Source organism: Pyrenophora tritici-repentis, chromosome 1 (genome assembly GCF_003171515.1).
Source record: "Pyrenophora tritici-repentis strain M4 chromosome 1, whole genome shotgun sequence".
NCBI classification, from domain to species: Eukaryota; Fungi; Ascomycota; class Dothideomycetes; order Pleosporales; family Pleosporaceae; genus Pyrenophora; species Pyrenophora tritici-repentis.
The window spans coordinates 8732937-9798414 of record NC_089390.1 but is presented as its reverse complement, the minus strand read 5'-3'; the positions used below and the strand labels follow the sequence as shown (position 1 = coordinate 9798414).

General features: G+C 51.0%; 399 protein-coding genes across 399 annotated transcripts in view; 202 read left to right on the top strand and 197 right to left on the bottom strand.

The window, feature by feature from the left end:
- PtrM4_037780 (uncharacterized protein) overlaps window positions 1-1667 on the bottom strand; it is a gene marked incomplete at both ends in the record, with an annotated part of 1674 nt that extends 7 nt beyond the window's left edge. Inside the window, one exon of the mRNA XM_066104230.1 lies at window positions 1-1667. This exon is cut by the window's left edge and continues 7 nt beyond it. Within this exon, the coding sequence (XP_065966432.1) occupies window positions 1-1667 (1667 nt within the window).
- A 140-nt stretch (window positions 1668-1807) lies between these two features.
- On the top strand, window positions 1808-3180 carry PtrM4_037770 (uncharacterized protein; the record flags this gene model as incomplete). Its single annotated transcript, XM_066104229.1, has 2 exons — window positions 1808-1859; window positions 1889-3180. The coding sequence occupies 2 exons, from the start codon at window positions 1808-1810 to the stop codon at window positions 3178-3180; spliced, it is 1344 nt and encodes a 447-aa protein (XP_065966431.1).
- A 1755-nt stretch (window positions 3181-4935) lies between these two features.
- On the top strand, window positions 4936-5383 carry PtrM4_037760 (uncharacterized protein; the record flags this gene model as incomplete). Its single annotated transcript, XM_001942374.1, has 3 exons — window positions 4936-5019; window positions 5070-5124; window positions 5178-5383. The coding sequence occupies 3 exons, from the start codon at window positions 4936-4938 to the stop codon at window positions 5381-5383; spliced, it is 345 nt and encodes a 114-aa protein (XP_001942409.1).
- Window positions 5384-5618: 235 nt separating this feature from the next.
- On the bottom strand, window positions 5619-9584 carry PtrM4_037750 (MdlB, ABC-type multidrug transport system, ATPase and permease component; the record flags this gene model as incomplete). Its single annotated transcript, XM_001942375.1, has 3 exons — window positions 5619-8090; window positions 8140-9411; window positions 9474-9584. The coding sequence occupies 3 exons, from the start codon at window positions 9582-9584 to the stop codon at window positions 5619-5621; spliced, it is 3855 nt and encodes a 1284-aa protein (XP_001942410.1).
- A 1215-nt stretch (window positions 9585-10799) lies between these two features.
- On the bottom strand, window positions 10800-10988 carry PtrM4_037740 (uncharacterized protein; the record flags this gene model as incomplete). The annotated part of the gene is made up of 1 exon (XM_066104228.1): window positions 10800-10988. The coding sequence occupies one exon, from the start codon at window positions 10986-10988 to the stop codon at window positions 10800-10802; it is 189 nt and encodes a 62-aa protein (XP_065966430.1).
- An 807-nt stretch (window positions 10989-11795) lies between these two features.
- PtrM4_037730 (Dimer-Tnp-hAT domain containing protein) lies at window positions 11796-14327 on the bottom strand (the record flags this gene model as incomplete). Its single annotated transcript, XM_066104227.1, has 1 exon — window positions 11796-14327. The coding sequence occupies one exon, from the start codon at window positions 14325-14327 to the stop codon at window positions 11796-11798; it is 2532 nt and encodes an 843-aa protein (XP_065966429.1).
- A 221-nt stretch (window positions 14328-14548) lies between these two features.
- PtrM4_037720 (uncharacterized protein) lies at window positions 14549-15573 on the bottom strand (the record flags this gene model as incomplete). Its single annotated transcript, XM_001939545.2, has 2 exons — window positions 14549-14983; window positions 15097-15573. 2 exons carry the CDS (start codon window positions 15571-15573, stop codon window positions 14549-14551), a joined length of 912 nt encoding a protein of 303 aa, XP_001939580.1.
- A 690-nt stretch (window positions 15574-16263) lies between these two features.
- On the bottom strand, window positions 16264-17184 carry PtrM4_037710 (caleosin domain containing protein; the record flags this gene model as incomplete). The annotated part of the gene is made up of 2 exons (XM_001939544.1): window positions 16264-16397; window positions 16458-17184. The coding sequence occupies 2 exons, from the start codon at window positions 17182-17184 to the stop codon at window positions 16264-16266; spliced, it is 861 nt and encodes a 286-aa protein (XP_001939579.1).
- Window positions 17185-18991: 1807 nt separating this feature from the next.
- PtrM4_037700 (Spc97) lies at window positions 18992-21262 on the bottom strand (the record flags this gene model as incomplete). The annotated part of the gene is made up of 1 exon (XM_001939543.2): window positions 18992-21262. The coding sequence occupies one exon, from the start codon at window positions 21260-21262 to the stop codon at window positions 18992-18994; it is 2271 nt and encodes a 756-aa protein (XP_001939578.2).
- A 1087-nt stretch (window positions 21263-22349) lies between these two features.
- Window positions 22350-23021, top strand: PtrM4_037690 (uncharacterized protein; the record flags this gene model as incomplete). The annotated part of the gene is made up of 1 exon (XM_001939542.1): window positions 22350-23021. The coding sequence occupies one exon, from the start codon at window positions 22350-22352 to the stop codon at window positions 23019-23021; it is 672 nt and encodes a 223-aa protein (XP_001939577.1).
- A 2222-nt stretch (window positions 23022-25243) lies between these two features.
- PtrM4_037680 (Med15 multi-domain protein) lies at window positions 25244-29398 on the bottom strand (the record flags this gene model as incomplete). Its single annotated transcript, XM_066104226.1, has 2 exons — window positions 25244-28972; window positions 29021-29398. The coding sequence occupies 2 exons, from the start codon at window positions 29396-29398 to the stop codon at window positions 25244-25246; spliced, it is 4107 nt and encodes a 1368-aa protein (XP_065966428.1).
- An 838-nt stretch (window positions 29399-30236) lies between these two features.
- PtrM4_037670 (mitochondrial F1F0 ATP synthase subunit F) lies at window positions 30237-30884 on the bottom strand (the record flags this gene model as incomplete). The annotated part of the gene is made up of 5 exons (XM_001939539.2): window positions 30237-30262; window positions 30321-30386; window positions 30432-30582; window positions 30767-30781; window positions 30837-30884. The coding sequence occupies 5 exons, from the start codon at window positions 30882-30884 to the stop codon at window positions 30237-30239; spliced, it is 306 nt and encodes a 101-aa protein (XP_001939574.2).
- A 241-nt stretch (window positions 30885-31125) lies between these two features.
- Window positions 31126-31903, top strand: PtrM4_037660 (NAD(P)H-quinone oxidoreductase subunit I; the record flags this gene model as incomplete). Its single annotated transcript, XM_001939538.2, has 3 exons — window positions 31126-31379; window positions 31434-31544; window positions 31594-31903. The coding sequence occupies 3 exons, from the start codon at window positions 31126-31128 to the stop codon at window positions 31901-31903; spliced, it is 675 nt and encodes a 224-aa protein (XP_001939573.2).
- Window positions 31904-32428: 525 nt separating this feature from the next.
- On the top strand, window positions 32429-32748 carry PtrM4_037650 (uncharacterized protein; the record flags this gene model as incomplete). Its single annotated transcript, XM_066104225.1, has 3 exons — window positions 32429-32527; window positions 32583-32651; window positions 32704-32748. The coding sequence occupies 3 exons, from the start codon at window positions 32429-32431 to the stop codon at window positions 32746-32748; spliced, it is 213 nt and encodes a 70-aa protein (XP_065966427.1).
- Window positions 32749-33053: 305 nt separating this feature from the next.
- PtrM4_037640 (Lipase-GDSL-2 multi-domain protein) lies at window positions 33054-33844 on the bottom strand (the record flags this gene model as incomplete). The annotated part of the gene is made up of 2 exons (XM_001939537.1): window positions 33054-33683; window positions 33737-33844. The coding sequence occupies 2 exons, from the start codon at window positions 33842-33844 to the stop codon at window positions 33054-33056; spliced, it is 738 nt and encodes a 245-aa protein (XP_001939572.1).
- An 8770-nt stretch (window positions 33845-42614) lies between these two features.
- Window positions 42615-43139, top strand: PtrM4_037630 (K-tetra multi-domain protein; the record flags this gene model as incomplete). The annotated part of the gene is made up of 2 exons (XM_066104224.1): window positions 42615-42635; window positions 42666-43139. The coding sequence occupies 2 exons, from the start codon at window positions 42615-42617 to the stop codon at window positions 43137-43139; spliced, it is 495 nt and encodes a 164-aa protein (XP_065966426.1).
- A 972-nt stretch (window positions 43140-44111) lies between these two features.
- Window positions 44112-45482, bottom strand: PtrM4_037620 (uncharacterized protein; the record flags this gene model as incomplete). Its single annotated transcript, XM_066104223.1, has 1 exon — window positions 44112-45482. The coding sequence occupies one exon, from the start codon at window positions 45480-45482 to the stop codon at window positions 44112-44114; it is 1371 nt and encodes a 456-aa protein (XP_065966425.1).
- A 2006-nt stretch (window positions 45483-47488) lies between these two features.
- Window positions 47489-50044, bottom strand: PtrM4_037610 (Med15 multi-domain protein; the record flags this gene model as incomplete). The annotated part of the gene is made up of 1 exon (XM_001939534.2): window positions 47489-50044. One exon carries the CDS (start codon window positions 50042-50044, stop codon window positions 47489-47491), a length of 2556 nt encoding a protein of 851 aa, XP_001939569.2.
- An 869-nt stretch (window positions 50045-50913) lies between these two features.
- PtrM4_037600 (Npa1 domain containing protein) lies at window positions 50914-54547 on the bottom strand (the record flags this gene model as incomplete). The annotated part of the gene is made up of 3 exons (XM_066104222.1): window positions 50914-52475; window positions 52522-54303; window positions 54352-54547. 3 exons carry the CDS (start codon window positions 54545-54547, stop codon window positions 50914-50916), a joined length of 3540 nt encoding a protein of 1179 aa, XP_065966424.1.
- A 3250-nt stretch (window positions 54548-57797) lies between these two features.
- On the bottom strand, window positions 57798-58709 carry PtrM4_037590 (uncharacterized protein; the record flags this gene model as incomplete). Its single annotated transcript, XM_001939532.2, has 2 exons — window positions 57798-57977; window positions 58038-58709. 2 exons carry the CDS (start codon window positions 58707-58709, stop codon window positions 57798-57800), a joined length of 852 nt encoding a protein of 283 aa, XP_001939567.1.
- Window positions 58710-60135: 1426 nt separating this feature from the next.
- On the bottom strand, window positions 60136-62878 carry PtrM4_037580 (PcnB, tRNA nucleotidyltransferase-poly(A) polymerase; the record flags this gene model as incomplete). Its single annotated transcript, XM_001939531.1, has 2 exons — window positions 60136-61424; window positions 61474-62878. The coding sequence occupies 2 exons, from the start codon at window positions 62876-62878 to the stop codon at window positions 60136-60138; spliced, it is 2694 nt and encodes an 897-aa protein (XP_001939566.1).
- A 589-nt stretch (window positions 62879-63467) lies between these two features.
- Window positions 63468-64664, top strand: PtrM4_037570 (uncharacterized protein; the record flags this gene model as incomplete). The annotated part of the gene is made up of 1 exon (XM_001939530.2): window positions 63468-64664. The coding sequence occupies one exon, from the start codon at window positions 63468-63470 to the stop codon at window positions 64662-64664; it is 1197 nt and encodes a 398-aa protein (XP_001939565.2).
- Window positions 64665-65326: 662 nt separating this feature from the next.
- PtrM4_037560 (uncharacterized protein) lies at window positions 65327-65557 on the bottom strand (the record flags this gene model as incomplete). Its single annotated transcript, XM_066104221.1, has 1 exon — window positions 65327-65557. One exon carries the CDS (start codon window positions 65555-65557, stop codon window positions 65327-65329), a length of 231 nt encoding a protein of 76 aa, XP_065966423.1.
- Window positions 65558-66881: 1324 nt separating this feature from the next.
- PtrM4_037550 (OTU multi-domain protein) lies at window positions 66882-68287 on the bottom strand (the record flags this gene model as incomplete). The annotated part of the gene is made up of 4 exons (XM_066104220.1): window positions 66882-66962; window positions 67065-67673; window positions 67726-68150; window positions 68200-68287. 4 exons carry the CDS (start codon window positions 68285-68287, stop codon window positions 66882-66884), a joined length of 1203 nt encoding a protein of 400 aa, XP_065966422.1.
- A 1335-nt stretch (window positions 68288-69622) lies between these two features.
- On the bottom strand, window positions 69623-70287 carry PtrM4_037540 (uncharacterized protein; the record flags this gene model as incomplete). Its single annotated transcript, XM_001939529.2, has 2 exons — window positions 69623-70117; window positions 70174-70287. 2 exons carry the CDS (start codon window positions 70285-70287, stop codon window positions 69623-69625), a joined length of 609 nt encoding a protein of 202 aa, XP_001939564.2.
- Window positions 70288-73315: 3028 nt separating this feature from the next.
- On the bottom strand, window positions 73316-76994 carry PtrM4_037530 (CIN1, Beta-tubulin folding cofactor D; the record flags this gene model as incomplete). The annotated part of the gene is made up of 4 exons (XM_066104219.1): window positions 73316-73459; window positions 73509-73674; window positions 73722-76774; window positions 76824-76994. 4 exons carry the CDS (start codon window positions 76992-76994, stop codon window positions 73316-73318), a joined length of 3534 nt encoding a protein of 1177 aa, XP_065966421.1.
- Window positions 76995-77171: 177 nt separating this feature from the next.
- On the top strand, window positions 77172-78880 carry PtrM4_037520 (putative dna polymerase subunit cdc27 protein; the record flags this gene model as incomplete). Its single annotated transcript, XM_066104218.1, has 8 exons — window positions 77172-77287; window positions 77335-77582; window positions 77632-77699; window positions 77745-77855; window positions 77906-78005; window positions 78307-78447; window positions 78494-78589; window positions 78723-78880. The coding sequence occupies 8 exons, from the start codon at window positions 77172-77174 to the stop codon at window positions 78878-78880; spliced, it is 1038 nt and encodes a 345-aa protein (XP_065966420.1).
- Window positions 78881-79930: 1050 nt separating this feature from the next.
- On the top strand, window positions 79931-80804 carry PtrM4_037510 (uncharacterized protein; the record flags this gene model as incomplete). Its single annotated transcript, XM_001939526.2, has 2 exons — window positions 79931-80477; window positions 80551-80804. 2 exons carry the CDS (start codon window positions 79931-79933, stop codon window positions 80802-80804), a joined length of 801 nt encoding a protein of 266 aa, XP_001939561.2.
- A 2739-nt stretch (window positions 80805-83543) lies between these two features.
- PtrM4_037500 (uncharacterized protein) lies at window positions 83544-85138 on the top strand (the record flags this gene model as incomplete). Its single annotated transcript, XM_066104217.1, has 3 exons — window positions 83544-83986; window positions 84041-84497; window positions 85136-85138. 3 exons carry the CDS (start codon window positions 83544-83546, stop codon window positions 85136-85138), a joined length of 903 nt encoding a protein of 300 aa, XP_065966419.1.
- A 316-nt stretch (window positions 85139-85454) lies between these two features.
- PtrM4_037490 (uncharacterized protein) lies at window positions 85455-87118 on the top strand (the record flags this gene model as incomplete). Its single annotated transcript, XM_001939524.1, has 4 exons — window positions 85455-85499; window positions 85548-85667; window positions 85712-86411; window positions 86463-87118. The coding sequence occupies 4 exons, from the start codon at window positions 85455-85457 to the stop codon at window positions 87116-87118; spliced, it is 1521 nt and encodes a 506-aa protein (XP_001939559.1).
- A 351-nt stretch (window positions 87119-87469) lies between these two features.
- On the bottom strand, window positions 87470-89379 carry PtrM4_037480 (1,3-beta-glucanosyltransferase gel3 precursor; the record flags this gene model as incomplete). Its single annotated transcript, XM_001939523.2, has 3 exons — window positions 87470-87474; window positions 87968-89196; window positions 89246-89379. 3 exons carry the CDS (start codon window positions 89377-89379, stop codon window positions 87470-87472), a joined length of 1368 nt encoding a protein of 455 aa, XP_001939558.2.
- A 1018-nt stretch (window positions 89380-90397) lies between these two features.
- PtrM4_037470 (TT-ORF1 multi-domain protein) lies at window positions 90398-91600 on the bottom strand (the record flags this gene model as incomplete). Its single annotated transcript, XM_001939522.2, has 2 exons — window positions 90398-91315; window positions 91370-91600. 2 exons carry the CDS (start codon window positions 91598-91600, stop codon window positions 90398-90400), a joined length of 1149 nt encoding a protein of 382 aa, XP_001939557.2.
- Window positions 91601-92738: 1138 nt separating this feature from the next.
- Window positions 92739-93982, top strand: PtrM4_037460 (Amelogenin multi-domain protein; the record flags this gene model as incomplete). Its single annotated transcript, XM_066104216.1, has 6 exons — window positions 92739-92766; window positions 92841-92901; window positions 92955-93235; window positions 93315-93426; window positions 93489-93833; window positions 93907-93982. 6 exons carry the CDS (start codon window positions 92739-92741, stop codon window positions 93980-93982), a joined length of 903 nt encoding a protein of 300 aa, XP_065966418.1.
- A 344-nt stretch (window positions 93983-94326) lies between these two features.
- PtrM4_037450 (uncharacterized protein) lies at window positions 94327-95568 on the bottom strand (the record flags this gene model as incomplete). Its single annotated transcript, XM_001939520.2, has 1 exon — window positions 94327-95568. One exon carries the CDS (start codon window positions 95566-95568, stop codon window positions 94327-94329), a length of 1242 nt encoding a protein of 413 aa, XP_001939555.1.
- Window positions 95569-96484: 916 nt separating this feature from the next.
- On the top strand, window positions 96485-97525 carry PtrM4_037440 (uncharacterized protein; the record flags this gene model as incomplete). The annotated part of the gene is made up of 1 exon (XM_001939519.1): window positions 96485-97525. The coding sequence occupies one exon, from the start codon at window positions 96485-96487 to the stop codon at window positions 97523-97525; it is 1041 nt and encodes a 346-aa protein (XP_001939554.1).
- Window positions 97526-98193: 668 nt separating this feature from the next.
- PtrM4_037430 (NMD3, NMD protein affecting ribosome stability and mRNA decay) lies at window positions 98194-99744 on the top strand (the record flags this gene model as incomplete). Its single annotated transcript, XM_066104215.1, has 2 exons — window positions 98194-99561; window positions 99676-99744. 2 exons carry the CDS (start codon window positions 98194-98196, stop codon window positions 99742-99744), a joined length of 1437 nt encoding a protein of 478 aa, XP_065966417.1.
- Window positions 99745-101052: 1308 nt separating this feature from the next.
- Window positions 101053-102358, top strand: PtrM4_037420 (uncharacterized protein; the record flags this gene model as incomplete). Its single annotated transcript, XM_066104214.1, has 4 exons — window positions 101053-101172; window positions 101220-101352; window positions 101406-101868; window positions 101926-102358. The coding sequence occupies 4 exons, from the start codon at window positions 101053-101055 to the stop codon at window positions 102356-102358; spliced, it is 1149 nt and encodes a 382-aa protein (XP_065966416.1).
- A 4442-nt stretch (window positions 102359-106800) lies between these two features.
- PtrM4_037410 (uncharacterized protein) lies at window positions 106801-109644 on the bottom strand (the record flags this gene model as incomplete). Its single annotated transcript, XM_066104213.1, has 1 exon — window positions 106801-109644. One exon carries the CDS (start codon window positions 109642-109644, stop codon window positions 106801-106803), a length of 2844 nt encoding a protein of 947 aa, XP_065966415.1.
- Window positions 109645-115338: 5694 nt separating this feature from the next.
- On the bottom strand, window positions 115339-115983 carry PtrM4_037400 (uncharacterized protein; the record flags this gene model as incomplete). The annotated part of the gene is made up of 1 exon (XM_066104212.1): window positions 115339-115983. The coding sequence occupies one exon, from the start codon at window positions 115981-115983 to the stop codon at window positions 115339-115341; it is 645 nt and encodes a 214-aa protein (XP_065966414.1).
- A 465-nt stretch (window positions 115984-116448) lies between these two features.
- PtrM4_037390 (ProP, Permease major facilitator superfamily) lies at window positions 116449-120024 on the bottom strand (the record flags this gene model as incomplete). The annotated part of the gene is made up of 5 exons (XM_001939516.2): window positions 116449-116948; window positions 118568-118649; window positions 118702-118862; window positions 118913-119422; window positions 119484-120024. The coding sequence occupies 5 exons, from the start codon at window positions 120022-120024 to the stop codon at window positions 116449-116451; spliced, it is 1794 nt and encodes a 597-aa protein (XP_001939551.2).
- Window positions 120025-120515: 491 nt separating this feature from the next.
- Window positions 120516-121720, bottom strand: PtrM4_037380 (uncharacterized protein; the record flags this gene model as incomplete). The annotated part of the gene is made up of 4 exons (XM_066104211.1): window positions 120516-121090; window positions 121138-121409; window positions 121459-121659; window positions 121707-121720. 4 exons carry the CDS (start codon window positions 121718-121720, stop codon window positions 120516-120518), a joined length of 1062 nt encoding a protein of 353 aa, XP_065966413.1.
- Window positions 121721-123009: 1289 nt separating this feature from the next.
- Window positions 123010-123860, bottom strand: PtrM4_037370 (uncharacterized protein; the record flags this gene model as incomplete). The annotated part of the gene is made up of 2 exons (XM_066104210.1): window positions 123010-123191; window positions 123263-123860. 2 exons carry the CDS (start codon window positions 123858-123860, stop codon window positions 123010-123012), a joined length of 780 nt encoding a protein of 259 aa, XP_065966412.1.
- A 762-nt stretch (window positions 123861-124622) lies between these two features.
- Window positions 124623-125129, bottom strand: PtrM4_037360 (uncharacterized protein; the record flags this gene model as incomplete). Its single annotated transcript, XM_001939513.2, has 1 exon — window positions 124623-125129. The coding sequence occupies one exon, from the start codon at window positions 125127-125129 to the stop codon at window positions 124623-124625; it is 507 nt and encodes a 168-aa protein (XP_001939548.1).
- Window positions 125130-125965: 836 nt separating this feature from the next.
- On the bottom strand, window positions 125966-128019 carry PtrM4_037350 (C6 zinc finger domain containing protein; the record flags this gene model as incomplete). The annotated part of the gene is made up of 2 exons (XM_066104209.1): window positions 125966-127630; window positions 127681-128019. The coding sequence occupies 2 exons, from the start codon at window positions 128017-128019 to the stop codon at window positions 125966-125968; spliced, it is 2004 nt and encodes a 667-aa protein (XP_065966411.1).
- A 1008-nt stretch (window positions 128020-129027) lies between these two features.
- Window positions 129028-129285, top strand: PtrM4_037340 (uncharacterized protein; the record flags this gene model as incomplete). Its single annotated transcript, XM_001939510.2, has 1 exon — window positions 129028-129285. One exon carries the CDS (start codon window positions 129028-129030, stop codon window positions 129283-129285), a length of 258 nt encoding a protein of 85 aa, XP_001939545.2.
- Window positions 129286-130836: 1551 nt separating this feature from the next.
- PtrM4_037330 (uncharacterized protein) lies at window positions 130837-131302 on the bottom strand (the record flags this gene model as incomplete). The annotated part of the gene is made up of 2 exons (XM_066104208.1): window positions 130837-130955; window positions 131008-131302. The coding sequence occupies 2 exons, from the start codon at window positions 131300-131302 to the stop codon at window positions 130837-130839; spliced, it is 414 nt and encodes a 137-aa protein (XP_065966410.1).
- Window positions 131303-132536: 1234 nt separating this feature from the next.
- Window positions 132537-134686, bottom strand: PtrM4_037320 (uncharacterized protein; the record flags this gene model as incomplete). Its single annotated transcript, XM_001939508.2, has 2 exons — window positions 132537-132682; window positions 133891-134686. The coding sequence occupies 2 exons, from the start codon at window positions 134684-134686 to the stop codon at window positions 132537-132539; spliced, it is 942 nt and encodes a 313-aa protein (XP_001939543.2).
- A 634-nt stretch (window positions 134687-135320) lies between these two features.
- Window positions 135321-135470, bottom strand: PtrM4_037310 (uncharacterized protein; the record flags this gene model as incomplete). The annotated part of the gene is made up of 1 exon (XM_066104207.1): window positions 135321-135470. The coding sequence occupies one exon, from the start codon at window positions 135468-135470 to the stop codon at window positions 135321-135323; it is 150 nt and encodes a 49-aa protein (XP_065966409.1).
- Window positions 135471-136653: 1183 nt separating this feature from the next.
- On the top strand, window positions 136654-138296 carry PtrM4_037300 (AmtB, Ammonia permease; the record flags this gene model as incomplete). Its single annotated transcript, XM_001939507.1, has 5 exons — window positions 136654-136674; window positions 136733-136947; window positions 137005-137153; window positions 137204-137351; window positions 137402-138296. 5 exons carry the CDS (start codon window positions 136654-136656, stop codon window positions 138294-138296), a joined length of 1428 nt encoding a protein of 475 aa, XP_001939542.1.
- An 858-nt stretch (window positions 138297-139154) lies between these two features.
- On the bottom strand, window positions 139155-140063 carry PtrM4_037290 (uncharacterized protein; the record flags this gene model as incomplete). The annotated part of the gene is made up of 2 exons (XM_066104206.1): window positions 139155-139190; window positions 139623-140063. 2 exons carry the CDS (start codon window positions 140061-140063, stop codon window positions 139155-139157), a joined length of 477 nt encoding a protein of 158 aa, XP_065966408.1.
- Window positions 140064-141114: 1051 nt separating this feature from the next.
- On the top strand, window positions 141115-142243 carry PtrM4_037280 (GlpG, membrane protein; the record flags this gene model as incomplete). The annotated part of the gene is made up of 3 exons (XM_066104205.1): window positions 141115-142083; window positions 142130-142204; window positions 142238-142243. 3 exons carry the CDS (start codon window positions 141115-141117, stop codon window positions 142241-142243), a joined length of 1050 nt encoding a protein of 349 aa, XP_065966407.1.
- A 323-nt stretch (window positions 142244-142566) lies between these two features.
- Window positions 142567-143220, top strand: PtrM4_037270 (uncharacterized protein; the record flags this gene model as incomplete). Its single annotated transcript, XM_066104204.1, has 1 exon — window positions 142567-143220. The coding sequence occupies one exon, from the start codon at window positions 142567-142569 to the stop codon at window positions 143218-143220; it is 654 nt and encodes a 217-aa protein (XP_065966406.1).
- A 2330-nt stretch (window positions 143221-145550) lies between these two features.
- On the bottom strand, window positions 145551-148749 carry PtrM4_037260 (uncharacterized protein; the record flags this gene model as incomplete). Its single annotated transcript, XM_066104203.1, has 5 exons — window positions 145551-147447; window positions 147536-147966; window positions 148028-148459; window positions 148515-148611; window positions 148703-148749. 5 exons carry the CDS (start codon window positions 148747-148749, stop codon window positions 145551-145553), a joined length of 2904 nt encoding a protein of 967 aa, XP_065966405.1.
- Window positions 148750-149297: 548 nt separating this feature from the next.
- PtrM4_037250 (DUF2260 multi-domain protein) lies at window positions 149298-152683 on the bottom strand (the record flags this gene model as incomplete). The annotated part of the gene is made up of 11 exons (XM_001939502.1): window positions 149298-149364; window positions 149417-149498; window positions 149564-149838; window positions 149890-150229; window positions 150402-151205; window positions 151255-151582; window positions 151639-151868; window positions 152099-152220; window positions 152295-152396; window positions 152457-152501; window positions 152559-152683. 11 exons carry the CDS (start codon window positions 152681-152683, stop codon window positions 149298-149300), a joined length of 2520 nt encoding a protein of 839 aa, XP_001939537.1.
- Window positions 152684-154681: 1998 nt separating this feature from the next.
- On the top strand, window positions 154682-155650 carry PtrM4_037240 (uncharacterized protein; the record flags this gene model as incomplete). Its single annotated transcript, XM_001939500.1, has 1 exon — window positions 154682-155650. One exon carries the CDS (start codon window positions 154682-154684, stop codon window positions 155648-155650), a length of 969 nt encoding a protein of 322 aa, XP_001939535.1.
- An 892-nt stretch (window positions 155651-156542) lies between these two features.
- Window positions 156543-159759, top strand: PtrM4_037230 (STE14, putative protein-S-isoprenylcysteine methyltransferase; the record flags this gene model as incomplete). Its single annotated transcript, XM_066104202.1, has 6 exons — window positions 156543-156732; window positions 156813-157470; window positions 157530-158481; window positions 158529-159499; window positions 159554-159644; window positions 159706-159759. 6 exons carry the CDS (start codon window positions 156543-156545, stop codon window positions 159757-159759), a joined length of 2916 nt encoding a protein of 971 aa, XP_065966404.1.
- Window positions 159760-160848: 1089 nt separating this feature from the next.
- On the top strand, window positions 160849-161358 carry PtrM4_037220 (uncharacterized protein; the record flags this gene model as incomplete). The annotated part of the gene is made up of 1 exon (XM_066104201.1): window positions 160849-161358. The coding sequence occupies one exon, from the start codon at window positions 160849-160851 to the stop codon at window positions 161356-161358; it is 510 nt and encodes a 169-aa protein (XP_065966403.1).
- A 3162-nt stretch (window positions 161359-164520) lies between these two features.
- PtrM4_037210 (uncharacterized protein) lies at window positions 164521-167725 on the top strand (the record flags this gene model as incomplete). Its single annotated transcript, XM_001939497.2, has 3 exons — window positions 164521-164619; window positions 164671-165202; window positions 167184-167725. 3 exons carry the CDS (start codon window positions 164521-164523, stop codon window positions 167723-167725), a joined length of 1173 nt encoding a protein of 390 aa, XP_001939532.2.
- A 1082-nt stretch (window positions 167726-168807) lies between these two features.
- PtrM4_037200 (uncharacterized protein) lies at window positions 168808-169242 on the top strand (the record flags this gene model as incomplete). The annotated part of the gene is made up of 1 exon (XM_066104200.1): window positions 168808-169242. One exon carries the CDS (start codon window positions 168808-168810, stop codon window positions 169240-169242), a length of 435 nt encoding a protein of 144 aa, XP_065966402.1.
- Window positions 169243-169449: 207 nt separating this feature from the next.
- PtrM4_037190 (uncharacterized protein) lies at window positions 169450-170484 on the top strand (the record flags this gene model as incomplete). The annotated part of the gene is made up of 2 exons (XM_066104199.1): window positions 169450-169539; window positions 169594-170484. 2 exons carry the CDS (start codon window positions 169450-169452, stop codon window positions 170482-170484), a joined length of 981 nt encoding a protein of 326 aa, XP_065966401.1.
- A 393-nt stretch (window positions 170485-170877) lies between these two features.
- Window positions 170878-171321, top strand: PtrM4_037180 (uncharacterized protein; the record flags this gene model as incomplete). Its single annotated transcript, XM_066104198.1, has 2 exons — window positions 170878-170951; window positions 171135-171321. The coding sequence occupies 2 exons, from the start codon at window positions 170878-170880 to the stop codon at window positions 171319-171321; spliced, it is 261 nt and encodes an 86-aa protein (XP_065966400.1).
- A 1050-nt stretch (window positions 171322-172371) lies between these two features.
- Window positions 172372-172743, top strand: PtrM4_037170 (uncharacterized protein; the record flags this gene model as incomplete). The annotated part of the gene is made up of 1 exon (XM_066104197.1): window positions 172372-172743. The coding sequence occupies one exon, from the start codon at window positions 172372-172374 to the stop codon at window positions 172741-172743; it is 372 nt and encodes a 123-aa protein (XP_065966399.1).
- Window positions 172744-173833: 1090 nt separating this feature from the next.
- PtrM4_037160 (DDE-3 multi-domain protein) lies at window positions 173834-174853 on the top strand (the record flags this gene model as incomplete). Its single annotated transcript, XM_066104196.1, has 2 exons — window positions 173834-174734; window positions 174846-174853. The coding sequence occupies 2 exons, from the start codon at window positions 173834-173836 to the stop codon at window positions 174851-174853; spliced, it is 909 nt and encodes a 302-aa protein (XP_065966398.1).
- A 258-nt stretch (window positions 174854-175111) lies between these two features.
- On the bottom strand, window positions 175112-176805 carry PtrM4_037150 (uncharacterized protein; the record flags this gene model as incomplete). Its single annotated transcript, XM_066104195.1, has 2 exons — window positions 175112-175919; window positions 175973-176805. The coding sequence occupies 2 exons, from the start codon at window positions 176803-176805 to the stop codon at window positions 175112-175114; spliced, it is 1641 nt and encodes a 546-aa protein (XP_065966397.1).
- A 2266-nt stretch (window positions 176806-179071) lies between these two features.
- Window positions 179072-179557, top strand: PtrM4_037140 (uncharacterized protein; the record flags this gene model as incomplete). The annotated part of the gene is made up of 1 exon (XM_066104194.1): window positions 179072-179557. One exon carries the CDS (start codon window positions 179072-179074, stop codon window positions 179555-179557), a length of 486 nt encoding a protein of 161 aa, XP_065966396.1.
- A 1463-nt stretch (window positions 179558-181020) lies between these two features.
- Window positions 181021-182274, top strand: PtrM4_037130 (Med15 multi-domain protein; the record flags this gene model as incomplete). Its single annotated transcript, XM_066104193.1, has 1 exon — window positions 181021-182274. One exon carries the CDS (start codon window positions 181021-181023, stop codon window positions 182272-182274), a length of 1254 nt encoding a protein of 417 aa, XP_065966395.1.
- A 1214-nt stretch (window positions 182275-183488) lies between these two features.
- On the top strand, window positions 183489-184637 carry PtrM4_037120 (uncharacterized protein; the record flags this gene model as incomplete). Its single annotated transcript, XM_066104192.1, has 3 exons — window positions 183489-183546; window positions 183757-184103; window positions 184311-184637. The coding sequence occupies 3 exons, from the start codon at window positions 183489-183491 to the stop codon at window positions 184635-184637; spliced, it is 732 nt and encodes a 243-aa protein (XP_065966394.1).
- A 3474-nt stretch (window positions 184638-188111) lies between these two features.
- Window positions 188112-188756, bottom strand: PtrM4_037110 (uncharacterized protein; the record flags this gene model as incomplete). The annotated part of the gene is made up of 1 exon (XM_066104191.1): window positions 188112-188756. The coding sequence occupies one exon, from the start codon at window positions 188754-188756 to the stop codon at window positions 188112-188114; it is 645 nt and encodes a 214-aa protein (XP_065966393.1).
- Window positions 188757-189221: 465 nt separating this feature from the next.
- Window positions 189222-189764, bottom strand: PtrM4_037100 (uncharacterized protein; the record flags this gene model as incomplete). Its single annotated transcript, XM_066104190.1, has 1 exon — window positions 189222-189764. One exon carries the CDS (start codon window positions 189762-189764, stop codon window positions 189222-189224), a length of 543 nt encoding a protein of 180 aa, XP_065966392.1.
- Window positions 189765-190633: 869 nt separating this feature from the next.
- PtrM4_037090 (uncharacterized protein) lies at window positions 190634-191089 on the bottom strand (the record flags this gene model as incomplete). The annotated part of the gene is made up of 1 exon (XM_001939495.1): window positions 190634-191089. The coding sequence occupies one exon, from the start codon at window positions 191087-191089 to the stop codon at window positions 190634-190636; it is 456 nt and encodes a 151-aa protein (XP_001939530.1).
- A 1054-nt stretch (window positions 191090-192143) lies between these two features.
- PtrM4_037080 (uncharacterized protein) lies at window positions 192144-192412 on the bottom strand (the record flags this gene model as incomplete). The annotated part of the gene is made up of 2 exons (XM_066104189.1): window positions 192144-192173; window positions 192230-192412. 2 exons carry the CDS (start codon window positions 192410-192412, stop codon window positions 192144-192146), a joined length of 213 nt encoding a protein of 70 aa, XP_065966391.1.
- Window positions 192413-192864: 452 nt separating this feature from the next.
- PtrM4_037070 (uncharacterized protein) lies at window positions 192865-195429 on the top strand (the record flags this gene model as incomplete). Its single annotated transcript, XM_066104188.1, has 2 exons — window positions 192865-192907; window positions 193028-195429. The coding sequence occupies 2 exons, from the start codon at window positions 192865-192867 to the stop codon at window positions 195427-195429; spliced, it is 2445 nt and encodes an 814-aa protein (XP_065966390.1).
- Window positions 195430-195582: 153 nt separating this feature from the next.
- Window positions 195583-200493, bottom strand: PtrM4_037060 (uncharacterized protein; the record flags this gene model as incomplete). Its single annotated transcript, XM_066104187.1, has 1 exon — window positions 195583-200493. The coding sequence occupies one exon, from the start codon at window positions 200491-200493 to the stop codon at window positions 195583-195585; it is 4911 nt and encodes a 1636-aa protein (XP_065966389.1).
- Window positions 200494-201436: 943 nt separating this feature from the next.
- Window positions 201437-204615, bottom strand: PtrM4_037050 (uncharacterized protein; the record flags this gene model as incomplete). The annotated part of the gene is made up of 2 exons (XM_066104186.1): window positions 201437-201899; window positions 201944-204615. 2 exons carry the CDS (start codon window positions 204613-204615, stop codon window positions 201437-201439), a joined length of 3135 nt encoding a protein of 1044 aa, XP_065966388.1.
- A 65-nt stretch (window positions 204616-204680) lies between these two features.
- Window positions 204681-205988, bottom strand: PtrM4_037040 (UBN2 multi-domain protein; the record flags this gene model as incomplete). Its single annotated transcript, XM_066104185.1, has 1 exon — window positions 204681-205988. The coding sequence occupies one exon, from the start codon at window positions 205986-205988 to the stop codon at window positions 204681-204683; it is 1308 nt and encodes a 435-aa protein (XP_065966387.1).
- A 908-nt stretch (window positions 205989-206896) lies between these two features.
- PtrM4_037030 (uncharacterized protein) lies at window positions 206897-208367 on the bottom strand (the record flags this gene model as incomplete). Its single annotated transcript, XM_066104184.1, has 4 exons — window positions 206897-207126; window positions 207455-207735; window positions 207763-207891; window positions 207979-208367. The coding sequence occupies 4 exons, from the start codon at window positions 208365-208367 to the stop codon at window positions 206897-206899; spliced, it is 1029 nt and encodes a 342-aa protein (XP_065966386.1).
- A 4329-nt stretch (window positions 208368-212696) lies between these two features.
- On the top strand, window positions 212697-213897 carry PtrM4_037020 (uncharacterized protein; the record flags this gene model as incomplete). Its single annotated transcript, XM_001939494.1, has 3 exons — window positions 212697-212932; window positions 212982-213725; window positions 213777-213897. The coding sequence occupies 3 exons, from the start codon at window positions 212697-212699 to the stop codon at window positions 213895-213897; spliced, it is 1101 nt and encodes a 366-aa protein (XP_001939529.1).
- A 2631-nt stretch (window positions 213898-216528) lies between these two features.
- PtrM4_037010 (DUF1421 multi-domain protein) lies at window positions 216529-221721 on the top strand (the record flags this gene model as incomplete). Its single annotated transcript, XM_066104183.1, has 1 exon — window positions 216529-221721. The coding sequence occupies one exon, from the start codon at window positions 216529-216531 to the stop codon at window positions 221719-221721; it is 5193 nt and encodes a 1730-aa protein (XP_065966385.1).
- Window positions 221722-222047: 326 nt separating this feature from the next.
- On the bottom strand, window positions 222048-223508 carry PtrM4_037000 (uncharacterized protein; the record flags this gene model as incomplete). The annotated part of the gene is made up of 1 exon (XM_001939493.2): window positions 222048-223508. One exon carries the CDS (start codon window positions 223506-223508, stop codon window positions 222048-222050), a length of 1461 nt encoding a protein of 486 aa, XP_001939528.2.
- Window positions 223509-226416: 2908 nt separating this feature from the next.
- On the top strand, window positions 226417-228592 carry PtrM4_036990 (uncharacterized protein; the record flags this gene model as incomplete). Its single annotated transcript, XM_066104182.1, has 3 exons — window positions 226417-226845; window positions 226897-227911; window positions 228588-228592. 3 exons carry the CDS (start codon window positions 226417-226419, stop codon window positions 228590-228592), a joined length of 1449 nt encoding a protein of 482 aa, XP_065966384.1.
- A 599-nt stretch (window positions 228593-229191) lies between these two features.
- Window positions 229192-230446, bottom strand: PtrM4_036980 (Exo-beta-1,3-glucanase; the record flags this gene model as incomplete). The annotated part of the gene is made up of 2 exons (XM_001939491.2): window positions 229192-229856; window positions 229912-230446. The coding sequence occupies 2 exons, from the start codon at window positions 230444-230446 to the stop codon at window positions 229192-229194; spliced, it is 1200 nt and encodes a 399-aa protein (XP_001939526.2).
- Window positions 230447-231013: 567 nt separating this feature from the next.
- Window positions 231014-231877, bottom strand: PtrM4_036970 (uncharacterized protein; the record flags this gene model as incomplete). The annotated part of the gene is made up of 1 exon (XM_001939490.2): window positions 231014-231877. One exon carries the CDS (start codon window positions 231875-231877, stop codon window positions 231014-231016), a length of 864 nt encoding a protein of 287 aa, XP_001939525.2.
- A 1850-nt stretch (window positions 231878-233727) lies between these two features.
- PtrM4_036960 (cell morphogenesis protein (PAG1)) lies at window positions 233728-241477 on the bottom strand (the record flags this gene model as incomplete). Its single annotated transcript, XM_066104181.1, has 2 exons — window positions 233728-241355; window positions 241417-241477. The coding sequence occupies 2 exons, from the start codon at window positions 241475-241477 to the stop codon at window positions 233728-233730; spliced, it is 7689 nt and encodes a 2562-aa protein (XP_065966383.1).
- A 1574-nt stretch (window positions 241478-243051) lies between these two features.
- PtrM4_036950 (CysJ, Sulfite reductase, alpha subunit (flavoprotein)) lies at window positions 243052-245306 on the top strand (the record flags this gene model as incomplete). Its single annotated transcript, XM_066104180.1, has 3 exons — window positions 243052-244845; window positions 244898-245160; window positions 245231-245306. The coding sequence occupies 3 exons, from the start codon at window positions 243052-243054 to the stop codon at window positions 245304-245306; spliced, it is 2133 nt and encodes a 710-aa protein (XP_065966382.1).
- Window positions 245307-248704: 3398 nt separating this feature from the next.
- PtrM4_036940 (RNA-binding protein (RRM domain)) lies at window positions 248705-250626 on the top strand (the record flags this gene model as incomplete). The annotated part of the gene is made up of 6 exons (XM_066104179.1): window positions 248705-249678; window positions 249730-249820; window positions 249871-249960; window positions 250009-250100; window positions 250147-250321; window positions 250498-250626. The coding sequence occupies 6 exons, from the start codon at window positions 248705-248707 to the stop codon at window positions 250624-250626; spliced, it is 1551 nt and encodes a 516-aa protein (XP_065966381.1).
- A 1154-nt stretch (window positions 250627-251780) lies between these two features.
- Window positions 251781-254770, bottom strand: PtrM4_036930 (RPN1, 26S proteasome regulatory complex component; the record flags this gene model as incomplete). The annotated part of the gene is made up of 6 exons (XM_066104178.1): window positions 251781-251801; window positions 251871-253827; window positions 253877-254226; window positions 254278-254442; window positions 254498-254562; window positions 254632-254770. The coding sequence occupies 6 exons, from the start codon at window positions 254768-254770 to the stop codon at window positions 251781-251783; spliced, it is 2697 nt and encodes an 898-aa protein (XP_065966380.1).
- Window positions 254771-255094: 324 nt separating this feature from the next.
- On the top strand, window positions 255095-256488 carry PtrM4_036920 (RIO serine-threonine protein kinase fused to N-terminal HTH domain protein; the record flags this gene model as incomplete). The annotated part of the gene is made up of 3 exons (XM_066104177.1): window positions 255095-255157; window positions 255244-256157; window positions 256344-256488. The coding sequence occupies 3 exons, from the start codon at window positions 255095-255097 to the stop codon at window positions 256486-256488; spliced, it is 1122 nt and encodes a 373-aa protein (XP_065966379.1).
- A 453-nt stretch (window positions 256489-256941) lies between these two features.
- PtrM4_036910 (GCD2, Translation initiation factor 2B subunit, eIF-2B alpha-beta-delta family) lies at window positions 256942-258166 on the bottom strand (the record flags this gene model as incomplete). Its single annotated transcript, XM_066104176.1, has 3 exons — window positions 256942-257031; window positions 257135-257178; window positions 257359-258166. The coding sequence occupies 3 exons, from the start codon at window positions 258164-258166 to the stop codon at window positions 256942-256944; spliced, it is 942 nt and encodes a 313-aa protein (XP_065966378.1).
- Window positions 258167-258999: 833 nt separating this feature from the next.
- On the top strand, window positions 259000-259531 carry PtrM4_036900 (uncharacterized protein; the record flags this gene model as incomplete). The annotated part of the gene is made up of 2 exons (XM_066104175.1): window positions 259000-259395; window positions 259481-259531. The coding sequence occupies 2 exons, from the start codon at window positions 259000-259002 to the stop codon at window positions 259529-259531; spliced, it is 447 nt and encodes a 148-aa protein (XP_065966377.1).
- Window positions 259532-260386: 855 nt separating this feature from the next.
- PtrM4_036890 (FAP multi-domain protein) lies at window positions 260387-261055 on the bottom strand (the record flags this gene model as incomplete). Its single annotated transcript, XM_001939480.1, has 1 exon — window positions 260387-261055. The coding sequence occupies one exon, from the start codon at window positions 261053-261055 to the stop codon at window positions 260387-260389; it is 669 nt and encodes a 222-aa protein (XP_001939515.1).
- A 379-nt stretch (window positions 261056-261434) lies between these two features.
- PtrM4_036880 (Arp, Ankyrin repeat protein) lies at window positions 261435-262667 on the bottom strand (the record flags this gene model as incomplete). Its single annotated transcript, XM_001939479.1, has 1 exon — window positions 261435-262667. One exon carries the CDS (start codon window positions 262665-262667, stop codon window positions 261435-261437), a length of 1233 nt encoding a protein of 410 aa, XP_001939514.1.
- Window positions 262668-262883: 216 nt separating this feature from the next.
- Window positions 262884-266352, bottom strand: PtrM4_036870 (Ank-2 domain containing protein; the record flags this gene model as incomplete). The annotated part of the gene is made up of 3 exons (XM_066104174.1): window positions 262884-265213; window positions 265270-266222; window positions 266279-266352. The coding sequence occupies 3 exons, from the start codon at window positions 266350-266352 to the stop codon at window positions 262884-262886; spliced, it is 3357 nt and encodes a 1118-aa protein (XP_065966376.1).
- A 1277-nt stretch (window positions 266353-267629) lies between these two features.
- PtrM4_036860 (oxidoreductase, 2OG-Fe(II) oxygenase family) lies at window positions 267630-268679 on the bottom strand (the record flags this gene model as incomplete). The annotated part of the gene is made up of 1 exon (XM_001939477.2): window positions 267630-268679. The coding sequence occupies one exon, from the start codon at window positions 268677-268679 to the stop codon at window positions 267630-267632; it is 1050 nt and encodes a 349-aa protein (XP_001939512.1).
- A 2768-nt stretch (window positions 268680-271447) lies between these two features.
- PtrM4_036850 (Pneumo-att-G domain containing protein) lies at window positions 271448-273218 on the bottom strand (the record flags this gene model as incomplete). Its single annotated transcript, XM_001939476.1, has 2 exons — window positions 271448-272361; window positions 272408-273218. The coding sequence occupies 2 exons, from the start codon at window positions 273216-273218 to the stop codon at window positions 271448-271450; spliced, it is 1725 nt and encodes a 574-aa protein (XP_001939511.1).
- A 5494-nt stretch (window positions 273219-278712) lies between these two features.
- PtrM4_036840 (uncharacterized protein) lies at window positions 278713-279795 on the bottom strand (the record flags this gene model as incomplete). Its single annotated transcript, XM_001939475.2, has 1 exon — window positions 278713-279795. One exon carries the CDS (start codon window positions 279793-279795, stop codon window positions 278713-278715), a length of 1083 nt encoding a protein of 360 aa, XP_001939510.2.
- Window positions 279796-281090: 1295 nt separating this feature from the next.
- On the bottom strand, window positions 281091-281973 carry PtrM4_036830 (uncharacterized protein; the record flags this gene model as incomplete). The annotated part of the gene is made up of 2 exons (XM_001939474.2): window positions 281091-281529; window positions 281579-281973. The coding sequence occupies 2 exons, from the start codon at window positions 281971-281973 to the stop codon at window positions 281091-281093; spliced, it is 834 nt and encodes a 277-aa protein (XP_001939509.1).
- Window positions 281974-283599: 1626 nt separating this feature from the next.
- Window positions 283600-284507, bottom strand: PtrM4_036820 (Idi, Isopentenyldiphosphate isomerase; the record flags this gene model as incomplete). Its single annotated transcript, XM_001939473.2, has 3 exons — window positions 283600-283832; window positions 283892-284230; window positions 284282-284507. 3 exons carry the CDS (start codon window positions 284505-284507, stop codon window positions 283600-283602), a joined length of 798 nt encoding a protein of 265 aa, XP_001939508.2.
- A 503-nt stretch (window positions 284508-285010) lies between these two features.
- PtrM4_036810 (LeuA, Isopropylmalate-homocitrate-citramalate synthase) lies at window positions 285011-286726 on the bottom strand (the record flags this gene model as incomplete). Its single annotated transcript, XM_001939472.2, has 5 exons — window positions 285011-285490; window positions 285546-286175; window positions 286230-286300; window positions 286359-286457; window positions 286549-286726. 5 exons carry the CDS (start codon window positions 286724-286726, stop codon window positions 285011-285013), a joined length of 1458 nt encoding a protein of 485 aa, XP_001939507.1.
- A 1458-nt stretch (window positions 286727-288184) lies between these two features.
- Window positions 288185-289668, bottom strand: PtrM4_036800 (kinetochore protein nuf2; the record flags this gene model as incomplete). Its single annotated transcript, XM_001939471.1, has 3 exons — window positions 288185-289213; window positions 289264-289527; window positions 289576-289668. The coding sequence occupies 3 exons, from the start codon at window positions 289666-289668 to the stop codon at window positions 288185-288187; spliced, it is 1386 nt and encodes a 461-aa protein (XP_001939506.1).
- Window positions 289669-292324: 2656 nt separating this feature from the next.
- On the top strand, window positions 292325-294820 carry PtrM4_036790 (uncharacterized protein; the record flags this gene model as incomplete). Its single annotated transcript, XM_066104173.1, has 2 exons — window positions 292325-293029; window positions 293261-294820. The coding sequence occupies 2 exons, from the start codon at window positions 292325-292327 to the stop codon at window positions 294818-294820; spliced, it is 2265 nt and encodes a 754-aa protein (XP_065966375.1).
- Window positions 294821-296127: 1307 nt separating this feature from the next.
- PtrM4_036780 (thioredoxin) lies at window positions 296128-296606 on the top strand (the record flags this gene model as incomplete). Its single annotated transcript, XM_001939469.2, has 3 exons — window positions 296128-296165; window positions 296246-296353; window positions 296417-296606. The coding sequence occupies 3 exons, from the start codon at window positions 296128-296130 to the stop codon at window positions 296604-296606; spliced, it is 336 nt and encodes a 111-aa protein (XP_001939504.1).
- A 1366-nt stretch (window positions 296607-297972) lies between these two features.
- On the top strand, window positions 297973-298561 carry PtrM4_036770 (HET domain containing protein; the record flags this gene model as incomplete). The annotated part of the gene is made up of 2 exons (XM_066104172.1): window positions 297973-298122; window positions 298172-298561. 2 exons carry the CDS (start codon window positions 297973-297975, stop codon window positions 298559-298561), a joined length of 540 nt encoding a protein of 179 aa, XP_065966374.1.
- Window positions 298562-299918: 1357 nt separating this feature from the next.
- On the bottom strand, window positions 299919-301141 carry PtrM4_036760 (DIOX-N multi-domain protein; the record flags this gene model as incomplete). Its single annotated transcript, XM_066104171.1, has 2 exons — window positions 299919-300854; window positions 300905-301141. 2 exons carry the CDS (start codon window positions 301139-301141, stop codon window positions 299919-299921), a joined length of 1173 nt encoding a protein of 390 aa, XP_065966373.1.
- An 882-nt stretch (window positions 301142-302023) lies between these two features.
- PtrM4_036750 (UhpC, Sugar phosphate permease) lies at window positions 302024-303738 on the top strand (the record flags this gene model as incomplete). Its single annotated transcript, XM_001939466.1, has 3 exons — window positions 302024-302323; window positions 302380-302634; window positions 302689-303738. The coding sequence occupies 3 exons, from the start codon at window positions 302024-302026 to the stop codon at window positions 303736-303738; spliced, it is 1605 nt and encodes a 534-aa protein (XP_001939501.1).
- A 643-nt stretch (window positions 303739-304381) lies between these two features.
- PtrM4_036740 (TehA, Tellurite resistance protein and related permease) lies at window positions 304382-305713 on the top strand (the record flags this gene model as incomplete). The annotated part of the gene is made up of 3 exons (XM_001939465.2): window positions 304382-304479; window positions 304530-305176; window positions 305226-305713. The coding sequence occupies 3 exons, from the start codon at window positions 304382-304384 to the stop codon at window positions 305711-305713; spliced, it is 1233 nt and encodes a 410-aa protein (XP_001939500.1).
- A 1607-nt stretch (window positions 305714-307320) lies between these two features.
- Window positions 307321-307518, top strand: PtrM4_036730 (uncharacterized protein; the record flags this gene model as incomplete). Its single annotated transcript, XM_066104170.1, has 1 exon — window positions 307321-307518. The coding sequence occupies one exon, from the start codon at window positions 307321-307323 to the stop codon at window positions 307516-307518; it is 198 nt and encodes a 65-aa protein (XP_065966372.1).
- A 2125-nt stretch (window positions 307519-309643) lies between these two features.
- PtrM4_036720 (uncharacterized protein) lies at window positions 309644-309985 on the bottom strand (the record flags this gene model as incomplete). Its single annotated transcript, XM_001939463.2, has 1 exon — window positions 309644-309985. One exon carries the CDS (start codon window positions 309983-309985, stop codon window positions 309644-309646), a length of 342 nt encoding a protein of 113 aa, XP_001939498.2.
- Window positions 309986-311695: 1710 nt separating this feature from the next.
- PtrM4_036710 (uncharacterized protein) lies at window positions 311696-312409 on the bottom strand (the record flags this gene model as incomplete). The annotated part of the gene is made up of 1 exon (XM_001939462.1): window positions 311696-312409. The coding sequence occupies one exon, from the start codon at window positions 312407-312409 to the stop codon at window positions 311696-311698; it is 714 nt and encodes a 237-aa protein (XP_001939497.1).
- A 2739-nt stretch (window positions 312410-315148) lies between these two features.
- PtrM4_036700 (PTR2, Dipeptide-tripeptide permease) lies at window positions 315149-317195 on the top strand (the record flags this gene model as incomplete). The annotated part of the gene is made up of 5 exons (XM_001939461.1): window positions 315149-315359; window positions 315417-315638; window positions 315688-316056; window positions 316106-316475; window positions 316532-317195. The coding sequence occupies 5 exons, from the start codon at window positions 315149-315151 to the stop codon at window positions 317193-317195; spliced, it is 1836 nt and encodes a 611-aa protein (XP_001939496.1).
- A 701-nt stretch (window positions 317196-317896) lies between these two features.
- On the top strand, window positions 317897-319517 carry PtrM4_036690 (ProP, Permease major facilitator superfamily; the record flags this gene model as incomplete). The annotated part of the gene is made up of 3 exons (XM_066104169.1): window positions 317897-318608; window positions 318687-319026; window positions 319088-319517. The coding sequence occupies 3 exons, from the start codon at window positions 317897-317899 to the stop codon at window positions 319515-319517; spliced, it is 1482 nt and encodes a 493-aa protein (XP_065966371.1).
- A 973-nt stretch (window positions 319518-320490) lies between these two features.
- Window positions 320491-321544, top strand: PtrM4_036680 (uncharacterized protein; the record flags this gene model as incomplete). The annotated part of the gene is made up of 3 exons (XM_066104168.1): window positions 320491-320531; window positions 320587-320637; window positions 320686-321544. The coding sequence occupies 3 exons, from the start codon at window positions 320491-320493 to the stop codon at window positions 321542-321544; spliced, it is 951 nt and encodes a 316-aa protein (XP_065966370.1).
- Window positions 321545-322220: 676 nt separating this feature from the next.
- PtrM4_036670 (putative copi associated protein) lies at window positions 322221-323203 on the top strand (the record flags this gene model as incomplete). Its single annotated transcript, XM_001939458.1, has 5 exons — window positions 322221-322240; window positions 322378-322452; window positions 322795-322838; window positions 322891-323110; window positions 323167-323203. 5 exons carry the CDS (start codon window positions 322221-322223, stop codon window positions 323201-323203), a joined length of 396 nt encoding a protein of 131 aa, XP_001939493.1.
- Window positions 323204-324561: 1358 nt separating this feature from the next.
- On the top strand, window positions 324562-327735 carry PtrM4_036660 (GAT1, GATA Zn-finger-containing transcription factor; the record flags this gene model as incomplete). The annotated part of the gene is made up of 5 exons (XM_066104167.1): window positions 324562-324800; window positions 324889-325409; window positions 325469-326081; window positions 326977-327596; window positions 327728-327735. The coding sequence occupies 5 exons, from the start codon at window positions 324562-324564 to the stop codon at window positions 327733-327735; spliced, it is 2001 nt and encodes a 666-aa protein (XP_065966369.1).
- Window positions 327736-328024: 289 nt separating this feature from the next.
- PtrM4_036650 (Tas, oxidoreductase (related to aryl-alcohol dehydrogenase)) lies at window positions 328025-329327 on the bottom strand (the record flags this gene model as incomplete). Its single annotated transcript, XM_001939455.1, has 3 exons — window positions 328025-328599; window positions 328651-329015; window positions 329113-329327. The coding sequence occupies 3 exons, from the start codon at window positions 329325-329327 to the stop codon at window positions 328025-328027; spliced, it is 1155 nt and encodes a 384-aa protein (XP_001939490.1).
- A 753-nt stretch (window positions 329328-330080) lies between these two features.
- On the bottom strand, window positions 330081-331164 carry PtrM4_036640 (PolC, DNA polymerase III, alpha subunit (gram-positive type); the record flags this gene model as incomplete). Its single annotated transcript, XM_001939454.2, has 2 exons — window positions 330081-330087; window positions 330197-331164. The coding sequence occupies 2 exons, from the start codon at window positions 331162-331164 to the stop codon at window positions 330081-330083; spliced, it is 975 nt and encodes a 324-aa protein (XP_001939489.2).
- Window positions 331165-331442: 278 nt separating this feature from the next.
- Window positions 331443-333098, top strand: PtrM4_036630 (SAS2, Histone acetyltransferase (MYST family); the record flags this gene model as incomplete). The annotated part of the gene is made up of 3 exons (XM_001939453.1): window positions 331443-331525; window positions 331582-331609; window positions 331698-333098. The coding sequence occupies 3 exons, from the start codon at window positions 331443-331445 to the stop codon at window positions 333096-333098; spliced, it is 1512 nt and encodes a 503-aa protein (XP_001939488.1).
- A 1169-nt stretch (window positions 333099-334267) lies between these two features.
- Window positions 334268-334827, top strand: PtrM4_036620 (uncharacterized protein; the record flags this gene model as incomplete). Its single annotated transcript, XM_001939452.1, has 2 exons — window positions 334268-334641; window positions 334710-334827. The coding sequence occupies 2 exons, from the start codon at window positions 334268-334270 to the stop codon at window positions 334825-334827; spliced, it is 492 nt and encodes a 163-aa protein (XP_001939487.1).
- Window positions 334828-335724: 897 nt separating this feature from the next.
- On the top strand, window positions 335725-336317 carry PtrM4_036610 (uncharacterized protein; the record flags this gene model as incomplete). The annotated part of the gene is made up of 3 exons (XM_066104166.1): window positions 335725-335845; window positions 336013-336257; window positions 336312-336317. 3 exons carry the CDS (start codon window positions 335725-335727, stop codon window positions 336315-336317), a joined length of 372 nt encoding a protein of 123 aa, XP_065966368.1.
- Window positions 336318-336494: 177 nt separating this feature from the next.
- PtrM4_036600 (uncharacterized protein) lies at window positions 336495-337266 on the top strand (the record flags this gene model as incomplete). Its single annotated transcript, XM_066104165.1, has 2 exons — window positions 336495-336596; window positions 336649-337266. 2 exons carry the CDS (start codon window positions 336495-336497, stop codon window positions 337264-337266), a joined length of 720 nt encoding a protein of 239 aa, XP_065966367.1.
- Window positions 337267-337280: 14 nt separating this feature from the next.
- Window positions 337281-337757, bottom strand: PtrM4_036590 (eIF-1a domain containing protein; the record flags this gene model as incomplete). Its single annotated transcript, XM_001939450.2, has 2 exons — window positions 337281-337380; window positions 337447-337757. 2 exons carry the CDS (start codon window positions 337755-337757, stop codon window positions 337281-337283), a joined length of 411 nt encoding a protein of 136 aa, XP_001939485.1.
- A 736-nt stretch (window positions 337758-338493) lies between these two features.
- Window positions 338494-340233, top strand: PtrM4_036580 (MFS-1 multi-domain protein; the record flags this gene model as incomplete). The annotated part of the gene is made up of 5 exons (XM_066104164.1): window positions 338494-338869; window positions 338956-339184; window positions 339231-339723; window positions 339773-339788; window positions 339836-340233. The coding sequence occupies 5 exons, from the start codon at window positions 338494-338496 to the stop codon at window positions 340231-340233; spliced, it is 1512 nt and encodes a 503-aa protein (XP_065966366.1).
- Window positions 340234-341075: 842 nt separating this feature from the next.
- On the top strand, window positions 341076-341393 carry PtrM4_036570 (uncharacterized protein; the record flags this gene model as incomplete). The annotated part of the gene is made up of 1 exon (XM_001939448.2): window positions 341076-341393. The coding sequence occupies one exon, from the start codon at window positions 341076-341078 to the stop codon at window positions 341391-341393; it is 318 nt and encodes a 105-aa protein (XP_001939483.2).
- Window positions 341394-343268: 1875 nt separating this feature from the next.
- PtrM4_036560 (Asp domain containing protein) lies at window positions 343269-344720 on the bottom strand (the record flags this gene model as incomplete). Its single annotated transcript, XM_001939447.2, has 4 exons — window positions 343269-344011; window positions 344070-344221; window positions 344285-344573; window positions 344648-344720. The coding sequence occupies 4 exons, from the start codon at window positions 344718-344720 to the stop codon at window positions 343269-343271; spliced, it is 1257 nt and encodes a 418-aa protein (XP_001939482.1).
- A 2297-nt stretch (window positions 344721-347017) lies between these two features.
- PtrM4_036550 (uncharacterized protein) lies at window positions 347018-348355 on the top strand (the record flags this gene model as incomplete). The annotated part of the gene is made up of 2 exons (XM_066104163.1): window positions 347018-347350; window positions 347411-348355. 2 exons carry the CDS (start codon window positions 347018-347020, stop codon window positions 348353-348355), a joined length of 1278 nt encoding a protein of 425 aa, XP_065966365.1.
- A 2019-nt stretch (window positions 348356-350374) lies between these two features.
- Window positions 350375-350997, top strand: PtrM4_036540 (uncharacterized protein; the record flags this gene model as incomplete). The annotated part of the gene is made up of 2 exons (XM_066104162.1): window positions 350375-350942; window positions 350990-350997. The coding sequence occupies 2 exons, from the start codon at window positions 350375-350377 to the stop codon at window positions 350995-350997; spliced, it is 576 nt and encodes a 191-aa protein (XP_065966364.1).
- A 1907-nt stretch (window positions 350998-352904) lies between these two features.
- Window positions 352905-355187, top strand: PtrM4_036530 (uncharacterized protein; the record flags this gene model as incomplete). The annotated part of the gene is made up of 2 exons (XM_066104161.1): window positions 352905-352947; window positions 353068-355187. 2 exons carry the CDS (start codon window positions 352905-352907, stop codon window positions 355185-355187), a joined length of 2163 nt encoding a protein of 720 aa, XP_065966363.1.
- Window positions 355188-355238: 51 nt separating this feature from the next.
- PtrM4_036520 (uncharacterized protein) lies at window positions 355239-355417 on the top strand (the record flags this gene model as incomplete). The annotated part of the gene is made up of 2 exons (XM_066104160.1): window positions 355239-355384; window positions 355414-355417. The coding sequence occupies 2 exons, from the start codon at window positions 355239-355241 to the stop codon at window positions 355415-355417; spliced, it is 150 nt and encodes a 49-aa protein (XP_065966362.1).
- A 1521-nt stretch (window positions 355418-356938) lies between these two features.
- PtrM4_036510 (Dimer-Tnp-hAT domain containing protein) lies at window positions 356939-359458 on the bottom strand (the record flags this gene model as incomplete). The annotated part of the gene is made up of 1 exon (XM_066104159.1): window positions 356939-359458. The coding sequence occupies one exon, from the start codon at window positions 359456-359458 to the stop codon at window positions 356939-356941; it is 2520 nt and encodes an 839-aa protein (XP_065966361.1).
- A 2038-nt stretch (window positions 359459-361496) lies between these two features.
- PtrM4_036500 (Dimer-Tnp-hAT domain containing protein) lies at window positions 361497-364028 on the top strand (the record flags this gene model as incomplete). Its single annotated transcript, XM_066104158.1, has 1 exon — window positions 361497-364028. The coding sequence occupies one exon, from the start codon at window positions 361497-361499 to the stop codon at window positions 364026-364028; it is 2532 nt and encodes an 843-aa protein (XP_065966360.1).
- Window positions 364029-366284: 2256 nt separating this feature from the next.
- On the top strand, window positions 366285-367619 carry PtrM4_036490 (uncharacterized protein; the record flags this gene model as incomplete). The annotated part of the gene is made up of 1 exon (XM_066104157.1): window positions 366285-367619. One exon carries the CDS (start codon window positions 366285-366287, stop codon window positions 367617-367619), a length of 1335 nt encoding a protein of 444 aa, XP_065966359.1.
- A 39-nt stretch (window positions 367620-367658) lies between these two features.
- On the top strand, window positions 367659-371102 carry PtrM4_036480 (uncharacterized protein; the record flags this gene model as incomplete). The annotated part of the gene is made up of 1 exon (XM_066104156.1): window positions 367659-371102. The coding sequence occupies one exon, from the start codon at window positions 367659-367661 to the stop codon at window positions 371100-371102; it is 3444 nt and encodes a 1147-aa protein (XP_065966358.1).
- A 1296-nt stretch (window positions 371103-372398) lies between these two features.
- On the top strand, window positions 372399-377190 carry PtrM4_036470 (uncharacterized protein; the record flags this gene model as incomplete). Its single annotated transcript, XM_066104155.1, has 4 exons — window positions 372399-372579; window positions 372679-374233; window positions 374308-376920; window positions 377184-377190. The coding sequence occupies 4 exons, from the start codon at window positions 372399-372401 to the stop codon at window positions 377188-377190; spliced, it is 4356 nt and encodes a 1451-aa protein (XP_065966357.1).
- A 440-nt stretch (window positions 377191-377630) lies between these two features.
- Window positions 377631-377981, bottom strand: PtrM4_036460 (HrpB7 domain containing protein; the record flags this gene model as incomplete). Its single annotated transcript, XM_066104154.1, has 1 exon — window positions 377631-377981. One exon carries the CDS (start codon window positions 377979-377981, stop codon window positions 377631-377633), a length of 351 nt encoding a protein of 116 aa, XP_065966356.1.
- Window positions 377982-379815: 1834 nt separating this feature from the next.
- PtrM4_036450 (Med15 multi-domain protein) lies at window positions 379816-385045 on the top strand (the record flags this gene model as incomplete). Its single annotated transcript, XM_066104153.1, has 3 exons — window positions 379816-381663; window positions 381787-382239; window positions 382316-385045. 3 exons carry the CDS (start codon window positions 379816-379818, stop codon window positions 385043-385045), a joined length of 5031 nt encoding a protein of 1676 aa, XP_065966355.1.
- A 2155-nt stretch (window positions 385046-387200) lies between these two features.
- On the top strand, window positions 387201-387929 carry PtrM4_036440 (Pneumo-att-G multi-domain protein; the record flags this gene model as incomplete). The annotated part of the gene is made up of 1 exon (XM_001939444.1): window positions 387201-387929. The coding sequence occupies one exon, from the start codon at window positions 387201-387203 to the stop codon at window positions 387927-387929; it is 729 nt and encodes a 242-aa protein (XP_001939479.1).
- Window positions 387930-388026: 97 nt separating this feature from the next.
- Window positions 388027-388809, bottom strand: PtrM4_036430 (DUF3328 domain containing protein; the record flags this gene model as incomplete). The annotated part of the gene is made up of 2 exons (XM_001939443.2): window positions 388027-388715; window positions 388791-388809. The coding sequence occupies 2 exons, from the start codon at window positions 388807-388809 to the stop codon at window positions 388027-388029; spliced, it is 708 nt and encodes a 235-aa protein (XP_001939478.1).
- A 651-nt stretch (window positions 388810-389460) lies between these two features.
- Window positions 389461-390274, top strand: PtrM4_036420 (GNAT family acetyltransferase; the record flags this gene model as incomplete). Its single annotated transcript, XM_066104152.1, has 3 exons — window positions 389461-389472; window positions 389524-389968; window positions 390021-390274. 3 exons carry the CDS (start codon window positions 389461-389463, stop codon window positions 390272-390274), a joined length of 711 nt encoding a protein of 236 aa, XP_065966354.1.
- A 68-nt stretch (window positions 390275-390342) lies between these two features.
- Window positions 390343-391357, bottom strand: PtrM4_036410 (uncharacterized protein; the record flags this gene model as incomplete). Its single annotated transcript, XM_066104151.1, has 3 exons — window positions 390343-390856; window positions 390917-391080; window positions 391136-391357. 3 exons carry the CDS (start codon window positions 391355-391357, stop codon window positions 390343-390345), a joined length of 900 nt encoding a protein of 299 aa, XP_065966353.1.
- Window positions 391358-392880: 1523 nt separating this feature from the next.
- On the top strand, window positions 392881-394903 carry PtrM4_036400 (TolA, Membrane protein involved in colicin uptake; the record flags this gene model as incomplete). Its single annotated transcript, XM_066104150.1, has 2 exons — window positions 392881-393991; window positions 394173-394903. 2 exons carry the CDS (start codon window positions 392881-392883, stop codon window positions 394901-394903), a joined length of 1842 nt encoding a protein of 613 aa, XP_065966352.1.
- An 863-nt stretch (window positions 394904-395766) lies between these two features.
- PtrM4_036390 (uncharacterized protein) lies at window positions 395767-396495 on the top strand (the record flags this gene model as incomplete). The annotated part of the gene is made up of 1 exon (XM_066104149.1): window positions 395767-396495. One exon carries the CDS (start codon window positions 395767-395769, stop codon window positions 396493-396495), a length of 729 nt encoding a protein of 242 aa, XP_065966351.1.
- A 479-nt stretch (window positions 396496-396974) lies between these two features.
- PtrM4_036380 (MFS-1 multi-domain protein) lies at window positions 396975-398381 on the bottom strand (the record flags this gene model as incomplete). Its single annotated transcript, XM_001939441.2, has 1 exon — window positions 396975-398381. The coding sequence occupies one exon, from the start codon at window positions 398379-398381 to the stop codon at window positions 396975-396977; it is 1407 nt and encodes a 468-aa protein (XP_001939476.2).
- A 785-nt stretch (window positions 398382-399166) lies between these two features.
- Window positions 399167-399887, top strand: PtrM4_036370 (Tymo-45kd-70kd multi-domain protein; the record flags this gene model as incomplete). The annotated part of the gene is made up of 2 exons (XM_001939440.2): window positions 399167-399236; window positions 399301-399887. 2 exons carry the CDS (start codon window positions 399167-399169, stop codon window positions 399885-399887), a joined length of 657 nt encoding a protein of 218 aa, XP_001939475.1.
- Window positions 399888-401594: 1707 nt separating this feature from the next.
- PtrM4_036360 (uncharacterized protein) lies at window positions 401595-402249 on the bottom strand (the record flags this gene model as incomplete). Its single annotated transcript, XM_001939439.2, has 2 exons — window positions 401595-401672; window positions 401719-402249. The coding sequence occupies 2 exons, from the start codon at window positions 402247-402249 to the stop codon at window positions 401595-401597; spliced, it is 609 nt and encodes a 202-aa protein (XP_001939474.2).
- Window positions 402250-402380: 131 nt separating this feature from the next.
- On the bottom strand, window positions 402381-402497 carry PtrM4_036350 (uncharacterized protein; the record flags this gene model as incomplete). The annotated part of the gene is made up of 1 exon (XM_066104148.1): window positions 402381-402497. One exon carries the CDS (start codon window positions 402495-402497, stop codon window positions 402381-402383), a length of 117 nt encoding a protein of 38 aa, XP_065966350.1.
- Window positions 402498-403045: 548 nt separating this feature from the next.
- PtrM4_036340 (uncharacterized protein) lies at window positions 403046-405026 on the top strand (the record flags this gene model as incomplete). The annotated part of the gene is made up of 4 exons (XM_001939437.2): window positions 403046-403054; window positions 403082-403395; window positions 403531-404707; window positions 404754-405026. 4 exons carry the CDS (start codon window positions 403046-403048, stop codon window positions 405024-405026), a joined length of 1773 nt encoding a protein of 590 aa, XP_001939472.2.
- Window positions 405027-405656: 630 nt separating this feature from the next.
- Window positions 405657-407714, top strand: PtrM4_036330 (uncharacterized protein; the record flags this gene model as incomplete). Its single annotated transcript, XM_066104147.1, has 1 exon — window positions 405657-407714. One exon carries the CDS (start codon window positions 405657-405659, stop codon window positions 407712-407714), a length of 2058 nt encoding a protein of 685 aa, XP_065966349.1.
- An 899-nt stretch (window positions 407715-408613) lies between these two features.
- On the bottom strand, window positions 408614-409019 carry PtrM4_036320 (uncharacterized protein; the record flags this gene model as incomplete). The annotated part of the gene is made up of 2 exons (XM_066104146.1): window positions 408614-408688; window positions 408825-409019. 2 exons carry the CDS (start codon window positions 409017-409019, stop codon window positions 408614-408616), a joined length of 270 nt encoding a protein of 89 aa, XP_065966348.1.
- A 3604-nt stretch (window positions 409020-412623) lies between these two features.
- PtrM4_036310 (uncharacterized protein) lies at window positions 412624-412785 on the bottom strand (the record flags this gene model as incomplete). Its single annotated transcript, XM_001939435.2, has 1 exon — window positions 412624-412785. The coding sequence occupies one exon, from the start codon at window positions 412783-412785 to the stop codon at window positions 412624-412626; it is 162 nt and encodes a 53-aa protein (XP_001939470.2).
- A 217-nt stretch (window positions 412786-413002) lies between these two features.
- On the bottom strand, window positions 413003-413264 carry PtrM4_036300 (uncharacterized protein; the record flags this gene model as incomplete). The annotated part of the gene is made up of 2 exons (XM_066104145.1): window positions 413003-413200; window positions 413262-413264. The coding sequence occupies 2 exons, from the start codon at window positions 413262-413264 to the stop codon at window positions 413003-413005; spliced, it is 201 nt and encodes a 66-aa protein (XP_065966347.1).
- Window positions 413265-413603: 339 nt separating this feature from the next.
- On the top strand, window positions 413604-414632 carry PtrM4_036290 (CinA, nucleotide-utilizing enzyme related to molybdopterin-biosynthesis enzyme MoeA; the record flags this gene model as incomplete). The annotated part of the gene is made up of 4 exons (XM_066104144.1): window positions 413604-413681; window positions 413740-413757; window positions 413807-413955; window positions 414008-414632. 4 exons carry the CDS (start codon window positions 413604-413606, stop codon window positions 414630-414632), a joined length of 870 nt encoding a protein of 289 aa, XP_065966346.1.
- A 1600-nt stretch (window positions 414633-416232) lies between these two features.
- PtrM4_036280 (GTPase SAR1 and related small G protein) lies at window positions 416233-417041 on the top strand (the record flags this gene model as incomplete). The annotated part of the gene is made up of 4 exons (XM_001939433.2): window positions 416233-416244; window positions 416294-416408; window positions 416473-416748; window positions 416809-417041. The coding sequence occupies 4 exons, from the start codon at window positions 416233-416235 to the stop codon at window positions 417039-417041; spliced, it is 636 nt and encodes a 211-aa protein (XP_001939468.1).
- A 3161-nt stretch (window positions 417042-420202) lies between these two features.
- On the bottom strand, window positions 420203-420724 carry PtrM4_036270 (DUF4385 multi-domain protein; the record flags this gene model as incomplete). Its single annotated transcript, XM_001939431.1, has 1 exon — window positions 420203-420724. One exon carries the CDS (start codon window positions 420722-420724, stop codon window positions 420203-420205), a length of 522 nt encoding a protein of 173 aa, XP_001939466.1.
- A 434-nt stretch (window positions 420725-421158) lies between these two features.
- PtrM4_036260 (uncharacterized protein) lies at window positions 421159-421566 on the bottom strand (the record flags this gene model as incomplete). Its single annotated transcript, XM_001939430.1, has 1 exon — window positions 421159-421566. The coding sequence occupies one exon, from the start codon at window positions 421564-421566 to the stop codon at window positions 421159-421161; it is 408 nt and encodes a 135-aa protein (XP_001939465.1).
- Window positions 421567-422127: 561 nt separating this feature from the next.
- Window positions 422128-423704, top strand: PtrM4_036250 (ApaH, Diadenosine tetraphosphatase and related serine-threonine protein phosphatase; the record flags this gene model as incomplete). The annotated part of the gene is made up of 5 exons (XM_066104143.1): window positions 422128-422156; window positions 422219-422342; window positions 422399-422489; window positions 422541-422721; window positions 422774-423704. The coding sequence occupies 5 exons, from the start codon at window positions 422128-422130 to the stop codon at window positions 423702-423704; spliced, it is 1356 nt and encodes a 451-aa protein (XP_065966345.1).
- Window positions 423705-424241: 537 nt separating this feature from the next.
- Window positions 424242-426836, bottom strand: PtrM4_036240 (DHquinase-I multi-domain protein; the record flags this gene model as incomplete). Its single annotated transcript, XM_001939428.1, has 1 exon — window positions 424242-426836. The coding sequence occupies one exon, from the start codon at window positions 426834-426836 to the stop codon at window positions 424242-424244; it is 2595 nt and encodes an 864-aa protein (XP_001939463.1).
- A 575-nt stretch (window positions 426837-427411) lies between these two features.
- Window positions 427412-429440, top strand: PtrM4_036230 (quinic acid utilization activator; the record flags this gene model as incomplete). Its single annotated transcript, XM_001939427.2, has 2 exons — window positions 427412-427699; window positions 427746-429440. The coding sequence occupies 2 exons, from the start codon at window positions 427412-427414 to the stop codon at window positions 429438-429440; spliced, it is 1983 nt and encodes a 660-aa protein (XP_001939462.2).
- A 258-nt stretch (window positions 429441-429698) lies between these two features.
- Window positions 429699-430706, bottom strand: PtrM4_036220 (AP-endonuc-2 domain containing protein; the record flags this gene model as incomplete). Its single annotated transcript, XM_001939426.2, has 1 exon — window positions 429699-430706. One exon carries the CDS (start codon window positions 430704-430706, stop codon window positions 429699-429701), a length of 1008 nt encoding a protein of 335 aa, XP_001939461.2.
- Window positions 430707-432561: 1855 nt separating this feature from the next.
- On the bottom strand, window positions 432562-434404 carry PtrM4_036210 (AraJ, Arabinose efflux permease; the record flags this gene model as incomplete). The annotated part of the gene is made up of 5 exons (XM_001939425.2): window positions 432562-432739; window positions 432802-432950; window positions 433001-433374; window positions 433457-434027; window positions 434087-434404. 5 exons carry the CDS (start codon window positions 434402-434404, stop codon window positions 432562-432564), a joined length of 1590 nt encoding a protein of 529 aa, XP_001939460.2.
- A 1096-nt stretch (window positions 434405-435500) lies between these two features.
- Window positions 435501-436506, top strand: PtrM4_036200 (AroE, Shikimate 5-dehydrogenase; the record flags this gene model as incomplete). The annotated part of the gene is made up of 2 exons (XM_001939424.1): window positions 435501-435998; window positions 436075-436506. The coding sequence occupies 2 exons, from the start codon at window positions 435501-435503 to the stop codon at window positions 436504-436506; spliced, it is 930 nt and encodes a 309-aa protein (XP_001939459.1).
- Window positions 436507-436566: 60 nt separating this feature from the next.
- On the bottom strand, window positions 436567-437680 carry PtrM4_036190 (SuhB, Archaeal fructose-1,6-bisphosphatase and related enzyme inositol monophosphatase family; the record flags this gene model as incomplete). Its single annotated transcript, XM_001939423.2, has 3 exons — window positions 436567-436675; window positions 436734-437390; window positions 437442-437680. 3 exons carry the CDS (start codon window positions 437678-437680, stop codon window positions 436567-436569), a joined length of 1005 nt encoding a protein of 334 aa, XP_001939458.2.
- Window positions 437681-438127: 447 nt separating this feature from the next.
- PtrM4_036180 (uncharacterized protein) lies at window positions 438128-438474 on the top strand (the record flags this gene model as incomplete). Its single annotated transcript, XM_066104142.1, has 2 exons — window positions 438128-438430; window positions 438469-438474. 2 exons carry the CDS (start codon window positions 438128-438130, stop codon window positions 438472-438474), a joined length of 309 nt encoding a protein of 102 aa, XP_065966344.1.
- Window positions 438475-439058: 584 nt separating this feature from the next.
- Window positions 439059-440267, bottom strand: PtrM4_036170 (uncharacterized protein; the record flags this gene model as incomplete). The annotated part of the gene is made up of 3 exons (XM_001939421.1): window positions 439059-439811; window positions 439871-440125; window positions 440178-440267. The coding sequence occupies 3 exons, from the start codon at window positions 440265-440267 to the stop codon at window positions 439059-439061; spliced, it is 1098 nt and encodes a 365-aa protein (XP_001939456.1).
- A 409-nt stretch (window positions 440268-440676) lies between these two features.
- On the bottom strand, window positions 440677-442836 carry PtrM4_036160 (NUC153 multi-domain protein; the record flags this gene model as incomplete). The annotated part of the gene is made up of 2 exons (XM_001939420.1): window positions 440677-442721; window positions 442776-442836. The coding sequence occupies 2 exons, from the start codon at window positions 442834-442836 to the stop codon at window positions 440677-440679; spliced, it is 2106 nt and encodes a 701-aa protein (XP_001939455.1).
- Window positions 442837-443194: 358 nt separating this feature from the next.
- PtrM4_036150 (uncharacterized protein) lies at window positions 443195-443695 on the top strand (the record flags this gene model as incomplete). Its single annotated transcript, XM_001939419.2, has 3 exons — window positions 443195-443217; window positions 443296-443426; window positions 443682-443695. The coding sequence occupies 3 exons, from the start codon at window positions 443195-443197 to the stop codon at window positions 443693-443695; spliced, it is 168 nt and encodes a 55-aa protein (XP_001939454.1).
- Window positions 443696-444722: 1027 nt separating this feature from the next.
- On the top strand, window positions 444723-447117 carry PtrM4_036140 (Periplasmic protein TonB; the record flags this gene model as incomplete). The annotated part of the gene is made up of 3 exons (XM_001939418.1): window positions 444723-444982; window positions 445030-445154; window positions 445205-447117. 3 exons carry the CDS (start codon window positions 444723-444725, stop codon window positions 447115-447117), a joined length of 2298 nt encoding a protein of 765 aa, XP_001939453.1.
- Window positions 447118-447835: 718 nt separating this feature from the next.
- Window positions 447836-449308, bottom strand: PtrM4_036130 (Cfa, Cyclopropane fatty acid synthase and related methyltransferase; the record flags this gene model as incomplete). The annotated part of the gene is made up of 3 exons (XM_066104141.1): window positions 447836-448876; window positions 448925-448987; window positions 449042-449308. 3 exons carry the CDS (start codon window positions 449306-449308, stop codon window positions 447836-447838), a joined length of 1371 nt encoding a protein of 456 aa, XP_065966343.1.
- A 1285-nt stretch (window positions 449309-450593) lies between these two features.
- Window positions 450594-451100, top strand: PtrM4_036120 (RNase-H2-suC domain containing protein; the record flags this gene model as incomplete). The annotated part of the gene is made up of 1 exon (XM_001939416.1): window positions 450594-451100. The coding sequence occupies one exon, from the start codon at window positions 450594-450596 to the stop codon at window positions 451098-451100; it is 507 nt and encodes a 168-aa protein (XP_001939451.1).
- A 145-nt stretch (window positions 451101-451245) lies between these two features.
- PtrM4_036110 (Atrophin-1 domain containing protein) lies at window positions 451246-451743 on the bottom strand (the record flags this gene model as incomplete). The annotated part of the gene is made up of 1 exon (XM_001939415.1): window positions 451246-451743. One exon carries the CDS (start codon window positions 451741-451743, stop codon window positions 451246-451248), a length of 498 nt encoding a protein of 165 aa, XP_001939450.1.
- Window positions 451744-452764: 1021 nt separating this feature from the next.
- Window positions 452765-453428, bottom strand: PtrM4_036100 (uncharacterized protein; the record flags this gene model as incomplete). The annotated part of the gene is made up of 2 exons (XM_066104140.1): window positions 452765-452846; window positions 453121-453428. The coding sequence occupies 2 exons, from the start codon at window positions 453426-453428 to the stop codon at window positions 452765-452767; spliced, it is 390 nt and encodes a 129-aa protein (XP_065966342.1).
- A 158-nt stretch (window positions 453429-453586) lies between these two features.
- Window positions 453587-454256, bottom strand: PtrM4_036090 (phosphoglycerate mutase family protein; the record flags this gene model as incomplete). The annotated part of the gene is made up of 2 exons (XM_001939414.2): window positions 453587-453895; window positions 454224-454256. The coding sequence occupies 2 exons, from the start codon at window positions 454254-454256 to the stop codon at window positions 453587-453589; spliced, it is 342 nt and encodes a 113-aa protein (XP_001939449.2).
- Window positions 454257-457654: 3398 nt separating this feature from the next.
- On the bottom strand, window positions 457655-458553 carry PtrM4_036080 (Far-17a-AIG1 domain containing protein; the record flags this gene model as incomplete). Its single annotated transcript, XM_001939413.1, has 2 exons — window positions 457655-458094; window positions 458178-458553. 2 exons carry the CDS (start codon window positions 458551-458553, stop codon window positions 457655-457657), a joined length of 816 nt encoding a protein of 271 aa, XP_001939448.1.
- Window positions 458554-459233: 680 nt separating this feature from the next.
- On the top strand, window positions 459234-460337 carry PtrM4_036070 (BRLZ domain containing protein; the record flags this gene model as incomplete). Its single annotated transcript, XM_001939412.1, has 3 exons — window positions 459234-459254; window positions 459304-459343; window positions 459550-460337. The coding sequence occupies 3 exons, from the start codon at window positions 459234-459236 to the stop codon at window positions 460335-460337; spliced, it is 849 nt and encodes a 282-aa protein (XP_001939447.1).
- An 874-nt stretch (window positions 460338-461211) lies between these two features.
- PtrM4_036060 (uncharacterized protein) lies at window positions 461212-462060 on the top strand (the record flags this gene model as incomplete). Its single annotated transcript, XM_066104139.1, has 2 exons — window positions 461212-461705; window positions 461754-462060. 2 exons carry the CDS (start codon window positions 461212-461214, stop codon window positions 462058-462060), a joined length of 801 nt encoding a protein of 266 aa, XP_065966341.1.
- A 489-nt stretch (window positions 462061-462549) lies between these two features.
- PtrM4_036050 (uncharacterized protein) lies at window positions 462550-463294 on the top strand (the record flags this gene model as incomplete). Its single annotated transcript, XM_066104138.1, has 2 exons — window positions 462550-463229; window positions 463279-463294. The coding sequence occupies 2 exons, from the start codon at window positions 462550-462552 to the stop codon at window positions 463292-463294; spliced, it is 696 nt and encodes a 231-aa protein (XP_065966340.1).
- A 5830-nt stretch (window positions 463295-469124) lies between these two features.
- On the bottom strand, window positions 469125-471359 carry PtrM4_036040 (uncharacterized protein; the record flags this gene model as incomplete). Its single annotated transcript, XM_066104137.1, has 8 exons — window positions 469125-469642; window positions 469766-469969; window positions 470051-470218; window positions 470285-470328; window positions 470632-470656; window positions 470729-470809; window positions 470856-470894; window positions 470978-471359. 8 exons carry the CDS (start codon window positions 471357-471359, stop codon window positions 469125-469127), a joined length of 1461 nt encoding a protein of 486 aa, XP_065966339.1.
- Window positions 471360-473458: 2099 nt separating this feature from the next.
- On the top strand, window positions 473459-474658 carry PtrM4_036030 (uncharacterized protein; the record flags this gene model as incomplete). The annotated part of the gene is made up of 1 exon (XM_001939409.2): window positions 473459-474658. The coding sequence occupies one exon, from the start codon at window positions 473459-473461 to the stop codon at window positions 474656-474658; it is 1200 nt and encodes a 399-aa protein (XP_001939444.2).
- A 96-nt stretch (window positions 474659-474754) lies between these two features.
- On the top strand, window positions 474755-478529 carry PtrM4_036020 (uncharacterized protein; the record flags this gene model as incomplete). The annotated part of the gene is made up of 3 exons (XM_066104136.1): window positions 474755-475619; window positions 475655-476288; window positions 476375-478529. The coding sequence occupies 3 exons, from the start codon at window positions 474755-474757 to the stop codon at window positions 478527-478529; spliced, it is 3654 nt and encodes a 1217-aa protein (XP_065966338.1).
- A 1638-nt stretch (window positions 478530-480167) lies between these two features.
- PtrM4_036010 (uncharacterized protein) lies at window positions 480168-480512 on the bottom strand (the record flags this gene model as incomplete). The annotated part of the gene is made up of 2 exons (XM_066104135.1): window positions 480168-480241; window positions 480287-480512. The coding sequence occupies 2 exons, from the start codon at window positions 480510-480512 to the stop codon at window positions 480168-480170; spliced, it is 300 nt and encodes a 99-aa protein (XP_065966337.1).
- Window positions 480513-483712: 3200 nt separating this feature from the next.
- On the bottom strand, window positions 483713-485730 carry PtrM4_036000 (Clr2 domain containing protein; the record flags this gene model as incomplete). Its single annotated transcript, XM_001939408.1, has 2 exons — window positions 483713-485430; window positions 485481-485730. 2 exons carry the CDS (start codon window positions 485728-485730, stop codon window positions 483713-483715), a joined length of 1968 nt encoding a protein of 655 aa, XP_001939443.1.
- Window positions 485731-486164: 434 nt separating this feature from the next.
- Window positions 486165-489980, top strand: PtrM4_035990 (HepA, Superfamily II DNA-RNA helicase, SNF2 family; the record flags this gene model as incomplete). The annotated part of the gene is made up of 1 exon (XM_001939407.1): window positions 486165-489980. One exon carries the CDS (start codon window positions 486165-486167, stop codon window positions 489978-489980), a length of 3816 nt encoding a protein of 1271 aa, XP_001939442.1.
- A 531-nt stretch (window positions 489981-490511) lies between these two features.
- On the bottom strand, window positions 490512-490900 carry PtrM4_035980 (uncharacterized protein; the record flags this gene model as incomplete). Its single annotated transcript, XM_066104134.1, has 3 exons — window positions 490512-490624; window positions 490686-490772; window positions 490831-490900. The coding sequence occupies 3 exons, from the start codon at window positions 490898-490900 to the stop codon at window positions 490512-490514; spliced, it is 270 nt and encodes an 89-aa protein (XP_065966336.1).
- A 748-nt stretch (window positions 490901-491648) lies between these two features.
- On the bottom strand, window positions 491649-499722 carry PtrM4_035970 (Polyketide synthase module protein; the record flags this gene model as incomplete). The annotated part of the gene is made up of 8 exons (XM_001939405.2): window positions 491649-492500; window positions 492557-492877; window positions 492926-498220; window positions 498279-498329; window positions 498377-498967; window positions 499022-499290; window positions 499340-499484; window positions 499540-499722. The coding sequence occupies 8 exons, from the start codon at window positions 499720-499722 to the stop codon at window positions 491649-491651; spliced, it is 7707 nt and encodes a 2568-aa protein (XP_001939440.1).
- A 544-nt stretch (window positions 499723-500266) lies between these two features.
- On the top strand, window positions 500267-501009 carry PtrM4_035960 (FSH1 domain containing protein; the record flags this gene model as incomplete). The annotated part of the gene is made up of 2 exons (XM_001939404.2): window positions 500267-500341; window positions 500395-501009. 2 exons carry the CDS (start codon window positions 500267-500269, stop codon window positions 501007-501009), a joined length of 690 nt encoding a protein of 229 aa, XP_001939439.2.
- Window positions 501010-501611: 602 nt separating this feature from the next.
- Window positions 501612-502403, top strand: PtrM4_035950 (uncharacterized protein; the record flags this gene model as incomplete). The annotated part of the gene is made up of 3 exons (XM_066104133.1): window positions 501612-501911; window positions 501971-502347; window positions 502397-502403. 3 exons carry the CDS (start codon window positions 501612-501614, stop codon window positions 502401-502403), a joined length of 684 nt encoding a protein of 227 aa, XP_065966335.1.
- A 1408-nt stretch (window positions 502404-503811) lies between these two features.
- Window positions 503812-504645, top strand: PtrM4_035940 (alpha-beta-Hydrolase; the record flags this gene model as incomplete). The annotated part of the gene is made up of 1 exon (XM_001939403.2): window positions 503812-504645. One exon carries the CDS (start codon window positions 503812-503814, stop codon window positions 504643-504645), a length of 834 nt encoding a protein of 277 aa, XP_001939438.1.
- Window positions 504646-505583: 938 nt separating this feature from the next.
- PtrM4_035930 (putative umta methyltransferase family protein) lies at window positions 505584-506600 on the bottom strand (the record flags this gene model as incomplete). The annotated part of the gene is made up of 4 exons (XM_066104132.1): window positions 505584-505990; window positions 506039-506289; window positions 506344-506478; window positions 506548-506600. The coding sequence occupies 4 exons, from the start codon at window positions 506598-506600 to the stop codon at window positions 505584-505586; spliced, it is 846 nt and encodes a 281-aa protein (XP_065966334.1).
- A 250-nt stretch (window positions 506601-506850) lies between these two features.
- On the top strand, window positions 506851-508823 carry PtrM4_035920 (CypX, Cytochrome P450; the record flags this gene model as incomplete). The annotated part of the gene is made up of 7 exons (XM_066104131.1): window positions 506851-507247; window positions 507312-507494; window positions 507539-507882; window positions 507934-508058; window positions 508113-508396; window positions 508461-508562; window positions 508633-508823. 7 exons carry the CDS (start codon window positions 506851-506853, stop codon window positions 508821-508823), a joined length of 1626 nt encoding a protein of 541 aa, XP_065966333.1.
- Window positions 508824-509720: 897 nt separating this feature from the next.
- PtrM4_035910 (uncharacterized protein) lies at window positions 509721-509963 on the top strand (the record flags this gene model as incomplete). The annotated part of the gene is made up of 1 exon (XM_001939401.2): window positions 509721-509963. The coding sequence occupies one exon, from the start codon at window positions 509721-509723 to the stop codon at window positions 509961-509963; it is 243 nt and encodes an 80-aa protein (XP_001939436.2).
- Window positions 509964-510338: 375 nt separating this feature from the next.
- PtrM4_035900 (ProP, Permease major facilitator superfamily) lies at window positions 510339-512116 on the bottom strand (the record flags this gene model as incomplete). The annotated part of the gene is made up of 3 exons (XM_001939400.1): window positions 510339-510634; window positions 510690-510937; window positions 511002-512116. The coding sequence occupies 3 exons, from the start codon at window positions 512114-512116 to the stop codon at window positions 510339-510341; spliced, it is 1659 nt and encodes a 552-aa protein (XP_001939435.1).
- Window positions 512117-515896: 3780 nt separating this feature from the next.
- Window positions 515897-517416, top strand: PtrM4_035890 (uncharacterized protein; the record flags this gene model as incomplete). Its single annotated transcript, XM_066104130.1, has 4 exons — window positions 515897-516005; window positions 516061-516218; window positions 516332-516829; window positions 516889-517416. The coding sequence occupies 4 exons, from the start codon at window positions 515897-515899 to the stop codon at window positions 517414-517416; spliced, it is 1293 nt and encodes a 430-aa protein (XP_065966332.1).
- Window positions 517417-518996: 1580 nt separating this feature from the next.
- PtrM4_035880 (EntF, Non-ribosomal peptide synthetase module protein) lies at window positions 518997-537943 on the bottom strand (the record flags this gene model as incomplete). Its single annotated transcript, XM_066104129.1, has 4 exons — window positions 518997-525004; window positions 525053-529711; window positions 529784-536712; window positions 536766-537943. 4 exons carry the CDS (start codon window positions 537941-537943, stop codon window positions 518997-518999), a joined length of 18774 nt encoding a protein of 6257 aa, XP_065966331.1.
- A 798-nt stretch (window positions 537944-538741) lies between these two features.
- On the bottom strand, window positions 538742-540111 carry PtrM4_035870 (uncharacterized protein; the record flags this gene model as incomplete). The annotated part of the gene is made up of 3 exons (XM_001939397.2): window positions 538742-538868; window positions 538921-539787; window positions 539849-540111. The coding sequence occupies 3 exons, from the start codon at window positions 540109-540111 to the stop codon at window positions 538742-538744; spliced, it is 1257 nt and encodes a 418-aa protein (XP_001939432.2).
- Window positions 540112-541761: 1650 nt separating this feature from the next.
- Window positions 541762-546534, top strand: PtrM4_035860 (3-oxoacyl-acyl-carrier-protein; the record flags this gene model as incomplete). Its single annotated transcript, XM_001939396.2, has 1 exon — window positions 541762-546534. One exon carries the CDS (start codon window positions 541762-541764, stop codon window positions 546532-546534), a length of 4773 nt encoding a protein of 1590 aa, XP_001939431.1.
- A 970-nt stretch (window positions 546535-547504) lies between these two features.
- PtrM4_035850 (fatty acid synthase subunit beta dehydratase) lies at window positions 547505-553669 on the top strand (the record flags this gene model as incomplete). The annotated part of the gene is made up of 1 exon (XM_001939395.2): window positions 547505-553669. The coding sequence occupies one exon, from the start codon at window positions 547505-547507 to the stop codon at window positions 553667-553669; it is 6165 nt and encodes a 2054-aa protein (XP_001939430.2).
- A 3033-nt stretch (window positions 553670-556702) lies between these two features.
- Window positions 556703-557953, top strand: PtrM4_035840 (IlvE, Branched-chain amino acid aminotransferase-4-amino-4-deoxychorismate lyase; the record flags this gene model as incomplete). Its single annotated transcript, XM_001939394.2, has 2 exons — window positions 556703-557603; window positions 557682-557953. The coding sequence occupies 2 exons, from the start codon at window positions 556703-556705 to the stop codon at window positions 557951-557953; spliced, it is 1173 nt and encodes a 390-aa protein (XP_001939429.2).
- A 547-nt stretch (window positions 557954-558500) lies between these two features.
- PtrM4_035830 (RTA1 domain containing protein) lies at window positions 558501-559969 on the bottom strand (the record flags this gene model as incomplete). The annotated part of the gene is made up of 2 exons (XM_001939393.2): window positions 558501-559372; window positions 559426-559969. The coding sequence occupies 2 exons, from the start codon at window positions 559967-559969 to the stop codon at window positions 558501-558503; spliced, it is 1416 nt and encodes a 471-aa protein (XP_001939428.2).
- A 957-nt stretch (window positions 559970-560926) lies between these two features.
- On the top strand, window positions 560927-565282 carry PtrM4_035820 (MdlB, ABC-type multidrug transport system, ATPase and permease component; the record flags this gene model as incomplete). Its single annotated transcript, XM_001939392.2, has 3 exons — window positions 560927-561157; window positions 561212-565237; window positions 565280-565282. The coding sequence occupies 3 exons, from the start codon at window positions 560927-560929 to the stop codon at window positions 565280-565282; spliced, it is 4260 nt and encodes a 1419-aa protein (XP_001939427.2).
- Window positions 565283-565850: 568 nt separating this feature from the next.
- Window positions 565851-566915, bottom strand: PtrM4_035810 (uncharacterized protein; the record flags this gene model as incomplete). Its single annotated transcript, XM_001939391.2, has 3 exons — window positions 565851-566550; window positions 566617-566644; window positions 566693-566915. The coding sequence occupies 3 exons, from the start codon at window positions 566913-566915 to the stop codon at window positions 565851-565853; spliced, it is 951 nt and encodes a 316-aa protein (XP_001939426.2).
- A 706-nt stretch (window positions 566916-567621) lies between these two features.
- On the bottom strand, window positions 567622-568020 carry PtrM4_035800 (uncharacterized protein; the record flags this gene model as incomplete). The annotated part of the gene is made up of 1 exon (XM_066104128.1): window positions 567622-568020. The coding sequence occupies one exon, from the start codon at window positions 568018-568020 to the stop codon at window positions 567622-567624; it is 399 nt and encodes a 132-aa protein (XP_065966330.1).
- A 197-nt stretch (window positions 568021-568217) lies between these two features.
- PtrM4_035790 (uncharacterized protein) lies at window positions 568218-568694 on the bottom strand (the record flags this gene model as incomplete). Its single annotated transcript, XM_066104127.1, has 1 exon — window positions 568218-568694. The coding sequence occupies one exon, from the start codon at window positions 568692-568694 to the stop codon at window positions 568218-568220; it is 477 nt and encodes a 158-aa protein (XP_065966329.1).
- A 745-nt stretch (window positions 568695-569439) lies between these two features.
- Window positions 569440-570753, top strand: PtrM4_035780 (alpha-1,3-mannosyltransferase CMT1; the record flags this gene model as incomplete). Its single annotated transcript, XM_001939390.1, has 1 exon — window positions 569440-570753. One exon carries the CDS (start codon window positions 569440-569442, stop codon window positions 570751-570753), a length of 1314 nt encoding a protein of 437 aa, XP_001939425.1.
- Window positions 570754-571874: 1121 nt separating this feature from the next.
- On the bottom strand, window positions 571875-573740 carry PtrM4_035770 (uncharacterized protein; the record flags this gene model as incomplete). The annotated part of the gene is made up of 1 exon (XM_066104126.1): window positions 571875-573740. The coding sequence occupies one exon, from the start codon at window positions 573738-573740 to the stop codon at window positions 571875-571877; it is 1866 nt and encodes a 621-aa protein (XP_065966328.1).
- A 490-nt stretch (window positions 573741-574230) lies between these two features.
- Window positions 574231-575165, bottom strand: PtrM4_035760 (uncharacterized protein; the record flags this gene model as incomplete). The annotated part of the gene is made up of 3 exons (XM_001939388.2): window positions 574231-574437; window positions 574488-574808; window positions 575055-575165. 3 exons carry the CDS (start codon window positions 575163-575165, stop codon window positions 574231-574233), a joined length of 639 nt encoding a protein of 212 aa, XP_001939423.2.
- A 417-nt stretch (window positions 575166-575582) lies between these two features.
- On the bottom strand, window positions 575583-576699 carry PtrM4_035750 (SurE, acid phosphatase; the record flags this gene model as incomplete). Its single annotated transcript, XM_001939387.1, has 2 exons — window positions 575583-576493; window positions 576549-576699. The coding sequence occupies 2 exons, from the start codon at window positions 576697-576699 to the stop codon at window positions 575583-575585; spliced, it is 1062 nt and encodes a 353-aa protein (XP_001939422.1).
- A 553-nt stretch (window positions 576700-577252) lies between these two features.
- PtrM4_035740 (DUF605 multi-domain protein) lies at window positions 577253-578168 on the bottom strand (the record flags this gene model as incomplete). Its single annotated transcript, XM_001939386.2, has 2 exons — window positions 577253-577801; window positions 577866-578168. The coding sequence occupies 2 exons, from the start codon at window positions 578166-578168 to the stop codon at window positions 577253-577255; spliced, it is 852 nt and encodes a 283-aa protein (XP_001939421.1).
- Window positions 578169-578795: 627 nt separating this feature from the next.
- On the top strand, window positions 578796-580916 carry PtrM4_035730 (HET domain containing protein; the record flags this gene model as incomplete). Its single annotated transcript, XM_001939385.2, has 1 exon — window positions 578796-580916. The coding sequence occupies one exon, from the start codon at window positions 578796-578798 to the stop codon at window positions 580914-580916; it is 2121 nt and encodes a 706-aa protein (XP_001939420.2).
- Window positions 580917-581002: 86 nt separating this feature from the next.
- On the bottom strand, window positions 581003-582424 carry PtrM4_035720 (PotE, Amino acid transporter; the record flags this gene model as incomplete). Its single annotated transcript, XM_001939384.2, has 3 exons — window positions 581003-582167; window positions 582218-582298; window positions 582360-582424. 3 exons carry the CDS (start codon window positions 582422-582424, stop codon window positions 581003-581005), a joined length of 1311 nt encoding a protein of 436 aa, XP_001939419.2.
- A 994-nt stretch (window positions 582425-583418) lies between these two features.
- PtrM4_035710 (Acetyltransf-1 multi-domain protein) lies at window positions 583419-584123 on the bottom strand (the record flags this gene model as incomplete). Its single annotated transcript, XM_001939383.1, has 1 exon — window positions 583419-584123. One exon carries the CDS (start codon window positions 584121-584123, stop codon window positions 583419-583421), a length of 705 nt encoding a protein of 234 aa, XP_001939418.1.
- A 947-nt stretch (window positions 584124-585070) lies between these two features.
- Window positions 585071-586983, top strand: PtrM4_035700 (GlcD, FAD-FMN-containing dehydrogenase; the record flags this gene model as incomplete). The annotated part of the gene is made up of 2 exons (XM_001939382.2): window positions 585071-585850; window positions 585901-586983. The coding sequence occupies 2 exons, from the start codon at window positions 585071-585073 to the stop codon at window positions 586981-586983; spliced, it is 1863 nt and encodes a 620-aa protein (XP_001939417.2).
- Window positions 586984-587643: 660 nt separating this feature from the next.
- Window positions 587644-589014, bottom strand: PtrM4_035690 (uncharacterized protein; the record flags this gene model as incomplete). The annotated part of the gene is made up of 1 exon (XM_066104125.1): window positions 587644-589014. The coding sequence occupies one exon, from the start codon at window positions 589012-589014 to the stop codon at window positions 587644-587646; it is 1371 nt and encodes a 456-aa protein (XP_065966327.1).
- Window positions 589015-589813: 799 nt separating this feature from the next.
- Window positions 589814-591324, top strand: PtrM4_035680 (O-Glycosyl hydrolase; the record flags this gene model as incomplete). Its single annotated transcript, XM_001939381.1, has 2 exons — window positions 589814-590805; window positions 590868-591324. 2 exons carry the CDS (start codon window positions 589814-589816, stop codon window positions 591322-591324), a joined length of 1449 nt encoding a protein of 482 aa, XP_001939416.1.
- A 360-nt stretch (window positions 591325-591684) lies between these two features.
- Window positions 591685-593250, bottom strand: PtrM4_035670 (uncharacterized protein; the record flags this gene model as incomplete). The annotated part of the gene is made up of 1 exon (XM_001939380.2): window positions 591685-593250. One exon carries the CDS (start codon window positions 593248-593250, stop codon window positions 591685-591687), a length of 1566 nt encoding a protein of 521 aa, XP_001939415.2.
- A 684-nt stretch (window positions 593251-593934) lies between these two features.
- Window positions 593935-594572, top strand: PtrM4_035660 (uncharacterized protein; the record flags this gene model as incomplete). The annotated part of the gene is made up of 2 exons (XM_001939379.1): window positions 593935-594217; window positions 594283-594572. 2 exons carry the CDS (start codon window positions 593935-593937, stop codon window positions 594570-594572), a joined length of 573 nt encoding a protein of 190 aa, XP_001939414.1.
- A 576-nt stretch (window positions 594573-595148) lies between these two features.
- Window positions 595149-596702, bottom strand: PtrM4_035650 (BetA, Choline dehydrogenase and related flavoprotein; the record flags this gene model as incomplete). Its single annotated transcript, XM_001939378.2, has 1 exon — window positions 595149-596702. The coding sequence occupies one exon, from the start codon at window positions 596700-596702 to the stop codon at window positions 595149-595151; it is 1554 nt and encodes a 517-aa protein (XP_001939413.2).
- Window positions 596703-598360: 1658 nt separating this feature from the next.
- PtrM4_035640 (APC-basic domain containing protein) lies at window positions 598361-599899 on the bottom strand (the record flags this gene model as incomplete). The annotated part of the gene is made up of 1 exon (XM_001939377.1): window positions 598361-599899. The coding sequence occupies one exon, from the start codon at window positions 599897-599899 to the stop codon at window positions 598361-598363; it is 1539 nt and encodes a 512-aa protein (XP_001939412.1).
- Window positions 599900-600261: 362 nt separating this feature from the next.
- Window positions 600262-601246, bottom strand: PtrM4_035630 (DUF936 domain containing protein; the record flags this gene model as incomplete). The annotated part of the gene is made up of 2 exons (XM_001939376.1): window positions 600262-600378; window positions 600431-601246. 2 exons carry the CDS (start codon window positions 601244-601246, stop codon window positions 600262-600264), a joined length of 933 nt encoding a protein of 310 aa, XP_001939411.1.
- Window positions 601247-601563: 317 nt separating this feature from the next.
- Window positions 601564-602745, bottom strand: PtrM4_035620 (uncharacterized protein; the record flags this gene model as incomplete). Its single annotated transcript, XM_001939375.1, has 2 exons — window positions 601564-602307; window positions 602362-602745. 2 exons carry the CDS (start codon window positions 602743-602745, stop codon window positions 601564-601566), a joined length of 1128 nt encoding a protein of 375 aa, XP_001939410.1.
- Window positions 602746-603886: 1141 nt separating this feature from the next.
- On the top strand, window positions 603887-604626 carry PtrM4_035610 (But2 multi-domain protein; the record flags this gene model as incomplete). The annotated part of the gene is made up of 3 exons (XM_001939374.2): window positions 603887-604039; window positions 604100-604512; window positions 604620-604626. The coding sequence occupies 3 exons, from the start codon at window positions 603887-603889 to the stop codon at window positions 604624-604626; spliced, it is 573 nt and encodes a 190-aa protein (XP_001939409.2).
- Window positions 604627-605024: 398 nt separating this feature from the next.
- PtrM4_035600 (uncharacterized protein) lies at window positions 605025-605444 on the bottom strand (the record flags this gene model as incomplete). The annotated part of the gene is made up of 1 exon (XM_001939373.1): window positions 605025-605444. The coding sequence occupies one exon, from the start codon at window positions 605442-605444 to the stop codon at window positions 605025-605027; it is 420 nt and encodes a 139-aa protein (XP_001939408.1).
- Window positions 605445-609833: 4389 nt separating this feature from the next.
- PtrM4_035590 (membrane protein) lies at window positions 609834-610798 on the bottom strand (the record flags this gene model as incomplete). Its single annotated transcript, XM_001939372.1, has 3 exons — window positions 609834-610168; window positions 610220-610492; window positions 610555-610798. The coding sequence occupies 3 exons, from the start codon at window positions 610796-610798 to the stop codon at window positions 609834-609836; spliced, it is 852 nt and encodes a 283-aa protein (XP_001939407.1).
- A 1851-nt stretch (window positions 610799-612649) lies between these two features.
- Window positions 612650-613534, top strand: PtrM4_035580 (Chitin-bind-3 multi-domain protein; the record flags this gene model as incomplete). The annotated part of the gene is made up of 2 exons (XM_066104124.1): window positions 612650-613344; window positions 613405-613534. The coding sequence occupies 2 exons, from the start codon at window positions 612650-612652 to the stop codon at window positions 613532-613534; spliced, it is 825 nt and encodes a 274-aa protein (XP_065966326.1).
- A 541-nt stretch (window positions 613535-614075) lies between these two features.
- On the bottom strand, window positions 614076-614543 carry PtrM4_035570 (uncharacterized protein; the record flags this gene model as incomplete). The annotated part of the gene is made up of 1 exon (XM_001939370.1): window positions 614076-614543. One exon carries the CDS (start codon window positions 614541-614543, stop codon window positions 614076-614078), a length of 468 nt encoding a protein of 155 aa, XP_001939405.1.
- A 115-nt stretch (window positions 614544-614658) lies between these two features.
- On the bottom strand, window positions 614659-615468 carry PtrM4_035560 (uncharacterized protein; the record flags this gene model as incomplete). Its single annotated transcript, XM_001939369.2, has 1 exon — window positions 614659-615468. One exon carries the CDS (start codon window positions 615466-615468, stop codon window positions 614659-614661), a length of 810 nt encoding a protein of 269 aa, XP_001939404.2.
- Window positions 615469-615728: 260 nt separating this feature from the next.
- PtrM4_035550 (uncharacterized protein) lies at window positions 615729-616100 on the bottom strand (the record flags this gene model as incomplete). Its single annotated transcript, XM_066104123.1, has 1 exon — window positions 615729-616100. The coding sequence occupies one exon, from the start codon at window positions 616098-616100 to the stop codon at window positions 615729-615731; it is 372 nt and encodes a 123-aa protein (XP_065966325.1).
- Window positions 616101-617281: 1181 nt separating this feature from the next.
- Window positions 617282-620084, bottom strand: PtrM4_035540 (Atrophin-1 multi-domain protein; the record flags this gene model as incomplete). The annotated part of the gene is made up of 2 exons (XM_001939368.2): window positions 617282-617296; window positions 618360-620084. The coding sequence occupies 2 exons, from the start codon at window positions 620082-620084 to the stop codon at window positions 617282-617284; spliced, it is 1740 nt and encodes a 579-aa protein (XP_001939403.2).
- A 2222-nt stretch (window positions 620085-622306) lies between these two features.
- On the top strand, window positions 622307-624013 carry PtrM4_035530 (CypX, Cytochrome P450; the record flags this gene model as incomplete). The annotated part of the gene is made up of 3 exons (XM_066104122.1): window positions 622307-622672; window positions 622721-623597; window positions 623673-624013. 3 exons carry the CDS (start codon window positions 622307-622309, stop codon window positions 624011-624013), a joined length of 1584 nt encoding a protein of 527 aa, XP_065966324.1.
- Window positions 624014-624565: 552 nt separating this feature from the next.
- Window positions 624566-626937, top strand: PtrM4_035520 (uncharacterized protein; the record flags this gene model as incomplete). The annotated part of the gene is made up of 4 exons (XM_066104121.1): window positions 624566-625218; window positions 625350-625860; window positions 625900-626848; window positions 626930-626937. The coding sequence occupies 4 exons, from the start codon at window positions 624566-624568 to the stop codon at window positions 626935-626937; spliced, it is 2121 nt and encodes a 706-aa protein (XP_065966323.1).
- Window positions 626938-627378: 441 nt separating this feature from the next.
- On the top strand, window positions 627379-631671 carry PtrM4_035510 (RPO41, Mitochondrial DNA-directed RNA polymerase; the record flags this gene model as incomplete). Its single annotated transcript, XM_001939365.2, has 1 exon — window positions 627379-631671. One exon carries the CDS (start codon window positions 627379-627381, stop codon window positions 631669-631671), a length of 4293 nt encoding a protein of 1430 aa, XP_001939400.2.
- Window positions 631672-632691: 1020 nt separating this feature from the next.
- Window positions 632692-634542, top strand: PtrM4_035500 (uncharacterized protein; the record flags this gene model as incomplete). Its single annotated transcript, XM_066104120.1, has 2 exons — window positions 632692-633328; window positions 633377-634542. The coding sequence occupies 2 exons, from the start codon at window positions 632692-632694 to the stop codon at window positions 634540-634542; spliced, it is 1803 nt and encodes a 600-aa protein (XP_065966322.1).
- A 772-nt stretch (window positions 634543-635314) lies between these two features.
- Window positions 635315-636921, bottom strand: PtrM4_035490 (Glycos-transf-1 multi-domain protein; the record flags this gene model as incomplete). The annotated part of the gene is made up of 3 exons (XM_001939363.2): window positions 635315-636522; window positions 636609-636804; window positions 636859-636921. The coding sequence occupies 3 exons, from the start codon at window positions 636919-636921 to the stop codon at window positions 635315-635317; spliced, it is 1467 nt and encodes a 488-aa protein (XP_001939398.2).
- A 204-nt stretch (window positions 636922-637125) lies between these two features.
- Window positions 637126-641912, top strand: PtrM4_035480 (SPS1, Serine-threonine protein kinase; the record flags this gene model as incomplete). The annotated part of the gene is made up of 3 exons (XM_066104119.1): window positions 637126-637339; window positions 637390-637510; window positions 637559-641912. The coding sequence occupies 3 exons, from the start codon at window positions 637126-637128 to the stop codon at window positions 641910-641912; spliced, it is 4689 nt and encodes a 1562-aa protein (XP_065966321.1).
- Window positions 641913-643369: 1457 nt separating this feature from the next.
- PtrM4_035470 (uncharacterized protein) lies at window positions 643370-643477 on the top strand (the record flags this gene model as incomplete). The annotated part of the gene is made up of 1 exon (XM_066104118.1): window positions 643370-643477. One exon carries the CDS (start codon window positions 643370-643372, stop codon window positions 643475-643477), a length of 108 nt encoding a protein of 35 aa, XP_065966320.1.
- Window positions 643478-644075: 598 nt separating this feature from the next.
- PtrM4_035460 (Leucine-rich repeat (LRR) protein) lies at window positions 644076-645199 on the top strand (the record flags this gene model as incomplete). The annotated part of the gene is made up of 5 exons (XM_001939361.2): window positions 644076-644154; window positions 644226-644266; window positions 644334-644594; window positions 644791-644925; window positions 644981-645199. 5 exons carry the CDS (start codon window positions 644076-644078, stop codon window positions 645197-645199), a joined length of 735 nt encoding a protein of 244 aa, XP_001939396.1.
- A 119-nt stretch (window positions 645200-645318) lies between these two features.
- PtrM4_035450 (FIP1, Polyadenylation factor I complex, subunit FIP1) lies at window positions 645319-646685 on the bottom strand (the record flags this gene model as incomplete). The annotated part of the gene is made up of 4 exons (XM_001939360.2): window positions 645319-645413; window positions 645713-646383; window positions 646439-646488; window positions 646545-646685. 4 exons carry the CDS (start codon window positions 646683-646685, stop codon window positions 645319-645321), a joined length of 957 nt encoding a protein of 318 aa, XP_001939395.2.
- A 370-nt stretch (window positions 646686-647055) lies between these two features.
- PtrM4_035440 (Nucleoporin-FG multi-domain protein) lies at window positions 647056-648538 on the top strand (the record flags this gene model as incomplete). Its single annotated transcript, XM_001939359.2, has 3 exons — window positions 647056-647120; window positions 647188-647526; window positions 647578-648538. The coding sequence occupies 3 exons, from the start codon at window positions 647056-647058 to the stop codon at window positions 648536-648538; spliced, it is 1365 nt and encodes a 454-aa protein (XP_001939394.1).
- A 699-nt stretch (window positions 648539-649237) lies between these two features.
- PtrM4_035430 (ECM4, glutathione S-transferase) lies at window positions 649238-650406 on the top strand (the record flags this gene model as incomplete). The annotated part of the gene is made up of 3 exons (XM_066104117.1): window positions 649238-649241; window positions 649317-649887; window positions 649989-650406. The coding sequence occupies 3 exons, from the start codon at window positions 649238-649240 to the stop codon at window positions 650404-650406; spliced, it is 993 nt and encodes a 330-aa protein (XP_065966319.1).
- A 246-nt stretch (window positions 650407-650652) lies between these two features.
- Window positions 650653-653006, bottom strand: PtrM4_035420 (uncharacterized protein; the record flags this gene model as incomplete). The annotated part of the gene is made up of 2 exons (XM_066104116.1): window positions 650653-652237; window positions 652282-653006. The coding sequence occupies 2 exons, from the start codon at window positions 653004-653006 to the stop codon at window positions 650653-650655; spliced, it is 2310 nt and encodes a 769-aa protein (XP_065966318.1).
- Window positions 653007-653173: 167 nt separating this feature from the next.
- Window positions 653174-653480, top strand: PtrM4_035410 (uncharacterized protein; the record flags this gene model as incomplete). The annotated part of the gene is made up of 2 exons (XM_066104115.1): window positions 653174-653297; window positions 653344-653480. The coding sequence occupies 2 exons, from the start codon at window positions 653174-653176 to the stop codon at window positions 653478-653480; spliced, it is 261 nt and encodes an 86-aa protein (XP_065966317.1).
- A 55-nt stretch (window positions 653481-653535) lies between these two features.
- On the top strand, window positions 653536-654024 carry PtrM4_035400 (RNA-pol-Rpb8 domain containing protein; the record flags this gene model as incomplete). The annotated part of the gene is made up of 2 exons (XM_001939356.2): window positions 653536-653867; window positions 653916-654024. The coding sequence occupies 2 exons, from the start codon at window positions 653536-653538 to the stop codon at window positions 654022-654024; spliced, it is 441 nt and encodes a 146-aa protein (XP_001939391.1).
- Window positions 654025-654174: 150 nt separating this feature from the next.
- On the bottom strand, window positions 654175-655119 carry PtrM4_035390 (NUDIX domain containing protein; the record flags this gene model as incomplete). The annotated part of the gene is made up of 1 exon (XM_001939355.1): window positions 654175-655119. The coding sequence occupies one exon, from the start codon at window positions 655117-655119 to the stop codon at window positions 654175-654177; it is 945 nt and encodes a 314-aa protein (XP_001939390.1).
- An 854-nt stretch (window positions 655120-655973) lies between these two features.
- Window positions 655974-657560, top strand: PtrM4_035380 (Met-10 domain containing protein; the record flags this gene model as incomplete). Its single annotated transcript, XM_001939354.1, has 1 exon — window positions 655974-657560. One exon carries the CDS (start codon window positions 655974-655976, stop codon window positions 657558-657560), a length of 1587 nt encoding a protein of 528 aa, XP_001939389.1.
- A 1661-nt stretch (window positions 657561-659221) lies between these two features.
- Window positions 659222-662926, top strand: PtrM4_035370 (Herpes-BLLF1 domain containing protein; the record flags this gene model as incomplete). The annotated part of the gene is made up of 2 exons (XM_066104114.1): window positions 659222-659695; window positions 659882-662926. 2 exons carry the CDS (start codon window positions 659222-659224, stop codon window positions 662924-662926), a joined length of 3519 nt encoding a protein of 1172 aa, XP_065966316.1.
- Window positions 662927-663609: 683 nt separating this feature from the next.
- Window positions 663610-665893, bottom strand: PtrM4_035360 (Golgi nucleoside diphosphatase; the record flags this gene model as incomplete). Its single annotated transcript, XM_066104113.1, has 5 exons — window positions 663610-664086; window positions 664168-665537; window positions 665594-665720; window positions 665778-665812; window positions 665884-665893. 5 exons carry the CDS (start codon window positions 665891-665893, stop codon window positions 663610-663612), a joined length of 2019 nt encoding a protein of 672 aa, XP_065966315.1.
- Window positions 665894-667158: 1265 nt separating this feature from the next.
- On the bottom strand, window positions 667159-668012 carry PtrM4_035350 (GuaA, GMP synthase; the record flags this gene model as incomplete). Its single annotated transcript, XM_001939351.2, has 3 exons — window positions 667159-667449; window positions 667500-667726; window positions 667784-668012. 3 exons carry the CDS (start codon window positions 668010-668012, stop codon window positions 667159-667161), a joined length of 747 nt encoding a protein of 248 aa, XP_001939386.1.
- Window positions 668013-668271: 259 nt separating this feature from the next.
- Window positions 668272-670704, top strand: PtrM4_035340 (MFS-1 multi-domain protein; the record flags this gene model as incomplete). The annotated part of the gene is made up of 5 exons (XM_066104112.1): window positions 668272-668586; window positions 668766-669844; window positions 669906-670104; window positions 670394-670460; window positions 670553-670704. 5 exons carry the CDS (start codon window positions 668272-668274, stop codon window positions 670702-670704), a joined length of 1812 nt encoding a protein of 603 aa, XP_065966314.1.
- A 5124-nt stretch (window positions 670705-675828) lies between these two features.
- On the top strand, window positions 675829-680067 carry PtrM4_035330 (MgtA, Cation transport ATPase; the record flags this gene model as incomplete). The annotated part of the gene is made up of 2 exons (XM_066104111.1): window positions 675829-676365; window positions 676417-680067. 2 exons carry the CDS (start codon window positions 675829-675831, stop codon window positions 680065-680067), a joined length of 4188 nt encoding a protein of 1395 aa, XP_065966313.1.
- A 689-nt stretch (window positions 680068-680756) lies between these two features.
- PtrM4_035320 (putative nad dependent epimerase dehydratase family protein) lies at window positions 680757-681458 on the top strand (the record flags this gene model as incomplete). Its single annotated transcript, XM_066104110.1, has 3 exons — window positions 680757-681012; window positions 681096-681409; window positions 681450-681458. The coding sequence occupies 3 exons, from the start codon at window positions 680757-680759 to the stop codon at window positions 681456-681458; spliced, it is 579 nt and encodes a 192-aa protein (XP_065966312.1).
- Window positions 681459-681729: 271 nt separating this feature from the next.
- PtrM4_035310 (uncharacterized protein) lies at window positions 681730-681942 on the bottom strand (the record flags this gene model as incomplete). Its single annotated transcript, XM_066104109.1, has 1 exon — window positions 681730-681942. The coding sequence occupies one exon, from the start codon at window positions 681940-681942 to the stop codon at window positions 681730-681732; it is 213 nt and encodes a 70-aa protein (XP_065966311.1).
- Window positions 681943-684639: 2697 nt separating this feature from the next.
- PtrM4_035300 (DUF3608 multi-domain protein) lies at window positions 684640-690440 on the top strand (the record flags this gene model as incomplete). Its single annotated transcript, XM_066104108.1, has 2 exons — window positions 684640-685062; window positions 685110-690440. 2 exons carry the CDS (start codon window positions 684640-684642, stop codon window positions 690438-690440), a joined length of 5754 nt encoding a protein of 1917 aa, XP_065966310.1.
- A 2935-nt stretch (window positions 690441-693375) lies between these two features.
- On the top strand, window positions 693376-697905 carry PtrM4_035290 (rve multi-domain protein; the record flags this gene model as incomplete). The annotated part of the gene is made up of 1 exon (XM_066104107.1): window positions 693376-697905. One exon carries the CDS (start codon window positions 693376-693378, stop codon window positions 697903-697905), a length of 4530 nt encoding a protein of 1509 aa, XP_065966309.1.
- A 2837-nt stretch (window positions 697906-700742) lies between these two features.
- Window positions 700743-702607, bottom strand: PtrM4_035280 (PgpB, Membrane-associated phospholipid phosphatase; the record flags this gene model as incomplete). Its single annotated transcript, XM_001939344.2, has 3 exons — window positions 700743-700819; window positions 700873-702194; window positions 702243-702607. 3 exons carry the CDS (start codon window positions 702605-702607, stop codon window positions 700743-700745), a joined length of 1764 nt encoding a protein of 587 aa, XP_001939379.1.
- Window positions 702608-703090: 483 nt separating this feature from the next.
- Window positions 703091-704045, top strand: PtrM4_035270 (GTPase SAR1 and related small G protein; the record flags this gene model as incomplete). The annotated part of the gene is made up of 3 exons (XM_001939343.1): window positions 703091-703363; window positions 703418-703621; window positions 703677-704045. The coding sequence occupies 3 exons, from the start codon at window positions 703091-703093 to the stop codon at window positions 704043-704045; spliced, it is 846 nt and encodes a 281-aa protein (XP_001939378.1).
- A 727-nt stretch (window positions 704046-704772) lies between these two features.
- Window positions 704773-705138, bottom strand: PtrM4_035260 (putative dash complex subunit dad1 protein; the record flags this gene model as incomplete). The annotated part of the gene is made up of 2 exons (XM_001939342.2): window positions 704773-704982; window positions 705040-705138. The coding sequence occupies 2 exons, from the start codon at window positions 705136-705138 to the stop codon at window positions 704773-704775; spliced, it is 309 nt and encodes a 102-aa protein (XP_001939377.1).
- A 371-nt stretch (window positions 705139-705509) lies between these two features.
- Window positions 705510-706649, top strand: PtrM4_035250 (SEN2, tRNA splicing endonuclease; the record flags this gene model as incomplete). The annotated part of the gene is made up of 1 exon (XM_001939341.2): window positions 705510-706649. The coding sequence occupies one exon, from the start codon at window positions 705510-705512 to the stop codon at window positions 706647-706649; it is 1140 nt and encodes a 379-aa protein (XP_001939376.2).
- A 271-nt stretch (window positions 706650-706920) lies between these two features.
- PtrM4_035240 (Wyosine-form multi-domain protein) lies at window positions 706921-709326 on the top strand (the record flags this gene model as incomplete). The annotated part of the gene is made up of 3 exons (XM_066104106.1): window positions 706921-706957; window positions 707008-709020; window positions 709319-709326. 3 exons carry the CDS (start codon window positions 706921-706923, stop codon window positions 709324-709326), a joined length of 2058 nt encoding a protein of 685 aa, XP_065966308.1.
- Window positions 709327-709684: 358 nt separating this feature from the next.
- PtrM4_035230 (WD40 repeat protein) lies at window positions 709685-710869 on the bottom strand (the record flags this gene model as incomplete). The annotated part of the gene is made up of 2 exons (XM_001939339.2): window positions 709685-710709; window positions 710863-710869. The coding sequence occupies 2 exons, from the start codon at window positions 710867-710869 to the stop codon at window positions 709685-709687; spliced, it is 1032 nt and encodes a 343-aa protein (XP_001939374.1).
- Window positions 710870-711074: 205 nt separating this feature from the next.
- On the top strand, window positions 711075-711556 carry PtrM4_035220 (ATP binding family protein; the record flags this gene model as incomplete). The annotated part of the gene is made up of 2 exons (XM_066104105.1): window positions 711075-711363; window positions 711423-711556. The coding sequence occupies 2 exons, from the start codon at window positions 711075-711077 to the stop codon at window positions 711554-711556; spliced, it is 423 nt and encodes a 140-aa protein (XP_065966307.1).
- A 44-nt stretch (window positions 711557-711600) lies between these two features.
- PtrM4_035210 (ATP-binding domain 1 family member B) lies at window positions 711601-712380 on the top strand (the record flags this gene model as incomplete). The annotated part of the gene is made up of 1 exon (XM_001939338.2): window positions 711601-712380. The coding sequence occupies one exon, from the start codon at window positions 711601-711603 to the stop codon at window positions 712378-712380; it is 780 nt and encodes a 259-aa protein (XP_001939373.2).
- Window positions 712381-712672: 292 nt separating this feature from the next.
- Window positions 712673-714379, bottom strand: PtrM4_035200 (SNF7 family protein; the record flags this gene model as incomplete). The annotated part of the gene is made up of 2 exons (XM_066104104.1): window positions 712673-714098; window positions 714162-714379. The coding sequence occupies 2 exons, from the start codon at window positions 714377-714379 to the stop codon at window positions 712673-712675; spliced, it is 1644 nt and encodes a 547-aa protein (XP_065966306.1).
- Window positions 714380-715109: 730 nt separating this feature from the next.
- PtrM4_035190 (NADH:ubiquinone oxidoreductase 11.6kD subunit) lies at window positions 715110-715559 on the top strand (the record flags this gene model as incomplete). Its single annotated transcript, XM_001939336.1, has 2 exons — window positions 715110-715378; window positions 715472-715559. The coding sequence occupies 2 exons, from the start codon at window positions 715110-715112 to the stop codon at window positions 715557-715559; spliced, it is 357 nt and encodes a 118-aa protein (XP_001939371.1).
- Window positions 715560-716687: 1128 nt separating this feature from the next.
- PtrM4_035180 (uncharacterized protein) lies at window positions 716688-721523 on the top strand (the record flags this gene model as incomplete). The annotated part of the gene is made up of 2 exons (XM_066104103.1): window positions 716688-719708; window positions 719778-721523. 2 exons carry the CDS (start codon window positions 716688-716690, stop codon window positions 721521-721523), a joined length of 4767 nt encoding a protein of 1588 aa, XP_065966305.1.
- Window positions 721524-728456: 6933 nt separating this feature from the next.
- On the top strand, window positions 728457-729884 carry PtrM4_035170 (Glyco-hydro-7 multi-domain protein; the record flags this gene model as incomplete). Its single annotated transcript, XM_001939334.2, has 2 exons — window positions 728457-728754; window positions 728806-729884. 2 exons carry the CDS (start codon window positions 728457-728459, stop codon window positions 729882-729884), a joined length of 1377 nt encoding a protein of 458 aa, XP_001939369.1.
- A 251-nt stretch (window positions 729885-730135) lies between these two features.
- PtrM4_035160 (uncharacterized protein) lies at window positions 730136-730342 on the bottom strand (the record flags this gene model as incomplete). The annotated part of the gene is made up of 2 exons (XM_066104102.1): window positions 730136-730224; window positions 730264-730342. 2 exons carry the CDS (start codon window positions 730340-730342, stop codon window positions 730136-730138), a joined length of 168 nt encoding a protein of 55 aa, XP_065966304.1.
- A 21-nt stretch (window positions 730343-730363) lies between these two features.
- Window positions 730364-730666, bottom strand: PtrM4_035150 (uncharacterized protein; the record flags this gene model as incomplete). Its single annotated transcript, XM_001939333.2, has 2 exons — window positions 730364-730477; window positions 730541-730666. 2 exons carry the CDS (start codon window positions 730664-730666, stop codon window positions 730364-730366), a joined length of 240 nt encoding a protein of 79 aa, XP_001939368.2.
- Window positions 730667-730993: 327 nt separating this feature from the next.
- On the bottom strand, window positions 730994-731793 carry PtrM4_035140 (uncharacterized protein; the record flags this gene model as incomplete). Its single annotated transcript, XM_001939332.1, has 3 exons — window positions 730994-731512; window positions 731578-731617; window positions 731678-731793. The coding sequence occupies 3 exons, from the start codon at window positions 731791-731793 to the stop codon at window positions 730994-730996; spliced, it is 675 nt and encodes a 224-aa protein (XP_001939367.1).
- Window positions 731794-732678: 885 nt separating this feature from the next.
- Window positions 732679-734127, bottom strand: PtrM4_035130 (uncharacterized protein; the record flags this gene model as incomplete). The annotated part of the gene is made up of 1 exon (XM_001939331.2): window positions 732679-734127. The coding sequence occupies one exon, from the start codon at window positions 734125-734127 to the stop codon at window positions 732679-732681; it is 1449 nt and encodes a 482-aa protein (XP_001939366.1).
- A 1112-nt stretch (window positions 734128-735239) lies between these two features.
- PtrM4_035120 (Kei1 domain containing protein) lies at window positions 735240-736292 on the bottom strand (the record flags this gene model as incomplete). The annotated part of the gene is made up of 2 exons (XM_001939330.2): window positions 735240-736172; window positions 736251-736292. The coding sequence occupies 2 exons, from the start codon at window positions 736290-736292 to the stop codon at window positions 735240-735242; spliced, it is 975 nt and encodes a 324-aa protein (XP_001939365.1).
- A 490-nt stretch (window positions 736293-736782) lies between these two features.
- PtrM4_035110 (FabG, Dehydrogenase with different specificities (related to short-chain alcohol dehydrogenase)) lies at window positions 736783-737754 on the top strand (the record flags this gene model as incomplete). Its single annotated transcript, XM_001939329.2, has 2 exons — window positions 736783-736859; window positions 736971-737754. The coding sequence occupies 2 exons, from the start codon at window positions 736783-736785 to the stop codon at window positions 737752-737754; spliced, it is 861 nt and encodes a 286-aa protein (XP_001939364.2).
- Window positions 737755-738148: 394 nt separating this feature from the next.
- On the bottom strand, window positions 738149-740481 carry PtrM4_035100 (Superfamily II helicase; the record flags this gene model as incomplete). The annotated part of the gene is made up of 2 exons (XM_001939328.1): window positions 738149-739181; window positions 739229-740481. 2 exons carry the CDS (start codon window positions 740479-740481, stop codon window positions 738149-738151), a joined length of 2286 nt encoding a protein of 761 aa, XP_001939363.1.
- A 386-nt stretch (window positions 740482-740867) lies between these two features.
- Window positions 740868-742299, top strand: PtrM4_035090 (uncharacterized protein; the record flags this gene model as incomplete). Its single annotated transcript, XM_066104101.1, has 6 exons — window positions 740868-740898; window positions 740951-740988; window positions 741041-741128; window positions 741177-741323; window positions 741373-741575; window positions 741622-742299. 6 exons carry the CDS (start codon window positions 740868-740870, stop codon window positions 742297-742299), a joined length of 1185 nt encoding a protein of 394 aa, XP_065966303.1.
- Window positions 742300-745007: 2708 nt separating this feature from the next.
- On the bottom strand, window positions 745008-751732 carry PtrM4_035080 (F-box and WD domain-containing protein; the record flags this gene model as incomplete). The annotated part of the gene is made up of 4 exons (XM_066104100.1): window positions 745008-748012; window positions 748077-748395; window positions 749091-751346; window positions 751406-751732. 4 exons carry the CDS (start codon window positions 751730-751732, stop codon window positions 745008-745010), a joined length of 5907 nt encoding a protein of 1968 aa, XP_065966302.1.
- A 532-nt stretch (window positions 751733-752264) lies between these two features.
- On the bottom strand, window positions 752265-752901 carry PtrM4_035070 (mitochondrial 37S ribosomal protein uS12m; the record flags this gene model as incomplete). The annotated part of the gene is made up of 3 exons (XM_001939324.2): window positions 752265-752330; window positions 752378-752478; window positions 752529-752901. 3 exons carry the CDS (start codon window positions 752899-752901, stop codon window positions 752265-752267), a joined length of 540 nt encoding a protein of 179 aa, XP_001939359.1.
- A 948-nt stretch (window positions 752902-753849) lies between these two features.
- PtrM4_035060 (WSC domain-containing protein) lies at window positions 753850-754651 on the top strand (the record flags this gene model as incomplete). The annotated part of the gene is made up of 3 exons (XM_001939323.2): window positions 753850-753956; window positions 754015-754226; window positions 754296-754651. 3 exons carry the CDS (start codon window positions 753850-753852, stop codon window positions 754649-754651), a joined length of 675 nt encoding a protein of 224 aa, XP_001939358.2.
- Window positions 754652-755139: 488 nt separating this feature from the next.
- Window positions 755140-757419, bottom strand: PtrM4_035050 (Herpes-BLLF1 domain containing protein; the record flags this gene model as incomplete). Its single annotated transcript, XM_001939322.1, has 2 exons — window positions 755140-756643; window positions 756692-757419. 2 exons carry the CDS (start codon window positions 757417-757419, stop codon window positions 755140-755142), a joined length of 2232 nt encoding a protein of 743 aa, XP_001939357.1.
- Window positions 757420-758977: 1558 nt separating this feature from the next.
- On the top strand, window positions 758978-760130 carry PtrM4_035040 (Qor, NADPH:quinone reductase and related Zn-dependent oxidoreductase; the record flags this gene model as incomplete). The annotated part of the gene is made up of 3 exons (XM_001939321.1): window positions 758978-759095; window positions 759145-759291; window positions 759343-760130. 3 exons carry the CDS (start codon window positions 758978-758980, stop codon window positions 760128-760130), a joined length of 1053 nt encoding a protein of 350 aa, XP_001939356.1.
- Window positions 760131-760731: 601 nt separating this feature from the next.
- Window positions 760732-760977, bottom strand: PtrM4_035030 (ULP1, Protease, Ulp1 family; the record flags this gene model as incomplete). Its single annotated transcript, XM_066104099.1, has 1 exon — window positions 760732-760977. The coding sequence occupies one exon, from the start codon at window positions 760975-760977 to the stop codon at window positions 760732-760734; it is 246 nt and encodes an 81-aa protein (XP_065966301.1).
- A 1862-nt stretch (window positions 760978-762839) lies between these two features.
- On the bottom strand, window positions 762840-763148 carry PtrM4_035020 (uncharacterized protein; the record flags this gene model as incomplete). Its single annotated transcript, XM_066104098.1, has 1 exon — window positions 762840-763148. One exon carries the CDS (start codon window positions 763146-763148, stop codon window positions 762840-762842), a length of 309 nt encoding a protein of 102 aa, XP_065966300.1.
- Window positions 763149-763601: 453 nt separating this feature from the next.
- PtrM4_035010 (ApaH, Diadenosine tetraphosphatase and related serine-threonine protein phosphatase) lies at window positions 763602-764859 on the top strand (the record flags this gene model as incomplete). Its single annotated transcript, XM_001939319.2, has 6 exons — window positions 763602-763763; window positions 763831-763872; window positions 763923-764028; window positions 764076-764609; window positions 764661-764733; window positions 764787-764859. The coding sequence occupies 6 exons, from the start codon at window positions 763602-763604 to the stop codon at window positions 764857-764859; spliced, it is 990 nt and encodes a 329-aa protein (XP_001939354.1).
- A 1974-nt stretch (window positions 764860-766833) lies between these two features.
- Window positions 766834-769173, top strand: PtrM4_035000 (DAP2, Dipeptidyl aminopeptidase-acylaminoacyl-peptidase; the record flags this gene model as incomplete). The annotated part of the gene is made up of 1 exon (XM_001939318.1): window positions 766834-769173. One exon carries the CDS (start codon window positions 766834-766836, stop codon window positions 769171-769173), a length of 2340 nt encoding a protein of 779 aa, XP_001939353.1.
- Window positions 769174-769992: 819 nt separating this feature from the next.
- Window positions 769993-771537, bottom strand: PtrM4_034990 (leupeptin-inactivating enzyme 1 precursor; the record flags this gene model as incomplete). The annotated part of the gene is made up of 1 exon (XM_001939317.1): window positions 769993-771537. One exon carries the CDS (start codon window positions 771535-771537, stop codon window positions 769993-769995), a length of 1545 nt encoding a protein of 514 aa, XP_001939352.1.
- Window positions 771538-772421: 884 nt separating this feature from the next.
- Window positions 772422-773446, bottom strand: PtrM4_034980 (uncharacterized protein; the record flags this gene model as incomplete). Its single annotated transcript, XM_001939316.2, has 3 exons — window positions 772422-772570; window positions 772625-773118; window positions 773169-773446. The coding sequence occupies 3 exons, from the start codon at window positions 773444-773446 to the stop codon at window positions 772422-772424; spliced, it is 921 nt and encodes a 306-aa protein (XP_001939351.2).
- Window positions 773447-773685: 239 nt separating this feature from the next.
- Window positions 773686-774085, bottom strand: PtrM4_034970 (uncharacterized protein; the record flags this gene model as incomplete). The annotated part of the gene is made up of 2 exons (XM_066104097.1): window positions 773686-773904; window positions 773954-774085. The coding sequence occupies 2 exons, from the start codon at window positions 774083-774085 to the stop codon at window positions 773686-773688; spliced, it is 351 nt and encodes a 116-aa protein (XP_065966299.1).
- Window positions 774086-775451: 1366 nt separating this feature from the next.
- PtrM4_034960 (HAD-superfamily hydrolase) lies at window positions 775452-776255 on the bottom strand (the record flags this gene model as incomplete). Its single annotated transcript, XM_001939315.2, has 2 exons — window positions 775452-776189; window positions 776247-776255. 2 exons carry the CDS (start codon window positions 776253-776255, stop codon window positions 775452-775454), a joined length of 747 nt encoding a protein of 248 aa, XP_001939350.2.
- A 5054-nt stretch (window positions 776256-781309) lies between these two features.
- Window positions 781310-782089, top strand: PtrM4_034950 (uncharacterized protein; the record flags this gene model as incomplete). The annotated part of the gene is made up of 1 exon (XM_001939314.1): window positions 781310-782089. The coding sequence occupies one exon, from the start codon at window positions 781310-781312 to the stop codon at window positions 782087-782089; it is 780 nt and encodes a 259-aa protein (XP_001939349.1).
- Window positions 782090-782648: 559 nt separating this feature from the next.
- On the bottom strand, window positions 782649-783881 carry PtrM4_034940 (DUF3984 domain containing protein; the record flags this gene model as incomplete). Its single annotated transcript, XM_001939313.2, has 1 exon — window positions 782649-783881. One exon carries the CDS (start codon window positions 783879-783881, stop codon window positions 782649-782651), a length of 1233 nt encoding a protein of 410 aa, XP_001939348.1.
- Window positions 783882-784823: 942 nt separating this feature from the next.
- On the bottom strand, window positions 784824-786512 carry PtrM4_034930 (SMI1-KNR4 domain containing protein; the record flags this gene model as incomplete). Its single annotated transcript, XM_001939312.1, has 1 exon — window positions 784824-786512. One exon carries the CDS (start codon window positions 786510-786512, stop codon window positions 784824-784826), a length of 1689 nt encoding a protein of 562 aa, XP_001939347.1.
- A 571-nt stretch (window positions 786513-787083) lies between these two features.
- Window positions 787084-788751, top strand: PtrM4_034920 (PotE, Amino acid transporter; the record flags this gene model as incomplete). Its single annotated transcript, XM_001939311.2, has 3 exons — window positions 787084-788058; window positions 788112-788359; window positions 788409-788751. The coding sequence occupies 3 exons, from the start codon at window positions 787084-787086 to the stop codon at window positions 788749-788751; spliced, it is 1566 nt and encodes a 521-aa protein (XP_001939346.1).
- A 352-nt stretch (window positions 788752-789103) lies between these two features.
- PtrM4_034910 (uncharacterized protein) lies at window positions 789104-790398 on the bottom strand (the record flags this gene model as incomplete). Its single annotated transcript, XM_001939310.1, has 2 exons — window positions 789104-790119; window positions 790209-790398. 2 exons carry the CDS (start codon window positions 790396-790398, stop codon window positions 789104-789106), a joined length of 1206 nt encoding a protein of 401 aa, XP_001939345.1.
- A 550-nt stretch (window positions 790399-790948) lies between these two features.
- Window positions 790949-792679, top strand: PtrM4_034900 (HET domain containing protein; the record flags this gene model as incomplete). Its single annotated transcript, XM_001939309.1, has 1 exon — window positions 790949-792679. The coding sequence occupies one exon, from the start codon at window positions 790949-790951 to the stop codon at window positions 792677-792679; it is 1731 nt and encodes a 576-aa protein (XP_001939344.1).
- A 624-nt stretch (window positions 792680-793303) lies between these two features.
- PtrM4_034890 (CysH, 3'-phosphoadenosine 5'-phosphosulfate sulfotransferase (PAPS reductase)-FAD synthetase) lies at window positions 793304-794245 on the bottom strand (the record flags this gene model as incomplete). The annotated part of the gene is made up of 3 exons (XM_066104096.1): window positions 793304-793525; window positions 793573-793993; window positions 794052-794245. The coding sequence occupies 3 exons, from the start codon at window positions 794243-794245 to the stop codon at window positions 793304-793306; spliced, it is 837 nt and encodes a 278-aa protein (XP_065966298.1).
- A 598-nt stretch (window positions 794246-794843) lies between these two features.
- PtrM4_034880 (CysI, Sulfite reductase, beta subunit (hemoprotein)) lies at window positions 794844-799649 on the top strand (the record flags this gene model as incomplete). The annotated part of the gene is made up of 4 exons (XM_001939307.2): window positions 794844-794874; window positions 794979-795118; window positions 795175-799563; window positions 799620-799649. 4 exons carry the CDS (start codon window positions 794844-794846, stop codon window positions 799647-799649), a joined length of 4590 nt encoding a protein of 1529 aa, XP_001939342.1.
- Window positions 799650-800134: 485 nt separating this feature from the next.
- PtrM4_034870 (glycoside hydrolase family 2 protein) lies at window positions 800135-802207 on the top strand (the record flags this gene model as incomplete). The annotated part of the gene is made up of 1 exon (XM_066104095.1): window positions 800135-802207. The coding sequence occupies one exon, from the start codon at window positions 800135-800137 to the stop codon at window positions 802205-802207; it is 2073 nt and encodes a 690-aa protein (XP_065966297.1).
- A 78-nt stretch (window positions 802208-802285) lies between these two features.
- PtrM4_034860 (uncharacterized protein) lies at window positions 802286-803626 on the bottom strand (the record flags this gene model as incomplete). The annotated part of the gene is made up of 1 exon (XM_001939305.2): window positions 802286-803626. One exon carries the CDS (start codon window positions 803624-803626, stop codon window positions 802286-802288), a length of 1341 nt encoding a protein of 446 aa, XP_001939340.2.
- A 1372-nt stretch (window positions 803627-804998) lies between these two features.
- Window positions 804999-806063, top strand: PtrM4_034850 (Tymo-45kd-70kd multi-domain protein; the record flags this gene model as incomplete). Its single annotated transcript, XM_001939304.1, has 1 exon — window positions 804999-806063. The coding sequence occupies one exon, from the start codon at window positions 804999-805001 to the stop codon at window positions 806061-806063; it is 1065 nt and encodes a 354-aa protein (XP_001939339.1).
- A 318-nt stretch (window positions 806064-806381) lies between these two features.
- Window positions 806382-807141, bottom strand: PtrM4_034840 (HHT1, Histones H3 and H4; the record flags this gene model as incomplete). The annotated part of the gene is made up of 5 exons (XM_001939303.1): window positions 806382-806426; window positions 806477-806560; window positions 806617-806704; window positions 806845-806892; window positions 806939-807141. 5 exons carry the CDS (start codon window positions 807139-807141, stop codon window positions 806382-806384), a joined length of 468 nt encoding a protein of 155 aa, XP_001939338.1.
- Window positions 807142-807754: 613 nt separating this feature from the next.
- PtrM4_034830 (Svf1 multi-domain protein) lies at window positions 807755-809064 on the bottom strand (the record flags this gene model as incomplete). The annotated part of the gene is made up of 4 exons (XM_001939302.2): window positions 807755-808224; window positions 808279-808703; window positions 808754-808969; window positions 809042-809064. The coding sequence occupies 4 exons, from the start codon at window positions 809062-809064 to the stop codon at window positions 807755-807757; spliced, it is 1134 nt and encodes a 377-aa protein (XP_001939337.1).
- A 956-nt stretch (window positions 809065-810020) lies between these two features.
- Window positions 810021-812421, top strand: PtrM4_034820 (SPS1, Serine-threonine protein kinase; the record flags this gene model as incomplete). The annotated part of the gene is made up of 4 exons (XM_066104094.1): window positions 810021-810266; window positions 810322-811088; window positions 811236-811759; window positions 811811-812421. 4 exons carry the CDS (start codon window positions 810021-810023, stop codon window positions 812419-812421), a joined length of 2148 nt encoding a protein of 715 aa, XP_065966296.1.
- Window positions 812422-815807: 3386 nt separating this feature from the next.
- Window positions 815808-816086, top strand: PtrM4_034810 (uncharacterized protein; the record flags this gene model as incomplete). The annotated part of the gene is made up of 2 exons (XM_066104093.1): window positions 815808-815973; window positions 816082-816086. The coding sequence occupies 2 exons, from the start codon at window positions 815808-815810 to the stop codon at window positions 816084-816086; spliced, it is 171 nt and encodes a 56-aa protein (XP_065966295.1).
- Window positions 816087-816265: 179 nt separating this feature from the next.
- Window positions 816266-817059, top strand: PtrM4_034800 (acetyltransferase; the record flags this gene model as incomplete). Its single annotated transcript, XM_066104092.1, has 2 exons — window positions 816266-816866; window positions 816917-817059. 2 exons carry the CDS (start codon window positions 816266-816268, stop codon window positions 817057-817059), a joined length of 744 nt encoding a protein of 247 aa, XP_065966294.1.
- Window positions 817060-817973: 914 nt separating this feature from the next.
- Window positions 817974-818409, bottom strand: PtrM4_034790 (mitotic-spindle organizing protein 1; the record flags this gene model as incomplete). The annotated part of the gene is made up of 3 exons (XM_001939298.2): window positions 817974-818054; window positions 818190-818267; window positions 818320-818409. The coding sequence occupies 3 exons, from the start codon at window positions 818407-818409 to the stop codon at window positions 817974-817976; spliced, it is 249 nt and encodes an 82-aa protein (XP_001939333.1).
- Window positions 818410-819473: 1064 nt separating this feature from the next.
- On the top strand, window positions 819474-820369 carry PtrM4_034780 (coiled-coil domain-containing protein 25; the record flags this gene model as incomplete). The annotated part of the gene is made up of 4 exons (XM_001939297.2): window positions 819474-819546; window positions 819644-819915; window positions 819979-820128; window positions 820223-820369. 4 exons carry the CDS (start codon window positions 819474-819476, stop codon window positions 820367-820369), a joined length of 642 nt encoding a protein of 213 aa, XP_001939332.1.
- Window positions 820370-820403: 34 nt separating this feature from the next.
- On the bottom strand, window positions 820404-820868 carry PtrM4_034770 (Complex1-LYR-1 domain containing protein; the record flags this gene model as incomplete). The annotated part of the gene is made up of 2 exons (XM_001939296.2): window positions 820404-820524; window positions 820579-820868. The coding sequence occupies 2 exons, from the start codon at window positions 820866-820868 to the stop codon at window positions 820404-820406; spliced, it is 411 nt and encodes a 136-aa protein (XP_001939331.1).
- Window positions 820869-821218: 350 nt separating this feature from the next.
- Window positions 821219-821577, top strand: PtrM4_034760 (uncharacterized protein; the record flags this gene model as incomplete). The annotated part of the gene is made up of 2 exons (XM_066104091.1): window positions 821219-821365; window positions 821419-821577. 2 exons carry the CDS (start codon window positions 821219-821221, stop codon window positions 821575-821577), a joined length of 306 nt encoding a protein of 101 aa, XP_065966293.1.
- A 659-nt stretch (window positions 821578-822236) lies between these two features.
- On the top strand, window positions 822237-823466 carry PtrM4_034750 (uncharacterized protein; the record flags this gene model as incomplete). Its single annotated transcript, XM_066104090.1, has 3 exons — window positions 822237-822520; window positions 822569-822650; window positions 822732-823466. 3 exons carry the CDS (start codon window positions 822237-822239, stop codon window positions 823464-823466), a joined length of 1101 nt encoding a protein of 366 aa, XP_065966292.1.
- A 685-nt stretch (window positions 823467-824151) lies between these two features.
- On the bottom strand, window positions 824152-825214 carry PtrM4_034740 (UPF0104 domain containing protein; the record flags this gene model as incomplete). Its single annotated transcript, XM_001939294.1, has 2 exons — window positions 824152-824712; window positions 824771-825214. The coding sequence occupies 2 exons, from the start codon at window positions 825212-825214 to the stop codon at window positions 824152-824154; spliced, it is 1005 nt and encodes a 334-aa protein (XP_001939329.1).
- Window positions 825215-825743: 529 nt separating this feature from the next.
- On the bottom strand, window positions 825744-826433 carry PtrM4_034730 (Trichoplein multi-domain protein; the record flags this gene model as incomplete). The annotated part of the gene is made up of 1 exon (XM_001939293.1): window positions 825744-826433. The coding sequence occupies one exon, from the start codon at window positions 826431-826433 to the stop codon at window positions 825744-825746; it is 690 nt and encodes a 229-aa protein (XP_001939328.1).
- Window positions 826434-827219: 786 nt separating this feature from the next.
- Window positions 827220-828042, bottom strand: PtrM4_034720 (GrxC, Glutaredoxin; the record flags this gene model as incomplete). Its single annotated transcript, XM_001939292.1, has 2 exons — window positions 827220-827554; window positions 827607-828042. The coding sequence occupies 2 exons, from the start codon at window positions 828040-828042 to the stop codon at window positions 827220-827222; spliced, it is 771 nt and encodes a 256-aa protein (XP_001939327.1).
- Window positions 828043-829356: 1314 nt separating this feature from the next.
- Window positions 829357-830402, top strand: PtrM4_034710 (phytanoyl-CoA dioxygenase family protein; the record flags this gene model as incomplete). Its single annotated transcript, XM_001939291.1, has 3 exons — window positions 829357-829654; window positions 829711-830151; window positions 830200-830402. The coding sequence occupies 3 exons, from the start codon at window positions 829357-829359 to the stop codon at window positions 830400-830402; spliced, it is 942 nt and encodes a 313-aa protein (XP_001939326.1).
- A 2368-nt stretch (window positions 830403-832770) lies between these two features.
- On the top strand, window positions 832771-834611 carry PtrM4_034700 (BetA, Choline dehydrogenase and related flavoprotein; the record flags this gene model as incomplete). Its single annotated transcript, XM_001939289.2, has 3 exons — window positions 832771-832807; window positions 832865-833590; window positions 833641-834611. 3 exons carry the CDS (start codon window positions 832771-832773, stop codon window positions 834609-834611), a joined length of 1734 nt encoding a protein of 577 aa, XP_001939324.1.
- A 908-nt stretch (window positions 834612-835519) lies between these two features.
- Window positions 835520-836696, top strand: PtrM4_034690 (uncharacterized protein; the record flags this gene model as incomplete). Its single annotated transcript, XM_001939288.1, has 2 exons — window positions 835520-836585; window positions 836638-836696. 2 exons carry the CDS (start codon window positions 835520-835522, stop codon window positions 836694-836696), a joined length of 1125 nt encoding a protein of 374 aa, XP_001939323.1.
- A 1049-nt stretch (window positions 836697-837745) lies between these two features.
- Window positions 837746-840886, top strand: PtrM4_034680 (ubiquitin-activating enzyme E1; the record flags this gene model as incomplete). Its single annotated transcript, XM_001939287.2, has 1 exon — window positions 837746-840886. The coding sequence occupies one exon, from the start codon at window positions 837746-837748 to the stop codon at window positions 840884-840886; it is 3141 nt and encodes a 1046-aa protein (XP_001939322.2).
- Window positions 840887-841187: 301 nt separating this feature from the next.
- PtrM4_034670 (ParA multi-domain protein) lies at window positions 841188-842300 on the top strand (the record flags this gene model as incomplete). The annotated part of the gene is made up of 2 exons (XM_001939286.2): window positions 841188-841272; window positions 841348-842300. The coding sequence occupies 2 exons, from the start codon at window positions 841188-841190 to the stop codon at window positions 842298-842300; spliced, it is 1038 nt and encodes a 345-aa protein (XP_001939321.1).
- Window positions 842301-844116: 1816 nt separating this feature from the next.
- On the top strand, window positions 844117-846381 carry PtrM4_034660 (uncharacterized protein; the record flags this gene model as incomplete). The annotated part of the gene is made up of 1 exon (XM_066104089.1): window positions 844117-846381. One exon carries the CDS (start codon window positions 844117-844119, stop codon window positions 846379-846381), a length of 2265 nt encoding a protein of 754 aa, XP_065966291.1.
- A 228-nt stretch (window positions 846382-846609) lies between these two features.
- Window positions 846610-848264, bottom strand: PtrM4_034650 (uncharacterized protein; the record flags this gene model as incomplete). Its single annotated transcript, XM_066104088.1, has 2 exons — window positions 846610-846620; window positions 847220-848264. The coding sequence occupies 2 exons, from the start codon at window positions 848262-848264 to the stop codon at window positions 846610-846612; spliced, it is 1056 nt and encodes a 351-aa protein (XP_065966290.1).
- A 1392-nt stretch (window positions 848265-849656) lies between these two features.
- Window positions 849657-851678, bottom strand: PtrM4_034640 (uncharacterized protein; the record flags this gene model as incomplete). The annotated part of the gene is made up of 2 exons (XM_001939283.1): window positions 849657-851160; window positions 851209-851678. 2 exons carry the CDS (start codon window positions 851676-851678, stop codon window positions 849657-849659), a joined length of 1974 nt encoding a protein of 657 aa, XP_001939318.1.
- Window positions 851679-853301: 1623 nt separating this feature from the next.
- PtrM4_034630 (LldD, L-lactate dehydrogenase (FMN-dependent) and related alpha-hydroxy acid dehydrogenase) lies at window positions 853302-856733 on the top strand (the record flags this gene model as incomplete). The annotated part of the gene is made up of 5 exons (XM_001939282.2): window positions 853302-853448; window positions 853497-854709; window positions 854760-854819; window positions 855647-856111; window positions 856246-856733. 5 exons carry the CDS (start codon window positions 853302-853304, stop codon window positions 856731-856733), a joined length of 2373 nt encoding a protein of 790 aa, XP_001939317.2.
- Window positions 856734-859277: 2544 nt separating this feature from the next.
- PtrM4_034620 (uncharacterized protein) lies at window positions 859278-859703 on the top strand (the record flags this gene model as incomplete). Its single annotated transcript, XM_066104087.1, has 1 exon — window positions 859278-859703. The coding sequence occupies one exon, from the start codon at window positions 859278-859280 to the stop codon at window positions 859701-859703; it is 426 nt and encodes a 141-aa protein (XP_065966289.1).
- Window positions 859704-859736: 33 nt separating this feature from the next.
- Window positions 859737-862125, top strand: PtrM4_034610 (uncharacterized protein; the record flags this gene model as incomplete). Its single annotated transcript, XM_066104086.1, has 5 exons — window positions 859737-859896; window positions 859924-860773; window positions 860816-861395; window positions 861446-861786; window positions 861840-862125. The coding sequence occupies 5 exons, from the start codon at window positions 859737-859739 to the stop codon at window positions 862123-862125; spliced, it is 2217 nt and encodes a 738-aa protein (XP_065966288.1).
- Window positions 862126-862338: 213 nt separating this feature from the next.
- PtrM4_034600 (uncharacterized protein) lies at window positions 862339-862764 on the top strand (the record flags this gene model as incomplete). Its single annotated transcript, XM_066104085.1, has 1 exon — window positions 862339-862764. The coding sequence occupies one exon, from the start codon at window positions 862339-862341 to the stop codon at window positions 862762-862764; it is 426 nt and encodes a 141-aa protein (XP_065966287.1).
- A 363-nt stretch (window positions 862765-863127) lies between these two features.
- On the top strand, window positions 863128-863613 carry PtrM4_034590 (uncharacterized protein; the record flags this gene model as incomplete). Its single annotated transcript, XM_066104084.1, has 1 exon — window positions 863128-863613. One exon carries the CDS (start codon window positions 863128-863130, stop codon window positions 863611-863613), a length of 486 nt encoding a protein of 161 aa, XP_065966286.1.
- A 508-nt stretch (window positions 863614-864121) lies between these two features.
- On the top strand, window positions 864122-864310 carry PtrM4_034580 (uncharacterized protein; the record flags this gene model as incomplete). The annotated part of the gene is made up of 1 exon (XM_066104083.1): window positions 864122-864310. One exon carries the CDS (start codon window positions 864122-864124, stop codon window positions 864308-864310), a length of 189 nt encoding a protein of 62 aa, XP_065966285.1.
- Window positions 864311-865803: 1493 nt separating this feature from the next.
- PtrM4_034570 (uncharacterized protein) lies at window positions 865804-865944 on the bottom strand (the record flags this gene model as incomplete). The annotated part of the gene is made up of 1 exon (XM_066104082.1): window positions 865804-865944. The coding sequence occupies one exon, from the start codon at window positions 865942-865944 to the stop codon at window positions 865804-865806; it is 141 nt and encodes a 46-aa protein (XP_065966284.1).
- A 515-nt stretch (window positions 865945-866459) lies between these two features.
- Window positions 866460-867362, top strand: PtrM4_034560 (RNA-binding protein (RRM domain); the record flags this gene model as incomplete). Its single annotated transcript, XM_001939280.2, has 4 exons — window positions 866460-866524; window positions 866584-866590; window positions 866663-866966; window positions 867016-867362. 4 exons carry the CDS (start codon window positions 866460-866462, stop codon window positions 867360-867362), a joined length of 723 nt encoding a protein of 240 aa, XP_001939315.2.
- Window positions 867363-867694: 332 nt separating this feature from the next.
- Window positions 867695-868736, bottom strand: PtrM4_034550 (NtpD, Archaeal-vacuolar-type H+-ATPase subunit D; the record flags this gene model as incomplete). Its single annotated transcript, XM_066104081.1, has 5 exons — window positions 867695-867962; window positions 868011-868395; window positions 868471-868481; window positions 868546-868658; window positions 868722-868736. The coding sequence occupies 5 exons, from the start codon at window positions 868734-868736 to the stop codon at window positions 867695-867697; spliced, it is 792 nt and encodes a 263-aa protein (XP_065966283.1).
- Window positions 868737-869121: 385 nt separating this feature from the next.
- On the top strand, window positions 869122-871684 carry PtrM4_034540 (NRDE-2 multi-domain protein; the record flags this gene model as incomplete). Its single annotated transcript, XM_001939278.2, has 2 exons — window positions 869122-871391; window positions 871444-871684. 2 exons carry the CDS (start codon window positions 869122-869124, stop codon window positions 871682-871684), a joined length of 2511 nt encoding a protein of 836 aa, XP_001939313.1.
- Window positions 871685-876186: 4502 nt separating this feature from the next.
- Window positions 876187-877128, top strand: PtrM4_034530 (protein containing SET domain protein; the record flags this gene model as incomplete). The annotated part of the gene is made up of 1 exon (XM_001939277.2): window positions 876187-877128. One exon carries the CDS (start codon window positions 876187-876189, stop codon window positions 877126-877128), a length of 942 nt encoding a protein of 313 aa, XP_001939312.2.
- A 1629-nt stretch (window positions 877129-878757) lies between these two features.
- PtrM4_034520 (Atrophin-1 domain containing protein) lies at window positions 878758-879602 on the top strand (the record flags this gene model as incomplete). Its single annotated transcript, XM_001939276.1, has 2 exons — window positions 878758-879034; window positions 879088-879602. The coding sequence occupies 2 exons, from the start codon at window positions 878758-878760 to the stop codon at window positions 879600-879602; spliced, it is 792 nt and encodes a 263-aa protein (XP_001939311.1).
- A 1682-nt stretch (window positions 879603-881284) lies between these two features.
- PtrM4_034510 (MoeA, Molybdopterin biosynthesis enzyme) lies at window positions 881285-883510 on the bottom strand (the record flags this gene model as incomplete). The annotated part of the gene is made up of 5 exons (XM_066104080.1): window positions 881285-881867; window positions 881926-883006; window positions 883053-883090; window positions 883140-883180; window positions 883235-883510. The coding sequence occupies 5 exons, from the start codon at window positions 883508-883510 to the stop codon at window positions 881285-881287; spliced, it is 2019 nt and encodes a 672-aa protein (XP_065966282.1).
- A 391-nt stretch (window positions 883511-883901) lies between these two features.
- On the bottom strand, window positions 883902-884700 carry PtrM4_034500 (AtpE, F0F1-type ATP synthase, subunit c-Archaeal-vacuolar-type H+-ATPase, subunit K; the record flags this gene model as incomplete). The annotated part of the gene is made up of 5 exons (XM_001939275.2): window positions 883902-884004; window positions 884054-884365; window positions 884418-884509; window positions 884562-884596; window positions 884643-884700. The coding sequence occupies 5 exons, from the start codon at window positions 884698-884700 to the stop codon at window positions 883902-883904; spliced, it is 600 nt and encodes a 199-aa protein (XP_001939310.2).
- A 240-nt stretch (window positions 884701-884940) lies between these two features.
- Window positions 884941-885399, top strand: PtrM4_034490 (TOA2, Transcription initiation factor IIA, gamma subunit; the record flags this gene model as incomplete). The annotated part of the gene is made up of 3 exons (XM_001939274.2): window positions 884941-884987; window positions 885041-885188; window positions 885253-885399. The coding sequence occupies 3 exons, from the start codon at window positions 884941-884943 to the stop codon at window positions 885397-885399; spliced, it is 342 nt and encodes a 113-aa protein (XP_001939309.1).
- Window positions 885400-885844: 445 nt separating this feature from the next.
- On the top strand, window positions 885845-886549 carry PtrM4_034480 (RhaT, Permease drug-metabolite transporter (DMT) superfamily; the record flags this gene model as incomplete). Its single annotated transcript, XM_001939273.1, has 3 exons — window positions 885845-885933; window positions 885989-886085; window positions 886142-886549. 3 exons carry the CDS (start codon window positions 885845-885847, stop codon window positions 886547-886549), a joined length of 594 nt encoding a protein of 197 aa, XP_001939308.1.
- A 410-nt stretch (window positions 886550-886959) lies between these two features.
- PtrM4_034470 (uncharacterized protein) lies at window positions 886960-887521 on the top strand (the record flags this gene model as incomplete). The annotated part of the gene is made up of 2 exons (XM_066104079.1): window positions 886960-887463; window positions 887516-887521. The coding sequence occupies 2 exons, from the start codon at window positions 886960-886962 to the stop codon at window positions 887519-887521; spliced, it is 510 nt and encodes a 169-aa protein (XP_065966281.1).
- Window positions 887522-888217: 696 nt separating this feature from the next.
- PtrM4_034460 (MMS1-N multi-domain protein) lies at window positions 888218-891670 on the bottom strand (the record flags this gene model as incomplete). Its single annotated transcript, XM_001939271.1, has 3 exons — window positions 888218-888517; window positions 888575-891527; window positions 891576-891670. 3 exons carry the CDS (start codon window positions 891668-891670, stop codon window positions 888218-888220), a joined length of 3348 nt encoding a protein of 1115 aa, XP_001939306.1.
- Window positions 891671-891902: 232 nt separating this feature from the next.
- PtrM4_034450 (Sin-N domain containing protein) lies at window positions 891903-892767 on the top strand (the record flags this gene model as incomplete). The annotated part of the gene is made up of 2 exons (XM_001939270.2): window positions 891903-892446; window positions 892499-892767. 2 exons carry the CDS (start codon window positions 891903-891905, stop codon window positions 892765-892767), a joined length of 813 nt encoding a protein of 270 aa, XP_001939305.2.
- An 874-nt stretch (window positions 892768-893641) lies between these two features.
- PtrM4_034440 (PdxH, Pyridoxamine-phosphate oxidase) lies at window positions 893642-894373 on the bottom strand (the record flags this gene model as incomplete). The annotated part of the gene is made up of 1 exon (XM_001939269.2): window positions 893642-894373. The coding sequence occupies one exon, from the start codon at window positions 894371-894373 to the stop codon at window positions 893642-893644; it is 732 nt and encodes a 243-aa protein (XP_001939304.1).
- A 1046-nt stretch (window positions 894374-895419) lies between these two features.
- On the top strand, window positions 895420-896981 carry PtrM4_034430 (uncharacterized protein; the record flags this gene model as incomplete). Its single annotated transcript, XM_066104078.1, has 2 exons — window positions 895420-895434; window positions 895494-896981. 2 exons carry the CDS (start codon window positions 895420-895422, stop codon window positions 896979-896981), a joined length of 1503 nt encoding a protein of 500 aa, XP_065966280.1.
- Window positions 896982-898284: 1303 nt separating this feature from the next.
- On the top strand, window positions 898285-899641 carry PtrM4_034420 (O-ag-pol-Wzy multi-domain protein; the record flags this gene model as incomplete). The annotated part of the gene is made up of 4 exons (XM_001939267.1): window positions 898285-898323; window positions 898390-898608; window positions 898663-899048; window positions 899104-899641. 4 exons carry the CDS (start codon window positions 898285-898287, stop codon window positions 899639-899641), a joined length of 1182 nt encoding a protein of 393 aa, XP_001939302.1.
- Window positions 899642-900206: 565 nt separating this feature from the next.
- PtrM4_034410 (Oxysterol-BP domain containing protein) lies at window positions 900207-901679 on the bottom strand (the record flags this gene model as incomplete). Its single annotated transcript, XM_066104077.1, has 1 exon — window positions 900207-901679. One exon carries the CDS (start codon window positions 901677-901679, stop codon window positions 900207-900209), a length of 1473 nt encoding a protein of 490 aa, XP_065966279.1.
- A 395-nt stretch (window positions 901680-902074) lies between these two features.
- PtrM4_034400 (AnsB, L-asparaginase-archaeal Glu-tRNAGln amidotransferase subunit D) lies at window positions 902075-903240 on the bottom strand (the record flags this gene model as incomplete). Its single annotated transcript, XM_001939266.2, has 2 exons — window positions 902075-902608; window positions 902665-903240. 2 exons carry the CDS (start codon window positions 903238-903240, stop codon window positions 902075-902077), a joined length of 1110 nt encoding a protein of 369 aa, XP_001939301.2.
- A 1097-nt stretch (window positions 903241-904337) lies between these two features.
- Window positions 904338-905000, bottom strand: PtrM4_034390 (DUF775 domain protein; the record flags this gene model as incomplete). The annotated part of the gene is made up of 1 exon (XM_001939265.2): window positions 904338-905000. The coding sequence occupies one exon, from the start codon at window positions 904998-905000 to the stop codon at window positions 904338-904340; it is 663 nt and encodes a 220-aa protein (XP_001939300.1).
- A 274-nt stretch (window positions 905001-905274) lies between these two features.
- PtrM4_034380 (uncharacterized protein) lies at window positions 905275-908346 on the bottom strand (the record flags this gene model as incomplete). Its single annotated transcript, XM_066104076.1, has 3 exons — window positions 905275-905565; window positions 905615-907660; window positions 907705-908346. The coding sequence occupies 3 exons, from the start codon at window positions 908344-908346 to the stop codon at window positions 905275-905277; spliced, it is 2979 nt and encodes a 992-aa protein (XP_065966278.1).
- Window positions 908347-908718: 372 nt separating this feature from the next.
- PtrM4_034370 (Asp multi-domain protein) lies at window positions 908719-910069 on the bottom strand (the record flags this gene model as incomplete). The annotated part of the gene is made up of 2 exons (XM_001939263.2): window positions 908719-909616; window positions 909669-910069. 2 exons carry the CDS (start codon window positions 910067-910069, stop codon window positions 908719-908721), a joined length of 1299 nt encoding a protein of 432 aa, XP_001939298.2.
- A 1907-nt stretch (window positions 910070-911976) lies between these two features.
- On the bottom strand, window positions 911977-914652 carry PtrM4_034360 (topoisomerase II-associated protein PAT1; the record flags this gene model as incomplete). Its single annotated transcript, XM_066104075.1, has 5 exons — window positions 911977-912682; window positions 912727-913784; window positions 913941-914192; window positions 914277-914472; window positions 914531-914652. 5 exons carry the CDS (start codon window positions 914650-914652, stop codon window positions 911977-911979), a joined length of 2334 nt encoding a protein of 777 aa, XP_065966277.1.
- Window positions 914653-915560: 908 nt separating this feature from the next.
- PtrM4_034350 (KTR1, Mannosyltransferase) lies at window positions 915561-916883 on the top strand (the record flags this gene model as incomplete). Its single annotated transcript, XM_001939261.1, has 3 exons — window positions 915561-915608; window positions 915666-916767; window positions 916819-916883. The coding sequence occupies 3 exons, from the start codon at window positions 915561-915563 to the stop codon at window positions 916881-916883; spliced, it is 1215 nt and encodes a 404-aa protein (XP_001939296.1).
- A 583-nt stretch (window positions 916884-917466) lies between these two features.
- PtrM4_034340 (TauD, Probable taurine catabolism dioxygenase) lies at window positions 917467-918715 on the bottom strand (the record flags this gene model as incomplete). Its single annotated transcript, XM_001939260.2, has 2 exons — window positions 917467-918087; window positions 918149-918715. The coding sequence occupies 2 exons, from the start codon at window positions 918713-918715 to the stop codon at window positions 917467-917469; spliced, it is 1188 nt and encodes a 395-aa protein (XP_001939295.1).
- A 2029-nt stretch (window positions 918716-920744) lies between these two features.
- On the top strand, window positions 920745-924389 carry PtrM4_034330 (pre-splicing factor ATP-dependent RNA helicase prp16; the record flags this gene model as incomplete). Its single annotated transcript, XM_001939259.1, has 1 exon — window positions 920745-924389. One exon carries the CDS (start codon window positions 920745-920747, stop codon window positions 924387-924389), a length of 3645 nt encoding a protein of 1214 aa, XP_001939294.1.
- A 416-nt stretch (window positions 924390-924805) lies between these two features.
- On the top strand, window positions 924806-927786 carry PtrM4_034320 (DUF3381 domain containing protein; the record flags this gene model as incomplete). Its single annotated transcript, XM_001939258.1, has 3 exons — window positions 924806-925092; window positions 925144-927610; window positions 927667-927786. The coding sequence occupies 3 exons, from the start codon at window positions 924806-924808 to the stop codon at window positions 927784-927786; spliced, it is 2874 nt and encodes a 957-aa protein (XP_001939293.1).
- A 397-nt stretch (window positions 927787-928183) lies between these two features.
- PtrM4_034310 (GalE, UDP-glucose 4-epimerase) lies at window positions 928184-929433 on the bottom strand (the record flags this gene model as incomplete). Its single annotated transcript, XM_001939257.2, has 3 exons — window positions 928184-929047; window positions 929097-929331; window positions 929405-929433. The coding sequence occupies 3 exons, from the start codon at window positions 929431-929433 to the stop codon at window positions 928184-928186; spliced, it is 1128 nt and encodes a 375-aa protein (XP_001939292.1).
- A 1820-nt stretch (window positions 929434-931253) lies between these two features.
- Window positions 931254-933692, top strand: PtrM4_034300 (spindle pole body-associated protein sad1; the record flags this gene model as incomplete). The annotated part of the gene is made up of 1 exon (XM_001939256.2): window positions 931254-933692. The coding sequence occupies one exon, from the start codon at window positions 931254-931256 to the stop codon at window positions 933690-933692; it is 2439 nt and encodes an 812-aa protein (XP_001939291.1).
- Window positions 933693-934049: 357 nt separating this feature from the next.
- On the bottom strand, window positions 934050-934412 carry PtrM4_034290 (uncharacterized protein; the record flags this gene model as incomplete). Its single annotated transcript, XM_001939255.2, has 1 exon — window positions 934050-934412. One exon carries the CDS (start codon window positions 934410-934412, stop codon window positions 934050-934052), a length of 363 nt encoding a protein of 120 aa, XP_001939290.2.
- A 1740-nt stretch (window positions 934413-936152) lies between these two features.
- PtrM4_034280 (ubiquitin carboxyl-terminal hydrolase isozyme L3) lies at window positions 936153-937011 on the top strand (the record flags this gene model as incomplete). The annotated part of the gene is made up of 3 exons (XM_001939254.2): window positions 936153-936210; window positions 936260-936523; window positions 936632-937011. The coding sequence occupies 3 exons, from the start codon at window positions 936153-936155 to the stop codon at window positions 937009-937011; spliced, it is 702 nt and encodes a 233-aa protein (XP_001939289.2).
- A 404-nt stretch (window positions 937012-937415) lies between these two features.
- On the top strand, window positions 937416-939092 carry PtrM4_034270 (plasma membrane G-protein coupled receptor; the record flags this gene model as incomplete). The annotated part of the gene is made up of 3 exons (XM_066104074.1): window positions 937416-937645; window positions 937693-939023; window positions 939085-939092. The coding sequence occupies 3 exons, from the start codon at window positions 937416-937418 to the stop codon at window positions 939090-939092; spliced, it is 1569 nt and encodes a 522-aa protein (XP_065966276.1).
- Window positions 939093-939530: 438 nt separating this feature from the next.
- Window positions 939531-940569, bottom strand: PtrM4_034260 (scavenger mRNA decapping enzyme; the record flags this gene model as incomplete). The annotated part of the gene is made up of 2 exons (XM_001939252.2): window positions 939531-939790; window positions 939843-940569. The coding sequence occupies 2 exons, from the start codon at window positions 940567-940569 to the stop codon at window positions 939531-939533; spliced, it is 987 nt and encodes a 328-aa protein (XP_001939287.1).
- Window positions 940570-941099: 530 nt separating this feature from the next.
- PtrM4_034250 (DNA polymerase delta subunit 4) lies at window positions 941100-941784 on the top strand (the record flags this gene model as incomplete). Its single annotated transcript, XM_001939251.1, has 2 exons — window positions 941100-941510; window positions 941593-941784. The coding sequence occupies 2 exons, from the start codon at window positions 941100-941102 to the stop codon at window positions 941782-941784; spliced, it is 603 nt and encodes a 200-aa protein (XP_001939286.1).
- A 1687-nt stretch (window positions 941785-943471) lies between these two features.
- Window positions 943472-945719, top strand: PtrM4_034240 (CDC14, protein-tyrosine phosphatase; the record flags this gene model as incomplete). Its single annotated transcript, XM_001939250.2, has 5 exons — window positions 943472-944225; window positions 944272-944358; window positions 944410-945321; window positions 945370-945490; window positions 945539-945719. 5 exons carry the CDS (start codon window positions 943472-943474, stop codon window positions 945717-945719), a joined length of 2055 nt encoding a protein of 684 aa, XP_001939285.1.
- Window positions 945720-948875: 3156 nt separating this feature from the next.
- On the bottom strand, window positions 948876-950898 carry PtrM4_034230 (DUF1421 multi-domain protein; the record flags this gene model as incomplete). Its single annotated transcript, XM_066104073.1, has 4 exons — window positions 948876-948885; window positions 948952-950697; window positions 950747-950756; window positions 950802-950898. The coding sequence occupies 4 exons, from the start codon at window positions 950896-950898 to the stop codon at window positions 948876-948878; spliced, it is 1863 nt and encodes a 620-aa protein (XP_065966275.1).
- Window positions 950899-951801: 903 nt separating this feature from the next.
- PtrM4_034220 (ApaH, Diadenosine tetraphosphatase and related serine-threonine protein phosphatase) lies at window positions 951802-952892 on the top strand (the record flags this gene model as incomplete). The annotated part of the gene is made up of 3 exons (XM_001939247.1): window positions 951802-951817; window positions 951868-952101; window positions 952189-952892. 3 exons carry the CDS (start codon window positions 951802-951804, stop codon window positions 952890-952892), a joined length of 954 nt encoding a protein of 317 aa, XP_001939282.1.
- Window positions 952893-953085: 193 nt separating this feature from the next.
- Window positions 953086-954486, bottom strand: PtrM4_034210 (Udk, Uridine kinase; the record flags this gene model as incomplete). The annotated part of the gene is made up of 2 exons (XM_001939246.2): window positions 953086-954273; window positions 954334-954486. 2 exons carry the CDS (start codon window positions 954484-954486, stop codon window positions 953086-953088), a joined length of 1341 nt encoding a protein of 446 aa, XP_001939281.1.
- Window positions 954487-954872: 386 nt separating this feature from the next.
- PtrM4_034200 (CTLH domain containing protein) lies at window positions 954873-956078 on the top strand (the record flags this gene model as incomplete). Its single annotated transcript, XM_001939245.2, has 4 exons — window positions 954873-954875; window positions 954931-955016; window positions 955216-955411; window positions 955587-956078. 4 exons carry the CDS (start codon window positions 954873-954875, stop codon window positions 956076-956078), a joined length of 777 nt encoding a protein of 258 aa, XP_001939280.1.
- A 3470-nt stretch (window positions 956079-959548) lies between these two features.
- PtrM4_034190 (AdhP, Zn-dependent alcohol dehydrogenase) lies at window positions 959549-960801 on the top strand (the record flags this gene model as incomplete). The annotated part of the gene is made up of 3 exons (XM_001939244.2): window positions 959549-959818; window positions 959869-959965; window positions 960014-960801. The coding sequence occupies 3 exons, from the start codon at window positions 959549-959551 to the stop codon at window positions 960799-960801; spliced, it is 1155 nt and encodes a 384-aa protein (XP_001939279.1).
- An 852-nt stretch (window positions 960802-961653) lies between these two features.
- Window positions 961654-962064, top strand: PtrM4_034180 (uncharacterized protein; the record flags this gene model as incomplete). Its single annotated transcript, XM_001939243.2, has 1 exon — window positions 961654-962064. The coding sequence occupies one exon, from the start codon at window positions 961654-961656 to the stop codon at window positions 962062-962064; it is 411 nt and encodes a 136-aa protein (XP_001939278.2).
- A 2954-nt stretch (window positions 962065-965018) lies between these two features.
- On the bottom strand, window positions 965019-967161 carry PtrM4_034170 (C6 zinc finger domain containing protein; the record flags this gene model as incomplete). The annotated part of the gene is made up of 3 exons (XM_066104072.1): window positions 965019-965239; window positions 965387-966571; window positions 966618-967161. 3 exons carry the CDS (start codon window positions 967159-967161, stop codon window positions 965019-965021), a joined length of 1950 nt encoding a protein of 649 aa, XP_065966274.1.
- Window positions 967162-968728: 1567 nt separating this feature from the next.
- PtrM4_034160 (WD40 repeat protein) lies at window positions 968729-970346 on the top strand (the record flags this gene model as incomplete). Its single annotated transcript, XM_066104071.1, has 3 exons — window positions 968729-968970; window positions 969067-969386; window positions 969439-970346. The coding sequence occupies 3 exons, from the start codon at window positions 968729-968731 to the stop codon at window positions 970344-970346; spliced, it is 1470 nt and encodes a 489-aa protein (XP_065966273.1).
- Window positions 970347-970929: 583 nt separating this feature from the next.
- PtrM4_034150 (PlsB, Glycerol-3-phosphate O-acyltransferase) lies at window positions 970930-973461 on the top strand (the record flags this gene model as incomplete). The annotated part of the gene is made up of 2 exons (XM_001939239.1): window positions 970930-971945; window positions 972003-973461. 2 exons carry the CDS (start codon window positions 970930-970932, stop codon window positions 973459-973461), a joined length of 2475 nt encoding a protein of 824 aa, XP_001939274.1.
- A 382-nt stretch (window positions 973462-973843) lies between these two features.
- Window positions 973844-974258, top strand: PtrM4_034140 (uncharacterized protein; the record flags this gene model as incomplete). Its single annotated transcript, XM_001939238.1, has 2 exons — window positions 973844-974081; window positions 974155-974258. 2 exons carry the CDS (start codon window positions 973844-973846, stop codon window positions 974256-974258), a joined length of 342 nt encoding a protein of 113 aa, XP_001939273.1.
- A 240-nt stretch (window positions 974259-974498) lies between these two features.
- Window positions 974499-976411, bottom strand: PtrM4_034130 (alpha-glucosidase; the record flags this gene model as incomplete). Its single annotated transcript, XM_066104070.1, has 3 exons — window positions 974499-975048; window positions 975101-976284; window positions 976331-976411. The coding sequence occupies 3 exons, from the start codon at window positions 976409-976411 to the stop codon at window positions 974499-974501; spliced, it is 1815 nt and encodes a 604-aa protein (XP_065966272.1).
- Window positions 976412-976941: 530 nt separating this feature from the next.
- Window positions 976942-977906, top strand: PtrM4_034120 (uncharacterized protein; the record flags this gene model as incomplete). The annotated part of the gene is made up of 3 exons (XM_001939236.2): window positions 976942-977223; window positions 977358-977765; window positions 977817-977906. The coding sequence occupies 3 exons, from the start codon at window positions 976942-976944 to the stop codon at window positions 977904-977906; spliced, it is 780 nt and encodes a 259-aa protein (XP_001939271.1).
- Window positions 977907-978158: 252 nt separating this feature from the next.
- On the bottom strand, window positions 978159-979927 carry PtrM4_034110 (putative rna-binding protein lupus la protein; the record flags this gene model as incomplete). The annotated part of the gene is made up of 3 exons (XM_066104069.1): window positions 978159-978909; window positions 978995-979734; window positions 979790-979927. 3 exons carry the CDS (start codon window positions 979925-979927, stop codon window positions 978159-978161), a joined length of 1629 nt encoding a protein of 542 aa, XP_065966271.1.
- A 638-nt stretch (window positions 979928-980565) lies between these two features.
- On the top strand, window positions 980566-981638 carry PtrM4_034100 (inositol hexaphosphate kinase 3; the record flags this gene model as incomplete). The annotated part of the gene is made up of 2 exons (XM_001939234.2): window positions 980566-980627; window positions 980696-981638. The coding sequence occupies 2 exons, from the start codon at window positions 980566-980568 to the stop codon at window positions 981636-981638; spliced, it is 1005 nt and encodes a 334-aa protein (XP_001939269.1).
- Window positions 981639-982524: 886 nt separating this feature from the next.
- PtrM4_034090 (POP4, RNase P-RNase MRP subunit p29) lies at window positions 982525-983274 on the bottom strand (the record flags this gene model as incomplete). The annotated part of the gene is made up of 2 exons (XM_001939233.1): window positions 982525-982694; window positions 982749-983274. 2 exons carry the CDS (start codon window positions 983272-983274, stop codon window positions 982525-982527), a joined length of 696 nt encoding a protein of 231 aa, XP_001939268.1.
- Window positions 983275-983630: 356 nt separating this feature from the next.
- PtrM4_034080 (RplF, Ribosomal protein L6P-L9E) lies at window positions 983631-984822 on the top strand (the record flags this gene model as incomplete). Its single annotated transcript, XM_066104068.1, has 8 exons — window positions 983631-983641; window positions 983785-983858; window positions 983912-983919; window positions 983968-984015; window positions 984068-984151; window positions 984219-984280; window positions 984477-984642; window positions 984694-984822. 8 exons carry the CDS (start codon window positions 983631-983633, stop codon window positions 984820-984822), a joined length of 582 nt encoding a protein of 193 aa, XP_065966270.1.
- A 745-nt stretch (window positions 984823-985567) lies between these two features.
- On the top strand, window positions 985568-986749 carry PtrM4_034070 (Tas, oxidoreductase (related to aryl-alcohol dehydrogenase); the record flags this gene model as incomplete). The annotated part of the gene is made up of 3 exons (XM_066104067.1): window positions 985568-985778; window positions 985830-986350; window positions 986405-986749. 3 exons carry the CDS (start codon window positions 985568-985570, stop codon window positions 986747-986749), a joined length of 1077 nt encoding a protein of 358 aa, XP_065966269.1.
- An 830-nt stretch (window positions 986750-987579) lies between these two features.
- On the top strand, window positions 987580-988364 carry PtrM4_034060 (uncharacterized protein; the record flags this gene model as incomplete). Its single annotated transcript, XM_001939231.2, has 4 exons — window positions 987580-987712; window positions 987773-987824; window positions 987957-988140; window positions 988194-988364. The coding sequence occupies 4 exons, from the start codon at window positions 987580-987582 to the stop codon at window positions 988362-988364; spliced, it is 540 nt and encodes a 179-aa protein (XP_001939266.1).
- Window positions 988365-989277: 913 nt separating this feature from the next.
- On the top strand, window positions 989278-991107 carry PtrM4_034050 (uncharacterized protein; the record flags this gene model as incomplete). The annotated part of the gene is made up of 1 exon (XM_001939230.1): window positions 989278-991107. One exon carries the CDS (start codon window positions 989278-989280, stop codon window positions 991105-991107), a length of 1830 nt encoding a protein of 609 aa, XP_001939265.1.
- A 385-nt stretch (window positions 991108-991492) lies between these two features.
- Window positions 991493-993024, bottom strand: PtrM4_034040 (CLP1, GTPase subunit pre cleavage complex; the record flags this gene model as incomplete). The annotated part of the gene is made up of 2 exons (XM_001939229.1): window positions 991493-992052; window positions 992193-993024. 2 exons carry the CDS (start codon window positions 993022-993024, stop codon window positions 991493-991495), a joined length of 1392 nt encoding a protein of 463 aa, XP_001939264.1.
- A 406-nt stretch (window positions 993025-993430) lies between these two features.
- PtrM4_034030 (uncharacterized protein) lies at window positions 993431-995196 on the top strand (the record flags this gene model as incomplete). Its single annotated transcript, XM_001939228.2, has 3 exons — window positions 993431-993597; window positions 993653-995019; window positions 995087-995196. The coding sequence occupies 3 exons, from the start codon at window positions 993431-993433 to the stop codon at window positions 995194-995196; spliced, it is 1644 nt and encodes a 547-aa protein (XP_001939263.2).
- An 897-nt stretch (window positions 995197-996093) lies between these two features.
- PtrM4_034020 (Abhydrolase-6 multi-domain protein) lies at window positions 996094-999462 on the bottom strand (the record flags this gene model as incomplete). Its single annotated transcript, XM_066104066.1, has 2 exons — window positions 996094-997037; window positions 997086-999462. The coding sequence occupies 2 exons, from the start codon at window positions 999460-999462 to the stop codon at window positions 996094-996096; spliced, it is 3321 nt and encodes a 1106-aa protein (XP_065966268.1).
- A 1269-nt stretch (window positions 999463-1000731) lies between these two features.
- PtrM4_034010 (uncharacterized protein) lies at window positions 1000732-1001331 on the bottom strand (the record flags this gene model as incomplete). The annotated part of the gene is made up of 1 exon (XM_001939226.1): window positions 1000732-1001331. One exon carries the CDS (start codon window positions 1001329-1001331, stop codon window positions 1000732-1000734), a length of 600 nt encoding a protein of 199 aa, XP_001939261.1.
- A 219-nt stretch (window positions 1001332-1001550) lies between these two features.
- On the bottom strand, window positions 1001551-1002093 carry PtrM4_034000 (putative endoribonuclease L-PSP family protein; the record flags this gene model as incomplete). The annotated part of the gene is made up of 2 exons (XM_001939225.2): window positions 1001551-1001763; window positions 1001857-1002093. The coding sequence occupies 2 exons, from the start codon at window positions 1002091-1002093 to the stop codon at window positions 1001551-1001553; spliced, it is 450 nt and encodes a 149-aa protein (XP_001939260.1).
- Window positions 1002094-1002553: 460 nt separating this feature from the next.
- Window positions 1002554-1003734, top strand: PtrM4_033990 (DUF1295 domain containing protein; the record flags this gene model as incomplete). Its single annotated transcript, XM_001939224.1, has 2 exons — window positions 1002554-1003362; window positions 1003410-1003734. 2 exons carry the CDS (start codon window positions 1002554-1002556, stop codon window positions 1003732-1003734), a joined length of 1134 nt encoding a protein of 377 aa, XP_001939259.1.
- Window positions 1003735-1004555: 821 nt separating this feature from the next.
- Window positions 1004556-1006492, top strand: PtrM4_033980 (SpeB, Arginase-agmatinase-formimionoglutamate hydrolase, arginase family; the record flags this gene model as incomplete). Its single annotated transcript, XM_066104065.1, has 10 exons — window positions 1004556-1004804; window positions 1004884-1004980; window positions 1005264-1005328; window positions 1005381-1005422; window positions 1005478-1005628; window positions 1005678-1005701; window positions 1005749-1005770; window positions 1005832-1006100; window positions 1006222-1006317; window positions 1006350-1006492. The coding sequence occupies 10 exons, from the start codon at window positions 1004556-1004558 to the stop codon at window positions 1006490-1006492; spliced, it is 1158 nt and encodes a 385-aa protein (XP_065966267.1).
- Window positions 1006493-1006933: 441 nt separating this feature from the next.
- PtrM4_033970 (uncharacterized protein) lies at window positions 1006934-1007520 on the bottom strand (the record flags this gene model as incomplete). Its single annotated transcript, XM_001939222.1, has 3 exons — window positions 1006934-1007118; window positions 1007177-1007234; window positions 1007299-1007520. The coding sequence occupies 3 exons, from the start codon at window positions 1007518-1007520 to the stop codon at window positions 1006934-1006936; spliced, it is 465 nt and encodes a 154-aa protein (XP_001939257.1).
- A 4289-nt stretch (window positions 1007521-1011809) lies between these two features.
- PtrM4_033960 (Protamine-P2 domain containing protein) lies at window positions 1011810-1014080 on the bottom strand (the record flags this gene model as incomplete). The annotated part of the gene is made up of 3 exons (XM_066104064.1): window positions 1011810-1011886; window positions 1011947-1013198; window positions 1013292-1014080. 3 exons carry the CDS (start codon window positions 1014078-1014080, stop codon window positions 1011810-1011812), a joined length of 2118 nt encoding a protein of 705 aa, XP_065966266.1.
- Window positions 1014081-1015193: 1113 nt separating this feature from the next.
- On the top strand, window positions 1015194-1017091 carry PtrM4_033950 (ProP, Permease major facilitator superfamily; the record flags this gene model as incomplete). The annotated part of the gene is made up of 3 exons (XM_001939220.1): window positions 1015194-1015559; window positions 1015623-1016514; window positions 1016565-1017091. The coding sequence occupies 3 exons, from the start codon at window positions 1015194-1015196 to the stop codon at window positions 1017089-1017091; spliced, it is 1785 nt and encodes a 594-aa protein (XP_001939255.1).
- A 1433-nt stretch (window positions 1017092-1018524) lies between these two features.
- Window positions 1018525-1020081, top strand: PtrM4_033940 (ModF, ABC-type molybdenum transport system, ATPase component-photorepair protein PhrA; the record flags this gene model as incomplete). The annotated part of the gene is made up of 2 exons (XM_001939218.2): window positions 1018525-1018720; window positions 1018772-1020081. 2 exons carry the CDS (start codon window positions 1018525-1018527, stop codon window positions 1020079-1020081), a joined length of 1506 nt encoding a protein of 501 aa, XP_001939253.2.
- Window positions 1020082-1020272: 191 nt separating this feature from the next.
- PtrM4_033930 (O-Methyltransferase involved in polyketide biosynthesis) lies at window positions 1020273-1023797 on the bottom strand (the record flags this gene model as incomplete). Its single annotated transcript, XM_066104063.1, has 6 exons — window positions 1020273-1022737; window positions 1022791-1022808; window positions 1022862-1023226; window positions 1023281-1023398; window positions 1023464-1023566; window positions 1023699-1023797. 6 exons carry the CDS (start codon window positions 1023795-1023797, stop codon window positions 1020273-1020275), a joined length of 3168 nt encoding a protein of 1055 aa, XP_065966265.1.
- A 362-nt stretch (window positions 1023798-1024159) lies between these two features.
- On the top strand, window positions 1024160-1025648 carry PtrM4_033920 (WD repeat domain phosphoinositide-interacting protein 2; the record flags this gene model as incomplete). The annotated part of the gene is made up of 5 exons (XM_001939216.2): window positions 1024160-1024205; window positions 1024261-1024415; window positions 1024468-1024627; window positions 1024673-1025543; window positions 1025594-1025648. 5 exons carry the CDS (start codon window positions 1024160-1024162, stop codon window positions 1025646-1025648), a joined length of 1287 nt encoding a protein of 428 aa, XP_001939251.1.
- Window positions 1025649-1026191: 543 nt separating this feature from the next.
- Window positions 1026192-1027405, top strand: PtrM4_033910 (PI31-Prot-N multi-domain protein; the record flags this gene model as incomplete). The annotated part of the gene is made up of 2 exons (XM_001939215.1): window positions 1026192-1026381; window positions 1026435-1027405. 2 exons carry the CDS (start codon window positions 1026192-1026194, stop codon window positions 1027403-1027405), a joined length of 1161 nt encoding a protein of 386 aa, XP_001939250.1.
- Window positions 1027406-1034457: 7052 nt separating this feature from the next.
- On the bottom strand, window positions 1034458-1035580 carry PtrM4_033900 (DUF1421 domain containing protein; the record flags this gene model as incomplete). Its single annotated transcript, XM_001939213.2, has 2 exons — window positions 1034458-1034554; window positions 1034607-1035580. 2 exons carry the CDS (start codon window positions 1035578-1035580, stop codon window positions 1034458-1034460), a joined length of 1071 nt encoding a protein of 356 aa, XP_001939248.2.
- Window positions 1035581-1036354: 774 nt separating this feature from the next.
- Window positions 1036355-1039687, bottom strand: PtrM4_033890 (Ion-trans domain containing protein; the record flags this gene model as incomplete). The annotated part of the gene is made up of 16 exons (XM_066104062.1): window positions 1036355-1036783; window positions 1037092-1037155; window positions 1037214-1037248; window positions 1037572-1037646; window positions 1037698-1037725; window positions 1037776-1037791; window positions 1037868-1037887; window positions 1037939-1037967; window positions 1038022-1038080; window positions 1038133-1038186; window positions 1038239-1038385; window positions 1038434-1038486; window positions 1038538-1038895; window positions 1038948-1039312; window positions 1039398-1039532; window positions 1039587-1039687. The coding sequence occupies 16 exons, from the start codon at window positions 1039685-1039687 to the stop codon at window positions 1036355-1036357; spliced, it is 1968 nt and encodes a 655-aa protein (XP_065966264.1).
- Window positions 1039688-1042093: 2406 nt separating this feature from the next.
- PtrM4_033880 (RhaT, Permease drug-metabolite transporter (DMT) superfamily) lies at window positions 1042094-1043853 on the top strand (the record flags this gene model as incomplete). The annotated part of the gene is made up of 2 exons (XM_001939211.1): window positions 1042094-1042108; window positions 1042174-1043853. 2 exons carry the CDS (start codon window positions 1042094-1042096, stop codon window positions 1043851-1043853), a joined length of 1695 nt encoding a protein of 564 aa, XP_001939246.1.
- Window positions 1043854-1044636: 783 nt separating this feature from the next.
- On the bottom strand, window positions 1044637-1045289 carry PtrM4_033870 (Hemerythrin domain containing protein; the record flags this gene model as incomplete). Its single annotated transcript, XM_066104061.1, has 2 exons — window positions 1044637-1044953; window positions 1045016-1045289. 2 exons carry the CDS (start codon window positions 1045287-1045289, stop codon window positions 1044637-1044639), a joined length of 591 nt encoding a protein of 196 aa, XP_065966263.1.
- Window positions 1045290-1045607: 318 nt separating this feature from the next.
- On the bottom strand, window positions 1045608-1046700 carry PtrM4_033860 (DUF2036 multi-domain protein; the record flags this gene model as incomplete). Its single annotated transcript, XM_066104060.1, has 2 exons — window positions 1045608-1046511; window positions 1046579-1046700. The coding sequence occupies 2 exons, from the start codon at window positions 1046698-1046700 to the stop codon at window positions 1045608-1045610; spliced, it is 1026 nt and encodes a 341-aa protein (XP_065966262.1).
- Window positions 1046701-1047290: 590 nt separating this feature from the next.
- PtrM4_033850 (rho guanyl nucleotide exchange factor) lies at window positions 1047291-1051907 on the top strand (the record flags this gene model as incomplete). Its single annotated transcript, XM_001939208.2, has 1 exon — window positions 1047291-1051907. One exon carries the CDS (start codon window positions 1047291-1047293, stop codon window positions 1051905-1051907), a length of 4617 nt encoding a protein of 1538 aa, XP_001939243.2.
- A 1277-nt stretch (window positions 1051908-1053184) lies between these two features.
- Window positions 1053185-1054645, top strand: PtrM4_033840 (uncharacterized protein; the record flags this gene model as incomplete). Its single annotated transcript, XM_001939207.2, has 1 exon — window positions 1053185-1054645. One exon carries the CDS (start codon window positions 1053185-1053187, stop codon window positions 1054643-1054645), a length of 1461 nt encoding a protein of 486 aa, XP_001939242.2.
- A 1799-nt stretch (window positions 1054646-1056444) lies between these two features.
- PtrM4_033830 (nuclear pore complex protein Nup107) lies at window positions 1056445-1059714 on the bottom strand (the record flags this gene model as incomplete). The annotated part of the gene is made up of 4 exons (XM_066104059.1): window positions 1056445-1056919; window positions 1056973-1057312; window positions 1057363-1059589; window positions 1059667-1059714. The coding sequence occupies 4 exons, from the start codon at window positions 1059712-1059714 to the stop codon at window positions 1056445-1056447; spliced, it is 3090 nt and encodes a 1029-aa protein (XP_065966261.1).
- An 889-nt stretch (window positions 1059715-1060603) lies between these two features.
- Window positions 1060604-1061001, bottom strand: PtrM4_033820 (DUF1903 multi-domain protein; the record flags this gene model as incomplete). The annotated part of the gene is made up of 4 exons (XM_001939205.2): window positions 1060604-1060640; window positions 1060685-1060823; window positions 1060875-1060938; window positions 1060999-1061001. The coding sequence occupies 4 exons, from the start codon at window positions 1060999-1061001 to the stop codon at window positions 1060604-1060606; spliced, it is 243 nt and encodes an 80-aa protein (XP_001939240.1).
- A 350-nt stretch (window positions 1061002-1061351) lies between these two features.
- Window positions 1061352-1063208, bottom strand: PtrM4_033810 (TolA, Membrane protein involved in colicin uptake; the record flags this gene model as incomplete). Its single annotated transcript, XM_066104058.1, has 1 exon — window positions 1061352-1063208. The coding sequence occupies one exon, from the start codon at window positions 1063206-1063208 to the stop codon at window positions 1061352-1061354; it is 1857 nt and encodes a 618-aa protein (XP_065966260.1).
- A 415-nt stretch (window positions 1063209-1063623) lies between these two features.
- PtrM4_033800 (SMT3, Ubiquitin protein (sentrin)) lies at window positions 1063624-1063991 on the top strand (the record flags this gene model as incomplete). The annotated part of the gene is made up of 2 exons (XM_001939204.2): window positions 1063624-1063857; window positions 1063932-1063991. 2 exons carry the CDS (start codon window positions 1063624-1063626, stop codon window positions 1063989-1063991), a joined length of 294 nt encoding a protein of 97 aa, XP_001939239.1.
- Window positions 1063992-1065478: the final 1487 nt, after the last annotated feature.

Below are 1065478 nucleotides of genomic sequence, written 5' to 3'. Positions count from 1 at the left end.
ACACTGCTAGACGGTTCAACCACCAATTTCTTGCGCGCAATCTCTTCTCTTTTCTTACAACGTTCGACTCGTCTCCAGTTACGATCTGTGAGACCCTGGTACCCAGCTTGCCATTCTTTTGCAGTGTTTTGTAGCGTGAAAAACCAGCCAGGAGGCTGCTTGAAATGCTGCGTCCACAACTTCAAGATATCACCAGATGGCTGCATCAAGAGGTTGATATCCATAGCTCCGTCAATAACAAGAGTCTTATAAAGCTCGTTAATGTCCTCTCCAACTGTAGGAAATTTTAACTTAAGGTAGTTAAAGAAATTACTAGTATGCTCGTTAATCTCCTGCTCATGATCATATCGGATAGGCGCCCACTGAGATGCACTAGATACCTCAGCTCTTGTTATCGTTGGTGCAGCTGCCTGCAAGTTAGACTCCTGTTGAGGTTGCCTGTTCATCCGCTCAAGCTGTCCAACGATGAGCAGTTTTGTTAAGCTTTTGATATCATCGTCGCCATCTCCAGCCGCCCGCAACTTGCGCGTTTTCTCATGCACCCGCAGGTCCTTTGCTCTCAAAATTGCAAGCCGTACATCATCAGATGGCTCATCGTACGTTGCCCTTCTCGCTGTAATTGCTCTTGCCCACATGGAGATAATGTTGCCGTTGACAAAGAGGTGATCTTCGAAGCGCGCTGGCTGCCTCGCTGTTGGCGCCATCCAGCAGCAATAAGGATAGTTCTCGCAATGGGTATCTGTACAGCGCCATCTATCCCGGATAGCAATAGCATGCCCGCTACCTGCTTGTTCAGCTGCTATTACACCAGCAAGCCCCTCCTCTTGAATCACCGTTGCGGTGCGTCGACGAGGACCGTCGACAACCGTTGGCAACGGCTGCTGCTCCCCTGGAATTTCAGCCAAGATGAGCTCGAAATCGACGTTTACTGGCTCGCTGACATAGTTATCAACCTCTACAACAAGGCGCTGAAAGCTATTCCACGTTGCATCAACACCTCGCCGCAATCGCTTTATCGCGCGCTCGCGTTTGGCCTGCTTAGCTGGGTAAACAACAGTGCAAACAGATGAGATCTTCGCTCTTTTTGGCCGTAATTCTGCAACAACGTCATCTACCCACTGCCATAGGTCGTCGAAATGCAGCGAGTACAGCCGTACGCCGTGCTCGCTATCGGCAGCTTCAGGAATAAAGTGTTTCTCCATATCACCACCAAGGCAAGCCCTCCACCTAACGCGCAGTACAGGATTAACCTCATCCTCTAGCGCTTGCGATGAGCGAGGCAGCCATGGAGTGCCTTCTTGACGTCGGTACGCTGGCTCTCCCTCATCCTCAACACTACCGGCAGCGCCCTTAGCAGCGATCTCATCCTCATCCTCAGGCAGCGGATCGCCATCTCCATCCTCGAAAGTATCCTCATCCTCGCCAACGATATCTTCAGCTTGCGCGGAGGCAGCTGTTTGGGTGGCTTGCAGCTCAGGCTCGGACAACGGGCTTTGACGGCGCGGCGGGGCAGTCGCTGGAGGCGACGGCAGCGCCTCACGGCGGACACGTTTAGGCGTTAAATGGGTAGGATTTTGTCTAGTTGCTGGCGCTCTACGCTTCTGGGAGGACGGGTTAACGCCTTGATCGAATGGCTGCTTCGGCTTACGCTGGCGCTTGGGCGGCATCCCAACAGCAGCTAGATTGAGCTCGCAACAAGCTCCACACAAACAAAACGCTATACACGAACGATTTAGAGTACAGGACTAGCTTCATGGGCTTCTGGAGGTGGGAAACGGCTGCTGCATTAATTTACTAACAAATTACTATGGGAGTTGATGTTCTTGGGCACCAAGCTAACCAGATCCAGGCGGCTCAAGGTATTTCGAAAACCACAATAAGCGTACAGACAGTCTTCGGACGTGTTTCAACCAAGCGTACGATAGGCAGAGAGCTCTTTGTGAGGATGCAACATTAATAAAGAGGTGGTTTAAGCTTGTAGAAGAGACAAAGGCTGAGCTAGGTATCTGCGATGAGGACGTCTACAACTTTGATGAAGCTGGCTTTATGATGGGCAAGATTACAACGCAGCTAGTTATAACAGGAGCAGAGAGGAGAGGCAGGCCGAAGAGTATTCAGCCAGGCAATCGCGAGTGGGTAACGCTGATCGCTGCTATCAGCGCTGCTGGCTGGTCAGTCCCACCGTTCCTCATCTTCGCTGGCCAGTACCACCTATCAGCCTGGTATAAGGAAGCTGAGATCCCACGCGACTGGGCGATCGCAGTCAGCGATAATGGCTGGACGAATAATGAGCTTGGAGTTGAGTGGCTAAAGCACTTCAACGCTCACACGCAGGCTCGTAGTGTAGGCGCGCGTCGCCTGCTTATTATTGATGGCCATAAGAGCCACCAATCTCTAGAGTTCCAGGAGCTCTGCAAGGAGAACAATATCCATACGCTCTGTATGCCTCCTCACTCATCTCACCTACTCCAGCCACTTGATGTTGGCTGCTTCTCGCCATTGAAGCGCGCGTACAGCCGTGAGGTGGAGAGCCTTATGCGCAACCACATCAACCACATCACCAAGCTAGAGTTTCTGCCAGCGTTCAAGGCAGCATTTGATCAAGCGTTCACGCCAGCCAATATCTGCTCAGCCTTCCGCGGCGCAGGCCTTGTTCCTCTACAACCAGAGGCTGTTCTATCAAAGGTAGATGTACAACTGCGTACACCTACTCCTCCAGCAGCTCTGCCAGAGGCTCCCTGGGTAGCTCAAACGCCGAGCAACGCGCGTGAGCTTGAGGCTCAGTCAAGCCTAATACGTGAGCGCGTGCGCCAGCACAAGAGCTCATCACCAGCTTCAATTATTATGGCGATTGACCAGCTAAAGAAGGGCGCCGAGGTGATGATGCTCTCTGCTGAGCTGATGCGCGATCGGATCTCTAGTCTTGAGAAGGCCAATAGCGCAGCCTCAGAGCGTAGGCGGCGCTCTAAAAGGCGTATACAGAAGCATGGAGTACTCACAAAGGGAGCTGGAGAGGATATACTGGCTCAAAATGAGGCTGACCAGCAGATTGCTCATGAAGAGCGTCAAGGAGGAGCGCGATCAGGCCTCAGCCAGCGGGCTCAAAGGCGCTGCACTAGGTGCAAGGAGACTGGGCACAACTCGCGCACATGCAAGACTGATACTATTAATATAGAGTAATCTACTGTATCAATATCTAGCAATAATATTATCGCGTTGTTGAGATGCATCGCTTTAAAGTTGCAAAAGTTGGTGGGGTGCGCCGCTCGCCCGTGTGCGCCGCTCGCCCATGGATCATGTTATAGTGAAGAACAATTATGGCGAGATATTATTCTCCGTATCTTTCGAAACTCAACTCTATCACTACGTTCAACTCCTGATTTATTATGCTTCCATCGGAACTTCTCTTCTATTGTAAAAAGCGGAGCTACGCATTGTGGTCACTCTGAATAGGTATAGCTACCAATGCAGTCACTCTGGTCATACTCCGCGCAGCTAACGGAAAAGAAAAGGAAAAAGGGCAGTGCATATACGATAATTACCTGCATATACATGATCGGCCGGTTTGTTTAGGGTATTCTAGGCGAGTCCCGGGCCGGACGGATGGACCAGGCTCCTTACCGTGCTTAGCATAGATCTTGATAGATACCAGCGGTTAACGGGAGCACAACAGACCGAATATGTAGTTGCGGTCCTTGATACTCCGTGGCGTGCTATCCATGTTCGGAGTTTCGGAAGAAGGCTACTAGAATTCATGAGGAATACCAGGCAGTGTCTCGTTGACGATATACATATCTTCTAAGATTATATTTGGTGGGCATCCACTCGCTGAGAACATATCACTCTTCTACGCTCTATTAGAGGCTTAAGAGGGCTGTCTTTTAGTGTAGCCCTTTTTATTCTACCTGTGTAGCTGCTTGTGTAGTAGGCATCGCCTTTACCCTCTATAGCGCTTCTTAAGCGTGCTACTGCTTTGTTGCCAACTCTTCTGAATCTACTACCTGGGCGAGACTTGAGGTCCCGAATAAGATTCTGGCTATCGCAAGTGCCTCTTTGGTACCACTGAGAAATACATCGCTGGCAGGACTAAGGTCGTGGTACCGGAGGGTGCGCCTCCAGCCTGTTCGTCATCATGATAGGTGTCAAAGCATCGAACCTTATATCCCAATTCAACATCGCAAAAATATTTGTCACGGTTTGGGGTCTCTCCTGCTCTGCTCCTGCAGTCGCAACTTACCTTTGTAATGGAACGATGCCTATCTGGGACTAGTGCTGTTTACGGTCACCCACCTACATATACAGTTTGTAGACTCAGACAATACAACCTCAGTTCAATCCTTCAATTCTTCCAGCACCCACTATCCCCACAATATTACTATCAGGACAAAACACGACAAGATATCATGTTTTTGTAGTATTTCTGCACACCACGGGTAGGTAGTCTAGAATTCGCATCGACTGTTAGCGTCATGCACTACCAAGCGGGTAACTTGCCATTTTTCTTCCTGTACTAGTCACAACCGCTTTCGCAACCAATTTGAACCCCTGAATTTTGTCTTACGCTTTTTCTGGCACTGTCAGCATGTAGCGTTAGCCAAGTAACACCCTAACAATTAATCCACCACTAGCACCAGTATAGCTACGAACCTCTCGGTGCCAAGAATTACCACCGAGACTCAGATGAGGTGAAGTAAGACCTAGTCACGTCCTGGACTAAGGCAAGGACCGTGTGCCGTATCTCCTTTCTAGGCGGGCAACGGCGGAAGAGATCCGGATAATAGTCAGCCGACCGTCTCTCATTAGTATTGTAACTTGTTTTTCCTATAAATTCGCTTCGCACTATCCACTTGATAGACTTGCATCTTCCCCACAGGACATCAACCAAGACATTGCCACCAAATACTTCCAAGTTTCCAACACCTACCCTAAACCAATATGCGGTTCTCTCTACTCGTACCAGCTGTTGTACTAGCGCTAGGTGATGGCGCCCTAGCCATTTACGGCTGCATCTGTAGAGATGTGTGTTTCTGCGGCCCGGAATGAAAGGATAAGAGACTAATACATAGCAGCAAGCATACGGTCCCGATGCAAGATGGACTCAGTCGAATTGCGATAGGCTACGGGGTAAGTCAACAGGCAAGTATTTACATAAGAATGGTTGCTAAAGTATAGTATAGGCACCTGGGATTCAGACATTACTGGCCGCAACCAGTTTTTCTACGGCATGGCTCCGTACCAGTGCAAGTTCGACAGGGCAGATATCGACCCTGCTACTTGGGATACATACTGCCGGGCCGGTAACCAGGGCCGAGGGAATGTCCAAAACTCGGGCGGCTTTGTTGGCACGTGGTCCGGTTTGTGCAATACAGCCGCGAATCGATGATAGTGATCATGGTGCCGCGTAATGCTTTCGTCAACAAAGCTGTCGATAGTTGGCCCTAAAACAAGTCACCACGCCTCCTGCTCTCTGATTCTGTTTCTGGCGAGACTAGGAGTATAATGTCACACTTATCAACGGTCATTATATAGCACTGTTTGAAGAAAATTTCCAACTAGTGGCGATCAAGCGCAATCTATTAATCATTCGTGCCATCAACATGTCTACGTGTGATGCTCGTCTATGCCAAACTCTGCGCCTCACACATCTTCTTATATAAACTGTTTTCTCCACCCGACAACAACTCGGCATGTGTGCCTTGCTCCACAATCCTACCATTATAGAATACGCAGATCTGATCTGCATCTTTGATCGTCGATAACCGATGTGCAACAGCAATCGTAATGCGATCTCCTTCTTTTGCAGCTTCCGACAAGGCATTCTGCACAATCTTCTCACTCTCGGTATCGAGTGCGCTCGTTGCCTCGTCGAGGAGGAGAATGCGCGGGTTGCGCACGAGTGCACGTGCAATGGCGATGCGTTGGCGTTGGCCGCCAGAGAGCTGGGTTCCGTTCGGTCCCGCGGCTGTGTTGATGCCTTCGGGCAGGGAAGATACAAAATCCCAGGCGTTGGCTGCGCGTAGTGCTTTTTCGATTACTTCGTCGGACATGTCGCTTGTTTGGAGCATTGTATTGGTGTTGGGGTTGTCTACGCCGAGCGCAATGTTGTCGCGAATGGTGCCTTGGAAGAGCGTCGGCTCTTGTTGTACAAGACCTACTTGACTTCTGTACTTGCGAGGGTTCAGAGAGGCCAGATTGTCTTGGCCAATGAGGATGCGACCGCCCGTGGGATCGTAGAAGCGTTCGAGCAGGGATATGATTGTGGACTTGCCGCAACCAGAAGCGCCTACCAGGGCAATGAATTGGCCTTTGGCAGCTTCAAGGTCGATACCCTTGAGCACAGGAGCGTTTGGGCGTAGAGGATAGGCGAAGCGTGCGCCGCTTAGTTGTACAGAACTTCCAGGCTTGGGCGCGTTATCCATGTTGTCTGGTGTTTCGCGAACCGTGGGTTGCAGCTGACGAAGCCAGAAGATTGCGTTGGCCCCATTCTTGCCCTTGGTTATACTGGTTGAGAACTGGAAAATCTGTGACGTCGACTGTGCGCAAAAGAAGACAGACATATACGCGATGAAGAACTCGACCATGGTAATCTCCCCGAAAGAGACAAGGCGAGTGCCGTACCAAAATCCCAGAGCCATGAACCAGTACTCGGACGCTTGCGTCAAAGCAAACCACACCATGACGTTGAGAAGTGGCTTTAGCGAGTGGTTGATTGCATAGTCCAGCTCGTACGTGTATCGCGATAGGATAGAACTTTCGATGCCCAACGAAGACACGGTACGAATGGCCGTCGTGGACTCGGATGCAATGGCAGAGCTGGTTGCAAGTCTCTTGGCGATGATGCGGTCGAGCCTGCCGTCCAAGATCATTTTGAGCCAACCGCATCCGACAAGAGCAGGAAGACCGGCGAGAACGATAACTAAACCCAGCTTCCAGGCGTAAACCATACCCAGGACAGAGCAAGTTGCGACGCTCAAGCCAGCGATGAGGATGAACCCGATGTTGAAGCCCATCAGCTCAAACACCGCCTGGGGGTAAGCGTCGATACGACTCGCCAAAGCTCCAATGTTGTTTTCCGGTCGATCGAAATACTCGAGATCCTGGCGGAGGATGTCGTTGAAGATCTGCTTTCGCAGATTATGAGCCAGAGTTTGCGCGAGCGTATTGGTCCCCCAGCCCATGACGTAGTAAGCAAAAAGACAGGCACCAGCGAGTGCGACGAACATGGCGGCAAAGAAGTCGCCCTTGTCCAGCATCTCATCCTTGGGCAATGTAAAGACATCAATCATGTGCGCCATGAGAACCGCTTGACCAGGAAACAAGCCAGCAGAGACCACACAGCCAGAGACCAGTGCCAGATATGCCCACTTCAAGTCCGGATTCTCTATGACTAGCCGCCAGACAACAGTAAACAACCCAAGCTGTTTGTAGTTGTCATCACTGTATTTGCCTTGTTCGGGCTGCGTGTCAGCGTCTGCTTGGTCCGCAGTCGCGTACCGAGCGAGGGATTTGCTAGGCTGGAGACCGTCGCCCTCCTTTTCGTCCAGGCTCGACTTTCCTGCAATGCTGCCTTCAGGCGTTGGCTCGTCCGCAACGGTGAGTTGTTGGATGGCTACGAGACGCGAATAAGCGCCATTTGCGGCGATGAGGCTGTCATGAGTTCCTTGCTCCAGAATCTTGCCCTTTGACATGACGACGATGTTGTCTGCTCTACGGATAGTAGCGAGCTTATGCGCGATTACTATAGTGGTCCGGCCGGCAGCAGCCCGGTCAAGAGCCTGCTGGACGATGCCCTCTGCGTAGGGATCGAGAGCACTAGTCGCTTCGTCTAGTAGGAGGACCTTGGGATCAGAAACCAGACTCCGCGCAATAGCAATTCGCTGTTTCTGTCCACCGGAAAGGAGGCCGCCACGTTGGCCAATGTCTGTGTCGTAGCCATCAGGGAGCTGCGAGATGAAGTCGTGGGCATACGCAATTTTTGCTGCCTCCACCACGTGAGTCATCTGCTCTTCCTTGGTGGCCGCTTGCAGAGAAGTACCGTTGAGGCCATGTGCGATGTTATCAAAAACTGTTCCACGGAAAAGAACTGGTTCCTAGAATGGCGAGGTTAGTTGGGATACCAGGGGAAAGTACAAGACTAACCTGTTGTACTAGGCGTATGTTCCTCCGAAGCCAGGCAATGTTCAAAGATTCAATGGGTCGCCCATCAAGTCTGATAGATCCTGACGTGGGGTTGTACCATCGCTCCAAGAGACCGACTATGGTGCTTTTGCCAGAGCCACTATGACCCACTAGGGCAGTGACCTTGCCCGCAGGTGCGTGAATCGAGAAGTTGTCCAAAACGGTAACATTGGGACGAGTGGGATACGAGAACGTGACTCCGTCCAGGTCGACATCTCCGATGAGAGATTCTGGCTGTTCACCAGACAGATCGAAAGGATCGATAGTCGTCTTCCGGTCAATCAGGATAAAGAGCTGGGCAGCAGCAGAGGCAGCGCGAGTGAACTCGATAGAGTGGGGCGCGAGTTGAGTGATGCTGAGTGCGGCGATAACAACCGACAGAAGGACGGTGAAGACGTCTCCAGTGGAGGCAATCTCACCATTAGCCAACATGTGGATACCCCTCCAGAAAGCCAGCGCATTACCAAGATAAATGATCGTGTACTCGGCCGAGAACAGGATGCCAAATAGTAGAGAGATCTTGTCACCCCACCAATGTGCCTTGACGAGGAAGGCGTCGAACTTGTCCACCAGACGCGTCCTCATCTCAAACGCATGGACTGTGCGGACGCTGGAAAGAACACCCTCAGCAAAAGAGTTGGCCAAAGCATAGTATTCAAGAATCTTGGCCTCATATCCAGCTTCGATAAACGCACAGCCAATCATAACACCAACAGTCAACGGCGCAATACCGCAAATGATGAGAGTAAGCTTCCAGTTGGTGTAAAATGCTATGATGAAGGAGCTGATGAAAGCTGCTAGGCCCTGTACCGTAAGGCCCAGCTTTTCGGAGATGCCACCCTGCACAAGACGGCCACTGGAGTAGGCTTGAGTCGCGATGGATCCGCTAGTGCCAAGGTCGTAGTAAGCTACCTCTTGCCGCAGGGCCGACTTGAGGTAGTCATGGCGAATGTTTCGGACTATCCGGTAGGCGCTGAATGTAAGGAGGGAGTTGTAGATGTACGCCATCACTAACCTTCCAACGCCAAGGAGGAAGAAGTAAAGTGCCAGGGTCGAGCCCTTATTCCTAAAGTCGGCTGCAGCGGCCTTGTCGGACCCAAAATCCGTGAATACTGTGACGAATTGACCAAAGATGATGTTCTGAGAGGCGATGCCGACTCCTGACGCCATGGCGGCAACCCCAGCGATGCTGATCATGGCGACTTCAAGTCTGCCAGCATAAGTAAACACTCTCTGATAATAGGTTAGCATCTAAGTGGTCGCATTGAAAAGTCCAGCATAACAGTCTCACATACCCAGTAGGCTTTCCATGCGCTCATGGTAGGCTGATCGTCCAATGCTGATACCGAGCCCTCGTCCAGCTGTACCACGGCATCCCGTTTCTCTCCGCTTCCTGAAGCGCCCATGTCGAAGGATGATCGTCGAACCAGTCGTCTCTCGTGAGCAAGCTTGTACGAAGTACCCAGAGTCTCACACCAGGGTGATGATGCGATACAAGTGGGAGTCTGTGTATGTCGAGATCCGGCCTGAAACAACTCTGGGGAGGGATTGTGAGACCCATTCTAAAATATATAGAAATTAGAATCCCGTATGATTGGAGCTCGGATCTTGCTACGAGAACGCGGTTTGCCGTGTGCGTTCACTGAACAGGACTTGGGATGCTTGGAGGCACACGATATGTGGGTCCGGGGCTTGGTAAGACCGCGGAGACCGAAAAACCTGTGGGGCATCGCTACCTCTGCAGACCGCTGTCACCGGAATCACAACTGCAGGGTTCTCGGATCGCTCTATCCTAAGAATAATACTCGAAACACTTCTAACGTCGCACCTTCTATGGGGTCGGGGTTGCACCATGACCGTAAATATCATGAGTAAGCAGCCCGCAGTCGCTGAAGCTGTTGGGATTATAAACGAAAATATCCAATAAACATGCGAAACGCGATGGGTAGCAGAAGGATAAACCTGGAGATGGGGGGAGGTGGGACTAGACGGAAGAAACACCATGAGGCGGCTTGCTGCAAGGCTCAATACCTTCGCTCGGACGGATAGCCAACACACCCCGAGAGCTTCTTGTGGTGGCATCGGATAACACGTCAAGGCGGACTTGGTTACCAGCTTCATCGTCTTCCTTACGGTCCGGCAATATGGGCAACAGCTCTTCCACACTTACCCTATACCCATCCACCGAATGCCTTAATACCTCGGCTAGAACGGCTGCATCCACACTTCTCTGGATGTTACCCCCATGTTCTTGCGAGACATGGTAGATTGATAATACATCTTTTGTTAGTCGTGTTTGGTCATATAGCGGTGCCACCGTGTCTTGTTGGGGGGATCTGCTAATCTTCACAGTACGAGATGTACGGATTTGTCGTGTGTATTCTGAGAAGGTGTAAAGAGGTATCATACCCGATATGGCAAGCTCTGTAGATAACCGTCGTGGCCTGTGCTCATTCGATCATACAGCATGGTAGCTCAATGGCGGGCGGACATGCCGCTACCCCACGATACGTATGGCGGGGCCAATAACGCTGTATTTGCCAGGGCGTGCGATTTGTTAGCGGTACGGGCTAATAACATCCATAGTAGTTGCCAAGTCATGTAAAAAGAGGCTGATTTGACTACTCTATATCCGCGAGTCGTGCTAGTATAGGTCCCAAGAAACCACCCCAGAATCCATTTGCGCTCTCATCTACACCGTACTCAATCACATTCTGCCACACCTTGAGCTGCTGAAAGACGCCTGAGATGCTACTACTTGAGGCACTACCAAATTCTTGGACATGGACAGCGTCCTGCTCTGTGTCCATGAATGCAATGTGAAATCCCAAAACATGACCATGGAATGTAAAGTATGGCTCCACGAGACAAGTAGTATCCGGTAAACCCACACGCCGGGCAAGTAGCGCTTTCTGTCGTAAACTGGCCGCCATCCAGATGCTGAGCTGGTATTTCGCTTCGAAGATATTGCCATCATGCGCTTTGACTTGGATGCCCGAGAATAGGGCTGTTGTTCTTGTATATGCATCAGTCGAATGACTCACGACTTCATTTCCGTGCTCTAGGAGGCGAGCGTATATGTCGCTATAAGGTGATACGTGGTCAGAATAAGAGAGGCCGTAGTCGATTTTCCTGTCCAGAATGCGCTTTTTCTTTGGAGGAATCAATGGTATGAGACAGGAACTGGGTATCAACGCTCTGAGTCTGTACACTCTGCAGGCAAAGTTTGCCTTTGGCGTACAAACGGAGCGCCAACCGAATTGTTGGCACAGATGTCAATGAGCAAGCTGAGCGAGCTCAGCCAATTGGCTTGCTCAGCACAGTCCGCAACAATCAATTAAGTGGGTCCTAGAAGGTTCAGATTGGATTGATTGATTACCGCTTTAAGCCTAGTAGTTACCTATAGGAGTTTAAGCCCTACCTAGATAGGTAAGTGGGTCTAGGAGAGTGACCGGATTGAATTGATTGTTGCGGAGTCTATTGCTCAGCCAATTGAGCGGAGGCCAGCAGCTCGCTCGGCTCGCTCGGATTGGCTGAAACAGGGCTGTCAGCTCGCTCGGCTTGATGGGCTCAGTCCCGATTAGGAAAGTTATATAGAAACCTTGGTGTTGAGTTTCTCAGCTAATATCCCACTTATGTACACCGTATTTCGCGTCCATCTCCTCATCGCTGATAGCCTCCTTTACAGGCACCTCACCACTGCCAAATCCAGCTCTTATCCATCGTCGATCGCACTGTATTGCTGCTAGAAGTTGCGGAGAAATGCTGCGCCGACGGGGCTCGAGGAGGTCACCCAGCTCGCTGAATAAGCGCTCACACTCACAGCTTGAGCCTGGGATTGATAGCATGTCGATAGCAAATTTGCTAAGGCTGGGGTAGCGATCGCGGAGTCCTACCCAGTATTTTATAGGGTCGACGCCCTCGCTAGCGATCGGTTCGCTGCGTTTCCAAGCCTCATATTCATCCTCCTCGTTCTCCGTAAGCCCTGCAGGCTCAATAAAGCTGTTGATAGCGTCGTCTATATCATTGTGCCTGACTTTGGGGCGTAAGCGCGGCTTCGGTAAGCTTTTGTACTCCGCCCACAAATGTTGAAACTTGCGGTTGCTGCTCTCTAGCCAATCAGGCTTATCCGCCCACGCTGCGTCAAGGTAGCTTTTGTAGCGAGGATGAAGGATTGTAGCAGCATAGTAAGCTGGCGAGAGGTCGAGCTTGTTGTAGTACTCGCGGGCTTTAACTAGGGCAGCGCGGAGGTTGATAGCAAGGTGGTCTTCGGGTGACTCTGTATGCTCATCGTGAATGACGTCTTCATAGCTTTGCAAGCGGTCCTCATAGACTCCAAGTAAGTATTCAAATACTGGAATAACCTCAGCGATTGCTCCAAAAGCACCGCTTTTGCCGCGGCCTTCAAGCCGTTTTGTAGCTTGTTTCAGTGGCCTGAGCACATCAATATACTCAGCAATCACCTGCCAGTCATGGGCATTGATCCCATCGGACCTCATCCAATCCGGCGCTGCAGGCAGCTTGTTGTTACGACTTCGGGCGTACGCGTCTTCAGTTTCAATCTTCTGAATATGGTAGTTGGCGTACCCATTAACCGCTAATTGCAACTCAACAGCGCGCTCAAAACACGAAACGTAAGAGTTCCAGCGAGTAACAACTGGCTTGACGGGCTCCTTGATTTTGTGCTGTTCTGTTGGCGCGTTGACAGGCTGGTCCCTAATAGCGAGCTTCTGATACTTCTCAAAAAGAGCGTACTGTTGTGGTGTTTTGATGTAGTTGATAACCGCGAGAAGCACTCCCAATGGTCCATCGCCTCGCCAAGTAGCCATGTTCTCAGCTTCGTTCACGCGCTCAGTCTCCTCGTTGTCGTAGGACTCTTTCTCCTCACCCCAGAGTAGCATCTGGCCAATGAGATTAAGCGTATGAGGACCGCAGCGAAGGCGACGCTCGGTAGCGCTGAAGCCCATCTGCAAGGCGAGAGTGTTGATCGTGGTGTTGTTGTTATGTGCGTTGTCGAGGACGAAGTAACCGAGCTTGCCCACAGTGATTTCGAACTGCTTGAATATTGCCATCACGACCTCAGCCATGGCCTCGCCGGTGTGGGCACCTGTCAGTTGTGGGAGCGCAATAGGCAAGTCCCTGAGCTCGCCAGAGCTATCAACGTAGTGGGCGACGATACCTAAGTAACCGCGCTTGCCACCTTTTGTCGTCCATCCGTCAAAGCTTATATGGACTTTGCTCATTGATTCTGAAAGGCTTGCGACAACCTTTGGTAACAGGTAGTTGTACAGGCGTATAACGTATCGTGAGACGCTGTTATGAGATGCCCACAGGGCTCGTTCTGCCTCTACGCTAGCTAATTGTATCATATTGCGAAAAGACGATGATTCGAATTGTGAGAGTGGGAGGTTGTTTTCGACGAGCCAGGTGACGGCCGCAAGCCTAAACTCTTGTATATTGAAGTTGGTAAGCTCGTTGGCAACAGCCTGAGAGCAGCCCTTCTGAAGGGCGCGTTCGAGGAGAGTTTCTTTCCGAGGAGCGACGGTAGTGCGCTTACTTGGAGGCTTCAAGCCATGACCTTTCTTGTCTTCTCCGAGATGACGTGCTGGCGCTGATGGAGACTGCGAGACGTCATGTATGCCACGGCCAACAGTAGTGAACTTGTGCTTATAGCAATAGTGGCAGATCCACGTGACTTTTGCGACGTTGCTGCGCAAGGCGATGCGATAGCCATGGCTGTATACCCAGCTTGCTCGGTTCGAAAGTGATGTGGGCGGCTTGCAGTGCTTTGGGTAGCGACTCCAATTAAAGCCGTCGTATTTGTCCTCTACCCATACGAAACCCTCGTCGACAGCCTCGCTAGCTGCTCCTGAAGCTGCAACAGTGGCATGCTCGCTGCCCTCAGGTGGTGGGATGATTGTCTCTTCGGCGCGCGACTCTCGGAGGGTCGCTTCAAAATTTGGTGCTTGTGGCGCGGCGACGAGAGCTTGACGCGGCGACAGCGGTGGAGGAGGTGGAGATGGTGAGAATGGCCGAGTATCGACTAGCACAGGTTGGCTGGCAGTCCCGCGATGACGCGCTGCGACTCTAGGGCGCTTCGAAGTTGTCGCGATTTCTAGAGCATTAACGCGTGTTCTTTTTGCTGGCATTATAGCAACGGCGAGGTAGATAATAGCTGCAAATAGAGACGCGTTGATGGAGTATAGGTGAGTGTGGTGGGTGATAAGTAGTAAGTGAAGTGTCGCAGAAGGAGAATATTGTTGCCAGGCCGTTAGCCGGAAATTTAGTAGCTTATTTGCTAGAAATATAGCAAAAAAGAGTGTATTTTAGGTTATAACTAGGTTTCGAACTTACGCACTACACCTAAAAATCATCGTGAGATTGCCCCTCCACCAAGTCCTTCAGCCCCAAGTTTCCAACCGCCCCATCCAACCAAGCTAAGCAAGCTGACTGAGCGAGCGCCTATCCCTAAGCTCGCTCGGCTTGCAAGCGCGCACTGCGCGCTCAGCTCATTCGGCTTGGTCAAAACGTCCAAGCCGAGCGAGCTGAGCGAGCCGGCTCGCTCGTTGACAAGTATGATTGTTGGCCTGACCACCTCGTCGCACCAAGCGTTTTCGTCACGGCCTCGCATGCAGCAGTGTACCGCTCTTTGATGAATCCCTTTCACTTTCCTTAGGATGTATTCTAGCTCAGCACGCGCGGCTAGAGTAAGGTTCGGGTCCAAGAGGTCGCTTGTCGCTGTGGTGCTAAATGCGCCAGGCAGGTACATCTGCAAACCGATGTCCGCATCGTTCTTGATGAGGTTCTAAGATAGGTTAGCCAAGTGCAGTGAGTAATAAAGGACGAGAATGTGGTATTGCGAACCTCAAGTCAGCCGGGTATCCATCCTTGATACACTCCGCTCAAGAGACGTGTCACTATAGCAGTGGCGCGTGGACGTTGCGGCCCTGTGCCAAAGATTTCGGTGTAGATTCGAGGCGATGCAACGGTGAGTTTCGTGGTCAACGCAAGCGCGGGACTGCCGCTGCGGGCGGACATGGAGGCACTTTTACGCGATGGGCTATTGCTTCGTGCAGTCGTCGCCGAGTCGTGACTGCTGGGCGGATTGAATGTATTTGAGCCGCCTAGGACGAGTGGGCGGGTATGCAGTCCTGCAGGATCAGATGCGCTCTGCTCTGAAGGCTCGTCACTTGTTCGACGCTGTCGCTTGCTTGGGCTTGCATCACGATGTGTAGACATGGCTGCGGCTGTCTCAATCGAACTAGAGCGCTGGCGCTTTGGTGAGCTCAGTGCGTCTTCTGCTTGAGCTGTAAGAGGTAAAGCTTCAAGCCAGAGGGATATTCGTGCCGTGTCATTGTCGGAACAGTACAGAAGAGTGGGAGAAGAGGTAGCCATGGGGTGAGAGAGCAGAAGAAGTAGCCATGAGGTGAGAGAGCAGAAGAAGTAGCCATGAGGTGAGAGAGGCAGGAAGGTTTCTTATCGATAGCATAACTACTTCAAAGGACTGGTACGCTTCTATTCATATTAGTTTAATACGACCGTACGTGACATCCTATTTGAAACAAAGCTGTACATGTGTACGCGACGAGGAAAGACTGTGTTGATACGGCTAAGGTATCGGAATCACCTTCGTTGCAACGAGTTGAAATGATTGTGATTGTTCTTGTTGTTCTATGGAGGTGGAGGGAGGTCGGCAGTAAGGCAGCAGCTAGAGCTCGGACCACACGGCTTAGTCAGCCGTGTAATCCAAGCTCGTGCATGCAGCAACCAGCTGCCTTATCTACCGCAGGTTCGATTCCCAACAGACTGCCCTTACAAAAACTAGTTTTTCTGACTACCTAGCAAAACTTTCTTGATTCTGAAGAGGATATCAAGATTGAAAGTCTCTCTGTTGTTTAAGTTGATTAGAGGCAATGACGGTCCTGTTGATAAAGTCAAAAAATTAAAACTGGAAGTGTCGAGGTTTTAGTTCGGGATACGTGAATTTGGTTACCATGATTATCAGAAACTCTGTCATGCCTACTTTGATATTACCAATATTAGCACCACTCCCACCAACTACCTCCATCCCATATCGTACCCCACCTACATCTTCCTCCCCTGCGCCCTCGCCCTCGCTTCCGCAATCTTCCAAAAAATAGACCCATCATAAACTCCCCTAATCTCCTCCTTGTACATCTTACCATCCTCGGGCCAAAGCAAAATATACAACGCAATCCCTACATTCACAAGTCAGCCAAACCCCCATCCGCACGCCACCCCACCCAAAAAAAACTTACACTCCAACCCCCCAGCAAACCACCCAAACCAATCATTCGCACAACACTGCCCCTTCCAAACCGCATACAACTCGCTCCCCGTCAAATACGGCCTCCCACCGGCATACTTGTTAAACACTTTATCTAGGCGACGCAGATCCAGCTCGGCGTCAAGGTCGTACACGCCCGTCGTGCTGCCGTGTCTGCTAGCGGCGATGTTGTCGAGGTTGATGGCGAAGAAGGGGTGGGGCATGTATGTTGGTTGTGTGGCGTAGGAGGAGCAGAGCGACATTGTTATGGCGGCCCAGATGCAGAGGAGGGGGTGGAAGCCTAGGGCGTGGAAGCCGGTGTAGATGTCCCAGGGGTAGATTATCGAGGGGTGGGTGCGGGACCAGAAGGTGCAGTGGTTGTGGAGGGCTGTGCGGTGGGTTGGTGGGGGTTGTTTGGATGAGATGCCGTGCGAGAGGGCGTGTTTTTGGACTTCATGGCTGCCTAGTCCTTGTGATGTTCCGCTGCAGATGTCTCCCACGCCTGCGATCCAATTGATGGTACGGAGGGATGTGTGGTCGTTGGTTTCCTCAATCAGAGTATTGTTGGTATCCGCCGTAGACAGCTCTCTTGCCATGCCATCACCGCCGCCGTCGAACCCACCAGCCACCTCAGCAGCCTCGACCCGCCTGCCCGCAACCCCATTGCCCGTAAAATTGAACGTCGCCTCTGCCGAGAGGAGGCTTACACGAACAGCCATCGTTGCTGCTGCGGTGGTGTTTAACGTGCAAAGACGATATCACTCACAGCTTGTTTGTTGTAACCGTACTAACAAACACTCGCTTAGCCGGCTTCGTATTATTTTGTTTGTTTGTTTGTTTTGTTCGTATCTCACTCTCACATGATTGTTCGCGGACTGCATCCGTGCCTCCACCTGCCACCAATTACCGTGATCTGACGTATGGGCTTGGCGCTGGCATGTTGGGATACGACAGACCCCATTCTATCACTTACCGTATCTACGGGTCGACCCTGCCTTCGTTTCGAGGATGCAGGCGCGTCACGTCTCGTTTGCGGTTGTTGCTCCGCCATCCTGCTGCATGGTACCTTCTCTTTTCATCATCATCACCAACGACGTGCGCAGCTCCTGCATGGTGAGCTGCCAGGGCTTGGGGGCTGGAGTGGCGATGACGTATATTGGCAAGAATTGGGGTATTTCACAATGCGATGGCTGTGTTTTTATGCTGTCGCTGTCGGCCCCCGGGTAATGGCATCGGGATGCGAGATTCCAACATTCGGCTTTCTCTTAAGAGACATGGTTGCTGAAGGTCGGTAGTGCGGTCGGCATGTGGATCTTGGAGTTTCGACTAGCAAGGCGGTGAACCCCGCACTGCGACACTCAGAGCCCCACCACCAGTCGCTCTGCACCCCAGCATCCCGTCTAATTTTTGATTGTGATTATGAATATTATTATCTCATTTTCTTCCATCAAATCACCTTGGTTGCGTAGTGTAGTGGTTATCACTCCAGATTTTGACTCGACATCATCATTCTGGTAACCCCGGTTCGAGCCCGGGCGCGACCTATCTTTTTGCACTTTTTTTGCATTATAGACCCACCCCTACACGATTCATCCCTCCCCTCCCCCTCCAGGTATCATCACACAACATTTTTGCACATCAAAACAACAAAGGGATACAATTAACATTACTAGGTCTTCCGACAAAAAAAAACTGCAAACTGTCCATGCCAACAGTTACCAGACACACCTGACACAGCCATCTATCCATCCATCCTTGCACAGCGGCAGCTTCCCAAGCAGATATCTCTCATTTATCGCAATACTGCCAGCTCGCATGCTACCCCGTTTGAAATGTGTGCCTTGTCCTTTGCATTGTGGTAGTAGCGGCGTGGGGTCGTGTACGTTGTGTTGGGTATTGGAGGAATGTGTTTCTTGTAGCCGCGTGTAGGCTGGGTCTAGACGGAGGTAGAGGATGAGGTTGAGTAGAGACATGTTTGGCTGGGGGTGTTAGTTATGGGTGGGGGACTGATGATGGGGGGAGGGGGTACTTTGGTATTTGTGGGTAAGAAGGAATGGGGGGGTTGGTTGATGATGGGTTGGGAATGTGGTTGGTTGGTTGGTTGATTGGGTGGGTGGGTGTGTAGTATGATGAATGCAATCTATTGGTCGAAAGGATGACTGCTATGGGGAGGAACGTGAGGCCACATCATATCGCGCCTGCCTCCGCTTCTCGTCTTGTAAACACCACGATGTTGACAAGAAGATCAAAATTCATAATTGTTGAGAATATCTAGGTTCAGTCCAGGGTAGAAGGTGCTTGAGAGGCACATGATGTGCTGGTGTGGCAGGCACTGCCCGGTGGGCAATAGCATCCACCACAACAGCCTGAGTGGGCAACACTTAATACGATAGTCAATACAATACGTTGCAGTCACCCCGCCTTGTCCCTCCTCCCACTCGGTTATCCATAGTAGTCATACTACTAGAGGGACCTTGTTCTGATAATAATCTTAATTCACCGCATACCGTCCCACTCCCGCTAACTTCACAGCAAATCCTCCGTCTCCTCCTCTTCGTCCTCACCACTCCAATCCAACTTCATCAACAACCGATCAATCCCCCCCACCCTCAACGGCTCATACGCGCCCTCCTCCATACTCGCCGCATTCGCCGTACCAGGCGCAGAAGCACCAATCCTCTCACTATCAATTTCTCTTAGCCGCTCCACCAGCGCCTTGAGATCGCTATCCAACCTCCTCCTCGCACGATCCATTTCCACGGCAACCTGCCCTTCTTCCTTCTTGTAGTTTTGCACATAGTCCTCCACGCCCTCGTCTTCTTCGAGATCGAGGCTTTGTTGGATCTTGGTGAGGCGCGTGATGTAGGCTACGAGTTCGTCGACGTGCGTGCAGAGTGTGCGGAGGGCCTTTGTGTAGGCTTGGTCTGTGAGGAGGAGGGAGTATGCGATGGAGGAGAGGAAGCGGCGGTGTGCTGATGCTAGGGCTTCGGGGTCGTGTTGTTGGTGTGCGCCCCCGTCTGTTGCGGATTTGCGGAAGCCGGAGGATGTAGCAGGGCGTGAGGAGGCTTCTGTGGAGGAATTGCTCTGGGGTCCTGTTACCCAGGTGATGAAGTGGGTGAAGGTTTGTTGGACAACGGTTCCGTGGAAGTAGGCTTCGCTTTCCGCCAAGAAGAAGATGGCGGCTGCACATGTCGCCCAGATTCGTCGCATATCTTGAGCTCGCTTTGCAGCTCGTTGGCGACGTCTCTTGAGGATTGCTTTGCCGTGTGCAGAGTTGCTGAATTGGTAGCCTGGGGGACATGGGTAGTCTCTTCGTATCGAGCTGTACCTCCATAGCTCCGCCAAGTGTAGATGGGCTCTTCGAACTGCAAGCAGGCAAGAATTGATCGTTGAGTAGACATCAAGGTCTGTCTTGGTTACGAACAAATCGAGTGGTGAATGGATGTCCATGGTGAGAGATGTTGGCACTGACAGCAGTAGCTCATCGAATGCTGCATTGGGGAGCTGTGGAAGCGCAGATTCTGTGTCCTTTGCACGGCCTGGGGTTCCGGGCCGTTGAGTTGACGAGGTGTTCACACTGAGATGAAGTAGCTGCGTTGCCACGTCCAGGATATCATCTGTGGATTCATCTTCGCTGGATAAGGTTGAAAGAATGGACAAGGAGCGCGCGAGGATCTGACTGATCTCTGCTTCCTTTAGCAACACGCCCTTTACAGATTGGCTAGATTTTGCTGCCAGTTGGCCTCGGTGTCGAGATGACATCTTGTCATCCGCCTCTGCGATCAAGGTGAGAGCAAACTCGCCCCGACCAATGAGGAAAAATTGATATAGAACGTTCAATGTCTCTATAATCTTTTCGCGAGGAAGCAGGTGCTGTAAAAGGTTTCTTGACAAAGACAAGCGAATGTTTGCGACAGCCTCGGATAGTTGCGAGGCTACAACTGGCACGCTCACTCCCGCGAGATGTTGAACGTGCTTGGGTAGCAAATCAAGTTCTGACGCTGAATTTGCTGCGTTTGATGCTTTTACAGCCGACGGTAACGAGCGGATCTGGTTAAGGGACTTGCCAACGAAGAGGATAGAAAGAGCCGTCTGCCTCGTTACAAACTTGGGTAGCAATTTGTTCTGCAGCATGAAAATCTGCTCATCTGCATCTCCATCATCTTGCTGGATGAAGAAATCTGAACGACCAAACGAAGGAAGGCGGCCATACAACAGCCATGTGGATAGCTGCCGTAGCCACGAAGTTTCCGCGACCTTGCTCAGGCCATGTGCTGCCTCTGCAATATCAGGAAACCCTGTCTGAGCCTCGGTTCTCAGCTTGTCTATGATTGCAGCTCCAGAAGCAGCTTTTGATGTGATGTTTTCGCTCTTAGAAGTAGCATCCGAAGGTAGCATGTAGTTGCTGATGGTCCAGAGCCATGTCATCAGCCTGACCCATTCGGAAAACTCGCTGACCACGCCTGCGAGCGGCACAATGTTGTATGCGCCGACAGTAGTAGAGTCCTGTTTGAGAATACGGCTCTCAACTTCAAGGATCTTGCGCTGAAACTGCTCAAGATGGTGTGAGGTGATTGACGTAGCAACTGCCCTGCAGATGATGGAAGGATGAGAAGCGGCAATCTTAGCAACATGATCGCGCGTATCCCGATGCAGTTGCGATAAATGTCCTATTGAGGACAAAAGTTCCTTTTCAGACGGATGCAGCAGTGACTGGGTGGTCGACGTCACGTGGTCGGGGGCATCGAAGAGCGCGGACGGGTGCCCGGAGAGCGAGAGGAGGATTTCGTGGAGCATGGTCGCGGCAACGGCAAATCAGTCGCTTGGCGCGATCGTCTCTTGCGTGTCGTTAGTCGCTCGGAACAAACAATGAGTACGCTCAAGAGTTCAAATCGACACATGGGACGCGTCGCGGGGCGCGCATGCGCCGTTCATGCAGATGGATTGGGTTTGGTGTTGTGGAGGTCAACAAATCCCCGCACTAACGTTAGCGCCGGGTACTCGATAGCGACGCACAGGGAAGAACAGCTAATTCTCTTCTGCACCAGCTAACGGGTCGTATATTGAATCACCATCAACAGCTTCACTTCTTTTATCTAGAAACGAGCTAAAGATCACCAGGGCTGCTTTTCCCAGTGCTAGCACGCGTCCCCAGCCACAAGCAACTAGCTTAGGATACTCTTGGGTTACCTTACTACCTTCTAGACGGCGACTGTTGTCCCCGAAGTAGCACTTTGTACTCGAAAGAGCTTCTCGATCATCAGATGTTGCGCCCAAATTTCAACTGCGCCGACGCTAACCTGTTCAAGCAGCAATGAGGTCGATTTACCATCAACTCTTGTTCACACATGTCCGCCTATGCTCACGTGGATGCCGTCACACAGAAGCATTTACAGAAGCAATGCCGAACAAGACAGCCCCACTTCTCACTTGATGCCTTTTCCGTCCATTTCAATATTCACAAAGCGGGTCATCTACAAGACGACGTCGTCTTACCCTCGATCCTATCGTACACAACTGCTCTTGGACAACTGTCATAGTTAGCTGGACTCCGAGCACCCATGACAGCATCTGCAACACGTAGACATGCATCCAGCTCAAAATTGCCCCACGGAGGCAGTACAGCCCCCACGATCGAGAGTCCTAAGCAAACAATTATCATCAGATCTTCGGTCTTGCCTCCTCTTCGGTGCCATGATGCGGTGTGCGCATGATATTGGGTCGATATTTTACTATGAAACCTTGCGGGTGAAACAAGACACTATACCACCGTACTCTGCAGGTACACGTCTCTTTTCGTATCACCTTTTCCTCGTTCTTGTCGTCGATAAATCATCCATCCGGCCCGCTCCATCTCATTTTCACAACCCAAACGCATCACAAGATGAATTCCCTAGATCTTCTACTCGAATTTGCAGTCCAACAGAGCAATGCATCAGAAATCGCTGGTTCTGATGTCAAGAACGAAGACAAGAGCCATATATCAAATCCAGATTGCTACACGGAAGCATGGGGGTTCAAAGCCACAGCCGCTCAACCAGGGATATACAATCCCACCTACCCCAGCAACAATGCCTCGTCTACCCGCACAATCCAGCATTCTACAAGCATGCCGCCAACGCATCCCCAGCAGCAACACGCCACAGTACCCACCATGCAGACCACAAGCTCACAGTCCGGATCTCAGAGCACATACGAAACCCCCCTGCACACACCACGCTACCACAACGCCGACATCTCACAACTCTCCTATCAAAACTCGCCTCAACAACATTTTACATCAGATTACAACAATAACGTCTACGACCCCATGCTCGAACAGCAATACCACTGCCCGTCTCAGGACCCCCCGTGGACCGGATACTACAGCAATGACATGACCATGTCGCCTGCAGACATGATGCCCTGGGGTCTTTATAAAACGTCTTCTTGTACGCCGGAGGATGCGAGACAGCATGAGATACTTGACATGTTCCGCGGGCAAGAATTGGGTATTGGTCAAGGACATCATTTGGAAGGGATGTGTGGGTGTGGACAGATACATGCTGGTACGTGAGAAATTGTGGTTTATACACGGAGGGCATAGGATGAGATACGAAAGATGGGTTTATAGTGTTAGGTTCTTGGACTTGTGTTTTTGTTTCCTTCATGCTATGTTCATAGACCGATGAGTTATTCAAACTATTCTTTCAAAAAAAAAGCCTCCCAATGCTAGCCGATCAACTTATTGTGTGCTGTTCCTCCGCATGTTTGTAGGTAGAGCCCTTTGAGCTGTCAGAAGCTCATCTCCCATCGCCTTTATATTTTCTCAGCATAGAAAAACCTTCATTCTAGAAACTCGCGAAGAAAAATCTTTCTTTTAAAACCAGAAAAGAAAAAGACTCCACACCTACCCACCTCAACCAAACACCCCAACACCAACACCACCCCCACAACCCACCCCCTCAAGGCTCCCCCTCATTAACCAAACCCCCCCAATCAAACTCAACCCGCGTAACCACCGAAACCAACCAACCAAACTCATTCACCAGTTTCCAACCCTCTCCGATCTCACCCCATGCACTCCAACACATCCTCACACAAATGGTTGCCCTCACACTCGTGCGTATTCCAAGTGTCATGATGGGCCGACGGAAACTTCTTCCGCAGCCCACCCTTGACAATGAGCGTCTGTATAACGGCGGCGTCGTCGTCGTCGTCGATATGCATGGCCTGTTTGCTGCGCGCTTCCTTGGTCAGCGCTTCTTCCTTTATCAGCGCCATAGCCTGCGGCCGCGGCTCGTGCTCGTCTAGGTTGACGGTTAGTTTTATAGCGCCGAAGTAACTACCGCTTCTCGCGGATCCAGTTGCGTAAGCCTTGGAGGAGGAAGAAATCGGCCTCGTTTTCTAGGCGCGCGTCCAGAAGAGGGGGAATTGGTTGGGGCGTCGCATGTATCTGTGGATTGTTTTAGCCTCTCCTCGTCCGCCTTCTTGTCGTTTTTCTAGCCAACGGCCGTTTCGTTACTTTATTCATCTTACCGAAGCAAATGTTCAAACATCTCAGCATCCGCATCTACAAAAAGTGTCCCGCCAGCTTGTACGTCAGCGTGGCCTTCCCAGCGATCAACTAGATTGGCAAAGTACGGGTGCTGTGGCTAGGACTTGTTTTGTTGTGCGGAATGTGCGGGTGCCGCCGACGTCGAGGGTGAGGATTTCGGGTAAGGAGGTTGTGGGGGTGTCTATTTGCATGGCTTTTTTTCTTCTTCTTTTTCTTTTCCTTCTTAGTTTGAGGGGGTCCTGGTGGTTTCTGTGTTGTGTGGGCTAGAAGTGGGCTGTTTGGGGATGGTATGTTTGGAGGCGTGGGGTTGGTTTAAGATGTGGGGTGCATGTGGCTGGTTCCGAACGTCGGCTATAATATCCGCGGAATAAATATACCCCACTCCCTTCCACAAGGGCAGAACATTCAGATAAGAGAACACATGAATCACAAGCACTATGAGGGCACGCTCTTAGATTTTGAGAGAAAGATAGGTATGAATATGGATGGATGAGTACACATGGCTTGGGTATGATGCACATACTTGATGTAAAACAACATACACACCATCTCACATAATCACACATCACGGCAACACCAACAAGATTAGAAATTTGCAAATGTGTTATTAACAGTACACGAATCCTCTAATCACCACCCACCTACCCACTACCCACTGCTCACTACCCATCCCAATTCCTCATCCCCAGAGGTGATCACATGTCCCATCATCATCTGTTCGGAAAAACTCCCCCCGTGTTCAGCACCACCCTTGAAAGCCCTGTAGGCCCTGTCCACGGGCAACAAAACAAGAGGTGGCGACTATGAACGAAAAAACGAGGGTTCCGAATTAGAAAAAAGAAAAGGGAAAAGGGAAAAGGTAAGAGGCAAAACAAGAAAGATGATTGCAAGGCCCCGAAAGATGATGTCGTCGCACATCCAAGAAACAATGAAATACAAGGGCGGCGACCATCAGAGGAGGAGGAAAGCCCACAAAGAAAAAGAAATGAGTTGAGGGGGAGTACACTGCCTCCCATGAAAAGCGACCTTGAGGTTCCACTCAAACCGTTGTGGCACAAGATGTCGCTAGATATGCTGCTTGAGTCGAAGAAGGGAAGGAGGGGGTGACATACTGCTGATGACGACCCACCTGGGGCGTCTGGAGACCCTTGTTGGAAACAGTCGTGTACGTGTATGACAACCGGTTCTAATGTCTATGATCCGTCATAGAATAGATGTTGCAACACAATCATTTCGACCGTTCAGGCAGCCGCAAGCTTGGCCCATGTGGTGGGAGTGCTGACGGCGTTGGCGGTGTTGGCGGAAGAAATTGCAGACGAGCGAGGGTTACTGTTGGTAGTCCAAGACTTAGCCGCAGAAGGACGGGCGGTGTTATTGTAAGGGCGGTCAGCTGAACCCTGGTGCGAAGGCTTGCGGGGGCGTTCCTTGGAACCGTTGACAGACGTCGAGCTTGGGGAACCAGGCTGCTTAGGCTTGGACTGACGGTTAATCTTGGGGCCGTAGTGCTTCCTCTGCACCGATTTGGTGACAGGGTTACGCATGTTTGGCAGGCTGACAACGACATCGAATTTGCCCTTGTTCTGGGCATTCTTCTCGATATCGAAAGCCTCAAGACGACGGATTGTAAATGGGTTCTCAAACTTCTTGTACTTGGGATGCTGCTCGTCTCGAGGTGCAGGCTTTGGGGCTTGGTTGGCCGCAAGATGAGGGGCCTTTGACAGCTTGACGGTGGGCAAGGAACCAAACTCTCGGTCTTCGAACAGTGCCTCGGCACCCTTGCGAGTGACGACGTCTTTGCCACGGTCGTCTGCGAAGGTCTTACCCAGAGGTGCTGTGGGGAGAGACACAGTCGCAGTGCCAGCGTTGCCACGGACGTCGAGAGCAGCCTTCGACAACGCCGTGGGGGCCACTGCACCTTGCTGGGGGGAGACGACGGGGAAAACTGGGGATGTGGCGGGCAATGAAGAAGGTCGAGTTGAACCAGGCTTGTCGAGCAGTTTGTTAAACCTAGCTTGCCATTCTGGGTTCATAGTAAGAGGCCTCGCTCCTAGACCTTGGCCGCGTGGCATGGTGGCCGGGGCAGATGCAACATTGCCAACCGCCGACGGAGGAAGACGCACAACAGGCGAAGGCTTTGGGAGCCTCACCATTGGATGGTTGGTCTCGCTACTGAAGGCGGGGTGTGTCTCAGTCTCCGGAGGCGGGGGAGGCGAGTCGGCCTTGTTTGATGAGAATGCAGGCATGGGTGGCGCAGGCTCCATCGGGCGTGGAAAGAAGCGTGAGGGGCGAGTGCCAGTGGCTTGCTGGAGAGTACCCTGACCAATGACCTGCTGTGGCGAAAGGCCTTCTTGGAGCGGCTTCGTGACCTCGTCCTTTTTGAGGCTCTCTGCTAGCGCAAGCTCGGCAGCGACCTTGTCATGAAGTGTGACCTCGGCTTGTCCACGCTGGTCCTTGAAAGTCTCTCGGATCTCGGGGCGGAAAGCTTCGCCTTGGCGTGCTTGGTCCTGGCGGTTCTTGGTGTAGGTATCTTGATCGTCCTTTTTGATGAAATCGCCAAACTTGTCCCAGCCTCCGCCAGAGATGGGCTCTACCTTGCGGTAAGTCCTTGACTGGGGCTGCTGCGCACGAGCAGGGCGTTGAGAAAACATCTGCTGTGGAGGCATTTGTCTTGCGGGCTGGGGAGCTATGGGTTGCTGTGCTAAGCCCGTTCCGATGGGTGCGGTTGCTGCAGGTGCTTGTACAGGAAGCTGCTGCTGTGCACCAGGTTGAATTGGACCGCGATAGCTAGAACCGAAGGTGCCGTTACCGAGTGCTCGATCTTTTGCCTGTGGAGGACCCCAAACTTGTGAGGTCCAAGGTTTGGGTTGCGGTGCTGTCGAAGGTGTCCAGGCAGCTGGACCCTGTGGCCTAGTCCCAGATTGGCTAGTGCCCTCTGTTTGGTGAGCGAGCGGATTTGACTGTTCAGTCGGCAACCTTGACTTTTCGCTGTCACGAGCCAATGGATCAAACGGCTGCGTTTGCTGGTCTAGCGAGGCTGCTGCCTGTGCGGATGCGGACACTCGGGCGTGCTCCATCTGAGGCGACTTTTTGACCGGGTGAGGCTGGTGCACCTTCATCATGCCGTACTGGGCAACCTCGCCATCAGCTGTCGGAACAGGCGGCTTTGGCGGAGATTGAACAGAAGCGGGCACTGCCTTTTCTTTCGGGGGCGATTTTGCTGGTCGTGCGGGTGACTGCTCCTTGGCCTTTGGTGGTCCCATGGCAGCAAGTTTCTTAGCAATGCGTTCCTTCTTTTCTTCCTCTGCCCGCTTCTCGGCTTCGGCGTCTTGTAGTTTCTTGAGACGAGCACGCTCAATCTTCTCGGCCATGAGGCGGTTCTGCACTACGACGGGATCTTCAGCTGGGGGTGCCACTGGTGCCACTGCCTGTGCTTGCTGAACAGCTGGTGACGCTGCAGAGCCGTATGGCGAGGCTGGGTGTGCATGAGGCATATTCGGAGACTTCATCTGCTGGAACGGCGATTGCCGAGCTGCTGTAGAGTCGGAAGGATCAAAGCCGTTGATGGAGTGGGATTCACGACGCTCAGAGTTCATTGGCCCATTTGGCATGTCTGCGCGTGGATCCATGGACATGCGCCTAGGCATGCCTCCACTGACGTTTGAAGAGTTCCTTCGCCTGCCCCATGTAGGTCCGTCCGCAGTTGCTCTTGAGGTTTGGAATGCTGCCGATGGTTCTGCTGGGCCATCTTGGGAGGGCCTCTGTAGCACGGCTGGCTGTTGTCGGAATCCACTGTCGCGTCCAGAACCTCGTCGCACATCATTGTGCACTGGCTCATAGCGACCACTCTGAGAGTTGAACAGTTCTCGGCCATCCCGACCATCTCGACCGCCGCTGTCATTGCGCCAGGAACGATTGAAGTCGTCGGGAGCAATCTCTTTCGCAGGGGGCGGAGGCATAGAGTCATAGCCGTAGGAATCTCGTTGTGAGTAACGTTGCGGGGGTGGTTGATGCGCGGGGGGGTTGATCTGAACCGGCGAGACCTTCTCAATAGGAGGAAGTGGCGCCCACGGTGACTTCTTCTCCGTCGCAGATGGCTTGGCTACTAAGGTTGGCTTCTCTGGTTGGCCCTTTAATACAAGACTCGATTTTCCAGTACATGGTTGCGCGTGTGCTCCCGGCTTCAGAATGGTCTTGGTGCCACCAGTGACACTTGGCTTGGGGTTTGAAGTCGAGACCGGGGCTGGCTCTGGCTTGGGCTTGGGCGTCTCCGCGGGAGTCTCGGGCTTTAGTATCGTCTTTGGCTCCTCGGGAGGCGGGGGTTGTTCTGGTGGTACTGCGACCGAAGACTTTGTTCCGTCCATCCATTGCACAGTTTCCGGAGCCCAGTCATCCTCGTCGTCGTCAATATCCGCCCACTTTGCTTCTTTACCACCCTCGTCTGCTTGTAAGCGGGTCGCAAGGTGAATGCCGTATTGCTGCTTGAGCTCCTCGTCGGTGAATTGCTTCGGCGGGGGCGGGGGAACTGGCTGGTTCTTATTCCAGACCTTGCTAGCATCTGGGCCTGCACCTGCACCATTGGTCTGTCCCAGTGTTCGCGGAGCATTGCTGGTGCCCGACTTGGCTACGAGGCGGGGTTTTGCCGAAAGTACATTAGAAGGCTTGGGAGGAGCAGCGGCTGTCACCTTTTCGCCAGGTCGCGCGGCCGGAGTGGTAGTGACGGTCTTGGCCAGAAAGCTCTTGGTCACGGATACCGACTTGAAAGGCTGCTTCTTGGCTGCTGAGCTGGTCCGTACATGGCTTCCATCCCGTTTCGACTGGTCAACGCTACCGGGCCGGCTGATGTCGGTGTCTGAGCCGCCGCTCGCATCTGTCACAGCCAGAGAGTCTGTCGCCAAATGATCGCTGGAAATGCCATTGAGGTGGGGCTGTTTGGAATCGGCCTGGGATGCGCCCGACTGCTTGTTGTCGCCCTTGATTGAGTTAATGCTATCCCCGCCTTCCTCGTCGCCTCTACTTACAGCGGCCGCCTGTCCGTCCACATTTACAGATGCAATCGAGGGTACATTCGCTCCGTTCGCAGTTTGTTTGGTGGAAGAGGCTTCGGGGTCGTTTGGTGTTTTGGTGGCTGTGTCCGAGGGCGAACCGCCATTCACGGCGGGAGAGTTGGTAGTTGACGCAGAGTCGTCGATGGGCGCCGAGGGTCCCACCGACTGTGCTTCCTTTACCACATCTTTGGCAACCTGCTCTGCCATAACAGTTTCCGGAACTGTGGTGGCATAAGAGACTTTGTCAGAATCGGGTTCGTTGTCTGAGTCGAAGAAAGAAGCTGGCGTGACGGGCGTCGACTGCTGCGAGTCGAGCCCAGCTGAATGGCCGAGAGGGTCCACATGCGACATTCGAGCTAAGAAAACGTGGGGATAATCACCTAATGTCAGATGCTACAAGTCGCCACAAGTATCAAGTGGGCGCTTCCGCAGATGTACTGTCTGCTGGCTCGTAACGTGACGCGGCCGATGTGGGATGCCGGGTGCGGAGGTTTCGGACTGTTTCGACGTCTGGTTGCGCGGGCTGAGAGGGCAGTCGCCGACGCTGGGGGAGTCGCGCTGATGGACCGAGCGGCGTGGATTCGCGGCCGGGAGGGAGATTCAATTAGAGAAAGCCCTTTGGTGCGTGGGGCGGGTTGCGGGTGTGGATGGGGGTTAGGAGGTTGAGGCAGTCAGTAGCCACGATGGTGAGAGGCGCTGGCCTTGGCACGGCTGGGGCCTTCTTTGTATCCAACTGCGGGTGCTTTTGGGGGGGAGCATATACGTCACACTTCAGCGCCGGCCATATCATTCACTCAAGCGTCGCGCCCGTGGGAGTCAGAGCCCGCTCGGTACGAGGACGGGTAGCTGCGCATACACGCCGGCACCCACATGCTCACAACAGCCACGTGAGCCATGTCGATTCCATCAGAACAACATGTCGCGATAAGGCACATGCATTTTTCACCCCTTCTGAGACGATGCGTTTGCTTGCGCATCATGGTGCAGCCACTACAGGGCCGTATTGAAACTTGAGGGGGCCAATCCATAACAGTTGAGCTTGAAACTTGAACAAGAAACCCACACATGAGGCGCATGATAGGCATGATAGGAGAGGAGACTGTCTTGGCTAGATGCTTCATTCACCAACTACACTTTACATATACAATTCCTGTCTATTCGCTCGTATTGGCCAGCGCATAAGACTCGCTTAGTGCTCGTTGTTCTTGTGGTGGCCTGGGAGTTGTGAGTCATACTGGTCATGCTGTCTCAGCAGCGCATCTGATTGACTTACGAAGATGGAAGTAGTAGTTTTGTGCGTAGCCAAAGGCGATCAAGACGCCAATGACGTGAACGAGCGCTATGCATGTTAGGGATGTACACACATATCACTAACCCAACTTACGCCTTCCTGAGGGGTTCTTTCCCATGTGCTTCTTTGCATAGCGTCCGAGAAGACCCTTGGCTTCGGGCTCGGGAGCGGCGCCACGGGGCAGCTTCTCGTAGAAGCTCACAACCTTCTGCATGCGGACGGCATTGGGAGAGGAGCCGATAGCCTAGCGAAATATCAGCCTTGCGCTGGAACAGTCTTGGCGGGGGTTTCGGCGAATCTCGGGAATGCGACGGGCTCTGTCGTGGAGCTGTGCAGGACGTGGGTGTGTTTGCCGTGAATTGAAAGATGCGCAGATGCAGTTTCGGGGCCTTGGGAATATATTTTTAAGGTTCCAGAGGGAGTCTTACATTGGGAGAAGCAATCTAGAAGCCATTGTTAGTATCCCACACTGGACCAGAAGAGCGCAAGAGGGCGTACCTTGGGGGGAATGAGGGTCGAGAGACCGCGCTTTTGGAAGAAGCTCATCTTGACGGCTACGGCTTGATTAGCACCAATTGGCGTGTCCCGGCGTCATCGTTTTCTCTGGGCGACGTACCAGGGCGGGCAAGACGATGGAGTGGAGATGGAGGTCGTGCAGTCGGTGGTGAGGTTCGAGAAGAAAGCTGCAAGACGGATTATGCCGGCGCCTTTCGCCAAGCGACCACCCCAGCTTCATCCATCGACATCACCGACAACTGACGCCCACCACATTAACAAGACGCCCACCATGTCTGCCCTACCACGGTCAATTGCATCAAGACTGATCGCGCCTTCTCTGCGCCCCTTGGCGCCCCGCGCAATTGCGCCAGCTTTCCGCACCTATTCCACCAACGAGCCGGTTCCCCATGGACACAAGACGAGCACCGAAGATGCGCCCGCAGTCAAGCTCACCAGTGAATCGACCCAGATCCGGGAGGAAGGAGCGACCGAAGGAATGAGGCACCAGCCTGACTACAATGTCGCCGTCGACTACCGGACTTCGTGCGTCTCGCCAGAATATGGCTTGTCCCATCCATGTGGCTAACACATCGCCAGCAACTTCTCCCCTGTCCCCAAGCGCGTCATGGACGGAAGTGAGCCAGGCGATAGCGTAGCTGCAGCTGTTCTATCTGGCGCCCCTACCGACCTCCAGGCGCGTACTGTCCGGTACGGCAGCCCCTCACATGACATGGTCCGCCCAACTGACAGTGGATAGCATCTACAAGCCCAGCAAGACTGCCACACAGTCCGGCAAGTGGAACGCTTCGCACTGGTTGATGGACTGGGATGTCCTTCCCAAGGGCCACCGCTGGGAAAACCCGCTCATGGGTTGGCAGTCATCGGCCGACTTCATGAACGGCCACCGGATACAGTTCAAGTCCAAGGAGGACGCCATCAACTTTGCCAACAAGCAGGGCTACGAGTACTTTGTGCAGGAGCCCAACAAGCGGAAGTTTGTCCCCAAGGCCTATGCCAATCTCTTCACACATCAGCCCAAGAAGCTCAAGGTTATATTGACCAAGTAAGCGGTGGGTTCAGCGACCGACCGACAGCATATGTACATAGTGCATTTATTTCCATTTCATGTCTATCTTATCAATGTGTACAAGTGATGTTTTCGTTTCCGTCAGATTGTATTATCCATCCGCCGCCCATGGCCCCTTTGCAACATACTCAAGGCACCCACGCCTGACATCGTCATGGCCACCTTCGCGTAACTATCGGTCGAAACGATGACTCTGATATCCCTCCATCTATCCCCGGACCCAATTTGCTAGCGCCGAACCTCCGCGCTGTGCCAATTCTAAGTTACAACTCGAGGTGAAGCCCAATTTCGATTGCCCTCAGCCTTGGCACGCCCACAACTTTTCATCATAACAACTCCCACCTTCTACTCTTACTTCCCCCACAGCGCCCATCCCCATCACAAACCTTGAGTTTGAAGCCTTGTATTGCTACAAGCAATATTAAACAAGACAAACAGCAAACACAGACTACTTGGTAGTCTCCAAACCAGCACCACCACCACCAACAACACAAACAACGACGACATGGGTCGTGCTGGCTACGACAGCACACTCCTCAACCGCAAAGAATCCGCTACGGCAGCAGTTCTTGACGGCTACATTGCCAAGAAGGCAGTCGAAGCTGTCAGGCAGCCCCATACCCGGATCGACCATCTTGTTAATACTTGGTCGGGACAAGGCAGTCGTGGACGCTGCAGCGGCCGAAGAGGCAAGGCTGATCAAGAACCACCAGTCATGCGGGATTGTGGTATGTTGATTCACCCCCTTTGTACTTGTCGGTATCGAACTAACGTTTACAGGCTGCGCGCAAAGCCGCCAAGGAGGCTGAACAGACGGAAAAGTGAGTGTTTGAGGGCGAGGCGTCGACTACTACGAAGTAGTGACGACCTTCCTCTCTTCCTCACTCCACCACATCATTGCTAACGACTCACTCATCGCACACGGGTGTCAGTCGAGGAAAAGCGTTCATTACAACATCTCCGCATTCCGTCTCCGTTTCCGTATATACAACCGCAAAGCCCCCATAACGAAAAGTTTGTCATCATTACAAACAAAACTACAAGTTCATGAATTCGTAATCGTCATAACACAGCTTTCCCTCTTTCACCTACCCACTACAATTATTACCCCTGCCCATCCCCATCAACACCTACACGCTCACACCCCCCCTCCTCAAACTCCTCTTCCGCTTAAACGTCTCCGCCCCCCTAATTGCACTCTTTGTCGCCTCCAGAAACTTGGTCGCCATCTTCTCTACGCCCGTGCTCAAATTCGGATGTTCGCCATCGTCTGTATCTTTCACGGCGTCGAAATCTGCATAATTGTCTACAAACCACACGGGGCTCTTGATGGTACTTTTACTCGGCGCATAACTCGCTATCGCCGTGTTGAGCTCTTTAATCCCATCGACGGCGCGTTGCGGGAAGCGCGCCGGGTCCAAGGGGAGGAGGTTGGAGAAGACGATTTGCATGTTTTCGTTCTTTGCGCGCATTTGGCCGAGGAGGGTGTCGTAGGCGTGCAGCACGTCGTCGACGGGCTTGCGACCGAGTAAGACGTCGTTGGTGCCGAGGAGCATGATGATCACGTCGGGCGGGTTGGCGTCGAGCCAGCCGGTTAGGTTTCCTGTGCGGGCGAAGTCTGTGGCGAGGGAACCGGGGTGGCCTTCGTGGTTTTGGTCAATGGCGTTGCCGGCGCATTTGCTGGTTTGGCCGCCGACCATGTCGAAGTTTGTGATTTGTTGGCCTTTGAGGAGGGTTTGGAGGTTGGCGCGCCAGCAGCGCTGGGGGGGTGGTGTTAGTTTGTGTTCATGGGTGGGGGAAGGGGAAGACTTACAGAGACGATGGAAGCGCCAAAGGGCATTACTTTTACCACACCTGCGGCGCTCACCACCTGGCTGCCTAGGGACAGCAGCCCGAAGGCGAGGGTGGACAGTCGGACCATTCTCGGTGTTATATAAATGTGTGCGGGTGTGTACCAGTATGTACGGAGAGTGGGAAGTGTGTACGTATTATAATAAACACAACAGCAACAACAACAACGCTACACCAAGTATGCGAAAACCACTGACTCTTGGTAGTCAAAGAATGGGAAAAAGGTCGCAGGATGATAATTCGATTATCCGGGCAGGTGAGCCGGTTTATCGTGCACGGTTGTTCGTTTGTTCGAACCACTTTGAATGCAAATGGCGTCCAAGTCACGATAACCAATATCGCTAAGCGGGCGTGGCGGGCGGGCTTGATCGGGAGGATTCTTTTCTTGGTACTGTACGTGTTCGGTTCGGTTGTTATTGTTGGAATCTCGGTATCCAAGTACGAGACTCGGTTAATGCAGGTGAGATGCAGGTGCGGTGATGTGATGATGATATACGAGCTCAAGGGGGTACCGAGACCGCAGAGTATATGAGTATATAACAGAGGCAATGAGGACGAAATATGTACAAGTATACCCCTCCAAGGAGATAAGAGAGACGGCAAGAGTATCAATTCAGAGTAGACGAGATATGCAATATATCAAATACCTTGTCGACGACTGAAAAAAAAGCCAATGCGGCACCCTTGCCCTTTATATATACTTATTTCCTCTTTTTTCCTTCGCCTCCCTCCTCCCTCCAGGCTGTGTCGAAACGGAAACGGGAACGGTTCACCTTGGACTTGCGCTGCACCTCACATCACATCACCTCATCATCCGGCGTGCCTCCCCCCGCTAGTTAGCTGATGCGACCCAGGCGGTGCGGAGACGACATGCTTGCTCACAACCCAACCCAACGGACTACGCCTCCGTCCAGCTGGGAAAGGGACGCTTGGGTGGAGACAACAAGACTCCAAAGTGGGGATAGGGAAAGCGGAGACATGCGTCTGAGGCGTGCAGCGTAACGTAACGTAACGTAACGTACCATGTGCTGGTACATACTTACGTCGGCCCTGGTGGGAGAACAGAACAGCGGCGTGTGTGTGTGTGCCTGGATGCCATAGCTCATGGTCCCGACATGGATGTGATGCAGGGTTTAACCAACGCCGCCTTGCCTGTACCATACATTTTTCTGACTTACCCTTACTCCCCCGGCTCCAGCGTCGTTCAAACGTGGTCTAGCTGATTTCTATATCTGTTATCGGCGGCCTGTGTTGGCCTGGCGCGCGATATGACAGCCGGTGGGCTGTGTGGCCCGTAAGTGAAGTGCGGTGAGGTCCGGTGCGGTTTGCGGAGCGGTGCTTGCCCTGCTTGCCCCGTTTGTTGTGTGCGTGCGTGCGTGTGTGCGGTGCTTGTTTTCGTTGGTGTCTCGTAAGTTTTCGAGAACATGTGTTGGAGCAGGGGGGGGAACATGCATCTTCAACCTTGTAGCCTTGCAATAACGAGGGACTATTCACTAATTTTGCCGGGTCGGCACATGGGACTTGTGTAACACCTGTCTTGTGTCGTTGAGACCTGTAATGTCAGACTTCCTGCTTGTGCTGATTGAACGTAGGTAGCTGTCAGACAATTACCGACGATCTTTGCTTAGCCGTTGCGGAGAAACAAGTAGCCTAGCAGTTGACGTGATCTCACACCCCTTCTCAAAGCTGGCAGCTAGATCCGAGAATTTAGACGCCAGCCCGCTTTAGTCCATCGCTCTCTTCTTCCGCCCTACGGGCATTTGGTTCAATATCAGATCTGCAGGGTCCTTCTCGTATCGCGCGCGTTCTAGAGTAGTGCAGCCACTTTGCTCATACAGCACGACTAGATTAGACCGATCCTCTGGGCCGTCCGGCTAGCGCAACACGGGGTGGAGGAGATAAGGCTTCGACAGCAGCGTATGTGAGTATGTACGTCGGCAGATCAGCTTAGTGACGCCCGCCGCTCGCGCAGATGCAGGGAAGTGGAAGGCAAGCAATGTACGTATTTCAAGGGCTCCCCTCTCTTGTTTCTTGTTAGAAAGGTATCTATACCAATCAACGCAGTGGCAAAGAGTGTTCACTTTTTGTCTCAACAGGTTATGAGCCCGGGGCCGCTTTCAGCGCATCAGCAGGTTCGTGATGGACTGCTTGTTGGGTGAGTGACCACAGCCGATTTGCCAGAGCAAGAGGGCCAGCGCCAAGCAGGGCCAGCGCCAGAGCTAGAGCAAGAGGGCCAGAGCAAGAGGGCCAGCGCCGAGTAGGGCCAGCGCCAGAGCCAGAGTCGCAAACCGCTCGCATTACTTTGTCCCCCTGCCTTGATTGCGGGGGTGTGTTAGAAAGGTATCTATACCAATCAACGCAGTGGCAAAGAGTGTTCACTTTTTGTCTCAACATTTCTAGTATTTAGTTAGTAGTTACTGTAAAAATGTAATCTCATTAACTAGCTTATAAATTAGCTAGTTAACTAATCTTTTTTCTTTTTCTCTCTCTTTATACTATCTCTAAAATAGTACTTAATAGAGCTTCATATTTTTAAGCTTTTCACGCTAGTATTTTCTTCTTAAAAAATAATAATAGGTTTAAATTTCTAAGAATATATATTTATTTAGGTTGATAGTAGGGTTTAAGCGAGGGCTCGAAATTCAGGTTTAGATTTGGATATTTAGTGGGAGCCCGGGTTACGCGGATGCCTAGCTTGTACTAGTCTCACATCAACCATCCGTCCGAAACGACCCAAAAAATACGCAAACAAGACGTGCGCCGAAAAAAAAAGTCACAAATGTGATGGAAGTGACGGGCAACATTGGCAAACGCAGCGCGGGAAAGCGTGGCGAGCACAAAAGGAGGCCAGGTAAGCAAAAGGTATCAGGATGCATCTTGGCAGTGTATTAGCTTCCGCTCGTACTGTGGGTACAGGTGCATGGTGGGCCAAGCGTACCGCGGACCTTTGATTGGAAACACAGATGCGGTGCATGGGAAACGGGTCTGAGACTCTGCATGACGGATCGGCCGCTGGGATGGCTGACATATGGACTGGGGGTGGGCAAAGTAAGTAAGCCAAATTCGAACAAAAAAACGCTCCCTATTACCTTTGCTTTCGCGGTGCCACGGTCGATACGATGGCGCTGCACTCTCCGGGCCAAGTCTAAAGACCGAGTCCGGCCTCTTGTGCTTGATAGATGCGCATGTAGATGTGCATGTGCATGTCATCGGTGCCGTGCGCATGTCATCTGGCGCGACTAAGTAAGCTCGGTACTGGCACTGACTGTCCTTCAGCCAGCCTCGACTGCTGTCATGTCATCTTCAACACGCGCCTCGTCGTCGCTGGCTTAGCCTCATCGCCTTTCCTTCTCCGATTGACCGACCGGTGAACGGGCATCGGCGCCTTATCGGCGACGATGCACAACATCATGTGTAGGGTGTAGTAAGTCGTAGTCGTAGTCGTAGTCGCAGTTTGTAGTATCAACTGCATGCAGGTAGGGTAAATGTACCAAGCGCATGGGAGTAGACAGTCCCCAAAGCGAGAACGTCAGTCCGGTGGTGAAGTCAAGGTAAACTTCTCAACCTTTGGGAAAGGATCGACCATGCGATAGTAAGTAGCTTGGTCTTTGCTGTCTTCGCTTATTTTGGGATCTTGGCTGTTGTCGTGCGTGCATGCGTTTATTCCTATCCTAGATGGGAAGGAGATGCGCGGGGTCTTCGCCCACCGTACAGTAGATACATGGACGTGAAGCGATACGGTATGTATGCATATTGCCTGCGCACTGGGAATACGAGGCTGGTCGAGACCCTTTGTCCCAATTCTCCCGTTAACCGAACGCGAACCATAGCGGGGTTTATGCCCGCTATGAGTGCATAATGTATTGTATGTATGCAGACAACTGTATGTATGCAAACGTGTGCACTATACGAAGCTGCTGTTGGGAACTGTAATGCACATAATCAAAGCAACACCACCTCTCGCCACATACCCATAGAGAGTAGGCGTCTAAGTTGGGTACAATACGTCAGTCGCTCTGACTAACGTCCGAAGTTTAACTCCACAAAACTCAATCCCGCATCCTCTGACTTGACCACACACGGCTCCGCACCATGAACAACCTCCTCGTCCTCCTCCTCCATCTCCTCCCCGCACCTCTCGTGTAAAAAAAACTACTCAAAATACGAGCACCGACCTCGGCAGTAGGAAAACCAAGAGCCACCAGCCCAATCTCGTACCAATCTCACCCACGTGTCCCCCTGCACCGAGTCAGACGCACCCCTCACCCAGCCAGCCCTACCGTACGCCCAGAAGCGCCATGCTGTGCGGCGCTCAACTCCCATCCTACATCCGGCACCAGATCTACATTCCGATAAAGACGATCCCATCTTTCTCGCTTCCAGACCCAAAACCTAGTTACCTTACCCAACCGCCACCGGGGGTGAGTGACCTGCATGTTTTTTAGCTCGTCAGGTTTGCCCGCCGCCCCCCGCCGCCGCTGCCATGTGATGAGATGTGATGAGATGGATCTAAGCTGTAGGTACCTACCTAACCTGGAGTTTTGCACGCCCCGGATGCCTGGTCCACAAAAATCCAGTGACGTTCATGACCAAGAGTCTGTTCGGTACGGTTACCTACCTGCTCCCATCGGAGGTTTTCGGGCTACTAGGTCTTTGGGTGGGAGGCCTACACACTACATACCTTGGTATGACATGCTACTACGGCAGGATCTGCCCACATCGTCGCGGACGATTTATGCACGAGCTGCGCGTGTTTACCGCTTTCGCAGGGCAGGCGGGCGGGCATAACGCGACTGGTGGGGAGATAAAAGCCGTGATTCGGCGTACTGCAGGTGTATGATTCTTCGCGGCCCATGGAGATATGAGTGGTGCCACGAGATGTTTTTACTGCGAGGTGTCTCGTGGACTGAGAAGTGGAATCTTTTCTACAGTTGGTAGGTACTTCCATGGAGAAAGTATTGATTTTGTCGTATTCGTATTTACTCGGAGTCTCTGGATGCGAGGCTAGTGTCGTACGCTTGCTGAAGTGGGTATGTGTGACGTTACGAAGTAATCGATAGGGATGGGTATGTTGCTTTATCTTGTGTTCATGAAATCGCCATGGGTTTTGTTCTACTGCATCTTGGCCTCCGTATCTCTGCGGTCGGTGTGGCGGATTGCATCGTCGACTCCAACACTCTCCCTCATCGTTGACACAAACAGAATACCAATTCTTCACCTCTCATCCCTAGTCTAACCCCCCCCCCAAAACCCTATTCCCTCGTCATCAACTTCCCGTCCCTTTGTCATAAACGACCACCATCACAGTCAGCATCCATCGCGATCCCCATCCCATCCCCTCCTGATTTCCACGTCTCCACAACATGTCGATCAAGGGTCCACAGCCCCAAAACCTTATTCCGATGCAATCTGCGCTTTCTCGTTACCCATGCACCGCATAACGTCTTCCGGTGGCAAAATAAACTTCTTTAACCTTAAAACTTTAATCTGAGGAGGTGTCTTTGCCACTTCTCGTTGACTTTCCGTTATGGAGCTCAACAACCGGTCAACGCGGTGACAGCACAGCAAACGTACACCGGAACCATAGTTCCGGGTGCGATGCAGATGGCTTATCTATGATATCGATAGTATTGTCGGTGAGCGGTCCTTGTCGTGTTGTGAGTTTTGCGTCCTGCGGGCGGTTCTGATGAAAGGTTTCGTGGCGGTGGTGGTGTGCTGGCTTTTTGGGCTGCACTGCTTGTAGGAAGCTGAAATTGCTGCCACAACATAGACACGGCATTAGTGGTGATTCTACTGACTCGAGTTATAAGTCAGTCAGCTGTGCCATAACGCGAGACGACGATTTCATGGCTAGTCAACATGCTATAGGATTGCACTGCGTGGCTGTCTGGCTTCCAAATCAGCACGCCCGACATCTACATTTTGATTGATCAAAACAGAAGACATCCATTCTTAGACACCCTACGCACTTGCAATTAATGGTAAAACCCACAGTCTAACCTCACTCCACAAAATCACCTGTGCGTAAGTGTATCCAACAAGGCCGTCGCTGGCACCAAACACATCAATCTTTCCATCTCACAATCTGCATTCCCATTCCCATTCCCATCTCAATCCACCTTCTTCATCCCTTCCAAGCCCTCCACCCCAAGCGAAGACCCACCTTTCGATCTCCGCCTATCTTGCTTTTCCCACACCCCTCCCGCCGCACCTACCCGCCGCCGTAAAAGCGGAAAAAGAACTTCTCCAACGTTTCACCATACAACCTGCAACACCACCAGAAGTGCTTGTCACTAGAAAACTAATGTTTCCACATTAGGGCAGTTAGCATAATGCCACGTGAGGATAAGCAACATCAGCGAGCGGGAAGAGCGATCGCGATCGCGGTTGATGGACGGGTAATACGGCACTTGCAGGTTTGTGATGGGGAAAAGCAGATATAGAGGGTGAGGATGGGAAAGTTTGCTTAGGGGGAGGTGGAGGTAGGGACTTTGACGGACGACCTCGGGGGTAAGGAGATAATGTTGGTGGGTAGAGAGATTAGGGTATACTGTGATATAGACTTGGAGTGAAATATCGATGCAGTGTGGGCATAGCGGAGGAAGGGACTTAGTAAAGAGATGTAAGATTAACCTCTCTACCTTTACACATTCCAACCCCCCACAGATCTCTACATCCCTCCCTCATTCACACCCAACCTACGTACAATACTTGATATATAACAACTCTTACAATCCGAATTCCCAAAATGCCTAGTCTTACACCTATTCTGTACCTAAATATTAGCACTCTCTCTCTCTCTCTCCCTCCAATCCCACAAACAAATATTCACTCACACAAACGCCTCCGTGGCAGAATTTATTCGCACCAGAATTACCGCTGCAGGGATCTTTGGCCTCGAGCTCGATAATGTGCTGGCAGTTGTTTTGGCGGGTTGCAATACATGCCCTTGGGGGGCTTTTGTCAGTTAGGATGGATGGAAGAGACGATTTCTTCGCAGGGGGGGGAGGGAGGTTACAGGTACGTCGCCTTCACGGCGGTTTATTGGTTTGCCGCACCAGGCGGAGGCGAGGGCGATAAGGTAGAGGGTGCTGAGGACGTGAAAGTAGAGTTTTATCTCGAGGAATCTTCACCTTTACAGTACTAATTCGGCTACTTAAACAGGACTTATCGTATCAACAACTACACATCTTTTAGCAAAGAAACCCCTAATCTACCGCGTTAGAAACTCGATGAGTCTATCTTACCCGCGCAAACCTTGGTCTATACATCATCTCAGCTTACATCATCCCCTCCTTACAACTACATCCCCGAAATCCGCTTATCACACCCCTACCCTGCACACTTACAACCCTTTATTCAAAGTATTTGTCGCTCTGCATAAAACTTCCACACACTTATTCGCCTAATCATTCCTAGTTTAAACTGGGGGTTTCGCAACACCTTCTTTGGACTCACAGTCGGGCCGATGAGAAGGATTTAAAAATGGGGTCGTTTGATAGACAACTGAAGGAGCGGAAGAGGGTAGAGATCACCTCTGGAATTTTTGCTCTTAGCATTTTTGCCTGAATACATGCTGAGGGTGGTGGGATTGTTACTGGGGTTCGAGGGAGGGATGTTACTGTTGGGTAGGCTGAGGTGGGTCGAGGTCTTATGGTATGATAATGAATGGGTATTTGTGTATTGAGACTAAGCTGTGGTATGTGTCGCATATGCTGATTACGCGATGATGTTATGTACATAGAGTTTTTGTGTTGAACTTAAGCTATAGGCGCTGTCTAGATTTTATTTGAAGTTTCTGCGAGTTGGAAAAGTGAAAGCTATATAGAGTTCGTTACGCAGGCTGACACCCTCTACTGTCTAAACATCATCGCGACGGCGACTTAGTCCTGGAATCAAGGCACTCCCTCTCCTACAGGTTAGAGGTTCTCCTCGACCGCAAATTTGCTGCACTGATGTAATTTTCTGAAGTCTTTTGGGTGCGGTAGCTTTGGGTGCCAGGGCGTTGATATCAAACTTGAATACAGTCGCCATGATAGCCATAATCTCTCCGTCACTATAAGCGATATTTCTTCGTTTTGATGGGGTACGCCAAGGGTGGGCGTTTGGAAACATTGTGTGTTATAATTTTGGTGGAGGCTTTCATACTCCCCGGTGACTCACAATTCCAATGTGCGCGCGAAGAAAATGGTACCATGGTACAGTCAACCGCATTGGGACGACCTCCAAAAACCCCACTCCCAAATGATAACAAACGAGGATAGGGAACGAATTTGATACCGTCACCTAACAGAACTTCTGGAGGCTTTCAAACTTGGTTCAGGGTCGAGTTGAAGCTGTAATCGTTGTGTCGTGAGCAAAATTAAAATCTTGCTCTATCATCCTGCATCGCTACATGACTGGTTTCTGATCACGGACAACGATCACCTGCTACATGATCGACTTTGTGTGTTTGCCTTACGTCACTCTTAAATAGAGAAGGTGCCCCCCCGCACAAGCATACAACCTTCAAGGTCATCGCCGAGACCTTTCCTCTCACCCACACCAGCAACGCCGAGATTGCAAGAACTGCCTTCATGTAGAACTGGTAGCTTTTTCATCTCTATCACCACCTCTGCGATACGGTACGTTCTAGCGCATTCTTGAAGGGGCATTTGCCTTGTTTATATCGTGGCGCTGTCGATCGAAAACACAGAAGGCGCTACACAGGTGACATACAATACTTGAAAGTGTGGCTAAGCACCTAGTAGGCGATTCTGGAAACTATAATGGCCTTTTTACACTGATATGTCAAGAATTTCATGCCACCCAGGTGGCGCGAGCAATTGTGACAACGCGAAATGAACAACCCGGAACAAGATGTACCCATGCACAGTCCTAACATTCCATAGAAAACACGACACCCACAGCAAGACTTCATCCCCTCCAGCCTCCAAACGCCCAACATGCAGATGAACCCAAGCACCCCGTCCCTACCCAACGTCATAACTCTCGACGTCGGCGGCCGCAAATTTCGTACAACCAAAGCAGTACTCTCCACATCGCCCTACTTTGCCAATCTCTTCAACAGATGGGAGGACCACGCTGAAATACAGGCTGATGGATCGCTCTTTATCGATGTGGATCCGGAGATCTTCCCCCATTTGCTGAACTACCTGCGCCGGCCGAACACGTTCCCATTATACTGGACAAGGAACGATGGCTTCGACTATGTGCTATATACCCGGTTAGGAGCAGAGGCTGATTACTTCATGTTGGAGGGGTTAAAATGGTGGATCCGGAGGAAGGAGTATTTGGAGGCTGTCAAGGTCGGGGTTGAGAATTATGAGCACCCGCAGGTGACTCCGGAATACGACGACGAGTGATTCCCGGGAGATTCTGAACCGCAGATAACGGATACGTTTCACGGAGACTCTGTTTTTAAGACGTTTGTGGTGAGGGGAGGCTTACTGAAAGCCTGTCCGGGCGAGAGACACGGTAGGTATTATAGTGGTTGCACGCAAGATCGGCGGTGCCTGAACGCGAAGAAAGAGAAGGGGCTTGTGCCGTACAGGGATGAAGAGGTTTTGGTGTCGACGCGAACACACTTTGAGTTTGATCTCATTGTTCTCATAAACGGAGGAGAACCTTGATGAGTTCAGGCAAGGGGATTGGGCTGTACGATGCTACGAGGCACTATATAGCCGTAGAGAAAACTCTCGGAATGACATGGGCATCTTCCCCGCAGATGAAAATCACTTCGGTGGCGCTATCAAGACGGAGTTGAAATTTTCAGAATGATATAGCCATCTCCCCCGCGAATCCAATATCTGCCACTCACTCCACAAAATGCACTTGATCCAGTAAATTTAATCATCATCGTAATCACTCATCACTCTTCCTTGGGGTCCCAGCCCAAAGAATCATGGATTACCTAATTTTGACGAGAGCTTTACCAAGCTTTTCTACACTTACCCCTTAATTATCCTTTAGACCACCATATCAGATAACCTCTATATACATACCTATTAGATAGCTTACATTGACTCCTCTACTACAAAGTCCCCTCCCACAAACCTAAAACTAAACCGTTCTACTCATGCTATCGATACTATCACCGCACAACCACGTACTGTATCTGAACAGCTAATAACCCGTCTCTTCAATTCAATCTAGGATCCTCCCCCCCCCCCCTCCGAAACAACGAAAAACTAAAAAATAAAAATAAAAAAATAATAACATGATCCATGGGCGAGCGGCGCACACGGGCGAGCGGCGCACCCCACCAACTTTTGCAACTTTAAAGCGATGCATCTCAACAACGCGATAATATTATTGCTAGATATTGATACAGTAGATTACTCTATATTAATAGTATCAGTCTTGCATGTGCGCGAGTTGTGCCCAGTCTCCTTGCACCTAGTGCAGCGCCTTTGAGCCCGCTGGCTGAGGCCTGATCGCGCTCCTCCTTGACGCTCTTCATGAGCAATCTGCTGGTCAGCCTCATTTTGAGCCAGTATATCCTCTCCAGCTCCCTTTGTGAGTACTCCATGCTTCTGTATACGCCTTTTAGAGCGCCGCCTACGCTCTGAGGCTGCGCTATTGGCCTTCTCAAGACTAGAGATCCGATCGCGCATCAGCTCAGCAGAGAGCATCATCACCTCGGCGCCCTTCTTTAGCTGGTCAATCGCCATAATAATTGAAGCTGGTGATGAGCTCTTGTGCTGGCGCACGCGCTCACGTATTAGGCTTGACTGAGCCTCAAGCTCACGCGCGTTGCTCGGCGTTTGAGCTACCCAGGGAGCCTCTGGCAGAGCTGCTGGAGGAGTAGGTGTACGCAGTTGTACATCTACCTTTGATAGAACAGCCTCTGGTTGTAGAGGAACAAGGCCTGCGCCGCGGAAGGCTGAGCAGATATTGGCTGGCGTGAACGCTTGATCAAATGCTGCCTTGAACGCTGGCAGAAACTCTAGCTTGGTGATGTGGTTGATGTGGTTGCGCATAAGGCTCTCCACCTCACGGCTGTACGCGCGCTTCAATGGCGAGAAGCAGCCAACATCAAGTGGCTGGAGTAGGTGAGATGAGTGAGGAGGCATACAGAGCGTATGGATATTGTTCTCCTTGCAGAGCTCCTGGAACTCTAGAGATTGGTGGCTCTTATGGCCATCAATAATAAGCAGGCGACGCGCGCCTACACTACGAGCCTGCGTGTGAGCGTTGAAGTGCTTTAGCCACTCAACTCCAAGCTCATTATTCGTCCAGCCATTATCGCTGACTGCGATCGCCCAGTCGCGTGGGATCTCAGCTTCCTTATACCAGGCTGATAGGTGGTACTGGCCAGCGAAGATGAGGAACGGTGGGACTGACCAGCCAGCAGCGCTGATAGCAGCGATCAGCGTTACCCACTCGCGATTGCCTGGCTGAATACTCTTCGGCCTGCCTCTCCTCTCTGCTCCTGTTATAACTAGCTGCGTTGTAATCTTGCCCATCATAAAGCCAGCTTCATCAAAGTTGTAGACGTCCTCATCGCAGATACCTAGCTCAGCCTTTGTCTCTTCTACAAGCTTAAACCACCTCTTTATTAATGTTGCATCCTCACAAAGAGCTCTCTGCCTATCGTACGCTTGGTTGAAACACGTCCGAAGACTGTCTGTACGCTTAACAAAGGTAGATGGCCAGTTGACTCCAACCTGCTCTCCACCACGCGCAGCCAGCAGCTTATCAGCCATATCACGTACAGCTGTGTAGGTAGGCGCAAATCCACGCAGATCTAGCTGAAGTATATAGCTAATAATCACCTCCTCTTCTCTCTGGGTAAGCTTCCTTGAGTTGGGCGGGCAATCGCGTCGGGCAGGTATACCAGCGCGTCGGCGGCGGAGCGTTGTTTCGGCTACGTTGTAGACTACTGCAGCAGTACGGGTACCTTGGATCTGGTGCGCATTAATAGATGAGATAGCAAGCTGAATATCTGCTTCATTTGATAGTAATTGAGTAGCGCTGCGTTGAGCCATTGTAGATTAAGATCAGTAAGGTGAGTAAAGTTGGTGGGGTGCGCCGCTCGCCCGTGTGCGCCGCTCGCCCATGGATCATGTTAGTAATTAGTAGGCTAAGACACATAATATCGCGCCTTTAACCTACCCGTACACCACTCCAACCGAATAAATCTTTCGGTTCAATTCTAACCCTATCATTGCGCCCTGAACCTGCCGACTCTACTATACCCATGAAATTGCACACCTTGTCGTCGTGACATGGCCATCACCTTCTCATATAACTAACCTATTATCCCGCTGTTTGATTAGATTTGTATCTCCCCCCGCAAAAAAAAATAAAGAGAACAGGGTAGTCTAAGACACACTACGCCACTTGCTAATCCTACCCATCTACCTACCTACATAATCAAACAAATCAAACATCAACACCAACACGCTCCCCACATCCACCCATCCAATCATCTCCTCCCTCCCCTCCCCATCAACCTCTCTACCAGACGCAGAAACCACACCACACCACACCACCCTCCCTACATCCTACTTACAGCGAGCAACAAAAAATAACCCTCCCTTCTTTCCTTCTCTCAAGGAGGCGGAGGTGGTGTAGTATACATGTCTTTCTCTACTTCTACCTCTACCTCTTTTCGTCTCGTCGCTACATCTTTCTAACCACCCCTCCCTCTCCTCTCCTCTCCTTTCCTGTACAGATTATATGAGATAATTATTGAATAAACCGTCTCCGAACTCCTTTTTTTTCCGCTCAAGCTCTAACGCTTTAATCCATCCATCTATCTATCAAAGTGACTTGTGCATATGAAGAGTTAGACGTATAGGTGGTGAGTAGGTGTACCTTGAATTTTTTCTGGTGGTTTAATGGTACTTCTTTTGCTAGGTGAGTGAGGGAGGGAGTAGAGTAGATAGAGTAAGCGAGAACTCTCGGGGTCGAAGAGGTAGTATATTAGGAGAGCCTGCATACTTTGATGTGAGATTAGTTTTTTACAGTACAGTACTACAGAAATGATATTAGCCATGACGGCAGCACCACACAGCATGCAAGTCCTCACATGACATAACATCACATCGCCAAAGCCTGTCGTTTTTTTTGTGCACCAAACCCTCGACATTCACATTCATGCAACATCTATAGAGCTGGCCTTTTGGTCCATTCTTTCTTAGGTTGACTTTCTTGCTCGCTCGCATCCCTCATGCCATCTCATCGATAAACACATACGCTCATCCGACATCGTCAGCTTGAAAACAAACAAACAAGCTCCGTCCTCATACATGCACATGTCTTGATGCCCAGTTCAGTTTCTCGCGATAACACTTTCACGCCACGCCACGCCGCCATCCACCCTCCCCCGATCTGAGAAGGGAAGAAAAAAAAAGATCCCCGGATATGCCAATTCCCATCCACCCTTCTCCAATGATTGAGTCCTTCCATTTGTAGGAAGGGAGATATCCCGCTGTGTGGATAAAGAAATAAAGCAAATGAAGGAAGAAAAGAAAGAGGGGGGAGGGCGAGAAAAAATCCGAACCCGCCAATATACAGCATATTTGAATGTGTGAATTCCCGACGACGCCGACGCTACACGCTTTGTTGGAAAAAAAGCCCAAACTCACATTGTTTATAACACAGTTGCTGGAAATTCTTTTCTCTCTCTCAAGGTGGGAAAAAGTTGATCATGGTGTGGGGTCTGTCGAGACGTTTTTTGTTTGCGGTGTAAAAACTGTCGACTGCTTTAGTACATGTTGGGTGGGCCGGGACGACCTGGCTGGCGAGGAGGTCCGCCAAATTGGCCTTCGAACATCATCCTAGGGTCTTCGACACCTCGCATGCCAGGCATGGGAGGACCACCGTAGCCAGGGGGTGGGAAGTAGCCTGGCGGACCCTGCATGCCATTGCCACCAGGTCCTCCAGGGAAACCCAGACCGCGTATGTTACCAGGCGGGAAACCAGGAGGCTGGCCCAATGGTGTGTTACCACCTGAGAAACTCGGTCCTCCAGGTCCCATTTGTTGCGGGTTGGGGCCACCAAGACCGGGTGGTTGGCGCATGGGACCACCGAATCCTGGAGGGGGAGCAATGTTGGGTCGCTCTTGGGGTGTTGGTGGCATGCCTGGCTGACCTCGCCTATCCATGTAATGCATATCGGGGACTGGTTGTGAGGGAATACCCATGTTCGTAGGCATGCGAGGATCACCTCCAGTGTTGCGGCGCTGAAGACCCATCATTGGATCCTCGGGGTTAGGATATCCCATTGGCAGGCGAGGGTTATTCTTTGCGCGCATAGTCTCTTGCTGCTGCATCATTTGAAGCTGTCGAATCTCTTGCTCGCGGCGTTCGACGGCCTCTCGTCGTAGCATTTCGGACTCAGTATACATCCTCGGGTCTTCCATGAAGCCTGGGGGAATAGCGCCGCGGTTCTTGGGCTGTTGCTGAGCGTGTTGTTGAGGTGGCTGCCTCTGTTGTTCGAAGAAGGCCATGTTGTGGTTTTCCTGTGACTGGCGAGGCAGATTGGGGATCTGTGCCTGAGGAGGCGTAGAGCGAGATGGTTGTTGCATCAGGTTCAATAGGAAGTCACGTTCGCGCTGCTTGGTGGCTTGGTCACGCTGGGATTCCTGTGCGCGACTGTTGAGGAGAGCTGCGAGATTGGCATCCTGTGCTTGTGTGGTGCGCGGCGGGGGCTGGTGAGGGAAGTTGTCTTCTGGATGACTGGAGTCGGGTCGCGGAATCCTGAATTGCTCTGGCATTGCATTCTCGGGTGACATACTAGCAGCGAAGCGCGATTGCTGAGAAGGGCGAGACTCGGGTGCACCAGGACGTGGACCGAGAATATTGTCCAACATGCTCTGCTGCTCTAGAGTTCGTGGTGGTGGTCTACCATGCTGTAGCTCTGGCGGCGGGGAGTCATGGTGGTAGTCTAATGCAATGCCACCGCCATGCCTCATGCCGTTCATGGGAGGAGGCATAGTTGTTTGAGGTGGAGGGGCTGGAGAACCGGCTACGCTGACTTGACCGAGCATTTGAAGGATACGTTGAAAGCCCTCCTTGTCGGCATTGGCTTCCATGACAGGTGCGGGCGACGAAGGTACGGGCATCTGGTGTTGGCCCTGCGCGGGTGACTCGTCTGGTTTCGCGAACATGGTCATGAACCTGGACTTCTTGTCTGGCTTTGGTTTTGCCGAAATGGTCTCTGTCGGTGGGAGCTCAGCCGCCTTGTCTCTGCCCCAATTTCCAAACAAGATGCCCTGTGTTGGTTCGGCGCCAATAGGGGTATGCAGCGGTGCGGTCAACATGGGCGCAGCGGCGACGGCGGTGGGCATGTCACCGATACTGTCCCTCTGCTCATTGTTCTCGCCAGTCGGTGCATCCTTGGCCCTCATCTGCTCTTTCCAGCGCTGAAAGTCTTCCTGTGTGCGAGGCTTGATCTCCTTCTTTTCCACCTTGGCATCCATCCACTCCGGGTCTTCCTCACCACGGGTTCCGCCCCGGGTCCATTCGCGGCCATTGTCGCGCTCCCGCTCGCGGTCACGCTCACGCCAGCTACTCTGAACACTCGTCTTGGGTGCCTCTTCTTTGGCCTCGTCACGTCGGCCCCAGCGCGGCTCGTTTCGCTCCCGGTTGTTACGGCGCGGGGGTGCATCTGCCTCTGCATCGCCCTCGTGTTTGTCGCGGTTGCGATCACCATTACGACCAAAGCGCTCAAAGTCCTCTTGACCCAAGCTCTTGCGACCCTTGACGTTTGTCCAGCCCTCGCCGTCCTCGCGGGGGACACGGCGGCCATTGGCGTAGCCCTTGTCTCGGTTTCGGTCAGGCTGCGGGTCCCGGGTCCATCGATCGTTCTTGGGGAAGCGGTCTCCAACACTGTCTCCGTCTGTAGAGGTAAACCCGGTGCGCTCCTTTGCGTCGCCTGTTGCTTTGGCCGGGGTACGCGCTGAGAGAAAGGCTAGCTTTGGCGGACCGAGCACAGTCTCCTCGCCAGGTTCTACAAAAAGCGCGTTAATAGCGGCCTTGATGCCCTGAGCTTCAGACAACTTACGCATGCTCTGACGCCGTCCAAATTGGCCCATGGGGTTGATCAGCGGTCGCTGCTCGGTTGCCGTCGTTCCTTCAGCGTCTCGCGCACCCCGGGCACGACGCAAAGTGCCATTGTTGTTGGCGTGGCCATTGTTGGTGTTTTGCTCGGCGGGCACGTCCATCCATTGCGAGATAGAAGGCAGGCCATCGGGCTTCTTGACTAGTGGAGACTCTCTCAAGGCCTGCAGTTCCTCATATGAGTAGCTTGGCCCCCGCATTCTCGCGAGCGCGGTGCAGCGCGAAGATGCACGTGGGTGTGGGGTAGGCGGCGTTTAGTTTGTTCGACCTCAATAGGCGGCGCAAGTAGCGAATTGTACAACTTGAAGATGTTGGCGACGGGAGAGGAAGGTGCGTCAACGTGGTCGTGTGGTGATTTGCTCGACTCGCTTGCAATTGAAGCAGATGTAGTTACGGTGCTTACAAAGACTTGAGTGTGCGGTGACGGCGGGCGTGCGGCTCAGCAGGCAGGTCGGGTAAGAGTGATGGTGAAGAGTGAAGAAGGGTTGGGTACCAAAGTGCGCGTGCGTGGTAGTATGGTAGCGGAGCTCGAGGTGGGATGCAACGTGGTAGGGGAATGGGGCACCCCTGCAGCGTAGCGACGAGGGAGAGCGGAGAAGAAACAATTGCACCGTCAGTGCGGATGGCAGCTGTGATTACTACAAATTGATATCTTCGAATAGCTCAGGTTGGCGTTTTATATGCTGGGTTTGGGAACGATAGCCTGTGTTTGTTGGGGTTGTGTCTGAGAACGCGAGTGGTGGGTCTCATAGGTGTGAGAGAGCCTTGAGATGTGCGCCAAGACAAACAGTATGTGCGTCATTTGGCGGTCCAGGCTTACATAGGGAACAATTTCTCACTACACGATGGGGCAGGCAGCGTCTTCTTCCATATTCATTGCATTGCGATTACCATGGCGCCATGAGTCAGGCCATGTCGTGCTGGCGGCTGCCTTGAATTCATGCCAGGCAGTCGCGCCCATCAAGTGGCTTCCAGATGAGGAAAGAGCGAACAAACAACGCCAATTATGCTTTTCCCGCCTCAGTACATCCGCTCGCCCTGACGCTTCTAAATATACATCTACATCATCTCAAGCTCTTATAAGAGAAGCAACCGTATTGTGGATGCTATCGCTGCCCCACGCAGCCACCTTCTCCTGATCGCACGTCTCATACACACGTGCAGCCAGAGTCCTCAGTGCACGGTGTCGCGCATCGTGACCGTCAAGCATCATCTGGATCCAGGGAATAAGCCCACACCTCGTGATGAGTGTTGTGCTGCCCCCTACGTGTGTCGCTCGCAGCAGCAGCCTCACCATCTTGTCCTTTGCAGACGCAGGACACGACCGCGATCCGTAGTGGCTAAGCAGTTGCTCGAAAATGTTGCTCCGTCTGAACAGTTCCATATCGGCAGGTGTTCGCAGACTGTCCATGAGATAGTCAAAGTACCACTCTACCTCCTTGTGATATGTAGTATCATCGTCTGGTTGGGTAGCCACAATGCGATGCCAGAAGAAGCGCAGGAGTGAGTTGATATCCCAGGCTGGAGAAGCAGTGAGGAATCTGTTCACCGTACTGAAGAGTGAGTGTGTGGGATCCGCCACTATCCCGGCGCAACGGGCGGCAAGGACGCCACCAACATATGGGAACGCTTCCCCACCAGTAGCATCGACAGTCTCCAAAAGCTCTCCGAGGAGGAGGTAGAGCTGCTGAAGATCAAAGTCCATGTTGTTGCTTGGCTGAGCTTCTGTCACATCAGCCTTGCCGGTCTCGTTGCGTCCAGTAGATTGTATTATCGTAGTGAGCTGCCGGATGTTGTTGATGGCTTGTATGCGAATTTCGGCATGTTCGGAGCAGAGACATAATACGAGCTCCCCTATATCCCCGTCGTCAATCGCCTCGCCAAGATCCTTCTTCCTCCAACGTGTGAGGCCCATGTGTTTTTCGTCCTCGACAGGCGGTGCCTCAAGATCGACAGCAGTCCTGATTTTCGCTTGGTGGCTAATTTCCTCCGCTGGCCTTGGTACTGGGGATGCAGATGATCTTTCCGAGCCACTAAAGTCTGCACCGGTCGCCAGCTTCAGTGATTCCTTTGCCCGCTCCTTGCCCATCTTCCAGAGGAATGCATCCTTAAGCATCTCTTTGTAGGCTGTGGTCGTTGATTCCACTAGAGCGTCGCGGACATGTCCGAGCATTGTCTCATCTTCGCCGATTAGTTTGAGCAGGTAGAGAAGCCTCGAGAGCCATTGAGCGATGGCGTCAGCGACGTTTGTTGCAGTCTCGCCACCCTTGAATGGCCATTGCTCCACCAATGTCATCAGAAGTGTGCTGAAAGGCCCGACTTCAACTGCTGTTTGCTTGCTTGCACGCATGGCGTCAAGGTCATCAAAGTACTTGATGGGCACTTTGGTGAAACGAGCGCAGCAGTCGTCTAAGAAGTCAAGAACGTCGTTGGAAGGCGTTCTTGATCCAGATGTCGATCCTAAACTTGCAATGAGAGCATCGAGAGCGTCGGGTGAAGTCTTGGTCTGCAGCATTTCCTGATCTTGTAATATATCACTCAGGAGCGATCTTATGCCTGCATATAGCTCGCTCTCTTTTGAAGTCATTAGCAGCCTTAGGAGTGTGACAAACGGGGAGTACTGGAGGGATTCTACAGGAATTAGTGACGAAAAATATCAGGGTTGATGGAAACGTACTCTGCTTTTGCCACCAGCGCATGGCTGGCGAGAGCCTTGCCATCTGAATCCAGTGCTCAAGCTCCATGATGCGGAAGACATTATCCTCAGGTGACGGAGCGGGCTTTTCGGCCTCTACCAGTGCATTGCACAACGGTAGAGAGACGTCGAACTTTTCTTGCAGCGCAACCTGAGGTGTGACCTCATAGTAAAGTCGCAGCAATCTTGTGATCGACTCTCGCTTCATGTCCTTCAGACCCGGCTTCTTCAGCGCCAGGAACACAGTCCGTATCTGCGGGCAACGCCGACTGACTTCAGATACCAAACGTTTAGCCGCTTGCTCCCATTGTTTAGACGATCTGGCGGCGCTGCCATTGCTGAGCTCCTGCAGTACACTCCGTAGTTTCTGAAGCGCGACTATCAGGACACGGATAGCGAATAGCTGGATGAGGTCGGAGCTGTGATTGAGACACTTTGTAAGCGCTTGCTGGTTGAGGGGTTGAGGAAGGATGCTGTTCATTAGGATAGGGACGGGTGGCGGGTGGTCGCGATAGCTCTTCTTTGCACCAAAGTACTTGGGTACGGGAAGCTGGATCGTTTGGTACAGGAACGCAGAATATCCTATCCATGTCGACGTGAGTTTGGGGTCGTAACTGAAATCGCGCCGTTTGACAAAATAATCTGCGATCAACTCGGGACAGGCTTTGAAGATGTCGACAACGAGCTCCTGATGCAGCGTGTTCGCATATGGCCTCTGGTTCTGGATGAATTCCGAGAGGATTATGTTTCGCACTTTTGTCGTCTTGCTGTAGTTGTCTAGTGATTCGAGACCGAGGTCGTTACCATAGTCAGCCGCGTCGTCCTGGTCGCCCTCTTCATCGTCAAATGTAGATGGGTAAAAGCCCTGGGTAGGCAACATGACACCATAAGCGGGATCTGTGCAGACTAGGCGTAGGAAGTCGTGAGCAAGCTGATCCGGCGCCTTGTGTCCGTCGGCAAGCGAGCCTTCTTCTACTTCATAGCTGTACAAGCTGGCTATCCGCGACAAGGCCTTTCCATTCAGGATTCTGCTCTTGGTATGCCGCGCAATAGCTTTGTCTTGAAATACATGGCTCTTGAACACGTCAAGTATCTCGAACACCAGAAAGGGCGGGTCGGTACGCATGTGATCGAAAACGGCGCGGATGACATTTGTGTTGGACAAGATCTCGCTCTTGGCGCGCTCATCCTGGTACCTCAAGTGGGTGAGAAGATACCTGATTGCGGTTGTGCGAATGCTTGGTTTCTTGATGTGATCTGCGGCTGATTGCTCTCTTCCCATATTGATGTTCCTCCCGAGGATCTTCGGCTCGAGCGTAAAGTCTCTCTTCGCGTAGACGGCCCTCGCATGCGCGCCCTCATTGAATCTTGTAAGCTCGGTGAGCAGTCGCAGAGCGGGCGCGATGACATTCTCCTCCTTGGAAGCTGCCGACGTACTCCGAACAAAACGGCGGGCGATGTGAGGCTGTAGGAGTGTCTTTGCCAAGAGGGTACCGTAGTCGAGGAAGTCGGGGTGGCTGGCAAAGACCTTGAACAAGAGCGCAAGCACAGCCGTCACCTGCGACACAATGGCGCTGTAGTTGGTCTCGACCGCATGGTCCCATCCTTGCGTAAGATTCTGCAGGAATGACTTGTCCTTTTCATCCCGTTCTCTTCCTTTTTGCGTGTCTAGGTACTCGCGGAGGATGGCTCGTTTGCGGGGCACGTCGTGCTCGTCGACCGGGTAGAGGATGGAATCGAGGAATCGTTTGAACAGACTCAACCCTATTCAAGTTAGGTATAGTACAGAATCAGGGCTCAAGTTGTGCCTACCGCTTCGGAAGTCGCCCTGGGAGCTCTGGTCGAAGAACAGAGCGTTCTGCAAGTCGCGCGCAGTCGTGACTTCCTCAGCACCGGCATTTGGTCGCGGCGAGTTGCGCTCGTGGTCATTTTCTGTTCTTTGGCGCTTGGAATCGCGATCAAAATGCGCGCCCTTTGTATTGGCCTCGAAAGCCGTCCTTTTGCCCATGGTTCATACTATGTCGCATTCAAGTCGTCCACTTGGAAAGTTCCCGTCAATCTCGAATTTCTGCAGGGATGTTGCTAGCGTGAAGCATGGGCCACCGGTCGGCAAACTTGAGTCATCAGTCATCACTCTTCACTTCATACCTCATCTTTGATTGTCACATTCCATTTTCCGCCAAATTAGCCATCTGTCCGTGAATAACATGTAGTACGGTTTGTTTCTTATGGCTTCTCTATTCACGTGAACCTCTGCAACGCTCTCTCATTTTCTCCATATCTTTCTGTTCCATACCGTCTCCAAAGTTCATCTCTTATCATCATGTTGCAAGAGTTGCAAGAAGGATGTTTTGTAGCACTCATCATAGGAAGTATCTTTGGCCATGGGGAGTATGGTCCTGCCATCTGGCAATCTGATTGACTCCAGCGCCTCGTTGACGGAGCACGACACCCGCGAGCTGCCATCTCCAAACAGGCCACATCGCCCACCGACACCGCCAACGACATCATTGTAGCCACAAACTACACAGCAGAACACGCTATCGCCATGAACATCGACCGTTCATCTACAAAAAAGGTGCTTGTCGCGATAGTGCAGGCCTACTGCAAGCATAGTGCGGACAGTCACCAACATCCACCATCTCATCTCAACCCCCCTCCCCAAAAACCCAGCAAAAAAAACATCCACCACCCCGACTCGAACCCGGGAGCAAAAATGTAAACCCGGGTACCGGAGTGGCATATGCACGAAGTGTAGATCCCATGTCTAGACCAGGCTGCTTCCTCACCGGAACAAATCAAAACTGACTCATAGGCCTAAATCGGATAGTGAGCCTCGGCCAACTCTCTCACTTCCTCATCAGTACGCCTCTTTAGAGATTTTTTGCTTTGTCATTTGTTGCTTGATGGTAGATAGTCGATGCTGATCGTTTATATAGGTGAGTTTAATCGTGGCAAGGGTAACCGCTACTAAAGGCAGTGAGTGAGCCAGTATGGCGAGCCCGTTTAAGTGGTCTGGTTGCGGGCGCTCAGGGTCCAGAGAGCGTTTGCGAGGCTGCACGTGCATTGCAATCGGTGGCGATGATAACGCACCTCACGAGACGCGCAATGCGCAGCCACACTCCAGTCTGCGAGTCTGCCGGGCTAGAAGAGCTGCAGTGGGACATGAGGGTGCGCGCCGCAGGACACCAGAAATGTCACTTTACGGAAAACGTGATACGCAACCCATACCAATTCACTAGGCAAAAGAGAGCCCGCAGCCGTACTCTAGTTTTTCAAGCAAAAGAGCTTCGAATCAAACAAAACAGAATGCGTGGGCAGGACACCTGTGATCCTAGGCGTGGCTTGCAACACACACTCCAGCCTTTGAATCTCGTCCATGTCTAGTATAGCATAGCCCATGATATCAACGAGAGCTCTATTGAGCGTTTTCGACAGCATAGCCCAACTCATCACAGTCATATCTACCGCTCCCATCCCACCTCGTCTCGTCTCTAGAACACACACCTCGCATGCAATCACTCAACTATCCAGTCTCACAACAGATTCTGCCATCCGCCCACCCAAGCATAAAGTTCTACAACAAATTCTGCCATCTCTCCCTCCCTCATCTAAACCCAGTTGAATTGAATCAAATCAAGTTAAATCAAATCACACAAACCACACAGCCTGCTCACTTCTCACACACAAAAAAAAAGTCTCGGAACGTAAGAAAGGCGGTTGGTGTCTTGAACGCTAAAACACGTTTTGTGGGTACGTACTCTCGATTCTACACCTAGTCGTGTGTGTCTTTGTTTACGAGGCGAGTCGGGGGGTATGAGACGAGATGAGAGATGGGAAGGAAGGGAAGAGGGGAAAGCGAGAAGGGAGAAGGATGGTAGCTTAGTATGTTTGTGTGTTTGTGTATTGGAAGCAAGTGGGGTAGAGTAGAGTGGGGTAAACCAGATTAGATTAAACTGAAGCAAAACACATTCAAACAACACAAGGACAGGCACGACAACAAGCGTAAATACAAGCCTACGTATATACCTTATAAACCCCAACACCGCATAAACACTTTCTACCACTTGACTAGCCCTACCACACAGTTACATAAGAAAACAAATAGTTAGTTGAATGTATAATTTCGTAAAATCTTATCCACATATCACACACTTCTCCCAGTCCCAGGCTAATGCATAACAAGACTTGACAAGAAAAGGCTGATATCCAAACTCCTAGCGATATATCCAGGTCAGTCAACTACTATCCCTTACATCTACCAAGCTCGGAGCGTGGGGGAAGAAAAACAAGCACCACCCTCTCTACCCGCCATCACACAGCACACAGCACACTTTTAAGCATAGTTTTAAATTGTTTATTTCTTTCTCTCCTTCCTTTCTTCTTTCTTTCTTCTTTCTGTCTGTATATCCCCCCCTCTTCTCCCTACCCCTCTCCCTACCCCTCTCTCCCCACATACCCAGCACAGGCAATCCCACCCCATTACAAAAAACCTATACCAACGACAAAACCGTTGGGTAAAAAAAGATCTTTATAGAAAAGGAACTATATGTGGATTGCCTTGCCCTGCCTTGCCTTGCCTCTTCGTCCCCACTCCCACAGTTCTATAACGCAGAAAAAACCCCAGTTTGATCATAACGACGTTAACAAGGAAAACAACAAAGCACACACACACACACACACAAACACAGAGAAACAGAGATATGCAAAAAAGCATATACAAAGAAGGAGAAAAAACGCAGGAAAATGTTTGACTCCCCATAACGCCGGTATATGCAGATGTTGTGATGATACTTGGCCGCCCACCAATACCAACACGAAACACCAGCAAGTTTGTATGTTGTGTGTTGTATGTGTATGGCTGGCGGATAGGCTATGCTCTCAAGTGTCTGTGTCTGTGTCTGTGTCATAAAAGCCGAGAAGAAGGGCATCTTTCCTTCCCTCCTTCCACGCTTTACGACCCCATCCATCTCAATGCAAAGCTCTAAAAAAAAGATGCAAAAGTCGCCAGCTGAAAAAAAACGCCAACGAATAAATGTCGAAAAGAATTTTTGCAGATGATGGGGGTGCCGCTAAGGTAATCCAAGGGAGAAAATCCGGGGTATCGTGCAGCGACGTCAAGTCAAAAAAAAAGTAGTAACAAAGCAAAACTGGAAAACAACAAAAGAGAGATGGAAAAAAAAGCGTGTCGTAAATTTCGAGCCACAGGTCGGTAGTGGTCGAAAAAAGGATGGGCGCTTTTCTATTCGCATGTCTTTTCACCGTTTTAACGGTTTATGATATTGCGAGCCTGAACTTATCGAGTTGTTCTTCTCACGGATACGGATTGTTGGCGGTGGCTCTTGGTGTTTTGCGGAGAGGATGGCTGAGACGGCGAGGGTGATGAGGGTGATGAGTTCGGCTGTGGCTGCACCAATAGCCGTGTAGAAAGCGACTCCCTGTGACGGTCCATGTTAGTAAACTTGGTATAATTGCCAAAGTCGATAGTTTTGGCTTACCTGCTCCTCGCAGACGGCGCGATATTGGTAGCGGCCGTTTGTCAGCACACTGGCATTGGTGCACGAGTAGCGGCCCAAGCTGGCCTTGCTAGCCTTGTCAAGCAAGTTGAAGACGACAAGCGCCGTAACCCACATGATGACGCCAAAGCTACCGGCTACAATACGATAAAGGTCGCGAGAGCGAAACGGGCGGCGAAACGAGCGCTTGAACGAGAGGCTGAGGATGGCGACCGAGGCGAGGAAGTTGCCGGCGGCAATGGCGAAGAGGATAATGGTAGGCGCGAGGTTGGTGTGTGCAGGCCAGACCATGGGAAGTTCCCCTTTGCGCAGATCAATGTACCGGTTCCCGCGATAGATTTCAAACGTGTGCATGAGCATGCAGACGACGGCGCCGCTGAGCACGATGATCAACAGCCGCAGACATGAGCGCAGTCGACTCAGCCAGTGGGCGCGGTCTGAAGTGGAGAGCTCGAGATTCATTGGCACCCGGTTTCGCGTGAATGCGCCGCAGTCGTCGAGGAGAGAGAAGGGGGCGGCTCCGGGACGCGACGAGATGTTGCAAGGTGTTGGCGGGGGATGCGAAGGCGACGACAAGGCGGTAATGTCCTGGTTGGAGCTAACAAGGCAGGTTGTGGTAGTCGTTGTGGAGTTCGCGACGTAAGCTCTGGCCATGATCTTGGGTAGGTTTCTCGAGCCCGCCTTGTCACTGAGCAGGCGTAGTTTGTGGTGAAGGGTGGTGTCGTCGCGCAGCACCCTCGAAGTGCGGAGTCGAGTGTCGAGGTGTGCCGCAGCGTGTAGTATAGAGAGACAAGGCGAACACGAAGGACATGTGTGGTAGCAAAGGCAGGCACATTTGCAGCGGCAGGCACGGCCTGAAGAGGCGTAACATGGCAAGGGGGCTGCATCGGGCAAGCCACCTCGACAAAAGCCTGGCGTCCGAGCTTGTTGAGATCGACCTGACGTCGAGACTCTGCATGCGGCAGATTCGCAACGAGAGACTTTACTATTTCACTGTGCGCGTTTGAGCCCCGCCTCTATTGCTGCATTGACAATGTCCCTAGACGCATGTGCTGTGTTTCTCCTCCACAAAGACCAGTCGACCATGAATCTCGACAGGGAAGCCACGACCTGCACACCTGCCAAGATCGACCAAAATAGTCCGAGCGCGCCTTTCTCATTGGCCCCACGTTTCGAACAAGTTCAATTCTCTCCGCTATGCTGCACCAGTCCTATAACCCAAGCCTCTAAGCTTTGCAAATGCCTATTGCTTCTAGACTGCCCAGAAGGCTGCAAATACAATACCAATACCAATACCACTCACATGACGCCTTGCCTTGCCCAGCAAACTCCTAGTTGCCACTTCCATCCTGAACGCGCGTCGGCCAAACAAGCGGCCAATAACCTCATCATCAACGACAGGGGTCTGCGGGCCGCTACTGACGTACGCAATCCACGCTTGCCAAGCCCATCCCCGAGCCTTCAATAACGCGCCCACGGCTTCAGAATCAACAAAGCTTTCCCCATCCACAGCTAAGGCGAGTGTAAGAAAACCGCTAGAATGCCTTGGCCGTAACTACACTACCTAACCCGCCCACCTTTCTGACATGACATGCACAGCCCGCCTGTTTTAGCTTTTGCATGACAGGACGAGGGAAGCCTGCGCACAGCCACATTATCAGCCACACCATTGCAACATCAACGTATCGGTATCGAGGTAGTTAACGCGAACCTTAGCTTGCAGGCTGACGTGACGTTGTCTGCTGATGCAAGTATCCGCGAGTAGTGGCAGCTGGAGCACGGCATTTAGTTCCGACGTGTGAACAGGTTCGTTTCTCCACTGTGAGCAGGGCTACACGCGGTAAAGAACTTCCCGGGCATGCACGCCATCTGCAATCTGGCAGTTTACCCTGCAAGTTGTGGCGTCATCGTGCAGGAAGGCAGCAGCAGCAGCCTCGATGTAGTAGGTAAACCTACACGTGAGCAAGATATCGATCGAAAAAGAAATATCATCATCAATAGTGACATACTGATAAGCCAAGGGAATTTGTATCGGCAGATTCACTGGTGTTCAATTCGTAACATGGTGACAATCTAATTGTTACTTGGCCACGACACCGCACTCTGCAAACAAGTCCTCAAACCCCGGTGCTGCCTGAACCACATTGCACTTTTCCTGGTTCCACGTATCCACCAGCCCGTCTTCCTGGCCTTGCATAACCGCATCAAGCATCGCAACCGTGTCCTTGACCTGCGCTTTGACACCTTCGACGTCCTGACCACTAGGCTTCTTCTGCTCTTCCAGACAAGTACTCCACAGCACGCACAACCCCATCATGATATTTGCGCGGTAGTTGTGCAGCCTAGGCCAAGCACTCAGCATCACACTCTGCAGAGCGCCGAGCGCGGCATCCAGCAGCCGTATGTGAGCGAGTGCAAAGGGCTCTTGCAGGATACCCGAGAGCAGAGGTACAAGGTCGGGCAGGTGTTTGACAGTGTCTATGCCCATGTGACCTTGTACCACGGGCACGTGAGACATGATCAACGTAGCAAGTTCAGGGTACGACGACGGAGTGGGAAAGTGCGCAAGGGGGGAGAGTATACCCTGACGAAGGATTTTATCTAGGAATTGCTCTCTGTTGTCGCCGTTATTCGTATCGGTAGGGAGAAGCAGAGCGAGCAAAGTTACAGCAACCAAGACTGCTTTGAACAGTGTGACTGATTCTTGCTCCGGTGTTATCGAGGGGATATATGTAAACAAGGGAAGTAGAGCGTCCGCAAAGATGTGGTGATAACCCGTGCGCTGCAGAAAGTTTGACTCTTTCTTGGATGCATCGCCTGCTTTTTGCAGCCGTCCAAGAAGCAGACCAAGTATATGACAGCCCTTTGCTTTCCACTGCACGTCGACATCGTCAATCATCTTGAGTATGGGTGGCATCAGGAAGTGCCATTTCGCTTCTATCGACTTTTGGCCTAGTGAGCCAATCGTCCACTCCAGCAAATCCAGCGCGTATTGATTCCCCGCCTCCTTCCACGGCGCCGGTTGCCGCGAAGCTTCCAGTGCATTCGACGAGGGCTTATTCTGCGGGAAGAGAGGTGGAATGGTAAGCTGAAGAAAGTGTGATGCCAGGCGAAGGGGAAGCTCACTATCGGTTTTCTCGCCCCTAGAAGCCTTGACGGCCTCGATAGCGGCGGCGGGGTCCGTGATATCGGGATTGCGTAGCTGCCAGGCCATGACCACGTCGAGGGCGTCCTTCATCCAAGGGCCAGGCTTTGTACCGAGTGCCTTGGCAAGGTCTGTGCCTTTGAGTAGAGGTCTGAAGGTATCTGCTTCGAGGATCTTGAGCTCAGTTACCCGATTGAGGAAGCTGGAGTAGGAACGGAGAAGTTCTGTAGATGGTTAGCATGTGTACGTCTTGGAGCATTGATTGAAACTTACCTTCTTTGGATACACGTCCTAGCACAACCTCGTAGACGAGATTGAACAAGACTTGCGTTCTCCATGTAGAGCCCCACCGGCGAATGGCCATTCCCAGAGTATCCCGAGCTGTGGCGTCGCTGGTCGGGTTAATGGTATCAGGTCGTCGAAGGCCTTTTGCACACTGAGCGACAAGGTTACGAATCTCCTCGCTGTTGCTCAGGCATGTGGCAACAATGTCACAGATCTTGTTTGGCGCCTTGAAACCCTCACGAGCGACTAGGTAAGCGACAAAGTATGGCCGTTGCAAGGGCTTCTGATGGGGTACAGTGGGCGCATCAGCCCAAGGCATCATCGTAGCGCAGACCCAAGCCAGGTACTTTTCATCCTCGTTTCTCATGAGGATGTCTGGAATAGCAGTAGGTACCTCGCCACTCTTCTTGACAACCGATTCAACAAAGTCGTATGCAGGCGTAAAGTAGGCTGTTTCGGGTTCAGTAGGCAACTCGCGCGTCGGGTCTGTAAAGACGGTCCGGTAGAGGCCAAAGCGGTCAATCAGCTCCAGCGCCATACGCGGCCGAGGACCCTTGAGCATCTTCTCGAGTTCAATGCCGACACGTTCGCGGCTGATCTTGATCTTCAGCACATCCTGGATGTCTGCGTTTCCCATGGCCTTTGCAGTCTCAGGCTCGATGGTGTAGTCGAGACGGCTGGCGAAACGAATCAGCCGGAGTACTCGCAAGGGATCATCCTTGAATGTTTGATAGGGCTCCAACGGCGTTCGAATGATCTTGGCAGCCATGTCGTCATGTCCACGGCCTGTAAAGTCCTCAACCTGGCATGTGTGGAGGTTGTAGAACATGGCATTTACGGTAGCATCGCGGCGCATGGCGTCTTCTTCAGCTGTACCAAACTCCATCTGCGGGTTGCGAGAGACTTCGTTGTAAGTCTCTTTCCTTAGATTGACCAGATCCAAGTCAATGCCCATGATTTTGGTCGTGGCTGTTTCGAGGTTCTTTGACTTTTCGGGGTTCGCCTCAATCTTGTGCAGACCCGGGGCAATCTTCTTGGTCTTGTCGCGTGCATCGAGGTCATCGTTGGGTTCAATGAGGCCGTGTTTCTCTGCATTGCCTGGGATTTCAAGATACTCTTGCATCTTGAGGCCAAAGTGCTCCCCGGTCATCTTGTTGATGGCAACATCAATGTCGTTGCTGCCGACTTTCAAGAGCTTGTCTCGCACCCATCCTCCCGTCCAACGAAGCGTGATCTTTTCGTTTGCAAGGTGCTCTGGTACCTGCACGGCAGTAGCGTCTCCATTAGAAGGGGCCTCGTCGATATAAGCGGCAACATCGAGCAACAGTTGTCTTAGCTTGGTCTCGACTTCAGTTAGTTCCAATTGGACTGATGGGGCATCCTCGGAGGTCATGGTCCCGAAAGGCTGAATGAATTGAGTTGGTGCAACAATTCTGCGCCGTTTGGGGCTTGGTGGTTGCAGTTCCGGAGAGCTGCCTCGGGACATGCGAGGTATTTGGCGGGTGAGAGAAAGTGTGGTGGTATGGAGAGGTCGAATGGTGAGTGCAAGCAAGTCACGTTTGTACAGACGTGAGAAAGTGCGTGGTGAGCAAATGCGGCAGGCTCGACTCGCCCACGACATGCGTGTGAGTCAGAGAAAGAAGGAAAACGCTGTGACAGAAACGTACAGAAACGTACAGTGAATGTCTAAGAACGACAGACTTGAAAGTGGAAAGCGTGATTTAACTCTGCTGCAAGGACAAAGTTCCGGAGGGAGAGGCGGCATTTCGTCCACTCACAAAGCGCAGCGGCCGCAACGGCGACGATGTAGCATCACCAACATGGTCACACTCGCCCAACTACAACCCGGCTCGCATATGCAATTAAGCATCTCCTGCCGCCAGCCCGCGTCGACGACAAACAGGACAAGCAGGATACATGCCGACGGCCTCAGACCTTCCGCGCGCATCCAGAACCCCGCGGGCGCATCGCCCTAGCCTCCCATGACGCCGCCTCAAGATGCCACGCCGAAACTCCCAAAGTACCCGGCCGATATCGAGGCCTCTATGGTCCTGCCTAGACACCGCGCCTCGCCTGCCGATTCTCTCGCCAGTCTGCCTTACCGCCGCTCAAACCCTAGCCTGTCCAAGCTGTTTGAATCCACCACGAGCATCTCCACGTCGCGCCCCAACTCGGGAGCCGCAACGCCTACCCAGAGTACCGTTCAGCCCTCAGTCTTCTCGCCGGGGTCGCGATTGAGCGGGACAGGCACGCCCAGTACTCTGCCGCCTGGTGTATCGGACGAGTACCGTACGCTGATTCAGCAGGCCTTTGTGCCATGTGTCGCCGTCCTCGCGGATGCGCAGACGGATGAGTTGATACGTGCAAAGGGGTTGGAGGGGGGGCTATTGCAGTTACTTCGGCCATTTGGCGAATCCGTGCCGGGCAAGGTCACGATAAGAGATAGCAATGGGGCAAGCAAGAGCTGGGACGACTTTGGCGTGCGCTTCATCGGCGTCGACGATGCATATCCCGACTTGCGGGTAGACACGGGAGGACAGCGGACGTCGACGAGCTCTATACGACGGCCAAGGCGGACGGGCGGTGACGTGTCGCAGATTGAAGAGCTCGTGGACCGTCATCTGCAATACTCCGAGTTCAACAGACAGGACCCCGTGCCCGACTACATGAACAAGGGCGAAGCGCCTGTGCCGCAGACAGACAGCACATCATCCCCCTTTCACACCCTATACCTCCGCCGTCTACTGTCTGGACTACCTGTGGTACCCCACGAGACTTTCTCCCATCCCGTAGCTGGCATAATAGCCATCAGCTCGCGCAACCCCCACCCAATAGAAGAGCTACGTAGACTGTACAATAGGCAGCATGACGGCGACCTGCGGTTTCCGCAATGGGTCGAAAACGACTTCTTACGATATTACGTCTTAATACATGATGAGGAAACGGGCGACATTGCGAAATCGAACCAGACTTTTGATTCGATGAAGCGCCATTTCGGACTACACTGCCACCTTTTGCGGCTCAAAAGCCAGCAATGCATAGCTTCGGATGACGATAGTGTACGTCTACCGACATGCGAGTGGATGTCTGCGTCGGAGGAACTAGCAGAGATTCAACGACGAGGTACATCTCCTTATACCCCTTACTCCTACACCCTATACATACTCACCCTCGAATAGAAACCACAGACGACATAACAGACCCAGCGCCCTACTTCCCCGACTCGGACATCAGTAGTCTCCGCACCTTCATCCGCGAACTAGTAACGCAATCCATCATCCCCAACATGGAACGCAGCGTGTCGACATGGAACGAGCAAATCCTGTCCCGCCGCCGCGGTCTCTCAGGCCGCTTCATGTCGCTGTCGAAGCGGTGGACACCGTTTGGTAGCTCCCGCACCAGCTCCTCGTCATCATCCACAATCTCCAGCAACTCAAACTACGACAGCCTGCAAGGCTTCTACCGCCCAGACGCACCAGAAGCCATAATGCGCCGTCTAGCAGACTACTGCTTCATGCTCCGCGACTGGAAGCTCGCCCTCAGCACCTACGATATTTTACGGACGGATTTCCAAAACGACAAAGCCTGGCGCCACTACGCCGGCGCCGCAGAAATGGCCGCCCTCTCCGCCCTCATGAACCCGCAACCCCTTTCTTCAACCCCCAAAACCCGCGCTGAAAACATCGACGCCTGGATCGAAGCAGCCAGTTACTCCTACACCGACCGCCAACGCTCCGCAGCCCCATACTACGCCCTCCGCACCCTAGTCCTCAGCTTCGAACTCCTACGCCTCCGTGGCCCCGCCGCCGCAGACGACGCCGCACGCTGGGCCACCCGCATCCTAGATGCCCACCTCGTGGGCCCCGCCGGCCACGCCCTCATCACCGAGCGCATCTCGGCCTGCTACGCCATCCGCACGGGCACCGGCCATTACAAACTCGGCTCCCGCCGTCGCAAAGCCGCGCTCTGGGCTGTTCTCGCCGCGCAGAATTGGTTCCAACAGGAAAAAGCCGTACAGGCTGAACGGGCGCTGGATACGGCGCTCAAATTGTTCAACACGCGGATTGAACATTCTGGTACGCCGGGGAGTGTGGGGCTGGGCAGTGTGGGCAAGTTGCCGTATGATGATATGCAGCTTTTTATTGACTTGCTCCGCCAACAAATCATGGGGCTTAGACTGCTGAATCAGGGCTATGTTGATGATGATGATTTGCCTGATCGGAGGGCTGCCCAGACTAGCGATGATGACGACGGTGAAGAAGGCGGCGTGAAGGGTGCAAAAGTAGAAGATATACAACCAGAAGCCCTAGATAAAAGCCCCAGAGCTAAACGCAAGAGTCTGATGGTTGCGGGCGAGGGTATGGGTGGTGGTGTGGGTCCGTTGAGTCCGGCGGCTTTGGCGGTGGAGAGGAGGGAGGGGGAGGGAGGGGGCAGGGTTGATGAGGGGTTTGAGTAGTGGTTGTCTGTGTTTGCGTAGGGATGAGGGGGAGAGGGGTGTGTGGTGTGGTGTGGTGTGTAAGTGAGTGATGGGGTGTGTGGAGGTGGATTAGAAAGGTTAGGTGGGTTAAAGGGTTATTAACTAGGGATTAGGGGTGTGTATTATGGTTTTCTTCCTCTTCTTCCTCGTCTGATGGTCATGGTCATGGTCATGATTATGAGTACGATGGTGGAGGAAGTGGGGGTTCGTTCTGTTCTGTTCTGTTCATTCTATCCGTACTACTCTTGTCTAATCATTTAACAAGACAAGACAAGACGTGCATCTTTCCCATACGAAGAGTAGATTTTCACGAAAAAAACACGGCATTTACATTCACAAGCACAAGCACAAACACAAACACAACCACTTATCTCAGTATACGAATGCCATGCATTTCAAAACGTGTCAAGCAACGTCATTGTATGATTCTCATTCGTGATCCTCTCATTCAGCTCAGTCAGTTCATATGCCATGCCATGCCATGCCATCCTCCATCCGTGAACCAGACCGCGCAAACACGCACGCATCAACCTCCCCCACACAAGCAAAGATCAAGCAAGCCACCCCACCTCCCAAAAACGCCAAAAGCCAGTACGTCCAGACCGCAGGCCCAAGCACTTTGGCACCATACGGCCCCGAACAAACCAGCCAATATGCAACGATGTTTGAAAAAAACCCGTCAATGTATGCATGTATGAGAGAGAGAGAGAGAGATTGTCTGATACTCGTATGCTATGCAAGAAGAAACAAGCAAGTAGTAGTAAGTAGTATGTAAAGAAAGAAAGTAAAGTAAGAAAGTGTTGTCCAGGTAAGAAGAAGGAGGGTAGGTAAGGGAACCCACAAAGTAGTAGTGAAAAATAAAGCGCCCAAATGTGTTTAGATATGCTGGGGTATCATGGTTCGTCGTCATTGCGTGTCGTCAACCGTGGAAGAACTGAAAGTGTGTTCGTTCAATGGTCGTTAGAGAGCCGGTGTTTCTCATGTGTGAGAGAGACTCGGCCTGTTGAGTCTAGAGTGCCGTCACGGGAGGTGTGATGGGCGTGGTGGGGGTGGTGGTTGGGGTAGATGCGGTTGCTGCCAACGCCACGGTGGGCGAGGCTACCAGAGCCGGCTTGGGAGTGGTCTCTGCCATGGCAGGGGTAGGAGATGCTACCGATACCGACTTCTTGGGCGTAGTCAAGACAGGGGATACTACCAGTGCCTTGCTAGCGGAAGTTGGGATTGACGAGACTGCCGAAACTGGCTTCTTGGGGGTGATGCAAATGGTAGTCTTGGTGGGGGTGGGTGCTACCTTGGTCGTCTTCTTGGACTCTGATGATTGGGCAAGGGGAGCGGGAGTAGCCGCACGAGACGAAGGGCGGGACGAGGCAGGAGATGCGACATCCGAAGTGCGGAGACAACGGAGCTTGATGGTGAGCTTCTGAGGCTTCACGGGCTCAGGCAGCGGCATCTCAATCTTGGACTGCTGCGACGCTGCGAAGCCGTTGGACTCGTCTGACGAGCTCTCAGCGGTGCCTTCGGGCGTGGAGTCGGAGTCGAAGAGAGGTAGAGGCGAGCGACGCTTACGAGAGCGACGGCCCTGGTCGTCATCATCTCCATCGACGCTGGGGCTGGGACGCTTCTTCGACACGACCTTGGGCACAACGTTGACGTTGGGCAGGCCAGTGTGGGGTCCAGCGATGTTGCGGACGGAGGAGTAGTGCTCCCAAGTCTAAACTACGTCAGTATTATGCCGGCGGGGTAGTGAACATGACCAAACTTACGTGGTAGGCGATGTGCAGGGTTTGACGGGTATCTTCACCAGCGAGATGCTCGTTGGAGCTGTAGTAGTCGCGGGGCGAGAACAGATATGTGTAATCGTGCTGCCAAAGACGAACGTGGACGTTGAGAGCAGAGGCAAACGCCGAGACTTCCATGTTGTCGGCCCATTCTCCAGGCTGACCCATCTTCTCGACATGCTCTTCAAACTGCACTTGCAGCTGTTCGTCGGTGTAGAAGTTGTTGTCAACCCGCTTGGCTGCTGCGGCTGTCTTGCGTTTGGGGTTGCGACGCACGTTGTTCACAGCCATGTACTGGCGGTAGAAATCGGCATTCTCCTTCATGTGCTCGATGGTGGCTGCCCGCAGCTTCTGGTTGAGCCCCTGGTCGCCACAAAGCTGATCGGACAGGGCGTTGAAGAGACAGTTGCCTTGGACATGGTTAGCGGCGAAACAGTGGAAAAGGGAGTTTAAGCTCACCATCGCCGCGAATGGTACTGGCATAGAGGGAATTGGCGTCGAGAATTGGGAACTCTGGCGAGTTTGCTCGCTGTCTTCGGGTGGTCATCTTGAAGTTGACAAGAAGTTGACAAGTGTAGTAATGGTTGTCGCAAGACAGGAGAAGTCGGTGTACGGAGAAGAAGGCACGGGTGGGGTGAGGCGGTCATGGAGGAGAGGGCTGTGCTTAAGTGCGAGGGTTTGCTATTGTAGTGAAAGTGAACGAGGGCTGGGCCGGCCACGCCAAATTGCTGAGGGTCGTGGCCGGTGAATGAGTGAAAGTAGAATATCTCTGTGACGCGACCGAACTTTGAAGCTCGTAGGGGACAAGCAACAGGGATCCTTCAGCTTGGCAGGTCGCGGGAACAACGATGGCCGCCCTGACTCAGGACAGCTCACGCAGACGAGCCTGGAGGGACAATCAGGCGTCAGTCAATTTAGAACAAACTACTGCAGCCTGCAGCCTTTTTGTACCTAGAACAATACCACACACTAGGCCAGACACTGAAGTGCAAACGAAAAATCTGCCGCCTAACATACCTCGGGAGTAGACGATGATGTCACGGACCACACAGAGCTCTCTCTAGCTAGCCGCTGTACGGGGCCCGACCACACACTGATTTTGCAATGTGGGCGGTGAGTTGTCTGCAAGTGGGGATGGATCAAGGTGAAGGTGAAGGCGAGTCCAAAGCCGTTTGCACAATGAATGGATAATGACGGACAATAACAGACTAACAGACAAGGCAGCAGCAGCAAAGCACGACGTCGCCTTGCAGTTCAGAATAGAGCGAGGCCGGGTCACAGTATGGTAAACAAAGCTTCGCATGTGCGCACGCATTGCGGCGTTTTGTCTCGTGTGCGGGAAGACGCAGCAAAAGAGACCAATAAGCGAGCGGGCGAACGATGCATGACCCCGCCAACCCATCAGCCTCCGCAACCACGGGTAGTGCGAGCCTGACCCACGCCAGCATCACCAGTCAGAGTCATCATGGTATTGCTGTTGTTGGGTTGGGTATGCCGTCATCGCCCACAATCATGCGCTGATCTTGTGCCTGAGTTACAGTCAAAAAACAATCTCCGCACTGATCCACCTACACTTCATAAGCTACTCAAACCATCACCTTAGTAAGCGACCTGGATGAGCATCAGTATGTCTGAGCTGCGTTATCAGGCACGGTGTGAGTTGCCGGATGGTGGGGACAAGGAGAATATTGAGAGAAGCTAGGTAATACATAGCTACGGCCATACTGAAGTAACTAGAGTGGGAGAAGTCGAGCAGTTTGTACAACAATTAGACATTGCAGGATATACAATCACAGTAGTGAATTGATGAAGAAATTGCAAACCGGAAACCCAAATCGCCCGTTCTACTGAAGAACAGAACTTGGATCTATCCATCTAGGAATTATCCATAGTTATCTCTAATATCAGAAGTATTCATACCAAACAGGGACGAAATAAACGACAGCGGCAACAAAATGATGGTAACGAGCGTGAAGACTCTAATCGCTCTGGTGTTTCCCTTCTCTGCGATTTCAATATTGTAGCGAAGCACTTTTGTGCTTTTTTCTAGTTGCTGGCAGAGACCCTCGCATGTGTAGCCGAGACCGGAGACTGAGGCTATCCAATGGGATATCTTTGTGCGAGTGAACTGGGCCGTTCCAAACATGCTTTGGACATGATGATCTTTCAGGTGTTGGAGTGCTTCACTGATAGTGCTGTAGCGAACATCTCGTCTGCAAGTAGTACAGTCGTCGAGCGGAATTGGTAGTTCCATGAGACGATGGAGCTTCATGTAATCAACCTGAGGCACATTTCGAATGACATAATCCAAATCCCGACCGCAGTCTCTGTCTTGATGATATTGCGCCGAGTTGTCTGTGATATTCACCACCATATTCTACACGATAATTGTAAGTAAACATGCAATAGGTAAATGACTTCATGGATTCGTACGGAAAAGGTCATCTGGTCCTGAATAGTAGACAGTATACCGTGAAAAAGCTCAGCTACGTCATGTTGACTGTTGGATGGGGTGTTGGCGTCCTCCCCAGTAATGTCGTCCTCCATGTTTGTTGGCCATGATAGGAACGGGAGGACATGGAAGAAAACCGGGTTCACAAACTGTGCGTAGTTTATGGGCGATGATGTCGGTTCAGCTTCGCCGACGTCGCTTGTATACTCCACTTTTTCTCCTTCCTTCCCCTCTTCTTGTTCTTCCGCGTCGTGTCCCTGTCTAGATTAACCATTGCCAACGTTGACATTATCAAATAAATTACACACCTCAATCTGGGAGTGTGAACGGCTGATTTCCAGACTCTGCTGCACTTCTGGTGCCTGTACTCCAGCGTATTGAGCATTTCCGCCAAGGTTCCACCTTTTCACACGAGCATTTCGGGACTGTTCCATCAGCAATTTCACTGCTCTCGGATTAAGAGCCTCTGATACATATATAATCGGGGTCTTCTTCATCATACTCGTAGGGCAGCCTACGACAGATCAAGAGTTCGACATCGATATCCTCCCTGAGAATCCCGAGATATTCTGATCACAGGTCGCTACGTGGAAGCGGGTCTGCATCCTCTCGTGCGTAAGCAGAGCTATTAAACCGCGGACGAGTTTCATAGTCTCTGCGATCCGGATGCCAAATGTAAGGGTTATCATGGTCTCGTCTCATTGCCGTGGCGATCTCTTCCCGAATGAATTTTCTCAGATCATCCATCTCGTCTTCGATGACTTCTTTTCACATATTCAATGTCATCTCCATTACTCAGATTTCCATGTGCCTGTGCAGCTTTTAGTGAAGATGGTTCCGGGTCGCTGGAGGGTTTGCTGAAAGGTGGGGGCGACGTGCCGTCCTCTTGTGCTCCTAGCCTTGCGTGAAGATCCTCAGAGAGTCTCCTTTCTATGTTTTTTCACACGTAATGCTGCACGGCGCAATGCTTGTAAATCACCGTAACTTGGTCTCTCTTGACGTGCAATCTCATGTCCTGATAGTGCATCCTCTTTCTTACTACTATCACTAGACATTCCAGTGTTGTTCAAGTGATCAGGATCTGGCTCGGTTCCCCCAGAGATTTGGCGACCGTGGATATGCGCCTCTGGCTTATGACCATACATACTGGCCTCGCTCCCTAACCGTGCAGATACTAGTCCATCGCGATGTGCACTTGTGCTCGCGTATTCAGGAGATAAGCTGATTGGGTAATCAAACACGACAGGTCTCTCCGTGAATACTCTTCTCGGCGCAAGGAAATCTGGTTGGTTGATAACGTAGCCTTGGTTCTGCATATGGTTTTTGAATACATCAACGTATGTGGGTTGGCTGATTTGCTCGCGAAGATTATGCGGAATAGGCCAGTTGGAAGAGTCTAAGAATCACTTTGCTTTCTTCTTATTTGTACTTACCGACGAGATCTTACAACGAGTGCTTTGTTCTTGGTGTCCGACACATCATTATCCGAATTCAAATTGCCGTACTCAATCATTCTCGGTGTGCGAAGTATTCGAACAGGCTGCCTTCGTGCTTGGTGGTGTGTAGGCTGGGGAGGTCTTCTGCCCAATCGCAAGTAAATGACCTCACACCTACTCGTCGTCAACAGCTCTTGCCAAGCGCGTGCATCAAGTTCCCCGTCCCTATCGCCTGCATGTATCACGCAGTCGGTGAACAGTGTAGGCAGCTCCGCGAAACAATCCTCTCCAATCCGGCGCTCAAGCGCAAAATATGTTCTGCAATCAGCGACCGGAAGATAAAAGATGCGTTTCAGGTGGTCGGTAACATGGACCAAGCTAGTGAGTCCAGAACGGGGGGTATCTTCAGCCACGAACTCAACTGCGCCACTGAACATGTCAGAGAGCGGACTAGGACCACATGTGATGGTCGCTTTGGACCCCAAGATCAAAGCCCACAATTGAGGGACACGCAAATACCCTCCTGTGGTATGCTTGGACTTTTCTTGAACATCTGATCATCATCTCGGTCTCGCGCTGCTTCCTGGGGAAACGCATTTTGGAATAGTCCGCGGGGTAAGTGTGTAGTTTCAAGCTTCGGTGCATGGTGTGGACCATTCTTGTCGACATCGAAATAGGGAAACGAGATGAATATCGCAGAGATGTCGGGCTTCCGGTATATTGCAGGATAGGTTCCACCACATCGAAGTACGGTTCCGTGTTGGATGTAACTGCCGTACACTGATTGTTTCTTGTAGTGTTCTCGGACTTGTTTAAATAGATGGATGGTGACAGGCATTAAATCACCGTCATGATCGTGAGCGAAGTTGATCGCCACATCCTTTGAGCACGGTCAGATTGTGCACAGAGAATCTTTCTGGAAAAAGACTCACCTCAAAAACGTTCAAGCTCATGCTTTGCGCCTTGGTATGTCTAGGACATGTTAGATTATTGGGCATAGTAAGCGAGATATCTGCTTACATCCATCGGTTGGTTGCCTTACACTCCGCCCTCGCATTCTCATCTGGTTTACGCGTAGTAATCCGAACATTCTGCGCCCCACGCCCAGTCCTATAAATAGCAGACGTCGTAACCGCTAAATCCACTCTCGAAACTCCCGGTGAGTCCTGGAATCTCTGTGTATTCGCCCGCGCAATGGTACTCTTCCGCGGTTCGGAAACGCCTGCTTTTAGGTTTATTGTGATAATATGGTCATAGTCTTGCCTATATCGGGTGCTTTCTTCACTGCCTGACATGCTGTGGGATTTAGATGAGGTAGATGTGGGCGCGGGGCTGGTATATCAAGTTTAGAAAATACGGAAGACGACGTTAATGTAAATGCTTGTTGGATTATGCTACTTGAAAATGGCCCCCGACCAATTACCGGGAATAGTGCACATCTTTTCCGTCTCAGTCAGGGACGAGAGGCACGGTAACTATGCCGTATCGTTAGCGCTAACGTGATACGGCAGGAGCCCCTCGTTGACAAGGTATCTTCGACATTTCGAGTTCTTCGTAGGACATCTAAAACATAACCAAATGTCTTTCAATAACCAAGAGGGCGCTTGCACGATGAGAATATCGAGTCGGCCCAGCAGTACGGTCGCATCCCAGATGTTAGTGGCGCATCAATTCAGTAGGACCAACGTTACTGAGCTGCGGTTCCTGTGACTTTCGCTTTGATTGCATTGACAGCAGGATGCAGGCTCTTCGGGGGCAGACTCCAATCATGTCGCTTCAACCCCTCTTCATGCGTCAGGAACCATAACGCCTCTGCTGCGGTGATGCGTATCTATACGGCTGTTAGCCTCAATGTGCTGAGCCCTAAATCGTGTACGTACCTTGGGGAACGGGTGTAGAAGCATGCTGATGACTTTGGTGAGCGTTTCACCGCGTGTTGACGTGATTACGCCCAATCCTCGATAGACGTCTAGGGCGAGATGGAGCTTCTGCATGTGCGTGGATTTGAAGTGTGCTTTCTGTGTGTACGAGAGAAGAACTCGGAAGCTAAGGATGTTAGCTGATGCATTCTGTACGCAGGGAGTTGTATATACTTGAATGACGTCTGTTGTAGGCGTTGCATAACCTGCATATCGAACATGAATGCAACCACCTCCAATAACGGAAGTAAGATTCTTTCGTTGTCAAGATTTCTCTTAAGAATCGATAGTAAGCAATTTGCAAGATCACCCAAGGTGAAGGTTTGGACATCTGGGGCACTTTCTTCGGGCAACGTATCGGCAAACTCTAGCAAAGCTGATCTTGAGTGCTGCACCACAGACTCTGAGCCCATGCCCGCGGAGCTTACGAAGCCGATACAGATAGCTTCCTTGATGACAAGACTTGTTGTTGACTGCAACGAAGCGAGCGCAAGTGAGAAATAAGCTTTGCTGGACACGTCATCCGTTGTCGCAGTGCTGCCGGACTTGAATTGGAGAGCTTGTGTAGCTTTCACTCTCATCTTGTCTAGCTTTTCGAGGGATAGTCGTAGGATGTCGGCATAGATCTCATCATCCGGCTCGGCTTGGGTTGAGGTGAGTAATCCAGAAGCCCACGCTAATCGAACAGTATTCACGGCTTCCAGTCGAACGAGTGATCCAACATCGCCCCGTTCTGTAATTGTGTAGTCGTTAAGAGCGATATGAAGCGCACTCCTTACTTGGTTTTCCACATCGGAGGCGAACTGGCCTGGTTGCGAGGCTTTTCCGCTTAACAAACTACCCAAAGCTCTCAGAGCGACAGTTCGGGCCTCGATCGCGACAGCTGACGTGCACCTGAACGTGAGTACCTTGACAATGCGTCGCTGAATATCCTCGATTCCAGAATTTGTCGCCAACCCACCTAGACTGCAGTCCGCAGCACCGAGGGCAATTGCATGTCCAGAGCACCGAAGGCCATTGTATGACGCTTCGTTCTCTAGCCGAGTCAGCCACGAAGACAAAACGCTGTCAATGTCCGCCCCTGGTATCTTGGCAAGCAGGGACACTATGGCTGGCACAGCATTTGCTATGGCGTCTAGAACTGGTTCTTCGTGACGAGCAAGACACAGATTCAACAAACTGCAAATCTCTGTGGTGGGCAAATCGGAAGGCCAAAGCTCAGTGGAGGTATCGATAGTGAGGCTAGCCATCGCGCCGATGAATGCGCATACCGAAGATGCCGTAAACTGCGGGCGCAGTGCTGGGGATGTAAACGCCTTGTCTTCCAGCTTCAGATCGCCTTTCAGTAGCGCCCAGAGACGCAGAAGTGATGAGTGTAAGGTGTCCCGTTCATCGCTGTCTGGTACACCTCCTCTTGTGTTTATGAGAGCTGCAAGAGCTGACACCAGCCCTTGACGTTCTTCAACTTCCCTAGGTCGCAACGCAGCAAGTTTGTTGCAGACTTGGTTTGTCATACGCTGTATCACGCCTGAAGATCGGCCAACGGATAAGGAACCTATAGCTTCTGCTGCAAACAGGCGCGAGTCTGCGTCTAGCGAGCCAGTGCCTCGCCATTCTAGTAAACCCTCAAATAGCGCCTCCCAATACAGCGGTTGTAGATTCCCAGCTTTGATCGCTACATCGCACATGGCTCGTTGACGGAGTCCGACAGCGTGGAAGTCTACAATCTGCACAAGTGGTATGCCCTCTTCGATCGTGTTTGGGTGTCGACCTATAAGCTCTTGAAGTGCAGCAGATGATCCTCTTCTGATGTTGCCGGCCGGGTCCAAGCATGCAGCAACTACCAGTTCGATTGCCAAAACCTGAGGAACGTGCAGCGATTTGAGATGCTCTGAAGCCCGTATCGACGCGGTTTCTACAGCCAAAAGATCCGCTGTAGGGTAGCGTCGCGACAGCGCCCAGATACCGAAGCAAGCCGCATCACGTACGTTGGTACCGATGGATCCGCCAGTAGGTGATCGCTGCTCGAAACTGAGAGAAAGCAGAAGAGCATTAAGCACATCGGATAAGTGGTCTGTTGAGATGGCTTTTCGATAAAGGAGTTGTGCCAGCGTCAGAGTCAACCCATGCCATTGAAGTGGATTCACACTGTTCAGATTGCGTTTGGACCCTTGCCAGTAGATGTTCTCTGTGAGCGAGCCAAGAATCGCCTCAATCACTTCGCCGGCCATCTCCGCATCCAGCTTAAGAGTAATCATGCTGAGTGCCTTGCTTGCGCCATATCTGACTGGAGTGTCGCCATCCGCAAGTGCTTCGAGAAGGTATTCAATGACTTCTTCCAAAACGATTGTTGGATCGAGCCCAGGGAGGGTAGATGTTGCCTGGAGGCAATGGATTGTGATATTGCGCAGGCTCTTGACAACCAGCTTGCGAGCTACAGCCGAGGATCTGACAAAAGCAAGGCTTTCTTGATCGATAATCCTCCTACAGGACTGGTAGATCGTCGCAAGGAAAGGACCGAGCTCATCGTTAGTGGCGGATGCTAATAAGCCAGATAGAAACGACAACATGCCAAGGCACTGGTGTATGTCGACTTGATCCTCGGAAATCTTGGAGAAGAACGACAGCAACCACTGAACCATGGCATCTAGTAACCCAAGCTTCTGCATGTCGGGTCGCACACACATCTTGACCAAAAGGACTGCAGCAGCATTTCTCTCTTTTGTTGGAGATCTAAGTCTTGATATGCAAACAGCGAGGACACGGATGGTTACCCCAGGTAGCTCTGGAGGCAGTTGTAGCCCAAGAGCTGCTGGTACTTCTGATGATGATTGAAGGCTAGACATGGACTCTAGAGGGAAAGGCGCGAGCAGCAATTGGGACAACCATGATAGCAGCACATAACGCTGGATCCATGGTCGGCTTGCTGCTTGTTTAATTGCAACGTCGCTCTCAGGGTCGGTGTCGTCACTGGCCTCCAATTCAGATAGGATTAGTTCGAGATAACGTGGCTCGTTGTTGAAGAAGCCTTTAATGACCTTCTCGCCTCGAACTTTGCAAAACGTGTTCAAGATGTAGCATATGGCATGCGCAAGAGGCACAAACCCATCTTTCGGCTCTTCTTTGGTACCCAGTGAAATCACCTCGATGTAGGTAGCAACCAGTGGCGGAATGAAGTTCTTGAGGTGGGTATCCAGGATTTGGGGGTCCTCCTGAAACGGCTCAATCTAAGGTTGTCAGCGAGGCTGCAATGATACACGCGCATTGAGCTCATACCAGACTGCAAGCTTTATACATGTCTGCTGTTCTGACATGATAGCGGACATGGCCTGATGACGAGCCATGTTGGCGTTGACGAAGGAGCCGCGGAATGAGCTTGGTGAGATCGGACAAAAGCGACGCTGAGGCACGCTGCAGTTTTAGATCGTCGTCTTCGCCAGTACTCATGATTGTTATATTTGCGAGTGATGGTGACTCGGACTGCTGACGATGTGCCTTGTCATTCGAGTCATGTTGGTAAGAAAGGGAAAGCACGACGCGTGATTCCGAGTCAGCCCCGCGACGCGCTTCCCAACTTCTGCCACCACGACTGCAACAGCAGTGTCAACGACAACAACAGACACAATGGCAGAAAAGGGGTACAAGGACTACCTGGCCGTACAAGTGCTTACAGAGGGCAAGCCCGTGACTTATAGGCTGCTTAGTAGGGCGCTCAAGACTAATGTCAATACGGCGAAACGGTCAGTTGAATTGGTACTAGATGCGGGCATCAGCTCACATGATATAGGATGCTCTTTGAGTTTCACAAGAAACAGAATGCACGAAAGCCAGGCTCTGTCCATGCCACCTACCTCATCACCGGTACACCCCGAAGGTCCAATAGCGTCAACAACCGGAGCACCAATGACACCGAAATGAAGTCTGAAGAGTCTGACGATTCCGACTTTGCGAACGACTCTGACGACGAAGACACGCCAGCACCAAGAGGTGTAAGGGAGACACACATTGTGTTGGTGCAGGAAGAGGAGTTGGAGGGTACGTTTAGTACTAGCTACTTGGAAAATGGGACTGACGGCTACGACAGAGACCCGCGCTGAGTTTGAAGAGGGCGCAGCTATTCACGTATATAGTATTGAGCGTGCACCGATCGAGGTACGAAGCAATTGGATACTGCGTGGGTCATACTAAAAAAAGCAGATTCTCGGGGTGCTGTCCATGTGCAATGAGGAAGCCAGGAAAGAGGATGCAAAGAAGGATCCTTTGAAGAGATGGAGTATATATGGTTCAATTCGGAACAAGCATATCAAGGTATGGGTCGCATTCTACGCCCTACACATGGTGAAGCTAATATGATGTAGAGAAGGACTGCCAAGTACGCTCTTCCCAAGGATGCCACAACGTCGAAAGCCACCGCGAAGCCTGTTCTGAAACCCGCTACAAAAGCAACTGCGACCATTCGTACGAAAGAGAAAGAAACGCCTGCGCCTGCACCCGCACCCGCACCTGCGCCTGCGCCTGCACGAAGAGGAAGCGCTTCTGAGGAGAATACATCAGGACGTCCAGACCCCCAACCATCTACGGTTTCGGCTGCTCTCAAGAAACAAGACTCCAAATCTGGGGCGAAGAAGGACAAGGCGACAAGCGATATATTCAAGTCATTCGCAAAGGCAAAGTCCAAGCCAAAGGAGACTACGCCTGCGGTTGAAGACGGCAAGTACTACTTCGAACTTGTTACATGCTACAAAACTAACATAACCAGAACCAATGCAAGGAATGTCCGAGGATGAGGGCGATCCTGATGATGAACCTGAAATCAAGATTGACGAAGAGAAGAATGAGGCTGCCCGCAAAGCACGAGAGGAACGAGCCGAGCGACTCCGCAAAATGATGGAAGATGATGGTGAGTTGATGCTGGCTTTCTCCCGTTTACTGTCTAACTTTAACAGACGATGAAATGACCGATGCCCCGGCTGCAATAGATGCACCCCCTGAAGCTACTACAACAGCTACAGTGGATGAGCCCGCAGCAGATGAGGGCGAAGGTACAGTCACCGTTATCAATGGCCGGCGACGAGGCCGAAGACGAGTGATGAAGAAGAAGAAGGTCAAGGATGAGGACGGCTATCTCGGTGAGCAGTCCTTGTATCCTGCATGATTACGACTAACAGTATACAGTGACCAAAGAAGAATTCGTTTGGGAGTCTTTCTCAGAAGAAGAACCTGTACCGAAGAAGGCCAAGCCGGCGCCTAAGCCTGCAACCACAGCAAAGGGAAAGAACGCTGTCAAGAAGGGTCAGGGCAGCATTGCCAATTTCTTCAAGAAGGCGACCTAAGCCTTGCGCTATCGAGAAGCAGTGTATCATATATTCGCAACATCCATGGTATACCACATATCAGTCCCATAGACACAATATATTACATCCAATGACGTATCAATCTCTTCTGTACGCGCCGAGATGATTCGGTCTCTTTTGGGGGTTAGGTATGCGAGCAAGCGAACACAAATATCAATTGTACTAAGCGACGTGGCTCAGGTCGCCGACTTGTGTAACATCTTATGGGTGGAGTTACTGGGTACAAGGTGGTACATAGATCTTGACTTGCTGAACGGTCTCGGAGGCGCCGCGATGCTGTGTAGCGTGGCTGGCATGTGCCAGGTGGGGTATCCTGGTTGCCGGTGCATGAGGTGGGACGGAAGGGAAGTGGGGTCTAGAAGCTTGGGGTTGTGCGAGTGGTTACGAGGTGCGAGTGAAGTTTAATTGCAGACTTGATGTTTGTATGTTTTTGTTGACCAGATCACCTGGTGACATAAGATACTTGACACTGTAGTATACGAAAATTATTAAAGGCGTTAAATATATCTATTAGAAATGAAATCGGGTCTGCTCACACTGTCGCTGTCAAGTATTTCATGTCACCTGGGTGGTATTGAGCTGTAAGTGGTAATGAACGTGAGATGTTTGCTAATTGGCTTGGGTGAACTCAGCACCTCTGTCGCTCATCGCTCAAACACTACATACCCACAGCATACCTCATCACCCACTACATGCGAAATATCCATCATGGCGCTTTTACTAGTAAACCTCCAGCCATCGCGTGCATTAGTCCAAACAAAGCAAAAAAGGCTTGACCTCATTGACTCTGCAACATGTGGGTGATGACGACATGAGTCCCCCGTAGTTAACAGCACCGCGTCAAATACAACAACAGCACCCATCTCAATTGAACTCCCCTCCCAAACCCACACCCAACCCATGCACAAAGCCCAACCCCTTTCACAACAAAGCAACCATAGCTTCACGCACAGCAACCCACCGCCTCACGCGTCTCCTCGGCACCATGTCAACCACGACGCCCACCGCCGCCGCCCTCCCACCCGCACCATGGAAAACACTCTTCAACACCCACCTCTCATCCCTCAAATCCCCCCGAGTTCGTCCTCGGAACCCTCGCCAGCGCCCCCAGCGGCTCCCCTACACCCCTCGTCCCCCCGCGTCCGCTACTGCATCCACCGCGGCTTCTTCGCTGAGCTCCCCGAAAACAAACACAACACCGCACCGCGCAACCCGGCCGTGTACCAAAGCGACTGTCCGACCTTCACGACCGACGTGCGCATGGAGAAGGTCGGGCAGATCTTTGCGACGAGCGCGGGGCATGCGGAGAGTACGGCGCAGATACAGGGGAGTGGGGGTGGGGGGCCCGTGGAAGCCGTGTATTGGATTGCGGAAAAGGGCACGCAGTGGCGGGTTAAAGGAAGGGCGTTTGTGATTGCGGATGATATGGATAAGGATGAGGAGAGCAGTGGTGTGAGGACTGTGAAGAGTGAGGTTGGGAAGAGGATGAGGGTTGTGCAGGAGGGTAAGGAGGGTGAGTTTAGTTGGGCGAGGGAGGTTACGGGGTTTTTTGGGAATCAGAGTCCGGGGATTAAGGGTATGTTTTGCTTTCATTTCATGATTTCTTTGCGTTGTATGGGAATGTCTGGCTAATTTGAATTACGATATAGGCTCGTTCAAGAACCCGCCGCCTGGTCAGCGCGTGGAGGAACCTTATGACGATAAGAATCTGGCTCTGGGCTCCAAAGCTGATGACTTAAATGATCCCGTTGCGCGCAAGAACTTCCGTCTTGTAGTCATTGTTCCTGATGAGGTGGAGCAGACTGATCTTAGCGACCCGGAGAAGGGACGCAGGTACAGGTACACGTTTGATGAGAGTGCGAAGACGAATGGTGGGTGGAGGACTGAGGAGCTTTGGCCTTGAGAGTGGTGTTATTATGTGAATACCATTACACTTGGTTGATGTTGGTGGAAATGGGGGGAACAGTGTGGGGTCGGCTTGTGGTGATATGTACGTACAGCTGGTCCCAGGGATGCACCCGGCAGCGAGACGACTTCTGAGGAACTATATCTCAATGACTTAATAAACTACGACTCATGGAGTGAACGTGCACACATTAACGTCGACACACGTTTTTCCGTCCGTCCGTCTACATGTACTTAGCTACTTACTCTGCTCTACTCTGCACAATCGCAGCACATTCACACCCATCAACATACCTACCTCCCCGCGCAATCAACCTCTCCCAATCCATCCATCCCTACAAACCTGCGCGCACTCACCCTCGCACACCCCTAACAACCGCGCGCGCGCATGGCATTCCCCACAATCTGGTCCAGGTCGGCGAACAACTAAACCGCCCATCCACGCCGCATGTCGCTTGCACGCTTGCCTTTTAAACGACCAATGTGCCGGCTAGGCGGGCAGGGCGGGGGGGTTTGATTAGTTATCACGACACGCAAGGTAGGCGAGCAGATTCCTGCGCTTTACAACAGCGACGTGGCAGACGATACGAAAGTGAATGCTGAACCGCATGACATGATGTTGATCAAGTTATGATTAAGTTTGAAAGGGGTGCGCGGCCGAGATACATATCTGACCTACAGTACGTACGCATGGTGCTGATGAGATGGGGCAGTCAGACTTGTACTTGGGCAGGGGACAGGGGGGTAGAGGTTCGGCCGCAGCCGGTTGTAAAGGCACAGGCAGGCGGATGGCGGATAGGCATGGATGCGGCGGCGCGGCGCGGCCATGGGAAAAGCAAAGGGAGACGCAGGAGTGAGGCAGAAAAGTGCATGTAAGTTAGTTCGTTATTCGAAGAGGGATCCAGCGCAGCGAAACGAAACCGCACGCGGGTAGGTAGGTAGGTAGGTAAGTTGATGCAGTGCGATAAGCCCTACCCGCATACTTTTCACTCAGGCGAAATTCCACTGCTTTTCGCTTTGCTGGCTGATGCTATTCCTGGCTTTGCTTTCACGTGCGTGCGCCTAGCCTCTCATTCGTTCGTTCGTTCGCCTTGTCACTACTACAAAAACGTGCCGCTGCCATGCTACATGTGCATACTGCATACGTAAATAAATGAGATTTGGGCGATCAGCTAGGGGTTTTCCTGGACTTGGTAGTGTATGCGATTGGGCCGTGTGTGTGTTAGTGTAGCTTTGTGTGCGAGGGTTTGTTGGCGGACTGGGATGGGATGGGATGATAGGTAGGGTAGGGCAACGATGGGATGGGATGCGAAAGCGAGAGGATCCGGTGTGTTGGGTGTGTGTGTGGACGTGTCACCGTTTTGTGTGCAAGCGATGGTGGACAAAGGGAGGGGGGAATGCGTATACCAACTACCTACGTATACCCACGTTTCTGTAAGTTTAATTTTGCGCCGAAAAGATTGTTTAGGGTTCGATCGACCTTCTCGCACTCGGTCTCAGGGCGGGGGCCCACTCTGAGTTCTTTTTTCCCTTTTTTGCACCTCGCTTTTCGGTTGAGCGTCTGTTTGGCGTTGCGGCACGGAATGTGGAGGGCGGGCTGCGGTGGAGTGGGCATGGGGGAGGTTTGTGTGCTGATTGGGGAACGCGGCGAGTCCGAAGTCGTTGATTGGGGACGATAGCCGCTTGTATCGGGCTTGATGCTTGGGGCAGACGCGCAATGGCCAGGAAGGAAATGCGGATGGGGGTTGAACTGCGTTTCTGGTCTGGGAGTTTGAGGTTTCGACATGTCATGGTTATCTCGTCGGAGGATTGTGTTGCCGTGGCCTGCCCCCCCCCCCATCTATTCTTCAAACATGAACGCCTCGTTATTGTGAGTGAGGTTGTTTGGTATTATCAAATCGATTCACCGCAAATAATCGAGTCGAGTCAAACTTTTGGCTAGGTTGGTAGGGGTGTCAGCACTTGGGAGAAGAGCGGCCGACGAGGTATTCAATCATGTGAGATCATGTGCATAGCTAGAGTAGTGATCACCACGTCGATGCAGTCTAGTCGTGCCATGTCCGTTTGTTCTCGGCGCCGTCCCTAGATTAAGTCATGTGTTGCTGAAGCATCGGCCTCGTAAGCTCCCACATCTTGTACCTCGTCCACCATGTGCAAGAGCCACTACGTCAAGACAGCCAGGCCGGCCGTGTCACGACGGCCGAGTGAGGCAATTCAGCGTATAGGGCCTGTTGACTCTGCACCGAGAGAAAAGGCCCTGTTCGATCACCGCCGGGGTAATGCCCGTCTCTGAACCAAGTCCTTGGTACCCCATTCCTCTTTTTGATTTGAAGCGTAGACCACCCGCACCGCTGCAAGCCCGTCTTAGCCTGCGCTGCCCTTCTCCTCTCTCACGCAATCCACCCTCGACTTGTATGACCGTGGCCCGCTTTGCATCTCGGCAGACGCTGCTCTTCCACCTCTTACCCCCCTGCCCGCCACCCGTCATCTCCTCTTAAGTACCCGCCGTCCCACTAGTTCTCCGCCGACTACACATTCGCCCCGAAATCACGACGTCTCCCGCCCTTGACCATCTGTCCCCTCTAAAGCCTCTCAACCCAACTGGTCTTTTTGTTGCTCGCTGGTCGACGCGCACCATCGACATTGACGCACACGTACCTGCATGCGACAAGCCACCTGCAACGGCACGTGCTAGCTACACCGCTTGCATCCCATCTCGGTTCGCTCGACGCCCACCATGTCCGACATTGAGAGGTCCTTTGCCTTTTTGCACGACAACATCCCGCAATGGCTCCAGGATATTGCGAGTATCGAGGAACGCGTCACGGCCATGCAGGATGAGAATGAAAAAATAGCCATATCACACTCGCCGTTTGGGAAAGAATCCGCCTCCAACGCCTCGATACTGCCGGAGAAATTGGATGTTATTGACGAGACGGCTGCGCCTGCTAGCCGAAGCCCCACAAATGGCCCTGGAAGTCGCAAACGCTCGCTATCGGTATCCTCGGGTCACGTATATGGCTCTGCGCGCCACCGCCCCCGGACAATGGTAGTAGTAAAGTACGATGGGGACATGCAAAAGTCGTTTGAACTTCTTGTGCGGGCAATTGGAACCGGTCGACATATGCTGCGCAAAGCCAAAATGGAGGCCAAGATGAACGAAATGGCAGCACAAGCCGAGTCCAGCGAAGAGGAAGACGACGTCGACGACGACGACGAAGAGGAAGACGCCAGCCTTTCACGAGTCAACTACCGAGCACGCATGTCGTCCCTCCGCGCACGATCAGCAGCCCGAAGAAGCGGCCGCCTAGGCGTCAGCAGCGGCGTCTCCACACCCGCCGAACTCTTCGACACCACAGACAAAGCCCTCGAACAATCACAAGAATTGAGCGAAAAAGCTGCCCATCTCATCCTCCGCGAGGGCGACTGCAGGAAAGAGTTGGATGCAGTACAGAAGCATTTCACCGCCCTCCTCGAGACAGCAAAGACCGAAGTTGCTAAATGCAACGCCCGCAAGTCGTCGCAGGATGTGCCTGAGCTACAGGCCCACGAAACGTCAGATACTTCGTTGTCGTCGATTGAACCTCAGATGCCCTCGTATAAGAAGAACGTGCTACCACCGCAGACTTCTCTGCCTATTCCGCAGTCTGAGGCACTGGCTAAACCCGACCTCGATGCCTATGCCGCTCCGGTACAACCGAAGATTGTCGATATTGAAGTTGACAATGATGATGAAGACGACGACGATGACTTTGTGTTACCGCCTGTGAGATTGACGTCACGGCTCAACAGATGACGTTGATGAACCCTTTCGTCGCCTGTCTAATCCTACATTCGTTTTTTTTCCACGTTTTTGAGTGCGTTTCAGCGAGTCTAGTCATCATCATCGTTTCCTTCTTCCACCTCCATTCTCATCATCATTTTGGCACGGCGTTTTGCTTTACCGGACAGGCCAGGACAGGACCGGGCTGGCAGCATTATACATATATACCATGATTTAGCGTTTGTAGGGTTTTATCAGTGTGTCATCGCATGGGATGGCTGCTGGGTTGGGTTTGGTTGGGTAAATACACGCATGGAAACAAGTATCATTTCTTTTTTTGGTTGAGCACACTCGCTTGCTCGTTCGTTCGCTTAAAAGGAAGAGGAATAATAGTCTTCTCTTGTTATGATATTTTTAATTGATGGATATGGGACATGTAGAAACATGTCTTCACGTTAATACACTCGACTTGACCTGCTGGGCTTGAGTTCATGAGCGTTGTTATAAGCATCTGACTTTGAGCAATCCAATACTTGCATGCTGCATGTTGCTCGGTGGAGGCGAAGTGAGTGATGATGTTGCTTGTCGCTCCTTCCTTCCTTCCTTCGTGCCTTCCTTGCCTGATAAACGTCCAGATGCTACCCCGGCGGGGCACGTAAACGACTCGGGAAGGGGCGCTGGAGTAGTGCGTTCTTTGTCCTCTCCGGTGCTCCTTCCCTGTCCGTTGCGTATCCCTCGTCGCGTCCCGTCGCGTGTCTTCTTGCATTCTAGATCTTTTCGACTACGAGGACTGCAAACCTTCATCTACTCATTCCGCAGAGCCAATAGTGGCATTTTCCTCTCGCAATATCGCTGCTAACGCGGATTCAACGACTAAGAACGGAGATGTCGGATGTTTCTGAGGCCTTTTCTGAGTTCATTGGCGATGAGGTGAGTGGGTGAGTGCCGGGTGGGTGAGTGAAGACTAATCCGGCCCAGGGTATGGCAGATGAGGCTGGAAGTGAGGAGTGTGGAGATGGTGAGGCAGGGGGTGAGGGGAGTGGTGTAGATGTTGATGAGACTGGTGATGAACTTGTTGCCGACCCAGTCAAAGTCACGGTAATCATCATGTTTTTCTTCTTTACTACTCTAACAACACGCAGGCTCAACAACATCAGAAGGAACATCGCGATCTTAGCCTCCCAGCTGGTATTGATCTGGATAACTTGATCAGCCCTCAGAATCCACGACTCACACTGACACCACCTGATCTCAATGCCACTGCTTCCTCTCACAATCTGCGCCACCGGGCCCAGAGTAAGCTTGTCTACGATGTCAAATACCATCCCATGGACGATAGCATTCGACCTTCTCAAGCTGCCAAACGGCGTTCAGCTCATGGAGAGGAGCCAGCTTTCGATTCCGACGACTCGAATGAAGCCTGTAACTTCGATATGAGTGCTGATGAATCGAGCGATGAACACAGCGAAATCGAAGTGCAGCCACGCAAGAGAGCTGCCAAAGGCAAGAAGCAGATACTGGTTCAGATGCGATTGACTCCAAGGGAAGGCACTCGACGCTCGACACGCAAGGTCTCAGAGCCAAAAACTTCGTACAACATGGACGTTCATCCGCAAGACAAGTTCCTTGTCATATCCAGTGATGACGATGAGGAGCGTGTACCTACCAAGAAACGTAGGAAGCTGACACATGCACCTATCAAAGTCGATTCAGACTCAGATGATGAGGTCGCGAGATTCAATGATGATGGTGACGAAGTGCAATACATCAACTCTGAAAAGTCAGACTCTGACGAAGAGCCTGTACTCGCCAGCTGCGGTGGAAACCAAGACCAAAATAACTGTACGTATACAACCAAGCTCACAATTATTGGAACCCACTGACCCTATCTAGACACCACCGTAAACACATCCTCCCCGCCCACATCCACCAACCCACCCCACGACAGCGGCATCCGCCGCCGAGAAGGCATGGACATCTGGCACCTACCCCTCGGCACCCGCTACTTCCGCCACGACCGCGACGCATGGCCCGTCCTCCACGGCCAGCCCTTCAAAATCTTCCACGAAAAACTCGAAGACCAACTCGCTCGTGAAGCTCTCTTAGCATCCCCCCTGGCGTACCCGCACGACGACAAAGAAAACTCCACCACAAATATCGCTGATGATGTCGATCCCGATTCTGATAGTAATGATGGCGTGGAAATTATGCCGGCTTCACAGTATAGACAATCGAGCCAAGACCGCGAGTTGTCGCTGCATCGCGCGCAGTTGAACAATGTTCTTTACGGCGACGATCTTCCGCTGTCGTCGTCGTATTATGGTCTTGATGGAACGCACGCTACGCAGTCAGATGGCGAGGAGGTTACTGATACGTTTTCCGAGGCCATGTGCGTTCTGGCATCTGGTGGACAATTGCCTCGCTTGCCTCGTGAACCAGAACAAGCGCAGCCCGAGACTCAGGACTCCGTGATTGGACTTTATGGGAAGAGCGGTGGTGCTGAGGATGCTGATTCTGTCATGGGCTCGTCGTTTTCCTGTGGTGGGTAGGGTCATGTGTGGCGGGCTGGTTTTTCGGAATGGGATGGTGTGCTGGAGATGGAGTGGGGTGTGGAGTTACGGTGTACGGGTTCAAGGAGGAAAAGTATGATGATGACGTGCATGTGATGATTATGGGTTACAAGGTTACCAGATGGGAATGTTTGTATGCAGGATGAGGAAATGGGAGATTGTAATTTTTTTTCCGATGTAGTAATAGGTTTTCACTTGGTGGTTAAACCACTTCTTTACAATTGCTACACTCTGTGCCTCCTTTGTCTCCTTTTCTCGCTCTCCGTTTTCTATTTCCTACGCCTACAACCAACACGTCTAGAGAGAATAAGACGTAGGTGTATAAAAAGTTCATACTGGCATTAACATTAACATTGAAATTACACTTGCCTCTTACCTTTTGCCTATTATAGTGTTTTCTGTTTGAAAGGAAAAGAAGATAAACTACCCCTACAGCCCTCATAAACCATGCTCTTCACACGAAAAGAACCTCTCTCTCCTCCTCCTCCTCCTCATCATCATCATCATCTGCTCACAAAGCAACCATACCAAACGCACTCACCGCCACAAACCCCACATACCCCACCATAACAACATCACCACCTGCAAAGAAGCCCGCTGGACCCAGTCCCCCAGCAGCCGCAGCCTTAGCACTACTACTACTCGCCGCACCACTACCCCCACCACCACTCACCGCCGCCGTCCCCTTGCCCGTAGCCTCCGGCACACTGCCACCGCCGCCACTCCCCGCCACACTCAGCAGACTCGCACAACTACCGCCAGCCGTCTTAACACTCTGAACGCTCGCCCTGCCAGAGAAACTACACGCATCCGGTCGTTTATTCTGACCGAGGTAATACTGGTTCGCAACGAATGCGAGCTGGTCCCTAGGATCACACCCCGAGTAGGCGCCGAACTGGCCCGTGGTAGCGTTCCTAGCGATACCGTTGCAGTATTTCGCATCCGCAGCGCAGATGTATGAGAAGTCGTCTTGGTAGGCGGCGTCGTCGGTGGACGAGTAGACGCATTGTAAGCTATCGACCATGCAAGCGCAGAGTTGCGGGTTAACATTCGGCGGGAGCGGGGAGGCTTGAGCGAGCCATGTGCCGCCGACGGACGGGCAGGCAGGCGGGGAGTTTGTAGGCGTGTAGGTGGAGCGTTGTGTTGGTGTTGGGGATACCTTGGAGAGTTGGCTTTGTAAAGAAGTGAAGTCTGGATATGGAGACACGGAAGCGTCGTTGTTTGTTAAAGACACGAGACCGTAGTTGTTGGCGCCCATGAACCATTCGTAGACTATACCGCCCGAGAAGACGCTCGTCATGTTGCCGAAGAGGACTTCGACTTCGGTGAAGGGACGGTGCGTGGGCCCGCCGGCGGAGTCCAAACCTTCGATACAACCGTATTCTGCGAAGAAGACGGGGACGGGGTATTTGGAGAAGAAGTCTACGCGCTCGCCGTAGGATGATGTCGCGTAGTTGCTGTCGCCGCACCACGAGTAGACGTTGTAGCCCCAGAAGTCAATGGACGTTTTGTTACCGCTGTTTCCAGGCTCGCAGGCGAAGTAGTGGGCGAGTTCATCGCGGGAGGGTACGTCGGCTGTTGCATAGCCCACACCGAGTGTTTTGCGGTAGTTTTGGTTGGCAATGTACGTCTTGCTGTCGCGGACGGCGGCTTTGACAAAGGCGGCTGCGGCAGTCTGGTTGTCGGCGCTCACGTTCTCATTGCCGGCGAAGAAGCCGATGACGTTCTTGTACTTGCTTAGTGCGTCGATGACACCTGTGTACCGCTGGTAGAGAGTCACGTCCCATTCGGGGTTGTTCGACTCTATCGATGTGCCCGGTTCGCCCATGTCGGAGATGACGTAGATGTCGGCGCTGGCTAGTTGCGCCATGCAGTCATCGTGGTTCTTGGTCGGGTCGATGGCGTAGACGCGGATGATGTTTGTGAAGATTTGCTTCAGGTACGGGATGTCGCGGCGGCAGGCGTCTCCATCAGCAAGCGGGTCGGTGTATGTGGTGTTTGTGCTGGTAGAGCCGTTGGGGGAGTAGTTTTGCTGGTATGCCACGCCCTTGAGGTAACTGACATGTTGTTAGCTTTCAGTCTTACTAAATGAGAGGCTCTACATACAATTGCGACCCATTGTTCGTGTAGAAGAAATGCTGGCCGTAGACCTCAATATCGGGAATGTCGTCGTAACTAGCCGCCTCGACACCAGTGACTGCAAGCGCCGCCACAGCAGCAGATACAAGACCTTTCCACATGACTTGACTGTCAATTAACGAATGTAAATAACGAGTGTCAAATGTTAAATCGAAAAGCTTTTCCCAGCACCGTTCTTGGTACAAGACAAGATTTGCGTGCAGAAAAGCTTGGTAGAGGTGGTGGTGTTATGTGGCGTATGTAAAGTGGGAAACAAGGAAAAGCCAAGTTGATGTTTTTGTTCCCGGGGCAGCCGTTCTTCACACACGTTTGTACTACCAGGACACGCGTCTTTCTCACGGGTATTACGGCTGGCAGCTGCAGGTACTAAGTCTATTCTTAATCGCCGCCTCTTCACTTGCGCGCGCGAATAAGGCTGGGTGGCTATGCTGACGCCCGGCCCGAGGTGGCCAAGTGTAGCGCTGATGACGCCACGATAGTTGCATGTTCTCGGGTGGTGCGGGGCCTATTGGCCCGTCTTATCGATTAGTGCCCACTGCTAAGCTTTGATGCGTGGTTTAGTGCGTTGTCTTCCCCAGTTTCCTCTTCTTGGCTGACAACGATGCAGAGGACGCGTCGTTTGTGACTGTTTGTCATCCTTCGCAAACACTACGCTGCCTGCACGCGTGACGCCGGTCCGCATAGTTGAATCATTCCCCAGTCGCCTTCGTATTTGACCGGTAGCGTGGGCCGCGTATGTTACCAAAGTATGCTTGATTGGGAAAAGCATGTACGGATTTGGAAGAGGCTATCTCACGCTAATCGTTGTTTACAAGAGTCGGCAGAGAAGTAGTCCGTATCCCCGACGGACATAGTGGCGCATGCGTCGTGGCGCAGCAATCACGTGTCTCTTCGTTCATCACGATCGAACAACCTACTAAGGCCAATCCTGAACTACAAGACCCCAAGAACCCCATTGAGTTTTAATGAAAACCATCAAGAAGTCGTTATGTACCTCTCGGTTGCAATGAGTAACATCATTAATAAAAGCAAAAGTAAGTAAAATTACAGAAAACAGCATCTATATGCTACTAAAATACTATAAACAAAACATACAAGATGATAAATCAGCCATCACCTCTACATCAGCACAGCCATCCCCTGCGCTGTCTTCCCCACCCCCAAACACCCCAAATCAAAATGCTGAACCTCCTTCATCGACCCCTCTCCCCCAGAAACATCCAGCACAGTAACCGCAGCATTCGTACTACCATTACCAGGACTCAGCGCGTACACAAAGTTCCCCGCAGCACGGAGATCAATGAGACCCGGGTCGCCGTTGGTAAGGTCGAGTTGCTTAACAATACTGGCGTCTTTGAGACTCATTTCCACAACGTGGTTCTTACCAACGTCTGTTACGAAAGCCGTGTTTGTGACGTCGGAGATGGTGGCCCAGCAGGTTGCGGATTGGTCTTTGATGGCTTGCGATCCTACGACCGAGGCTTGGCCTTTATTGTCGAGTTTAAGGACGGCGGCGCCGAAGGAGGCGTCGGTGACGAAGAGGGTGGTGGGGTCGTTGGGCATGGGTGCTGAACCGAAGAGTACGGCTGTTCCGTTGGGGGAGCTGCGGACATCTTTTTGGGAGAGAGTAGCCGCGCCGTTGGAGGCTTGGATGGGGAACATGGAGAGGAAACCGGTGTTGTTGACGGCAGGGTCGCCCTTGACGGTCGTGTATAGAGCGGTCTCGTCTGAGGAGAAGAATGTCTGGGATACTGTGTTCAGAGGACCTGCGGGTGGTGTTGTCTGCCCGAGATCAAAAGCGCGGAGACCATCCATTTTACCAAGACCTTTGGCCGAGAAGGAAGCGCATGAGATGCCTGCTACAGCACCAGTTGTACCCACACAGGCGAGCTTGTTCTTCGCTGATGCAGCGACGGTGTTAGGGAACTCGCCGGGTATAGCCACAGGCTTTCCAACGGGAGAAAGAGATGTTGGGTCATTTGGCGATATAGCCATCATGGTGAGTGTATTGGAGCCAGCATTGACAGCGAAAAGGTTCTTGAGTACCGTTAGCTAGGTTCCATCAAGACAAGATTCGGACTGATGACTTACATTTCCCACAACAGTCAAAGCCGACTGTCCGACCAAAGCATCAGGCGTGGCTGGCTTCCCCTTGGTATCCACAGCAATTGATCCTGCGCCACCAGTCTTCATGACTGTACCCTTGGACAACATGCCATCAGCCCCAATGGGCACAGCAATCACGGCGTTCTTGGCATCGTTTGTCATGAAGTAGATGGCCTTGCCAACTGTAACCTTTGCCGCTTGTTGCGGACAGCTCATGCCACCGGCTTGTTGTTGTTGTTGTTTCTCATTCGCGCCGGCGCGGTGTGGTGCAGCCTGCGCTATCCCAGATAGCAAAGCGAGGATGAGGGTAGTTGTCGACACCATAATTGCGATATATGTATGTAGATATATTACACGCCTGGTTCTGAATTGAAGGACAAGCAAAAAGCTCAAATACACGAATTGATGAGTAGAAAATGATATACAAATAAAGAGTCGAGTCCAGCTACTGATGCTCCTATTCAACAACCGCTTCCCCCACAACCCTCTTATACACGCTCCTCCCCCATCCCGTCGCTCTCGCCCTCCGTATCCATTCCAGCAAAAACACTGATTATTGAATCAATATTCCCTCATCCAGCCTAGCGCCCCTCTGCAACCCCGTCCCAGGCCCACCTCCCCCAATCCAGCAATCATCCTGATTATTCGATCAGAATTCCCCCAAATGCACTAGCGCGCCAAAGCCACGCCAGGGGACATGGCCATACAGACAGCAGCCAGGCAAGAAAGTTAACAAGGGCAAGCATTCTCCGCAATTTTACCAACACCACCCCTGTTCGGTTCCAGAATCCGATGTTACTTAGCTGTCACAGCCTACTGCGTCAGGACTCCCAAACACAAATTGTCGCATAAGCCTGCTTGGCTGATCTATTGCCTGAAACGGCTTTTTTTCCCTGTACAGGCACCGCGGCTGAGGCGTGACTGTCGGCCGTGTGGTGCGAGTGTGCTTCAGGCATGGGCGCGATCATGCGTCTCAAGCCTACTTTCGCAGTCGGAACTGGTTATTGGCGAATTGAGGGATTGGATGCGGGTGGGCGGCGCGCTATGGGCGGGCCCCACCAGATGCCAGGGCATGGCATTGGCTTAATTTATACACGACGGCCCTGGTCTGTCGTGTTCCCTGAATGCTTGTTGTTGCATAGTCGTTGTTGATGTGTTGGGGATTTCTAAAATGTAGAGAGAAAGAGAGAGAGGGATGCAGCCTGTGCTGGGGTGTTTTGGCCTGGAGAGGTTAACTTGGGCGTGGTGCCGGTGCGCTTTTTGCGCTTGGGGGGGTTTGATTTCGCTTTCGCACTTTTTTATTTTGGCTTCTCTTTCTCTCTCTAGGACGCTGCTGGTTTTCTTATACGACGAAATGAAGTTTACATTTAGGCATTTCAAAGGTGAGATGCGTGATGCGATTGGAATTGAAGTTGTGTGTTGGAGATGCGAACGGAGAGCTGACTATGATGTTTAGACGATAAAGATGCACAGAGCCCCGGACAAAGGCGAAGAGAACAAGTCCGTCGAGCGCAAAAGTACATGAACATCCGCGCATCACCTCGAACATATTCTAACACCAACCCATCAGAACCCACCGCGACCGCAAAGAAGCCTACTCCGCCTCCCTAGAAAGCGAAGTAACCGAGCTCCGCGCCCTCAAAGCCCGGCTATCCCAAGACGTCGCCCTCCTCACCGGCCTCCTCGCAGAAAACAGGATCCCAATCCCCCGAGGCGTACTCAGCGCTGAAAGCGAAAGAGGCGTCGAGACGGGCAAGACGGTGACGCTGGTTGTTGCAACACAAGAGGAGAACAAGAAGAAGAACCGACGACGACAAATCTGCGTACATGGCATGCCGGGGGATCTGTCATGTATGTGCCTTTATTTCTTTATTTACAATTCCATACGTGGAGGGATGTTTGCGACGAACGACTGACCAATCACCGATAGCGATTCCATTACAGCTTGTTACGCCTCCAGGGTCAGGCCCGTCGTCGCCCCAGCACGCACGTTATATGGGGAATATCGATCCGGAAGTCGTGGGCATGGATTTCGTCTTGACGTACGCTTTTTTCCGCATAACGCTCACACCTGCATCCCTCGCACTAACGTCGATTACCACAGTCTCGAATCCCCATGTCTCCAACACATCGACGTGGCACCATCTGAAGATCCTAATATTACATCTTGCGCCTCTACAGGCCACTCCCTTACTCTCTCAGCATGCGTCTTCCACAATCACCCTTCACAGCCCGGCCAGCGGCAGAACTCGTCTACGCCGTGGGAGATTCCGCAAGCGAGTATAGCCACGCTTCTTGCGCTTTCGGCATCGATCCCGCTGGCTGAAAGCGAGGTTACGCCGGTACAGGCGTGGGATTATGTGAGGAGACAGGAGCAGTTTGCGGGGTTGGAGGTGGCGAGGTGGGAAACGTTGAAGGAGAAGTTGTTGGGGGTTGTGAGATGTTATGGGTGAGTTGTTGTTTTTTCTTTATCCTTGTTTTTGCGTGTGTGTGGTAAGAAGTGGAGCTAACGATACTTGTAGATTTGGAGGTGTGATTCCCCGGGATGTCTTTGAGAATGCTGTATTTGAGGCTTTTGTTGTAGGAAGGGTGTTCTAGTTGTGGAGCTGTCGATTCAAACGAGTTGCGACGCTTTCATTTTCTTCGCTCAGTCGTTTATTGTATCGCACGAGCATATCCGCCATTCATGGACAAACGTTTTCAGAAAGAAATCCGATGAGCGCCATTTTCCAGACTGTCGAACTGGGCTGGGCAGGCATTAGTTGACGCACAAGGCTACCGGACGTTCAAAGCAACATGTTCTAAGTCTGGAAAATATCAGTGTGATGTGAACCTTGGATGCATCGCGCTACGACTGCTCGTGCGAATCATAGATTCGATTTGAAATATGCGGTCTCGCTAGTATGTCTATCGTATTTAACCGACTGACGGTGGCTGTTTTACTACAAACCGATGGTATGTAATCTGCGCATCTGCTTCCTAGTATCTGGGTTAGAGGCAGGCGGAAAGAAGTCACCTGGAGTCGGTCGCGGTCGATGCATTTGTTGCGCAGGTGTAGGAGGGGTAGCGGCTTTGCTGGGCCGGGTGGGCGGCTCGGTGACTCGCTGCGATGCGCGTTGTGTTTCGTATTCGCTCTCCCCAACGTCGGCCTCGAGATCCTGAATGTCCTGCTCTAGCTCCTTCAGCGCTTCGTCGGCGCTCTTATTGTTCCTTTGATGCGTTCTCAGCACTCCACCCCACAATGTCTCTAGGTCTGTTTCGGCCCTCTTCTCTTCGGTAAACATTTGCACTACGACGTTGACACCAGGTTTAATATCTCTGAATCCAACGAATTCCTGCACGTTATCTCCGGGCATGTGCGTATCTTCTGGATGCGCCTCAAGTTTCCCCAGTGTACAGCAGATCCACCCCGTGCGTATGCCGTCATCGATGTTGCCTTCAGGTGGTGCCCCGCCAACATTGGCCAACATCCTCATTCGCTTTGCCTTTCGTCTCAACTTTATCTTCAACTCATTGCGCCCTAGCAGACCGGCTGCATTTGCCTTCAAGCTGTGTTCCCTCCGTAGCCAGCGACAAAACCTATCGGCCGCCACATGTAAGTGCTTCTCGGATCGTGCCGTCGCAATGATCATGATCAGCTTGGGACCGAGCGCTGGAGGGGGATCGAGATTTCGCAAATCAAGTAATTCTAGGTCATCAAGACCAGCTGTAACCGAGACATACTCTAAGAGCGTTTCGAGGAGTGGGGGCGGATTCGGTGGTAGGTCAGGAACTACGGCGGGCTGTATAGGCGATGGGACGGACGATTGTTGTTTGAGATACCACGGGATAGAGGCGTTCTGTGCTTGCGACGCATTCTGTACGGGTGATGCTTCGGTCGCAACTTGTGATGCGGCGTCGTGCGAGTCTTCTAGAGAGGCTGGAGCGGGGGTTTCTGACTCTAGGTCGGTAGCCGAAGACTTGGTGCTATCATCGGGAAAAGCGAGTTCGGCATCTTCTGCTGTGACATTGTCCTTGTCTACTCTTCTAGACGCACTCGTACTGAATACGCATCGCGATGGTGCTGTAGGCGAAGCCCTCAGTGCCACCCTATTGGCTCTTGGTAATGGCGTGGATAGTCGAGCAGTGGCTTTACGACAAGCATTGCAGACGAATCTCGAAGATAGACTACTCGCAAAAGACATGTCGATGTACAATGGTGGAACAGTGTGGGATGGTGTTGTGCAGTTCAACTTTCTATGACATCGGCCTTTTGCCGCCCCGATGTTCGATGATCCTGCTAGCGCCCCACACTGACACTGACAAACGCATCCATCCAACAAACCACCAAGCAATCAAAAGTACAGTTAAAACAAAGTCTCTCTTTCCACAAACTAGCCATCATATTTCAATCCTTATAAGGAAGGAAGAACCTTTGTCGGTCAAAATGGGTTATTATATACGCTACTCACATTAGCATGATACCGCCACTCAAGCGTTTATCTAGAGCAACGAAATACACTACTGAGTAGCTTCCTGCTGACCGAAACACGGATAGAATTCTCGAACATAATACTGTTTATACTCTTTATTTCCATCGATGGAGCGGCCAAAACTTTACAAGTATCCCGTTCGGCACCCATCTCCAGACTCCGCAACAATCAATCGATTGACATGATTGATTCCTATATAGGTTAAAGAATTACTTCATTAGGCAGCCTTTAACCTAGATAGGAATCAATCATGCCGATCCGATTGATTGTTGCGGAGTCTGCCCATCTCTTCTTTGGGTATGTCCATGCCTGAGTAAATCCCGTCTATATCAAATAATGTTTGTATACAAGGATTATATACAGTGTAGGATTTCACCTATATAACTTTAGTTGGAGAAGGATTTTGTACAGTGTCAACTTTCACTATGCCAATTCCCTGTGGCAGAGTAACGGTTATGAGTTGTCACTTCACTGAAGACTCCTGACTGTATCGCTCTTGTATCTTCACTATGATCGACCATGGGCACATTGCAGTGCCTTCTACTTTTAAGCTGGGAGATATTCTTCCCACCGAGACCATCAGCTCAATTGACTACCACTCTCAACGACGCTCTCTACCCTATTCAGAATGACAGATTCGTACCAAGCACGCCTCGCTTTGCAGCTTGCAAAAGAACTACCTTTTGAATACAAAGACGATTTCGAACTCGACGGAGAGTTCTTTGCAGAAGAACAAGAGGAGCCCGAGATCACTATCGAACGCCATGCTTTGATCTTCGAGGTAGCTAATCAGGTCGCGATTGAGAAGGCAATGTCTGTGAGCTACTCCAACTTCCACACCTGGGAGCATCTCCGGAACTTTGACAATGCTAACGCAGCCAGCACAGCAGCTACGCTAGAGACATTGAAGCGTTTTCAGAACTGCTGCTACATGGCTCACGACTGTGCTGAAGCCCTTCGGGCTCGCTTGCACGACCATGAAGACTTGGCTGAATACGCGTCACATGTCATGCTTGCAACTGACAATTGGGAGCAGCGAGCAAAGAGCTCACGTGAGTACCATTGCACCATGATGCTGCCGCTACCCGAAGCCTGCATCATCATCGACCCCGTGTCGAGCTTGGGCGCGATCAAAGTGGCCTTGAACACAACATGGGAAAATGGCTTTTCCGCATTCCGCTGGTGCTACGCTGGAATCAACGATTTCCGCTTTCTCGTCAATGTCAACGATGACCCTCAAATCGAGCTCCACTACCCCAAGACTCGGGACACACCTACCTACAATCACCCATACCGAACTTTACAAGACGGCTTTGAGGGCGGTGTTAGGAAGCTTGTCTACCCGAGCGACAACTATCGAGGTAGAACACCGAGCAACCGATGCATGTTCATCTACGGTGTGTGGGACAAGCAACCAAGCCCCGACGTTGACGCGGTCAAAGTTCGGCTTCGCCCTGACCAAGCAGTCCATTTTGTTGTCGAGACCTGCCGCATATCCTTCAGCTTCCAGGAGCGATGGATTTGGGTGTCCAACATCCCTATAGAATGGCTGAAGGATCCTGACAACGCCAACATCCGGAAGCGTCTCGAACCCCGCGCCTACTATTACAGTGAGGACGATCTCTGGAAGGGATTCCAAGTAGACCTCAAGACGCGTGCGGATATTTAGCAGGGCTACTTGAAGCGTACACTGGACAATCTTGAGTTCATGCAGGAGCTGATGGAGGCATTGGGCATGCGGGAGGGAGAGCTGATGCGCATAGCGAATGTCATGTTGGAGTATTGGTAGGAGGAGGACCGGGCCAAGCCGAAGAAGGACCTGAAGGGTAAGCGCCAGGTGGCAGTGTATCAGATGTGAAGTCGATCACCACGCGACATGAATCCCAACGTCCCGCTCCCGGCTATCTTACCCTTCTCAAACAACACAAGCACGGAACTCTGGTTTGGATAAATGAATCGGACTATATGTATGACGGTCAGGTATATGACTAAGTAGCATCGTTAGTTTGAATGAAGTAAAATGAAACTTGCATTATTTTCTCATGTCTGCTGTGAATCTCATATCTCAGAAGTGAACCCGGGAATGACTCTTGAATCTGTGGCTGCTGTGGCGCTGGGATGTGGCTGACGTGTGGCTGACCCGGGCGGTGAAGGCGAGCGGGGTGGCGACACTGGCAAAAAAGCTGGCGGGGTGAATTTGAAAGCAAACTTGCCCTAGTCATCGACTCATACCAAATCAACTATTTTGCTCGGAGCCTATACATGCCCTAATCACTTTGTAAGGTCGCAAAGGTTCCCAACTTACTGCACAATTCAGACGTAAATCACACCTCACCCATGGACAGCGCAATGATGGAAGGTCAGCGCTCCTTCGCGCCTGAGCCCAAGAATTCGGCCACAATTCTCTGCGCAGACTGTGGCGCGCCTGTCGATGGTACCCTTTCAGGAGCCTTTTGTTACGACTGCATAAAACTCAAGACCGATGTCACGGGTGGTATCCAACGCGAGGCTATTCTGCTCATGTGCCGCGACTGCGACCGATGGCTCTCCCCTCCCACGACCTGGGTTGTTGCCGCTCCCGAATCGCGCGAACTCCTCGCGCTTTGCCTACGAAAGTTGCGCGGACTGAATAAGTTGAGGATTATCGATGCGAGCTTCATCTGGACTGAGCCGCATAGCAGGAGGATAAAGGTCAAGATCACGGTGCAGTCGGAGATCAACGAGGGTGCTATCATGCAGCAAAGTTTCGAGGTGGAATACACACAAAACTACAACCAGTGCCCGGATTGCGCAAAGAGTTACACACACAACACATGGAGAGCGTGTGTACAGGTGCGACAAAAAGTGCCTCACAAGAGGACGTTTTTGTACCTGGAGCAGTTGATTCTGAAGCATGGAGCGCACAAGGACACAATCAACATCAAAGAAGTCCACGACGGTATCGACTTCTTCTTCGCCCAGAGAAATCATGCGGTATCCTTCTGTGACTTTTTGAAGGCTGTCATTCCAGTCAACATCAAGCGATCAGAAGAGCTCATTTCACACGACATCCACACTTCGACGAAGAACTATAAATTCTCCTTCTCATGCGAGATCGTTCCGATCTGCAAGGACGATCTTGTAGTGCTTCCCATTCCGCTCGCTAAAAAGATTGGCAACATCTCGCCTCTTACACTTTGTACCCGTATTGGTACTTCTGTCCAACTACTCGACCCTGCGACTCTGCAGACCGCCGATGTCGCAACAGACATATACTGGCGGACGCCGTTCCGACCGCTGGCAGACGTCCAGGAACTTACCGAGTTTATTGTCTTGGACATTGAGCCGCTAGGCAAGCAGTCGGGTCGCAACTTCCTTGCTGAGGCTACTGTAGCTCGCGCATCTGACATGGGCGTTAACGACACTACCTACTACTGTCGGACGCATCTCGGTGGTATCCTACACGTCGGTGATTCGGTGATGGGCTACTTGCTTAGCAACACGAACTTCAACAGCGAGCTATTTGATGTTCTTGAGTCGAACAACAAGTATGCATCGGCGATCCCAGACGTCATGCTCGTCAAGAAGTACTACCAGCGCTCCAAGAAGAACAAGAACAAGCGCAACTGGCGCGTCAAGCGCATGAACAAGGAGGAAGGCGAGATGCTACCCCGCAAGCAGGACCAGGAGAAGATGGAGCGCGACTTTGAAATGTTCCTGCAGGACGTCGAGGAGGACCAGGAATTGCGCGCGACCATGGCGCTATACAAGGCGCAGCAGGAACAGAAGCAGAAGGACGCGGACGCGATGGAGACGGAGAGCAGTCTTGGCGACGACGAGGATGAAGGCATCCAGATTCCGATGGAGCAATTGCTAGATGACTTTGAGGATATGAAGATGGATGACTAGATGCGCCACTCGTATCGCGATTTCGGTCCTTCATCTGGCGTTTCATCTGCTGCATTTCGAGGCGTTCGCGAGGGGAAAATTCAGGTATTATGACGGGTTGCATTTGATAGAAGGAGGACTATAGGTCCTTGCAGTCGTTATCTACGATATCCAGACAATCAAATCAGTCTGCCAGGCGTCGGTCTCACAGGGTACATATTTGACTTTTCCTCATGCATGGCCGGCTCTCCCGTAGCGTGTGTGGCGCACCACGTGAAGCCCTAGCAGGTAATGTCCGTATGTCCACTAGCATAAGAGATGAGGGCATTTCAGCTGAACCATGTGGACCGCAAATATTGCCGAGTTGGCTGTGACGTAGTGATTGGTTCGCCGGACAAGCGCGCATCCTCGTGACTGTCGGCCGCCCCACCCAGCCCACCCTTTTCTCTACAAGACTCACCTTCCCTTCTCGACCGCCTCAGCTTTCCCAACACACATCCCGTCTGGATACACTTGCTCACTAGGTGACAGTGCCATGGAATCTCGGCCTCAGGGATCTATGCTGTTGAGCGTCGGCTCACAGGCACAAAAAATCGGGGCGTCTGCGGTTGTTTGTTTCTTCGGACTAGTGCTGGTCAGCTACCCTGGTTCTCGAACGTGATTCTGGAAGATCTGCAAACTCAGGAGATGTGTTGCACTCTACAACTACCGCTCACTTCGGTATTGCTGCTTACATGCACAGAGTGACATATGTCAGCTAATTACCAGGAAGGCATTCAGCAAAAAGACGACGTGAAACAGGCCGAGCCAATGGGCTACGATTGTCGAATAAAATGCTTACTTTTTGCACGATTTTGCCAACGTTTGCAAGGGCCAAAGCTACCCTCAACGGCAACTGGCGTCGCACCATGACTGTGATGGTTTTCGCGGGGCGCATGGCATCCTGGTCTCGATCGAAATGGCCAGTTCCTCCGAACCGGCTTACGGCCGCATTGGAGTGAACCCCGGACGCCGGGCCACTCAGGTCCATCTAACAACGTCCAGATCAGCGGAGGATAGATACCGAGTGAGCAAGGTTAGGATAATCCTGTTTCGCGGCGCGGTTGTTCGAGTCAAAAGTGAAATCCTATCCGCACTGACAAGCATCTGAAACTTGAGCAAAAGCTAGGTTACCAACGCTTGGGTACTGATGACCGTAAGCTGCCAACGTATTTTCTCCAGCAAAGCCCCATGGACTCTTGTTCGCAGTCTTGGATTCGGTTCGACAGATTCCAGCATTCAGTACGAGGATACCCGCTTTGAGGGGCGCAACGTAAAGACTCGACAATCATGTCCGACACCTTTGTTGGCATCGTCACCGCGATGCTTGAGGACCCCCCCGACCCAAACGAACCGATACCTTTCTCGAACAAAAGAAGCACAATTTATGGAGTCACCATACCTTTTCACGTGCGTACTTGATGACAAGGGAGGAAGTCCACAATTGACAATTGCAGATCATAAGCTGGATATTCGTCTTATTTCGTCTACACACACGGTTGCGCGTCGTTCGGGACCCTGGCTTAGACGATGTCTTTGTTGTACTCGCAGCTATATTCAATCTATTATCACTAATAGCGTTCCTTCATTGTATGTACATTATGATGTTCGCAAGTGGTACCAGTCACTAACAGCATGCCAAGGTACTGAGTATGGCCTGGGTCGCCATCTCATCTACAGCTTCAAGGTACTAAAGCCCACTATGATCTTGCTTTGGCTCACCAATGCCGCCTTCCACACCACGACGGCATGCATCAAAATTTCGCTCATCCTGCAATACCTCCGAATGTTCAAGGACGGCGTCCGTCGCAAGATTTGTGTAGTTCTTCTAACAATGGTTGTGATATGGGGACTCGCCTTCTCCTTCATGGCGTGGTTCCCCTGCTTCCCCGTTTCCACTTTCTGGGACAGGTTGAACGGAGGTAGATGCTACGGCTTTGGCTTTCGCACCGCCGTTGAAGCAAAGAATTTTATCCTCGCGTTTGCTGCAACAAACATGATCTTGGACACGGTCATCTATTGCATCCCCCTTACTGAGTTTTTCCGTCAAGACCTCAAGCGCAGGCAGTTACTCGCCATGACGGGTCTGTTCTCTCTCGGATCAGTGTAAGTCCCACGACACCCCTAAATCTGCATGTAACCTTTCTAACAAAACACCCCCAGCGTCGTCCTCATGGCCGTCCTCCGCCTCTGGAGCACCTTCAAACACAACGAATCAAGAACAGACAGCTTCGACTTCACCTTCTGGTACCCACAACCCCTCATCTTCTCCTGTCTCGAAATCGACTTTGCCATCATGTGCGCCTCGATGCCCATCTTCTGGCCTACCGTCGTCGCATCGTGGTCCCACATCTTCGTCACAAACGAGGTCCGTGTCACGTCGCATGAGCGCCTACCGGACGAAAGCCAAGACAACTTTGAACTGCAACGCACGAATTCGACAAAGAGTCAGGGTAGTACGAAGGCGCTGGCTAGGTCCAGGTCTGCGGGTGATGCTTATTATAATGGGTATGATGCTGAGACGGGGAAAGATGGCCGGTTCGCAGTTATGCAGGTTGAGGTGCAGCCGCAGCAACAGGTTTCTAGACGGTTGTGATGGGGTGGTGGTTATGAATGAGATTTTCTTTCGATTGTTCGGAGCGGTTTACGATTTTCTTTGTTTTTAGTATGGTGATGTTTGCGTATGATATGCGGTAATGATGATGAAGACCTCGATATGCGCTTACAGCATTTAGTTTTTCGAAATACCCCACGACTTCTCGACAGCTCACTCATGATTTTCTTCATGCCTTCTTTTAGACTATATCTTGAATCCTCCCGGCTCGCGACAACTCTTCATACACTGCTGTTTTCCTTTTTTTGAACTACAACCTCCCAACACACAGGATTTGACAGCTCACTCATGCTACGTCTCCTTTAAATTTTTAAACTACAACCCCCTGACTTTCAAATCTCGAAAACTCATCAAATCGTTGTTTTCCCTTTTTGAACAACGAAACCTCCCCCCTGACTTTCAAATCTCGAGAACTTGTCATAAATCGCTGTTTTTCTATTTTTGAAATACACCCTCCTTATTCTCGACTCTTGACAGCGCTCACCCATATTTTGTCTCTTTCAATTTTTTGGACTACAACCCTCCGACTCCCGAATCTCGAAAACTTATCATAAATCGCTGTTTTCCTAATTTTGGAATACAAACCCCCTATAACTACTCGAAATTTAACCAGTGGTCGTAAATTGTTGTTTTTGTCGGATCGTGAGTATCGGTAGAGACGTCGGCTGCTGGACACTTCGGCCCGACTTCGGCCCACCTTGCGCAGAGCTTAGGTATACCTTCGTAGCAGCTGTGTTCGTAATAAATAAATCACCATCACCGAACAGAATGCATTCCTAGTTATCGTTATTTCCTTTCAGCACTAGTGCTATAGACCTTCCAACAGTTTTCCTAATTTTTGAAATACAACCTCCCAATTCTGTACTCAAATCTCGAAAACTTATCATAAATCGCTGTTTTCCGATTTTGAACTACACCCTCCCAACACACAGGTTTCGACAGCTCACTCATACTGTGTTGTTCGCTCTTTTAAACTACCCTCTCCTAAGCACTCACGCCGCTGCCGCAACACAGCACATCACACTCATCTTACAGGCGTAGCTGCGATTTTTATGATAGAAATTTCTTGCACATGAATTGGGTGGGAAGTAAAAGAGGAGGTGTAGAGGAAGATTGGGGGGGTTTATATATTTGTCGAGTGGCTAGCGTAAGTACTCTGGCATTTGCTGGCGTTTGGATACTGGCGTTTGCCCGGATACCGAAAAGAGACCAAGATGAGATATAGCGGCAGCGGGTGCTGCATCTACTTTGTTGCCGCTGCTGGAAATACTTCACCCCGCCTTGGTTCGATTTTTACAGGCTGGGGAATGGAGATGGGGAAAAATATATGGAAAATAGAAAAGGCGGTGGGCTGTTATCGGGGCGTCCGACAAGACCGCTGTCATATTATGATAGAGGAGTTGTTTTTTCGATTAGGAGTGGAAGAAAAAGTAAAGGAGAAAAAGAGAGGAGAGGGAGACATCGGACAAGCATCATGAATTTTTAGTGGGAAGAAGAGAGAACGTAGATTACTGGGGTTTGGTTTTTGGTTTTTGCTGGAGAAAAGGGGATGGGAGGAGGGTACATGGAATCTGGTATTGGTCGTTTTGGTGGAAGAGAGGACATGTGAGCAACGAAGTCAAGTTTTGGTGGAAAGGGTGGACATGAAGTTGATGTTTTTGTATTTTAGTAGAAAGCTGGGAGGAAGGGGAGGAGCAACATAGGATCTGTGTCCGGGACTTTTGTTGGGAAGAGGAGACATGTCGTTTTGCCTTTTGAGTGTTGGTGGGAAGAGCAGACATGATTTCTTCGTCCAGAAATTTTATTAGTAAGCTGGGAGGAAGAGAAAGAGAAGCATAGGATCAGCATCAGAAAATTTCGGTGAGAAGGGCGGACATCGACTTTGAGTCTGCCATTTTTAGTGGGAAGAGAGGAAATTTTGTCTGTATCGAGGAAACTTTGGTACGAAGCTGGGAGGAAGAGAAGGAGGAGCATAGATTCTGTGCCAGGAAATTTCGGCGGGAAAGGCGGACATAAGAGTAGGTGCGTACGTTTTTATTGGAGAAGAGTCGGACATCGTTTTGATGTCGGCGACTTCTAGTGGGAAGGGCAGACATGAAGTCTTTTTTCTGAAATTTGAGTGGGAATTGCGGAGGAAGGCAGGGACGACAGTCATCAATTGAAGTCTGTCATTTTTATAAGAAGATAAGGAAGAGGGGGGAGGCAGGAACGAAGGCCATGAAAGCGGTTCCTCCACATTTTAGAAAAGAGAGAGAGGAAGTGGCGAGAGAGGAATATCGGATCGGACTCAGGAGATTTTGTAAGGGTCGACATAAGATCTGAATCTTGTCATTTTAGTGGGAAGGAGGGAATAAGGCAGGGACGACGGTCATTAAGCTACAGCTTGTTTTTTTATTTGAAAATAGATAAAGAAGAGGGGAAGAAAAGGCAGAAGGTTATAAGCGCGGTCTTTATTGTTTTTATAGGAGAGAGAAGAAAGAACATCGGACAAGGCTTGGCAGATTTTAGATAGGAGGAAGTAAGGTCTGAATGTTGCTGTTTTAGTAGTGACAAAGAAGAAAGGCAGAAAATGCCATGAACTCCTTCTCCATAGAGTTTTAAAAGAGGGAGGAGGAGAAACGAGGGAGAAACATATGTCCTTGTGAAATTTATCTTAGAAGGGGGGACATATGTCTTTGCTCAGCGATTTAATAGAAGGAAGGAAGGCAGAAAGAAGACCATACACTCCACTTCTGGTGGATTTTAGATAAGGAAGAAGGGAGGAAGGAAGGAGGGCATCCTTGATGAGGTATACGTGTTTATATGTGGAACTTTAAGTGTAGATAGAGGGGAGAAGAGGCGGGAACATTGTCTACCTCGAATTCTAGTGGGAGGAAATATGGCACTTACGACTCGTTATATTAGTAAAGAGCGAGAGAAGAGAGGCAGCAAAAAAGTCATCAATGCCATATCCACAGATTTTCGATAAGAAAGAAGAGAGCAAGGAAGGAGGAAGGACATGGCTAATGGGGTGCCTGTGTTTATATAGGTGAAATTTCTAGGATAGAAGAGGGGGCCACGGGTCTAAACACACTCATCGTTCAGCAATATCGAGGTTTTTAGAAAGAGAGAGAGAGAACAGAGGACAGAGACATCCATATCTTTTATTTGCTTTTTGAAGAAAGGATAGAGTAGGCGTATAGAGGTGAGATTTCAAGAGTGGATGTAACGGGCTAGAGCCCAGATGCTATGGTGATCCTCGGTGGAACCTTCGGAGCTTCCTCGGCACTTTAGATGCTTCGAGAAGCTACGTGAACAACAAGCCAAACGTATATAGATATCGTTGCACTGCAGATAGCTTTCTTCTTCATCGAATACAATCCTGTTACCAGGCACCGGCATACTTTGCGCAGCCCCTTACAGTGGAAAAAGAGAGAAGGAGCGAGAGCACACCCATCGTTCGCCATCGTCGAGGATTTTAGAAAAGGCGGCAGAGAGCAAAATCATCGTGCCTAAGTGGTATATTTTTGGAGAAAGGATAGAGGATGGGTAGGATTATGTAGGTAGAAGGCGAAAAAACACACTCATACATTGTAGTTCTTCTTATTTGAAAGCGAGGAGAGAACGAGACCTTTGCCATCCCGGTCGTGCAGTTTTGTGAGGAGGGAAGAGAGAAGGAAGAGTGGAGGATATAAGTGTGGGAGGAGTAAAAGAGAGAGGTAGGAGCACACTCAACTCCAAAGCAGTTTGCGTTTTTAGGAAGGTAGGGGAGAACGTTGTCCATTGGTGTTATGTCAATTTTCAAGAATAGTAGGGAAGAAGAAGAAGAAACGATAGAGTTAAGAAGTATGGGAAGGCGGGAGCACGCTCATATGCTGTTTTCTTCGGCATTTTTAGGAAAGGCAGGGGAGATCGCCGTCCATGGGTGCACATCCATCGTTTTTTGTAAAGAGTAAGGAACAAGAAGTAAAAAGGATAGAGTTTATAAGTAGAAGAAGACCGAGAACGCTCATCCGTCTTCGTTTCTCGAACTTTTAAGAAATGAGGGGGAGAACGTCGCCAACAGGTGCTACATCTGTCGTTTTTGTGAAGAAGAGGGGTGAAAGAGAAAGAATAGAGGCTATAAGTAGAGGAAGGTAGGAGCGCACTCATACTGTTGGAAGGCCTTGTACGATCGTACGGTGAATAACAGTAGCTAAGGTAATCTTGTGTATTGGTATTCTGGTGTATGATGATTCTACGAATGTGGGGGCTACGAAGGTATACATAGCGTTGGGTCCGAGTTGGGCCGAAGTAGGATCGAGGCGGTACATTGGGCCTTATTAGGCGACACACCGTGTGTATGCCGACACTGGCAATCTTTTCTTATTGTAACGACTGATGTAAGGAAAAACGGGTCTTCTAAAAAGGGCACAATGAGAGGGATTCCAAATAGGCATATGTGCCTACTCCGTAGGTCGCTGCACAGATCCCTCTACTCGGATTGACAGCTTGTTGCTTTCGATGAAACGTTCTAACGCGCGATTTGGTGTTGCTTTCGTGAATGCGTCCGCGGGGTTGTCCTCTCCGTTGATCCAGCGGATCTCAGTGATCTCGCGACGCTCGTATGACTGCCGAAGCGCCATGATGTCGATCATCAGTCGCTTCTCAGCAGTTGTTCCGAGTTTGACGAGGCATTCATACAAGGAGTATGAATCCGTACACACAATAAGTGGGATCGGTGGTAGACCTAGGCGTCCTGTAATTATCTTGAGGGTTGTTAGGATAGCGATAGCGATGTCGACACCGCTAACCATGCCGTACGTTTCTGAGGCAAGAACGCTCCGGGTAACGCGTTTGCATTTGGTCGAACTCCAATGGATTACGTTACCACGAATATCAAACGTGCTGTCTTGTCGACTCGACTCATTCGCAAGGATAAGTAGGTACCCTAGCTGTGAGCTAAGGTCTTGGTTGTTCGCGAAGGATCCGTCTGTGAACACTACCAGCTTTGCTGTAGCGAGGTCGAGAGGGACGTATCGCAGGCCTCGTTGTATGCTCTCAGATTGCCACTGCAGCCGGCGGTTAAGCTTCACGTATTCTGTGTCCTTAGGTTGTTGTATTTGCGCAGCCGCGGAAAGATCGAACGATGCTTCAGGTTGGCATATCGACGCAATGTACGCGCCACGCGCGCGCTGCTCCATGTACTTCTGTGCTCGGTTTGCTGCCTTCGGATCAATGATTTCGATCTTGGCACCTTGTCCCTTCTGCGTAAGTAGAATCGTGTCTCCGCGCAACGTTAGAGTACATCCGTTGAACTCGAGTGATACTTCTTTGGACAGTCTCTCCTTGGGCTTAGCTCGAAAATTGGCTTTCTGGAGCGCAGCGTCTTCTGCACCAGAGAATGCAGGCGTCCCAATCGCGAGAGTATCGTCTGTCTGCAGGCCCACTATTCCAAACGCTTCCCGTCTCCCGTTCGTGATCAGGAGGCACGGGTCATACGTTGATGTAGCCATGTCGAGCTCCTTGCAGTGGTGTCCTTGGTACGTAGCAAACCAGTGGACTCCTGCTTCCGCGATTCCATAGAGTGGCTTGATTACGCGAATAATTGTTCCCTTGGGATACTTTGTTATAAGCTCCTTTGGGAGGTGCGCTAAAACCGTGCGGAATAGCTCTGTTTGTGCCTGTGGGTACGCTTGCGTGATATCTCGTAGTTCCACAACCATGCCCTCATCGAGTAATGCAGGCGCTAGGGCTAGAATCAGGCGCTGGCTGGCTCGTTGGATGGTTGGCGACTGCGTCAGGATCTCGTGTTTGCCCTCGTCATTGTAACCTTGAACAACGAGGCGTGATTTCTCGTACGGGACCATGGTCTTGCCTTTGACTTCGCGGACCATGCGCGATTTGAAGATACGATACCCGCCGTGTAGAGTTGGATCAAACAGCTCAAAACTGAATACTCCACGGCCGACGAGGTCGTCGATCTCCTTCTGATCGGATGCTTCGAATGGAGCGCCCGGGACGTTAATCACGCCGTCATTGCGTAGCTTGACGGCCAGGGCGTAATCGTCCTCCTCCTTCTTCGACAGGTACTGCACCTTGGGCTTGTTCTTTGATCCAGGTGGGCGGCCCCGCTTGCGCGGCTGAGCCGCTTGGGTGGCTTCCGCCGGTGGTACCGGTAGTGGCGGTTCATCAGCAATCGCTTCGTCTGTGGTCGGAGATCCACCTGTGCCTTGATCTGCGCCGTCTATCGCTGTAGTCAGATCGCGATAGTACGGTTTTACGACAGTGGATCGGAACGTCGTTGGGCCGTTGATCATGTCTACAGTAACATCGTGGTCCTTCATATCGATGACTCTATACGGCCCTTGCCATCCATTCTTCTCGCGCCATACCATCACCTCACTCTGAAGAGGCAGTGACAGTACCCCGTCTGTAGTAGGCCCATTCCTGGTACCAAGTGCGTTGCTCACCGCATGTTCCGCTGCAGCCTTCCGCAGCGCCCTCATCGCTTTCTGGATTGCCTCCGCGCGATGGGTTATCGAGGGAGATGGTGGTGAATCCATGGATATCCGGGGGTATGCTGGTGTATACTCGCGGAATCGGTCGAAGTTGTTGTAGGTGAGGGGAGGTTGCTGACTTTGGACGCGCTGATAGGCTGGCTGCGGTGCGGATTCAGTTGTCTCTATAGGCTGGCTTCGGATTGGTTGGTTTTGGGCTTTCTCAATCGTTTTTGCCAGCTGGTCCTGAATCTGTTGTTCTTCCTCAACGGTCTCCTGTCGTCCTTGCACACGGGCGTGGGTCTGGTCTTGATCGCGGGTTTGCCGACTGTCTACGTCTCGGCCTCTTGTCCTTACAGGCGTTTGGGTTCGGCTCTGGGCCTGGCTTGATAATCTCCTATCTGTGGACTGTACTGATCCTTCACTGCGTTGTTGCCGTAGTGCCCGCTCTTGCAACATGTGCGCAGCTGATCGTGTGTCAAACACAGCCGACTGGAATACGTCCTGAGGCCATTCTAGGTACTCCTCCATGCGTAATAACCTAGCTAGAGACTCACTAGGTGCCATATTAATACGGCCAGTATACACTCCCTTAAAGCGGAGGATCCGCTTTAGTTCCTTTGTGTATATTGGCTGGGCACGTAGGAACATTGCCTCTGTCCATCCTTCAAAGTCCTGACGGAACTCCCAAAAGAGTTCTTCATCTGCTGTTGGTCGATCTGTATAGTCCGCAATCGCACGCGCAATGTACGTTGTTGCTGTAGTAATCCCTACCTCATCGTCTGGAGCTTCAACGTTGTCCTCCCACATCTCTGGATCGATGTGATGCCATTCTCTTGGTTTTATGTTTGTGGTCCCTAGTAGCGCCTCTAGTGTGGGTACCACTCTTCTACTACTGCTCGCCATTCCTACTGCCGGTGTCCTGGCTACCGGTGCTCTTTCTAATGATGTTCTCTCTCCTGCCATTGTGTTCTTGTTGACGCTTGTTGCGCTAGCTGCGTTCGCTAGAGATGCGTCGGTGGTCGTGGGTTGTACACGGGTCAAATCTCAACCGGTCGGTTGGCGCGTGTATAGACGGCGTCTTGGAACGCTTCTGATACGGCTGTAACGGTCGGTCGCTAGCCACGAACGACGCCTGATATAGCTAACAGTGAGCTTAGCATAGATAACTCCGCCTTGCTGATATAGGCAATCTAGGGAACGCGCGGGGTAAAGAATCTATCTCTTCTTAACCTAACTGTCTGTGACTGCCGTGCAATCACTGATCAGTGTTGGAAGGCCTTGTACGATCGTACGGTGAATAACAGTAGCTAAGGTAATCTTGTGTATTGGTATTCTGGTGTATGATGATTCTACGAATGTGGGGGCTACGAAGGTATACATAGCGTTGGGTCCGAGTTGGGCCGAAGTAGGATCGAGGCGGTACATTGGGCCTTATTAGGCGACACACCGTGTGTATGCCGACACATACGTTATAATACAAATTTGTTAGAAAAAGAGGAGGACGCAGTCATGCACTGGACATCTTTGATTTTGTATTTCAGAAAGAAGAAGGAATAGGGATAGAGAGAAGAAATATGGGCGGAGTAAGAGAGAGTGGCGAGAATACAACCATTTACTATGTGTGAACGGTCTGTAGGTACTGTATTCCAGCTACCTAGTCCAGATGCTATTTACAGTCGAGATGAAGAGAAGAAGAAAGTGGGCGGCCATTCAGCTTTTGTTTGGGTTGACGCACGGTCCGCGTGCTGCTGAGGCAAGGTGAGGGACAGAAGGGAATGAAGCGACTAGGCCAGCAGCCTAGTCATGTGACCTCGGGCTCAGCTCGTTACACTATGGGTGTTTACGTTTTAACAAAGTCGGGAAGAACGCAACCATAAGAGCGGCAGAGGGACATTTTGGGGTTTAGAAAGAGGGAAAATGCAGGATAGAAGATTAGGTGGAGTAGAGGAGACCAGCGGGAGCACGCTCATTCGTAGTAGGTCGGTGTATTTCGGAAAAAGAGGAGGACGCTGTACATAATACCTCAGCTTCTCGAATTTTTGGAGTAAGGATAGAGAACAGAGCCGTAACTTTAATAGAGGGAGGCGGGAGCGCACCCATCGAGGGTCGGACCCTTTGTTTTAGGAAAGGCGGGGGAGGACGCCGTTCATGATGACCCATCGCTTTCATTTCAAAGAAGGGACCGAGGAAGCAAGTATGAATAGAGGAAAGCCCAGAGAACACTCATTAAACTCGCTACCTCATGTTTTCTTTCCAGGAAAAAAGGGAGGGGAGAAGATGTGACGGTTATGAGGAGAAGCGGATCACGTGTTTCACGTGTGTCACGTGATGGTGATACGTCATGTAAAATAGACCCTGCTGCTGCCTTTGTAGCAAGGCCAGCGGACAACAACAAAAACACACACAGACAGACAGCGAATACACTGATGACTGCCTCGCGCGGACACACTTTGATTGACTGCATTGTACTGCAACAGAAGAACACCGTCATTTTCTAGTTGTAAGAGGACTTTGTTTTTGGAAGTAAGAATAGAGAAGAAGATATATGAGTGTGAGGGCGTGGGTGATATAGAGTGGAAGCGGCGAGCACACACTCATGGCCAGGTCGCATCGACGTTTTTTTAGGGAGGAAGAGAGAAAAGGGAAGAACACTGCCATGGAAGGATACTCGAAGTTTTTAGAGAAGCAACAGAGAGCATGAGTGTGACAAGGGAGACGGAGCACACTCATAGCCTGTTTGAAGTAAGATTATATTAGAAAGCGAGGAAAGATGAGAGTACATCGCAATCGCACTTAGATCTCTCAGTCTCAAAAGAAAGAACGGATGATACAAGTGTGAGAAAATGGAGGTGGAGCACACTCATGCGTTCAGTACGGTATCATTTTATTAGAAAGAGAGAAGAAAGGAGAGCAGGGCGCCATAATTGAAGTAGGCTGCCTGTGCGGAAACAGGGACATGTTCTCTTCCCAAGTTATGTTTTAGATATTTCAGAAATCGGATTTTCGACTGTAGGAAGAAAGGAAGTAGAAGAGTTAGAGGCGGGAGAGTTTACTTATGTGCAAATGGAAGAAACGTGGAGACTACTATAAGTCGATAAGGCGTTGTTTTGAGTATTGTCCGTGTTAATGATTTCTTTCGTTCATCAACGGACACGGTCATGCCGGCAGCTTTTGCTTATTTCAAAGGAAGGAAGAAAGTAGGTAGAGTAGAATGAGGGTAAAGTTTATATATGCAACACAAGCGCCAAGGATCTCACGAAGTTCGTTCGTCCATATCATAGATGGCGCTGAAGTTTTCATTGTGTTTTCAAGAACCCAAGAACACAGTCATGCGTCTAAAGTGCGAGATTTCTAGAGCAAGGGCATAGCATTCGAGCTTGTAGCTTTTTAGAACCCGCCATGAAATTTTAGAGCGCAGGAATAAATACGACAAAGTGGTAGGTGCGTTGTGGAAAAAGTGTCCAGAAGTTTTATACCTCCCAGAAAAAGACCGTCATAAGTCAGTGGGCAGTTGATTTTTGGGAAAAGGTCGTAAGGAGTGAGATTTTTGATTTTTAGAAGCCCACGTTAGATTTTAGAGGATATGAATAAGAAAGGTAGCAGGGAAATGTAGATTTATATGCTCGAGACACGCGCTGAGTAACGCGCACACATCATTGGAGCATATCATGGAGTTTTGGAATTGCTACAAGCAGACATAGGGTTGTAGAGAGTAGAAGTAAAGAAGGTAAGAGGTAGGTTTATATAGTTGGGGAATCCACTAAGAGCCACGCATTTGGTCAATTTTCTGAGGTACGTGTGACTTCGCTGTCTTTGCAAGAACACAGGCATTACCTGTTTCTTTGTTTCTTTTTGGAAAAAATCATGAGACAATAGGAAGGTGGTTTTGAGTAACTTGAAATTGAAATTCTGGGGTGCAGAAGAGATAGGGGGTAGGGGACAAAAGTGGAATAGAAGTATAGAATTGATGCAAGTGCCACCCAGGGCAAGAAAGAGGAGGTAGAGGCAGACACTGGCGAGACCGGATGCAGAATTTTAGTTGTGAAGTGTAGATATCTCCTACGCCCTCTCTCTTTCCATCATGGTTTTACCGCAGAGTTTAGAAACAAACATCAAACTTGGCCGGCTTTGAGTTAGAATCCAGACCATTCAATCGACCACTTCTTAGTTTTTACTTTGCTAGCAACACCGTCATTGTCAGTAGCGGCAAAGTCTTTCTAGAAATTGCTGAGAAAAGCCGAGAACAACATTTTAAGAACAACAATGGATTCTTATGGCCCCGAGAGAGGAACATGCAATGGTAGCTAGATGATTTTAGAGAAAGCCGAATATTTCAGGCAAAAGTGGGTGGGAAGAAGAAGAGAAAGAGAGAAGAGACCTAGGGTATTTATGTACGTTTATTCGGCACATCTCACCGCATAGGTAGAGGCTTCGTCGTTTTTGATAGACGCAATGCAGCTCACGCCACCGGCATCTTGTCTTGTAACCCCCGGTTTTAAAAGTTTCCATAGCGAGATTTTATGGGTTTAGATAGACTGGAAGATTTCATAGGGATAGAGAATGTAAATTTTCAAACCCACGGAAGAGCAGAAGTTCTCAGCATGTAATGTAGATCGATACCATTTTAGAACCGCGTGAGTAAAGAGGACTGAAGATTTCTCAGAACATGTCATTCTGGATTTGCAAGATGATTTTCAGGAAAAGAGGAGGAAAAAGAGAGGAAGAAGCAGGAGAACATCCACTTAATGTCCGCTTTTTTTACAAAGACACCATTAGCGAGGGAGTTGTAAGTTTTAATAGCAGGAGAGAAAAGGAGTAAGGCAGGCAAGAAGGAGAACCGATAAGTCATATTTATATACACAACTCATAGACCAACGCCTCGAGAAACGGACGCGCCATACTGGTAATAGCATGTGATTTGAACTCAAAGAGCAGTGGTCTTGAAGTTTTTTTAATGACGTGTTTTTTAAGAGCACAAGAGCAGACATCCTGAAAACGACTGCATGTTTTGGTAAAGACAAAAATACACATAAATTGAGGGTGTCGAGAGTTTCTTAACGCATAAAAAGTGTGTGAAGTAATAGAAAGAGTAAAGATGCACACGAAGAGAGGATTTATATATCCACACCCCGGCACGTGCCCGCTGTCTGCCAGAGCAGCCTGAAATTTGGGGCAAAGAGGGTGTAGAGTGAACATTATCCCTCTTCCGTACACTTTTAGTTTAAAGACCCCATGGGATTCTGATTTAAGAGTTTCGGAGCGCGCCACGCACGAACATGGAAAGACTCTGGCTTGGATTTCTATTTTCCAGTCCTCTCCACATCTAACCCGTTTGGTTCTTTTTGGAATAATTTTTAATAGCCGAGAAAGAGAGGACATACTATTAAAAACTGGTATATTTTAGAGAAAGAGCCGAACTATTATCGCGGTTCTCTGTTTTGTTTTAGGGAAAGAGGACATGAATTTTGTGCTTCGTCCTTTTAGAAATTAAGGAAATAGGAATGTGAGATAAGGGTAAGGAACACACGGCACGAAGTGATTTATATATCCGTGTGCGTGCAACTCATACGCAAAGACATTTTCCTACAGAGAAAGCCGCCGGCTCATCGACACAGTCTGAGTTCGTTTTGACAAACGTCCGCTACATCATCGTCTAGGAACCTTTGCTGACTTCATCGACTGCTCTGAAAATAACTTTTAGAAATCAGAAAGGTGGAAGCAACCCATAGATTTGTAATTTCCAAGGTTTTCGTCGAATAATGCTCGGGGACTTTTGGGAAGAAAAGGAAGAAACTCCACAGCTCATATTGCATACGGGTATGTTCTTTAGAAACTCGCAACACCATTCATAGCTGCTGCTTCGTATTCTAATAAGGAGAAAATTGGGTGTGGAATAAAGAGAACAGGCAATAAATACAGCAGAGCTTTTATCCCCAGCACCAGCATCAGCACCAGCAACGGCGCCATGGGTTTGCCAGGTGTTCATTTCAGAATATCCAAACGTTTTTGAGAAAATATGTATTTTAGGAAAGCTTTCGAGAATTTTGAATATGTGTGCCGCGCATGCTCACAGCGCTCACACTGTTGGGAATCGAACCTGCGGTAGATAAGGCAGCTGGTTGCTGCATGCACGAGCTTGGATTACACGGCTGACTAAGCCGTGTGGTCCGAGCTCTAGCTGCTGCCTTACTGCCGACCTCCCTCCACCTCCATAGAACAACAAGAACAATCACAATCATTTCAACTCGTTGCAACGAAGGTGATTCCGATACCTTAGCCGTATCAACACACACAGTCTCATGAAAATGGCACAGAAAATTTTAGAAGGAACAGACATTGAACACACCTGTAGTGTTTTTAATAGAATTTTAAGAAAACATAACATGATCCATGGGCGAGCGGCGCACACGGGCGAGCGGCGCACCCCACCAACTTTTGCAACTTTAAAGCGATGCATCTCAACAACGCGATAATATTATTGCTAGATATTAATACAGTAGATTACTCTATATTAATAGTATCAGTCTTGCATGTGCGCGAGTAGTGCCCAGTCTCCTTGCACCTAGTGCAGCGCCTTTGAGCCCGCTGGCTAAGGCCTGATCGCGCTCCTCCTTGACGCTCTTCATGAGCAATCTGCTGGTCAGCCTCATTTTGAGCCAGTATATCCTCTCCAGCTCCCTTTGTGAGTACTCCATGCTTCTGTATACGCCTTTTAGAGCGCCGCCTACGCTCTGAGGCTGCGCTGTTGGCCTTCTCAAGACTAGAGATCCGATCGCGCATCAGCTCAGCAGAGAGCATCATCACCTCGGCGCCCTTCTTTAGCTGGTCAATCGCCATAATAATTGAAGCTGGTGATGAGCTCTTGTGCTGGCGCACGCGCTCACGTATTAGGCTTGACTGAGCCTCAAGCTCACGTACGTTGCTCGGCGTTTGAGCTACCCAGGGAGCCTCTGGCAGAGCTGCTGGAGGAGTAGGTGTACGCAGTTGTACATCTACCTTTGATAGAACAGCCTCTGGTTGTAGAGGAACAAGGCCTGCGCCGCGGAAGGCTGAGCAGATATTGGCTGGCGTGAACGCTTGATCAAATGCTGCCTTGAACGCTGGCAGAAACTCTAGCTTGGTGATGTGGTTGATGTGGTTGCGCATGAGGCTCTCCACCTCACGGCTGTACGCGCGCTTTAATAGCGAGAAGCAGCCAACATCAAGTGGCTAGAGTAGGTGAGATGAGTAAGGAGGCATACAGAGCGTATAGATATTGTTCTCCTTGCAGAGCTCCTAGAACTCTAGAGATTGGTGGCTCTTATAGCTATTAATAATAAGCAGGCGACGCGCGTCTATACTACGAGCCTGCGTGTGAGCGTTGAAGTGCTTTAGCCACTTAACTCTAAGCTCATTATTCGTCTAGCTATTGTCGCTGACTGCGATCGCCTAGTCGCGTGGGATCTTAGCTTCCTCATACTAGGCTAATAGGTGGTACTAGCCAGCGAAGATGAGGAACGGTAGGACTAACCAGCCGGCTGCGTTGATCGCAGCGATCAACGTTACCTACTCACAATTGCCTAGCTAGATAGCCTTTAGCCTGCTTCTCCTTTCTAACGCTGTTACAATAAGCTAAGTTATAATCTTGCCTATTATAAAGCTAGCTTTATTAAAGTTGTAGACGTCCTTATCGCAGATGCCGTACTTCGCCTTTGTCTCTTCTATAAGCTTAAACCACCTCTTTATTAATGTTGCATCCTCACAAAGAGCTCTCTGCCTATCGTACGCTTGGTTGAAACACGTCCGAAGACTGTCTGTACGCTTAACAAAGGTAGATGGCCAGTTGACTCCAACCTGCTCTCCACCACGCGCAGCCAGCAGCTTATCAGCCATATCACGTACAGCTGTGTAGGTAGGCGCAAATCCACGCAGATCTAGCTGAAGTATATAGCTGATAATCACCTCCTCTTCTCTCTGGGTAAGCTTCCTTGAGTTGGGCGGGCAATCGCGTCGGGCAGGTATACCAGCGCGTCGGCGGCGGAGCGTTGTTTCGGCTACGTTGTAGACTACTGCAGCAGTACGGGTACCTTGGATCTGGTGCGCATTAATAGATGAGATAGCAAGCTGAATATCTGCTTCATTTGATAGTAATTGAGTAGCGCTGCGTTGAGCCATTGTAGATTAAGATCAGTAAGGTGAGTAAAGTTGGTGGGGTGCGCCGCTCGCCCGTGTGCGCCGCTCGCCCATGGATCATGTTAGTGGAAGTGTAAAGAAAGAGTCCACGCGAATACAGGCTTTTTATATTCCCCCCACTGCATGCACTAGTCCGTAAAGCGTAGGGGAGGAAGCCAACAACACATCTTCCACCATTCTTTCTATTTTAGAAAAAAGCATAGTCCCGAGATTGAGAGTTTTCAAATTTTCGCAGGGAGACGGGGAGGGGCGGACAGACCATCCATCTCTACTTGGCGATTTTAAGAGAGCAGAGAGACATGGGGAGAATTTCAAAAATTTTCAGAAAAAAGAAGTCATCCACCAGTTTAGTTTCTTTTTTGTTCAGGAAAGGAGAAAACATCAATTGGCGTCGAGGAATTTTTAATAAACCCAGACCCAGAGTTTCTGTATAAAGGAAAGAAGAAGAAGAGGAGGAAGAGACGAGGAGATTTATACACCCAGCCCCGAAGTTTCAGAAATCCCACTCATCGGCGTATCCTCTGCGTTTTTTGCCACACACATATTCAAGTCCGGACATTGTATTTTATAAACGTGGGGTAAGTGTCCATTGTCTTCTTTTATACACCCAGTACAGCTAGAAGCTTTCCGTCATGCCTGTGGGTCCCCTACTTTTTTCTGGATAAATTTTCAAGCAACGCACAAAGTCCGCAAACCACCAACATCTTCTCCATCATTGGGAATTTTGATTTAAAAAATCTCGCCAAGACGCAGACAGAGCCATACATGTTTTGTTTCATGATTTTGGAAAATAAGTCCTTTTTGGGAAAAACGGGACCTCACCCACACTTCATTTACTGGTTTTAGGAAAAAAAGGACTCTGGAAACAACATCCTGTGATGTTCTGTAGTTTTGGAACGCAGAAGAACATAGATACAGCGGTGGTTAGTTTTAGTTTTCTAATGTGTAGTGCATGGTGTAGAAGAGGAGGAATGTTGAAGAAGATGAGTATTTATATACGCAGCGACGGCGGTCTGTACCGGGCTTCTGTTGCCTGGTAGCTTTGATGGCTGGCATTGGCGAGCGGTGCTGAAGCCGCGTTTACCTGGGGTCTGGTGTGACAGCACCCTGGTCTTGTGATGAGCGCAATCGCAATAATGCGCGTGCGCGTGTACCTCGTCGCGCCGCAGACTCAGCATACCTCAGCTTTCGTTTGCTGTCTTCTCTTACCCACGTGCCTCGGCCATTGACTCATCTTCCCCACGCTCCTCATCCGACACCTCTGTCGCCTTCTCTCCTTCTTTGTCCTTTCTCAAGCCCATCCCCAAACTCACAACCGTAGCCAAACACGCCACCCCCACCAGAAAGTAAAACACATTACGCAAACTCTCCGAATACGCCCTCAGTAAACTGCTAAGCTCACCCTCATGTCCAGCCGGCACTAGCGCACGAACAGCGCCAGCGCCAGACCCAGCACGCAGTGCCGCGCGCGGCGATATCGAGGGCGCATAGCGAGGAATCGCGGTTGTGAGCGTTTGCGCGAAAATAGTGTTTGCGATGACGATGGTAATGGAGCTACCGAGGAATTGGAAGAAGATGAGGCAGGCTATCGCGACGGGGTATTCGGCGGGCGAAACGGCGTTTTGTACCACTACCAGGGCCTGGAAACGTCAGTCAAGAGGTATAGATATGAGGATGGTTTCGCTGACTTACCATTTGCATACACAGGCCTCTACCGCCGCCCATGACTATCTGGTAGCCAATCCATGTCGCTGTATTGGTCGATGCGGTGAAGGTTGATACGAGGCCGTTGCCGATTGCTGTGATGACACCACCGCTGAATGCGAAGGGGAGATGGTATCTCGTGCGCTCAACTGCGAAAAGTCAGACACTGGACATACATTCCAACAAGATTGATGCTTACCCGCAGCGCCAGTAACAACCACCAGAAGTATCTGGCTGAGAATACTAGGAAGTACGTAGACACCACTGGCCGTCGGGCCATTGTCCTTAACTGCCTGAAAGTACGTCGGAAGCCAATTGCTAGCTGTCGCCATACAAGTAGTAACGCATGACCCGTACACGTAGCTAGTCCATATGAAACGTCTGCGCAATAGCGTAACTGGCACCATAGCTCGGTCGCCCATATGTTTCTCCCATACAGCGAAACATATGATGCATACGCCTGTGCCGCAGAAAAGGCCTATCACCATTCGGGAGTCCCATGAGTAAGCGCCACTGCTGCCCAGCTGGAGGGCAAGAAGGAGCATAACGGACCATGGGACGAAGAGCGCAAAGCCGATCAAATCAAGATGTGGGATGATCTTTTGAACAAGCGCCATCGAGAATGGCGGCTTCGTTATGACCTCAGGGATGCGGATGAGAGAAATCACAGCAGCCGCTACACCGCCAATTGGTAGGTTAATCCAGAAGCCTACACAAAAGCAATCGTCAGCATACTTCAGATATCAGATCGGACTTATGAGCACACTTACACCACCGCCACGAGACATGTTCAGTAAGAACACCACCAATAAGCGGACCAAGCACAATCCCCATCTGACTTGTCCCAAAAAGTATCCCCGTATAAAACGGACTCTTCTCTCTGGGCACAGCGCCTGTAAGCACAATCATCGCCCCAGTATAGATACCCGAAGCGCCCAATCCCGCAATCGCCCTTCCTACAATAAGCACCACAGACGATCTCGCCACCGCGCAGATCAAAGACCCAAGCTCGAACATAAAGACGAAAGAGAGGAAAACGGCCTTGCTCCTGAAATATGTGTACAACTTCCCAGACATCGGCTGTAGAGTTGCTGTGGCCAGCGAGTAGGCTCCAATGTACCATCCGACATCTGGGAGTGAGTGAAATTCTGTCGTGATGCGGGGTATTGCAGTGCCGATGATTGAGGAGTCTAACAAGACGAGGAAGGTGACTAGTGTGAGGCTTGCGAGGATGGTAAATAGTTTGAGGCCTGTTAGGTATTGCGTTGTGGGAGCTGTATCACTCGCGCTTACGCTCATGGTAACGGTCATGGCTGCTGATGGTTTTGCGAGGTTCTTCGAGTGTGCCCGTTTTCGACCAAGTGCAATGGATTATGACAAAAATTTAAAGTTTTGTTGAGGTGTTCAATCTCGGATCAGGGTCGAGAGTTGTAATCTTTTTTCCATTTATAACGAAAGAAGAACGAGTTGCAATGAAGACGAGAAACAAAAAGCTAGCTGAAGAATGAATGAGATCCAATGCAACAGTTGACAATGATACGGAATCGCTACTGAATGACCGATACGCCGAGGCGCTGTTGACTGGTCAGATTTCGGAGTTGAATGTGTCGCATCCACTGTACGACATGCCAAGAGACTAGATGAGGCCAAACCGCCCTTGAAGACTATCACAGAACAAATGTTCTATCTTTCTTGTTGATTTTCAAGTCGCACAAACCTCGGTAATGTGTCAAACTGTGGCTGGACGCTCATCGACGTCTCCACCAGTTTCTTCACATCCAGTCTTGAGGTTTTTGTGTATTTCAAAAGTTCATAGGACCAGATAGCCAAAAGTCATCAGCGAAATCCGTCAGCGAGAAGTCTCCACCAATATCGCAATTCCATGCCGGCGCAGATACATCGCCTACTGTTTGCTCTTGCTCAACTGTAGGCACTCTCCAGTTCGGCGCTGTTGCTCTTAGCATAACCGCCGCTTCACCAAACACGCTGTCTTCTCCTGTTTCCTCTTTGTACTTGGCGTTGGCGTTTTCAGCAATCACGGCGATCTGCTCCAAGCATTGTACAGTATCTACCGTCGCTGTAGCAATCGCCGGATCCCATCCGGGGACATCCTTGAGTACGGCGAGTTTGTAGGCGATTTTGAGGCAGTAGGGGAAAATGAGCATTGATGTTGCGCTGATGTCTCGAACATCCCCGGCGAGGGTGTAGTCGCAACAAGCTTTACATGTTTCTAGGCATGCAAGAAGGTATTCTACGCGTCTGGGTGCGAAGATAGAATGAGGATTTGACGATGGTGATACGAGTGGTGTGGGTGATTGTAGAAGAGCGAGCTCGTAAATGGCAACCTCAGCTGTAAATGTGGAAGCGATAACAGTGCCTAGAAGTCCGTGAGTCCACGCTAGAAAATGGAAACGGAAGACGTACGATGCTGCAGGATTACCGGAGAGAATGACGTCCGAAGATTGTGCAAAGCCAGCTTCAGAGGCTCAATAGCCATTGTAGCATGTTGAGCAAAATTGGAATCCTCTGAAGCTCTCCGATACACCTCCATAGCACAAACGGCAATCCTAGCCAGACGTGCTAAGCTAACCAACACAACGTCACCTTCACACTCAATGCTCTTGGTGAGTTGGTCATATGCTTCTTCGCATTGTGAAGACCAGGGCATAAGGTCGTACCCGAAGGTTTTGGAAACACTATCGAGATCAGTCAGACAGGCTAACCCGGGGATCACACTTCACTCACTTGGTACATAATGCGAAGACGGTAAGTAATGCTCGGTTCCCTTCAGTTGCTCGGACCTCCTCAGTCCCTTTATCATACGGGCCTAGGCTAGGACATCCCGATGGTTCTTTGGGCTTATCAAGGCGGAGATCGCTAATCAGCGTCCTTGCAAGACCACAGGTTGATCCCAGGAACTGCTTCCTATGCGCAAAGTATTTGGACCTGTATGATGTCAGACGCAACGCATTTACGGGAAATTGAAATCTTACCATCCAATGCACATGATGACACAGAAGAGTAAGTCCATACTTCTTTCACCATGAGCCACGATCTTCGACGCCAATGTTTCTCGCAACTGACTGCTCATTTTCATTTGACGGGTGAGAGCTTTGGTACATGCAGTCCGAATAGCCAGACAAAGTAAAGGGTAGTCAGCCTGAAGATCATCGGGAGTAGTGCTCTCAGGTAGATGCATGAAAGGGATATATCCGAGGCAGTTCATCCGAAAGTCGATAAGCTGAGCCTCCGTCAAGCGTTCCTCGACTGCCGGACTGTCTGCTGCTCTTGAGGTGATAATGGAGGACTCCGGGGTCAGCCCAAACGCATCATTTGAAGGGACCGTAGCTGTTGACGCCCGCTGTGATCGGAGCAGTGACACAACTTCATCAAGCTTGTCTTCTAGTTTTGCTCTTTTGGACGCTGACGCCCCATTTGATCCTCGCTTCCGTGAGGACGACGAGGGCGTGCATTCCTTCCCGAGGCGATGACACCTGTCATACGAAACTCAGTCTCGAAACATCCAACACATGTCGCAACACATACTTTACAGTACACTACGACATAACTCTAATAAAAGTGACGTACCTTTCACAGACGCCGACTTCCCGTACTACACATCGGCATTTCGTCTTCACGCAGTTACTACACGCTTGGCCGTATGGCGCGGGTGTCTTTCGGACGGTATCAGTCTCCATGATGAATTCCGGGTCGTGTTACGCGGAAGCGATCTCTGATGTGAATGGAGTGATACCGACATTGTGAAATGGGAGAGTGCAAGGCTGGTGATGGCGGGATTCAGGATGTCCGTCTGAATTCCGACAGCGGATCGGAATTCGGAAATTGGGTTGACCCACTTCTTGGCGGCGTGACTGGGAGTGTCGACTCCGCGTCTACCTACCACTGCATCTGACGAACCACTGATTGCAGAATAGGTTTTGAGACTATGCAATTGGGACATCAAGATTTGTGAGAAATACGGCTCGTATGCATGAGCTCCTAGGTCAATTACATGTACCTTTTGAAGACCACATTCCTTCTGATGGTGTCACTCAAGACCTACTTCTTGTTATAAAGATTAGCATGAGTGGAGATATCCAGCAGTAGTCGTAGTATTACGCTCTGTCTCATTCCTCACTCTCAGCCTCCATATTTCCCAACGCCCACCACCCCCTCACAATACTCCTCTCCGCCGAACCCCCAGCCAACGGCCTCCTCCCCATCTCAAACTGATGCCTCTTCAACTCATTAACCACGACCCCCAACTTCACCAACCACACATCCCCCGGCTCCCCCTCAAAATGCGGCCCAATACACTCGCACGCAAACTTCCTCGCCAAGCCCACCCCCTCCTCCCCAACCCAAGGCTCCACCAGATTCTGCCTCGCCAGCGCCTGCGAAGCCAGCATAGTAAAGCAATGCAGCAGCGGGAAAAGTCTCGTATCCTCCATCTCGGCCGCCTCCTCCACATCCTCCCACTGCACCAACGGATTAGTAACCCCCAGACACCGATTCCCCTCCCACAGCAACACATTGATCGACACGCTACTCTTCCGCCTCATCGCATGATGCGCATCCCACAGCAAATAGCACAGCCGCAGCAGCGCGAAACCCATAGGTTGCGGATCACTCGCCCTCGACGCGGTAATCGCATCGTGGAACGGTGAAAAGTAATCCCCCGCACTCGCCGCATCCTGCAGCGCCTTCTGCAAAATATCGTCGCCGTCACTAGTATAGCATCTGCGAAAAAACTGCATATAGTCCTTTGGCTCCACATCCGGGTCTTCCTTTGCCACGCTTTCCCGCAGCTGCTCGACAAACGCATGTAGCCTGTTGCGTTGGTCCGGGGCGTCGCTGCTGATGTCGCGGAGTATTGATAGCGCTTTTTGCTCGCTTTCAATGTGCGTGATGGGGACTTTGCATTCGGGGCACTTTGCGCCTTTGGGCGCCAGCATCGACACGTCGGACCATGTGGCTTTTACGTCGACGTCGCCGCCGTTGAGAGTGATGGACAGGCAGCGGTATCCGAAGATGTGGCCGCACGCCCGTATGGCGACGGGCGCGTGGTCTGTCGAGAAGGGCCGGTTGCATAAAAAGCAATATGCCGATACGCGGAGATATCTGCTTATGTTGCCCGTGGAGGCCATGGTCGAGGAATTTTCTGGAGTAGGTAGAACGGCGTTCCTGATCGGCGGGTGGGGATGACGTAAGTAGATCGGGGTATACTTGTGTGGCTTTGTGTAACGACAGACGGGAGATTATCAATGGGGGTTTGTGTGATTGATCGGCGGGATGTGCTTTTGTTGAATGGGGAGGCGGTGCGTCTCGCAAACGAATCAGAACTAGGAGCTTAGGAAATGGCGACGTGTACAAACATCTCGCGTGTCCCTGCAGCATTTCTTGGATCCCGGTTACCGCTGCAAAACGGCCGGTAGCCCCAACCACCTTGGAAGTAGCGGTCATTGTCACCATTGGCATCGTCAGTCTTCCATCTCCAGTTCTGCCAATACATGTTGTCAATTATTCAGTATCCGAACCTAAGCATTTTCTCAATCAACTTGGCCTCTTGTCCCGGAGAACACATCCTTGCGATGTTAGCGGCTTGGGAAATTTGCTCGTTATGGTAAGTGGGGCTCCAACACGATGTTGAACAGCGAGTTGCAACGGTATCAGTTGAAGAGGTGGGTGAAGGAAAAAGGAAATATATTGTGGAATAAAAGGCTCATATCATGCGAACATGAAAGCGTAGTAATTGATTGTAGTAAGCACGTTCGGGTATTCTCGACTTGATTTCCTTGCCCCCTCCTGCAACACCTCCACGCATATCCTACAGCAGCCCCCAATAACCTCTCTCTTATCCGGCCCTCAACCCTCAACCTTATCATACAACTCCAAGCCAAGCTTCCCATTTAACCAGGGAAGACCCAAACAACTGAGAAGAGCATGGCAATAACACCAACGATGATGAGAACCTCTGGTCCAGCTTTGATACCGACTGGCAGGCCCGCAGTCTCGTATTGCGCGACAATGCCCATTGAAAAGTTCTTTGCCGCCTCGACAACCGCGATTTCAGTCCAGTTTCCACACCGTAGGTTGAGATCGGGATCAGCCGTGAGGGCGGGCAGCTTAGCCATGGCCGCATTCAGCATTCCCGCGCTGACGAGGGTACCGACGGGTGCTCTTTGCAAGATGACGGTGCGGTATGAGCTATTGGCGCCAATCGTCGACATGTTGGCTGTGGTCTGGTAGTCGAGACATAGCTCTGCCTGAGAGGGTGTGGCGGAGACTTGTCGAACTTCTAATTTCGTGTTTGCGGTACCCGGAAGCGGAAGGAAGTTCTTAGGCTCCGGTGCACAGGCTGCGAGCTGCAAGACCGAGAGGGCCAGGAAGATGTTGGTAAGAAGCGAAATCTGCATCGTGGGCGGTATATCTTTCTCGGATGATGATGTTTTTTGTCGTTCTAAGAATATGGTAGGGAATGGAATAACAGGTATTATAAACGTAATCAAAACAGGTGACCGGCACGCTCGAAGAAGTGAATGACGAACGAAAGGAAAAAAGAGCGTTGTAGTTGTCTTGGGTTCCACTGCCTGAGGTTACCAAGAGTTGTGTAGAGAGGCGACAAGGGCGAGAAGAAAAATCAGGCCACTTCCAGGTGATATATGAAGAGGTAACGGCCCTGATGGCTGTCATTCAGACTGCGATGCGACACGTATTGCCGGATGAGGGGTGATTATGAGGCTCTCCGTGTGTCAGGTTACAAGGAGCCTCTAAGGCGCCGCTGTCGGCGCTAGTCCGCTTTGTAGTGTATTGACGCGATATTGCAGCTCATCGTCATCACGGCCAACACCAATCTTTTCTCAAGACGCCATGGCGTTGTTCTCCTGAGTTTGCCTGTTGAGGCTGGCATCTTGGCGGAAGAAGAGGTACAGGGCGATGATAGGGTGTTGGGAGAGTGGTTTGGGATCGCGGCTGATTGGTATGCCGCGCCCTGGCCAATTCATGCGCAGGGGCTAAGCGAAGACGTCCATGGCCCAGCCTCGCCACTATTCTCCACCGGGAACGTCAGAGCCGTCATGTTGCGAAACTACTACTACTTGATCAGAGCACCCGTACCTCGTTTTGGCTTCGCCGATTCAGATCGCAATTTGATCGTCTCAATGCGTGTCGAATACCTCTTCACAATCGATCGGAGAAATACCCGATAATACGAGGACTCCAACTTCGACATTGCGCGCACAGGTGTAGTTGACTACAACAGGAACCCATCGAAATTGTCCGCATCGCCTAATTTGAACGTGTCCGACATTAGCATGTCCCAATCCTCCATGAACTCAGGTGAAGGTTCGAAATCGTAGTTCCCTAAGCCTCCCATTCCGTCCGCCCCAAGAGCCCCAGCAGTGCCGGTGGACGGCTGTTGTACGCCAGCTAGCACCTCCAAAATCGGTATGCAAACTTCCGTGGCTTGTTCCGCTTCTTGTACAAGTAACGCGGGAAGCTCGGATCTATCCACTCCGCGAGTCGTTGCATCAGCCCACGCATCGAGTAAGCGCAAAAGAATATAGCCTTTACAGCCAGTCTCACCGGCTTGAATACAGCGCAGATAAAAGCCCGCAGCGTCTCTCACGACTGTAGCAAGCGATACTGTCAGGATATCTGGATCTTCCTCTTCTTGCAACCGCGTGCGCAGCTCAGTGGCTAGGAACGTTGAAGCATGGAAGGCGTACATGCGAAAGAAGCCCCCTGCGCAACGCGACATACGAGCGAGATCAGTCTCCTCTTCCGGATAAGGGCTACCTTTTGAGACCGGAACCGCAAGACCCCAGATCTTCAGCGACGATGCGACGGTCGCTTTTCGCGAAAAAGCGTAAAGAGGATTGTTCAACGCCGCAGCGAAGAATGGAACATGTAGAGAGGTGATGTAGCGCTGCATGATGTATTCGACTGCCTCAACTGTGAACAAGGAAGGCGATTTATCGCTACTGTATCCTTGCATCGTACGACGCAACGTCTTGTGTGCTGATCTCAACTCGGCATCGATTTGAAGCGTCGCCTCATACGTCCCGGTCGAGGCGAGATCGTTGAGGAATTTCAAGACCGCCAGGCGACTTGGAAGCGTCTTCCTAAGAGCAATCGCCACGGATGTCTGCGTGTATACACCGTCTGGTTTGACCATAGGGTCCGCGTTCACTAGTTGATCGTCATCGTAGTTGCCCGGCGGCGCAGTATTGAAATCGTCAAGACCGATAAACGGCGGTCCGCCCGCCTGCATACTCATCTGCAACGACAACTCAATGATAGTATTCCAGATCCTCCGGCGCATCTCTGCTTCCATGACCTTCATATGTGGAAGACACGACGGATCCTTGTGTAAACCAATATACACTGCCGACCGATGCACTGCACCAATAGAGATCCATACAAGCTCAGACCCCACGTCAACCAGCTCACGCGCGAGCAGTAAGAGGATGCTGATCTGTAGATACTGGATGCCGAGCTGCGACTTGAACGTAGGCGACGACACCCAAGATTGCGCTTCATATACCCAACGTGTCGCCTCGGTGCGCATCGACATGTTCTCGTCATGTACCGTAGCACCAATTGCCAGTACCAACTTCAACATCATCATAAAAGCCATGCTAGGCTCTGCGTCGAATGCCCACACGCTCTCGTAGTTGGGCATGAAACTCGGCACGTGGATAACACGGTACACCGTCTCCATGGTACGGAGGTAGCCAGCAACAAGCTGATCACACACATGCTTTGGCGGGAGATTGCGTGTCGGCACGGTAGGCCAGCTTGGAGAGCGCTGCGATTTGATAACGCGGGCTAGAACTTTGGCACGCTGTATGCTGGCCACCAGGTTAGACGATCCGCCTTGGAGATGTGGTTCCATCATTTCGATGACATCGCGAAACTGAACCTCGTTAATGGTGTTGTGTGCGCGGGTTGATCTGTTGTACTGACCATGACGAAACCATTCATCCAGTGACTCTGTCCAAACACCCGGTTCTTATGCGCAATACCCCTAGAGATATCTGCACCCCCAGGTATTTGCGTATCCTGGAGTACATCCACAGTACATGCAAAGCTGCTAACAGTGTGCACAGCATGTGTCGACGCTGGAGTTGAAGCTGATGGTGTATACACTGAGCTAGTAGTACTAGTAGCTCGAGAAAGCTTATCCTCCAGCTCCGCAATACGTGCTCGCATAGCGTTGAGCTGGAAAGAAGATTGACTAATGCTCATGGGAGTTGTCGAGAGAGACGGCGTATAGTCGCCAACTGACGAGGAAGGCGCATCCATTGCGTTTGCTGCCACCCCGCGTGGTTGTATCGGAAGTGTAGCACTCGGTCTTTGCACCGCCGTCTCGGTCTCGTAGACACAACATCCCGTCTTGCTTACTACACAACTACTACACGGATTCTCTCGATTACATCGTATCTTCCTCCTTCGACACAAGGTGCAGGAGCTGGATTCAGTTAGCGTCGGGTTTACCCATCACTTTACACAAACACACACTCACATGACAGCCCTCTTTCGTTTCCGACCCGAATCGCTCATCGTGTATCTTACTATCACCGAAACACAAGAAATAAAACGTACGACAGTTGTTCACGGAGACGGGAGATGTAAAATAAGAGGCGAGTCGGATATAAGTAAGTAATCCGCTCGTATGACATGGGTGGCCTTGCTGCAGGTGTTGGAGCTCGGAGGTATGGACCAATCACATGGCGACCGGTTTTGTTATCCCCGGACATCTCCGAGTCCGATTCCTTTCACCGGTGATGGCTTGTCTCCTGCATTTAGTTGTGTACAAGTTTTATACAAATGTCTGCAATGTGGATATTCTAGCTAGCAGCCATATTTGTTATCACCGACCGACTCGGAGAAACTGCTGTTTATCGACTATGTCATAAATTCTCAGTCTACGTAGATATATATATATTATTGAGAAGCTGGCACTATTAGTAGTAGTATGACTACCTAATAGAGCGCTCTCTAAGGCACAACGGTAGTGGTGGTACAGATTCGTATTATTGACTAAGGAGCTATTCACACGTTCGTAGATCCGTGTTGCGTGCAGCTGCGTCCAAGCTCCCCGCTAGGACCCACCTGCATGTGTCACCAATCATGTGACTACTCCTCCGCTTGATACCACCAAGTCACTTACGGACTGTATTCTCAACATATATCGTGTATAAGGATAGATACTACAACAAACGGACCGATTTCATATCTCCTCTACACACAGTACCAATTCACGGAGTATTCATTACCTGATTTAGACAAGTCCTTTACCAATCCCTCACCATGCCCTCCCCCTCCACACCCCCTACACCAACTCCTCCCCTGAACCCCACCCTCGACATCGAAAAACTCCCCTCCAATATCCCCTCAACAACACCCCCAGGCCCCGCCCCAGACGGCGGTCCAACCGCCTGGCTCAACTGCGCCGGCGCCTTCTGCATCTTCTTCTGCTGCCTAGGCTTCACATCCTGTTTCGGCGTCTTACAGGAATACTACTCTACCCATCAACTTCGCGATCACAGTATGAACGCTATTGCTTGAATAGGCAGTTTAGCGGGGTTTATCCAGTTTGCGAGTGGTGTGGTGGGAGGTCCGGGGTTTGATCGGTGGGGGGTGTGGGTAAGTTTGTGTATTTATTTATTTTTGGGGGTTTAGGAGGATGGGATGGGATGGGATGAAGGGCACAAGACTGACACCAACACAGATAATCCGTCCAGCAACCCTCCTCTACATCCTCAGCCTAATGCTCCTCTCCCTTTGCATACACTACCCGCACTTCATCCTCACGCAGTCCCTCCTCATGGGCTCCTCCGTCGCCTTCCTGCAATTCCCCGCTTTCGCCCTAATGGGCCATTACTTCGATAAATGACGCGCCGCCGCCCTCGGTATCGTCGTCAGTGGCTCCTCCATCGGCGGTCTCGTCTTCCCCATCGTTCTGTCCAAATTACTGAATTCGGACTCTTCGAGCGCACTGGGCTTCGGCTGGTCGATACGTATTGTCGCGTTTATCATGATGCCGTTTATGCTGTTCGTATGCATGGTGCTTAAACCGCGGTTTCCGCCACGGAAAGAATCGAAGATTTGGATCGGGGAGCCGTGGCGGCAGGGCCAGTATGTGGGCTTGGTTGTGGCGTTGTTTTTCATGATGATGGGAATGTGGACGCCGGTGTTTTATATTCCCGTGTATGCGGTTAGGAGGGGTATGACGCCTTTGTTGGCGTCGTACCTGCTGGCGATTATCAATGGTGCGTCGACGCTTGGCCGCGTTATACCGGGTATTATCGCGGATCGGTTGGGCAGGGTGAATATGTTCACGTTTGCGGGGCTGGGCACGGGCGTGGTGGTGTTTTGTATTAATGTGCCCACGACGAATGCGGGGATTATTGTGTATTCGGTTTTCTTTGGGTTTATTTCGGGTACGATTATTTCGTCAGGGTCTGCGGCGATTTCGCTTTGTGCAAAGGATCCGAGGACGCTGGGGACGTATATGGGGATGGGGATGGGGGTTGCGGCGATTGCGGTGTTGATTGGTCCTCCAATTAATGGGGCGCTGCTGGACAGGTATGGTGGGTTTGAGCAGATGTCTGTTTTCAGCGGAGTTATGAGTGTGACGGGAGGGCTTATTGCGCTAAGCGCTAAATTTGGCACAGCTGAGGGTATCTTTGGGAAGGTGTGAGAGGATCGAGAGAATAATCATGGTTGTGTTGAAGGGATGAGAAGGAACAGCTTCCTTTGGATTCGTTAGGCAAAAATTGGCAAATGAGAGATCTACTGGTTCGTACATCTATATGATTTTACGTGAGAGAGGAGAATAGTTAGCATCGATTGCAAGATGCCATCTCCTAATGCTTTGCTCCGATGAAATGCAACGAACTTGATAAAGAAAAGCACTTTTGCGCCGCTGAAGATACTTAGTGGCGAGAACCTGTGGGCCCTGGCAGCGACAGAGAGATGTCAAAGCCAAAAAAACCCAACCCTGAAACACTTATGAAGACGCCGAGTTTGAAGAAATACAAGAACGGATTGGAAGAGAAGGAACCAAAAGAGATGAGAGATGGCCAAGGCAGTAGGTCCGATAATTTCATGAAACATTTACCAGGGTTGACGCAGGATCGCTGCCACGAAGTCGATCAGGTCTGGGTCGAAATCAATCAGCGTTAAATAGCTCAAGTACTCGTCGTCAGCCATGATTTCGTGCACAACGCCGCTCCCTTCTCAGTTGTTAGTAGTTGCTTCTTGGGCCTTTGTTCCACCCTCACTTACTCAATTTCTCCTTCCAAGCCAGGAATCTCTGCAGTAAGGCTTTACCATCTGTATCGTCGTGGCAATTCGAATCAAGACTTCCGTTGTCTCGTTTAGATGCTTTGCTTGTCCTGAACCATATAGGCGTAATGAATGCTTCAGGATTTTTATCTGTTGTGAGCTTGACTGTAAAGGAGATCTTTCGACGCCTGAATTTGGACAGAATCGGTGATAGCCATATCAGATGATTGAGCAGACTGTTAACCGTTGCCAGCTTCCGATTAGTCACATATACATCAAGGATGAAGTCGACCATAGAACAAGCTTGCTTGAGTCGACACAAAGCAACCAGCTGATCTGCTAAAGCTCTTGATGATTCGCTATCACCGTCTCCAGACACCGGATAATTAGTTATATCAATCCGGCATCGTCGAATGTGTTCGCTTGGTTTGAGTTCCAACCCGAAGATATCTTCTTCGAGAAATGATTTGATGCTCCTGATGCTGGGTACGTTGAAGAGGAAGACTATTTCCTCAAAGTAATTTTTGGCGCACTCATGGGCAAACTCGAACCCAACAGCTTCAGGCAGAAACCAATGTTGGAGGCGCTCCTGGAAAAGCTCTATAGAAAGTTCGTCGATAAGAACACCATTAGGATCATGGTTAGGAGGCCACGTATCCGGAAATTCATGCTGGATGTCCACACTCGGTGGCTGTAGAAATGAATAGACGCGATCTCAGATCTCCTGTGGCATAACAACATGAAAGCTCGTAGCGAAGGCAAGGCAGTCGGGTTTTGCGTTAGCCAGCAGCACCTTTCCTAAGGCAGTTGCAGATGCTTTGATCTTTCTGGGAAACGTCAGCTCTGACATCAGTGCCTTAACGGTAGCACTCACGATTCTTGGTCGAGTGCTTCGGACTTTTCAAGAAACTTTTCGCTCGTGAATATGCGGATGGGGTGTTCACGTATTGCCCTGTCACTGTAAGCTTTGGCTTAAAAAATAGCTAGTCTTGATAATGTACCGTCGCACGCGCTCGATATCTAGCGGCCTATCTTCGTCATACCTCATGATGCTCGTGCGGATCGCGCAAGGAAGCTGATGGAGAAGAGAAGAGAAGAGTCTGTGATCTATTTAACAATGTGGTGCGCGTAAAGAGTGACCCTGACAAGACTAGAGGCACGGTTGCCTAGGTGAGAGCGGACAGTGGCAAATTTGCAAAGCGTGAGGTAATATCGCGTCGCGTACGCGCAACGCTGCAGTCAGCTAAGAGAAGGCACCAAAGTGAAACGTGGAGGGACGGTCATATATTCGATTGTCTGTCTGTCATGTAAACAGGTCTGCCGTGACAGCCCATGAACTCGCTGAATACCAGATTAACCCTCCATGATACCCCTGCCGACGAACAAAGCCTGCATATAACGCCCAACACCCTGCTATCATCTTTGATCCGACCATTCCTTCAATCAGCCTCGTAGGCGCAATTCGATTCCCATATCGCGTGTTATGTTGACATTGCTGGACATGATTTTGCGACCCATACACCTCGCATCTAAGCCGGAATAGGCTCATAAGTGTTGTGAGCCTGGCGGTTGGAGAAGAGGTAGTAGATGAGCATTCCGACGACGGGGAAAAGGAAGATGACGAGGGCCCAGAGGACCTTGTTGGGGACGGGACGGTTGGACTTGAAGATCTCGACTGGAGCGTACATGTTAGCTTGGCTCTCAATGACAATGCAGCCTCACAAGAAAGAAAGGCGCATCGCATGACGTATAACAATACGGGAAAACTTACTCCAAGCAATGATATCAAGAACCAACACAATAAACCCCACAATCCCACCTCCAGTACCCGCCTGCCACGGCTTAGCAGACTGCACCGCCACGGGCGCAGCCTCAGCCAGCATAAACATCGACAGCTGCAAGCACAGCGAAATGACAAGGTTCATCATGATAGCGGTAGCGTTCTCTTATCTCGTAAAAACGTATATCGTGTGGTGTTCGCGTTATTCCGATAATCCAGCAAAAGCGAGAGGGAGAGGGGGAGAGGGAGAGAGGGAAAGAAGAAGTCAAACAAGCGGCTGCCTTGTCCGTATATGAAGCAACGGCGGGGATGGGGGCTGAGACCGACTTGACTTGTTGGACGTTACTTCGCACGGACCTACGTCACTGGAAAAGGCGGCTGTCACGCGACCTAGGCCCCCTCCCCCAGCATGATTCCGCGGTTACTGTGCATGCATGAACCCTTCTGCGATTCGGTACGTGGCTGCACTTAAGACTGCGTGCGTTGCATGCGCCGCGGATGTTGGGCATGCTGCGGTTTGGGAGATGTGAGTAGGTATGATGAGGTGGGGTGGGATGGTGCTGGGAACGCGTGCAAAGACGCGCCTTGTTTGCTTTATTCTTTGAGGTTTGAAGATGTCGCAAGTTTTCATGGATGGATGATGATTGCGTTCTTTGGAGTTTTACGGCACTCAAGCTGCGGCGATCGATCCGGGACTACTTGGTACAAGCACAGACGATTAGCGCCATATGCTGTACCGTGTTCGTGAAGGAGGCTGTGCTGTCGGGCGCAGGTGCGAGCAGCTCTCGTCTGATTATGGGAAAGTGATTGAATAAATTGGACTATTCGATACGCTATTGCTTTTCATGACAGCTATCGTATGCCGACCAGCGAAGATAGAATGGTGGTACAATAACGAAAGTCAAGTAGTGAGTTCCATGATAAATGACGTGGATCTATATCCCGCCCACTTGAGAATTGAATAACTGCCTCTTCCTCCATCGTGATCTACCTCATAAACGCATCTCTCAAATAAACGTCCCACCCTCATCCGACGAGCTCCCGTGTCAAAAACCTCTCCTGACAACTCAAATAGTTGCGCTTCTCCAGCCACCGGATCTTACTCTTGGCTCTCTTGGAACTCAGTTTCATCTGAGCTTCCTTAACAGCCAAAGGCACGTCCTTTGCAATCTTGCCCACATCCTCGACATGCTTCGCCATACTCTTCCCCATCTTGCCTGTTGTAGCCTTGAGACCCTCTTTGCGGATAGCGCCGAGGACTTCAAGTGTGGATCGACGTCGGAGTCTGGGCTGGTTACCCAGAATCGGATGTGGGTCGAGTGATGTGTATCGCGGAGGTGGGTCATCGCTGGATACGTCTTCGGGTCGATGCGTGCTTTGGTGGGGTTCGTTTGTGCGTGCTTCTGAAGCTGATACCTCGCGACTTGTATCGTACTCCCAAAAAGACCGAGGCTCGACCGTGCCGCAGCGTAGCGGGGTAAGTTCGTAATCACTCGCGTTGGTGGGAGAGAAATAGACAGCAAAGCGCCGTTCATCCTGTGGATCTGCTCTACTGGGCACCGCGCCAAACACTGTTGTGAATGGCTCAGCCTCTAGATCGTTCACAATGTGTGCAGCTCTCGAAGCTGGGATGGTGATGTGTGCACGCGATGAAGCCGATGAGGATGGCCGAACTGGGTGGGCTGTGAGGGATACCAACGACAGCGTTGAGGTAGGCTGTGATGTTGGAGTACTGAAGTCGTCGTGTAATGCTTCGAGTCGCCTAACCCCTCTGATCGCACCCAAGACACTGTCCGTGGTGGGAATCTCTCTGAGCTCGTCATCGTACCTTGAGGGCTTTACCCTGGAATCACGGCCATAGACGCCTGAACGTCGCCATCGTCTGTTAAACAGCTTCATCACAAGCGGGGTATGGATTGCGCTAAAGCCAAACAAATAAAATGATTGTAGAAAGGAAAGACATGGGAGAAGAGAAGGGAGCAAGCGGCGGGGGGAGTCTATGTCCTCATGACGAGCTGATGGAATGCATGCTGTGATTGCGATAGGCAGCTTCGCTACCGATTGCTTGCTCGCAGTGGTTGAGATTGAGTGTTTCTGGTCCGCTAAACCTCATACCACACCTATCGCGTGCTTCGCGGCCCAAGTCGTTGGCCGAGACGACGTGTCCTGCATCGGTGGTGCTCCAGAGCTCAGCTGTTTGTTAAAAAACGGGAACTAACCAACGTTCCCCGTTGCATGGTAGGGTGTGCATCTGGGTGGTAGTGGTAGATGGCTGGGAGACGGGCGTTACAGACATGAAGCGAGCCAGAGATGACGAAAGCTGTTGATATTGAGTTCCTTGGCGCGACTGATTACGCAGCCACCACCCAGCTTCTTCAACTTCCTCGCCACCACGTACTTTATCGCCTCTTCTCTTTCTTGTCTCATCCGGTATCAGTTGAATCCATCAATCGATTATTCTCAGCATGCAGCCTGCCACATCTACCATTTTTTGCACTACGCACGTCAGCTCGTACCTATCCTCCATCTGTGCCTATGAAACAGCCGAGTCGCGATGAAAGTCGATTCTGCTGCTATAATCTTCTTTTTCGCCATCGCGAGGCTCGGCATCAATATACCAAGAGAGCTTCGCCAGTAGCAATAACTGCCAGAGCACGCCTGCGATAGCAACGGCAATGATCATGCTGAACATCAACTTACATTACTAATGACAAAAATCAGAGATAATGACGGGTGATAGCGACATCGATGCTCAGCGTTGGCAACGAGATTGGGTTTGAAGTGCAGTGCTGACGCGGGCGGCGCACAAGTCAGGTGTCATCTGAATCGAGCTCGCAATAACGGACTTGATCCTTTTGAGTGCAACGCATAACGGCTGCTGAATGTTAAATCTCGCCTTACAGCGGCGCAGCACGTCGTACGACTCGCGGATGCGGAACGCCTTGTTCGGAATACCAACCCTTCGATAGGGAGCAAATGTCTCTGCACCATCAATCGTAAAGCTACACGTCCGACAAAACCTGTCAAAAAAAACTTACAACTTACAACACGTGTATACACAACCGTGAACGTCGCAAAGCCACCCAAGACTGTGGATCGACCCCGTGGCATGGGGCATGGACCTGGTGTTCGGAAACACGGACCACGCCGAGCGAATCACCCACCAACGGCCGCGCCATCACTCACCTCGTAGAAATCCAAGAACAACCGATAGATACACCTATCATCTAATCCCGCCAGTATCCGTATACAATCTCGTCTTACAAATGCCAATAAAGTAACTTATCGCAACCACTTCCCTTCATCTCCCGTGATGCCAATCCAAACGCCTTATCATCGCCCTGCTCAAGCCACTATCCCTCTTTAACACCTTCCTTATCAACCCATCCAAGACCCCTTGCGCCCACACACACCACCCGGGCCGTTTAGGCCCAACATCCGTGTATGAATCCTTGGCGGTTTTGGCTCATCCTCTCCGGCGCACGCTTGCCTCTCTTTTGTACGCCCCGCCCTCTCCCCGGCTCCCAGATTGTCTAATCTGGTAGAATCCATACCATACTGTATTCGCGCCGCTCCTCCCAGCAGCAAGTTCGGAAACACGGGATGGCCCTGCTTATCTCTGCCAAGGCGGCCTTGCTGGGTGCCATGTTGGGGTGGACGTTGATAGATCCGGACGTGTGCCGGGATCAACGGCGGTTTCTCTTGTCTTGTCTTGGGATCGGATGAATGGGAAGCGATAGGGCACGGTGGTAATTGTTTTGTATATCTGCACAGATACCCCCCTGCCGTCAGTGGTGAACTTTTTGTCGCTTCTTTTCTGATTTAGGTGTGTGTGTTTTGTCGATACATATCGACGACTTGACATCATGGAGACACCGCCACCAACTGTAAGTGTTATGGTTACATGAATCCGAGGGCTACGAATAGAGACTGATTTGTATCTAGCCAGAGTTCGACGCCACCAAACCCAACGGCGGCAACCCAGACGCTGAAAATGTCAACCTCCAATACACTGGTTTGGAGTTCCACTACATTTACCTAATGATCATGGCCTTTTTGGTGTTTTTGATCATCCCCGGTATCGGCTTTTTGTACTCGGGACTTGCTCGTCGCAAGTCGGCGTTGTCCATGTTGTTCCAGTCGTTTGCTGTTATGGGAGTGTGAGTTCAAATACTGCTATCGAATGCGCCGAGAGTTTTTGAACTAATAAGATGAAGTGTCACCTTCCAGTGGATGTTCTGGGGATACTCTCTTGCGTACTCTCGTACGGGTAATGCCTTCATTGGTAATCTTGACAATTTCGGTCTGAAGAATGTCATGGCCGCGCCGTCGCCTGGTTCGGCGTTTTTGCCTGAGATTGTATTCTGTAAGTCATAAATCCGGTGAGATTGAGTTGCATGTACTAACCGTATTAAGGCTTGTACCAGATGTTGTTCTGTGCTTGCACAGTCCAGCTTGTTATCGGCGGTTCTTTTGAGCGTGGTCGCATCTTACCATCCATGGTCTTTGCCTTCCTCTGGGCAACTATTGTATACTGTCCGATCGCTAACTGGACATGGAACGCGTCCGTCTTCCGCTCGAAAAATACCATGAATCATACTGATCATTTCACAGAAACGGATGGCTCTTCAACCTCCCCTCCCTCGACTTCGCTGGTGGCGGCCCCGTCCACATCGCATCAGGCTGGTCCGCCCTAGCCTACGCCATGGTCCTCGGCAAGCGCCTCCACAAAGGCGACAAGATCCACGGCAAAGCGCACAACCCCACACTCGTCTTCATCGGCACCGTCTTCATCTGGTTCGGCTGGTTCGGTTTCAACGGCGGCAGCGCCCTCAACGGAACCGTCCGTTCCATGCTCGCAGCCTTCAACACCAACACAGCCGCCTCCTTCGGTGTCCTCGGCTGGGTCTCCGTCGAATACGTCCGCACAAAAGGCCACTTCTCCGTCGTAGGCGCCTGCTCCGGCGCCATCGCCGGTCTCGTCGGCATCACGCCAGCCGCGGGCTACGTATCCCTTTGGATCGCGGCGCTCATCGGTTTCCTGACCGCGGCAATATGCTCGCTCTGCCAAAACGTTGACCGCTGGATCAAAATCGACGAAGGCATGGACGTCTTCAAACTCCACGGTATCGGCGGTATGGTCGGATCTTTCCTCACCGGTATCTTTGGCCAAGCTTGGATCTACGACCTCGATGGTATGGGTCCTTATGACGGTCTCGGTGGCATGGACGGTGTTGGTGTGCAGATTGGTCGTCAGCTAGCGGAGATTACGGCCATCGCTTCTTACTCCTTCGTTGTATCATGTATTTTGCTTTACGCACTCAAGTATATTCCGGGCATGCATTTGCGTGTTACGTCGGAGGCTGAGATGATGGGTCTGGATCTCGATCAGTTTGGGGACGAGCAGATTGGCGATTGGAGTCTCATGGAGCAGAATCATTATCAGGCTAGTGCTAGTAGTTCTAGTAGTCATAATGTGGGGACTGCAGTGCCGGTGGGGACCAAGTAGGCGTAGGTGGGGTGTGGAAAGTGTTGCTGGGCTTGCTTGATCTGGTGTCTGGATGAGGGTTGTAGGAGTGGACATGAGCAGCTCGGCGGAGAGTGTGAATACGCTTGTTCTGCGTTTATCATGTGGGTTTGGTGGTTATGATTAATTTGATATCCTAGAATCTGCAATTGTAATGTAAATACTAGACTGTCAGACCTGGCACCTTGTGCACTAAGTACACTGTGAATGATGTACTCACATGACCCACTAGTGCGTGCTTACTCAGCTCGCTACTCATGTATATAGTCGCTCTCTGTTACTCACTTAATACAACAACCTTCTCCCTCATGTCTGCTTGGTCCTCCCACATCTGACATAGACTAATACATGCTGAGATACTGTTGTGTATGCCTGAGCTGTTGGTAAGTCCTGATGCCTACATTGGCTCAGTGATAGCTCTGTACTTTTATAAAATCTCTTTGTATGCGGCTAGCCCCTGTCTACATAGCTTGGACGTGCACATACTGACATGTCTGTATCCCCACAAGGTTTTACCGCACAGGCCAAGCAGTTCATAACACGCCATTAGATGTTTACATTTCTCTACCTACATCTCAAACCCAAACACCTTATAACACTGGGGTATATCGCCGAGCCAAAACGCCGGAAATCCCATGTCTTTGAGATCGCAAATCTGATGATGACCATGTAACCTCACCCTTCTCCAGGAATACTCCACCCCCTTACCCCTCCTCATCCCAAGCACCATCCATCTCCCTATCCCTATCCTCACGTTCCCGAACAGCCCCATACTCGTCATCCCTAACCTGATCGGCACAAGACTTCAGCCTCGCAGGAAACAACCCCTCACCCTCCCCATCAGTCGATGAATCCTCCTCGGGCGGCGGCGTCGTCCTAGCACGGCGCAGCATCGGTGGCGGAGGCATGAAAGGGGCTCGACTAGGCAGCATGGTGACCATGGAGTTGGAGCGGTTAGACCTAGGGCGGATTCCCTCTCCGAAAGTGGACTGGAGCGCGGGCATCATGGCGCGTGATACAAGGACGTCGGGCTGGCCGTTTAGGCTTGTGATACCGGGGGATGGAGAGGCGCATGAGCTGGCGGATTCCACGGCGAGGAGGGGGTGGTAGGTTGGAGGAGGAGGAGCGGATGAGGTCGGTGGAGGTAGGAGCGGCGATGGTGCGGTTGGAGGAGCTGGAGAAGAAGGAGGCAATGGAGGAGATGGAGATACCGCGGCGAGTTCGACCTGAAAGCGAAGGCGTAGACGTGACAGTGCTGTTTGAGCGCTGGGCATATGGCAGGGCGACTTGCAGCGGTAGATGGTTCACATGCTCAGAGCAGGTGATGTGGCAGTAATCGCTGTTGTTTGCGATGAGATCGCCCAGCCAACCCTGTATGACGAAGCGATCGCGGCGGTGCTTGAGTGCAATAGCAATCCCATACGGAAAATGCTCAAGTTCTTCATCCGTGAACTCACCTCCAAAGCGCGAGAGGCCGGCATAGAAGTCTATCAGGAACCTCTCAATCTTTGAGAACGTCCCCAGATACATGGCGAGGTAGGCGAACGGCTCAGCCTGAGGGGGTACTCGAGTGTGGGTCTTCAGATGTTGCACATACACCTCACGAAACATATCAAGAAGCTTGTTCTGTAGCTGAGGTAGCTGGATCATGTCTCCTATATGCCATGCTTTAGCAAGCTTGCACAACCTCTCATCGCCCGTGATCAGCTGCGTCAACGGGTTCCGCGTGCCTGGTCGAATACGCTCCATTATGCGCCGGCTCTCGAGGTACTCGAGCACGACGGCGAAGACGATGGGGTCGGCGTTGAGGATGTGGCACCCCTGGACCACGGTTCGGCGTAGCACTGCGTTTGACTTGAGCGCTGAGCGCGAAATGGTGAGTGTGCGCGCATTTGGGCGCCCGACTCGGACTTGGATGCCTTCGCTGGTGTTGGTGCTGTTGTTTTGTTTAGTTGTTATTTGTGTAGGGCGCATTTGTTTTACGTACGTTGGGCTCGCAGGGGAGCGGTTAGCTCCAACTGCTGTTTTTAACAGTCGGAGCATCGTGCGGTTGGGTGGAGAGTAGTAAGGGGTGTAAAGAGAGTGGTAGTAGAGAGTGCGAAGAAGGAGAGCTTGGGAGCTGAGAGCACAATTTCAATAGGGTGGGAACGTGAGACTATTCCTTAATGGGATGGCTGCAGGCGTGAGAGTGAAAGACCCAGGTGGCAAAGAAGGGAACGTGATGCGCCTTTTGACTTGCACGTTTTCGCAGTGCGCTAGATGTCCCTTGGTTCTTCAACCTCGTTACCATAATCAGGACATGTGAAGTGTGTTTTAATGGTACTGCTCCATAGAAAAGGCAGAGAAACTGGTGGGAGACGTCACTTTGTATAACTGATTCAGAAACATAGCCATGGTTATTAGCGCAATACTCATTCGCGCAAAATAAATGCGCTTTCACCTAGCATTTAACGAGAGACGAAAATACAGAAAAGAAATCGAGTTGTAGTAGGAGAGCTGTGATTGGCCCTCGAGATGATAATTTGGCTGTGGTGGGTCTTTGTGTTCAGAGACTATACCATAGTACTTGTAAGCCGCAAGAACAGGATATCCGGTGCTTTATATAGTGCTTTCCGGACTTGCATCTTGTAACAAAAACTCAGGTGGTTGAGTGATGTCCGTCTAAACTACGACGAATGTGCTCAGGCACAACGCACGGGCCACATGATAACTAGTCGGCCCGATCGTCGCCTAGTGCAAACCTCCGCCATTGCACCCGCACCCACACTCCCGACTACTCGTCACGCTTTCCCCGCGCCTCATGTTCACGTTCAAGATTGCTGGGCCATCCATGCGGTCGGTATGTCGAACTTCTCGAATGCCGGCCATATCGGCCCTTCGTCCTACTCTATCGCAACTACGTTGCTTTTCGCACACGCGTGTGCAACATGATCCACAACGAAGACCAAGACCGCCCCAATATTCTCAACAGCAACCCGAACCGCCTGAACCAACAATAGACGAAATACGAGAAAGCTTTCCACAGCTTCATGTCTATTATATCCGTCCGGCGATTTGGGCTGTTGCAGTATCATGTGGTATCTTCGTTGGCCTGTCCTTTTGGGAAGCGAAGAAGGAGCTGAAGAAAGAGTCTGTGTCTACTGGCGGGTGGCTCCAGGCGCCGCAATGGACTAAGCGAAGGCAAGGCCCGTCAACACCAACTGAAGTCGTGACCGGAGCCTGGAATTCCAGTGATGCCATCTCAAGATTGGGCTATGGCATTATCGGAGCCAACACCGGTGTTCATCTGAGCAAGTTTCTTGCGCCGCGTGCTTGGGATGGCTTATGGCACGTGCCTGTTTTGAATCTCAACTATACTCAGTTCACTTCAATGTTTGTACATTCTGGAGCCCTGCACTTCTTCTTCAACATGTACTTTCTCAACAACTTCATGACGCCAGTTGGGTATTCGCAGGTGTTCGAAGGCAGTCCATACCACACTTTGGCTTTCTACCTATCGACAGGGGTACTTTCTGGTTACGCTCAACATCTGGCCACTCTGATACCCACCCAGAAAGGTGCCATTCCAGAGATATTCATCAAATGCGGAGGCGCTTCGGGTGCGCTTTTTGGTTTCCTGGGTATCTTCTGCATGCAGTATCCCACTGCTGGACTTGGGATCATGTTCATCCCGGTGCACTTCGAAGCGCAGTATGTCCTACCTGCTATCCTGCTTTTCGATTTCGTTGGCATGGTCCGTGGATATACCTTTGTGAAATTCGGTCACGCGGTAAGTTCGTAATCCTGCATATCATCATGCCTTCTAACGTCAGCAGGCTCATTTCGTTGGCGGATTGATCGGCGTGGCATACTCACAGCTCGACGGGAAAACGTACCTTTGGAGGCCATTGGTGCGCCGTTGGAAGAACATGCTGAGACAAAAGTCCTGAGCGATCTTACGAGAGTCATCGCTGGTAAATGCGATACCCGCAGATATGCAGACTTTTGAGTTAGAGCCATAGAAATATGCAGTCTCTAACATGGGGGTTGGTAATGACACATCTGGAACGCTGTCTTGATTTGATCTCAACAAAGCATATAATATCGAACACACAGTTTCACTGTCAAAGAATACATGGTTTGTCTTCATCACCCGGGCAAACGAATCATAATCAGTCTTTGATGTGCAAACTACTAAGACACAGCCAAGACAATCCGATAGCTTATAAAAGGCGGGTGCCTAGCATCTGGAAGGGTATTGCATGCGCTAAACATGACAGATACGACCCCCAACACGGGTGTTATCGTTGCAGTCGCATCCGACGGTGGTCAGTTCGTTCATGTCAGACTCAACGATCAGATACGAGAACGCTGCCCTCAAATTGGTAGCATCCCACCAAACGCGACACTACCCGATGTGTACTTCAAGCCGTTTCTCATTGTACTAACCTACCTCGATGGCGATGAATCACTCTCTGTCTTCGCTAGTCATATCGGTACTACCGACTTTCTCCTCGTTTTCGCGCAGACATGGGCTCTTGCAGCTCAGCTTATTCTCCCAAAGCTACAAAACAAACTCATATCGTCAATGGCAGAACTATACATAAAAATGGTCGATGGAAACAACAGGGGTTTGGAGAAGCGATATACCGCAGACGCCAACCTCAAGCATGCTATCCAGTATCTCCGACATTACTTCGGTCCACAAAGCCAGGCAGAAAGGTTCCTCATATGCTTTATCGCAAGAACAGCGCCGCTGGGTTGCGAGCTAGATCGACGGCTAGCCAGCGAGGGCTTCGGTGACGATATCTGCGTAAGAATAATGCTGGAGGCGCGATCGTACGGGGAAGACCCGATAAAGCATCGGCTGAGTGTGTTCCACGTAGACGTATCAGATCCTCAATGGTGGCCACCGCTTTATGTATAGCGGCGACCGCTGGGAGGAGGACCAGCTCCAGATGCAGGAATTCGCTCAACTTGCCAAACACCGTCTTCTGTCTTTCTAAAAGACAGTGGCTCACGATACCCGGGTTCCCGCGATGAGCAGTATGCTAGCTGCGATAGTTCTGCAGGTGGGGTTAGGGCAACGCTGTCTTCCGGAACAGTGGGCCCAAGACTACCTAGAGACACGGCCAGGTGGGATAACAGTAAGACCAGCCCAGGAGTTCGAATACCGCTCGACAACACCCAGCACTCGAGTCAATACGATTCGTCCGATTGGGACATACCTGAAGAAGACCAATCTTCTGCCTCCAACGATAGCTTCGTGACAGCCCACGAATGGCCAACTGAAGGGCGACGGCAAGTTAGTAGTCCTACACCTAAACAACCAGCGCCACCACCACCTGCACCAACCGCTATCCATCAATATCTAAATATTCGGCTTTTGCGTCTGCAATTACTGAATACTAGACTTGCAATACAGCGATGTCGCATCTCTCAACTTGAAACGCCCGAAATACCTCGTCCAAGGCCCTCTCCGCCGACTTATCACGCTAGATACCAGCACAACGCCAATGATATTGGAAATGAGGACGATAACGGCACCCACCCGCGCCCACTGCGATAGCGACATCGCGACTGCAATTCCGCATGCTCAAGCAAGTCATAAACGGGGCAAGCATTGTATATCGCTTTTTACGGTTGATAGCGATACCTGTAAACACCCCGCACGCCGGGCGCGTGAGCGGAAGGTAGATAGTAAAAGGTGGATGTTTTTCTCGCTGTTTACGTATGAGAGTAAACATGTGTAGGTGCTGTCGTTATTGGCCGTTGAGATGAAGTGAGGTGGGGTTACGTGGGATTATGGTAATTGGTAACGGTAATGTATGTACCTGCGGATGCGATGACGTAGCATATGTGGGACGAAGAATACAACACGTTCGAGAGGCGTTGGTAAAAAAAGGAGTTTGTATGTAGAAATTGACCACAAGAAATCTACTCACTCCGCGCTCCTCCACAAAGCAGTCAAGTAAAAATGTAATTCCAAAATTCTAACTTCTCATACCAAAAGAATTACTTGTCCAATACTCGACAACGCTATGCACCTATTCCCTGATCTTCACCCTTCTCCCCGCGCTTAAAAACCATCTCAATAGCCCTCTTCACCAGCCCCTTTCCCTTCTTCCCACTACCCGCACTATTCTGCCTACTCCGATGCATCTCCATACTATCAAGCGCACAAAGCGCCAACGAACCCATCAGATCCTCATCCTCATCCTCATCGTCCCCAGTGTCGTAATCCCCGTCACTCAAGTTCGAGTAGTCGCGGGTATGATGTGGGACCCTGCAAAGCGCGAGATCCTCCTCATCCTCCTCCTCCACATCCTCATCTCCCTCCCCCATTTCCGCCACAAACCGTTCATATTCGTAACTCCGACAACTAACCCTACAAAGCGCCAACCTCTCCAAATCCTCCTCTTCATCTCCATCCTCCCCCTCTTCTCCATCTTCCCCATCCATCTCCCCACACATCCCCCTCTCCACCTCCCTCTCCACCCAAACACGCCCAAGATGAGCGCGATGATACGTCAAACTATCCAGCCGTTTGCCGCATACAACGTCGCCCGCACGCGCGGGTACTACACCCCCTTGTTGGACCAAGGCGGCATAGAGGACGTTTTCGTTGTCGAAGAGTTGGAGGCGGAGTCGTTGGAGGGGTTTTTCGTGCTGTTTGCGGGAGAGGCGGGCGCGGTGGTGGGGGGAGGCTGTCTTTTCTTGCGGGGTGTGTGGTGGTGGGGGTGTAGGTGGTTTGCTGTTGCTGTGGGGGTTGGGGTTGGGTTGGAAGACATTTTGGTGTGTCTTTGTGGTGGTGGTGTGGTGGTGTGTGTGTGCTTGGAAAGGCTTTCAGATCTTTGCTTTCGTGCGCGTGTGTAGTGTGTAAGTCTTGTGTGTGATGCGAGAACTGTAAGCTTGAGTCTGAGATGAGATGAAAAGAAGGGGAGCAGGAAAAGTACGAGATTACATACTGGCTCGAAACGCGCACTCCGAGTGCAGATAATTATGAACCACAGCTGAACACTTGTAATAGAACTCTCATACAATTCTTTACATTATATTACCTTATATCATTGCATTCACTCGGTACCTACAATTACACCTAGCGCGGACCTGATTCGACACATCATGTGGATCCTACCAAAATACATCTTACAAAATCTTCAGAAATGCAGTCCGCGAACCACGGTACGGCTCACAATGACATAATGAAACAACTTCTCATTTGTCGCTGACAAGACAACCCTCCCCGAACTGCCTCTACGACTCTACAATGCGCTTCTTAAGCGAGCCGGTTAGGATCTCGAGACCGCCGTGCCTGGCAATGGCTTTTCGAACGTTGGGTGGCATCTGCTTTACAAATTCTTCGTCGGATAGCTGCATCAGCTCTTCACGCTTCTTGTCAAACTGCTCCTTGGCTTCCTGTTGCAGAGCGGACACATTCATGTCTTGCTTCTTGTATCTCATCTGGGTATCGAATTCGTTATCGAGCGCGTCGTATGCATCTTCCCTCATCTGCTGCGCGCAATCGAAACAGTACCAGTGTGATACCTTCTCGACACCTAGGTTCTTGACGCACGACTTATGGAAGTATTGAATGTTGCAGTCTACGTAAGAGCAAACAATGATGTCTTTTGCTGTCGTCATCTCTTCTCGGAATTCATCGCGGCAGTAGCACATGGCCTGCTTACCTGTGCACTCGAATTTGTTGCTCTGAATGTCTCGCAACATGTCCTGCGTGAGAGGCTTCTTGAGGATGTTGTTCCTAACCCAAAGTTTCTGGAAGCGGCACTCCTGCTCTATGAGTGGCGTGGGGATGCGCTTGTTGATGCTATCGTAATATTCTCTAGAAAGGCATGGAGGCATGTCACCTGGGTCACGGTTATAAAATCCGGTCATCGCACTGTCCAGGAGGTAATCCAGCATATCATCGTCTATGAGCATCAGACGGCCCTTGGTGCGCTCGTCTGACTCATACAGGGCCATGAGCTTCTCGGCGCGCATGCGGTTATACGGTCCCGTACTATACATCTCACTGGATGGCAGAACCAGATAGCACTGATCCCTCATAGGATCGGCGCAGTTGCAGAAAGGCTCATGGAACGGACAATCCGGTATCTCGTTGTCCTCGAACGCACAAGAGATGGCATGCGAGCAGCCGCTACAAGATGGTGGGATAGGGCTGCTTAGTCGATCCACGTCCAAATGGTGCAAAAATCTAAGCCAATCCTTGTGCTTTCCGTACGTGGTGATCGGTGGAGACGCAGGCTTGGTCACTAACACTGTCTTCTCCGAAAGCTCTGGAGCTTGAGCAACTTCCTTTGCTACTTGTTCAACCTCACGGTCGTTCTTAATGCTGTGTAACTGCTGGAAGATATGTTGGGAGACCTGTTTGGCACAAGTCAAATCTTCTAATTTGTGCTCATCTTCGAGTGGTGTGGTTGCAGCGGTCAAGACAGCGTCGGTATCGTCAGTGGCTTCGACAGTTTCAGCCAGAGAAGATGCATCGTCCAGAGTGTCTTCCATTAGCGCTAACTTCTTAGCCTTGCGCTTGGCTTCGCGCGCCTTTTTGGCCTTTTTCTTCTGTGAGATGGCTGGTTGGTCTTGAGCAACCTCGTTAGACTCTACAACAAAGCCCTCGGGTTCTTGTGCGGTCCACGCCGAAGGAGGCTGCACTTCTGGGGCTCTAACAGAATTATCAGCAGGACTCCACGAATCAGACCGAAGGGGTGGAAATCCAGAAAAGTCGGACGGCGGTAGAGCTAGAGTGGGTTGAGTTGCTTCAGCCAGTCGCTGGGTTGGGATGTTACCCCAGACGCGGGGTCTAGCTACTATGTTCGTCGGTGTGGCTCCATTGGTGACTGTTTCCCAGCCATCGGGTACTGGGCGTGAACGATCCTTTTTCCGGCTATCTGAAGTTTGCACCGGGGTCGACGCGCACTTTGTCGTCTTGATGCTGAGCACTCTCACAGCAGCGGACTTCTTGCCGGGTGTGGGATCGTGCGGTAGTGGTAATAGCGGAGTGCGATAGGGTTCGATGGTGTCCTCGTAAAGTCCATCTTCGCCGTTGACACGCTTGTGTGTGCTCCGGAGATGACGTCGATCAGGGCCGTAGGAATTCCTAGGACGCTGTGGCGTCGGGTTCTCTTTTTCTTCACTACTCAAAGTTAGTCTTTCTTACTTTTTTGATGCTACTCGCTAACACTAGATCTGTGATTGGAGAGAGGACCAAGGCCATAACATACCTTGCCGTCGGCACACACTCGTCCACCGGGGTTGTGTCATCACTGGAAGCAGGTGCGCCTGGGATCCACTTTTCGCCGGTTTTCCAGTCTTTTTCGGTATATCTCTCCTCGACGATTTCGTACGCGGTTTTGTTGGTGTATCTCAGATAGCCTGCTCGCCGCATGCGCACCTCGGCGGCGTCTTTCTTGACTAGAATGATGTCCTCAACAAGCGCCTGCCTGAGCCCATCAACAAGTGTCAGAAAGGTCTTCAACTCTTTTCCCTGCAGACCCCTGGTCTTGGTATTACGCCTTAGTAATTCGCTGATGCGGAAAGCGTCCAAGATCCGGCTCATCTCAGCATCGAAATCGACGTACGTCTCAGTACAAACCTCAGAGAGCTTTCTAAGCGTTCTGCGGTCTACCTGAGTGTTATAAACCTGGGCGTGATACTATAGAATAGTTAGCAAATCGAAAGATACGCGCCAGGACAACACCACGGCAGTCACTTACACGAAGCTGCCTCTCGATGTCTTCAACTTCTTCTGCATTTTGTGGTCCATCAGTGTCGTTACCTGTCAATCCATGGGAAGCATGAATGATGTTGTCAATGTGCCTGATCTCATCTTGGGTGATGACCTTGGATCTATTCGCCGCTCTGGCCAGTCGCTTCGCGTCTTTCCTCTCGCGCTTTGACGCCGGTGTATCCCCGGGGTCCTGGTTGGGATCTTGGTTCTCATCCTGTTCCAATGCATCTGCCAATCCCTTCACTCTTCCGCGGCTATCGTTGTCGGAGTTGGATGGTACGATGCCCCAGTTGATGTCGCTGCAACTGTCATAGACAGCTCGCAGTTGCTCAGCAATATCATGGTGCCGCTTGTAGTGAGATTCATCAATTGAGATGCAGTGGGCGCAAGTGTGGCCGCGCAGACGCATAAACATGGCCTGGAAAGAGTCAGTATACCATTAATATCTAGCATCAGATGCGGCGGGGACGGACCTGATGGAAGCGCACACATGGCTCTGCGTGCTTTCCGAAGCAAGAAGCCCTCGCGCCAGGGTGGCTAAGAGGGCGTTCGCAGAACCCGCAATGATGTCTGTTGTTATTTCGTCAGCGCTTGCTCGTGTTTAGTGGTTGAGGGCCGGGCTGCGAACCAAACAAACGTTGATTGCGGTCAGCCAACTTACTTGAGGGCCTGGGAATCCTCCCACTTAAACAGCAAACTGTTGACCATTATGGCTCTCGGGACGTGTCTCTAGTTGAACAATCGTGGTTGAGGTTGGGTGGTTATTGGATGAGGGGAAGTGGGGGGCGGGTGCTTTTCAATGGGTGGGTGATGAGCAAGATAATGTAATGGTTGCCTTGGTTGCCTGTGACAACAATTATTCGCAGACAGCGGGCTCGAAGTGAATGTCAGGTGGGTCTGCATTTCAATTGGCAATGTTTCCGCAGGTAGTGCGGGGAGTCAAAGTGCACGTTGGATTAGGTAAGCATAGTTGCAGCTATGTGTATGGTGGGAAAGAGCGAGCGAGTGGCTGCAACAACCCAATTGTGAGAAGACAAAGCCTGTAGCGACAGCAGACGGCAAGTTAAAGAGAGTGTGTAATTGTAGAATGCAAGAAGTTCAGTTCCCTTAGACGACTCGTCATCATGGTGGTCAAGGATGCGGCGGACCGACCGATCGCGATTTCTCGCGTTGACGCGTCGCAACCCCAGCAAGACCTGAGACAGCAAACGCATCAGCGAACAGCGAACAGCGAAATCACGTGCGGGCCGTACTCATCACACATCTGAGACGATGCGTGCACCAGCCCACATGTAGGGGTAGTTTCGCTGATACCAGTTGACACTTCTCTACGTTAGTGACGTCATCTGGAGCTAACACAGCCACATGTACTTACAACGTCTTGCGCCCAGCAATGCGCGGATGAGTCGCCCACGATCCTCCGAGCGTGATGTTATGTTTTCCATCGAAGAAGTCGGCTGTTTGCGGTTAGCGACGTCTTGGACCCTGTTGAGAAGCTGATGCCCGCCGGCTATGCTCATACCTGTGTAACCCGGGTACAACTCCATCGGCTCGAAGCCGTCATGCTTCTCCAACACAGTACTAGTCCACTCCCAGACACCGCCCAGATCAGATTGGCCACAGAGCTTATTGCCCCTCTCGGCCACTGAGACTGGATGCCAGTGCTTGAAGCCCACGTTAGTCCCTTCAAGATCGATGAAGAGATCATGTGGATTGAGGCTAGGTCCTGCGCCAGAGTTGCCATTAGACAAAGGCTTGGATGGTGGTGTTTCGAATACGCCCTCATTGATGAGATGGCTGCGGGATGTTAGCTAATTGTGCACAGCTGTCGAATAAGATACACCGTACCCGTTGACCGCGGGGATTGTGTTCCCAAGCGACTTTTCAAACTCCTCCTTCATGCTTTCGACGTAGCTGTAGATGCTTCGTGCTTCTTCCATGGTAGGAATACGGCCTCCCATCCACTGCGCGCATCCAGCCAGCTCATCGTAGGATGCAACGACAGGCCAGTTTAGGGCCAACTTCAAAGGAACAGTGCCGAACACAGTGCGCACGAACTTGCCATCTGTGATGCCGGTAGTTGAGCCATTGGTGCCGTTCTGATGGCCGTTGATTACGCTGTCCCTCTTTGCTGTGCTCGTGGCCTTGGCGTTGTAATACGGCTGCTCGCACCACGACGCGGGTATTACTAGATATACAGAGTCAGAAAGTTCAGTCAGTGAAATTATTTATGGTAGCAAACGCCGGACCAAAGCGTGCAGAGCGCTTCGTATCACTTGTACAGGATCCCAAACAACGACGCACGATATATGGAAAACCACTGAGACAACGCCATTTTGTGTGCTGCGGGGATCACATACCTGTCTTTCCTGTCTCGGAAAGGTACGTCGCATATTCCCCATTCGTGATTGGGCGGGCCTTCGCGCGGAAAGACTTGATGTGCGTTGAGCGATGTGGTCTCTCATTGTCCCATCCAAAGTAACGCTGGCTGTCGTAGTCGCCCTCGGGATCCTCGAGACCCACACTGACATCTGAAGCCGGAATGGTGAACCACTCATTCTCGACCGCTAGACTGTTGGAGCGTGCTGCGAACGCTGCGAAATCTGGAACCGTGGTCCCGGGAGGCGGCAAGACTTTGTCGCTCTGGATCAGCATGTAGAGCAACGTCTCCAGGTGCATGGCTTCATGCTCAAAAGCAAGCCATAGTGCTCGAGACACACGGCCGTTGGATTCAGCCTCACCAGAGCTGTACAAAGCTTCAACATTGTCGCGTACGCTTTGCTGGAACATCAGAATGGTCTTCAGTGGTGGCCACTCTTCGGGCACCTCCGAATGCGCGTGGCATCGCGTTGGGTCTTCCACGTCTGGATCCACGCCGCGCTCAAAGATCTTCCAGAAGTAGGCAGGGTCAGACGGCTTCTTGCCCGTAGCACGAGCAATGTGAATATCGAGGAACGTGGGGATATGTCCTAGGTAAAAGATGCATTCGTTGCGGAGTTTGATGGGCTTGGACAGCAGCTCCTCCTCTGGGATCATCTGTTTGGAAACAGCGTCCCATGCCTTCCAAAGCTCCTGCCATTCAGTAAGAGAGGGTACTGGCTTTGCAGCATACTCCTCAGGCTTGGTGGGGAAGAAAACCGCTGGCTTGGAAACAAAGTGGAGACCTGCACAGATGAGAAATGTGATGTGATTGGTTGCAGACGATGCACTCACCGTAGTCGCCTTTGGCATTTGGCCACACAACGTTTTCAGTGAGTTTAGCCATTTCCCAGAGTTCTTTCGCTTCTTCACCACTGTACTTGTAGCTTTCCTCGATGCGAATTCTCTCGCCCTTTTTGACAGGCACCCCATCGATGACGACATCCTTACGTGGTGCGACAAAAGCGTGATGGCGTCCGGCTTGCTTGTCATACTCGCCGATGACCTCCCAGTCGTCCAAGTTGAATGCGTTTTCACCCATGAGAGCGTTTGCGTGCTTCAATCCGTTGAGTATGAATCTGTGGGTTACACCGTTGCGGTCGTTGTATGCGTGAAATACACGCTAGCGCAGGCACAGAGTCAGCAGTTGTACAGCCGGTAAAGCGGGACGACCTTTACCTCAGGATCTTTGCAGGAGTCGATTCCGATAAGCATCGTATCACCCGTCTGCAGGACTTCGCCAAATCCGGCAAGGAACGGCGGTACCTCGTGCCGCTTGAAATTGCCCAGACTAGACCCCAACCACAAGATGGTTTTCGGTTTCGCCTCAATAGCTGGAGACTTGAGCCACCCAAGGGCATCGTCGTATGTGCCATGCAGCCCAAAGCACTTGACGTGTTTGTATCCCTCTGTACATGTGGTTAGCGGAAGCCGTGGAAGATCACGTGGTCGCGAAGTCGTGCATTGATAAGCCGATGCCACAGCGCCTTCCGTTGATGGATCTAGACGCATAAATGCAGACCCATGCATATCCGAACCACGTTGAACTGTACAGCAACTTATACTGACGCAACCCCAGACATGGCACTGCATCCCCACCTCATCACCCCTCGTACATTGCGAAACGAAAGCCTCTTACCTATGGGTATCTGACCAAAGGTTCTCTCCAGTTCTGGCAAAGACAAATCGACGGCATAGTATTCGACATCCTTGCCCAAGCGATCGAGGGCTTGCAAGAGTATGTTTACTTTGCGGAGATTGCTGCGATTATCTTAGTACGCACGAAGCACAGAGCTCGTTCCAGTCTTTTTTTTTGCAGGGCGCCAGGACCCTACCCGCTCCCCAGTTCCACTATGATGGAGGGTGATGAGATTCGCTCGGCGATGCTGTCCGCATATGTCTCAAGGACTTCAATCTCGGCATTGGTCAGGTAGTATCTGAGGTTGTGAACACGAATCAGCTTAAACCCCCTCCCCAAGCGGACGGGCTTTACTCACTCCTCCTGGTATGTGATCTTCTCGAATAATCGAAGACCTTCCTGGCTAGATTATGAGCACGAAATTAGCCTGTATCTTGGATGTGTCGTGTACGGTGCTTACTCGTAGAGCAGCAATGTGGGCAGCTTCTTTTCCCCGCCATTTTCAGGTCGAAGGCCTTTTTTGATATCTGCTAAGATATCCGACTCGGCAGTATCGACACGAATGTCGATGATCTTGGTCGCCATGTTCTTGCAAGGCGTCAAATGGAGTATTGAGATGAATTGGGCTGATCCGCGCAAGCCGGTCTACCGTTTGCGTGATACTTATACTGGGCCAAGGTACGTAATGTGGGATGTGGGTACTCGGACGCTTATGCAGTACGGTAGCTGGCGGTAACTAATGGCCCGGCAGAGTGTTTGAAAGGAATAGTGTGCAACGCAACACATTCGTCAATGGGCAGGTACCGCTTAGCTAGCGGGCGGTATTAATGGTCGAAACGAGACGACTAATCAGGCCAATTGGCAGTCTCACGGTCTGTAGTGGTACGTTGGAAGTGCTCGTTTTGTCAACATGGCCATGCGGATTTTCTTCTCATCCGAATCGGCCCCTCTAGCATATGACAAAGGTACCGGCAGCGTCCAACAGTATGGTTCGTAGAGGAAACGTTGGCCCCAGCTACGATGTCACAGTGGTGACGTCATCGTATGCCGAGTGAGGACCAAGACCGAAGCTCGCATCCACTACAATTCAGCGCAAATACGGGTGATCAATGCCATGCAGGAACATCTTCGGCAGAGGGTGATTCTTTGGCTGCGAACCGCTGTTGTCACACGCTACAAACAGTATGCCGTGAGTCCTACCAGGGATTATGGCAATGCGGGGTTACTAAAGCCTGGAAAAGGCGATGCCGTCACAGACATACAACAGCGGAGCCGGAAGGACATGTTGACACATGATGCAGAGTAATCGAAGACTTCATGGTGGGTCATGAGCTCATTGTGATTGGCGACGCGAGCGTATACAAGTGGAGGCGCAGACGGTCCAAAGAAACTGTCAGGTACACAATAGTTAGTGCCAAGCAGAAAAGGAAAGGAAGTAAGCAGTAGTGGCGCAACGAAGCGGTGGTAGATGTATAAGTGGAGATGCCCTGGCAATGATGCTAGGTAGTTGTGAGCTGCTGATCTGAGGATCTGAGGAAGCTCGACGCGCGCGACGCGAAGCTAGTTGACAGCACTGGATGGGAGTGCTGGCCCCAGGTCCGCGGGGTACGAGCGGAATTGTAGCGCACGGACATCTCCGCGCATGCCCATCACTCTTGACATTCTTTGGGACCGTGAAGGTATCCATAAATTATGTAATGACACCGGTCTGTCCGTCCTCACGTTACACATATTCAGGTACTCCCTGTTAAGCGCACCATCACTTCATCCACCAACACCTGGGATCGCTCAATGAAACCAGCAAACGTTGTATACCGTAGGATATTGCGACTTTGGATGCCCAATTTGACAACGAAGCATGTGATCGAAGGGTCGGACGAGTCTCTCCTTGCATCTATGCATACGCTGACCGATATCGTGGTTCCCCCTTACATACTTTGCACTCGCAACACCACGCCAAGCGGTCATATTCATCTAAACTTCAATGTCATCTCCGCCATCCGGGCCTATTCAGATATCATCAAGGGCGGCTTTCTTGCCACAGGCGGCTCATGCCTCTTCATCCATCTGGCTGGGTCGTCTGGCGCTGAACCTGGACCACCTATGACAAAGGCAGTAACTGGGCTTGGCGAAGAACGCCTCCAATTTCGGCGACGCGAATCGGTTTCTCCGCAATCTTCGGATTCTGATCCCTTTGTGGCTTCTCTAACAATGACAGATGTCGCGCTCAGTTCTACTGGCACATGCTTTGTGTCTTCTGCGTGATTACCAAGGGGCAGGTGTCTGAGCTTCCAATCGCCTTTGCCCTGAACTTGGTGTAGTAGTGACGCCACTACCCCTCTAGAGACCACACCACACCCATTGTTCTCGCTGCATTTATGAATTTCCAGTATCGGATAAGCCCTGTCCAAGATGTCATGCACTCTATCTGAATCTAGATGGGCTGGCTTGTTATTATCAAAGAAGTGGCCGTAGACCGCCCAAGCGTGCGCCTTGGTTTGTTCTACTAGACTTAACATCGTTGGCTTACCGTCTCAGCCTCCAAGACCACATTCCACTACCATTCTAGTCTCATATCTCGACATGGAATGTGGTGCAGATCAATCACCTTGGAACACCTCTGTTAGACATGACTTCTACCCTATCAATCAAACCATCGAACGACCTACCGAACTTTCAAGGCTCCATTGCGAAAGAGACGTCTTGGAGAATGGCCTTGCCAATTGTGTTACTTATCTGCAAGCGTTACGCAAGAAGCATGCTCAAATCGACCGGCGTTTGATAACAAATTCCTCGCTTCCACGGAAGAAGAAAAAGAAGATACAGCAAGTCAAGCGTGAGCTGGAGAAAGAGATCAAGAACCGTGAGCGGGACGAGCAGGCATTCCTCATCAATTTGCAGGCTTGCAAAACGAACATCCACATTACCGAAACGTACGCCTCACCATCGGCAGTCGTTCCGTCGACTATACCCGACTACGCTTCAAGTTCAACAGTATACTCGCACCCCGAAGAGGCTGAGCCTACAGAGCTGAGCTGGAATGGCTGGACAGAGGACACGCTCTTCTCTCCGTTTCAGAAGCAAAGTAACAACCCATTTTACGCCGACGATATTGCGCCAGATGAGCGTTCAGAGATGGATATGACTGGGCAAGTGGACGTGTCTGTACATACCCCTATCAGTGGCGAGCACACTGGAACCTTTCTCACATTTCCCAACGCCAAGATGCAAAACCCGCTGAGCCCCGAGGCTGCAGTCTTTGCGCCTCAAGCTATTTCTACACAACAGGGAGATTTGATCAGCCAACAACTGTCTGAGCTCCATCTTCGCTCTTCGTTGGCGATTACAGTGTTGAAGATGAGGGAGCTGGAGCTCATCGAAGGACGACGTGCTACCGATGCTGGTATCGCTCGATCACGGCGTCCAAGCTCCCTTGCAAAGATCATCGAAGAAACGGGGAGCCAGACATGGGCCAACACTACACCACAATATAGTCCAGTCAAATCGAAAATGGGCGGACGGCTCAGGAGGAGTAAGACAAAATCTGTATGAGAAGGATTGGCATGATGGACAAACTTGACCCCTACCCATCCGACAGCACATGCGCTCACGGCATAGCACCGGGCCCACTCTTGTTGGTGCATCATATGCACCTTCTCGATCTATGTTCTTCCACGGCACTCCCCTCCGCTTACCACAGTCCGCAACAATCAATTAAGTGGGTCCTAGAAGGTTCAGATTGGATTGATTGATTACCGCTTTAAGCCTAGTAGTTACCTATAGGAGTTTAAGCCCTACCTAGATAGGTAAGTGGGTCTAGGAGAGTGACCGGATTGAATTGATTGTTGCGGAGTCTACCGCTTACGTCTGCGAGTACTAGGTATTTCCCTGCGAGCTGACGACTCTTCTCGAGACACCGGCAGTGGGAATCGGGATTGATTGAGAGAAAAACGCAATTCACTGTTTGCAAAATTTGTAGTAATTATTGTAGAATACCATTAGTTTGTGTTACTGCCACATGCCAGTTGTGCTCGGGCCATCGCTTCCCTCTTAGGTCAAAGCCGAGGGTAGCCCCACATTGTGCCGTCATCCCAACGCAAATCTCATTGCCGGCACATCACAGACAACTGACCACGACACTTCTCCCTTCCACGTTTCAACATCAACACGTCCGCTGGAGTTCAACACTCTACGCATTTCCGTAAATCCGTCAAAGAAAAGATATCTTTGTCGACCAGGAAGAAACGGAGCCAAAACCGCGCCGTCGTGTCCCGATTGGTTCCCTTGCTCTATCCCGGCAGTTCTTACAGCACACCACTGCGCCGTGTTCGCATAGCGTAGCGGCACGTTCGCGCCGTAACCGTCTCGGCAATATCAACGGAATAACCCCTCACCCACTTGCTCCCACGAGCACATTTCTTCCATTGAATTACCCTCGTTCACCATGGCTGATGTTGGCGATTTGAAAGCCGACGGTAGCCAGCTACGAGAACGGCCCTCGGCCAAACCTCTGCATCTCAACAATTCAGACGATGCTAAACAAAAGGTCTTGAAGCTGAATGATCAGGAAGACAAGGATCATAAAAATGACGAAAGCAAAAAAAGAACTTATGGAAGAACTCCGGATGGTACAGGTATGTCTCACGACATGGTATCAAAACAACCACCGTACGGCTTTACCTGTGAAGTCAGCGCTGCTAACACTTCGATGCAGTCTTCATTGTCCCACAGACGCACGATATGGTATCGCAGCTTCTTTCCCCCTCGCAACCCAAGAACCTGTCCGACATAGCAGTTCTCGCTGTGCTTGCTAGCCTGATCTTGACCTTTTATGCCCTGCCCAAAAGCGCCCGCGTACCCATATTCGCTATCATTTTCCTGTTCTGGCGCGCCGGCTACAATGCAGGCATTGGCTGGTTGCTTGATGGCCAGTCCAAGCACAATCGTCTCGTCCTATGGGCGAAACAAAGCCATATCTTCGAAAAGCCTGAAACGGGCAAGAACCCAAACCCAGCCCTATACAAGCTCCTTAAGCGTGAACTGGAAACCAAGATTCCAAAGGATTACAAGTTCGAAGAGGCACCCCTAGAGTACAACACATGGCTAGTTTTTAGGCGTGTGGTAGACCTGATCCTCATGTGTGATTTTGTGTCATACTGCCTCTTCGCCCTCGCCTGCTTCAACCGGCCCCAAGAGAGCTGGTTCCTCTGGGCTCTACGATGGACCACGGGTATCATTCTGTTCCTATTCAATCTGTGGGTCAAATTAGACGCCCACAGAGTAGTCAAGGACTTTGCGTGGTATTGGGGTGACTTCTTCTACCTCATCGACCAAAGCCTGACATTCGATGGCGTCTTCGAGATGGCACCGCAGTAAGAAGCTCTGTAATGACTTAGTTGAGATTCAAGCTAACATTACGCCTTGTTTGCAGTCCCATGTACTCTGTCGGCTATGCCGGGTACTATGGAATTGCCCTTATGATGGCCAGTTACAAAGTACTAGCCATATCAATCATCGCCCACGCAGCCCAATTTGCCTTTTTGATCCTCGTAGAGAGCAGGCACATTGACAAGTTGTACAACCCACCCCCACCCCGCCGTACGCGCCATAACTCCGGAAATGTAGCCCAGGAAGACGTTTCGAAGATAGGACTGTCTGATTTCGGCGGAGAAACGGTCTACGATCCCACAAAGCAACCTGCCCCAACGCACCACATCGTAGGACCTCACAACACAGACTTCCATCGCTCTATTGATGTTACGGTAGTATTGCTTTCTTTCTATATGACCTGTCTCGCAACGCTTACACCAAACACGTTGGCAGTAAAAACGTTCCTTTTCGTTAATGCCTTTGCATGGCGCCTCTGGTATACGTTGGGTCTTGGCTACATTCTGGACCGACAGTCCAAGAAGAAGAACTGGACCAAGCACTTCATCAAGTACGGCGACACCAAGGAGGAGGCGTGGCGCCAATGGAAGTCTCTCTACCATTTGAGCATGACTATGAGTCACGCCAGTTTTGTAGCGCTTGCATGGAAGATGTACAGTCTACCCCCTGATGGACTGACTGGCCTCACGCTCTTCCGACACGTTCTGGGCGCTGGTATGATTGCCCTCCAGGTTTGGACCGCCATGAGCATCTATGAGTCTCTTGGAGAGTTTGGCTGGTTCTGCGGAGACTTCTTCTTCGACCCACCATCAAAGTCGCTCACGTATAACGGCATATACCGGTTCCTCAACAACCCCGAGCGAGTGCTTGGACTTGCCGGTGTATGGGGGATAGCCATCATTACATGGAGCCCGGCCGTCTTCTATGTCGCTACAACAGCCCATATCCTCAATCTCGCCTTTCTTCAATTCGTGGAGAAGCCACATGTGATCAAGGTCAGTCATGCGCTTATTTTATTCAATACACACTAACGTTGATGTAGTTGTACGGCGAGAACCTGCGTGAAATGTCGGGTGTCAGTAAAACCGTCCGTCAAGCTCTACCAGACCCAGTCCGCCAATGGCAGTCCGCAGCCGACCAGTACATCAATACAACCGTGGAGTCGATCGAAGCTATGCTGGATCGTGCAAGGTCAAAGTTTGCTGGCAGTGTTGATACATTCGTCAACGACACAACAAGTCTGTTCAAGTCTTACCCAGCACGTATTCCCATCAGCCGTCATCATTCAGAAGATCTGTCTGGCTTGAATCTGAAGCAATATAAGCTAGAGATTGAAGGCACTACCTTGCCCCCGGCTGTCGAACAACAGAAGAATGGCGGTCGTGAGGGAGAGCTTGCGAGGACTCCGGCTATTCGCACAAATGATTTCAAGACACTGTGCCTTGAGTATGGTGCTCCTATCAGGGTTCGCTGGCAAGCACCTCTCAACCACAGCAAGAAGGACTGGATAGGTCTGTACATGGTCACGGACAATCAATCACGCAAAGTCACACGCATCAGCTCTAATGGGCGATGGGTAGCAACTAATCCCGACGCGTTTGACTCGACACGTGCTGATGACGGCATCCTGGTTTCCGACAAACTATTACCTGCCAATGACAATGACGAAGAGTCGACCGACTGCTACACTGGTGAAGTGGAGTTCCATGGTGACAAGCTCTGGTGGACCACGGGTGTGTTCGAATTCAGATACCACCATGGCGGTCGGCACCACGTCATGGCGCTATCGCAAGCCTTTGAGATCCGGATACCAAAGTTCGACGAGACTGATGTGGAGGTTGACGACAACGGCACGATCCATCGTGCTGTCGAGGAAACCCTACTTCCCATCATCCAAAACTGCTTCGACCGCGACCCGGAGATTGCGCCGTCCACATCCGAGGAGCCCTTTGGTAGCCTGGTCGAAAGAGATGGAAAGTTCGCCAGGCGCGTCGTCTTTGCAGTTCATCAGATGTATGTTGATTTCCCTTTTCCAATTGTTCTGAGCACCGGGCTAATGACTCGCAGGTTTGGTATTGAGTTTGCACCCGAAGTAGTTCAGGCCGATGGTACGGTCAGGAACCTTGCTTGGCGCATCTGCAATGCGAAGAAAGTCTTGGTAAGCCACTCATTCGTAACGATACCGCGAGGATGTTTGTGACTGATGTCGTTTTTCCAAGGCTCCCTACAGCATGTCTGCTACGCATGGCAGGAACACGCCTACGATGGGTTGAGTGATGTTCAGATGGGGTTTTTGTGATGATCCCCGTTGATTCTGTCTCTATGCTAGTAGCTGGACTGTCGCATCTAGATAGTGCATGTATAGAGGCGAGAAACACGTTTGCACGGCTTGTCAGTTGAACGCAGTTTGGATGTGTGCCGTCGGAAAACATGGCAGTTATCTGTATCTGCATGCGGAAGGGTTTTGGCATGCAGCACAAAAAGTATATATAAATCAGTTACTTTCCTACACACCCTGATAAAGCTAAGAGTGATGAGATAGTACATCATAACACATGTATCACAACGCAAATGTGAGGCATGGTGTTGACCTGGATGCAACCTTGTCCGGATGATGCCGAGACAAATCCGGTTAGACCGCGCAGTTATTGGCACTATCCCCATCTAGGCATCCTCGGCCATTAGCTTCCTCCAACCTTGACCTGCAAAAGCCATGGTACGCGTCTCGCGCAGTATCGCAATCCAACCCGATACAATGGGAGAGAATGATCACCGTCTATTACACTGCGAGATCCTCATCTCGACGATCTACAGCTGTGATGTGATGTGATGCGATGTGATAGACACAGCAGCGCTCGATTCATAGGCGGACTCAGACTTGTGGCGCTGATTAACCTCGGCATGGCCCCGGGTGGTGGTCCCCGGGGCCGCGACCGGACCGATCATCTCATGACAGCATCTTCTGGAAACGACTCGGTGCCATGGCTGAGAGGGGAGATAAGTATGCTTGCTTTTTTGAACGTGGTTGCTTTTTTGTTTGAAGTTGTTGTGATTGAGAGATTTGATTAGTAGACTTTCAGGGCTTATAGAGACGTTTGGCTCGTAGAACGTAGATTCGTTCGGCTCGTAGACTTGCCTAGCTCGTAACCTAGGTAGACTCACAGCGCGCCCGTGTTCCGTTACCCGTAGTTTAGCTGCGCGCCGCTCCATCCATCATCATAACGCAGCGCCAACCACGGTTCATTCAACCTAGCGGTTCCGCAGCCTCCACCAACCAACGCGACACCAAACTACAACTCGTCGCATCTGTTTCTCTCTCACCACCAATATACCATTATACGAGAAACCCACCAAACGACCTCATGATGGGAAGAGGATCCTCGAAAACAAGCACGAAAGTGCTCCCACTGATTCCCCTTGCGCCGCCCCTCGCCGTGCTACCCAACACCACGCTTAAGATCCCCATCACCAACCGCTCCGATGTCGCCGCCATACTTGCGAAGATTTATAGCGTCAGTCCGACGGCGAGACCGGATGCGTCGATTACGGTGGCGTGTGTGCCGTTGAATTCGAGTACTGTGAGCCCGGATGGGCAGCTGTTGATTGACGATGCGAGGAGGGGGGACAAGACCATGTATGAGAGTGACCCCATACGCGCGTCTAAGAAGGATATCTTTGGCTGGGCTTGTGTGGCCAAGGTTAGTGGGGTGCAGGGGCGGAAACAGGGCGACTTGTGCCTTGTTGTTGAGGGGCTGGAGAGGGTGCAGGTCGTGGATGTTGTACAGGAGAGACCGTATTTCGAGGGGGAGTTGGTCGCGGCAGATGAATATGGTATGTATGACCTGGCTGAAGTGGGATTGGATAAAAGCTAACGGGTGTAGTCGACATTGCCAGTTCAGACCTCTTGAACCAGTTTAACCTCCTCAAGCAGCTGTCGCGTGAGCTGCTCGCCCTCGTCCGGCTTTCTGCTATCCTACCGCGCACGCCGCAGGTCACACTCTCGCCGATTGTCGCGCGAAGACTCGAAACGTTCATCACGAGGAAGGATCTGTCCGAGGCGGGCGCACTGGCGGACTTTATGGCGAATGTCGTCGACTGCACACATGAGGAGACGCTGCGCGTGCTGGCAGCCGTGGATGTCAAGGAGAGAGTGGACAGGGTGATTGAGATTCTTCAACGCCAAATCAACAATATCCAAGGCAACACACGAATGACGATTACAACCACACAGGCACCGACGACTAGTTTGGACATGGACACTCTACGACGGTTACAGCAGGAGGTGCTCACAAGACGGGGGAAGACAGGAGGTGGTCTGCCTGCTGGCTTCCCCGGCGGCTTCCCAGGCGGCGGCCAACAACAGGCGGGCGAGGAAGAGCCCAACGAGATTGAAGAGTTGAAGAAGAGGCTGGAGGATGCTAAGCTATCACCAGACGCGAACAAGGTGGCACAGCGCGAGCTTTCGAGATTGCAGAAGATGAACCCCGCACAGGCTGAGTACCAGGTCTGCAGAAACTACCTCGAGAACCTCGCCGAGATACCGTGGTCCAAGACGACGGTCGACCAGCTAGACGCAAACACACTGGTGAGGGCAAAAGAGCAACTCGATCATGATCACTTTGGTCTGGAGAAGGTTAAGAAGAGGCTGTTGGAGTACTTGGCGGTTCTCAAGCTCAAGGAGCAGGCGAACAGGGGCATTGACGATCAGATCCGCGCCTTGACCGAGACTGGTGAAGCCAAGGAGAAGGAGCAGGCTCCGGAGGAGAAGGTCGCAAAGGAGCCAACAGAGGCTGAGATGCGGCTGTTGGAGAAGAAGCGCATGGTGGACAAGTCGCCGATTCTGTTGCTGGTTGGTCCTCCGGGTGTAGGAAAGACGTCGCTGGCCAAGTCGGTCGCTACAGCACTTGGTCGCAAGTTCCACCGCATCTCACTCGGTGGTGTACGCGACGAGGCGGAGATTCGTGGTCATCGCAGGACCTATGTCGCCGCCATGCCTGGACTCATCGTCAACGGACTAAAGAAGGTGGGCGTTGCAAACCCCGTGTTCCTCCTCGACGAGATCGACAAACTGGGCATGATGAACCACAACGGCGACCCGGGCGCAGCCATGCTCGAAGTCCTTGACCCCGAACAAAACCACACCTTCACCGACCACTACGTCAACATCCCCATCGACCTCTCCAAAGTCCTCTTCATTGCCACGGCAAACTCGCTCGACACCATCCCCCCACCGCTCCTCGACCGCATGGAAACCATCCAACTCTCGGGCTACACGACGCTCGAAAAACGGCACATCGCCGCCCGCCACCTCATCCCAAAGCAAATCACAACCAACGGCCTCCACCAAGAAAACATCAACATCCCCACCGACGTCCTGGACAAAATCATAACGTCCTACACGCGCGAATCGGGTGTCCGCAACCTCGAGCGCGAAATTGGGTCTGTCTGCCGTTCCAAAGCCGTAGAATACGCCACCGCAAAGGACACAAACACGCTCGCTGCATACACGCCGACCGTCACGCTCGAAGACCTCGACGCCACTCTCGGCATCGAAAAATTCGCAGAGGAACTCACCGAGCAGTCGTCGCGACCGGGCGTCATCACCGGTCTAGTGGCGTACAGCACCGGTGGCCAGGGCTCCATCTTATTCATCGAAATCGCCGATATGCCTGGTACGGGCCGCGTGCAGTTGACTGGTAAACTGGGCGACGTACTAAAAGAAAGCGTGGAGGTAGCGCTTACCTGGGTGAAAGCCCACGCGTTTGACCTCGGTCTTTGCGCTACTCACGATGAGGATATTATGAAAAACAGGAGTATCCACGTTCATTGTCCGTCGGGTGCGATACCGAAGGACGGACCCAGCGCTGGTCTCGCGCATACGATTGGCCTTATCAGCCTTTTCAGCAACCAACCTGTCCCGCCTACGCTCGCTATGACGGGTGAGATCTCGCTCAGGGGTCGCGTGTTGCCGGTCGGCGGTATCAAGGAGAAGTTGATTGGTGCGTTGGGTGCAGGCGTCGAGCGTGTGTTACTACCTGAGGGCAATCGCAAGGACGCGAGGGAGTTGCCGAGAGAGGTTACCGAGGGGATTAAGATTGAGTTTGTGGGGCATATTTGGGAGGCGTTGGGACGGGTCTGGCCAGAGAGGTGGGAGGGACGGGAGGGGGGTGGGAGAGTAGGTTGTAGGTTGTAGAGCTGGGGGTTGGATGTGGAGGGGGATGTGAGATCAGATGAGATGAGATGGGGGGAAGGATGGGATAGATGGGGTGGACTGGAGTTTTTTGTCATTTAGCGAATTTGTTGGTTTTTCGTTTCTGTTTTTTTTTTACATTTACTCACACTCATTTACTGTAGTGTAGGATATGTAGTCTTGAAATCATCTCTCTCCATTTTCCATTTCTCACATCCCATATCTCGCTTTCGGTCTGTGTTTTAATCTTACACATGAACTTTTCAACTACCTTCTTTTGAACATGTCGTGCACGCACCACCACACCGCATATATAAACCCCTCCTCCGTCTTCCTCTCTCCTTCGTCCTTCTTTACACTGCATATGAAAACATTAAAATACCATTCTTCTCTGTTTTCTTAAAAATTCCATACAGCATGTGTGATGTGGGTGCGGTTGGTGCGCTGGGGGGGGAGATTAAATAAGCAGAGGAGCTCAAAGATGTGGCTGCTCCTCTCTTCTTCTCTTCTTTCGTTTTTACATTATTCAAAAATGGAATTACAGAGAACCCATGGGGGTGGTTGCGCTGTTCTTCTTCTTTTCTAAAAGAAAAATGGACAGTGCTTGGGAGGATGGGGCCACTTTCCCTGTTGAGGGACCAATCACGCGGGGAAGCGAGATAAAGCCTGCGGCATCTTGAGAAACGGTCTTATTCTTTGTTCTCGACTCTTTACTCAACTCCACAACCTACCCACTGACAGCCACTTTCGCTTTCGGCCAACAGGAGGCTTTGTTTTACACACCTCTGGCGCCAGACTATAAACCGCACACAGCTAGGTACTCTCTTACCACCCTCACCGTCACATGGCTTTCAACTCCGTCGCCCAGGTGCTGCGCCCTATCAATGTGGTTGTCTGGGGCGAAGAGGCAATGGGCTTCCTCGGAGCTGTAACGCTGCTCAATGTATGTCTTCTCCTCATCTTGCTGAAACATTTACTTACAAACGTTACTTAGAGCTGTATGCTAGTCCCTTCGGATTCAGAATACGACCTCGCTGCGCAGAAGTTGGTTGAGGCAGGCTTTCGCCCCGCCCCATGGACGTACGCCATAACGGATCCACAGCTTGTTCGCGATGACGAGATAGGCCGACGGACTTTACTCAGAGGGGATGATGGATACGGGAACTTGGATGCCAATTCGTTACGGTTCCAGTTTCCAGCAGGCTTTTCTGGCTCAGAAAGAGTCGTGTTGCTTCGAAGCACATATGTTGGCATTCGACCCCCGAGCGATCCTGAATCGATGCAAAGATTCTCTTGCAACGACAACTTGTATTATCCTGACGCAGTTCTGCTCCTGGAGAGCTTTATCAAGACTCTGCTTCAGGAAATTCCAGGCTCTTGGCGCCACTTGTTGCAGGCTTGGGCTATAGCCTATATATATGGTATGCTGATGGTTAAAGACACTGTACTTGATTCCTGCGACGCTGAAAGTGTCAAATTGTGGTTCAACGAAAGAATTCGCCGGGGGAATGGTGGTCTAGACAGAGGTACGGTCAGCAAGAGAGCGGGAAAATTTCGAGCTCCTACTAAGTAGATCAACGCTTTGATAATCGAGCGTATTGTGGTAGAGGGATAGCCTCAATAGTCAGAAGAGAGGCTGCCGACCCGCAATCGGTAGAGAGTAGAGAACAAGAAGGTATCCGAGTAACAAACGGTAGTATTAAGAATAGTGTACGATAAGATGATCCGATGATGTCGAGCTTCTCCTCGCGGAGTTGCCCTAAAATACCCAACCCTAGCGCCGATTACCTAACGCCAAAGGGGGGATGGCGCAGTGGTAAAGCGTCTGGTATTCCTCTACCGCACTCCAAATTTGCAGTGTAGTAGAGGTCGAAGGTTCGAATCCTTCTCCTCTCACCGCCACTTGTGGCTTTACCAAAAAAATATCGAACGGCTTACTCCAACTCGCAAATTTTCACCTACCCCTGCAAAAAACTTAGCGACAGTTTATAGCCGCAGTACACCCGAGCCACGTACTGCTACGACTACAACACTACGCTAAGCTTGTTACAACCCTACGCCTCGTTCAAGATCCCATGGCTTTTTCCCCCTCGAGGTTTTTTTCAGACTTAGGAACACGAGGAAAGCGTTGCAAAAAGAGATAGGTTGAAGAGAAGGAAAAACAGGCAGCTATAATAGGGTTTTACTTTCTCTCCTCCCCTGTAATAGCTAGGACATGCCTAAACCACAATAGTCAAAAACACAACCAACGAACGTCAAAGGAGAGATAAAAATAGCTAGAATGGCATCTGCCACCGTCCTACATAGTCTCTGACTGATAAAGGACGTTAATGGATTACATACATACATACATACATACATACCTAACGCCAAACACGTGACAAGCTACTACACCACAATATCTCTCGCTTTCTGACTTATTCTTTCCTTTAAAGCTTCATTGGAAAACTCCCGTGTCGAACTAAAATCACTATAGGCGTCCTCGATCGTCCTAGTCATCTCTTCTATGGCGCTTATTCTTGTCAGATTGAGGCGAGGTTTTGCTCCATGATCGAGCCGATGGTGGTTGGGGAAGGACATGAGACCCCCAAACCAGGGCTAGCGCCGGGACTTAGCACTGCCAAGCCCGAGGCGAGGCCACCTCCCACAGACAGAGCCGTAGACAGAGACAGACAATACACACTTGATCCCATCCATAAAAATCTGACAATTCTATCCTGGCTTGCGCATGACTCCTGTAAGGGCGTCTCGGTGTTTTGACAACGGACATTGCCCTCAGCCTGAATTTGATTAAACCGGTTGCCCTCGCGTGTTCCGCAGAATGCAGTCTGCCTGTCACAGCACCAACTCGGCGCTCTGTAGGTCACGTGCCCCCATCCCTATCTTGGCCTAGCGCCTGCTACCCTACGGTACATATCCTCCCCGTGCTCTTGTACATAGACCTTTACACTACAACTACGTTCTTACCTTGCGACTGCTGTTTGGCCCCGTGATAGTTTGTAGTGTCTGACAACTACACACCCTACTGCAAGAACCTAGGTTTGCAGCCTGGTGTCCTGACCTCTGAATCCCCCGGAAACCACGACCAAAGGAAGCGCAACCTAGCACCAAAGACCTAGACACCTAGAACCCGAAGAAACCTTGACACCTCTACGCACGAGCGCAACCCAAGAAATACCCCGCAGTATACCATGACAGACAACCGACCCCGACGCGCATGGGCAATAGCCGTGGGACAAGCCCTTGTCGGGCAAGCCGACGACCTTGCCTAATAGATTATAGGCAACAACAATGCTTCGTTTAACAACGACCCCGCGGATTTTATTCAAGCACTCCACAGCAGCCCCACCAGTAATCTTAGCAGCGTCCTAGGTAATATTATTGCTATAACCAACGGACTCATTCAACAGATCGCTGCCGGCCAGCATAACCTCGACACTGCCAACTTGGCAGCACAGACTGCAGAGTAGCAAGTCGTAACCTACTAGCAGATTGTCCTCTAACAAGCTATACCGCGCAACCGCAAGTTGTCCCACGACCCCGAGAAGTTCACCAGCACAGAATCAAACGCCACGAAGCGCCAGCAAAACTACCTCACCTTCGCGAACAAAATCAAGGCTAATTTTAGAAACGATCGCGCGTACTTCACTTCGGAGTTTATGAAGATCCACTACATCTGCGGCCTCTTAGACTCCGTGGCCTACACCGCCATCCAGGAAGAGATTCTGACTATCGACGATGCCGACGATGACGCCAACTGGGCATGGAAGGACTCAGAGGAACTCTTCAAGGCACTAGACAAGCTACATGCACTAGGCGATCTTTCTCGCAATACTAGGATTGAGCTCGATAAGCTTAATATGGGCAACACTAACTTCCCGAACTTCCTTGCTACGTTCAACCGCTACGCCAACAGCTCCCGCCGCAGCGCAACTAAGAAGGTCGACCTTCTGAAGCTCAAGGTCACACCTGAGTTACTCGATCGTGCCCTTACCCGCAAAGGCAGTCTCGCAGTAGACGACTTCTTGGGATGGTGTGCGTTGTTCTAAGATATCTATGCCGACATAGAAGAACTCTAGCATTACAAATCTTAAGCCTAGCGCCTCCAAAGCAACAAAACCAACGCACTATACCAGCACACTCAGAAGGCACCCCAAGCTCCTACCCCCTACCCCGACGCTATGGACCTTGGTGCTGTCGCTTAGGGACGCCCTCACAATACTGTTATACGCCCACCGCCTGGGATTGACCCTAGGCAATGGTGCATCGACAACGGTCTCTGTCTATATTGCAAGTCTACAGGCCACCTACTCCGTGACTGCCCAGAGAAGGATCGTGCCGATCAGAAGCGGGCTCAGGGATTCACCCCTGCCCGCCCACAGTTTGGAGGCGCGAGCAACTTCGCCCAGAACTACCAGACTCAGTTCAGCCAAAAACCCCACCTCCAGAATAGACATCCTCGCACACCACCCAGCTCCCTCTAGTTCAACGGTTTCCCACAGCACTCTGGCGGCCACCCTAGCTACAGCTCTCTACCTATGCAAAACCGCGCTATGGGTGGCTTCATTGAGTACGGTAGCGTCCACAGCCCTACGCCCTTGACACCCAGCTCCTCAATCACCCCTAGCCAGAGCGTCTCTAGGACCAACACCCCCCAGAGCCAGGGAAACTAGTGTCCTCTGCCCAGCGTCGCGAGCAGAGGAGGAAGATAGAGATTAAGGACAGTGACTATGATAAATGGATTTGTTCGGCGATATGGGACCATAACCCTATTCAACTTCGCTTAGTAAATAGCAAATCGCTTATGGTTCAACTTGATCTCTTCCTCGCGCACCAGACCCTTCCCATACCCACCCTAATTGATAGTGGATGCTCCGGACATGCGTTTCTCGACCGGACATTTGCACAACAACACGGCCTGACGACGTACCTACTACCAAGACCTCGTGAGCTTAGGCTCGCAGATGGTATCGCATCAGACACAATCACAGAATACACTATCCTCCCGATGTCCATCTCAGGCTATAACGAATACGGCCTGTTCTTTATCACACGACTCGCTGCCAACACACCGGTAATCCTAGGACTCCCTTAGCTACAAAAACATAACCCCTCTATTGATTGGGCAAACATGCAACTAAAGTTCGACAAATGGAGATGTACAGGCTATTGCAACCCTTCTAGTGTAGTCATCACAGCCCCAGGACTACGCAACCGTCCGCAGACAATGGCGGCCAGGACAGCCACAAAATGCGCTGTTAAGTCAAGACTACTGACAATCAAAGAGGATCTAGAAGAGGAGGAACCACACAGGACCTCGAACTACCAGATGCCATCTAAGGAGGGCTGCACAGCAGATTTGCCACTACAATTGCCATATGCCTCGACTAATTACCAAGCACCTTCCGTAGAGGAATGTACCAAGAAGCAAACCCTGCAGACACCAGCAGATCAAGAGCTGTATGTCCCTCAGACTCTTACCCCCGGACGCCCCCATTACCAAACCTACGACGCCAGCGCCGCCAACGGAGGGCCCGAGGTCCGCGCCCGCATGATCCCTAGCTAAAAACGCTCTCCAAGACCTATTCAAGCACATGCAGGACAGAGGCATAAGGCAAAACCACCTGCGAAAGGAGTCCTCCCTCCTCTTAGCGTCCCTATCCCGCCCTCCTATACCCCTCTACGCCAACCCACAATCAACTTCGAGGAGGAGGACATTAAGTACACACTTGCTACAGGGTTCGTCCAATTCTGCAAGCAAGAAGGTGTAACCATGACTAAGGTTACATGGAACGAGCTCGACCGAGCCTTCGCCAACGCACAGACCAAGGAACTGGACATCCCTAAAAGGGCATTCGAATCTGTAATTAAGTAGGAAGGGACACCGGAGTACTGGAAGACAGTCCTCCCACGCCAGCTCCACGATTTCGTGGACGAATGCTTTAGCCCACTACACCTACACCGCCTCTCGGAAGAAGACATTGAGAAATACCTCAGAATTAAGCCCGAGCTCACCACGCAGGAAATTATTGCTAAGCTTCCTGACTGGCTTAAAGACATGTACGTAGCGTTCCTTCCTGGGGAAGCTAATAAGCTTCCCCCGCGACGACTATGGGACCACGTTATCGATATCAAACCTGGCCACGAACCACCCTACGAAAAGAACCGTCCGCTGTCACCAAAGGAACTCCTCGTCGTTCGCAAGTGGTTGGACGACAACCTCGGCAAGGGCTTCATTCGTGAATCCCGATCACGAAGCGCAGCCCCTCTGCTTCTGGCTTCTAAGCCTAGCGGGGGAGTGCGCATCTGCCAGGACTACCGCGGCCTCAACAACGTCACTATTAAAAACCGGTATCCCCTGCCTCTTATTCGCGAGACCCTAGACGCCCTCTGCGACGCTAAGGTCTATACTAAGCTCGACATTATTGCAGCCTTCAATAAGCTTCGCATTGCCGAAGGACACGAATGGAAGACTGCTTTCATCACACGGTTTGGTCTCTACGAATCCCTTGTTATGCCATTTGGCCTCTGCAATGCACCAGCCTTATTCCAGAACTACATTAACCACACCCTGCATGACCTACTCGATCGCATTTGCACCGCATACCTAGACGACGTCCTTATCTACTCAAAGAATAAGAAGGAGCACCGCGAACACGTCCGCACTGTGGTTGGAAGACTGCTCGACGCTAGACTACAGATCGACATCAACAAGTGTGAGTTCGAGGTCACGGAAACTAAGTATCTGGGCATTATCGTCACTCCCACCGGTATACAAATGGACCTAGAAAAGGTGAAGGCTATCTAGAGCTAGCTCCCCCCACCTTGCCTTAAAGACCTACAGAGGTTTATTGGCTTCGCCAACTTCTACAGACGCTTTATCCGCAACTTCTCTAGCATCTGCAAACCACTCAACGACCTAATGCGCAAGGACAAACTATGGGAATAGGAACAGACGTAGAACGATGCCTTCCTCTAACTTAAGCATGCTTTCTCTACAGCACTAATCCTGGCCACCTACGACTACAGAAGAAGAACCGTACTCGAAACAGACGCCTCTGACTAGGCCTCTAGTGGAGTCCTCTCCTAGTACTACGACGACGGCATACTCCGTCTAGTAGCGTACTTCTCCTCTAGGCACTCGGCAACTGAATGCAACTACGAGATCTACGATAAAGAACTGCTCGCCATTATTAAAGCGATGGAGGAGTGGCGACCTGAGCTCCAAGGAACAGACCTTCTAACGGAAATCCTTACGGACCACAAGAACCTCGAGTACTTCACGACAACTAAAGTGCTTAGTTAGAGACAAGTACGCTGGTCTGAGTTCCTCTCCTAGTTTAATTTCTAGATCATCTATAGGCCCGGAGCCCGCGCCATCCGACCAGACGCCCTTAGCAGGAAACCAGGTGATCGACCAGACATGGCCAACTAGAGTGACGAAAGACTTAAGAATAGACACCGCACGCTCCTTCCGCCCGAACGATTCGACCTAGCAGCCCTTCACGATATGATGGCCGATAGCGACCTTCGTGCCGCCCCTATCGAACTTATCACCCCCGCACACGGCGAGCTAATTGACGATGTCACCACTAGAGCCTACGAACGTAACGACGTCGCCCAGCAACTCATTACCGCCATATAAGACCCTACTATTATAAGATAGCCGAAGAATTTGCGAAAGCAGGTCCGCGTCCCTATAATGGACTGCAAGGTCCACAATGGCAAGCTGTTCTATCGCGACAGACTCTACGCACTAGCCGACGATGAACTACGCTCCTAGATAGTCTACCGCGCGCACTCCTCTGGCCTAGCCGGGCACCCTGGCCGCGTCAAAACGCTCGATCTCATCACTCGCACATGGTGGTGGCCCGGGATGTCCTGGGATATCGAGCAATACGTTAAGGCCTGTAACCTCTGTGTTCGCTCCAAGGCATCACGGCTCGCCCTACAGGGATTCCTACAACCTTTGCCACTTCCGTACCGTGCGTGGTTAGACGTCTCTGTAGACTACATCACACCGCTACCTAAGTCTACATGGTACAGCCGTACTTACCAGCATCTCCTCGTGGTAGTCTGCAGACTTACCAAGATGCGACACCTAATTCTAGTCACATCTCTTAGTGCTGATGAGCTCGCCGACGCATTTGTTTTGCGGGTATACTGTCTTCACGGTTGCCTAGACAACATCGTGTCCTACAGAGGCACGCAATTCGTCTTAGAGTTCTAGACCTAGCTCTCACAACGCTTAGGTGTTACATTAAAACACTCGTCTTCCTTCTACCCCGAAATAGATGGCTAGACCGAGCGCGTCAACAGTGGCATTGAGGCCTACCTGCGCGCGTTTATAAACTTCCACCAAGATGACTAGGTTTAGTGGCTCCCACTAGCGGAATTTGTAATGAATAACGTTATCTTAGAGACTACAGGTGTCTCTCTATTCTTCGCAAACTACGGATACAACCCGCAACTTGGTATTAAGCCTTCGAAGCCAGCACCTCTAAACCTAAGCATGGCACAGAAACAGCAATTTTATCGCGCTAACGCGGTGGCGGACAGATTTAAGCGCATCATCACGCAACTTAAGGCCTTAGCCTAGCAGTCTATCGATAAATACGAATATTACGCTAACGTCTATCGCGAAGATGCGCCCGTATACAAGATCGGACAAAAAGTATAGGTCGACACTAGGCACATGAAGACTAACCGACCTATGAAGAAAGGTGATGATAAGGTCGCCGGTCCCTTTAAGATCCTAAAAGTGTACCCCCGAGCATGCCTGGTTGAACTGCCTAGCACTATGAAAATCTTCCCTGTCTTCTATTATTCGCTTCTACGACTATACACTAATGCCCGCGGCCTACCCGGACAAGACGCAATTAACAAAGCCGAATCCCGTAACCTGAGAGGACGGATCCTACTACGCGACGACGAGACACAAGAAGTCGAAGAACGCTGGCTGTTTGACGCAATTCTTGACAGCCGCAAAAAAGGTGGCCTACAATACCTAATTAAATGGAAGTACCACCCAGCAAGCTGGCAGCCAGCGAAGGATCTTGAGGGCTAAGACGAGGTCCTGCTCCGATACCACGCCGCAAACCCGAACAAGCCTGGACCACCGCGATGGGTAAAGGTCCCCAAGCATATGCGCAGCATAGACTTTGTTTTTTCTTTTCTGGGACCATTGGAGACCAATGGTCGTTTAGAAGGGGGGTACTGTCACAGCACCAACTCGGCGCTCTGTAGGTCACGTGCCCCCATCCCTATCTTGGCCTAGCGCCTGCTACCCTACGGTACATATCCTCCCCGTGCTCTTGTACATAGACCTTTACACTACAACTACGTTCTTACCTTGCGACTGCTGTTTGGCCCCGTGATACCTAGAGCTTAAACAGTACGACGTGGCAAACGCCTTCGTGCATGCGATAATAGACCGAGAAGTATATATAAGAATGCCACGCAGCTATTATAAGCTAGGTACTATACTTAAGCTTAACAAGGCATTGTATGGACTACGTATATCCCCGCTCCTCTAGCAGAAAGAGTTCACAAGCACTCTTAAAGAACTCGGTTTCCAAGAAGTACCTCACGAGCGCTTGTAAGGGGCTGCGCAAAGTATGCCGGTGCCTGGTAACAGGATTGTATTCGATGAAGAAGAAGGCTATCTGCGGTGCAACGACATCTATATACGTTTGGCTTGTTGTTCGCGTAGCTTCTCGAAGCATCTAAAGTGCCGAGGAGGCTCCGAGGGTTCCACCGAGGATCACCATAGCATCCGGGCTCTAGCCCGTTACAACGAGTGTCACCGTCGAAGAAGTCGCGAGACAAGCAGTGCGGCGCGTACTCGGTCATGATGTAGGCGGGGCGTATGTCCTTGAATGGACCATCAGTGAGACACTTCCATGTCCTGCTATGCGCGTCGGTTGTTGTTTCTGTCTTGTTGCCGCCGTTATGGGTGTTTCTCGAAATACCTTGAGCCACCTGGATCTGGTTGGCTTGGTGGCCAAGAACATCAACTCCTATAGTAATTTGTTAGTAAATCGATGCAGCCACGCTTTCTAACACCCACAACGTATTTGAAGTTCATTGTTTGCTGCGATCGCCTCTACTGACTCGCGTTTTTGGTGTTGCAATTTTCTCGAGCCCATCTCATCGCGATGCCAGGCACCGGCCACCGCTTGCAGCCCGCTGTTCTCCAGGCTATCCTCGACCGAATTGCTGCCTGCGAAAGTGATCGAGCCATCTCTAGAGCTACAGGTGCGAGCCGTAACACAGTAGCAAAGCTGAGGTTGAGCTTAGAGTTTTGGGGCGTGCCTTATCCGCCGCGCTGCGTTCGACTTGGGCGGCCATCTATACTCCGGCAAGCTCAGCGCGAAGGCCTTCAGGCATACCTCAATGGCTCACCGGGCGCATACATGGATGAGATGAGGGACTTCTTGTACGACGAGTACGACGTTAGGATAAGCCTTGCGAGCGTTTACCGAGAGCTAGAGAAGATGAGATGGTCTCGCAAGCTTGCAACAAAGCGGGCAAAGGAGCAGAGTGAGCCACTCCGCCGCCTCTATCTTGCCAGGATGGCGCAACACTATAAGGCGGAGCAGATCGTTGCGTTGGACGAGAGCGCCTGCAATGAGCGTACGGGCGACCGCAAGTATGGCTGGTCTCCAATCGGGGAGCCGGTGGAGCTATCACACAGCTTCAGGCGATCAGAACGGTGGTCGCTGCTGCCAGCCATGACGATAGATGGCTACATAAGCTATAAGATCTTTCAAGGCGCGATTACATCTGAGATCCTAGAAGACTTCTTAGAGTTTCAAGTGCTGCCGTTCTGCAATCCTCACCCAGGGCCAGCCTCAGTAATCGTGCTTGATAACGCCTCCATCCATCGATCAGAGCGTGTACGGGTGCTTTGCCAAAGTGCTGGAGTACTCCTTGAGTATCTGCCGCCATACTCACCAGATTTCAACCCCATCGAGAAGAGCTTTAAGCAGCTCAAGGGGTGGATGAAAAGGAATTCAGCGCAAGCGGAGAACTTCATTGACTTTGGGTCTTTCTTGAGTATGCAGCGCAGCTGGTGTGCTGTAATATTAACTGCAGAAGCTGGTTCCATAGGTGTGGCTATCCCTATTAATTGTGCTTTTAAATGGATGCCACAGTACGTTTCTATAGGTAGATGATACCATACAAATGCGAACGATTACACCTTAATGCGCAACCCACAAAAGCGATTTAATAATTCTAAAAAAATAAGAGCTATTTCTATACATATAGAACTATCTTAGGAAGTTAACCTGTTATAATCGCATAACGTTGTAGTGTTGTACATAGGGCTATCCAAATAGACTATTGTTGCAGCGCATTTGAAACGCCTGAAAAACCTCAACACTATAGCGGGCACGGGCCGCTGTCACCAAAAACGCTCAGGCCACTAAGCTTCAAGCATTCTCGCCATCATCCTCCACAACACTGCTAGACGGTTCAACCACCAATTTCTTGCGCGCAATCTCTTCTCTTTTCTTACAACGTTCGACTCGTCTCCAGTTACGATCTGTGAGACCCTGGTACCCAGCTTGCCATTCTTTTGCAGTGTTTTGTAGCGTGAAAAACCAGCCAGGAGGCTGCTTGAAATGCTGCGTCCACAACTTCAAGATATCACCAGATGGCTGCATCAAGAGGTTGATATCCATAGCTCCGTCAATAACAAGAGTCTTATAAAGCTCGTTAATGTCCTCTCCAACTGTAGGAAATTTTAACTTAAGGTAGTTAAAGAAATTACTAGTATGCTCGTTAATCTCCTGCTCATGATCATATCGGATAGGCGCCCACTGAGATGCACTAGATACCTCAGCTCTTGTTATCGTTGGTGCAGCTGCCTGCAAGTTAGACTCCTGTTGAGGTTGCCTGTTCATCCGCTCAAGCTGTCCAACGATGAGCAGTTTTGTTAAGCTTTTGATATCATCGTCGCCATCTCCAGCCGCCCGCAACTTGCGCGTTTTCTCATGCACCCGCAGGTCCTTTGCTCTCAAAATTGCAAGCCGTACATCATCAGATGGCTCATCGTACGTTGCCCTTCTCGCTGTAATTGCTCTTGCCCACATGGAGATAATGTTGCCGTTGACAAAGAGGTGATCTTCGAAGCGCGCTGGCTGCCTCGCTGTTGGCGCCATCCAGCAGCAATAAGGATAGTTCTCGCAATGGGTATCTGTACAGCGCCATCTATCCCGGATAGCAATAGCATGCCCGCTACCTGCTTGTTCAGCTGCTATTACACCAGCAAGCCCCTCCTCTTGAATCACCGTTGCGGTGCGTCGACGAGGACCGTCGACAACCGTTGGCAACGGCTGCTGCTCCCTGGAATTTCAGCCAAGATGAGCTCGAAATCGACGTTTACTGGCTCGCTGACATAGTTATCAACCTCTACAACAAGGCGCTGAAAGCTATTCCACGTTGCATCAACACCTCGCCGCAATCGCTTTATCGCGCGCTCGCGTTTGGCCTGCTTAGCTGGGTAAACAACAGTGCAAACAGATGAGATCTTCGCTCTTTTTGGCCGTAATTCTGCAACAACGTCATCTACCCACTGCCATAGGTCGTCGAAATGCAGCGAGTACAGCCGTACGCCGTGCTCGCTATCGGCAGCTTCAGGAATAAAGTGTTTCTCCATATCACCACCAAGGCAAGCCCTCCACCTAACGCGCAGTACAGGATTAACCTCATCCTCTAGCGCTTGCGATGAGCGAGGCAGCCATGGAGTGCCTTCTTGACGTCGGTACGCTGGCTCTCCCTCATCCTCAACACTACCGGCAGCGCCCTTAGCAGCGATCTCATCCTCATCCTCAGGCAGCGGATCGCCATCTCCATCCTCGAAAGTATCCTCATCCTCGCCAACGATATCTTCAGCTTGCGCGGAGGCAGCTGTTTGGGTGGCTTGCAGCTCAGGCTCGGACAACGGGCTTTGACGGCGCGGCGGGGCAGTCGCTGGAGGCGACGGCAGCGCCTCACGGCGGACACGTTTAGGCGTTAAATGGGTAGGATTTTGTCTAGTTGCTGGCGCTCTACGCTTCTGGGAGGACGGGTTAACGCCTTGATCGAATGGCTGCTTCGGCTTACGCTGGCGCTTGGGCGGCATCCCAACAGCAGCTAGATTGAGCTCGCAACAAGCTCCACACAAACAAAACGCTATACACGAACGATTTAGAGTACAGGACTAGCTTCATGGGCTTCTGGAGGTGGGAAACGGCTGCTGCATTAATTTACTAACAAATTACTATGGGAGTTGATGTTCTTGGGCACCAAGCTAACCAGATCCAGGCGGCTCAAGGTATTTCGAAAACCACAATACCGCCAAAGCCGTGGTCGGCATCGAATATCTCCGAGTTGGGGACGTCTGCTACGTCGAGTGTCTAGTCCCAGTAGCTGCAAGGTCCGTGTTAGCCGGGTTTGTTTAAGTCTGCATATGGAGTAGGCGAGAATTTACACCATTGGCCCGGTGTAGCCACAGTTGTTGATTTGTGTCTCGTAGAGATGCACAAAGTACCTATGCCAGGGCAGGAACTGGGCGACGTAGTGAACTGGACGAGATAGTTAGTCTTTTTGCAAATAAGAGATGTCTTAGGTTGGGAATACATACAGTAGGGTGACAAAAAGAAAACAACATTAAAAAAGCTACCTTTTTTAAAGCTATATATCTAGACAACTAGACTAGCTAGAACTATAATTTTTAGTGTTTTGGAAAGCTAAGAACTTTGTCAGATAATAGCACTGTTGAAGATGAGAGCGTACAGACGCTGGGTTAGACTAGCGCGACCCGGCATCTGAGAGAGCCAATCGGATCACAGGAAGGCTTGGCACCCCCCAGGTGTGCCCACAACCGTAGACAGAACCAAAAACACAATCAATAATCAATATCATCACGATCATTACCCATTTCATCAGTATTCCAGATAAGAGTGAATATCTGACAAACTTCCTCTTGAGGCACAGTCCGCAACAATCAATTAAGTGGGTCCTAGAAGGTTCAGATTGGATTGATTGATTACCGCTTTAAGCCTAGTAGTTACCTATAGGAGTTTAAGCCCTACCTAGATAGGTAAGTGGGTCTAGGAGAGTGACCGGATTGAATTGATTGTTGCGGAGTCTATCTTGAGGTGAGCGTCCTAATATATCTGCTTAGTAAGCACTTAGGAGAAGATAAGTAGCAGTAAATATAGAGATAAAAAATATCCTAGTTTAATGCAGCTACAACTTTTTAGTGAGCGTATAAAAAGTTCTGAAAAAAAATTAACGTACCTCTGTGAAGGTCGTCCGAAGATGATCTTGGGTTGGTTCTCGGGGATAGAGTGATGCGATGGACACGAGGGTGTATAGCACGATTGGTAGATCGATGTAATATACGGGGAGTTGAGAATCAAGTACTAATCCTTAGATTTCGAAGTTGAACACAATGAGCTATAGAAGCTCATTGCCTAATGCTATATACCTATGGTGCTCGCTGTCCTCGCTCAGAGGAGTCCGAGGATTCCTCGGTGGCTGACGCGCGAGGAGTACTCCTCGGTGGCGTATGTACGAGGAGTGTGCCAAGACCTTTCCTCGTGCATGCCAAGCCGAGGAGGTCACGTGATTAAGTTCCCGTGTCACATATGGAGGGGTCAGCTATCCCGCCGACGCTCCTTAACTTAACCGCCGTGCCCCTTCCCACAGGTTCGTAACAACCTCACGGGTGGGCTGGCCACCTTTGCCAAGCCCCCACCAAAAACCATCCTACCTCACTTTACATCGCGATGCAACAACAACAGGACGAGCTACCAGCTCTTCAAGAGAGCAGATTACAGCTTGCGCTGCAGGCTATCGAACGCGACGCGACACTATCTCAAAGACGCGCTGCAAGGATATACAGGATTCCTAGATCTACGCTAAGCACCAGACGCGCTGGAACGACGTTTATACGCGATTGCACGCCTAAATCAATGAAGCTGCTTAAGACAGAGGAGGATGTAATTGTTCAGTATATACTTGACCTTGACGCGCAAGGATTTCCTCCCCGGCTCGCTGCTGTGGCTAATATGGCCAATTCTTTGCGCGCTGAGCGTCATCTAGGCCAGGTTGGCGTAAACTAGGCCAGTACGTTCGTTAGGCGCAGACCTAAGCTTAAAGTCAAGTTTAATCGCAAGTACGACTACAAGAGAGCTCTGTGCGAGGATCCTTAGGTTATTAGGGACTAGTTTAGGCTGGTGGAGAACACGAAGGCGAAGTACGGCATCCTAGATAAAGATACCTACAATTTTGACGAGGCTAGCTTCCTGATAGGCATAATATCAACAGGCGCAGTTGTTACAGGCTCCAAGCGTCGAGGACAGCTAAAGAGCGTTCAGCAGGGTAATCGGGAGTGGACCACTATGATCCAGGGCGTCAACGCGATAGGGTGGGCAATCCCACCCTTTATTATCTTCCAAGGCAAGAACCACCTCTCTGCGTGGTATAAGGAGGATAATCTACCTTACGATTGGGTTATTGCAGTCTCTGAGAACGGCTGGACAACAAATACGCTTAGTCTTGAGTGGTTAAAGCACTTTGATGCGCACACAAAGAGGAGGACTGTGGGAAGCTATCGTCTGCTCGTTATTGATGGCCACGAGAGCCACAACTCGCTCGAATTCCAGCAGTACTGCAAGGAGAACAAGATTATCACTCTCTGTATGCCTCCTCACTCGTCGCATCTCCTGCAGCCTCTTGACGTAGGTTGTTTCTCGCCGCTTAAGAAGGCGTACGGGCGCCAAGCTGAGAACCTGATGCGCAACAAGATCAACCACATCACTAAACTTAAGTTCCTGCCCTGCTTTATAGGTGCTTTTAAGGACGCGATTACTAAAAGCAATATCTAGGGAGCCTTTCGAGGTGCTGGCTTGGTCCCACTTAACCCAGAGGCGGTGATATCGAAGCTTGATGTCCGCCTGCGTACGCCTACACCACCTACTACCGACGTCGCGCCCTGGGTGTCTAAAACCCCAAGCAATACCCTAGAATTTGGGTCGCAATCGACGCTGATTCGAGAGAGGATTCAAAGGCACGTTAATAGCTCACCTACCCACATAGTTAAGGCAGTTGAAAAGCTTGCTAAAGGCGCGGAGATGATGGCGCATTCCTTAGTGTTGATGAGCAACCAAGTCAAGGAGCTTCAGGCAGCTAATGAGGCCGCCTCACGCCGTAAAGCGCGCAAGAGAAAGCGTATACAGGCTGAGGGTACTCTTACGGCTGAAGAGGGCCTGCGCTTAACTACCTTGAAGGAGTTTGCAGCGCGTAGTGATGGGAAGAAGGCGAAGAAGAGCGCGCGCGCTGAGGGCAGCGAGCCAACTCAAAGGCGCTGTGGACGCTGCGGTAAGGCTGGGCACAATGCGCGCACATGTAGGCAAGAAGCAGTGATAGATTCTAAGTAGAATAGCCTATTACGATTCTCTATAACAGTCCTGGACGGTGCTATACTATTGTGTATAGTCGTAGTTTTGGTGGGGGCTTGGCAAAGGTGGCCAGCCCACCCGTGTGGCCAGCCCACCCGTGAGGTACGTTATAACTAGAACGCCACAAGAACCGAGAAGCTTTACAAATACAAGATATATACGAGAGGTCTTAAATCCAATTGTTAAACCTCTTTTTAAAAGAGGTAAGAAAGTATTACTTTATTTACAACTTTAAAAGACTCTAACTGTCGGATCGTGAGTATCGGTAGAGACGTCGGCTGCTGGACACTTCGGCCCGACTTCGGCCCACCTTGCGCAGAGCTTAGGTATACCTTCGTAGCAGCTGTATTCGTAATAAATCAATCACCATCACCGAACAGAATGCACTCCTAGTTATCGTCATTTCCTTTCAGCACTAGTGCTATAGACCTTCCAACACTGATCAGTGATTGCTTAAGGCGATCACAGACAGCAAGGTAGAAGAGACAGACCGCATCTTCGACGAACTCCCTGACGCACGACGTTATACTCCCGGGAGAAGATTCTGTGCTAAGAACAGAGCGAGGCAGAGATAACACAAAGCACTCTTAACCTCCCTCTACAGCTGCTGGTTTAGCTTAATCCGCGAACACAGAGCGCGTCAGCAACGCAATACAACTCAACCGTACGAGCGTCTCCGGACGATCCGATCACGTACAACAACAAGCGCTGGCACGACCAACCAGCGAGACAACAACACCGACAACGCGTCAACACCCGCTAGCAAGATAGCGGATAACTAAAGCGAAATAAGCTCTGTAGACTCTGCTAAAGCTCAGAATCAACTACAGAATAAGCAATCAGAACACCTCTCAGACTCACCATGGGCCAAATTTACCGCGGAACAACTTATGGAAAACTGTCCATACACAGTTGCACTCAAGGTCATCAATACAGCTCTCTGGGGCGTACCCGCACCGGCGAACGCAAATGAGACACACGCAACAACGTGGGTCGCTAAAGCTATCCACGACTACAATGTGTCAATGGCCTGGGACGATGACCTCTTCATTGACTACAAATGGGACTTTGAAGGATGGACGAAGGAGCTATTTAGCAAGGTTAAGCGTGGTACACTAAGGTCTCTTAAGAGTGTGCTACGACACCGGGGAGTATACACTGGCAACAATCACGCCAGGGTGGCGGACTCTCTCTACAACATTCTAGGTATAGAGAATACTCTTGAATGGGAACCAGCAGAGTTTCGAGCCATGAAATTCGACCAACAGTCCGAAGCGTACCAGCGCCAGCAGAGCAATAAACGCCAACAGGACACTCAGCACACAGTCTATCTAGCTGTACAACAACCACCGCAAGTACAACAACCGCCGCAATTACAACAACCGCCGCAATTACAACAGCCACCGCAAGTACCACAGCCGTCGCAATTACAACGACCGTCGCAGGGCGAGCAACAAGAGCAGTATAGAGTGAGACAAGGCGTCCAGAGCCGTTCCCAAACAATAGAGCCACAACAGCCGCTACACATGAGCGGTACGCTGGAAGGGCCTCAGCATCGACAACTGTGGGAGCAGGCCGCGCAGCCGCAACAAGGGCGTGCGCAACTACAGACACGGCCGCCAGCGACTGCATATCGCGAAGTCACGCCATTTCCGCAACAGCCAACGAACCGCGTCCCTAACAGACCACCCGAACTACCATACGACCCGTACAAGACGCTACCGCCGCGATGGTCCCGCAACGATCGACTCGACGCTAATACGATCACGCAGTTCTCTAAGCTATGGGACAATAGCAACAAGTATACAGGGAATGCGTACGATCTCCTAGACGATAAGATCAAGATCTTCTTCAGCATCTGCTGGCAGGTAGATATCCAAGAAGAGCAGTTTCACGCAGTGTTTCCCCGTATCCTTACCGGGCGTGCAGAGACATTCTACATACAGGTTGTAGAGAGAGATGACAGCTTTGCTGATGCGTACATGGCAATCAAAAACCACTTCGACCATGACGTCCATCACCAGCACTACTACACAGACTGGACGACTACAACCTTCGCTCGCACCCGCACAGAGAACCCCGACAAGGGACTACACGAGGTTCTGCAGATCAGACATGTCAACAATCCGTCAGTTTCCCGTTAACGGATTGTTCGGCCTGACACGTGATCAGTCCGTTCAATTCAAGCCAGACCTCCCAAATTTTGCAGGCCGTTCAAGCCGAGGGTGAAGGCCTGATTGAACGGCCTGAAAGGCCTGATTGTATTGAAGTTTTAGGGTGCCTAATAGGGCTTAACATTTGCTGAAGAATCTTCTAAAGCTAAAAAAATTTCGTGTTGTAATACCTGATTTATAAGCGTCTTTTTGTAGGAACGCTGACTACCGTAGTAAGCGCGTCTGTAGATACGAGCAACCCATAATTTTCCCTCTATTTGTCCCCTAACGCCGCCATGACGCACCCTAAGCGTACGACTAAACTTACTAAAAAGGTCAGGCAAGCCCAGCTTGACTTTGCAACGCCAGAAATTCGTCTAACAAAGCGCGCGCGGGTAGCTGCACCAACAACGCCAGCGCGTCAAACACCACCTACATTATCAACGCCTGCGCTAATGCGTCTGTCCTCCCCACGCGCGCTGCTTGCTACTAGCTAGCAAGGGAGTCAATCGCTATCTAAGGATAACGCGTTCGAGCTTGAGCTGCGTGAATCGCAGCTAGAGGAGGCTATTGTTGCACCTACCGCCGCCTCGCGCGCTCCTACAGTTGCTTCAGCTAATAAAAACAGCACAGTAGGGCAGGCGCTGGCGGCAGGATTTGACACGCGATTTGCTGACAACTTCGATAATATTATCTAGCTAAGGCTGCCTAGTTACAGGGCACCGCTTATGCCGCAGAAGTATAAGAAAAGCTGGATCTATGCGTACGGTTATCGCATCAACTCTACTGCCCCTTAGCTCAGCAGCAAGGTCTATTTTGTGTGCAAAATCTGCCATCTTTGGTATCACAAAGCCTGCAGCGGCATCTACGACACTACTACCTCGCCGTCGACAGCAGCGCGTCACCTTAACACCACCTACTAGATCTACAACCCTAAAAAACCTGCGGCTCTAGCAGTAAGTACAACGGAACACACCCTACGCTCATACTACAAGGCAGGCGGCAAGGTGCCTTAGGATGTACACAACGCCCTCACTAGCTTTGACGTACAGCTGTTTCGCTTTAAGGCAGTCACTTAGCTTGTCGAAGGCAACTACTCACTATCTAAGTTTAAGCGCCCGGAGTTTCGAGCTATGTTAGAGGCAGCCAACCTAGAGGTAGTAACTACGCTATAGACAAGCCACAACAGTGTCTCAAGGTACGTTATGCGTCTCTACAACTACCTGCAACCCCGTATTACTGTTGAGCTGTCTAACGCGCTAAGTAAGATACACATAAGCTTTGACGGGTGGACAATGCAAGGAGGCAAGTGAGGCTTCTTAGGCGTTGTTGCGCACTTTGTGAGCTCATTAGGCGGGCTTACAGATCTGCCTATTGCGCTTCCTCAGCTTACAGGTGCCTATACAGGCGTAAGGATAGCTGAGGTTGTTAACTAAACGTTGCGGCAGTTTAGTGTTGATAGCGCTAAGTTAGGTTACTTTGTACTTAACAACGCGGCTAACAACGACACCGCTATTGCTGTAGTTGCAGAGATTTACGACTTCTTGCTAGTCCACCGCCGCCTCCGCTGCGGTCCCCATACACTCAACCTTATTGGGCAGACGCTCCTTTGGGGTAACAATCAGCAGGCGTATGACAATGCGCCTAAGGAGCTTAGCGACGAGGTGAGGTTTATGAGAGAGTGGCGTAAAGATGGTCCCCTCGGCGTGCTGCTTGACGTTATCAACTACATTAAAACACCACAGCAGCATAAGCTTTTTATTAATTTCCAACACCGCGCAAACGCTGACTTGTCCGCTAAAGATCGTAAGATTCTTAAGGTCGTTAAGCCTGTTGTTACGCGCTAGAACTCATACTTTAGCTGCTTTGAGCGCGCAGTTACGCTGCAGTCTGTAGTTAACGCTTACTGTCAACTCTATGTTACTAACACCACTAACGCGGACGCCTACGCCGCTGCGAGCGGAAACAAAGAGCCTGACGCGCAGCGTTGGATGCGCTTAGGTGGTCTTACTGCGGCTAATTAGCAGACTGTCAACGAGTATCTCGCGATACTACGACCGCTGAAGTTAGCAACAAAGCGCCTTAAAGGTCGCGGTACCTACAAGCGATTTGGCTTACTTGCTAAGGTGATCCCTGTCTTCGAGACCATCTTATCTAGCTATGAGGAGCGCGTAGAGTCCTACAGCGGCGTTAATTACGACGAACCTAGCGCGCCAGAGGACCATATTGCTATCAACCTCCGCGCTGCTTGGGCGAAGGCAAACGAGTACTACATTAAGCTTGATGACTCCCCCACCTACTATGCTGCTACCTCTCTCTATCCAGCGTACAAACACTACTGCGACAACGCGTAGAGGGATAAACCAGAGTGGTTGGCAGCAGCGCAGTCGGCGTTCCAGGCGCTTTAGGGCACGTACAAGGACAACCCAGCGCCGCCGCCAGCGCCAGCAGCACCTCGGGCGCGTGTAAACAACGACCTCAACGACGCTATCGCGTCCATGATAGAGCCTCATTAAGGCGTTAGAGTTTCTAACGATTTAGATGAGTACACGCGCTGGAAACTTGAGCCCTAGGTCCCCTCTGTCGACAATCCAATCACTTATTGGCTCTCACGCCGCCGCGACTACCCCAACCTTACGCGCCTCGCGCTCGAAGTCCTCTCTATACCCGCCTCCAGCTGTGACTGTGAGCGTATGTTTAGTGAGCTTAGCGATCTTTTGCGGCTAAAAAGGAGGAAGATCTCGTCACAATTGCTGGTAGCAATACAGTCAGTACGCGCTTGGTTGCGGGCCGGCTTTGGTGTTGAAGGAGAGACTGCAGAGTCTCTACTTAGCGACGAGGCAATTGATGGCATGTATAACTTAGGGGATTGGCACGATAGCGAAGACTGATTTGTATGTAAAAAAGTAATCAGTTTAAATAAGTTACCTAATCAGTTCAGTTCGAGCCTTGCTAGAAGACAATTCAATCAGTTTGTTAAGATTTTTCGGCCTGCTTCTTGCAGTTCAATTCAAGCCAAGGGTTGCAAACTGACTGAACGGATTGTTGACATGTCTGTGCCCTAGGTTATCTAATAGGTTTTTGAGCCTATAGATTGCTGCCTAGTTGTCTGCGTAGATCTCAAATTCTTGATCTCTTGTAGCTGTCTTTGCTGCGTATTCAAAAGCTAGAGTAATACCTTCTAGTTCACCGTTGTAAACTAGCTAGTATTCCCCTATATTAGTCTTTTCTGAGTAGACCTCTTGCTGGGTTGAGTTGTAGGCTACGATGCCAACACCTATACTATTTGTCGGATGTAGGACAGGGCAGAAGAGAGGAAGAAGGTTGTTGTATTGAGAGAGCTACATAGAGCGATTATATACACAACCGAGATGAGTAAGCAGGTGACGAGGAGTCACGTGAGATACAGTTCACAGTGTACCAGGTGAACCACAGTCCGCAACAATCAATTAAGTGGGTCCTAGAAGGTTCAGATTGGATTGATTGATTACCGCTTTAAGCCTAGTAGTTACCTATAGGAGTTTAAGCCCTACCTAGATAGGTAAGTGGGTCTAGGAGAGTGACCGGATTGAATTGATTGTTGCGGAGTCTAAGGTGAACTGAGGTGCCAGGCTGACACTATTTCTATCTTTTATTTGCGAGGCGTCTGAGTAGATTGTAGTGCAGTTATCTAGCCTTGTTTTAATATAGGCCTTATGCTCAATTGCTTCCTCTTCCTTGCGTTTTTGTGAGATTGTTACTTTGTAGTTAGGCGTATCCTATGGTCTAAACTGGTATGGGATAGTCTGTTCTGTATCTCTTTTGTTGTTTTTAGGAATTGAATTAGTAATAGCTTATAGCTGTTAGTGTTGGTCTAGCTTTTTTGTTTGTTGGGGGTTTGTTAATTGTATCCAGGTTATTGCATTAGCAATCGGGTGGGTACTAGCGAGCAGGTTTGCTCTTCTTGCGTAGTTCTAGATAGTTGTGTTGAGTCTAATTGCTGGTGGCGGTAGGCTAGCTTCTATGCTTGTTGGAACGGCTGGTGCGGTTCTAAACACTCCTAGAATCTTCCGGCATGCTAGGTTATGTAGTGATTGTAGTATTGATGTGGCGTATAATTGGTTTTGCCAGTAGATTTGCGCTCCGTAGTCTGACACGCTGGTTACACATGCTAGATATAGTTGCCGGATAGCATGTGTTGATAGGCCGAGTTCAATGTTCGCTAGTCTTCCTAGTCTGTAGAAAGCTTGTCTAGCTTGGCTTGCACGTATAGACACATGTGATTTGAATGATAGACGGTTGTCTAGATAGAGTCCCACATCTTTAATATAGATGAGAAGGGCTTTATAATTAGGGTAACTAGAAGATTAAAGAGAGTCTTCGACAAGGAGATATACGATCGAGAAGGGGTTACAGCTGCTGTTCAAGACGGTTCTCGAGAGTAGGTGACAGTCCTCGCCTGTATTTGTTCAGATAGTACAGCTCTTTCTCTATCTCTTATCTTTTAGTTAGATGCCAGAGCTCTACAAGTAAGCTGGATAGACGCAATTAACCTAGAAAAGCACTTAGTCTTCGTTAGCTCATCTCCCTCTGGCTGGACGACGAACAATATAGGGCTTGCCTGGCTTAAGGAGGTGTTTGAGAGAGAGACCGGACGGTACGCTCGAACTGGGTACCGACTACTACTCCTGGATGGCCACTCATCCCACCTAACCATGGATTTTATTGAGTATTGCAACAAACACAAGATCCTATTAGCTGTGTTTCCTCCTTATTTAACCTATACGCTTCAGCCGCTTAATGTTGGGATGTTTAAGCCTCTCTCGACTAGCTACTTAACTAAGCTTTTATCCTACCTTTATAGAAGCTAGGGGCTTCTCCTAGTAGTAAAAGGAGACTTTTTGCCACTCTTTTGACGTGCCTGGAGTGCTACTTTTAAGCATTAAGCTATCAGAAAGTCCTTTAAAGCTACTAGGATACACCTATCTAACCCTAAGGTTATACTTAGACGTTTTCGCAAAGAGGAGTCTAGTTAGGTGGGTAACCACTGGCGAATCCCCGCTGTTGTATGTTTTTGCCATTTTGTATTCCACCTCTATCTCTACCTTCGGTGATAAGGCTAGCAACCCGCAGTTTTTTCACATACGACCATAGGACATCGACAATAGTGCTTCCCGTTCGCTCAGCGGTACTCAAGCGGTGTACCGGCGGATTAGTAGTCAGGTGGGTGACCACTGGCGAATCCCCGCTGTTGTATGTTTTTGATATTTTTTTTTGCCTCGGTATCTGTCCTATTCCATTTTTTGCTTGAATGCGAATGAGAAAGTTAGTATATTTGTGACAGTTATAAGGAGAAGCAGATCACGTGTTGGTGGTCTGGTGCTGCTTCCTCACTTTATTGAGCACCTCATAGATACATCATGTAAATAGACCCTGCTGCTGCTTCTAAGAGTACAGCACGAACAACACAACAAGTGTCGAGACGCGGTGAGAGCCTTCACTAGTACTCACGGTGAATCAGGCTTCCCGTGCTCTGATTGGCCAGGCACTGATTAGTCAGCTGCTCCGTGCGCGCACCATAGATATTCTCCCTTCTCCCGTAGCTCCAATACAACAAGTTCACGCACGTTTTCTCCACCTTCATCAGTTCTGGTGTTCGGCCGCGCGTTGAGCCGTCCCGCGCGTTGGGTGGTCAGCCTCGGTAAAACATGTTACTCTATCTTGACGTAACATGATCCATGGGCGAGCGGCGCACACGGGCGAGCGGCGCACCCCACCAACTTTTGCAACTTTAAAGCGATGCATCTCAACAACGCGATAATATTATTGCTAGATATTAATACAGTAGATTACTCTATATTAATAGTATCAGTCTTGCATGTGCGCGAGTAGTGCCCAGTCTCCTTGCACCTAGTGCAGCGCCTTTGAGCCCGCTGGCTAAGGCCTGATCGCGCTCCTCCTTGACGCTCTTCATGAGCAATCTGCTGGTCAGCCTCATTTTGAGCCAGTATATCCTCTCCAGCTCCCTTTGTGAGTACTCCATGCTTCTGTATACGCCTTTTAGAGCGCCGCCTACGCTCTGAGGCTGCGCTGTTGGCCTTCTCAAGACTAGAGATCCGATCGCGCATCAGCTCAGCAGAGAGCATCATCACCTCGGCGCCCTTCTTTAGCTGGTCAATCGCCATAATAATTGAAGCTGGTGATGAGCTCTTGTGCTGGCGCACGCGCTCACGTATTAGGCTTGACTGAGCCTCAAGCTCACGTACGTTGCTCGGCGTTTGAGCTACCCAGGGAGCCTCTGGCAGAGCTGCTGGAGGAGTAGGTGTACGCAGTTGTACATCTACCTTTGATAGAACAGCCTCTGGTTGTAGAGGAACAAGGCCTGCGCCGCGGAAGGCTGAGCAGATATTGGCTGGCGTGAACGCTTGATCAAATGCTGCCTTGAACGCTGGCAGAAACTCTAGCTTGGTGATGTGGTTGATGTGGTTGCGCATGAGGCTCTCCACCTCACGGCTGTACGCGCGCTTTAATAGCGAGAAGCAGCCAACATCAAGTGGCTAGAGTAGGTGAGATGAGTAAGGAGGCATACAGAGCGTATAGATATTGTTCTCCTTGCAGAGCTCCTAGAACTCTAGAGATTGGTGGCTCTTATAGCTATTAATAATAAGCAGGCGACGCGCGTCTATACTACGAGCCTGCGTGTGAGCGTTGAAGTGCTTTAGCCACTTAACTCTAAGCTCATTATTCGTCTAGCTATTGTCGCTGACTGCGATCGCCTAGTCGCGTGGGATCTTAGCTTCCTCATACTAGGCTAATAGGTGGTACTAGCCAGCGAAGATGAGGAACGGTAGGACTAACCAGCCGGCTGCGTTGATCGCAGCGATCAACGTTACCTACTCACAATTGCCTAGCTAGATAGCCTTTAGCCTGCTTCTCCTTTCTAACGCTGTTACAATAAGCTAAGTTATAATCTTGCCTATTATAAAGCTAGCTTTATTAAAGTTGTAGACGTCCTTATCGCAGATGCCGTACTTCGCCTTTGTCTCTTCTATAAGCTTAAACCACCTCTTTATTAATGTTGCATCCTCACAAAGAGCTCTCTGCCTATCGTACGCTTGGTTGAAACACGTCCGAAGACTGTCTGTACGCTTAACAAAGGTAGATGGCCAGTTGACTCCAACCTGCTCTCCACCACGCGCAGCCAGCAGCTTATCAGCCATATCACGTACAGCTGTGTAGGTAGGCGCAAATCCACGCAGATCTAGCTGAAGTATATAGCTGATAATCACCTCCTCTTCTCTCTGGGTAAGCTTCCTTGAGTTGGGCGGGCAATCGCGTCGGGCAGGTATACCAGCGCGTCGGCGGCGGAGCGTTGTTTCGGCTACGTTGTAGACTACTGCAGCAGTACGGGTACCTTGGATCTGGTGCGCATTAATAGATGAGATAGCAAGCTGAATATCTGCTTCATTTGATAGTAATTGAGTAGCGCTGCGTTGAGCCATTGTAGATTAAGATCAGTAAGGTGAGTAAAGTTGGTGGGGTGCGCCGCTCGCCCGTGTGCGCCGCTCGCCCATGGATCATGTTAGAACGAGCGATATAGGCCTTGTCAACTAGCTGTCAGCTACGTTAACAATCTACAGTCAATCGAATAGGCTGTATAGTAATTGATGAACGCAGCGATCAACTAAAGGCTTCCGGGCTCATAACCATCGCGGTATAGACCGCAAGGAAAGTAGATAGTCAGGTTGAACGACAACATAGGGCTATCTAGACGAGGGAAAACTGCGCTGAGTTGCTACCTAGCGAGAAGAGAGTATATATACATGACCTAAAACCGAAACCAACCTAACACAGACCGTCCAGCAATCATGTGTTAGTGTCGTGATCGCTCGATAACCGTAACAATTATTGTGTTCAACTTCGTTTAGTACAGTACAATACTACTTAGTTACATACAACTCTTATGCTAGCTATCGATCTCAATACCGTATTAACATAATGCTTACTCCAGTTCAGCGACAACTCACTTATGCCGCGAAAATCAACTTAAGGGCCGGACGACCCCCGAAGCATTCCTATCCTAATAATTAGTGTTTAGTGTCGCGGCATGAACCGCGAGAAGAGTAGACAGTAAGGTTAGGTAACCAACGTAAATCTACCTAGTTAAGGGAATACCGCGCTTCAATACTATCTAGTCGAAAGAACATACACATAGGCGACCTAAACCGACCTAATACACACGCGACCGTCCAGCGATTATGTGACAATGTCGTGACAGTACATTAACCGTAACAGTTAGGACCATTATCCAGCACTAACATTCCGATACAACATACACAGCACTTTTCATTCAATTATCTACCCTCTAAAACTAAGCATTTTTCTCTGCTTTCGCCTTCAAGTCGTTATGATATTTATGCTCAATAGCCAGACCAACTCCATCTGCAATGACGTGAGTGACAACTTTTACTTCCGTCTCAGCTGTCTGTGCAAAGATCCCGTGGCATATGCCTTCTGTCAGCGCTGCCTCAGCGCCCATCGATCCGATACCGAGCGTTGCCACTCCCAGAGTGCCGCTAAAGGCCATTGATCCTATCACGTCTCGCTTACGAGTTTTGTGCTGCTCCTCGTAACGAGCAAGATAGTAGTCGATAATAGCACGTTTCTTTTGAGCATTGTAGATGCCTGTCGATCCAATTATAACCCCGATTAAACTGATGCCCGCAGTGGGAAGTGCTGCAAGTCCGGATAAGGTCGTTGAAGTGGCCGAGCCAGTGATAAGGCGTGTGTAGTGATTCCATTCGCGTCTCAGCTCTTCTAGTGACATCTGGGAGCATCTTTCCTTGTATTCCGTGAAATTGAATAGCATTGCTGACGATTGAGATAGAGGTACGCTTATACAAGTCGTAAAGTGTTTGGAACTGATAGTAAAAGTAAAAGATTCGAATCTTTTCCGAAATTAATCAACGAGTTATTTTCCCACTTTATTGTAAGACGAACTCAGAGCTTAACGCTAGGCTTTGGTGGATGTCCCACCCTTCATGCGTTACAGCTGAAGCTGAGCATTAGTTATTTACTTACGTAGTACCCGTAGTGCATTATGCTACAGCCCAGTCCGAAGCAGATAACACGAAAGGAGGAGCAGTGATGGCAGAAAAAGGATACAAAGCTGAAAGAAGCCATGAACGTTAGCTGAGTATTTGAGGCTGATGTAGAGATAGTAAGTATCTTAGCCAATAGAAGAGAGGTTTAAGCGAGACCGCATGTTGAAGCAGCTACACAGCCTAACACAGCGTAATACCTAAATCGGATTCCAAGTAAGCTGATTCTGAATCTAGACTGGCCGAAGGCTGGTTGTGGTGCTCCTAGGCTCGAACGCATCTGTACGGGTAATAATGCACCTACGTCTAATAGTGTGCCTGTTGGTTGGCTTTGCACTAAGTGCGTAAAGGGAAATAACGATAACTAGGAATGCATTCTGTTTGGTGATAGTTCTGATTGATTGTGAAGGAGAACTATGGAAGAGCTAGATATAGGAGGTCTGGTCTGAGCGCTGCTCGGACGCCGCGGTCAGTGCGCCTGCTCGCGTGACCGAGATCCGTGCGGCCGATCACGTGGCTGAGATATCGTTGATATCTGTGATCCTACAGTGCCGATTTATTATAACATGTTCTCCTCCTTAAGCAAGTAGACTAATATATTAATCTGTTGGTAGGCCTTGTACGATCGTACGGGTGAATAACAACAACGAGGTTCTTCTGGTGACTGGTATTGGTATTGATCTTCTACGAACATAGCTGCTACGAAGGTACACCTAAGCTCTGCGCAAGGTGGGCCGAAGTCGGGCCGAAGTGTCAAGCAGCCGACGTCTCTACCGATACTCACGATTCGACATTGGAAGTCTTTTCTTTCTGGATAGCTAGTAACTCTGCTTGTATCGGTAGTGACAGTGTGTGTAGCATCAAACATCAAAGCTTGTCGGCCTCTGCACCCATCCATCTACTCGGACTGTCAGCTTGTTGCCGTCAATAAAGCGTTCAAGAGCGCGGTTTGGCGATGCCTTCGTGAAGGCGTCAGCAGGATTATCGTCACCATTGATCCAGCGGATCTCAGTGATCTCGCGACGCTCATATGATTGACGCAGCGCCATGATGTCGATCATAAGACGCTTCTCCTTCGTTGTTCCAAGCTTAACGAGGCACTCGTACAAGCAGACTTTCCAAAAAGCAAGTTGACTTGGATTACTTGCTTGACTTGCTTGGTTTAAACCAAGCAAGCAAGTCAAGTAAGAGCTGGGCAGCTAAGCAAGCAAGTCAAGTCAAGATACTTTGCTTGCTTGGCTTACTTGGTTTACTTGGTTGTTTTAGCGTTACTGTGATGAGGGTGCTAAAACTGCTGTACGGTAGATGTCGCGATGGTTTTGAAGTGTTGCAGTTGCCTCGGTTGAGTCCCAAACAGGCTAAGCGGCTATCAAATAACGTTAGCCTTAGTCTAGCGCATTGCTCCAATCTCGACGTACGCCTGTCTAGAAGCCTATCGCAATGCAGTATCCCCTATAGCAACGCGTTTTCCAGTGATTTATACTGCCCTGATACCCCCAATATGGCCAAACGTCGCCTACCACAAACTTCTGCTCGGAGCAAACGTACGAAAGTAGCCGCTGCCACCAACAACGTCGCCTCAACTCCTGAGGCTTCACCTGAGCCTGCATCTAAGCCTGCATCTAAGCCTAGACCTCAGCGTCGATCACCTCGCAAAACCCTAGCTGCCGCAAGCCAGGCTAACGCCTCGCCGCCAATACCTACCTTCGAGTTGCAGTTCTTAGAGTCGCAGGCGGAGGCTGAGATTGTCGCGCCCACCGAGGGCAGCCGAGCTGGCACGGTGGCTACAACTGAGGCTGGAGAGGGTGGTCAGGATGAGACAAACAGCGCACTAGTTGAGAACTTTGACGGCATTGACTGGGCACGTTTACCTGATTTTATCAAGCCATTGGCGCGTTCTAAGCGCCCAAAAAGTTGGATCTTTCAGTATGGCTACCGCGTTGTTGAGCGCCATGCTACATCTCGAATCTGGTTTGTGTGCAAGTACTGCCATGTACACAAAACTATCGACGCTGGCCGTGGTGGTTTGTTTAACATTACTCAGGCTACAACCTCAGCAGCCACCCATCTCAGCCAACCAAAGCCTGGCCACAACCTTACGAAAGATGGCCCAAAGTTAGCGCAGAGAGCTCGAGGCCAGCTGTCGTTGCGGCAAGCTTTTGACGCTGGTTTAGACGTACAACAAAACACTGCTAACGCGTTTGGAAACTTCGACGTAGAGGGCTTTCGAACAGCCACTGTCATGTGGCTTGTTAACCGAAACCACCCGCTCAGCGAACTTACGACGCCTGATTTTAGAGAGATGATGAGATTTGCCAACCCAGAGGCAGAGGCAGCGTTGTGGGTAAGTAATACCAGCGTTTCTACCTTTGTGATGAGGTTGTTCCGGTCTATACGACCGCAAGTTATCGACACCCTGTCAGGCTCAGTAAGCAAAATACACGTAAGCTTTGATGGCTGGACAACAAAGGGTGGTAAACGTGGCTTCTTTGGAGTAGTCGCTCACTTTGCCGACGCAGCTGGAATAATACGAGACTTACCAATCGATCTGCCTGAGCTCGCTGGCGCCCACACCGGTGAGGCTATTGCCAAAGCTATCTCGACGACGCTCTCAGCATACGGAATAACAAGCGACCGATTAGGCTATTTTGTACTCGACAACGCTACCAACAACGACACTGCGATCGCCGCGCTCGCGCGCGAGTACGAATTTGAGTCCGCTCACCGGCGCCTCCGCTGCAGTTGTCACACGCTTAACCTCATCGGCCAGGCTATTATATTTGGCACCAACAAAGACGCCTACGGCAACACTCAAGAGCAGTACAATACCGAGGAGCAGTATATGCGAGAGTGGCGGAAAGATGGCCCTATTGGAGTGCTAGTTGACGTCATCAACTATATCAAAACGCCGCAACAGTACGAGCTTTTTCGTGGCTACCAGCGCCTTGCCAACAACAACCTGCCTGCTGAAGGGCGTCTCAAAGTACTCGAGCCAGTCAAGCCTGTCGTCACTCGCTGGAACTCATACTATGCTGCTTTTGAGCGCGCTACCAAGCTTCAAGCCGCGTATAACTTGTACGCTGAGCATCATATCAATAGGGTTATCCTTGAAGATGCGCACGCTGCGCAGCGGAATAATAAGCGGCCCGACGCCCCAAACTGGATGAGATCAACTGGGCTCCGAGCTGCTGACTGGGCGGTGATTGCAGAGTACCAGGACTGCTTAGAGCCGCTCAAGTACGCCACAAAACGCCTCGAGGGACGCTCTAAGGATGGCAAATACGGCGCAATCTATGAGGTTATACCCGTTTTTGAGTACGTACTCAGCAAGCTTGAGGCCCGGGCGCGCCCGTTCGAGCACGTCGACTTCAACGCTCATGCCGAGGCTCCAGAGGATCACCTCAACGTCAACCTCCGCGCCGCGTGGAGCAAAGCCAACGACTACTACAACAAGCTCGACGACTCGCCCGCTTACTACGCCGCTGTTTGCCTACACCCGTACTACAAGAACTACTGCGATGTGGCGTGGGCAGACAAAGCTGATTGGCTTACTAGTGCCAACGCGTCGTTCCAACAGCTTTGGGCGGCATACAAACCTCAACGAGCACGCCAGCGGTATACAACTGCGCCGAGTAGCAACAACATAGACGAGGCAATTATTGCTATACTTAGCCGCAACAATGACCGAGAGGCTCCACTTGACGAGTTTGAGCGCTGGAAAACACAAGAGCCGCAGTGGACGCAGGAGCAGTACAACGCAGATGGAAATCCTGTCCAATACTGGATACAACTACTGCCGAAATACCCGCATTTAGCGCAGTTTGCAATCGATATCATGACTATCCCAGCATCAAGCAGCGACTGTGAGCGCCTCTTCAGTGAGCTTGGCGACCTTCTTGAACCTAAACGACGTGCTCTGGGCAGTGAGCTACTCGCAGCTCTTCAATTAGTAAGGTCATGGGTGCGAGCTGGTTATAAACCGTACAACTGTAGCGAGGCTAAGCTTTCAGATGAGCAGCTTGTAGGAGATTACAACATACTAGAGTGGAACACTGAGTTTTGGTAATTTGTATGTAGCTTAATCTCTTTGTAGTAGTCAAGTAATCCAAGTACTTGCAAGTAATACAAGCAAGTCAAGCAAGTAAAAAAATCACCCCAAGCAAGTCAAGTAAAGCCTATGTTTGAACCAAGCAAGTCAAGTTTAGAGCGGTGACTTGCTTTACTTGCTTGTTGGAAAGTCTGCGTACAAGGAGTACGAGTCTGTACAGACAACCAAGGGAACCTCAGGTATTCTAAGTCGTTCTGTGACTATTCTTAAGGTAGTGGCAATAGCGATGCCTATATCAAAGCCGTTGACCATGCCATAAATCTCAGAGGCTAGTACGCTCCTTGTGACGCGCTTACATTTTGTAGAGCTGTAGTGGATTATGTTGCCTTGGATTGTGAAGGTGTTAGCGTCAATAGACTCGTTGACGAGCATGAGGACAAAGCCGAGCTGTGAGCTGAGGTCCTTGTTGTTGGCAAAGGAGCCGTCTACGAAGACCATCAACTTAGCCTCCGTGAGATTGACAGTGATGTAACGGAGGCCACGATCGAGGTTCTCTATCTGCCACTTCAGGCGCTTGTTGAGTGCCTTGATGTCCTCATCTGATGGTTGCTGCGCCTGAGCGGCGACGGACAGATCGAATGACGCCTCTGGTTGGCATGTTGATGCGATGTACGCTCCGCGGGCGCGCTGCTCTGTGTACTGTTGCGCGCGGTCGGGTGCCCTAACGTCCACAAGTTTGATCTTTCCTCCTTGTCCTTTCTGCCTAAGGTTCAGAATTGGTTTGCTAGCGTCGATCGTGAGTGTACATCCATTAAAATCCAATTGAATTTCTGGTGTAAGGACAGACTTTGGTTTCGATCTAAACTCTGCCTTCTGGATCTTTTTCTCTTCAAGTAACGAGAACGCGGGTGTCCCAAGCATGAGAGTGTCATCTGTTTGCATGCCAACGATGCCGAAGATGCTGGTGTCGCTGTTTGTGATTAACAGGCATGGGTCGTACGTAGATGTTGCCATGTCCAGTTCCTTGCAATGGTGCCCATGATAGGTTGTCCACCAGTGGACTCCTGCCTCTGCGATTCCATACAGTGGCTTGATCACATGGAGTAGCGTGCCCCTCGGATATCGTGGTACCAGCTCAGTAGGAAGATGTGCGAGTATCGTCCTCTTCAGGGTTGTCTGCGCCTGGGGATACGCCTGCGTGATATCACGGAGCTCTATGTTCATTCCGCGTTGTACCATCTCGGGCGCCAGCGACATGATCAGGCGCTGGCTGCATCGCTGGATGGTTGGAGATTGCGTCGAGATAGCCTCTTTGCCGTGGTCCTGGTAGCCTTGGATAACCAGGCGGGATTTCTCATAGGGCTTGGTTGTCTTTCCCTTGACCTCACGTACCAGGCGTGACTTGAAGATCCGGATCTTGCTGTGTAGCCTCTCGTCGTATTGCTCAAACTTGAAGACTCCACGACCTACGAGGTCGCTGATCTCTTGGTCATCAGATGCTTCAAAGGGTGCGCCTGGTGTTGTGATAACTCCATCGTTACGTAGCTTGATAGCTAGCTCAAGATCGTCCTGCTCCTTCTTGGTGATGTACGCGTGCCCCTTCCGCTTGTTCTTTGATCCTGGAGGGCGGCCTCTCTTGCGTGGTTGCACTGCCGGTGGTACTGCTACCGGCTCATGCGGCTCATTCAGCGCGTGTGGCGCATCGGGGTCGCTCCAAAGATGGTCCGGTCTGTAGTATGGCTTGACGACAGTAGATCTGAATGTTGTTGGACCATTGACCATATCGACAGTAACGTTGTGGCCGTCTATACTGGCGATCTTGTACGGGCCATTCCAGCCATCACTCTCTCTCCATACTAAGACTTCACTCTGGAGTGGGAGCGCGAGCATGTCTGCAGTGGCTGGTCCATTGCGGGTGTTCAAGGCGTCTGCAACTTGGCGCTCTGCAGTAAGCTTGCGCAGGGCTTTCGTCGCCTTTTGAATAGCCTCGCTGCGCCTAACCATTGAAGGTGCCGGCGGCGACTCTGTAGTCATTCGTGGGTATGCTCCAAAGACTAGTAGAGTCGGGACTAGACCATCGGGTCCAGCGGTGTCATTGACAGCTTTCACGGCCATTTGAAGGATCGCTTCATCAGACATATCGTCTTGGAGCTCGTCATGGAGTATATCCCATGCTCGGCGAAGTGGTGCGTGGTATCTCTCAGTCTTGCCCACCGACCAGTGAGCCTCTGTAGGCACCTGCTTGCATGTAACTCCCATGATCTTTGCCTCAGCACGGAACTCTGCGCTTGCAAAGTTGGTGCCTGCATCATGTGTGATGATGTCTGGTGGTCCTTGATACGTGTCGATCCATAGCATCCGCAGTGCCTGCCATGTCTCCTTAGCTGAGATAGCGCTGAGGAATTTTGCGCCTTGGAAAGCAGTTGAAGAATCAACCACATGTAATACTGGCTTGCCGCTGAGATACATCACATCCACCAGGATCTCATAGTTGAAGTGGTGATCATCCTTCAGAGTGAATTTGAATCGGCGCGGCGCGGAGCTGTGGAGCTGGCAGTGGTGGCAGAATTCAGTGACCTCCTCTAGGGTTCTCTCTTCAAAGTCGTTATGGCCAGCGTCCTTTAAGAGTTTAACTAGTCGCGTGACAGCTGGGTGTCCAAACCGGCGATGGAGCCGTCTCAGCTCTGTCTCAGTGAGAAACACAGTTGCTCTCTCTCTCTTGTTGAGATGGAACCATGGGTGTCCCCATTTGCGTAGAACAGGGATGCGTATCTTGTCCTGAACAAGCTCATCTGTAGTGTTATTGAAGTAGACTTTTAAGCGGTCCATATCTGCAAGGCACAGCAAGAACGGTGTAGGCGCCTCGAGCACTTCGAAGTTGATCTTCCCAATCTCTGTAGAGACCTGCACTGTTCCAATAGACGCTGTAGCCTCGCCTTTTCCGAATTTGATAGATGCTTTCCCAGCTGTAGATGTGTCTATCTTAACTGTTGGATCTTCTCGTGTGAGTGCAAGATACTGCTCTTTGCCAACTGTAGATACGTTGGCAGCGCCTGTATCCGGGAGGATACCTTGGTACAGAGATCGTGTATAGCGGTCCTCGAGCAGAAACTGCGACGCTGGTGCTGACGGCGCGCCTCGACCGTATATGTCGTCGCCAGAAATGTGATGCAAGAACGCCTGGTCTGCAAGGCATTGCTCCTTGAAGAACTGCTGCTCAAAGTATTGTTGTTCGCCAGTGCCGTCGTCATTGTCGTCATCCTTGCAGTCTTCCTCCTCTTTCCAGCCTCTCTGGTTATACTGGCTGGTGTGCTCAATTCCTTCGTACTCTGCAAGGTGTACTGAGAAGTCCTTGGGTGGTGGCGCACCTGTAAAATACAGCATAGAGAAGAACTGCGCACGGGCAGTCTTGCGCTCTTCGTCTGTGTGGTTTGTGGACCAGCATCCTTCCTTCTGGCAGACAAAGCACTTCTTCTTCCAGCGTGGCTTGAATCCACGGCTACTGTCAAAGCTTTGTTCGCCTTTTTGAAATGCGCCTCTAGTTCCGCCTCGGGACCCACCTCGGTTTCTTCCATTGCTGTTGTACCGGCGGTCTAAGTAGTACTGGTTACCTTGGTCTACCTCTGTGAAGTTGACAGAGGTAGTCATAGCGAGTGAGTTTTCAATCGAAGATCGTAGATCTCCAAATAGGACCTCGCATTCTAGAGACGGCCTGTAGAGCGCCATTGCGAACTCTTTAACGCCTCGACATGCTGTGATTACTGTGGTCCGGAGCGCATATTCTCCCATATACTGCTGCCCAAGCGCCCTCTGGCATAACTGGAGTTTGTCTAGCATAATGTCAAGGACCTCATGGAGTGTCTTGTCAGGATTCTCCCTATGGACTTTAGCAAAGGATGTCGTCGTCCAGTCTGCATAGTAGTGACTGTGGTTGACGTCCGTGTCGAAGTGGTTCTTAAGCTTCGTGTATACAGTCAAGAATGTATCTGTCCGCTGATCAACGAAGTGGAGGTAGTAGTCTTGCGCACGGCCTTCCAGGATCCGTGGAAAGACTGCATGGAATTGGTCTGGCTGGATGTCTGCGTGATAGCAGATGCTGTAGAAGATCTTCAATTTGTCGTCTAGGAGGTCGTACGGCTTCCCTGTGTATTTCTTCTCACGATCCCACATCTTTGTAAAGACATTGATTGTCTTCGGATCTAGTTTCCCATTATTAAACTCGATTGGGGGAACTGCCTTGTATGGGTCTGTATCCCCTGAAGGTATAATTGGAGGGACGCTCGGTCCCTTTGGGCGTTGTGGGTATGCTGGCGTGTATTCGCGGAATCTGTCAAAGTTGTTGTACGTTAAGCGAGGTTGATGACTTTGCTGTCGCTGGTCCGCCTGGTGTCGCCCGTCTGCCTGTGGTGTCTGTTCAATTGTCTCTACAAGCGGATCTGCTAGTTGTTGGCTGACCTGGGTACGGGTGCGGGTCTCGTCTTGGACATCGGTTTGTTGATCCTCTGCGTCTTGGTCTCTTGACCTTGCAGAGGTTTGGCTCTGCGCTCGACTCGCTGTCCCTACGTTTGTAGGTTGTACCGATCCCGTAGTGTGTCGTCCTAGTAGCCTCCGCTGTTGCAGCATATACGCCGCTGACCGCTCGTCGAAGGCAGTAGATTGGAACTGATCGTCCGGCCACTTCGGACAATCCTCCTTGTGCAGTAGCTTGGCCACAGCTTCGCTTGGCGGCATGTTAACACGGCCAGTGTACACGCCCTTAAAGCGGAGGATCCGCTTTAGTTCCTTAGTATACGTTGCATGCGCGCGCATAAACATAGCTTCAGTCCAGCCTTCAAAGTCCTGACAGAACTCACCAAAGAGCTCTGCGTCTGCTGTTGGCCGGTCTGTGTAGTCTGCGATCGCACGCGCAATGTACGTTGTTGCTGCAGTTCCGTCTACCTCGTCGTCTGGGGCTTCGATCTCATCGTCCCAGATCTTTGGATCAATGTGACGCCACTCTCTTGCCTTTAGGTTTGTGGTCCCTAGCAACTCCTCTCGTGTGAGTGTACAGCCTCCATTACTGCTTGCTGTTTCGCTCGCCATTTGTTGTTGACGCGTGCCGTGCTGGCTGCGTTCGCCAGGGATACGTCGGTTGTCGTAGATTGTTGACGTGTGCCTTGCTGGCTGCGTTCGCCAGGGACTCGTCGGTAGTCGTGGGTTGTACACGGGTCAATGGCGCGACCAAGTGGGGGTCGGTGCGTGTATGGACTGCGTCTGGGAACGCTCTGATACGGCTGGAACGGTCGGTCTCAAGCCGGATGAGACGCCTGATACAGCTAACAGTGAACTTAGCACAGATAACTCCGCCGCTGATATAGGCGATCTAGGGAACGCGCGGGGTTATAGGATCTGTCTCTTCTAACCTAACTGTCTGTGACTGCCATGCAATCACTGATCAGTGTTGGTAGGCCTTGTACGATCGTACGGGTGAATAACAACAACGAGGTTCTTCTGGTGACTGGTATTGGTATTGATCTTCTACGAACATAGCTGCTACGAAGGTACACCTAAGCTCTGCGCAAGGTGGGCCGAAGTCGGGCCGAAGTGTCAAGCAGCCGACGTCTCTACCGATACTCACGATTCGACATAATCTAAAGACTCTTTTACTAAAATACTCTTAACGTGGTTGGCAAGCGAGTCGGTCAGACAAGCGAGTCGGTCACCCCACCAACTTTTGCAACTTTAAAGCGATATATCTCAACAACACGATAATATTATTGCTAGATATTGATATAGTAGACTACTGTTAGAACAAGGTCTCCTCTGGTGGTATGACTACCATAGGCGACCGAGTAGAGGTACGAAAGGTAACCCTGTATTGGATTGAACTTCACTAAGAGCTATTCTTCTATCTACTTGTTGTTATGATGATCTTAGGACGTACATGACAGATCATCATTCCGCGTCGGTCCTTCTGCTCGGGCTTACTCCACGAACCTCACCTCGCCGACCTGGACTGAACCTAACATATTCTTAACACTCCCCCTCAGGGCAGGTCCGGTCCAAGGACAACTCCTAATTGGTTCTTGAATCTCTCGAATGCGACTCGCTGCAATGGCTTTGTCATTCCATCAGCCACCATGTCTGCAGTTGGAACGTAGGCCACATCGAGTTTGCCTTGTTCTGCTAGGTCTCGGATAAAATGATAACAGACGTCGATGTGCTTTGATCTTTCGTGAAGGTGAGGGTTCTTTGTAAGTGCAATGGCACCCTGGTTGTCTCCTAGCATCTGGACCTTGTTGGTGTCTTTTCCAATGTACTTTGGGAACCCAAGATCTCTAAACATTTGAGCAATCCACTGGCCTTGCTTGCAGCATGTTGATAGTGCGATGTATTCAGATTCGCAGCTTGACGTTGCAACAGACCGTTGCTTCTTGCTAGACCATGATATTGGACCTCCGTAGAACATTGCAGTGCTCCCTGAAACGCTCTTTCGGTCTACCATGTCGCTTGCCCAGTCAGCATCAGAGTAGATGACAAATTGCGAGTGTACTCCCCTGGTCCGTAGCGTAGCTTCAATGTCACTGTCGACCTTAGATATCGTAGCAGGTTCTTCAACGCATGGCCATGGTGTTCTGCTGGATCGCTCATGTATTGGCTTAGCTTTCCGAGGGTGAATGCAATGTCTGGACGTGTAAGAACCATAGCAAACATAAGGCTCCCTATCACTTGCTGGTATTCAGTGATGTCGATTCGGGTGTCGTTGTCAGTGGCTGGCCTAAATGAAGTGTAATCTGCAGATGGAATCTTCTTGTCTCTGTGTTGTTTGCTAGACATTCCAAACTTGTCAAGTACTGCGTGTAGGTACTGCTCTTGATCGAGGTAGATTGTGCGGCGCTTTCTGTCTCGCGTAACTCGTACTCCAAGGATCTTATGAATCTCCCCCAGGTTCTTGGTGTTGAATCTTCCAGAAAGCTTCTCGTAGAACCAATCAATTTGAGCTCGATCTTTTGCAGCAGCAGCAATGTCATCAACGTAGACGAGGATACGGAGTTGTTTTTCTTTGTGGATAAACATGCACGGGTCTGCGAGGCTTTGTACGAATCCCCATGCCAGAAGTTCTTTCTTTATCAACAAGTTCCAGTCGCGAGCAGCCTGTTTGAGTCCGTATAAGCTGCGGAGAACTCTAAGGACGTATCCTTTTTTGACTTCTACTCCTTGGGGTTGCTTAAGAAAGATCTCTTCCTTCAAGTGCGACTCTGTGAATGCATTCTTAATGTCAAAGTGGAAACATTCCAGGTTTTCCGCTGCGACAGTGGCCATAAACAGACGTAAGGTGTCCATGCGGACTGTCGGGGCAAAAGTCTCGTTGTAGTCTGTTCCGTGTGCTTGCGTAAAACCTCTTGCCACAAGGCGTGCCTTAAACCTCTCAACAGTCCCGTCGAGATTCGTTTTGACTGTAAAAACCCACTTTGAATCAACCATGTTCGCGTCTTTTGGCTTTGGAACTTCCTCCCAGGTTCGATTCTCTATTAACGCGATTATCTCTTCAAGTATTGCTGCTTTCCATTGCTTTCCATACTTTGGGTCGTTGATAGCTTGCTCGTGTGTCTGGGGGATCTGGATTCCTGCGATCTCGGTTGCTGCGAAAGCCTTCTCAGATAGTCGTGTTTGCTCTTCTGTAAGGCCAACTTGGGCTAGCATAGCTTTAACGATCTTGCTAAATCTCTCGTCCTCAACAATCTCTTCGTTAGACCTCTTCCGTTTGGCTTGTCTAGTGAAGTATCGTGGAATCTCCTTTTCTCGTACAGACTGGGTACACGGTTCTTCGGGCCCCTCTTCGTTCACAAGATTAGGAACCCGCTCATCAGATGGTGCAGTAGGAGGAATAGTAGTTAGCCTCCTTGGTCTTCCTCTGTGACGCTTCACTGGTTCATGAGTTAGCTCTGCCGAAGATGGTTCCATTAGGTTCTCGGAAACTGGTTCTATTGGTTCTGCAGGAGATGGTTCCATTGGTTCGGTAGGAGATGGTTCCATTGGTTCTGCAGGAGATGGTTCCATTCGTTCGGTAGGAGTTGGTTCCATTCGTTCGGCAGGAGATAATTCTAGATCCTTCCTAGGTCTTCCTCTTGGTTTTCGGTCTGGCATCGTATTCTGCGTTCCTTGTGGTCCAGCTGGTATGTTTCGCAGTCGTAGTTCAACTTTCCCTCCAGGGGTGTATTCGTCCACTGACAATCGGCTTGTCCTTGAGGTGTATCCAAGCTCTGGCGAATAGAACTTGAACTGCTTATTTGTTGTCTCAGAATATCCCATAAATACTCCAATTCTGCCACGGTCCACGAGCTTGTCATGTCGTTGGTCTGCTGGAATCGTTTTAGGGTTGATGTACGAATAGCATTTGCTCCCCCATACACGGATGTGGTCAATGGATGGTTTCGTTCCTGTGAATGCCTCTTCAGGACTGACTTGCTTTCCATTGATCATAGGTCCTGTGTTTGTACGGTTGCGTAGGTATGCGTCTGCTTCGACAGCTTCATCCCAAAACTCAATTGGTAAACCAGCGTCTTTCAACATTGCTCTCATATCAGCTTCAGCAGTTTGGATGTTTCGCTCGGCTGGTCCATTCTGGTGTGAGGAAGCAATTGTTGTAGGCTGAATTTCCACGCCTTGTGTAACTCTCCATTCCTCAGCTTGCTGTAGAAGTTCTGGTGCATTGTCGGTTCCAGCAGCTTTGACTTTCTCGCCAGTTTGATGTTCTACAAAGGTCTTCCAGATTCGGAGTTCCCGTTGTGCGTCTCCCTTTTTCTTCAGCGGGATAACCCAGTTTTTCCGCGTGTAGCTATCAATAATTTGGAGGAACCACCTGTTTCCTCGTAGAGATGTTGGAAAGGGTCCAGCAATGTCAAACTGTACTAAGGCTAGCTTCGTGGCCTTGTGCTCTCTTAGCTGCTTAGGGATGCTGTTCTTCATCTTTGTCAGGGAACACACTTCGCAGATTTCAATCTTCTCTGGAACTTGAATCTTCTTCTGGAGAGTTGTAACTTCGTGGAGTTTGGCAATCTTTGTAGGTCCTAGGTGTGCGAAACGTCTGTGATACAGCAGGTATCTCTCCTTTTCATTAACCTTAAGCTCGCTCTTAACTGGTGTATGGGGTTCCGTGCCTAGGAATGCTGTCTCGTGGTATCCATCGGCAATGTGTGACACTACGTAGAGGCCGTCGTCCATAGTTGCTTTAATAATGATCTCCTTTCCTAGTTTGAAGCATAGTACGTGTGAATTGAAACGACCCTTCAGGCCTGCTGCGCAAATTCTTCTCCCTGATAACAAATTGACTCCAAGGTTAGGTACAAGCAGTACTTCTGACAACCATGTCGACGATCCGTCTTTACACACCACTTGAGCTTCTCCTTTCCAGTCTGCATATAATTCTCCCCTCCAACCCGAACTAGTCTTCGCTTGATCTTGATCATTCGTCTAAACAATGAGGGTTGGTCAGACATGTGGGAGGAGGCGCCAGTGTCGGCAGCCCAAGTAGATGGAGAGGCCTTACCGACAATGTCTTTTGAGAGACGGCATGTCTCAATTTCCTCGGGTTCAGAGTCTGAGGTCTCGGATAATTCATCTGACTCTGAATTGACTTCTTCGGCTCCATATGCTTTGCCAGTCTTTTTGTGAGAATTCCTTTGCTTGAGTGTCTTAATAGGCGGCTTAGATGATTTCTTAGCGTCGTATTCCTTAAGGAGCTTTCGAGCTCTCTCACGTCTTGGACAGTCTCGTACGCCATGGGCTCCGTCACAAAGGAAGCATTGGACCATAAACTTAGTACCAGATTCGGAGTCAGACGATAGTGGTGAGCTCTTGTGATTTCGGCGCTTGTAAGGCGGAACATACTTCTCCGTCTTCCGGAATGCTGGGAGAGCTTTTTCGTCGGCGTCTTGCTGGTCTCGAACCTCCTTCTCTTCCAGAAACTTAAGTTTCTGTTCAACCGTAAGGTTAAGTTGGGCGTTTAAGGTGTCAATCGTAGTCTTAAATTCTTTCGGGAGTGATCTAATAAGAACGAGTAGTAGTGCAGAGTCCTTGTAAGCTCCGTTGGTGTCAGCGTCTGCTGCTACGAGTTTGCGTCGGTATTCCTTTAGCTTTTCCCATGATCCAACAATTGTGTTCCCAGGATTGAATGTGAACGTTTGAATTCTGGTCATGTAAATGTTGGCGGTTGTGGCGTCAGTTTGGGTGTACTTCTTTTGTAGGTAGGCCCAGAACTGGAAGGCAGTGTCGTATTCGTCAATAAGGGCTTGGTCATCTTCAGTAAGCGACCGAAACAAGAGATCGATTGCAGTGGCTTCATCTTCTAGGTACTTGTCTCTTTTTTCAATGTTGACGCGGATCTTAGTATGCTTGTCTGCTTCAGCAATTTCCAACTCTTCCATAGCCTCCGTTAGTTCACCGGCTATTGCTATTTGGCAGTGCTGTACCAGGTTTTTCTCGCAGACATAGAAGACTTTCTTCCCCTTAAGCTTGACCTTGTTTCGGCGGAACCAAGTATCGTGGTTTTCAGCTGTAAGTTGGGGAATCTTCCATTCTTCCTTCTCTACAGCCATCTTGTGTGTTTTGAGTTGGTGAGACTATTATGCGAGCAAGGTACGTGGTATGATGCTAAGAGTGTAGGTGATGCGGGCGATGCGGGCGATACAGGCGATGCGGGCGATCCGGGCGATATTCTGCGGGCGGTGCAGTCGTTATCGGTTCTCGGGTGTAGAGACGGTGTATTTAAGTGTGATTGCGTGTTAACCGCGTTGTACACGACTTCTTTTCTTTTCTGATTCCTTCTTGAATCTAAGTCCTTCGTGACTTGGGTGGATGTTTTGATTCCTTCTTGAATCTGAGTCCTTCGTGACTCGGGTAGGTGTTTGAAAACAATAACGTTGGGTTAGGCAACCGGGCTCATAACCTGTTAGAACAAGGTCTCCTCTGGTGGTATGACTACCATAGGCGACCGAGTAGAGGTACGAAAGGTAACCCTGTATTGGATTGAACTTCACTAAGAGCTATTCTTCTATCTACTTGTTGTTATGATGATCTTAGGACGTACATGACAGATCATCATTCCGCGTCGGTCCTTCTGCTCGGGCTTACTCCACGAACCTCACCTCGCCGACCTGGACTGAACCTAACATATTCTTAACAACTACTCTATATTAATAGTATTAGTGTTGCATGTGCGCGAGTTGTGCCCGGTCTCTTTGCATCTAGTGCAGCGCCTTTGAGCGCGCTGGCTGAGGCCTGATCGCGCTCCTCCTCGACGCTCTTCATGAGCAATCTGCTGGTCAGCCTCATTTTGAGCTAGTATATCCTCTCCAGTTCCTTTTATAAGTACTCCGTGCTTCTGTATACGCCTTTTAGAGCGCCGCCTACGCGCTGAGGCTGCGCTGTTAGCCTTCTCAAGACTAGAGATCTAATTGCGCATTAGCTCAGCAGAGAGCATTATCACCTCAGCGCCCTTCTTCAGCTAGTTAATTGCCTCAATAATTAATGCTGGTGATGAGCTCTTGTGCTGGCGCACGCGCTTACGTATTAGGCTTGACTGAGCTTTAAGCTCACGCGCGTTGCTCGGCGTTTGAGCTACCCAGGGAGCCTCTGGCAGAGCTGCTGCTGGAGGAGTAGGTGTACGCAGCTGTACATCTAGCTTTGATAGAACAGCCTCTGGTTGTAGAGGAACAAGGCCTGCGCCGCGGAAGGCTGAGCAGATGTTGGCTGGCGTGAACGCTTAATTAAATGCTATCTTGAATGCTGGCAGAAACTCTAGCTTAGTGATGTGGTTGATGTGGTTGCGCATGAGGCTCTCCACCTCACGGCTGTACGCGCGCTTTAATGGCGAGAAGCAGCCAACATTAAGTGGCTAGAGTAGGCAGAGTCCGCAACAATCAAGCGATAGGCAGATTGATTACCGGATTAGGCCTCGAAAGATCACTATCTGGTCCGTGACAGACCTAATCAGGTAATCAATCTGCCTATCGCTTGATTGTTGCGGACTCTGAGAGTAGGTGAGATGAGTGAGGAGGCATACAGAGCGTATAGATATTGTTCTCCTTGCAGAGCTCCTGGAACGCTAGAGATTGGTAGCTCTTATGGCCATCAATAATAAGCAGGCGACGCGCGCCTATAGTACGAGCCTGCGTGTGAGCGTTGAAGTGCTTTAGCCACTCAACTCTAAGCTTATTATTTGTCCAGCTATTGTCGCTGACTGCGATTGCCCAGTCGCGTGGGATCTTAGCTTCCTCGTACCAGGCTAATAGGTGGTACTGGCCAGCGAAGATAAGGAACGGTGGGACTGACCAGCCAGCAGCGCTGATAGCAGCGATCAGCGTTACCTACTCGCGATTGCCTAGCTGAAGAGTCTTCGGCCTGCCTCTCCTCTCTGCTCCTGTTATAACCAGCTGCGTTGTAATCTTGCCCATTATAAAGCTAGCTTTATCAAAGTTGTATATATCCTCATCGCAGATACTAAGCTTAGCCTTTGTCTTCTCTATAAGCTTAAACTAGCTTCTAATAAGGGCTGGATTCTTACAGAGAGCTCTCTGCCTATCGTACGCTTGGTTGAAACACGTCCGAAGACTATCTGTCCGCTTGACAAAGTTGGCTGGCCACTTCTGCCTAACCTGGCCAGCGCCGCGCGCAGCCAGCAGCTTATCAGCCATATCGCGTGCAGCTGCGTAGGTAGGCGCAAACCCGCGCTGATCTAGATGAAGTATATAGCTAACAATCACCTCCTCTTCTCTCTGGGTAAGCTTCCTTGAGTTAGGCTGGCAATCGCGTCGCGCGCGCTTTCCAGCGCGCCGGTCAATTAGGGTTGATTTTGGGATATCGAAGACTGTAGCAGCGCGTCGCGTACTCTGAATTTGGGCAGAATCTATAGATAAGAGAGCAAGCTGAATATCTGCTTTATTTGAAGGCACAAGAGGAGCGCGGCGTGGAGGCATTATGTGTTGAGATAGAGTAGGTGATTAAAGTTGGTGGGGTGACCGACTCGCTTGTCTGACCGACTCGCTTGCCAACCACGTTACTATAACTAGTTATATAGTATATCTAAGTATAACTAAGCTGTAATATATTATTTATATCTCTCCCTCGCTTATTCTTCTCTTCTTGTCAGAATATGGGCATATTTTGGGTGGTGGACAAAATCCGGGTGTTCGGAGCGGTGGATTCTGTGGATCAGTTAAATTAGTCAGCGCGCACAATCCACCGCGACCGAACTAATCGAACAGCGTTGGACAAGAACACGACAAGACATCAGACCAGAACAATACAATCGATCCCCATCATATTATTATACGATTATCCCCGTCTTTGATAACCCATCACAATCTGACACTTCTCCTCTCTACTACCTTGATTACTCAAAATTCTAAAAAATGGCTGTTACTGTTGCACATGTCTTTCTCGTCTTTTTTAAAAATAGAACAAGATGTGCAATATGTTGGCGGCTGAGCTGTGGCACATGACTTAAATCTCTCTCTCGCTTGTTCTTCTCTTCTACTTTCCACAATCCTGCTTACTTGAAAACTTTAAAACACCGAAAATTCTGTTTCATGTCTTTCCGATTTTTCTAAAAACAGGACGCCATATGCAAGATGTCGTCGGTGGTTGAGCTGAGCTCTCAGCTGAGGCACGGTGTCTAAATCCCTCCCTCACCTATTCTTCTTCTTTTCCACTCTAACATCCTGCTTATCTGAAAATACTAAAACCACGTACAAAAGGGCCAATGTTTTTTTCCGGCCTTATGAAATTATGACGGGATGTGCACATGTGGGCGTTTGAACTGAGCTGTGGCACACAATTAAAATCTCTCGGATAGCGAGTGTACGGTATAAAAAAACCATAGTCGAAAATATCGTGATGTTTGGAGAGAGGGAGAGACGCTGCGGTAGTAAGAAATATGGAAGACGATGCGGTGAAAGATTAAACGTAGTTGAAATTTAGTGATGCGGATGTATTCCGTTAAATCATATTAGTGTCTTTCTCCACACTCATCTTTAGTATTGCCCCAAAAGCGTAAATGTGGGGTATTGAAAATATGACTTTCGAACATACGGCGAACATCAAAAGACTATGCTGGGGCCTGCGTGTTGAGATGGAGTAACATGGCGGACACACATGCTTGACCACTTTTTGCCACGACAGAAACATACGTATGCATGCCAAGAACATGACGAATACTGCTCAAAACAACAATGGAGAGAATCTTACTCGTGATGCAGAGGCAAGGTCGTGGACGAGACTACCAACTATCCACGTGTTGCTAATGACCTGCCAATGCCATGCCATGACTATTGGCATCCCTTCACGACAATGGCACCCGCACATGCACACATCATCCAATTCACTTCAAACAAACTGACTCTATCCCACGCAATAACACACGGAGCAATCACCAGTTCAAAATACGCAATAAAGTTTCCTGCAAACTTCCTTCCCAAAATATCAAGTTCGAACCCTGAAAAGTGCGGAGAACAAATAATACGGTAATATGAGGCTTTCTACCTACACGCGGAATCGGGACTTCACCGTTGTCCGGCGCGTGCGGACGCGGATACGAAAAGACCGGGTTGGCAAAAGAACCCCATGGGCCTCACGTTCTAGGCCTCTGATGAAACCCCGAGACAAGCGTCGTTTTCTTTCATTCTCTTGGGCTCCGCGACGCGCGCGAGAACGCGCAATGCATCCGTCCATGCGTTTTATTGGATTGGCGAGCCAGGGAATGCTCACTGGGTATTCGATCCGCAAAACACACGTGTGTACCTGCATGTTGGAGAGGCAAGTCACAATACATATCTTGGGTTCCGAGGGGGCGGGGGCGTGAAATAAAGTTGAGACGAGGTGGTGAAAGGCGGAGCGATTACTGCATCTGTTGTGATGGGGGGTCCGTGTTTGATCGGAGGCAGGGTCCTGTTGTTTGATGCTCCCTCCTCCCGCCTAACGAGGTCGTTTTCGGCGTTGGGTACGGCATCGCGGACCTCGGTACGCCTTAGCGCGTATAGTTTGCAGTAAGTATTCCACTCTGCACTGGGTAGTCGCTCTAGATAGCTACGATACCACTGTTTCTTCCATCTAGCGGGTTAGATACGTCGCATCGCTCTTCATGATGCGTCTGCACCACAGGACATATCTGGAAATTGCCGCACGCACGCACGCACGACATCCGCAAGCGAGCATCATGGATTGATGCAGCCGGCTGCCTTAGTAGCAGGCATGTATAGTTGATCACCTTGGCAGGAAGGCTCGATCCGGTGTACATGGCAAAGTTTGATACAGTACATAACTTCTCGAGCTTTTTGCTGCAGAATGACGTAGTGTTGACTGGCAACAGGGTCAACAGTGTCGCATCGCAATGTTACAGCCGCCTGCTTGGTAACTGTCGCGAAAGGGCCGATATACAGAAATGCTGGGGTATTGTGATCGATAGGTAGCCGCAGAGCCCAAGGGGCAGCCAGCCGGTGTTGCCGCATCCCAAGCTGCATTCGGCCGACGGGACTTGCCGATAGAAGGTTGTGCGGCATACATCCGACGCATGCCGGTGGAGTTTGTTGAGACAATCTCACAGATGGTACTAGTAAGCTGACGTACGGAAGTTCACATGAGGCCGAAAATGAAGAGAAAGGCCTATTAGAAAGGCCAGATTGACATGCTTGGTCGACGTGGAAGTATGTACTTACAGTACGCTGATGATGCCGAATCCCTAAGCGGAGTAAGCGAGGAGGGGCTGCCCCACTGGTCCAGGTCATCGGAACATGACCAGGGATTACCTAAGCCGCCCCGCCCATCTATTTGGGTTGGGTGAAGGGGTGGGAGCGTTGATCGGCACTGCACACTGAGATGCTGTTGTTGTCAGACTCGCAATGTCGCCATAAGCCCCGGACCAATGCATAGGGACAACTGCATACATGCCTGAACTTCCCGGTGGCGGTACTGTCGGCCGCACGATGCCTATTGCAGCAAACGCTGGCTATCAACTCATTCCTTCATCATATCAGAACGGGTAGACGTGTGCCAACGCAGCACGCAGACTATCCAGCGCAATGCTGGTTGTAACGTACTAACCCGACTCATAAGAGGTGCTGCTGCACATTATTTCTTGGCAACGCGCATATGCAACGTAACCGACGAGGCGATGTGGTTATGCATGGATTTGCTGAGTCGCAGTACTGTAGATGAAGGCAATATAAAGGGCGGAATTGTAGACAGGCTCCAGATTCATGGTGCCGCTCATTTGCTGGATAAAGCATGTTGGAGCGGAATGCACAGTGTGACGCCACACGGTGTGGGGTGATTTCGGCCCCTGACACCTGATAAGTCAATCATAAGGGTCTGCTGAGGCAGACAGCATCATGCTCCGATGTCGACGTGATGATTTGTTTCAGAGCCTATTAGACTGTGTTAGACTCTGGCAACATTTCGAAGATGGAGGGCCCCAGGATACGGGCTGGGTGCTCCGCGGAACCGGTGAAAGACCTTATTCGGCGTTGGCGCCCGCTGGTAAAGCAGGCCGATTGATACCTAAAATGGACGCAGCGCCGCCGTAGTCCCGCAGACATCGAGCCCTAGGCACCAAGCAGCAACAAAGGGCTCGGTTGCAGAAGAGAAGCGTGCATGTAGCCGTGCAGCCGTGGTGTGGTACGTTCCTTGCGCACAACCGGAGCTCTGAGCTATTCGCTGGTGTTTGTGGTCCTGGACAGATTGGTTTGGTTTCGCCAGCGTCGAGCGATGAAAAGTCCTTTGCCGTAATCAGCCGTAGAGTGTCTGGACTCCAGCAGGCAAAGCCCTGATTCCAGCTGCAGCCCAGCCTGTGACGAACGGGCCGCACTGTCCCCCTCAGCGAGTAGTTCGGGGCCGATTCCAGCACAGTGGGAGGCCGGGTCCTGGTCTAATACGAAGCCCTCTACACATACCTACCCTACATAACTTTCCCGGCCGCCACCTTTCGTCACATCGCCATCGACAGGTCTCGCCGGGCGGCTTCTTTAAACACGTTATCTCACCAATTGCCCCTTGCATTCTCCAGGGCGATCCTTGAGTGTTGTGTTAATTGCAGCTGCGAACGCCGTGTTGTACCACGCCTTCGGTGTCCCGAGCTGTCCCAGCGTCCAGACCCCAGGAACTTTTAGTTGAGCTGCATGCACGTCTGACAGTCAACGGCGCGACCCTATAACTGGTTTATATACTCTTGGCTCTGTCCCATCCTATTCATAATTTAGCAGTGCCTCTTTGTTGCATCAAAAGTCGTGAGGACGACTTTCGCGACACCAACCATGACGACTCCAGGCGATGGCGGACCCCCGGATAAGGGCAAGAATGCAGAACGCGGCACTTTGGGCAAATATGTGAAGAGAATGAGCACGGTTTTCAAGAGAGAGAAGTCAAACAAAAATGTGCCTGTGCTAGCGCAAGAGGCACCTTCCACATCCAAGGCCGAGCAGCGACCCTCAAAGCCTACCGAGGAAGTCGCAAAGCAGGACAACACGAAACCTCAAGTTATACCTGTCACGTGAGTGATATACGCCCATTTTCACTCGACATCATTCTAACTAAAGCAGTCCCATTACTCCTGGTGTATCGGCCCCACCCACTCCTACAACCAGGGACACGGATCGCAATGCTATGCAGCAAGAAAGAGCTCGTGCACTTTTCGCCAAGTATGGCCTCACCCTGGAGTCTCACGAATGGATCGCAGCGCCAGCAGCTAAACCCGCCGTTGAACGTGTCGAGAAGTCTATCCGTATGCGTGTCCACCGCAGCTGCCACCGTTGCGGAACCCTCTACGGCTCAGACAAGGTGTGCCGACAATGCGAGCACAAGCGCTGCAAGAAGTGCCCCCGCTATCCGAAGAAAAAGACACCTGAAGAGAAGCAGGCAGAAAAGGAGAAGGAGGGCACTGGTCAGCCCAAGAGGAAGAGAATGCTTACCATCCGTACCCGCGGCGGTGACGAACTCGTGTACCAGCCAACAAGGCAACGCATCCGACGCACATGCCACATGTGCGAGACGGTCTTTGTTCCCGCCACGGCAACCATATGCGAGAATTGTCAGCATGTGCGATGTACCAAGTGTGCACGTGAGCCAGCCAAGCTGAACAAGTGGCCCGCCGGTTATCCTGGAGATGCCGAGCCCGACAGCGAGACGGAGGTTGAGAAGCAGCTGGAGAAGTTTAGACGAACTTGGCGAAAGCCAAGAATGAGGGTGCGATGGCAGTGTGAACAGTGCAGTAGTCTCTTCTTGAACAACTCGCCCCAGTGTCCTGGTTGTGGTCACGAGCGGTGCGACAGGTGTACGAGATCACCGTAAGTATTCTTCCAAGTATTCACATGCTATACATGACTGACCAAGCACAGTATCAAAAAACCGGAGAAAGGCGAGCAGTTTGATGCTGAGGTTGTTGCGGCTGTAGAGGCTAAGCTGAGAGCGATGGAGGTCGACGATGATTCGCCGTCATCGGCAGCAGAGGCTACTTGAGTTCGAGTATGGAATATGCAGCCCATCGCTGGCAGCTTTGATAGCATAATTCATAACGACCCTTTTCCCTCCCCAACCACTACCTACAATCACGTAGCATTTTTTCACAGTGGCCCTATCGCAAGTGTCAAGCCTCCCGCTGACATTGTCTCAGCTCCCCCCACTCATCAGTGTCCCGAAACTCAGCCCAACGTATCACTTGACCCCATCAAATCCGACATCGCAGCCTCAAAAGACCCAGCCAACGCATTTGACACCCGCTGTTACCACTACCGTTGTACAGGCATGACATATGCATACAACGTGTGCGACATTGAACCCCACTTTGCGCGCTGCAAACGCGCCATCGTGTGCGATGCATCAGACGACTATTCTCATATTTTGGTAGTAGAGGCGCACGCCTGCGTTGGCGTTACTGTAGGCGAACATGGCACTGCATCATGTGTCTTTTGTGAGTTGGCCTTCAGTTGCAAGTACTCTAGGGCAGTATACAGAACCACTTTGTCGGAACAGGGACTTTTGTGTTTCGACAGCGGGCTGGGTTTTGGGTCGGAGAGGGGGAAGCGAGGCGGTGGAGAGTTGTACCACGTCGGCGTGCTGAGTGCGTGGTTGTGACAGGTGGGCTTGTGGGCTATGCGTGGGTTACCTGTGGTGGTTGTACGAGTACGGTGGTTAGTAAAAAGAATCTTAGGTGATGGTGTTGAGATTGCAGTTAGGCTAGAGGCTCTCGTGGAGAGTTAGAGCCATCTAGACGCAACGAGGCGTTAAGACGTGTTACTTCTTCGCGGAGAGGGCGGCGCGATGAAATCTTAGCATGCACAAGTGTATTGGGTTCTTTCAGCCACGTTGGGCCGACATTCGCTCCAGCTCTCGTACAACCAACAATTGAGATGTGTTGTGTCTCTTCACTAGACGCTCCGAGGCCACCACGTCTCTAGCGGCACGTACGACTTTTTTAGTAGCTATGGATGGGAAGTGTGGAGCGGAGAAGTGGGCGCACACCCCCACGTCTCGTGTTCTGAAACGAGACTGTACATTAATTCTCCGCATTACTTACCACAAGCTAAGCCGTATGAGGAAAATGGTCAACTAGTGTCAGTGAATGTCACTTCTGGTCAAGCATCGCCTCGTTACGGTGACCGCTGATGCAAAACTCTTGCTTACAGTTGACGAGCGGCTAAGTCAAGTTCTCATCGACTGAATCAATGCACTTAGCGTGCTAGAGGTAGGTTAGGGCGCACGTTGTCAAGCGCCACAAGCTTGGTATATAGTCTAGATCAACACTCTCGTAAAGCGTATCCGTATGTCTTTCCCTCATCTTCCGGAGTTGTGCCACTCAGCCACTGATAATTTACCCACATCATGCTGCGAGGCGCAAAAGCTTGGACTTCATATATTGATGTGGCGTTTTGGCCTCTGAATCCAGAGCGCCGGTTGTCCAGATCCCTGTCGTTGGATCACCGTTTTTGAATGGGGCCGGGGTGGGAGCAAAGCTAAGTCCTCACCGCATGTACAGCGCTGTAAATTCCGCTTCCTTCCCACCCATCCATAGATCAATTCAGGCAATTCGAGGCGTGTTGGAAGGCTTAAGGGCCAGTATGCCTGGCGGAGCTATGCACCGTGTGAATGTTACAAGATAATAGCTGCAATATAACACACTCGTCACATCCTCAGTAGGTGTGGTTCGACGGTAAATTATTCAAACATGCATCCACAGGAATACTATGATCGGTTCGGGTCATCGTATCTGACATAACGATGAGTATGACTCTCAACGTACCCATTACAATTACATTAATTCTTCAAATTTCAAAACGCGCTATTGGCTCCGACGGCATTCGGTATCGCAAATGTGAACCCTTGATCGAAGGCAACTTGTCCTTATCAGTGGTAGCCATTATTAATGCTAATATATGGTGGTCTGTAGCTGAGATCATCGGCATGTTCGCAATTCTCCGTTTCACTTCTCAGCGATCTAAACGGGGTGTCGGATCGTGAGTATCGGTAGAGACGTCGGCTGCTGGACACTTCGGCCCGACTTCGGCCCACCTTGCGCAAGAGCTTAGGTATACCTTCGTAGCACCTATGTTCGTAGATATCAATTAGAACCACCGAACAGAATGCATTCCTAGTTATCGTTATTTCCCTTTACGCACTTAGTGCAAAGCCAACCAACACTGATCAGTGATTGCTTGAGGCGATCACAGACAGCAAGGAAGAAGAGACAGACCGCATCTTTGACAGCCTCCCTAACGCACGACGTTATACTCCTGAGAGAAGATTCTGTGCTAAGAACAGAGCGAGGCAGAGATAACGCATAGCGATCAAAACCTCCCTCTAAGCTGCTAATCCAGGCCGAAGCTCGATTACAGCGCGTCAGCAACGCACAAAGACACACTGTTGAAATCCCGACGCGAGAAGTCTTGGGACGACTACAGCACGTCAGCAGCGCAGAGCGACAGACTATTGATATCCCGACGCGAGAAGTCTCGGGACGACTATAGTGCGTCAGCAACGCGTAGCGATTCCGTACGAGCGTCCCCGGACGATCCTATCACGTACAACCACAAGCGCTGGAACCGACCAACCAGCTAGACAAGACAAGGCAACGCGTCAATATACACCGGCACGATGGCAGGCAGCCAGAGCAACTCTGGCGATACAGACGCTGATGTTCAAGAGCAACTACTCAACTATCCATCCGAACGCAATACAAGCAAGCGCGCAGAAACTATATCCCCAGGAGCGAAGTTTACTGCTGAACACCTTATGCGACACTGTCCATACACAGTCACGTTTGACTATATCAACCCATCTCTCTGGGGTGTACCCGCACCAGAGGATGCAGACGAGACGCACGCAACAACCTGGGTCGCGAAGGCTATCCACGACTACCATGTAGGAATGGAATGGGATGAGAGACTATACTTCGACTACCAATGGGACTTTGAAGGATGGACACGAGAGCTATTCCAGAAGGTTGAGCGCACTACGCTAAGATCTCTGAAGACTGTGCTCCGGTATAGGGGAGTCTATACAGGCAAATTTCGGGCTAGAGTAGCTGATTCCCTCTTCAACTTACTAGGAAGAGAAAACGCTCCCGAATGGGACCCTGCAGAGTTCAAGGCCGAGAAGTTTGACGAACGTTCTGAGGCGTACCAGCGTCAGCAGAACGCACATCTAGCAGCCCCTATAGATAGACAAGCGCAGCAGCCACTGCAACAGACGCAGCCACTGGAACCGCTACAGCCGCAGCCACAACGTCCGTCACAGGGCGAGCAGTATAGAGTGAGACAAGGCGTTCGAAGCCACCCGCAATATCAAGAGCTACAACAACCGCCCTACGCGATCAATGCCTATGCAGGACCACAGCCTCGACAAACGGAGCAGGCTATGCAACCACAACAATGGTACCCGCAGACACAGACACGACCCCCAGCGACCGCATACCGCGAGGTGACACCTTTCCCTCAGCAACCTACAAACCGAGTACCTGACAGACCCCTTGGCCTACCACATGACCCGTACAAGACGCTACCGCCGCGATGGTCTCGCAACGATCGGCTCGAAGCCAATACGATCACGCAGTTCTCTAAGCTATGGGACAATAGCAACAAGTATACAGGGAATGCGTACGATCTCCTAGACGATAAGATTAAGATCTTCTTCAGCATCTGCTGGCAGGTAGATATCCAGGAGGAGCAGTTTCACGCAGTGTTTCCCCGTATCCTTACCGGGCGTGCAGAGACGTTCTACATACAGGTTGTAGAGAGAGATGATAGCTTTGCTGATGCGTACATGGCAATCAAAAACCACTTCGACCATGACGTCCATCACCAGCACTACTACACAGACTGGACGACTACAACCTTCGCTCGCACCCGCGCAGAGAACCCTGATAAGGGACTACACGAGGTTCTGCAGATCCTGCTTGACAAGCTGCAGCTATGCCAGCGTGCCCTTGGCAAGAACTTTGAGGGTGAGGATGCCCTCCGCACTACGGTCATCAATGCCTGCCGAGGAGTACCAGAACTTGAGATGGCACTGTTCAAGCCAGCCACAATCTGTGAAGGACTCTTCTCAGATCTACGATCCGCAGTGGAAACACACCTAGCATGGCAACACACCGCCCAGTTGGTCACAGAAGATCAATACTACCTAGACCGCCGATACAACGGCAATGGAAGGATCCGAGGTGGATCTCGAGGTGGAGGAGGATTCAGAGGCGGATCCAGAGGAGCATACCGAGGAGGCGAGCAGCGCGACGACAACGGACGAGGATTCAAGCCACGTTGGAGGAAGAAATGCTTTGTTTGCCGGAAGGAAGGATGCTGGTCTACCAACCACACAGATAAAGAGCGCAAAGATGCCCGTGCGCAGTTCTTCTCTACGCTATACTTTACAGGTGCACAGCCCCCTGAGGACTTCTCCGTACATCTTGCAGAATACGAAGGGATCGAGCACACCAGCCAGTACAATCAGAGAGGCTGGAGAGAGGAGGAAGACTGCGAGGATGACGAGGATGACGACGTCGCGGAAGCACATTCTGAACACCAGTTCTTCAAGGAGCAATGCCTTGCAGACCAGGCGTTCTTGCATCATATCTCGGGCGACGACATATACAGCCGAGACGCGCCGTCAGCACCAGCATCGCAGTTCCTGCTTGAGGACCGCTACACACGATCTGTGTACCAAGGAATCCTACCAGATACAGGCGCTGCAAACGTATCCACGGTCGGCAAGGAGCAATACCTCGCACTTACGAGAGAAGATCCGACGGTTAAGTTAGACACATCTACAGCAGGGAAAGCGTCTATTAAATTCGGAAAAGGCGAGGCTACAGCGTCGATTGGCACCGTGCAGGTCTCTACGGAGATCGGAAAAATCAACTTCGAAGTGCTCGAGGCGCCTACGCCGTTCTTGCTATGCCTTGCAGACATGGACCGCTTAAAGGTATACTTCAACAATACGACAGACGAGCTGGTTCAGGATGACGTACACATCCCGGTGATTCGCAAATGGGGACATCCTTGGTTCCATCTAAACAAGAGAGAGAGAGCAACTATGTTCCTAACGGAGACAGAATTGCGACGGCTCCATCGACGGTTTGGACACCCAGCTGTTACGCGACTAGTCAAACTCTTAAAGGATGCTGGCCATAACGACTTCGAAGAAAGAACCCTAGAAGAAGTCACTAAGTTCTGCCACCACTGCCAGCTCCACAGCTCCGCGCCGCGCCGATTCAAATTCACTCTTAAGGATGATCACCACTTCAACTATGAGATCCTGGTGGACGTAATGTACCTAAGCAACAAACCTGTACTGCATGTGGTCGATTCCTCAACAGCGTTTCAAGGCGCGAGGTTCCTCAGCGCTATCTCAGCTAAAGAAACATGGCAAGCACTGCGGATACTATGGATCGACACCTACCAGGGACCACCCGACATCATCACGCATGATGCAGGTACTAACTTCGCGAGCGCAGAGTTCCGCGCAGAAGCAAAGATCATGGGAGTCACATGCAAGCAAGTACCTACGGAGGCGCACTGGTCTATCGGCAAAACTGAGAGGTACCATGCCCCTCTACGCCGGGCATGGGACATACTCCATGCAGAACTCACTGACACTATGTCCGACGACGCGATTCTCCAGATGGCTGTGAAGGCTGTTAACGATACTGCTGGCCCTGATGGACTAGTCCCGACGTTACTAGTCTTTGGAGCGTACCCACGAATGACTGCAGAGTCACCGCCATCACCATCAATGGTCAAACGCAGCGAGGCTATTCAAAAGGCGACGAAAGCCCTGCGCAAGCTCACTGCAGAGCGCCAAGTTGCAGACGCCTTGAACACCCGCAATGGACCAGCCACTGCAGACATGCTCGCGCTCCCACTCCAGAGCGAAGTCTTAGTATGGAGAGAGAGTGATGGCTGGAATGGCCCGTACAAGATCGCCAGTACAGATGGCCACAACATCACTGTCGACATGGTTAATGGTCCAGCGACATTCAGATCAACTGTCGTTAAGCCATACTACAGACCAGACCACCTGTGGAGCGACCCTGATGCGCCACACGCGCCGAATGAGCCGAATGAGCCGCACGAGCCGATAGCAGTACCTCCGGCAGCGCAACCACGTAGAAGAGGCCGCCCTCCAGGGTCAAAGAACAAGCGGAAGGCGCACGCGTACATCACCAAGAAGGAGCAGGACGATCTTGAGCTAGCTATCAAGCTACGGAACGATGGCGTGATCACAACCTCAGGCGCCCCCTTTGAAGCGTCTGATGACCAAGAGATCAGCGACCTAGTAGGTCGTGGAGTCTTCAAGTTTGAGCAATACGACGAGAGGCTACACAGCAAGATCCGGATCTTTAAGTCACGCCTAGTACGTGAGGTCAAGGGAAAGACAACTAAGCCTTATGAGAAATCCCGTCTGGTTATCCAAGGCTACCAAGACTATGGCAAGGAGGCTATCTTAACGCAGTCGCCAACCATCCAGCGATGTAGCCAGCGCCTGATTATGTCGCTGGCGCCTGGGCTAGTACAAAGCGGCATGAGCGTTGAGCTACGTGATATTACGCAGGCATACCCACAGGCTCAGACAACACTGAAGAGGACGATACTCGCACACCTCCCTACCGAGCTGGTACATCGATATCCAGAAGGCACGATACTCCACGTGATCAAGCCACTATATGGGATCGCGGAGGCAGGAGTCCACTGGTGGACAACATATCACGGACACCACTGCAAGGAACTAGATATGTCAACATCTACGTACGACCCATGCCTGTTGATCACGAACAGCGACGACGCAGACGTCTTCGGCATCGTCGGTATGCAGACAGACGACACCCTCATGCTCGGAACGACCGCGTTCTTATCACGCGAAGAGAAAAAGATCCAGAAGGCGCAGTTTAGATCAAAACCAAAGGCTATGCTGACACCAGAGGTGCAGTTAGACTTTAATGGATGTACACTTACGATGGACGCCAGCAGAGTCTTAATCCTCAGGCAGAAAGGACAAGGAGGAAGGATCAGGCTTGTTGATATTAGGGCACCCGACCGCGCGCAACAGTACACCGAGCAACGCGCCCGCGGAGCGTACATCGCATCAACATGCCAACCAGAGGCATCATTTGATCTGTCCGTAGCTGCTCAAGCGCAGCAACCATCAGACGAGGACATTAAGGCACTCAACAAGCGCCTGAAATGGCAGATGGAGAATCTCACTCGTGGCCTACGCTACGTCACTGTCAACCTTACGGAGGCTAAGTTGATAGTCTTTGTAGACGGCTCCTTTGCCAACAACAAGGACCTCAGCTCACAGCTAGGCTTTGTCCTCATGCTCGTCAACGAGTCCATTGGCGCCAACACCTTCACAATACAAGGCAACGTGATCCACTACAGCTCTACAAAGTGCAAGCGCATCACACGGAGCGTACTGGCCTCAGAGATCTACGGCATGGTCAACGGCTTTGACATAGGCATCGCGGTTGCAACCACGCTAAGGATAGTTACAGAACGACTTGGACTACCTGCAATTCCCTTGGTTATCTGTACAGACTCGTACTCCTTGTACGAGTGCCTAGTAAAGCTTGGGACAACGAAGGAGAAGCGCCTCATGATCGATATTATGGCGCTGCGCCAATCATATGAGCGTCGCGAGATCACGGAGATCCGCTGGATCAATGGCGAAGACAATCCTGCAGACGCCTTCACGAAGGCATCGCCAAACCGCGCTCTTGAACGCTTTATTGACGGCAATAAGCTGACAGTCCGAGTAGATGGATGGGTGCAGAGGCCAACAAGCTTTGATGTTTAATGCTATACACTGTCACTACCGATACAAGCAGAGTTACTAGCTATCCAGAAAGAAAAGACTTCCAGTGTCGGATCGTGAGTATCGGTAGAGACGTCGGCTGCTGGACACTTCGGCCCGACTTCGGCCCACCTTGCGCAAGAGCTTAGGTATACCTTCGTAGCACCTATGTTCGTAGATATCAATTAGAACCACCGAACAGAATGCATTCCTAGTTATCGTTATTTCCCTTTACGCACTTAGTGCAAAGCCAACCAACACGGGGGGTGTATACTAAATAAACAACCAGATAAGGCCCTTAGAGACGAGAATTATTAGTATTCATATTGCTATACCAACAAAAACCTCAGTCCAGTCGGAAAATCCACATCTTCTGGCCCACAGAAGAACCCATGGCCAACGAGGCGATATGATGGACGAGTATCGGAGCCATTAATATTCCCAACTTTCTGCAGAATGAGTACATCATGGATTCGAGTGCAAAATACAAATCCAGGCGAAATGAACACTCTGTATCTCAATACGATCAACCGGTCACCCTCCTGTACCTGTCCTGAGCCATAGCCAAAGCCTTGCAATTCATTCGAACCATCGTCTCCAAGAACTGATTGACTGACACGGAACGGAAACATCCCTTTCCACTTCTCTCCATCCATGAATTCCTCGTTTTCTATTTTGTTACTAAACACATTTCCCTCATATAAGTAGTCAAGGGCAAATTGGAATTCGCGTTTTGTGTATACTCCCGTGCCAGGAAGACGGCTATGCAATTGTGCCATAGCGGCAAGAAAGAATGACAAGAACTCATCGTCATCTCTGATTTGGTCATCTTCTGACGTAGTCCTCGGCTCCCAGATTGCTTCAGCTGATTTCAGGAGTTGGCTTATTGGATAACCAGGGTCAACGACGCCCACCTTCACGATGGAGGGAAGATGATCTCCAGAACCATTTACATCTTCAATGCTTGTGCAATCCATTCCAAGAAAATCCTTATTATATGGTTTTGGTCTGATCTCAAAGCAATCCCCTGATATTGCGTACACACAGATCATGACATCCACGAAAGCCTGCACCACAAAGCATACGCTATTATGCGGCTCCATACGCCAATCAGGCACCCAGAATGGCCATTCCCTTGTTCCGGTGTTGGGTAAGCGCGTTAGTGCAGCCTTGAATAACTTCAGAGCCATTCTGTTCTCGACACTGCAAGGCGACAGGGTCACTTTGTTCTCAAGACAGGCAACAGGAAAAGCTTTGTAAGTATCGTATACATCCAGCGTATAATCGACATCCATGTACACCATGTCGTCTTCCATATAGGAATTCTCCGATTTAGGTTTGATGTTGGAGGCCAGGGCATACAGCGTGAATATGCGGTCTCGGTCATCACTACAGTTATTTTCTGTGAACTCGTGTACCAAAGCGAGTATGTCAAATGGTTCTACCGTGGATGTCTCATCCTTTGCAGTTTCGCTTTCGCGAATCGCCCACCGTCTGGCCATTTGCCCACCTCCTTGAATGCTTTCAGCAAACGAATACTTGTTCCATAAGTCCGCTGTTTTTCTGATTGCGCAAAGCCCTGGGAATCCTTGTGGCACAACGAAGAATCTGAAATGTATATCAAACATTTTCAAGCCCGCAAGGAGTCTTGGAAACGTAATTTCAGATTCGCCACAAGTTAGAGTGACATCGGTATTGAGGACGCACTCCTGAACGGTCCAAAATCGCCGAAACAATGGGAGGTCGAGAAATCTCTTGATGAGGAGGCATTCTGATGCTTCGAGGCCCATGGGGTCATCTATGTGACGAGGTTTTGGGAGTTGCGATAGTCTCTCTAGAATCTGCAAGCCGGCCTCGTCATTGCCACCCCCAGGTCCCAGCCAGGCAAGCACACGCTTTGCGCTTCGGTAGATTTTATCCATCATTCTGATCTGTAATCCCTTCTCTTCCAGGTTCGTTTGCACTATACAAACCGCATCTGCCTATATCCATCTCGGATCCAGCTGATGTCGTAGACGCCGCAAGACTGAATCGAGGTTTTTGGTAATGAGCACCTGAGAACCATCTGCGTGATACATGGGCAGATCCAGGTTTGGCTCTCCCCAAGTATAAGACAAGGCCTCATATTTTCCCCGTAATTCTTCGATGCTGTCCACGTGAAAGCGAAAGCGTAGAGGTATGTCGCGATGCATACAAGGCTCCAAGATGAGGACACGGATGGAGTCTAAGGGCAGCGCCTGATAGACATGTTGGCCTAAAGAATCGTTGAAAGCCATCTGATCAGGTAGTTTGTTATTTCAGATATCTTAGTTTGGGAGAACGTCAATGCGCGTTGAGAAAAGATGGTGCATGGTCTAGCCTTGCGAATAATGAGATGGCCGCCAAGCATGCGGGGTATCTCTGTCACCGCAATACATTCTACGAGCCTCGACTTCCCCAAAATACCTATTGAGCGTTGTATGCCTTACTTGTGGCATTCACGATCCTCTAATAGATTAGGTACGAAGAAAGATGGATAGATAATAGAAAAAGAGGTAGCTGACTATCTAACGAAGACCCATTAGGTATGTCTTGGGATCCGTGTGTGCAATTATCTTCGATACCCATCCTTTCTCTCTCACCAATAGTCGAATCACATCTGTTATGGACCTTGTTGATCTCCATCAATTTTTCACATGATCTGGAAGATATCCTTAAGATCAGAAAGTGTACACTCGTATCCTGTCATCCTCCTCCATGCGGCCCCCTCTTTCTACCGATTGTATCCTGTTCCAACGCAAGCTTAGGTAGATAGCCGAAGAATTTCATTTATTCCTAATATACATTTTGGACTCTCCATCTCTTTGGTCGCCGTATATATCTCCCTCTCTCTATAAGAGACGGCTTTTTGGATAGAGGTAGCCTGGTTCGCGTTCTCTAGCTGCAGAGTAACACTCCTGAAGATCACTTCAATGTCATCTAAATTTCTTTCAAGAGCGTCAAACGCACTCTGTAGATATTTTCTACCTTCACGGGATGAATCGATTCCGTTTTGTCCAGATGGCGCTAAAAATAGATAAGCGCATCCTCTGTGCTTGGTTGCTTTCTTCTACTCACACTCAACTTTGCTTCCCTTCTTCTTCTCTGCCTCGAAAATCTCGAGCAGTTTCTCTCTTGCCTTACCTTTGGCTCATCTTTATGATTCACAGGGTGTTCCTCGGACGGCTGTGTAGATGTGATGATTGGTGTCGCCAGGGCCCGACTGACGCTCTCCTCCACCTTGTCGAGTGAAGCCAGCATCTCTTCTGTTCAACATCGCGGGTGCTCCACGACTATAGGTTTGATCTTTCGGATGGTTCTTACCAAAAGGAAGTCGTCGAAATCGTCTATCTGTTGGAGCGATTTCTGCGGCATCATAGTAACCTTGCAGTGTCTATTACAGCAGAAGAGCGACCACCGTACGCTGAACCCATTCTTTTATGATACACTATGACTGTACGGTGCGAATTATGACTGCATTATTGACTGAAAGTCATGACACAGACGCTGTGGCTGTTTACCATAGGGAAGCACGTTGAGAAAAATGTTGTCGTGAACACCGGGATTCGACTATCTGTAGTCGCGAGAGAAGTGTCCTACAACCAAAGTAATAGGATGAAAACTACAGATAGCGTTGTCTAATAAGCTTTTGCAGTAGTAGTAAGGCAGATGGAGAGAATACGTGATTGCCAAGAATAGAACCCTACCGGCGTGTGGTATCGAAAGCTTATAAAAGCACATGAGAGTTCTTGACACAGGTCGTTTAAAGAAACACTACAATACCATAGGTTTCAAAGTGAACTCAATAGCCCACACGATGAATGCGCATGATATATTGTCGTCCAGTTTCCTTCCGACGCAGTGTTTTGCCGGTCTAATGTAGATTTGGTCGTCTGCTGAACGCTTCGCTCTGAACCCGATTCTGTTGCTCCAGTCTCGCACATGTACTGCACGTCTAACCTTAGCATCGGCCGAGTAGGAGCACGGGAGGTAAAATTCTGGGACGTCGGTCGAAGGTATTCAGGGTTGGCTCTGAAGCGAGAAGTATCGTTCCGAGACGATGAGCCGGCATGACGTCTTTGGAACGTGTTTTGTGACGTATTGCAGTCGAGTACAGCTGCAGAAACCAAAATAATTTCCGGATTCGCAGTGAATACTGTCATTGAAGCTGTATAAGATAGCGTGTGAGTGATCGGGCTGCTGCTGCTCTTGCACTGTCCGGCTGGCAGCGGCTACTTCCCATCGCGGAAATCCTATGAGAGCCCCGCAACACCAAGAACGGTTCGCTGGATTATCCGGACCACATTACGTGCGTTTCAATATTTTTAGCGCTTTACCAAGTTCACTGGCTATCTTATTGAGCGACAGAAAAGAAATTGTGGAAATATGGCATGCGCCCTGCAAAAACAACGATGCTTTCCACAACTATCATAGCCCTCGCGATTGGATAACTTAGATAGATGTGGAGGTGATAATGGTGTACGATAACTGTTAACGCAAGCGAGGACAGATGACTCACTCTGTTATGGTTGGGTATCAGCAAGCCTCTACCATGGTTCTACCCTCTCACCTGAGAGAACATGACGTCTAGAACTCAATCAGGCTGTGCACACCAACACTTGAACAGCAACACGCATCCGTACACTGCGCGCTTATCGACGAGAATTTATCTCATTTACAATGTATAACCACCAGCAAGCACCGATCCCGCACACGGAACTCACAGGAGACATGTTCGAGACTCCCTCTAGCACAATAGCCGCCGAATACCGTATACGCGGCGAACCCAACCAACTGCTCAAGGATCCAGATATAGAAGAAGATGTCGTCTATCGCATAACACCAGAAAGCAAGATAACGCAGAGTCTGCTGGAAATATGCGCAAAACAATTCTTGTCCGAGTATGGCGCATGGAGTGGAATGGCTGCGTTGAAAGCAAAGTGTCTACCGGATGGTGCAAACAATGTTCTGATCACGGCAGTGGCCAGGGGTCGCAAGCACATTGGCCACTGCTTCGTAAGTCAGTGGATACACATGGATCGCCGCATCTGGTGGGTCACGCAACTGCTGGTAGTGAATGGCTATCGTAGCCAAAAACGCGCTACAAGGGTAAGCATAGAATGGGGGAACAAGCGGTGGAAGATTACTGACACTGTACAGATGCTAAGAGTCTTGACTGAACACTACGACATAGGCAAGCTCGCCTCACAGACAGACTACGTAGGAGTAATCAGCGCACATCCATACGCCATCTGTACCGTACTCCGAGTCTTCGGTCGCGGTATCGAACGCTTGCCTTCGAAACCGGATTGGGAGAAAAGGTGGGAGGATATCGCACCTCTTACACCATTTCCGACGCCAGTATGCGTCTATATAATGGGTACCGCCCCGCTCAAGTACCTCAACACTGCCAAAGTATTACCAGGGACCTTGTCTGCGAGGACAAATTTCTATCTCGACTCTAGGGTAGCGAAAGAGGCCGTAGAAAGGATCGTCCACTCTATGAACAGACAGATTGTAGAGCCTTGGGAGTGGCTTTTCGGTAATTTGGAGCAAGGATGTGAATACGTGTGTGGTCTTAGCTATCGGTATGATCCGGAGTACACGTTAGTGCCGAAGACATGCAATGCTTTGCGTTCCAACAGAAATCACGACGATGAAGGCGGAGTGAACACCTCCACGTCTTCTTCGTCTACGTACACTGACGCTAGGACGTTTTTTGGTGACCCGTCACCCTCTATACCGTATGCCGACATCGATAGCTATCTATTCGACGTCCCATTCAGATGCATTCTCGAACCAAGCCTTAGCCGTGTCCATGCCAACCTGGTGGGCACTAAACGCAAGCGCATCCACGAAGCAAAGGAACTGATTGCAAAACAAAGATCCATGCTATCCATCATCATGGGCGGAAAGCCGATTCCTCCCTGCCTCCGAGAAGCTTACCAGGTAAAGACGAGGAGGTACCCACTGCCTGACCACATAAAGAGCTGGGCTGCCTTTACCGAATACATGTTCGAATGCTTTCCCAACGACATCAACGTCACTCCCCGGGTACTGATCCTCCAAGCCATCCACTTCCAAGAATTGCTAGATGAGCATGAGAAAGCAGGAGGAAATGGAGGAAAAAAGGAGACGAAAGAAGAGATAACAAGAACAATGGAACCCGGCGAAAGTGAGTCGTCACAGCCTTCTCTAATAGCCAGAATGTTCAGCCGCAAGGATGCTGAATCTCCAAGCAGACTTCCCGTCTCCTCCACCATAAACACCCCAACAAAGCTCCCAGCGAGATACAGATCGAACTCCAGGGGCGCCAAAACACCAAGCCAACTCCCCATATCTACAAACGCAGACACGCCTCCTAAGTTACCGGCACGATACAGACAAACGCCCGCAAGAACATCTCGCGGATTGAAAACACCCCGCCCCCGACCACAAACAGCCGCGCGTCCGTTAACAAAAGCATCTACAAGCACGCCAGAAGCACGTTCAACATCCATGCTAACGTCCATAATACCCCAGCGAACATCCTCTAGACCGCAGCAAACACACGACGCACCACCACCATCAACAACACCTTCTTCACCCACACCATCCACCCGCACGCCTCAGCAATCACCCCCATCAACCCCACTACCACCCATGCCCCCCTCCCCCACACCCGCAACTTCTCCCACCCCTTCACCACATCCCTCCCGCCTTCTTCAACCTCTGCCTCGAACACATCAGCCCGTCCGTCTTCCTCATCTCTCATCCCACACTACATGACACCCACAAGCGGCAGTATACAACGACGGTACAGAACAGGCAGCCCTTCACTCTTTTACTCTAGTGACGAGGCTGATTTAGAGTGTAGGTGTAATTTGCCTGAGCGGAGGTTTCCGAAGAATAGCTCGAGGGTGCTTAGTAGGAGTGGGGAGGGGGAGGGGAGTAGGGAGAGGAGTAGGGACGGGGACAGGGATAGGGAGTGATGGGTTGATGGGTGGTGGATTAGGTTGATAGGCGGCGAGATGGGAGATAGAACGGACTGATAGGTAGTGGGATAAAGGTCAGCATGCATCAGATGCGAATCCAGATACAAACCTTATTTATCCACTAAGTAGAGACCGATAGATGAATAAAGTGGGGGGTAAATGACGCAGTCTTCGCTAGTTTAGCCATCTTCCTCAACACCTCTCCACATCCACTCCACGAACGTCACTTCACACCATCATTGCACCAAAAACAAAAACGACATGGAAGCAAATATCATGATCGACATTGTGGCCATCGCACACAATCAACTTCTTCCATTTTATATTACAAAATTATTATTCGTGCGAGCCAGCCGCTCTCAAGGTTGATCGGGGTGTAGCTAGCTAGCAGGCACCCATCCTTCACGAACGTTCTCTTCCTCGACCGGAAATAAAAGAGATGGTCACAATGAACATCAACTTTCGGAATCGTCTCGGTCGCTTACAAGGCCCAGGCGGCGGCGGCAAAGATGACGGAAAGGAGCATGGACACGGAGACCGAGTTGACGGCTCCCGCACCGGTGGACTGGGGAGGCATGGTTCCGGTTGGTGTAGGACCGCCGTTGGCAGGGCTGCCGCCGTTTCCGCCGCTGCTGCTGCTACCGCCAGTGGAGTTGCTACCGCCGTTGGAGGTAGTGTTCCTAGCGCTGGTGATGTTGCCGTTGGTGATGGTCTCCGGGTTAGGCAGGTCTTTCTTGGCAGGGCAAGAGAGGTTGAAGCGAGGAGTGGTGCTCAGGTTGTCAGTGATGGCGAACTTGACCTTGTTGGCTGGGTTGGCGTCGCGCAGAGTGTACCAGAAGGTGTTCCTCTTGCCGAAGAGCGAGCAGCCGACGTCGGTCCAGTACTTGGCAGCGTTGTCGACGGTCGACTTGGCCTTGCCGAAATCAGGGCCGCTGTATGCCCAGCCAGTCTCGGTGAGCCAGACGTCCTTGCCTCCTGCTACGCCCTCGACTGCGCTGATGGCGCTGCTCAGAAGCTTGCCTGCGTTGTCGATGGTGTTGTCGTGCTCCTCCTCGTAAAAGGGGAATGCGTTTACGGAAAGGAAGTCGAGTTCGTCAATGACGGCCTTGTTGGAAGAGTTGACCCAAGCAGTCCAGGTGTCGACGTCTAATCGGATACAGTCAGCACTGAGCTCACGCAGTTTTCGCACAAGGATACTTACGGGTGATCTTGACGTCCTTGAGAGGTGTGTTTGCGAGAGCCTGGCGAGTGTCCTTGATGAACTTTACAATCAACTCGGCGCTGTTACCAACACCAGCCTTGGCCTTGACACCGTCTACCGAGTTGCGGTACAAATCCTCGCTACCGACCGAGCAACCGACAATGAGATCTGTGAGCTTGGTGCCGTACTGCTTGACTGCAGCGCTCAATGCCTTGAGCTCACCGTCGATGTTGTTGGTTCCCGAGGCCCAGATACCAAGCAGAAGCTTCGTGTTGGTGGCGATGGCAGCCGGGAAGGCAGCAATGGGCTCATTGTCGGATCCCTGCTGAATGTTGGTGTAAAGGCGGATGGTGGTGAAGTTGCCCGGCGCGCCCTGGAGGCCCTTCGCCGTGCGGAACTCCTTCTCGAAGTCGTCCTGGGTCTTCGCATTGCCCTTGTCATCGGTGGAGCCGCTGTTGAAGCCCATGATGGGGTCTTGCGCAAGCGCGCTGCCGATAGCAGCTGCCGCGAAGGCAAGTGCAGTAGAGAAACGCATGATTGTTAGAGAGGGTTGAGAGAGTGACAGTATTTGGAAAACAGAAATGCTGGGGAAAGGGAGAAAGAAGAGGTGGTAGAGAGCGTGGAGTCAGCAAAGAAGCGCTGTGTGGAAGAGTAGAAGAGTTGGAAAAGGAACCCCCATTCACTTTCTCCGTGACGGAGCCATCATTCACGACCGGCTTACCCCGTAATTGGCAAACTGGGGTCTGGGGCAACTTGATTGGACACCCTGACGCTACGCCGTCACACTAGAATGACATGCCACCTTGGCGCCAAGTCCAATCCGTCAGCCTGTCTTATTTGGCCAGAGCTCAGCCACGTCTAGCCACGCTTTGTTGGCATGTGAAACCGCGCGCAAACGAGTTATATTACCCCGATTCCCCTTCGAACTCGGTGCCTAATAACATCATTAGCTATCGAGCGCCAGCACGAGCGTTGTGAGAATGAACACGAGCGATGTGCAAGTAATACGACACGCACTGGAGACTAAGTATAGACGCCTCTCCATCAGGGGCCTATTCTAGATTGGAGATCGTCGTCTGGTCTCACCCACGATCTCTTTCAATCACCCCTTCACGTACACCGGCGGCCCTTCTCCCCTCTCGTACTTCGGCACCGGATCCACTTCCCCCTCTTCAACAAATCCTGCTGCTCCCATCAAGACATCCCCAACATCTACCCATAATAACACCCGCTTCACACCCGTCCGCGTACACTTTTCCACCCTCCCCATGCGTCCCTCGTTTTTGCCAATCGCGCTGCTCACCGCGTGTACAAGATGTTCTTTTTGGATCGCTTCGTGATGCGAGAACTCTAGGATGACTTGATCTGCGTATACGATGTCGGGGTTCGACCACGCTGGTAGCGGTGTGTTGGGGTTGTACCGGACAGCGTATAGAAGACGAGTATACTTCGTCGCTATGGTCTGTTGAGAATGTCGCATTGAGACGTTTTTACCGTCTTTGCGGAAATCAGCGCCTGGTCCCAGCAAGATGTCATCCAGGGACATGGGGATGGAGCAATCGCACTCACTACCAAGAGCCGCAACGCCATTGATGAAGTCCTGGACTACATCACCCGCTTTCTTCACCCGGGCTTCTATCGCGCCAAACCCGGTATCTACCTCTTCTGCTGGTGTTGTCATGCTGACATTGCCTCTCTCTCCTCTTTTCCTCTCCAGCACTTCATGCGCCCATATCTCCATGAGTTTGGTCCGCCGACTCGCACTCCGCGCTTTCCGCCGCATATGCTGCATCTTCTCCCTCGCCCTCACTTCCACAATATACGCCGAATCCGCAGCATGGTGATCAACACGATACCCCCAAGCCGCAAAGTCGCGGGCCACAAAAGGTACCGTAGTGAGAAAAGGACGTGGATGTTGTGCCGTATGAATGAGGTAGACCCTCGCACCCTGATGATCGTTGTTCATGTTGCCGCCAAAAGCAGGTTGTTGCGGTAAAATATTCGTAAGCTTGGTGTGTGCGTGTCTGGAAACCGGTGGTAGTAGCGGAAAAGAAAAGGAACGTTTTTTCTTCTGGAACAAAAGTATTCTCCGATGAGGTTTATATCATGTGTACCTGACCTAGCCAGCAACTAGCCAGGGAAATTGCACAAGTGACATGTAACAACAGCAGCAGCAGCCACCACCGCCAGCACTACCACTACCACTACCACCCGCGCCAGCAACGCACCAACACTGCACAGAAGCTTACCCCCCCAGCACAGAAACTTTCCAGAACACTTACGAAGATTGAGGCTAAGTTCGGCCTGGGCGATAGACGTAGTCGCAGACGTAAGTCGCAAATGTCACTAACTGTCACTGTCGCAGTAGCAGTGGTGCGTTTCAGCACCCCCATCCGCTGACACATGTCTTTCGCCCAGCCTTGACTACCTCAACAAACACATCTTCCACAACGCGAGCGACAACTCGAAACAGGTTGATTAAACAAATAAACATTGATTCCCAAAAAGTTTGTTTCCAAACACGCGAAAAGCCACGCCTATCCTAATTCGTTCACAAAACCTCCAAATCGGATTGAGGTAGTGACACAAAATAACGGGTGGTAATCTACGTGTGATGGGTAGCTGTCTTCGCCCGCATCCCCTCATCCAACAACCTCACACAGCCAGTCGTAACCGTCTGTGTGTATGACCTTGTCTTGTGTAACGTTGATACACATCCCCGTCTATCGTACGTGCTCTTCACCGCCAACCGCCAACGCAATTAACTAAAACCAAGATGTGGCGTAAACGCGCACCTCAGCGATGCAAAGGTAAGAAGTATAAACGTACGCGGCTATTCCTCAGCTTTCTCAGCCTTACACGCATTATCTTGGTACTGATGTTGCACTAGCTTTTTCAGCTTCAGCTCAGGTGTGGTGCTGCGGTGCGGTAAGTTAATGCGGCGTTGCGCGCGCTAAAAAAAACACCTCCACAACCCAGATCCCCTAGTTAATCATAGATCCGTCTGCGGGATCTGGCGGTGCGCCATCCATATCCCCGGGATTTCTAGTCGCAAAAACTAAAGTAGGCGACACCGGTTTTGTATGTCTAGCTAGCCGATGTTGGGCGCGAATGTTTGATGGTGTCAGCCACCCTCTAACTAGCCCAGCCAGCCCAGCCAGCCACAAGGTTACCGGAATCTGGAATCTAGAACTTAGGGCTGAACTGAAATGGCTCAACTTGCTAGATGAGGCAGATGCGGCGTGTTTAACGTGCGTATGCGTACCGGATTTGAGAGAAAGAGAAACTAGCTAGTCCTAGTACTATGCGCTAAACATGTAGCTGAAGATGTGTGCTGGGTTGGGAAGACTGTGGTAGTTAAGGCTGGGTATCCGACATTCGTGTTTCCTGCCATGGATGCGGACTTCAAGCGAATGATCAAGCTGTTTCCATATGCATGTGTTATTTATTGCGTCGCTCAAGTGCATGAATTCTCTCTCCATTTTATACCCAACATCAGTGAAAAAGACCAAGGTATCGTGTTGAAAAACACCTTCAGAACCCACCCAAAAATGGTATCTCGCAAACAATACAATAACAACAAAGAAAGGATCGTTTTTCTGGTATCTTGCCAAACCACAACAACAGGTAAACCCTCAAGTAAATCAGACATGGAAAAAAAAAACGCCCGCTATGCTACTCCCCGCCGTCCCTCCTTTTTTTTCCTTCTTCCCTGATCACATATCCCTCCTACATAGTTTGCCGCTATCCCTCACTGCCGTACATTTTCCTGTTATTCAAAATCGCTTCGTAATATCATCCCGCCGTATATACGCCTTATAGATCCGCACTCTTGGGGTTTACGAGATAAATATCCGGTACTTTTGGTACCTGTGGGCTCTTCTGCAACGCCAACTTGATTGCATCTCTCGTCTTTGCACCTTCCTTGTTGTCGCCGCCTCCACCCGTCAATCTCCTCATGCCACTTCGGAACCGGCTCCTCGTATCGTGAGCGACGGGCTTGATGATGTTTTCTAGATTAAAGGTCCCGCTCTTGTCTGTGCTGTTCGAGCGGCCGGTAGCGTACTCGTCGTCGGAAAAGGTTTCACCTTGCTCTTCCAAGGCGGTCGATGTAAGAGACGGGGAGATGCGCTGCTGTTGGTTGGGGGCAGACGGTGATGTTGCAGAGCGGGCGTGGAGGCCTGGGCGGGACGAGTTGCTTGTGGTGGACAGGCCGGAAGTGGAAGAGGGGCCGGCAAAAGAACTGAACGCCCCGGGTGTCATGACGCCAGGGTCTCTGGCGGGCGAGAGCTTCACGTCAGATATGAAGCCCGACTGAAAAGATGTCACGCTTGCGTTTCGTGTGAGTGACTTGTTTAGAATTGGCGCAGTTTGTTGATCGTAAAGGTTTTCGCGCATGTCGTGTGAGTAGGGTGAATTCATGTATCGTCCCGATGAAGAGAAGTTGGGCAAGTCCGTCAACGTCTCGGCATCATCATCATCCTCGAAGAAGTCATCAAGGCTATCCAGTTTCATGACGAGTTCGCCAATGTGACTATCCCCTCGAGTGTCTTCAGATGTCATGGTTGCTGTTCGGTGGTAGTCGGATAGTGGGCTGAAGGGAAACTCCTCCTGGCGGAACTCCACCTTTGGCGTTTCGTTCTCGGATGCATGTAAGTCACCATAATGGCCGCAGGTGTAGAAGACGGCGTGGACATTTGCTCTCGTCAACTGCGAATGCAAAGCAGGTATCGGGATCGACCAGCCACTGTCCTCAGGAATGCCATAAAGCGACTGTGTCTTTTCAAACTGTTTCTTGTACCCTCTGGTAGAGTGTGAGCCGGCCATGCTCATGCGAATGTGTTGTTTGTCAAACGGCGTTAATGTGCTCGTCATATTGAGATTGATGACGTAATCCAGGACCCTCAGAGCTTGGGGGCAGTAGGCGGTTTGCAGTAATCGCAGAAGTGGCGAAAAGAGATCAGACCCTTTGGCGGCCATGTCTGGTCGACGCATATCAATCTCCGGTAAGAGAACACACAGAACTTCCATGGTGTTGATCTTCATCCAATCGATCTTGTTCATCAGTAGCCCAAGAAGGAAAACCAGGCTACCAAACTCGTTTTCTGGGGAGAATGCCGTACGTATCGTCGACATGATCTGCGCGAGGAAGTCCTTCTCGTGTCGATATCGCTTCATAGCGATTGCGGTCAGGGCTTCGGCAAGTGGCGTGCACTGGTAGTACTGCTCGGCCACCTGAGCAAGCACTTCGGCTGTCGCTCTAATGCTTGGGTCTTTCACTGTCGGGTCGAAGGAACGGAGGAACCTCGGTAGGTTTGCGAGAATAGTATACATCAGTCGGCTGTCATCGCCCACGATGCGACTGGAGGGCAAGACTACTAGCCTCTCCAGGATTCGTAAAGAACGATCGAGACATATACTAGAGCGTATGCCCTTGTACGTTAATTGGGCGAGGCCTTCAAACTTGCCTTCCCATTTATCCGGGCAACTCTCTTCCAAGGTGGTGAGCACGTCCTCATCGCCCAAGTCGAGCTTGTCAAGAAACTTGTCTAGCATGAGCAGACTTTCCATGAACTCGCCTTCGTGTATCGTGTCCAAACATGCGCAGGTGGTCCAGAACAGTTGTGGATACTGGATGAGATCTTCGGGTGCCAAGGCTTCGATGATGGTTCGTAAAGTTGTCAATATCTCCATGGAAAAGGTCTGTATGTCACTCTCCTCATCGGAAATAGTGTTTGAAAGTCTTGCAAGCATGTCGGAGAGCATCTGCTGGTCGAGCGAGCTGAGTATGCAACGGAAAAGCTGGAATGATCGACATGCGATGTGTCGGACTGGGCAAGATGTAGCCCAATGAAGAGCCACTCTTCCCCAGGCTTCTCTTAGTCCCGGATAAGCGAACGAAAAGAATTTCATCACCTCTGCAGCAACGTATTCCATGGGCTCAGGCACCTTTGTTGTTGAGTCTGCGGTGTCTTTTCCGTTTTTATCGTCATAACTCCATACCACCTTGCTGTCACGCTGACGGATGCCTTCAACAAAGTCTTCGATAGACCTTTTGTCGATGCCTGGAGTATCATCCTCGATCTTAGAGATGACTAATTCGTGAATGAGATGTACAAGCATCTCGCGAGCTTGGTCTTGAACAACTGCAGTGTAGTGGTCCCAGAGCACGAGAACCACTTGCAGAAGCAACGGAATGTGCTCTTTGGCAAGTTCAACTGGCGAAACCATGAGGTCTACCAGCATGATGAGACAGACCTGTCCCAAGGCAAAGCCGGACTGCTTGTTGCTACTCGGCAACACTGTTGTGAGATCGACCAGGTAGGGGAGGTTAGCCGCATCCGGCGGTGGTGGCATGGGTTCGCGCTTCTCGCTCACCATAGACCGTGGGTTGATCTGTAGGAGCAAAAATTCAATCACCTTTAAGCCTGCGGGAGTACTGGATAAATGAACTACGATTTGCTTCGAGTAGTCGACATAGTTCTGCTCTCGCTTGTCCAAACAGAGGCTGATGATGAAGTTCAGAATGAGCTGCACGTTTCCCCCGTACGGCCCTGTTGCTAATGCTTGCCAGAGTGCTTGAATCTCGTTGTGTAGTGCATTTCCAGAAGTGTAGGTGATCTCGAAAAGGTTGACGAGGAGCATGTATGAGTTGCCTGTTGGTCCTCCATCCGGATTTACTTGCAATTCGACTGATTGCACCCATGGAAGCATAGCAGCGACCATGTTACGCTTGTGATCAGGCTGGAGCTCTTTGAAGTAGAATGAGAATTGCGAAAATACCAAAAAAGCAAGTTCGGAATGTTGTTTGGCGAGCCTGCGGGAGGTCTCGAATTGGGCAAGCTTGTAAACAGCGACTGTTTTGTCCGAGATGCTGATATCCAGGTCTTGCAACTTCGAGTTCTTTCCTTCACGGGCTTCAAGTGTGCGAAGCAACCGGGCAGACTTCATACGTATCTCACTATTCTCATGTCCCAGTGTATAGAGACCTGCACTTAGCACCTTCCAAAATGGTAATGTGTAGTCCTCGTGCTGGGTAAGAACTTGGGCGACAACTTCAAAGTAGCTGTCGAGCGCTTTGCTGTTTACAGCAAGATAGCACATTTCGATTGCCTTGTCCAGCAGATATGGGTGCTCGCGGTTGTGCAGGATGAGGTTGGACAGTGCCCGACGACCGATAGCGTGCGTTCGGTCGCTCGGGGTTTCGAAGATGCTCTGAATCCACGAAAGCATACGACTGACATCGAACTGGAGTAACACTTTGCTGTCCGTCGTGATGCTGACTGGCCCACCACATAATGCAGCCATGGCGCTCAGAGCTGCAGTCCGGAGATCCCGCTTCTCGATTTCGAGAGCGGCAGTCACATTGCCTTTGTTGTCCGCTTCTATCGCCCGGTCAAGTATAGAACGTCGCATGTGTTCTTCTCGCTGGCGGATCTGAGCTTGGTTCGCGGAGTATCCGCACCACTCTTCCATCAACGTAAAAGCTGCTTTGCGAGCTTGAAATGGCATCCAGCGTAGGGGGTCGCTGGTCTTGTTGATGCCCTCAAATAATACTTCTACCAAGCCACAGTAGTGCGTGCGCAGCTTCAGATATCGTACCTCAAGCTGAACTTCGGTATCGCTGAGAAAAATTCTCAGGTCCTTGGTGTAGTTCATTAGATTATTGATTATCCACTCGTCATTGTGGGCCTCTGGAAGTTTAAGAAATTGTTGTGATGTCAACTTGTATACATGTGTGATCTCCGTTCGGAGGTGATCGGTCCGGAAGTTCATGGGGCGTGGGCTACTGATGGTTCTGTTGTGGTTGCCCATTCGAGTCTTGGCTTCTTCGGCACAAGCAGCCACGATGCCTTGAAGCGACTCAAGTAGCGTACGGTAAAGATTCAGATTGACGGAGCCGAGCCCGATGACTGCGGCGTCTCGTATGGCGACATTGTCCACTGACAAGAACGGGAGAACCTTGGCAAATAACTCGGTAGCGGTATGCAGTTTGTTGGTACTAGTTTGTGACGACTTGGAGCTCTTCCGCGAATGTTGTCCTTGTGTGGCCGACGCAGCCGTTGGGCCCAAGCTCGTCAATGTCGTAAAAGCAAAGATGAGATAGAGCTTCCATTGTTCGATGATGACTTCCGGAGCGGTAGAAGCCAACCGACCGCTGGGCTTGCTCCCGCTAGGCTCATACGGCGAGTAAGGCGTTGAACGTTGGCCTTCGGAGAGGGAGGAAAGCGTCCTGTACATCTGAGACAGTCTTGCACAAACGATATCCCGAGTGAGTGTCGAAGCAAAGGGACAGACTTCGAAGCTGATGCGTATCAGGTTCGGGAAGATCTTGAACCATAGTGTGGCGTCGTAAGGGACATCGCTGCCACACAATTCCACCAGTGTGCTGTGTACGTTGCTTTTGCGCATACCACGTTGCAGACGACTCCGCTCAGCTAGGGACAGCTTTTCATCGCTAATGTCAAGCACTCTCTGCGGACTACCCTCCATTACGCGGATGATCCGTGTGCTGGACCCACCCAAAGCCGTATCGAATTCGGTAACAAGGCGGAGCACGGTGACAGCGTAGGAACGAACACGACGTGAAGGCGAGCACAGGAAAAACAGGCCGTGAGACTCGACCTCATCAACGTGAGCCCATACGGAAGAAAGATCAAGCTGAGCAGCCCTGTTGCCAGAACCGTCATCAGGAGTGTCTAGCGCTGCTTTGCGAGTTTTCCGCTTGATCTCCTCGATCCATATTTGCAGTAGTTCAACATAGAGCTTCAATGTGTTTTCAATATGTCCAGCCCCAAGCATGCCGCCGTCCGACATGGTAGCATAACGATCATCGAAATTAAAGATGAAGCGTGCAAATCCAATCGTAACGGTTTGCGCGTATGACTGACGTGCTATGGACTTGAGCGATTGAGCTGAGGACATGGCAATATTGCTCTGGACGTGTGCTGTTCCAGTGCACAACAAGTTCACAAGTGCATTTATGGGTATGTGTGGGGACAGGCACCGAGGCAGCGCCTGGACGGCAACATGCAGTAAGTCGTAAAACCCTTGACGGGGATCGGTCGTTGTCAGGTAATCTTCGCGACGACCGAAGCTGAAGGCATCAGCCATGGGCGTCTTGGGTGTCTGCAAAGAGAATTTCTCGTCCAGCACGGCTTGGCCGCCAAAAGCGTTGTCGCATATGATGGTGATCTCGCCAAGGATTTTGCAGAAGCGGTTGTAGTACTCTTTTGCCACCTCTGCAAAGCCAGTAAAGTTGACAGGGCGGGAGAGACGCTCTTCCTTGAGGAGGGTGGACTTTATAGGCAAAGGATGCATAGGTCGCGGACTTGATGGAAGAGCAGGTAGCTCACTGAAGACGGCATTCGGATCGTATTCAAAGGTAAGCGGAAATGGAGGTTGTTCGGTATTCTCAAGATCTGCCATGATGGCGAGAAATGAGCGAATACCTATAACCATGCGGTCCGGTTCCAGATTCTCAACGCGCAACTCTCGTCCGGAAGTAAACATTTCCGAATTGAGTAGAGGAAAAATTATGGTTTTGAAGCAAAGGTCCTGATACTTGTAGCCAATGATGCGCGTGAGTTGTATCAGCGGTTCCGCAATGGCCGATTCGGTTGAAAGATACGAGCGTCTTCCTGGTAGGAATACCATGCGTATAATTTCATCTAGTCGGCGCACGGCTATGTTGGGAGCCTCGGTACCGCGCCTGTATATGTATGTCCATACAAGTCGGCAAATACCGCGGAGAGCAATGGCCCTAGTAGCGCGTTCCTTGAGCCTTGGCTGCGTGGAAAGCACTAATGCGAGCCACTGTGAGAGGAATACGTCGGTTGGAGAAGCACACAAGATTGCTGCCATCAGTGGAAAGGCTTCCTGCCAGTGCTTGGGCTTTCCGATGAGTATGGCCGCGCGTTGCTTCATCATCTCGATTACAGTCTTCCACTTGGGTGCGTCAAGCTCCACCGTGGCCTTTGAGGCGATGCGGAGCAACAGCTCCCTGAGGACTTGACAGTAAGCATACTTGACTGGCTGGCCATGGGCACTGGTGAAGAGTTTCGCCATGGAAAGCATGAAATCGCAGGTCTGGTCCCAGCTCTCTTCGGGATAGGAATCCACTTTCAGGTGTCTCAGAGCGCGAATCAGTAGGGCTCCTTTGGCCTCATGGTCTCGATTATACTGATTCTTGATAGACAGGTGGCCATCAACAACCTTCAAGTCGGCCACGAATCTTTCCTGCACCTCTTTGAAGATGAGGCCACTCAGTACACCGAGCAGCTGGCTGTAGATGGTCCAGTTGGCGAGATTGAGGGGCGAAATGTCCACCAGGTCAGGGTCAACAGTGCTGAGCTGGCCATAGAACAGGCCAAGAAGACGCTCGGCCATTTCCAAAGTGAGGTTTTTGAGATCGGTCTGGGTCATAATCTCAATTAGCACGCGACACAGGAGATAGGTCGAGACAGTAGAGCGCTGTTCGGCCTGAGTTACGGTCTGCTGCAGAGCGATGATGTAGTCAGGGCCAGGTGCCATGGAATTTGCAGATTGGCTGTCTGGCTGCTGCGTCGACTCGGTGTTTCGACGAGACAGTGAGGGATGAGGATGGGCTATCGGACTGGCCTGCCTCGCGTTGAGCAGCTGGGTGCGCTGTTTGGAGGCCTCCTCGCTCTTGGCCTTGCGCCATAGCATGATGGTGTCTATGAGCGGCTTTGGCTTGTGGCGCGCTATATGGCCCAGGGCAGCTATGAGCTGGTCGAAGGTGGGGTCTACTCCGGGCCCGCAAACCGCCTCAACCCTCACTTCAGGCTGGCCGCGCTCGGTCATGCACTGGTTGATCTTGTGCTCTGCCTGGCTGATAAAGGCGTTGAACAGGTGGTGCAGGGCATATTCGCCGACCGTCTTGAGCTCGTGGGGGTGCGGCGGGTGCCTCGACTGGGAGCGGTGGTGGTTGTGGCCTTTGCGCGAAGAGCGCGAGCTGGGTGCTCGCTCCGGTCGGCGCTGGGTGATGCTGCCATCGCTCGCTGCAGCCTGGGCTCCTGCCAGGCCGTAGACGTTGCCAGTGACACTGCCCGCGCCCGCGCCCGGCTGCATGCCGTTGGCGGCAAAGGCATCCGCTATAGATTCCTGCGACATGACGGCTCCATCGATGGTGGCACCTGCCGCGGCAGCAATAATGTGTGGACTCAGCGGACTCGTGGCGGGGGAATTTACGTAGCTGGTGTTCCGCGAGTGCTGGATGCCGTGGACGATGGACGTGTTGCGATTGTGGGCGTACGAGCCCGACGGCTTGCGCTCAAGCGAGTGGAAGGTGCGGTCGGGGCTCGAATTACTACTGGCACCCTTTGCGGCCGGCGTCTGAGAGCGCGAGGCAATGGACCGAGACGAGGCAGTCAGGGCGCGGCCACGGGTCTGGCTGGGTTCACGCGATGTGGGCGACGACTTGTCTATATGGTGTGGCACATGTCCGGCAGCTGGTCGAGCTTGCAGGAGAGGGAAAGCAGCTACATTGGGCACACACAGGGGTCAGCACACGATTGTTCCAGCACACCGAGGCATCGACGTCCATATTGGGCGCAATAGCCCACGGTAGAGGCCGATACAGTCAGGACCCAGGCCGCGTGCGGAGTGCGTTTCACGGTACCTCGCACGGTCTGGAGGCGACTATTGTACTTTGACCAGGGAAGAGGATGTATACTTACACATGCCGCTGGCTTCACGTGCAGCATCTTCCGCGTCCCGGAAAGATTGCGGTGGCCCTATAGTCCAGAGTGGCTCAAGACGCAAGTAGGGCCGGTGAAAGGGTCTCGAGGGCGGTCATGGATCGTCTTTGGAGGTGGGTGAAATGGCCGTGTAGACCCCTGCTCTGGTTCCTGACCAACCTAGCCGCATCGGGCCAATGTTGGCGCGAGGCGTCATCACGCCTCCAGCCTCTGTCGGACTTGAAGCATCCGATGCATTTCCACGTGGTCGTCCGCCTACTGTGCCCGACATTACATACCGACTGAACACGTAGCAATTGACCATCGGACAAAGTAAGCTTCCAAGACGGGATTCCGTGGTGGCATTCACACCAGATGGCAATATTACCTGCGTCATGCGAGTCTCACAAACTCAAGGCTGACCTAATGTTTGCATGTATGATGGGACCTTGCATGAACACGTGATGTACAGTATAGAGCACCTCTGAACTCGCCGTCTACTGGTATATACACCAGTACATATACGTTTATACATAGACATAGGCGGGGCTAACTCGTTCAAGGCTCGCTGGGGCGCATCTTGGCGGTCGGAAGATTCCCGACAGATGTCGCTTATCGCCTTGACATGTGACGGGAGGAGTTCCGGGATTGCGCTTCCTTCAAATGTTGCATGTCCATACAGTATATAGGTACACTATATTCAACGTCGGAATGATTCTGGCCAGAGTCCCTCTATACGCATGTACAACACCCAGTATCGACTTCAAGACGTTGATTTGGGCATGCCGATTTGTTCGCAATGTCGGCTCCAACATTATGTCTTGCCGTGCTGACTGCGTAGACAGCCGTCGCCTCGATTTTCCGATCGTATGGCACGTATCGCGCAACTGCAACCATGTCACTCGGTCGCCCATGTTCCGACTTGACTTTTCCGCCACAGTAGCATTGAACATTCTCTGCCCCGCAAAAGTGCCGGTCGGCCTGGCCGTAGGGGTGTAATCGTATCATCATAGAAGCGTAGCGAACCTCGGGCGTCTTGTGTTTCGACCAGCTCGCAGCCGGAATGATAGCGGAACCCGTCGGCTGAACCAAGGGTCCAGCATCCCAGTCAGTGACGGCACCACTTTGTTTGGCTACCTAGTAGCAGCGGTGCATGCGGCGGTGTAGGACATGTGTGACACGTCGAGAAGAAACTCTCATTTGCATCTTGGTCCTACGGCTCCCGAGGTCGTCCGTCCAAGGATTAGGCATAGTCGACAGCGCGGCTTAGAGACGCACGGGGCACTCACACCCCCGACACACCTCCGTTGATGCCGCATATCTGCGTCCAAATATCCCCATCTCGCTTGTCTCTTTCCGGACGGCGACTAAATACCGTGTCCAAAACGTTCGTTGCCCCTCCGTTTTGCTCCGATTCTTCTCCTCTCACCCCTTCAACACCATGGCGCAACTCGACACGCTGGACATTCTCGTCTTGGCCGCACTCTTGGTCGGCACGGTTGCCTACTTCACAAAGGGCACCTACTGGGGCGTCACCGCAGACCCCTATGGCAGTTCGCTGAGTGTGGCCAATGGCGCCGCAAAGGCTGGCAAGTCACGCAACATAATAGAGAAGATGGAGGAGACGGACAAGAACTGCGTCGTCTTCTACGGTAGCCAGACTGGTACTGCCGAAGACTATGCCTCGCGCATATCCAAGGAGGGGTCTTCCCGCTTCGGCCTCAAGACCATGGTCGCCGACTTGGAGGAATACGACTTTGACAACCTCGACACCTTCCCCGAAGATAAGCTCGCTGTCTTCGTCCTGGCCACGTACGGCGAGGGCGAGCCCACCGATAACGCTGTCGAATTCTACGAGTTCCTTGGTTCCGAAGATGTCTCCTTCTCCGAAGGTGGCAGCATCGACGATAAGCCCCTCTCAAAGCTCAACTACGTCGCTTTCGGTCTTGGAAACAACACATATGAACACTACAACTCCATGGTTCGCAACGTCGACAAATACTTGACAAGGCTTGGTGCTACCAGACTGGGCGCTGCTGGCGAGGGCGACGATGGTGCTGGTACAATGGAAGAGGACTTTCTCGCCTGGAAGGAGCCCATGTGGGCTGCTGTTGCTGAAAAGATGGGCTTGGAAGAGCGCGAGGCTTCATACGAGCCCGTCTTCGACGTCAGGGAGAAGCCAGAACTTTCTGCCGAAGATGATACTGTCTACCTGGGCGAGCCCAACAAGAACCACCTCGAGGGCAACCAAAAGGGTCCTTTCAACGCCAACAACCCCTTTATCGCCCCCATCGTCGAATCCGCCGAGCTTTTCAATGCCCCCAACCGAAACTGCCTGCACATGGAGATTAGCATCGCTGGCTCCAACCTGTCCTACACTACCGGTGATCACATCGCCATCTGGCCCAACAACGCTGGCAAGGAAGTCGATCGGCTGTTCAAGGTCCTCGGAAAGGAGGACAAGCGTCACACCGTCATCGCTGTCAGAGGTCTTGACCCCACTGCCAAGGTCCCCTTCCCTTCGCCGACAACCTACGATGCCGCCGTCCGTTTCCACATTGAAATCAACGCTGCTGTATCCCGTCAACTCGTTTCTGTAATGGCTCAGTTCGCACCCAACGATGATATCAAGGCTGAATTGGTGAAACTTGGTAGCGACAAGGACTACTTCAAGGAGCAAGTCACCGATCGCAACCTGAACCTGGGACAGCTCCTCGAGATTGTTGGCAAGGGCGTAACGTGGGACAAGATTCCCTTCAGCTTCTTGTTTGAGACCATGGTCAAGATTCAACCCCGCTACTACTCCATCTCTTCATCTTCGCTGGTCCAGAAAGACAAGATCTCTATTACTGCTGTTGTCGAATCCATCGAGAAGCCCGGTGCACCATATGCCCTCAAGGGAGTCACTACCAACTATCTTCTGGCGCTGAAGCAAAAGCAACATGGCGACCCCAACCCGGATCCGCATGGCCTAGACTACGCTATCACGGGACCGCGCAACAAGTACGATGGTATCCACGTCCCGGTACATGTCCGCCACTCAAACTTCAAGCTCCCCTCAGATCCATCAAAGCCTATCATCATGGTTGGTCCTGGTACTGGTGTCGCACCTTTCCGTGCTTTCGTCCAGGAGCGAGCCGCGCAAACAAAGGCCGGACAAACTGTGGGCAAGACCATTCTTTTCTTCGGATGCAGAAAACAATCAGAGGACTTCATGTACGCCAAGGAGTGGGAGGTACGTAATCGTCACAACTAGAAACTTCCAACTTTTACTAACATGAATGCAGCAATATAAGGATATCATGGGCGACAACTTCGAAATGCATACTGCCTTTTCGCGAGACGGCCCTAACAAGGTCTACGTTCAGCACAAGCTTGAGGAGGCGGGCGAAGAGGTGAACAGGCTGCTCGAGCAAAAGGCCTACTTCTACGTCTGCGGTGATGCCGCACACATGGCCCGTGAAGTAAATGTCCTACTCGGCAAGATCATCTCCAAATACCGCAATGTACCAGAGACAAAGGGAGAGGAAATTGTCAAGGCAATGAGGGCGTCGAATCAATACCAGGAAGATGTTTGGTCATGATGATGATGATGATGAGATATAAAGACAACGGTTTAGAAAGGCTGTTCTTGCATGTGCATTTTATTTTGCGACGGCGTTTGAAGCAACGACAGCATTCCGTGGTGGATGGTAGAGGGTTCGGTTTGTTGCCTAGAGTCCGCCCACGGAAGTTTGACCACTCACCACTTTACATATTTTCTGTTGTTAATTAACCATACAATAGATTATCATTACCAATTCTCAGGACTGATGCGCGTACCTTGCTCAGGTGATGTCAAGCTGTATCAGGACAGTGTTGAGCTCTGCACAGTCTAATGCTGTGCGGCCCTGCCGTGGTAGACCAAACGTCCGCTAGCCCTGGTCCACCGCCCCGATTGGTGGATAGCACGCTGTGACTGTCATTGGGATCGTCTCCCGCAAACCTCATGTCTTCTGCAAACCTCACCCTGTCGCCTACGTACAAAACAATCTGCAACTTGGGGCTCAGCCATGACTGTTTTTAGACTGTTCCTGCGCCGCGATAATTCACGACAAACTCTGACCATCACGAGGCGAAAAGACGGCCCCCAACATGCTGCATTGGCTCGCAAACTGTTGCGTGGCGAGCCCTAATTGCTCAAAGGTGCAGACATATATGGTTATATAAGGCAGCATCAGCATGCGTACGATAAAGAAGCGCACAACAGACCCGGGGAAGCGTCTTCTTCTGAGTTTTCCTGGTCGCGCATGGCATATCCAGACACCTGACGGTAACCAACGAGGGCCAGTCCCACATCGCCACAACTTGAGCATGTGTGGGGCGTCTGGCTCGATACCTAGCAGGACGGTAACGCAGTGTTTCGAAACGCCATGGACCCTTGCGAGGCTCATACGGGGCGTCCTATTCTGCGTCTGTACCACGTCGCGGATACGAATGGAAGGAGCCGTTGCGCCCCGTTTCTCCCCCTTTGTGCTGATGGTAGCGAGGTGATCCGGAAGCCAGGTTTGAGGTTGAACTGGGTAACATCAGCAGAGTCGTAACGAAGCAACGGTCAAGCAGGTCTGTACAAACTGAGAGCCGTCGGATCCGCCTGTATGCGAAGGAGGAACATGCAGCTTCAACGGTGCACGGCATGCACAGCTCCTGAAGAGGTCCTTACAGACAGGCTTGCCATGTGAGGCGGGCGAATAGCTGCCTGTCCAAACGCCACCTTTACATGGATGTCAGAACCTCATCTCATTCCAGAGGTTCTAGACACTGGACCGTTTCTTCAGTCTGCCATGTCGGCACACTGCCACGAGGCCAATGACACCCGACTCAACAGCCGAATAACCGTTCGGATAGCTGCTTACAGAGACATGCGACACAGTAATCAGTGCGCTTGCGCCCACGCAACACGCGAGGCGGCAGATACCTCTCCATTCGTGAGGTCTGTATCACTTCAGCGCACAGTACATGTTCAAGCGGCCGTTTACAGAGCAATCCGACAAGACGAGATGGCAAGCGGGCTAGCACCGACTTCCTCACTAGGTTTCGTACTATGGCCTTGACAAGAGTGATTCGCACCTCACAGTGCTACTAGTACTTTACTTCTGGCTTTGGCCTCGTACACGATGCACACCTGTCTCGTAGTAAAGTGACGCTTCTCAAGAGGGGGTGAGGCCAGCCCGGCGCTGCGGACACGCCCTTGCATATGCATTGCCGCTGCAGATGGAGGGAACTCGCTCAGGCTGGATAACTTCAGAAATAGAGCTGTCGGCCTGGGGTTTGCGTACGACCACGGTCGTCGCATCAAGGCGCTCCTCCCTCGACGTCGTTGAGTGGGGCGTCGCTTTCATCTGTCGACGTTAATCTGCCGCTTCACAGCCGACACTGGCTGCACTGCGCCGGATTGCTGCACGGGTTACAAGCGTGCTGCAGATGCATCACCGCCATCCTACTTGGAGCCCTCTACAGGTTGACAGAGGTTTGGCTATAGGACATGGTGAGAGATTTGGCCCTTTTGTGTAGCCGGACTAACATGATGCGAGGCTAGTTGGCCGTCAAAAGGAGCTCTCTGCACGTCTGATTGTCCGGGTGCTTCCGCTGCGTGTTTCCGAGAGCGGGTAGGTGTGTGGTGGGTGTGTGGGATTGAGGAAACGACGTGTCGAGTCCCTGGCAGGAGACGGAAGAAAGCACGACCACGACGACATTGCCCAAGCCAGCCCCGAGCTTTGCAGCAACAAACAATGACGTTGAAGCCCTCAGCCCTGGAGCCCTGCTTGCTGCAAGGGCGGTATGGCTGCATGGGCTGTTGCCGCTGTGGAGTCAGCACAAGGCCAGAAACCTGTAGGGGAACGCCCTGTCGTCTTCCTGCTACACACTCGTCTCAGAGAGGTATGGCTGCCTTGATGGGGAGGCGGGCAAGAGTACACAGTGCTGCGGCCTCGCACATCTGCGATCAACGTGCAGCGCTTCGCAAGACCATGTCCCTGGGCTTGTGCATATCAACACAGAATCTTGTCCCTACTAGTCGTATAAGAGCTCGACTCTCCCACCGAGGCGAGTGGGACAGAACAACGCGCACTGCGTCCTCTCCCACAAGCAACATTCCCCTGACATCACTATTGAAACAGCTCTTTCTGCAGTATTACCTAACCACGGCTTGACGTCTGTCCAAACTGAGAAGCGACGATACCACAAGTGCAAGTGCTGCCGTTCCTGTGTATACCCGCGTCCGTCTGCTGTTGCTTCAACACCAGTCACCAGTCATCAGACAGGTAAGCTCTTTTCTCCGCTGCCCCCGTCTCTCCTTGGCAGCTTCCTCGTCAAGGTCGATGTTGCCCTACCCAGCTTTTCGGCGTCGTCAGTCGACCCATCATCGCGACTGCCCCTTCCTCTCCACCACCGACGCCCGGACGCCAGTGGCGGCTACAACAACTCCTCTCATCCTGTCTTCTCTCTTCTTCTTCCTCTTCTTCTACTCCTCACTCTTCTTCACTTCTTTCTCACCAATACGCATCAGTGGCCACATTCTTTGTAGCTTTCCGCAGGTCAGTCATTCATCCCATCTCCCCACAGCCCCCCATGTTACATTAAGCCATGTACTAACCCCCAGCAGCTTTGGAGTCACTACCAGTCCCGCACATTGCAAAAAAGTTTGACATTTACGATCTGGTAAGCCCCTTTCACTCCCTCACTTCCACGGGCTTGGCACCACTACAACACCGAAGCTCCTCCCCCGCACTTGCGCACAACTTGGTCGAAACTTACTCGCAATCTCCGCGAGGTCTGCTCTCATACTCCTCGCCCAAAACTCATGGCTCATTGCCAGAAATGGCTAGCGTCAAGCTTGTCGGTTATGATAAAAGCTGACCCTGCCTAGAGCAACCTTCTTCTCTGCATCTCAGTCTACCTGTTCGCTCAGCCATTGTGAAGAGTCTTCGCCGCCGTCTTTTTCAGGGTCGCATCTATCTCTCTGTCGACGCTTGCTTGCAGCTCTTCGGTCCAGTCTCTGTCTCTCCAGCAGCTCCTGCACTCATTCGATCGGAACCACTTCCGACGTGACTGTAATGGCTACCAACGGTCGTCAGCAAAACTATGCGCCTGCCAATGCAGGGTACAAGGGCCAGCATATGCTCAACACGTACAACCAGAACGGCCAAGGTCACGGGTCTGCCCAATACCTCCCTCGAGGTCTGCCTATGTCTCCCCACGGTGATGCCGGGTTGCAAGGTCTGACGAACAACATGGCAGCCCTGAACATGCACGCCTCGTACGGCTCCTCTGCAACTTCAAAGTCTGCCGGCTCTGGTCTGTCCAACGGCTCGTCCGACTACGGCAACATCCCCCTCTCCAGCGGTCAGGGTCTTTGGGTCCCGAACCAACATGTCCTCGCTCCCATGTACCCCATGATGGCAGGATCCCAGCAGCAGACTGGCATGGCACCCTCTCCCAGCATGTACAATCACACCGGTGCGTACGTTCCGCAGGCAGCATACCAGTACGGTCAAGCCGTCGTTGACAACAGCCCCATGCCCCCTGGCTGGGCAGCTCGCATGTCTTCGACCGATATGCCTTCGCTCATGACACCCCGTCGCGACTCCATCTCCTCCAACGAGAACGACAACCCAGGCACACCTTATGGTAGTGGTGGTATGTTCCGTTATGCGAGCAACACCGCCATCATGGACCGTTCTCCCAATGCTCTTTACTCCAGCAGTGCTACACCCTCACCGTCGCAACTGGTTCAGCACTACCAGGTCATGGCCCCTATCCAGAAGCAGCAGACCATGCCCACGTTGCCTCCCCACCTTTTGGCATTAGTGCACCAGGAGCCTCCCATTCCTCGGGCTATCCCCGCTCCTAGCTCCCCACACAAGCCACTCGACCGTAGCCTGGAGAACAAGACTGGCGAGACCAACGTATACATTCGAGGTCTGCTTCCTGAGACCACCGACGAGATGCTCCACATGTGGGGCAAGCGCTTCGGCGACATCCAGAGCTCCAAGTCCATCATTGACTTGAAGACTAGTCTCTGCAAGGGGTGAGTGTCTTCTCTTTGTTTATTAGCTTCATCTACTGACTGCCCTCGTAGGTTCGGCTTCATCAAGTACCACAACTTCGAGGATGCCGAGGACTGCATCCGAGGCTTCCACTATCTCGGATATGAAGTCAGCTTCGCTCGGGTATGTTGGTATCTTTTCAATACACACTGCCATGGACTAACTCTTTCAAGGAATCCTTCTACTCCAAGCTCAAGAAGTTTGCCGACGAGGCCAACACCAACCTCTACGTGTCCAACATCCCCAAGAACATGAATGAGCATGTATGTAGCATCCTCGCCCTTCTCATGGCAAGACACTGACAGTTTCAGGAACTTGCCGGTATCTTCGCACCCCACAAGGTCTGCTCCAGCAGGATCCTTCGCGACCCCTCTGGTACTGGCCGTGGTGTTGGCTTCGCTCGGTGAGTCATCCTGTTCTTCATCTTGAGCATGGCTAACCATTACCAGCTTCGAGACTCGCGACATCTGCGATGAGGTCATCAAAGAGTTCAACAACACCCCGGTTTCCAAGACAGGTGGTGAGGAGCATCTCATCCAGATTCGCTTCTCGGATACCCATGAGCAGAAGATGCTGAAGCAGCAGACTGCAGCTGGTCGTGTCTTCCGTGCTGCGGAGTACGAGGTTGGTGTTGCTCAGGCTAGGGCGCTGGGCACGCCTGATCGCTACCTCTCCGTGTCGCCCATTCCCCGCTGGCCACGCCAATGAGTTCGAATTGTTCATGCGCGGCCAGCGTCAGCCCTGGTCGCCCCCAGTGCCATCCACTCTCGGCCCTGCCCGTTCATACTACGTGCCCCCAGGGTGGCCCCATCAAGAGCGACGATGGCACTTCGGAGAATGGTGTCGGCATCAAGACCAACCCCGCCACTCCGGTCAAGACCGATGACAAGTCTTCCTCACCAAGCCGCCTCTCCGCCCGCAACGATTAGATTCGCACCGTCTTTCTGAGTCGACCGTCGATATAACTTTCGTGTACGTCCTATTCTTCATGATCGCTCCGTCAACATCCACCAGCCACATCTCTTTGGAGACTCGTTCTGGCATCGACAATATACCACCAACATACGCTACAAAGGATCGACTATCTCAATATGTCATGGCATGAAGCTTCCGAGCTGCTCACTGCCCTCGTCATTCCTTCAGTCTCTCGTTCTGGCCGTCATTTTCGTGTCTTGGGCCCTAATACTCTTGTTCTTGGCCCCTGCACCTTGAACATATCCTTCTCATCGACTCTTGAGTCTCGTGTTTTCTTTCGAACGTTATGCTTGGGCGGCTTCTTCACATTTTAGAAGTATCTGTTAGGATCTGGGCAAGCCAGCGGACCAAAAAAATCTTAGTGTGTATGTTTTTCTCATCGATGCAGGGGTAGGTTTCCGTGGTGGAGGGTAGGTCTATGGTCGGATTTGTCGTAGCTTCGATAGTTCGTCGTATAATCGATCTTCTTCCAACTCGATTGATTTGATGGTTTTTGATGTGATGTTTGCTTGGTGTGTCTTGTGATGTCATGTTTTGTTTGTTGTATCTTTTGATGACCTATTCCGCCTGTTGTGTGTTTTGAGGTAAACTGAAGATTTATCGATTCCCTCATGTGACGATAGCTCTACCAAATCTCTTCAAAGTCAAGTCTCTTCCATGTTGCTTCCTTTTCTCCCAATGCTAATACTCGTCGTATTTGGGGTTGACGACTTGATCTTCATCTCAGCCATATTCATACTCACTCCACGTCGACCTCACAGCAGTAACACACAAGAAATTTTGAATCAATACTTTAATTCCACTTCCACACCCACCCTTGCACATCTATATATGTATACAACCGACGCACAAACTGCACTGCCCATAGTAGCTATCCAATGCAACCTTTAGGTAGAGGATATCGATAGTGTTTTGTTTTGTGAACCAGGCAGAAGACAAGATGTCGTGACTTGATTCTATGAAAATGTGCAAAGTGTGCAAGTTTATTTCATTTAGATGCAGACTGTCTGCAAATAGTCATGTGATGTGTTAGTATCACATGTCCTTTCTTCTACTTCTATTCTTCTCCTCCTCCGGCGGCAGTGTGCATTGTGGCCCGCTCGCTCGCTCAGTCTTCCCATTCTGGGTTCTATTTGGTATCAAAGTCAGCATTGTGCCTTGTTATATTATATTAGAATGGGGATAGATGATAACATACCTTACGCAGAATGACAACGCCCTCCAGCACATTAGTCAAACTAATATACTTTTCGTCTTCGAGCTCGGCCCTCTCGCCGTGTGCCAGTAGCACAGGCGTGCTCTGTGTCTGCCATCCGGTAATGGTCTTTGGCCGACCTGCCTGGCCTACAATATCCACTGCCTGACCAACGCGAACGTTGACGATAAGCGGCTTGAGTTCCTCATCGAGTGTGATGAGGAAGCGCGGTGCCATGGCCGTGGTCAGGTAGTAGAGCAGGTAATGTGAGTCGCCGACAATAAAGGACTTTGCGTCGATGAGAGAGACGAGGACGGTGAGGAGGCCTGAGGCGGCGACGCGAGATAGTACCTGTCGGTCCGTGTGGAAGGGGTTGAGCGAAAGCGTGCCCTTTCCTGCGTGCAAGAGACCTTGGGCTATGCGCACCATGAAGAGGGCATTGGGGTCGCGGTGGTAGTAGCTCGCTAGTTGTCGGAGCAATTGTGCAAGACGGGCGTTGTTTGTGCCAGCACCGCAGAGACCCATTGCGAAGATTGCGTTGATGGCAACGTCATTGTCATTGTCGTGAGAGTATCGTGAAAGAGTGTCGTAGACCTTCATTTGCGGGTTACTGGGGCTGATGAGACCGAGAGCGAGAGGCACAGCCTTGCGGATGTTGGCCTCGCCGTAATGCATTAGGTGGCCAAGAGTGCGGAGAATCATCTCTTGGCCGACGTCCTCACCCATGGCGACTAATGAAAGACCAATGACAGCGTATGACTGTAGTAGCTCGTCGCCCTTCTTCTCATCGTCCTCTTCAATGTGCTCGTTGCAGATGTGAAGCAATTGCTGGATCTTCAACACGGCACCAGTACCTGCCCACGCACATACTTCGGTAAGTACGGATGCAGACTTGGCCATGGGATGGTCGAGCGCCTTTAGAGTTTCCAAGATGACGTCAACTTCTTCCTGTTGACCGAAAAAGAGCAGAGCAAGGCCAAGGGCCATGAAGCGTGTCCACTTATCCTTGAGCTGCTTGGTTCGGTCCTCGTCCAAGAGCGTGTTCATCAGGGCATCAGTCACGTCTCCGTTTGCCGAACCGACGAAAATCATGCCAAGAGACAGGGCAGCCATGGCAGAAAGTTGCATGTCGAGGCTGGTGTCGGTGACAATAGGAAGGAGAACCTCAAGCAGGTCTGTCTTATTAGAACCTGCATATGCGAGGCCGAGACCCATGATGGAAGCCAGACGAATATTCTTGTTCTTAGAGTTGATGTTGTCTTCGTCACCCAATAGAGCAATGGCAGGATCGGAGTCCATGCGGACGCCGGAGTTGAAGATGCCCGTAGCAAGCATAGCACCAGCCTTGACCATGTCATCCTCGACGTGGGTGAAGGGATCGACTTTGTCCAGACCCTCCTCAACATCCCAAAGCATGAGCATACCCAGCGATGCTGTGGTCGAAAGCATGCCTTCCTCCTTTGTTTTCCATACCCAACTGGCCTTTGTGTTCTCTGCTAGCATGAGTTTATCGTTGGCAAACCCAGCGTTTACGAAGGCGTTGACAAAGGCAGAAGCGAGATTGTGTCTGGCACTATCAGTGTTGGTAAGTCCCGCGGTCCTGCTGCTCTCAAGATGTGTTTTGTAGATGTCGTCTGGCGTCTTGGGGTCTAAGATGTTGAGTTCCTTGCCCAACGCCTGGAAGTGATCAGTCAGCCGTGTATTGTTCATGCACTCTTGGAGCTCCGCGTCATCGTCGTCAGTTGCGTCTATGCATATCCGCTGTCGACCGCACAGGAGGGCCATCTGTCTCCGAATCGACTTGTCGTTTGTGGCAGTGAATGCGTTCATGATCAAATCATTGTCATGTAACCGAATGGCGATTGTCATGGCTTGTGTGTACTGCTTGTATTTGGCGTAGATGCGATACGTGGTGCGGAGGAACTTGTCGTTGTCCGGGTATGTGAGGAGAGGTACGTTGCTGTCGGTATTAGTGTCATTGATTCAGGAGAAAGCAAAGTACGCCCTACCTGACCATATACAGAGCTACGCGCGAGTAAGTGTTCTCGTCAATGTACTGCTCGATTTGGTCGATCATCTCCAGCTCGGACAGAACATCGACGGCATCGGCCTCTGCGTTGTGCTTGAGGAAGAAAGGGACAAGGTTCGAGGCGAGGTCGGTGAGATCGTCGGTTGACTTGTCTTCATTCAGGCGGTTTTGATATTCGGTGCCAATCTCGAGCGCAAGATGGCGCATGTACTCATGGCCCCATGAGCCGAGATCTGTTGATGGCGCCTCGAGGCGGTACTTTAGGCAATCCAGACGCTCCTCATCCGAGTATGTCATTCCCAATACCGACATCATATCGGCAAGCGATTGCTATTGGAGTCAGCCCTAAATCGTCTGTCCTGCAGCACCGTGTTTGCATACCTTGTTCTCGCCGCCGGGCCATGATGCGTAGGCCTTCTCTAGGTTCTCGTAGTGTGGCCGGAGGAATTTGAGAGGCTTGGGCACGGCAGTCATTGAGCTCGTCGATGTCTTGATGAACTCCTTGACCTGCTCGAGGGCCGGCTTATAGAGGCTGGTATCGGGACCCTAGACGCGGATGATCAGCGCATGTTGCGGGCACGAGGCAAGCTGAATAGCTCACCAGTATCCGCTCTGCCAGCATGTCAAGATCGCTCTTGAGCTGCTGGTCCTCCTCACTGAGCTCCTCTGTAATTGACCGTCAGTATAAATGGCCTGGGGCGACTACAACAGCTATGCCGCCGACTCTCAACATACCGCCAGTGGTTGCGACGCCGGCCTTCTTGTCCTCGACATCTGGCTTTGCATCCTTTGCCGTATCTGCATCATTGGCAGCGGGCGCCTTGCCCTTGCCCTTGTCGGCGGCCGTGGGCTTCTTCTCGTCGTCCTTGGCCATGGTGATTACGAAATGTACCTAGGGCAAGCGGCGAACTATGGCGCTCGTGCGGGGATGGAGCGGCGGTGATATCGACTGTTTGAGCGTGATTATGAATTGCCGAGATGTATAGGCGCCGCTCGAATGGACCGGAGAGGGAGAAGTAGTCGGGGATTGATAATGGGCGGATTGATGTCAATGAGGCAGGCAGCTCTGGCTTCGCGTTGGTTCCGCCGCGCTAGCGCCAAGCACCGTCCTCCGATGATGAGAGAGCGGCGGCCAAAAATTACAAGCCTCACTTCCACCCGAAATACCACAACCTGGCGCCTTCAGCGTACCCCGACCATGAAATTAAACGTCAAGAACATCCGTTATCTCCTCCCCGATGACTGGAGAGTTCTGAGAGCGGTAAGTGCCTACACCTTGTATTTGCCCGCACATCAACTTTTTGTAGTGGGGGTATTAACGCGTTACGTTACTGATGAAGACGGCAGACAGAGACGGGCAGTCGCAACCATGAACTTGTACCTACCGCTTTGATTTCGCAAATTGCCTCTCTCCGCTCAGGCACCGGCGTTCACAGGTGTATATCCAATCTTGCCAAACTCGGTCTCATCGCCAAAATTCAGAACGCAAAGTATGACGGCTACCGACTCACATATGGCGGACTGGACTACCTCGCCCTACACACGCACCAAAAGGCGTCGACGGTGTACTCTGTAGGAAACCAGATTGGCATAGGAAAAGAGTCGGACATTATCGTTTGCGCTTCGGATACGGGCAAGCAGCTGGTTCTCAAGATCCACCGCCTGGGTCGCATATCCTTCCGTACCGTCAAGGCGAACCGCGACTACCTACGCAATCGACAGGGAGGCTCTTGGATGTACATGTCGCGCCTCGCCGCCGTGAAAGAGTACGAGTTTATGAAGGCGCTGCGAGCCGAAGGCTTTCCAGTGCCCGAACCGCTCGGCCAGAACAGACACACGGTAGTGATGAGCCTCATCGACGCTTTTCCCTTGCGCCAGATTTCCAAAGTCGGCGATCCCGCGACCCTCTACTCAGAACTCATGACTCTCATCGTTCGCCTCGCACAATACGGTCTTATCCATGGTGACTTTAACGAGTTCAACATCCTAGTCGAGGAGCACACAGAGAAGGACGGCAGCGTAACGCTAATACCTACTATTATTGATTTCCCGCAAATGGTCTCGATAGATCACGCCAACGCTGAGTACTACTTTGACCGCGATGTCGCTTGCATAAAGCGTTACTTTGACCGCCGCTATGGCTTCACAAGCGACGAGCCAGGCCCATTCCTCAAGGACGCAACCAAGAATCTTGTCAAGAGACTAGACGTCGAAGTGCAGGCGTCAGGCTTCAGCAAGAAGATGGCAAAGGAGCTGGAGCTGTACATGAAGGAGCATGGCGTCGACGGCGATGCAGTAGACATCGAGACAGGCGCAAGCGCGGAGGGAGTCGATGACGAAGATGATGAGGATGGTGTGGATGTTGACGACGTTGAAGAATACAAGCCCGAGATTGAGGAGGATGACGATGGCGTTGAACTCGAAGGAGGCCCCGTAGGTGACAAAAGCCCCTCTCCAACCGGAGAAATGACCATCCTAGACATCAGAGACAATGATCCCCTCCCCGACCTCAGCGATATCAAACCTCCGCCACCAGTCGAGAAGCCCATGACGACGAGAGAGGCGAAGAAGAAAGCTGGTTGGATTTTATAGATGAAGTTATGTTCCTATTGTCCTGTATTTTTTCTTAGCGATACCCACCTGTTTGGAGTGCACAAATGCACCATGATCCAAACATCATGATCGTATCGGATCATCGTATGCGTCATAACGATGCGTCCAGTCCGACTTACAATACCATTATTTTCCCAGATCTCAAGACGCGTCGTTGATTTCATGATCCAAAAGTTCCCATAAGATAAGTTGGAAGAATACATCACCACGTCCCACACAGAATTGTTGGAAATATTTCCATTGAAGTCCTCTTTATCGTTCTATTCTTGGGTATCATCGTCATCATCTATCCTCAGTATACGCCGCGGTTCACCAAAACAAAGGTTTTTTCCCGACGCTTCCTGTCTATAAATACAGTTTTTTCTTTTCGGTAGTAGTATCCACGTTTTTTATTTCAATACATTGTTAGGAGTGCGTGGTTTTTCGCAGCGATCAAAACCAGATTTTAATCAATTCCTCAGATACAGCTGAGGGGGTGAGGACACCGGATTCGGTTATTATACCGGAGATGAGGTCGGGTGGCTAGAGGACGTGTTAGTTTGGTTGATGAACGTAGAAAATGAAGTGATGAGACGGTAGATATAGAAGAAAACGATGTGATATGGAAAGCCATGAGCAAACTTACAGTAACATCAACAGCATCATGAGCCTCAAGCGGCTTAACAGTCCCTGTCGTCTGCTTCGCCGTCATATCCGCAATCGCCTCGTCAAAAACATTCCCCTGTTCCTCCTCGGCCTTGCCCTCGGCCTCCTCATCCTTACCCCTCAGCTGCAGTCCCAGCCCCTGCACCTGCCCCTCCGCAACCTTGAAATCCAACACGTTCTGTTCCATGGGCAGATCAAACTGACTAAGCGGATACAACCTCACAAACTTATGACTCTCGGCGACCACATAAAACGGTTTTCCTTTGCTCTTCGCCAGCACGCCGAGTTGGTACGTCCCCATGCGCGAAATGATGCCTCCGTTTTCTACAACGCCTTCAGCACCAACGATTACCATGTCGACTTTGCCCAGCGAGTACGCGACTGCAGAATCGGGGATCGTAGCAACGGGGACATTGTGTTCGCGTAGGTCCGACACCGTTTGCAATCCTTCTTTCGAATCGAGCGAGTTGGAGGCCGGCAGTACGTAGATGACTTTAAACCGGAGCGTGCTTGACTCAGCAGCTCGACGCAATAAAGCGCCTACAACGCGCGACCCCCCGTTCGTAAGCACGGTAGCCCCATCGCGAATGAAATGTTTACCGAAACTAGCAATTTTCTCGCGGCTTTGCTTGGCGCGGTCCACGAAGAGCTTGCCGTTCGAAAGTAGGTGGTTGCGAATTGCGCGGAAGTCGTCGTCGGGGCCGAGGTTTAGACTCGCGGGGCGGTTCAGGGTTGTGATTAGGTATCGTTGGAAGAGGTCGGTGCCGGCGGAGAGGGAGATTGGGTTCGCGATGGAGGCTTTTAGGGCGGATGTGTGGCGTTCGAGGAGGTCGAGCGTTTCGGCTACCGTGGAGACGCTACTTTGTGAGATGGCTTCTACGAGCGATTCGATGGCTGCTACGGGCATGGTGAGTTCCGGGTCATCTTGGAGGATGCGGCGGTAGGTCGCGACTATGTCGAAGGTGGGTGCTGTTTTGGCGGGTGCGGCCGCTGCTGGGTCAGTGGTACTCATTTTGAGGCGTTTGGGAGAGATTGGTTGCTGTGAGGGGGACTTTTTGGATGGTGGGGAGTGGTGAGCGGTTGAGTCATGTGCCAAGAGTTGGGGTTAGCTTCGTCATTGCTCCTGCTGCTTCCACACCACAACATGGCATCTTTATGTGTTGGCTTAGTGGTTAAGTTCTATCTGTATGTGACCGTGACGTTCAGTTTACTCTCTTATAAGTTTCAGGATGCAATGCATTCCGTGAGAATTTCGAGTCGCCTTTTGATGTCATCGCCAACGCGCTGGACATCGCCGTATTCCCCGTATAGCTGTTACTAAAGAACACCCCGAAAAGCAATTTCTTCCATCCTTTGTATTATGGGCTATTTCATAGCCACCCCACGCATCCAAAGCCCAAAGGCTTCACGTTGATCAATTGGAGTGCGAGACAATAGGAATGATTGATAAACATATTCCAACTGGTGAGAACGACTGGTGAAATAGCATGGTAGATATTCGAAGCGGAAACTGTGTTCTATAAGAATGCGATACCCAATCAGCAATAACGCCGTTATAGGTAGGTATAAGGCACGAGTAAGGCTGGCAGTATCGTCACTGAAAAGATAGCCAATGTAGTAGTTGCGACATCATGAAAGCTCACCTTCCTCTGATGAGACTACGCTAAGGAGGCAGAAGACATTTGATAGCATCGTCGTGCTGACTGCACCAAAGACATGGACATCAGGCATCCAGCTCGTTAACCCACCAGTACATTCTTTAGCCCATACGGCTCCTGTATTCTTTTCCACCACCCTTCTTTATCCACCGAACAACCACAGCTGCCATTTGAGCGACCACCAAAGATGACGTCGCCCTCACCAGAATTTGACATTTCGAAACTGATTGATTACTACCAAAATTCAGCCCCAGGATCTTCAATCCAGACGACACCTGACAAGGCGCCGGGGAAGAAGTATGTCCGGGAACGAACGCCATCACCAGCAGCCGCCGTTGGCAACAAAACATCATCTCCGCCAGTATCACCACAAGAAGATACTGCTGAGTCCAATACTATGATATCTGCGTCGTCCACGCAGCCAACGCCGACAAGGACTGTGGAATCGCCGCCTGAAAGACCAGTACCCGTCTTATCTCGCCCGCCTGTCACGCCTGTCACGCCATCCGACACTTACAAAGTGACCGTTCTCCTCGATCTCACTCTACCAATCGAGACATACTACAAGAACCACTGGGTAGAGGTAATGGGCTTCGCAAGGCTGTATCTGAATCCCAAAGATGTGCTTACAACAAGTCCCACCTCTCCATTCTCACAACCCCTACAAGTATTCCATATGCGAGATTCTTGGCCCATTCTCGAACGCAAACCAAGTATGAGCGACTCTTCTTCTTCTTCTTCTTCGAGTGCGTCAGTATCGGAGCTGCCCAAGGCCAGCGAGACTATACCCAGCCCGCAGAGAGCTGAATCAAACACCAACAACCAGCCACCGTCGGTATCAGCCTCGGAAACAAATCCAATCTACTCACCCATCCCAGTCCGACCACTCCCTCCGAACATCGCAGCTCGATTAGCACCCTCAGAATTTAGCGACGAAGCAGACAGCCCGATATCTCCCCTTCCACGCGTCACCATCCCAAACTCGCTTGACCTAACCGTCAGAGCGCCAACCCCAGTAATCCGAAACCATGTCGAATTGGGCAGAGAAGTGATATTGCACCCTTCTGCAGATAGACGAAGATCTAGGGCACGGGAACGGGAACGGAATCGTCAGCGCATAGAGGAGTGGCAGGCTGATATACCGCAACCACCTCCCCCGCGAACAGCGAATACGGAGCGCATGCTATAGGAGCGGCTGCGGGGAACTGTTGTTGGGGCAATTATCCGTAGAGAGGGAGACAGGTTGGCAAGGTTTGGTCGACGGTTGAAGGAGAGGTTTACGGTGATGAGGGGGTCGAAGTAGTGGGGTTGTAATGTAAGGTCATACATCAGGAGGGATGGGGAGGGAGATGATTCTTTGGTAGGATGCAATAAGGGATATAGGATACGAAGATTGTGTGAAGGGCACAATGCCCGTTGCATACAGGCGCAACGTTGTTGGTTGAATTAACAAGCCTATCTCTTTACTCGATTTTACTGTCCCAGAAACGTGACACAGCCTTTGCAAACACAGCGGCGTAATATCCTGAAATAAATAACATCATGTTTGGAATTTCTACTCCTGAATCAAATGACTAATTTGCCAGGAAAAACGGGTTACCATCCTCCAATACCGAATCCATCAGCAACACCGTTGGTAATATATCACTCTCCCACCCTTCCTCCATCTCCTTAGTCCCCGTCAACCCCTCAATCCTCTGCATAAAAGACCCCTTTAGCGAAATAATCGACTCACTCTTCTTCACTTGCCTTTCCACTTCTCCCTCTTTCTCATCCCCCTTCCCTCTCGCCACCCTCCTCTGCTCCTCCCACTCCCTCAACACCCCCTCCCTTACTCCCCTCCAATCAATCTCCCTTCTAACCCACCCTGCCACCCTCTCTACCATTCCCCTCACCCCACGCTCCCCCTTCCTCCTCACCTTCTCCCTAGCTAAAATCCTAACACCATGCTCGCTCTGCCAGATCCGCCAAAGATCCTCCTCCCAGCCCTTATCCTTTGCCGCGGCCTGATATTTCGCGAACCAGGCTGCGTTTCCGGGGAGCGATGTGTCAGCGGAGTAGACGAGCCAGCCCCAGGTTAACACGTCTTTTGCGATTTTGTGGTTGCGCGTTGCGAGGGAGGAGGACGCGGTGGGGCCGAGGGCGATGTAGCGGGTGCTTGTTGTGGGGTGGGTTTTTGGGGAGGGCGTGAAGGCGTAGGAGGAGGTGAGGTAGTAGCTAGGGATTGCTACTATGAGTATCATTTCTAAGGGTTGTTGGGTTTGTGTGGGTCGGCTTTTTGGAGATATTTTTTGGAAAGGGAGGGGGTATTTGGGTTTTGCACATAATGGTGGTGTGTGAATGTATGTCAGGTCCTTGTGATGTGGTCGCTGAGTTGGTCGTGGCGTGGGATATTGATTGAAGATATCACGTTTTGCATTGACGTTTGCCACATATGAGGCCTGGCTGTGACCACTTGAAGTCTAGATGTTCTTTGAATAAGTTGAATGTATTACGTTCTAAGAATGAGATATATATTGCCCACCCTAGAGGAAATGTGTGAAGTCAACTATGGAATAAAGAGAAACAGCATATGATGAGCCCTAACAACCGACATATGGAATGAAATCCTTTCAACATCATCTACAAATCTCCTTGGCCGTTCCCAATAGTCTCGACTAGCTTCTCGACGCGGAAATTTGTCTCCAGTATCATTGGGTCCCGCAGTCCAATCATCGGAAATAACCGTCCGGAGACATTTTCAAACTGTACATGAAGTGGTTTCCCATCTAATGTGAACCAAATTATTCCCTTCTCCATATCAACACCGCAACCAACTGTCCGACCGTATTTATAAGGAATTCCCTGCTTACTCATATAACCCACGTTGCCTTCAGATGTGTATAAGCCACCATTATCACCATAGTAGCGCCATGACTTTGCGGATAGCGCACGGGTACGAGAAGGCCATCCTGGATAGTTGATTGCACTGGCGTCGATGGTACAGATCCCGATGGCCACAATTGGTTGCATGCATTCCCGATCTTTATCTGTTGTAGCAGGTGGGCTCTTACAGGTGACCTCAAAGTAGAATTTGTCAAACCATGCAGGTATAGGCTTGTTGGTCGAGTAACAAACACGCTTGCCGGATCGATGGGTCAGCGTCCTTCCATCATCTGATATCATAGTCTCTGGGCTGACCAACCACCGAGAAGTTAGTAGTCCTGCTTCTCCAGCTTGCAACTTCAAAAACTCTTCAGCCTCAGTACGCCTGTATTTGCGTGCTAGTTGCTGTGGGGTCCAGCTGTATTGATCTTGGCGACTGAGGTCTGCGCCCAGTTCACTGAGCTTTCGAAGAAGTGGTACGCTCCCATTGGCAGCGCAAATTGCTGCCAGCTCAGCATCCGCTCGTGCAGCATCGGCATCTGCTACAATGAGGAGGGAAATACTCTTTTCAAACTCTTGACTGTCTGACAGAGTCCACTGTTCGTAAGCAAGGACAAGAGCAGCCCTTCCATTCTTGTCGCGAATCGTAGCATCTGCTTGTGCTTCTAACAATGAACTGATACAATCCACATGACCAAAAACAGCCGCTCGGTGCAGCGGCGTCATCCCTTTACAAGAATCCTGGACGTTGATTGCCAAGCTCTCGAGGTCTTGTTCTGCCCTTGCGGCTTCAATAAGCTTTTCAATGATAGTATTGAATCCATGTGACGCAGCCTGGTGAATTACAGAGCGCTTTCTCTTGGTCACCTGGTTAATCTCCTTCACTGGCACCTTCATCTCCAGCAGCGTGACGAGTAGTACTTCTGCATTATCGAGGGATTGGCCAAGACATGCAAAGAAAAGCGGACTCCTATTGTGTTTGTCTCTCATGTTGACTTCCGCGATGTGTTGGAGTAGTATTTCAACACATTCTTTCTCTCCGCGCCGGGCTGCATCATGCAGAGGAACGCGACCATACATATCAGGCGCATTTACGTCTGCTCCGTGGCTTGCTAAGAGATGCATGCATTTTGGATGGTTGTTAATGGCAGCCTCATGTAGAGCGGTTCTGCCTTTGTCATCTGTGTCGTTTATCTTGGAGATTGGTTAATCGAGCAGAATCCTCAAGGTTGCAAGTTCACCCCAGACACTAGCTAGTTGTAGTGGGCGCTTTGAGTGTGAGTCGTCTCTGTTGATATCCGCGTCATGATCGAGGAAAGTCTTCAAAAGATCTTTGGGGACTTCTTGTCGGCACATTAGTAGGTGCAGCGGAGTCATACCGTCGCGAGCTTGGACATTGATGTTTGGTTCAGTGACATGATCCAACAGGAGAGCAAGCACTCTTGAGTCGGTTCCACCCCACGCAAAGTAGTGGAAGCCAGTAAAACCATTATATCTCTTAGATTTGGACGGGTCGGCACCATAGTCAAGCCATAACTTGATCGTATCGAAGCTTGGATCAACGGACAGGCATTTTTGGAACGCGCCATTGAACCGTTCGACATCCTTTGGTTCTTCGATGTTCTCAAGAAGTGTTTTCAAGGTAGCAGTATTGTTCAGGCGAGAAGCTGCTACCTCCAACGCGCTTTGGATTTCTTCTTGGCTGTTATGCGTTTCGCCCTTCACAAGCAAGTGCTGGATCCAGCTGGTTAATCCATGTTTAGCGGCAACACTGAGTGGATTGGCATTGTTTTCCAAGAGGTTAAAAAAGGACACATTGGTTGAGGTGAGATAGTCGAGCTCATCGAAGATCTCTGCCCAGCCTTGACTTTTTGCCCTCTCCGTTGAGTTCCATTGCTCTTGTGCCTCGCGAAGATGGTACATCCAGTATTGCATTTCGTAGCGACTCTCGTAGGTACTGCAATCGAAGTTCATACTGTCGCCATAATCGTCAGGGTATTGTTCAATGCACCGATCCTTGTCGTCGTTGAAATCGTCAGTGTCGGTGTCAGTGTCACTGTGTCTTTCGGGGCTAGGGCCCACAGTTTTATGCTCATCCGCTTCTTCCAACTTATTTTTGTCTTCGTTTTTCATCTCTGTGCCAAGCCCGGTAGCGTCTGCCATGATGCCGTTCTGTGTCTTTGTCGTCGGGTCGTTTTCCGTAAGAACAGCGACCTCTTGCATATCACCGTTGTGTTCAACCATGCCATCTGTTTCATCAATTCCGTTCTCTCTTCTGTCCTCTTTTGACTGACCAATGGCTTTTCTTTGGAAAACAGGATTATTCAGATGCCTCAAGCATATCCGCGCGAGATGGAGATGGCCATATTTCTGATCAAATTCTACAGACCGGGTACTAGTCAGGCTGGACTGACAGCTCGTACATAATGTCTCCTTGTTCGAACTGTGTGGTAACTCGGAGCTGCCTGTTTTCATGACGAATTCTTTGATATGGTCAAAATCGGTGAGGACGACGGTAGTGTCTTGGTTGATCCGGAGAAAAGGACCACTTGCGTTTCGTAATTGTTTTAGTTCTAGCCCATGAGCACCAGTTAACGTCAGATGCTCAAGAGAGCGGGCTTCTGCTTCGGCTTTGGTGACACGTTCCTCGTACTTTCTGTTATATGTATCCATGACTAGTTCAATTGTGGGGTCGACACGAGCTAGCAACGTCCACATTAGTGCCGTGCGAAGTAGCTCAGCATGGTTGGGTCCCATAACTTGGAGTGCCGTACTGTATACTTTTTTCATACCCTCTGGTAGTGCATTTAGACGGTCTGACATAGGTCGCTGGAAGGGTTCCCGCATGAAAGGTATGCCGATATCTCTAACATATGCAAATCGAGAACCAGCTTTGTGACGAATTGCATCGGTGGCTTCTTTGAACTCAGATTGAGTTAAACCGGGTATTGATTTGAGTTCTTCAGAGAGCATCTTCGCCATGTCCTCCCGGTTAAACTCGCCAACATTGAGTGATATCATCATATCATGGACGCGGTTTTTCAAACCGCATGTCACGATGACTCTGAAGGAAGCTTTGGTATACATCCGGTCGCGAAGGCTTTTTAGTCGTGTAACCAGGTTTTCTGAGTCTTTAAGAGGCATGCGTTCCAGCCCATCTAAAGCAATGGTGACTCCAACATCGAGTCGTTGCATCAACGAGGAAAATGTATCCACGAAATCTGGGCCACTCTCACCAGTACCTACAAGGCCCATTTTCGAGGAGATATCCTTGCCCTCTTCCTTCGTTTTCGTTCTGAAGTTCTCGAAGAATCCGTTGCAGTCTTTTAAGACCTCGATTTGTTGCTCATTCTGCTTTGCGAAAGCATAAAGCCAATGGAGAAGCTTATTGCAGATACTGTCAGCCGTTGGGGCAACTCGACTTGAATCGTCGTCCCGGTTGAGTCCACAAGAAAGATAAAATATTTTGCTGGTATATTCCACATCAAGATCGAGATGTTCGACAACGGTTGCAAGAACAACGGATTTTCCAGAACCTGTACGGAGTCAACACAGGCACTTCTAATAAGGAGCACCGACTTGCCCTCTTGACCTTCGAGACAAAGCATGCCTTTGCTTGAGACCTGCCAATCTCGGTACTTTGGCTGCTCAAAAATCCATTGGCATGTTCCAGGATAACGCAGATCAATCGCGTCACCGAGCTTTTCGCTGGTGTCATTCAACGGCTTCAGTGCTTCGTTGTTTTTCTTGAAATCGTCAACAGCCATGTCCCATGGCGTTTTGGCTTTTGTGTTCGTACTAGTTTCTCTCAATTCCTTTTGCATCTCCTTAACGGCCTTGGTGGTTGCAGTTGTCCGATCTTTCAGGTCCTGCATCGTACTCTGGAAGTCTCCAATATTGCTTACAGTATTTTCTATGCTGCTGATAGCACTGAGTACTAATTCCGATTGCCGCAATGACTTTTCTTGGAATACACGATGGCTAGTTTCAAGGACCTCTTTCTTGAACTTTGACACGATATCGAGCTTCTCTTGAAACTTTGCCTTTGGAATACCAAAGGAATGCTCAACTGCATGGCGTATTTTTGCCTGTGTCCCGCCGTTCAAATGTTTATGGACAGAAAATGAAAAGTTCAGAACCGCTGTATATGTGTCCACAATGGTATCGGATAGTTTCGTCAGGCTAGAGCTTGCTTGCAGTTTGGTTTCCGTCTTGCCGTCGTAATTGTTATTATACAGCATTTCGTACTGTGCCATAATGACCATGATATCAGTGACATCCGACAAACCAGTTGAGAATAGACCATAGAGGCTGAAGTCACTCTGAATGGCGGAGAGTGTGAGCCTGATACCAAGCCAAGCCAGACCGACACTTTGGGGTGCAACTTGCATTGCGACATCACCGAAAGTGATAAATTTGGTGATGCCGAGCATGATTCCCCTGATCCATACGTCCGGTATATGTGTGTCACGGTCTTTCATATCCGCCCATTTCTGTACCGCTTTGTCCTGGAGTCTTTGAGCAGCCACTGTTGCCTCTTCAGAGCTGCCACTGTCATTAAGGAATGCTTCGTATTGGACTTTTTTTTTCCTTCCAGGTACTTCCGCTTGCATTCTCTTTCGAATTTCTTCCGAGCCTGCATGAACAGTTTTGTACTGGCAGGTTTCGATGTCATGATTGCGAGTCGCTGAAATGAAGAATAAGTGTAGTCTGCTTGAACGAAGTAAGAATGAAAGAAGGGCTGGGCTGTAAAGCCCGAAGCTACTATTCATAGTCCAGCATAAAATAATTCTAGATAAGAAGTAAGACCATTGCTCAGCCTGGCCGGAAATACATGTGAGAATTTTCTTTGCAGAAAGTGGCCCCATAATACACTATGGCTGTCGTGGCCGATCGGTGTCATCAGAGTCAAGATAGGTTCGTCTGAAGGCGTATGAGTTGATTTATAACTCTCGCAGCAGCCTATGGAGTTCTTGTACGGTAGCCTTTGTTGCACCAAACTGCAGCTCAAGCGGTCAAGGCGATCGTTGATCGACAACCAGATCCCCGCTTTGGTACGTGATCATCTTGATAGCGTACATTCAACGGTAGACTGTAGATTGAGAGTCACTACAGCTTTTTCAGTAGGAGGAGAAGAAGAAGCTCGTATACTATTTCTCTACACATTATGGATAGACGCATTTGGATAGCGAAAGTTCGACTCCCTCAAAACGTCTTGTACACCCACGAGCTGATTTGGGCCCGGTTTGTTAATGGGTCATCTCCGTCCATGATTAAAGTTATTAAAAGGGCGTATTGGGTCTTGCAATCGCGGAGCCGGGCGTATAATCAATCATCTGGGGCCGTTTGGGGGCGGTGATTTTCATTGACGCATGGTATCAATGTTGGGCTGAGTCTACTGGGTCCAATCATCCTGCAGAGATATTACCTACCCCATGTCTTTATCAGATTAGCAATCCTAAAATCCATCAATTTAGCCCACCCACTGTTCAGCCTCGTCACTATCTACCATGAGTATTTTGTGCGACCACGTAAGGCTGAAGACGAAGCAAGCGAAGACGCCTTAAAGAAACATGTGACAGGATGAGCAGTATGACTCGTGATACGGAAGATTTCGCGTCGCGAGTGAAATGTGTGGTGGTAGTTGTAGATGACATCAATACGAAGAGGCTCATCTCTTTCGAGGCATCGACCCTAGGCCAAAAGCGGGGTAGCTTCCAAGGTCGTCGATCCCTGCCTGTCACGCTAGTAACGTAATGTCCACTCTTACCTACACTCCTGCTTGGTTTCGCGCCAGGTGGTGATTAGTGCTGGCTCATGTCATTCTCAACGTCCAGTGTATAGACACAATTATTTTTTTCACAAACATGAGTCTCGAATTTCTAACTTAAGTTACAGAAGCCCTAACGCAACCCCCTCATGGCGAAGAAGGTACGTTCCCGTCACCTCGCATTACGTAGACTTCAGATACGCCTCGATCTCTCGATCTTGTGCCCCTTGAATGACTTCGCCGGGTTCGTTTCCCTCACGTCTCCTCCATTTCTTGCCTATGATCTCCTTGAAAGCCCCAACAGTCACACATCCTTCTTGGACCTCTCGACGCCATTTTCCATCTTTCGTTCCTTGACCACTCGTCGGCTGAAGGACGGTATCAAGATCAGGTGCAACGAAGACAACCGCGGTAGTCCTTCGCTGGGCTACGGGCCAGGTTCTTAGAACGCGATGCTTGGCAGCCTTCACCTCATCGTTGGTCAAGATAGCAGCACACCAACCCCATGAGATGACAGCATCGACACTTGCTGGGACAGATTTCCAGACACCGTCAACCTCAAACTCCAAACCACCCACAGCGCCGTCCTGGAAAACAATGGTGTATGTGTTGTAATCCCGGTGTTCGCCACACCTGGGTGCAGATGGGTTTGAGCACGGAAAATAGTCAATCAGGCGGAGGTGGTTGTTGGTTCCGTTGTGGGTGAGCTCTAACTCCAGGTCACTGATGTTCGACGTAGCTCGTGTAATAACAGGGAGGACCTCGGTTTCGATGTATGTGTAGAACTTCATGATGTCTTCAAAGTCTTCGCCCAGCTCTTCTACAAGGTCCGGATCCATCTCGCGCAGGGACTGTAGGCGACCGATGGAGAGGTCCACAGTCGTCTTCTGGTCAATCTCAGGAGAAGCATCAGGTACCAAGCAGGCGTCCTTGAAAACACCACGTTTGGGGTAAGTGGCATTGAGTCGCGAGGCCAATGAGCGTTCTGCATACAGCCTCGCGAAGAGATTCTGTATCGCGGAGATGGGAGGACGCACGGGTAGGCTGGAGATGAGTGCCACGCCTGTCGTACTCGCCGCTTGCGAAAGTCTCTGATACGCTTCTTCAGGAGATGCGACCGTAAGGTCTATGGTATCGAAAGTCTCATCATAGGGCGTACAGACGGTAGGTAGGAGTCCGGCTCCGACGAATGGAGTGGTGGTGGGTACAAGAGGTGCTGCTACAGTTGACATGTCTTGCTTTGTTGAAAGGCTTTCCGAGTAGAAATGACAGGTGAAGTAGGGAAAGAGGGAGGTTTAAGTAGACCACGATAAGCAATCAATCAATCAATCGGAGCATCCGACCTGGACAAACGGCACATGACATTCGATAGCAATCGATACTACCCCTCACCTGAGCGACCAGGGGACCTACCACTGAATGCGGTTAGGCGCGGCCCTTATGCATCACAACTCGGCCTAACTATTCAACTCCAATACCGACCCAGATAACACAAAGACAAGTGATAGTCCTTATCAGGTGTTCAATCTGGCAGTGCACATATCGATGGTACGGAAGCATGAGTTTATTGGCAGCCAGATTATCTTTACCACTCTAATCAAGACAATTTACAGTGTAGTAGGCAGAGATGTCAACAAGCAAGTCAAGCTGGCTTGATTCTTATCGATTGCAGATCACAGACAATATAGAGGCTCGTGCACAGTGGCACGTCCCAGAGAATGGTCTGTGATCTGCAATCGATAAGAATCAAGCCAGCTTGACTTGCTTGTTGACATCTCTGGTAGTAGGTATGATAGCTCGGACATACACCCGACGATGCCAACGCATGAAAGCACTTCACCCAGACCGCCGAACATCGTCGTCGCGTCAGCACGCTGACCTCAACGTCTAACTGGACATGACCCCACTCCAACATTAGCAACAAAGGATATCACGCTTGCGCGAGTTCCCGTTAATCACAGCTTCTTGGCCGATACTAGTTTAAAGTTGTAGAGTAACTACAACCAAGAAAACGAGATAAGTATCTCAAAACATAACAAAATTAAACAAGATACAATCCACCACTGGTGTAGGCGACACTGGGAAACGGGAAAGACTGGACATACCACTTACATATGCTCTCGACGTACAGTACTCAAAAGCTTCAGCAATGTTCTTCTGCAAAGCGGATTTATTCGCCTAGCAGGAGATGAGAAAGGGATCACGACGGATCGATTGTATACGAATGTATTGATCCTATATACTGTGGTAGAGGGATAGTCTCAATAGTCAGAAGAGAGGCTGCCGTCCCGCAATCGGTAGATAGTAGAGAATAAGAAAGTATCCGAGTAACAATCGGTAGTATTAAGAATGGTGTACGATAGCTGTCGAGCTCCTCTACGTGGAGTCGTCCTAAAATACTCAACCCTAGCGCCGATTACCTAACGCCGAACACGTGACAAGCTACTACACCACAATACTCTATCCGTAATCATCACATTCACGCCTCATATATTCACTCTAGTTATCTCAGTGAGCAAGACTGACCCTTTCACCCACCAAAAGCCACTTTTTCTAGCTAACAACAATGTACCACCTTCACACCACCCTTTCCAAAGAAGAAAAGCACAACACATCAACTCTATATCTCACACCCCTCCCGTGTCTCCTTGCCAAAACCTAGGAGTAGTAGTAGTAGTAGTAGTAGTAGAAGTAGAAGTAAACAAACACACACATTACTCGCATTCTCTACACATTTCGTAGATAAATTTACGTTATAGTCGTAGACAAGCCCTTATCTACTAACGCAACCCAGCCTTTACATGTCCACTTCGTTCTATCCGTACTTCGTTCTATCCCCACCTCGTTCTACACGCATCTTAACCCACATCACATATCCTACAAACACCTACACTAATCAAACAAACCATTCGTACCCATCATATTCTATCTTATTCAGCCGCGGCGCTAGTCTACTCCCACGATACTCGCCCCCATCCACCCAACCACACGTTACCCCCACGGCACGGCACGGCAAGAATCGGGAAGCGGGGGCAGAAAACCACGACCACAACAGTTCGGCCGAGATCCTTTCGGTAACGGAGTATATGACCTCCCTTGCATCCGTGCACTATTTTACTCATTTACATTTACCCATCCGCATCTTGCTTCCCTGCTGTCAATGTGGATCTATTATGGTAGCCTACTACTACCGTCCAAGGGCGGAGAGGGAAAAAGCTAGACATGAGCTCTGGAAGTTTGTATCGCGATTTCCTCATTCAGAGTATATCAATGCAAGGGTGATGGAGAACGGTGGTTTTTAGAACAATAAAAGTATCATGATATTTCATCTTCATCTTCATCTTCATCTTGCCCGATAACTCCTAATATGCGCGTAGAATAGTACTTCTAGCAATTGTAAGAAAAAAAACTTCTATAGTCGCTGTTCTTCTTCTTGATGCATGTTACAACACACCACACCACATCGGCTTGCAGTAAGAATAAGTGAACAGGAAAAAATGGGTGGCGTATATACATATATACACAAACGCAACACGCACACGAACGCAGGATATGAACTCCGCAAAGCGCCTGATCCAACCCCGATTCCCAATCAAGGCCCCGCACTCCTCACTTCATCTGTGATTTCCTTTGACCAAAAGGGAAAGAACAGCAGTGTAGGAGGGGGCCGATTAATTTCCCATTCCCAAGTTGGCCGATTCAAAGAGGCGCGCTTTCGGCTTGCCGATGACGTTAGGTGAAAGAAGACAAAAGGAGATGGCCTGGAAAACAGGCATGTGACGGAGGAGGAGCTTCTAGAACAAAAAAGCCCAGTCCCCCCTCGACTTGATGACGAGGCAAAAAGGAAAAAGGAAAAAACATACCAAACGCCAGTCGTAACGCATATGCAAGTCCGTGATGCTGCATGAACCCCTCCAAAAGGAAGAAAAAAGGAAGTAGGACATTAGGAAAGGAAAAGAAAAAGGAGAAATGACGACAGAATAGTGTGTCTTTCCCCGCATTACGCCATGATCAAAGTCCACAACATGGCCAGGACACCACTTGCAACGGCGTAGTTTGCACCGCCGATGGAAGACGAAGCAGCATTACTTTTCTTCGACTGCGTGCCGTCGGGCTTGAGGACGGCGTTGACACCTAGCTGCCACCCAATGTTGACAACCGCGGCCTGTGAGTCGCGAACGGGGATACCGACCTTGCCGGAACCATCAGTTGTGGCGACTGTGACTGTGTTCTCCGTAGTTGAAGATATGCCTGTGACGTCATCGTAGGACATTCCATTCCAGGTAACGCCCGTTTGCGAGTCTGCGCCATCGGCTGTGAGGTAGGAAACGAAGACTTGTTTGTTTGCATTGTCGGAACCGAGGTTGAGGTTGAATGTGAAGCTGCCCTTGTTGGATACCGAGGCGTTTGCCTGCTTGGCGTTGATAAGGGTGACTGATTGGAGCTTGTCATTCGCGTATGCCGCGTATGAGCGAATGCGACCGTCGTATGAAGCACCGACATTGTTCGTCTTGAGCGTGGAGATTTGTGTTGTTCCGTTGCCGTTGCCGATGATTTGTGCAACGGCAGCATGAGCATAGTACTGCGGTCGCACAAAGGACGTCTGGCGGCCGTACATGGGAATAGGCTGCCATGCACTGGCGTTTGAGTTGTCTGTCATGTGCATCTGCACAGACGAGATGCCGATCGATGCTGCATAGAGGAAGAAATTCAGGGTCCAGAGAGAAGCACCGAATACGTCGCTGACGCCAGGCATACCGATTGGTCCGACGGAACTCATCTCTCGTAAAACATAGGGGAGTTTTGTGTCGAGAGCGATGCCAACCTGCTTCTCCCAGTATGCGAATTGTGTATTTGTGGCGTCGAGGTCCATGAGGTCGTTGAGGGTGAGCGGTGTTGGTGTGACTCCAATGACTGTGGCGTGTTAGTCGGGTATGGGAATATCAAGGGTAAAACGTACAGTAAAAGTAGTCGTGCTGGTTCCATGTAGCCAGGAAGTTGTTTCCGTCCTTTCCGTCCATGATGCCATCGCTGATGAGCTGCTTGATCTCAAAGGTTGTGCCGATGGTGGAAGCAGTAGCGGGAGCCTCGAAAAACGACGACGGCAGACCGGCATTCTTCAAAACGTTCTCATATACAATGCTGCAGCGGTCTAGCCATTGATTCGTATACACCTGGCCGTTCCAAGGCGCCGCGCGGAATTGGTTCTGGAGCCACAGATCTGGCTCATTGCCCACCTCGAACGAATAGAGCTTGGTGTTCTTCAGGCCGTCGATGGCTCCCTGTGCCATGTTGATAATATCGTCCTGGTAGTCACTGTCCATGTAGGCCATGTTGAGACCAAAAGTAATGGGCGAGTCCTTTGGAAATCTGTCAATGGCGGCAAAGTAGTTTGGCCCGATGATCATGGAATCCGCGGCAATTGCGCCCTGAGCTTGAGAGTTTTTATTGTTCAACCAAGCAAACTGCTGGTTAGTATTGTTGAAAATCATGTAATCCTGCGTGTTTCCACCAATGCGCAGATGCGGCGGGGCGCCGGCATAGTCGGCGAGGTTCTGTAATAACTGGACGGAAAACTGGTTGATTGTGTCGGCCCCGGTAAACGAGAACAGGTTCGAGGGCTCGATGCCGAAACCTGCAAACGAGGGGTTGATGTAGTCGGAGGCGTCATTGGGAGCCGTGGTGCCTGGCGATAACGAGATGGACTGGGCGAGGGCGAGGCGCAAGGTGGGTAACGAGAGCAGTGCTAGACTTGATAACGAGTGCACCATGTTTGGGGGCGTGCTTGCAAAGGAAAGCAGGGTGGATAGTGGGAAAAACAACAACAGCAGGGAAGAACTAGCAATCAAGAGCGAGAGTGAGCAAGCAAGCAAGCAAGCAAGCAGTCGTCGGAGGTTATCATAGGAAACAAGAGAGTTGAGAACAAGGAAGGTGGTTTAGCGGGCCTGCAAGCTCGCGTCGATGATGGTTGGACAGGGCCACACTAAGCCAGATGTCAAGAAAGGGTATGGAGCCATGCGTGCGTCACGAAATGGGCGAAGGCGGGCGCTGGTCCGAGCCAAGTTGCAAATATCCACAGCCAACGCGGCCGAAAGCGCCTTCGTTTGGTGCGGCCATGACATCACGACGAGCTGTGCGTCCGACGATGCGACACCAGGCCATTAATCCCGAAACACACCTACCCCATTTCTGATCTTGTTCTCATCAACTCATGTCTCGTATCGAGTGCGCTCTGCGTGTTGCGTTTTGTGCTCAACAAGGGAAACGCGTCAGCTATTCTTCTCCTTGCCCGATAGACGACAATTGGACTAAGCAGTAAGTATTCTTCCGGGCGGCTGCACTCTACCTACTAGCTACCGGTGTCGATAATTGAATAAGCGGCTACGGGGCTAGCCTCAACCTACACCCTAGTGGGCCAGGCACGCCATCAACGCCTCTCAGCCTCATGGGTCATGGATCCCCCAAGCTCCAAGCCTGCTTTTCGCCAATATTCCCCTCCATATGCCCAATGCGCGCACATCATAAACCCCGCCCGAGTTATCAATAGCGCACGTCGTCGTCATTCATGTCGTCTTGTCTTTTGCAGGAAAAAATTGAGTGGAACCGTGAGCGCGCGCCAAATGCCTCAGTAATGTGTTTGGTTCTCAGCCGTCCATTGAACTGGCTACACCCCTGTGCCTGCATGCCGCAAAGTCAGACCGCCCGATACGACCGGAACAAATGGGATGCTTAATTCTAGTATTGGTATTGCCCAGCCTGCCGTTCCACTGCACCTGCACAGCCACCCTGAGCGAGCGAGCAGAAACCAGCACGAGCGAACAACAGCGGCGCGTCTAGAAACATAATCATCGTTTCATCAACCACCACCAAACACCAATCTTCCAATAGTCCAATCTAACAAAGTTCAAGGTTTGACACATACTAGCACTACACACTTGTTTGCATGTCTGTCCCAGCCACCGCCCCTTCTGGATGCAGTGAACCCCGACCAACATGTCGGTACAGCTATCGTCAGATGGTGCAATCAAGCTTATGCAAGTCAGCGTGACGTGAACCCTACAATAAGCAGCGGATTCGGGTAGATATTCACGTCAGATAGCCGCATACCCGTCTGCATCGCATCACGCCTACAAACACTGCCGTCAGTGCCGTAAAATAACGTCACACACTGCCACCAAAATCGTTACGGATGCGACGGCTGCCTGGCCCCGTGGTGGAGCAAATGGGGTGCTAGAGACGTGTGATATGCGGATTGCGCAATGAGTGAGACGGAAGGAAAAGCTTGGTAAGGAGGCCATGTTCGCCGTGTCGGGTGTAATACCGGCACCGGTGCGAGGGGCTACCTACACAACTCCGACATGCACATACACACAAGCATATCTACGTACCTACCGGTCAGCCAAACAGATGCAACTATACCGTACAAGTTTTGCACACCCCTCCTCTCCAAGATGCGAATGACGACATCACCAGCTCTTCTTTGAAGACTTTTTCTTCCTCGGTGGCCCGTTGTTGGAGATAAGCAAGTCAGCCGAGTAAAGTCGGAAGAAAAGAAGCTTGCACACTTGCAGAGGAAAAAGGGTCTCGACTCTGACGTAAGACATGCTCTATGCCCAGCCCAGACAAGATGATGTACATGCGTCCGCTTATGTCATGGACACAACAACACAGCACTCTATTCATCGTGAGCGATGAAGAAAACTGGCATTGGGGGTTGGTAAGTTAGTCAGCACACAGCGCTGAGTCGCTTACTACACCACCGTCCCCTATACACAAAACTCCTCGCACCTTCTCCCAACTAAACACGCTTACATCTGGCCTGGACCGGCCCGCCCCTATCTTCCCCTTCCCCTTCCTCGCCTCATTCGCCCTCACCCTCGTACGTGGCCACAGAAACCACCCCCGCGTCTATATTAAACCTCCCCCAACTCCCGTCTCGCGCCATGCACGCCTCAAATTAACATTCCAACCGTCGTCGCAGAAACACCCACCAGCACTAAACCACCTAGTTCAATAGCGATACCCGCCGCTATTTGGAAAGACAGACAACGGCGTCTGGCGGTTGTGGTCTAGATTCACCCCCTTTTTTGTGTATTAAGTACTGATGCGAGGAATCGATAAAGGGCAGGTGAGGTGTGAAAGTTGAGGTTTTTCACTGAGTAGGTCTCCGATCATCTCGCGGCCCGTAACGTAGATGGTTCGCCAGACAGTGGGGAAGTATAGGGTTGTTGAGAGAGCTGGTGTGGAAAGGTTAGTAAGATGTATAGGGGAATTTCGGCGTGGTCGCGTAGGCAGATGCGTACTACACGTGTAAACCATCCAGGTAACCCAGAACCAGAACCAGAGAAAGAAACCCCCACACTCACCATCAGCCCCCTCAAACCCCAACATGCCCGTGAAGCGAGTTCAGGGGCTGATAAGCAATTCGGCTTCTCTGCCTCGTCTGCTTCTGCGGAAACACCAATAGACCGGACCGACGCTACTTTTGATACGATAAATATGTTGCACCGCCACTAGATGCATGAATCTACCTGTCGTTGTCCAATCATATGCAGACATGGAGGACCCCAAATCAATCAAGTACACCGAGTAGGGCGAGTTATTCATTATAAACGCCTTGACATGTAGTAGGAAGTGGGGCCAGATGATTATCAGTTGAAATTTTGTTGCAGCCTTCCTGGCCGGTTTATCATAGATGGAGAAATAGTCCTAAAAGACGCATAGATAAAGACTATCTAGATATTGTTTACTTGCTAGCTTTCATCATATGATGACCAGCTCTTCTAGGGATACGGCGACGCGCATACAGCTGCTCGAGGACCCTGGGGCTCACTACTGCTCTTCTTTCGAACGAGGTCGGTGTACGTATCCTACGGTACCATAACCAAGGGGTTAAACGCTACATGGTCTAACACACAGGTAGTGATGCGGCACTTATAGGCTGCATAGTTATTCTACTGTCAGTTAGACTCGGGCCTTTCTCGCAACAAGCCGTCAAGTCTGTATCATGTGAGCGACCTCTAGGGGAAGCAGAAGCATCCATTAGAGTTTCCCAGTGGATGCATATAATGAATCTCACTCGGATCGATTCAGACAACTGGGATTGGGATTTGGACGCAAAGGTTGCCATCTTGGATGGACTTGTGAATCCGAGCACGACTCGATCTATGTCACCGTTTGGGGTCTCTCCTGCTCTGCTCCTGTAGTCGCAACTTACCTTTGTAATGGACCGATGCCTATCTAGGACTAGCGCTGTTGACGGTCACCCACCTACATATACAGTTTGTAGACTCAGACAATACAACCTCAGTTCAATCCTCCAACACCCACTATCCCCCACAATCTAATATCACGCCCAGCTGCAGTACCGGCAACTGCATGTTTCCTTCGCACAGCGGTGGCACATTATTCTTCTGTCGGACTGTGCGAGAAATGTGTGGATACATCTGATTGGTTAGGCGAGGTAAGTTAGAGCTGGAAGCCCGGTCGGAAAATGGAACAGTTGATCGATAATACTTAGTGGATCTGGTTACCAGGCGGTCATGGAAGACCAAATGTATCCTTCCCAGGAACTATCATATCCGTCTCTGGCGGCAGCAGTATCTAGAAGGATACGAGTACATTTTCTCTAAACGAATCACTCTTAAAAGGCTCTGGACAGTTCATTTGATGATATATTTGCCGCTTCGATACTGAACGTTAGCATCGTTGCCTTTACGAATGATGGTTGCGAGCCATTAGACCCTGGTCCTCACTCTTAGGGACTACAGCGGTGTCCATTCCGCGACGCCAATCGGACGTTTCCAATCATGAACATGCTAAACGCCGTGGCGACAACATGCACCTTCTACCCCTGCGTGCACGACTAACTACCACGGCTCCATCAGCGACACCATCTTCACCGAAATAATCGTAAAAGAAACCCCAATAAAACACCCACCAGGACAAAGCCATAACGACTTTCCCGATTACCTACACCTACACACCCCCCCCCCCCCACCCCCAACAACAACAACAACAACAACGTTAATACAACCGTCCCAATAGACTGCACATATAGCACTTCCCGTGTCTTCTATGCAATGGGTCTAGACGCCTTCATAGTCAGCGCCATGCCATGGGCACTTGTAAAGTCCCTACAACCATCGAATTCAACGGCGAACGCAAACGACTACAACACTCTCGTATGCTCCCCGTGACAACATCAAAGCCTTGGTAAACAAAGGACGCAGCAGCTTCCAGAGTATCAATCGCAGTATGCAATCTCTTGCGACTGTCGTTACTAGCGAGATGCACAAACAGGGCTCGGACCTTAGTCCAGGAACCAACCTTTCTCCCATCTTTGTTAGAGGAACGGTTGTGCGCACGACGACGTGCACAAAGTTCGACTGGGTTTGGTTAGGTTTCCCGCTTGGTTTAATAGCCTTGACGGTCGTCTTGTTATGTATTACGTGCGGTAAGACGCTGGTTGATAAGCGTAGGGTTCCTGCGTGGAAGTCGTCGATTCTGCCTTTGTTGCTAGCCGGCCATCAACTGAGAACTGTGGCCGCTGCGGAAGATATTGAAAAGATGAAATCAAATACAGATGCGCTGGTTGTCAGCCTTATGCACGATGGAAGAGTATGGGAGTTTGCAATCGAGGATTGTAAAGACAAGGAGAATAGGGATGGATAGTGTGTAGAATATATAGCCAAGTAGATGGAGGAATACATTATAGACTGTATCTGATGATGATGATGATGATGATGATGATGTAGTTGATTAGTTGCCAAATAGGACGGAATATAACTAAATAACTAACCATATAGAAATAAACTACCCGTTAAACGAGAAACCCATAAGCTCCTATACATGCATGCATCATCGACCACCATACCCGTCTGACCCGCCCACCTACCTGTCTCATTAACCCTTTTTTTGCCTGCCCCAACACATGAAAGAAAAAAAGAAATGATATGTAGATAGATACTCCCCCCTTGCCCCATCCCCCCAAAAATAAGATAAGATGATACCAGAAATATGCACAGTTCACCTGCCCTGACCTGCCCTGCCCTGCACCCCCATTTCGCCCGCCTAGCCTCTCCTCGTCGTCCCGTCCCAGAGTAGCGCCGTGGAGTCATATTAGAACCTCAAACGATGCGAAAAAAGGATACGTGCAGGATAAAAGCGAAATACAGAGAAAAACCGAAAACCCATATGCTCATCTCAACCTTTTCCACACAATACATAGAGAGAGAGAGGAGGGAGACTTCTCTATTTTAGATTTTACCACCCACCGATGAAAGTGATGAAGCTGTCGACCATTGTAATCCAGTCCTGACCATTCAGTGTGCCTGCTCTTCTCTTCTCCCAGAGATTTTCAACCATCTTGCTCAAGCAGAGTCGAGCCTTTTCACCCGCCTCTTTCGTCCCGTCGTTCCTAACAAGTTGTACCTTGCCGCCGGCGTACTTTTCGCTGAGATCGATCTTGAAGCTAGCATCGCCATCAGGGGGACAGTAGAGCTCTTCTCGTGATACGGCTACGGGGTTAATCACGCCAGGGTTGAGCTGCACAAGATGTCCGTGTACTAGCACGCTTTGCGAATGGCTCCTCTTGGGCTTGAACAGCGAACCGCGAACCGAGAAGCTAATCAGCCGCAGCAGACCAGCACCATCGCCAAGTCGGATGATCCAGTCTTGGAAGGCTTCGTACATCATCTTGAACTCGACCTTTATGACCCAGAGATTGTAGCTGTAGAATATGGCGAGGGCTTCGGAGCGGACGAGGCGAGATACAGAAGCGAGGGCGTGTTGCATTTCGCCGTCAAAGGTGGAAATGCAGTATACGAGGGGTTTGTCGATGACGAGGTTTTCGCAGTTGCGGTAGATCTGATGGCGGATCTCGGGTGGGAGGGTGACAAAGGTGAGGGGGGCATGGGTGGTGTCGGTCGGGGGTGGGGTGATGGCTTGGGTGGATGGTGGTTCGCTGGACGGTGGTTCGATGTTTTCAATATGAAGTGCTTCCGACTTTGCTTGATGCAGGGCAATGTGTGCAGCCCAATCCACCTGCACCTCACTCGACCCGTTGGTATGGAGACGATCGAGGCTGTGGTTCCTCGAGTGTGAGGGCGAAAGAGCGTAGTCATCCATGTGTTCGTCATCCGGTCGTTCTTCCGCGTACAGCTGCAGGCCCTCCAAGCGCGTAGCATCAGGCAGGCTTAGCACGCTGCCCTCAAGCGAGTACTCAGGCGTCGAGGGAACGGATGTTGCCTGACTCTCGAAACCGAGATCATCTGGCTCGCTGGCATCGCCCAAGACGTCTGTGACATCGGAATCCGTGTCTGATTCAGAGTCCATGTCCATGTCCATATGCACATGCTCACTATGCTCTAGTCTATATCGCGGAATCTTGGGCGGCAGCTGATGCGAGGGTGAGTTGGGTGAAGGCAGCTGGGTAGCGGATCGCTTGCTCGACGTGCGCACAATGGTACCCGTCTGTCCCATGGTCCTTCCTCTCCGCTGCTCCGCTCCGCTATCCTCAGCAGCGGTACACTGGTCCGCTCCGCCGTCACAGTAGCCGCACGGCGGAGTTTGCACGCTGGTGTCGAGAGGCTGCAACTTCGGAGAGCGGGCCTTCATGGCTTCGGCATCGTCCGGAGGAGTCTGGCCCGTGACTGAGTATCGGCGTTGGGTCACCATGGCACAGTAGTAAGGAGACAGAAACGACAGAGTCGGGAGCGAGGCGAGGGCAGGTGGTGTTAGGATAAAGAGGGTGGCAGGCTTCAGCAGAGTCTTGCGCAGATGTGCTGGCAGGCTGCACGATGACTTTTTGGTTGGCCTTGACGCGCCTATGGACGAGGCTTGCGGGGTGCGTTAGGTAGCGTTGGGGATGCGGACCGCGTAGACTGGCGAAGCGGATGCGCAAGTGGGGAGACACCACTTTTCTACCGATTAGGCGGCGTCGGGTGAAGCAGGGCTGCGATGACGAGGCGAGACTTGCGTAGTGATACGATAAGCCCACTGCAACTGAGATAACGCGCTGAAGAAGGTCGAGCGAGCGACAAAAGGTGAAAGTCAGGTCAAGCGGGTCAATCGGGTCAGGAGAGAGAGAAGGCGGCCAGGGCAGAGTGGGCAACCAATGTGTCGGCAATGCACGTTTCAGGACACCGTAATTTGTCCTGACGCCTGTACTGCTACTTGTACCCTCCGCCTCCAGCAACGACGATGAGCTAAGGTTTGAGAGTCGACGACTATGCGCGTCATCCATGGACGCGTGACAGCGTGCTTGGTTCCTATCCGCCTTCCAGTTTCATTCTACACGACTTCATGAGGCTGTCCCACGGCCGTGAAACGCTACTTGCTTACACTGGTATGAGAAACACCAATTCGACCGTCCCACCCTGGGTTATCGCCAGCTTCTTCACTTAGTCTACAATGCACTGCATCAGCTCAAAGCCAATAGACACCGCTGCCAACTATGCAACCGTCTTATCATTCATGGTGAAAAAGCAACCATCTAACAAACAAAACATAGACCTATAGCTACGTTGGTCCTGTTGAAGGATGCCACAACGACGAGTAAAGCAATTTGTATCCACCTCCGAAGCACACGTGTTGAACTCGTGCTTTCCCTAGCATTGCACTACCATGCCGATACTTCCACCTTACAATCCGCCCTTCTTCTTCTCTCGTAGACCCGCTGGCTCTCTGACCATGATATCCAGCGGGATGTTCCTGCCTCCTCTCTGCAGGTTGATCTGCCTAGTCACCTCAAACCCAAACTTCCTGTAGATCGGAGGGTTGGCCGCATTACTTGACTCCAAGTAGCATGGCCTGCCCTCACGATCCGCGACCTTGGTCACATGTTCAATGAGCTTGCGAGCGTGGCCCTTTCCACGGCCACTGGGCCTGGTGCCAATGTAGACGAGGTACCAAGCCTCGAGCTCTCGCTCACCGAGCGTAGTATGCATTGTGTCGTGGAGGAGCGGCATGAATTCGTCAAAGAAACGTCGCTTGCCTTCGGCGGAGAGGCGGTAGTTGAGGCGCCACATACCCGAGCGGAATATGGTTAAGTAGTCATCCATGTTCTGGCCGGGTGGCATCCTGTTGCACATTAGTCCAGTACTCAACATCACCACAAATGCCTACTCACCACAGCGCCACAGCCTCAAAGTCTCCGACCGTAGTCACCAGTCCCTTGAGGATGTGAGCATATGTAATGTACTCGAGTATCTCAACATGCAGAGCCCATTTCTGCTCGGCAGTCCAGTGCTCACGATCGGGCACGTCAACAAAGTACATTACAACATCGTCTTGGGCAAAAGCCTCTGCCAGGCAGAGTGCCGCTTGCTTGTACTCCGCAGCCGTAACGACGCGGACGCCGTCGGTAAGTGGAGGCAACACAGTAGCAGCAGGCTTATGCTTTAGGATCCTGAAGCTAGCGGGTACTTCATTGACCCGGATGCTACTAGACTTCAGATTGGATGACTTTGACTCGACTGTGAAATTACAGCTGACTGGCGTAACGGGAGAGAAGGTTTTCGCCATGATTGCGGTTTCGATGGTAAGCTTCTACTAGTATTCAGATGGGATCTTCCGCTTCGTTTGATAATAGGAACAGTCGTGGAATACGCCAGCGTGAGGTGTTCCCCGTAGGGCTAGGTATGTGGGTCGGCGAAGGGCTGGTTAGTCACTTGAACCGTGGTGTATCTAGACAGAGACCTTCAGTTCAAACAACACTACTAGATTGTGATTAGTCTGGCTGTGGCACATGGGTGGTCTTGGGCTGAGCAGGACCGTGACCGTCGATTGCCTGTCATATGGTATACCTTTTCTAGCTTGCTGGCTGGTGTTTAGGTTTTGGCCGGACGATTCAGATCTCCTGTATGGACTCTAGAAAGTTGCGATCTCGAGACGGTTTCGACTCGAGAAGGGTATCGCAAAGAAGTAAAGGCTTGACGACGATCAACCGACATCAATAGGTGAGGCTAGGTGAGCTCCCTGAGGTCAGTCTTGATGACGGCAAGATGTCAGACCGATGAGGTCTTGTTGCGTCGACAATGTGTGCAGTGCGGTATCGATGTCACGCGTATAAAGAGGCGGAAGTTGCTTTATGGCGGGCACAAAGTCTGCCCTTTGCTTTTTACTCGTTGGGCGGTTCTGTCACAAGACCAGTGACAGCACACGGCTGTACGATGCTTGGCTGATGTCGAGCGGCAGGAGCTGCGTATCGTGAAGGTTGCGTGCGAGGTCGGCTGCAGTGGAATGCGTGTCGTGGGGGTGCAGTGGCTGGTAAGATATGTTTGTGTAAGATGACAACTGACGGTTGACGATTGACTTGCGCCACTTGTACGCCTAATGTCCCTTTGTGACCAAGACGAAGATGGGGTATCGGGTCCTTGATATACCTCCATCCCGACGCTGCCCAGAGACGACACCATACTCTTTTAGGAATAATCGGAGGCCATGCTTCGAGTAGGCCGAACCGGCGTCTATCTGTGGACCACCTGCTCGCCTTCAACATTCACTGTTATCTACGTCTTGTGACCTTAGCGTCGTGTCGGACCGATGGGGCTCAACGCGCCTGTTGATCCGCATCCGATTGGCATGTACTTGTAACCAACAGCTCGTAGCTCCGCATGTAGCCGCAGTTGGCGACGAGGCGTGGAGCGTAAACGCGATACAGGGTGAGAACTGTGGGGTGAAGAGGATGGAACGCTGACCTCGGCTGTACCTCCTCAGAACAGGCAAGCGCAAAGGGACCACCAGCGTTGGAAATGCGTAGAATGCTCTCTGATAGCAGACGACAAAGCAAGCATTCGGAGAGCTCCGCCTACGTAATTGCCTGGGATCGTGTTTCTGGTCAGGTTATCAGGACAGCATATGCAGTTTGCGGGGTTGATGTACGTCAACGGTCACCAGCGTCACCAGAACACAACTACGAGGTGGAGCAGACGCTGATGATCGCTCGATAACACCGTATTGAGAAGTCGGCGTGGGGAATGGTCAAATGATTGATGACTGGACAGCATCGCAAATGTGATGTTGACGGAGGCCGAGCTTGCATGCACATGTCGCCTCACTTTCGGAAAGCGGGTGTGGTCGGGACCGAGATTCTAGGTTCGAGAAACTCAATTGGTCTAAAGAGTGTCACTATGGGTATTCTGCTTGTCTTTACATACGCCGAATCTCTGTCTCTCCCATATACTGTTCCAGACCAGAATCCAGGTGGTCCCACCATTCGAACAGCATGCTTTCGCAAATAAGCTTGAACCACGGCGTGAACTTGAGCGACTTGTCCTTGAACATGGTCCTGAGGTCCTCCTGGGAAACAAATCGCGAGTCCCGGGCCTCGTTGGGGTTGACATTAAGGTCAACATCGGCCTTGATGAAGAGGATGTAGTCGACTGAGCATTTGTCAGTATTTATTCATCTAAGAAGACGAAGGGCAAGGCTGATGACTTACTCTCGTGTTCGCCCCACTTGCCGTCACTAGGCGACTTGTAGTGTATCCGCGTAAGGAACTTGAAGTCGTCAATGGGAACCTGCTCAGGCTTGATGCCCAGCTCATGTTCCAGCTTGCGCACCGCGGCGCGACGCACACCCTGAACCGACTCCTCGAGCCCTACGCCAGTCTCTCCGGGTATGCCAAGCGGGTGCGAGCAGCATGTGTTTGTCCACATGTCCGGGAATGTGATCTTTTCCGTCGCGCGCTGCTGGAGGAGTAGGCGGTTCTGGGAGTCGAATAGGAACACGGAGAAAGCGCGGTGGAGGAGCCCCTTGTCGATGTTCTCCATCAAGTGGCCTGCCCCACGTCAGCTTCGCTCAATTGACGTGGTCTGGGGTATAAACATACAGAGTTTCTTTGTCGCGCTGCCGATAGGGACGTCGTCGTTGTCCAGCACAATGCAGACCTCGTCCATGAGGCGGATCTGCTCCTCGTCGTATCCTTGGAGCGCATTGTCGCTGGTGGCCGAGTTGTGCGATCCTCCGATGAGGGTTGTGTTTACTTCAGGGAAGAGGCGAAGAACATTCTCTGCTGTGATCTCGGGCTGCTGCGTGACAGTCTGCGTGGTGCTCATGGTGGAAAACCGGTAGCAAAGGCCAATGTATCGAATACGTAGCTGTTTGTCTGCAGAATTAGGAGGCGCGGTTGGCGAATGGATAATTGCAGTGAAAGGGTGTTGCCATGTCCGCCAGACCATAACGCTAGCTTCCGCCTATAAAAGGCTAGTGAGAAGTTACCCTGGGCCAATGCCGCCCCTGCGCATGCAGGGTCCAGATCACATTTTCTTCGCCACCCGCTCACATTGCCTGCTTTAGTAATCTCGTCAAAGGCGGTGAGTAACCATCCAATATCAAACTGCCACACGCAAGTAGTCATCTTTTGATCTTCAATGGCAATCATTTCTCGTAAATTCTATACTGTTTGCCGGAAGCCTGTGGGCTCGTCGATCTTCAGGTATCAATAACTCATAAACTTTTCCCTAGCCGCAAGACATGCAAATATGCCGGGAAACGACAACTCCAAAGAAAAGGATAGAAAGCAACTCCAAGAACCCCATATTTACAAAGCATTTCTCGCTTATGCCACTGTCTCAGTCTTGTTCTTCTTGGCCAGTGGGATTTCGGCCTGTGCATCAGCCGTTGCATCGAGCTCGCGCTTCTCGGGCACACCGTTCAGTTCAGCCTCGGCTTCAGCAAACTTCTTCTTCTCTTCCTCGGTCATGCCTGGGAGAAGAGGCACCTCCTCCTTGGCGTGGAGGTTGTTGTGGTAGGTACGGATGATGGAGTCGGTGTCATCGAGGGCGATCTTGCGAATGTCTGCAATAGCCTTGATCTTGGCCGTGCACTCCTTGTATTGCGCATCTGTCATCTTCAGTCCAAGTTGTTCGGCACGGCTCTTGATCGCGTTCCAGCCAGTAAGCCTGCTAGCAAAGTGCACATATCGCGACATGCCGAAATCTTGAGGGTTGATAATCTCGTACGTCGAAGGGTTGTTCAGGATGGCCTTGGCGTGGATACCAGCCTTGTGCGTGAAGGCGCAGAATCCAGTGATGTAGTTCTAGAGCATAGTTAGTGGTCGGCCCGTATCTGATTGAATATGTGGCAGCACTCACGTTGAAAGGAATGTTAACCTCCACAAGATCGGCGACCAGGTCCTCGACCTCCTTGAGCGCCTTGATGTTGTACTTGCTGGTAACATATTCGCGGTCTGCAACGATCATGCGAGCCATCAAGCCTCCGAGTGGGGTGATACCGTTACGCTCACCGATACCTAGTACAGAGGTATCGATGTGAGTAGCACCTGCCTCCAACGCGCAGAAGGCGTTGGCAATAGCACAGCCAGAGTCGTTGTGGAAATGTGTCTCAATGTCGCACGAAACGACACCTCGCAGAGTTCGTACCAAGTCATAAACTTGGCGGGGAGATGCGCAACCAACGGTATCAGCAATACCAACGCGGTCAACGCCAACCTTGTCGACAGCGCTATAGATGGACAGAAGATCTACCAAGTCTGATCGGAATGAATCCTCAGAGCTGAAGCGGATCTCCTTGCCCTTGCTCTTGACAAACTCAATGACTTCCAGCGCCGTGTTCTTGATGTATGTCATGTCCTTGCCGTGGCTGTGCTCGCGGAGGTATGCTGAAGTTCCAATGACGACATCGAGACCGTCAACACCAGTCTCGACGGCTATCCTGGCATCGTCCATGTGGCATCGTACGTGGGTGAGGATCTTGGCCTTGAGCTACAAAGTTGTCAGAAAGTATTCTCGCCGCCAGATGTTTTCGGTGCAACATACTCCAAGCTTGCAAAGAGCTTCACAATCCCTTCGCGACTGCTCGGAAGCAGCGGGGCTGGTTACTTCGATGTCTAGTCATAAAATCAGTATTTGAATTTTCAGGCCAAGTGCCGCGGAGAAGTGCCGTACAGTCAACACCAAAGTTGTCAAGAGCCCGTGCAATCTTGATCTTGGCTTCGAGATCAAAGTATGCGTTGGCAAACTGCTCGCCTTCTCTTAGAGTGCTCTCTACACAAATAAAGTCAGTAACAATTCTCGAAAACCTTAATTGGCGCTGCGTGGGCGCTCGAAAGCGGTGAGGATGGGCATAATGACGTACCAATAATCTTGAACCGGCCAACATTTGACAAGAAGTCGCCAACAGGCTGGTATGGGCTCTTGTGTGTTGGGTGAGGGTTCTGCTTGGTGTGGACGCCGGTGAAGCCTTCCTTGCTGCTGCCATTAGCACCATTGCTGTGGCCGTTGGTGGCAGGTGTTTCTTCAGGTTGGGGACACATGTTGAATAATCGAGGAGAGTGATGGAGTGCAAGAGATCTGGCGGGTGTGGGCGAGCTTATGAAGGCTGGGGATTAATTTCCAAGGTGAGTCAAACACAAAAATCTGCTTCGAAGAGCGATGATGAAAGCGCAGGCCGGGATCGGCTCTGCAGCAGTACGCTAAGCCGTCTTCGCTCACATGTGGGGTTGCCGTAATATGGCAACCAACCAGAACATGGTAGTGCTTATGCACGAAAGGCGGAGTACAGCTCGTTTTTCCGTCTCAATCTGTTTTCTCTCCACAAACCTGGAGAAATCTAAACCAAGTCTCCGAATCTCGAAACGCAATCCATGGATGCTTGCACTGGCTAGTAGACAAGTGCAGCTTTAATAAAATCAGACACCTTTCGCCCTCTCAACACGCACGTCTTACGGTACATAGTCATGCTTGGGCTCACCGCACGCGACACCAACATGTCATCAATCTCTGGGTCCCGGGCCCGTCGGAAGGGCGTGTGTGTCACCATAGGGCGGAGATGTCGCAACACACGAACAATCGCTCCTAAAAGGTCAATGTGCAAGATAATCTTGCCTTAGCGGACGGTTGGGTGGCTTGTTTAGCCTTTTGCAATCGCAGCTTGGCGTTAAGATTGAGAGCGATAGACGATTGAGATGCTCTAGATGCGGTGAGAATCGCATCTACATCCCAGTACGAGCATCGCGTGGTCCACTAGTATTGCACAAGATATATTCACTCAATGTTCCACAGACGGCTCGTCCCGTCAACGGTTATCTTCTACTGGTACACCCCACAAATAATGATTGAAGTACCACAGAAAACAACAGGAACCCTTGTATTCATTAATTCTGTACTATAGTTTAGTCAACAGACGTAAGACATGATCTTACATATGTTCCTCACCTCTACAGAGATTTGCAGTTTTTTAGGCATGTAGTTTGCTCACCGTCTGCTCTTGCACCCTTTTGGCGTCCTTCCATGATACGCATGTTTAATCTCATGGAAACTGCCACCAAAGAAAAAACAAATGTATCTCAAAGACAACAAAACCAAAGCCGGTGCCATCTTCAACCGGAGTACATGAAATTCGTAAAACCAGAGTTCAGGACACATATCCCCGTACGGAGCAGGATATGCATGTACAAGCATCGTTATAGGGCTCCTCTACCAAACTCCTCACACTCGTTGGGCGTACCAATACCAACCTTCGCGACACGTACCCCGCGTCCAGATCCAAAAGTAGAGCTGGCCAAGTCATCTTTGTGATGCAACTTATACTTGCAGTAGATGGGACAAGAATACTAACAACACGAAGTAAGAAGCAAGTGTCGATATGCGATTATGAATGAGCAATACATGGTATCACATCCTAGTCCAACATATATGGTATCTGGAAGAAAGCAGCCTCTAACCACCCAAAACGCCCGCAGAAGCCCCGTCTATAAACTCCAACAAAAAACTCAAATACTCTGCTCCATCTCTGTAATGTAAAGCTTAATATGACTCTCCATCTTGAGATACTCGTCATGAGCAGAATGAACCTCATTCTCAATGTTGTCCTTGAGTTCAGCCATCTTCTTCTCCGTTTGTTCAATGCGTACTCGCCGCCTCTCCATTTCTCGGCCCTTTTCACCTCGCTCCTCGGTCAATTTTGCGTGTGTGTCTCGTAGCTCTTCCATGCGCTTCCGGGCCCGCTCCGCCTCTTCGTCGCCTTTTGTCTTGAGCTTGTCTGTTCGGGCATTGATGTTGCCGAGTTGCTTCTGTAGTAGGCGTTCCTGTCGCTCGACGTCACGAACGTTGTTGCTCCGGTCGGCCAATGCGTCTCGATGCCTCGACGCCTTTGCCAGTTCCTCCTCTTCTCTTGCGAGGTCGGCTTGCACGTCTGTGAGTAGCCGTGTGCACGAAGTAACGTCCGTTGCAACGACAGCGAACGAGTCGGTGGAGGTCTGGAGAGCGCGTGCACGACGATCCATCATGTCGATCTGCGTCTTCTCTCCAGTGAGTCGGTCACTCAAATCTCGTAGTGATTCTTCCAAAGCCGTTGGGCTTTGCTGTGTGTATGGCTTCAGCTTGATCACCTCACGCTGGACGTTCTCCTTGTTCTCCACCCTTTGTTGCAAAAGCTTCTTCAGCCTGTCCTGCTCGGCTTTGGCACGTTCAAGCTTCTCTGCAACTGCCTCTTGGCCCCTCTTTAGTTCCAACAATCTGGTCTTGAGCTCATTGTTGCGCTTCTCCTTCTCCTGCATCAGCCTTTGCGTCGCCGCACGGTTGCGCTCAAGGTCAGCGAGCTGCTGCTCCTTGATTTGCTTGTCGTCATAGAGCTGTTCGATTCGTAGCTTTGTGCGTTCCGCCTTGTTGAAATGTTCGTCGATAATCTCGGTTTGTGACTCGCGGAAGCGGATGAAATTGATCATGTAGGAGAAGATCTTGACGAGGCGACCATGGGTGGGCTTGTAAAGGTCGTTGAATGTGAAGTCATGGATTCCGCACTGGAAGCGTCAGCAATACGCACAGAAGAGAGCGTGTCACAAGGACTCACCTCGCGTAGGAGTTTCCTGAGAATGACGAAGAAGGCCATTAGATCCCTCGTGTCGCTGGTGTAGAGTCTATCCGCATCACCACCACACATATCTTCGGCAGCGGCGCGCATCGCCGGTGCAACAACCTCGCGGGTTGTGTTCATAAGTAATTCAGCTAGCCATTCGAAGACCTTCTGGATGATTTGGGGGTTCGGCTTCTGCAGGTCCGAGACGGTGAATTGGATGCCAATATCCGAGATGCAACCTGCGATTTCGTGGTCGGGCTATGTCGGTTAGTAAAGCATCGAGTCAGGCTTTGTTTCCTCGCATACCAGTGTCATGAAAGCATCGTGCTCGTTTGCCGGCGGTGCCCGCTGATTATGCTGCGTTGTTCGCGCCATGCTCATGCGCCCGTTGTAAGACATGTTGGTGTATGAGTTAATCGCAGTAGGATTGTGGTGTTTGATTTGCAATATGGCGGGGCAGTCTCGTTACTCGTGGGGTGGTGGTGATTCAAGTGGTGCAGGTGGGTAATGTTTGTTGTTGACAGGGTGCAGTGCGTTGGCAAGGCAGGAGCGAGACCGCCCTTTCCCAAAGAGGTATCGCGTAACAACACACCACTCGACCCGGCACATCCGTGCTATACGAGTTACCAAACCTACATAGCCGCTGCTCGCGCTCTTTTTCCATCCTGTGAAAGCGTTCGACATGTGGGACTTCTACCTGTGACCCAATGGAAGTAGCTTGGATGAGAGGAACCTCTCCATACAGTCAACGCAATGTTGTCGACTCGCTGTTGTTAGCCGGGCTATTCTGTAAGCTGCGGCTGCTGGGACTCGGAAGTGATTTCTGGAGATTCCTTTTGCTCATTTGCATCCCGAGCTGACTTTGCCCCAGAGGCACAGCACTGACGGGCTTCCGCACGAGAAACAAATGCACCTTTCCGATGCAGTTGATATTGTTTTGCTGCCGTGGCTGGTGTAAGACGTCTCATGCTTCACTTCTAGTGGGTGTGTCTAGATGAAAGAGATTGTGAAAACACCAGCTCGGTCGCCGTACTCCATCAGGGTCAAACCCCAGAGGTGGCACGGAGTCGTTTCTCGGAACTGGGGACCCAAAGCGTCCCCTGCATCTGCTGTGGTCTAGCATCGACGGGAAGGCAAACCTTGTGCTAAAGATGAAGGCGGCGCACTACAAGTGGATAGACCAGTGCGTGGTTCTGGGCCCAGGGGTGCATTCTGTTCTACCGGTACAAGGCGCGCTTGACTTGTAAGAACCATAGAAGAGGTAGGTTTGGCTTAGTGGTTGAGGGTCGGGCTCTCGATAGTGCTGGATCTGGGCGCACACTAGCATCAGTCCCGCCTTTTCCTCTGACTACAACATGTCGTGTGTGTAGGTAGACATGCAACATGGACCCAAGTCAGACGCAGCTGCGACGTCGGCGACTCGCAGAAACACATGTCCTTGAGGCAGGAGGATGTATTGAGCTTGGAGAGGCACAAGCGAGGAAGCAAAGTTGCTTGTGTACATGGCCCAACAACAATGTTCCTGTGGAGCAAAAGTCAAGTAAGACGCGATAAAACACGACATGGTGCATCTGAAACACTAACACGGCACGCTTGAGTTGTTTCACAACCGTAGGCGGGCTTGGAAGTACGGGCCTAAGTTTTGGTAGCTTTTGGCTTTTGGCTTTTGGGCACCAAGTACACAAAGCGTGTGTGCAGCCGTCTTGCTCGGCTCGGTGGCGGCGATACTGTTGAACAGAGCCTGATAGGAAACTTGACATGACGCATAACACGTGCATTCGGGAGACGCGGGTACCTGAGTGCAGAGTGGAGGACACAAGGTTGCTGGCGATGCCTCACTCGGCTGGGAAGAGTGCAGCGTAGGATTCGACATGGGGCGTGCTGATTAGAGGTGGGGCACCAGCTATCCTCCCACCGACCTGGCTAGTGATTCCGGCCGTTGCCCAGCAGGGCCGACGTGGCTGTCGACGCCCCGCTGGCATTTTTTCGATACTTGCCGCTGGCAATTCGATATTCTGCGCAGGACGCTGCATTGCACTGACCGGCGGCGAGGCCGTTGAATGAGTTGTCGCTACTGCTACTGGCGCATGGCAGTGCCGATGGTTGTTTTTTCTCTCGGGCAATCTTGGTCGAGAAATTTACCTTTGCAGACTGGCGTATGATTGGTAGCAGGCCGGGGGACGTCCAGGGCTGCTCATCACCCTCAGCTGCCGGATGACGGCTGGGCGTCCGGACTAGAGACCCAAAGGCCTTGTCCCCCGGGGAGGGCAGCTTTTGGCGATGGAGGCAAATGGGGCCATGGCAATGCTGCAGGCTTGCTCACCGGCGCATCACCAGTCAGTCTTGCTGCAAGCTGCGTGCACGCCGTCAGCGAGCCGTCGTCAGCCTTGCAGTGTCGAAGAGGTCAGAGGTCAGAGGTCAGAGGTCAGAACTCGGAACTCGGAACTCAGAATCATGAACACAAGTCCCGTGTGTGTCGACGGTCGAGCAGAACGGCAACAAGCAAGGTGCAGCAAAAGCAGATAAAGTGCCGTGTCCGTTGGCCGCGCCCGCGCCCGCGCACCGACAGGGACAAGGTGCGAAACAAAAAGAAGGGTATATTTTTGGCGTCTTCCTCGTCGTGGGGATCGACATGAGCGAGGGTCGAGGCGTGGACTCAGCCTGTTACGAGCGGATAGCGGATCCTCCCTTACATCACACATGCACTTTGCACACACTCTCATCTTGACAGGCCGCCCTTCTCTTTCACTCTCCTTCTTCCAGTCCTGTTCTGCTCCCTTCACGCCCACACGCCCGCGCCCACGCCCACGCCCACAAACAGGCTTCCTTCCAGTTCTACCTTGTCGCCACCACGTGCCATCTGTCGACTTGAGCCTGTCAGCATGCAGCCCAACGGCCGGCGCAGCGACTCGATATCCACATAGCACCGGCTGCACTATCAACCCTCCCACCGTGGACACGCCCCGGCCGCCCTCTCGCGGTCCTACCTGCCGTCCGCGACTGCAACCCCAACTCTATTAATATTGCAGCGCCGCTCTGTCCCCAGCGAAGCTCCATGTGGCTATTTGGGCGGAGACGTAAAAAGGCCGCTAACAAGAACGACGGCGGACCCGCTGCGGTTACAGACAGGACGCGGCCTGTTGCAGACCAAACCCACACGACTCAGAACACAACGGCCCTGCGACGAACACCCAGCCACCGCCAACGCCGCCAAAGAGAGAGTTTGCGCTCCAGGGCCTCGCTGCGCGACGCTGAAAAGGCCCTTCCCCACCTCGCCTTCACCAAGGACGCCTGGCCGCAATCCAGCGTCGAGGACATTACTGCGCTGCCTCGCCTGTACCGCCTCGAATATAGCCCTCACCTGCGTCCAATAGCCCAGGAACACGGCGCCATCCCTTACAACTTCCAATCACGCTCGCACGCGAGCCTGCCCCCGTCAGCAAAGGACCGCGGGAAGCTCCAGCGACCCCAGTCGATGCGCAGGGATCTGACCACTGACTCTTCCCTGGTCCGCCGCAAGTCGAGTAAAAGGCGGAAAGAACATGATCACGTCCGCGAAGAGGAAATCCGCACCATGACACTACCAATGCCACAGAAACGCCCCGCTGCAAGCTCGGGAGGCATGCTACGCAGAGACAGCAAGAAGGTCAAGGGCGCCCTGAACCACCGCTTCGAGCGTCCCACGTCCAATGTCTCCCTCCCCCTCGCCGACTCCATCCATTCCTCCATGTCAGGGAGCTCCGAAAACCGCGAGTTCAGGGTGAGTGCACTCGACATGTTCTCACCCCGACCGACTATCCGCATATCTGTCGGATCAAACTACCATGCCGGCGACCGCATGTCGCCCAACACGTACAGCGAGAAGTCGACCATGCGGCGACGGCCCATCAGCAGCGAAGACGAGCGAGCGAGCAAGCGAACGAGCCGGATCGATGACCTTGCCGACGACCTCGATGCCGGAGCACTACGCGATATCCTCGAACGAGACAAGAGGCGGAGGGAGAAGAAGGCCAAGGCCGACCAGGAGCGGCTGCGACGACGACTTGAACGACGTGCTGAAAAGCAAAATGCTGCAGAAGCTAGAGGCACCCCCGGTACTCCCCGCAAGGAGGGTACGGGCATTGTTGGCTTGGGCATTGACAAGGACGCATCTATGTCCATGGAGGATGTTCGTCCATCGACGCCGCAGCGTTCGCAGCGGCTGGACATGCCCGTCACGCCTCGTACGAACGACAACAACCAACTGCCCACCCCATTGGACAGCCCTGTTGATGAGCCAGTTGTATCCGATGCTCGGGCTATCCGCTACTCGCGAGGCAGCGTCTCGGCCCAAGTACACACTCGCGAGCCATCCAATGCCTCCATTCTCCCGGAGCTCATCTCCAAACAAGTTGCACATGACACACCTGTCGGATCTATCGAACAAGCACATGATCCCACTAGAAGTGGCTCGCTGCATCCTGTGGATACTGCCGACACCTTTGCCACTTCCAAGCAGGGCTCCTCGACCCGCAGACGCAGCTCAGAGGGCAAGCGCATGGGCGTGTTTGCGTCACTTTTCCGAAGGGGAAAGCGCGACCAGGCACCCGCGCCATCAGAACACTCCTTCTCAAACACTTCGCGAGAGTCCATGTCTCGCCAGCCACTTCCAGCTCATCTGGTAGGCAACGTCCCTGCCAGCAAACCGATCCAGATCCAAAGGCCTTCCAGCGTACCTCGACGAACAATGTCAAAGTTCCGGGAAGATCTCCCAGAGTTCCCTCTGTCTCCTCCGGATTCACGCGTGCAATCGCCAGAAGCCCAGCCGAGAAGCGCCATCGCTGCTCGCCGACTCAGGGAACAGCCGTCGGATCTCCGCCTGGGTTCCCTTTCTGGAGATCGGTCTGATTCTCCTGTCAGCCCGGGCGCACCCGTCAACGCCATGTCACGCTCGCTTGCTTCCGTCGACTCGGAAGCCTCTTGGCTTTCTGGAAGACCCCCGAAGCGATCGCAAATGCGCTCCAGCTTGACATCTTCGGTTCAGCGAACCGACGACTTCAATGCTTCATACGAGGAGCTTGGAATGGCCGACGACGAATACTTCAACAAACTGACAAACCGGCCAGACCAACGGGGCCGATCTCCCTACGGCAGTGACGACCGCGGTCGAAAAGCTTCTAGCACATTGATGAGGCTCGACACTGCTGCTGAATCCGATGAGGAGAGGGATCCTGCAGCTGTAGACACACCATCCAACGGAGAGCAGTATGTGAAGAGCAGCGTCGGTCGCCAGCCTACAATTATCCACCGACGACCCCGCATCAAGTCTGCTGAAGGTCTACTCAGCATGTTCACCGATGAACTCGATCGCTCTTCAAAGGTTGTCGACATCGAATCAGAGTCACCCACGTCCCCAACATCCGACACGGATCCCGGCATGTTGCAGCGTGCCAAAAGCGTCGATCTTGGAAAGGGCCACGTCAGGCACCTCAGCGCTGGTTCCGCGAGGCTCTTGGACATCCAGAAGCGCACCAGCTCACCCGTGCAAGGTGGCTCAAACAACAAATTCTGATTAGGAGTAAGGCATCGATCCGTGAAAGACTGATTGGTTCCAGGAATACGCATGCATGCCAGACCGCGCCACTCATTTTGTTTTCCTTTGTACCCAGTCGCTCATTCCACATTTCCTTGCACAACTCTTGTCCAACTCTAGTCACTCATTCATATTTCCTTACCTGTCTCTTGTGTTTTCTGGCTGGCAGCATGCGGTTCCTGGACCGATCGACCCCACGGATGGAGTTATATACCCTATCGGACTCACAGGCGGATTTCGAAGCATAGCATGGCGTTGATATTGATTATGGGATTACTTTCGGTGTGATACCACAAGCTGCTGGTGCGGCTTTTGCGATACCCTCTTTCTGGAGTGCGAATCTGGTTTGAATGTTTTGATTATTGGCAGCATATAGATTGGCCAGGCCCCGTAGGCCTGGTCCTTGGGCTTGCCACATTGTATTGTACTTTTATCTGGAACCAAAAAATGGGGGGATCTGGCTAATACTAGGGGCCGGCCTCGAGAGGACGCTACGTCCGGGATTCTATTCTTGGAGATTGTAATTTGAAATCAGCTGCATGGAAAGCTTTGTACAATATTTGTTCCACCTCCAGCATGCTCGTGGTGATGGTACAACAGATGGATGTAATGGACCAAATGGTATTTGCGGAAAGTGCGTTATGCTGTTACACTGTATTCTTAGACTTGCGAGGTTGATGGCGGCCTCAGGTGTCTTGCCCGATTCATGCAAGAGTGTTTGAGTTGTTGCTGCCATGACTAACACGGAAGGCATGACCCTTGGTGGGGCAATCGGGCGGTCGGCCAAGCACGTCATTCACTGCAAGCCCCTCCTTCAGCCGACGGCCTGATGTGTACAGTAATCCGCCGCTATCACCGCGTATAACGCCAGACCTCAGGAAACTCGCAGAAGCCCCTCTTTCAAACCATCCCAAATATCCTCAATTCCCTACATTGTAAGTGGCTCTTCTCTGTCCCTGTTTGCTGCCTAATCATGCTGCTCGGCATGATTACTCTTGGATCGGCATAGGCACTGTGACGAGTTTGCCGGTAAATACGCGCGCATCAGCGTCGTTATCGGCAATGGCGTGTGCGACCAGTCCGTTCCATCAGCCCGAGTCTTTGAAATCGTTTCTCACTGCTATCTCACTTCATCTACATATACCATGTTTGCGCCGTCATCTTTTAGGACTGTCAGAACACTGCTTACATCTGCGCGCCTGCAAACAGCTTCCATTAACCCCACCTCGACCGCAAACCTCTACCGACCACTTTTTACCCAAAGGTTCTTTACCAACACCGCCAAAATGAGCGAAGAAAAGAAGGGCGTACACAACCTCCAGAGGTGAGTCTGCTCCCCGGCCCGTCTCGTCTGACGTGCACGACGTCATATCTGTTGGACGTTGGCTGACGCGCAAATTATAGCAAGGCGGATTTCGACGCAGCGATGGCCGACCACGACACACTCATGGTCCTCGACTGCTTCGCGACATGGTGCGGCCCTTGTAAAGTGATCGCTCCCCAGGTCGTCAAGTAAGTGGTTGCAACAATATACCGAGAAGCAAAAAAAGACGGGAGGTTTTGACATTTTCCTAGGTTCTCCGAGGCCTACCCCAACGCGCGCTTCTACAAGATCGACGTCGACGAAGTCCCCGATGTCGCGCAGGAGCTCGGCATCCGCGCCATGCCTACATTCCTGTTCTTCAAGGGCGGTGACAAGGTCGCCGAGGTTGTGGGAGCCAACCCCAAGGCACTCGAGGCCGCTATCCAGAGCAACATCGCATAGAACGCAGCAGTCCCTAAACCGCCTCGCAAACTTCGTCGCTTTCGCTCAAAGGAGTGAGCCCATGTATTGATGGATCGACATTGTTTGTCTTGGAGGAAGATGATGGACAGTTGTTGGGAAACGGGGTATTACTATAAAGTCCTCTGAATACCAACCTCTACAATTGCGCTCTGCTTCTTGATCTCAGTTCCTCTTGTTTGATGTTTATTCGTCTTCCGCAGAAGTTTCTAACTATAACTAGCCTTGATGATGTAACAGGGCTCATTATTTGGTTTAATTCATGACTGGCGGCATTACTATAGTGACACAAGGCACCATGCGCTTTGGGTGGAGTCACGGCGAGAATGTGCTACATGATCAAGGAAGACGCGCGGGAATGAATAAATTGGTTATGTTGGTTGCTAGGTTTATGTGTGTTCGGAGATCTACGTAGGTAACTAATAGAGACTTACCTAGGTCGCTATAATTTATCTGGTTACATAAAACAAGATTAGATAAATTATAGTGTTAGCTTTACTGTAAAGTATCTCTTAGTTATAGGATTAGAAGGCGGGGCTGTGCAATTGCAACTGTGACGCACAGAACTCAGATATGTAACTACCCCGCTCATATCAAAATCAGACCGTCTGACTGGCTACTTCATGATGGAAAGTAGCGAATGTTATATGAGTGCTTGCAAGCAATCGCGCCCATTAGCTACGCGAATTACGGTAGCTGCGCTTGATGATCTTGATCTTGATCTTGGGGCTTTGTCATCTCCTATCTTTAGCCCGACTTTTCTTCCTCTTGTCACTCACAACACTGACATCAAAGTCAACCATTCGAGCTTTTTACTAGGTACTAACAGATTCACTGGAATTTCACCTATTTTACAATGGAAACTTCAACGAACGACGTCACTAGATATGAAAGAGTTGAGGGAGCTGGCGACATCTGTCAATACTGCTTCGAGACCTGGAACACGATCTTTGACAGGGAGCCCTCTACTAGATATCGTATCGCCATTGCAAAAACACCGGACTGCAAGATCTGTCGGTTTCTGGCCAATGTTACATCAAGATGTCGTATTTACGACAAAGATATGGATCTAAAATGCTTCGGTGGCACGGAAACTACCAGGACTATATAGCCCGACAGTAGAAATATATACATTGACAGACACTCGCCCATATTGGTAGCCGTCAATACACTTAGTGAGAAAGGCAGGTCAAGACTCAAGCATCTAACGAGGGAGAAGCTGGATATCGCTCTCTATCGAGAATATATCCACGAATGCGAAAATCAGCACGTCGATTGCTGTAGACCCGCCCAAGCTCACCTGAGTGACGTTAGGGTCATCGATTGCGACAAGTGCAGGATCGTTTAGATGCCATCGAACTGCCGATTTGTAGCACTTTCATACGTCTGGGGATCAGAACAGAGCTCCCTGCGATTGGAAGATGCACCTGCAACCATTAAAGACAGTATCACTGTCACGTTGGCCTTAGGCTATGACTATCTCTGGGTTGACCGCTCCGTACGTTTGTAGATATCTAGAAGTTCTGGCTCTTGTCTGACTACCACAGTGTATTAATCAGTCCGATTCCCGAGATCAAAATTCACAGATACGCCAAATGAGCGACATATACGGCGCGGCACAGTTGACAATCATTGCAGCAGCAGGTGAAGACCCCTCGTACGGTTTACCAGGAGTGGGCATACGTCCCACGCCGCAGATATATCATTTCGAGAACATAAACCAGATCTATCTCGTAACCCAGCCTGAAATCGGACCATCAGCACCATCGATAGAAGCATCTACATCACGCTGGCACTCGCGCGCCTGGACGTTCCAAGAATGCTTCTCCTCTAGAAGAAGACTGTTCTTCACAGATACGGCAGTCTTCTTCATATGTAACTCGGGGGTCGGGCGCGAATTGATAGATCCTATCTGGAATGTACGCGGTGCTCTTTAAGACAGTCTTCCTAAAGAAATCTCACATGACCACAATCGACACAGATTCGGGCTGCCTAGTCCCTACAGCTCCATAGGTAAACTCAACAAGTCCCTCGCAAAAGCAAGCGAATTGGAGGATCGTCTCAAAGCTTACACTTCCCGGCAACTCTCATACGATTCAGATGCCCTCAACGCGATCCTGAGTACCTTGGAGTCATACGAAAGTTCTGAGAGCCCAGTTTACCACATTCGGGCTATACCAGTCTTTAATGCAATATCGTCGCGCTTTAAAAACCAAGGTTGTTCATTCTCTATTGCGCTGAACTTTTACCACACTCTACCGTGTCGTCGTCGCCATGAATTCCCTAGCTGGTCCGTGCTAGGTTGGCAAGGTGAAGCGAAATGGCTGTCTAACCCATTAGAGCTTGATTATCGCAAATTGTCGTTATCCAAGAGTACCAAAAATCCAGATGATATGGATCTGGTCTCCGTACTGATAGAGAACTCTTCCACCACGGTCACGGAACAGCCGCGATATATTCAGTGGAAGGGTCCTGTAATATCAGCATCAGTGTTCAGAATCACGACGCCATTTTGGAGAAGACTTCAAATGAACAAGGGCGTCGCAGCAAGTTGTTCGATACAGCAAGAAGAGGAATGTATTGCACTGGCTTACAACGACACCCAAGATCTCTTGCTTCTCACTTCCTGGTCCAAGGTACCCTTCAGCGGAGCCTCGCTCCTCTGTATGATTACAGATGCATATAGAACGCATTTAACAATATTTCCCAATGCTGCATTTCATTGCCAAGAGGAAGCAGTATTCGGCCACGAGCTGCTTATACTAGAAGAGACGGACGGTATTTACCAGCGCATTGGGCATTGTCGATCCGATCTTTCAGATTCCTTTCTTCGGCACCGAGAGACAGGCTAAGTTGGACAAGGCTTATCCTCAAGGCCTGATTCCGTAGAGTATTTCGAAGAGTATTGGTTTTCCCGACCTAGAGAGACGGGCGAGATTAGACAAGCGTTGCGCCCAAGGCGTGACTACAAAAATTTATTAGAGCGCTGCAAAGAGACAAGAACGATACTTATCGGATGAGGAGACAGTACTGATAGGTACATAATGTCCTTGATAAGAGGAGTTTTCAACGTCGGCATGGCAGCACCGAGAAATGGAATAGAAAGTTGGGATCACTCCTGGATACGATCCTTACATTCATCCAAAAAACAGTTGTGACGAATGTACAAAAGTAGAACATAAACGGAAAACACACACAAAATACCTATGGAATACAAGAGGAGCAAAGAGATTACATTTAGTCTCAAGAAGCTCTCAAAAAACACCCGTCCTATCTCAACCCCCTTACTACCTCCTACTCCTTATACTTCTGATCCAAAAACCCCGCCAAAACCTCCACCTTCCCATCCCCCCTCTCCCCCCACCTCTTGGCCGCAATCTCCGGGTTCAACTGCAACGTCTGCTTCGCCCTAACCCACTCCTCCATCGTAACCACCTTCTCGAACCTCGGCCTCACCCCCGCCCTCTCCAGCACCGCAGACTGCGTAATCGGCAGCAACTTTGTATCATTATGCGGCCTAGCAAAATACAGCAAACCAGTACGTTCGTACTCCCTCTGGTCCCGCGGCGGCGCTACAACACGATGGACCGAAGATTTCAACCACCCGCCCGTGAGATGCGATATCGTGTCTGCGAGATTCACAGTTATGGTACCCGGTTGTGCGCGCACCCACGTCCAGTTTCCGTCTTCACCGAGGATTTGGAGTCCTGCGACGGGTTGCCGGAAGAGGAGAGTTACGGTGCCGAGATCGGTGTGGCCGTCTGTGGCACCGTATTTCGAGGCTGCCCATTCTTCTTCTGTGCGGGCGTGGTAGATCATGTAGCGGAAGTGGTCTTCGGATTTCTTGTCGTAGGTGTGCTGTTTGACCAGGTATTCCTCGTCTGGCAGTTGCAACACGATGGCGAAGAGGCGGAGAAGGGGTATCACAATGTTTGAGTGGAGGACACGTTGGAAGGACTCGATTTCTGATATGTGGGCCTGCAGGAGAGGCGGTTGAGTATATTTTCCCGCAAAGTCCGGGGTGAATTTTGGTATGTTGTAGATTTCTATGTTGTCTTTTACGTTTGCTCGCAGGGAGCGGCCGGGACGTCGCCATCCGTTGTAGTCGGCTTCTGCGTAGTTGCATTCGTATTTTTCTTTTTCGGACGTGGGGAGCTGGAAGAAGTGTTTTGCTAGGGTGAATTGGCGGTCTACTTGCTCCTGGGTGAGGCCGTAGTTCTTCACGTAGAACTGGGGATGTGTTAGGGAACATTAGGTGAGCATGGGTTTGTGGAACGTACGAAGCCGACATGATGGACGGCGTGCTCGAGCTGCTTGGCTAGTCTCTCCTTGCCGCCTGGACGGTCATAGTCTTCTAGATCAAGCGTGACGAGTTCAGACCATGGAAGATCTTCTTTGGTCTCGGGCGGGTGGGAATAGGGTTCGAGCTTGGAGAAGTCATACTGTGAGAGATGTTCTTTGACATCATCTTTCACTGAAAGCTTGGCTGTGGCCTCTTCGATGGTAGTCGAAGACATGGTGTATGATACAAGGTGTATGATACAAGGTGTACAAAATGTAGTTGGATGTTGTGAAATTGAATATGAAGTCCTCGACGAGGCTGCTCTTGTACTAAATAGTCTTGTTTCAGCGTTATTCTCGTGCTGAATGTTTGTTAATCGCGATAGCCATATTGTTGAAAGTGGAGTTCGATGCCATCAGACGACCCCTCAATGTCGCAATCCCATCCTCGGTTGATCGCATTTGTCATGATATGCGAACATCAACAATAACATGCGCTCGATTGGCATGCCAGAACGCGAAGGATGTATCAGATATCATGTATGCGCAGGGAATATGTGGAGTCGGTACATGAATGAAGCATTTTACTCCATACTCGGGCGGTTGTCTATCCCCGCTAGCGCTTTGAGCCAGCCGTTATCAGATGTCGCAATGATCTCCTTGTATCGCGAATGCTGTATCAAATGACCAAAAAGGACAATTGCTGGTCAGATTGAATCGCCATGCTGGCCCTTGTCGAATCAACGCATGCTCACTTATCGTAGTATAAGGGAGAAGAATTCTGAGGTCAAGGCTGTCGTGGTCTGCCGTTACCCATTCTGGGTGTAGTGCATGTTTATCTCAAAGCACCACCAGTGTCTCCTCGATACGATACACGCGAGGATACCGAAGTTAACCCGCCGCGTCGTGCAGGATTCTCATAGACATACAATTTTCCGATGACGGAAGAAGACGCGATGATCGCGCAATGCTGTGTGGAGTGATCTGAGCCGCATATCCTGTAGTCTAGAGCTGTAAGATGCCATGTAAAAGGTCGTATATACAGTTGAATCGATATACTGCACCATTTCGAAACCTTCCTCGCAGCAATTTGAGGGAACAAGGCAGTCGACGATACCATGACGACCATAGCCGCAAAAGCTGGGCCTCAAGTGGATGCCCGAGGTGTCAATTCGTCAGGTATCTCATCTTCTCTTGACTCAACCGGTACGAAGCCATGGGAGAAGCCAGGCTTACTAGGGAAGACACGGAGAACCCTCCGCACTATTCAGCGGTACATCTGGGACGATCCAGACAAACCCAAAGAAGAAAAATGGTTCCTACTCAAACTCGACATTTTCCTCCTGACATCTGCCTGTCTGGGATATTTCAGTAAAAATCTGGACCAAACTAACATCCAGAATGCCTACGTATCCGGAGTAAGTTCTACTGATTGGGGGCGGTTGCAGTTGACTTCGATATTGACTGAATATAGATGAAGGAGTCACTGAACATGCACGGCAGTGAACTTACATATGCTGGCAATTGCTTCACTGCAGGCTACGTCGTTGGGCAGCTACCTGCAGTCATGCTTGCCACTCGCGTCCGACCGTCGATTCTTATCCCGACATTGGAGATTCTTTGGTCCGCGTTGACATTCTGCTCTGCTTCAGTCACAAATGTTTCTCAGCTATACGCAATTCGATTCCTAATCGGACTCTTTGAAAGCGGGTATTTCCCCGTCATGATTGTAAGTTGGAACCCCCGCATGACCTGTTATGAACACTTTGACTGAAGATCCCAGTATCTTGTATCGAGTTGGTACACCAGAGAAGAACGTGGGAAGCGGACCTCCCTCTTCTACTGTACTGCAGCGCTCGCGGGCATGTTCAGTGGTTATCTTCAAGCTGGCGCATATAAAGGTCTTGATGGTGTTCATGGTCGGCAAGGCTGGCAGTGGCTGTACATCATCTGTGGTGTCATATCCCTCCCAACGGCATTTATCGGCTATTTCTTCATCCCCGACTTCCCGGAGACGACACGCGCCTTCTACATTACGAAAGAAGAAGCAGAGCGACAATGTCAGCGCCTGATAGCTGAAGGACAAAAGCCACTAGGCCATAACCCATGGACGCGCAAGAAGCTGTTGGGCGTAATGAAGCAATGGCAGTTCTGGGTCCTTCCGTTTGGATACTTCCTTGTGCAAGCTAGTTTCCCAAGCCAACAGCCTGTCATGGCTCTCTGGCTCAAGGCTGAAGGTCATACTGTCTACGAAAGAAACGTCTGGCCAACAGGTCAAGTCGCTATCGGCGTTGTCGTTCAGATCTTAGCGGGCATGCTCTCAGATTCGCCATTACTCAAAGGACGTCGTTGGCCTGCCATTGTTGTCATGCAAGCCGGGACACTCTTCTCGGTCATCATCTTGGCCGTTTGGAACGTAACAGACCGGCTGAAGTATGTCGCATACTATTTCTTGTATTTCGCCGCTGGCATTCCAGGACCGTGGTTCGTCTGGTATGCAGATCTTATACCACACGATCACGAGTTCCGCGGGTTCGCCATCGCCTTGTCCAACATGTTCAGCTACATCATGCAGATCTGGTACCAGTCAGCCGTATGGAAGACTATCGATGCGCCGCGCTTCCACGCTGGGTTTATCGCTGCTTCGGTAGTCGGAGGAGCGATGATAGCGTTGTGCTTGATACTCCGCTTGGTGCAGCAAAAAGACGAAAAATGGAGAGCGCGAGAGAAAGAGACTTTGCCAGATGTGGAAACGCCAGGCGCATCAAATACGAGTTCAGATAGTATCGTATCTACGGACGAGGCGACAAAGGATATAGGGAACCGGAAATAGTGTCAACCGATAATACTTCCAAGGCGCCAGTGGCACACCTATTTATGGAGGATGCACCTATCTTTAGCTTCTTAGCGTTATCATGCAAAACACGAAATATCCATCTTCTGGCTCCTACCCCATACTGGGAATTGGGTGTCATTATAATCGTCTACTATCACCTGGTCTCGTTTAGGAGCGGTGGCTTTGTCTAGCTTGCTGTTCCCGTTGGAGTTGACCATGCCACGCGACCCCTGCTCGGGAGGCTCTGCTCACATGATGGCAAAACGGCTGCAGACAAACATCCAACCGTTGGATGGATTTCTTTCGCTCTTTCGTCGTTGTCGAAACAAAACCTGGAATGTGTGTTCGATGTGTCCCACGTGAAGTGTGCCCCAAGACATATGACGTCACGCATCAGAATCGCAAACCTCCAAGCTCATTTTTGCGTGCCGATTTTTCCGAGGATCAACGGCAGTCCCACCTCTCCACTCGATGCGCAACAGACAAGTTAAACTTGCCGTGGTCATGTATGACGAAATGGCGGATCGCGCAAGGCACTCTTTCCAAATCGTTGGTGTCCTGGCCAGGAAGTTGCAGATATCACCTATAGCATGGTCGTGACTCCTTCAACGCTTTGAGGTTCTCCATACTCATCAAAAATATGCATTTTCGTGACAGGACACACGCCAAGTATGAGAATGCGGACGAGAAGCCACCGGAGGAGGTCGGGCTTCGCGATCGCCTTGTGCACTTCACATGGTACGCCTACGCGACAGAGACGTCCAGAGAACGAGCTGACGATACCACAGGCCATGGTTCGCGTGCACCATGTCTACAGGCTCTCTCGCCGTCGTCTTAGGAAACACCCCGAACAAATTTACCGGCTTGAAGACCATCGGTAAGGTCGTCTTCATCGCCGACCTGGTCCTTTTTACCATTTTCAGCATTTGCATGTTTGTGCGATTCGTCCTGGTTCCTCGCAAAATAATCGCATCGTTGCGTCACTCGGTTGAGGGTCTCTTCTTCGGCACATACTGGGTTTCGGTGGCCCTCATACTGAATTGTACATACATATATGGCAACCCATCGACCGGGTCGTGGCTTACAAAAGCCCTCGAAGTCACGTTCTGGATGTACTGCGCTGCTTCCTTTCTTGTGGGCATCGTGCAGTATTCGCTCTTCTTCCGTTTGGAGCGACTAAGCGTAGCCGACGCCGTGCCAGCATGGATTTTCCCCATCTATCCGCTGCTTGTAGTAGGACCACTGGCTGGGACTATACTACCGGGTCAGCCTGAGCCTGCGAGTCGAAACATCTTCATTGGAGCTGTACTCTTTCAGGGCCTTGCATGGGCCGTGTCGTTCCTGCTGTACAGCCATTACATGCAACGCCTGATGACGAGCGAGTTACCTTCTCCCACTACGCGGCCGGGCATGTACGTTTCTGTTGGACCCGCTGGTACGTCAATCCTCCACACCATTCCTGCATCCCACGCTAACAATCATAGGCTACACTGCTGCCGGTCTTCTTGCCCTTGCGAATCAGGCACCGTCGGTCGTCCCAGCGAATTACTTCACCAACATCTCGGTCCCGGATGGCGAGATCGTTCGGATAATCGGCATCATGGCAGGTCTCTTTATCATCCTGTTCGCCTACTGGTTCTTCATGATAACGACTGTCGCCGTTTTACTTGGGTGTCGCAACATGTCCTTTTCGCTTAACTGGTGGGCGTTTATCTTCCCTAATGCAGGACTTACGCTTGCAACGATCCAAGCTGGCAAGGTGCTGCAGAGCCAAGGCATCAATGGTGTCGCGAGCGCTTTGACGATTCTGCTAGTCATTCTGTGGTTTATGACGGCATTCTTCTGCATACGCGCCGTTGTGCTCGGACAAATCTTGTGGCCGGGTAAGGATGAAGACAAGACAATGAAAAGGGTGGCCTGGGGCTGGCAGGGTAACAGGGGAAATCCAGAGGCTGGTAAGATCAGACCATAATGTCTAATATTACAGCGATGTACACATGACTAGCGAAGCGTATGGACTATAGCGTTATGACTTCAATATGATACCCATTTTGTTGCACGCAGTCTCGGTACCGATGCAACTCTGGGCTTGAGAGTTGACAAAGCCTACGTATCATCAAAGCGTGGCAAGACAAGTCGCGTGACGATATTAATAATGCGGATGGTGGAATCTGGAGCCGTGCGTACAGTCTTTCGGGATCTGGGGTGCGTTGGCGCGTCATGACTACGCCCTCGGGCTTGGTGCGTCTGGTACATGACCTGGCCAGGCTCTGATTAGGTGGCGTATTCTGCGTATAGCGGAATGCTTGGGTCCAAGATTTCCCGCCCTCGGCTTCGCTCCCAACAGATTTACTCGTCTGTGGCGGAGAGGCGCTCGCTATAGCTGAGTTTGCGTTGCTGGAATGAGGCATTACAAGCAACGAGCGAATTCATTTTGATCAGGAGAGCGGACCGATGGGTGTTTCATGTTCGGGCACGGCATCTATCGTGAGCTTACTGTCACTACTTCTCAGAGTCGCACTTCGACCACTTCTTGCAACTCACATCTCTCATGTTGTACTACAGATCGGTTACGAGGCGCCATGGCCCCAAGCTTTTTTTTTCTTCAACAGAAACACATGGAACGTCTCTCGGCCGCATTCTCGGCAACGCCCAGGCTGCAAGTCGCAGCAGCAACCCCACCCATCCGTCATCAAGAACGCAGAGGCGTAACGGGTTTCCAGCTACCCATCGTATATCCTAATTCCCCCCTCGTATCTGTGTAAAAGGCAACATCCATAGTTACCTCATTTCCGTAGTGTAATGAGCTACAAATAGCATGAACCGGCCGGCGGTAACTCTAAATGACTATGCCCAAAACTCTATACACGCCGATCCTCTGCCCCCCTCGCGACAGATTGCTTGTTCCCCCTCACCATGCACCACGAGGCCCCAACGATAACAGAACGTCGGTCTAGACTCACGGACATTGCGACTTGGCCTGGGCTAAACAGCGAGGGCGGCCCTAGTCGGCGCGCCTGCTTGGCCGGTGGGCGGAAATGGGACATGGGATTCTGTGCGGGGCTTACCTCGTTGCACAAGACACGCATGAACCGCTTATCACCGCCGCCGGAGACGACAAGTCAGCTTATTTGGGAGAGTTGCCACGCGTGCTGCAGCTTAGCTGGGCCGAATCAGCGCCTTGGGCTGACACGGCGGAGATAGCGGCGCTTGACCCCTGTTAACATGGCGGCGCGTGGTTGGTCGCGGGAGAAACTGGTGGGTATCGCGATGCTTGGATTGTCGGGGATAGGGTTTTGGCCTGGTGGGTTGCAAGGGTAGAGGGCACTTGGGGGTTTAGGATGGTGCATGGGGACATGGGCATCTTTTTGAGGTACGCGTTGGGAGCTGAGAGCCATTGATGGAGCCGGGTATATAGATGGGCGGTTATCCCCACGTTGAAGAAGGCAGAACAGTGTATCATCATCACGATATCAGACCACCTCATATCCATCTATCCTCAAACTCTATTAGCTTAATACTTCACTACCACGACTACTACTTCAACCCTCTACAACAACCACCCTACTACCAAACACCATGTCTTCCCCAGCTGCTCAGTTTGTCTACGTCCCCAACCTAGTTGGCGGCCAGATGCTCCGTCTTCCCGTCGAGCAAGCCGAAGCCGAGGGTCACTCCTTCACCCAGCAGCCCATTGCTAGCCCCTCGCTCTCATCGCGCTACACCCGCTCGTCATCGCCCACCCCTAGCGTCGAGAGCGTTCAATCAACCGAGTGATGATCTCACTCCGCGGCTACAGAGCAACAGCCAACTGCGATGACGCAGAGGGAGAGGAAGCCTTGGACTACAACTGGCCCGCACCAGTCAAACCAAAAGGCGGGAACGGATGTTACGCCAAGCTTCCTCCAAACTGGGGGGCCGACCTACGAGTCAAAACACCGAAACACTGATGTCATCCTATCCACCAATTACCCACATCGATAATCGGCAAAATACCTTGCACTTGCGCCATCTCATCACAGTATGACGAGTCGAGCCGTTTAGTTTACGGGGAAAGCTTTTTTAGCACCATGGGGAGATGCCCCCCCTATGTGGGGAAAAGGGGAAAAAGTTTTGAAAGCATGGGGGAAGGGCTTTTTTTTTTCTTTGGCTTGGCTTGTGGAGGATTGAGTTGTGACACGCCCAGGAATCCTGATGAAGAAGAGTAAAACAGCACACGAGCTTTTAATGTACTTGGCAATACCCTTTGGGGTAAAAAGTGTTTTGGAGGAAGGTGTCTGGATCGATCGATTCATCATTATAATACCCAATTTTTGTAGTTAATTTTTTAATTCGATCATAATACCTCGAACTCGATATTCCTTTTTGCTTCTGGATCTCCAGCTGCGTGACTGCGAGGTGAGGTGTGGTTATCATGCATGCATATTGCATACATTGTTGTTTCTTGCAAGCCAGGGCGCACTGTAGTTGTGTGTAGGCTTGAAGCAAAAGCAATAGGTCTCTTTACACACGCGACTTCATTGCATACCTAGATACGTGCGTTGTTCCTTTGCGTGGCATCACGTGTGCATGTATAAGCCAAAAGCAAAACACTACATGTACTATTCTTACACATGTCCGCTGTTGCTTTTGTCGGCTTGCGGTCGATTAGTTCCGGTTCGTGAAACGGGGGGTCTCGCAAGCACTGGTCAAGTGATATGGTGCATCTGACACTTGGGCAGCCTTTCCGCGGGATGCGGCCTGTGCGTGTATTCCCGCCCTGGAGGTAGTACCGGAACCCAATATACTTACTACTCTGTAGCAGCTAAATGGATGCTGCATCGTGGTGTTGTCTGCAACGCTTGCAACAGGGCCAGCACCGGATTCTGCTCGCGCAGCAGATATGGGCTAGGGTTGCAGTAGGTATTGGATCAAAACGCGAGGGGTCGTATGACATCGGTCATGGAAAGTTTTGATAATGCTAGGTAGATGGGCCGTTATCTGCATGTTGATCAATGGAGCACCGGACGCTTAGAAGTCGTCGTACAAGGGGAAATTGAGACACCAGAGCCCAATCGGGTAGCTGGGTACCTTGATGCCAGCCCAAAGAAGGCTCGTCTCATTTTTCGCTTGTATGGCGTGCTTACTTATGCACAAAACTAGTTATGTGATGCGCGGAGTTGCTTCGGTAGAATAAACAGCAGATGTTGTGATTGTTCGTACAGACAGTCCTGGAGGTTCCGGCAAGTGCCGTGGCGATCGATCGTGAACCCCGCTGGCACATGCACGTGATCATGACGCCCCTCAACAGCAAAACGCTTACAACTCAGCACCATCCATCGTGTCTCCACTCCATCCCCAGACATGATCGTCCCCACTGGCCTTTGACATGGCGTCCGGCTCAAACTAAAGAATTTAAGTTACAACTCATCGTTGAGCGAATTGATGCGACGCGCGGTTTCCGTATTCCAATTCGCTTCTCCGCGGTTGCACCGTTGCCGACAATCGATGGTGGTGTTGCTCCCCTCTCTCTCATACGCGCACTCCTGATGTCGTGATTTGAATCCCGAATTCTGAGTCGCAAATAGCCGGCCGAGTCAGGGATGCGTTAAAACATTAGTCTTCAGGGATCACACCACGTTTGTGCCTCAAAACTTAGGTGGTGTCAAGTGACGGAGGTGCAGACATGGACTAACGTGTCATTGTAACAAATAGGCATATGACCTCGAGGCCATGATTACATTGGTTTGAATGCGTTGCCTACACGAGGGAAAAAACCCCGCGCTTTGGCGATTTACCGGTAGCATGGCCTTTCTCACGTCCTTGCGCATGGTCAACTCGGATGTGTATCACGCCTCCCGAGACCCATCCAAACCATCTCCATCCCAGCTCGTAATCTCACCCTCATAGCGTTTCTTTACAGTCACTTCGTTTTCGATTCTGAGCCTTGACTGCGATGGACTAGTCGCCCAGCAAATCGTAAATCTGGTTCCACGTCGCCGTCTCGCATAAGCAGCCCCTTGATCTCCTCAGCCATCTGCTTGATCTCCTCAGCCATCTGCTCTCCATCCAAGGCCTCCGCTTCTATCCCAACTGTTCCGTCGTTTAGTTCGCGGATACACGAGGTACTGATGTAATCGGGAAGTGTGGTCAGCTCAGTGTAAAATCTGGCCCAGCGGTGCTTGTGGCGTAAGAAGTGCGATATAGTCCCGTGATTAGTAGCGAAGACGACGTAACTCCGGGGTGGGTGAAGTAAGTATGTCATGTTCGGTTCTTTTTGTCAACGTGTAGTTTGCTGTAGTTGAGGTGTGCAGTTTCCAGTCCAAATGCGAAGTGATTTCCGTGAATATTCAAGATGGAGATTTTACGACTGGCACATTTTTATACAAGTAGTAGACGACTAGATTTTGTTTCATGGTATACATCGACCACGATGATCAAGCAACCGCAGTACTCATGTGGAGTTGAACCGTACTATTAGACACAAACCAACAGCAGTTTAATATTATCGAAAGCCTCTGGGTCAAACTATCTTATCTATACCGCAATCACCACCTGGTGCGAAATCGAGCAGGCTACATCGACTATATTACCATCGTTCTAAGAGCACGGCACGTATTCATTCAGCAATACTTGGCGTCACGTGCGCTCCGTACGGGAACTTGTGTCCTAAAATATAGTTTTGCAACCCCAATAGACTCTATCTGTTCATAATTGTACCACCCTCAATTCTGTCATCTTTAAAATACCCGTCTTGCTTCTTTGGTAGCAGTTGTATGAAAATAAGCTATTTCTTGGCAAAGCTTTTTTCGATCACGTCACTCCTTTTCTTCGCCGAGCGTTCCTTCACTTCGCTAATCTGAGCCAGCTACATGTGCCTCAAGACACGAATCACGTCAATTGCGTGATGTGAATAGAGAAGAATCCTTGAATGAGAAATCATTACAACTCAGCTACTGGAAGGACTGATACCTCCTGTACACCATCTTTTTTTGAGTCGATGTTGAATTGACTGCCCTTCTCATGCTTTGATAGCGTTGGAATGATCCAGAGGATTGTAGAACCCTGTGCGCCGCGACGCTCGCAGATGATAGCAAATATTGAAAGAACACTAGCTAAGCCATTTGATTGAGAGATAAAGCTGCTCAATGTAGTCGTCCTGGTACCCAATATGAGCTGCATGAGCTCCTGGTTGAATCACAACGGGCGCACCACGCTCGTTCTGACTTTCTAGTAGTGGTACCAACGACAACATTGTTGCGCCCGCCTCCAGCGGTCCGTCCGTCTAACGAAGTCAGCGAGGTTGATCTTCGTAATGATGAAGAGCTCTTACCGAGAGTTGCGGAGTGATTCTCATTCGCTTCTGAATGCAGATATCGTCGGTTTTCTCGCCCCTATTCACGGATTGCCAACGAAATTTCACCTTTGGACACGGTTTGCTGGTGGTAGATGCTTCTCCAAACTATGATATGGCTATGATTGTACAAACCTGGATCATCGTCATATCGACTTACGCATTATCGATATCCATTGGCATGCCCCATAAAGAGGGGAGCATTGGAAGAAGCACGATGAGCTGAAAGAATAGATTGTGTACTGTTGCACTGAGGACCAAAAAAAAGAACCAAAAAAGAGGATAGGTCAAGGTAGACTTGCGAGGTTGACTTGGGACTTGTCGATATGAATTCATATTAAATTTTCCGAGTGCTGTCAGCATATGAGTTAAGAATGAGCGCGTGATGGACACCGTAATTTCCCGCCTTGCGTTCATGAAACGGGGCCACAATAAAAAACGGTCAAAAGCATCTGCACGACTACTGAATAAATAATGATATTTTCAGTTCTTGCAATGCAATCTGTCGGATACCCGAATAAAAGTATACCAGCCGCCTTAATCACTATAATGATCTCCCACGTTACGAAAACATGCGCGGAAAATACGTCGTCTAACCTCTCACGTCCATCTCCACTCTCCCTACTTAGTCTGCCATGCAAACTTTTGTCGACCGCAAATGAAACGCTTGATCCGATCGCGCTTTGAACGCTTAACATCATTATTTGCAAGCCGATGCAGACCCCCCATAGCAGGCTGATACGTATCGCTCCTCATGGTGGGCACACGTACAGGCAGGCTGTTATGGTCTGTCACAAAAGTCTCATCGCTCCGCATGGTGGGCACGCGTACAGAAAGTCTGCTATAGTCTGATACAAAAGTCTCGGTTGCTGCAGAAAGACGGCGTGGAGGAAAAACGAGCTCAGTTTGAGAACGTCCAGGAGCATCGGATTGAGCATCGTCGTGGTTGGGATCTGAGGTCTCTGCCAGATATGAATCTGGCTTGATGACTGGCAGATCATGGTCCGCGTCATATGTCTTCGGTGACCATGGGATATCTGGCTTAATCACTGGGAGATCGTGTTCCGTATTATATACCTCAGGTGTTGGGAGCCGATGTTGTGCTCGGAGGTTTTCCCCTGTCCCAGGGCGAAAGAAGTCGCCATGGCCACTATATATGTCGACTTCGTAGTCGTCGTCATATAGCGGGTACGGTGTTAGTGGACGTAAATCCTGCTGAAAGCCACGCGTTTTCATTATCGGAGAGAAATAGTCATGATGATCCGGCATATCGAGAATGGGTTGGCCTGTATCGTAGATGTAGTTAGGATGTGGAGGAGTCATCAGCGTGGGCATGCTGGGGCCGGACGAGGGACGTGGAGAATTCGGTCTGGCAGGCATAATCAACGATTCTGATCTGGTACAAATGAAGTCTCTTTGGCAAGTCTTAGCTTACAGAAGTTGCTGTGAAATCCTTGTTCAACCCAAAGAAAGTGGTTGAGTTGCGTGATGAGACCGGTTTGTGGTTAACAGTGATACAATAAATGGTCGGATATATAGGAGAGAAATTAAGTACGGCGCGTCAAAGACCTCGTGAAAGCTCATTGTCGCTAGGGCCCTGCGCTGTGAGCTCAGAGCAAGGACCACGTCAGGGTAGACTCCGCAACAATCAATTCAATCCGGTCACTCTCCTAGACCCACTTACCTATCTAGGTAGGGCTTAAACTCCTATAGGTAACTACTAGGCTTAAAGCGGTAATCAATCAATCCAATCTGAACCTTCTAGGACCCACTTAATTGATTGTTGCGGACTGTGCGTCAGGGATCATTGTGAATGCCATTGTACGACCAACACTTCCCTCGGGATACTCACTCCTTGCCATAGTTTACAAAAATTGAATCTGGAGTATAGTGACTCTGTATGTTCATATTAGTCCATAGAAAATCTAGTCCTCAGCTTCCATTGACTGTTCGGGACGGGGCTAGCAGGTTCTGTGACAGGTTGTCATGCTCGAAAATCGTGTGCCGGGTGGAGATGTTCGAGTGTCGTAGAGATAAGATGTTCGTTTTCCCAAGAAATCGCGAAGCCTCTACGCATCTGCTATGTACACCTTGTGATTCGGACTCCAACAATCGGGATGGTGTCTTGCTGATTCCGGCTCCCAGTAATCAACGGAATAATCCCCGAGGAAATATGCGCCCGGTTTAGTAGATCCTCACATGTAATATCTATCAGATCTCTCAGTTCGTAATATAGAGCAAAATGCCGAGTTCTGGGTGCAACGGATGGTCGTTGCCATGATCAGCCTTGATGACTTTGAAAATATCGTCAACTCCAGCACTGTCAAAATGCTCGACCCATGAATATCACTCTGGAATTTTCGGGGTTGTGTGTCGTGAGATCTTTGTTGCCTTGATTTATCAGTGCAAGAATGGGTTCTGAGGGCCAGACGAGTTCAACAAAGCACTGAAACCAAACGAGGCCTCGAGGCCAACGCAAATGCAACATTCGCTCCGCATCTCCACAATGGCGTAAATTCATTGTCGTAGAATGAAAGAGTTGCAAAAATGCCTTTTTCAGAGGCTGAAAGATCCATCTACTCGTTGACTGCACACTTTTCTTAGACAAGGAACAGGATATACAGAATGAGTCGGATGACCTGCGAAAGATGAGGTTAATTTCGAGAAGATGACGAAATATCTGATCGGGAGTTTGACTATTTTATAGTAAACATACGAAGAACAACGCTTTCGGATTGAATTACATTTAGAAAGCCTTGTTAGAGGCACGTCGCGTTGGGATTGCTCGACTAGCCATGTACGACATGATATATAATTAAAGTAATTGATATCGTTGCTTAGCAGTAGCAGATTTTCACAACGCGGTGTTTGTCGCAGCAGTTCAAAAAAGCAGTTAAGGTGTTATCCCAACACTTTATACTCAGTAGTACGACATGATATAAACTTTTGAAACCTTCGGCATCCACCAAACTATATTTCGGTAGCATGTATCCAAGAAGACATTACGTAGTTGATTTGCCTTGTTGACGCTATAGTGGTAGTAGCCTCCGAATTCTGACAGACCAACCCACGAGATCGAGTGTACAGGGGGTTAAGACAAGTCAAATTCGTGTTCTGACAGACTGTTTACGACATAGTTTGCTATGGTTTTATTATTTGTCCCGGACTCATGAGCAAATCGAGAAGGTGAAGTTAGACAAAGTCCTTAAGCTTCCTCGACGCTAACCGGAAGCTGTCTGACCGTGTGGGGCGCGCTTGGCACTCCAAGGCTCACCTGGGCAGCTTCCCTCTCCGCCTCCAACAGCAACACCAACACTCCATCGCGACAGCGTTGCATCTTCCCGGGTACCGTTTCTACCTTCCGGGGGAGCTCTCACCACTTATGGTCGATGTGTACTGTAGGATTAGCTTCGTTCGGGGCTCATCCCACCATCACCGTACCACCTCCTCAGTACGACCAATCGCCACAATAGAAATTCCATGCACAAGCATTAGTACCAAAACAGGACTCTTGGAGTTTCTGGGATATGTTTGCTGGACTTGGGTGATTAGCTGCGATAGCAGTGGTTATTGTGCTTGATCGGGCAGGTGTTGATCTTGACCGCGTGAAGAAATTCCCATATCTTGGGTGTTGGATAGTCTGCATTACTCGGATTGCTATCGGGTGGCAATCAGAACAACTGCATGATTCCATATCGGTCACGCGTATCATTGGGCATTTTTAGGCTTGGCCTGTCACGGCAACGCTCGCCAAGATCCAACGTCAAGCGATCAAGAACGGGGCAGCCCTAAGAAATACTCGGCGCCAACCATACTTCCGTGATACCCAGAAATCCAAGAATACAGGATCGGTCTGGTGCCGGACTGCGCAACCTTTATGTACTTCTATCTCTGGGCGCCTAAATTACGGGAGTGCTTGTCAGCCACCCAACGGGCGAAGGAAGATAATATGGCAACATGGCTTTTCTGGAAAAGGCAGCTCGGATATCCCAGGCACATGATGTGAGAATATAAATATAGCCAGAATACCGTTGCTATGCGAGATGTGGTTTCGCTTCCTTCATTCTCGTCATAATGTCTAGTGGCGCTAATCTTGAGATCGTCGATGCCGCGATGGCGCATGCCGTCCCAGTACACAACGATGTGCGAGCCAGCTCAAGTTTGGAAAAACAGGAAAAATCTTTGAGAACCTCCGAGGATCTTCTTGGACCCAATGGCGAACAATACCCTACAGAGGAAGAATGGCAGACGCTTCGTAAAGTGTATGGCAAGGTCAACTGGATGAGTACGCGCAACGACGAGAAGTTTTGGCTGAGCGTGAGCTAATCACCAACACCTATAGTCTATATTATCGGCATCGTGGAGATGTGTGAGCGATTTGCTTACTATGGCACGACTGCAGTTTTTGTCAACTTCATACAGAGGGATCTGCCTACCACAGGCCCATTCCCAGAAGCCGGTGCAGCTGGCGATGGTCAGCCGGGTGCTTTGGGAATGGGACAGCGTGCTAGCACTGGCCTCACTCAGTTCAACGCTTTCTTCTCATACATCATGCCTCTAGTTGGTAAGTATACGAGTACAAGTCGACCAAATGTTGCGCTGACTCCCCATAGGTGGCTGGGTCGCAGATGAGTATTGGGGGAAGTTCAAAACCATATACTTTGCCATCGGCGTTGCCACAGCTGGACACATCTTGATCATCATTGCCGCTATACCTCAGGTCATGGGACCAAATCCAAACGGCGCACTTGCCTCATTCATTCTGGGGTTGATCCTCTTCGGGACTGGTGTTGGCTTCTTCAAGTGTTGCATCTCTCCGTTGATTGCGGAGCAATACGAGGCCAGTCATCCCCGAGCTTATATTCGCACCGAGCCTAGTGGAGAACGTGTCATCGTAGACCCGGGCATCACCTACTCCCGAGTCTACATGCGTTACTACCTGTTGATCAATGTTGGAGCGCTGATCGGTCAAGTGTCTATGGGTATGTGATATGATATGACGAATAGGAGTCATTCACTGACCCTCACCAGTCTATGCTGAGAAATATGTCGGCTTCTGGCTCTCTTTTACGCTGCCGACAATTCTTTTTGTCTTTTGCCCGCTTCTTATGGTTTTGTTTAGCAAGCATTACGTGAAGAAGCCTCCACAAGGAGATGTCCTCGTCAAGTCCATGAGGGTGTATGGTTTGGTTTTGAAGGGCCGCTTCTCCATGAATCCTGTTCGGACATGGAGGAACCTATCGGATCCGAACATTTGGGACAGCGCGAAGCCAAGCAAGATTACTAACAAGCCCGTATGGATGACCTTCGATGATGCCTGGGTCGAAGAAGTGCGACGTGGAATCAAAGCATGTCAAGTGTTCTTCTGGTTGCCAATCTTTTGGCTACCGTACAGTCAAATGTCAGTCCTCACTGCTCCATGATACGCGAGACACGTGCTGACTAGGTGTGATCCAGGACGAACAATTTGGTCTCTCAAGCATCGACCATGAAACTGAACGGGGTACCAAACGACATCATTCACAACCTGAACCCTTTCACGTTGTTAATTTGTATTCCGATCTTCGATAAGTTGGTGTATCCAAAGCTCGCTCATTGGAACATCAACTTCACGCCATTGAAGAAGATCCAGGCTGGTTTCATCTGTGCCATGCTTTCGATGGTCGTCGCAGCTGTCATCCAACACTTCATCTACCAGAAGTCACCTTGTGGAAAGTACCCCACAGATTGCGATCAGCCCCCGGATCTTTCTGTGTGGACTCAGGTTCCGGCCTATGTGCTCATCGCCTTCTCTGAGATTTTTGCTTCCATCACTGGATTGGAGTATGCCTACACGAAAGCCCCAAAGAACATGCGCTCCTTGGTAACAGGCATGTTTTGGTTCACACATGCTTTCTCTTCGGCCATTGCTCAGGCTTTTGTTCCCTTGGCCGGAGATCCACTACTGGTGTGGCTGTATGTGAGCATTGCAATTCTCACCTTCTTTGGCTGGATCGGTTTCGCATGGACCTTTAGGTCCCTGGACAAAGAGAACGATCAGCTCGACAAACTTCCGGAGGGTGGCTTTCAGTCTAACGCTGAGTACACTGCGGCGAAGACCGAGAGTGTTGAGAGAGCCTGAATGCGACATTCCGAAACAACAGGATGTTCTTTCGGGACTCTTTCTGCGTCGACAAAGAAGGCAATCTCAACTTTGCCACTTTTCACGCCAGTCATCAACAAGTAGATAGAACCATCTCCAGGTAGAACATTCTGTCTTTTCCTCAAAATCTCGTGCTGTCCATACTGGTGTTTGAGTTGTATCCCTGCAGCCTCTTTTTTTGTTCTCTGTCACCTGCCTTGTCATACCTTTTAATATGGAAACGGACTTTACATTCGGGCATCGGAGTCTTTGTTGTTTGGTATTTTCGATTGTGGCATGCGGCTTAAAATTCCGCCTCATGACGCGCTTCGGGAATAAGACCCTTTCGTGACCAGGCAAGGGCCAGCCGTCACCTAGTGTCATTTTAAGTAAAGCGCCCTCGGAGCAACCAGAGCGTCAGGATCATGGCCCAGGCGTTATCGGTAGTTTCGAAAAACTTCTAGTTCTGACCCACTTCTGCATCTTTTGTTGCAAGCAGCTGGACAAGTCCCATTTTAAAGCTTCAGTATCATCGTCCTATACTGGACATTTTACGCATCTCCCGATGATAATTAGGAAACGTCACGGAAAATGGGGATTATCCGCCTTTCCGCTACCTACCTATTTACTCTGCACCTTCCCAGCGTCTTTCGATGTGATCCTTTCCCGCTTTCCGACTTGACTGCATCGCCACCATCGCAATGGCTTTCTTCCTGCAATACAGGGCGATCAAGTGCCATGTCAAGGAAGAACTCCAACGCGTTACTGAATTCTCGGATCCGTTTTCCGCTGCCACTGCACACATGCCCATGACATCTGATGAAGCGCAAGAATTGGGGGGTTTGCAGTCAGCGGGTAAGAGTGAGCCGTTCACACGGATCCTGGGCATCACGTTGATGGAAGATGGTAATAACGAGTCCTGTTACCAGGTGGACTGGGTTGGGCCGGATGATCCTCATAACCCAAAGCAATGGTCTACACTTCATCGTGTTGGCGCTACCTTACTCGTCTGTACCGTTGCTTTCGTCGCAACTGCCGCATCTGCCATCGATTCTGCTGTGATTACTAGAGCATCTGCGGACTTTGGTGTTTCGGAGGTTGCGGAATTACTGGCCACTGCCCTCTTTCTTGTTGGGTTTGGTCTCGGAGCGCTACTTCCGAGCCCACTGTCAGAGCTTGTCGGGAGATATCCGGTATACCTTGGATCTCTTCTTGTCTTCGCTTGCTGGATATTGGGTGCTGCTCTGGCCCCGAACTTTGGTGCACAAATCGTTTTCCGATTCCTGGCTGGGTTTTTGGCAAGTACTTCTCTCACTGTGGCAGGAGGCTCGGTGGGCGATCTGTGGAATCCAATCGAGAAGACGTTCGCCTTCCCTTTGTTTGCGATACCCGCATTTGGCGGACCTGTTTTTGGTGAGTCTGTCCTGCTCCGGTATCACGCAAGTGCCTCTGCCGCTTCAGCAAAGTCTCACTAACCACCCATCTTCTCAGGCCCCGTCATAGGCGCTTATATCGGCTATGAACAAGACATCAACTGGAGATGGACAGAATGGATAACATTGATCATGATCGGCGCAGTCTTCGTACTCATCCTACTCTTTAAAAGAGAGTCGTTTGCTCCTCGACTCCTCCATTACAAAGCAAGCCACTTCCGCAAACTTACCGGTAACAACAAGTTCAAGACTACCGCTGAAGCAAGCCACAGCTCTTTGGGGAATCTCTTTTCGAGGTGCTTTTCGAGGCCTTTCTTCCTCTATACACAGCCTGTTGTCATGGCGTTCACGCTGTATCTGGTCATCGTGTACATCATTCTGTTCACTTTTTTAGATGGGTAAAAAACCCTTTTCCCTAAAGAGCATCTAAGTAACTCATGTCGCTGACTATTATTCCAGCTACCCTTGCATCTTTACCGAGACATACGGCATCAACGAGGGACTATCCAACATTTGCTTCATTGGACTATTTGTTGGAATAGCACTTGCAGTTGTCCTTGTACCGATTGTCTACCGTATAACAATTCGTCAGCTTCAGAGGGATGGAGACGATGGATCAGGTAGTTTAATAAACCGAGAGTCAAGATTGTACTTTGCCATGATTGGGGCACCGGCATTGTCGATCGGACTGTTCTGGATGGGCTGGACAGACTATGTATGTCACTGCAAACGTTGTAGATGCATCAATAACACGCGTCACAGCCTTCAATCTCGATATGGTCTCCTCTTGCGGCGTCACTTCTCATCGGCTTCAGCAATATCTGCGTCTTCATGTCCGCATACATGTACATCATCGACAGCTACGAGGCCTACGCAGCGTCGGTGTTGACACTTGTCGCGCTTGTCAGGTACCTTGCAGCTGGCGGGATGACGGTTGTTAGCATCCCAATGTACGGGAACTTGGGAACACACTGGACTTTGACCGTGCTCGGCTGCATCAGTGCCCTTGCGCTACCTATACCATACGTGCTATATCGATTTGGACCAAGCCTGAGGAAGCGCAGTAAATGGGCCGTATAGCATGGCCAGAGATCGATTGTCAGAAGTGACGCGACAAGGACGTCATTTGAACTAGGTTGTCCCTGTGGACGAGCGTAAACACCAGAAAAGAGATTCTACCTAATTGGTAGATTGATGTACAAAAGTCTGCAAGAGAAACTCGATCTTCAAACTCCATTCCTCAGGCCAGCAATCGTTTCTCGCCAATCAGGGGTAGAGGACTTGAGCTGCTTGCACCATTGAGCGCACGCAATCAGTTCGAACCAAATCTGAACTGGACCTCTGTCTCACCAACGCACTTCCAGATAGTCTAAGATCACAATTTGAGCCATATACATTCGGAGAAGGGACAGATTGTATCAAATATCACAGCATTCGACCCTTGTGGACGTTTCATCGAACTGATTCTACGGTGTTCTATATCACCGTTCACTATCACTTTTGACAGCCCGTGCACTCACCGTTTGCACGTAACGCGTAACAACAACGCTAACACGCGCTAGCGTATCGCGACTTTGTTGCTGTTGATGCTGCCTACTGAGAACCTCCCCACCACACCGCTCTCCGCTCTTTGACGAGCGCACCTTCGTCTCATTCTACTGCACACAAAGGTAAGGTATCATGTTCTTTCTTTCTGCCATCTTGAGCGCTATTCGTTCTTGCTTTCATCTTTAGCGTTGAAGGAAGAGACTGGCAACAGTGCTGCCGATGATCGGGAAGTATCTGAAGCTGTGCTGCTCAGTTTGCTCTCCAGCTGAATGAAACTAACAGCAACAGCTACGCTCTCCATCTCAGTCGCGAAGATGGCACGCCAAGGACGCAACGGCAAGGGCCGCAAGACTGGGTGAGTGATCTCTCCTAGCTTCGCTCAAGTTACAGGTTCGCTAATCTTCCCATAGTTATGAAGCAAAAGTTGCCCATGAGAAAGCGCTTGCTGCAATGCAGCCCAAGTAAGTCTCCATCGAGTCCTCGCGCACGCGCAAGCTGACAATAGCTAGGCTAGTCAACAGTGAAAACCTCAAGATCTCGCAACACCTTGAGCAGCGTGCCATTGTTGCTCAGCCCGAGAGTGCTTTGATGTGTCTTCCTGGAGAGATACGCAACAAGATCTACCACTACGTCTTTCAGGCTGATGGAGATCTCGAGTTCATGCACCAGTCTGTGCGCCTTCCCTATGCTCGTTTCGATGCCCCGTTGGCAAAGAAGTCGTACATCAAGGTTCGCGGCGACAAGAGTGGCAAGGAGTTCAACCAGGTCAAGTATGTCTGCCGTGGCCTGTACAACGAGACGATCTGTCTGGAGTTCAAGCACAACACCATATTCTTCGACAGTAACTTCATCGAGACTCGCGGCGTACTCGGAGCAGCTCAAGTGTTCAACATGTTCATCAAAGAGTGCGGTCCTAAGGCATCTTGGCTGTCACGCGTTGAACTCTCCCATCACACGACCGAGAAGTTCTTCTTCACAGGCCTCAAGAACACGTCATCCACATTCGAGGGCATCGAAGAGTTCTGTCGCGAGAACTCGAAGTGCACTGTGAGGTTCTTTGTCTTCGACTTCAAGATCACGCCTGGCGATGTGACCATGTTCTTCGACCACGGCTTCGACATCTATTGGGTCCTCCGTCACAAAGCATTCCCGGACTTCCATAGGAAGCTTGCGCTGCCCGATCGCCTCTTCACCATGGAAAAGAAGGAGTATGCCATGAAGAACAGCAACCTGAAGATCTTTCCCCGACAAGGAACTGTCATCGACGAGACGTTCATGAACACCATTGCAAAGATTCCTAGGATTGGCACTCATTGGTATCACCTTTGCATTGATCTTGCTGAGGACTGGGTCTTGAACGGCCTCTAGCGGGTCACATTGCCTTGGAGTCGTCTAAGCTTGGACACTGGACTCCCACTTGTCGGATACTTTTGCGTGTATGTATATCCCTCTCGTCCTACCTTCACTTGACCCCCATACTAACCTGTGCAGTCGCCCAAGTGCAACATGGTTCTTATTGAGGAGAAGTTTTTCAGCTTGGAAGGCATACGTCTTCAAGCAGGTCTTCTAGCAGGATAGGACTCTGGAGTTTGAGTAGTCAAAAGTTGCTGGTTGCCATAGGCAGGAATCAGGCGGGAAGGACATGATAGCAGGCACTCTAGGATACCAGTATCACATTGGTGGAGAATTGTAGCTAGTCATTATCCATTGAGTCCCCCCTTACGAACACTAGTTCATAATGAACACGGTAAAAAAAAACATGCATCTCTCCAAAGTGTGAAGACGCGTGAAAATGACCCCTTGAGCGTGCATCAGCCAATGAGGAGGGCGACCGGGTTATGACGTTTAGCGCGTAGAAGCTTGGCCCTGGGGCCTGTTGTTCGCAACGTCTCGTCGCAACACGTCCATTTGCGCAACACCAAAAAGCCTCGTGCAAAGAAAGCCACATCTTTCCCCATCTCATCCGCATCCCGCCATCGCCCGCGTCTCCGCGCAACACGTCGTCAAAGTGCGGTTCCCACATCTCGCCAGTGATTCCCACGCCATGGACTTTTCCGATATCTTGTGAGTGACAGCAGTAGCGACAGCGGCGCAGACCGGAGCTGCGCCGGAGCTAGGCAGCAGCTCTTGGGAGCCGCCATTGAAGCTCACGGGCATTGTTGGAGAGGTTTACAATGCAAGGCTAATTCGTGTGTTTTTAGTCGCATGGTGAATTTCGCCGTTGCCGTATTCGTCGTCCTCGGTGGTATTGCCAAGTTGTTCCCATTCAACGATTTGTGAGTCCCTTCTGGCGCATATACTTGGCCCCCAACATGGTCGCATTGACCGGGCCTCCACAATCGACTTCGGCATCGCATAACGTGGCATGATCAGCGGGCTGTGATGGACGTGTCTGGGCATAGGGGACTGAGCCACGACGTGCATGCTGCCAGGGGCATGTGCTGTCTCAGTCTGTACCTGAGTGTTTCTCGGCTGGTCTGAGTCCACTTGTGCACGGCTACACGTAGGCGGAGCGTTCAATGCGGGGTGGCAGCCCTACAGACACGACACACGTCCCGCGACTGCCACGACGGCGATATCTTTGTACATGTCCAGGACAGCGCTGATAGCCTTGCTAGCTCAAACATCATTCTCGGTGTCTACCTGATAATATTCGGTCTTGGTAAGAGCCCTGACACCTCAATTGCTTCATCAATGGCTAATCAAGGCAACAGGAACCGCTCTGCTCGAATTCCAGATTCCCCAGCAAGTGGCCCGATATGCCTCCTTCATGTTCTCGTTCCTCGGCCGTGGAATCTTCTACATCTTCATTGGTTCCGTCATTGTTGGTGAGCGCTGGTTCCGCATTGTGCCTGGCACCATTGTCGGCATAATTGGTGTGGGCTACGCTGCTCTGGAATTCATTCCCTCAATTGAGCCACCAGCGAACATGCGGTACGTGTAGAATGCCCGAGAGGACAAAGCACATCAAACTAACAATGGCAATGCAGTGACGCTGATGCTGGTTGGGGCGCCGAACAAGTTTAAAATCACAATGGGCCCATAAGAGGATGGCGATTGCAGATTCCTCATATCAAACGTTTTTCGGCCTTGAGCTTTGTCACTAGGCCTACCGCGCGCGTTTCCATGTAATAATTAGGTGTTGCATGTTCACAGGTTGGGCACTTCTGGTTCCGGATACGTCTACCGGCGTTGTAGAAGCTGTGGTGTGGGTTTGGATTTGAACAGGCATGTCGCAGGGAAGAAGTGGTGATGATTATGGATCTTGGGGGGGGGGGGGGCTACACTGTTTAGGGACTGGACTGGTCCAGAGTTGAACGGGTGTATGATACATATGCTATTCCGCCGAACCGTAAAGGATGTGGTCCCCTTAAGGTGCTAGCTCGTGTGTATGTCTGCAGTGAAAAACGACTAGCGGTGAGCGACAGGATCTTATCTGATATGCATGCATGGAAAAGATACGTGGGCAGTTTGTATCAGTTCGCTTCGCCATGGCCGGACCCTTGTCGATTGCATTGGTGGCGTGCGGAGAACCAACCAACACGAATCGCTAACTACAGGCGAGCCGGATCAAGATCCGCAGAGTGCTGGGCTATTGCGAGTCCCGAGTGGAGCTATTGGAGTGATATGGCCAATTTCTACTTTTTTTTCCTGCCGCGCGCGCAGATGACCCGAGGTTGGGGGAACCTAAATCGCTTCGTGGAGTGCATGTACCTGGCATATGGTTGGCGCCTGATCACGATTGCCGTGTATGTGCAGCGCACGACATTGATTCATCCTTGATATGCGGCTTTGACTCAGTCCACCGTCGCCGTGGACGTATATTTCAGGGTCTTCGCGCTAATTCCCGGCTTAGAATAGCATTGTTTTGATTGGCCGTCAGCACGCATTCACCGCCTGAATTCCAGAGGGTACCACATCAGCACCGCCAGGTCCGATAGCCATCTGGCACCAGATTATGATGACGGAGATCCCGAATCCACTTGTAGTCCTCCCTTGCCCGGCACATCATTCTTAAATCTGCTCGTTGTCCGTCAGTGTGCCACACCTGACCAACACCGCATACCTAGACCTGGGGGCGCGCGCATTACACCAAGACACGTTAGCGCCTGCTTCAGACCGACTTGGTTCCTTCGGCTATCACGTCAAAGTCCGACCGTAGTAGACAGAGCAACTGCAACTTGCTGTTTACCTGAACTTCATTGCGCATTCTAGGCATCACTACGCCACTGCGAACTTTGACACCACCCTCTTTGAAATCACTACCTGACCAGCGAGGCTCTCGCCTCATGGCACATGTTTCAGGGACAGGAGGCACCTCTCTCGCCCCAACGCCAACATATCCACACCATCTTTCACGGGAAACAAGCAGAGACGAGTTAGAGATGGCTGAGAGTCTTCGCCTCCTCCAGGCCCATGAACACCACAAACCCAGAACAGAGACTCCCTCGCAAGAACAACAGATGGACACTCAAGAAGATCAAAGGTCCGAGATATATCACTCACTGGAAGATGCGGTGCCCATTCCAGACGGACCCGCGGTACCGGCCACTTCAACCTCTCTTCAAATTCAAAACATAAACTACGATGCATCCAACGCCACAGTCACTGGCCAGGTCTGCAGGTACGTACTCTGAAAATTTCTCGTAGCCTGCCGCCCGCGCCGTCACTGTTGGTACCGTGCATGCAGGGGAAGCGCTAACGGACCGAAGTAATTGCAAGACAACTCAAACGCCGTTATGGCGCCGATCACCTTCTGGGGAGACGGTATGCAACGCCTGTGGTCTGTATATGAAGGCACGAAACCAGTCACGTCCAGTGAATCTGAAGCGCAATACGTCAACTCAAATCTTGCCGACACAGCAAAGCCCAACGCCAGGCCCCGGTGATGGCAGCAGTACGTCACCTGGTAATCTTGCCGCGTCACCAAGAGTAGCAACCTACGTTGCTGCAGATCAGATGGCAGCGGGAACATGTCCTGGAGGGGGAAGATGCAATGGCACTGGTGGTCAACAAGGTTGTAGTGGGTGTCCTGCCTTCAACAATCGCGTTTCCAAGACAGCAAAGTTTGCCTTGGCACAGGCGAATGCGGCTGAAGGCAAGAATGTAATTGATGCGACTGGTACCTCTGCGGCTTCCACCAGTGCGATTCCGGCTTGTCAAAATTGCGGTACCACAATTACGCCACTCTGGCGACGAGATGATGCTGGTCATATAATATGTAACGCTTGTGGTAAGTCATGACACTAGGTGGCTCGTGGACCCTCATGTAGATGACTAACCTTTGTGAAGGACTATACTACAAGCTTCATGGCACCCATCGCCCCGTCGCTATGAAGAAGCAGGAAATCAAGCGTCGAAAACGAGTAGTGCCAGCCGGTGACACAGGCTCCCATGCTGCCTCCTCCGTCGCCAACTACTCGCCGCCACAGCGACCTTCTCAGACTCCTGCATTCGAGCACTCTGCATCACCGGATCCATCGACTGCACTCGAATCTCGAGAAGAGTACACCCCTGAACCGCCCAGAGGCCCGATAGCTGTCGACTTTACGCACTACTATGGCAACCTATCTACGACCTCAAATCCATCGTCCCTAATACCAAACACGCAACCGAGTGCTCCCTCGCCCAGAAAACGTAGTCGCAGTGCCACCATGGACCCGGAGGAGCCCGTGAACCCTGCACCCCACCGTCCAAACGCTATCTCGTCGATTTTGAACCCGTCGCAAGGAGAGGCGGAAGCTAACATTGATCCATCTCTCTCTGTACCTCTCCGCCCAAGTGGGGGTCCATCGCCTAGTCATGGGATGTCGCCAGAAGAGAAAGCGGCGAGGAGGGAACGGTTGAAGCGAGAAGCAGATGCCATGAGACAAGAATTAGAAAGGCGGCAAAAAGAGTTGGACGAGTTAGAGAACGATTGAAACATTGGCGCATGCTGGAGACTAGAAGGGGGGAAACTGAAAAGAACAAGCCTACACTACGGAGAACTGGCATGCTAAAAACGGGGACGGAGTCTTTACACGGTGGACATTCTTACATTTTGGGTGAGAAACCAGATTCTCTTGGGGGTTGAATACTGTTTCTGAACGTTTGCGAGGTAAAGAAAGGTGGTCGGAGTTGGGGACATGTCTTCTTTTTTCCCGGATTCGAATGCGAAAGCGGATGTGGATGGCATTAATCTTTTCTATGATTCGATGAATATCGTCAGATTTTTTACGACTACTTGTATGCGGGGTTATTGGTTATAAGAGAGGTAGGCTTCACGCCACGAGGTAGATATCACAATCAACACATATTTTGTAATGATTTCGGTGTCATCAGGATTAGATGTAGAACTTTGGCGTGATGGTGAGCAGCGTAGGCTGTTGATTACAAAAAAATAGAGAACAATGCAAACGAACAAGTCATTCGTCAAAGCCTCTGAAATGCTATCCCAACACTCGCACAATGGTCACTTCCTCATCGCATCACCATACCCAAGAAAAAAACTAACACGCTACCACCATACTTCCAACCAATAAGAGCCCATGTCCCTGCCCCCACATCAAGACTTTCACACCTCCCCATTCGCCCACCCACTCACACGCTCCAACCACAACCGAAAACCTACACCCTCTATCCTAACTCTCCCGCAAACACACCCACCAACACCCAAACAAACAAACCAAAACAATGCACCTACCCCCAGAAACAGAAACAGAAACTTCCCCCTCCCCCTCCCTCCCCACAGTCCCCCTCTCCAACTTCCGCATCCCAGACTACCCTAATGCCCCTCTCCTCTTAAACCAGCGCCCTCTCAGCATCTACTCTGTTGAAAACGACCTTCCACCATCTGTCTCCACAAACAGCATAGATCCAGCAATCGGCCTCGCTACCGTGTTGTATAATTGGCATCCCACAGCGCTGGCGGCATTTTTGGATCTGGATGCTTGGTTTTCGTTTACGTGGACGTTTGGACGGAGGGGTGTGAGGGAGAAAGAGGGGAAGGATGGGGAGAAGGGAGTGACGTTTGAAATCGGACGTATAGCAAACCAAATCACCTTCGGGATCCTAGATGCCAAGGAGGAGAATTGGGAGAAGTGTGCTAGTTATAACATCACCGTCTCCTCCTCCACCGATACAAACTCCGAGGATGGTACCGAGGAGGACGGGAACGACGACACCGCCAACTCTACATCCATCAATACCCCAAGCGACCTCGGAAAATGGCTCCCCAACCCCAAAGAAAGCATGCGAGGCGAAACAGAAACCACCGCCCCCTCAGAAGTAGAAGCTCTCGCCCGCGAAATCGCCACCGCAATGCTAGCCGAAAAAATCTGGATCGCGCAAAAACGTTCCTCCCGCACCTTCTGCGTCGAATACGCACCGATGGATATCTGGGGCGACGGCATTCCCATGGATGTGCGATGGTTATACGAAGGTATTGATTTTTCCAAGTGTAGTTTTTGCTCCAAATCCGAATCCGAAGTGGGGAAGCCAGGGCTAAGTCGCTGTGGACGGTGTGGCACAGCAACGTATTGTGGGGATGAGTGTCAAAAGGCGGATTGGAAGGTGCATAGGGTAGTTTGTAAGATGAATATGGAGGATAGGGGGCAGGCGATTAAGTTGGTGGAGAAGGGCGGGTTGATTAGGTGGGATGAGGAGAGGATGTTTGCGCAAGGGGTGGGGGAGATGAGTAGGAATCCGGGGTTTGAGGTACCGCAGGAAAAGAGGAGGTTACGGGGGTGATGGGAGAGATGGGGTTTCTTATAAGAGCTGGGTCCATTTGGTTATATCTGTATGTTTGATTCATCGAGTATGGGGGGGGGGCTATGTGTACATGTCTATATGCCGACTACGGCGGCTGTCTTATAGCTGCGGCGGCTGAATCCCCTGCTGAACCGGCACACTCTGGATTGGCCCCGCAAACTTCAAAAGTCCAATATCCGAACTCGTCATCGTGTTCTTATACTGTTCGCCCCCCAACGTAAACAAAAAGTTCATCGGGAAACCAACGTCGAACGGAACAGCAGAATCGATATCATCGACCTCCTCGTCACTCAGCGCTAACTTCAGTGCTTCAATATTTCCCTTCAAGTGCTCGAGCTTGCGACCGCCAACTATCGGGTACACGTAGGGGTACTTGTGTCGTACGTATGCGAGCGCGATGCTTGTGATTTGCGTATTCTTTTCCTTGGCGATGATTTCAAGTTTCTTGGAGATGGCGATGTGTGCCTCGGATGGAGGACCAAAGTTACGGCCTTGTTCGTTGGCTTTGCGCTTCTCTTCCGTGGTGAAGTGGCCGCCGCCGAGGGCCCCCCAGGGGCAGAGGGCCATGCCCTCCTCGCGTGCCATGGGAATGATTTCACGTTCGAAGTCGCGGGAGGCGGCTGACCAGCGGCCTTGGTAGACGCTGAAGCCACGCATACCGTGGTTCCGTGCGTCTAAGGGAATGTTAGCATGGCCATGTAGGGGGAAACATGGTGGCTACTTACATTCGTTCGCCTTGCTGACTACCCACGCTGGTGTGTCACTGACTCCGAGGTACAGTACCTTGCCCGAGTTTACCATGGTGTTGAGCGACTGCATGAGCTCAGGGACACTCGTGGTAAAGTCCCACCAGTGCACATACAATATATCGACGTAGTCGGTCTGGAGTTTCTTCAGAGACGCCTCAAGCGATACATGAAGTGACTTCGTGCTGTTTCCAGCGTAATTCGTCTGTAACCGTATTGCTTTGTCAGGGTTAGGATAGTTACAGGTGAATTTAGTAGCCAGGACGATTTGGTCCCGCACTCCGCGCTCCTTCATCCATTCGCCAATCCAAATCTCTGATTCCTCGGCTTGGTAGTTATTTGCGCTAACTGGGTGTTAGCGTCACGATCTTGCTTCAAGACCCCGGCCGTTTGTGGGGTGTCGGCAAGTTTCTACGTCAAGTTGGAGGTCGATAAACTTACGTATCAATGAAGTTGCCGCCTTGCGAATGGAAATAGTCCATCATCTCAAATGCAGTCTTCTTGTCGCACTTCCCCATCATCTCTGACCACGCATCACCAAAGTTCATGGCGCCCAGGCAAAGCGGGGAGACGCGAACGCCAGCCGTAGGCGCCATGACGCGGTGGATCTCCAGAAGAGAGACAGCCTTGGCCGGCTCAGAGAATGGAGTAGGCATCGTGCGTAGTATGTGATGTAGTTATGGTGAAAGTGGGGGGTACAAGTCCAGAAGGTTTTGCGAGTTGGGCTTGACGATGGCGGACGAACGCATCTTCTTATGTAAGCATCATTCCATTCTGACGTCGCATCGAATTGGACGATCTCAGGGTCCACATTCAGCTCATTGTGGGTTACATCAGTTCGGAGCTACTAACGAACGTCAGAGCAATCGTTGTCATATGGCGTTACGGTGGAGGGGTAGCTATTATAGCGCAGGACATTCGATGTGGGGATGTGGTCCGTTAAGACACTATCTCCGTAAATGCCGGGCTTTCTAAACTGCATAAAGCTTGGTTGTTGTACAGCGGTGGGGTTAAAGAGTAGAAAGGCGCATATAGCGTTAGATGTTACTGGTAGGTGCCTAGCATGACGGCCCGAATTTCCAATTGTAATGCGAGCCTGGCTCGACATGTACACTTGGAAGCAGCATCAAGTTATACCTGGTAACTTTACTATCCCTGTATCTTCACACGGACGAACCTCGCATGTACCTCAATTGGTTTGACTTGACCTATATAGTGATTGAAAGATATAGTGGATAGATTGCTGTTACATACAGCAGAATACAACATGTGAATGCCTAATCGGCAACAACACTAAACCTATAGTAATGATATACAAGTGAACCTTCGAAGGGTATCCCCGCAGCAGGCGAGACTCCATGTAGATGCAGCAAAACATGACCAATCCCCAGTAAACGAGCACGAGCCCACTACTGGCTAGTTCTTCTTCTTTTTCTTCTTCCGGTTCCTGCTCTTCTTCTTGACTTCCTCGCCGCCACCAACATCCACTTCAGGTCCTACAGTTTCAAGGCGGATGTGTCCGTACTTTTGCCGTATCTCCTTCTCGAAATCGTCCTTTTCAAGCCTGAAGAGCGCCATAGTAGCCCGTGCATCTTCTACTGAGCTATGCGCGCCAACCTGTATCTCTACTCCCAACAGCTTCTCTGCCAAGAGCTTCAAACCCGGTGTGCGCCCTGGAATCGTAGCCAGCGCTCTGAACTTGGAGAACTTGGATGTATCGCGAATGAAGCGCTTGTCGTGTTTCAAAATGAGCACATCGAGATCGTTCTTCACCGCATGACCAACGAGTATACGACCTGTAAGGAGGATCTTGATGTCGTTTCGTACTTCGTCAAAGGGTCGCGCAACGTCTTTTCGGAGATGTCTGGGCTCGATGCCAGAGACGGCTGTACGGTAGTCGGTAACCTGGACTTGACGAGGTACCTGGACGTAGGAATCGTAGATTTGGTGTCCGTGAAAGTTGACCAAAGACACACGTGCGAGGGCCGAGTCGCGATTGGGCTCCGGGCCTATACCCACCATCTCGCAATCCAATGCGACGTACTTTCCAGGAAGCGCTACCTCTGATACGCCTTCGTTCTCGATGTCGGGGAAGTCAGGATGGGGTGCGAGGATGGAGACGGCAGCCGCAGCGTCTTTCGGGTTGCTCAGAAGCGGCGTCTTCTTCAGATTGGGCATGGAGATGCTCTTGGAGAGGGACTTTGCGTCATGATGCTTGACCGACGCACCTACAGATACGTGCTCCTCCATCTTTTGTCGCTTTCTTGAAGGTAGAGGTTTGCGCGGTGTATTTTTCACTGAGCCGTTTACAGCTTTTGCAGACTCATCCCTGTGCTTCCCATCGCCGTGTTGAGGTCTCTTGCGCTTCAGCGAGGACTGCTTCTCGTCGTCGAACTTCTTGTGCTTTGTAGGTGTAGCGGGTGTCGCAGACTTCAGCCGCTGCTGCAAGATCTTCCAGTTGCTGGAAAGGCTACCGGGGTCTATTGGGGCCATATTGTTGTCAGCTTCGCGGCATAGCGGTGTAAAGTCGTCGTGTCAATGGCTGTCGAGGAAGTTGGCCGTTTGTCTTTCTCCGCTCAGTCCCCGCGAGCAAAAGTTCAAAAGCGCGCTAGCACATTCCAGATGTCGGCGGAAACGCGACCCAAGCGCCGATCATAAGGCGGCTCAGCCATCGCGACAAAGAAGTGCAGCATCACCAACTTCATCACGACATCAACTATTACAACGTAGCACAAAATTCGCCATAATCAAGGAACGTATAGCGCACGATAATGGCGCCTCGTGAAAACTCTCATGAGCCCTCCGGGACGCCGGCACCAGTGGAAACAGGCTTTGCCACACTGGCACAGCTGAGGTAGGTGCGAAACCATGCGCAAAGAACAGGAACATGTACTGATGTGTGGCTCGTAGGGTCGGTGTGAAAGCATGGGTTGAAAAGGTATGTTCAGTCATCTCAGCCAACTTCGCGATACGCGACGCGCTTGCCGTTTGCATGAACATCAAGACCACCAACTAACGAACCACAGGATGGCGAGAAGCGTAAAGCTGAAATACTGTCAATACAAACACGCCAAGGCAGGCCAAAGTTCTATGTTCATTATGAAGAGTTCAATAAACGTCTAGACGAGTGGATCGAGGCCGAGCGCATCGATCTCTCGCGTGAAGTCGAATGGCCTGCGCCAGAAAAAGCAGACAAGAAGAAGGGCACTACCGTTAAGGTCGACAAAGCACCGTCCAAGTCTGATCAGAAGAGTTTGAAGCGTTCACGTAGTAAGCTCGATCGCGAAATCTCAGGCACACCGGAGTCGACATCTAGCAACTTGCCCGGGAAGGCACCAAAGCCCTCCAAAGCAGGCGGCAAGGAGAACCAAGAATTAATCGTCACTAGTGAAGTTACTGAAGGCACCCCAAAGCCGGAAGATGAAGAGATGGACCTGGTTGATGTACAGGATGCCGCCGCCGCCGCCAAGGCCATGCCACCCCAGGACTATTCAAGAGAAGACGAGATTGAAAAGCTACGAACATCCGGATCCATGACACAGAATCAAACCGAGATCTCAAGAGTGCGAAACCTGGAAAAGATTCAAATGGGGAAATTCGAAGTCGAGCCGTGGTACTTCTCTCCCTACCCCATCGACTTTGTCGATTCGGACGTAGTCTACATATGCGAATTCTGCCTCTCGTACTATGGCGAAGTAACGCAGTTCGAGCGCCACCGCACAAAGTGTCACCTCCTCCACCCGCCTGGCAACGAGATCTATCGCGACGATTACGTATCCTTCTTTGAGATTGATGGACGGCGGCAGCGCACATGGTGCCGCAACCTATGTTTGCTCTCGAAGCTCTTCCTAGATCACAAGACGCTCTATTATGACGTCGACCCCTTTCTGTTCTACTGCATGTGCACACGCGATGAACATGGCTGTCATTTTGTGGGCTATTTCTCGAAAGAGAAGGAATCTGCAGAAGGCTACAACGTTGCTTGTATCTTAACGCTGCCCCAGTACCAACGGAAAGGCTTCGGAAAACTTCTCATTGATTTTTCGTACCTCCTCTCCAAGCGTGAGGGAAAGCTTGGCTCTCCGGAAAAGCCTTTGTCCGATTTGGGTCTTCTCGGATACCGTGCGTACTGGCAAGAAATCCTCGTTGACATTCTCATGGAGCCCGGACGTACGGAAGCCAATATCGAGGACCTGGGAGCTGCAACAGCAATGACCACGAACGATGTGCTTCATACTTTGCAAAACCTCAACATGCTGCGGTATAGCAAGAACCAGCACGTCGTCGTGCTCACGGACGCCGTCATCGCACAACGCGAGCGGCAAAAAGCAAAGGAAAAGCTCCAAGGGAAGAGGAGCATTGATCCAGACCGATTAATTTGGAAGCCGCCTGTGTTCTCTGCTGCAAGCCGAACTTGGAACTGGTGATGGACACTACTCTTTTTTTCGTTTGGACTGCGGTGAATTTTACTTTGTTGCTTGGCTCTAGTTATACCCCAACTCCATAGCGTACTATCATTTTTATTGTTGGTTCTGGACTTGTTAGTCACATTTATCCACAGTTGTCAGTACAAATAAGGCCGGGCTTTCCATATGTCACAGAGGACACATGCAGCGATCCTGTATGCCGCCGAACGAGCTTACCTGGTCCGCGATGACCTACTCCTCTCCGTAGTCAGCAGTCGTTTTTGTCTGCCGACGCGCGCTTGTCTTGGCTAAATGCTTACACCCCATCGCACATTCGTTTCCGATCAGTTCGCGATGCGAATCATTGAACCTTTGGGTGCAGCACTGATCAAACAGATACGACTTTCGCATTGTACCCGCTCTCACATCTGAATTCCACGAGTACCTGCATATGGCGAGAATTGGAAATAGACAGAACTTGAGATGCACGAGCTGAAACCATCATGTTTCCCGCGACTCAGGTTCACGAATATCTCGAATTCTAAGATCCATCGCTCTAAGACTCACGGCGTTTGCCAGAACATCTTCACATAACTTTCATCGAGCCGATACCCTCGATCCAGCTCGTAATCCCGACTACGAACGTGGGTATCGTACGACATGACACGAAAACAGGAATTGTTGGGGGCAAGACAAAATATTTGACTACTGCATATGGGTATCGATAGTGACATTCACAAAGCCCCCAGCTGACAACTCATCAAGCTCTGATCATTAACTGCACAACGCGGAATACCTCAATACCAAGACTTTTCATTTCGTATGCCCGACCCCATACGAACGTTGTCACGAGTTTCCCAACAGCCCAGAACATTACTCGCGGCTGTCCCCGCCGGTGCATTCAGTCGCCCCCATAGGCCAGCATTTTGAACCTGGTGGGGTATTGATGATGCTAATCGTGTGTTCGATGTGGGCGAGACTGGACTTTACGTGTTGGCTATCGAATATCTCGTAATACTCCTTCAGAACAAGGGGAGTGATAATCTGAAAGCGACGATGGTATTCGGTTGTGTTGAATACGGAATGCGTTCACTATATAACATCAGGCAGATATCTGTTCCAAGCCATCAACCACAAAGACCATCTACCATTCAAGACACCTTCCAACAACCCTCCACCCACAGATCAAGATGTATTTCAGCACCATCGCCACCGTCCTCGCTGCGACCGCCGGTTTCGCCAGCGCCGCAGCTATCGAAGCACGCGGCAACACCGCACCCTCGACTCTGCCCGCCCAAGGCAACTTCGTCTGGAAACTCACCAACTTCAAGGGTCACAGGCCCAAGGGCACATACTTTGACAGCATCAGCTTCGACGTCTACTCTACCACCGAGAATAAGCTGCTATTCTCTTGCTCTCATTCCGGCTCCGGCCCAATGGATGAACGCAGCTACTTTTGCAATATTGGCGTCAACGATATGACGTTCAATTACAACCGCGATCATGGCGCGGGTCGTGACTTTGGTGGTATTGCTCTCACGGGCAACCTCCTTAGCGACAAGGGGTGAGTCTTTGTTCGGCAATATGCTAGGTCTTCGTTATTGTGGAGGTAAACGCTGATTTTTGATGTAGTACAACTCTTCTTGGTACTACTTATATTCCTGAGGTCTGCAAGCTCAATGGCCACGGGGACGACTACACGTGCACCGGTACTGCTGACGCATACATCAACATGGTCAAGTTCATGTAGGCTTTTTGGTAGAAAGGATTTGATGGTGTTCACTCTAACGAGAGGTATGTTACGTGTGCTGGAGTGGTTATATTCATGTATATACCTTGGAACCATTTGGTTCTATCCAGACTTGAATAGATGGATTGATAGGCATCACCACAATTACATCATCGAGCTGCCAGTCCTGACTTGACCATGATATATCCTGTCTTCCCGTCTTGAGCCTTACAATTGTAATAATTCGTATCCTATGCGATTAATTGAATGTGTAATCGCCTACGTTGCGCTGCCACAGCCAATCTGGTTGTTGCACGTCCAAGACGCGCCGCCGTGATCATGACTTCTGAGAAAGCCCTACAATCAACAACGAATATATCCCTCCAGCAAGCGCCTTGAACAAACTCCCAACCACCCCGAACACAATACATTCAAACAAGCTTACCCAGAAACGCCGCGCAAAAAACAAGGAGAGAGGGACGCACGACACATCACCACGTTCACGCGCCCACGCCTGCAATTCCCCGATCCCACGCGCCGACGGACCCATCCGCCCTGGCGCGCCCCGCAGCAAAAAAACGCGGCCGCCACCGAAATAGCCCAGCGCGCCGCCTAGCTCAGCCCACCTGCACCTGCATACAACATTTACACCCTAGGCCACAAAGTTTCGCGAACACGCCCCCTCGACGCGAAACCCACTGGGCAGCTGAAACCCATCCCACACAACCCATGTAACGCTGAAACGTCCAGGCCAACATATTGACCTTTGCAAAGCTGCACGTGACAGGATTAGTTTGGGGGGGATTGATCGCGGTTATAACACCTGTCAGATCCGAGTTTCTTTCTGGGAAAGTTGATTGAACACGGAACGACACAGGAACGACGAGAGGATACACCAGACACACATTGGAGAGCGCCATGTCATTACTTACGCGCGTCAAGGATTTGGCGTTTAACCCCGAACATACGAGATGGATGACGCCGCTGCTATTGATCGCTGATGCGGCACTTTGTGGTGCGGTTATTGAGAAGATACCATGTTAGTTGCCCATCCATCACTCCATCTGTCCATTCATCAAACCCCATATGCCATTCCCGTTGTTCCCATCCACCACATCGCCATCCCCATTCCCGTACCATCTGGAGTTCAATCCCACCACGTGTCCCTCCACGTGTCCCTCCACGCAACCCCTAACCACCCCCTAGACACCGAAATCGACTGGACAACATACATGCAACAAATCGCCATATACCTCAAAGGCGAGCGCGACTACGCCAAAATCAGCGGCGACACAGGACCCCTCGTGTACCCCGGCGCCCACGTCTGGATCTACAGGTACCTGTACGCGTGGACAGACGAGGGGAAGAATATAGCGCTTGCGCAGTATATCTTCGCGCTGGTGTATTTGCTTACGCTGGCGGTTGTGATCCAGTGTTATAGGAGGGCTAGGGTAAGTTTTGATGGGGTTCTTTTGCTTTTTTCTTAACAGACGTGCTAATTGGAGATGTAGGTCCCACCATACATCTTCCCCCTGCTTATTCTGTCAAAGAGGCTACATAGCATTTTCGTGCTGAGGTGCTTCAACGATTGTTTTGCGGCTCTGTTCTTTTGGCTGGCGATTTATTGCTATCAGCGCAATCAGTGGCATATTGGGAGTGCGCTGTATAGCACGGGTCTGAATGTCAAGATGACTTTGCTGCTGCCGTTGCCGGCGATTGGCATTATCATGGTGATGAAGCTTGGGGGTAGGGAGGCGCTGACGCAGGCTATGATTATTGGACAGGTTGCGGTATGTGTATTCGCATTTTTTTGATGGCTTGGTTGCTAATTTTGATATCTAGATTCTGTTCGGATATCCGTTTAGGAAGAGATCGCTATCGTACTTTCCCGCCGCTTTCAACTTTGGCCGCTCGTTTCTCTACAAGTGGACCGTTAACTGGCGCTTTGTCCCGGAGTCCGTTTTCCTCTCAAAGCCGTTTGCCCTCGGACTGCTGGCCCTGAACATCGGCCTTTTGTTCGTGTTTATGTTGACCAGGTGGATCAAACCTTCCAAACGCAGCTTCCGTGGATTCCTCAAACTCTGTGTACCGACCATTGAGCCTCGCGACCAGGACACCATGGCCAGCAAAATCACCCCAGACTTCACCACGACCACGATTCTAACGGGAATGACTGTCGGCCTGCTTTGCGCAAGAAGCCTGCACTACCAGTTTTACGCGTACATTGCGTGGTGTACGCCATTCCTGCTCTGGAAGGCAGGTTTCAACCCGATCGCGGTGTATGCACTATGGGGCGCGCAAGAGTGGGCATGGAATGTGTATCCGAGTACACCTCTGAGTTCGGCAACGGCAGTCGGCGTACTGGCGATTACGGTCGCGGGAGTATGGTGGGGAACGAGAAAGGAGTACGAAGGAGTGACCAAAGGAGTCATCGAAGACGACCATCCGCATAAAGAGTGAGCGTGCTGGGCATATCACTCTTCATCCGAGTCCGAGGGTGGCATCTTTCCGACCGTGGATTCCTCCTCGTCGCTATCCGCGACATACGTAGATTTCTTTGCAAATTCCTTTGGCCTGTACAACAACAGCGTATTAGTATCTTTGTGCAAAAAGAGTAAATTACGATACCCATATACATACCAGTAGCTCATCTTCCTCCACGCCTTTTCGTCCCGGACTATGTTTACGATTTCCCCGTCTAGTTTGTTCTCCCTGTCTGCCAACGCGGTCGTGTCGACGACGACATAGCTGCCGCGCTTTATCCACACGGTTGAGCGGAACTTTGGCTCGAGCTCTGCAAGCATGGGTTTGCCGTCTGGCAGCTCAGCAGCGTAGATGTTCTTGCCCTCGGCGCGTGTGATGCGCGCAAGCGTGTGGTTCGGAGGCAGGGAATCCGGCGGCGTGACAGTGCTGTCGATAGTGGCGAGAACGGCGCGCTTGGGTCTTGCCATTATCAGAGGAATTAAAGGGTATGCACAAAGTGTGGAGTAGACGGTGGGTAGATCGCGATAAGTCCCTGGTGCAATGCGATGATGGAGGGGGTGGGTGAGAAATTTCGGGAACAGGAAGTTATCGCCGAGCCCGAGAGGGGAAACTCGGGCCGCCTTGACGTGTGGAAACCTCGCATTTTCTGCACCGTTGGGGTAACCAACGCTTTCTTTAGCTTCGCGGTCTAGACTTGGACCTTCTCCAACCAGCGGATCTGTTACTCGTTGCGAGCAGTATGGTGATTAGTTTTGGAGACCGATTAGACGCGTCTATGTGCACCACAGCGGTCGTGAAGCAAACTAGGTAATAGATAATTGTTCTGCATCTCCACTGCTACTGCAGTGCAAGCATCAAATGCGTAGTCTAGCATGTTTGATAGGTCTGTCATTGAACCTAATACTGTGGATTCACTCACACGGCCTACAATGCTACACATGATTATCATCAGCTATCTGTATTATTCATCCATCAATATCGCTCACGAACTGTCTTGATAAGTACCTCCGATGCTCCGGCTGTGAGCTCGGTGTCGGCATACCTTCCCAATTCCTCAACTCGTATTCTCATCCGTTAGTCGTTCTCCAAGTACCGCTTCTCAGATTTTTGTATACCTTCTCGTGTGAGAAGACCCTCTACTTGAGGATCTTCACTCCCTCTTCGCGTTCACACACCCTCCAACCAACGCGGAATACTGGCACAATGTCGGCGCTTCACAGGCTGTTCGACATACAACCCGCTTCCAACATTGCCAATCCCGAGCCTACCTACCAGAAGAGCAAGGGCAAAGTACCCCATACCCTCAATGAAGTGGGTATACTGCCAGAGCCCGTCGAGCTGAACGACTTATCGTCCAGCAAGAATGATGGCGAAGGTCGGAAACCTGCGCCTGGCCAGGACATGCAAAAGGGCTTCCAAACACCGAGGACGCCGAATGAACTTGAGATGAGTCGGCCGCCGACGCCTAGTCACGATGATGCTGTTGGGTTGATACGAAGGTGGAATGGTGATCGGATGACCAAGTGGAGGATTCTGTGCTGTTGTAGCATTTACTTTTCTAATGGGATGAATGATTCTGGTGAGTAAGAACTGAAGGGAAAACCGCGTACTTGACTTAAGACCTTGTATTTGAGGAACTGTGACCACATACTAATAACCACGCAGTTGTTGGTGCTTTGATCCCATACATTGAGTCGTACTACCACATCTCATACGCCATCATGTCGTTGGTGTTCGTTACCAATGCTATTGGTTTCATTTCCGCTGCTTTCTTTACAAACATTATCTTGGGGAAGTTTGGAAGGGCGAAAACGTTGATCACCGCGGAGTTGATCGGATTATCTGCTCATGTCATTCTCGTTTGCACACCTCCTTATCCACTAGTAGTTACCGCGTAAGTTCATGGTCATCTGTGAAGAGAAGATCGCTGACAAGAACAGCTTCTTCCTCTTGGGATTCGGTGCTGCTATCAATCTGGCTCTCAATAATGTGTATTGCGCGAACACGCATCCACCAAGTGTCATCCTGGGTCTGGCACATGGCAGTTACAGCGTGGGTGGCATTATCGCACCCATCATCGGAACAGCCATCGTCTCAAGGGGTATTCTTTGGTCCCGATTTTACTTCCTTACCGTCGGCTTGCGATTCTTCTGCATCGCATTCGCGGGATTAACATTCTGGTCCTACACCGAGGACGCCGAGGAGTCTCTTCTGGAGCCCACTTCGACCAGGCAAACGGCTACAGAGGACGCAGCATCCAAGTTCAAGAACCTCAAACTTGCGCTGAAGAACAAGGTGACCATCATCGGAGCAATCTTCATTTTTGCGTACCAGGGTGCCGAAGTTAGCATCTCAGGCTGGTTCATTTCGTATCTTATCAATTACCGTAATGGTGATCCTGCAAAGGTCGGATACGTTACGGCTGGTTTCTGGGTAAGTGCGCCTGTTTGACAATATCGAGAAAATTGCTGACCTTTTCCAGGGCGGAATTACGCTGGGTAAGCTGCATCCATGGCGGTATTCGTGAAGTTGCTAACTTTGCTAGGACGTTTTGTCCTCACTCACGCAGCACCGCGGATAGGCGAGAAGTTCTTTGTTGTAATCCTTACATGCGGCCTCGTTGGCCTCCAACTCCTTGCCTGGTTGACGCCAAATTTGATCGGAAATGCCGTTGCCGTATGCTTACTCGGTCTGTTGATGGGTCCCATCTACCCATGCGCGCAGACTATCTTCTCGCGCCTCATGCCTCGTCACGTCCAGACGACTGCAGTTGGCTTCATCGGCGGAGCAGGTAGCTCTGGTGGTGCGGTAGCTCCCTTTACGACTGGTCTACTCGCGCAAGCCTTGGGAACATGGGTGCTCAATCCAGTCTGTCTAGGCATGTATGCGGTGATGTTTGCCTGCTGGTTCGCCTTGCCCAAGGTGCGCAAGCGGACTGAGTAGACGCTGGGGTACCCCAAGGGCAGCAACACGTGTCAATCGCGTCGTCACGACCCGATTGCACGTGTCAGCTTCATCTGTATCTCAACTCTGGTATTGTACCAGTTTCCAAGGACGGTACATTCGGTGCTTATTCACACCGAGACAGGTATCCTCGTCGAAGGTATATGGGAAATGCGATACTCGCTGGCGCTTGGGTCAGCAAAAAGTGGGGACTAACGTCATCGTACGTCCCCACGGCCAACAACCACCAAATATTTGGGCAACAACGTCATTATGTTCGCAACGACAACTAACGATTTCGGACTCCGCGCGCGCCGCAGTCTTCACATGAATGCAATAGTAGTGAGAGGGCTGGAATATATAACAAGTAGTAAAAGTGCTTTTTTGAATAAACCATCATCACAAACAATCTCCTCATCTTTCTTAAGTATCGAACAAAGCACTAGATTCGGAATATTTACCCATCTTGATATCCGAGAATTAAAACATCAACAAACATGTCGGCAGCGCAAACCGTCCAAATCCTCAGCGCAGCCACGGCGCTCATAGCATCCGGCGGCATAGCAACCCTCACCTTCTTCGACGTGCCTCTCCTGAAATCACAACCCGCGTCCCGCTCCCTCCCCATGACACGCTGGCTCTTCTCCCGGGGCTCGCACGTCTTCCCCACTGCCGCCGCAGCCTCCACAGCTGGCTTCCTCTACCTCACCTACACCACTCTACCCAGCTCCTCCCTCTCCTCATTCTCCTCCCTCGCCTCCGCCGCCCTACGCGGCCAACCCGGCCTCTACCTCCTCGCCGCCGCGCTCTCAATCAGCATCGCGCCATGGACGACGCTAGTCATGGTGCCCACGAACTTTGCGCTCATCGAAAAGAACGAGGAGTTGGGCGGTAGTCGCAGTACCAAGTCTGCAAGGTATCGCCGCCAGAATGGGGAGAAGGCGGGGGAAAAGAGCGCGGAGGAGAGTGTGGAGGGGGAGGGCGATGTTAGTCAGTGGAGGGATTTGAGTGGGCCGATGGAGAAGACGGAGAAGGAGAGTAGTGAGGAGATGGATGAGGTGGTGGATGGTTTGTTGGAAAAGTTTGCGAAGTTGAATTTGGCAAGGGCTGTTATGATTGGGGCTGGGGGTGTGGTTGGCTTGGTCGCAGGCATGGTCTAGGTGTGGATGTGTAATAGTAGATGTGTGTATTGATTGGCTTCAACCGACCCTTTTATTCTATCTCAGGACTTCTCTACTACTACAACATTGGTACTAGAACATATTAGTCAACACCTTGGTTGTAGTTATCAAAGCTAATTTTACTTACATGAATATTGCAAGTGGTCTCTACACAAGTGGCATTTTGTTTTACCGGTGATGTACCTATAGAGCATACGGTAGGAAAGCTTTCGCACCAGAATCTTTGACGATAGCAGTCGTCGCATCCATCATTACCCCAATTCTTGTTGTATGAATGGAATGGACGCGCTGGTCCGCATATTGGATAGGTGGGTGGGGACATTGGGTAATCTGGGCCTTCGTCTTGTGCAGTTGCGAGCGATGCGGTAAAGAGGAGAATTTACGTGGAAGCTTTCATGATTGAGGTTCGAAGGAATGGGCAAGAAATGGCAGATGTAGTGTTTCCGAAAAGTCCCCACCAAGATTGCGAGACCTTTACTTAAATATGTACATTGAATGACGCGTCTACGGACCGAAAAAGCACCGCATACAGGCAACAGGGGGGTTAGACAAGGACTGATCGAGGAGAAATTGGATACCAAGCCAGTGTCAGCACAGCGCACAGCGCTCTGCGCCTGCTGCACCTGGAGACGCTCAGGTACGTACAATCAGTATATCACTACTTTCTCTATAGCATACGCAGCTATATCGTGCGCATTGTGCTTTGCTTCGCTACCCATCGACATTCCGCTACTACAGCGTTTATTCCAGCCCGAACCATCTCAATATGAGCTTCCAGGCAAGTCTTTTCCCTCTCCAGAGATGTCCCATGACCGATCGATAAGGAGATGCCGGGCCAAACAGCAGGCCTGAAGTTCGTGTCAGCATGTCAGCATTCATCTGGGGAGAAAATCTGTCAGCATGGCACCTCAGTTCACAATGTACATGTGAACTGCATCACTCACGTGACTCCTCGTCATCTGCTTACTCATCTCGGTTGTGTATATAATCGCTCTATGTAGCTCTCTCAATACAACAACCTTCTTCCTCTCTTCTGCCCTGTCCTACATCCGACAAAATCTTGGTATGGCGATCTTTCCACCACATATCTGTATAGGAATGTTAGGCGGATTTCCCTTGTTCACTGCAACCACAACACTCTGCCGGTTTCCTTCTCGTGCTCGGGCTACCTCCCTACTGAACATCGGATGGTCATCGAACACAATAATGCGGCCGTTTTTGTCACGCATGCTGAAATGACATTGAGAGAAATTCCGCTCCGGCAATCCCGCTTTCTACATGTACAATCAGCTAAGCAGTTCTGTGAGCCAGTGAAGATAGTATGAGCCTTGAGGTAAGTAACTTCCACTACACATATCTGTTTCTCCGCGCCCAGCCGACTTCAACGATAATGACGACGCCCCCACTTTGCGATCGTAGGAGGGCTCATGAGTTGTACACCCGCATTGGACGTAATGTTCAGCTGTTTGTTCGGTCTGAAATGGAAGTAGTAAGTTAGTGGTAATATTCGGGGGGCTGTTCCTTTTGTTTGACTGAGCGTGGAGGATCTTCGTGCGTAAAGACTAGTCTTTTTCTAAGCTGCAAGCAATGTGGGGATTGTACTACATTGTGCCAAGCTGAGCTGTAGTGTGGGGCACATGTCTAGGCGTGGGTAGGTAACTACGAGATGGCTGCAAGGGTCCCGCTTTGGGAAGGGCACTTAGGCGGGTGGAGCCGCTTCCCGCAACACAAAGCACAGCTGAGTATGATTGATAATTGAGCAGCCCCAGCCAAATGGAAGGCAGCATACAGATTGATATTAAGATTGTCTAACTATCGACTGGTGGGAGAGAATGTCTGATGTAGAGCTATAAGCTACCACTTCTTGGAGGGGGCCAGCTTGGCAAATCCGAGTCTCAGATTCTTCGGATCATTCATGTCGTGAAGCACGTACTTCTCCTTGAAAAAGTTGTTACCAAGAAGGCTGAAGTCAACGCCACCCCCAATATTCTGAAGGAGACCATAGCAGGTTTTCGTCTTACGATCAACAACTCCTCCATTCATGAATTTGCCAGGAATGACCTGCCTGCTGCCGGAAAAGATGAAGGTGACGTCGGGGAGGTTTGTGGCATTGCATGGAAAGACGTAAGCACCATATTTTTCATCTATCTTTGCTCCTTGAACCTGCTTCCAGTAGTCGGCGACGATATCCGGGTCGGTGTAGGAGACAGAAGTGCTTGTCGTAAGGTGTATGAGCATACGGCGGGACGTTACTGGCTTGGAACCGACGGCGAATCCATCTCCCCAGAACCTCCAGGCACCCCACTCGTTGTCGTCCTCTACAGGGACGTAGACAAAAGGAGAAGCCATCTTCTTAGTGTCGAATTCGCCAAAATCGTATGAACCCGGGCACAGGTGTCTCAAGGCGACAGAGAACTGGCGCTTTGAAAGTCGGGGCATGATAGTTTCGAAGAATGTCAGTGATCTCTGCGGTTCAACTGAGTTGGTATAGCCAAAGCCAATACCACATGAACCGTCGGCTATCATATCCACTAGGTCGTCACCGGTGTAGTTTGCGGCCCCTATGTCTTGTACGGTCGTAATGTCGCCGAGCTTGACTATAAGGTTGTATTAGTATACATGCAGCCTCAGCGTCCAAGATAGATAGTGACTCACTATTTTCAGTAAACACTCTGCCCTGTACCACTGAGGCTTCGGTTGTGTATTGGGTATCGAAGTAATAACCCTTCTTCTCCTTGGCCGGATTCACCTGATAGAACTGGCGATCTTGGAGCTGAGATTTTGGTTGCAAAGAAGAGAACACCCAGCTTGAGGAACGTTAGCTTGGAATTACACGCGTCTGTAGTTGGTGAACTATTGGGTTTTCTTACAATTCACCGGTTGCAGTACTGAGTTCGACATGGAGCGTTTTGCCACCAATGACCATTGGACTCAGATACAGAGCATCATACATATTATATGAGATGGCACCGACAGATCCCGAGAGTCCTCGTGTACTTAGGGCAGCTTTTATCTCTTCCGTACTCCTCTTGGCAGACTGAATGAGCGCTTCGGGGATGGGCTCATTATTTTCCCGCTTATACCGAAGTAACTCCAGCGCGGTGTTGACCGAGCGTTCGGTATGATGCGCTTGGTCGATGGAGAAGGAAGACGGTTCGTCTGTTCCAATGTTTATGTCAGCAGTTGCTCATTGTAGTTTCATGCAGGCGGTGTAGGAATATGTGTTGACTCACCAAGTGGAACCGGGTTTGCAATCGCTGCGCCGGCGAAGGTGAGAATCGCCGCAATTTGAGCGAGGGACAGCATGGCGACGATAAACTCTACTTTGGCGGAGAAAAGAGCGACTGGGGATGATGAGAATGAATATCATGGAAGAGTTACGTTCAACTTATAGAAATCGTCTCGTACCAACATCGTCGCCGTACGGTGAGGCTAATCCCGGCAGTAGATCTCAGGGGGTGTCTAGATCCTGCAGCCAGTCATTTTTACGAGTGGTTACGAGCATTTACGGGCCTACTCGTAAAAAAGTCGGTGCTTTACGAGAATCACGTGACCCTCATTTGAGGATCCCGGCTGATGTCATGCGCGCAGTGGCTTTTTTAGTAACTTCCTTCCCAAGCCGTGCTATCTACCCCTTTCAAAAGTCCCACACGAGTATTGTTGTCAGAAGCAGTCCCACTCGGCAAGTCGAATTTTCCATAATAATTACTACCCGCAAGCTATGGCCGTGTTATCATTCACCGAGACGGTGTAGACTGTCTGCAACATGATCCGCAGCTCGTTGTATATCTTTGATGCTACTGGCACCCTCCGCGTTGATTGAGTGAACAGCAATTCAGCGTTATCGAACACCCTCGGGTCAACCAAATGTATTCATATCGCAATCACTCATTGGTGCGCGAATCAACACAGTGAGCACCCCTACAGAGCTCATTTTGAATTCTCAAGCCACTTCGTCTAAACTTGCGCTCAAGCCGCCGGAGGCCCGAGTTCTGCCGCAGACAGCAGCACCACTCAGGTACGCGCTCGCTTGCATACCACGCAGCGAGCGGTGACATACACAATACCTGGTAGCAGCATTCTATAACACACGCGATAAGTATTACCTTGCTTTATGGACAAGGGGTCGGAAAAGCTGTGTCACGTGCTTCGCGTGATCGTAATAGGTCTTTAGTTGCGATATCAGGAGCAAGGCAAGATGGTGATGGCAGCTAATTACAAAGCTTGCAGCAGCTTACTCGCACGTACATACTCAACTTTTGCACAATAGTCAGCACCGTTGTAGAACAATTAAATGCGACGTCTTCCGCCTCTTTGCTGTAGTGTGGGGCCTAAGCCTTACCGGGTAGGTACATCCATGAAGATCACGGAACCCTTCCCCGCCACAAGCCTCTCCCCCTCGTTCTTAACTAGCGACGTCTCCGACCGATTCGCGAGCGACGATCTCATCAACAAACTCAGCTGTAGCGACACCACAATCTCAATACTTGGCGCAGATGACTGGTAGAACATGGAGTAAACACTGCCACGGTTGGTGATAGGTGTATTCTTCGCGCGAGATGCGCGCGTGCTGAATCTTACCACACGTGCAATGATTATCAAGAATTAGCTCCTGCAACACGAAAATTATCAACCCCGCAATTTTATAGCCGATGAGAAGGAATGGGATTGGGGCGGCAATTCGATGCTACCTAAGTGGCCGGACCAGTACAAAGTTGGCACTGTTTGGTACTCGTCTTTGAAAGCGACAGGCACACGAGGCTGAGAGGAGTTATTGCGCAAAAGATACAATTGCCAGATATCCTAGACAAGAAATGGTAGCTGGGGGTGCAGCTTCTTTAGGACGAGTATGAGGCTGCCGTATAAGCGATGGACGTGCCTGTCGCGCCCAAGGCAGCGGAGAAGGAGCAGCCTGCGACTGCTTGCGAGTTCAATCATAACACCCAAAAACATACAAGTATCTAAAAGAGTAGGAGGCGTAGTGTCAGCCTGGTTGCACTCCCAAAGAAGCCTGTGTTTGGTTTTAGTGAATACTAAAGCCTGTTTTTGCTGAAATAGCTGCTCCGCCTACAATGATGACATCGTCACGTAGGGGCTGCAATATTGGAAACCCGGAAAAGCAGGTGCGGCATACATAGCGCAAGTTATTCATACAAACCATGCACCTTATCTCCTTCACGATACCCAAATGGGGTGCTGAAAGACTAGTAGTAGGATGAGTAATCGTCTACGGATCCCCGCTGTCGCAGATTCTTCGCTTCTCTTGTATTGTGCCACATCTATTCAGCTGGGCTCTCCTGCAAACGTCATGACATTCAGCCCGGGGCTGTGGCGATGCTGTGTACGGCTTGGCACTTTCTCGACCGATGTGTGCATCAACTGATTGTGGGAGGCGTGTATGATTTGCTTTTATTCTTTCAGCTTTCCACCATACTAAAATTGGAGGTATAATGGAGCAGCTAGCTGAGCTCATAGAGATACATGAAGCGACTGTTAGCATCACCAAAATCAATGATAAGTCTACTCCCTTCATTCATCCAGACTGATTCATGCTACTTCCGGATAATCACCATCCCGCAAGCCGCCTTGGTACCTTCGCAACAATGAACACGACACAAATCCTTAATCTGACGCTAAGTGACTCAGTTAAGTTTCATTTCAACAATTGCTCCCATGCAGTCGAGATATGGAAGGGTATACAGGAAAATGCGGACATTGAAGCACTACATCATGCCTACCCATACATTCTTGACGCAGTGCAAGACTTCCTGCAGACGGAAGGTATACAAACCCCATCCCTGACGACAGGGTTCTGGATATGGTTCCTCACGACCAACATATATGAGGAGATTCAAGCGTATGGTTGGCATAAATGCCACGATGACATGTGTCGTGCGCATGCTTGGGAGGGGAACCCGGATATCGCTGGAGTAGGGGTATGTAAACATGCAGCGGCATAAGAACCAACACTAACTAGTACGATTTTTGATCAACAGATGCTGGTCACCTATCTCCTCCAAGCGGTCCTCGTTTCGATCTACCTTTTCGCGCTCATCACCATACAAGTCTCGAAAATTTCACCAGGAAGCAAGTCTCAACGGCTACGTGGCCGCTATATTTCAAGGATCCTGCCTGCAATCCAGCACTCGACAACCCAATTTCTATCGGCATCGTCTGTTTTTGCGGTAGCTATGCTGGCTGCCGCTCTTTTCGGCAGCGACAAAGAGAGACAAGATAGTAGTCCTATAACGTGGATGCTGAGATTTTTCATGCCTCTGAACTCACTGTTACCAGTGGCAGTACTCCAGCTCGCTGCATTGGATATGTTGCGTCGATCAAAGGGCAGAATGTTTTTGTGGCTCTTAATCGAGATTCTAACCGTATGGTTGTTGATACGCAGCTGGCACTCCCGCAACAGTCAATATGAAGGACAGTATCCATCAGATCATGAGCTTTTTTGCTTAGAGTTTAAGTCCTTCAGAGTCATGTCCATTTTTTCTTGGATAGTTGCCAGTCTTCTTATTGTTGGCATGAACTCTTACCTATACTTTAGCAAAACCCTGTGCGCATTCTTCAATGGCCAGAGCGAACGCGCACAGAAGCAACAATGGGTGTTCTGGGCAATTCCTATTATCGCCACAGGTATCATGTGGGCCTATGTCTTGTGGTTCGTCCACGTCACTATCAAGATACGCAACCACTCTGGCAAAGAAAATAAGGATACTGAATGGAGCTTTGGACAAGTACTGGCACTCGCTACATGGGTCCCGTTTATCGTCGACTTTTTTTACATCTGTTGGGAGAATCCCGAGAAAGCGACCGACGGGCGGTTGATGGACCCTTATCATGTTATTGCTACAGTGGACAAGGGAGAAGATTCAGAGATGGAGAGTTTGGATGGAGAGAACAGACCAGGCCACTTTGAACGGCTCGATTCCTGAAAAAGGTTCATACTGCGGACTTTACATGTAACTATCAAAGAACATACGGCATGGTTAGACTGCATTCATGTGCTCCCTATTTTACTAGAGAACGCATCGCTGACCCGACTACCGATACCGGAGGGATCGATCAAGGAGTATGTTGATACGGCTAAGGTATCGGAATCACCTTCGTTGCAACGAGTTGAAATGATTGTGATTGTTCTTGTTGTTCTATGGAGGTGGAGGGAGGTCGGCAGTAAGGCAGCAGCTAGAGCTCGGACCACACGGCTTAGTCAGCCGTGTAATCCAAGCTCGTGCATGCAGCAACCAGCTGCCTTATCTACCGCAGGTTCGATTCCCAACAGAGTAACACCTAAACTAGATCAGTATTGGCAGGGTTAAAGAGAACGAAGAGTTTGATCACATGGATCAGAAATAATGCTCGGACGAAAAGGCTTTTCAGATCAAGATTGCTGGAGAATACGCTCAGTTCGCAGTCCGTACTGATAAGGATCCAAAACTTTCGACACGAATAATTCCCACTGAGGCATATATCGGTTTCCGAATTGTGATTTAATGTACTGCCAATATGCAGGCCACCAGCCCGCCATCTCACGGTCAATGATTGCGGTGGACCTTCCGGTGGACGGTTAAACGAAAATGCAGTCCCCACATAGATTTGCGTGGGAAAACATGATCTCATGGTCGTCCTTTTATTGTAGACAATAGGATACTGCAAGTTCGGGACGGGGGAACATTGCGACGGGTACGACAAGGAAGTTGCGAAATTCAGACACCGAGATGAAAGGACCGCAGAGACGGCCAACGTCAACACGATGATCATACGATGGTCCACCAATATAAGATCCAATATAGCTAGGCTTTGGAGGCTGTGTAGCTCGTACTTCACTAAGGTAGTTGGAAAGATCGCGTTGCGTCGTCGCTTGCGCTTCTTCGCTCATGCGCATCCAAGCATCGGTCAGAGAAGTTGCCGGTATAGTTGAGAGTCATAGAAAACCAGGTACCAGCGTCTTAAATTCGGTATTCAATCACCGTAGGCACAAGAATCGATATATTGCGCGAGATGAAGAAAAGGCCGTTTACCTTTCTCTGGATTTGGTGAAGCATTCCACACTTCAAGGACATAAAATCGCTGAATTTTGTAGCCCGCTTTACCAAAGGCGACTGAACCGATCGAGGAACGCAACAGGCGTGCTTGGCATGTTTTTCTTCAGGTATAGCAGCCACGAGCGAAGGGTCTTGGTGCAAGTTCAAATATGCAATTGCAATGCAAGGGTCGTGGCAAGATTCCGATGCTATTGTCCGTGCGGAAGCGGACTTACATTAGTTAAAGAGGATGGGCAGCCTCACTGGGTGCTGCCATAACGTCTGTTACTCCAAAGCTGGGCCAACTACTGACATCGCGAGCGAAACACATCAGCTTCTTATTCGATTAATTAAAAAATTCCTTACGCATTAAGACTCATGGAAGTACGACCGCGACAAGATTTGCTCCATCATATTCTCAGGGACACCATTATGGAACCCATAGACCAATGGTGGAGAATTAACCCGGCGCATCCATTGAGAATATTGGGCAGTTTCGATTGGGAGCGTTGCGCAGAGCTTCATAACCACATTGTTAAACAAGGTTGGACCCAGCGAGGTCTCGCATTGGAAACACTCGATACACGGCCATAGTGGAGATGCTACGGCGGCGATGCAGCTCTCACGCATCTTTACAATCGCCTCGATGTCTCCGTTGTCTCTTCCCTAAAAGCGGCTTGGCACGGATTCGCGATGGGGCCTGTCAGGACTCACAACTTCCATTTTCATTTGACCCGCTTGTGCTCCCTCGAAGAACTTTGGCTGAATGACAATGTGGCTGAGGGTGAGACCAAATCAAATAAACGACAATATATCACTCTCTACGCGGCAAGCCCAGACCTAGGCGCCGATGAGCCACTTGGGCTGGTTTTCGATTAAGATAACGCGCTAGCCATGCATCACATGTCCTATAATGACGCAGACATCACCATGAACGGCCGGCAGACGTGGCTACGTCTTGAGACAATTCTCGACAGACTTCTGGAGATGATAGCAGAGGGAAAAGCCATGATCAATCTTGATTTGGGGCAGTGGAAAGTGCTCTCTTACACTAGCCACGACCTCAATCGTGCTCTCTACGCTTTCAATACTCTAGTAGACGCGATCCGATCCAGAATGCCATTTCAAACACAGAACGCCGAACATCTTTTGATCGACTTAGTAACAAGTGGAAACCCGGGGCGCTTGCATCCTAACAGCTTTGTACATCGGTTCCTCACCCAGTGCTCAAGACTTACGTTTATTTACATCACACCGGGATTGAGCTTTGCCCGATATCAACCTTTCGTCCCAGCATTAGGGCAAGTGGGATCCAACGAGATCTACCTAGTCCTCCTCTCAAGCACACACGTCGCGCACCAAGAGACTGGTCTTGGGAAGCGGGGCGAAGAGACACGCCTCTCGACGTTCACCCGCGACTTCGATCGCATTTTATCGTACCCTGCTGGCCTCTACCTTACAGAATGCAATGACACTATTTATCCGTTTGAAGATGGCAGTAAGCTTATCCTCCCATTTACCATTGGCTCTAACGGATTTGCTCAGACCAGTGACGGTGCACTGATAGGTGAAGACGTGCGAAGGAGAGGATTAGTGGTCAAAGGAAACCTGAGACCAAAGAGTACGGCGCTCTACCAACAGGGATTCAATAAATCTATTGCGGCGCATGATGTACAAATTTATTGGGTACTGTTGGTTGGCTTTGCACTAAGTGCGTAAAGGGAAATAACGATAACTAGGAATACATTCTGTGTGGTGATTGTTCTGATTAATTAATGTACAAAGGAGGAGAACTACAGAAGGGAGGGCCCATGGGTTCTGGTCTGAGCGCTGCTCGGACGCTGCGATCAGTGCGCCTGATCGCGTAGCTGAGATATTGTCGATACTTATGGTCCGACAGATACTCTGTAAATGGATCGAGATGGTCATAGCCGGAAAACGGAAGGTTGACAAGAATGGTGTTACGGGAACTATAGAGGACTAGAGAAAACCAGATACAGCAGAACATTGGGAGTAGTATTTTCTGCGGACAAGTTAGTGACTGTAGATAAGACGTTCGTATTGTTTTCGGCCTGAAGATACAGCCAGGCTGGGTGGGATGGACTGTATGGTGGAGTTGGTGTCAGACCATCAACTATATATACCTTCATGCTATTGTAGCAAGAAGGTCGGCCTTTTTGTTATCCAACAGTTGGTATACGTTACTTGGTGGATTCTGTGACAGAGCTTTCTATTACGGATTCGTTTGCGTCAAACTGAAAATCCGCTCATTGCCCAATTTGATTAAAGGTTTACCGAGCTTTTTCGACTTGGCTCTCTCGTATCAACCTCTGAGGGGCTACAAAGCAATACAAAGTGTCTACCATGCCCAGGCATCGACCGAAAGGGGAATAAGCGCTTTCTCACTTTCCAATTCCGCTGCGTATCTTTCACCGCCCAGTCTCCACACCCACTATTCCACCAATGGTCTTTCCGGCCAAATCTCAACAGTGTAGTAAACTCCCAATAGTCTGGATACCAGCCCGCAGATTCCCAGTCCAAGAAAGCCGTGATATGGCCATTCATAATCATAACATTGTGATGTTTGAAATCGCCATGAGTAAAAACAATGGGGTGGCGCATTTTTCGCAGTCTTTCGGCGATCTCCACCGTCTCTTCGAACTTCTCCCAGGAGTTGAAACTGTGGCCGGAGATGCAACTGAACAGGTGTTCGTCGAATTCAGATTCAGATTGACACGGTCCGTCTGCATGATTGGGGATGCGTACACTCCTGATTGCAGTACCCAACACAGAACAGATCTGGTTTTTGCCCCCTGGGTATGTCCATTTCCGCATGACTTGTAGGATGCATTGGAGTTCTGCGAATATGCTTTCACGTTCGTCATCGGTCATGCTCTCATACAACTCACGGTCACCCATGTCCTTTCCCGGTATGCGGGTCATGAGTATTGACATCGGTGCACGAGGCGATTTAGGATGATCGCCGTATGAGATGACCTTTGGTACTGGAAAGCCCGCAGACCGTGCCATCAAGGTTGCCGCCACTTCTTCAAGCCGCGTGCCGTCCGACAGACTTTCCAAAAAGCAAGTTGACTTGGATTACTTGCTTGACTTGCTTGGTTTAAACCAAGCAAGCAAGTCAAGTAAGAGCTGGGCAGCTAAGCAAGCAAGTCAAGTCAAGATACTTTGCTTGCTTGGCTTACTTGGTTTACTTGGTTGTTTTAGCGTTACTGTGATGAGGGTGCTAAAACTGCTGTACGGTAGATGTCGCGATGGTTTTGAAGTGTTGCAGTTGCCTCGGTTGAGTCCCAAACAGGCTAAGCGGCTATCAAATAACGTTAGCCTTAGTCTAGCGCATTGCTCCAATCTCGACGTACGCCTGTCTAGAAGCCTATCGCAATGCAGTATCCCCTATAGCAACGCGTTTTCCAGTGATTTATACTGCCCTGATACCCCCAATATGGCCAAACGTCGCCTACCACAAACTTCTGCTCGGAGCAAACGTACGAAAGTAGCCGCTGCCACCAACAACGTCGCCTCAACTCCTGAGGCTTCACCTGAGCCTGCATCTAAGCCTGCATCTAAGCCTAGACCTCAGCGTCGATCACCTCGCAAAACCCTAGCTGCCGCAAGCCAGGCTAACGCCTCGCCGCCAATACCTACCTTCGAGTTGCAGTTCTTAGAGTCGCAGGCGGAGGCTGAGATTGTCGCGCCCACCGAGGGCAGCCGAGCTGGCACGGTGGCTACAACTGAGGCTGGAGAGGGTGGTCAGGATGAGACAAACAGCGCACTAGTTGAGAACTTTGACGGCATTGACTGGGCACGTTTACCTGATTTTATCAAGCCATTGGCGCGTTCTAAGCGCCCAAAAAGTTGGATCTTTCAGTATGGCTACCGCGTTGTTGAGCGCCATGCTACATCTCGAATCTGGTTTGTGTGCAAGTACTGCCATGTACACAAAACTATCGACGCTGGCCGTGGTGGTTTGTTTAACATTACTCAGGCTACAACCTCAGCAGCCACCCATCTCAGCCAACCAAAGCCTGGCCACAACCTTACGAAAGATGGCCCAAAGTTAGCGCAGAGAGCTCGAGGCCAGCTGTCGTTGCGGCAAGCTTTTGACGCTGGTTTAGACGTACAACAAAACACTGCTAACGCGTTTGGAAACTTCGACGTAGAGGGCTTTCGAACAGCCACTGTCATGTGGCTTGTTAACCGAAACCACCCGCTCAGCGAACTTACGACGCCTGATTTTAGAGAGATGATGAGATTTGCCAACCCAGAGGCAGAGGCAGCGTTGTGGGTAAGTAATACCAGCGTTTCTACCTTTGTGATGAGGTTGTTCCGGTCTATACGACCGCAAGTTATCGACACCCTGTCAGGCTCAGTAAGCAAAATACACGTAAGCTTTGATGGCTGGACAACAAAGGGTGGTAAACGTGGCTTCTTTGGAGTAGTCGCTCACTTTGCCGACGCAGCTGGAATAATACGAGACTTACCAATCGATCTGCCTGAGCTCGCTGGCGCCCACACCGGTGAGGCTATTGCCAAAGCTATCTCGACGACGCTCTCAGCATACGGAATAACAAGCGACCGATTAGGCTATTTTGTACTCGACAACGCTACCAACAACGACACTGCGATCGCCGCGCTCGCGCGCGAGTACGAATTTGAGTCCGCTCACCGGCGCCTCCGCTGCAGTTGTCACACGCTTAACCTCATCGGCCAGGCTATTATATTTGGCACCAACAAAGACGCCTACGGCAACACTCAAGAGCAGTACAATACCGAGGAGCAGTATATGCGAGAGTGGCGGAAAGATGGCCCTATTGGAGTGCTAGTTGACGTCATCAACTATATCAAAACGCCGCAACAGTACGAGCTTTTTCGTGGCTACCAGCGCCTTGCCAACAACAACCTGCCTGCTGAAGGGCGTCTCAAAGTACTCGAGCCAGTCAAGCCTGTCGTCACTCGCTGGAACTCATACTATGCTGCTTTTGAGCGCGCTACCAAGCTTCAAGCCGCGTATAACTTGTACGCTGAGCATCATATCAATAGGGTTATCCTTGAAGATGCGCACGCTGCGCAGCGGAATAATAAGCGGCCCGACGCCCCAAACTGGATGAGATCAACTGGGCTCCGAGCTGCTGACTGGGCGGTGATTGCAGAGTACCAGGACTGCTTAGAGCCGCTCAAGTACGCCACAAAACGCCTCGAGGGACGCTCTAAGGATGGCAAATACGGCGCAATCTATGAGGTTATACCCGTTTTTGAGTACGTACTCAGCAAGCTTGAGGCCCGGGCGCGCCCGTTCGAGCACGTCGACTTCAACGCTCATGCCGAGGCTCCAGAGGATCACCTCAACGTCAACCTCCGCGCCGCGTGGAGCAAAGCCAACGACTACTACAACAAGCTCGACGACTCGCCCGCTTACTACGCCGCTGTTTGCCTACACCCGTACTACAAGAACTACTGCGATGTGGCGTGGGCAGACAAAGCTGATTGGCTTACTAGTGCCAACGCGTCGTTCCAACAGCTTTGGGCGGCATACAAACCTCAACGAGCACGCCAGCGGTATACAACTGCGCCGAGTAGCAACAACATAGACGAGGCAATTATTGCTATACTTAGCCGCAACAATGACCGAGAGGCTCCACTTGACGAGTTTGAGCGCTGGAAAACACAAGAGCCGCAGTGGACGCAGGAGCAGTACAACGCAGATGGAAATCCTGTCCAATACTGAATACAACTACTGCCGAAATACCCGCATTTAGCGCAGTTTGCAATCGATATCATGACTATCCCAGCATCAAGCAGCGACTGTGAGCGCCTCTTCAGTGAGCTTGGCGACCTTCTTGAACCTAAACGACGTGCTCTGGGCAGTGAGCTACTCGCAGCTCTTCAATTAGTAAGGTCATGGGTGCGAGCTGGTTATAAACCGTACAACTGTAGCGAGGCTAAGCTTTCAGATGAGCAGCTTGTAGGAGATTACAACATACTAGAGTGGAACACTGAGTTTTGGTAATTTGTATGTAGCTTAATCTCTTTGTAGTAGTCAAGTAATCCAAGTACTTGCAAGTAATACAAGCAAGTCAAGCAAGTAAAAAAATCACCCCAAGCAAGTCAAGTAAAGCCTATGTTTGAACCAAGCAAGTCAAGTTTAGAGCGGTGACTTGCTTTACTTGCTTGTTGGAAAGTCTGCCGTCCGACCACTTCAAAACCAATCCGAATGGAAGGGCGGCGATCTGATTATTGTATGGCATTGTATGGAATGCCACGCCATTTGTAATAGTACTGTGAGAATATTTGAAGGTAATAGTGAAGGAATCCGGTCACTCGACGAATACTTGCAGGCCAAAGCCGCGGCGTTAGTGGAATCGATGATGCTAAAGCGACAGATCCAAGGACTCGATGAGGACACGTAAAGGTAGGCAAGAGAATCTCAGGTACTAGATACTGGAGCCAGCCCATCATAGTGGTGTTTACGGAGAACAAGTAATATTTGTAGTAGAGACCTGCCAGCTAGGTCGTTCTTGAGAGATTTGCGTGTAATCATCTACACGTGAAGATTCGATATGAGACCTTCGTGAATCTGTGTATGCTTCCAGTAGTTTATCTCAAAAGTTCATCCTTTGTTTGTGTGTTCATTTACTGTCAGGTCCGCTCTTAGCCAAGGAGCCGCGCGTCACCCTGTGTGACTACCTAGGTAGTATGTCTGGAAGTATGAGATGACAGTTGAGATCAATCATAGATAAAGCGGTACATACTTCGGTTCTCATGAGTATTAGCGTAGCAGCATAGAGCTGTTTGCGTAGCGGTAAAAAACCGGCTTGGGGTCATAGAGGTGCAGAGGGTCTCGTTCAACAATTGTGGAGTTACGCACTCGACGCACTCGACCCCCACTCAGATTTTCTCCCCCACCCATCACTCAAAGCCTTCTACGCACGGGCCACTATGCCGAGAAACACGTACCATAACGCTAACAGAAACCAGACTAGTACTGCAGTACACGCCGGGGGTTCCCAACTCCGGCTTACGGGGGCTGATGTCTTTGGTTTTGTGATTGTACTGGCTATTCAAAGTTGGTCCGATCATCTAGATGCCTATAAGAATTATTAGTTGTGATTGCAGAATTCTTTCACCGTAACCTGTCAGAACTAACGTAAAGAACAAGCTCAATAGACCCTTATTCTCAGGGCGTTTACATGGGGTTTGCAACAGGTACCGCCCACAATGAATCTTACCACGCGCGCAGCTATTGCCAAAGTGCCTGAAGAGTACAAGACCTCCCAATCATTGAATTAGCTGCGCATGTGCACACCTGAGATCAATCAATCAAGCAAGCTGACAGCCCCCGGCTTGATTGATTGGCTGTTTGTATGAGATTTGGCTGGATTGATTGAATTGGCTTGGCGGAAAGTTGTTAGCTTGATTGGTAGCTTGGGTGCTTGATTCCCAAATAGGAAAGTTGTATATATTTTTTGGTGTTGAGTCTCAGCCGTCGTCCCATGTATCTAGATCGTCGTCTTCGCCCACCCACTTGCTAAGCTCGTACAAAACGTCCATCTGCTCGTCGGTAAGCTTTGATTGGCCCATATCGTCGTTGTCGCCGCCACCAAAACCTGCCCGTCTCCATCGTCGTACTGAGTGTAGTGCTGCTAGTAGCTCAGGTGATATACAGCGTCGGCGAGGCTCTAGTAGATCTCCGAGCTCACTGAAGACGCGCTCACACTCACAGCTTGAAGCGGGTATAGAGAGTATAGTAAGCGCCATCTTACTAAGGTTGGGATATTGATCGCGCAGCCCGAACCAGTATTGTATAGGATCGGTGCCCTTGCCAACGATTGGCTCGCGCTTCCACTGCTCATACTCATCCTCCTTAGTATTGCCGCGTGTGGGATCAATAATGCCGTCAATCGCGTCGTCAATATTGCTCGGTTTCTTCGGTGCGCGTGTGTAGCAAGGCCTCGGTAACGGCAGCGACTTGTAATCCGCCCACAGTGCCTGGAAATTAAGATTATTAAGCGCCAGCCAGTCAGGCTTCTCAGCCCACGCTTGATCGCAGTAGTGTTTGTAGCGAGGATGGAGTATTGTAGCAGCGTAGTAAGCTGGCGAGTCGTCGAGTTTAGCGTAGTACTCGTTCGCCTTAAGTAGCGCTGCGCGTAGATTAATAGGAAGGTGATCTTCGGGTGCCTCGTCGTGAGCGTCATGGACTACGCAATCGTAGTAGAGGAGGCGAGCTTCTAATTGAGTGAGTAGAAACTCAAACGTTGGGATCACCTCAGCGATCGCGCCAAAGCTATACTCGCCACGTCCCTCAAAGCGCTTTGTACACTCTTTAAGTGGCCTAAGAACCTCTATATAGTCGGTAACAACAGCCCAATCGGCAGCTGTGAGGCCGTCTGATCTCATCCACTGTGGAGCAGCAGGCCGATTTTTGCCCTGTGAGTCGGCGTAGATATCCTCTTTTGCTGTATTTTGTATGTGGGTGTTCGCGTACGCGTTGATGGCCGGCGCGAGCTTTATAGCTCGCTCAAAACAGTCGAAGTATGAGTTCCAGCGTGTGACTACTGGCTTGATTGGCTGTAGTATCGTGAGCTTGTCGTCTGCGTCGTGAGGTAGCTCACGGTAAGCTGTACGCTGCGCCTTCTCAAAAAGATTGTACTGCTGCGGTGTGTGGATATAGTTGACAATATCGAGAAGTACGCCTAAAGGCCCGTGCTTTCGCCACTCCTTTATAAACGCTGCCTCGTCGGCGAGCTCGTCAACTCCCTCGTTGTTGTATGAGTCTGCATCTCTGCCCCAGAGCAGTCTCTGCCCAATCAGATTGATCGTATGAGGGCCACAGCGGAGGCGTCGGTGTATAGGATTGAAGTTAAGCTCGTGGGCAATCGCAGCGACAGCGGTGTCGTTATTAGAGGCATTGTCGAGGACGAAGTAACCGAGTGTGCGCTCGCTTATGCTAAACTGCTCTAAGATTGATAATACAACCTCAGCTAATCGATCGCCGGAGTGAGCGCCTGTGAGCTGAGGCAGCGCGATAGGCAGGTCTCGGAGCTTGCCATCTGAGTTGACGTAGTGGGCGACGATACCGAGAAACCCGCGCTTGCCGCCTTTCGTTGTCCATCCGTCAAAGCTTATATGGATCTTGCTAAGCGATTGTGACAGCTCGTGGACAACGCGGGGCCTGAGCCAGTCAAACAGTCGTATGACGTATTGGGAGACGCTCTTGTGGTTCTTCCAGAGCGCTGCTTCTGCAAGTGGGTTGGCGATAGCAATTAGGCGTCGAAAAGCTGGTGTTTCGAACTCAGAGATGGGGTGGTTGTTCGCGACGAGCCAGTCTACTGCGGCAAACCTAAAGCGCTGCTTGCTAAACCCGTTAATCTGATTAGCTACTGCCTGTGAGATAGGGACTCTCGCAGTGGTGAGCGCGTTGTAAACACTAGCAACTGGAGTCTTGCCTGGTGCTACTAGCCTATGGCCAGGTTTCTGCTCGCTGAGGTGGCGCGCGGCTGACGAGACTGCTGCGCTTGTATTGTATATCCCAATACCAATATCCGTGAGCTTGTGCTTGAAACACCAGTGGCAGATGAAGAATACGCGGGTTGGATCTTTGAGAAGAGCGACGCGATAGCCGTGGCGATGGATCCAACTCCGCTTGTGTTGGTGCGTCGTGATAGGCTTCGTATACAGCTTAAGGCGACCCCAATCTATGCCATCATAATTGTCTTCGAGATGGGCGTCAAAAGCCTCATCTACAGCGTCGTCGGCGGCTTCAGAAGACGGAGCGAGCGTAGCTTGCTCACTGCCCTCGGCGGGCGCGACGATAGCGTCTTCGGGCTGCGACTCGCGCAATCGCGACTCGAAAGTATGTGTATATGGAGGCGGCGGAGATAGAGCAGATGGCTGAGATTGATATGACTGCGAGTCGATCGCGACGGGCTGGCTCGCAGTGCCGCGCGCGCGCTTTCTAGGCGAGGGAGCGCTATCAGAGACGCGTTTTTTGGGCGGCATGAGGGCGACGATGAGGTGAGGTATACGGCGATAGATCTGCAACACCAAAAGTATATAGTATTGTGGGTGATGGAGATGGAGATGGAGTATACTATATGAGACGACGCGCTGGCTGCTAGTTACACGGAGCTATCGGATATTACTCAATGTTACACGGCGTAACTAAAACACCAAAAAAAGCTCAGTATAGAGCTTTTACAGCTATCTAAGCTGCCTCATGGGCTGCCTCATCACCGAAATCTACTATATACTTAAGGCAATCAAGCTATCAATCTGAATCAAGCTCACGGAAAAGCTCAGCTGGATTGATTGCGTTTTTGTATGAGGTTTGGCTGGATTGATTGAATTGGCTTGGCATCAATCTTCCAATCAAGCTATCAAGCTAGCTTGATTGATCTCAGGTGTGCGCATGTGTAAACGACACGATTAAGATGTTTGCCTTTTGACATCGCTCGGGATTTTCTTGGTTGCGGAATTTCTCTGGTCTGGTGTGACGGGTCTTGGGAAATGAAAGATAATCTCCAAAGTTGTAATCGCCTATCTAGGTATCTACAGCAGTGTACAATCGCAAATGTGCTTTTCTTGGATACAGTCGTGTGATGATTAGACTCCGCAACAATCAATTCAATCCGGTCACTCTCCTAGACCCACTTACCTATCTAGGTAGGGCTTAAACTCCTATAGGTAACTACTAGGCTTAAAGCGGTAATCAATCAATCCAATCTGAACCTTCTAGGACCCACTTAATTGATTGTTGCGGACTGTGGTGATGATTGTGTCATCTGCTAGGTCACCTTACAAAAAAACCTGGAGGTACTACGTACATGTATGCATAGGCTTTCAACAAAGAAATGAACACTTATAAGCCTACCAGATATTCACCTTGATATCCTGCTTCTCGAAGAACTCTGGATAGGTTGTCGGTCACTTTCTCCGCGTTCGGGTGTTTCATGGCTCAAAACCCCCCTTATAAGCCCAGAACGGAATGTCTCATTGTCTCTCTACCTTGCTTTGAAATTGCTTTCTGTCTCTTAGATACAAGATGGTTCTCAAGTTATCTAAGATATTCAGACATGGAGAATAGGTATATAGATGCCTACCTACCTAAGCATCTTTAGGGGCTAGTTCATTACTCTTAAGCCCAGCCCACGAACAAACGCATAACCGCAGCAAACTTGAACCAACCTCAGCATGTCTCTTAGCAATCTTAAAGCCAATGGTCTCTATATTATCCTTTTCCTCTGATCCATTCCACATGCGGCAGACGTTTACTATATGTGTTTTTACCTACATAGTGACGTTGGTGGAAGCATTAGATACTAGATTAAACAAGATGGTTCTGGGTGGATTGCAGATCATGTAAGCACTGTTGGTGTCTTTGAATCCTTTGCACTTGTCGGTTTATACTAAATTGCGACGATCCCCTATGTCAGGAGGGCCATGTCGACCAATAACTGAGATACTGTCACGGTAACCACCGTGGTCCCCTTGACACTCCTGCCTCTGACCCATGCGCTCCTGCTCTTAACCCGTACGCTCCTGCCTCCAATCCGCACGCTCCTATCGCAACAGTGCAATGTACTATCCTCGACAGTATTCCACTGCCTCGCATACTTGTCAACGAGCGAGCCGGCTCGCTCAGCTCGCTCGGCTTGGACGTTTTGACCAAGCCGAATGAGCTGAGCGCGCAGTGCGCGCTTGCAAGCCGAGCGAGCTTAGGGATAGGCGCTCGCTCAGTCAGCTTGCTTAGCTTGGTTGGATGGGGCGGTTGGAAACTTGGGGCTGAAGGACTTGGTGGAGGGGCAATCTCACGATGATTTTTAGGTGTAGTGCGTAAGTTCGAAACCTAGTTATAACCTAAAATACACTCTTTTTTGCTATATTTCTAGCAAATAAGCTACTAAATTTCCGGCTAACGGCCTGGCAACAATATTCTCCTTCTGCGACACTTCACTTACTACTTATCACCCACCACACTCACCTATACTCCATCAACGCGTCTCTATTTGCAGCTATTATCTACCTCGCCGTTGCTATAATGCCAGCAAAAAGAACACGCGTTAATGCTCTAGAAATCGCGACAACTTCGAAGCGCCCTAGAGTCGCAGCGCGTCATCGCGGGACTGCCAGCCAACCTGTGCTAGTCGATACTCGGCCATTCTCACCATCTCCACCTCCTCCACCGCTGTCGCCGCGTCAAGCTCTCGTCGCCGCGCCACAAGCACCAAATTTTGAAGCGACCCTCCGAGAGTCGCGCGCCGAAGAGACAATCATCCCACCACCTGAGGGCAGCGAGCATGCCACTGTTGCAGCTTCAGGAGCAGCTAGCGAGGCTGTCGACGAGGGTTTCGTATGGGTAGAGGACAAATACGACGGCTTTAATTGGAGTCGCTACCCAAAGCACTGCAAGCCGCCCACATCACTTTCGAACCGAGCAAGCTGGGTATACAGCCATAGCTATCGCATCGCCTTGCGCAGCAACGTCGCAAAAGTCACGTGGATCTGCCACTATTGCTATAAGCACAAGTTCACTACTGTTGGCCGTGGCATACATGACGTCTCGCAGTCTCCATCAGCGCCAGCACGTCATCTCGGAGAAGACAAGAAAGGTCATGGCTTGAAGCCTCCAAGTAAGCGCACTACCGTCGCTCCTCGGAAAGAAACTCTCCTCGAACGCGCCCTTCAGAAGGGCTGCTCTCAGGCTGTTGCCAACGAGCTTACCAACTTCAATATACAAGAGTTTAGGCTTGCGGCCGTCACCTGGCTCGTCGAAAACAACCTCCCACTCTCACAATTCGAATCATCGTCTTTTCGCAATATGATACAATTAGCTAGCGTAGAGGCAGAACGAGCCCTGTGGGCATCTCATAACAGCGTCTCACGATACGTTATACGCCTGTACAACTACCTGTTACCAAAGGTTGTCGCAAGCCTTTCAGAATCAATGAGCAAAGTCCATATAAGCTTTGACGGATGGACGACAAAAGGTGGCAAGCGCGGTTACTTAGGTATCGTCGCCCACTACGTTGATAGCTCTGGCGAGCTCAGGGACTTGCCTATTGCGCTCCCACAACTGACAGGTGCCCACACCGGCGAGGCCATGGCTGAGGTCGTGATGGCAATATTCAAGCAGTTCGAAATCACTGTGGGCAAGCTCGGTTACTTCGTCCTCGACAACGCACATAACAACAACACCACGATCAACACTCTCGCCTTGCAGATGGGCTTCAGCGCTACCGAGCGTCGCCTTCGCTGCGGTCCTCATACGCTTAATCTCATTGGCCAGATGCTACTCTGGGGTGAGGAGAAAGAGTCCTACGACAACGAGGAGACTGAGCGCGTGAACGAAGCTGAGAACATGGCTACTTGGCGAGGCGATGGACCATTAGGAGTGCTTCTCGCGGTTATCAACTACATCAAAACACCACAACAGTACGCTCTTTTTGAGAAGTATCAGAAGCTCGCTATTAGGGACCAGCCTGTCAACGCGCCAACAGAACAGCACAAAATCAAGGAGCCCGTCAAGCCAGTTGTTACTCGCTGGAACTCTTACGTTTCGTGTTTTGAGCGCGCTGTTGAGTTGCAATTAGCGGTTAATGGGTACGCCAACTACCATATTCAGAAGATTGAAACTGAAGACGCGTACGCCCGAAGTCGTAACAACAAGCTGCCTGCAGCGCCGGATTGGATGAGGTCTGATGGGATCAATGCCCATGACTGGCAGGTGATTGCTGAGTATATTGATGTGCTCAGGCCACTGAAACAAGCTACAAAACGGCTTGAAGGCCGCGGCAAAAGCGGTGCTTTTGGAGCAATCGCTGAGGTTATTCCAGTATTTGAATACTTACTTGGAGTCTATGAGGACCGCTTGCAAAGCTATGAAGACGTCATTCACGATGAGCATACAGAGTCACCCGAAGACCACCTTGCTATCAACCTCCGCGCTGCCCTAGTTAAAGCCCGCGAGTACTACAACAAGCTCGACCTCTCGCCAGCTTACTATGCTGCTACAATCCTTCATCCTCGCTACAAAAGCTACCTTGACGCAGCGTGGGCGGATAAGCCTGATTGGCTAGAGAGCAGCAACCGCAAGTTTCAACATTTGTGGGCGGAGTACAAAAGCTTACCGAAGCCGCGCTTACGCCCCAAAGTCAGGCACAATGATATAGACGACGCTATCAACAGCTTTATTGAGCCTGCAGGGCTTACGGAGAACGAGGAGGATGAATATGAGGCTTGGAAACGCAGCGAACCGATCGCTAGCGAGGGCGTCGACCCTATAAAATACTGGGTAGGACTCCGCGATCGCTACCCCAGCCTTAGCAAATTTGCTATCGACATGCTATCAATCCCAGGCTCAAGCTGTGAGTGTGAGCGCTTATTCAGCGAGCTGGGTGACCTCCTCGAGCCCCGTCGGCGCAGCATTTCTCCGCAACTTCTAGCAGCAATACAGTGCGATCGACGATGGATAAGAGCTGGATTTGGCAGTGGTGAGGTGCCTGTAAAGGAGGCTATCAGCGATGAGGAGATGGACGCGAAATACGGTGTACATAAGTGGGATATTAGCTGAGAAACTCAACACCAAGGTTTCTATATAACTTTCCTAATCGGGACTGAGCCCATCAAGCCGAGCGAGCTGACAGCCCTGTTTCAGCCAATCCGAGCGAGCCGAGCGAGCTGCTGGCCTCCGCTCAATTGGCTGAGCAAGCCAATTGGCTGAGCTCGCTCAGCTTGCTCATTGACATCTGTGCTGCCTCGACAACCGTATGACATCACATGAGCTTTCTTCCGCTATGTATCTTTCTTGGGTGGAACTCTCTACTTCTTTTCTTCACGCAACGTCTTGTATTTACACTTAAGTACTGTACGTAGCACACAAATTAAAATTCTTCATAAGTTCTGAGATTACTGCTCGTTGCCTCTCGTGACAGATACTACGATTCGTCACTAATCAGCTTGCCCAATATAAGCTGTCGCATCTGGCTCCTTGAGGTCCTTCAATTACTCTGGGACGAATTTGATAGTGAGAGGGTCCTTGAGTGCGACGATTTGAGCGCATTCGAGGCAGAAATAATTGCCTGGGGGGACGGCAACGCTGGTACCTGTCGGCCATAGGGCTTATCCCTTGGCTCCTCCTTAGGCAACCAGGCAGCCACCCATTTACCCGCTAGTACCTTTACGGCCTAGCTCCTTCACTCCCTCTTCCCACTGCGTATATAGACCTCTTTCTAACAGCTCTAATACGACATGATTCTCCCCAACCTTGACGCTTGACAGTACCGCGCTATTGAACCGCCAACCGCGACCAGTCGCAGTATCGGGTATGTCATCTCATCTGGAATCAGACTCCGCAACAATCAATCGATTGACATGATTGATTCCTATATAGGTTAAAGAATTACTTCATTAGGCAGCCTTTAACCTAGATAGGAATCAATCATGCCGATCCGATTGATTGTTGCGGAGTCTGTCTGGAATATATCGTATTGCAGTACAGACTAACCTATCTTCATAGGATACATAAATGGATGAGACGAGAGCTCCACCGAGATTTTTCATACTGACCTTACATGCATGACCTATTTCATAGAGACTTGGGGTGTTTGACTCCTTTTTTCCATCTCCCGCGGCCGCAAATCACTGTATCTTATCGTTCCACACCGTTCTTAGCATGAAGGATTATAGCAGGCATTCCACAGGGCAGCCCAGTATCACCAATCTTCTTTCTTATCTATATCCGAGACCTATTCCCAGCCTTACAAAGCTTTCAACTATCGTATATCGACGACCTATCTCTTACTACCTCATCAACCTCTCTAAAGAAAAACATAAGAGCACTGCAAAAAGAGATAGCTACACTCTTCGCTAAGGGAGAGCAGCTAGACATTATCTTCGACACATCCAAAACAGAGCTAATCCACTTCACCGCTAAGAAGGAGAGGATAGAAAGAGCCCTCATACTCCCAAACAACGACCGGGTAGAACACAAAGACACTGTAAAGTGGCTAGGTATCTATCTAGACAACCGTCTATCATTCAAATCACATGTGTCTATACGTGCAAGCCAAGCTAGACAAGCTTTCTACAGACTAGGAAGACTAGCGAACATTGAACTCGGCCTATCAACACATGCTATCCGGCAACTATATCTAGCATGTGTAACCAGCGTGTCAGACTACGGAGCGCAAATCTACTAGCAAAACTAATTATACGCCACATTAATACTACAATCACTACATAACCTAGCATGCCGGAAGATTCTAGGAGTGTTTAGAACCGCACTAGCCGTTCCAACAAGCATAGAAGCTAGCCTACCGCCACTAGCAATTAGACTTAACACAACTATCTAGAACTACGCAAGAAGAGCAAACCTGCTCGCTAGTACCCACCCAATTGCTAATGCAATAACCTGGATACAATCAACAAACCCCTAACAAACAAAAAAGCTAGACCAACACTAACAGCTACAAGCTATTATCGAATTAATTCCTAAAAATAACAAAAGAGATACAGAACAGACTATCCTATACCGGTTTAGACCATAGGATACGCCTAACTACAAAATAACAATCTCACAAAAACGCAAGGAAGAGGAAGCAATTGAGTATAAGGCCTACTGTCAGATAGCAGGGTTACTCGACGTTGGCAGCAACCAATCAGCGTAGAGAGGATCAGTGCGCCCCTCAAGAGGGCCACAAGCGCGGACACACGATAGACAGAACACAATACACACAATCATCAACATCCATCACTTTTGTGCAATATCTCATTATATCTGACAATTAAGAGTCTCACTGCCTCAATAACGAGCGATAAAACCACGAAAATGGCAACAATCCAGACCCAACGGGACGCGACGGTCATCCTCACCGACTCAAGCAACTGGATCCCTTGGTACCGCCAACTTAAGCTGAAATGCCAGTCGCAAGGCATTTGGCCACTGTTGGACCCCGAAGGAGTGCGACTCCAGCGCATCCAACCGGAGGCTCCGCTACCCCCAGACATTTCGCAGTATGAACCGTCAAGTAGCCCCTCAGCTGCCTCATCGCATACCACCCGAAACGCTAGAGGCAACACGCGAGGATCAGCACAAGACACTACAGAAATGTCGACAACAACCTCACGAATCCCCACTATACCAACGCGAGTGTCAGAACTCTCAGAGAAAGGACAAGAAGCGTATAAGGAGGATCGCGACGACTACAAGCTGCGCCTTGAGTCATACAAAATACGGGAGAGGGACTATCAAGAAGAAAGCAACAAAATCTCAAAGATGGTCGAACACATCCTTACAACCGTAACACCCCATTTACAACTTAGCTGTTGCGCCGAGAACGGCACGCCGCGCGACTGGATAACCGCCCTCCAAGACACAGTTGGAGTGGATGAAGACGAGGAGAGAGCGCGAGCACGAGAGAGATACCAAGCCGCACTCAAGCCAATGCGTTCAACCACAAACTGGGAGACGTGGCTAAATGAATACGATCAGGCTGCAACTCGAGCTGAAACCCTTGAGGTGGCCGAGGTTATGCAAACACAAGCCGTAATAGACGACTTCCTAGGCTCCGTATCTAAAATGGCATCAACCTGGACCGCAGGGTTCCAAGGGCCAGGGTACGATAAGAAAGCCATGAATAGGAAAAGGATGATGAAACTCTTCCGTGAATATATGAGTCTTCAATATCCATCAAGAGGGAAGCCAAAGAGCGCCTTCGCGGTAGGAGACTTATACGCGGCGAGCGGTGAACCCGACTCGGACACACTGAGGGACGCCTCTAGTGTGGAATTAAGAGCGCCATCCAACCAAGGCCGGGGAAACCCTAGGCAATCAAACAAACGCAAGATGGATGGTCAAAGTACCAGAACCAAGCAGATCCCGGAGAGGAATTCAGCGAAAGCTGGAGACATATGTCCTGCCTGTGAACAGCGTCATGAGATATCTGACTGCTACTATGTGAACAAAGCCAAGGCACCTGAATGGTTCAAGCCAAATCGAGGCATCGCAAGATTAGTACAGTACAAACTTGAAAATGACACCAACTTACAGAGAACGATGCAGGAAATGTCCCCAGAGACTAAACGACCTCGATTCTCGACAACGTCACGATCGATTACACCTCATATCAAGACATCACAAACACCGGACGCAGTCATTGAATGACTAGATGGACGCGAAATCTCAAGAATTGATGAGGGCACGATGAAAGCGGCATTCAGCGCAAGCCAACAAGGATATCCATTAAAGGATGCCTTCATCCTGGATTCCGGCTCGACTACGCACATCTGCAACGACCTCTCAAGAATTGAAGACGTACGCCCGTCGACGCCAGGGGACTACATCTGGGCCGGCAGTTCCAAAGTCTGGATACGAGGATACGGAGCTGTCACATTGACAACAGAGGGATCTCAGGACAAACAAGCCTTGCACATTGTCAACGTTGCGTGGTGTCCAGACTTCCTCTGCAGCCTAGTATCATTCAGGCTACTCCGACGACAAGGAATATGGTGGGACAATCGGGAAGATCCAACAAGCCTGCGACGATGGGATGGAACAATTATTGCTATCCTATCGGAACGCCATGGGCAATGGATTATCGAAGACACCACTCCATTCGACTCAGCCTTCCATGTGCGTATGAATCGAACCAAGCGATCACCACAAAGGGCGACAGCCATGCTATGGCATAAACGACTAGGACATCCAGGGCCATCCGCTATTGAACACCTCATACAGCAATCTGAGGGGGTGAGGATCAAAGGAATCACCACAGTACAATGTGACGCCTGCGGCAGATCAAAGTCGAAGCGCCAAATAAGAAGGGCGCTAAGACTAAATGACGAAGGTCCTGGAGAAAGAATTGCAATCGACTTCCATGAGTACGAGGCGGACAGCTTCACTAAGGAAAAGAGTCAGATGCTAATAACTTGCCGAAACTCCCGATACGTTTGGGATTTCTACTTCAAAGACAATAGGCCAGCACGCTCTATTATTCGCCTATTAGCCCTCTTTATCCAATTTATGAAGAAACAGTTCAACATTACGGTCAAGGTCATTGAAACAGACAACGAGATCGTCACAGTTAAGCAAGAAGTCGAGAAATGGTGCACGTCCCTATCAATCAGACTCGAGCCTTCCGCTCCAGACACACAAGCGCAGAACGGAGGAGCCGAACGCTCAGGGGGTGTGATAAAAGAAAAGGCACGCGCAATTCGACTAGATGCGAATCTTCCATGGGAACTCTGGCCAGAGATAACCAGAGCGGCGGTATACCTATACAATCGAACGCCAAATTATCCAAACAAGTGGAAATCGCCTTACGAAATATTCTTCACGCGCGCAGCTGCCACAAATGGCATAGTCACCGGACCCCGAAGACCAAACCAAGCTCATCTAAGAGCATATGGGTGCAAAGCCTTTGCAATGACAGACGATACCCACCGAGGAAAGTCAAGGCTGCAACGGCTGGACCCAAAAGCCTGGATTGGGTATCTTGTGGGATATCAGTCAACAAACATCTACCGCATCTGGATCCCATCCATGGCAAAGGTAATCAGCACTCGCGACGTAGTGTTTAACGAAGACACAATCTTCAACGGCAAGACTGAGGACCTAATGGACAATCTTATGCACAACACCCTAGAGGAAATCGCAACTTGGGTAAGAACAGTCGAACTCCCAGGTACTCAGAGCCAACAACCAGAAACCGAGACGTTCTACGAGGACGATACGACGCAGGAAGAGAGCCCGCGCACTCAGAAAACCAGATACCACCAAGGAAGGAAGGTGGTAGAGGCATATCTAACCCCGCCACCAACTCCTCCACCTGTGGCCTTGCTAGTTCAAGGAGAGGTGAACAACGAGGATATGACGAACATGTCCAACCAATCAACATCAATGACCAATCCATGGGCAGCCGCATTCATGGCCGGCACCGAATCAGGACACATTGGTCAACACGAAGGAAAGCCAATCGACAAGGCTCAGGTGAAGAGACTGCTATCCAAGGGAATCAAGCCCCGTCGCAACCAGCTACCGCCACTCCCAACAGCATACTCAAAGCTGGAAGACCATCCACTATACGAAATGTTCAAGGAAGCAGAAAAGACACACCTTCAGAGTCACCAACAAATGAAGTCATGGACTGAGGTCCAAGCATCACCAGTCAAACGAGCAGGGCACCAGATCCTAGACTGTATGTGGGTATACACCTACAAACTCGACAAGCATCACCGCCTCATCAAATGTAAGGCAAGATTGGTGGTAAGAGGAGACCAACAACGCAACATCACCTCCCAAGACACATACGCAGCAACATTGGCAGGACGCTCATTCAGAATGCTCATGGCAATCGCCGCCAAATACGATCTTGAGCTAAAGCAATACGACGTCACTAATGCTTTTGTGCATGCTGCAATCGACAGAGAAATATACATGAGGATGCCAAAAGGGTATCAGAAGCCTGGCACTCTACTCAAAGTGCGAAAGGCACTGTATGGGCTCCGGATCTCACCATTACTGTGGCAGAAAGAATTCACTCCAACTCTTGCTTCGATAGGGTTTCAACAAATACCACAGGAGCCATGCTGCATGATCAAAGACGGAGTTATCATCTTCTTCTATGTGGACGACATCATCGTTGCGTACCATTCAAAGCAAGAATCAGAGGCCATGAAGGCCATCAACCGGATCCAAGAAAAATACGCTTGTACGGGAGGAGATAACTTACAGTGGTTTCTCGGCGTAGAGGTCATGCGCAATCGCAAGCAGAAGACCATACAGCTATCTCAAGCCGCATACGCAGACAAAATCAGCCAACTAGCAAGCCGACAAGACATCAGACATGACACGCCGATGTCAGGCATGGAACTCAGACCCAGGAGTGACCTAGCAGAGCCGTCCGAGATCAACCGCTACCAGCGCAAGATTGGCTCGCTTCTATTCGCTGCAGTCACAACAAGACCCGACATAGCCTTTGCAACATCACGACTTGCTCGCTTCCTAGTCAATCCAAGTACAGAACACCAGGACGCTGCAGACCGTGTGCTCCTGTACCTCAAGAAAACAGAATCCCTAGCCCTCGAACTCGGTAGAGGCGATGGCCTTGAGGTAGCAAGTGACGCATCGTTTGCAGACAACACACTAGACAGGAAAAGCTCGCAGGGATACGCAATTAAGCTGTTCGGAGGACTCATCGCTTGGAGAGCAAGTAAGCAAGATACTGTGACAACATCAACAACAGAAGCAGAGCTGCTTGCCCTATCACAAGTTGCTAAGGAGGCAATCTTTACGTCGCGGTTGTTGAAGGAGCTTCAGGTAAACCTAAGCAATCCAATTATCACAATCAAGTGCGACAATACCCAGACAATCCGTCTAGTAAATGAAGACGTTGCCAAATTGCAAACAAAGCTTCGGCACGTTGACATACACAATCATTGGCTACGACAAGAAGTTACCCGAAAGACGATCAAGGTAGAGTATGTTCCGTCTGACAACATGATCGCAGACGGATTCACCAAGTCACTGCCAGCCAATAAATGGGCCAGTTTCCTTGATCAGTTGGGACTTGTTAAACGCAAAGAATCCCCGTTGAAAGAAGCTGAGCTTGAGAAGTTGCAGGAGCATCTGGAAGGCCTCTATATGTAGGATCGATTAACCAGTTTACGCAGCTTGCAATCAGGGCTTCCAAGCTGAGGGGGTGTGTCAGATAGCAGGGTTACTCGACGTTGGCAGCAACCAATCAGCGTAGAGAGGATCAGTGCGCCCCTCAAGAGGGCCACAAGCGCGGACACACGATAGACAGAACACAATACACACAATCATCAACATCCATCACTTTTGTGCAATATCTCATTATATCTGACACCTACATTAAAACTAGGCTAGATAACTGCACTACAATCTACTCAGACGCCTCACAAATAAAAGATAAAAATAGTATAGGTGTTGGCATCGTAGCCTACAACTCAACCTAGCAAGAGATCTACTCAGAAAAGACCAATATAGGGGAATACTAACTAGTTTACAACGGTGAACTAGAAGGCATTACTCTAGCTTTTAAATACGCAGCAAAGACAGCTACAAGAGACTAAGAATTCGAGATCTACGCAGACAATTAGGCAGCAATCTATAGGCTTAAAAACCTATTAGATAACCTAGGACAACAATGGCAACTACGATGCCTAAAAGCAGCAAAAACAATCCGACAAAAACAGGCTACTATCCACTTACTGTGGGCACCCGGACACACAGACATAGTAGGGAATAAAAGAGCAGACTACCTTGCAAAAGAAGCTACTAAAGAAGTCCCACAATCATCAACAAAAAGCATTGCCTACCTAGGCACTGTTATTAAAAAGATCGAACAAACCGAACAATGCCAAGAGTACCAAAAATACAAAACAAGAGCAACTAATCTAAACAAAAAGACCTACTCAGCAAAATTCCCACTCAAAATCCAAAAAACAATCCAATGTTACGAACCTAAGGAGAGGACACAGTGCAAGATATGAAGGGCAGAAGGATGGAGACCTTGTCGGAATCCCTTCTCAGACAAAGGCGTACAAAGGTGTACAAGGACCAATGACGTAAGCCTGCCCCGCATCCCACAAAGCTTGGCGGAACGCCACCATGGGACATGTCACGTGTGTCCCAAGGAATCCCACGATGTACCACGATGTCCCACGCATGGGACAGTGTAGGACAACGTAGGACGTATAGGACATAGGACATTCGTTAGTATATAACAATAGGCAATGAGCCCTTACGGTTCATTGTGTTCAACTTTGAAATCTAAGGATTAGTACTTGATTCTCAACTCCCCGTATATTACATCGATCTACCAATCGTGCTATACACCCTCGTGTCCATCGCATCACTCTATCCCCGAGAACCAACCCAAGATCATCTTCGGACGACCTTCACACTTTGAACACCCTCAAGATGAGTGACACCCCGATGAACACACCTAACGAAACTTCGTCAAGCCGCACCAAGGTGGCCAGACCCGATCTATTTCACGGCGATCGACACAAGCTCGAAGACTGGATTCTCCAGTTCGATCTCTTCTTCAGGTTTGAAGATGAGAAGGTCGACCCTACTGATCGTGGACTGCTCATGGCAAGTTACATGCGAGGAACTGCCGCCACCTGGATCAAGCCTTACCTCAACAAATACATGGACGACAACGATGACGACGACGATATTGAACGAATGTTTGAAGACCATCCAACCTTCAAAGACAAGCTTAGACAGCAATTCGGAGTCATCAACGAAGAATCTAAGGCAGATCGTGCAATCCAACAGCTCAAACAAACCCAATCAGTCGCCGACTACGCCAGTATCTTCCAGGGACATGCCCTGAAGACCGACTGGGACGACAAGGCATTAAGGGTTATGTACCGACAAGGACTTAAGGAAAGAGTCAAAGAAGAGCTTATGCGAAGCGGCGTGGCAATCAACAAACTACAGGATCTCATCCGAGAATCAATTCGTATCGACAACGCACTCTACGAATTGCAGCAGGAAATCCGACCGGTTAGAGCCAACCAGTCAGTGCAACGCACAAAGGGACGATTCTTTAAGAAGAAACCAGGATATCGGACGACACCTGGAGGTGTTGTACCCTCCGCCGGTAACAACTGGCACGACCCTGATGCAATGCAACTGGACAACATCAACAAAGGCAAGAGTTTCGGCAGGAACGACAAGAAGAAGCCGTATAACAAGAAGGAGATCACTTGTTATAACTGTGACAAGAAAGGTCACATGGCTAGGGACTGCCACAGCAAGAACAAGGTGGTTAGACAACTCAACGTTATCCACAAAGCAGTACCCACTGAGCGACACGAGACATGGAATGTCATATCTAAACCAACCATCGAAATCAACACGCAGGAAAGCGTTTTGGGATTGGATAACCTCACACTCGTGGAATCAGACTCAGAAGAAGAACAGCCCACTTCGGAGTACGACATGCTCGAAGATGAGTCCAAGGACTTAGAGGCTACGGAAATCGACCAGACCAAATTCGGCAAGATGGCCACGTTCGAAGAAATCAACAGGCCATCCACACCTTATGTACAGGAAGAAGAGTTCTACAAGCTCGCAGGACAAATCAACCAGCTACTACGACACCTCAACAAGGCTAACATCGAGTACGCCTGCGAGGAACCCAACATTATGGCTGCTATGCGACAAGACTTCTACCGATTGTCACTAGAAGTACAACAAAATAAGGAAACCATTTCAACCGAAATATTGAAGTTCCTACCAACAACATGGGAACTAAGCTGGATCGAAGACGCAATTCAATCATGGGAAGAACCAACGTTGCCAATCTCGGAAAAAGAGAAGCAAGAGATCTACGACGAACTCTGCCAGACCAGGAACAATTGGAAGACCTTCCAACACGGCCACAAGAGAAAGGCCAAGGACATCAGTAGATCAAAGGAATACGACTACTGGATGGACCCTAGGAACCCAGAACACGAGAAATTATCATGGGTTACATGCATTCACGACCATTGCAGAGTACACTACTCGGATAAGTCCGGATCAGGATGGTTCCCAGAAGAAACCAAACGATCGTACCGCTGCAAGTGGCAATTCTTCGACTGCAAAAACGACCTATGCCCAATACATTTATGGGACAAAAGGGAAAAAACATACTTCCCAGGTCACGACAACCCCGAAGAAATCGATCAGATGCAAACAGTATGGCTAAAAGAATACGATGAAGGAGACGCTTGGGAATGTCAACAACCCAACTGGCAAACGTGCCTTAGCAAAGAATGCGACCTTCATGCGATAGCCAAAGGATTCCATGGATTTGGAAATCAGGCTTTTTTAGGCCAGCACCCGGCCCAGAGCGGCCCGGCAAGGAGATTAACTCAGTAAACTCCTTAGACCTCATCAAGCTTCAGGTGAAGCTTGAAGGGAGGTGGATGAAGGCATTAGTAGATTCGGGATCACAAGCCAACTACGTTTCAGCGCACGCAGCGTCTTCAGCCGGACTGAAGCCGCTACGGAAACAAGAAGCTTACCCACTACATGTGGCCAACGGAGAGCCAATGCCAGGTGAACAAGAGATCACCCACGAGGTCAGACAAGTGACGCTCAACATCCAAGGACACCAAGAGAAGATAGACCTAGATGTCTTCGGACTAGCTACCCACGACATCATATTAGGACTTCCATGGTTACGAGAACACAACCCACGGATCGACTGGAAGTCGAAGACGTTCTCATTCGAGTGCTGTGGAACGGACGCAACCACAAGCCAGCCTACGCATTGTCAGAGTACGATGGTAGATGAGAGGAAACTGAATAACATCGCAAAGAAAAAGCGAGCCTCGACAAAGGACGGCCTTAAGAAACAAGGGTCCGACTCAGCAGACGCCGGAACGGAGCCACCGGGTCGACAGACTAGAGTTTTGGAGAAACGCGCAACTCCTAAGATCCCCGCAGAATACAAAGAATTCGAACATCTATTCCGGGAAGTGGCAGATGAACAAGCATTGCCAAAGCACCAACCCTGGGACCACAAGATTGTCTTACAGGAAGGAAAGAAACCGACTTTCGGCCCAATATACGGACTATCGGAAAAAGAATTGAGCACGTTACGCGACTACATCAAGACAAGCCTAGCAAAGAAATATATCCGACCATCGAAGTCACCAGCAGGATATCCAATCATGTTTGTCCCGAAAAAAGACGGAAAACTACGACTATGTGTAGATTATCGCAAGCTCAACGACATCACAATCAAGAATCGATACCCCTTACCGAACATTACAGAATTACGGGATCGATTATCTCGCGCAAAGATCTTTACAGCATTAGATCTTCGAGATGGATACCACCTGATTCGCATAGCGAAAGGTGAGGAATGGAAAACGGCGTTCCGATCAAGATACGGACACTACGAATACACAGTTATGCCGTTTGGGCTCACGAACGCCCCAGCAACATTCCAAGAACTCATCAACAACGTGTTGAGAGCACATCTAGACATCTTTGTCATAGCTTATCTAGACGACATTCTCGTCTACTCCGAGACTTTAGAGGACCATGTTGAACATGTCAAGACGGTACTAAGGGCCCTTGAGCAGTTCAACCTCCGACTCAAACCAGAGAAGTGTGAATTTCACAAGACTAAGGTCAACTTCTTAGGCTATGTAGTAGGAGCGGACGGAGTACAAATGAGCGAAGAAAAAATTCAGGTTATCAAGGATTGGCCAACACCGACAACAGTTGTACAGATACAGTCCTTCTTAGGATTCTTGAACTTCAACCGACAGTTCATCAAGGACTTCTCAAACATCGCCATCCCTTTGACAAAACTCACAAGAAAGGACGTACCCTTTAAGTGGAGCAAGGAAGCAGAGAACGCATTCCAAACGCTTAAGAAAGCAAGCATAGAACCACCATGCTTTCGAATATTCCAAGCAGGACACCCATTACGCTTTGAGACCGACGCATCGGATCTCGCGCTAGGCGGATGCGCAAGCCAATTGCACGAAGGCAAATGGCACCCCATCGCCTACTACTCTCGCAAATTCTCAGGACCAGAAGAACGATACGACGTTCACGACAAGGAGCTACTAGCTATTGTCGCATGCTTACAACACTGGAGAGTATACGCAGAAAGCTGCTCGGAACTTACGATATACACAGATCACAAAAATCTAGTGAACTTTACGACCACCAAAGTACTCAACCGCAGACAAGTAAGATGGTCAGAACTACTCGGACAATACAAGTTCAAGATTGTGTACACACCAGGAAAAGAGAACGGCAGAGCAGACGCTCTCAGCCGAAGACCAGATATCGCAGGCACCAAGGAAGTCATCGACACCGCGATACTTAAGGTTAACAAGGACGGATCGCTAGGACCAGCAAAGACACTGAACGCTATCCTTCACATCGGAAACAATGTACCGGAAGAACTGCAAGAAGCAATTATTCAACAACACCACGACGACCCTGTACACGGTCACCCGGGCATTACCAGAACAATGGAACTCATCAGACGCAACTACGAGTTCCCAGGAATGAAGGAAAAGGTTACCTCATTCATCGCAAAATGTGCAGAATGTCAGAAGAACAAACACGACACACACGCACCTTACGGCGAGATGCAAGCATTAGAGCTACCCACAGAACCTTGGGCAGACATCTCTATGGACTTTGTCACAGGTTTACCAGTCTCAAGAGACCCAGCGACAAACATAGGATACAACGCAATACTCGTTGTAATCGATCGATTCACCAAGCAAGCAGAGTACATCCCGTTTAGAAACGATTTCACGGCAGTACATCTGGCTCACATCATCAACGATCGAATCATCAGACATCACGGCATCCCAAAGTCAATTATAAGCGACAGAGACAAGCTCTTCACTTCAAACTTTTGGACGACACTTTTGGCCGCGATCGGTACAAAACGCAAGCTATCAACAGCGTTTCATCCGCAGACAGACGGACAGACAGAAAGAACGAACAGAACCATGAAAGCATATCTCAGGATATACGTCAATCATCAGCAAACCAACTGGGTTTCGCTTCTGCCTATGGCACAAATGGCATACAATAACAAGCTTTCAGAGTCTACAGGACAAACTCCGTTCTATGCAAACCACGGAAGACACCCAAATCTCTTTACACGCACACTTCCAAGCCAGAAAACGGAAGCAGCTATCGCCACAGCCGAGGAGCTGAAGGCAGTACATGAGTTGCTACAGAGCAAACTCGAGACAGCACAACGACAAAGCATTTCATATGTCAACAAGAAACGAAAAATGGCACCTCAGCTAAAGAGGGGGGATAAAGTTTATCTACGCACGAAGAATCTTCGCACGAAACGACCAAGCAAAGGACTCGACAACGTCAAAGTCGGACCATTTTTGATTCTCAATCGGAAAGGACCAGTTACGTACACACTCGACCTTCCACCAGACGCTAGAATACATCCCAGGTTCCATGTAAGCCTCTTAGAACCAGCACACCCAGATACGCCATTACAGAAAACCTTCCACTACGAAACGGAAGAAGAAAACGAATTTGAAGTCGAGAACATTGTCACACACAGAGTTGTGGACAACGGCACAGAATACCTAGTCAAATGGTTAGGATACCCAGACAGCGAGAACACTTGGGAACCGGACACAAACCTTACGAACTGCCGCCAGCTACTTGCGCAGTACCACCGTAATCAAGACCGGCGAACTCGGAATCATCCCCAGAGAAAGTAGGCATGAAGACGCCCCAATCCAATGCCAAAGTACCAGGCATAAGACCGTCTTCCAGATGCGCTACCTCTCGATTCAACGCCTCAACCGCTTCCAACGCCTCGATATCCTCAACAAACCTTCCCGACTCATCAACCCATTCTTGCTCACGACGCTTTAACTGCTTACGCTGCTTGCGAAGACGATCCTTCTTCGCACGCGCAGCCATCAAAGCATCCAATGCCGCAGACTCTGCAGCATCCGCTTCGGCCTCTTGTTGTTCAAGACGCGCCATCTCCTTGTCCAACTTTTCAAAGTTCGGGACAGGAACTTCCACAGGAACGCACGACTTCACACCGTTGCGATAACAATTTCCACATTCTTTCTTTAACGACGACATCCGACACTCGAGCCCCCGCTTCGCACAATATTGACAAGACACCATCGCGATTGTACCGACTAGGTTGATTCGGTCACCAAGGGTATGACGATGGGCGGTACTTCTGGAAACCATGACACGTCAGCTCATGAGGACATGAGATTAGGAGAGGGAGGATAGTGTTACGAACCTAAGGAGAGGACACAGTGCAAGATATGAAGGGCAGAAGGATGGAGACCTTGTCGGAATCCCTTCTCAGACAAAGGCGTACAAAGGTGTACAAGGACCAATGACGTAAGCCTGCCCCGCATCCCACAAAGCTTGGCGGAACGCCACCATGGGACATGTCACGTGTGTCCCAAGGAATCCCACGATGTACCACGATGTCCCACGCATGGGACAGTGTAGGACAACGTAGGACGTATAGGACATAGGACATTCGTTAGTATATAACAATAGGCAATGAGCCCTTACGGTTCATTGTGTTCAACTTTGAAATCTAAGGATTAGTACTTGATTCTCAACTCCCCGTATATTACATCGATCTACCAATCGTGCTATACACCCTCGTGTCCATCGCATCACTCTATCCCCGAGAACCAACCCAAGATCATCTTCGGACGACCTTCACATCCAAATACCACGCAGCACCAATCGAGAAATCTCTAGCGCCTTCTATGCTCTTAAAATAGGACACGGATACTTTAGGTCCTATTTAAAGAGATTCAAGAAAATAGAATCTAATCTCTGCAGCTGCTCGCACACCTAAACACCAGAGCACCTACTTTTACAATGCTCTCTATACAAAACAGAAAGAAAAACTCTCATACAAGCAATTAATCACTAACCAGCTACTCTACTACTACTTCTCTATACTAGCGCCGGTATAGAAGCTACTTTAGCTTTTATTACTAGCACTAGAATAGGAACAAGAAAATGGTACCAAGGACAGCTAACAGACGACACACAGAGAGACACTGTATAAAACTAAAAACACTGCCTTCTCCTTTGCCATAAGAGCCCGCTGATACATCTCTTTCTATTCACCAAACTGCTCTTTAGCACCAGGCACCAGCTAGACACCGAGTCTAGCTAGAAGCAAGCCTAAACTGCCATAGCCAAACAAACACCCAAAATGTACGATAAACAAAACCAGATAGAACGGCCTCCGGCCCAGTCCTACATAGTCTCTGACTGAAAAAGGACTTAAATGGAATAATAATAATAATTGTCGGATCGTGAGTATCGGTAGAGACGTCGGCTGCTGGACACTTCGGCCCGACTTCGGCCCACCTTGCGCAGAGCTTAGGTATACCTTCGTAGCAGCTGTGTTCGTAATAAATCAATCACCATCACCGAACAGAATGCATTCCTAGTTATCGTTATTTCCTTTCAGCACTAGTGCTATAGACCTTCCAACACTGATCAGTGATTGCTTAAGGCGATCACAGACAGCAAGGTAGAAGAGACAGACCGCATCTTCGACGAACTCCCTGACGCACGACGTTATACTCCCGGGAGAAGATTCTGTGCTAAGAACAGAGCGAGGCAGAGATAACACAAAGCACTCTTAACCTCCCTCTACAGCTGCTGGTTTAGCTTAATCCGCGAACACAGAGCGCGTCAGCAACGCAATACAACTCAACCGTACGAGCGTCTCCGGACGATCCGATCACGTACAACAACAAGCGCTGGCACGACCAACCAGCGAGACAACAACACCGACAACGCGTCAACACCCGCTAGCAAGATGGCGGATAACCAAAGCGAAATAAGCTCTGCAGACTCTGCTGAAGCTCAGAATCAACTACAGAATGAGCAATCAGAACACCTCTCAGACTCACCATGGGCCAAATTTACCGCGGAACAACTTATGGAAAACTGTCCATACACAGTTGCACTCAAGGTCATCAATACAGCTCTCTGGGGTGTACCCGCACCGGCGGACGCAAATGAGACACACGCAACAACGTGGGTCGCTAAAGCTATCCACGACTACAATGTGTCAATGGCCTGGGACGATGACCTCTTCATTGACTACAAATGGGACTTTGAAGGATGGACGAAGGAGCTATTTAGCAAGGTTGAGCGTGGTACACTAAGGTCTCTTAAGAGTGTGCTACGACACCGGGGAGTATACACTGGCAACAATCACGCCAGGGTGGCGGACTCTCTCTACAACATTCTAGGTATAGAGAATACTCTTGAATGGGAACCAGCAGAGTTTCGAGCCATGAAATTCGACCAACAGTCCGAAGCGTACCAGCGCCAGCAGAGCAATAAACGCCAACAGGACACTCAGCACACAGTCTATCCAGCTGTACAACAACCACCGCAAGTACAACAACCGCCGCAATTACAACAACCGCCGCAATTACAACAGCCACCGCAAGTACCACAGCCGTCGCAATTACAACGACCGTCGCAGGGCGAGCAACAAGAGCAGTATAGAGTGAGACAAGGCGTCCAGAGCCGTTCCCAAACAATAGAGCCACAACAGCCGCTACACATGAGCGGTACGCTAGAAGGGCCTCAGCATCGACAACTGTGGGAGCAGGCCGCGCAGCCGCAACAAGGGCGTGCGCAACTACAGACACGGCCGCCAGCGACTGCATATCGCGAAGTCACGCCATTTCCGCAACAGCCAACGAACCGCGTCCCTAACAGACCACCCGAACTACCATACGACCCGTACAAGACGCTACCGCCGCGATGGTCCCGCAACGATCGACTCGACGCTAATACGATCACGCAGTTCTCTAAGCTATGGGACAATAGCAACAAGTATACAGGGAATGCGTACGATCTCCTAGACGATAAGATCAAGATCTTCTTCAGCATCTGCTGGCAGGTAGATATCCAAGAAGAGCAGTTTCACGCAGTGTTTCCCCGTATCCTTACCGGACGTGCAGAGACATTCTACATACAGGTTGTAGAGAGAGATGACAGCTTTGCTGATGCGTACATGGCAATCAAAAACCACTTCGACCATGACGTCCATCACCAGCACTACTACACAGACTGGACGACTACAACCTTCGCTCGCACCCGCACAGAGAACCCCGACAAGGGACTACACGAGGTTCTGCAGATCCTGCTTGACAAGCTGCAGCTATGCCAGCGTGCCCTTGGCAAGAACTTTGAGGGCGAGGATGCCCTACGTACCACTGTCATCAATGCCTGCCGAGGAGTACCAGAGCTTGAGATGGCACTGTTCAAACCAGCCACAATCTGTGAAGGACTCTTCTCAGACCTACGTTCTGCAGTTGAGACACACCTTGCACGGCAACACACTGCCCAGATGGTCACAGAGGACCAATATTACTTAGATCGCCGATACAACGGCAATAGAAGAATCCGAGGTGGATCTCGAGGTGGAGGAGGATTCAGAGGCGGATCCAGAGGAGCATATCGAGGAGGCGAGCAGCGCGACGACAACGGACGAGGATTCAAGCCACGCTGGAGGAAGAAATGCTTTGTTTGCCAGAAGGAAGGATGCTGGTCTACCAACCACACAGACGAAGAGCGCAAGGCTGCCCGTACACAGTTCTTCTCTACGCTATACTTTACAGGTACACAGCCCCCCAAGGACTTCTCCGTACATCTTGCAGAATACGAAGGGATCGAGCACACTAGCCAGTACAATCAGAGAGGCTGGAGAGAGGAGGAAGACTGCGAGGATGACGACGATGACGACGTCGCGGAAGCATACCTTGAACAGCAGTTTTTCACGGAGCAATGCCTTGCAGATCAGGCGTTCTTGCACCACATCTCTGGCGACGACGTATACCGCCAAGACGCGCCATCAGCGCCAGCGTCACAGTTCCTGCTTGAAGACCGCTACACAAGATCTGTGTACCAAGGGATCCTACCGGATACAGGCGCTGCCAACGTATCCACAGTTGGCAAGGAGCAGTACCTTGCACTCACAAGGGAAGATCCTACAGTTAGGATGGATACGTCTACAGCAGGAAAGGCATCTATCAAATTCGGCAAGGGCGAGGCTACATCATCTATTGGCACTGCACAGGTCTCTACAGACATTGGGACGATCAACTTTGAGGTGCTTGACGCACCTACACCATTCTTATTGTGCCTTGCAGACATGGACAGGTTAAAGGTCTACTTTAACAACACCACAGATGAGCTAGTCCAGGGTGACGTACACATCCCTGTAATTCGCAAATGGGGACATCCTTGGTTCCATCTGAACAAAAGAGAGAGAGCAACTGTGTTCTTGACAGAGACAGTTGCGACGGCTCCATCGACGATTTGGACACCCAGCTGTCACGCGACTTGTTAAGCTCTTAAAGGATGCTGGCCATAACGACTTCGAAGAAAGAACCCTAGAAGAAGTCACTAAGTTCTGCCACCACTGCCAGCTCCACAGCTCCGCACCGCGCCGATTCAAATTCACTCTCAAGGATGATCACCACTTCAACTATGAGATCCTGGTGGATGTGATGTACCTGAGCAACAAACCTGTACTGCATGTGGTCGATTCCTCAACAGCGTTTCAAGGCGCGAGGTTCCTTAGCGCTATCTCAGCTAAAGAAACATGGCAAGCACTGCGGATACTATGGATCGACACGTATCAAGGACCACCAGACATTATCACGCATGACGCAGGCACTAACTTTGCAAGCACAGAGTTCCGCGCAGAAGCAAAGATCATGGGAGTCACATGCAAGCAAGTACCTACGGAGGCGCACTGGTCTATCGGCAAAACTGAGAGGTACCATGCACCTCTACGCCGCGCATGGGACATACTCTATGCAGAACTCACTGACACTATGTCCGACGACGCGATTCTCCAGATGGCTGTGAAGGCTGTCAACGATACTGCTGGCCCCGATGGACTAGTCCCGACGCTACTGGTCTTTGGAGCGTACCCACGAATGACTGCAGAGTCACCGCCATCCCCGTCAATGGTCAAGCGCAGCGAGGCTATTCAAAAGGCGACGAAAGCCCTACGCAAGATCACGGCAGAGCACCAAGTTGCAGACGCCTTGAACACCCGCAATGGACCAGCCACTGCAGACATGCTCGCGCTCCCACTCCAGAGCGAAGTCTTAGTATGGAGAGAGAGTGATGGCTGGAATGGCCCGTACAAGATCGCCAGTACAGATGGCCACAACGTCACTGTTGACATGGTCAATGGTCCAACGACATTCAGATCCACTGTCGTCAAGCCATACTACAGACCGGACCACCTTTGGAGCGACCCCGATGCGCCACACGCGCCGAATGAGCCGCATGAGCCGGTAGCAGTACCACCGGCAGTGCAACCACGCAGGAGAGGCCGCCCTCCAGGGTCAAAGAACAAGCGGAAGGCGCACGCGTACATCACCAAGAAGGAGCAGGACGATCTTGAGCTAGCTATCAAGCTACGAAACGATGGAGTGATCACAACCTCAGGCGCCCCCTTTGAAGCGTCTGATGACCAAGAGATCAGCGACCTCGTAGGTCGTGGAGTCTTTAAATTTGAGCAATACGACGAGAGGCTACACAGCAAGATCCGGATCTTCAAGTCACGCCTAGTACGTGAGGTCAAGGGAAAGACAACCAAGCCCTATGAGAAATCCCGCCTAGTTATCCAAGGCTACCAGGACCACGGCAAGGAGACTATTCTGACGCAATCTCCAACCATACAGCGATGTAGCCAGCGCCTGATTATGTCGCTGGCGCCCGAGATGGTACAACGCGGAATGAACATCGAGCTCCGTGACATTACGCAGGCGTATCCCCAGGCGCAGACAACCCTGAAGAGGACGATACTCGCACATCTTCCTACTGAGCTAGTCCATCGATATCCAGAAGGCACGCTACTCCATGTGATCAAGCCGCTGTATGGAATCGCTGAGGCAGGAGTCCACTGGTGGACAACGTATCACGGACACCATTGCAAGGAACTGGACATGGCAACATCGACGTACGACCCATGCCTATTGATCACGAACAGAGACGACGCAGGCATCTTCGGCATCGTTGGCATGCAGACAGACGACACTCTCATGCTCGGGACACCAGCGTTCTCGTCACGTGAAGAGAAGAAGATCCAGAAGGCAGAGTTCAGGTCAAAGCCAAAAGCAAGGCTGACACCAGAAGTGCAGTTAGACTTCAATGGATGTACACTCACGATGGACGCCAGCAGAGTCTTGACCCTTAGGCAGAAAGGACAAGGAGGAAGGATCAGGCTTGTGGATATCAGGGCACCCGACCGCGCGCAACAGTACACCGAGCAGCGCGCCCGCGGAGCGTACATCGCATCAACATGCCAACCAGAGGCGTCATTTGACCTGTCCGTCGCTGCTCAAGCTCAGCAACCATCAGACGAGGACATCAAGGCACTCAACAAACGCCTGAAATGGCAGATGGAGAATCTCGATCGTGGCCTGCGCTACGTCACTGTCAATCTTATGGAGGCCAAGTTGATGGTCTTTGTGGATGGCTCCTTTGCCAACAACAAGGACCTCAGCTCACAGCTAGGCTTTGTCCTTATGCTCGTCAACGAGTCTATTGACGTCAACACCTTCACAATACAGGGCAACGTGATCCACTACAGCTCTACAAAATGCAAGCGCATCACACGGAGCGTACTGGCCTCAGAGATCTACGGCATGGTCAACGGCTTTGACATAGGCATTGCAGTTGCAACCACGCTGAGGATAGTTACAGAACGACTTAGACTACCTGCAATTCCCTTGGTTATCTGTACAGACTCGTACTCCTTGTACGAGTGCCTAGTAAAGCTTGGGACGACGAAGGAAAAGCGTCTCATGATCGACATCATGGCGCTGCGCCAATCATATGAGCGTCGCGAGATCACGGAGATCCGCTGGATCAATGGTGAAGACAATCCTGCAGACGCCTTCACCAAGGCATCGCCAAACCGCGCTCTTGAACGCTTTATTGACGGCAATAAGCTGACAGTCCGAGTAGAGGGATGGGTGCAGAGGCCGACAAGCTTTGATGGTTGATGCTACACACAGTTACCATCAACACATACTGTCACTACCGATACAAGCAGAGTTACTAGCTACCCAGAAAGAAAAGACTTCCAGTGTCGGATCGTGAGTATCGGTAGAGACGTCGGCTGCTGGACACTTCGGCCCGACTTCGGCCCACCTTGCGCAGAGCTTAGGTATACCTTCGTAGCAGCTGTGTTCGTAATAAATCAATCACCATCACCGAACAGAATGCATTCCTAGTTATCGTTATTTCCTTTCAGCACTAGTGCTATAGACCTTCCAACAATAATAATAATTAGCATGAAGAAGGTTCGAAAAACTGCCAACTGACGATGCACCTGGGATTGTGTCACACCCAATTTAGATGTACAACTGTCATAGTTGACCAGCGACTCAATTTCATGTATTTAATGACCTATCAATTAATTCAACCCAGACAAAGAATTTCGAGAATGAATCAAGTTCGCTTTCAAGTTTGAGATTCTTTGATTGATCAGCATATCTGATCCGAGCATTGAGTGAAACTCCAGCTGCCAAACCTTGCTGTCTTAGCACCCCGCCGTCCCTCCTCCCCCCGGTCTAGATAAAAAAACGTTTCCAAGACTATCGAAATGAAGGAGTCGAGTTAAGGAGCGCGCGGGGGAGAGTAGGACCGAAAGTATTGGATACAGTGGGCTTCAGTTTTCGTCAGGCACCATTTGTGTTCAAAGTACTAAGGAGTTAGAACAGGATAAAGACTAGGTACAGTGTAACCCGCCAAGGATGGCCTGGTTTATGCGGATTAATGCGAATCAAGCTAGCCAGTGATCGTCCAATCACCGGGAGTACCCAGATGACCCCTGCTTCGAAATCTGAAACGATACTACCCGATACATCCGTGAACCGGTACCAATCAAGTTTACCGGAGGAGGTTAATATCGGAGGAGGGTCGATTTGTAGATGTAAAGTCTTTTTTCTTTTTTTTCCTCCAAGAGCGAAATTTTTGCGTTGCCTGCGGATGAGTACTATGGTGGTGCAAATCAAAGTGCGAGGTCGGAATTTTTTGTCCCCTAAGCACCTAACTAAGCGCACAACTAAGCATTCAAACCCAAATGCGTCACACGTAGAACGAAGCCTTGGCTTAATTAGATCTCAACCTTGGATCTCAACTCAACAAGAGTACCATGGTAGTGAGAATCCACATGCGAAGCAGAAATTGTTTGTCGCCCAAGTACCCAAATGCAAGGCTGAGAGATTATGGGCTATGCATGCTACGCAATGGAACGATCAAAGCCTTGATGCTAGTGGTGATCAATGGAGTAAGAACAGACGAAAGGATGAAACAAACTATAACAGCAACCAGTTATGATCATGCCGCCACCCGCAATCTCCTGAGGGTCGCCAACCACATGGCAGCGATGCGATAGAAACAAGTGCAGTACGTAGAACAAAGAAACAACACCGTGCTTCATGATACGATAGTACCGTCAACCCAGCGGCCACCCGAAGGTACTGTTGCCAACGACCCTAAGCAGTTGACAGCGACAACCCACTTTCACGATCTTATGACTAACAACTCGATACACTCTCCCAATAGGATGGGATACTACAGGGAGTACATGCTTGGACGATCGCTACCAAGAACTACCTGAATGGGTAGTTAAATTGTTTACACCGTTGTGAAGGATCGATACATTAAAATTATATTAATAGAACCATGTTTATGGCTATGAAACTGTGACAGCTTAAGCACGTGCGCAAGGTGGTGAGACAGGAGTGTGGCTTAGTATAGGGTTTCAAGGGTTCCGGCACGTTGCCAAGACGAACCCCATATACACAGGACCAACTATACGTCATATCTCCTAATAAGTCAAGTAACTATGATGCGATTTAAATACATCGGTCTTATTCTGGAGACATGGCAACTTCGCGATTGACCGACGGTTGTGGTATAAGAGAGGGCGTGGTTGCGGTCTGGAGAAGGGCATCGACTGAAGTACAGTTCGCACCAAACAGTCTCTAACGATCTTCCTCAACTTTACATTCACTTTCTCTTTGACCTGGTGTCTTTTTCTTTAAGATACAAACCTCCACCTCGACATCTGAACCGCATCCGTATGTCACTTGATAGCCCCAAAATCCCAAAAACACTCTCACTAACAACGCAGCAGCACAATCCGCAACAATGAAGTTCCAATCCAACATGCTTCTCGCCGCCATGGCCCTAGCCCCAGCCGTCGTCTCTGCGGCCAGCAAAATCCAAGTCGAAGTCCGCTACTCCAACGAAATGATCGACGTCGGCAACCTTGAACTCTTCGCCGAAACATGGCAAAAGATCTACTCCACCGCCGGCAACGGGCGTAGCATCCTCTCCGATACGTCCTACACCACAAACGCCAGCTCATGCGGTTCCTGGGACTCTAAGGGCGACCGCGATGTCCGCGTCAAAGTCAACGGCCAGTGGGGCAAGATCCCCGACCTCGGACCCAACGACTCCCGTGATGCCCTTGTCTCAACCCTCAGCAAGGTGCTGGATGAGGTCTCCAAGGGCACTGGCTACAATGTCTTCTCGAACTGTTACGGATTGACGTGGCAGGAGGCCATCCCCAAATGGCCTGGCCCACACGCGTGCGGAGGAGCCAACCCCACTGTCAGGCCAGAGTGCATGTGCGACCTCGGTACCGCACAGTGCGAAACCCATTCGTGGGGACACAAGGTACCGTCGTCCATCAAGGCGAACTTGTACCGCGACGGTGCTTTGTTGGCGGACACTTTGACCATCGACTTCTCTGCCAACGCAGTAGCCAAGGACGAGGGATGTGGTATGGCTGGTACTGTCACAAAGGCTCTTGCTACTTTTATTCCCGGTGTAGGCGAACTGTTCGCTGCTGGTATAGAAATAAGCTGTGCTTGAGGCACTCGCTCTCTGGAGTTGGGCAGATGAGTATACATTACTTGTGAACCTTCTATGTATATATATATATGACGATAAGGGAAGAGAGACGATTTTTCTACTCAATTGATACGCATCGCGCAAACAACATATCCACCCGTGTGTTTATATGCTTGAAATCCGTATACTTTGGTGAAGAAATCATGTCTATACAATGTTGCGTATGCGCCAGCGGGATAGCCTCGTCCGTCACAATATGCTGATTCATACCCGCCAGATGCAAAAGCTTGAAAATGTACAAGCAGTGAACAACGTGATAGCCCTGCTCAGTGTAGACGCGACCGGTGGTAGTCAGGTCTTCAGGGGCGATTTCCTGGGTGGCGTTCAGGTCGTAGTACCATTTCCAAGGTCCGTACTTCTCAAGGAAAATCTGAGATTCGTCGGGCTTGAAGCAGCGGGGGTGTACCCAACCGAAACTCATGAGATCCCATATGCAGCCTTGTTCCTGCGCTTCTTGTGGTGAGTTGCCGCAGTGCTCGACGACGTGTGATCCGCCTTGGTAGGTTGGCCATAGTGATACTGTGCTTCCTGGGTGGCGCCGCTGGGCTACTACGAGAATAAGGGCTAAGAGGCCGAGCGTTAGGGATGTGGATGCGACAAGGAGGGCTGAACAGAGCCGTGAACGCGGAGTACTGGGCGCTGGTGATGTGTAGTCCATCTTCTCTTCTGAAGCTGAGAGAAAAGGCCGGTCTTCATCGTTGCCGCTGTATGGTGGGCGTTGGTATCCTGATTTGAGTGATGGTGCGGCTTGGATTAGTTAGCCTGCCGCAACTCCTGGTTGAGTGGTAGGGGTGAAGGGTGGGGGTTGTTTCGGATACTTACAGCGAGACATTTTGCTCATGATTGCAGGCAACATGTCGGCGAGTTATCTTCACCAAGATTCACAAGCGGGGTAATTATGTTTGAGCACAACTGGATGTATGGAGTGTTTGGGTTGTCGACTTCCTGACTGGATAGTCTGAAAATGCAAGGAGACTTCCTATATATTCCATCGTAATCAATCTTGGAGGCGAAAGTTGTGGCGTACTACGTCCTCCAGCGGCGAAAATACGCCGCTCCGTTGTGTTGTTGCCGCACCGTGAAGTTTCCGGAGGCATGTAAAGAAGTCCGGAGCCGGAAACAAGCATAGCGGACCCCGGTCTGCCAAGTCGGCTCATGTGCACTCGGGCCTGGATTCTCGGTTCGACACAGCTAAGTACAAGCCGGGTATGCTCTCGGCTGATGACCAAGTCAACGAACAAAGACACCAAAAACACACCGCAGCTTGGCGTGTAACTATACTTAGGGCGAAGGATCGCAGCATAAAGAGGCACTGTCATTTCGTGCAAAAGTGGGCAATCGCAGCATAAACTCGCACAAGGGACAATTCATGCAAGATCCCTGCCGACACCCCTGACTGGCACCCGCTACCACCTCACCATCTAAATGGGCAAAGTCCGGAAGCAAGCACCTTATGTAAAGCTCGTACGATCGTTCGTTGTCTGATAGCGACATGACAAAAATGGTAAGTTTCCCCACCCTAGCCCCGGCTTTCCCGTTTAATCTCGCGCCCCAGATCTACACGATTCAACCGGTGAAGCCTGCTGATGCAGCCGGCCTTGCAGAAACCATGATGCGCGCTTTCTACCAAGATGCACATTGGGCCTCGCTCTGGAAAGGCATAACGCTGGATAGCATTATCTCTGATTGTGCAAGGCGTTTGCCCTGGAACCTCGTCAAGGTTATTTCCACCAAGCGGCATCGTAAGGTTGTGGAGGACGCTACTGGTGATATCGTTGGCTATGCGCGCTGGATAATTCCGGACGGATGTACTGACGAGTGGGCGGAGGGTATTGTGGTTGAGATTGACTCGGAAAGTAGCCGAGTTTACAAAGAAGACTTTCGGAGTGTAACTGAAGATGGTAAAATTCGGGGCCTGGACCATCCGGTCGTAGACGAGCTCAGTGAGGCGATAGAAAAGGCAGAAGCTAAAGTACTGGGTACTGGCGAAAGGTTTCTTGGTCAGTACCTAGCTGCTACAGTCAGAGTTTACTTGGACTAATTGCCTCACAGCATTGGATTACCTAGCCACCCACCCTGAGCACCAGAGACGTGGCATCGGCTCCATGCTACTCACAGAGGGTTTGGCATATGCGGATAGGAATGGACTCAAGACCCTAGTAGTCGCCAAGACACCGGGTGTCAAGCTGTATCAAGATCATGATTTCCAGGTAGTCGACAAAGTTGAGCAAGAGCGCCCACAGTATGGATGGTCAAAGCCGTATACAACCACGATCCTCATTCGACAGCCCAGATCCATAGAATGAGAGAAACACAATGCACCATGCTGCTTTTCCTTGAGTGATCAGATGATGACTGGCTGTATTGTTTGACATCAATGTTCTGGCAGTGACACCCAGAATTTGGCTAGTACAGACAAAAACTCAGATTGCATTTTGGAGAGACCCCAATCCCCAGGGCTCAGATCTTCCAACATCTTCAAGCCCGCAAAAAGCATAGTAGCGCGCCGTTTGACGCGTCTGACGTATTCGACTGACTGGCGGGTAGCTGCCGTAGTGGGGCTCGTTGTGTCTTCCAATCCAGAGCTCATGTCACTCACCAGCTCATGGGCATTTCCCAGGACGAAGCAGCATTTTGCGATGATCATGTTTGGAAGGCAATTGGTGCAGAGCACTAGCTTCTCTGCGGTTAGGAGAGCCGACTGTATGGCTTCGAGTCGGTCAATGTAGCGGGCTTCGGGTGACACGGTGGAGATCCTGTCTAAACAAGCCAACGCAGATTGGGAGCATTTGCAGTGACACGATTTTTCCACTGGAGATGTAAATTCATCTTGCATTATGGGAGATGTTTGCCCGCCGTCTGGTCTTTGGGCGTGGTCAACGGCGTTGCTGCAAGTCTTGTCAGTGTGAACTCTGGGGATTGTGTGGGGAATTTTCGATATCGCTTACATCTCCATGGGGCCTGCCAACGAAACTCGTGGGGAATTTGTCAACGCTATACCCATATTCCCAAAATCAAAGTCGGTATGACTACCTAGACTCTGCGGGATTTGCAGTGATGGGTATGAGTCATCTCGACGCTTGGGAAAATTGCCTTGTTGGTCACCCCGTATCTATAGCACTCATCAGACCTAGCCTTTCACTGCATGCAGTAGAGGATAAACATACCGATGCAGAGCTGACCATATCCATTTCTCCATGTGACAACTCTCTGCTTGGCGTTCGATCATGAGAGATACGCCTCGGGCTTGCTCTTTTATCAGAAGACGTAGTGCTCTGACTTTCATTGGTGCTTGTGTAGTAGCCTCCAGCCTTGAATTGAGCGTAATCATCCATCGAAAATGGTGATACTGCCGTAGGTTCCAGAGGATATTGAATAGGTTCCTCCATGGCGGATGGAAGCAGCTCCCAACATCGTTCTGCATCTTGTAGGTTCATTATCCGGTCTGCTTGCGTCAGTCTACCGTATCTACTAGGATCGACGTGGGAGAAAGACTACATGAATAGCTTCTTTCGGGCTCCGGAGAGACATTGCCAGGACTCATCGCCTCTCTGGATTTGGCTTGTGAGGTCTGTCGACTTGACTTCTTTGGCCGACCCATCCATTTGCCCAGGCTGTATGTGCACAAACCGTCTGTCATACGACAACGCGTACAGCCGCTCGGCTCCATTGTGCATTTTACTTTACATCTGTAGCATTGATCACATGCTTTCGAATTAATCTTGCTGCGGGCAATCTTGTGTGGTTGCATTGCGTTGATGGAATGAAAGTATGGCCAATAGAAGATGACGGGGGTGTGTTCTTAATTGTGGAGGTAAGTACTTAGTATGTTCTTTATAAATGTAATAACATTCAAAAGCGATATGGGATGTTGGTCATACGAATGTTGGCATAAGGCCGCTCCGCAGGCGGTGAGGGCTGGATATGAATCAATGACGCGATTGCAGGGTTGACTTCGGTTGCTCTGGTTGCGTAGGCCATTCCCAGCTGAAGCAACAGTATTTCGTCAGCTATCTGACTACATGATACGGTACACCGAAGCCGGCATGTCATCTAGATTGCGAAGGCCATTCCCAGCTGAAGCAACAGTATTTCGTCAGCTATCTGACTACGTGATACGTTACACCGAAGCCGGCATGTCATCTAGATTGCGAGGTATATGGATGATCGTCGGGCGTTTTCAAAATAAGAACTTAACCCCATGTTGAGACAACATCTGGAACGCGGCAGGGGCCTCTCCGTCTGACGATGATTGAATAGAAGAACGTAGAAGCAGATGTATTGAATTGCCGGGGCCTTTCACATCTTTTTGCCGTTAGCGAACCTTGCCTTTGCTACCAACGGGCTCGGTAAAATCCTTCATACTCGGTAGGTGCCGTAACCTTGGGGAGGTCACTATGCTTGTATAGGCTACTCGTACTGTAAAACTAGATCGCTACCGGGGGGATTGTCCTCTGTTGCGAAGATCATTTGTCGCATTACATGCGCTTGGGATCAGAAAAGGCTTCTCGACAGCGGCTTCTAGCGCATGTAACTGTCTCATGAGCCTAAGTACAAGCTTTGCATGCAAGCTTCGCAAGCTTCGTAAGCTTTCGGGGGTTGATGTCGTGGAGCGATGGATCATCGGTCACATTAGTAGATCCTATCGGGGCATATGCACAGGTGGGCTCGAGCACACAACTCGATCACCGACCAGGAAAAAGCAAAGACACGTGATAGAAAGATCGGGGCAACGATTGGATGCGCGATCTGCGTGGCGTCGATCACAAGTTGGTTGTTGGATTCGCTGACTACGCCTTAAGCTAGCTAACTAACGTGTCCGTGCACCTCATGCCCGGATTCATCTCATGCCCCGCCGAACACCGACGCGTGTCTCAATACTACAACTTTGACGCGCAATAACTCCACAACTATGGCTCCGATTGATGAAGCGATTGCAGATTTAGAATCGCGCGATCCAGGAGAGAAATTCACATTAAAAGAAGTTGCTGAAAAATGGGGGGTTAACCGCTCAACGCTAGGGCGAAGATGGAGGCGCGTGACAGGGCCTAGGAGCGATGGATACGCTCAGCAGCAAGCTATCGGCCCACAACAAGAGTTAGAGCTTGTACGATATATCACTAAGCTCACTAAGCAAGGCCTACCTCCTACAAGAGAGATGATCAGGAATTTCTCATCAGAAGTAGCCCATCAGCAGCTCAGCGAGAGCTGGGTTACTCGCTTCATTAACCGACACGAGATCTATCTTATCTCAAAGTGGACCACCGCCATGGATCGTACGCGCCACCTGGCTGATTCTGAGTCAAAGTATAGACTCTACTTCGAGCTGCTGCACCAGAAGATCACCGAATACCACCTAGAGGCTCGAGATATATACAATATGGATGAAAAGGGCTTCCTTATTGGTATGATAGGCAGGAGTAAGAGGATATTTAGCAGGCGTCAATGGGATAAGAAAGAGGTTCGAGCATCTCTCCAGGATGGATCACGCGAGTTTCTGACACTCCTGGCCTGCTGCTGCGCCGATGGGAGCTCGCTGCCTCCAGCCCTTATCTACGCAGCTAAAAATGGAGCCATACGATCGAGTTGGGTGGAGGATATTAAGGCAGGAGAACATGAGGTCTTTGTCTCATCATCTCTAACAGGCTGGTCAAACAATGACGTAGGCCTAGCTTGGCTAGAGCAGGTGTTTGATCGCTATACAAAGCAGCGATCAGGGAGATGGCGATTGCTCATCCTTGATGGCCATGGATCTCACCTCACGATGGAGTTTATCAAGTACTGCGATCGCCATAGGATCCTCCTCATGATCCTTCCTCCCCATTCGACTCATACGCTCCAGCCGCTCGATGTAGTGCTGTTCAAGCCACTCTCTCAAGCCTACTCCAACGAGCTCACTAACCATCTCTACAAGGCTCAAGGCCTCATTCCAATTAAGAAAGGAGACTTCTTCCCACTCTTCTGGAGAGCTTGGCAGGCCTCGTTTAAGCAATCAACTATATTAAAAGCGTTTGAAGCTACTGGTATATGGCCAATAGACAGAGATGTCAACAAGCAAGTCAAGCTGGCTTGATTCTTATCGATTGCAGATCACAGACAATATAGAGGCTCGTGCACAGTGGCACGTCCCAGAGAATGGTCTGTGATCTGCAATCGATAAGAATCAAGCCAGCTTGACTTGCTTGTTGACATCTCTGCCAATAGATCCCAACGTTATCCTTCGTAGATTTGCCAGCACGCCAGAAGCTGAGAGAAGCTCATCTTCAGGGCTCTCTGATCATGACTGGAGAAAGCTCGATCGGTTAGTACGAGCTGCTGTCAATGATAGCCATCAGTATGAGGCAAGAAAGCTGCGCTCAAGCGTTCACCATCTCTCTGTGCAGTATAAGCTTTTACAGCATGAGAACGAGGGCTTAAAGGAGGCTCTTCAACATAAAAAGAAGCATAAGAAGAAGGGCAAAGCTCTTGACCTTCAACAGCGCCAGGAGTATCACGGTGGCTCTGTCTTCTGGTCTCCTCGCAAGATACGCGAGGCTCGAGCTAGAGAAGTAGTACGGGAGCGAGATAAGATAGAGGAGAAACTCCAAAAAGCACAGGCCAAGAAGCAGCGTGAGGAGGTTCAACTGCAGCGTCAAGTTAAGCTCGAGGAGAAGCGTGTAGAGAGGCAGAGGCTCAAGGAGATAAGGGAGCTTGAGCGAGCTGAGAAAGCAGCTGAACGCGCGCGCAAAGTTGAAGCTCAACACCAGAAAAAAGCCACCCAACAAGCTCAACAACGCAAGCGTAAAGCCTCAAGAGCGCCCTCTTCTAAGAACAAGCGTCAAAAACGAGCGATGGAGGATAGAGCTCGCGATAGAGTTGCATCTCCTCCATCGCCTCCACCACCAAAGACCACATCACGTGGCCGCAACGTCAACCTCCCACAAAAATTCAGATAGTACAAGTTAATCGCAAGTATCTAATTACTGCAATGCTATGTTTTTATTAATATTAAGCTATTGTGTGGTGTTGTACAGCTTCAAATTTGAGATCGCTAAGATGGTGTTCGCGGGGCATGAGATGAATCCGGGCACAAGGTGCACGGACACGTTACTGCCGTTTAAGTTAGCAGCGCCGGAGCACAGACGCACATTCAGCGCTTTACTTGCCGTTACTGGACGGACGTACGTACAGCATCATCGTAAATTAGCTACAGACAAGCTACAAGCTCGTACAGATTCCCGGCAGGTATATGTGACTTGCTACCGGATTTCAGAATCACGGAACAATTGCAGGCTTCCAAGCTCGTATCTCGTCTCGTATCTTACTACCCTCCGGATACGCCTTGTGAGGACCGACTGCGACTGCGAGGGATACCAGCCACATACAACCATGTGCGGCGAGAACTTATGCCGCTGTACGCACGTGTGTGGAGCTGGTGGGACGGATACATGCAGTGCTGAGCTCAGCTACCCTTGGAAGCTGTGACACAGGAGCTGTGTAGATTAAAAGCGCTTACATATCCAGGTGGCTAAGGAATAGCCAAACCACTCTTCTCCACAAGATGACGGTTTCTACCGTGCCCTACTGGTGCCAAAAAATAGATCGACAACGCCTCCGCGAGTTTCCACCGGGTTGGCATGGGTTTGAACGTTTGAACGTGTCGCCCGCGCTCCGAGAACACCCTCCGAGAGTTGGAACTTCCGGTCATTGCTACCAAGCGTCAATGATCAAGGATTTCATATGCAGGCATTTCACATACCTGATGTTCTTAATCGATGCGCGAACGCGCATCAAGCGCTGGTAATCCGCCAATCTAAGCATGTCAAGCGTATCATCCTTACCCAAGTACTCCCAACTCGATCACGATGAAAGCGAAGACGAGGTCGAGCATTCAACAGGATCTCGGACGACCAATAAGACCATAAACGCTTTGGTCATCACGGCCTTGACTATCCTCATCTATGGCATCGCCCTCCTTCTCTTACTGTCTCTCGCCATCCTCCTCGCTCTGATACTCCCTCGCATCCTCCCAAAACTAGGCCTCTCATGCGAGGCCTCATCCCAAGGACATTCGCAAGGCCTTCAAGCATCCGCTGGCTACAAAGCTGGCACCGCAAAGCTTTGTGGTAGCTCTCCGGCCGAGGCCGAGGCAGCAGGTTGCGTCTTCGACCTCATGACGGTATCCTGGCTGCCACTGGAGTGCTACGATGGCGAGCTTACGACGAAATTCATGGAAGAAGGACCGTGGAACTTCTACTTGAGCAACTCGACAAGGCCGGAAGCGCTTCCGGAGGAGCGGACCAAGATTCCGTCGCTGGAAGCCATCAGCAAGACGACAGAGTTGATGTGGACGGATCGCCGCTTCCATGTCTTTCACTGCATATACGGTTGGAAGATGATGCACCGCGCAATTGAACGGGGGTGGAAGATGGAGAGTTCATTGGCGACATATCACCATACTGAGCACTGCTCGGACACTTTGGCGAATACGTCGGTACCCTTGGAATCGGTAATCACAAGGGTTGAGCTTTCCTATCCTGCTTGTTGATGAGAGCCATGTTGTACAAGTTGTAGGTTGGATGGTAGTTGGAGGGGTCGGGGTCATAGTACCGATCGAGCTCGTATATAATTACCTAGAAGAATGTCTTGAACGCCTCCAATTGAAACCGGACGATTTTGCCGGATTAAGCATGCTGAGCTCTATCGGCCCAATTTGTGAAGTAAGATCAACGTGTTGAGATCTATGTGGAGAATCGTGAATTAGGGCTCTCAGGGTAGCTATTAGAGGAAGAATACGGAATAGACCCGGTAATAGCAGTCATGTGGCCAAACCAACACCAGCACATCTTAGTCTCCGCTTTGTTTCCCACTCCCTCAGACCATGATTTGGTGGGCGTTGTCGAGATGGATGGTGAAATGAGTTGAAATTGCTCTTCTATTGCCCTGCTTCATAGATTCATAGATTCATAGATTCATTAGACTAATGTTATGCTGTGCTTCTACGCAGTCAAGTTCCTGTTTTCATGATCACCACAAAGATCTCCCCATCCACGCCGCTACCACTGCCATAATACCTGCAAACTTGAAAGCAAACGCGGCCGGATCGTCCCTCTTTGAAATCTCCACGAGCTTGAACAGCACAGTGCACCCCAGCGCTGCGCCAATCTGCGGCAAGGAAACGGCCATATTGTGAATGGCCATGATACCTGCCGTGGTCTCATCCGTCCAATTTCCCATATCTTTCTCCGTTGAACCATCTCCCCCCTCCCTTCGAGCCTTCAGACTGGCAATCTCAGTGCTAATCAGCGCGTACGGTGCCCATGACGCGACGGACCAGGCAACGCCAAGTGCGCCGACAATGATAGTGGCGGCGGGCACGGTGTAGACGAAACAAGTCAGAAACATCAACGCAGCGAACAGGCAGTGTGCAAGGTACCAGATACGGCCAAGCGAAAGTCCGCATACTGTCACTACCAGCACGTGGTGACCGGAGATTTGCTGGAGCACTGAATGGCGGGCGATGAGCGGTAGAATGAGGGACGAAGCGAAGGTGACACAGGCGAAAACGAGCGAGGCACGGGTTCCCGCATGCTTGCCCATGTCGATGAGACGAGGATCGGCAGCACCGAAGATGTCAGGGTCGAGGTGGACGTGTTGGTCGATGACAAAGGTCTGGTAGACGTAGGTGGTGGAGTAGTACAACACTGAGAACCAAGCCGTGAAGGCGCATGACTGCACCTTGCACACCTGCCTTGTCACTGGTGGAAGATTCCCGGCGGTCCTCCAGAGACGTGCAAACAGACTCACTGCTCTATGGCGCGCGTCAACCTCCCTGCTGGGCTCGTCCGGTACCAAAGCGCATGCTGGTGCAATGGCAGCACCGAGTGCGAGTACCGCCAGCACGCACAGCGCCTTGAACTTGGTCTCACCAAGTACCGGCGCCCACGCCTCGACGTCAGCAAAAGCGGACGCCGAAATGGCCACAGCACCCAGACCGTTGAAGCGCGCACTCCACGCCGCTGCGGTACTCTGCTGGTGCGGGGGGCAGCTGTCGATAATGAGGGCGCGCACCCCGTTCTGAAGCGGCTGGATGGCAATGTTGAGCGCACAAACCCAGAATGCGACAAGTATTTTCGTCAATGCGCTAGCCTTGGGTGGACCCATTGCATATATGTGCTTGTGGGAAGACGACGTGCTTGTGAGCCAGGATGACATATCCTCAGCACATGCGAGGCCAAGGAGCGAGAGTGAAACGAAGCTGGCACCACCAGCGATATACGGCTTGCGCTTTCCCCATGGATGTCGTGTGCCATCCGAGAGGGCTGCGAATAGTGGCTGAACCAGTGCGCCACTGACAGGTCCTGAGAGCCATACCAGCGTTGTGATCGAATTTGGTATACCAAGAGTAGTCATGTAAGGCGTGCCGTAAGACATCATGATAAGCCAGAGTACTTGAATGCTGGTAAAGTTTGTCAGTTGCATGCAAATGATCACGTTAGGGGGATATCTTGCTCACCCAAAGTTCGGTAGTGTCAGGACAAGCAGTCTCCATCTGCTGATAGAAGGTGTGCGTTCTTCATAATAATCAAGCGTGACATCTGAGCTGTTGATGCTACTGCTGCTTCTGCTGCTTCTTGAACTGCTCGCTTCCATCTCCACGTCGGTCATATCCATGGACATGGATGGTCGAGGAAAACTTCCCTGCATTGTTTTGGACGTGTTTAGGCGTTTCTCTTTGCCATGGCGAAATCTTTACAGGTATATCTTTAACTGGACGCATGGTAGTCGAAGTCGAATTCGTCAGGCCGACAATGGTAGTCGGTATCATCTATCGCCGGTGTTTCCGGCACCGACCCGATTTGGCAACTCCGGAGGGAATCCCGGAGGCAGGACCCCCTGGACTAACTTTCGGAACCCATCACTTTAACGTCTTCATTCCGCCGACAAAATCTTCCGGGTACCATTACACGCCATCAGGAACAGACCTCCGCCATACACGGTCCGGATGATGTTACGATGCCATGAATGTATCGGACAGGCGGTAGTAATCCTGACAGCGAAATGGCTGTCAGGAAGGTGTACTATATATCTTCGTCCAGTGACTTGAATTCAAATCAGCATCAGCTCCATTGAGTCCTCAGCCTTCCTCCAGCAGCATAAACCAGTTCTCCGTTCAGCGATACAGATCAGTCTTCGCCAAAACACCAAACACCGCCATCATGAGGTTTTCCAACGTCATCACCGTGGCCTTCATGGCCACTTCGGCCGTCTCATTCCCGCTCAGCCCAGGTAAGCCATATTCTCACACCCCGCCCTCTGGAATATAGTCGCCCCGTTCTAACACGATTAACAGCTGGCTTGGCTCTCGCTCCTCGTGAAGGCCTTGACAGCCTCATGCGCCGCAATGCGGAGCCTCAGAAGCTCAAGGTTGATAAGCGCGAACCTCAGAAGCTCAAGGTCGACAAACGGGAGCCTCAGAAGCTTAAAGTCGACAAGCGCGACCCAGAGCCTCAGAAATTGAAGGTTGATAAGCGTGAGCCTCAGAAACTGAAGGTCGACAAGCGTGAGCCCCAGAAGCTGAAGGTTGACAAGCGTGACCCAGAGCCTCAGAAGCTCAAAGTCGATAAGCGCGAGCCCCAGAAGTTGAAGGTTGACAAGCGCGAGCCCCAAAAGCTCAAGGTCGATAAGCGGGAGCCCGAGGCTGAGCCACAGAAGCTCAAGGTCGACAAGCGCGAGCCTGAACCCCAGAAGTTGAAGGTCGACAAGCGGGAGCCCGAGGCTGAGCCGCAAAAGCTCAAGGTCGACAAACGTGAGCCTGAGGCTGAGCCCCAGAAGTTGAAGTTCGACAAGCGCGAGCCCCAGAAGCTCAAGGTTGACAAGCGCGAGCCTCAAAAGCTCAAGGTTGACAAGCGTGAGCCTCAGAAGCTCAAGGTCGACTAAATACCTTACCATTCAGGAGGTACTCTGTATCCCACTAGAACCACGACCTGTCAAGTGGGGGCTATTGCAACGAGTTACGAATCAAGGGACTATGGATTAAGGGACTACAGATAGTGAACACGGAGTTATTAATTTTGTCTTTGGAATTCGCGCTTTGCCACATGTGTGATGTATTTTTTGCACTGCTGTTCAGCTTAAATGTTACTTGAAACCACCACCTCCCTACAAAGCAGCCACACCCTAAACTCCTATCCCTTCTCGCTCGCCCTTATATACAAGCCTAACTCTTTCCTTAACTCACCACCCCTTACTAACCTTAGAACATATCCCCCTCATAACCACCTACCTCGGCTCCCCCTCCATCACAACCTCCATCACAACTCCCCTCTACACCACATACTCGCCCTCCAACCGTGCCGCCAACCCCTCGTAGTACCCTATCTTCGATTTTACAATCCTCCAATCTACATCGTCCATATTTCCTAACTGCAAGCCCGCATCACACCTACAACTTGTCCTCTAACCACAATCTCAGACCCCCCGTCAAGCCCAAATAACCCCAGCAACCCCCATCGTCCATCAAAACACAGCACGCACAAGCTCCGTCTACACTCCTTCACCATCGTTGCCGGCTCGCCAAAACACGCCTGTCCACGTCTTCTCCGGTTACACTGAGTCTTAACAAGAGGTTCCACGACAGGGGACTAATCGGTGGGTTTTCCTGTTGAACGTTTTGTTCCCGTTGGCGTCCTCGATGAGCGTGTTTCTGGTGATGTGGCCGACGAGCTCGTAAAGCACAATCTAGCAGTAGTACCCTGGCTACTCTGCCTTCTGGAAGTCGAGGGTGTTGCGGGTGTCGTTGTACTTGGGGAGGGGGGGGGGGGTTAGAAATGGGAAGATTGGTTTGTCTACGTACGTTTATGAGGGTTTATATTGGGAAGATTACGCTAAAGTAGTACATGAGGGCTGAATTGTTTAGGAGTTCTCACGGGATATTCCGCGTGGTTTACGGTAAATGCTGGGGAAGTCTTGTAGGTCAAAAAGGTGGTTCTCCAAATGCGTCTTTGCTGTTATTGTCGAAATTCTGGTCTAACTGGAGTCGTGTATATAATCTTAGGTGCTACAGGCTAACTAACTAAAAAATATACTAATATTAACGTATCAATTGTCTGGCTAGAGTAGGACCTAATGAATAGCGATGCGAATCTTTTGGAACTGTAAACAGACTAGAATCATCTTTGAATGCGGCGCAGGCGTAAATTATCTTTAGCGAGTGACAGGCAAGGATACTGTAAGCCACAGTATCTTCTAGTGTGGGGTTCTAGTGTATTCATTCCCGACTGTTGTGTAAACGCTCAAGTCAAGGACAAGGGTTTAGAGGTAAGGTCACACTGCGCGATAGCCACATGGTACGATAGTCTTGAATGGTACATCATGTCTATTCATAACCATGTCTATCTTTCCATCTTAGTCTATAAGAGTAACAACGCTCTACAATATCTCGCAAGCTGATATCTAGAGAAAGCCCAAACGCTCTGGAGAGAGTACTCAACAGTCCTGTGGTAGCACACGGATTTCACACAACACATTGAGATAGCGGCAATCCAAAAGACGGAAGTTTGCGAGGCGGTGGCAAAAGTCGGAGCTGAGAGAAATGTCGTTCCGGGTCTCAACGGTGCATTCTAGACGATCTGTCACGGTTGAAATCTACTCCCATTGGGTGCCCTTGAGGCGTTGCATGAGGTATTCTACCTCGACTTCCTTTGTCAAAGGAATGACCCAGTCCTGTAGTTGTTTCAGCATTATACACCCACAGACAGAATGAACGTACCTTGTACATGGCAACGACGGCATCGGCATTAACCTTGGATGAACCATTGGCGCCCAGATCAGGGTCAGTGCCATAGGTCTTTGCCTTTAATCTCAGTCGCTCAAGAACCTTCTTTTCTACGGCGGCGTTGGTAATGGCTTCGTCGATACCCTTGCGGTCTTCCTCTTTGATCAACTTGACGAAGCGCTCAGTCTCTTGCTGGAACTTTGCCTCGGCGACGAACTTGCCAAAGTGGATCCTTCGCGACAAGGCCTGGATGGTCATGACATCGCACGTGGCAGATGAGCCATAGTTCTCCTGTGACTCGCCTCTATCCCCACGGTCCGTCTGCATACATGCTGCAGGGAGGATGTGCTTGATGTAGCAGTCTTTTAATTGGGCGTTGACATTGACATTGTTGGGATGCAATATTTGCGGGTAGTGGAGGGGTTTGAGGATGGGCGTCTGGAGTACGTGGGGGAAGAAGGGGTACTCGTCGGGCGACTGGTAGCGGCGAACGAGTGACTGCAGTCGCTCCTGCTCACGCAGCATCCACTCGAACAGACTGACGTCGGGCTCGCCAATATCGACACCGCCGGGCACGTAAATGGTCTGGTTGAGGGGAAACTGCACGCGCTCGATCAGGTGAAAGGTGATTGTATCCTCTAGGCGGCTGCTAGTGGTTAGCTGGGCATCTTGGGTCGTGCGCACAAGTGAAGGGCGTGATACATGAGTTGGAAGCGAATGTTGGCCAAGTCGAGGGCCTTTGAGGCGTCGGAGAGATCAATGGCGGCGTCCATGGTTTGTATAGAAATGTGAGAGTGCGAGAATAATTCTGGGTTGGGTGTTGTTTGACATTTTGGCAGATGGTGTTGGCCGCAGTCAGCATGGCCGTCCCCAGTAACTAGCACTCCCGACCTTCGGCGTTGAGCTTGGGGGCGGATGACGCAGGCGGGTGCCAATGGCTTGCGGTCCACATTCATGCACCGAACAACACCAAAGACCGTGTCTACCAGTACCAGTACCAGCACCAGTACCAGCACCAGGCACCAAGCACCCCATTGTACCTCATCGTCTCGTGACGTCTCTATTTTTTGTGCACGATGCAAAGATAAGAAGATGAGCTAAGAAGAGTCGACCTCGTAACTTGAGTGCACTGTTCTGCCCCTCGACTCTGCCCTCTGCCCGCTGCCCGCATGGCCTCGTCAACCGCCCGCAATGGATCACCAGGGCGCGGCAGGTCCACCAGCCCACGGCCACCGCGCTTTTCCCAGCAGCAGCGCTACGACAACGATGACGAAGGAAGCTTCATCGACTCTCTTCCAGATGTAGCCCCACCGCAATTTCCATGTGTAGAGTGAATCGGATGCTAATTGCTCGCTAGACCCGCCATCTGCAAGCTTTTGGCAAAAAAGTCACGGCCACGGCTGGCAGCTTGATCGGCGCCGAAGGAGTCTCCCAGCACTACCAAAACGCCATTGGCGAGCTGCACCGCGAGCTCAGGCGTCCTCTGATGCAGCGCTCAGTCTTTTCCTTTGCCCAAACCACGCCCCGCGAGATTGTGCGCTCGCGCATATCCGTCCCCGAGATCCAACAGCGGGCTCTGGCCTACATCCCCAACGACCTGCTCGCCAACATTCCCGAGGACAATAGCGAGTTTTCGCTGTTCCAGGGCTTCGAGGCCTCGCTGCCTGAAAAGTCCGACAGCCACCAAGCCAAGCATGGTCGCCACAATGCGCGTGGTCAGCGTCTTATAGGCGGCGGCGACGACGGCGACGACGACGATGCCAATGTGCCGCCGTCGATGCGCAAGCTGCGCAACCAACGGCACAGCATGGGCCACCGCCTGGAGATGATGGGCGTGCGGAAACACATGTGCGTGGCCGAGATCCACGAGATCGATAACAAGATCGCGAACCTGAACACGATGCGCAAGATGGTCCTTGACCGCCTGGCGGGGCTGGAGATTGAGGAGGGCGAGCTCGAGCAGGACCTGTTGACCGTGGACAACCAGATTGAGGACTTGCAGGAGGAGCTCGACGATGAGGCTGCCCTCGCCCCCAAGACGGCGAATTCGCAGACCAGCGAGGAGCAGTCAGAGGGCAAGGGCGAGTTCATGTCCGAGTCGATATACCAGAAGATACCATCCTCGCCCAGGACGAAGAGCAAGGCGAAGCGTCTCTCCAAGCGCATGTCCATGCCCGTACTACACGAACATCTTCAGTCTGGATCCAAGATCAAGGAACTCCCTGGCCACCTCGACGCCATCACAGCCATGGACTTTGATGCGCCGTGGGGCATGATGGTCACAGCAGCACTGGACGACACCGTCCGTGTGTGGGATCTAAGTGCTGGCCGATGCATAGGTATGCTCGAGGGCCATCTATCTTCGGTGCGATGCTTGCAGGTTGAGGAAAATATTGTGGCAACGGGCTCAATGGACGCTTCGATACGGCTGTGGGATCTGAGCAAAGCGGAATACGCACCCCACGATAACAGGATCAACAAGCAAGAAGAAGAAAGCGATGATGGCCTCGCATTTGAGAACTCGGAAGATGCGCCCCCTGCGCCCCCCTCGACTAGCATGCGAGACTGTCCAATGTTCTCTCTCGAATCACACGTAGATGAAGTTACGGCGCTGCACTTCCGCGGCGACACTTTGGTTTCTGGCTCCGCTGACAAGACCCTGCGGCAATGGGATCTGGTCAAGGGCCGATGTGTGCAGACACTCGACGTACTCTGGGCAGCCGCCCAAGCAACAGCTTCCAACAACACAAACACGACATGGCGACAGACTGGACGCTCTTCCGACACCTCTGCCGACTTTGTAGGCGCTATCCAGGTTTTCGATGCCGCACTTGCGTGTGGTACTGCAGACGGTATGGTACGACTATGGGATCTACGAAGTGGACAAGTACACAGAAGTCTTGTTGGCCACACAGGTCCTGTCACTGCCCTGCAATTCGATGACGTCCACCTTGTCACCGGTAGCGCCGACCGGAGCATTCGCGTAAGTTCTTCTACCCACATACACGTGCCTTGCTAACGTCACCCAGATCTGGGATCTCCGAACCGGTGCCATCGCAGACGCCTACGCTTACGACCATCCCGTCACCAGCATGATGTTCGATACACGCCGCATTGTCTCTGCTGCCGGCGTAGACGTTGTCAAGGTTTACGACAAGATGGACGGACGTCACTGGGACTGTGGTCCTGGAGCTGACAAGGAAGACACGTCGACGCATTCTATCATCGAGCATGTTAGGATAAAAGATGGATATCTCGTCGAGGGACGCAGGAATGGAACAGTTGGTGTGTGGTCGTGTTAGGGAGCCGTTGGTAACAGATGAGTGGGTGTTGTATATACGAAATGGTGGGGCACACATTCATAGCCAGTCATGGAAATGGCAAAGTTCGTTGTACTACTATCTATTATATCATTGCACTTTGAGCGAGAATGTCGGCTTTCAAAATTTACTGTGACAATTGGCGTTGGCTGGTACGATTACTGGATGATTAATGGCTAGAAATATGATTAGAAGCCATCTGTAAGCCATCTGCATCGTCGACTGCCCGGGCATACGGTAAAGTACGTAGCGGTGGTGTTTTCCAAACTAGCTCAAGCTTCTGATAGGGGCCAGTGCGAAGCTTGGTTTGGCGATCGCGAGGTGACGTAACGCTGAGCATACCATCAACTCTTGCCGCGTCTTCCTACCCACACAAAACTGTGGCATGCATGGTATAAAGTAGTGTGTACTTTTTCGCTTCTTGTTTCTATGATACCAACACATTGATTTTGCAATTGGCGGTCAATTGCTGTAGTAGAGGGTCCGAGCACGCCATCCTTTCCTTTCCACAGGTTCCGAGACCGACGATACCAACGAGAATACGCCCCAATACCCTCTTCTAGTGCGTTCCAGACAGCCTCAGCTACTTCACTGTAGCTCCAATTCGCCACAATGCTGCCACGACAGGCTGCGTCGTTATCGCGCGGATACAATGTCACACAAAGAGCTTCTATACTCTGCAGAAGATTGCCTTCGACAGCAACCTCACAGTTCAGGACTTCCTTCAGCAGTAGATCCTCAGCTTCCGCGCTGAGCCACGCTACTATACGATGTTCACAATTGAGCAAGCAGTCCCCTACCTCTACCGCGATACGAGCCGCCTCAACGAAGCCAATTCCCCAACCGCGATCGCGACTTGTGCGCGCTGCGTACAGGACCGCTGCCATACTCGGATCCTTTGTTGCAGTGAGCGGTGTCCTTGTTGTGGCATTTTTCATCTATGACGCCTACACATACAACGACGACCCAATTGCGACCGACATACCCGTATCAGAGCTCGCCCTAAGCCCGCGGAGAGGCGGACCGAAGAATCTGCCCATCGCGGAGCACTTTGTTGACGATGATGAAACCCCAGAGAATAAGAAACTCAAACATAAGCCGAAGTTGGTCATATTGGGCACAGGTTGGGGAAGCGTGGCGCTCTTGAAGCAACTAAATGAGGATGACTACCACGTTACTGTAATATCGCCGTCGAACACGTTCCTCTTCACACCCATGCTGCCTTCTGCTACAGTGGGAACTCTGGAGCTACGATCGCTTGTCGAGCCTGTCCGCCGAATCGTCAGAAGAGTACACGGTCATTTCCTCAAAGCCAAGGCTGAAGATGTTGAGTTTTCCAAGAAACTGATTGAATGCTCCGCCGTAGATGCACAAGGAAAGGAGCAACGATTCTACGTACCGTACGATAAACTGGTAGTTGGTGTTGGATCCGTAACAAACTCTCATGGCGTAAAGGGACTTGAACACTGCCACTTCCTCAAGGATATCAGCGATGCTCGAATTATCCGAAACCAAGTGGTCCGGAATCTCGAAACAGCATGTCTACCGACCACCTCTGACGAGGAGAGGCGAAGACTCTTATCCTTTGTAGTATGCGGCGGTGGGCCGACAGGTGTTGAATTTGCAGCTGAGCTCTTTGACATGCTCAACGAGGACTTGTGCAAGATGTACCCGCGACTTTTGCGCAACGAAATCTCCGTTCACGTCATCCAGTCTCGCAGTCACATCTTGAACACGTACGAAGAGGCCTTATCTCAATATGCAGAGCAGCGATTTGCACACGACTCTGTCGATATCCTCACCAACTCTCGTGTCAAGGAGGTCCAGGCTGACAAGATTCTGTTCTCTCAAAAAGACAGCGACGGCAAAGTAATCACCAAGGAAATTCCAATGGGCTTCTGCCTCTGGTCAACCGGTGTCGCCCAAACCGACTTCTGCAAGCGCCTCGCTGCCAAACTCGACGGACAGAACAACAGACACGCCCTGGAAACCGACACACACCTCCGCCTCAACGGCTCACCCCTAGGCGACGTCTACGCCATCGGCGACTGCGCCACCGTCCAAAACAACGTATCCGACCACATAGTAAACTTCCTCCGCACGACGGCATGGGAAAAAGGCAAGGACCCAGAAAGTCTCCAAATCTCGTACCAAGACTGGCGCGGCATTGCCAAACGCGTCAAGCAGCGCTTCCCCCAAGCCGCCAACCACCTCCGCCGGCTCGACAAGCTCTTTGAACAATACGACAAGGACAAATCCGGCACCCTCGACTTTGGCGAGCTGCGCGAACTGCTCTTCCAAATCGACTCCAAACTCACCTCGCTACCCGCCACGGCGCAGCGGGCAAACCAACAGGGCGAATACCTAGGCCGCAAGTTCAACAAGATTGCCCAGGCGGCTCCTGGGCTCGCGATGAATAATGTGGATTATGGCGATTTGGATGATGCTGTGTACAAGGCTTTTGAGTATAAACATCTTGGTTCGCTGGCGTATATTGGCAACGCGGCGATTTTCGATTATAATGGGTATGGGCTTAGTGGTGGGTTGTTGGCCGTGTATCTCTGGAGAGGGGTGTATTTTGCTCAGAGTGTTAGTTTTAGGACGAGGTGTTTGCTTGCGATGGATTGGACGAAGAGGGCGCTTTTTGGAAGGGATTTGATGAACTTTTAAGTAGTTTAGCGGGTTGGGAGGTGCGAGGGTAGATGTATGAGAGAGAAGACGTGTGTGTCTTTCTTTTTCTCTTCTTGAAGCTTGGGTAGAGTGTGTAGAGCGTGTAGAGTGAAGAATATACATACATATTTTCAAAGAGCTGGGGTATCAATATTCTTTCCACCTGTTTCGTCATTTCTACGCAAGATAGGGGGTAAGTGTGATAAAAGCTCCGTGGAGTGCTCGTCAGTATTATCGTGGAAGCGATGGTTGTTCCGTTTGTGGTACGGCATGGATCGTGAGGGTATACAACCTCAGCAGATACTAGCCTTGAAGTCAACGTGGTACGTGAGGCGACGCTTTTCTAGATAGGTTGGAGGGCGTTGGGTACTGCTGTCTTCTAGATACTCTGAGCGTGCGGTTACCTGACGCCTAAGCACTAACGAAACGATTTTGCAGAGCGGTCTTGTTCGGTCGGCGCTTGGTGAAATTTTTGGGCTGTTGGATATTGGTATAGCTTTAATCGAGGTGGTAGTGGAAGTAAGTTTGGTAAGTTGGCTTATGCGAGAAACTTGGTTAGAGTGAGGGTCAGGCTGCATGACTTGTTAATGTAGCTATGGATTTGTTTCTAAGAGTGGAAAACGGGGTGTATTTGGAGATTTTGGATATATAGGAATTGAGAGTTTGATGTATGGGATTAGATTTATTGTGTAGAATAATTGTTGTTTAGGGAGAGCTATGGATATGTCGAGTTGATGCTCGGCGAGAGGCTTTGGGGGTAGAGGTTCTCCTTGATCCTACATTTACTGTATCGATATAAGCTTTTGACGTCTTTTAGTTGCGGTAAGTTTTTGGGAGCATCGTCAGGCCGACAGTAACATAGCACCAGAGTCCGGCACCATTGAAAGGCTTCGGTACACCTATGGACAGCACCAAACCCAGCAGTTATTAAAAACCCACCCATCTGGGCTATTCACGACGGATGAAAGAGGGCCCTAGAGAAAGAGATTAATACATTTCCTTGGGAAGCCCAAGTATGGAGAGTGACATACACAGCCCCCATGATGGCAATAACCCATACCGAGACATGGGGTTTTGTGATCGTGCTGGAGGAGCTCGCAGCTCACCCACTGGCTTTGTAGACAATTTGTCTCCTATGTATGCGGTAGTTAGCTCCGACTTATTGTACCAGGAGTGAAGGAGACTTGCATTGGGGTCCTCGGTTTCGCACGTGGTCTGTTGAGTGCAACCTTTGTGTCCCATTTTGCCCTTGTTGCACGCCGTTAGGGAGGCGAGGTAGAGTAGACCAAGAATAGACGTCTTCATGGTGGCAGCAGTTGGAAGATGGCAGGAATGATCGACAATGTTGGGTGGGTGAAGGGTTCTAGATTCCGAGGTAATAGGAACAAGTGGATGCAGGTAACGAGAACGTGGGACGCGACCGATTAATGTAAGTAGGCCTGGAAATTGCAGCACAGGTCACACCGGCTCCTGCTTGCTCGGGCCGCCCAAAAGCGCCATGTCAGCTTATTCCTTACGCTCAGCATCCAACCAACCTCATGTCTCCAACGTTGGGGAGGAAGTGTAGCGAATCAAAGGTGGGCCTGATAGTTAGGCCGGGAATTCATCTTTATACGAGGCTCTACACGAGCAATTGTAGCTGGTGAGTCTGTGAGGCGGTGAAGAATGCAACGTCGACTACTGTAGCGGGGATGATGCGCAGATTTCACTTCGAGGTAGAATGTCGATAGTTAGCAGAACAAATGTCAGGGCATTACCACAACGGATGGCATAAGCCGTGTCTACGCACTCCACGATTACAGCAGCTCAATCTTTGCGTTTCCAACACTTGTCTAACACGCATTTCGCAGAAGAAGCGAACGATCGTGATTGAAACAGTATGTCTACCCAACTCCGTATATAAAGGTACGTACCTGTGACCTTTTATACGTCTACAAGGTTCATTCTTCCCTCTCCTACCTTTTTCACGGGATAGAAAAGAGCAAAATCATAACAAGACTCCAGATAAGACAAGACCCAGCTCTACCACAGTATACATCCCCTCTCCATCTACACAGATAAGACGTAGACGACTCCATATATCAACATACCCGCAGACTTCCATTTCCCCTCCGCGACATCCTACCTAACACTGTTCGATACAAAGTAGATATTTAAACTACATTAGTCGAATCAAAATTAAAGAACAGAAACGTTGTAACTTTAAGCCACAAACTTAGCCCACGGTAGTATCTCCCACCATAAAACACCCTAAAGTCCTCCCTCGACCTCCAGACGCGAAGTGTAAACCAAGCCGTATGCTTTACAAACCACACACAGACTAAACCGGCTAGTACATCTACGAGATCTCGGGCCTCTTAAGTACAAGTCCGCGTTCTCGTACCTGTGTTATTAATTGCAGTTTCCTTGTTTCGACAGATAAGTGGGTATAGAATCCCAGCTTTTTTATAGTAGCAGGAATTATGCGGATGTACTTTGAACTTGAAATAGTGAAGTGATAACTGTGCGACCAAGTCGCGAAGACGATATTTCTGAGATACTTAAGTGTTCAATCTACGGGTTATGCAATGAAACACTGAAGAACTATTAATTACATGACTTTGACGAGAGCTCTACCGGGCTTGTTCACTCCTACCTATGTAGTGAATGGCTGTACTATATATCTGTTCTCTTCCCTTCCCTTTTAAATCCGGCTATTACATATAGTTATAGATACTCTATTTTCCAAACCTCTAGCCATGTCAAAACTACCTAGGTAGATAACAAATGTATAAATAGCGCACCCTTCTAACCTCGAAATTGAATTACACGCCTTACTACTATCCAGCTTGTTTTGAACTTCCTACTTCCCCACCTACCTACGCATGTAGACACCAACATCCAGACGTGCTTAGCGCCTCAATCAAGATACCCTAGATCAAAATTACCTTAGCCCGCATACTAACCTGAAAGACTAGCGAGGGTATCCCCGAAACTGACCTACTTCTCCTCGTTACAACCATGATTTCTTGTAACTATCAATCCTCCATGCCTAAGGGTATAGTAATTAGGTATCTTGTAAACTACACCCCTTTGTTCGTTCATCTCTCTATGCTTTCATTCTAAGCTGTTTCACAATCCCCAAGTGTACCATAACCTCTAACCCTCATACCCTTAACCTTTACCCCCCTCCCCATCTCCATCCCACTCTCACTCCCATCCCCCCCATCTCAACTCCAGCCTCATCCCAAACTCATCCCACATCCACATCCACCTCATTGCCTGGCAAACTATCCCCCAACCCAGCCCTACCCATCACAAAACCCACGCCAAGCCTGACCCAGCCAGCCTAACCCTTCCTAGCGCTTCCCGTGAACGAAACGCGGGCAAGCACGCACACCCCTACCATGACCCGCCAACCCAACCTCCATCCCCCTTACCATGCAGACTAAAGTACACTACACTACACCACGCCAACACGCTAGCACGCCACACAAGCCGGCGTATTTTTCCAAATACTATCCCATGTTTGCTTATCGATGAGCGGAGGGAGGGGAGGGAGGTTCTCAGAATATCTCAGGCAGAAAACGTAACAAAAAGGGCATTGATTAATAAACATAGCTAACAAGCTCTCACACCATCATGATTTGAGTAACTTAAGAAAATGTATGCGGCGGGTGGGTGCGCACGTCATGCTATATCTTAAGTAGAGAATGCGGGAGGCTATGCGATACTTACTTGCATGCAGTGACATTCTCAATCGTGGTGCAGAAAGCCCGAGGTATCTCAGTGACGATAATGATAACAAAACCTACATAGCCAAGCGACATTCACACCCAAAGCACCTACACAAAAAAACCTACGCGAACACGAACAACCAACGCGCCTTAAAAGCGGCGACGCGTCCGTGTCCGAGTGGCGGAGCCCATTCCCCACGCCATCTCAAAGAAGAGACGTGACGAACGCCCAGACTGGTTTTCTAACAAACCCCAGCAACAAGCACCAATATCTCATCCCCATCTGCCTATATCACTAATATACATACCCGAATAAAATTCACTTCACTTGCCTTGCCGCCCTTGCATCTGCACCTGCACTTGTACGCACGTGTGAACCACCCCGTCTGCCAGCCCCTGCGCTAATTGTTTATCGGCCTAGCGGGTGGCCTCACAACGTGCAACCCAAGATTACGTGTGGATACCGCACCGCATGTGCAGGAAAAAAAATGCCCGAACAAATGGTACCTATGTTTCCATGTGGCTGAAGAGGGAAGGTAGCCTGGCTCATATCGCAATGGACCATCGCACATGTGATGTGTGCCGCGTTGGAAGGGGGGCTGGGTGGGGGTATGGGATCAAGTGCGTGTGTGCCATGATTGTAATGCTGTGTGGTGGTGTGTACAGATAGTGATGGAAGGAAGCGACATAGCCGTGATATATGTCAAGCCTAACAAGGCAATATAGCCGAACCCTGCATCTGCATCCTGGAGATCGACGCGAGCACGAGAGTTATAGGACGGGTTGACGATGGTGTGATAGCGACGGGGACAAGGGGGCAGGGTTCGGTTGTGAGAAATTTCAATCTATGTGAAACAGACGATGGAGGGGGACGGGCTCGGTTCTTCTGGAAGAAAAGCTTGGTAGTTGCGTGATATTGGCAGAGCGTTGTTGGGGTATGGTCGGATCGTCAGACGGTGGCCTCGTCCGGCTTTGTACATTTCAATATCGCACATATTAGCAGGGGCACTTGCTCGTGGCATAGGCCATTGGGAACTTTTCGCAATTTCGGTTGCACAATGGTTCGTCATTGATCGGTCAAGATTTTCTTTCTCTGAAAATTCTTTCGTCTATCCGATGCCGCGTCGGCACGAAGCCGTTGGGTTAAATGCATTGCTCTAGATTTTAGCAGATGGCAATAGCTGCCCAACCTCCTATACGTGATCCTTCAACAACTTCTCAATCTCTTCCAAATCCTCCGCGCTGTCGATCTCAATGATCCTTCCCACCTCGCTTGTGTTACGCATGAGCTCCTTTGCGCCGGCGTAGAGCATCTTGACCTCGCTGTTGCACGTTATCGGGAGATAGTAGAGCATGACGTATGGCACTGATAAGCGACCGGAGTCCTATGCATCTCAGTGTTTATCCAAGACAAAGGCCATGTATGGCGTACGAGTGTCAATGGGTAGCTCAAGAGCACAAATCGCGGTGCATGGTCGGGAAGCTCGTCGGCAAGACTTTGCACGTCGGAATAGACTTCGTCGTCTACCGGCCGTACCTCGAGCGTCTTCTTATCGATTTCGTCTGGGACGCTTAGGCATCAGCGCCATTGTATGGTATAGCCCGTTCGGCAGGTGCAGTGCCGCACAAGTAGTCGTAGGCATGAGAAAAAGTTGATTTGGGCGTACAGATGACTGCTTGTGGGTCGTTGGCGCGACTTGTTCCCAGGCGAAACTTGCGTAGTTTTGTCTTGGTCTCATCAGAGAAGGTGTAGAGCCTCGCCTCGGAGGACTGGACCCAAGCATTAGCGGTCTGTGGAGAAGGCGACAAAGGCAGTAGACGCTAGACTTGCCATGGTGAAGGAGGGTAGAGAAGACGGACGTTGTCGGTGATGGACTGACGTTCAAGGGTGGTGTAAGCTGTGAGCATACGGTAGCGGGGTTTGGCGGGGGACTCGGACAGGACATGACGCTAGCGGCATAACTCCAGATCCGCCACCTGCATCCATCTCATGCACCTTCACTTTTGTGGAAGTCATTCTCTCAGCATTCCAACGTCCTTGTACTGACTGAGACACGTCTTCTGATCCATGTTTGGAAGAGTAAACCAGGTTGCTAGACATCTGTCTCGTCCACTGCCCAAGTTTGCGCATCGACCCGCGGCTTCATTTCGCCAATCGATAACGTCATCAGTCATGGCTTCAGCACAACAAAAGAGCTTGATCAATACGGCGGCATGCCTGATCATCGGAGACGAAGTGCTTGGGGGAAAGGTAAGTCGACTAGGGCGATAGTCGTATAGCAAGTATTGACAGCTGACGTGAAACTTAGACAGTCGATACGAACTCGGTACACGACTCAAGCGGTTGGTAATGGCAGGTCAGCTAATGTTTCACAGGCATACTTTGCCAAATTCTGCTTCTCATTGGGCATCAACTTGCGGCGCATAGAAGTCATTGCCGACGATGAAGGCGAGATTGTCGAAGCTGTGCAACGCATGTCGAAAAACTACGACATGGTGGTTACCAGTGGCGGGATTGGACCGACGTGAGTTGAGATAGTCGCTACACCAGACAGCGGCTGAGCTAATGGCGTCCAGTCACGACGACATCACGTACCAGTCGATAGCCAAGGCGTTTGACCTGCCATTGAAGCTACATGACGCGGCTTTTCAGCGGATGAAGCGCTTGTCCAAGCCCCACAAGTCTCAGCCTGACTTTGACTGGAACGTGGACTCTCCTGCGCGTACAGCAAAGATGCGCATGGTGCAACTACCAATTGACGACGCCGTACCTGACGAAGACCAGGTCGTGTTTGTCAACGAAGCGCTGTGGGTGCCGGTTAGCGTGGTGAATGGCAACGTTCACATCCTGCCCGGGGTGCCTCGGCTGTTTGAATCGTTACTGGATGGACTGAAGCCCCGCATCCTGCCCAGGTTGACGGATCCAGAGGGCAAAGGTGTACTGCGCATTCTCATCTCGACGCCAATGGCGGAGAGCGCCGTTGCCGGCTATTTGACGGAGCTGGCGGCCAAGGCTGAGCCCAAGGGAGTCAAGATTGGTAGCTATCCACGATGGGGCAAGGATCACAATACTGTGACGCTTGTTGGCCGCGATCGTGAATATATGGAGAGTCTTGTGCCTGAAGTGGTAAAGGCTGTTCAGGGGAAGCGCGTATATGTAGAAGGCGAGGATGACAGTAATACGTCTGACAAGGAGTCGTAGCGGGCGAGCGAGCTGAAGCCATACTTGATAGTTGTAGTCATACCAGAAACTCTAAAAGATGGAGAGGCCGAGTCGGCCGACGCAGGGTCGGAGTGGGCGTAGTGTTATGCTAGACTGCTTCTCGAAGGTTTGTAGAAGGCGTGCCGTGTGCGACTGGGCTGGCTGGCTGGCTGGCTGGCTGGCTGTTGCAGACCCTGGGACATGTCTAGGCGAGTAGATGGTAGTATAATAACAGAAAGAAGAAGATTTTGCAGATTCAGTTCAGGTTTAGATTTCCAATATCAAAATGTCACGAGATAGTGATATGTGACCAAGACATTGACCAAGCGTTTATGGCAGGATGGTGTTGATGGGGAAGCGGTACAGTGGATGCGTGGAGAGGTTTCCCTGGCACTGGTACCCGCGCGACCCCGCTCGTGTTAGATAGTTGCAGTTGGTGTGCTTCCACTTCTGCGTGCTGAGGGTGCATTGCACTTTGGCGCCCGCGTCCGCACCCGCACGTCTTGACGGTCACATGCACGGGGTGACGACAGATGCATCACGACAGATGCAGGCAGTCGTGGGTACATGTAATGAATTGTCCAACATGTCAACGTCTTTGGCGCGCCCCCTTCCTATCTTCCCGAACCCCTTGTGCACAGTAGTGGTTCGCGGGAGGGCAGGCTGCACGCCGTGCCCCATGGCTCCGGGCGCTGGGATCGCATGGAAGCGTCGGGCGGTATATCTCGACAGACTATGCCGCCGCTTTTGCGCTATCACGGCCGCCGCTCAGCACGGGTGAGGGTTCAATGTCGCGACGGCGACGGCGGCGGCGACGGCGACTAGGCTACAGAAGACTACGACGAGCGTTTGGACACTTTTGGGGGCAAGACGTTCACATTGCAGGACTTTGCAGGGCTTGCAGCAGCCCCAAGGGTGGTGGGTCGGCCGCTGTTTGTCGTGGGCGTCCGTCCTCTTTCGTTGGAGGCGTCGGCCAATGCACAGCGCTAACGGGGGCGCCAGTCGCCAGTCAGAGCCCATGTGCTCTTAGCAGCCTTCCAAGGCTCCTCCTTCAAGGCCCCAGACCAGCGACCGGAGCTACAAGGTCGTTTTTGCTACCCGGGTGAAGCTGCTTTCTCCATCCAGTGCTCTCTGCTCCCCCCGTCCCCTTCCCTTCTCGTCCCAAGAAGCCTGGCCCCATTTCATACTTCACAACCAGAGGCTTCGATAACCGTCATCACCACCACGCTTCTCACGCTTCACGCTTCACCTTCACTTCACCCTCGCCCTCACGCTTCACCCACCCAAGCAAGCACCACGCACCACGCACCACGCACCACGCACCACGCACCACGCACCACGCACCACGCACCACGCACGTCCATCGCGCCTGCTGCCTTTGCGCGTCGTCGCATCGTCGCCACACGCAAGCCTCCCTTGATCGCCCCCAGCACCATCGCTCCTTCCTCCCGCCTCCCCAATTGCCCGTGACTGAGCTCGGCCTCATCCTCCCTCCCAACATTCAACTACTACCCTAATAATACCCACACCTTTCGCTCGTCTTCTGTTGTAGCATCCGCGTCTACGTCCGCGTCCGCCACAACAACTACTCACATTCACAATGGCATCAAAGGTACTTGCCGCCGCTCCTTCTCTCAGTCTCGGTCGCTAACCCGCCCTAGTTTCTCCGAGAATATAAGCTGGTGGTCGTCGGCGGTGGTGGAGTCGGAAAGTCGTGTCTGACCATCCAGCTGATCCAGAGCCACTTCGTTGATGAGTACGACCCGACGATTGAGGGTGAGTAACCCTATAGCCCCCCGACACGCGGCGCCGTGTGCAACATGAACTAACATATTCGCAGACTCGTACCGCAAGCAGTGTGTCATCGATGACGAAGTCGCCCTGCTCGATGTTCTCGACACAGCCGGCCAGGAGGAGTACTCTGCCATGCGCGAGCAGTACATGCGCACAGGAGAGGGCTTCCTCCTCGTCTACTCGATAACCGACAGGCAGAGCTTCGAGGAGATTATGACATTCCAGCAGCAAATCCTAAGAGTAAAGGACAAGGACTACTTCCCCATGATCGTCGTCGGCAACAAGTGCGATCTCGACGGCGAGAGGCAAGTTTCGACACAAGGTGCGTACATGTCTCACACCCCCCTTTGCCACATGCGCCTATGCTGACCCGCGTCCACAGAGGGCCAAACCTTGGCGCGGAACTTTGGCTGCAAGTTCATCGAAACATCAGCGAAATCGCGCATCAACGTGGACAACGCTTTTTACGACATCGTTCGCGAAATCCGCAGATATAACAAGGAAATGTCATCATACACAGGCGCCCCTGGCTCAAACGGCAACGGCCCTCAAAAGACGACGTTTGATACGGATGACCAGGCGGAGAAGAAGGGATGCTGCTGCGTAGTAATGTAAGCCGAGGGGACAGCTACCACATGTTGTTTGCGTAGGCTGTAGAGAGATACCTACACCGCTCGGTTCGGTCACCCCCGCCCTGGCCATTGGCGGTGCTGCTGGGAACAGCAGAAGAAAACACGCGATACCACTATTACGTACTGCCCGTCCGCCTCCGCTTGACGGCCTCTGCCATCCCATCGCTTCTTCTTCTTTTTTTGACTTTTGTCACTTGGGTTCGCATTACGGGGTCAACGGATTCACGTCTGCTGGATGCGCCTCCGATCACACACACACTCCCCTTACACTACTGGCATCCAAGTTTCCATCTTTCCCATCTGGCGGCGATTGTCGTAATCCGCCTTCATCTATCTAGACCGATTTCATCATGGCATTCTGATCGGTACATTGTATTTCTCCTCTTGGCATGCCTTGCGAGGCCTTCCAACGCGGTGCGGTGCGGCATGCTTCTGGGAGTCAAAAGATTTTCATCGTTCCTTTGACAGTTTCTCTAGGGTTGTTTAACTTTTTCTTTTTACCTACCTTCTATGAACATAATTTCTCTCTACTCACCGCAATCCTTGCCGCCTTCCATACGCGCCCATGTCCCGTCGTCACACACTCCTGGCGCTTAAAACTTGAGACGCATGCAAACCGTTCATGGGTTTATTTCGCGTCGCGCTCCGCACCCTCCATCATGATTTGTGTGTTATTCAGATTGCCAGCGGGCTTCCCTTTCTTGCTGTAGCTCTCAAACAGACAACATGTCCAAACACACAGGCTTTCGCAAATGCAGTGATGATGACATGTATCTAAAGCCCCCCATTTTATTCTTCATCACCTTGGTGTTGCGACGATTCATCAAGTCCGTTCAGGCCTTCTGTCGCTACTAACAGCTACATATCCACACTACGCACAAACGACCGTTCCAAGCCACATACTCGGAGCGTGTGGTGTTGTTGTTCCGTCGTGAGAAAGGAGGGGAATCCCCGTCGATCAGATGCACCAGCGATGCCGGCAGCCAGGCCTGTCCAACCAGTGAGCAAACGAGCAAACATGGAGGGCATGTGGACGCGAGCGCGGGCGACGGTTGCCATGATCGATGAGTGTAGAATAGGCCCGATTGCAAACATGTTTTCTCCCCGTCTTGGTGGGAGTGGGTACAAGTGCCGATTTCGGGTTCACGTGAGCGTGTGTGTGAGCGTGTGTGATGGGATAGGATGACATGGGATGACATGGGATGAAATGGCATAGGGTGGCTGGGATTGGGATGGCATGTGAGATTTGTAGATCGTTGAGTGTTTGGGAGGGGCGGAAGGGGGAGAAAAGGAACGCGCATCAGATGCGCATCGGATGTCCGTTCGCTGGGTACGTCAAGGTAGGGGGGTTGTTTTTTCCCGCCTTGGCTCTGGCTTTGGCTTTGAGGTTCTCCGTGCATGGAGATGTGTGTGTGTGTGTAGGGGTAGCTTGGAACATCTAACATCTATGTAAGTATCTCGTATCTATGTCTACAACTACACTCGAAAAAGACATCGTTCCCAAACATCGCTCCCCAGACATCACACACATTTTTCTCTTTTGCATATGCACATGCCGATTTTTTTCATCCTGACCATCATCTCACTCACTCCCTGGTTCGACTTGCCCTGTCTTGTCTTACCTTGCCCTGCCCTTGGCGTTGCTTACTTGGTATACTTACGCCGCTTTAAGAACCTGGCGAGGACGGGTGTGGGATAAACAAACCCAGCTTTCTTCCAGCCAACCGGGTTGTGGAGTCGAAGTCGGGGGCCCGACAGTTTGGATATTCATACATCACTTTCTCAGAGTCTAGGTTGGGAGAGGGTGGTAGAGAAAGCGTGCTCGGTAAGTTGGTCGGTTGGTATCAGAGTCCGCAACAATCAAGCGATAGGCAGATTGATTACCGGATTAGGCCTCGAAAGATCACTATCTGGTCCGTGACAGACCTAATCAGGTAATCAATCTGCCTATCGCTTGATTGTTGCGGACTCTGGTTGGTATGTATTGTAGATCAGTAGGATCGGTAGTTTAAGTCGGAGAGGGAGGGTAAGCAGGGTAAGTCAAAGGGGTAGCACACGTAATCGACGTTTTGTTGTTATTGGTTTTTTCGTCTTGGAGTGGGGGGGTAGGTAGGGGTGAGTGGGTGTGTATGTAGCTCATGTCCTTTGTGGTCTGCGGTGTTGGCTAACTTGGAATGGAATGGGTTTTTTGGTTTTTTGTAAGGTTGGGTAAGGATACACCATGCAAGATTTGGTATTGCTAAAAGAGGGATATTGGTTAGTTATTAATGATGTTTCAGGGACGGTGAAAAGGCTTAAGTGGGAACCTCGTTCGGTATTCTTGCATCCTCCCAAAGGGGAAAATCTTGGAAACATGGTAAAAAGTATTGTAGTCCGAACACGGAGTTCCGTAGACCGTCTTTGTTTTGTTCCAAGAATAGCTCGCTCGCTCTACCTAACTCACGGAGCCGGATTCGCTTATGCACGATTGATATTAGCGAGCACGAGCGAGATACGAGCACATGCACTTCCCTTTCCATGATCTCAACCTCTTTGTACATTCACATTCACATTTACATCTACCCTAACTATACGTTATTCCTAATAAGAATAGGCGGTAGCTCTGTAGGTACAGTACCCGGGACACGTAGGACCACGACACTGCACTCAATACATCAATAAATCTGCAAGCTAGCTGCAAGTAAGATCTCATATCTCAATCCCCATATCGGTTAGCCATGCCATGCCACGTGGCAATGCCATCCCCTCCTTCCCTTTCGTAAGACTGACGTTTGTGAAAATCCGTACATATGCATGCAGCTCGCTAATTTCAGTCGCACCGCACATGCGCCATCGGCCCGGGCCTGGTTGTAGTTGGGGGGTTTTTTTGGTAGCCGATCGGGGGTTTAGCTCGGGAAGACGTCAGTGTGATGGTTGGTTGTTGTGTATGTGCTCCGCGGAAGTAAGGAGGGATGAAGGATGGTGGAGGGTGGAGATGGATTGTTGAGATGTTAGGGGTTCTTATTTTTGTGAGCCGAATTCCTGCCGCACGGGTTCCTGGGTATGTGTCATTCATTGGGTGAGATTTTTCCTTCGTTTCTCGGTGTCTTGTTTCTCTTCACCATATGTACTAACATCAATAGATCTATTAAACTAATAACTCGCTTATACATCACTACCCTCACTCTTAACCCCACCTCCCTCCTTCTCCACCCCCTTCTCTTCCCTCTTCTTCTCCCTATCCCACTCCCTCTGCTCCCTCAAAAAACCCTCCTTCCCCTCCAGATACCCCTCCTCCCCCTTCACCCTCTCCCACACGCCCCTAAAAACAGCACTCGCCTCCCTCTTCTCCCTCATCCCCTCATGCCCCTTACTCTTTTCCAGCTCCTCGCCCGTGGCTCTATTATACTTTCTCCCGCCCGCATGATTCGCATACCGCATAGCGCGCGTCATGCCCATCTGCAGAAACTTGCGCGCCATATCCATGCCAACAAAGTCGCCGGCGTCCCTATATTCGACGTATTTGGCGTAGATGTCTGAGGACGACTTTTGGGCAATGGGCACGGTTTTGAAGCGCCAGAGGGGGAGTAACTCGGATTTGTAGGGCTCGAATGTTAGGACGCTTTTTTCGCCGCGGCCGATGCGGTAGGCCATTCGTTGGGCTTTTGTGAGGGGTTTGGATGGCATGGCCGAGGGGGTGGGTTTGGAGGGTTGGGGTTTGGGATGGATTTTGTGTTGTGTTGGGAGATGAGATGGTGCTGAAGGGTGGTGGTTCGCGTGGTTGGATGACGTAGTGTATTCACGCTATCGACACGCGATCACGTTCTTTGTTGCGCACTGTCTTTAGAGCACTAAATGAATCGGTGTCTCCCACTGGAAACTAAGAGGGGAGTTATTTGATAGAGAAAAATAGAACGCGTACTAATCGCTAGATATCTTACACCACGAGGGGCTGGTCGTGCGCTTGTAGCCGTGCGTTTGAGGCGGTTGGTTTCAGCATATACATACTCATGCGATATATACAGATATTGGTATGCAGTGAAGTTGTAGCCTGCCAGACGAAGCGTCGTATATTCCCACCTGGTCCGTTTATGTGTAAATTGCTTGCGCCGAACCTCCTGTTATTGATTGTCGTCCTTTCCCCAAGGCTGACATATGGTCTTCTCGACTCTTTGCATAATGGACAGCCTTGGCTCTTCCTCGTCGCCCTCCTTCTGTACGCCTAGTACTTGTCCGATCAGCCCACCAGGCTTCGGCACCGGACACTCTCTCCTGGCCGCAAGTTTCTCCTCAAGTAACATCCTCCGCCGTCGCTCCTCTCTCATGATGTCGTTGCATGTCTCATCTTCTGGTAACTTCCGCCTCCGTCTCCTCCTTTCTCCCGTGGGGTCTGCGGAGTCGGCAAGCGTGCGCGGGTCCACTGGACACGGTATGAGATGTGGTGCGGCAACAACCAGGAATGAGACCATGAGAGTGGTAGTAAAGAGCGAAGTCGTCATGCGCGACCGCGGATGGAGGTGAGGAGGCATTTTTATGTGCGGGTTGAGAATTAGAGAGTGGATTGCCGAGGCATTACTGGGCCTATCGAGATATCAGTCGCTTTTCGTAGACTCAAAGTCGCTGGAGACGAGCATACTGTGTCAATTGATGCGCCTCGAGCAACTGTGGGTGTGGGGGAGGTGCAGACGCGGGGTCGGGGGTGGTGATGGACTTTTGGTGGAGTGAACATTGACGACGACAGCCAAGCTAGCTGCACGTCCAAGATCCCTGCACGTCGGCATGCCCGCAGTGGGTCGCCCAGTCCTCTACATCACAATCATACTGTCGACAAACAAACGTACACAGCATTATATCGCTTGGTAAATACAGCCTAGAATTCGAGAGACAGCACTACGCGAATATTGGATTCACAGCCTTGCAATCTACAACGCATCATACGCGTATCGCCACCAACGACATAATTCGCGCCGACGAGTTTCTACCCTCTCAATAGCTATCAAGGTAACGGAACGATTGAATACCTGGTCGTGTCACAAATACCTTCGCCACCTTAGAAAGCCCCGTGCGGGCACATAGGGCATATCGCTACAATGAGTGCAGGTGGTAGCGACCTCGACAAGTATGGATACACACTCAGTCTAGTGGAAATCGCGCAAAGCAAGGGACTGACTTGCATCGCAGAGCCATCCAGCAGCTCCGCGCATGTCGTCCGATACCCGAAAACCAGGTCCGAGAGCTATGCTACAAGGCACGCGAGCTGCTGATTGAAGAAGGTAATGTAGTAGGCGTGGATGCGCCCGTGACGGTATGCGCCCCGCCAAACTCAGATTATGGATATAACTGATCGCATGCTTTTCTCAGATATGCGGTGATATCCATGGACAGTTTCATGACCTCATGGAGCTATTCCGCGTTGGTGGAGACGTGCCAGACACAAACTACCTATTCATGGGTATGAGATAGCTCTTGTCACGCCACCAAACACAACCGCTGACTACTATAGGCGACTTTGTTGATCGCGGTTTCTACTCACTCGAATCTTTCCTCCTCCTCTTGTGTCTCAAAGTCCGATACCCAGACCGCATAACGCTCATCCGAGGCAACCACGAATCACGGCAGATTACAACAGTATACGGCTTCTATGATGAATGTCTCAGGAAGTATGGAAGCGCAAACGTATGGAGGTAGGTTTTGGATATATCATGCACTCTTCTGAAACAGCGCTGAGAATCCCAGGTACTGCTGTGAAGTCTTCGACTACCTAGCCCTCGGCGCCCTAGTCCAAGGTGCTGCGACATCTCTCCAACCCACCGATGGACCTATCGCAGACAGCAGCAACGCCGACAGCATGCCTGATATCGACCAGGATATCGAGATCGAGACCCTCAACGCCAATGGCGAGATCATGTACCGCTATGCACGAAATTCCGACTCCCAATCCAGTGCTGCTTCTCAGGTCAGCGCAAACATGGGTTCCTCTTCTCCCGTCGCCCCAACGCCTGGACGTGTCGGACCAGCCGGTACGGGCGCAACCTCGTCCGCCAACGGCTCATCTCGCAACGACACAGGGGCCATTTTATGCGTGCACGGCGGTCTTTCGCCCCTCGTCGACTCCGTTGATAAGATCAGACTCCTCGACCGGAAACAAGAGGTGCCTCACGAAGGAGCCATGTGCGACCTACTTTGGTCAGACCCCGATGAAATTGACGGTTGGGGCTTGTCACCGCGCGGTGCAGGCTTTTTATTTGGTGCAGATATTGTCAAAACATTCAATCACAAAAACGACCTTAGCCTCATCGCACGAGCCCACCAACTCGTCATGGAGGGTTTCAAAGAAATGTTCGATTCCACCATCGTCACCGTCTGGTCAGCGCCAAACTACTGCTACAGATGCGGCAACGTAGCCGCCATCCTCGAGCTCGGCGAAGACGGCTCAAACGCCGGTTTCCAACGGCGATCAAACGGCGACCGAGCCGGTGGTGGTGGCGGCTGGGTCCTAGGCTCCAACGTCGGGCCCAACGGCGAGCGTAGACTTAGTTCCATGCTCAACGATAGTTTCCAGAAGAACAGAGATGGCCCCGGTCGAAGGTATCGTGTCTTTGAGGCGGCGCCCCAGGATTCCCGTGGCATGCCGGCCAAGAAACCGGTGGCCGATTACTTCCTTTAGGACAAGGAGAGTAGGGATAAAAGCGCGGCGAGAGAATTGGGTCTCATGAATGGCCCTTTTACGAATTCCTCTGTGCGCGGTTCCTATAACAAGTCTGCTGAGTACTTTCTTTGAAGAGTGTTGGGCGTTCTTTTATGGAACGTTGGGGGCGGGTTGGGTTCATTGTGTAGGGTCTGCTGTTGATATTCAGTTGTAAAGATGAAAAGACTTGAGTGGATACCCATATTATGAAGTATTTTACTAGCTCTGGTCTCCTCTTCCAATATGCCCACACCTGTTTTTGAACCTTGCGATGACTGGTTGGGGAATAGCGTGTTACTACGTGTAGTCGCTCATGTATTGAACTATGGTGAATCTTGTACCACTACAGACATGAATGGAAAGAAACGTGGTTGCTTGACTTGCCAAAACTGACAATGTACAAAACCACATGTATCTAACCGTAAATGAGAACAAGTTAGAAAGGGTATCTTCCCCAAGTCCCCTATATCCCCTTTTAAACCCCTAAACCCATCAACTCAACCAACCCCACTCCCCTCAAACCTCCCTGCCCCCCAACCCCTCCAACCGCCTCCTCACCATCCCCACATCCCCCCTCCCCCACTCATCCCTCCAACACCTCAGCACCTCCTCCCTCATAACGCGCCTCGGCGCCCTCTTCCCCGTAAAAAGTTCAAATTGTGCGAACCCCTGCTCAGGCAACAAATCCAATCCATCGAGACAAATCCACGATTTACCCGCTTCCTCGCGCACCTGGCGCGTCAACGGCGTGTTAAGCGTGCGGTACGCAAGTTCAATAACTACGCCGCCAGAGGGACTCTGCATCCAATGGCGGGGTAGCGTGAACGCCGGAGCAGGAGCGGGCGAGCTGGAGGCTGATGTAGCGATGGGGTGTGTAGGTATACAAGAGACGATTACAGTAGCTGGTTGCGTTGCAGGTGGCCAAGGGGAGGTAGGATGTGGGAGGATAGTAAACGTAGGCGGGATATTAGATTGAACGAAAGAAGGGAAGAGGGAAGAAGCCGTTGGACTAGTTGTGAGGTGGGTGAAGTATTCTACTAGTTTCTCTGCGTTGGTCAAGGTGCGGTTGTGGATGATGATGTGTTTGATTCCTAGTTGTAACATTGCGTAGATGGCCGCTCGTGCCATGCCGCCCGCGCCGATGACGAGGCCGGATGTTGTGGAAGGACGCACGGCGTTGGCCGGGGAAAGTCCGCGTCGGATACAAGACCGGATTCCGATCCAGTCGGTGTTGTCTCCTAGTAGGGCCTTGACAGGACCGGATTGGTTTCGTTCTTTGTAGAGTTCTACGCCGTCGGCCGAGGGAATGCTGCCGTCGGGGTTGAGATGGCGAATGGGGAGGAGTGTGTTTATTGCACCAATGGCACGGGCGTGCCGGGTTAGAGTGTGAGTGAGGGATATAGCGGCGACTTTGAAGGGCTGGCTGATAGCTGTGCCGCCGAAGTTTGGGCGGAGGAGCATTTGGCGGACTGAGTCGTCGAGGGTTGTGGTTTGCAGGAGGGAAAAGTGGTGGGGCATGCCGCAGGCTTGGTAGGCGGCGTTGTGCATGGCTGGGCTAAGGCTGTAGGATACGGCTGCGCCGATGATGTAGAACTCCATTGGGTCGTATGTGAAGGAGGCGTATAGGATGTGTGTAGCTTCTGTTACGGTGAGCCACGAGGTTTCGGGATTTTGCTCCGCTCTGGATTCGAAATCTGAGAGCTTTCTCAACTTTTCTGGTATCACTGGAGTGAGGACGTTGTTGAAGCATGCGGAGCGACGTCCGGCCCGGCCTGTGTTGTAGCATATCATTGGTATTCGTTGAGACTTTGCAAATATGGTGTTACGGAAGGATTGAATAGCAGCGTTGTCGTCCATGAAGTTGGCGGGACGAGTAAAGCGGACCAGACTGCAGCCCAAACGCATTGCTGTGTCGTACTTTTCGAGCCAGAAGACGTCATACCAATCCATTGCCGCGTGTAGGTGACCGATGATTTTTGTTGAACCTCTTGAAGCTACAATCGCTCGGATAAGCTCTTCGTCCATTGTTAGGTCTACAGTGGCAAATTCAGGCGCCATGCGTAGGCCATACCACATGTTTGCGAGGTACGATGTCGTCGAGTAGCTCGAGTTTGCTGGAGGCGGCATGGCGTGGTATATTATCGGAGTTACCGTGCTTCTCCTGACTCTGAAAATACTCTTGCTGATATCCTCTGCATACTCTGCCGTGAGCTGTGCAGGTTTGACAACAATCTCGAACGCGTCGCAGCCAAACTCGATTTCCTCAATGTCGACATCCTCAGGGGTAAGATCTGAAAGCTGCACTTGAACGGCACAAGTGTAGTTTCTCAGTTCTAAATCGACATAGGAGAGCGGAAAGTGGCCTGGGTCCAGCGTAGGTGCGTCGTTGAGCTCGCGATGTGTGTTTTGCGGAGATAGGATTAGAGCCAGAAATTTGAAAAACGTTCTCTCTGCTCTTTTGAGTGTTAAGAAAGCGGGAACGGATGGCTGATGTGCAGGAGCAACTGAGAGATGTGCAGCATTGGTTTCGGAAATGTTGTAGAACTCGTAGTTTGAACACCGTCGGAACACCGGGGTACTGAGAGCGAGCAGTTCCCGGACTTTGGATTCTTCAGTATCGAGATACTTTTGCACACTTGCAAGGTCACGTGTGATGTGAATGACCGGGTGTGATGTTGAGAATTCGCGAAGAAGGGCTTGGCTGCTATTGTCTAAAGGAAAGCTTCCATTGCAAACGATGATTGCGCCTTTGCTGTGAGTTTGGAGTGTATCGCGGAGGACTTCTTCTTGTCTGAGACTCCTATTTGATGACCCAAATTGCTTTCGATATGCGGTTGTTGAAAATCCAGTCGCACTTTGGAATACACTCTCCATGTCTATCACCCTTCTCTGGGTGGCTACCGAAGCCATCATAGCCAATGTTGCTTTGCCGGTCCCATGCATCCCGAGAAGTACTATAGACGCTCTCGGGTCGAATATTCTCCGACATTCATACTGTGCCGGTCCTGGTGTTGACCTTGCCGAATTTGGTAGACTTCGTTGTTTGGAGGCCGGCGGAGACGGCGTTGGTAGTGAAGCCCGGCCATCCTTGGTTCTGCTGTCGCTGCTCATGGTGGCAAATGTGCGTTTTGTACCAGCCGTTGCGGAGACCATGGCTTACAGTATCGCAATTCGAATTCGTGATCAAGACGTGTCGACAGCATTGACAGAGCGTGCTAACATTGGCAGCGACGGTGTCTTAGCGAGCCACGTGACAGCGGCAATCCCCGCTTTTAGTCGGGATAAAACTTTATCCTGCTTCCTCAACTTTCCCCACACTACTCGAGTCGGTCAACCCATGGCTTCGTCAGTAAGGAACATTCTTGGAACATGTCTAGACACGCAGCATCCGAATGAACGTCAGTTTCCTCTGTTGGCAAGGCTTTTTGTAGAGCCAACGTGCTTTCTCGCGCAAAGCACTTCCTATGCCAACGCAAAACCAAGAAAAACGCCGTTTGGCTTCACAAGATGGCCCGGTGAAACGATTCAGGGTTTCAAGGGCCTGTGACCAATGTCGAACTGCTCGCGAAAAATGCGATGCGAACCAGCCGACTTGCATGCCATGTGTCGAGAACAAGCGGACCTGTACCTACACCTCAACACCCAAGAAGCGTGGATTACAGCCCGGATATATACGCAGTCTCGAGATGACGTTGGCTTATGTCTTTCAACAGAATCCTGAAATGGAAGTCTTGGCGTACAATCAGTTAGCCCAAATCAATACCGTATTGCTTGCGAGGGGCACGAAAGAGTCCAATCAATTGCACAAGAGCTGGAATAAGAGCAGGTTCTGCAGGGACGTTACCAAAGCTTTATCTGGCGAGCTGATAGGGACGGGAAATGATAGGCCACCGAGTTCTGATGAGGATAGCGAGGTCGATACGGAGGATGCGAGTCTTCTCCGTATGACTGCAGATACTCAATCGTATTCATCGGTAAGAACATGGGAGGAAGAATGTTCACAAGCGCTAACACTAATAGACTTCATGGAACAGCGGTACAGGGTTCACGCCACACGTTATGGCTCCACCATCACTGCCTGACCTCTATGCCCAGCATCCACAGGACAATCTGCGCCCACCAAAACTCACCCCGCTGCCTTCGGAATGTTGGAAACTCATTGAAACATATTTCACATATACACAATGTTGGCTTCCTATTGCAGATAAACTGGAAGTTTTAAAGCTATCTTACTCATATCCTGAGCAGGGACTGGCTCTTGCTTGTGATATGTCCAGCTCCGGGAGTCATGCTGAAATGTGGAGCATACTTGCAGTTGGCGCTACTCAAGAGGACTACAGTTTTGCGGGCGAGCATCGTCCAAACGCGTCACCTGAAGAACTTTACAACACTGCCAGACTTCTTATTCCAAATGAGTTGGGAAAATTCGAGCTTGATCATGTCAAGGCTCTCCTCAATCTTTCCGTGTTCAACATTAGCAGGGGCTTGTTTGGGGCTGCTTGGCAACTTGTTGGTGCTGCGTTGCGGATCTTTTTCACACTGACCGAATCCTCGGAGGTGATTGTGCCGCGCCGAAAGAATGTCTTATCGAGCTGTTTCATGCTTGATAATCTACTTTCTCTACAGTTGAAACGTCGCCCGTATCTTGAAAGAGCAGATCTAGGGTGGATAGGAACAATAGAGGAGGACGGTATGGAGGAATGGCAGCCCTGGGTTGGCCAACTTAGCCTCGGCATAACGCGACAGTCAAATTCACCAACACTAGCATTGAGTTCTTTTAATGCTTGTCTAGAGCTCGTGGATATCCTTGGGAGTACGACACGGCGGCAGACAGCACCAAACTTCCTTCACGAAATGATCAGTCGCCTTGAGATGTGGAAGTCCTCGCTACCACAAAAACTTGATCATATCCGTAAAGACGCTACTGCTACTCCTCTGACACCACCTGCGTTGCTGCTGCGACTTACATATCTCGTCACTGCTTTTGCTCTAGTCCCTTCTCAGGCCTGGTTGGATCAAATATTAGACGTATTGAGTACACTAGAGCGCCTCGGTACTTCACGAGCCCCTCCCATAATCGCTTGTCTATTACAGCAGGTTAAGAGAAGCAGCTTGAGGTTGACTTTGGACCAGATGACACACGCTCGGATGTGCAGATCGTTGGTGGCCTTTGATCAGACGTGCAAGGTCTCCCAAGACGCAGTCAACAATCTGCAAACAACACCGCACTCCGTGGAAGATGCTTCACCTAGCGCGTCTGGCATGATGCAAACATCTCCACAATCCTATGCGTCTCAAATTGGTGGACCCTTTCCAGAGCGCTTCCATCAACAGGCCGTTACATCTTCATTACTCGAAAACATGCTACCAGATATGCGTGCGACCGCGCAGGTGCAACACCCGCCCCCACTCAGCCAAAATCCATTCGAACATGCGGTGACTAGCTCATTTCTGGACCCGAACGATCCGTATCATACTTTGGTATCCGGAGATCTAGGAAGCTTTCTCGATGATTTTGCTTCAGAACATGGTGCCAAGAAGCTACAAAACCAGCCACAGTTCATGGAGAACCTGGGATTCTCATCGAATGTCAGCATGGCCGACCTCTTAGCAGCAGATCCGAGCCGCTTCATGCCCACATCGTCTCAAGTTGGTATGAATAACAGCGAGGACTCTCCACAGTTTCCACTCAATGCATTCTATGAGGCTAGCTGAGAGGAGACTGTGTTTAAGCTCAGCCGTGTTGGTTTAGGACAGTGATAAGAGTCTTGGTTTCCTTCCTTACAGTCGAGATGTGCAGACGTAAATCATCTCAAGCGAAGGAAGTGAAGGTCCATACATGCCAAGGTCGACGCTCCTGACTAAAGGTGGAGTGAATTCTAAGTCTAACTGTGCATAAAGGCACTAATAAGGGTATCTAGATTGTTGTAAAGATCATTGAAAAGCAAAGCGCGATTTGTTTCTTCCAAGCTTTTACAAACGCGCAAGTTCAGGCTCCCTGACAAAGTGCTCAGGCCCTCCTTCATGCTCTGAGCGATCATTTGTGGCTGTATCAAGCGCCAAGTCGCATCGTATCTTGTTCCATGCAGCCCCAGCGCGTTCCGCCAACTCTTCCACTACAGTCTCGTCTGTCCTGTTCATAACGCGATTGAACAATTCCATGCTGACCCAGCCGTCAAACCCAATCTGCTTGATTATGGCATGTGTGACGTCCTTGACTGGCAAGTACGCGCCGCGTTTTGTCTCGCCGTAAAAGAGCCTGCAATTCCTGCTCCAGGACATGCGAGCTGGTTGCTCGGCATTGTAAAATGGGTGACCAGGAAGTAAGGGCTGTGTAAGGCGCTCAGCATCAACAATTTGAATGAAAAAAATCTTTTCCCTGTGCGGCTTGATGCGATCAACAAGTCGGCATATAGAGTCCCGCACTTCCTGCTCGGCCCCATATACCATGCCTGTTTCTGATGTTGGATCCGCGTATATCCTGCCCAGGATATTGAAGCTATCGAGGCAGATGCCGAAATTTGGTCGGTCGACTTGCGATACAATATCCCAGCATACTTCCCATTTGTCCACTACTGTGCCCCAACTCAGACTCTCGTATGCGAAACGGATCACTGGTGTCTGTTTCAGCCCCAGTTCCGCCACCTCCCGGAGATCACTGGCGATGAAATCGATGTCGGAAGAGAGTTGATCACGCGGGAGGAACGATGAAGGAACTTGTATCAAGTCTGTACCGAGAACATGTGCTAGCTTCATCCAAAGTTTCATCTCTTCGATCCGCTCGGCGTGTCTTTGGCGATCCAGAAGTCCTTCATAGTGCATGAATGGCTGAAGACATACAATCTCGAGACTTAAGGAGCAGCAGAGATCGCGGACTGAAGCAGCGCCTGCCAGTAAAGCAGCTGGTGAATCTGAACCAGCGTGATCGACCAGGTCCTCGTAGAAGAGCTCGATGCCTTCCAAGCCGTGTTTTGCGGCCATGGAGAGCTTGTGATTTAGACTATGGCCCGCATAGCACCGACCTAGCGACATGGAGGAGATGGCTGAGCGGCATGGCATGTTGACTATCGCGATGGGAGTTTGCGTGTGAAGAAGTGTGTTCAAGACGTGGTTTCTGCGACAAAATCGTTCCCATAAGTAGATTAAGCTGTAAGCATGAATAGCAATAAAGAGTGCATTCTCAATAAGAAATATCTATCAAACACCCGTCTTATCTAACCCCCATCCATCCCCAAGACCGTCCACAACCGCCTATCCACTCTTATCCACACCTCCATCTCCATCACCTCCCGCCTTATGCCGCATACCCTACATTTACCCTCCTACCACCCCACCTCTCTCACGCAGGAATAAGTCTGGAAAAGAACATCCAACTGCATCTTAAAACACGCTATGCCTTTCGTAACCGTGCAGTGCCGTCATGAAGCACTGACAAAGCACTGGCACACTCATGACGCTACCACTTTCCACGCTAAACCCAAGGGATAAGTCTTTACACCCTTGTTTGCCGCGATTTAACATGGGGAGCTCTGGCTGCCTTGGCAGCTCCGGGGCGATATGCGAGGTCGGCGGAGGCTGGGGTGGTGTGCGGGCTGGGTAATTTGGTTTCTGGGGGTTGGGGTTGGGATGGGGGGAGGACGGTCAAAAAGTACGAGGGAAAGCACTAGCACAATTTGGGTCAAAGACTTTTAAAACTATCGGTAGGTAGAAGAACTTTATCCGCTTCGATAACTGTGATAAGTGAAAAAGTACAATCGTCAATAGTCAGATTTTTCTGCAGTGATCGATGGGTGGTGTGGTGCCTATTACCCGATTTGGGGGGCAAGATAAAAAAAGACGAGGGAGAGCCCAAACGCAATCAGGGTCAGATACTTTTAAAATTATTGAAGGGTAGAATGACTTTATCCGCTTCGATAATTGCGACAAGAGAAAAAGTAAAATCACGATAAATCAGATTTTTCTGCAGACATCGATGGGTGGTGTTCATATTACCCGATTTGGGGTGGTCGATCAAAAAATGCGAGGGACAGTCCAGACGCAATTCGGATCGGATTCTTTCAAAACCATCGATAAATAGAAGTACTTTATGTGTTCCGTTAGCTGTGACAGTGAAAAGAATAAAAACATAAATAATCAGATTTTTCTGCGGACATCGATGGGTGGTGCATATTACCCGATTTGGGGATGACGATCAAAAATGGTGAGTGACCGCCCAAACGCAATTCTGATCTGATTCTTTCAAAATTATCGATAAATAGAAGCACTTTATCCGCTTCATTAATTGTAACAGCGATATAAGTCAGATCATAAATAATCAGATTTTTCTGCAGTTATCGATGGGTGGTGCACATTACCCGATTTGGCAACTGCGAATTTTGGGTGACGGGGAGGGTTGTAGACGCATGTGTATGTTCGGATACTTTCTCAGACCCTTATAGAGTAGTATTTTGTTACGTATAGTATAGGGATATGAATGTATGCGCTGCTGTGGTGGTCGGTGTTGTGGGTCACGTGACTGGCTGTACATGGGGAAGTGGACCAGTACTTTCGACCGTCGAGGCAGGGCTCCATATGACTTCAAACATTGGAGAGGGACTCATTTGAGGTTTCCAGGGATAGATAAGAGATGTGTTCAACGACCTTTACTATAACGACTATGAATCAAGTCTCGGAGGGTCAAGTCACCAAGTATGGGAAAGAAGACAGACAGTGCGTGAGTTCATATGGGTATCTCAATTTATAAGCTAAAGCAAAAGGTGGTACAGATACATGGCAGTCACAGAGTCATCAGCACCCAGTACTGCGTCTATCCCGGACCGGAGCCTGCAAGCGGCACTCAAGCCATTTCATTATGCTCGCCCTTCGCCTTCTCATCCCTAATAACAACATTTACATCCTCATTCTCCTTCAATCTCTCCAAAAGCAGCGGGTGCGCACGGTACGTAGGTCGCATATCGAAGAGCTCGTCCATGCGCTCCAGCGGGATACCTTTGGTCTCCGGGATAAGGAAGAAGCTGTTGAGTGTTAGTGAACTGTAATGACAACCGAGCCAGAGAATACAGAGAGTGAGGCTTACACAAAAGGAATCGATAGCAACATGAGGCAGGCAAAGAACATGTATACGCCATAACCCATGGTGCTAAACATCTGAGGCGTAAAGCGCGAGATGATGAAGTTCCAAAACCAGTTATTCGCCGCGGCGCACGCTTGGCCTAAACTGCGAGTCTGTAAAATGAGTCAGTAACTGAGCTGTCTTTTGGGATCTTTGTACATACCTGTTGCGAATACATTTCACTGTTGATGACCCACGGCGTTCCGTTCCATGAAGGTGTGTAAAACGCTGTCCAGAGGTAGAAGAAGAAAACCGCGCTAATTCCTCCTGAGGTTAGCTTGCCGTCCCTGCTTGGGTTGTTTGCTGGGTCGGCAATCTTGATGTATGCGGCAATGTACCACATGCAGAGGGATCCTCCCAGAGCGCCCAACATGAGGAGCTTGGTGCGGCCGAGGCGATCGATCAGGTATAGAAGCCAAAAAATCGTCAGGACTGTCTTCACGACGCCGAAGATGCCGGTGGTGAGGAAACCTTCGGTTACGCCGAGGGACTTGAAGACTGTGGGTGAGTAGTAGTTGATGGCGTTGATACCGGAGCCTGATTGATGTCAGTAAAAAGTTCTACATGTAGAGAAGACTCGTATCTCTCCTATATAGATGGAGTTGATGGAGTTACGTACCATTCTGCCATAGGAACAACATTCCTCCCAAGAACAGCCTGTACTGAACCTTGCGTTGCTTGAGCGCCGCGAACGGCTTCCAGAAACCAGGACCAACGGTAATCCTATCGTGCTCGACTTGGGCGTCTATAGCCTCAAGTTCCTCCATGATGTAGGGGTGGTCTTCAGGAAGATTTCGGATCCAGCACAGGTCCTTGAGCGCTTGTTCGCGTCTGCCCTTTGATAAGCACCAACGCGGCGACTCTCGCATCCAGACCGCGCCGATCAACAAGCATCCAGCGGGAATCAGCTGTACAGCAAAAGGAATGATCCATTGCTTGTGGGAGGGTGCCATGGTCTGCTCTAGTCCGTAATTGATCCAGAAACCCACAAGGCCTCCCACCTGCCAGCCCAACTCATAAATACCGACTAATCGTCCACGAACGGCTGGTGGTGAAAGTTCGGAGATGTAGATCGGAACCATGTTACTGCATCCACCTACACCAAGGCCTGCTAGGACACGCCCTCCGATAATCAAGCCGAGACCGCGGTCACCATTAGCACCAAGCATCATGCCAGCGCCTATGATGAACTAATCACAAAACACAATCAGTCCACGATATCGTAAAAATGTCCATCAAGATGACTCACGATCAAAGTCCAAAGAATCAGCGACTTCCTTCTCCCAATATAATGACTGGAAGCATACGCTCCAAACGCGCCAAAGAAAGCACCCGCCTGGTACACGGAGACAATATTCGCCTTTGTCAAGTTAAGATGTGCCTTGCTCATCTCCGCAAACTTGAATTCCTCTGCAAAAGACGGAAGAGCCAACGTCGTCCCAATAAAAGCACTGTCGTAACCGATCATACAAGCTGCCCACGATGCGACACTCGCCGCCGTATACACACGCCAATTGTACACAGCCTTTGGCGTAGGCCGATCCTCAACGAGGGTAAGAAGACCCATGGCGACCTTCTCAAAGCCCAATGACCACCTCAAACGGGGTAGTTAGGTAGGCAAGCACTGCGGAATTGGGTTTAAACAAAGGTGCTGAACCAAGTCGCGCACAACGTATCTCGTGGCGACGGAAAAAAGTGTAAGAAACAAAAAAAACGTTCAAAACAAGGTAGAAACGAAGATGAAATCGTACATCTATATACCAGCAGGCCCCCTCCCCGCTCTCGCACCCCCGTCTTCGAAAATGACTCCGCGAAAACGGAACGTGCTATTTTGCGGAGTATGTGGAGAAAAAGGACGTAAAGAAAAACGCCACAGAACCACCCCAGGGAGAGACACCAAAAACGGTCAAGCAGGATTCCCGCTACCAAGTCATTGGCACCATCGGCGAACATACTTGATGGGCTGCTGACAGGACTTGGCTGCTTTTCCCCGGAAGAATCCATGAACGCGCTCGTAGTGAACGTCCCCGGGACAAGCAAAGCAAGCGCACGTTGTGGCCAGGCTCCCCTAGCCCCAGACATTTTGAATTTTTACGACAGTGCAGGCCTCCTAGTGCACTCGTTAGGAGTGCGGGTACACTGCATTGGTGCGAAGGGCCCGGAAGCGCATTTATACGCGAGGCATGGTCGTTGACGATGGGGGTGCTGATTGGATGGATGGTTACTGGGTTAGTTTCTTCGATGACATCGGGCCGAGTCGCGTTGTTTGCATAATGCGCGATATGACTTTTTCCGGAGTTTTGGCGCGTGTGAGGGACGGGGAACGGGGGGAGGGGATTTTGGTGTGGAGTATGGTGCTGGGAGGATGATGATGGGTTAGGCTGATGTGGGGGACGCGGTGTTGTATACCGGCCCTGGGTCCATACTGGATTTCTCCAATTCCCATAATTTCTTGAGCAATACCTACCCGTACCATCCTATAATTGCGTTCCTTGTCCCTTTAAAAGCCCGATTGCCTGTTGCGCGACGACGGCACTAATCAGCAGCTGCCATTCTTCGCATATCACGTACTCCCCGTCTCTTCGAATATCCAACGACTTCAAACGAATACAGCGCCCTCCCAATTCCGCCATCGCAAGACCATCTTCGCCCAAACATCCAAAATGTCCAGTCCAACACCCCTCCCATCCCCGGACCCCAAGACCCGCCATGGCTACCTCTTCGGCCACCCAATAACCCACTCCATGTCGCCCCTCTTGCACGCAACTGTCTACGCCTCCCTCTCGCTCCCGTGGGCCCAACACCCCCTAGAGTCCCTTGACATCCCCCTCTTCCTACGTCTAATCCGCGACCCGCAATTCTACGGCGCCTCCATAACAATGCCGCACAAAGTAGCCATTTTACCGCACCTCGACGGGCTAACAGAGGAAGGCCGCGATGTTGGCGCTGTGAATACGCTGTTTATTGAGGAGGATGAAAAGGGCGGAAGGAGATATATGGGGACGAATACGGATGTTGTGGGGATTAGGGAGGCGTTTAGACAGAATGTGGAGAAGGGGTTGTATGAGGGGAGGGCGGCGATTGTGGTGGGTGGGGGTGGGGCGGCGAGGAGTGCGGTTTATGCGTTGAGGAAGTGGATGGGTGTTGGGGAGATTTATTTGGTGAGTTTACAATTTCTCCAAAAGCAGAAAGGAAGAGATGGCGGGGAGAAAGGCATATTTGCTGACAATGCGATAGATAAACAGAGACGCAGCAGAAGTCACAGCCGTAATAAACGAATGTACAACCCGCGGCTACGGCTCCTCGCTCCGCCACGTCGCCACCGTCGAAGAAGCCCAGAAACTAGAAGCCGTAGGCGCTATCGTAGCTTGCGTACCTAATTTCACACCGTCGACGCCTGCGGAGGTTGAGGCGAGACGAGTGCTGGAGTGTTTTCTGCAAAAAGAACACAAAGGTGCTTTGTTGGAGATGTGCTATCACCCGACGACATGGACGGAGATTGCAGAGATCAGTAAGAATGCGGGGTGGCAGGTTGTGTTGGGGACCGAGGCGTTAATATATCAGGGGCTGGAGCAGGATCGGTATTGGACAGGGAGGGAGGTTAAGGATTTACCGGTGGTGGAGGTTCAGGAGGCTATTGCGAAGAAGATGAATGAGGCGAAGTTGTAAAAAGAAATGAAAAATCAATCAGACATAGATTGTAACTTGGAAATGCAATGCATAGAAGTGCTATGATCCGGGGCGTGAGTAATCTAGATTGCGTACTCGTCGCCATACTTCCCTCACTGTCCTTTCTTGGCTCTGCCGTCCTGTTTCCGTCGCGGATGGTCCCGCTGGTCTGCATTCGCCTGTCAGCATACTTCTCAATCGTAATTCTCTTGCAAACCTGTACTCACCTAATCGCCAAATACAGTCGACTCCCCAACCTAGCCTCTTCAATATGCGCATTCTCCCAATCCACCGGCGGATTCGCAGTCGTAACCAAACCCCCAGCTTCTTGTAAAATCGCAATCCCAGCCGCAACATCCCATTCCCAGCAGCCACCCTCCCACCAGATATCAAACGCACCCATAGCCACATAAGCCAAATCCAGGGTCGCACTCCCCAAACTACGCACTCCATGTACCATCCCACCTCTCCCCTTGCGTCCCCCAATCTCAGCTGCCATATTCACAAAACTCTCAATCTTGCGATGCATATTGCCGTCCGGCACATCCCTCCTATCCTTCCCCCATTCACAGCTGAAGATACACCCACTGGGCGCCTTCTCCGGCATTGGTGGTATTGGGTTACGCATCAAGGGCAAGCGTTGTGTCTCGTTGAAGAACGCGCCGCGGCCAGCGCACGAAGAGAAGAACTGGTTGGTAAAAGGGGCGTAGATGACTCCGATGAGTGGTTTAGACTTATGGATAAAGGCGATGCTGACGCAGAACATGGGGAAAAGGTGGATATAGTTCACTGTTCCGTCGAGCGGGTCGACGCACCATGTAGGTGAGGTGTCGATGAGGTAGTCGCGTGAAGACCCTTTGCTGTAGGATTCTTCGCCCACGAACCTGGCTCAGTTAGCCACTATAGACCAGTTTCGCGGTATACTGACTGCGTACTTGTGTGAGGGGTACTTGTCCGCTATCTGATTCTTGATGAAAGCTTCTACATTCTCATCGGTTTCTGTAACTAGGTCGACAGCATTCTCCTTTTGCACATGCTCCTTCTCTTGCTTCATGTCGCTTCCGCCGTCGATTCTTATCTGCGCTGCGTCCATGAGCATCTTCCCCGCCGCCTTCCCCAATTGTACCGCAAACGCGTAGATTTCATCTAGCTCTTCTCTTGGAATGTCTGCCATGGTGTCGGCGTGTCAGTGTGTAAACAGAAGGTGGTTGCTTGGAGAGCCAAAACCCTATTATCTCCCACGCGCGACAGCATACTTCGCGTGGACCCTGCCGTCTGAAGCCGCATCGGCTAATCGCGGAGAAGGGTCCAGTTATCTGGTGGTAGTCAAGTGGGACGTCATTTTGTTTGATACAAGGAAGGAAGGCCGGTCATTGTGGTAAGGTGGTGAGGGGTAAGTACTTTTCCGGTTCCGAGAGTCATCGGAATGTCGGAAACAGCCAGATGCTTGCGATAACAATGTACTAGTAGTTGCTAAGCAGATGGCTACATCAATCAAATAAACAAAATTTGACTATTCGCAAAGCCCTAGAAAACAACAAGAACAATCAATCAAATCCAAATCTCACATATCTTACTCGAACCTAAACCCAACGTAACTTTGTCCTGCTCACCACCAACAATGCCACCATCCATTCTCCTCTTAAACGGCCCAAATCTTAACCTCCTCGGCACCCGCGAACCCAGAATCTACGGCTCCACCACCCTCTCTAGCCTCCTCACGACCCTCATCCAAAAATGCAAATCCCTCGCCCTCCCCCTCACGCTCCTCGACTTCCAATCAAACCACGAAGGCGCCCTCATCGATCGCATACACGCTGCACGCGGTAACGTAGACTTCATCGTCATCAACCCAGGTGCCTTTACACACACGAGCGTAGCGCTACGAGATGCGCTGGCGGGTGTGGAGATACCGTTTGTGGAGGTGCATATTAGTAATGTGCATAAGAGGGAAGAATTTAGGCATAGGAGCTTTTTGAGCGATAGGGCGGAGGCGGTGATATGTGGCTTGGGGGTGTATGGGTATGAGGCAGCGATTGAGTTTGCGGGGAGGTGGTTGAAAGAGAGGGGGGAGGTGAAGGCAAAGGCGAAGCTGTAGGAGTGGGGTTGGTCTTGCAGGAGAAGCAAGGGTTGCGAATCTCATTTATTTCAAGATCCAGTTGGTAGTCAGTCCAGTCGTGCTTCTTCTAGGCATACACGCTTGATGTTCGCAAAGGGCATCTCAGCGTACTTGACAGTTTGCTGCAGTGTAGTTTTAGCTCGTACTGTCTATTTTGATACTGTGGTGTAGTAACTTGTTATGTGTTCGGTGTCAGGTAATCAGCGCAAGGTTGAGTATTTTAGGATAACTACGCGTAGAGGAGCTCAACAGACAATTATATACTATTCGTAATACCACCGTTTATTGTTTGGATACCTTCTTTCTCTCTATTCTCTACCGATTGCGGGTCGGCAGCCTCTCTTCTAACTATTGAGACTATCCCTCTACTACAATACAATGCACTGATTTTCAACTCAACGTTCATAGCATCATTCACACGGAAAATTATACTTTAACTCTCAAGAATCTCGTGCCTCGCCTCAAGATACGTCTGTGCCGCCGTCAGGATCGGCAACAGCAGCATAACCACACTCAACATTTGTCCAAACCCCCATACATTCTCCTCCTTGCTCTGCATCCCGCAGAACCTCTTCTCATCCTTAGGTTTTACAAACTTCTGCGTAAGCACCAATACAGCGGATATATTTGCAAGTAGATTTTGCACAACGAAGGCAACGCTGGGAGTGAGAAAAAGAAGACATATAAGTCGCCGTGCAAGCTTAGCCGGATACAAGTACAATCTGCTAATTCCGTTGTCTGCTTTCTCGGGATATGTGACACTGCGGATGAGATGTCGTATGCGGTATCCCCTGGAAGACGAGGATGGCAGTGAAGAAGGAGAGCCTCGTCGGCGGTCATTAGGATCATGCAAGATGCATACCAGCGCCGTGGAAACCCCAATGAATATGAGCAGTAGCAGTGTCAGAAAGACATATTTTTGAAAATGACTCCCCGGCCCCGTACCCTCACCCTCATCGTCTGTGATGAGTACCGGTGGCATGATGATTGTCGCCAACATGCTGGCAAGCAAGAAAACCGCGAAGAGTATAACGAGGCCAATCCGGATTTTGGCTATGAATCTGTATTTGCGGAAGTATTTGCGGAGTGTAATAAGCGCGGCAAGGTGAGATGAGGATGATAACGCGCAGATATAGAGGATGAGGACAAAACGTGCGGATCGGACGCGGAATGTTGCTTGCGCGACCTGCAACCTTGTGTCAGCCTACTTGAATAGCGAGGATGGAAGTCGGAAAGTAAAGAGACTTTGATCCATCCAGTCAGCAAAACAGCATAGCCAGTCACAAGCTGCTGGTCTCCAAAGCCGATGATGAGAGGATCGAGGAACGGACGCCAGGCGTAGTGTTTCTTCCATTGGTTTTCAACAAAGTGCTCGCGGAGGTATGTGAGCGGTGCGCGAGGGTTGAAGTGGCCTTTTGAATCAAAGGCTTGGTCAAGGAGCATGGCGAGGATCGAGGCGAAAGTTGTCATAAAGCTGGCGATAAGGAAGGATAGAACGACCTAAGAATTCTTGTTAGCTGGATAATTGAGTCATGCAGTTTCCTAAGCGTACACCGATGCCCGCGATGTCTGGTTCTGCTCCGTTGGCGCAATCTCCATCCAGTGAGGCGATGCTGTCAAATGCAACCCATGGTAGTGCCATAAATTATCCAGAGTCCACGGTGGTATAGTGGTCAAAATAATGTTTAGCAGGTAAGACTGAGATTAAATTTTGTCGTATATGCCCTGATCAGGCATCGTCGAAATTCTCAGGGCGCTGAAGGATATAGGTAGGTAAGCTGTGTAGGAGAGACTAGGACAACAAGAAGATTAGATGAGTGGGTTGTGTGCCCAGGTGAGGTGTGCAGGCGCATGGGACTAGCATGCATAAGTGGATCACCAACGTTGTAGGCCTTCAGGAAGGACCGTAAGGGGAAAGAACCACTACCGAAACTGTTCAACAGCACATCGATTGAACACTACATTTTACAGGCACTACAGCATAACACGCGATGCTACCTATCCCGACAACTCTAAATCCACATCCCGGGTATCAAACACACCCCCAGTCCTCACAGCCCCCTACTCTTCGCCTTTATCTTCTTCGCCAACTTCCTAACATCATCCTCCCCCTCGCCAACATCCTTCTTACTCTTCTTCGTCTCCCTCTCCACCTCAACTTCCTCACCCTCCTTCCCCTGCTTCCTCTTCTTACGTCCCTCTTCAAGCAGCGCCTTCATAGCGGCGGTTTCCTTGAACCTCGGATTCGTCGGATCAATAGCAAACTCATGACTTTCATACAACTTAGCGAAACGCGGATCACTCGTGTCGACCTTGAAGTCGTCATCGATGATTGTTGCACTCTTCTTTGCCTTCTTGCCCTTCTTCTTGGCTTTTTCTGATTTCACGATCTCGTTCATGTTGAAGTGGCGGAGTTTGGAGTCGTCTTCGTCGGCCATTAGGAGTTCGAGGTTTGCGCGTTCGGCGGCGGCGGCTTGGTCTTGTTGGTCTTGCTCGGCCTTTTTCTTTGCTTTTTTGGATTTCTTTGACTCGGGCTTGGAGGCTTTGGCGGCTTCTTCGGGGTCTGAGGCGAAGAATGGGTCGTTGAATGGGTCATCGTCGTCGTTTGCATCTGCTGATGCTTCTGCCTCTTGCACAGCGGGCGCATCGGGGTCTCGGCCTGCCTTCTTCGCCTGCCATCTCTCCTTACGCCTCGCCTTCCTTTCTCTTTCCTTTCGGATATATCGCTCCATTGTTGTCTCTTGGAGGGGTATCTCATTCTCAAACACATCACCATTGCCAGCTTCGTTGGATAGGCCTCCGGTAAAGGTGATTTGCATCTCACTATCCGGCTTGGGAAAGTCGCGGTCTCGTTTCGCGGATGATTTCTTCTTTGTCTTGGAGGATTTTCCGGAAGACTCTAGTCCTAGAGCTGCACGGAGACTTGCTGCCTTGTCTTTCTTCGCTGCCTCCTCCTCGTCTTCGGAGGAAGAATTGTCCGAGCCTAGATATGCCTGCAGCTCGTTCTCATCTATCTCCTTGCGTGAGAATGCGCGCTTCTGGACTTCCTTTCGCGTCGCATCGTCGGCGTCCCAGGTCAGCTTGACCTTTGAGTGGGTGAGCGCGTCTGTGGAGAACTCATTCGGCTTGTAACCGTCGGGTAGCTTTGCGCATTCGTCGTGGGGATCTTGGTCAAAGGTCGTGCCGTCAGGAACAAATCGTAGGTCGAAGAAGTTCGCGCTGGTGAGGTACTCGCGACCGTCGAGATTGTCATAGATGGACTTGGCGACGTTTGCTGAGGAGCATGTGATGACGGCATAGTAGTATCGCAGTCGGTCGAGCTGGTAGGCTCGCAACTTGGTCGAGTCGAATTCTTCGCCAGTATCATCCCCTTGCAAGTCGGCCTTTGTTTGGTCCTCGTCGTCGTTTTCAGAATTGGACTCGTCGTCCATGGTGCTCATGTTGTTCTTGTCTTTGTTGGCCGTCGATGCGAAAATTTCCCTAGGCGGTCCTTCGATCTCTTCCCGCTGTAGACGCTCCATTCCAAACTCGCTCGGGTATATGACGACGTTCAGGATTCTCCCATCTGCCGGCACAAACGAGTTTGCCACGGCCAAGATGTCTGTTGCTCGTATGTTGTCCCAATCCATGTTCACGGCAGCCAGGCGCGCAGAAATATCGCCTGTGGGTACTTCGTTGTCGTCGCCCGCAAGTTCAGTCTGATCTTCAAGTTCGGCTCCGTCCTCTTCATCGCTGGAGCTTTCGTCCGATGATGACTCGAGTCCACCGTCTCTGATGGGATCAAAGCCCTGTTGTTCCACCCGCTTCATCTCCTTCAACACAGCCTTGTCGCGCTTCTTCCCCGAAGGACGCTCCAACTCTGCTTCGTCATCTTGTTCCTGGTCCTCATCGCTGTCTACCTCGTACAACCTCTCAATGGCCTTCTTGCCTGCCTCTTTGGAGATCTTGCGGCCATACTTGTCGACTGTGGCCTTGTTGTAGAAGTCTGGATCGCTTTTTAACCGCGAAAATCGAGGATCGAGTTTGGTCTTGGTGTGCTTCTTGGAGGGCAGACGAAATTTGGGATCAGTTTCGAAATTTGCGAATCGCGAGTCGCCTAGGATATGTTAGCGAGCTGGTCGCCTATGGAGTATACAATTGCGCAACTCACTAGCAGGAGCGCTAGACTTTGCGCCTTTCACTGGTATAGTTTGTCGCTTCGGAAGAGGCATTGTAGGGTTTTGATGCTTCGTAGATGGCGGGCGTGCTGCGGCGCGGAAACGAATTGGAAGCTGCGGAACTTTTTCTGCCGGGCGGTGATGAACCGGCGTTAACGCGCTCCCATTGGACACTAGCTCGGGAGTTTTGGCTAAGCAGGGATTAGGACGATGATCCGGGGAAGGCGCGTCACCTCTCCAGAGGGGAAGTGCATCACACGATCGGAGCTTGGGATCGCTGTCTTCCTCAACACTTTCCCCAGCTTCTCGTAGACCTTTTCTCTCTCATCTCATCTCATCTCATCTTCTCTACAATCTAATCACTCTAGCCCAACCAAACTCCAAACCCCAAACAAAGCTTCAGCCCAACACAATGCCATACTCCAGGCTTCTCACGTAAGTCGCGCAATGACCCAAGTGACTGAGAGCTCCCGTTCTAGCTATGCACTTGGCTGACATCAACACTGTACACAGCACCCGAAACATGACTCTGTTCTCTATAGCAGCACTAGGTACTGGCTACTTCACTATCAGGTCAAAGACACTTGCCGAGAAGCAGCAGGTACGACCTGCGGGTGACTACGCAGTTACGGTTGATAGGTCGGGTACGTTTCCCCATCATGTTCAAGCCGTTGGGCTTAGTACAAGGACCCTCCAACTACAACGCCCCATCACCCGGGTGACATAAATAACTTGACATACTAGTGCACAGGCACTGTATTCGCTAGATACGCGTGTTTGGTGCTCACCTACATTGTCAAGTATTTCATGTCACCTAGGTGCAACTACAAGACCATATCGCGTACCTAGCGCAACGTGGCTACCCTTTGCCCGACCCCATGTGCTGACTAAAGTGACAGGCGGCGGCATCTAACCGTGCAATTCACTTTCGCATCTTCTAAGCGACAGCCCGCGTCTCACGAATACGACAGGAACCTGGGGAATTTCAAAGCCGTATCGCACGTACCTAGACCTCAATTCAAAGGGGCAACCCTCGTGTCCATTGCTCTTTTTCGTACTGCCTCTTTCGAGTCGGATCTCCTGTCTGCAGTATTGCTGATTGTTCCGGGATTAACAACCGTACGAGATCAACATGCAGAAAGTCAATCACAATGTTAGCTCTCTACCCTAGCTTGCACCACCGGAACTTTTGTGATGCATGAACAAATTTCCCAACCCAGGCTCCTCACTCCAGCAGTGATGGTACCTGGACTCAAAACAACTATATATAGGGTACAACAACAATCCGCTCTAACATGGGCTGGCTCCATTTGCGTCAACATCTGGTCTGGTGTTCAAGGCTCTTCCTTACTCGGGCGATCCGCACCCGTTGCTCAGCCCCGATTGGCCGATCTGCCCGATGCTAAATATAGCCCGCTCAGCCTCCATCACAACTCGGAATGCAACGGCCGGTGCGGCTGGCGCACTTTGACGCTTGTCGGAACTGTCAAAATCAATGCTAATGCAAACCAACTACCAACGTCGAATGGGCAGGAGATATGCTTCATATTCAAGACCGGCCTTTCAGCTATCCAGCTCAGCCTCCCCAAGCTGTCCTGTCAGCTCACACGTCCCCGTATTGAGCCAATAGAGTTTCATGACATCAGCAATGCTTAGAGGGTATCTTAGAATACGGGATGTGGGACTCCCGCTCAGCGTTACGGTATGATTGTCGCTTATACAGGGTCCATCCGCCGGATGCCAAAACCGTGACTGGATGCCAAAGGCCCTATGACCCTGCCGGGAGATCCTCTGACCTTTGAATAGCCTTTCAGCAGTAGTCTTATACGAACTCCAACATCACCCGGCTCTTCGTGCCTTGCTGACCCATTCTCGTCTTTCATTTAATTATCCGTTCCATCATCGGGCTCTTAACTTTTCCACGCGCAACAGCTGACAGGATGGCATACCATAACGTTGAAGAACCAAGCAAACACAGGAGACAGCAACAACAAGAGACCAAAATGCTGCCTTTGGCAAACACGATAGCAGCCGCTACCCGCATTCGTCAACTTTTTGAAAGTAAAAAGCTTAGCTATGCCATCTTGGCAGGCCTAGAAATGCTTTGTTTAGGACATCAGCGCGAGATATCGGGTCTACATATCGCCTATGAAGACAAGGACTTGGATCGCATCAGAGCAAAACTTCAGGCAGATCGACGGTACGCCAGAGCTCTTCCTCGCAATGAACGTCGACTAACCGCAATAGCGTTCATATTCCTGACGGCATGAACTCTTTAATTCCGACAAAACTACTAGTTCAGACGGGTCCGGCATATCTAGACACGGGATGTACAAGTCCTGGAACTGTCGAGGTTTATTTGATACCCTCTGGTACGTCTTTCCCGAGTAACGGGCAAGGTTGTCTTTCTCATCACACATAGGCTCTTACGGAACCCCACGGAGCGGTACACTCGCGAATAATATCACACTATTGAGCCTCAGGTCCGATGGTATTTTGAAGACATACAAGGGACTTAACATGCTTTATCTTATGAAGTCAATGTTAGAGTACTGCACGGCCGCCGACTTGGCCTGGGAACCACGGAAGGATATTCTTTTCTTGTGTCAACACTATGGAGAGCAAGTCCAATCGGTCCGCAGTCAACTAGACGCGAACTTGATACTCAACACATTCTTACGCTCGCCATTCTTCAATCGACTATCTTTTGGGGATCAGCGCAGGTGCTATCAGATACTTCGAGCGCAAGAACCGCCGCCACTTGTCGCACAGATTCCTCCAGCAGGACAGCCAGACTTACCGAGACCGCGAGTCGATTCCCATAATGGACCTCCAACTGGTCTTGTGAACTCTTCACACGCTCAGAAGGCCTTGCCATCCAAGAAACACGCCACATACCACAGCTCCGAGCCTCTTGGGCCTGGCATAGTCCCCGTGATGCCCTCAAACGTTACAAGCTCAACTCAAGATTCTCGTAACCGATACCGGCGAGCAAGTACTCTGGGAAGAGAAGGTCAGCCCGGAAATAGCCCTCGATCTATAAGTATGCAGCACAAACAAGAAGAGCCAGTTTCGTCGAACAACCTCCAGCACTTTGCGCCACAAGCCATGGCAAATGGAAGGTCCAGCCAATATGGACCTGGTATGAGCCCTCAAGCTAATCAAGCCATGCGGTCCTCTTCCGTCGGTCACCCTGGATACCTTGCATCTCTTATCTCGCCACCACAAGTTCCTGCTATACCACTCTCATACAGCCAGCGACAACAACATATACAAGAAGCACAACAAAGACTATGCAGCGGACAAGTATTCCAACAGCCACCAATACAGAACATTCCTATCACAAACAACCCGCCACCACTCCAACCACGACACGCGCATCAAAGCCGGCCACAGACCTCTGGAAACCCTACACCAAGCACACAACTCACAGCCGCCAACCCATTTCAACCCAAACCCGACCCCAAGCGAAAAGACTCCGGCTCCGGCCTCCAACTCGTCGGTTCCCAAGGCCTTTGGGCGCCCTCCGCTTCCACCCCCACCACGCACGGCTTTCCACTCCCTCCCACCACCCCCAAAACAGCGGCAAACCTCACAACCGCACACGGCTTCCCCCTTCCTCCAAGCACAACAAAAACAACAGCAAACTCCACCCCAACAACCATATCCGAACTCCCCACCAAAAGCCCTCGACGCCTCCCCCGCCAAAACTCCTCCACCATCCTCGCCGAACTCTCCGCGAACATCGACGACGCCATAAAAACAGCCACCACACCACCCCTCTCGCACTCCCCACCATCTCACGTTCCATGTTACAAACATGCGGCATCTGGTTCCGTGGAGTTGCCTGCGAGTTTGAAGATTAGGTTTAGTACTTTACCTTCCGCTTCAGCCACGACTACTACAGAAAGCACGAGAAATGGCGATACATCAACATCAACAGCACCACTCCCCCTCCCCGGAACAAATGCAAGCCGCTACTCCCAAATCTTCTCCACGCCCTCGTCCACACCAGCACCTACACCAACACCAAACGTAGCAGACCTAATGAGATCTCTCGTCGTATCACCAGAGCCTACAACACCGCCACTCACACCAGCCCCACTTTCGGTATACAAAGCGTATCAACCACCGCCTTCACAGCCACCCACTAGAACAGAGTCTTGGGACATGTTAGATCCGGCTTCGGCATACTTGACTTCGGCAGAGTTGCCAATGTCACCGCCTGTGTCACCACCTGTCGAGGATGCTTGGATTGATGTGCTGGAGCTGGCCAGGGAATATCAAATGGAGATGCCGGGTTTTGAAGAGGGGTATGGGTCTGGGTCTGGTTGAGTGGAGGTGTCAGGGGGTATTGGGCTGTGAGCGAGAGGGGAGGAGTGGTGGCTGAGTGGGGGCGGGAGGGCGAGTAGGTGAATTGGATTAGGGGCGAGTAGGTGGGTGTTTGTTTCGGTGACAGACTGGCAGTGAAAAGGGAAAGAAAAAAAGGAGGAAGGAGAGAAAGTGGAGTTTTCCGTTTCGTTTGATTTGAGTTATGGGTGACAGACAGGCTGACAGGGCAGTGATGAAGTGTCAGGGACTGCATTTTTTCCGTTTCGTTTGATTTGATTTCTCCGCGACAGACACAGCCAGCACAGACAGATACCCAATATTTTCCTTTGTTCAAAGCACGCGTGAAACTTGTTCGTTATCTTATAAGTATACACTTGTATAACTTAATGTCATAATACCATAATACCCAAACAAACAAGATTTGAAAACCAGAAACAACGTAGTTACCAACTAAAGAATAATGTTACGTTATAGTACTGTAATGCACAACCCGGTTGAACATACCATGATCGTTTCGGATCATCGTTATGCAACATAACGATGAGTCAAAGGATCATGGTATGTTCAACCGGGCTGCACTATACTATACTATGACTACGGAATTACGGAACTGACTACGACATGGAAGAGGGGTATTGTTACAAATAGCCCAATTCCATGATCCACTTCACTTCATGCCACATAACAAAACGACAGAACACAAATCCTGTCACACACAACCCTACAACGGCACTTCCTCCATCATCTGCATAGCGCCCTCCCTCCCCACCGTCAAAATAACATCCCCCAACGTCTTTGTCGAAAACCCCGCCTCACTATATCTAAAGTAGTAATCCCACTTGCGCTTAAACACTTCGGCGCCCTCATCATCCATGCCCTCACCCGCCTTCTCCTTGATAAGCTGCGGTTTAATAACATCCGCCCACTTATCCAGAAACTCCTGGCGCCAAAGCCGTAGCGCCTTCGCATAGTGAGGGCCAATATTCTCGATGCCATCGACGACGAGGGCGCCACCGGTGGCGGTTTGAATAGCAGCAACGAGTTCGGAGACGGCTGGTAAATGGCCGCCGGGGAAAATGTAGCGGCGGATGAAATCGTCGGATTTGGCGTAGGCTTCGTAGCGCGCGTCGGGCATGGTGATGCATTGGAAGCAGGCGATTCCACCGTCTTTCTTAAGCAGTCGGTCTATGCATTTGAAGTAGGTGACTAGGTATTCTTTGCCGACTGCTTCGAGCATTTCGATCGAGACGACCTTGTCAAAGGGGCCATCCGAGGGGACGGCGAGGCTGCGGTAGTCGCAAAGAAGGACGGAGATTTGAGAGGACATGCCGGCGGCGCGTATGCGCTCTTCGGCTAGTTCTTTTTGCTCAATCGAGAGTGTGAGCGAGGTTACTCGGCACCCGGTTCTTTGGACGGCGCGCATGGCGAAACTGCCCCATCCTGTGCCGATTTCTAGCACGTGATCTGTGCCTTTGATGTGTGTGTTGTCGATGAAGCGGTCGAGCTTTCGCATTTGGGCGTCGTAGAGGGTTTCGCTCGCCGAGTCGGGGTGGGATTTTGGTAGCCATACCGGACACGAGTAGGTCATGTCTTTGGAGAGGAAGGCGGCGAACATTTCGTTGGAGATGTCGTAATGTGCTTGGATGTTGAGGCGTGCGTTCTTGAGGTTGTTGCTGCCTCGTACTAGGCCCGCGAGGCCTGAGGAGATTGCGGATGTGAAGGTTGAGCCGTTGGAGAGGTAATTGCGGTTTAGAATGAAGAGCTGGTATTGTGAGCTTGTAATCTTGTCCCCTCAATTGTAAGTGCTCACCTCGAAGAACTTGGTCAGATCTGGCGTTGTGAACTCTCCTAGCATGTAGCTCTCTGCGAAACCCTGCGTTCAGTCAGCGATTGCAATTGACTGTTGTAAGCACAAGTTCAGACATACCATATCGGCGAAAAGCGCCAATCGCACCCAAAACTTCTCATCGCGAACGTCTAGAAAGGCAATTGGGAGGCCTTCCTTGTCAGACCCAAATGCAGCGGAAGCTTTACTCGAGCCGCCCTCGAACAGCACGAGCTTTCCATGCTTCAAGTTTTGGAATTGCGAAAGTGTGCCATTCTTGCATAATGATACGAGGGGTGCCCAAGCTTGTGATGTAGCTGCGCTGAGTATTGAGCCTACAGCTCCGGTAACTGGGCTGTAAATTGCCATATTTGCGAAGAATCTCCCGTGAGAATCCAGGAATTGTCGCAAAGCTGAAATAAAGCTCTCTGGGGGAAGCTAGGTTGCTGAGTTACACACAGAAGTGATTGTGGAGGCGGGATAAAGTGATTTCGTGTCGCAATGGCTCGGAAACTGATCAATGCAGAAGAAGCTTCGGGAATGCCAGCTGGTCGTAGAGAGCAGTTAGCGCATCAATTGATAAAAAGCAAGGTGGGTGAGGTATCATGAACGCGTCCAGAAGCAAAACCAGCGAGACAAATGAACAAAGGCCATGACACATGGCACCGGAGTTTATTTCAAAAGTCCAGCTAGATTGCCATCACATTGCCCCGACTTGCCGAAGACCGATGCGGTGCACCTAGTTGCGCCGTCTCAAAGCCACGGGTGTTGCATTCTGTCCGAGGTGCAGCAGCAGCGATTAAACTTTGCCATATTGAGTGATCTATGACGCCGTCGATCCGCCTAAACATCGCGAGCCGTGGTAAACTGTCCATACAATGCTCGCGAGTCGGCACTCGTGGATGCCGCACAAAGCGTGCCCGCTCTTGGGTGGTCGTATCAATGCCCGTTTCTGGCATCCCAAACACTTCGCCACTTGTCTGAGACGTGAAGTATGGTGGGTGACGCAGAGCCGCATTCCAGGGTCCACAATATTATCCTCCGCATGCTTTGGTGAGGGGTAAGTTATGCAAGGGCACAACTATTGTGTTCCAGGCATCCTGGCTCGGCCTATACGACATAGCCTTGCAAGCTTCGCGATTGTGAATCTAGATGGCGTCCATATCGACTTTTGGGTGCCTTTTGCGCCGTTGCCGCAAGCTACAATGTGATGGAATGTGATCGGTCATTTGTCGGCAGCGGAGGTGCTCGTTTCCAGCTACGGAGTTCCGTCGTGTGGACACTATAGCAACAATAGCAAGTAGGGCGAAGAATGGTGATGAGGGAGGGAAACCGGGGTACAGGTTGGCTTTAAGCGCTTGCTGTTGTGCAGTCACTGCCAACCTGTCGTCATCGTGAGCTTTCGAGCATCCCCAACAGGAAGGGCGGAGGGGCCCGTGCGCACGTGGGGACACGCTACGGCGCGTCGACGCGTGCACTGGAATTCACCTCTAGCAACAACTTGCCCGATTTGTAACGTGTCGCAAAGAGCAGTCAATCTGTGAATCTGTGTCGCACGTGACGAATACGACATCTCCCCGACCAACAAATCCGCTGTCCACCAAAAGAATTCCCAGCTCAACACCACGCTGTCTACAAGCGCTCAGCAACCACCATGTTGTCCATCCAACCCTCGAAACCGCAAAAAGCCACTCCCAACCTTCTCCCCGTCCGCATAAACCACAATGGCCCTATAAACTCCACTCAACAATATTGGAAGCCAACCACCGACGAGAAAGGCACACAGCACGCCTACTTTCGTGGACGTCACCTCTACGGAAAGTCGATTCCGCTTCCTGAAAACTACACCGGCGCCGTCCTAAACATCACCGATAAGCAATTACCACAACAACGGGCGCAAGCACAGCCTTCGCATGACGAGGGTGAGGAAGGCGATGATGCTGAGCCTGAGGAGAGCATGCCTGTAGAGGTCAAGATTGCGGAACAAGTAGGCGAGTTCGATGAGGTAGTCGTATGGGGTCATGGAGGGGATGTAGATGGGAATAGGGATATATTTGTCAGAGGCATAAGCGAGTGGATTGAATTTGCAGAGAGCATGCATGCGGATGACGATGACGATGTAGAAATGGCAACGGAACAGGAAAGCAAAAAGACCAATTGAATTGGCTACACACTCCCCAGGGTGATTATTCGAGAGATAGGATGGATTCAAGGAGATACAGCTACAAAGTCAGAGCCAAACGCAAGCACCCTCCTTCCCATCACCACACCACCACAATCCCCGTACAAACACCTCGTCACAACACCTACTCCCACACCTGCCCCACATCCTCCCAAGCTCCACTCGGAACAACATGAGCCGCCACATCACTCATAACAAAAACCTCATGCAACGCCTTCCGATCCTTCACCGGCCCCATAATTCCCTTCACATCCGTCCACTCATCCTCCCTCCAATGTTCCACAATCCACGGCCTGCTGTACCAATTCCACGCCACCGCAATCCCTATAACAAGCTGCCTCAGCTTCGCCCTGTTATACTCGGCGCCGGCTGTCGCGTGGCAGATGATAGTGTTTGTCCAAGCTTTTTGGCCGCCGACAGAGATGAATTGCGTGTTTGAGAATGTTTCGCGCGCGCGGATTTGCAGGTTCATGCGCCAGTCGGTTGTGCGGTGGAAGGTTACGGTTACGAATTCTTTGGGGGTGCCGAAGAGGCGGGTGTGGAGGGATGTTAGGTCTGCGGCGAGTTTGCGCTTGTTGTAGGTTGGGACGCGGTAGCTGTTGTGGATTTCGTAGTGGGGCATTTTGGGATGGGAGGGATGGTGCGAGGTGTATAAATGGGCAGGGTGTGGAGGTGGTGATGGGGAGGGCTGCTGTGAGGCGCAGGTGGTAGTTTACTGCGAGGAGGCCTTGAGGGGCTTCGCACTTTTTCGGACAAGGATATCGCGACGTATAGGCGCAACAGAGAGAATTTCAGAATCGTTGTAGGAATTTCGAGATGCGTAGATTGTTGGATCAAGTCGTAGAGGGGCGCGCGACGCGATCAGGTGGTGGTCGTCCGACCCAAGCAGTAGTAGCAACCACCTTCACCTTCACCTTCCTTCCTACTCCCGCCCTCATCAGACCCTTCCATCTCTTGCCCTTCTCGCCATCGCCAGCCCCTTTTCTCTCGCACGCAAACACCACATCCCCCCTTCCCTCTCACCCAGGCCTCACATGCACCCTTTCCCCCCACCCATCCCGAATCCTATCCAACACACCCATCACCACCACAAGGCTGAAAAACAACCCAAATACCCGGTTTAAACCTCGCCGCACGCACCCCGCACGCATCCCTAGTCGCCACATGGGCGGGCGATCATCATATCTTAAGTATATATCATGATCCTTACTTTTCCTTTATCCCGGGCGGGCGCGGCGAACTCAACTCTGGGTTCAAAACATCCCGCGCGCACCACACGTTCCCGGTTCATTTCAAGGCGAAACACTCAACGGCGCGGGCTTTGCGCAATACATTAAGCCCCCAGATTAATACGATCCGATGTTACCAGACTCAGGTTTGGGGCCCAAGGTGGAGTATTATGATGCGAACGGGATGTGCGTGCGGGGATGCGATGGATGGCGTGGGTTAGGGCGGACGCACGGATGTGTGGTTTGCGACTGCGACGGAGTGGTGTGATGGGCTTATGGGGATTTTCACATGCTTTTTTGGGAGTTATTTGGGCCGTGATCTTTGGGGTTGTTGTTCGTGATATATTCGTTGCATCTATGTGTATGCCTTCATCGACGACCGTGTATCCTCACATCAGCGCTCCCATGCAACACTCAGAGCTTCGACTCGTTTTCGCCCTCGCCCTTCATGCCAGTGTCTGAGAAATCCACGAAACTCTCTTCGCCGTTGAAATGCCTGAATGGTCCACTCGTTAGTCACATGACTCCCGGATGGTATGCGTTCCTCGCAAGTCGGCAAGGGTGGAGTGGGATTCGGTATTGTGAGGTATGACGTATCCCACCAAATGGATACAAAGGAGCTCCGACATAGTACTGCATCCACAGTACGTAGTAGGCCCCGAGTTTGTACAGTCCTTCCTCATGCGGGAAGAACCTGCACACCACGCCACGCGGGATCACACCAACGCCCGTGCAATGACCACATAACAGCAAAGGAAATTTGCACTCACCATCCTCTCTCGGCGCCTCCCGAAAGATAAGAAGTCTCAGAGTTTAGCACACACTCCCAGTTGCCCGCCACACCCTTTTCGGGATCCGCCGAACGCCTAACAAACTTGGATAGCCCCGCCGTGTAACAGTGGAAGTCCTCTTCATCAGGGTTCTGTGGCATCTGTCCCGTTAGCACACGACCGGCTGCTATGATAGTGGCGGCATGCGAGCACAGCAGAACGCTCTTCGGCTGCTCCGGGTCCTTGTCGAGGGTGGCAACGATATGGTCCAGTGCCTTCCTCACACGCTCATGGAGTTCGACAATCATCTCTCCTTTCGACGCAGGCAGATGAACAGACTCATACTCCAGATCCAGATTCTGAAAGTGCGGAGTCAAGAGTTCGAGATGGGGTGGTGTAGGATGGGTAAAATGGGCGCGGCCGAAGAATTCGCTATTGTGTGTTGGTCATATCAGCACAAATTTGCTCACCCCCTTATTTCACATGTCACTGGCCAAACATACCCGATCCCACGATCGATCCTGATCAGCCCGTTTGCCTTGCCCTGCTCAAATAGCTGGTCGCTAAACGGCTTTATCGTCTGGAGGCAGCGGTAGAACGGACTCGAGTAGATGCGATCCACAGCCGGCTCAACATGGCTCAGATACTCGGCCAATTCCTTGCTCTGATCCACGCCGTGGGATGTCAGCGGTGGGTCAGTGGGTATGCCAGTCGGTGTCTTCATTGAAGCCGTGTACACGCCTGTTTGAGGATCGACCGACCAGTTGGCGCGGAACTAGATGGCGCACATGAGCGGTTAGATTGCATGGTATTGTGATGAATGTGTGGTAAGTGGTGGAGATTTGCATGTGGCGGGAGGGGAAGCGGGAACGGGAGCATGTGAAGGCGCGGCTCGAAGATTGGTACTTTCATGCAATTTACATGGAGAAACTAGGATAGGTCCGGTGAAGATGGGTTAAACATAGTATGAGACAGATGGGTGGTTCGTAAAGTAGCTGCGGAATACGGAAGAGCCTTCCCCGGATTCTCTTGTGGGCGCAGCGGGTGGAGTAATGTGCAGCACATGGGTGGGTGTACAGACGGAGGTTGAGCTTCATACGTACTGCATGCCGGACAACGTAAATTACTTCGATCATGGCTGGTTTTGGCGTTTTTTAAGTTTCTTTGTGAGGCTGGTTATGCTTCGATGACGAGACTTCAAGCTGGAGGTTTACTCTACAGACTTACCTCGGCACATTTGCCTATTTGAGCGACTTTTGGTTTGGTACGCTGATTTCGCTTGAAAAATTCGTGTGGCGTACATTGTTCAGATATCAAAATGTGTTTGCAGCAGTTTGGTAAGGCCTTGGTTTAATTCAACAGAAGTTCGCAGCGGCTTCGTATCTTGATCGTGTTTCTGCAGTGTCGGCTCTAGCTGACAGTGACAAGTGCGCCGTTGCTCCCATGACAGCCGCGATTCACTCGGCTGCAGTGTAGTCTGTTTCACTAGTCGTTTACATGTCGTTTACGGATCGTCACCAGGAAAGACCATGCGTAACGATTGCGGCAATCTCAGCGTTTAGCATCTCGGTCGAACCTTCACCCCGACCCAGGCTCCGGTTACGCACCACTCACCGCAATCAGGTCTCATTCATCGGTGAAGGCTACTGACTCGGCCCTGTTCATGCAGCCTAGTATTTGACGTACTTACGTTAGCGGCCCAAAACTTCTCATGTATCATGTATCACTTCTGCAGGACGCAGGACACACATTCTGGTCGTGGTGCAAGAACGAGCCAGCTTTTGAACGGAGCGCAGCATGGAGATGCAAGTTGCAGTATGTCTGCCCAAGCGCGCTGTACGCATGGACGCTCGTTCATGTTTACGTCGCTGCTGGTTGGCCCAGATGTTGCTCACGCCACTGTCAATGCGACAATAGCAACGTGCTTGAACATGGGTGTCTGGATACAAGGGTTCTTAAGGTTTGCTCGGGAGTTTGAAGGTCCTAATAGACGGCATATTGGTGAAGGGTTCAACGGTGAAGAATCATGCCTGCCCATGTTTGTGATTGCACAATTGGCGCCCAATTTCTCAACGGCAAATGATTTTCCGCGTTCGCATAATGTCGCAAAGTGAGGCTTAGTAGGATCCATATTTGGTGACAAGATCGCTCGACTGCACTCGGTAGCGGTAGAATTTACGGAACGGAAGGTAGACCTAGAATGCGCTAAATACTGGGGATTCCTGAACCCTTTCAAACGCAACGTGGCTGCGTTAGCTAATTGCGGGGTTGGCGATAACATGACGACCGGGCGAGTGTATGCGGATCGAGCTGGGGGTACGACTATCGTAATATCTGGCGTCGGGAAGCTGCGGTACGTGAAGAGTCATGGAGATTCATCCGTCTGCACTGGAGCGAGCAAACCAATCGAGGCGGACTTGACAGTGGTAAGCACCTTGGTACTTCGTCAAACATTCCGCACGTGTTCAAAGCATTCGCGGACTTGCCGTCTTAGGATTGTGAAACACGATCCTGGTGAACTGCAAGCCATCGATGATCAACGCAGAGCCTGAACGACTTGCCGTTGCGCCGTAGTGTCATCCCAGACCGAACGTGAGACAGGGAAGTATAGCGCAAGGAAAGAGACCTGCTTCCCGCGCTTGGAGCTGATCAGCGCATCCAACAGCCTGCGCAAGGGAACTAAGTGCCAATCCGTCTCCATAGGGTTGGCGAGGTGAGGAAAACCGGGTCTATGCAAGTGCGCGGTGTGGTAGTAAGCTTCTAGCGCAATGAAAGAACTCCGGGCGGACCCGACATGCACCGTAGTTACACCGCTTGTCGGATCCGGAGCGAATGTCTTCTAGGTTTTGCCGTAGTTAGCGCTGGCGTGTACAATGTGTGCTTGGAGGTGCAGAGAAGGGCCTTGTGGATTTGTACAGAGCCGAGTATACCTACTGCTGCGTCAACGATACGCCCAGACAGCCATGGATGCGGCAGCTTGGTCAAACTTAGGCAACCAATACTGAATGCCCTGCCAACTTGTCCTTGTTGTGATCCGCGGAGCTCAACTACTAAAATGGAAAAGCAACCATGCTATATCTCAGGGCTTGACTACTAGCCCATGGGGTCTTGAAACCCCCAACGTACTGTAAACTGACATGCCCAGGATTAACGTCAACTTGGTCTACGCGAACGTGTTTCAAACTTACATATACACAGTCCTCGACCAAACGCTTGCTGGCTAGTCTAAGATAAGCCACTGTGACATGTACAGTATGCGAGAGACTATTCTCTAGTAAGTGCCGTCTGGCCTTGGAGGCAGTGGATGCCCAACACTCCCTAAAACAATTTCCTGCAGGATTACTGGGCATGATTCGTATGCAGGAACCGTGTGGCTGTCACGAGCGATATTGCCTTAGACGAATATGACGCGGCAGATAGCACCCCGGTCAGCCTGCCCTGGAAGCAGATTGTGCGAAGCTTTTAGATACGACTAAGAACAAAATTTTCCTGGTCTAAGAAAAGCGCAGCCAATCATCAGAGGGTTTAGGCGAAATACGCGGTGCATCCAACGCGCCCATCATGGGGTACGCTAGAAGCAGAATGCTTCTGGAAGCTCGACATGGCCTTCTACGTCCATTTCCGCGGCGGCTGACGGCGGCGCCATGCGTTGCCGTGATACGTAGCTGCCGTCGACCCCTCGACCCTAATTCCTGATTGAATATTTGTCTCATCTTTGCCAAATCTCACGTGTGCCTTGGTAGTTGGTTGAATGACACTGGCCCGATCGATTGGCTGTGCGTTGCTCACGTGTGCCGACCCATTGGCTATGAACCGCCGACTGTATCAATGCTCGGCGAGCGTTGCGACCCCTCACAACACCCATGGGTGGGCATCAAACGTAACGTGTGATCAACGCCAGGGCACATTGTGGGGTACTGCTGTCTTCGTGGCGACCGACTCTCGCCAATGGTCTCATGCAGGATAGCCACGCATCCCACATCAGAGCCACAGCTAAGGCGACGTGGGAATGTGCAAGAGCCTGAACAAAAGCATTTCTTCAGCATGACTACCGAAGAGGCTGGATGTGGGATGGCATTATCAGTCCCAGATGTATCGTGTGTTATACGTACGCGACGGGCCGATTGCTCAGACCAAGCTCGCTTCCCCCAAGGGTTCAAGCCTAATCAGTACCCGGCGCCAGGCCGGCTTCGGTGACGAATTCATATTACATTAAGTTACCCGAGCGGTATGCAATGAACAGGAAGAAGCAAAGCACTGGGGCAGGTAAGACCCGCGCTTAGAAGTACACGGGCTTGACCTAGGCTGTGGGTAGCCTCGCCAATATAGAGACTAAAGAGTAGAGGCTGACAGTGTCAAGAAATAGAGCATGCGCGATGACGATTGAAGATGACCAGAAATGCGGAGAATTTAGCAGGTTATTGTACATACAGGCAAGCGTCATACAGGCAAGCGTGTTGGAACTGTAATGAAAGGAACAAATATTACCGGCCGGATTGCCGGCGTACAAGGGTGGCGCAATCGAATGTGCCGGTTACTTTGGTGTGCTCTGCAATGGAAATCCATCTATTTCCGTACTGTTCTTGGTGTGTGTGGAGAACTTGCCCTTCTTGCCCAGCTTCGTCTCGGTGACCCATACGCGTAACGCGATGAGGTACCTGACGATGAGAAAGATGATAATGGCGGCGACCAAGATACCAAGAATGTATCCTGCCACGACACCAGACGAGTGTGTTTGAAGATCGAGGAAGGGGTACACATAGAATCCCTGAGTTGCGTGTGTGAGGTAGGCCAGACCAAGATAGAGGGCCAAAAGGAGGATGACTGGAATCAGATTCAACCAAGGCAGCCGCTCCGTGCGGGGGAATAGTATTTCAAAAAAGGCATATGCAGAGTTGAGGGCATGCTGGGAAGTGTTTGACCACAAGGCAAAGGTTGTAGGGAAACGACTCGCCAGAAGTCCCCAGTACACGACTGGTTTGTGTCAGTTCATAATTTTATGAAACGAAATGCAATTGTGTATTCAAACATATACACTACGTTATGTCGCAACTTACTGGTGACCAACCACGGATATACTACAATGGTGGAGTAAAACATGCTATGCGCAATCTGAAGCGCCTTTGGCCAGCGTGCCAAGAAGGGTTCTCCAGTAAGCCAGTAGCTACCAGTATGCGCAGCAGAGAAGGCATAGTAAAACGCAAGCCCCCAATATGTCAAGACAGTGAAGAAGGAGAAGGAATGCTGGGATTCGGCGGACCTGCCATGGGCCCCGTTCCATCCAAAGATGGTGAATAGAGTCGTGAAGGCGTAGAGCGCCAATAGCGCGCGTATACCGAAAAGGACGGCTGGTGGGAGGATCCAGGACGTTACAAAGCGCGTGGGATTGAAGGGTCCGGTGTATGGTGCCGTTATGCGTGGGCCAATAGCCATGTTGCGAATGCTTATTAGAATCCCTGTCGAATGACACGAGGTTTCTCCAGATGTCCGGAGCGCGCCGATAGCGAGTTCGTGTCCTTGATAGGAAGTGATGGGTGGATGACGCCAGTTGCTGACGGCGATGATGGGCGATGCTGGCGACGCTGGACGATGGCGATAGTGCAATGTGGTGTCGTGACTGCGACAAACTCTTTCTTTTGCCAATCTCGGAGGCTGAGGCTGAAAGAAGCACTTTGAGTCATGAAGCCGGCGCTAACGTCACGCTAGTGGTCCCTGCACGCCTACGATGCATGCGGCCTAGGCTCGGTGACAAAGAACCATCATGACCCGTGCCTTTGTAATGTTACGAAACTATCCCCGTCTAACATTCCAGCCTCTGGACCCGTCTCTGCCCCTCCCACGCCGCAGCCCTGGACGGGCGGCGAGGCATATTCTCGCATGCACCCCTACACTCCTGCAAACGCCGAGTCGCTAGGATGAGGCCTGCAGTGCGCTTTGGGCACTCGCACTGTCTCTTGCGCCTATGGCACATCCATCTGGTTTAAGACGAGGTGATGCCATCGTGCTCGAGCATCTTCTACCCAGAATGATCAAGCAACTAAACACCGGCTCATCCAATCTTCACATTGCCCAGTTTCGGTCATCACCTCTGCTTCGTGCCTAAGCCTATCATCATGACTGACATCAGAGTTTCTGTATGATATATCGCTCCATCTACCAACAAACACTGCTGACCAGTCGTAGCAAAAGGCTCAAAACCTTGCTCGCATTCGAGACAACCAACGTGAGTACAACCCTTTGTTCACATGCAACGCTTAGATCTCCGGTTGATCGCCCCCCCCCCTCGCTTGTACAACGTGATGGACGCCGGAGAGCGGGGACACCTCGTGTCTTTCGCAGCCTCAGTTCAGTCTGCGATGCCATTCCAAGCATAAAGCCAGGAACCTCCATTCTCTAGTCTCTGCACCATCACTGACAACCCTTGACCAGGCCGCTCACGTGCTCGACGCAAGGAATACCTGCAAGAGCTCGAGGCAAAGTTGCGGAGCTACGAACAGATCGGCATTGAAGCCTCCTCGGAGATCCAGAGTGCAGCCAGGAAAGTTCTGGAGGAAAACAAGAAGCTCAGAGCGTTGCTCCATGAAAGAGGAGTGTCCGAGTCGGAAGTCGTCGCTGCACTAGGGGGCGCATCAGATCGGCACTACGACCACATCACTGCCGGACCAAGACTGAATGCCATGCTTGAACGCAGGATCGCCACCACCAACATGGTTTCCTCGACGAGCTCCCCCATGACTTCACACATCAGGGCGGCTTCCATGCCTCGACATATCCCCTCAGTCACGCCTATCGACGTCCCACAGCCCCGCCCAACCTCCTTCAGTTGCAACGACACGCCAAGCCCCGGGTCTATGTACTCAAATGTGAGCACTCCACCACCAGTATCCTACCCTACAGCCTTCTACACCACGCCCATGTCTCCGTCAGTCGCTGAGATCAAGTCGGAGGATTCCCACTATGACTACCCCTATGAGCGCCCTTATAACAACGCTTGGGCTTATACAAGCGACTATACCTACACTGCAGACCCAGCTTCCTACTACAACAGTTCGTCATGCATCGATGCTGCCAACATCATACGCACCATGCGATCGAACATGGTACCAGAGATGGAGGCCAGTTTGGAATGCCGTACGTCTGATCAGCACTGCTACATCAACAACACAGCTGTGTACGACATGGTGGACAAGTACACGCAGAAACATGCCACAATGTGAACTATGAGACTGGAGCCTTAGGATACAAGCAGGAAACCCACTTCGAGCAAAGCCGCCTTTGCGATCGCACAAGGGGTCGGGATTAGTTAGCGCGACATACAAGTCGCAAGGCGTGTCGCGGAAGACAAGGCACTGAGACGCCGCCAGAATTTACCAGATGAAAGGGCAGGCGCGTGCAGCGCTGTGCATACCTGTCCGATGGACAGATGCAGCGGACAATGTCGCGCCGAATAGACAGACCAACATCGAGACCATGTCTCTCGGCATATGCCGACAGTACGGCAACTTTCTTTCATGCTGTCATGACATTGCAACGAGTAAGACGATAGAAGATACGCATTCAATAGTGCGCATAATAGATATGCTCATTCACAATCAAAGTCCTCTTTGTTCGAGACTCCCGTATGATTCTACCCAAGTGCAAGCTAAACCCATTACAACGTAATTATGAAGTCTTCTGGTCTGCTTCAGATTTAGGTATTCACTACGGCATTCAGACGATTCATTTTGTACTTGGTTGTCATCAAAGGTTCATCAATAGACATCAGTCATGCTGTAAATATATATTTCTTCATTGAACAGGCTGCATGCATGTACACTTGCTATGATTGTGGGTGCTGTGTTGCTTCGCTCACCCACTAGGTTTCTTTGTTCTGCCTGCCAGCCAGGCCAGCACGCAATATGTAGACAAATCTGGCATTTCGCTATTGTCCTTGGAGAACAAAGAGCTGATACCCTGAGTACTGATTTACGATTTATATTCTCTGCGTTCCTTTCGAGCCTCAATCTCTGATCCTCCAACTTGTGGTCCTCCTGGCACACCTGCCTCACGAACTGGATCGCCCCACTTTGTTGCATCGCCAAGAAAACCAACATGTTGTCTCAAGGTAAAAAGGCCGCGAGTGGCAGTAATTCGGCTGGAAAGAAAGCAGCTCCAAAAATCCCCCAAGACGATGGCGAACTAGTCAGTGTCGACTGGGTCGTACCCAAACTCAAGACCAAAGCCAAGAACAAGCAGGGACAGCGTGACCATCGACACGTCACCGCATACGCTCGGACATTGTACAATCGGCCACCTGAAGGTCTCACATTTGGGCAAGAGCCTCTCGCGGATGCTCAGTTTCGGACGCCAATCTACCAAATAGCCAAATCCAAGGACTTGGCCGATCCCGATCTAAATCGATCTAGTGCATCATTGCGCGACTTGTTTAACGCGATCAAAGAAAGTAGTCTGAATGGGCCAGCTGATCCTTATCATATCAACAATCTCTGCGCACTTTTTGGCGAAGATGAAAACACTGCGCTGGTGCTTTCAAGAGCGGTAGGAGAAGATATCTTGGTGTTGGGCGAAGATCGAGAACTCGTAGTGTGAGTACCATTATCTAATCAATCCATGACATACTGACCCATGACAAGTAACGTGGGCCCAGAAACCGCGCGTATCCAACTCATCCGCCAAGAAACAGCTGATGAGAGCGAAAGACTGGGGTATTTCATTGAGTTACCGAGGGAGACTTCAGTCACCGTCAATGGCATCACGTATGCGAATTTTACTCTTTTGTCTGATACGCCTGGTCCGCCTTTTTACATTGGGCCTCTTGAAGGGTACGCAGTGATTGAGCTTCTATCGCAGCCCGTATTCTTCTTCAGAGATCAAGCGAGCTTAAAGCAGACAGGACCAAGCAGAGTTGTGCAGCCAGAGGAGCTAAATCGTCGCAACTAACATAGACGTGATAACGTTCCTGTAGAGGAGACTGAGGTGCGATGGCAATTAGTGGTTCCTGAGACCCCATCCGCAGACTTACCCGAACTCTTCGAAGATGAATTCACAGATAACTGACAGCCGATAGAGGATGTCTGCGCCTACATGAGCAGAAGTATTCCATCGGCCGAACAGATACCTCGGAATCTTGATCTGATTCCTAGAGTCGTTGCCGCAGTCAATTACCGACAGCCTAGAGAATCAGGCTTCAGTTTCTACTTGGAAAGTCATCATTTCAGGCCAGGAAGAACATCTATTTCATACCTCAATCGCAATGGTTCACACTATTTGGTCATTGCACGAATCGACTCAGGGAACCTGAGTGTCAGAATCATGGACCCGATGGTATGGAGGGCTACACCCGAAGTTAGAAATGACGTCTATTAAGCCGCGCGTCAACTGCTGGTGGAGGACGAATGGTGGCATCATGCATTTGAATCTCAGGAAGATATGGAGAGGGCGATGCCGGACTTTGCGGCATGGGTCCCATCTGCACAAGCCACAACAACCGAAGCAAGCTTCACATATACGGTTCTGAATGCATGGGCTTTAGCTATGGGTCTCACGCCTAATCCTGCTTTTACACCAAACCAACAGCAACATGAAGTATTTTTCATCCAAGCCCAGCGTCTCTTCGATCTAGCGCTCGAAGACGGTTTAAGGTGGCAATTGCTATTTGCCTTCCTCCGCTGTACCAAATTTGTAAGGCGGACAGAAGAAGATGGAGAAGATGGAAATATCAACCTTCCTACTGTAAGACAGCGCTTCGACCAGAGCAAACGAACTTATGAGGATCTGCTCCATCGCCAGGCTCAGGCCGACACTGCTGAAGAATTTGACCTAAACTTTGACGTAGAGTATCTTCCATTGGGCCTCGAGGAAGGTTTAGCGCACAACGCGGCGTTTGCATGGGATACTTTGACCGATGTCCAACGAGGTGAAATCGTTCACCTTGTTCGCGAAGGCCAGTGGAACCTACAGGATACTGCAGATCAACTGCGGGAGCGAATCGAGCAGCGCCGCACACCTCCGAATGTTGCAATTCCACCTGCTGGAACTACCAAGAAAACAACAGGTAACTCTACTGCCGGAACTGATGATACAACAACAAGTAACCCGCCTGAAACCCCGTGCGAAAACCTAAGAAAGAGATTACGTGAGCTGCTCACAACCGAACAGAGCGCGACAGCCCTGAGCAATTTCAGATACCGACGCTCAGAATCCGCCGAGCTTGGAAGATGGCTGCAAGGAGAAGAAGCTGACATGTGTGTCTATTCTGTTCTCATGGCCATCAATGACTTGCAGGGCTACAAGGAAGGTTTCTTTATCGCACCATACGATTCAATCCAGAACGCTGGCTTAGAAGCCGCCGCTCGAGGCATGCGTCCTGGTCGTCCCTTGATCGTGCCTTATGTATACGAACACCATATTGTTCTCTTGGTCATACAGTTAGAAGACGATTATACACCCACCATGTATGTTCTGGACTCTATGTACCATTATCACAATCGTCAACGGCACGACACAATATTCAGAAACGCTTTGACCAGTCTCAGAAACACCGTCTGGTTCCGTCAACATTTCGGCGAGAGAAAGATAAATTTGCCAAAATCAGCAATATGGGTCAGAACTTCCCAGCAACCCACCACCAATGAATGCGGATACTACAGTATCCTCAACGCTTGGGGAATAGCACTAGGCTTAGAACTCAACCTAGAAGCAACAATTAGATGGACGGATGAATTCTTTAACACATTGCGAAATATTATGGATCTCGCTCGGGTCGGGCATGCAGATTGAAAACTCATCCACGATTTTCTTCGGTGTCATGGAAATGTCCGGGATGGTGTTGTTCCAAAAAACAGACAGTTTAAGAACACCCATAATACAGTAGACCAGGTTGAGGTGGATACGGACCTGGCAATGCTAAGAGATATGGACGCCTTATATTCGGATCTTGCTGCTCCGGGTGTGAACCGTGTCCCCAACCTTCAGGGGAACCGCCATACCTTAGCATTCCCTTCGGATACATGGACTCGGGATTCATGGTTGAATTACGTACCACTTCTTCAACGTTTGGGTCGGCTGGACGTTAATAGTTCAAATGGAGACCTAAAAAGTAACTGGAAAAAGCATTCGCTATATATATTCGACAGATATGACCGACCACAGGTACAAAATACGGCTTCAGCTAATGTACAGGCGTTCCGGACGTACATGACTGAGACGTATCCAAGGAACCACATTCAAGCTGCTCCTCAGGAATGGGCCGATGACGCAATTAGGTCCTAAATAAGGATGATGAAATCCGCCAGGGTAACAAGTGACTTATTTGAGGACCTTCGACCGACGGCGGAAAAGAGACCAAATGAGCCTCCTGACTCTGATACGGTGAATCTAGCCATTGTAGCAGTATTGGAAGCCATCGATACATTCCAACAACCACCAGACAATCAGAACCATAATTACGCTGGGGGTTTCACGTTAACCACCAGCACATTTATGGACTATAACTTGTATGACGGTTTTCTCGTCGACACACCTAGGCTTTCCCGCCCACGCAGGACCTGGCTCATGCCCCTCACAATGAGGACCCCCCCGCCGCCCGCAGCGGCCAATCCCACACCTTCCTTGCTATAGTCCAAGAAACTCCCCACCCGAACGCCGAACAGCCCGGTCAAATCAATACCTTCCTCCTCAACAGTTCACCAGCGGTCTTCCAGGGGCTATGCAAATACATCCAGCACCGCATTCGAACAAACGTCGAAAACATCGGATGTGTCGGCCGGGCAAGCCAGTCTCCATGCATTCACTTCTCACCAGTTAGCTCTCCTCTTATAGGACTAGCTCCTTCTGCTTAAGGGTTAGCCTCCTCTAGGCAGCACCCCGCACCATATAGCTAGCACTTCGCGGTTCTCAATACAACAACGATTTCGCCCACTCAGTTCCCCGATAGGATAGACCTTGCACCGCACCACCCCACAAGGCACCTCCGAACCACGATTCGGCTTCACTATAACCATCAACGTCGCTCCGCCACTCAGGGACGGCTGGCAATGCGGCTACCACACCGTCCTCAACGCCTGGATTGTAGCCCTCGGCCTGCACCCCAAACCCAAAAAGATCTTCGACGATCGACTTTACACCGAAATCTACACCATGATACAGTACTAGGTCAAAAGTTTCTTCCGCGCTAGCGCGCACCCCTCCCCATCAACATTCACCCACCCACCTTTGAAGCCACATAATCATGCCATCACAACGCCGAATTTTACAGGAGTTGGACCAAAATGTACGCAGGGGGCCCAACTTGACTGTGTCGCAGAGAAATCAGATTATTGGGATGCTGGCTGGTGGATGCACAGTACCTGAAGTTGCACTGGCATATGGCCGCACTGAGCGCTGCATCAGAGATCTGAGGAACAAGCACCGCCAGACTGGCAAAACAGAAGATAAACCTCGCTCTGGCAGACCTCCAATACTATCAATTCACTAGAAGAAAATCATATACCGGAAGGCCCGCGCTGCTCCAAAGATTGAGTACTCAGAGCTCGCCAAACTCGGGGCCTTTGTCACACTAGATGGCACCACTTTGAAGCCACCTAGTCGCAGTACACTTTACCGATGCCTTCAGAGACGTGGCCTAATTAATTCCCCGTGCAAAAGGCGTCCAAAACTCAACAGGGGCCATGCTCTTAAGCGTTTGCAGTTCTGCAGGCAGTACAGAAACTTTCGATGGGGTCAGCGCACGCTTAAGTTCTCAGATGAGTGCTTAATTCAGAAGGGCGCAGGCAACAACCAGGAGTAGTGCTTTCGTTGTCCTTGGGAGAAATGGAAGCCAGAGATGATTACTACCATTGGCACTAGGCGCAAGCCAGCCCAGATGGTGTGGGCGTCAGTGTGGCTGGATGAACGTGGTCAGCCAAGGAGGAGCAACCTTGTCATCATGGAGCGTGATCTACAGGCCAAAAAGAAGGGATATTCTAGTAAAAGTTACATAGAGGCCTTGACAAAAGGTCTCCTGCCTCATTACCGCCATTCTCAGCTATTTATGCAGGATAACGCTGCTATACACACCTCTCATGCTGTCAGATAATAGCACTGTTGAAGATGAGAGCGTACAGACGCTGGGTTAGACTAGCGCGACCCGGCATCTGAGAGAGCCAATCGGATCACAGGAAGGCTTGGCACCCCCTAGGTGTGCCCACAACCGTAGACAGAACCAACACACAATCAACAATCAATATCATCACCATTATTACCTATTTCATCAGTATTCCAGATGAGAGTGAATATCTGACACATGCAGTAAGAGCGTTCTTTCTTAGGCACCACATCAACACTATTGTCTAGCCACCTTATTCACCAGACCTCAATCCAATGGAGCACCTTTGGTGGCATCTCAAGAAGCGCATGTTTAAGTATTATCCCCAATACAACAACTATAGTATAGCTACAGAGGAGTGGGAAGGATTCTGTGAGGCTTTAAAGGAGTGCTGGCGTAGCATACCGGGGAAGCTCATCAAGACACTTATCATGTCAATGCCGCGCCGCCTTCAGGCCTGTAGACGTGCGCGAGGCTGGCAAACTAAATATTAATACTGTACACTTTATTTAGTTCAAAATTATTCAAAAGTATTGTGTTTTGGCTGAGTTATTCACTGCTAAAGTTTGGGCTGCAGATGTTAAAGTTGCGCTAAGCGAGCTCGGCGGAAGAAACTTTTGACAACCGACTGTACAAGTCGCGCTGGCCGGTATCCTCGACTGGCGCACCTTAGCCGTTTGAATCACAGTCCGCCGTCTATCACGTGAAAGACACTTTACAGATGTACCGCTGAACCGGCGCTTTTCCTTTACAGTGGCGCAGACGGATGAGCAGGATTTGTTGGATAGCATTGATAACACGTACCGGCGCCAAGATGCGGCGTTGCAAGACCTGACGGAGGAGGACGTGCCGTATGTGCGCAATAACATTTACAGCCCCCTTTCCAGAGCCGAACGAAGGGCAAGGGCAAGGACAAGGGCAGGATAATGGCAAGGGTAAGGGTAAGGGGAGTTTGAATAGGGTGGTTGATGATGGGGATTCGGTGGGCTGGGCCAGGAGTGGGAAGAGGAAGAGGGGTTATGGCAGGTTGGAGGATTTGGGTAAGCCTTGGAAGAGGCAGAGGGTGAGGGGGTGATGTCTTTGGTTTCCTTGATTTGTACTAATACCTGTGTTTCTGATTTCCTTTCGTGTTAGTTATGAGTGGGGTTTCTCTTTTAGGAGTTTAGGGGTTTACGGTAAGGAACGTTGATATTTAGTGTTGACTGTTGTATTGTATTTGTCTCATCTATGACTACTCGAACCCAAAGTCTACTTTCTGTATGAGTCCGGAGTGAGCGAGCTGACCGTGTGCGATGGTAAACATGGGGCTGCGCTTTAAAGCAATGATGAATGCCGTCTTACAGTTTATGTATACAAAGGGGCGGAAGCCACCACAACTTCAACACTACGAAGCATCCTGTGCAGAAGAGTCAGCACTCTGCGGTGACAGAAGGTTACAGGAGGCAGCATCCTGCAGTTTGGTGCTGCACTGCACTTCACTCCAATAGCCATGCGCTATTTTAAACCAAGTATAGCTGCCCAGAGAGGGATTTTTGCTGTCCAACGTTGCGCAAATCATACGCTGCTCAGCTGCAGACAAACTCTAGCTTATGGTGAAATTTAGTCATTCCCTTCGATATCCATGGTAAAAGGTAGTCAACAAGGATTCAGAAGCTTTTATTGCATCTTAAATCTACTAATTTGCTCTGGTAAGCTATTCATGAGGAAAATCCATCGGATGTTTGTTTTAATGACTAATAGAGGCTCTCCGTCTGTCTAATCACCGCCGGCGGGACCACCCTAACTAAAAACCGACGCTAGACGCGTTTACATCGACAAAAATGCGGCGCGAATCACTAATACATCCATCCAGCCCTCATTCACTTCACTTACCACCCAGAATCCTGGTTTCGAGATGGAAAGTTTCGACCTGATAACCGACTGGAGCAATATCAGGGCGAGAAACAAGGAAGCAAAGATAAGAAGCTAACAGAAGATAAGGGAGAACAGTACATTGTCACTAAATACCTTAGTAATACCTTCATCTAACAAAACATTCTTAGCTGCCAGCCCAGATAACCAACCCATCCCACACAAAACCTCACTCACAATCAGAAACATCCGATATGAGATCAACATCTCCCGCACCCACGCATAACAGCTCACGCTTAGCATCCCACGCCTAGCAGCCCACGCATAGCATCCCACACCTAGCATTCCTCCTCACCACCAACAATCCCCCCCCTAGCCAATAACCCCAGCCAACACCCCCATCCACTCCTCCATCCCTTATCAAACTCGCCCCCCAAAAACATCCAATTAAACTACCGCCAATGATGCCGCTCCCTACCTACCACCTCCCGCTCCCTACCCCACCCACCAACCCCCTTCCCTACTTCCAACATCAACATCAACACTTGCTGCATCAGCACCAGACTTGTCAACAAACAAAACAAAACAGGATTTTGAGCCTATCCTGACTTGATTGGAAAATTGGCGATCGCGCGTCCTGTATTGATTGTTTAGTGTTAAGTTTTAGGTAATCCTAATTGAAGATTGATTAATTCCTAGTGTTTTAATTGCAATCGCGACTGTAATTATATACAAATTATTAGCTAGTGTAATCCCACTCGCATACCTTGTAGACGTCGTTAATCTTCTTATCTAAAATCAGCGCCTCTGCGTCAGCTTAGTTTTAAGGCTTAAAGCCTGCCGCCCGCTAACTCTTTATACACTGCAGTGCCGCTAGTAAGTTGCTACTAATCTTGCGCCTCCGAGGCTCTAACAGGTCACCTAGTTCACTAAACATGCGCTCACAGTCGCAGCTAGAGGCAGGGATTGTAAGGACGTCGATCGCGAGCTGCGCTAGCTGCGGGTATTTAGGGCGTAGGTCCTGCCAATACTTAATCAGATTAAGTCTGGAATTAAACTAAGCGTCATCCTAAGGCAGCTCGAAGCGCCGCCAGCGCTCTAGCTGATCCACCCCTACTACCTCCGCCGTCTGCTCAGTGTTGACCATAGCCGCTGTTGCGTCGCGGATAGAACTTGTACGAGGCGCTAGAGTGCGCGCTAGAGGTGCCAGAGGGCGCCTGTACTGCGCCCAAAGTTGCTGTAGTCTAGCTTCACCTGCGCGGATCCACGACGGCTTGTCGCGCCAGCTCTTCTCGCAGCAGCTTTTGTAGTATAGATAGAGGCAACAGGCAGCGTAGTAGGCGGGAGAGTCGTCGAGGAGGAGGTAATAGCGGTCGAGCTTGTGCCAAGCAGCGCGGAGGTTAATTACGAGGTAATCCTCTAGGGAGTGAACTTCGTTGTGATTAACGCCGCCGTACGGCTTAAGAGCTGTTTCGTAGGCTTTTAGCACGGCCTCGTAGACTAGATATACCTCGTAGATTGCGCCAAAGCTGCCTAAAGTACCGCGGGCTTTAAGGCTTCTTGTAGCCTCCTTCAGCGGCTTCAGTACTGCGATATACTTAGTAATTACTGCCTAGTCTGCCGCAGTAAGCCCGCCCGATCTCATCCACGCTGGGGCATCTAGCAGCTTATTGCGGCGGCTAGCAGCGTACGCGTCGTCGCGAGCCTAACGCTCTATGTGATCGCTAGCGTACTTGTCAACAGCGTCCTTTAGCAAAACTGCGCGCTTAAAGGTATCGTGATAGCTGTTCCACCGAGTAACAACAGGTTTCACTAGCTCTAGTATCGCAGTAGTGGCGGCATGCGGGAGCGCATTAACTAAGCGCTGAGCGTCCTCAAAGAGTGCATGTTGCTTAGGCGTATTAATGTAGTTTACTATCGCGATAAGTACGCCTAAAGGTCACTCGCAACGCCACTCCTTTAAGTATTGCGCCTTAACTTTCCACTCGTCCTTACTATTGTTGTACGCCTCCTTATCTACACCGAATATAATTGCCTGCCTAATAAGATTCAGCGTATGAGGCGCGCAACGGAGCCGGCGGTGAGCTTTAACAAAGCTGTGGAGGCGAGCGAGGTTGGTAACAGCGGTATCGTTAGCGGATACGTTGTCGAGTATAAAGTAGCCTAGCTAGGTGCTACTAATGCCGAATTCTTGCAGTACTATAGTAACAACTTCGGCGATTTTCTCACCCGTGTGGGCGCCCGTAAGCTGCGGCAGGGCAATAGGCAGGTCCCTAATAGTGCCGGCAGAGTCAGCAAAGTGAGCAACAATGCCTATAAAGCCGCGCTTGCCACCTTTCGTTGTCTATCCGTTAAAGCTCACGTGGATCTTACTAGACGCGTTTAACAACAACAAAATAACCTTTAGCTAAAGGTAGCTATACAACCTTATAACATATCGCGAAACGCTATTATAACTTGTCCACAACGCTTCCGCTGCCTCTAGGTTAGCGTACGCAATTATATCTTAGAACGACTGCGTTTTAAACTCGCGTAATAGGTGGTTGTTGTTAATAAGCCAGCTCACTACTACGTACCTAAAGCCAGCAACGTCGAAGTTGCCTACTATGTTAGCAACCTCCTAGCTAACAACAACGCCTTTATGGGCTGCCTATTGCAACGAGCGTTGCCTACCTAGCAGCGCCTTTAGCGCTACAACACTAGCTTTTGTTATGTTGTAGCCAAGCTTAACCTGGGCGAGGTGGCGTAGCGCAGCTGTCGTTAATGACGTCGTCTTATAGATAAAGCTCTGGTGGCTTACACGGCGCTGGTGGCAGTACTTGCACACCTAGAACGTGCGCTGTGGAGCTTTAGACTTGCTAACTCGATAGCCATAGTTGTATACCTAGCTTTTCTTATATCGTGGTGTACGCAAAGGCTTACAGTAACCAGGTAATTGATCCCATACAATGCCCGCGAAGTCATCCGCAAGGTGGCTATCTAGGCCTCCATCACTGCCTTCATCACCGCTATTAACAACCTCAAGCACTTCGGTAGGCGCGTTAGTGGCAGCATTCGAGCTTTTAGTAGGCGCAGCGATCGCGTTTTCCAGCAACAAATAAAGCAGCTGCCTTTCGAACGGATGCTCGTCGGTCGCCTGGCTTGCGGCAATAGCCAGCGCTTTGCGTGGTGAGGTGTGTATAGGTATCTCAGGCGGCGTAGCCTCTACAGGGATAGGCTGTGAGGCAGTGCCTTGGGCTGTTTTGGCGCGCTTTGGAGCTACTTTGTGCGCTTCAGCGCTGCGTTTTGAGCGTACAGGAGGCATATAGGCTGCGGCGGCAATGAGTGCTAGGTGACTAAGCGAGCATCACTAAGTGAGTGTGTGGGAGATAGTGGGTGCTGGAAGAATTGAAGGATTGAACTGAGGTGGTATTGTGTGTATGTATGTATGTATGTATTGTTTAACGTCCTATGAAAGCCTCCCAGGGGGCATGAAAGACGGGTAGCGCCCTGTATGGTACTCAGGTGCTCCTATTCTTTGGGTGTTGGCAGTGTGTGCAGTCTGGTAGGGTAATTTCCGCCAGTTGAAAAGACTCTATCTAGGTTCCGGGCTGTGGGGCTGTGGATGTGTTGAGCAATGAAGCAGAGCTCTTATTCTGGGGCTAGTAGGCCTAGGGCGTTAGCGTTGAAGCTGGGGGAGGAGGTGTAGAGGTGGTAAATGAGCGAGGGACTGATGACATAGACATAAGCGGCTAAAGGCCGCCTAGTAATGTGTTTTGTAATGCCGAAACTAAAATTATCGCCGGCAGATTGTTGTGAAGTACTTGGTGAGCTCCAAAAGTGACTCGAAGTGTTCAGGCTCAGTAAGTAGAGCCTTAAGGTACCTGACGGCCTCTTTCATATTGCTTGGGGGGCTGGATGGTCGGAGCGGCCATCTGCTAAAAGAGCGTCTTGTTTTTCTGCAGAAGAGCATGTGCTCAGGTGTTTTGAGTCGCCCGCAAGAACAATTCAATTCTGCTGTGTCGTGTCTGAATTTGATGTGGTACCATGCAAAGTCCCCATGTCGTGCAGGTGGTATTGTGTGAGGCTACGAACTGTATATGTAGGTGGGTGACCATCAACAGCACTAGCCCTTAATAGGCATCGCGCCTTTACCATAAGTGAGTTGCGACTGCAGAAGCAGAGTAGGAGAGACCCCAAACCGTGACAGAGTAAGACTACCTAAGTGATTGTGAGATCGTAGTCTATATACATTTAATCAGGAATCAGGATATTTTCAAGGGAAAACTTTTTCGGACAACCCCACCTACTATTCGGACAACCCCAAAAGTTCAGATGAGACGAAAGATCAGACGACCAAAATAAGCCGTGAAAAACATCTACAGTAATCGACACCTTTCGATAGTTGCCTAATTAGGTTATTTGTTGTAGAAATAAGGTTTTGGGTAGGGGTCTCGGCAGCCCCCGTAGGGGTCTCAACAGTGTCAATTTCTAGGTCTCCGAAATCAATATACTATTCCCCAATTTTGAGTGGAAAATGTCGTATTTTGGTGACATTTGCCACCTAACCCACCCAAATCCTCCACCACCTCCGCGGCCACACCACACCTCCACGTCACGGCGCAATTATACCAAAAGCTAGGAGCTGATTTCAATGGCATTGATTGTGATGTAGTAGAATTTCAAAAAAGATTAATTAAGGGGTAGTAGAGTTGTGCATGATCTTGGAGTAACCAGTATGCGGAAAGAAACTCAAAATGGAGCCCCCAACACCAACCTAGCCAATACAAAGCAAACCTAGGGTATACCGCGGTCGGGGATGCTTCTGGCAGCTTCTAATAACGTCTATAAACGCCGTAGAACGAAATCGCATGAAAAACAATGAACTTTTGGAGACTTTTAGATGAGATGAACCCTTAGGTTGACCTAACAATGAATCGTACGAAGGCGTACGCAACCTAGGGCTTACAGTACCTGTAGCAATCGCTATTTGTACGCGTTTTAATTATAACGGAGGCCTCTTATTAGTCTAAATAGCTCTAGTATACCCAAATAATTGTAAGCTGCTCAAGCAAGCAAGCCCGACTAAGCATTAGTGTCAGATTGAGGCGAGGTTTTGCTCCATGATCGAGCCGATGGTGGTTGGGGAAGGACATGAGACCCCCAAACCAGGGCTAGCGCCGGGACTTAGCACTGCCAAGCCCGAGGCGAGGCCACCTCCCACAGACAGAGCCGTAGACAGACACAGAGAATACACACTTGATCCGATCCATAAAAATCTGACAATTAAGAGTCTCACTGCCTGTACCGAGTACAGAAGAGTCAATCAAAGTTACTTTATACTACAAATACCGTCAATACGACGATCCCCACGCTACAACACGTAAGCGCCGAACCGAAGAGTCATCAAAACTCATCGACAAGATGTCTGTACTATCAAACAGAGATCCAACAGTGATCCTAACGGATTATACCAATTGGGCTAAATGGTACCAACAACTACAAGCGGAATGCGCCGCATACCAAGTGTGGGAAAAGGTAGATCCAAAGCAACGTGGGATCCCTCTAATAGAACCACAACCACCACTAGCTCCACTTATCGGAAGCTATCAGCCATCAACTGCAGCGACGAATCTGCACGTTACCCAATATCGCCAAGCGATCGGCGACGATAGCGCCGAAGCGCCAGCCTACGTACCGGTACGACCCTCGGACCTCGCGACGAACGCGAAGACGTCCTATAAAGAAGATATCGATTATTACCGAATACAACTAGAAGAGTTTAAAATACTTAACCAGAGATATCAACAAGAGCGGACCGGACTTGGAAAGCTCACCGAGCACATAAGGAAGACTGTGTCACAACACCTCTTCTACAACTGCTGCAAGGCAGGTCTTTCCCATCGGCAGTGGATTGAAAACTTAGCCGCAAATGTTGGGATTGACACGAAGGAGGAACTCAAACGTGCGAGAGAACGTTACCTCGCGGCCCAAAAACCGATGAGGTTGTTAGCACAGTGGGAGACCTGGCTAACTGAGATGGACCATGCAATCACGGAAGGCAAGGCCCTTGGCATACCTGAATGCCAAGACGAAGAGTTTATCAAGGAGGATTTCGTCAAAGCAGTTCTCAAACCATCACCAGAATGGACTACCGCGTTCATGGCCGGTGGAAATAAAGACCCACGTGTCACTGTACGGATGATGATTAAACAGTTCCGAGAGTACGCCTCACTGTTGCATCCGATCAAACACAAGGTCCCGAAGGCCGCCTTTGTAGCAAGTGGACCTCAACTGAACGGCGAAGACGCAGATGACGCCGCCGAGAAGGCCCCAGGAAAGCGAGGTCGCGGCAAAAGCCGAAAGACTCCCGGACCGGGCAAGGATAGGAAACAATGCAAGGTATGCGACCAACAGCACGAACTAAAGGATTGTTGGTACGCGTTTCCGCACAACGCCCCTGTTTGGTGGAAGCCACGTGAAACACTGAAGACGATGGCTCAGCACCGAATTGATAGCGACACTGATCTCGAACAAGAGATAAGGGGAGCCAAGAGAGCTAAATTAGGGACACCCCAGATTAAGAAGTCACAGAGCACTCCGGTAGAGGATACTGTCGAGTGACCAGAAGGCCGGAACATAGGCCAGATCAACCTTATAATCTGTGCCTCATCATTTATGGCAAAGGAATCTAAGTACCCACTTCAACGCTCTTACATAATGGACTCCGGAACCACTATACACGTCGGCAACGACCTCGGACGATTCACGAATATTCGACCGCCTATGACAGGAGACTTCCTCTGGGCAGGCAATACAAGGGTGTGGATTAAGGCATACGGTTCAGTTACTCTGAGAGTAGATAGCGCAGACGGTCACCGTCTCCTCTACCTCGAGAACGTCGCCTACTGCCCTGACCTACACTGCAGTCTTGTCTCCTTCCGGATACTCCGCCGGCAAGGTCTTTGGTGGGACACCAAATCCGACCCAACAATCCTCCGACGGTCCGACGATAGCGAACTGGCAGTACTACACGAGAAGTACGGACAATGGATACTGGAACTCAATGACGCTGAGGCGCGAGCAGCGTTTTCAACGCAGCAGCCAACGCGCAGGACAGCCGTACGAAAACGAGCTGAGGCTATAGTCTGGCACAAGAGACTTGGCCACCCTGGATCCGACGCCCTAGAACACCTAGTGAACCAATCTGAGGGGGTGAAGATCGTCGGGGTCCCCACAGTGAAATGCGATGCCTGTGGGATATCAAAGTCGAAGCGAATGATACGACGGACGCCCCGGACTATTTTAGAAGGTCCGGGAGAGCGAGTTGCGATCGACTTTCACGACTACGAAGCAGAAAGTACGACCAAGGAGAAGAGTCAGATGCTTATTAACTGCCGCGTTACGGGATACATATGGGATTTCTATCTTAGTGACAACCGAACGGCAAGAGTCATCCTTAAAAGCCTTAAGATGTTCGTCACCTTTATGATGAATCAATTTGGTATAACGGTAAAGGTTATTGAGACGGACAACGAGATATTTTCCGTGAAGCCAGAGGTCGCCAGATGGTGCAGAACAAGAGGTATAGTACTCGAGCCTTCCGCCCCGATACGCAAGCGCAAAACGGAGGAGCCGAACGCTCAGGGGGTGTGGTAAAAGAAAAGGGTCGAGCAATGCGACTCGATGCACATCTGCCGTGGGACCAATGGCCGGAAATCGCCCGGACCGCCGTCTACCTACACAACAGGACGCCGAAATATCAGAACCGCTGGAGATCTCCATACGAGATGTTCTTCACGGCAATCGCTTTCCAGAATGGAGTTGTTACATCACCACGCAAGCCCAACCTGTCGCATTTACGAGCGTACGGCTGTAAGGCATTTGCGATGACGGATGACACGAAGCGAGGAAAAGGACGTCTACAGAGATTTGACCCGAAAGCCTGGATAGGGTACTTAGTTGGTTACCGTTCGACGAACATATTCCGAATTTGGGTACCATCTATAGGCAAGGTCATTAGCACTCGCGACGTTGTATTCGACGAGGAAGTCGTATATAGTGGAGAGCATAAAGAGGTTATGGACAATCTTATGCATAGCACTACAGAGGAGATAGCAGCATGGATTCGAACTATTGAACTGCCCCTGGACCAAATCCCACACGGGAAGAACTTGGAACTTTCTACGAAGATGAGACCATTGCTAGAGCGCCGGAAAATGGGCGGCTCGAGTATGATGAGGCGGGAAGGAAGGTAGTACCTTATCCGACGCCACCACATACGCCCCCACCGGCAGCACTGCTTGCTCAAATGCTAACTAATGTGGAACACCCCTTCAGGGACGATGATACCGGAGGCTACGGCCTACAATCCGAAGAGACTGCCTACGGGAAACAAGGTCTTGACACTAGCTACGGCGAACATGGTGTACAGACTGGCGCACAGCGCGAACATGGTCTATCCGCAGGCGTTCCACGCGAACAATGCGATGCCGGAGGCTACGGCCTACAATCCGAAGAGACTGCCTACGGGAAACAAGGTCTTGACACTAGCTACGGCGAACATGGTGTACAGACTGGCGCACAGCGCGAACATGGTCTATCCGCAGGCGTTCCACGCGAACAATGCGATGCCGGAGGCTACGGCCTACAATCCGAAGAGACTGCCTACGGGAAACAAGGTCTTGACACTAGCTACGGCAAACAAGGTCTCGCGAGTGGTATCCTCCATCCGGAACACAGGATGTTGAAGGAGCCATGGGCAGCCGCCTTTATGGCAGGCACCAAGGCAGGAAACGTTCAAAACTTGGCAGGAGAGCGACTGGACAAGGCAAAGCTTGAGCGTATGATGCGAAACGGCAAGAAGCCTCATCGCAGCCAGCTGCCACCGCCTCCCCAAGCGAACGGCCTGCGAGAGGATCACGAGTTGTTCTATTTTTTCAAAGAGGCTGAGATTACACATCTCCATAGCCACAAGGAAACCAGATCCTGGTCAGAGGTCCCGGCGAAGACGGCTCGGAAGACCGACCAGCAGGTACTGGACTCAATGTGGGTATACACCTACAAATTTGACAAGCACCATCGATTCCAGAAGTGTAAGGCGCGATTGGTAGTGCGTGGAGACCAGCAACGAAATGTCACCGCACAAGAAACCTACGCTGCTACACTGGCCGGAAGATCGTTTCGGATGCTAGTGTCGATTGCGGCCCGGTTTGACCTAGAGCTGAAGCAATACGACGTATCGAACGCCTTCGTCAACGCAGATATTGATCGAACAGTGTACATGCGGATGCCCCCAGGATACAGGAAGCAGGGAACAATACTGCAACTAAACAAAGCGCTGTACGGCCTACGGATCTCGCCATTGCTCTGGCAAAGACACTTCACTGCCTTCCTTCTAGAAATCGGGTTCTCGCCAGTTCCCCACGAACCTTGCTGCATGATCCGAGACGGAGTGTTCACCTTCTTTTATGTTGATGACATTATCCTTGCCTCTTCGAAACGGCACGCGGAAGTAGCTCGGAAAGTGGAAGAGGAACTGAAACAGCGATACAACCTGACCGGAGGAAAGGATTTGCAGTGGTTTTTAGGAGTAGAAGTTATACGGGACCGAGAGAAGCGAAAGATCTGGCTGTCACAGAAAGCTTATGTTGAGAAGATTGCACGGCTGGCAACGAACAAGGACCAACGACACAACACACCAATGGCTAGAGTCGAACTAGTTGCACGTGAGGGTTTGGCGACTCCTGGAGAGATTAACTTGTATCAACGCAAGATTGGATCGTTACTCTTCGCCGCCGTCAACACCCGACCCGATGTCGCATTCCCAGTATCACGACTCGCCCGGTTCCTCACAAACCCTGGTCCACTACATCAAGAAGCCGCTGACCGAGTGCTGTTGTACCTGGAGTCAACCAAGCTTCTATCCTTATCATTCGGAGGAGACGACCAATTGGTAGTAGCTAGCGATGCATCCTTTGCGGACAACACCGCGGATCGCAAGAGCTCCCAAGGGTACGTTATCAAGCTATTTGGAGGACTGATCGCATGGAGGGCGAACAAACAAGATACCATCACGACATCTACGACCGAAGCAGAACTCCTCGCGCTATCGCAAGTGGCTAAGGAGTCCATGTTTGTGCGGATGCTGCTAGAGGAGCTTCGGGTAGAGTTGACGGAGAAGACAATTACGATACAGTGCGATAATACGCAGACGATCCGGCTGATCAACGAGGAGATCTCTCAGCTGACGACGAAACTCCGTCACGTGGACATCCACAATCACTGGCTGAGGCAAGAGGCAAAGCGAAAGTCTATCAGAGTCGTGTATGTACCGTCTGGCGAAATGCTCGCCGATGGTTTCACGAAGACCCTGCCTGCCAACAACTGGCCCCAGTTCTTGACGCAGGTCGGACTGGTTGAAGTGAAGGAACGAGACGTAGAGGAAGCAGATCCAGAGGAAATTCTGGAGAAGATGGAAAGTCTTGTTATATAGTCCGGTATGAATGTCGCAAAGACCACTCCACCTCAGGCTGCCGAGGAGCGCCGAGCTGAGGGGGTGTGTCAGATTGAGGCGAGGTTTTGCTCCATGATCGAGCCGATGGTGGTTGGGGAAGGACATGAGACCCCCAAACCAGGGCTAGCGCCGGGACTTAGCACTGCCAAGCCCGAGGCGAGGCCACCTCCCACAGACAGAGCCGTAGACAGACACAGAGAATACACACTTGATCCCATCCATAAAAATCTGACAATTAGTCTTCTTAACTACTATTTCGACGTCTTTTTAGAGGGGTGAATTAAAGGTTTCTTAGGTTATAGAGCTTTGCGCTTCTTCCTAGGTTGTTTAGGGGGTGAATCCTAGTCAATATCGATGCTGTTAATGTTAATAAAGTCATCATAAACCTGTTGAGGCTTCTCTATAGCCTAGAGACGCTTAGAAAGCTCCGCCTAGTTTGCTAGAACCTTTTCAAGTACACCAAGGATACGATTATTAGCTGTTGGCTTCTTAGTAACCTTCCTAACGACCCTCTTAGCTGTACGGGTAACTAAAACCTCCTAGACGATTACCTTATCGTCAGAACTGCTTTCTTCGGCAGAGGATATCTCAACTAGGTCCTGCATGTTCTCTAGGACCTTCTAGGTTAGCTAACAACGTTAGTTGCCTCGGCGAGGCTCTATATCGTTGTCAGAAGCTTCCTTAGCTTGCTAGGTTTACTAGGTAGCTTGTACGTGTTCGTTCCTCGTCTTTTCTTGGGGTTAACGTTAAGGTTAGCGTCTGTGGAGGCTTTGAGAGACTTGTGTTGAAGGCAAGGTGACTGTTGTAGAACCCTGTGGGCGTCCTTTAGGCCTTATCTTTTCAGGATCAAGTATATATCGTTCGTCTTGCACCTCCTCACCGCGTGCGCGCGGCGGGTGATACCACCAGTGTTAGTGAATATCCTTTAGATCAATAACGAGTCCCCCAGGTTCGTTGAGTTGACGGTGAAGTGTATGCTTACAAGGCAGCCCAAACTTTATAGAGAAAGCGCCTAAACACTCCTTAAGCTCGTTATAACGCTCATCCTTAGCTAGCAGTAACTGCTCCTTCAGCTTACGGAGGCCTTAGTGGCTTACCTTTTAATAAAGGCGTGCAAACTCGAGCAGGAGGCAGTTAGTTGCATGCCTAGCTTTATCTAGTTGTAGGTGTCCGTTATGCTCATTTCGCTGTATAAGCACTAATTAATGGATGTCCAAAACGACGTCGTAAATGTGGCCAGCTTTCTAGGAAGTAAGGGCAAGCTTTAGCTAGCGATAAGCTCCTTCAACGCGAGAGGTGGCTTTCTAGCTAAAGTTAGGAAAGAACTTACATATACACTTTGCCTATTCGTGGTAATAGGGCAACTAGTGAGCTTTTAGGTACTGCAGAAGCGCTAGAAAGCCAGCATAGCTCTCCTAAATCTCAGACTCCGCAACAATCAATCGGATCGGCATGATTGATTCCTATCTAGGTTAAAGGCTGCCTAATGAAGTAATTCTTTAACCTATATAGGAATCAATCATGTCAATCGATTGATTGTTGCGGAGTCTGCTAAATCTGCTCCTTTAAAGCCTAAAAGGCATCTTCGGTAGGGCAGGATACTAAGCTCTGCCAAACCTAGATAAAATCAAGCCTAGCTTTCTCAATAACGTCCTTCTCCTCCGCTGTAGCAACCCTCCGAACGTCCCAAGCTTTTACAGCTTCAGTTTAGACGTTTTGATATATATGCTAAATACAGCGACGCTGCGGGATGCCTAGAAAGATAACGGATAACCTAGCTTTAAGAGACCTATCGTGATTAGTCAAGAAACACTTTAGGGAGACGCTAAGGTAGTCGAAGAGCTCCTTTAGGTATTGTACGACCTCTAGGTAGGTCTCCGCAGCTTCATTTAGGATGAAGGCGTACGCAATGTCGTACGTTGTTGCCCAGCAAGTGATACCCACAATATGAACCAGCGGCATGTTAAAGGCGTTCGTTTTGTACGTAGCATTAATCTCAACAACGTCTAGGTTACACTTAATAAGCTCAAAGGCGCGTAGGTAAGCAAAGAAAATAATACGGGCACGACCTTAATCATCCTAGGTTATCTTATGCTAGAACTTAGTATCCTCGTTACCGCTGTCATCACAAGAGTATGTTGAGAGGAACTCAGCCAGCGCTTGAATACGTGTACGGCCACTAAGCTCCTCGCGGCGGAGCTTCGCTAACTTATTTAATACATCTAAGCGTGTTATATTAGCTCCCGCCGAACGTTCCTTTCTTAGTATCTTTATAGCTAAGTCGCGATTGCTCTTCGCGCCCTTAATGCGCTCTAGTAAAGCTTCATCGCGCTTCTAGAACTGCGGCAAAGCAAGTACACTAGCAGTAGGATAGTTGTGACGCCTATCTTCCGTAGTGAATTGCCATCTAGAAGCTCTAGAAGCTCCTTTAGCTTCTACCTACCTTATGCGTCCTTTCTACTCACAGGCAGTTATTCTAGAGCTCTGTTTCCGCTTGTTGCTACTAGTCGAGCTATACGTTCTACCTTGTGCACACCGCAATATAGCTCCACGAACTGTCCTTACTAGATTTGCCCTTAAGGGCTTTGTGTAGAGCGGGGTCCTAATGCTAATAGCGAATCCTGTGTTTATTAAAAGGCGATTTACTTCCTGAACAGCTTTAGTATGGGTTGGGAGGTTAATAAGGGCGGGAAGAGCAGCTCTAGGTGGTACCTAACGAAGGTCTTCGCGGTCAGGATCCCATGTTGTCGCGTAGGCATTAATCTCACTATCGGAAGGCTCGTTTTCGGTCATTTTTAAGGTTTTAAATAGGTAGAGGGATCAACGCATTTGTTGTTGTTCGTGGGGTAGTCGCGATCGGAGAGCCGACCCCACCTAAGCGGGTGGGGAGAAGCCACAATATTGCGATGAATTGTTTCCACACAACTACAAATTAGATCTAGGAGATTTTTAGTGTTTTAGAATCGCGGGATCCTATTTCGTAATTACCGAACGATAAAAGTGCTGCGACAGGTCGATGTTAGGGTTGCACCTAGGGCTCAAAACTTAGAGGTCTTAATAGATTTTGGTGTTCGGCTGTTAGACCCTGATCTTGGCACTTCTGCGGTGGTGCGCACGGACGCCGCAGCGTCCCCCATCAAAAAGCGACATCGTCAAAAGGAGACCTTGGAAAGCACCCAAACAACGAAAGATTTCAATATTAACAGTAGTTATCGACCTACAAGATACTAGGGTAGCGCCTCGCGTAACTCTCGCGTAAACGTTAGCTTCTGGCAGACACTGCAACCTCTGAGAACTATTAGAAAGAAATTGCCTAATTGGGTAATAAATTTACAGGTGTCGATTACTGTAGATGTTTTTCACGGCTTATTTTAGTCGTCTGATCTTTCGTCTCATCTGAACTTTTGGGGTTGTCCGAATAGTAGATGGGGTTGTCCGAAAAAGTTTTCCCATTTTCAATCAGGAAGAGAGCTTGATCCTGTTTTGCTTGCAAAATACGCTTGAGTCTGATTGACCTGATTTGATTGAATAAAACGTCAGGAATCAATCAGGATCAATCAGGACTCCTGTTTGTTGACAAGTCTGATCAGCACTCCGTCACCCTCCGCTCCCCAAACCCCAACCAAAGCTCCGATGAAGAAGTGCGATCGAGCAAAAGCCCGCGACGCCGCGTCTACTCTGTTCTCCAAGACACGTTCCACACCAACAATACCACCAAAATAGTGTTTAAAACTGTTTTATTCATTTTATCGCATCGGCTTCGTTAAGTGGGGGGCGAGAGAAGCTGAGGGCGGTCTTTGTTTGAGACTAGGTGTTGCGGTTTGTGAGGCAAGGGTATTGCGCATGTCACGTGCGTTGTCCTGGCGCTCCTCCCTCCCCTCCATGAGCACCTTCTTAGACTCCGCAACAATCAATTCAATCCGGTCACTCTCCTAGACCCACTTACCTATCTAGGTAGGGCTTAAACTCCTATAGGTAACTACTAGGCTTAAAGCGGTAATCAATCAATCCAATCTGAACCTTCTAGGACCCACTTAATTGATTGTTGCGGACTGTGCACCTTCTCCCCTCACCAGCATCAGAGATACGTCATGTAAATAGACCCTAATTATGGCTACATATAAGGTGGCCATGACAGCACAACAACAACAGAACACAATATACTCTGATGACTGCCTCGCGCGGTTACACTTTAATTGACTGCATTGTACTGCAACACTAGGTGCAGGGGGTAGGCTAGGGGTGTAGAGGACGACGATGGGGATGGGGACGAGGTGAATTCGTGTAACGAGGACTAGTAGACTAGTCAAGTGTTAGGATAATACAATTTCCATGCTTGAGGCAGGTTTGTCGCATACCGATGAAGGCACAATGAAGTATGAACTTGGGACGGATGCGAGCGCGGGGTTGCTATGTGATAGTAGGTATACAGTATGTAAACATAGGCTAAGGTTCTGGAATAATCGCTGATTAGGTATGTCTCTAGTACTCATCATTTCCATCCGTGTACAGATGCATTATAAAACTATCACGTGAGTAGTCTTGGCATCTAGTACATGTAGTCGTCTGACACATGAATCGCGTGGCATGGTACCTCTGGATACGGGGCTATATGTAGAAGTTGGAAAATAAGTAGAGTAAAGACCAATCGCACAAACAAGTGCGCTGCAAATATAAAGAACGGATTAAATGTATCGATACGATAATAATAGCTTATAGATATTGTTGGGAATCGAACCTGCGGTAGATAAGGCAGCTGGTTGCTGCATGCACGAGCTTGGATTACACGGCTGACTAAGCCGTGTGGTCCGAGCTCTAGCTGCTGCCTTACTGCCGACCTCCCTCCACCTCCATAGAACAACAAGAACAATCACAATCATTTCAACTCGTTGCAACGAAGGTGATTCCGATACCTTAGCCGTATCAACAGATATACATGACGATGATAGATTGTAGACATACATATACCCATGACAACTACACTCTCTATTAATATGCTTTGAACTTTTTTAGCAGTGAAATGAATAGAGGAGGGGATATATCTCCTTCTCTCCCAGAGGATCTTACACACATGATTTCTCTCGCTCGAAAAATAATTGATAAATGCCTATAGAAAAAAAAACGCCGTTACGATGCTAATAAGCCTACCGATGCAATAGTATTTAATAAGTAAAATGGTTGTTTCCATTATACTCCATGCCCGTGTCGTCACCGAGGTGGTCGACGTGCATGAAATCGTCAATGGAAAATGATGCTGGGTCAACCAGCCCATTGTTCATAGGAATGCCCATGCTGTTATGTAACTGCTGGGGTTGTGTGATCGATTCGCTAGGGGGGTCCATGCCTTCGATAAGATGTGTTGTTGGGGGTATAGAGGCACCGAATGCGGCGATGCGGTCGGGTTGGGATATGCAGGCTTTGCCTGTTGCCTCGCCTCGGGAATTCATCCAGATGCCGTTGCCGCCTTCGTTGTTTTCTACTGCGTCCATGAAAGACTGTTGGAATAATAAACTGGTCTCGTACCACCGGCCCTTGACTTCGTTGATTTCAACCTTGTAGGAGGGCTGGAGGAGCTTCCACCACGCTGCTGAGCGTGTCTTGGGGACAAGTATGCGATTCCTCCATAACATGTCCTGGACCATGCGCGAGGGGATGTTGTTGTTTTGCTGTGGGGGTTTTGGAGGAAGGTTGGGATCCGGTGCTTCTAGAAGGGCATAGCCGTATAGGTCGCCGACTATAATCACCTTTGTGTTCGTTTGGTTGACCAAGCTCTGTTCGATGATGTCGGTAATGACTAAGAGATCGGTCCCGCTACCCACGCGCAAGCGGACAGCCTCTCCTCTCCAGATCTTTTCAGCACCTAGAAACATACCGTTATACTGTCTGTACTGATTACCCTTGTCGTCTTTGGACGTCTTAAGAGGTTCGAAGAGTGTATAGGTAGCATCGATAGCTTTAGCAGCTAAGATGGAAGCGTCGACTGAGGCGATTCCTTTCCCACCCTGACCATCGATGAGGGCTTTCCAATCGGTATTGCCATATTCGTATTGCGGGTTCTGTTGCAAGAAGGGGAACGTGCAAGCTGGGGCAGACCAGGCAAGCCATGGTTTGACATGGGCGTCGGACTGAACGGTTTCTGTAGGAGGCGCCTCGAACGGATGTGACAGAGGCTGGATCTGATATGACCTATCGGCGGGATTCGCTTTGGTTGACCATCTTCGTATAACAAGTCCAAGACCCCAGGCCGCGGTTTCGGGTCGGAAGAACCAAACGGCCTCGCCTGTGCGACAGAGAAATCTGTTATATGTCAAGTCGACCTGCTGTTCAAGGGACCGCGGCTGTGGTAGAGGAGTTGACTGCAGAACCGGAGGTGCTCGTATCTGCTGTGCGGCGGGGGTGGCTACAGGGACCGGGGCGGGTGTAGCTGGTTTCGAGATGGGACTAGGAATAGGCGGGCCCGTTGAGGGTCTTCGAATGGGAGGCTGAACTGTTTGGTTCCGGACAACCGCATTGACATTGTTTCCTGTAGCTCCACCCGAACTGATTTCTCGCTTGATCGGGGGAGCCTCTTGCTTGACTTCGACCTTCACTTGGGGCTTCTCGACATCGCCTGCTGGAGAGCACATCTTGCACGTGCAATTAATCATGTCGCTGTTCTCGTCGGTGCAAAGCCATAATAGATGCGGAAAGAATTCGACGGGACTTCGAAAGCGCTTCTTGGGGCCCTTGGGGTAGCCGTAGAGATAGGCGTCCTGTCTGTCGTGTCCACCGCCAGAGTGATTCTTGACTGTCTTCACTTGGCCGTCAGCCTTTGTCTTGATGTGCTCGTATAAGACGTAGTTTTCCGGAAATTCCCACAAGATGCATTGTTGCCATTTATCTGCGGCTAATTAGTCCATGTTATGGTATCGCGCCTCGCTCTTTCCTCACCTTCATACTGCTTGCCCCCAAGCTCCCGCAAGAGCATCCCCCCCAACTTCTTGCGCCAGTCCTGGTGTTTCGGGTCGTCTTTTTCGATCAGACGGTAAAAGTCGCGCTGGCCCTGATCGTTGGGCGACATGTTAAGCTGCTCCTCCGTCGGGCCATTCCTGAGCGGCCGGCCTTTCATGTTGACAATGTGCTGGCCGTCCGACTTTGAGGGGAAAATTGGCCAGAAGGGCGTCATGGGCTGTTGAGCCATGATGGGCGACGGTGATGCGCTCACTGCGCGGGGTTTTGGGGAAGACGGTGACTGAGAAATGTCGAGGGGTCGTAAACTGTCTAGATGCCCGTGCGGACTTAGATGCCGGGGGTAAGTTAAGGCAGGGCGCGTCCTAGCGCGCCTGCTGATTTCGCGATTTGCCCCCCGACAGCGACGTAACCCAATCCGTCGCAAAGTGCTCTCACGTTCACTTCACTGTGAAGTGCCCGGGCACTGCAAACACTCTTTAGGCATGCGCATTATTGTTTTGGCTTCTTTTCACCATCACCGTCTTCCAAATTAGTCTTAGCCTCCCTTGTTGCTGCCTGCTCCATCGCGTCTTTAAGTTTGCTTCGCAAGTCGCGTTCCGGCTGACATTCGCTCCTCCCTTCCCAAGTCCAATTCACTCGCGATACAACTAGACGCTCGCCACAATGGCATGCCAGCCGACCATTACGCTGGCTTCGCCCCAGCCTATAACTCCACCTCCTAAAAGGCGTGGTGCGGAATACCAAGATCTTTTGGCCCAGTTTAGATCCCAGAGATCTGCACAATCGGCCACGAAGAAGAGGCGCATCTCTGCACAGCAGGAGGCGAGCCAGGGGGAAACAATTGCTACCGACGACAAAAGCAAACCTAGCCTGCGTGAGCAACCAACACCAAACTACGCCATATCCAATACATCCGTAAACGAAGACACCCCCGACCGCAAGTCAACCACCGTTCCCAGGAGGACCACCCGCGCATCCTTAGGACGAGCGAAGCCAGAATCGCCTAGCAGCGAAGACGAGCTTGCGCCATCAGCCCGTCCCAACCGCAAGACAAGTGCTAGGATCTCAGCCTACACCGAGGAATTAAAGATGGAGCAGAAGGGACTACGTCGTAGTACACGCGACAGAAAGAGCACGATTCTAGAGTCGGATACCATGCCCTCGCCGTCACCCAAACGTCGTCGCGCACCCCCTAAGCTCGATACCGCTCGCGCCCGTCTACGCGATGAAATTGCAAAGAACAGCAAGGCGAAAGCCAACAACTTCCTTGTAGCCAACAAAGACCTCTTCCTGCCACTTCTTCCCAAAAACAACACGGTAGCGAAGCTGGTCGCTGAGGGCAAGGCGCAACCTATTGTGGAGTATGAAGAGCTCACAGAGCAACCCAAGGGTGTCATGGCTACTATGAAGCCCTATCAGCTGTCCGGCCTTTCGTTCCTGGTCCATCTGTACAACAATGGCTTCTCTGGTATACTAGGTGACGAGATGGGTCTGGGGAAGACGCTGCAAACCCTGTCGCTCTTCCAGTATCTCGAAGAGCTCGACCAGAAGAAGGGAGTGACTTCAGAAGAGTCTCGACCCTACCTCGTCATCTGTCCCCTCAGTGTGCTCAACTCTTGGGTCACTGAGGCTCACAGGTGGGTGCCTCAGCTCAAAGTTGTGCGCTTTCATGGTGCTTCAAGCGAGCGAGACCGGTTGAAGAGGGTCGCTGTCGGTATGGAAGACATGAAGGGAAACGAGACTTTACGTGCTCGGGACCGGAAGGCTTCGCGCAAAGCCGGGCAGAAAGTCTCCAAGCTATCTGGAGGCCAAGGATCCGATGCCCCCAAAATCATCGTGACGACTTATGAGACCTTCCAGGCCGAGCAGTCTTGGTTCAAACATTCATTTGCGTGGCGCTATGTAGTCCTTGATGAGGGACACAAGATCAAGAGCAGCGTGACCCAGATCTCTACTGCGTTGAAGAGTATTAGCGCCGAGTATCGCCTCATCTTGACCGGTACCCCATTGCAGAACAACTTGGCTGAAATGTGGTCCTTGTTGACTTGGCTTTACCCTCAGGTCTTTGACGACAAGACTGCGACGCTGTTCCGGGAGTCGTTCGATCTCAGCAAAGGCAAAGCAAATAAGCAGACCATGACAGACGCGCGTCGCTTGCTTGAGCTGATCATGCTACGACGCATGAAAGACTCTCCATCTGTCAACCTTGGCCTCCCACCCAAAGAAGAAGTGTTGCTTTACGTGCCGCTCACGCCATTGCAGAAGTTTTGGTACACACGCCTTCTCACTCGCATGGACGACGGAATACTCGACGAGCTCTTCGCCGACGGCAAGTCAAAGGAAAAGGGCGCTCTTGAACAGGATGCTAAAGAGAATGAGCTACTGCAACAGATGGAGAAGGTGGACAAGGCTGTCGGCTCTGGCGGGGCTGAAGGCGAATGGGGAGAGACGGCCCTGATCGTGAAAGAGGCACTATCAAAGGAGCAGACCGACTCCAGTATCAACAAGGGAGCATGGAAAAAGCTCATGAACCTCGTCATGCAATTGCGAAAGTGCTGTTCACATCCATACCAGCTGCCGGGCGTCGCGCCTGATCCGTATTACCTTGGCGACCACATCATCCGTGCCAGTGGCAAGTTCATCTTACTAGAGAAGCTTCTGAAGCATACAGTTTTTGCCCAAGGAAAGAAAGTCCTCATCTTCTCTAGCTTCACTCGTACGCTCGACCATTGCGAAGATCTCTTATCCCTCATCAGCAACCACGGTGAGCGATTCAAGTCTCTTCGTCTGGATGGAAGTACTTCCCGTGCTCGTCGTAATCTGGACATTCGCCTCTTCAACCAGAAGGGCTCCGACTACAAGGTTATGCTTCTGTCTACTCGTGCAGGCGGCTTGGGTATCAACTTGACCAGTGCCGAAGACGTCATCTTTCTCGACGAAGACTGGAACCCACAGATCACTCTACAAGCAGAAGCTCGCGCCCATCGTATTGGACAGACGAAGAAGGTGACCATCTACAAGCTCTGCACTCAAGGTACTGTTGAAGAACAAATGATGGGTCGTATCCGCAAGAAGCTGTATTTGTCCGCAAAGATTACCGAGTCCATGCAGAGCATACACGGCAAACAAGCGCCGGAGACGAAGAGAGGACGCCCTTCCCTTAGTGAAGATTTGCCGCAGATGGACACGACGCAGTTGAAGACACTTGTACGACGAGGCGCACAGGCCTTATCGCATCCCGAAATTGACATCAAGGACATGGTATCTTGGGACCTTGAGACGATGATGGCCAAGTGTCGCGACAAGCCTGCCGACATGACCGATTCTGCGACAAGTTCCGAGGTGGACGAAGACAAGTGGCTTTCAACCATGGAGCGCGTCGAATGCGCTGTCTTCGAGGGCAAGCGCCATCAGCGCCAGCTCGACACCAGTCGTAAGGCTAACACGTCGGCTGCGAACATACTCCCTGACACCATCACGCGCGAAGATCGCCGCAAGGGAAAGAACACTACAGTTATGATCGATGGTTATGCTATTAGCAAAGAGTCGATGAACTGTGGCGACTGGGAAGCAGTGCCGACATATGCTGGCAAAGACCCTCGCCTTGCTGACCCAGTCCGCGAAAAGCGACGTGAGTTTGGCCACGAGAGTCACTGTCTTGAGTGTTTTGAAGACGCCGGTTCGGGTCACATGGTTGAGTGTAAGAGTTGTCCACGTGCCTACCACATTGACTGTCTGGATTCGTCCTACAAGTCCAAGGTTAAGGGTTTTAGTGGCTTCTTTTGTTCACAGCATAAGTGCTCAGAGTGTGACAAGTCGACCAACGATGCCGGAGGCCTCATCTATCGCTGCCGTTGGTGCCCACTAGGCTTCTGTGAGGATTGTCTTGACTGGGATCAGACCGAGCTCATCGGTGAAAACCTACCCGAGTTTGAGATCATGGGCGAAGAAGCCATGCCTGGCGGGTTCTACATCAAGTGTCCAACCTGCGTTGAAACAATCGCTGAAAACGAGGAACACAAGAAGTGGCTCCAGAACATGGAGAAGCAGTACAAGGACCAGCACCACATTTGGCAGCAGAACCGCGAGGATGCACAGCGTCAGCTCAACAAGCGTGATGTCGCCACCGAAGTATCCGCGGAGAACGATGCCAACGCCCAGACCAACAATAACCTCCTGCATCTTCCCCAGCTTGTCGAGCCCCCGGTGAAGCAGCAGAACCACATTGTTCTTGATAACGATGACGATGCTACCTCCTCGCCTGCTCTCACCGATACCTCGCTTTCCACGCCCGCACTGGGTGGTTCACGCGTCGGCACACCAAAGTACACAGAGCCCGTACCCACTACCACCAGGACCACCAGAAAGAGCAACAAGCGAAGCGAGCCATTTGGCGAGACACGTGAGGAGAAGCGGGCTAGGCTCGACGCTCAGGCTTGGACCGTAGACGATGATCCGCTCATGAGGGGTATGTACTAGGGGATGCTATCAACGGCCGGATTTCAGGTTTGCACATGTGAAGGAGTTTGTCTAGGTCAAAGCACATTTTTACGAGTAATCACATGATGAAAGATGGTGGACTAATATCTTGCTTGCTCGGGCTACATCTGTCGGGAGAGGCGTCACTGAAATCTTGCTTGCCTGCTTGTTATCTGCCGGGCTAATCTGTCTAGGGAGGCGTTATTGAAGGCCGGGCTTTGCTTCTTTTCTTCACTTTACTTCATAGATACCCCTTTAAGGTCTTCTTGGTAACGTACGGGTTTTTCGGAGTGGAGAATGAATTTATATTATGGTTTGGTTGATGAGTGGCCCGTGTGTGTATGTGTGTGCTTGGGGTGTAAGAAAGTGAAGTGGAGTGATAGATGAAGGCATGGATGTATTGCGTGTGAGAGATGCTGATTTGTTCGCATAGCCATCTAATTCCTCCAAGGGTACATAGATCACCCTTACAAGCACGGGCACACGCATAGAGCTTACACCCTCAAAACTTTGTTGTTCTATCTCTAGCACTTAAACTGGTGGGCACCCAGTTGCATACTTTTCAATGCATTTCCTCACCGACCCCTCAATCGCGTTGTTACAGCAATTGCCTGTAGCACACTGCTCAGCATGCTGGCATGGGTCTATAGTACGGGTTCCATTAGCCATTGATACTAGAGAGTAGGCAAAGGGTATGCGACTTACGTCCCCCCGGCCAGCCCGTGTGCTGACCTCCGCTGTAGCCTGGCTCTTTGGAAAGGCCTCCTTTTGGTTGTTGCTGGGCGAGATTTTCTAGGGCTTGAGCATGTCAGTTTTACAGGCTAGAAAGGGGCGGGTGGAGGGAGCGTACGGGTGTCAGGGACCGGCAGGGCGGTGGCGAGGATCGTGGCGGCGAGGGAAAGGAGTACGAGTGTCTTCATGGTTGCGCTGAGGTGGAGGTATTGAGGACAAGAGATGTCTTGTCAAAAGCAGGGAAACAGTACCATTTTAACAAAAAGTGCCCCGTGTCAAAGGTCCGATACGGTGTCATCCGGCGGTATCATTAACCAAGGGTTTCGTGTTGGCGGAGACGACAGAGAAGGGGAATGGTTAAAGAATGGCCGTGGGCGTTCCGCTTCACTCCAAAGCTTTGCAGTGTCGCCTGTAAGCAGGCGCTACCGCAGAGGCACGCGTGGTACGTACCATTTAGTCAACCTCTAGTTACAGTGGCAAGACAGATAGTATCTATTCTACCCTTCGCAATGCCCAACCTGACAATACCTTAGATCTTTCTAGTGCATGACACAAGCGAACTGGCAGGTCAATACTAGACCTTCTGCTACATTGGCTGACAACGCCTCATACTCTGTCGGTATAAATCGGTCCGATGAGCACTATTGTAGCTGTCCCAAAAGAGCCATCTTATGCTGATTCAGTCCCATGTGGAATCGAGCCATTCACCCACGCGGTGAGGTAGAGCTTGTACAGTACCTCAGAAAAGTCACATAAAGAGGGTACCTTATGCAGGTAGATGATCAAAAATTTTATCACGCCAATACTCGGATATAAAACTGTCAATATCTAGGCTCCCCGTTTCTTCAATCACGACCAAGACATGCTCATCTTAGCCTAGACAATCCGCATGGAGAGCGGCCGCTCCAGACGCCTCCCCCTCCCAAGGCTCATAATCTACTCCACCCACTTGACAAAACCACTCTTTTTGACTACCTCCCTACAAAGATCTTGTAGACTCACATTCGCAAGCAGTATGAACACCTCAACATCTGCCCCAATCTCACGGTGCATCCAATTCTTCAGATCGATTGCCACGAGTGAGTCTATGCCGTATACGTTCACAGGCTTCGCCCTGTCAATGTCTTCCACGCGCACACCAAGTACCTGCGCAACCTTTGCTGAGAACCATTCTGTAACCTGTTCGGCCGCTTCGTCGAGGTTTTTCGACTCCTTGAGCGCAGTGGCACGATTGATAGGACCGCTTGAAGACGCTGTTTGGGGTTTTGTGCTAGGTGCAGAGGTCATCTGGAAGAGGTGGCGGAATAATGGACGCTGGATGGAGTGATGCAAGTCGATGCCTTTCTCAAGGACATCAGCGGGCAGTTCTACGCCAACGAGGACTTGTGCTTCGGAATGCGATGGTGCTGGGTGGTTGGCATCGCAATATATGTCGAGCAAAGCGATGAGCTCTTCCTGCCGTATGTCCATGAGGTGCCCGATGCGACGCATGGAGCTAAGAAGATGCTCGTTCTCAGCAACCACACCTTCATTCACCATGAGCCCGAGATCGATGGATATGGCCTTCTCTCCCTGTTCAATGCGATAGTGTGCCAAGGCGTCTTTGTAGGTATTTCCTGCGGCGTAGTTTGCCTGCGCGCGACCACCGAATACGCCGTTGATGGACGAGAGGAGGATGAAGAAGTCCAGTCCGGCAGGTAGAGTTGCGTGAAGGTTCCATGAGCCCGAGACTTTTGACTGGGTACTAATTTTCCAATCTTCGTATGTCATGTTCTCGAACAGATTGTCCTGGTATGGTGTTAGTTCTTTTCACACAGTGTTATGTTTGGCCTTGGAAAACATACCCTCAGCGCCACTGTAGCCTGAATACAACCACGGATCGGAGGTAGGCCCTCTGTTGCTGCACAAAACACGTCTCTTAGATTACTCAAGAGACCAATGTCAACGGCAGGTGTCAAAACACGAACGCCTTGTCCCTGTAATTCTTCTACCAGATGCTTCGCTGCCTCAGATTTGGCTCCGGATCTCGAAAGCAGAATCAGATTTCGTGCGCCGCGGTTGACCATCCAACGCGCAAAACTTCGACCTAGGCCGCCTAGTCCACCGGCAATGACATACGTCGCATCTGCTGGAAACAGATATCGGGGTTTTGACGAAATAGTTGCCTTGAACGATATAAGTATACTGCAATTTTGGGGCTGAGGAAGACTTACAGGGATCCTTGACTGCGGATTCAGTTCAATAACTCGCTTGCCGAATGTTTCCGGTTCTGAAAAGTGCAAGAAGGCATTCGCAGGGACTGAAGCGTCGAAAAGATGGAGCGGTCCCGGCGGCTGGATGTACATCTGAAAAGCTAGCTTCATTGCAGCTTGAAAGGTCTTTGTTACTCTTTGGAAGTCTTCCCGGAGAAGGTCCATCAAATTCACAGTAGCCATAACCACGTTGTTGGCATGATATCCACGTTGGACATGCGCCCTACTGTTCAGTGATTCGACGTTGATCATACGACCAAAAGGCGCCATATGCCCAGCCATCTCTTCCATGAGCTCCTCTGACAGAGCACCTATCACTACATCAGGCTTCCGACCATTCGTAGCCTGGTAGACTTCCTTCAAAATCGAAGAGTGCTCCACTACCAATACTTTTGACTCTGCAAACCCAAGTTTTTGTTGCAGAAACAGACTTTTGGTCTCAGAATTTGTTGTGACAAGGACATTCGCACCCAATGTCTTGGCAATCTGAACTACCGTTTGACCGACGCAACTATGTCCGTGATGAACGAGAACTGTTTCTCCCTCTTCAACATGAGCAATGCGGACTAGTGCATGGTACGCCAACCACAAGGCCGTAGGCAACGAGGCGGCGACTGCGAAGCTCATGTCATTTGGAATGGGTATTACTGCGCTGGATGGTATGCAGATACGGGACTGGCCACTACAGTTGTGTAGGGCACAGACTCGTTGTCCTAGACAAAATCCAGATGTGCATCCTGCCTCGATAACGATTCCTGCGCATTCGATGCCGAAAGTCGTCTCGTCTACGTTACCAGAAGCAACGTGGGTATCGTGATTGGTCAGCCCGATGGCCCGGACTTCTATCAGTACTTCATCGTCATCGAGCTGTGATGCTGGCTTGAGCCCGTAGTACCCAAACCATCCAATAGACTCTAGATGGCCGACTTGTTCGATACCCAAAGCGACCGTCTGTATGTCATTAAGCTGCTCGTGGATCCGCTGTTGCGGCAAGATGGCTTTCGCAACTCTTTCGTTCATGCTTGCGTATTCTGTTACACGGCTGATGTGGAGGGAGTTATTCTTTGCAGTATAATTATTCTCCAGCTGTTCGACGGGTAATGTTGCCATTGACACAACGAGACCAAGTATCGTATCCACCATTGTTGTGTGTAATGGACCATGACCGTCAATAGATAACTTTGCGAATTTACGTGTCGCGTCTTCTGACATCAGAACCCTTCCGACGCCGTCGATAAGATGGTGTCGCGGCTCAGACCAGTCGTCTTTGTCTCTTGTGATCCACAGTACTGAGCGGCTTCGGAGCAGAGTCTTTTGAATGTTAGTGAAATTGACTTCGGAAATGTCGTCTAGGAATGGCTTGTCCATTTCTAGAAGGGATATGACGAGCTTGGGTGGCGCACTGCCACCTGCAGCAAATTCTTCGAGCTTAGTAATCTCGCAAGGAAAGCTTAGTCTGTGTAATCCTGCCTGTATCGCCCTAGCATCTGCATCTTGCGTTGTGGTACAAGGATCTGCAATCACTGCAATGCTGTGAGCCGAGTTGTTGTTGAGCGCGGCAGAGTCGAGACTCCTTTCCACAGCGGTAGAGACAATGATGCTGCTATAGCGACATTCAAGCTCCTCCTGACCCGGAAGTTCCACGTCGACACCCGAGAAACCGGCAGATTGAAGACTATTATGCCACGCTTTTGTCGTCAAGCACGGACTCAGTGTTGACCGGTTCTCATGGTTGAGCGGATTCCACCAGCCTTTGAGCAGACCAAAGGCAAAACCTATGGGTATCGCGTCCGGAACCGTGGTTTCGAACAACAGTAACTTCCCATTAGGTTTGAGAAGCTTTCGTACGTTGCGCAGTGACTGCTGAAGATCATCTGTAGCATGCAAAACATGCGATGCGATAACGATGTCATTAGTTCCAGCCTCCAATCCCTGTGATACTGGGTCTTTGGAAATGTCGCAAACTCGGAATCGCATACGGTCAATGTAGTCTTTGAACTTTTCTTGGGCCGCCTCGAAGAAGCCAGGTGAGACATCAGTGTAATCGTATCTTTCCCATCTCTTTACACCTCCAGCGCTCATTCGTTCCAGAAGACGAAGAGTCTGACCGCCGGTACCAGCGCCGACCTCAAGAATCTTCATGAAAGGGTTTTTGAAACAGGCAAGGTCGATGTAAGCAGATGCAGGATGAGCGTGATGCTCGTTTGCAAGCATGGTTTCGTAATATCGGTCAGCAAGCCCATCTCCGAACATGAGCTCTAGTGGATCAGCCGTGCCCTCCAAAATGGGAAGGATGTGCTTGCCCAGATGCATGAAGAAGTGACCGTCAACACCGGAAGCTTCAACACGCTGGATGAGTTCATTGCGAGCATCGGAATCCTGAAGGAAGCTTAGGACCTCTTGATGACTGACGGGCGATTCGCCGTTGCACATACGGTTCTTCTGATATCGCAACCACAAGACGTAGGATTCCAGATGTTGGGGTAAACTCAGACACGGCCTCTTATCAAGAAACTGGACTGCCTCGACTACAAAACACAGGATCGCAGTCATCAAAGATTTGTATGACTGGACTGCGTTTTCTGCTTGCTTCGGTCGATTGACGGAGCAGTGTTGGAATATTTGCTGGCTACTCATCATATCGATGTCAGGCTTCCAAGTCAGTCTGGTGCATAGGTGACGTGGTTTTTCATCGACCTCATGTTCATCATGACTACCGATGAATGTGGTCCTCAGCTCCTGTAGCACGACGAGAGGAGTGTCCAAGCCAGGCGACATGGCAACTACATCCGCTGAAGCTCCACGGTGTCCGCGAAGCTTGCACTTTGCCGCCACACGAACTCGACCTTCACAGTGTGAGCTGCGATCGAAATTGAGCCAGATGTTTGATATGCTTGAGGGCACCATTGTGGCAAGGTCTCCTGGCTTTTCTTGATGAAGAGCAGGGACGAGGACTTGTGCAAGGCCATCTAGCACGGTGGGGTGTAAGAGGTATTCCTGGCTTGGCCAACTCGTCTTCTTCAATCTCCAGGTCTCAGGATCCAGATCTGCGCTTGCTACTCCATTCTGCCCTAGTCGCAGGTGCTTCAGATTTCGGAATGCTGGCCCATACTCCACTTTGCTTCCAGTTGACAAAGCATAGGGATCTGTCTTGGCGTGCTCATTCGTGCTGCTCCGGATAGTCTCCAACCAGTTGCGACAGGATTCTCCTTGGAGGAATGTAGCGCCATATACCGCGTCTAATGAATCATGCTTTTCAAACAATGGCCGAATCTGCGCGCTGCAGCATTGAACATACTTGTCATTCTCAATAACGAAGAGCTGGAATTGATATTGAGAACCACCGTGAGTATCTCTCTCTAGCGTTGTTTGAACTTCTGCGCTCTCTTGCCCAAGCAAGAATGCAATTGGGTACCAAAACTTTATGTTGGATAGGTGCATACCATGTGCGACATGCAAAGTGTCGTCCTCGAGTAGTTGAGCCAGAGCTTCCATAGCCATGACGAGCATTGCCGCGGCGGGAAAGATTACATCTCCATTGATGCGGTGATCCTCTAGCCACTGTACTTCCGCTAAGCGTATCGTATTACGCCACTGCGCGATATGATTGTTCCAGTCGAGGCTACGAGTTCCCAGTAAGTTGTGTCGAGCTCGCTGGGGAAACCGCATGTTGCGACTTAGTCGGCTTTCTCGCCAATACGACCGCGTGTGGTTGAATGGATATTTTGGAAGATCAGGAGGTAAGGTTAAGCTGTTTTTCCCGAGTTGGTTTGCGGCCAGAAGATCCACTGGATGGCCTGCACAGTAAAGGCCTCCAAGGGCATTCAGGAGCATCTCGCATGCATCCCGTCCTCGCATGAGTGACGTGGCATAAGTCGGCTTCGCGGTATTCGATGAACCCTGCAAGACTTCACGTATCGGAGCTTGCAATGCACTGTGTGGTCCGACTTCCAATATATGACTGATCCGAAGTTCTGGTGAGAAATTTCCTCCGAGCTTCTTCCGCGGTTTGACCCGCGATTGAGCTAAAAGCTTCTGCAATGCTGCCGTAAATTCGACTGTCGATGTGAGATTCTGAACCCAGTACGCTGCAGTGTTTAGTGTGCCAGCAGTGACAATATCCCCTGTTACGGACGATATCATTGGAACTCGAGGTCTGGCGACTCTGGGTTCCAAGTCTTGTATTGCTTTGGCATAATCTTGAGCAATGCTTTCCATAAACCGGGAGTGATAAGCCATCGGAACCCGAAGTCTTCTTGCGAAGATAGAATCTCCCTTGAACCACCGTTCAAGAATGGTAAGTTGATGTAGATCTCCGGTCAGGGTTAAGCTCTTTGGACTATTTGAACATCCAATGGCGACATCGAGACGACCTTGCAGTGTCTTTAGACGGGCAAAGTATGGTAAGATGTCACTCCGTGGCAGTGCAACTGCCATCATGGATAACTCCTGGCTGGTATTCCGTGCAAGCTGTGACGACAACACTCCCCGATGATAGGCGATCTTCATGGCAGATTTCCGTGTGAGAGCACCTGCTGCGTATGCTGCGGCGATCTCGCCAGACGAGTGTCCGATGACCACGGTCGGTGCGACATTCAGACTTTCCAGAAGATCGACAAGACCCAGCTGAAGAATTGTGCTCAATGGCTGGCTGTACTCAGGAGAACTGATATCTAATTCGGGTTGCTCTCCTTTGATGACGCTGGAGATTGACCACTGACAACCGAGTGCGGCCAGGCATTGTTGTGATGCCTCCAGACTGGCTCTGTATATGTGATATTCGAGTAGCTCTTGGCCCATGCCTAGGTACTGCGCACCTTGTCCTGTGAAGATGAATGCCGATCGTGGATGTGGGTTGATCTTGACTGGGGCCGAAATGGTTACGCTGCTGATATTGATCGACGTAGGGTGTGGTACAACACTGAAGCATCGATACATGAAGTTGCTTCTTCTAGCAGAAAGCGTGTATACCACAGCCTGGGTCTTCTCTGGATGTTGATCTAGGTACTGCAAATGTGAACTTGCCGCGACACCCAGAGCGCTCTTTTCTGGAGCCGACCAGGTGAGAAGTCGAGGTCTATCGCTTAGCTCCCCTGTACCACCATTCACATACTTCGCCTGATCTCCGTTTGTCATCTCTTTCCGTGGGTTGCGATGAGTCCGGTGGTGGCCACTCAAGCCATGTTGCTCGAGAAAATGACACGCATCGTCTAGTATAGCAGTGGCATTCGTGCCTCCAAAGCCAAATGAGTTGATCTGGAAAGCAAAGTCAATACTTTCCACATACACAAAGATTGTAACAGGTGCCACGTACACATGCTCTTCGTAGACCGGACGTTGGCCATGGCGTGGCCGTCTTGGGAAACTGCAAATATCAGTGGATGAAACCAGCTAGACAAGCATTGCACTAACGAGTAGATGTAGAGCTCCAGGGTCCACCTGATCGTTTAATCTTTCGAAGCCTGCAATTGGTGGAATTACACCATTTTCGAGGACCATGATTGTCTTCACGATGCCAGCCAAACCACTAGCTCCTTCAAGATGCCCGATGTTGGCTTTGACTGCGCCAATGTAGAGAGGATCATCCGATGTACGATGTTGTTTGAAAGCAATCCCGATGGCGTTTGCCTCAACTGGATCTCCAATAGGGGTGCCTGTTCCGTGAGCCTCAAAGTATCGCGTTGGCTCCATCTCGATGTTTCCCTGCTTGTAGGTCCTTCGGATCAGATCTACTTGAGCATCTCGGCTCGGCTGAGTGATACCTGGTGTTCTACCATCCTGGTTCGATCCGGTGTTTCGCACCACAGCGCGAATTGTGTCTCCATCTCTTAACGCGTCGGGGAGGCGTTTGAGTACGAGCATGGCGAACCCTTCCCCGCGGGCATAACCATTGGCTTTTTTGTCAAAACTCCAACAACGGCTGTCTTTTGAGAGGAAGTTGAAGTCGGACATCATCTTCATAAAATTAGGGTGGTAAACGAGGTTCGCGCCGCCAACCAGACTCTTCATAGCCATGTTAGTGCATCGCAGGCGATTCGGAGTGTTTCAGCCACATACCATTGATGAGGTTCCCAATCGCAAGTCTTGACACGCAAGATGGAGTGCGACGAGACTACTAGAGCATGCCGAGTCTATGTTCATCGATGTGCCCTTGAGATCATAAAACCAGCTCAACCGGTTTGCAAGCATTGACGGGGCAATACCCATAGCTGCATGACGCTGTTCGGCTTCATAGTCTTGCTGGAGTATGCTTAGGTAATCATTAGTGAAACATCCGGTATAGACTGACGTGTCGGAGCCACTACAATGCGGGATTGGGATACCCGCTACAAGAAAATGTAAGCAGATGTTTGCAGCACGTGTTTATATTCTTACCATCTTCCAGCGCATGATACGTCGTTTCAAGCATAAGTCGGTGTTGAGGGTCCATACATGCTGCTTCGCCCGGGGTAATCGAGAAGAACGGAGCATCGAACTTGCTCAAATCCTCATTAATGAAGTTTCCACCACGCAACGGTATCTGATATCTTTAGTCTATCTGCTCTGTCAAACTCTAGTACAATAGCTCGGCTCACTGTGCTTGGACGAGCCTCATCCGGATGGTAATAGGCATCAATGTTCAGCCGATCTCGTGGAAATTCTGTGCTGGCTGATCTTCCCTCGCATAACATCTGCCAAAAGGCAGCCTCGGATGTCGCGTCCTGGGGAAATTTGAACGCTAGGCCAATTATGGCAATAGGTTGTAAATTTTCGGCCATATCTGCCGTTGCACACTCTACAGGCTGTGCTGTTCGACTGGTACCTGGTGTATGTGTGTACATATAATGATTGCCCTGCGAAGTAGGGCCTTTTGACTCAGAACATATAGGATGAAGACATTGGAAGGCTCCGATCAGCAGACAAAAACTGTGCCTCATTTGTTAAACTTGGAAAAACAATCACCTATCGCGGCTAGCTCTTTCCGCGCATAGATTCATGACAGCTTCGCCACAACAGTGCTTACGGTGATCATGCTACGGCGAGCTACCCAGATACGATGCTCGATAGCCCCGATGTCAATGCCTAGAAACGCTATTGTCTGCCAAGATTACCGGTGATTATAACCGGTGCATGTAGGTCCCCCAGAAGCCACCGCTGGGGATTGTGGGGGCCTGCTATCATCACGGACCACTTCGGGTCTGTAGGTCGGGTTATTTATTGCATATTGGCCTCTTACGGTGGAAACAGAAGAATGCTTTGACGTCTTCATACGCTTTCTACACCTGGGGTCTTGGCTGCTTCACACCTTCTGTCCAGCTCAAGATGACTCTAATGTTAGACACCACGCCTATCAAGTACAAAGCTCTTTGCTTGCATGGGATAGGAACCAATGTCGATGTAAGAAACAGTTTACTACCAGAATGTGCATCTCATTAACCCTGATGTATTAGATATTCGAATCTCAAACTGCAGCTCTGCGGCAACAGCTGATACCACATTTCGATTGGGATTTCATCGAAGGCAGCCATTTCTGGCCCGCAGCGAAAGGTGTCTGCGAGATCTTCGGAACTCACCAAGTCTGCTATTCCTACTTCGATGGCACAGCACAGAGCGCGTTGAATGCGATCGAGGATCTTGCAGCATATGTTATCGAAAATGGGCCGTTCGACGTTCTTATTGGCTTTTCGTTAGGCGCCGCCATGATAGCCACCCTGTTGCTTTCCTCGGAGCACAGCAAAGCTCGGAGCAACATCAAGAGCGTTGCATTGTTGTGCGCCACCCTACCCAGCGACTGGAATGAACTTTTGAACGGTAGAATTACACAGCTGAGGGCGAGAGATGTGAAAGAAGACCGGAGGATAAAGATTCCGTCCGTGCATGCATGGAGTCCGGATGATGTCGACTATCCCGGCGAGAGTATTGAAGTCCTCCGAATGTGTGTCTCATCACGTCGTGTCGAGATAACGCATTCAATGGGTCACAGTGTGCCGTTCCAAGGCGAGGAGCTTATCCAATTTGCGAAAGCGATGGCTACTATGGTGGCCGGCACCAGTTATTTGCCTTGAAAATTCAGCCACATTTACTCCTGACCCCTGACTATAATCTACTTTCGTCGTTTTGTCGCGACACTGTTACGAATCGAGCTGATCAAGTAAGCTGAGTTTCTGAACGCATGATCCTTCATCGAGGTGCGCATTGAGCAATGTCGAATTGTAGGTGAATGCAAGGATGACACTGATGCTTGTAGCGATACAGGCCCTGTAGTGTGGGGGCTGTGCAGCTGAAGCATTATCTGCTGGTCAGCATGCAGATCTTCCTGAGGTTGTGGTGTGAGGAGAGTTGCTCACGAAATGCACGTAAGCTGCAGACGCCCATGAACATGCACTCATGATGAATTGTCGGTCCCCGTAAGGCTTGGCGATAACAGGGTGCAGGTGGCTTTGCAGTGCTGCGCTATGCCTCTACGGGCCGAGGCGCTTGCCGTGGTGTATACCAACGCCAGATTTATTCAACCTTCTGTCGGGTTGTATGTACGATATTTTCTTCCCAATACCACAAGTCTGGGACCCATTGAAAGTTTATTACTGAGAGCCCTAGCTTCTAAACTGTTGTGCTATATCCCGCTTTCATTGTATAGCTTCTCTTCATACATCCCGTCTTCTTGCAAATGGCTCCTCAATCGCAAGCACCGCCAACCCCGTCATTGCATCCGGACGAGATCAGTCACAGCTATGTCGTCTTCATTGGCATCACAAGTGCCATGACAGCACTTGCGACAGCATGTGTAATAGCACGTTTTGCGTCACGCCTTAAGACTATCAGCTTGTGGTGGGATGATTGGGCCATTTTGGCCTCTCTGGTGTTCGCGTATGGGTTCTTAACCACAACAGTTCTAGTGGCCACTGTCGGAGGGGCAGGATACCATATCTCCGAATATAGTCTTGCTCAGCTCGAGAAATACCTCAAGGTAAATCGCTCCACCTCTTAATGGCACATGCACGACACATGACTAAGTGAAAACAACAGATAGCCCTTGCAAATAACGTAATCTACAACGCCAGCATCACATTGTCGAAGGCATCTGTATTGCTCTTCTATCGCCGTATGTTCTCTGTCGATCGACGGCTGGCCATATCCGTCAACATCACAGCCTTCATACTGGTTGGTTACTTCTTTGCTGCTGCGGGTGGATTGATATTTTCGAACAATCCTATTGTTGGCCAGTGGAACCTCGCTGTACCCAGTACAAGTATTAACAACAGGGCGTTTTGGCTTGCCATGGCAATAGTCAACATCTCTCTCGATGTCATTATTCTGGCTTTGCCTCAAGCTCGGGTCTGGACATTGCAGCTCTCAAGGACAAGGAAGATTCTAATATCGTTGGTGTTCTTATTAGGTGGCTTGTAAGTAAAGTCTGAATCCCCGTCCAGAAGCTGTAGAGTCTAATCTGAGATCATAGAGTGTGTATCATGAGTATTGTACGGATCACATCACTCTTGACTATCGAGATCGCTGATCTTACCTGTCAGTAAATGCCTTGTTTTTGGAAGATGAACTCGAAAGCTTACTTTCAGCAGATACACTCACAACTCCAGGCATTTGGACAATGGTGGAAATGGACACATCCATCATATGCGCCTGTCTGCCAATGATACCTGGCTTGTTCAGAGCAGAGAAGGGCAGGAAGCGAGCAGGAAGTGGATTTCCATCTGGGCAGTCTAAAAGTGCACTGCTAGATTCGGCTCGGAAAGATAAGAGCAAGGGATATTCTGATTTGGATCGGGATACAAACATTGACGTCAGAACAACTGTTGAAGTTTGTCATGAGCCTGGAACGGAATCGGACACAATTGTTCTCCGACATTATCAGGTTGGCCATTAGTTAAGCTTAGAATACTGCGAACAAAGCAAAACATTTCCCCATCACGTGTCGAATGAAGCCTTCCCCACCAAGACATTATCTCCCTGATTCTTTCTGGATTGTCAATGCACGTCCGTGTTGGGTTGCAAAGCTTCCAAGGTTCTAACCTGCTGCAAGACTATCTATCCTGGTCATAATGCCCCACTATAATCTCAGCGACTCATTGGATCAGCTGCGCCGCATCGATGCAGTTCTCATGCTTGGCACGTGGCGGGGTCACTCTATACATAGTCACCAGAAGTCTTGGTTGCGGCGTAAGCTGGATCCTTCGGTTCTCGTGGGGGCGAGGTTAGATATGATGTGGATTCGACGGTGTGCCTCAGCGAGATGTAAGCGACCTTTTTTTCGGACACCGAAGTAAGGATACATGCTTGCTTGATACAGAGGACGCCTGCATACATCCATCTGATTGAGCTTGGAATATAGTTAGGTCAGAGATGCTACCCAGTGCAATTGACCCGCTTTCTTCATACTTCGATACGTATTGACTCACTGGAGAAACATTTTCCGAGATCATTGATCTAATCGATATACTGTCCATGTCAAAAGACGTGTCTTGGGAAAGATGAGTGTTAATCGCGCAGTAACTACTTACCTAGGTATGCACTGTGATTCATGCTGCTGATATGCCTCCGCGGAGCTACATACAACGATCTGCGGAGTATGCTGCAGCCACAAGGACTAGCGTATGTTGGTTTCGTCAATTCCACATACTGTATGGTTTCGGGCTCTCAGCTCATCCTCTGCTGGTATGCACAAAAACGCCTGAGTTTAGCGTATTCTCATGATCAAGCCGTGTTAGACGAAGTCCGCGTGGCTATTAGAATATGCATGTGCTATTGCGTTCCACAAATATATGAGAACAATGCCCAGGAACCGCGCTGCTGGAAACATATGCAGCTGAAAGGCGTAGCCTCAAATCCCTGGAACTTCCAGTCCCTTGAAAATGCTGTTCGCACGCGTTGGTTCTTTGATTTTGAACGCACTCTTCTTCACTCTCATCACCGCTAAAGCAATGGCTTCCCACAAGCCCACCATCGTTATCGTCTCTGGCGCTTGGCACGTCCCAGAGTCTTACTCTAAACTCACCAAGGCTTTGAAGAAGGCCGGATATGAGGTCCACGTACCTCGGCTACCTTCTATGAACGAAGCTCGACCACCAACTGCCAATCTTGAGTCGGACACGGAATTCATGCGGGACTTCATCAAGGGGCTTATCGACAAGGGTCAAACCATCGCTGCGTTGATGCATTCCTATGGCGGACAAGTTGGCACGAACGCGTTGTACGATCTGGGACTAAACAACAGATCTGCTGGCGTCTCACAGCTCATTTACATGACCGCCTTTGCCCAGGAAGCAGGATGGTCTATGATTGATAAGGTGGAGGAATTCGGCCAAGGAGATCTCATTCCACTCGCCTTCGACTTCGCCGACGACAAAACGGTGGTCAGTCGTGACCCTAAGACCTTGTTGGTTGGGAACACCACGCTCCCTGAATCTGATGTGGATGCATACCTCAACACTCTGGTTCGTTGGAATGGCCAGTGCATGTACGATCGCATCACGAAGACCGCCTGGAAAGACATACCTGTGAGCTATATTCATACAACTCAAGACATGACCGTACCGTTCGATTATCAGAAGTCGATGGTGGAGATCATGAGGAAAGCTGGTCGGGAAGTGCGCACTTTCGAGGTCGAAAGTGGTCACTGTCCCAACTTCACAGCCACTTCTGACATTGTCAAGGCGGTGGAAGAAATTCTTGGTGGTTCAAAGTAGTATAGACTTCGCCTTGTGTCTAGATCAAATATAGACCCCGGGAGCTCTCACAGCCTCCGATAGTCGATGCAATGATCTACAAGAAAATCAAGTTTGATAGAATGCATTGTTTACAGTCCTGATTGTGAGAAGCTTATGTGAGCCTTGCGTGCCCCTTAGATCCAGTGGAAGTCAGCACCCAAAACTACTGCATCCGAAATTCTCCAAATAATTACGTCGCCGCAGCAAATTCCGATCGAGGAAAACTATCGCAGTAGACAAGACGTCAACAACTGCATATAAGAACTGCGTTGATTGTCCTACGGAGTAGATACACAAGGTTATATACATAAGATATGCGTAAGCACATAACGGCAAAGGAGTGAAAGTGAAGGTTGTAGAACATTCGGCCAAGAAGCATCGGGCCGATTCCAAGAAGGGTAGTCCTGAATGGCAACAAAAACCACTCGCCGTAATTCGACTGTGTATACGCGATCACTCAGCGGGCAAACGATTGTCCTTCATTCAGAACATCAATACTTGCTTTACATTAGGCAGAAGTCGACAGAGCGGATCCGGCCACCTTAATGCGGTCAGTACTGCAGTCATCGTAAGTAGGCGCTTTACGAGCTAAATGTGGGTACCTAGGTAGGTATCGCCGTTCACTCTGAACAACAATGGCGCTAGTCGGGCAATATGGGGGCCTTTTGTACCAGGCTGTCGGTACTCAGCAAGGCTGAGGCGTAAGAGGGAGTGCATCCAACCACCCCACTTGAGTCAGCAGTGCAAGTAGTCATCATGCGGTACTATAACCGTAGACCCGATAGTACCCCGCGCCACCCGCCGACCCTTCCCCGCTTTGGCTAGGAAAGTAATCACGCTACCAATGCACGTACGTTCTCGTAATCCCTTGCATTACTGATAAGCCACACGGCTCGAGCTTATTGCCCGATTGCGCACTAGACTTCATCCTGCTTCCTGCCAATAATCGTCCATCTTGTGAAAGCCCAACACGCCCCATTTCTTGTCTCAACACCAACTTCCGACATCATCTGGGCCAAAGCCTTTGCGATCTCCGGCTTACCAGTCTGCCTGGCTATCAATTCGTGGATGGTGAGATTGCATTCATGCATTGCAAGTGCAAGATGAGGAGGAGCGTCACGCACGTCCGTATGCATCTGCTCCAGCCCCGCAAGCTCAAATGACCGCGCAAGACCGGGGACCCAGGTGGGTTTTAGTCTTGCGTCTTGACCTTGAGATAACGCCAAAAGACCGGTCAGTGCTTCTACCTTATTCGACGCCTCCGTCTTCTCGATTCGAAAAGATGCAACGTCAGGCTCGCCCCATTGTATGTAGCCGCCGGGCTCTGGCTTAACGTTAGCGGCGCCGGGACTTTGCAGGATGAAGGACTCACTGAGTAGAGCAATTAGCTTGTCAAGGATGCTTGGTATCTCCGCATCCTGCAATACAAAGGCGAAGTTGCGAATATGTACCAGATCGTAAGCACCAATAAGTTCCGCTGGTGCGGGTTCCTTGATATCCCAATTCCTCAAGGTAACATTGCGAGGCAGCCAGCTTGCTGGTGGGGCAGCATTGAAAGATACGTCTAGTCCGTCCAATTGAACATCGTGGGGAAGCCGAGCGCCAAGATCGATAAGCCAGATACTTGATGTGTGTTAGCCGCACGGGTGTTGTATCGCACAATCCCGAGAGGCTTACGCTGTACCCGTCCCCACATCAGCTACGCGTAGCGGCTTACTCTCAGTGCTCGAGTGAGCTTTCTCCAACAGCCGGATGTTTGGATGCGTGAGATATCCGAATAGCTCTACCCAGAGGTAGTGTTGGAGGTTGATACTGAGAGTGTGAGTAAAGACCGTCTTGAAGTTCACACGAATAGTGATTACGGGAAACCATTAGACTAACCGGTTATTGTCGATATAATCCCGTGTAAATACGTAATCAGGATTTTCCGCCATGCTTGGTTGCTTTCACTCGGTATCCGAACGATGAAGAGGTGTGTGATCTCTGGGAATGAGGCGCGACATGAGCTTTAAATAGCGATATCTGCCCGGCAGCCAAGCTACAAGCCATTGGACTAATATTGCTTTGGATTACCACTATGACCTCGATTAGCGGCTCAATTAACCGTACAAAGTTTGATCGTGAATTCAAAACAACTGTCCCCACCGAAGAATCTGTCATCCAACCATCCATACGTCATACACGATGGGTTCGCCAACAGCCAGATACCTTATCGCTTCAGCTTCTGGAATCCTCAGTCACTGGACATATTTCATACATGGGGAACACGATCTTGCTGCTGCGCGTATCGCAACATGTCATTTATCTGCGTTCATATTTGTCGTTGCTACTGAATTGCAGCTTTACGATGTCTCCTTACGCAGCGCTGCGGAACGAGGACTGAATCTGGGCATTGCATACCTTGCAGGACTTTTCACAAGCATTATATTCTTCCGGCTGTTCTTATCGCCATTGCGTCACATAAATGGACCTCTAAGATTAAAGATTACAAAACTGACCCATGTGTGGGACATGGCCTTCAACCAAAATTGCAAACTGCTTGAAGAACTGAGGAAGCAATACGGCGACGTTGTTCGGACGGGTTAGTCTCACCACAATAGCTTATACCTCTGGCAAGGGCAAAAAGGCTGACTTCGGTTTCTTAGGTCCAAATGAAGTGACCATCTTTGGTGCAGAAGCTTTTCACAAAGTCCATGGCCCGGAGTCAACTTGCAGTCGCGCAGCCTATTACGACTTGCTTCATCCCATGGTATCACTTGACACCACTCGCGACAGCGCCATTCATAGTCATCGACGACGAATATGGGACCAAGCATTCAGCATTAAAGGTAAGCCAAGTACATGTCATCATGCTGCTCCTGCTGAAACCAAGATGAAGCCCTGGACACAGCAGTGCCCCTTGTATACGAGCATGCTGAGAAGCTCAATGCGGAGCTCGCCAAACGTACGAATGATCCCCTCGATATATCGGTATGGCTCGAATACTACACATTCGACCTCATGGGTCTCTTTGGTCTCACAGTAGATTTCGGAAACCTCACCAAAGGCGAACATCCCATCCTTGCATTGTATCATATGGCTCACAAGAAACTTGGCCCTTTGGCTGCAGCCCCTTGGATCAAACATCTTTTAATGGGTATTCCATACATCGAACGAATGAAATACTATAGGCAATTCATGGACTGGGCGCATGCTGAGTTGGAAAGGAACATCCAGGTGATTCCTTCAAACAAATCCAAGCGATGCAATGCTGACGTGATCTTCTAGATGAACAAAGAGGCCAGAAAAAATGTCATCGGCTACGTCGTTGATGACGCGATGTCGAACGGTGGGCTTCGAGCGAATTGGAACTTTGTCCTAGGTGACTTCATCCTAGTCATCGTTGCAGGCAGGTAAGATCTCGATTGCATTGACCTTTTTACTATCATAAGCTAAACAAGAGTCAGTGACCCGGTCCGTCAAGTTCTAGCAAACATGCTCTACTACCTCACCGTACACCCCGAACACCTCGCAACGATCCGCACGGAGTTAGCTACAATCGACCTGCACAACTACAAGGCTCTACAACAGTGCAGCCATTTGAATGCGTCGATATACGAAACTTTAAGGCTCAACCCTGCAGTTCCGTCGTCGGGTCTCAGACTGCCGCCAAAGGGCGGATTGGTAATTCAGGGTACCTTTATTCCGGAAGGAACGACAATAGTCACTCCACAGTACAGCATACTACGAGGTATGTCGAACGTCTCGCACTCGGATTTGAAGAAGAGGTAACTGAATTGATATGTTCTTTGTAGATGCACGTAATTTCTTGTCACCCGAAGCCTTTATACCCGAACGCTTCACCAGCAAGCCCGATTTGATCATCAATAAGCTTGCCTTCGTACCCTGGAGTACAGGTAAGAGGCCATCTCATCATACAGTAGCAATAAAGACTTTGAAGAACATGGCTGACCAGAGATCTGACAGGCAAGATGGCCTGTCTCGGGAAAAACCTGAGCTTGATGGAAATCCGTGTAGCGGCCGCGTTGTTGCTGACAAGCTTCGATTTCGATTTTGCGCCAGGGGAGGACGGCACAAGAATGTTTACAAAGGCGACGGACTACTTTACAACGACGCCTGGGCCACTGAACTTAGTTCTGAAGAACAGGATTCCGTAACAAGTACCCAGTCTGCCATAGGCAGCTTAGATAGATTCGAGAACAACCATTGGTGTACTGGTAAAAAATGGCTCGTTGACCGGTGTAGCTTGTCAGGCCGACTACCACGTTAACGGAAGATATTCATTTCGCTCCAGCGGCTATTTCATCGTGTAATTTCACAACCTTGCACACCTCCATCCACCATAACTTCCTGGTGAACTGTATCGACCACAATGGCCACCACAAATGGGTTGGACGGAATATTCGGCTATATGCCATTTGATCATTTCCCTGTGGTACGCGTGGTCCCTGAGGTCATTGTAATACCCTGTGTCGGCTGCTATCTAATATAATTGATAGGAATGGCTGGCGTTGCGCAAAGGAAAACTGGGATACAGAATCTTCACTTAACCAAGAGGCGCAAGAAGAAAGTCTTGTGGATACGTGAATTAGCCTTGGTAGACACGGTCGTTCTGTACGATTATTTCTGGACTGAAACTCCCGCACTAACAGAACTTTCCTATCAGACCTACATCGACCGGTGTATGCAAGAAGGCCAAATCCCCATCCCGTCGCACCTTCCTACATCTTTATCCACATTCTCCAAGCGCATAAGACTCCACACAGATGGACGAGATAGTACAAGTGCCATTTGGATCCCAACAAGGTATGGTAACGAAATGGACAATTCTGGCTCGTCGCCAATCATACGCTTTGTGCTGACGCCGCGTATGCCCGTTTATGGCGGAAAGCCCTGCGGCACCCCTGGAATGCACGGATTCGACGACATGATGAAAATGGTACCATGGTACAGTCAACCGCATCGGGACGACCCCCAAAACCACCGCTCCCAAACGATAACAAACGATGATAGGGAACTACTTTGATATCGCTACCTAACAGAAATTTGACGACATGATGTTCGGTGCCTACGTCTTCGACGACAACGCTGCTACATACGGCGTCACAGCACGCGATGCAGATTATGAAGTGGAGCTGATGGACGGACTCCCGGCTTTCATCTTGAACGCGCTGATGCAGTGCCCTGACGTGATGGAAGGCAGCAGACATTGCGATGCGGAAGAGACTGAGGAACAGACGTGGGAGCAAGCGTTGCTCGTGGTGGTTGTGGACGGTGAGGCATGTGAGGATGGGTAGATGTTGCTGGTGGCGGTCAATGACAGGGGCCGGGTGTTATATAAGCGTCGCAGGGGCAAGTCGGTTGATGTTGGACTTAACGTAGTGCTCTAGAGCGATGGGGATCAGCCGCTGGATATTGATATGGGGACAGAGAATGTGGTGGAGTATGAGAATTCTAATCGGTCAGGGAGTAGGTGGGATGACGGGTAAAACATAGTCGACGTATGGTGGTAGTGGACTGGTTGGAGTGGAAGCACCCGGGCTTGAGTATGTATTATCTGAAGTAGAAGTGTAAAGTGTCAAATGGAATAAATTCTCGTAATTTCACAAGCCAGCTAGGGTGTATCTTTGCGATGATTACATGCTGAGCAATTAAACGGGTCAGACATACATTTAGTCGTTCTTTTTACCAATAAAGCCGCCATGTCTGAGTCCATACGCGCTTACCACAACGACGACTACCGTACCAGCGAAGATTGTCCAAAAGGCGGCGCGATAACCTTTCATCAACGCGTCCTGCTCTCTCTCGGAGGCTGAATGTTCGGTGATACTCGCAGCGATAGCGGCGGTGACAGCGAGACCAACGGAGTTTCCGAACTGGCTGACCTCATTGAACACACCTCCAGCCAGCGATTGTACCTCTGGGGGGAAGGCGTCCGAGATGACGAGGTTCGATACCGTAAACAAGACTGGATATTCATTAGTGCCATTGTCAGTAAGCAAAATCAGGGGTTTCTGAAGTACCGTCAGGATTGACTGGTGATAGGAACAGCGCCCAAAAGGGTGCAAGCCAGTAGTTCTCGCCAATGTCCACCGTAGCCATCAATGGCGGTGCTACCATGGTGATCAAAGCAGAGACTACAGCCAGGTATTGTATTTTCACTCGCGCAACGAGATAGGCAGTCACGATGTTTGTTGCAACTCCCATGACGACGTGAGGAAGGAAGCGGATGGAACTTTGTAAGGCGGAGACACCCTCAACTTGTTGGAAACTAAGTCATGTTTTGTTAGCAATGGGAAAGTATCAGATGCGCGCTTTGACCGACTGTAACCTACTAGAGCGTTGTGAAATATTCGATACCGTTGAGAGATGCCCAGCAAAAGAAGACTGCGATACACACGGTTCTGAAGGAAGCTTGACTCCAGAGACGGTTGGGTATAAGAGCTGGCTTGCTTCGCGCAGTTTGATAATGCATCCAAAAAGGAAATGAGCCCAGGAGGAGGAGTGATACCACTAAGATGGCGATTGAAGGGGCGCTCTTGATGCTGGTGTAGGAAGAAGATGTAGTTGCCAGGACGTAGAACAACAGACCAAGTCCCGCGCTCATTATGATGGCTCCGAGCCAGTCTATATCCTCCAACAGCTGGCGCTTCCATGGCTTGTTCGAGGGGCGGGGAACCGATGGCAATGACCAGATGGCTGTGGTAGAAAGAAAAAAGCTAATGATCGTCATCATGTAGTAGGCCCATCTCCAGCCAACAGTATCCGTGAAGATGCCACCCAACACCAGGCCTAGAGCATAGCCTAGTGGTTGACCCATCCCATTCATGGCAAATGCCGTGTTGCGCCACTTGCCTTTTGGAAATGTGTTTGTGATGAGACTGACAGCCGTTGGTAGGCACATAGATATGGCGACACCTTGAAATGCACGGAACAAGATCAGTTGAATGCCGGTCTGCGCAAATCCTATGGCAAGCGTAAAGGCAGTGTAAAGAAACGCGCCCGTGACCCAAACTAGCTTTGTACCTATTGCATCTGCGGTCGCGCCAAAGATGAGCAATAGACATCCTGCTGCCAAGGCGTATACTACGGCAGGCCAAAGGATAAGTCCTTGGGGGAGGCCCAGGTCCTGGGCGATCCTGGGAAGGGCAGCGATAAGAATGCCAGATCCCATAGTGTTTAAGAAACTGATTCCAGCCAGAGTGGCAATCTCTATGACAGATTGGAGTCGCGACACTTTGCGCGCAGGGCCAGGTGATGGCTCAGCACTCTCCGAAGAATGGCAATCATCGGCGTTGAAACTTTTTGCAGCAGTTGTTGCCAACGGCGTCTCATCAGCTTGCGTAGCTAGACCTTGTAACTCGATACTGATGCGCTCAGAGGTGGCACCGTGCGAAGGGGTCGCTCGACGGAACAAAGGATCATCTGTCATAGTTTTTGAGGCCTGCATGCTGACAGACCCTTTGCGACGAACAAAGGGGATGGAAGTGTAGAGAGACAAATGCCAGGTTGGCCGATGGCCTAGCTATGGCAAAAGAGAGACACAGCATGTGAAATGAGAAGGTGGCTGTCCTTCACCCACCTTGCCAAGACATCCTTGGATGAATACTGAAGCAGGGATTGGGCGCGAAGCGAAATTGCGGACAGCTTCGCCGCAGATAGCGCACGAGAACCCAGGCCGCTTGCGGGGGAACAACGACTGTTTTGACGCCTCTATGCAAGCAGTGGGAGAGATGGAGGGGCGCCCTCGGTTCCCGAGGTGGTTTAGACGGATGACTAATGATTAACACGTGCCATGAGGCCAAGGTTGGCGCTTCGCGGCATAGGTACAATGCGGGAGCAACGTTGCCGCCACTCCGCGCGGCACGACCATGACCATGATCGATTCAGATCATCGTACATATGCGACACAACGATGACTCTAAGCCTCATTACAATTGCGTTATTCTCAGATTTCCAAGACGCGCTATTGGCTCGCGGCACGCCACACTCGGGAAAGGTGCTGCATCTTTCCAGCCCAAAGTGATCTCAAATCGAGCATACAGGCTGTTTTCTTTGACAAAGATGAAGGTACAGCGTTGAGCTGAACTTGCAACTCACGCAGGCTTCATTCCGTGGCCGACGGCTTCGCCCCATCCTGCCAATTAGACGCCCTTCATTTCATGTACCGGCATGCGAAATCGTGCCGTTCCATGTCATGCCACGGCTTTCCCATCGAGATCCTCAACTGTATGACGTCATCTCCTCAAAGTAACACCAAGTCCCCCGCGGAAAAAGCAACGAGTCCTTAGTGAGATAGCGTTTCAAAACAACAAAGATGTCGCTTTGTTCCCACTGAGGACGATACTACTACTGAAGAGAGGAGATGCTGAGAGATCCCGATGCATCGATGGGTGCAGGGCGTGGTACACAATTCCATGATGAACCTTGATGGATCGATGCGCGTTGTCGAGAATTCCATGGCGATCCTGATGAATCCATGGCCGTCGTGAACAATACTATGCTTAGCCGTGTACGGACCGACTGCCCCCCCAGTAAGAAGGCTTGGGTGGCATTCTAAGTCATCTCGCCCTCGCTATCTGAATTAGGTAACCTCGCACGACAACACGGGATTGAGTAACCAACAGTCCACATCACGTCAGAAACAGCCACATGGCAACGCCAAAACTAAGCAACCATCTATGAATCGATCAATTGACGATGGTGCGATCCAAGATTTGTTTCGATCTGTATTATTATTATTATTATTCCATTAGAGTCCTTTTTCAGTCAGAGACTATGTAGGACTTTGGCCGAAGGCCGTTCTATCTTGGTTTTTCTAATTTACATGATTTTCTGGTATGGTTCGCTGATATGGTTTTTGGCTTTTCTACAAGAGATAGCTTGTGTCTGTTTGTTGCCAGGTGCTAAAGAGCAGTTTGATGAGTAGAAAGAGATGTAGCAGCGGGCTCTTATGGCAAAGGAGAGGGTTGTGGTTTTTAGTTTTATACAGTGTCTCTCTGTAGGTCTTCTGGTGGCTGTCCTAAGTACTATTTTCTTGTTCCTATTCTAGTGCTAGTGATGAAAGCTAGGGTTGCTTCTATACCTGTACTAGTGTGGAGTAGTAGCGGTAGTGTGACTGGGCGATGTTTGATTGTTTGTAGGAGCGCTTTCCGTTGGTCTTTGTATAGGTGGCAATAAAGTAGTAGGTGTTCTGGCGTTTGAGTATTTTGGCAGGTGCAAAGATTAGAGTCTCGTTTCTTGACTCTCTTTAGGTAGGAGTTGAAGTATCCGTGTCCTAGCTTAAGAGAGTAGAAGGCGCTAGAGATTAATCTTTTCGTGTTCGGTGGCATTTGGATGGTTTTCCTGATTTTAAGAGGGTATTTTGCTGAGTAGGTAGCTTTGTTTAGAGCGGTTGCTCTTGCTTTGTATTTCTCGTACTCTTGACGTTGCTCAGTTTGTTGTATCTTATTGGTTATCGTGCCTAGGTAGGCAATGCTCTTTGTTGTTAATCTGGGGTCCTCTTTGGTTGCTTCTTTTGCTAGGTGGTCTGCTCTTTCGTTTCCAACTATATCTGTGTGTCCAGGTGCCCAGAGTAGGTGGATATTTGCTTGTTTTTGTCGGATTGTATTTGCCGCTTTTAGGCACCGGAGTTGCCATTGCTGTCCTGGGTTATCTGATAGGTTTTTGAGCCTATAGATTGCTGCTTGGTTATCTGCGTAGACCTCAAATTCCTGGTTGGTTGTAGCGTTCTTGGCTGCGTATTCAAATGCTCGTGTAATCCCTTCTAGTTCGCCGTTGTAGACTAGCTGGTATTGTCCAATATTGACTGTTTCTGAGTAGATCTCTTGCTGGGTTGAGTTGTAGACTGCTATCCCAACTCCTATTCCTTTTCCTTCTTGTGTTTGCGAGGCGTCTGAGTATATGTTTCGATCTGTATGTTGGATACTGAACAGCCTAATAGCATGCCTTCCAACGAGCAAGTCAACCCGTTCACCTTCACTGACCATTTGCTTTACCAAGTATGGTCCAAGCCACGGCTAGGCTCAAACACGTAATCGATCAAGTCAATGTGGGATATTCTGTGACCTAACCACTTGCTTGTCTGAAGTTCTGCCAAGTACATCGACGATATCGCGTCTCGCCCCATACGACAGAGCATGTGGTAGTGCTACAGAAAGTTATAAGGTAAAGCTAGTACTAGATAGACTCCAAGAGTCAGTATGTTACATGAATCACTGAAAGCCAGTATTTCTACTTCCTGAATCTTCCACTACAACATTATTTGGTCCTCTTGAATATGATACTAAATGCTGGAAGTTGGACTAGGTAATTTCTGGGCAATACGTCATGGACTGTTGTTGCAGTACAATGCAGTCAATTAAAGTGTAATGTTGGATCGGAGGAGAGATGAGAGAGAAGGTTGGTTTATTGAGAGAGTTGCAGAGAGCGACTATATACATGAAGTAGAGTATCTGGAGCATTCCAGATCAGCAGTGTGTTACGTAGCTGTGACGATAGTAGAACATTCTAGTTGACACACCCCCTGAGGGCTGACATGTAACCGCGCGAGGCAGTCATCAGAGTATATTGTGTTCTGTTGTTGTTGTGCTGTCATGGCCACTTTATATGTAGCCATAATCAGGGTCTATTTACATGACGTATCTCTGATGCTGGTGAGGGGAGAAGGTGCTCATGGAGGGGAGGGAGGAGCGCCAGGACAACGCACGTGACATGCGCAATACCCTTGCCTCACAAACCGCAACAACTGTAGGGCTGCAGATACCCCTGATATGTCCCATCGTATGTGGAAACAGGCGGTAGATTGATCATATGTATGATGAAGCTGACATGCAGTGTCTCACTCGTGTCAGCTTAACGAAACAAGGAATTTGATCGAGACAGAAATGCGATCTTGTAACGGTGTGAGGAGAGGAGGAGGACTGCGTTGCATTGTGTAGCTATGGAGGAACTGCAGCTATATAGGTGTGTGTGATGAGAAAGTGTGGTAGCGATAGCCGTACCCAACTCTCACCCAAGTCGGTCTTGGCAAGTCCCAAACCGTTACAGATCTTGCTGCCTTGGCAAGAGGCATAGCATTGGGCGCACTGAGTACTGAACGACTCGTTCATAGGAAAGACTATAAAGATACTTAGGAACCGAACCTCGCAAGTCATCCAAGCATAGTGTGCCTTCATTTGATCACAATCGAACCTCAATCTCAGCCCTGTACGATCGAAACCCGGAAAAAATGTCCCTGCAGAAAGTTATCGTTGTTGGTGGAGGTCCTGTTGGAGCTCTTTCTGCTTTGTACGCAGCAAGACGAGGATACGAAGTTGAACTGTACGACCTGAGAGATGGTGAGATCTCTCCTAAGCGCGGATACGAGTTGCATGAAGCTGACCTACTTCTAAGATCCCAACTACGGAGACCCAAATGCACGACCCGATATCGCAGTCATACCCCTCGCTCTTTCAGAAAGAGGCATACGGGCCATCGAGGGCGCTGGCGTGCCTGGTCTCCTTGATGAGATATTGGCGAATTTGAGACCCATCTACACCCGGTTGATCCATGTGCGGAACAAAAGCGGAAGTCACAAGACCATTCCAATGATATATGGCCCTCAAGGACAATTAAGTTGGGGAGACTTGCTCGAAGAGTACAGTAGTGGTACTGATCAAACCAGTGTCTACACACATTGCCGAGAGAGAAAATAACAAAGCATGTCATGTTAGCCCTGATGAAAGAGCCTACAGCAAAGCTCTTTTTCAACCATCGAATATCCTCATGCGACTTTGAGAAGAAAGTCGCTACCTTCGACACCATGATCTGGAAGGGGAATGCTGAGGTGACTAGGAAGGACTTAACACACGTGGCAGAGGATGAACCGAGAGTTAACAACACCTCGGGCGAGGAGAAAAAGTCTCCATCAGTAAAAGAAATCTCTATTTCGAGCACTAGAACTGTCAACTTCGACTTTCTCATCGGCGCTGATGGGACTTACTCAACAGTCCGACAGTTCATGATGCGAAAGCTTCACATGGACTTTTCTCAGCAGTATCTCGATGCGCTCTGGTGTGACTTCTTTTTTCCACCGGCAGACGATGGAAGCTACCGCATGAACTCGACAGGTCTGCTCGTATGGCCCGCAGACGAGAGCATCATCATGTGCCAGCCTGACTTTGTAAGTTATCCCGACGTCGCGCACCAACGTACAAACACAACACTGACACACGTGTCCAGGATGGCTCTTTCCGGGCAGGAATGGTATGCGCGACAGACAAGGTCCGGCACTACGAAGCGCATCCTGAGGAATTTGCCGACTTCTTCGACCAGAAATTTCCGGGAATCGTCGGACCACTTCTCTCGAAAGAAGACATCACAAGCCAGTTTGTCAAGAACCTAAAGATACCACTCAAGTCAGTAAAGACTGGAAAACTTGGTTACAAAGACAACGCCGTGCTGCTGGGCGATAGCTCGCATACCATGACTCCCTTCCATGCCATGGGAATGATCACTGGCCTTGAGGATGTTCGCATCTTCTTTCAGGATTTCCGAGATCCTCGTGTCGCTGCTGCTCAGTCTTCAGGATCGACCGAGCCGTTGCCCTTCTGCGTTCCGGGCACTGTTCAGGCATACTCTGAATTTCGACTGCCCGACGTCCACGCAATGGTAGATATGGCAGCGTCTCACTACCATGAACTGAGAATTGGCGTTCGGTCTGCTTCGGCGAGAGCCAAGAAGATCATTGAGGCGTGGTTGAGCCGCTAGGCCCCCTCGTTGGATTAGACAACTACTTATGCGAGGATTCAGTTTGGGCACGAGAGGTTCACGGCAATTCGAGAGAAGGACGCGCGGCAGATCAGCATTGTGAGTGCGGTTCTTACCGGGTCGGCATGTGTTATGGGGGGCGGAGCTCTAGCTTGGATGCTCAAATTCTGACTCCCTCAAAACTTTGGGGTTTTCAGGTAGGTTCTCAATGGTAAAAAATCATTGTATGCAGCATCTTCGCAGTACTAGGTAGCTCGAATATCTACTAGTCAGTTGTTTGGTTTGACTTGACCTTCCAATATCTTTGTGTAGCTTCCCTCCGTGTCATGGCGGCTGTCACTATGTATGATACGCTGGAGGAAGACAGTGTTCGGCACAAGCCGCGATCCCAGTGTGAACTTTTCCTTCTCCAATGTGTGACCGTTCCTCCTATCGCTGATGAGTCTGCGATATACCGAAAAATTGCCTATGCGTCTCAAGTGCGCTTCAGCGACTACGGTCATCATCCAAACACGTTGCCGGCTTTCGTCCCGGTGGCTTTAGTTTCGCATCATCTACTTTTCTTGCTAGAGAAAACTGGGTAAGGAAATCGCGATCATAAAGCCATCTCGTCACCGCATGTAAGCCTACCTCTGTTGATACTAGCTTCGTGAAATCGGTCGTCTCTGTCTCTGTTAGCGTCGTTGCCTGTCCTCTCATGGAGGACGATATAGAATGACTTGTTCTACACTCTGTCGCGGCCAACATAACTAACCATCAAACCGGTGGCTGCACTTAACTCCAATCACTCGCTCAACAGCTGAACCATCACTTCCTGCGGCAATCTAGTTGACTCCATCCGCGGTCCATTCCCATGAACCAACGTCGCTCTCAACAGCAACAAATCCCATATACCCAATATATCGCGTCGCGAGCAGTCTTACCAAATTCCAATAATGTACTCGACATGTCGTAGATGTCAGAAACACGCGTTTTTACCTGTTTTCTGAGTCGGCGCAATGTTGGGACGGGAGGTACCGCAGCAGCGCACGCGTCTAGTTAGGCCTGGAGTTGCGCAAAAACGTTGCAGTATGCGTGTGCGCTCAATGTGAAATTTGGGATTTTTGTTTGAGTGGGCGCTTAGGAGGAAAGTGCTTGAGGCTTTGTGGTACTGTTTAATACTCAAGAGTTGATGTGGGTGAGTTTGCGCTGTTTGCGGTGCCTGCGCGGTCGGTGGTCTGCTGGTCTGCAGGCGGCGTCGCCCACCCCAGCCTCCCCAGCCTCCGCCCTCGCGATGCCTGCCACAACCCTCGCGATACCGGCTACAACCCTAACGACACATGCAGCAGGACACTGGATGGTTTAGAAGTGGCAGCTGCAGCAGGTTGCATGCACCTCGCCCTGAGTAGAAAAGCCTAGCTGTTCGGGCGACGCAGTCAGGCACTTTCTGCACCAATCGGACCTCAGACCTCTCACTGGCAAACCAGCAATGATATATGTAAACAGGCTAATATTCATTCATGAAGAAGAACTATCTAACTCCTAAACTCCAACACAAAAGAAAATAAGGAAACTCGCGCTACACCGTCTATACTCTAAAACTACTCGCTGGGCTCCATGACGAATGCCGTGGATGAAACAACAGCGAGCATCAGAAGAAGAACATACAACCCCCAGTGAACCTCAAGTTTGTTGTTTGCGCGAGGAGATTCATACCGTGGTACGGTGAATGAGATCTGAACAGCAGACCCCAAAACCGCCGCTCCCAAGGCCTTGACCATTTGCCCAAACCGCGAATGATCTATGATCATCTCCACACTCAACTCCCCATAGCCCATTTGCTGTAGTCTGGTTACCAGAACCGCTGCTGTAACCAAATCGCCACCTAGTGCGAAGAAATCGCTGTGGTAATCCAACGCCATGGTCTGTTCTTCGGAAAGACCCAAGATCTCTCGCCACAGAGCTGGTAGTCTTGCCTTCTCTTTGGTTTTCTGTTGGAAGCCAATGATGCCGTTCATGTGGCCATTTGTGTAGCCATCGTGGCGAATGAGAGGCAAACGCAACCCACTTTCGTTCTCCAACACCTCTCCTACACTCTTGCTTTCGTCCTCACCAATAGCTGCAATCATCTCGCAGAGCGCATCCAGGACAGCTTCCCATTTATGCATCCCGATGATGACATTTGAGCAAATCATCGCCACCTCCATAGCGTCACTGCCGTCTTTCGGCGTGGTCTTGATCGCTACATCGGCTTCATCAGCTTCTGGACACCAAGCACCCACTTCGCCTGCTTCAGTTGTTTCGTCGATGTTTTGATGTTGGACGATACTGCTGAAGCGCGTGTGTTGTGGCCAGGAGGTGCAATCTCGGACGATCGTTCTTGTACCGAGGGTAGCCTCGAAGGGGTAACTAGAGGCGTGCTGGTTCTGGATCTGGCGCAGAAGACTGAGGATTGTGGCGGTGTTCTTGAGACTCACTCGGACAGGGATGACGTTGAGACAAGGACCCATGAGTGCCGTGAGGGATGGTGGCCGACCGGAGACAACGTGGCCGAACGTCACGTCATCTGACGAGGACAGGCTGGAAACCGTGAGAGACCAGGCGAGTTTCAAAATTGTGGCAAACGTTATGCCGTGTTTAGCTGTGATAGCTGACGGGGTGGGAATGGTTCTCGTCAACTGGGTGTTGTAGATGTTCTTGTACGATGGTGTTTCGTGCAGGTGCTGGACAAGCGAAGTCATGGTCGAGCCGTGGAGAAGAGATTGCCAGTACTCCGCAGCTTCTAGTTGTTTAGCTGGCGAAACTGCTTGCTCCTGGAAGTACGGTGCCATTGACGAGATTGGGCCCGCCTCTTGACATTCCAGCGCTGCTACCAACGAATTCAAAAGCTGCGGCAGACAAGAGCCGTCATACTGGGCATGGGAGATGCGCATGATGAGTCGGTATGAAGCCTTCGCACCAGCTTTGGCCACCACGAAAAACTTCAGCTGTGGATCGGCCATGATCACTGGACGCTCGGCGTCTTGTTTGCTGATCTGCATGGTCGATGATTCGATATCGTCTGCGGTCTCATGCCACTCAATCTCGTATGGGAGGTAACGAAGCACCGTCTGGACGATATCTGCTCCATGCACAGCGAATACCGTACGAAGAATCTCGTGCTGAGCCACGAATGCCTGGAGGGCAGGGTTGATGAGCTTGGTCTCCGCATCGCCATCACGGTCCAACCAAAGGTAGTTTCTGAACCCGCGAGTCTTCATCAAACCATGAGCCACGGCATTCTTCTGGAAGTCTGTTGCTGGAAGAACGTCGATGATGTTCTTCTCAGTAGTTTTGATTTGGGCCGCCAGCTCTTTTACCAGCTTGTGTTGTGGCTTGTCTGTGATAAGAGAGAATGGCTTGTAAGGCGCAGTATCATCGTGTTCCTCAGAGCGTGTGCGTCCGCCGATGACTTTGGCCATGTCTGAGAGTGCGGGGCTTTCGAAGAAGTCGGTGACTGACAGTTGAAGGCCTTGCTTCGCAGCTGTCGATACCAGCTTGATAGCAAGGATTGAGTCACCGCCGATCCGGAAGAATTGATCGTCAGTACCAATAGTCTCGGCGTCTACGCCCAAAGTCTGAGCCCAGAGATCACGGAGTGCAAATTCTGCTGAAGTTGACGGCTGTTGTTTCTTGTCTCCCAATGAGGTCTGTAGACCATACTCGAGAAGCTGCTCCCTCGTGAGGGACGAGACCAGTTCCTTGAGCTTGCGGCGATCCGTCTTGCCGTTCGTTGTTAGCGGTACCCGAGAAATGGGTATAAAGTAGTTTGGTAGCATGTAGTGTGGCAAGGCCCCTGAGAGCGATGTTTGCAGTGCCACGAGGTCTTCCTTGATAGGGTCCAATGAAAGAATATGAGTTTCTTCAGCTGCGATAGCGCTAGGTTGGAGGTATGCAATCAATGCAGTCCGGCTATCAAGACTTTCTGGGCGAGCCGAGTCGACAACAACATGTCCGAGTGTAGAGAGCCTTGCCCGGATGGCGTGTTCGATTTCGCCGGCCTCAACTCTCTGGCCGCGAATCTTCATCATGGTGTCTTTGCGTCCAACGAAATGAATCGTACCGTCTTCATTGTAACGGACTAGATCTCCAGTGCGGTAGAACCTCCTTGGTTTGTCGCCTGTCTTGGTCCAAGCAGGATCGGTAACGAACGCAGCGGCTGTCTTCTCTTCGTTATGCAGATAGCCTCTCGCAACGGTTGGTCCTTCCAGTATCAGCTCACCCGTGCAGCCAATAGGCACAAGCTTGTTGTGGTCCGAAGGATCCACGATCCAGTTCAAGACACCAATGGGAGAGCCGATATCAGCTGGATTGCTGGAAACTGTGGCGGGCGGTGCGCCTGAGGAGTAAACCGTCGTTTCGGCTGGTCCGTAGCACACAATAAGGTCCAGGATACTGTGCCATTTGGCGATGATGGCTCTAGTGCTAGCTTCACCACCAAGTACAAGTTTGCGAAGGCTGGGAATACCCTCAGCGGGCAGCAGTGAGGCGACTGTTGGAGTCAGGAAGGCCCAGTTGCACTGGAATCGATTGATGGCGCCTGCGAGATCGTTCAGACGCTCATTATCAGAAGGAACACAGATACAGCCACCCCTCTGAAGTGTGGTGAAGATGTCAGCTGCTGAGACATCGAACTGGTACGCAGCAAATTGAAGAAGGCGAGTCGAGGGTCCAATGTTCCAGGCTGTTCCATGGGCTTTGCTGCTGGAGCAAAGACTGCGATGTTCGATGACGATTCCTTTGGGGAGTCCAGTTGATCCAGAAGTAAAGAGGACATAGGCTGGGTTCTGGGGGCTGATGACAGGTAAAGCAGGGGTGCTGGTGAGTGGTAGGTTGGCGAAGTATTGCTCGTCAATAGCAATTGTCGTGAGGCCAGCTACGGTCTCGAATTTCTTTGCCAAATGAGAAGCTGTCAGCACGACCTTTGCGTCAGCATCTCGAAGAATGAGCTGAATACGGTCTAGCGGTTGAGCTGGATCCAGGTTGACGACGGCACCGCCTGCCTTCATGACCGAGAGTTGCGTGGCCACGGCCCACATAGATTTCTGGAAACAAAGCGGAACTAAGACTTCTGGTCCAATTCCGTGGTTCTGGTTTAGTCTCCCAGCCAATGCGGTCGACAATCGATCCAATTCGGCGTAGGTGAGCTTTCCGTCCCAAGCATCAACGGCAAGTGCATCAGGTCGTAGCTTGACTTGCTCTGCGAAGACCGCGGGCACATTTGTCTCGAGTATCTCTGGGTATGTGTTGTTCCAGTCCAGAATCTGAGTCATTTCGTCGGTGGTGAGCATAGTGATGTCTTCCATTTTCATCTTTTCTGTAGCTTGCTGGAAGCATGACACAATGTGCTCAAAGTGACGGAGCATCCTTTCCACCCGATTCTGTGGGACAATAGTCTGGTCGAATCGTGCTTCGACGTGAACATCCTTCTCATCAAGGCTGCACTCCCAGACCAGCGGGTATGTGTCGAAGTTCTTCAATGGAAGAGCCACTTCTTCCGCACCAAGTAGCTCTTCTGGCTGGATATCGAACCTCTGCGCCATGGGCTGTACGACAAAAAGGTTCTGGAACTGTACGGCTGCCGCAGTGTCTGCGTTGATGTTGGCAATGTTCCGCAGACCGAAGTGCTCGAAAGGCATCATGTCTGTCGTCTGGTCCTGCACTTCCTTCAGAAAAGCCCCGACAGTTACCTCTCCGGTAGGTATACCCATTCGAACAGGCACTGTGGTGATGGTAGGGCCAACGATCTCTGTGATGTCGTCAACTGGACAGCTACGACCCGAAAGGGTAGTTCCGAACACAACATCGTTGTCTTCACCGGCGTCAGAGTATTGGGCGAGCACATATGCCCATGCTGCTCTCAGCAGTGTCGCTGTTGGTACATCGACTTCTGATTGTAGCTGCATTGCGATTCGTTGATGTGCCACTCCATTAACTCGGTGACGATGAGTATGAGTAGCAGGAGGCGGTTCCGGGAAGGCAATGGTTGGCTTTCCGCCTGACAGCGAATTTTTCCAGTACGCGTGTGCTTCTTCATGTGTGGTGGAAGTAATGTATTTAACGAAGCTGTTGAAGCCGGGAACCCTTTTCGATATGCTGCTTGTGTAGTAAGCACGGACTTGATTGAGGATCAGTGGTAGAGTCCAGCCGTCGTAGATGGCGTGGTGTGCTGTCCAGACAAAGTGGCCATCTGCAGTGATGCCGTAGCGAGACAATGGCATCCCAAAGGTGAAGCTTTCCTGTTCGTCTTGGTCAAGGTACTCTTGAAGGCTGGAAGCTGTACGCCACAAGCTGGTGGTGTCGTGCTTGAGCACAACCTGCAGTGAGCATGCGTCTGGACTTTCAATGATCGTCGTACGCAAGATTGGGTTGTTGGCGACCGTCATGTCCCAGGCCTCCTTGAACATTGGCAGGTCGATCGAGGTTGGCAGGCGGAGAACCTTTCGCAGAATGTACGACCCAGGATTGAGGAGCGAAAGTGCCATGAGACCTTCTTGCAACGGCGTGCATGGGTACGCATCCTCGACATCGTCTGGAGATACCTTGCTCTTAGCTCCAATGGACGATACAGTTGTGCTCCCGTCGAGAAGGCTGAATGGAGCAACTGTCTCGCTGCAACTCTCGCTGCTGGAAGACTTGCTGCTGGAAACAGCTGCCATATCGGACAGAACGGGATGTTTGAAGATATCTGCGACCGTCGCCACTCTCTTCGATGCAAGCACCATTGCCGAGATGGAATCACCACCCACTCTGAAGAAATTATCGTCTGATCCAATGCGGGAGACTGGTATCTTCAGGACCTCAGACCAGGCGAGTGCGAGAGTTTGCTCGGCTGCAGTCGTCAATGGTTTCTTAGAGTTTTCTGATTGCGAATACATGCGCAGGAGTTCCTCTTGAGGCATACTAGCTATCGTCTCACGGAGACTGCGTCGATCAAGCTTTCCGGCAGTGGTTGTTGGCATCTTGCTGACGGGAATGTATAGAGCCGGAACTTCATACGGTGGCAATGCTGCCTCGAGAGCCCGCTGAAGTCGCACGATATCGTTCTGTACAGATTCGGATACTGGAAGGAGCAGGTCTTCTCCCAGAAGCGACTTGTTCTTCTTTTCGAGACAGAAGAAAGCGGCGAGACAAGCCTTGTCTTGCAGACCACCCGGAAGCACGATGTCCACGCAGACGCCACTCGCGTCTGGCAGGTTGCTCAAGGTATGAGTCTCGATTTCAGTAAGCTCGATTCTCTGACCACGTAGCTTGGTCTGCTGATCAGCTCGACCAAGGTATATGATAGAGCCGTCGGTGCTGTAGCGAGCGCGATCGCCGGTATTGTATGCTCTCTCGCCTCGAAGGAAACCGGGATTCTCCAGAAATACGCTGTCGGTTTTGGCCTGATCTCCGAGATATCCGTCTGCGAGCGCCGGCCCAGAAAGATGAAGCATGCCCACAGCTCCGAGCGGCGCAAGCTGGGTAGGGTCGTCAGGGTTGACAATCCAAGTTTGGGAAGCAACGCCTTTGCCCAAGACGTCGTTGCGGTCCATCGCCCCCTCGAAAGTCTTCATGACTGCAAAAACGCCTGCGAAATTGATTAGTCCTGCTCTAACATCAGATGATAAGGACTCACAAGTCTCTGTTGGGCCGTATCCATTCATCAATCGGAGTCTGCTTGCCCATATGGCGATGTTGTCAGCCCCGAGAGCTTCACCTCCAAGTATCAGTGTCTTCATTGTAAGAATATCGTCTGGCCTGACTATGCGCACAAGGGATGGAGTCATAAAGGCGGTATTGACTTGTTTCCTGTTGATGAAGCCGACGATATCGCTCATCTTCTCGTCGTCTGAAGGTAGGCAGATGGTTCCACCGTACATGAGAGTGGTGAAAATCTCCAGAATGCAGGCATCGAAAGTGAAGGCGGCGAACTGGTACATGCGTGTGGAGCTGTTGCAGTCGATGAGGGCACCGTGGTGGAAGGTACTGCTATTTACTGCTCGGTGGCTTAGTACCACACCCTTGGGCACACCACTGGTACCAGATGTGAAGAGACAGTATGCAGTGCTCTCAGGATTGACAGCGGGAAGAACAACAGAAGTCGACTTCGTATCCACAAGGGCCCCGGAAGATACTGTCAAGACGTTGTCGGCCAGCATCTGCATTCGCTTCGTGTTTGTCTGCGATGCCAAGATCAGCCGGACGTCTCCAAGCTGGGAGATGATGGTCTTGAGACGGTCATCTGGATGAGCCATATCGAGAGGAACATAACCAGCTCCGGTTTTCATGATGCCCATCATAGAAACGATGGCCCAGACACTCTTTTCAAAGGCGATGGGGATGAAGTCGCCGGCCGTTACTCCATGTTGCATGAGTTGAGCTCCCAGTATGCTACTCTTGAGGTCCAGCTCGCTGTATGACATGGTACCCTCAAACGAATCGATGGCAACAGCTCCAGGAGCACGCTTGACTGAATCTTCGAAGACCTCATGGACACACTTGTCAACCGTTGCGGGTATATCCGAGTTCCAGGAAAATATCTGTTTGCGGTCTTCGTCGCTTTCCATCTTCAGCTGTGCAACCAGGACCTGTGGTGTATCAAGGATAGAAGCAAGGATGCTTGAGAGGGCGTTGCTAACACTTGCCGCCTGGGCATCGGATAAGATACTGGCGAAGTAGCTCATCTGTACATGGATCTTTCCAGCGTCGTCGGAGATACTGATCGAGATGGGGTACTCTGTCGGATCCACACCATCGATGTAGCGAAGGTGTAGGTCGCCAGCGAAGAAGTCTTGGTGCGGTCGTCTCTGAAAGCTGAGCACGGTGTTGAACAGCTTTTGGCCAGACGATAGACCAAGCTCGTGCTGGATCTCAGCAAGGCTGACATGCTGGTATGGAAGAGACTGCAGGTATTCGTCTTGCAACTTGTCCAAGGAAGTGATCGCCGATTGCTGTGAGGTGGCATCGAAGTCAATTGAGCAGACGAGCATGTTGATGAAAGCTCCGACCGCTTCTTCGATCCCTGCCACAGGGATTTCTCGACCAGACGCCAAGTATCCAAAACAGACTTGATCGTCTCCTGTGAAGGCTCGGAGGACCTTCGCCCATGCCAGGCGGAAGATGCTTGCCAAAGTAACATTGTGCTCTTGGCAGAACTGCCGTACCTGGGAGGCTTCAGGAATCTTGACGTCGACTTGGCGAAGAGGATGGGCTTCTTCGGCTTCCGTATCTGACTCTAGGATATTCGGAAAGTGGCATGCCCTGACACCACTTAACTGGCTTTTCCAGAAGTCGATGGCAGCGGCGCGAGGCTGTGACTGGATGTACCCAATGTAATCGCTGTACAGAGGACCAGGGCTGACATTTGATGGGTTCTGATAGGCCTCCACCCAGTCCGAAACAAGGATGGACATCGATGCGCCGTCCACCAATGCGTGACTGATCTCTAGCTTGCAGAGTGTAAGGCCGGTCTCGTTGTCGTGTAAGATCGTCAGGCAATGCGGCGGCTGGTCTGGGCTGAACACCTGTGTCTGAGCGTTCATGAAGCTTACTGCATCTCCTTCAGGCGGGCCTAATAACTTGACCAAGGGAGAGTGTGCCTTGAGCAGGAGCTGATCGTATGGACGGTCGGACAGACCTTCCACAAAGACTGTTCTCAGCACCACTTGTCGGTCAACCACCATCTGCCAAGCTTTGACCAGTCTTGGAACATCAATTGGTGCTCCGCGAACGGAAGATACCTGCACGACCATCTCGATGTGGTATGCGCCATCCATGCGGTTCTGGGTGAGCAAGATACCCTCTTGCATAGGAGAGCAGGCGTAGATATCCTCGATATTGTCGACCGGAGTAACAGAAGGCTCGAAATGTTTCTGAAGCCTTTGGAGACTGGTGTATGATGTGTTCTGCAGCAGAGGGAAGTCTCCTGGTGTCAAAATCCGTGGCGACTGCTCCAGCGCGCAAATCATGTCGCCAAGCGTCTGTTGATACAACTGTACCCAGCGCTCAATCGCCTCGACATGTTTCATGTTGCGGTTGTAGGTGAGCGAAACATGAGCTTTTCCGTCGAGGACATATGTGTTGATGTCGATCAGCGAAAACCGGTTGACCTGAGGACCGAAGTCACCCTCGTTGAAGGGTATGATCTGCAGAAGACTGGCGTCTTCACCGGATGCGGCTTGCTGCTCTTGTCCCTGGTACACTCCCAGATAGTTGAACAAAATCTCGACAGGCCAGTGCTTCGCAAATGCAGCTCTACCTGCTGGGTTGGAGACGGCAGAGTTGAAGTAAGACCAGCCCTTGCGTGGCAAAGATCGTCTCTGGTCTTTTAGTTGCTGAATAATGCCTGTAAGGTCGTCCTTGAGAGGCGAGACATGTAGAGGATACATGGTAGTGAACCACCCGACTGTCTCTGTGACATCGACACGAGAGCTATCCCAGGACTCTCTTCCGTGACCTTCGTTGAAGATGGATGGTGGTGTACGCGAGAACGCTTCCGCAAACGATGAGAATGCAGCAGCCAGTAGAATGTCCAGAGCCTCAGTCTTCATGGAAGAGTGGCAGTTCCGTAGGAGTCCGTCGGTACTATTGGCGTCCAAAGTGAAGTTGAACTCTGCTATATCGCGCCTAAGGTTCTGCTCCCCCTGCATGCCCCAGTAGCTGTAGTCTGCTGCTGGGACCTCATGCAAGAGAGATGATTCAGGGGTGAGATGTTGCGTGCTGTAATCAGCCTGGGCTTTGATCCAAGAGTGGAATGGGAATGGCTTGAGTGCGGGTAGATGCGATCCCTTGACCGTGAGCAGGTCCTCGAGCTGTCGAATGATGATCCTCCAGGATACCAGATCAATGACCAGATGATGCGCTGTGAGAAACAGAAGCTGCTTGCCGGTACTATTGATGTTTAGCAGCACGACAGCAAATACCGCCCCCGTTTCGATACGGTGCTGTTCTTGTTGCTTTCGAGCAATGGCACGAGCCTCTTCATCCGAGTCGACAGCGTGGCTTGCGAAGTGGAAGCTCCCTTCCAGCTGCTTTGGAATCATTTGAGTCCAGCTTCCGTCTTTGTCGAGGGAGTAGCGAGCTCGCAGCAGTGGGTGATACTCAACGAGTTGCCTTAGAGCGTTCGCCACTTCATCTGCGCCCTGCTTGGCTGTCACAGCAAGCAAGAAACTCTGGTTGAATTGGTTTGCTTCGGGCTCTCTGGAGGACCTGGCAATATCGGAGAAGTACAACTTTTGAATAGGCGATAGCTCAAAAGGAACGTCAACCAGTTCTTCCTGCTGCAGGCTTTGGGGTTGATCCGACTTTTCGGCGGCCGCTGCCAGGCCGTAGAGGCTCTTAGACTGCATGATGGCCTTGACCGTCAACCTCAGGCCCTCTTTTCGGCACTGTACGACTGTGCCAATTGCTTGGATAGAGTCTCCTCCGAGGTTCAAGAAGGACTTGTTCAAATCGACTTGGTCCAGTGGTATGTTTAGAACGGCGGCGATTATGCGCTGGACAAGCTTAACCTCGGGGCTAAGATTATCCTGTTCCACAATGGCGCCTTGATCTGCGGCTGCTGTGGTATCCAAAGCTTGCGTGTAGGTCTCATTCGATAGCGTCTCGACCCAACGAGCAATGGTAACACGATCGACCTTCTTCGACGGCGTCAAAGCCATTGATTCTACGATGAGCCACGAGGTTGGTACCATGTATCCTGGCACACGACTGCGAAGCTGCTCTTTGATTTCTTCGATTTGCTTGGCTGCCGCTTTGGCATTTTCAGGGGAGATTGGACGCAGCTCCTTGGATACCATAGTTCTCTCAGAGAATTGCTGAAGAGCTACGACCGCTGTAAGCTTCCGTTGGCATATGCCCTTCTTTGGCACGAAGATGACCGCAAAGCGGACGAAGTCGTGGGCGGCGACATTGCGTTCGATCTCAGAACACTCGATTCGTTGTCCGTTCAGCTTGACTTGTCCGTCTTGCCTGCCTACAACCACGACAGTGCCATCCTCGTTGTATCTAACCAAATCTCCGGATCGGTACAGGCGTGTGTTGGGGTTGTCTTGCACACGCCACGGTGGAGGTGGAATGAAAGCTTCTGCACTCTTCTGAAGATCGAGGTAGCCGCGGGAGAGGATTGGTCCTTCGACCAAGAGCTCACCAGTCGCTCCAATAGGAGCCAGTTTGGTTACGTCAGTGGTATCAGCGATCCAGAGAAGAGAGCCATAGCCTCCATTCCCTTTGTTGATTGTGGTGACCGGATTGCCATGTCCAATATCGGCCATAGTGGTCCATACCGAGCATTCAGCTGGACCAAAGCTGTTAATCACTCGTGCGTGGCCGTTCCATGTCTTGACAATATCTTCTCGAACCAGCTCACCGCCCAGGGCCAGGGTCTTGAGACCGGGAATGTCCGCGGGACTCAACAAGCTTGCCATCGAGGGCGTAAAGAACGACCAGTTGACTGCGAGACGATTGATTGCTCCAGCAGTGTCATTCATTCTCTCGTTCTCAGACGGGATGCAAACACATGCGCCCAGCATCAATGGTGCCCATATCTCTGAGTTGGCCGTGTCGAAGGTGTAGCTTGCGAACTGGAAGACACGAGAGTCTGTTCCAATGCCCATCTCAGGGTTGTGAGCGACGACTGAGCTGAAAGAGCTGTGCGTGATCGTAATGGCTTTCGGTCGGCCAGTACTTCCACTGGTTGTGCATATGAAGGCTCCATTTGCCGGCAAGGCCACCTCATCAGGAAGCTTTGACTGGTCCTGAAGCTGGGCCAACATAGTCTCATCGACAACTATAACAGGCTCAATGACAGCTCTGAGCTTCTCAGCATAGTCATTGGAGCCTGTTAGCAATAAGACCGGCTCGGCCTGTTCGATGATGTTCCGGTGATGCTGCGGCGGATGGGCAGGGTCAACGGAGAGATATGTTCCGCCTGCCAAGAGAACTGCGAGCATTGATACGACAGCCCACTTGCTCTTGTCGAAAGCGAGAAGTACCTTTTGCTCGGTTGTCACTCCATTGTTGCGTAGATGATGTGCAAGACGACCCGCAATAGAGATGAGCTCCTCATACGAATAGGAGCCGTCCCATGACGCAATGGCCGGGGCACTGGGGCGCTCTACCGCTTGACGAGCGACTTGTTCATGAATGAGGTGCTGAGCCGCTGGCGGAACTACTCCGTTTTTGTTCCGGTGTAAGATGATCTGCTTGTCCTCCGGAGTGATGAATTCCAGACTGGTGAGTGGTGCAGTTGGGTCTTCCAGCATATCAGTCAGAATCTTCGAGAATGTCTTTCCGATCCGAGTGGCTTGCTGAGTGGTGTAGTATGTTGACATGTAGCTAATGTTTGCCTCAACGGCTGCTTCACTGGCTGTAATGCTGACACTGCAGTCATATTCTGTTGGGTCGTATGACTGTACGCACTCGATCTTGATCTCGTTTCCGGTGTCGTCTGTTGAAAGTGGACGTTGGATTGATAGTACCGAGTTGAAAATGCGGGAGCCTGCAGAGGCGTCCAGAATGCTGTGCTGGATCTGGCTCAACGGAGTATGCTGGTGAGCCAAAGAGTCTAGGTAGTCGCCCTGCGCCTTTTGGATTGTGGTCAGTATGCTGTCTTTGTTGGACGGCTTTGCATCAACGCGGCAGATCAGCATGTTGATATAAGGTCCCAGGGCATTTTCTAAACCGTCGAGCGAGATGTCACGGCCAGACGCAAGGAAGCCAAAGACAACATCGGGATTGCTGCTGTATGCGCGGACAACAATGGCCCACGCAGTTTGCAGGATACTGGCCAAGGTGACTGCGTTGGCCTTGGAGAATGCATGAAGCTTCTTGACAGTATCAGAAGGAAGGTTGACCTTGACATTCTCCAAAGTGTTTTCAACGGGTGCACTCTGGTCAAGCAGGAGCTTGGGCATGATGCAAGGCTCAACACCTTCAAGGTACTGGCTCCAGTACGTGAGAGAGTTCTCAACCTCGGAATGTTGCCTCTCAACCAGCATTGAGATGTAATTGCGGTAAAGGGGTGCAGGACCTTGGCTTTGGTGTTGATAAGCCGAGACAAGATCTCTGAGAATGATGGCCATCGAAGCGCCATCAATCAAGGTGTGGCTGATTTCAAGGTTGAAGTATACCTTTCCGTCTGTAGCATTCTCATAGGTCGTGAATCTGTGCAATGGAAGACCGTCTTCGTAGTCGATAGGATGAGTCCAGGGCTGGTCTAGAAGTGCTTGGTAGTCGCCTACTTGAGCTTCTCTAGCACTGGATTGTTTCAACACGGCCTGGGTGTAGAGAGCGCTAACATCATCATTGTTTGCGTTGCTTGTCTCGACGAAGACAGTCCGGAGAATGGCATGTCTGTTGACGACCTGCTGCCATGCCGACCGCAACCTTTCGACAGACACTTTGATGCCTGATTTCAGTGCAGTCGCCTCACAGAGCGCAAAGAACTTGTAGTTGCCACTTGCCTGGGCCTGGGCAATGAGCAAACCTTGCTGCATCGGACTAGCCGGGTAAGCATCCTCCAAGTCGTCGGAGCCTGTGTAGCCGATTTTCTTCACGTCCTTGTCGAGGGCCTCTAGTGTGGCGTTCGCAAGCAAAGCAAATGGCTCGTCACTACCAATCTTCCTGGTGGGTGTTGATGATATTGAGCGGGCTTTCTTTGCAAGGTCTCTCAGCGACTTGCTCATGAGAACGTCCTTGACAGTGACGGAGAGTCCATTTGTCCGGCATTTCGCTACGGCTTGCATAGCCTGGATGGAATCACCGGCCATTCCTACAAAGCTTTGATCCATGGAAATCTTTGACTGCGGCTGCCCAAGAACACCGGCGACGATACCTTGTACAGTGGCTTCTGTCGAGTTCAAAGGGGCTGATACCTTGGCCTGCTCTTCAGACTTATGTGTTGCTACACCTGGGATAGCAGCCATCTCTTGAACATATTGCAGCACACGAACGCGGTCTGTCTTCTCGTTCCGAGACAGCGGCAATATGTCGAAGCAGAGCCAAACCGAAGGCATCATATAGCCCGGTACGCGCTTGCCCAGGTAGGCTTGACCCTGTGCGATCTTCTCGGCTGCTACTGGGTTGTGGGAAGGATCGATGAGACGCATCGTCTTCGTGTCTTCTTGCAGGGTGGAAGACTCGCGAAGAGCAATGACTGCGACTAATCGCTCTCCGAGTGGTCCACTTCGAGGGTACAATACAACCGCATTGGCGATACTGTCGGAGCGGAGGATGTTGTACTCAATTTCCGCCATCTCGATACGCTGTCCATGAAGCTTGATCTGCATGTCCTTGCGGCCCACAACGTTGATGCTACCATCGGAGTTGTACCTGCACAAATCACCGCTGCGGTAAAGCTTCTCTGTGGAAGAGATCTGCATGTCTGCCTCAACCATCCATCGAGGCGGCGGGATGAAAGCTGCTGAAGTCTTTTCAACGTCGTTCAAATACCCGCGCGCAACGATAGGCCCTTGTATGAGGAGCTCTCCGACTTCACCGACATGACACAGTCGGCCCGGGTTGCCGGCGTCCGTGACCCACATACGCGCTCCTAGGCCAAAGCCGATATTTCCGGGGGCATCGGTGAGGGTGACAGGAGAGAGACCAGTAGAGTATACACTGGTCTCGGCTGGGCCGTAGATGTCGATGAGGTGCAGTTTGTCTGCCCAGGCTGCAACGTTTTCCGCCCGGACGGCCTCACCTCCCAAAGCGAGGACTTTAAGGCCCGGAACGTCTGCTGGCTCCAAGAGACTGGCTACTGATGGCGTGAGGTAGGCGATGTTGATGTTCATGCGATTGATGACTCCAGCCAAGTCGTCCAGGCGCTCCTCCTCGGCCGGGATGCACACTGTTCCTCCCATCTGGAGACCCGAGAATGTCTCGCCGATGCTGACATCGAAGGTGTATGAAGCAAACTGAAGGATGCGTGCCCCAGGTTGATTGTACTGCATGATGGGGCCGTGTGCTGCAGAGCTGCTCGCCAAAGCGTGATGCTCGAGCACGATTCCCTTCGGTTTTCCGGTTGAACCACTCGTGAACACAACAAAGCAAGAATTGCTTGGGGTTGGTTGGATCCACGATTTCGGAAGAGTTGATTGCTTCTCCAACAATCCATCGAGGAGGGACTTGCTGATTGCCAAGGCCTTTCCGACCAGTTTTTTGAAGAGATGGATGTACTCAGGAGAAGTAAGCGCCATCTTGGCATCGCACTGTCGTAGCAACTCTTCTCTCCGCTTCTCAGGGTGTGTGGGATCCATAGCGACACAGGCTCCTCCTGCTTTCAAGACCGCTAATTGGGCAACAGGAACCCACATGGACTTCTTGAAGCAGAGTGGGACTAGAGTCTCCGGACCGACACCTAGCTCGCTGAGATGTGCAGCAAGGAGAGAGCTGATTGAATCAAGCTCAGCATAAGTCAGGCGGCCGTCATAGGCGTCGATGGCGAGGGCGTTTGGCTTCTGTCTTGCTTGCTCAGAGATAATGTCGTGTATGCATCGTTGATGATCTTCCCATATCATCTCGTTCCATGAGAGAATCTGCTGTTTATCATTGTCGCTGAGAAGATCGATCTCGTCGAGCCGTTTTTCGTGACCTTGAACGATGACCCGGATCATGTTCTGGAAGGTTCCCAAGACATTGCTTGCCATCTGGTCACTGACCTTAGATGTGTAATGGCGGAAGCTCAGGTGAACATCGTCTCTAGCGACGGCAATGTTAACCGAGATATCATACTCGGTCAAGTCAACCTCGTCGACAATCTCGAAAGCGATGCTGTGTTCGCTCGCCTGGATGATGTCTCCCAGCGCGCTTTGCAAGGACAAAACGGTGTTGAAGAGAGGCCCACGAAGCTGGAGCTCATGCTGGATCTCGGCCAATGAGCAGAGCTGGTGAGGCATTGATTTGAGGAAGGACTGTTGTACAGACTCCGCAAGCTGGAGAAGATTGCTGGATGCAAGCTCACCCAAGTCCAGTCTGCAGACCAACATATTGATATATGCACCGACGGCATCATCAATGTCCTGTACAGAAAGATCTCGCCCAGCAGAGAGGTATCCGAAGCAAACGTCTTCGGTGCCGCTATAAGCTCGCAAAGTCATGGCCCAGGCCAAGTGTAGCAAGCTAGCAGGAGTGATGTCGTGCGTTCTGCAAAAGTCGTGCAGTCCGAGACTTTGATCAACTGATGCCGTGAGTTCATGTAGCTCGTTTGACCCGTGCGAGTTATCATTGAGGACTGGGAAGCTGCAAGTAGAGATACCTTGCAGGTACTGCCTCCAGAAATCCATGCTCACGGACTTGTCTTGTTGCTGCAGATAACCAACGTAATGTGAAAATCTTGTTGTGTGGGTAAGATCCAAATCACCTGCGTACGCAGCGCTGAGGTCGCGGAACATGAGCAGCACAGATACACCGTCAATCAACGCGTGGTCAATCGCAGCCATGCAGTACAAATGCTCTTCCGTCACATATATGACAAAGCCAACTCTTGGTCTCTGACCTTTGTCGGCATTGGCGATGCTGTATTGGTGAACAAGTTGACGGACGTGTGCCTCGTTACGACATGAAACGACGCTGATCTGCGGTTCAACATTTTTCAACACGAGCTGGTCACAGGGTGAATTATCCGAAAGACTGGGGGTGAAAATGGTTCGGAGTGATGCATGTCGGTTGGACACTTGCTTCAGTGCGTTCTTGAGGCGGTCAATATCCATGCTCTCTCGCCCATGTGGAAGGGTTGCCCGGCACAAGATCCGCAATTCGTAACTGGCTGACTCTCGCTGTTGGCTCAGCAAAATGCCTTTCTGCATGATTCCGAGAGGGTAGACTTCCTCGACATCTTCCGCCTCTACGGGAAGACCAGGAAGAATTTCAGACTCGAATCTTGCGAGATCGTATGAGATAGGGTATGTCTGAAGAGTGGTGACCGCGTCACCAGTCTGAGCCCTCTCGGCCAGTTCTGATAGTGACTTCGACTGCAGCATGTCTTGCATTGAAACGGCGATGCCCGCAGCTCTCAATCTCGAAAGCAACTGCATACCCAGAATGCTGTCAAGGCCATTGTGGATGAATGAGCGATTGAGACGAATGCTGGACGCGGGTACATTGAGAATCTCGCTGCATGCCTGCTGGAGTATCTCCTCGACCGGGCTGGCGGCAATGACGGCGATCTCAGAAACATCTCCAGTGACAAGGTTGTAAGTTTCCTCGTCCATGTTGTTGACAAACTGGGTGACAGCTGAGCGGTTGAGCTTTCCAGATATTGACAATGGGACTGAGCTGGCGACGATCCAGAGCGAAGGGACCATGTAGGGCGGCAGGTGGGCAGACACATCCTGCTTTATTTGTTCAGCAGTGTCAAAGTGGCCCTGGATAGGCTGAATTCCTGTGTCCGACTCCGGATCGGGAACTGTGCTCAATGATAGCACAACTGTCAGCTGGTCCTTGCACGGGCCCTGGCGTGGCAGCAATACAGCTGCTCTTCTTACGGTCTCATACTTGGCGATATGATGCTCGATCTCACCAAGCTCGATTCTCAGCCCACGCAGCTTAACTTGCGAGTCTTGACCCTTCCTACCCAAGAAATGGATGGAACCATCGCTGTTGAAACGGGCAAGGTCTCCGGATCGGTACATCCGTCTGGCTTCCGCAGACTCGGACCTTGGTAGCCATGGGAAGTCATCGGAAATGAACACGGCATTAGTTCTCTCTGCATCCTTATAGTAGCCGCGGGCGACGATAGGCCCATGGACAAGGAGCTCTCCCGGACATCCAGGCGGAACCAACCGACGGTGATCTTCGGGATCTACAATCCAGATCAGGGCACCTAGCGGGAATCCGATATTGCTCGGATCGGTATCCGGAGAAAGATTTGGCAATGCCGTTGCTGCGACACTGCATTCAGTTGGTCCGTAGCCGTTTGCTAGTTGGACGTGGGTGGGGGCCCACGTCTCCACGTCACCCTTGCCGAGCGCTTCGCCGCCAAGAACCAGGAAGCGAAGAGTCGGGACCATGTCAGGGGTCATTAGCTTCACCAAAGATGGCGTCAGGAACGCCCAAGTCACACCAAACTCTTGAATGCAGTGAGCTGGTCCCCGTGAACGCGACGCGTCTCCAGGGATACAAACACATGCACCCGTTATGAGTGAAGTCATGATCTCAAGCAAGCTGACATCGAAGGAGAAGCTGGCTAACTGCAAGACGCGGTCCGTAGCTCGCATTCCACTGGCCTTTCGTTGCGCGTATGAGCCGGTAAGAAACTGGCGATGCTCAATACAGCAGCCCTTGGGTTTGCCGGTGGAGCTAAGGTCATTGTTAGTACGTACTCCCGACACATAGCAGTTTAACTTGCTTACCCTGAAGTGTAGATAATGTACAATGAGTTGTTTGGCCTGACGGCTGATGTGGGTAGTGACATGTCCGGAAGGCTGTCGATCAGACCGGAGTCCACCGCGAGGACTTCTGCACCTGTCCAGTCCCACGCATCGGCGTATTGAGGTGCTGTCAGCATGATTCTGGCCTGTACTTGGTTTTGAATTTCCTGAAGCCGAGCCATTGGGTGGGAAACATCGAAGAAGAGCATGGTCGCGCCTGCTCTGACCGCCGCCATCATCGCTACAAGAGCCCAGGCGGACTTTGGAAAAGACAGCAATACAACGTCTTCGGGGCCGACAGACTTTGCTTGCAGTACCAGTGCTAGCTTTCGCGACGCGCTCTCAAGTTCCGCATAGGTGAAACTCGCATCGCTAGCATGGATGGCCATATTTGTTGAGGCGTGGTTGGCTTGGTCCTCGAAAAGCTCGCCAACACATCGATCGACTGAAGCTGGTGCCACGGCATTCCATTCGAACAGCTTCCTAGAGCTAATTGGATGTAGAACCTGAAGCTCGGAGTAGATTGCCGTGGGCTTCGTCATGACTTCGCTCAGGACCTGCTGGAATGTGCTGACTATATCGGCAGCATGATCTTCTTCCAGAAATGTTCGTGAGTAAATGAGCTTTGCCTCAGTAGCGTGGTTGGATTCGTGAAGATGCAGGCAAATAGCCATATCATCATCGTCGGGGGGGCTGGTGGTGTTGAAGGTTACTGCCGTGTTGCAGTAGGGACGGCCGTTCAATTCTAGGAATCCGGAGTTACTGTTGAGGTCCGACACTCTGAAGTTTTCACTTTGTGTCAGGCCCGCTCTCAGCTTGCTTCGGACTGTCTCTACAGTTGTGTCTCGTTCAACCGTTGCCGAGCACAACCTCGACCAGCCTGACTGGCTGGTCAATCGAAAAGATACGGAAGCATTTCCGGTGAACAGCTGCAATACGATGCTCCATGCTGTCAAGATGTCCAAGCGGGTTTCCTCGTCGGATAGATTTCGATAGTGTCTCTTCAAAATGTGAAGAATAACGTTTTGCTCTGAATGGCCAGATCGCGCAACGCTGTTCTCGATCAGGGAAGGGAAGTAGCACGGGGTAGCATCTTCCTTCCATTGCGTCCAGTAGCTTGCCATTTCTGGCTCGCGGGCAACTTCAACTTGGTGAACCATATTGTTTGAATGGTAAGAGATGGATAGATGTGAACAAAGTGTGAATAATGGTTGCAAGTTGGAATGAATGAGGTCGCAGGTCTCAGGTGTTCCGGTGTAGTAACATCTATCATGTACAAGCCGTGTATTCTGAGCTTACCATAAACGATCTCGACACGTGCCGCAGTGGCTCTCTACTCCCAACTCCCGTAAGCCAACACGGCCCTCCGGGCTGAAGTCAAAAATATCCGTATTAGGTCCCCTAGCGCATGGTTAGGCTTTCCCTGCATGGTCATCGGCTCGCAGGCCGCCGCAACGCCTCAGGGACGCGGTTGGGTCGTGCAACGACCAGGATTTACCGAGTAGGATTATTAGTGTCAGATGTAAGATGCATCAGACAGTCAGATCCATGGGGGCTGCATAAGGTGTGTGTGTGTGGACCCGCGGGTTAGGCCGCCCGTCGGTCAGCACCTATTTGGGGAAGCGTTGTACTACGGGTACCGAGGCAGCGAACATGTCACTTCAATATGCACGCATGTAATTGTGGTAAACGATGGATCCACTAGGGTCCAGACGTGTTCTATTCGGGTTATGGCTATGCCCCATTACCAACACTTTTTCAAATGGCCTCAAATCACATGGGGCCGCGGTTCGTACTGCCGTCCCTACGGAAAAACGCAGTGCTTCTGGATGGCAGATTTCCTCCGCGAATCACGGAATGCACAAATTTGACCTTATTGCGAATGTGGAATTTCTTAGTGGCGAAAAAGTCAAAAATTCAATTGCAGTCTATAGGCGCGGCTAATCTAACTTCCCAAATCACGACGTCCCTATGGTCGGCACAGTCATTGAACGATTTTGCAACACTGGTCGCAGTTCAGTCACATTTTCAAATACCGGTGTTCCCTCCGGCATGGCACGTGGCGTGAAACGAAGATGCGGTCCACTAAGTCTTGTTAGAAAGTGCTTGTAAATGCGATGCTGGGATTATGACTTACTCTTTCGAAGCCGTGATGTGGTCTCTCAACTTGAACTCATCCTCGATACCCCATCGTTTGTCGGTAGCTTGTTGTTTCTCAGGATCAAACTCAAAGTCCAAAGTGTAGACAGCATATGCGACTGCGAGGGTCAACTCGACAAGGGCCATGTGCTTGCCGACACAGCTTCGTGAGCCGACCGAAAAGGGGCAGAATGCTGCTCTTGCCGCTTCAATGCTTTTCTTGGGGGTCCCCTCGCTTTCCATCCAGCGTTCTGGGCGGAATTCGAAAGGAGATGGGTAGTATTCCGGATTGTGCTGAATAGCGTAGATTGGGACACCAAGATCCACTCCAGGTGGGAACCATTCTCCGTTGACAGTGGCGCCACCATGCAGAACCTCCCGGTACAGTGACGCTCCTGTAGGTGGCGACATGCGCAGGGCTTCTTCAATGCAGGCCCGCACGTACATGAGCTTGCTCAACTTCGGGCCGATTCGAATCTCCTCTGCGGAGTTGAACAGCGACCTGACTTCATCTTGAACGCGTCGATAGGCTTTAGGTGAGTTTGCCAGGTAGAAGAATGTGGCAGACATGGCAGTTGATGACGTATCTGAGCCAGCAACGCATAACGTCGTACTTTCCGCAAGCACTTCCTTGGAGCCCAGCTTCTGACCGGTAACGGGGTCATGAGCGTTCTTCAATATTGATACAATTGTAGTTGTGGCCTTGGAGCTACAGTCGGGCTTCATGACTTTGTCGACCAGTCCTCGAACAAAGTTCAAAAACTGGTCACGAGCCTGAATCGCCTTGGGAAACAGCCAGCGGTCAATGCGAGCAATTCTCGGAGTCACAGGGCTTTGCAGAAGTACGCTAACGCGAACATTGGATCTAAAACGAATCGGATGGTTAGCAGAATTTTCCTTGCAAAGAATAATGGGTTGTGACTAACTGTTCAATCGCATCAGGAATGGCACGGTTGGCTGTCGACCCCAGCAGGTTGTACTGCATGCCGAACACAACATCGGCCATGATGTCAAACGACAGGTAGTTGAACCAGCTTGCCACGTTTTTCGGTTCATCTGTGCCTGACAGTAGTGCGAAGCACTTCTGAATATGGGCCATCAGTGTAGGCTCGTGGAACCGTACAGCTGCATCCGACAGGCCTTGTGAAACGATCCGGCGGCGACGCGCGTGCTCCTCCTTGTTGATCATGGTCAAGGTATTGGCGGCTCCATGCCTTAGAACTCGGTAGTTGGGACTGGGAGCATGTCAGAACCTGCACTGCCTGCGCTAGGAAGAACAATGTTCTCACCTTTTCTGGAAGCTCTTCGCACCGCTTATGTAGATCTCCTTCAGGGCTTCGGCAGTGTTGAAGTTGAGCTGGTTTGGAGAGTACCGCACAATAGGCCCTTGTTGATTTTTAGTTTACCGTCGATCAACACCTTAAAGAAGAACATACCATATCGCTCATGTTGTCTCCATAGATCGATGTGGATATCCCCTTTCCATGCATGATATGCAGCGTAGAGATCCGTAATTTTGGCAAGAAAAGGACCAGGATACTTGGAGAGCGGATGCCAGTACAGGCGTCGGATGCAAAATACAATTGCCTGTTCCCTGTCAATATGGTCCCAGTGATGTGGTACTGGTAACAAGCAATTAGTTCAACATACTGAGATGAATCCAAATGACACGCAAAGAAGCGCTGCACGCAAGAGACTGTGCATCATTGCCATATTTGTCTGGTGAATGCAGGTACAATGAATTGGAAAACAAGAAGACGAAGTTTGATTGGGGGGACTTCGAGGCTCTCTGAAATGATTTCTAGGTGGTCTGTGCCAAGGCGGAGGGGAATACACCTGGTTACCGGTAAGGCCCGCACCTGCAAACTTAGCAATCTTCATCAGTTGCAGCTTTAGCTGCAAACTATATCCTCTTCCGCGTTAGACGCCTGCGGCTCAATAACTTACCCTCTCCGCCCCTTTGGGGCGAGGCTGCCTTAGGTAACCTGCGGATAGACGCCGGTGCAGGGGTGTTCTGCTGTCATCGGCAAATAAGCCCAAGTGAGTCAGATGCGCGACTGCATCGTGTGCGGCGTGCAGCCTGCATGCGCATGCACGTAACTGTGCACAGACTGCCTGTTCTCCAGATGAAACTGTTTTGGCAGCGGAGCAAGCCGACCGCTTACAGATGAGGCTCTTTCTCACGGCATCCTGCAGTGGCTAGCAATTGTGGCTTCACCCTTGCACACGGGTACAGAACACCATTTTCATCAGGCCCCACCTGCTGTATACAGCCAAGCGCTCACTGTTAAGGATTAAGCAACAACATCACGAGTTAGTTGTCAGCAAACATCAGCTAGCAATATGCTAGTGATTTATCCTCAAATGATGAGGCCGCATTCGCTAGCAACTGTACAACAAGGCCGCCTATCTCAGCTCGCACCATACACCAGTTAGCAGGTAGACCCGGCCCATCAGTGGGTCGTGCGTTATCATCGCCATTAACCGATTTGAATAACTATTATTGGGGTGAACTACCGTCGTGCCTAAGGCCTACACTCGTCGGAGCGAAGACTGTTTCGGATAATCGAAAAATACACCACATTTAGCAATGTGGAGCGTTGACTAGGATGCACTGTTCTGACATGTGGCAATGCAAGCGATGGAATTGTGTACCTGACCTGAGCCAAACCCGCGGGGCGGAATCATGGTTCCAAGAATCAAGCGGCTGAGCACACTTTGTGCATGTTCTCGAAGCGTACTTTGTCTTTCCCGATTCATTTTACCGGGTTATACACGCGCTTGACTTTTTGTCGTCGAACCCACTGCTCACAGAGCTTCAGTATACCAAATCTCCAACATGAAGAACACTCACAGAAACGACGACGAGATCGCCCGGACAGTGCTCATTGAGCTTCTGGCCTATCAATTCTGCTTCCCAGTACAATGGATCAAAACGCAGGACCTCATACTAGGCTCGCAAGACACAGAGCGTCTTATCGAAATAGGTCCTACGACCACCCTGGCGAATATGGCGAAACGGACAGTAGATCTCAAGTACGCCCACCGGGATATGGCCCAAAACACCCAGCGGCAGTTCTTGAACTTCCAGCAGAACATTGATGCCATATCATACAACGACCATGTTACGACACCAGACGTCATCGCCGAGCAACCTGCGAACATTGCGGGAGTGGAACCCAAAGACATGTCTACCACCACCATCACTGCAAGCGCTCCACAGGTGCTCCATGTTCCGATTGAGCCACTTCAAGATACGCCTGTCAATCCCATGGAAATCGTCTCTACAGTCGTAGCAGCTGCGTTAAAGAAGCCGATGGATGCACTGGAAATGAAGCAGACGATCAAAGCATTGGCTGGTGGCCGCTCTACCCTCCAAAATGAAATCATTGGAGATCTTGCCGCAGAATTCGACGCGATCCCCGATGGTGCTGAGGACTTACCACTAGAAGGTCTATGCGCAGCAGTGCAAAGCAATTTTGGAGGAAAGTTAGGAAAGAAGGCTTCGTCGATGGTGGAGAGACTAGTTAGCCAGAAACTGCCAAGCACTTTCCAAACCGCTACTGTCCGCAAGCACTTGAACGAGAGATGGGGCCTGGGACCAGGACGCCAAGACAGCGTTCTGCTCTGGGGCGTTACTTCTCAACCTGGATTCCGCCTCAAGGATGACGGCGAGGCCAAAGTCTTCTTGGACGGCCTCGTTCACCTGTACGCCAAGAAGCACGGCCTTAGTCTACCAGACAGTAATTCGCTTTCTGTCACAGTTTCAGTCGAAGAGACAAAGATCAACTCTGAAACCGTGGCACTCCTGGAGAACAAGCAAAAGTCGGCATGGCTCGAGCAGCTCCAGCTTTACTCGAATCTGCTCGGCCTGGACATGCACGCATCAGAAGCCACCATTGATGCACTTCAGAAACGGGTATCTGACTTGGAGACCGAGTTGGATGCTTGGGCTGATGAGCATGGCGAATTTTACGCGTCTGGAATCCACCCAATGTTCTCGCCTCTGAAAGCCCGAACCTACGACTCATGGTGGAACTGGGTGATGCAAGATCTCTTGACTTTTGTTGCTCTGGCAGCGACAACGGAGGCTGGCGAAGCCCAACTTGACCAGCTGAAAGCAAGGATCGTCGGTCGGGCGAATGATCGTATCATATCTACCCTCGGCTATCTGGTCTCTGCCACAAGCAAGGAGTCACTTGCTCGCCGATTGTCAGGCCTCTTAGCAGAATGCGAGGGTGCATTAGGCCTGCCTTCATCTGTCCGCCATCCTGGTCCCTCTCTTGCCCCATCTACGATAATTGAGGAAGATGGCAAGATCGTCGTATCTGAGAAGCCCAGGTTGGGCGATCCACACGCCGATGATCAACTGCTTAGACTGGGGCGAAAAGGCGTCGCTGGTTGGCAATTTGATGGGGAGCTTTCATCGGTGCTCCATGACTTGCTCCAGGGTACGAATGCGACTCGCTTGTCTTTCGCTGGAACAACAGTACTTGTCACTGGCGCTGGCGAAGGCTCAATCGGCTGTCAGATCGTTGCCCAGCTCCTCAATGCTGGTGCAGTAGTTATCGTGACTAGCAGCTCATATTCACCAAAGTCGACACGGTTTTATCAAAAGCTATACGCCGAAAACTGCGGTAAAGGCTCAATGCTAATTCTGGTTCCATTCAATCAAGCCAGTGTTCGCGATGTTGACGCCGTGGTGGACTACATCTACAGTAAAGACGGCCTCGCCATGGACCTGGACTTTGTGGTACCATTTGCTGCAATCTCAGAGAATGGTCGGACTATCAGCAACATCGACGGCAGGGCTGAGCTGGCTCACCGCGTCATGCTCACGAATACGCTACGTCTTCTTGGCAACGTGAAGCAGCAGAAGATGAATCGCGGTACAGTCGCTAGGCCGGCCCAAGTCATCCTTCCACTTTCACCCAACCACGGCTCTTTCGGGAGTGATGGTCTCTACGCGGAGTCCAAGCTAGGCCTGGAAGCTCTTTTTGAAAAATTCCACTCCGAAGATTGGGCAGACTACTTGCTCGTTTGTGGCGCAATCATTGGCTGGACACGCGGTACTTCACTGATGTCAGACAACGATATGGTTGCTGAGGGCATCGAACAGCTTGGTGTTCGGACATATACTCAGACGGAGATGGCGTTCAACATCGTATGTCTGCTGAGTGAAGAAGTCAAGTCACTGTGTATCGACAGCCCGGTGGTCGCCGACCTGAGTGGAGGTATGGGAGAGATTGTAGATCTTCAGCAAGCTACTGCAGAAATCCGAGCTTCGATCATTGGGCAGAGTGAAGAACGTCGTGCTCTAGCGCTTGAGGCTTCGTTTGAATCATCTGATGCCAACGCTGAAACGGATCATGGGTCACTGGCAAACGTTCAGTTCGCCTTCCCCGAGCTACCTGACTGGAACCGTGACGTTCTTCCTCTTACCGAACAGCTCAAGGGTATGGTGGATTTGGATCGTGTCATAGTTGTTGTTGGCTACTCCGAAGTAGGCCCATGTGGTAACTCTCGCACAAGATGGATGATGGAATTGGATGGTCCTCTTCTTTCAACAGAATGCTGCATTGAGCTGGCGTGGACGATGGGCCTCATCAAGAGCCACCATGGTGTGGTGGATGGCCAGTTATTCTCTGGCTGGGTGGAGAAGGAAACAGGCAAGCCCATTGCAGACCACGAGATTCCCACGAAGTTCGGAAAATTGATCCGCGAACATAGTGGCATCCGTCTCGCCGAAGCAAAGCGTGGCGCCCCAGGCTGGAAGGGACGCGAGGTTTTGCATGAGATCGTGGTTTCAAAAGACCATGACCCGATCGAAGTCAGCAAGGATGTTGCTACACAGCTCAAGCAAGCTCACGGAGAGAGCGTGCACGTGTCTGTCGACGATGCGACGGGTCAAGCAAAGGTCGTCTTACGAAAGGGCGCCAAGATCTCGGTGCCTAAGCTCATTGACGGGAGCCACACCGTCGCTGGCCAAATCCCAACAGGCTGGAATGCTGCGACGTACGGAGTGCCACAAGATGTGATTGAACAAGTCGACCCAGTCACTCTCTTTGCTCTTGTTGCTACCGCAGAGTCGTTCCAGTCTGCCGGCATCCTCGACCCGTTTGAACTCTACAACACCCTCCACGTAAGCGAAGTGGCAACATGCGTTGGTGCAGGCTTCGGTGGCATAACAAGCATACGTGAGATCTTCCAGGAACGCTTCCGCGATATGGACCCTGCGAATGACGCTCTAGCTGAGTGTTTCATCAATTCCAGCAGTGCCTGGATTAATATGCTCCTCCTATCAGCAGCTGGTCCTAATCGAACACCTGTTGGCGCATGTGCTACGGCAGTGGAGTCACTCGATACAGCTTGCGATCTTATCCAGACTGGAAAGGCGAAGTTCTGCGTTGTTGGCGGATGCGACGACCTTCTCAAAGAGACATCCACAGAGTTCGCCAACATGAAAGCCACGATCGATCCTGATCAAGACGCTCTAAACGGCCGCGATCCTACGGAGATGAGTCGCCCAACTACTTCGACTCGTAAGGGGTTCGTGGAGTCTGAGGGTGCGGGCATTCAGCTCGTTACAACTGCCTCTGTCGCGCTGGACATGGGTCTTCCGATTCACTGTGTCGTCGCGTTATCATCCACTGCAATGGACAAAGCAGGTCGCTCTCTGCCTGCCCCTGGACGTGGAATCCTGGGCACCGCCAGACAGAGCACTGCAGAATTTGACTCACCCTTGATGAATATCAAGTACCGCAGAAGAGCTCTACAGGCACGATTGCAACAAGTCGAAGACATGCGCGACCTCCAATTGTCTTACTTGGATGAAGAGGTTGAGCATCTCATGACCGACTCTACTGTCGACTTCTCCGTCGACAAGTATCGTCTACAACGCGTCACGGACATTGAAAACGATGCTCTCCGAGACCAGAAAGAGGCTCTAGACTTGTACGGAAATCGATTCTGGACGCATGACCAACGTATCTCTCCTATACGCGGTGGCCTTGCTGTGTGGGGCCTTTCCGTCGATGATGTTGACATGGTATCTTTCCACGGCACATCAACAAAAGCGAACGAGAAGAACGAAGCAGCTGTAGTCAGTGAGCAGTTTAAGCACCTCGGTCGAACGAAAGGAAACGTTGTTCCTGTCGTTTGCCAAAAAGCCCTCACTGGTCACCCCAAGGCGGCTGCAGGAGCTTGGATGCTCAATGGGTGCATTCAAGCCATGCACGACAAGAAGATTCCCGGAAATCGGAATGCCGATAACATTGACTCGGAGCTTCAGAAGTACGAGTATCTCGTATTTCCAAACAAGACTGTGGAGAGAAGTGAGGATGTCAAGGCCTTCTTACTCAACTCATTCGGCTTTGGTCAAAAGGGAGCAATGGCAATTGGTGTGAATCCAAAATACCTATTTGCTACACTGAAGCGGAAAGACTACGAGGTATACACGAAGAAGCGACAGTCACGAGAAAAGAAGGCAGTTCGACGGTTTCATGAGGCTATGAACTGCAATAGTGTGTTTCGGCCAAAGAAGAATGCCCCTTATTCTCAGGAGAACGAGACTGCTGTTCTGTTGGATCCGGCATTTAGGCTTGGAGCGTGAAGGAGGCGTTCTGGGACGAGAGACTTTCACATGTTTTACCAAATTGATTTTTCCATTTTCTTACAATTACATTCATTTACCCACGTCCCATGAGCGCAGGGCCAAAATCAGAACTTGCATGTGAGACCAACATACACGTGACTTATCTGATGACCACACTGCAGAAATGCTGATCTCATCAAAAACGCCTCTTTTCCACGGCATCAGGCATGACTGATCAAAAAAGATAGTAGCACTCAGCAGCAGGCAACAGAATCTGCTGACAATATCTTGATCTGGGATTAACTTAGCACTTCGAGTCATACCACGATGTAACACCGGGACGCCACAATTCAACTCATATAGACGTAAGCCGTGATGCGGTAGTTGGATGCCTTCCAACCTGAAGGGCCGAGGCCGCTATTATTGCACCTGAAGGATTCTTCACGAGGTCACGCCTTTCACAAGTTGATGTCACATCATAACGCCACAAGAAGACTCAATCCGGTCTGAAAAGTACTACTGCAGTTGCCCTTACTCAGAGACAGAGAATAGGATGAAACGGGCCCGTTTCCGACGCTTTATGCAGGTCAGATGCGTGGCGTGGTAGGCCCAAGGCACGCAATTCCACATGTTTGTCTGATGCGAGCTTTGGTGAGCTTCGTCTAACATCCCAAATTAGGGGTCCAAGCGCCGACCCCGGCCCCCTGGCTGCCTCGTTAAGTAGCCCCTCAGTAGTGCCCGCATAGCTTCAAAAAACGCCAACAACGCTATCTAAACACGGCGCCCTACGGAGTGGAACCCAAATACGGCAATTGTGGTCCTGATTCAACTTGCCGTCTGGCCCAATTTCCAGGCTTCGGGTAATTCAAGATACGGTCCAGGTCATCAGGTATCATGGCATTTTGACTACTTTGTAGTCCGCGTCGCTGTGATGAAATCCTCTTTTCCTATCTTTTCTCCAATGTTTTCGAACACCAGAACCAGCACAATGGACTCCGACATGTCATTTCACTTCAGTTCTTCATCCCCATATTCACTCTGTCTGGCATCTACACCAGGCTCAGTCCGTTCGACACGGCTAGAGTACCTAAGCTTGGCGTACGAATGGCACATTCCCGAGGTCCTACAAGGCCATGTCTTCCAGCTATGGGAGAAATTCACAGCAGATCTTCGGATCAAAGTAGATGGCATTGCCGACCCGCCTGCCTCTGTACTGGAGCTGTTATCCCAATTTCTACTACACGTCATGCGATACGAGCAGGATGAACCTCAAGGCTTGTTTCAATCCAACTGCCTTGAGCTTCTTCTAGCCCAGATAGAATCAGACTTCCTTGGAGACTCCAGCATCCAAAGCATCGTGTCTGATCTTCCCGGAACACCTTTGCAAAGGCAAAATGTCATACAAGCGTATGTGGCCGCCAACCAACATATAAGACAATCGAGCCTGAGGACGGCACCAAGAACTGCCCTCTTCGACCAAAGCGCAAGCCAAACAACTCAGACTTACGCCATCTTTGGCGGTCAAGGGAATACCTCAGACTATCTACAAGAGCTGCGCTCTCTTTTCGACACATATACACATGTCGTCGAACCAATACTGGCGACTGCTGAGGACACTCTCCGGGCCTTTCTCCGGAACGCATCTTCATCCTGCCTCAAGCACTTCAAGCATGGTCTAGAGATCACGCAATGGCTGCAGAGACCTGAAGGTGCCCCCTCGAAGAATTACCTACTATCAGCACCTGTCAGCTTTCCTCTCATAGGACTGTTACAGTTCGCCACATACGCCGTCATCTGCTGGTCTCTCAAAAAGACACCAGGAGAAGTGACCCACATCTTCAAAGGAATGGCAGGCCATAGTCAAGGCGTCGTCGTTGCTGCCACTCTCTCAACAACCACAACATGGGAGTCACTTCACTACGCTCTTGTTCAAGCATTGACTGTGTTGTTCGAGATCGGTGTTGCCGCTCAGGAAGCGACACCGGATATGGATATCCCGGCTTCTGTCATAGCGGAAACTACCAACGCTGGCGAAGGATCTCCGACTCCAATGCTTAACGTTGCAGGGTGCGATTTGAAGCGCCTGCAGTCCTACATGAATAAGGTGAATGGCTTTCTTAATGAGAGCCAGCGAGTCTCCATCGCACTCATCAACGGACGCACAAACTTTGTCGTAGCCGGGCCTACACTCTCAGTATGTGCTCTTGCAAGAACGCTACGCCGACTGAAGGCGTCTCCGGAAGAGTTCCAAGACAAGAAGCCGTTCTCATCAAGGAAACCGGAGTTCTCGCTCCAGTTCTTGCCTATATCAGCACCATTCCATACACCACATCTCGACAAGGCAGTTCCCGGCGTATTGGCTGCGCTAGAGAGTGTAAGACTGTGCCCAAGCAGTTTCAGGGTGCCTGTCTATCACACTCATACCGGAAAGGATCTCCGGCAGCCGGGAGCTGAGAGCATCATCCCTGATCTTGTTAAGATGATCTTATGTGAGGTTGACGATTGGCCCTTATCTACTGGGTTCAAAGCTGCCACGCATGCAGTCGACTTTGGCCCAGGTGGCCCATCTGGTGTCTGTTCTCTCTTATTACGTAACAAAGAGGGGACTGGACTGAGAGTGATTCTTGCTGGCCTTGCTGAAAGCGCTTCACCTGAGCTCGGAGATATGGCTGAGCTGCTGAGTGCCAAGCCTACCTTCGGTGCAGACTGGGTCGAGAGATACTCGCCACGGTTAGTCCAGACCGAGGGAGGTATCGAGATCCGGAACAAGATGACCCGCCTTCTCGGCCTTCCACCCCTCATGGTAGCAGCCATGACTCCGACAACAGCTTCGTGGGAGTTCGTTAGTGCTATCGTCTCCGCAGGCTATCATGTGGAGTTCGCAGCAGGTGGTCTTCACACTGCAGAAAGCTTCACTGATGCTATCAAAAGCCTCGCTAGCTCGATCCCATCCGGCAGAGGCATCTGCATCAACATCATCTATGCTAGTCCCCGCCAGGTGCGATGGCAACTTCCACTCATCCGAAAGCTTCGATCTGAAGGTTTCCCGATTGACGGTATCACTTTCGGCGCCGGTGTCCCTTCCACTGAAGCTCTGAGAGAGTACCTGGATATCGGCCTGAAGTACCTGTCCTTCAAACCCGGGTCGACTTCTTCGATTAGCCAGGTCATCGCCATTGCACGTATGAACCCAGATGTTCCGATTGTATTGCAATGGACCTCTGGTCGGGGTGGTGGCCACCATTCCTATGAAGACTTCCATGATCCAATCATCAAGATGTACGCCAAGATTAGGCGATGCGACAACATCGTACTACTTGCCGGAAGTGGCTTTGGTGGTGCCGATGATACCTACCCTTATCTTTCTGGAAACTGGGCTTTGCGATTCGGTCTTCAACCTATGCCGTTCGATGGTGTGCTATTCGGCAGCCGGATGATGGTCGCCAAGGAGGCCAAGACTAGTCAAGGAGCCAAAGAAGCGATCGTGGCGACTCCTGGAATCGACGATGAAGCGTCGTGGGAGCAGAGCTACAAAACCCCAGTCGGTGGCATTGTCACAGTCAAGAGCGAGATGGGTGAGCCCATTCACAAGTTGGCGACTCGAGGTGTTCTTCTCTGGCGAGAGCTTGATGGAAAGATCTTCAGCATATCCGACAGGACTCAGAGACTGGCAAAACTGCTGCAGATGAAATCGTATATCATCAAGCGGCTCAATGACGACTTCCAAAGGGTCTGGTTTGGAGTTGACAGCCAAGGCAACGCTGTCGACCTGGAAGACATGACCTACGCCGACATTCTTCATCGTCTCATTCAGCTCTGCTATGTCGCGAAAGAGTCTCGCTGGATTGACAAGGGCTACAAGCAGCTTACAGCGGACTTTGTTCGTCGCATGTGCAGCCGGTTGCAGCGGTCTGTGCCGCCAAAGCTCGATATGGAGGAACCTCTACAGGTTCTGAAAGAGGTAGTTACATTCTGCAAGTCGGCAGATAAGGTCGTCGCATACAGCGATGCTCGATACTTCTTGCTCCTCTGTAAACGCCAGGGCCAGAAGCCACCTCCCTTCGTCCCTGCCCTCGACGAAGACTTCGAAACATGGTTCAAGAAGGATTCGCTCTGGCAGTCAGAGGACCTTGCCGCAGTGGTTGATGAAGACGCTCAGCGCACTTGCATTCTGCAGGGCCCAGTGGCGGCAGGATATTCTACCAAGATCAACGAACCAGTAGCGGAGATACTGGGCAATATCAGTCAACAGCACGTCTCCAGAATCCTGAGAGAGGTATACGACAGTGACGAAACACTCCTACCAGTGGATGAACAACCGGTCCGCTGCGACGAAACATCATCCCTTAAAAACCTCCCAGAGTGCTGTCGCATTAGCCAACAAGGATCTGAGACAGCTATCTACATCAACGAGAGAGCGTCACAAGATCGACTACCACACATTGATGATTGGGCCAGAGCTCTTGCTGGAGCTGACCATACATGGCTATCCAGCCTACTCATGTCTGAGGACATCGTCCGCGACAAGATGATCATTCCCAATCCCATCCGGAAAGCACTTGCTCCGCTCCCTGGCATACGGGTAGAGCTATTCGATGCAACTTCGGCGTCGGAAGCCTCTCTTATCGTCTACGAGAAGGCCTCCAGTAGTGAGCCGTCTTTGGAGATCCGCAAGGAAGGCGATCTGATATTCGTCACAATGTTTGTGCACGAGTCTGTGGGAAAATCCATGCTCACCTTTTGCTTCCGCTTCACGTATCGGTCCGACACCCCACTTCATCCTATCCACGAGATCAGTGAGGGCCGTAACGAGATGTTGCAGGAATTCTACGATGGACTGTGGTTCGGCTCTGAGCGGCATCAGGTGGAGTCAGGTACCCTGAATCTCGACCTTTCGAAGCTTGTTGTAGAGAGCCAGCCAACTAAGATCTCTCCGTCCTTGGTGCAAGCTTTCATGGACAGCATTGAGCAGCCAGATCAATCTCGCACGCCGAGAACAAGTGTACCTTTGGATCATTGCATCGTCGTGGCATGGGAGGCCATGATGAAGGCCACCTTCGCCGGTGCCAGTGGATGTGACTTCTTGAGTCTTGTACATCTGTCGAACAAGTTCAAGGTTCTGGACGAGAGACCTCTCGATGTCTCCAACAAAGTTACTAGTACAGCTGAGATCAAAGCTATTCGGAATCTCCCAGCTGGACGAGCAGTCGAAGTCGTGGCTACCATCACTCGGGACGGTCTTCCAGCAGTGGAAGTCACCTCGGAGTTCCTCTTCAGGGGAACGTACACCGACTTCAGGGAATGCTTCGAGAGAAGAATGGAACCCAAGATTGTGGTGACCATCAATCGCATGGCTGATATTGCTGTTCTCAAGAGCAAAGCGTGGGTGTCACTCGAACAGGGCCTCGACTACAAGTCTCTGCTTGGTCAAAGACTTGTTTTCGACTTGCACACTCTAGGCCATCTCGCATCTGCTACAACCTACCGCAGCTTACAAGTTTGTGGACATATTTTCATCGAGGATCCTGAAACAAAAGTACTGCGTGCGGCAGGAGAAGTGAGATACTACTCTGCAGGACCAACAATCAGCAACCCGGTATTGGACTACTTGAATCGCTGTGGAACACAAATCAACGGCCTCAATACGCTTCCAATACCGCAGCCTCTTGGAGGGAAAAGCTCTCTCAGTGTATCAACACCTCTCGATAACCATGCCTACGCACGGGCCTCTGGTGACTTCAACCCAATCCACGTCTCCCAAACAGTTGCGAGATACGCCAATCTACCCGGACCCATCACTCACGGCATGTACACCAGCGCTGCTGTGCGTCAGGTTGTCGAGAAAGCCGCTGGTTGCAGCAACAAAGTACACATGCGGTCTTACAAGGCTTCGTTCGTAAACATGGTTCTTCCTAACAGCGTCTTGGATATTCAAATCCACCACACTGCCATGAAGGACGGCTTGCGTATTCTGAACTTCCAAGCTGTGCACTCAGAAAGCAAACAAGTAGTCCTAGAAGGTGAAGCCGAAGTCGACCAACTGCTTACAGCATACGTCTTCACTGGCCAGGGAAGTCAAAAGCAAGACATGGGCATGGACCTATACACCACATCTGAGGTTGCACGCCAAGTCTGGGATGAAGCCGACAGGTTCTACTCAGAGACATACGGCTTCCTGATTAGCGATATCGTCAAGCAGAACCCCAAGCAACTGACTGTCTTCTTCGGCGGAAGACGCGGCAGAAAGCTTCGGGAGAATTACATGAAGATGACGGTTGAGTCCATCGACGGGCGACCAGAACGCTTCTTCAAGTCCATCACGCCCACGACAACAAGCTATACCTTCCAACACAACGCTGGTTTACTCTTCAGCACCGAGTTCGCCCAGCCCGCTCTCACTGTCATGGAGCGCGCTCAATTCCTGCATCTGAAGAGCCAAGGGCTGGTCACTTCAAGTGCACTGTTCGCTGGTCATTCACTGGGCGAATACACGTCTCTGAGTACAATCGGCGAGATCATGCCTTTCCAGAGTCTTCTCTCGGTGGTATTCTACCGCGGTTTGACGATGCGAAGTGCCGTCAAGAGAGACGCTCAAGGCCGTTCAAAATTCGCCATGGTTGCGGTGAACCCCAGCCGCGCCAACACCACACCAGCCGTACTTCTGAAACTTGTAACGAGCATCGCATCAACTCTACCCGACGACTTGCTGGAAGTTGTGAACCACAACGTCGAAACTCAGCAGTACGTTGCTGCTGGCACATTGAAAGCATTGGCCTGTCTGGGCGACGTAATGGACTACGTTGCTAAGAACAGGAAGCTTTCTCCTGAGGATCTGGCTGCGTTTGTTACGTCTAGAGCTGCTGCTATCACAGATCAAATGCCTGAGCTCAAACGGGGAGTGGCTACTATCCCGTTGGAGGGCATTGATGTGCCTTTCCATAGTAGTTTCTTGTTGCCCAAGATGCCTGCTTTCCGACGCGTGCTTCAACAGTATATCGAGCCTAAGGCTATTGATTCAAGGAGATTAGTTGGGAAGTATATCAGTAACGTCACTGGGAAACCGTTTGATATTTCGTACAAGGGGGTTAGTTCATTGCAGAGGTTGACTGGAAGCACTGTTTTGCAAAAATTGATAGTGGAGATGGTGGCATGATGGTCAGAGAGTGGTGGAGAGGATGTTTGATTTTCATATGTGGGAGTTTTTGATAACCTGGTCACGGCGTTCTGTGCATATTGAGTCTTTGGCTGGCCGCTTATAGAGTTCTTGAATATTTATCTGACATTCTATGATGTTCTACCTATTCATGCCATGGTACCGTCAACCACATCGAGACAGTGACCCCCAGACAACCGTTCCCAATTGCCACCAATTGATGATACGGAACAATTCTGAAATAGTCATCTAATAGGACTTCTACCTATCCATGCTACTCATTTTTGACAGATTTCATAAATCTTATCAAACTATACACAATGACCCCAATATCACGCCTTCCAAAGGAAAAGGGCGATAATAGTGAATGACTTCGTCATTCTTACCTAGCAAAACATTCACCAGACCAGACTTCAGGCAGACAGTACCTGACTGCGCCCGTCACCTAGTAAGTTTCAGGGGCCTTATTTTGCCTAATCTTGCCTGAATTTGTACATGGACGTCTGATGTAAGATATTCAAGTGTTTGTATGTATTCTAGTAACGTTTCAGGTGGTATCAACCCCGGTAGAGCAGGCCTAGTAAGACACTCAGCATGACTGTGCATGCTCGTGTGATCATGTGACACTATGCCTGACTTTGGCCGTGTCTGCCTGAGGCCGTAAAAGACCAAGACAAGTCCACCCCTGTCACTTCCCGTGTCTCATCCCAGGAAGACCACGCCATGACGGAAGCTGAAAACGCTATATCGATCTGGATAGTTCGCGTCCAGGTATAGCATCCCCCAGGACCTCAACCTGGGCCATGCGCATTTGGATCTGGCATGAACTCCAACAGTGCGCCTGAATTCACAAGCCATGCGAACATGCAGTATACGGTACCACACCCATAAGCTCAGTCTCGCTCAGAGGAACGTAATCCTCCACATGGGGCAATATCCAGCACGCGGACCGAGTATGTGACCGGGTGTGACCCTGCAAGCCACAAAACGCAAAGGGACCCTGATCTGACGCCATCTTTTTACTTTTGCATATGCAGTACCATGCATGCAGTTTTCACAAGCTTTGTGGAGTTGCGGTCATCAACCCGAAACGGGAAGCCTAACCGTTGCAGTTGTTAGCCGCCGGCCGGCCTCCTGGTCCGTCCCGTTGCAGCCGCCGTTCGGTGTCCGAAACCTTGAGGAGATCCCTGTCCTGCATAAGCTTCATAACGTAATGGAAAGCTTAGCTTTTGCGCACGTCGGCTACCTGCGCCACCACCGCCGCTTCCTTTGCATCCGCTGTCACGATTCCATCTCGTTTGACTTGTTGAGTTTCTCCGTTTTTGACAATTTTTCCGCTTCGGTTATCTGCTTGTCGCGCAACTGCATGCCAGCGGCTTGGGCGCGCAGATCACACCTTCCTCAAATAAGCCCCTAGAGCGCTGACAACGTTCGAGTGCTAGCTTTGCATACAGAGCACTACCGTACTTTTTTCTGGAATTAGCCTGTCAGATTAGCCGGAGATGAAGTGAAAGTACGATGTTTTCGCTTTGGGAAGGATCATGTGACTTAGCTGCCTCCACATCTCGCAACAAGCAACCTGTCTCGGCCATCGTTTGGAACACCAACCCGTGGAAGCTGTATACCCACCTCACCAACCAAAACAGAAGTATTATTCACTCGAGCACCTGCTTCTGCGACATGCAATCCGTTCTAGCCATCCACTTGGAACCCAACTCTGCGGACGCCCTACCCTGCACCTATCTTACTAAGATCGTAGTACCTGTCAATCACTCAACCACGTGCAGATGGTCTAGGCAATCTATCCCAGTCATCTTTTTCGGATCCCAACTGCATGATCGCCCTGCCCTGCATCCACCTCACTTAGGTAGTAGTACCTGTCAATCACTCAACAACCAGCAGATGGTACAAGCGCTCTGCCCCAGTCATCTTTAGGAACACAACCCCGTGGATGCCCTATGCGGCCTACACGCTAAGATCGTAGGATTCAATCTATGTACCACCCGCACATACCTCAAGCAGATCCTTCACGGTTATCGTTTGGAACACGACACCGTGGACCCCGTATATCCACCTTTCCCGCTAAAATAACACCTAGTACTCACTCTATCACATGCGACTGCGACGCCTCCAGTCATCCTTTGTTGCACAAATCCGTTGACTGACACCAGCATGCCCGCCCTAGTCATCTTTACGAACACAAACTCCGTGGACGCCCTAAATATCCACCGTCTACCTACTGAAATAGTCCTTAGTATACCAATTTGACATCTGAAGACGCACGGTAGACGCACAGCAGACATGCTCTAACAAAAGCCACAGAAGATGCAATTTGTAACAAAAACCCCTCCGACCCAGTTTTTGCTCTCACTCTCGCAGCATGGCACTGTTTTGGGAGATACAGAGACGGGAATAGATGAATCACGAACTGTCAGAAGGATGCCGGCACTCTTTCTGCAGGGACGGTCTGACTGGACTGGGGTCGCAAAACGTGGCTGACTGACTTGTGTGACCTTGGTGTGTGAGGTGGGCGTCAGGGCAAAGATTTTTTTTCTTCATGCAGGGTTCACACCGCTGAAGTGGTGGTGGTGGTGGGGCGGGAGATTGAAAATCTTCCATGGTTTGAGATGGAGTAAGACGACCTGAGGCCGAGGTGATGTCCACGGGCCTAAAAATGCATGGCGTGAATATGGAATCGGAGCGAGATTCTTTTAGGACTTCACGGAGCAAGACGGCCTGAGACCGAGGGGATGACGGGAGACGTTGATACTGTGTGGCCTGAATATGGGAGCGGGGGGCGAGATGGACGCTGAGTGTACTTCTGTGTAGCTTGTACGATTAGCGTGTATAGAGCAGTATCAGCACTTGTGAAGGAAGAACGAGAATATCTTCGCGGTTGAGACTTTAAGATTTTCCAGCAGCGAAATCACCAACCAATTTTTTGCTCCTTTCAATCAATTCACTTGTCCAATTCGAAACCTCAGTAGCAAGCAATCAAACTACACACACACATACTCCAAACCCACAATCACAATGGCACCTCCCCCAGCCCCCCTCACAACAATCAACTGGGACACCCTCACCCTCAACGTCCACACCGAGGCCACCCCCTCCCAGCCCATCCCCTCTCACGTGGAAACAACCTTCAACCTTACGACCTCCCAATGGACTCCGCCAACCCTCCACGCATCGCCATACCTGCAAATCCACGGCCTATCCCCCGCCCTAAACTACGGCATGCAAGCTTTTGAAGGGCTAAAAGCAACACGCCACTCAAACAACACAATCACGCTTTTCCGCCCAACTTTCCACCACCGCCGTCTCACCCACTCAGCCGCTACAATCGCCTTGCCATCCCCTCCTCTCGACACTTTCCTCGAGGCCTTGAATTTGCTCATCCGTTCGAATGCGCAGTTATTGGGTCCAGCATCTTCCTCTGCGATTCTGTATATCAGACCTTTGCTCATTCCCACCTCGCCTCACTTGTCCCTCACTCCCGTGCCTGAAACAGTCACGTTGGCTATCTATGCCCACGCAGCGACTACCTACCTCGGCGTGCGTCCAATCCCTGCGTGCATCTCAACGACGTACGACCGCGCTGCGCCGCTGGGAACGGGCCACGCCAAGGTAGGCGGGAACTACGCCTCTGGTATCTTACCAGCGCAGGCGGCGATGAAGCGCGGGTTTCCGATGCAACTCTTCCTTGATGCGCGGACGCGCACGGAGATTGAGGAGTTTGGGTCGTCGGGTTTTGTGGGCGTGATGCCAGATGGCACGGTTGTGGTGCCGCAGAGTAGACAAGTCATTGATAGTGTTACGAGTGATACGCTGCAGAAGCTTGCGGAGGAGGTGTTGGGGTGGAAGGTGGAGAAGAGGCGAGTTGGTGTGGAGGAGTTGAAGAGTTTCAAGGAGGTGCTTGCTGTGGGTACTGCTGGTATGTTTTCCCCCTCCCCTCCCCTTCTTCCCAATATTGTAATTTCTTGGAGGTCCGATGCTAAGTCGTGGGTTTTAGTTTCTATTCTGCCCATCTCCAGCATTACGAATGAGGAGACGGGGGAGAAGTTTGTGTATTGTGAGAATGACGAGGCGGGGCCTGCAGCGAAGAAGTTGAATGAGGCCATTGGGGAGGCGATTAGGGGAGTTGGAGAGGATAGGTTTGGGTGGAGGTATGAGGTTATGTTCCCCGATGAGGTTGAAGTGAAGGTCGATGCGGATGCCGTGACTGCCAAGGATGGTATCGAAGTCAAAGTTGAGGAGTTGCAGGAGGTGGATGCTGTTTTGTAGAGTAGTAGACGTGTCGGGTTGTCCACCTGCTGGTAGTTGCGTTATCATAGAGTATTCTTACATTTTTATAGAAATGGTCTCTTCACGATGCACATTATAAATGGTCAAGGGTTTATTCCGAGGTTAAGTAGAAGAATAGTTGTCACATGGCCCAAGTTTGAAACCAAGATTTGGCTGGGAGAGCCAGTATCACAGGATGAAGGTGGCCTTGAGACGACGAAGCTGGGGCATCCAGCACTTAGCATTATCACAATACGATATGATCTATCGAATCACCATTCTCTTATAAGTTTGGTCACAACGAGTGTAAGAGCGAGAGTTGTATGCTCTGGCATTTCCAGGGCAATCTATTGTGGGAATCATGATTGCTTTTTAATTGCTGATGCACATCATATTCAACGGTATCTGATTATCTAACGTGCCTGACGCAGTTGACCCTGGAGCTCATCCTGCACATGTCTTCACGCTATCTATTCATGAGGCACAGTCTGCTTTCGCGTTGACTTGCTGTAGAAGTGGGGAACTGAAGGGGTTTGATCGTTTCTCTTCAGCCTCGGTGAGGACGGTATGCAGTGTATGATGGTGCCTCGGGACTAGCTTCGCGATAGTTGTTGGCAGCTGGTGGAGGACGAAGGGCGTTTGGAGAATTGTCGCGAGATGGTGTGTCCATGAACGGGTTGACCTGTGCGACAGAAACACGACCTCGGTGCTTTTTCTTAACAGGTTGCATTTCTCGGTTCTCCTCCAGCTCCGAGTCATTTACCAAGGGGTGGTGGTGAGGACCAGCATGGCCAACCTTGCCATTGCAATCGTCGCAGCGGCGTTTGCCACAGCAGCAGCAGAGATGGCGAGACAGCCATGAGCGCGGCATCTTGGCGTCTGGGCCATGAATGAAACGACCAGGATGGACAATGTTCCACACAAGAATAGCCAACCACATTGGTGCAGACTCGAGGACGTACAACACAGGCTCGTTACTGGGAAGAGGATTGTTCGTGCCTAGACCACCGGAGAACTCGGCTAGGCGGTAGATGATGCGAATGGTGATGGCCAACAAGCATCCGTAGAGTGCCCAAGTCAACCATCTCCAGCCACCAATCTTGTCTGCAGCCAAACGTCCGACTCGTTCTGCCTGGATCTGATCACGGTGAAACTTGATGACCAAGCCCGTAAACAGAACAATAAAACCTTCCTGCATGCCAATACCACCCATGTATAAGTTCAAGCCTTTCCGTTGTGCCTCGGGAGTTGCGCCGGGACCAGCCATACCACCACCGACAAGCTGAATGACAAACGAGACAATGTCGAGAGTCACAAAGACGAGAGCGAGGACGGAAGGCGATAGGTACCAGACTTTTCGAGTGGGCGAGTAGAAGTGGACAATGCGGGCGAAGACCATGTATGCAAAGGCGTTGACCCCTGGGAAGAAGATGTTAGAAGGGGAAGAGATGATGTATCAGTTTGACACTTACAGATGGGAGCTACCAATACCAAGATCTGAGCAACAGTTGCAATGCCGGCAGATTGTTGATTCTTGGAACCAAGAGCACGGAAAGCATATGCACCAGTCTCCCAAAGAGAGGCCATGATGATGACCCAGCAGAAGCCATTGCGATACACAACTGCTTGACAAAGGTGTGCAATTGTGAGCATGCCGAACAGAATGGAAAAAGCTACTGCAGCCGCAAAGTTTGGAAAGTAGACCCATAGCGCATTGCACGCCTCCGCAGGAACGTATCCATCATGACCGGGAGTTGCGTATGCGCTGAAACCAGGGGTGCACGTCTCAACTGGAAGGTCGAGGGAGAGAGATGGTATGTTTGGCTCTCCAGGGAGATCGAGTGAGAGAGGCGGGATACTCGGAGCGTAGTCATCGCGGCGTGAAGGCGGAGTACCCAAAGGGGGTGGGGTGATGGCAGCTCGAGCGACAAGTGTGAGAGAGGAAGTGGGGGTGGGAGAAGCAGCGGAGAGGAGAGGCAGCAGCAAGGCGCTGAGAAGTGGAAGTGACAATCTCATCGCATGCGCGGTACAACAAGCAAACGTAAATATAGATGTGTGGTGTATGTGTTGTGTAGTGGGATGGTGTGGGATTGTAGTTTTCTACATGAAGAGAAAGAGGCAGTTGTTATTGATACAGGTGTGGGCAGTGCTGTTTTGGTTGTCGCGGTCAATGAGGCTGAGTGCAACTGTGCCGTACGCTGGGAAGGCGCGTTCGTCTATTCTGTGCGACAAACACGCGCCAGTCGCCGTCTTTGGTCCCAATTGGGTTACGTATAGTGATGGGGCAGAAGTGGCTTGCATGACGTCTAAGCCCTTACAACCTTAAAAGTACGCATATACGCTGTCAGCCACCAGTTTTGTATGCTTATTGCTGTCGAGTTACATGAAACGTATCTAAAATCGCACGCGAGAGATGGCAGCGAGTGAGCATGTCAATGCCGTGCAGGTGTGGCTTACATACGCTTTTCCTAAAACATACCGGATGAAATTTTGATTGGTCTCGCGTAATGATCGGTTCGGTGGCTAAGCACGTCAAGTCTATAGCCCCTTGAAGATGCCGCACCGGGGTTGTGTGTTAGAGCAATCCTTTCAACCAAACTTGTAACAAGCGTGCCTTGGCAAGGCGGCCAGCCGGTCCACCGTTAGCGTTAGCCCGCTGACGTCTAGCGTCGGTCAGCGACCCCTGCTCAACAATCCTCTGCCAGCCGCACATGAGGATGATGCTGCTCCTCTTCCGACACATCAGTGCATGCGACAGGGTCCAGAACAAAGACCCCGACGCTGACGGCATGGCTTTCCTAAGGCTCCAACTGGGGCCAGCGAGGCGACCACCTGATCCGGGCAGTGCAGGAGAAAACCATTCAGTCAGATTCATAGTGCGGGGGGCCTTACCCACGCAGTAATGTGAAGCAGCAGAAGACAGTCAGGGAGGCTCCCAGCAGTCCCTGCAGCAATCAAGTCACTGCAGCAACCATGCCCCTTTCTTGTCCCATTCACGACGAGACTGCCTTTGGTCCAGTCGTTGTAGCGGTTCCGGCCTGCTACAATGGATTCGACTTCACTCTGCTCTTTGAGGAGATCTTCTTCTCTCTGGTCCCAAATGTTACACTCACCATCCTTTTGATATTACGAGTGTTTCAGCTTCAGAGAAGAAGACCCTGTGCATCTACTAGCAACAGACTCGACCAATATTGGATCAAGCAGGTCAGTCTCCACTCACTCCAGCATGAACATCGAACTCACTAACGCTTGCTACAGATAGCACACATCAGTTTCATCCACATCAACTTCGTCAAGCTCATCGTACTCTGTGTTTCGGCTCCGAGGACTCCCTTCTCCATCCCCACCGCTATCGTTGGCTTGTTCGTGGCACTATGCGTGCCACTCCTGACCCATCTGGAGCATTACCGGAGTCCCCGACCAACCTCCCTCCTCTCTCTGTACCTCGGACTTGTCCTCCTCTTTGACATCGTCCGGACCCGAACACTATGGATCATCCAGGACAACCGGCCGTTTGCCATAACCTTCTCCGTCGGAGTCGGTGTACATCTGATTCTCTTCCTGGTTATCAATATCTGCTCCAATGCAGCTACCACTGATCAAAGACTCCCGCGTGAGACGAGAGCCAATGTCTATACCAGAGGATTGTTCTGGTGGCTGAATCCGCTCTTCTGGCTGGGCTCCAAGACAATCCTCGACGTTCCACATCTCCCAGCGATTGACACAGAGTTACGCTCACGGGACTTCTTCGACAAAGTATGGGAACAATGGTCCGACTTACATCTACGCACACCTGGCGCTCTCCTCAAGCTTCTATTCAGCTCGCACAAGAATCTCATTCTCGAGGGTGTGCTGCCTCGTTTGGCACTATCTGGTTTCACCTTTTCACAACCGTTTCTACTTTCCACAGTTGTGTCTTACGCCACTGCCACTCCAGATTCTCGTCTGGAGAAACAGCTCGGAAACGGCCTTATCGGAGCCACCGCCTTCATCTACATCGGCTTGGCCATCGCTAATGCCAACGCCCAGCACAAAACATACCGTGTCATCACCAAGCTGCGAGGTACCTTGGTTTCTCTCATCTACACCAAGACTCTGACCGTATCTGTTCCGACCGCACAGAAGGGATCCGCCGTCACCCTGATGAGCGCTGATGTCGAACGCACTGCTACTGGATTACGTTTCATGCATGAATGCTGGGCCAGCTGCATCGATATCGGTGTTGGTATCTACCTCCTACAACGACAGCTTGGACCAGCATCCGCCGCACCTGGTGTCGTCTTCCTGCTTTGCAGTGTAGTTGGTCTGCAGGTCGCTGCGAGTATGGGACAGCGGCAACGTCTCTGGCTGGAAGGGATTGAGAAGCGTATTAAAGCAACCTCTGACACGCTCGCTGCTGTCAAGGAAGTCAGAATGGGTGGACTGCAAGTCGTCATGGAAGAAAAATTGCGAGAACTCCGCCAAGAGGAGATTAAAGCATCTCGGAAGTTCAAGAATGCGCTGGCCCTCATCGTCTGTCTATCTTATACCACTGCAGCCATGGGTCCTGTCCTCTCGTTTGGCATATATTCTCTTTTGGCAAAGAGAAACAACACCACGCCTGTCACAAGTGAGATTGGTTTCACCGCACTCTCCATCTTCTCGCTGCTGCGGACTCCCATGGCTATGATTCTGGATGCAATCTCCGGTCTTGTCGCAGCAATTGGTGCTATCCAGCGCATAGGAGAGTACATGTCCGCTGACAACAATCGCCGCTCGATGTCCTCGCTGAATCTGGAAACGTTGTCGATCACCACGAAAGAGGATGCCTGGTCACCTATATGTGATACCAAAGACATCATCACCGCCTCAAATTTCTCAGCCGGTTGGAGCGAGGAGCAAGGCTTTGTTGTTCGGGATGCCACCTTTTCTATCACTCCAGGGTCATTGACGTTCATCGTCGGCCCGGTGGGTTGTGGCAAGTCGACACTACTCCATGCAATGCTCGATGAAACCACCTTCAACGAAGGACATCTCCTCACAAACCTCAACAGCGCCGCATTTGCGGGTCAGGCCCCATGGCTGATCAATGATACCATTCAGAACAATATTGTCGCCACGAGCACACTTGATCAGCGCTGGTATGGCTTGGTTCTCGACGCATGTGCTCTTCGTGAGGATATCGCCCGCCTCCCTAACGGAGATCGGGAGATTGTGGATGACGGGGGCTCCAACCTTAGCGGTGGTCAGCAAGCCCGCGTCGGCCTCGCTAGAGCTGTGTATTCCCGGCGGTCCCTGATTTTCATGGATGATGTCATGAGTGGGCTTGATGCGACTACAGAAGAGATCATCTTCAGCAGTCTGCTTGGACCTGAGGGCCTACTGCGGAAGAGCAACACGACGGTCGTCTTTGCCACCAATGCTTTACATCGTCTGTCTGCCGCAGATCATATTATTGTCTTGGCGGCCGACGGCACGATTGCTGAGCAGGGCCCTTACTGGAAGCTAGCATCTTCAGTCTCAGCACACGTCCAAGCCGTGAAGAAGAATTTTGGGCATATCGATTACAAAGCTATCGCTCTAAGCGTTCCGTTGGAAACCCAAACAGCCACAGAAGTTACAGGACAGCAACGGCGCACCGGAGATTTTACCATTTACAAATACTACGTTCGAAACGTTGGTTTGTTCAATTTCACACTTTTCTTCTTTTTCGGGGCTGTTTTTGTGTTCGCTCTCATCTTCCCGCAATACATTGTCGGATGGTGGGCAGCGCACAACGTAGAACATCCGCACAGCAGATTGGGCCTATATCTCGGAACATACTTTGGTCTCGCATGGATCGCCATTGCCGGTCTGGCAGCAGGATGCTTGGTGCTCATCATCAACATGATGCCGCGTGCTTCTTCAGCCTTTCATAATGTGCTTTTGCGGACCACTCTCGACGCACCACTCTCACTCTTCTCAGGCGACAACGTTGCTCACCTTCTCAATCGGTTTAGTCAAGACCTTCAACTTATCGATATGGAATTGCCGCTGGCTCTCTTCAATACTTCAATAGAGCTGCTGTCGACGTTTGGCAATCTCATCGTGATTGCGGTATCATCTGGCTATATCGCTGCCACCATGCCAGCGGTATTGATGGTCTTCTTCCTCCTGCAGAAGTTCTATCTCCGCACGGCTCGTCAGCTTCGTCTCCTCGACATTGAAGCAAAAGGTCCACTCTTCTCTCATTTCCTGGAAACACTGTCCGGACTGGCCGCTATTCGAGCGTACAACGCCCAAAAAGACTACAAACGTCGATTTCTAGAGAGACTCGACTACTCACAGAAGCCTTTTTATCTTCTCTACTGCGTTCAACGCTGGCTCAATCTCGTCCTTGACTCTGTCGTCGCAGGTATTGCCATTGTTTTCATAGCCATTGCCGTTCAAACCAAAGGCCACATTGCCCCAGGTCTGATCGGAACAGCACTCGTTAGTATCATCAATTTCGGTGTTAGTACCAAAGCTCTTCTCGAAAACTGGACAAACCTCGAAATGTGCATCGGTGCGGTCTCTCGCATCCGCACCTTTGCTCTCACAACTCCTTCCGAACACCAATCAACCGAAATCTGTGTGCCTCCGCCCGACTGGCCCTCCCAAGGCCACGTCAGCTTCTCCAGTCTGACCGCATCCTGGAAAGACCGCCCAACCATCAACAATTTCTCCGTGGAGGTCTCACCTGCTTCCAAAACGGCTCTTATCGGCGCCTCAGGCTGCGGAAAGTCCACCATTCTCTCTTCGCTACTTAACCTCGTCCCCCAGACCAGCGGCATCATATCCATAGATGGCATCCCACTTTCCATGATTGGCCGTCAAGCGCTACGTGAGCGTCTCCTCACATTACCTCAAGCGCCCTTCCTGCTGCCTCACAGCTCAATACGAAAGAACCTGAATCCCTTTGACCTAATGAGCATATCCGATGATGACATCTACGACATCCTCACCAAACTCAACATATCAACACTCGTAGCCAACCTGCCCAGCGGTCTTGACACGAGTACCTCTGACGCAACATTTTCCATCGGCCAGAAACAGTTATTATGTCTTGCGCGAGTCATTCTTCGACACCAACATAGCGGCGCAGGAAGGAAACTCTTGGTCATGGATGAGGCTACCGCGAGTTTGGATTTCGAAACCGACAAGATTGTACAACGGGTGCTTAGGGAGGAGGTCTTTGGAAACGATATGACTGTTCTCGTTGTTGCACATCGTATGGAGGGTATCAGGGACTTTGATTGTTTTGTTGAGATTGGGGAGGGCGGTCGCGTACGTGATGTAAGATCGAGTCTGGAGAGAAAGAAGAAGTAGTAGGGTGTATTGGAGATTGGTGTTTTGATCATATTGCGAATTTTGTAAATAGAATTTTTTTCCATGCTTTTGTAATAGAGTTTGTGCTTTTTTGTATTTTCCTGTGGGCTGTTACTTTGAGGGTTGAGTGAACAATAAGAGTGTATGTCAGATCTCGCCCCGTAGATCATGAGGTTATCGTCAATCGTTGCCCGGTGTACCTAAGACATGCTGCGTTCACGTAGCTCATTGCCGTAGAACGTATCTTGACGCAAGTATATACTTGCTTCCAATTCTTTGCCGAAACCATGCAAACATCTATGCTCCGGAAAAGTAATTTGTTTCTAAGTAATTTGATGGTTTGAGCAGAATAGTGATTAAGCAGACAGAGTAATGTACTACACAATAATCAACAATGGCGCTCTCCTAATCTATCTATGAGATAGCAAAATATCCATCTTCTTCTTTTTAGCAAAAGCTAACACCACTCTTCTCATTCCCAGTCATCACAACTCCGACCTCTCCTCCTCCTTTGCCCTCTCCTTCCTTAGCTTAAAACTCTCAAACCCCCCCCGTAAGCGCCTCCAGATGCCTAAACTGCGATGCATCCTCGCCCAAACCCCACGCAAACACGCCCCCCAAGCCCTCTCTTCTCCACAATCGCCGGAAACTTGAGTTTGATAGCCTCGGGTGTATCAAACGTCCACCACCGACTCTCATCCTTATCCCAATAGTAGTACCCGCCGCCCTCTGCATCATACGTCCCGTTGGCTAACGCCTTGTGGAAAGATGGCACCACATCCTCTGGCACTTTATCGTGCCAGGAGAAACCACCGGTTTTGCCCATGTCGGCTCCTGTCACGGGATCTTCCAGGAGATCGGTTCTACAGCCTACGGGGTTGATATCGCAGCCGCCGCCGTCGGGGGCGGTTTTGGCCCATTTTGTGTAGAAGGCGAAGCCTAGATTAGCTTTGTATGATGGGACACCGCGGCTGATGTACGCGTCTATTGCTTCAAGGGATAGCTGGATACCGGTATGATGTTTTGTAACGTTATCTCTCCGGTTCAACAGGTCGTACGTCATGATGTTGAAGAAATTAACGTATTTGTTGATGATAGGCACGGTTTCGTGAGTGAAGGCCATCATGTCACGTGGTAAGCCGGGGACGGCTGCTGAGATGAGTTTAGACGGACCGATTGCTGCGCGGATCTCTTCGAGGAGTTTAGGGTAGGCGGCGATTTCCCAGGCTCGTTCTGAGTTTGGGACTTTTTTGTAGTCTTCGCCGTTGCCACTGGGAGAGTATAAGTTTTGGATGGTTGATGAGGGTGTTGTTGAAAGGAAAGTGTGATGGGCTTACCCGGGGTACTCCCAGTCGATATCAACACCTGTACTCGTTACCAAGTAGTTCGCTGGATATAGCATTTACGACTTACCATCAGCTCCAGTATCATTAATCATCGCTGCAATGTTACGTGCAAATCGTTTGCGCGACGAATCATCCTTTGCTGCCTCGCAGAAGCTGGCGGTATCGCCCCAACCACCGATCGCAACCATGACCACCGTGCCTGGGGCGAATTGCGATCTTACGGTATCCACGGTTGTGAACAGCGGCCAAGTCGTAGAAGGCTCTGGTTCATTAAAAAGGGAAGTGGACATAAATGCTAATTCAACGTGCGTGACACTTGAAACGAGGGATAGTTCTGGGACCACGTTGTGTTGGCTGTCGATGCATGAGTGAAGGCCTCGGTGGGGCGGATGGGGATTGAGGTGCGCACCCTGTCAGATACATGACACACATTGGCTGCGCGGCTGCTGTCACAGCCAACGCCGTTGCCATGATGATGGAATGAAATGTATTCATCGCGTGTAGAGATCGAAGTCCCATGTTGTAATACAGAAGTTCGTGTCGAGAGGTACACTAGCTGGATGTTGGCAAGTGTACCAGTGTCTTCTTTCGCTTGGCGTAAGCTAGCATGCACTAATCCTGTCTCCCGTAAGCCCTATCCCTGTCACTACCACTCGCAATGATCATGAGCTTAGATTGTAGAAGATATGAAAGAATAACTTGTGATAGCATTCTTTCCAGACCTCTAATATCTGTATGTCCCGAAACTAGTAAAACTTGCATAAACTACCTATTGGCGTGCTGAATATATCGTAGTGGCTTTATTAACATCAATATCTGCGCGCGTGCGACGATTACTCTACCTAGAGTTAATTACGATGACTACCTACACTTGTTTCTCCTTCCTTTGCTCTATATAACTAGGCTGATATTCCTTGATATCCTCCACCACTATCCTACACAGAAGAAAAGAATACCACATCACCACACCAACCTTGCACCCTCAACACTCCATCCTCAAACCCCCCTCACCCCATCGATATCGCCTACCTTCCCCGGCAGCTCCACCGGCTTCATATTAACATAACTTCTCTCCTGCATCTCAACCGGGCTATGACTGCTATCCCAGCCATACCCTTTCGGTATATATCTCGAGTTATGCGTGCTAAGTTCGGCTTTACTGGCGAAGTTGTTCCGGTCGTTGAATGTGTAGTCTGGGGGTTGTATGCCGTTTTTTGCAGGTCTACGCTTTCGCTGGATGAGCAGTACACCGAGGATAGTCAGGCAGATTAGTGCGAGTGCGCCGACGACGCCGCCTACTATGGGCACGATGTTTGTGGGCTTTTGCTGGGAGAGTGCGGGAGTTATAGATTGGGATGGCAGTAGGTCGGGGAGGATAGCAGAACTTGATGCCATGGCTTTAGGTGTTGGGGTTGCTGTTGATGTTGTGATTTGGGTGGTTGAGGTAGCAAAGGATGAGCTTCGAGTAGTGGGAGAAGTCAATGACGATGACGTTGTTGTTGCTAAGACTGCGTTGGGGACTGCGAAGAGAGTATCGGTTTTAGCTTGGTTTCCGCATGCGATGTACTCGAAGGATTGATCAGGGCCGTTGACTAGTAGTACTGTGGAACAGGATTGTTTGGCGGCACTACAAGAAGTACGTTAGAAAATGACTCGACTACCAAGATAGTGGTGGTAACATACCATGAGAAAGTGGTGATATCTGGTCGATTAAACAGTCTACCACATCCCGTCGAGCAAGAACTTGAATCTACGCATACACCTGCGAGACCACAGTCTTTTGCTGAAACCACAGATGTAGGACAGAAACCCCACAGTCCATTTGCAGTATCTACACGACATCCATAATCGGGATCTGCTGTTCGGGGGAGCTCCGGATTGCCATTGGAGTAACCACAGGTAGTCACAGGAGCAAAAGCCTGTCTTTTGTTGGGTAAGTTGGAAGAGTTAGATGTAGGTGTTGCATCTAGAGCTCCAAATGGTAGCCTATTGCGAGGTAGTACTCGACTTGGAGCTACTACCTGCATCATGCTTATTAGGGTAAAGACTGAGAAGAGGAACTTGGACATAGCAAAGATGCAAAGTACAGATCTAGAAACGAATGACGACGCAGTACAAAGAAAAGGCTACCAGAAGCAAAATGCAAACCCTAGGTACTTTCGAGACTGAACCTTGCATTCTTATGGCGGCGCTTTACCACGCCGCACACGCAGTAACGTGTCTCTGGCCATGATTCCACATGTGTAGCGCTGCGAGGTGAAGGATCACGAAGTGGTTACTCAAACTTTGCTAGCGATTTGATCAAATCGATCATAGCATGGGTGGAGATAGGCGTGCGATTTTGAAGTCGGCGCTTGCCAATCATGCTGGTTAATGTGATTGGCTACAACAGTGCCGTGTGCTTCCGCGAAGCGCCAGCGGGACGATTATTAATTCATCGCAGCCGTGCTTCCTGTAAGATTGCCTGCTTTTGCGTTCGGAGTTCGTCACACTGAATTCACAGCCATGAACGCTGCAGTCTTCCGAGTGGCTTATCCTGTTTGCCTCTCGCCGTCGCCTTATTCAAGAAACTCAAACCTTCTCACTTGAAGCCGTTATCTTGTGCGCACACGACCAACTCTTCCGGATCTCCTATCTGTCTGACCTACAGTACTCTGGCCCGGAGCCACGAGTACATGTCTTTGGCGTACTGGCTAAACTGAAGAGCGGCCGCCTACCCAATCTGCTGCGAAGCTCTTCTTGGCTTTTCTACTCAACTTCTCACGAACGCCCGACAGGCACCACCATTAGCCTCTGATGGCGACGTCCAGGAGCATGCGATCGCTGTTGCAGGCCATCGCATTGCTTGCAGTTTTCGCCTCTCTCATTGCGGGGTTTTCCTTTTTCCACTACAGTTCTCGCACATCGCTATCACGAGGATGGATTGCAAACACTCATTCAACGCCCTCGGCCGTCGCGGCTGCGCCTGCCCCAAAAAACCCGGTGGAGCCACCAAAAGACCCGTTGAGAAAAGGAGATGCTGCACTTCTCGCACAGAGTCCACGATACATTCACGCAATCATGGAATCAACAGATACAACATTTCCCCGTCTTGAATGTCCAACGCCTAACTTGGATCGATATGCGTACCTCCACGGCGGCGCCTCAAGGTCGTCCGTAAGCGGGACATCCCCCAAATACTTTTTCGCACTAGATTTGCACAAATGTGTTGACCTTCTACCACGCTTGATCGGTTCAATCGTTGAGACGATAAAATATCTGGGTCCCGAAAACTGCGTGCTTTCCATCGTCGAGGGACGGTCGGATGACGGAACATACGAAGTACTAAAAGAGCTGCGCTTTAGCATGCAACTTCTGGGAGTGAAATACATCCTTCAGAGCAGTGACATCAATCCGATGACCCCAGGAACAGACCGTATCGAAGGCTTAGCTAAGCTGCGAAATTTGGCGTTAGACGACCTCATGAAGTCTCCAGAGAAGTACCACGAGAATACTACCATAATATTCTCCAACGATGTCGCATTATGCATGGAGGACATGCTCGAGCTCATTCATCAGCGCGTATTCCAGGGCGCTGATCAGACATGCGCCATGGACTGGACCTATGTCGGTGAGCACCCAACCTTCTACGACGTCTGGATAGCGCGCGGTATGACGGGGGATACTTTCTTTAATATCCCGCCGGACGGAAGCTGGGACTCTGCATGGAACCTTTTCTGGAACGATGAAAAGGCGCACTCGCGGTTGTCGCAATCAAAACCCTTCCAAGTCTTCGCCTGTTGGAATGGTGTGACAGCGTTCACGGCCAAGCCAATCATGGAGAAGAAGATTGCTTTCCGCGCACACAAAGAAGGCGAGTGTTTTCAGGGAGAGCCGAAGTTGTTCGCGAAGGATATGTGGTTCCATGGCGATGGAAAGATCGCCGTGGTGCCGAGCGTCAATGTCGAATACAGCGATGCTGCTGCAAAGAAGATCAAGGCGTTGAAAGGATATGCCTCGAAACATGTTGCGAACGAAGGCGATGATGGAAAGATCGAGTGGGAGGCTAAGCCACCGGCAAAGGTGAAATGCATGCCGACCCACCAAGACCAGACTTTTGTAGATTGGGATGAAGGACTTCGGACCTGACGGTGCGGAGACGATTGCATGTTCTTTTCAATTAGCGGTAAATATAGTATAAGATACCCAATGATACCCATCACTCAGCAAAGGCTTTGCTGAAATGCAGATTGAAAGGATGTAACGTTAGATGAAGTCGATGATACGTGAGGAGACTTGTATCTTGCCGTGATAGGTAGATATTCTAATCTTCTGTCAGCGGAGGAGATTTGCACCTTCATAAGTAGTTTTGAACATACGCTCAAGGATAGCAACCTTACTTCTGCCTTCCCGCCTCATCCTCCCCATCGGCTTTCGTACCTGAAAACCGTCAGGCTCTAATATCCCATCATGCTTTCCCACTAGACGCCCCAATAATTATTCACTAACCAAAAATCCCACCCCCACCCCGCCTACCCCCTTTCCTAGCAACCCCCTCCAACCACCTCCTCAAAAACTCTTCACTCCTCATATCCTCCGGCCTCACAACCCTCCCATCAAATTGCGCCTCCTGCCTCGCAAACGCCAACAGTGTAGGCATACTACTAATGCGGTATGTCACCGGTAAATCCCCAATCAACGTCGAATCCATCAGCACCTCTGCAAACCCCAGCCCTCCCTCGCTCTCTCCTACCTTTTCTTCTTCGATGAGCCGCCGTAGGAGTGGCTTGACTGTTTGGCAGGAAGGACACCATGTAGCGCTCCAGAAAGTGACGAGTGGGAGGTTGTTGGCGGCGCAGAGGAGAGTTAGGGTGTGGAGGTCGCCGGGTTGCCGGATTGGATCGTAGATGCGATTTTTGGAGGGGGCGGTAGAGGGGAAGAGGGTGAAGGCGCGGGTGGGGGTGCTGGTGGGGAGGCAGGGTTTTAATGGGACACGGAGATGGAGTGCTGGGCGGAGCATTGTTGCGATTGGGGTGGTGCTGGCGTTAGGAGAGTGGTTTTGGTGGTGTGAAGGATTTCGCGGAGACGCGTTGAGGCGTGTGAGGGCTACGTCATTAGTTTGCCAAGACGCTAAGGAGGAGTCACGCTTTCTACTTTCACTGCATCACGAAATATTGGAATCATCACTGTTCAATTTGGTCTTGTAAAATTTGAAAATCATTGCATGAATTGCTGTCTAAAAAACCGGAAATGCTGACCTGGTTACCTGTCTAGGGAAGATGAAGCCAATCAGCCAAACGAGAGATGGGCTCCGAGATCATCATCAACAAACCACACGTCCTAACCCTGGGATAACCTTCCCTGGCCTGAACTACCTGTAACTCAATCGGCACTCCCACTGCCTCAATCTGCTCAACTACTGCCTCGCCATCAACTGCAACCTCCCCGAAGAGTTGCTCAAGAGCCGGTGTCACACAAGCAGGATCGACATGCTCCAGCGTTGCCTTCACAATGCTACGCCCCGCTGGTCGAAGCGCCGTATGCTTCTGAGGCAAACCGCAACGCACGGGTGTATTGCTCTTCCGCGTGAACAGCGTCCGCTTACTCGGATGCTCAGGCTCAACGCGGCGCGAATACGGCACCGGGTGCACATCGGGCTCCACATCATGTGGCAATTGCCAACAGTACTTACATCCATGCACTACATAGTAATGCTCTTCAGAAGCAGCGCCAATCGGATCCAGAGCGTTATCAGCGAGTGAATGAATCTGTGAGTACGGGCAGCAAAGCTTTGTGATTTCCCAGTAACAGTGCTCAGGAAGGGGCTTTGCGTCCTCTATCTCCTGGTATCGGGCTACGTCAATGGCGTAGATCTCTTGGTAGCGTGAGATGATGTCGGCTGAAGTAGTTGGGATTGCGGGCTCGTCTGCGGCCGGTGTATACTCCTCGTCCTCAAGTGGATGACCCTCGTATTGAGCAAGATGTGCCGCAGGCCAGGGTTCGCCGTCGACGATGAGATATTCCTCCCAATAACCTCCACGTAACTGCTTGATCAAAAAGATGTCTGTATGTCGAGCGATAGTGGGAACTTGAAGCTGGTCGAGGCGCTCGGTCAGATGCTCCCATGTATCCCTACAGAACCACTGCGAGAAATAGGTCATGGGGAGTGGAACAGCGATAGGCAATCCATGAGAGATGGTAGAAGGATACAGATGATCCCACTCCAAACCGCTCGATGGGCCCTGCCAATCATATCCTGTGATCAAACCACCAAAAGCGAATTGCTCCCAAGAGATACCAGCTTCTGGAAAGTGGTCAGAACCTTGGGTAGCTGGCTCATAGCTTTTACACGTATCTGGCTGCCACATCTTTGTACAAGCATGTGCCATCTCGTGGACGAGAAGTTTAGCGAGCATCATGTCGCTCTGCAGCTTATGGCCGGGAGTGAATTGATGAAAAAACCAGGTGTAGTAGTGAACGGAGAGGAAAACAGTACGGCAGACCGAATTGTCCCATCGATTGTACCATGAGCCTTTAGGATAGTCGACACCCAACGTCTCGGCTGCTTTTTCGAATTTACTGCGAGCCCACCAAAGACTAGGTTCGTACATACCTCCCATGCCTGACATATCTTCTGCAATCCGGAATGCAAACTTTACCTTTCGAGCGACCTGTAGAAGTTCGTCCTTGATCTTTTCGACTACGTCTGGATCGTGCTCCATAGGATCCTCTACAACGCCAACCCATCCGTTCTCGAAGCCGGGCCGGCCGTACTTCAAGTGGATCCAGAACTTCAACATGTGAGGATGGCTTATGAACATCGACGCCAATTGAAGAGCTGGCATGACGGTCGTGTACCACTCGTCGAAATCATCAAACCCTACTACCCAGTTGGATTTGTCAAAGATTGGGTGGATGTCATTGTTGAGCATCTCGTCTTCACTAGGCACTGAGTCCGAGAAGTAATTGTTGTGCTCGTAGAAATCATCGTATGCGCTTGAACGGTAAGCATCTACTTCATTACGACAAATCTCGGGGCGATGTACTTGCCAGTAGAGCTTATAAAGCTCGCGCAATTCCGGCGTCTCCCATGTCAAGGGGCCCGACGGGGCAGTCTGGATGTTATGTTCCTGCATAGTCGAGAGTCTCTGGCGGTTGTAGATGTAGTCTGTGTAGATGTAGTCCGTTCTGTAGCTTTGATGTTTAAAAAGTAGATTATATACTATATGTCCCGACTGTTAACGATGCTAGAACAGTGAATGCACTATGTGCAAGAATGCATAACGATGTACATTGTAAACAAACTTCCCAACACACAGTGTTGCTGGTGTACACTTGATCGTAAATCAGCACTGTCATTGTTAATCAATCATGTTCCGAGCCACTGCCTCCTGAAGGATACAGATCCACATTATGCCCAGGAAAGACCAATGGTGATGCTTTGAATCGATTGGAATGTCGATGGATGATGAGAGTACTATGAACAATGCGAAATAGAGTCGCGACGAAGTAAACTTTATGTATACGCAAGTGATTGCGGTCGCAGGATAGCGTAGAGATGACGGATCGTATATAATAAATAGTCGGATTTCACTCCAAGTACGAGGTAGGAACTTGACATGGTCCTTATTTACCCTTGCCGGAGATGGTGGCAGTAAATGGCTCCGCAATAGAGACCTGACCGGCGGCCTTGACGTCCAGAGCGACGTTGTTGTCAAACTTCTTCGTCTCTTCCGCCAGCGTAGCTGCAACGTCCTGGCCCTGAGCTTCCTGCGCTTGGAGCTTGAGGACGGTGGCCATCAGCTTCAGAACCTTGTTCTTGATCTTGCCGTTCTGTGGTCATCGTTAGAAATGCATGATCCTGACATAAATTGTTTACATACCTGGATCTGAGTGGCCTGATCGCCGGTAGCAGCTTCAACCGCGGGGTTGAAAACTTCTTTTTCGGCATCGTTGGCGACCTGATTGACGGTGTTCAGAAAGGTCAGGTCTTCACTAGCGATATCTTTGAGGTTGTTGACGTCCAGTGCTTTGAATACCGCGGCAGCCTCGGCTTTGGCATTTCCAGCCTGGCCGCCGGAGATGGATATGGCGTTGTAGGTCGTATCCGCAAATACCGCGGCGCTTTGTCGTGCTTCAAGTGCGTGCTTGTTGGGTGTGGGCGCAGCAATAGCGAGAGCAGCAAGCGACAGGACAGCAAAAGACTGGAAGTACATGTTGGCAAAAGTACGTAAGGACAATGAATGTCGTTGTTTGTGTTTGAAGGAGTAAAAGAAACAGCACGGCTGAAGCTCAGAATAAAGAATGTAGAGTAAAATTCACAGCGTCAAGCCGGAGATGTTTGTAGAACGAACGAAGGTGATCGAAAACGCCCGATGATAATAGCAAACTTAAGGCGCAGGATCACAATGCGTTCTTATACACCCGCGCGTTAGGACGCTAACACTCACGAGCAAAATTTCCGAAGCTCTGGTTTCGTCAATGCCGTGAAAACGGGGCTTTGACCGGCCTGAGCGCCTTTTGAGGCGATATCTCGAATGCGAGCGAAGCCTAGGCTTCATAATCCGGCCGCATCAGCGCCTAGTGGCGGCGGCTGTCAAAAATTGATCCACGAGTAGAAGACGCTGACAGGAGACTACAGGCGTTACGTGCCGCCAAAGTTTGAATCGCGGAATCCTGGAATTGAAGTTGCTGCTGGACGGGTAGGTTGTGAAACTTCTCGAACGTCAAAAGTCGCAACCGTAGCGCCGCTTTGCATGAGCTCGGAGGAGCGGGGCTTGTCAGAGAACTGTCGCAATGCCAGAAACGCTCTAGTTCCCGCAAGCTCGAACGATGGGTATCACTAGATCGAGGTCTAAACAAGAGGATGGTGTTTGATCATGGATGAGGCAGGGACGGTGCGCACTAGCGCGATCTCTTGATTACATAAGTAGGTAATGATATCAGCGTGAGGAATGCCTAGGTACCACGTTCGCAGCTCAAGCTCCGCCATCCCTTCCATTCAATATTACACCTCTCTTGTGCATTCGCTCTTCAACCATCCTCTTGCTGTACGCCTTTTTCGTAGCTGAGCGCCCGCTGAACAAGCTCTCAGCCTTTCCATATACAGCATCAGTATACTCGATGCTCGGCGCAGACCAGTCCAGAGTGAACGCACTAACACTAATGCTACCCCCACCAACGACCCAGGTCTCTCCAGGAAGGCTCGTGTCCCCGCTGTAAGCAGCATTGATACCTGCGGCAACAGGATCGACGTTGTCCCAAGTGAATAACCCAGTCGTCTCGTTGAACACGGCCACGTCTGTGTTAGCCTGACCAGTGAGTCGGGACTTGACTACTGGAGGCATGGTACCGTTGGCGAGCTCGGGGAGGTTGATGTTGACGCCGTACCCGAGCGGGAGGACTTGTTGACCCTCCGGTGTGTTCTTGATGAACTCATTGACGATGTCGAAGGTGACCTTGGCTGCCTGCGCTGCGGGATGAGCAGCGCCTGTCACGTTGAAATACGGAACCGCCTTGTTGCTCGCGCTGGTCGCAAAACCAGGAATGGAACGTGATACAGCCGCAATGGTTGCGCCTACAGTGCCGCTCAGTGCCATTACGAACGGACCGAGGTTCGTGCCGTAATTCGGTCCGGCAATGAATAGATCCGCTGTCTGGTGCCACTCGGGATAATACCGCGGGAGCACATAGTCGAGGGCAACAAAGGTACATGCCGCTGGGGTGCCATCATAGTACCATATGTTGTCGTCGGATGGATCGCGTCCTACTGATGGCGCGCCTGCAGGAACAATGTTGTATTGGGATGGGACTGTAAGGTTTGCTGACTCGGACCAGATGACGGTGGTGCCTTTGCCAGACTGCTGTTGGGCGGGGGCGACAATGAGAACTGGGTGAGGTTTAGCGTTGAGTGTACTTTACACCTCGAAGTACCTCGAGCGTACCATCATGACCGGCGCCGACCAGCAATTTGTACAATTCTCTCAGGTTTCCACTCCCAAACCCGTCGTCATTCCCCATTAGGATCTTGAGGGCATCTGCGGACGAAGCCAGCCCCAGTGCTGCAGTCAGCGCGGTGCTGAATTGGAAGCGCATACTGTGCAATTGACCGCAACAAAAGCTCGTAGGTGGGAGACTCAGAGACGTACTTCCTCCACGGGTGAGCTGTGGTTTATAGTACCTGCCTCCAACTACGCCGCGTGCCCAGCTACCTAATTCAGAATGTACTACCAAGTACTACAATGATAGTCGCTGCAGGAACAGGTTCCAACTCCATAATCCGGGGTCCCCGATATCGCATTGTGCTCCTACCTGCGGCCAACTTGTGTGTTGATTTGATGCTGATAAAGGATGTGCCGGGTGCCTCGCGACACTTAGCCGGATCAGGAAGGAGGGATGCATTTGGTGGGGATAAGAGGCGGGCATGTATCGGAACTTGGCGCTCGCGAGGAACGGGGAGATGGTCGGGATGAAGTAATGGAGTACATGGGAATTCAATACGATCTTGCCCATGATTGGATTGTTCTTGTCAATATGATGGTATAGATTGAGTCTCACATTGTTCAAACTGAACGTCCTTCTTATGAGACACTCAAGCATAAGAATGTCCGGGTATCTATGTTTAAAATCTACACACCTACACAACCCTCTACAACTTCGCCTTCACAGGCGCAAACGTACTCCCATGCCCACCCCCAAGCGCCTCAACAAGCTCATCTACCTTCTCCAACACCCACGTACACCCCTCATCACTAACCAGCCACTTAATGCCCTCCTCACTCCCAGCCTCGGGCTCCTCCTTCCACGTGCCATCCTCCCACGCCTTCCTCAACCCAAACACATGACTCAAAACCTGCGGTCCCACACCCTGCTGCGCCCTCAAACAAGTAATCGCAATCAAGCTCGTCGTGATGCGGCCGACAGTTGCGCCTTCTTTGCGCGGCGGATCGGTGAAGAGACCCCCGTACTCGCTGTTTATGATGAAGACGGGTAGATCGGGGTGTGCATCGCCTAGTTTATGTTCGAGCTTTGTTTCGAGGGGGCGGTATATGGCGTTCCATAAGGCGCGGCCGCGGGCGTTTATTTGCTCGACGTTGGAGGGAGAGGGGAAGCGCGTTGGTTTGGTGTTTAGGTTGGCAGCGATTGAGGAGGGGAGTTCGGCGCGGAAGGCGTTGAGCATGTTGATTGTGCGGGGGATCTGTGGGGTGTGTTTGTTAGAAATGCGATCTGGGTTTGGAGTGAACGGGTGGTGCGATACGTACGCCATTGAAACCTATACACTTCAACCCGATCTCGCGCATAAATTCTGCTATTGCTACTCCTTCGCTTTCTGACTTCGATTTACTGAATGTGTTGTATAGCGTTACCATTGCCTCTGGCGAGTTCATCGTCATTGTCGCTGCTGTGGAGATGCCGAGCCATGATGGGCGGCCGAGTTTCCGGTCTGTGGCTTCTTTTTCTATTTTACTGTAGATTGCTTGGATACGTGGGGGTGCTGGGACGGGGCCGGGGCGCGAATGTGCGGCGTTGATGAGCGACTTGAGGGTTAGGGAGAGCTTGGACATGGTGGGCGAATGGCGGACTTCAGCTAAGAATTCCGAAGAGTTAGATTTGCGCAAATAGGGAAGGCGCAATGAAAATGAATAGTAGATTCAATTTGGGTATATAGGTAAGGAGCGTGGTGGTGGAGTTGGTGTATATAAAGTCGACATGCTTGTCATGACGCGACTCCGACGCCGTTCCGAGGCTCATTGTTCGGCTGTTTTTCAGACACCGCGCGGATTCACTCTAGGTGGGGCCTTAGTGGAACCACCCAGTACCCAACGTCAAACATAGCCGTATATTCATAGGCAGAGTTGTTGTGACATGTGCCATCAATAATTCCCGGGAGTCTAATTACTAATAGCTGCAGAAGTGTTAGTAGCAGCTGCCTCAACCCCTCCCGCGTTTGCCAAGCATATTGAAGCCACCAGCTGAACATTCGAGCCTCGACTACCAGCTTCAACCATGGTGCACTCAGCTCAACAGACCATAGCCATGGTGTCAATTGATTGGCGCACGTCGACATGGCGAAAGCGGCATTTAAATCTGAATTGGCTCCGAAGCAACTTTGCTGACGCTTCGCCCGCACCCACCACCATCCTCAGCCGTGCAACACAAAGGAATGTTCTTCAGACATCGAATCCGGCAGTATGAACTCGCTGATTGCACAGCCGTTGTATACTAGTTTAGATGACGAGAAACGAGAAATACGACTATTGACCGTCCTGCCGAATCTCGACATTTCGCAACCTGTCCACTGCCAACTGTGCACCTACTCGCTGGAAGACTTGAATGACACCTACATGAGCTTTCTCGCTGATAGGGGGGCCACACAAGACATTGGACAGCACACGAAGCAAGAGTGGACAAGCTATCGACTATCGCCCCGATTGGCAACTCAGGCATCGCTTCAGCGTATGCAAAGTACTCATCCATCGCCAAACCTCTATCGCTTTGGATGGGGAGACTTTGCGGCCCTTTCTTACGTCTGGGGCGACGAGAACAATAGGCGAGAAATCCTCGTCAACAGCCATACTGTGTCAGTGACAGCAAACCTCGAGGCGGCTTTGCGAGAGTTTCGCAAAGGATGTGAGTTCTCCGGTCACTTCAAACTATGGGTGGATGCTCTATGCATCAACCAAAAGAACCTCGTCGAACGTGCGCATCATGTTGGAATGATGCGGGATCTCTACGGTAGTGCCTGGTCAGTCTTCGCCTGGCTGGGAAAGGAAGAACACCACAGTACTTCTGCAATACAGCTGCTATCAGACCTCGCTGCGTTCAAGGAAGCTGGCTGCGTCGACGAAATGAAAGCACATCTATCCTCTGATCCTTTGTCCTGCGGTGTACCTCATTGGCCAGCACTAGAAGCCTTGATGAACAGACCGTATTGGACGCGCTTGTGGATATTCCAGGAGATTGTGATTGGCGGAACGGCAACGTGGTTGAGATGTGGGAATGCAACTATGAATTGGAACACCTTTTGTACCGCTGTGTCCGTTCTGCATGAGCACCTTTGGTTAGAAAAGGATACATGTCTTCAGCTGGCCGCGTCAGTAGCCGGAGTCACAACGGAACAGATATGGAGAACAACGAGCCTGCATCTTGTCTACCAGGATCTATCCCCCCTAACACGCAAAATCTTTGACAAAAGAATGGATTTCAGCTTTGAGAGACTCCTAGATCTTGCCAACTCCGGGAATTGCACCAACAGCAGGGACAGGGTTTACGCTCTCGTTGGACTCATGTCTCCTACCATCGCCCATCGATTATCTCCCGATTACACGATACCAACTTGGAGAGTTTACGTGGAAGCTGCGAGGGTGTTCATCCAAGCCGAGCAGAGCCTTGACGCACTCCGCGAGGGTAACCCATGGGGTCCAGCAAGGGGTCCCTCTTGGGCAGCAGACTGGGCCTGGCCTGGCAGAATCAGATGGACACGTACGCATCAGCATGTTTGGGGCCCAGTACACTTGTTCCCTCGTGACTTGGACAATACGCGACATCATCCCTATCGTGCTTCCGGAGATATCCCACCTAACGCGAGGCTTTTAAACACTGCCATTCTTCAGTGCAATGGTTTCATCGTCGATATTATCTCTGGTCTCTCAGCTCGAAATATTGGATACTTTGAGTGGTCAAGGTCTAGTATTGTTCGACCGTCGCAGTGGAATAGCGTCTATGGCGGTCGTCATGCCACATCCGAGGCATTGTATCGCACTCTTGTTGCCGACAGGGTAGCAAACGGCAACAAGGCTGAGTCACGTCACGCAGCGATACTTCACCTCCCGCGCTCCTTTGCGTTGGCCAAACCACAATTTGCACAACGAGGGTGGACCTTCCTCGAGCAACAGGACGGTTACTACTTCCGCTGGGAGCGATTCCGGTCCGCCAATCGGGACTTCCCTTTAGGCAAAAACCTCCTAGACAGCTTTTTCAGCGACGAAATTCCAGCGGATGCTTCCGAGTATGACTTCTGTGAAGTGTATTCGTGTTCTGATCGTAGCGCGAAGAAGCGAAGGTTCATGACTACGGTGAAGGGGTATATGGGCTGGGCGCCAGATAATATATTCAGTGAGGACGATGAACAAACGAGGGCTGGCGATCTGATTGCAATTGTTTTCGGTTGTAGTACGCCTCTTGCTATAAGGCCTTGTGGAGAGAGATTTCAGGTCTTGGGTGAAGCCTATGTTCAAGGCCTGATGGATGGAGAGGCTGTTAATACGCTGCGAGAAGGGAGGTATGTAACGCAGAGTTTTGTGTTTTGTTAGGCAATCGCTGGCGTAAACAACACGAGTGTGTTCCTGGCTTTCGTTTAGAGTCTATGGTAACTGTTTGGGGTACCACAAGCTCCCGCTCAAAGATCTTTGTTAAGATACTCAACCGGCCCGACATACACCTTGCGCCCCTTGAGAAAGAAGTACATCAGCGAGAATACCACAACAACGCCGTATATCAGAATATTCCAGTTCATCAGGTCAGGGGTTGGGTGCGGGAATGTGGGGAAGAAGGCGAACACCAACGCTACGCACAGGTACACGACGGATACCCCATTTACCCAGATACCAGCGCAACCAAGCGAGAACTTGCATGGCAGGAGAGATTCGCTATTCCACCTCTTGATGAACATACATGAGATGCTGACGATGTAGGACGAGAGGAGAGCACATGTGCCTAGGGACGCCACGGAGTTGAACGCCACCGTGCTGCCGATGTTGATGAGGGAGAGCCCAACGGCAATACTAAAAGACACAAGTACACTGTTGAGAGGGATGTCCCAACCTGGTCGAACTCGAGACAGAAAGGCACTGAAGGGGACGCCGTGATCGCGAGCAAAAGCGAAGAGCTGGCGCGAGCATGTTGCCACATTGTTGACGCATCCAAATACTGCCATGATAGTTGTGATTGATGCCAGAGCTGTAGCTCCTGGGATGGATTGCGTAGCGTTGTACATGATCTGGATGTGGGGTTGCCCTGTTGGCGATAAGATGGCGCTTTCCATGTCACCGAGGCAGAAACAGAAAGTTACCAGCATGAGGAAACCCAAGCTGCTGTTGACCACCGCTGTCCAGATCATGGCGCGGGGAAGTATGTGTGAGGCGTCCTTTAGTTCCTCAGACATGTGCGTTGCAGCATCTGCACCTAAGAGAGAGAAGATGGGTGAGAGCTGTCCCACCAACACAGACAGGCCTACGCTGCCCCATCCCGCGTTGTCTTGAAATCCACCGAAGACCTCTTTGGATTGACTGCGCGGACCAAGAACCCACATGGTGATGAAGATAGCAAAGAAACCAAAGATGTGCAGGACCAGGACGATGCCTTCGACTAGTGGTAGCCTGCGAGCTAACAGCGTATTGAACAAGATCGAGAAAGTTGCTACCGCAACTACCAGGAGGGTACCGTGCCACCGTTCGGGGACGTAGTTTGGGTTATTGAGGATGACCAGTCCTTGAACCTGACCGCCAGCAAGGAAAGCGATAGATGCGATTCCCGTCTGCCAACCTAGCACGCAGAGCCAGCCGCTGGTATGTGGTCAGTAATCATTTTTGTGGATATGCTGAGGAAAACGAACACAAGATAACTCAAAAACCTCTGGTGTTTCTTCGGTGCAAACTCGGATACCCAGTGATACTGTCCTCCTGAAGTAGGAGCCCTTCGTCCTAATTAGCAATTGTCTCATATCCAAGGAACCCTAACAACGGGCCGTCACGCACATTGAAGCCATCTCAGCCATCGAGACGATGACAAATCCCATGCCAACTGTGGTGATGAGGAACATAACGATAGCGCCACCAGTGCCACCATTCGTTAGTGGAATAATCAAAGTTCTGCTGAACGTCAGGCAGCACAGACCAAAACTTCTTACATACTCACGTTAGTATGGTTTCCCACGTCGCCATCAGCACCATGCTGTATCCGAAGATTGACACAAAATGGAAGTTTCGTCGTAATTCCTGTTGCTTTCCCATACGATACATATCCTTTTGGTCACCAGTGGTCCCTTTCTTTTCCGAAACGATGCCATCTTGTTGTGACTCGCTGTCAAGAGGCTGGGATACGGCAGCATCTTCATTCTTCTGGTCTGACATTGGAAGAAAAAGATAGTAACGAATATGAAAAGTGAAAGTTGACGGGAATGAGTGCAAATGCTGGAGTGTCGACCCAGCGACACGACAGGCGCGAATGCACCTGCCTCAATAGCACGGGGCGTAAAAACCATCTGCCCAAGCTGAAGGACAGCTGCAAGATGAATCCACTTAGAAGACATGATGAGTGGATAAACGCTGATGGGAGATGGGACGGGCCGGCTAAATCCCAACGGAGTCTAGCGCGCCATTTGGTTGGGGGAAGCGGCATTCGAGCCGATGCAACTTCACTCCTTTGCATCCTCTGTGAGACCTGTAATACTCGACTAACACTAGGTGCCTTAGCAAAAATCGCTTGTGGCATGCGCTTCGGCTACACCAAATTGTCTATTGTTAGCTCATGCAGCTGGCTAGATACGAGATGTGCGATTGTCTGCACACAGGCGCACAGATGAGATTCTAGTGAGAGTGGCAGTCTGAGGGCTGTCACAAATGCCGTTAACTCTAAGGTTGAAGTATGTTCCTTTATTCAAAGCCTATTGTGCCACCCGCTTCTTAAATCTGGCTTGTCCGCAAAACTACAAGATGATTATCGCTGGAATATATCGAAAGAACGAGCGACCCAGCCAGAAGTGATCATGCCAGCGTTCTTGTACAACAACCACAGCACCCACCATCGCTCTTCTTTTAATCCCTTGACCCGTCCCTCTCCCACATAAACAAGATGTCCCCACCCTTCACACTCTCCTTCTTCAACGGGTTTCCCTCCCCATCACTCGCATTCCCAACCACCTCATCAAACCCACACTTCAAATAAAACCTTACCGAGCCCTCACTCGCCATGACACTCGCCATAACACCCTCCTTCTCGGCACGATCCAAGCCCCACCTTACTAGCAGCCGTCCGGCCCCACGACCATGGAGATCAGGATCCACGCAGCACAGGTCCAGGTACCAATTGGTTGCGCGCGACCCGGCCCAATAGTGTTTGATATAAGGAGCGGCCTCTTCCAAGATGGTCTTCTTCGAGGGGTCTAGGGCGCGGTTGTGTGTTGAAGGCAAGGCGGGAAAATGTGGATTGGTATCAGTACATTCTGAGATGATGTTTTGCGCGCCGGCGTCGTCGCCCTGGCGTTGCCAGATTGCTGCGCCGACGACCTTGTCTTGTTGATCACCTCCCGAGGCGGTTGGGGTGACGGCAACGACGATCTTGTTTCGTGGGTTCGTCCAGGCACTGCGGACCCATTCGTGCCAGAAGATTTCTACGTCGTTGGGGTATTGGGCTCGGTACGGGTGGATCACTCGGGCAAAGAGGTCTTCTTCTTGGAACGCTCGAGCGTAGATGGCGACGATGAATGGTTCATCGGAAGGCTTTGCAGGACGGAGGTGCATATTTGGTACTGTGAACAAGTGCTGGTAGTGATAGAAAGAGGCGCAGACAAATCGAGGGCTATCTAGCCTTGGAAGCGTTTCCTAATTTGGACTAACTAAAGTACACCCATGTGATCCGAGTAGGAAGGTGTCGCGATACCTGCACCCGGGTGTTATAAAAAACTTGACAGTGTGGCTAAGCACCCAATAGGTGTTTGGCGACTACAGTGACCCTTGTACACTAGTATGTCAAGTATTTTACGACACCCGGGTGGCTGTGTACGGTAGTCATCTCTATCGCCTCTTGATGCTAGTAAATTAGCTGAAAGTGTGCCATTTGTTTACGCATTTGTAGAACTCATTGAGCTGGCGGAAGCTCATAGTTTGTCGACTTTTCGATTTTTTGTTATGCAGACAAATTTTTTGTATAATCTTGAAAATCGTATTCATTTTTATAAAATTTGCATTTCTGCATAGCTTTCTCTTTACTCGACCTTGTAGAGGCAACCCGATACAATTCCGGCAGCGCGCCCACGCGAGAGTGCCGAAGAATGATTCGCCACGCGACAATTTCGCGAGAGACACATCTGAAATGAGCATCATCGTGTACAACGCGTTGGTGTTGAGTACTGGCCATGCTTCGCGTTCTAGTACACGTCGGGTAAACCCAAAATCTCCGTGACCAATTAGCCGGTATATTGTCGAGCAATTACGGTAGGCCAAGAGATTGATTCAATCAAAAACCCGGTAAGCGACTGCATTCGTCGGAAGGATCAATATCTTTGGCTACTATCAGGTACTTTGCTGAATTGCGATATTTCTGTTGTCGGTATATTGCTTGGCTATAATGGCCGGCAAGTTGTGGGGTAATAGACGCGAAAAAGAGTTCTATAGGCTTTCATAAATACCCTGGGGAGTGCCTCGTCTTGGAAGATTGTTCCTTAGATTCATCGCGAGTCAATCGTTTTATGATGGCGCTTCGTCTCGTCTCTCTTTTTGTGGCGATCGCATCCTTGGCTGCATCTGCGCAATCGCGAATTCTTTTCCAATATGAGCAACATCAGCTCTCACGGGAAACCGTGGCTTCGTTGCCAAAAGATGAGGCACGACTCTTCGCATTTGATAATCAATTCGAGACCAAAGCCGCCAACCTTACAGCATGCAAAGTCGACCCAACCCATGACAAGTGGCCGGCAGAGACAGGCTGGGACAAGCTTGTGAAAAGATTGAGCAACCCTGATAACCTCATCATGACTGTCCCACAAGCGTCGATATGTTACGGCGATGACAAGGACGATGATCAGTGCCAACAGATCTCTCAAAACTGGACCAATTCGTATTCGCACACCGACGACCCGACGGAAGTTCTATCGCCGATATACCAAGGCTTGACATGCCTGCCTCCTTCAATCTACGACAGCGGAGGTTGCACACTTGGGGGATATCCTGCGTATGCGGTCAAAGCAACGACGGTTCTTGATATCCAGAGTGCGATGAACTTCGCGCGAAGTTTGGACCTGCGCCTTGTTGTGAAAAACACTGGTCATGACTTTTCCGGCCATTCCTCTGGGTACGGCGCATTAAGCATATGGACGCATGCTTTGAAGGAAATAATGATGCTCGAAAACTATGTGGACGAGTCGGGATATAGAGGACCGGCTATCAAAGCTGGGGCTGGTGTACAAGCCTTCGAGCTGTACAAATTTGCAGACCAACATGGCTACATGGCAGTCGTTGGTGAAGGCCAGGTAAATACTGAGTAGATGAATGTTTCCATACATTTACTAATATCTCACAGACTGTAGGTGTCATGGGTGGATACATGCTGGGTGGAGGCCACTCACCTCTTAGCTCCATCTACGGCATGGCTGCAGACCAAGTTCTTGGATTCGAGGTCGTCTCGCCAATCGGAGAATTTGTGACTGCCAATTCGACAAGCAATAAGGAGCTGTTCTGGGCGCTCAAAGGTGGCGGGGGCGGATCCTTTGGCGTAGTAACGTCCATTACCTTCAAGGTCTACAAAGACATGCCCGTGGCTACCGCGACATGGACACTTGACAGTTCCAAAATCGGGAAAGATAAATTTTGGGCTGCTACAAAGGCATTCTTTGACCGAGCCATCGACAATGTGGATGCCGGAGCATACAGCTACAACCGTATTGCCCCCTCCGACGATGACTTCACATCAACGATGCAGCCATTTTTCGCCCCGAATAAAACTGCCAGTCAGCTGAACGCCATACTCGCCCCATACCTTTCCAAGCTCACCGCGCTCAACATACCTTTCTCCCCCAAGGTCACCGCATACCCCGGCTTCTACAAAGCATGGCTTGCGGGGTTCCCGCTAGAGTCCCAGACAGACATAAGCTCCTACGTAGCCTCGCGCCTGTTCCCGCGTTCGAATTTCGCGACCGAAACAGGCAGAAACCTCACCTTCAACGTGCTCCGTCAAACCGTCGAAAGCGGGCAGCCGCTCCTAGCTTTCAATGTAGCTCCAGTCCTCTTGCCGTCCAATGCACCCAACGCCGTAAATCCAGCATGGCGAAACGCAGTCTACCACATCATCACCAGCACCTCCGTCAGCCCCGATTCCTCTGCCGACGACAAGCTCGCTGCGCGTGATGCGCTGACAAACGGCACCATGCTGAAATGGCGCAATGTTGCACCGAGCAGTGGCGCGTATCTGAATGAAGCGGATCGCATGGAGCCGGACTGGCAGAGAAGTTTCTGGGGCGAGAATTACGATAGGTTGTTGGCGCTGAAGCGGGATATTGATAGCAAGGATTTGTTTTGGGTTGACAAGGGCGTGGGGAGCGAGAGGTGGAGGGTTGAGAGCTTTGATGAGGTGCCGGATGAGAATGGCAAGTTGTGTCCGGTTTGATGTGTTGGTGAGAACTAGCCGTGTTGGGGTAGGGGTAGGTGGGTTTATGTTGTTTAGATGTAACATGTGTGTGCATCTGCATGGTGCACCTAACTTTCATCATGTATTTCTGCTATCTGAGCTCGGTGAACGTGTTGTGGGCTTGTACGCGACAAGACCAACGGACCCTGTTTGCAGCAGACAGACGCACTCTGACAATCACAGCTGCTCTCGAACAGATTCATTCACCGCCTGAGTATCCTGTTTCGGTGCTTACATCACCCTTTGGATATGGATCGTCTTGCGAAAAGCGGGCAGGTGACATTAAAAGGCCAAATTGCATGCCTGCGTCCTCAACAAATACGCGTTTCTTTTACTTTGACTCACTTCAAGACCTGCCTCGCACTGCACATGAGACGCGCAAGAATCGCGTCCATCTAGTTATATCTCGCGCTTCTCCTTTCCGATGACCTGGTTGATGTGGACCGGCTAATATCGACGTTGGGTTCTTGAAGCTTCTCGCCACCAGAGACGGCCCGCTTATTTCCTCCGAAAAGCTTAACATGATCCATGGGCGAGCGGCGCACACGGGCGAGCGGCGCACCCCACCAACTTTTGCAACTTTAAAGCGATGCATCTCAACAACGCGATAATATTATTGCTAGATATTGATACAGTAGATTACTCTATATTAATAGTATCAGTCTTGCATGTGCGCGAGTTGTGCCCAGTCTCCTTGCACCTAGTGCAGCGCCTTTGAGCCCGCTGGCTGAGGCCTGATCGCGCTCCTCCTTGACGCTCTTCATGAGCAATCTGCTGGTCAGCCTCATTTTGAGCCAGTATATCCTCTCCAGCTCCCTTTGTGAGTACTCCATGCTTCTGTATACGCCTTTTAGAGCGCCGCCTACGCTCTGAGGCTGCGCTATTGGCCTTCTCAAGACTAGAGATCCGATCGCGCATCAGCTCAGCAGAGAGCATCATCACCTCGGCGCCCTTCTTTAGCTGGTCAATCGCCATAATAATTGAAGCTGGTGATGAGCTCTTGTGCTGGCGCACGCGCTCACGTATTAGGCTTGACTGAGCCTCAAGCTCACGCGCGTTGCTCGGCGTTTGAGCTACCCAGGGAGCCTCTGGCAGAGCTGCTGGAGGAGTAGGTGTACGCAGTTGTACATCTACCTTTGATAGAACAGCCTCTGGTTGTAGAGGAACAAGGCCTGCGCCGCGGAAGGCTGAGCAGATATTGGCTGGCGTGAACGCTTGATCAAATGCTGCCTTGAACGCTGGCAGAAACTCTAGCTTGGTGATGTGGTTGATGTGGTTGCGCATAAGGCTCTCCACCTCACGGCTGTACGCGCGCTTCAATGGCGAGAAGCAGCCAACATCAAGTGGCTGGAGTAGGTGAGATGAGTGAGGAGGTATACAGAGCGTATGGATATTGTTCTCCTTGCAGAGCTCCTGGAACTCTAGAGATTGGTGGCTCTTATGGCCATCAATAATAAGCAGGCGACGCGCGCCTACACTACGAGCCTGCGTGTGAGCGTTGAAGTGCTTTAGCCACTCAACTCCAAGCTCATTATTCGTCCAGCCATTATCGCTGACTGCGATCGCCCAGTCGCGTGGGATCTCAGCTTCCTTATACCAGGCTGATAGGTGGTACTGGCCAGCGAAGATGAGGAACGGTGGGACTGACCAGCCAGCAGCGCTGATAGCAGCGATCAGCGTTACCCACTCGCGATTGCCTGGCTGAATACTCTTCGGCCTGCCTCTCCTCTCTGCTCCTGTTATAACTAGCTGCGTTGTAATCTTGCCCATCATAAAGCCAGCTTCATCAAAGTTGTAGACGTCCTCATCGCAGATACCTAGCTCAGCCTTTGTCTCTTCTACAAGCTTAAACCACCTCTTTATTAATGTTGCATCCTCACAAAGAGCTCTCTGCCTATCGTACGCTTGGTTGAAACACGTCCGAAGACTGTCTGTACGTTTAACAAAGGTAGATGGCCAGTTGACTCCAACCTGCTCTCCACCACGCGCAGCCAGCAGCTTATCAGCCATATCACGTACAGCTGTGTAGGTAGGCGCAAATCCACGCAGATCTAGCTGAAGTATATAGCTAATAATCACCTCCTCTTCTCTCTGGGTAAGCTTCCTCGAGTTGGGCGGGCAATCGCGTCGGGCAGGTATACCAGCGCGTCGGCGGCGGAGCGTTGTTTCGGCTACGTTGTAGACTACTGCAGCAGTACGGGTACCTTGGATCTGGTGCGCATTAATAGATGAGATAGCAAGCTGAATATCTGCTTCATTTGATAGTAATTGAGTAGCGCTGCGTTGAGCCATTGTAGATTAAGATCAGTAAGGTGAGTAAAGTTGGTGGGGTGCGCCGCTCGCCCGTGTGCGCCGCTCGCCCATGGATCATGTTAATCCCGAACCTACGATTTCACAACATGGGAGCACCTGGGTGACATAAATCACTGGACGGTGTGGGTAAGCACCCAATAGACGTGTCTGGCGACTACCGTGGCTTTTTTACACTAGTATGTCCAGTATTCTATGACACCCGGGTGGGAGTGGCGTTGGGACTAAACGCTCACATCTGGAAGACTTTACTGAAGTCAGCGAAACAATTGCGGGAAGAATATTGATAGACGGGTCGAATTTATCCTAGGTCCACACACCGCGTGGATAAATTGAGCTTATGATGGTCATGGTGTCGTCAGCATTGAATGGGTAGACACCGATGAGTGTATGAGTACTCGAAGGAGTTCTTGTTCATGGTTAACTTAGGATCTATAAGAGTGTCGCCAAAGATGTTCTCTTCGACACTCGCAGTCAAGTCAATTCGAGAAACGCAACTATGGTCGCAAGTCTCCTCCTACCACTCCTCTGCGCGAGTGGAGCAGCAGCCCAGTATGTTCCGCTACCATGGTCTTACCCCATGAACCAGACGGCAGTTCAGGTCACCATCAACGGAAATGTGAGATATCAGAAAATGACGGGAGGTGGATGCTCGGGAGCCTTTGGCGTCGCGTGCGACCAGACGGGACAAAGGGGACTCTCAGCAGCAAATCAGCAGCTCGTCAGCGACTACCTTTTCGATGAGAACTTGGGAGGTCTATCAGTTCTTCGCAACCGTGTTGGCTCCAGGCCTTCAGAAGGCGTTCTAAGCAGCTGTCCAGAGACACCTTCGTCAACCTTCAACTACACCGGTCTAGGGGCAAACGACTCAACTGCCGATAGCTGCCAGTTGAAACTGACACAGCAAGCCCTTATCTCCAACCCCAACCTCTTCATCTACGCAGACGCATGGTCCGCTCCAGGATGCTTCAAAACAGACCTTACAGATATAAACGGCGGCTTCATCTGCGGCGTCCGCGGTACCAACTGTACATACGACTGGCGTCAAGCCTACGCTGACTACTTGATCGAATACGTTGACGAGTACAAGAAAAAAGGTATCAACGTCAACATGATCGGCGCCTACAACGAACCCGACTTCAACCCCGTACAATACGCCAGCATGAATTCCGACGGCTACCAAGCCGCTGATTTCCTTAAAATTTTGTACCCGACCGTCAAGAAGTACCGTGAGGACTTACAAGTCGCTTGTTGCGATGCGACGGGTGCAAGGCAAGCACGTACCCTCTACTCTGAGCTAGAGCAAACAGGTGCGGGAAATATGTATGATGTAGCTACCTGGCATAACTACCAGAGCATGCCCGAAAGACAGTTTAACACACAAGGTCAACCGAACGTTCAAACGGAGTGGTCGGATGGACAGGGTACCTTCAACACGACGTGGGATACCACTGGTCAGTTGGCTGAAGGCTTTCAATGGGCCATTTACATGTAAGTTCCTCTCCCCGCATCACTACCTCATCACTTCCCTCATACTGACAAACCCCACACAGGCACGAAGCTTTCGTCTACAGCTCGACATCCGGATACCTTCACTGGTGGTGTTCCCAAGACACCGTCGGCAACACCACGGGCTCCGACGCTATCCTCATTCGTCTCCGCGGAAACACCTTTGAAGTATCGCGTCGCCTGTGGGCGTTTGCCGGTTTCTTCCGTTTTGCGCGGCCGGGCTCCGTGCGCATCGATGCTACTAGTCCCGTGGAGGACCTCAAGGTAACAGCGTTTAAGAATACGAATGACACGGTTGCTATTCCTGTGATTAACGAGGCGCATTTCGAGCGGATGGTGCAGATTAACCTCCAGGGTGTCAAGATGGAGAAGGGGGTTGCGACTGCGTATTTGGCGGATAATGAACATAATAATACGATGGTGGGGAGTTATCAAGTTGGTGGTTCGGGGTTTTTGGTGAAGGTGCCACCGAGGAGTTTGACTACTTTGTTTCTGGAGTAGGTGGAAGTAGGTTTTGAATAATTTATTGACAGCATTGATGTTATCCGTTTTGAAACTAGGTCAAACTGTGAGAGTGATGTGATCATTGAAGGGATAAGTAAATTGAAGTTTTCCTCGTGGACGAAAACATCTAGTACCATGGTACTCTCCCACAGGCGACCCAAAACTTCCACTTTTTAAACTTAGAAGAAACGGAAAATTCCTAGATGATTACAGCTACAACTCCACCCTGATCCGAGACTGAACGCCTCCACCAAACCGTCTGCTAGAAGATTCTTCACAATTCTTATTCATTCCAAATTTTTCTAGCAGTATCTCAGACCTGAAACACACCATACCCCACAAAAGCTGCCATGAGTCTCACAATAGTTCTTGCGAGAGATTATTTTCCTTCGCTACTACCGTAGTTTGTACGTATTCCGGGATTGGAAAGATGTCCTGGTCGTCCACAGGGTTGAGCTTAGAAGTGACGGTATTATCCGCCCTACGGTGTTTCTCCCTGTAGACCTTGAGAGCTTTGGCTTCAGCCCCAGTCCACTGATATCGCGTGGCTGCCTTGAAGTTTGCAAACCGAAGATTCAAGTACCTTCTATCATCCAAGTACCCAAAGAGTGTGCGACCATCGAAATCGAATGGTAGATCCAGGAAAGATAGCGGATTGGGAGTATAAACGTAGGCATATATCAAATACTCTAGTGCGCGACTGATCTCAACGTGGCCAGACCAGGTGCCTTCCGCCACCATGGAAGTATCTAGACACTTGTTCCGCTCAGCGGTCGCTTCGTCAGGATTGGATGCCTTTAATTTATGGATGTAGGCCAGCTTGAGGACTTCCAGAGCAGGTATCTCGGCCAAAGCGTGAAAAAAACTGAGCCATGGGTTGTCTTCATTCAGTTCAGAGTACGCGTCGCAATTGACCATGGTGAAGTCTTTTAGGGTATGCCCGTGAGAGCGGATGAAATCGAAAAATACATAATCATCTATCCATAGACTCTGAATTGTCAGTTTGCGAAGCATTTTAAGACCAATATTAGTGAAGTTTAATCCCTGTAGACACGCCATAGCAGGCTGTCTTGAGCCCCTGGAGACATGTTGCCCATAATTGATGTCCAGAACTTCGAACCTGCTCTGTCGAAAAAGCTTCAATGTTTCTTCGCCGATATACCTCTCGGTATCCATGGATCCTTCCAAAATCTCTAGATGAGCGAAACGATTTCGCGTTTCAATTACGACAGAGCGTGATAGTCCCAACATGGGGTCAAAGTATTCCCGACATGCACGGCTCCTACGCAGTCCCAGACGGATCTTAGGACTGACGCCGGCACGTGACAGCGCCAATGAAACCGTTCGGAACACAACATCGACGGTAGCCTGTGTTTCACGTAATTTACAGTGCCCAGAAGGGCATTCGGACCCCCAGTCGATTTTAGACCTGTTTTCACGAGATTGATATGACAACTCCAGGGAAACACCAGCGACCAACACCAGCTCGAGCTTTGGAAGTTTGGATAGCGCTTGCGATATTATATTGGAATCGATGTGAAGTCGAGCACTTCTGAGCTTTTCCAATGATCTGAGGGGAAACTGTTGTAGCGAATGGGCCTCGGAACGCTTGACGTCTTCATCGTGCATGGGGTCGATCAGTGGTCCATCGGCTACGTCAAATACGATAGTGTGAACATTTTTCGCAAGATCCGGAGAGTTGGGCAGGTCTGTAAGTCGCTGTAGACTGATAGGATGCTGAAGACATTGGATAGTCGTGAAGAACTGCGTACCATAGATGTAGCGTGACTTACTGCGAATCGTTCGGGTAGCTGCTGCGAAGCTAAATAGCGTTTTGTCATCTAGATGGCCCGCGATCATCTCGACAATCTCAGTCGCGAGAGGCTGGACGCTCGAAGCCGACGTTGTCATGGAAGAGGCCATTATCGCTGTCACCTGAGAAGCCTGAGGCGGGCTTTCTCGGCGTCGTACGATGCGAGGGTATAGGGATAACCGTATATATAGTTGGATTTTGACGGCGAAGGTTTTTGAAGTAGGGGATTTTGCTCTGAGGGTTGAGGGACCTGAGGTCTTTATATAGGGTGAAAATATTTCCTCAACATTGCTGTGGTGCCATTCTTGGCGTACAAAACTGAGCAACCACCCATAACCTAATTTTGACGAGAGCTCTACCAAGCTTTTCCAAACTTGTTTATGACGCGAGATTGGTAATCACGTGACAGGCGCTAAACCGTACGCCTGTTTGTTAACACTCATTACTACACACCCAATCAGCCTACGCGGTATGGTTTGTGATACGCCACTTTCGCGTAGTGCTTGCAGTCTCGTTTGCGTCTGCGCAAATGCTCGTGCGTGCTCACTAACGTCTGCACTAGCATTGGATACTGTCCAGTCCTTCCAGAACAGTCCAACTCCCACCTCTCGTTTGGAAGCTAGCGTAAAGCGCAATTTAACTTACACATTGCGCGCTGTGTCGACTTAAACCATCTTTTCCTCACAAGTTAACCCACACAATTTCTTCGCAACAGGCTTTCAAGTATCATAGAACCGGATCACCAGGCGATGACTTCTCCGAATCTCCCATCGATGACTTGTTCAGTGTCCGCAATGAGTACTTCACCAACCCACGCGCCGATGACTGTGCCTATGGGGTTCGGCGCGCAGCTACGTGCACTTCAAGATGCGCAGCGTGAGCAGACCGAGCGCATAGAGGTCCTGGAGCGAGAGAACGCGGAACTGAAAGAGTATAAAGACCAGGTGAATGCCATCCTGGATCGCGTTCAGGATCGCGTTCACACATTGGAGCAGTACAGCGCGTACCTTGCTTCTCGACGCAGGGAAGTCGTCAGTCAACTCACCAACCTCCGCACACTCCATCAGGAAGCCGACAGTAAGTAACTGCAGTGCTCACTATACATGTGAGAAGTATCTTGGATTTGTACTCACAATGGCTAGACGCTTTCCAGGTGCGCACAGCGGACATCCAGCCAGACGACCTCGAAGGTATGCTGGGAAGTTATGGTACCATGATCACAACCGCGATGAACCATCACCAGCGAGTCCTGGGACAGATGCGTATGAATGGTCAGTTTCCACCGTACACAACGCCACTCCAGCACTCTCAGTACCCTCAGCGTATGATCTCGGCTGCACCATACCACAACCAGTATCCATCTGCATACTCCTCGTATGGCTACTGCTATGCTCACAACATGCCTTATTGTTGTGTTGTCTGTGGTCAGTAACTGTCAGTCTTTCTCTTTATCCAGTTGTTGACTTTGATTCGCGTGACTCAGGCGCTTCGGAGAAGAGACCCAACTCTTCTTGAATTCGCTCCTGTATCGCAAGTCTCCAGATAGGCTAGGGCAACGCGATCTTGTTACGGAGACAATGGTCTTCAACGGATAAGGCCTATAGATGTTTTCATAATGTACACGCTGCTACTGCCGCTAAAGTTGTTTTGCAATTTGCAATTGGCACGTAATATTCGAAACGACAAAAAGCAGGTCATGAACGCTGTATTTTGACGGCGAGGAGGCAGTATCTGATAGGACTCACTTGTGTCCTGAACTTGTATGCACGTTTGCGCTTTTGATTTTGAGAGTAATGGAATGTAGTATCAAATGGATCTAACTGTCTACCCAGCCGTATGCTAATGATGATCTGGGGTAGCAGTTGAGGCTTACGAAATTAATGATTCAGGTGTGCGGCTCGTACGGCTGGAGTGAGGCACAAAGAAAGACGCCTTCCCGATTACTAATCAAATTAGCCCCACATCCGCGCCCCCAGCCTCACCAGCTCGCAACTCCACAACCTGTTCATCATCGATAGTCTGCTACCATCATCTCAGCTGCCCTTTCCGCGATACCATATACCGCCGTTTGGATGTGCGCCGATACTATCATCGGAATGATACTCGCATCTACAACCCTCAAATTCTCCACGCCATACACTCTCAACTGCGGGTCCACAACACCACCATCTTTTTCCGGCAACATCGCGCACGTACCCAGCGGGTGGTAAAATGTTCCCACGTTATCTCTAACACATTTCTCCCATTGCGCATCCGTTTGTGTGCTCATGCCAGGGTCAAACTCGGAGTTCCATACGTCTTTGAATGGGGCAGTGTTTGACATTGTTCGCGTGTACTTTACGGCTGCTTTTAGGGCTTCCAGGTCATATGGCGTGCTGAGATATCGGGGGTCGATGAGAGGTACATTCGAGGGATTAGAGCCGTTGATGTGGACGGATCCTCTGGCGAGTGGATGCTGCACTCCAACAAGAAGCGTCGCGTACTGTTTACCATAGCCCACCGTACCGTTTCTTGGATAACCGGCTGTTCCTGTGTACCCGTCACTGAATACGACTTCGAGATCCGGAGCTTCAAGACTAGAATCCATGATCAAGGCAAGCTTCTTCTGGTCGATTACGTTGGAGTGGTTTGCCGATTGATTTGCGAGACGGATCAGGTCTTTGTCGTCCCCGAGGGCTTGCTTCCATTTCAGGAAACCATAGCAACTACCGGCGTATTGGTAGAGCGACGTCTGGTTCTGCTTCCACCGGTCTAACTCGATGGCCGCGCGCGCTGTATCGTATTTCAGAATGTCCACGCCCAGGATGTCGGGCTTGAGCTCGTATGTGGTTTGAGTGCGGATATGATCCTGTAGGTTTTCTCCAACTCCCGGGAGTTCAATGATTTGCTCGATACCGGCATTGTCCAGAATAGCTTTTTGGCCTATACCGGAAAGTTCCAGGATCTTTGGGGATAGTAGACTGCCGGCAGAGAGCACCACTTCCTTCTTGGCCTTGATGACTTTGCCGTTTGTGAGGACGACACCAGTCGCTCTGGATCCACTCTTGTCTAATTGTACTTTGTGAATGGTGATATTGAACATGATAACCACGTTCTCGCTAGCTCTTGGAAGATAGTCAACCGAATAGGATCGTGTATGGTTGGACACACGGTACATAGCCGGCTGATACATGACGCCCAGATTGCTTCCATTGAGCGATTCGAGATTCTCATGCACGCCTAGGTTCATCAAAGTCGGTACACATGCCTGAAGCTGTGGTGGCGGGTCTTCAGCCAGAGCAATTTGAATCGGCCCTCCGTACCCAACGCCATCCATCCCATATTGTGCTGAACCGTTTTGGCGTTGAAAGTTCTCAGACTTCAACATGGCTGGGTACATACCCTCCCAACTCCAGCTGGGGTTGCCAAGCTCTTCCCACGCATCGTACTCTTTGACCGTAGCGCGATCCCAGACCATCAAGTTGAGGGCCGAACTTCCACCGAGAACTTTTCCGCGGCGGTGAATTATCGTTCGATTGTTTGCAGCGGGTTGGGGCACGGTTGGGAGACTCCAGTCGTACATCGAGCCAAATGTTGAGCCTCTTAGGCCGGGAACATAGATTCCTTCGACATTGCGTCCGTTGGCGCCCGCCTCGACCACTAATACGCAATATTGAGGTAGAGCTTGGCTGAGCCGTGTCGCCAATGCATTACCTGCCGTTCCGCCTCCGACAACGATCTGAACTGTTTATCAACAAGGCGATTCATGGGTTACGAAGAGGCCAATACGCACGAAATCGAAGCTGTCGTCTCCCATTTGGCAAGCCTTCGCACTCGTGCTAGGGACAAGACTCAGCGCCGCGACAAAGCCAAGACGCGATACTAGATGCATCATGTATGGGCTGTGCTACCTCTCGTGGTAACTTGGAGCAGTCTCGTAGAGTGTATGGGTTTATTCGAAGTTGAGAAATGAGTAAAAATGAAGTTTTAAAATTAGACCAGCTACCCAGCTGCATATAAAAGCCTCTGCATATAAAAGCCTCTGCATCTAGATGACATAAACTACTGGACAGTGTGGGCAAGCACTCAATAGACGTGTTTGGCGACTACCGTGGCTTTTTTACACTAGTATGTCCAGTATTTCATGACACCCGGGTTTCTGAGATCTAATGGCTAGATCTAAAGCGGTGCTACTTCCACTACTGCATCCCTCCCGGCCCACTAAAAACGGCAAAAAAACATACAACAGCGGGGATTCGCCAGTGGTCACCCACCTGACTACTAATCCGCCGGTACACCGCTTGAGTACCGCTGAGCGAACGGGAAGCGCTATTGTCGATGTCCTATGGTCGTATGTGATGGAAATGGTGCATGAGCACGAATATGTCTTGATTGCACTGCTTGCCGATGAGCGAATCAGATATCGAGACCCACCTCGGATCGGCTGCGGAATTGGGGAAGGGTGTCCGATAACCCGTGCCTGCGTGCGCCTGCATGTGTACTCATCCAAGGTTCATGCATGCGATTTTGATTAAGTAGATCTGCCTATTTCCACAATGGGTAGGTCTTTTGGTGGACGCCCTACGTGGCTTGCATCCAATCTCGACACTTCCGTAGCAGTGGGTCGCCTTTACCACATTTGACCATGAAATTGTACAGTTCAAATCATACTATTTAGTCATTCGTTGAGAAAGAGATTATGTCGGATCGTGAGTATCGGTAGAGACGTCGGCTGCTTGACACTTCGGCCCGACTTCGGCCCACCTTGCGCTGAGCTTAGGTATACCTTCGTAGCAGCTATGTTCGTAGACAATCAATCAGAACCACCGAACAGAATGCATTCCTAGTTATCGTTATTTCCCTTTACGTACTTAGTGCAAAGCCAACCAACAGATTAGATGTTTTATTGTTAGTGGTTAGCTCTCGACGTTCTGCTTTCACAGTTATCATCCCGAGCTATGAAGCGAACAGTCCTTCCATGTTGCATCCGAGTCTACATTGCCACATCAACCTTACTGCTCCTCTATCTTCTAACTAAGAACTCCCCTCATAACAGCAGAAATCCCCCATTTCCTAACCTCAGGTTCAGTCACTCGTGGCATACCTTCCCCACCCGCACTCCCATCTTCAGATTCAGCCACCCGTAGCGTACTTTTCCCACTCTCATCCTCAGATTTAGGCACCTGTGGCATAATTTCTATACTTTCATCCTCAGATCTGGCGACCTGTCGTGTACTTTCCTCACTTTGACTCAGTAGCCACCTGTGGCGTACTCTCCCCACTCTCGTCCTCAAATCCAGCCACCCGTGGCGTACTTCCCCCACTCTCATTACCAGCATTCTCAGCATCCCTCTCAAAAATGCTAGCAATGGTCTCCTCAACATCTAGTGTATGATCCAACCTCACATCCACAATCTCGCCCTCACTCTCCTCGTCGCCCGTTCCTTTGTTATCTTTAGGTTCAGCAGACTTCGGCAAAGCACGCGAAGCAACCACCCCAGTCTGTCCCCGTGGCATAACAATACTCTTCACCTTCTTTTTTCGTCGTTCCTTGATGGTGAGGCGTGGTGATGTCGGTGAACTTGTGTTTTCCAATTTGGATAATCTCAACGGAGGCGGTGATGGTAGTGGTGGATTGGAGACTGACTGGGGTTTTTTCAAGTGTGCATCGTTTGATTCCATTGACGTCTGTCTTGAACTCTCTGATGAAGATCTTTCAGTCGGTGTAGTAAGGGTTATGTCAGGAAGGCGAGCATTTGTTTCAGCTGCGGGCTCGCTATGCTGAGCTTGCTGCTGCGGGGAACCATCTTGACCATCTCCGGGCTCATCTCCACGGACGATATACCGCCACTCCTCCACGCTGAGCAATTTTCGTGAAAATTCGCTCGTGTCCTCCATAGCCATTCTCTCGTAGATGAAACTGATCTCTTCCTTTGTGTAACCCTCTTCCCCGTTTTCGGTGATGGTGAAGCGACTCATGGATTGCCTCGTGCTGCCATACTGTGTCTTTGCAAGTTCTACGAGGCGGTCTCGGTCTGGAGTCCAGCGCGGACCTTTTAACAAAGCCCAGTTAATATCCGGTGGGTGTAAGTTGGGATGGATATCGCCATATTTCTCTCTGATCGCGTTTTCTTTTCGCTGCTCCAAGTCTCGCTCGCGCTGCTTCACGCTTTGTAGTAGAAACTCCACGTCGTTTTTCTCTTCTTGTAGTAATCCTCTTTGGCGTAATTCTTCTTTTTCGTCTGTAAAGTTGGGTACGTCAAACTTGATCGCTGCTGTGAAATGGGTGATGGCTGCCTGCCAATCCTGTAGGCCACCGCAGCCGCGTCCCGCCCAATATTCGGCTCGCGCTCGTAAGTCGTCGCCTCCTATGGCCTCAGCTACTTTTCGTGCTCTAGTGCCGAGGTACCGTATCTTCTTATAGTATCGATCCAGCTGAGCATCGGTGGGTGGTTTCGAAGGTCTGCGCTCCATGCATCTCACGGTGGTGTAGAGGATTTGGCAGCGAACTAGAAGGTTGCGGATTTGTACCAGTCGCATACGGGTCCAAAAAGCGTCATCTGGACTTAGGTGAGGCGGAACAGCATTCGCAGGGCCCTTTTCTACAATATCTGATTCGTCATTGCTAGCAGAGTCTTCCTCGCATTGAGATGGGTCGAGAAGCGGCGATACAAATGCGTATCTCTCGTCTTCTTCTGTCTCGTCTTGTATCTCAACCGGTGAGATACTTTCCATCCACTCTGAAGGATCCACAGGGTGACATTCGTACTCATCAAGCATGCTTGATGGCTGATTAGTGCCCCAGAACATTTATGTGTATGGTAAACAGGGCTATTTTGTCGGCTGGTATGTGAATAAATTGATTTAGCTATCTTCAAAAATTATAAAATTGACAGCATGAGGTTGATTACTCCCGAACAAGACTATGTTACTTGAGTTTCGGTCCTCTTGTTCTTTCGGAATGTCCTTTGTGTGGGCGAGCGCCGTAGCAACAAAGACGGCCAAGACTGCCCAAAGTAATTTCTCAATGAACCCTCCATGTCCGAACAATGGACAGAGACGCTCCTAAATCAAAGGGTATCCCTTTTTTATTCCAGTCGAATCTTCCGTTATAGGGCAACGGATTGATCGGAGCACCTGATCTAAACTAGGTGATATTCTTCGCTCTTCGACTTCACCCAGCGGTAGGGTAGGGACATTCGCCTCGCTTTCGCTGCAGCGCGCTGCCTAAGCTGTGTACTCACACGCCGGCGTTTGCTCTGCGCATGGTAAGTAAGGTCCAAATTCGCAGCATGGTGAGGAATGCCGTACCTCGAATTCCTTCTCTTCCAAACGTGCAAGCAAGCCCTCCATGGTACGGTTCTCATCGAAGCCCGACCGACGCTTAGCAAAGCGCAGTAAATCCAGATCATCATCTTTTGACTTGCGAAAGTCACTAGCCTCAGTAGATAGTAGACCGTCATCACTGACTGTGCTGGCCACTTCTTTGTCATCACGGAGCATGCGCAGCTCCTGATACAGTAAGCCACGCTGGTATTGTATTCTCGGTAGGAAGGTTTCCAGTTCGGAAATACGATCGCACAATTCCACAGCCTCGCTACACGCAGCCAGCGCGTCGAATAGTTCCTCGGGACCAGAGGCTCGCAGGACGTTGCTCTTCAACAATAGTCCTTCGGCGCGGGCTTTGGAGCTCAGAGGACCGCGCAGTAGTCGTTCAACCTCGACTAGGGCGGTTCCATAGTTCTTCTGGGCTGCGCACTCCTGCACTCGCTTGAACAGTGGATTTGCGTATCCATCCGATGGTTTTTGGGTGCGGTCGTTATCATTCCTCCTAGGTGAGAGGATAGCCGCTGTGCCGAAAGAACCGTTCAGCTTGTGGTCTCCAGCCCCATCAAAGGTGCTGTGAAGGTAGTTCTCGCTTTGGTTCGACGTGACCTGTAGTCGACGCTGCTGTACTCGTTCGTTTTCCAATTCGGCTTGCGTGGCGAAGCACACATCCTGGAGCTCGCTGAGGCGGGTCGTCTGGGCTTCGAATGCAGCCCGGTATTGGAGGGCAACTGCGTGCCAAGTGTCTCTGTCCACCTTGAGATCGTGTACGATCTGTTCAATGTCTGCAAGGTTGTCCATGATGGTGAGCGACGTTGTAGTAATGCGCAATCGATATGCGTGGGTTTGTGTTTGTGGTCAACATTGGGCAGCTGGTGAAGTGTTGACGTGAAATCGTTTCCCACTGTTGAGGCAGGTACTAGCCGACGACGCGTACGCGTGGAGGCAAGTACGACTCGGGTGCGGCAGCTGCGAGTGCGAAGTCGATCATCATGCCTTTACCTGGGTGTCATAGAATACTTGACAGTGTGAAGTAAGCACCTAATAGGCGTGCCTGGCGACTACAGTCGCTCTTTCACACTAGCATGTCAAGTATCTTATGACACCCGGATGCCTTCTCAGATATTGAAGCCACCATGTCTCGATGCTTCGACAAACCTCCACAAGCCTGCTTCCTGCGCAGCCTTCTTGACCGATGCCACTTCATCTAGGTCAACCGGCCGGTTAATGTCAGCATATCGCACTTCCTTCTTGATTGCGGGTGATGCTTCAACACCGCCAGGTTCTACGACTTCTTGGCTTGTACGGCCGCGCCTCTCCTTGCCCACATGTGCGCGCGGAAAGTATTGTTCCATTATATGTACCATGACGTCTTTCCCCAGCTCGTTCGCAAGCCACTTGACAATCTCCTTTCCCTCCTCCTCCATACTCGGCATGACCAGATGTCGCACAATCACACCCTTCTTGGCAATGCCATCGGGTGTAAAACAAAGATCGCCGACCTGTTTGTGCATGGCCTTGATGCTCTCCATTGCCACCTCGGTGTAATTGTCCGCCTTGAGCAACCGTTTGCTCGACGTGTTACTCCACACTTTGAAGTCTGGCATGTAGATGTCAATCAGGCCATCCAGTAGTTCTAGGCTTTCGAGCGAATCAAACGATGACGTGTTGTAGATGATGGGTAAGCGCAGGCCGAGCTCACGCGCGTGTAGCAAGGCCAAGGCTACTTGCGGTACCACATGTTCTGGTGTGACGAGGTTGATATTGTGAACTCGGCCCACATCTTGCAGCTTCATGAACCATTCAGCGAGTTCTTCTGGCGTGAGATCAAAGCCATTACGCGTATGGGAGATGTCGTGGTTCTGGGCACGGAGTCAGCATGTATCTCCTATGGTGAGCAACGTAGATGGGTTCACCTGACAAAAGACACAACGGAGATTGCAACCACTGAAAAAGACGCTTCCAGAGCCGTTGTGTCCCTGGATGAAGGGTTCTTCGCCGAAATGGGGCGCTATTGTGCCAACTTTGACCGTCTCTGCTCCTATAAGGCACACGCCCGTCTTCTCATAGCGGTTTACCCCGCAAAGTCGAGGACACAGGTTGCAGTTACTCAAGTGCGCATACGCTAGGGAGCGTTTCTTGGAGGCGTCTATCGATGAAAGTAGTTGGTAGCGAGGTATGTAATCGTCCAAGAGGAACGGCGGCGCGAGGTAAAGGGTCCGTCGCGATGCGGAGATGCGAGTGGCTGGTGCAACCGATCGAGGCTTCAGGGCGGGTCGCAATCTGGATAGAAAGGCCATTTCGCCAGAACTCTTTTCGTCATTTAGTTTGTCAGCAAGCCGCCTCCAGATGCTGCATGTTGAGATGGAGATGTGAAGTTGCAGAGACGGAGAGCTGCAGCAGTGAGGTGTGACGTCAGCCCCACTTGCCGAGGTTGGACGCCGTTGTACCCGTCCCACTTACTTCAGACATATATCTCGTCAGCACTCAGACCTTTTGCTGTCTCAAACATGCTAGTTATAGATCGTTTTGATTGAGACCCGTTATGTTGCATCACCACTGCAACTATGCCGCATCGCGCAACACATGGTAGATCACCACTGTCTGGACTGCAGCGGGCCCGCCGACCTACCTCTCTCTCACCCATGATCTGGATTCTTCTAATACCAATTTTCTCACTACTCTCAGTTTCCTTGATGATTACGGTGACGCGTTGTTTTCTTGTACCTACGTACCGCAGTTTACGTTTCTGAACAACAAAGGTCGTCTCACGAAGTCAGCCACTTGGTTGCTAGTCGTTACCACTGGAAGATTCCCGTTTACCGAAGTCACCACTGAATGGAACACAGGTACCTTTTTGGGCGTTTGATAATGTGCCAATATCTCGGGCCATAGCTTACGGGCACGCAAACACGCGGGTGACAGCTTTGACCTGATATGGCAACCAGTGAGCAAAGGGCTCAGTTCTTGCATAACGGGGTAAAATTATGATTTCCAAGTGCTGCACTTTCATTGATGTATTACCATGTTGTACAAGTTCAATGAATGGCTTCGTCTGTAGTATTCACACCAAGACTGACCATTGAGCAACACGCAATTTCTCCATGTAACATTCGTGGTTGTCTATACTTTCCGGCAGAATCACCTGGGTGACATAAAATACTGGACAGTGGGGGTAAGCACCCAATAGACGTGTCTGGCGGCTACAGTGGCCATTTTACACTAGTATGTCCAGTATTTTATGACACCCGGGTGGAGCCGCTCAGGTAGTGCAAGACTTCTTCTGCCTACTCTCAAATGATTATCGAAATTCGAGTCCAGGGGGTGTTGTACTCCACATATTCAGTATAAAAGGCCCGCATGTGAAGCATCAACATCCATCAAGCCAGCAATTGCATTACCATTTCTCAACTAAGCTAAACCAACCGCCTCAAACTCAACATGCTCGCCCTCGCCCTCCTCTCAGCCCTATTCGGCCTCACGGTCTTCGCCGAACTAATAGACATCCAATTCCCGCACATGCTCCTCCCTCTCAAAGAAGCTCAGCCAAACATCGCTTTCAAAACCCAGCCCGACGCCACCGTCAGCCTCAACGTACAAACCCTCCCACCCCAACAACCATCCATATCTAGCACACACTAACCACACCCTCAGAGCCAAACTGGAGACGAACAATGGACAGCCGTCAACTTCGACGTTCCCGACCACGGCAACACGCACTGCCACGTAAACTTCCACCTCAACACGAACAAGCTCAAGAGCGCGCCCGTCGGCCTCAAAGGCCAAGCCCCCTTCGCCATCAACATTTCCCGTATCGAGCCCACGCTCGTCAACGGCGGTACTACTTGGAACACCAAGCCGGCTACTATTGAGCACGTTGCGATCTTTATTTTGGACAAGGATCTGGGTACCAGTGAGATATTTGGCAAGTGGTTCGACTGTCCGAAGGGTGTGGCGCAGTTTATCATTCATCCTGCTGGTGCGAGGGATTTGGAGGCGTACTGGTATGAGCTCGACTACACCATGGCTGATGGGGGGCCGCATGGTATCACCCTTGAGATGTTCGCGTAAGTTCTAGATATCCGGTGTCGTGTAAGCTGGTGGCCTTAAAGTTGTTGGCTGTAATCGTTGGGGAGCGATAGTTTTGGACAAGAGGATGCTAGGTTGGCAGTAGCCGGTAGATTGATTGATTGATAGTGGTATAACGCCTATTTGCAGTCTCCCAGGGGACATTCAGGCGGGTACTGCCGGAGTCTTATGCGTTGCAGCGCGGCTTCGTGGTACCTAGTCTATGGATATAATTTACAAGTCGTGGGTCGAGGTCCGCCAGTTGACACTACTGATCCCGTTATGTCTGTGGCGTGTTACCGTGTTGCTTCGTCGTGCTATGCCGACAACAGTGGCCGGTAGGAAAGCGTGAGACAAGTCTTTTCGTTGCGTTCTCTATAGCAAAGTCCCCGAGATGAATGCAATACTTGTTTTCCCAATCTCTTCGCGTGGGAGTTCCTTTTCTGGTTCTCGGTGATGGAAATGGCGGGTATTTTTCCCAACGATCCCGTCTGGTGGCAAAGGCCTGGGTTTAAATCTTGCGGCTAAATATAGCTGCGGCACTCTTCTTGATGATTCTCTTGACTGACTTCAACCATCTTGGTGACTTCTTTCCACGTAAAGCCAAACTCTCCGGAGGCGATATGGGTCCCGAGGTCCCTAGCGTTTCTGTGGATGTATTTGTAGTAACGCCACTGTTCGTACTGGCAACTAGTGTCTCTGTCGATGTGTTTGTAGCCACCCCGCTGGTGATCATGGCTTGGGCTGCGACGATGTTATCTACATGCTTTATGAACGCATCGTCTCTCATTGGCGAAGGTATCGGGCAGGAGGGTGGTCTGGATGATTGCGCCGAGTGTTCGACGGCAACTGCCACCACGTTCTGGCTATCTAAATTTTGTGGCATGTGGTCTTGGCCTGAAGAGTACGTTGAGTCTTGGAAGTACTTCATGATGCTGAGAAGGGGTGATATAGCTGCGCTTGGTTGATCTTGGGAATGTAAACTCGGGAGCTGAATTGTGCGGAAGTTTAGGAGAGGAGAAAGGTCTAGAGGATTTGGCCTTATTTTATAATCCATGGCTTAAATCAATCTGTGGTAGCGAGTGGCTGAACCAGAGTTGTGGTATAGGTAAGTATGGCTGCTGAGCTGTTGGTTGTGGTTCGCCTAAAGGGCCCCACAAAGCTCAAGCAACTCAAAGCAATATTACAAAAATATTGAATGGTATACGTCACATATTTTGGCTTACAGAACATGCCGGTAAAGCGAAGCATTCAGTGGTAGGCCGTGTCATCGATCCGATTGGTCTACGTCAAGTCAGTCGAAAACGACGATTCTAGGTTTTGCGAAATTGGAAACTTTCGCTACAGTAGTGTCGCTCGAATGCAACACGAATTTGTAATGTACGGAGAAGACAGCAGGGTTGAAAATTGTACACTAGGTCCTCGAAGAACCCGAGTAGCGATGAATGTCAACAGGATAGACCTTTCTTCTTCTCTTCTTTACCAGGACGATTGGCTAGCACCTTCACGTGGTGTCCTGGGTCAGTAGCGCAGCCTGTTCACGGGCTAGTCAGCGAAGCCAAGACCAGCCAGCAAGTAGATAGAATTTTTTACAAATGCATTGATCAGGCCATTCTTTGCATCGTTCCCTCGTAACGTATTTGAAATAGTGATGCTAAATCAACAACTCCATCCGGCAAGCGCAGATGATGAATTGTATCACCATGGGACCTGATATCCACGTCACGTATTACTTCCTTTTCCAACCGTATGTAGCAGGGACCAGAGGCAACCTCCTTCCAGGACTCAACAACATCATCACTGAGCTCAAAATTCCATGTACCACGCCATGTAAGTGTAGCTAATGCACTTGCAGTATGTCGCTGATAAATTACCGCACAGGCTTGTCCTGGTTCACTGTTCCAGAGCACCATGTTTTTGAGCTGCGGCATCTTCAACGCAACCGAAATAGCGTTTCGCAACAGTGTATAAACATTTTGATGAGGAGCTGTCCGGGCTAGTGTGGATGATGTGAGTGTCAGCGGCTGCAGGGGATTCCAGGTACATGGCAGCTGCTGGCATGAGGTGAAATTGCTGGGCGTCGATTATGTATGAAATAGAAAGGCTCTCTAGATGGTGGCTTTTGGCGGCAAACGCTTTGGCTAGCTGGAGATCCACAGCTAAGGTAGTTTTTGAATCTCGGCCTAAATGTGGCGTAGCGATATTAAGTGCCAATTCAAGTTGGTTGTTGAAGTCCTTAAAGATAGATAATCTCTTAACGGACTTTGGAACACTGTACTGGAGTAAGAAGGCCAGTCTTATTGAGATGTCAGAATCGTAACTTTACACCAGATCCGATATAAAATAATCTCAACATAACAGGTATGTCCTCTCCACATGTATGAGCACAAAAGCGTATGTTATTATTGGTCGGATCATGAGTATCGGTAGGGACGTCGGATGCTCAACACTTCGGCCCAACTTTGGCCCAACTTGCGCTGAGCTTAGGTATATCTGTCAGATAATAGCACTGTTGAAGATGAGAGCGTACAGACGCTGGGCTAGACTAGCGCGACCTAGCATCTGTGAGAGCCAATCGGATCACAGGAAGGCTTGGCACCCCCTAGGTGTGCCCACAACCGTAGACAGAACAAAGACACAATCAATCATCAATATCATCACCATCATTACCTGTTTCATCAGTATTCCAGATGAGAGTGAATATCTGACAATATCTTCGTAGCACCTATGTTCGTAGAATCAATCAGAACCATCACCACATAGAATGCATTCCTTGTTGATACGGCTAAGGTATCGGAATCACCTTCGTTGCAACGAGTTGAAATGATTGTGATTGTTCTTGTTGTTCTATGGAGGTGGAGGGAGGTCGGCAGTAAGGCAGCAGCTAGAGCTCGGACCACACGGCTTAGTCAGCCGTGTAATCCAAGCTCGTGCATGCAGCAACCAGCTGCCTTATCTACCGCAGGTTCGATTCCCAACAAGGGTTAAACGTACGATATGCACACGCAATCTGGCAGTGGTAGAGCCAGGCACGCCACAGCTCGTGGGCTATACTTTCTAGCCGAGGGAGTTTCTCCCACAAGGCCTTTAGTACTTTGGGAGAAAGCTGATGTCGAAGTTGTCGACGTATGCAGAAGCCTGTAACGGCATGAACGGCAGGGAGATTCTGGGGGACGTTGAAACAGAGCGGAGAGAAGAGGCGCCCAATGGCGTACCGATCGGGAGTCTCAACCTGCTGACCATTGATCCAGCCGTGTTTTGGGTCGTGCCATCTAATAGCTTTCTCCTGTTGCGTTCAGGCTCTTGTGTCTTCATGTCCCGGTCCAAAACAGTAGTTTTTGAACCAATGTTGTGAGTCACTCGGTGAAGATGCGCTCAGTTCGAGTGTCAACTGACCTGTAGGCTGCCAGGTACTTAGGATAGAAAAGAGCTTTAGGATAGCCCTCCTAAAGATGGTAAACCTACGACTGGACATGGTGGTGTCTCGTTTACAAGTGGGACAGGCGTATTGAGGAAGGTCGATATTGAGACAGATGTGCTGGACAAGAGGCCTTTATCGGATAACGAGGGTTTCGAGTTCGTCTAGACAGGATGGCTGCAATGCTAGTTGGGAGAAATTCTTGGGTTCAAGAATGGCCAACCATTCTTTACAGACGGCTGCGCACTGAGCCCAGCCACGATGTTTCTGACCTGAGATTTCGTCGAAGATTAAAAGACGAATATCTGCAGGCAACAAAATCCAGAGAAAGGCGAGCTGATCGTGTTTCTCCGTCATTTTGGAGATAGAAGCTTCTTTGGCAGTAATCATGGCAGAAGAAATTGCGCACATTCGAACTTTCGGGTTTCGGTGGTGAAATTGATAATGGAGGCGCGCAGTGCGGTTCCGTGGCGATTAGGAAACCTGTTGAATTCGGTTATACGGTTGCCTCGACCTCAACAGAGGTTCGCTCTATGGAATTTTTCATCGTGGTCCAATGATTACCCTCGGTTGCTCCTCACCTAACGATAACCACTAATCCAGTCCCCATATCACGTTTTCAGTACAGAGATCGCTCACGGGCAGCACGAGCTCGTTTACGGCGCAACAGAGGACCAATTCTTGTATCTATTCTATGCGACACGTTTCCTCTGCGCACTGCCTAATCTCAGGTTCCACGAAACAACCCACTACCTCACGACGGCTTCATACGTCTCCAGCTACGAACTTGGAATTTATCGCTACTGCTCCTAATGTCAGGCTGTGATTGTAATTGCGACTGTTTGCTGATTGTGGTAATAGCGATGCAGTTTGAACGCAGATAGAGATAGATTGCAGGTCCCAGATAATGCATCACGATCCAAAATAAGTTAATAGCCGCATCCTAAACCCCATAATCTCAAATGTCATATGAACGCACGTACTATTGTCGCAAGGCCTTATCAACTTGGGTTGAAATATGGTGTTGAACTTCTCCTTGAACGCGTTAAGGCTGCCATAGTTGGTGATGACACCTTTAGGTGTGCGATGGGCAGTGAGTATAATTGGGTAGCGGAGAAATGGCTCAAGGCAAGTTAGAGGAGGTGAGCCTTGCGGCGACGATAATGTGAACCCTCATGAACATATAAAATCATTGGATTCGAGGCGCGACTATTGAAGGCGTAATGTCATCGTAATGAGTCGACTGTTGGGCGCTACCAGGGACCTGAATAGATCACCACTGTGACCGTTCGTTTGGTAGCGAAGGCACTCTTACAAAAGAGTCGACAGAGACCTGCAATCCATCTCCATCTCCATTCCAACATCATCGCTAACGCGAGAGGCGTGAGAACGCACTACTACCCGAATGTAAGTACCATTGATCTGTATGCTCGGTGATAAGTGGCTAATTGTTTAAGGATGAGTTTTTCAGGTTGCACCTCCAACTTGATATGATGCACGCTTTCTTGCGGGATGGCATAGTTACGCCACAAAAGCAAAGGATTATGGAAGGAGCCACATTGCTTGAAAGGGCCCAGAAAGCCATTGATATGCTGAGGCGCAAGGAAGTGAGTATGGAGCGTCTTGTTTGGGGGGTCAGCGATGTGTAAGACTTGTGCGGTACGCTAGAGGCAATGAGTGACGAAGATGACGCGACTGCCCCACTTTGGCCTGGCCCGTGCTCGTGAACTTTCACCGTCACTCATCAACGCGCCAAGAATCAGTATTCAAGTCAATAAGTAATCTGCATTCGATTCAAGTTCGGCTATCGTAGAAGATCCCGAAAGTAGAAAAAGTAGAAAAAGTAGAAAGCAATAGTGCCAGCTCTTATTCTCTTACATAATCGTCAACAAACAAACCACTCTACTCTTCTTTGATCATACCCCTCTCCTTGGGCTTGATGGTGGTGCTCAGATCAAACACTGGTAGGTCTGGTATCGGTAGCTCCATGATCGCAATGATCATTGCAAGTAGGAAGTAGAAACCCAAAACGCCCGCTGCGAAAAAGCAGGCCCCGGTACCAGTAGCTAGCTTTGTTCCGATGACGACATTGCCTCGGGAGAGATGAAAGAAAGCTCCCGAACCTAACCCAAACCCAGTGGCTGCGAAAGCAAAGATGAGTACAAACACCACGTTCACTCGGAGAGAGCCGAGAAGGAAGATGAAGGACAGAAGACACATGGCGATAAGATAGAAACCTGTGCTGAGTTAGCAAACAGTTTACAGGCTTGGAATTCCCCTTTACTTACCATAACTAGCCAAGAACATAGATGTCTGATTGGAAGTTCCCGGACTGCCTGTACCACTTCCATCCGGATTGAAGAATCCAACGGCGTTGAAAGCAGGAACAAACGTTGTCGAGTACGCAAAGAAATGAGCTCCGTATCCAAAGAACACGACCATAGGAAAGGTGTTGCCAAGAAGAAACTCTCCAATACCAGCGAAGATGAGAAGCATGCCGCCAAAGAAGATGCCCACTGTGCTTGTGGCGACGCCCAGTCCACCTGAGCCTTGCCAGCCCACTGTAAACTGTTAGTGGATCACAAGCAGAAACGGATGCTATCCGAAGCACATGATAACGTACTGAATGCACATGCGAGCGGCGTGACAGCAACCGTGAAGCCTAGTACCCCAACTGGTGTAGGGTTACCAAAGCGTGAGCGTAGATCGCCCGCTACCTCTGTCTTCGGGCTGAGGAACAGACGCTCGTAGAGCTCTGGCGTAAGAGTGATGGTTTTGGCGAGCTCATAGCGCAACTTTTCTTCGGTATCATAGTGAGTGTTAGGTGACCCGCGTACGAGATCAGGAGAGTAGGTTTGGCCTGCCATTGTGAAGGACGCAAGTTGAGGGAAAACACGATATGATAGATGATATCGAAAACAAGGGGCAATGCCTGAAGCTTATATTTCCATTTCCCAGTATACATGTTTTTTCCATGAGCCTGTAGCCGCAGTACAAAGGTCTGCTAGGTCTGTAAGGCGGAGTGCTTCCGTTGTCTAGGCGTCTTTTTCTCGACTCCGCATGTGGGCGAGACCACAATAATGCTCTCTTCCCATGCTCCGACAGCTAGCGCGAGACTACTGACGGAGCTGGCGCCGTCTTCGAAACCAGGGAATCTTGAAAGATTCCAAATGATGTGGATAAGAAGCGCCGCTGATCCATGATGGCTGCTTATTGTTACTAGCAAAAGTAGTGAGTAAGCTTCGTTTTGCTCTCACGTTGGAGCATGAGGTACGATTGCCATGCGGAGTCGCTACGTCCATAAACAAGGAATTGTCGTAATGAACTAGTTTCGAGTGGGGAAATGAGTCGAGCCGTATGACAATCTCTATCGAATGGAGGCAATTGTAGGTGTGACTAGCCGTCATGGCAATAGTCTTGCACGCTAGACTAGCAGCGTGTACATCGCAAATGCGGGGAGACCAATCATCATATGGCGGAAGCCAAAACGTCCAGAGCTCGTATCAAGAGTCAAAAGGGTGAAAACACCAATGGGTAAGATATGTCGGCAGTCCTCGGCATCCATGTACGCACTTGCACAGCGCGCAACGTAGTCCTTCTCTTTCCTAAGCTCAGATGTCCTCTTTGCTCTGCTGGAAAGTGCACTAATTCTCGTATTTCCCTCGGCTATTGTGAGGCAGCTGCCGCTCCCTGGGTCCAGACGCTGACGGAGTTGCATAGATTGTTCAGGTTTACGCGTTGTGTTGGTGTTTGAGGGAGGTCGTAAGGAGCATCGGACGCATGCGAGGTCGTGTTGCCCCGCTAAGTAAGTCAATCTCCGAAGGCCTTCGAAGCGATGCCGCCTTCCGATGTCCACCGACTATCACCACACTTGACGCCTGTATCCATCACAAAAAGCCCCCACGCCATCTCACATGATTCTCAATGCGATAGCACAAGAAGCGCGCGGTACGGCTAGGTATGACGCAGAAAAAGATCCTGCAATGTTGCGAGCCCGGTTGGTGGATGGCGCCACAATCTCGTTTCCGTCTTTTGCATAAGCCTCGGACCACCTGAAACCCACCCTACTATCCCGACCGTTTCAGACCAGGGACATGGGCGCTTCTTCTACCGTAAACTATTCGTCTAATTTACTGTCTCTGGTCAAATACTACCCGATACAGTTTGGCTTCCTGTCAGGAGGCATGGTGGCCGCTGTCTTAGATATATACACATGCTGGCATGCACTATTCCCACATCGCCCTGCTGTCATGTTTATGCCGAACCAAAGTGTAACTGGTGGATAAACTATATCAAGCATCATAAGTGGGCCCACGTCGGGTTGTGTCGTTCAGGAACGGCCAGAGCTGGGCTTTCGTTTTGAATCGCGACCACAGGAGCCCACAGAACTGAAGGAAAATGTTTCGCATGTTTAATGACACGGCCCACATGTTTTAATGGCAAAGGGAAAAGTCGGTATGGTGAGGTCGTATATATGTATCTCTGGCGCTCTCCCTCTCATGCTTCTTCCCTCCACCAAACACCAGTTTCTTCACTTCCACTCTCGGCTTCTTTGTGCATCTTGGGTCTGAGACCTCACATTCGTTCTTTCGACAACTACATTCTTTCATCACATTCTTTCACCACATTCTTTCATCACATTCTTTCACAGAAGCTAGGCTTCCGTCAGTCTCTACATAACCCCTTTTTCTTCCGAAGAAACCAACGACAACAACACAATGAAGTCCTTCACTGTTGTCGCCGCCATCGCTGGCTTAGCCACCTCCGTCGCTGCCCACGGCCTCGTCAGCTCTCCGACGCCCCGTAAGCCTGGTGCCGGCCTCAAGGCTGCCTGCGGTGACCAGGTGTTCAACACCCAGAACTCCGATCCGTACGGCAACGTGCAGGGTTCCATACAGAACCTCCAGGGTAGCCACCCTGACTGCAAGATTTGGCAGTGCAAAGGTGTTCCGTTCGCCGACAAAACCGAGGTCTTCCAGTACACTGCTGGCCAAAAGATCGACATGAAGGTCGAGATCCATGCGCCTCACGATGGTTTGGCCAACGTCTCCGTCGTCTCTACCTCTACCGATAAGATTATCGGCAAGCCTCTCATCAGTTGGGACAAGTATGCCTTGACCTCCGTCCCTATGAGCCAGCATCCCGAATGGACCAGCTTCAGCATCACCATGCCTGATGTCAGCAGCGAGTGCTCCAAGGCTGGCGACTGTGTGATCCAGTGGTGGTGGGATGCACCAACCATCAACCAAAGCTACGAGTCTTGCATCGACTTCACAATGGGTGGTGGCTCTGGCTCTTCGCCCGCCACTCCCGTCGAATCTTCCGCCCCTGCCTCCAGCACCACTCCTGAAGCCAGCGCTACTTCCACCCCCAGCCCCGCCGAGCCTACTGCTTCCCCTGCTGCTAGCCCTGAGTCTGGTTCCGGTTCCGGTTCCGGTTCCAACACTGGCTCTGGCTCTGGCTCTGGCTCCAGCGTCCCAAAGACCTTCACCATCGACACCTTCGTTGAATGGCTCCGCACCAACGCTGGCTCAAGCGCCGCTCAGAAAGTTCGCCGCATGATCGCCGCTCAACGCCCTCACCCTCGTGCTTTCGCCGTCTAAATTTCCAGACGGTCAACAAGTACGACATGTATACAAGAGAGGAGGACATTGTTTAGTTGTACACTGTAAGAGTTAATGTTCGTTTCTGTTGTAGATATACACTTGAAAGATGCACATTGTTTGCTCGCCTCGTGCTAGAGCTGTAATACTCTTCCCACTACTTGCATGTCATGATTGGAGAACCTGGTGAAGGTTGGTCCTTGTTGCATGTTCACATCATTTACGCATTACTCCATCATAACAGCTCTGGACGGGCTACATGAGATTTATAGAGAGGTATCATTAGGTCTGCCGAGTGAGATACCCGGCAGCATCTATCTGTGTAGAAACCTAGATATGGCCCATGCTCATGTCATTATACCACACCCCCAGTTTTACCTTCTTCGAGATCCCCATCTTCCGGTGCTGCATATCTGGCGACGCATGCTGCATCTCGGGCTTGCTTCTCTTAAGTTTTCCCCTTTCCCCTTCCCTGCACCGATGTCTCCAACGTCTGGCGCTTTGATCGCATCGGAACGGTGACGTCTTCTCCTAGTTAAAATCAGCCCGTGCCATCGTGGCGACGCCCCCGGATTCTACGGCGCTTCGGGCCACGCGATCGAGGGGGCTCGTTGACGTCTTCGGCTTCTTCGTTCCGTACCTTGCGTTTTCCCTTCGCCGAGGGAAGCGCAGGTAGAATGGCTACTGGGAACAAGTCAACATCTGTGCCCGGCAGTGGTGACCACTGATCTTCGTTTCCTTGAATATTCTGCAACCAATCCACTGAAACTGGGTTTGTTTCGTCGTCTGAAATCTCATTTGGGTTGATGCGGAGTGATGGCAATGGGCCTGGGAGGCCTGGATCATTGGGATCATCGTTATGATCCTCGAGGAAACTGGCCTGTTCATACTCTTGGTATGTTTCAGAAAGATAGAAGCCACTGCGTTCCATGTCCGGTTGTGGTTGATACACGGCCGCTGTGTTGTCAAGTAGACTAGGATCTAGTGCATCATAGCCCTCACCTTCCATGCCTGACAATTGTGAATACCAGACTCCGCAACAATCAATCGGATCGGCATGATTGATTCCTATCTAGGTTAAAGGCTGCCTAATGAAGTAATTCTTTAACCTATATAGGAATCAATCATGTCAATCGATTGATTGTTGCGGAGTCTGGTGAATACTCCGTCACTGTATTGTCACGGAAAGCAGGGCCTGGTGCATATGCTCGATACATATCAGTTTGTATGTGTTCAACGGGCTCTCGATCAAGTAGTGATGGCTGGGCTTGGAATTCCGTGCCTGCGTATGATGCATCCGTCCGAACGAAATTGTGCTCGGCTTGTTGTGTTGCATTCGGTGCATCCAAGTGAGCATACACTATGGTCCCTGAGGCGAGAGCAGGAGGACGCTGGAATAAACCTGGCGCTTGAACAGGCTGAGCTTCAATCGGGCTAGGATTATACTGTGCCGCAATCTGAGCAGGAGCATGATGCATTGTGGCTGGTGCTGGATTTTGCCTTGTTGTTGCTGGAGCAAGATCACGTGCTGCCGGGACTGAAGTGCGACAGGTTCGGGTTGTAGTTTTGGTGGGAGCACGGCGTTGGGTTCGACGACGTTGTGGTTCAACCGGAGTGGCAGCAAAGATACCCTGTGCAGGAATGTCATGAGCGTCGTCTTGATTACTCGTGCTCGCTTGAACAGGTGTAGCCGCAGGGGTTACATCTCCGTCGGGGATGTTGTCACTCTTCGTCTTCAATTCCTCGACAGCCTTTAAAGCTTCATGGACTTTCGCTGTGGTGCTCTTCTTCTGAAGATTGCTGCTTTTGTTGTTACGCTTTGAGTCATAGACCCCTATTGGGCCATCCGCTAAAGCTTCAATCTTGTTGTCGTCAAGGTATACTTCCTTGCAGATACACTTCCAGTCATTCAACGCCTGGATGACTTTGTTCATTCGCTGCTCACAGTTGAGCTTCTTATCCTTGACTACGTAGACCGGGTGTGCCTCAGCGCCACGATATCCGTTGTTACACTCGTCCAGGGTTTTGTCGAACAGACAACGACAGGCTGCCTCAACGTCTGGGGGTGGATAGCACAGTCCGCAACAATCAATTAAGTGGGTCCTAGAAGGTTCAGATTGGATTGATTGATTACCGCTTTAAGCCTAGTAGTTACCTATAGGAGTTTAAGCCCTACCTAGATAGGTAAGTGGGTCTAGGAGAGTGACCGGATTGAATTGATTGTTGCGGAGTCTAGTGGATAGGCGCCATTGGCTCCGCGAGTAAACAATTTCCTTCCCCTAAAGCTCAGGTTGTCGAGGACATTGTCTTGGTTATACATCGCTTGCATCATCCGTGCGATGTAAGTTTCTTGTTCTGCCATAACGGGTTGGATTGTGTCGTCTTCTTCAGGTACCTTCCATGGCGGGTACCGTGAGCGGCGACGCCAATTCCGCGCGGCCTGATCGTTGTTCCTGAAGATCAAGACTGTCGGAAGACCATCCTCATCAAAGTGGTATGGGTCCTTCAAGACTTGGGTGGCGCCGGCGGTGATCTGGGCGTTGCTGATGTCTAGCGGGGTGGACATGATGAATGGAGATGATGGTGACGGAAGGAGTTTGAACGTGATCAGGAGTCTGTTTTGCGGAGAAAGAAATTTGATCTTGTGAATGAGGCTCCGAAGAGATTGTGGGGTGCGATTGTATTGAGTGGACGCATCATGGGGGTTCTGATATGGGCACAGGGCTCGCGCTAGTCCAACACCCGCGACGCGTTGTGCTCGCTTAACGCTTTTGGATATACCTCTCACTACATGAGATGAATATCCATATTCATCTGTACGCGGTGAAATGCTCATGGTCTTGTCAACCCAGTATTGGGCGTTGACGAGCCACGTTCCACGAACATCTGACATATTCTCCGAATCGATTATATAAAAAGCATTGTTGTATAAGCAGGCCGAGGATAGCCCTCAGTGGACTAACTCGAGGCATGTGAGCCAACAGCCCTTGAGATATTGGCAACCTCAGGTACTGTCCACTGCCTCAAGCCGTCCGTGGGACGATGATGTAAGCACAGTCCGCAACAATCAATTAAGTGGGTCCTAGAAGGTTCAGATTGGATTGATTGATTACCGCTTTAAGCCTAGTAGTTACCTATAGGAGTTTAAGCCCTACCTAGATAGGTAAGTGGGTCTAGGAGAGTGACCGGATTGAATTGATTGTTGCGGAGTCTAGATGTAAGAGAGTGATAACTGTGGCTGAGGTCAGAGCTGCTGGGGGTAAGCATCTCAACTCGAATGCAAAGTACGGTACGTTCCTTCCAACTTTGTCACTGGGGATAGGAAGTAGATATATGGAAACTTTCTCATCTCAACGATGGATTGCTTAAGTCGTTGTCGCAATATCGATTGCAGTGCAAACTGTTGAGTACATCACGAAAATCATTGTGCCCATCAGATAGCTCCTTACAATACCAGATGTTCATGACGGGGAACTAAAAAGCATCACGAAGATATGACCTTGAATATCTTCACTGTCTCTTCTCACTATTCAGAAGCTACCAATTCATGTGTAGTACTCATCACACCTATGCTAGAATTCATTCACTGGTAAGGATCTTGGAACACGCGCTGAAATATTTGTGTCTATTGTATTAAGGAAATAAAATGTGTGTTACCAAAGCTAGACATAGGGAATGAGTGGCCGATACGGACGAAATGAAGATGCTTTTGTCGAGACGCGGTATAAGCCTTACGCTTCCCGTGCTCTAATTGGCCAGGCACTGATTTAGTCAGCTGCTCCGTGCGCGCCACCATAGATATTCTCCCACCTTCTGTAGCTCCAATACAACAAGTTCACGCACGTTCCTCCACCTCTATCAGCTTTGATGAGAAAAGGACTCGCATTGTTAACAAAAGAGTAACGCTCTAGCTTCTTAGCAGGAAATCGCTCTGCTCTGCTCTTGTCCAGGTGGCAAGTGGTAGTCAGTGGTCATCTCGACTAGTGCTTGCTATGCAAATTACATGACACAACGTGGAGCAGTGAAGCTATACAAGACTTCTATCAATATCAAATGTGGCAAGATACCGTTTGCCTCAGCAGAACTCAAGCGGTCTGGTAGCAACATTTGTTGTTGATGTTTGAGTGTCCAATTATGAAGTCCCGCCCCGCCCTCGCTTACGTCATCAACAGTAGGCAGGCGACGCGTCTCTGCACTCGACATCCACTCACTCCACATCTACTCACATACGAACGACATATTCTGAAGAAGCCATCTCTGGGCACTTTCGAAATTAATTGTGGTTGATGAAAATACGTATAGCAATACTACATAATAAGGATACCGTTCCCACAGTACCGCGCTGGCTTCTGTCGATGACGTCCGACTTCTGCGCCGGTACGAATAATGAAGTAGACAACATTACCGAAGAACCGCCGTACAACAGCCTTCGAAATAGATAGGTATAGTAAAAGGGATTGCCCGTCATTTAAATACACAGCCCTGTTGTACAGAAAAAGAAGGAAATAGAGATATCCGGTTGCCACGCTACCCAGGTGGTCAACAAAGCTGACAGGTCTTGGAATCTACGACAAAAACAAAAGGCCAGGGGGAATTCAACTTGAATTCATGGAAAAGGTGGGCCACAAAATGTTGGAATGAGCAGTACGATAAACTAAATGGTGGGTCACCGCTGATGCGGGCTCTTGGGGGATGGTTTAGTGCGTGGCTGCTGCTGTACATCCCGCTGCTGCTGCTGCTGCTCCCAAAAGATCTGGAATTGACGATCGAGCGCGACATCATCTTCCGGATTCGATGGGAGGCCCTCTACGTCGCAAAGGCTCACACCCATCTCGGGATGATGCGCGAAAAGGTTGGCGTTCTCGGGGGTGATACTGGTGGGAAAATCGAAGACCCCATGCTGCCAGTCCTCGATTGCTGGAAACTGTGAACTCTCAACTGGGTTCATGTTTGGATAGATACCATATGGGAAGTCGCCCACGGCAGTGGTGTGTGGCCAGGAGTTGAAGTTCTGATCGGGATGTGCAGGCTTTACATCGCCAGGCGTGGGTGAAGCAGGGAAGTTGCTGTAGGGGACGGTGGACGGCGAAAAGGGGAACTGCTCAACGGGAGGAAGAGAAGGAACGCGCATGATCGACTGTGTCTGCGCGCGCAACTGTGGGGTACGAAGAATTGCTTGCAACGACAGACCAGGTGGTGACATCAAGTTCAGTTGACCTTGGCCGAGCGAGCTAACACTTGGACGTGATGAGGGTAGCATCGATGGCGCCTGTGGTGCGCGAAAGGCCGATGTTGGAGGACTCTGGATGGACCGCTGCGTAGCCGGAGTGGTGAAGTATGGCAGCCCGCTCGGCTCGTATGGGCGCTGCGGGGGCGTATTTCGCGGAAGTGGCATCTCAGCAGACGGCTGAGTTCGTGTCTGTTTAACCCTTGGTCTCTTCGCTGCCCGCGGGTTGTGATCAGGCACTTCACTGCTCCTGGCATTTGGACGTTTACTATTACCGACCCGGTTCTGGTCCTTTCTCTTGGAGTAGGCCTTGGGCGCATTGACAAACATTCGGATCTGCCACGCGGAGCTCATGACGTTTTCGCATATCGACTTTTCTTGCTGCAATGCAGTGATGATGTTGTCCAATCGACCCGCACAATCGATGTCTTTGTCATCATCTTCACCCTTGCGCTCGTCGTTAACGTAGTCGTTCTGGTGCCATCCACGGAAGCCTTCTTTGACCTGCTCAAGCAAGCAATCGAACAGCTTGTGAGCGTATGCCTCAACTAGGTCCGACTGGTAATGTGGTTCGTGAACCCACCGCTTCAGTGCAGTGGACTTGGCGTTGTCTCTGGCGAATTCACCACAGATCATCGCGTTGTAGATACGTTCTACATGCTTCGTGCGGTGGAGCTCGATGTCTGCAATGGTCGGGTCTTCTTTGGGGTCTCTCCAAGGCATGCGACCAAAGCGCATTCTGGTACGGCGGTGTAGTTTGGCATCGGCAGAGTCCTTGAAGCGACCAAGAAACGGTCCATAATGCCCAGCCGCCTGCGGTGGTGCACTGCTGTGTCTCGATGACGGCTGTGGAAACGATGACATGGACGCAGACAGGGGAGCTTCGATGGAGAAGGACCCACGATGCGTCATATAGATCTGCGAAGGTTCCGCACTCCTGAATTCGTGGTCTTGACAGGGGAAGCTAGTGTGCTCAACGTCATTCTTGATGCCACGCAGAATGGTGTTGTTGCTCGGGAAGTCGAACTGCGGCGACTGCGCCGAATGATGTGGATCGTACGAGTTGGGCCTCTGCTCCTCAAGTCCGATGGTCGGGTTGTGCGGGTGGCCGAAGTTGTTTGCATGCCCGTACTGCTGGCTATAGGTGTTGTAGAGTCCACGCAAGCCTTCGGGATCTCCAGCCCCACTCAAGGCTTCCCTAAAATACCCGTGGCTATCTTTGGTAACGGCAGGTTTGTATAGATGCCTTTCAGGGAAACTACCCCCCGGTTCGGATTCGCTTTGACGGAGTGACGCCTCCGGCTGGCCAGGAGATTTCTTCATATATTCGCTGGTGATTCGGGTGTCAGAGATGATGTTTGTGGGTCATAGTTTGAAGAGAAGGGAAGAGAAGGGGAAATATACCAGTGCTGAAAACGAAAGGGAGTGTGACTTGAGACGACGTGAAGAGGAGCGAGCGATCAGGTGCGAGGGAGTGTACATGTCAATGAGGTGTCGTGAAGAGCAGCACTTATACGTCTCGACGAACAACGCCGACGATCGCCGTAAATTCTCGCTGGAAGCGGGTATCCATGGCCTTCAATTCACTGTCCATATCCTGTGAGTAACTTGTGCGTTGGGAGTGTCGGGCTGACGGGGTTCTAGTATGCGTTCGCGGTAGTCGCCTCCGCATGTCCCCACGCGTTTGGTTCATTTGCCCTGTTCGATCCATGTGCGTGTTTGCACGCCCTTCTAGCTGCGATATCGCGCCCGCCACGCCTCGGCATGCCGCGATCGGGACGTTATCGGAGTCGTGTCGTGTACCGTTCTTTAGGTATAGGAGCATCGTGATTCGCTGGGAGCTCTCACCAGACCTGTTCCGTTGTCCCAGCTCTTTAGAATCCGAAGACACGTGAAAATTTTGAATCCGATTTCCGCCTGTGACTGATCGTGAAGTTTGGGTGGGGCTATGGATCGCGAGGTAGTACGAAAGATATCGGTTGGCGATTTCATGAGCAACTCATGTGTTTGAGCAGCGGCCCTGGCTCGCTATTAGTCTATTCGAGGGTGCCTAGATATCGTGGCGAGTCAGTACCGATTTCCAAAACGCCTCCTAGTCAAGGGACCTTTCGCAGACTGTCCGTGAGATCGGCCTTTGATGGGGACCTGAGCCACTGCATCTTCGCTGTCATTGTTAGCTGTGTGGTAAACGTGAGCTATCTTTCGGTGGGGAATGGCGCATCTGTGAACCTGTCTTAATTACAACAACATGTCTCGAATCTCCAATAGCTGTGACTTCAGTCTTCTGTTGTTCGACCAACTCGCATCTGCGACATCGAGATGTCGAGCCCCATACGAAACCTCAATTCGTGATATGCCAGTACACAGGTCAAGACATGCGCACTCGTAAAGAAACGGTGACTTTGAGAGAATTATTGCAGGCTCTGCGACCGATAAATAGTATCTTCTGCTATTGTTCTGCCATTGTCTGCCATTGTCTGCTATTGTACTGTTTGCCTCATCACGTGCCCATGAGAGGCCTCAACATTTTCCTCACTGCTACTACTACACTGCTTCCGAGAAGAGTCTTACTGGACTAATCATCGCACCCATCCAATAGAACAATTTGTTTGTAAAAGAAATGACGAAAGTTTGCGGTGCTTCGATACAGGGCTCCTGTGATTTGCTAGCTGCGTACTCCAAATCTTGCCGGCGTCTGCTCAGATCTGTTTGGTGGGGAAGCACCAACGCTGAAATTCATAAACCACGTTGCTAACTTGTGTTATGCCTGAAGGGATAAGTAAGTTGGAATATATGCAAAGTCTGCTGAAAATAGCTTCCACATCGCCTGCATGCTTGCATTATGTGTGAGCCCGATTTCCCTGACATGATACCGGCTGCTCCAACGCCTTCGTTCGACGTGATGTAATGCGCGGTCTCACTTGGTTAAATCTGCGCAACAGATTCCCTGTTCAACTTGGGTTTATCGCAACGTCAGGAGTAGTTTCTGCGTCTTGATCACAGCCACTATCTTACAGATGGTTGAGAGTAACGATGGGCACGTCACACACGAAACATCTCCATATGGCTTCTAAGTGACTTTTAGAAAATTTCTTACAATCGTGCATACAAATGTGTACATAATGACACCTACCCGCTGTAGGTCACGTGGCACAGTTGCTACAGCAAGTGCGATCGGCATCCCCAACTCGAGAGATGAAGACACAGATGCATAGCTTCCAGAACGGAATACCACCACCCTGAAAGATGCAATCGAGGGTTCACTAACTACACCGGGCATCATCGCGTCCTCCAACGTCGCTCAGTTCCGCGATGTGTCGCTAATTCCGCGCCATGCACCTACGGCCCACAAGCTTCCCCGCATTAGCTAGGGTCATCTTCGAATACCGAGCATGCCGATATGTATTGGAACCAAGAGATGAACAAAACGGAGTGCTCGGTCACCGCATTTAAAGCCTCAAATTCTTGCACACATGATTTGTTGACGAGCTCTTGTTCTCGAGCAAATGTATCCAGTCTAGAAACTACCTAGCGAAGTGAGCATCATGATCTCCACCATCACCCCACTACTATCTTCGCAATGGGAACATCACCCTATTCGCTCTCTTATCATATTACTTCTTCTTATTCCTGTATCGTACATCATTTCCAATGAGTACGTGCGATACTCGCGACGTATCAAAGGCTTCTCTGGGCCACCAAATTGGCCTTTGGTTGGAAACATCCCGGATATCAAATACAATGCTGCGCAGAAGTATATGGAATGGAGCAAGAAATATGGTGCCGTATATCAAGTGCAGCTGGGCAATGAACCGGTGATTGTGGTCAATACTGCCGATGCTGCGAGGAAGCTTTTTGGTGGGCACAGCCAGGCGTTGAGTTCGAGACCGGTGCTTTGGACTTTCCACAAGGTGAGAGGATGCTTGACAGGTATGATAAGGTGACTGACTGTTGTCTAGGTGTTGTCCAATACTGCTGGTACGACGATTGGCACATCGCCTTACAACGATTCACTCAAGCGAAGGAGAAAGGGCGCTGCTTCCGCGCTCAACAAACCCTCGATTGCGACGTACATCGACCATCTGGATCTCGAGACCAAGGATTTCGTAAAAGACGGGTTTGAATCAGGAAAAACTGGTACTGTGGGCGTAGATCCAATGCCCATGATCGAGCGTCTTTCTCTCTCGCTGGCCTTGACTCTCAACTGGGGCACACGTATAGGTAGCCGACATGATCCACTGTTCCATGAGATCTGCGAGGTTGAAGCAGCTGTGTCCAAGTTCAGGAGTACCACGGGGAATCTGCAGGATTATATCCCGATTCTGAGGCTGAACCCATTCAGCCAGGGTACAAAGCAGGCAAAAGACTACCGGAACCGAAGAGACGTATACTTGGCCAGGCTGAACCGCGACCTGGACGAGAGAATGGCAAAGGGCATCCACAAGCCATGTATCCAAGCGAACATCATCGAAGACAAAGAGGCCGCGCTGAACAAGGAGGAGCTGACGTCAATCAGTTTGACGATGTTGTCTGGTGGTCTGGACACTATCACCACGCTCGTACAATGGAGTGTTGCGCTGCTTGCTCAGAGACCAGAGATTCAAAACAAGGCCATTGAGGAGATCAGGAAATTTTACTCCGAAGAGGAACCGCTGGCCGATGCAAATGACGACCAAAAGTGCAGCTACATTGTCGCGTTAGTCAGAGAGTGCCTTCGATATTATACTGTACTACGTCTGGCTCTTCCTCGTAGTACAGTCAAAGACATCACGTACGAGGGCAAAGTCATTCCAGCTGGTAGCACATTGTACCTGAACGCGTGGGCGTGCAACATGGGTACGTGATGCCCTGATCTTGGCCCTTTTTCCTGCAGGTACCAAAGTGAGCACAAGCCGCTGACTAGTCCAACAGACCCCGACGTTTGGAACGATCCACACGAGTTCCGTCCGGAGCGCTGGCTCGAGCAGCCCAATGCGCCGTTGCACACCTACGGACTGGGTTACAGGATGTGCGCGGGATCGCTATTGGCAAATCGAGAGCTCTACTTGATCTTTTTGCGCTTACTGAATAGCTTCGAGCTTGTGCAGGACTCGCCGGTGGACGTGCACCCGGTACGAGGCAGCGCGGACCCGACCTCCCTGGTGACGATGTGCCATGCTTACAAGGTGATCTTCAAGCCGCGAAATGAGAGGGTGCTGCGCGAGGCTTTGAAGGCGGCGGATGAGCGATTGGCTGCGAATGAAAGGACGTAAGCACCGGCATTTCCGTTTGTGATGTGGACGCTACGTAGCGGCAGCGAGAGATGGAGGAGTCATTTGTTACATTGCAGTGCAACAATGTAAAAGTATAGTACTGAAAGTCACGAGCAGATATTTTGTGCCTTGCAGTCATGCGAGTGGTGATGGAAACGTTGAACGGTCGTTGAACGGCAAAGTAGACTAACTACTGTAGTCTGAGACGGCAATAATTACGCGAACCCCGGTAGCAGCAGGCGGGGACAGCAGCACCCTTTGATCTATCAACATGTCTTCTTCCGCATTCCAAGCTCGTTCTTACTTGCTTACATTCGGGTCATACTCGCGGAAGTGTCCGGTTATCGACTGACTCGAATCCAAATAATCACCCTTTTTCCGACGCTTATCTCGTATGCGCAAATCGCTCTATCTCCCTCGACACGACTAAGGACACGCGACACGCTCCACTGTAATACGACAATTTCACACAATGACCGGTTCCCCTGGATGGTAGCGACAGGCAGCACCACAAATAGTCGGTGGTTGCAAGAAAGCGCCATACGCGGCAACATGTTCGCAAAAGCACTGCTTCCGGGCGACGAAGAATTGGGCAAGAAGGACGATGACCACAAATACAAGCCAGCGCGACGATCTGGCTGGGCGATATGGAATCACGCGTTTCGTTGGCGACGGAGACGGACACTGCTGGCTTTAGCAGGTCTGTTCGTCGTCTACTACTACTTGTCCCACGGCGGCGCAGACGAGTACAGAGAGGTGCTTGACAGGCAGCCTCGATACCCGCTGGGACGACCCAGCACAAATGTATATCAGGCGCCACAGACACAAAATTATGACGACGACGACGACGGGCCAACGGGGCCGCCACCGGGCATACATCAACCGAAACATGGAGAGTCGCCCCCTCACGTATATACTGGAGATATACGCTTCTACCGCCTGGCTGCGTCGCTACGGGCAAGCTCATCCATGTCAGAAGGATACGAGAAAATAAACAGGAATGTACTTTTTGCTATGTCGAGCCTTAGGAGTGTGGCGACGCTTCTGCCAATGGCCTGTGAAATGTCACAGTGGAATAGGAATCACGTACATGTGGCTTTCATGGGGAGGGAGGATATACCCGTCAAGGATTTGATAGACATCAACGGGATAGATCAGGAGAAATGTCGGGTTGTGTGGCATGATGCGCGACCGGACTATACAGAGTATGTACTACCACTCCTACGGCTGTTGGTGGGCGGTTCCAGTAGCTGGTGCTTTGCCAACAGCGCAGGCAGCATGCAGGATTTGTACCTATCTGATCTCCGGATACAAATGACTAATACTTCGTCCGCAGGTATAGCAACGACGCGCGTGCTGAGTCTGCGGTCATTGGTGCCCTGACTCACATACAACGCTTCCTTCATCCACAGGTCGCCATCATGGACGACTCGTCATCTGAAGATGAATTTTTTACCAACGGCATGCGAAGTAAAACTGACAAGATTCGCGTGCCTCTAATTGAAGTGCCAAGGGACAGGGCTGAAGACCTGATGTGGCTGACAAGACTTGACGCGGGCTCGTTAAAACGTTGGCATGATCCTAGCGTAGACGTGCTGATACAGGTACCACCGCACTCGTCGAGTGTTCTACGCTTGCTGAAGTCGATCAAAGAGGCCGACTACAGTGGCCTTAAACCACCACGTATCACATTAGAGTTGCCCGCTGAGCTGGATGTGTCTCTGAAAGAACATTTGGAGAAGTTTGAATGGGATCACAGTGGCGGACTAATTCTCAGACGGCGCATCATGAGTCATGGTCACAACCAAGAAGAGTCGGCCATACGATTCCTCGAGCTGTTCTACCCTGTGAGTAGCAGTTCGCATGTATTACTACTTTCACCCCAGGCACAGCTATCTCCTCACTACTTCCACTTCATCAAATACGCGCTGCTGGAATATAAATACTCGTCATTCGGCGCCTCGGATAACGCAGGTCTCATGGGTGTCAGCCTTGAGCTTCCGTCGGTGCTTTTGGATGGCAAGACGGAGTTGACCCTCCCATCGACTCGCGACATGCAAACAACCCGATACGAGACACTATATCCCAAGATAAAGAGCTCGCCATTCATGTGGCAAGCGCCCAGCAGCCACGCGACATTGTTCTTGGGTGATAAGTGGAGGGAGCTACATTCGTTTTTGACTCACCGGGTGGCCAAGCACCACAAGGCGAAGAAAACAACACCGCGGAAGAAGCTGGTATCAGAGATACTGCCGGCATGGAGCGAGTATATGCTTGAGATGATGCGAGTACGGGGATACTCAATTTGGTATCCTGCGAAACATTCCCATCCCCTCGTCACTATACACAACGAGTTATATTACGGGCCCGAGGAATTCACTGCATCACCTACTGCAGACGACAAAGAATCACCAGCCCAGCCATCAGAAACAGGTGAAGTGTTCCTGCGCGCTGAGGGACAAGTGAAGCCTCCAAAGTATCCAGAAACAGATATCATGCCCGGCTCAGTACCCCTCCACCTTGCACTCCCCTTTGAGGGCGACCTGCCCGAGATCCCACATCTACCCCATCTCCTCTACGACGGTCAGCAGATCGATATTGTCAACGTTTCTACAATAGCAAAGACATACGCGGATACGTTCCGAGAAGAAATCGGTGGCTGCAAAATTCCCAAAGGCAAGCACAAGAAGATGATTGCAGGTGAGGCAGAAGACTTGTTCTGTTACGGGGATGAAGATGCGAGCGATTGGGAGGATGACGAAACACGGGAGGTGGAGTTGTTCGATGCGCCGATGGATGATGAATTGGAGAAAGTCATTGAGGATGCGCTGCCCAGTGCGGCAACATCAACGTCAACATCCACATCCACATCCACTAAGCAGAGTGCAACTACGCGGCCAACTGCTGGGGCTTGAGACTTGTAGGATGGGATATGTTCTTTTGACGTTTGTACACAGTACGGGAACTTAGCTCATAGAGGATTGAAATTTGAATTTGGCAAAGGCATCGTGGAAGGAGTTGAAACCCAAGGCGTTGTTCGGGCTCACTGTACAGTCCGCATGTGACGATGCTAGGCGAAAAGCGGGGCTTAGCGTGTCAGTGTCGACGCTAGCCCTCTTTGGTGATGACGCGGATAGCGATAGCGTAGCGTTGGTAAATTTTGGGATCAGTGGAGAAACTTCAATTACCACCGGAGGCAACTCGAGTGCCACTTCACCACCGGCCTCTTTGCGCCTTCGACCCTGCCTGTTCATTTCCGGCGTTGTACTCTTGCTGTCTCCTTGTAGTGTTGCGACATACTTTTTTCTCTTTCTTTTCTGTTTGATGCGATACCCATAAACTACTTACCACGGTCTACGTGCAAAATGCTTCCGAGGATAGCAGGGCGGAAACTGCGCAGAGATGCGTTTAGGACGCCGACGACTCTGAGCGACCAATTGACGCTGCCATGGCTCTGCCCCGCACTGTCACGGACGAGATACTACGCCTTGTCAACAGCAGCAACAACAAAAACACAGGCACCCGACTCGAGAAGACGACCCGGGGAAAAGTCACATGCGCTGTCTTCACGGCACGAGACGCGCTCCCTCGCCACTTCGGCCGACTTGCAACCACCGCCGCCCTCTTCGCTCCCCTTCAATCCCTTTGCTCAGACATGGGGTCGCCACATGCCGTCGCCCGAGCTCTCGCGGCTGCCAACATGGGACGGATCAAACCCCCTCGTCGTGCGCGACACGTTGGCTGCGTCACCCATAATGCGAGCGAGAGACGGCATGGCAAACGATCCCATCGAATTACACCAAAGTCTATACGCTTGCCTGCGAGTTGGCCGCGTAGATCGGGCGGCCGTCATCATCGATCGCCTCATGTCGATTTACAAGGCCGATGCCGCCGAAGTGGTGGATGCACACAATGTCTATCTACAGACAATACTGGAGATGGGCCAGATAGAACCCCAGCCCGAGGCACTGGAAAAGGTGGAGCATTGGTACAAGAACAAGATGCTCCGCGCAGGCGTCCCGCCGAATGCGCAGACATTTGTCACGCTCATCCGGTCGGCCATGAACTTTCTAGTCGACGACGCACAGGAAGAGTCGATACGGACATACATTGTCACGGCACGCCAGCTCGGCGACGACGTTTTGGAGGCCATCAACACCTCACCCGACTTCTCCGATGAGGAATGGGACCTGCTAATCCACATGCAACCAGAGTCATTTGACGAGCCCCCATCTGTCGAAGAAGTACAAAATCTCCACATCAACACACCCGCCAGTCGCAAGAACCTCATCGAACATGGCCTGGTAGCGCATCCCGCCCAATCCATCAAGCCTGTTCCACAGAAAGGCATGGGCCTCGACTCTTTGAAACATGCCCTCACCCTCTTCGACGACCACGAACGCGTTCCGTACCCACATGACATGGAGGGCACACAAGAGGAAAAGGATCAGGCGTATGCATATGCCCGTCAGCTCCAAATGGAACAAGATGGCGTGGATGCGGCTGTCAACAGGTGGAAGCACGAGAACGAGAAATTGGCCGACATCGGAATCCACGGCGTGATGAATACCAAACCAATCCAGGCCATGATGTACAGCTGGTACAAGGCCCTAGTACCGGCTTTCAAGAAGCGCATTGAGCATGCCAAGCAGGTTTTGTCAGAGTCTTCCAAGGACATGATGAAGGAGGAAGTCAACTCATATGGTGTCTGGTTGGAGAGATGCAAGCCGGAGAAGCTCGCCGCCATTACCGTTGCTCGTACCACTCAGGCCGCCGTGAGAAACAAAGGCGAAGACAACTCTGCCCTCAAGGTTTCGGCTTTATCCACTTCCATAGGCAGCGAAATTCAAGACTATCTCGATAGCGAGTCACAGGCCCGACGGGATGCTTTCCTCAAGAAGCAACGAAAACAGACTCGCCTAGACTTATTCAACAAGCTATCGAAAAACCCCCCGGTCTTGCAAACCGAACCGGGACAAAGGGAGTCAGTTGCAAGTCTCGACAGCTTCGAGAAGACCACCATACCACTTGTGGCTCGGACCAAGCTCGGGGCCATGTGTCTGGAGAACCTCCTCTCATGTGCCACACTTACTGTGACCGCAAAAGATCCGAGGACAGGCGAGGAAAAATCTCGTAGCATGGCAGCATTTCACCACCAGGTTGGCTTCCATCAGGGCAAGAAGCTTGGGTTCATAGTGCCCCATCACGAAGTTTTGACCAAGTTACGGACTGAGTCGGTGCATAGCATTCATAATGTCAGACTACCCATGGTGATTGAGCCAAAGCCATGGTCGAGCTTCGAAGACGGCGGCTATTATACCCTACCCCAAAAGGTAGTTCGTCAGAAGGGTGGTGACTCATCACAACGGGCATACGCTCAGTCTGCGATAGAGAACGGCGACATGTCCAAAGTGATGGCTGGTCTCGACGTGCTCGGCCGGGTGCCTTGGCAAATCAACGCTCCTGTTTTCGACGTCATGGCGCGCGCTTGGAACGCTGGTGAGAGTCTCGGGTCTCTCATCGGAGAAAAGGCGGTAGCAGCTTTAGAGCGCCCCAAGGAGCCTCCAGCCGATGCGACATATCAAGAACGAGCGAAATGGGGCAAGGCCCTGAAAGAATATGATAACCAAATCGGCGGTCTTCACTCGCAAAGATGTTTCCAAAACTTCCAACTAGAGACGGCGCGCGCGTTTTTGAACGAGAAGAAAATCTACTTTCCACACAGTGTCGACTTTCGAGGCCGAGCATATCCAATTCCCCCTATCCTCAACCACATCGGCTCCGATGTCGCCAGAGGTCTTCTCAAGTTTGCGCATGGCAAAGAGCTTGGCACTGTCGGCTTGCAGTGGCTAAAGATCCATCTTGCCAATCTCTACGGGTTCGACAAGGCTAGTTTGCGAGAGCGTGAACAGTTTGCTATGGACAATCTTGATGAGATTCGTGATTCAGCAAGCAATCCTTTGGATGGTCGGCGATGGTGGGCCAAGGCGGAGGACCCATGGCAATGTCTGGCATGCTGCATAGAGCTCAAGAACGCTCTGGACTCGCCCGATCCGGCTAGGTTTATATCACAGCTGCCAGTGCACCAGGATGGAACATGCAACGGACTTCAGCATTACGCGGCCTTGGGAGGTGATCATGCCGGTGCTCGTCAGGTCAATCTTGAACCCTCGGACAGACCCCAAGACATTTACACAGGTGTTGCCGAACTCGTCAAGGAGATGGTTACCAAAGACGCTGCCAAAGGTTCAGAGCTCGCAAAATTTGTCGAAGGTCACATCAGCCGAAAGGTCGTCAAACGTACAGTTATGACGAACGTCTACGGGGTCACCTTCATGGGAGCCAAAGAGCAAGTCCATGATGAGCTGCGCAACATTTTCCCCAAGTTTGAGCCAACTGAGAAGGTCAAGTCGCTTGGGAGTGTCGCTTTGTACATTGCGTACGCGATTTTCGAAGCTCTGGGCAAGATTTTCAACGGTGCTCAGGAAATTCAATACTGGCTAGGCGAATGTGGCGAACGTATTACCACGTCCCTAACCAAAGAGCAGATACGGCGAATTCATGATCGATATGAGGGCATAGATCTTGCTAAAGAGGCATACGATTCCAAGTTTACACCGCCAAAGAAGCTCACATCAGCTCAACTCGCCAAGTTCAACAAGAGCATGGAAAATTTCACAACCGGTATCATCTGGACTACACCACTTAGGATGCCAATCGTACAGCCCTACAGGAAGGACAGCGTCCAGAAAATCAGGACTAAAATCCAGGATATAACAGTCTCGAAAAAATCAGCAAAAGATGAAGTCGACAAGCGTAAGCAACTTCAAGCATTTCCCCCCAATTTCATCCACTCTCTCGATGCGAGTCACATGTTGCTATCTGCACTCAAGGCCAGCGAGATGGGTCTTGACTTTGCGGCCGTGCACGACAGTTTCTGGACGCACGCTTCTGATATCCCGAACCTAAACGTTATACTTCGCGATGCCTTTGTGCGCATGCACTCCGAGGATGTTGTTGAGCGTCTGGCCGCCGAGTTCTCGGCGCGCTACAAAGGTGCTTTGTACCGAGCCAACATTCTCGCAAATACAGAGCTTAGTCGGAAGATTATCCGGTGGAGATACAACAATCGTCGCAATTCAGGCAACACTAGCTTTAGCCCAGGTTACCGCCAAGGAGAAGCAACGTTCGAGGAGGTTGCGCTTGAGGCTAAGCGTTTGAAGCTGCTAAACAGCGAAGATCCCGAGGAGGTAAAAATGGGTGAGGAGATGGAGACGCCAACCAGCATTTGGCTCGCAAATCAGGATCCCAGGGCACTTCACTCGTATCGTCTTAGTCTTCTTGGTGAAACCAAGGACAAAGAATCATCCGATAGGCAGACAGAGGTCAGAGACAAGGTCTTGGGTGCCGAGGCAGACGCGGTAACGGACGCGCTTTCCACTACCAAATCCACGCTGGATCTTGTAGAAGAGGAAGCGGAAAATCTTGGAAAAGACCCTCAAAGCGGTGGCATCACGACCAAGAAAAAGTCGCCCTCTCGTGTCGCCGCTGACAAGACAATTACACAAGTGTGGATTCCCTTGACATTCCCTCCTGTACCCAAGAAGGGTGGCTGGGATGTCTCACGGCTTCGCGAATCACAGTACTTCTTCTCATGACTCAGTCCAGCACTTCGAGGCGATGCTGAACGCGAGTACTTTGCCCCGATGGAGAATGTACCGATTACAGCGACAGAGAATATCCGCCGGTATATGACATTGCCTAGGGATATTATCGAGTGTGGCTGGAAGGTCAATATCACACGTCTCGCATGGTGGAGAGAAACGAAGCCAGGAAGCTCGACAATCGTAGGAAGAGCGAGGAAGAAGGGTGAAACGAGAGGAAGAAAGAAAAACGTCTTTTACTGAACTTCACGATTGGATCTAAGGAGTTTTGTGGCATGGTTCGGGAGTTTGTTGTTTCTGCATTGCGTGGTGTTTTGGCATTTGGGTTCATAGTCAGCTTCATGTGTTGAACCACGTTGTAAGAAGAGGAAAATACCTCATGTATGTGTATATGCTAGATACCACACCCATCTACGAGAGATTTAGAAAATCCAAAACTAGACACCTTCAACGCTATCCTCTGGGATGTTCTGAGTTGTAAGTGGCAGGGTGAAGGAGTTCAGCTGGTCGTGCGGGGTTGTGGCACATCAGGAAACGGCCCCCATGCCAATACACCTGAACCTCCTGCCTACACCACTGACGTCCCGTTCGTCTTCATTGCCTATGCTGCGCCACACTTTATCCTTAGAGTGCCCTACGATAAGGCTACAACATCGATAACCAGAAGGAGGCATTGCTACATGGGTATCGCCCGGATACATGGATGCCCACGTGCGTGGTACAGCCACTACGATCTCAGCGCGAGACGCGCAGATAAGTCTAACTAAGTCTGGAGTGTGTGGTATGTACCACAAGAGCTGAGATGTGATACCCAGAATCTCACCGATCAGAAATGAGGCTCAAAGACCGTTCTAGGACATGTCGTTGTACGCCCGGTAGGCAGCCACTCCAACGGCAATAATGCGACGCCACCAATCCGTTCGCTGCAGAATAAAACAGATGCACATCCGCTGTGGGTTTCTAGGTCGAATAGAACGATGATAGTCTAATTCTCTTTACTTACATTAACCCATCATGGGCATCAACATCGATCAATGCGCTCAAGATTTCGCCTCCAACAAAACGCTACAGGATCTCTGGAGTTGGACGGGCCCCATCATTGGTGTTGTCCGTAACAATACAACGCAAATCTCACGAGAAGGCTGTCTACACGTCTGCGGCACAGGATACGATGCATACCCCTGGAAAGACATCTCGGGCGTCATAACAACCTGGATTCTACCCGTCATCGGCACACTCCTGCAAGCGCCCTTTGAAAGCAACGCGACATGGCGTACTCTACTCGCCATAACGCGGTGGGTCGGCTCGCCTATTGCGTCGCTGTCGTACGTGTTGTGGAATATCAAGGTTTCTGCCAAGGCGGCTTTGATGGTGGATATGGCGGTTCGGTACGATGAGACGCCAGGGCGTGAGACGCACTTTGGTAGTATGCGCGACTCGATGTATTTACTGTTGGTTATGAATCAGTATACGCTTACGCCGACGGCGAGGTTGAGGGAGCTGCAGAAGGAGGCGGAGGGGTTGTTGCGGATTACGCTGTTTAGTAAGGATTTGAAGTTGATTGAGACGAGGAGTGGGAAGACGTTGAGGGAGAAGAGGGGGAAGTTGGCGAGGGAGGTTAGGGAGATCAGGAGGAGGGGGGCAGTGCCGGGTATGTCTGTTTTATATCTCGTGCCTGCTTTTACTGACTTGTGGATAGTGTTTATATCCATCATGTGGTTCCTCTTCGCCTTTTCGCTTTCCATCCAAGACTCCTTCGTCCACCTCGGCGCAAACTCAACTGCCCACGATCTAGCCCTCGGCTGCCTACTCGCCTGGTTCCCCATCCTCATCCTCGGTTCAATCGTCGACCGGAACCCCATTGCAGCAGATGTCATCCGCAAAAAGCTTAGCAAGCTCGTCGACCAAGTCCACTGCTCACTTCGTGATAGCGAAAACCGGGAAAAGTTCATTAGCACCTTCAAAGATGAAATCGATTACCCCGAGCTCAGACTCTGGATCGAAAAAATCGCCAACGTGGATGAGCACTTGTATTCTCAGATGCACGACTTCTTCGTCGAGTTTGCGGGCCAGGCGCGTATAAGATGGCACTACGGCGCCGCTCACGCCATTCTATCCGATATCGAGAATTGTTATGTGGCTGACAAGGGAAGGAATTGGCTTGCTAATGAACAAGAAGCAAGAGCGAGTTTGGTTCTGGGTCGCATCAACGACGATGGTCTTATGTGGTTTGACCTCCGCGAATTCTGGCAGATCTGGACCGCTATCATCATCGTTGGAGGGAGCTGTGGTGGCGCATTCATCTTGAGCTATTTCACTCCGACCGTCGGTCTCGGCTGCCGGAGCGGGGGTTACACAATCTTCTTCTCCGTGTCTCTCGGACTGTTAGTCGCGGAAATGACAGTTTGGCTTTTTCTCTCCGCAGCTTGTGTGGAACCTGCTTTGATTCAAAGAGCTGGGAGCCGGATACGTCGGTACTCTGCTACCTTTTCTCCGGAAGATAACCGCGTGGTGAATGAATGGAAGAAGCTGAGACAGAGAACGATGCGGTTCTTGCGGACCGTGGGGAATTATTTTCTGACCGCTTTTGTAAGCGTCACTTATCTGTTTCCCCTCTGGCGCCGCAACACATATACTTTCAACAACGGAATACGAAACGATGTGGAAAACTTAAAAGACTACTGGGGAGATATGACACCACAGAGGAAATGGGAGCTCTTCTTCTTTCGCCCAGTCGAAACCTTCAACACTATATGGCTGGTAAGCTTCCTCCCCTCCCCCATTTCATCCCATCCTCTAACCCCCAATAGATATACATCGTCCTCGCCCAAATTCTCGGCTGGTACCAAACCTGCGAATGCATAACCAGCCACTGGGCCGGCGGCGGCGGCTACGTAGACTTCACCGCACAAGACACAGCCGGGCCGTGGGTCTCGCCTTTCTGGACGACAGGCACCATTCTCACGAGTACCGTCATGGGCGGCTCCATGCTTTACATTACGGTCGAGTGGTGCCAGCAGTCGTTTTTGTCGACGGAGGTGTATGCGGAGGCTATGCGGGGTTTGAGGAGGACGAGGAGGTGGAGGAGGGGGGTAAGTTGGGGGAGGTGGGCGACGGAGGGGTGGTAGGGTGTGGGTTGCTGAAGACGGTGCAGAAGACGTTGGTTTGGGAGATGGGGGAAAGGGGGGCGCAGACGACGGCTGAACTGGCACAGTACACTAACACTCATGACCATGACCGCCCCAACTCCAACACCCACGACAACTTTGACAACAACAACAACAACAACAACAACACATGGCTTCCCATACACCAGCCTAGCCCTTTCGTTGAACGCACCCTTTCACCGCCTACCCCAGGCATGTCGCACAGACGCAACGAAAGCGATGCTTCGTCGAGCCCAATGGATCCTTTGACTCTGCCCCCGCGGCAGAGTGAGGATTCTTCTTCGCCGTTGATACGGGTTCCTTCGCAGGTGCTGGTGGTGCAGGGTGAAGGGGCTGTTAGAGGAAGTAGTGAGGGACGGGGTGGGAGTGAAGTCTGAATGTATTCTTTTTCAGTACGGTATAGAGAAAGCACTGTGATAAATTTTAATTGTAGACCACATTACGAATACTCTTTTAAGATACCTGCTCCCCTACTCTTTCGTCGCCAACCACAAACTCACAGCCGCCAACCCGCCCATCGCCCCCACGATACCTAATACCAGCACAAACGGTATAAGCGGCGGTCTAACGCTCCTCTTCATCATATCCGTAATCTCGTTTTCCAACCGCTCTGCCAGCTTCTCTTTTGAAAACTCCGCTATAACCCTCTCCTTGCCCCACTTGCCCATTTCCTTGAGCCTCTGCTCGCCATCACCATCTTCAAGGGCGATGCGCATGACTTCTGTCCAATCCTGCACCTTGTTCACGTCTCGCAGCCAGCCGGTCTGACCACTGATGACTGTTTCCGTGGGACCGCCTTCGTTGGCTGCAAGGACGGGTGTGCCGACAAGCATAGCTTCGAGGGGTACGATGCCAAAGTGTTCGTGGAGCGGGGTGTAGACTAGAAGACGTGAGGTAGATAGGAGCGTGGCTTTGAAGGCGTTGGGAACCGAATGGAGGAAGAGGACGGATATGTCGTCTGGAACGCTTTGGGCGGTGATTATAGTTTTGGCAGTTGCGTGCTTCAGTTTGAGAGAATCGGCTAGCTCGCATAGTTCGGTGTAGGTTGTGACGTTCTCAGCTACTCTGGGGTCATAGCCGCCTGCGATGACGAGGCGTGCTTGTTCATGTTCTTGGGGCGAGAGGCCGGCGAAGGCGCGGATGGCGAGGGCTACGTCTTTCTTCTTCTCGAAGCGGTTGATGCTTAAGAGGACCTTTTTGTTCTTCCATAGCGGCGTGAGTTGTTCTGCGGACTTGCTCACGTTTGTGTCGACGCAGGGGTATACAACGCCAGGCGAGCGATGCTTTAGGCTGGGGAAGGCGTCGCCGAAGATGCCCTTGGTGAAGTTGCTGTTGACTACGATGGTGTCGCTGCAGCCGGTACTCCAGCTCTCAAGCCAATCGAAGGGACCGCGGTATAGTGTCTTCAGTAGGCCTCCCTTCTTTGCGAGTAATTTGTCGGGGAAGTGGCAGTAGAAGATTAGGCGTGGGCCGGGCTGTAGCAGTCGCAGGAGCGGGATGCCAGCGCTAAGTTGGTCGACAAAGAAGGCGGAAGGTGCGAGCTGTGAAAGCTCTTGGGTAAACAAGGCAATTTGTAATATCAGATGTACCTGGCGTAGAATGGCGCATAGAATGGCAAAGCGACCGAGAATAGTAGCGGGGACAATCGAGTTTCCGCGCACTCGCACGTCGAGAGTTCCTTTGCGTCGAGTCAGGGTCACGTCTCAGCTGTTTGTGCAGTCATGAGCGGTGGGTGGCCGGAAGGTGGAGGCAGAAGAGGCTTACCATCGCGGGCCTCGTCGAAGCAGTGTTGCGGGTCGCAGTGCGATGTGAAGATGGTGACCTTGTGCCCGCGGCTCTGAAGACCAACAGCGGCGTCGATGACAAGACGCTCAGCGCCGCCAATGCCCAGGTCCGGGTGAAAGAAGACGACGTTCTGCTTCTTCTCCGTCATCATATGTGGTTCGCATTCCCCATGGTGCTGTGTGGTGTTAGAGTCGCATATCGGAGTCGGAGGTGCAGTCTGCGGGCCTACGTAACCCTTTCCGCTTTTGTCGTAGTGCCGAGGCAGGCGCGACGGGTGCAGGATGACCTCCATCGATGCACCTGATGCGCCACACTACTTATGCCATTGCACGTCGTTCCAAGTCTTATCGCACAGGTGCATACATAGCCTAGTAGGCAACGCTGGGTGAACAAACTATATTGCATACTCGCAACTTCCAATATGTCGGTTGCGCGGCACCCACCTTGCTCAGCGCCCTAGTTCCATCACCAAACCACACACACGTCAACCTTCACCATGGGTCAGGGCTTCTCGCTAACTACGCTTTCGGCTGGCTCCGCTAACATTGATGTGCCGGAGCTGGCTGATCTGCAGTATGAGAAATCACTCGGAGCAGCTCGGTTTATGAAAGCCGTCAGAGCCCGGCACAAGGATGGACTTGTCGTCGCTCGCGTCGTTATGAAACCGTATGCTCAGTTCGATTTCCAAAATCATGTTAAACGCCTACTCCGTGAGTGCCTGTTAGGATCTGTTTTCGAGGCCCTTGCTAAATCTGCACAGATGAACGCAAGGTGCTAGCAGATGTCCCAAATGCTGTTGCCTATCATCGTGTCATCGAGACCGCAGCTTGTGGTTATCTGGTTCGCCAATATATTCATAGCTCTTTGTATGACCGCTTGAGGTAAGCTTCGACGAACTGCCACTTCTGCCCGCTGCTCAACTCAAATAGCACACGCCCGTTTTTAGAAGAGATTGAGAAGAAATGGCTCTCATTCCAGCTCCTCTGTGCTGTGCGAGACTGCCACGCCAGGAACATCTTTCATGGCGATATCAAGACTGAAAACGTCCTGGTCACTTCCTGGAACTGGTTATATCTGGCTGATTTCTCATCCTCGTATAAGCCAGCCCATCTGCCAGAAGACAACCCTGCCGACTTCTCATTCTACTTCGATTTGTCGGGCCGCCGAACCTGTTACTTGGCACCTGAGAGGTTTCTGGCTGCCGGACAGCAACCCGAAGGCGAAGGCGACGTCAACTGGGCCATGGACATCTTTAGTGTTGGCTGTGTCATCGCCGAACTCTTCCTGGAAGCGCCCATCTTCTCTTTGAGTCAACTGTTCAAGTACCGACAGGGGGAATACAACCCTGAGCACTCCCATCTCAGCAAAATTCAGGATCCGAATATACGAGAGCTGATTCTGCACATGATCCAAGTCGATCCAAATTCAAGGATGACCGCCGAGGACTACCTCACTCATTGGAAAGGCAAAGTGTTTCCGACCTACTTCTATGGCTTTCTGCAACAGTACATGTACTCCATCACCGACCCGTCTTCGGGCCGGAAACCTGTTACAACTGGCTCGGAACATTTGGGCGAGCCCGACGAACGCATAGATCAGATTTACAGCGACTACGACAAGATATCCCATTTGCTCTCCAGCGAAGATGGGAAGGAGCTGATAAGACCTGATTTCTCACCCCCAAAGCCGAACGCCAAGCTGTTCCCTCTATTTGTAAACATACCAAACTACCAACATCAGGCCTCCCCCGCAAAGAGCTTGGCAATCGACGACGGTAACCTGGTGTTCCTGACTATTGTTGTGTCTTGTCTCCGTGGTACGGCGAGAGCTTCAGCCCGCATTCGGGGCCTGGAGTTACTTCTGGCCTTCTCAGAGCGATTGACAGACGAAGCAAAGCTCGACAGAGTCATACCCTACGTGGCCCAGTTACTAGTCGATAAGTCGGAACAAGTCAAGATTGCCGCTCTTCGCACATTAACGCAGATACTAGCAATGGTGCAAGTGGTTTCTCCTATTAATGCCTACATCTTCCCAGAGTATGTTTTGCCAAGATTAGAGGCCTATCTTTCAGATTCCTCTACCAAAGTTGGTCCTCTTGTCCGGATGCAGTATGCGTTCTGCATCGGTACGCTGGCAACTACTGCGGCCAAGTATCTCGACATGATTCAGGCACTGCGCGCTGAGGGATCCTTGCCGACTGCAGACCCTGAAACGGAAGACGACATGTCTTCATCAGCACAGCGGAACCAATTCGACTCGGATCGCCGTATCTTGCTTGAAGCTTTTGAAAAGCATACAAAGGCTCTCCTCACTGACCAGGATACATCTGTTCGGCGAGCCATGCTCCGGTCTGTCTCCGATCTGTGCATCTTTTTCGGTAGTCCTAGAGCAAACGATGTTGTGCTTAGTCATCTCAACACGTATCTCAATGATCCAGATTGGATGCTCAAGTGCGCCTTCTTCGAAGGAATCGTTGGTGTCGCTGTGTTTGTCGGAGGAGCCAGTCTGGAAGGATATATTCTACCGCTCATGGTACAAGCGCTTACGGATCCGGAAGAATTCGTAGTAGAAAAGGTCATTCGAGCGCTTTCGTCAATGGCAGAACTGGGTCTCTTTCAACGCTCTAAAATTTGGGAGCTAGTGGATATCCTCGCACGTCTCACGATGCATCCAAATCTCTGGATACGAGAAGCAGCTGTCCAGTTCATCTCGGCAGCGTCCAAGTATCTGTCTGTGGCTGATGCGCACAGCATCTTGGTCAACCTCATTCGACCATACTTGAAGGTGGTGCCGTCCGAGTTTTCTGAACTACGACTTCTCGAATCTCTGAAAACCCCAATGTCGCGATTACTTCTTGAGATGGCCTCTAATTGGGCACTCCAAGCTCAAAAAGGGCAGTTCTGGGTTGCGGTACGACATCAGCCAACATTCACCTTTGGATCATCAGAAGAAAGTCTACCAACAATCTCAGGCCGCGAGTTAGATCAAAAGGTCTTACAGCGTTTACCAAAGAATGAAGAAGATGAGCTATGGATACGAAAACTTCGTAATGCAGGCATGACCTCAGAAGATGATTTCAAACTTGTTGCACTGAGAGACTTTATCTGGAGAGTAAGCCACCGTCGACGTTCGGATAGTATCGCAACGCCGTCCACAAAGTTCAATAGCATTGTGACGCTAAAAGATCTCAATGTCAAAGCACAGACTGTGTTGTTTGACGAAGACGTCCGTCAAGTCATGGAACAAACAAGAAAACCGGGCGCACCAGAAGAACATTTGCCACCTCGAACTATCAAAGACGCTTTGCTGGATGCTTCAACTACTGAAGCTGGGGGAATATCTGATCGTATGCCACATTTCGAGAACCAAGCTGGACGGCTGATCCGCGAAGAAAGGGGCATTACTATTCCCTCTCGGTCGAAAACGTCATCTTCTGAAGGGGCCTTTGGAATGGAATCACCACCTTCCGAATCTGAAGCGAGAAGAAGTTCTCTCAACATCACCAGAGGGCCTCAATCTCCAGTAGGGTCAGTTGGTTCGACTGATATCTCAAATAGTCTTCGACATAGAAACAGCGCACTAGGACTGCTCGGCAAAGGCGAGAGAAAGGCCTCGGCTGAGATTGGTACAACATCTGCAAATGCTTTTGGAAAGGTCGATGGTACCCATGTGCGTGAGTCTTCTCGGTCACGACAACCGCATTCACCTCTTGTTGATCGGCGTGAGCGAAGCCCTATGCGGGTCCGCTTCCGAAACGCACACAACTACACTGGCAACGACCCAACGATACTCAAGTTTCTGGACTCCATGCTTCTCGAACGCTTTCCAACAGATGAGATTGAGTTTGGTCCACGCATACAACCTCCTATGCGAAAACAACCTATCCGATTCAAGGACACCCACCAATCACCTACAGCAACTCCTTGGAGGCCAGAGGGTACGCTCGTAGCAAGTTTTGGAGAGCACACGGCCGCAGTAACCAGGATTCTGGTCGCTCCAGACCAAAGCTTTTTCATCAGTGGTTCAGATGATGGCACCGTAAAGATATGGGATACATCACGGGTCGAGCGGAACATTACCCGACGATCCCGTCAGACCTACCGGCTCGGAGAGGACGTCAAAGTCACAAGTCTAGTCTTTGTAGAACAAACCTACTCATTCGTTGCAACCGGCAGTGACGGGAGCGTCCATGTAGTACGAGTCGACTGCATCCAAAGCCAAGACGGTAATGCCAAATTCGGCCGACCCAGACTCCTCCGCGAATACCAACTACCAAAAGGCGACTGTACAGTATGGTCCGAGCACTACAACGGGGATAACAGATCCGTACTACTACTAGCCACCGATACTTCCAAGATCATCGCCTTGGATCTACGAACCATGGAACTCCTCTACACTCTCCACAACCCCCTCGACCACGGCACCCCAACCTGCTTCTGTGTCGACCGAAAAGCCCACTGGCTTCTCCTTGGAACCTCACACGGCGTCCTCGACCTCTGGGACTTGCGCTTTAAACTGCGCCTCAGAGCCTGGGTCCACCATGGCGCATCTCCCATTCACCGCCTGTACCAGGTAGTCCTCCCGAAGGCCAAGAAAACTCGTCTCTACATCGCTGGCGGCAGCGACCAGGGCGAAATCACGGTCTGGGATTTCGAAAAACTCGTCTGCAAAGAAGTTTACCGCACGGGTTCATGCAAGGACATAGGAAGTAAGAGTACCACGCTAATCGACCTCGATGATGAGAGACCAGGCGGCATGCTTGGTCGCTTTGCCACAAGCGTCGAGCCAACTGCAAACGCCAACGCAGACCGCGGTGTCCGCGCCCTCGCTGTACACACGCAAGCTACAGACGAAAAAGGCGAGGGTAAACACACCTTCCTACTCACCGCAGGCCCCGATTGGAAAGTCAGGTACTGGGACACCAGCCGTGCAGAAGCATCTATGATTGTAAATGGCCTGGAAGCAGACGAAGCAAGGCCAACGTATACGGCGTCCCAGCCTAGTCCCGAAACAATTGTCGTGTTGGAGCGGTTGCAGCAGCCGATGAATGCGGGAAATGGAAGGGAGAGTAGGGTTAGTACGGCGAGTAGGGGCAAGGTGGGCGGGAAGAGTTCGAGGTCGGGGGCTATTGCTTTGCAGCAGCAGACGCTGTTGAAGAGTCATGTGGATCGCATATTGGATGTTGCCGTGATTGAGATGCCTTACGGTATGGTTATTTCTGCGGATCGGTCGGGGGGTTATCAATTTGTTCATGTGAGAGGTGGGGTACTACGAAGAGTCTAGACGGGCCAATGCTGTAGTGGAGAAAAAGAGAATAAATAGCGTAGTTCAAGTACACAAACACACAATCCCTTAACCCCTTATCCCATCCCATACCCCACACACTCAACTATGCCACTCCCTAACATGTCTCCCCACAACCCCACTCCTCCACCCGCCTTCCCTCCTATAATGACTTCCACACCCCCTCACAAAACACCGCTCATGCCTCACGCCAGCCCCATGCCACCCGACATCCTCTTCGCGTAGACAAACGCCGCATTCTTCACATCCGACGGGCAGTTCCCATTGGTGGTGTGCTAGTTTGGATTGATCGGCGAACCACGCCTTACACACGCTGCATTGGGTGCGCTCAGGGTTGGCAGTCGCGGTTAGAGAGTACGTGCCACTGGTTGGGTGGACGGTGTAGGTTAGGGAGGTTATGGCGTGCGTGGGGGTTAGGGTTGTGAAGGTTTGGATGAGGGGGTTGGTGAGGGAGGAGGGGAGGGAGAGGGGTTTTGCGGTGGTGGGGGTGGGGTTGAGGTGTGTGTTTGTGGTGTGGTGTATGAGAGCGTTACTGTTGTGATATACGTTGTCGTTGTCCACTGCAAAGCGTAGAGTACGCTGGTGAAGACCATAGCCTGAGGAGTGGGGACGTACGCCGCTGGGGTCGGTGGAGTCACTGCTGTAGTTGTTGTGGTGGTGGTCTTGGAGCCAGGGGTTTGTGTGGCGCTGGTGGAGGGCACAACGGGATCCTCGGCCTCTGTAGTATACGCCGCATGTTGTACAAGATGGCATAATTGATGTGAAGGTAGGTGATGTTGACAAGGCTGGGTTTCGTTGGTGGGGGATGTGTTAGTTGATCACATTTGAACCTTTCTTGTTGTGTTATAGATATTTGAGGAGCTGATGCAAGACAAGCCAGGCTGCATATGCGCGTGGTCCTGGTGGCTTGGATGTGTTCACCGGATTGTTTTAGGGATCCAATTGTACGTCCTGTCAGCAAGGAAAGCCAAGATAACACCAGAGGCAACAGAAAAAGAGAAATTATGTAAAAACCACCCGACATACTATCTAAGGAGTTCTTTCGCTAGCTACCCTGATCTGGTAGTGCGACAGGACACCTCTGTGCTTGTGCCCCTCTGAGAATGCTCTGCACCGAGGTTAACTTAGTTAATGACGGATTCTCGCCACACTCAACGACCAAACGGACTACTATCACACTTCGCTGGCGATCCATTAAAGGATCTCAAACAGCGTTGGTTGATAATATTATAGCCCAATTCTTGTTGGATCACAAAAATAGCTGCAGCTGCAGCTGCAGCACCGCATGACAAGGCTGAGCCTGGAGTAGTCAGACGCTCGTCATGGAGTGTAATAAAGGCTGGCTTGTCACCAGGCTCGTCGCCTCAGTAGTCTTGGTGCTCGCTGGCCTTATCCACTCAATCCTTTTCTTCCTCTATCAGCGCGGACCAGATGTCATGTTGAACTTCTCCTCTCTCGCAACGAGAGACAGCCCTTACGTCCTTCTACCGGCTAAGGGATCCTACCTCACAGGCGAGGATCGAGCAAACTCCTCAAGAATCTAAGGGTGAGATTTGGTGATGTAAAACCTGAAGCAGTTGTTGGCTACCTTGCGATTGGATCAACAGAGATCTTAGGGGGACCAAAAATAGAGAAGGCAAATAGCCCTCGTCCATATCAGTAGAGCTCTTAGAGCAAAAAAGCAGTATTACGCTCCTCAAATGCTGGAGAGTTTTGGAGTACTCCGCTCTCACTTCTAGTTGCGTTCTGTGAAGGCGACGCCTGGCATGAAAATGAGCGTAGGTGCAAATGGCTCGAAGGGAGCGCGCCAATGAGGTACAGCTCCGAGTGCGCTCTTGTTTTCGCGACTTTTGCTTGCTGCTGTCGAGTTGGGTCAAGTCCCATCGGGTTGAGTATGAGCTACGCAAGTCCAATCCAAACCACGCTAGTCCAAACCACGCCGGGAGTCCAAACCAAGCGGGCCCCGCGCGCTAACACGCGCTAACGTTAGTCCCAGGCTCGACAAAGATTCCAATGAAGCTGGCCGGGACCACTAAAACATTACACACGACAGCGCAAGGACAACACACATCAGACTTTACGCTCACCCCACACACATAGGCACTCTATCACATAAACTACGTTTTACATACTACCGCCAAAATGAGGTTAACTACCGACCTAATCAACAACTCCCTCTCCTTCATCAACTGTCTCACGGAGCGTGAACTCGATCTGCGAGGTGCGTACAAAAAAGAACAGATACTACACTTGAAGAAGAGCTTCGTTGATATCAATATGTGTAAACTCTAGGCCACAAGATTTCTGCGATTGAGAACATGGGTGCTGCAAAAGTGAGCTTAGCACTGTTTCCGAACTCCCCAGTTTTCTCGTAGACTTATTGCTAATATTGACGTCAAGGACAACGACGCCATAGATCTCACCGACAACGATATCGCGCAACTCGCAAACTTCCCGCTTCAACCCCGTCTCCGTACTCTGTTCCTCGCGCAGAACCGCATTGCGAATATCCAGCCGAACCTCGCAGCTAGCATACCCAACTTGAGCACCCTCGTCCTTACAAAGAACAGGATCGCTGAGTTGGCCGACTTGGATCCTCTGACTGGGTTCAAGAAGTTGGTGTATCTGTCGTTGATGGGCAACCCTGTTGCGGGCAAAGAGGTGCGTCGTCTTCCCAGGCGTTTTGTTGATTCCTTTGAAATCGCGGAGCTTAATTTGGGCATAAAGCATACTACTTGAGCCAGCGAGGAGCCGGATTTGTATAGGCGAAGAACGAACTTAGCTGGCGCCGAATCCGCGGCATATAGCGCTTAGGATGGGCGTCTGGTGGCATATGAAATGCTAACACTATGCGCAGAACTACCGGTACTGGGTCATCTGGCGCTGTCCTACAGTGCGCTTTCTGGACTTTACCAAGATCCGCGATGTTGAGCGCAAGAAGGCCAAGGAGCTATTCGGAACTGAAGACGAGCCGACTGAGCTTGCCAAAGAGGTGCGAGAATCTCCCCCACACGTCATGTTAGACTATGACAATTAAATCTTTCTAGATCTCAAGCAACAAGTCAAAGGGCTACGTTGTCCCCATGCTCGAAAACGGCGACGACTCGGGCAAGGAGCGCATCTACACAGACGACGAGAAGAAGCGCATGCGTGCTGCCATCCTCAACGCGAGCAGTCTTGCGGAAATGGCCCGCCTGGAGAAGGACTTTGCCGAGGGCCGGATACCGGCGCACATTCTAGCTGGCGAATTTGCAATGCAAACATAGTTCGTCTACGTAGACCGGAAGCTGGATGAGTTGAGAAAATGGCCCGCGACTTGGGATACAGCAGACTACGACTACGACTGCACTGACACGCATATACGTCAGATGAAGAGCGCAATATCCTACGCCAAAGAAATCGGTATGTGCCGTATTGGACGGAAGAAGAGGAGCATGTATGGAACAGTTGTAGCATTGAATAGGCTGGCAAAGATACGCTCTACAGTACGTTCATCATGGAATAGCATTCAAAGATAGACTGCAGACAAACATGATCTGTAGAAAGAATTGAAGACAGATTACTTTGCGCCATACCGGCAGCTTTCCCAACCCATGTGGTATCGTAGCAATATACTCATAACGCCGTGGAGCCGCCCGGTTATGATGGTGGCATCCGTTTCCAAACAATGGGGCCGGGGGTTTGGTACTACCATCCTCTTCCTCTTCCTCGTCCACCCCGTCCACCTCCTCCTTGGTGCCCTTGCTGGAACCCTCCGCCCTGCTGTCCGCCAGGCCCACCAGGGAAGCCGCCCATGCCCTGACCTGCCATTTGCATGAAAGAAGCAAAGTCCATTTGACTGGGATCCATGCCCTGTGCCATCATTTCCTGCATCATCATCTGCATCTGCTGTTCGTTCATACCACCAGGGCCCCCCATGCCACCGCCGCCACCTCCTCCTCCTCCAGGTCCAGTAGGCGGCGCACCACCCGGTCCAGCGTTTCCCTGAGGTCCGCCGCCCATGGCAGGCATACCTGGCATTGGTCCTCCACCCATCATCGCTTGCATCTGTGCCATGTCGTTCTTCTGTCCTTGCAGTGTGTTTGCCATGTTGACCTGTCGTTGCCTGTATAGCTCCCATGTGAACTCGTCGAAGCCGTAGTTGAAGTAATCAGACTGGTCCTCACCCGGTCGACGCCAGATCTTCTGCTCCTCGGCTAGATTCGCATCGATGTCTATGGAGAGGATTTCTTTGCCCTGTGGGGGGTAGATTGGGTTGCCGTTTACGTCGATGGTTGAGGTGCGTTGGGCAGGGAATGCGGTGCCTGAGAGGGCCGTGGCGGAGAGTTGGGGCACGGTACCGCCGCTGGTAGGTACGGTTCTTGTAGGGACTTGTTGTTGAGAGGGGGTGGTGGAGGGGGGTGGTGCTTCGATTTTTATGGCTTTGGATTCTTGTTGCGTTTGTTGGGGACTGAGAGCTTTGTGAGTTATGCGCATGGTAGTTATGTAGTTTGGCTGAAGCTTACGCTGTGGGTTTGGCGGGTGCAGGTGCCTTTTCAATGATAATGTCGATATCCTGGAGCTTTGTTAGATTGCTTGGAGGGGGGTTTGTAGATTTGGTTTGCGACATACAGAGTCACTATCGTCCTCGTCGCCTGATTCTTCGTCCATAGGTTCGTCACCGCTGGATGCTTCCTCTTCTTTCGCTATCTGCTTCTTCTCCTGTGTCGTGGTCTCATCCCCGTACAGATCGTCGTCGGATTCGTCCGCCATTGTTCTGTGTTGAGTCGTGCAGTGCGCTCGCGGGTTTCCTTTGTAAGGACCTTGTGGGGTCTAGCTTTTGCGAATGCGAACTTGAATTGGTTTAGTTATTTGTCCTGGAGCTTTGGTCTATCCAGGGAAAGAATATCGTAACAGTGTTCTGTCTTGAAAGTGCATGAAGGCAAGCTGGAGCTTCTTTGAGGTAAAGGTTTAGCCGAGCGGGAAACGCGTTCTAACTAAGCTTCTGGCCTGTGCCCGTTGTTGCTGGCGCGCAACCAAACAAGCTCCGCTACCACGACAAGCCCAACTTGTGCATTGCAAACTCACCGCCGCGTGAAATACCTACACGGCGCGTAGAATCTGCAGAGAAGTTCGAGACAAGATGGCGGGCTTTGGAAGATCAAACTCGCTGAGCATAAACACCGGTGGTGGTAGTGGTGGACTATTGTATGTTCGCGCGCAGACTACACCTACTCCTGTTCATTTTCATTATATGATACTGACTATAGATAAGTGGCAACAATAATGCGACTCAAAATCAGCAAGGGAACCAGCCCCAGAGCAGTGGTGGCCTCTTCGGATCGACCCAACAGACCCAACAGCCACAGTCGGGATCACTATTCGGTGGTCAGAACCAGACGTCGCAACCTTCAGGCGGTCTATCTGGCAATAAGCCCGCGACTACAGCGCCCGCAACCGGAGGGCTCTTTGGATCATCGACGGCGCAATCATCGCAACCCCAAAGCGGAGGTCTGTTTGGCGGCGCATTAGGAGGGAACACGCAGAACCAGACTCAGAATACCACTCAGTCGGGAGGTCTTTTTGGCGGTACCCAGGCTAAGCCCTCGTTATTGTAAGTAAGGGGTGCCGGATGCGGTGACACAAAGGCTAACTGCATACCTAGCGGCTCGTCAACACAACAGACGACAACAGCGACCCCATCTTTATTCGGCAACACGACTTCCAATCAGCAAAATAATCAGCAAAACCAAACCTCGGTGCCTTCGCTATTCGGTTCGACGCAACAACAATCTCAACCACAGCAGCAGCAAAACAGTCTGTTTGGTGGCATGAACACACAGAACCGGCCGGGGGCACTGGGTGGCTCTACATTGGGAGGAAACCAGACGAATGCAAGTGCACAGCCAGTTCAGATCACCTTGGACTCGATACGGGGAACAACGCGCTTCAACGATCTCCATCCCGAGCTGCAAACTTTGATCCAGCAATTTGACGATGGCATACAGCGAAAGATCAACTTCTGCAGCCAGATCCGCGAGACAATGCCCAAGACCGAAGCTGACATTGCTACTATTGCCCCGGATGTGGCATACATCGAGACCAAACTTTCGACAGTCGAAGTAGGCCTAGATAACGATTCCGCGAATATTGCCTACCTCAAGGATCTCGTCAAGAAGGATGCGGAAGACGCGACACTCAGCTTCCGTGCTATCGAAAACCAGCGACTACCAGCTCAATTCCATTACCGTAATAACACGAACCTCACAGCCTCAAGCGCAAAGACACCGGCCACCAGCGCTCTCGACGACGATGACCCGACCAAACCAGTCGACCTCATGGGCTATTTCAACCGCCGCACAGACGAGCTTGGCCGCACACTAGATGTGTACCAGCGCCAAATTCGCGAAATCGAGGCACATCTTCGGACGATGGAGGCTGGCACTCTGGAGAAGGCTCAGCAGTTGACTGGCAGCCGAAGTGCGCCGCGTGATCAGCGACGCGAGTTGGTCGAGGCTCTCAAAGCAATTGAGGGAGCCATTCTGGACTCGGCCAAGAAGGTGGGACAGGTTAGAGATGATGTGACAAAGCAGACATTGGGAAGCGTTGGAGCTGCTCTTCTCTGAGCAGTCAAGCACACATCACACTATTTCGGTGTAGGGAATTGTTTGTACGAACAAAGGTCCCAGGCGTAATGATTAATCAGCTCAAGTGTTTTCGCAACATGGCCATGTAGAGAACTTTTTTGATAGAACTTGCGAAAGAAAAAGCGTTAGATACCCGAGAGACAGAAATAGTTCGAAACAGTAACTAATCGCATTTCCAAGTTTTACAAACCCACTTCCCCACACACATGTCACCTGCAGCTCTTTCTTTTCCAAGCTTTGTCATTCATTTTGAAGCGTTTTTCGTCACGCCAAACGGTTTAGTCAAGCTCGCGCAATGCTGAGTAAACTTCCCCCTCCCGCCATCGGAACGTCCGCCCCACCAAATCGGAACCATGCCGTCCCAGACGAAGCGATGACGTTGTCGGATCCGGCATAGTTGCGCAGTTGTCAATGACAGCTATATAGGTTCTTCAAGTCGCCTGCAGGTTTTGAGGAGTGTTGTTCCATGTTCTTCCCCCGTGCTTTGCGATTACGAGTGAATTATAAGATTTTACCTGCGACGACAGCGAGAATACTTGGACGACAACAACAACAAACACAGCAATTCTCTGTATTGAGCAAGTTAGCAGCCATGGATAAGGCACCTGAGAAAGATAATAAGGGGCGGTCGATTCTCGATTGGGTAAGTTGAGCACCAAACACTCATTGTCATGGGAAATGTGTATATAAGAAAAAGACGGACATGAACCTTCACCACCACCACCACTCCTCACTTCCAACCTAACACCCCACACAGGTAAACCCCCAACGACAAATCCGGCGAATTCAAACGCTCAACCTCCGTCTTCCGCAACTGGATCTCGCCCGATCCCTCCGCCGAGTTCCCCGCCGAACCAAACCGCTACCACCTCTACGTCTCCTACGCCTGCCCCCTGGGCCCACCGCACACTAATCGTGCGCCAACTAAAAGGCCTAGAGGACCTAATCTCCTACACCAGCGTCCACTGGCACATGCAAGAAAAAGGCTGGCATTTCGCCCCCGCCTCAGAGACGATTTCCGGAAACACAACACCCGACCCTCTACACCCGGACTACACACACCTGCGCGACATTTACTTTGAACAGAACCCGGATTACGAGGGTAGATTCACGGTGCCTACGCTGTACGATAAGAAGACTAAACGTATTGTGAGTAATGAGAGTGCGGAGATTATTAGGATGATGTATACGGCGTTTGACGGGTTGGTTGAGGAGAAGTACAGGGGGGTTGTTTTGTTGCCTGAAGAGTTGAAGGAGCGGATTGAGGAGATGAATGGGTGGGTTTATGAGGGGGTTAATAATGGAGTTTATAAGTCGGGTTTTGCTACGTATGTATCCCTTCTTCCTTCATACTTTTCTATCTACTTTCTTGTTGGATGCTGGCGTGGCTGGGATGGCATGCGAGGAAGACAAAACTAACAAAGTATAGCACCCAAGAAGCCTATGAAAAAGCAGTAACGACACTCTTCGAATCCCTCGACCGCATAGAAGCCGAACTGGCCATATCGAGCACACCCTACCTGCTCTCCAGCCCTCACGTCACAGAAGCAGATATCCGCCTCTACACCACAGCCATCCGCTTCGACCCTGTGTATGTCCAGCATTTCAAGTGCAACATCCGCGATATACGCAGTGGGTACCCGCATATCCACAAGTGGATGAGGCATTTGTACTGGGATTATCCCGCCTTTAAGGATACGACGAATTTCGAACATATCAAGAAACATTATACCAAGAGTCACGGGCAGATTAATCAGTTTGCGATTACGCCGTTAGGGCCGGTACCGAATATCTTGGAAAAGGAAGAGGAGGTTGCTAGTGTTAAGGCGGCGGTGGAGAAGAAGTGAGGGGTGACTTTGATAGTTGAGTGATTTGTTGAATAAGTTACACATGACAACTTGATTGCAACTCCAGTAGAGACACGCAATACATTTTCTCATGACATTAATTACCATCTTTTCCTCTCTGAAAAGTGAAATTCTGTTAATATTACACAGCTCCATTAGAAGAGAAAAGAACTCATATGCAGATGCTAGGGGTGCCCGTTGAACCTAAGCCTCGATGCAAATACACGTTCCCATATGACCCGAGCTTCAAGCTCCGATCCACTCCGCCAGCTCAGCCCTAACCTCACTGTGCAGTCGCTGCCTCTTGGCCTCGTATTCCTCCGCCAGAGTCTCCCCGTTCACGGCCTCACCATCCTCTCTCTTCCTCTTCGCGTCAGCGCCATCCTTCGGGTCCTCCTTCTTGACCCAGAACCGATGAGTTGTCGCACCCCCCTCAGCATCATCCTCCTTGTACGCAATCTCCTCGTCTGAAATCTCCCTCTCCTCGAGCTGCAGCGGACTGAGACCGGGGTGAGGAACACCCAGATCCAAGGGTTCGTTGTCCAGACGGAAGAAGACGCGTTGAACGAATTTCGCCCTGTTACGACTACGCGGGAAGCGGTAACGTGCCGAACTCACATTGCCGAAAGGGAAGTAATTACCGAAGAAAGTTTGTTCTTGCTGTTCTTCCACTTCGAGCATCTGCCAGCGCTGATCTTTCAGTAGAGTAGCCATTTCCCCCTTGCCCCAGTCTTCGTAAATGACCTTGGGCACATTTACACTTAGTTTCTTGAGGTTTGTAAACTGCGAGGCGTAGCGGGCCCAGAAGCGGCGCCAGCCCACGAGTTCACGTTGCATGAGGGTTTGCTCGCCGGGCGTGGGGCGTTTGGCGCTGCGGAGGAAGCCCGAGACGCCGGGGACTTCTGGAGGGTAGTGAATAGTCAGTTCGTCGATCATGGAGGCGATGGGTGTGAGGCTGAAGACGGCTTGGGTTGGGAGGAGGACTTCGCGCTTGTCTTCGCCCTCGCCAACGTGGCCTTTGGAGTCGCCAAAGAAGAGGCAACCGTCGAGACCGGATGGGGGAGAACTGTTTGCGCGGTCGCCTATGCAGATGCGGATGGGTATTTGCAGTGTTCGTAAAGTTGATACCATGTTCTGGATGCGGGTCAAGACGTCAGCCTTGGGTAGGAAGGTCCGGGTCTGCTCGAGGTTGGTAGGAAACACGTCGCACATCATGCTGTCCCAGACGAATATCGGCTTCCAGTCACACTTCTGGGCCAGCCAGCGCAAGGACGCTTGTACTTCGGGCTTGGAAGTGGGGTCGCTTAATGTTTGTTGAGTGTTTTGCAGGGCGTTTTGGCCGAAGTGATGACGGCGTGTGGTGACATTGACCAAGTGAAATGGGTGAAGTGTGATGTTGCGAAGACTGTGGATGGGTTTCATGTTGATGTTTGGATACTTCTTCGAGATGTGGTGAAGGCTCTGAAGCAAATCCTCGAACGAGGCCCCGACGCCCTGTACAACGTGGTTCCCTAGACTCATGTGGTCACGGCCACAGCCGTCAAACGTCTTGTCATCAAATGCCTCCTCTTCCTCGCGATGGTGGTGTCCTTGGGTTATGCGATATGGAATGGGGCCGATGACATCCCTATCGCGGCGATCCTCCATCCAAGAGTATAGGCCAATCTCAACCTCCTTGATGCGGGACCAGTCGGTAGCGTCGGTGGAGAATAGAGATCGGTATGGGGCATAGTCGTGGATTCGGAGCTTGGTCATACTCTCGGGACAGAACTTTTGCACGCCATCCACGAGGCAGCACACGCGCTGATGCACCTCCCATTCGTTCCAAGTGCTCAAACAATCAGCAGAAGTAGCATTTGGGGGAAATTTACTCACTGAAATCCCGAGTACCGCTCGCGTATCGCAAGCGTCTTCAAGCGCGTACACAGGGGGAAGATGGCGCTCGCGACCGAGGCACCATCCCGGCGCCTGCTTATCCTAAAGTTTTGCCTGAACCGGTAATCGTTGTACGAATAGTGGTATTCTACGCGAGAATGGGCAGTGTAATCGGCCCAGTTGGCGACTTCGAGTTCATCTAAGCGTGCGAAGAGCTTGGGACAGGCCTCGGCCATCATCTTCCATGTCCAAGTCTCTTCTGGAGTCCACACAAAGTCCTTGATGGCGGATATGTCCAGGCTCGTAAGGCAGGGTAGATTTTCTTCTATCCACTTGAAGTCGGCTATGCTCGCCCAATGCGACATGGCCAACTTCTGCACGAGTCGCCTGTTGCTGTCATTGATGCTCTCCATGAAGCTCGTCCAGCGTAGCATACCGCTACTCTTATACCTCCAGTCGCTCATCCTAATTTCACGCACATCGTGCAGCTGTAGGGGATATCTGTATAGTAGCTGGTTCACAGTCACATTATTGGCCATGCCCTTGCACACGCGCTTGAGGACCCAGGCATTGTCCCTGTTCAGATAATCCATGACACACTTGAAAATGTCTTCGGGCAACTTCAAGAGCAGGCTGTTCTGGCTTGTGGCGGCTTTGGGCTTCGACTTGTCGATGGAGTCGCAAGCCGTAGGGCTCGCTTCGCGGCTAGACATGAAGTCCGGCATCTCGGGTAAGAGGAAGTCGAAATCGTGAAAGTGTAAGAGAGTCATCAAGTGCCGCTCGTAATTCATATAGGAAACGTCAGGAAGAAAAGAGAAGGGGTCCAGGGGCGGATGGATGCCTGGGCGCAGTAAGTCCCCCGACGAGCCCGAATAGGAAGCTGATCACGGGAATGGAAGGCACGACAGTTGGCATGTATCAAGCTGAGAGACTGGCGCAGAGGGAGAGAATTACGGGACAGTTGTCGAGCAGCGACATTAGCCCGGGCGTACCGCGACGCGGCGAGGGCGGCGGAGGTACGTAGATGGCGCCAAGACATGCGGCCGCTCTGACCGTTCCTAGACGCAAGCTTTCTTTCACCCCTCCGACGACTTTCTTTCTGCCTCTGCCCACGCTCTTTTTGGACCTCTACGAAAGCTGTTGCAGTACGCGCCCCGCTGCCGCCCGATTTGCACGTCATCACCGCCGTCGAATTCTAGCCAAAAACCTGCAAATTGGCAAGAGTCCGACGCTTTACCGCGCGCATCTCTCACCATGGCCGACGCTCAAGTCTTCGAAGAGACGTTCAATATTACCTCGATCAACAATGAAAAGTACGACCGCGTATCGCGCATCTACGGTACCTCGACCGACAACCAAATTACCATGACTCTCGACATCAACCACGAGCTATTCCCTGTATCGACGGGCGCCTCACTCAACTTGGTGCTGGCTACAACGTTGGCGCTGGACGGTAGCGCAAAAGGCGAAAACGACACCATGTGGAGGAATGTGGGCAAGCAGGGTGTCACGACACTAGCGGATATGTACGACTACGTTTGCTACGGCAAGAACTACCGTATGGAAGGCGGCGATGGTGACACCATGTGAGTTGAATTGGAAATTGACACTGCGCAGTTGCTGACGGGCAACAGAAAATACTATGCTAGTTTCGGCGGCCTGTTGCTGTACATGGAGGGCCCGCACCGGAAGCTCAGCGGGCTGAAGATTGACGACATTTACATGTTGATCAAGCATGCGTAGTTCCAAGCTTGTCGCACACAACTGGAAGAAGCAAGCAAGCATAATCGGGCGTTAAGGAAGCATATGTGGTGGTATTGGTATCATCTGGTCTAAAAGTTGGGCACGGCGTCTGGATACCCAAAGGAGTTCTTAGCTCCACCCAGATCTAGTTTATAGTGTAGGAAACTCTAGCTTCCTGTGCAATCGGCTCACTATTTCGATATAGTCCCGTTCGTTCTCTGTCGTCAGGATGCCGTGTCGGACAAGGAAGTCCAGCACGACCAGCGCGCAGTTCGGCTTGAACTCTCCCTTCCTCATAGCCTCCTGCACCTCCTCGACAGACCACAAGTAGAACTCGTCGACCTCGTCGTCGCCGGGCTTTGGGATAGTGCCTTCTGGAAGTTCGAGATCGTAAATATATTGAACCTCTGGCTGCATCAAGTTGGTCTCTCCACCCGCCCTCTCATCGCGAATGTACCAGTACGTGACTGTGCCACATGCCTTTGCGTTCGGCCTTACCAGCTCCTCCGGTAGCGAAGCCTCTTCCCCACACTCTCTTACTAGGCTCTCGAAAGGGGATTCGCCCGACGCAATACCACCAGCTACAGCATTGTCCAGCATGCCCCCATATGTCTGCTTTGTCTTGGCGCGTCTCGGTGTCCAGACCTTGAGTTCCCCATTCTTTCTTGTAAAAGCCGTCAAGTGCACGCCATAGGTGACGACACCAAACAGCGCACTGGCACTCCGCTCTACATTGAAGAGCAGTTCCTTGTCCTTTCCATAAACAGCATAAAGCTCTGCGCGCCACTTGTCCAGCACCTTGAAGTGGCCCGTCTCCCGCATAGCCAGCAGCGTCGTCTCTACCACCTTGGACCGTTCGTCTGCGTTGCTACCGCCTGTGAGGTATAGAATGCGTGCATCATCATCTACCTCCCAGTTGGGTACGCCACGGAAGACCTCGACGACCGAGGGCAACATGTAGCCCAGCGCATAGTTGTGGCCTGAGACACGCAATTGGTAGTAGGTGTTGATGGAGGCGAGATAGGATTCCGAGTTGACGTCTGCGTACGGGAAGCTATCGCATTGATTGACGAGGTCCAGATTGGTGAGAGGCATGTTTGATGGATTTGCAGGGCCGATTGAGTTATGGAAAGAGAGCCGATGGCGGTGCTGAAGTTTGGCATCGAGTGGAGCTGATGCTAGCTGCGGTCGCCCGCCGACCTATGGGAGAATGGCGGGGGCGGGGCATGGAATTCCCCGGTGCCGCAAAGTAAGACGAAGCCTCCGAGCTTGTTATCCGGGATTCCAGCATTTCCCCTGTGAATGTGTGACTACCTCCTGCATCGACTTTTGCGCCGAGTAAACGTGGATAAGAGGCTGCTTTTGCTGAATACCACTCTTTCTGCTACACATTTGCAACACAGCTGTGATTATTGCACAAGTACAATATGCCATGGAGATTATCATATAGGAAGCGCCGATTCCATGTGCCAGTATAGTCTAGATCGGTCTTGGGTCGGGTCCATAGAGCCGCGTACTACTCGTACTGCATTTAAAAGTCCATGTCCAGAAGCCTTGTTCCTTGCAGTGTGGCGTGGTAGGACGATATCTATTGGCGACAGAGCAGACCACGATTGAGAACAGGACCGGGTAGTGTTCCCGGTGCGGGTGCTGGTCGCCTTGGGCTAGCAAGGCGACATTAGGTTCATCACAGCGCTTCAGCCGCTTCTATTTCTTATCAATACAGAAGCAACACCAACTTCTTGCTCCTACAGTACTTCATTTTCACCTACCTCCGAGTATAGCCGAACTTTAAACGGAACCGGAAAATTCCACAAATCTCAACTTACCTTCCGATAAGCTACTTCGCGCGCCAACAACAGCCTCCAGAATTATAGCTGAAACTCTTCCATCTTCTCCTGTGTACACCAAAACTTATTTTCAGGGTCGGATCTCTAAGCAACATCGACATGGAAGACGCCCATGCGACAGTTGTGCTCCTGGTACCCAAACAGCACGTGAAGACTGTAAAATCAGCTCTTGAAAATACCGGCCAGCTTGACAAGAGCAGCAAGATCACTCCAGAACCCAAAGACGGCAATCCGAGGGTAACAAACCTACCTCCAACACCAGACACATCGGGAGATCAAAATCCCATTCCCGAGTTTCCTCAGTTAAAGTTCGATGTTGCTCGCGGAGAGTATGTCGATCCTTCCACCATGGACACGCAACCCCAAAACCATGAAGACACAGAAGAGCAACGTATGCGCATGGCGACCATGATCTCTTGTCCGGTAGACGAAATAACCACCGAAAAATTCCAAACCAGCGTACTTGACAATCTCGCTTTGCGCCACCTTGCCCAAGACATCACATTCTCGTACCAAATGCCGGTTCCAAGCCCTTCGTCAACACCAATACTGAGAACTCCAGTCCAAAGAGCTATGAATGAGGCGCTCTCGAGACTACCAGAAGGAATACTAGCTTCCGTGGAACTTACACCTGAAATGCTCGTCGGTGACTTCCCGGACGGATATTCGCTTTACAAACCTATGCTTCTACTTCCGCACAATGCATTCTCTTCTGAGACATGGACGAAGCTTCTCTCCGCCTATGCATTAGACTCATCCTTGATACAACCAATGTGGCAGCGCATTGCAGAGTCAGTGGGGGCAACACATGTCGCCATCAACGCACCCATTCCACTTCAAACGACAGCACAGGGTGAGGAAAACATCCTTCGTAGTCCTGTCAACCTCACTCCGATATTTGGAGACTTCGGCCCGGCACCCACTAAAGAGACGATGGCATCTCCCACTGCAGCTGACTTTGAGGAAGCTCTATGGGTAACCACGAAGCAAAACGGCATCTGGCAGACGTGGGCGCCTGTATACACCATGTTCAGCCGCGGCAACATTCGCGAGAAAACACGTATTTTGGAGTTGCCTTCAGTCAGTGAACCATCCGCGGCCGTGGACCTTTACGCCGGCATTGGATACTTCGCCTTCTCGTACAGAAAGAGTGGATTGAATGGGGTAAAACGAGTCCTATGCTGGGAGCTCAACCCCTGGTCTGTTGAAGGCCTACGACGAGGCACAAAGATGAATGGCTGGACATGCCGGATCATCAGGGAGGATGAGAGCCCAGCGTCTCTTGGCCCTACTCTGGAGGATATCGACTTTGTAGTCTTTCAAAAGAACAATGAGACCGCTGAACAAGACTATGCGGCAATAGGCACTGAGGATAAACTACCTATTCATCACGTTAACCTTGGATTGCTACCGACTTCGACGCTTTCTTGGACAACTGCTGCTGCTATGCTGGATCAGGAGCTTGGAGGGTGGATCCATGTGCATGAGAACGTCAAAGCGAGTCTAATGGGGGCCAGGAGCCAGGAGATAGGAATTGAGTTCCAGAAATTAGTGGATGAGCACAAGGACAAGGTGGGCAAGGGGAAACAGAAGAGGGCAGTCGTGGAGCACGTTGAGGTAGTGAAGATGTATGCACCTGCTGTCTGCCATCTTGTTTTCGATGTACATGTGGAGAACTTGGAGTAGTGGTTGTATCAATCGGGTAGCGATGCTCCACCGTTAGCGTCATGTGTGGGTATCTTGGTTAGCTTTGCATTTTTCTCCGATCACGCCTTGATGTCTTGCGTCTTTAGCCTGTATTTGTGCTTGGCCAAGTTGGGGTGGAGATGGTGTAGTGATTGATTCCAAGAGATGTTGGTTTTAGCCTTCAGCCGCGAGCTGAAGAAGTGCCAAGGTGTAGACAATGTCTTCAGGCAGAATGCAGTCAGATCTGGGGTACATAGTATGTGAGACCCTGGCGGTTTCAGAGGGCAAATATCATTGTGGGTGTTCTAATTTAGTGTTGGTAGGAGTGCGGATAAATGCTTTACATCAAGATGGTAGCTAAATAGCACAACTTGGAAGTGATGGGCACTCGGTTATGAACTTATCCCACCCTGGGGAGTTAAGACGTGGAGTATACATGGAAATAACGTCTACGTCTTGGCTTTATAGAAACCTGATGTATACATGTAGCAGGGGCGGAAAAGTGACTCACCGATGGCAGTGTTGCATGGAATGGTGCTGTCATTTTCGGCCGCTGAATACGAGTGCAGTTGATATCATCACTTGGCCGTCGCCTGCCTACTTCCGCGGCTGCGTATCATCCCACGGATGCACACAGGAGGGACTTCCCTCTGTGTCCGATTGGAACCAACGACGTCCCTCGCAAAACAAGACATGCATGTCGATCAAACAGACTACAGTGACTGGCGGCCTGAAACGGGTACTTGTCAACCTCGATGGCACCACGTCTGGAGAGGTGAGAGAGAAAACGACAGCATCACAATAGGCGGTGTATCAGATTCTCAAATCACAAGGTGAAGAGGTTCTATTCGGATAGGGACGGAGTGTGATAAGCGGTCGTTTGATCGTGGGGATGGAGTTTGCCATCAACCATGTTCCTTGTAAACAAACGCCTCACTATTTCTGGGCCTCTAGCAATTGGCATCCGATACTAGGCATGTCTATCAACTGATAACATGCCACTCAGCCAGGATAGTGAGAAAAACTAAAAAAAAAACTGGGACTGCTTATCTCGCAAGCAGAGGCGGGTAAAGCTCATTGTACATGTGTAGTACAGCAAGCAAAAACCAGAGTATGCACCAGAGACGGGTTTGGAGCATCATGTTGAGCTAAGGACCGTTTTGAAAGTCGTGCATGATGGTCTGGGGTATCTTGGTCGCTAATGGCGGACTGAAGACGCGCTTTCTGTGCTCCGGACCAATAGTGGTACGGGCACGGACCAGGCCTTCACCGCCTCTCTTTGCTTCTGAGTACGATGGACCCCAAAGCTAAACACAAGCAGCTCCCAGTCCTGCAGTGCCCCGCTCACGTTCAAACCATCAGGCGTTCAAACCATCAGGCCCCTTGTTGTGAAGCGCGCACGCACGCACCTACTGCCCCGCGACTGCTGCCTCGACCGTCGTGTGACGCGCGCCATTCACCCTCTCCCCCCGACAAATCCGGCCTCCGCCCCTCGAGGAGCCTTAGTACCCCGCCAACACCCCATCTCTTGAGCAGTCGACTTGCTTGACCGGCTGTCATGGGTTTTCAACAAGGTTGTTCTGTTCGAGCCCACCAAAACAACCACGGCTTCCTCGCCCTCTACTAAGCCCCGAGCGCGCCTGTATGGAGGCGCCTGCCAGATGATCGGACACCTCTTCAGCAGCCGCAAAGGCGCAAACGCGTCGCACTCCAACACGGCCACGGTGCTCGATTCCGCCACCGAGGACTCGCACACGCGCCACCTGCTCTATCCAGAGACCAACACGCTCTTCCACCCTGAAGGCCAGCCGTATCCCCTCCATGGCGCCCCTCTGACGCCGGGTAGTGGTCATGATGGGCCACTGCCTGAAATCGACCTCGAGTTCCCCCGCGACTGCCGCATCATCATCGCCCAGGATGAGACTCCGGCCATGCCCAAGGCGATCCTGTTCGACTCGAAGCCGGCCCCACCTCGCGCCGAACCACCTACCAGTCCGAACACACGCGCGCGACCTTTTGGCGGGGGTAATGCCAGTGGTGTCAGTGCCAGTACTGCAGGGTCCATGGGCGCGAGCCTTCATGCCCGTAGATCTTCGCTGGCCACGGAGCCCACTGCTCCACCGCGCTCACCTACTGTAGGCGCTTTCACGCGCATACGCACCCGCGGCAGCTCCATCTCGTCCATGCCGAACATTGACGAGCATGCACAAGTCCAGGCCAAAGCCCAGGCAAAGGCCAAGGAGTCGTCTGATCTCGCCAACATCTGTCTCGACTGCATGTTCGGTAATTTGGCCATGAACTATCGGGGTAACTCAAATAAGATCCACATTGTGCCGCTCGACACCAAGCCAGAGCCTTCAATGCTCAGCACAAGTGTACAGGATGCCACAAACTCCCTGGGTCGTGCCGAGGGTCTTCGCCGGAGAAGCCATCTCGCCAAGTCATTCACACCCTCGAACTTGCCAACCGAACTCCCCCACAGCAATTCCAGCGAGAGCATACCCAAGGAGCCGAAGCGGCGGACCATCTTCATCACCCGCATGTTTTCTGTAACTGTACCAGAAGAGGAACACGACGACCGAACACCTACCCCGCAGAGTTCGCTCCCCAAGGGCAATGGCTTTCCCTTTCCAACAACAAACACCAAGATGGGAGCCACCAAGCCGCCCTACCCTTCGAGCGTACGAAAGAGCCCCATGTACGCCATTACCATTATTCTTCACTTGCCGATATCACACACATCGCCAACTCTAAGACCGTCATCCCGGGGCACAAATCTGAGAACCCCGGCACATCTCTCCACATCTGCGCCTGGACAGGACTCGCTTCCTTCCTCTCTGGATTCTGATCGACGTGCGGGATGGGCTTTTATCGATTCAAATTTAGGTGTCGACTCACTTCTTTCGGCTTCTCTGAGCAGCGATGTGGACGATCGGGTAGATGTGGTTGGACAGCACTGGGACGTCATTATGCGAGCTCTCACAAGTCTCCAACAAGTCGTTCAGGAGCGTATTCTGGCCCAGTTCAAGTCGCCAAGATCGCCCGAAGGCATGTCTACACCCATAGCGCATCACCAGCGGAACCAGTCCTCACGAACCAACCTCCGAGATGCCCCCCTCAAATACCCACGCAAAGCTTTAAGGCTACAGCCCAACGCACTCATGATGGACAAGGAGATTCAAACCGCGGTGGAGTTGACTGGGACACGTGTTGTGAGTGGCATGAGGATTCCTCGTGTGATGACGGGTCAGGGCAAATGGGGCGTGTGGCGCGAGGAGGCTCGATGGCTTGGACGGTGGGCAGGTCGACGGGAGCAGAACTTCTTCTTCTTCAACCTGTTGACGGCCTTTCTTGGAAACCACACTGAGTGGTTGAACCTACTCGGTCCCAGGTGGCATCGCAAGCGCCATCGGGAGCAACAGAAGGCGACGGCTGGGGAGAACCTGACTATTCCCAACCGCACTGTCATTGTGTCTCCGGACAAGATGGCTGCACGAAGGCTCATCTTCCTGCTTGCTGCCTTTATGCCACCTAATGCGCCTGTCCCGAACGACACCAGCTATGCGCGTCCGGGCACATCGACTTCTCTTCGTGCCTATTCTCAGTCACCTCCCACCAATATGCCGCCATCAAGGCAGCAATCGCTCCGTCGTCAGATTAACCGGAAGGGACCCAGAGGGAAATCAAGCATGTCCAACATCTTGCTACAGCCCCCAAAGACACAGAGCATGCACCACCCACCTGCGCAGATCGCACATGAGCGCTCCGAGTCCGCTCTAATTGAAACTCCAGAACCTCCACGACCTTTTGGACACTCTCGGCGATCTTCGGCACATTCAATCCGCACCAGCTTGTTGATTCCGGCCATGTCTGAAGTGCCAGTTACAGCTGGCAGCACCGTTACAACCTCCACAGTCACACCCCAGGAAACAGTACCTGTTGCTCACTTTACCTTTCCCCGGACAAAGTCTTTTGGCCCTGCAACTGACACGCGGCCTGAGAGCAGTGACAGTCTGGCATCTTCCAACTTGATCAGTACCTTGCAAAGAAGTGGCACAGGACAGACTAGTGTCGCGAGTAATGACTCCAGTAACACAAGCCGATGGAGCGGTTTCATGAACTTTTGGAGTGGTGGCCGACGTTCGTCCTCTACCGATCAGAGTGAATATTTTCAGACTACAGATGACGGGGTGGGGTATCGTGGGCAAGAGCGGCCGCGGTCGACACTTGAGTTGATGGTACAAGAACTTTCTATGGATAGGGTTTTTGAAAGCGATGTCATCGACTCTCCGCTTCCGCCGGACACATCGGCCGACAACGCCTCGCCTGATAGCTACGCTAATGGTGGATGTCCTGGTGTACCGGCTTCAGCTGCAAGACCGATTCCCGAGCGTCAAAAGACGTTTGGGGCGCCCTTGAAACTGTCAGTTAATGAAAAGGACGGTGTTATCGATGTCGATATCCCACTGCCTGACTTTGACTCGCCTCTTCAGTCGCCATTACTAGGCGGCTTTGGGTCAGCTTCCAGTCAGCCAGGCTCCAGTTATGGCGAGTCTTCCGTTCTGTCGATGCCACACTGTGAGCCAGACCAGCCTGTCAACGTGGCTGGATGGTTAAGTGCGTTCCACCCTGATTTCGCCGTACAAGCCATCAAACCCTACCGCGAACTGGAACGCGACATCAAGCGTGCCATGAGCGCCGAACCTACCCCTCTAAGTGCAGCAACGACACCAAACATGGACTCTGGTCCCTGCGAACGCTGGATCGACGTCTGCTCGGCCCTCATCGCCGACACCAGCAACTTCTCCATCAAACGCATCAGCCTACGTCGCCTCGTCAAACTCATCCCAACACCCACATACCAACACTCGGCCATGACACCCGGTCTTCCCGGCATGCCCCCAGGTCGCTCTCAATACGGTAACCCTTACACCTCCAGCGCCGTCGTCCCCATGATGAGCGAAGTGCATCTTGCGGAAAAGTTCATCACAGAGCAAATCATGGACTTTGATGCTACACTCATCGACGGCGTAGATCGCGTCCTCGCGCAATCTGGTGAAGTCACTCGTGTCAACTCTGCACATTCCTCGCGGTCTAGTAGCCGTCGCGGTCGTCGTGATACGAGAGCTGATTCAGATGCCGTGCCTCATGTTGAGGTGCCGCATGTGGATTGCAAGAGTGTGCTTTTTGAGGCGTTGGAGGTGGTGGTTAGGGACGTTACGGCTGAGAGGGGGGGTCGCCATGGTGGTGCTGGGGGTAAAGAAGGCGGTGAGGAGAAGAAGAAGCCCGGTGTGGGTGAAGCAAAGACTGAAAATGATTCTTCGTTGAAGGAGGGGATTAGGCGGTGGTTGAGTGAGGTTGAGTGATTTTTGTTCGAGTTTGGTGTGTGCTACCTCGCCTTTTCCCTTTCTTTCCCCTTTCTTTCCCCTTTCTTTTTCTTTTCTTTTCTTCTTTTTTTTTAATCCAAGCCCGTGGTTTACGGCATGTACAACATCTTCTCCATTTCGGTTCTTGTTTTTCTCTTCCTGATCTTATCCTTTTTTGCTGCGTTTTAGCGGGTGTTACATCTCTTTCTATCTCTTCATATCTTTCTTCACATTTGGAACAAGAAAATTTACTTGCATTGGGGGCTTCGCTCGACATGAGTGTCGATGGCATACTTGCATTTGTTTGGCGCTGGGTGAGGTCCTTCCGTCGATTGGTGTCGGGGACCCCGGGGGATGATAGATATGTGCGTGTGGTGCAGAGTTGCTATACTCTGCTGGATTGAGGATTATGCATGAGAAGGAAAGGAGATATGGTAGTAATGCAAATGATTGTTTGAACAAATACTTGACATTGAGGATATGTGTGTGATGTATACTTGCTGAACCTACAGAGAGTGTACATAGGGGTATGTGTAAATCCGTGTGTATGCTAAAAGAATGAAAAACAACAATGAACTAAACGGACTATATACACAATTCGTTTGCCCCCAAAAGAAAACAACCTATAAACACCAACCCTCCCATCATATAACCATCAAAAAACCTCGTTCGTCATACACACATCACTCATCAAGCACCCCCATCTTCGACCTCTTGGGACTACTTGCCCGACTCTTGATCCTCTCACGACTATACGTGCGGCCGAGTTCAAACGCCCCAGGCGGACCCAACCCCAGTCCCGTGCCCTCTCTCACAGCATCGCCAGCCGTACCGGCGCTAAAATACATCGGAGTAGCCCCCGCGACTTCATTTTTAATCTGCGGAGTAGCCCAACCGCTCGTAACACCAACTTTCGACCCATCACTTGAATCAGAAAGGTCATTATCGCTGGAATCAATGTACGTCTCATCCAGTTCGAATTCATTCGCCGCGTCGCCGTCTTCCAGGTCAACGCGCTCGTAGTTTGTCGACGGGGAAGAATTGCGGAGGCCGAAGAGTTTTGCTGGAAAGCTGCGACCACGACGACGGTGTAGGGGGTCTTTACCGTGTTTTGGTTTGAAGAATTTGGCGAAGGTTTGGGCGGCTGCTTTGCGTTTTTCCTTGCCGAGGATGAGGCAGATGATGAAGATGAAGATGAAGATGAGCAGGAAAAAGCTGGGGATGCCTTGGGGGTGCTCGACAAAGAGGCGGTGCCAGTCGCTGTCTGATTCGTAGGGCGTGGGTGTGCCGCCGGGGTATTGGAAGTCCGAGGGGATGCCGGGGGCGTTGGAACCGAAGCCTACGGCTAAGGCTTGCTCGGTGGGCGGTGGGATTTCGCTGGAGGCGTAGAGGACCATTTTGCCGAGCGTCCAGCTTACTTCTACGTCGTTGATCTTGTTTACGGCTTGGAAGGGGTCGAGGAAGCCTTTTGCTTTTGCGTTGTTGATCACGGCTTTGGTGGTGTTTTTGTTGCCTGGCATTTTTTCGATGCCGACTCGTGGTACGCCGATTCCGTCGTGGAGCATGTTGATCACCCAGGATGCCTTGAAACATACTTCCCGTGCCTTTTCTTCGTCGACCTTGTGGCCCCATTTGTTTTTCTTGATGCCCTTTTTGACACTCTTCCAGTCTTGATCGCAGAACTCTTTCACGCGCTCCTGGTAGGTCTTGAAGTCATACGCCTTGTCCTTGTGTCCATGTTCGAAAATTTCGTGTGTTGTATGCCAGAACTCTGATACACCTACGAAATGGTTGACGTCGAAGTCGATGGCGGGTACGTGTTGGCCGTTGATCAAGCATGGCGAGTCGGTGCACTTTTTCTCTTTCTCAAGCAATGGGTACGTCTGGTGAAGACACTCTTTGAACTTGCCAGTCCCTACAAGCTTCGCTGCTGCCTTTGGTTTCGGCTCGTCATCGTCATCGTCGTCTGAATCAATGATTTTGCCCTCCTTTGTAACCTCCGCCTTCAGGCCTGCCGGTAGACAAGGATCAGGAAGCTCTTTACTTGTGCTTGAATCCAACAAGGCCTTGATATATCGTTCCCGCGCTTGGTTCACACCAAAACCTAACCAAGTCGTTACAAACACTTTGTATTCCATTGGTGTGCCGTCGATTGTTCGTAAGCGCATGAGGGTCAAATCGTTCGCGTGCTTCTCAGCTTCGGTCGCGTTTGGTGCAAAGGCAATCTGGGCTGAGGCGCCACCCATGTCGAGGAAGCCGTAGGTATTGTGTCCTTTCCCGTGGTCGTGATCTTTCGGTTGGTCGAATCCGCCAAGTAGGTAATTTGCAGCTATCCAACCGTACAGACCCTCAGTCTCTCCTGGTATAACCTGAACATGTACGTCGCAATCTGGTAGTTGAAACTGTGTCGTACTTCGCGCAAAGGCGCACACCTCTTTTAGCACGTCTTTGCGCTGTCGCTCGGGAAGGATGCGCATCCCCGCTGTCGCAAGCAAGAAAAGAGGGGTATTCGGGACTTCTTCGAGGGGTACATATTTGAGCGCATGGCTGAGTAGTTTATCGAGGTGCTCTGATCCAACATCGTGAGGGTGTTCGCCAAAGGTCGAAATACCTAGTACATGTCATGTTAGTCCAGCCTGCCACTCCAAATCTACCGCATCCACGTACCAGGGTGTATCTTCTTAGTCCACTCCTTGTAGGTTTCTATGACGGGCAGGCTATGTAACTGCGCATCGCTAGCCTTCTGGCGGGCTGTGTTGTTGTTCAACCAACGGTAAATGTGGACGCGCGTCCCCTTGAACTTGTCAGCCGTTGCCTCGCGAAGAATGCAATATGAGTTGTAAAGACTTACAGAGGACCCAGCATCCAGAACAACTCCATATCTCCCTGTTTGTCGAGTTATGTCAGCAGCGGTACTATGTTGTCGACATGGTAGCCAGTGGCCGGGGATTGCGTACACTTTCCCATGTGGAAGGCAAGGGTCCGAAGATCTACTATTGAGCAATGTACATGCAGTAAGGCGAGGGTTATATTAGAATGAATACGTCGAAAGGTGGTAGCGACGGCGCGGTCGGTGGTGAAGAGGAGTAAACGAGTGAAACGAGCGACGTAAAGGGAGAAAGCCTTGGTTCTGTTACAGAGGATTCGATGAGCGATCAAAGGTTGAGACTGGACCCTGCGCGTTATCTGGCGGCGCCGCTTCCAGAAGGCGCATGGATCAGCCGAACCCGAGCCTGGCGCAACGTTGACTGGCCCCGACTCAATTTACCTGCGAACAGCCACTCACCAGTCGACGATGACGCCATATGCCGTCGCTACGGTTACTATACATGCCTTCTTTCACTTTCATTGCCGTGGAGTAATGCGCAAAACTACACACTACACAGTCCCATCCAGGCCGCTTCCAAAGACCTCTCTATCTCAATACGTTGCTGAGTGAGACTCTAACGTCCCAATAAGGCCATGTGCGATACGAGTGCAACCAAAATTCAGAGCTTCGGTACTCCGTATCGCGGGGCTCCTTGTTATGCATAAATATTCCCGCCTTATTAGATTAACTATGACGTTTAACCACCTTGCATGCTCTGTGGTAGTGATCGTGACGACGTGACCGGAGCCAATAAACGCATTAAAGCATGATACAACAACATGTCAGATTTAAAAAGCAGTAAAAAGAAGAAGGTTAGAAAGGTCATGTGCCCCCGCTACAGCTACCAACCTTGAAGAAAGGCCGTAGGTGGCTAGTCAGTCATTGATCGGGTGCAGCCAAAAAAATAAGTTCGCTCACCCATGCACGATACCCCTCAATCAGCAAAAAAAGAAATCACATGTGACCTCGAGGCGATTTGAACGCCTAACCTTCAGGATGCTCCAGAGAAACTGGAATCTGACGCGCTACCATTGCGCCACGAAGCCAGTCTTGGTGATTTAAAAGTATCTAAAATTGTGCAAATATATTGTGCAATAGTGTACGCTGTGAGCGCAGTGCAGCAGATAGCTCTTGGCATGGCTCTGCGGGGCACAATCTACCGTGGTTATTAAGCGAACAGCTAACGCGGCTTTCAGATCAGACATACTCTCTGCATAATATCTTCATTCAATTATTGTGAAACAAGGTTGGAACTTGGTGCAGACAGGCTTGGAGAAACTCCAGTGGATACGTGATGTTTTAAGCAAATTGTTCGATTGTTATGAATTCAATTGAGGAAATATCTGGCTACAGGTGTCTGCTCCTAATCCTCTAGCAGAAATCTAAGGAACGCCTTGGCAATGACTACACCGTCATGGGGTTTCCCAACTCGCTCCAACGCATCCTTTGCTTGTTCCTCGTTAAAGATGCCTTGCTCAGCCCTCATCTTGACTAGATACGACACAATAGGCTCTGTGAACTCTGGGTGTCCTTGCACAGAGATGAGTTTACCCTTCTTGTACATGCCCTGTACCAGACAGCGTGGTGATCCACCAAGCTTCTCAACGTCGGCAGGATATTCAAACACAACATCTTTGTGCATCTGGTGGATTGACTTTCACAGAATTAGCGCGCTGGTGCAGAATAGTGTAACAGCGGACGTACGAGTGTGTCTTGCTGGAAGATTTCTTTACCCTTTGCGGTAAGTTGCACAGGCATAACCGCAATCTCCCATCCATCATCGCTACGTCCAACCTTTGCTCCTGCAGCTCTTCCGAGAATCTGATGACCGAAACATACACCAATAATGCGGATTCGATCTTGTTTGAGTAGCTTCTCTGTGAAGTCGACAAGCTTCAGGATCCACGGATCGTTGTCGAAGGAGTTGTGTTCTGTCACCGGTCAACTCCGATACTGGAAGCCCACTCAACCATGAAAAGAAAACATACTGGAACCGGAGATTAAAACGGCATCTATCTTCTCCAAGTCCGGATATTCTTGTGCAGTAACCACATCATAGGCGCTGAGTTTAAGGTCTTGGGTCGGAGATAAGCCCAGTCCCTCGGCTGCCGTTTCCAGCAACGTCTTGAAGATGCGGTCATATCTGCCGTATTTGGCCACCACATCGGCGGGAGGTGTATCGCATTCGAGTATGGCTATCCGCAACGGTGTCTTCATCTTGGTAAACTTTTTGGTGTTGAGGCTGTCGTTGCAACGTGCGAAATGACGTGGGGTTTCCGATCTTTGATAACGGAAAACAGCGGCGACTTCGGGGGCGACTAGCGCGAAATCCACCAGACCATCGCACGCGTCTCCGACTTTCGTCACCTCGCACCATTTCATCCCATCTTTGATAAGTCGGTCCGAAGCGCGAGTCCGTTTGTTGTTGATCTGTTCAAGCTGTTGTGCAGTTTTTCGCGTCGCATAGGTTCTGGTTATGCCTTCACCTGCATCCGAGCGAACGCCACTTCTTCGCGCATCATCGCAAGATGATCAAAATGGTTCTTCGATTAATGCAGATGAGGTCAGAGCTGCGGAGGTAGCGCAACAGGGAGAGGGAGCTGCTCCTCAGTTCCCCGAAACAGGCAAGAGCAAGAGCTATTCGAATGGACAATCTATACTATCCGATGAAGATGCTGCAACAACGCAAGATGAGCAAAAGTTGGTACGGTTCCAAAAGAATGGGAAGCTGGAAGGTGTCGGAGTATGGAAATTTAGATGCGTATTTGGTGGTATTGTTCTTGGATACTTTGTAAGTCGACTATGAAGATACATCTACACTCTTATGGCGAAGAACGAGCCGAAGCGATTGTATGGAGTGGGTTCACATCACATGGCACCGCAATGGCTGTATGGATGCCTATCACATGTCCAAATGAGACATCTTTTTTACGGCGGTGAATACACGTTCTGATACTAACATCTCAATAGATAGCCATGTTCGACTCTACACTAATGGCTTCAAGTCATCCGGTCATAACATCATATTTCCATGCGTCAAATTCTGCGTCATGGCTGTCAACGGCTTTTTTGCTTACCTCAACATCGCTCCAACCACTGATGGGCCGTCTATCAGACACCTTCGGGCGTCGGCCGCTCTACATTGCCGGTCTAATGTTCCTTGCGGCGACCACGGCGTGGTGTGCTCTTGCACAGAGTATCGGAAGCTTCATTGCAGCACGGGCCTTTTGTGGTATCGGCGCAGCCGGCGTGCTATCAATGGGTAACATCATGACCAACGATCTTGTGAGCATTGAGGTTCGAGGCACGTACCAAGCTTACATCAATCTGTTCTATGGGGGCGGTTCGGCTTGTGGAGCGGCCTTTGGTGGCTTTCTCTGTGACAAGTTGGGCTGGCGGATGACATTTGCTATCCAGATACCCGTACTTATTATGCTCTTGATCAACGCGATCTTCACAACGCCTTCGACTCTGGGACCAAATTTGGCAAAGTCGGCGGGACTAGGCATCAGAGATGCCATGAAGGGTTTCGACGTCGCTGGGTCATTCCTGTTGACAGTATCCGTGGCTTTCTTGATACTGGGGCTGAATGTTGGCGGTAACATCTATCCATGGACCCACTGGGTCGTCATCACTTCTCTTCTAGTAGCTCTGGTTACCTGTGGTATTCTTATCAAAGTGGAGTCCAAGGCTGAGCGTCCGGTGATGCCGCTGCCAATGCTGTTCAGCAAGCCGCGTGGTAACCTTGTTTTCAACAACTTCTTTGCTCAAATTGGCATGAACACGATTTTGTTCAACGCACCGCTCTACTTCCAGGCTGTCGAACTTGAGTCTGCATCAGTATCCGGCTTCCGTCTCGCAGGGCCTTCAGTGGCTCTGACTATCTGCGGAGTTTCGGCAGGCTTTATTATGACCGCGACAGGACGCATGAAATGGCTTATCGTTGTAGGGTCACTTGCGATGCTTTTGGGGGCTACATGTATGTCGCTGATGTGGGATGGTATACCCAAGTGGCTCGCTACGGTGTTCTTGGTACCTTCCAGTATTGGGTGAGTAACTACCATGAATTGTAACAGACATAATTTTCTGACATTTTCATCCAACATTCAGACAGGGTTTGAGCTTTCCAGCCACAAGTCTCGCGGTGCTTGCAACAAGCACCCAAGAAGACCAGGCCGTCATGTCTAGCACACTCATTCTTTGGCGTAGTCTGGGAATCGTCATGGGTGTCTCTATAAGCAGCTTGATTCTCCAAAATGCATTGAAGATGAATCTAGAAAAGTTGGTCACAGGCCACAACAAAGCTAAGGTACGTGGATCTCACAACATCACCAGCAATCTACTCGCAAGACTGCTTTATTTCAACACACTCCAAGACGGAAGGATTTCCATGGAGTACAACACGCTAGACTTCACAACCCGAACTTCGAGTCACGGGTGCATGCAACAACTTATCTCGCCAAACTTCCGAGCCTACTCTATATCTTCCGGATACTCACCTACATCCCGACTGACGCCCCCCTTCTTCCCCCAGCACTCGCCCCTAAAACCTACCTACACTTCCAAAAAAGGACCCCCCATCTAACCACTCACCCTAGATAACCCACCGCGTCCGAAAATCCGTCCACAGCATCATCGACCTCGACCCCAAACACCAAAGCCAAGGTACATACATACACCTCCCCTATCTACGGCATTCGCCTCTCCCAGAATCGCCACCCCCTTACACAGCCCCCAACACTAACACCCCCACCCAGTTATCCAAGCCTACAGCCAAAGTCTACGCCTCGTTTTCATCTCCGCTATTATTATGTTCGTTGTCGTAAACGTACTAGTTTTCACTATTGACCTACCGCATCTGAAGAAGAAGGGGGTAAGCGAGGAGGAGGGCAATGATGATGAGGAGTAGTGTTTTTTCCATGCAAGACGGTGGTTGGGCGGGTGATGTGGAGCGTGGAACAAAGCCGTGAGGCTGTGTAGAAAGAAGAAGAATAAGAGAGTCTAGGGCGGGAAGAGTGGAAGCGGTATACTGCGCTTCGAGCGCAAGACTTTACAGTATGTCACAGATCTGATGTTGAGTCGCAAGGCAGATCTACACATTTGCATAGCTGTGGGTGCTCGGGGGTAAGGGTATCTGATAAGGCATAAATGTTTCCTGTCGCAAGGCAGAGTTAAGATGATGTTTCATTCACAAGGGAGATGGAAAATCTAACTGCCGAGATACTTCGGCATTACAACGTCTACTGCAAGATCTGAAACGTAGACTTCCGTCCCTACTCCCACATGTATACTATGATTCATGTTCAAGCATCCCACGTACATCTTTCACAGACCCGTGAGTAGTATCGTGACACCAAAGCTTGCGCTGCATCGCAAACGTAATCCCGTCCGCGAAACCACTAGACCACTGCTTGCGCGCGTGTGTAGTAATGACGTTCCTATTAGTCAAAACTTCACTCGCCACGTGATGGGATCTAGCCCAACTGTATGTATACACATGACAAGTGGGCTGATACTAGTGCGACCAGATGATGTGTGGGCTCAGCTAGGTAGTTAGTCTAGCGTTACTTGCGGTAATGCATACGTCTATCCCGCCATCCATCCTTTCATCCAGACAAAAGTATTACAACCCTGTTACAACATCCCCCTACTAAACCCAGCAAATCGCACGTCTACACAGCCTCAAAGCCAAGACGACTTACCAAGCCGGCTCGCATCGGTTGATCAGGGCCTTTTCCGGGTGGCGATCCCCTCGCATCACCGTTGCGAAAACAGGCCATCCCATCTCATCTCGTGATGATGTTTTTTCCAGGTTCCATGACATTTCCCCTCGTAAGCAAGATGATTTTCGCATTCTGGCCGGAGGCGAGAACGTTCGCGTGGTGGGCTGTGTAGTACGTTTTCGGGCGAACAGTTAGCCGGTTTCGGGCTGGTGCCATGTGGGCGGATGAATCCCCGCCGGTAGGTAGGTAGGCAGGTGGTAGTACCACAGTACCCGACTCTTTTTGCCTAGTAGGGCTAGAATCTTACCAGGACAGTGTGAGATAAGTGCCTAGATTATTTCAAGTTTTATGTGTGGATAAAACTTGGAAAACGGGCGGCGACGGCAGCGGCGGCTGGAACATGTCATGTATGGGGATTTATCTCGGACGTTTGTCGCCGTTACGGGTGTTGGAAAGTTTGCGATGCCGGTAGTTGCAATATGCGTTTTGGGTTTGGGCTGTGATCTTGGGCTTGATGGAGGGTTCGGGTTGGAGAGTTTGGAGGATGACGTTACATGCTTATCCTCGTTTTGGGTGGAGCATGTGATGGAAGGTTTGTTACTCCGTCGGTACGAATGGCCCTACCCACAAAAGAAGCGTTTCCCTGCATTACCCGTACATCCAAAGTGCAGCAAATGCAAGGGTCCAATAAGGCCCGATATCGTAAAACAAAAGGCGTACTGCGAGGCAGAATAACGCGGAGGGTCGCAGGGATGTGCCGATCGATGTAATAAGGATGGTGGTGTGTCGTCGGTGTTCGTGGGTGTGCTGATGCCGATGACTCCACTGAAGATACGTACGTACTCCAAATGCGACCGAGACTTGTGTACTTACCGGATACTCTACTAAGCTGGGTTAACGTGGCAAGATTTGTTAGCGTGTCTGTTTCACCAAGGTTGATGGGGCGGGTAATTGCCTCGCTGCCGGCTTGGGCTAGATCTTTTGAGGCGCTGGGATTTTCGAAAGACATGCTGGTTCCATGCTGTTCTCCGCTGTGGTGCCGAGATCAGAGGGAGCATGTGCGATAGTAGGTGATTGGTGGGGGAAATGGGTGTATACGATTGTGTATCCTAGATATTCAGCAGTGAGCATTGGAAGCTGACTCGTATGGAGTGGTCAGATGGTCGTATATACTGCTACTTGGTGTTTTGATCTTGAATTGACATCCTTGGCTTACCAAACTATACTACGCGCACACTCCGGTTGAACGTCACGTCTTCTCTGACAGTTGCTCTTTTGCAAAGGCGTATGTTTTCTTCCCAATATCTGATTCGGGAAGTTTCACGTCCTCAACGGACAAGTGGGCCTGCTTTTTCTTGTCCAGACTACCACGACTCTTTGAGAAACTTCGTGGGATCGCTGCCCAGCCATTCGCAGATAACTCCAATTGATCGGACATCATTCTACGAGATAAGCCACGAAACTGGCAAAAGTTGGTCGATATCTAATTTAGGACAGGGGGTACCTCGGACAAAGGTGCTGCTATTCTTGCTCAGCCGCAAGTATGCTGATATCCTCTGCAAGGGCTGAACTGAGACGTAGATTTGAGGTCCGTATATGGGTCAAGCGGGAGGATCCGAGGCCAATGCAGGTACCACTGTTTCGTAGCGGCAGCAATGGGGGCCAAAAGAGTCACAATGATATTACCCTTGCAGAAGTGCTGAAATAGAATGCAGGATCAGAGTTGGTTGTAACCCCCAAAAAAGGTGAAGACCTGTTGATACCAAGCAATATAAATAGCAGGTAATAAAATACAAACTTATACTCTCCAAATACAAATCCAATGTATACGGTTTACCTGAAAAGTCCAAAGGCGCACATGTCGAAGCCATCCGGACGTACAAGATGCAGTGTCACTTGTCATCCAGCTTACAAACACCTTGTGACCTTCTTGTGCGACATTCTTAGAACCGGCGGAGAGCGCACATGTTAAGTTTGTGCTAATTGTGTCTCTGGAAAAATCACGTGCAGAAGATCTGCGGTGTTGGAGGCACATATTAATTGGCTGCAATGTGTCTCTGCAGCGCTTAGTAGGCGCACTGGTAGGCAGCGGTTTCCCAGATTGCAGACATCGCGATGCAGGTCAGCAAGGAAAGTTACCCTTCACTATCTGCAAGCGTCTTGGAATAGACTAATTTGACAGAGCGGGGTATGCATTGCCTATCGTTAATGCTGGGGAGAGGGCGACCAGTACGGACTGGGGGCTTTTTCTCGCCACGCCGATGGAGACGGGAGATGAGAGTGAGAGATTCGCACGCGCAAAAAGCACTGCTGCAACACTAGACAGAAGAAAGCCAAAAAGTTCCAGGTTGCTATGAACTCTGTGGTTCGCCATGTGATTGCGCCAAGGGCCGATGAAGCGGCCGATGAAGCGCATCAAGATCTTGTGTTCTGTAAGCTTCTGACAACCGCAGCTTGGGTATTTGAAGCTTGTATGAAATCTTAATCGCTGCACGTCTCAACGAATGCAGAGTCTGAGAAGGGAAAAAGTAGAGTTTGTGCTGACATAGGACATGTTACTACGTGGTTGAGGCGTCTGCGAGAAGTGTAAATGGTTGGAGTTGCAGAGGCGCCATCAAAGCTACGACAGGCGCAACGCGCCCAGCGACCCAAGCCCATGAGAAGCAAGAAACAAGACGCCGCTGACGCACATGTGCGCTATCAAGACCAGGTTCAACTGCGGGAGAAATGGCCAAGCCTTTTGCGGCTCCTGGTTTCCCCGAAATTGAGGCCGGGCTTTATCCATTCGTGCCTTTGATCTTCAGGTACGAGTAGGGAGTCGGATCACACCATCCTGGCGAGATGAGCTATCGGTGCTGAGGAGTAATTGATGTACATGATGCTGCAGGGTAGCATGTCCCTGCTGCTTCATGACAGATGAAGTTCATCTCTGACTATAAGCAAGCATGGCGGAATAGGGACGCAGAGAGGCGCGCGAGCCAACAAGACGGACAACAAGTGGAGGCCCTCCACCGCCCAGCGGCACCGCTCGAGGCTGTGTAGACAGGAGGCGGTTGCGGTATTTTCCAAACCTATAAGAACCACGAGGTGGAAAGTGAAGACAGTTGATGTTACGGAGGCATGTCATTGTTGCGCTACCAGCAAAAATCTTTGTATCGGCCAAGGATATAGGGGCAGAGGGCAGACAAATAATGGTCGTCAATACCCGCCTCGATGCATTGCTTGGTGATATAGCGCTCTGACCTGGCGCAGCTTGGCCTCATCTAATGGCCAAACGGGAGACGAGCCGTTTGGAGAGATATGTGAGTGGTGTGGGGGTTAAGTGTTGCTGGCGCGACCACGTAGCTGGCCAGCTCTGTCCTCTCTCTTGACTGCTGCAGGCGCGGTTGCAGGGGAGTTGCAGGGAGCATGCAGAGGCGGACTTGGCCCCAGACGGATTTGTTCACAGTCGAGTGCTGAAACGGAGACTAGGTTGGTGACGCTCCCGCTAGGTGGGAATTTGTGCCCGGCCGGCTAGTCCGCTTCCGGCTAGCAGGTAGGCTGTGCAGTCGAAGCGTCTTGCCCAAGATCTTGGGAGGTGAACAACAAGCCGTGTCCGCCCAGGCGAGGGCATTTTGGTGTATATGTCCTCGGTCGGCAATCTCCAGCTGCTGGCGTTCACTCTCTCCGACCAGACGCTTAGGTACCATTGCCTCTGTATCGCCACCTAATAGACTGTTTTGTGTCCCAAGGTAGCCACTCTACCACCGCCACACGTCGACGGCGAATGAGCATGTGCAGCGCCGGTACACTGCCTCCCTCAACCTAGCCTTGTTCCGCTCTTCAGCTTGCTTGATTCACCCACCTGCTCAATTGCCGTGTTTGCATACGCGACTTTCCCAGTAAGCATCATCGCTCTGGCCGTGGATCACCACCACGCGCTTCTCTAGCTCGCGTCGCCGTCGTGGCTGAGGGAACACGCAGCCTGCGCAGCCTTGCAAACGCGAGGGAATCTGGGAAAGGTGCTAACAAGAGTGGGTTGTACCAGACCACATCGCAGGTAGTCGCTCGCTGGCCCCTTCCCTTACACTCACTATAACGCGCGCTCAATATACGGATCCCGAACAAGCACTGCCCTGGCTTGATCCGCCTCCCAACATCGACCTTTATAACTTGCATGTACTTCCGCATGCAGTAGTGCTCTACTCATAATCAGCCATCTCACCGGAACTGTACGCCTGACTATTCCTACGCTGACATCCATCGCCTACTTGTTTGCACAGCCTACTTCAGGCCTTCCACCATAGCGTTGAGGCCTCCAGGCTACGAATATGGCGACCGGAGACGCGAACAGCGGTCCTTCAAGGCCACGGGCACCCACCATCACCATCGACACGTCTGCAACAAACGACCCTACCATGGGTGATTCAGTAGCCCTTGGCGATATCCCCGACAACCATAGACCATCCACAAACGCTAATACCGATAATATCTCGCCAACACAGGCTAGACAGCCTGCCCAAGAGCTGCACAACACCCATTCTTTCGACAGCAGTAGGCCAACGAGCCCGCATAATATCAGCTCGCCAGTCACGGGATGGAACAACGGCCTACTCAACGTCCCGGGTGCTCGCTCTCGAGGCAATTCCATGGACTCTGCGACCGACAACGGCGAATCCAATAGCACCGGCACATATGTCGCGTCCTCGCAGGGGGAGACACTGAAGGGCGAACTGGGGCCAACTGAAATTATGAATGACAAAGAAGCTCTAAAGCCCGATCCAGGCACCGAAGCAGACTTTGAGGTTGAGAACAACAAGTTTGCCTTTTCTCCCGGTCAGCTTGGCAAGCTCTACAATCCCAAGAGCGTGAGTCTCTGCGCATCAGTAACACTTGACGCATACTAAGTAATATTCTAGTTATCAGCCTTTCATGCTCTTGGCGGTCTCGACGGGTTGGAAAAGGGCCTTCGAACTGACCGAAAGGCTGGCTTAAGTATCGACGAGCAGCACCTTGACGGCACAGTGACTTTCGAGGAGGCTACTACCCAGACTACGACTGAATCACCGCAAAAGTCTTCGCAGCACGCTGCTCACACCGAGAACGCGCCCGCTGCTCCTAAAGAGAACGCTTTCGCCGATCGTAAGCGCGTCTACAGCGACAACAGACTTCCTGCCCGGAAACCCAAGAACATCTTTCAGCTAGCATGGATGGCCTACAACGACAAGGTCCTTATTCTACTAACCATCGCCGCCGTCATCTCGCTAGCTCTAGGTCTCTACCAGACTTTTGGTGTTAAACACGAGCCTGGTGAACCAAAGGTCGAATGGATCGAGGGTGTAGCTATCATTGTCGCTATTGTCATCGTTGTAGTTGTGGGTGCTGCCAATGATTGGCAGAAGGAACGACAATTCGTCAAGCTGAACCGCAAGAAGGAGGACCGCACTATCAAAGTCATACGATCCGGCACAACTCGCGAAGTCTCCGTCTACGACATTTTTGTCGGCGACATCGTCATGCTGGAACCCGGTGACATGATTCCTGTGGATGGTATCCTTGTCCAAGGCCATGGAATCAAATGCGACGAGTCTTCGGCTACCGGCGAATCTGACCTGCTCAAGAAGACATCCGGAGACGAAGCTTTCAAGGCGATTGAGCGACATGACAATCTCAAAAAGGTCGATCCCTTCATTCTCTCCGGTGCCAAGGTCTCTGAGGGTGTCGGGTCATTCATGGTCACTGCTACTGGTGTTCACTCGAGCTACGGCAAGACGATGATGTCTCTTCGCGAGGAGAGCGAAGTAACACCTCTTCAGAACAAACTCAACGTTCTCGCCACCTACATTGCCAAGCTTGGTGGAGCAGCTGCCTTGTTGCTTTTCGTCGTACTCTTCATCGAGTTCCTCGTCAAACTAAAGGGATCTGACGAACCGCCTGCCGCAAAGGCCCAGAATTTCCTCAACATCCTCATCGTCGCAATCACCGTTATTGTCGTTGCTGTGCCTGAGGGTCTGCCACTGGCTGTGACACTTGCCTTGGCTTTTGCTACTACCCGCATGTTGAAGGACAATAACTTGGTTCGCCTGCTCCGTTCTTGTGAAACCATGGGAAACGCAACCACCATTTGCTCCGACAAGACTGGTACTTTGACGCAAAACAAGATGACGGTTGTTGCTGGTACTCTCGGAACCGCTCTTCGCTTCGGTGATCACAAGCTAAAGGCATCCGCACCGGTTGACGACGGTACCAAAGGCAAAGATATAGTGGAATCTCCTGTTGACAGCCCCAACGATGTCTCCGCAACTGAATTCGTTTCCACTATCAGCCAGGAGGTCAAGGATCTTCTTTTGCAATCCATCATCCAGAACACGACTGCTTTCGAAGGTCAAGTGGGTGGACCCGACCCTTTCATTGGCTCAAAGACTGAGACTGCTCTGCTCGGTTTCGCACGCGATTACTTGGGCATGGGCAACGTCTCTCAGGAGCGCTCCAACGCCAACGTCGCCCAAGTGATTCCTTTCGACTCTGCAATCAAGTGCTCAGGAAGTGTCGTAAAACTCAACAATGGCCAGTACCGAATGTATGTCAAGGGTGCTTCTGAAATTCTGTTGGACATGTGCGACAAGATCGTCACGGACGCGAACAAGGAGCTTCTAGAGGCACCTCTCACAGCCGATAACCGCGAAACGCTTGAACAGATCATCACTACCTACGCATCTCGCTCTTTGAGGACCATTGGCCTGATTTACCGCGATTTCGAGAGCTGGCCACCTGCCGAATCTTCTAAGAACGAGGATGATCCGAGTCAAGCTGTCTTTGCGGATGTTTCTAAGAAGATGACCTTCCTGGCTATCGTTGGTATCCAAGACCCGTTGCGACCGAGCGTGCGTGAAGCCGTTAAGGACTGTCAGCACGCCGGTGTATATGTGCGCATGGTCACTGGTGACAATGTTCTTACTGCCAAAGCTATCGCCGAAGACTGTGGTATTCTTGTACCTGGTGGTGTTGTCATGGAAGGACCTACGTTCCGCAAACTGTCAAAACGAGACATGGATGCTGTCATTCCCAAGCTCTGCGTTCTTGCCCGTTCCAGCCCAGAAGATAAGCGTAGGCTTGTCAAGCGCCTCAAAGAGCTTGGCGAGACTGTGGCAGTCACTGGTGATGGAACCAACGATGCGCCAGCGCTCAAGACTGCGGATGTGGGTTTCTCCATGGGTATAGCCGGTACCGAAGTCGCAAAGGAAGCCTCAGCCATCATCCTCATGGACGACAACTTCGCTTCCATTGTGAAGGCGCTTCTCTGGGGACGTGCTGTCAACGACGCTGTGAAGAAGTTCCTCCAGTTCCAGATCACCGTCAACATCACTGCTGTATTGCTTACCTTTGTCTCTGCGGTCTCCGACGACGAACAGAGCTCTGTTCTGACCGCTGTTCAACTGCTTTGGGTCAACCTCATTATGGATACCTTTGCCGCTTTGGCCCTTGCTACTGACCCACCTACGCGCACTTTGCTCGACCGAAAGCCCGACCCGAAGTCCGCACCGTTGATCACGTTGACGATGTGGAAGATGATTATCGGTCAGGCAATCTATCAACTGGTTGTCACTTTTATCCTCTACTTCGCTGGCGAATCCATCCTTAGTTACGAGACGGAACGTGAGCGGGACCAACTGAGAGCTTTGGTCTTCAACACCTTCGTGTGGATGCAGATCTTCAACGCTCTGAACAACCGCCGACTAGACAACCGCTTCAACGTCTTTGAGGGTATCACGCACAACTGGTTCTTCATTATCATTCTGGCTATCATGATTGGTGGTCAGACCATGATCATCTTCGTCGGTGGCGTTGCGTTCAAGGTCGTAAGACTCAACGGTGCTCAATGGGGTTACTCAATAGTCCTTGGTTTCTTGTCTCTGCCTGTCGGTGTCATAGTACGACTGATTCCCGATGAACTCATCCATAAGTGCATCCCCGAGTTCTTCCATCGCAAGAGAACCCCCGAGGTTGTTGTCTCCGATGACGACTACTACTGGAACCAAGGCTTGTTGGAGATTCGCGATGAGCTCGCTTTTCTCCGAAAAGTTCGTGGTGGACGTCTCAGCGCCATCAAGTTCAAGGTCCAGCATCCCAGAGAAATCTTCACCAGATCACGATCCAGCCATTCGCTACCTGGCACTCCCAACAACGGACAGGCGGATGACGGCTCTCAAGCGCCTCCTACACCTAACAGCCGTCGCCGCACTAGGTCTCGCTCCAACTCCGCCTTTGGTCCGGCAACCGTCATGGCTGGTATCGTTGCCGGCAGTGTCGCTGGTTGGTCTCCCATCGATCGCAGTAACAACGACAATGATTCTATCAAGTTTAGTCGCAACGCGACTAAGCAAGACCTTGAATCACAGGATGGCATCAGTGTACATCCAGACACAAAGTCGATAGATCCTATCCTGACGCACGATGCCGACTACCGTGGTCCTCCTAGCCAAAACACGGAGACGACACCCAACTTCAACGTTGGACCATTCTCAGGCCACTCCGATAACAACTCCAAATCGGCCGGTCCTGGAACATAGTCCTCGTCCCTATTCCTGCAACCTAGCACCTTTTTCCTAGTCCAACTTTTCCTTGTTTCTAGAGACTCGCTTGTTTCGCGTCGTCTCCAACCTACTGTATATTTTAATGCATTGCCAACGGCGTTTTCGGAGTTCAAGTACGAGGTAGCCACTATACATACCCCTGGCACCTCAACGTTATTGTCCTCTCGGCGCATGGTGGCTGATGACCCGCTCCTTGTATTACTCAAGACTTTTCTTCTTTTCAAGTCAGCCGGGTAGAGAAATGTTCCCCGGCTTTATGTTTGTTCGCTTCTCTCGAGCGCGGCAGCTTGGCGTAAAAAACCACATTGGGTATCTCAGTAGCTTGGCTAAGAATTGATAAGAAAAAAAACTTTCAAACATGTGTGCATCTGATTGTGAATTATTTGGCATTAACCATCTGTAAATCTTCGCCTGCTGGCTGATGAGGTACTGTAGACCATCTCGGTACTAACGCAACCGTGGGTGTACGATGCGTCGGGGCATACTCGGAGTATTCAGCATAACGACGTCATACCTGTGTTTCCAAGCAGCAACACGCGGCGCATCCGCTTTTATACCATCATATAGCCTATACGACGAAGACTCTTTCTATGTAAATACTCAAAATCACAACCATTGACTCTCCCACTCCATCTTCCAACGTCTACAACCATACAAACCCCAAAATGGCTCACCACATCCTCCTCATCGGCGGCCACGGCAAAATCGCCCAACTCCTCACACCCCTCCTCTTGGCAAAATCATGGAACGTAACAAGCATGATACGCACAGCATCGCAGCAGCCAGCAATTGAAAAGCTGGGTCAAGGTCTGCCGGGAAAACTCTCGGTGTTGGTGCACAGTGTAGCCGATGTAAAGACTGAAAATGATGCGAAGAGCATCTTGCAAGAAGTAAACCCAGACTGGGTGGTCTGGAGCGCTGGTACGTGATCCCCTCTATCTTTTCCCAAGCAAATCTGGCTAGTGAAGCTATGTAAGAGCAAGGTTAACAATGTGATACTATAGGAGCCGGCGGCAAAGGCGGTCCAACAAACACCTACGCCGTCGACCGCGACGCCGCCATCGCCTTCACCCGCGCCAGCATCGCCACGCCCACAGTGAAAAAGTTCCTCACAGTCTCCTACTTGTCCTCGCGGCGCGGCCGCGCCCCCTGGTGGACCGACGACGATTGGGCCGTAGCGCAGAAAGTAAACAATGAGATTCTACCGGATTACTTCAAGGCGAAGGTGGCGGCCGACGAAGTCTTAACTATTCTCGCTAAGGAGCGGGTGGAGAAGGAAGAGAAGGAGAGTGTGGAGGTGAAGGACAGGTTTTGTGGTGTTAGTTTGAGGCCGGGGACGCTAACGGAGGAGAAAGCAGGAGGGGTGAAGTTGGGGAAGGTGGGGGCGGGGGGAAGACGAGTAGGGCTAGTGTGGCGGAGACTGTGGTGGAGGTATTGGGGAGGGAGGTTAGGGGGTGGGTGGATGTTGTGGATGGGGATGAGAATGTGGGGGAGGCGGTGGAGAGGTTTGAGAGGGAGGGGTGGGATGCAGTTGAGGGGGAGAATTTGGGAGAGATGAAGAAGAGGGTTGAAAGTTGAAGGGGAAGAAAATCTAGTAGATTGTGTATTGATAATACAGATACCTAGTCAAATACTCTCTCACCTGTACGTTGGATGCATGGTCTCTATATGTTGGTCTGAAGCATACTCATCATCCTCTTCAGACTCAGACTTATCGTTACCCTCTATTAGATCGTCGCCCCTGTATTTATATTCTTCAGACTTGGACTCATAGTCATTACCCTCAATCTTGTCCTCAGAAGTATAATAGTCATCATACCCAAGATCATCAGATAATCCACCATGCTCCATTGTGCCCTTCACACCTCTCGCAGGGTCTGGATCTTGATTACGAGTTCTCATAATAACAACCTCACTGTCTCGCCGCCCGAGGCTGTCAGCCAAGTCTCATCTCGTATGATCGGCTCCAGTATCTTTCACAACATCACTCGTTCTATCATCAAAAGCATCCATACGATCCTGAACTGCACAACGTCAGAAAACTACACTCCCATAAACTATGCATCATCAAGCATGAATTCATTTACGATTCTCTGTATACCAATCTTTACCCTCACATCTCTTGCCGCTCAATCGCCATATGTCCAAGTATCTATACCACGATCTCACCTTATCATCACTGTATATTTCCCATAAATCACCTTCTATAGCAGGTGCCCTTTTCTTGTCTTTACGGACGTCGCGCCAGGGTGTACAGTGAGATTCTAGGCGATCGCGGAAATCCTGGTTTGAGACTGTTTTCTACGATGTCGTAGGAAGGTTTGTGTACGACGTGGGGGACGCATCCATTTTTATAATGGGTGTAGGGGCCAATGTAGTAGACTATGATTTCCCTAGTATGGTATTGGTCGTATGTATAGGAGACTTGACCTGGTTCCTGGGGGTTTAGCTCGACTTCTGGGGTTGGTTTTGGTGTACGTAGGCGTTTTTGGTTTGGCTTTTGCTTGTGGTGTGACTGGAAGTGTAAGGGTTGGGTAGGGGAACAGGTGGTGAGATAGTTCTCGGTGTGGTGGGCGTGTGTATAGGAAGGTATAGGGCGATAAGGGAGTTCGTAAACTGTAGCACTGTGTCTTTGAGTTTGGTGGAGAGCGCGGCTTGACTCTGGTTCTGAGGAATTGTTATGACCTTTGGATGGTTGTTGACGAGTTTCAGTGTGGCGAGGCATTGTTGACTAGTCTTTGTTATATGAGGTGAATTCGGTGTAAGGGTTTGTGGAGAGCGACATGGGAGTTATATTGGAGATGCAAGTAGTTCTTGATTACAGAAGAGCCGCTCTTATATGTATATGTAGGCGATGACTCCCGCGGGTAGTGACTGAACGTCGGTGTCATCAGTGGGAGCTCTATGATTGCGAAGGACTCATGATTTTGTTTGACTCAGACCGTACACAGTAGTGAGTAGAGTGGCTGATGAATGCACAGCAATATGGATGTAGGGACGAATGTAAAAACTGCCAAACCCAACATGTGATTCATATTGTGTGAAAAGAGATAAAAGATCGATTAGTATACAGAGTGGGTGTACTAAATTTTACGCAGCCTCATGTCTTGTGGCTCAGTCCTGATGAAGCTGCCTTTCTTCTCTCTTGCTTTTTCAGTATACGCTCCAGATGCCATTCTCCATTGAAACTGGGCGCCGTTGTAATTGCTTCCGGGGTCTTCCCCTTCTCTTGTTCCTCGCCGTCCCCTTCTTCTTTCAAGTACCCGTTCTGCATAAGGAAATGTAAAACTGAAGCTGGTCAATAATAGGCCATTCTTATGCACTAACTTGTAACTCACGATTAGCTGTACATCCAAATTTATCATTAAACGACACTTCGCCAGATTGGAAAATAATTTCCTCAAACCATCGTAAGTCTCTTCCAGTCTCTTCCTTTGCTATCACACCATCATTCGTGGCTTTTTGTAAGCCATGCTCCATACACTTTGCGCCGACAGATCCCGAGTTTTGAAATAGTCCATTTATTTTTGGTTTAGCACTTTGGAAAATGACGTAGTAGATAGAAAAAGACCCTGCATCTTCTTTGAACTCTTCGGAAGTATAGGGCCTTCCATATCCTAGCTGGCTTTGTGGTGGTGAAGAATACCAATTTGAAGCACCCGAATGCGGAGACGGTGGATTGAAATGACCCACGCCAGTAAACCCGGAGTTATGAAAATACGTTGGAAGTGTAGATGATCGCACCAGTGGATCTGGTGATGTCGTTTGTTGTTGGCTTGGCCCTGAATTTGGTGGCCACTCTTCGGATGGACTAGGTAACGCTTGCCGCATGTCCTGAGGGTATGTATCCATGGCAAAGAAATGGTTTAGTTTTACTGCAGCTTGTAACGAAGGGCAATATTGAGGATGCGATAGTATCAGCTATAATGTCGCGTTGGGAGTAGAGCAGTATCAAAGACAGAGCTATAATGTGAGGAGAAGCACAGCGGCAGATTCATACCCGGTTACTCATTCATTATGACTTTGTAGATGATTGGTCTTTCAGAAAGAGTCATAAGGCGTCGGACTATCTGACTTGAACACAACTACTGCGACTTTGTGTTTCGACATCAATGGACATCGCGTACCTTAGTCTCTGCAACACAGTTAAAAAATCAGTAGTAGGATAGTTAAATCCTAAGAATGCCTCTATGGGGTTGCAATTATGTAGATGGGTATCAGGTTAATGCTGGTAAGTCGTGTACAGTTTGTGAAATCAACTTCAAGGTGCGCTATCGCGACAGGCTCTAGCGCCTTGGCAGTCACCGTAGTGACCGTACCTTGCAGGCGGCCCTTGCATACCAACTCGCGACTCCTCCCGAGGTTGTCATCGCGATCCATCCACCTGCATCGCTGGCTACTCCCGCGGTTGTAGGTTCAAACGTTGGAGACTCATTTTTACCCCGCTCGGACCATAAGATGACGCGACACCACGCGACTTGTATATATGACCGAGCGACATAAAAGTGTCCGTGACCAGAACCCATCCCACCAGCACTAGGACCCAATATGTCTAAATCGGTGTCAAATCAACAGCAAGCACGGGTACAGAAAGTTTGCACCTTGTGGACGCATGATGACAACTTTTCGAGAGATGAGATCGTGTTCAACGGCGACAAGTTCCCTGAGCTCCCCACCGGTATTGGTTCCCTGCTCCAAATCGTGGCCATCCATACAGACAACGCTATACGCAATTTTCATGCAGGTCCTAAGAGCGCGCATGATGTGGCGTTTCACAAATTTGACACTTGGCCTAGCAGCAGCAATATCCACAGCCATTCGAGAAGACATCGTCGCGACTCAATAACAGTAACAATTGACGAGAATGGTTCGACTATTCCGGGCGGCCGCGATATCGACGCGGATAAGGCGTATGTCTTTGTACCCAAAGTGCTTCCCGCAGACCTCAAGTCAAAGTACCCAAATCTACAGGTAAGGAAGACCTCACATCGACATTCTCTAAAGCTAACATCGTCAAGGTCTCTATATCCGAAAGAATTGCCAAAGTATTCGGATTCCGCAACAGGATGCAAGTAGTGGTTACCGAGGCTGATGAAGATATGCACGAAGCTCACCATGTGGAAATTGTGTTCCGAGACCAGTATCTTGCGCGCGCGGATATGTGGCGTATGGCAACCTCCGAGCTTAGTAAACGCACCGTCTATCGTGGTCAGAGGCTACTGTTTATGGGTACTATCAAGGCGACGATCAAGCACATCTACATTAACGGCCAATCCGTACACTCCGGTTACTTCTCACCCAAGTCCAAACCCATATTTCGCAGCGAATCGGCACGATACACGCTGTTTATTCAGATGTCTAAGGAAATGTGGGACTTTGACACTGAAGGTGCTGGCGAGATCATGTTCAACAAAGTCGTGAGCGGCTTCCTCCCAGATCTGTTCAAAAGATGGCTGAGGATAAACGCACGGCACTTGGTCACTATCATCCTCTTCACACGAATGCAATACGACGGAGAACCTTTGGCAGATCGTCCGGAGGGAACAACAAGCAACAATCACTCCGAACCGCAGTCGGGTAGTTTCAGGGACTACTATCGCGTTGTCGTCAGTGACATGGCCAGTGGTGATTGGATCAATATCCTCTATCAGCTAAAGAAGGAGTTTAGGATGTTCCTAAAGGAAGTCTCTCTCGTCCGCAAGCCGGTGAGGCACGTAAATAATAGCGAGGAACTGGGGTCTGAGGGAGGAGCTACGTACACAGTCGTAGCTGGTAGACCATCCTCGGCAAGTCAGGGAAACATTCTTGAAGCTATCAACCTGGCCGCAGTTCAATTCGCGAAAGATTACATCGACCGCGACCTTGTCCGAACAGGAATCTCTGTCATCGTTGTCTCACCAGGCACTGGTGTCTTTGAGGTAGACTACAACATGCTCAAGTTGACTACAGATACTCTTATTGGATCGGGTATCGGCATCGATTTGGTGTGTCTATCACCAATGCCACTCCATTCTGTGCCTTTGTTCAAATACCGAACACCTAGGTCAGTGTCCGAACTAGAAGCTCAAGAGGAAAAGGATCAGTACCCTTCTGCCGGACCGTTACGTGCAGAGGAAGACAAAACGCCCCGTCAAAGCCAGCCAAATTTTGGCTCATTGTCACGTACTTCAGTCCTACGACATGTTCCAAAAGATGACTCCATAGATACATCTGACGGCTGGAGATTTGCGATGCCTTATTGGGTGGACATCTCCTTTTGGTCGGGCACATCTGAAGAGATTCTGGAACTTACAAAACCACGGAAGGCTGATAAGATCGTGAGAAAATCACGCAAGAAAGGCCGCATCTTTTCCCTGCGATGTCGCTTATACGAACTTCAAATGATGGGTGTGATGGAAAATGAGCTAGGAGACATTGCTATCCCCTACTTGGAGGAAGACCCAATGTATCCTCACCATCTACGAGAGCTGTTTGACCCAAACGAGGAGGGTCTACAAAGAGCACCGGTTGTCAAGCCTTCAGCGCCTGGAGCGGGTTCCTACTCGTCAAGAGGCGATAGAGAGTATACCGATGACCAGTTGGATGAAACCAGGGCTGCTCACAAAGCTTGGATGGAGGCGTACGATGGCGCCGTGTTCTCTACGCTCATGGAAAGGCGCTCTGCGAATCAGCTTCAGCTCCATCAGCGGATGCCAAGCGATCAGCTTTCGAGGGGATCTCCTGAGCAATCCAAGAGCTCACATCTGTCTACTTCTTTCCGCAGCATTAGTACGTCTCTGAGCAAAACAGGCCGCCCTCCTCCAGACACAAGCTTCCCGCAGCTCATGCGTGAAAAGTCGAGGGAAGTAAAGAGTCAGTCTCCGCGAGGGAGTACGTATCGTTTCGCGGACTACAAAAGCGAAGGGGCTCCTCGAGCCGATGTTCTGCAAAGACAAAAGGCCTTGGCAAGAAACAGCGTTAGTATTGACCGTCAATCTGGGCATAAAACAGGTGGATCTGGTGATTCTCAAGATTACCGAGGATTCATGAGGTCAACCCCCAGAGATTCTCCTGCTCCCAGCCGAAGATCCTCGCCTCCCAAGCGAGCAGGTCTTCCTATTGTCAGTGGCAAGGCAGCAGCGCCCGTCAATCCAGAGCTGAAGAGCAGACCTTCCAATTGGTTCTTGAGGCAGATCAGCTTTGGTGGGAAGGCAACACCAGCGCAGCCTACTCTAGGGGACGCCACCATTGACATCAGTCAAGGCAAGGTGAAACCCGCAATGTTGACTGTCGAAAAGAACCAAAAGGGCGCTATTGCTGAGAGGTTAGCCAGTACCCGTCATACCTCTGTTGAGAAAGCGTCGCAGCCGATCGCAATAAAGCCTGCGTCGCGCGCCGGTCCCTTGTCTGCGGAGTCACTAGCTTCTGACCATGCAGGCCGCTCAGTTGAGACTGTAAGGGGCATAACGTCCAGTAGACCTTCTATCACTTCCCAGCCCGGTTCAATTGTCCGAGATCCCGGGTCAACGTTTCTTCTTGCAGGAGCGCGAGGGACAGGAGACCATAAGCCGGACTTATCCTCCAGCGGAGGTGCGAGAGAAGCTCCACGAACCTTGTCTCCTACAAGCGCAATCGCGCCCTGGGCCGTCCTGGTCAATCCTTGCAACCCCAAGAAGAACGCCATCACGTCCAAAAACCAATATCGACGTTGGCACCATGTGTTCCCTAGGACTTTGAGAACTGGTACGGTAAAGTGGAGATCGCTGTGTTCGCCGGCCGCCGTACCGCTCACCCATGAGTGGTTCCCCTCTGTTGACCAGATCGCGACGGAATATAATGAGAGCCCATACAAGATTACGCAGAATGATGATGACGAGATTTTGGAAGCTCCGAAAAGCAGAGAGTCGCTCATAAGAGAGCTTATCGCATTTCGTCTCTCTCATGGGTTCCAAGTCATTGTTGGCTCGTCAGTCGCAGAGTTCTCAGGAAGACAAGAGAAGGCGCTTGCTAGTATACTTGCACCAGACTACATGTCTAACGACGGTGATACCGTTTTCATGAGTGTTGGGAATAATATTCACCAGTTGGTATGTGTAGCTGGAGGGGAAGTAGAGGTAAGACGATACAATCGGAAACCTACCACAGCGTTGGAGTCGTCTGCTGGAGTCGATACGCCCTTCTCGTACAGGCCCTACATTCGTACTGCATTCGAGAGTACTTACGACCCACGGGATATCATGTTGCGCCCACCCCGGAGGGAGTACAACTGGAATATCATTGATACATTCTTGGCGGGCTACCATGACGAGTTTTCTGAGGTCTTACGCTTTTGGAGGGCTCGATTTGTTCTGATCCCAGTCGATATACCCGCTGTGCACAGGCGGCCTTTCCCTATGCAGACAGAAGACTCCGAAGAGGAGATCCGACTAGAAGGTATTCGCAAGCTTACTCAGTTATGGCAGAAGTTCCGATTTATCACCCCCGAGGAGCGTTATTCCCAGCCCGCTTCTGCGTCGAAGCAGAAAGATCCAAACCCACTCGCTATCGAGTATCATACACGTGATCCTTCAGCAGTCGTAGCAGCAGGTCCAGATCACACGCTTCTTAGCGACACTGACAGCGAGTTTCAGACAGCTATCTTCTCCGATGCAGAAAAGTACCACAAGTCGAACATCGACATCAAGAAGCTCGCGGAGGATTTACAGGGTGACAAGGGCATTCAGATGCTTGATCGGAGATGGCATTTGAAACTTCATTACAACTGTTTCCTGGGCTTTGACCTGATCAATTGGCTGCTCTCAAACTTCAAGGACATCGAAACCCGAGACGAGGCAGTAGATTTCGGGAATGAACTCATGAGCAAGGGCCTCTTCCAGCACGTCCAGAGACGACATCAGTTCCGCGACGGCAATTTCTTCTTCCAGATTGCAGCGGAGTACAGAGCTCCCCGAAACGAATCTCGCACGGGATGGTTCGGCATGCGCAAGTCGGACAAGTCAGTACCTTCTACGCCGCTCTCAGAAGCGCCTCGCACGTCGCCTCTGCTGTCAAAGACTATCAAATCGCGACCTGATACTGCAGATTCTTCCTCTACAAGTTCTGGCTCACTAAGAGAGGGTGATAAAACACCGACACGTGCCGATGCTGCTAAACGACAAGTCGTCCTGTCGCGCGTTATGCGTTACGATGTTGATCCCAGGAAGCGTTCATATCGTCCTGAGATCATCTCTCTCCATTATGATCGCCTGCACAACCCCGACAACTGTTATCATATACGCATCGACTGGATGAACGTCACTGCGAAGCTAATCGAAGACGCTATCGTCACATGGGCCACAAGCGTAGAGAAGTATGGCTTGAAGCTAGTCGAGGTACCCATTGCCGAAGTATCGGACATTGTCGACACTCATCCCTTCCGATCGCCATATGTGATCAAGCTTGCTTTGCAGCCTCCTCAAGCTCAGCCAGAAACGATGTGGGATTCTACGAGCTTCTCCCCGCAATACATGAAAACAGATAAATTTGCATACCACAAAGCTCTGTTGCGGAGACTGAACTTTGTGCTGGATATGGAAGCAGCGAGTGCTTTTCCACCAGATATAGATGTTACGTACTCTTGGGGCAGTCCAGACTACAAGTATACGCAGTTCATCCATCGGAGTGGAGGAGTCCTGGCACAGATCACAGACGAGGGCGACTTTCTTCTGCTAGCAAACCGCCTGGCACACAACCGCGGCAAGGACAACAGCAGAATTCGACACGTAGATCCTTATGAGCATAAGAAAGCGACTACAGATGGCAGCCAAAGCAGCCGTTTGCCGTCTACACCGGCAGTGGAACGTGGCAACCCACATCGCAGCCCCTTCGCCAGCCCTCTAGCTCGACCAGTTCAAGATGCTAGTCTCCTACACACAGCACTTTCCTTCCACGACGTAAAGTCTTCAACTGCAACTACGCCGCCCCTTGTGCCAGCGGCTACGGTGACCCCCGAACAAGTCAAAGAGGAAGTTGAAGCGTTCTGCTCGAGTGCCTCTCTCCTTGCTACCTTCTACGCTGATGCCTTCCGCCACGCTCCATCGCCTTCACCACGCATTACACCAGTGTCAGAGGAGAAGATACCAAGTCTGGGGTTGCCACCGGCGATTTGGATTAGGGACGCTAGTCCGGCCACTGGCGGCTGGACGTTGAGTAGTACATTTGGAGGAACTAGCGGTATCGCTGGCCGTAGGCAGGGCAGCGAGGGAAGCATGTCAAACATGAGTAAGAGAGGCAGCATTGTAGAGGGCATGGACTTTGCTCCGAGACGGGATGGGAGTCTTGGAAGTGCCGGAGGGAGGAACATGGCACGCGATAGTGATGATAGGGCGTAGACATGAGCTGAGTCTCGACAATACTTATTTTGGGGAACTGGTGTTTGTATTGATAATTGGAAGTGTTTCAGCACGAGGTCGCATGTACTTGTTGCTATGAGAATTTTAAATGATGTTTATACCGCTCATGTGCTTTGCACATGGTGCGCTGGAAATGCACGTTCAGCTTCGTCTTGGAGTTCCATTCGGTTTTTTGGTCTGCTCAGCATGAGGGATTTGATCTTAGGTTTCGAACACTCTTACTTTTTTATTGGTTGCCTTATCTACGACTTTTGATATTCAATGGTAATGTTGCCAAAAGCATAAATTTTATTATCAGATGAGTTCTCCAAGCATTTTACTCGAAATAACCAGTTTTGGAATACAATGTAAATTTTCAAGAAGGGCCAGGAAGGAAAGAGGGGAGAAGCAGAGTAGAGGTATATATTTTCTATGTCCCTATATGCCTATAATGATGTAGAATGTGTTGTGATTTTCCAGAACATTGAGCTTTCTCAAGACGGTTTTCAAGCAGAGCAACATACGTGAGATAAAGAAGCGTTTTAGGAAGTAATAGAGAGGAAGAAAATGGGAGAGATAGAGAGTGAGTAAAGAGACATATTTCCACAGCCCCAAATGCCTAGAGTTGTTGTACAATTTGTGTATTTTCTAAGAACGTTCCGTTATTCGAAGCCTGTTTTCAAGCAGAGCAACATGTGGGCGCGGATATTGTGTTTTCTAAACAGAACAGCACATACGGGGAATGGCTAAGTTTTTAAGAAGACATAGCCGGATTTTGTATGCATTTCTGGTATTTTCAAGTAAGTTGCGGTATGTTTTGGAAAAAGTAGTAGTGTAGGAGAAAGCTTTCAGGTTCTGGAAAAGACGGTAGATTTTATGGTTGGACCGCCGCCGCAGACATGGGTCCGTCCATGGACTTTTTTGAAACATTTGCTTGCAATTGCATTCTTTTGGTTATTTCGAGCGCGGCTATGATGCAGTAATGTAGGAGAGTAGGTTCGGCTGCTGGAACAGAGAGTAGGAGTTTTATAGTAAGACCGATAGGGCGGATATTTCGGAGATCACTAACTCTTTGATACATTGATCATCGTAATCTTCATTTTGAGTATTTTCCACGCAACGAACATGTAGTAAAGAACAAGAGGTTTCCAAGTTCTGGAAAAAGATGGGAGGTTTTATCGGGGCAGGCACCGGCGCCGCAGACATCAATGCGTAGTTGACTCGCTTTGAAACATATGAGCAGTATGTATGTGTTTTGTACTTTCAGCGCGATAGAGAGGTGGTATTTTAGGAGGTTTCCAAGCTCTGGGAAAGACGGTAAATTTTTAGAGTAGCATTGGAGCGGTAGACATGAGGGATACAGCTTGCAGATTTTTGAGCAAGTTAAGCGGTGTGTAGGCTTTAGGTATTTCTATCGCGACGAGGAAGAAGGACTATAGGAGGTTTCCAGGTTGTAGAAAAGACGGTAAATTTTATAGCTCACCGTTGGAACAGACATTTGGGTCTTGCTCGTCTCTTTTGGCACACATGCAATCTTGTTTCAACTTTTTTAGAATTTTTAGCACGCGCTGATTATTTCGTATGAAAAGAAAAGAGTTATAGAAGAAAAGGTGAGTTTTATAGTACTACCGACGCCGCCGAACCTCCGGGACACAGCTAGGATTTGTGGCAGCACCGAGGCAGCAGAACATCCAGAAAGCGCCCAGGAATTTTGGCATGCATCAACAGGGTCAACATTTTGACAATCTCCAGCGCGCCGGACATTCAATGAGATTTTTGTAATTTTGGGTTCTTAGTTCTTTCCGCATATTACACGTTGCTCTTCCTGATTTTTAGTGAAAGAGTGAAGTGAGATTTCTTCAAGAAAGGTGGAAAGAAGAAGAGGAGCACAAAGGTGCTGGTCATGTAGCGTATGTCTAGTATTTTCGAGGTTTCCACTCTCCTCCACACATATATCTTTCGTTCGGGTCGTTTTAGTAGAGGAACACAGTAGTAGGTGGTATGAAGAAGGTAGAAGGAACAAGAGGCTTTAAATACAAGTCAGGCGCTAGTGGTCGGACATTCATTTAGTTGGCGTGTTGACGTTTAAGAATTTTGGAATGTCTAGAAGATGTTTTTGCAGATATGTGAAATTGTCTCTGTGAGCATACTGCCCCATAAGATGAAGGTTCTCTTTTTTTATCTCCCTGTAGTCACTGCTGTACTGATGTTCGATGAAAGAAAAAGTAAAGCCTTTTAGTTAGGTAATTTTGGAAAATCCGGAATCCTCTCACACATAGGGGCTTTCGCCACCATTTTCTGCTACACGGGTTTCTCGGTGGAATAACCCAATTTTTAATGCTAGAAGTCCAGACTCGAACCAACCATCGGAGTGCTGACCTTACCATTTTGAAAAAAAGAAAAAGAAAGAGAGGGGAAAGGTCTTTTATATACGCACAATCGCGGACGCGCAGAGATGCTAGCATATGCAGTCTCCACGGGCTGCACATATGCGCCTTTCATTGCTTTTTTCTTTCCGTTTTTCTGTCATAAACATGACGACAGGACCAGAATAAAGTCATCCGTCACATTTCTCCACATTTTAAGAATGAAAATAGAAATGAAAACACCAGATCTGCCCATGAGCCTGTTGCTTAAGAGTTTGTGTCGAGACGCGGTGAGAGCCTTCACTAGTATTCACGGTGAATCAGGCTTCCCGTGCTCTGATTGGCCAGGCACTGATTAGTCAGCTGCTCCGTGCGCGCACCATAGATATTCTCCCTTCTCCCGTAGCTCCAATACAACAAGTTCACGCACGTTTCTCCACCTTCATCAGGTTATGAGCCCTCCTCTATCACGATAAAGTGCTCTAGAGGTGCGATTTCCGCAGCAGCAGAACCGATCAGTTGAACACAACATCAGTCACTCGCGCGACGACGACGACGATAAAGTCACGATGGCGCCATCCACAGCGATGGACGCGATCCCAAAGCTACAAGCAGATGGTAGCAACGCTTACCACTGGGAAGCAGCATTGAAGCTGTACGCAAATATTCACTCTATCGGAGGTCTACTCGACGGCAGCTACATGGTCACATACCCAGAAACACCTCACTATCAAACTGAACCGACAACTACGTCATCGGCATTCAACACGCCACAACTTCTGCTTGACGCTCAACAACGCGTACGAGCCCACAACAAAGAAGTTACTACACAGTACGACAAAGACTGTGAGCTCTATCGTATCTACAACTCCCGAGAATCGTCTCTCACCTTGGCCATACTTAATACAGTACCAAGATCAGTATGGGACAACGTCATGAACCTGCCTACTGTAAGGCAGAAGTACGAAGCTATTACCGCACGCTATCGTGAACAAGGCGTCACTGAAGAGTGTACTATCTGGGCAGATTTCTTCAAGCTGAGAGCTCAAGACTGCCCCTCTACAGCCAACTTCACCGACAAGTTCAAAGCAGGACTTGCAAAGCTTGACGTCATCGCAGACTGTAAGCTATCTAACAAAGCTCGAGTGTATCAGTTCATTCTTGCTATCAACAACGCCTACCCGGACTACGGACGCGATCGCCGCGCTGATCTGCGCCGCAACGTTACTCTGAACGTCGATCGCATGTGTAGCGAGCTTATTGACGAGGCCCGCCGCGACGACCCAATCAAGACCATTAACACGTCTATCCGAGCTTCTGGGGGTGACAACAACCGCAGTCAGCCTCTTAGTGATAACAACGACGCCAACAGAAGCGCCACCCGTGGCCGCGGCAATCGAGGCAATGGGCGAGCCCAGCGCGGACGAGGTAGAGGTTCTGAGGGTGCGACTCAGAGACCTACAAATACCTCCCCATACTGCAAGCACTGCGACTGCAACCATACTGGAGGAGGTGATAACTGCTGGTACACCTTTCCTCACCTCGCCACTGAAGCCTGGCGTCAGCGCCAAGCTCAACAACAAGGCAAACAACAGCCTACTAGCACCAACGCCGCAGCTATTAATGCTGAAGGCTTTGCCTTTACAACGGTTCATTTGTCAGAGAAGGTACAGAGTCTCACCAAGGAGACCTCTAACTTCAAACAACGATTCATTATCGATACTGGAAGCAGCGATCACATCTGCAATGATCGCAGCAAGTTCCAAATTCTACACGACACTGCTCCTGCTACAATTAATACTGGAGCCGGACCTATTACTGCTAAGCAGGTAGGTACCATTCAGATCACTGTCGTCACGTCAGAAGGTGTACTCAACAAGGTCTCCTTCACTAACGTGCTATACGCTCCGGACATGTTTGTATCAGTCCTCTCCCACTCTAAACTACGAGCGAAAAATCTCTATTACCACGGCTGGGACAGCAAGCTGTACCTCATGCCATCACAACAAGAGATCGCCTTCACACCTGAGATCGACAAGATCCCTACGCTCCTCCTCGCCAACACAGAGCTTGAGGCAGCTCGCGCGTTTGCCTTTGCAACCGCCGCAACCACCAACCCAACAGGTGTACTCGCTCCCTATCGCGAGATTACTCTCCAAGAGCTCCATGAGCTGTTTGGCCATGCCGACCCCAAAGCTCTTAAGCTTCTTGTCGCCAACACCACCGGCCTACGTCTCACTACAACACAGGCATTCTCATGCGAGGCCTGCATGTTATCCAAATCGAAGAAGCAGATCTCACGACGGTCTCCAGCCCGCTCAACCACGTTCCTCCATCGTATTCATATCGATATCGTTGGACCAGTGACGCCCGAAGGTGTCAACGGTGAGCGCTACTGGATACTGTACACCGACGACTACTCACGATACCGCTGGATTGATTTCACAGACTGCAAAGCAGCAATCACATCTAAGCTTATACAACACCTGGACAAGATGGAAACTCAACACCACGTTCGAGTGTCGATCGTTCACATGGACAACGACAACATGTTCCTCAACCAGACGACTGGGCGTTACTTCAAGGACAAAGGCATCATCTCCGAGCCTTCCACCGCCTATACACCCCACCAGAATGGAGTCGCTGAAGCCAGCAACTACGTAGTGGAGGTCCGAGCGCGCACAATGATTTTGGCAGCGCCTCACATATCTAAGACATACTGGCCATACGCAGCCCAGTACTCCATCGACGTCCTTAATCATAGCGTCAGCTCTGCTGTACCAGACAGTAAGACACCAAGACAGCTGCTATTTGAGCACATGAAGGTTGCAAACCCTGTGCCTAATCTATGCTCCTTCCGCACCTTCGGAGAAGCTGGGTACGTCCATCAACCAGTACAGCGACGAGTTCAGAGCGCCAAGTTTGAACCACGATCGGTCAAGATGTACTTCGTCGGTCGAGAAGGATCACGGATCTACCTTATGTGGGATCCAGTCACACAGTCCATACACCGTACGAGCAGTGTTGCTTGGCCTAAACACGACGTCAAAGCTGTAGTCCAAGAAGACACAGCTACAACCAAACCGGATCAATGCTTCTATATCCAAGATCCACCGCCAGCACTAGATCCCTCTTCATTTCCACACCATGAAGTCTCTCTCCCGGAGCAAGGTAGTGGTTATGTATTTGACGGACTAGAGGCTGAAGCGCAGTCTAGCTTTGACTTTGACGCGGACATTGACAACTATAACAGTCTTACCGAGGTTGCTAATGCTCGAGCAACACCTCAGCGTCGGGATACATCCCAAAACGCTCCACGTCACGACGAGATCAGTGCATCATTTGATGCCCGTAACATACTCGATGGACGTCGTCGCATCACTCGACCGCCCAACCGATACGCGGCAGTCTCTCGTTGCTTTGCTACGGCAATTACAGAGGCAACAACAACAGACTTACCGCCTGAGCCTGCCACACGCAAGGCAGCACGCCTTCATCCATACAGCAAGCAATGGATCGCTGCTGAAGATGAAGAGCTCGTATCACTCGACCAGAATGGCACATGGGAGACCACAACCACGATCCCTCCCGACGTATACGCCCTGCCTACTAAGTGGGTATACAAATACAAAGTCAAGGACGATGGACAACTCGAGCGCTTCAAGGCTCGACTGGTTGTCTGTGGCAATAGGCAGGAGACCGACTTCTGGCGCGAAACCTACGCTGCAGTAGCTCGCGCAACTACACTGAAAGTCCTTCTCGCCCTTGTCGCAACCGAAGACTTAGAATGCGAGCAAGCAGACGTTGTTACCGCCTTTCTCAACGGTAAACTAGACAAAGACGAAGTAGTCTATGTCCGCCTGCCAGACGGACGCAAAGCCAAGCTTATCAAAGCTTTGTACGGCCTGCGCCGCTCACCACGCCTCTGGTACAATGAGCTATCGAGCTATCTCAAGGGTATCGGCTTAGATCCTTTAGAGTCAGATCCATGTGTCTTCAAACACCTAGACGGCAGTCTTATCCTTGCGTATGTTGATGATATCATCTTCATCACAGCTACGAAGCAACGCATGAAGGAGATCAAAGAGGCTGTATACAAGAAGTACAAGTGTCGAGATCTAGGACCAATCTCTCACTACCTAGGTCTCCGGATCCGACGCTCACGACCATCCCGACTCATCGAGATCTCAATGGAGTCATATGTCGACAAGCTTGTAGAGGAGTATAGTCGTCAACACGCGCTCCCTCGCTACACGCCGCTTGATACCTCAGTACTCAAGTTGAAGCTGCGATCTCCAACTGATCTTGCAACTCAACAACAAATTCAGAACTACCAAAAGGTTATTGGCAAGCTGCTGTATCCAGCAACCCAACTGCGAGCCGATATATCCTTCCACGTCGCCTATCTCGCCCGCGCTATGAGCAATCCAACTCAACAACACTACGAGTACGCAATCCAGATCATCGACTATCTCAAGACCTTCAAATCTCTTGTAATGAGCTATCGAGCTACATCTCCACACGCACGCATGCCTATCACCATGTATGCGACATCATACGATGACAACAAGAACAACACTAATCCTACGCTACACCTACATGGCTACAGCGACGCCTCATTTGCTGACGGCGAGGACCGCAAATCAACCTCCGGATACTTGTTCAAACTTGCTGGAGGTACTATCTGTCACAAGTCAGTCAAGCAAAAGCTAGTTACAACCTCAACAACTGAAGCTGAGTACGTTGCTCTTACCTACGCCGCTAAGGAGGCTACCTGGCTGTACCGTCTGCTACACCAGCTCGGTTACAACGGTACAGATACCCATCCTATCCTTATCTACGGAGACAACGCTCCATCTATACAGCTACTACACTCAGAGGGTCATCACGAGCGTACAAAGCACGTCGATATCTACTACCATTACATCAAGGATCAAGTCCGCGACGGCAACCTCTACGTAGAGCATGTACGAACTCATGAGATGGCTGCTGACGGCCTCACGAAACCTCTTGAACGACAAGCCCACAGCAGGTATCTACAACAGCTAGGCCTTACGACTCCAACTATCGAAACAAAGGACTACAACAAAGGTGGATAGAGCAGGACTATCAGGTCCTGTGGGGGTGTGTCGAGACGCGGTGAGAGCCTTCACTAGTATTCACGGTGAATCAGGCTTCCCGTGCTCTGATTGGCCAGGCACTGATTAGTCAGCTGCTCCGTGCGCGCACCATAGATATTCTCCCTTCTCCCGTAGCTCCAATACAACAAGTTCACGCACGTTTCTCCACCTTCATCAGTTTGAAGTATAAAAGAAGAAAGCCCAAGTATTCCTCAGCCATGACTCTACTCTCTGGTGCTATTGGAAAGTTGGAAAAATCTCCTCTCCCACCACATAGGATTTTAGTCCATCGATCTTTTGACACCCCACTCCCCAATCCCACACATAACAACACTAGATGTTCATTTTAGAAGAAGATAGATCCCGTGTGATACAAAGGAAGGACAACAGCAGCCCAGGACGAGACTTTTATACACTCCCAGGCTAATGCGTACGAACGAAAAAGCCGCAGAGCCATAGAGAAACTCTATGAGGGCTTTGGCAATAGTTTTTACGGAAATTTTAGTAGTTCCCAGAAATTCTGATATTCGTATGCTGTTTTATTAAAGGACGCCGCGGGCGCAACTTCTCCTTCCCATGATCTGGCACTCGTGAATTTTGGAAGATCATGGCAGGGGTCTTGCTCGTTTTTTCAGGATAGATGGGACCCCAATAGCTAGTATTTCGAAGAAACAGGAATGAAAATATTGTAGAGAGATTTTCGGAACATATAGAACCTTACCATTCATTTTTCAAGAAAGCAGAACCTCCTTCTCATCCGCTGGACAAAACAAAGGGGGGGGGGGGTTTCTAGAAATCTATCGTCTTTCCCGATGCATCTCATTTTCGAGCTGTTTAGAAATATCGAGTAGAAAGTTTGTAGTAATAGAGGAAAGAAGAAGAGACTTAGCATATCTGTAGTTTTTATATCCCTCGTCTCAGCCGCCCATACACTGCTTTGGTTCACGTTTTAGAAAGACTGTGTATCAAGTAATTTTCAAGGAAAGCAGAATCTTCTCCCTCTTATTCTGGGGCGCTATGTGTATTTCCGAGTTCTCTCGTCTTCCTCGCTCCATCGAAATCTTCCATGCCTTATTTAGAGATACTGGGGAGGAAGTTTTTGGTAGTATAAGAATAAAGGGCTGTTTCAGTATAGTCGTTGTTTTTAGAGCTCGCTCGTCTCCCACCCCATACAGCGTCTGCATAGATATTTAGAAATATCGTAAACCGACTTGTTGACACGGCAAAGGTGTCGAATACTAGCAGTCGTTGCAACGAACAAAGTGTATAGTATTTGATTAGTAGTGAGCAAGAGCTGGATGGAGAGATCTCCATATGTACGGTTGCGAGCTAAGCGGGAAGCTTGGTCTAACTAGTGGTCCAAGCTTCCGGCCCGGAAAAACTCGCCGGGCTGGCTGTACGCGCATGTTCCGACACGACTCTGTAGTGCTGAAAGATAAGCTGGAAGTCCCTGGTACCCCTGAGGTTTTTAGATCTCTCCCCCCCACCACATGCTTGGCGATCGTGCGGCATTTTGTTTTATAAATAACGGGTAGTTATGTGGTAAGTTTTAAAGAAAGCAGGATCTCCTCATCATCCTGAGGGCTAGGAATTTTAAACTTTCCCTCTTCCACATTACTCCGTTACCATTTTGTTTTAGAAATATCGCAAAGAAAGCTTTTCAGTGTGGAAGAAAGGAAGGAAGGAGAAAGCGTGCAAGAGGGTGCCTTTTATATGTGTTCTTACACAATAGGCACGTGATAGTAGAGATTCAAAACGGTAGTGTATCATTGATATGACTTGGTGTTGTGTTTTGCCATCTATCTTCTGCACACGTGACCATTCTCATAGCTCCCGAGTTGCGCGTTTTTGATCTCGCGTCTTCCACCACGAAGATCATACATGCACCCGGGGGGTCATAAAATACTAGTGTAAAAAGGCCAGTGTAGTCGCCAGATACTGCTTACCCACACCGTCAAGTACTTATGTCACCCACGTGCATGTGTGTTTTGGTGATCATATACGTAAACGTCGTAGGACGCCTCATTTCAAAAGAACCGCCGATACCACACACCCGAGCGAGACACAACAGCAGCCTCACTTATCCTTCTCCTTTTCCTTTCTAACCAGCATAACCACAACCTCCTTTCCACCACCAACACACATACACACACACACAAAAAAATTATGAAAATCGTACAAGGTCACCCCGTCCCACCCCCTACCGCGCACGTTTCAATCATGACATCATGGCATTGTTTACGTGTCATGGATCTTGGTTTTGCGACCTCCGTGCGGGGGAGTCTAGATGTGGGCATGGGTAAATGCGGCACGTGTGTTTTGGTGAGCATCTGTGCGTTATTTGTGGATAGTGGGCTCCCGTTGCTGGCACGGTTGCCGGCACACACACGGTTGTTGTTGGCACGGTTGCCTGTCCGTGTCGATGCTCGTACCCGGGGGTGTGACGTACGTGTTCAATAAATTGGGGATAGTTAATAACGTTTTTCGATCGAAAAAGATACAGTACGAATCGGGTTAATGACAATAACAACCAACATCCTAAGTTCACATAAGATAACTAGTAGATATGTCGTTAATTATAGCGCCCATCAAGAGTGCACGTATACAATGTAACGTAAAATAACATGCAAGATATTTGTTTCCCAGATGAAAAAAAGATAAGATGCATAAATGGTATATGGTCGTTGCTCTCACTCCAAAGAGGACAAAAACCAAGAAAACGACGACAGCAATAACAACAGTGATAGCAACAAGAAGGGAAAATCGTCAATCAATTCATTACACCAAGAAAGGAACAAGAAAAGAAAAGAAAAAGGCTAGGATACAACGTTCATACCCAAGCCCAAGAATTCGAATAAAATTGGGTTGCCGGCAACGGCTATATATGCGATGCCTGTTTAAAGATGTTAGTGCAGAAAGGTGTCTGACGACAAGGGCAGAACGTACCAGTGTATACAATCAACTTTGTAACAACTTCAACATCGTACCGTACGCGTGGCTTCGTAAGCTTCATAAAGATCTCGCGCTTCTCGTTCTCTTCCTCCGAGGAATTCTGTTGTTCCTGTTTACGCTTCTGATTATACTCGTCGCCTGCAACGTCCGTGTCACTATCCGGCGGTGTAGTAGTGGAGTTCTTTTTGTCAAAACCCATCTTGCCCGTTCCCATCATCTGCTCATACGAGTGTACGCGCGAAGCCATTGGTGTAGGAAGTAGGCCGGCACCAAGGAGCGGGTCACCCTTTTCTATCGTGGGCGTGTTGACGACTGAAGGCGTCCAAGCCGAGTCTTCGGGAACGGCGCCGTCTAGCGAGTTTACGCTTTCGCGACGCCGGCGGTTGCGGTACGCTAGTGTCTCGTATGCGTCCGCGGCGGATTGTGGACCCACGGAGACGGAACGTTTACGCGGGTGGGCGAGGTTCTTGAGCATGTGTGGTAGCTCTGACGCAGGTGGAATTAGGTTGTCGTCGTCGGTAAAGGGTTTAATGGACTTGTATTTGGAGGCATTTAGGAAGAAGGCGCGTGGCATGTTCCAGCGAGCCTGTTCGAGGATGCGGAAAATGGGGGGCAGAATTGTGAATAGTGCGGGCTTCATGGTGGCCCTCCAGACAAAGATGACGACTACGCCCAGGAGAATACGGATGGTCGCTTTGACAAGTCCCATCTCTTGTAGATCAAAAGGCACGGAAGAGGGATACGCGTCCTTCAAGGCAAAGCCAGTCTGCGCGTAGTGCCATGCCCCAATGTTGATGCCTATGACAACGCCAGCGAACGACACACTGTCGTCGTAGCATGGACAATCGTCGGCTGGTTCGGGGTGAATGCGGACCAGGACACAGACGGCCAGAGTTACGATGAGGATATCGATATAGGAGCCGCTGAAGACGAACGAGTCCAGCCAGTCACCGTACACGAGTTGGATTGCGGTGATGAGGGCACCCATTATACTGCCTACAATTACATCTAAGAAACCGTGCATGCCGCAATATAGGCGACCGGCGATGATGGAAAGGGCGTAAAAGTAGAAGAGGGCCTGTAAACCCATGTTCCAGTTTGAATTGTCCTGCTCGGCCGACTGGCGCAAGGTGTAGATGGCATAGAATGCGACTGATACTGCGTTGGCGGAGTGAGACGAGGGGAAGCCGTATTCAAGGGCGGCGGAGCCCGACATTGAGATGCGGGCCAGAGGCGGCGATAGTGGCCTGGGTAAGCAGAGCATGTCTTTGAGGAAACCGGTCACGTAGACGCCTGCAGCGAGCATGAAGACAGTCCTATGCACGTCAGACGTCGCACCATGATAATGACAGCAGGCGACCTACGCTCGGCCAATGCTAGTGTAGCCACACCAGAACTGGATGGGCAAGAAGACCATGAAGAAGGTGTGGGTGCCTAGGTTCGCCGTATAGGCAAAGTACGAGTCGAGTGCGGGCGAGCGCAGGGTGTCTTGTAGTAAGGCAAGCCATGGCGTCTCCCAGCGCACAATGGGGATGAGGCGATTGCGCAGGGCATTCCGCCATTTGGGCAGGTTGCTGGCGTAGTGGTCAAAGTCCCTATTCCCCGCGTCCAATTTGGGGTCCTTTGAGGTGGGATTCACAGAAGTGGCAAGAGCATGGTGATGGTGGTGGTGGGTAGTGTCGGAATGGGTAAGCGGAACGGCTTTGGGCGCATCATGTTGCGGACACATGGCTATCGAGCCTATACAAGTCGCAGTCGCAGTCGCGGGCTCGTCGAGGCAATCGCTCGTGCATATCCAGGCGGGTGTTGTTGGGCAGGTCGGAAGGCGTTAGGCGTCTTCGTATGAGGGTGAGGCTGTGCGCGGGCGTGTAATCTGCAATCTGCATGCAATCGCTCGATAGAATTGGACAGGGACAGGCCGCCTTTCTAAGCAGCCGTGGCAGCAGCAGTGGCACTTTGGCAGCTGAAACTTGGTTCGGCCGCGCTAGTTTTGGCGAACGGCTGATGGTCGCCCATGGGTAGCCAGGGTAGCGTCGTTGCCATATGCGACCAGAGCACTGCCAACAATCAACACCCACACTCTTAAGCCCCGACCACTCGCTCCCCACAACCACACCAGCGACAAACTCCATCTTCGCCCATCTTATTGATACCCAATACCCGTCGCCTGAAACAACCAAGCAAACACCGAGTCCACGACTGAACACCAAACATGGCCACCACTCCCTCGCAAAACTACGACTATCTCAGACGCAAGCAGAGCACAAAGGCCACCGTTCCTAGCATCACACCTGTCCGCGGCCACGCCCGGACGCCGAGTGAGCGCAATAGCAACGGCACAGTCAGCTCGTATGGAACTACCAACACGCGCGACACTGCCATCACGGAGCCCCCGGCCTACTCTAAGAAGCTCGTCGTCGTCGGCGATGGCGGTTGCGGCAAGACATGTCTGCTGATCAGCTACAGCTCCGGCAACTTCCCAGAGGTAAGGCACTCACCGCCCAACACTGACATGTCATATGATGCTAATTGCGACCAGAAATATGTACCAACAGTCTTCGAGAACTACATCACCCATACGCCCCATCCGCCCACGGGCAAGATGGTTGAGCTGGCCCTGTGGGATACCGCCGGCCAAGAAGAGTACGACCGCCTGCGACCCCTCTCCTACCCAGAGACAGACGTCATCTTTGTTTGCTTCGCCATTGACTGCCCCAACTCACTAGAAAACGTCATGGACAAGGTAAGCCTGACCACCCACACCATCTCCCCCCTGCTTCCTCACTAACACCCTCCAGTGGTACCCAGAAGTGCTGCATTTCTGCCCAACAACACCGCTCATGCTCTTGGGTCTCAAGTCCGACCTGCGCAACAAGAAGAACTGCATCGAGCTACTCAAGACACAGGGTCTAACGCCCGTCACCACCGAGCAGGGTCGTGCCGTCGCAAAGAAAATGGGCGCTGCCTACATGGAGTGCAGTAGTAAAGAGCAGGATGGTGTAGAAGAGATCTTCGACATGGCCGTCATAATGGCCGTCGGCGAGGAGCAAAGGGAGGAAGAAGAGCGCCGCGTGGGCACCGCAAACTCGTCATCGAGAGGGAACACATCGAATTATCCCGCGGGAGTCGTCAAGAAGAAGAAGCGCAGCGGCTGCAAGGTCTTGTAATACAAGCCTTACCATCCGTGTGTTTATCGAGAGGAGCGCAATTCGAGATTCACGACGCTGGACGACACGATCAAGATGTTTAATGACCGCTTACGGCTCACCTCCATCACGGTCCTGACATGTTCTGCTTCCTTCTCCACTTTTTATAGGGAAGCCTTCTCATGTATATGGGCGGCGGCGTTTTTCTTCTTTCCTTTTCCTCTTTCTGGTTTTTCCTTTGGCACGACAACGGACATAGCGAGTCCAAAAGCCCCATAGCAGCATTTCCTTCGTGTATCTGTATCCGGTATTTAGTTGAGCGCATAGCAGGAGCGGGGCTTCACTTTGCTCACCCAAGAAGTAAATGAAGCAATTTTTTGGATAGTCAGTTTTCGATGTAGTAATGTCTTGTAGTGTAGTGAAGTATGTAGTAATGCCCTGACTCGAGTTTTCTCCTGTGCTTTGGGTACCTGCATCTTCCTTGCTTTTTCATAGGGCCCCCGCATATGATGAAACGATCCCTTGGAGTCTTTCTGTTGCAAACGCAGACTTGATCATCGTAAAGTATGTCCGTTCTTTCTCTTGCAATCGCATGGTCTTGGATATTGCATGACATGTAGTCTATTTATGTCTTCCTTCATTCCTGTTAGTAGCACCTTCCCAGATACATGCGCATGTTCTGAAGCCTCTCTTTTCCATTCGCATTTGGGTATCGTAAAGTATAGAATAACGCCGTGTTCTGCATTCACTACTTCCGTTCCTCCGGCACTTCCGTCTCTCCTTCGGCCTCGGTCGCACCTTCCTGAGCACCCTCTGGCTGTTCGTTTGGATCCTTGGCCATGACGTTTTCGAAGTGACTCCAGAGTGATTCCACGGGCGCAAACTCGTTTCCCACCGACGTGACCTCTTCGAGCGAGCGGTTTAGCTTGTTGATGTTTTGTAGCACGACTTCTAGACTCTGTTGCGGTTAGTGTCTTGATGCGGTGTAGGATGATTTTCTAGTCAATTAACATACTTGGGCAATCTCCGTGACGAGCATCTCGCGTTGTTGCTCGTAATATGACTTTGGGGCCGGCATGTCCTCTTTTGGAACGGGGAAGTAAGGTGGTGGCATCTTGACTGTGTTTATTCGCGTTGTTGCACTCCCATCTCATCATGTCGATGTTGCGGGAATCTCGGGGGTGCCTTGCCAACCCCGGTCACGCTAGCTAAGCGACGCTGCAGAAAAGTCGAGCTCGACCTCATCTCTTTCTTTTCCTCAAGCTTTCACGATGAAACCACACTGAAAGGTAAGCTTCCACACCGCCTCTTTCCCGCGCATTATATGATGAATACCCAATAATCTGTCAATCCCCTGACCCACCAAAAGGTGGCCGTGGAGAACTAATATTGTATTCACACTCTGACCTCTTCTCACCTCCACACCTTCACCGCATCTTGTCTTCGAGGCATAAAGCTAACCCGCTTTCCGCTTCAGATCATATCATGGCGTCAGCGCCAGTACCAAAACCCGTCAAGGAACCTTTTCCCATCTCCCTCGTCGCAGGACATTACCTCCTCTTCGATGTGGACGTCATTGCGCACTGCCGTCGCACGCACAACATCTGCGGGCTTCTGGTCGGCACGATCCCGAACCTCAGTCAACAGAACGTTTTTCTGGGCGTACCGCTTGAACTTATGCCGGAAGAAGCTAGGGTTCTCGTCGATAAGGGCGCTGCGTATATCGTGGATGATGCGCAGGTTCATCAGAAGAGCTTTGCGGAGATGAGCAGAGAGGAGAGGCTGCAGTACATGCAGGAGATGGACAGAAGAGGAGAGGAGGTGACGGAGGAGCAAATCAAGTTGGCGGAGATGAGGAAGGAGAGAGCGTTGAGGGAGAAGGGGCTGAAGACAGAAAGTAGCATTGCTGCGAGCACAACTTCAGAAGAGACATTGCACATGCATGACTCTAGTCTCGCAAGTTCCGGTCTTGGATTCATCATGAAGGGTTCGAGCTTCTCAGACTGGGCGCCGGTACAGACAGCCACTGTCGATGCCAGCCCAGTGCGCTCTGAGAGTACGGGCTTCGACCTGGGATCCATCATGAAGGGTTCGAGCTTTTCAGAACCTTGGGTGCAGATCAAGCCACCGAAGATTGACTCCTCTGCTGATGAGGTTTCACTCTTCGAGTCGGCACCAGCATCGTCTCCTCCCGAACCCTCTACCAAACAGTCCGCCAAGGACGCGCCGAAAGGCGTCGCTGCACAAAAGCACTTTGTCACTCCTACAACCTCATACCCACCGCTGCCCACACCTGCCAAGGACCCAGCCGTTCCACCTCCAGCTGTACCGGACAGCTACCCTCTGTTCCGCTACTTGCACTCCAAGGGCTACTATCACATGCCGGGCCTTCGCTTCGGCTGCCACTACAATGTCTACCCTGGCGACCCCCTTCGGTATCACAGTCACTTTGCTGCGACAGGTTTGGGCTGGGACCAAAAATTCGACTTGCTCGATGTCGTGGGTGGGGGCCGTCTGGGTACAGGAACCAAGAAGGCATACATGATCGGTGGTGAAGACCCCGAGATTGTTGATGACGAGCAGGAGTCTGTGAGGGCGTTTTCCATTGAGTGGGCGGCCATTTGAGTACTGCGAGTATATACTATGAATTTACGATACAATGCCAAATAGAAAAAATAACATTTCATGCAAAGTACCTGCTCGTGTGTCGATAGTTGTGACCACACATTTGTTAGCTGGATTTAATCATGTCTTATCCAGCAGTTTGGTTTGTGTTCCTGCAGCAATGGTGTGCCAATAGGACGGGCCTTGATTAACCCCGCTACTCGACCCCACGCAAGCTGCCAAAAGTTCGTGTCCAGACACGACGGCCTTGCGCAACGTCGACAACAACATTATGGTGTTCTTACAATATGCGGAGCAGCTGCCGGGTGGTGCGTAATCTCGCTGTCTCGTCAAGATTGCATTGCTGATGTTTGCGCAGAGTTGCTTCTCATATGGCGCGAGCACCGACTCGAAATACTGCTCTCCGCCCTAATAGTGGCGACAATCGCGCGCCTTGTAATATATTCGCGCGACCGGAGAAGGGAGAAGTTATCGCAATCACCCGTTCCCTTGTCGCCTGTTGAGAAACAGACTGTGGAACTCAAGCCCGAATGGCTTCCCGAATACACTACGACGCTGAGCCCGCCACTTCCCAATGTCGACAACCACGCGGAAGACGACACGGCCGCGGTGCGTGTAGTTTCCAAAGCAAAGAAGGGTCCCAAGACAGTCAAGGGTAGGAAGACACAGAAGAAGAACACAGCGCCAATTTCGACATTCGACCACAAAGTACATAAGATTCAGCCTTTGGTCTTCTTCCAGTCACTTTCGGGCACTACCGAGCGCTATGCTGCGCAGTTCGCCAAAACTCTCACAGAATGGACCGCCGGTTGCGACCAGTCAGCTTCATTTCTAGAACCGCAAATCCACGATATCTCGTACATTGAACACGACGACTTCTTCATTAGCCCACCGAAAGCCGACGCAAACGTCAAATACTTCTACATCATCCTCGTACCGACGTACAACATCGATACTGTTTTGGACATCTTCATTGAAGGTCTGCAAGAAACACACAATGATTTTCGCATTGACACGGCGCCGTTAAGTGGATTGCTTGGGTACTCTGTGTTTGGCTTTGGAGACAAGGAAGGATGGCCGACAGAAGAAGAGGGTTTTTGCAGTCAAGCGAGGGAAGTGGACAAGTGGATGGCAAGACTGACAGGTAGAAAGAGAGCGTACCCACTGGGAATGGCTGATGTTAAGACTGAGGCCGAAGAACGGTTACAAGAATGGAGGATAGGCGTTCAGGAAGCGCTTGTTGAGATTGCTGAAGGACGCGGTCTAGGTGAAGGAGTTCCGGGTAGTGGCGATCCAGCTGAGAGCGACGAAGAAGACGTGGAAGATCTGGACGATGGAACTGGGCAAAGCACAAGAGTTGATGATGTCGAGGACTTGGGTTCCGTGGTAAACTCATCATCAGCGCCAATCCCCGTCGACTTTACAACGTACAAGAAGTCAGCACCCAAGTCCAAACAAGTCCAGGCTCCAAAGGAAATGGTCCCGACTACTTCTCCTACTCACGCTGCTCTGACAAAGCAAGGCTACAGTATCATCGGTTCTCACTCTGGTGTCAAGATTTGCCGATGGACCAAATCCGCCCTCCGAGGCCGAGGTTCTTGCTACAAATACTCTTTCTACGGCATCGCCTCACATCTATGCATGGAAGCCACCCCATCCCTTTCATGCTCCAACAAATGCGTATTCTGCTGGCGTCACGGCACAAATCCAGTCGGCACAACATGGCGGTGGGTAACAGACGCGCCCGACCTAATCTTCGACGGCATAACAGCCGCACACTACAAGAAGATCAAAATGATGAAAGGCGTCCCCGGCGTACGAGCCGAACGCTTCAGCGAAGCAATGCGCATCCGGCACTGCGCCTTGAGTCTAGTGGGCGAACCAATATTCTACCCTCACATCAACGACCTCCTCTCCATCATGCACAGTCACCGCATCTCCACCTTCCTCGTCTGCAACGCCCAACACCCCGCTCAACTCGCCTCGCTCGTTCCTGTAACACAACTCTACGTCTCCATCGACGCCTCCAACAAAGATAGTCTCCGCAAGATTGATCGACCCCTTCATCGAGATTTCTGGGAGCGCTTCTGTGCCTGCCTTGATATCTTGAGAAACCGCCGCTTTGAACAACGCACCGTGTTTCGCCTTACGCTTGTAAAGGGGTTTAACATGGCAGAGGAGGTACGTGGCTACGCAGACCTCGTCGAGCGCGCCCTCCCAGGCTTCGTAGAAGTAAAAGGCGTAACGTACTGCGGCACATCCGCCGCCGGCTCCGCAGGCCTAACAATGCAAAACGTGCCCTTCTACGAAGAAGTCGCCGCCTTTGTCACCGAATTAGAAAAGGAATTAAACGCCCGTGGTCTACAATACGGTATTGGGGCTGAACACGCACATTCTTGCTGCGTGTTGCTGGCGGATAAGACGAGGTTCCAGAAAAATGGCAAGTGGGCGACGCGTATTGACTTCGAAAGGTTCTTTGATTTGTGGGAGGGGAAAATGGAGGGGACGAGGGTGGAGGGGGGCAAAGTGGTAGGGTGGAGGCCGGAGGATTATGTGGGGGATGAGACGCCTGAGTGGGCGCTTTGGGGGAATGGCGGATTTGATCCTAGGGATGCGAGGGTTTATAGGAAGGGGAAGGGTCCGAAGACTGAGGAGGGGAAGATTGAGAGGGAGCTAGAGGGGGAGAGCAAGGTTCAGAAAGCGAAGGCTTTGGAGTTTTGATAGGGTGCGTGGATATAAAATGATTGAAAAAAAAAGAAAAACATTTTCATGTGCAAATAGTTCTGATCTTCATTGTTCCATGTAAGCACTCACTACGTGTAAGATTTTGTATACGGCACTCGTCGCCTCTTCAGCGGCCTGGCTGCTAGCTGTTATGTGCTTCCTTCTCACAGATGCCTCTTCCTATCCCGAGAGGTACAATCAAAGCCGGAAATCCAGACGTCCAGTATAGATCCCTGGCATCTTCAGATAAACCCCAATAGCCTCCAAGTCTTCATGCTTCATGTAGTCTGTCTGGCCTCCTCCTCAAGCCCCTACTTCTTCTTGCCTGCCGCCTCCGTAGCAGTCAACTCCCGTATAAACACCTTGGTAACACCATCCGGCACATCATCCACGCCATCCTCAAAGCCAGGACTAACACCCACAGCGACGTATTTGCCATCACTCGAAAAGTCAATCGTCTGCACGCTCGCGGGAAACTTCTGATACTGCCGTATCCTCCTCTTGGCAACCGCGTCCCAAAGCGCCACGATACCGTCGCCACCGCCCGTAGCAAAGGTGCCGTGGACGGGGTGGTAGGCGAGTGCGTGAACGGGGTATACGATGTCCTGGCCATCGATTGTCTGTCTGTGGCATTTGAAAGCGTATTTGCGGGACTGCGACTCGTCGGATGGATCGAACCATTCTACAGCTACGCGGCCTTCAATGCTGGAGCTGGAGTAGCCGGCGTCGTTGGGCATGCAGGAGACGGCGCGCGTCATGTATTTCATTGAGCTTTCGCGCTGTTGCCAGGGCTCCACTGCAACTTCCTCGCCACCACCGGTCTTTGCAGCTGCGGCTAGCTTCTCCAGCTCGTAGATGTTGACGGCTCTGCTGGCCATGGCTACGACGAGTTTGGTGGCCGAGGCCGACAGCGAAAACGGTTTCGAGGGCAGACGCACAGCGGAGAAGTCACCCGGTTGCGAGAGGTCGTGCAGGTGTAGTGTAGAGTCCCAGGACGACGAGATGAGTAGGTTGTGTGGCGCGGAGTAGAGTATGTTGCGTACGCCTTGTTCGTGCGTCGACATGATGGTTTGAGCGCCTGTCTCGAGATCGATTCGGCGGACTTCCCAGTCTAGACCACAGGAGAAGGCTTCGTTGTCTTCGCGGCCGAAACAGACGTCTAGGACCGGGGCGCGGTGCTCGAACTTTTGGAGCAGCTTGCCGCCTGGTTCGGCGTGCGTGTCGTAGAGGTATACATGGCGGTCCCAGGATGACACGAGTAATCTTGTGGGGTTGGTAGCGGAGTATTTGACGGCGGATATAGGCTCGGTCGGGTTTTGCGCAAGCTCAAATTGGCCTGCGTTGTTAACCTTCTGTTTGGGTGTAGATTGAAGGCATGTGAGAGTAGCTCTACTGCTGCGCGCGCATACCAGCGCAATCGCTATCCTCGAAAAGAAAGACAGAGAAGCATAACAGAAGGAGATTACGAGCTAAGACATGAGTAACTTACTAGACATGCTGGCGATATAGATCCGTACTTCGAACCTGTCGGAAGCTGAAAGTAACGAGGTGAAGCTCCGCAAGATCGGGGGTCCGCAACTAAACAAATAAGATGATGCACGCTAAGACCCCTCGAAAAGTTCCCCAGGAACCACACCACCACTAAACTCCCTTGCTCCAACTTTGCGCCTTTGAACTTCATTTCACAACCACAACACAAAGATGCCGTTCGCGCAGTTGGTTATAGGCCCGCCGGGCTCGGGAAAGTCGACGTACTGCGATGGCATGCAGCAATTCATGACTGCTATTGAGCGCAAATGCTCCGTTGTTAACCTCGACCCCGCGAACGATCATACGTCGTATCAGCCAGCCGTGGATGTGCGCGACTTGGTTACTATTGATGAGATTATGGAACAAGAGAGTTTAGGACCGAATGGCGGAGTGTTGTTTGCGCTCGAAGAACTGGAGCATAACTTTGAGTGGCTGGAAGAAGGCTTGAAAGAACTTGGAGGTTAGTATAAGTTGTTGTAGTGAAACCACTGAGAAGATATGTCTAACATATTATTGCAGATGATTATATACTCTTTGACTGTCCTGGCCAAGTCGAACTCTTCACACATCATGGGTCGTTGCGGAACATCTTCTTCCGCCTTCATAAACTGGGGTATCGAGTATTCGGACACCACCCAGGGCTTGCAACTTGACGCTAACATTCTCGCAGCTCGTCGTCGTACACTTGACTGACTCTATGATACTATCTCGACCGTCGCTATACGTCTCATCGCTACTACTCGCCCTACGCAGCATGCTACAAATGGACCTCCCTCACCTCAACGTCCTCACCAAGATCGATAACCTGCGCAACTACCCCGACCTACCTTTCAACCTCGACTTCTACACCGAAGTCCAAGACCTACACTACCTCCTACCACACTTGAATCGCGAACAAGCATCCGGCATCCCAGGCCCCACAACAGCTCGCACAAACGAAACAGCAGACGAAGATGACGACGAAGAACCAACTTCAAAATTCTCAGCGCTAAACAAAGCAATCGTCGAACTCGTCGAGGACTTTGCACTCGTAGGCTTTGAGACCCTAGCAGTCGAGGACAAGAAAAGCATGATGACACTCCTCCGAGCCGTAGATCGCGCCGGCGGCTTTGCAGTAGGCGGCATAGAAGGCGCAAACGACACTGTCTGGCAGATGGCCATGCGCGAAAATGCGGCCACCATGGATGCGCGCGACGTGCAAGAGCGGTGGCTGGACCGGCGGGACGAGCTGGATGAGGAGGAGAGGAAGGCGTGGGAAGAAGAGACAAAGGATATGCGTGATCCTCCTGCTCAGAAAACTGTGAGAGTGCCACCACCGGCTGCTTCTGGAGAAAAGGCTGCGTCGAAACAACAGCATCCGGCAGAGAGCAACCCGAAAGAAGATAGCGATGATGATATGGGGGATTTGGAGGAGATGAGGAGGTTTATGGAAGAGAAGAAGGATTTGGGGATTAATATTGTTAGGAAGAAAGAATAGGGGTAGCCTGGGTTTCTGGAAGAGAGCGCTTAGCTTATGATGAAGGCGCAGGTATAGATTAAGTGAATAGCCAGTGGATACCTGGGGAAGGGGACTCTATCGCGCAGTGGAAGAAGCTGAATCTAGGACCAAATTACGACGATTTCTTTAATTCTTAATCGTAGCTATCTCATACTCCGGGGACGAGTGGATGAAATTGGAGTCTTTTTTACTGCATCAAGTGTATTAGTATTCTTCAAAGTAGGGCAAATGAACCTAACGCTATATACGTGCCCAAGGCGAATGATATATCTCATGCGTAAACCGGGACACGCTCCTCTTCCGCGTCTTCAGTCTCTTCATCAAGCGGCTGTTGGAAAGACATCCTCGCCATACGCTGCGATGCCTCCTCCACTTGCTCCTCAGCCCCATCCTCCCTCGCTGCAGCCTCAGCTTCCTTCTTTCTCGCCTCCTCAGCCTCCTTCTCGTTCTTTCTCGCCTGCTCAGCATCCCTCTGCCTGCGTTTCTTCTCTGCAGCCTCTAGCTCCGCCAGTCTCTTCCTCGTCCTCTCTGCTTCCTCCTTCTCTCTCGCCTCGCGATCTGCCCTCTCCAACGCCTCAAACTCATCGTCAATCTCCTCCTCATCCAGCACCTGACCACCGCTCTCATTAATAATATTGCTTATCTCCTCCGTCGTAGCCATCTGCTCGTTGACCGCATCAACAACACCCTGGACGCCCTCCGCGCCCCCAACTTTCTCGTTCAAGCCTTTGAGTGCCGCAGCGCCCGCGCGCATCGCTTCTACGATCTCCACCTGGTCTGCTGCATGTTGGAGATCGTTGTAGACTTGCTCGAGCTGCAGGGCGACATCTGAGCGCTGTGCGAGGGCTTGCTCGGCGAGTTTCTTGGAGCGGAGGGCGGCTTTTGCGCGGACTATTTGTTTAGCAGCGACGGCTTCGCGGGCGGCGGCTGAGGCTTCTGAGATCTTTTTCATCAGCGGAGGGAGCTGCGCGTGGATGTTTGCGACGGTATCGCGGAGGTTTGCGATAGCGGCGTCTTCTTGTGTAACGGGGAGAGGTTCGGCTTCATGTTCTGGTTTGAACTTTATGGTTTGCGCGGTATACGATATAGCGTGTTTATCTCGAGCGAGGAAGACGAGGAGGACGTCTAGGTCGTCTGTTGTGAGGGGTGCGGACGGGTTGAGCGTGGTGGCGAAGCGGTTTAGGAAGTCGGTTCGGGAGAGGACTCGGTCGGCGGTGGAGGTATGGTCTTTCATCTTTTTGAGGATTTCATCGGCGGCTACCTCGACGTTTTTTACTATTACAAAGTTTCCGGCTTCTAGTTTACGCGGGGATTGCGGTTGCCCTATGACGCCGACTTGTCGTAGGCTCCATTGGAGTACCTGCCATGGCGAGGGTATCCAAGATGACTTATATATGCTCTCTTTTGACGTGAGAAAGTCTTTCATGGGTAGCATTTCCTTCTTCTTCACTGCTTCGTGGAATACGGCAGGAAGACATACTGGTTGCCCGTATTGCGGATGTTGGAGTGCTTGCGCAAGCTCGTTGGCGGCTCGGATGTTCAGTAGATCGTGTGTGGTGCCCTTCTTAGGGACGACACCTGCTCGTGCAGCATCACTGAGTGCTTTTGTCCACGCGGCGATGTTGGCATGGTAACCCTCTGGGTTTATATCGAGTTGTTGTCTAAAGTCAGCATAGAGAGATGCAAGGCGCTGTTGACTACAACAGTTAGTCAAGACTGGGGAAGGGGTGAAGTTGCACGGGGGCAAGGGCTAGACCAACTTCCTAAAGGCGTCTTCATGTTGTAATACAAATTCCAGCAGCTCGCTCATGCTGCGCTCGGGAGCAGGTCTCCACTGCTGCGGCGTCTGCTTGTTTGATTTGGGTCGGAAGAGCGCACGCTTCCGCTTATGACGCCCGAGCGTGGGGTCGTCGCTAAAGATGGAGACGTGGGGGCCGCGGCTGCTGCTGTGGTCGAAAGACGACTTGCGTTTGAGCATGTGCGCGGTTGAGCGGTATTCAAACGGGGAATCGATAAGGGTCTAGTGCAGCCTGGGTCCGCTAAGTATGTTTACTACTTGATTGCTGTAGTCTAGACTAGACTATCGACTACCATCCTGTGCGCGTGCGCATGCAGGCTGAGCCTATTCACTGTGACGCGACGCGATGTTTCAGATGGGAGACCCCGCGGAAACCCCTGTACTTGACCTGATTGACTGCTTTCTTACATCCCTGGTATAGTGATATTGGTTTGTGATCTTGCTACCAATCATTCATTTCACTTACATCTACTCATAAGAGAGTCCAATTGTTATGTGAATGACGTATAAGCCATGTGTCCAGATGATGTACCAGTTGCAATTGTGATAACGATACAGCTCAGAAGGCGCACTCCAATCCAAAACATACAGTCTTGTAATTTCTCTCACTTGCGAATAGAGTTTAGCCCTGCGTGGACCCCGAAAACAGCGCGCAGGCGACCATATACACCGGTGTCTGACTCCCAAGTTGCGCTCGAGCGGTCGGGCGGACATGAACGCTAGCTTCCCGCCGCCCGCCACGTGCCAAGAAACCACCGCAACAAACGCCGACCTCAAACCGTCGTCGACGCCATCGTCACAATCCACCCTCCACCCACCTCCGTCCCCGCCCTCTTGCCGGGAAAACAACAACAAACCCCTCAAAACCATCGTCCCGTGAAAATCTCGGGAGTCCGAATATCCCGATCCAATGCAGTCTCTCCGCGCCGCCGCCGGCAGCGCCTCGCGCACCGTCACCCGCACAGCAGCTCCTCAGCAATCGACGGCTGTCGCTGCTCGCCGCACCTTTTCAAGCTCACAAGTAAAGCGCGTGCAGTACGACCCACCCACCGGCTGGCTGTTTGGCGTCAAGCCCGGCGAGCAGTATGAGAAGGAGGGGTGGGAAGGAGCTATGTTCTGGGGATTCGGAGGTGCATGTGCATTTGGCGTTATAGCGTATGCTTTCAAGCCTGATACTAGGTATGTGAAATGAATTGGGGATAGAGGGTGATGACGAGTGATGGATGGGGTATGAGTGAGATGATAAGAAACCATGACTAACGAGATGAATAGCATCCAGACCTGGGCTCTAGAAGAGGCAAGGCGAAGACTCGAAGCCGAGGGTATCCTGCAGGACCCGGATACCGTTAAGAAGGAGTAAAACCGATGGTTACCGACATGGGAAAGAAAGACGCCAGACAACAGGAAGATGGATGCGAAACAAGACCGGCCATAGACGAGTGCTGGTAGAAATTCATCGTGGAAAGTGTACATATGCTAGCAGGGTCGAAGATTTGGTGGGGGTTCCTTCATTATGTTTTGTGTGCCGCATGGGATCTGCGGAGACTACTACGGGCTCTATAGACTTTTGCGAGGTGACTGATGGGTTGATTTTATTGTGTTTTATTTGTGTTGTTGTGAATGAGCGAGTGAGCCTGTGCAAGTGATGTGTCACGTCATGTAGTGTAAACTGGAGTAAAAAACGGAGTTAATGAGGCATGCTGGAAGAAAGATGGGATCACTCCCAGTCTCTGTGGACCGTGCGCTGAGAGCTCTGTGTATAAAGTCTCGCCTTTGACAGCTTCCTTTCTTTCCTCCTTATCCCACTTTTCCTTCTTCTTTATATCAAAATCCGAAAAATGCACAAAGTTGAAAGCTGGAGACCGGCACTTTCAAAATGCTATGACTCCCCGCCATGTCTGGGGAGTTTGGCCGGGTTACAAAACTACTGCTTTGCTGTCGAATGTCTGGGCATTCCTGGTTCTTTCCTTTCCTCCTTATTTTACTTTCTCCCCATCTTGCATATTGTTGGGAATCGAACCTGCGGTAGATAAGGCAGCTGGTTGCTGCATGCACGAGCTTGGATTACACGGCTGACTAAGCCGTGTGGTCCGAGCTCTAGCTGCTGCCTTACTGCCGACCTCCCTCCACCTCCATAGAACAACAAGAACAATCACAATCATTTCAACTCGTTGCAACGAAGGTGATTCCGATACCTTAGCCGTATCAACACTGATCAGTGGTTGCTACACCACAGATCGGCTAGATATCTGACAAGGAGACCCATCAGCTCTTTTGCTGTGTAGTCTTGGCCAAGAAGCGACTCCTCCTACCTCACAGTAGCAAGGAGTGCGAAGTACAGCACCGCCCGCAGAGACTACCTATCAAGGTAGCGCTTTCGCCGACAGTTCTGAAGGAGATCTTGAACGAAAAGATCTGCGTCAACCACGCACAAAAACAACTGACAACGCCTGCAACTAACAGCAAACAATCGACTGACTTCAGCACCATGGCACCATACAAGAGCGTCAAGTACCGATCGTGGTACTCCGAGATGCACAAGAGTGAGTATGTCAACGCGGAACTCGACCCGACCGACACAGTCATAAACACCGACAAACTGAACACTGTCGTCCTCGATTGGGTCGTCCAAGTTGAAGACGATGGACAGTTCGACCTCTTCATCCTCCAGGAGTTCCAAAAGTCCTTCGAGGATTGGACTCAAGATATCATAAGTGCGGTCGACGTGCGGCTCCGGAAAGCAGTCAAGGAATTGCTCCGACACCGAGGGATTTACATCCAGATCAACAGTCGTGACACAGTAATAACGCAACTGTACAACCTCCTCCATCTCTCGTCGTGCCCGATATGGCCTGACGACGAGCTTGAGCTTATGCGACTCGTCGACGGTTTCAAGTGTCGACAGCTCACAAACAGCAACTACAGTTACCCTAACCCTCCGCAGCCACCAACAGGATACCCACAAGCACAGTACTCACCGTCGCCAGCTCAACTCAACGTGACAGCACTCACAAACCTCGCGAAGCTGTACAATAACAACGATAAGTTCAGTGGTGACAAGTATGACGTGCTCAGTCACAAACTGGTCATCTTTCGAGAGCTTTGCGCCAAAGTCGGCATTCAACCTGGCCAAACTGACCGCTACAAGCTAGCCATCTCCACTATGCTTACTGGCAAAGCGTCAACTTACTACTACCAATCTATCGCTCCACTTGACCTTGGATACGAAGACATCATCGCGAAACTGGGCGCCTACTTCCACACTACCGAGAACTACCAGTTGTTCTTGAACGAATGGCGCACCATTATGCTAAAGGACGTCATCGCAAGTAATCCTGACAAGACAATTGCGCAATGCCTTGACTTGCTCATCGACAAGCTCCACAAGCTGTACCAAGCGATGGCTCAGCAGAATGGACTCAGCGAGTCAAGCCTCACCGGACAACTTGTGTCAGCATGCCAGGGTGTCGAAGCCTGCAGCGCAGTCCTGATCCGACCTGCGTCGACCTTTGAAGCAGTCGCTTCAGAGCTCCGCAACGCCGTCGGTAACTGGCAACGCTGTCACCCGCATGCTCGAACGCAGTTCAACTATGACAATGAACAGACAGACGATGACATCTTCTACACAAACCGACGATACAACCGAAACGACGAACCTCGCGACAGACCCCGAGGCTATGGCACCGGTCGCTTCAACCGCGGACCGACGCTGTCACGACCGCGATACCCTCCCCGCCGCTCGCACGATAAAAAGTGCTATGTGTGCGGCAAACAAGGATGCTGGTCAACGCGACATTCACACGAGGAGCGCAATGAGTCGCACCAACGCTTCAAGACTTATGTCCAAAACCACGATCTCGATGACGACTACGACGTGTTCCTCGCCGGATTCGAAGGCATCGAGCTTCATGACGAGGCAGAGGACGACGACGGCAACCGCGTTGATGACCTCGATGCGTACTTCCAACATGAACAATTCAACACCGCTGCTTGCGGAACCATCGACGGGCAAGCGCTCACCATCAACCTCAACGACGCCGCGGCGACCCACGCGATCACTGGGATCGACCCATACGCGTCGGAGACTGCAAAGGAGGCACCCCACATGTTCACCTTCGATCACCGATATGGTGCTCACTGTTTCCAAGGCATCATGCCCGACACCGGCGCGGCCGGAGTCTCCACTGCAGGAAAGACCCAGGTCATGGCACTGCAACGCCTCCAGCCATCGGCCACGATCAATGAGTCCACGGCAGGTCGCCACCGAATTCGATTTGGAGATAACCCAGAGTGTCTCTCACTTGGCGAGGTGAAGGTCAAAACCCCGCTCGGCGTTATACTTTTTGCGGTGATGCCGACCAACACGCCTTTCTTGCTGTGCCTTGCAGACATGGACCGCCACGGGATCTACCTCAACAATGTTGACAACGTGCTTGTACACGAGTCACGGGAGTACCCCATTGTGCGCAAATGGGGACACCCATGGCTCCTGCTCGACGACCAAGAGACCGCGACGCACTACCTCACCGAGGTAGAGCTTGCGCAACTCCATCGGCGCTTTGGTCATCCAGCTGCGGGACGACTCTACAAGGTCCTCGCGAGAGCAGGTTATGACGAAGTCGATGCGGCGACCATCGAAAAGATCAACAAGTTCTGTCACCAATGTCAGATTACTGGCAAGGCGCCAGGACGATTTCGGTTTACCCTCCGCGACGATATCAACTTCAACTATCGACTTATCGTCGACGTGATGTACATTAATCAGAGGCCAGTACTTCATGCTATTGACGAAGCAACTGCCTTCCAAGCAGCGCGCTTTCTCACCGACATGAAAGCAAGCACAACATGGGACACACTCCGCGCCATGTGGATCGATATGTACGTTGGTCCGCCTGATGTCATAGCCACCGACGCTGGCAAGAACTTTGCGAGCGAGGAGTTTGTCAACAATGCAAAGACAATGGCCATCGAGGTTGACGAGGTGCCTGTCGAGGCGCATAACTCCATCGGCAAGGTGGAGCGGTACCATGCGGCCATCCGCCGTGCCTTCGAAGTCATCTCCGCCGACATAGACAGCGACACGTCATCTGAACACCTCCTCCAGATGGCTGTGAAAGCCGTCAACGACACTGCTGGTCCAGATGGCCTTGTGCCTACTCTCCTCGTCTTTGGCACCTACCCCCGCCTATCCAAGACATCGCCGCCATCACCATCCATCAGCGCGCGCGCGAAAGCGATAAAGAACGCGATGGCGGAGGTCCGCAAGATCAAAGCAAAACGCCAGGTGAACGACGCACTTGCGACACGCAACGGACCGAACGTCATTGAAACGCTTCAGCTCCCGATCCAGAGCAGCGTAAAGGTTTGGCGCGAGAACCGCGGTTGGACTGGTCCCCATACCCTCATCGCCATGAACGACGACCTAACCGCCGCGATTGTCGACGTCGACGGCAGGCAGGCGACATTTCGAGTCACATCGGTGCAGCCATACCACCGCAACAACTCCACCGTTATCCCGCGCGACGACGACGACAACGACAATTGCGGGGATGCGGACGATGACGAGTTTATCCCAGAGACAGAAGTTCCACCTCCACGAAAGCGCGGTCGCCCCAAAGGCTCCAAAAACAAGCCAAAACCAGCTCCCATCGAGACCAACGACGTCAACCTCACGCAACGCGAGGAGGACGACTTAGTGCTGTCCAGGAAGCTGCGTGCCACTGGCAAGATCACAACCCTAGGCGAACCATTCGAACTATCCACCAAGGCAGAGATTGACGCGCTGATCACTCGCGGAGTGTTCCGCTTCGAGGAGTATGACCCTCAGCGCCATGGTGGCATCCGCGTCTTTAAGTCACGGATTGTCAACGAGGTCAAAGGCAAAACTACCACTAAGCCGTACGAGAAATCGCGCCTCGTTGTTCAGGGTTATGCCGATGATGGAAAACGGATTGTGCTCACACAAAGCCCGACGATCCAGCGCGCCAGTCAGCGCATTATTATCGCGCTTGCACCCTCACTGCTTCAAATGGGCATGACGCTATGGCTTCGAGATATCACGCAGGCGTACACGCAAGCCGATGACCATCTCCAGCGCACGATCATCGCGGATCTTCCCACGCAACTCCGCAATGTCTACCCCAAAGGCACCATCATGGTGGTCGTGAAGCCGCTGTACGGCATCGCCGAGGCAGGAGCGTACTGGTGGTCAACCTACTTCAAACACCATACCACGACACTCGGGATGGAAACATCAACCTATGACCCGTGCCTCTTAATCACCAAGCCAACGGCGTTAGGCTTTGGTATTGTCGGCATGCAAACTGATGACACGCTCGGTCTGTCCGATGACGTGTTTGCCAATAAGGAGAGCAAGGAGCTGCGCTTCAGCGCCAAAGAGAAGCAGTTTCTTACTACTAACAACCCTATCGACTTTAACGGGTGCGTCGTTAGTCTCACAACAGACGGCGTGATCACACTACGCCAAAAGAAACAAGGTGAGAAACTGGAGATCGCAACTGACAAGAAGACGTACATTCAACAACGCGCACGTGGCGCTTACATCGCGACAATCTGTCAACCCGAAGCAAGCTTCGACCTCGCCGCTGCTGCGCAAGCGAGTGAGCCTACAAAAGAAGAAATATCCAAGTTAAACAAACGCATCGAATGGCAAAAGAAGAACCTCTGCCATGGGTTGACCTACGTACCTCTGGACATACGCAACCTCAAGCTGTTTACCCTAGTCGACGCGTCCTTTGCCAACAACAAGGATATGAGCTCCCAGATGGGATTCGTCATCGTACTCGGCAATGAAGTCACCTCAAGCGACACAAACTTCGGGATACGTGGCAACATCGTCCACTGGTCCTCAGTCAAATGCAAGCGGATCACCAGGAGCGTCCTCGCCTCCGAGATCTACGCGATGGCGCACGGCGTAGATATCGCAGTCGCGATCGGCGGCACCATTGATATGGTCATGGAACGACTCAACTTACCTAAGGTCCCCATCGTGGTATGCACCGACTCGCGATCGCTATACGATTGCCTTGTCAAGCTCGGCACCACCAAGGAGAAACGCCTTATGATTGACATCATGGCAATGCGCGAAGCCTACGAGCGCAGCGAACTCATGGATATCAGATGGATCGACGGTCGCGACAACCCAGCAGACTCTATGACAAAGGCAGGTTGCAACGCCGCGATAGAGAACCTCATCAACTCTAACGAGCTCAACCTCCGAGTGCAAGGGTGGGTCAACCGTGATCGCAACACCAAGCCCACGACCGAGAGCACCGAGCTCAGCAACCTTGAAGGCACCAAGTAGTCAACGGGCACGTGTGCGCGATAACGAAGGACACAAGAGGAGGACATAAGGGCATACAGGAAGGCGTATAGCGCTAGCCGAGATAGGCAACTAGCTACATTTCGGCAGCAGGATATTATTACAGATTTGGAGGATTTGGGGACGGATCTGATCTCCCGGCACAAAAAGAAAAGATAGTCAGTGTTGGGAATCGAACCTGCGGTAGATAAGGCAGCTGGTTGCTGCATGCACGAGCTTGGATTACACGGCTGACTAAGCCGTGTGGTCCGAGCTCTAGCTGCTGCCTTACTGCCGACCTCCCTCCACCTCCATAGAACAACAAGAACAATCACAATCATTTCAACTCGTTGCAACGAAGGTGATTCCGATACCTTAGCCGTATCAACACATATCTAAAATAAAAATATCAGCACATAGTCCGCATGCCCAGCTGGTGGACACGGCTCCAAAAATGCATAAATTGTACATGGATGTGGGGAGAAGTTGGGACTTTTGAAACTACAGTCCACCTATTGAATGTCTGGGGTTTTAATGCCTGCTGGAGGAGGGACTAAACTTGAAAATTTCCGAATGTGTATGCTCTTTAGAAATTGGGCAACCGAAAGCATTATGTCTCTTGGGCGGAATAAAAAAGCTTGACTACTCGTCATATGTGGCTTTCCGGGGTATAAAATACCATCCCGAGTTCGCATGGCGTCGCTGCGTGGAGTTCAGAATCTCAATGCATAATAACATGTTATCTTTGCCATACCAAAATAAACATCATAGGCGCTCATGGAGCCGTCCTGTGGGTTACAAAAGAAACTTACTTCCCAGATCTTCTCTTTCTCGTAAAGGGTACCAGAGATGATGATGTGAAGTTTTCCCAAAGTCTAACAAAGACTCCAGAGAAAATCCTGAATTTTCGTTGCTGAAAAGCAGGTAGATATGCCGAAAATGCCGAAAATACTTCTTGCTCACTCATGGGTGGTGCCGGTGGTCCGAGCGGGGCGTCAGGAGGGGTATAAATTTGGTTCTTGGGGTGTACGACACCTTCCTATCACTACACTTTTTTCTTCTTGAAACTAAAAGCCACTGCAAGAGGCGCACTGTGTGTGCAGAGAGAAGATCTTTCCAAAAAGAAGACTGCAAGGGCAGATGTGTGGGAAGAGAAGTGGTCTAAAACTAGAGAGCTTTGAGGCTATGTTTGAGGGACTTGACAGTCTTGCAAAAATCAGCTCTGGAATGGTGCCATGAGAGAGGTCTTGTTGAAGTCAGTACTTAAATTCTGGGGTTTAAAATAAATTAAAATAGCCCTTATGGGGAGGGCTTGGGTTCCGGATTCAAAAACTACGATTGAAAAAAACAAATTCCAAAGTCGTTATGTCTAGGAGAAGAAGTTTTTGAAAAGCGAAGATGCATAGTGTCGGATCACAGATATCAACGACATCTCAGCCACGCGATCGGCCGCACTAATCTCGGCCACGCGAGCAGGCGCACTGATACCAGTCACGCGGACAGGCGCACTGATCGCGGCGTCCGAGCAGCGCTCAGACCAGACCTCCTATATCTAGCTCTTCCATAGTTCCCCTTCACAAGAGAATGAATTAGAACCACCGAACAGAATGCATTCCTAGTTATCGTTATTTCCTTTCAGCACTAGTGCTACAGCCCTACCAACACATAGCTTCGTATTCGTTGAAACTGGTGAGTTTCTACATTTTTCAAAGGTTTCCAAAAACATACCTACACATCACACATGTGTGATTCCGAAAATTCTCCTGCAGTTTCCAAAAATAATAAGCGCAAGCGTGGATGTAAGGTGCATACCATTTTTTTCTTATATCAAAAAAAGGCAGACAGCCGTTGCATGTGTGCGAGAACGTTCCTGAGACGACAATCTAGAGAAACATTCTATGTGGCTCTGTGGTCTGAGCGCTACTGTAGAGGCTTGGGCCTTGGGTTATACAAAGCCACAGTCTTGCACTTGAACTCTTTACTTCACTACTGTTCCAAGGGTTGTTTTAAAATTTTAAAACGATGTACCACTATACCCATGAGCGGGGAAGAAATTGGGGGATTAAAATACTGTTTTGATGTGGAAAAAAATCAAGAAAGACATCGGCGATGCTGGAAGTTCACGGCATATGGGCGGAAGCTCCATGTGATTGTGGAATAAATCATAGAAAAACTCGATACATGGAGCATGTGTGGGGAAAATTCTTAAAAACAAAAACTCTTCGTTTGATGTTCCGGGTATCAGGGTCGGAAGTATAAGAAATATTGGTTTTGTTGGAAGGTCTATAGCACTAGTGCTGAAAGGAAATAACGATAACTAGGAATGCATTCTGTTCGGTGATGGTGATTTATTTATTACGAACACAGCTGCTACGAAGGTATACCTAAGCTCTGCGCAAGGTGGGCCGAAGTCGGGCCGAAGTGTCCAGCAGCCGACGTCTCTACCGATACTCACGATCCGACAGATCGAATCTTAAACTTACGCTAAGCCGATCCACCAAAAGCTCCCGCCGTCCGATGTGCATAGGCCCTACTGTGGGCATATAAAATATGGGAGTGTACCCTCCTCTTCTTCATTACATCTGTATTTCAAGGTTGTGTGAATCAAACCAGGTTTCGCAAAATATGCATGTGTGGGAATTGGGTGGATCGGGCGTGTACTTCAGCCTCTCGCCAACCCTTCTTATGGATCGTGATATCATGTATACGTCTGATCAGTCATTTCTGTGAGAATACGTATTTTGAATGGATATGAATGTGGACTCTCATTACGGAAAAAGCCGTGTGAGGTGGTTTGGGGCTGAGGAATGAGGCTTTTTGAGTAGGAAGCGGAGCCAACAGCAGTTTTGGAATTATGTATCCTTGACATTTTGTTTTCTTGACCTAGCTGAGATGTACAGCCTTAGATGAGATTTACCCATTCTTCATAGGAGTGCACCGGTGCGGACCCGCTAATTAAAATTAAGATGTTTAAGCCCAGCAGCTGTACCATGATTTTGGTGGTTGAGGAAAGATGCCTGCGAACATGAATAAGATCCACACAGATTTCTCCATTCCCGCATACTAGCTTGGCTGAGGAAGCATATGCTATTAATTATAAGAACTGTTACTATTTACCACTCAGGGCACTCAACGAAAATACCAAGTTCGCCGACCGGACCTATTTCCACGACTTCCCTTAAGATGTGCTGGCCTATTCTCTTCTATTTCACCTATTGCGGCTGCGAAGATGGATACGTGGCATTCGACTCCGGATATCCTACGCATGAAATCTGGCAGAAAATCTTTCAAAACAACAATGATACGTATGTCCCACATCACTGTGTCGATGGGAAGAGCTATCCGCTTCATACAATGGCCTATACGCAAAATTATTGTCTACGCCACGAGCATGTCTACCCCGCAGAGCGGCCATGCTTTCGAGATTTTCGGGGTACGATGAAGTATCATGTTAAATTCATGAGAGGGGAATATCCTGATAAGCCATCTTCGAAATTTTGGTACAAAGATAGGGGAAATAACGGGGGAAGCGAAAGCCAAAAGAGTGCGGGAAAAGATTTTCAGCGCATGAAAGAGCTAGAACGATCGGCTGATGAGAGGAAAGAGGAATCGGAAAATGTACGAAATCAACACGAGTTGAGGGTTCCTCACAGCAATGCTCGAGGAAGGAGTCAATCAGCGCCTGGATCGATTAGATTTCAGTCTGTCGCACTTCAAGTAACGATCAAATCACCGACCTCCGAGCCAGATTTGGCCGTACAACCGTTTGTAAAGCCGCCAAGCATGGCAGCACGTACTGTCCCACAAGATCCTGGATCTGCTCCTCCGAATTTATCTACAGCCCTGAGTTATTCACCAGTCCAAATAGAACATCCCACTGGCAACGGTCAAGGCATGCCGAATATCGTATCTGGAGCTACTCCAACAGATCAGCCGGGCAATACGTTCGCTACTTCACCGTACCAGCAAACCCAGGCTGTGAGTAACCTAAGACCAAACACGACCTTCTTTATACCACAGCAGCAATATATGACTATGCCTGTAAGTTTTGTAATGTTATTACATCAGCCTTGACCATCGGGGCCTGTAAAAGATGGCATCTAATCTGTCCGCATTAGCATTCTTATTATATGTACCCTTCAGATCCATACACAACAGCACCAGCTTCGTATTTGATGGCACCAGCTCCGTACGCAACAGCACCAGCTCCGTACGCAACAGCGCCAGCTCCGTACGCAACGGCACCAGCTCTGTATACAATGTCATCAGCTATGCATGCAACAGTATCAGCTCCGCATATAACGGCACCGGACCCAAACACAGGCTTCTCTCCTACACCGAAGCGACGACGAAGAAGAAGGCGGAGGAGAGCACCCAAAGCTCAAGAAGCGGTTGAGGCCGAGGGGCAGGACGGTGAAGAGCTACGGGAGGACACGCCAGTGCAGCAGAGCCAAGACATCGAGTATATCTCCCAGCTGGATGGATTGTCCAGCCAAATACATGACGCTCAGCTGCCAAGTGCATGACTGCAGGATTATCTACAGTGATAGTTCGATATTCCTTGGCCGGGCTGTGTGTGTCGAAGGACATTGCAGTGCATGGTAGTAGATAGAAAGTAAAGATCTTGCACATCTTACTGGAGTCTCATAGATATGAAAATTCGAGATGCAATCACAGTGTGGGGGTTACACACTTGCGTAGAAGCGTTGTTCCAAATGAAAGTCTTGATTAGTTCAGTTTCTCCATTATGTTGAGCGTATCGGTAGGGTGAAGTCAGATAGGGACAAAGTGAGCCTGCGCCAAGTCATGCCTTCAATTATGCAGTTTCAACAGGTATTGGAAAGATAAGTGGAACTTGTAGCCGGGACAAGACGTGCGAAGGCTGGGAAAGTTGAGCCAAGGACAGAAGTTATGCCATTCCTATTATAGTCTAGCGCATGGCCCCTCCCTGTCTCGCACCTGCTCAGACAGCAACACGTCGCGACATTCATCTCCAACTGATTCTTTTCGCATACTCTTGTCACTGTACACAGTATAACTCGCTGGACGCATGGAGTCCTTCTAGGTGCTCTTTTCCCGGTTCTGCCCGGCAGTAATTGCTGAGAAGTACCTGGCCGACAAGATGCCGGCTGCTGGCTGTCTCGCATGTGGATTCTCGCACTTCTCGCACTCTGACATCGTAATCGGTGTGAGCATGGGAGCCACTGATAGCAGGATGCAAGGCGACACCCACCTACCAGACTAATCTTGCGGACGGTCACGCTGGTATTGCGGCTCAATGCTATGCTGAATACCCGGTAGCAGTATATTAATGGCCATCTGATTCGTCCGTTCCTGAGCAATTACCGCCCACCTGAGCGTGTATTGCAGTAGCTTCTTGATCGTCAGCGTACGGTGTGGATTTCACATTTAGTGCCCGGAAAACTATATTGCCCCTATATGGCCGATTAGGCTGAACTGGCTGCTGGGTGCGCAACGAACAACCTCAACGTTCAGCAATTCCATTCATTATCCCATATCTCGGGAAGCCTAAAAGGGCAAACCTCACAGTATGTTCCCTGCAAATAATTCCGTTTGTTAAGAACGAATTTATCTTGTTCGAGGGCGACATCACACGAACCCGATCAACAGTCAAGTTGGTCTTGGCGAACCTTCAATCTATTTGTTACGGAAGCCCAACCGAGGATTCGGGTCGATGCTACCTTGGAAGACTTATGTTATGGCAATTAAGCTTCAAGGATCGCATGACTACAATCCAAGGAGTCTCGTCCCGTTTGTCCCGGAAGCTTCATCTTGCCTGCTAGGTCTCACATTTCTGCGGGGACTTGTACCTGAACTGTATTGTCGGAGATCACTTGACGTAAATCTCTCAATACCTCTCATCTACTTGGCACCATACGATGAGATTCAGACGGTGTGAAACCAGACTGCTCTTTCATGTACGTATACACCTTCTTTGGGAATATCACTGGCCATTTTAAGGTCCAGGCCACTCGAATAAGCATGCTACCAAGTGCCGGATCCACTGTTCAAGCAATGCTTCGTTGTACCGCTCGAAGCGCCGCAAGCTAATCAGGGATCTTAGTTCTCGGCGGAACATTTTTCCCAGAAAGAGATCGTGAGCCTCATGACCTCTACTATTGCTTCATTCGGACCGGAGGATCCTTCTAGAAAATTATCTCGTGTTCTTCCTGGAACTTGACAGGACCAATATATCACTACCAGGTTTTGAAACCACCGGGGCCTGTGGAGCTGCAGCGGAAGATCTCGCATAGTAGTCAAGGGCGATCTTACCAGATCTTTGCTCTATATGTCAACCGTAACAGAGAAGGCAATATACAATGATATGTATATGGCCCTGTGAAAGGACGCATGATACAACAACGAAGCTTCACGCCAAGATAAGAGTTGGAACAACGAATGCTGATCCACAACTTTGCCTTATTGGATATGAAATTCCCCAGTCGTGACCGGATACAACAGGAAGCTAAGAGCTTGCTGCCAATCACGTTGAACTATCATAGTACATGGTATTGAAGGGCTCCACATATCCACATATTGTCCGTCCATCGCCTCGTACACTACCTCGTTGAGGCAAAGATCCCAGACGCTGTGGCGCACAGATCTACGTTAACCCCAGACTACCCCACGAAAGAGGTACGACAGGGTGTACTTCATCTATTATTCATTACTCTGGTACTTCTAGCTGCCTTCTATGCTCCCGATGTTCCGAGTCTCAGATCACATTGGTGACAACAGCCGTTAGAGAAAACTAGCCTGCAGACGTGGTGCACCTTGCAATTAACAGCGGCCATATGGGTACGTCCGTGATGTACTGTGGAGAACGCCTGACGGAGGTAAGAATTGTGTATAAGAAGGGACTCCTCGAGCCAGTATGTTCAACATCTCACAGCACACTCTCACTCAACAGCCACCATGTACAGGACACTCGCCCTCACTTCACTCTCGCTCTTCGGAGCCGTTCGCGCTCAGCAGGTTGGCACGGGGACGACGGAGGTCCACCCAAAGATGAACTGGCAGACTTGCACTGGTAAAGGTGGCAACAGCTGCACAACCAAGGCCGGTTCTATCGTGCTCGATTCCAACTGGCGATGGGCCCACAACGTTGGCGGATACACCAACTGCTACGATGGCAACAAGTGGAACGACAGCTACTGCCCAGACGGCGACACCTGTACCAAGAACTGTGCTATCGATGGTGCTGACTACACTGGTACGTTCCAAAGCCTTATCACGACGACATACAATTTTCTAACATGATTAGGTACCTACGGTATCAACGCCGGCGGCAACTCGCTGAGCTTGAGGTTGGTCACCAAGGGACAGTACTCTAGCAGCATTGGCTCGCGTACCTACCTTATGGAGAGCGACACCAAGTACCAGATGTTCAACCTCATCGGCAACGAATTCACCTTTGACGTCGACGTCTCCAAGCTGCCTTGCGGTCTCAACGGTGCTCTCTACTTCGTCGAGATGGCCGCTGACGGTGGTCTCGGCAAGGGCAACAACAAGGCTGGTGCCAAGTACGGAACCGGATACTGCGACTCCCAGTGCCCACACGACATCAAGTTCGTCAACGGCAAGGCCAACGTCGAGGGCTGGGTCTCCAACCCCGAGGACCCCAACGCTGGCTCAGGTACCATGGGTGCTTGCTGCCCTGAGATGGATATCTGGGAGGCCAACTCCATCTCCACCGCATACACCCCCCACCCCTGCAAGGGCACGGGTATCCAGGTGTGCACTGACTCCACCACTTGCGGAGATGGCGACAACCGCTACAAAGGTATCTGCGACAAGGACGGTTGCGATTTCAACAGCTACCGCATGGGCGTCAAGGACTTCTACGGTCCTGGAAAGACTCTCGACACCAACAAGAAGATGACCGTCGTCACCCAATTCGTTGGCTCCGGCTCCAGCCTCTCAGAGATCAAGCGTTTCTACGTCCAGAACGGCAAGGTCTTTGCCAACAGCCAGTCCAAGGTCTCTGGCGTCAGCGGCAACTCCATCACCGAGGCCTTCTGCACTGCCCAAAAGAAGACGTTTGGCGACACAAACTCTTTCGCCACTCTTGGCGGCCTCAACGGCATGGGCGCCTCGCTTGCTCGCGGCCATGTCCTCGTCATGTCCCTCTGGGATGACCATGCGGTCAACATGCTCTGGCTCGACTCTGTCGCCTACCCCGCCGATGCCGACCCATCCAAGCCCGGTGTTGCCCGTGGTACCTGCGCCACCACCTCTGGCAAGCCCGAGGAAGTCGAGGCCAACCACCCCGATGCCACTGTTGTCTTCTCCAACATCAAGTTCGGACCTATTGGCTCCACGTTCGCTCAGCCCTCATCTTAAGCGTGTCGCTGACTCGTCTGGGGCGTTTCCAAACAAAGCTTGGCTGGTAACTAAAAACTTTGTCAGATTGTTGGATCTAGAATCGCGGTCTGTCGCTGGTCCTATCCTTTCGCTTTGATTCGTTACTGTATATACTTGGTGGTGGAATAGAAGATGGATGTGTGCATATAGAAAATGAAGATCTTTATTCATTCACATGGGAGTTTCCAAACTCAGTGAAGTGATAATGTACATGGTGATCTGTGGTATGATCAAGACTCGTCTGCTAGAGCTTTGACTCGCTTCTTGTACTCCTCCAAGCTTTCCTCGCTGGCCTTGGCATCATTCTCCAGCTCGTTGACTTGCTTCGTCAGTACTGGGTTCTCATTTGCGAGCAAACTGGCACGTGCAGTCAATTCCTCGTTGTACTCTTTTAGGTCAGACTTCTCTTTGCGCAGCAGTTCGATTTCCTCATCCATCGCCTTTTGATCCTGAAGAGCTTATTTTCCTTGTTCAATCTGGGCTGTTTGTTCAGTGATATGTGCTTTGAAGTCGGCAACATCTGTTTGTAACTTCTTGTACGTGTCGATGAAGACGGCCAAGTCGTCGATGTTCTGTGAAGTGATTGGTTATGAGTATGTGGACATAGCATATATAGTATTGGGGGCTGTAATTACCGGGATGAGGCTGTCTTGGCTTATGGGATCTTGCTGTGGACTGTCTTCCCGTTTTACTCCCCTCTTGCGAGGCATCTTCTTGTCTGGTTGTCGCTTGTTGGCTGCCCTTGTCCTCATGGGTGACATCTTGAGACACTGATCACTTGTTATGTCCTACAGACAGATGTAGGTAGTCTAAGCAACGGGTTAAGTTAGAAAACGAGGTGAGTCAGACGACGAGGTAGGCCCGACAATGAGGCAGTTCAGATGATGAGCAGGTCGGACAATGATGCAGGCCTGACGATGAGGTAGCTCGGAAAACAAGGTAGGTCAGGCTACGACGTAGGTTAGGCAACAAGGTAGGCTATGCAAACAAATTGGCCGGGGGCTAGTAAACCGCCAAGACCAAGCGAATGGCGAGCACTGAGAATTTCACGGTGACTCCGGCAATAGAGGAAGAAAAGAGAATCATTTTTAATTAGATTCCAAGGTTCCCGTGTACATAGTGCCATTGAGCCATGACTGGCGTTCTTCGCCTAGAGCCTTGACACGATTTTTGTAGTTCTCGAAACGCTGTGCTACCATCTTGGCCTCTCCCTCCCAAAAATGAGCAAAATGAGAGACTCTTTTGCATTCATTGGACCAAGCAAGATCTCGTTGTACCAACTTCTTGTTGCAATCTATCACATCCTCCAGTTTCTTCTTCAACTCGTCGTGCTCCTTCTGTTTACTCCTAGCGAGCTCAGTAGCAGCTTGTGATTCCACCTCTGTATCTGCAATCTGAGCTTCTAGGTAGGTGCAGTGACGCTGTAGCTCGTCGTAGTCGGAATCGTTGGTCTGTTGAATGGGGTTACCACCGGCCTTTATCTGCGCAATTTGGGACTGTAGTTCCGCATTGTCGTAATGTAGCTTTGCAGTCTTGGCCACTTCCAGCTCGTAGTCGGATTTGACCTTTTTGTAGTTTTGGACAAAGGCAGGGAAGTCGTAGATGTCCTACATAGAATCTGTCAGTAGATGCATGATGAATTGAATACTCAGTTTCGAAGAAATCTACTTACCGGAATGTCGTCATCCTCGCTTACAATAAGTGATAGCTCACTAGAATCTCGCTCGACTTTGATCTTCTTCGCCGTCACTGAGCTCTCACTGGGCTCTTACTCGGCAACCCTTTTCTTGGTCGTCTCGCGCTTGCTTGGTGGATCGGGTGAAATATCAATGGGAGAGCTTCCTGGGCGTACTGATCGCCTGCGCGGCACTGCCTCTTTTGATGGCATCTTGGAGGTGGGCGTGAGCGAGAGATCTGAATGTCGCGGAAGATGGTCTGTTCGGGAGACTGACGAGAAAGTAGAAGTGTTTATCAGTGAAGAGACTTAAACACGCGCTAGCAAATAGGCAAACGCCCAGCTTGGCGGTGATGTTTGGATAAGTGAAGGTGAGTGACACCACAACCGTATCGATACCGCACTGCGCACTATCCGCTACCCCACCTTTACCTACCAGGATGTGCAACAAACTTGAAACTATGGGGTCTCCCGAGTGTAGTCGAAAGGCCTGGCGAAATTGGAATGAGCACTTACCAAGACGACCTTGGGAGCCATTGGCTTACCTACATCTTCACACATCCTACCCACCCACGATCCCAGACCTCCCACCCCCATTCCCACTAACACATCCCCCTCACCCCAACTATCTTACCTAACGAAATAACCCACTCACCCCATAACTCCTTCATCTCCTTCTCTTGTTTCTCCCATTTCTCCCAACTCTCCCGTTATTCATGTCGCTTTGTGAGTTGTAGTCGGATTCGTAATCGCCATCATCGTAAATGTCGTTTCTTTTGCGTTTTTGTAGCATCTTGCGAGCACAGTGAGAGATATGTAAGAAAAGAAGAGAGATGGTGGGATAGTAAGAACAGTTTTTGAACCTAAGGTATGTATATGTCTTACTATGGGAGACTGGGAAGCTCGCCTGTTAAGAGAAAGAAAGGGAACACACAATCAAGTGAACCACATAAACGAAGAGAAATATAAACTTACAACTCCCCGCCCATCAACCACATCACCTAGACTCCATTCCCAATGACAATAACGAAAAAAAATGTGATCTATCTGGTATCAACTCGCAACACTTTCCCATACACTTAAACTCCCAAAATCCAACTAATAGACCATACTCCTTCCCCTTATGACATCCAACCGTGCTAACTGCTCCGCCAAGTTCCTCTGCGCATCTAGTCTTTCCTCCTCTCTTTTCCTAAATACCTCTTCATTCTCCTCCCGCGTCCGCCAATACCGCGGTCTAGCACTCGATCTTCTAACTTCGATATCGCTATCATCCGCACGTTGACTCCGACTAAAGGTGCGATGCAATCTCGACGGTCTAGCATCAACCTTCTTCTCACTCCCATTCGCAACACCCTCTTCTCCAGCTTGCTCAAACATCTCCCTCACAGCACCCGCCCTCCCCCCAGCGACCCCCAGCCCCAAAAACGCCACTTGTACCTCTCCCCCACCCATTCCCTCAGCAGCAACCCCATGACCCCTCCACGCCCTCTCAAACGGACTCCTCCCCTTCCCTAAATCGCGCCAACTCTGCACCACAAGCCTAACCTGGCCACCCGTCTGATGCACAAAATCTTGTCTGCTGACCGCCCAATCAGCCCCACAAACCTCACAACTCTGTGTGAAGGCGTATTTCCAACCTCGTCGCACCACATTATCAACGGCGGCCATGAGACCGGCGTGGCCGCAGTCTGTGTCGCGGTGACCGGTGAGGGCGTGTGGGAAGAGTGGCCAGAGGTGCTTGAGCAGGTGCTTGCTGTGGGTTGTGAAGGAGGGGAGAATGATGGCGAAGGAGGTATGGAGGAGGAAGTTGTTGGTTTGTGAGATACGGGCGCGTATGCGCAGGGTAGTTGGAACAGGTGTTTTTGAGATGCGTGCCATGGTTTTGTGGTCGTGGGAGAAGGTGGAGAGGGGGATGCCGTGGCTGGGGCCATGCAGGTGGGCGTTTAGTGCTAGGCGGATGTGGTGGTAGCGGAGGGTGTATGTGGGGGAGCCGGTGAGGTAGCTGTTGTAGTCTAAGCATTCTCGCTGCTTTGGCGGCGATGGTGTTGTTGTTGTGGTTTTCGTCCATCTGGGGGATTGCGGTGGGCTGGGCTCAGCGTGGTTGGGACTCTCGGATGCGTCCCAGGCGTGGAATTTGTCGCACCAGGCGCAGAACCAGTGGCCGGGGAATGCGCGTTCTACGACTTCTTCGATTACTCGTCGCTTTTCGAAACGGTTCTTGCTGCCATCGATGTGTCTAGTGAGTACGTTGGTGCCAAGGGCGTAGTAGATGTAGCGGCTTGATAGGCAGAATGAAGCTGCGGTTGCAGTGTCTAGGTATGTGTTGACATGTCGTATCAGCTCAATGGGAAGACTGAGTATAGGCGCCGCGGGCGCTGGTATAGGTTGTAGTTTTGTGATTGTTGCTAGTGAGTCTGAGACTTCTCGTTCGTAGGTAGAATCCATGCTCGTTCTTGAGCTGGTTGGTTCCGAAGCAGAGTCGATAGTCGAGGAGTGTGATGATGCCGAGGAGTAGGCGCTCACTGAGCGACGGAAGAGACCCATCTTGATATCCAACTCTTTTCCCTTCTCTTTTTATGATAAGATACTACTCTTTCAAGTCCAACAGTAGTCCAGTGGCAGATAGGATCAGATATAAGGCACCCGCACACACAACAGAGCGAGTCCCCAAGATATATGACAAACGCGTCGAATTTCCAAATTGATAATAATAATAAACGCTGACTCGAGACTCTTCACACGTACCAAAAAGCCAATTTCAATCCAAGCCTAAACACGCCGGCCGTCCATCCCCTTATCAGTGCGCACACCACACACCACACACCTCTGCCCAGGCCGACCTACGGGGTAAAGGGACAACAAAGTAACAGCATGACCTGTCATCCAGACCCGCAACCCTGGCGTCTCCAACGGGCTGTGTGACAGTGGCACACGCGTGCGCCGCATCATCCAGACCCGGCATGTGCCTGGCCTAAATGCCAGGGTCCCACCGGGCTCGCGCTGGCGGTGAAGGTGAGACAAGAACCTTCACCTGATGAGTGGTCCTTTCTCAATCAGGCCTACTAGCGTAGTGGGGGCAGCTGGGCAGCTTACAAGTCCCTAGTTGCAACGTCAACAACGCGGCCGGTGGTGCAGGGCGCGAACGTCGGCAAGGAAAACGTGTTGCGGCGTTTGGTGGGGGTATGCCTGTCTGCTGCCATGACCAACACGCCACTTTTAGCCGTACACACACACACACACACTAAGGGTTGACTCGGAGCCCTCCCCTCCCAGCGACGAGTTGGAAAGATTTAGAGTTAAAGGGGCGGCGGCAACTGCCAAACTGCACATGCAAGAGAAGCGGTTTCTGAGCGAAAAGAAGGTTCTAGTTCATTAATAGACGGATGTGGTGCCGTCGGTGTATGGCGCTATGCTGCGTGCAGAAAAGGAGGAAACTTGACATGTCGCCGGTGTGTGCGAACTAGCCATGTCGCGGATGAAAAAATGGCGTCCAAACATTCAATAGAGCGGATATAGTACAAATGCGCCTTCTTATCCCCTCGAAGGACGCAGCCCTAGGGTCATATCGTTACAACTTCTGCTCTCCGTCGTTCAATCATCTTGCGCTGCCCCTAACGAGGAGACCATCATCTCCCCTGGAAAGCGAAAAAGCCGGTTTACCGCGGTAGCTCGGGGTTCAGCTTGAGCTGAGGTACTGGTGGGCCGGTTCCTGCTCTCCGCCTTCTTTCGCGCTCGTTGAAGCCCACGGGCTGGTCTAGCTGCGTGGCCTTCCTGAAGCGGCCGCCAACGTTGTGTATCCAGTTCTCGCCCTCGTCAGCACCAAGCCAGTACCTGGGCGCGCCGCTAAGCATGACGCGACCGAGCTGACCCTTCCAGCCGCTACCTTCCTCCTTGCCTTCGGCGAAAGGGTTCTCGGCGAGGTCGGTTGCGGACGTTTGCATATCATTCGAGTTATACCACGCAGCCGAGGAAGCGTTGGCAGCAATGTGCTGACGGAGACACTGGCGCGCGAAAGCCAGCATGATGAAAACAAAGTAGACGCGCAGGGCCCAGAAGCCCGAAATCAGCGAGATACTCATGATGCTGCCGCTCTGGAAGACGGCATTGCCAAGTCCTGCGCCGTTGCTTGCACCTTGGCCTACGGCGACGGCGTTCTGACCAGCCTGTATGCCCTTGGTGGGCTCGGCGATGATTTCAACCTGCGTGACATTGTGCTTGGGGCTGGTGAACCCCGCGTTGTCCTTCATGCCAGGCGACAGTCCTGCATTCTCATCTGGGTGGCCGGCGAGCGTGTAGAACCATGCGATGCCGAAGAAGGCTGTGTAGAGCGCGTTGATGACCGAGTCGAGGGCATACAAATGCGCCAGCAGGACAGTTTCAAAGGGACTCTGTAACCGGATGTGCTTGTACAGGTGTGTGGTGGCGAGGAGGGCAAAGGTAGAGTAGAGGTACATGGACAGTTGCCATCCATCGATTTTGGCGCCTGTCAGCAGGGCGAGGAGGCCGTAGACGCCAGAAGCCTTGTTGATGACTTGGAGAAAGGTGATGACTTCAGCGCCAGTGCGGAGCGACATTTTCTGGAGGAATGTCTGCGGTTCCAAGTCAGCACTCGACATGTCGTATTGCGCGGTGCGGCCTCATTAGGTGCATGGTGTTTGTTGACGTACCTTGGGCCGCGGGATCTCCAGAATGTGAGAAGGCGCCATCATAGTGGCGGTTGGTCGCAGACGAAATGTCCACGTGTGCGTGAATGCGATTAAAATACCGCTATGATCTGATATAAGACTGCAACTTTGTGTGTATGTTTACGAAGTTGACAATGGGAAAGGTGAAAGAGCTTGATTGCGGAAGCGTCCGGCTGGAGATTTGCTCATCTTCTTGCAGGGCTGAGCTAGGCCCCTTTCAATGACAACGACTCGTGCGCCTATTTACATATGAATCGCTATCCCCAAGTCTTGGTGGATATTCCCAGCATATTTAGACCAAGACTGGTTTTTAATTCTACTCTCGTCGTGTTGTTGTCCGTCTCTGGATCGAAGGTAAGGGGTACATCAATGACGTAGCTATGGCCTCAACCGCGGCCAAAGTCAAGGCAGCCTTCAACTGCCTATGTGACACTATCGTACATGTAGGAAGAATTCGAACTGCAACATATCGTATACTCTACATTTCTCTTTTTAAAACTATCCCAAGTACACCATGGCAGACTACCACCCTCCAGCACCCAAACTTCAGGAGCAAGACCTCAAGGGCAAGGACAAGGTCGCGATAGTAACGTATGACTCTCATCGTTTGTAGAAGCACGATGCAGTCTTTCCGTAGTCTGTCTTATTCAATCATACTATTTTGACTTCTCATATTTTCATCACGAACCTGATCCCACTCAGCGGCGCAACCAAAGGCATCGGCCGCTCCATTGCCCTCTCCCTCGCAACCCGCGGCTGCTCCATCCTAGGCACCTACTCCTCCCCAGAGTCAGCCCATCTCTTCGACACCCTCACCCACACAGTCCAAGGCCTCCACTCCACCCCTTTAGATGCCCCCAAAATGCGTGGTGTAGTCGCCGACATCACAACCCTACCCTCCATCAGCGCCATCCTCACTTCTCTAACTGACCACTTTCACAGCCAAAAGCTCAGTATCGTCGTCTTCAATGCGTCTTTTAATACAAGACCGCGTGTGGGGGCAGCTTCTGAACACGACATTTCGAGTTCGTTGACGGGAAACTTGCATTGGCCGATTGTTGTCATGGAGAACTTGGTGAGGCAGAACATGTTTACGGAGAATAGTCGCGTTGTGGTTATTTCCTCGGATCGCGTTCGTGATCCGTCACCGGGCTCGGGCTTGTTCAATGCGACGCGTGCTGCCATGGAATCCCTTGTGAGGTCTTGGGCTACTGAGCTCCCATACGACTTCCCTGGGACCACTGTGAACGCTGTGTCTGTTGGTTTGACGGATACACCCGGGCTGCGGTCCTTTCCTCCTGCTGCGGTTGAAGCGTTGAAGGAGCAAAGATTGAAGAAGGTCAAGGTAGTGGAGGGAGGGAGAATGGGGTACGCCGAAGATGTAGCCGATGTTGTGGATTGGTTGGTTAGTGAGAAGAGTCGATGGGTTACGGGGAGTGTGATGGCGGCGAACGGTGGGGCAGAATGGGTTGGCGGGAGCTCCTGAAGAAAGGGACATTGAGAGATGGAAACACATGCTATGGTATGTCATATATGGACATATTCCTCTGATCGAATACAGTGGTGGTACATGTCTAATGGCGTCAAAGTGTCGTAAAGCGCCGGTATATGCTCGTGATGTTCCTCCGCCGTGAAATAACGCCAGAATGTTGCCATAGTATACAAAGCATGGACTATCGTACATTCTCATCCACCCGTACTTCGGACTGTATAGCCTCGTTATGGTTGATTGAGTCATGTTGGACCTCCCAACAGATCGCTCACTCTTGTTGAAGGTTTTGTGCTGCGTCTCTCAGGCTATGCCGCAAGCCAGTGGAGCTTGCCTTCCGGTAAATCATCAGTTACTGTTTGCATTGCCGACCATCTTTTCGATATCGCGGTCAATAGCTGGGGCGAAACCAAGCAGAACTGTGTTCATCATCATCGTTCCTCGATGAGATATTTGCGGTTACTTCGGGCTGCTCCGGAGATGGAGAGGCTTGGCTAACCTCCTCGTCTGTATCCTTGGGAGTATCCATTAACTTCCTCGCTATTTCTCTCTCCTTTTTGATTCGTAGTCTGGATTCCTCGGTGAAGGAGAACTGGGTAAGTGTATACTCGATTTTATCTTCGACAAGCTTCTTCATGTGATTTGCAAGGCTTCTGGTGGTGAGGATGTTTGGGAAACGATAGCTAAGCCACAGGTAGCATACAATCATTTTGTGCAAATCTTCTAGAGACCGAAGGTATTCGCGGGTTCTGGCAAGCGGCACATCCATGACGCCGAGTGGAAGGGTTTCGCAGTCAAGAATGCTACCCGACTTTCCATCAGCGATATAAGTAGCGAGCTCTTTCAGGAACTTGGTCTCGTTTGCCTTTCGCGAGCTAACAGGCGCAGCGCAGAGCGTGATACGGTCTTGGATGCTAAGATTCTCGAGTGGATGGAGTACATCCGCAATTGCGAGCTGTTCCCTGAGTGCGCAAAGATGAAAGCGAGGATTCATCTCGGAGATTGTGTGTAGCCGCAACAAAATGTAGCTAAAAGGTGTACCAGGCGGGAAGTAGCTGGCAAAGCGTTCAACGATTACAGAGGGCGGGAAAAGACCCGCTGAGGTGATGGCTTCAGGCTCCTTGTTCATGCCGGCTTTCAAGGATACCAAGTCATTTCTCTCCAGGGTAGTAGCCCATCCGACTGTTTGCGGCTCGGCCTGGACCACTTCTTCTGTGTCTGGCTGCTTGTCATCGAGGCCAATGACTGGATCAATGGCGGTATCAGCAACAGATGCCTTTTCAGAATCCTTGGTAATGGCTTGGTGCGCAGTCTTGTAGCGACCGGCGCGACCGGCAATCTGCTTGATTTCGGAGATTTGCAAAGGCACCAATTGCTCGCCGTTGTTCTTGACAGTAGTTTCAAAGATGACACGTTTGATGGCACTATGCTTGTTAGTTTCACCTCACGTATACGATTAGACAACGCTCACAGATTGAGGCCCATGCCAATGGCGTCACTGGCGACCAAGTAGTCATAGTCATTGTCTGGGTCGTTGAACAAGCGGGCTTGTTGGGCCCTTGTCTCTGGTGGTAGGCCTCCATACACGATAGCACACTTCTTGCCAGTCTTTCTCTCGATTAATCGGCGTAAAGCGTGAATAGCCAAGACACTAAAGGCGACGACGCAGTCGCCCTTTTCGAGCAGATTTAGGTTACCTTGCAAGCTACGATCCATGGGCTGGAGAGGGGTGAGACGGTTATATTCGTGGACATGCACTTTGTCGCCTACGAGAGCACAAAGCTCCCGCATTATCGGCACCGTACGCGCTTCTCCACAAAGATGGATTTCCCTCGCCTGCAGGCCTAGGAAAGCCTGCGTCCATGCCCAACCTCGTTCTTGGTGACTGATCATTTGTATCTCATCTATGACGGCGACATCGAAAGGGGTGTTGAGTGGGGCCATCTCCACGGTGCAACTGAACATGCGGGCACGAGTGTCGTCGGGCATGCGCTGCTCCTCGCCAGTAACGAGCGCGCACGGTTTCCCCTTTGCATTGAGGCGTGTGTAGACCTCATGAGCGAGTAGGCGTAGTGGACCGAGATAGATGCCCGAATCGACTTCTTCTAGACGTTTAAGAGCATGATACGTCTTGCCCGAGTTGGTCGGTCCCACATGCATGTGTACGGTCCGTTGGATTCCTCTTGTAGCCGGGTACCATTCAGCCGGATATCTCAAGTCGGCCACATGTTTCTGGTTGTCCTTCTCTGCGGGAGTGAACATGGGAGCATATAGATGGTGGTAGAAGCGTTGCCTTAGTTCTGCTTGTACTCGACCCGGATATTCCTTGGCCTTTTCTGCCAACTCTATCACCTCAGGCGTCGCTTCCCTGATGGCTTTGTTTATAGAGCGTTGAAAGGAGAGCCAAACGGTATCATATTCGTCAGTTGTGATTTGAAGCGACCTGAGGGACTCAGCCTGGCCAAGGTTTCTCTCGACTTGTGCCAGTACATGGCGGATAGCCTCGAACGGGTTGTGGAGGTGGCGATTGGGAGCATAGATTTGAAATGGGTTGTCCGGACGACGAGGGTTGAATTGAGGTTGTTTTCGAGCTGGCTTTCTTGACTGGACTCGGTATGCGACCTGGGTTCGGGGGAGGAGGCGCTGAGGTTTCGACGCTGGTGAGCGGGCGGCGGAGGCGCAAAAGAGGCACAACGAGTTGCGCCGTGTGGGCAAAGAAAGCATGCCAACGACGGGGTATCTTGAACTTTACACTACAGCGATTAAAAAGCCATGGATTACGGTAACAGCGAAGACTATCGTGTATAGTCAAAGGCGTTCAACATGGACCATGTCATGGGTAGAAAAAGTTGAGCCAAGCACTAGGGACTAAGTAGAGAATTAACGTTAGAGACCTCCGGCGGGCAAGGGATCGCGGCCGCAGCTGCAACACGGCCTCTAGCTCCACACACCAAACACGACATGCGCACCCTCAAGCCCAAGCCCACTCCTCTGTAATACCCATTGCTGCTCAACACACGTGCTACTTGTATCTTAACGCGACTCGCCTACCACCTTCACCACTCCTTCCTCTTGCGGTGGTGGCATAGCTGCTGCCATACCCCGCCAACATGGCTTCCATGATAGACATTCAGCGCGACAGTACGGGCACATGATGTATTGACTCTAGCTGACAGCTGCTGACACGGCCCAGTCATTCTCAACGCTATCAAGCAGACGACCCGCGGCGACGTACGAGCAACGCCCCCTTCCCATACCCGTCCTCGGCTGACCACGTCTACAGTGGAAGATACTCATCTTGGACGAAGACACTCAGAAGTTGATCAACAACGTGGTCAAGGAAGATGACATTCTCAACCTCAACATTACAAGTATGCGACCGCCGCTGTCGTGGTGAAGACTGGTTTTGACCCCTGCAGACATTGAGCGCATCGAAGACCGGCGGCAGACGATACGCGACATGGACGCCATATACATACTCACCCCCAAACCCCACATTGTCGACTGCATGATGGCCGAATTCGATCAGCGGCGGTACAGGGGCTTCTTCCTGATATGGACAACATGTGGGCATACACCAAGTATCCGCCCCCAGGCTCAGGCTGATGTGCATAGTACTACCACCACACCTCAAGGAGCGCATAGACCGGTCGCAGATGGCTCGCGAACAGATTCGAAGCTTCAGAACCGTACATCTCGACTTCCACCCCCAGGAGTCCCACCTCGTCACATTCAAAGACCCCTGGAGCTTTCCCATCCTCTACCACCCCGAATGCAACAACCTGGTCGTCAAGCATATGGAGGATATTGCTGAAAAGGTGGCTAGTCAAATCATGCTGGTAAACCTGCGCTGACGTGCTTTAGATAACAGGAATATGCGTTGCGCTCGGCGAATACCCCATCATTCGATATTACCGGCCGCGAAACCCTACCCACGAGGCCAGTGTCCTGTGCTCCCACCTTGCGCGTTTCGTCCAAGACAAGCTGGACATGTACTCGCAGTTCAACCAAGACTTTCCTCCACAATCGAACCGGCCGCGCGGTGCCCTCTTCATCACCGACAGATCCATGGACCTCATGGCTCCGTTTTTGCACGAGTTCACATACCAAGCCATGGCCATGGACTTGCTTCCTATACAAGACAGTGACAAGGTTACATACCGAACCATTGTCAATGAGGAGGATCCAGAAGCCGAGGAGAAGGACATGGAGATTTCCGACAAGGACAAGATTTGGGTCGAGAATCGCCATCGACACATGAAGGATACTCTCGACAAGCTGATTAGCGACTTTCAAAAGTTCATTGCCGACAACCCTCATTTCACCAACCAAGACGCTCAGAACGCTGCGGGTATGAATGGACTGAATGCAATCAAGGATATGATCGCGGGGTTGCCACAATTCCAAGAAATGAAGGAAGCCTACTCGTTGCATCTCACCATGGCGCAGAAATGCATGGAGATTTTCCAGAAACACAAACTACCGGACTTGGCATCAGTCGAGCAGGTGAGTGTCTCAGTAACCGCCTGTTGCTCGTACTAATGGATACAGTGTCTGGCCACAGGCCTCGACGAAGACTATCGAAAGCCCAAGAACATGACGGATCAGATGGTTAGGACCTTGGACGACGAAGAAGTAACGCCAGCGGACCGACTACGATTGATTGCGCTTTATGTTCTCTTTAAGAATGGGATACTACCAGCCGATCTTCAAAAGCTCCTGTTCCACGCACAACTTCCCCCACCCGATGGTGAAGTCATCCGTAATCTCGATCTTCTAGGTGCGCGAGTTGCCAGACAACTCAAGGAGAAGCGGGATGCGCCTCAGCCTCTCTTCCCACCTAAACCAGCGCCTCCACCAAACGCTGAAGATTATGGCTTGTCCAGGTTCAACCCAGCCTTGCAGGACATGCTTGAGGAACATGTCCGTGGCACATTGCCACAAGACGTTTTCCCATTCACCAAGATGTCGCCCGACGATGCCGCTCAGATGGCACAAGACAATTCTGCCCCAGCTTCTCTTCGCTCTGCGAAACCCACATGGGCCAAGTCGAGGCTAGCCAGCGTGGAACCCCGTCAACGTGTCATCGTGTTTGTGGCAGGTGGTGCAACATACTCGGAAGCGCGTGCCTGTTACGACGTTTCCAACAAGACATCGCGCGATGTCTTCCTCGTCACATCCCACATGATGAAGCCACAGCTCTTCCTCCGCCAAGTCGGCGATCTCACCCAACCCCGCCGCAGTCTCCGTTTACCCATAGACCAGCCCCAACCAAAAGCCCCAGAGCATCTCTTCGAGAAGCCAGAGCCGCCCAAACCAGCGCCACCTCCTGCCGGCACTAAACCCCAGATACCCGGAGGCCTACCAACTGGACCGCGAGTCGCTCCTGGCCCGCCCAAGCCCCCAACGGCTGCAATGGCTGCAGTCAATCTCAACTCGTCCAAACACAGCCCCGCGGCGTCTCAGAGTAGCACCAAGCCTGGGAAGGAGGAAAAGGAAGAAAAAAAGAAGAAGAAGAAGTTGCATTTGTTTTCTTCAAAGCATTAGTGGGGTGATTCTTCTTGTTGATGTTGGGTTAATTACAAGCCGCTTCGTGCGCGTTTTTCCTGTTCTGTTTTTGTTCATAGCGAAGGCAGGGGGCATCTTGATGCATGGTTTGACATGGCATGGCATGGCGTTGGGTGGTGGGATATATGTAACATCTTTGTTTGTTTGTGTCTTTGATAAAAGATTGACTCACTGGTTGGGTCGCAGGCATAGTGAGGTGTTTGGTGTTTTAGAGGCGAAATAATAATGCTGTTTTTGTGTTTTTGTACTTTGCTGAAGTGAGAGTTGTTGAAATTGGGAAGATGGAGCGCTAATTCGAAAATTTCTATGTGAAAAGAGACTGAGCTTCGTTCATGTTTACGCGTCTTTGACACGCAAATCTAATACAATCCCTTCCTTCCCTTTCCCCTCTCTTCTCCATTACTCCTATCATGCACCCCTCATCCTCGTCTCCCATCTCCCCCTCCCTACTCCATCCCCGGCGCATAAAACTCCCCCCTCACCCACGCCAGCTCCCCCTGCCCTGAACTCGACCCTAACCCCCTCTTCTCCACCTTCTCCCTTACAAACTCCTCATAACTCGCATACGGACTCCCCCTTTCCTGTGGGCGCTGGGCCGCCCACGCTAGATACGCTTTCTTCTCTGCTTCTGCTTCTTGTCTGCTTAATTCGTGTTGTTTGGGTTTAGGTTTGGGTTTCCATGGTCGGCTGCGGGTTTGGGACTGTACTACTTCTATTTCGTCCTGCTGAGTCTGAGATTGCGATTGTGCTTGTCTTTGTACTTGCACAACTCGCCGTCCGGTAACAGCATCTCTACCTGCTGCCTCACGTGCTTGAGCCAACAAGTCCACATGCGCTGGTGCTTTGCATGTCGTGGGTTCAGTGTGGCCGTGGTTGATGGGGTGGTGGGGTTGGGCATAGGGGTTCGTTTTGTTGCGCAGTTTGGAGAGGAAGCGTAGGGGTGCTGAGGTTATTGAGAGGCCGTTTGCCATGCTTGTGGTGGAGATGGAATGTATGAGGTGCGATGGTGGTGTAGCGAGGCGAGGTGAGGTGAGGTGTGGGGAAGAAGTTGAGGTGTGAGGAGGGCTGTGAACGTGGCGCGGTTGGTTGGTTTGGTTTGGTGAGCAACCAGGTTGATATGACCGTGCTGTCTTTTTCCGTGGGTGTGGCACCACCCTGTCTTGCTAAAGATGGACGGTTTGATGATATATCCCCTTGATATATCTTTAATGTTTTTCCTTTGGAAGTCGTAAGCTGCAAACCCCAAACACAATTCCTAGCTCTTTCGTACTATATATTCTCCTCTCAACATCATATGTAGCCTTTCCCTTGCTCTTCCAGGGGGGGGGGTTGTTCCCAAAAAAACTCTTTCGTAACCACGCCGTCACGCGGCACAGCCAGGGTTCATATACGATTCCCAAAAGGGCGGTGTTGCAGCCTAGCAGGTACAGTTAGGGGGCTACGAGGCGTCCAGCCGCTAAGCCGTATCTAGCATCAAGCAGCATTCATGGAAGGCTGCCTATATGCCTATAATAGGAATGAAGTACAGCACGAAGAAGCGTATTGCAAGAACGACCATACCATTGCTGTAGAAGTAAAAACAACCAAAAGAAAAAATCAAAAAGGTATTAAACAGTGCACTACCGAATGCAAAACCAATAGAGTTCGCACGCTTCAAACCGCAGCCTCTAACCATCGTACATTTACCACATCCTCCCCTTTCCCTTACCCCCAGGCGCAGGACTGAGCGGTGGAAAAGCATCTTCCGCGTCTTTCCTGCTCTGTTCCTCAGCCAGACTCAACTGCATTGCAAACTCCAGATCCGACATTTCACTCTCATTGCTCGATCCCGCAACTGCCTTGCCTTTGCCTGCTCCATTGCGCTGAGAACGTGATGGCGATGCCTTCTTATCCTTTGCGTACTTGATGGGAATTTCAAAAGCAGATGGAGGTGTCAAAGCAGACTCGTATATGCTAGGACCCGAGTTATCGTTGAGCGAGAGACGGATGGCTTCAGCGATGTCGGCATCGAGCTCTTCGTCGTCTTTGATAGCCGGAGATGAAGACGAGGCCTGGACGCTTGGCTCTGGTATCATGGTTTCGGCGCTTAGTGCAGCGCTCTCGCGTTCAATGCGACGTAGCTCCTCTGCTTCCAAAGTCTCCTGGGAAAGCATCGCAGCATATGCCAAAGCCTCCTCTTCACTCAATAGTTCCGTACCAAAACGCCCAGCCAGACGCTCTGCTTGCTTGTGCCGCTCCTTCTCGTCACGTTCCAGTTCAAACTGTTCATTGGCAATATAATGCTTCAGGTTGCCCCTGCCTGTACCAGGGAAGCGCTCCCCAGCATTGTTGCTACCTCGCTCCGCCCTTCTTAATCGGCGTTTGCTACTCCTGTACTGGTCGGCTGCAGAGGAGCTATAACTCCAGAACCGGAGTTGATTGCCGAGCGACACGGCACCGCGTAGGACCGTCGGATCAGGGTCAAGACAAACGGCGCCAGCAGCAAACATGTTGATACCGACACCCTGGACAGAAGCCTGAGCTTGTACAAGCTGCCGGCGAGCGCGGGATGCATGGCGTGAGTGCAACGTCGTGATAGGCGACATGCTTGAAGCTAGAGGATCCCAAGCCTGCACCAGTCCATCGTTTCCACCGACAACAAGATAGAGAGAGGTGACAGCCAAGCATGATATTTCAGGTGAGTCGGTATAAATGATGCGTACAGGAGCAATGTCGTTTGTGTATTCCGATGATCGTGATACAGGTGCTCGAATGTCCCAGAGCAGTACAACACCAGACTTGGTACCGGCAGCTACGAATCGTGCTCGCTGGCCGGGAATGTCTGATGGAGACGCAGGCTGGCTAGCAACAGACATTGGCGAAGCGTACGGCGAAGATGCGGTTGAAGCAGTCGAGAAGCCAAGCGCAGGATCTTCAGACAGTGTCAAGGTGGCAAAGGTTGAGATGTCCAAGGTAGTCGCGGTCACCTGAGTGCTCTTGAAACCTCCAAAGGTGAGTTTCGAGCAGCGCCATTCCTCAACTAGATTTGCTCGTTCTGGGGAGCTGCTGGTCGAAATGTAGGACGAACTCCGCACACGCGGGGGCACCTTTGTTGGGTCTGGGGTGCCAGTACCTGGTCCGCCAAACAGTGAACTAAGTTGAGCAGATTGCGGTACGGATGTGGGTGTTGAGGTATTTGTGGTCTTGTCTTTTCCATCTGTTTTGCATCGGGTGAAGCGTTTGACGTTGGCGATATCTCCCTCCTCCAGTCCGCACTCAAAGACAATCATGGCTTCACCAGCATAGTGGCCGTCGTCCCCAGCAAAGTCGATCTCCAATCTGCGACGCATATCCCATCCGAGACAGACTTTTCGGAAATGTTTTGGTGGCTGGCGGAGGAATTGTTGTATCTCTTTCGTCTCTGCAGTAATCTGCTCTTTGCTCAAACACATACCATCCCATGAAGTCCGAGGAGAATAGCTGCCATCTACGTCGGCATCACTGTATGGATCCGGTCTTGCTGTTCGTCGGCTAGGCTCAACCAGATTCCAGTAAACGCTTCGGCCTGTAAGCCAGCCCAGGTACTCGGTATGTTGCTCCATGTCACCCTTCGGAACCTGACTGCGAGTTGGGAACTTGGTCAGATAGAAGACTTCGCCAAGCGCATTGAGAGCGACTGCCCAGATGCGGTTCTGAGCATAGCGCTTCGATGAGTATTGCTCATCCACAGCAATGGCGATAATTGGCACGCCAGGGCTGAGCACCCAGCGTGCAGTCAACTCGCCACGCTGTACCCGAGACGAACGAAGACCATCGGTGCCGATGCTGCAAGCGGTGACAACACCAGCCGCAGAACCCACCATCATACCAATCAAGCCCTCGGAGAGTGTTGGAATGGTGCTTGACTTTGCAATCCAAACACTGCATATAGCACCACCATCGATACCGAGCTTTGGTATACCAGCTTCTGGCAGTGTGAAGTCGCTCGGTTCAGCAATGAAGCGGCCACGCATCTCCTCGAGGGAGCGATAGTAACACGAGCCTTCAGGGCATCCCTGACCATAAATCATGCCGTAAGGTTGAGACACGTCCATGACATTGGGACAGCCAACTACCTCTCCAGAACCCAGCCCCCATTCGGCAACGCCTGGAAAGCGTTCCGCGAATTGACCATAGAAATGAGGGTCGCTCTGTCCCCAAGGATCCACCTTCCCAATCACTGGGTCGCTACTGGTCACCATACCAATATCGTCGGCGCCATGAATGAAGCGGGGCATCTTCTTGTTCAGACCCGAGCCGAATGTTGCTTGTAGATGGTTGATGATGGTATACGTTTTGGCGTCATATGTGATCATTGGAGTGACAGTCTGCATTTGAGCAGCGCGGGAAGGTGTCGTGGGGACTTGGACGGGTTTGCCCCGGACAAGGGATCGCAAAAGCCTGGTTCGCAGAATGTACTCGCTCCTCCAGGACGCCAACGCAGTAAGCCTAGCAAAGCGCCGTTTCTCAGACCGAACAACAGTACCATTATCTTCTTGCGCTGAGCGAAATGCCGCATCTTCAAGGGAATGTGAACCGGGGAAGTAGCGACCGAAAGCAACCTGCCACGCGTGTGGGGTAGTTACTACATCATGGAAGCGGCGGGAAACAAGGGACACGGCGGCGAGGTCATTTGGCGAAAGATGGGCAATGGCGTGAATCAGGACCTCTGTGGAGAGTCAGAATACGGCCCCGACTATGTATTCATGGACTATAGGATCATTTATACGTACCATTTGGCAGTTTTGCAATAGGGGAACTCTTATCACCAGGCTTCGTATTGGCCTTGATAACCTCAAAGAGGGGGCCATCAGCATGTTTTCGCGGCGAATTTGCGAGCGCATTCTCATATTCGGTAATTCTATCCTTCGGCGGTGGGGAGGATGAGGCGACAGCCTTCAGTCCATCGGGCTCCCCGGTGTGATTTTCGTTGCTAATGTCGTCTGGACGCGTCGCATAGACTGCAGGTCCACCCGTTGGTGGTTCCCTCCACAGCTCACTCTTGTGAGGCTGCAGAGAGTGCTGCAAGTCATCGCTGCGGCGCTGTCCATGCTGGGAGGTGGTCTCGGTGGGAAAAGTGATTTGTTGGTGGGAAATGTTGTGTGATGCGCTTATAGGCTCTGGCTGCATAAAACTTTGGGGGCGTTTCGTGGGAGAGAGCAATCGACCGAGCTTGTTGGCAGGGCTCAGTCAAAGTTTATGGGATGCGTGCGCGGTTCGGATGGTCTGTGATGTTGGTGTTGAAGGATGGCGCTCAGGTGTTCAGAGGAAGGTTAAGTGACTCAATTGCCGCCAAGATAACAGATGTTAGTGAGCAGGATGACGATCGCCACCTGCACCCTCACGACGCGAACGTGGGGTACTAACAGAGATTGTACTGGCAAATCGTATTGATTGCCCCACTGTTTGCTTTTGCAGTCATCACAAGCACCACTTAGTACAATAGTGTATCAAGGTAAATCGGGATGATTCCGATAACTTCCGAACTATCGCATCAAAGCCAAACCAGGTGTATCAACCTCTGTACTAATACAAAAGGCATGTGAAGAACGCCAAGCTATATGCAACAAATCCCACTCTCTACTTAAGCCTCAAGGTACGTATAGTCGCGAGTATGCCGCCACATTCGTTCTGCAGCATACGCACGCCGTGTAGTTCTTGGACGCCAGCCCCACCCTACAATCATCGCACAAGCTGAGGCACCCACACGGCCATACCAACACTGTCCTCGGCGACATTTGACAAACCACACATTGAGGTCCATCAGAGCCCATACCCTCTGCTCCCGTATCCCAGCTTCCTGCAGTATTCGCGCCTTGTGGTGCCGTTGCGCTTCGCCGGTTGAGTATGATATCCTCAAGAAGTTGCTCTTCTTCTTCTGGCGACATATCGTCGCTGCCACCCACCTTGTACCTTGACGTAGTCAAGATTTTGGCTTCTTCACGCTCTAGAGCCTCCCTGTACTGCGAGCGTGTCATGATTTTCGAGCTCTGGAGATGTCGCGATAACAACTTGGCTTCCTCACGGTCTTCCCTCGTTCGTGGATCGAGAAGCTGAGAGAGACGAGAGAAATCCATAGCATCATCAGCCAAGGGAGTTTCTTCCCGACTGCGTTGGTAGCTATCGCGCGTGGGTGTTCGTTGGCCGTCATCAATGTCTGACCACTCATCGTTGTCTGTCGTAGTAGCAAATGACACCACGCTAGTCGTGTCATCGTCTTCTGGAACAACATAATCTTTGCTGTTGTCGACGTCGTTCCAGATACCGCCGTTACGCCACCAAGAATACAAGTAGTCGTTCAAACGCTCCTCGGAGACCTCAGTATCTGGCTCCGCGTAGAAACCGCTCTGTCGAAGTCTTTCTTTGGCGAAGGACTCCACGTCGAAAGCTTGGTCCTGACGAACTCGAGAACGGTCGTCCATAGTCAGCCACGGGTCGGCCGATATCGTCTGATAGTGCGACCGCCCTGGCCCTGATGTTGGAGTGTAGAGTTTCTCTGCATAGCGATCGGCAGCACGTTCTAGCCATCTAGGTCGATAGCTGATGGCAATCTTGGTCAGTGTCCAGTCTGTGATTCTCGCAGCGCTCAGTATTATCAGCTTTGCTATGCGGAGGAAGAATTGGTATGCCTGGAAATAACGGCTACGCTGCTGGAGAGCTGGGTCATGCTGTCCCATGGAGCTGGAAGGATCCGTAGGCGGCTTTACACCTCTTGTCTTGCGCTCTTTCGCGTAGCCTGATGTTGATGTGCCAGTGTTGATGTCAGTAAAGTTGACTGCCTCTACACCTGGCGCAAATGTCTCGTTCTTGAGCTCAGATGGGATGCTGCAGAGTGCTTCGCGGGTTTTTCTTCGCCGGGCGAGAAATTCATGCAGTCTCTTCTTGTCTAGCCATGTTGTGGGATGCACATTGACTTTGGTTCCCTCGTTGAGAAATACAGCCTCGCTGGCGGCAGTCAAAATCACGTAGCCCACCTTGAGAATGGTAGTGTAGAAGTCTTCGTGCCAGTTGATGGTTAGAGGCGTTATTGACGACAAATGAATGTTGGCATGTAAATTTCCATATGCAGCTGCAAACCTTTCCCTCAGTGTCCCAGTCTGTCCTGCAGGTGGAGAGAGTACAGTAATGAGTAGAGCTAGAGCATAGATGAAGCCACATACAGTGATGCCCACCAATATCAGCAGATGTGGGATGAAGCCGATGATGCACACTGTGGGGAATCTCAGTATGCCGACATGGTGATCTGGATCAGCGACCATCAAGGTGAGACGATTGAAGCTCCAAGCGAAAGCTGACATGTATGCGAGCCCCCAGATGGTAGTGGTGACGAGCCGGTATCTTGAACGCACGCCAAAGATTGCCAATAGGTTGCTGGTAAAGTAACTAAGACTGGAAATGAGTGAGATGAGCAAAACTTCCGGGGGTACATTGGCCATTCTGGAAAGCTTTGACTTGGGCATCATGAGCAAGGTGCCATCTGGAGTGAAGATGGACTTTTGTTTGAGAAAGTGAGTCAGAGCTTCAGCCTCTGCAAAGGCAAGCGAATGCTCGAAGATGGTCATTCCAACTTCTTGAATGGGACGACGACCTTGAAGAGCGCATGCCAAAGTGTCGATGAACTGACCAAAGCCCAGGGTGAGGAACAGAGGCCAAAGAAGAGCCATGGATCCAGCCACTCGCGGTAACGAGGGATCCAATGGGAACATATTCGCCGCTCGGCAAGACTCCTCTGTCGTTTCCCAGAAGAGGACTGTTGACGCAACACGCCACAGAAAGCCACCTTCCCCGGCAAAATCTGTATCCAGCTGTCTATCAGGCGCACCATATTGCATCTCTGACCACCCTGGACATGTTTGACAGCGTATAGCCCGTAGCACGCTTTGTATCTGGAAAAGAAACATGGCCAGGGGTAAGATGTAGAGGGCGAAGCGAAGGTAAAGGCGGTCGAAGGAGAGTGGTACCCGACTACTTCCGTAGAAGTGGGTTCGATTAAGAACTATCATCTGCACGAGTGTCGTCAATACAGCGTGTTATCAACATGCTATGCGCCGAAGAAGCTTACCAGGGCAAATGTCGCGATGGCCCATTTGGACGTTATGTAGCTGAACCAGGTGGCTACGTTCCTCAGGGCTTGCCATGCTGTCATATCTGCCTCGGCGACCGAGGCTGCTGATGCCACGGCGACGACAGATTCTTGTACAAAGCTGGCAGTGATGGTTACCGTGGTGTTAGTCAGGTTCGCCGTCGGTTCCGCGATGATGCTGCCGCCTGAGCGCATCATGTCTCCAAGAGAGGTAGCTTTGGCAAATAGACGCGGCAAGGCCATGAGCAAGTCCACGGGCGACGGCAGGAACGAGGTTGCGTTGGTGAGCGCGCCGGGCGTCTCCATGGTGGACGATATACGGCAATCCGACAGAGGCTATTAGGAGCACACGAGATGTCGAATGATTAAGTTAAGTCGTCATCAAGGTTGGTTCATGGTTACTGGAAGTGCAGGCATACTCAGCAGACAGCGTTTGTCGGCTATGGAAGAATGAACAAAACACGCGCCGGTCGTATGTTCCAAGTTTGGTACGAGACCTGGCCGTCCTGACATGGCGACCCGGTCAGCGTGGGGATGACGCTAGTTAGCGGCGGGCATCTGCAGCTAACCTTGGAAACTCCGCACGGCTTCCGCGGCTTCCTAGATACCTATGTACGTCTTATCACCGTTTCACCCCAGTCGCGGTAGACGTGGTGGAGATTAATAACAACAGTCTACTATCATCACACACACACACACACACACACACACACACACACAACAATCACAATGCACATGAGATTGATTGCTGTCCAAACATTTACATATCATAAACACTGCATCTGAACGCCATTCATGCTGGGGTATGATACATGTATACACTCAAGACTTTTCTCATCTACGCTGTCTTGGGCTTCTTCGTTCCGTACTTGGACCGAGATGTGATTCTGCTACCAACACCACCCTGCAACTTGTTAGTCTTCAGTCTTGCTTCGACACCATACAACTTACCAAGTCCAATGCTCCTCTAACCAAATGGTACTTCACACCTGGGCAATCCTGCGCTCGTCCGCCGCGCACCATGACGACTGAATGCTGCTGTACATTATGCCCTAGACTTTTCGTTAGCCCTCTTCCAGTACCCCATCACACTTATACGTACCTTCGCCAGGAATATACGCCGTAATGACCTTTCCTGTACTCAGTCTGACCCTCGCAATCTTTCTCTCACCCGAATTGGGTTTCTTCGGCTTCGTTGTGCCTACTTTCAAGCATACACCCTTCAACTCTGGCCTATCCCTCAGTTGGGGTGATCGCAGCTTTCGTGCCTTTTGCGCTATCCTTCCCTGCCGCAGGACTTGTATTAATGTACATTTGTGCGCGCGCGATGACGGTGTCGGCCGGATTGTGAAAGCGGGTGAGGTTGTCTGGAAGGCCGTGGCAGCGATTGAGGGCCATATCGACCGGACCGAGGTGAATGAAGCCGACGAGAAGGCTACCGGCCGTACTAGGCGTCGTAGAAATGTGAGGGGCATCGTTGGCGGTTTGGTGGGCTTGCGATGCTGGTCTAACACAAAAGTTCAAGATTCAACTTGATGGATGACTAAGCGGGCATGTTCCCTTGACACGCAACCCCATCCAGTCTTTCACTGCATCATCACGCAACATTTCATCATTTCTGTTGACAATCCAGTCACCAGCTTAATCACAGCAATCTAGTTCTCGTTTTCTTTTTCTCTCTTCACGCTGCTGAAATGATCGCATCCATCGTCTTCAGTTCATGACGCAGACTACAAAACTCACTGGCACACACGGTATACCGTTAGTCATTCCAGACCATCACTATTACCCACGTGTTCTACAAGGCAAAGGCAGCCAAAATAATGTGTCGTTCACTCATCAAGAATGCTCGCCCTTTCAGCGAGCCCGGAATGCAACTATCACCAAATAGTCGACAGTCGAGAACTTCGAAGTGGGCTACCAAACACCATCCTAGTGAAAAGATACGATGTCGGCGCTGTGTCTCTATTTTTGCAGAGCACGAGAAAACACGTTTCTACGACGCATCCAACAGCACTCTTCTCCACTTTCCAGCGCAACATTGCAACTATTTGAGACGAATATCTAGACAATCTAACATCATGCTCGTCATACAGGCGATGAAGGACTCCATCAAGTCGTCCCTTGCATACCGCGCGTCCTACACGCACCACCTTCTTGGCCAAGGAATGCCCTTCCTCTACCATAAATACACTCAGCCCCACAACCCTTCCTCTGCACCCTCGTTTACCTTTGCTAACCCTCACCTGTCAGCACACACTGATACTCTACACACTCACTTCCATCTTGTTACTAACCAAAAAGCACCCCAACGCGTTTCCATCACAAAAAAATTTGACCTTATTCCCCTCGCTCCCCTTGAATTTCTATCCTCGTTCTTTTGCTTCTTCACTCTTTTACTCCCTTAACCCACCACCGCAACAATGAAAGCCATCGGCTACTTGGTGGCCGGGGCGGCCCTCATCCCAGGGCTCGTCTCCGCGCTTGATCCAAACAACATCACCGGATGGCGTTACCGAGGATGTTACTCGTACGGCCCATATCCAAACCCCCCCTCCCCCCAGTTTTTCTCTAACACAGCCAAATAGCGACAAACGCTTCAACGAATACCGCAGCATGGCTGGCTACCCCTCGACCGACCCTTCCAACCCGCCCGCCGGCCAAGTCTATGGCACATACGCCTACCCCCGTACCCTAAACGGCTACTTCTACCGTGTCAACCCCAACGGAGGATCAGTCTGCACAACCACGTGCACAAACCTTGGTTTCAGATACGCCGGTACAAACGACAACATGTGCTGTACGTCTCCCTGTTCCTCCCTACCCCATTCCACCAACCAACCACATCTAACACACACACACAAAACAGTCTGTGACAACGCCATCGCAATCAACGGAACAAGCGCAAACGGCACCTACACGTACGGTCTTCCCGACCCAGATAACTCGCTCTGTCAGTTCGGCTGCAGAAGTAATCTGGGCGAAGCCTGCGGTAACAATGTCAATGCGGCCAATGAAAATAGGATTTCGCTCTATGAGCTTCTTCCTAACACGACGACTAATGCAAGTCCAAGCGGTTTCGTTCGAATGTCTGTGTGCGTATGCTCAAGATTGTGTTCTTTTTTTGTTGTTTTGTATCCATGTATGCTTGAGAGTGATGTTCGGATCGGAATCGAGAATCGGACGAGAACGCAAACGACGTCGAGACGAGATGGGATGGGATGAAGGGTGGGTGACTGGTTCAAGAAGGTGGAAGAGGATTGAGATGGACTTGGATGGGATAAGATACAGAAGGGTTCAAGAGGTAGTGGTGAGGAACTGTCTAGAGCGGAGAGGGATGTACATAGAGGAGAAGGTTAGGAGGAATCAATAAGAGTCGGGAATGTAGTACATATGTGCATCAAGGGGGAAGGAAATGGTGCTGGACATCATGTATAGTTATCCTGGGGGCGGGGAGTACTGTATGATGGTCGTTGTTGGTGTGAGAGGGGTGGCGTAGTGTACAGCCAACCCAAACCCCAACTACACAATAACAACCACCTACCCACTCCACCATCCGCTCTACCAGTTGAAAATACCAAACAGTGACATGAAACAACAACTACATTCTCTCAAATCCATGAAACCAAACCTGCACATGTGAAAGAACCGGGTATCAACCGCATCCATAACTCCCAGAATAAGCAAACCCTAAATCGAACCACATACACGCCTCATGGCTCCAACAACCCCTCCATCTCCGCCCTATCCCCCTTCTCCCCTCTAAACTTCAACCCCGCATACAACCCCCCCTTAACAATCTCCTTCGTCTCTCCCATCGTCCCAAAACAACAATGTTCGACCCTGCCCAACGGCCCTTCCCTCGCCCCCTCCGCATCCTCAATCAGGACCCCAAACCTCAACTTCGTCTTCGCCAGCTCCTTTGGAAAAGGATCGCCACCCAAACACGCACCGACACTAAGATGATCCAGCGTCGGATTCCTCGTCGTAGCCAAGATACGAGAGAAGAGGACATCACTAGCCACCCCATTCCCATACAACGACCACGCGCCCACGAGGATGAAAGCGAATGTGACGGCGATGACAGCTGCGTACCCGATCCAGAGATATTCTTTGTAATATACAAACGCCATCATGGACCGCGATTTCACACACTCGATTTCCTGGGGTGCAGCGACAACGAGCGTGGGTTCGTTTAGTAGAGTGATGAGGATGTCTTCGAAGAAGGTTTGGATCTGCGCGCTGAGATCCACAAGTGGGTACGAGGTACTACTATTGACAAGCCTCGTCTCCGAAATGTCAGAGTGCGTGATGAGGAAATTCTGCTTCTCGATGCTGCCGCGGAGGAACTGGCGGAGCAGCGCGCCAAGGGAGTGGTATGTAGCTGCTAGTTTGTACGGTGTACCGCCGTCGTCTTGGGGGCGGAGGTAGTTTTCAGGGGGCGAGGCGGTCCAGTTCGTGTGGTCTTGCGGGTCCCATTTTACGGTTGTGTCGATGACGGGACGCAGGAAGGTGCGTTGGGTGCGGTTTGCGGTTTGGCGGGGGGAGTAGGTCATTTTGAACGTGTAGTTTGTGTGTTGCATTACGCATTTGAACATTTTGGGTGTGTGGATGTATTCCCATTTTGCCTTGTGGGGGGAGTTGTCGTCGTAGGGTTGAGAGGTATTTATTGCGTAGCCAATCCAGAGGTTGGGCTCGCTTTTCATTACACCCAAGTTATCGCCTTCGGTGGCGGGGTCCTGGTAGCCGTAGTTTCCTTGGTCGACGTCTGCGAGATAGGTCAGGTTTCCGACTGGTGCTAGTTGGTCCAGGCTGAAGGGCGCATTCTCTGCTTTTGGATCTGGAACATCGTCGCATTTGTATCCTGGTCCCATGAAGGTGATTGGGTATGTGCAGTTCCAACCATCCCCACAGAAAATCGAGGATGCGTTCTCCCGGGGCTGTGGCTTTTGCATGTATACGCTGCTAAAGGCCAGGCGACGGGCAGTCTTCGACGGCTGGTCGTAGTAATCAAAATATCCTGGCTCCTTCCCCAACGGATCCGTAGTGTTGTAGAAGTTCAAAGACTTTAGACCGGCCACAGCCTTGTCACGAAAGTCGTGTGTAGTCTCCTTTGCGAAGTTGAGGTTCGCTACAGAACACGTCGCATTCATATCTACTGTCCTAAGCTCGGAGGTGAGTGAGGCCGGAGATAGAACAGACGCAAGCGGTATCAGCCTTGGCAGATATTAGTAATGTTGGATTGTTGGAGATTACTCAACCTACCATGAACAAACGGCCATGAATGTCGCAAGCTTGCCATTCCTGACCATTTCCCAATTCAAGAAGAATTGTGACGGGTCCTCCGTTGCTGAGAATAAGCCATCGATGCCCTTGATTGTCATGGCTTTCCGTCTGAAGGTGTACCAGATTCGTTGGCGGTTACACATGACGACGGCTCCCACAAACGTACTCTTGACAAAAAACGCCAGGGCTGTTCCGTACCTCACCATCCTCAATTGGTCTATGGCTGGCTGCCCATTGAGATGATTGTAGAACAAATGGTGGCCTACTGCCGCCATGAAGCCCGCCAGGAACAGGAATATCACCAGCGCTGGTGTGGTCCAATAGATATGCCATTGTGCCAATTCGCCCGCTCTGCTCGCCACGAGAGCCTGTGTATCCGGATCTGACGATTTGCCTCGGTAGAGAGAGTTTACTGTATATGTAGAATCTCTTGCCGACCGTAGTGACTGCCGGGGACTGAGAGTACCGCCCTGCACCTGCGCATATTGGCCTTTGGTAGGCGTGGCTTCGAGATATCTGTCCGACTGCAACCGAGGAGTCTCGCTAGGGGGTTGACCGCGCATATCATATGCGTCTCTTGCGTCCAGAGAAGATCGCGACATATGTCCAAGTTCGATAGGGTCACGGAAGGGATCGTAAGGTTCGTGGCGCGACTCTGGCGATACGTCTCGCGAGGAGTAGGCGGACTGAGGTCCTCTTGAAGTCATCGTGACTGTTGTTCGGGTGCTTATGTCTCCGAGCTACTGTTTCTGAACAATACAGGCGTTCAGCGTAGAGCTGCACATGAGGTGAGGTGGGCGCATACAGCTACTCAACGTGAAGACAATGTGGAAAAAGCTTCGGTTAACACGGACACTGCTGTACAAGTTTTGCGGAGTCAGACAAAGGAAAGGCAGGCGACATAATCGCCGATAGTAATGCTTAGACCCTGAGTAACTGCGCCAGGTGGAGTCCGTTTGACAATGATGCGGTGTTGCGGCGGCGCCGGGCGAGGGCGCAAGTTGACCTGGGCAGCCATTGGCAGCCTATCTCACACTAAGCACTACTACAGCTAGGTGGCTGGAAGTTGAAGACACTGGAGCTGAGCGAGTGAAAGCCTAATTTGCTTTCGATATGCACAAGATGAGATTCAATGGTTCGTGATCGGACATCGGCATGCTGTTCGTGGGCGGGCACGTGTGTGAGGGTCCATGGCTATTGCCGCCAAGCTACGCAATTGAGCCTCTACGCAATGTCTAAAAGTAGATAAGATCGGACCAAAGTCATGATTTGCATATGGCGCGCAATAGAAGGGGCAGTTCAAGTTGTGATTCCAAGGCGTTCGCATGTCTCATTGTTGTTTACTTTCAGGTGGGACATGTCGGATGTGACCTGGACAAATCAATGGAGCTTCGTCCGGTATGTGGTGAGATATGGTCTTGAATGTGTCGTACCTGTAGAACGTTATGGAAAGGTGCGGGGCATGAGCGCGCAAGCCCACGCGACAGCCTCGTGTTTCTTTACTGCCCCACTCAAACTACATCAGGCTTACAAATTCAATTCACCTGCACTTCATGGGTATGCCGAGAGCCGTTTGCATATGCCATATCATGCTCCCAATCGCAAAATTTACCATTTCCCGAGCGATCCCCGAAAGAGCGGTCTTCTAGAGCCTTGACGCCTCTCCAAGATGCAAACGTCGGCAGTCGCCAGGCATACACCATGGCGATGACTTTCCTTATCCCCAACTAGGCTGTCTCCGTTAAGTATGATTCGGCTATAGACTTCCAGGACTTTGCCACTTTAGTTCCACGCTAAGAGCCGAGGATAGCATGACGGCCGTCGGGAGCTCTAACGTGAAAAACACTGGCTTGAGTCTCCGTTGTTGCGTCATTATTCGGACCTTTGCATCGTCTGGGCTGGAAAAACATAACTCTTGTCGAAGAAAAAGTCTCTGAGAGGACATCACTCTGACAGCTTTTTCTTGTTCCTGATATCTCTCGAGTAATTCTTATCGTAATTCTTGCATCATCGACTGGTCCGAAGAATCTCGCAGTGGTTTGCAAGGGCAATCGTCTTGCTATGTACGAGATCAACATGGTCTAATGCAAGGTATCCAGTGCCCCACATGCACATGGCATGTACGTAAAGAGCAGGCATCGGGCAGGGCGGAACCGTTGGAACGTCATGGAGGTTCGAGGATCATCTGAGTACCTTATATGATCATACAATGCTCCTACATTTCGACCCTCATACCCCTCAACTTGAGATTCACACATACACATAATGGCACCAACAACAACAAAGGCGTGGACTGTCCAAGGCCAGGATGGCTTCGATTCTCTCAAGTTCAACGAGCAGGCCAAGATCCCTGAGATGGGTGATATGGATGTTCTCGTCAAGAGTATGTAGAGGCAATTGATTTTGTACACGAATGCTTACAATCATTGTAGTCCATGCCGCATCCTTGAACTACCGTGACCTCATAATTCCCAAGGGCAAATACCCCTTCCCCATGAAGGACAACATCGTCCCAGGTTCAGACGGCGCTGGCACTGTCGAATCAGTCGGCAAGCACGTCACACGCTTCAAGCCTGGAGGTACGTCCTTCCCTCAACCCAGACACACAACCCACCTCTAACAATTGCCAGACAAAGTCGTCACCCTCTTCAACCAAGGCCACATCGCCGGCTCCCTGGACGCTCAATCCCTCGGCACCGGCCTGGGTGGCGCTGTCGACGGCACGCTCCGCGAATACGCCGTCTTCTCTGAGCAAGGCCTTGTCCACGCACCCTCCAACCTGAACATGCTCGAAGCCTCAACCCTTTCCTGCGCCGCCCTCACAGCCTGGAACGCCCTCTACGGCCTCGAGTCGCGCGCACTCAAGCCCGGCGACACAGTCCTGACACAAGGCACTGGCGGCGTCAGCATCTTCGCCCTCCAATTCGCAAAAGCCGCCGGCGCACGCGTAATCGCCACCACCAGTTCCTCCGCCAAAGCCGACATCCTCAAAAAGTACGGCGCCGACCACATCATAAACTACAAAGACACACCCAACTGGGGTGAGGAAGCTGCCAAACTCACACCCGGCGGCAAAGGCGTTCAGCACGTTGTTGAAGTAGGTGGTCCAACGACTATGGCACAGTCCCTCAAGGCTGTTGCTATCGACGGCGTCATCACGATTATCGGCTTCATTGGCGGTATGAGCAAGGACCAGCCGACGTTTTTGGACTGCTTGAACAACATCTGTACGGTTAGGGGTATTTTGGTTGGCTCGAGGCTGCAGATGGAGGATATGAATCGCGCGATTGATGTTAATGATATTCATCCTGTTGTGGATGAGAAGGTTTTTGAACTCAAGGACTTGAAGGAGGCGTATCAGTATATGTGGGATCAGAAGCATTTTGGCAAGTTGACAGTTAGGGTTGCGAAGGAGTAGGCGTGGTGCGTGTAGATAGATGGACTGTAATGAACATGATGATTTGATTATTAGATGTGTTGCGGCGATTTAAGGACGTGATTACTTCCTGAGTGAGTTCCTCACCTGCGTTACGACTTGCGTATCTTTCCCCACATTCCCACTGATGTCTTGGAATGTTGTGAACAAGCACGCACTTCACCATGAAAACTTTCACCAGCTCAAACAAAGGAGTATCAACAAGTATGTATGGTATATCATTCCATCTAAACTTTTGTACACGAAGAAGCAGCATTAAAAAAACTTGACAAGCATCGCATCTGGAAGGCTCAAAAGCCGAAAAAACACGCAACTACGCAAAAAAGCAATCCAGCATCTCTGTATGTGTGCTGTAGGGTATCATGTGGGTATCATGGTCGTCAATCGTAAAAGCCGCGTAGAGCGACCGAACCGAACACCTTTTGTATGCGCCATTGCTGAAGCAGAAGAGAGACCCCTTTGATGATGCAGCAAGCAAGCAAGTAAACCTTGGTAAAACGCCAACCAATCAAACCACGCAATGCAATGTAAAGCAATAAAAATCAAATCGTATGTCGGAGTGGAGGAGGAGATTAAAGCTCGCTCAACCGAACTCGGTTGTAGGGCGTCCGGCGAGCAAAGTAGCCGCAATACGCCTACGAGCATCGTCCATGCCGTCGGTGGGGAGGACGAGATTAGTGTCGTCTCCGCGAAGAAGAGCCAAAGCGTTCAGGAGAGTAAAGACACCACAGTCGCTTCCGTTCATCTGCTGCCGGCTGCGCTGAACTGTGTCTTTGTTCCACTCGCTAGGGATGAAGAGGTCGCCAAGCTCCTTCTCTAGATACGCCATGAGTTTGTCGATATATTTCTGTCCGTCAAGACCAAGCGAGTCGAGGTACTCGATGGAGCGATCCTTGGGGTACACGGCCAGTAGGCGCCAATGTCCGTTATCGCAGATGGGATAGAGAATGAGTTGCGCATCCAGATATTGCTTGCCCTTCAGCTGGGCCCTGCCAGACCAGCGAGTTGTATCGGCGGCAGCGTACCAAAAGGAAGAAAAGGCATGCACTGGAGGTGCCGGGCCCCCGCGCTTATGCTCGAAACCTGCCTCCTTTTTCTTGGCAGCGACGATGATGGAGAGATACTCGTTGACGATGCTATCATTAAGCCAAGCCTTGGGGCTGCCGTTGAAAAGGCGAGGCAGCAGGGTTCCGAAATCCCGAGCGTAGAGTTTCTCGTCAATGACCCACTTGTCTGACTTGAGACCGTTGCTGGTGTCTGCTGCAGCGGCTTCCAGAATCGCAGTTTCTTCAGGTGAGAGAGGAGTGACAAGCGGCTTAGGCGGAGGCGGAGGAGACGGAGGAGACGGAGAAGGCGGTGGGGGTGGCGCCAGTGCCAGCTTTTTCTGCATCTCATTCTGAAGATCTTCGAGAAGTTCAAAGGAGATTTGAGACTCTTCGAGCGAATCATCGGAAGCATCGAAGGTATCGTCAGGAACGCCATGGAAACCACTGTTGCTGTCTGGACCGCGCTGAGATGTTGTTTGGGGACTGTTGGTCGCTGATGATTCGCCAGAAGAAGGGGCATAACTGTCATCTGTGATCTGGTTGTTGGCTGGGAAGTTACGCCAGACTCCCCTCGCAGGGCTGGAGCCGATGGTTTCTAGCGTAGAGTCGAGCATTTCGCTGACCCTTTCGTCGTAGTAGAATCGCTTAGCCCCGGCGTATACTGCCCATTTTACGCCTTTCCTAGGAGATGGGGTCGGAGCATCCGACAGGAAGGAGAGGTCGTTTGTGTATTCAAAGTCCGGAACAGAAGAGTTGACAACAGACTCGGGGTTGGTGTTGATGTGAGGTGGTGATGTCGAAGCATGTGATATGTAGTGGTCGCAATCCATGGCATCAGTGGGGCTAGTGTTAACTGGCTCGGGTTCGGCCTCGGCAGAACCTTTAGCCGGAGAGTCCACCTGAGCATCTGCATTGGCTTGTCGTTGGCCTGCAAGAAGACTGAATTTCTCGGCGAGTTGTCGTTTGACAAGTTGACGACGGAGAGGTGTAGCAGTGGACGTTTTAAGGATCGACCGACGACCGAAACGCTGGGACCGAGGCTGCACTCCTACCGGTTCCGTGGTTCGCGCTGTAGGAACTTGTAGACCATTGGACGAGAGCAATGGTTTCGGTGCAGTACTAGTACCCACAGATTCATTCTTGACAGTAGGTGACAGGTGACACGGACTGTTCCAGGATACATGTACGGGTGAACCGGTCTGCGGATTGCGCGGGGGGGTCGAGGTGAGGATGTCATCGAAGGAAAAGTCTATGCTCATGTCGACATCTTCGTCAAACTCTTCGTCGTCGCCGAACACAGACTTTGGCGGAGTCTGAAGTCCCTCGAAGTCGGGTGCAGTGGCTAGCGGTGATGTGAATGGAATAGTCGCATGCGACGAGGCGTTCGATTGCTGGGGGCTGAACAGTCTGCGCCACAACTGAGGTGCTTCGGAAGAGGCATGCGTCTGGTTGTGCTCGAGACTACGGCGACGCGACTGGTTTTCGTGCGCACGCACTGAGGGTGACGGTGTCGCGACATCATCTGCCACACCCGCGGCGATGAAACGCCTCTTATTGCCGCCTGATGAGCTGACCACGGGTACAGCCTTGATAGTCTGTTGGCGGAAGAAGCGGCCAAGTAGCCTTGCTGGTAGCGCGCACATGTTTACGATGGCGGTAGTCGCGACCCATTTGCCAATGGTGGTGAAGATGGTGCTGCTCCGGGCAGGCGCGACTTGGTCCTCTTCGTCGGAGAAAGAAAAGTCGCCGGGCCACGCACCTGGAGGTCGGATGCGAGAAATCGAAGAAGGTGCTTCTTGATGTGCCTGTTGCTGTTGTGAGATGGTGTCGAGCGCAGAGTGTCCAAGACGGAACGTACCTGTTGCAATTGGGAAGCGCCGAAGCCGTGTACATAGAAAGGTACATTGGCAGGCTCATTCGAGAGATATGCGCTATAGGCGCGCTTGGTGGACATTGTCGCTATTGCTGATTGCAGTTGTGGTTGCGATGGGCAATGGTGACAACAGTAAGGTGGAGCAGGAGCGAAGTCGCGGTTGCTGCATGGGCAAAGCTGCCCGCAGTAGCGCGAACAGCAGTTCGTGTTTACGTAAGCCTCAGCCTTGGCACCACCTCGCCGGCGCCGGCTGAATGATTCTCCAGCCAGGCTGGTCTGTATGGGCAGCGTGCCTTATTGATTCACCCAGTATTCCAGAGATAACCCCTGCTGCCACGCCTGCTGTACTGCTGCACGACACACGTACCCGCCGCAGTCATCTCCCCATACATTGCAACTGTCCGCCCCCCCATAATCGCTGCTCGCATCTGGTACACGTCATTGGCCGAGTTTGAAGGGCAAGAACAACCCCCTCGACAACTCTCCATCACCACCCGACCACCCCACCTACACCGAACCCGCCGCCCCGCAACCATGGACACCAATATGGAAGACGTCAAGATGCCGGAGCCAATGCAGCTCTCGTCAGCCCCCACGTCGGAGCCGACCACAATCCCCACGCTGGACGGCTGGATTGAGAGCCTCATGAGCTGCAAGCAGCTGGCCGAGAGCGACGTCCAGAGACTATGCGACAAGGTACGCGACCCGAGGACGCGCTCAAAATACCGCGATAGGTCCAGCTTCTGACGCTAACGGTGCATAGGCCCGCGAGGTACTCCAGGACGAGTCCAACGTACAGCCAGTGGTATGTGTTATCGCCTACTGTCGTAGCCATGTCCGCTCACACGTGCACAGAAATGCCCCGTCACAGTCTGCGGCGATATACACGGCCAGTTCCACGATCTGATGGAACTGTTCAAGATTGGCGGCCCCAACCCGGACACAAACTACTTGTTTATGGGTGCGTTTGCCCGCCTCCCCTGCGTCATTAGATACTGACCGTCGCAGGCGACTACGTCGACCGTGGCTACTTCTCTGTCGAGACCGTGACCCTCTTGGTCGCGCTCAAGATCCGGTACCCCCAGCGCATCACCATTCTCCGCGGTAATCACGAATCTCGTCAGATCACCCAAGTATACGGCTTCTACGACGAATGCCTCCGCAAGTACGGCAACGCCAATGTCTGGAAATACTTCACAGACCTCTTCGACTACCTGCCGCTCACCGCCTTGATTGATAACCAGATCTTCTGTCTGCACGGCGGTCTTTCCCCCAGCATTGACACGCTCGATAACATACGTGCCCTCGACCGCATACAGGAAGTGCCACACGAGGGACCCATGTGCGATCTGCTTTGGTCCGACCCAGACGACAGGTGCGGTTGGGGAATATCGCCCCGTGGTGCAGGGTACACATTCGGCCAGGATATTTCCGAAGCCTTCAACCACAACAACGGCTTGACACTGGTGGCGCGTGCTCATCAGTTGGTCATGGAGGGTTACAACTGGTCGCAAGATAGGAATGTTGTAACCATATTCTCAGGTACGCTGTGTCTCTTACATTGTTGCTATTGCAATGACTGACCATTCGCAGCACCCAACTACTGCTACAGGTGCGGTAACCAGGCCGCCATCATGGAAATTGATGAGCATCTGAAGTATACCTTGTAAGTACCTCCCTGCAAAACTTACACTTTCAATCCACTAATATGTATTGCAGCCTGCAGTTCGATCCTTGCCCGAGAGCTGGCGAGCCCATGGTGTCACGAAGGACTCCCGATTATTTCCTTTAGATGACCTCTCGACCTTGGCTTCTATCGCCATCTCAGCACAGGGTCACATCAGGAAGTCATCACTAAATACTGTGTACGATCGCGTTCTTCGTGTCACTCAAGCTGTCCATGGAGACAGAAATTGTGTGACACTGACATTGCCTCTTAGACCAAGGCTCTCAATGTCTAAAAAGACCCGAAAAGCCACACTAGAGACGCGCGGAGATACTATGAAAGGTTGTGATGTAGCGAACACGCAAGCTGATAATGATAGACTCAGTTGTATTGCTTTGAATTCATTCATGCCCTTGCCTGCATCATATTATTGTTGTCTGTCTCGCGTTGTGTGCACTTTGGCGCATTCTCATCCGTTGCTCTCACACTCTTCCTCTGACCAGTCGTCTATAACTTGGATCACTTCTAATGCACAAGTGATGCTCTGAATCAAACACCCGATTCTACCCCTCTCCCCCCTCAAACAACGAACTTGGTTTGCCAACTCGTGCGTGGAAGCCTGATTTTGCCCTTCCCTTCCATAATGTAATATATCTCATCCAAGCAATCAGGGATCCTTTCTCCACACCAAACTCTCCCTCTCCTCTTCTCAACTCTCAATCCAACCCCACCGCTCTCTTTCCCGTCCTAGAAAGCGCTTGCACCATGCAACACCACACAGTCGATCAAAACTGGCCTTACAATTCACCCGCGCTATCTCCAAACAATCCAGTAACCGTACAACCCTACCCCAGCCGACCAGCCAGAGGACAAGGCAACCTGCCAGCTATGTTATGAAACCATCTACTCTAAGATGCGATACACACATGCCACTGTCCCCTTTTGGGATTTCAGTGAACGTTTCTCGTCCTATTGCCTCGGTGGAGATGGCGAGTTGCATGTATTGTGGTCAGGTGGTTTGGGGGGGATGAGGCAGGCGATGGACTTGTGCAACATCTGGTTTCTGGAGGCGCGGATTTTCAGCGGAGGAGTTGCTAGATGATTAGATCGGAGGAGTTGGAGTGTGGTGGGAGGTTTCACGCCATAATTGAGGATGTACATTTTTGAGATGATAAGTTTATGCGATGTAACATTGGTCTACGGTATCGGGGATTTTGGGGTATTGGATGAATGCAGATATATTATAGAAGATTCGCTATTATAGCTCATGCGTGGTTCCATCTCCTCGGATGACGAATTGTACAGTTTATGCCAGTTGCTATGCACTATGAGGAACGTGCTCGCAAGTTAGCAATTTCGTTTGATAGGGTTTGTTCACGATGTTCGGAAGTCATGCTGACTTGATGGGTTGTCAAATTTGCTAGGAAACTATCATGGCAGTAAAGAACCTATTCTCTCTGCAACACTGTTGTCCAGCGAAAAAAGCAATATCGAGTTAGCTGGTATGATGGTGGCCATCAAAAGCAGACGGAACGGACGAAGGATGCGATAAGAGAGGTCCGCACGGACTTCCCCGTCTTACCAGATCCGCTCAACTCCACCCCTCTCATCATCGCCGTTAACCTCTACACAAGATGCCATCATCTGAAATGTCAGATCCACCTTCCTTTCTAATGCGACTACGCCTCCAACAATCACAGGAGCTAAACGAGGCCGCCACGGCCGACCTTGTTTTTCCAGTCGGTCGGTCTCTTGGTGCATCTTGGCGCGGACACAGCGGGCCTTGGGCTGCTTAACACCTGCTCAATATGGAAGTTCGGATGCGCATATCATTTAGTCGGGTATGTTAGCTAGAACCGTATGATTGAGGCACCATAAAAGATCGGTAGCCACAGCAGCAGGCAGGAGCTTTGTCCGCACCTGCCTTGTTTTCCTGCTCGACGCGTTGGTGACCCAGTGGGAAACGTCAATAGCTTGACGTGGATAGAGCTTGATTGAGTGCTACGACGCCTTTACCGGACGTTAGAGTAGTACGTGGTCTTCGGACTCTTAATTATCCTCTATTCAAAGACGTTGCGTCTCGACAAACCATTCTTCGCAATGCGTTCTTTCGCTCTTCTCGCAGCGGTATTGCCGTTGGTTCAGGCAATTGAGCCTCCGCGAATGCCACACCAGCCCCTTGGTAACGGTACAAAACGGCTCAGTTATAACGAATCCACCACCTCAGCGTTATCCCCCAGCACTCGATCCTTTACTTGGGTTGGCACCGGCAAAGATGGCGACTACATCTACACGGCCGCTTCTGGAGACTTTGTCTTTGAGAATGTCGCAACAGGAGAATCGTCGACGTTCCTCTCCGCTGATCAGGTCCCCAAGGATTACTGGGACTACTTTATCTCGCCCGACGCGACCAAAGTCATGTGGGCTGTAAACTACACCAAGCAGTACCGTCACTCATACTTTGCCGACTACCTGATCATGGACGTTGCAACTGGCGAGTCTGTGCCTCTAGACCCCGAGCAGGTCGGTGACATCCAGTATGCCAAGTGGAGCCCAGTATCGTCGTCTCAGGTTGCTTTTGTCAAGGGCAACAACCTGTACATGTCCACCAACGGTACCGTTTCACAGATCACTGAGAACGGTGGTCCAGACTACTTCAATGCTATCCCCGACTGGGTCTACGAGGAGGAAATCTTCGGCGACCGCTACACGCTTTGGTTCTCTCCCGATGGTACCAGGATCGCCTTCCTGAGCTTCAACGAAACGGGTGTTGGTACATTCAGAATTCCTTACTACATCAACGACGATGCTGAATACGTGCCCGTTTACCCCAACGAGCTCGAGCTGCGCTACCCCAAGGTCGGCACCAAGAACCCGACTGTTGTTATGAACATGCTCGATGTTGCATCGGGCGAAGTCAGCAACATCCCAATCGATGCTTTCCCGGAGGATGATCTCGTCATCGGCGAGGTTGTCTGGCTTACCGAGGAGCACAGCAAAGTCATCTACCGCGCATACAACCGCGTTCAAGATATGGAGAAATTGGTTGTCGTCAATGTTGAGTCTGGCTCATCCAAGGTCACCCGCGAGCGTGATGGTACCGACGGATGGCTGGAGAACCTGATGCAGATCCGATACATTGGAGCTGTTGAGACCTCCAATGCTTCGTACGGTAACGCCACTGAGTACTACATGGATTTATCAGACATGAGCGGATGGGCGCACATCTACCTGTTCCCAGTTGACGGTGGTGAGCCGATCGCCTTGACGTCTGGAGAGTGGGAGGTCATCAGCGTTCCCAAGGTCGACTACTCCCGCAGATTAATCTACTACACATCCACCGAGCATCACAGCGCTGAATCGCACATGTACTCTGTGAGCTTCTCCGGCAAGAAGACCCCACTTGTCGATGACAGTGTGACTGCTTTCTGGACCGGATCCTTCTCCTCTGGTGGGTCTTACTACGTCTTACGTTACGCTGGTCCCGACGTGCCATACCAAGAGCTCTACTCCATCAACTCCAGCGAACCCATCCGCACCATTGTCAACAACACTGCGCTTTACGAAAAACTCCAAGGATACGCTCTTCCCAACATCACGTACCTAGACATGGAGCACCCATCCGGCTACACTCTCGACGCCATGCTGAGGCTCCCTCCCAACTTTGACCCCAGCAAGAAGTACCCCCTGCTTCTCATCCCCTACGGTGGACCCAACGCCAAGGAAGTGCAAAAGAGCTTCAACCCCCTTAACTGGAAAGCCTATGTCGCCTCTGACCCCGAGCTCGAATATGTGACCCTTACCGTCGACGGCCGTGGAACCGGCCGCAAAGGTCGCGCCTTCCGCTCCCTCGTAACCTCCAACTTAGGCGAGCTCGAAGCCAAGGACCAAATCTGGGCCGCCAAGGAAATGGCAAAGAACGAATGGATCGACAGCGAGCACATTGGCATCTGGGGCTGGTCTTACGGTGGCTACCTCTCCTCTAAAGTCGTCGAAGTCGGCGACCCCATCATCAGCTACGCCATGATCACCGCCCCCGTCAGCGACTGGCGCTTCTACGACTCCCTCTACACCGAACGCTACATGAAAACGCCCACCATCAACCCCGCCGGCTACAACCGCAGCCGCGTGTACGATGCCTCTGGCTTCAAGAAGATCGCCGGCGGCGTCGTCATCCAGCACGGCACCGGCGACGACAACGTCCACTTCCAGAACTCGGCTGCCCTTGTTGATCTCCTCATGGTCAACCAGGTTACGCCCGAGAAGATGCAGAATACCTTCTTCACCGACAGCGACCATAGTATTAATTTCCATAATAACGGCAAGTTCTTGTATAAGCAGTTGAGTAAGAAGCTTTATGAGGAGAAGGCTAGGAAGGGGGATAGTAAGGGTAGTCATCAGTGGAGTAAGAGGGGGGAGGCGAGGACGTGGGCTGCGTAGGTGGGGTGCTGAGTGCGGTGGTACGCTGGGGGGATATTTAAGTAAACTTAATGAGATGATGTCATGTACTTTACGCTTGTAGGGTCGTTGTGTGTGTTGTGTACTCTTCCCTTTGCCTTTTGTTTGCTCAATCTTCATGTCGTAGACAACTAGTCATGGCCGTCATTTCATCCCATCCTTTCCCCTTCTCCAACCCAGCACTTCCCTTCTTAGATCCCATTCAAACACAAACCCTGCACAAAGCCTCTCGATTCATTCATCCAGCCCCCTGTCACCGTTTCCGCCGCTTCCGCCGCTTCCGCCGCCAGCAACGTCAGCAACGCGCCTTAGCTAGTTACGCCCGTGCTCCCGTATCCTTTCTTGGCTCAATCTGACTGCTTACACGAGAAGCTTGGGAGGCTTATTTGGACTGCTGGAACACGTCTGCTCTGTTTCTATGGGGTTTGAGGAGGGTAGAGAGAGTTGAGCGGGACTTGCAGATTACTGTACAGGTGCGTGATGGAGGGGTCGGTGGTGGGTGCATTTGGGGTCCGATGAAGGGCCGTACCCGGTATACCTTGTCCGAGGTATAGATATGAGTGCAATACTATAAACGACTTAAAATCACGCATGGGTAAAGGCGAAATAAATTCTTGGTATACATGATACGAGTATTCACGGACAGACCAGGTGAATCCAGCAAGAATCATGTTCAGAATAATACATTTTTGAAGCCGTTTTCGTCGTCTTCTTCTACTTCTACTACTACTACAACAGCATCATTCATCATGGTAATCATCTCGTCGTCACCCTATCCACCACATTGCCTTATATATACATTTAAATGGCAATCTTTCCAACACCACAGGTCTGACCGTGGTGAGCATGTCCGCCGTCGTCGAATCGGCTCAAAAGTCTAGCGCGCTCAGCACCACGCTTGCGAAGCGTGTTGTTTGCCCTCGGGATACCCTCAAATGACACGGCGTACTTGGCAACAGAGTTTGCAATGCTCTGGGTGTTGACGAGGTAAGCGTCGTGAGCCAGGTTGTTGATGTCATCGCAGGCTGCGTGGTAGCATGCGTCAAGGGGCTCGCCGGCCTGACCGCCGAAGAGAGTGGCCTCCTGCTCGGTCTTGATTTCCTCGGCGCCGGTAAAGAGACCGCCGGATGGAATACCGTTCTCAAGGAAAGCAGCGTAGTCGGAGCGGAGAGAGAAGACGGAGGGGACGTGGGCAAGGCCACGGCTCTCGTAAAACTCCTCAAAGTCCTTCTCGATCTTGTCGGAGCCAGGTGCGCCCGAGAAGTTGAAGGCACTGCCATCGCCGTCGTAGATGCCAAGGACAAAATTTGGAGAGGCTATCATATCAAAGTTCAAATACGCACGGACCTTGTTTACTTCGGTGCTGTTGCCGCCCAAGCTACCGTTGATGCTCTTCATATAGTGGTAGGAGCCGAGCAGACCAAACTCCTCTGCACCCCAGAAACCAAGGCGAACGGCGTTCTTGACCTTGAACTTGGTCAATGCAAGACCAGTCATGAGCGTACCGATGGTGCCAGAGCCATCGTCGTTGATACCGGGACCGGCGAAGACGGAGTCGGTGTGGCCACCAAGCATGAGGACATTGTCGTGGTCGCCCTCTATAGTCTCTGCGATGACGTTGTAGTTTGTGCGGTTCTCGCTGATGGCGTCGATGAAGAGGGTGGCTTCGACAGTGCCGTTGCCAAGCTTGGACACAATGCTCTCTCCCACTTCCTGTGTAACACCAACAGTAGGGGTGTAGTCGCCCACGCCACCGAGAGTGCCAGCAAGGGATGTCAGGGGGACATTGTTGTAAATGACAGCGCCTACAGCACCGGCAAGCTTTGCGTTGGTCGACTTGATGGCGAAGGAGCATGTGCCTCGCAGGATGAGGGCGATTTGGCCAGAGACATCAGCAGGGAAGTCGGCGACGTCGCATCCGAGGTTGTTCACCTTGACAACGTTGGCGGTGACGTCGCCAGATGGACCGTAGGTCATGTATGCCGCGTCGAGCTCTGCGCCAGCGGCAGTGAACTTTGTGGTGGCGGCAGTGAACAAGTCGGTGAATGGCTGCTTGTAGACATTGTAGTAACCAGTCGCCTTGAGGGTCTGATATAGCCACTCGGTAGTCGCGTTGTGACCAGTGCCACCAAAAGCACGGTTGCCGCCAGCCTCGTCAGCAAAAGTCTGAAGTTGTTGAGAGCCCTCAAGCAAGTCTTCGAGGTTGATTTGCTTGATCAGAGCATCGGGCGAGACGAGCTCGAGCTCTCTGGCAGTATTACGAGGCTTGACGGTAGCCCTCTCAGGCTTCGCATCGTACTGTGCAAGGGCAGGCGCAGCGAGCGCAACAAATGGAACGAACCTCATCTTGGCAAATATGGATGGGAGGTGAGCAAGAGAAGACGAAGCTGGCCTCCAACATGGCACAAGGACGTCGGAAGCCTATATACCTGACTGTGTGCACGTAAAGTGAGCAGACAACCGGACATTGTGCCAAACCATCTAACCAGTACAGGCAGCTGCAGTATCAAAAGGAAGGCCCACTATCATTCAGGAACCACAAAATGAAAGGCAGGGTCAGCAATGGGCCCATGGGAAACGGGTAGTGAGGGCGAAGGCGAGGAACGGATCATGGTTTGCTTGGCTGCGTGCTGCTGTGTTGCTTGGCTGTTTGCAAGAGGAAGGAGAGCAGGTGCGACCTTCGGCGGGTACGACTAGCCTGGGGCAAGGCGCCTCTTGATTGGGAAGGAACAAAACGTAGATTAGAACACCAAGCCCCGACCCCCCAACAGATGTCGCTTGGCACCGCAACGCCACAATCAGCCCCGATGATACTCGAGTGCGATAGGATACTTCCTCCCGTCAGAAGCCTCTTCGCGGACACCGGACGCCGCTGAGACGTAATCGAAAAGCAACATGACGAGCATGGCGACATGTTGCTGCTCATCGCAGTTGCGGCACTGTCATTGGGAAACGTCTAGGCTTGGCCTTAATAACATGGATACACGACGCAGACGCGATATTATAACTTAGCGGGTGAGCACGAAAAAGCTTTGGGTATATAGCCGAGCCGGCTTCACTCTGATATGACTACGCACCCGGGTGTCATGAATACTTGACAGTGTGGGGAAGCCCGCGCCTAATAGGCGTACGTAGAGCAGCAAGGATCGACATTACACTACATTATAACACTAAACAATCCTAGTATTGGCTCTTCCAGACAAAGCCATGTCATCTTTCATGTATTTCTCCTACTGTGTCTGCATCTTGACGATGAAGACACCGCGTTCCATGGTGTTGATCAAAATATGGCCGCTCTTGAAAAGCGCATAACTGGACCAGGTACCGACAAAGTCAACGGTACCGCCACCTGCCGCGTTGTCGTCCTCGGGGTAAACATCTATACAATGATTAGCATAATCTGGATAAAACAACGAGGGCGGATGAAACATACCGAAGAAGCCGACTTCCTTCACACCAGCACCAGTCGGATCACTGGGAATAGAGCGAACATCCAGAACGCGGAAACCTGTGCCGTAGTTCGATTGGTACGCAAAGCCATCGGCGACATACTGGTTGTGGTCGATACCCTTTGCTCCACTCTTGTACAGTCCCGTCTGCTTTGGCGCACGGAGGGATGAAATATCCCAAATGTAGGTAATAGGATGTCCAGGAGCGCCAGGGCCGACTTTGTCGTACTCGTCGTACTCATCATCGAGAAGCAAGTACTGTTGGTTCATGGGATCCAGAACATTGCCCTGGTGCGTGTACGCAGCACCTTCGTACGAGGTGCTGGACAAGATGACAGGAGCTTTCTTGTCCGTCACGTCGTAGATGGTGAGAGAGTCCTCGTTGTAACCATAGCAAATCTCTTTGCCTTCGAATTCTGCATCTGGGCCACGGTAGATAAGGCACTGAGCATCGTGCACGTAGCCATCTCCGGATGCACTGAGAAAGACGTTAGTGGGGCAGGCTACTTCTGAATAGGTTAGACTTACCATCCTGGGCTGGTTGGTTTGGAGGGGTCGGTGATATCAATGAAGATGATACCAGCCTTGCACTTGTCAGTCCTTGGCACAGCACCGACCGCGTAAATGAAGTTGGTCTCCGGGTTAGTCACAACGTTGTGCGTTCGACCAACCGGAAGGCCTTTGAAGTGGCCGACGAGGTCCTTGGAGTTGCTGAATGTCACCGGTGAAGCAGGATCAATGTCGACCAGCTTCTTCATGTCGAAGATCTGGATTCCATGACCTTCGGCTTCGCTGCCAATGATCATCAAGTTGTTCTGGCCTCGAATTTCTCTCCAAGTACTAGGTGTAGAGTACGCTGGAAGGCGTCCAAGGTATGACAATTTGCCCTCCTTGGTAATCTCGGCGAAGGCAGCACCGTCTTGTTGGCCGATGCATACGAACTCACGGCCGTCCTCTGATGTCCAGCCTGGTTTTGCTTAGTGACAGTCGCACTTAGGAACAGTCGATTTGCTTACCCCATGACGAAGACCCGACACCGCGTGTGCTACCCAGCTCGGCGTGCGACAGGAAGTGCAGGAGATCGATCTGACAAGAGAGTCAACTGCTGCAGCTCAGGGATGATATCTCGGCTACTGACATTTTGGCATCGGAATACATCGTTCCCTGTGATGGCGGTACCGTTCACACACTCGACCTTGTCTTTGATCTCGGCATACTGAGCGGACTTGTACATGCCAGCAGCTTCCTGTCGTGCCCACGATTCCTAATGAACGTTAATTTTGTAACACAAGTAGTAAGGAGATGTTCTCGACCTTCTTCAGGGCAACGTTGTTTGCGTGCCTGATACCAGAGTCGTAGAGCTCTGCCGCCTTGAAGTCATCTTTTGGCATTTCCTTTGCCGCCGCAAGGGCGGACAAGGAGAGAAGAGCCGTCCGTAGAAACATATTGACAACGAGAAGATGAGGAAAAGGCCGATGAGGTTGACATTATAGGTCGCTTGCACTCTTTTAAGTACGCAGTACGCAGTATCTGAGGTGGAGGTGCGCGATATGCTACCTGGGTATCGCAATGCACGCTTATGGCCAACCTGGCAGGTAGTCACCAGTCCTTCCTCTTCGGATACTACCTTGTACATGGTGACCCATCATGCAAGGTGGTATACAAGCACGATTGGTAGTCAGTAGAAATCAAGGCCAGCATGCATGCGGATTGTATTGGCGTGCAAGGTACAGCATGGATTGTGTTAGATGAGCTGGAGGCTTTTAGTATGGAGTGCGCCACATTATAGGAAGGAGGCTTCATCAAGCATGCCTTGGCGACAGCGGTCCCTTGATGTACAGCAGCGCGTGCCCAGATGCCAAGACGCTGATCGGTTGTGCTTCAAGAAGATAACGATGGCGCGCGATACCAAATGCTACCAGCTGCCCTCCGAGGTTCTCTGATCGGAGGTTCGCTCCATTGCCGACTATCAAGTCGCTGGAATGGTTGCGAAGATGGTGTGAAGGTCGGATGGAAGCGGCTTTGTGTCGGTGTCAGTACCGGTGGGTGACAAGAACAATCAACTACCCTGCAGTCTTAACAACGCATGCTTGAGAAGATGGGAAAGGCTGGTACGACTGACAATAAGACTTCATGTTGATATTAAGAAAGTTTGTTTTATTATCTATAGTTATTCGTTAAACTGCCGTTGTTGTTAGCCAGGAGGGGTTTGAATTCAGCTGGAAATCGCCACAATCGACACGTGATCTGACAGCCATAGGTGGGAGCATGTCGTTCCGATCAGAGCTAGCTTCACTAGTAAGCAACCGAGCCTCAACAGTTCAGATGGTACATGGGACGGGTCGTTGGGGGTACGATGGAATTTGGTGTTTTCCATGGCATGTGAGTGGGGATGGCGGGGCCGCATTGAACCGCCGACGGTGCCTGGAACACGGTCCCACCATTGCGTCACCAGCAAACAGAACTCATGCTTGAACAACATTCAGACCACGCGCTGGACGTTGTCTCGAGACTCTGGGGTGATGGCAAAAACATCAAGTCTAGAGGAAGACGTGGTAGCACTGGCTGAACAACACGTCGTTCTTGATTCTTCATGCAAGCCTACATGTCATTCGATGTGGGCATCGTTGGGGTTCAGAAAATATCACATGCTTTGCAAGCGGGGTAGCTTTTCTTCAGGGGGCTGTGCCCACTAAGTCTTCATTAATGAGTCTATATAGTCATTAATCGTGAATCTCGTCGTAAGCCCACTACCGCAAAGGCAGGTAGGGTTGATCGGATGTTCATGATGCCTGGTAGCCCCTCAAGCATTTACATCTTGGCCTCAATCTTCTTGAGGCACTCGGGGAACTCCTTCCAGTCGTACATGATGGCACCGCACTTGGTCTCTTCGGTGAGGAGCTTGGCCATCTGATCCATCTTCTCCTTGCCCTCCTCGATGCCGTAGATGCCGACGTATCCGATGCAGGGGATGCCAGCGCGCATGGCAGCAGTAGCACCGCTCTTGCTGTCCTCGACAGTGACGGCCTCGGAAGGCTTGACGCCAAGCTGCTCGGCGGCGAACAGGTAGATCTTGGGGTCGGGCTTGGAGGAAGGAGGAGTGAGCGAAGTGGCGGCAGAGTAGACGTGCTCGGGAGGGAAGAAGTGGGCGATGCCAGCCTTCTCGATGGAGGCGACGACACGGCTCTTGGCAGAGGTAGAGACGACAGACATAGGGTATCCCTCTTTCTTCAGCCAGTTGAGCTGGTCAGTGACACCAGGGCACTCGACCGCCTTCTCGCTGAGCTTTTTGGTGACAGCGCCGAGCTCCTGTTGGACAAAGTCGTCCATCTCCTCGGGGGACATGGTGAAGTTGTGCTTCTTTTGCAGACCATTGAGCATACCGCGGAAGTTGTGGCCAACAAAGTCCTCGAGCAGCGAATCGGCTGTGTAGCGAGCCTCGATGTTGTGCTTCTCCATGACCTGGTTGGTAAGGTCGGCGCAGGCCTCGAAAGCAAAGCGCTCCGACTGAACAAGCGTGTTGTCGCAGTCGAGCATGATGTACTTGGCCTAAACATGTGTTAGCGGGGTACTGGCGGGGTACATTTCTACTACAAGATGACCTACCTTGCCCATGGTTGCGGTTGTGGAGTTGAACTGGGACTTGGAGAGTGGTAGTGGTGTCAATTGACGTTTGAGTACGAGTTTGATAGACAGTTGAAGTGTGGAGAAGTGGGTAGAGAGGATGGTGAGTTTCTGTTGGGAGAAAGTAAATAAATAAAGCAAAAGTAGCGCTTGCCAGGTGTCAGCGTGTCAAGGAGAGGGCGGTGCTGCGGCGGGGGGGAGTGCGAGTTACGTCATTGGCTGCACCTGGTGAGATTGCGCGGTCATTGGCCAGGCCCAAGTCGCCATCTCTCTCACCACTCTTCTCTCACCTTCGGATACCCCACATGGCTAATGCTTGGGATCGCGGGGTTGCAGCTCGACAAGCAATCCCCTTGGCACGTGACATTACTCTTACAATTAATCCCTCAGTCTTCCGTCTTCCGTCTTCAGACCGGCATGGCCAACTCGACGCGTATCCTCACCCGTCGTGCTTTCTGCAACCCGTGTTTTCCTTCACCCGCGCCTGCTTCCGGTTGGCGCCCGTGCCATTACAGCCTCACGCCATACGTTGCACACTGCCCAACCATAGACACCATGCATGACTTCACCTCGCATCCAAGAGTCTAGAGCTGCCAACAGGGTGCGGTGTGCACAGTGTGTAGTTCCTGCATACAACCTTGACCGGGGGATGCGCTTACACCCCCGCGCCTTCCTTGGTGTTCCACAAACCCGTACCGGTCTTGGTATCCCAACAACTGATGGAATTCCTTAATGGTTGATCTCATAGACTACATGCTATGAAAAATACCATCTTCATTTCCTTGGTTGCCTCAATCCCCAACCTGGCTCAACGGCCAACCTAGGTAGTTACATTGCCCCACCCCATGGTGGAGTACATGGTACTCTCAATCACCTTCGCCTACGTACCTGCCATTCAGCGATAAATTCCCTATACACAGCCTTGCTACCGTCCTCTTTAGCCCTTGCTCAATGTCGGTCGCCAGCAGTCTTCCTCTCAACCGGAGATGGAATAGATTTCTATCTCCATTTCCCCCATCGTCTTGTCTCCATCCAAGCTCATCACTAGATCAAACTCGCATCTTGTAAGCCTGGGGCCGTTATGCTTACTATGGTGCGTGCCCACTCCGAAATATGACCCCGGGGACTAAGTTACCGGCATCGGCCCGTCGTGGGGCGCAGGCGATCGCGACACTATGTACAACCTGCTGGATCAATCTCACGCAAGCCTTACCGGAGGTTCCGCGTCTGGGACTTGGTGCCATCCTGGAATGGCGACCTAGGAGTAGTCGGGGACTTGGCAGCGCAAGTTGCTCATGGAAAGGGGAGAGCAGAGAGAATCTAGGCCTTGCCTTGCAATCTTGGGGTTTGGACTGCAATCAGTTGGTTTGCGTCTGGTTCTTGACATATCGATCTGATTTCCCCATATCCAATTGCTGTAGATAGCTGCCATTTGGTTAGCTTGGCTGCGTGTGCACTTTTGTTCACATTTCCCTTGCCATGACTTTAGAGGCATTAGTTTGAATCGCATCACAGAAACAGAGCATAAGAGCTACTAGACAGAAAGAATTACGTTGATTAAAACGTCCACCTAGTTTCTCCCTGTTGTTTTACCACCGGCATGGATCTAGCGTTTGTTGGAAAAGTTCTAGAAGTGAGACAAGTCTGCTCTTGCGCTCCGGCCAGCGAAAACTGCATGCCCCACTTCAGCGTACTCCAGGGAGTCTTCGAAAGACTCCTAAGCCGGAAGAACAGCGCTCAAGCGTCGTGATGCTTGTTGGAATTACGGAAAAGTCACCCGCGATACAGGCACGGCGTGACATCGCGAACGCACGCAGATTGCCGATCGAGTAGAAGTCGTACAAGATGAAATTGCATCTTGTCAATCCATGAGAGTACAATACCGGCCTCTGCTTCCGTACGTGCGCAGATCCTATATCAGATGGAGCAGTAGTAAGCGCGACATATCCCACGAAGCAGGGATAAGCCGGATTCGTCGACTTTCCGCCAAGAAAGACAGCGAGAGCAATATACACACAAATCTACTCTTGCCTTTTACAGATGTGATCTAGTTCTTTTCCGTTGACTTAGGCAGCCTCGGAAAGATCGTTCAGCAATTGGCTCTGCGACGCGACACGGACCCTTCATCAACGCTTCCAAGCATCATCTTCATTGCCAGAGTAAGCTGGAGATTCCGGTCCTCGTTACCGGCGAACCCGCCCGGAACAATTATCGAAGTCAAAGCCAAGCAGCCCTGCCTTTGTATGCCCGGAAAAGTGGCCGCTGAACACAAATACTGCCAGGCATCAGCAATTGAAGTTGTCGCCCTGCCAACTCAAGGGTACCTCATCGGCAAGAATCCATCACAGGTCGCTCAGGGGGGGAAAGCAAGTGACCAGAGGCATATACGACGGCCACCTTACGGCTTTGAGGTCCTATAATAGGAAGGCTCACTTGTCACCATCCGTCCTCATAATGACGAGCATGATGAGAGGCTACTGTCATTGCAACATCCCGATAGATGGCCAGATTGGACCTCTTGGAGTGCTACACTCGAGGGAAGCGATGTGATGATGACCGAGAAACTGTGTTATGGTTTGCCAAATTATCACACATGCAATACCGCGATTTTGTATTCAATCAGCATCTAAGTGAATTGCCGGACCACTAAATAGGTAGCGCTTTCTGATACAGGAAAGGGTGGCAGAAAAGGGTTACCTGCCTAGACAAGATCACGAGTAATGCTGGGCTACACCAAGGTCTAGACACGGAAAGATAGATGCCATGACAATTCAAGAAAAGATCGCCATGAATTACACGAGTTGTTTGTGTGGCTTCGGTACCATTTCGTATTGCTTACTGTCGTCGGCGAATGAGATGAACATCCAGCCTAACCTATTATGGTGGAGATGAAATCTATCACACCACACTACAATTTCGCTTTCAACACCTTTATTCGAGGTATTGATGGTGGTGGTGCAGGTAGCGTCTATTGTCCCAAGATTTTGCGTAGGATAACAGAGGTAGAGTTCAAGTGGGTGAAAAAGTAACGAACAGAGTCAGCCAGTCTAACACAGAGTTTCGGCTTTTCTTATCTTATCTCATCTCATCTCATCTCATCTCATCGGCAAATTTTTGGTGCTCTAGTAAGCACGCCGCGTTCTGGTCGTTGCTCAGGTGTCAGGGGGAGAAGTGCCTAGAAGTCCGATCATCAATAAGACAGGAAAACAACTCAATTCTCTCATTTGTGACTTATATAGTTAACCCTGAAGCCCTCACTTCTTTGTACCTCAACGCCCCATCTATTCTGTCGGATGTGGGAGAACAGAGTAGAAAAGAGGCAGAAGGTTGTTGTATTGAGAGAGCTACATGAAGCGATTATATACACAACTAAGATGAGTAAGCAGGTGACGGGGAGTCACGTGAGATACAGTTCACAGTGTACTAGGTGAACCGAGGTGCCAGGCTGACATATTCGATACCCGTAAAACATACACATTGCACCCTCCTTCCAACCCAGGATCACTATCACTATCATGAAATCCTTCTTTACCATCCTCGTTGCGACGGTCGCTACACTCCTAGGCTCTGCTATGGCCGAAAACAAATGCGGGCCCTGAGGTGAAATTGTCACATGTGTTCAGACGGAGTCGGCGGAATCGGTACGGCCGACGGGCATCTCAGTTCTTGCACTGTAGTCTGTGCCAAAGGTCAGAAATCAGCTTGCTGTGTACGTGTTCTGAATATCAACCCCTACAGTCCGTTTATACTAATAAATGTAGGACCCTGGTTGTTATTGACCCCCAGAACCCGGCATAGCATCGAGTACAGCTCTGATAGGCAATTCGATGAGGAACCCGAAGGTGAGCCATCTACATAAACTTGATCGAGATCTGGGTTGACAAGTTCTTAGGTGGACCATACCTTGAAGAAAGCATTGCGAGGAAGGAATTGTACCACACGCCAAGAAATTTGTACCCGCCTGCAATTCCGATGTTTGTAGTCATATCAGCAGAAAACATCAATTCTTCCTTCCTTCCTGTATGGTTATCAACACCTGCCTATCATTTTTGACGTTATCGCATTGTGAACCTGATGAAGGTGGAGAAAACGTGCGTGAACTTGTTGTATTGGAGCTACGGGAGAAGGGAGAATATCTATGGTGCGCGCACGGAGCAGCTGACTAATCAGTGCCTGGCCAATCAGAGCACGGGAAGCCTGATTCACCGTGAATACTAGTGAAGGCTCTCACCGCGTCTCGACAGAACCCCTCCACCCTCTACACACCCTATGACTGACAAGGCTGTTAGATTGCATCATCGTGAAGAGGTCTTGCTGCGATCTGTCAAAGCGACGAGAGTTTTTGACGCGCATTGTACGTAAAAGGTGGGAATAACTCTGGATACCTAGGTACCTACAGCGAGCTGAAGGGGTAAGACTACTTAGGTAGATGATGTTACGGGTCTTGATTGTAAGACATGAAACCCTGGAAGTTTCCCATGCTGTAGTCGGATATTTGCGCTCGAGTGCGCATCTGAGCTATGCTGCCACGTGCATGTGCTGTCGTTGGAAAGAAATGTTGCACACCACAGGAGCGGAACTTAGGTTTGTCAGATGCCCCCACGGAGTGACGATGCTGTAAGTCTATTGATAGCAGAAAACCTTGGAAGCATTGAATCAGGGAAAAAGCTTAGCTCTCTACCCTCTTCTGGTTGCAACTCCACGTGTGTCTATATCTTAGTGTAATCTTTGTTGTTGAAGTGTGCATATCTTTGATCTTCCAACTTATGGCTCTAGGACAGCACGGTAGCTAATGCAGGGACCAATAATCGGCTTTTCTTGGACTTACCTACGCTCTCGCGGGGTCTCTCTCACCTGTGCAAGCCCCACACTGCCCCTCAACAAGCGCGTCTGCCTATTTATGCCATCATCCTAGCTCTCTATATCTACTCTCCTCGAAGAACCCAACAACTGCCAAGTTGCGCTGTCTACTAGAATATACTTGACGCCATCTCTCCACGTGATACTTCATACGATCTATCTTTGCCATCGTAACAGTAACCACAATGTTAGCCTCGAAACCAACCATTGTTTCCCTGCCTTACGTCACCTTCTCTCAACGCCACAAAGATACCAATAAGCAGCATTGCATCGCGGCTCAACTGCGAAAGCAGGCCCGTGCCGAAGGCCTTAATGTCAGCTGTCTGATCGAGAAAAGGGAAATCATTCATGTCCTCATCGAACAGCAGAAGTACGGCGGCGCAAAACCACATATCGAGAACACCGTCGACACCAAGCGCCATACCTTCTTCGACCTTCCTGGTGAGATACGCAACAAGATCTACAACTACCTTCTGTACAACGACCGCCTCATCGTCGTACGTCACCAAGGTCTTGTTCCATTCACAAGAAAAGTCATGGTCTTCCCATTGACAATGCACTATATGGTTGCTCAATCTCGGAAGCCACCACCGGAGAAGAAGCAGATACCAGACAGTCGAGTTACCCAGCTCCTCAACACGTCATGGGCGAACCGTGAACTCCACCAAGAGTACCGCAGCTACTTCTTAGCTAAGCATATGTTTCACGTGGTAGGTCCGAACGGCGCCCCGTACATCGATTTCTTCGACCAAATTGGCCCGATCGCTCGCGCTAGCATCGCAGACGTTGTCTTGGACAACTCAAACTTCTGGTCCTACAACGGTCTCCATTACTGGATGCCGTACCTCGCCGGCTTGCACACACTCAACATATACATGCATCTAGGCCATCTCGTCCACATCGACGTGTACATTCTAATACGTGCTTATGTCTTGGGTGATACTATACGTTGCGAGGAGTTTTAGGACCCGTCGGTGTATAACCCTGGGTTTTACACTTTGTCAGCCCTGCAGAAGTTGGAGATCAATTGCGCTGTTCCTAATTGAAAGATGAATACACAGGCATATAGGCTGAGAAGGGAGAAGTTGAACACGCACCTGTGCGGTGTTGTATTGTAAACTGTGGAAAAGGCAATGGAAGAGAGGTGTGTTGAGTTTATGGTTAGGTGTGTCAAAGCCGGCGCAGTAAGGGTCAGGGACACGAATACTGGCGCCTGTTACTAGGTGAGACACGAGAAGATTGCCGGCAAGCGATCCCAAAATGCGAGTTACGACTGTCACCGTTTGGTATTTTCTGGATATTGTTCAGTATGTGAGAAGCAAGGAGTCTTTAGATATAGTGTCAAGATGCTGGGCGAATACTTCGTATTGTGTGTGGGCAGGTGCTGCTGTTTGGTAGTATTTATTATATAATCATGTAGGCTTTTTGCTATGCATACAATCAATTCCAATCATGCATTATCGTACAGATCACATAGTCGTAAAGTCCTTCCCTCCTCCAGCCGCGTCATAGGAGTGGCAGCTTCTATTTCTTTGTGTCCTCCTTGGCCTTGTCCGCCAACTTGGACGCTTCGTCGCTCTTCTTTTGCAAGATCTCGGAGATCTCAGAGACAGTGTCTTTGAGAATCTTCTGCGCCTCATCACCGTGCTTCTGTGCCGCCTCTTGGAGCTGACTCAGCTTGGGTAGAATCTGGTCACCACCAGGAATCTTCTTGAGGTATTGCTCATAGTCGCCGAACCCAGACTCTTTCGCTTTGTTTGCAGCGCTCTTGACGTATGACTCAAGGTCACCGGTGTCACCCTTCTCGACGGCGGACTTGACGCGCTGATATAGCTCCTGAACATTACCTCCCTTCAACACATCAGCGTTCTCCTCGACGATCTTCTTAACCTGAGGGTTCTTGTCGAGGTAGGGCTTGGCCTGCTCCATACCCTTGTTCCACGCCTCATCACCCATCTTCTTCAGCTTCTCAACCTTCTCTTGTACAATGTTCCTGATCTTCTCGATGTTCGACGCGCTCATGCCAGTCTTGACTACATCGCTGATTTGCTGCCATGTCCTGTCGACCTCCTTCTTGGCCTCAGGACCGTACTTGTCGCCATACTCCTTGAGCTTGTCGATGTTACCACCCAACTTTTCCTTGAGCTGAGGGTGGTTGTCCATGATCTGCTGCGAAGCATCACCAGCAAGCTCTGAGATGCGGCTCAGATGCTTGGTGATAACATCCCAGGTCTTGTGTGCAGTGACAAGGCTCATGTCGCCGTTGCCGAGGACCTGTCGCATCTCGTCATATGCTTCGCGCACAATCTGGTCCACCTCACTACCGTGTTTAGCCCGGATAGCGTCGAGATCATCAAAGGCGGAGTCGACATAGCTCTTTGCGCCGGGGATGAAAGCAGCGTAACTCTGAGCGGCCTGTCGCAACCATTGCAATGCCTCGTTAGGCTCGGGTGTCTGCTCCTTGATCTTGTTGGTGGCCGAGCTAACGTAGCCTTTAGCAGTCTTGGAAGCCTGAACGACATCGCGGACGCCTGATTGTCTGTAAAAGATGTATCCAACGGTCACAGCGGCAGCAGCACCAGAGACAGCGCCAATTGCCGCATGTGACCCAGCGCCGGCGTTGCTAGAGCTTGCTGACTCTGTGGACTGAAAGCGAGGCTTTTGGGCGCGGAATTGAGGATTGGCTACCCTCGCAGCTGGGCGACGTGCACAGCGAGCTGCGAAGCGTGCATTCTGTGTTGCTTGCCTTGAAAACATGGTAAATTGATGAGATTAAGTTGTGAATTGGCAAGGTTGAGAACGAGTCCAAATGCAATTGGAGAAATTGGATATTTGCAAAATGGCAATGTGTGATGGGAGAAAGTTCGACAAGGGATCCAGACTTTAAGAGGCCTGCAAACAAAGTACAAGCTCCCGAAGGGATGACGTCGCCATGATGATGGACAGCGCTAGTCTCTTTACGGTCGCGCTAGTATGCAAAGCCGTAGGTTCCACCCAACGTCATTGGATTGTCAGGGCACTAGCATTTAAGCTTAACCTCCCCGCCTTTTTATTTCACATGTGTCAGTGCATCGCAATGAACGCTAGCGAACAGGTTTCCAGGCTCTACAAAGACGTTACGGTTGGTCAAGTGGCAAATAAAATTGATATTACGTACCTATCTCAATGTGTAGCGAACCCCGCTAGGTCCAGATTTGAACACCTTTCTTCGACGTACTGTCCGACTAAATTAAGAATACGGGAAATCATGGCAATGTGCGGGGCCAAATTGGTGCAGTGAAATACGAGCAGGATCTCATAGTCGAGAAAAGCAAAAGTCTAGATTTCCATCGGCACAGGTATACATATACGCACCATTCATCCAAGCATCAAATCAATCAGGACACGTAATCATCATAGATACTCAAGGTACCACCGTACACGATCACTAGGCAATGTTGGTGACCTCCTGCCGAGGGAAGGTGAGGGGCGAGCCAACTCCAAACATGCCAATAATGCAAGTCGGATTGCGGCATGATAGCCACAGTCATTGCATGATACAATAGTGATAGCTACTTCATGCCCGTCACGGCTACGTGAACATAAAATCCCAGCTAATCATCCTCTTGTTATACGGTAGAATTCAATGTTCGGTCCTCGTTAGCTACGTCAATTATATACACTCAAAACATCATCTTGGCTCTCTAGGATAGCCTCGGCTTAGCCTTCAACTGCATCAACCTTGGTGGCTTTGTTTGGCTCACCTTTATTCGAACTTTTGCGTTTTCTCTTCCCACCCTTTGCCTCGTCCTCTTGTCCAATGTTCTCTCTCAGTCTGCGCTCCCGTTCTCTTTTCTCTGCTTTTCCTTCTTCTGTTTTTCTCTCCTTGATTGCTACATCAACGCAATACTCTAAATGGGCCTTGAATCCGCCCCAAGTCTCTTGATCTGTGTTCCAATGCTCCCACTTGATACACAGCCACTCCAACTTCCTCAATTCGTCTACCCCTCCATACAAGTCTAGCGCTCCACGTTCGTATATTCTCTTGTTCTCCTCGCTCGCGCCAGCGTATGCAGCTTCAAAGGCCTCTATGGCTGGCTTTACCGAAGTAGGGGGGATTAGAATGACAGTTCCTTCATCGCCGCCAATACCGATGGTGAAGCAGTCGAAGTGACCGAGTTGTATGTTATCGATGCCTTGTATCGATGTGTAGTCGTAAGGGAAAAGCGAGAATCCTAAATCCATAGAATCGTCGCAGAGAAACGTACAATCTGCGGTACCAACCTCTTCCTGGCTGAATAACAACCCAGAATCTGGATTACCTTCGGGGAAGTATCCGTTAGATATGCGCAGAAACTCCTTGTAATCTTCGGGTAGCTTTCCATTGGGTAGCATCGGTTTATCGTCCTCCGCGTTCGGTGCTGGGTTTTGTGCCAGTCGCTTCTCAAGCTCTTCGATCTGCGCTTCAGTCACACCGGGTCGTAAGAACGTGTCTGGCGCTGTGTTCCCAACAACGTTCATCACCCTGCCTGATTCGGGATCTAGTTTGCGTGCTGCAACGTAATTCTGGTCAAGAATCTGAAGTAGTTGACGTATCGACTTATCCGCGTGAGGGCGATCCGGTCCGTGAATGAAGCGTTTCTCCATAAGCTCACAGCCCTCTTGGACGAATCTCTTTAGTGTTTCTTCGTCTATTTGCAGAATCTTTCCCAGTGCAACATCCTTGAGGATCTTCCATATGCGCAGAGATTGTGATAGGCCCAGATGTCTGTCTTGCCATTTCCGGAACTCGTACTCTTCTAAGTACTTGTCTCCACTCTTTTCTTGTAGCTGACGATATCGCTCTGCCATTTCATGTCGCACCAACTCCTTCGCTACATCATCCCTGCCTGCCAGCACAGCAACCTCTACCAATGCCGCAAGGGTAAAATAATCTGTTTTAGGCACAAGGTCGCTATCATCGGAGAGTGATCTCAGACGTTTCGTTGTGATATGCAGGTCTTCGTCACGCAGAGATCCCTTGAGTATCCTCTCTCGCATATCTTGTGGAAGCCCATCGGTCCAACCTTCAACCACTACTCTTTGCCGTTTTTCGTTTTGTTCGCCAGAAATAGGGCCATTGAGGATCTTTTCTAAGCTAGGATTCTTAGCAAATGACGGGATTGTATCGGTGGCGTCCCATGCATAGTATATGCATCTTAGCGTGTCTTCGGCAAACGCGTAGTCGAATTCCAAGCCATGGCCGTACTTCCATAGAGTGTTGATGAGTTGGTTCGCATACTCAGGATATCCGAGAGCAAACAGATCTACAGCTGTCTTCTGAATAGACTTGTATGAGTCAGAGGACTGTTTAGAGGAGAGAATAGAGGATTTGTCCCAAGGGAGTAGTGGTAGAGGTGCGGAAGCCATGGTGGATGGCAGTTTGTAACTACAGGCATAGCTACCTCTTGTACTCAAGCTGGAATCTTATCTCGGAGAATGGAACCGTCTTGGTATGCAGATCAGACGGGCAGCAGCCTGATCTGAGGATAGAGTTCAAGGCACCATAGTCGTAAAAGATAAGCTCAGGCTGCGATATGCAAAATGACGTAGCGTTCGACAGACTGAATAACAACGGTTACTTCATGATACTAATGAGATTTGGTTTGTGAAAGAAGCTTGCGCAAGCAACCTTGACATGGTGCGCAAGCATAGGAAGTGGGTTTCAATGCTCGGGATGACGTAACGTGGTTTCGTTCTGACGCGATCGCGTCGCGTGACAGCAAGATCGCATAAACCATTGCTTCCCTCTCCACACGACTTGTAGATATATTCAAGTATCTGGACTAACACTCCAACGAGCCAAACGTGTGCGACGTTCAGTACGCCGATTAACCAGGACTAGAGGAGCTAAAGCCATACCACCTGAACGTTGATAAGCAGCCTCCTCGGCAAACGCAGCGATCAGCTGAGCAACCCTCAGCACCTTGCTATCTCAACAATGGCATCTTCGGAAACAACACCCCTTTTGCGTCAAGAATCGACCACTTCATATGCCCCGGATGAAGAACATGAAGAACCTACGGCGCCTCGAAGTACATTTGCGCGCAATCTCGGTGCACTGGATGGGTTTGCGCTCCTGATAAGCATCGTCATCGGCTCAGGCGTCTTTTCGTCACCCGGTCCCATTGACGCGAATGTTCCCTCACCCGGCGCAGGACTCATCATCTGGCTTGTTGGTGGCATACTGGCATGGACTGGTGCGCTCACCATGGCGGAATTGGGCACCGCATTTCCGGGCGAAGGTGGGATCCAACCTTATCTGTCGTATATCTATGGCGATGTGTTTGGGTATATGGCTGCTTGGTCGTGGGTCGTTGCAACTATGCCAGCAACTCTTGCTATCCTTAGCATTGTGTTTGTAGAGTCTATCTACTCCAGCCTGGGTGTAAATGAGCCTGACCCACCCATGACGCATAAACTGTTGTCATTGCTTGTTCTGGTCTGTGTAACGACTATGAACTCCATCAGCACTAAGACGAGCACTCGCCTGTCCAGCTTCTTTGTTGCCATTAAGCTGCTTACAATATTACTCCTCATCATAGCTGGCCTCGTTGTGGTCTTCGTGTTCGTTGGAAAGAGCAAGGACCTGGGGGGTGGCGACTGGCACCAATGCAATTGGTTTTCGCCAAGGAATACTGTACTACCTGACGGGTCTCTGTTCGACTGGACGAAAGTTACCACGTGGGAGTCACTCGGCTTCTATAGCACGGCCCTATACGGGGCACTGTGGGCATACTCTGGTTGGGACAAAGCCAATTACGTCGCCGCCGAACTGCGAAGTCCCAGCCGTCAACTACCTCTCTCCATTAACACAGCCATACCGACTATCATACTTTGTTATGTCGCGGCCAACGCTGTTTACTACGTGCTGCTTCCTTGGGAAGTAGTATCAACGACCGATGCTGCAGCAGTAGTAAGTTTCTGCATGATCTCAATATATTGAATGCCCACGTTGACGCCCACCAGACTGCAGTCACATACTTTCTTGGCAAGTCCGTTGCCTACTTCGCCACGGCGCTTATTTGTCTTGTCATTGCAGGATCGGCGCTTGGTAATTCTTTCGTTGCGGGAAGAATGACTGTCGCAGCGTCGAACAATAGCTGGTTCCCACATGTGTTGGGAACTGTAGGGTGTATTGGTACCTTCAAGCTCAGCAAGGCTAGCGAGGCAAATGAGCCTACAAATTTGGCCATGGATAATGGCGAGTCACCAATGTGAGTAAATTTAGACATGTTCACCCAGCGAAGATCTAATCCCCCCTAGCAACGCCCTCATCCTCAATACCGTCCTATCCGCTGTATACATTCTACTTGGGAACATGCGTATACTCTTGACACTCAACGGACTCGCCGAATACGCGTTCTTCTTCCTAACAGTACTTGGCGCTATCATTCTACGTTTTCGGGAACCGGATCTGCCGCGGCCAGTAAAACCCTTCATCGTCATCCCCATATTATTTGCTGTGATCAGTGGCTTCGTCGTAGTAAGGGGCGCTGTTTTTGCACCCATACAGGCTGCCATACTCGTGGGGATCTGGATGTGCGGTGTCGTATTCTATTGTGTCCGTCTGTGGTTCTTAGGAAAGAGGAGTAGGAGATCGCATTGAGTGCAAAGAAGATAGTGGGGGCAGGACGAGACTCTAGCATTACGTCCGTTTCTTACGATAAGGAAACTGACAAATAGTGTGGGATCATGACTGGAACGACACCACCTGTCATTTATTCGCATTACTCTTAGAGGTTGCTTCATGACCCGCCATTGAGTGGTACGTAGACTCATATCAGTAGACTCTGGGTGAGTCACTGTGGATATAAATTTCCGTAAAGGGGAACGAACTACTTATATACCCAACCCTGAGCAGCACTCTATCAATTCTCGCTGCATGATAGTATAGGTATCTATATAGAATGCAGCCCCGAGTATGTAGAGGCCTGTTAAGTGGTTCGTTAGGTATTCGACTATGAACTTTTGGCCATATCCTTTTCGCGGTCCTTTGCGTTAGTCTCCAATGCATCCCATTTAGCCTTCTCCTCAGGCCTCAAGGTACCAGGGAAGAATGTATCTCGCATACTTCGCCCAACATAAGGAAGGGTTTTCTCGACTTCCAGTAGACATTCCATCACTTTTGCATCACCGATAACCTTTTCGAATTTCAGAGGAATGCCAAAGTCTTCCGGCCGGCGTTTCCAACCAGCCACGAAGACGTTCTGGACGATGCCGATCCCTCCAACGGCAAGAAGAAACCAAGTATTTTCTTGTATGCCAGCAGCAGTGATAAGTAATAGGATCCAGCATAAAGCGAGTCCAATGACGGTAACCCTGGTTTTGTACGATGCCGATACGTTGACGTTCATGGGTCCTGCAGCCAGATCCTCGAGATCTAAGCCCTTCGCTTGTCCGATGATCACGATGGCATGCTGACTACCGTTGCCTCTAGTCAGAATGACAGTCTTCTTGGAGTCTTTTCGGCAGGCCCATTTCTCTTTCGCCCACTGGGAGAGGCTGCCGCTGAGCAGAACCAGGAACATACCCGCAGCTGTGACTAGCAGAACGGACCAGTCTCCGAATAAGAAGCATGGAATTGCACCCATGAGTAGCTGTATTACAGCCGTCGCAAGGCCAATTATGTAGTCCTTGACCCGTAAATGACCTGGCCGGGCTTTCTCCGCGCTATAAACAGATACGCAGAGACCAGCTTGTGTGGGTTTCTCAACAGCGGATCCCGACATTGACATCTCTTTCGCCCATTTATCATCGATCATTTTGTTGACGCGAGCGTGTATTGCTCCATTTGGATTTCCGGCATCCATCCAGCTCTCGTAGTCCCTCACTATACGGCCAAGAACCCAACTGCAGTTATCTCGTACGTAGCCAGTCTTTCCGTTAATCACTTTGCATGCGCAGTCGGGCAGCGGCATGAGCTTATTTTCGCCAACGGCAGAGACGACGGCCGTGACAGCGTAGGCTACCCATCCTGCATTCGTGGGCGTAATGTCAACAGCGACATCCAACCAGCGGTGAGACCATACATGCCTCTTGTATCGCACATTGTTGAAAACTTACCAAATGAGAATGCCACAGGTGTGATACCCGAGCCAGCAAGCTGTGCGAGGGCGCGAGCGACCACATCGCCGCCGAGTATGAGAAGAACAGAAAAAACGTCCGATGGGTTCTTCCACTGCGCGGAGAATTCTTGTGAAGAAGCCCCGAAGTCGAGAACGCGGCGGACGAGATGAGCAGGAAGTGCAGGCATCACCAAAAGTGTGCAGTTTTCACCGATAGACGAGGGCAACGAAAGTGTATTCTTTGAAACGCCAAATCAATTTGTATAAACGTGTTTTTGTGTTACGGGCTGTGCAGTCAGTGGCTTAGAGAGTTGCCTAATAGAGAGTTGCCTGAAGTCATGCATGGGAAGGCGAGTATGAATAGGACAGGCCAACATAAGCGGACAACGGAAAAACATGCCTCGGCACATTGACTTGATCTGCAAAGTGCGCTGAGCTTGGTGGGTTGGCCGGCGAATTGCACGATGGAATATGTTGATCGTGGCTCCAGCGCCCCTGCCAGCTGAACGAGCTGAACCAACGCTAACCGATCACGACGTCTGAGCCTCGTACAATCCTTAACTTTTCCGCAACACGTGCATGCAAAACCAATCACACGCTTGAGAAAACGCCATGGAGTCGTTATTGGATACAATGGAGATTATAACTTGGGTGAAAGGCGCAACCTGAAGAATCTTTAGGTGTGCGAACTTGCTGTGCGAACACCTTGCATTTCCCCACTCTTACACAATTCGCAAAATGGCTCTGAACCACGTTCCTCTGACTTGGACCGACGATCAACAAGCTGTCTTCGCTAGAAGAAAGAAGATACGAGAACTGATATGTACGAATTACTCGGGACCGCAGCGAGCTCTCCAAGCTTCTCTCAATGAGTTTCGCAATTGGACTCCTGATGAAGTGGCTGCGCTATTCCATGACTATCCACCGCTACCGGATCGACGGCTGTATCCTCTGGGGCCTGAGGCTCGCTATCCACCACCAGGAAACAAACGCTATGTCGAGTTGGCCGGCAAAGTGGCACTAATGGGTATCGCGAATACATTGGCGCTCGTTACCTCGCCCTTGACCATGCCCCGGATGACAAAAGCGAAACGAAAGGAAGCGATATCTGGAATCTTAGAGGTAAATAAGGAGGTGATAAGCTCCTCACTCTTTGTATCGACAACTCTCGATCTTATGGAAGAAGCTGGACGACGGAGACAAGCTCTATGCGTAAACAAGTGGGGACAGTTTAGAATACTCAGTTCGTCCTACGCAGCTATCTCGCACGTTTGGGCAGAGACCATGGGCTTGCAATTCAACGACGAAAAGGTTCAGCAAGATGAGCGAGGCCTCCTGATGTCACACTTCAACCAGATAATGAGCAAGGCGCTTCAGTGTGGTTATGAGTGGATATGGCTGGACTTGTTGGCTATCCCGAAGAAGACAAACCCCGGCAGTAGCGATTTTCGCTTGTCACAAGTCAAAAATATTGTCATCAACAGCCTTGATTCAGTGTATCGCAATGCAGACGCGGCCATTGTACTGGATTCCTTTGCTCTGAACCTCCCTTCTGCGGATCCTTTGCGGGTCGCTCCAGCTCTAGTGTGCGGGTTGTGGTTGACGCGTATTTGGACATATCAAGAAGCAAAGTTAGCCAAGAAGGCGTTGATAGTGACAGCTACGAGCGTGGTTAGCCTCGACAACATACGATCTGCTCTTCAAGCGCAAGCTCAAGTTGACCGGGCAAGATGGGACTCACTTTGCAAAACCTTTGAGAGACTACAGCCAGTTTATGAGAGTGGAATCAATCTTGCAGACATTGCACTGTCCTCGACAAATCGCAACACTGAGAATGATATCGACTATGCGCGTGGCTTCTACGCATTGCTCGGACTGCAGTGGCATAAAGATTGGAACTACGAAGATGGCATCCGACACATGTACCATTCGCGACCGCAAGAAGTAGCAATGCTGGCTTCGATGCATAATCTACGTGGCCTTGCACAGCCATTTTCTTGGGCTCCAAGATATCTTGCTCGGCAACAGGGCCAGAGTCAAGATGCGTTCTTTTACAAGTTCAATGGTACCGGGCTTGTTGGACCTTGGTATACAGCAATGGTGCGAGAACGGGTTCACACTGGGTTCTATGGCGCCGCCGAAGCGGAAGCAGAAGAAGACCACAAACTGGCCCTACAGCTTCGTATTGACACCATGTCAGGCGCGTCTGTCTTGGCCACGCTGGTGACATGGGACGTGAAATGGACTCCTGAGCTGGTCACATGGGTGGAGCTCATACCTACGGGTACCGCGAGAATCATTTGCTCCCATACAATGGCCTCCTATGAGGGAGAAAGTTTCCGGTCCGTTTTACTTGCGAGGCAGAAGCCTCAAGATTCTCCCGCCCAGGCTTTTGGCGATGTCTTTGCGAGCGCAATCTTGGTCGGTGGGTATATTGAAGCACCTCAGGTTCAGTGGTTACTAACCTAACTTACCGCCCTGCCGCAAACCGAAATGAAGTTTGTTTATGTTTGTGTCACGTCACGTAGATTTTTTGTGGTACAATATGAGAGAAATAATATTCAAAGGCCTATGATCATTTCCTTGCAGCTTCTAGCGGCAATAATAACATTTCATGTACCATAGTTTAGGTGCCGTAGTGCGCCTTCTGTTCTAGCGATCGCTTACACCCACTTTCCGCTATCAGCCAATGCCAGGGTCTTCTATGACGAATATGTTGATGACTTGCAAAAATAACTTCCGATGGCATAATCTTTGACTTATGTGTGGTTTCGAACAAGAGGACATCTTCAACATGACCAATTCATATGTTTTCTAAACAAAAAAGAAAGGTATCCCCGAGAACTCTCCATGTCGAGTGGAGCAAAGGGGGGGGGGTCTCGTTTGGGATTCCAGATTCGGCAGCTACTTTCCTATAAGATTGTAGTTTAAACAACATTATGTACTCGAATTAATACTGTTTCTAAGATGACGTTTGAGGAAAGGGATAGGGGGGTTGACCTGGAGGACCGAATTGAGCATACAGACTATTGAACCAGTACCATAGAAAGTGCCCATAGCCCATGCGAGTGCGTATAACCAATGATATTTTGCCTATCTATCTCTACCCAACCGCTCTTCGTAATCATCCACTAGTTCATACGCTGGCCTGAATTTAGGCTTCAGTGTATTATTCGCATCCCCAACTTGTGGCACTTGTTGTGTCGATGGCTGCCGTACCAGCTTCGGGTTCGGGTGCGTATCGGTAGTTCCACCTAACGAAGTATAGCCAAGATCGTATAGGGAGCAATAAGGGATGTTGAGGTATCGGATGAACTGGGGGTTTTAGCGACGAACGCACACGACTGCTATGTGTCTCCTACCGTCCATATATCTACGTAATGCCAGTCTATTACGGGATGTATTCGTACGAATGCAGGCCACCCGGAGTCGGTTGGGTCGAAATGGGTCAAGTGCTGGCCATGCGGATCTGTCCGTCGGGTTCCTACGAATATCGCCTTGACTGACGGAGTATCCTTGAGGTAATCTGCAAATGCAGCCTTCATCGGTTTTGCGTATTCCAAAAGGGAGAGTGAATATATCTTGCTGCTATGTACGACAAACTCCTCTACCTCTGGAAAGGGGTGCGCGTCCTGTATGTAGACGCATTGTACGGCGGTTTCGATGTTGGACGACGGGTTGGAGGTTTGGGTCAGGCCTCGCCTGTGCATGCCACAGAGGTATAGTATGAGCAGAACAAGACAGTCTTTTCCGCCATTATAGGATAATGACAGTTCTGGTAAACTGCATAGCCGTCAGTATCATAGCGTCGATATATTGCCCCTGAATGGTTGAGGCACACCTGTATCTTTCCAGTGCCTCTGCTATGACTTCCAGCGATGTACGCGTCTGCTCCTGCACGTTTTTGATACGGTCTGATACATGCTTTGCGTCCAGGAAGGTGGATATGCGGTCATCAATGCGTGCGCATAGCTCGTTGAAAGGTGGCGGGGTATTGGTGACAAGGGGATCTGAGAAGCCGGAAGCGGTGTTCATTGCAAGTGCGAGAGCGGCGCTAAACACGACATCAGATGTATGCGATTACGGAAGATTATCTGTGTCGACTATTGGTCGTTCGGGGTGTGCAGTTTGATGCCATCAGCCATGATGCATGCCGGCTGCCAGAACAGCAAGCCGAACGGGTGGAGGTAGCATGTAATCGATAAGAGCATCCTCGGCAACGCCCACATGCGGCCTAGCGCGGCCTGTCTCCAAGTCACCTGGCCACTCATGCACCGTAGAGTAAGCGTCCGACCTACGACCAGACGCGACTCCACCACCAGATGCGCTATGGATGAAATTCGGGCTACAGTCTCGCCTCGAGCCCGTCACGACCATCTAGGCTGAGGGATTGCACCGAGTTCGCATCTATGCCCATGTGATTCGCCGCATTTCGGCTCTTGCCCCAGACCCTGAATTGCACTAAAAGATTGCGTGCTTTCGGCACGCGTTGTGATGACCTGTTCATGGGCAATTTTTCCATTGCCGCTGACTATGAGGACTGTCGCCGACGTTCCGAAATCCTACTATTACTCCTCTTCTGCCCCATAGATGTTTCCTTACTGTTACTGTCAACTCTGAATCCGCAGTCAATATGGCGTCTGTCTCGACTGCAGGAGAGGCTGGTATGTCCCCGCAAAACACCCACCCCGCCATTTGCCCCTCCCTCACCAAAGGAGTAATTGCATATTTGACAAAGTACAATGTACTGACGCCTGGTTTCTTCTAGTGGCCCGAATTGCCCACTTGACCTCCGACGTGATTGTGTCGGTCGTGCCTTCTTTGACGACCGAATCCGAGTTCTCCGAGGCACTGCGCGGACTCCAAAAGCACAATGCGCCCAGCGTTGTCTGCAAGACGCAGCCAGAGGTATGCGCATGTAGTTGTTTGTAATCAAACAGCATTGTACTGACCCTCTTTCCCAGATCCTCACTGTCCGCCAAAACGCGGATCCGCTCCTTTCAGTCTTCCAGCCCATTCGCGCAGGCAAACTCACCAGCGTGACCACGACCTCGTCCATCCTCGTAAAATCGATACCGCACCTCTACAAACTCGCCCAATACCCCGTTGTCCTTCATGTGTCGGTGGCACCTTCAGGTTACCCCGACTTCTCCGACATCACCTCCATCAGACAGTGCGGATTCGCCTTCATTCAGTCGGAGACACTACAGGAATTGCAGGATCTTGCTTTGACAGCCCATGCTTTGGCTATCAAGTCTGGCAAGGGTGTCATTCACTTCTTCGATGCTGGCGCAACCGCCTTTAAGAAGGCTGTTGAGGTGGAAGATGCCGATCTGGTGCGAAGTGTCATCGACTTAGACGCGGTCGCGGCTTACCAGAACTCGAAATCGGATGAGACGACTCTATATGCAGACGACGGCAGGTCATCTACCTTGTCCTTTGCTCGGAGCCAAGTCGTGAACGCTGTCCCAACAGCAGTGCCAGCAACTGCTCCTGAGCAGGCCAAGTCGCTTCCAGTGTCAGAGAGGAACAGCCAGCGAGGTGATTCTTCTTCAGGCTCATCACACCGCGATGCCAGTACTAGCGCTGCGTCTGCCTCTTCCGCAACTACCGTAGAGTCGTTGGTGTCGAAGCCTGTCTCTTCTGAGGACATCTACCGATTTGCCACACAGATTTGGGGAACCATCAAGGACATAACCGGACGAAGCTACGACGCATTTGCTTTCTCCGGAACAGGCACTGAGGAGGCGGCCATTTTCCTCTTTGGTGCCGACACTGCCGTCTTCGCCACTGAACTTGACAGTGTCGAGGAGACCAAGGCCTATGCCAACACAGCCATCATCACAGCGCGGTTGTACCGTCCCTGGCTGGGCGCATCGCTTGCACCCATGCTACCTCGCTCGCTCAAGAGAATCGCCGTGCTTGAGCAAGTACGGAGAAAGACCACTAGATGGGGACCTGTTCTCCTCGACCTGCTCATGTCCTTGAAGTCAACTGGTGGCGCGTCACCCGTTGTTGTTGGATATCAGTTGGGATACATCAACGAGGAGACCGTCGCCCAAGCAATGCGTGGTGTGTTCCAGAATCTCATGAGTGAGACACCAGTACAGAATCTTGTCATCGGCAACCTCGATGGACCACAAGCACAGGCCGTCAAGGCTGAACAACCAGGGTTAGAGAATGCCTACATGAAGATCTTGAACCAGATCTTTGGTGACAAACTTCATATCGCTAACCAGCTTGGTTCACAGCACGCTGGCGTTTCCAACGACATCTCCGCCACCCCAGAATATGGATTTGGTTCCCTAGTAGCACGCAAGGAGCACCGGAAGCGACTGGTAGATGAGGCTGCGGCTGCAGCAAAGGGCAATGACTTCACCACACCCGCATCGCAGCAGTGGCTCTCAAAATGGGCACTCAACGCTGATGACGGTGACAAGTCTGACGAGATTGCCCCTGAAGTCATTGCTCGCTTGAGCACTGATGGCTCGCCCATCGCCAACAAGCTTTTGTCGTCAAAAAAGCTTTTCTACAAGGAGTCTCCATGGTTAGTCGGATCGGATGCTTGGGCATACGATCTTGGAAACTCTGGTGTACATCACGTCCTGGCATCCGGCGAAAACGTCAACATGCTCATTGTCGACTCAACCCCTTACTCTGAGCGTGCTGCCGCTGATGCGGCGAGGCGGAAGAAGGACATCGGTCTATATGCGATGAACTTTGGTAACGCATACGTAGCTTCAGTTGCGGTATACAGCTCCTACACTCAGGTTCTGGAGGCCATGATTGAGGCCGACAAGTTCGACGGACCTTCCGTTGTCCTTGCGTACTTGCCGTATGAGAAGGAAAATGATACACCTCTCACTGTTCTTCAAGAGACGAAGAAGGCCGTTGACCTGGGCTACTGGCCATTGTACCGCTGGAATCCCCGAGCAGAGGAGAAGGGCGAAGATAACTTCAAGCTTGACTCCGAACGCATCAAGAAGGAACTGGAGGAATTCCTCTCGCGCGACAACTACATGTCTCAGGTCATGAAGAGACACCCTGAGTTCTCATCAAACATCTCCGGATCCTACGGAACTGAGGTTAGGCAGCTACAGAAGCGCAAGGCCAAGGACGCGTACAGCAAGCTTCTCGAAGGCCTGCAAGGCGACCCAATGACCATTCTTTTCGCTTCCGACAACGGTAACGCTGAGAACCTAGCGAAGCGTCTGGGAAACCGAGGCAAGGCCAGGGGACTCAAGACCATGGTCATGGCCATGGACGACTTCCCGATCGAAGACTTGCCCAACGAGCAGAACGTCATTTTGATGACCAGTGTTGCTGGCCAGGGAGAGTTCCCGCAGAACGGTCGCACTTTCTGGGAAACCGTCAAGGACTCCACTGATCTAGATCTCGCAACAGTGAACTTTGGTGTCTTTGGTCTCGGCGACAGCCACTACTGGCCCCGTAAAGAAGACAAAATCTACTACAACAAGCCCGCCAAGGATCTCCACGCGCGTCTACTTGCCCTTGGCGGTAAGCCCATGGTCGACTGTGGTCTTGGAGATGACCAAGATCCAGACGCTTATCAGACTGCATATGCCGATTGGGAGCCAAAGCTCTGGGAGAAACTTGGCGTTGCCAACGTAGAGAACCTACCAGAGGAGCCAGCGCCGCTTACCAATGAGGACATGAAGGCTGCTTCAAACTTCCTTCGAGGTACTATCGAAGAAGGCCTAGCTGACACCAGCACTGGTGCGATCTCGGCAAGCGACCAACAACTAACCAAGTTCCACGGTACATATATGCAGGATGACCGTGATCTCCGTGACGAGCGCAAAGCACAAGGTCTTGAGCCTGCGTACTCGTTCATGATCCGATGCAGACTTCCTGGTGGTGTTTCTACGCCCAAGCAATGGCTCCAGATGGACGAGATCAGCACGAAGCTTGGAAACGAGACCATGAAGCTCACGACCCGACAAACATTCCAGTTCCACGGCGTTGTAAAAGGAAAGCTCAAGCCAGCTATGCAAGCTATCAACAAGGCCTTGATGACGACTATCGCTGCTTGTGGTGATGTCAACCGAAACGTCATGTGCAGCTCTCTCCCCACACAGTCAAAGTACCACGCCCAGGTCCAAACCATCGCCCAGAAGATCAGTGATCACCTCCTTCCTTCCACCACCGCCTACCACGAGATCTGGCTCGAGGATGACGAGACAAAACAAAAGCGTAAGATTGCCGGTGAAGCTGTCCAAGACCACGAGCCGCTTTACGGACCTCTTTACCTTCCTCGAAAGTTCAAAATCACCATCGCTATCCCTCCTCACAACGACACCGACGTCTATGCTCACGACATTGGTCTCATTGCAATCAAGGGCGAAGATGGAAACCTCGAAGGGTTCAACTTACTTGCCGGTGGTGGTATGGGTGTAACGCACAACAACAAGAAGACTTACCCAAGGACTGGAACCATGTTCGGTTACGTCTCTACCGATCAAGTGCACCTTGTTTGCGAGAAAATCATGCTCGTCCAGCGTGATCACGGCGATCGTAAGAACAGGAAGCATGCGCGTCTCAAGTACACCATCGATGACATGGGTGTTGACGTGTTCATTGGAAAGGTTGAGGAGCTTTGGGGTCAGAAATTTGCTGAGCCCAAGCCTTTCAAGTTCCAAAGCAACATCGACACCTTCGGTTGGCAAAAGGACGAGACTGGCCTCAACCACTTCACCCTTTTCATTGAGAACGGTCGCATCGAGGATACTGCTGACTTCCCTATGAAGACTGGTTTGATTGAAGTGGCCAAGGCACACAAGGGCGAATTCCGGTTGACTGGTAACCAGCATTTGATCCTCGCAAATGTCGCCGACGAGGACTTGCCTGCTATGAAGGAACTACTGAAGAAGTGGAAGCTTGATAACACCAACTTCTCGGGCATGAGGCTATCTAGTTCTGCTTGCGTTGCCTTCCCAACTTGCGGTCTCGCCATGGCTGAGTCGGAACGTTATCTACCTGAGCTTATCTCCAAGCTCGAGGGCACACTTGAAGAGTCCGGTCTTCGCCAAGACAGTATTGTCATGCGTATGACTGGTTGCCCCAACGGCTGCGCGCGTCCATGGCTCGCTGAGGTCGCTTTCGTTGGCAAAGCCTACGGCGCGTACAACATGTACCTTGGTGGTGGCTACCACGGCCAAAGGTTGAACAAGCTGTACAGGAGTTCCATCAAGGAGGAGGAGATCCTAGAGATCATGCAACCAATGATCAAGCAATACGCCAGAGAAAGGAATGAAGGTGAACACTTTGGTGACTTTGTCATCAGAAAGGGTTATATCAATGAGACCACGCACGGCACGAACTTTCACGACAACGTAAGCAACATTAATCATATATTGGAAGAAGACCATAATGCTAACCCCTGTTACAGACTGCGGAACAAGAGTCGGATGCAGAGTAAGCGCATCATCGGCATTGGAAGGAACGGAATTTTCTGGGTTTTTCGGCTCATCGCATTGAATCTGTCATGAGTTATGATCATGTTACGGCGTTACGCAGGGCCTCCAGCGTCTAAGGAAAACTTGGTTTACTATCTCATGTATTTCGTATTACAAAAGGAATGATACCACACCGATTTGGGATAGTTTTATCCTCACGTAGCAAAGTCAAGCTACCTAGTCGTGAGATATGCGATAGCCTTCGCACAACCTGAGAAGGTGTAACTGCATTGGTGATCGAATAGTGACGCTCCTTCTGCATGTCCACGAATTCTCACAGTTGACTAGTCTCGAACAAGCTTGGTGCTCAGTGGACCCAGTCTATTTCCCCACACCTCCACCACTCGGCATAAAGTCTCACGTGCATGCTAACTTTTGTATCACGTATCCGTCTTGAGCTCACCTCGCCAGTCATCACTTCACCAATTGAATCTGTTGCTTTACCACCATGCCGCAAGCACCACCAGCCACCTATCCTCGCCCTGACTTCCTTCGGGAAGACCTGACCTGGATATCTCTGAATGGCACCTGGTCGTTCCTCTTCGACGATAACGATGTTGGCATAACGCGGGGCTGGCATCTGAACGGCATCCCCGATGAAGTCACCGTGAACCCCACCAACACTAACAGCGCGGAGAACACCGAAGCACACAGTATCACAGCCAGGATCGCTGCTGGAACACAGGAGCTGTTACAAGGCAATCAATTCAAAAATGAACACAAGGTGCACAAGAAGCGGGATATCCAGGTCCCGTATGTATTCCAATGTCCGGCTTCAGGGATTGAAGAGAAGGGTGTACATGAGGTGCTTTGGTATGAGAGAGATGTTGAGGATTTGCGGACCAGTGAGAAACGAGATGCAGGAGAAAGATTGGTGCTAAGATTTGGAGCTGTTGACTATGTAGCCAAGGTTTGGGTCGATGGGCAATTCTACGGTGGCCATCGTGGCGGACATGTCCCATTTGATGTTGACATCACAGACGCCTTTATGAAAGGCAAGACTCACCGAATAACTGTCAGGGTCTTTGATTCTGCTCACGATCTCACGCAGCCGCGTGGTAAGCAATATTGGAAGGCCCAGCCAGAGAGCATATTCTATACACCAAGCGGCGGTATCTGGCAGAACGTGTGGCTTGAGTCGGTGCCGCCTGTCCAGATTGGAGACGCGAGTACCGGAACTTTGTTAAAGAGCAATGAAATTGAAGGTGGAAATCTGCATGCTAGTATCAAGGTGCTTGGACGGCCAGCCGGGCACAACTACAGCGTTGAGCTTGAAGCCAGCCTAGGCGGTGTCGTGGTGAGCAAGACTGAGAAGACTGCTCTGCCCCAAGACGCAGACGCCGTCTCTCTCACAGCAAACATGCGTCTCTCCACCACGCAAACTTCTCAACTGCCCTCTGAGCTTACATCTACCGCTCCCCTTTCCGACCCCATAGCCTGGCTCAACAATGTTGCGCTTTGGTCCCCTGAGCACCCCACACTCTACGGAATAACCATCCGCCTATACTCAGCATCTTTGGAAACGCCAATCGATACCATTCACACTACAACTGGCATGCGCTCTCTCCATTGGAACAATTCTACTTTCCGCCTCAACAACCGCCCCTACTTCCAAGCCCTCTTCCTCGACCAAGGCTACTGGCCCACAACATTCATGACGCCACCCAGCTCATCCGCCCTAAAATACGATATCGAGCTCAGCAAAAACATGGGATTCAACGGCTGCCGCAAGCACCAAAAAGTCGAAGACCCAATCTTCCACTACTGGGCCGACCGTCTCGGTTTCCTCGTCTGGGGCGAAATGGCAAATGCATACGCCTTCTCGGAGGACTACGTGCAGCGCATGGACCAAGAGTGGCGCGAGGCAGTCTTGAGAGACCGCAACCATCCGTGCATTGTCGCGTGGACGCCGGTGAATGAATCGTGGGCGTACACTGACTTGGGCGCGAGTAAAGAGCAGAGAGATCACATCAGAAGTCTGTATTACGCGACCAAAGTGCTTGATCCCACAAGGCCTGTAAACGACAACTGTGGCTGGGAACACGTGGTTACAGACCTAACCACATTCCACGACTACGCTGATGCAGATGAGCTCACCAATACGTGCAAGACTCTGGATGGTATCTTGGGCAAGAAAGCTAATCGACCCATGTTTCTAGCGCCGATTGAGAACTTGGCAGATCCAGGCTCCAAGCACACGCCTAGTGCACCGGTCATCTGCACGGAGTTTGGTGGCGTGAATATTGCGCGCGAGGCTGCTGGAGGAGATGAGGATAGGACGCGTGACTGGGGCTACACGACAGCGACAGATCCCAAAGACCTGCTGAAGCGCATTGAGAAGATGATGAAGGGAATTGTAGAAGGGGGACATTGCTGTGGTTTTGTGTATACGCAGCTTACGGATATTGAGCAAGAGGTCAACGGCGTGTATACCCCCGACCGGAAGGAGAAGCTGGATGCAGCGGAAGTGAAAAAGGTTGTCGAGAAGGTTATGGAAACGTATGCGCAGATGCATAAGTAGCAAGGTTTTTTGCATTACGTTGCGCTATGTATTAGGAAATGACAGATCCCACCTGTATAGTATCATGAGTAGCTTGAATTAGCATCTCTCGAAAACCCGATACAGACCCTTCAAGTTTGCGACTTCCATAATACCACTGTCTAGCAGCCCTTTGGTGGCTACCAATCTCGCTTTACACGCTGGGAAGATATTGAACTCAAGCGCTCTGAATAGCTTCTTACGCCGCATAGTAATCTCAGTGGCTTCTTCTACTACCTTGTCCTTGCCCTTCCTGCCGTACGTCCCCTGTACGTCCGGCGGAAGCGGCAAGCTTTCTGGAACATAGAAAGAAGCAAGCTCTCTCAATATCGTCTGGAAGCAGCCTTTCTCTTCATTCCAATTGACATGCGGACCGAGACGCAGGAGGAACTGGGGCAGCTTTGCCATGCAAGGCGTATAATCCTTCATCAAGAGTGGGATAGAACATAGCTCGCCTTCTGCAGTGATGTTCATCGAGAAGTACTCGCGCAGCAATGGTGCCTTATCGATCAGCTGTTTCCCGACAACGTCGACGACTTCATCCCAGTCCACCTCACCCGCTGCATCGCCAGCGCTTTTCTTTTCCTGCTCCACCGATATTTTGAGTAAGTCGTGCAGTCGCAGTGGCGGGCTGAAACGTATGGACCCATAGTTTGCAAAGTCGGTGAGACCGACTTGGTAGAAGTATTCGTTGCACATCATAGCGTAATCAACTAGGAAGAGCTTCACGCCGCATTGTATGGCTGCGATGCGTTTTTGCTCGTCGACGATGCCGACAAAGGTATGAGAAGATAACATTTCCGTAAGCTCGTTATGCATGGCATCTCGAACTTCGGCGCGGAGATCACTGATAGAAGTCAGACGACATGCTATCGGCTCCTTTCCCGTAATTTCGTATTCCTTTTCTTTTTCGTCGTTTGCAATCTCCTCGACTGACTTTTGCGGTTGCAACATTGATGTGATCTTGCGTGCTGAGGCATCCGTGCGAACAAGGTTGCCGTCGTTGCGCTTCTTGGGAGCTGTCTGTGGGGCTCGCGATACGCTGCGATCTGATGCATGGCCTGTTCCTGGTGCCACAGGCACGTTTGACTTCATGGGTGTTGCGAAAGGGGCCTTTGGGTTTGGAAGTAGCGACTGCGTCATGAAGGACCTGCTCGTATCTACCTTGCTCAAGTTTTCGCGGATTGCATCGCAGATAACGGCAATGATTTCGTCTTCATTTAGAAAATGAACTTCGCGCTTCGTTGGATGTACGTTGACATCAACTCGCTGCGGCTCGATTTCAAGGCTTAGGTAGAAGAATGGATGTCCTCCTTTGGGCAGGAATGTGGCATATGTCTGCTCGACGCTCTTCTTGATTACCGGCGACTCGACTGATCGGTGATTGATGAAGAGAAGCATTTGTGTCCTCTTTGCGTTGTAGTTAGCACTACTGACCCAACCTTTGCACTTGAAGCCCCAGCGGTCGTCTTCAACGCTTAATTCGACCAGCTCGTTCGCAGCGCTGCTGCCATGGATTTGTCGTATCCGATCTTTTACACTAGCAGCAGCAGGAACTGTCACGCTATTGCTGTTGTTCTCTCCTATCTTTTTGCAGGAGAAAGCCACTCCCTCGCAGTGAACAGCGTAGCGTCCAACGAGCTCGAGGATTTTAGCATACTCTTCACTAGCTGAGCGAAAAGCTCTCCGCCGTGAGGGAACATTGTAGAAGAGATCTTCAACCTAGCAAATGTCAACTACGACTTCTGCATGTCCACAAGTTTCAACGTACTGTGATGATGGTGCCCTGTCGTCCAGCCTTGGGCTTCGGCTCCGCGCTTTGGCCCGGCTTCGGACTGGAAAGCTTTCCATCAGCAAAGTGAGCCTCCCAGGCACAACTCGACTCTTTCGTTCTCGTGGTAACTTTGAGATGAGCAATATGACTGATACTTGCCAAGGCCTCGCCACGAAACCCGTAGGTGCCAATGGAAGTCAGATCCTCAAAAGCCTTGAGCTTGGAGGTAGTGAATCGTTCGCACAAGATGGGTAAATCTTCTTTCTGCAACCATGTCAGTACGACATCGACCTCCAAGCCAATCAAACATACGTCAATTCCGTGTCCATTATCCGTAATTTGCAGAAGCTTAAGACCACCTTCTTTAACGAGTATTTCGAGCGCTGTCGAGCCCGCATCTACAGCATTCTCGATCAGCTCTTTCAGCGCATGCACTGGCGCGACGATGATTTCTCCGGCTGCAATCTTGTTCACGACATCTTGCGCGAGTGCTTTGATCCTCCGTGGCGCTGGAAGTGGAAGGCTATCGTCGCCTTTTCGTTTTGTTCCCCGTGGCGACGGCGGTGAGACATCCATTTCATCTGCCATAGCTGCACATGGATTTGTGCATCAGGGGGATGATTTGTGGTGATAAGGCCTGATGCACCGACAAAGCATGAGCGAGATGGGAAGTCGCAAAGGGCCCCACTTTCGCGCTCTCACGTGATCGCATGTGAGACGTCCGGACGCATGACCCTTTCCCCATGCGTCTGTTCATGACCATGACAAACTACGCGACGTGAAGCAACTGCTGTACATGTTTCTGCAATAGCCAGGTCTTCAGGTATCGGAGCGGGCTCCGATGGTGCGGAAAGAGTTGGATACCAGCCACCTAACGCCACAGCAGTGGCAAACCCAGCTGTATGCACTCTGGACAGCATAGCCGACATCACCCTATCAATTCTCATGATTTCCGCCTGATTTTCGATTGATTCATACGAGAGAAAATACAATTTCGACATGGCTTCCCCGTCGTACACTCGCGCCACCACGTCGTCCGAATACAGGTCCAAAGCTACCCCTAAACCTTCAACCACAACACCAGTCAAGCCACTATCCTCAAAGTTATCTCTCAGTGCGAAAACCTCCAAGTCATCTACTCCAAGTTCATCAAAACACACAACGACACCAAAGAAGCCTCTCAAGCGACCCTCCCTCCTCACGTCTCAAACAAAAAACCATCTGGCCTACACGTCCGACCTTTACACGATCACGCCCAAAGACGCCAAAAAGCCCTGTCCCCTAGCAACGCTCCCCTCGGAGCTACGGAGCCTAATCTACACCTTCATTTTCCCCACCGCAATCTACGTGTCCAACGCCCGGTCCCTGCAAGTCCAGGCGCGCCCACCAGCTCTTCTCCACGTATGTCGCGCCATCCGCATCGAAGCCGCATACACGTACTACTTGCACACATGCTTCACCTTCACCGTGCGCAACCTAAACTTCAGTCCGATTACGCGCTGGCTCGATAGTCTACCCAAGCAGCACAAAGCGCTTGTGACGCGGAACCGGCGTTTGGAAATTAATGTTTTACCTTGTGTAAAGAATACTTGTACATATCCGCCTCCTGGATTTCTAATCGACGGATATCTGGAAGATCAATGGGTATCTTGCCAGCCATTTGGTAATCTGTACGACCTGCCCAGTACGTTGCATAAGAGGCATTTTCTGGTATTTTGCCGCATGGCGGCGTGGTGGATGTGGTGTTCTAGACTTGGCAACAAGGGTGTGAGGTGGAATTATGGGTTTGAGCAGTCCACATGGCAGAATGCGTTTGCCGTGCCAGATGCACGGGATGCGGCAGTGTTGGAGGATTTCTTGGGCGAGTGTGGGATGGTGGTTGCGATGCCCTGTGTTGAGAAGGCGTGGAGGAGAAATAGGGGTGCGGCGAGAGGTATGCGGGACGAGGCGATTAGGTGGTTTGAGGCACTGGATGGGTGGTATAATGAGCGGTACGGGAAGGAGGAAGATGGCGAGTGGGATAGTAAGATGGAAGTAGTTCGGGAGAGCATCAAGAGGTGGTAGATATATAATGGCGAATGGCTGTGTAGAAGACAAAGTCCACGCTAGGAGGTATGTAAATCACATTTAACCATCCTAGTTAGGCTTCAGAAGTTATGATGGAACTCTAGGCTTGCTCCTCGTGCATCTCCTCCTCTCAACAATACATATAGCGCCTAATACTAGATACATTGTCCAATCCAGCGTATATCTAGACAAACCCAAACTGATAAAAAAAAGCCATAGACTTCACGTAGTATTCATCCCATACACACAGACACTGTCAGCAATTGTAGAAATGCCAATTTTCGGACCGTGATTGCGGTCGATTCGTCCTCAACGTTAACGCAGGAACGACGGCTCGAAGCCGTAGATTGGGTTTCCGAGCTAGCCAAATGATCAGTACTCTACAAGCAATTATCAAAGTGAAGACTTACTCCCCGAAGGGTAAACACAATATCGCTGACAGACACCGTCTTGCGGCCACTAGAATCGATGATGGCGCATACACGCTGCAGGATCTACAAGTTGTTAACGCTCTATCCGGCGTATACTTCTTCGTCTTGAAATGACTAACCAGTCTTAACCGTTGTTTGAGAGCATCACGGACGTCATCGTAGATCGTGGCTGATATACGCTTGACTCCGCCACGGCGCGCCAGTCGTCTGTGACCTGAGGTTAGCGAGCTCTTTCTGAACAAAAAAAATCCAAATAGAAAGAGAGAAGAGGAGTGTCATCTTGGGGGTGATGCTTTGATCTCTTCTCGGTTGGGCATTGTTTTATGTCCCTTCCTAGACTCACTCACCGAATATCGCCCTTGGTGACGCCATAAATATTATCTTTTTGAATTTTCCTACGTCAATCAGTCTCACTCCAACGTGCATAATCAGTATACTCACATATGACGCTTTAAGCTGCCTCTGGCAATACCCTTCCCCCTTCCTAGTCCAGCCGCGCCTTTACCTAAGCCGAGGCCCATCTGGCTGGCTCTGGAGGTCTGCGGCGTGGTTGATGCTGCCGAAGGCTGCAGGCGCACAGGAGGGCGAGCGGATGCGCCATAACGCGACGGGCCACCGAACTGTTTCGGGCGTTCGTTAGGCATTATGCTGTGGTATGATGCTCGAGTCTTGAATGCAGCGGCGGATGTGTGGCGTTGTTGATCGGACGTCGCACGGACCACAGGCTGTGATACGTCACGCGACGCGTTCTTCTGGCGCGCTATCAGGTGAAATGGATATGGGGGTTAGGAGATGGTGGTTGAGTTTGAGCGCAGATGAGAAGTGAGATGACAGAAGCTCGTAAATCAGTGGAGCAGCGTTGGTTGGAACACTTTCAGCACGTTCGACAGATTATCTGGTTAGGTTTTGTGGACCAAAGGACCTGATGCGAATGTTCAGGTAATAGCGAAGGCCACACTCTCAATATATAAGAAACTGGGGGATGAGGAAGAGAAGGCATCTCCATGCGTACTCTGTGTGATGTCGCACGCTAAATTAATGCGACTGTGTGGTAATAGGGACCAACGTTAACGTGATCCAGGTACAAACCGGTAATGCTCGCCAAAGCTTATATTACCCGGCCATGAATCCGTGGCAGAAAACACATGTACATGCGCAACAAAGTGTATTCATTAAATCGTCAGGTGTCAGCCCTGGTGCATTACTAGTAGGGTATCCGAGAGCATGGGGTCTTCATATGCAAGTTTGAGAAGACGTCTACGAAATGAATGTAGCCTCTGTGAAAAGCGTACCTTCCTCCTCTTTGACCTCATCACCCACCTTTACCTTGATCGTCATCTTGGGCGCATACTGGTAGATGTATGGCTTTGTGCCTGCGGCGCTGGCAACAATGGTCTTGATGAAGCCTGGTACCTCGGCCATGACATCCACACGGTCAATGTTCTTTCCGAGAGCACCGGCGAGATCTGCAGTGACGTCCTTGCCATCCTTGGTCTTTCCGACCCAGTGGTAGCTTGCAGCGGTGGGTTCCGCCCAACCGGTCTCGTCTTGCTTGGTTTCGGTGTGCTTCACTTCGGCTCCGTCGGTGTTGGCAAACAGTAGTTCGCCGTCGGTAGCGATGCCGCAAACTCGGACAACGGTCGATGCATACGACGACGGGGTAGTGAACTCCATAATGATGGCGGAGTAGGAGGGCGATTGGAAGTTGGCAAAGTTCCAGCGAGCAGCTGCAGGTGTTAGCTTGGGGCATTACTTAGTAGTTTGTGCATGATGGCCCTTACCAGCGTGGTGTGGCTTCATTCCCTGCAGGGCGTGGCTCAACATGCCTCGGCCCGTGACGTCGACCTCTCCATCCTTGGTGATGATTTTACCCTCGACGCTGCATCGCGGCCAGAAGTGGTGATGCATGGAACCCCATGGCGCCTTTGGATCTGTGCCGTAGTTGGTCATGCCGTCCTTTCCTCCCATGAAGCCAGGGGCGGTCCTCGTAAACTTGACGTTGACCATGCTGTTTTCGTTGACGGCAGCCTTGATGTCATATGAGTTGCCGTCGGCGGAAAGCTCGATGGAGACGCCATCTGCGTAAAAGGAGTGCTGGTTCTCATCAAATCCATAGTTGTGGACGGGGTCGCTTGCCCAGAGAAAGGGCTTCTCGTTGTTTGGGTAGAAGAGCTTGCAGTTGAACTGCACCGTCACGCGGAGGCCGCTATTGCATGTAAGTATTTGGGCGCGTGTCTACAGGCCGCGGTAACCTACGCTATGTTGTTGTAGATGACCTGCAGGAAGCCCTTGTGGCCCGCGTCGGTGAAGAGGTAAAACGTCTGTGTCTCGACATTGGTGTAGTCGAGCGTGACCCACTTGAGGTCCTTCTTGGTCAACTCGGTGTAGGCGGGCTCGTCGCCCTTCTTGCCCACGGGCTGGATGGCGTCGGGGCCGTATTCGGGCTCTTGGGTGCCGGCAACCGCGGCTAGTCTGCATCACTCAGTACGCGTACTCACTCCATCGCGCAGGCACGTGTGCGTGAGGCGGGAGGACTGCACTCACGTTGACTTTGCCCAGCTGAACATGATGCGGGCACGTCGACGTACGGTCCAAAAGATGCGTATGCGATGAAAGGCGTCACGGCGTTTGATTGGACGGGTGCAGAAATTTCTCTCGACGGGTTTTGTTCAACACGTCTGGATTTGAATTTTTTTTTGTCGTGACGGAAGCACGGCCGGCAGCTGGTACAGAGACGGCTATGGACGTCAGAACACGCGACGGCGAGTCCGAGTGCGGCGAAACAGGTCGAAGACAGCGCTGGGTTGCAGTGCTGCAGAGTTACACGAGTCGTCGTGGTTGTGAGCGGATGGGTCTGGGGTCTGGTTCTGGTTCTGGTCTGGATCTGGGTTGGATGTTTGGAATGCCAAAAGTCGGCGTCGAGCGTCGCCATGGCAGTTGAGGCGGTGGATAACTATGGCTTAGCCGTAGCTTCCCGATATCTAACGAATAGGGCAACCCGCGCGCCCTGTGCATGCAGCTGAGTGTGCTATTGTCGACCCCTCCGAAGATCACATTTCTTGTCGCTGTTCCCGCCGAATCCTCGAAGCTGCCCGTTTTTTTTTCTTTTTTACATACATATACAGACGCCCCGGCATCGATCTCCCTTCATTCGTGCATATCCCGGGCATTCCGCGGGTTTACGGACGAATTGCTTGCAGGCTACCCTGAGCTAGCGCGGGGCTTCTTCACACCCTAGCTTCCGATGACGATTCTCGATGCTTTGTAGAAAGGCACACGAGCAGAGCACCTCATTCTTCCACTCCAGCACCCATTGCTGAGCCTGAGAGCTCCCATAGTCCTCCCCGCTCTCTCCGCCCGCTCCGTAACACTCTGGACTAAAGGCCGAGGCACCAATTCATTTGCGCTCCTGCAACTCGCTGACTACCAGCCAAGCTAAAGCTGTTTGGTCTAGACATGTGCGTCTTTCGTCATGCCCTGAGCCAACCTAACTGACACTCACTGACAGAAGCCTCTCACCATCATGACGTCTTCACCTCAGCCGCAATCTGTGCGCTTCAGCGACGTCCACCAGGAAATTGAGCCAGAGCAGGCTGTTCAAGATGTCGCTGAACTTACAGGCACCACCAGTGTGCCCCACGATGGTCCATTGAGCCCCCAGGCAGAGGAAGACTTGCGCAATCTGTCTTCGACGCTCCAGAAATCCCGCATGCAGGCAAAGCGCATGGAGAACTTTTCCTACGAACCCGTCTCACTTCCACCATCGCGAGTAAGCAAGCTCTCTGCCATGGTGCGTGGCCGCCAACAAAGCTAACACATAAAAGGCACCTTCACCCAATCCAGCCTCACGAACTACTTCAGTGCATTCAGGACATCGCTCTTCCATCGCCTCATCGCCTGCCTCCGCAATGCACTCTCCACCACTAACGCCCGCAGGCACTTCTTCCCGGGACGAGAAGACTGGCGCTGAGGGACACAGGAAGCATTCAAGCGACCCCGCCATGATCACTCCGCAAGTTTCACCACCACACGAACCGCCGCCACCATCAATGAATGCCTCTGTCCAAGGTCCAAATGAGAGCCAGTTGTCCCTACCAGTGCCTGCATCTCCAAGAATAGTAGCGCATTCTCCTCGTCCATCATCAGACTTATCCGGCGCCGTTCAGTCCGCCCCAAAACGCGGCTCAGCAATGGCAATGGGCCACGCCAGTGACTCAAACCCGGCCTCCCGAGATGCCAGTCCGGCTAGATCCGGTGGGGAGCGCACATCAGGCACATCAACCCCAGCTCCCGGTAGCCGCCCGTACACTCCCCAGGGAGAACGGGAAGATACATATACTCGTTCCAAACGTGCAGCACAAGCAAGGAACCTAGACTCACTCGAAGCTCGATTTGTGTACGGCGGGCGCGATGGGCGCAACTCGGCAGCATCCTCAACATACCAACTACCCCGCTCTAGGGGCACTGAGTCCGACACAGAGACAAACAAAAGATCTAGCATTTTCGGAAAGATGTCTATCAAAGGCCACTCCGACGCAGAGGACTCTAAATCGCAAAACAGCAAACATGGATCAATGTCTGAGCTGAAGCGGTTCTTCAAGATTGGACATAAAAACAAGGACAAAGACAAAGACAAGGAGAAGCGCAAGGAGTCACCCGCGCCTTCTATCAAGAACCAAAAGATTAAATCCAACAAATCTGGAACAATGACACCTCCCATGACCAACGGTTCGATAAGCGTACCTTTCGCAGACGACCACGGCCTCCAAAGCAAGTATGGCAAGTTCGGAAAAGTCTTGGGCTCGGGCGCAGGTGGATCTGTCCGGCTTATGAAGCGGAGTAGCGATGGAACGACGTTCGCTGTAAAACAATTCCGAAACAGGCATTCATACGAGTCGGAGAAGGATTACAACAAAAAGGTTACCGCAGAGTTCTGTATAGGCTCAACACTACATCATGGAAACATCATTGAGACCATGGATCTTGTAAACGAAAAGGGCAACTACTACGTTGTAATGGAGTATGCGCCTTACGATCTTTTCGCAATAGTCATGACGGGTAAGATGAGTCGAGAGGAGGTTACCTGCTGCACCTTGCAGATATTGAACGGAGTTACATACCTGCACAGTATGGGCTTGGCACATCGAGACCTGAAGCTTGACAATGTCGTTGTCAATGAGCATGGTATTATGAAGATCATCGACTTTGGCAGTGCTGCTGTCTTCAAATACCCATTTGAAGACGAAATCGTCCTTGCCAGTGGTAAGTACATTGATTCACCTTTCCATTCCACCTTCTAACAATCTTCACCAGGTATCGTCGGCTCAGATCCATATCTCGCCCCGGAAGTATATGATCTTGCCAAGTACGATCCTCAACCAACCGACATATGGTCTCTTGCAATCATGTTTTGCTGTATGACACTACGTCGATTTCCCTGGAAGGCACCGCGCATCTCCGATAACTCGTATAAGCTCTTCGTGTCTCCCCCCAACGACGGGCCCAGGTCGATTACCGGCCCTGCAAGGTCGGCGACTGACGTCCCGAGTACTGCAAGCGATGACCGTCGCCAGTCTGGAATTACCTCTGAGCCAGCGTCTCGCCACCCCTCGGAACATGCTGTTGATCATCGCGCATCAACATCATCGACCACTTCGCAACAACCGCCTCAGGTCATCAAAGGGCCTTGGCGCCTTCTGCGTCTGTTGCCGAGAGAGAGTAGGCACATTATAGGCAGAATGCTAGAAGTCGACCCCAAGAAGCGCGCCACCCTTGACGAGATCCTCGAAGATAAATGGGTCACTAATAGTGCAGTGTGCACACAGGAAGAGGGTGGTAGAGTGGTTCGATGTGACAATCATGAACATACCCTAGAGCCTGGTGCAGGTGTCTCTTCGGCAGCGAACACACAGCAGAAGAAGTAAGCCAGTAGGCTCTTTGCAACTTCTCTGTCGTTCGCTATTACGATCGACGTTTTCTGTAGCCTAAGGCTATCAGGCACGCAAATAATTTCTTGGGGCGATTCTTAGCCGGTCGACATACAGTGTTCGACTTTGATTTTACGCCATCGTTAGCTTCTCCTTCGTGACGTGAAGTGGAGCTTGTCGTTGACTAGTATTCAGCGTTTTAGACGATTAGCAGGCGGGTATTTGAGACTCTTGCTTGCATAGATGTGCGGTGTTTGGGCGGGATAGAAGGCAGCTTCTCCTCTTCTTCTTCGATTTTCCGTTATTACGTACGTTTGTGTAATGTACTCTAGAGAAATGCCGAATGTGAGGGGAAGCATGGGCATGACGACCCAAAGGGGCTATATCGGTATTCAGACAAAACCAAGGGAAAAACGTATATAGTAAAGTGTACGCGGGATTCCGCTGTGACGTCTTGTGGGGAGTTTGGGAGAGAAGATCAACAAAACCCAGACTACTTTGAGGCTGCGGTGTAATGCGTGTATATTGCCCCGTATATGAACATCGGTCACGTTCTTCAGGCTGTCATGATACACAATATCAAATAGCTTCATGATATGCGCTTACCACCAACCTTATACATTTTCCCCATGCAAGCAAGCTATCCTACTACAATCCCTCTTTCGCCCCCCTCTAGCCTACAAACGGTACTTAGTTCCGGCGCGGGGAGGCTTGACTACTTACACTCGAAATATCAGATTAGACAAGCGCCACGACCGACCTAGAACCTCAGCGCCAAGCCCTGGTGAAACACGCCGAAACATTCTCTCCCCGGCCCCGTCAGCCGCCCAACCAACAAGTTTCGCAAACCGACATGGAATCCAAACAAAAGGGTACACACGGACGGGGTTCGCTACCAAGTAAAGCTGCGTCTGCCTGCTCTGCGCTACTTTATATGGGGTCGGGGGTCCCGTCCGGGGTGCCCTTTTCCTGTGCTGTTGCCAAGACACAAACCCGTTTGTGCTGCACTTCCACCTGTCAAGGAGAGCGAGCAGGCGGCTGAGGTGGAGACGGGGGAGAAAAGACGCGCGTTGTTATGATTTGCGTTGCTGGGGGGGTTGGTTAGAGGCGGAGTGGGGTGTTCATGCCTTGGGGGAAGGAGTTGATGGGTATAGTCAGAGGTACGTAGGCGCGCGCCGTGTCTTCGGGGTCGTACCGGTACGAGTGTATACGTAAACCCATAAAAAGGGCCGAGGCTGAAGGGACGTCAGGCTGATTCGGACAATTGGCAAAAGGCAGAGAGGAGCAAGACCAAGATCGGTCGTGAGGGTCATTCAAGGTCGAAGATTGGATCGGCGCACGTGACGCGTGATGGTCGTTGAGAAAGTTATAGGCATGGGTATGGTGGAATATGTGATCATGGGGAATTTGGAAGCTTAGCATAGCGAATATGTTTGGACTGGTCAACATAAGCATGCGGGATGAGTGCATTTTGTGGAGATAAAAAAGACGGCGAATACTGATTGCAGCGATTACAATTACTCGCTTCGGTTGGGTTGTGGAGAAGAGAGTTAGTGAGAGGATTAATACGCAACACGTCAGATGAACAGGCAGAGGTGGTGGATTTGCCCGGATATGTGGGGGCGAACGTCAGACGCACGCTGCCTGTGAGGTTTTTGGGCCAATGTGGTTGGATGGTCGGCTAGTGGGATTTTCCCTGGATTGTGTGTCTGGTTGGAAGATCATTTGGTTGATTGGGAGAAAAGTAATAGGTGGGAGTTTTTTGTCTTTGTCAGGGCCGTGTCTTGTGATGAGGTGATACTGCATCCGTGGACGGGATGGGTTTGGTGTAAGTCGCGATACTTGCCGCTGGCTGGGGAGCTAGGTACGTTTGTGTCGTGCTTGCCGCGGGTAGTCGATGGAGTGGTGGTGAAGATAGGAATAATCAGGCCAGTGCGGTGGTGAGAGAGGTACAGTGCTGGTAACACCGGTGTCTGTAGGCGCTATCATTTTGGTGGTGCTCCATTGTAAGTTGCGACTACACGCAACACCATTACCCATCTCGGCCGGCTCCAACCAGCAACCAAAGTAATAAAAAAAATACCCCCGTTGGGCGGACCATTCCTCGGAGTGGGTCGTTCCCCATGTCGTCGAGCACTTCCTTCGCAGGGGGTGCGCCGCAGCGTGAAGCTGAGACTGCGCAAGCAATGCGTTTGTATTACGATAGTTCGTTTCAGGTTCGTCAGCTGTGGTGCTTGACGCGGACTATGAGTTTGAGATTGATGTGTGTGCGGCCATGGAAGGGGTTTGGCGCGCGGTCTTGGTGCCATTTACCTTTCGCTTGCGCTTACCCTTTCTCCCCCACCACGCCAGGTTGGGTGACGCATAACGGTCGACGCAGGTTGGGTGACGGCTGTCATCATGACTGATGCTGGCATCTTTGATTGACCCGATCATGCGCAGCTGAGTGGAGAGGGCGGTTTGGCACGGGGGAGGCATCGATGGCGTAAGGCGGACTCTTGCAATGGGCACACGGGCACGGCAGTAGGAGAAAGATGTGGCAGGGCAGATATTGCTCTTTCTCTTGGAGATATTGAAACTGTGCCTCTTGCGCGAAGTAGAAACTACCGCTGGCCCTATTTCTTCGCTCAAGCAAATCAAGAAGAAAACAAACAGAAAGCTATTCTCATCTGTCAGACCAGAAAGCAAGAAGAAACTGATTCCACGGACTCACTCGGTAAGCGCACTTGCATCCAAGTTTCACCCCCACTACACCGCTCCCCCAACCAAGCCGATGTATGGATCCGATCGAGGTGTGCTAAGTATGCGGTCTTGTCTGCTGGCCGTCGAGCGTCTTATCTCTATAGCAGGCCAGAGCCAATAGGAAATGCGTCTTCTCGTCTTGCAGCTGAAGCAGAGGCGGGCGGACCAGGGGGTCGAGTTGGTGCATGTGTGGCCTGTGAAGATCGCCGGACCAGGCTCGACCTCTCGCTTCCCACCCGGCGCAACAAGGAGGGAAGCGTACCATGCCATGGCTCGTGCGTGTCCGTTTTGCAAGCGGGTCCTACGACGCGGGCCCTTGTGGACTGAAAACTTATGAAGAGCGGCGGCGCGGGCTGCCATGTCTGTTCTCTTGCGAAATCTCTTGGCTTGTTGTAAGCCAATACTTTAACGCACGTTACGCCCACTTTGTTGTGTTTGATAATTTTTTGGCTTCAGGTTGCCAACTAAAACGTCTGTCTACTCCCAAACCACTTCGAGGGACGCCTATTTTCAACACTTGTACTCTGTTTAATCTACACTTCACCTTTCCTGGCTGGTCCCACTACGTCTCTACGTGTATTTGACATATTTGTATATGTAATCGTGGCTGTAGAAGGCTGGAATACGGATTCGTTATAAAGATGCGTCGTCAACTTCCTCCAAGTCATCTCAAGGTTCCGCCCGGTCCGCACGCGTTTCCAAGACAACAGTTTCTCGGCCAGGATACGGTTGTTGTAAATCACTACGCTGGAATTGAAAAGGCTATTCCCGCAATTCCGTCTTTGCCTGGATTCCGCACGAGCGCCGGTATGTTGATTTTCCCCTTGGCACGTGGGTGTCATGGTTGGTGATGAATGGTCGTGTGCTCGGTTGCCGGTCATGTCAATGCACATATGGATATGGGCTAACGCGCAGAATAATAGCTTTTCTGACTTCGCTGAGCGCAAATCTCAGAATCGATCCTGACCTCCCTTCACCCTTACCTACACCGACGTCTTTTCAATTAAACAACTTTGTCCGGCCGCTCCCGCCCACCTCGCTCTCCTATACAACAACTCCCTCGTACAACCCATATCCCTCACCTGCCGAACATCAAATCATGTCCTCAAACGCACCAATCGCGCCGGCCAAGATTCCTGCCGATGAGCTACCTCAACTGTCCACGTACACGGCCGAGTCGCAAGAAGACCGCGTCGAAGGTCTGCGCCTGGTTGCAGATTCGGTAGCACAACAACGCCAGGTCGCAAGCAAGGTGATGATGTTCCATCCCGTCTCACTAGCCGCCTATGTTGTCACTATCGCCATTGCAGCGCAGTACATGATCCGCTGGTACGAAGACAGGCTGATGCTTGCGACGACCCTTGGGGGTATCACCATGACGTTTCTGATTTTCATTCGGTGGATGACAGGTGGTTACATTGGCATGGCGGAAGACATCGACATGGAGTGGCTGGGTGATGACAGGCTTATTGTTGTGAAGTGGGGCGAAGACGTCATCGGCTCGTTGGTTCTAGGCTGGGCAGACAATGATGCAGCGAAGAAGCGCGGCCGAAGAAGAAGGGGCAAAGCCGTCGTAAGGGCTTGGACTGTCAAATTGAAGTATCGCGGCAAGGGCGTTGGCGAAGGTCTGTTGGAAGAGGCTGTCAAGGTTGCGGGTGAAAGGGGTGCAGACGGCATTCTCTTCGATGCCGACCATGCCAGTAAGTCGTCTCACACATCAGTCTTCTCATCCCATACTAACAGGCAGTAGACTCTAAGCGTGTCCTCCCCTCCATCTTCAACGGTTTCCTCAACAAGCAAGACGCAAAAGCCGAAAAGGCCCTCCAGAAAGTTGCTGACGCAAAAGGCAACTTCCGCCAGCGTCAAAGCTCACCCACCTGGGGTAGCAGATAGCCGACCAATATCTTTCATTTTTGTTGCAGAGCAAGTTTTGGACTTTTGTCTCCGGTCCCGGTGAGGAGTTTCTATTCGGAAGATACCCATTCCTCTCGTTGATGATACCCAAACAATCGTTGTCGTTTCCTAGCATCCACACATTTACTACCTTTCTCCTAATCTGATCCACACGTCGAGCGTTTTCGCCATCATCATCGTACAATCATACACTACAGTAGTCAAGACTCAAGATAGACGCGCTTGTGTCGGTAGATTCAATGACGAAATCTCGCACCACTAGTTGCATACGCCCTTTTCCGTTGGCCTGGTGACCCGGCTTTCGCCTGAAGCTGAATAGATTGGCCGCTGATACCAAACCGTCTAGTCCGGCTATCCTATACGCTATCCCCCTCATCCAGCACTACACTGCCCGGTTTGCTCTTATCGCAATGTGCTTCTTTGTGCCTGGACATGTAAGACAATATCCCAGCGTCCTGATAACTGTGCATGTAAACGATAAACCCTCGATATCAACACCTTGGCGGTGAGTTCCGGTTCGTTGATAGATTTGCCCCGCGTGGACGCCCGCTACCCCTCCATTGACAATCAGCGGCCTAAGAGGACATGATTAGGGATCCAGGCTTTCCCAGGCTTTCCGATCAAGGTTGCACGCCAAGCTAAGTACATGCGGAGCCAGAGACGAAGGGCTAAGAGATTGTTGCCAATAGTCTTTGGGTGATCGGCCCTTCGCACTGATAACGTTCCAGGCCTCGATTACACGACAGGACAAGGCTACTATCACCAAGTCATTCCTCTTGTCGCACTCGTCATGCCCATACATAATCTCACAAGCCAGAAAAAGCCCCCGTAAAAGTAACCGCTCGTGAAAGGTAAGACCACGGTGATTTTCGGACTCCGGAACTCCTATCACTTCAGCGCGCGGCTGCACCTGCCTCTGCATCTCCATCAACGGAACTTGCGGGATATTCCTCGCGCAGCTGCAGTATGACTTTCTGTGACAGAATTAGCAACTGCAGCAGCTACCCCAACACATCCGGCACTGGGATCGTCGTGAACGTGCGAACCGCGCGCGAGGATCCGTTGTTACACCCTGCTGTGCCGCAGTGGAGAATGAGTTTGCAACGTACCGCTAAAGCCTCTGGATTTGCGCCGTTCTCAATCAGTGATACGCAGTAGGAGAGTTGTTGGCGATCAAGATGCGTGTTCTGGGGTTGTGGTCAGATACGGACGCCTGAGCGAGGCGCGGGTCTTGCTTACCAGCAGTGTTGCTATTTCATGGAGAATGTCGATGACCTCCCGAGCGGCCTTTCGGCGGGCATCAGCAGACGTTTGTTCGGCGGCCGGCATTGTCACGAATGATATTTGACGATATTTTTGTATGCGAAACGGGTGGCTGAGGATAGTTTGTCTTTGTTGACAGACGTTCTCGCGTCGCAATGTCTGGAAGTCGCGACGCCGAACCCCACACGCGCGGTCCTCTCACGTGATGACAAAGTGCTTGGTAATTGCCCCTCCAGATCTTGATCCGAGGCTTCTTCTCCGTCGACATGAGTTTTATGTATCACAAACCATTCGTTATGCCGCAAAACGACTCTTGCTTGGATACTTATAGAGCGAAATAATGGATGCTTGCGCGCTTTTCATGTTTGATCTTGATCTCATCGGTACAGCTTCAACTGACCATCTGAACCACAATGAGCTTTGCGGTACTTTTTTAGCATTCAAAAACTCCACGTATCCATCAGATTTTCACCACGACGTTATATCCGCATCAAAGAAGCCGTCTCGCGAATATTGCACCCGAGGGCACCACGATTCCCAGTGATGGTGGCAAGCGTTAATTGGTATGCTCCGTGACTTGTACAACACAGAGTTTAACTTGGAATCTGATTTTCCAACAAACTCTGCACATTTCCGGTGGACCTCATCCTGAACAGGAAGATGCTCTTGTGGAGCTTGCACACGCAGCAGACAATGGTTTTGATATGACTCATCGTGTGAGCGACCGTGAATAAACAGCCAAAGTGATTGTTGGTCTTGGAGACCTAGTGATATCCGACGGCAAGAAGAAGAAAACGGAAGAAACCAACATCGATTCAGGAATAGACGGTGACTGGATTGTGCAATGCAGAACCTATCTGGGGAGGAAAAGTGGCCTGCAGTAAGGCATTGTGGTAAATTGTCTTTCGAGGAAACATGTTTTACAGCTTAAGGATTAATCAAATTCAAATATAGTTAGCAGAAGTTGCACTGATCTATTTCTTCTCCTGTCTGCCATGGTGACATCGCGTTAGACCCTGAGGCTAAGGCTGATTCGAATACCCCGCTAGACCCCACACGTGTTCCTAAAATGACGATCCAAGAGCGACACTTGACTTACTCCATAATCCAACATTCAAAGTATCGGCAAAATGGTGTACTACTTCTCCTCCAATACGGTGTCACCGTCAGCCTTCATATATGTCGGCAAAGACAAGGTTGAAAGTATGATGATGTCTTGTCTCCACTCTGCGCCTCACAAACCTACTTAACCAACGAAGCCTGACAAATACAAGAAAACCCCCACTAACAAAGACGGTAGACGAAGAGCTCATCAAATACGGCTGGGACGAGGATGTCTGGTTCCACGTCGACAATCTGTCCTCGGCTCATATCTACGTACGCCTCCCTGAAGGCGAGGATTGGGAAAAAATGACAAAAGAGCTACTAGTCGACTGCGCGCAGTTGACCAAGGCGAACAGTATCGAGGGAAACAAAAAAGACAACATCACGATTGTTTACACACCGTGGAGTAACTTGAAGAAAGATGGCAGCATGGCTGTAGGACAAGTCGGGTTCAAGGATCAGCGCAAGGTGAGTGCAGTCGACTGTGAAGTGCATGGTTTCGTGTGAAAACTGATTATTGTATTTGTTTAGGTCAAGCGCATACATGTGGAACAGCGGGAGAATGCTATTGTAAATCGTCTCAACAAGACCAAAGTGGAGAAGTTTCCTGATCTGAGAGAAGAGCGGGAGGCGAGGCGGGCGGAGTTGAGGAAGAGAGATCAGAGTGCTTTACAGGCAAAGGTACGTGGATTTCTCTATTTTGAACCACACTTGTTCCGCAAAGGGTCTTCTTCCAAGCGTCGCACTCAATGGACGAGTCCTGACGCTATGATAGAGGAAAGAAGAAGCGCGCGTTGCCAAGGAACGCAAGGAGCTCGCATGGCGAAGAGACCATGCTTATGACGATGTTATGACTGAGGAGAACCTGGAGGCGAACAGCAACGAGAACCGCGACGAGAACTTCCTCGAAGACTTCATGTAAGACTCTCCTTGCTCAGACATCAAGTGAGCGTGACTTAGTTTGGATCGCGAAGTGTCATGGAAGGCAGGCATATTCCCATGCTTTCATTGAGCATACGGATGTTGTGGTTAAAGGTATCGTATGCGGTCGTCTTGATCTCGAGCTCATCGCGAGTCCTGGACTGAGGTCAATTGTGTCATATGGGATGATGACAGCAGTGGGACACATACATGGTCCTTGATTGATAATTTTTTGTGCGGCCTCCAGTTTCCTGTACCCACCAGACGAACAGGAGATTTTTCACGATCTTGTGTTCCAGTCCATTCTCCTTGGTAGCATATTGGAGAAACTCAATCGTGTTCTGCACCTTTTGAGGCTCAAAGTCGGTAGCAGAGCCTCTCCGAAAGGCCAGACGGATGCGGTTACGCAATGTATACCGAGCCGGTTTCGAGAATTGAACTGCCCGCAGACTGTGACGATATACGTGCCTGTAAGCGTGTACGATTGCTTCTTGAGACATTTTGGCCATTGGCCAGACCAGAAATCGCGCGTCACGTCGGCGCCCGCCTGTAATCCATTTACTGGGCTCGGCAAAACGTCTCGCCGGCGTCCGCAGCCGCCCGCCGACAACAACCTCGCGCCCGCGCCCACTCACTCCCCTCTCCTCGCAACACCGCTCACACGCCCAAAGCCCCGCCGCTACTTGGGCACACTGAGCTTGTAGAGAACTCTTCGCCGCTTGTCGCATCGACTTCTGCACGCCAACGTGACTGTTTTGCTTCTCGTTTAATTCGCTAACGTAACACTCACGACGCAGCATAGTATTGTATGGGTCACATTGGAACCCCATGAAGTAGCACAGCCAGCATCATGGCTAGGATACAGAATCAGCGCGCGTCACAGCGCAATGATGTGCGTGATGGGTCGCGCGCTGCGCTGAGAAAGAAGAAGAACAAGGACCAGTACAAGATCGTACTGGAAGCAGTCACCCAAGAGAAGAAGAAGCTGCACTCTATTGTCCGTTACCAACGCGCCATTGTCGCACTATAGCGTGACTAACACAGGAATAGCTCACATATGCCTCGAATGCGCCAGACGGCTTTGGCTTTATCCCTGCCGGCCATCCTGAATTCACGGAATGGTGCAAGGAGCAGTGCAGGCAGCGCAACCTCGACGTGCACATCGTCTCGGTGAGCGCCCTACCCACCACATTCAGTGGGCTTGACTAACAACAGCCTAGGCCAAACCGAAGAACAAGACGCATACAGACCCTGCCAAGTTATCGCACCATGTTCACCGTGTCGGTCACCACTTTCCCATGCGCATCGTCAACCTCGCCTGCAGCAAGTTTGGGTACGATTATGACATCCGAAAAGGCCTTCGGAAAACCAATGATCGCGAAAACTGGATTGCGCAGCGCTTCGAAGCCTACTCTTCGCGCCAAGCCAACCAGGGAGGTCCGACCACTGAGAGAGAGACAAAGATGTATATCCACGACGCTGTTCGCGAGATGTTCCCCAAGATCCCTGAGGCAGACCTGCAAGCCATTGTCGATCATGCGTTCGAAGAGGGCACCGACAGGGTAGGTAATGCCAAGGGACTCAGCTTGGCCCGTAGGGTGCAGCTCGCTGTCGTCGCACATATCCGCCACATGTACACAGACTACGACAAATTACTCAAGTCCGACGGTTGGCAGGCAGCCAGGGCTCAGGTCGAGCATGTCTCTCTCGCCAAACTCAAAGAGTGGCGCGACGAAGCTGGCGAGCAGAGCAATGAGCTTGAGGAGACCTTCCGCGAAGTCATTGTGATTGATGATGATGACGACGATGACGACGACAGTCTAAGCTTCACCTCGTGCTCCATGTCTATAGACGGACGTGAACCGAGCATGGAGATTATCTCCCGCCGTATGGATGCGCAAGATCTACATCCTAACCTTAACGCAGACTACCCACGTGTCGAGGCAGATCAGGTGAGGCAAGCACCGAGAACATACATGGTCGCTCCGCGTTATCCTGTGCCTCCGCGAGCAACTCCTTTGTCAGTTTCTTCGCATTTTCAGCCACAGTCACAGCAGTCATTCCAACCTTTTCGAGAATCATTTCCGTCTCAGCCGCGTCACATTCCTCGCAATGACCCACACTACCACACCCCCAGCAGATACATGGAGCCGTAAGTTACCGCAATATTCCGGATGCTGGATCGCAGCTAATTCTCTAGACAAACAAGTACAGCTCAGGCTCGCCCAACCTTGGCAAGTGCGCAGCCGATGATAAGCAAGATCGACGGACAAATGTATCAAGTGAGTTTTTGACAGTCAAGCTCAAGGAGCACGACACCAGATATCCCTTTCCTTACCCTTGTTCCGAGCTGACACACATAGCTTCAACCCATCGGCCAAGTTGGTGGTGGTTCAAGGTCGAAGTATGAGCCTCCATACACTGCGGCACGTAGCGCGCCAGGATACGTACAACCCTCATCATCTCGATTTAGTTCCTTTGACAGATCATCAGCTCCCGCAAGGCGTCCATCAGACCAGGATGTCGCCCTACCTTCGGTCGAGCGTGAAACCATTGATCTGACTTCGCCCCGACGTATTCCAGCATACCAGCAACCTGTCCAAAATCATGAAGCGCCCACCAGGTCATATGATGATGTACATGCATACAAGCGCAAGGTGCCCTCCTTTACTGTCGATGACGAGAGGTTACATCCTGAGCGGTTGATCAAGCGTCCGATGCTCGTACATCGTGAAGAAGCTTACACTCGTACTCACAAAAACGGAGTACCTGAGTTCCATCCGAATCAGCAAACGGGTTACTACAGTGCGCCACGGGGAGCGCCGCCAGAGCCTGTCATTGATCTGACCTCTAGTCCGGATGGCAGAGATCGTCCCCCTCCCCGGCGCTCAGCTGTACCTGCTGGTTTGCGTGGATATGCATATCATCCAGAAGTACCGGCTGGTGAACCGTCTCGTTCGTACATGTCTGATACTAGGCTGTATGAGAGACGTGCTCCTCCTGCTCATGACAATCCTTTTCAAGACGGACGGCAGCCGTTTCCCGCACCGCGAGATGATGTGCGTTATACGAGAAATGGATCTCGCTATGGCGGATGAAGTGCTTTGACGTTCAGCGTTAGCATGTTTGGTGGAGTTCTCGGTTTTTCCTTCGGATGATACCCCCTTTCTTTTGTTTGGCACACATCTTGAGAGCTCGTTCTCGCATTCGCGAATCTCGTATGTCTTTCTAGCACATATCGTGAAGGACGCAACTCTCGTACCGTCTACATGTCACATGGAAGAGTTACATCATTGGGATGTTGCTTCAGTGCACAGTACGGCGCAGAGTTAAACGGTGGAACTTGGTCTATAATCATCACATGATGGACAGAACAGGCCTTTAAAAGGAGGCGGCGTCAACTATTGACAGTCTGCGTCGACTCCAGAAATCTTCCATATGAAGAAAGTGCGCATGTATAAATATTAGAGAAGTGCCAAGAGGTATATACATATAATATGAAGTTTATGTACAAATGCTACTTTCTCTCCTTACCTGTGATGTCCCGAGCTCATATCGGAAGTTGGCAGAAGTGGGGCAGTGAACTCCACCGGGTTTGCAAAAGTTCAATTGTGACTAAACATTACACGGTGGAGTGTTATACACACTCTATCCCACCTAAAACGTTGTACATTAGTATCTCATAGCATCTTTACCTCCATGTCGTAATCATATCGTCCTGTTTCCATTACATGCTGTCCCAATCCTGGGAAGAAATCAAAACATGTCAACATCATGAAGCAATTAGAACCCCTCGCCAACCCCCGGTACTATCCTAACCGTATGTCCATCTCTACTCGACTTGACTGCAATATCCCTCTGCACCCGGATCCCATTCATTTCTACATCGGTCTCCCTCCAATCATGCGCGCTTATTGTTCCTCGCCTCAACATGCACCTCCCGTCGCGACAAGCGTGTCCAGACATGACATCCGAGGATCTCTCACCTGTGGCTCCTGGCAACGACAACCTCAGCTGGTTGAGAATGGTGAATTCAGTGCGGAGCTTGATTGCATAGACAGCCGCTTTGTAGAAGCCCTGCAGGAAGAAGAAACCCGTGTAGCACAGCACCATGACGGTTGCATCGAGCATAATGATGAAGACGTTTACGGCGATGAGATTGCGCAAATTGCGACGGGTGGTGTTGCGGCAAGAGCCGAGGAGAGTCATGTCCTTGAGGTGTGAGGCAGTGACGCGGATGTAGAGGACGCCGATGATAGTTTCCTGTGTAGTGAAAGCAGCAAGTTGAATCTTATCCCACGTTATATTGGTGTGGGTGAGTTGAGTGGAGAAGCGGGAATGGCGCTGAGTATAATTAGCAAGATGCATCCGAGTGGAGTGAGTGGGTCATGGCGTGACTTACGGCGACCAAACCCAAGACAACAGTTGTAAGCCCAAATAAAACAGCGTTGACGATGATCATCCATAGCACATAGTTTGCGATACGCGGGGTGAGCAAGACGAGGTTGAGGCGCGAGTACAGGACGAGAGACTGGCATACAACGAAAGTGAACCATGAGAATTCGATGAAGATGATAGAGTAATAGGATGCCCATATTTCCAGGTCAGACAACAAGATGACGATGCCGTGGACGATGATGCCCCAGCTACAGAGGAAGCAGCTCCAAAAGTACAGACTGTACCGCGTGGCTCTGATGAGTAGACGCACGTTGAGCTCGGCGCAGAGGTAGAAAGCGATTCCCAAAAAGGCTGCTGCGAGCATCCATGTTGATAGGGTGACTATTTCGGCGTTGGGTGCGGCTGCCGAGTCGATTCCCGAAACGCTGTCTTTGCCGGTAGCGGTCATGGCTGCGAGGGCATTGCACTAGTGACTACGTGCCTGCCACTTGAGTTTTGGATTCCTAACATTGTCAGGTATGCCTTAACTTAAGGTGTAGGAGGGGTCAGGTGCTTATCTTAGATGCCGCCCTCGTATCAGTTAGTGGGGTGAGTAGGATCGCTGCTGACATTTCTAGCGGTGAAGTGTGTGGCGTTTGTGGCAGCTGAACTAAAATCTTAGAAGACGCAGTCGCCTGTGTTACCGAGTTCAATATGACGATCTTTCGAACAGCTGAGTTTTCATATGTACGGCAGTTGCGGTCATCGCGATAAAGACTCTTGGCTACAGGAGAGCTGATTTGCTACCTACCCAGAATAACCGATGTGACCCTCATTGGGAGTATTTGGTTGTGGCAGTGAAATTAGAGTAAAAGTCATGCTCACGTGTTGTATCGCTACACCTGCTTGTCACGAACCATCGCTACCAGACAGCTCTAGTGTCCGTATTATGGTTCACGAAGCTAGTGTCCACGATCTTCACAGCCTCCATCAATGTCTCATTTCTTCGTACCTACGCCGACACCGACGCCGACGCCGTTCTCCTGTCTGCTCAGAATCTTCTTAGGGCCCCAGGTACCAGCTCTACCACCAGGATCCACGCGACTGTTCTTGGGGCTCATCCTCTCACCACCATATCCGGCGGCGGCGGCGCCGCCGCTGTTCTCTTTGGTATTCTTGGGCGCGGTGACCATGATGGATGTAGGCGTGTTCGGCGCAGCAAGTGAAAGCCCAACAACACTGCCACTCTTCCTGCCTTTTGGCTTCTTGTTTCCCGAAGTCTCAACCCACGTACCACCCTCCTTCCTGGCTTTGCGCTCCTGCTCTTCTTTCTCACGCTTGGCGCGCTGCTCCGCCTCTCGCTCTTTGGCTGCCTTGTCACGAGCCTCGCGGCGAACTCGCTCCTCTTTGGCCCTCAATTCGGCAGCTTGTTTCTCCTTGACAGCGCGCTCGCGAGCTTCGTAGGCTTTGGCGATAGCATCCTCATCAAGACGGGCTTGGGCTTCGGTCTCAGCGCGTGCTTCGAGTTTAATGCACGGATAGCAAGGAAAGTGCGATGGGCGGAGTTTGTCATCTTCGCCAATGTCGGGGCAGACGGTGTTGGAGAGGAAGCCAGGACGGCACATCTCAATGTAGGGGCGGTCCGACTGGTGGTTGCACGTATGCATCTTCTTCCAGTACTGACACATGCTGTCTATGCGGATCGTTAGCAAATTGTGTGCGCTGCTAGCACTTTGACGAGCTTACAGAACGAGTGTACGGTGCTGTCGGAATAAGAGTGGGATGTTTTTGTAGAAAGGTGAGAGATTTATGGGTAGGTTGTGGGCGTGGAAGCCTAGAGTAGTTGGCGGGCAGGCGCAAACGGTGAAGTGAGCGAAGGCAACTTCCTCGTGGTAGTTGGCAGGCACAACGGTGAAGTAAGAGAAGGCGACTTCCCCACTGCAAATCGCCACCCGGGTGTCATATAATACTTGACATACTGGTATAAAAAGGCTGCTGTAGTCGCCAGACAAACCTATTAGGTGCTTGTCAAGTATTTTATGACACACGACATGAGATCAAGATAGACGAGTCCGAGTAACCGATCTAGTCTGGTAGCCTTCAAGAGTAGGATTGCTGGGTCGCTGGACCGTACCATGTCACTCGAGCGCACGATGAGGCTGAGTCAGTCACTAGACGGCGCAAGACGTGACGATGGAATGAAACGTCGCAATCTGGATGATACGCTGCGATAAAAGCTCAAGTAATAGATACTGAGAAGTTATAAGTATAACAAACTATAAGGGTATATCCATCGCCGTAGACAGGCGACTAAGATGCGATGCGCACCTATGTGGGTGTCCCAGGGTATTCAACCAAGACCCTAGACGATGCCTAACGACGCATTTCCGACTCAAGAGACGCCATACAAGAGATGACCCATAAATATACATGGAAAGGTGGCTATTCTATAAGAGTGCGAGATGTAGATTTCTCTACGCCTTGCTCTTTCGCCGCATCTCTGGGCGGGCGCCCCGATGGTCGACTTGTGTAATGCGACTACCGCCCATTTCCTTGAACGTTGATACAAGCGTGTCAGTTTGATCTAGTTCCTCGATCTCATCGCCGCCTCCGATGCTCTTGCCCATGACTAGGATGTTGGGGACGGTACGTCGACCGGTCGACTTGTGTAGGAAGGCCTGTAGTTGCTGGCCGATTGGATTGGTGTCGAGCTCAACGACGTAGGGCTCGGGCTTGATGGTATACTTTTCGAGCAGAATGTGCTTCGCCTTCTTCGAGTGTGGGCAGTAGGACTTTGAAAACACAATGACTACAACGGGTTAGCAGGTGCGCATACCAAGACATGCAAGTGTCTAAAATACCAGGACTCTTCTTCAAGATGGCATTCAATTCCATCTCGACCTCGTGTTCTTCAGGCGTCTCGTGCTCCTTTATGGCCGCCTGGTCGCGTGGTCGACCGCCTTGCTGTGCGACGCCGGGGACTCTCTCGCCATCCACCTTGACTCTGCCTGCGACGCTCTTGGAATCTGGTCCCTCGACCGCGACCCTGTGGTATGTGTCCTTGTCTTTGGTGGCCTTTTTGGCTTCCACCTCGGCGGCTTTCAGTCGCGATCCAATGCTGTCTGCATTGCGTTGTTTCGCGGCTTGAGCATATTCCTTCTCCTGTAAGGCTTGTTGGGTCTTTGTGTAAAAGTCTGATGTTTGTGTTTCCTTGGCTGCTCTGGACATGTAGAATAAAACGACAATTATGGTGACAATGAGGATTGTAAAGAACCTCATGCGACGTTGCGACGGCATGGCGGCGATGTGTGTGAGGTTGCTATGTTGTTTGGAAACTGCGGCTCAGAATACCAATGGAAATCCTATGGGAATCGTATGAGAGTGGCCTTCGGACGAGTGCCTTGAATGGGCGGTAGGGCGGACTTTGACGTTCGAGGCGAAGCGGGTGGGCTGTTGTGTCGGCCGCGCGAGGGCAGACGCGTGATGTGCAATTCAAATCATCCAATTAAACTGATGTCTAAGACGTGTGTGGCTATGTCACTGCGACAGAAAGAAGTAGACGGTAACTGCTATTTGGACAGAGGCAGTGCTGGGGGTTTAGATTAGAGAGTGTTGATCGTTTCGTGGGCCTGAGGGCCTGGGTCGGAAACATTGTGGAGAGATGTTGGCCCTGGCTTCCTGACGTTTGGCGTCATGCCGCTTTCCGCCTTTTTACCCAACTCCATCCTTGTCACCAGACCACCTGCCCATTGCTGTAATTCGCGACCCGCTCCCTTCGTGCCTGCTCGCATTCACCTTTTACAACCAAAAGACTTATACGTAATTAATTCGGTATTTTGTCCTTTCTTCCCCCAAATACCCCTGGTACATTACATTTCATTGCGCTCTGGCATAAGATCCTGTACGTTGACAGTACACGTCTTGGACACGCGTCACAACCATGGCATACATAGAGCGGATAAGTTTCGCGCTGCCCTCAATCCCCTGCCTCGTCGAGCATATCCGTATCGGGCTATCACTTCAGAGTCAGCACAAGAGTATCTCTGACCAGGCGCTGTGATCGTCCTTGGCAGATCATAATACGCCGCTCGGAGGCCTACGCGTGACTGCTCCTTCATTCGGAACTATAATTTCTCTCTGCCACTCCTGGAAAGAGATGGGATTGATTCTCGCAGCAATTGTGGGGACACAAGTTTGCTTCAGCGTAGTTACGCCGTAGTAGAAGATCCGAGACGGAGCCCCTACTTCATCCAGGCCATCCGCAAAGTTCTCGACTTATGACTGTCGGAACTACCTTGGCCTTGCACTGGCAGTCTTCTATTCCGACATCGAAGCAGGAGCTTCCCGCATCACGAGGGTATACGAGGTACGCCCAGCTTCTCCACAGACGGCTGCAGTACTGTAAAGGGTTTAGCGCTGATTTATGTCACTAGGCTATTTACAGACTTCCGCTTTCTGCTGAACATAGCCATGCCGCCCCGAACAGGACATGAGATATAAAGTGATGTGTCTGCATAGAATTATTGACATATCCATCACCCTTTTATCAAGTTGTATACCCTGTCGCAGCCGCTTTCTCTCCCTCACCAGCCATCAACTCTCGGTTTCACCATGTCTCCGAATATTCCGTCGATTCCCGTCTCCATTGCACCCACAGCATCCGAGCTGGAGAATGGTGAACTCGGACAACGCAATCTCGAGATAGCGATCCGAGCTCTCTTCCGTGACGGCCTTGTAGTGTTGGAAAACATGGTTGACCATGCAGTTCTGGATAGACTGAACAAGAAGATGGTCGAGGATGCCTACGAACTTCAGGCAAGGGAGGACAGTCCTTTCAATTACAACAAAGGCAACATTCAGCAGGATCCTCCCATGACTAAGGAATGGTTCAGCAAAGATATCTACGTCAGTAAGTTCTCATCTCCAACTACACTGGAACTCCACAAACGCTTGCTAATGTTGCAGACCCAATCGTTACTCATGTCACATCCACTATGTTGGGCCCTAAGCCGTCGTTGCGCTTTGTGTCCGGAAATACTGCTCTACCTCCAACAGCGTCGTCGCCACCTGCCTCCCAACCAACCCACAATGACGCTGATTTTGATCATCCATCAATTCCGTTTGCTCTAGTCGTCAACGTCCCTCTGGTGACCATGACTCCGGAGAATGGGTCAACAGAGGTCTGGCTTGGAACTCACGACGGTACTACTCTTGCCGATCAAGAGGGCGAACACGGTGACCGTGCCAGTGGAAGAATCAAGAAGCATCTGCTCGACGCTCGCAGGGAGGTCAGACCACCAACGCAGCCAGTAGTCAAGAAAGGGAGTATCATCATCCGCGACTTGAGACTCTGGCACGGAGGCAAGCCCAATCTTACACAAACCCCAAGAGTGATGCTCGCAATGAGTAAGTTTTGACTTTATACCAAGTGACCGTTAAGCTCACCCTTGACAGTACACTTTGCGCCCTGGTACCGTAATCAGATGCAAGTAGAGTTTGCGGAAGAGCTGGAAGAGGAACTTTCGCTCGAGAAGACAGGACTGCGGGTTGCCGGCACATACGTTCCAAGTGAGCAGTTGCTGAAAAACTACTTGAATCGGCCTTATGGCAACGCGTATGACTTCAACCAGACGGAGAAGATCGAAGGTGTTTTCTAAATTAAACCCTAACATGAGCTTTCTCCATAGGTGAACCTAGTAGTGTACATGTCTCCGTTATCAATACCTATCTCTACGCCATCTTAGCATAGCTTTTCACGCTATGAATTCGCAAGTTTCCTAATTTACACCGGTCCTCCATATCGCGGGGTAACTATACGAGCATAATGTCAGCATCCCATCGCCAAGCTGAATCTATATGGGTGCATGCTCAATGGCGTGAGTTCATTGGTGACAGCCTACGCAAGCATGCTCAGTAAGCTTCCAACAGCACGTCAGCTATCGGCTAGACGAACACAGACATTTGCATCAAAACATGTCGTCTTCATCTTTGTATTCTTTTCTCTTTGCTACATCTTACCAGTAATATCAGTAATGATTAATGTTTTGCCGATTGTTTGGCTTAAGTGCACCACGACAATAATCTTATTGCTTGAATTGTACTACATACGCTAAACACGCAACTACGACATCACCACTGAGATGATCGCCGGGGACGAGAGCAGCAATATGGAGACTACATTGGCGATTGAAGTACCACTTATGTTGTTGGCTTTTTTTACGGTTGTTCTGAGGGTATATTCGAGGTTTGCGGTTAAGAGGAAGTTGGCGCTAGATGACATCCTGATCATATTGGGCACGGTACATGCAACCCAAAGACTTGCTTGTTGGAGACTTTAGTCAATCTTTGTTAAAGATTGAAGCTGACAAAACGCAGGCTGCAGCGCTTGCTCGCACAGTAATCTCCTGCATGAGTGCGGATGATGAATGGGGGTATGACCGCAAAGGGTGAGTGCATGTTGCTTTTATCGAAAAATTACTGTTCTAACAACGCTTCAAGTCCAGACCGCATATCTGAAATACCTTACTATCAAGTACATCACCCCTTCTATCAAACATGGCCATCACTAACCTCGCCACCCAGCACATCTTCACCCGCCGCCTCTTTTACCTTCTCGCCGCAACGCTTACCCGCCTCTCAATCTTAACCTACTACCTACGCATCTTCCCCCCGTCCCTCTCGTTCCTGCGCCCCCTCTCTTATATCCTGATACTACTTTCGCTCCTCCACTTCATCCAAGTCCTCACTGTTCTCTCCCTCTTCTGCAAAGATATCGCCTTACTCTGGTCATCACACTGGCGCTCCTTTCATGGCTCATCGTGTTTCAGCTCGCTGGTATACAGCTACTCCGCTGCCATTGGTGACAGCGTAGTCGATAGTCTCATCTTCGCGCTGCCGCTACCATATGTATGGCAGCTTTCCAAGTTGGGGTTAAAGAAGCGGTTGGGTCTGATACTAGTGTTTGGATTGGGTTTTGTCGTTTGCGTAGTGGCGTTGCTTCAGATTCCAGTGTTGCGGCGGAGAGAAGAGGACGGAGAGTACTTTGGGGGAAAAGTTAATGTGCTGGTTGCAGTGCAGATCTGTTTCGGGATCGTAGCAGCTTCATTGCCGGATTTGAGGGGATGCATTGCGAGGGGTTGCTTTGGGAAGGCTGGATGGGGACGTGGGGGTGATGGCAGTGGTAGTGGGAGAAGAGCAGAGGCGAGGGATGTCGAGCGGGGATTATCACATGATGGAGAGATGAGCGGCGGGAAGAAAGGGTTCCGAAGGCCGGACTGGATGAGAACTGGTATTCCTGCGAGTTTGATGTCGACGACGACGGTCACGCTTCATGAGGGCACTCGGCTTTCGGGGGTAGATAGTCGGGATTTGGTTGCAAGACCAGAGACGGCTGCAGTCAAGTAGCAATTTGTTATATGGCAAACCCCTCTGATTACCATATAGTTTTCAGTGGAGTTTCTGTAGAACCTTCGATGCGCTCAGAAGACGGCATCGGGAATATTCAATTTCATCGAAAACCTCCGGGTCACCCATCTTATCTATACCGCGACGCGAAACCAAACAGGCATCGGGAATGACCTCGGGAAGTAGCTACCACACTACCCCAACAAACCTACTAGCGTCATGTGGGGAACCTGAACCGGCATATTAGGTACTGCTGACTCACCCCCACCATTAGCCCATCTTACTGTGCCAACACTCGAAAAGCTCAGCTGGTACACTCCTCATTGCCTTGATTCGGTTACACAATATGCATGAGTATTAGGCCTTTGAAAGTTCTCAGGTTGCAGCGGAACGTAAGGTGTAGTGGGGTTGGGCGGAAGGGGCGTCGCAATCGGAAGAGGGAAGTGACCAAAAGGGGAAGAGGCGTACATGCATACTAATGTAGTTTACTCAGCCTGGTGGTGCACCCGTCTTAGCAATGGCCGGAGGCGGAGCAGGGAAAGTTATAAAAGACTGGCACTTCGTATTCAGCGTTCTCTTTCTTTTTCGAATGACGAGATTTGTTTATCAGTTGGAAAAACAATGGCACAACAATCCTATGACTTTATCATCGTCGGTGGTCAGACTCTCTATGTGACCCCTTGTTCCACCTCACGACTAACATAGTACTTTGTAGCCGGAACGGCAGGTTGTCTCCTCGCACATCGGCTCTCGCACTCTGCAAAGAAGCCCTCTGTGCTCCTCCTCGAAGCTGGATCTAAGCCTTCGGGCGCCTACCTGAGCGCTCCTTTCCACAGATACCATGCGCAAGCTATGCGTCCAGATCTTGACCACGGATACGTCTCCGAGCCGGAGCCCGGACTCAACGGACGGCAGATACCGTATACACGAGGCAAAGGACTTGGCGGGAGTTCGATACTGAACTTCGCTGTGTACCTGTATGGAAGTAGTGAAGACTACAATCGGTGGGCTGAATTTGTTGGAGATGAAGAGGGAGAATGGAGCTGGGAAACTGTGCATAAATCGTTTGGCAAAATTGAGAATTACGATTTTGAGGGCTCAAAGGGGTACAAGCATCTCGCTGATCCGAGCACCAACCCGCATGGCACGGCTGGGAATGTGGAAGTAGGGTTGCCAAAAGAGTTGGAGGGCGGTGCAGAGCCACAGATAGAGGCGCTGGTAAAAGAGGGGTGGAAGGTAAATCTGGACTTGAACTCGGGGGATCCGGTCGGAGTGGGCATCTTTCCGAGTAGTTATTCTCGCCAAGGGAAGACTACGAGTGCAACTGCACATTTGCTGGATGCACCGGAAAACGTGCATATTTGGACAGATGCGAAGGTGGCGAAGTTTGTTTGGGCGGGGAAGAAGGTTGTCGGGATCGTCACGGAGGATGGCCGGAACGGTAGGTTGATCTGGAACATGTTTAGATGATAGAATGCTAACTTTTGGCAGCGACTGCGAAGAAAGAAGTCATCATCTGCGGTGGCGCAATTGACACACCAAAGCTCCTCTTGCTAAACGGCATCGGCCCTGCCGATGAACTTAGTCCTCTCGGTATCGATGTCAAAGTGAATCTGCCAGGCGTAGGCAAAGGACTCCACGACCACGTCCTGACTTTCATGTCAGTCGAGGTTGGCGGCTCAATTAATGACAGATACGCCTTTGAATCCAACGAAAAGCTCATGGCCGAAGCAGAGGCTGCATGGGAAAAGGACCAGACGGGAGCTTTTGCGCTCCAAAATTCGGGTCTGTGGGGTGGGTTTGTCAAGTTACCTGGGCTGGAGAAGTTGAAAGAGTTCGAAAATTTGCCAAAAGACGTGCAAGAATATCTGACGAAAGACAAGGTGCCAACGTTCGAGTTCATTGCGAACAGCACGCTCTGGCCACCAGGCACACAACTCGAGTCGGGAAACACGTACTTGACATTCATCGCTTTCCTCATGAACCCGCAATCAACTGGCTCCATTACGCTACGCTCGGCCAAGGCAGAAGATAAGCCTGTCATCAAGCTAAACTACCTCACGCACCCCTACGACAAGCGCATCTTCCGCGAAGCTATACGAGAGACTTGGACGAAATTGACGTCATCACGGGTTATCGCACCGCACGTTGTGCGCACCATCCTGGGTCCAAACAGCATGGATGATGCCGATGTAGATGCTTTTGCGAGGGAAAATGCGTCAACGGTGTGGCATGCCGGGGGAACGTGTAGGATGGGCAAAGACGGGGATGAGGGCGCGGTGGTAGACAAGGGTTTTAGGGTGAGAGGGGTGGAGGGGCTAAGAGTAGTGGACATGAGCGTTGCGCCGGTTACAACAAACAATCATACCCAGGCCACGGCGTATGTAATTGCGCAGAGGGCAAGCGAGATGCTGGTGCGGGAGTATAGGTTGGATAGTGCTGAGGTACTTGCGCGTATGTGACGGGGCTGTGCGACATGCTGGAGAAGATGTCGACTGCGATTCGCACATGGCGAAGAGAGAGTAGACAAATAGAAAGACAAAGTTAGCAGCTCTCGTGCATAGAGTTCGCGACGCGTGGTGGGGTGACGCGGAGGAATGAACGACTACGGCCGTCGATTCTACGGTGTAGGCGCATGAACTGTACCGGCAATTACAAAATCACAACTACCATACACCGCATGTGCGAGTGGGCTCCGGCCAGCGTGGCGGTGGAAATTGCATGACGGATGGTGCTGGCGAACGTGCGTAGACTGAAGAGGATGATGCCCGCGCCGTGGTTGCTCGGTGAACGGGCGGGCTTGTAGTCAAGTATCAAAAGTAAACGAACGTGGCATAGAAGCGCCTGACAGCACACCACCAACTGCATCTTTCTAGGCTTTCTAGACCACACCCCAGAGTAAAAATAAATCACGGCCAGGAACACGACAACGTCTACAAGGATAGTGACAGGTTTCCCGACAATTGGCGCAAGTGCATACCGGTGTTGGAGCGGCTTCCCCAACCACCCACCTCGTACCCAACCACCGGCTTGCGTAGTCCCCCAACCTCACGCATATTCTAAGTGTACCCTTTTCTACCAGCCCTCGTCTTGCACGCTTGCTCCCATCTTCCCACCCATTTCCCACGCATTCTGTACTTGATCGATACTGACTTTTTGTTTTACTTTTATTGCGGACCGTTCACGTCGTACACGCGCCGGCCAGTCATCGCATTCCCCGGAGCTGCACGCTAGCCAACAGATCGACCCCGCAGCTACCCACCCATTCACCGCTTCCGACGACAGAGTGTCGCGTCTTTCCGCTTTCTGCAAACAGATACATTCCAATCGCAGTCGTTTCTGCGCCTGTTTGCATCTTTCGCTCACAATCATGCGTCTTTTCCATGCGCCGCCCGCCGCCCTCGGCCTTGTCGCTTTCGCATATCTTCCCTCTACCTTTGCGAAGCCATACCGGTACCCAGTCCATCAAGAAGAACTTTTGGGTTTTCACAACTCGTCGCAATTAATTGGGAGACAAGAAAAGTGCGCCAATCCCTGTGGTTTTGAGGGCTGGCTCTGCTGCCCTACAGGCACAACATGCTACACTGATGCCAGCAACCAGGCGCAGTGCGGTGGTGCTGCAACCCCAGCTGCTGGCGCAGGAGGATACTGGCAATACCACACGACGACTTACGTTGAGACGGTCGGCCTGTTGACCAAGACATCCGTCTTCAGCACCTATGTCCCCGCGACTGCGACACAGACATGCAAAGACTCACAAAATCCCTGTGGCTCCACCTGTTGCGATTCGGGCTACTACTGCCTCACTGCCGGCCAGTGTGCCTTGATCGCTGGTGGGAGCTCAGGAGGCATTGTGCCTACCGGTACGTTGGCCCCCTCTGCTCCTCTTCGACCTACCAGCTCAGGAATCGTTGTAGTCACATACACCGGCACCCCGACTGTCACAGTACCCTTCCAGACGCCAATTCCTACGGGCGCTTCCGGCAGCCTGGTCCCAACTCAGGAAAGCAACAATGGCCTCAGCGGAGGCGCAATTGCCGGTATCGTCATTGGTGTCATTCTCGGCATATTGCTCCTTCTGCTCCTCTGCCTCTTCTGCTGCGCACGCGCCCTCTTCGACACCCTGCTCGCCATCTTCGGCATTGGCAAGAAGCGCAAGCACACTCACGAGGAGACATACATTGAGGAGCACCACCACAGCGGTGGTAGCGCTGCTGCTGGTGGTGGCCGCTGGTACGGCGCTGCCCGACCTGCCCGTCCATCGCGCGCCGGCTCTGAAAAGCACGGTGGTGCGAAGAAGGGCCTTGGTCTTGCGGCCGGTCTGGGTGGATTGGCTCTTGCGCTGGGCTTGAAGAGGAGACACGATGCAAAGGCCGAAGACAAGAGCACCACTGTCAGTGGAACGTCGTACATGTACAGCGACTACACAAGCACAAGTAAGTAATCCCGTCGGCCCGAATTATCAGCATAATGCTAACAACCACCTAGGCAGCGCAAGCTCTTCGGATCGCCACACTCGCCGAACACACCACTCGTCAAGACGATGATCGGCTCAGCGTTGTGGACGTCTTTCTCTTGTACAACTTTTTCGCTTCTTTGCGTGTCGAGTTTCCGCGAGTACCCTAAGGGGTGGTTTTCTTCTTTCTGCTGATTAATGTTCTGGCTGCAACTTGGCCCAGACGGCGTTTTACGGTATTTTCTTCCAGCGTCAACGAACGAGCGACTGAATGTGTTACTACGAGTGGCGGTGATTATGGATTAATGAGAATGAAGCATTGAACGGTATGCAAAAAACACGAGATACGGGATCATGTACATGGATGTTGGAGAAAGCCGTGAGGGCTGTGAATACAACGATGATGATTTTTACACCATGATGAACCAATTGTGCCACATTGATTGTTCGATTTTTACAGAAAACTGTAGAGTACTAACATAGGCATGTGTATTCTGTGAAATGACAGTAGAATGGAAACGACGCCGTGGAGTTATCCATTTGCTCATTATTGATAGTTGGAAAACAACACCAACCAGGTCGGAGCATACTAGAAAAATAGCGAAGCACCTTGACTGATCAAGTGTACTCGCGAGTTGCTTAGAAAGGCGATGACGATCGCGAGTGCCAAGAATAAAGTGGGATGGCGCGCTAGTGTGGAGCTCCAGCACCTTCCCTGTGACAAGTACTCACGTAATACCCGCGCTGCCTGCTTCTCTAGACTCTCCATTTACACCCTTCACATATCAACTCAACCACAGTAGACAATCCAGTTGACCTTGTTTGTCTACACTTCACGACTGCATCATCAAGACTACCCCGCGATACACGAGGCGCCCGCAACCGCCACACTTGACAGCTTACAGGCTTCGCAACAGCCGGCAAACTGGGGAAGAGACATCGGAGCGACGAGGACACTCGTCCCAGCAAGAGAGATAAAGTCATGACAGTAAGTGCGCCTTGCCTTGTGACTGATACAATGTTGCTGTTGGATGCGCCCTGCATGGGTGCAGCCGACCATTGGCGGACACCGAGTCTCCTATGTCTCGTGCATGGCTATGCATGTCGCTTTCAAGTATGGCTAATATATCCTAGGAAAAAATGCAGGTCGACAGTCCTGCCACTGCTATCGAACAGCTCAAGGAGGCATCCGGCAACAATGGCGAAATCGACGAGTCCCTCTACAGCCGACAGCTGTATGTGCTGGGCCACGAGGCCATGAAGCGTATGGGCTCATCCAACGTCCTCGTGGCTGGTCTACGAGGTCTTGGTGTTGAGATCGCAAAAAACATCGCCCTGGCCGGTGTCAAGTCGCTGACGCTCTACGACCCCAAGCCCGCCGCTCTCGCCGATTTGTCGTCACAGTTCTTCCTCACACCCGCCGATGTAGGGAAGCCGCGCGCCTCCGCCACCGTACCCAAAGTCTCCGAACTCAACCCATACACACCCGTCCAGGAATACAGCGGTGGGGATTTGACATCAGACCTGTCGCAGTTGAAGCAGTTCCAGGTCATTGTACTGACCGACACTGCGCTTGAAGATCAGATCAAGATCGCAGACTATTGCCATGATAACGGCATCTTCATTGTCATCACCGACACATATGGTCTGTTCGGCACAATCTTCACTGATTTCGGCAAGAACTTCACCGTTGGCGACCCAACCGGCGAGAACGTTAGCACCGGTATCATCGCTGGTATTGATGAGGAGGGTATCGTCTCAGCATTGGATGAGACAAGGCACGGTCTTGAAGATGGCGACTGGGTCACATTCTCAGAGGTCGAGGGTATGGAGGGCCTGAACGGTTGTGCACCTCGCAAAATTGAGGTCAAGGGACCCTACACCTTCTCTATTGGCGATGTATCTGGGTTGGGAGAGTACAAGAAAGGTGGCCAGTTCATCCAGGTCAAGATGCCAAAGATTATTAACTTTGAGCCTTTCAGCAAGCAGCTGAAGAAGCCCGAGCTCCTCATTTCCGACTTCGCCAAGTTCGACCGACCACAACAGCTGCACGTTGGTATTCATGCCCTTCACAAGTTCGCAAGCCTTCACAAGGGCGAGTTCCCACGCCCTCACCACGAGGCTGATGCGACTGAGCTCTTCAAGATTGCGCAGGAAATCGCAGCTCAAGGGGAGGAGAAGGTCGAGCTGGATGAGAAGCTCATCAAGGAACTCAGTTACCAAGCTCGCGGTGACCTCAGCCCGGTCGCTGCATTCTTTGGTGGTATGGCTGCGCAGGAAGTCTTGAAATCTGTGTCCGGAAAGTTCCACCCCATCGTTCAGTTCCTCTACTTTGACTCGCTAGAGTCTCTCCCAACATCGACAACCCGTTCGGAAGAGCAGTGCGCGCCGATTGGCTCACGTTATGATGGTCAAATCGCTGTCTTGGGTCAGGAATACCAGAAGAAACTCAGCAATGTCAAACAGTTCCTCGTTGGTGCGGGTGCCATTGGCTGCGAGATGCTGAAGAACTGGGCAATGATGGGTCTAGGCACTGGGCCCGAAGGCAAGATCACCGTAACCGATAACGACCAGATCGAGAAGAGCAATCTTAACCGACAGTTCTTATTCCGACCGGCCGACGTTGGCAAGCTAAAGAGCGACGCTGCAGCAAAGGCTGTACAAGTCATGAACCCCGACCTCAGTGGGAAGGTTGTTACCTTGCAAGACAAGGTCGGTCCTGAGACCGAGCATATCTTCAACGAGGAGTTCTGGAACTCGCTGGACGGAGTCACAAACGCACTCGACAACGTAGAGGCACGTACATATGTTGATCGTCGATGTGTGTTCTTCCGCAAGCCTCTGCTCGATAGCGGCACTCTTGGTACCAAGGGCAACACCCAGGTTGTCCTGCCATTTATCACAGAGTCTTATTCCTCGTCACAAGATCCACCGGAGAAGTCTTTCCCCATGTGCACACTGAGGAGTTTCCCCAACCGAATTGAGCACACCATTGCGTGGGCGCGGGAGTCGTTTGATTCTCTGTTCGTCAAGGGACCCGAAATCGTCAACCTGTATCTGACGCAGCCTGATTACCTTGGCGCATCACTGAAGCAGTCTGGAAATGAGAAGCAGACTCTGGAGACTCTGCGAGACTTCTTGGTGACCGAGAAGCCGCTGTCTTTTGATGACTGCATTGTCTGGGCTCGCCATCAGTTCGAGAAGAACTACAACCACGCCATCGCGCAATTGCTTTACAATTTCCCCAAGGACTCCAAGACGGGATCTGGTCAGCCATTCTGGTCAGGACCAAAGCGTGCGCCTGACCCATCCAAGTTTGACCCTTCAAACCCAACCCATTTCACATATGTCGAAGCAGCTGCTACTCTACACGCGTACAACTATGGTATCAAGCCAAATGCGTCTCGGGAACACTACGTCGAAGTGCTCAATGACATGATTGTTCCCGACTTCCAACCCGATCCTACCGTAAAGATTCAAGCCGACGAGAAGGAGCCAGATCCAAACGCCAACCAGGCTGGCGGCGACGATAGTGGATCGCTCGACAGCATTATCAACCAGCTTCCAGCACCGAAGTCGCTCGCTGGATTCAAGCTTGAGCCTGTAGAGTTCGAGAAGGATGATGACACCAATCATCACATCGACTTCATCACTGCCGCCAGCAACCTTCGTGCGGAGAACTACAAGATTGAGCAAGCAGACCGACACAAGACGAAGTTCATTGCTGGAAAGATTATCCCTGCCATTGCGACCACTACAGCACTGGTCACCGGCCTTGTCAACCTTGAACTGTACAAGATCATCGATGGCAAGACCGACATTGAGCAGTACAAGAACGGCTTCATTAACTTGGCACTTCCATTCTTCGGCTTTAGCGAGCCAATTGCAAGCCCGAAGGGTACTTACCAAGGGCATGATGGCGAGGTCACGATTGACAAGCTATGGGATCGTTTCGAAGTAGACGACATCCCACTGAAGGACTTTGTGGCGCACTTTGAGAAGAAGGGTCTCTCGATTCAGATGATCAGCTCCGGTGTCAGCCTACTTTACGCATCTTTCTATCCTCCCAGCAAGCTAAAGGATAGGATGCCTCTTACGCAAGTATCTACATTTTTATCGTTTATACAAATACTAACAAAGTCCAGGATGAGCAAGCTCGTTGAGCACGTAAGTAAGAAGCCTGTACCGGACCACCAGAAGAACGTCATCTTCGAGATCACAGCCGAGGACCAGAAGGAGGAGGATGTTGAGATACCGTACGTGATGGTCAAGTTGAAGTAGACTTTCGTCTACTTGGACCACGAAGATTGAGTGATGAGATAAGGGATTGGGTATCCGCTGAATGATATGTATAGACGAGCATAGCTTGCATGAATAGAACCTTTCAATCGACACCTTGTCTTGTTCCTTGATGAAGTCAAAGGTGGAGCTTGAGACTCGCGCCCGGTAGTCGGGCGATTGTGGGGCAAATTGCCAAGACTTGCAGGCCTACCCGCGGATGCTGATTATCAAGCCTCCAGGTCTTTCTCTCCGCATGCAACGATGTAGCCCTCACATTTCGCCCCTCGCAATTACACAAGCTATGGTACCCTCACTAGAAGAGCCAGTACAGGTTGATTTCGAAGCGCCTTTGAAAGCAGCACCAAAGCTCGTTGCGCCTGAGCCTGGTACGTCTGCCCCGCCACCCCTCGGCGTCGCACTCCATCATTCATGTGACGACTGACGACTGACAACATTCATAGAGCACTGCCCAGGTCCTGAATCTGCTACAGCAGGTCAAGCAGACTCATGCGCAGGATGTCCTAACCAGTCGATATGCGCGTCCGCGCCGAAAGGCCCAGATCCCGACATACCCATTATAACCGCCCGCCTCTCCTCGGTCAAGCATAAAATCCTCGTTCTTTCGGGCAAGGGCGGTGTCGGCAAGTCAACCTTCAGCACCATGCTGTCGCACGGATTCGCATCAAACCCATCCTCGACCGTCGGTCTCATGGATACGGATATCTGCGGGCCAAGCATACCAAAGATGATGGGCGTAGAGGATGAAACCATACATGTCAGCGGAGAAGGATGGGAACCCGTATGGGTTAGCGAGAACCTCGGTGTCATGAGTGTACAGTTTATGCTACCGAACCGCGACGACGCCGTAATCTGGCGCGGCGCAAAGAAGAACGGCCTCATCAAGAAGTTTCTCATGGACGTGACATGGGGCGAACTAGACTTCCTCGTCGTTGACACGCCCCCGGGCACCTCCGACGAACACTTGTCCGTAAATTCGTTCCTCAAAGCCTCTGGCGTCGACGGCGCAGTTCTTGTTTCCACACCGCAGGAAGTGTCGCTACTAGATGTGAGGAAGGAGATTGACTTTTGCCGGAAAGCGGGTATAGCTATCCTGGGGATTGTGGAGAACATGAGTGGATTTGTGTGTCCTGGATGTAAACATGAAAGCCATATCTTCAGGGCGAGTACCGGTGGTGCAGCAAAATTGGCTAAAGATCAGAACATCCCTTTCTTGGGCGCGGTGCCCCTGGACCCGAGGATAGGCATGGCATGTGATTTTGGCGAGAGTTTTTTGACGGCATATCCTGATAGTCCGGCTTGTGCGGCTATCAAAGAGGTGGTAAGGAGAGTGGGCGAAGAAATAGGGTTGAGTAGAGATGAAGTGCTGCCTGTGGATGATGAGGAAGAAGCATGAGGACTTGTAGTTGAATTGCAACGAAAACCACTTAGGGTCACCGCAATTGATTTGCAATAACATCGCATTGATATATACCAACATGTTCCAAGTAACCTGCTCCTAATGAATATCCTCACGTGTATCAATTCTTCCAATCGTCAAAGTCTTGCGTATACTTTCTACGTAAGCATCGCAGATTGCTATAGTCTGCAGATGATAGATGATATAATTTTTTCCACCTTTCCTCCCTATCAAATTATTTCTTTAGTCATAGATGTTTTACTGCAATAGGCAAGTTACGGATTCTCTTAGGTGTGGATTCTAGTAATCTGGCAGCTACCGCACGCACGTCCTTTTATTCCTTGCACTTCCAAGGCATTATGGTAGGAGCTTTCCTCTTTTCGAAAGTAGTGCAAGTTGGTGTAAATTATGGCGCATTTGGTCATGTGCAGGAAAGCTAGAGTTGCTGCGCGCGAGTTTGGTACCAGTATAGCCCGGTGGGCTGTGGTATACCAGTTACCTGTTTGGGCAAGTATTCAGATTGGGTGTGGATTGTGGTAAGGCATACGCGTTGAGCGCATTGCGGCCTGTTTGTGATTATGTAAGGGGCCGTGGGTGCATGTGATGGAGGGGATAGAAATAGATTGTGGCGGCATTATGGCAGGAGATGTTGAGTAAAGTTAAAATTGATACTAAATGGGAAGTAAGGGCAATTCGATTTTTATGTATTGCTTCACAAATATATGTGTAGTCTTGCATAGGTTGTGTGCTGCAACGCGGACTTATACGTTAGGCTGTGAAATGTAGATTATGTGTAGTGACTCTTAAGAGAGAACGATTAAACTAGATATAAGAAAGTTTGTATTTGCAAGGTATAGAATATATATGTAGAAGTCATTCATATCCGTGCTATAGAAAGACCCCAAGTACAGCGGGATAAGCTTCAAGCCCCTTGACAACCTACTTATGTTTTCAGGGTCTTGTTTCAACAATTGATCAGCATTAAAGCCACGTCGCCCTTTTTTGGAGCCGTCATCCGCATGCCACAATCTGTGCGCGAATCTTTCCCTGACATGCGCGGGTTGCAGGCTGGAGATTATGAGTGGGTCGCAGCCACACAACTGCCACGCCCGTTCGTCATCACGTCGCGCTAATGATTGCTTGGCAGAGGTAGTAATTGCTTGGCATGCATCGCAAAAGCTTGCTTTGGGCGTCTGTGGCGCGGAAAATCGATGGTGAGCTCATAGATATCGTTGGGAGCGATTCATGACCTTGCAAAGTAACAAAAGAGTGGGCATCAAGACACGTCGGATGGAGACGGCGTGAACGACGGGTCAAAAGATTGGTAGTAGTCCTGGTCCGCTCTTCTAAGATCCGCTACGGCGCGGAAGGCCTTGCCAGGATTCGAGCATGTCGTGCGGCAACAATCCTTGCCGTCGCTGTGCCATCAATCACAGGCACAACATCTTTCTTGACTGTCAGGCTAGAGCGGCTTTTTGTTTGGCTGCTTCGGCCTTCTCCTTCAGTTCATTCTTACATCCATCCAACCCCGCCTCCATAGTCGCGGTTTTCCCCAGAGTGCAGCACCGTATAGTCGCGCAATTGACTTCGTCGCGACAGGAACACCACCTCGACTAGCGTCGCGCATAGCATCCGCGCCAACATCAAGACTTCAGCTGGCAGCGTCAGAGCGCGTCGCCATTGTAAGTCCCTCGTTGCTCGGTTTGAGTCACTGTACTGACTGGGTCGTGAAGTGGTATACATCCCGCGCGCGTTTGCGGATATACTTTACTCAATTTCAAGACATCGATCCTGAACGCCATCAACCTTCGCTATGGCTACCGAATACCTCCCAAGTCATGAAGATCCAAGCGGCGTCACGGGCATCGGCCAGGGGCCCCAAGTTGTCAGCACCTCGGGTGTCTTGGACGTCATCATGGGCCCCCTTTTGAATTATAGACGCACCAGCAATCAGCAGACTGGGCAGCCCGTCTGGCACGGCAGTGTTCTGATCGTCACAACTCCCGGGCAGCAAGACGCGAATGCTGTATACTCGAACCCGCAACTTGTGCTTTCACCGGCTGGCGCAGTCGACAGGAGTATAGGCCATGTAAGGTTCAGCGTGGCGGAGAGGACCTTCCATGGACAAAAGCTATACGAAGATTCCAAGAAGGCCTTCTGGCGATTCATCATCGAGGCTCCCATGCAGCCATTCGAGTCGCGGTGGAGCTATGATATCCAGGGCCTGAAATATGTGGAAGGCTCCAAAGAAGAGAAGCCGCAAGTCTTCGTGATACCCTCAATCTCACAGTCGATGCGCATCATGTTCCACTCCTGCAACGGCTTCAGTGTTGGCACAGACATGGACATTTGGCAAGGACCTGTTCTGTGGAACGATGTTCTCCGTATGCACGAGCAGCGACCCTTCCACGTCATGATCGGTGGCGGTGACCAAATCTACAATGACGGAGTGCGAGTAGACGGCCCGCTCAAGCCCTGGACCGACATTGGCAACCCGCACAAGCGACGCGAATACCCCTTTGACAGGAAGATGCGTGATGAATGCGACGAGTACTACTACAACAACTACATCAGGTGGTATGGCCACAAGCCATTTTCTACTGCCAACAGCCAGATTCCCCAGGTCAACATCTGGGATGACCACGACATCATCGATGGTTTCGGCTCTTACACCGACCACTTCATGAACTGCGCTGTCTTCAGGGGTATCGGTGGAGTTGCACACAAGTACTATCTCTTGTTCCAGCACCATTTGGCCCCTCCAAAGAGCACATACACGACTGATGCACCAGAGACGACAGCTGTGGGCGCTTCAGGAGAGGGAACAACACCTGCAGACATTTCACAGCTGCAAAACACTTTCGTCATGACGGACGATGAGGGTGACTCATCCTACATTATTGGTCAGAAACCAGGCCCATATGTTGAGGAGCGCAGTCGCAACATCTACTGCCAGCTGGGCGCGCGCATTGCATTCGCCGGTATCGATGCACGAACAGAGCGCACCAGACATGTCATCAATTACAAGGAAACATATGACATGATTTTCGAGCGTCTAGACAAAGAGTTTAGCGCTAACCCCGAGCTCAAGCACATGATACTATTGCTTGGTGTACCCATCGCTTACCCACGACTGATCTGGCTCGAAAACATCCTTCAATCCCCATTGATTGCACCCATCAAGTTTCTGAACAAGCGCTTCGGCTTTGCCGGTGGCTTCTTCAACCAATTCGATGGCAAGGTCGATTTGCTCGATGACTTGGACGACCACTACACTGCACGGCAACATAAGCAGGAACGTCGGGATCTGATGCATAGGTTGCAGAGGTTCTCCCAGAAATTCTCAGCTCGTGTCACTATCCTTGGTGGAGACGTCCATCTCGGCGCCATCGGCCGCTTCTACTCAAACCCCAAGGCTGGTCTCCGCGCAGAGGAAGACTGGCGCTACATGCCCAACATCATCAGTTCCGCCATTACCAACAAGCCCCCGCCTCAGGCCGTTGCCAACCTCCTCGCCCGGCGCAACAAGATCCATCACCTGGACAAGGAGACAGACGAGACGTTGCTCGAAATCTTCGACCGCGACCCAGCGCTGCCCGACGGCGTGAATGCTTCAAACGGCACCAACGGTGCCGCCATCAATGGCGACGGCAAAGACGGCAAAATCGAACCTAAGACTTCTGCCAAGAACCACGCTACAATGCCATCCCGCAACTATGCCATCATCTGCGAATCCGTTGTTCCTCCCTCCGCCACACTCTCCGCCCCCGGCGCTGCACCCGGACAGGCACCTTCCATCAACACCAACGGCGATGCAAAGTCTACGCTCAGTGAAGCCCCAGGTCCCAAAGACAACATGCGCCAACCCTTCCATCTCGGTGAGCAGAGTGCCGGTACCCAGCATCCGGCTGCAGGTGGTATCCAACCGACTGGTCTCTGTGGACCCTATGGGTTGGATGTTTCGCTTAGAGTGGAAATTAGCAACAAAGATCGTGAGGGCAGGACGGACGGGTATGGCTTCACTATTCCGGCGCTACAGGTCAGTGATGCCCTGAGGCAGAAGGGCGTGAACTGGTAGGCCAAGTCGGTCTGCCATGGGAACAGCGGGAAGTTGTGGTAGAAGCGTGAGTGGAAAGATTACGAGCTAGAGGCAGACGGAGATGAGATGAGTAATTTGATAGAGAAGGGAGGTTAAGGGGCTGATGAAGACTTTGTATGCACTGTGTTCCTTTTATTTCTGCTTCTGGACTGGAGTTTATACCCTCGGATAATCTGCATGTAGTCTTGTAGTTTGTGTTGTGTAATACTAGATTGCCCCTGGTAATTAATACATTAGCAAAGTCAAATTACGCATAGACGTACCCTGGTCGTGCTTTATGTGCCTGGTAGGGCTTTAGCTGAAACTTGAAAACGAGATTGGGTATAGTACAATCAGAATAAGTAGATGTGACAGAAAAGATAAACTGAGAGCTGATATAATTCTCAACCGGTCCCCACTTGAGTCATGAACTAGATCACAACACATGCTTCGTATGGAACGCACATGATCGAGTATGTATACGCATAATTCCACGATGCTCCACAGGTATAAAAAAAATGCAATGTAGCTGCATGTCTAATATATTGGATTGGATTGACTTTTGAGTTTTTGTTGTAGAGTTTGCTGGCACGTGTATAGAATGGAAAAAATGGGTAATGTACATGTGTGTTTTGGACGCATGTGGGGAGGCAACAAGAATGATAGATATGGAAGAACGTGTTCATCGGATATCAAACGACACACCAGAAATACAAAGACCGTTGGAGCAGATAGATACAGAAAAGCAGGGCCTATCATAATCCCTAATAGGACATCTTCGTCGCAAAAGAGGGGGCGTGTGGTGGGTGTCACCAGGAAAAGGAGTGCGAAAGCGAACGGGGCTCCTCGGCCGAGGGCTTTCGGAGTGAAGCAAAGAGGGCTAGAAGCTGGGCTGCTTCCAAACCACCAGGTTCCTGCCAGAAAGTGGACGAGGCGGTCTGCTGCATGGCGAGATCGTAGCAGGTATCGAGGAGCGCATTGGTGTTCTCTGGCGAATCCTTGATTCGGACCTTCATGGCGACAGCCATGGCAAGGAAGACGTGGAAACGGGCCATTGGCATAGATGGCGAGGCCTCCATTAGTACGGGGCGCTGTGGGTTGGGATACACGGCTTCACAAAATCGGGAGAAGAGTGGGGGAGAAATAGAGTAGGCTCGGTAGTCCAGGGCCTCCAGATGTTGAACAAATTCCGTCGTTAGGGTCTCGGCTTCAAAACGACTTGGCAGCGGGGTAGTTGCGAGAGCACGACTCCGGTCTGTGAAACTTGATCGTGATGAGGCTGGACCAGGGCTCTCTGTATGGCGAGCGGCGAAGATGCCTTGTCGCGGCAATCGGGGTGCTGGTGCTAATGGGAGAATGTCGTCTTCAACTTCGGGAATTGGAGACATGGCCTGATCGCAACTTCCTTGGGATTGAGAAGAGGTGGACGTTTTTCGTGAATGGTCCCGGCTATTGGGGTGAAGCTGACTGGACCCCGCTCCGGCCATGAACTCCCATGATGGCGCCGTGTGCATGTCGGTTGACGATGCAAAAGATTTGCTGCTACTGGGTGCGGGCGGGTACGAAGGGGTATGTTGAGAATGTGGTAGTGCGGAACCGGGGGTGGCGGATTCGGGGGACGAGGCACGCGTGGTACCTAACCATAATGAAGGTACTGGTGAAGACGGAGACGAGAAGTTGGGGAAAGGCTCACATTCGTCTATAGCGATGGCGGGCATACTGGCGCTCTTGGTGGAGAATGCGCGTAGATCCAGATTATCGGCTGTGAAGGTTGCAGGGATGGTCGTGTCGAGGTTGAGGTGGGTCGCTGGTGGCGCTTGCCAATCGAACGATGTTGGTGTATTGGCCATCAAGTTTTGATCAATCGACTCCATACCATGCATGGGCGCATTGACATGTCTTGCCAATTGGGCCTCAAGTTGATGTATTCGTCCTTCCAGTGCTTCTCGATGCTCGCTTGAATGGGATTAGTGAACTGCAGCATCATGTGACCACGCGAGCACGCGGTTTAGGGCGCCAAGAACTCACGACGCGACCACTTCTTTCGGTTTCTGCGTTCTCACACATTGTATGGCAAAGCGTTTGCAGGTCGAGCACGGCGTCTCGCCGTCGCATCGAATCTTTCTCCTTCTGCATCGCTCGCAAGCATTGGAGACGGACTTGCGCCTCGGCTGCCAGTCTTTGACTGCGGTAGGAGAGAATCGTGCAGGACCTTCGCCTGCAGGAAGAGATGCTTTTCCGGCGTTAGCATGTCACGGTTGAAGAGCAAGAAAGGTGCCAAGCTTACTGAAGGGGCACATGCTGGAGGCCAATGTTGAGGGTTCCGCGTCGGATGGTGAGGCTTCCGGCGGAATTTATTCAGATATGGACTAACGAACGGACAATGATGGCTAGACGGCAGGGTGGGAAAGGAGGGCGTGGCGGAGGGCGAGATCTGTGTTTGTTTTACATGCCGCAGAGGGTGGTGATGACAGACTATCAGAGGGTGACTAATCGTGTGCAACTGCCCCAGGAAGCAAGGCTGACCGTGTCTCGACACACTTTTCAGACACTTGGCTCCGCACCATAGGGTGCGACACAAGCTCCAGCGCATCTTGGACGTCTCGCCTCCTCATAGGCGTAGACGTGCGACGGCAAGGTTATGCGTGTCGCATCAACCTTCCGTCGGCCTGTCAGGCTTCTGGAATTTCGGCGGACCAGATGGTTGGGTTTGAAAGCGGACCAGTGCCCGTCCTCCGCATCTGCAGCATCACTGTCGCACAGACACCCCACGGCCGAATCCTACGACATTCAAAACCGTGGGTCCAACGCTTGCTTGCCCGTTTCTTTTATCGGATTCGCATGCACTTCAAGGCAGACTTGGAACCGAGAAACGGTGGATATGGTTGACTTGCTTGGACTTTTGCCCAACCCGACGGCGGCATTGGCGTCGTCGGACTAATTTAGTTAACCCCTCGGCCGACACGGTGCATACACACAAGCAGCATCTATATAGCGCCGACGAACCCACTCATAGGCAAACCTTCTAGCAACTGCCGCTGCCGAGGTACTGTACGTATCAAACCCCACGCTCTCCTCCCGTGTCACAATGTCAGACCCCATCGCTTGGCAATCGCGACTCAGCGTGTCAGCAAACAATGGCCAGCCTAAGCGCTGTGCGTTGTAGGCGACGCGTGGTCGGTACCGCCCACGTTACGTCAAACAGAATCTCATTCATGACATCAGACTTGCATTGAACCAAACGACAGGGACGAGCACGTTGTGCTGCAATGCGACTAGATGCGGCATAATGGTCCATCACTCGACTGAACCCCTACGATACCCTTGTCGTCAATCGCCCAACCCTCAGTGCCGACACCATGATGCACGTAGAACAACATGTTGGCGTCGTATTTGTTTTTGGTCTGCTGCAGCCTCGCATAGTTTGACCCCCAGAAGGCCTGCTGCCAATCAGGCTCGGCGATATCGGCTTCATTCCCATATGCACCACCAGTCGGGCTTGTCTCGCGAAGAGGGGCCATGATCTGGGTCGTGAGCGCCTCCGACGCTGCTTTCCACCCCGCTGCCGTCTGCTCCGTGACTGAATTGATCACGATCATCTGTGCCTCTTCGGTCCGGAAGGCCGGGTTGACCGAGTTCATGTTACTGTTTTCCAGGTCAGCAGGTCGCTGGTGATACATGTTCACCATCATTGCATTGTTGACAGCCTGCTGCACAGCCGCAAATGTCTGATCCCGAATGTCCGGAGTTTCCCAGTTGTCAGATGTCACTAAACGGTTGGCAGGGATAGCACCCGCACCACCGACGTAGTAGTTCAGGGTACCGAATGTGGCCTGGTAAGCTGGGTAGAAGCTGTTATAGTAGCTTGTGTTGGCCTTGAGCTCGATACCGAGCGAGGCGCACTTGTCATAGAATGGCTTGATCAAAGCCTCGTACTCCTCGACCGACTTATCCGTCGCGAAGAATGGCGCCATAGTCCACATATATGTGCCGGGGCCGAGCTTCATAAGCGAAAAGTACGAGTACGTCTTCGCCTTGTTGTACATGGGTATGTTATCATAAAAGAACCTGAAGGCTTCCCAGAATTTCTCCGCAGTGATCGTCTCAGATGTCATCACAGTCCAAGCAGAGGTGGTGACTGGAACTCTGCGATGAACCTTGACAACAGCAGATGTGACTACACCAAAGGTCCCACCGCCTCCACCAAGCATGGCCCAGTAGAGATCGCCGTTGACCTTTGGAGTGACAGTAACGAAACGGCCACTGGCAAGAACCACTTCTAAAGCGACAACCTGATCGGAGCCGACACCAAACAGTTGCATCAGAGGTGAATGGCCACCGCCTGCTGAGTAGCCGCCTGTAACTCCAACTGTCGGGCAAATTCCGGCGATAGCAGAGACACCATACTTGTCCGCAGCCTGGTATAGCTCAAATCCTTGGACACCAGCACCGAGCTTGAACACGGGACCCTTGTACACGGAGCTTTCGTAATTCTCCATGTACCTGATGTCTTTTAGGCCGTGAGTCCAGATGCTAAGCGCGCCTTTTCCGACTGAGCGACCGTTGTAGTCGTGACCTGTGTTGCGGACGACTAACCGAAGGTTGAGATTACGCGCGAGGTTCACGGCCAACTGTATTTGCGCAACATTGTTGACCTTCACGGCGTAATCCGAGTAGCCACCCTGTGTGCAACTGCCATTGGCGGAGTCTCCTGATGAAGGAATCGGGCAGGTCATCCCATAGTACAAAGGGTTCATCAGTGCGCCGTTGTCGTTATAGCTGGGCTGTTTAGCTGACATGCTGCGGTATGGAGAGCTAATTACGTACTAGATCTCCTCGGCATCAAAATTTTTGACCAGGTCTGCACATTTGGCAGCATCGTAGTTTCCATATACAGAGTTCTTGTAGCAGGGTGAGCCAATAGGAACAACCTTCTGCAAAGCACCACCCAGTAGGGCGTCGAATGCATCCCACACGGCGCCGCTAGGGTACAAACCATCACCCGGCATCGTTTTGCAACGGAGCGCCCTACGGGCGCGACGAGCGCGTACCGATAATGTGGAGTTTGAAGTATCCTCAAAGTCAAAGTGCGATGCGTGTTCCGCGAATTTGGCATCCTCTCGGATTGCGGCCACAGCACTGTCTGTCAACTGTACAGCCTCGAAGTCAAAGAGTGGAAGATTTGCAGGCGTCACATCGGCAGCCAGTGTTTCTGCCGCAGGTGGTACAGTAATTGCAAATGTTGCTGATGCGAGCGCAGCGTAGGCCAAATAACGAGTGAGTAACATATCCAACATCTTGAGCATTGGACTGCTGGGCGTATGAGGAGAGTTGAAGAACAGGTCGTCCCTTTGACAGTTATGTTCGCACCTGGACGCCTTACAGCGTCTTCTGAGGATTCGCCACAGACATGCATGCAGCGTTGGGCGATCCCATTCCTTCGCACCCGGGTGTCATAAAATACTAGACATACCAGTGTGAAAAGCCACTGTAGCCGCCAGACACGTCTATTGGGTGCTTACCCACACTGTCCAGTATTTTATGACACCCATTTCTTCGCAAACTATCTACCAAATCGTGGGATGCAATCTGCCAATTTCGTACTATAGGCATGGCAAAACATATCAAGGACGCTCGGCTCGCGGTTCTACAGTACGCGAGAACGCCACTGGCGGGTAAGTTAAACATGGGTCGGGATCAGCGTTCCGATCGCACTATTCGACCCATTGCAGAGGAAGGCTTGGTAAAAGCTCCAAAGAACTGTCAATAGCCACAATGGGATGCATCACGAAGATGGCTGAGAAGAAGGGAAGATGGAAAACAGCACGTAAAGACTACTGCCTACCATGTCCCATAGTAGTGCCAACATATGCAAACTTCTCTTCGGCCTCGCCTATATGATCCTAGTCACACGAAGGATGCGCTTTCATAACACATGTACGCTCTATACTCTATTTTCTCGACTCCTGCATGCGGAACATACGATCATTCGGCAGCTATATTGTGCAAAAGATACTACGGTATATGCCGCTCTGCTAATTCGTGGGAAACTGCATAGCCAGGCATTGTTATCAGTGGAACGGCCTCGAACTATTAGAGGCGACGATGGTACTAACGAAAGCGTCAGGAATGGTTCTGGTGGAAGACTATGTATCTAGTAATCGCAACAGATTGACCGATATCATGGCATAGTTACTAGATTAGAGCTGAAGAACATCTCTCTGACATAAAATGCCATTGACGAATTCGGTACGCAGAATCGGATGCGTGCGGCACTCGTCTTGTTGAGCTCGTCGCTTGGCTCGGCTATACTTTCTACTTTCTACGCCTCTGTCAATCGGTGTGTCCTTAATTTTCGGGTGCATAGTCCCTATCACAGCTATTTTGGTAGACGCATGCCTGCTGATCGCAATCGCAATTATGGAATCAGCGCCTTGGCAACAGACATACGGCCATCCTGACCAGTTCCTAGTGTTAGTGATAACGAGGAAGGGAGAGCGCTTAACCGTGCGATCAAGCACCGTCCTTGATAGAGTGGTAGAGAAAAAGGAAATCACACCTCCGCAATCGAAGGGTTTAGCGCCTGGGCGAAAAAACGCGTCACTGGCAAAACGAGGCGTCAAGCGAAACGAGCGAAAACTGCTAAGGCAGATCAAATCATGAAGCATCATAACTGTGGAAACCGGCAAAGCTTACGGCACTGGCGATGGAGCTTAGCCGGTCTTGTTCTTGTTGGAGAAGCTGGAGGCGTTCGCATTTAGCTGACCTGCCCGAGATGCCGGCGTTTACACGTTTACACCCGGATCTTGACGCGCGGTATACCCGTTTCAGCGATTTCCCCTCAAACCTCTCCACGGCGGCAAGCCGAATCTCAAGACGTTATATCGATTAATGCCCAGCTGTTTCAAGAGAGTAGAACCATGTCGCGAGTTGATGGAGCAGAAGTAGCCAAGCACAATACCAAGAAGGACTGCTGGATCGTGCTCGATTCAAAAGCGTATAACGTGACAGACTTTCTGCTCGAGCATCCGGGGGGCGCCCCGATCATTTTGAAGAACGCCGGATCGGTGAGTGCAATCGGAGCTATGTGGAGTTGAGTATTGATGTTTGAGCAGGATGCGACAGCAGAGTTCGAAAAGTACCATCCGTTGAGCTACCTAGAGGACTACCTACCCAAAGATGCCTGTCTCGGTCCCGTCGACCCAAACACATTTGGCCACTTGCGCCAAGTCAAGAGCCAAGAATCGACAAAGCCATCCAATACCGACCCAAACTCCAATGAAATCCCGCACGCGAGCCTTTGCGTCTCTGCGACCGACTTCGAAGCCGTGGCTAAAGCAGTAATACCTCACAAGTCATATGTATACGCCTCTGGCTCGGCCAATACCGGTGCATCGATCAAGGGCAACATCGATGACTGGGGCCGTATCAACTTCCGCCCGCGTGTGATGCGTGATGTGGGAGAGGTAGATACGCGCCGCGAGATCTTTGGTCATGGCTCACCCTACCCATTCTATATTTGTCCAATGGGAACGATGGGTGCCATCCACCCGGGCGCCGAGCCAGAGATGATACGCGGGGCAGTGCGAAAGGGCGTACACACAGTAGTCAGTACAGCGAGTTCGAAGAGCAGCGAGCAGATTATGCAAAGTTACAAGGACGAGCAGGAACGGCTCGGTCATGGAAGTCCAACTCAGCTCTTCTACCAGTACTACATGCCTGTAGACAGGAAGAAAGCCATCGAGCTCTTGCATATCGTCAAACGCTGCGGATACAAGGGATTATGGATCACGGTCGATGCACCCATTTTGGGAAAGCGAACCGCGGATCGTTACCTGCAGGCTGAAGAAGCTTTCGCGGTAGGCCTCGCAGAGGAGAGTACAGCGGACTGGGAAGCAGGAGGTGATAATGCTTTCGCACCCGCCATGGGTGGACGCCCTGTTCAGGGTCAACTGAGTCCGCACTTGTCCTGGGCCGATCTCGAGTGGATTCGCAAGGAATGGGATGGGCATATCGTGTTGAAGGGTTTACAATGTGCGGAAGATGCCAAGCTTGCGATGGACTACGGTTGTGATGGTATCTTGCTGAGTAACCATGGGGGTAGACAGCTCCATACCGCACCTAGTGCCCTCATGACGCTCCTGGAGATCCGAACGTATTGCCCAGAGGTCCTGGGAAAGCTGGAGGTGTTCCTCGATGGCGGCTTGAGAGACGGAAATGATGTGCTCAAGGCGTTGTGCCTGGGTGCAACTGCTGTTGGTGTAGGCAGGCCATTCCTGTATGCGCTTGGCGCATATGGGTCGAAAGGTGTTGAGAGGTGTGTTGACAGTAAGTTTGATCGTTCTTGAAAGACTGGGCCGGATACTAATGTCTGATAGTACTCGCGGAAGAGGTGCAAACGGGCATGCGATTGCTGGGGATTACTTCATTGGATCAGTGTAAGCCGGAGATGGTCAACGCGACGCGTTTGCTCAACGAGATGTGGCGACCAGAACCATCAGATCTGAAGAGCAAGCTGTAGTCGCTTAGACTTGGTGCCGACTAGGGATATTTTATACGCTGTCATCGTTGTCGCGCTGTGAGATATTTCATATATAGAGGAAACATAATACATCAGTCTTTTAGTTGCGATAATGGATCAGACTAGCAAAACTAGCGTCTAAAATTCACTAGTCTATGCCCATATTTGGATAGTGCTTTAAGTTTCGTTGACGATCTGTTGATGGTGTTGCCGAGACCGCCGAAAGCCACTGCAAAATTCTCCTGCCCCTCATCGTTCGCCCCAACATACATAGATCGTACCGAACGTCTCTTCCTCTCCCTTTTGAATTTTATCTATGGTTATTTATTTAAAATATTCACATTTCTCCATCAAACAGCAATGGGTGAGATGGCCGAGTTGGTTATGGCGCCAGGTTAAGGTTATCTTAACACATATTCCTGGTCACGAAAGTGGCGTGGGTTCGAGTCCCACTCTCATCAGCTTCGTCTGCTTAGCAGATATCCCAGGATCTTTTTTTTGTTGTTGGGTGGTGGTGAGGCTGGGTAGTGTGAAGTTTGGTTCATAACCCCCACTTAATTTTTTTTTGCGATTAAGCAGCTAAGTTATCGTGTAAAAGGATTTACGTACAGCTAGTTTAGCATGCTAATCTATTATTTACATAAGATTATCTAGTTAATTACACTTCTATACCTAACGTACAAAATTTGTTTAATTTACAGGAAGTTTCAATATTATCTACAGACTAAACTAAAGGCAGCCCAGTATCACCAATCTTCTTCCTTATCTATATCCGAGACCTATTCCCAGCCTTACAAAGCTTTCAACTATCGTATATCGACGACCTATCTCTCACTACGTCATCAACCTCTCTAAAGAAAAATACAAGAGCACTGCAAAAAGAGATAGCTACACTCTTTGCCAAGGGAGAGCAGCTAGACATTATCTTCGACACATCCAAAACAGAGCTAATCCACTTCACCGCTAAGAAGGAGAGGATAGAAAGAGCCCTCATACTCCCAAACAACGACCGGATAGAACACAAAGACACTGTCAAGTGGCTAGGTATCTATCTAGACAACCGACTATCATTCAAATCACATGTGTCTATACGTGTAAGCCAAGCCAGACAAGCTTTCTACAGGCTAGGAAGACTAGCGAACATTGAACTCGGCCTATCAACACACGCTATTAGACAACTATACTTAGTGTTGGTTGGCTTTGCACTAAGTGCGTAAAGGGAAATAACGATAACTAGTAATGCATTCTGTTCGGTGATTCTTATTGATTACGAACATAGCTGCTACGAAGGTATACCTAAGCTCTGCGCAAAGCTAAAGAGAGACCAACAACATCGACTATAGCGAGCCTAGCCTACTTAGGCACAGAAATCAACAAAATACAAAAAACAGAACAACTGATGGAGTACAAGAGGTATACCGACAGGCCCACCAAAAACAGAAGCTCCTACTCAAGGATCTTCAAGCTCAACACACATACAACAATCAAAGTCCCGAAGGGAACACCAAGAGAAATCTCGAGCGCGTTCTACTCACTCAAGCTAGGACATGGATACTTCAACTCCTACTTTAAGAGATTCAACAAGAGAGACTGCAATCTATGTATATGCTACAAACCACAAACACCACAGCATCTACTTCTAGATTGCAAACAGTACAAAACACATCGAAATACACTCAAAGAATCAATACCACACAGACCCATCACCCTCCCACTTCTCCTCCAAACAAAGACAGGCATCAAAGCTACTCTAGCCTTTATTGCAAGTAATGGGATTGGCACGAGAAAATGGCACCTTGGGCAAACCACCGAACAGACAGACACTGTATAAAACTACAAAAATGTTGAGAATATTCCGGTCACCTGTCACGAGGACGCTAAGTCACATGACCCACACCGCTCTATATTAGCCGAGCTTTGTATAGTTAGCAATTGACACACTTACATGCCATGACTGAGAGAGTCATTCTTTCTCAACAGGTTATGAGCCCGGCTTACGCGCTTGCGTGTGCATTGTGAGTGTCCGGAGTGTCGTTTCTTCGATATGGGCAGCAAGCTGGTATATGCGTGTCTACGCCAGAACAACCCAGGAGGTCGTCGCCTTCTATATTCTAAGACACTGGGTCGTCGCCCTGGCTGCCGCGAAGGGTATTAAGTCCTGAAGACACTGGGCCGTCGCCCTGGCTACCGCGAAGGGTATTAAGTCCGAAGAAAAATGGACTATCGTCCGGAGAAGCTGGGAGCGTCTCGAAGATACCTTGGGCGAGTTATACCCAATTCCGACGCGCGAGTCGAAGAGAGCAATGGTTGCTCTATCCCTTTTCAACCAACCTTTTGACAACGATTCGAATACCTACCTACCGACGGTAACCATCGATTCTTCCGAAAACAACTCGAATTGCCTGCCTATCGATAGTAACCTTTCGAGACCTTCTTTTTAAACTAGTAGCTACAGTTCGACAGCTACTTTCAATTCCTTAAACTCGAAAACCTACCGTTTGACGGTGCTCGAAGTTTTTTACTCTCTCGAACGCTACCCACCTACCCCACCCGATTTCTCGATCGATTTTTATCTTCTTTCCAAAGGATTTCGTTAAATAAACGCAAAGAAGCAAAGGCTTATATAACGATGGGGGAGAATAAGGGTGTTAGGGTCTGGAGCCCTGAATAGGACACAGACAAGGAGGCAGGAGCGGAGGAACGGAGCGGGGACAACAAGAGAGGAGAGCGTACATAGCTAGAGTACTGGGAGTACTAAGCTAGGGGAGCGCTAGGATAGAGGAGAGCGTACACAGCTAGAGTACTGGGAGTACCAAGCTGGGGGAGCGCTGGGACAGAGGAGAGCGTACACAGCTAGAGTACTGGGAGTACCAAGCTGAGGGAGCGCTGACTCTCACGTAGGAGTCGAGGGAGAGTCGGTATGTTGGTGATATCGATTCTACCTTGATTTTCAAACGCGAAAATTCTCTCGACCTTCTTCTCGACCTTCTTTCTCGACCTTCTTTCTCGACCTTCTTTCTCGACCTTCTCTCTCGACCTTCTTTCTCGACCTTCTTTCCTCAACTCTTCACTCGGCCGATACCTCACTTTACTTGAGGGACTCGCAACGTAACGGCCACTATAGGGTGACAGGGAGGTTTCATTCTTGTTGACAAGGCACTTCTGGGGGAGTGTTGGAAAGTGCATGCAAGGCGTTCAGTGGAAGCATATAAAGGGAGAAGAAGCTTCGACTGCAAGACCTATACAAAGTAGTGGGTACAGCTGATCGGCTTATGGGGGAGTGTTGAGAATATTCCGGTCACCTGTCACGAGGACGCTAAGTCACATGACCCACACCGCTCTATATTAGCCGAGCTTTGTATAGTTAGCAATTGACACACTTACATGCCATGACTGAGAGAGTCATTCTTTCTCAACAAAAAACAATATTTCCTTATCCAAAAGAGCCCGCTGCTACATCTCTTTCTATTCACCACACTGCTCTTTAGCACCCCGCGCCAATGGAAGACTAGCTCTGAAATTGGAGTACGCAAAACACCACCCAAATTGTACAAGACCCATAGAAACTCCACAACGACCATCATACATAGAACGGCTTAGCCAAAGTCCTACATAGTCACCGACTGATACAGGACTCTAATGGAAATATAATAATAATAATAATAATAATAACCTACCCGCCTGCACTGTCTGTCATCCGGGCCGTTTTCGGTAAAAGCTATGGTGAATTTTGATCTGTGCAAAGGAGAGACTTGTGACATATAATTCCGGTAAACCCATGATTGTCTTGGGGTCGATCGAGGTTTCACCATTTCGTCCGAGTGGTGTGTGTCGGATCGTGAGTATCGGTAGAGACGTCGGCTGCTTGACACTTCGGCCCGACGTCGGCCCACCTTGCGCAGAGCTTAGGTGTACCTTCGTAGCAGCTATGTTCGTAGACAATACGAATACCAATACCAGTCACCAGAAGAACCTCGTTGTTGTTATTCACCCGTACGATCGTACAAGGCCTACCAACACTGATCAGTGATTGCATGGCAGTCACAGACAGTTAGGTTAGAAGAGACAGATCCTATAACCCCGCGCGTTCCCTAGATCGCCTATATCAGCGGCGGAGTTATCTGTGCTAAGTTCACTGTTAGCTGTATCAGGCGTCTCATCCGGCTTGAGACCGACCGTTCCAGCCGTATCAGAGCGTTCCCAGACGCAGTCCATACACGCACCGACCCCCACTTGGTCGCGCCATTGACCCGTGTACAACCCACGACTACCGACGAGTCCCTGGCGAACGCAGCCAGCAAGGCACACGTCAACAATCTACGACAACCGACGTATCCCTGGCGAACGCAGCCAGCACGGCACGCGTCAACAACAAATGGCGAGCGAAACAGCAAGCAGTAATGGAGGCTGTACACTCACACGAGAGGAGTTGCTAGGGACCACAAACCTAAAGGCAAGAGAGTGGCGTCACATTGATCCAAAGATCTGGGACGATGAGATCGAAGCCCCAGACGACGAGGTAGACGGAACTGCAGCAACAACGTACATTGCGCGTGCGATCGCAGACTACACAGACCGGCCAACAGCAGACGCAGAGCTCTTTGGTGAGTTCTGTCAGGACTTTGAAGGCTGGACTGAAGCTATGTTTATGCGCGCGCATGCAACGTATACTAAGGAACTAAAGCGGATCCTCCGCTTTAAGGGCGTGTACACTGGCCGTGTTAACATGCCGCTAAGCGAAGCTGTGGCCAAGCTACTGCACAAGGAGGATTGTCCGAAGTGGCCGGACGATCAGTTCTAATCTACTGCCTTCGACGAGCGGTCAGCGGCGTATATGCTGCAACAGCGGAGGCTACTAGGACGACACACTACGGGATCGGTACAACCTACAAACGTAGGGACAGCGAGTCGAGCGCAGAGCCAAACCTCTGCAAGGGCAAGAGACCAAGACGCAGAGGATCAACAAACCGATGTCCAAGACGAGACCCGCACCCGTACCTAGGTCAGCCAACAACTAGCAGATCCGCTTGTAGAGACAATTGAACGGACACCACAGGCAGACGGGCGACACCAGGCGGACCAGCGACAGCAAAGTCATCAACCTCGCTTAACGTACAACAACTTTGACAGATTCCGCGAATACACGCCAGCATACCCACAACGCCCAAAGGGACTGAGCGTCCCTCCAATTATACCTTCAGGGGATACAGACCTATACAAGGCAGTTCCCCTAATCGAGTTTAATAATAGGAAACTAGATCCGAAGACAATCAATGTCTTTACAAAGATGTGGGATCGTGAGAAGAAATACACAGGGAAGCCGTACGACCTCCTAGACGACAAATTGAAGATCTTCTACAGCATCTGCTATCACGCAGACATTCAGCCAGACCAATTCCATGCAGTCTTTCCACGGATCCTGGAAGGCCGTGCGCAAGACTACTACCTCCACTTCGTTGATCAGCGGACAGATACATTCTTGACTGTATACACGAAGCTTAAGAACCACTTCGACACGGACGTCAACCACAGTCACTACTATGCAGACTGGACGACGACATCCTTTGCTAAAGTCCATAAGGAGAATCCTGACAAGACACTCCATGAGGTCCTTGACATTATGCTAGACAAACTCCAGTTATGCCAGAGGGCGCTTGGACAGCAGTATATGGGAGAATATGCGCTCCGGACCACAGTAATCACAGCATGTCGAGGCGTTAAAGAGTTCGCAATGGCGCTCTACAGGCCGTCTCTGGAGTGCGAGGTCCTGTTTGGAGACCTACGCTCTTCGATCGAAAACTCACTCGCTATGACTACCTCTGTCAACTTCACTGAGGTAGACCAGGATAACCAGTACTACTTGGACCGCCGGTACAACAGCAATAGAAGAACCCGAGGTGGATCCTAAGGTAGAGGCGGAACTAGAGGCGCATCTCACGAAGGCGAACAACGCTTTGATAGTAGCCGTGGATCTAAGCCACGCTGGAAGAAGAAGTGCTTTGTCTGCCAGAAGGAAGGATGCTGGTCTACAAACCACACAGACGAGGAGCGTAAAGCTGCACGCACGCAGTTCTTCTCTGCATGTCACTTTACAGGTGGACAGCCGCCCATTGACTTTGTTTCTGCTCGAGGACCGCTATACACGATCTCTGTACCAAGGTATCCTCCCGGATACAGGCGCTGCCAACGTATCTACAGTTGGCAAAGAGCAGTATCTTGCACTCACACGAGAAGATCCAACAGTCAAGATAGACACATCTACAGCTGGAAAGCATCTATCAAATTCGGAAAAGGCGAGGCTACAGCGTCTATTGGAACAGTGCAGGTCTCTACAGAGATTGGGAAGATCAACTTCGAAGTGCTCGAGGCGCCTACACCGTTCTTGCTGTGCCTTGCAGATATGGACCGCTTAAAAGTCTACTTCAATAACACTACAGATGAGCTTGTTCAGGACAAGATACGCATCCCTGTTCTACGCAAATGGGGACACCTGGTTCCATCTCAACAAGAGAGAGAGCAACGGTGTTTCTCACTGAGACAGAGCTGAGACGGCTCCATCGCCGGTTTGGACACCCAGCTGTCACGCGACTAGTTAAACTCTTAAAGGACGCTGGCCATAACGACTTTGAAGAGAGAACCCTAGAGGAGGTCACTAAATTCTGCCACCACTGCCAGCTCCACAGCTCCGCGCCGCGCCGATTCAAATTCACTCTGAAGGATGATCACCACTTCAACTATGAGATCCTGGTGGATGTGATGTATCTCAGCGGCAAGCCAGTATTACATGTGGTTGATTCTTCAACTGCTTTCCAAGGCGCAAAATTCCTCAGCGCTATCTCAGCTAAGGAGACATGGCAGGCACTGCGGATGCTATGGATCGACACGTATCAAGACCACCAGACATCATCACACATGATGCAGGCACCAACTTTGCAAGCGCAGAGTTCCGTGCTGAGGCAAAGATCATGGGAGTTACATGCAAGCAGGTGTCTACAGAGGCTCACTGGTCGGTGGGCAAGACTGAGAGATACCACGCACCACTTCGCCGAGCATGGGATATACTCCATGACGAGCTCCAAGACGATATGTCCGATGAAGCGATCCTTCAAATGGCCGTGAAAGCTGTCAATGACACCGCTGGACCCGATGGTCTAGTCCCGACTCTACTAGTCTTTGGAGCATACCCACGAATGACTACAGAGTCGCCGCCGGCACTTCAATAGTTAGGCGCAGCGAGGCTATTCAAAAGGCGACGAAAGCCCTGCGCAAACTGCAGAGCGCCAAGTTGCAGACGCATTGAACGCCCGCAATGGACCAGCCACTGCAGACATGCTAGCACTCCCACTCCAGAGTGAAGTCTTAGTATGGAGAGAGAGTGATGGCTGGAATGGCCGTACAAGATCGCCAGTATAGACGGCCACAACGTTACTGTCGATATGGTCAATGGTCCAACAACATTCAGATCTACTGTCGTCAAGCCATACTACAGACCGGACCATCTTTGGAGCGACCCCGATGCGCCACACGCGCTGAATGAGCCGCATGAGCCGGTAGCAGTACCACCGGCAGTGCAACCACGCAAGAGAGGCCGCCCTCCAGGATCAAAGAACAAGCGGAAGGGGCACGCGTACATCACCAAGAAGGAGCAGGACGATCTTGAGCTAGCTATCAAGCTACGTAACGATGGAGTTATCACAAACCCAGGCGCACCCTTTGAAGCATCTGATGACCAAGAGATCAGCGACCTCGTAGGTCGTGGAGTCTTCAAGTTTGAGCAATACGACGAGAGGCTACACAGCAAGATCCGGATCTTCAAGTCACGCCTGGTACGTGAGGTCAAGGGAAAGACAACCAAGCTATGAGAAATCCCGCCTGGTTATCCAAGGCTACCAGGACCACGGCAAAGAGGCTATCCTGACGCAATCTCCAACCATCCAGCGATGCAGCCAGCGCCTGATTATGTCGCTGGCGCCCGAGATGGTACAACGCGGAATGAACATAGAGCTCCGTGATATCACGCAGGCGTATCCCCAGGCGCAGACAACCCTGAAGAGGACGATACTCGCACATCTTCCTACTGAGCTGGTACCACGATATCCGAGGGGCACGCTACTCCATGTGATCAAGCCACTGTATGGAATCGCAGAGGCAGGAGTCCACTGGTGGACAACCTATCATGGGCACCATTGCAAGGAACTGGACATGGCAACATCTACGTACGACCCATGCCTGTTAATCACAAAAGCGACACCAGCATCTTCGGCATCGTTGGCATGCAAACAGATGACACTCTCATGCTTGGGACACCCGCGTTCTCGTTACTTGAAGAGAAAAAGATCCAGAAGGCAGAGTTTAGATCGAAACCAAAGTCTGTCCTTACACCAGAAATTCAATTGGATTTTAATGGATGTACACTCACGATCGACGCTAGCAAACCAATTCTGAACCTTAGGCAGAAAGGACAAGGAGGAAAGATCAAACTTGTGGACGTTAGGGCACCCGACCGCGCGCAACAGTACACAGAGCAGCGCGCCCGCGGAGCGTACATCGCATCAACATGCCAACCAGAGGCGTCATTCGATCTGTCCGTCGCCGCTCAGGCGCAGCAACTATCAGATGAGGACATCAAGGCACTCAACAAGCGCCTGAAGTGGCAGATAGAACCTCGATCGTGGCCTCCGTTACATCACTGTCAATCTCACGGAGGCTAAGTTGATGGTCTTCGTAGACGGCTCCTTTGCTAACAACAAGGACCTCAGCTCACAGCTCGGCTTTGTCCTCATGCTCGTCAACGAGTCTATTGACGCTAACACCTTCACAATCCAAGGCAACATAATCCACTACAGCTCTACAAAATGTAAGCGCGTCACAAGGAGCGTACTAGCCTCTGAGATTTATGGCATGGTCAACGGCTTTGATATAGGCATCGCTATTGCCACTACCTTAAGAATAGTCACAGAACGACTTAGAATACCTGAGGTTCCCTTGGTTGTCTGTACAGACATGTAAGCGCGTCACAAGGAGCGTACTAGCCTCTGAGATTTATGGCATGGTCAACGGCTTTGACATAGGCATCGCTATTGCCACTACCTTAAGAATAGTCACAGAACGACTTAGAATACCTGAGGTTCCTTGGTTGTCTGTACAGACTCGTACTCCTTGTACGAGTGCCTCGTTAAGCTTGGAACAACGAAGGAGAAGCGCCTTATGATCGACATCATGGCGCTGCGTCAATCATATGAGCGTCGCGAGATCACTGAGATCCGCTGGATCAATGGTGACGATAATCCTGCTGACGCCTTCACGAAGGCATCGCCAAACCGCGCTCTTGAACGCTTTATTGACGGCAACAAGCTGACAGTCCGAGTAGATGGATGGGTGCAGAGGCCAACAAGCTTTGATGTTTAATGCTACACACACTGTCACTACCGATACTTTGATGTTTAATGCTACACACACTGTCACTACCGATACAAGCAGAGTTACTAGCTATCCAGAAAGAAAAGACTTCCAGTGTCGGATCGTGAGTATCGGTAGAGACGTCGGCTGCTTGACACTTCGGCCCGACGTCGGCCCACCTTGCGCAGAGCTTAGGTGTACCTTCGTAGCAGCTATGTTCGTAGACAATACGAATACCAATACCAGTCACCAGAAGAACCTCGTTGTTGTTATTCACCCGTACGATCGTACAAGGCCTACCAACAGTGTGAGTGTTTTCGGACCAAGGCCGGACCAGCATTTTAATATGACCTTGCACGCCGCGCCCTGTACCTGTCCGCCTAGTAATCAGCCCTAAGCAGGCCGCGTTGCGTTTTCACAGCATGATCCGTCAGCCTGCATCCTACTGTATGGCTGCATGGTTCGAATTCAAATTCGAATGTCGCTCAAGAGTAGATGAGGCAATAAAACACCTGCCTCCAACATCGTATCCTCAACCACTGATTTCTCGCATGCTAGCGTTAAATGACGAGACGTTCCAAGGGCTTCGTAGCGTTTGTTCCATCGTCACCCCCTCCCCCCCGGTTGCATGGATGCCGTACCCCTCCCCGCGAATACAGGATACTTGCAGGAAGGACTCTGATGACACATAGTTCAGGGCCCACCGGACTCACACCTCCTAGTATCTTCTCAGAGTCTGCCGGGTACTCAAATGCCTAAATAACCCATTGCTCAATATTATGCAGTTGATGCCGTAAACCTGGGGGCATGTAGCCTGTTCGAAAGGTCTCGTTTGCTCTGTAGTATTGCTCAACAATAATGCCAACGTCTAAGTCACTGGGGCTGTCCATGCTTGCTCACCCGGTATGTCTTCGCCACTAGCAATACGTATATGCCGTATACGCAATGAGCCATGATGATGATGAACATTTAGCTTTGTAACTACACCGAACCTAGTCCGCAGCCTGAGACGCACTAGCGTTGGCGCAAGCCAAGTGAATATGGGAAAAGAAGCGGGTCTTGTGCAGTATGTACAGTTCTCGGCCGAGCATTGCATCTAGTGTTGCAAATAGAGGCCCAGCATCTATACAATGCGAAGCGAATTGTTCCAAGGCTAACACGACATTGTGACGTTACATGCGTCGAGAAGCGGTGTTTGTAGGAGCACGGCATAGATAGCGGCCAAAGGTCCAGTATAGCGATGAGAACGTCTGTAAAGTAAATTTTTTGTTTCGACGGAGAAATGAGATGCCAATGTGGCGGAGTTGTTTGGACTTGGTGAGTACTATCCGGCTTTGTACTTGGATATTCCCAGCAACCTTCTTTTCCACCATGGACACTCCCAGAACGAAGCCTACGCTGCTTAACCCGATAACCACATCAGATACGTGTTTATATACCGTTTTGTTATTGAGCAGCCCACGAGCGGAAGGCGAGAAAATCGCAGCATGTAGTGGGGACTGTCACGCTGCGTCCACCATTGGAATGCAGAAAGAACGGTAATAGCAGACGTAGAATGAGCCCAAGAAGGAAGAGAACCAGTGGGATAAGCGATCTGCTATTGGAGAAGGCGCGTAAGAGGTAGCTGCGGACACTGCTAACATATTGACATTGTTCTTTGTGTCTGCGAATCAGGGAGGCTGATGGGGTGTTGGACAAGGAACGTGAATGCCGGTCCTACCCATGGCCACATACAGGAAGAGGATACTCAGATGAGCCTGCGCCGACGGTAAAGTTCGTAAAGAGAGGATGTGGTCGCCACCCGAGTTCTTCAGGACGGGATAAAGCCATCACATGTCATCAAGGAGTATGTCTTCTGGTATTCTGCGAAGAAGTTTTTCAGACTACAAACATATAAAGTTGACAAATAATGAGCTTCCGCCAGCCCAAAGGGTTCTACAAATCAAGGAGTATAACGAGGATACTTGCAAGCGATTCCCCTCTCCTGCAGGTGCGGGGCCCCGATCGACTAGGCCCCTAGACATGTCACGTGCAAGCGCAGCCTAGCGTGCTTGGCGTGGATCGCGAATTCGAGCTATCCGCAACTTCACCTCTTGGGTGAAATCACGCCTAATCTAAACACTCGACATCAAACAGTCGCTCCGAGATGGCGGACAAAATGGAGGGCGTGGTAATGGGCGGCGGCCTTGTAGACCCCAGCAAATACCCTGTACCCATCGAAACGTAAGTGCGATCATGTCCGAAAGGTAGGTGGCCCCCTTGATGCTAATGGAGAATTATAGTATCTACGTGAGTTGCCACTTGAGGGCGCCTGCAACGCACTCACATTAAATTCGGTGGCGCGATTGCTGACGGCACTAGGTCAACAACCTCGAGGAGCGCGTAAAGATCGACACGATGAAGCAAGCTCTCACCCGCGTCTTCCAATACTACGGCCCAATCCTGGATGTAATAGCTAAGAGTAGTCTCAAGCGCAAAGGCCAAGCGTTCATTGTCTTTGACAGCGAGAAGGCAGCGCTAGAGGCGGTTGAGGAGATGAACGGGTTCGAAATGTACGGCAAGGTTATGAAGGTGCACAGGGCGAAGACTCACAGCGACGAGACGGTCAAGCGAAAAGCACCCGACATGTTTGAGGATCACAAGAGGAAGCGGTTGACGCTCAAGGGTATGCATCGGCTGCCATGTCTACACAGGCCATGCGCTGACGGGTACAGATTTCAAGCGCGCAGAAGAAGACGCCAAAGCGCAAGCCAACCCGATTGCAGCGGAAAAGCCGCGCGCAGCCAAAACTGGAGCAGCCGCCATTCCCGACGAATACGTACGACCAAACAAGACGCTCTTCCTGCAGAACATTCCCCGGGATGTCGACGAGGACACGCTTACAGCGATATTCGAGCGCTTCGAAGGCTTCAAGGAAGTACGCTTGGTGTCTGTCCGAGCTGTGGCTTTTGCCGAATTCGAGAACGAGCAGTTTGCCATTACAGCCAAAGAAGCGACGGCGAACAACCCGATCGGCGCCGAAGGCAAGCCGATGAAGGTCACGTACCAACGGCAACAGTAGGTTACTGCGTAACTATGGATTTATTGCTATGGATTTTATGCTTTCATGATACCTCGTTCGACATTTGTTTCAGATACAGGCCCATGCAATAGATGCCCTGATTATCCGAAAATTGCATTTTTACAGTTTTAACCCTGGTACAATACTTATCTCGCATTACAGTCTCGACAAGCCCGCAGTTGTAGCCGTAAGAAACACGTGGCCGAACAATGCTGTAAAAGCATATGAGGAGGCTCAAGTGTTCAAGCAGGAATGCAAGCATCATCAGTCTGAGCATCGCCCCAACAGAAGGTACCGAGATGGAGCCTATCACTAAGGCGTCTGCCGGGTACTCAGAAGATGACGTCTTCGTTGTCCTCGTCGCCCAGCATGTCTTTGCTCTCAGCAGCATGCTGCCGGGCCTCGCTTTCCGAATCCTTTGCGTCTTGCTCCTCATCGGCCTTCTTCTTGGCTACCCTTGCGGCTTCCTCGACGGCAGCGTCGTTCTGCTTCTTGTTGGACACTTTCTTCAGACGGTAGAACTCCTCTCGGTCCAGCTCATCGAGCTCCGAGTTGATGTACTTGATGGTGTTTTCGGTTCGCGGGATAATGACGTGCTCACTGGTGGGGGTTAGGTATGGTATATAGTTTGGGGCGGGAAATACCCACATGGCGTTCACACGGCGGTTGACAACCTTGATGACCTCGTCCAATATAACAAAGGCAGTCTGCAGACTGGCCAGCTCTACTAGCGTCTCAACTGCGCGTGCATATGTCTCTCTACACCTCTGCACCTGCTGACCGCCTTTGCCCAAACCCGTCAAGGCGAAGTCGTTGTTCTGCTCGACCGTGTAGCTCTCGAACTGGGGAAGGAAGACACCGGAAACGTTTTCCTGCTTAGTGCGGACACGGAAGCGCGCCTGCTTTGCCGACTCCTGGATCTGATAGCCTATATCGCCGCCCACGGCATAGGTGACCTCGGCGAGCGAAAAGGCAGCGACCTGCATGACGCGGCCCATTTTGCGCTTGGCCTCATCGATGCGGCGCGTTATTTCTAGAAACAGTTTCAGCTACAATACGTGGGGGCCGGGCATTATGGTGAGCGAGTGGTTGGCGCCGTGGTACGTACCTCGGAAACGTCTGGACGTTTGGTCAGCATAGATGCAGCAATGTAGGTAGGTAGTCTTCAACGGCAGGTGCATACTTTGTCAGGGCTTCACTCTTGCGCTTGAGCAAATCATGGCCCGTCTGGGCGCCCTTGAGCTTGCTCTTCATCATGCCCAGCGACTGGCGTGTCGCAAAGACAGCCTCTCTGGCCTGAGAGTGGTGTTAGCATCACCCTATTACCACGGCATTGCACAGCTACACAGCAGCACATACCCCGCTGCCTGACATGTTTACAGCTCGAACAGATGGTGGGGGGGTGGTGTGGGGAGGTTGATAGCGAGTGTACAGTAGAGGCTGACAATGTTGGGCAAGTCAGCAGCAGCGTGCACAGTCGTCGACACAAGTGAATGCAGCGGAACGTGACGCAGCTACGCCCGGGGAGCTATCTGAGACGAGTCCGAGCGTCCGAGCACCCGCGCCTGCCAACTCTGCCAAGTGGGTCCTTGTGCTGCATGCCGCCCATTGGCTGGTGCCCGGTGCTGACCGCTCGGACTCCATCGCTCTTGCCCTCAGAACTTTAACGCCGCGACACGCTCCATCAGCCGTCCATCCCCGAATATCATCGCCTCCCTGCCCACCGCGGGCCTTCACACGCCCTGGCTCTGGCGCAATCATGCCCGGCGAACTCCTCAGGACCGTGACCGGTCTCTCACGGCCCACCAAGCGCAAGATGGAGCCCTCGAGCGACCTTTTCCTCATCACCGACCAGGACGTCGCGTACGAGCAGGACATCCAGCGCAATCCCGGCAGCGTCAAGCCCTGGCTGGACTACTACAGCTTCAAAAAGTCGCGTGGTAGCATCTTGGAGCAGGCTTTTGTGCTCGAGCGCGCAGTCACCACCCTCCCGCGCTCCTACAAGCTGTGGAAGCTCTACCTCGAGCTCCGCACAAAGCACCTGACCAAGAAGAATCCCGCAAAGTTCGCGCCGCACTATGTCAAAGTCAATGCTCTCTTCGAACGCGCCCTTGTGCTACTCAACAAAATGCCGCGCATCTGGGAAATGTATCTCAACTTCCTCATGCAGCAGCCCCTCGTTACCACGACCCGCCGTACTTTCGACCGAGCATTACGCGCCCTTCCTTTGACCCAGCACAACCGCATATGGGCACTATACCGACCTTTTGCCACGTCTGCCTCGGGCGAGACGGCTGTCAAGATATGGCGCCGGTACATGCAAATCCACCCGGAGGATGCCGAGGACTTCATCGAACTGCTCAAGGATATGCGCAAGTATACCGAGGCTGTGAAGAAGTACATGGAAATTCTCAATAACCCGCGCTTCAAGAGCAAGGAAGCAAAAGGCCCCTTTCAGTTCTGGACCGAGATGATCGACCTCATCATCGACCATGCCAAGGAAATTGACACCAGCGACGACAGCGGCATCGACGTGGAGAAGATCATCCAAAGCGGCATCTCAAAGTTTCCTGACCAGCGTGGCATACTGTGGGTTGGCCTGGCGCGATACTGGATGCACAAGGGCGAATATGAGAGAGCACGAGACGTCTTCGAAGAGGCCGTTACCACTGTCATGACTGTGCGCGACTTCTCCGTTGTATTCGACACATATGTGGAAGCCGAGGAGGCCATGATTGGTATCAAGCTGAATGAAGCTGCTGCCCGCTCCGAAAAGGGCAATATGGACGAGCCTGCCGACGCGGACCTTGACATTAGAATGGTGCGCTTCGAATCACTCATGCAAAGAAGACCATTCTTGCTCAACGATGTCATGTTACGGCAGAATCCCCATAATGTCATCGAGTGGGAGAAGCGCGTTGCGTTATGGGGCGACAACAAGAAAGAGGTGGTGCAGACCTACACCGATGCCATTGCCGCCATCAATCCAAAGAAGGCCATCGGCAAGTTCCATGAGCTCTGGACCAACTACGCCAAACTCTATGAAGCTGGTGGCGATCTTCAGAATGCCCGTATCATCATGGAAAAGGCCGTCAAGGTGCCTTTCAAGTCCGTCTCCGAGCTGGCCGAGATGTGGTGCGAATGGGCAGAAATGGAGCTGCGCAACGAGAACTTCGACAAAGCGGTGGACATCATGGCCAAAGCTACGCAAGCGCCTAAACGATCAAATGTCGACTATTTTGACGAATCACTGTCGCCGCAGCAACGCGTTCACAAGAGCTGGAAGCTGTGGAGTTTCTACGTCGATCTCGTGGAGAGTGTCAGCACTCTGGATGAAACCAAGAAGGTCTATGAAAGAATTTTCGAGCTTCGCATTGCCACGCCGCAAACCATTGTCAACTATGCGAATCTACTAGAAGAACACAAGTACTTTGAAGACTGCTTTAAGGTCTACGAGCGTGGTCTTGACCTATTCAGCTACCCTGTGGCTTTTGAGATCTGGAATTTATACTTAACCAAAGCCGTTGACCGCAAGATCGGAATGGAACGCTTACGAGACTTGTTCGAACAGGCCGTCGAAGATTGTCCCCCCAAATTCGCCAAGGTGTTGTACCTCATGTATGGTGCGCTGGAGGAGGACCGTGGGCTTGCCAGGCATGCCATGCGCATCTACGAACGTGCAACACGAGCCGTGGCGGACGAAGACAGATTGGAAATGTTCAACTTTTACATCACAAAGTCGGCATCGAATTTCGGTCTTACATCTACACGACCCATTTACGAGCGTGCCATTGCTGCCTTGCCCGACGCTGAAGCCAAAGAGATGTGCCTCAAGTTTGCTGAGATGGAAAGACGTCTGGGAGAGATCGATCGGGCACGAGCAATCTATGGCCATGCCAGTCAATTTTGCGACCCAAGAACGAGCCCCGAGTTCTGGAAGCGGTGGGAGTCTTTCGAAGTCCAACATGGAAACGAAGACACCTACAAAGAGATGCTACGCATCAAACGGAGCGTCCAGGCTCAATACAAGTATGTACAATGGCTTCCAAGTTGTCGAGCATCAACGCTAACAAATTCGCAGTACCGACGTCAACTTCATCGCCTCTCAAGCAGTGGCTCGTGGCCAACAGAACGGCGTACCAGCCGACGAAGACGAGACAACAGACGCTGCTGGCGAGGACGCAATGGCAGCCCTCGAACGTCAAGCTCGCGCTCCTGCAGGATTTGTCGCTGCCAGCACTGGTCCTCAAGGTGGCAACATTAAGCCCACAGAAGAGGCAGCCGCCAACCCCGACGCGATTAATCTCGACGATGATCTATGATTCACGAACGACGGCTGGGGCGGTCGGACTCAGGTTGAAAGAATTGCATTTTAAACGGCGTTTTTTTGTTTTGTTTTTGGGCCTCCCATCCAAGCTACTCCGGCAAATATTCCTATTGTGTTCTCCTGTAAATTGGGCCCGTTTGTGGCTTTGGCTGAAACTCTCGACTTCGATCGATACCTGGACAACTTGTCATCTTCTTTGCATATATGGCGTTCTTTACTGTGAGGGGGACGAAATGATGTAAGAGAGACATCGTGGTCGACGGACCAGAGCCCCTTGGTGCTCGAGGCGGGCGGCGGTTTTCATTTGTTTTTTCCCATGGACCGTTTGGTGGACGAAGGATTCAACTATCACCCCTTTCCTCTCAACTTTTCATGTCAGATACAAACTATCCCAGTCAAAAACATGCACACACTTTACTGCTCCTCCAACTGAAGCAGTCACTACGTTCTCCTTTCATCCCCCCCCCCCCATGTTGAAACTCGATGCATGTAAGCATCAGCGTGAACGCTCAGCCACCTCATGTGTGCCAGCTCCTCACGTCAGATCAACCTCCCTGACCGAAGACAAAGCCGTTACAGCGCTCGTCGGAATCCCGCACTACAGTAGGTACTGCGCCGCACGACGCGACACGTACCAATCGCGGCTTCCCCTTTTTCTTTTTTCCGGCAACGGGGTCCCGGAGTCCCGTACATTTGATGTGCGTAGATCTTAATTGCCTAGCGGCAATTGCTGCGCCTGCTGCTGCTGCCTGTCCCAACCGTCAGCACTAGACGCGCATCTCACCGCAGTCCGCTTCCGCGCATGTGACAGGACCTAACGCTAGCGGCTAGCATGATCGCCGATGCCCGACGCTGCGGGCCTGCGGTTTTGGCGCATGGGTATCTCAGCCCACGGGTGTTGGTATGGTTTTTTGATTATTTGTTGAGTATATAATGTTTCTAATTGAGATCAATAGCAGGAAAGTAGCTACAAAACAAACGCTCTCGAGTTTCTTTCAGAAGGCCGAATCCCATTCACATCGCAAGGTGTGAACACTTTCCTTTTTGGGATTTTTGGGTGGGGGAGGCTGCTGCCTGGAGCGATGGGACGGGACAACAGGTTGGGGCTCAGAGTTCGAGTCGCCAAGTTGACAGCATTCGACAATGCTCGTATGGTCCTTCCGCGGAGATTGTGGCTTTCTTCGTCTTTTTGTTTTTTCTATAGCTTTGTAGCTTCTGCTCTCATATCAATAGTTAAAGGTGCCAATAATTTCTCGCTGAATCTGTAGTGCCTAGCCTTTAGTAGAACGAAAAATGTGAGCATCGGTATTTGCATGTCATGGTTAGCCAGTCACTCTGTAACTATCGAAAAAGGGAAGAAACGATACTCTTTCTCCTTGTTTGTTACCATACCTATCAACAGCTGGTTAACGTACATCCGTCTGCAGTCCACTCGAGCTTCTACATATCCATATTCTGCTGTAGTATATAATGTCTATTTGTTTAAAAGTCTTTCAGGAAAGTAGCTACCACAAAAAAAGCGAAACCATCGGTTAGTGAGCTTGTCTTACGCAACTGGTCATGTGTCTTCGCGGGCATGTGATCTCCTTTCCTTTTTGCTCTGCGGTACAGGATTGCTGAACGTTCGATTCTCTTGCTTGATAGCCTTTTTTTTGCTTTTTGGTGGGGCTACCGCTGTGCTGGGACGGAAAGGCCGCCAGGGTAGGTAGCTAGGGTAAGAGCGAGACGGCATTTGTTGGCAAATCATCACGTGCCTATTGGAGCGCTGGGACTCCAGTGCCCGTAGCCGTCTAATTGCACAGTTCATGCTTGTTGTCTGAAGCTTGCGGACTGTGTACTGTACTCTCCTTAATTCATCCAAGGGGTCCTAGCGGCCGTGCTTGTATCATCGACCTACCACCGCAATAAATCCGGTGAGGTCTCTCATTCCCCGTTTGGTCCACAAAGAGAGAAATAGCGAAGATATGAATTACTTATGTGATAGCGTTGCAAAGTCTCCTAGTATATGCATGCAACACAATGTTTCCTCTGAAGCGCTGAAATAATGATCCAGGAAAGTAGCTGTCCACAGCGAACCACCGCTTCCCAACGATACTCAACAACACCAAACGATAGGAATGCGTGTACCAACTATGTTGAGAATCACCATCTCCTTTTCTTTACCTATTTTTATCTTTTTGGAAATCTGCATGTGTTCGATCTGGCGTCGTGTAAAAGATTCTTAGAAGACACTGCAGTTTCTTAGTATGAACAAGGAAGGTGCAGGTGGTCGCATACTCTTGTCAGTATCGACCAGCGGTCACATGCCAATCAAACGAACTGCTGGGTATGTATGAATAAGGCGCGGAGTTGGCCATATTTGCTGAGGATCTGAAAGTGTAAGGTAAGCGCGGGAAGATGCATAGCGACAATCAAGGCTGAAGGAGTCTTCTAACCAAGCTCGAAATTATTACAGTCCTCCTCCAAAAAATCTTCGCAGTGACTACATCCGTTGAAGATAGTATATATAGTAATCCATCCCATTACTAACCAGGAAAGTAGCTACAACAATATCTACCATAGAGTGCTTTGGCGCGACCCGGCGCTCACTTTCCTTTTTGCTAATTTGCCTACGATGTTTGCAGAGGCACAGGTATGCAGCGCGATTGAAGCAGACACAAATTAGTCTGTTGGTTGTTACATTCGAGCACCGTATTTGTTGAATATGATATTGTCTTTTTGGTTCCGATGAGGCTTTGCGTGTCACTTGTATTCCTGTTGTCGGATCGTGAGTATCGGTAGAGACGTCGGCTGCTGGACACTTCGGCCCGACTTCGGCCCACCTTGCGCAAGAGCTTAGGTATACCTTCGTAGCACCTATGTTCGTAGATATCAATTAGAACCACCGAACAGAATGCATTCCTAGTTATCGTTATTTCCCTTTACGCACTTAGTGCAAAGCCAACCAACACCTGTACTCATTTATGTGAGACAGGATTGCACAGGAAAATTCATGAAGCCTCCAGGGCTCTGTCGTGATGATCAAGTTGAAGATGATAGGATATGGTCATGTATATACGAAAGAGCTGCTATTGTAACATGCAGAACTATAAAAAAGACAAAACAAAGCCGGTACCATCCTCAGCCGGTATCCACAAAATACGAAAGAGCTGCAAGTTCTTCGTCTAAAAGGATACGAGCTTACTGTAGTTTGCGAAGATATCTCTAGTGGTGATGATGGTGACGTCAGCGTAGAAACACGAGTGAGGTGTTCATGAACAAATATGGCATTCCCCTTGCCGATCTTCACCCTTACCCAAGCGTGCGCGCAGCATGCGGTCTATGAGTATTTGCCAATTCCTAACTGCACGTTCCGCTTTATTTTAACCAAGAATAAGCTGGCGACGGCAAAACATTTAACACCATTAAGCCTCGGCTTTCCCCAAGCGGCACAAGCGTCCGTTGTATACTGTATGTGCACCTTATTCGATCAAGGGCTTCCCCAGCACCAGGTCACCTCACCCAATATGCCCCCTTTATGTAGACAGGCCCATCCCCGTAGATCATGGTGTGCTACCTGTCACTTCATCAAGTCTATCGTACCTTCTCGGCCCCGTGGCCATAATCTCCGCGAGCGCGTTTACTGTACAAAGCTGGTAACATGCGTAGCAGCCTCGGTGTCGCAAGAAGCGGGAAGGTGGCACAAGCTGCAGGTTTGAAACAGCAACTATAGTACAGTGCCACTACTTAAGATCCCCGGGGTAGCACGAGGAAGCGCCCGTGTGGAGATTTTGTGAGTCAGTCGAGAGCTTCTCGGTAAGGGCCGCATGAGTGCACTGTTTATTTCCATCCTGGAGATCATAAGAAGCGGATGGGATCATGCTTTGTGTAGTACAGGGCTGAACGTGGCGCTGTTGACTGGGATGAGACTCATTGGTTACTGACAGGCTGACGGTCGTCCCGGACGAGTGCGGCATGGGTTGATTTTGACATATTTTCGGTCGTTGCAAAATTACGATACACACAGAGAAATGCGCACTGAGGATCCAGCTAGCTGGTTGCAACGGAGGAGTGTGGTTGTTCTGAAGTGCTCATTGTGCGAAGATACGGATGCTCGACTTAGGCCTGTTTCAGATGCGTTAGAGATCTGAGGGGGGGAGCAGTCACCTCACTCAACTACGACCCGCGATGCCATCTGTATGAAAGTTCGCAGCAATTAACATGAGTTCTATTCGGGTTTTAATCACACTATTCGGGGTGTGCGCTTTAACATCACAGGTGGAGGCGTTAGCCCAGTGTCAGAATATCCCCCAATATTTCATCTCACAGGCGCAGTCGCCACTTCAACAGCAGCAGTGTCTGGAAAACGATTCTAGCATCAAGCCCCTGGATGATGTACCAAAGTTCCAGCATCCAGTGTGGTCACATAGACCAGTTTGCCAACAAGGACATGGAAAGAGTTATTGTACGCACACAACAGTCGATGCGCGCAATGGTCATGGCATGAGTATCATCGCGATGGCCGTCGCTGCGGACAAGATATCAGCGGCATTTCAAGCTCTAGGAAGTAACTTTCTCAACAGCGGAAGTGATCTTGAGGTCCGCACGATCCAAGGCAAAGGCAAAGGTCTTGTCACCCTAAAACCGATCAAGAAAGGAGACACGATACTACTAGAGTCTGCACGTATTGTGGCAAGCTCACAGTTCCCTGCAACGGTAACTCGTGCCCAAGGCCAAACTCTCTTCAATACTGTACTGGACCAATTACCAGAAGCGGACCGCAACGACATTCTTGAATTGGACCAGAGCTTGGGCGGCAGCCAAATCGAGGACATAATGAAAACCAACGCCTTTGCCTGCCAACTTGCCGACGGACACATCGACGACGCTTACATGTGCCTGTTCCCTTCTGTCGCCCGTATCAACCATGCTTGTAAGCCGAACGCACATGCACGCTTTGTTCCCAAGTTACTCTCGATGGAAATCAAAGCCCAGAGAAACATCAACGCTGGGGAAGAAATCGATATCTCATATGGCAAGATTGACTTGAGACATACCGAGAGACAGAAACTATACAGAGAAGGTTGGAACTTCACGTGCACATGCTCGCTATGCACTGCCTCGCTATACGAGATGATGGGTAGCGACCAACGACGCGAGAGGTTCGCCAAGCTGCGTCACATGCTTGAGAACCTAACACCGGAAACTTATGACGCGGCACAAATCATCGCATGGGAGAAGGAAGTCATGGAGATAAGCCAGACTGAGGGCTTGGAGATACTGTTAGCCCAAGATTACGAGAGATTGGCGTACGTGTACGCAGGTCATGGGATGATGCGGGATGCAAGAGTCTGGGCAAAAAGGGCAAAAGAAAGTTTGTTGGAATGGGTGGTTGTTGAGGGTGGCCCAGATATTGAGATTCGAAGGGTAGAAGAGCTGATTAAAGAACTTGATGTCTAAGCCGAGAAGGGCATATGCTGGTCTAAAGCATTGGGAGTGGTCATGTTTTGGGCCGTCGGCCCGTCAAGGGACCCTTGATGGAGGTCGAATTGCTTACAAAGCTCGAGAACAGTTCCCAATGATCACCGCACATCCATCTCGACGATGACGTGGAAACATCAGCCTAGGCATTGCTTGGCACGGTTACGAGGTTCTCGGCTTGGGTAGACGGAGTGAGTGTATTGATACTGCCAAACGTTTGACAAAGTTGAGAGTTTGCGGGAGATTACGTTCGGGTTGACCCATGATGTATACATGATCAGTAAATTTGGTTTTCCTTTGAAAGGTCCGAGTAGCTTGTGTACCCGTCTCTCCCAGATGGTCCGGACACGATCAGGCATTTCGTATTCGGAATTCTTGAATGAATCCTCGGCATCGATCAAGTAAGACGGGAAGCCTCATCATGAGTACAGCCGGGGATAGATATAAGCGAATGAAAATGACGAGCACGACCAAGAACCAAAAACCAAGACCGTAGGGCAGAGAATGCGCAGTCCAATTGATGCCCGGAGTCGCGGCCGGGATCGGCACAAGTCAGATTGCTGGCTTAGGTCATTACCAAGGGTTCCCGGGTCCGCGAATGGCAAATTCCAGGTACCAGTACAGGCATTTTGACGTCTATTGAATCATATTCCCCAACTGTGGGGAGAAGCAACGGCCTTCGCGTAAGTCATCTCCAAAGAGAGGCAGTAGATGGGTCAGAGATCATCGCCGTTGACTCAACGAAGGGCTTATGGTAACGGAACCAGCCGATCGGTTCCGCTAGGAACTGCGTTTCGAAGGTTCCGGCGCCCCGTTGCCAACGGGTGGTGAATCGCGGTCGAGTAAGTTACCAAAGAAGTCTGTGGTGTGGCACTACCTCGGCGCTTAGCCAAGCTTCCTAGTTAACACGAACTCCACCTTGCGTCTCAAACCTGTGTACTCCCCGCCCCCTCACCCCCTTGGCACATCATCGCGGCAGTCTATCATTTGCTCAGGCTCCTGCCCGTTTTGTCTACCCTACATAGCATTCTGTGCCTGAGCCAGTCAACCCGATATGCGGCAACAAAGCAGAAGCGGGAGCGCATCAGCAAGCGCTTACATTTGCATACGCGGCTCCGTATACGCGCATCCCTTTGACGAGTAAATCCAAGAGGCCATGTTCGCCAGGACGAATTTAGACTTTTGTCGTCTCTGTGTCACGATTTCAGAAGCCGCGGCCGACAACCTGTTGCCTGGGTCAAACTGCCGATCAGCTACGTTACCCCAGTATGCCGCATGCGGACCCATCTGGCTACCCTCGATGAACCGGGTTTGATTGTCCTGTTTCAAGCCGCGCCTGGGTCTACCCTGTAACAACCCTTCTTCCCAGCTGAAGTAGAGTTGCACAGGGCATTGAACGCATAACATTGCAAATGTAGGGCACCCAACTAAATATGGGACCTGCCTGTCAACTCTTATATCGCCTTGATTAATGGTTTGTACATTTTTCGTGGATATACCATACCTCAAATCTCGCTCATTCTTCTGCATGTTCCCAGACCCTCACAATCTCTTGCTTTTCTAATTTACTCCTTCTCACTCGCTCATTTATATTGTGTTTTGTCTAATATGGTCGCACGTTCTTCTTTCCTGACGGTCTTTGTGACCTTCATCGCCGTCGCTACGGCTCAGCAATGCTACGCTGTAGACGGCTCAGCACTCAACAGCACCTTCACACCATGCAACCCTAGTGCGAAGCATAGCGGCTGCTGTGCGAGTACAGATTTGTGTCTGAGCAATGGCTTGTGCATGGCAACCACAGACGTTTACATTGGCATGATCTTTTCCAGAGGCTGTACAGACTCGACCGGGAAGGATGTCGCCTGTCCGCAGTTGTGCCCAGGTCGTAAGTCTCTGAAGATTCAATGTACACATAATCCCCATCTAACACGGCTCCAGAAGCCACCGATTTCAACGGCACTACCCCAGTACCTGAATGGCAACTACAAACATGCGACGTTGGACAATACTGTTGCCGCGCAGCAAACGACCCACGAAGCTGCTGCAACAAATCCACCGCGCCAAAAGTCGCAGCCATCCTCGACGCCACCCTCCAGCTACCAGACTCACCCGCGGCTAGCGAGACAGAAGACATGGTCGCTCCCGCCGTCGCCAGCGCACCCTCTCAAGCCACTACTTCACCATCCACCCAAGCATGCAGGATAACGGAGCACCGTCTGAAAGTCGCTACTATCATCGGTGGAGTTCTTCTCGGCACAATCATAGCAGTCTTGGCCGCCGCCACGCTCTGGATCTACAAAGAAGAAAGACGACAACGCAAGCTCAAAGAACATTACGAGACCCAGTTCTCGCAAACCAACGCGTATCGCAAGGCACTTGCGTCGAGTGCGGTCTCCACACATGCCAACGACTTTATGGAAGACATCAAAGTCAAATGCAGTGGCCCTGATTAAGGGTCAAACACACTCATTGTATAAGTACGATACTCCCCTATCTGGGATTGAATTTTCTCTTTTGTTTTCTGTCTTTTTAGCGACGCTGTTCTCATGAGTATAGCCTTGCCGATACAAATCGGATGGAGTTAATGATGGAGTCCATGTTCTGGTTCATGAGATAAGCGCGGGTTGGGGATTTCTTTTAGGTTGGATGTTTGTATGTCACAAGTAACGTTGGCTGGTCTCGGCGTTGCGAATACCCTTCTTTTGAGCGATATGATATCCTTCAGGTTGGCCATTTGTATAACAGTTGTAGTTGTTCTAGAACAGAAACAAAAAACCGGGGCAAAATGGATATGGAACTATGATCGATAATGAGCAAGCACACACACACATTCCTTATCCGCCGTGATCCTTTGCCCAGAGAGAAAGGGACGCAGGGTGTTAGTCAACGGATCAGGCGGAGATGCCCCCTTTTTTCCCCAACCACCCCCAAAACAACACGTTTACCCCAAGACACCATCGACATTGGGGCGTGGTGAGCGCGATCGAGGGACGAATGACTAGGTACAGATCAGACCGATCACTCCGGATTCTCGTTTCTACAAGGGAAAAGATAGGCAGCTGACTGTGTGCGGCAAGTGGGGGCATGGATGTAAAGAACCCATGCCGTCTGCCGTTTCAATCGCGCATCGGATGTCGAACCTGTAAGCTGGTTCTTATGCCGTTCCCGCGTATCATGCTTTGCACAAGATCCGATTCAAACTTTATTTATGCAGGCGGCTGAAGCCGCAGGGTAAGCAGCTCCTATGGGTTTATGAAGTAAATGTAAGAAGGCAAAAAAAGAAGAGCTCGCTTGTGACTTCTCCGATGCGCATGCGCACATGCTCGAACGTACGCATCCAAACTGACTTTTAGTTACAAGGAAATCGTGGTGATATTCTTGATTTTCTAGTTCTGGAAAACTAGCGAAAAGGAAAGGAGTCAGCCAGCTCTTGCGGGGTGGCCGATTTTACAGTGAATAATGTTTGTGATGTAGCTACTTTCCTGAAATATTTCGAGTTCAAATAGTATATATACACCTTTATGATATTGCACAGGATTACTATAACGCGATCCTAAAGAAGTACTGTTATTATGATGTGGATGAAGTGATTGCATCACACAAAATGTTCTATGGTACTGTACGACCCTGAGCTTGTACCAGTCTCAACGCTATGGCGCGTGGCGAATGACGTCCGCCCCCGAGACAGTACTACAATCACTTTACCCAAAAGATGGGAATGATATACAGAAAACCGCTTGTTGAAGAAAACACTATTTTCGTGACAGTGTGCAAAAAACGATAGTATCGACTTCTAGAACCAAAATTCGAATACATTGCCCACGATACTTCTCTGTGACAAAAAATCGCAAGACAAAAATCAGAGAGCACAGCATGCCGGGCACTGTGCGTCACGGTAGTTTCACGTGGCTCTTTTTATCGCCAGTGAGGTGATTGAAGCCAACTTTCCGGAGAGGTAGTAGGGACGCATGACATTTGCACACAACACTACACACTCTTCAAGAGCAGAAGGGATTGTTCTATTATCTGGATATACTTGGCTTGTTCCTGAAAATATTAATCCTGCAGCTTGGCATACTCTTGATGCAGGCACGCGCAGTGTCAAACAAACAAACCCACATGCATGCTCCACACATCAACGTTCCAGCTCTCCCAGCTTCCCCATGAGAAGTGCAATAACCTTCTCGCCCTTCTTTATACTACCATCACCCTGCGGCATACAAAGCAGCGCGTTGGCGCCTCTGAAACTACCAATGCGACTACTTCGCTGACCACCCGTTGAACTGGCATACAGTAGCCCATCCTCCTTTGTCACAACAAGCGCACGATGGTACTCTGGTCTTCCCTTGTCCATTCTGATATCCTCTTCCAACACTACCGTCACCCGCGGCAATCCAACGGGTTTGATACCAGCCTGCTGATGCAGCGCAGGTAAGACGAAAAGATGGAAGCACACGACTGCCGACGCAGGGTTACCGGGGAGCGAGAAGATGCTCTTGGTGACGTGGTTGCCGGCGTTGTCTTTGACGGGGACGGTGGCAAAGGTGGTGGGTTTCCCAGGTTTCATGTTTACGCGGCCAAAGTGGATTGTTCCGCCAAGGGAGCGCTCGATGGTGGGTTTGAGGAGGTCGAGTTCGCCCATAGAGACGCCGCCAGAGGTTATGATTACGTCGCATTTGCGGAAGGCGTCACGGAGGGTTTGTTCGAGGGTACCGGGCCTGTTACGTTGGTTAGTCTTGCTGGAATGTTGGTGTGGTTTGTGGATTTGAAACTTACTTATCCGAGACGATTCCGAGATCGATGACTTCGAATCTGTGACTACGGGCAGCGGTGATGATTGTTGGACGATTTGTATCGCGCACCTCCCCCAGATGCAGTGGACCTTCTCTGTTATGCTGGATGATCTCGTCTCCAGTGCTCAGAACACCAATAAGAGGTCTTCTGTATACAGACACTTCCCGCGTGCCCACAGAAGCGAGAAGCCCAAATTCACCACCCACAACTGTGACGCCTTCGCCCTTCTTCAGGATAGTTTCCCCTTCTTTGACATCGCTACCCACTTCACGGACGTTCTCGTTTGGTTTGATCTCATCTGTAAGGATCTCAATTTCCTTCTCTTCGTGACCATCTTCTGTCAAGCTCTTCAGCACAGTGTCCTCGACCATGATCACCGCATCAGCACCAGGGGGAAGCGGTGCACCGGTAGTGATACGCGCAATCTCTCCTTCCTTCAACTCTGCGACCTCTCCAGCTTGGGCGTGTGAGATGATAGATACAGGGTATACGCCCTTTTGGAATTTACCAGAAGATGGGATCTTGACAGCATAACCGTCGACAATGCTTGCTCTGAAAGCTGGGACGGACTCAGTCGCTTTGACATCTTCAGCAAGAACAGAGCCGCCTATCCTCATGTCAACTGGTACCTTTTCCACAATAGGAGCCGGCGTTTGCTCTTTAATGACGTTTAGAGCATCTTCAACAGCCAACATAGGATAGGGAGAAGATCGGTATCTTTGTGTTGGCCCTGCTGAAGGGTCGTTTGACTGCGGACGCTCTTCCGGTTTCGTGTGTGCTCTTGGTGCTGTATGGCTACCATGGCCGTGAGAATGACCATGGTTATGTCCGCAGGTGGTACCTACACTCGCACCACTAGGCGTGACACCTGCATCCTTTTCGAGTTTCTTTACTCCCCCGACATGCAGTGGCCTGGATTCGGCACCTGCCGCTTGGATACATGCATGGGGTAAGAGCTTGAGCACTGCCTCCAGGTTTTCCTTCGCGCCTTTGGGTGATCCAGGCAAAGTCAAGATCAGAGTCTGTTTTCGAAGACCAGCAACGGGTCTTGCCATGAGTGCAACTGACAGATATTAGCTTATCTCTAAACTTTGGAGTATGAGACGGACAAGGTGTTATTGCGTATGAAGTTGTGAGCATGCCATGGCTGGCGTATAGTCAGCCTCTTACTACATGTACACTAGTATATCTCTTACACAAGACCTGGAGCATGCCTGTCAATCAGGGGTGTGACTGCCTTTGAATTGTCAGTCGCCTGTCTTCGGCTAGAGTCCTAGATGAGAATGCGCACCTCCGGAGTGACATCCTTTGTTGCAAATCCAGTTCCACCACTTGTAACAATCAAATTCATGGGGTCGGCACTATCTGACCAGTTTCTTATGGTCTTCTGTATCGTGAGGCTGTTGTCGGGTACGATCTCGGTCTCGCTGACTTCCCATTGGTCGTTGCCGAGACTGCCGAAGACATGTTTGAGAATCGGTATGCATTTATCAGTTGAAGGGTCTTGAGCGGCAGTCTCGGAAACAATCAAGATCGCTGCCTTTAGCTTGGAACTAATGGTACTCATGTTCAAAGTTTGCGAGAATGAGGCTGAGCGGGGTGGAGTAAAGCTCACATCCCACCATGTATATGACCTAACGGGATCGAGCACAGACCATTGATGATGCGCCGCAACACTTAGTCAGATTCAGTCACAGAAGTTTGCGCAAATGGGATTTCTGGATACTCGCTAAAAAATAGAAGGTATTTAACGCCGATATTCGCTCATGGTACATGCATTATACAAGCGCCTTCCCTATGTACATTGTACAACCTCTGTAGACCCCCTTCCGTGACTTCCGTCCAGCGCCGTATGCTGAGATATGAGTGTGGTTCCTCGTAGTCGCATCCCGGATATGACCGAGGACCGACGTAATGCGTCGTGGTGGGCCAGCATGGACAGGCAGATTCTTCCTCACTCACTCAAAGTCCTTTGCGTTGCTTTGCATGAGCAGACCAATGATGAGACCGAACAAACCGAGAATGGCAGCGAAGATTTCGATAGTCAGAATCTTGACGAAGCTGGAACGTGTTAATGACGGGGTAGCGTGCAAACATATCTAGAGCTTACAGTGCAGGGTCCGCAGCGTCGGCCAAGGCAGCGCTGCTTCCGTTGATACCCACACACACACCACAGATCAAGTTGCACATGCCCACGGTGATTCCAGCCCAGAACAGCGCATATCCGGTAAAGTAGTTTGAGCCAGAGTAGAGCAGCTCAGCGTCTCCGAGCTGGTTCATCTTGGAGGAGAAGATGATGGCCATGATGACGCCGTAGATGGCGACAACTTCGCAGAAGATGATGGAGATCAAGTTCTTAGTTCGTATCCGTGGTGCCTTGACACCTCCGCCGAGGATGGACACACCGGTTGTCCAGATACCCCTTCACTACTGTCAGATGCGCCTCGATGCAAGTCCTGGTATAGCAGACGTACCATGCGGATCCTACGACGGAGAGACCGATGCATAGCGCGATTCCGATACTAGCAAACGTGTATGGTGATACGGTTTCGAGGAAGGCGCCGACCTGAAAGAGGCTTTAGTCATATCCGGCTGAGTTTGGCATAACGCGTGCATACGTTGAAAGCTTCTCCTTCGTCGTTGAAGAGCATGTCTGATGGGCGTTAGCTATTGCCTGCGCCACAGCGCGCGCTACATACACAGGCCAACCACAGCGAGGGCGGCGGTCGCACCGCCCGTTCCGTAAGAAAGAGACATGTTCGGTGTATGGGATGGTGAGGGAGAGATGGATGGTGAGGTTGGCGGCTGGAGCTTCGTGATTGACCCGTCTCCTCGCTGCGAAGCTGTCGATGATGCATGCGGAACAAGCCGCGTCGCGCTAAAGCCGGCTTACTAAGGCCAGCTCTCTCAAAGCTCCCCCCATCAACCATCCGCCGTGTCTTTGGCGCCACCTGCAACCATTTCAAGTCTCAAGCTGCTGTCGCAAACACTTCCAACATGGCCACGGATAACACCAAGTACTACGAGCTCTACCGCCGAAGCAGGTACTTGATGCGACTACAGGACCACGACAAGACGGCTTGCTAACAGAGGACAGTCTGGGCGGGTCCCTTACAGACACGCTGGACAACCTCATTACCGAGCGCCGGATTGAGCCTCAGCTCGCCATGAAGATCCTCCTCAACTTTGATCGAGCCGTTGCCGATGTACTTTCGGAGAAGGTCAAATCGCGCCTGACGTTCAAGGTCGGTTGCGCTTGCGCTTGCCTGACACGGTGGCTGCCTCGCATACTGACTAGAGGCACTTTAGGGACATCTCGATACCTACCGTTTCTGTGACGACGTTTGGACGTTTATCATCAAGGATATCAACTTTAAGCTGGATAATACCCACACAATTCACGCCGACCGGGTCAAGATTGTCAGCTGCAACGCGAAGCGTCCCGGCGAGACATAGAGTTGGTCTTTGGCACAGCTTGTGCTTCATAATAACAAAGGTGAACATGCGCCCCTACAATCATGGCAGATGGGTGACGGCGCAGTATGCTCTCTAGAGGTGTGATGGCTACCGTCATGTTCGGGCGGCGCCATGTCACAATCTTCGGCGTTATGGGTCAAACAAGGCTTCACGATACCTCTGGCATGAAATGGCGTTTAGGAATGATTTTGGAAACCGCGTCAGGGTTGATGCAGAATGATTCATCTATATTATGACATGACGGTCTTGTGTTGTGACATGCTGATGTGAAGACGATAAATGTGCCATATCTGTGTCCAAGAAGGCGAAACAGACTGTAATGCAGGTACCCCCATACATGACTAGGCGCGGCAGCGCATCCGCTTGCAGATCATCCATCAACCTCGAGTGCAACGTCGGCTTCCGTCGACTGCATCCCAACACCATGTCTCTCCCACAAACAAAGTCGGCATGGTTGATGCTCGCCATTTCCAGCGGCGCATGCGCTGCCTTTAATGGCGTATTCGCAAAGCTGTAAGATGGCGTCGTCGCATCGACCACGTCTACAAAGCAACTGACGATAACGTAGCACGACAACAGAGCTCACAGCTTCGTGGTCGAGCTCCATAGCCCTAGCGTTCGGCCTAAGCGCCTCCAATAAGCTCGTCGAATACGGAATACGGAGTGTGCGTAATCGCCGCATTTGCTCCCATCTCAGCTACCATACTAACCCACAACGTAGCTCTTCTTCGGCATGAACCTCCTCTTCAACGCCATAATGTGGGGTCTCTTCACTCGCGCCTTGACCCTCGCTTCTTCGACCGTGCGCGTCAGCATCATTAACACGTCGGCCAACTTCATCGTTACCGCAGTACTCAGCTTTTTCATCTTCAGGGAGAGTCTACCGGGGTTATGGTGGCTCGGCGCAGCCATGCTGGTAGCGGGCAGCGTCATCATTGGCATGAGGGAAGAGACGGAAAAGAAGAGCGTGGTAGCCACGACTGGCGAGGCCCCACTACTCGATCGCGACACCGACGCCGGTGCAGACGGCTACCGGGATGAAGACGAAGGCGAGGACACGGTCGAGCTTGATAGCGTAAAGGATACCCAGGCCGACGAGAGCAGTGATGACGATGGTGTGTTGAAGTAGGGCTGGTGACGGCAAGCCCACTCTATCCTTCGAATCAATCCTGTCCCTGGAGCATGCCGACTGCCAACAACCATGGTAGCACACTGCCACATACCCACTTTGACGTCTTGACCTTCTCAAAAACTTCTCGATGACACAGTGCCACACAACTCCTCAAGGCACATAATGCATTTCGAACCTAATAACTGTAGGCACCCACATTATGACTACCAGAGTTGTACACATGTTCATTCCCGAATCAAGTACATTTTCAACCATGGTAGTGCATATGTTAGAGCGTAAGATGAGTATGGTTCAAATAAAATATTTCCTGGGTCACTTCTTCAGTTGATGTTTATTTCTCTACCACATTACTCCTAGTTAAACCCCTCTGCCGCTTCAAACTACCCTCCATCTTCTTTCCTCCAGTCATGGCTACTGTTACTCTCATCAAGAAGAAAAAGCCCCTTGAAGCATCCCCCATGTCCAACATTGACGACGATGAGGCCAGGGCGCCGACATTGGCACCAGTTAGCACACTCAAGGCATCAGCACCTGGATTCAAGCAGCGTCAGTCAATGCATCCTGCCTCGGCCGTAGCCTTGAACCACCAGCAATACGTCAACAGTAATAAGAAAGCCGACTATCGCCTTTGCCCTGCCAATCTTCATCTTCAACAACAGCAGTCAGGCTACGCCACCGTCCGCTACTACCCGGCCACCAAGCCCTGCGTATACCAGCAGCCGCTCACCTGCGGTACGAACACCCTGCCAGGCCACTACATTCCTGCTGCCAATGCCGCCTTCGCTACTAGGCTTTCGCCACCCATCCTTCTACAACATGCTCCTGCCTATGCGAACAACGCACATTTCGGCCACGGCTATACACCTGGGCCCGCCGTACCCGCCCCACCATTTGCCAACCAATTCGATAGCGTACAGTGGGGTATTTCTCAGCATTGGCACAACTACAGATATGCGCCTGGAGGCGTGAACATTCCTACTAATCCTCCCGACCATCTTGTAGCCCCTGCCTCTGGTCCTGTCCCTGGTCCTGTGACGGTTAAGAAGACAGGCAAGAGCAGGCGTAGGAAGAAGAACAAGGGAAAGAAGAATGGGGTTCAGCAGCAGCAAGAGCAAGAGCAGAAGCATGGTCAGGGGGAGGAGCAGGTGCATGAGCAAGTGCAAGAGCCACACGAAGACGCCGAGGCGGATCACGTGGACGTTGAGGGAGAGAAAAACGACGTCGAGCGCAAAGGCGAGGACATTGTTGTCGAGCCCATGGCAGTCGAGCACACGCATTGAGACTGCCTTTTCTCATTGTCGAAATGTATTTGGATCTGATTTAGCCCGTGATTTAGCAGGCAGGGTGTTTGGGCGCATATCAATTAGGTTACGAGACGTTGCTATTACCGCCATCATCCGACTAACGTTTATCATTTTACGGCGTCTTTCCGGGACCAACATTCCGAACCAAGGCCACTCAACTTACAAAGCCTTTCCGTTACCGCCACCATCGGACAGGACCAAAAACTTACCACGTTATTCCCTTATCGTCATCGTCTTACCAGAAACGTGTAGAGTAGTCGGGTTACAATCAATCAACTGCATTCATTCCACACATGTGTCCATGACTCTCATGTCGTGACAAATGTGTTCTGCGCAATAAGACTACTTGACCCTGATCCCCTTAATGCAACCGTCTCAACCCCTCAATCAAACCTCTAACCTCCTCAAGTCCCACACCTAACCCCTCAATAGCCTTGACCTGCACCTCCTCACCCTGATCCAAAAACCTCTCTACAAACTCCCCGTCCACAAAACGCATCGGCTCCTCCTCTTGCCTTACCCCATTCTTGAACGCGCGGAACTTGGCAAAGTCCATGTCGCCTGGTGCGGGAATGAGAGCGCCGAGGTTGGATTGCAGCGTCATAAGGAGGTTTTGGTGGGCGGGAGATATGAGGCCGAAGAGATAGATGGAGCCTTCGACCTGTTTCACTCTTAGTACATTATACGCCAGGAAAGAATGTGGGTGGAGGGGACTCACAGTACCGACGAAAGCTCTAGGAATAACAACCGCGTCGGAAGCCGTCAAGACATCTATCCTACGTATACGATTCACCATTTCACCGAGCAGCATCTCTGAGCTAACATTCAACCGTCTCTTATCATCGTCCGTGACACCATTCGGGTCGCGGTATAGCACCATAAGATTACCCTCGGCGTCGCTTTCGAGATACATGTTCGTGTCTACCTCTGCCACGGCTGTGGCCCACGTAATCTGGTAATGCCGCGCTACTTCGACCAGTTTATCTGGAAGGCCCGCCTCGCCTTTTGTGTATTCAACGACGACGAGTGATTTCATGAGGTCTGCAATCACAATCTTGGGCCCGTTGACCGTGATGTCTATTGGTGCTGTGGAGCAGCGGAATGTGGCTAGTTTGGTGAGGAAGGGGGTTTGAGTTGGATATTCGACGTCGTAGATTACTATTGTCTTGATGAGCGCGGCCACGATCTTGCCTTCGCATGTTGCTAGACATCTGCATCCGCCTTTTACTGCAATTTCCATCACGAGCTTGAGGATGCGTTCTGGTGTTACTTCGAGAATGAGTATACGGCCACGTTCTGAAGTCGTGCTTTGATCATCGAGGTATGCGGTGCCAATCACGAAGCGCTCTGCGACACCGCCAGAGCCGTCTGGTAGTTCGCAGCGCATGACGCATTCTATGAGTTCTTCTTCGTTGAGAGCGTAGCTGTCTAGTTCCTTGAATTGGATCTCGTCGACGAGCTTGAAGTGACTGGCCATCACTTCCTCGCCGTTTTTCAATATCCTCTTGATGGTGCCGAGCCCGAAAGCTTTCAAACTCGGCGAGTATGCTATGCGTCGTACTGTTTCATCGACCTTTAGTGTTTGTACGTGTGTTGTTCGCTCCGTATCCACAAGAGCGATGCGGAGATCTTCTGGGGTGGCGATGGCGACGGAGCCGGGGTATGCTTCCGAATCGAATGGACACACTGTTGTTGCTTTTTCGGCTGTAACGGCGGAGTATACGAGACGACCTTCGGATGAGTAAATCAAAGAGGGATGCTCGCAGGTTGCAAAGACATTGAAAAGCCCATCACCTCGGGGAAGAGCGCGGAAGGTGGCTTCGCGTGTTCCGAGAACAATGCTCTTTCTCCCAGACAGCTCGTGCGTTGACGGATCAAAAGCATATGTAACGACATTACCATCGGCCAGAGCGACAAAAAGCGACGGTGGTTGTCCCGGGAAGATTTGTGTAAGCAGTAACGAGCGCGGAACAGAATCATCGGAGATTTGGACCGTCTTGACAGGTTCCAGGGTATCGAGAGAGCATATGGCGAGTCCCGAATTGTTCCAGAAACCAACGAAACATATCGAGCTCGAGTCTGATGGGAGAGCAATGCAAGCCACTTGGCTTTCCGCACCGAATGTCTTCTCCTTGACCACCTGCAGACCATTGGCCATGCTTATAGACACGACGGTTACACCCCCCAGGGATACCAGTACATGGCTTTCGTTGATGGAAGCTGCAGTGATGGTCGGCCCGCCCATTGGTAGCCATTCAGATGTGATCATGCCGCCATCTAGATCGCATATACGAGCCCGCCCGTTGGTGACTTGTATAATTCGGCCTTGTGAGATGTTTGCCGCGGCTAGTGTTGTCTCATCCAGTGCGAGAGAAGCAAACTCGTCCACTTCCTCCACCTCGCCCTGAGGATCGAAGCGGAATATGCGCGACTCATTGACAAAACTCACTAGTAACGTATCCGCGTACTGTGCAGACGCAGTCGACTTCAAGCTGAAAAGATCAGAGATGTGCTCCATCTCGCCTAACACACCAAGATCTTCTAGTCCCACCCCGCTTCGGACACTTCGAAGACTGCCATCTTGGTATGCGCCACTGGCAGTTACTATCCGTGCTTGGCCGGAAGAATATTCGTTTGTTTGGCCTTCGCCAGATCTGTTCCCCATATCCATGATTGTGAAATCGAGTATTGGAGCAATGTTAGAGAAAGTCTGAACAATCTCCATGGACTTTTCTGCAATCTTGATGACCTGCGAATCGCCTTGATGCGAGCCAACATAGACGTAGCCCGCGTCTAGATATACCAAAGTCGATGCCCGAGACGTCTGTCCGATTATATCTAGTTTCCACGACTGCACCTTGCCTTGTGCACTCAAAACCAGCATGAACATATATAGGCGGCCGTAATCATCGGCAAGCACGAATCGTTGGGCGTCAATGCGCTCCCAGGCTACGAAAATGGTGGCCTCGTCGAGCGGCTCCGAGTGTATCTCTCCACTCTCATCATCGTAGTATCCTATCGAGGTTTCTCCGATGACTACTAGGCCATGTGAGGGTTTCTCGACTGGTATTAAGTGGCTAGACCCAAGCTCGAGATCACTCTCGCATATCTCTCCTTCTTGCAAGTCTACTTCGTCGCCGGCATATGTGAGTTCTCGTAGCTTCAATTTGACTTGCGAGTGTGTGTCTTCGTATAAAAGAGCCATCTTTGGCTTCTCGTCGGGTGATCGTGGACGGAGGAAGGCGGACGAGCGAATGAACATCTCGGGTAATCGGACGGGCTGGGGCTCCCCTAGGTGGGCAATATCTGCCTCTTGCTTCCTCTTCTTTCCCCTCTGAACCAGCGGTATGACAGTTATGATGCCCTCGTATACTTCGACCGTCATGAAGCGTCCTGACGGGTCGATGTGACATCTCTCGCCTGTTTGCGATTCTCTTGCAGCATTGTCGGCAACGCTGGCAAAAGACTTTTCTGTTTGGAGCTGTCTCTTTTCGGCATCCCATGACAAGGTAAAGTACATGAAACGATCGGTACCTACGAAGAGGTGGTCGGTCGATGATAGCGCGGGCCGGAGCTTCTGAAGCATAGTAACCTTGCCATAGATGGCCTTTGAATGTTTTAGGGCCAATCCATCGGATTCCTGTGTGTAGAATTCGAGTCTGTTTGACTTCCTGTACTAATCTTAGCGCTTTGTATGGTAATGTCGTGGTGTTGCATACGCGACCACGAGGCAATCCTCATCTGGAGACAGGAAGCTGAGCTTCAGCGCATGTCTGACGCTGCTGGGCCGGTGAATGGGTGCAATGTAGGCCATGGCGACGTTTGAAACCGCTCTGCAGTATGAATACGACGGATTGTCAATTTGGCCTTGTTGCTGTTTGGCGGGATGGAGATATCGGATCTATTCCGTCATGGAGCTGCACGGGCCGCGGCTCCACCGCACGCGACTGCGCGTTGCGGGGCGCGGAACTTTTGGCTTTTTGTTTCACACACACAAACAACTCACGGGACCGACGTTTCACCGACAAAAAAGAAGAGCTGATAGCATGGCTAATCCTGTGGACATGGAGGTCGAGGACGACGACCCAGTTGTGGCCGAGTACGATGTCTACATCACGCCCGACATGGCCGAGCAGGAGCTGTATGTGTTACAGTACATCAACCGTCCCCCAGACAAGAAGCTCACCAAGGAATTCGGGAGCAAGCCATCCGAAGTGCGCTTGAAGAAAGAGTCGGGCTTCATTGAGGTCGACGTTCCGCTCAACATCCATGAAAACTTCAACCGCGTTACTGGTGTCCAGTATGGCGAGGCCATGCGCAAGACCAAGGGCTTTGGCCAAAAGGCCTTCGGTATCGCCTCTGGCTTCGAGCGGACTATGCCCCGCAGCACCAACCGCCCTGGCGCCACGGGTGAAGGAGCCCCAGCTGCGCCCGTTGCGACCGTGGACGACGACAACTTGGAAGATTACGTTGCCAATTTCGAGGATGCGAATGAAAAGGGCCATGTACTCAATGTACAGACGTTTGGCGGCCAGATCATGTCGGACGATGGCAAGGGGCCCACTTACATGCTAGGCGCTTTCCGCGATAGTGAGTAGCATGGTGGCAGTAGTTTGTGCACGCAGGCGCTGACCACTCGCAGACGAACTCCACCTCACACGTTGCAACGGTCTCATCCAGCTCCGAACACAGTTTCACCACATTGATGCCTCTGCCCAGCTCGAAGCAGTCCAGCGCCGCCGCGAGAAGGAGTCACAAGAGGGCGCCAAGGTCGCTGAGCCCAAGGCCTTCCTCGCACAGGTCAAGAAGACCGGGGGTGATACAGCTGCAGAATTGACTCAGGCTTTCATGAAGGCGACCAACCAAGAACAATGGCAGAAGCTGAACTATTACGACGAGCAGGTATATTAACTTGCCACGCTTGTCAGAGCGCAGCTCATCTTTTCTAGGACAACAGGGCCTTCAACGCCTATGACGAGCGCCTATTCCTCCAAGACGTCGCAAACGCTCCCAAGCTCCAATCAAAGCATAACAACAACGACTTCCTCGATACCATCAGCGGCAAAGGCGGCAGAAAGAAGGCCAAACGCGGCGGCACCGAGGAGCCCATTGAGATATCAGACAACTCGCAATCGGAGCTTGATGAAGACGATGAAGAAGAAGAAGCCGAAGAGGCGCAAGTGAGTTGAGCAAGTGGATTTCAGCCATACCATGATACCCTGGACTGTCGCAAAGACCTTCAGCCATCATTATCATGACGCATGACAGCCGATGCCTATTATCATGTCTGACTTTAGATACCCCAACACTGCCACAACCCGTGAGATACCAAGGTGCCGCAGATGCATCTCGGTATTTTTTGGGGGTCTTGCGACGTATTTCTAATCACTCTGTCGTAGACTACTGGAAAGCATCAACATCAAACCCTTGCATATCACCTTCGGCAGCCATCTTTGCTGACTGAGTCTCGATTCCTGACTAACAAGCCTGCTTAATTGAATATAGCGATCGGCAGCGTAGGGAAAAAGAATATGATGGATTCAGGTTGGCACTTCCATTAGTCGATGAGAGGGAAGATGATGGCCGGTGGGGTGATCGAAAGGGTCATGTATACATATCATGATCATGATTCCAATATTACAATGAACCCAGAAAATTGACTTGAAGCATGAAGGTGCACCGAACACTTCGTGATGTACTGTAATCCTGAAAGACTTGTACTGAAGATCTTGTCATAAAGTACTAGAACTGAGGGGAGATTACATAAGTGTAAAGCGAGTGCCAACTAAGGGCTCAACCTCTCAATCTTCCATTCCGAATCCTTGATTCCCTTGCCTTCCTGGCCCTCACCGTCAACCTTCCGATAGACAAAGCGATCATGCAACCTGCTCGGTCTTCCCTGCCAGAATTCGACCATCTCCGGCACAACTCTCAGACCTCCCCAAAACTCCGGTACAGGAATCTTATCCTTGCCCTCAAATCTCTTCTCCACATCCTCTACTCTCTTCTCTAGTTCCTCCCTTCCTTCAATCACACTACTCTGTTGACTCGCCCACGCACCAATCCTCGATCCTCTGATCCGCGTATCATAGTAAACCTGTGACTCCTCATCTGTAAGCCGTTCGACGGGCCCTTCAACACGCACTTGACGCTCAAGTTCGCGCCAATAAAACGTCAGTGCTGCGTGAGGATTACTCCGCACATCGCTCGCTTTGCGGCTCGTGTCCCAGTTACTATAGATGACGAAGCCGCGGTCATCAAGCTCTTTCATATAGACGACTCGTGCCGAGACGCGGCCACTAGGGAGCTCGGCAGTGGAAAAGGTTACGGTTTCGGGCTGGTAAACACCATTGCTTTGAGCTTCTTGGAACCACTTGTGGAATTGCTCCGTTGGGGAAGGGAGCAGGTCGGAGCGGTCTAGCGCGCCTTTGTTGTACTGGGTTGCATGGCCTGGATCTTTAGAGTTCGATGTTGGGGCGAAGATTTTTTTCGCGGATTCACCGGCGGCGTGCAGCATGCTGGTTTGGCGGCGGTGTTGGAGTATGCGGTAGGATATATGTTGTGGAGATGTGTTGCTAGAAAGAAGGGCTAGTGTCCGTGTCGTAGCTCTGTGAAATTTGCTAGTTGAAGAAAGAGCTCTTGTTGCAATCATCGGAAGGATGCGTGTGGTGGAAATTGAGTTAATAGCAAGTGGCTTGCATGACATGTGACACGGTGACAGGTACCCTTCGGAATGAGTTGTCGCGATCGGAACGAAGTGGGGTGACGTAACGAGATACTAGCGTGATTCTCACAGATATTGATATGTCTTCCCATCATCTCAAGTTGTCAAAGCAAAGGCTCCTGTCACTTTACTCTCCTCATGATCTCATCAAATCGATACTGAATTCGAAGGACTCCAGAAGGAAGACATCTGTCAAAATGTGAAATGCCGGTATTGCTGCTAGATACAAACGCCTCGATCACGTTCACAGTGAAAACTCTTGTCACTTGCGAGTTCGAATTTGGCATTGATTTTTCTTTGAATCAGTACTCCGGATAGCTTCATGGCTACGGTTGAGATCAAATGTTGACATGTGCTGTTGTCATTGCTGTACCTCATAGAAGCAGGAGCGTAGATGTGTAAAGACGATTGTTTTTGTGAGCAACTATGCAACTTGCCAATTCGGCTCAGGCTCGGTCTACTTGGAGAAACAAGTTCTGCAATCACAAAAGGACGCTCCTATTCGCAAAGCCATCGTACGAGGCACAAGATCGATTTGACTCAAGAAGGTTAGGCGAATGCTGTTTCAGGACACGGGACACGGCGACATCCCGCTCCTCGGGCGCATCCATCTTCTCATCGCCAACACCACAACCTTAGGCACGAACCTCGACTCGATCACAATGACAAAGACCAATTCCTATCGATATAATCTTGGCTCTTTTCATAGAAAGATCACCACATGCAGCCCGGAAGCCCAGACTTGGTTTGATCGCGGCTTGGTGTGGAGCTACGCATTTCATCACGAGGAGTCCGCCCGGTGCTTCGAGCGAGCTATTGAGAAAGATGCAGGATGCGCCATGGCTTACTGGGGCGTACGTAAACGTAACTTTAAGTGGGCATGCAGGACGTTTTGTCTGATCACTGGTTATAGCTTGCCTTTGTGCTCGGTCCGAATTATAACAAGCCTTGGGACTTGTTCGACGAAAAAGAGCTGAAGGCGACATTGGGAAGGATCAACAATGCAAATATCAAGGCCAAGCAATACGCATCCAAGGCCACGGAACTCGAGAGGGCGTTGATCGACGCAATTCAGGTACGCGTGCCAAAAGATCTCAACGAAGCTGCATTTGTTGCATGCAACAGGGAGTACGCAGAGGCCATGAAGGTTGTTCATGAGCGTTTCTCTGATGACCTTGACATTGCGTCTCTCTATGCAGATTCTCTCGTCTGCCTCTCTGCATGGGATCTATGGGATCTCAAGACCGGTGAACCAACTCCTGGAGCTCGTTCACTAGAGGCCAAGGCGGTCCTGGAAAAGGCACTACAAGATAGTCGCTCACATGAGCATCCGGGAATCCCGCACTTGTACATACATCTCATGGAGATGTCCAAGACACCGGAAGCAGCACTGGTTTGCGCAGATCGCCTACGAAAACTTAATCCAGACGCTGGACACTTGGTCCATATGCCATCCCATCTGGACATCCTGGTCGGTGACTACCGAAGAGCTATAGACTCCAATGCGGACGCGTGTCTCGCTGACGAAAAGTACGTCGCTGAACATGGATCCACGAGCTTTTATATGTTCTACATGATGCACAATTACCATTCGCTCATTTATGCAGCCATGTTTGCTGGACAGTCCAAGGTTGCACTAGATACGGTCGAACGGATGGAGGCCTCGCTGCCTGTATCGTTACTACGCGTCGAAAGCCCGCCAATGGCGGATTGGCTCGAGAACTTTGCTTCAGTTCGCATTCATGTACTGGTCCGCTTTGGGCGATGGGACGATCTTATCCAGCTCGAGATGCCTCATGATAAGGAATTGCATTGCGTGACAACAGCGATGATACATTATGGGAAAGGCGTGGCATATGCAGCTACTGGCAAGATTGAGAACGCAGAAAAGGAACGTGCCGACCTGGGCGCTGCGGTGGAGCGGATCCCAGCATCCCGCATCTGTGGAGACTTCCCAAATCGAGCTTCAGTCGTTCTTCAGGTTGGTATAGCAATGTTGGACGGGGAGCTCGAGTACCGCAAAGGCAATTACGAGCTGGCTTTCAAGCACCTTGAAACAGCCATTGAGTTGGACGATAAACTTACTTACGCTGAGCCATGGCCCTGGATGCAGCCAACAAGACATGCCTATGCAGCGTTGTTGATGGAACAGGGCCGAATAGAAGAAGCGGGAGCGGCCTACAAGGCTGATCTGGGGTTTGATGATAGTCTACCAAGGGCAAGACAACATCCGAACAACGTTTGGGCGCTGCATGGGTACCATGAGTGTCTCGTCAAGTTGGGAAGAAAAGATGAGGCGGGAATCGTTGGGCAGCAGTTGCGGATCGCGCTTGCTGTAGCGGATGTTACAGTGAAGTCAAGTTGCTACTGTCGAGGTAGTGGGGAACACGTGCCAGAATAGAATACGACCATGTGGTGGACCCAGGGCCCTAGAGCGCATCATGATCGTCGCGCCATCCATCTGATTGATTGCTGTGCCGGTACTGGCCCCTCAAACATGTATCCGTTGCCGGCCACTTCCGGATGCTGTTGAGGCCGATCTTCCCAGCATCGTGGGTTTATTTGACTGTGGGGGAGTGATATGTGAAGTCCGAAAGTGCGCAACAAGGATGATGTGATCGGGTACCTCATATCTCTAACTATACATAGCTCCCCCTTTGCTCGCTGCATGTGTTGCTTGTCATGAACCTTACGTACATGCCGGAGCTGCATCCTTGGGCGATCAGAGGCGAAGGAGTGCCGTGTGGCAGCGCTACTCAATCGTGCCGTCCCCAAGTGCACTGCTGGGCACTCTTACGAGTCGTGGTCCGTCGCCCAACTATCCACAGATTCCATGCCTCGGCACATGATATGCGAGTTTCACGACTCTCGGTTAGCCCTACACCGTAGCGTGGTCGCCGATGTACGAGGTATCCCTATCTTTTCCACGCTGCCTAACTACCAAAACAGTGCTAGCGCCCCTTCGCTTACAAACTTCTGGGCGGAGATTCTATCCCAACACAGTGTCGACGGCCATGCAGACTCGCGCCAGTCGTACGCGATATGACGGCTCCCGGACCCATGCAGATCGTTCCCGTCTGTGTGCCACGCGACAGTGAAACTCGGTATTAGCCGGGCTAGACTTGACATCAAGAAAATTCCAGTTCCAGTTCCGGGCCTGTGGAGCGGATCTGATTGCTTAGGTAGCGTGTAGTGGCGCTTAGAGAGTTCTGACAGTTGACCCCGAGACCGGTCAATCGATCAACGGAGGACAGTCCGTTATACGAGAGGGGGATGAAGTGCGGGTAGTCTAAGAAGGTTGCGGGAGTTCACGAACCCGCAAGTGTGCTGCTTATCAAAAGGTATTGGGATCATCCGGCCGCATCAGGCATAACGACTACGGAGCATCGCAACAATAGATCCGAGAATGGAAACGGGTCATGGTGGCCTTCCTAGTCTGTTTTGCAACGCTTCAACGTTGGATCTGCGTGGAGCGTGCTGCTGGACCCTATGCCATTTGCCGGCGGTGTGTCCATTCCCATGTGCCGCAGGGCAGGAGCTATGAGCCGCTTTTTCCCCTGGACAGCCATCCCATCGATCGAGACTCGCTTAGTTGAACGCCTGGTTGACTCGCGGTTGACACCCAATGCCTTGGGTACTGAAGGTATATGATTGCTTTATTTGCCCCGTTCCTAGAGGATCCTGGGGTGAACTAGATTTCCATCATGGCTTCAACTCAGAACCGTGGACCGGAGCTCACGGCGGTATGTTTGTTGCTTCACTGAAGCGTGTGTTTTCTTTAGGGGCTGGTCACTGATTTGTGTGTGCAGATATGCTCGACATTCGTTTCTCTTGCCTTTATCACTACTGTCTTGCGGGTCTGGGTACGGACACGCATCGTCAAAGCCTTCGGAGCTGATGACTACTGGATGATGGCAGCGTTGATTGCTCATGTTATGTTCGCAACATGCGCGATAGGTGGTGTTCACTACGGCACTGGTCGTCACATGGACACACTGTCATATGAGCAACAATACAAAGCAATGCGAGTAGGTTTTTTCCTCCAATCTTGCTTTTGATACAGTGGCTAAAAGTATGCGCAGTACTGGTGGTTATGTTACATTGCCTACTGCTGGGCCATGATCACATCTAAGATATCCATTGGCCTCTTCCTCCTCCGCGTTACCGTCAAGGCCCTTCACAAATACATCATCTACAGTGCCATGGGACTTACCGTTCTCACCGGTCTCATCTTCTTCTTCGTCACACTGTTCCAGTGTTCACCAGTTAGCTTCTTCTGGAACAAACACATCGAGGGAGGGACTTGTGTCAATGTCGACGTAATCATCGGCCTTACTTTCCTGTACAGCGCCATCTCCGTTATCAGCGACTTCACCTTCGCCATACTGCCTTTCTTCCTCATCTGGGGCTTGAACATGTCGTACAAGACGAGAATCATGTTGATTCCCATTCTAGGCATGGGTTGCATGTACGTTTACCCCCTTGTTTCGCCGTTTTTCACTCGACTAACGAGCCCCTTACAGTGCCAGTCTAGCTGTCGTCGTCCGCATGGGCTACGTAATGGACTTCCGGAACCCGGATTTCCTCTGGGCCACTGTCGATATTGCGATCTGGTCCGACATCGAACAGGGTCTCGCCATCACCGCCGGCTCCCTCGCCACTCTGCGCCCCCTGTGGCGGCAAGTCTCGGCCTCACTCGGCCTCAACTCATCCACGTTTGGCCATTCGGGTGGTAACCCTTCAGGCATGCGCACCCCAAAATGGAACGGTGACCCTACACTCGAGTCGCACAAGAAGCCCAGCATCTTCAGCTTCACACGTTCGTTGCTCAAGACAGAAAAGAAGCATGCTAGCAAAGATCTCGACGAGGACTACGGAATGGGTAACTTACAGCCCATGCGGTTGCGGGATGACCTCTCGGCGGAGAATGAAAAAAGCGACAAGGTATTCAACACGTGGAGAATCAAGGGCGGTGGGAAGGTATCTGATGAAGAGTGCCGCATAGGCGCCATCACGATGGAGACGCATATTAATCAGAAAAACGAGAGGCGGTTACGGTGAGCCTTTAGGGAGGCAGATGAATAACAAAGCTCATGGATGGGATACGTTACATGATATTAATATTTGTAGTTAAATAAATTTCTCACGATACCACCGCTTGCATACGGACAAACAGATAAATGAAAATAAATACATAAAAAACTATAGCTACTTAGTTAGAAAGAATTTTTTTTTACATTCTTCATCATGCTTAGTATGAACGAAACACGGGCACAGTATTTTTTCGACTGAATCAGGCGACAGACAAAAAACGGTCATGTCTAAAACGGGTGACTTTCAGGCCTTTGAATCACGCGGCTGATAATGAATCATGATTCTTAGGCATAGCTTACACACTGGTCAAGTAATCAGTCACGACTCTCGACTACCCGAATCATTCCCAAAAACCCACCTCCCGAATCCCCACCCGACCGACCCGAAACTGACGGATTAATCATCAACCACACGGCAGATTACGGTACGCATCGCCCATCCAGCCGTCTCCACAAAAAGCCGCAACGACCAAGTCCCTAGTAGCGTGACCGGCCAAAAAAAACGCTCTCTACCCGGTGCTTGGGTCCGTACTTCACCCAACATTGCCCGTCCTGCTACGTAAGAAGTTTTCGATTTGCTCATTCGACGGCTCAAACGCATTGACTTCTTGCGTTCCTGGTGCCGGTTTAGTACGCTGAAGTGCCGAGTTCTCAGGGTTTCGCTCATGTGGCTGGTTTATTTCCGGGATTTGTTGCACTGGGCCACCATTCGGCACGTGACCGTTTGGGCTATGAGTACCTGCCGTGTGCGCGGCCCCACGATGTTGTGAATTTGCGTTTTGCTCTCTCCTATCACACTGCGAGTCCCCGTTGGATATTCCCGTTTTTTCGTTTGCAGGCGTGAGACCAGCGTGGAAAGGCCGCGTCTTGTGCTCGGCAGCGTCCCGGTCCACCTTCCATATGCCGCCCTCGGGGTCAACGGTGTATCCAATGGGGTCATGTTGGACTAATTTGTCAAAGACCTGATCCCGGTCGACTCTGGTGAAGAAGATGGGACTGAAAGTTGCTCCGCGGGCTTCTTCGTCTTTGCGCATCTGTCGCTGTCCATTTTCGAGTGCGTTTTTGGCCGTCGATACACCCTTCATATTGCTGCTACGTAATGCGGAGATGACGCCGTTCCAGGCTTTCCTGCTCTCCCAGGGGTCTTGTTCTGAGAGAGGGGGTACGATCATACGTTCTTGTTTGATAGCTCGCACATCAAAAGTTTCAATGTCCGTGCCGCTGCGTGCATCCTTGATAGTGAAAGTACTGTTCCAAGCGCCCTCAATTGTGTAAATCGTATCATCCGGATGATCGGCGTGGAAGAAGCGTGCCCTGAAGCTATTCTTATGGCCGGATCCGAAGAGTGATTTGCCCTCAAATTTGATGTGCGATATGTATCCATTGGATGAGATGAGAGAGTACTCCCCGTCCAATTCTGGGTGAGGAGTGCCTCCTAGCAGACCCTTGACTTTAATGTTTGGCAAGGGAAGTAAATAATCCTCGTCATACTTGTCGACATGTACAATGGCATATCCCTTTTGCTTAATACTCACACTCCCCGAAAACGTAATCTCTTGTTGCGTAAACCCCTCGGCTCGGATACCCATCTTATTGTTCCATAGATAACATGCCGTGACCGGTGGATGATGACCAACTTGCTCAGAAATTAGTCTTGTCTCTCCAAGCTCCTCACTATTCCAACTTCCAAGGAACATTTCGCCAAGGAAGGCGTTCAAGGGTTTCTTGACACCATCAGCTTCATCGCGCCCTGCATATTGCTGGCCACGTAAGGAGCCCAAGAAGTTCTTCAATACGAGCAGCGCTCGCTTCTCGGGATTCTCTTCTGATGCCGGGGAAGCCCATAGATATGGATGGTCAGCCCAGTATTGTGGAATCTCGACAGTTGAGTTCTCTGCTAGTACGAACGGCGGCACTGTGATGTTCGAAAGATCTCCCGAAATAGTTGCTATGGAGCCAATAAACTCTTTGAGACCGGATCGGTTCGAGGCGATGTCGTTAGACATGATAGCTGATGAAATATACTATTAGAATGCATCTTAGAAGCGCACAGTGGCGTAGTTATGAGGTGTGTTTGTTTCTCTAGGTAGCGCCAAGTCATGACGTCGGTGTTGCTCGCCTTGCAAATGCGGCGCTAGCGTGGTTAGATCTGGGGCAGTGCACATAAGACTCTAAGGCTCAATCGCACTTTCAGCCATGTTTGATCGGCTTACAGTCTCAACGCTAACGCTTAGCCGGTACTTTGTGTACGTTTTGTCACTCGGGCTCTTCCGTGAGCTTAAGGTACAACGTCAGACAACTGTACAAGCAAAACTAGACAGGGGTTGGAAAACTTCTACTTGTATCGCAGGCAAACGTCTATCTTATAGTAACTAACAATCATAACCCGACAAGAATATTCTCATGGCATTGGGTAACTCGCCGCAAAAGCCTCCCTAATCTTATCCTCACTCCATCCCATCGTAAGACCCAACTGTAGCAACACCCTCGCCTTCTGTGGATTGTAAAACCCACTTGAAATAGTATAACCACGTCCATCAGGCACCATACCGTCTGCACTCCGATGACTAGCTACAATCGGGATACCCGTCGTATTGTGCAGAGCTTCGGCAGCTAAGCTCGCTTTACTAGACACACCTCCCGCACCTACACCCGCGTAGACGATGCCCTGGGCACCGGCTTCGTAGGCAGCCTGAAAAAGCTCGGGTTTCATGTCCTGATGTGCGTAGAGAATGGACACAGATGCCAGTTCTGTTACATTGGATACGTCGAAGACTGTGCGGCCTACGGGCTCCGAGGGGGCGAAAAAGAAGAATGGGACTTGGTTGATGAAAACGCCTAGTTGACCGGCTTCGGTTGAGAAGAATGTGTCGAGCGTGTTGGCATTGTTTTTGGTGGTGTAGAACGCAGAGCCGATGCGGTCATTCAGTACGATCTGAACCGCCAGGTTAGTGTATGCTTTGAAACATGAATCGTATGTCCCATTCTTACCATGGTGCCACGATTTCGCCCTGCAGGCGACCCAGCAAGGGTGACAGCCTGATATAAGTTCAAGGGGCCGTCCGCCGAGAGTGCCGTCGCTGGTCTCATAGCTCCAACGATGATAACTGGTTTGGTAGAATTGACAGTGCTCTCGAGGAAAAAGGCCGTTTCCTCCAATGTATCCGTGCCATGTGTGACGACTACACCTGAAATTTCATCTTTCGCCAGCTCTTTGTTGATCATATGGGCCAGACTCAGACTAACTGTCTCATTGACACTACCAGAGGCGACATTAGAAGTCTGGTATCCAACAATGTTTGATATGTTCAATAGTTCAGGAACAGCATCAACTAATTGCTGGACTCCAAGACCGATAGAGTAGCCAGTGGTTTGAGTGTTGGTACTACCCTGTGATGCGATTGTGCCGCCAGTGGCAAAAATTGTGACATTTGGGAGCGATGCGTTAATTGGAGTTTGAATATCCTGGCGTACAAATAGTCGATGAAGATTTGATTGACTAAGGTCAATCGGTGAGGCCACAGCCAGGGATGTGAAGAGGGGGAAGAGTTGAATAGTAACCTTCATCTTGGTGTCTGAGAAGCACCAGTCGGCGATTCCTTGATCATCGTATCCGTTAGGCAAACTCAGCTTCTTATACTTCTCCAACGTCCCTGGTAGAGAAGCAATATGTAAATCCTATCCTCGGCCGTGACATGCCTATCCCACGGCCTCTTATCAGCCATCATTGAGCTAGAGTAAGCGAACTGACATCATGCCGTTATGGTAACCCCGCTGATGATTGGAAACGAACAATTCACGAGTAGCAGCAACGAAAGAAGTGCTTGGCTATGCCGCCTCACAAGACTGGACCGGTTATCGCTGTACTTATCAGTGGGGCTTCCATGCGATAACCCACACGTTCTCAAGCCACTAGGAGACATGCGGAAAGAGTGCCAAGCTTGCGTTAGCAAAGTCCAATGACTGACAGTCTGTATAGATAGCCGTTGGCAGTCTGCGTACGTTTTAGTCATGGGTGCGTGTTGCTCCTTAGTCGCTATCCGATACCCGCTTACTTCCGTCTTCCGAATCAGGAAGGCAGATGGAGCATTGTGTAGATGATATGCTGCTACTACTGCTACCCACGAAAGCTTGGATTTACGAAATTTTCTTGAATTTGCACTGCCGCCATGTTTGCCATTTAATCTTGTAGATCTTGTCGCATCTATAAAGTGCAGATTTTTGAGCAACTTATCTAGTGACGCCTACTTTAGCCATCAAGTGCCTCCATCGCCCTGCCACCGCGCTATATTCGCATCACGATGTCTGTTCCATTATCGGACAACACGAAGGTATTCTTCCAAACCTTGCGAAGGCAGATGTTTCGCAAGAGTGTGACGTAGGAGCCGTTGTGACATCAACCAGAAGCGCGATACCAGCGACAAATATCCAAAGCCTACGTAGTGGCGTGGTGGTTGAACAGGCGAACCGACAGCCGGAAGGGGCACCGAACGAATCGTGGGCGCATTCGAGGTATAAGCGGAGCCAGAGAGGAATGAAGTGAGTAAGACTTTTCGATGTGGCTGCATATCGTATCAACTCAACAGTATGGCGTAAACCACGTCCTCCAATACCTGAAATGTCTCCATGCACCCTCATCTCGGCATTCCCACTATACCTTAGCTTCAGCCCCCATCGCTTCTCTCTAGAAAGCCTGGATCCCTTTCGATCTTGCCCTCGAACTTAGTCCACCATGCCTGAAACGCCTTCAGCGGAACTGTATCTCCCGTTCCCCAGCTTGTCAAAAAGTCATAACAATTCTTGATTATCCTTTGGGCCAGTACCTTTGTATCTACACTCTTCTGCCCTCTTAGCACTATCTCGTTCCCTTGACCCATAGCCGGTGTCACCAAGGCTGCAGCATCTTGGGCCTTGTTCTGCGCAAGGGCAGCAGCGACTTGTTGAGCAGGCTCGACGCTTATACCGAGGGCTAGCGGCGCCGTGCTACCGGTCGTTGCATCCATGGACACTCCTTCGTCTATCATGGCATTATCATCCCCAATACCACCACCCGCCGGCTCACCAGCTTTTGTGTTGACTTTGAATATCGCGCTGGGCTTTTCGTTTGCGATTGCTCCTAGGAGCTTGAAGTCGCTCGTGCCTGGTAATTGCGCGTATACAGCGGCTGCTGTGCCATCTGGAAGCGTAACCCCGGGAAGGAGAAAGACGACAATGTGCGAGAAGGAGGGTTGTGACGGTATCTGGAATGCGAACTGCGTCTGCGATATTACGGAAGAAGGCTCGGTGACGACGGGGCGTCCAGAAATTATTACGCCGACCGAAGACATGGTGGAATCGGAAGTGGTTTGCTTTATGAAAGAAAAGTACTCGAGATTGCAGTCAGGCTGCAGGCCGGGCGTATGCACGTTGAATCATACAACAGTCACGAAGTTTCGAGATATTTCGCGTCGGGTCTGCGTCATTGCGGGCCCAAGCTTCACCTCAGTTAACTATGCCGCTTGCGGCCTGACATTCTTTGTTTGAGAACATCATGCTGCTCCCCACCACCTTTTCTTGGAAACTAAATACACCCCATATTTCCTCCATTCCAAACTTGCTCACTCACATCCTGAAACCATGCGCCGCGCTGAGCCACTCCTGGTCTAGCAGCTTACTAACTCTATTCAAGATCCTGCTTCCACCCATAAGAGCATGAAAGCAGTGTATCCTTTGTTCTTCGCTCATTGTCAAGAAGCGCGGGAGTCTGGCTACTGATACACTCTTCGAATGGACAGATGGAAGGGATGAGCTTGAGAGAAGTGGAACTTGTACGTTGACGGGCAGTTTGAGCCATGCCACGATCGCCTGCGCGGCAAAAGGATTTAGCCCAATTCGGCGTAGAAAGCATTCCCACTGGTTCATGTTAGATGGCCTTGGAAGTTGGGATTACCGTTATGCTTACGCTTGTCTCTTGCGCTACTAGCCTTATGTCGCAAATATCCACCGAGCCGTATGGCAATCCATATTTCGACATCTCCACCACTATGGAGTTCGCGAGAGCCTTCTCACCTCCACGGACATATTGAACAAGTACATCGCTTTCAGCTTGAGTTGAAAAGGCCTCGAAAGCTTTCAGCGCATCTTGATCACGTGAATCATCTGGTCGGCTCGAGCCTAGCGCTTCCATCTCACGGCTCAGTCCTTCGCTGACCACAACTACTAACCTCTCATATCTCGACTGCAGTTCGAGTACAGACTCCTTTACTTGTGATCGATCTGGCTGGCCAGGTAGGGCTCGTTGTTTGACTTTCTGCAACGTAGTAAAAATCAGGCCCGTGGATGGCGAAAGGATCATCTCCGCTTCCTTAGCTGGTGAGTGGGGCAGTGTATAGTCTCGGTAAATCATTTCAGCCATTGGGTAAAGTTGTTCAATTCGTTTCAGCAATCCTCTTTGCTGTAAGAAGGTTGAAGAGATCACGAATGAGCAAGGCGCCAGATTGCTCGGGATGGCAGGGAGTGTGGGCTCGGTCTCTTCGCATGTTTGCCCCTGTGATTTATCTGTCTCTTTTGGCTCAGTTGTTGTTTGCTGAGCCTGGAGCTCTGTTGAATCAGAAGGCCCTTTCGACGGTATACCTAGGGTCGGAGTCTCTGACTGGGGGCAATGTTCGATTAGAGGCGTTTTGCTCGTACTAGTGCGAGCAGACTCTACATGTTTTCCACGTGTTTCCATGAACTTGTGAAGCGCCGTGGTCGCTGAAAAGCCTCCAAACATGAGCCCATTACCGATACCATCAGGTGGTTGTAGACTCTTCCGACGAGCAGTCGATGCTGGCGGCCGTTCGCGGCTGTACTCCATTGGCTTTACTTGCGATCTCGGTAGGCGGTGTTGTATCGACACGGCTTCATCTTCGTAGTGATTTTGTTGCGCTTGTGTGGGGTATCCATAGTCTTTCCGCTCATCATACTGCGAGACCTTTTGTCTGCGGTACTGCTCTGCGGCTTCCTCCTCGATCTCCAATTTCCGCTTACGTAGCAAAGATTCCATGTCCCGCCTTTCTCTAGTTTCATCTGGTTCTAGGTTTTCCTCTTCTTCCTCTCCATCGAGGATTCGCAAACCTTCACGTTTCCACACTTGCGCTGCGCTAGTTGCAATGCTCTCCATCGTTGTTCTCATAATGATTCTGTCTATCTCAGAATCACCATGGAGCTTCTCTTCTAAACTCAATGTTGAAACTTTGGTCATCAAAAAGCCCCAGGGTAGTTCCCTTTCTGAGACTGATAGACCATGCCATAAGTTCATCGACTTGAGATCCTCACGTTTGATTCTCAACAAAAACTCTGTTTGCGCTTGTAATCCTGTGTCACCAGGAAGACAGTCGTCACCTTTTTGCTGACTGTATTCGTCCCAGGGTGCCGCAGGCAGTGAAAAGTCGACATCCGGCACATCAACCCGCGCAGTTGTGTCAGCACCAGACAGTCGCTCATTCTCAATCATTTTCTTCGCTCGTTCAGCCAGTGGCGCAAGTTCCTGGACAAGTCCATCAAAGTCGATACTGGAAGTCTCGTCGATATTGTCGTCAAAGTCGCCATTGATCTTTTCTTTCCCCATTGGTTGGTTCGAGATGTACTCGTGCGGCGTTTCTGCAAAAGAAACGGACTTGAGCTTCTTCCTGGGAGAAGTAGAAAACATGGGTGGTGTTAGAGGACACTCTACTTTCAAATCCTCAGCTCTACGTTTCAATACAGATAATGAGCGCGTTTCGAAGGTTGGGCTGACTTGTGGCGTATGAGTGATGTCGAGTAGCATTGAGTCACTGCTATCTGAGTCCTGACGCAGAAGAGAGTCTACTGACAATATCTGACTGTGCAAGGCTTGAGCTTCTACAGCAACCGAATCACTACTTTCAGAAGCTAGCGGTAGACGATTGGCAGGTGGCGATGGAATGTATGGGGTCAGTGTCGGGGACTGTGGAAGCAGTGGTGGTGTGATAAGTTGGGTAGTCTGTTTCTGCATTAATCAGCGCAGTGATCCCAGTGGACAATTCCACATACCGGTTTATATTGCAGAGTCTCATTTACAATTCTCTGACAATCCTCTCGTACCCATGCATCCTTCAGAGTATTTTGCAGGTAAATGAGTGCATCTTTGGAGATGCAGAGCCTCTCACTCCTGGCTTTTGCATCGCACTGCGCAGAATAGTCCAGATACTTTTTCGGCCACTCCAGTCCTTCGTCGTTCTGCTCAACAATAACTTCGGATGGTATTAGTAGTTCTCGGAACTCGGGTAACGCTGTACTGCCAAAGCTCAGTAAGTCGAGCTCGTAGTCGGATTTGAGGACCGGAAGTTCCAGTTTCAGATCGAGCATCCATCTCCGCCTGTCTGTCGCGAATGGATCAAATGTAAGCACCTCCTGAAGAGAATATGCCGATTTCAAAAAAAGAGCTGCATCTCTGTTTATCGCAAGCCGCTCTTTGATCAGTGCCTCGGTAGTACTCCTAACGTCAGCATCTGAGGGACCGGAGAAATCTTGATCAATGTCATCACTCGATGGCACCTGAATACCGACAGTGTGCAAGCGTTCAGTTGTGTAGTCTACACAGATTCCGTGCGACCGGGCGTACTCAATGATGCTGAGCTCTGTATCCTCCTGCGAGACAGGCTCCAGATCGAGCTCTAGCTCAATAGTTGCCATGAATGTAATGTTTCTCAGTAAGGATTGGCAAGGAATTAGGAATAGTGCAGGTAAAGTTGCGTTTCGTCGCTCGTTGAAGGTCAGTCTCAAGCTTGGGATGCGCCTTCCGCTTCTTCGCTCCCTTTAGCTAGCGCTTCCACGTGGTCATGGTCACACCGGAATGTCACTTTGAGTTGAAGACTTACAGAGAAAAGTCATTAGAGCGCTGTGCGCGAATTGTTATTTATATTAGATTCTGGCTATGCAGTATAGCTATGAATTTTTCCGGCCGTATGTACTTAAAAGAATGTGCAAGGGATATCGAATTATGTACAAGTCAGTAGGCTTTACATGCCCCTACTGAATGCATGCAATCATAACGGAGCTGTGCGCTTATTTAGGAGCAGGCTTCTGGCCAAGTCCGAGCGACTGGTTGCCGCCGTTGAAAGCGACAAGCTGCGATCGGAACATAACGTCACCGTAGATCTGGAGACCTCCACCCTGGTTTCCTTGTACACCACCAAAGCAAGTCGTGTTTGCGGCATCAACAGTTGCGAAGGTGATCTGGCTACCCGGGATCTTGGCCATGTAGGAGTCACCGATGGCGACGCTCATGTCGGGCAGTTTGGCGTTGCATGGGTAGATGAAACCACCGACCTGAGCGTTGAGCTGAGCACCCTTGACTTGCGAGTAGTATGCCTCGGCGACCTGCTGGTCAACAAGGAGAAGCGATGTACCGGTGTCGGCAATGGCGTCAGAGCCTTGAGGGTTCTCGAAAAGCTGGTCACCGACAGCGAATTTGGTAGAGCCGAATTGCCAGAAACCAGTCTCGGCCTTGACGGGCACCCACGCCATTTCGCCTACGAACTTTGTGGAATCAATCTTGCCGAACGCGTACGTTCCGCTGCCGTCTGGGTTGAGATCGGCAGTGAAGACAGGCATGTCCAGGTTGGGCATGACGTTGTCGAAAAAGGTCTTTGCTGGAGTCTTCTTGGTGCCGTCGTTGACAGTGTTGAGTTTGGAGAAGGCAAGACCGACAAGACCGTCAGTGTTGGTGTCTTGGACGAAGGACTGAGAGACAGCATTGGCAAGCTCGACAGTTTGTCCCTCGACCTTTACGCCTCCGATGGTGACGGTATCAGTGCCAACGGTACCGGCAGCACCAGAACCATCTCCGTAGCTGATCTTCCATTGCGCGCCTGCAGTCTTCTTGAAGGTAGTAGACTTTGAGGCATCAAAGGCTGCGTGTTGGCCAATGAGCTGAGGGTCAAGATCAGTACTGAAACACCAACTGAGCAAAAGGTGTTAGTGAAGCGTAGCCTGGGTGGGAAGATGAAGCTTACAGATCGGAAGAGCCAGAGTCGAAGTCCAAGTTGAGCATCTGACCGCCGATGTCCACGGGAGACAGAAAGAGGGCAGCGTTGTTCGCCGGGTTGGCGGCGACACTTCCGGAGGTCTTGTTGCCACCGGCGGCAGCGGCTGTGGCAGACGAGTTTCCGGCTTGCTTGTTGAAGGAAATGAAGCCCTCCTTGACCATGAAGTCTTCCTTGACTTTGAAGTTGTACTTCCTGAACACCTGTCTCATGGCAACCATTCCATTGGGTCCAGTGGGGTGAGCCCTGTTGATCTGTCTGGGAATCTCGAATGAACGTTTTTGAAGGCCCCTCCTGAGTGTTGGGGCGGGAACAGCTAGCACGACAGCTGCCAAAAGAGCGACAAAGAGGAGAATTTTGAATGAAGGCATGTTGAGCTAATGCTGACCGGCAGCCGGAGGTAAAAGACCTGTCGTTTGGAAGGGAAGGAAAAAGGTGGATGAGAGAACGGAAGAAAGGAACAAAGACAGGAAACAAAACACAACCTCGAAAGAAACAGAACACAGGCTCGGCCTAATGGATGTGGTGATGAAGGAGGGTGCGAAGAGGTTGCTTTTAAAGAAGGAATGTCTTTGCAACCACAGCCGTGCAGTAAGTAAAACCTAAGGAAAATATGAAACCCGCACCCTGCACTCCGATCCGATGCCGACGCATGATAGATGGTATGAGAGCACTAAGCGATACTCGAGAGCAAAGTGGTATCCACATCGTTTGTATGACGAAACGCTACGCGTACTGCACTAATAGTCATCTATGGTGGACATCAAGCCTAGTTCCTGTCACCTTCTCAGGCAGAAAGTCTAGAAGGACTCGAATTTGGCTAACACAAATTCGAAACGAGCCTTATGGGCCTTGGATACTTCGTATGATTGGTTCAAGCCCCCTCCAGCCTCATCGAAGAGATATCGGAAGGGTGATGGAGTATGTTACGCGTCCTAGCAAATCTGTCAAAGAATTGTGGATGTACTAGCAAGAAGCATGGCTCGCGCTGCAGTTGCGTTTCAACACTGTGGCACCTTGGACGGGTAAAGTCGCACAAGACAGCTGATCGAAGGTGTTGTGATGTTGTATCAATAAGTGCGGGGAAGGCGGTTCTGTCAGCAAGTTCCCACCCAGATGCGCGTTTTAGCATCATCTTCGCAGCGCATGTCGGTCTCTGCACAGCCGCTTGTCGATGATGAGGCGCAGTTATGCCACCGTCGGCATGAGCGGGCGAGCGATGAGTGGGCGACGAGCTGACGAACATGGCGGCGAAGTGTTTTAGAATGCCAAGGCCAGACAAGCTTGAAACAGTGGACCCGCCAACCCGCAACTCGAAAGGAAGCAGCCTGCACAACAAGTAGCCACGCGTAATTGCCATGTCGGTGGCGGTGTTTCCTCACGACCAACCAACCTGATGTGTGTTTCTCAAACATGCTTCACCGGCAAAAACATGCTTCATAGCGGTTTGGCGCCCAGTCGGGCGACAAACAGTCTGGGGCACCCGTTGAAGCGGAGCCCACGGTTCAACACGCTGAGAACCTGTTGGTGGAACTTGATAAACCCATCTCCGGCAGTACTCAAACCGCGACCTGTGGCCCCGTGCAACGAAAACACCAGAGAAATGTGCTACAGGCATAAGATTTCCATGTGGAGACGCCAAGTTGAGCGAGTGACACGGCAAGGAGGGAGCGTGCCTTCAGTTTCGCCAGCTCGGAGTTCGCATGAACCTCCAACCGGCAAAGGGTCCACATTAGGAATGATGTATGTGTCTTGGCCGTTGGGAAAAGAAACCGGAATGAACCTGAACTATGAAGCTCGGGAAGCCGAAGGTACCATGCTTTGGTTGTGGGGAGGAAGTCGCAGGTGTGCTGCACAGGCCTGTGCGAAAAATGCAGTTTGCTATGAACAGAAGCTTATCTGACATGAAATCAATTGCGTATATTCGAATGCTAAGTGACAGCGCTTTTCAGTTCCATCATAATATGCCGCTCCTCCTTCAGCAGCTCTTACACCCGTCTCTCTCACTAAAGTGACAGTAGTGAATGGCCGACAAGACCTAGTTCTCCTCGCTCGTTCATCGAGACCCGAGGCTCGACACTCAACCATGCTGGGCTGCTTCATCGTAGACGTCTAACCCAGGCAAAAACCATGTGTGGTATTGATTCTGCACATCCAAGTGCGCTCACGTCTCCTCCACTCGGACTTCGCATCGTGCTCCTAACGTCGGCCTACCGCACGGCGCAACAGCTAGTTTACGATAACTCGGGATGAACCAGGCATTACTACTCAAATCTTTTCATCCAAGAAGTTCCACATCCAGACCGATGGCCCTCATGAAAAGATTCACGTTCGATGTTCGAGCACTCGCCATGTCAGCTGGCAACGCCTTGCTGACAGCCACAGTTTCCATAACACGATCTTTGACGCCGAGCACAAGCCTCTGTTGCTGCTCGGGACTAGCTCCCACACCCATCGCGGCGAGGAACTGCCAGATGTACATGTCGTCGGTATCGTTGATACTTCCAGGGAACAGATAAGGAAGAACAGGCTCGATGACGTCGAACAGACGGTTGTAAAGGTTGGTCCATTGCTGCCAGTCGGTAACCATCTCGGGAGCTGATTGCTTCAGGAGTTCGGCACGAGAAATCAGAAAGGTCAGTAGCGTCAGACCAATCTTGCTTCTAGCAACGACATGGAGGTTGGTACGATCTAGGACAAGACCAAGAAGACCGATGACAATGTTCAGGGGCGCGTCTGAGATGTGCGCATGGATGGGCGACATGACAGTTTGAGAGAAAAGGTCGACTTCTTCTCGGATCGCTGCGCTCAAAGGCTCATCGGGCGTGGCGATGGCATGGCCAACTACCGAGAGAGCATCAAGGTGAACCACAATCATGGTCACGACTGTGATACGTTCTTGTTCGTTGATGTGGCGGAAGAGGCGCGGAATGACCTTCTTTCCCTTGGCGTGCGAGAGGATAGAAATGAAGGGGTGAGGTGCGCTGGTCAAGTTAGCAAAAGCGACTTCCTTGGGGTTAAAACATACCTGGGGTTGATGGGTTCCATGATCTTCGTGTTCGACCAGAGTTGCTCGTGGAGGACGTCAATCTTCGATCGCCATTCCATATGTGCCTGAATAGCCTCAGGGGGACTGCCTTCTTGGATCGGTGGTGGCATGGCTCGCTCATGGTCTTCCATCTGCATGAGGCTTCTGTATACAGCCTCGATGTTGCGGAGAGCTTCTTTGCGATCGGCAATAGAAGACTTATGAGATTTTGGAAGCTTGTCGTTGGTCTCGGGGCGCTTGAGATTGAGCAGCGGACGTGGGGTCTTGGAGTTGCTAAACGCAATCTTTCCAAGACTTCCTTCAACAACAAGCTGTCGGGCCTTTGGCCTCGCTTTGGCAGCTTCAACGGCTCGCTGAATCTGCTGTTCCATGCGTTGCATGTGATTGTCACCTCCCCGACCCTGTCTGCGGGCGCCAAACCTGTTGTTGGTCTGGAACAGGTAGGTCTGGGCAAATTGACTGGCTGGCTGCTGGGGATTGTGACGTGGAGCACCGCGAATCTGGCTGAAGACCTGGTAGTAAAAGTCTTCGGCGATGGCTGCTTCAGGTCCCCTCTCCTCCAAGTTGCCAGTGGCAGTCATCAGCTGCTGCAACTGGATTCTGGTTATGAAATTCTTATCTTGGGGTGTCATCAGGCCGTTGTCTTTGGCCAATAAAGCAATCTTATGGTTCCGCTTAGCTCGCTTGGCGTCTTCTTCAAGGAAGGCCGCACGTTCTGCCTCTGATAGTTGAAGAAGTTGCTCTGGGTGAGTAATGACCATGCCGGGAAACGAAGGACCTCTGTTATGCGCTGCAGGTTGACCACGGCCAGCTTGAGGGCCAGTCTGAACCATGGGCTGACCTTGACCAGAGAGACGGTTGGGGTTCTGCAAAATGTGACGGGGTTGTCCAGATGGGCCTTGGGCTTGAGGCTGCGGTGGCCCCTGTCTCTGTTGCTGAGCGACATGTTCGTTCGACTGAGGTCTTTGCCGCTGGAGGATGGTGGGCTGCTGAGGTGGCTGGGATCGGATAGGGTGATCCGGGAGCTCAGCTCGAACCTGCCGTGAGTGCTGCTGTTGTTGAGGCCTTTGTAGAATCTGGGGTGCGTATTGGCCAGACATGGGTCCGCCAGGGACACCAGGATATTGCTGCTGTTGCTGCTGCTGGTACTGCTGCTGAGGATAGCCCGGGAAGCCCTGCGGGACTTGCTGGACCGGAGGGGTAGCCCTGGGGTCGTTACCAATAGACTGTGCGCGCATCATGGCCTCGACCTCCTCCATGCTCATGACCTTCCTCGATGGAGGAGCTTGTTGGGTAGCCATGGCAGGCTGTGGCGAGGATTGCTGCTGCTGCTGCGAAGCCGACGCCTTGGGCTTGAGGCCCCAGATGTCGGCACGAGCCTCGAGCTGAGGGATGTACTCGGGGTCCTTGTAGCTCTCATAGCCAGTTCGATTGGGCTTGGAGGCCTGCGGGACCGGGGGCCTTTGCTGGTATTGCTGCTGGTACTGCTGCTGGTGCGCCTGTTGTTGCTGTTGCTGCTGACGAGGGACTTGGTTTCGAGCCTGGTAAAGCATCTGCTCCTCTTGCAGTGTGCTCGAGACCATGGACGTCTGGCCGGCAAAGTCAAAGTGCTTGCCCACAGACTGCTGCGTTGCAGGACCACCTCCGAAGGTGTCGTCATTGAGATCATCAGCCTCATCATCGAGCTGGTCGCCGAGGCCGTCGTAGGTTTCTTCAAAGTCAATGCTGTTTGTCGACGTCAGTTGGGGCTGTGGGAGTCACAGAGCAATGGAGCGCAACATACACATCGCCTTCGATTGCCCCACCGCCGAGCGCGGCGAAGGCATCGTGCTGGCCAAAGCCGGGAGCATTAGAAGCATGACCGTGATCACGCGGCAGGCTCGTATCAAAGCCAAAGAAAGACATGTTGGGTCGTGGTGCCCAGCGTGGGTGGTTGCGTGGATAAGCTTATAGCGCAGTGGTGATGATATTTAATGCGGGCGGTGTTGGATGCCGGGTAAAGGTAGATTTGTCAGGCGGCGGTCGCATGAGCGCAGCAAACGACAGTCACTATTCGGCAGGTGCGGATATAGAATGACACAGACGACGTCGATGGGGGGCGGGGGGCAGGTGACAATTGTTGTTGTTGTTGTTGTTGTCGTCGTCGTCGTCGTGGACGTCGTGGGGTGCTACGAGCCTACGACGCCGTGTGATGTTCGCGCCTCTCTGGTCTGCGTAACTTAGGCGGCACCCGGTGTTATAAAATACTTGACATACTAGTGGAAAAAGGCCACTGTCAGTAGCCAGACACACCTATTAGGCGCTTACCCACACTGTAAAGTATTTTATGGTACCAAGGTGGCGGACAAATGCCGGCAAGTTCCGCCTTTTCCTAAAGTAATACGAGCCCGCCCCGTACTCCCTTATACACCCTGGGAACCGCATTGTCTTCCAGGACATAATCAGCCACACTGGCGAATGTTACCAACCTACGTCTCCTTTTCACCTACGCTACTTCCTCTCGCCCTCTTCTTCTCGTCGGCCCACCCCAACTCAGCCCTCGACGTCGTCCTTTTTCTTCTCTTTCTATTCTCGCCTTCGTTGCTCAAGTGCATGCTTGCCTTGGCATCCGCTCATTCCTGTTCAGTAGCCTTGGACTAAACATACGCCCTACCGACATCAAACCCTCCACTCCGCCTCCCCCACACTCGACCCGTCGCTTGTCGCCTGTCGTCTACCGTAATCGTACGCAGGCAAGCACCAAATACTCGAGGACTGTGACGTCTTAGAGAAACCTCACAAAGCCCGTCCGACCGCCTCAGGGCCAATCCGCCATGGCCGGCAGTCAGCGCTATCTCCGCTATATCGTCTTCGCGGTAGTGGTACAGTAGCCTTCATATAATACGTACCTGCAGACACACCCATTGACTTTCCCATAGGCCATCTCCCTCCTCTACTTCATCGGCTCCTCATCCACCGTGCCTTCCCCGACCTGGCCCGTCTACCAGGACTCCAAAACTCCAGCCACCGGAAATGCGGCCGTCGTAAACGATGAGGTCAAGGCGCCTTCTGAAGCGCCTCCCAAAACTACACCCAACCAACAGTCGCTCCCCCCACCCACCGCTGCCGGAGACCGCATGAACGCCACCTTCGTTACGCTCGCTCGCAACTCGGACGTGTGGGACATTGCTAAGTCGATCCGTCAAGTTGAGGACCGCTTCAACCGCAAGTTCAACTACGACTGGGTCTTCCTCAACGACGACGATTTCGATGATCAGTTCAAGAAGGTCACAACTGCGCTCGTGTCTGGCAACACCAAGTATGGAAAAATCCCCAAGGAGCACTGGTCCTTCCCCGAATGGATTGACCAGCAAAAGGCTGCCGAGGTCCGCGAGCAGATGAAGGAGAAGAAGATCATCTACGGTGACTCCATCAGTTACAGGCACATGTGCCGCTACGAATCCGGCTTCTTTTTCCGTCACCCGTTGATGCTCGACTACGAATGGTACTGGCGCGTCGAGCCCAGTGTCGAGCTATACTGCGACATCAACTACGATACCTTCAAATTCATGGCCGACAACAAGAAGAAGTACAGCTTCACCCTCAGCTTGTACGAGTACATTGAGACGATTCCCACCCTTTGGGACGCCACCAAGAACTTCACCAAGCACTTCCCCCAACACATCGCCAAGGACAACGCAATGAAATTCCTCAGTGACGACGGCGGCGAGACGTACAACAAATGCCATTTCTGGTCCAACTTTGAAATTGGCAACCTCAATTGGCTGCGCTCCGACGCATACATCGATTTCTTCACTTCCCTCGACCATGCTGGTGGCTTCTTCTACGAGCGATGGGGCGATGCTCCTGTTCACTCCATCGCAGCGGGTCTGATGCTACAAAAGGACGAAATTCATTTTTTCAACGACATCGCCTATTATCATGTTCCCTTTACGCACTGCCCCACTGGCGAGCAATATCGACTGGACCACAAGTGCCATTGCGACCCCAAGAACAACTTTGACTGGAATGGCTACAGCTGTAAGTCCCTTTACATATAGCAGATATGAGAAAAAGCTTACACAATCACAGGTACAGCCCGATTCTACGAGATGCAGGGTATGCAGAAGCCTATTGGCTACGAAAAGGAGCAATAAACGCTTGACCTCTATCCAAACCATCTCAATCTCACCTATCTATTTATACCACACTCAGGTCTGACAGCTGAATGCTGGATTTGGGTAAAACTTTCGTTGCCTAATGGGGCCCTCGTAGGGAGAGCATGAAATTCGCACCAGTGTATGTTAGATTGGCGTTGTGAAATAGATGCTGCTTGACGTTGAATGCTTGAGCACGCCATCAGAGGCGCATGATGGCATGCTGTTGTCGCACTGATACTGTTTATTGTTTGTATAATGTAAAGATGAACACTCAAGATCGAGAGTAACCCATTTAATGTGCTGTGACGATTGGCCAAGTGTGCAAAGTATAGGAGCCATGGTTTACTAGACATTCTGACTGCATTAGCCACCACATCGCGTCAGTTGTTTTGTGGCGGTGTCGATTACAACAACGGGGAAATTCGCCATTGAAGAGTTGTTGTTTCAGAAAGCAGAGAAACACACGCTCAAATATCAATTGCCTATTTGAGGGGTGTGGTCGAGTGTGAGGGAGAGTGCAGATGTCTAGTTCACTGTCTTCGTCAATTCATTACTATTCGTTTACCTACAACTGCATCACCTAATCATTGTAATTCACCACCCCACTCCCATCCTTATTCGCCCTCGGCACCCCAAACCGCTCACTAACCTCCTCCTCCTGCGACCGACTCCCCTTCTCCAAATACGGCCGTTCGGCCCTCACCGCCACCCTAACCGCATGTCTTCTGTGTGGCGCAAATCCATACGTAGCCGAGTGATTCGTAACGCGATTGTCCCAGAACGCCACATCGCCCTCCCTCCACTGGAACCTCGCATGCACCTCTGGACTTGTGGCCACAATCTCATTTAGAAAACTGATGATGTGGTCGGATTCCGTCTTGGGGACGCCGATAATCTTTGTCACAAAACCGGGGTTGAAGTAGAGTGACTTCCAGCCTGTGACGGGGTTGGTTCGAATTAAGGGGTGCGCGGTTGTGACGGGCTCGCGGCGAACGGTGCGGCCGAGGTCGCGGGTGCCTTGTGCTTGCAGGTCGGCGGAGTGTAGAGCGGTGAGGGATTCAAGGTACTTTTGCATGTGGGGGGATAGCATGTCATAGGCTGCGTATTGAGAAGACCAAAGTGTGTCACCCCCGCCGCCGCGGGGTGGGCCCGTGAGTACTTTTAGGGATGTGTAGGATGGGGGTTGGAGTTCGTAGGATACCTGGTAGTGGAGTTAGAGAAAGCTCTTCTTCAGAAGTGTATATGTATAGGCTGAGTCTTACATCAGAGTGCCAGAGGAAAGTAGGAGTAAACAGTGCTCGGAGGTCTGGACTGTTCTCCCCCGTAAATATAACATGTACGTCCTCCAGCCCGGGTCGCTTGGGCACTCCCGTCGTAGCGTGTTTGTGTAGCTCGCCAAAGTACTTGCCCAATTCCCGTTGCTCGTCTATGCCAAAGTTCTTCTGGTCCCGGAAGAAGACTACACCGCGAGTGGCGATTAGCCGAGCAAGATCGTTCTTCTGTACATCCGTAAGATTGGCTAGATCAACGCCGTGAACCTCAGTGCCGATTTTGGGGTTGTAATCGAAGACGTCGGTGGCCGAAGCTAGGAGGTTCTTGAAGTTTGGGTCGCCTAGTTGGCCTTTGTCGGTGTAGGGGATCTCTGTGTAGGCGGGCCATGTAATGTCTGGAAACCATGGGCGGAGATCTTCGTACTCATATGTCTCATCGTATTTCTGAACCTCTGACTGGCCGGGAGTGTAGTTGTGGATATTGCCGCTCTTTAGGTTCGGCACGGGTTTGGATGTAGTGGTGGCTTGAAGTTGGACATCGACAAGTCCGGGCGCCATGATGGGTTGAGGAAGTTCAAGAGAAACCAGGCAAAGTTATGGTGTGTTGTAGAATTTTGGAGGGGAATCCCGATACTTGTGATATGCACCAAGCCTATTGTCGTTGTGTGAGACAAGCGGAAGGTAGATGCTCTAATGAACGCTAACAAAGTTTGAATGATAAATGATGTCAGTTATAAGTCTTCAAAGTTGTGTTGAAATTGGCGGATGAAGTAGAGAAGGCCAAGTCTGTTTTTATATGGACCTTGGGCAGTACACTTGTGAATCATGCCACCATCAAGATGCTGGCGGTATCGGGACTATTGCGCCATCGCACACAATGCTGAAGATCGTCATCCATATTGAGCCGCATCATAGCAAGGCCACATCGGAGCCGCATCGGCGGATACGCAACAACGAATATATGCGCCTATAGCTTATAGGATCCCCAAGCATGATCTCGGAGAAGCACACTGCGAGGCACACCGAAAAATCCCTTGTCTCCCATCCTCTTTGCTTTGTCTCCCAGTGTATCATGGGATTTCAGGCAAGTCTTCTACATGACATGCAACTGTGGAGTACAGATGGACTGTGCTGAAGTCTGTATATCAGCGGACGCTAGCCATATGTGGAAAGTTTGAGATGGCATCATATTGCACCATTCCGCCCTTCGACTTCAACATCGTGGTGCTTGGGCCACTGGCAATAGTACCAATCTCCACAAACATCGTATCTTCCCAACAACATCAAGGTGGCAGATGGTAATCTGCTCGGGCAACCTTCCAACCTAAACGCGGGGGTGGGACCATGGCAGTGTCGGAACAGGGTGCGTAAATTTCGTAGATTTGCAATTCATTGGTAGAGCTGAATGGTCTTGACTGACTCTGCGTTTGTCACCCTATGCCTACACACTAGCCTCATGATCGCGCATGCTGTGATGAACGCTTCCACCTCTTGCAACCAGTAATATTATCGGAGATCTCTACCCACGAGCTTTTCATATTTGTCGTTGACTGAAAATCTTTTCGCTCAAACGCTCAAATGTCTCGCGCCTATACTCGTCGATATGTACGATATGAATGAAGTTGTCGCATATATCCTCTGCTATCGCCTACGGTGATGTCTTGTGTTGGTTGTATACGGAGTAATGAATCGGTATAATGAGTATGTGTTTTTATTCGGCTGATTTAATGAATGGTATGGGAACGCCGTTCAGATTCATCCACTGTATGGAGACGCCAGGCGATTCGCTCCTGGCCTCCGTCCCAGACCCCACAGTACTGGCCGAGGCCTCGGAATTCGTCTTATTTCGCCGCCTGACTAGGCCAGCCTCTTCGAGTTTGGGGCTCCAATATGGATGCGTGCCTTTGTGTATCCGCCACAGCTCATAGTTGCCGAAGATAAGGACGAGCGTGGAAGTGATGGGGATCCGCGAGATGTTATGATATATGCGGGTGGAGCTCATTGCAAAGATAGACACGGATGTAAAAGCACGCACGCGACGGGGTACATGCAGGTTCAATATGCGTCGAAAGGTTTCGAGGTTGGTGAAGGAAGATGAGGTGTTGCGGAGTCTGGCCAGCGGTAAGTGGTTAGTTACTGCGCGGGACCATCCTTGACCCCGGGTCGCCGCCGCCGAGCCGCATCAACTTTCTTGACGGTTTGCCAGCATGCCTCCTTGTAGTCGTCTTGTGGTAAACGCCCTCCGCGCAAGATTTTGAGAGCAGCAATACTGTGGCGTAATTGAACTCTTCGCTTTTGTTAGCACTGATAACTTCCCACCTAGGCAGCCACGGAAGCCGCTGACTGCTGAGATAAAAAGGTTACCACCTAGGCAGCAAGCTTCTCTCATTCACTACTCCGAGCTTTTGCAGCCACAACCTCAATATTTGGGATGGTGATGGTCGCGGGAATATAGGCGCAACAACTAGAGCACGTTACAGCAGTTCCAAAGTCACCACCACATCCTGACTGTCCGCAAAGAACCGCGCATTCGCGAACCATTTCTGGGGGCGACCCTTGAACACTACATCGCAACAACACCACAGCCATGGATGACCTGGAAAACCTCGAGTTCCTCTCACTCGTGTCCAAAGTGACTTCCGAAATACAAAATCATCTCGGGGTATCCGACAAAACGCTCGCCGAATTCGTCATCGACCAGCATGCGAAATGCAAAGGTGTGACAGACTTCAAGGACCAGCTAGAAGCTATGGGGGCCGAATTTCCGCAGAGTCTTGTGGAAAGTATCGACCGTCTGATTCTGACACTACATCCAAAATACAAGAACAAGGGCGCAAAAGCCGCGGGCGCAAATGGGCAAGATGGTGGAGATGCGACAGATCGCAAGACGCGTGTCTTCAAGGGCCTCGCGATTCCCGACAAAGAGGTCGACTACGAGGTAGCGGACGAAGCGCCTGCAAATGAAGCGCCTGATGTCGATGCGCTGGACGATACGTTTGCCATGTTGGAAGGTCTCGCAGGCAAGGCGCCGGGGAAACCCAAGGCGAGGTCGCGGAAGAGGAGCATGAGCCCATATGATAGCGACGATGATATTGCCAGAAGCAAGCGATACAGGAGGAGGAATGCCTCAGGCTCGCGCTCACGCTCTCGGTCAACGAGCCCACGCCGAGGGCGGGAGCAGAACGACGAGCTGGTTTTCGAGGACGAATTTGGACGCACACGAACTGTTAAGCCAAGCAACAAGCAACGAACGCGCAAGAAGTACCGCGACGAAGATCTCGACGAATTCCGACGGCCGCCAACTCCCGAACTCGATGACGAGCCGGTACTATACAAAATCTACAATGGCAAGGTCACAGGCATCAAGGACTTTGGCTGCTTCGTCAACATCCAGGGCGTCAAGGGCAAAGTGGACGGGCTAGTACATGTCACACAGATGATGGAGGGTCGCGTCAACCACCCGTCTGATCTTGTATCGAGATGGCAGGAGGTCAAGGTCAAGGTCATTAAGACGGAAAACGGCAGGATATCGCTGTCGATGAAGGAGGTGGATCAGCAAACAGGTCGCGACCTTGCGCCCGGCAAGCGGATAGCGTCTTTCGGAACCGGCGCAAACTCATCGGGACTGGGAGGCATACCAGGGGTCGACAGTTCTGTGCCAGTTGTCGAAGATGGCTACAATGGTCGCAAGAACGGTATGCGAAAGCGCATGACTTCGCCAGAACGTTGGGAAATTAAACAGCTCATTGCTTCTGGTGTAATACCGAAGTCGGACTACCCGAACATCGACGAGGACTACAACGCGCACATTAACGGCGAGGGCGGTTTCGAGGAAGAAGAGGACGTGGATATTGAAGTACGCGAAGAGGAACCTCCGTTCCTGGCTGGCCAGACCAAGCAATCGCTCGAGCTCTCCCCGATTCGAGTTGTCAAAGCACCTGACGGCTCGCTCAATCGCGCTGCCATGGCCGGAGATACGCTCGCCAAAGAACGCCGTGATCTAAAGCAGCAGGAAGCCCAAGAGAAGGCCGCAAAGGAGGCAGCGAATGTTGACCTAAGCAGCCAGTGGAACGATCCCATGGCTCAACAACGCCAGTTTGCAAGCGATCTTCGCAATACTAGGACCAACGAGCCTGCTCAAGCATTGCCTGAATGGAAAAAGATCTCCACGAATAGCCGGGAAACCTCATTTGGCAAGCGTACCAACATGAGCATCAAGGAACAACGAGAGTCGTTGCCTGTCTACAAATTCAGGAACAAGCTTCTAGAGGCCATCGCAAACAACCAGATCCTCATTGTCGTTGGTGATACTGGATCCGGAAAGACCACGCAAATGACGCAGTATCTTGCTGAGGCTGGATATGGCAACGAGCTTGTCATCGGTTGCACTCAGCCGAGGCGTGTAGCTGCAATGAGTGTTGCCAAACGTGTCGCCGAAGAGGTTGGTTGTGCCCTTGGGAGTGAGGTCGGTTACACTATACGATTCGAAGACAAGACCTCACCGGAAACCCGGATCAAATATATGACGGATGGTATCCTGCAGCGTGAGATTCTCCTAGATCCTATGCTGTCAAAGTATAGTTGTATCATGCTTGACGAAGCCCACGAACGTACCATCGCCACAGATGTCTTGTTCGGACTACTGAAGAAGACCCTCAAGCGACGCCCGGATATGAAGCTTATCGTTACCAGTGCCACCCTCGATGCCGACAAGTTCTCCGAATACTTCTACAAATGCCCCATCTTCTCCATCCCAGGTCGAACCTTTCCCGTAGAGGTCATGTACAGTCGGGAACCAGAGTCCGATTACCTCGACGCAGCGCTTGTGACGGTCATGCAGATCCATCTGACGGAGCCAGCAGGTGATATCTTGCTCTTCTTGACGGGTAAAGAGGAGATTGATTCATCCTGCGAGATCATATCCGAGCGTATGAAAGCTCTTGGGCCAAATGTGCCGGAACTCATGATCCTACCCATTTATGGAGCTCTGCCGTCAGAGGTTGCATCTCGTATTTTCGAACCCGCGCCCAATGGAGCCCGCAAAGTCGTCATTGCTACAAATATCGCCGAAACCAGTTTGACTATCGATGGTATATACTACGTCGTAGATCCGGGTTTTGTGAAGCAGAGTTCGTACGATGGAAAGCTGGGCATGGATCGTCTGCAGATTACGCCCATCTCGCAGGCGCAGGCTCGTCAGAGAAGCGGAAGAGCAGGAAGAACAGGTCCAGGAAAGTGTTTTCGTCTGTATACCGAAGCCGCGTTCCAGAATGAGATGTTACCGACGACTATTCCGGAGATCCAGCGCCAGAACTTGTCGAATACGATTCTGATGCTCAAAGCCATGGGCATCAACGATTTGTTACATTTTGACTTCATGGACCCACCGCCGACTAATACTATGTTGACAGCACTAGAAGAGCTGTATCAACTAGGTGCATTGGATGATGAAGGACTGCTTACGCGTCTGGGTCGACAGATGGCCGACTTCCCTATGGACCCTTCACTCTCGAAATCTCTCATCAAGTCGGTCGAACTCCAATGCTCAGACGAGATCCTCACAATCGTTGCGATGATCAGCGCCACACAGAACGTCTTTCACCGACCGCGAGACAAGCAACAACAAGCCGACCAAAAGAAGCAGAAGTTCAACGATCCCTCTGGTGATCATATCACCCTGCTCAATGTGTACAATGGCTGGAAACAAGGCGGTTTCAGCACGCCCTGGTGTCACGAGAACTTCATCATGCCCAAAAACATGCAGCGCGTTCGCGACGTGCGGAATCAGTTGCTACAGATCATGGCGCGACACAAACACCAAGTCGTATCCTGCGGTCGCAACACGATCAAAGTCAGGCAGGCGCTCTGCTCAGGGTTCTTCCGCAACTCGGCTCGTAAAGATCCTGCCGAGGGCTACAAGACGCTCGTCGAAGGCACGCCTGTCTACCTTCATCCATCGTCTTCTCTGTTTGGCAAGCCTGCGGAACACGTCATTTACCACTCACTCGTTGAGACGACAAAGGAGTACATGCACTTTTGCTCTGCCATCGAACCCAAGTGGCTTGTCGAAGCAGCGCCGACGTTCTTCAAGGTGGCACCTACAGACCGATTGTCCAAGAGAAAGAAGGCGGAGAGGATACAGCCCCTGCATAATAAGTTTGCGGGTGAGGATGATTGGAGATTGAGTGCTCAGAGAAGGGCTGGAAGGGGTGGAGGAGGTACATGGGGCTAAAGTTGTCATGTCTTGGAGATTGTGCAGCATTTAATACGATACCTGGGGATTGTGTTAGAATTCAATTGAGATACAGACAGTAGGCGCTTCGATGGGTATAGAACTTGGTCTTAGTATGTAGACAGATACGTTGACATGTGATCAAACGTATTGATTTGAGCAAGTGTTGTAGCAAGCATTGTGTAGGCGACCGAGCGCTTGTCTACGGTACCGAACTGAAGAACCGTCGATTACATTAGCTGACGAAAGCTCTACCAAGCTTTCGACCTTACTTTCCTGTCTATGGTTGTCAAGCGCATGCCAAGACCCACTTTTACTTCCCGATCGGGACAGCGCGACCGCGTTTTCGCGTGTTTACAGTCCCCGCAGACTCCTGTCACCACCAGTAACTACCTGCAACTACCCGAATATATACCATGTCTTCTCTTTTAGATCTTGCCCTCAATTCGGATGTTGGTGCACCTACGCCCTCAAGCCAATTTGGAGGCAATGATGCAAGGACGCCGCAGTCTTCGAGACCCCCCGGAGCAACCCCCGGCGCAACTCCTGGCGCACTCAGCGATATAGACGGAGATCCGGACGATGACATTATTGGAGCAAGAGTACCGGGAAGACGCACAAATGGACCAAGAACAGACATTCCCAAAGTAGTGGATGTTACCGGAGAGACGCTTTCGATGCGGTTTCAGGAGTTCCTGGAGAAGTGAGCTTCATGATTGAATAACAACAACAAGGTTACTGATTGAGGGCTTAGCTATACAGAAGACCCGTCATCATCGGCCCTACCGACATCGAGCACCGTCCCCACGACCGACAAATACTACATTGCTCAAATACGGGGCATGCGGCTTTACGGTCTTTCCACTCTATATGTCGACTATACCCATCTCCTTAGACACGAAGATGGCATCCTCGCAGCTGCCATCGCTAGCGAATACTACCGATTTTTGCCATATATGGTTCGGTCGCTCCATAGCCTTATCGCAAAGTATGAGCCCAGATACTTCCGCCAACACAAGCAACCAGCCTCAACGGCCTCCGCAGCGGCCACTTCGGACACGGGCGATGCGACACAGAACGCGAGTCTCAACGAGCAGACGTCGAATCAGCAGACCGATAAGCTATTCACTCTGGCCTTTTACAACTTGCCTCTCGTCTCCCGCATTCGCCAGCTACGCACTTCATCGATTGGCAGCCTGCTGTCAATCTCCGGTACTGCGACCCGAACCTCTGAAGTACGACCGGAGCTTTCAATGGCTACCTTCGTATGCGAAATCTGCAACACCGTAGTACCGAACATTGAGCAGACGTTCAAGTACACAGAGCCAACACAGTGTCCGAATATAACATGTATGAATAGGGAGGGCTGGCGACTAGATATTCGGCAATCCACGTTTGTCGACTGGCAGAAGGTTCGAATTCAGGAGAACAGCTCGGAGATACCCACGGGCAGTATGCCTCGAACAATGGACGTCATTCTGCGAGGAGAGATGGTCGATCGTGCAAAGGCCGGAGAGAAGTGCATTTTCACCGGAACTGTCATTGTCATTCCAGACGTGAGTCAGTTCAGAGTTCCTGGTGTGCGACCACAGGCGATGCGCGATACATCGAATGCGGCGCGAGGCAACGACGTCGGCGGATCGGGTGTCAGTGGTCTCAAAGCCCTCGGTGTGCGCGACCTGACATATCGCATGTCCTTCCTGGCATGTATGGTCTCACCCGACCACTCCACTCCAGGTCAAACATCAAATCACCACTTGACCGGACAAGCTAGCAATATTCTAGCGTCTCTCGGCCAAGGTCAAATCGAGTCCAATGCGACAAGCGGCGAAGAAGCACAAGAAGAGTACCTGGGTACTCTGACTGCGGCCGAGATTCAGGATCTGAAGGACATGGTGCACAAGCCCAATATCTTCATGCGACTTGTCGACTCAATCGCGCCAATGGTCTACGGTCACCAGGTCATCAAGAAGGGCTTGCTCCTCCAACTTATGGGCGGTGTCTCCAAGCAAACGCCCGAAGGTATGGCCCTACGTGGAGACATCAATATTTGCATCGTCGGTGACCCTTCGACGTCAAAGTCGCAGTTTTTGAAGTATATTTGCAGTTTCCTTCCCCGAGCTGTCTATACCTCTGGAAAAGCCTCTTCGGCCGCAGGTCTCACAGCGGCGGTTGTCAAGGATGAGGAAACTGGAGAGTTTACAATCGAAGCTGGAGCGCTCATGCTGGCTGACAACGGTATCTGTGCTATCGACGAGTTCGACAAGATGGATATTGCGGATCAGGTCGCCATCCACGAAGCTATGGAACAACAAACTATCTCTATCGCGAAGGCCGGTATCCAGGCCACGTTAAACGCTCGTACTTCGATTCTTGCAGCAGCTAACCCTGTTGGCGGCCGTTACAATCGTAAGACAACATTACGTGCTAATGTTAACATGTCAGCGCCCATCATGTCGCGTTTCGATCTTTTCTTCGTAGTACTGGACGAGTGCGACGAGTCTGTGGACCGCCATCTTGCTGAGCACATTGTTGGGATTCATCAGTACAGAGACGAAGCTGTGGACCCTGAATTCAACACTGAGCAATTGCAGCGCTACATTCGATTTGCTAGAACCTTCAGGCCTGAGTTTACAGATGAAGCAAGAGAGACGTTGGTTGAGAAGTACAAGGAGCTGCGAGCGGATGACGCACAAGGTGGTATCGGCCGCAACAGTTACCGCATCACTGTTCGACAGCTTGAGAGTATGATTCGTCTTTCGGAAGCCATCGCAAAGGCCAATTGCGTCAGCGACATCACACCCGAGTTTGTCAAGGAGGCTTACAACCTCCTCCGTCAGTCCATCATTTCTGTCGAGAAGGACGATGTTGAGGTGGAGGACGATGACGACGAAGCTCTCCTGGCGGCGGCAGCGGCAGCAGAACAGCAAGATGGCGACGCGCCAATGGCCGACGACCAGCAGGATGCTTCGCGCGACCGGACTGCCACTCCTGCTGTTGCACCGCGCGAGAAGACCAAAATCACACACGACAAGTACGTAGCCATGCGCAATATGTTTGTCAAGCGCGTCAACGAAGATCAAGAAGAGACGCAAGACGGTGTGGAAGAAGAGGAGCTTCTAGTTTGGTACCTCGAGCAAAAGGAAAGCGAATTGGAGACACAAGAAGACTTGGAGAAGGAGAGAGCGCTGGCTAAAAAGGTGCTGAAGAAGGTTGTCAGGGTATGCCATAACCACTCGATATGCTTGAGAATGCGTGTGCTAATGAGAAACTACAGGAGCAATACCTCTGGGTGATTCGAGGCCAAGGGCTGACTGATGAGGAAGGTCAGGCTGAAGGAAGTGATAAGGTGGTTTATGTCCTGCATCCTAACTGTCCTATCGAGGATATTGCTTAGGTGTGCGGTAGGGCGGGCTGAGAAGGTGTTGTGTTTAGTCATGAAGTAATGAAGAATAGCGTCAGTGTTCACGATAAGCATCCGTTGATTCATGGGGCATTATCATTGAGAGCGTTTATAGGAGGGTCTCTCCCAAGGTCGAACACCGCGGTCATGCATTTGGCGATAAGTCTATGCTAAATCCGTCATTCAAGTCACGTTTGGGGAGAAAGAAGAACTTTGCATGTAGTAACCTCCAATTCGATTCTAGTTCAAACACATACTACTCTAAGCATGCAGCTTTTAGTCCAAACCTTTGAAAGAAATGTGTGACCGATGCTGTCCATGATGGCTGTCACAGATCACTAGCGGCGATGTTTCGCAACACTCATTACTTCTACCCTACGCATCCTTCTTTTCAAGCCTTCTTGCTCTTCAGCGCGTCGACAAACTCCTTTGGTGGCTGCTGGTCATAGCCTTCTGGGTTGTTCTCTGTCCACTTCCACAGATCAGCACACGCGTCTTCCAAGGTGAACTCTGTCTTCCAGTTGAGTTCCTTGTTGGCCAGTGTAGGGTTAGCAGTGAGGTCGAGGACATCGCCCTGTCTCCGTGGAGCGACTTCATACGGGAGATCGCGACCGACGACGTTGCTGAAAGCCTTGATCATTTCAAAGACGGTGGAGCCCTTGCCGGTACCCAGGTTCCAGGCTTTGACACCGGGTTGTTGGTCGCGGAGGTAGTTGAGTGCTTGGAGATGGCCTCGCGCAAGGTCGAGCACGTGAATGTAATCGCGGATCGCCGTGCCATCCTTGCTCTTGTAATCATCGCCAAATACCAAAAGCTTCTCGCGCTTGCCGATCGCAACTTGCGCCAACAAGGGTAGCAGATTGTACGGTACACCCAATGGGTTTTCGCCCATGATGCCGCTGGGATGCGCGCCAGCTGGGTTGAAGTACCTCAGCAGAGCCGCATTCCACTTCTTGATGTCCTTTTCGTCTTTGCCTGCCTTCTTGGCGTTGTTGCGCTCCGCCTCGATTGTATCTGTGATTGCGCCCTCGATGGTCGACTTTGTGCGCCCGTAGACGTTTGTCGGGCCGATGGGGCAATGTTCGGGGATCGGGATCATGTTGGGGACGCGCGTCGCGTCACCATAAACGGTTGCAGATGACGAGAAGACAATATTTGTGACATTGTGCTTCACCATGGAGGAGAGGAGCGCGATGGAGCCGCCGACGTTGACGCGGTAGTATGTAAGGGGGATTTCACCAGACTCTCCAACGGCCTGAAAGTGTTAGATGGCGGAGACTCAGTCGCAACTTGAATGGACTGACCTTGAGAGCGGCAAAGTGAATGACATTGTCGATATCCGGGTTCTCCTCGAAGACTTTGTCGAGCGCTGCCTCATCTGTGACGTCGCATTGGTAAAAGGCTGGTCGCTTGCCGCAAATGAGCTCGATGCGGTTTACGACTTCTGGCGAAGAGTTGTACAGGTTGTCGACGATGACGACCTTGTAATCTGCCTCAAGAAGCGCGAGGGCTGTGAAGGAGCCAATGTAGCCGGTACCACTGCATCGTTGTCAGTCCTGGTTGCGCATGATAATAACCTCTGGATACATGGTGGGGTAGAGGGGTAACTCACCCAGTGACGAGAACGGATCCTACAACCATTTTGAAGATTTTTAGTGTGAAGACTGTGAAGGCGCAAGCGCGGGGACGGCTGCTCTTCTTATGCGACCTGGTGTTCGTGTTTGATTACGATGTTACAGCTATATAAAAGTTGGCAGCACGAGGCTGTTGACCTCCTAGGGCTGTCCTAGGGATGCAAGACCAGATGACGGATAGATTACTGGATGCGGTAAGCGCCTCATGATGATGAACAGGCAGATGTCGTTTTCGATCCAGCTATGTCCCAACAGTGACATTGCTTACTTACCTGTCGTCTGAATCGCGTCTTTACTGTAAGCTTGGGGCTCCAGTGTTTTGTTAATCAACCAGTCGATCTCATCTCCGGCATATGGTTAAGGTGGCCATTCGATCGATCATGCAAGTAACTGAACGACACTAGTCTGATGCTGTATGTTACGGGTAGGTACAGCGACGCGAAAGGGAAAGTGCATGTTTTGGTGGCCGACAGATACATGGTACCAGGTGATGCAATGCGGTTGTACCAGGAGGATGAAAGTCTACAACACACCTCTGCTGCGGTGTTAGGATATCAGCAACAGTATTGCGACTCCAGTCCAGCGTATTGTTTGATAGCTAAGCCGCCATGGATCCTGGCATGGTGGGCTATTACAGCACGGCATACTCACACCTAAAGCCACATCGGACGAGCCGAATTCGACGGGTTGAGCATACGGTAGTCTGCGAGCTACACGGCGTAAACGCTGTGTGACATACCCCAGACTAGATACGCAGGTACATGCAATACCTACAGCAAAAAAAAAGCCCTGGTGGTGGCGGGCGGCCTTCAGGGTCTTGTACTCCGCTTCCATGGGGCCCGGAAATTCGATCATGCATCATCCATGTCTTGTGGTAGCGGAGACACTAGCACCCATTGCTTTCGAGTCCTGACGAGAGGCTCGGTTCTTTCCATCTCGATGTTGTCGCGCATATCTGCATGTCTATCCAGGTTTTTCTCGTCAAAGCACTGCCATGTCACACACCGCCGGATCCAGCACGCGCTCGCTTAAAGTCCCGGTTGCGGCGGCTGGTGTGCAGGCCGAACCCTGGCACCTCGAAAGCGCGACCTTCAACTCTCACCGAGCCCATTGTCGCCATCAACACTCACTGAATCCATTGCGCGATATGCCAGGAACATGATCGCGAGTTATGCACTAGGGACACACCATCGCCGAAACACCCGACCGCGACCCCAAAAGCACTACCGGACTGCCGACTTCGACGCGTGAAAGTTTGGCCCACGTGTGTTTACGGTCCTGGCTGCAGGAACCCGACGTCCATCTCATCTCCATTGGAACTATAGAAAAACCAAAGGCTGCGTTTTAACGACGCGCCTGCTGTTGGAAGAGTGCGAAAGCCACCGAGCTGTGTCTCAGGACGACGTGTAAGTTCGCGCAAAGCTCCTACCCCTGTCACTTCGTTGTAAAAGCAACTCGTCTAAACTATTCGAGTCGACATGCACGTCTCAACATGCTCTTCACCTTCACCTTCACTTTCACTTTCACTTCGTCTTCACACAGCAAGTCCTCCCTATCTGCCCACAATAGCAGCTGGCTTTATTCCTTATTATCTCTTCTATTGTCAGCTCTATTGTTACGAAGCTACCCTGTCATTGGTGGGCGACTTCGTAAATAGCCTCTGCCCAGCCTTCTTCCTCAACCTTTCCTCCTATCTTCAAACCCATCTTCTTTCTCACAATCTTCTTCCAACAACAATTACTCACTCCAATCCAGCCGCCGGTCGTTCTGGACGCTCAAACCCAAGTACTTTAAACCATCTTCAACTTCAATTTCTCAACCGCAAAAATGTCTTCACGTGTCAACGCGGATGAACCCACTCCCTATCGCCGCTCAAGTCGCCTCAGCGCCAGAGCGAGCTCTGTCGCAGCGGAATCTGCCATCACCAATGCCACATCTTCGGGTGTAAAGCGCAGCAAGACAACATTGACCAAGGTCAGCGCTCGAAGATCTAATGCTTACGGCGCGAGTGGCCGTGTTGGTAACCCCGACAAACTTACGGCTGGTCCGACTACGGGTTTTGCGCAAGCCTTCCAGAATCAGCGCGGTCAATCCACCGACAGAGAGGACGATGACAGCGAGGAAGAGGAGGCAAAGGGTAACGACACTGACGAGCTTGCTGGTAGACCACAGACGGCTTTCATGAAGCAAGCCCATCACGCAGGCCAGTTTGCACCGTCCTCAAAGTCCAAAGCTGCGCCCGGTTACTCCTTCATCGATAGCGATGATCTGACCCCCAGCGAGGATGAGCTTGCGGCGTCGTCTGTTGGAAACACTACCAAATCATTCGGTCCTTCCCATGAGACTGGTATGCTGGTCTCACAGGACCCGTTCGCCGGTTTCCAGATCCCAGACGAGTCGCCTTTCACCAAGCCTGTTGGACCGATCCGTAGACCTGCATCGCGCACAATCAATGGATCCAGGACTCAGGCACCCACCCCCGTTCAGGCTCAGATTCCCGCACCTGCGAAGACTTCCATCCAGTCCAAGACTCCGACTCAGGTTAAGACCCCGACTCAAGCCCAGATCCCTATCAAGTCATTCGTCCGGAGCCAGGCGCATGTCAAGCCAGCCCCAGCACAAGTACCTGCTCGCGTCACTCCCACTGGCCTCGAACAGTCTATCGATGAAGTTGTTGCAGAGGAGCAAGCAAGGTTACAGCGCGATGGTCCGCCGTCGTCGCAGCCACAGTCCCAGTCCCAGTCCCTGCGACAACCGTCTCGCCGTCGCCCGCACCATAAAGGTGTTGCCGAGCTCAATGCATGGATTGGTGACGTCGAGGCCTCTGATGACGAGGAGGATGAGCCAGTATGGCCTTGGAAGAAGCTTTCCACATGGGCGTTCTGGGGTTTGGCACTCTCTCTGTTGCTCGCATGGGCCCTCTCCTCTATGATGGCTACCGAACACGCTGAGTCTTCACTGAGGACACCTAGCTTGGTGAAGGCTGTTGGTGATCGCGTCGTCTATACTTATGATCAGGTCGCAGCGTACATCTCGCCTCCTACTGGCCCTTCGGAGATGGATCAAGAGATTGACCGCGTCAAAGCCTACAAAGCTAATGGCGAGGACCACTTCCTTTGGGCCCGCATGAGCAACATGGATACCAAGAACGACAGGCGAATCTCAGAGTTACGAACGGCTCTCTTGGAACTGAAGGACCAACTACCCGACATGATGCTCATGCGACGCGAACAGGACGGTTCCCTCCGGATCAGCGATGAGTTCTGGCATGCACTGCTGAGCAAGGCGCGTTCAAGTGAGAGTGATTCAGAATGGGCTCGCTTTCTGGCAGACTCCAAGGGCAAGCTCCGCGATCTCTTCGACCCATCTGTGCACCATGAGCGTGGTAACACTGAGACCTGGGCTGAAGCTGTCACTCGCGATGAATTCGTCCGCCACATGGAGAAACAATATCACAACATTACCAGCCGAGTTGACAAGAAGGTCGAGGAGGCCATCCGAGCCCAGAGTGCTCAAATCAAGACGACGATGCAAGCAGAAGCTAAGAAGATGATGATGGACCAGATTCACCTTCATGCCCTTGCCCAAGCCAACCTTGTCGCGAACTACGAGTCTCACTTGACTAAACCCAACTACTTCTCCCCTGGCCTGGGCGCTATCATCGACCCGGACATGTCATCCACCACGTTTTACGATCGCCCCGGCCGCCTCGCTGAGGTCGCTCGTCGCCTTTCTTGGCTCCCGCGCCGCAATCCACCCGTGGCAGCACTCACCAAGTGGGAAGAACCAGGCGACTGTTGGTGCTCTGCCGGTCAATCTCAAGGATCGACTGGCCAAGCCCAGCTTGCCGTCAAGCTCGCACGACCCGTTATCCCCAAACAAGTCACGATTGAGCACATCCCAATGAGTATGGTACCAGCACGCAACATCTCCAATGCTCCACGCGACATCGAGCTTTGGGTTCAGACAGACACGCCGATCAACGCTTACTACTCCCACCGCCAAGTGAGCTGCAAAGACCCACCCCCAGAGAGTGTCAGCCCGGCCATCAGCTGGAAGTGTCTAGGATCGTTCAAGTACAACATTCACGCGTCCAACCACCTTCAGACGTTTGACCTGGCGGGTGAGCCGTCTGAACCTATTCGCAACACCATTTTGCGTGTGACGAGCAATTGGGGCGCTAGTCACACGTGCCTCTACCAAGTGAGGCTGCATGGCACAGACGCCGACAGTGACTACGAGTACCCTGTGGGACTGATGGACTAAGTTTACCTTGGGGGGAGTTGAGTGATTGGGCAAGGGCCGAGGCTGGACTGGGTTGGCGTTTTGTGGATATCCCTTGGGGGGCTTTTATTAACGACTGTCTTTGTATACCCAGCATAGTTTCAGAAAACTACGAATTCACGTTAAGATAACATAACAAACATGTGCGAAGGAGTATAGTGATGCATGATGTGTCTGTTTGTGTAGTTTGGATATGCTGGCGTGCCTCAGGTCTACTTGTATGTCTCTAAATCTAAGACATGCATTGTAGTAGCTTAGCCGCGATATCACAGAGTACTATTTGTATTGTCCAAAGCACTGTATCCCTTCTTGCTCTCTTGTAGCACAGAAGAAACATGTTTACCGCACAACACCTCCCTTCAGAGTTGGGATGCTACACAGCCCCGCCGCAGTCCTCAACTTGGCTACACCCGTCTTCTTATCCGGGCCTTCGCCGCTCAACTGTGGCACAACGCCGACATCGAATCCAACTTCCAGGCCATCGGTTGTAGTGAAGCCGGGCTGGATCATCTCCCAGACCTTCTTCTTCGGGTTGAGCACAGGCTCCGGCTCACCCTCCCAGCCCTCAAAGTATACCCTGTCGCCAGCTTTGCTCTCCTTGGGAGGATCTACCAGCTCGACAGGTCCCTTGTGGCTGTCCTCACCCTCTGCAACTCTCGGTGATGCAGCGAGCACCATGGCGCAACTCTTGACACCGCGCATGGTGACGGGCTTCAGGTTGCACACGGCTACGATCTTACGGTTCTGCATTTCTGAGAGGGGAATCAGGCCGTTGAGACCGGAGCACACTGTGCGCACAACTTGGCCCTCGTACTCGGACGTGTTGTCTGTGCCGGGAGCGTCGCCGCAAGCGATGGTGGAGACGTAGAGCGAGTCGGCGTTGGGGTGGGTTTCGGCCTTGAGGATGTGGCCTACGCGCAGGTCGATGAGGGCGGGGGAGAGGGGCTTCTCGACTGGTGCGCTGCGTCTTATTAGCTGGCATGCAACTTGGATGTCTCTGTTTCGACTTACGCTTTCTGAGGCTTAGGCTGCTTTTCCTTCTTTTCCTTCTTCTTCTTTTCCGTCGGGGCACCTTCTGGAACGCCACCAGGTGCAGAGGCTCCTGCAGCGTTGCCCACAACTGCTGATGCGACGGCAGATCCAGCAGCCTCTGTTTTGCCCTTGGCCTTTTCCGCTTTGCTCTTGCCGCCCTGACCTCCTTGTCCACCTTGGCTCTGGTCGCCAGTCAGAGTTGTAGGTGTGGCGCCTGAAGCAGCAGCGCTCGCCGCAGCCGCCTCCTTCTCCTTCTTCTTGCGCTCCTTTTCGGCCTTTGCGTCTACAGGCTTGATCTTGAAGACGACGTTGTCCTGGTCGATGTTGACCTTGTCATCCAGCTTCAGGCCAAAGACAGGCGAGTTCTGGACAAAGTCGACATGGCGGACAAGGTGGTGGTATCCCTGCTCTCCAGTCCTCTCCTCTGCACTCCACTTGGAGACGACGGGTGCGAGTTTGTGGTAGATGGCGATATCTGCGATTGAGGGCTTTGCGCCGAGGAGGGTGGTTCGGCTTGAGAGGTGTGTGTTGAGGGATGAGAGGCGCTCGGCAGATTTGGCGGCATCTTCAGAAGGCGAGGCTATGTGTGATGCAGTGATGAGCCATTGGCTGAGTTCAGTTTTCTCGGCGTCGGTATAGGTGACTTGGGGATAGAGAGCCTGCGAGGCCTTGACAGCATCCGTCTCGGCGCCGGCATTGTTAGGTGCATGCGACTTGAGGAAGGTGACCAGGCTCTCGTCGAGTGTGGCCATGGTGGGCAGTGTTGGGAGTCTTGTTTGGAAAAAGTTGAAGGCAAGTGGGCGTAGTGGGGTAAAGAAATCCGCCGTGAAGCTACTTGCAGCCGTCGCTAGTGCTCTGCGGGGGACTTTGAGTGTTGTCGAGTGTGCTATGAGCCGACAGGGTCCTGCTTTACAGAATTGGCGTGGTCTGGTGTGTAGTAGGCGAAGAAAGGGTGCAACTGAAGGAGAGGCGCGAGTATGCATGATTGAGTCAAATTCAGGTCACCGCGGGGCTCCAAGGCTTCATGTCCACCGCACAGGCCATCGCGATCGCGTTTCCATCCCAAGTCGCGTGCCCCATTCCTCACTCATTCGACAGTCGTGGGGCTATCTTCATGAGAATGACTTTTGGTACTAGGCATCAAGCGCCGATGACGCCAAATGCTCTACCACCCGGAACACGCTTCGATCGTCTTGGAGTGCCGGTGCAGGAGCAATTGACGTGCTTTCTCACAATATGGTTGCAACAACCGGGAGTGACTGCATCGCGACCCATGTTTGCTGGTTGTCGAAATATCTAGAATGACGCAAGCATACCTAACTTGTTTGCTGCCTACCCCCCACGTCCACCCATAACCTTGCAAAGCACAGTACTCTTACCTCGCAACATCGCTCCTAACACAAGAGCAACATGGCTTCGGATGCGTCACCGGATGTGCCCAAGGGCAGGAAAAGATTCATTCCTCTAGGTAAGACACGTCTGCTTCAGCTGCGAACATGGCAACTAAGACGCGGCAGAAAACAACCCAGATGTTATGACCGGACTGGTTCACAAGCTCGGTCTATCCGACAAGCTTGCATTCCAGGACGTCTTCAGTATTGACGATCCCGAACTGCTCGCCTTTGTCCCGCGCCCTGCACATGCTCTGCTCCTCGTGTTTCCTGTCAGCAAAACATATGAGCAGTTCCGCGTGCAAGAAGACAAAGACAAGGCCGAGTATGAGGGACACGGCCCGGATGAGGAGGTTGTTTGGTACAAGCAGACAATTGGAAACGCCTGCGGTCTGATCGGTCTTCTCCACAGTGTCTCCAACGGCACAGCACGCGCCTACATCCGCAAGTAGCCACGCCCTGCTTAGACAAGACTCAGTATGCTAACAGCTCACTCAGGGCCCGACTCGAATCTCGCCAAGCTAGTCGACGACGCGATACCGCTCAAACCCATGGAGCGCGCCGACCTTCTATACGAGTCTCAAGCACTCGAGAGCGCACACCGGGATGCTGCCTCAGGTGGTGACACTGCTGCGCCCGCAGCCGATTCCGACGTCGATCTACATTATGTCTGCTTCATAAAGTCGGAAAATAACCATCTGTGGGAGTTGGACGGCCGTCGCAAGGGCCCCCTTGACCGCGGTGCGTTGGATCCCGCAGACGATGTCCTCAGCGAAAAGGCTCTCGACCTTAGTGTACGTAGCTTCCTCAAGCGCGAGCAAGAGGCAGGTGAAGGCGAGATACGCTTCAGCCTCATCGCACTCGTCGAACCGTTTTAGGAGAACCGAGAAGAAAAGGAAAATCGCGAGTTTGCCAGCACGTACAACCCGGGGGAGCCACTTATGTGACGTCTGAGGGTACCCTGGTTGATCAAGTGACGTGGAATCAAAAGACTTGGGATTTTGCTTTGAAAATCAGGAGAAACCGGAGCTGAGATTGCAGCTCAGAAACGTGCTGGCTTCATGTCTCAGTGAGCTATGTCAACCATTGAATCAGCCATTGGTGTCTTACCTGCTTGCAGCCTCTTTGTTGTTCTGGATACCAATGCGAGTATCCTCGCAAGAACTACATTAGCCACCATCTCTTTTCTTTTTTACGCTTGTGCTTTCCCCGCATTAATAGACCGGGACGCATCGAGTCAAACCCCGTGGCTTTTCTTCATTTCGAAACATCCCCATTCATCATGGCCAATGTTGCAATCTCGCTTCTTCGCTGTCTGGCTTTCCTCCCTTTGGTGTCGTGCTTCCTCATGAACTCCATCAACCATTCGGAATATACGTCTCTCGACACTAGGGACGTGCAGCGCACGCTCAGAGTCCGGATAGCGGCTCTCGTGTGCTCTTCCGTGAGCATAACAGCGTCGTTGACAGCTTTGTACTGGTTCTGCCGCATGGAGAAGCGCTTTCGGCATCGGTCAGTGTGGTTACTAAACAAGTTCCTGGGCTGACTGCTTCTCCCAGCCTTATCATGCTACTTGTGTATGGCGACTTGATGCGCGCCTCCTGGTTCTTCATCGCTGCGGTGGTAATGCTGGTTCATGGTACCGTGCGAACAGAATCCGCCTTTTGCCAGTCGAGCGGGTTTCTCATACAATATGGAACCGAGACCAGTGGTAAGATGGCTGATTCTGGTTCCCTTCATTTCCTGACTATTGTAGATTTCGCCGTCCTCGTCATTGCAGTCCATAGCGCCCTGCAAGTCTTCAATCCCTCGAGCCAAATGACGTCAGACGGGTTATACCCGTACCGGCGGTTTGTCTACGCCCTTGCATTCCTTGTTCCTGGACTTATGGCCAGTCTGGCCTTTGTGAACCCGGACTGGGGCTATATCTCGCTAGGGGCATTTTGTACTCTACCTATCCGCCCGTTTTGGTATAGACTGGCGTTAACCTGGATTCCGAGATACATGATCGCGCTCATAATTCTTGGCTTGGCCATTGCGATTTATGCATATGTTGGCTATGAGTTTAGGAGATATGATACAATGAGTCAAAGTACTGGAAACTCGACCACTGATATAGGGACAGGTACGAGAGAGACACGGTTTTCATTAAGTGGGAAAGAAGAAGACTATAGAGGAGCGACAAGGCCAGAAAACCCGGACATATTGGGTTCAAGAGATTGGGCGCCGTCTACGGGTCATGATAACGAGATTTCACAGCGTCGTGGGTCTTCGGTCTCGTTCCTCTGTGCTGGACCTGGAGCAGCGACAACACTGAACCGCGCTTCTTCGGCCACGCCCTCTACCAAGACACAGTCTCTGCCAGCAAGCACATTGCACCTCCCTCTGGAACGCAACGACACTATCAGACCACCACTCTTCGCCATTCCCTCCGGCAACACCATCAGAACTGCCATCTCCACCGACGACATACAGATTTGCTCCCCATCAAGGGCAATAGATAATATCCTCCTTACCATTACCAAGACCACAACTCAAGATCCTGACTCTGTTGACACAGAACCCACTCCCATCATCTCTCAGCCACCCAATTCGCAAAACACGTCCCCCAGATCTCCCGGCGCTCGCCAAATGGCGCGTCAACGCTCTCGCATCCACCGCCAACTCCGCCTCATGTTCATTTATCCCCTCGTCTACACACTAATGTGGCTACTGCCTTTTGTGCAGCACTGCACCAACTATCAAGACCACTACGTACAGCATCCAATCTATTTCCTACGCCTCGGCAGCACCATCTGTATCACCAGCATGGGATTCGTAGACTGTGTAATCTTCTCGCTGAGAGAGAAGCCGTGGAGGAAGATTCCGAGCTCCGATGGGACGCTTTGGGGTAGCTTTGCGGTGTGGAAGGGACGGAATCATCGGAGGGTGGGTAGTTTGACGACAGGGAGTTTGCTGAGTGCACAGGGGGGTATGGATGGTGGGGAAAGGGGGTTAGAGAGGTCTAAGAGTTGTGTGGGGACGAGTGTGGGATCTAATGATTATGCAAGAGCGGCGTTGGGGCAGGCAAGGGCTAGTTTGGAGAGCGAGAAGGAGGAGAGGCTTAATGCGTTAAGGGAGAGAGTGGAGAGCGAGGGGTTGGTGAGTGAGGAGAGTGGAAGTTGTTATAGTAGGGATTGTGAGGGGGATGGGGTGAGCGGCGAGGAGGAAGGGGGAAGTAATGTGGCTGATGAAGGTGAGGATGGGGAGAAGGATGAGACTGCGAAAAAGGGGAAAGGGAGGCTTGTGGAACGGTAGCTAATGATCATAGGTCACAGTCCAAGTGTACTATACTTTGTTTATTTCTTCGTGTTTCCGGTTGAAATACCGGACTAATTTATCTCTATTTGATGCCACATCAGAAATCGTCTACGTTAACTCTTCGTCCCTCTTTCAAGGGCAAATAAACCTTCTCCCATAGATCACTCCTCTCGCCAAGATGATAAGTCAAGCTCACATCTTGCATACCCGCAGACGCAGAAGACGAGGAAGGTGCCATAGTTTCGAGCTGGGAAATGATGTTCTCCAGACCAAGTGCTTTACCGGTAGCCTGCGTGCTCCCCGCCTCTAGCGACACATGAACGATGTGAATATGAAAGTGGTAGTAAGTCGGTTGATCTATGATCACAATTAGCGTGTGAACCCCACTCGTCATGACACTCAAACTTACAATGCACATAAAGCTTCAACTCATCCCTCTCAATCTCAGGATACAAGCCTACCGTCGCCTCGACCATCTTCTCCCGCATGTGCCTCACCCACCCCGCCATTCCCTTTTCTAAATCCCTCAGACTCCAAATGTCTCTTCGTTCCACTATACCTAGCAAGTGCAGACTCCCCATGGTCTTGCGGTCCCAATTGAGGTCGGGAAGCAGCAAGAAGCCCTCGTCACCAGACTCACGGTACATGACATCCTCCTGCTCTGTACGACCTTCGATGATGTTGTACACCCAGTTCAACGCGCCCTTTTCGCGCTGCGCCCGCATATACGGCCGCACGTGATTCGCATAAATCTCTGGTGTCTCGGTCACAAGGCGGAGACGCTGCGACTCGTACTTTTTGACATGCTTCTCCGTGCAGGGGTAGATGAGGTTGAGCTTGAAGTCTGGGGGCGGGTGCTCTTGCTGTGGGTTCGAGTTTGCCAGGAACCAGGCGTAGATGTCGTTTGCGCCAAGGTTTTTGATGTTGCGGAGCGAGGTCGGGAAGTGGGAGAGGTTGTCTGGGGTGGTGTCGAAGGCGGCGCGCTCGGCGAGGAGGAGGGCGGGTTTGTCGTCAATGGTGCCGAAGAGGGAGATGCGGCGGCCGGCTTGGTCGGAGTTTAGGAGGCGGGTTAGGCGGAACTTGGGGATGAGGGATTCGACATGGCGGGCGACATCTGGAGGTGTTGTAGATGTCATGGTTGGGGTGAAAGATGGGATATGTTCGTACTATCAGTCTGGGTACATCTAAATTAGTAACAAAACTCAATTGTGCGTATATGGTCTTGCTGCAAACAAGACGAGTCAATTATAACCCTGTAGCCCCGCCTGTTATGTCAAGCATGTAACCTTCAAGGCTTCCTGGTGCATACTGCCAAGAAGCATACACGGCGGAGAGACATTTCGGCAATGCAAGACACGGAAAGCAGAGACTGTAGTTACTCACTCAAACACAAATTCGGATGATTTTTTGGCGCACGGCACGGAGGCTGGCCGCTAATTCGGGACGAGTGTGGGGGTGGAGATTGCTATGGCAGATCACATGTTTGCGAGTTTGCGCGATCTTGATCTCGCGTATTACCTAGCAACCATTTTCGGAAGGCAGGTACCACGCTAAGCCATGAGGTCACCGCACCCAGCTCCGGCCTCCCTATTGTCGCATCCAAGTACAACAACCTTGGATAAGTTACCCAGTAATCAGCCACAATCTCGATCGCATCCACGCAAATATGCCTCCCAAACGCAAAGTTAGCGGTCCCGTAGTCAAGCCGCAGCAGTCGACGCTTGCGTTCCACGGCTCGTCGAACAAGGTCACCAAGTCGGGCATCAAAGCACCGGGCGCAAAGCAAAACATACTCGAAGCAAAGACGAAGGATTTGGAGCCAGAAACTGTTGAAATATCAAATACCGAGCCTACAACCATCGAAGCTGCCATAATCGAGCAAACAGAGCAGGAGGTCAAGGCGCAGCAAGCAGAGAGCACACGGGAGGAAGATGGAGCGCGGCGCATATCCGATGCAGCCATCAAAAAATACTGGGCCGCGAAAGAGAAGCAGAGGCTAGCGCCCAGAGTGCACCAGGAAGATGTGAAGCTTCACGACAAGGTGCTTCGGGAGTTCGACATGAGCGCCCACTATGGCGTAAGTTTGACCACGTAGCAGTTAATGGCTAGACAGTGTTTAATTCTACGACATGTCGGCTAACATGATCTGCAATGTCTAGCCATGCACAGGAATCGCTCGATTGAAGCGTTGGAAGCGCGCGCAACGGCTCAATCTCGACCCACCGATCGAAGTGCTCGCGGTTCTGTTGAGGGAGCAGGATGCTTCGGATGACAAGGACTTGGATAAGATGGCTAGTCAGCGGTCGGTCGTGGACGAGCTGCTGAATGCGAAGGCCGAGATGGATGTATGATGGGGGCCTGGGCGGGGCATAAGGAGCGGGTCGGTTGCCAATTCACCTGGACCATGTGTAACGACAATGAGTTACGGAGTTATGAGCGGAGTATGATGATTGGGCATTTCTCGCCATGGAGGCAGAAACATTGTCAGAGCACTTACTGCTAGCCATACAAATGCCAAAGTCAAGAAAGCCGAGCCATGGTGTGACTTTCCAACCCATACTTGACGACTTGGTCTGCAATTCAACTGCTATGGCCATGAGAGTTCAAGTCGGTCAGTCTCTAACAAGAGAGGTTTCATTCATCTCGTTGCACGTCAGCATGCATAGGCTTACGTCTCCAGAATATGGGGAGGGGTGGCAGTCGCAGGTCGGAAAGTTCCAACTAACAAAGACAGCCGGTCCTGTATCCCGTTTAGGTGGTAGTAAATAGGGGCGCTACGGGGCTGCAGGAGGGTGGACTCGCTGAGATGCGGGGTTGGACCAGTTGACGAGGGAGCCCCAGTCCAAGCCATGGGTCCATGTCAAGTCGGTGGTTGGCAAGGCGAGGTGTTTAGTGGGCAAGATGCAATTGTGCATTTGACAGCAATTGGGCTCCAGTATCAGAGGAGGCGGGGTCAATCGTCCATGGAAGACCAGTCACACTTGGACTTTCAGTTTCGCAGACACATGCAGGCAAATGCAACTACAGTATGCGAGTGGCAAAAAGGTAAGCTGCATGGGAGCGGGGCAGGATTGCTGGATCCGCATGCGAATTGGCGGGCTAGCTGTCAGCCCGATTCCACGCAGCCGGGCATGGCTTGTCGCCTCGGGTGGGCCCTCCTAGAAGTCCTGGGCAGACCAGCTCGCCTGGTCGCTGGCCCTTCTTATGCCTGTTCCGCTGCATTCCTTATCGCCACTACTACAGCTGCGCCGTCATGCCCCCGAAATCCCAGCGGCTGTACTGTACTGTACTGGGACAGGCACCGCCGTGGTTGCTGTGTGCCATGCCCCTCTCACCCTGAAGTAGCTGCAACTGCAACCAACCGCAAAACTCAATTTGAGCAAGCGTTGCATGGTGGCTTGAAGCCTCCAACCGGGACTGGGTGAAATCAAACGGCGCCTTGTTCAAGGGTGGTGGGAAAGTAAGATAGCGGGGAACCACTAGAAGAGGCCCATATCATTTTGTGCTACCACCAACATCAACACCCCTCTCCCCTCCAACTTTGTTTCTTTCCCCATCACCATCACCCTGAGCCTTGAGCCCCTCTTCCCGCCATGTCCACCGCAGCGCTGTAGACTGTCACTTCCACACAGGGCCGCTGCTCCCCACGGCTCTTGCCAACCTTCTTGACCCCGGCTGTTGATCAACTCAACAACCGAAGTGCGCCCTGTTATACCATCTTTCAACACTGTAGGTCCCGTAGCTCCCAAGTCGACCCTCGCTGCCACTCCAATTACATGTACTAATCAGATTGCGCGACAGACTCTTACCTGCTGTCACTCCACCCTGCCGTGACACGCACCTTCCCCCGCATCCATTGGTCCTTCTTTGACCCCTCCTCCCGGATCCTCTGCAATCGGGAAGCGACCGTCAACATTACCCTGCCTATTGTTACTGCCGACGTTTTGCCCCAGTGAAGCCTTGCCTTCCAGGAGCACTCACTGAACACGTTGCGTGCCCTTCATCGCTTCTTTTCCGCCCAACCTTGGAACCGCCAATATGGCTGCTGCTGTCGCCAGGTATCCTTCTATGCCACGTCGTTCTTCGACGCCTCCACCGCACCTGTCCCTGAACACTACGTCTCATGGTGTGCCTGCTCCTATCCCCAACAAGCACATCCCGGAATGCTCGCCTGGTGGCTTGCCTGCGACTCCCCCATCAACACCTCCGCGACAGGACAGTCTTATCGAGACATCATCCATTACATACCCGCCTGATTCCTACTGCTCCAAATTCTCAGATGATCCGCCCGTCTACACCATCACTGCCGATTGCATGGCACAGGCACTAGAGCACCTTGCCACCCAGCCTCTCCCAAACCCTGAGCAGGTGTTCCCATGGATGCATGGACTTCACGCTGAGAATTCGATCCAGCTCGCTTTCTTTTCAGGTCGTCGCAGAAGCGCCCGAAAAGTCCCCAGGTGCATTCGCAGTATCACTGTTGTGAAGACTGGCGGGAACTTGTCTGCCTCCAAGCTGAAGGGTGCCATCTCGCCAGATGAATTGCTTGATTCTACGTCTTCTGATACACCCAAATTCCTCGAGTGCGACCCTCGAGATGGCTTCTCTGTGCGCAACTTCCAGATCCAGGCCTGTAAACTGGGCATGGTCTCGGATATCATCGTGTATGGTGACCACAAGACGAAACAGGAAGATACGATTGCACTGGCTCAGAAGATTTCAAAGGCTCAGAGGCAGTACGAAGCAAGGAACGGGTTTCCACGCTGCTTATTCAATACCTTCATGCTTTGCGGTAAGTTGGCCGCTTGCGCGTATACCACATTTACTGACTTCTCAAGATGCCTTTAGTGTTGTTCAAGAAAAGTACCCAAAATTGGTTGCCATCAGCCCTACTGGGGACATGACGGGACAAGTTGTGGACTTCTGTAAGTTTCCAGACCAGAGTGCACATTTCCAGCCACTAACTCGATGGATAGTTTACTGGGAACGATATGAGATGAGCGCAATGTCCAAAGCCTCGGAGATCAGCAGGAATGTTTTCTTGGGTCCCACGCCCGACCAAGCATTGCACCCAGATTGTGTGGGCGAGGAGGCGTACGACATGCTCATCGAAGCGACTGATCTTGCCCACGTGCCCGAAGCACGTTCGCTACGAGCGCTCCGAATGGGTCTGGAGCGAGTCCACCGCAAGTCTACCCTGCACATGGAGTTCCCGTCGTCCGGAAGCATCATGCCGCCTACTTGGTCGCATAGTGAAGTCGACGGTCTCATGGATATGTGCAAATGGATGTACGAACTAGCGAACCCACAAGAGGTCAGACGAACCAAGCGAAGAAGGGAAGAGGAAGATGAAGCTATCGAGATGGACGATGTTACCACACCACGCAAGTTTTTGATACATTGCACGGATGGCTACACCGAGACGACGCTTCTTGCACTCGCGTACTTTATGTATGCCGAAGGTCTGCCCGTTCACGATGCTTGGATTCAGATGCATTGCGACAAAGGCCGAAACTTCTTTGCATACCCTTCTGACGTTGCGCTATTGAAAGCGATACAACCTCGCATTCTCCAAAACTCACCTCGCTACAACCAGAGTATTCTGGACATTCCGCAACCACGTTGGCTTACCAAGCTCGATGGTAGTCTGCCCAGCCGGATCTTGCCATACATGTACCTCGGCAATCTTGGTCATGCCAATAACCCGGAGCTGCTCCGCGCCCTTGGCATCACCCGCATTTTGAGCGTTGGAGAATCGCTGTCTTGGCCGGAGGATCTCCAGAAGCAACTCAATTGGCCTATCGAGAACTTCTTGATGATCGACCGCGTCCAAGACAATGGCGTTGATCCTCTCTGGGGCGAATTTGAGCGCTGCCTCAAGTTCATCGGTACGTACCGCAGCTTTGACAGAGATTACCACCGCTAACATGATGCAGAAGCAGGAAAGACCGAAGGTGGAGCTACACTCGTGCACTGCCGTGTTGGTGTGTCACGTTCGGCAACTATTTGCATCGCCGAAGTTATGAAGGAAATGGGCCTATCCTTTCCTCGTGCCTAGTAAGTTGTCCGCATCATCATATCCGATCAATCCTAACATGGTGTCAGCTGCTTCGTGCGGGCCCGGCGTCTTAATGTAATAATCCAACCCCATCTTCGATTCACGTATGAACTACTCAAATGGGAAGAGTATCAGCGTCAGAGACGCAACGAGCCTCTTCGCCGCGAACTGGAATGGGCTACCGTCGCGCGCGAGATCGCGTTGATGAACAAGCCCTATGCCAGATGACGACTTTAACGAAATTCTCGACCCCTCTAATCTCGCCATGACTCACGACGACACGAACTCGTACATGTACGACTACGCAACCTTCACCTTTAACTTCTCGGCTCAATTCGGGCCATGTTCTCTCAACTTTGTTTACTTACCGGCGTTTGCGATGTGTTCCCTCTATTCACTTCACACTCTTTTTTTTTAATAGTCCCACTTGTTTGTCTGTTGCGTTGATTTCGTGCTGCGGAAGTGCTGATCTTCACTATGGACGGTGGAACGGTTTCGCGTTGTCTGGTCTATTTGCGCGAGAACTCAGCCACACGGCTTGGCTGTCCTGAATCTTTTCGGTTCAGGCTCACCATCTGGATTTCGATAGGATAGGGGCATCTTTTATCACTGATCTTTTCGATACGTGTATTACTGCCTCTGTCGGCTACAACGGACTTAGCGCCGCTGTTTGTCATTCTCGATAAACTATGGACTGGGATCCAGTGGGCGTCGGAAATGTATTACAATTCACGGCGTATATACCTTTAGTAACAACAGAGCTTCTTTCTTTCTTACGATTGCACGTTTTCTAGGTGACGGTGTCATGCTATGACAGCGACTTCCCAGTTGACTTAATGCCCCACTTCTGTGAATAAACAACGATTCGCAAACCTGTACCTAGACTATCCCCAAAATCTTTTGGTAGCTACGTCACAGCTCCGTCCTTCCCTTCAACGTCCAAGTTCATCTTCATCATCACCTCTTGCCTCGAGGCTGTGCAAGGTATATCACGACCAAACGAATGACACAGATACTGCCTCTTATCAACGCGCTTCGTGTTGCGAGTGGGGTGTGAAGAATGCGTATGCGCTTTTCGGTGGTACGAGTAAGACTAGCAAGCTCCGTGGTTATCAATCGATGCTGACGCTGCCCTCAGAACGATTGTCACCCATGCCCCCGGAGCAAGCTTTGCATGACAGCCTCCCTCAAAGTACGACATCACCACGAAGATGCCCGAGCCGTGTCTCCAGCGATGAGAAAATTCAAAGATACATGGTTTTGCACACTGTACAGTCGTAATACACGGTCATCTTTATTCTGAAGCTTACGTCGCTCACCTTGGCTTCACCCAAGCATACCGGTTGCGCGTCGGTGTCGAAACTGCAGTATCCTAGGCAACGCCGCGCATCACACGTTACGGAGAGTTATTGAAGCTCGCCGTCGGAGGGTGATCCCTCTATCATGTGGACGCCTTCCTGCTTCCCGACTTCGACCTGTATCTTATACATGCCTACACGATCCGGCTAGCCAAGCAAATCATTGGCGGCCGAATAAGCACACCTTGTTCCGCATTACGGAGAGCTATTGAAGTTTGGTGGCGGCGGTCGTTGGCGGACTGTCGCCAGAAGGCCTTGCAGGTCACAGCCTGAGCTGATCACGGTATGTCTTGTTTCTACGAAGCTGAGACGTCACTGACATACTTTCAGAGCGGCTACATAGCAGTCGACGCATTACGGAGAGCTGTTGAAGTTCGGCGGCGGCGGTTGATGTTGGACTGCTGGCAGCAGGCTTTGCAGTTCACAGCTTGAGCTACAGCAAGCAAGTCAGCATCATACTAGAACCAAACACGGTATGTCTGAACCCTCTGATGCTGAGATATCACTGACATAGTCTCAGGTGTTCGTGTAACGATCGATAGGTTACAGAGAGCTATTGAAGTTCTGTGTTAGTAGTGCGCGCTCCTTCATCAGTGGAGACTTCGATGCACCCACCACCGTCCTCACTACGGTGGAACGGGCCAATGCCCACAAATGATTCGCGGGCCCCGCACCTGAAAGTTCGAACGGCTTTCGCAAACGTAGCGTCGGAAATCAAGGTGTGCGGGTAGTATCCAGCATGGGAATGTGAGGGCCATGTGGCGAGGACATTAGTTATGGGGAACACGTGTTTTCATGGAACACCTAGTTGTACGCAGCGTTTTCGCGTCATCGGTCTTATCATACATGACCATCGGATGGAGCATCCAAGCTGAAGCTGACCACCGGTACCTCCTACAGGTCAGGAAACACAGTGTTAGTGTCGGACCGAACACCATCCCAGTGTCCAAAAAAAGATTGAAGTTCACACCCAAGGATTGTGCGAAGCGCACGATAAAGCTGAAATACGCATCAAGAGTAGTCGCCGTCACGTATCTGATGTAAACTGATACGCATTATTCTAGGACATAAATACTTAGCTTCAATTCAACATTCAAAAATATTTACAATCTTCCATTCAACGTAAATGGTGCGCACCATTCACTGCGCATCGCTTGCTATCGAGATACACCAATGTTACAAAGTAGGAGGGCGCGGCATATAGTGCCACTTCCAGATTAGTTCATTCATCACCGCGACACAAGTCTACATTATGATTCATGTCTATTGGTACAAGCAGTCATAACAGACGTGGTGCTCGCAAGCCCCCTCATAATCTTACGTGGTCATTGCTGCTCTCATATACCTGGAGCGTCGCGTGTCACATAATCAACAACCATGCCCTGGTTTTTGTTTTGGTGAATAGAAACAACGAATTCAGAGCACGGATAAAGCAAAAGGAGTTGGATGACGAAAAGAATACGTGGGTGACCAAGATGAAGTTGATAAACATGGAAACTCAAAAGTGGGGTTTATGGGGAGACGTTTGACTCAAGAAAGGGTCCTGACGAATCAAATGAGATTAATATAAATATTGGTGAAGAGAGAATGGGGAGGAGAAGAGAAAAACAAGAATACAACATGTCTGAAAAAGACGTTGATTGAATGGGGGTGAAAGAAAGGCATAAAGCGCAACCCGTGAAGACATACGTAGGTGCAGGATAACGCCATAACCCAAAAGCCGCTCTCATCCTAATAGACCCTAGAAACATGATTGAAGACATAAAAGAGAGCGGTAGTTTGGTACCCCTGCAGGCATAAAAGATAAGATAATAAAGTTAATGGATAAAGAAATGAAGAAATCTCTCGACGCATCAAGCATTGTGACATCAACCATGCCTTGCCATGTGCGTATTGTTGGCCGTGGTTGCGACGTTGAAGGAAATCGTTATGTCGGCGAGCTGCATCATGATGACTTGATTAAGGTGTGACGCGAATGACGATAGTGATGGGGTGGTAGAAAGATGTCGAAACGGCGGGGAGACGGTTAACGGCGACTGTGAACATGTAAGAATCTGATGAACAAGGGTAAAGTCAGATGGTGTTGAATAAGAAAGGCCTACCTGTAGACAGCATCAACCTGAGAACGCCTCTTCCGCTTGGTGTGGTCCTCTTGCTGCCGCTGACGCTCATGTTCGTGATCAGCATCTTCGTAGCTTCTCTTCCGGGAAAACGAACTATCGCTCCGGTACAATGAAGGTGCCGCAGACGTTTCTTCTTGTCCTCCATTTGTCGGGTTCTCAGGTCCGAAATCAGATCCAGCCATAGTATGGTTGCTTCCTTCAGATAATGCAGGGCTGCCTCTAGAGCCATCTAAACCATGCCCGGTACGCTGGGGTGCATTCCAAGGATCGTACTGTTGCTCTTTTGGAGGAGGTGGTGGCGGCGGAGGCCTCGAGTTGCCCGAAGATGACATGGAGCCATACGGACGAGGCTGAGCAGGTCCATACCCGTTATTGCGATGCCCACCGTACGATTGGGCCCGTTGTGGCGGCGCGATAGGCTCGGGATTCTTGGCGGGGAGAGGAGCCACTACTGGCTTTTCGGGAAGCGATACTGGCGGTTGAACTTCAGATGCCGAGAAAGGCAGAGATATCGGATCGTTTGAGGGCGGTTTCGGGGCCCCAGTCACGCCCAATTTGGCTAGAATATCATCCTGACTAAGTTGTGCAGGTGATGCTGTCTCGCGCCTCATGAGATTGGACCTTGTAGATCCATTGTTCGTAGCAAGAGCTTGCTCAAGATTATCCATGATGTCCCATGTTGCATCGCGCATCTCTAGATCTTCATCCGGCCGTTCGTCGTCTTGCGGCTCATCCGGACGATCCCGTTGCGCAATGCAGTCTTCTAAAGTCACTAGATTATTTTGCATCTCCTCATCTGTAAAAACAACAAAGACAGGGTCATCTTGAATTGCCTCCCACTCATCCGTTTGCCGAACATTCAAGAAAGCCTCGTGCGAATTCTCAGCCGTAAAGTACATGGACACGGAATCTCCGTTGTTCAGTTTCTCTGGCGGGGGCTTCAGAGACTCTTCTTCAGCTTCAGCAAAGGTCGATGGCAATGCACGCGTCATTTGCTTCGCAGGGTGCCAGGTAATCACACCAAGACTGAGTGCCGGATCGACAGGCTCATTGCTCTTGGGCCAGATAGCGCCGTCAAAGTCGAAATCCCAGTCATCCCAAGCGAGAAACAACTGTGGCTTCTCGCTCGAACTTCCATCACTTACGGCGCTGGTGGGCTGTGCGGATGGGGCATGGGGATGTGACGTGGCAAGATGCGCTGTCGCCTGAGTAGGCGTGGCATGAGGGTCTGGTGGCAATCCGTTGAAGGGGTTTGGCTGATATGGTGCTTGCGCGTTTTGCTGCGGCCACGCTCCATTCTGGCCAAAGACCTTTTGGTGAGGGTCGGCAACAGTTGGTTGGGACTGATAACCTTGGTAGCTGTTTTGGGGCGGAGCATAAGGTTGCGCGGGAGGATAGCTCGGAGCTTGCGAGTAGCCTGGATTAGGCGGATAACCTGACTGCGGCCATTGATAACTGGTCTGTGTCTGTAAATACGGCGGCTGCGAATAACCTGCGGCTTGAGGTTGTGGCTGACCGTAACCCTGCGGATAACCATGGGGAGCGGGATAACCTCCTTGTGAATAGGCTGGAGGTGCCTGGGCCTGTGGAAATCCAGGCTGCGGCGTTTGACTCTGAGTAGAAAAAGTACTAGTACCAAAAGGACCTTGAGGCTGCGCAGGTCCACGATAGCCTGGAGGAGGGGGATAACGAGTAATTATTGGGTTTCCCTTCTTTTTGGGGGGTCTATGGGCAAGTCAGAATAGGGTACTGACATTGGAACTATCAGGGCTACGAAATTGCTTCTGGGCAGGTGAGAAAGAAATGACCGAAGAAAGAGCGAGACCTACTGAACATGGGAAGCCCGTTGAGGTGGTCCAGCTTGTGGATAAGCAGCTCCGGTTTGATACTGTGCATAGCCTGGCTGTGGTCCTGGTTGTTGTCCATACTGGTAGGGTGGTGGCTGGTTATATGAAGGTTGGCCGTTTGCATATGGTTGCTGCTGGAAAGGCGCCGCACCCGCTACGGGCCCGCCGCTCCACGACATGCCACCCCAAGTAATTTACCTGGCGAAATGTACAATGGAGGTAAAAGAATCGATTTGAAGAAAATCTAATGAAATTCGATGAATTGGTCGCGGGCGATGGTGGAGAGTGAGCGTGGAGTTGGGGAGAGATTCTTTGAAGTGAGAGGTGCGCGTCTCAAAATTTGGTCTGGTTAAGCGCACGAGCCAGGACAAAAGAGAAGCCCAAGCTTATGGAGGGGCTTTCAAGTCAGAATTACCCTGATACGGCGAGGATAGTAGAAAGAGTCGCAACTATGACGTTGGGGAGGCGGGACTGAGGTGACGGGAGGTGTGAAACAGGACAGACTGCTGATGTGAGGAAAACGCTTGGAAGTAGCGATTGTGAGCACAACAGGAGACGAATGGCGGAATGAGAGAATCCTGAGGAGAAATGCCTAGGCCTTCTAGAACACTGTGGGCGCGGTAGAAGAGTGGACGTGAGGGGCCAGTCAGCCTTCGCTACATTCTTGGAGGCATGACAAACGGAAGATGGCGCGCTGTGGAAATGAAGTTTGGAGCGTGGTCACGTGCTGTACGCATGGGCCAGGACTGCGGGATGTGGCCGCAAGTCGGACGACGAGCACTCAGCAGGGCGATATTGCCCCCCCAATAGCTCGTGTTTGTTCGTCTTTGCGCCATCGCCCACCTAGCGACCCCCGATGCGCCTCTGAGGATGATTGTACGATACAGACATCTGTTAGCGACCAGTATAGACTCGATACCCTAAGCTGCGCCGCGAATGCTGCAATTTCCTACGCCTACCTAGGTAGCCTACAAATACCACCATGCCTGGTCTACCGTGTACGTCAGTAGCCAGTTGCCAGCCAGGCACATGTACTGATGCCTTGCAGCTAGCGTGGATCTCGATGAGTGCATCTCGCGCCTGTCCAAGAAGGAGCTGCTCGCCGAGTCGGTGGTCGAGGCGATATGCGCAAAGACAAAAGAGCTGCTCATGAAGGAGAGCAATGTGGTGCATATCAGAGCACCCGTCACTGTTGTTGGTGACATCCATGGTCAGTTCTTCGACATGATGGAAATATTCAAAATTGGTGGGCCATGTCCTGACACCAATTATCTCTTTTTGGGTACGTATTCGACTGCCCCCACATGCGCACATGCGACACGCGACACGCGACCTCTGACCTCTAGTCACGGGGCTAACCGCTGTTAAGGTGATTACGTCGATCGTGGACTCTTCTCGGTCGAAACCATATCGCTCCTCGTGTGTCTCAAGCTCCGATACCCGCACCGCGTCCATCTCATACGCGGCAACCACGAGTCCCGCGGCGTCACACAATCCTATGGCTTCTACACAGAATGCTCGCGCAAATACGGCAATGCCAACGTATGGCATTACTTCACCGACATGTTCGACTTTCTCACCCTCTCCGTTGTCATTAATGACCAGATCTTTTGCGTACACGGCGGCCTGTCACCGTCCATACACTCCATCGACCAAATCAAAATCATAGATCGCTTCCGAGAGATACCCCATGAAGGACCAATGGCAGATTTGGTATGGAGCGACCCAGATCCAGAACGAGACGAGTTCTCGCTCAGCCCGAGAGGCGCAGGCTATACATTCGGCGCTCAGGTCGTCAAGAAGTTTCTTGAAGTCAACTCCATGTCACATATCTTGCGGGCACACCAGCTGTGTCAAGAAGGCTACCAGATCCTCTACGACGATAGACTGAGCACCGTCTGGAGCGCGCCGAATTACTGTTATCGGTGCGGCAACATGGCAAGCGTGCTGGAAGTTAGCGACACGGGAGAACGCTTCTTCAACGTTTTCGATGCAAGCCCTGATAACGATGTCCATCGGGCGGAGCAGCAGCAACAGCAAGGAAAGGAAGTAACGACTGAGTATTTTCTATGATATCCACTGTACATAACGAGCGTCATGATTTCGGCGCAAGCCTTGCATTCGTCGGCGTTGGCAATAGAGACGGCGTTGAGACATAGATGTTAGCTGTTTACATTCTAGCTCAACATATGACCATGTAAAATTATAAGCACAATGTGACCAAGCTTGCCGCTATACACATTCAAAACGACACCGCGATCCTGCCTCAGCACCCAAGATACTTGGTCTCCACCCACCGTGCCTCCTCGTCGTTTCCTAGCCTCGCAATCACTATTTTGATGTCTGGAAACGCACTCAACACCCTATTTACACCCACCCGACCTGCAGTATACGTCACGAAAACTATCTTGTTTTCAGGAACGCCGTGATCGACAAGCACTCTGACTGCCATCAGCGCTGCTGCACCGGTGGAAAACTGGGGATCCAAAACCAAGACCAGTCCATGCTCAGCAATGTTCGTTGGGAGAGCCCGAAAATGTAGCTCTGGCTCACCAGTCCTGTAGTTGGTTTGGATCAGAACTCTGCCCGTCCGGCAATCTGGGATTGTTCTTCGTAGGCCTGTCTCGAATGCACTTCCACCACGCAAAACCACGACAGCACTGACTTCTGCGTCCTTTTTTAGCCCCTGGTATGTCGTACCCTGTGGCGTTGTGACCTGGCGCGGCGCAAATGGTAAAAAGTCCGCCGCAGTCTCGATCAGCAGAGCTACCATGCGGTCAAAGTAGAACAGAAAGTCTTCCCTCGACGTGGTCGGATTCAGGAGCAGCGTATGCATTCCTTTGACCTGATTCGTCTGCTTGAGCACAATCGCATTCTCGCTCAAAGGGCTATCTTCCGCAATCTTACCCAGACGTCTCAGCTCCGTCTGGTGCTGCATACTTTTACTTCTCAGCGTCTGTCGAACCTGGTTGCTCACCATAGTAATCGCAACCTTGTTCTCTATGCCTCTCGGGATGATGAGATCGGCTATCTCTCGCTGTGGAGCAACGTATTTGTAGAAGTTTGGCTTAACAAAGCCAAACCACTGCTTGATGCAGCCTTCGATATCGCGACCTCGTTCTTTGACGTCCCGCACAAGACGTCTGGAGAGGCATAGGTCTGCATCGGCCTCTGCGAAGATTTTGAGATCCAGAAGGTCAAGTACGCGGGGGTCATGCAGGGCGAATATGCCTTCTAGGATCAAAACATGCGGAGAATAGATTGTAGTTGTCTTGGGAAGACGAGCGTGCTTTTGGAACGAGTAAATAGGCACTTCAGCAACTTTGCCGCTCTTGATGTCTTTCAAGCGGTCGACTAGAATGTCGAAGTCTATAGCGTCCGGGGAATCAAAATCGAACTCGTTCCGGAATGCCGCGGCAGATTGCTCGGGTGTCAGGGGTTTGTAGAACGAGTCCTACATGCAGTGTTCCTTAGCTGGTTGGAGCACGTGGCCAGTGCGCAAGGCTGTACGAACCATAGACAAGATGACAACCCACGGCAAGTTGAGAGAGGCCACTATAGCCATTGCCAAAGATGTTTTGCCTGATCCCGAACTACCAGCCACGCCAATGATGCTGGCGTTGCCCCAGGGCGGTTCGTAATGTGTCCTCCTGCCTGCAGAAGCCATGGTCGTAGTGTGATAGTGCTCTGTGTGTATATCACTTTGTCTGCCTCATCTATCACCAAGTTGCACGTCTTGTGGAGAAATCTGAAAATATCGATAGAGTGGTATTCAGTGTTCACACGATTAGGTTTCTGCAACAGGCGCTTGTGGGCAGCTGGACTTGCACATGTAGGCTTTGGTCCGCTTACATAAGTTGCGACCCACCCGCACTAGTCTCGCCAAGCTTGCAAGCTCAGTCTTTCTCTTCCACAACCTAAGCTCGCAAACATTCTTCTTCCTTTCACGCAGCAATTTTTGCGTGACCGCCAGCACACTCGACCACCGGTCGGGCAGCTCATATCATCCACTGATGGACGTCGGCTGAGGCTTGCTCGGCGCCTCGCTTCACCATGGTAAGCTACATCGCGTCCGTTGTCGCAGCCTTCCCACGTACTGACATCTTTGCAGAGCTCATCCACCGTTTCTGTGTCGGCTGCTACGCCGACGCAACATTCCTTCCAAAGGAAGGTTGATGACATCAAGCTGTCAAAGACGTAAGTCGCCACCTATTCACGCTGCTACCCCCTCTTCCTTCACATGATGATTTCAAAATAAGTTGGGAATCTCTCCGAAAAAACGTGTGGAGAACATGTTAACTTGTATCTCTGATCTAGCGGTAGCTTCTGCTCCGCGCATCAATCTACCATCATCTTGCCATGACCCAAGACAGCAATGCTAACGACTTCTCTACAGGGACATCAACTTTGTCATCATGGACTACCTGGTCAGTGAAGGCTACCCTCGAGCAGCGGAAAAGTTCGCCAAAGAAGCCAACATCCAACTACCTCTTGAAGAGGAGTCCATTCTTGCCCGCGTAGAAATACGCCGGGCTATTCACGCTGGTGATATTGATACAGCTATCACTAAGATCAATGATCTGAATCCCCAGGTACGTGTGTCATCCATACCCCCAGACCCCTTCTTGCCGGATTAAACTCAGTTTCATGCACCACGCATAATTTCTTTGATGATAATCAAACCTTCAGTCCTCAGTATGATTGCAAGCTTTACCATATACTCATCTCACACACTTATTGCTGGCTTTGGCTAATGTGTATAAATAGATTCTGGACACAGACCCTGCCTTACACTTCGCGTTGCTCCGCCTACAGCTCATCGAGCTCATTCGGGCGTGCACGTCTGCTGTTACCCCAGATATGACCCCTGCTATCACCCCCGCACTCAACTTCGCTTCGTCTCAACTCGCTCCTCGTGCAGCCACGAATCCAGACTTTCTGAAGGATCTCGAGCTTACAATGTCATTGCTCATCTTCCTCCCCGCACCATCCGGGGAGCTACAAAAGGAGCTCAAAGAGTTGCTCGAGCCCTCGCTTCGTCGAAATGTCGCAAGCAAGGTCAATGAAGCGATACTCACGAGTATGGGGGCATCTGGAGAGGCTCGCATGAGGAGGCTAGTACGCTTGCGACAATGGTCAGAGTCAAAGGCACGAGCGGCCGGAAAGGATATCCCTCCCAATCTTCCTCTGGGTTTGCAAGAGGCTGATGAGAGGCCTGCCAATGGGAATAGTGAGGCTGCCGACGTTATGGTGCAGTAGAGAGGACACTTGCCGGCGCTGTGCGCTTGGTACTTTCCCGGGGCATATTGCCACGTGAAGGGTTTTGATTGCTATGCCTGTTCCAGTAATGACCTATGCGGGTAACACCGTTTCAGGAGTTCCATGTTGGCTATGATGCCACACTCCAATACGAGTACAGGGCTTGGTATTTGCTAAGGATAACCCCAATAATTCATGAATACCTTCTTCCAATCCCAAAACCTGGTAACGTCCGCCACGGGCGAGTGGCAGGATCCGCCAAGACCCCACCAAATATTACTCTTCCAATACTATAATCGCGATGAGCCAACATCCAAACAGTCCACTAGCTTTAAAAGAGCGTCAATTGCAGCTTGCACTTCAGGCTATTAAACGCGACGCGAATCTTTCAGTCCCACGCGCTGCAGCGATCTACAGAGTTGCCAAAAGAACCCTCTACCGACGACGCGCTGGAACGATGTTTCGACGCGATTGTAGGCCCAACTCAAAGAGACTATTAGATACAGAGGAGGATGTGCTTGTTAGGGTTATTCTTAACCTTGACGCGCGAGGATTTCCCCCTTAGCTTGCTGCTGTTGAAGATATAGCCAATTCTTTACGAGCGGAGCGCTACTTACTACTAGTCGGTATCAACTAGGCTGCAACCTTTGTTAAACGTCGCCCTAAGCTCAAAGTCAAGTTTAATTGAAAGTACGACTATAAGAGAGCCCTCTGCGAAGATCCTAAGGTTATACAACGCTGGTTCCAGTTGGTAGAGAACATTAAGGCTAAGCATGGTATCCTTGACGACGACACCTACAACTTTGACGAGCCTGGCTTTATGATGGGATAGATATCAACAGGAGCAGTAGTTACTAGCTCTGAGCGTCGAGGACGGCCGAAGACAATGCAGCAGGGCAACCGAGAGTGGACTACAGTCATCCAAGGCATCAACGCGGCGGGCTAGGCTATCCCAGCCTTTATTATCTTCTAGGGCAAGCACCACCTCTCCGCATAGTCTAAAGAGGAGGACCTGCCACAGGATTAGGTTATTAGGGTCTCTAAGAACGGCTAGAAAAACAATAAGCTCGGCCTACAGTAGCCGGAGCACTTTGACAGGCATATAAAGGGGAAGACTATTAGTAGCTATCGCCTGCTGGTTCTTGACAGTCATAAGAGCCACAACTCGCTCGATTTCCAGCGGTACTGCAAGGATAATAAGATTATTACTATCTGTATGCCTCCTCACTCGTCGCACCTCTTACAACCACTTAATGTGGGTTGTTTTGCGCCGTTGAAGAAGGCGTATAGTCGCTAAGCCAAGGATGTGATGCGCAACCGGATCACCTATATCACTAAACTAGAGTTTCTACCGTGCTTTAAACGCGCCTTTGACGCTACCTTTACAAAGTCTAATATACAAGGAAGCTTTCAGGGCGCTAGCCTAGTCCCTCTTAACCTAGAGGCTGTGATATCGACGATAGATATCCGCCTGCGCACTCCTTCACAACCTCCCGCCGAGGACACCCCCTAGCAGTCGCAAACCCCAAGTAACACCCTAGAATTTAGATCGCAATCAACACTTGTGAAGAAGAGGATTCAGAGACATATAGATAGTTCGCCAACTTCTATAGTTAAGGCTTTTAAGAAGGGCTCAAAGGGCGCAGCGATAGTTGCGCATCAGCTTGTGTTGGCGCAAAGAGAGATTGCTAAGCTTCGAGCAGCTAACGAAGCCGCCACGCGACGTAAATCGCACAAAAGAAAGCAGATACAGCAGGAAGGGACCCTTATAGTTAACGAAGGCGTGCGCTTAACGACTCTAAAGGAGTTTGGGGCGCGTAGTGATGGGAAAAAGGCGAAGAAGAGGGCGCGCGTTAAGGTAGGCGAGCCGTCGCAAAGGCGCTGTGGACGCTGCGGCGAGACTAGGCATAACTTGCGCACATGCAAGCAAGATGTAGCGGTAGATTCTGAGTAGAATAGCTTACTACGATTTTTATTTACCGTTCTGTACAGTGCAATACTATCGCGATAAGTCGTGGTTTTGGTGGGGTCTTGGCGGATCCTGCCACTCGCCCGTGGCGGACGTTACCTGTTTGTGAAGTAGTGTGATTCTTCTCGAGATACTAATACTCTTGGTGTGTGTCGCTATGTCTGAACATCGATGTATGAATAACCTCCCGCTCTGGATGTGAAATGACATGTCATGTCATGTCTCACCAGGTTATCCAGAAGTCATGACGGTGCTCAAGTGTGCATCAGGGTTCTCAAGGAGACACGGATATAAGGAGACCCTTTCCCCTCTGTACCTAGCATCGGTGTCCCGGGACCTTTCCTTCGTTTCGGCCATACTGAACCAGCCCGGTAGCCGGCTTGAACACGAACTCTACCACACACGAATCTCCCCGCATTCTTACACCCTCTTCGATTCCTTTGCTCCGCGCGGTGCTGAATACCCGTTGAATACGCCAGTGAGCAGCTTTCCGCACTACCCCGCGATTGCGGATCGCGCTATGACAACCACTCTTGGACCTATAAGACGTTGGATCCCCGCATGGTACACCAGGAGCCGCATATGGCGGATCTGCTTCGAGGCTAACTACCCTGGACGGTCCTATTGGTTCCTGCCGTCCCCGACTTTCTTCATTAGGAGACATCGATGCATGGATACATGTGGCTGGAAGAGCTTGGGAATAGTGGGTACTTTGCGCTCGTCCGATCCAGTCGTCACTTCTGTTGAACTTTATGTACATTCACATGACCTGCTGCGGTTGGTTGGTGGAGACGTGAGATGGAGTCGAGACGCGGTGGAACCGAGCTGTGCCCGAAGCTGGGAGCATGCGGATGACGGCGGTGCATCTGCCATTAATGTTCATAGCAGTTCGCGAAAACTCGTCACGGCAGTTCACAGATAACAACTGATTTCTTTTTGTCGGTGGTGGCCGTGGACTGGCAGCGCCGAACGGACGACTATCAAGCCATATTCTGCCAAAAGAAGCTAGTTTGCTTGACGTCAAGGCCACCCCCACCCGCTCGACCCACCCTCCAAGGCACCCCTCACACCACAGCAAACAGAACATCGTGCTGATACATGATTCTTGAGCTGATTTGCACACGCTAATGTCAGACCACGTCAACTTGGCAACTCTTAGCCATGATTTTCGCCCTGTCCCGGAAGTTCCACGCTCACGCTATCATCATGATCCGGAAGGCCAACCAATCCTGATGCACTGACCCCTCTACACGTCCACGTACATGTTTACCTCGCGACTATTGACCAATCACAATTCAACTGACCGATCTCCGAGTTTCCGGGATCCCGAATAGTGAGATGTGATTGTCATGGATGAACGGGACGCGTTGCTATGGCTCCCTTTGAGAGGGCGCAACTGCACTCAAATACTACCTAGGTAGTATCACGTGTCTGTCGCTACATTGGGTAAGGCGGCGGGGGTTCTCACCTCACCAGTGAGTATATAAAGCCCGTCTTCTCCATGACGGTGAAATCGTGCTACATCAACCAGCTCTCCACTTCTATTGCCATCACTTCTACCATTCCCCGACTTAACAACAAGACATACATCGTCAACATGCCACAGATCCCAACAGAACAATGGGCGCAAGTCATCGAGAAGACCGGCGGTCCCGTTGAGTACAAGAAGATTCCCGTCCAGAAGCCCGGTCCCGATGAGGTTCTCGTCAACATCAAATACTCTGGTGTATGCCACACTGATCTACACGCTGTCAACGGCGATTGGCCTCTGGTAAGCATATCCATCAACGATTGCTCGTGGCAGATTCTGACTGTTCCCAGGCTACGAAGCTACCTCTCGTCGGTGGCCACGAAGGTGCTGGTGTTGTAGTTGCACGAGGAGAGCTTGTCAACGACGTTGAGATTGGAGACTATGCAGGTATGTAATGCGTCTCTCACAGAAAGAACATTGCTAACACCACATCAGGCGTCAAGTGGCTCAACGGTTCATGCTTGGCCTGCGACTTCTGCCAGCAAGCGGATGAGCCCCTGTGCCCGAAGCCTCTTCTCTCTGGATACACTGTCGATGGTACCTTCCAGCAATACTGCATCGCCAAAGCCGCCCATGTAGCACGTATCCCCAAGGAATGCGACCTTGCTGCTATTGCTCCTGTCCTCTGCGCTGGTATCACTGTCTACAAGGGCCTCAAAGAGTCCGGCGTCAAGCCTGGACAGTGGGCTGCTATCGTTGGTGCCGGAGGCGGTCTAGGTTCTCTTGCTTGCCAGTACGCAAAGGCTATGGGTGTACGAACCATCGCTATCGACACCGGTGATGAGAAGAGGAAGATGTGCACCCAGGACCTTGGTGCCGAGGCTTTCGTCGACTTCTCCACATCAAAGAACCTCGTTGCAGACGTACAGAAGGCAACACCCGATGGCCTTGGCCCGCATGTCGTCATCCTTGTCGCTGTCAACGAGAAGCCGTTCCAGCAAGCTGCTGAGTACGTCCGACCCCGTGGTACCGTCATCTGCATTGGTCTTCCAGCTGGTGCCTACCTGAGGGCGCCCGTTTTCGAGACCGTCATCAAGATGATCAGGATCCAGGGTTCGTATGTCGGTAACCGCAAGGACAGTTCAGAGGCCATCGAGTTCTTCCGTCGTGGCTTGATCAAGGCTCCGTACAAGATCGTTGGTCTATCCGAATTGCAGATGGTCTACGACAAGATGCACCAGGGCGCCATTGTTGGACGCTACGTCTTGGACACATCGAAGTAAACACAGTGTGATGATGATGATTCATGAGGATGGAGGAAGGGACTGTATATAATGGTCGATGATCCAACACAATGAGTTAAAGATGATATGTCACCACTATTTCCTGGTGCAATATAGACAAACATGTCTGCTCGTTTGATCATGCATGTGTACACTTGGTCAACATAAAATACTTGCACTAAAGTAAAAAGGCCACTGTACGCGCCGGATACGCCTGTTAGGTGCTTACTTACACTGTAATCATTTTATGCCGCCCAGATGTGTATACGATCTCGGCTTGGGAATGCTTTGGGTATGTAGATCCTGGCTCCACCGAAAGTCCCGCTTTTCGTCGACAAATTAGGGGACTGGTTTAAAGCCTGGAGTAGTGGCAACTTATGTTGTCTAATTCCTCTCTATATCTTTTTTGGTACGTTCTCTAATCAATACTGCTTCCGTGGTGGTCCATTCAATGCAAAGTTTGTATGCCCCTTGATGCGCGTAGCATACTTTCGTCGGTAACCATGATAATGACTATATATATTTATGATAAAGTCAATCTATCAAAACCCAGAACCCCCTACGGAGACGTTTCTCTCGTTAGTCGGTTTGACCGTTGGCAAGTTGGTGGCGCTCCAACCACACCTTACGGGTCAATGTTAGTCGGTGCCGCAATATCCAATATCCAATATACGATACAATGCCATCGTGGTAAGCGCCCGTTTTTTGCGAGAACGTGCGAGTCATTCAGACCAAAGATCCTTGACTCTCTCCCTTTTCCAGAAACCTGGGTACTAACATTCATTCCGCAATGTCTCTCGTTCTTTGTCCCAACCTACACTCCCGCCTGTCTTCCTTGTCGTTGATCACAAAATGGGTCGCAAAAAAGCTTGTGCTTATGCGTTTAGACCGCGATCACCGATAGGATTGCGGAGGCGCGGTCGGCTATGGGGTCTTGTTGGAGTTATTCTTTGTATACTCTTCTTTTATGAGTATTTTGTACCTGGATATCACAACGACGTTCTTCGAACCGGCACTGGCGAGATCCGTGGTCCAGAAGGATCTACCAGAAGGCCAGGATCAGAGGCGTCTATACCAACGATATGCCCAAGATCAGTAACCGCAGAAGATGTTCTGGAAGTCGTTCGGACAGGTGCAACAGAGGCTCTTGCAAAGCTATCCATTCACTTCGAAACGACACTGCGTTGTGTTACAAACTATGTCATCTACTCTAACTTCGAGGAGGTGATTGACGGTCACCAAGTGTACGGTGTGTTTGAGTAGCTGAGAGATGAGCTCGAAGCGTCAGCCTCGGGGTTTCGACTTTATGAACATCTCCGTAGCCGTGGCAGAGCCGACCTGAAGAACACTACGCACCTTGGAAGTGGCCCTTCAGGATCCCCAGAGAACCCCTATTGGAAGCTGGACCGATTCAAGTTTCTCCCCATGGTGGACACGGCTCACAAATATCGACCGACTGCAAAGTGGTTCTTGTTTATGGAAACCGATACATATCTTGTTTGGCAAAACCTACTCAATCACCTGAGCCTTTTCGATGCAGGCAAGCCTTTTACATCGGCAAACCCATGCTTATTGGTGAGACTTTGTTTGCGCATAGGGGGTCTGGCTTTGCGCTTTCTTCGGCCGCCATGCGTAGGGTGACTGACTATCGGAATACGCATCTTGCTGAGTACGACGAGTTCACGACCTAAAGCTGGACAGGAGATATGGTGCATGGCAAAGCTCTCCAAGACGTCGACGTGGAGTTGTTTTGGGCCTTTCCCCGTTTCCAAGGCGATCCCGTGGCATCGCTCAATCACAACGTTTCGAAGGCCAAGAGAACCCGAGAGAAATTAAGCCTTGGTGCTATGCCCCAACGACATACCACCATATGCGCCAAGTCGATATCCAGAAGTTATAGGTCTTTGAACAGAGTCTTCAACAGAGTAGAAGGACTGGACTACTTCACCGAGACGTGTTCCAAGAATACATCGTCCCACAATTCACCACAAGAGAATACGGCTGGGATAATCTTTCCATGGGTGTTGAATCCAGCGACAAAGGAGCATTCGAGGAGTGCAAACTAGTATACGAGGCCAAAGCCAATTGCCTCCAGTTCTCCTACGCCGCTGGCAAGTGCTCGACTTCCGCAGACTTCAAGCTCGGAGAAAGTGCAAAAGTACGCTGTATGGAGTACTCGGGTGCGGCTGGAAGATGCATCCGGTGGCAAGAGGACACGCAGTTTTCCGGCTTAATACAATCTGGTCGGATGCTGGAAAGGCTATCAAAGTATGTGGCTAACATGGACAGCCTGTGTAGTAAAGGTGAAGGTGAAGGTGAAGGTGAAGCGGCTAATTGGGTCGTTTAAAAGCTTGGGTGAGAATGAGTGAACTATTACGCCGTCTGAAACTAGTGTATGTAGGGTAGTCATGAGTAAAGTGTACTACTAATGCTAGACTGCATAAGGGAACCTGCATATACACCCGAATCATGTAGGTACGCCGGCTTGGGTCTATGTGTTGAGGAGGTTGCTGTCACGAATACAATGAACTGAGTTCGTCCTAAGAGTAGTAGAGAGTAGAATAGATGGTGCATAGATTTGGCGTAATAATTCCGGAATGACGGCGCTCAACCGGCTTTTAAAATGTGTTAATCATGAATGTGAACGAAGACATAGCTACTAGACTCTATAGGAAGTCGCGAAAATAGTAGTAGTAGTTAATGAATAAAACTCATGATAGAGATAACTAAAAAAAAATGTTGACATATTGACATTCTAGCGGAAATTACGTGCAATGAGTCTTGTACCTACAGAAAAGTGATCTTCTTCAACCAAACACCAACCAACAAGACCACACCACCATCACGCCCAGCGAATTACCCTTACCCCGCCCAATCCCCGTGGAATCTCCCACCGCATCCAGCAATCCATTGGCGGCAGGTACGGGTAAATCACCATCTTCGCCGACTCTCCTGAAACAAGGGCCGGCATGCGGCGCAGTTGGCCATGTACCCAACCTCAAAAGTGACGGCTGCGCACATCAGGCGTCCCAACGAGAGACCAAAAACCGCCCCCAAATCCTACTTGCATCTTTCCATTTTCGTCGTCGCCTGGATGCGCGGACAGGATTAAATATGAGGCGCTTGGTGTTTTTGTTGGCTGTGGTGCTGTGCTTCTTGCATGGAGTCTGTGCCACGACCGCGACCGCGACAGCCATTGCGACTTCCTCGGTTGGAGAAGGGCGAGCATTTCAATCTGACAGCGCTGCAGCGGTTTCTTCAACTGGGTCTTTGGATGAGACATCTAGTCTTGTGGTTCAGGCCAATACGGTGACGACTCCGTCAACATCAACATCAACATCAACACCAACGCCCTCGCCACCGCCCACCCAAATCCAACAATCCCAATACCCAAACTCCACCGCCATCTTCTTCCCACAACCACAACAACAGACCACCCCCTCCCCTCTCACCAAAGCTCGCATCGTCGGCCTCGCCGTCGGACTCGCTATAGCAGACATACTCCTCGTAGGCCTATGTCTCTATTACTTCCTCCACCGGTGTCGAAACAACCTATCCCTCCTCCGGCTTAAAAAACGGTTCGCGCGCGACAAGAACAGCAACGAAGACGTGGCCGAGTTGCGTGGGCCACCGGTGTATGCGCAGGAGAGGGAGGATGAGGGAGTGCAATATGAAGTTTATGTTGAGCCTAGCGAGGTCCAGGGCACGGTATGTTATCACGAGCTAGCTGCGTGTGGGGAGATTAGGATAGAGGAACAGGGAAGGAGGCAATAGGGCTTTTCTGTTCATTTGCATTGTTGGAAGGCACCAGTAGTCGACGACAAACATGAGTGAAGCAAAGAAGACATGAAGTTTGGCAAATGCAATTGTTTGTATATGAAAAGGACGTCGAAATCCGAGGGTATATTATTAACAAGAAGAAAAGAAAAAGAACAGCTCAGATTCTTTTTGAAACAACAGGAGAAGCTCTACGCAGACAGTCGTGTGTTCCCCATCACTTTTTTGCCAGAATGATCATACTATTAGTTATCGCAGTTTTCTACTCGTGACGTCGTTAGTGTAAAAGGAAAAAGCGGCGTGAGACCGTATATAGGAACCCGAAATCCCGTACAGAGGATATCCAAGGGCCGTTCCCTTTTTTGTGGATCATGAATTTCAAGTAATACAAGAGCGAAGGGGCGAAGGTCTTGGGCAATGGGGGAACAACAGAGAGATATCTAGAAGAAATGTTGTCCACCATATCCGTTGACACCATTTAGTGGTGGCTGGAGTAATGTCGGTGGATGCTGTTGCTGGACAATGTTCGCCGGTACGTAATGTGTCTGGTAGGGATGTTGTGGCATACTAAAGTCTGCCACTAAGAGTGGGTTACCAAAGCCCGTTGGCCGTCTTGGTACTGGAGCCGGTGCCATTGACACTTGCGGCATCTGTTGCTGGACTACAATTTGTGGCTGTTGCTGATACATGACGTTTCCGTCCTGCATGTGGCCATTGACATGTTGTTGTTGCTGCTGCTGCTGGGACTGTTGCTGTGGCGGCGGTTGCTGCTGTGGCTTCTGGTCCTGACTCTGAGGCGTGTCCCAACCCCATTTCTGCTTCAGCTCCGTGTTGACAAAACCAACTCGCCAGCCTGTCTCTTGACGGATCTTGTCGAAGATCTGAAGTACCTCCTCTTGTTCTCGTCGATCTGTTAGAGGCTCAGCAGCAATTGCAAGTGATCGGAGCGCTACACTAGCGACGCCACGATCCTTAACATGTGCGCTAATGCCGCAAACGAATTTGGAATTTTGCTCTAGCATAGCCCACATCTCAGGCTCGCTCGGCCCCTGGATTGGGTTGATCTGCGCTAGCAAGACCATGGAAGTGTGGTAAAAGAGCCGCGCAATGATCGATGCTCTCTTGATCAGCCAGACTTCGGGGAAGGCTGATCCGGATATCGTCTGTCCCGGGTACAGGTAAGCCATTGGATGCATAGTGCGCGGTATGTTGTCGTTCCATCTGTCAGCCATGTCTTTGAGCCGAAGCCATTCGTTGTGTCGTTCTTGGAGGGTCTGTCTCGCGATATCTTGGTTCCGCGGTATCGAAGCGCGGAAATTACAGATCCTCGCCACAACATACAGTATACGGTGTGTCCAGACTTCTTCCTTGCCAGACTCGGTCTCGGGTGTAAAGTCCATTTCAATGCCCCATTCATCTGGGTCCCAAGCGACCTGCCAATTGAAGTGCAGACAGCTCAAAATCTCCATGCCTACATTCAACCAGAAGCATGCGGCTCCGATGCCAGTAGACCTAGCATTCCAGCGACATTCCTTGATCAGGGCTCGAGCTCCCGCAATGTGGTTCATCCGTTGTAGCGCGCGCTCACCCATGATTTCGTAAACGTTGAGAATGACAGCGGTGGTTGCGCAGAGAATGGTGTCACGGTCGGGGTCCTGCAATGAGTGCAATAGATCGCGTGTGGCGACATCGTAGTAATGGAGTGCCTTCTCTTCACTGTACTTGGGGTTAACAAGAGCTAGATGGCGTGCACCGCATGCGAGGAAGGCGTGCAGTAGCATAGGTTCGTTGAGCGCATGGAAGGGTAGCAAACGCGAAAAGTGCTTGTGGGCATCCATGCTGTCCATCCATATGCCAATCTCTTCAACAAAGACCTGCATATACAGTACCTCTTCTTGAGTTTTGAGGTAGTCACGCTTTGGCATGGCCCCTGGGCTCGCCGAGTGTTCCATTGTGTAGGAGGATGGTGTGGGGCCGTTTGAGTAGTTGGACACTAGTCGGGTCAGCAAAGCACTGCATATGCGTCGGGATCAACTTACTGGATCGCGCGTGTTGTTGCTGCTGCTGCTGTGTCCGCTGTTGATCAAAGTTGTAGTTGATTTGGGCCTGCTGATAGGACTCTTGTGCGATGCCCTGTATTTGGGGGATGTGCTGACGCGACGCTGCTGGTGGGCCCATGTCGAATCCGTTGTTAGCCACGGACAGGTGCGAGTGCGAGTCCACATCCTCTACCGGATACATTTCTCGACCACCCACATATTCAGATGCGATAGTCCTCGATTCGTCCATGAAGGCTACCTGGTAGTCTATGCCTTGTGGTATTATGTATGCGTTTTTCTCGCATGTGGTATCGAGGAAATTGAGTTTCTTGCCCCAGTTGCACTCGCGCTGCGACTTGAGGCAATTATGGCAGGTTGGCTTGCTCTCGTCGCATTTCAAATGGCGTTCTCGGCATGTCAGGCAGCCAGTGCGCGTCCTCTTGGGTTTGTCCTCGGGCGTTGCATCGCTGGCTCTCTTTCTAGTGGGCAATGGCTTGCTTCCGGGCGAATCATTGTTGGATGGTGGTGTAGCGGTGCCCGTCATGATGGCGCCCTTTTACTGCACGCGGCTCGTCCGGATTGGGTCGCTGTATCGTAGGTGCGCCGGACGGTGGGCGACCACGACCCCGTGCTAGGGCGTGCAGCAAGGAAAATGGACTGACCCCTCCAATTCGGTCTCGATATAATAATGTTGGAACGGGTGCAAGAGAGAGAAGAAGGCGTGGCCGAGGAGGGTTGGACGCGACGCCGCAGTGTAAGACGGACGGAACAGGTCTTGTTTCGGGTGATCAGCAAGTGGAGGCAAAGTGTGGTTGTGGAAACATGAAGAGTAAAGTATGCAAAGTTGGCGCACGGTCGGTCGGCGTGGGCGTTGGATTCGTCTTGTCTCGTATGGTGTCGGGTATTACGAAGGCTGTTCAAGGGCGTTGGCTGACATGTGTTGGTTCAGAAGCGGAAATGCGACGGTATCAAGTATACAAGTACACGAGGCGGGTCGGGAAGGGCAGTAATCCAAGAGGCCGCTCGGGGCGTGGCAGACGTAGGTGCAGGGAGCGAACACGAGTCGCGAGAAGGACGGAGTATTGAAATCTACCTGAGCGGGCGGGCGATGACGAAGAATAGGGAGCATGAGCGAAGCGATGCTGGAACTGGGTGTCAGGGATCCGGGGTGGCCAGTGTAAGAGGGGCAGGTATAGCCTAGGCTGGGTGGATCCGGGCGCTGTTACATTGACAGCAATAGCTCACTTGAAACAGCCACTTAGCAGCTGTCGGGCCAGAGATGTGGTGGATGGTCTGAACGGTGGCGCAATCATGAACGCACTTGGTTGGACTTGGTTGCATTCGCCATGGCTCCACTGGTATTCATGAATCGTGCATGCCCGACGAGCGACAGATTGTGGCGCACACTGCACCCACTGTCTACGCCGGGCTGATGATAGGAAATGCCGTGGGAATAGTCGGGCTCGTCTGCATGCTGCGTCATATCCGGCCGACTTGAACGCTCCGAGCGGTGCTGACTGGTTATATTAGCTTTGGTATTAACTGTCTTGTAGAGTTTTATGGCATGCGAATGAGCTTGCAACCAAAATAGCTCCACCCCTGCATGCATCGGCAATCTCTGTTCAGTCCGAGCGTCGTGTGCACCCTCGGAGAGCTGTAAGCGACGACGCCTCAACAGTGATATGTATGTATCAATCTGGCACCCTCCCGCTCCTAGAACCCAGGTATGTAGGTAGTTACTGTCCAATATGTCTACGGGTGCCGCTTGACGTCAGGCGCCTGCAGCAATGGCCGAAAAGCTTCAGCCCGCCTATTGCCCAGCCCGCCAGGAAGCAGATCCTTCATCAGAATGCTTGAGCCGTCTCCGTATCCAAAGAGTGGCAAAAAAACACTGTCTGGGGGGGGCTTCAATGAGCCAAGTATTGTATACAACCACATTAGGTCAATAATCATCTGGCTAGGATCAGCGTTTAGTCGTGTACGTACCCATCGTTTGTTCCGTAGTGCGGTTTTAACCGACATAGCGCCGTTCATGGTTAGCGCCCCACCTATCGTTCCTCGACGATCTGCTCTCGTGCCGGCCTGCCCGAAATTAACACCTCAGCTTACACATGGCCGTCGAGCAACAGTCTGCCACTCGGCCACCGGCCTTGCCTACTTGCATTCTGCGTGGCCATGCCTCACAGATACACTGCGTTCAATTCGTGCGCCAGAACAGCTGCTTATTGACGGGTGATGCAGACGGCTATGTTGTATACTGGGACCTCAGTACCTCGCGAGCACTCGAGGCGTGGAAAGCCCATGATGGCCCCATTCTAGGCGTGGCTCAATGGGGTCACGGGAGGATGATAACGTAAGTCTTCGATACTGGTTCAGTATTTGGCTCTAGCCACCTTGCTTGTTTTCGTCAGTCGAGCCAATCCTGTTGACTTAACCACCTGGTACATAGTCACGGCCGGGATAACACTCTGAGAATATGGCAACTACATCCGGGGCCATCTGGACTTACTGAGCGTGTACCCTTGCCCTCGGATCTACAACATCAGGACGGCAGAACGAAGCCATGGCTATTACATGCCTTTCCTGTCAACACTTTGAACTTCTGTGCCTTCTCCGTATGCTACCAACACCCCAGTGCACATCTTGCAGCGCGAGATGACGGGATCCTAGTAGCCGTCCCAGGCAGAGACGACACAACGATAGAAGTATATCAATTCCCTGACGAGCGGCTCAAGATCCTCATTCCTCGAGTGCAAGTTACAGCCACAGGTATGTCTTCAAATGCTTGTGTATATCCAAGGAATAATGCTGACAGGAACAGGAATGGCCATGGCTGTAAAGCTCGTCCGCCATTCACATTCACAGGATATTCTACTTCTCGCCGGGTACGAAGGTGGCGTCACAGCCGTTTTCAGACTTCCAGGAAATTGTACTGGCCCTGGTATAGAGAGTGCCGAGCTCGTATATCTCAGCCAGCCCCACAGCCAGCCTATCCTGTCACTAGACGCCTCGTCAGACGGCAGCTCCTATTTCACATCTTCAGCAGATGCAGTGATAGCCAAGCATCTTGTACCAATGCTACCCAAAATCAGCAAAGGGCAGGATTCGTTAGATTCTCGACAAAATACCGGTAGCGATCCGCCACTTATCCCCCAAGCGCTGCCATCTTTCTTGAGTGAGCAAGATGCCGTAAATTCCTCCCTGTCGACTGCATCGCAAGACACAGGGATGCAATACGAAACACACGAAGAGGACTTGTCTGCCCATTTTGCAAAGCATTCTATTAACAAAGCAAGAAAAGAGGACTCTAAGCCAAGTGGGCTATCCTCCATGCTCTCGTCCGACCAGCAATCCCGAGCCAAAAGTACTATGCCATGCCAGCCAATAACCGTACAAGCGCCGTACAAAATAGTCAATACCAAACATGCCGGTCAGCAATCTCTCCGTGTGCGCTCAGATGGCCGACTCATTGTCACCGGTGGTTGGGATGCCCGTATTCGAATCTACAGCAGCAAAACACTCAAGGAGGTGGCAGTATTGAAATGGCATAAGCAAGGTGTCTACGCAGTGGCCTTTTCCCAGATCTTGACAGAGGAAGATTTTAGAAAACAAGACTATGTCAGAGTGTTTGGAGGACAGGCGGAACCGCGAGAAACACAAGTGAAGCTGAAGCATTGGGTTGCTGCGGGAGCTAAAGATGGGAAGATCAGTCTGTGGGAGATGTACTGATTGGTGTCTATATCGCAGTGATTGAGTGGGAATCGGGAGGCTTCGCGTCTCTCTCGACACGGTGAACAACGGCATGGCTCACCATTGTATTATTACATAGACATGCTTCTTCAGGAGCGTTGCTACCAATGTAGCACTCACTACGCTCTTTTCTATGTGAATCTCTCAGCGTTTCTACGGATACATGTAGCTCCAGGGATGTACACTGACAGCCCATGAGGCAATGCACAGTGGCGATGAGCTCGTGGGTCGCAAATGATGAGAACGAATCGGAGATGAAGCTGCGCCGGCGTGGCTTCCCCACAAGCCGAGGCACGTTGAGCCGGGGAAGTGGGTCCGTCTCAAGCTCGACATTCGCGCATCCATCGCGCAGGCATCATCTCCAACAAGTGGACACACTTCACCATGCCACGACGCTAGTCTCCCAATGATCCACAAGGAAAGGCTGTACATAGTGAATGCTCATCATCCCGAACTTGTCCCTGATCCCACAAGCGCGTCCGGTTGATGCGCATCCCACGCACCTTTCCCTAAAGGAGACATCCCTTGGTTGGCCGCTTCAATTACTTGCATCTCAAGCGCAATGGCGTCCTCTGGCGATAACAGCAAATCCTCCAATCCGTCCTCTCCCACGTCGGAGCAAGCCCCCGACCTCAGCATAACCGCCGATGACAACGTCTACCTCCACGCAGCCGGCTACAACGAGTCGCCTGACCGAGGCCTCATACACAGCTTCGCGCGCTTCCGCTCCTCGCCGCTCGACTTCTTACGCGAAGTTTCCCTGCATTTTTCTGGCACAGGATGGCGGTCTTTCGATAACCACATCGGACAGCCAGAGTTCTACTCTGGCTTCAGCGAGGATATGAAGGGGCGAGTGCTGAGTAGTCCGATGCTTCTGGCAAAGGTGCGAGAGCTGGCTGAGAAGAGAGTCGAGGTTGAGGCAAATGAGGGATTGCTCGATGAGCATGATAAGAGAGAGAAGAGGAGGGTGCAGATCGAGGAGTCGCTCATGCAAGTCAGCGAGGGATGGACCGATTCCATGATCTGCAAGATGGAAAGCAAAGGTTTTATAAGAGGCGCATATTACTTTGCCACACAGCTTCTGACAAGAGCTTACCACCAGGGCGTCCACGTATCGAGCGAAGAAGTCTTGCGCTTGCGCGCTGTAGCTGAGAAAGCCGCCAAAAACAAACAGTCCATCATCTTCCTCCCGTGCCACCGCTCGCACGTTGATTACGTATCCCTCCAAATAATCTGCTACCGACTGGGAATCTCGCTCCCAACTGTCGTAGCAGGCGATAATCTCAACTTTCCCGTCGTCGGTTCTTTTCTCCAGCATGCCGGCGCCATGTGGATACGGAGGAGTTTTGGAGACGATCAGCTCTACATTACGCTGGTGCAGGCATATATCGATACTTTAATGCAGTGCGGTTACAACCTTGAGTGTTTTGTTGAAGGCGGAAGAAGTCGGACGGGCAAGCTCCTGCCGCCGAAATTTGGAATCCTGAGTTACATGTTGGATAGCGTGGCGAGCGGGCGGGTGGAAGACGCCATTATCTGCCCAGTATCAACACAATATGATAAAGTTATCGAGGTTGAGTAAGGAGTCCCTACATCCCGAGTATACTCGGACGCTTCAAGGCTAAGATGCGACAGCTCCTACATTAGTGAACTCCTAGGCCAACCGAAACCAAAGGAAAATCTCATGGACTTTCTTTCCGCCTCCTCAGTTCTCTCCTTGAAACTTGGCCGCGTAGACGTTCGTTTCCATGAGCCATGGTCTCTAAAGACGTTCATCACCCAACAACGCGAACGCTTCAGCAAGCTGCCCCAGCAAATCAACACACAGGAAGATCGACTACGCCTCCTCCGAACACTAGGCTACAAAGTCTTGTCCGATATCAACGACGTCTCGGTCGTAATGCCCACTGCCCTCGTCGGCACCGTCCTCCTCACTCTCCGCGGCCGTGGTGTAGGCAAAACCGAACTCATCCGCCGTGTAGAGTGGCTCAGCGACCGCGTGCGCGCACAAGGTGGACGTGTTGCACATTTCGGCAATTTACCTAGCAGCGTAGTTGTCGACCGGGCGCTCGAGGTGCTAGGACCCGGGCTTGTTGGACTCGTCCCAGGCCTCCCAGAAGACACATTTTACGCCGTCGACCGCTTCCAACTATCCTTCTACCGAAACATGACCATCCATCTCTTCATCGAACAAAGCCTTGTCAGCGCATCACTGTATACGCACGTGAAGCAGGGCGGTGGACCAGAGTATCAACGCATGTCGTACGGCGACCTGCGCGCCCAAGTTCACTTCCTCTCACAGCTCTTCCGTGGCGAGTTTATCTTCCCAACAGAGGGCCTTGACAGCAACCTCGCAAAAACACTCGCCGGTCTCGAGAAAGACGGCGTCATCGAAATCACACGGTCGACCACTGAAGCCGATGACGAAGTCGTTGATTACATCCAGCTCTCCTCTGCCGAGCGCACCCAGGGGCGAGAAAACTACGACTTCTACTGCTTCCTAATCTGGCCATTCATCGAGGCCGCGTGGCTGGGTGCTATCAGTCTGATGATGCTTACGCCACCTCTATCATCACAACAATCAACCACGGAAACACCATCGGCGCCAGCACCTCCATCACCATCCTGGCTCGACCTCAAAAAAGTCCAAGACCGCGCACAACTCCTAGGCAAAACCCTCTACCACCAAGGCGACCTTTCCTACTTCGAAGCCGTAAACAAGGAAACGCTTAAGAACGCTTACACGCGCTTCCAGCAAGAAGGCATGGTGCTCGTTACCAAATCCAAGGATAAGACCCCTGCTACCATACGCTTGGCGGATGAGTGGGTGCCGCAGAGGGGCCCCAAAGGTATCGTGGCCGATGGCGCGTTGTGGCGGTTTGCAGAAAGGATTAGTGCGAGTCGGCGCGAGGGCAAGAATAGGAGGGATGGCGCGACGGTGCAGACGAGGGTGTTGGGGTTGGTGGATACAGTGGGTGAGGGCCTTTGGGCGGATGCCGTTTTTGATGCTAGTGTGTTGGATAAGAGTGAGGTTGGGGCTGTGGAGGGTAAGGCAAGGAGTATGCGCAAGAAGGGGAATATGGCGAAGCTTTGAGTAGCTAATGTATGTTGTTACTAATATGTATCAGTGCTGTCCATGGGCCCGGCTTCTCCCTCAAACAGCACATGGCCGAGTACTGTATTACAAAAAGTCCTCAACCCCACGGTTTCACAGATGACAAGCTATGGACCGCTTTTAATAAGAAGAGCAATAGTCAGCGGCAGTTATTTTCAAGTCACAGTCAAGAGGCTGGTCCCGGCGTCACTGCGGTTGGCTTGCAACCAAACCTCTATCGTGACCCTCCTTCTTGCCACCTTCTGCCTCCCACCTTCCACCATTCTGCAATTCTAGCAGCCACCCCCAGCTCACACCAACCCTCGTACTACTCCCATCACTCAAAGTACCCTACCATACCACCCAACCGCAGTCTCCCAGCATGTCAAAAGTCATTGCAGCCATCAAGAAGAACGACGTCATGCAAGCCTTCCTGGCGTACGCCACAGTCACCGCCATTCTGGTTACAGCGAACATGATCCAACACTACGGCGCTTTCGCCGAGTTGAAGGGCCGAATGTCCTTGCTTGAGACCAAGGTCAAGCTGATGGAGACCGAGATCAACATGATAAATACCCAGATGGAAATTCAAACAAATCTCATACGTGCAATCATCCAGGGTAAGTAGAGTACGTATTTCGTAGCTACGAAAAAAAAAACCCCACCTCTTTGTTGTTAGCTAACCATGACTAGTTGACCCTTTCGGAAAGCGAAGGCTGCGAGTAGGGCTCACCGATTACCGGAGTTGCGGTTTACTTGACGAGCTTTGCGGGTTCGACGATTTGGACCCGAAATGAGAGGCTGGTTTGGTTTAGGACACTAAAAGGTTCTTCATAATTAGTCTGGGCGCAAAGAAAGTGATAGGATGTGAACATGTATAGCGATGGAGCTAGTCGGAGGCTAACTGGGGCATACATATAGAAATCTCTCTTCTCACACAAACATCTATCTCTCTGAATTTATTCTACAATGCCGTGAGAGAATGTGGGAATACGGTATTCTCCTGTTACCGACGTTTACAAGATATCTTCGACTCTTCACGCCACCATTGTATCATACTCCAGCATACCCAAGACAGCCTCCCAAGGCCTCAATTCCATTTCTCCGCTCTTCGCTCTTCCCTCCAACTCCCTCTCATCATAATTACCTGCGACCCACTTCTTTACCTTTAGAGCCCCCATCTTCCCCCATACAGCCTTCTCCCCACTCAGATTGAACACGGTAATAAACGCATTCTTCTCACTCCACCGCCTATACGCAACCACCTGACTATCATCCATGTCCAGCATCTCAAAGTCCCCATACACGAAAACATCCTTGTTCTCCTTCCGGCACTCCAGCGCACGCTTCCAGAACGCATGAACGGAAAGCATACCGGGTGAGGGTGTGGGGTTGGAAATCTGGACCTCAGTGTTGATTGTAGGATAGTCGTCGTTGACGCGCATCCAAGGCTTGCCCGTGGTGAAACCAGCTTGTGCGGAGGTGTTCCATTGCATGGGTGTGCGGGCGCTGTCGCGGGCTTTGCGCTGCATTATTTCAGCGGCTAGGGCTTGTTTCTCGGCATCGTTGGGGTAGAGGTCGCGGTATCTGCAGATGTACTTAGTACAGTGAATCTCGGTGGGGGGGAGGTGAAACTTACTTCTTGAAGAAATTGATGCTTTCAATATCTTTGTACTCTTCCGGCTTCCACTCTTTAGGCACATTGCGCATACCGATTTCCTCCCCTTGGTACACATATAGCGTTCCAGCGAGTGTGGTTTGCATCAGGCAAAGGAGCTTTGCGCCACATTCACGCCACTCGTCACTATCATCTGTAAACCGGCTTATACTCCTTGGTTGGTCGTGGTTCTCCACGTAAAGTGAGTTCCAACCGTCGCGGTCGAGCATCAAGCGCTGGAATTTGTTGATTATCTTCTTGAAGTCACGGCCGTCCCAGGGATACAGAGTATATTTGAAGTCTCCGGGTATGTTGTCGATGTCGACCAGGTCAAACACAAATATCATATTTAGCTCTCCACGATTGGAACCAACGACTTTGATGACCTCGTCGTCGTCACGGACGAAGGGCATCTCGCCGACCGTGAGGGTGTCGTATTTCGATAATACGTCCCGACGGAGTTCCTGAAGCCACTCGTGCAATCGCGGGCCGTTGGCGAAGTACTTGTCGCCTCGTTGGTACTTGTTGCCTTTGACGGTGACAGGCGCGTCAGGGAATGTCTGGACCTTCGAGATCAGGTTGATGACATCCATGCGGAACCCAGAGGCTCCACGATCGAGCCAAAACCGGAGAACATTCTTCACAGCTTCGCGGACATCATGATTTTCCCAGTTCAAATCTGGTTGTTCCGGAGTAAATAACGATAAGTAATACTCTTGTGTCCTCTCATCCCACGTCCATGCTGAATTGGCTTCACCCAGAATCTGAGCCCAGTTGTTTGGCGGTTGGCGATTGCCATCAGCATCGTACTTTGCGGGCTTCCAGATATACCAGTCGCGTTTCGATGACTCCTTTGATGACCGAGAATTCAGGAACCATTCATGCTCTTCCGACGTATGGTTGACTACAAGATCCATGACGAGCTTCATCCCGCGTTTCTTGATCTCTGTGATCATGTTGTCGACATCAGCCAAAGTTCCGTAGCTGGGGTCGATGTCTTCGTAGTCGGCTATATCGTAGCCCATGTCTGCTTGTGGACTCTTGTAGATTGGTGATATCCATATCACGTCTATGCCGAGGCTCTTGAGGTAATCGAGTTTCTGCGTGATGCCTGGAACGTCACCCCATCCATCGCCATTGCTGTCGAGAAAAGAGGCTGGGTAAATCTAGTTGTGTTAGGGGATGTAGAACTCGAGGCATTACTATAGATACCTGATATACCACTGCCTCCTTCCACCACCGATGCAAATCGGTTCCTACGTACAGGTCTTTCTTTTGTGGATTAACGGACATTGTGATTGTGTTCGTTGAATATAGTTGATCAGTGATCGTAAAACTGTGGTCTGGTAGGCTTGATAGCTGTCCTCTGGAATCATAAACGTCACTGGCCTCTGTGAATATGCAACAGCTCCACAAAAACGGTGCATCTCAACGCGTGGGGTGGGGGCGGGGGCGGCAACTGCTACCCGGCAATAGGCCAGGCACTGGTGAACACCAACATCCCCAACATGCTGCATCTCCTGTGTCTCGACTCATATCTAAAATCTGTTTCGACAGTAGCGTGGTGTAATGTGGTAAGCTTAGTGGTGATCGCGCTGGTTGGCAAGGATCACGCGCCGACGTGCGTCATTGGTGGCCGCACGAGACCTCCTGCCTACTTCAATCCTCCAGATGAGGGGTGCTAAACATCATACACAAACTGCAACGATCCCGTGCATCCTTCAAGCTTCCTAAGCTCTTTATTACTCTATATCTCAGTCTAGTATCTGAACGAACTACCACCGGATTGCGATCAAGCGCCACGCCAGAAGGTCTTGCGAGCCATGACGTATGATAACGACGTGGAAGACAGAGCTACTTCGGGCTCGCGAACGCCACTACTAGGGAGCTCATCACATCAGAGAATAGGAAACGAGCGAGATGGCGATAGGTTGACATTCGTACACATACTGCAGTTCTTTGGTGGAGGCATTTATGCTCCAGACGAGACTACCTATGACCCTCTCGAGATTTTGCTCAATACCGAGGATGAAGACGATAGAGACGAACTTACCATCAAATGGCGAGACAACAAGCTCAGTGAATTGAACTTTGTGGGTGTCGTGGTACGTATCCAATGCGGTTCCAAGGCTTCTTTTGCGGTCACGTGATACTCATGTAGGCGACCTACGGAAGATCCAAATGTTCTACTCGGGAAACTCAGCCAAATTTACACGTCAATCTAACTAACATGTACCAGGCTGCACTGCTTGCTGGAGTTCTCACATCAACCGGTAGCTGGCCGAACATCTTGCCCAATGGGCAAAAGTCGCCATGGTCCGTACGCACGTCGTGGTACTGCGGCATAATCCTGTCGCTTTTCAGCATCCTTACGGCAGCCGATCAAACTGTACGACTACATCGGCTCTCCTCGCACCGTGATGGTCTCGAGAATATCCGTAAGCTACTGTCTAAGACAAACGGCGAGAGGAGCCATAGTTCAAAGACTGGCCGTCGAACACCCAGTCTACTCCAAATCTTCACTTGGCAAATGCCTGTTATGTTTTTGACCTCTGCAACTATATGTATGATTGTCGGAATGTTCCTACACGTGTGGTCTGCGACGTCACACTTGGATTCTCCCTCTTTGTGGGACGACAACACGAAGGTGAGTTTCTGTCATTGTGGGACATTGGCATTATGCTGACCCGTAAATCAGGTCGCTGTTACATATAGCGCCGTCGCTGTCGCCTCGATCGCGATTTTCTTCCTTGGACAAGTCTCACTCTTTGTGCCGCTTCGAAAGTAGTAGTTCACTTCAGGAGCACTAGGGAACAGATTATTTGAGATGTGTAAAACTAGTTGACCCTTATTATCGTTTCTGCCCTTTGAGTCAATCGGAAGTTGGCGGACACTGGGCTTCCTGTTCAGCTCTTCATAGTACCCCTGCTGTAATATGGAAACTTCCGATGCAGACTGAGAAGCATATATGTATCTAGCCACTTCCCTAGTAAATCTCTCACAAAGTTATGAAGATGTGCCTTCTCACCAAAACCACTGCTTATACCGCATCCTCCCTCCACCGTACTTCCTTGGGCATTCCGAGCTCGTTAGGAATCCAAGTGTAGAAGCTACACATACAGTCCTTGACCTCGTCGAGGATAGTCAGACCTGGGAGTACGAGAATGTCTGCGTTTATCTTGAGGCCGATGAAGCAATCCTCCAGAATGTCTTCTTCTAGCCAGAACTCGTAATCCTTACAAATGAGCTTTCCCAGAGGCTTGAGAATGAGCTTGCTATTCATCCGGTTCATCTCATCATATTTGATCTTGGTTTCCTCGGTCGGGAGTTGGATAGCGGTGACTTCAAGACATGCAGATACCTTGCTGAGCACATTTAGGCTACCGCCCTCGAGCATATCGAACTGCTCATCAGAGCCCAGAACAGCAATGCCAGTCCTGAACTTGACCCTTGCCTCTTCGTCCCGCATGCCAATTTCTTCGATGTCTACGCCTTCCTCCTTGAATGCCTGAGCCCAAGGCTTGTTGCCAAGGTAAATGTCAGCTTGAGCGCCGCCAAAGACAACACTCGCAGACTTGTTGAAGTCTCCCGGCATAGCGATGATGATGTCATTGACTTTAGGGAGCTCTTTCTCGGCGAGGTCGCAGATCTTCAGGGCGGCGGCAAGCTGGTCATCGTACTCAGGGCAGACACTGTGGTAGCGAAGGTATCTGAAGAACGAGCGCGGCACTTGGCAAGCGTTCTTGGTGCTCTCCACACCATAGCTGTAATGAGTAGGGTACCACGATGACCTGTTGTAGTCAGCATTGGTTGCCTCGACATTGAACACCCATGATTATTCGCTCTTCTGATGCGGTGAAACCATGATGGACTTACAGGAAAGCCTTACAAACAGTGACAAAGTCAACAACCCACTGCTTCTCATCCGAGCGGTCCCAGGGTACGTGGTGGACAGCGAGAGCCCGTGCAATTTCCTCAGCGCCCATGCCATCCATTTCTTTTCTCGAATGTCCCTGATACAGACGAGGGCCAGATTCTACGCCCCCAAAATGCATCAGCTTGTTGAATACAACTGCATACTTTTCGTGCATACGACGCTTCTGCTTGAAACGCTGGATAGCAATCTCGTAACGCTCAACGAAGTGCTTGTCCGGGCTGTACATTTCTTCCTCGACTTCAGCTTCGTTGGGTGTAAGGGCAAGCTCAACAAAGCCTTCCTCGAATCCGGTGGGTTTGAGCATGTTTTTGGAGAGGCCATTGGGGTACTTTGTCTTCTCTTGGGGCAGGGGCGGTACAGGAAACTGGGCCGGCTTCTGGATGGGTTTCTTCTGCACACGCTCATCGTAGGCGAAATCAGGGTCGTCATCAAAGTCAGGATCTAGGAGGCACTTGCCCTGCAAAGGCACCCTGCGCTTGACTTGTTTTCCGTCATCGGTTACTTCCAGAAAGGCGCTTAACCGAAGGGCTATAGGGACCTTGCTCTTGGGCTTGAACTGTCGCATCTTCCCGAAACCGCAGAGACGGTTGATTGACACAGGGTTGTTGGCACGTCCACCACAGTTTTGCAGCATGTGCAAGTCATAGCGAAGGTTCTCATCGGAGAAATAGAACTCCACCTTGATGGAATTAGCATGCAGTACTTGTCGAGAGATTGGGAGGTGAAATACGCACTTGACGACGGATATCTGCACCATCTGGGGGATCCTGGACCTCCGAGTCCTTGACTGGATTGGCACTGTCGCTGCTGGGAGTCTCATTGGATGCTGCTGCAGCGGTTGTCAACACAGGCGCATTAGTCGAGACTGCCATTTCGGTGGCTGGCAGATGGGAATTGAACTTGGCGACTGGAAGATGGAAAGAGGCTGAGAGCAGTTATATATGTGTTGAGGGCAGTATGACAGAGAAGGCGCTAGGCAGGTGAGAGTTTGTAGCAACGGCGGATAACTGCGTTTGCAGTTTGCGGTGAGAGGGGCCACAACTTGGAAATGGCAGGCACGTGCAAAGACATTGGCTTTTGTTCGGTCTGACAGTGCCATCATGCTGAATTAGCGCGACAAACAAGATAGCTATGAGCTGCGGCTTAGAGAAGACGATATATGGATTTAGATGATGCTTTATGCTACGCCCATCTATGCCAACATGGCTGTCCATGGAAAAAAACCACCAGGCAACCAGGAGAATACTATAGCTCCAAGTTGAGCACGGGAAGCCTCTACTTATGGGGTTGCAGTAGCATACAACACGAAATAGTGACGATGCCGCCGTTCTTGTAGCAAATGCGAGTCATGGCACCATGTATGACAGCATAGATTGACTCGCCATGTACCTGAAACGCGACAGACAGTGGGGTACTTCAGCCTTGTCGCAGCCTCACCGTGCATCTCCCACTCCAACACCAAACACAAGCAACAACCTCCTAGCCTAAATTCCTAGAAAACCGTCCCACCATGGCAACAAAGACATACGACGCGTCTAACCTCAAAACATACGGCAGCGCAGCCGCGGGACAGTACGTTTTGTGCCCCACATACCACGCAGCCTTGCGTACAAAAGTACCACACTGACTGCGCGCAACAGCGACGGCGTTCTCAGCGACGAATCAGGCGGTGTAGTGGTAAAACCATGCACGGCTGCCGAAATCACCTTCTACGAGTCCCTCAGCGCACACCCCGATCTCGCGCGCCACCTCCCCACGTACATGGGCCAGCTGTCTCTCTCGGCTGACCAGGCCGCAGCAACAGAAAGCGTTGAGAGCGGGACCATACAAACCGCCGACGGCACCATTGAGCGATTGCACGGCAAAAAGCTCGCCACGGACCTACACATCGTACTTGAGAACATCACACACGGATTCAAGAAGCCGAATGTGCTAGATCTAAAACTCGGCGCGCAGTTGTGGGACGAGGCTGCGAAACCGGAGAAGAGAGCGCGACTAGATGCTGTGAGTAAGGAGACGACGAGTGGCAGTCTAGGCTTCAGGATAGCTGGCATGCGCACGTACAAGGGCGCTGAGGTACCAGATGTTCCCGATGAGCTGAAAGAGTTTGTCGAGGCAGATAAGCAGGAGGGATACTGGGTATACAACAAGATGTACGGACGCAAGTTCAACACCGAAGACATCAACGAGGGCTTCAAGGACTACATCTTCCCCGGCACCCAGTCAGAAGCGGAGCTCGATAGGGCGAGGGAGGTGCTCGCCTACTTCCTGGGTGAGGTAAAAGATATCCAAGAAGTCTTTGAGAGCAAAGAGAGCAGAATGTACAGCGCAAGTATACTCCTCGTTTACGAGGGCGACGTGGAAGAATATGCAAACACGAAGCAAAAGCTACGATCTGCGCACCCTGTGGACGAGGATGAGGATGACGAGGAGACGCTGCCTAAGCTGGCTGAAGTCAAGATGATTGATTTCGCTCACGCTACGTGGACTCCAGGACAGGGGCCCGACGAAAATGCGCTCCAGGGTATGAGGAGTACGGCCAAGATATTGAAGGATTTGCTGGACAAAGCCCACAAGGACTAGAGCTTGGGGCTACGTTGTTGTGCGATTTGTACAGTATAGACGGAGTATACCCTAGATATCATTACACGGATTGAAGATAGCCCACTTTCCACAACACAACCACCATCCAACCATTTCATCAACGCTTCACATGTGCTTCTTCTTCCCCACCCCAAGCCACTCCCTGTGTCACACCCAGTCCTACACATCATGTCTCACCGCGCACACGTCGAAGCGGTAGTGTTAGATTGTACTGTAGGTGGTGCGTGTTCAGGATTTGTTGACGTCGCTTTTGTCGGAAAGCTGGTTTTTGCGGGTGACGAGAGCAAGATGTCGCGGTGGCGCTGCCATGTTGGTAAGGAGTTTGTGGCCTGGGGTTGAGGTACTGTTGTATTGGCGACTGAATGACGTGGAGAGTTGGGTACGGAAGCCGCCATGTGGACGGTGCGTGCTTGGAGCGCGATGGCGCGGACAGTGCCAGGAATCATTGTATGAGATGGTTGGATATGGATAAAGTGTGTAGAGTATGTTTATGGTTTAGAAACGAACGGAACGTTGAGGGAGCTCGTTGATTTATGTAACTGTATTGAGGATAACGAGCTAATCGTCGACGCGATATGGTTTTATTATCATGAGGTGCTTGATGAAGCTCAGACCATGGTGGCTTGTAGCAACATGGCCGTGTTATCAGCTGGACCATGGTACGCCGCCGCATAGTAAATGCAACCCCCTGTCGATCAATGACACTCCTCGATAGGCAATGCGATGCCAGAGAGTACGCTACAGACGTCACAGCATTACCACACACCCGAACATAGGTGCCGCTGCTGCCACATGGCAAGGTGCTGGCCACTACAGTGGCCTTTGTATACTGGTATGTCAAGTATTTTATGACACCCGGGTAGGTTCATATATCGGGCTGGTAGTGCATCCGAAACTTTCTATTTGAACGATCGGCCGCTCGAGTCTGAAACTGCTCGCCGTTTAGTTCAAGGACGAGTGGCTTTTTGGGCGTGTCTCCCTCTGAGTCAGGAAGGGGCACCTCAAAGCGGAAGATTGTGTGCTCCTTGGGAATTGCTACAGTTGTTAGTCATACTTACCACTTACCGTATGCCTACGTCTTAAGCTTACCTTTTACCACGTTGTGTTTCGTAATGACCTCAAACGTGAATCTAGTATCGCGGACTATGATGCCCTCAAGTCCGACACGACTCACACACCGGCTCCGCACGACGCTCACGAGCGCACCATGCATATCAGCTGTCGCCAAGTTTTGCCCGCTTGCGTTAGGTGTGATCAATGCATTCCTGGCTGCATCGTTCAGGCCCAAGACCTCCCTCATATACCCAACCCACAGTCTATGTAGCCCTTCATATATGGCATAATTCTGCTGTTCTTTAGGAATTTCGTTGAGAGACAGCGCACGTTGTTTGGCAGCAGAGAGCGGACGGGGTTTGTTCTTGCTGCGCTTGCGATTGACTTCTTTGCGGTCGTTCAGGGCGCGGCGACGAACTGCGCGTGCAGAGGGTGTAGGAGACGTAGCACGGATTTGGAGGGGTCGCTTTATGACGCGCTCATGGAAGTGCGATTCTGCAGTTGAGGGAGAGAAAGCGCGCTGGAGCAGAGTTTTGGCGATATGCGAATTGTTGTCGGCCATTGCGACTGTGACAGCAAGATTTGGTCGAGATGCACGTGAGTTGTTGTCCGTGTGATTGGGCGGTGAATTCAGAGACACAAGACCTGTCTTAGCAAGTTGCTATGACATGCTGATAGTGGTCGTAAAGTATTTACACTATGTTCATTGTCGTTGCAGGCCGCAAATTCGGTGATGCAGACGTCTCCAAACGTTTGATATGACGAGGAAATGGCCGGTACTAGCGCGACAAAAGTGGGTTAGGCCGGTGGCTCGGCTATCGTTTTTCCGCCATCCCTCCAGCACACATTGCGACCATCGAAACGTCAAAATCGATCTCAGCTTCTCGACAACACCGCTAACCCGCAGCAACCGTCAAGATGAAGTACATGTACGTCTTCCCTTTGCCTCTGGCTCTCGAAACGCCGCAATACACAATTTTCACCCCCCGAAACGGTCAATGGACGCCTCCATAGCAAATCCAACAATCGCAAACATGGAATCCGGGAATGCATACTGACCAGTGTGCAACAGTCACTCCGAGGAAGAGCTCGAGATCCCCGAGGGCGTCAAGGTCGCCATCAAGAACCGATTTGTCGTTGTTGAGGGTAAGTGCGCTCTCGCGAATGGTCTGTGAGCATGATACTAATAGCATTCACAGGTCCCCGAGTAAGACAGCCGCGATGATTACGACGATCCAATTCTTACACAACACAGGGCAAGCTCTCCAAGGCTCTCAACCACTTGGCGGTCAGCTTCACACACGTACGTTCGAAATCACGACACACATCCAAGGCATATGCTAAGACTGGAACAGCCCAAGAAGAATGTCATCAAGATCGAGCTCCACCACGGCTCGCGCAAGAGCGTCGCCACTCTCCGTACCGTCCGCACCCTCATCGTACGTCGCACCCACCGAATGAGTCTCAATACTGGCAGGATACAAGGGCTGGGCTGACTGGAAGCAGAACAACTTGATCGTCGGTGTTACCAAGGGTTACAAGTACAAGATGCGCTACGTATATGCCCAGTATGTCACTCCATCCATATATGTTTCCAGGGTCGCCAAGGATCATCGTTGGTTTGATGTGGCTTGTCTAGCATTCTGTTGCCATTGGTAGGATTGGGTGGTTGATTGAGAGGCATCCGGAATCTGGACAAGCTGTATTGAGTTATTGCGATGGAGGCTCTCTGCAGGAACTGAGCACAGCTAACATATTGCCTAGTTTCCCCATCAACGTCAACCTAGACAAGAACAAGGAGACCGGCTGCTGGGAGGTTGAGATCAGGAACTTCATTGGCGAGAAGCTCGTACGAAGGGTCATCATGAGGCCCGGTGTTGAGGTTGAGGCGTCAAAGAACCAGAAGGATCAACTCGAGCTCTCCGGAAACGTAAGAAATGCGCTGCAACCACGAAACTCCACAACGCTAACATGTGTACAGTCGCTCGAGGACGTCTCCCAGGGTGCCGCCGATATCCAGCAAATCTGCAAGGTCCGCAACAAGGATATCCGAAAGTTCTTGGACGGTCTGTACGTGTCGGAGCGCGGCAACATTGTCGAGGACGCGTAAACGGTTTTGGGGTGTCGGGTTTCTTTACGGGCATATGAGCATCTATGAACTTCTCTGCATCACATGCGGTTGGCGCCTGGGGGGTTACGCTCAAAAACGATGTTCAAACAATACCACCATGACTTGATGGAAAAGCGCATTCACAAAGAGTGACGTGAAGGAAAGTCCACAAGTTTGATACTTGCCGGGAATCATAGATGATCAGAACTCGCTTTTGTACCACGAGAGGAACTTGGTCGATGATACACTTTCGTAACCTCTGAAAGAGCTTCTCCTAACTTCCAACAAGTATACTCAGTTGACATGTGCTTGATCATCCCATACGCCCGGTGTATAGCGTGGTAAACGCCCAGAGTGCCATCCCACTAATATCCATGTAGGGCTGATCACTCCCAAATAGGCAAGTCATATTCCGCGGGTTTGTTCTGTCGTCATGAGGTAGGATTGCGGCACGTCGTGCCTACACCCCGCACATGGCTTTGTGGTATGTACGGATAACATAGCCACCGGCCCTAATGACGAAGCTATCGCCGCAAATCCCGGCTTTTCACAGCCCATAGTCCCCACAGATTAGAAAGCAGGTGGCCATGGTGTAGACACGGGGGAGTTGCCGACATTACAGGTATATGAAGAGAAAGCCACCCAACGTTTCGGCAACTCGATTCTGTTTTCTTGCCTTTTACCATTGTACTGGAAGATCAGTGCCCCACCATATACTAATTCGTCTTGACTCACAGTCTAAACTATGGCGGACAAGACAGATATCATGGGCCTCCTCGGAGAGTCCAAGGCTGAGTACAAGCGCCTGGGCAAGAGTGGTTTGAAAGTTTCGGTTCCCATTCTGGGGGCTATGAGCATTGGAAGTGCAAAATGGCAACCTTGGGTCATTGAAGAAGAAGAGTCGCTGCCACTTTTGAAGGCAGCGTATGATCGTGGAATCACCACTTGGGATACTGGTGGGTCTAGAGAATTCCTGTGGTTTATAAAACTTGCTAATACTATTAAAGCCAACGTCTACTCTAATGGTGTTTCCGAGGAAATCGTGGGCAAAGCGATCAAAAAGTACAACCTCCCGCGCGATAAGCTTGTCATTCTCACAAAATGCTTCGGGTATGTTGGCGAAGATCCCAGCATACGCACGATCAAGTTCAACAAGGAAATGCCTCAGTTGAAAGACTACGTCAATCAAGGTGGTCTATCGAGGCAGGCAATTTTCAATGCCGTCAATGCATCACTCAAACGTCTTGATATGGACTACATTGACCTTTTGCAAATTCACCGTTTCGATCCCAATACGCCATTGGAAGAGACGATGGAGGCACTGCACGATTTGGTCAAGAGTGGCAAGGTCCGTTACATTGGTGCCAGCTCTATGTGGGCAGTACAATTCGCCCAATTGCAGTTTACTGCAGAGAAACATGGCTGGACAAAGTTCATCAGTATGCAAAACCATTACAACCTATTATATCGGGAGGAAGAGCGTGAGATGAACCGCTTCTGCAACGATACTGGTGTTGGTCTTATACCTGTAAGTTTCCTCGTATGGTATTCATGCCGGTTCTCAATGCTAATTTACTCTCAGTGGGCACCCCTCTGCCGAGGCCATCTTGCCCGTCCACCGTCCGCGTTTGGCTCCACAACGCGTTCAGAGGGCGAGAAACAGGCCGCCGACCAGTCTACTGGTAACACGGAACGTGACAAGAAGATCATTGGACGCGTTGAGGAGATCGCAAAGAAGCATGATTGGAAGATGAGCCACGTTGCACTGGCATGGATCAACAAGCGTATCGCAAGTCCAATTATTGGGTTCTCCAGTACCGACAGGATGGACGAAGCACTTGGTGCGAGAGGTAAGGAGTTGAGTGAGGAGGAGGACAAGTATCTTGAGGAGCTGTATGAGCCTGTCAGGATTGTGGGTCATTCGTAGAGTGATGGCGCGATCATCCTGAGCTTGCTTTTTATCACTTGGCAAATGAACAAAGTTTGAGTACTGTCGGCCAGACTATGAGCAGACATGTGTTAAGCTAAGATTCTGTTCGTCAATGTTTAACAACATTGATGTCGCCGTTGGATCATGTATCGCGGTACCATGCAGCGTTCAGCTATCCAATTGTACGCTGCCATGCACCTCCGCGTGGACCATAGCTCCCTGTAACGACCAAGTGGGCCGGCGCTCTCGGTCCGTACGAGAGTCCGGCGCTGAAACGATGCGCTTCGATGCGCGTCGATGAGTGGCTTTGTTAAGTCGCCGGCCAATGACGTAGGTCGCGTGATGTATCTCACCACCATGTTTGAGCTCCGATGAGCTCCGACAAGACCACACAGCGAGCAGAAAAGTTGCAAGTGATGTTGAGGCGAAAAATGCGGCTCAATTGCTAATTTTAACTCAAGTTTGATGTTATTGTGATGCCAAAGTTTACTGTTGACACGCTTTGGTCGTTGGCGTTTGTTCCCTCCTTCCCCGCATTCTGGGCGATGCTCCCCTTCCCCGCATTGGCCCGTCCATTCATGTCTCACGCCGGGATTGGATCATATGTGGTGATCAATCAAGTGACCGACTCCTGTGCGTGCCGGCGACAGACGAAACCCCTCATAAGCTGCGCCCTCCCTCCCTTCTTGTTCTTCCTCCCTCATCCCACTGTGCCTGATAGTCCTTCACCAGCCGCAGCATCAAGCAATCACTATACAGCTTCCTAGCTCTTTCATCATACTTTCCTCTCCTCAGTAGCAACTGAACTACAACTGCTCTCCAATACAATGGCCGCAGAGACAGAAAACACGCTCCAGAAGGTCGACTCGCTCACCGAAGAGCACAAGGATGGCGCCGCCAAGAAGGGCCACCGCAGAGTCAGCTCTATGGCTGCTGATGTCTACCGCATCGAAGACCTAGGTAAGTGTTCCGTCATGTCCATGATGCATGTGAGGGGTAGGCCGGACTAACAGATAACAGAGAAGGAGGGCAAGAAGATTGAGATCTCAATCGAGACACAGAAGCTCAACTGGTAGGTGAAGACTCTCTTATTGCTGATACGGCAACGTCCTGCAACATGACAAGTCATCGCCGTGAAGCCTACCGTAGTCCGAAGGGTTCCGGCGGAATGCACTGATAAGACGCGATGCTTACTATGCCACAGGAAGCTCAACAAGTCACCCACAACTGTCGAGGACCCAGCTGTCTTGAAGCTGCCACTCACCGAGCCTAAGCTCAAGTCCATTGCCCTGCACTTCCCGCTGGGCCTAGAAGTCACCGCACGGAACATGAAGGGCGTTACCATCAAAGACGCATTAGACGCTATCCACAAGCAGTTCAAGAAGCGTGTAAGTATCCTCGACCGGATCTTGCATGCAAGCCTTATTGACAACTGGCGCAGGCAGACGATGAGTTCGAGAAGCCTTACCTAATGGGCTTTGAGTGGGACCCCGAGGAGTGCTACACTCGCTTCATTGTTCACCAGTCGGCCGTACCAACCGCGCCCAACTCGTTCGGCTCCGGTGGCAAGAAGAAGAAGAGCAAGAAGGCCGAGGGCGAGGAGGGTTCCTAAATGAAGAACTCGCCCCCTTCCCAAACTTCGACTTCTACACACAGCCTCTGTCATACTTCCATGCTTCGGCATAGGTTTGTGCGGGGTATGGATATGCACTCGAGTGCTGGTCAATCTTCGTATCGATATGGGAAGAGCGAGCGCTTCTGCTGCAATGGCATAGCTGGCACACCACATACTTGTACAAGTAGGTGATCTGTTGGCCGTTGTCGTCGCCAGGTAGATATGCGTCGTGGAACCGTTCGCGAAGTGCTTGCTAGACACAAGGCAGCACTAGCTTATGTAGGCTCTTAGGTAACATTTCGGGTTGCTGGAAAGCGCCTGAGGTAATAAGAAGAGCTGCTTATCGTGATACTTTTCTGTGGTGCTTGTCGTGATGTCGTTGAAAGCTTCAGACGTGAACTGGGGCGGGCCCCACTGCGACGCCCCTACTGTAAGCGAAGGGCACGTTGTGGGCATCCGCTGCCTGAATTGCCCACTAATTGACCAATGTGCGTGCCAAAATTCATGTCTTCGGTATCGACCTGTTTGAGCCTTAGCTCGTTGCACGTGTAATGTGACCCAAAGCCTATGATGATAGCTCTGCAGCTCGCGGATGGGGTAGCCTATAGCTTCGCATTGGTAGCGCTGCAAACGCTTGCGTTTCACCACCCTTAGCATGCCCTTTACCCTTCGACACCGTATTTTGGCATGTCGCAAGCTTATCTTTTCTTCTATCCATCTTCAGATCAACTCTTTCACAATCTGACTCATCCCTATATGACTCTACACATGCTGTCACGCCATACGTACATGTTACTATAGCTAGCAAACCCCGACATCTCCGCCTCTTCACAGTACTACCGCAACACCTTGACGTCAAGCATCAAGATAAGACTGTTGCCGAACCAATTGTCATCATAATATACGCATAATGTTCCAAAACCTCCAGATACGACCTGCCAAGTCTCATCGTCGCAAGCCTAGCTTGACCATCCGATCGGGTGTCACAAAGCGCCGAATATCAGCAGTCTCTGCCGTTACTGCCAACAATGTGCCATCCATAAGTTTCATGGAAAACCTGTTTGGTGCCGAGTTTCCAGAGGCTTTTGGGAACACCGATGGACGTCCGGCTGAGAACAAGAAAACCATCCTGGACCTGCCATCGGAACTCCTCGAGATTGTGTGCGAATACATATCAAAGCTAGACATCAAGCGACTGCGACTCGCAAGCAAGCGTCTAGCCGACAGTGTCTATCTTAGGATCGACCGTGTCTTCATTTCACCAAATCGAGCTAATCTGGCCTATCTGCATACAATTCTGGCTCATCCTAGGTACAAGGGTCGCGTCCATGAGATTGTCTTCGATGGTACGCGACTCGAAGAATACCCCACGCTCGAGAGCTTCCACAAGGCGATAGTTTCCAATGAAAGAGATACTAGATCAGCCATTGCCGATCGATTAGACGAGGCGATTGAGATTTACGGCAATGACAGCCCTCAAGCCCGTTTGCTGGAGGAGGAAGGCATGTACCAAAATGGAGACGGATACCTCACCGACAACGTCAAGGAGATTCTTCTACGGTATGAGGATGATTTCGCGAGAGATGTGCTTGCTAGAAATGCGATAATGATGAGCATCGAAGATAGTTATCTGGTCTATCAAAGCCTGTATGACCAAGAGCAAGAAATTGTACAACAGAATCTGGATTCAGAAACCCTGCACCGGGCGCTCGCTGGCTTCCCCAAAGTCAAACGAATCACACTTACGAGCGAAGCGTGGTGGTTGTGGAATGAGCGGCCTCGATACAATACGCCATTCCATCGTTCGCTGCCCCCGGGCTTCCGCAAACCACTCGTCTTCTCTGACCGTGACCACCCAGGGCCGGTGAGAATGCATTCAGGTTCCTACGGACCACCTCAACCCGATCAATCAGTATGCAGAGGTTATACAATCATCCTGTCCGCTCTACTATCTATGGAGGTTCCCAGCATCGAGGAATTCGTCATCGACTCTGAAAACGCGCAAACCGGTATACCGGAGCATGTGTTTGACCGCAGATTAGCTTTCTTCAACGACACGACGCTCATGTTCCGACGCATGCCACTCAAGCGCCTTCGACTGTCATTTATACCCTGTTATTGCACCCACGCAACACGCAGTGAACATGGCCAACCGAACATCATCATCCAGGGTCTACTTGCGGAGCTGAAAGATCTTGAGCACCTCGACTTGGACATGCGGGACATGCGTGTCAACCACGCAATAGCACCCCTCATCGACGACCTGGGCAAGGCGAATCTGAAGACTCTGACCCTGCGAAATCTTGCCATGTCAGTCGATGAGTTCTACGAATTCCTCATTGCGCTGGAGAACGTGCAGCACATCACTTTGTATCATGTGACTCATGCTGGCGGTGAAGCCGTGCACTGGGCCCATCTCTTCCAACATTTGAAAGAGTACTACGCGACTTCCATGCAGGGTACCAAGCCGCATTACACCATTGCCGAGCCGATCCCATTGGAGGAAATCGAAGATTTGTTCGGCACTGCTGTGCGTTTCTCACAACTAATCGATGAGGAAGTGGATGCGTTTTTATATGGGGACGCAGAGTGCCCATTTTTAGACGCTGCTGTAGCTGAGGACGAGCCCAACTCGTTTAAGAAACATGTTGGGTGGAAAGTGCATGATCGGGATTGGACGATGAGAGAAAGAATGACTGAGGTTCGTGGGAGGGAGGGAATGCTCAAGTGGGATGATTGATTCCACGATTCTTCCAACCTGTAGCACCAGGGTGTCATAAATACTTGACATACTAGTGTAAGAAGGCCACTGTAGTCGCCAGACACGCCTATTAGGCGCTTAACCACACTGTCAAGTATTCCATGATGTCCAGGTGGAAGAAACGCCCAGCTTAGCCAGTCTTGCACATTTTCTAATTAGGTAGCAATAAATTCATATTGCCAGCCATAGGTGCCTTGTCACATATTCACCTTGGATAGTATAGCACACCGCTCACCACCTGTTGGAACATAACCCTGTCTCTTGGAATCAATCATCCTCTTCCTATTCTCCATACTTCTCCACAAGCCCTTCGGTCCAAACTCTTCCAGAAATCTCTGCAGCCAGTCCTACGCTGCCTATATCACTATCCCACCAGACCCTCGACAGCCTCTGGCCAACTCCCCAAGATCATGGCGTTCCCAGGTGTTTGTCCTGGCAGAGGACTCAGGAGCTTCACCTTCTTCTTGGCATCGTCAACATCAGCGACATAGATGTATCCCCTAATACTGCTGTCCCTGATGACAGTCTGCGAATCATTCGGACTGGCTGTTGTGACAGCGAGGATATGGTTCTCCATACTCTCTGTCGGTGCGACCTTATCAAACACCTGTCGCTCCTGTGTAACGCCGTAGTCGTCGACAATAATTCCATGGCCGTCTGAAACGCGAAAGATGTTGAGGTCGGCAGTATCTGCGTTTTGGCTGCTGGGCGCAAGTGTCTCGTCGCCTTTGCCAAAGAAGTATTCTCTGATTTGGGCGTGACGCAGAGTCTTCATGTATTCCTCACTTCGGTCGACGCAGCCGCCAGATTTATCGATGCGGATAACGGAAACGGCTTCGGAGGGGTCGCTGCCGGGGCGGGAGGTAAACTTGCGAGAGAGGTCCGAGTACAGGCGTTCGGAGCCTATGGTGACGAGGACGTTTACTGGGGACAATGTCAGTCGAACGTTCTGGAATATCCATGCGTACCTTCTTGAGTGATGGGGGACATTGGGCGAAGGCATGGGAAGTGGATGAAAGCGTGGGAATATCAGGCAAAAGAATATATGAACACATCACACGCACCAGAGAACTCAGAAACAATATGTTCTATGTTGTCGTAGACACCATTCCTCCCTTGACTGATGGCGCCTGGGCTATCAATGATGAAGCCAGCTTGCTTGCTCAACTTGTCCTCTTCCAGTCTACTAGTTACCGCGAGTGCCATGCGTGTGACCAACGGCTTGAATACTCTGCCTTCCTCCGGGTCTTTCAAACCATAGTGGTATACCAATGGCATCTTCACTGGAATAGGGCTGGGTCCTGAGATTGGACTGCTGCCCCAGCCCTCTTCGATGTCTACAATGGACGAGAATGCTGCGGCTGAAAAGGACCCGGGTACACTGAGCATGCCCTGGCGAGGGTCCAGGTTGACAACCATTGGCTGCCTGTCCATCTTGACCGCGTATGATGTGAGAATCTTGACGAGTGACGTCTTGCCAGAGTTCTCCGGCCCTACGACCAGTATTCTGGGTCCCATCTCTACGCTGCCACTTGCAACGCTCTTGTCGCGCAGGTTTTCCAGCGCGAAGTGGAGGTTCGCAGCACTCATCATAGGCGTCTCCTCAGCAACATATTCTCCCTCGGCTTGCCCGCCAATGTCGAGCTTGCAACCATGCCATGTGAAAATGGCGCCCTTTGTCCCTTGAAACGTGTATGTCGTTGAGGGCGCAAGTTCTGTGCCAAAGAACTCTGCAGTGCCTGACTGCAGTTTGATAGTGAGGGTATGCGAGAAGGCGACTTCGAAGCGATATTCCGTATTTGCCGCAAGTTCTTGTGTTCGTGTGGCGGTCGAGGTGGGCGTATTGTGAGGGTCGACAGACTGCGACGATAGGTTGAGGCCTGGTAATGATATCATGTTTGAGTTTTCCTTCCGAGATCAGCTTTTACTCTATATAGTTTGAATATATACGATTTGAAGCGAGAGTTGAAGTTGTGTCCAGAGAGCTGGTATACTGCTATAGATTGGACGTAGTGCATGTGAACGGAAGGCTGCTTTGTACTGCGACTAACTAGGGAGCTGCGAAAGCTGGCGCACGAACCATGCGGACTTGCCGCTCTCCCATTGGCGGGGGTGTCCCCATGGAGAGCCACCTCATCTGACACAAGCAACACGAGCGATCTAATTTCACCTGCAAGCCAAGTGAATGAAGATCGTATCCGCGTGGAAGTCTATTCCTACGTGTCGAACCTGTTCTTTTTCCCTCGTGCTCTCTAGCATCGTCGCACGATAGTCCCTCACGAGCACTTCAACCTCACGCGCCATGAGATCATCGTTAGCATCGCTGTCTCTAGGCACTTTGTTCACTCTTCCATATGTCTCTGCTGGTCTGAACAATGTTAGGGAACAAGAACCTCTCAATGCGGGTATTGACCCCCTCAAGTACAAGGCAGCATGTCCAGACTACAAGAACTATGCCATGCGACCACAGTACGTCGGACTTGTCTACGAATCCTTTAATCACGAATTACTGAACACATGTTAGTCCACCATATAGCGAAGGACCTCTCGCGCTCCCTTTCCAAAGGCCCTCAAAGTACTGCCGAACCTTCGAATCACCTCTTGTCGAGAAAGTCATCGACGACATGAACAAGAAGATCGTTGACAAGGATCTCGCCCGCCTCTTTGAAAACGCGTTCCCAAACACCCTCGATACGACCGTACGGTGGCACGTCGACGGGACCGTCAAGCACAAGACGTCGCAGCGCTCATGGGATCCGCATGCATGGAAGGGCGCGCAGAGCTTCATCGTCACAGGAGATATCAATGCCGAGTGGCTGCGCGACTCGACAAACCAACTAGCACAGTACCAACTCCTGGCCAAGAAAGACAAGGAGATACACCAGCTGATTCTCGGAGCTATCAATACACAAGCCGAGTATGTTATTGGATCTCCCTACTGCAACGCCTTCCAGCCGCCTCCCCCAAGTGGCCTGAGCCCGACGTTCCAGGGCGATGGGGATACCGTCTCCCCAGACTACGAGCAATCATTTGTGTTCGAGTGTAAATACGAGCTCGACTCTCTCGCCCACTTTCTTTCATTGTCAAATCAGTTCCACAACCACACTGACTCTACAGAGTTCATCAATGAACGCTGGATGCTCGCATTAGACACCCTACTCAACGTTTTGACAGAGCAATCGAAACCTACCTTTGACGAGAAAACCGGAGCTTACCAGGGCAACGAGTATACATGGCAGCGCAAGACCAATATCGGTACGGAAACCCTCAGCCTCAATGGCCTGGGCAATCCCCTGAACGGCGGCACGAATCTGGTCCGCAGCGCCTTCCGCCCCAGCGACGATGCCACAATTCTAGGCTTCTTCATCCCCGCCAACGCCATGATCGCCGTGGAACTCAAGCGCACTGCCGCCCTCCTCAACAAAGCCGGCAAGAAAACCATCGCTGCCACAGTTCTCAAATGGGGCGAGAAAATCGCAAAAGGCGTTTGGGAACATGGCGTCGTAACGCACAAGAAATACGGAGAGGTCTTCGCTTTCGAGGTCGACGGCTATGGCTCACACATCCTCATGGACGATGCCAACCTGCCTTCGCTTCTTGCACTCCCGCTGCTCGGTTTCTGCGACGTGAATGACAAGATTTACAAGAACACCCGCAAGATGGTTCTAGAGAAGAACGGGAACCCGTACTACCTCACTGGCAGCGACTTGCACGGCATCGGCGGCCCGCATGTAGGCTTGCGCAACGCCTGGCCCATGAGTATCCTCGTGCAGGCCATGACAAGCGATGACGATGAAGAGATTATGGAATGCTTGCATCAGGTTAAGAGTGTTAGTCACAATGGGCTGATTCACGAGAGTGTGAATGTGAACAATTCGAAGACGTATTCACGTAAGTCTTCCTGCAGATAACACTTCCTGAGTGGCAGGGTCAGATACTGATGATATTTGGTGAATAGGCAGCTGGTTTGCGTGGGCAAACTCCGTCTTTGCACAAACTATCCTTGATCTTGCGCAGAGGAAGCCGCATTTGCTATTTGGGGCCGACGGTGAAGCGTATACTTTGTGAAAGGTGTCGAAACCGTACCAATATATGATTGACAGTGATTTCATTAAGTAGTATGGGCAGCAACGGTATAAGAAAGCGACCAAAATCCTGTTTCGACATCATATTGTAGATATCCTAGTGTGTATACCGTTTTCTTCTCACAAAATTGTTGAACATACATGCAACGCGCCGACTACGATCATCGCACGCACTCATGACACAAGCATATCTCCCTTCACATTGGAAAACACCACTTAACACTCTCCAACGATCAGGGCCAAATCGTAAATTAAAGTTCTTTCCTTATCTAACTTTCCACCCATTCCAACTACACACCCAAATTCTACATGTATGACACGGGACAAAAGAAGGGGGTCTGGACTAAAAGCTGGCAGAGACCCTACCAGCTGTGGGCCCAATAACAGATTTCTTATTCTTTTTCAACGGGCGCGCGTGCACAGATTGCCGCCGCCACCCCTCTTCACTTATTATAAATAAATATATATATGCATCGAGAACTAAACAAGTAGAGCAACCGGAAGATGAAAAGAAAAAAGCAAACGTCGTCATGTAGTCGCCCGAAATCGCTCTAGTCAGGGGTATATAAAAGTGCGAAAAGGGGAGCATGCGGAGTGTAAACAAAACGCGAGATATGAGACAATAGACAAGAAGAAAACTCGGAGGATGATAGCTACGAGATAGGATTTCAGAGGGGGTATCGGTGGTTCGTCCCAAATGGCAAAACAAGACAAGGAAAGAAGGAAAAAACAAGTCGTCGCAGAAAAGATGGCCCAATAGCCAAGTCATCCATGGAAAAGACCAAAGCTTCTTTCTGGCTCGACGTAGGTCCAATCCAGAGGTAGCAGTAAGTGTGCAGTCCGGTTTGACTGTCAGGCCCGAGAGACGCGGATATCTAGATCAGCTAGAGAAACTGATTTGACTCTTCAACCTCTCTGTCGTCCTCCTCCTTGAAACAGACCGATGCTCGTCGTGGCCCTTCTGTACCATGTTCGCCCAATCTTCCCAATCGCCTGCCATCTCCGTGAGCACATTGCCCATGACTTGCGCGCTGGCCATTAGTCCATGTTGCTCGCCCTCCAAAATGCGTACTTCACATTTGCGCATCAGCTTGCCCAACCACCGAACATTGTCGACGGGGACACGCGAGTCCTTGGATCCATGGTGAATGACAACAGGACGATTGATATCTTCGTAGCGGAAACCAATACTCTGCTTGGTTTCGAGGCAGACGATAAGGTCGGTTGCGGGGTTTGCGTTTGCCGTTGCGCGGTCCCAGATTGCAAAGGTAAGGCGTTCATCAAAAGCACGTTGACGTTCGGCTAGACCGCTCATCTCTTGCATGCGCTGTGCTTCGTCGTGGTTTGGCTCTGTGGCATTAGCCAAGGTCAGCGTGCTTGCGTTGGGAAGCACTTGATCCATCATCATCATCGAGTGTCGATGTGAGTCTTTCACGGATGGACGGACTGGCGGTTGGATTGGCTGAACCGGCGAAGGCGCCATGCTCTTCCGTCTTGTTTTGGGGGATGTTTTTGGCCCGGTGCGTTGAAGGCTAGCACTTGTGGCACTGAGGAAAGTTGAATTGGCCACTTTGAGAAGAGAGGGAGGAAGTGCGCGAAGAAAGCGTTGTGATCGCGGAAGCTGTTGGGTTGGAGGAGAATCCTGACTGATACCAATTGGTGCCATTTGGGATGGTGGTATCCAAGGTGCAAGCAGATGTACCCTACCACGAATATGCTGTGGCATTCGTAGCGATGTCGCCAGCGCATAGACAGCACCAGCTGAATGCGCAAGCATAGAGAACTTGGTGATCTTCAAGGCTTGGCAAATCACGAGGACATCATCTGATCGGATTAGTCAAAATATAACCAGGATAGAGTTAATTTGCTTACCAGGCCAGCTAAGAGGAGTGCCATTCGGATCAGGTTGGCTACCTCCAATACCAGGGCGCTCCGGTGTGATTAGACGCAGCTTTAGTGTGGCTGCGAGTTGATCGTAGAAGGCCATGACAAATCTTGTCAGCCCCATGCCGACGCAGACAAAGACAGCAAAGCCCTCTGGGTCGCCGACTTCAGAGAAGGAGATGAGCCTTCCCGTTTGTGGATGCCGGATCTTCTGCGATAGGCGCGGCGAGTCGAGATATTGATGCACTTCTACATCGATGGAATCCATGCTTGCAGGCCTTTCTTCAATAATGGGATGCGATGGGCTCTGTACTGCCGCCGCTCTGGACTGCTGCTCCCTTCGATCCACCCTCTCGTTGTGTTTTTTCTCTGCTTTTTGTGGCAGATCGGGATGCGACCATCTCTTCTTCGCGCTTGTGCGCTTGCGCTGAAGTTGCATGCTATGGGAATCTGGTGGCGGTGATACGTGCATTGAGCGGTGTCGGCTGATGGGCTCCTCACTGGCCGCACGTGAGGGCGGTAATAACCTGTTGTTTGTTGCATCTTCGGATGCGCTAGAAGAATGCTTGTGACCAAGTGGCTTGCCCTCCATGATGACCGAACTGGTCACTGCGCGCCGCCCGAGTGCAGTTCTGCCGCTGACAGCCAGTGAGTTGCAGCGCTGGGGTACAGAAGTGTCGCTATTCGACTTGGTTGTTGTGCTCGAGGGACGACCAGGCGATCTTGAGCGACTTGGCTCTAGAGCTGGCGAAAGCGCAGATTCGGCAAAGGTTTGGAGCGCAATTGCGTAGTTACGAGGAAGCGGGGTAAGGTCATTACTGTCGTTTAGTGTTAAACTTCGAGGCCGCGGTTGGCGCGAAGTGCGTGGTTGGGGTAGCACTGAAGGGCTGGGCCTGTCACTTTCCACTCTTTCGGCAGGCTTGTCTTGTGGCCTAAGCATTAGCTTCTCCGCCAAGGCAGTTTCGTGCGATATTCCCAGCACCTTGTGCGCTTTGGTGGGGTCTTGCACCCTTCGCTCATCTTCTGACACGCTTGATACAGTCGTTGTGGGGGAAGACTCTGGACTTGGGAAGGATGAAACATGCGACGCTCTGGCGGGTGTTGACCCTAGGCCGGAGTTAACAGGCATCCTCCCGGCCAACTCATCCCTCCGCATCTTCCGCTCCTTGAGTTGGCGAATTCGTTGAGCGACCTCATTCTCTTCCTGCTCCAGCTCGTCCAAGATGGTCTTGTTTCTCTGGGCCTCAGGATCCATATTCTCCTCCACTTCGGGTACCGCGTCGGTCTTGCGGGACTTGGGACGATTCTTCTCCTCGGACCGGCGCTTCTTGGCCTTGCGAGTCGGACTGCCCGTATGCCTCAGGGATGAACCGCGTTCGGGAATCAGGCCCTTGTCGGAGAGGCTTTCGCCCTGCGGACCATCCACCAAGTTCAGACGGAGTCGCCGTGGGCTGTGAGAAAATCGCTGGACGTGTCGGGGCGACTCGAGAGTAGTCTCTTTGATCTGCGGCTCGTCCTTGGCAGAGTAAGGCTCTTCCTTGATTGTGTCTTCGTACGGAAACAGTTGGAAGGCAGCCTTCCTGGGGGAGTCGATGGACGCGCTGTCGTCGATGGGGTGATGTACTGTTACACGCTTCCGGTCCGTCTCCTTTTGCCTGAGCTGCTCGCGCGAGCTCATGTACATTAAGCTCTTGTAACCCTTTGAGCTCCTCTTGCTCTCCGCAGACGATCTGTTGCTGCTACTGGACAATCGGCACGGCGCACCGACCTCGATGCTAATGTTTCCAAAACTGCTTGCGTTGGAGTGGGTCGAGTGCAGAGAGCACGAGCTGCCGCCACTTCGGCCGATGTAGCTGCTGAGGGAATGTGCTTTGCTCGGCTTCTTTGGTGCAGTAAGCGGGGATTTGCCCGAGGGTGGTTTGGAGGTGCGGATGACGGGCGGCTCGCATGCGTCGTCCGGGTAGAGGTCGTTTTGGTCTTTCAACGACTGGTGGTAGTTTGCGTAGTCCTGGCCAGCCCCATCATGCCCCTTCAGCGAGTTCCCCTCGGAATGCGCGTGTACGCTGGGGGCGGCAGAGGTCGACGTCGATGCGGGCACGGGGTCGTCGTAGCCCACAAGCAGGTTTTCGAAATGATTGCGCGTGGGGATGGAAATGGCTGATAGCTGATCGATCAGGGAGGAGATGACCTGGGGCGAGGCGGCTGTGGTGCGTATATAGTTTGGAGTGCGCTTGGCTGACCGGACCTCCGCAGTCTTCACAGTCAGTGGTAGAGAATCGCGCCGTCGCGACCTGAGAGACTGGCTCGCCGGGGCCGTGGTAGTGGCATCGGCGAGGAAGGAACCAGAGGGTTGATGGAGTTCCATTGCTGCAGCGTCAGCTGCAGGAGACGACGGTAGCCCAGATTGGTGCGCCATCGATGTCACTGCAGAAAAGCTGGACCAGCGTGTTAATTGCTGCCGGTTTGGTGATCAGTGCATGGTCGGCATGCAAGGCGCCCCAGTACGGAAACTTGCGCGGGCTAGATGGAGGTCCAGAATCCAGGGAGAAAGAGACGGCGGCGACGCCAGATGGTGAGGACACGCTCCAAACGTTAGCAAAAGGACGACAACAAGCAAAACTGTTGCGAGGACGTCCAAGGAGATGGGCACGGCGAGCGTTAAATTACACATCGGGCGACGCGAGACGACCGGAGCCCTCTCAGGGATAACTTGATGCCGTGGATTTCTATGGGCAGGGGCCATGCGCTAGTCTTAGTTAGGCCGCCATATGAACTCAAACCCCTCCCTATATCACCGCGTCCCCTACTAACCACGAACCGCGGTTTGGACTTTGGCTACCTACTGTAGGTAGCGACTCTCAATGCCGCATGACTTGCATTCGTTTATTTGCTTTCGCCAAACGCCTGCCTATCTGGTCCCATTTGGCCCGTCTATTTTCGACTTTGCCCATCCCACGCCCGGCCAGCTATCCGTTTTCATGCCCTGTCCGCCTCGCGACTCGTGTTTGCTCATGCACACCGTTGACGCCAAATCCTCTGCGCGTTAGTCACGCCAACTGCTGTTTGTCTGCTTCTCACGGTCCCCCTTTCCTTGCATTCGTGTGGGCGTACGAACAACTCGTGGACCTCGGTGGCTGTGGGTGTGTGTACCCGCGCGCACTGTTGACGGGCTCTCTCTCGGAGAATTACGCACGCCCGGGGCAATTCCATCCATGACCCGGGAGCAGCCGTTATCCTCTCGCCATTGGCCGGCCATGGAACTGTGAAACCGAGCCATCCTTGCTCATCGTACGTCTAAGAAGACCTCACTCAGCTTTAAAATTTGATATACACAATTGCCCGAGGGTTGGCCTGGCTATTTAAACAGCACGTATAAGCATGCATAGAATGACTTGTTCTACTGATCTACACAAGCTTAATATAAGACTCCAAGATGACCACGCCGCATTTGCTGGAAAGGTGTAGCCGAAAGCCCGCATTGTGTACCGTCCGCACATTAACGATAGATGAGGGACTTGGCACTTGCAGCATGACTGATAAGAGCGCGCAGTTCCATAAGCATGGCCAGCCATCTTCTCCCCACCGTTGTCCGACTCGCAAGCTGCAGTGTTGTATCTCCCCAATGTATTCAATCTCACTTATTGACCTCAAGCATATCCGCGCCTTGACTGCCATCCTTCGGGCCCAGGTACATGATATCGTGCAAGCACTGCCTCCATCCCATGGATTGCTTCTCATCCATGATCCGCTCGCCATCCGAGAGTTCTTTGAAACGCCACCAGTACTGGACTTTTACCAACAAGTCGCTTTCCGTTCCCTCATCCCACAAATCGACGCGCATGCCAACCCATTCCTCGCGGACGGCCTTCCGCTTGAGCTCCAGGATTGTCAAGCCGATTGCTCTCGTGATCTCGTCGGTGCCAAAATCGAATTCGGATGAACCCAGGGGACGAATAGTGTATAGACTTGAGTCTTTGTTCAAGGTGTCCGATGCCTCGGTAGAAGCCTTTGATCGCTCCTTGATCGGTGTGTTTCCTTGCTGTGCATCTCGGAGGTACTGCACGATCTCTTGGCGAGTAGCGGCCGCATAGGAAGGCTCAGGCCGACAGATCTGCATGCAATGTGGAGAGAAGAAGGCCCCTTTACGATCTATATCTTTGGTATGCCGGTATGCATGGTAGGCCTGTTTCAGGTGTGCTATCGTAGCTGCTGTTGGTGGTAGGATGGCGGCCATGATTGAGATGACACTCGGCTGTGACTCTTCAATCTACCTTTTATCAACATCAACTTACGGTGAGTCATGCATGACTAAGGCCAGCTCCGGATAGATCTCACGAGGCATGTAGATACAAGACTGCTGGTTCAAAATATAGTATGCATACGGAATATTTCATTTGATTTTAAGAACGATTTATAGCTCTTCATATTATGCCATCCATCCCAATTTCTGGCACTAGCCATTGACTATCACTGTCACCTCGCACTCGTACAGGACGTCCTTCTTCGCCAGAGACGCAACGCCAACTACAGTATCAGACGGTCTGTGCCCTCCAGCGCTCTGGTCCATGTACTCTGTCCATAGTTCTCCCCAACCCCGGTCTACGATGTCCTCTGCATCTACCTCTACGTGCCCTGTTACGCTCATGATGTAATGCCGGACGTGTATCTATACGGCAGCTATAGTCAGCGGCATGTCACCACCCAACGTCCAGTTCGTGTTTCTTTTCATCGAAAGATAATAATAGGAATGGAAACGCACAATGTCCCGTGGTGTTGCGCCGGCAGCTGCCAAACATTTATTTATGCTTTCATAAGCGACTCTGGCCTGCTCTTTGATGGTAGAGGGAATTGTGCCATCTAGTTTACGGCCTGTTTGTCCGGCAAGCGTGACAAGCTTTGACGATGGCAGTATGGGGGTAACGCACACCTGGGAGTAGGTTGGTGGAGGCTGTGGGACGTCAGGTGGATTGAATCCATTTGGTTTGTTGGACGTCATTTTAATTGTCTAATTGATACCAGAAACGAAGCCAGAGATATGCACGAGTTATGCCCATCGTCTTACACGTTGGTCACTTTATACCTCAGGAGTTCGTATCTCGGCATGGAGGGGTATGTTGGGTCCACTTGCCGTTATTACATGTGGGTACTATCCCACTTCTGCACGGGCCATGCTGACATCACCACTGGCTTTCACACGCAGCCCGACTGGGACGCCGACGCGACAAATACTAAATTGCGGCCAAGTACATGTGTGTCATCAGATGTCACGCTACAAGACTTCATCGATTGAGACATGTTGAGCTACAACCGGACGAATGAGAGGTGGGCTGTTATGCGCCTGCTTCCGTTAGAATGCGGGGAAAGCTCGAACGAGAAAGAGGATAAAACAAGCTGCATGCGACAGTTTGCGCGACGTCTTCTACATCACCTTTGAGTGAGACATTTCTTCAATAATCATGGCGTCTGGCTGGTTCAGCTCATCGGCCAGCGATCCGACGCGCCCTCCGGATGTTCGCGTCCAGGTCGCAGAACAGAAACCACACGACTTCTATCTGCAGCCCAGCTCTGGTGGCCATGCTCCGGGACCAAGCCGCGCGACATCGACCATGTACGTTGACAGGACACATTCGAAGACGCATATTCACAGTGCTTCTCTGTTCGATGTTGGCATCTTGAAGGATACCCTTGTCCCTTCACTCACTCTGCACTCTGGTCTGGCAGTTCTCGCCTATGGGGCTGCACGATATACCAACCGTGTAGAAGCCAAGGACTGGCTTTGGCCTAGCGGTCAGGTGGTAAATGCATGGTGGTCTGCTGTAGGACGCCGCATCGCTGCTGGCTATACCGTTTCACAAGCCTTCACCCGCCTATCTTGGCACGAACGCGTCATGCTCACTGGTGTCACTTTATGGGGAGGACGCCTCTTCTATCGCATTGCCCGCCGCTCCATCCAGCGAGGCGAAGATGACCCACGATACGCTGAGGTCAAAGAGGAAGAAGGATTCTGGAACAGCGCGCTGTTCAAGGTCTTCATCCCAGAGGCCTTCTTCCAGATGCTTATCAGTCTTCCCTTTACAGCGCCTTTCCGTCATGAGGGTGCTGTTATGACTGGCTACCACCCTTTCATCCAGATGTTTGCCGTGGGCCTGTTCTCGTCCGGTCTAGCTATGGAAACACTAGCCGACTACCAGCTCGACCAGTACAAGGCTGAAGGCAACAAGGGCATCATGCGTGAGGGTGTATGGAGTATCGTCCGCAACCCTAAGTAAGCATACCCTTTCAATACATGCAGCAACTACTAACGCTATCCAGCTATCTTGGCGACGCCCTCGTCCACATCTCCTTCATCGTGATGCTTTACGGTTCCGATATGCTCGCCCCTATTGAACTCCTCGGCCCCGCTGCAAACTACGCGTTTCTCCGTTTCTTTGGAGGTGACGCTGAGAAGGAGAAACACCAAGAGCGCAGATACTCTGCGTCTCATCCCGACAAGTTCCGCGAACTGGAGAAGTTCCGCGCTGACAAGAACGCCTTTTGGCCCAGCGTGGATGAACTAAGCAACAAGTGGTTGTGGACTGTCTTGGGGGTAGGTGGACTGGGTGTTGCTGTTGAGCAGACGCTCAGAGCATTTCATTGAACACTATTGCTGTGGGACAGTGTCTGGGAGGATATCACGGGACAATGGGCGTTTAATGATGTCTTTACAAGTATGTAAAATACAAATTAGTCAACGCAGCTTCAGTATTTCTTGACCAAAAGGCCTCCACATCATGTGAACGTGTTTGATCGCCGTGCAAAATTTCCGCCAAGGAATGGTTAACTCTTTGAACACGCCATGCGTTGAAACGTATAAGATATGAAACGTTTACCTAAAACAGTTAGGCCCATCAACGATTCGAACGAGACGAGCAAAATCTCTGACATTCCCAAGGCCTTATCACGAATCAATGACGAACATGATCTCCCGGTGCTTCGAGCCAAGCACCAACGTACGTGCCTGTGAGAAATATGAGAGTTTCACAGCATGAACGCGTAAGAATTCATCAACACTTTGAAATATGAAACCTAGATCCCAATTCATGGGATACCGATGTATTTCTAGTCCGGATAGTAGACTAGCTGACGTTGTTTGTCTCGTTCCCCAAGCTGCCATAGTAGCACATTACGTATCATTCGCTCAAATCATGCTAAGAAAGAAGCCTAATCCTGCCAATTGTACACTATCTAGACGGATAACACTTCCGGCACTCCGCGTCTCGATGGAGTAAGATTTTATCAGCCGTTGCTGCAATTGAGGGGTACTTGTCGCGTGGACCTTCCGTTTCAAGGCTAGAGCGGAACCATCATACACCGTACCAACTCGGTCTCCAAGATAGCTATGATATAAGATATAGACATGGCACAACAACTTTTATGTCTATTCCTCTAGTTTCACATCCCAAGCCTCGTTTCTTCGCCATGGCGCTCAAACCTTTGGTCGTTTTATTCGTATCCTTGACACGCGCTCGCGAAATCACGTTCCCACCCATTGCAGGGTACGCGTCGCAGCAGATTATCCCCCAAGGGTTTATGGAACCGGATATCACGCATGCAAAGTTCGCGGGGTTGACGACGTATGCCAATTTGCAGTATGTACATTGTCTAGCGCCCCAAGGTCAGGAAGTGGAACCCTTCGATATTGCGATCCTTGGTGCGCCATTCGATACCGTAAGTTCAAAGTTACTATGCAGAAGCGAGATCACCATGACTGCAATCGGGTGCGTAGCGTTGTGTTGACAGTCAATAGGCCGTTACCGCAAGACCAGGAGCGCGTTTCGGACCGAGTGGGATACGACAGGGGTCCAGGCGCATGGCACCAGAGGCTGGGTGGAACATCTATACAGGTACGTTGAAGCTACGGTATTCACCGCAGTTGTTTCCTTTGGCTCCCGCATGCACGACCTTGGAAGGCGGGGGATGTGGTACACAACGGTGACATACAAGCTGCCTTCAGTCGCACGGCGAAGCTAGCGAGTAGTGACTGGGAAGACGCGCGCTTGAGAGGCTAGGTTTGTATGACTGGGTGCTGACACACGGACTCGATACCAACCGCACGCTGGTACTGCTTTGGCTACAGCATGAGGTCAATGGTGACGCATGCGGATGTTCTTTACTGATGCTGTCCAGGAGAGAACGTGCTGCTTGATTGGGCCAAGATAATCGACTGTGGCGATGCTCCGTTGACTGTGCTGGTACTGGTACTCCGATATCTTCAAATTTGGACATGGCTGATTTCTCGGTCAGGATAACACAGCAGCTCTCAAGCAGCTCGACAAAGCCCATCAAGTGAGTGTATCAATCATCCACCCGATTTGCAATCTTTCTGACTCTCCATATCAAGATTGTATCGGCAAGACGTACCAATTCGAGCCAGCATACCACGCCGAGGATCGTTACCCTAGGTGGTGACCATACCACCACGTTATCTGCTTTGAGATCAGTCCATCAGCATTTTGGTCCTGTGAGCGTGATACACTTTGATAGCCATCTGGGTAAGCTGGGAAAGCCTTCCATGATCGAATCCAGCTAATTCGAAAACAGATACTTGGGACCCAGAAGTTTTAGGTATGCTTGCGCGTTTGCGTAGGTGATCAATTGCTGACATTTATCAGGTGGAGGTATCTCCCATTACGCGTAAGTGTTAACATTGGGTGTCAGAACTGCTGAACCGGGCGAGTTGCTAAAACTGAAACAGTGGTGTAAACCACGGCACTTTCCTGCATATTGCCCACGAAGAAGGCTTGATCCGTAACACTTCGATCCACGCTGGTATCCGAGCGCCAATGGTACGACCGAAGGGCGATTTGCGAAACGATCGTAAATGCGGTTTCGAGATTTTGAAGGCGAGAGAGATCGACCGTTTCGGTGTGTCTGGAGTGATTGAGAGACTGAAGTCCCGTGTGGCTGGCACAAAGGTCTATATTAGTGTGGATATAGACGTTCTTGATCCAGCGTTCGCACCTGGTAAGTGGCTACAGGCCAGTCCGCGTGCGGATTGACGTGTGACGGCGCGGTGATATCCGCTTCCCTAACACCACCCTGAATCCCTGGCTTTGGATGATTGTGTAACTAATGGAGTGATTAGCCACGGGTACCTCCGAAGTCGGCGGTTGGAGTACACGAGAGCTACTTTCCATTTTGGATGGTCTCGAAGGATTGGATGTCGTTGGAGCAGATGTCGGTATGTGTATTTTGGCTCCTTATACTTCCAAGAGAAGGGAAACACAACGCTAACTGAGTTGCGCTACAAAGTTGAGGTAGCCCCTGTTTATGACAATCCGGGTGAGGTCACCGTTTTGGCTGCTGCAGAGGTCGTCCTGTCCCTTATCGGACTCATGGTGAAGGCACCAGCTTAGCGGGCATACTATACATGGTTGTACAGATTGACGCCGCTCTTTCAGAGATTGAATGCGGGGTCATGATCGAATGGGACATGCAGTAGAGTATTGGCATGGCCGGGAAGGAACTAGAGGATCGTGCCTGTGCCACGTGCCGCATCTCTTACATGCCTGCGTTGCCTACTCCATCTACTGCGCAGGCCAAATTTTTTTGTAGAACTTATCTGAATGTATAAATATGGATGTAAAAACTGTACGAGCGACAATGGGATTCCAGTGATATCAAAGTAGAACGGTGATAGATCGAGTGGAAATGTCAGCGTTACTATTTGAGTAAAGACATGTAGCTGTGAAGAATCTTTGCAGATGGCTTATAAGATGTGTGATTATCCTCCGTAAATGTGATCACCCTGCCCGATTTTGCGGCACGTGCTGACCAATCATGGAAACTCGTAGCACTTAAAGATTCACACCTTCTGTTGGTTGTAGTCGGCCAACGACATTGTAGCGTTTGCTAAAAAATGTATGCCAGTCATTCAGGACTTGCTTCTCCTTGTCGGTGAGCTCCGAGTAGTCCGATATGCAGTCTTCTGGCTTCAGAGAGGAAAGACCAAGCGCACGGTTGGGCTCTTTGCCCGCAAATACTATTAAAGTGGGTCAGCTGCTCGCCGTAGATGATCCGAGGGTTCTGGAGTAGCGAACCGTGATAGCCCTTCCCAGGTGCGTATGTCTCTTTGCCGCTCACATCAAATACGTCGCCCTGAGTCACGGTCAACTTGACTGCGCCTGCATAGGAACGTCATACAGCAGAAGGAATGAAGTACCTTGATAGCAACTAGAGTAGGGTAGCCTTCATTCGTGCCTGCTTGCAGTATCAGTGGACGATGGCCTAGGTAGTGCATGTAGAAGTGCGTAGTCTTTGGGAGCGCACCATCACACTTCGCCAGATAAGCACGGTCGATGACATCATCTTTTGGCGGATTCAACGTGACTGGTTCTTTGGGCGCGAACCTCTCTTTCTTTGGTTGTTCGGTGGCGTCAGACATGGTTAAACTTTCAGCGGGTGAGTGTTGTGTTGCGGGATGTCGGGTGGCTGCCCAAGGCTTCAACGGGAAGTCACGATGAAGACCTCGGCATGAAGTGGGGCTAGACGCCATCCCATTTTAGGCGAGTTACAAAACAGTTCGGATTCGTTATGGCAACTTGCTGTCCGCTTCTCGCTCTAATATCTTCACTCCCACTTGCGTGTCATGAAATACTCAATATACTAGTATAAAAAGGTCCCTTTAGTCGCCAGACACGCTCACCTACTGTTAAGTATGTTAAGTATTTTATGACACCCGGGTGCTCCTATGCTTGCGTATGCGAGATACGAGTAATGCATTCCGAACCACGTCGCGCCCGCCGAGCAGGCAATCAAATTGAGTCATTCATTCCGACCAATTTCAACATTGCATGAATCACGTGGCAGTTTCGCATAGTTACTCAATACTTCGTGGTATTTACGTACAGGAACAAATAGTTACAGTGAATGCACCGTTTCCAAGCGCCCATCAGATTCCCAAACAGGGTGCGCCAACATCGAAGCTTGCCGCGAGGTGAAACACAAACCAACTAGATATGTCAAGGCACTAGACCCAAGCATGCCGAGAGAGGCATATCTACATCTTCGACAAGACATATTACCTTACAAGCTAACCTCCTTGTCTTGTGTTAGCGAGGCCTGCTCGCACAACTCAATATCGCTCCGAAGTTGGCGTTGGGCCAGCAAGATAAAGGCTTTAGCTGGCTGCGCCCTGTATCAACCGCTAACAAGGCAATCCAGCTGCCCTCATACAGTCTTCGCAACTTGCGGTAGGATTTGACCACTCCCTTGGGACTCGCCAAACGCCGAAACATTGGTGGCCTGGGTCGTTGCGTGCGAAATGACAGTACTTGATGAGCCGTCGCTTAGAGTGACCACATCCAAAATGGATTATCTCGAAATCGCACATGGTTGAAACTTGGTGGCGGATATTAAGGATATGTTTAGACGCTACAATCGTTAGTCTACTTGTTGTGTTTGCACACTAGCAACATACATTGAGGGTGCGTGATCGTGGTGGTACGCCGTATATGATTCTCGTGGGAATATACCCTATGACAGGATATCTAGCGGGACTTTGGTGTACGGGATCTGGGGAAGTATAGGGATTGCACCTCGAGGCGATCTCACCATCTTTATATGCCACCAACCCAGCACCACATTCACAGAATGTGGTTTGTGCAACTAATCACAGGCGCGCTCCGCAGAGAAATTTAAATATTCGAAGAGAACGCATGCAGAGTAGTAGGTAACACACCACCGCCCGCAGTGTTGGCTTCCAAGTACATATCCTTGACTACTAGAGTGTCACATGCACAAACATAATCAGATTCACAATTCTAGGCGCCTCAATCTCTCAACGGCCAGGGTTTCCAAGAGACAAGAACGTGTTTCCCCCCACACAAACACGTCATGAAGAGGCGCAGACATAGCCTGGTACCAGGCTTGATGCGCCATCGTTGTGCATCAGCGTGTTGGTATACGGCCCGCACCAAGCGCCGTTGTCTAAGTTTTGGTCGTATCGAACGTATGCTTGAGCGGCTCCTAGGATACTCGATCCGCGAACCTGGGACGTGGTCAACCCTTGTATTGACTAGGTAGGTAGAAGACCCCTTGTCGCGCTTGTTCCGGCAAGCTGCTGCACACGCGTCATATGATCCGTCCTAGTTTTATAAGCATCACGGTGCAAGTTGTGTCTATCAAACTTCACGCGTGTTTGGTAGAATCGAAAAAGATATCTGTCGTTTTACATTGCAGAAGCAGCAAATAGTCACGCACCGGACAAACACCGTACTTCTAAGTAGCAGCACACAACACATACAGCCAACATCACACTCGCATGTATGGAGTCGGTTTTACGCTACTTTCTTGGCGGCTTCGTTGAATCTACCTAGGCACCATGCAGAACAATTCCAAGGTTGGGTTCTATGCCACCACATCACCATGCTGGATGAGAATTGATTCCACAGCATCATGGTTTCTTCGGGGGTCTCTCTATTCAGACCGTGCAATGCTGGTGAGGCTACACTAAATTTCTCTTAGAGAACTCAGTGCGATCTGGGCTTCTGCTTTTCAGACACGCTCGCTAGGCTAGGAATGATATGCAGGTCTTATGTACATCGACATGTGTCCAGCGAGTTAGTCAATATGTCACCTTCAATATTTCATAGGTGAATGTGACAGCACGTGAGGGTCGAGCTGAATTTCATCCATTCACTATGAAGCAGGAGCGAACACAGGAACAACTCAACACCAGTGTCCAAGGCCGATAAGCATATGTCTGCCTTCGCGATGAAAAAGCATATTCCCCGCTTGTTTGAATGTGTCCTACCTGCATACTCCACAAACTGCTCAGCTACAGACAAGGCTAAGTTTGTCACAAGCATCGCCGACCTACCAATACTGGACTCTTTAAGCTTACGATCATGCTGCAATGTCAGTATGGATCTCGTCCATCTTTGCCGACCTATCATTTAGTATGATGGAAATCATGTTCTTCGCTTGTAACCCTAACTAAGGAACACTAACTTCAAGCACGCGACTCTGTTTTTCAACAATATTGCGAACAAGGCGGGGAACCGGCTGATGAGCCGGGGTACACGACAGGGTTCCAAAGCGGCGTCAATACAACTGTGCTTGATGGAAAGAGGTCCGCGCGATCTGGTGTAGGTAGTTAGTTCTATGGGTTTTGCCTTTCCACAGCAGCATGGTTGTCGTTTCACTGGTATGTTTAGTGCAACAACACCTTAAGAACGAGAAGGAAGAACCGAATCTTGTGCGCCAGTGCAATACACATGGCATGATTTGAAGTCACAAAAATGCATCGCTAAGATTTGAGTGAATTTGCCCATACTGGCGTAACGTAGGTTCAGGTCGAGTGCTCAGTCTTCTAGCTGTCTTGACGAAGTTATACTACGTTACCTCGCTTGCTTCGAGTTAGAATGCTTTGAATAAGACGTTTTCTTTTGGATCACTATCGTTTTCCGGCTCCTTCCGTACTGCATGGTGTCAGCTTACCGCATATAGATTCTGGTTGGTGTGGTGGCGCACTACTTCCAGAACAGTCGGGTGGCATGCTTTAGCGTAGGAGCTGACAGCTACCATGCTGGAAAAGCCTACCTCTGGTATATACACGTACAAGAGCCGACTTTCCTCTAACACTAGTAACATATTAATCACATTTCCCAGACACAAGATCGATCGTAGCAAAAATTTGCACGCGATGGAATGAGTATGCATCGGAACTCTAATCATGTTCACTGACTCGATAAAACATATGTAGTACCCCGGGTACATCTGCCGCATACACAAGTCGGCAGTACAATGATGGCTGGGTCCAATGCAGTGGGTTTGCATCTACGGGCACCGTCGGGACCAGCCGCCTGAGCACGAGCATATGCGTGAGTTCACTTTCGGGAAGACGAGACGAGGGGGCCTGTTTGTGGCGTACTGGCCCATGTGGTGTTCCCAAATTGTTTCGTCACTTCTCCGATGAAAATCTCCCTGTCCAAGCCATGCCTTTCGGGTCAAAACACCGAATAGCTGGCAGGCCAGGTATCTATCGCTGGGCTGCCATACCGACAAGATACAAAATTTGACAGAATTCACGCATACTATCCCTATAAATTCCCCGGGAGCAGATGAGATAATATCCTATATGAGGGACAAGGCTTTGAGGACCACTGTCAGCAAAACAACCTAACAGATAAATATCCCACGTCCTCCCATCACCATTACCGCCCATGATGTCCTTCAACCCGCATACATCCCCGTTTGACCCCCACCTCCAACGCTGCGGATGTGACATCCCACTTCCGCCCCTACATATCCAGCCACCGTAGTGGACGCATCACCATAAAGGGTCCGTCGCACTACATTATCGCTAACTGAACGAATCTGTAACGAGCTCCCAAGATAACGGGTATGCCGTAATCGGTGAGCAAGAAGTGGCGGATAGATGCAGTAAAGAGCAACGCTCGAGTCGCGCGTGCATGGGTGGGGCAATTCTTCGGTCATGAAGCGTGGGCATAATGGTCCGAGGAGACAGATGTCGTATTTTTTGGTCACGTTGTAGTATGTTGTGACGAACGTGCTGTTGCAATAGAGAAGATGTAGGGAAGTGTCATAGTATAAAAGCTCCAACGACAATCACTTTTCACATTTGATGGTATCAATACGGCAACTGATGCTACATTTGCACATTTGCGAGGAGAAGAAAAAAGACATCCCTACAGGACAACGGCTAATTGCTTACTTCCCAGCTCTCTTTGCCTTCCGCGCCTGCCTCTTCTTCGCGATAATCCTAGTTCTCTGTGCAAGCTTTCCATCTTTGGTCTTACCTGCAGCGGAATCCGCGCCAGCATCCGCACCCGAACCTTGCTGCTTACCCTTCGCATCAGGTTTGCCTCTGCCCGTTTTTCCTACCGCACTTGAATCTCGCTTACGCTTCCGACCCTTCGTCGCACCCTGCTCGACATCGTCGACGTTGTCAGCCTCGCCCTTCGGCTTTGGTGGCTCGCGAGCTTTTTCCTCGCGGTCCGAGCGTCGGTTTACCACATTTGCATTTTCAATGGCAAACTCAACGATAAGGCGTTTTCGCTTGTCTTCGAGGGCTTCCTGGGCCTTCTTTTTGTTGTTCTTGATGGAAGGGTCGTTTTTGATCTTGTAGTCTACGGCATGGCCGTTGAGCCAGCGCAGACCCATGAGGGCGTTGCGGTGTGTGTAGTACTCGATGAATCCGTAGCCTCTACTCCTTCCCGCGCCGGTGTCCTCAGAGACCTTGCTACCAGCTGGTGTTTCGTAGACAACTTTGGCTTGCTTCACGATACCTTTGCCCTTCTTCTTGCGCATCTTCTCGGCGACGAGCATTTCTTGACCGCCGCGGATGACTTCTTCCTTGTTGAGTTTCTGGCGTTTACCCTCTTTGACATCGGCAGCGAAACCGACGACGGCGCTACGAGCAAGCTGCTTGAGGTCCTTGGAAGTGATGCTGCGGGGTATATTGCGGACTGAGAGACGGGTTAGAGACAAATGAAGCGAAGGATTCTCTTGGATCTGTTTGCGTCGCATGGTTGCGCTCTCTTCGCGCATCTTGATCTCAGAGGGTGATAGCTTTTGGTATAAGGGAGAATTCGAACTAATGGTTCCTTCTGAGAGCAAGTAGAGGCGACGCTTGTCTTTGTCGCGGTTGAAGCGGGATGCCGCGCCTTCTGCAGTGAGACGAGTAGCTTCGTTCTTGTCGACAGCACGGCTTATCTGTAGAATGCGGCCATCGATGGTGTACTTGCCTGTTGGGTCGGCATCTTCGTCTTCGAGTACAGAGTGTGTAACGGTGATGGTGGAGCCGTCCTTCTTGTCAAGGTTCTTCTTTTGTAACTTGACTCGTGGGACGCCCTTTAGGCAGTTGATCATATCCTCCTCCGTGAAGAAGGATACGAAGCCGGTGCCCTTTGGTCGTTCGGTTTCGCGGTCTACAACGACGCGCGCAAAGCGTATGCCACCAAACTGCTGAAAGTGCTCCTTGAGACGCTCGTCGTCTACTGTGAAAGGTACATTGCGTACAAAAAGTGTGTATTCCTCGCGTTTCGGTCGGTTATCATCCAGCTGAATGCCACCTTCCTCGTCATCTTCCGATATGTCCTCGTAATCGGTATTGCTGTCGTCCTCATTGTCGTCGTCGTCCTCTTCATCTTCGTCGCTCCCGTCGGCTTCAGAGTCGTCATCGGAACTGACCACAGAGCTTTCAGCGTCGTCCATGTCTTTATCCTCATCCTCGGCTCCTGCTTTAGCTTCGTCATCCCCCTCCTGCTCAGTCTTTTGTAGACTCTGCCACGTATCCCGGTCTACAGCCCAGTCAACAGCAATGGGCCTTTCATCGATTTCCTTGCCGTTGAGCTCTTGTATCGCCCGCTCTGCGTTCTTCTTTCCTCGCAACGACACGAATCCGAACCCCCGCAGTTCGCCGTTGGGTTTCTTGGGCAGATTGACAAAGTTGACTTTTCCGTAGCTTCTGAAAAGCTTCTGCAAGTCCTCTTGCGTCTTGATTGTCCACGGCAGATTTCGAATGATGAGTTTTGGTGTTTGCGCTTCCTTGATTTGCTGCTCGCGCTCTGCCTTGGCCCGATCACCAGCCCTGGGTCGCTTCTCTTCGCCTTCGCGTTGTCTTGCCTCGGCAAAGTCGACCTTGATCTTCTTGCCCTTGATCTCGGTGTTGTTCAGCTCCTCCTTCGCCCTCTGTGCATCCTCTACATCGGCGAATGTGACGAAGCCGTAGCTTTTCGATTCCCTAGTCTCCTTGTCCAGGACGACGAGGGCGTTTTTAATTGGATATGACTCTGAAAAGTATTCAGTCAGGTCTTCGCTGGTGACATTGGGCGCAAGTCCGCGAACGAAGAGTTGTCTGCGCGCGACTTCCTTGGGCGTCACTTTGGCGGCATTGGAGGACGGTTCAGCGTCGGCAGTGGCGGTGACGGCTTCTGCGCCATCTAGAGAGAGGCGCTGGCGTTTTCTACGGGGAGCCATTGTGCAAAATGTAAAATTCAAAGCAGTCTTCGCACTTTTGTTCTTTGCCTATGCCTTCGAAAAAAAGTTCCAGTCGCGGCGCACAGACTTCCCCGTCCGCTCTTGGCGAGCGTACGTAAAGTGGAGCTAGTCCCGTTCTGCGAAAAGCTGCATCTACGGCGACACTTGCACCTTCTATGCACAACGTACACTTCAAGCAACTCACTCTCTCCGTCTTTCATTCAATCCTTCATGTCCTTGACCTTGTGACCAATTTCAGATCGAGATGGTTTGCATGCTGTACCCTCCTGATCGGTAGAAAAATCTGCACATCCCCACCTAATTTGGATGTCGTCCGGATGAGACCTAAGGCCCCCACATAGTCTTCCACCGCAGCACCCTCAGTTCGAGGGCTATCTCGTCATGTACATGATCGCGATCTCACAATATGCATGTCCGCTTTCAAAATCCCATCCCTCATATCAGCCGCCGGGGTCGGCGTCTGTCTCATACAGTGTACGATACTGTTTTCTCCGCGACAACATCAGGTCGCCGTACAGCAAGAGTTGAAGGGATAAGCTTGATGTGAGTGCTTGCTGATTCGGCTTGAAGAGGTTCCTCAGAGGTTCTGACTATCTGAGGCTTTCGTTTCATATCACTGTGATGCCTACCATACTCTCCAGAAGGACTCATCCTTTGATGGTTTTCAATGCGATCGTACTCTTCATTGTATACCAAGGAATATGGCGATCTCCATGGACTTTCCACTATTTTGCTGCATAGCCGGAGTCGTTGCTGTCTCATGTTGTTGGCAGAAAAACAAGTGTTGAGGAGCATGACCTACCAGTTCTGCGCCGTCAGGCATTAGCGCCTGGTATTCAACACCTGCGGACACGCCCTGGCTGCATCCTTCGAAAGTTATGACACCGAAGCTACTCCGTATCCTGGCGTAATCAAGGCGGCTTATCAGGCGTCGCTTAGCTTTCGCCCAACACACCCTAGTCCTTCCGCCGCCGCGGAGCGTACTGCCGCCCGTGTGGCAGCCTACAGTACACATGTGAGAGGGGAGAATTGAGTTAAAGAGGGACTTCTCCGGAATCCCAGTTTCGAAAAGCGTGAGCACGAAAATCAACAATGTCGCGAGAAAACAATGCAACAGGTGAACATGAGGCGCTATTGAACGCTAGCGAGGTCGTTCCCTCATCCTCACGGAACTATTCGACTCTAGATAACGCGGACTCTTATCACAAACCGACGCCAGGAGAAGCAACACATTCAGAAGCTGACAAAGAGAAGCTTATCGTGCATGATCAATCTGACGATCTTGAGCGCTCATATTCGTTAGTGGAAGAGTTGGGAGATGGTGATGTTTCCTTGTACGAGAAGAAATGCCTACTTGTCAACCGTGAAATCGATCTCATGGGCATGGGACGATATCAATGGTCGATCTGGGTGTTATGTGGGGCAGGTTACATGATTGACCTGATGTGGGCACAAGCAGTAAGTATATTTCACATGTGCAATGCGTGTGAGACGTGGCTGACATTGTTCGCCCATCTTTAGTTTGGACTCGTTTTGTCACCAATGCAGCAAGAGCTTGGGTTTGGGGCTGATCAGACAGGTCAACTCTCCACGGCCTTCTCAATCGGACTTACAGCCGGTGCGTTCGTTTGGGGTGTCCTAGTGGACGTCATCGGACGCAAGTTCTCTTTCAACCTGACGGTCTTCTTTGCTTGCATTTTCGGAACCTGTATCGGAGCCCCAAGCAGCTACAACGGCATTCTCATTCTCACGGCCTTTACTGGGTTTGGCGTTGGAGGCAACATTCCAATCGACACAACCATTACTTTGGAAGCAACACCGCAGAGCAAACGCTACCTTCTGCCTTTATTATCCATCTTCCAGCCAATTGGGGTGGTTATCTGTTCAGTTCTGGCATACGGTTTCATACCCAACTGGTCCTGTAGCCCCAACTTTTCAGAGGGTGCTCGAGCTCTGCCTGCATGCGGAATGGTGGCCAAAGGAGCCGCATGTTGCTCGAGAGAGGACAACATGGGATGGCGGTACCTGTTGTTCACTCTGGGAGGCGTCACTATTGTTGTGTTCCTTCTCCGTTCAGTTCTCTTCGACTTCCAAGAGTCCCCCAAGTTCCTCATCTACCGAGGAAAGGACGCCGACGCTATCAAAGTGCTACAAACTATAGCTCAGTACAACAATACCACATGCAGGTTGAGACTAGAGGATCTCGAATCTCTGGAACGCCAATTCGAATCCGCTCGGAGCATTGGACCCACACTTGGAGGCGGTGCCAAACAGCTAGAGTCTACGTGGGGTGAGAAGCTCAAACTAGAAGGCGATCGTTTCAAGCTCCTGTTCTCGAACTTCCAGATGACGAGGCTGACGCTCTTGGTATGGCTGACGTACATTTGTGACTACTGGGGATTCACAGTTGCGGGTAAGTTTTGTTGAATCGCAAATGGAGTTTATGTATTAACATGCGTTTAGGTACTTATCTCCCGCAGATTCTAGCGGTGAAGAATGGCGCTCTGGATCTTTCCCTTCGCTACACGTACCGATCCTACATCTTCATCTATCTCCCTGGTGTCTTTGGCGTTGTCCTCGGGACGCTATCTTACCGAGCATCGCGAGTAGGCCGCAAGTGGACTATGGTTGTTTCTTCTGCGTTGATGGGTATCTCCATCTTCCTCTTCAGCAGCGTCAATTCCGCGGGGTCAAACATCGGATTCAATGTCATGGAGTATTTCTTCCAGTCCATGTTCAACTCGGTCTTGTACGGATGGACGCCTGAAGCTTTCCCAGCACCGATCAGAGGCACGGCGTGTGGTATCGCAAGTTTCTGGGGCAGACTCTTTGGCATTGTCAGTCCGCTCATCGCGCAACATTTATATGCCGGCGGAGGTACAGGAAGGGATATCAACAGTGTGCTATACCTGGCTGGTGGCGTGACACTGGGCTGTGTCATCACAACGGCACTACTACCTAGCCAACTCGTGGGCAGGCAGAGTTTGTAGAGCTGGAATAGGTCGTCTGTGCGCTAGGCGCAACAAGAGATGAAATGATGGTCGGTGAAACTAAGATTGCATGGCAGCGGACACGTGTGGAATAGTAAGATACCCGCTACACTAAGTAGCACATATCAAGATGGCAATGTTATACGATTGAACAATCCCGCAAAATTACACCTGCCGTAAGCTCGCTGTCCAAAAACTCGATCACAAAGTACAAACCATACTAGCCCCTGATATCTTATCAAATCATCATAACCAATTATAACTCGCTCAACACTCCAAAGCACCATGCCATGCACATCCATCCAGCCCTTAAGCCAAAACTCTCACAACTTCGTCTTCCCAGCTACCTCACCGCTCCTCCTCTGCTCCGCAACATATCCGCTCGCCACCGGATTCCAGCTCTGAGCAGCAACCTGCGGTATTGGAAACGGCGGTTTTTTTAGATTCTGCGTGAAGAAGACTGGATGCCGTATCGCGCTATCGTAGACGGGTGTGAAGAAAGTAGCGGGTGTTTGAGCGGGACCGAATGGCGGCATGGCTTCGATTTGCGATCGGGGTCGCGCAGAGTTCAAAGGCGGATTTGTAGGAAGTTGTGATTGTTGGGAGGGGACATGGGATGGGGAGTGGAAGACGCGTCGCTGTTGTTGTTGCGCGGGTGGGTGGTGTGAGGAGTGTTGTGGAGGCTGGAGGTTGGGCGTTAGTTGTTGTGCTGCTGCGGGTTTGAGAGTAGTTACTTTTGGCCTTGAGGGCTGGAGGCTGGGAATCATGGCGGTTTGCTCGTGTGATAGTCTAGGACTTGTATACTCACCACCGTGCACTCTGATCGTGATGCGGCGGCTATCACGTACCTCGGCAGATGATATCCCGCGACGTCATGCTTCGTTCTTATTTCCACCGCGGAGCCATAGCAACACACTGATTTTTCCGCCATGCGAAGAACACCAGCGCTGTTCTTTGCAGCTACAAGATGCGCAAGACTACATGCTTCACGTAGACTTTATTCTTCGCTGCCCATTGTGAGCATCACGAATGGTACTTTTTATCGGCAACATCCTTCGGTCAAAGTTAGACAGAATGCATCTGCAAACCCAGCTTTATTTCCCGACTTGACGATTTCATTGCCCTCCTTCTCATCGCCAAATGAGCATTGGGCCATCCTCAGTCCCTCATCTGATATCCGAACTGCGTTTCTCCAAATTTTGCGTGGGCAGTTACTTTGTTTTCCACCGACAGCCCGGTCATTCCCTTACCTCCTTAGTCCCGCCATCACGGAGAAGAAGCCCAGACTTCGGTTTCCAGAGCGTGCGATAGAGTATGTGGGCTTTGATGTGGAACGTAAGGCCTTTGGTGGTGCCTATCTCTCGGCCCGGTACGAGTCACTCAAAGAAGACACGGATTTCACAGTGCAACGATATCTAACCGGGATCGTAACGATGAATCCTGGGGAAGAGGAACTCAAAGCTAAAAGCGTGGGAGAGGAGGACATGAAGAGGGTCATGCGGGACTTGGAGCTAGAAAGGTTTATCGAGAAGCCAGTCAATATGTTGAGTAATGGGCAGAGTAGGAGAGCGAGGATTGCAAAGGCGTTGTTGAGTGCGCCCGAAATGTTGTGTTTGGATGCGCCGTTCAGTAGGTTCAGGTGTATGCGTATAGAAAAGTGGTATACTAATTTCTGAGTAGTTGGCTTAGATCCGATCGTTACAAGGCATATCTCTAAGGTATTACATCGTCTTGCGGAAGTTAACGCGCCTCGTATTGTACTCTCGCTGAGACCGCAGGATGATATTCCGGACTGGGTCACGCATGTTGTGTATGCGGGGCAAGATGGGAAAGTTGAGAGTTTGGGTCCGAAAGATGAGGTTTTGAATATTCTCCAGGCGAGAAATGAAGGACTTGAAAGACAAGCAACGGGTGGTGACAAAGCGTCAATGTCAGTAGGCATACAGCAAGAATCAGCCACAGAATTGCAGACTACAACAACACTGAGTCGAGATGGATACAAGAAAATTGACACGTCGGATACCCCCATCGGAGAACCCATCGTCGAGATGCAAGGCGTACGCATATCATATGGTACAAATTCTGTCTTGGGCGACTGGCAACAGCCTGACCAATACACCGGTACACCCCAATTCGGCCTCCACTGGACCGTCCACCGAGGCCAACGCTGGGGTATCTTTGGCGCAAACGGCTCAGGCAAAACAACGCTCCTCAGTCTCGTGACCTCCGACCATCCACAAACCTACTCCGTGCCCGTAAAGCTCTTCCAGCGCTCGCGTCTCCCAGAGCCAGGTGTTCCAGGCATCACGATTTTCGAGATTCAGGCTCGCATGGGTCATGCGAGCCCAGAGGTACATGCCCTCTTTCCTAAACATCTGAGAATAAGAACGGCGCTCGAGAGTGCGTGGAGCGATACTCCGATTACGAAACCAAGGCTTGATGATGAGGCGAGGAGGCGCGTGGAAACTTCTCTGGTGTGGTTTGAGAAAGAACTGAGACCGGCTACTGGCTTCAAGGCGAGTGAGAAAGAAGGCTCAAAGGATCTTGGATGGGCCAGCGAAACGCTCTTTGGTGAACTGTCATTCTCAGCCCAACGGGTTCTACTCTTTCTCCGTGCCACGATTCGTAATCCCGATATTGTTATCCTCGACGAAGCGTTCAGTGGTATGGATGATTTGGTGAGAGATAAATGTCTTTTGTTCCTAAGTCAAGGCCAGTCCATGGCTCTGGAGACTTCGGAGGCGGGGCTGAGACCGGTGAAGAGGGACGGGGAGGTTGTTGTCAACGGCCTGCAGGATCATCAGGCGTTACTTTGTGTTAGTCATAGTAGACAGGAGGTCCCTGGATGTATCAGGGAGTGGATCTGTCTTCCGGAACCGGGGACGGGCGCGCCAAGGGTCGGGAAATGGGATGGGCCAGTGGAGTTGGATGAAAGGCGGTGGGGGGAAGTGTGGGAAGATGAGTGTGCAGGATGGCTGAGATGGGCATAACTGTGTATGATACAAATAATCATAGGTAGTTTAACCAAATGATCAGACATAATAAGATAAGATTGCACAAGACTGATATTAAGTTACGGACATGGACTAATATTTATCAATGTTGAAAAGGACATCGGTGTTACAAATGCCACAGAAACTCTCAACGTCTACATGAACCATCACTCCTTCCCAACATCCTCTCAAATCTTCTTCTCCCCCATCTTCTTGGCTCTTTCCAAAATCTCGCCGGCCAACCTCTCCAGGTAAAACCGTGATACATCAACAGGTATGTCCTTGAACGCTCTCACGATCTTCTCGACATCCCTCCTACCATTCTCATACGCTTGCAAGTCTCTGTTTCCGTAGACATCTTTACCAGCCGCATACCCCTTGTCCAATCCCTTCCAGAAAACATTGACTGCTACACTTACGCCATCCTCTGGCGTAGCGGTATGACTCCACATGGGCGGTATGAAGAGAATATCACCGGGCTTGAGGGAAGCGACATGGGGATGTGTGTTCCGCAGTTTGGGGTGCTTGGAGGTTAGTACATCAGTGTTGGAAGATGAGCCTCCAGGCGGGTAGTCTAGATATGAGACATCAGATGGAGGGTAGAGATAAAGAGTTTTGTTACCGCGAATCTGGCAGAGGACGTTGGAGAGGACGTCGTAGTGGAGCCAGAGGGATACAGGGCCCGAGATACGGAGGGGAGAGGAATGGTAGTTTTCCTTCACTACACTGCAAACATCGGGCAACCTGAAGTCGCTGGCAATGTTGGGAAAGTCATCTTCAAGTTTAGTGGGCAGCTTGTTTGGTTGGCTTGATGATACGGCGCGAAGATATGCGTGCGAGCCTTGTGCAATCCCATCTAAGAAGTCTGCCACCGATTTTTTTACGTAGGCAAAGTTCTTGTCCTTGAACGTCATGCGATCTGACGGACACTCGTGGATCACGAGTTCTCTTTGGGGGCCAAGTTTTTCTTTCAGGTAGTCTAGAGTCCACAGGTCTGTGCACGGCCCGATATCGAGACCTTCGATGATGACGGGTTTGGAAGCTGCAACTAGGCTTGCAAAGTCATCTGACGACTTGAGCTGTACCCTCGTGATCTCGGTAGTGCGTGCAGAGATATCGGGCTTCCTCTTCGCACAAACTTGCTTTCGCCGAGTTTGAGGTGCAGCTCCAGCGACTTTCGCTTGTACCGTGCCTGCTGTGCCGCTGCTATGACTCGGCACAACACGACGCCATGGCTTTGACCCTTGCTTAGACCCAGCAGTGAGAATGAGCGGATCCTCGTTCCAGTAGCTTCCCATCGAGAAGCATACCGCTCCCCCTCCTGTAAGCACAATCTCGCCTGCGGAGGTTGAAACGGCCCCTACACCCACTAGCAAAGGCCATGTTGTTGGTGGCAACACATGCATACTGGGTTGTTCCACCTCTATAGTCGTGTCACTGCATGTTAAAAGTAGAAAGTCGTCTGACAGACTGTGGATATGCTTCTTTGAAACACCTCCAATCATCATCAACGACTTGCCCCAAGGAACCAGGCTGGAACCTATACGTGCATATGCAGAGTTTTCCAGATTGCTGCGGACGTCATTGGTGCGGTCATTAAATCTTAGTCGTGGTGTTGGTGCGGAAATGGACCACTCCCACACGGCGTCCTCCACAACCACGCCGCTTTGGTTCCCACCTCCTGTCAGCAACCCGCGATTTTGTGCTGAGTCGATCGTAGACATGGCGGCACCAAAGCGTGCAGACGGACGCGCTCCGTCGACGGGAATGCTGTGCCATCCGTTGTTGGCAGTCCATAGGGCACAGCAGTCATCGGCATCGAGTACTGTGCCGTCACTGGCTTTGCCACCGAAGACAAGGACACCGTGTTCTTGTGTGTCCCCACACCCCAACATAACGGCGACGGCAGAATGCCGGTAGCGAGCTGGCACGAGGCCATCCACTCTGGTCCAAGTCCTGTCCTTGAACAGCCAGCATGAATCTGCACAAGCCTGCGTTGGCGATCCGCGTCCTCCGACCAACAGTGCTTCACCGTTGGACATTGATGTGATAGTATGGCACATGCGTGCAGTAGGCAGCTGGCTAGAAGGTTGGGTCGTGCGATCCTCGATATCATCTTGTCGCTTCAACACATCCATATCAGCGAGACGGGCCTGTGTCCCTTGTCCACCATGGATGGCCACCGAGTCCCTGTCAAGAGCGAATGCAGCTGTGAAACGTCGCGCTGTCAGGGCTTCACCGGTTGGTTGCTTCCAAGATTGTAAGGTGATACTCTCCGCATCGGTAGCTTTGCTGCACTCTTTGATGGCTGTCTCATCACACAATTTCTCGGTAGATGTCCCTTGTTCCGCATTTGATGCAACAAGTAGGAAGTAATGACCGCCAAAAAGCGCAAATTCTTCCCACTCGTCAAACGGCTCAAAGGCATCTAGCCCGCGCCTGATAGTGGGAGGAGTAAAGGAATCATCCGACCAAAGGTCCCATAGATTGCGGGCCATGATTAGTGTTGGCCAACCCGCGTTGCGGAAACGAGACGCTTGCTGAGCCAGCGAGGAGTGTAACTTGACCGCCTTGATTGATGCCTGTAGTTTGTCGAAGTGAGACAACATAGTCTTGGCAAAGGGATGTTCCGGGCCCTGTGGCAGATATTGTTCTAGATGGTGTAAGATCAGTCTGTTCAATGCTGCATGTAGAAGGGCTGCATACCCAGTATACAGAAGCGAGCTGTAGGTGATGATCAGTATACCCCTGTCAAACAGGACTTGGGGCCAAAATACCGTCTTCCAGGGTACTAGCCCACTGTATGAGAGTATCAGAGTCTTTTAGCGGCATGTAAGTCACAGAAACCTCGGCGACGAACAGGACTGAGGCCGCCGGAATGTCGAACTCGGCCCGTAAAACACGTTCAAGCGTTACAAGGTCTTTTAGATCACAGCCCAGTGCCATATAGCCGTCACTTCGAAGGTAAACAGGCTGCTCGGATGTGCGGAGCTTGGTCTTGAGCAAAGCGTCTCGAAGAAGGCTATTACTGAGCATACGATCTCGTTTCCGCTCCATCAACTGCGGGTAGTCGACATCTACAAATGTGGCCGACTCTGCAAGAGAAGCATACCTATGCCAGAATTGGAAAGGTAACGGATCGCTACTCAAATTTAGTGTCTCGTGTCGGCACAGGAGCCAACTGCTACTGTCTTACTAGCCAGATCCCAAGTTTATCACAATCTTCTGCTTGTCATTTTCCAATTCCAGAAATCTACGGACAGCCTGTTCAATGGCGTGCATGCGTAGCCAATATCCGCGGTTGATCAAAGGGTCTGGTTGTTGATGTACGAAGTCAGTGCATGTCTCAGGCCAAATTGGTGAGCGAGAAGCTGCGTACTGCGTCGAACAAATTTCGGGACGAATGGCTCATAGAAGTCTGGTTCATTTGTGAGGTACAGTTTAGAAACACTCCTTTTGGATACAATGCTGCTGTCGTTTGTCTAACTACCATGTCAGTCCAGTGACTTTCCAAGCAGGATAGCCTGCATGCTCATTTTGAGATCAATTCGGGCTGGAAATAGACTCAGTAGTAGTAGAGACATGGTCGGCTGGGTGAGGTTGGGAGCGCTCACGTTCATGATGTCAACATCTCGTCTCTCCCGTAAGGTTTTCTGGTTGCCTTTGCGCTTCGGAGCGCTCTTTTTGGGCGGCATATTGCCCATCATGGCCATGTTTGTTGACGTGGTGACTTTTTTGATGTGTGGATGGCTACTACAACGAGTAATGTTTTCTAGCGCACAGCCACTGCGCGGGGCTAAGCTCATGGCCAGGATCCCTGCATGCGCGCGTGAACATCGGTTCAACACCGTCAGCCGGCAGCTGGCGACCAGCGTTTTCAACGGCTTCCTTCTTTGGCTTGACTAGGCACTTGTACAAGCTGGCCACTGCATCGCTATAGCCTCAGGCAAACATCGCCTCTCCACGTCGCCCACAGGGCTGACCGCTTCTGCGCAGCTGCCTAGCCATCACCCACAGCTATAACGTAGCTCCCCGAACATCCGACACAAGACCGAGTCGAATACCAACGGCAGCCATGAATTTCGTAACATTCAACCAGGATCACAGCCATTTGGGCGTCGGTATGTGGTAACGTTAGAATATAGTTGGGGGTGATATACTGAGCTTGGTTCCCAGGTACAACAAATGGCTATCGCATATATACCACCGACCCGTTCAACAAGCAGTCCGAGTCGCGTGAGGGAGATGTTTCCAGCCTCGAGATGCTCTTTTCCACATCGCTCGTTGCCCTAACACTGTCGCCTCGCGTGCTGCGAATACAAAACACCAAGGTTCGTCTCACAGACGCGTATCCCTGGCCCGACATCCACTGATTTTGTCAAGAGGCATTCGACTATATGCGAGATGACGTTCCGCACAGCCATTCTAGCAATGCGGATGAACAGAAAGCGCCTCGTAGTTGTGCTTGAATCAGAACTCTACATTTACGATATAAGCAACATGCAGATGCTGAAGACTGAGAAGACATCCCCGAACCCCAACGGTAAGCCCACCAGACCAAGACGTCTACAGACACTAAGTTTCATAGCCATATGCGCCCTGTCAGCATCATCGGACAACAACTACCTCGTATACCCGCTCCCCACCAAAGCCGCGCCTGCTACCTTCCAGCCGCCTTCACATGCTCCGCCCAAGGCCGATCATATTGCTCCAACCAGCGGAGAGGTTCTTATATATGATGCAACCAAGATGGAGGCAGTCAATGTCATCGAGGCGCACAACTCGCCGCTTTCGTGCATTGCACTAAACAATGACGGTACTTTGCTTGCTACGGCATCTGAGAAGGGCACCATAATCCGAGTCTTTTCGATACCGGATGCGCAGAAGCTGTACCAGTTCAGACGGGGTTCAATACCAGCTAGGATTTACAGCATGTCGTTTAATTCGACGTCCACCCTGCTCAGCGTATCCTCGGCAACCGAGACTGTTCACATCTTCCGCCTGGGTGCGCCCAACAGTAGAAGTAACAGCGTATCCTCTGGGCCTACGAAACCGACGGCCGCTTCTCATCAGCGCACCAGTAGCCGGGCAAGCGAGGAGACTGCCGACGAGTTTGATGCGAGCATAGCAGATGTATCGTTTCCAGAGCGCAAAGCGATAAACCCCACGTTTGGAAGCTTGATCCGACGCACATCACAAACGGTTGGAAAGTCGTTTGCCGCGACTGTCGGCGGATACCTACCCAGCGCAGTAGCGGAGATCTGGGAGCCCTCGCGCGATTTTGCTTGGGTCAAAATACCACGTTCGCCAACGACGTCCTCATCGGGTCCCCCAAGGAACGTGGTTGCACTGAATAACAATGGCCCCCAAATCATGGTAGTCACAAGCGAAGGCAACTACTACGTTTTCAACGTCGATCTCGAGAAAGGAGGTGAGGGTACTCTATACAAGCAGTATTCGTAAGTCGCCTGTTCGCTTCTCATTGCGCGACGCCTACTAACTTTTGCAGACTCCTTGAACCAAACGAGCTTGCCGCAAGCACGTCACAAGATGTCCCAGAGTAGATTTCTCGAATTCCCTATCCATTTGATTTTCTTTGAATACGTTCATGACTTATTGTTGCATTGCACTTGGCGTTATTTCATCCCACATTATTCCCCATGGGTTGGCGCATCTCCCCTTTGTAGTATCGTTGTTCACAAATACGTGTTGGCGCACATTGAGCAACCTCGTCGCTCAGTAATATAACCTGATTCTGAACGACGCCTTTGTTTCAGTCGTGATGTCATGGAGTCACACTGAAGAAAGCTAATCGGTCTTTGCAGCTTATAATCGTGCATGAACAGATATCGTGAGGCGTTGGGCGTGCAGATCAAAGATGGCAGTCCCGCATGTGCATTGCTAGCGCGCCCCGGACCCCGCCTATGCGTCATTGGTTGATGCTTCTGCCTCATGGTTCGCGAAATGTCGTTACATGAATCAGCACACTCTCTCACTATAAATCTTTCTTTTAATCCTTCACACTCGAAGCTTTTGCATCCTCTAATTAATCCGTAGCAACTACAAAACTATCAGATACGAACATCACACACACAGAAAACGTGGCCATGGTCCTCGAAAACACAACAGGCAATCCACTGAGCGCAGGTTCGCTCGCGCTCTTCATGGCTACATCCTTCCCCAAGGGCGATGCATCAAAGCTCAAGAACGGCACCGAAGCTGTCGCACTGGCCGTTCATGCGGGCATGCTTGCCGTGGGCTTCCGCCTCATTGGCCTTGGAGAGGACGAGCGAATAGGTAGGCACGCACATTCACCCTTGCATCACCTGTCATAACTTGGTTGCTCATAGAAGCATACGCAGACGCCGAAAACCCACAGGCACTACCCGCAAAGTGGAACGCATCTTCCACATACGAGTTCCGATATGCGCACGCACAATCCGCCATGGAGTACCTCGTCAAGGTCAACCGACTGGGTGGCAAAGCTGTTGTATACGCTCTTGCATTGGGCGATGACAAGACTACAAATTTCGAAGTCACGACCAAAGACTACATTTCCGAGTCACAGCTGCCCTTTAGCGTTTCCGAAGATACACCAACTGAACAAGTGTCACAGAAGGTGCAAGAGCTCTTCATCTCAGCAGGCCGACTAAACGACCTTGGTTCGCTTCTCAAGATCTCTGTGATCCAGAAGCTAGCACCGGGTATCAATAAACCTGAATACGAAGAGAGCAGCACAGATAGTCAACCCACATCAGCAGCAGATCGACATGAACCAGAACGTGGCGAACCTCACAATCCGCGCCAACCTCCCACCGAGCCAGGTCCTGCGCGACCCCACCCGTTCGACGACCCTCTTGCTGCGCGACCGCACTCAGGCCGACACTTGCCCGAGCCCATTCCGCGTTTCGACGACGAGTTAGGAATAAACCAACGACCGGGCCGCCTTCCAGAGGATCGATATCCCGTCAACATTGGCCACGACGATTTATACCCACAAGGTCTTGGACCAAACGATCCTCTACGTGCACATCTAGCTGGAGGACTGCCACGACCAGGTGGTTTCGGCGGCGGTGGTATGCATCCCACATTCGACGACCCGCTGTTCCGCGGCCAGGGCGGACAGGGCGGATATGATCCTATGGCTCCTCCGGGCGCAAGATACGATATAGTGGCCCCTGGAGACCCAAGGAGGGAGGATAGAGGAAGAGGTCCCATGTTCCCTGGTCGAGGCGCGTTCGGCGGACCTGGAGCCTTTGGCGGAGCAGGTGGACGGCCGCCCAATCCATTCGGTGGGTTCGGGGACGGTGATTTCATCTAATCATCTTCACCCCCAGCAGGTGGAAGATGATATTGTATGATTAGAGAAGCGAGATGAGGCTTAACGACATTACGAATAACGACAGTAGCATAGGGCGCAGATGGTTGATGTGCATGCGGCACAGGTGAGGTGGCGGTGCTGCCCCTCTACTCGCAGGCCGTGCGATTCCAGTATGATAGCTAGTCTACCATGATATGAATAGAATACTAAACGACATCGCCTTATGAACTGGTCCTTTAATTGAGTGAAGCGTGTCAGTGTTGGAGCAAGTGATACCATGTGTCAAACCCTTACCCATGCCGCCACTTTCAGTGAAAATTGCTCGAGTGCAGTGTCTAGGAGGGTAACAAATATATGATTTATTAACTTGTTCGACGTAACAGTGTCTAGATGACATGCTAGTGCACATTAGGCATGCTTCTACGCAGCTTGTGTAACGAAACCTGGTCTGTAGAGCAGAGCCCGGGGGCTTTGGTTGTCTTGCAGGTAGAGTGCTGGGTTTCTCACATGTACAAGTTGTTTGTACTGACTCCAACCCCATCTCCCAATCTACAACCCCTAATGCTCTAAGAATAGTATGTAGTTCCGTATGCCCGCCATTAGAGCAGTGTTACCAGTACCACACCACGAGAGGCCATACAGTATGTCGGTAGATGCAGGACAGCATTTCGGCTGTGCAAAGTCCCATGTCCTCCCCATTCCCCCCACATGAAAGAAAAACACTAGGACGTATCGATCTATACATGCATAGACTATCCACGCCAATCGAGTTCAGGTATATCTGTTTCGTGGGCTGAAGGAAAAAGTTTGGTAGCGAGAAGAGGAAGGGGGAGCTTCTGTGATCTGACTTCCATTTGTTCACAAGGGAGGTCCGCGCAGCAAATAAAGCAATTTTCCATGTTCTGGGGAAAGCAGGACATGAGACTAACAGGGTGCTGCTTTGCTCTCTCTGTCACCAGCTGCTGCTGGTCCACAAGCATTGATGCCCAACGAGTCGCCCCTCTCTTCACTATACGTATATACATGTGAGTTCGCCGAGCATGAGGTTGGAGAGGGAAAGAATACACGAGTGACATTCTCCGCCCTAGCAGGGAAATGGAAATTGGTCACGACTGAGCTAAAATCGCGCATGAAGGGTGTGACAAGCGAACTATTCCGCCCATCAAATGAACGTGCAGGGTTGCTCTCCCCCCTCCCTTTCTCCCATCCCATTCCCAATGATCCGCAGCATGTCAATCACATGTATCGGCCTTTTTTTGTTGCGGATTCTCGTTCAGCTGAGCAGCATCATCGTACGATGACCCTTGGTCAAACTTGAGAGCCCCACGGGAACCAAGGCCTCAACTGACTCGCCGCTGAGGTGATGCCTTGGGGGTATGAGGCTGAAGGGGTGGAAGGGTACCGTAGACTTGGGTTTTCGCACGGCTGGTGTGCTACTTTGGTGCAAAGGGTGGCCCTTAGTGTGGTGGCTATGGCACAGTGGATACTGCCGGTGGCTCAAAGCAGCCGGGAAAGCGCAGCATGCAGAGCAGATTCTTAGCTAGAATCATCATCGTACAGGACGTTTGATATCATTTTGCTACGCAGAGGTGCAACATACAGAAGTTACACAACGTGGGGGCGGAAGCCGCGCTTCTTCAGCGGCTTTAGGCGCGTGGGGACGCTTGAGGTGGTGGGCCAACAAAACAGGCAGATGACGAACTCGTATCGATATGAGTTATCGCCCCAGTCCTGAACCATGCTTATTTGACAATCGCTTCAAAGTGTGCGTGGGGCCGAGAGAAAAGGTGGTGTTGTGTCTCACGGTCGCCCTATCGTAGGCAGTAGCCTCACCCACGAGGCACGGAAGCTTACCTGCACGTCTTCCTCGTCCTGCAAGGTCCTCACGGTCCTTGAGTCCTAGTTCTTCCCTGCTCACTTGCAGCCTACCAGTGGCTGAAAGCGCACAATTGCTCGCTCTCCGAGTAGCTCCACTCTGTATGCTGCAGGTAGCTGGCTGGACATGTTACCGAGACTACCACTACCCCACATGAACCGGTCAGCTTGTGTTACTGTCCTGGACGGAAGTACACAGCCTATTGCGTACGGGATGCTGGAGTTACGGACATCTCGGTTTCCGGTAATCTCCCTTCCCGTCCTCGTTTACCGCGTGCCGTTGCACTCGGGATCTACCCAGGCGCGAAAAGTTGTGAAGAATTTTGCCGCCATTCACGCCTGTCAATTAACGATAATGTCCGTTTATCACTTACTCTTTTCAAACAGAGCTCATCCAGGTCAGGCAAGATCCTGTGCATTAACGCATATACCCACATTTTTGTTGTCTTTTACGAAATGTGAGGGGCTGAATGCAGGGCGGTTGATGATTCCATTGGTGCTATAGATCGACAGGCGCTCGGCGCGTAATCAATGGCCACGAGAAGGCACAGCGTTTAGCACGTGTTATAACAGGTATGTACGAGATAATCCTGGGAGAGGCGAACCCTATTGTCATAGGTTCGCTGCGGTTCATCTGAGCGTTGGACTGCACGGTCGATGTGTTGGCCTCTCCACCCGTTGGTGATCTTGCTGGTGAAGGACGTCACCACCAGGAAGGCCTCAAGTTTAAGGATGCGCACGTTTCCGATGCTGTTGGTTGAAAAGGATGTATGAGACGATCATTGGTGTAGGATTGTGTGACGTACAGCTCAATCGCTACCAGCGGAGTGGACGTGGTGTCATCCAAGTGCAGCATGCGAGCATAGCTCTACCTATCTTGCAGTTATTTGTGTTTCTCGTTGGTGGTACGATGATGGAGCTAGAAGTGCAGAGTAGTGCTCCCCCGCAAGCGAAATGAAGAGGATCTAGGTTCATTCCCCACGGGCTGTAAACGCTTTCCGCATACGCCTTGTTCGTCGTTCGACATGACGGTGCGCCAATGTTGCACGTACGACACATTGAGTCGAGGATCTCGGAGGAACGGCTGCTTGTCGAAAGCAAACGGTTGCGGGAGGTCCCAGCTACCGCTCAGATCTGACCGTGCCACAACGTTGTGGATGAAAAGGGGTCCGGGGGTCATTGGCTGTTTCCCACACTTCAGCGCTTTTGCTAGACTGTTTGAGCTTGACACAGCTGAATTAGATCTTGACAGGAGAGACTACAAACAGTACTCAAGTAGGCAGATTGCAACAAGAGTGCCGAGGCGAGGTCGACGCGGTAGCTTGTGCCAAGAGCTCTAGCTGTTTGGGGACAACCCCGAACCTGGCGAGGTTGGTTGTGACAGTCGGTATCCGAAGCCGCTAGCACACAAAATGTGCACGACTAGAGGCCATTCTTGCGGCATCACATCCGTGTTTCAACAGGCGGCTCGGAAACCCGCCGAGCCCCCAATATTTCATGATCGACTTTCCCAAGCAGCACGAAGCACGGCGGCTGGCTATACCATACGCCAGGATGATCGCAGGCCTGTTGACTGCACGATATTTTTTGTGGCCTTCTGTTCTTCTTCGGCATAGTTGCTAGCATCATCTCGGCGAACCATCTTTGCCGGCTTGTGGAGATATCATGCACAGATGCACGGCACGTAAACTAACCACAAATAGTATGCAGCTCGTCGCCTTCCGGTTCAATCGTAGGATGTGTTTCGCCAAGGAACCATGGCAACAAGCGTACCCAGCTCCCGGATTTTGGGGTGGGCATTTGCATAATGTCAGTTTTCGCGATACCACATACAGTTCGGCCCGCATCTACAACCAGTAACCAGTCCGTGCAATGCGCCGAACGATTGGTCGGGGAAGGCGCAAGCCATATCCGGAGATAGCGGGCTATCATAAGGGGCTTGAACGGTTGGCTTGCTTGTGATCGAAGTGATGTACATGCGAAAACCCTGATGAGCTCCAAGCGAAGTCCGGAAAAAACTGCTAAAATTATCCGTTAGATTCCCGAGAGGATATGAAAAAATGGCGCTGTACTTGGGAGATCGCACGTTCTCTTTCGTGGGTCTGATGTCTTCTGGTACTCGTGTTTGTAATACGCAAGGACCATGGGACTGGAAATGCGGTTTGCCATGTTCAAGACGAGATCACCATGGCGTGCGGTAAGGACACTAGCTCTGCAGGGGATCGCGGGCTGCTCCGCAGTGTGTACATAGTTTCGGCATTGAATGCCTAAGCCTGACAAGCGGAGGATGGGAGGCCTTACGGTAGGCAGTCGTAACCTCACATTCCTTCAACCCTGTTACTGTCACGGCAAGGTGTCCGAATCCGAAACTGTCCAAGCATTTACACGATGCCGAGATAAGATGAGAAGTGCATCTGTGTTCGGGATAGTGTCATCTAGGTTTGCCAGATGTGGAAGCGCGGGGCAATAGAGATCCGAGATGTGACGTTGTTTTTAGCTGCGTTGTACACGACTCTAGCGAGTGGGCGTCTATCGCGGCATATAAGCGCCGTGATGCGCTTCGCTAGCAGGGATAAGGCAGTTCGCGCGGGCGGCGGAAGCATCGCGGCTCCTGGCTCTTAACGCCTTGTCGATTTACTTGGATTCTTGGAAACGCCCGTCTAGCGCCTTGCGCATGGCTACTTGCGCAACATGGCGTTTGGAAGAGGTCTTGCATGGCATTTGCGCGATGCTGTGTCAACCAAGTGTTTCCAGCGCCATGTTTGTGGTTTCCCAGCAACCTGAATGCCGACCTGCTGGAGCACAAGTGGCTGCCACTAAGCACCTCCATGTGCCCAGATCATTGTACGCTACAAAGATGCAAACAGCTGCCAAGCGAGATTTTCATCGCTGACTCGACACGTACCTGCATTTGTGTTGTAGATAGGAGGGCGACCTTTTCATTTTGCGGCTCGTTGCTGCACATCCACAGCCCCCGCAGCGGACTGCAATGGGCGGGAAGGAACACATCTGTCAGACGCCAAATGAGCCCGCGTCATGTGAGGAATTCCCAAGCTGCCCAGTGCGAAACTGTGCGTCTCAGAAGCGGGCCTTCAGCGCAGTCACAACAGGAACACCTGGGCTGCTCGATGCGCAAGCATGAAACAAAGTAAGTATTGATGTTGTCAAAGCATTTCTCGTTTTCGCCCCCGGCGTTGGTCGGAGCAGCTCGAGGAGATGAGCGTATGCGACTTCCTGCATCGTGTCGGGTGGTGTTCGCAGCTGTACCACCTGCCATTCTCCCCGGTATCATGGGGCGGTTGGTCGCATGGTAGATTGCTGTATATTGCACACACAACCCCGTTATCGGTTCGTGTGTTGTATTGTTGGGTTTGAGTAACATGTTGACGGTGCTATCTGGGTCGGGCACGGTGCATTTTGCATCAAGCGAGGCTCGACACTGTGCCCAATGCCCCTCAGCAAAGATGAGTTACAGTGGTGGACGGAGACTGGCTCCAAACCGCTCAGGGTGTGATTGTTTCACGAGCTGATACCCAATGAAGGAGTGGAGCGATGCCGGTATAGACATGTCACCAGGGACTTTGACTGACGGATATTGGCAGAACTCTAGAGTGAAAGTGGAGGTGATTGCGAAGATGTGCCGATTAGCAGAGACGGTCCCAGCGATCTGGCTGCGATGCACTACAGCAGCAGGTATCAGTCATAGAGGGCTTGGCTACTGACGAGAGACCGGTCCAGTCCGGGTGACTTGTTCTTCGCTCCGCGGCAGGAACATAGACAAATGAATTAGTAATGCCGAGCGACAGAGCTAGCCCGACTTGGACGTGAAGAGGGTACCGCACCGGCTGTCACTCGCATGTGACGGCCGTCACCTGAGTGGCGCGCGTTGAACTTGTGGCGTGTCTCGCCCAGACTCATCCTCTTTTCTCCAGCCTCCAGTGCCGTCATTCCAGAGTCGGTGCGGCCAGCAAGGACGCGGACGATGTCGCCTACGACACGGCAGGAAAGTGAAGGGTGCTAGGGGCCATATAGCGTGCAGGGCCGGGTGTGATTCGACCAAACTGGCGGGTGTAAGCAGCAAATGACCGTTATTGCAACGGGTCCTGCAACGTTCAGGGTAAGCGAAGTTAGCGAAGAGACGCGTCGAAACGAGGAGGACAGAACGGGTAGGTCGATGGGGGTTTAGGGTGAAAGAGCTTTGTTGCCGTGACGCAATAGGACTAGCGGCCTTGACAGCTGCAGCTAGAGGTCGTGCGAACCGACGTGGCTCGAGCCAGATAAGACGAGCGCAGACGACCAAGCATTAAGCGCCCGCCGCGACGCTATGCTCTAGTCTTTGAGAGAGACGGGTAAGTTGCAGAGAGAACTCCCGGGGTTGATGTGCCATGGTGGACCGGGGTCGCTGCGGTCCACGAACAACCGCTCCAACACTGATGAGCAACAGGCGCCCGTTATGCCTGTTACGAAGACCGCTCGCGACTGAACCTTGCGCTGAAATATAGGTACTATAACCAGCAAAGGAGCGTCCTGCGTCTAACAAATGGGCCCATTTGTAAGCGGCATCGCCGTGCCGCAGCCCCAGCGTATCGTGGGCCACTCAGAGGCGGGGTGGGCGAGAAGGCGCTTAGAGCCTGCACAACCTGCAGCATTTCACAAACAGGACCCATCCAAGAGGTTTTAGTCTGCTTGACATGGGTCGTCCACGGTGGCTTGTGGTAGTGATCTCCACGCCATGCCCGTTTGCGATGGGTGGTACAAGAAAGACGTTTGTGGGCAGTGCCGGCTCATTGCAGCCAAAAGCCAGGCACTCAGGACAGTGGCGTCGCCCAATCGATTTTCAGATGCTAAGGCTTCTAGGCAAGGCTGTCTTGATTTGATTTTCTACCATGCAATCAGGTCATTGAGCACATGTGGAACAGCGTCATCATAGTTGTTCAGAGAAAATTGAGGGGCCAACATGGAGCGAAGCCAGGCAACCTCGATATGCGACTGGAGTCTGTCTATTGCTCGCATTCTTCCTAGCCCCCAAAACGCCATGTATGCAAATTTCCTCCCACGCAAAACAAACAATATCATCAAAAACTCAAACTTGGACAGAATGCAGTAGTAACCCCTTTGACACCATTACCCCGCCTCAAGCACATTCTGATCAGATGCCATATACATCCACGTATCTCTTATATTCGCGGGCTAATATTCGAAAACGAGTCATGGGATATCATGGGGTCCGCGGTCATGACTTCGTTGCGGCGAGGACAACCGTCATCTTCATGTCTAGCAACTTGTTAGCGCAATCCATTGGAAAGCCCGTGCGAGTGTTGTTTACCTGCGCAGTGTGTCTTTGCGAGGGAACGCTGAAGAGCACCTTGTGCAATGATATGGTTTGACCTTCTGATGCACACTGATGTCATGCCGCGCCAGATCTGTCTTGCGTACAAATCGCTTGTCACATCCAGGGTGTGGGCACAAATTTTCCTTCTTGCGGTCTTGATCGTGCGTGAGCATATGCTGGTTGTAATTGTAACGCCTGGCAAAGCCCTTCTCAGGGCAAATCTCGCAGTGGAATGGCGCATGGGCAGGGTCCGTGTATCTGCGATTACGAGTTCGTCCACGAGCAGCACTATAGCTAGAGCGTGTGCGTCGCGAGCGCTGGCTACCAATGCTTTCTTCCGAGGGCTGTCTCTCGTATGGGCGGTTGGAATAATCAAACACTGGCAGCTGTTCGTATCGGGGCATGGCGGGTGATGTGTATGCGCTCTCGTATGAGTACATGTTTGCACTGAGCCGGTCTGGAGCAACTGTGAGTGGCGATTGGCCTGAAGATGGAATTCCAGTCATTTCCACAGGTGCTTCAGTGCCGTAGCAGGCATCTGGACCCCACCCGGAGGGTTCGATCTTGGCCCTCGAGTATGTATGCTCTGAGCCATCATGCGAGAAGGCCGACATTTCGCGAGTATAGGATAAAGAGGAGCGCGGAGACGTCTGAGGTGGGTTCCAAGGTTGAGGAGATCGAGAGACTGGATGTTCGAAAGCTCCCGAGACATAAGGGTCGGCAATGACTTCTTGTGTGGCAGTGTGATGGAACTGGTTGCACCAGTCTTCTGAGGGTTGGGGTGATGGTGGCAGACCGTTTGCATATGCATGCGGGCCCTCATATAAGCCAAGCCCCTGCGGGTACTTTGATCGCGGGTCCTGTTGTCCTGGTGAAGGGTAAGGTGATTCAAGTAGAGAGCCTGTCCGTGATGCGTGGTGTTGGTAGGGTGAGTTGAAGGGTGGCGTAGGCTGGTCCGGGTACATCATGATGAAAAGGTATGGAAGGGATGGATGCAAACAAGTTATGAAGTCTTTGTGGTGAACCAGATTGGTGCGGTATGGAGACAAGCAAAGAGGGGAATGATGGGGTAGAAGCTGAATGAGAATAGCAACTGCAGGGCGTTCCAGGGCGAGTTATATCTGTGCGATGCAGTGCGTGAGCAGCCTTGCCAGATCCGAGATCAAACGTCGATTTGGATGCCGCGCCAGTGCATTCTCGAAGCATACGTTCAAACAGTGGGCTTTTGAGTGTTAGGCAGACTCCGAAATTATGCTAGACATGGACAGCATGAAGAGTGCTCGAGCCGCCTACCTACGCGGCAGGCGCCTGTTGTTAGCTTGATGGGGCTATGAAGCAGTGTACAGGGGTATGCAGTGGGTGGCGGCTTGACCGGGCTGTAGGTGAACCATTCCGTCGGGTATACCTAACAGCTAGGCCTTAGCGGGCCGAAGACAAAATCCCTGCGCCGCCCGGAGCTTGAGGCGCAAGAGGGTGAGGGCGGTTGTACCCTTGCCCGATGGACGTGCCCATGAGACTGTCCAGCTGCGAAGAGGACCTGCCTGTGTCTGTCGTTGATCGTTCATCCATTTCTGGCCCCAAAGTTGTCACGAAAGTGAGACAACGACACCCCACTTCCCATGTGCACCTGTTGGACTACTTTCCATGAGGAACATGCGAGATCGTCTTGATTTGTAACCGTATTCGTGTTGCTCATCCTTAACAAAATCTACCTACATTCCCGCGGCTGGAAGCGCCGGCCATTAAGCGGCCGACGTGCTCGCTTCGCGTTGGTCCTGGAGCTGCGACACCATCGCGGTGAGTTCTTCTACTTGCGTCGAGAGTCTTGCAACTAGTGTCTTCAACTGAGCATCAGGTTCTGTAAACCCTGCTCGGGTGTGGGACCAATTCATTTGTTGCATCCTTCCCACATTGCTTTGCGCATCTGCCATGAGTAGGCGCGGCGAGTTCACAGGCAGACGAGGGGGCCTCTTGGGCAGTGCGTGTGTTTGAGGACCGCTAAACGACGTCACTTTAGCGTCGCGTGTGCGGGCATGGGCAAGGTGCTCAAACGCCCAGATCGCGAATACGAAGGGTAGATGAGTAGCTTTGAGCAAGACGATGCGAGCACCCCGAAGCCGCTCAGAAGGCAGAATGAGCCGCAACGGTCGAATGACTAGCGGAATGAGATTCTGGAGCCTGGTCAGCCTTGCAATGGTGAGGACCACTGTGGAGATGAGTCCATCAAGGGCCCACAAGGATTTGCAGCAGTCTTGATTCGAGGATGATGCCTGGGCGGCAGAACGAGGCTCGTCCGTAAAATGACGACGGCAGAGAACCCGCACGATGCTGCCTCCAGGAACCGAGCACAAAGCTTGGACTGGTTGGTTTCGAGTGCATCACCCAGTGTGGTGATGAGGCTATGTCGATTGGCCGTTATGCGGGCCGGCGCTTAATGCCCGCTTTTTCAACCCGATAATAGTACGAAAGGCATACTTACGAGTGGAGGCAGGAAGTATGTCAACCTTTTCGAACTCGATGCTTCGAGTACGTAAACGGAATAACTGCATTGTCGCTGCGGTCAGTGTTTGAGAAGGGGCAATGAGTACAGTGGGTACGAACATGAAGAGATATTCGTCTCGCGCATGATCCAACACCTATTCGACGTTAGAAATGCCCCATATTACCACAACAAATCCAATGCGGCCAACTGCGACACACTATTCATGGGTGGCAGGGTAACAGGGAAAGATGTGATTGTGATGATGCTGGTGTTGAGCCGCCCCGATGTGGCTGTATCACACCCCAAAAGCAGTGGCCGGAAAAATAACAAGGGCTGTGTCAGTTGCAACACATCCCGGAGAGACTGCAGTTGGGATTGAAGCGGCGCAGCCGGGTGTGAGCCGTTGTTCTGCTGCGCTTGGCATGCATGCGACCTGGTGTGAATGGAGCACTGACAACCAACGAAAATCTCAAGTACCTTGCTTAATGAGTTGCTCAAGAGCGATATCAAGCTCGTAATGAGCAGAATATTCGTCAAGGTGACGAAAATGAGCTAGCATATAGATCAGCAGACCGCGAAGCAATGCATTCCAAATCCTCTTACCATAACCGGAGGACCAAAGAACGGCGAACTGTACGAAGTTAGTGCAACAGTAACACCACTAGTCAAAGATATGCGTACATTTCTTCGGCGACATCTGTACACCGCTTTGTTAGCAACTGGTGGAGGCAGTGTCGGCATTCCTTTAGCTGTTGTCCAGGGTATCAACTCACCGAATCCTAGGTAGCTAGATCTGAGAAAGCATTAGCTGGAGTGATACCAGTAGCAATATAGCCTCACTTACCCGAAGAAAACTTTGACCAGAATCCAGCTCTATATCGGCAAGTTAGCAGGGGTGTGATATGGACGCCGACGTCTATAACCCACCATCTGTTTCGGGTTGAATCTGCTGTCACGAGCCAGCAGCACAAACGTAGTCAAGAATCCTGTGCAATAGTGAGATTCTGGCGACCATCCCTAGAGCGTCAGTCGGCTTACCTAGATATAGGATTACAACGAGGGAGAGGAATTTCACGAAATCCTTCGTCATCTCTGTCCACGAGTTAGTAGGGTATCGACATGTAGCAGAGAAAGGTAGATAGACCTTTGAGACAAGGAATAAGGGTCCCAAAGTAACGGTTCAGACTCAAAAGAGAGAATATACGTGGTACAAGGAAGAGAGCTTCTAGTCCAAGCACATCGTACGCAAGATCGATCGTGGCAGCGTTTGCTGTTGTCAGACCGACGATTCCTGTAGCTTGTTAGAGCTGTTCGATTTGGCCAAGTCAGGAGTGCTTACTCATAATGCAGAACGAAAAGCCGACGACGACAATGCTTATGTCCCACGTCCACCTATCCATGTTAGCTTGTACTAGAAAGAGAGAAAAGTAAGGAGAAGCCTACCAAAAGTCCGAGGCATAGAAGGATGTCTGTCCAGCGTCGAGCCAGTCGGCGAACTCATCGTATGCGAAGCTAGCAATCCACACATACAACAAGAGCTCGGGGATGGTCACCCTAGTGTTGTTGCGCTTCACCAACACTGCGTAATACAGTGCTAGAAACGCTGCGAAGAACAGCGTCTCGAATATCTTCAGATATAACGGAACCCGTAAACGAGAGAAGGGATCAGCCTGTCTGCGGTTGTACTTCTTCGGCTTTTTCACTGAGTGTAGGCCAAGGGTCTCCCAGAATACAATATCCCCCTTCCATAGGCCATTGATAATCTTTTGAACTGGTCTCTGGGAGAGGAACTTCTTCGCGCCTGTAATCGCTTAAGCTTTGCAGTAAGAGTGAAGCGAGTTGAAGGTACGTACCAGATACAGTCGCAAGCTCCAGCGCACTAAGGTTTTCGCATTGCGACATCAACGACGCAAATCGGGACTTCTTAGCGTCGCCGTGATCAAAGTATTCGGTATTGGAGGTGGCCAGCAGCGGCGACTGCTCGCTCGGATGTGTAGAGCCCTGTCCATTTTCGTCGAGACCTAATCCGTTGTTTGTATCCGGGGTGCTTGCATCGGCAGCAGGCGGTAGCTCGACCAGCAAAAAGTCGATGATATCAGCTTCCTTGAGACTTGTCAAGAACTGCCAAGCAACAAATTCGCATGCATAGCCTCGCGCCTCATTCACTCCCGGCTCGTCGCTGGCTTCTTCCAGTGCAGAAAAATGACCTTTCAGAGCCCTAGCTTTGGTCAGCTCCGTTCCTTCTCAGAAGCTATAATCGCATCTGCACCCAGTGCAAGAGGTATAGTGTTGTTTCAACGTACAAGAGGGCGGACACGAGGGCAGGGTGGTCGACTTGGTTGGAGAGGTAGTGAATCAGGGGCTGTAGAGCGCGTCCTTCCTGCGACCGGCGCAGGTCTTCGAAAGCATGTGGCAGTTTAATCGTATGCTCGAAGAACCTATGCCTCGATTAGGGTATTGCATCAATACTGCATCGGCTATCTCGGACTGACTGGCATAGTTTGTCTACCAAGTCTCCGAAGCATTCGTCGCCTTCTATACTGGGCACACCAACTTCATCTGCAGGCCATTTTGGCGTAGGTGGGTGCGACATGCTCATTCAACTCTTATATGCCGTGCAATCGACTTTCTTTTGCTTACCGGCAGGTTGGGCAAACATTCGCGACGCGTGGGGCGTAACATAACTTAGGCGCGCAATTGCCGTGCGGCAGGACCCGCGTCATGGCTTCCTTGGCAGCCATCGCTCTTGCTCACTACTACTTACTAGTCTCACCTCCACTACGCTCACACCACACACGGTAAGACTATCTACTCTTGATTTCACAAGTTCCCCACTATAGTCGCCAGAAGACTCAAAATACCGGCTATCACGCCGATAAACATGGTCAATAAAGTTTCACCAAGCCGCCAAGAGTCCTCAGATGACCGAATGGATGCAGCATTGATTTACAACATTCCACGCTCGCCAATCCATAAACTTCACGTGAGCCGTACCAGTGACGATGAACAATACAATCGCAGAATATTACATCAAGTTAAAAAACAACGTGGCTCAACAACTCCCTCACGGCTCCAGCGGAAGGCCAAGGTCAGGAAAGCGGATATCAAAACTCGGAAGCCTTCAAACGCTCGGAAAAGGCGTCTACCGGTGCATGAGCTCGCTCTTTTGCGAACCACGACCGCAGATGGACTGCCTCAATCGAGTGTAAGGAGCTCCACAAGTTTCACTCGGCCCCCTCTCCCCCCTGGTTCAAGCTAATGTTTCTCGATCTTAGGACAATACCTCTGCCTGTGCTACTCATGCCGCAGTCGTTGACCCGATAGAAGACAGCCAAATCCAAAGCTGCATAGCAGCCATGGGAACTAGCCAGGTGTGTCTTACAAGTGTTATGAGTTTGGTATTTTTAACAATTATACAGAAGTCCCGTGACCCAGTCCTGTCCAAAAGCATGCTTTCGCCTCACAGAGTTCAACGACCAAACAATAACAGCCCGCTAAGGAACAAGTTCATGGATAGCCCTGTTAGATCCTACCAGAAAACCGTAGCAATGTCTGACGGCCTGTCGCAACCTTGCTCAGGGTTCCGGAACCTTTGTGACGGGTTTGTGGGGCCTGAGCTACAGCTCACATCCGCGATACGACCAATCTGCCGAGGGATAAATAGATCAGCAAAGAAAAGAAAGCCTGTCGTTGTTCGGGGACTCGTCCTGAGTAATGGACTTCTCCCTATACCTGTAAATCATGATGTTAGCACAAGATCAGCTGCGCAACATGGCAGCACGCAATACCTTGAAGAATTTCGAGCTACGTCTGTGGCTCACGATAACCGGATTGATGTGCGATCTAGACACATTGAATTTAGTTTTCCACCAGCTCTCCGGGACAACGGCACCTCCCCGGCGTGACAGCTCCGAATGGGAAAGAGCAGAAGAGCGCTTCATCTGTTCGGAAAACTCCTATGGTGTTCATGCTGCAGACAACGCTCGCTATATTCTTTCAAACCAAGCTATTACATATGTGGACGATGGCAGCTGTTTGGCAACCGTTATGCAGAATCTCAGTGAGAAGTTATTCAAAATGGATGGAGATGATGACTACTTGTTATAGTACGGCCCAATGAGACAAAGATCGCATTGGAAGATGCGCGGAATACGCTGTCATCGTGCCTTTGGTACTCTAACGCTGTGCAAGGGATTTGGTAGGGACCGGGCTTTATGTGCGATTATAGAGGTTGGCTTTGAAGCACCGAGTAAGTAGTCACTAACTCACTCTGCATGACATATGACGCAAATCTTGGGTTCGCGCTACGAACGTCTGAATCAGGCACGCCTTTATAGCTTTCACTGAATACCAATTGTTCGGTGTTCTCTCTATCAGCAATGTGATGTTTGTATATTTGATGCATTGTAATTTAACGTTTAATCCCTAACATAGCATCAGCGCTGCAACATGCGCACATCAATTGCTCTTTCAGGCGTAACCGCTACTAAACCGCTCATTTCGCTCGCTTTTAACACGTCGTATTCGCATTCCCCCATCAAATGTGAACTTCTTTCAAGAACAAAGTGCTTTCTCCAGATCTATAGTACATAGACAGGGTCGAGTCTGGATGAACCTAGATGGCGACGTCAGATGTTGTTCTAGCGGCAGTCCTAAAATAGCGCAGCGATCGGTGTCTCGTCGCGACTCATACAGCGACATCAAACACCACACTACTGTTTGGGCACATGGACAAAACAGAAAACGACTGATTCGCAAGCGTATTGATACGAGTGTGGAGTTGTCTTTGGAATGGCTGCCATGGTGCGGCGCCATGTATATGATGGGCGCCGCGCCCACTGCGCACTGCTCCTGTTACTGCTTCGATTCCTGAATACTTGACCGTCCACTAATAGCTGCGGCTTGACTTTCTGCTTTTTTCTCTCTATCCTTGAGTAGAATACAGCGTCTTGGTGAAAACAAATACCCGAAAGACTGTGACATGGCGTCCCAGGACACCATGGCTCCTTCCAAGGTGAGTGAACGGCCGTCTTTACAGGTCCAACCGCTACTTGGGCTTCAAAATCTAACGGTACACAGGATGCACAAGGCCCGCCATATATACCCATGGTATGGCCTTTAGGTGGACTGCCGGTGAAGGGCGTCGATGTTCCTGCACAAACAGTTTTCATGATCTTCTTCATAATAGGAGCGGCGGTACACATGACCATCTTTCGAAAGAACAAAGCAAGAGGTCATAAGTTTTTACCAAATCTTTTCATCTTTGGTATGACAACAGTTGTGCAATTCTGGAACTACGGACTGATGATTGTGCTAGGATTCTGCATGGAGCGCATATTAACGTCAATAGTACGCATTGCATCAGTGTGCAACCCAAAAAACCCGACATTTGCTATCGCAGCGCAAATTTTAGTTGCAGCAGGTGTACTCATACTCTTTATTATCAATCTCATCTTCGCCATGCGCCTCGTTAGGTCTACACACTCTTCAGTCGGCTGGCATCCTGCATTTGGCATTGCTTTCAAGGTTCTCTGTGTCGTGATTGGGCTGGCACTCATCGCAGTCATCGCGTCCACAGTCCAGAGCTTTTACACTCTCGACCCTGATATTAGGGCTATGGACCACAGTTTCCAACAATTTGGCGCAACGTTCCTCGCCATCGTCGCTACGCTTCCACTGCCAATGACCATGATTACGCTACTCATTCCGTATTCACCGCTCGACCGCTTCGGAATCGGCCGACTTCGTACAAAGGTCATTGTTCTGCTCATTAGTACAACACTACTTTCCATCGGTGCCTGGTTCCGCTGTGGTGTCGCCTTCCAAACACCAGTGGCACGGACAGCACCTATGCCAGGATACCTCGCCAAAGCACCGTTTTATCTTCTCAATTTCCTGGTAGAACTTCAGACAGTACTAATGTACGCAATCCTACGCGTAGATCTCCGTTGGTACATACCCAATGGCGCAAAAGGACCGGGCAGCTACGCTAGACCGAATGCGCAGCAAGACTTGGAAATGCAGGATTCACGGCCAACATCTTCAGACACCGTGGAAGAGGCCAGGAAGGAGCAAGCGGATTCCGAGTCGATAAGGTCAATGAATTCTTTGAAGACAGCCACCGAAATTGAAGAAGAAGAGTTGGCTGGAGAGAAATTCCCCATCTCGCCCATAGCGCCCACGATAGAGATTGATATCGGGAAAGGCCTAAGCGACGACCTTGCCATACCCGGAATAACGACAACACTAGCAAGGAACTCGAACAGCGAATCCCTCGCACCACCCATTGCAGAAATGAAATCAGCACGCAGCTCTATACTTTCAGAACGCCTTTCTCGGATGTTCACCAAATCCACTGACTCGATGGCTTCTTACACCACGGCCGAACCCAGACAAGAAAGCGAAGAAGCAAGAATTGTTAGAAGACTGGGAGGCCCTTGGGAGCAACTCGACAGTCCCACGGATTCGGAAATCAATCTAAGCAGAAGGTCGTCAAAGAGCAGCGTCTTCAGCCGCACCACCGCAGACGGCGAAGAAGCCAATCTGGACCCTCCACGCCCATACTCGCATCACAGGAGTGATTCCGGCGCGCCTAGTATCCCAGATGTGGTGAATGAGGGCGGCTGGACCCCCAAGATTGAGTGGGGGTTCAATAACCCGAAGAGGTTTCTCAGTCTGAAGAAGAGGAGTATGGTTGGCCTGCAGGTACCGAAGAGGAAGGGGATGGGTTCAAACTCTACTTTGAATGAGCAGTTGTAATTATGTTGTATGCATGGCAAAAGCGTAGGTGTCTTTGGGCTGACGATTAATTATTGAGCGTAACGACGCGTTTTGTTTGTTTTGTTGTATCATACCCGAGCGAACAGATTAGCTCTTTTTCTCTTCTTGTTTGCTTGTGTTTATTTATCTAGTAGATGTATTTACATGTATGTTGCCAGCGGTCACAAGCCATCATCACCATCACTATAACCCCCCAATCCTACCAAACACCAAACCACGCACCCCGCAAAATTCACACCCCAAGCCCAATCTCACACATAAGAACCCTCTATCCCCTACAGCCACCAACTCCACAATCTACCCCAGACGCATCCATCCTAAGATGGAGAGATGAACTCGTATCAAGGCGTACCACGCCCATCCCTTTTCTTTCCGGGCGCACGCGCGAGAACCAAAAATAATCAAAACGAAATCAATAGCGCGAAACGCATGTTGAACTCGCCCTCAGGGACCGCTGTCGTGTCTCAACCTGAGGTTAGTGGGGCGCTAGCCGTGTTTAGCGTTGTTAGTCTGCAGAGGGGCTTCACCAGCCTCAATGTGGCGCTTTTTTTTGTATCTTGATGCGTAATGTGTGAAAGACAAAGATGAAGGAGGGGAAGAATGCAAACAAGGGTATCTGTTTGGTGAGGGATGGGTGGGTAAGTGTTGCAAGCGAGAGCGGGAGAGAGGACCTCGTTACGAGAGGGGGTGTTTGGGAAAGCGACTTGGCCATACATTCATCATACAGCGTCTCCACTACTTTTGAGAGGGAGAAACAGCCCACTACATAGGAATTCTCCTCATCTCCTCCAAAGTCCAGTATTTGCGCATGTTCTCCGCTTCCAACTGTTTCACCTCGTCGTCCAAGTGCTGCCATAAGACTGTTCCAAAGCTATCGAGAATTTCCTTCATCTCTCCCAAGCGGAGTTCTCTTTCTCCACTCCCACACTCCTCGAGATACTTTTCTAGCTTGTCGAGACCAACGTGGATCTGTTTATGCTGGGTCAAGAGTTCCAGTTCCTTTTTGAAGGCTGGCATCTTTTTGGCTAGAATGGGGAATATGTGCTGTTCTTCTATGGTGTGGTGTACCGTAAGATGGTCTATCAAGGGAAACTCAGATTTTCGTCAAGATACATGTGTAGATGAGCACCGTGCAACTTACGGCAGAATTGCTGGCCTGTATTGATGAACTGGCGGATAGACATGTTCTTTGGTCTTTTCAGCGATTCACAGGCACCGTAGAGCACTTTCCACGTGGCCCTGAAGTTTGAATGGAAATAATCCATGTGTTCCGCCATTCTGTTGTATTGGCGAAATTCAGCGGGCGTGAGCTTTGGAAGTGGCTTCTCTGCCTTGGCTGCGGGCGTCGCCGCTGTGTCATTGACTACTGGAGGCGCCGGCGCCGTTGGGCCATCATCCCCTGAGACTGTAGCCATATTCTTTCGAGGTGTTGATTGCTGCAGGGAAAAGGCCGGTGTAGAATACAGTCTTCTCAATGACGTAAGTTGGAGTGGAGGTGGGGTCCTGATAAGGCTTGCCAAGGATAGGATTCGCTTCATCCGTTGGAATGAAGAAGACACATGAAGTGGGGGTATGAAGTGCAATCAAGGCTGGATATAAGTATCCATTCGGCGCTCGTGGTGGAATCGTCGAGGCATTTGGCCACTGACAAGTATAGAATTTGCATTAGCAAGCCGGCAATTGCAGCTGCCGATCCCGGCAAGCGCGTTCACGACACGATCATGTGATGCACCTCACTTCTTTCTGGTCATGGCAAACTTGTCGTGCCACTTGCGCGCTGACAGCTTCATGGCTGGCACTGCACTGTCTCGGCCCATTGCTGAAGCGTCTGTATTCTTTGCCTTGATTGTCGTGTCAGAGGGGCATTCGTAGAAGGCTTCGATGGCGCTGAGCTTTGCATCCTTGCGCCATACCTCAGGCAAGCGGTCCTCCCATGTGTCAGTGAAGTCGGCGATGAGAAAGTCAGCACCGCGCTTGGAAGCTAGCAACGTTCGGCCTGTAAAGACAACCGTCTTAGCGCGATCGAGACACGACCACGGACCGGTCTTGACCCTGTCATCAGTCGACAGGTGCGCAAGTACGGCCTGTATGAAGGTGAGGGGGTGTCCCTCTTCAGCTGCAGGCCTTGTGATGTCGTCGGTCAAGAAATCTTGGTTCAGCGGGATGCCCTCGGCCAGTGCAGCAGCATTGATAGCGCGCCAGACGTGGGAGAGGGCATTGGCAGACGGCTGGTAGGAGCTACCGTCGAGCTCAAAAGCCATCAGCTCGGTCCATGCCGCCTCGCATTCTCCGTCCGAGACGGGCATGTCGGCGAAGACGTTGGGCTTGCTCCTGCCGTTGGGGGTAGCGTCAACGTCGCCAGCCACAATATCGTAAACGGCCAGCGCGTCCCTCAACAGGCCAAGGGCGGATGCTGTGGACGCATCGACTTGGAGCGTCACGGCGCACGACGCAATTGCACATGTGGCAGGGGTGGGCATCTCGTCGTTGCCATGGTGCTGGAGGATGGGCTGGGTAACGAGGAGCGAGTTGGACGTCTGAATCTGGCGCAGCTGGAATGTCTTGTTTGGCGTACAGAGCACTGCATATGCAGGCGTGCCTGAGGTTTGGGCGGGGGCTTTGGACTTGAGCGAGAGGCTGGGGCTACTGGTGAGAAGGGCATCAACAATAACATGCAATCGACACGGCAGTGCACCGAACTTACAGTGGGCGATCCGACGCGTCTAGCAACCCAACAATGTCGGGAGGCAGCTCCAGCAAGCGAAAATGCTGCTGCTCGTGTGCAATGGCTACGGGCACACCGCCGTCGTCCTGTTGCGTGGCCATTTCTGTATATTCAACCTTGTCATGTACATGATGATGTACATACGGCTACATATGTAGGTAGGAGAGTCTCGTGACTTGACTAAAACCATGCTCGATGTTTTTGTGCTGTCATCGAAACCGAAACCAACTGCGGGGTGCTGGCGCATCTTCAGGCGGTACGGGAGCGATAGGCTGCAAGGGCGCTCGCTCTCCAGCCCAAAGAAACCCAAGATAATCGTCATTACGGCCAGGAAGCCCATGCACATGCGCCTCCGTGTCGCACCTGTAGCACATTGACAATTGGCGCTGCGCTGCAACTGCAACCGCAACTGCAACTGCCGCCCGCGCTTGGCCCCAGCTGCCCGCTGCATGACAGCTTTCTTGGTACGGCTTCGTCAAATCGTCCATACGACTTGTTGTTGTTTGCTGGACTCAACGCGTCCACTAACTACCACCCTCTCTTGAACAGGGCCTCTTGACACGTCGACACCACTGCCCGCCACTCTGTCTTCACAGCTGCACCATGCAAGTAATCTAATAATTGTCGTCTTCTCCGCCTGTTCCCGCTGCCACCAGCCAGCCCTGTCACTCGTTTCGCGCAATTGCCAACCATGGTGGTAATCAACCCCGAGCCCGCTGCTCTGTCCGCAGAGGACCTGTCGCTCTTCTACACTACAGACGAGCTGCTGCACAACTCGCCCGTCCTCATCTTCTATGGCCCCACAGCGACTTCGACGCAGGCGACGCACTCGCGCATCCAGGCCCATGTCTTCACTCCCGCCGGCCTCCAGAACTACGCCCGCCTGATCATATCGCCCACGGCCACCTTCTACAACGCCGTCACATGTCTCCCTCGTGAAGAGCAGGGCGACGAGATATGTCGTGGCCTCGCCTTTAGCCTGTACAAGTACTTCCTCGAGCTGCCACCGGAAATAAAGGCTGCTTGGGAGAAGCGCTATGGGCCGCCAGATAACCTGCCCTCAGCCCCCAGGCTATTCTCCGAGTCGCATGCTGCCATTGTGGCTGCCAAGATGGTCAAGGTCGAGAATGTCGCAGATGTTATAGTGGACGTGCGCCATGCGCTGGGCGAGCAGACGCTGTCCTGGATAGACCTGGACGTAGTCTTACCCCAGGGAAGTATCAAAAAGCTGGAATCCCGAGAGTCGGCCCAATTCGACGAAGACATTGAAGAGGACCTGACCCAGCAGCGATATGGTCAGTATGCGCCCATCATCAAATTGTTTGGAGAGGCTGCCTTCCTCCCAACATCCAAACTCCGACGCGCACCATCGAAACCGACCGCCCTCAACCGATCACAGTCCTTCTCTAGGAAGCAGAAGGAGACTCTTCGACGGGAGATGTGTGAGCTGCTGGATACCGAGGAAAATTACGTCTCCAAGCTGCACGAGTTGGTTCACACTGTCGCAGTCGAGTTTCGCGAGAAGGCGAGGAGCAAGTCAACTTCAAGTTCAAGCCCAACAGAGCAGGCACTGCGAGGACTTTTTCCACCTAGTCTCGACAACATCTTGGACATCAATACAAGGTTCTTGGATGCTCTTCGTATCATATTGGAAGAGTCGGAGAATGGAGCCATTGAGGACATTGAATCAGCCACAGACGACGTCTACATTGCACCATTGCGTGGACAAAAGAATCCACCAGATGCTACTGGAGCTGCCGCAGTCGCAAAAGCCCTTGTTGAGTGGCTGCCACAGTTTGCCGACAGTTATACCGATTACATGGCTGCCCACGGAGACTTTTCACAGCTGTTGAAGCTCTTCACCAAGGATACAGCCTCGAGTTTCTCCAAGCGCGTATACGAAACGGGCGAGCAGCGACTCATGTCTATGTTGATTGAGCCTGTTCAACGCCTGCCACGCTACAACCTCTACATCGACAACATTATCAAACAACTACCTGCTAGACATCCCGCAATCAGGCTTTTCCTCAAGGCGAGGGACATTGTGACCGATATTTGCACAAGAGAAGGTCCCACGGCCCAGCAGATCAGAGTGCTCGACCGCTTACGGAAAATGGTCTCTTCCTGGCCGTCTACAGTCAATCCTCAAGGACGACTCATTACAGCCATCGACTGCGTGGAGCTGTCTCCGCCATACCATGGAGAGTTATCGGGGCCTGCCACCTTCCCTGGCATCATGGTCCTGTTCACGGATTTCCTCGTGCTTCTCCACAAGTCAGAGGACGGCTCCACTAACGCGCGCGGCTTGCTTAACGATTTGAACAACCCAAAGTTCGTCGAATCGTTTGATGGTACTACTGAGCTCTTTTTTCATCAACACTTGAGTCTCAGCGACGTCTTTGTGACTGAGCACGCTGAGGGAAACATCCTTCAACTCATATCTCCGATGCCACCGCCTAACCAAGCGGAACGACCCCGAAGCCGAGACCGACGACAGCTTGGAATTCGCATGTACTATCTACAGGGTATATATGAAGGCAAGGGACAGAAGGTCGTTGAGGAACTCACAAAAGCCCGCGTCGAAGGCCGTTTCTCCGAGGCAGAACGAGAGAGTGTCAAATGGGAAGTTCGGAACCTGGCCGGTGACCTGAGCTTCTTTTCGTCTGTTACAGAAGAGACCGGTGGTCGGCCAGTCGAAGGCAGGAGAGACCCCGCCAAAGTTCAGATCCTTGTGGAAGGAGGAGAGTTTTCGCGGCCCATTCAAGTTGGCGACAATGGCATCGAGGTGACTGTCACTATTACCAGCTTGGGAGATGGGTTCTTCTTGCTCGACACAGTCGGTGCCCGTGGATATGCGGCACGCGACAAGTTGACTAGTATCGAGTTCTTGCCCGTTCTGACGAAGCGTTTGGCAAACTACTTCCAGCTGCGCAACAGCTTGAAAAACCACACGTTAGCTGATGCATACCTTCTCCGCAACAAGCAGATTCTCAAGTCACTTGCCCTGGAGATGTATGAAGCGGAGCAACAAACAGGTAGTAAGAGCCGTCCGCACTCTCCAGTGAAGATGCTGTCAAGTTTCTTCAATGGCAGTGTGGGTAGAGAAGGCGGTGGCTCCCGCAGACTACAGCGTAACGCTCATACTCTCAATGACATACCGCGCATGGCGCCACCCATGTCTCCTGCACCTAGCCGCACTTATAGCCACGATGGTGAGGCGGCACGGCCTGACTCCTCTGGTACCAACAAGAGTCTTACCTTCAATGCTGTCGCATTGACTGATGGCATTCCGAAGCTTGAAGAAACATTGGCGAACCTGATCCTGGCACTACATGCTCGCAAAGGTAACATTGTCGGACGCTCTGTCCGTGCCAGAACCGTCGCAGACGAACTTGTCGTCAACGAGCTCTACAATACTCTGCTCGAGAATCCTGCCAATCTCGACCTTGCTGGACAATCATCTGTAGACGTTCTTTTTGCAGTTTTTGAAAAATTCCTGAGCGTTGGCTGGAAGGAGCGCATGGGTCCTGTGCTATCTCATGCCACGCTGGTCTCGTTGCAAATGCGATCAGACAGCATGCACCCCGAAGACTTTGAGGAGTTCTTCAGGAACACATTCGATCAAATTGCGCCGCCGAACCAACGGGCCTTCCGAGCGATCATCGACTTGCTAGCCGAGCTGTTGGAAGGCACCAGTAACGACGGAGATCGAGGCATTCTCACTGCAGCTTTTGCAGAGATGCTAGTGCCTGCCGGCAACGCAAACGACTTCATCTCGCTCATGGACCGCTTGGTGCAAGACCTTGATGCCCTATTTCCACCTTTGGCCACTGGTCTCAACACGCCCAATTACGGCTCCATGGATTCAAAGAGTCGGTCTTTAGCGGCTGGTTCATTGAATGCCAACAACTCACTCAGGAGACGTTTTGGATTTAGCACCCTATCACGAGAGAATAGCAAGTCGGAGAACGAGTCCAAGGTAGGCTCACTCTGGCGCTCGCTGAGCAAAAACAACCACCCCGAATTCCCGCCAGGCAGCCTTTCGAAAGCCAACCCCGGATCACTTGGTCGTTCCAACTCGACGGACGCTGCTGCCCGCCTCTCACCAAAGCGCCCGTCCTCTCGCGATCGTCCAACTGTGCTCGGCGCCTTCGCTTTCGAAAACGGAAATGCCAACGGGCGGCCTTATGTGGGCAGTGGTGGTGCTCTTGGCACAATTGGAGAGGTACCTCCCACTGTTGGGCCTCCCCGCAAGAAGCGCCGGTCTTCTTTGAGCGACCTCAAAACATTGCAGGATGCTGACGATGAGCCCGCGTGGTCACCACAGACTCCTCGTAAAACCGAAACCGCACTTCGCCACGAGCATCGCCAGATTGGTGAATCGCCCCTAACTCCTTCGAACACTACACCAACGCTACCAAAGCAGTCTTCGTCAATACCAACGCCCGCCCGACTCGGATCGCCAGTACGAATAGAGAAGAAGGAGAACTCGTCGAGCACGGGCCCAGGGCCAGATCGACCAGGGCACACGCGGCCAAAGTCGATTTCGGTGAAGCCAGACTCCAAGGATGAAGTCATCATCAGATCGCAGAGTCCAACGAAGAAGCGAAGCGAGACTATTTCAAGTATTCCCAGTCTGAGACCCACAACTAGGGATGGTTTACATGAGCGAACTGGATCTGGCAATGCCGTTAAGCTGCCGCCTTCAACACCACGCTCCCCGACTAAATCAAGTACAATCTCGGGCTCTCCCAAGAAGCTGAGGATGCAATCGCCGCAGAAGTTGCGTGAGCGCCTGCAGACGCAGCAACGAGACATCGACACGGCTTCGCAAGCGCTACAAAGCGAATTAAGTGCAATCGGCCAGGAATTGATTGGCAAAACAACTCCTCGCTTGACGCCTCAGAACTCTGCCCCTTCGCTATCTAGTGCGACGAGCTCGAAGACACCTGAATCTCGCATGGCTCATCTGGAGAAGACACTCAAGTCGACGCTTGAAGCGCTGTCAACGCTGTCAACACGTACATCGGCCATATCAACGGATATCAGCATGTCACTACAGGTGTCGGAGGCACGGTGCAAGCACTTGGACCAGTTGTATCGCGACGTGAATGCTGAGAATGAGGCATTGTATGCTCGGTTCAACGAAGAACTCGAGAGGGTGACGAGCAATACTCGCAAGGGCAGAGCCAGCGAAGAGGTCGAACGTCGGTTGAAGTCGAGCGAAGAAGAGGCAGCGCGACTTAGGAAGGAGAATGCACGACTGAAGAGGGAGGTCGCTGGATTGAAGGCGCAGATTAGGGAGTGAGTGGTCATTTGGCTGCTCTGTACGCTCTACTTACGTGTTGTCCTTCAGGCGTGAGTTGGACGTTGACGAGCTTCTGCAGTTTGTGTGATGCGGTTTAGACGAGTGTGGTATGGAGCGGTGTATTGCTTTTTGTGGCATGCCTTTTGCGTTCGCAGCGCGCATAGCTTGGCGAGTTTGTAGGGGTTCTGGAAGGTTTGGAGCGATGAGGTGGAATTATGATGATACGACATGGCGTTATGTGGGCTGCAAGTCCCCCGTTTAGAGCAATATACCATGTGCATGTTTTTGACTAGGGACCATGGCTCTGGTGGGGGATGTAATGATGAAGTGGTGTTGGGCGGCTGCTGGTTAGCGTACATAGCTGGATAGCTCGATTCCGGTCAGCGGCGCATAGTGGCAGCCTCGCCCAGAAGCGGAGTTAGCCTCTTCCCCGCTAGTTGATGCAGGTGTAGTGATGTGCTGGCAGGGGGGCGTGCATTGGACGTGGGCAGACGACTGGGGTTGCTATGCCGCGGTTGCTAGGCGTGGGTGCTGGGCCTCAGACGGAACGTGTTCAGGAAGGGTGTGGTGTAGGTGTTGGGTTGTCGGGTGGACAAGGGCTACAGGACATGTGTTACGTGAAGTGTACGGCGGGCCTATAAATGGCGCATGCTGCAACAATGCGCCGGTGCATCCATGGTACACTAGAACAAAGTAAACGTTTCGCGCTCTGCGCTCGCCCTTACACTCACACGGCTCGGCTTCCGCTACGCGGGAAACGGGCCTGTTGTTGGGCGATCGCTTCAGCTGCCCCGGTCTGCTCGTGATTTCCTTTTGGTTGCTGGAGTGTCGTCTGGATGGAGCAGACATCTAGCCAGTTTGTCATTGTCATGCTAGTGGCACAGAGAGATCCCGGGTAGTTGAGTCCTTGTGCTTGGCCGCGCGCCCACTCGCCCAGCCCAGACGTGCATCGTCATCATCGCTCTTACTCCACTCACCAAAGCCGGAAACCGGATGCGTGGACCGCGCTCACCTAGCCTAGCGAGACGAAACGTTCGCGCGACCCAACCGTCGTTGACTCTGATACTGATACCAATCTCTGGAAGGCTCCCATGACGGAGAGCGGCAATGACTTCTCACACCACATCGAGGACTGAGTGCTCCTGCGCCCTAGACTGCCTGTATCCTCGACCCTCCTCCTCCCAGCCCCCGTCCGAAGCCCCGCAAGCCACCCGCACCCGAAAAGTGCGCACCTCTGCTCCCTAACTCGCCCACTGCCTCGAGCCCCCAGACGCACCATGGCTTGGTTCATGAGGGGAGTCCAGAGTGTCGTCTTCCACTACGCCTCGTGCGCCCCCTGCACCGGCTACTCGGACGGCCGAAAGAGACGGAAGACGGCAAAAGCGGCGAGGAAGCTGCGGGAGAAGCTGGAGATTGAACAGCCCGAAGAATATCACCATCCTGAGCCAACAGGTACCAATGTGTACTGGAATGAGGAAATCACACTAGGCCCAGGTCCGCCGCCACGAAAAGCCCGGAGGGCTACCACTGCCAACACGGGTAGCTCGCGAGGCCTCAAGACACGAGGGACACAAAGCCCGCCCATGAGCAAGGGCGGGAGTAGTAGTGATGTAGAGCGAGGCGGCCAGGTGCGTCTCAGTGACGAGACGCTCGAGGACGACGAGACGTGGAACCACAAGCGCTATCAAAGAGAAGATGAGGACCTATGGGGCCATGATGAGCCTCCCATGCACCTCGAACACACCATCACAGGCTCCTCTGTCGGCGGCGCCGGCTACCAAATACGGAGGCCAGGCACGTCGAGGTCGGGAAGTTACTACACTGCGCGAGCACCTCCCGTCAACGAACTACACCCACCTGTCGTCAGTCTTCCGTCTCCCGACCCCTCTGAGAACCGATGGATGCTCCAACCCCCACCCAAGGCTAGCGTCATGGCAGGAAAGGAGCGTGCTTCCAACAGGAGTCGTAGTGGAAGTGGCGCGAGCAGTCGGGTAGAGCTGAGCTTGGGTCGCCAGGTCAGCACAAGACAACTCATGTACAAACTTGAGCGTGGACAAACACCTGAAGGATCCTCAACATCGCCGAATGGCTCCTACTTCAACCTAACACCGGCCCAGAGCCAGCGTCGTGATCGGTGCAGGACACCACAAACTCGGCCGCCTTCGGCCACTAGCAGCTCATACAGGAAGAGAAGAGATACTACAATGTCGCACAACCATGCCATGATGCGAACAGAATCAGCGAGCACACAGCATTCGTCCGGCGGCTCGAGCGACACCATCACCCGAGGCACCACCCCGATTCCCGGCACCGCTGCCATCCCCGATATCAAAATAGCCCGCGTTCGTCAAAGCCGACCCGTTCTCTCAACCGTCCTTTCCAGCAACTCGGGAACTAACCGCAGCGACGAAAACGTTCTTCGCCTACCCGAGAAGCCCCGCGCAGCACACCACCGCTACACCACCAGCTCAGCAGCCCTCAAATCGACTGATATGGCTTCGTTGAGCTGTCTTGAAGACCTCGTCTCCCCGCAGGCTCTGCTACAATCGCGCTTTGTCTCCGCACCCCTAGTAGAAGCCAAGATACGGCTACCACCCTCGGAAGAGGATGTTACCAAAGAGTCGAAAAAATGGGAAGACGAAGACGAGGAGGTAGAAGAGATCGTCAGAGTACCATTCGACCGAGACTTTGGCCCATCGGAGAAAGACCCCCGGTTTAGGTGGAGCGTCGACTTTTAGATTCCCATTACCACCTCATCACGCGACGAGCCACTCGAATACCGTCGCGTTTCCATTGTAACCCGCCAATTCTCATCGCCAAACTAATACGGCATATGAACGGCATCCTTTGACATTAGCATTTGCATAGCGAAAAATCGGCTTGGCCAGATTTTACTTTTCTTTCCTCGGACCTCTTCTCTTTAACAACAAACCGCTTTTTTCTGGATTTTCTTTTTGTCTCCTTCTCCTTTGTTGGAGCCTTGCTTTCTGAGAGAGTTGAGAGCAGGCAAAACTACATTCGCATCATTTTGCATCCTGCATCCTGCATTCTGCTGCATAGACATGAACACGTTACGAAGCGCTCCTCTTTTTTCCACTTCTTGAACCAAACGGCGTTTTTCTAGGGGAAGAGGGAGGCGGGCCAGTTCTTTCCTCGCATCACACGCATTTGGCATCAAGGGCATCGTCAGAATCCATTCAGGCTGTTTTCACACTACTACTACTACTACTACTACTACCACCACTAGGCTGCGAGACCACACGTGTACATTTACACGCATGTGTTGTTCTTTTTTGTACATAAATTCTTCTCAGTCAGCAAGAGACGCAGTAAAACCAGTCTGTCTGTCTTTGCATTACTGCATCGTTTTGTGCCTACAATACACAAATATTCACATGGACTATGTCCGTGTCTATCATTCGCTATCCATCTCCATTATTGACACCTCATACCACTAGCGTATCTCTCCACCCCTACCATATCTGTTGTCAACATGATGCCACTACGCGTCCTTTTCTTTCAATGATCCCAGGGATCACCCTAGACTTTCATGGTACGACGTGGCCACCCCCAACCCCAACCCCTTTAGCGGCCGGTCAGAATATCGGTAGAGAGAGCCTTGTCCATGCATGCCTGCTACACATCATGGCCCCACTTTAACAACTTGGTTGTTTAGATTCCCATGACATGGCTTTTCCCTTGTCCCTTCTTGTTCCTTCTTCACCGGCCACGTAAACGTTTCCCGGAACCCAAAATGCCCGACAGACTGCATCTTTGGCAAAAAAAGTGAACTCAAGAGGCGAATGTGCGTGATAATTGAACAAAGGGGGGAGAACAGCAAACCTTAAAAAAAATTCTCCGTTGAAACAAATAGGGGCTTGCTGAGCTCAGCTCAGCTCAGCTTTTAGATCAAAACATGATATGTTTGACACGGGTCTTGTTTAGGCTTTGAGTGTGTGTGTGTGTGTGTGTGTGCGGAAGGAGATACGGAGCGCGGATATTATTGTTGCTGGTGGTGGGGACGGGAAAGGGACGGTGCGCGGATATGTTGAGGGTGGGAGGTGCAGGCCGCGCGTGGGTGGTAGGTGTGTAAGTATGTGTGCGTGCGTGCGTGATAGGGGCAGTAGGTGTGTCATGTGCTGATCGTGTGTACGGGTATATTTAGAAGCGGGTGGGCGACCGGGCGGTAATAATGAGTTCGTATCTGAGCCCCCCCCTCGTATCTGGATGCGTGGTTTTTATTGCCAGCAGCGCATCTCAATGATACGAAAATGGGAGACAGATCAGGTTGAGCAGTCGAGTAAATGAACGTGTTGGCAAAAGCAATGTTTCCACTCGTAGAGTTTTCGCTTCTCCAAAGAGAAGAGGAGCAAACATGATTGTTCTCTTACTACCGAGTGCTGCTGATTAATGGATTCCGACTACATGCATGTTTTGCTCCCCAGAACATGCGCCGAACACATGCCACATAGCTCAGATAATATCACCCTCGTAATCTTACAGCCAAACCAACCCCCCTTTCTGTCGTAATAAATTTCTACCGCGCACCCAGGTCCCACAGCCTTAGTGTTTCACCCTTGCCGCCCCTCTTCTTGCTTGCCTTGTCCTTGCCACTCTCATTGAGCCTCAGCATACAGTGGCTCACGCGCGCCAAGCGCTCCAGTACATCGCTCATTCTCCCAGTCTCCAGCAAGATCTTCTGAACCCATTCGTTGCCCTTGTCTGCCACTACGACGGCTACCTCCATGGCCTTGATCGCTGGGTCCTTGTTTAGGAACCATGATGCGGATTGAAGCACAGAGAGATAAGCGATAATCATGTTGGGAACGTAGGCCTTCATCAACTCCCAGGTTTGCTCTGTTAGGTAATGCGGGTCAGAAGCGACAGATGCACTGATGGATGGTATTAGGGTGTCGAAGATGGATGTGATAGAGTCCAGGACTTCCTTCGTATGTTGCGTGTCAGGCTTAGACTTTGCGGCCGTGGGCTCTTTCAGAATTTCGCGACGAAATCTTTGCGTTGTCAGTAGGGGCGACCTGGTAGAAAATGGATAGGAGTGACTCACTGTATAAGCGCCTCTTCTTCCTCACGCCATTCACGGAAAAGGACAAGTAGACGGACGATTTGCTGGAGATCGTAGTATGACGAGCTGTTTTTCCGCAAGTAAAGGACCATTTCTCTGTGATGATCTGCATCAGGTAGCTGTGCCAGTGGGATGGCAGCAGCTCGTGCGGCTGTGGATAGGTTATCGCGATGCTCGTGGAGTTGGCGTTCGTCCTGTTCTTCTGTCCCTGAAGTCATGAAGTCAAAGGGGTAGCCGAGTAGAGCCTCTGTCCGCGATAGTGATAGTGACTCCACGCTGAGATCGCTAATGACTTTCTCAGCAGCAGCGATACGACCGTTGACTATGTAGCATATTAGTAAATCTTCAGATTCGCAATTGGACACTACTTACGCAAGAATATGGTCAGTCCGTTGTTCAAGTGCTCAAACGTATGTTCACAATCCTTCCCAATGTAGTTGTACCACTGCAGTGCATTGATAATGATCTCGTCTTGTGGACTAATGACTGCACCGTCAAACGTCTTCTTGACGCGAACACCAGGCCACAACATGCGATCCTGAGCGTTCTCGACATCTTCTAGAATATCGAAACGGTTGATGGGGTTTGTGATGACACTGTAGCCTTCTTTGGTGAAGTGTGTGAAACCACTATCCCGGGCAGCAAATGTGAAGCTCTGGGAGACTACTTGGATGACGTCGATCCTGTATGCTTCCATCAAAGATATAGAGTGTTGCTGCTCCGAACTGTTCTTGATATCGGGAAGAACTCGCGCCAGCGTGTAAGATGCTCGCTCTTCGAGAAGTTGCGCTGCGTACAGAGGAATCGCATCAAACCGCTTCGTGAGGCGCAAGAATTCAATGTAAGCAGCAATGACGTTCTCCGTGGCGAGGAACGCCTTGTCTTGATGTGTATCATCAAACATTGTGTGTAGTCCATTGCGAAGGACGATGAAGAGATGTACCAGTATGCGAAAGGCATGAGGATCCTTGGCGAGGATCTTGTAGTAGTGCTCCGCTTGGTATGTTCGCTCTTGCCCCACAGGCTTTGGGCCCCGGTCTTCCTCCAGTGAGTCGGGGTGTATGATCAGACTGTGGGGACGGTCATCGTTCTCAAACATGTCTGCAAGAGCAACGCCGACCTTGAGCATCAGCTCATCTGTGTCTTTGCCAATGAGTGCACCTTGGATGAGTTTGATAGGAGAGCACGATTGGCTCGCCGTGCTTCTGTCCTTTTTTAGAAGTCCAATCACCTTCTGCGGCGATGTCTCCCAGTCTCCAATGTTGGCGACAGCGTCTTGGAAGAGAAATTTCCGAGCCAAGCTCTCCGGCACGCGCTTCGGATGGTTCTTTTGCAGATATAGGTCGAATCGTGACAGTAAAAGGGCATTGTAGTGCGCATACAAATGGTCATCCCAGGATCGACAAACCGCCTGCACTTGTTTCAGGTCTCCACTGAGTAAACCGTAGACAGCGCCTTCGTAAGGTATCCGAGCGCCTCTTGCTGCGTAGAAGCACATGCGACGGAACATGTAGCCAACAGTTGGCCCAGCGACATTTGGGCCATGTTCTGGATGGCCCTCGTACGCCGCCCCAATACTGAAGCCTCGCCACGACTCATTCCGCTCGTAGCACCAGTCCATAATGGTCTTCCAGGGCAGTCCACGTCGCATCATCTCGTAGGCAACCATCCAAAGCGAGCGCTCGTAGTATTCGTCGCTCTTCTCAAGTGCACGTTTTTGCCTCGACGGAGCGTCTGGGTCCAGTTGGGTAACGAGATTTGCAGTTCTGTCCGTAGTCTTGATGTTGGAGTCGATGGGCTTGAGAGGCTGTTCTGTACCCTCCATGCGCTTTGCCTGCTTGATCTTCGACTTGGTTTCGAGCCAACCGCTTGTCCAGGTATGTACGCCCTTTCCAGAGTGTTCCTCCAGCCCAGTGATAATTGCCTTGATATCGCTCTCGCTATCCCGCGCCGTCTGTTCCAGCCAGCGAAGAACGAGGGCCTTCTCTTTCGCCTGGTCGTCCTCGAATAGAAACCGATCCCAAATCTCGCTGTTTTTGCCATAGCGTGCATGCTCCCCCACCGCCTCTAATCGTGCCGCCTTCTCCGCGGCCACGTCAGTACCCGGCTCAGAGTGGTAATGTTCGATGACGAGTTTCAGCAGCTTCCACGTCGCAAGCTCTGCCTGCCACTCGCGCAACTCGCGGACGTTTGCAGATACGGGGGTGCTGGAGGACTCGAAGGACGGCATAGCGGACTGGGAGGATTGGGCAAAGACATTCTGGCCCGCGTTGTCTGAAGCATCTGCCATATTCTGAATCTGTCTCCGAACGCTTCTGTTCAGAGTTCCCTTGTTCTCTGCTTCGGTTGTTCGTTTCAGCTCCTTAACATGCATTTCAGCAACGTCCTGGAACCTTCCGACCAATTTGACAGTCGTCTGGTACTTTGTCTTTTTCGACTCGTTGCCATGAGTATGCCAGTGGTCGACACGCTCGGCGAACTTTTCCACCTCTTTCCCGACACGATCAGCCATTGCGCGCAGAGGTTGTAGAGGGTCGTTCGGGGTTGCGCCGTTGCTAACTCGCGGGTATCCAAAAGAGGGCATATTTCCATTCTGAGACTGGTGTATAGTATCAGCATCAATCTGCGCTAGGTTGAAGCTGTGCAGGGCGCAATAAAGTCTAGTTGCTAACTTACCTGGGCTGCAGTCGACTGCGACTGGCGCGACAAGGACCGTGGCATCATCTTGGTGGTTGAATGAAGGAAGTTGGAATGTACCAAAATGAGATGGATGGGATGGGCTCAGAAGAGAGTGAAGGGGCTGTATCCCCAATGGCGCATTGGGGTTGCGAAGCTCGTGGTTGCCAGCCCCAACCCCATCACAAAACAGAGGTCGCGCCCGGACGCTCCTGCCCGCTAGCGCGTCGCCAAGCTGAGTCGGCGCTAGCGGTACCTACAAAAATCTGCGCGTTGCTCTCTGTTAGTTCTTCACAATGTATCAACCAGGATATGCTACATAGAGTCTCGTAAAGTCAATTTCAGTGGCTATCTACGCGCTCATGCTATCCAAGATTAACACACTTCCTGGTAACCTGGCTGGACTCCCTCGTGGGGTTTGACAGTGCGGACGAGAAAGCAAGTGTTACATTCCTTTGGACGACATCCTCTTGTAGCGTGAATTGAGGCCTGACCTAACCGTGTTGTGGATACAGAGCTATACAGCAGAAGCAAAAACGCGTAAATGCCAAAGCTGGGGCCTGTCAGCATCATGTACCTGGACATCTCATGTCGAATGCGTGCAAAAGCCGGTGAGGTGCTCCAATCCTAATCATCGCAGCGTTTCGTACGGGTACCAACTCTACCTCCGCGATGCAATGCCAATGCCTTTGATGGTCATGTCTCGCCAGCTCGCCGTGTAAGCTTTCGCAATCTCATGAAGAGAAATGTGGCTTCAGGGAATTGTAGGCTGTTCAGCTTGTTTCGATTATTTGATACTTGAAAGTTTTGCGCATGCTACCGACTCTTTTGCCACGCTCCTCCACGCAATCCAGGCCCTGGAGGTTGTTGTCTAGTGTACAAAGATACTAAAAGTACATGTGTCCCCTATGTAAGTCGGGTCAAGGGTTACATAAGTTCATGAGATGCCTTTAGCGCGTTGATCCATCTTCAGTCTGGGACTTGTTAGAAATGCAAACGCGGAGCGGATTGAACGCACTTTAGAAGCGTATATTTCGGACAGCTCACTGTACTGGCATTCTCTCCTTGCTCTTTGTAGAAGGCGTTGCAGCATTCGTATAGTGCGTCGACCTCTTTTCTACACTTTTCTTCATTGTAATTGTTCTTCTGAATGCAGTCTATTCATCTGCATTAGATGACACAGTGGTAATAATCTCCAAAACACATACTCTGGATTGCACATGCTCTAGGATGACATGGTGGATCCGTCTTTAGGTCTTTACTCAGCTCGCCCTGAGGGTTGTCAATCTGATGCTGCCAGACAACTCTATAACAGTGACATCATGAGCGTACCATGACTAGAAAAACCGAACAGCTGCAACCGGCAAGACAAGTTTGTGATACTAAAGCAAACACGGAAAGGGCAGCGATACTGTGGCTTTAGGTATAGCAAACAGTTTTCGTGGGTGTAGGTAAAGGCTACCACAAAGCAAGTGGTGAAGGTGAAGCCGGTTGGCTAGAAACGGCCAATGCTTTGAGAGCGAGACCCCACTAACGTGTCCGTGCACCTTGTGCCCGGATTCATCTCATGCCCCGCGAACACCATCTTAGCGATCTCAAATTTGAAGCTGTACAACACCACACAATAGCTTAATATTAATAAAAACATAGCATTGCAGTAATTAGATACTTGCGATTAACTTGTACTATCTGAATTTTTGTGGGAGGTTGACGTTGCGGCCACGTGATGTGGTCTTTGGTGGTGGAGGCGATGGAGGAGATGCAACTCTATCGCGAGCTCTATCCTCCATCGCTCGTTTTTGACGCTTGTTCTTAGAAGAGGGCGCTCTTGAGGCTTTACGCTTGCGTTGTTGAGCTTGTTGGGTGGCTTTTTTCTGGTGTTGAGCTTCAACTTTGCGCGCGCGTTCAGCTGCTTTCTCAGCTCGCTCAAGCTCCCTTATCTCCTTGAGCCTCTGCCTCTCTACACGCTTCTCCTCGAGCTTAACTTGACGCTGCAGTTGAAACTCCTCACGCTGCTTCTTGGCCTGTGCTTTTTGGAGTTTCTCCTCTATCTTATCTCGCTCCCGTACTACTTCTCTAGCTCGAGCCTCGCGTATCTTGCGAGGAGACCAGAAGACAGAGCCACCGTGATACTCCTGGCGCTGTTGAAGGTCAAGAGCTTTGCCCTTCTTCTTATGCTTCTTTTTATGTTGAAGAGCCTCCTTTAAGCCCTCGTTCTCATGCTGTAAAAGCTTATACTGCACAGAGAGATGGTGAACGCTTGAGCGCAGCTTTCTTGCCTCATACTGATGGCTATCATTGACAGCAGCTCGTACTAACCGATCGAGCTTTCTCCAGTCATGATCAGAGAGCCCTGAAGATGAGCTTCTCTCAGCTTCTGGCGTGCTGGCAAATCTACGAAGGATAACGTTGGGATCTATTGGCCATATACCAGTAGCTTCAAACGCTTTTAATATAGTTGATTGCTTAAACGAGGCCTGCCAAGCTCTCCAGAAGAGTGGGAAGAAGTCTCCTTTCTTAATTGGAATGAGGCCTTGAGCCTTGTAGAGATGGTTAGTGAGCTCGTTGGAGTAGGCTTGAGAGAGTGGCTTGAACAGCACTACATCGAGCGGCTGGAGCGTATGAGTCGAATGGGGAGGAAGGATCATGAGGAGGATCCTATGGCGATCGCAGTACTTGATAAACTCCATCGTGAGGTGAGATCCATGGCCATCAAGGATGAGCAATCGCCATCTCCCTGATCGCTGCTTTGTATAGCGATCAAACACCTGCTCTAGCCAAGCTAGGCCTACGTCATTGTTTGACCAGCCTGTTAGAGATGATGAGACAAAGACCTCATGTTCTCCTGCCTTAATATCCTCCACCCAACTCGATCGTATGGCTCCATTTTTAGCTGCGTAGATAAGGGCTGGAGGCAGCGAGCTCCCATCGGCGCAGCAGCAGGCCAGGAGTGTCAGAAACTCGCGTGATCCATCCTGGAGAGATGCTCGAACCTCTTTCTTATCCCATTGACGCCTGCTAAATATCCTCTTACTCCTGCCTATCATACCAATAAGGAAGCCCTTTTCATCCATATTGTATATATCTCGAGCCTCTAGGTGGTATTCGGTGATCTTCTGGTGCAGCAGCTCGAAGTAGAGTCTATACTTTGACTCAGAATCAGCCAGGTGGCGCGTACGATCCATGGCGGTGGTCCACTTTGAGATAAGATAGATCTCGTGTCGGTTAATGAAGCGAGTAACCCAGCTCTCGCTGAGCTGCTGATGGGCTACTTCTGATGAGAAATTCCTGATCATCTCTCTTGTAGGAGGTAGGCCTTGCTTAGTGAGCTTAGTGATATATCGTACAAGCTCTAACTCTTGTTGTGGGCCGATAGCTTGCTGCTGAGCGTATCCATCGCTCCTAGGCCCTGTCACGCGCCTCCATCTTCGCCCTAGCGTTGAGCGGTTAACCCCCCATTTTTCAGCAACTTCTTTTAATGTGAATTTCTCTCCTGGATCGCGCGATTCTAAATCTGCAATCGCTTCATCAATCGGAGCCATAGTTGTGGAGTTATTGCGCGTCAAAGTTGTAGTATTGAGACACGCGTCGGTGTTCGGCGGGGCATGAGATGAATCCGGGCATGAGGTGCACGGACACGTTAAATATCAGTGCTCCCACCTCACGATTGCGCCTTCCTCCTTCACACTATCTTCACGCGTTGCCACAGCTGCTACAAAACCTCGACGCGTCTGTCTCAAGCCCCGAAAGCCTCCCTATTACCCAAATTAGTTTGCAACAAAAGCGCCGGTATTAAGGTACGACTATATCCGCACCATATAAAGCAGTCTCCCCGCGGCAATTTGTTGCTGTCCCGTCCACTGCACATTCTCACAGCCGACCGACGTTGCGACAGCCTCCGCCAGCCTTTCCGCAACCCCTTAATCACTTAGCTATACACCCCAGAATACTATGAACATGTCGGACGGTGGATCCCCCAATATGCAGCAGAAGCCCGAAGATGGCGGTCAGAGCGAGCACCTTAACATCAAGGTGACCGACAACAACAACGAAGTCTTCTTCAAGATCAAGCGCACCACAGCGCTCGGGAAGCTCATGAATGCCTTCTGCGATCGCCAGGGCAAGAATATCTCAAGCGTACGATTCTTGTTCGATGGTCAGCGCGTGACAGCTACGGACAACCCAGACACGGTACGTAGTAGAGCCGCAGCCCTCGGCTGTCCATGTCAGATTTTTTTTGTGAAAAATTCACTAACACCTCACAGCTCGAGATGCAGGACGGCGACACCCTCGAAGTTCACTCGGAGCAGATTGGTGGCTGCTGACGAACCAAGGACGGCCACGTTGTTCAAGCTCGGTACAAAACTTTGCACACTTGGACGAGCGGCGGCTAGGCAGTCACCTTACATACCCGCAACCTCTCGAACCCCCCTATCAAGAGATGGAAGCTCTCAGTGGTGGAGATGGCGGAAAAGAGATACGGTTTTTTTTGCTTTCTGATACGGATATCACGGGTTCTGGCGTCACGGTATTAGCAAGGCCGCATCGTGCGGCATCTTTGTATCTTCGTCAGTTGCTGGCGGGCGCGCTGTATACGGACATGATTGAATTTACATCATACTCTTCAAACTTTTCCACGCGCTGTGTAGGAGCAATGAGTGACATTATCCAGATCATATGAATTGTTCGTCGCCAGGAATGGTGTGGAAAGACCATTTGGTGGCGAAACTCACGTGTGAGTTGAGGTAAGGTACGCTTTACCACCGTCGCATGGACACGTATGGTTCTAGCGGATGTGAAGATTGGTTTGGCTACATATCACCCGTACATGATAGCGCAGGGTGACCTAGATCAATGCTTCTATAGCGATACAAGGGCCTTACCATGAATTATTTGCATAAAATCATTCTGTTCCCCGTAGACTAATTTATACATTCATGCAAACAATATATACAGTACAACACTCACAAAACCCTACGTCTCATACCCAATGCTAGCTACCACCACAACCAAACCCAGCCTAATCATCCCAAACAGCCTTCTTTCTCGCCTCCCTAGCCTCCGTCTCCCTCTTCTCCCTCTCCTTCTCCTCGGCCCTCCGCTTCCTCTCCTTATCCCTCATAACACGATCATACTCCCTCTCCTCATCTGTCCTCTTCGGTGCTCTGACCCCCAACGCGCCCGCAATAAGCCTCCCTGCAACCGCCGTCGTCTTCTCGGGCCTCTTATCTGGACTACCCGCCCCACGACTCCTTGGCCCCTCGCTGCTGAGGCTATACGGCGCAGTCGTATCCGGGTATTCAAACTGCGTGGGCGAAGCGGGCGTTGGTGGTGGGGGGGTTCGGTGGCAGGTCGCGCGAGTCGGTGGTGGAGATTGGTTGGAGAGCCTCGTGGGGGGGAATCTGCTTTGTTTTTTGATGTCGTGACTTGTTCGGTTTCCGTATCGGAGCCGCTTTGGGCGTCGTCGTCTAGATCCCAGCTGTCTGCTACGGGCTTGGACTTTGGCTTTTGCGCAGTCTTTTGCGGGTGCGAGGTGGAGATTTCGAGGTTGCCGAGCGTGTTTGCAATTTCTGTGGCGGGTCTTGTTAGGAGAGGGTTTGATAGATGCGAGAGGGGTGGGTTTGCTGGCTTCTTACCCTCTTGGCTGGGTGCTTTCTTCATGGACGCCATGGTTTGGCTTGTTGAAGCTGTTGTTATAAATTGCTTTTTTTTGCTTGTAGAGAGAACGAGTGTAGGTAACAGCTTTTGTCGAGATACCGGTACAAGCTTAGATAGTGTGTTTTGCGGGGTAAAGTATAAACTGGTATCCGTC